At 34.3% G+C, this 1153433-nt stretch overlaps 54 protein-coding genes, 11 long non-coding RNA genes and 5 other non-coding genes across 167 annotated transcripts; 35 read left to right on the top strand and 35 right to left on the bottom strand.

Annotated features, from left to right (window-relative positions):
- Nucleotides 1-168911: 168911 nt before the first annotated feature.
- LOC117164135 (mediator complex subunit 15) lies at nt 168912-177890 on the bottom strand. The gene is made up of 12 exons (XM_033346983.2): nt 177730-177890; nt 177450-177537; nt 177267-177318; nt 176985-177179; nt 170781-171040; nt 170540-170698; nt 170356-170474; nt 170200-170282; nt 169951-170112; nt 169579-169864; nt 169399-169501; nt 168912-169328 (listed from the first exon to the last, which is right to left on the bottom strand). The coding sequence occupies exons 1-12, from the start codon at nt 177789-177791 to the stop codon at nt 168999-169001; spliced, it is 1899 nt and encodes a 632-aa protein (XP_033202874.1). The 5' UTR covers nt 177792-177890; the 3' UTR covers nt 168912-168998.
- On the top strand, nt 173036-174411 carry LOC143305171 (uncharacterized). The gene is made up of 2 exons (XM_076627974.1): nt 173036-173590; nt 173653-174411. The coding sequence occupies exons 1-2, from the start codon at nt 173571-173573 to the stop codon at nt 174329-174331; spliced, it is 699 nt and encodes a 232-aa protein (XP_076484089.1). The 5' UTR covers nt 173036-173570; the 3' UTR covers nt 174332-174411.
- A 378-nt stretch (nt 177891-178268) lies between the features above and the next one.
- Nucleotides 178269-180175, top strand: LOC117164118 (deubiquitinase OTUD6B). Its single transcript, XM_033346948.2, has 4 exons — nt 178269-178425; nt 178631-179045; nt 179140-179359; nt 179431-180175. The coding sequence occupies exons 1-4, from the start codon at nt 178356-178358 to the stop codon at nt 179614-179616; spliced, it is 891 nt and encodes a 296-aa protein (XP_033202839.1). The 5' UTR covers nt 178269-178355; the 3' UTR covers nt 179617-180175.
- A 78-nt stretch (nt 180176-180253) lies between these two features.
- LysRS (Lysyl-tRNA synthetase) lies at nt 180254-183249 on the bottom strand. Of its 2 annotated transcripts, XM_033346945.2 has the most exons (9): nt 183146-183223; nt 182749-182833; nt 182526-182667; nt 181849-182298; nt 181526-181771; nt 181020-181442; nt 180760-180953; nt 180513-180675; nt 180254-180434 (listed from the first exon to the last, which is right to left on the bottom strand). In XM_033346945.2, the coding sequence occupies exons 1-9, from the start codon at nt 183165-183167 to the stop codon at nt 180327-180329; spliced, it is 1833 nt and encodes a 610-aa protein (XP_033202836.1). In that variant the 5' UTR covers nt 183168-183223; the 3' UTR covers nt 180254-180326. The 2 variants fall into 2 exon arrangements, with proteins under 2 accessions (XP_033202836.1, XP_033202837.1); XM_033346946.2 differs by lacking the exon at nt 182749-182833 and having other exon boundaries at nt 183146-183249.
- Nucleotides 183250-183381: 132 nt separating this feature from the next.
- On the top strand, nt 183382-186837 carry Dnaaf6 (Dynein axonemal assembly factor 6). The gene is made up of 4 exons (XM_033346949.2): nt 183382-183654; nt 184143-184345; nt 185397-185524; nt 185664-186837. The coding sequence occupies exons 1-4, from the start codon at nt 183540-183542 to the stop codon at nt 185791-185793; spliced, it is 576 nt and encodes a 191-aa protein (XP_033202840.1). The 5' UTR covers nt 183382-183539; the 3' UTR covers nt 185794-186837.
- Nucleotides 186838-193770: 6933 nt separating this feature from the next.
- TRNAT-UGU (transfer RNA threonine (anticodon UGU)) lies at nt 193771-193843 on the bottom strand. The gene has a single exon. It is a non-coding gene; the product is annotated as a tRNA-Thr (tRNA).
- Nucleotides 193844-198514: 4671 nt separating this feature from the next.
- TRNAT-UGU (transfer RNA threonine (anticodon UGU)) lies at nt 198515-198587 on the bottom strand. Its single transcript has one exon. It is a non-coding gene; the product is annotated as a tRNA-Thr (tRNA).
- An 8107-nt stretch (nt 198588-206694) lies between these two features.
- On the top strand, nt 206695-304954 carry LOC117164114 (cysteine-rich secretory protein 2). Of its 4 annotated transcripts, XM_076627972.1 has the most exons (9): nt 206695-206766; nt 210164-210311; nt 211038-211080; nt 251432-251485; nt 275175-275272; nt 281912-282048; nt 293590-293735; nt 296156-296362; nt 301372-304954. In XM_076627972.1, exons 5-9 carry the CDS (start codon nt 275191-275193, stop codon nt 301625-301627), a joined length of 828 nt encoding a protein of 275 aa, XP_076484087.1. In that variant the 5' UTR covers nt 206695-206766; nt 210164-210311; nt 211038-211080; nt 251432-251485; nt 275175-275190; the 3' UTR covers nt 301628-304954. The 4 variants fall into 4 exon arrangements, with proteins under 4 accessions (XP_076484087.1, XP_076484086.1, XP_076484088.1 ...); XM_076627971.1 differs by lacking the exon at nt 210164-210311 and having other exon boundaries at nt 206725-206766; XM_076627973.1 differs by lacking the exons at nt 206695-206766; nt 210164-210311 and adding an exon at nt 210819-210947.
- Nucleotides 304955-329331: 24377 nt separating this feature from the next.
- Nucleotides 329332-433045, bottom strand: LOC117164134 (uncharacterized). Its single transcript, XM_033346982.2, has 4 exons — nt 432882-433045; nt 423045-424289; nt 422623-422753; nt 329332-329407 (listed from the first exon to the last, which is right to left on the bottom strand). Exons 2-4 carry the CDS (start codon nt 423242-423244, stop codon nt 329385-329387), a joined length of 354 nt encoding a protein of 117 aa, XP_033202873.2. The 5' UTR covers nt 423245-424289; nt 432882-433045; the 3' UTR covers nt 329332-329384.
- Nucleotides 384288-475264, top strand: Phlpp (PH domain leucine-rich repeat protein phosphatase). Its single transcript, XM_033346980.2, has 18 exons — nt 384288-385115; nt 388705-390832; nt 406967-407120; nt 424120-424254; nt 433812-434044; nt 455214-455371; nt 455695-455841; nt 465050-465197; nt 466596-466721; nt 466824-466977; nt 467065-467125; nt 467336-467590; nt 467657-467866; nt 467959-468121; nt 468209-468492; nt 468774-469613; nt 469816-470056; nt 471915-475264. The coding sequence occupies exons 2-18, from the start codon at nt 388934-388936 to the stop codon at nt 472371-472373; spliced, it is 5667 nt and encodes a 1888-aa protein (XP_033202871.2). The 5' UTR covers nt 384288-385115; nt 388705-388933; the 3' UTR covers nt 472374-475264.
- Nucleotides 466024-466144, bottom strand: LOC117164180 (U5 spliceosomal RNA). Its single transcript, XR_004465593.1, has one exon. It is a non-coding gene; the product is annotated as a U5 spliceosomal RNA (small nuclear RNA).
- A 1652-nt stretch (nt 475265-476916) lies between the features above and the next one.
- LOC117164087 (glycerophosphocholine phosphodiesterase GPCPD1) lies at nt 476917-493062 on the top strand. Of its 9 annotated transcripts, none has more exons than XM_033346888.2 (16): nt 483627-483873; nt 485285-485515; nt 485601-485812; nt 485913-486082; nt 486164-486354; nt 486429-486563; nt 486652-486762; nt 488366-488519; nt 488592-488739; nt 488832-489057; nt 489665-489745; nt 490359-490514; nt 490585-491012; nt 491088-491235; nt 491310-491385; nt 491488-493062. In XM_033346888.2, the coding sequence occupies exons 2-16, from the start codon at nt 485369-485371 to the stop codon at nt 491616-491618; spliced, it is 2514 nt and encodes an 837-aa protein (XP_033202779.1). In that variant the 5' UTR covers nt 483627-483873; nt 485285-485368; the 3' UTR covers nt 491619-493062. The 9 variants fall into 9 exon arrangements, with proteins under 9 accessions (XP_033202781.1, XP_033202779.1, XP_033202783.1 ...); XM_033346892.2 differs by having other exon boundaries at nt 491457-491654; XM_033346890.2 differs by lacking the exon at nt 483627-483873 and adding an exon at nt 476917-477178 and having other exon boundaries at nt 485391-485515; nt 491310-493062.
- Nucleotides 493063-494235: 1173 nt separating this feature from the next.
- Nucleotides 494236-509705, top strand: Megf8 (multiple EGF like domains 8). Of its 3 annotated transcripts, none has more exons than XM_076617189.1 (24): nt 494236-494792; nt 495498-495812; nt 495878-496041; nt 496113-496390; nt 496469-496653; nt 496747-497095; nt 497191-497402; nt 497483-497716; nt 497885-498172; nt 498283-498420; nt 498506-498750; nt 498832-499449; nt 499546-502443; nt 502511-502935; nt 503006-503349; nt 503429-503634; nt 503703-503982; nt 504085-504268; nt 504340-504366; nt 504468-504783; nt 504876-505051; nt 505145-505398; nt 505702-505889; nt 505965-509705. In XM_076617189.1, the coding sequence occupies exons 2-24, from the start codon at nt 495608-495610 to the stop codon at nt 506817-506819; spliced, it is 9069 nt and encodes a 3022-aa protein (XP_076473304.1). In that variant the 5' UTR covers nt 494236-494792; nt 495498-495607; the 3' UTR covers nt 506820-509705. The 3 variants fall into 3 exon arrangements, with proteins under 3 accessions (XP_076473304.1, XP_076473303.1, XP_076473302.1); XM_076617188.1 differs by having other exon boundaries at nt 504067-504268; XM_076617187.1 differs by having other exon boundaries at nt 504040-504268.
- Nucleotides 509706-509835: 130 nt separating this feature from the next.
- Oseg5 (intraflagellar transport protein Oseg5) lies at nt 509836-513637 on the top strand. 4 transcript variants are annotated; one of them, XM_033346857.2, is made up of 16 exons: nt 509836-510030; nt 510088-510266; nt 510370-510480; nt 510558-510736; nt 510818-510907; nt 510985-511122; nt 511192-511316; nt 511390-511638; nt 511723-511886; nt 511959-512156; nt 512234-512384; nt 512458-512629; nt 512695-512817; nt 512892-513031; nt 513105-513243; nt 513340-513637. In XM_033346857.2, exons 1-16 carry the CDS (start codon nt 509936-509938, stop codon nt 513436-513438), a joined length of 2352 nt encoding a protein of 783 aa, XP_033202748.2. In that variant the 5' UTR covers nt 509836-509935; the 3' UTR covers nt 513439-513637. The 4 variants fall into 4 exon arrangements, with proteins under 4 accessions (XP_033202748.2, XP_033202746.2, XP_033202750.2 ...); XM_033346855.2 differs by having other exon boundaries at nt 509836-510266; XM_033346859.2 differs by having other exon boundaries at nt 509836-510266; nt 513318-513637.
- On the bottom strand, nt 513521-520503 carry LOC117164081 (bcl-2-related ovarian killer protein). 3 transcript variants are annotated; one of them, XM_033346874.2, is made up of 5 exons: nt 519832-520503; nt 514708-515019; nt 514037-514427; nt 513904-513962; nt 513521-513821 (listed from the first exon to the last, which is right to left on the bottom strand). In XM_033346874.2, the coding sequence occupies exons 2-5, from the start codon at nt 514972-514974 to the stop codon at nt 513687-513689; spliced, it is 852 nt and encodes a 283-aa protein (XP_033202765.1). In that variant the 5' UTR covers nt 514975-515019; nt 519832-520503; the 3' UTR covers nt 513521-513686. The 3 variants fall into 3 exon arrangements, with proteins under 3 accessions (XP_033202765.1, XP_033202764.2, XP_033202763.1); XM_033346873.2 differs by lacking the exon at nt 519832-520503 and adding an exon at nt 516625-517305; XM_033346872.2 differs by lacking the exon at nt 519832-520503 and adding an exon at nt 515333-516613.
- A 709-nt stretch (nt 520504-521212) lies between these two features.
- Nucleotides 521213-566213, bottom strand: sky (GTPase-activating protein skywalker). 4 transcript variants are annotated; one of them, XM_033346860.2, is made up of 12 exons: nt 565684-566213; nt 534091-534551; nt 531553-531741; nt 531162-531286; nt 530303-530449; nt 529829-529963; nt 529348-529566; nt 528834-528863; nt 527760-527846; nt 526033-526191; nt 525728-525957; nt 521213-524694 (listed from the first exon to the last, which is right to left on the bottom strand). In XM_033346860.2, exons 2-12 carry the CDS (start codon nt 534455-534457, stop codon nt 524553-524555), a joined length of 1830 nt encoding a protein of 609 aa, XP_033202751.1. In that variant the 5' UTR covers nt 534458-534551; nt 565684-566213; the 3' UTR covers nt 521213-524552. The 4 variants fall into 4 exon arrangements, with proteins under 4 accessions (XP_033202751.1, XP_076473305.1, XP_033202755.1 ...); XM_076617190.1 differs by lacking the exon at nt 528834-528863 and having other exon boundaries at nt 565684-566212; XM_033346864.2 differs by lacking the exon at nt 527760-527846 and having other exon boundaries at nt 565684-566211.
- LOC117164086 (uncharacterized) lies at nt 555889-562725 on the top strand. Of its 4 annotated transcripts, none has more exons than XR_013058026.1 (4): nt 555889-556203; nt 556414-556678; nt 559758-560945; nt 561253-562725. It is a non-coding gene; the product is annotated as an uncharacterized LOC117164086 (long non-coding RNA). The 4 variants fall into 4 exon arrangements; XR_004465577.2 differs by having other exon boundaries at nt 555889-556323; XR_013058027.1 differs by having other exon boundaries at nt 555889-556678; nt 561253-561817; nt 561898-562725.
- A 487-nt stretch (nt 566214-566700) lies between the features above and the next one.
- On the bottom strand, nt 566701-569461 carry Rad9 (cell cycle checkpoint control protein Rad9). Of its 2 annotated transcripts, XM_033346867.2 has the most exons (7): nt 569379-569461; nt 568657-568853; nt 568380-568582; nt 568154-568318; nt 567924-568080; nt 567691-567862; nt 566701-567595 (listed from the first exon to the last, which is right to left on the bottom strand). In XM_033346867.2, exons 2-7 carry the CDS (start codon nt 568688-568690, stop codon nt 566929-566931), a joined length of 1398 nt encoding a protein of 465 aa, XP_033202758.2. In that variant the 5' UTR covers nt 568691-568853; nt 569379-569461; the 3' UTR covers nt 566701-566928. The 2 variants fall into 2 exon arrangements, with proteins under 2 accessions (XP_033202758.2, XP_033202759.2); XM_033346868.2 differs by lacking the exons at nt 568657-568853; nt 569379-569461 and having other exon boundaries at nt 566702-567595; nt 568397-568525.
- Vps29 (vacuolar protein sorting 29) lies at nt 568994-570263 on the top strand. Its single transcript, XM_033346879.2, has 4 exons — nt 568994-569153; nt 569348-569539; nt 569621-569856; nt 569958-570263. Exons 1-4 carry the CDS (start codon nt 569151-569153, stop codon nt 570073-570075), a joined length of 549 nt encoding a protein of 182 aa, XP_033202770.1. The 5' UTR covers nt 568994-569150; the 3' UTR covers nt 570076-570263.
- Nucleotides 570264-570439: 176 nt separating this feature from the next.
- On the top strand, nt 570440-573705 carry CBP (sarcoplasmic calcium-binding protein). Its single transcript, XM_033346881.2, has 7 exons — nt 570440-570509; nt 570996-571398; nt 572183-572296; nt 572437-572604; nt 572687-572827; nt 573393-573473; nt 573559-573705. The coding sequence occupies exons 2-7, from the start codon at nt 571270-571272 to the stop codon at nt 573703-573705; spliced, it is 780 nt and encodes a 259-aa protein (XP_033202772.1). The 5' UTR covers nt 570440-570509; nt 570996-571269.
- On the bottom strand, nt 572127-575378 carry Ufd1-like (ubiquitin fusion-degradation 1-like). 5 transcript variants are annotated; one of them, XM_033346877.2, is made up of 5 exons: nt 574994-575141; nt 574769-574923; nt 574132-574674; nt 573960-574074; nt 572127-572246 (listed from the first exon to the last, which is right to left on the bottom strand). In XM_033346877.2, exons 1-4 carry the CDS (start codon nt 575124-575126, stop codon nt 574009-574011), a joined length of 897 nt encoding a protein of 298 aa, XP_033202768.1. In that variant the 5' UTR covers nt 575127-575141; the 3' UTR covers nt 572127-572246; nt 573960-574008. The 5 variants fall into 5 exon arrangements, with proteins under 5 accessions (XP_033202768.1, XP_033202766.1, XP_076473307.1 ...); XM_033346875.2 differs by lacking the exon at nt 572127-572246 and adding an exon at nt 573421-573721; XM_076617192.1 differs by lacking the exon at nt 572127-572246 and adding an exon at nt 573838-573859.
- Nucleotides 575379-575589: 211 nt separating this feature from the next.
- Got2 (glutamate oxaloacetate transaminase 2) lies at nt 575590-579008 on the bottom strand. Its single transcript, XM_033346869.2, has 8 exons — nt 578723-579008; nt 578259-578415; nt 578045-578173; nt 576982-577203; nt 576732-576888; nt 576545-576643; nt 576159-576475; nt 575590-576066 (listed from the first exon to the last, which is right to left on the bottom strand). The coding sequence occupies exons 1-8, from the start codon at nt 578800-578802 to the stop codon at nt 575944-575946; spliced, it is 1284 nt and encodes a 427-aa protein (XP_033202760.1). The 5' UTR covers nt 578803-579008; the 3' UTR covers nt 575590-575943.
- Nucleotides 579009-580367: 1359 nt separating this feature from the next.
- MFS18 (major facilitator superfamily transporter 18) lies at nt 580368-582776 on the top strand. Its single transcript, XM_033346870.2, has 8 exons — nt 580368-580737; nt 580850-581196; nt 581300-581473; nt 581580-581712; nt 581878-581974; nt 582160-582325; nt 582395-582553; nt 582621-582776. Exons 1-8 carry the CDS (start codon nt 580682-580684, stop codon nt 582758-582760), a joined length of 1272 nt encoding a protein of 423 aa, XP_033202761.1. The 5' UTR covers nt 580368-580681; the 3' UTR covers nt 582761-582776.
- LOC117164085 (uncharacterized) lies at nt 582044-583459 on the bottom strand. Of its 3 annotated transcripts, none has more exons than XR_013061904.1 (3): nt 583347-583459; nt 582657-582846; nt 582044-582550 (listed from the first exon to the last, which is right to left on the bottom strand). It is a non-coding gene; the product is annotated as an uncharacterized LOC117164085 (long non-coding RNA). The 3 variants fall into 3 exon arrangements; XR_013061903.1 differs by lacking the exon at nt 583347-583459 and adding an exon at nt 583094-583326 and having other exon boundaries at nt 582638-582846; XR_013061902.1 differs by lacking the exon at nt 583347-583459 and adding an exon at nt 583094-583322.
- Nucleotides 583460-583767: 308 nt separating this feature from the next.
- On the top strand, nt 583768-593425 carry LOC117164074 (uncharacterized). Of its 2 annotated transcripts, XR_013061901.1 has the most exons (9): nt 583768-583908; nt 584970-585462; nt 585592-585688; nt 585766-586475; nt 586614-586793; nt 586894-587153; nt 587235-587971; nt 588096-588395; nt 591851-593425. XR_013061901.1 is itself a non-coding variant. In XM_033346854.2 (8 exons), the coding sequence occupies exons 1-8, from the start codon at nt 583862-583864 to the stop codon at nt 588158-588160; spliced, it is 2589 nt and encodes an 862-aa protein (XP_033202745.1). In that variant the 5' UTR covers nt 583768-583861; the 3' UTR covers nt 588161-593425. The 2 variants fall into 2 exon arrangements, 1 of the variants encoding a protein (XP_033202745.1); XM_033346854.2 differs by having other exon boundaries at nt 588096-593425.
- Nucleotides 593426-595799: 2374 nt separating this feature from the next.
- LOC117164168 (sodium/potassium-transporting ATPase subunit beta-2) lies at nt 595800-608673 on the top strand. Of its 3 annotated transcripts, none has more exons than XM_033347063.2 (5): nt 595800-596388; nt 601143-601403; nt 602017-602198; nt 602342-602615; nt 602688-608673. In XM_033347063.2, exons 1-5 carry the CDS (start codon nt 596262-596264, stop codon nt 602789-602791), a joined length of 948 nt encoding a protein of 315 aa, XP_033202954.1. In that variant the 5' UTR covers nt 595800-596261; the 3' UTR covers nt 602792-608673. The 3 variants fall into 3 exon arrangements, with proteins under 3 accessions (XP_033202954.1, XP_076484146.1, XP_076484145.1); XM_076628031.1 differs by lacking the exon at nt 595800-596388 and adding an exon at nt 600907-601029; XM_076628030.1 differs by lacking the exon at nt 595800-596388 and adding an exon at nt 600912-601046.
- A 4274-nt stretch (nt 608674-612947) lies between these two features.
- Nucleotides 612948-620758, top strand: LOC117164167 (sodium/potassium-transporting ATPase subunit beta-2-like). Its single transcript, XM_033347062.2, has 6 exons — nt 612948-613369; nt 617848-617988; nt 618173-618292; nt 618454-618635; nt 618719-618992; nt 619178-620758. Exons 1-6 carry the CDS (start codon nt 613222-613224, stop codon nt 619279-619281), a joined length of 969 nt encoding a protein of 322 aa, XP_033202953.1. The 5' UTR covers nt 612948-613221; the 3' UTR covers nt 619282-620758.
- A 537-nt stretch (nt 620759-621295) lies between these two features.
- On the bottom strand, nt 621296-629948 carry LOC117164166 (sodium/potassium-transporting ATPase subunit beta-2-like). The gene is made up of 7 exons (XM_033347060.2): nt 629492-629948; nt 625173-625313; nt 624587-624703; nt 624257-624438; nt 623957-624058; nt 623602-623773; nt 621296-622765 (listed from the first exon to the last, which is right to left on the bottom strand). The coding sequence occupies exons 1-7, from the start codon at nt 629634-629636 to the stop codon at nt 622653-622655; spliced, it is 972 nt and encodes a 323-aa protein (XP_033202951.1). The 5' UTR covers nt 629637-629948; the 3' UTR covers nt 621296-622652.
- LOC117164169 (uncharacterized) lies at nt 624652-625007 on the top strand. Its single transcript, XR_004465590.2, has 2 exons — nt 624652-624774; nt 624843-625007. It is a non-coding gene; the product is annotated as an uncharacterized LOC117164169 (long non-coding RNA).
- Nucleotides 626756-629485, bottom strand: LOC143305165 (uncharacterized). Its single transcript, XR_013061891.1, has 3 exons — nt 628020-629485; nt 627145-627877; nt 626756-627045 (listed from the first exon to the last, which is right to left on the bottom strand). It is a non-coding gene; the product is annotated as an uncharacterized LOC143305165 (long non-coding RNA).
- Nucleotides 629949-631217: 1269 nt separating the features above from the next.
- Nucleotides 631218-633281, bottom strand: LOC117164105 (sodium/potassium-transporting ATPase subunit beta-1-like). Its single transcript, XM_033346923.2, has 7 exons — nt 633111-633281; nt 632668-632853; nt 632327-632443; nt 632044-632216; nt 631804-631899; nt 631429-631594; nt 631218-631366 (listed from the first exon to the last, which is right to left on the bottom strand). The coding sequence occupies exons 1-7, from the start codon at nt 633244-633246 to the stop codon at nt 631218-631220; spliced, it is 1023 nt and encodes a 340-aa protein (XP_033202814.1). The 5' UTR covers nt 633247-633281.
- Nucleotides 633282-633605: 324 nt separating this feature from the next.
- LOC117164143 (uncharacterized) lies at nt 633606-635994 on the top strand. 2 transcript variants are annotated; one of them, XM_033347009.2, is made up of 7 exons: nt 633606-633771; nt 634287-634720; nt 634789-635012; nt 635097-635152; nt 635248-635467; nt 635541-635749; nt 635887-635994. In XM_033347009.2, exons 1-7 carry the CDS (start codon nt 633695-633697, stop codon nt 635963-635965), a joined length of 1299 nt encoding a protein of 432 aa, XP_033202900.1. In that variant the 5' UTR covers nt 633606-633694; the 3' UTR covers nt 635966-635994. The 2 variants fall into 2 exon arrangements, with proteins under 2 accessions (XP_033202900.1, XP_033202901.1); XM_033347010.2 differs by having other exon boundaries at nt 633607-633771; nt 634287-634705.
- Nucleotides 635995-636685: 691 nt separating this feature from the next.
- centrocortin (cerebellar degeneration-related protein 2-like) lies at nt 636686-688603 on the bottom strand. 3 transcript variants are annotated; one of them, XM_033346995.2, is made up of 7 exons: nt 687901-688603; nt 642588-642700; nt 642355-642503; nt 641863-642046; nt 641191-641486; nt 640720-640873; nt 636686-638364 (listed from the first exon to the last, which is right to left on the bottom strand). In XM_033346995.2, exons 1-7 carry the CDS (start codon nt 687974-687976, stop codon nt 637123-637125), a joined length of 2214 nt encoding a protein of 737 aa, XP_033202886.1. In that variant the 5' UTR covers nt 687977-688603; the 3' UTR covers nt 636686-637122. The 3 variants fall into 3 exon arrangements, with proteins under 3 accessions (XP_033202886.1, XP_033202885.1, XP_033202884.1); XM_033346994.2 differs by lacking the exon at nt 687901-688603 and adding an exon at nt 675913-676688; XM_033346993.2 differs by lacking the exon at nt 687901-688603 and adding an exon at nt 644982-645417.
- Nucleotides 688604-688769: 166 nt separating this feature from the next.
- On the bottom strand, nt 688770-692144 carry Prp31 (pre-mRNA processing factor 31). The gene is made up of 9 exons (XM_033347008.2): nt 692003-692144; nt 691691-691902; nt 691359-691556; nt 691060-691264; nt 690811-690980; nt 690573-690730; nt 690205-690495; nt 689904-690128; nt 688770-689725 (listed from the first exon to the last, which is right to left on the bottom strand). The coding sequence occupies exons 2-9, from the start codon at nt 691806-691808 to the stop codon at nt 689621-689623; spliced, it is 1470 nt and encodes a 489-aa protein (XP_033202899.1). The 5' UTR covers nt 691809-691902; nt 692003-692144; the 3' UTR covers nt 688770-689620.
- A 273-nt stretch (nt 692145-692417) lies between these two features.
- cta (Guanine nucleotide-binding protein subunit alpha cta) lies at nt 692418-699686 on the top strand. Its single transcript, XM_033347011.2, has 5 exons — nt 692418-693334; nt 694079-694339; nt 694424-694474; nt 694584-694801; nt 694871-699686. Exons 1-5 carry the CDS (start codon nt 693113-693115, stop codon nt 695226-695228), a joined length of 1110 nt encoding a protein of 369 aa, XP_033202902.1. The 5' UTR covers nt 692418-693112; the 3' UTR covers nt 695229-699686.
- Nucleotides 699331-731138, bottom strand: Frl (formin-like protein). Of its 3 annotated transcripts, XM_076617206.1 has the most exons (18): nt 730566-731138; nt 712899-712982; nt 709361-709447; nt 708443-708549; nt 708181-708320; nt 707889-708067; nt 707359-707435; nt 706968-707283; nt 706479-706595; nt 706155-706395; nt 705753-706024; nt 705362-705629; nt 705156-705283; nt 704635-705079; nt 703959-704233; nt 703717-703830; nt 702369-702467; nt 701412-701553 (listed from the first exon to the last, which is right to left on the bottom strand). In XM_076617206.1, exons 1-17 carry the CDS (start codon nt 730782-730784, stop codon nt 702393-702395), a joined length of 3144 nt encoding a protein of 1047 aa, XP_076473321.1. In that variant the 5' UTR covers nt 730785-731138; the 3' UTR covers nt 701412-701553; nt 702369-702392. The 3 variants fall into 3 exon arrangements, with proteins under 3 accessions (XP_033202879.1, XP_033202880.1, XP_076473321.1); XM_033346988.2 differs by lacking the exon at nt 702369-702467 and having other exon boundaries at nt 699331-701553; nt 730566-731137; XM_033346989.2 differs by lacking the exon at nt 702369-702467 and having other exon boundaries at nt 699331-701553; nt 708443-708522; nt 730566-731137.
- LOC143302483 (uncharacterized) lies at nt 714600-716283 on the top strand. The gene is made up of 2 exons (XR_013058041.1): nt 714600-714932; nt 716131-716283. It is a non-coding gene; the product is annotated as an uncharacterized LOC143302483 (long non-coding RNA).
- Nucleotides 731139-731615: 477 nt separating the features above from the next.
- Nucleotides 731616-734106, top strand: LOC117164146 (uncharacterized). Its single transcript, XM_033347012.2, has 2 exons — nt 731616-732126; nt 732224-734106. The coding sequence occupies exons 1-2, from the start codon at nt 731716-731718 to the stop codon at nt 732710-732712; spliced, it is 900 nt and encodes a 299-aa protein (XP_033202903.1). The 5' UTR covers nt 731616-731715; the 3' UTR covers nt 732713-734106.
- A 2879-nt stretch (nt 734107-736985) lies between these two features.
- LOC117164141 (uncharacterized) lies at nt 736986-781089 on the bottom strand. 8 transcript variants are annotated; one of them, XM_033347005.2, is made up of 12 exons: nt 780475-781089; nt 779540-779817; nt 764273-764370; nt 763790-764039; nt 762546-762687; nt 760700-760845; nt 760351-760448; nt 759814-760023; nt 748618-748737; nt 746413-746681; nt 744417-744536; nt 736986-742667 (listed from the first exon to the last, which is right to left on the bottom strand). In XM_033347005.2, exons 4-12 carry the CDS (start codon nt 763986-763988, stop codon nt 742454-742456), a joined length of 1518 nt encoding a protein of 505 aa, XP_033202896.1. In that variant the 5' UTR covers nt 763989-764039; nt 764273-764370; nt 779540-779817; nt 780475-781089; the 3' UTR covers nt 736986-742453. The 8 variants fall into 8 exon arrangements, with proteins under 8 accessions (XP_033202896.1, XP_033202897.1, XP_076473322.1 ...); XM_033347006.2 differs by having other exon boundaries at nt 760700-760839; XM_076617207.1 differs by having other exon boundaries at nt 780725-781089.
- A 1395-nt stretch (nt 781090-782484) lies between these two features.
- TRNAR-UCU (transfer RNA arginine (anticodon UCU)) lies at nt 782485-782557 on the top strand. Its single transcript has one exon. It is a non-coding gene; the product is annotated as a tRNA-Arg (tRNA).
- Nucleotides 782558-783820: 1263 nt separating this feature from the next.
- Nucleotides 783821-807926, top strand: sprt (PDZ domain-containing protein sprite). Of its 4 annotated transcripts, none has more exons than XM_076617395.1 (11): nt 783821-784164; nt 794657-794797; nt 795854-795959; nt 798175-798255; nt 802988-803151; nt 803577-803762; nt 804158-804313; nt 804527-804679; nt 805875-806136; nt 806417-806824; nt 807004-807926. In XM_076617395.1, the coding sequence occupies exons 2-11, from the start codon at nt 794718-794720 to the stop codon at nt 807394-807396; spliced, it is 1989 nt and encodes a 662-aa protein (XP_076473510.1). In that variant the 5' UTR covers nt 783821-784164; nt 794657-794717; the 3' UTR covers nt 807397-807926. The 4 variants fall into 4 exon arrangements, with proteins under 4 accessions (XP_076473510.1, XP_076473509.1, XP_033202925.2 ...); XM_076617394.1 differs by having other exon boundaries at nt 783822-784164; nt 807001-807926; XM_033347034.2 differs by having other exon boundaries at nt 783823-784164; nt 795866-795959; nt 807001-807926.
- Nucleotides 792056-793854, bottom strand: LOC143302494 (uncharacterized). Of its 3 annotated transcripts, none has more exons than XR_013058066.1 (3): nt 793764-793854; nt 792250-793478; nt 792056-792173 (listed from the first exon to the last, which is right to left on the bottom strand). It is a non-coding gene; the product is annotated as an uncharacterized LOC143302494 (long non-coding RNA). The 3 variants fall into 3 exon arrangements; XR_013058064.1 differs by having other exon boundaries at nt 792095-792173; nt 793227-793478; XR_013058065.1 differs by lacking the exon at nt 793764-793854 and adding an exon at nt 793581-793739 and having other exon boundaries at nt 792095-792173; nt 793227-793478.
- TRNAV-UAC (transfer RNA valine (anticodon UAC)) lies at nt 794315-794387 on the top strand. The gene has a single exon. It is a non-coding gene; the product is annotated as a tRNA-Val (tRNA).
- A 132-nt stretch (nt 807927-808058) lies between the features above and the next one.
- RfC4 (replication factor C subunit RfC4) lies at nt 808059-809859 on the bottom strand. Its single transcript, XM_033347044.2, has 6 exons — nt 809592-809859; nt 809169-809436; nt 808825-809073; nt 808521-808730; nt 808326-808439; nt 808059-808230 (listed from the first exon to the last, which is right to left on the bottom strand). The coding sequence occupies exons 1-6, from the start codon at nt 809702-809704 to the stop codon at nt 808129-808131; spliced, it is 1056 nt and encodes a 351-aa protein (XP_033202935.1). The 5' UTR covers nt 809705-809859; the 3' UTR covers nt 808059-808128.
- A 254-nt stretch (nt 809860-810113) lies between these two features.
- Nca (neurocalcin homolog) lies at nt 810114-890028 on the top strand. Of its 3 annotated transcripts, XM_076617399.1 has the most exons (6): nt 810114-810245; nt 881668-881879; nt 882145-882263; nt 882578-882766; nt 883115-883335; nt 885125-890028. In XM_076617399.1, the coding sequence occupies exons 2-5, from the start codon at nt 881810-881812 to the stop codon at nt 883313-883315; spliced, it is 579 nt and encodes a 192-aa protein (XP_076473514.1). In that variant the 5' UTR covers nt 810114-810245; nt 881668-881809; the 3' UTR covers nt 883316-883335; nt 885125-890028. The 3 variants fall into 3 exon arrangements, with proteins under 3 accessions (XP_076473514.1, XP_033202936.1, XP_033202937.1); XM_033347045.2 differs by having other exon boundaries at nt 883115-890028; XM_033347046.2 differs by lacking the exon at nt 810114-810245 and adding an exon at nt 872373-872489 and having other exon boundaries at nt 883115-890028.
- Nucleotides 810255-880928, top strand: LOC117164163 (neuronal calcium sensor 2). 6 transcript variants are annotated; one of them, XR_013058063.1, is made up of 8 exons: nt 848718-848806; nt 850007-850144; nt 850306-850400; nt 866616-866734; nt 868493-868636; nt 870802-870930; nt 871304-872489; nt 872564-880928. XR_013058063.1 is itself a non-coding variant. In XM_033347047.2 (7 exons), exons 4-7 carry the CDS (start codon nt 866624-866626, stop codon nt 871478-871480), a joined length of 561 nt encoding a protein of 186 aa, XP_033202938.1. In that variant the 5' UTR covers nt 848718-848806; nt 850007-850144; nt 850306-850400; nt 866616-866623; the 3' UTR covers nt 871481-880928. The 6 variants fall into 6 exon arrangements, 5 of the variants coding, with proteins under 5 accessions (XP_033202945.1, XP_033202938.1, XP_033202939.1 ...); XM_033347047.2 differs by having other exon boundaries at nt 871304-880928; XM_033347048.2 differs by having other exon boundaries at nt 848756-848848; nt 871304-880928.
- LOC143302495 (uncharacterized) lies at nt 870151-870896 on the bottom strand. The gene is made up of 3 exons (XR_013058067.1): nt 870768-870896; nt 870427-870535; nt 870151-870350 (listed from the first exon to the last, which is right to left on the bottom strand). It is a non-coding gene; the product is annotated as an uncharacterized LOC143302495 (long non-coding RNA).
- Nucleotides 889780-892753, bottom strand: APP-BP1 (Nedd8-activating enzyme E1 regulatory subunit APP-BP1). Its single transcript, XM_033347039.2, has 8 exons — nt 892537-892753; nt 892117-892281; nt 891849-892031; nt 891272-891767; nt 891071-891204; nt 890790-890992; nt 890529-890665; nt 889780-890452 (listed from the first exon to the last, which is right to left on the bottom strand). The coding sequence occupies exons 1-8, from the start codon at nt 892602-892604 to the stop codon at nt 890222-890224; spliced, it is 1617 nt and encodes a 538-aa protein (XP_033202930.2). The 5' UTR covers nt 892605-892753; the 3' UTR covers nt 889780-890221.
- A 228-nt stretch (nt 892754-892981) lies between these two features.
- LOC117164165 (nucleoside diphosphate kinase 6) lies at nt 892982-893944 on the top strand. Of its 2 annotated transcripts, none has more exons than XM_033347056.2 (3): nt 892982-893133; nt 893383-893686; nt 893755-893944. In XM_033347056.2, the coding sequence occupies exons 1-3, from the start codon at nt 893131-893133 to the stop codon at nt 893928-893930; spliced, it is 483 nt and encodes a 160-aa protein (XP_033202947.1). In that variant the 5' UTR covers nt 892982-893130; the 3' UTR covers nt 893931-893944. The 2 variants fall into 2 exon arrangements, with proteins under 2 accessions (XP_033202947.1, XP_033202946.1); XM_033347055.2 differs by having other exon boundaries at nt 892982-893232.
- Nucleotides 893934-897320, bottom strand: LOC117164160 (uncharacterized). 2 transcript variants are annotated; one of them, XM_076617398.1, is made up of 7 exons: nt 897177-897320; nt 896731-897095; nt 896333-896392; nt 895665-896208; nt 895219-895542; nt 894896-895032; nt 893934-894825 (listed from the first exon to the last, which is right to left on the bottom strand). In XM_076617398.1, exons 3-7 carry the CDS (start codon nt 896364-896366, stop codon nt 894665-894667), a joined length of 1200 nt encoding a protein of 399 aa, XP_076473513.1. In that variant the 5' UTR covers nt 896367-896392; nt 896731-897095; nt 897177-897320; the 3' UTR covers nt 893934-894664. The 2 variants fall into 2 exon arrangements, with proteins under 2 accessions (XP_076473513.1, XP_076473512.1); XM_076617397.1 differs by having other exon boundaries at nt 896731-897307.
- Nucleotides 897321-898329: 1009 nt separating this feature from the next.
- Top2 (DNA topoisomerase 2) lies at nt 898330-906436 on the top strand. The gene is made up of 23 exons (XM_076617454.1): nt 898330-898593; nt 899605-899931; nt 900044-900287; nt 900368-900754; nt 900832-901071; nt 901147-901252; nt 901318-901470; nt 901549-901718; nt 901801-902011; nt 902088-902676; nt 902941-903172; nt 903248-903447; nt 903534-903669; nt 903739-904038; nt 904225-904458; nt 904532-904720; nt 904820-904946; nt 905025-905177; nt 905262-905340; nt 905419-905486; nt 905607-905723; nt 905888-906006; nt 906154-906436. Exons 2-23 carry the CDS (start codon nt 899630-899632, stop codon nt 906304-906306), a joined length of 4509 nt encoding a protein of 1502 aa, XP_076473569.1. The 5' UTR covers nt 898330-898593; nt 899605-899629; the 3' UTR covers nt 906307-906436.
- A 2216-nt stretch (nt 906437-908652) lies between these two features.
- Nucleotides 908653-939021, bottom strand: Tlk (Tousled-like kinase). Of its 12 annotated transcripts, none has more exons than XM_033347076.2 (16): nt 938399-939021; nt 936600-936835; nt 931641-931726; nt 916013-916103; nt 915639-915901; nt 915254-915487; nt 914013-914105; nt 913332-913793; nt 913053-913256; nt 912873-912964; nt 912470-912617; nt 912281-912392; nt 912054-912192; nt 911842-911953; nt 911644-911751; nt 908653-911539 (listed from the first exon to the last, which is right to left on the bottom strand). In XM_033347076.2, exons 2-16 carry the CDS (start codon nt 936628-936630, stop codon nt 911324-911326), a joined length of 2391 nt encoding a protein of 796 aa, XP_033202967.1. In that variant the 5' UTR covers nt 936631-936835; nt 938399-939021; the 3' UTR covers nt 908653-911323. The 12 variants fall into 12 exon arrangements, with proteins under 12 accessions (XP_033202967.1, XP_033202966.1, XP_033202965.1 ...); XM_033347075.2 differs by having other exon boundaries at nt 936600-936788; XM_033347074.2 differs by having other exon boundaries at nt 936600-936644.
- Nucleotides 919276-936318, top strand: LOC117164179 (uncharacterized). 4 transcript variants are annotated; one of them, XR_013058101.1, is made up of 5 exons: nt 919276-919672; nt 920070-920942; nt 928899-933308; nt 933399-933943; nt 934043-936318. It is a non-coding gene; the product is annotated as an uncharacterized LOC117164179 (long non-coding RNA). The 4 variants fall into 4 exon arrangements; XR_013058103.1 differs by lacking the exon at nt 919276-919672 and having other exon boundaries at nt 920056-920942; nt 928899-929019; XR_013058102.1 differs by lacking the exons at nt 919276-919672; nt 928899-933308 and having other exon boundaries at nt 920065-920942.
- A 2654-nt stretch (nt 939022-941675) lies between the features above and the next one.
- LOC117164138 (late secretory pathway protein AVL9 homolog) lies at nt 941676-951465 on the bottom strand. Of its 3 annotated transcripts, none has more exons than XM_033346986.2 (9): nt 950639-951465; nt 950205-950402; nt 948884-949112; nt 948564-948753; nt 947946-948477; nt 947734-947868; nt 947266-947654; nt 947102-947190; nt 941676-944579 (listed from the first exon to the last, which is right to left on the bottom strand). In XM_033346986.2, exons 1-9 carry the CDS (start codon nt 950705-950707, stop codon nt 944371-944373), a joined length of 2040 nt encoding a protein of 679 aa, XP_033202877.1. In that variant the 5' UTR covers nt 950708-951465; the 3' UTR covers nt 941676-944370. The 3 variants fall into 3 exon arrangements, with proteins under 3 accessions (XP_033202877.1, XP_076473674.1, XP_033202878.1); XM_076617559.1 differs by having other exon boundaries at nt 949079-949112; XM_033346987.2 differs by lacking the exons at nt 950205-950402; nt 950639-951465 and adding an exon at nt 949422-949551.
- Nucleotides 951466-951610: 145 nt separating this feature from the next.
- LOC117164149 (SUZ RNA-binding domain-containing) lies at nt 951611-955175 on the bottom strand. Of its 3 annotated transcripts, XM_033347021.2 has the most exons (5): nt 954837-955175; nt 954389-954452; nt 954000-954070; nt 952352-952541; nt 951611-952288 (listed from the first exon to the last, which is right to left on the bottom strand). In XM_033347021.2, the coding sequence occupies exons 2-5, from the start codon at nt 954398-954400 to the stop codon at nt 952097-952099; spliced, it is 465 nt and encodes a 154-aa protein (XP_033202912.1). In that variant the 5' UTR covers nt 954401-954452; nt 954837-955175; the 3' UTR covers nt 951611-952096. The 3 variants fall into 3 exon arrangements, with proteins under 3 accessions (XP_033202912.1, XP_033202910.1, XP_076473676.1); XM_033347019.2 differs by lacking the exon at nt 954389-954452 and having other exon boundaries at nt 954837-955169; XM_076617561.1 differs by lacking the exons at nt 954000-954070; nt 954389-954452; nt 954837-955175 and adding exons at nt 952729-952908; nt 953120-953678.
- Nucleotides 955176-955847: 672 nt separating this feature from the next.
- Nucleotides 955848-956723, bottom strand: mRpL30 (mitochondrial ribosomal protein L30). The gene is made up of 3 exons (XM_033346928.2): nt 956545-956723; nt 956303-956429; nt 955848-956222 (listed from the first exon to the last, which is right to left on the bottom strand). The coding sequence occupies exons 1-3, from the start codon at nt 956652-956654 to the stop codon at nt 955932-955934; spliced, it is 528 nt and encodes a 175-aa protein (XP_033202819.1). The 5' UTR covers nt 956655-956723; the 3' UTR covers nt 955848-955931.
- Nucleotides 956724-962676: 5953 nt separating this feature from the next.
- On the top strand, nt 962677-996366 carry LOC117164106 (uncharacterized). 2 transcript variants are annotated; one of them, XM_033346926.2, is made up of 6 exons: nt 962677-962950; nt 988938-989131; nt 990510-990622; nt 992019-992260; nt 993979-994136; nt 994262-996366. In XM_033346926.2, the coding sequence occupies exons 1-6, from the start codon at nt 962908-962910 to the stop codon at nt 994445-994447; spliced, it is 936 nt and encodes a 311-aa protein (XP_033202817.1). In that variant the 5' UTR covers nt 962677-962907; the 3' UTR covers nt 994448-996366. The 2 variants fall into 2 exon arrangements, with proteins under 2 accessions (XP_033202817.1, XP_033202816.1); XM_033346925.2 differs by lacking the exon at nt 962677-962950 and adding an exon at nt 974046-974471.
- A 2010-nt stretch (nt 996367-998376) lies between these two features.
- Nucleotides 998377-1037176, top strand: LOC117164171 (beta-1,4-N-acetylgalactosaminyltransferase bre-4). 4 transcript variants are annotated; one of them, XM_033347065.2, is made up of 7 exons: nt 998377-998930; nt 1024395-1024888; nt 1029915-1030177; nt 1030726-1030962; nt 1033343-1033526; nt 1033620-1033838; nt 1033917-1037176. In XM_033347065.2, exons 2-7 carry the CDS (start codon nt 1024734-1024736, stop codon nt 1034053-1034055), a joined length of 1197 nt encoding a protein of 398 aa, XP_033202956.1. In that variant the 5' UTR covers nt 998377-998930; nt 1024395-1024733; the 3' UTR covers nt 1034056-1037176. The 4 variants fall into 4 exon arrangements, with proteins under 4 accessions (XP_033202956.1, XP_033202955.1, XP_033202958.1 ...); XM_033347064.2 differs by lacking the exon at nt 998377-998930 and adding an exon at nt 1006735-1007418; XM_033347067.2 differs by lacking the exon at nt 998377-998930 and adding an exon at nt 1010646-1010663.
- On the bottom strand, nt 1019061-1020121 carry LOC143305174 (uncharacterized). Its single transcript, XR_013061915.1, has 3 exons — nt 1019470-1020121; nt 1019276-1019392; nt 1019061-1019209 (listed from the first exon to the last, which is right to left on the bottom strand). It is a non-coding gene; the product is annotated as an uncharacterized LOC143305174 (long non-coding RNA).
- LOC117164174 (sperm flagellar protein 2) lies at nt 1035313-1044793 on the bottom strand. The gene is made up of 7 exons (XM_033347069.2): nt 1043401-1044793; nt 1042796-1043115; nt 1042399-1042687; nt 1040666-1042312; nt 1039468-1040473; nt 1037988-1038230; nt 1035313-1037570 (listed from the first exon to the last, which is right to left on the bottom strand). The coding sequence occupies exons 1-7, from the start codon at nt 1044414-1044416 to the stop codon at nt 1037310-1037312; spliced, it is 4782 nt and encodes a 1593-aa protein (XP_033202960.2). The 5' UTR covers nt 1044417-1044793; the 3' UTR covers nt 1035313-1037309.
- A 49-nt stretch (nt 1044794-1044842) lies between these two features.
- Nucleotides 1044843-1045664, bottom strand: LOC117164173 (sperm flagellar protein 2). Its single transcript, XM_076628021.1, has one exon. The coding sequence runs from the start codon at nt 1045458-1045460 to the stop codon at nt 1044843-1044845; it is 618 nt and encodes a 205-aa protein (XP_076484136.1). The 5' UTR covers nt 1045461-1045664.
- A 148-nt stretch (nt 1045665-1045812) lies between these two features.
- Nucleotides 1045813-1105367, bottom strand: bsk (mitogen-activated protein kinase dJNK). Of its 8 annotated transcripts, XM_076628012.1 has the most exons (14): nt 1105227-1105367; nt 1098017-1098062; nt 1088094-1088203; nt 1076287-1076933; nt 1069530-1069567; nt 1058362-1058423; nt 1056362-1056806; nt 1055909-1056038; nt 1055556-1055753; nt 1055323-1055457; nt 1054975-1055104; nt 1054736-1054894; nt 1054521-1054645; nt 1045813-1054258 (listed from the first exon to the last, which is right to left on the bottom strand). In XM_076628012.1, the coding sequence occupies exons 3-14, from the start codon at nt 1088113-1088115 to the stop codon at nt 1054106-1054108; spliced, it is 2244 nt and encodes a 747-aa protein (XP_076484127.1). In that variant the 5' UTR covers nt 1088116-1088203; nt 1098017-1098062; nt 1105227-1105367; the 3' UTR covers nt 1045813-1054105. The 8 variants fall into 8 exon arrangements, with proteins under 8 accessions (XP_076484127.1, XP_076484125.1, XP_033202865.1 ...); XM_076628010.1 differs by lacking the exons at nt 1088094-1088203; nt 1098017-1098062; nt 1105227-1105367 and adding an exon at nt 1091465-1092429; XM_033346974.2 differs by lacking the exons at nt 1069530-1069567; nt 1076287-1076933; nt 1088094-1088203; nt 1098017-1098062; nt 1105227-1105367 and adding an exon at nt 1091465-1092424.
- On the top strand, nt 1082035-1083313 carry LOC117164129 (uncharacterized). The gene is made up of 2 exons (XM_033346978.2): nt 1082035-1082180; nt 1082656-1083313. Exons 1-2 carry the CDS (start codon nt 1082166-1082168, stop codon nt 1082938-1082940), a joined length of 300 nt encoding a protein of 99 aa, XP_033202869.1. The 5' UTR covers nt 1082035-1082165; the 3' UTR covers nt 1082941-1083313.
- Nucleotides 1105368-1106504: 1137 nt separating the features above from the next.
- On the top strand, nt 1106505-1107498 carry Pex2 (peroxisomal biogenesis factor 2). Its single transcript, XM_033346976.2, has one exon. The coding sequence runs from the start codon at nt 1106505-1106507 to the stop codon at nt 1107375-1107377; it is 873 nt and encodes a 290-aa protein (XP_033202867.2). The 3' UTR covers nt 1107378-1107498.
- A 1784-nt stretch (nt 1107499-1109282) lies between these two features.
- On the bottom strand, nt 1109283-1139424 carry BicC (protein bicaudal C). 5 transcript variants are annotated; one of them, XM_076628006.1, is made up of 16 exons: nt 1139337-1139424; nt 1125541-1126055; nt 1123316-1123590; nt 1122770-1122813; nt 1119552-1119621; nt 1116200-1116279; nt 1114332-1114547; nt 1113985-1114224; nt 1113687-1113905; nt 1113121-1113424; nt 1112629-1113006; nt 1112405-1112506; nt 1112078-1112325; nt 1111755-1111989; nt 1111352-1111471; nt 1109283-1111269 (listed from the first exon to the last, which is right to left on the bottom strand). In XM_076628006.1, the coding sequence occupies exons 3-16, from the start codon at nt 1123533-1123535 to the stop codon at nt 1111151-1111153; spliced, it is 2595 nt and encodes an 864-aa protein (XP_076484121.1). In that variant the 5' UTR covers nt 1123536-1123590; nt 1125541-1126055; nt 1139337-1139424; the 3' UTR covers nt 1109283-1111150. The 5 variants fall into 5 exon arrangements, with proteins under 5 accessions (XP_076484121.1, XP_033202855.1, XP_076484122.1 ...); XM_033346964.2 differs by lacking the exons at nt 1122770-1122813; nt 1123316-1123590; nt 1125541-1126055; nt 1139337-1139424 and adding an exon at nt 1119768-1120664; XM_076628007.1 differs by lacking the exons at nt 1119552-1119621; nt 1122770-1122813; nt 1123316-1123590; nt 1125541-1126055; nt 1139337-1139424 and adding an exon at nt 1119322-1119473.
- Nucleotides 1126457-1128688, top strand: Mettl14 (methyltransferase like 14). The gene is made up of 5 exons (XM_033346975.2): nt 1126457-1126779; nt 1126871-1127047; nt 1127118-1127435; nt 1127508-1127890; nt 1127973-1128688. The coding sequence occupies exons 1-5, from the start codon at nt 1126723-1126725 to the stop codon at nt 1128208-1128210; spliced, it is 1173 nt and encodes a 390-aa protein (XP_033202866.1). The 5' UTR covers nt 1126457-1126722; the 3' UTR covers nt 1128211-1128688.
- Pten (phosphatase and tensin-like protein) lies at nt 1138025-1143636 on the bottom strand. Of its 4 annotated transcripts, none has more exons than XM_076628018.1 (8): nt 1142907-1143636; nt 1141072-1141276; nt 1140846-1140975; nt 1140478-1140756; nt 1140264-1140409; nt 1140022-1140185; nt 1139663-1139944; nt 1138025-1139523 (listed from the first exon to the last, which is right to left on the bottom strand). In XM_076628018.1, the coding sequence occupies exons 2-8, from the start codon at nt 1141175-1141177 to the stop codon at nt 1139125-1139127; spliced, it is 1506 nt and encodes a 501-aa protein (XP_076484133.1). In that variant the 5' UTR covers nt 1141178-1141276; nt 1142907-1143636; the 3' UTR covers nt 1138025-1139124. The 4 variants fall into 4 exon arrangements, with proteins under 4 accessions (XP_076484133.1, XP_033202859.1, XP_033202860.1 ...); XM_033346968.2 differs by lacking the exon at nt 1142907-1143636 and adding an exon at nt 1141770-1142899; XM_033346969.2 differs by lacking the exon at nt 1142907-1143636 and adding an exon at nt 1142452-1142899.
- Nucleotides 1143637-1144116: 480 nt separating this feature from the next.
- LOC117164131 (no mitochondrial derivative) lies at nt 1144117-1153020 on the bottom strand. Its single transcript, XM_033346979.2, is given in 9 exon segments — nt 1144117-1144335; nt 1144421-1144599; nt 1144734-1144930; nt 1145012-1145213; nt 1145272-1145514; nt 1145644-1145800; nt 1151857-1152091; nt 1152241-1152426; nt 1152762-1153020. Coding segments are annotated over 9 exon segments (1608 nt in total). The 5' UTR covers nt 1152820-1153020; the 3' UTR covers nt 1144117-1144184.
- LOC117164128 (uncharacterized) lies at nt 1146198-1152091 on the top strand. The gene is made up of 3 exons (XR_013061913.1): nt 1146198-1146211; nt 1149615-1149881; nt 1150379-1152091. It is a non-coding gene; the product is annotated as an uncharacterized LOC117164128 (long non-coding RNA).
- Nucleotides 1146220-1148453, top strand: LOC117164132 (uncharacterized). Its single transcript, XR_013061914.1, has 3 exons — nt 1146220-1146383; nt 1146981-1147186; nt 1147330-1148453. It is a non-coding gene; the product is annotated as an uncharacterized LOC117164132 (long non-coding RNA).
- Nucleotides 1153021-1153433: the final 413 nt, after the last annotated feature.

The following is a 1153433-nucleotide window of genomic DNA, read 5'->3' as shown; positions in this document are numbered from 1 at the left end:
ATTACGTTATAACGTATTGCGTTTTATGGTATAACGTTATAACGTATTACGTTATATGGTATAACGTTTTAACGTATTACGTTATATGGTATAACGTTATCGCGTATTACGTTATATGGAATAACGTTATAACGTATTACGTTATATGGTATTACGTTATAACTTATTACGTCATATGGTATAACGTTATAACGTATTACGTTATATGGTATAACGTTATAACGTATTACGTTATATGGTATAACGTTATAACGTATTACGTTATATGGTATTACGTTATCACGTATTGCGTTATATAGAATAACGTTATAACGTATTACGTTATATGGTATAACGTTTTAACGTATTACGTTATATGGTATAACGGTATCACGTATTACGTTATATGGTATAACGTTATAACGTATTACGTTATATGGTATTACGTTATAACGTATTTCGTCATATGGTATAACGTTATAACGTATTACGTTATATGGTATTACGTTATAACGTATTTCGTCATATGGTATAACGTTATAACGTATTACGTTATATGGTATAACGTTTTAACCGATTACGTTATATGGTATAACGTTATAACGTATTACGTTATATGGTATTACGTTATAACGTATTATGTTATATGGTATAACGTCATAACGTATTACGTTATATGGTATTACGTTATCACGTATTGCGTTATATAGTATAACGTTATAACGTATTACGTTATATGGTATAACGTTATAACGTATTACGTTATATGGTATAACGTTATAACGTATTACGTTATATGGTATAACGTTATCACGTATTACGTTATATGGTATAACGTTATAACGTATTACGTTATATGGTATTACGTTATAACGTATTACGTTATATGGTATAACGTTATAACGTATTACGTTATATGGTATAACGTTATAACGTATTACGTTATATGGTATAACGTTATAACGTATTACGTTATATGGTATAACGTTATATGATATAACGTTATAACGTATTACGTTATATGGTATACCGTTATAACGTATTACGTTATATGGTATATCGTTATAACGTATTCCGTTATATGGTATTACGTTATAACGTATTACGTTATATGGTATAACGTTATAACGAATTACGTTATATGGCATTACGTTATAACGTATTACGTTATATGGTATAACGTTATAACGTATTACGTTATATGGTATAACGTTATAACGTATTACGTTATATGGTATAACGTTATAACGTATTACGTTATATGGTATTACGTTATAACGTATTACGTTATATGGTATAACGTTATAACGTATTACGTTATATGGTATTACGTTATAACGTATTACGTTATATGGTATAACGTTATAACGTATTACGTTATATGGTATAACGTTATAACGTATTACGTTATATGGTATAACGTTATAACGTATTACGTTATATGGTATAACGTTATAACGTATTACGTTATATGGTATAACGTTATAACGTATTACGTTATATGGTATTACGTTATAACGTATTACGTTATATGGTATAACGTCATAACGTATTACGTTATATGGTATTACGTTATCACGTATTGCGTTTTATGGTATAACGTTATAACGTATTACGTTATATGGTATAACGTTTTAACGTATTACGTTATATGGTATAACGTTATCGCGTATTACGTTATATGGTATAACGTTATAACGTATTACGTTATATGGTATTACGTTATAACGTATTACGTTATATGGCATTACGTTATAACGTATTACGTTATATGGTATAACGTTATAACGTATTACGTTATATGGTATAACGTTATAACGTATTACGTTATATGGTATAACGTTATAACGTACTACGTTATATGGTATATCGTTATAACGTATTACGTTATATGGTATAACGTTATACCGTACTACGTTATATGGTATAACGTTATCACGTATTACGTTATATGGTATAACGTTATACCGTATTACGTTATATGGTATTACGTTATAACGTATTACGTTATATGGTATAACGTTATAACGTATTACGTTATATGGTATTACGTTATAACGTATTACGTTAAACGGTATAACGTTATAACGTATTACGTTATATGGTATAACGTTATAACGTATTACGTTATATGGTATAACGTCATAACGTATTACGTTATATGGTATTACGTTATCACGTATTGCGTTTTATGGTATAACGTTATAACGTATTACGTTATATGGTATTACGTTATAACGTATTACGTTATATGGTATAACGTTATAACGTATTACGTTATATGGTATTACGTTATAACGTATTACGTTATATGGTATAACGTCATAACGTATTACGTTATATGGTATTACGTTATCACGTATTGCGTTTTATGGTATAACGTTATAACGTATTACGTTATATGGTATAACGTTTTAACGTATTACGTTATATGGTATAACGTTATCGCGTATTACGTTATATGGTATAACGTTATAACGTATTACGTTATATGGTATTACGTTATAACGTATTACGTTATATGGCATTACGTTATAACGTATTACGTTATATGGTATAACGTTATAACGTATTACGTTATATGGTATAACGTTATAACGTATTACGTTATATGGTATAACGTTATAACGTACTACGTTATATGGTATATCGTTATAACGTATTACGTTATATGGTATAACGTTATACCGTACTACGTTATATGGTATAACGTTATCACGTATTACGTTATATGGTATAACGTTATACCGTATTACGTTATATGGTATTACGTTATAACGTATTACGTTATATGGTATAACGTTATAACGTATTACGTTATATGGTATTACGTTATAACGTATTACGTTAAACGGTATAACGTTATAACGTATTACGTTATATGGTATAACGTTATAACGTATTACGTTATATGGTATTACGTTATAACGTATTGCGTTTTATGGTATAACGTTATAACGTATTACGTTATATGGTATAACGTTTTAACGTATTACGTTATATGGTATAACGTTATAACGTATTACGTTATATGGTATAACGTTTTAACGTATTACGTTATATGGTATAACGTTATAACGTATTACGTTATATGGTATAACGTTATAACGTATTACGTTATATGGTATTACGTTATAACGTATTACGTTATATGGTATAACGTTATAACGTATTACGTTATATGGTATTACGTTATAACGTATTACGTTATATGGTATAACGTTATAACGTATTACGTTATATGGTATAACGTTATAACGTATTACGTTATATGGTATAACGTTATAACGTATTACGTTATATGGTATAACGTTATAACGTATTACGTTATATGGTATAACGTTATAACGTATTACGTTATATGGTATAACGTTATAACGTATTACGTTATATGGTATAACGTTATAACGTATTACGTTATATGGTATTACGTTATAACGTATTACGTTATATGGTATAACGTTATAACGTATTACGTTATATGGTATTACGTTATAACGTATTACGTTATATGGTATAACGTTATAACGTATTACGTTATATGGTATTACGTTATAACGTATTACGTTATATGGTATAACGTTATAACGTATTACGTTATATGGTATTACGTTATAACGTATTACGTTATATGGTATAACGTTATAACGTATTACGTTATATGGTATAACGTTATAACGTATTACGTTATATGGTATTACGTTATAACGTATTACGTTATATGGTATAACGTCATAACGTATTACGTTATATGGTATTACGTTATCACGTATTGCGTTTTATGGTATAACGTCATAACGTATTACGTTATATGGTATTACGTTATCACGTATTGCGTTTTATGGTATAACGTTATAACGTATTACGTTATATGGTATAACGTTTTAACGTATTACGTTATATGGTATAACGTTATCGCGTATTACGTTATATGGTATAACGTTATAACGTATTACGTTATATGGTATTACGTTATAACGTATTACGTTATATGGCATTACGTTATAACGTATTACGTTATATGGTATAACGTTATAACGTATTACGTTATATGGTATAACGTTATAACGTATTACGTTATATGGTATAACGTTATAACGTACTACGTTATATGGTATATCGTTATAACGAATTACGTTATATGGTATAACGTTATACCGTACTACGTTATATGGTATAACGTTATCACGTATTACGTTATATGGTATAACGTTATACCGTATTACGTTATATGGTATTACGTTATAACGTATTACGTTATATGGTATAACGTTATAAAGTATTACGTTATATGGTATTACGTTATAACGTATTACGTTAAATGGTATAACGTTATAACGTATTACGTTATATGGTATAACGTTATAACGTATTACGTTATATGGTATTACGTTATAACGTATTGCGTTTTATGGTATAACGTTATAACGTATTACGTTATATGGTATAACGTTTTAACGTATTACGTTATATGGTATAACGTTATCGCGTATTACGTTATATGGAATAACGTTATAACGTATTACGTTATATGGTATTACGTTATAACTTATTACGTCATATGGTATAACGTTATAACGTATTACGTTATATGGTATAACGTTATAACGTATTATGTTATATGGTATAACGTCATAACGTATTACGTTATATGGTATAACGTTATAACGTATTACGTTATATGGTATAACGTTATCACGTATTACGTTATATGGTATAACGTTATAACGTATTACGTTATATGGTATAACGTTATAACGTATTACGTTATATGGTATAACGTTATATGATATAACGTTATAACGTATTACGTTATATGGTATACCGTTATAACGTATTACGTTATATGGTATATCGTTATAACGTATTACGTTATATGGTATTACGTTATAACGTATTACGTTATATGGAATAACGTTATAACGTATTTGGTTATATGGCATTACGTTATAGCATATTACGTTATGTGGTATTAAGTTATAACGTATAACGTTATATGGTATAACGTTTTAACGTATTACGTAATATGGTATAACGTTATCACGTATTACGTTATATGGTATAACGTTATAACGTATTACGTTATATGGTATAACGTTATAACGTATTACGTTATATGGTATAACGTTATAACGTACTACGTTATATGGTATATCGTTATAACGTATTACGTTATATGGTATAACGTTATACCGTACTACGTTATATGGTATAACGTTATCACGTATTACGTTATATGGTATAACGTTATACCGTATTACGTTAAATGGTATTACGTTATAACGTATTACGTTATATGGTATAACGTTATAAAGTATTACGTTATATGGTATTACGTTATAACGTATTACGTTAAATGGTATAACGTTATAACGTATTACGTTATATGGTATAACGTTATAACGTATTACGTTATATGGTATTACGTTATAACGTATTGCGTTTTATGGTATAACGTTATAACGTATTACGTTATATGGTATAACGTTTTAACGTATTACGTTATATGGTATAACGTTATCGCGTATTACGTTATATGGAATAACGTTATAACGTATTACGTTATATGGTATTACGTTATAACTTATTACGTCATATGGTATAACGTTATAACGTATTACGTTATATGGTATAACGTTATAACGTATTACGTTATATGGTATAACGTTATAACGTATTACGTTATATGGTATTACGTTATCACGTATTGCGTTATATAGAATAACGTTATAACGTATTACGTTATATGGTATAACGTTTTAACGTATTACGTTATATGGTATAACGGTATCACGTATTACGTTATATGGTATAACGTTATAACGTATTACGTTATATGGTATTACGTTATAACGTATTTCGTCATATGGTATAACGTTATAACGTATTACGTTATATGGTATTACGTTATAACGTATTTCGTCATATGGTATAACGTTATAACGTATTACGTTATATGGTATAACGTTTTAACCGATTACGTTATATGGTATAACGTTATAACGTATTACGTTATATGGTATTACGTTATAACGTATTATGTTATATGGTATAACGTCATAACGTATTACGTTATATGGTATTACGTTATCACGTATTGCGTTATATAGTATAACGTTATAACGTATTACGTTATATGGTATAACGTTATAACGTATTACGTTATATGGTATAACGTTATAACGTATTACGTTATATGGTATAACGTTATCACGTATTACGTTATATGGTATAACGTTATAACGTATTACGTTATATGGTATTACGTTATAACGTATTACGTTATATGGTATAACGTTATAACGTATTACGTTATATGGTATAACGTTATAACGTATTACGTTATATGGTATAACGTTATAACGTATTACGTTATATGGTATAACGTTATATGATATAACGTTATAACGTATTACGTTATATGGTATACCGTTATAACGTATTACGTTATATGGTATATCGTTATAACGTATTACGTTATATGGTATTACGTTATAACGTATTACGTTATATGGTATAACGTTATAACGAATTACGTTATATGGCATTACGTTATAACGTATTACGTTATATGGTATAACGTTATAACGTATTACGTTATATGGTATAACGTTATAACGTATTACGTTATATGGTATAACGTTATAACGTATTACGTTATATGGTATTACGTTATAACGTATTACGTTATATGGTATAACGTTATAACGTATTACGTTATATGGTATTACGTTATAACGTATTACGTTATATGGTATAACGTTATAACGTATTACGTTATATGGTATAACGTTATAACGTATTACGTTATATGGTATAACGTTATAACGTATTACGTTATATGGTATAACGTTATAACGTATTACGTTATATGGTATAACGTTATAACGTATTACGTTATATGGTATTACGTTATAACGTATTACGTTATATGGTATAACGTCATAACGTATTACGTTATATGGTATTACGTTATCACGTATTGCGTTTTATGGTATAACGTTATAACGTATTACGTTATATGGTATAACGTTTTAACGTATTACGTTATATGGTATAACGTTATCGCGTATTACGTTATATGGTATAACGTTATAACGTATTACGTTATATGATATAACGTTATAACGTATTACGTTATATGGTATACCGTTATAACGTATTACGTTATATGGTATATCGTTATAACGTATTACGTTATATGGTATTACGTTATAACGTATTACGTTATATGGTATAACGTTATAACGAATTACGTTATATGGCATTACGTTATAACGTATTACGTTATATGGTATAACGTTATAACGTATTACGTTATATGGTATAACGTTATAACGTATTACGTTATATGGTATAACGTTATAACGTATTACGTTATATGGTATTACGTTATAACGTATTACGTTATATGGTATAACGTTATAACGTATTACGTTATATGGTATTACGTTATAACGTATTACGTTATATGGTATAACGTTATAACGTATTACGTTATATGGTATAACGTTATAACGTATTACGTTATATGGTATAACGTTATAACGTATTACGTTATATGGTATAACGTTATAACGTATTACGTTATATGGTATAACGTTATAACGTATTACGTTATATGGTATTACGTTATAACGTATTACGTTATATGGTATAACGTCATAACGTATTACGTTATATGGTATTACGTTATCACGTATTGCGTTTTATGGTATAACGTTATAACGTATTACGTTATATGGTATAACGTTTTAACGTATTACGTTATATGGTATAACGTTATCGCGTATTACGTTATATGGTATAACGTTATAACGTATTACGTTATATGGTATTACGTTATAACGTATTACGTTATATGGCATTACGTTATAACGTATTACGTTATATGGTATAACGTTATAACGTATTACGTTATATGGTATAACGTTATAACGTATTACGTTATATGGTATAACGTTATAACGTACTACGTTATATGGTATATCGTTATAACGTATTACGTTATATGGTATAACGTTATACCGTACTACGTTATATGGTATAACGTTATCACGTATTACGTTATATGGTATAACGTTATACCGTATTACGTTATATGGTATTACGTTATAACGTATTACGTTATATGGTATAACGTTATAACGTATTACGTTATATGGTATTACGTTATAACGTATTACGTTAAACGGTATAACGTTATAACGTATTACGTTATATGGTATAACGTTATAACGTATTACGTTATATGGTATTACGTTATAACGTATTGCGTTTTATGGTATAACGTTATAACGTATTACGTTATATGGTATAACGTTTTAACGTATTACGTTATATGGTATAACGTTATAACGTATTACGTTATATGGTATAACGTTTTAACGTATTACGTTATATGGTATAACGTTATAACGTATTACGTTATATGGTATAACGTTATAACGTATTACGTTATATGGTATTACGTTATAACGTATTACGTTATATGGTATAACGTTATAACGTATTACGTTATATGGTATTACGTTATAACGTATTACGTTATATGGTATAACGTTATAACGTATTACGTTATATGGTATAACGTTATAACGTATTACGTTATATGGTATAACGTTATAACGTATTACGTTATATGGTATAACGTTATAACGTATTACGTTATATGGTATAACGTTATAACGTATTACGTTATATGGTATAACGTTATAACGTATTACGTTATATGGTATAACGTTATAACGTATTACGTTATATGGTATTACGTTATAACGTATTACGTTATATGGTATAACGTTATAACGTATTACGTTATATGGTATTACGTTATAACGTATTACGTTATATGGTATAACGTTATAACGTATTACGTTATATGGTATTACGTTATAACGTATTACGTTATATGGTATAACGTTATAACGTATTACGTTATATGGTATAACGTTATAACGTATTACGTTATATGGTATAACGTTATAACGTATTACGTTATATGGTATAACGTTATAACGTATTACGTTATATGGTATTACGTTATAACGTATTACGTTATATGGTATAACGTCATAACGTATTACGTTATATGGTATTACGTTATCACGTATTGCGTTTTATGGTATAACGTTATAACGTATTACGTTATATGGTATAACGTTTTAACGTATTACGTTATATGGTATAACGTTATCGCGTATTACGTTATATGGTATAACGTTATAACGTATTACGTTATATGGTATTACGTTATAACGTATTACGTTATATGGCATTACGTTATAACGTATTACGTTATATGGTATAACGTTATAACGTATTACGTTATATGGTATAACGTTATAACGTATTACGTTATATGGTATAACGTTATAACGTACTACGTTATATGGTATATCGTTATAACGTATTACGTTATATGGTATAACGTTATAACGTATTACGTTATATGGTATAACGTTATACCGTACTACGTTATATGGTATAACGTTATCACGTATTACGTTATATGGTATAACGTTATACCGTATTACGTTATATGGTATTACGTTATAACGTATTACGTTATATGGTATAACGTTATAAAGTATTACGTTATATGGTATTACGTTATAACGTATTACGTTAAATGGTATAACGTTATAACGTATTACGTTATATGGTATAACGTTATAACGTATTACGTTATATGGTATTACGTTATAACGTATTGCGTTTTATGGTATAACGTTATAACGTATTACGTTATATGGTATAACGTTTTAACGTATTACGTTATATGGTATAACGTTATCGCGTATTACGTTATATGGAATAACGTTATAACGTATTACGTTATATGGTATTACGTTATAACTTATTACGTCATATGGTATAACGTTATAACGTATTACGTTATATGGTATAACGTTATAACGTATTATGTTATATGGTATAACGTCATAACGTATTACGTTATATGGTATAACGTTATAACGTATTACGTTATATGGTATAACGTTATCACGTATTACGTTATATGGTATAACGTTATAACGTATTACGTTATATGGTATAACGTTATAACGTATTACGTTATATGGTATAACGTTATATGATATAACGTTATAACGTATTACGTTATATGGTATACCGTTATAACGTATTACGTTATATGGTATATCGTTATAACGTATTACGTTATATGGTATTACGTTATAACGTATTACGTTATATGGTATAACGTTATAACGTATTTGGTTATATGGCATTACGTTATAGCATATTACGTTATGTGGTATTAAGTTATAACGTATAACGTTATATGGTATAACGTTTTAACGTATTACGTAATATGGTATAACGTTATCACGTATTACGTTATATGGTATAACGTTATAACGTATTACGTTATATGGTATAACGTTATAACGTATTACGTTATATGGTATGACGTTATAACATATTACGTTATATGGTATAACGTTTACAGGTATTACGTTATATGGTATAATGTTATAACGTATTACGTTATATGGTATTACGTTATAACGTATTACGTTATATGGTATAACGTTTTAACGGATTACGTTATATGGTATAACGTTATCACGTATTACGTTATATGGTATAACGTTATAACGTATTACGTTATATGGTATAACGTTATAACGTATTACGTTATATGGTGTAACGTTTTAACGTAATACGTTATATGGTGTAACGTTATCACGTATTACGTTATATGGTATAACGTTTTAACGTATTACGTTATATGGTATAACGTTATAACGTATTACGTTATATGGTATTACGTTATCACGTATTGCGTTAGATAGAATAACGTTATAACGTATTACGTTATATGGTATAACGTTTTAACGTATTACGTTATATGGTATAACGGTATCACGTATTACGTTATATGGTATAACGTTATAACGTATTACGTTATATGGTATTACGTTATAACGTATTTCGTCATATGGTATAACGTTATAACGTATTACGTTATATGGTATTACGTTATAACGTATTTCGTCATATGGTATAACGTTATAACGTATTACGTTATATGGTATAACGTTTTAACCGATTACGTTATATGGTATAACGTTATAACGTATTACGTTATATGGTATTACGTTATAACGTATTATGTTATATGGTATAACGTCATAACGTATTACGTTATATGGTATTACGTTATCACGTATTGCGTTATATAGTATAACGTTATAACGTATTACGTTATATGGTATAACGTTATAACGTATTACGTTATATGGTATAACGTTATAACGTATTACGTTATATGGTATAACGTTATCACGTATTACGTTATATGGTATAACGTTATAACGTATTACGTTATATGGTATTACGTTATAACGTATTACGTTATATGGTATAACGTTATAACGTATTACGTTATATGGTATAACGTTATAACGTATTACGTTATATGGTATAACGTTATAACGTATTACGTTATATGGTATAACGTTATATGATATAACGTTATAACGTATTACGTTATATGGTATACCGTTATAACGTATTACGTTATATGGTATATCGTTATAACGTATTACGTTATATGGTATTACGTTATAACGTATTACGTTATATGGTATAACGTTATAACGAATTACGTTATATGGCATTACGTTATAACGTATTACGTTATATGGTATAACGTTATAACGTATTACGTTATATGGTATAACGTTATAACGTATTACGTTATATGGTATAACGTTATAACGTATTACGTTATATGGTATTACGTTATAACGTATTACGTTATATGGTATAACGTTATAACGTATTACGTTATATGGTATTACGTTATAACGTATTACGTTATATGGTATAACGTTATAACGTATTACGTTATATGGTATAACGTTATAACGTATTACGTTATATGGTATAACGTTATAACGTATTACGTTATATGGTATAACGTTATAACGTATTACGTTATATGGTATAACGTTATAACGTATTACGTTATATGGTATTACGTTATAACGTATTACGTTATATGGTATAACGTCATAACGTATTACGTTATATGGTATTACGTTATCACGTATTGCGTTTTATGGTATAACGTTATAACGTATTACGTTATATGGTATAACGTTTTAACGTATTACGTTATATGGTATAACGTTATCGCGTATTACGTTATATGGTATAACGTTATAACGTATTACGTTATATGGTATTACGTTATAACGTATTACGTTATATGGCATTACGTTATAACGTATTACGTTATATGGTATAACGTTATAACGTATTACGTTATATGGTATAACGTTATAACGTATTACGTTATATGGTATAACGTTATAACGTACTACGTTATATGGTATATCGTTATAACGTATTACGTTATATGGTATAACGTTATACCGTACTACGTTATATGGTATAACGTTATCACGTATTACGTTATATGGTATAACGTTATACCGTATTACGTTATATGGTATTACGTTATAACGTATTACGTTATATGGTATAACGTTATAACGTATTACGTTATATGGTATTACGTTATAACGTATTACGTTAAATGGTATAACGTTATAACGTATTACGTTATATGGTATAACGTTATAACGTATTACGTTATATGGTATTACGTTATAACGTATTGCGTTTTATGGTATAACGTTATAACGTATTACGTTATATGGTATAACGTTTTAACGTATTACGTTATATGGTATAACGTTATCGCGTATTACGTTATATGGTATAACGTTATAACGTATTACGTTATATGGTATTACGTTATAACGTATTACGTCATATGGTATAACGTTATAACGTATTACGTTATATGGTATAACGTTATAACGTATTATGTTATATGGTATAACGTCATAACGTATTACGTCATATGGTATTACGTTATCACGTATTGCGTTATATAGTATAACGTTATAACGTATTGCGTTATATCGTATAACGTTATAACGTATTACGTTATATGGTATAACGTTATAACGTATTACGTTATATGGTATAACGTTATAACGTATTACGTTATATGGTATAACGTTATCACGTATTACGTTATATGGTATAACGTTATAACGTATTACGTTATATGGTATTACGTTATAACGTATTACGTTATATGGTATAACGTTATAACGTATTACGTTATATGGTATAACGTTATAACGTATTACGTTATATGGTATAACGTTATAACGTATTACGTTATATGGTATAACGTTATATGATATAACGTTATAACGTATTACGTTATATGGTATACCGTTATAACGTATTACGTTATATGGTATATCGTTATAACGTATTACGTTATATGGTATTACGTTATAACGTATTACGTTATATGGTATAACGTTATAACGAATTACGTTATATGGCATTACGTTATAACGTATTACGTTATATGGTATAACGTTATAACGTATTACGTTATATGGTATAACGTTATAACGTATTACGTTATATGGTATAACGTTATAACGTATTACGTTATATGGTATTACGTTATAACGTATTACGTTATATGGTATAACGTTATAACGTATTACGTTATATGGTATTACGTTATAACGTATTACGTTATATGGTATAACGTTATAACGTATTACGTTATATGGTATAACGTTATAACGTATTACGTTATATGGTATAACGTTATAACGTATTACGTTATATGGTATAACGTTATAACGTATTACGTTATATGGTATAACGTTATAACGTATTACGTTATATGGTATAACGTTATAACGTATTACGTTATATGGTATAACGTTATAACGTATTACGTTATATGGTATTACGTTATAACGTATTACGTTATATGGTATAACGTTATAACGTATTACGTTATATGGTATTACGTTATAACGTATTACGTTATATGGTATAACGTTATAACGTATTACGTTATATGGTATAACGTTATAACGTATTACGTTATATGGTATAACGTTATAACGTATTACGTTATATGGTATAACGTTATAACGTATTACGTTATATGGTATTACGTTATAACGTATTACGTTATATGGTATAACGTCATAACGTATTACGTTATATGGTATTACGTTATCACGTATTGCGTTTTATGGTATAACGTTATAACGTATTACGTTATATGGTATAACGTTTTAACGTATTACGTTATATGGTATAACGTTATCGCGTATTACGTTATATGGTATAACGTTATAACGTATTACGTTATATGGTATTACGTTATAACGTATTACGTTATATGGCATTACGTTATAACGTATTACGTTATATGGTATAACGTTATAACGTATTACGTTATATGGTATAACGTTATAACGTATTACGTTATATGGTATAACGTTATAACGTACTACGTTATATGGTATATCGTTATAACGTATTACGTTATATGGTATAACGTTATACCGTACTACGTTATATGGTATAACGTTATCACGTATTACGTTATATGGTATAACGTTATACCGTATTACGTTATATGGTATTACGTTATAACGTATTACGTTATATGGTATAACGTTATAAAGTATTACGTTATATGGTATTACGTTATAACGTATTACGTTAAATGGTATAACGTTATAACGTATTACGTTATATGGTATAACGTTATAACGTATTACGTTATATGGTATTACGTTATAACGTATTGCGTTTTATGGTATAACGTTATAACGTATTACGTTATATGGTATAACGTTTTAACGTATTACGTTATATGGTATAACGTTATCGCGTATTACGTTATATGGAATAACGTTATAACGTATTACGTTATATGGTATTACGTTATAACTTATTACGTCATATGGTATAACGTTATAACGTATTACGTTATATGGTATAACGTTATAACGTATTATGTTATATGGTATAACGTCATAACGTATTACGTTATATGGTATAACGTTATAACGTATTACGTTATATGGTATAACGTTATCACGTATTACGTTATATGGTATAACGTTATAACGTATTACGTTATATGGTATAACGTTATAACGTATTACGTTATATGGTATAACGTTATATGATATAACGTTATAACGTATTACGTTATATGGTATACCGTTATAACGTATTACGTTATATGGTATATCGTTATAACGTATTACGTTATATGGTATTACGTTATAACGTATTACGTTATATGGTATAACGTTATAACGAATTACGTTATATGGCATTACGTTATAACGTATTACGTTATATGGTATAACGTTATAACGTATTACGTTATATGGTATAACGTTATAACGTATTACGTTATATGGTATAACGTTATAACGTATTACGTTATATGGTATTACGTTATAACGTATTACGTTATATGGTATAACGTTATAACGTATTACGTTATATGGTATTACGTTATAACGTATTACGTTATATGGTATAACGTTATAACGTATTACGTTATATGGTATAACGTTATAACGTATTACGTTATATGGTATAACGTTATAACGTATTACGTTATATGGTATAACGTTATAACGTATTACGTTATATGGTATAACGTTATAACGTATTACGTTATATGGTATTACGTTATAACGTATTACGTTATATGGTATAACGTCATAACGTATTACGTTATATGGTATTACGTTATCACGTATTGCGTTTTATGGTATAACGTTATAACGTATTACGTTATATGGTATAACGTTTTAACGTATTACGTTATATGGTATAACGTTATCGCGTATTACGTTATATGGTATAACGTTATAACGTATTACGTTATATGGTATTACGTTATAACGTATTACGTTATATGGCATTACGTTATAACGTATTACGTTATATGGTATAACGTTATAACGTATTACGTTATATGGTATAACGTTATAACGTATTACGTTATATGGTATAACGTTATAACGTACTACGTTATATGGTATATCGTTATAACGTATTACGTTATATGGTATAACGTTATACCGTACTACGTTATATGGTATAACGTTATCACGTATTACGTTATATGGTATAACGTTATACCGTATTACGTTATATGGTATTACGTTATAACGTATTACGTTATATGGTATAACGTTATAACGTATTACGTTATATGGTATTACGTTATAACGTATTACGTTATATGGTATAACGTTATAACGTATTACGTTATATGGTATAACGTTATAACGTATTACGTTATATGGTATTACGTTATAACGTATTGCGTTTTATGGTATAACGTTATAACGTATTACGTTATATGGTATAACGTTTTAACGTATTACGTTATATGGTATAACGTTATCGCGTATTACGTTATATGGTATAACGTTATAACGTATTACGTTATATGGTATTACGTTATAACGTATTACGTTATATGGCATTACGTTATAACGTATTACGTTATATGGTATAACGTTATAACGTATTACGTTATATGGTATAACGTTTTAACGTATTACGTTATATGGTATAACGTTATCACGTATTACGTTATATGGTATAACGTTATAACGTATTACGTTATATGGTATTACGTTATAACGTATTACGTTATATGGTATAACGTTATAACGTATTACGTTATATGGCATTACGTTATAACGTATTACGTTATATGGTATAACGTTATAACGTATTACGTTATATGGTATAACGTTATAACGTATTACGTTATACGGTATAACGTTATAACGTACTACGTTATATGGTATATCGTTATAACGTATTACGTTATATGGTATAACGTTATAACGTATTACGTTATATGGTATTACGTTATAACGTATTACGTTATATGGTATAACGTTATAACGTATTACGTTATATGGTATAACGTTATAACGTATTACGTTATATGGTATAACGTTATAACGTATTACGTTATGTGGTATAACGTTATAACGAATTACGTTATATGGTATAACGTTATAACGTATTTGGTTATATGGCATTACGTTATAGCATATTACGTTATGTGGTATTAAGTTATAACGTATAACGTTATATGGTATAACGTTTTAACGTATTACGTAATATGGTATAACGTTATCACGTATTACGTTATATGGTATAACGTTATAACGTATTACGTTATATGGTATGACGTTATAACATATTACGTTATATGGTATAACGTTTACAGGTATTACGTTATATGGTATAATGTTATAACGTATTACGTTATATGGTATTACGTTATAACGTATTACGTTATATGGTATAACGTTTTAACGGATTACGTTATATGGTATAACGTTATCACGTATTACGTTATATGGTATAACGTTATAACGTATTACGTTATATGGTATAACGTTATAACGTATTACGTTATATGGTGTAACGTTTTAACGTATTACGTTATATGGTGTAACGTTATCACGTATTACGTTATATGGTATAACGTTTTAACGTATTACGTTATATGGTATAACGTTATAACGTATTACGTTATATGGTATTACGTTATCACGTATTGCGTTATATAGTATAACGTTATAACGTATTACGTTATATGGTATAACGTTTTAACGTATTACGTTATATGGTATAACGGTATCACGTATTACGTTATATGGTATAACGTTATAACATATTACGTTATATGGTATTACGTTATAACGTATTTCGTCATATGGTATAACGTTATAACGTATTACGTTATATGGTATTACGTTATAACGTATTTCGTCATATGGTATAACGTTATAACGTATTACGTTATATGGTATAACGTTTTAACCGATTACGTTATATGGTATAACGTTATAACGTATTACGTTATATGGTATTACGTTATAACGTATTATGTTATATGGTATAACGTCATAACGTATTACGTTATATGGTATTACGTTATCACGTATTGCGTTATATAGTATAACGTTATAACGTATTACGTTATATGGTATAACGTTATAACGTATTACGTTATATGGTATTACGTTATAACGTATTACGTTATATGGTATAACGTTATAACGTATTACGTTATATGGTATAACGTTATAACGTATTACGTTATATGGTATAACGTTATAACGTATTACGTTATATGGTATAACGTTATATGATATAACGTTATAACGTATTACGTTATATGGTGTACCGTTATAACGTATTACGTTATATGGTATATCTTTATAACGTATTACGTTATATGGTATTACGTTATAACGTATTACGTTATATGGTATAACGTTATAACGAATTACGTTATATGGCATTACGTTATAACGTATTACGTTATATGGTATAACGTTATAACGTATTACGTTATATGGTATAACGTTATAACGTATTACGTTATATGGTATAACGTTATAATGTATTACGTTATATGGTATTACGTTATAACGTATTACGTTATATGGTATAACGTTATAACGTATTACGTTATATGGTATTACGTTATAACGTATTACGTTATATGGTATAACGTTATAACGTATTACGTTATATGGTATAACGTTATAACGTATTACGTTATATGGTATAACGTTATAACGTATTACGTTATATGGTATAACGTTATAACGTATTACGTTATATGGTATTACGTTATAACGTATTACGTTATATGGTATAACGTCATAACGTATTACGTTATATGGTATTACGTTATCACGTATTGCGTTTTATGGTATAACGTTATAACGTATTACGTTATATGGTATAACGTTTTAACGTATTACGTTATATGGTACAACGTTATCGCGTATTACGTTATATGGTATAACGTTATAACGTATTACGTTATATGGTATTACGTTATAACGTATTACGTTATATGGCATTACGTTATAACGTATTACGTTATATGGTATAACGTTATAACGTATTACGTTATATGGTATAACGTTATAACGTATTACGTTATATGGTATAACGTTATAACGTACTACGTTATATGGTATATCGTTATAACGTATTACGTTATATGGTATAACGTTATACCGTACTACGTTATATGGTATAACGTTATCACGTATTACGTTATATGGTATAACGTTATACCGTATTACGTTATATGGTATTACGTTATAACGTATTACGTTATATGGTATAACGTCATAACGTATTACGTTATATGGTATTACGTTATCACGTATTGCGTTATATAGTATAACGTTATAACGTATTACGTTATATGGTATAACGTTATAACGTATTACGTTATATGGTATAACGTTATAACGTATTACGTTATATGGTATATCGTTATCACGTATTACGTTATATGGTATAACGTTATAACGTATTACGTTATATGGTATTACGTTATAACGTATTACGTTATATGGTATAACGTTATAACGTATTACGTTATATGGTATAACGTTATAACGTATTACGTTATATGGTATAACGTTATAACGTATTACGTTATATGGTATAACGTTATATGATATAACGTTATAACGTATTACGTTATATGGTATACCGTTATAACGTATTACGTTATATGGTATATCGTTATAACGTATTACGTTATATGGTATTACGTTATAACGTATTACGTTATATGGTATAACGTTATAACGAATTACGTTATATGGCATTACGTTATAACGTATTACGTTATATGGTATAACGTTATAACGTATTACGTTATATGGTATAACGTTATAACGTATTACGTTATATGGTATAACGTTATAACGTATTACGTTATATGGTATTACGTTATAACGTATTACGTTATATGGTATAACGTTATAACGTATTACGTTATATGGTATTACGTTATAACGTATTACGTTATATGATATAACGTTATAACGTATTACGTTATATGGTATAACGTTATAACGTATTACGTTATATGGTATAACGTTATAACGTATTACGTTATATGGTATAACGTTATAACGTATTACGTTATATGGTATTACGTTATAACGTATTACGTTATATGGTATAACGTCATAACGTATTACGTTATATGGTATTACGTTATCACGTATTGCGTTTTATGGTATAACGTTATAACGTATTACGTTATATGGTATAACGTTTTAACGTATTACGTTATATGGTATAACGTTATCGCGTATTACGTTATATGGTATAACGTTATAACGTATTACGTTATATGGTATTACGTTATAACGTATTACGTTATATGGCATTACGTTATAACGTATTACGTTATATGGTATAACGTTATAACGTATTACGTTATATGGTATAACGTTATAACGTATTACGTTATATGGTATAACGTTATAACGTACTACGTTATATGGTATATCGTTATAACGTATTACGTTATATGGTATAACGTTATACCGTACTACGTTATATGGTATAACGTTATCACGTATTACGTTATATGGTATAACGTTATACCGTATTACGTTATATAGTATTACGTTATAACGTATTACGTTATATGGTATAACGTTATAACGTATTACGTTATATGGTATTACGTTATAACGTATTACGTTATATGGTATAACGTTATAACGTATTACGTTATATGGTATAACGTTATAACGTATTACGTTATATGGTATTACGTTATAACGTATTGCGTTTTATGGTATAACGTTATAACGTATTACGTTATATGGTATAACGTTTTAACGTATTACGTTATATGGTATAACGTTATCGCGTATTACGTTATATGGTATAACGTTATAACGTATTACGTTATATGGTATTACGTTATAACGTATTACGTCATATGGTATAACGTTATAACGTATTACGTTAAATGGTATAACGTTATAACGTATTACGTTATATGGTATAACGTTATAACGTATTACGTTATATGGTATAACGTTATAACGTATTACGTTATATGGTATAACGTTATATGATATAACGTTATAACGTATTACGTTATATGGTATACCGTTATAACGTATTACGTTATATGGTATATCGTTATAACGTATTACGTTATATGGTATTACGTTATAACGTATTACGTTATATGGTATAACGTTATAACGAATTACGTTATATGGCATTACGTTATAACGTATTACGTTATATGGTATAACGTTATAACGTATTACGTTATATGGTATAACGTTATAACGTATTACGTTATATGGTATAACGTTATAACGTATTACGTTATATGGTATTACGTTATAACGTATTACGTTATATGGTATAACGTTATAACGTATTACGTTATATGGTATTACGTTATAACGTATTACGTTATATGGTATAACGTTATAACGTATTACGTTATATGGTATAACGTTATAACGTATTACGTTATATGGTATAACGTTATAACGTATTACGTTATAAGGTATAACGTTATAACGTATTACGTTATATGGTATAACGTTATATCGTATTACGTTATATGGTATAACGTTATAACGTATTACGTTATATGGTATTACGTTATAACGTATTACGTTATATGGTATAACGTCATAACGTATTACGTTATATGGTATTACGTTATCACGTATTGCGTTTTATGGTATAACGTTATAACGTATTACGTTATATGGTATAACGTTTTAACGTATTACGTTATATGGTATAACGTTATCGCGTATTACGTTATATGGTATAACGTTATAACGTATTACGTTATATGGTATTACGTTATAACGTATTACGTTATATGGCATTACGTTATAACGTATTACGTTATATGGTATAACGTTATAACGTATTACGTTATGTGGTATAACGTTATAACGTATTACGTTATATGGTATAACGTTATAACGTACTACGTTATATGGTATAACGTTATAACGTATTACGTTATATGGTATTACGTTATAACATATTACGTTATATGGTATAACGTTATAACGTATTACGTTATATGGTATAACGTTATAACGTATTACGTTATATGGTATAACGTTATAACGTATTACGTTATATGGTATAACGTTATAACGTATTACGTTATATGGTATAACGTTATAACGTATTACGTTATATGGTATTACGTTATAACGTATTACGTTATATGGTATAACGTCATAACGTATTACGTTATATGGTATTACGTTATCACGTATTACGTTATATGGTATTACGTTATCACGTATTGCGTTTTATGGTATAACGTTATAACGTATTACGTTATATGGTATAACGTTTTAACGTATTACGTTATATGGTACAACGTTATCGCGTATTACGTTATATGGTATAACGTTATAACGTATTACGTTATATGGTATTACGTTATAACGTATTACGTTATATGGCATTACGTTATAACGTATTACGTTATATGGTATAACGTTATAACGTATTACGTTATATGGTATAACGTTATAACGTATTACGTTATATGGTATAACGTTATAACGTATTACGTTATATGGTATAACGTTATAACGTACTACGTTATATGGTATAACGTTATAACGTATTACGTTATATGGTATTACGTTATAACGTATTACGTTATATGGTATAACGTTATAACGTATTACGTTATATGGTATAACGTTATAACGTATTACGTTATATGGTATAACGTTATAACGTATTACGTTATATGGTATAACGTTATAACGTATTACGTTATATGGTATAACGTTATAACGTATTACGTTATATGGTATTACGTTATAACGTATTACGTTATATGGTATAACGTCATAACGTATTACGTTATATGGTATTACGTTATCACGTATTGCGTTTTATGGTATAACGTTATAACGTATTACGTTATATGGTATAACGTTTTAACGTATTACGTTATATGGTACAACGTTATCGCGTATTACGTTATATGGTATAACGTTATAACGTATTACGTTATATGGTATTACGTTATAACGTATTACGTTATATGGCATTACGTTATAACGTATTACGTTATATGGTATAACGTTATAACGTATTACGTTATATGGTATAACGTTATAACGTATTACGTTATATGGTATAACGTTATAACGTACTACGTTATATGGTATAACGTTATAACGTATTACGTTATATGGTATGACGTTATAACATATTACGTTATATGGTATAACGTTTACAGGTATTACGTTATATGGTATAATGTTATAACGTATTACGTTATATGGTATTACGTTATAACGTATTACGTTATATGGTATAACGTTTTAACGGATTACGTTATATGGTATAACGTTATCACGTATTACGTTATATGGTATAACGTTATAACGTATTACTTTATATGGTATTACATTATAACGTATTACGTTATATGGTATAACGTTTTAACGTATTACGTTATATGGTATAACGTTATCACATATTACGTTATATGGTATAACGTTATAACGTATTACGTTATATGGTATAACGTTATACCGTATTACGTTATATGGTATTACGTTATCACGTATTGCGTTATATGGTATAACGTTATAACGTATTACGTTATATGGTATAACGTTTTAACGTATTACGTTATATGGTATAACGTTATCACGTATTACGTTATATGGTATAACGTTATAACGTATTACTTTATATGGTATTACGTTATAACGTATTACGTTATATGGTATAACGTTTTAACGTATTACGTTATATGGTATAACGTTATCACATATTACGTTATATGGTATAACGTTATAACGTATTACGTTATATTGTATAACGTTATACCGTATTACGTTATATGGTATAACGAAATGACGTTTTACGTTATATGGTATTACGTTATAACGTATTACGTTATATGGTATTACGTTATAACGTATTACGTTATATGGTATAACGTCATAACGTATTACGTTATATGGTATTACGTTATCACGTATTGCGTTATATGGTATAACGTTATAACGTATTACGTTATGTGGTATAACGTTTTAACGTATTACGTCATATGGTATAACGTTATCACGTATTACGTTATATGGTATAACGTTATAACGTATTACGTTATATGGCATAACGTTATAACGTATTACGTTATATGGTATAACGTTATAACGTATTACGTTATATGGTATAACGTTATAACGTATTACGTTATATGGTATTACGTTATAACGTATTACGTTATATGGTATAACGTCATAACGTATTACGTTATATGGAATTACGTTATCACGTATTGCGTTATATGGTATAACGTTATAACGTATTACGTTATATGGTATAACGTTTTAACGTATTACGTTATATGGTATAACGTTATCACGTATTACGTTATATGGTATAACGTTATACCGTATTACGTTATATGGTATAACGAAATGACGTTTTACGTTATATGTTATTACGTTATAACGTATTACGTTATATGGTATTACGTTATAACGTATTACGTTATATGGTATAACGTCATAACGTATTACGTTATATGGTATTATGTTATCACGTATTGCGTTATATGGTATAACGTTATAACGTATTACGTTATATGGTATAACGTTTTAACGTATTACGTCATATGGTATAACATTATCACGTATTACGTTATATGGTATAACGTTATTACGTATTACGTTATATGGTATAACGTTATAACGTATTACGTTATATGGTATAACGTTATAACGTATTACGTTATATGGTATAACGTTATAACGTATTACGTTATATGGTATTACGTTATAACGTATTACGTTATATGGTATAACGTCATAACGTATTACGTTATATGGTATTACGTTATCACGTATTGCGTTATATGGTATAACGTTATAACGTATTACGTTATATGGTATAACGTTATAACGTATTATGTTATATGGTATTACGTTATAACGTATTACGTTATATGGTATAACGTCATAACGTATTACGTTATATGGTATTACGTTATCACGTATTGCGTTATATGGTATAACGTTATAACGTATTACGTTATATGGTATAACGTTTTAACGTATTACGTCATATGGTATAACATTATCACGTATTACGTTATATGGTATAACGTTATAACGTATTACGTTATATGGTATAACGTTATAACGTATTACGTTATATGGTATAACGTTATAACGTATTACGTTATATGGTATAACGTTTTAACGTATTACGTTATATGGTATAACGTTATCACATATTACGTTATATGGTATAACGTTATAACGTATTACGTTATATGGTATAACGTTATACCGTATTACGTTATATGGTATAACGAAATGACGTTTTACGTTATATGGTATAACGTTATCACGTATTACGTTATATGGTATAACGTTATACCGTATTACGTCATATGGTATAACGTTATAACGTATTACGTTATATGGTATAACGTTATAACGTATTATGTTATATGGTATTACGTTATAACGTATTACGTTATATGGTATAACGTCATAACGTATTACGTTATATGGTATTACGTTATCACGTATTGCGTTATATGGTATAACGTTATAACGTATTACGTTATATGGTATAACGTTTTAACGTATTACGTCATATGGTATAACATTATCACGTATTACGTTATATGGTATAACGTTATAACGTATTACGTTATATGGTATAACGTTATAACGTATTACGTTATATGGTATAACGTTATAACGTATTACGTTATATGGTATAACGTTTTAACGTATTACGTTATATGGTATAACGTTATCACATATTACGTTATATGGTATAACGTTATAACGTATTACGTTATATGGTATAACGTTATACCGTATTACGTTATATGGTATAACGAAATGACGTTTTACGTTATATGGTATTACGTTATAACGTATTACGTTATATGGTATTACGTTATAACGTATTACGTTATATGGTATAACGTCATAACGTATTACGTTATATGGTATTACGTTATCACGTATTGCGTTATATGGTATAACGTTATAACGTATTACGTTATGTGGTATAACGTTTTAACGTATTACGTCATATGGTATAACGTTATCACGTATTACGTTATATGGTATAACGTTATAACGTATTACGTTATATGGTATAACGTTATAACGTATTACGTTATATGGTATAACGTTATAACGTATTACGTTATATGGTATAACGTTATAACGTATTACGTTATATGGTATTACGTTATAACGTATTACGTTATATGGTATAACGTCATAACGTATTACGTTATATGGTATTACGTTATCACGTATTGCGTTATATGGTATAACGTTATAACGTATTACGTTATATGGTATAACGTTTTAACGTATTACGTTATATGGTATAACGTTATCACGTATTACGTTATATGGTATAACGTTATACCGTATTACGTTATATGGTATAACGAAATGACGTTTTACGTTATATGTTATTACGTTATAACGTATTACGTTATATGGTATTACGTTATAACGTATTACGTTATATGGTATAACGTCATAACGTATTACGTTATATGGTATTATGTTATCACGTATTGCGTTATATGGTATAACGTTATAACGTATTACGTTATATGGTATAACGTTTTAACGTATTACGTCATATGGTATAACATTATCACGTATTACGTTATATGGTATAACGTTATAACGTATTACGTTATATGGTATAACGTTATAACGTATTACGTTATATGGTATAACGTTATAACGTATTACGTTATATGGTATAACGTTATAACGTATTACGTTATATGGTATTACGTTATAACGTATTACGTTATATGGTATAACGTCATAACGTATTACGTTATATGGTATTACGTTATCACGTATTGCGTTATATGGTATAACGTTATAACGTATTACGTTATATGGTATAACGTTATAACGTATTATGTTATATGGTATTACGTTATAACGTATTACGTTATATGGTATAACGTTGTAACGTATTACGTTATATGGTATAACGTTATAACGTATTACGTTATATGGTATAACGTTGTAACTTATGACGTTATATGGTATAACGTTATAACGTATTACGTTATATGGTATAACGTTATAACGTATTACGTTATATGGTATAACGTCATAACGTATTACGTTATATGGTATTACGTTATCACGTATTACGTTATATGGTATAACGTTATAACGTATTACGTTATATGGTATAACGTTTTAACGTATTACGTCATATGGTATAACGTTATCACGTATTACGTTATATGGTATAACGTTATAACGTATTACGTTATGTGGTATTACGTTATAACGTATTACGTTATATGGTATAACGAAATGACGTTTTACGTTATATGTTATTACGTTATAACGTATTACGTTATATGGTATTACATTATAACGTATTACGTTATATGGTATAACGTCATAACGTATTACGTTATATGGTATTATGTTATCACGTATTGCGTTATATGGTATAACGTTATAACGTATTACGTTATATGGTATAACGTTTTAACGTATTACGTCATATGGTATAACATTATCACGTATTACGTTATATGGTATAACGTTATAACGTATTACGTTATATGGTATTATGTTATCACGTATTGCGTTATATGGTATAACGTTATAACGTATTACGTTATATGGTATAACGTTTTAACGTATTACGTCATATGGTATAACATTATCACGTATTACGTTATATGGTATAACGTTATAACGTATTACGTTATATGGTATAACGTTATAACGTATTACGTTATATGGTATAACGTTATAACGTATTACGTTATATGGTATAACGTTATAACGTATTACGTTATATGGTATTACGTTATAACGTATTACGTTATATGGTATAACGTCATAACGTATTACGTTATATGGTATAACGTTATAACGTATTACGTTATATGGTATTACGTTATAACGTATTGCGTTATATGGTATTACGTTATCACGTATTACGTTATATGGTATAACGTTATCACGTATTACGTTATATGGTATAACGTTATAACGTATTGCGTTATATGGTATTACGTTATAACGTATTACGTTATGTGGTATAACGTTATAACGTATTACGTTATATGGTATAACGTTATAACGTATTACGTTATATGGTATAACGTTATAACGTATTACTTTATACGGTATTACGTTATAACGTATTACGTTATATGGTATAACGTTTTAACGTATTACGTTATATGGTATAACGTTATCAGGTATTACGTTATATGGTATAACGTTATAACGTATTACGTCATATGGTATAACGTTATCACGTATTACGTTATATGGTATAACGTTATAACGTATTACGTTATATGGTATAACGTTATACCGTATTACGTTATATGGTATAACGAAATGACGTTTTACGTTATATGGTATTACGTTATAACGTATTACGTTATATGGTATTAAGTTATCACGTATTGCGTTATATGGTATAACGTTATAACGTATTACGTTATATGGTATAACGTTATAACGTATTACGTTATATGGTATAACGTTATCACGTATTACGTTATATGGTATAACGTTATAACGTATTACGTTATATGGTATTACCTTATAACGTATTACGTTATATGGTATAACGTTATAACGTATTACGTTATATGGTATAACGTTATAACGTATTACGTTATATGGTATAACGTTATAACGTATTACGTTATATGGTATAACGTCATAACGTATTACGTTATATGGTATTACGTTATCACGTATTACGTTATATGGTATAACGTTTTAACGTATTACGTTATATGGTATAACGTTATAACGTATTACGTTATATGGTATAACGTCATAACGTATTACGTTATATGGTATTACGTTATATGGTATAACGTTATAACGTATTACGTTATATGGTATAACGTTTTAACGTATTACGTCATATGGTATAACGTTATCACGTATTACGTTATATGGTATAACGTTATAACGTATTACGTTATATGGTATAACGTTATAACGTATTACGTTATATGGTATAACGTTATAACGTATTACGTTATATGGTATAACGTTATAACGTATTACGTTATATGGTATAACGTTATAACGTATTACGTTATATGGTATTACGTTATAACGTATTACGTTATATGGTATAACGTCATAACTTATTACGTTATATGGTATTACGTTATCACTTATTGCGTTATATGGTATAACGTTATAACGTATTACGTTATATGGTATAACGTTTTAACGTATTACGTTATATGGTATAACGTTATCACGTATTACGTTATATGGTATAACGTTATAACGTATTACGTTATATGGTATTACGTTATAACGTATTACGTCATATGGTATAACGTTATAACGTATTACGTAATACGGTATAACGTTATAACGTATTACGCTATATGGTATAACGTTATAACGTATTACTTTATATGGTATTACGTTATAACGTATTACGTTATATGGTATAACGTCATAACGTATTACGTTATATGGTATTACGTTATCACGTATTGCGTTATATGGTATAACGTTATAACGTATTACGTTATATGGTATAACGTTTTAACGTATTACGTTATATGGTATAACGTTATCACGTATTACGTTATATGGTATAACGTTATAACGTATTACGTTATATGGTATTACGTTATAACGTATTACGTTATATTGTATAACGATATAACGTATTACGTTATATGGTATAACGTTATAACGTATTACGTTATATGGTATAACGTTATAACGTATTACGTTATATGGTATAACGTCATAACGTATTACGTTATATGGTATTACGTTATCACGTATTACGTTATATGGTATAACGTTATAACGTATTACGTTATATGGTATAACGTTTTAACGTATTACGTCATATGGTATAACGTTATCACGTATTACGTTATATGGTATAACGTTATAACGTATTACGTTATATGGTATAACGTTATAACGTATTACGTTATATGGTATAACGTTATAACGTATTACGTTATATGGTATAACGTTATAACGTATTACGTTATATGGTATAACGTTATAACGTATTACGTTATATGGTATAACGTTTTAACGTATTACGTTATATGGTATAACGTTATAACGTATTACGTTATATGGTATAACGTTATAACGTATTATGTTATATGGTATTACGTTATAACGTATTACGTTATATGGTATAACGTTGTAACGTATTACGTTATATGGTATAACGTTATAACGTATTACGTTATATGGTATAACGTTGTAACTTATGACGTTATATGGTATAACGTTATAACGTATTACGTTATATGGTATAACGTTATAACGTATTACGTTATATGGTATAACGTCATAACGTATTACGTTATATGGTATTACGTTATCACGTATTACGTTATATGGTATAACGTTATAACGTATTACGTTATATGGTATAACGTTTTAACTTATTACGTCATATGGTATAACGTTATCACGTATTACGTTATATGGTATAACGTTATAACGTATTACGTTATGTGGTATTACGTTATAACGTATTACGTTATATGGTATAACGTTATAACGTATTACGTTATATGGTATTACGTTATAACGTATTACGTTATATGGTATAACGTTATAACGTATTACGTTATATGGTATTACGTTATAACGTATTGCGTTATATGGTATTACGTTATCACGTATTACGTTATATGGTATAACGTTATCACGTATTACGTTATATGGTATAACGTTATAACGTATTACGTTATATGGTATTACGTTATAACGTATTACGTTATGTGGTATAACGTTATAACGTATTACGTTATATGGTATAACGTTATAACGTATTACGTTATATGGTATAACGTTATAACGTATTACTTTATACGGTATTACGTTATAACGTATTACGTTATATGGTATAACGTTTTAACGTATTACGTTATATGGTATAACGTTATCAGGTATTACGTTATATGGTATAACGTTATAACGTATTACGTCATATGGTATAACGTTATTACGTATTACGTTATATGGTATAACGTTATAACGTATTACGTTATATGGTATAACGTTATACCGTATTACGTTATATGGTATAACGAAATGGCGTTTTACGTTATATGGTATTACGTTATAACGTATTACGTTATATGGTATTAAGTTATCACGTATTGCGTTATATGGTATAACGTTATAACGTATTACGTTATATGGTATAACGTTATAACGTATTACGTTATATGGTATAACGTTATCACGTATTACGTTATATGGTATAACGTTATAACGTATTACGTTATATGGTATTACCTTATAACGTATTACGTTATATGGTATAACGTTATAACGTATTACGTTATATGGTATAACGTTATAACGTATTACGTTATATGGTATAACGTTATAACGTATTACGTTATATGGTATAACGTCATAACGTATTACGTTATATGGTATTACGTTATCACGTATTACGTTATATGGTATAACGTTTTAACGTATTACGTTATATGGTATAACGTTATAACGTATTACGTTATATGGTATAACGTCATAACGTATTACGTTATATGGTATTACGTTATATGGTATTACGTTATCACGTATTACGTTATATGGTATAACGTTATAACGTATTACGTTATATGGTATAACGTTTTAACGTATTACGTCATATGGTATAACGTTATCACGTATTACGTTATATGGTATAACGTTATAACGTATTACGTTATATGGTATAACGTTATAACGTATTACGTTATATGGTATAACGTTATAACGTATTACGTTATATGGTATTACGTTATAACGTATTACGTTATATGGTATAACGTCATAACGTATTACGTTATATGGTATTACGTTATCACGTATTGCGTTATATGGTATAACGTTATAACGTATTACGTTATATGGTATAACGTTATAACGTATTATGTTATATGGTATTACGTTATAACGTATTACGTTATATGGTATAACGTTGTAACGTATTACGTTATATGGTATAACGTTATAACGTATTACGTTATATTGTATAACGTTGTAACTTATGACGTTATATGGTATAACGTTATAACGTATTACGTTATATGGTATAACGTTATATGATATAACGTTATAACGTATTACGTTATATGGTATACCGTTATAACGTATTACGTTATATGGTATATCGTTATAACGTATTACGTTATATGGTATTACGTTATAACGTATTACGTTATATGGTATAACGTTATAACGAATTACGTTATATGGCATTACGTTATAACGTATTACGTTATATGGTATAACGTTATAACGTATTACGTTATATGGTATAACGTTATAACGTATTACGTTATATGGTATAACGTTATAACGTATTACGTTATATTGTATAACGTTGTAACTTATGACGTTATATGGTATAACGTTATAACGTATTACGTTATATGGTATAACGTTATATGATATAACGTTATAACGTATTACGTTATATGGTATAACGTTATAACGTATTACGTTATATGGTATAACGTTATAACGTATTACGTTATATGGTATTACGTTATAACGTATTACGTTATATGGTATAACGTCATAACGTATTACGTTATATGGTATTACGTTATCACGTATTGCGTTATATGGTATAACGTTATAACGTATTACGTTATATGGTATAACGTTATAACGTATTATGTTATATGGTATTACGTTATAACGTATTACGTTATATGGTATAACGTCATAACGTATTACGTTATATGGTATTACGTTATCACGTATTGCGTTATATGGTATAACGTTATAACGTATTACGTTATATGGTATAACGTTTTAACGTATTACGTCATATGGTATAACATTATCACGTATTACGTTATATGGTATAACGTTATAACGTATTACGTTATATGGTATAACGTTATAACGTATTACGTTATATGGTATAACGTTATAACGTATTACGTTATATGGTATAACGTTTTAACGTATTACGTTATATGGTATAACGTTATCACATATTACGTTATATGGTATAACGTTATAACGTATTACGTTATATGGTATAACGTTATACCGTATTACGTTATATGGTATAACGAAATGACGTTTTACGTTATATGGTATTACGTTATAACGTATTACGTTATATGGTATTACGTTATAACGTATTACGTTATATGGTATAACGTCATAACGTATTACGTTATATGGTATTACGTTATCACGTATTGCGTTATATGGTATAACGTTATAACGTATTACGTTATGTGGTATAACGTTTTAACGTATTACGTCATATGGTATAACGTTATCACGTATTACGTTATATGGTATAACGTTATAACGTATTACGTTATATGGTATAACGTTATAACGTATTACGTTATATGGTATAACGTTATAACGTATTACGTTATATGGTATAACGTTATAACGTATTACGTTATATGGTATTACGTTATAACGTATTACGTTATATGGTATAACGTCATAACGTATTACGTTATATGGTATTACGTTATCACGTATTGCGTTATATGGTATAACGTTATAACGTATTACGTTATATGGTATAACGTTTTAACGTATTACGTTATATGGTATAACGTTATCACGTATTACGTTATATGGTATAACGTTATACCGTATTACGTTATATGGTATAACGAAATGACGTTTTACGTTATATGTTATTACGTTATAACGTATTACGTTATATGGTATTACGTTATAACGTATTACGTTATATGGTATAACGTCATAACGTATTACGTTATATGGTATTATGTTATCACGTATTGCGTTATATGGTATAACGTTATAACGTATTACGTTATATGGTATAACGTTTTAACGTATTACGTCATATGGTATAACATTATCACGTATTACGTTATATGGTATAACGTTATAACGTATTACGTTATATGGTATAACGTTATAACGTATTACGTTATATGGTATAACGTTATAACGTATTACGTTATATGGTATAACGTTATAACGTATTACGTTATATGGTATTACGTTATAACGTATTACGTTATATGGTATAACGTCATAACGTATTACGTTATATGGTATTACGTTATCACGTATTGCGTTATATGGTATAACGTTATAACGTATTACGTTATATGGTATAACGTTATAACGTATTATGTTATATGGTATTACGTTATAACGTATTACGTTATATGGTATAACGTTGTAACGTATTACGTTATATGGTATAACGTTATAACGTATTACGTTATATGGTATAACGTTGTAACTTATGACGTTATATGGTATAACGTTATAACGTATTACGTTATATGGTATAACGTTATAACGTATTACGTTATATGGTATAACGTCATAACGTATTACGTTATATGGTATTACGTTATCACGTATTACGTTATATGGTATAACGTTATAACGTATTACGTTATATGGTATAACGTTTTAACGTATTACGTCATATGGTATAACGTTATCACGTATTACGTTATATGGTATAACGTTATAACGTATTACGTTATGTGGTATTACGTTATAACGTATTACGTTATATGGTATAACGAAATGACGTTTTACGTTATATGTTATTACGTTATAACGTATTACGTTATATGGTATTACGTTATAACGTATTACGTTATATGGTATAACGTCATAACGTATTACGTTATATGGTATTATGTTATCACGTATTGCGTTATATGGTATAACGTTATAACGTATTACGTTATATGGTATAACGTTTTAACGTATTACGTCATATGGTATAACATTATCACGTATTACGTTATATGGTATAACGTTATAACGTATTACGTTATATGGTATTATGTTATCACGTATTGCGTTATATGGTATAACGTTATAACGTATTACGTTATATGGTATAACGTTTTAACGTATTACGTCATATGGTATAACATTATCACGTATTACGTTATATGGTATAACGTTATAACGTATTACGTTATATGGTATAACGTTATAACGTATTACGTTATATGGTATAACGTTATAACGTATTACGTTATATGGTATAACGTTATAACGTATTACGTTATATGGTATTACGTTATAACGTATTACGTTATATGGTATAACGTCATAACGTATTACGTTATATGGTATAACGTTATAACGTATTACGTTATATGGTATTACGTTATAACGTATTGCGTTATATGGTATTACGTTATCACGTATTACGTTATATGGTATAACGTTATCACGTATTACGTTATATGGTATAACGTTATAACGTATTGCGTTATATGGTATTACGTTATAACGTATTACGTTATGTGGTATAACGTTATAACGTATTACGTTATATGGTATAACGTTATAACGTATTACGTTATATGGTATAACGTTATAACGTATTACTTTATACGGTATTACGTTATAACGTATTACGTTATATGGTATAACGTTTTAACGTATTACGTTATATGGTATAACGTTATCAGGTATTACGTTATATGGTATAACGTTATAACGTATTACGTCATATGGTATAACGTTATCACGTATTACGTTATATGGTATAACGTTATAACGTATTACGTTATATGGTATAACGTTATACCGTATTACGTTATATGGTATAACGAAATGACGTTTTACGTTATATGGTATTACGTTATAACGTATTACGTTATATGGTATTAAGTTATCACGTATTGCGTTATATGGTATAACGTTATAACGTATTACGTTATATGGTATAACGTTATAACGTATTACGTTATATGGTATAACGTTATCACGTATTACGTTATATGGTATAACGTTATAACGTATTACGTTATATGGTATTACCTTATAACGTATTACGTTATATGGTATAACGTTATAACGTATTACGTTATATGGTATAACGTTATAACGTATTACGTTATATGGTATAACGTTATAACGTATTACGTTATATGGTATAACGTCATAACGTATTACGTTATATGGTATTACGTTATCACGTATTACGTTATATGGTATAACGTTTTAACGTATTACGTTATATGGTATAACGTTATAACGTATTACGTTATATGGTATAACGTCATAACGTATTACGTTATATGGTATTACGTTATATGGTATTACGTTATCACGTATTACGTTATATGGTATAACGTTATAACGTATTACGTTATATGGTATAACGTTTTAACGTATTACGTCATATGGTATAACGTTATCACGTATTACGTTATATGGTATAACGTTATAACGTATTACGTTATATGGTATAACGTTATAACGTATTACGTTATATGGTATAACGTTATAACGTATTACGTTATATGGTATAACGTTATAACGTATTACGTTATATGGTATAACGTTATAACGTATTTTGTTATATGGTATAACGTCATAACGTATTACGTTATATGGTATTAAGTTATCACGTATTACGTTATATGGTATAACGTTATAACGTATTACGTTATATGGTATAACGTTTTAACGTATTACGTCATATGGTATAACGTTATCACGTATTACGTTATATGGTATAACGTTATAACGTATTACGTTATATGGTATAACGTTATAACGTATTACGTTATATGGTATAACGTTATAACGTATTACGTTATATGGTATAACGTTATAACGTATTACGTTATATGGTATAACGTTATAACGTATTACGTTATATGGTATTACGTTATAACGTATTACGTTATATGGTATAACGTCATAACTTATTACGTTATATGGTATTACGTTATCACTTATTGCGTTATATGGTATAACGTTATAACGTATTACGTTATATGGTATAACGTTTTAACGTATTACGTTATATGGTATAACGTTATCACGTATTACGTTATATGGTATAACGTTATAACGTATTACGTTATATGGTATTACGTTATAACGTATTACGTTATATGGTATAACGTTATAACGTATTACGTAATACGGTATAACGTTATAACGTATTACGCTATATGGTATAACGTTATAACGTATTACTTTATATGGTATTACGTTATAACGTATTACGTTATATGGTATAACGTCATAACGTATTACGTTATATGGTATTACGTTATCACGTATTGCGTTATATGGTATAACGTTATAACGTATTACGTTATATGGTATAACGTTTTAACGTATTACGTTATATGGTATAACGTTATCACGTATTACGTTATATGGTATAACGTTATAACGTATTACGTTATATGGTATTACGTTATAACGTATTACGTTATATTGTATAACGATATAACGTATTACGTTATATGGTATAACGTTATAACGTATTACGTTATATGGTATAACGTTATAACGTATTACGTTATATGGTATAACGTCATAACGTATTACGTTATATGGTATTACGTTATCACGTATTACGTTATATGGTATAACGTTATAACGTATTACGTTATATGGTATAACGTTTTAACGTATTACGTCATATGGTATAACGTTATCACGTATTACGTTATATGGTATAACGTTATAACGTATTACGTTATATGGTATAACGTTATAACGTATTACGTTATATGGTATAACGTTATAACGTATTACGTTATATGGTATAACGTTATAACGTATTACGTTATATGGTATAACGTTATAACGTATTACGTTATATGGTATAACGTTTTAACGTATTACGTTATATGGTATAACGTTATAACGTATTACGTTATATGGTATAACGTTATAACGTATTATGTTATATGGTATTACGTTATAACGTATTACGTTATATGGTATAACGTTGTAACGTATTACGTTATATGGTATAACGTTATAACGTATTACGTTATATGGTATAACGTTGTAACTTATGACGTTATATGGTATAACGTTATAACGTATTACGTTATATGGTATAACGTTATAACGTATTACGTTATATGGTATAACGTCATAACGTATTACGTTATATGGTATTACGTTATCACGTATTACGTTATATGGTATAACGTTATAACGTATTACGTTATATGGTATAACGTTTTAACGTATTACGTCATATGGTATAACGTTATCACGTATTACGTTATATGGTATAACGTTATAACGTATTACGTTATGTGGTATTACGTTATCACGTATTGCGTTATATGGTATAACGTTATAACGTATTACGTTATATGGTATAACGTTTTAACGTATTACGTCATATGGTATAACATTATCACGTATTACGTTATATGGTATAACGTTATAACGTATTACGTTATATGGTATAACGTTATAACGTATTACGTTATATGGTATAACGTTATAACGTATTACGTTATATGGTATAACGTTATAACGTATTACGTTATATGGTATTACGTTATAACGTATTACGTTATATGGTATAACGTCATAACGTATTACGTTATATGGTATTACGTTATCACGTATTGCGTTATATGGTATAACGTTATAACGTATTACGTTATATGGTATAACGTTATAACGTATTATGTTATATGGTATTACGTTATAACGTATTACGTTATATGGTATAACGTTGTAACGTATTACGTTATATGGTATAACGTTATAACGTATTACGTTATATGGTATAACGTTGTAACTTATGACGTTATATGGTATAACGTTATAACGTATTACGTTATATGGTATAACGTTATAACGTATTACGTTATATGGTATAACGTCATAACGTATTACGTTATATGGTATTACGTTATCACGTATTACGTTATATGGTATAACGTTATAACGTATTACGTTATATGGTATAACGTTTTAACGTATTACGTCATATGGTATAACGTTATCACGTATTACGTTATATGGTATAACGTTATAACGTATTACGTTATGTGGTATTACGTTATAACGTATTACGTTATATGGTATAACGAAATGACGTTTTACGTTATATGTTATTACGTTATAACGTATTACGTTATATGGTATTACGTTATAACGTATTACGTTATATGGTATAACGTCATAACGTATTACGTTATATGGTATTATGTTATCACGTATTGCGTTATATGGTATAACGTTATAACGTATTACGTTATATGGTATAACGTTTTAACGTATTACGTCATATGGTATAACATTATCACGTATTACGTTATATGGTATAACGTTATAACGTATTACGTTATATGGTATTATGTTATCACGTATTGCGTTATATGGTATAACGTTATAACGTATTACGTTATATGGTATAACGTTTTAACGTATTACGTCATATGGTATAACATTATCACGTATTACGTTATATGGTATAACGTTATAACGTATTACGTTATATGGTATAACGTTATAACGTATTACGTTATATGGTATAACGTTATAACGTATTACGTTATATGGTATAACGTTATAACGTATTACGTTATATGGTATTACGTTATAACGTATTACGTTATATGGTATAACGTCATAACGTATTACGTTATATGGTATAACGTTATAACGTATTACGTTATATGGTATTACGTTATCACGTATTGCGTTATATGGTATAACGTTATCACGTATTGCGTTATATGGTATAACGTTATAACGTATTACGTTATATGGTATAACGTTATAACGTATTACGTTATATGGTATAACGTTATCACGTATTACGTTATATGGTATAACGTTATAACGTATTACGTTATATGGTATAACGTCATAACGTATTACGTTATATGGTATAACGTTATAACGTATTACGTTATATGGTATTACGTTATAACGTATTGCGTTATATGGTATTACGTTATCACGTATTACGTTATATGGTATAACGTTATCACGTATTACGTTATATGGTATAACGTTATAACGTATTGCGTTATATGGTATTACGTTATAACGTATTACGTTATGTGGTATAACGTTATAACGTATTACGTTATATGGTATAACGTTATAACGTATTACGTTATATGGTATAACGTTATAACGTATTACTTTATACGGTATTACGTTATAACGTATTACGTTATATGGTATAACGTTTTAACGTATTACGTTATATGGTATAACGTTATCAGGTATTACGTTATATGGTATAACGTTATAACGTATTACGTCATATGGTATAACGTTATCACGTATTACGTTATATGGTATAACGTTATAACGTATTACGTTATATGGTATAACGTTATACCGTATTACGTTATATGGTATAACGAAATGACGTTTTACGTTATATGGTATTACGTTATAACGTATTACGTTATATGGTATTAAGTTATCACGTATTGCGTTATATGGTATAACGTTATAACGTATTACGTTATATGGTATAACGTTATAACGTATTACGTTATATGGTATAACGTTATCACGTATTACGTTATATGGTATAACGTTATAACGTATTACGTTATATGGTATTACCTTATAACGTATTACGTTATATGGTATAACGTTATAACGTATTACGTTATATGGTATAACGTTATAACGTATTACGTTATATGGTATAACGTTATAACGTATTACGTTATATGGTATAACGTCATAACGTATTACGTTATATGGTATTACGTTATCACGTATTACGTTATATGGTATAACGTTTTAACGTATTACGTTATATGGTATAACGTTATAACGTATTACGTTATATGGTATAACGTCATAACGTATTACGTTATATGGTATTACGTTATATGGTATTACGTTATCACGTATTACGTTATATGGTATAACGTTATAACGTATTACGTTATATGGTATAACGTTTTAACGTATTACGTCATATGGTATAACGTTATCACGTATTACGTTATATGGTATAACGTTATAACGTATTACGTTATATGGTATAACGTTATAACGTATTACGTTATATGGTATAACGTTATAACGTATTACGTTATATGGTATAACGTTATAACGTATTACGTTATATGGTATAACGTTATAACGTATTTTGTTATATGGTATAACGTCATAACGTATTACGTTATATGGTATTAAGTTATCACGTATTACGTTATATGGTATAACGTTATAACGTATTACGTTATATGGTATAACGTTTTAACGTATTACGTCATATGGTATAACGTTATCACGTATTACGTTATATGGTATAACGTTATAACGTATTACGTTATATGGTATAACGTTATAACGTATTACGTTATATGGTATAACGTTATAACGTATTACGTTATATGGTATAACGTTATAACGTATTACGTTATATGGTATAACGTTATAACGTATTACGTTATATGGTATTACGTTATAACATATTACGTTATATGGTATAACGTCATAACTTATTACGTTATATGGTATTACGTTATCACTTATTGCGTTATATGGTATAACGTTATAACGTATTACGTTATATGGTATAACGTTTTAACGTATTACGTTATATGGTATAACGTTATCACGTATTACGTTATATGGTATAACGTTATAACGTATTACGTTATATGGTATTACGTTATAACGTATTACGTTATATGGTATAACGTTATAACGTATTACGTAATACGGTATAACGTTATAACGTATTACGCTATATGGTATAACGTTATAACGTATTACTTTATATGGTATTACGTTATAACGTATTACGTTATATGGTATAACGTCATAACGTATTACGTTATATGGTATTACGTTATCACGTATTGCGTTATATGGTATAACGTTATAACGTATTACGTTATATGGTATAACGTTTTAACGTATTACGTTATATGGTATAACGTTATCACGTATTACGTTATATGGTATAACGTTATAACGTATTACGTTATATGGTATTACGTTATAACGTATTACGTTATATTGTATAACGATATAACGTATTACGTTATATGGTATAACGTTATAACGTATTACGTTATATGGTATAACGTTATAACGTATTACGTTATATGGTATAACGTCATAACGTATTACGTTATATGGTATTACGTTATCACGTATTACGTTATATGGTATAACGTTATAACGTATTACGTTATATGGTATAACGTTTTAACGTATTACGTCATATGGTATAACGTTATCACGTATTACGTTATATGGTATAACGTTATAACGTATTACGTTATATGGTATAACGTTATAACGTATTACGTTATATGGTATAACGTTATAACGTATTACGTTATATGGTATAACGTTATAACGTATTACGTTATATGGTATAACGTTATAACGTATTACGTTATATGGTATAACGTTTTAACGTATTACGTTATATGGTATAACGTTATAACGTATTACGTTATATGGTATAACGTTATAACGTATTATGTTATATGGTATTACGTTATAACGTATTACGTTATATGGTATAACGTTGTAACGTATTACGTTATATGGTATAACGTTATAACGTATTACGTTATATGGTATAACGTTGTAACTTATGACGTTATATGGTATAACGTTATAACGTATTACGTTATATGGTATAACGTTATAACGTATTACGTTATATGGTATAACGTCATAACGTAATACGTTATATGGTATTACGTTATCACGTATTACGTTATATGGTATAACGTTATAACGTATTACGTTATATGGTATAACGTTTTAACGTATTACGTCATATGGTATAACGTTATCACGTATTACGTTATATGGTATAACGTTATAACGTATTACGTTATGTGGTATTACGTTATAACGTATTACGTTATATGGTATAACGTTATAACGTATTACGTTATATGGTATTACGTTATAACGTATTACGTTATATGGTATAACGTTATAACGTATTACGTTATATGGTATTACGTTATAACGTATTGCGTTATATGGTATTACGTTATCACGTATTACGTTATATGGTATAACGTTATCACGTATTACGTTATATGGTATAACGTTATAACGTATTACGTTATATGGTATTACGTTATAACGTATTACGTTATGTGGTATAACGTTATAACGTATTACGTTATATGGTATAACGTTATAACGTATTACGTTATATGGTATAACGTTATAACGTATTACTTTATACGGTATTACGTTATAACGTATTACGTTATATGGTATAACGTTTTAACGTATTACGTTATATGGTATAACGTTATCAGGTATTACGTTATATGGTATAACGTTATAACGTATTACGTCATATGGTATAACGTTATTACGTATTACGTTATATGGTATAACGTTATAACGTATTACGTTATATGGTATAACGTTATACCGTATTACGTTATATGGTATAACGAAATGGCGTTTTACGTTATATGGTATTACGTTATAACGTATTACGTTATATGGTATTAAGTTATCACGTATTGCGTTATATGGTATAACGTTATAACGTATTACGTTATATGGTATAACGTTATAACGTATTACGTTATATGGTATAACGTTATCACGTATTACGTTATATGGTATAACGTTATAACGTATTACGTTATATGGTATTACCTTATAACGTATTACGTTATATGGTATAACGTTATAACGTATTACGTTATATGGTATAACGTTATAACGTATTACGTTATATGGTATAACGTTATAACGTATTACGTTATATGGTATAACGTCATAACGTATTACGTTATATGGTATTACGTTATCACGTATTACGTTATATGGTATAACGTTTTAACGTATTACGTTATATGGTATAACGTTATAACGTATTACGTTATATGGTATAACGTCATAACGTATTACGTTATATGGTATTACGTTATATGGTATTACGTTATCACGTATTACGTTATATGGTATAACGTTATAACGTATTACGTTATATGGTATAACGTTTTAACGTATTACGTCATATGGTATAACGTTATCACGTATTACGTTATATGGTATAACGTTATAACGTATTACGTTATATGGTATAACGTTATAACGTATTACGTTATATGGTATAACGTTATAACGTATTACGTTATATGGTATTACGTTATAACGTATTACGTTATATGGTATAACGTCATAACGTATTACGTTATATGGTATTACGTTATCACGTATTGCGTTATATGGTATAACGTTATAACGTATTACGTTATATGGTATAACGTTATAACGTATTATGTTATATGGTATTACGTTATAACGTATTACGTTATATGGTATAACGTTGTAACGTATTACGTTATATGGTATAACGTTATAACGTATTACGTTATATTGTATAACGTTGTAACTTATGACGTTATATGGTATAACGTTATAACGTATTACGTTATATGGTATAACGTTATATGATATAACGTTATAACGTATTACGTTATATGGTATACCGTTATAACGTATTACGTTATATGGTATATCGTTATAACGTATTACGTTATATGGTATTACGTTATAACGTATTACGTTATATGGTATAACGTTATAACGAATTACGTTATATGGCATTACGTTATAACGTATTACGTTATATGGTATAACGTTATAACGTATTACGTTATATGGTATAACGTTATAACGTATTACGTTATATGGTATAACGTTATAACGTATTACGTTATATTGTATAACGTTGTAACTTATGACGTTATATGGTATAACGTTATAACGTATTACGTTATATGGTATAACGTTATATGATATAACGTTATAACGTATTACGTTATATGGTATAACGTTATAACGTATTACGTTATATGGTATAACGTTATAACGTATTACGTTATATGGTATTACGTTATAACGTATTACGTTATATGGTATAACGTCATAACGTATTACGTTATATGGTATTACGTTATCACGTATTGCGTTATATGGTATAACGTTATAACGTATTACGTTATATGGTATAACGTTATAACGTATTATGTTATATGGTATTACGTTATAACGTATTACGTTATATGGTATAACGTCATAACGTATTACGTTATATGGTATTACGTTATCACGTATTGCGTTATATGGTATAACGTTATAACGTATTACGTTATATGGTATAACGTTTTAACGTATTACGTCATATGGTATAACATTATCACGTATTACGTTATATGGTATAACGTTATAACGTATTACGTTATATGGTATAACGTTATAACGTATTACGTTATATGGTATAACGTTATAACGTATTACGTTATATGGTATAACGTTTTAACGTATTACGTTATATGGTATAACGTTATCACATATTACGTTATATGGTATAACGTTATAACGTATTACGTTATATGGTATAACGTTATACCGTATTACGTTATATGGTATAACGAAATGACGTTTTACGTTATATGGTATTACGTTATAACGTATTACGTTATATGGTATTACGTTATAACGTATTACGTTATATGGTATAACGTCATAACGTATTACGTTATATGGTATTACGTTATCACGTATTGCGTTATATGGTATAACGTTATAACGTATTACGTTATATGGTATAACGTTTTAACGTATTACGTCATATGGTATAACGTTATCACGTATTACGTTATATGGTATAACGTTATAACGTATTACGTTATATGGTATAACGTTATAACGTATTACGTTATATGGTATAACGTTATAACGTATTACGTTATATGGTATAACGTTATAACGTATTACGTTATATGGTATAACATTATCACGTATTACGTTATATGGTATAACGTTATAACGTATTACGTTATATGGTATAACGTTATAACGTATTACGTTATATGGTATAACGTTATAACGTATTACGTTATATGGTATAACGTTTTAACGTATTACGTTATATGGTATAACGTTATCACATATTACGTTATATGGTATAACGTTATAACGTATTACGTTATATGGTATAACGTTATACCGTATTACGTTATATGGTATAACGAAATGACGTTTTACGTTATATGGTATTACGTTATAACGTATTACGTTATATGGTATTACGTTATAACGTATTACGTTATATGGTATAACGTCATAACGTATTACGTTATATGGTATTACGTTATCACGTATTGCGTTATATGGTATAACGTTATAACGTATTACGTTATGTGGTATAACGTTTTAACGTATTACGTCATATGGTATAACGTTATCACGTATTACGTTATATGGTATAACGTTATAACGTATTACGTTATATGGTATAACGTTATAACGTATTACGTTATATGGTATAACGTTATAACGTATTACGTTATATGGTATAACGTTATAACGTATTACGTTATATGGTATTACGTTATAACGTATTACGTTATATGGTATAACGTCATAACGTATTACGTTATATGGTATTACGTTATCACGTATTGCGTTATATGGTATAACGTTATAACGTATTACGTTATATGGTATAACGTTTTAACGTATTACGTTATATGGTATAACGTTATCACGTATTACGTTATATGGTATAACGTTATACCGTATTACGTTATATGGTATAACGAAATGACGTTTTACGTTATATGTTATTACGTTATAACGTATTACGTTATATGGTATTACGTTATAACGTATTACGTTATATGGTATAACGTCATAACGTATTACGTTATATGGTATTATGTTATCACGTATTGCGTTATATGGTATAACGTTATAACGTATTACGTTATATGGTATAACGTTTTAACGTATTACGTCATATGGTATAACATTATCACGTATTACGTTATATGGTATAACGTTATAACGTATTACGTTATATGGTATAACGTTATAACGTATTACGTTATATGGTATAACGTTATAACGTATTACGTTATATGGTATAACGTTATAACGTATTACGTTATATGGTATTACGTTATAACGTATTACGTTATATGGTATAACGTCATAACGTATTACGTTATATGGTATTACGTTATCACGTATTGCGTTATATGGTATAACGTTATAACGTATTACGTTATATGGTATAACGTTATAACGTATTATGTTATATGGTATTACGTTATAACGTATTACGTTATATGGTATAACGTTGTAACGTATTACGTTATATGGTATAACGTTATAACGTATTACGTTATATGGTATAACGTTGTAACTTATGACGTTATATGGTATAACGTTATAACGTATTACGTTATATGGTATAACGTTATAACGTATTACGTTATATGGTATAACGTCATAACGTATTACGTTATATGGTATTACGTTATCACGTATTACGTTATATGGTATAACGTTATAACGTATTACGTTATATGGTATAACGTTTTAACGTATTACGTCATATGGTATAACGTTATCACGTATTACGTTATATGGTATAACGTTATAACGTATTACGTTATGTGGTATTACGTTATAACGTATTACGTTATATGGTATAACCAAATGACGTTTTACGTTATATGTTATTACGTTATAACGTATTACGTTATATGGTATTACGTTATAACGTATTACGTTATATGGTATAACGTCATAACGTATTACGTTATATGGTATTATGTTATCACGTATTGCGTTATATGGTATAACGTTATAACGTATTACGTTATATGGTATAACGTTTTAACGTATTACGTCATATGGTATAACATTATCACGTATTACGTTATATGGTATAACGTTATAACGTATTACGTTATATGGTATTATGTTATCACGTATTGCGTTATATGGTATAACGTTATAACGTATTACGTTATATGGTATAACGTTTTAACGTATTACGTCATATGGTATAACATTATCACGTATTACGTTATATGGTATAACGTTATAACGTATTACGTTATATGGTATAACGTTATAACGTATTACGTTATATGGTATAACGTTATAACGTATTACGTTATATGGTATAACGTTATAACGTATTACGTTATATGGTATTACGTTATAACGTATTACGTTATATGGTATAACGTCATAACGTATTACGTTATATGGTATAACGTTATAACGTATTACGTTATATGGTATTACGTTATAACGTATTGCGTTATATGGTATTACGTTATCACGTATTACGTTATATGGTATAACGTTATCACGTATTACGTTATATGGTATAACGTTATAACGTATTGCGTTATATGGTATTACGTTATAACGTATTACGTTATGTGGTATAACGTTATAACGTATTACGTTATATGGTATAACGTTATAACGTATTACGTTATATGGTATAACGTTATAACGTATTACTTTATACGGTATTACGTTATAACGTATTACGTTATATGGTATAACGTTTTAACGTATTACGTTATATGGTATAACGTTATCAGGTATTACGTTATATGGTATAACGTTATAACGTATTACGTCATATGGTATAACGTTATCACGTATTACGTTATATGGTATAACGTTATAACGTATTACGTTATATGGTATAACGTTATACCGTATTACGTTATATGGTATAACGAAATGACGTTTTACGTTATATGGTATTACGTTATAACGTATTACGTTATATGGTATTAAGTTATCACGTATTACGTTATATGGTATAACGTTGTAACGTATTACGTTATATGGTATAACGTTATAACGTATTACGTTATATGGTATAACGTTGTAACTTATGACGTTATATGGTATAACGTTATAACGTATTACGTTATATGGTATAACGTTATAACGTATTACGTTATATGGTATAACGTCATAACGTATTACGTTATATGGTATTACGTTATCACGTATTACGTTATATGGTATAACGTTATAACGTATTACGTTATATGGTATAACGTTTTAACGTATTACGTCATATGGTATAACGTTATCACGTATTACGTTATATGGTATAACGTTATAACGTATTACGTTATGTGGTATTACGTTATAACGTATTACGTTATATGGTATAACGAAATGACGTTTTACGTTATATGTTATTACGTTATAACGTATTACGTTATATGGTATTACGTTATAACGTATTACGTTATATGGTATAACGTCATAACGTATTACGTTATATGGTATTATGTTATCACGTATTGCGTTATATGGTATAACGTTATAACGTATTACGTTATATGGTATAACGTTTTAACGTATTACGTCATATGGTATAACATTATCACGTATTACGTTATATGGTATAACGTTATAACGTATTACGTTATATGGTATTATGTTATCACGTATTGCGTTATATGGTATAACGTTATAACGTATTACGTTATATGGTATAACGTTTTAACGTATTACGTCATATGGTATAACATTATCACGTATTACGTTATATGGTATAACGTTATAACGTATTACGTTATATGGTATAACGTTATAACGTATTACGTTATATGGTATAACGTTATAACGTATTACGTTATATGGTATAACGTTATAACGTATTACGTTATATGGTATTACGTTATAACGTATTACGTTATATGGTATAACGTCATAACGTATTACGTTATATGGTATAACGTTATAACGTATTACGTTATATGGTATTACGTTATAACGTATTGCGTTATATGGTATTACGTTATCACGTATTACGTTATATGGTATAACGTTATCACGTATTACGTTATATGGTATAACGTTATAACGTATTGCGTTATATGGTATAACGTTATAACGTATTGCGTTATATGGTATTACGTTATAACGTATTACGTTATGTGGTATAACGTTATAACGTATTACGTTATATGGTATAACGTTATAACGTATTACGTTATATGGTATAACGTTATAACGTATTACTTTATACGGTATTACGTTATAACGTATTACGTTATATGGTATAACGTTTTAACGTATTACGTTATATGGTATAACGTTATCAGGTATTACGTTATATGGTATAACGTTATAACGTATTACGTCATATGGTATAACGTTATCACGTATTACGTTATATGGTATAACGTTATAACGTATTACGTTATATGGTATAACGTTATACCGTATTACGTTATATGGTATAACGAAATGACGTTTTACGTTATATGGTATTACGTTATAACGTATTACGTTATATGGTATTAAGTTATCACGTATTGCGTTATATGGTATAACGTTATAACGTATTACGTTATATGGTATAACGTTATAACGTATTACGTTATATGGTATAACGTTATCACGTATTACGTTATATGGTATAACGTTATAACGTATTACGTTATATGGTATTACCTTATAACGTATTACGTTATATGGTATAACGTTATAACGTATTACGTTATATGGTATAACGTTATAACGTATTACGTTATATGGTATAACGTTATAACGTATTACGTTATATGGTATAACGTCATAACGTATTACGTTATATGGTATTACGTTATCACGTATTACGTTATATGGTATAACGTTTTAACGTATTACGTTATATGGTATAACGTTATAACGTATTACGTTATATGGTATAACGTCATAACGTATTACGTTATATGGTATTACGTTATATGGTATTACGTTATCACGTATTACGTTATATGGTATAACGTTATAACGTATTACGTTATATGGTATAACGTTTTAACGTATTACGTCATATGGTATAACGTTATCACGTATTACGTTATATGGTATAACGTTATAACGTATTACGTTATATGGTATAACGTTATAACGTATTACGTTATATGGTATAACGTTATAACGTATTACGTTATATGGTATAACGTTATAACGTATTACGTTATATGGTATAACGTTATAACGTATTTTGTTATATGGTATAACGTCATAACGTATTACGTTATATGGTATTAAGTTATCACGTATTACGTTATATGGTATAACGTTATAACGTATTACGTTATATGGTATAACGTTTTAACGTATTACGTCATATGGTATAACGTTATCACGTATTACGTTATATGGTATAACGTTATAACGTATTACGTTATATGGTATAACGTTATAACGTATTACGTTATATGGTATAACGTTATAACGTATTACGTTATATGGTATAACGTTATAACGTATTACGTTATATGGTATAACGTTATAACGTATTACGTTATATGGTATTACGTTATAACGTATTACGTTATATGGTATAACGTCATAACTTATTACGTTATATGGTATTACGTTATCACTTATTGCGTTATATGGTATAACGTTATAACGTATTACGTTATATGGTATAACGTTTTAACGTATTACGTTATATGGTATAACGTTATCACGTATTACGTTATATGGTATAACGTTATAACGTATTACGTTATATGGTATTACGTTATAACGTATTACGTTATATGGTATAACGTTATAACGTATTACGTAATACGGTATAACGTTATAACGTATTACGCTATATGGTATAACGTTATAACGTATTACTTTATATGGTATTACGTTATAACGTATTACGTTATATGGTATAACGTCATAACGTATTACGTTATATGGTATTACGTTATCACGTATTGCGTTATATGGTATAACGTTATAACGTATTACGTTATATGGTATAACGTTTTAACGTATTACGTTATATGGTATAACGTTATCACGTATTACGTTATATGGTATAACGTTATAACGTATTACGTTATATGGTATTACGTTATAACGTATTACGTTATATTGTATAACGATATAACGTATTACGTTATATGGTATAACGTTATAACGTATTACGTTATATGGTATAACGTTATAACGTATTACGTTATATGGTATAACGTCATAACGTATTACGTTATATGGTATTACGTTATCACGTATTACGTTATATGGTATAACGTTATAACGTATTACGTTATATGGTATAACGTTTTAACGTATTACGTCATATGGTATAACGTTATCACGTATTACGTTATATGGTATAACGTTATAACGTATTACGTTATATGGTATAACGTTATAACGTATTACGTTATATGGTATAACGTTATAACGTATTACGTTATATGGTATAACGTTATAACGTATTACGTTATATGGTATAACGTTATAACGTATTACGTTATATGGTATAACGTTTTAACGTATTACGTTATATGGTATAACGTTATAACGTATTACGTTATATGGTATAACGTTATAACGTATTATGTTATATGGTATTACGTTATAACGTATTACGTTATATGGTATAACGTTGTAACGTATTACGTTATATGGTATAACGTTATAACGTATTACGTTATATGGTATAACGTTGTAACTTATGACGTTATATGGTATAACGTTATAACGTATTACGTTATATGGTATAACGTTATAACGTATTACGTTATATGGTATAACGTCATAACGTATTACGTTATATGGTATTACGTTATCACGTATTACGTTATATGGTATAACGTTATAACGTATTACGTTATATGGTATAACGTTTTAACGTATTACGTCATATGGTATAACGTTATCACGTATTACGTTATATGGTATAACGTTATAACGTATTACGTTATGTGGTATTACGTTATCACGTATTGCGTTATATGGTATAACGTTATAACGTATTACGTTATATGGTATAACGTTTTAACGTATTACGTCATATGGTATAACATTATCACGTATTACGTTATATGGTATAACGTTATAACGTATTACGTTATATGGTATAACGTTATAACGTATTACGTTATATGGTATAACGTTATAACGTATTACGTTATATGGTATAACGTTATAACGTATTACGTTATATGGTATTACGTTATAACGTATTACGTTATATGGTATAACGTCATAACGTATTACGTTATATGGTATTACGTTATCACGTATTGCGTTATATGGTATAACGTTATAACGTATTACGTTATATGGTATAACGTTATAACGTATTATGTTATATGGTATTACGTTATAACGTATTACGTTATATGGTATAACGTTGTAACGTATTACGTTATATGGTATAACGTTATAACGTATTACGTTATATGGTATAACGTTGTAACTTATGACGTTATATGGTATAACGTTATAACGTATTACGTTATATGGTATAACGTTATAACGTATTACGTTATATGGTATAACGTCATAACGTATTACGTTATATGGTATTACGTTATCACGTATTACGTTATATGGTATAACGTTATAACGTATTACGTTATATGGTATAACGTTTTAACGTATTACGTCATATGGTATAACGTTATCACGTATTACGTTATATGGTATAACGTTATCACGTATTACGTTATATGGTATAACGTTATCACGTATTACGTTATATGGTATAACGTTATAACGTATTACGTTATATGGTATAACGTTATAACGTATTACGTTATATGGTATAACGTTATAACGTATTACGTTATATGGTATAACGTTATAACGTATTACGTTATATGGTATAACGTTATAACGTATTACGTTATATGGTATTACGTTATAACGTATTACGTTATATGGTATAACGTCATAACTTATTACGTTATATGGTATTACGTTATCACTTATTGCGTTATATGGTATAACGTTATAACGTATTACGTTATATGGTATAACGTTTTAACGTATTACGTTATATGGTATAACGTTATCACGTATTACGTTATATGGTATAACGTTATAACGTATTACGTTATATGGTATTACGTTATAACGTATTACGTTATATGGTATAACGTTATAACGTATTACGTAATACGGTATAACGTTATAACGTATTACGCTATATGGTATAACGTTATAACGTATTACTTTATATGGTATTACGTTATAACGTATTACGTTATATGGTATAACGTCATAACGTATTACGTTATATGGTATTACGTTATCACGTATTGCGTTATATGGTATAACGTTATAACGTATTACGTTATATGGTATAACGTTTTAACGTATTACGTTATATGGTATAACGTTATCACGTATTACGTTATATGGTATAACGTTATAACGTATTACGTTATATGGTATTACGTTATAACGTATTACGTTATATTGTATAACGATATAACGTATTACGTTATATGGTATAACGTTATAACGTATTACGTTATATGGTATAACGTTATAACGTATTACGTTATATGGTATAACGTCATAACGTATTACGTTATATGGTATTACGTTATCACGTATTACGTTATATGGTATAACGTTATAACGTATTACGTTATATGGTATAACGTTTTAACGTATTACGTCATATGGTATAACGTTATCACGTATTACGTTATATGGTATAACGTTATAACGTATTACGTTATATGGTATAACGTTATAACGTATTACGTTATATGGTATAACGTTATAACGTATTACGTTATATGGTATAACGTTATAACGTATTACGTTATATGGTATAACGTTATAACGTATTACGTTATATGGTATAACGTTTTAACGTATTACGTTATATGGTATAACGTTATAACGTATTACGTTATATGGTATAACGTTATAACGTATTATGTTATATGGTATTACGTTATAACGTATTACGTTATATGGTATAACGTTGTAACGTATTACGTTATATGGTATAACGTTATAACGTATTACGTTATATGGTATAACGTTGTAACTTATGACGTTATATGGTATAACGTTATAACGTATTACGTTATATGGTATAACGTTATAACGTATTACGTTATATGGTATAACGTCATAACGTATTACGTTATATGGTATTACGTTATCACGTATTACGTTATATGGTATAACGTTATAACGTATTACGTTATATGGTATAACGTTTTAACGTATTACGTCATATGGTATAACGTTATCACGTATTACGTTATATGGTATAACGTTATAACGTATTACGTTATGTGGTATTACGTTATCACGTATTGCGTTATATGGTATAACGTTATAACGTATTACGTTATATGGTATAACGTTTTAACGTATTACGTCATATGGTATAACATTATCACGTATTACGTTATATGGTATAACGTTATAACGTATTACGTTATATGGTATAACGTTATAACGTATTACGTTATATGGTATAACGTTATAACGTATTACGTTATATGGTATAACGTTATAACGTATTACGTTATATGGTATTACGTTATAACGTATTACGTTATATGGTATAACGTCATAACGTATTACGTTATATGGTATTACGTTATCACGTATTGCGTTATATGGTATAACGTTATAACGTATTACGTTATATGGTATAACGTTATAACGTATTATGTTATATGGTATTACGTTATAACGTATTACGTTATATGGTATAACGTTGTAACGTATTACGTTATATGGTATAACGTTATAACGTATTACGTTATATGGTATAACGTTGTAACTTATGACGTTATATGGTATAACGTTATAACGTATTACGTTATATGGTATAACGTTATAACATATTACGTTATATGGTATAACGTCATAACGTATTACGTTATATGGTATTACGTTATCACGTATTACGTTATATGGTATAACGTTATAACGTATTACGTTATATGGTATAACGTTTTAACGTATTACGTCATATGGTATAACGTTATCACGTATTACGTTATATGGTATAACGTTATAACGTATTACGTTATGTGGTATTACGTTATAACGTATTACGTTATATGGTATAACGAAATGACGTTTTACGTTATATGTTATTACGTTATAACGTATTACGTTATATGGTATTACGTTATAACGTATTACGTTATATGGTATAACGTCATAACGTATTACGTTATATGGTATTATGTTATCACGTATTGCGTTATATGGTATAACGTTATAACGTATTACGTTATATGGTATAACGTTTTAACGTATTACGTCATATGGTATAACATTATCACGTATTACGTTATATGGTATAACGTTATAACGTATTACGTTATATGGTATTATGTTATCACGTATTGCGTTATATGGTATAACGTTATAACGTATTACGTTATATGGTATAACGTTTTAACGTATTACGTCATATGGTATAACATTATCACGTATTACGTTATATGGTATAACGTTATAACGTATTACGTTATATGGTATAACGTTATAACGTATTACGTTATATGGTATAACGTTATAACGTATTACGTTATATGGTATAACGTTATAACGTATTACGTTATATGGTATTACGTTATAACGTATTACGTTATATGGTATAACGTCATAACGTATTACGTTATATGGTATAACGTTATAACGTATTACGTTATATGGTATTACGTTATCACGTATTGCGTTATATGGTATAACGTTATCACGTATTGCGTTATATGGTATAACGTTATAACGTATTACGTTATATGGTATAACGTTATAACGTATTACGTTATATGGTATAACGTCATAACTTATTACGTTATATGGTATTACGTTATCACTTATTGCGTTATATGGTATAACGTTATAACGTATTACGTTATATGGTATAACGTTTTAACGTATTACGTTATATGGTATAACGTTATCACGTATTACGTTATATGGTATAACGTTATAACGTATTACGTTATATGGTATTACGTTATAACGTATTACGTTATATGGTATAACGTTATAACGTATTACGTAATACGGTATAACGTTATAACGTATTACGCTATATGGTATAACGTTATAACGTATTACTTTATATGGTATTACGTTATAACGTATTACGTTATATGGTATAACGTCATAACGTATTACGTTATATGGTATTACGTTATCACGTATTGCGTTATATGGTATAACGTTATAACGTATTACGTTATATGGTATAACGTTTTAACGTATTACGTTATATGGTATAACGTTATCACGTATTACGTTATATGGTATAACGTTATAACGTATTACGTTATATGGTATTACGTTATAACGTATTACGTTATATTGTATAACGATATAACGTATTACGTTATATGGTATAACGTTATAACGTATTACGTTATATGGTATAACGTTATAACGTATTACGTTATATGGTATAACGTCATAACGTATTACGTTATATGGTATTACGTTATCACGTATTACGTTATATGGTATAACGTTATAACGTATTACGTTATATGGTATAACGTTTTAACGTATTACGTCATATGGTATAACGTTATCACGTATTACGTTATATGGTATAACGTTATAACGTATTACGTTATATGGTATAACGTTATAACGTATTACGTTATATGGTATAACGTTATAACGTATTACGTTATATGGTATAACGTTATAACGTATTACGTTATATGGTATAACGTTATAACGTATTACGTTATATGGTATAACGTTTTAACGTATTACGTTATATGGTATAACGTTATAACGTATTACGTTATATGGTATAACGTTATAACGTATTATGTTATATGGTATTACGTTATAACGTATTACGTTATATGGTATAACGTTGTAACGTATTACGTTATATGGTATAACGTTATAACGTATTACGTTATATGGTATAACGTTGTAACTTATGACGTTATATGGTATAACGTTATAACGTATTACGTTATATGGTATAACGTTATAACGTATTACGTTATATGGTATAACGTCATAACGTATTACGTTATATGGTATTACGTTATCACGTATTACGTTATATGGTATAACGTTATAACGTATTACGTTATATGGTATAACGTTTTAACGTATTACGTCATATGGTATAACGTTATCACGTATTACGTTATATGGTATAACGTTATAACGTATTACGTTATGTGGTATTACGTTATAACGTATTACGTTATATGGTATAACGTTATAACGTATTACGTTATATGGTATTACGTTATAACGTATTACGTTATATGGTATAACGTTATAACGTATTACGTTATATGGTATTACGTTATAACGTATTGCGTTATATGGTATTACGTTATCACGTATTACGTTATATGGTATAACGTTATCACGTATTACGTTATATGGTATAACGTTATAACGTATTACGTTATATGGTATTACGTTATAACGTATTACGTTATGTGGTATAACGTTATAACGTATTACGTTATATGGTATAACGTTATAACGTATTACGTTATATGGTATAACGTTATAACGTATTACTTTATACGGTATTACGTTATAACGTATTACGTTATATGGTATAACGTTTTAACGTATTACGTTATATGGTATAACGTTATCAGGTATTACGTTATATGGTATAACGTTATAACGTATTACGTCATATGGTATAACGTTATTACGTATTACGTTATATGGTATAACGTTATAACGTATTACGTTATATGGTATAACGTTATACCGTATTACGTTATATGGTATAACGAAATGGCGTTTTACGTTATATGGTATTACGTTATAACGTATTACGTTATATGGTATTAAGTTATCACGTATTGCGTTATATGGTATAACGTTATAACGTATTACGTTATATGGTATAACGTTATAACGTATTACGTTATATGGTATAACGTTATCACGTATTACGTTATATGGTATAACGTTATAACGTATTACGTTATATGGTATTACCTTATAACGTATTACGTTATATGGTATAACGTTATAACGTATTACGTTATATGGTATAACGTTATAACGTATTACGTTATATGGTATAACGTTATAACGTATTACGTTATATGGTATAACGTCATAACGTATTACGTTATATGGTATTACGTTATCACGTATTACGTTATATGGTATAACGTTTTAACGTATTACGTTATATGGTATAACGTTATAACGTATTACGTTATATGGTATAACGTCATAACGTATTACGTTATATGGTATTACGTTATATGGTATTACGTTATCACGTATTACGTTATATGGTATAACGTTATAACGTATTACGTTATATGGTATAACGTTTTAACGTATTACGTCATATGGTATAACGTTATCACGTATTACGTTATATGGTATAACGTTATAACGTATTACGTTATATGGTATAACGTTATAACGTATTACGTTATATGGTATAACGTTATAACGTATTACGTTATATGGTATTACGTTATAACGTATTACGTTATATGGTATAACGTCATAACGTATTACGTTATATGGTATTACGTTATCACGTATTGCGTTATATGGTATAACGTTATAACGTATTACGTTATATGGTATAACGTTATAACGTATTATGTTATATGGTATTACGTTATAACGTATTACGTTATATGGTATAACGTTGTAACGTATTACGTTATATGGTATAACGTTATAACGTATTACGTTATATTGTATAACGTTGTAACTTATGACGTTATATGGTATAACGTTATAACGTATTACGTTATATGGTATAACGTTATATGATATAACGTTATAACGTATTACGTTATATGGTATACCGTTATAACGTATTACGTTATATGGTATATCGTTATAACGTATTACGTTATATGGTATTACGTTATAACGTATTACGTTATATGGTATAACGTTATAACGAATTACGTTATATGGCATTACGTTATAACGTATTACGTTATATGGTATAACGTTATAACGTATTACGTTATATGGTATAACGTTATAACGTATTACGTTATATGGTATAACGTTATAACGTATTACGTTATATGGTATTACGTTATAACGTATTACGTTATATGGTATAACGTTATAACGTATTACGTTATATGGTATTACGTTATAACGTATTACGTTATATGGTATAACGTTATAACGTATTACGTTATATGGTATAACGTTATAACGTATTACGTTATATGGTATAACGTTATAACGTATTACGTTATAAGGTATAACGTTATAACGTATTACGTTATATGGTATAACGTTATATCGTATTACGTTATATGGTATAACGTTATAACGTATTACGTTATATGGTATTACGTTATAACGTATTACGTTATATGGTATAACGTCATAACGTATTACGTTATATGGTATTACGTTATCACGTATTGCGTTTTATGGTATAACGTTATAACGTATTACGTTATATGGTATAACGTTTTAACGTATTACGTTATATGGTATAACGTTATCGCGTATTACGTTATATGGTATAACGTTATAACGTATTACGTTATATGGTATTACGTTATAACGTATTACGTTATATGGCATTACGTTATAACGTATTACGTTATATGGTATAACGTTATAACGTATTACGTTATGTGGTATAACGTTATAACGTATTACGTTATATGGTATAACGTTATAACGTACTACGTTATATGGTATATCGTTATAACGTATTACGTTATATGGTATAACGTTATACCGTACTACGTTATATGGTATAACGTTATCACGTATTACGTTATATGGTATAACGTTATACCGTATTACGTTATATGGTATTACGTTATAACGTATTACGTTATATGGTATAACGTTATAACGTATTACGTTATATGGTATTACGTTATAACGTATTACGTTATATGGTATTACGTTATAACGTATTACGTTATATGGTATAACGTTATAACGTATTACGTTATATGGTATAACGTTATAACGTATTACGTTATATGGTATTACGTTATAACGTATTGCGTTTTATGGTATAACGTTATAACGTATTACGTTATATGGTATAACGTTTTAACGTATTACGTTATATGGTATAACATTATCGCGTATTACGTTATATGGTATAACGTTATAACGTATTACGTTATATGGTATTACGTTATAACGTATTACGTCATATGGTATAACGTTATAACGTATTACGTTATATGGTATAACGTTATAACGTATTACGTTATATGGTATAACGTTATAACGTATTACGTTATATGGTATAACGTCATAACGTATTACGTTATATGGTATTACGTTATAACGTATTACGATATATGGTATAACGTTATAACGTATTACGTTATATGGTATTACGTTATAACGTATTACGTTATATGGTATAACGTCATAACGTATTACGTTATATGGTATTACGTTATCACTTATTGCGTTATATGGTATAACGTTATAACGTATTACGTTATATGGTATAACGTTTTAACGTATTACGTTATATGGTATAACATTATCACGTATTACGTTATATGGTATAACGTTATAACGTATTACGTTATATGGTATAACGTTATAACGTATTACGTTATATGGTATAACGTTATAACGTATTACGTTATATGGTATAACGTTATAACGTATTACGTTATGTGGTATAACGTTATAACGAATTACGTTATATGGTATAACGTTATAACGTATTTGGTTATATGGCATTACGTTATAGCATATTACGTTATGTGGTATTAAGTTATAACGTATAACGTTATATGGTATAACGTTTTAACGTATTACGTAATATGGTATAACGTTATCACGTATTACGTTATATGGTATAACGTTATAACGTATTACGTTATATGGTATGACGTTATAACATATTACGTTATATGGTATAACGTTTAGAGGTATTACGTTATATGGTATAATGTTATAACGTATTACGTTATATGGTATTACGTTATAACGTATTACGTTATATGGTATAACGTTATAACGTATTACGTTATATGGTATAACGTTATAACGTATTACGTTATATGGTATTACGTTATAACGTATTACGTTATATGGTATAACGTTATCACGTATTACGTCATATGGTATAACGTTATAACGTATTACGTTATATGGTATAACGTTATCACGTATTACGTTATATGGTATAACGTTATAACGTATTACGTTATATGGTATTACGTTATCGCGTATTGCGTTATATGGTATAACGTTATAACGTATTACGTTATATGGTATAACGTTTTAACGTATTACGTTATATGGTATAACGTTATCACGTATTACGTTATATGGTATAACGTTATAACGTATTACTTTATATGGTATTACGTTATAACGTATTACGTTATATGGTATAACGTTTTAACGTATTACGTTATATGGTATAACGTTATCACATATTACGTTATATGGTATAACGTTATAACGTATTACGTTATATGGTATAACGTTATACCGTATTACGTTATATGGTATAACGAAATGACGTTTTACGTTATATGGTATTACGTTATAACGTATTACGTTATATGGTATTACGTTATAACGTATTACGTTATATGGTATAACGTCATAACGTATTACGTTATATGGTATTACGTTATCACGTATTGCGTTATATGGTATAACGTTATAACGTATTACTTTATATGGTATTACGTTATAACGTATTACGTTATATGGTATAACGTTTTAACGTATTACGTTATATGGTATAACGTTATCACATATTACGTTATATGGTATAACGTTATAACGTATTACGTTATATGGTATAACGTTATACCGTATTACGTTATATGGTATTACGTTATCACGTATTGCGTTATATGGTATAACGTTATAACGTATTACGTTATATGGTATAACGTTTTAACGTATTACGTTATATGGTATAACGTTATCACGTATTACGTTATATGGTATAACGTTATAACGTATTACTTTATATGGTATTACGTTATAACGTATTACGTTATATGGTATAACGTTTTAACGTATTACGTTATATGGTATAACGTTATCACATATTACGTTATATGGTATAACGTTATAACGTATTACGTTATATGGTATAACGTTATACCGTATTACGTTATATGGTATAACGAAATGACGTTTTACGTTATATGGTATTACGTTATAACGTATTACGTTATATGGTATTACGTTATAACGTATTACGTTATATGGTATAACGTCATAACGTATTACGTTATATGGTATTACGTTATCACGTATTGCGTTATATGGTATAACGCTATAACGTATTACGTTATGTGGTATAACGTTTTAACGTATTACGTCATATGGTATAACGTTATCACGTATTACGTTATATGGTATAACGAAATGACGTTTTACGTTATATGGTATTACGTTATAACGTATTACGTTATATGGTATTACGTTATAACGTATTACGTTATATGGTATAACGTCATAACGTATTACGTTATATGGTATTACGTTATCACGTATTGCGTTATATGGTATAACGTTATAACGTATTACGTTATGTGGTATAACGTTTTAACGTATTACGTCATATGGTATAACGTTATCACGTATTACGTTATATGGTATAACGTTATAACGTATTACGTTATATGGTATAACGTTATAACGTATTACGTTATATGGTATAACGTTATAACGTATTACGTTATATGGTATAACGTTATAACGTATTACGTTATATGGTATTACGTTATAACGTATTACGTTATATGGTATAACGTCATAACGTATTACGTTATATGGTATTACGTTATCACGTATTGCGTTATATGGTATAACGTTATAACGTATTACGTTATATGGTATAACGTTTTAACGTATTACGTTATATGGTATAACGTTATAACGTATTACGTTATATGGTATAACGTCATAACGTATTACGTTATATGGTATTACGTTATCACGTATTACGTTATATGGTATAACGTTATAACGTATTACGTTATATGGTATAACGTTTTAACGTATTACGTCATATGGTATAACGTTATCACGTATTACGTTATATGGTATAACGTTATAACGTATTACGTTATATGGTATAACGTTATAACGTATTACGTTATATGGTATAACGTTATAACGTATTACGTTATATGGTATAACGTTATAACGTATTACGTTATATGGTATAACGTTATAACGTATTACGTTATATGGTATAACGTTTTAACGTATTACGTTATATGGTATAACGTTATAACGTATTACGTTATATGGTATAACGTTATAACGTATTATGTTATATGGTATTACGTTATAACGTATTACGTTATATGGTATAACGTTGTAACGTATTACGTTATATGGTATAACGTTATAACGTATTACGTTATATGGTATAACGTTGTAACTTATGACGTTATATGGTATAACGTTATAACGTATTACGTTATATGGTATAACGTTATAACGTATTACGTTATATGGTATAACGTCATAACGTATTACGTTATATGGTATTACGTTATCACGTATTACGTTATATGGTATAACGTTATAACGTATTACGTTATATGGTATAACGTTTTAACGTATTACGTCATATGGTATAACGTTATCACGTATTACGTTATATGGTATAACGTTATAACGTATTACGTTATGTGGTATTACGTTATAACGTATTACGTTATATGGTATAACGTTATAACGTATTACGTTATATGGTATTACGTTATAACGTATTACGTTATATGGTATAACGTTATAACGTATTACGTTATATGGTATTACGTTATAACGTATTGCGTTATATGGTATTACGTTATCACGTATTACGTTATATGGTATAACGTTATCACGTATTACGTTATATGGTATAACGTTATAACGTATTACGTTATATGGTATTACGTTATAACGTATTACGTTATGTGGTATAACGTTATAACGTATTACGTTATATGGTATAACGTTATAACGTATTACGTTATATGGTATAACGTTATAACGTATTACTTTATACGGTATTACGTTATAACGTATTACGTTATATGGTATAACGTTTTAACGTATTACGTTATATGGTATAACGTTATCAGGTATTACGTTATATGGTATAACGTTATAACGTATTACGTCATATGGTATAACGTTATTACGTATTACGTTATATGGTATAACGTTATAACGTATTACGTTATATGGTATAACGTTATACCGTATTACGTTATATGGTATAACGAAATGGCGTTTTACGTTATATGGTATTACGTTATAACGTATTACGTTATATGGTATTAAGTTATCACGTATTGCGTTATATGGTATAACGTTATAACGTATTACGTTATATGGTATAACGTTATAACGTATTACGTTATATGGTATAACGTTATCACGTATTACGTTATATGGTATAACGTTATAACGTATTACGTTATATGGTATTACCTTATAACGTATTACGTTATATGGTATAACGTTATAACGTATTACGTTATATGGTATAACGTTATAACGTATTACGTTATATGGTATAACGTTATAACGTATTACGTTATATGGTATAACGTCATAACGTATTACGTTATATGGTATTACGTTATCACGTATTACGTTATATGGTATAACGTTTTAACGTATTACGTTATATGGTATAACGTTATAACGTATTACGTTATATGGTATAACGTCATAACGTATTACGTTATATGGTATTACGTTATATGGTATTACGTTATCACGTATTACGTTATATGGTATAACGTTATAACGTATTACGTTATATGGTATAACGTTTTAACGTATTACGTCATATGGTATAACGTTATCACGTATTACGTTATATGGTATAACGTTATAACGTATTACGTTATATGGTATAACGTTATAACGTATTACGTTATATGGTATAACGTTATAACGTATTACGTTATATGGTATTACGTTATAACGTATTACGTTATATGGTATAACGTCATAACGTATTACGTTATATGGTATTACGTTATCACGTATTGCGTTATATGGTATAACGTTATAACGTATTACGTTATATGGTATAACGTTATAACGTATTATGTTATATGGTATTACGTTATAACGTATTACGTTATATGGTATAACGTTGTAACGTATTACGTTATATGGTATAACGTTATAACGTATTACGTTATATTGTATAACGTTGTAACTTATGACGTTATATGGTATAACGTTATAACGTATTACGTTATATGGTATAACGTTATATGATATAACGTTATAACGTATTACGTTATATGGTATACCGTTATAACGTATTACGTTATATGGTATATCGTTATAACGTATTACGTTATATGGTATTACGTTATAACGTATTACGTTATATGGTATAACGTTATAACGAATTACGTTATATGGCATTACGTTATAACGTATTACGTTATATGGTATAACGTTATAACGTATTACGTTATATGGTATAACGTTATAACGTATTACGTTATATGGTATAACGTTATAACGTATTACGTTATATGGTATTACGTTATAACGTATTACGTTATATGGTATAACGTTATAACGTATTACGTTATATGGTATTACGTTATAACGTATTACGTTATATGGTATAACGTTATAACGTATTACGTTATATGGTATAACGTTATAACGTATTACGTTATATGGTATAACGTTATAACGTATTACGTTATAAGGTATAACGTTATAACGTATTACGTTATATGGTATAACGTTATATCGTATTACGTTATATGGTATAACGTTATAACGTATTACGTTATATGGTATTACGTTATAACGTATTACGTTATATGGTATAACGTCATAACGTATTACGTTATATGGTATTACGTTATCACGTATTGCGTTTTATGGTATAACGTTATAACGTATTACGTTATATGGTATAACGTTTTAACGTATTACGTTATATGGTATAACGTTATCGCGTATTACGTTATATGGTATAACGTTATAACGTATTACGTTATATGGTATTACGTTATAACGTATTACGTTATATGGCATTACGTTATAACGTATTACGTTATATGGTATAACGTTATAACGTATTACGTTATGTGGTATAACGTTATAACGTATTACGTTATATGGTATAACGTTATAACGTACTACGTTATATGGTACATCGTTATAACGTATTACGTTATATGGTATAACGTTATACCGTACTACGTTATATGGTATAACGTTATCACGTATTACGTTATATGGTATAACGTTATACCGTATTACGTTATATGGTATTACGTTATAACGTATTACGTTATATGGTATAACGTTATAACGTATTACGTTATATGGTATTACGTTATAACGTATTACGTTATATGGTATTACGTTATAACGTATTACGTTATATGGTATAACGTTATAACGTATTACGTTATATGGTATAACGTTATAACGTATTACGTTATATGGTATTACGTTATAACGTATTGCGTTTTATGGTATAACGTTATAACGTATTACGTTATATGGTATAACGTTTTAACGTATTACGTTATATGGTATAACATTATCGCGTATTACGTTATATGGTATAACGTTATAACGTATTACGTTATATGGTATTACGTTATAACGTATTACGTCATATGGTATAACGTTATAACGTATTACGTTATATGGTATAACGTTATAACGTATTACGTTATATGGTATAACGTTATAACGTATTACGTTATATGGTATAACGTCATAACGTATTACGTTATATGGTATTACGTTATAACGTATTACGATATATGGTATAACGTTATAACGTATTACGTTATATGGTATTACGTTATAACGTATTACGTTATATGGTATAACGTCATAACGTATTACGTTATATGGTATTACGTTATCACTTATTGCGTTATATGGTATAACGTTATAACGTATTACGTTATATGGTATAACGTTTTAACGTATTACGTTATATGGTATAACATTATCACGTATTACGTTATATGGTATAACGTTATAACGTATTACGTTATATGGTATAACGTTATAACGTATTACGTTATATGGTATAACGTTATAACGTATTACGTTATATGGTATAACGTTATAACGTATTACGTTATGTGGTATAACGTTATAACGAATTACGTTATATGGTATAACGTTATAACGTATTTGGTTATATGGCATTACGTTATAGCATATTACGTTATGTGGTATTAAGTTATAACGTATAACGTTATATGGTATAACGTTTTAACGTATTACGTAATATGGTATAACGTTATCACGTATTACGTTATATGGTATAACGTTATAACGTATTACGTTATATGGTATGACGTTATAACATATTACGTTATATGGTATAACGTTTACAGGTATTACGTTATATGGTATAATGTTATAACGTATTACGTTATATGGTATTACGTTATAACGTATTACGTTATATGGTATAACGTTATAACGTATTACGTTATATGGTATAACGTTATAACGTATTACGTTATATGGTATTACGTTATAACGTATTACGTTATATGGTATAACGTTATCACGTATTACGTCATATGGTATAACGTTATAACGTATTACGTTATATGGTATAACGTTATCACGTATTACGTTATATGGTATAACGTTATAACGTATTACGTTATATGGTATTACGTTATCGCGTATTGCGTTATATGGTATAACGTTATAACGTATTACGTTATATGGTATAACGTTTTAACGTATTACGTTATATGGTATAACGTTATCACGTATTACGTTATATGGTATAACGTTATAACGTATTACTTTATATGGTATTACGTTATAACGTATTACGTTATATGGTATAACGTTTTAACGTATTACGTTATATGGTATAACGTTATCACATATTACGTTATATGGTATAACGTTATAACGTATTACGTTATATGGTATAACGTTATACCGTATTACGTTATATGGTATAACGAAATGACGTTTTACGTTATATGGTATTACGTTATAACGTATTACGTTATATGGTATTACGTTATAACGTATTACGTTATATGGTATAACGTCATAACGTATTACGTTATATGGTATTACGTTATCACGTATTGCGTTATATGGTATAACGTTATAACGTATTACTTTATATGGTATTACGTTATAACGTATTACGTTATATGGTATAACGTTTTAACGTATTACGTTATATGGTATAACGTTATCACATATTACGTTATATGGTATAACGTTATAACGTATTACGTTATATGGTATAACGTTATACCGTATTACGTTATATGGTATTACGTTATCACGTATTGCGTTATATGGTATAACGTTATAACGTATTACGTTATATGGTATAACGTTTTAACGTATTACGTTATATGGTATAACGTTATCACGTATTACGTTATATGGTATAACGTTATAACGTATTACTTTATATGGTATTACGTTATAACGTATTACGTTATATGGTATAACGTTTTAACGTATTACGTTATATGGTATAACGTTATCACATATTACGTTATATGGTATAACGTTATAACGTATTACGTTATATGGTATAACGTTATACCGTATTACGTTGTATGGTATAACGAAATGACGTTTTACGTTATATGGTATTACGTTATAACGTATTACGTTATATGGTATTACGTTATAACGTATTACGTTATATGGTATAACGTCATAACGTATTACGTTATATGGTATTACGTTATCACGTATTGCGTTATATGGTATAACGTTATAACGTATTACGTTATGTGGTATAACGTTTTAACGTATTACGTCATATGGTATAACGTTATCACGTATTACGTTATATGGTATAACGTTATAACGTATTACGTTATATGGTATAACGTTATAACGTATTACGTTAAATGGTATAACGTTATAACGTATTACGTTATATGGTATAACGTTATAACGTATTACGTTATATGGTATTACGTTATAACGTATTACGTTATATGGTATAACGTCATAACGTATTACGTTATATGGTATTACGTTATCACGTATTGCGTTATATGGTATAACGTTATAACGTATTACGTTATATGGTATAACGTTTTAACGTATTACGTTATATGGTATAACGTTATCACGTATTACGTTATATGGTATAACGTTATACCGTATTACGTTATATGGTATAACGAAATGACGTTTTACGTTATATGTTATTACGTTATAACGTATTACGTTATATGGTATTACGTTATAACGTATTACGTTATATGGTATAATGTCATAACGTATTACGTTATATGGTATTATGTTATCACGTATTGCGTTATATGGTATAACGTTATAACGTATTACGTTATATGGTATAACGTTTTAACGTATTACGTCATATGGTATAACATTATCACGTATTACGTTATATGGTATAACGTTATAACGTATTACGTTATATGGTATAACGTTATAACGTATTACGTTATATGGTATAACGTTATAACGTATTACGTTATATGGTATAACGTTATAACGTATTACGTTATATGGTATTACGTTATAACGTATTACGTTATATGGTATAACGTCATAACGTATTACGTTATATGGTATTACGTTATCACGTATTGCGTTATATGGTATAACGTTATAACGTATTACGTTATATGGTATAACGTTATAACGTATTATGTTATATGGTATTACGTTATAACGTATTACGTTATATGGTATAACGTCATAACGTATTACGTTATATGGTATTACGTTATCACGTATTGCGTTATATGGTATAACGTTATAACGTATTACGTTATATGGTATAACGTTTTAACGTATTACGTCATATGGTATAACATTATCACGTATTACGTTATATGGTATAACGTTATAACGTATTACGTTATATGGTATAACGTTATAACGTATTACGTTATATGGTATAACGTTATAACGTATTACGTTATATGGTATAACGTTTTAACGTATTACGTTATATGGTATAACGTTATCACATATTACGTTATATGGTATAACGTTATAACGTATTACGTTATATGGTATAACGTTATACCGTATTACGTTATATGGTATAACGAAATGACGTTTTACGTTATATGGTATTACGTTATAACGTATTACGTTATATGGTATTACGTTATAACGTATTACGTTATATGGTATAACGTCATAACGTATTACGTTATATGGTATTACGTTATCACGTATTGCGTTATATGGTATAACGTTATAACGTATTACGTTATGTGGTATAACGTTTTAACGTATTACGTCATATGGTATAACGTTATCACGTATTACGTTATATGGTATAACGTTATAACGTATTACGTTATATGGTATAACGTTATAACGTATTACGTTATATGGTATAACGTTATAACGTATTACGTTATATGGTATAACGTTATAACGTATTACGTTATATGGTATTACGTTATAACGTATTACGTTATATGGTATAACGTCATAACGTATTACGTTATATGGTATTACGTTATCACGTATTGCGTTATATGGTATAACGTTATAACGTATTACGTTATATGGTATAACGTTTTAACGTATTACGTTATATGGTATAACGTTATCACGTATTACGTTATATGGTATAACGTTATACCGTATTACGTTATATGGTATAACGAAATGACGTTTTACGTTATATGTTATTACGTTATAACGTATTACGTTATATGGTATTACGTTATAACGTATTACGTTATATGGTATAACGTCATAACGTATTACGTTATATGGTATTATGTTATCACGTATTGCGTTATATGGTATAACGTTATAACGTATTACGTTATATGGTATAACGTTTTAACGTATTACGTCATATGGTATAACATTATCACGTATTACGTTATATGGTATAACGTTATAACGTATTACGTTATATGGTATAACGTTATAACGTATTACGTTATATGGTATAACGTTATAACGTATTACGTTATATGGTATAACGTTATAACGTATTACGTTATATGGTATTACGTTATAACGTATTACGTTATATGGTATAACGTCATAACGTATTACGTTATATGGTATTACGTTATCACGTATTGCGTTATATGGTATAACGTTATAACGTATTACGTTATATGGTATAACGTTATAACGTATTATGTTATATGGTATTACGTTATAACGTATTACGTTATATGGTATAACGTTGTAACGTATTACGTTATATGGTATAACGTTATAACGTATTACGTTATATGGTATAACGTTGTAACTTATGACGTTATATGGTATAACGTTATAACGTATTACGTTATATGGTATAACGTTATAACGTATTACGTTATATGGTATAACGTCATAACGTATTACGTTATATGGTATTACGTTATCACGTATTACGTTATATGGTATAACGTTATAACGTATTACGTTATATGGTATAACGTTTTAACGTATTACGTCATATGGTATAACGTTATCACGTATTACGTTATATGGTATAACGTTATAACGTATTACGTTATGTGGTATTACGTTATAACGTATTACGTTATATGGTATAACGAAATGACGTTTTACGTTATATGTTATTACGTTATAACGTATTACGTTATATGGTATTACGTTATAACGTATTACGTTATATGGTATAACGTCATAACGTATTACGTTATATGGTATTATGTTATCACGTATTGCGTTATATGGTATAACGTTATAACGTATTACGTTATATGGTATAACGTTTTAACGTATTACGTCATATGGTATAACATTATCACGTATTACGTTATATGGTATAACGTTATAACGTATTACGTTATATGGTATTATGTTATCACGTATTGCGTTATATGGTATAACGTTATAACGTATTACGTTATATGGTATAACGTTATAACGTATTATGTTATATGGTATTACGTTATAACGTATTACGTTATATGGTATAACGTCATAACGTATTACGTTATATGGTATTACGTTATCACGTATTGCGTTATATGGTATAACGTTATAACGTATTACGTTATATGGTATAACGTTTTAACGTATTACGTCATATGGTATAACATTATCACGTATTACGTTATATGGTATAACGTTATAACGTATTACGTTATATGGTATAACGTTATAACGTATTACGTTATATGGTATAACGTTATAACGTATTACGTTATATGGTATAACGTTTTAACGTATTACGTTATATGGTATAACGTTATCACATATTACGTTATATGGTATAACGTTATAACGTATTACGTTATATGGTATAACGTTATACCGTATTACGTTATATGGTATAACGAAATGACGTTTTACGTTATATGGTATTACGTTATAACGTATTACGTTATATGGTATTACGTTATAACGTATTACGTTATATGGTATAACGTCATAACGTATTACGTTATATGGTATTACGTTATCACGTATTGCGTTATATGGTATAACGTTATAACGTATTACGTTATGTGGTATAACGTTTTAACGTATTACGTCATATGGTATAACGTTATCACGTATTACGTTATATGGTATAACGTTATAACGTATTACGTTATATGGTATAACGTTATAACGTATTACGTTATATGGTATAACGTTATAACGTATTACGTTATATGGTATAACGTTATAACGTATTACGTTATATGGTATTACGTTATAACGTATTACGTTATATGGTATAACGTCATAACGTATTACGTTATATGGTATTACGTTATCACGTATTGCGTTATATGGTATAACGTTATAACGTATTACGTTATATGGTATAACGTTTTAACGTATTACGTTATATGGTATAACGTTATCACGTATTACGTTATATGGTATAACGTTATACCGTATTACGTTATATGGTATAACGAAATGACGTTTTACGTTATATGTTATTACGTTATAACGTATTACGTTATATGGTATTACGTTATAACGTATTACGTTATATGGTATAACGTCATAACGTATTACGTTATATGGTATTATGTTATCACGTATTGCGTTATATGGTATAACGTTATAACGTATTACGTTATATGGTATAACGTTTTAACGTATTACGTCATATGGTATAACATTATCACGTATTACGTTATATGGTATAACGTTATAACGTATTACGTTATATGGTATAACGTTATAACGTATTACGTTATATGGCATAACGTTATAACGTATTACGTTATATGGTATAACGTTATAACGTATTACGTTATATGGTATTACGTTATAACGTATTACGTTATATGGTATAACGTCATAACGTATTACGTTATATGGTATTACGTTATCACGTATTGCGTTATATGGTATAACGTTATAACGTATTACGTTATATGGTATAACGTTATAACGTATTATGTTATATGGTATTACGTTATAACGTATTACGTTATATGGTATAACGTTGTAACGTATTACGTTATATGGTATAACGTTATAACGTATTACGTTATATGGTATAACGTTGTAACTTATGACGTTATATGGTATAACGTTATAACGTATTACGTTATATGGTATAACGTTATAACGTATTACGTTATATTGTATAACGTCATAACGTATTACGTTATATGGTATTACGTTATCACGTATTACGTTATATGGTATAACGTTATAACGTATTACGTTATATGGTATAACGTTTTAACGTATTACGTCATATGGTATAACGTTATCACGTATTACGTTATATGGTATAACGTTATAACGTATTACGTTATGTGGTATTACGTTATAACGTATTACGTTATATGGTATAACGAAATGACGTTTTACGTTATATGTTATTACGTTATAACGTATTACGTTATATGGTATTACGTTATAACGTATTACGTTATATGGTATAACGTCATAACGTATTACGTTATATGGTATTATGTTATCACGTATTGCGTTATATGGTATAACGTTATAACGTATTACGTTATATGGTATAACGTTTTAACGTATTACGTCATATGGTATAACATTATCACGTATTACGTTATATGGTATAACGTTATAACGTATTACGTTATATGGTATTATGTTATCACGTATTGCGTTATATGGTATAACGTTATAACGTATTACGTTATATGGTATAACGTTTTAACGTATTACGTCATATGGTATAACATTATCACGTATTACGTTATATGGTATAACGTTATAACGTATTACGTTATATGGTATAACGTTATAACGTATTACGTTATATGGTATAACGTTATAACGTATTACGTTATATGGTATAACGTTATAACGTATTACGTTATATGGTATTACGTTATAACGTATTACGTTATATGGTATAACGTCATAACGTATTACGTTATATGGTATAACGTTATAACGTATTACGTTATATGGTATTACGTTATAACGTATTGCGTTATATGGTATTACGTTATCACGTATTACGTTATATGGTATAACGTTATCACGTATTACGTTATATGGTATAACGTTATAACGTATTACGTTATATGGTATTACGTTATAACGTATTACGTTATGTGGTATAACGTTATAACGTATTACGTTATATGGTATAACGTTATAACGTATTACGTTACATGGTATAACGTTATAACGTATTACTTTATACGGTATTACGTTATAACGTATTACGTTATATGGTATAACGTTTTAACGTATTACGTTATATGGTATAACGTTATCAGGTATTACGTTATATGGTATAACGTTATAACGTATTACGTCATATGGTATAACGTTATCACGTATTACGTTATATGGTATAACGTTATAACGTATTACGTTATATGGTATAACGTTATACCGTATTACGTTATATGGTATAACGAAATGACGTTTTACGTTATATGGTATTACGTTATAACGTATTACGTTATATGGTATTAAGTTATCACGTATTGCGTTATATGGTATAACGTTATAACGTATTACGTTATATGGTATAACGTTATAACGTATTACGTTATATGGTATAACGTTATCACGTATTACGTTATATGGTATAACGTTATAACGTATTACGTTATATGGTATTACCTTATAACGTATTACGTTATATGGTATAACGTTATAACGTATTACGTTATATGGTATAACGTTATAACGTATTACGTTATATGGTATAACGTTATAACGTATTACGTTATATGGTATAACGTCATAACGTATTACGTTATATGGTATTACGTTATCACGTATTACGTTATATGGTATAACGTTTTAACGTATTACGTTATATGGTATAACGTTATAACGTATTACGTTATATGGTATAACGTCATAACGTATTACGTTATATGGTATTACGTTATATGGTATTACGTTATCACGTATTACGTTATATGGTATAACGTTATAACGTATTACGTTATATGGTATAACGTTTTAACGTATTACGTCATATGGTATAACGTTATCACGTATTACGTTATATGGTATAACGTTATAACGTATTACGTTATATGGTATAACGTTATAACGTATTACGTTATATGGTATAACGTTATAACGTATTACGTTATATGGTATAACGTTATAACGTATTACGTTATATGGTATAACGTTATAACGTATTTTGTTATATGGTATAACGTCATAACGTATTACGTTATATGGTATTAAGTTATCACGTATTACGTTATATGGTATAACGTTATAACGTATTACGTTATATGGTATAACGTTTTAACGTATTACGTCATATGGTATAACGTTATCACGTATTACGTTATATGGTATAACGTTATAACGTATTACGTTATATGGTATAACGTTATAACGTATTACGTTATATGGTATAACGTTATAACGTATTACGTTATATGGTATAACGTTATAACGTATTACGTTATATGGTATAACGTTATAACGTATTACGTTATATGGTATTACGTTATAACGTATTACGTTATATGGTATAACGTCATAACTTATTACGTTATATGGTATTACGTTATCACTTATTGCGTTATATGGTATAACGTTATAACGTATTACGTTATATGGTATAACGTTTTAACGTATTACGTTATATGGTATAACGTTATCACGTATTACGTTATATGGTATAACGTTATAACGTATTACGTTATATGGTATTACGTTATAACGTATTACGTTATATGGTATAACGTTATAACGTATTACGTAATACGGTATAACGTTATAACGTATTACGCTATATGGTATAACGTTATAACGTATTACTTTATATGGTATTACGTTATAACGTATTACGTTATATGGTATAACGTCATAACGTATTACGTTATATGGTATTACGTTATCACGTATTGCGTTATATGGTATAACGTTATAACGTATTACGTTATATGGTATAACGTTTTAACGTATTACGTTATATGGTATAACGTTATCACGTATTACGTTATATGGTATAACGTTATAACGTATTACGTTATATGGTATTACGTTATAACGTATTACGTTATATTGTATAACGATATAACGTATTACGTTATATGGTATAACGTTATAACGTATTACGTTATATGGTATAACGTTATAACGTATTACGTTATATGGTATAACGTCATAACGTATTACGTTATATGGTATTACGTTATCACGTATTACGTTATATGGTATAACGTTATAACGTATTACGTTATATGGTATAACGTTTTAACGTATTACGTCATATGGTATAACGTTATCACGTATTACGTTATATGGTATAACGTTATAACGTATTACGTTATATGGTATAACGTTATAACGTATTACGTTATATGGTATAACGTTATAACGTATTACGTTATATGGTATAACGTTATAACGTATTACGTTATATGGTATAACGTTATAACGTATTACGTTATATGGTATAACGTTTTAACGTATTACGTTATATGGTATAACGTTATAACGTATTACGTTATATGGTATAACGTTATAACGTATTATGTTATATGGTATTACGTTATAACGTATTACGTTATATGGTATAACGTTGTAACGTATTACGTTATATGGTATAACGTTATAACGTATTACGTTATATGGTATAACGTTGTAACTTATGACGTTATATGGTATAACGTCATAACGTATTACGTTATATGGTATTACGTTATCACGTATTACGTTATATGGTATAACGTTATAACGTATTACGTTATATGGTATAACGTTTTAACGTATTACGTCATATGGTATAACGTTATCACGTATTACGTTATATGGTATAACGTTATAACGTATTACGTTATGTGGTATTACGTTATAACGTATTACGTTATATGGTATAACGTTATAACGTATTACGTTATATGGTATTACGTTATAACGTATTACGCTATATGGTATAACGTTATAACGTATTACGTTATATGGTATTACGTTATAACGTATTGCGTTATATGGTATTACGTTATCACGTATTACGTTATATGGTATAACGTTATCACGTATTACGTTATATGGTATAACGTTATAACGTATTACGTTATATGGTATTACGTTATAACGTATTACGTTATGTGGTATAACGTTATAACGTATTACGTTATATGGTATAACGTTATAACGTATTACGTTATATGGTATAACGTTATAACGTATTACTTTATACGGTATTACGTTATAACGTATTACGTTATATGGTATAACGTTTTAACGTATTACGTTATATGGTATAACGTTATCAGGTATTACGTTATATGGTATAACGTTATAACGTATTACGTCATATGGTATAACGTTATTACGTATTACGTTATATGGTATAACGTTATAACGTATTACGTTATATGGTATAACGTTATACCGTATTACGTTATATGGTATAACGAAATGGCGTTTTACGTTATATGGTATTACGTTATAACGTATTACGTTATATGGTATTAAGTTATCACGTATTGCGTTATATGGTATAACGTTATAACGTATTACGTTATATGGTATAACGTTATAACGTATTATGTTATATGGTATAACGTTATCACGTATTACGTTATATGGTATAACGTTATAACGTATTACGTTATATGGTATAACGTTATAACGTATTACGTTATATGGTATAACGTTATAACGTATTACGTTATATGGTATAACGTTTTAACGTATTACGTTATATGGTATAACGTTATAACGTATTACGTTATATGGTATAACGTTTTAACGTATTACGTTATATGGTATTACGTTATAACGTATTACGTTATATGGTATAACGTTGTAACGTATTACGTTATATGGTATAACGTTCTAACGTATTACGTTATATGGTATAACGTCATAACGTATTACGTTATATGGTATTACGTTATCACGTATTACGTTATATGGTATAACGTTATAACGTATTACGTTATATGGTATAACGTTTTAACGTATTACGTCATATGGTATAACGTTATCACGTATTACGTTATATGGTATAACGTTATAACGTATTACGTTATATGGTATAACGTTATAACGTATTACGTTATATGGTATAACGTTATAACGTATTACGTTATATGGTATAACGTTATAACGTATTACGTTATATGGTATAACGTTATAACGTATTACGTTATATGGTATAACGTTATAACGTATTACGTTATATGGTATTACGTTATAACGTATTACGTTATATGGTATAACGTCATAACGTATTACGTTATATGGTATTACGTTATCACGTATTGCGTTATATGGTATAACGTTATAACGTATTACGTTATATGGTATATCGTTTTAACGTATTACGTTATATGGTATAACGTTATCACGTATTACGTTATATGGTATTACGTTATCACGTATTACGTTATATGGTATAACGTTATCACGTATTACGTTATATGGTATTACGTTATCACGTATTACGTTATATGGTATAACGTTATAACGTATTACGTTATATGGTATAACGTTTTAACGTATTACGTCATATGGTATAACGTTATCACGTATTACGTTATATGGTATAAAGTTATAAGGTATTACTTTATATGGTATTACGTTATAACGTATTACGTTATATGGTATAACGTCATAACGTATTACGTTATATGGTATTACGTTATCACGTATTGCGTTATATGGTATAACGTTATAACGTATTACGTTATATGGTATATCGTTTTAACGTATTACGTTATATGGTATAACGTTATCACGTATTACGTTATATGGTATTACGTTATCACGTATTACGTTATATGGTATAACGTTATCACGTATTACGTTATATGGTATAACGTTTTAACGTATTACGTTATATGGTATAACGTTATCACGTATTACGTTATATGGTATAACGTTATAACGTATTACTTTATATGGTATTACGTTATAACGTATTACGTTATATGGTATAACGTTTTAACGTATTACGTTATATGGTATAACGTTATCACGTATTGCGTTATATGGTATAACGTTATAACGTATTACGTCATATGGTATAACGTTATCACGTATTACGTTATATGGTATAACGTTATAACGTATTACGTTATATGGTATAACGTTATACCGTATTACGATATATGGTATAACGAAATGACGTATTACGTTATATGGTATTACGTTATAACGTATTACGTTATATGGTATTACGTTATAACGTATTACGTTATATGGTATAACGTCATAACGTATTACGTTATATGGTATTACGTTATCACGTATTGCGTTATATGGTATAACGTTATAACGTATTACGTTATATGATATAACATTTTAACGTATTACGTTATATGGTATAACGTTATCACGTATTACGTTATATGGTATAACGTTATAACGTATTACGTTATATGGTATTACCTTATAACGTATTACGTTATATGGTATAACGTTATAACGTATTACGTTATATGGTATAACGTTATAACGTATTACGTTATATGGTATAACGTTATAACGTATTACGTTATATGGTATAACGTCATAACGTATTACGTTATATGGTATTACGTTATCACGTATTACGTTATATGGTATAACGTTATAACGTATTACGTTATATGGTATAACGTTTTAACGTATTACGTCATATGGTATAACGTTATCACGTATTACGTTATATGGTATAACGTTATAACGTATTACGTTATATGGTATAACGTTTTAACGTATTACGTTATATGGTATAACGTTATCACGTATTACGTTATATGGTATAACGTTATAAGGTATTACTTTATATGGTATTACGTTATAACGTATTACGTTATATGGTATAACGTTTTAACGTATTACGTTATATGGTATAACGTTATCACGTATTACGTTATATGGTATAACGTTATAACGTATTACGTTTTATGGTATAACGTCATAACGTATTACGTTATATGGTATTACGTTATCACGTATTGCGTTATATGGTATAACGTTATAACGTATTACGTTATATAGTATAACATTTTAACGTATTACGTTATATGGTATAACGTTATCACGTATTACGTTATATGGTATAACGTTATAACGTATTACGTTATATGGTAATACGTTACAACGTATTACTTTATATGGTATAACGTTATAACGTATTACGTTATATGGTATAACGTCATAACGTATTACGTTATATGGTATTACGTTATCACGTATTACGTTATATGGTATAACGTTTTAACGTATTACGTTATATGGTATAACGTTATAACGTATTACGTTATATGGTATAACGTCATAACGTATTACGTTATATGGTATTACGTTATCACGTATTACGTTATATGGTATAACGTTATAACGTATTACGTTATATGGTATAACGTTTTAACGTATTACGTCATATGGTATAACGTTATCACGTATTACGTTATATGGTATAACGTTATAACGTATTACGTCATATGGTATAACGTTATAACGTATTACGTTATATGGTATAACGTTATAACGTATTACGTTATATGGTATAACGTTATAACGTATTACGTTATATGGTATAACGTTATAACGTACTACGTTATATGGTATATCGTTATAACGTATTACGTTATATGGTATAACGTTATAACGTATTACGTTATATGGTATTACGTTATCACGTATTACGTTATATGGTATAACGTTATAACGTATTACGTTATATGGTATAACGTTTTAACGTATTACGTCATATGGTATAACGTTATCACGTATTACGTTATATGGTATAACGTTATAACGTATTACGTCATATGGTATAACGTTATAACGTATTACGTTATATGGTATAACGTTATAACGTATTACGTTATATGGTATAACGTTATAACGTACTACGTTATATGGTATATCGTTATAACGTACTACGTTATATGGTATAACGTTATAACGTATTACGTTATATGGTATTACGTTATAACGTATTACGTTATATGGTATAACGTTATAACGTATTACGTTATATGGTATAACGTTATAACGTATTACGTTATATGGTATAACGTTATAACGTATTACGTTATGTGGTATAACGTTATAACGAATTACGTTATATGGTATAACGTTATAACGTATTTGGTTATATGGCATTACGTTATAGCATATTACGTTATGTGGTATTAAGTTATAACGTATAACGTTATATGGTATAACGTTTTAACGTATTACGTAATATGGTATAACGTTATCACGTATTACGTTATATGGTATAACGTTATAACGTATTACGTTATATGGTATGACGTTATAACATATTACGTTATATGGTATAACGTTTACAGGTATTACGTTATATGGTATAATGTTATAACGTATTACGTTATATGGTATTACGTTATAACGTATTACGTTATATGGTATAACGTTATAACGTATTACGTTATATGGTATAACTTTATAACGTATTACGTTATATGGTATTACGTTATAACGTATTACGTTATATGGTATAACGTTATCACGTATTACGTCATATGGTATAACGTTATAACGTATTACGTTATATGGTATAACGTTATCACGTATTACGTTATATGGTATAACGTTATAACGTATTACGTTATATGGTATTACGTTATCACGTATTGCGTTATATGGTATAACGTTATAACGTATTACGTTATATGGTATAACGTTTTAAAGTATTACGTTATATGGTATAACGTTATCACGTATTACGTTATATGGCATAACGTTATAACGTATTACTTTATATGGTATTACGTTATAACGTATTACGTTATATGGTATAACGTTTTAACGTATTACGTTATATGGTATAACGTTATCACATATTACGTTATATGGTATAACGTTATAACGTATTACGTTATATGGTATAACGTTATACCGTATTACGTTATATGGTATAACGAAATGACGTTTTACGTTATATGGTATTACGTTATAACGTATTACGTTATATGGTATTACGTTATAACGTATTACGTTATATGGTATAACGTCATAACGTATTACGTTATATGGTATTACGTTATCACGTATTGCGTTATATGGTATAACGTTATAACGTATTACTTTATATGGTATTACGTTATAACGTATTACGTTATATGGTATAACGTTTTAACGTATTACGTTATATGGTATAACGTTATCACATATTACGTTATATGGTATAACGTTATAACGTATTACGTTATATGGTATAACGTTATACCGTATTACGTTATATGGTATTACGTTATCACGTATTGCGTTATATGGTATAACGTTATAACGTATTACGTTATATGGTATAACGTTTTAACGTATTACGTTATATGGTATAACGTTATCACGTATTACGTTATATGGTATAACGTTATAACGTATTACTTTATATGGTATTACGTTATAACGTATTACGTTATATGGTATAACGTTTTAACGTATTACGTTATATGGTATAACGTTATCACATATTACGTTATATGGTATAACGTTATAACGTATTACGTTATATGGTATAACGTTATACCGTATTACGTTATATGGTATAACGAAATGACGTTTTACGTTATATGGTATTACGTTATAACGTATTACGTTATATGGTATTACGTTATAACGTATTACGTTATATGGTATAACGTCATAACGTATTACGTTATATGGTATTACGTTATCACGTATTGCGTTATATGGTATAACGTTATAACGTATTACGTTATGTGGTATAACGTTTTAACGTATTACGTCATATGGTATAACGTTATCAGGTATTACGTTATATGGTATAACGTTATAACGTATTACGTTATATGGTATAACGTTATAACGTATTACGTTATATGGTATAACGTTATAACGTATTACGTGATATGGTATAACGTTATAACGTATTACGTTATATGGTATTACGTTATAACGTATTACGTTATATGGTATAACGTCATAACGTATTACGTTATATGGTATTACGTTATCACGTATTGCGTTATATGGTATAACGTTATAACGTATTACGTTATATGGTATAACGTTTTAACGTATTACGTTATATGGTATAACGTTATCACGTATTACGTTATATGGTATAACGTTATACCGTATTACGTTATATGGTATAACGAAATGACGTTTTACGTTATATGTTATTACGTTATAACGTATTACGTTATATGGTATTACGTTATAACGTATTACGTTATATGGTATAACGTCATAACGTATTACTATATATGGTATTATGTTATCACGTATTGCGTTATATGGTATAACGTTATAACGTATTACGTTATATGGTATAACGTTTTAACGTATTACGTCATATGGTATAACATTATCACGTATTACGTTATATGGTATAACGTTATAACGTATTACGTTATATGGTATAACGTTATAACGTATTACGTTATATGGTATAACGTTATAACGTATTACGTTATATGGTATAACGTTATAACGTATTACGTTATATGGTATTACGTTATAACGTATTACGTTATATGGTATAACGTCATAACGTATTACGTTATATGGTATTACGTTATCACGTATTGCGTTATATGGTATAACGTTATAACGTATTACGTTATATGGTATAACGTTTTAACGTATTACGTCATATGGTATAACATTATCACGTATTACGTTATATGGTATAACGTTATAACGTATTACGTTATATGGTATAACGTTATAACGTATTACGTTATATGGTATAACGTTATAACGTATTACGTTATATGGTATAACGTTTTAACGTATTACGTTATATGGTATAACGTTATCACATATTACGTTATATGGTATAACGTTATAACGTATTACGTTATATGGTATAACGTTATACCGTATTACGTTATATGGTATAACGAAATGACGTTTTACGTTATATGGTATTACGTTATAACGTATTACGTTATATGGTATTACGTTATAACGTATTACGTTATATGGTATAACGTCATAACGTATTACGTTATATGGTATTACGTTATCACGTATTGCGTTATATGGTATAACGTTATAACGTATTACGTTATGTGGTATAACGTTTTAACGTATTACGTCATATGGTATAACGTTATCACGTATTACGTTATATGGTATAACGTTATAACGTATTACGTTATATGGTATAACGTTATAACGTATTACGTTATATGGTATAACGTTATAACGTATTACGTTATATGGTATAACGTTATAACGTATTACGTTATATGGTATTACGTTATAACGTATTACGTTATATGGTATAACGTCATAACGTATTACGTTATATGGTATTACGTTATCACGTATTGCGTTATATGGTATAACGTTATAACGTATTACGTTATATGGTATAACGTTTTAACGTATTACGTTATATGGTATAACGTTATCACGTATTACGTTATATGGTATAACGTTATACCGTATTACGTTATATGGTATAACGAAATGACGTTTTACGTTATATGTTATTACGTTATAACGTATTACGTTATATGGTATTACGTTATAACGTATTACGTTATATGGTATAACGTCATAACGTATTACGTTATATGGTATTATGTTATCACGTATTGCGTTATATGGTATAACGTTATAACGTATTACGTTATATGGTATAACGTTTTAACGTATTACGTCATATGGTATAACATTATCACGTATTACGTTATATGGTATAACGTTATAACGTATTACGTTATATGGTATAACGTTATAACGTATTACGTTATATGGTATAACGTTATAACGTATTACGTTATATGGTATAACGTTATAACGTATTACGTTATATGGTATTACGTTATAACGTATTACGTTATATGGTATAACGTCATAACGTATTACGTTATATGGTATTACGTTATCACGTATTGCGTTATATGGTATAACGTTATAACGTATTACGTTATATGGTATAACGTTATAACGTATTATGTTATATGGTATTACGTTATAACGTATTACGTTATATGGTATAACGTTGTAACGTATTACGTTATATGGTATAACGTTATAACGTATTACGTTATATGGTATAACGTTGTAACTTATGACGTTATATGGTATAACGTTATAACGTATTACGTTATATGGTATAACGTTATAACGTATTACGTTATATGGTATAACGTCATAACGTATTACGTTATATGGTATTACGTTATCACGTATTACGTTATATGGTATAACGTTATAACGTATTACGTTATATGGTATAACGTTTTAACGTATTACGTCATATGGTATAACGTTATCACGTATTACGTTATATGGTATAACGTTATAACGTATTACGTTATGTGGTATTACGTTATAACGTATTACGTTATATGGTATAACGTTATAACGTATTACGTTATATGGTATTACGTTATAACGTATTACGTTATATGGTATAACGTTATAACGTATTACGTTATATGGTATTACGTTATAACGTATTGCGTTATATTGTATTACGTTATCACGTATTACGCTATATGGTATAACGTTATCACGTATTACGTTATATGGTATAACGTTATAACGTATTACGTTATATGGTATTACGATATAACGTATTACGTTATGTGGTATAACGTTATAACGTATTACGTTATATGGTATAACGTTATAACGTATTACGTTATATGGTATAACGTTATAACGTATTACTTTATACGGTATTACGTTATAACGTATTACGTTATATGGTATAACGTTTTAACGTATTACGTTATATGGTATAACGTTATCAGGTATTACGTTATATGGTATAACGTTATAACGTATTACGTCATATGGTATAACGTTATCACGTATTACGTTATATGGTATAACGTTATAACGTATTACGTTATATGGTATAACGTTATACCGTATTACGTTATATGGTATAACGAAATGACGTTTTACGTTATATGGTATTACGTTATAACGTATTACGTTATATGGTATTAAGTTATCACGTATTGCGCTATATGGTATAACGTTATAACGTATTACGTTATATGGTATAACGTTATAACGTATTACGTTATATGGTATAACGTTATCACGTATTACGTTATATGGTATAACGTTATAACGTATTACGTTATATGGTATTACCTTATAACGTATTACGTTATATGGTATAACGTTATAACGTATTACGTTATATGGTATAACGTTATAACGTATTACGTTATATGGTATAACGTTATAACGTATTACGTTATATGGTATAACGTCATAACGTATTACGTTATATGGTATTACGTTATCACGTATTACGTTATATGGTATAACGTTTTAACGTATTACGTTATATGGTATAACGTTATAACGTATTACGTTATATGGTATAACGTCATAACGTATTACGTTATATGGTATTACGTTATATGGTATTACGTTATCACGTATTACGTTATATGGTATAACGTTATAACGTATTACGTTATATGGTATAACGTTTTAACGTATTACGTCATATGGTATAACGTTATCACGTATTACGTTATATGGTATAACGTTATAACGTATTACGTTATATGGTATAACGTTATAACGTATTACGTTATATGGTATAACGTTATAACGTATTACGTTATATGGTATAACGTTATAACGTATTACGTTATATGGTATAACGTTATAACGTATTTTGTTATATGGTATAACGTCATAACGTATTACGTTATATGGTATTACGTTATCACGTATTACGTTATATGGTATAACGTTATAACGTATTACGTTATATGGTATAACGTTTTAACGTATTACGTCATATGGTATAACGTTATCACGTATTACGTTATATGGTATAACGTTATAACGTATTACGTTATATGGTATAACGTTATAACGTATTACGTTATATGGTATTACGTTATAACGTATTACGTTATATGGTATAATGTCATAACTTATTACGTTATATGGTATTACGTTATCACTTATTGCGTTATATGGTATAACGTTATAACGTATTACGTTATATGGTATAACGTTTTAACGTATTACGTTATATGGTATAACGTTATCACGTATTACGTTATATGGTATAACGTTATAACGTATTACGTTATATGGTATTACGTTATAACGTATTACGTTATATGGTATAACGTTATAACGTATTACGTAATACGGTATAACGTTATAACGTATTACGTTATATGGTATAACGTTATAACGTATTACGTTATATGGTATAACGTTATAACGTATTACGTTATATGGTATAACGTTATAACGTATTACGTTATATGCTATAACGTTATAACGTATTACGTTATATGGTATAACGTTATAACGTATTACGTTATATGGTATAACGTTTTAACGTATTACGTTATATGGTATAACGTTATAACGTATTACGTTATATGGTATAACGTTATAACGTATTACGTTATATGGTATAAGGTTATAACGTATTACGTTATATGGTATAAGGTTATAACGTATTACGTTATATGGTATTACGTTATAACGTATTACGGTATATGGTATAACGTCATAACGTATTACGTTATATGGTATAACGTCATAACGTATTACGTTATATGGTATTACGTTATCACGTATTACGTTATATGGTATAACGTTATAACGTATTACGTTATATGGTATAACGTTTTAACGTATTACGTCATATGGTATAACGTTATCACGTATTACGTTATATGGTATAACGTTATAACGTATTACGTTATATGGTATAACGTTATCACGTATTACGTTATATGGTATAACGTTATAACGTATTACGTTATATGGTATTACGTTATAACGTATTACGTTATATTGTATAACGATATAACGTATTACGTTATATGGTATAACGTTATAACGTATTACGTTATATGGTATAACGTTATAACGTATTACGTTATATGGTATAACGTCATAACGTATTACGTTATATGGTATTACGTTATCACGTATTACGTTATATGGTATAACGTTATAACGTATTACGTTATATGGTATAACGTTTTAACGTATTACGTCATATGGTATAACGTTATCACGTATTACGTTATATGGTATAACGTTATAACGTATTACGTTATATGGTATAACGTTATAACGTATTACGTTATATGGTATAACGTTATAACGTATTACGTTATATGCTATAACGTTATAACGTATTACGTTATATGGTATAACGTTATAACGTATTACGTTATATGGTATAACGTTTTAACGTATTACGTTATATGGTATAACGTTATAACGTATTACGTTATATGGTATAACGTTATAACGTATTACGTTATATGGTATAAGGTTATAACGTATTACGTTATATGGTATAAGGTTATAACGTATTACGTTATATGGTATTACGTTATAACGTATTACGTTATATGGTATAACGTCATAACGTATTACGTTATATGGTATTACGTTATCACGTATTGCGTTATATGGTATAGCGTTATAACGTATTACGTTATATGGTATAACGTTTTAACGTATTACGTTATATGGTATAACGTTATAACGTATTACGTTATATGGTATAACGTTTTAACGTATTACGTTATATGGTATTACGTTATAACGTATTACGTTATATGGTATAACGTTGTAACGTATTACGTTATATGGTATAACGTTCTAACGTATTACGTTATATGGTATAACGTCATAACGTATTACGTTATATGGTATTACGTTATCACGTATTACGTTATATGGTATAACGTTATAACGTATTACGTTATATGGTATAACGTTTTAACGTATTACGTCATATGGTATAACGTTATCACGTATTACGTTATATGGTATAACGTTATAACGTATTACGTTATATGGTATAACGTTATAACGTATTACGTTATATGGTATAACGTTATAACGTATTACGTTATATGGTATAACGTTATAACGTATTACGTTATATGGTATAACGTTATAACGTATTACGTTATATGGTATTACGTTATAACGTATTACGTTATATGGTATAACGTCATAACGTATTACGTTATATGGTATTACGTTATCACGTATTGCGTTATATGGTATAACGTTATAACGTATTACGTTATATGGTATATCGTTTTAACGTATTACGTTATATGGTATAACGTTATCACGTATTACGTTATATGGTATTACGTTATCACGTATTACGTTATATGGTATAACGTTATCACGTATTACGTTATATGGTATTACGTTATCACGTATTACGTTATATGGTATAACGTTATAACGTATTACGTTATATGGTATAACGTTTTAACGTATTACGTCATATGGTATAACGTTATCACGTATTACGTTATATGGTATAAAGTTATAAGGTATTACTTTATATGGTATTACGTTATAACGTATTACGTTATATGGTATAACGTCATAACGTATTACGTTATATGGTATTACGTTATCACGTATTGCGTTATATGGTATAACGTTATAACGTATTACGTTATATGGTATATCGTTTTAACGTATTACGTTATATGGTATAACGTTATCACGTATTACGTTATATGGTATTACGTTATCACGTATTACGTTATATGGTATAACGTTATCACGTATTACGTTATATGGTATAACGTTTTAACGTATTACGTTATATGGTATAACGTTATCACGTATTACGTTATATGGTATAACGTTATAACGTATTACTTTATATGGTATTACGTTATAACGTATTACGTTATATGGTATAACGTTTTAACGTATTACGTTATATGGTATAACGTTATCACGTATTGCGTTATATGGTATAACGTTATAACGTATTACGTCATATGGTATAACGTTATCACGTATTACGTTATATGGTATAACGTTATAACGTATTACGTTATATGGTATAACGTTATACCGTATTACGATATATGGTATAACGAAATGACGTATTACGTTATATGGTATTACGTTATAACGTATTACGTTATATGGTATTACGTTATAACGTATTACGTTATATGGTATAACGTCATAACGTATTACGTTATATGGTATTACGTTATCACGTATTGCGTTATATGGTATAACGTTATAACGTATTACGTTATATGATATAACATTTTAACGTATTACGTTATATGGTATAACGTTATCACGTATTACGTTATATGGTATAACGTTATAACGTATTACGTTATATGGTATTACCTTATAACGTATTACGTTATATGGTATAACGTTATAACGTATTACGTTATATGGTATAACGTTATAACGTATTACGTTATATGGTATAACGTTATAACGTATTACGTTATATGGTATAACGTCATAACGTATTACGTTATATGGTATTACGTTATCACGTATTACGTTATATGGTATAACGTTATAACGTATTACGTTATATGGTATAACGTTTTAACGTATTACGTCATATGGTATAACGTTATCACGTATTACGTTATATGGTATTACGTTATCACGTATTACGTTATATGGTATAACGTTATAACGTATTACGTTATATGGTATAACGTCATAACGTACTACGTTATATGGTATTACGTTATCACGTATTACGTTATATGGTATAACGTTATAACGTATTACGTTATATGGTATAACGTTTTAACGTATTACGTCATATGGTATAACGTTATCACGTATTACGTTATATGGTATAACGTTATAACGTATTACGTTATATGGTATAACGTTTTAACGTATTACGTTATATGGTATAACGTTATCACGTATTACGTTATATGGTATAACGTTATAACGTATTACTTTATATGGTATTACGTTATAACGTATTACGTTATATGGTATAACGTTTTGACGTATTACGTTATATGGTATAACGTTATCACGTATTACGTTATATGGTATAACGTTATAACGTATTACGTTATATGGTATAACGTCATAAAGTATTACGTTATATGGTATTACGTTATCACGTATTACGTTATGTGGTATTAAGTTATAACGTATAACGTTATATGGTATAACGTTTTAACGTATTACGTAATATGGTATAACGTTATCACGTATTACGTTATATGGTATAACGTTATAACGTATTACGTTATATGGTATGACGTTATAACATATTACGTTATATGGTATAACGTTTAAAGGTATTACGTTATATGGTATAACGTTATAACGTATTACGTTATATGGTATAACGTTATAACGTACTACGTTATATGGTATATCGTTATAACGTATTACGTTATATGGTGTAACGTTATACCGTATTACGTTATATGGTATAAAGTTATCACGTATTACGTTATATGGTATAACGATATAACGTATTACGTTATATGGTATTACGTTATAACGTATTACGTTATATGGTATAACGTTATCACGTATTACGTTATATGGTATAACGTTATAACGTATTACGTCATATGGTATAACGTTATCACGTATTACGTTATATGGTATAACGTTATAACGTATTACGTTATATGGTATAACGTTATACCGTATTACGTTATATGGTATAACGAAATGACGTTTTACGTTATATGGTATTACGTTATAACGTATTACGCTATATGGTATTACGTTATAACGTATTACGTTATATGGTATAACGTCATAACGTATTACGTTATATGGTATTACGTTATCACGTATTGCGTTATATGGTATAACGTTATAACGTATTACGTTATATGGTATAACGTTTTAACGTATTACGTCATATGGTATAACGTTATCACGTATTACGTTATATGGTATAACGTTATAACGTATTACGTTATATGGTATAACGTTATAACGTATTACGTTATATGGTATAACGTTATAACGTATTACGTTATATGGTATAACGTTATAACGTATTACGTTATATGGTATTACGTTATAACGTATTACGTTATATGGTATAACGACATAACGTATTACGTTATATGGCATTACGTTATCACGTATTGCGTTATATGGTATAACGTTATAACGTATTACGTTATATGGTATAACGTTTTAACGTATTACGTTATATGGTATAACGTTATCACGTATTACGTTATATGGTATAACGTTATACCGTATTACGTTATATGGTATAACGAAATGACGTTTTACGTTATATGGTATTACGTTATAACGTATTACGTTATATGGTATTACGTTATAACGTATTACGTTATATGGTATAACGTCATAACGTGTTACGTTATATGGTATTACGTTATCACGTATTGCGTTATATGGTATAACGTTATAACGTATTACGTTATATGGTATAACGTTTTAACGTATTACGTCATATGGTATAACATTATCACGTATTACGTTATATGGTATAACGTTATAACGTATTACGTTATATGGTATAACGTTATAACGTATTACGTTATATGGTATAACGTAATAACGTATTACGTTATATGGTATAACGTTATAACGTATTACGTTATATGGTATTACGTTATAACGTATTACGTTATATGGTATAACGACATAACGTATTACGTTATATGGTATTACGTTATCACGTATTGCGTTATATGGTATAACGTTATAACGTATTACGTTATATGGTATAACGTTTTAACGTATTACGTTATATGGTATAACGTTATAACGTATTACGTTATATGGTATAACGTCATAACGTATTACGTTATATGGTATTACGTTATCACGTATTACGTTATATGGTATAACGTTATAACGTATTACGTTATATGGTATAACGTTTTAACGTATTACGTCATATGGTATAACGTTATCACGTATTACGTTATATGGTATAACGTTATAACGTATTACGTTATATGGTATAACGTTATAACGTATTACGTTATATGGTATAACGTTATAACGTATTACGTTATATGGTATAACGTTATAACGTATTACGTTATATGGTATAACGTTATAAGGTATTACGTTATATGGTATTACGTTATAACGTATTACGTTATATGGTATAACGTCATAACGTATTACGTTATATGGTATTACGTTGTCACTTATTGCGTTATATGGTATAACGTTATAACGTATTACGTTATATGGTATAACGTTATAACGTATTACGTTATATGGTATAACGTTATAACGTATTACGTTATATGGTATTACGTTATAACGTATTACGTTATATGGTATAACGTCATAACGTATTACGTTATATGGTATTACGTTATCACGTATTGCGTTATATGGTATAACGTTATAACGTATTGCGTTATATGGTATAACGTTTTAACGTATTACGTTATATGGTATAACGTTATCACGTATTACGTTATATGGTATAACGTCATAACGTATTACGTTATATGGTATTACGTTATCACGTATTGCGTTATATGGTATAACGTTATAACGTATTACGTTATATGGTATAACGTTTTATCGTATTACGTCATATGGTATAACGTTATCACGTATTACGTTATATGGTATAACTTTATAACGTATTACGTTATATGGTATAACGTTATAACGTATTACGTTATATGGTATAACGTTATAACGTATTACGTTATATGGTATAACGTCATAACGTATTACGTTATATGGTATTACGTTATAACGTATTACGTTATATGGTATAACGTCATAACGTATTACGTTATCACGTATTGCGTTATATGGTATAACGTTATAACGTATTACGTTATATGGTATAACGTTTTAACGTATTACTTTATATGGTATTACGTTATAACGTTTTACGTTATATGGTATTACGTTATAACGTATTACGTTATATGGTATAACGTCATAACGTATTACGTTATATGGTATTACGTTATCACGTATTGCGTTATATGGTATAACGTTGTAACGTATTACGTTATATGGTATAACGTTTTAACGTATTACGTCATATGGTATAACATTATCACGTATTACGTCATATGGTATAACGTTATAACGTATTACGTTATATGGTATAACGTTATAACGTATTACGTTATATGGTATAACGTTATAACGTATTACGTTATATGGTATAACGTTATAACGTATTACGTTATATGGTATTACGTTATAACGTATTACGTTATATGGTATAACGTCATAACGTATTACGTTATATGGTATTACGTTATCACGTATTACGTTATATGGTATAACGTTATAACGTATTACGTAATATGGTATAACGTTTTAACGTATTACGTCATATGGTATAACGTTATCACGTATTACGTTATATGGTATAACGTTATAACGTATTACGTTATATGGTATAACGTTATAACGTATTACGTTATATGGTATAACGTTATAACGTATTACGTTATATGGTATAACGTTATAACGTATTACGTTATATGGTATAACGTCATTACGTATTACGTTATATGGTATTACGTTATCACGTATTACGTTATATAGTATAACGTTATAACGTATTACGTTATATGGTATAACGTTTTAACGTATTACGTCATATGGTATAACGTTATCACGTATTACGTTATATGGTATAACGTTATAACGTATTACGTTATATGGTATAACGTTATAACGTATTACGTTATATGGTATAACGTTATAACGTATTACGTTATATGGTATAACGTTATAAGGTATTACGTTATATGGTATAACGTTATAAGGTATTACGTTATATGTTATTACGTTATAACGTATTACGTTATATGGTATAACGTCATAACGTATTACGTTATATGGTATTACGTTGTCACTTATTGCGTTATATGGTATAACGTTATAACGTATTACGTTATATGGTATAACGTTATAACGTATTACGTTATATGGTATAACGTTATAACGTATTACGTTATATGGTATAACGTTATAACGTATTACGTTATATGGTATTACGTTATAACGTATTACGTTATATGGTATAACGTCATAACGTATTACGTTATATGGTATTACGTTATCACGTATTGCGTTATATGGTATAACGTTATAACGTATTACGTTATATGGTATAACGTTTTAACGTATTACGTTATATGGTATAACGTTATCACGTATTACGTTATATGGTATAACGTCATAACGTATTACGTTATATGGTATTACGTTATCACGTATTTCGTTATATGGTATAACGTTATAACGTATTACGTTATATGGTATAACGTTTTAACGTATTACGTCATATGGTATAACGTTATCACGTATTACGTTATATGGTATAACTTTATAACGTATTACGTTATATGGTATAACGTTATAACGTATTACGTTATATGGTATAACGTTATAACATATTACGTTATATGGTATAACGTTATAACGTATTACGTTATATGGTATTACGTTATAACGTATTACGTTATATGGTATAACGTCATAACGTATTACGTTATATGGTATTACGTTATCACGTATTGCGTTATATGGTATAACGTTATAACGTATTACGTTATATGGTATAACGTTTTAACGTATTACGTTATATGGTATAACGTTATCACGTATTACGTTATATGGTATAACGTTATAACGTATTACGTTATATGGTATAACATTATAACGTATTACGTTATAACGTATTACGTTATATCGTATAACGTTATAACGTATTACGTTATATTGTATAACGTATTACGTTATATGGTATAACGTATTACGTTATATGGTATTACGTTATAACGTATTACGTTATATTGTATAACGATATAACGTATTACGTTATATGGTATAACGTTATAACGTATTACGTTATATGGTATAACGTTATAACGTATTACGTTATATGGTATAACGTCATAACGTATTACGTTATATGGTATTACGTTATCACGTATTACGTTATATGGTATAACGTTATAACGTATTACGTTATATGGTATAACGTTTTAACGTATTACGTCATATGGTATAACGTTATCACGTATTACGTTATATGGTATAACGTTATAACGTATTACGTTATACGGTATAACGTTATAACGTATTACGTTATATGGTATAACGTTATAACGTATTACGTTATATGGTATAACGTTATAACGTATTACGTTATATGGTATAACGTTTTAACGTATTACGTTATATGGTATAACGTTATAACGTATTACGTTATATGGTATAACGTTATAACGTATTACGTTATGTGGTATAACGTTATAACGTATTACGTTATATGGTATAACGTTATAACGTATTTGGTTATATGGCATTACGTTATAGCATATTACGTTATGTGGTATTAAGTTATAACGTATAACGTTATATGGTATAACGTTTTAACGTATTACGTTATATGGTATAACGTCATAACGTATTACGTTATATGGTATTACGTTATCACGTATTACGTTATATGGTATAACGTTATAACGTATTACGTTATATGGTATAACGTTTTAACGTATTACGTCATATGGTATAACGTTATCACGTATTACGTTATATGGTATAACGTTATAACGTATTACGTTATATGGTATAACGTTATAACGTATTACGTTATATGGTATAACGTTATAACGTATTACGTTATATGGTATAACGTTATAACGTATTACGTTATATGGTATAACGTTATAACGTATTACGTTATATGGTATTACGTTATAACGTATTACGTTATATGGTATAACGTCATAACGTATTACGTTATATGGTATTACGTTATCACGTATTGCGTTATATGGTATAACGTTATAACGTATTACGTTATATGGTATATCGTTTTAACGTATTACGTTATATGGTATAACGTTATCACGTATTACGTTATATGGTATTACGTTATCACGTATTACGTTATATGGTATAACGTTATCACGTATTACGTTATATGGTATTACGTTATCACGTATTACGTTATATGGTATAACGTTATAACGTATTACGTTGATGGTATAACGTTTTAACGTATTACGTCATATGGTATAACGTTATCACGTATTACGTTATATGGTATAAAGTTATAAGGTATTACTTTATATGGTATTACGTTATAACGTATTACGTTATATGGTATAACGTCATAACGTATTACGTTATATGGTATTACGTTATCACGTATTGCGTTATATGGTATAACGTTATAACGTATTACGTTATATGGTATATCGTTTTAACGTATTACGTTATATGGTATAACGTTATCACGTATTACGTTATATGGTATTACGTTATCACGTATTACGTTATATGGTATAACGTTATCACGTATTACGTTATATGGTATAACGTTTTAACGTATTACGTTATATGGTATAACGTTATCACGTATTACGTTATATGGTATAACGTTATAACGTATTACTTTATATGGTATTACGTTATAACGTATTACGTTATATGGTATAACGTTTTAACGTATTACGTTATATGGTATAACGTTATCACGTATTGCGTTATATGGTATAACGTTATAACGTATTACGTCATATGGTATAACGTTATCACGTATTACGTTATATGGTATAACGTTATAACGTATTACGTTATATGGTATAACGTTATACCGTATTACGATATATGGTATAACGAAATGACGTATTACGTTATATGGTATTACGTTATAACGTATTACGTTATATGGTATTACGTTATAACGTATTACGTTATATGGTATAACGTCATAACGTATTACGTTATATGGTATTACGTTATCACGTATTGCGTTATATGGTATAACGTTATAACGTATTACGTTATATGATATAACATTTTAACGTATTACGTTATATGGTATAACGTTATCACGTATTACGTTATATGGTATAACGTTATAACGTATTACGTTATATGGTATTACCTTATAACGTATTACGTTATATGGTATAACGTTATAACGTATTACGTTATATGGTATAACGTTATAACGTATTACGTTATATGGTATAACGTTATAACGTATTACGTTATATGGTATAACGTCATAACGTATTACGTTATATGGTATTACGTTATCACGTATTACGTTATATGGTATAACGTTATAACGTATTACGTTATATGGTATAACGTTTTAACGTATTACGTCATATGGTATAACGTTATCACGTATTACGTTATATGGTATGACGTTATAACGTATTACGTTATATGGTATAACGTTTTAACGTATTACGTTATATGGTATAACGTTATCACGTATTACGTTATATGGTATAACGTTATAAGGTATTACTTTATATGGTATTACGTTATAACGTATTACGTTATATGGTATAACGTTTTAACGTATTACGTTATATGGTATAACGTTATCACGTATTACGTTATATGGTATAACGTTATAACGTATTACGTTTTATGGTATAACGTCATAACGTATTACGTTATATGGTATTACGTTATCACGTATTGCGTTATATGGTATAACGTTATAACGTATTACGTTATATAGTATAACATTTTAACGTATTACGTTATATGGTATAACGTTATCACGTATTACGTTATATGGTATAACGTTATAACGTATTACGTTATATGGTAATACGTTACAACGTATTACGTTATATGGTATAACGTTATAACGTATTACGTTATATGGTATAACGTCATAACGTATTACGTTATATGGTATTACGTTATCACGTATTACGTTATATGGTATAACGTTTTAACGTATTACGTTATATGGTATAACGTTATAACGTATTACGTTATATGGTATAACGTCATAACGTATTACGTTATATGGTATTACGTTATCACGTATTACGTTATATGGTATAACGTTATAACGTATTACGTTATATGGTATAACGTTTTAACGTATTACGTCATATGGTATAACGTTATCACGTATTACGTTATATGGTATAACGTTATAACGTATTACGTCATATGGTATAACGTTATAACGTATTACGTTATATGGTATAACGTTATAACGTATTACGTTATATGGTATAACGTTATAACGTATTACGTTATATGGTATAACGTTATAACGTACTACGTTATATGGTATATCGTTATAACGTATTACGTTATATGGTATAACGTTATAACGTATTACGTTATATGGTATTACGTTATCACGTATTACGTTATATGGTATAACGTTATAACGTATTACGTTATATGGTATAACGTTTTAACGTATTACGTCATATGGTATAACGTTATCACGTATTACGTTATATGGTATAACGTTATAACGTATTACGTCATATGGTATAACGTTATAACGTATTACGTTATATGGTATAACGTTATAACGTATTACGTTATATGGTATAACGTTATAACGTATTACGTTATATGGTATAACGTTATAACGTACTACGTTATATGGTATATCGTTATAACGTATTACGTTATATGGTATAACGTTATAACGTATTACGTTATATGGTATTACGTTATAACGTATTACGTTATATGGTATAACGTTATAACGTATTACGTTATATGGTATAACGTTATAACGTATTACGTTATATGGTATTACGTTATAACGTATTACGTTATATGGTATAACGTTATAACGTATTACGTTATATGGTATAACGTTATAACGTATTACGTTATATGGTATAACGTTATAACGTATTACGTTATGTGGTATAACGTTATAACGAATTACGTTATATGGTATAACGTTATAACGTATTTGGTTATATGGCATTACGTTATAGCATATTTCGTTATGTGGTATTAAGTTATAACGTATAACGTTATATGGTATAACGTTTTAACGTATTACGTAATATGGTATAACGTTATCACGTATTACGTTATATGGTATAACGTTATAACGTATTACGTTATATGGTATGACGTTATAACATATTACGTTATATGGCATAACGTTTACAGGTATTACGTTATATGGTATAATGTTATAACGTATTACGTTATATGGTATTACGTTATAACGTATTACGTTATATGGTATAACGTTATAACGTATTACGTTATATGGTATAACGTTATAACGTATTACGTTATATGGTATTACGTTATAACGTATTACGTTATATGGTATAACGTTATCACGTATTACGTCATATGGTATAACGTTATAACGTATTACGTTATATGGTATAACGTTATCACGTATTACGTTATATGGTATAACGTTATAACGTATTACGTTATATGGTATTACGTTATCACGTATTGCGTTATATGGTATAACGTTATAACGTATTACGTTATATGGTATAACGTTTTAACGTATTACGTTATATGGTATAACGTTATCACGTATTACGTTATATGGCATAACGTTATAACGTATTACTTTATATGGTATTACGTTATAACGTATTACGTTATATGGTATAACGTTTTAACGTATTACGTTATATGGTATAACGTTATCACATATTACGTTATATGGTATAACGTTATAACGTATTACGTTATATGGTATAACGTTATACCGTATTACGTTATATGGTATAACGAAATGACGTTTTACGTTATATGGTATTACGTTATAACGTATTACGTTATATGGTATTACGTTATAACGTATTACGTTATATGGTATAACGTCATAACGTATTACGTTATATGGTATTACGTTATCACGTATTGCGTTATATGGTATAACGTTATAACGTATTACTTTATATGGTATTACGTTATAACGTATTACGTTATATGGTATAACGTTTTAACGTATTACGTTATATGGTATAACGTTATCACATATTACGTTATATGGTATAACGTTATAACGTATTACGTTATATGGTATAACGTTATACCGTATTACGTTATATGGTATTACGTTATCACGTATTGCGTTATATGGTATAACGTTATAACGTATTACGTTATATGGTATAACGTTTTAACGTATTACGTTATATGGTATAACGTTATCACGTATTACGTTATATGGTATAACGTTATAACGTATTACTTTATATGGTATTACGTTATAACGTATTACGTTATATGGTATAACGTTTTAACGTATTACGTTATATGGTATAACGTTATCACATATTACGTTATATGGTATAACGTTATAACGTATTACGTTATATGGTATAACGTTATACCGTATTACGTTATATGGTATAACGAAATGACGTTTTACGTTATATGGTATTACGTTATAACGTATTACGTTATATGGTATTACGTTATAACGTATTACGTTATATGGTATAACGTCATAACGTATTACGTTATATGGTATTACGTTATCACGTATTGCGTTATATGGTATAACGTTATAACGTATTACGTTATGTGGTATAACGTTTTAACGTATTACGTCATATGGTATAACGTTATCACGTATTACGTTATATGGTATAACGTTATAACGTATTACGTTATATGGTATAACGTTATAACGTATTACGTTATATGGTATAACGTTATAACGTATTACGTTATATGGTATAACGTTATAACGTATTACGTTATATGGTATTACGTTATAACGTATTACGTTATATGGTATAACGTCATAACGTATTACGTTATATGGTATTACGTTATCACGTATTGCGTTATATGGTATAACGTTATAACGTATTACGTTATATGGTATAACGTTTTAACGTATTACGTTATATGGTATAACGTTATCACGTATTACGTTATATGGTATAACGTTATACCGTATTACGTTATATGGTATAACGAAATGACGTTTTACGTTATATGTTATTACGTTATAACGTATTACGTTATATGGTATTACGTTATAACGTATTACGTTATATGGTATAACGTCATAACGTATTACGTTATATGGTATTATGTTATCACGTATTGCGTTATATGGTATAACGTTATAACGTATTACGTTATATGGTATAACGTTTTAACGTATTACGTCATATGGTATAACATTATCACGTATTACGTTATATGGTATAACGTTATAACGTATTACGTTATATGGTATAACGTTATAACGTATTACGTTATATGGTATAACGTTATAACGTATTACGTTATATGGTATAACGTTATAACGTATTACGTTATATGGTATTACGTTATAACGTATTACGTTATATGGTATAACGTCATAACGTATTACGTTATATGGTATTACGTTATCACGTATTGCGTTATATGGTATAACGTTATAACGTATTACGTTATATGGTATAACGTTATAACGTATTATGTTATATGGTATTACGTTATAACGTATTACGTTATATGGTATAACGTCATAACGTATTACGTTATATGGTATTACGTTATCACGTATTGCGTTATATGGTATAACGTTATAACGTATTACGTTATATGGTATAACGTTTTAACGTATTACGTCATATGGTATAACATTATCACGTATTACGTTATATGGTATAACGTTATAACGTATTACGTTATATGGTATAACGTTATAACGTATTACGTTATATGGTATAACGTTATAACGTATTACGTTATATGGTATAACGTTTTAACGTATTACGTTATATGGTATAACGTTATCACATATTACGTTATATGGTATAACGTTATAACGTATTACGTTATATGGTATAACGTTATACCGTATTACGTTATATGGTATAACGAAATGACGTTTTACGTTATATGGTATTACGTTATAACGTATTACGTTATATGGTATTACGTTATAACGTATTACGTTATATGGTATAACGTCATAACGTATTACGTTATATGGTATTACGTTATCACGTATTGCGTTATATGGTATAACGTTATAACGTATTACGTTATGTGGTATAACGTTTTAACGTATTACGTCATATGGTATAACGTTATCACGTATTACGTTATATGGTATAACGTTATAACGTATTACGTTATATGGTATAACGTTATAACGTATTACGTTATATGGTATAACGTTATAACGTATTACGTTATATGGTATAACGTTATAACGTATTACGTTATATGGTATTACGTTATAACGTATTACGTTATATGGTATAACGTCATAACGTATTACGTTATATGGTATTACGTTATCACGTATTGCGTTATATGGTATAACGTTATAACGTATTACGTTATATGGTATAACGTTTTAACGTATTACGTTATATGGTATAACGTTATCACGTATTACGTTATATGGTATAACGTTATAACGTATTACGTTATATGGTATTACCTTATAACGTATTACGTTATATGGTATAACGTTATAACGTATTACGTTATATGGTATAACGTTATAACGTATTACGTTATATGGTATAACGTTATAACGTATTACGTTATATGGTATAACGTCATAACGTATTACGTTATATGGTATTACGTTATCACGTATTACGTTATATGGTATAACGTTTTAACGTATTACGTTATATGGTATAACGTTATAACGTATTACGTTATATGGTATAACGTCATAACGTATTACGTTATATGGTATTACGTTATATGGTATTACGTTATCACGTATTACGTTATATGGTATAACGTTATAACGTATTACGTTATATGGTATAACGTTTTAACGTATTACGTCATATGGTATAACGTTATCACGTATTACGTTATATGGTATAACGTTATAACGTATTACGTTATATGGTATAACGTTATAACGTATTACGTTATATGGTATAACGTTATAACGTATTACGTTATATGGTATAACGTTATAACGTATTACGTTATATGGTATAACGTTATAACGTATTTTGTTATATGGTATAACGTCATAACGTATTACGTTATATGGTATTACGTTATCACGTATTACGTTATATGGTATAACGTTATAACGTATTACGTTATATGGTATAACGTTTTAACGTATTACGTCATATGGTATAACGTTATCACGTATTACGTTATATGGTATAACGTTATAACGTATTACGTTATATGGTATAACGTTATAACGTATTACGTTATATGGTATAACGTTATAACGTATTACGTTATATGGTATAACGTTATAACGAATTACGTTATATGGTATAACGTTATAACGTATTACGTTATATGGTATTACGTTATAACGTATTACGTTATATGGTATAACGTCATAACTTATTACGTTATATGGTATTACGTTATCACTTATTGCGTTATATGGTATAACGTTATAACGTAATACGTTATATGGTATAACGTTTTAACGTATTACGTTATATGGTATAACGTTATCACGTATTACGTTATATGGTATAACGTTATAACGTATTACGTTATATGGTATTACGTTATAACGTATTACGTTATATGGTATAACGTTATAACGTATTACGTAATACGGTATAACGTTATAACGTATTACGTTATATGGTATAACGTTATAACGTATTACTTTATATGGTATTACGTTATAACGTATTACGTTATATGGTATAACGTCATAACGTATTACGTTATATGGTATTACGTTATCACGTATTGCGTTATATGGTATAACGTTATAACGTATTACGTTATATGGTATAACGTTTTAACGTATTACGTTATATGGTATAACGTTATCACGTATTACGTTATATGGTATAACGTTATAACGTATTACGTTATATGGTATTACGTTATAACGTATTACGTTATATTGTATAACGATATAACGTATTACGTTATATGGTATAACGTTATAACGTATTACGTTATATGGTATAACGTTATAACGTATTACGTTATATGGTATAACGTCATAACGTATTACGTTATATGGTATTACGTTATCACGTATTACGTTATATGGTATAACGTTATAACGTATTACGTTATATGGTATAACGTTTTAACGTATTACGTCATATGGTATAACGTTATCACGTATTACGTTATATGGTATAACGTTATAACGTATTACGTTATATGGTATAACGTTATAACGTATTACGTTATATGGTATAACGTTATAACGTATTACGTTATATGCTATAACGTTATAACGTATTACGTTATATGGTATAACGTTATAACGTATTACGTTATATGGTATAACGTTTTAACGTATTACGTTATATGGTATAACGTTATAACGTATTACGTTATATGGTATAACGTTATAACGCATTACGTTATATGGTATAAGGTTATAACGTATTACGTTATATGGTATAAGGTTATAACGTATTACGTTATATGGTATTACGTTATAACGTATTACGTTATATGGTATAACGTCATAACGTATTACGTTATATGGTATTACGTTATCACGTATTGCGTTATATGGTATAGCGTTATAACGTATTACGTTATATGGTATAACGTTTTAACGTATTACGTTATATGGTATAACGTTATAACGTATTACGTTATATGGTATAACGTTTTAACGTATTACGTTATATGGTATTACGTTATAACGTATTACGTTATATGGTATAACGTTGTAACGTATTACGTTATATGGTATAACGTTCTAACGTATTACGTTATATGGTATAACGTCATAACGTATTACGTTATATGGTATTACGTTATCACGTATTACGTTATATGGTATAACGTTATAACGTATTACGTTATATGGTATAACGTTTTAACGTATTACGTCATATGGTATAACGTTATCACGTATTACGTTATATGGTATAACGTTATAACGTATTACGTTATATGGTATAACGTTATAACGTATTACGTTATATGGTATAACGTTATAACGTATTACGTTATATGGTATAACGTTATAACGTATTACGTTATATGGTATAACGTTATAACGTATTACGTTATATGGTATTACGTTATAACGTATTACGTTATATGGTATAACGTCATAACGTATTACGTTATATGGTATTACGTTATCACGTATTGCGTTATATGGTATAACGTTATAACGTATTACGTTATATGGTATATCGTTTTAACGTATTACGTTATATGGTATAACGTTATCACGTATTACGTTATATGGTATTACGTTATCACGTATTACGTTATATGGTATAACGTTATCACGTATTACGTTATATGGTATTACGTTATCACGTATTACGTTATATGGTATAACGTTATAACGTATTACGTTATATGGTATAACGTTTTAACGTATTACGTCATATGGTATAACGTTATCACGTATTACGTTATATGGTATAACGTTATAACGTATTACTTTATATGGTATTACGTTATAACGTATTACGTTATATGGTATAACGTTTTAACGTATTACGTTATATGGTATAACGTTATCACGTATTGCGTTATATGGTATAACGTTATAACGTATTACGTCATATGGTATAACGTTATCACGTATTACGTTATATGGTATAACGTTATAACGTATTACGTTATATGGTATAACGTTATACCGTATTACGATATATGGTATAACGAAATGACGTATTACGTTATATGGTATTACGTTATAACGTATTACGTTATATGGTATTACGTTATAACGTATTACGTTATATGGTATAACGTCATAACGTATTACGTTATATGGTATTACGTTATCACGTATTGCGTTATATGGTATAACGTTATAACGTATTACGTTATATGATATAACATTTTAACGTATTACGTTATATGGTATAACGTTATCACGTATTACGTTATATGGTATAACGTTATAACGTATTACGTTATATGGTATTACCTTATAACGTATTACGTTATATGGTATAACGTTATAACGTATTACGTTATATGGTATAACGTTATAACGTATTACGTTATATGGTATAACGTTATAACGTATTACGTTATATGGTATAACGTCATAACGTATTACGTTATATGGTATTACGTTATCACGTATTACGTTATATGGTATAACGTTATAACGTATTACGTTATATGGTATAACGTTTTAACGTATTACGTCATATGGTATAACGTTATCACGTATTACGTTATATGGTATTACGTTATCACGTATTACGTTATATGGTATAACGTTATAACGTATTACGTTATATGGTATAACGTCATAACGTACTACGTTATATGGTATTACGTTATCACGTATTACGTTATATGGTATAACGTTATAACGTATTACGTTATATGGTATAACGTTTTAACGTATTACGTCATATGGTATAACGTTATCACGTATTACGTTATATGGTATAACGTTATAACGTATTACGTTATATGGTATAACGTTTTAACGTATTACGTTATATGGTATAACGTTATCACGTATTACGTTATATGGTATAACGTTATAACGTATTACTTTATATGGTATTACGTTATAACGTATTACGTTATATGGTATAACGTTTTGACGTATTACGTTATATGGTATAACGTTATCACGTATTACGTTATATGGTATAACGTTATAACGTATTACGTTATATGGTATAACGTCATAAAGTATTACGTTATATGGTATTACGTTATCACGTATTACGTTATGTGGTATTAAGTTATAACGTATAACGTTATATGGTATAACGTTTTAACGTATTACGTAATATGGTATAACGTCATAACGTATTACGTTATATGGTATTACGTTATCACGTATTGCGTTATATGGTATAACGTTATAACGTATTACGTTATGTGGTATAACGTTTTAACGTATTACGTCATATGGTATAACGTTATCACGTATTACGTTATATGGTATAACGTTATAACGTATTACGTTATATGGTATAACGTTATAACGTATTACGTTATATGGTATAACGTTATAACGTATTACGTTATATGGTATAACGTCATAACGTATTACGTTATATGGTATTACGTTATCACGTATTACGTTATATGGTATAACGTTTTAACGTATTACGTTATATGGTATAACGTTATAACGTATTACGTTATATGGTATAACGTCATAACGTATTACGTTATATGGTATTACGTTATATGGTATTACGTTATCACGTATTACGTTATATGGTATAACGTTATAACGTATTACGTTATATGGTATAACGTTTTAACGTATTACGTCATATGGTATAACGTTATCACGTATTACGTTATATGGTATAACGTTATAACGTATTACGTTATATGGTATAACGTTATAACGTATTACGTTATATGGTATAACGTTATAACGTATTACGTTATATGGTATAACGTTATAACGTATTACGTTATATGGTATAACGTTATAACGTATTTTGTTATATCGTATAACGTCATAACGTATTACGTTATATGGTATTACGTTATCACGTATTACGTTATATGGTATAACGTTATAACGTATTACGTTATATGGTATAACGTTTTAACGTATTACGTCATATGGTATAACGTTATCACGTATTACGTTATATGGTATAACGTTATAACGTATTACGTTATATGGTATAACGTTATAACGTATTACGTTATATGGTATAACGTTATAACGTATTACGTTATATGGTATAACGTTATAACGTATTACGTTATATGGTATAACGTTATAACGTATTACGTTATATGGTATTACGTTATAACATATTACGTTATATGGTATAACGTCATAACTTATTACGTTATATGGTATTACGTTATCACTTATTGCGTTATATGGTATAACGTTATAACGTATTACGTTATATGGTATAACGTTTTAACGTATTACGTTATATGGTATAACGTTATCACGTATTACGTTATATGGTATAACGTTATAACGTATTACGTTATATGGTATTACGTTATAACGTATTACGTTATATGGTATAACGTTATAACGTATTACGTAATACGGTATAACGTTATAACGTATTACGTTATATGGTATAACGTTATAACGTATTACGTTATATGGTATTACGTTATAACGTATTACGTTATATGGTATAACGTCATAACTTATTACGTTATATGGTATTACGTTATCACTTATTGCGTTATATGGTATAACGTTATAACGTATTACGTTATATGGTATAACGTTTTAACGTATTACGTTATATGGTATAACGTTATCACGTATTACGTTATATGGTATAACGTTATAACGTATTACGTTATATGGTATTACGTTATAACGTATTACGTTATATGGTATAACGTTATAACGTATTACGTAATACGGTATAACGTTATAACGTATTACGTTATATGGTATAACGTTATAACGTATTACTTTATATGGTATTACGTTATAACGTATTACGTTATATGGTATAACGTCATAACGTATTACGTTATATGGTATTACGTTATCACGTATTGCGTTATATGGTATAACGTTATAACGTATTACGTTATATGGTATAACGTTTTAACGTATTACGTTATATGGTATAACGTTATAACGTATTACGTTATATGGTATAACGTCATAACGTATTACGTTATATGGTATTACGTTATCACGTATTACGTTATATGGTATAACGTTATAACGTATTACGTTATATGGTATAACGTTTTAACGTATTACGTCATATGGTATAACGTTATCACGTATTACGTTATATGGTATAACGTTATAACGTATTACGTCATATGGTATAACGTTATAACGTATTACGTTATATGGTATAACGTTATAACGTATTACGTTATATGGTATAACGTTATAACGTATTACGTTATATGGTATAACGTTATAACGTACTACGTTATATGGTATATCGTTATAACGTATTACGTTATATGGTATAACGTTATAACGTATTACGTTATATGGTATTACGTTATCACGTATTACGTTATATGGTATAACGTTATAACGTATTACGTTATATGGTATAACGTTTTAACGTATTACGTCATATGGTATAACGTTATCACGTATTACGTTATATGGTATAACGTTATAACGTATTACGTCATATGGTATAACGTTATAACGTATTACGTTATATGGTATAACGTTATAACGTATTACGTTATATGGTATAACGTTATAACGTATTACGTTATATGGTATAACGTTATAACGTACTACGTTATATGGTATATCGTTATAACGTATTACGTTATATGGTATAACGTTATAACGTATTACGTTATATGGTATTACGTTATAACGTATTACGTTATATGGTATAACGTTATAACGTATTACGTTATATGGTATAACGTTATAACGTATTACGTTATATGGTATAACGTTATAACGTATTACGTTATGTGGTATAACGTTATAACGAATTACGTTATATGGTATAACGTTATAACGTATTTGGTTATATGGCATTACGTTATAGCATATTACGTTATGTGGTATTAAGTTATAACGTATAACGTTATATGGTATAACGTTTTAACGTATTACGTAATATGGTATAACGTTATCACGTATTACGTTATATGGTATAACGTTATAACGTATTACGTTATATGGTATGACGTTATAACATATTACGTTATATGGCATAACGTTTACAGGTATTACGTTATATGGTATAATGTTATAACGTATTACGTTATATGGTATTACGTTATAACGTATTACGTTATATGGTATAACGTTATAACGTATTACGTTATATGGTATAACGTTATAACGTATTACGTTATATGGTATTACGTTATAACGTATTACGTTATATGGTATAACGTTATCACGTATTACGTCATATGGTATAACGTTATAACGTATTACGTTATATGGTATAACGTTATCACGTATTACGTTATATGGTATAACGTTATAACGTATTACGTTATATGGTATTACGTTATCACGTATTGCGTTATATGGTATAACGTTATAACGTATTACGTTATATGGTATAACGTTTTAACGTATTACGTTATATGGTATAACGTTATCACGTATTACGTTATATGGCATAACGTTATAACGTATTACTTTATATGGTATTACGTTATAACGTATTACGTTATATGGTATAACGTTTTAACGTATTACGTTATATGGTATAACGTTATCACATATTACGTTATATGGTATAACGTTATAACGTATTACGTTATATGGTATAACGTTATACCGTATTACGTTATATGGTATAACGAAATGACGTTTTACGTTATATGGTATTACGTTATAACGTATTACGTTATATGGTATTACGTTATAACGTATTACGTTATATGGTATAACGTCATAACGTATTACGTTATATGGTATTACGTTATCACGTATTGCGTTATATGGTATAACGTTATAACGTATTACTTTATATGGTATTACGTTATAACGTATTACGTTATATGGTATAACGTTTTAACGTATTACGTTATATGGTATAACGTTATCACATATTACGTTATATGGTATAACGTTATAACGTATTACGTTATATGGTATAACGTTATACCGTATTACGTTATATGGTATTACGTTATCACGTATTGCGTTATATGGTATAACGTTATAACGTATTACGTTATATGGTATAACGTTTTAACGTATTACGTTATATGGTATAACGTTATCACGTATTACGTTATATGGTATAACGTTATAACGTATTACTTTATATGGTATTACGTTATAACGTATTACGTTATATGGTATAACGTTTTAACGTATTACGTTATATGGTATAACGTTATCACATATTACGTTATATGGTATAACGTTATAACGTATTACGTTATATGGTATAACGTTATACCGTATTACGTTATATGGTATAACGAAATGACGTTTTACGTTATATGGTATTACGTTATAACGTATTACGTTATATGGTATTACGTTATAACGTATTACGTTATATGGTATAACGTCATAACGTATTACGTTATATGGTATTACGTTATCACGTATTGCGTTATATGGTATAACGTTATAACGTATTACGTTATGTGGTATAACGTTTTAACGTATTACGTCATATGGTATAACGTTATCACGTATTACGTTATATGGTATAACGTTATAACGTATTACGTTATATGGTATAACGTTATAACGTATTACGTTATATGGTATAACGTTATAACGTATTACGTTATATGGTATAACGTTATAACGTATTACGTTATATGGTATTACGTTATAACGTATTACGTTATATGGTATAACGTCATAACGTATTACGTTATATGGTATTACGTTATCACGTATTGCGTTATATGGTATAACGTTATAACGTATTACGTTATATGGTATAACGTTTTAACGTATTACGTTATATGGTATAACGTTATCACGTATTACGTTATATGGTATAACGTTATACCGTATTACGTTATATGGTATAACGAAATGACGTTTTACGTTATATGTTATTACGTTATAACGTATTACGTTATATGGTATTACGTTATAACGTATTACGTTATATGGTATAACGTCATAACGTATTACGTTATATGGTATTATGTTATCACGTATTGCGTTATATGGTATAACGTTATAACGTATTACGTTATATGGTATAACGTTTTAACGTATTACGTCATATGGTATAACATTATCACGTATTACGTTATATGGTATAACGTTATAACGTATTACGTTATATGGTATAACGTTATAACGTATTACGTTATATGGTATAACGTTATAACGTATTACGTTATATGGTATAACGTTATAACGTATTACGTTATATGGTATTACGTTATAACGTATTACGTTATATGGTATAACGTCATAACGTATTACGTTATATGGTATTACGTTATCACGTATTGCGTTATATGGTATAACGTTATAACGTATTACGTTATATGGTATAACGTTATAACGTATTATGTTATATGGTATTACGTTATAACGTATTACGTTATATGGTATAACGTCATAACGTATTACGTTATATGGTATTACGTTATCACGTATTGCGTTATATGGTATAACGTTATAACGTATTACGTTATATGGTATAACGTTTTAACGTATTACGTCATATGGTATAACATTATCACGTATTACGTTATATGGTATAACGTTATAACGTATTACGTTATATGGTATAACGTTATAACGTATTACGTTATATGGTATAACGTTATAACGTATTACGTTATATGGTATAACGTTTTAACGTATTACGTTATATGGTATAACGTTATCACATATTACGTTATATGGTATAACGTTATAACGTATTACGTTATATGGTATAACGTTATACCGTATTACGTTATATGGTATAACGAAATGACGTTTTACGTTATATGGTATTACGTTATAACGTATTACGTTATATGGTATTACGTTATAACGTATTACGTTATATGGTATAACGTCATAACGTATTACGTTATATGGTATTACGTTATCACGTATTGCGTTATATGGTATAACGTTATAACGTATTACGTTATGTGGTATAACGTTTTAACGTATTACGTCATATGGTATAACGTTATCACGTATTACGTTATATGGTATAACGTTATAACGTATTACGTTATATGGTATAACGTTATAACGTATTACGTTATATGGTATAACGTTATAACGTATTACGTTATATGGTATAACGTTATAACGTATTACGTTATATGGTATTACGTTATAACGTATTACGTTATATGGTATAACGTCATAACGTATTACGTTATATGGTATTACGTTATCACGTATTGCGTTATATGGTATAACGTTATAACGTATTACGTTATATGGTATAACGTTTTAACGTATTACGTTATATGGTATAACGTTATCACGTATTACGTTATATGGTATAACGTTATAACGTATTACGTTATATGGTATTACCTTATAACGTATTACGTTATATGGTATAACGTTATAACGTATTACGTTATATGGTATAACGTTATAACGTATTACGTTATATGGTATAACGTTATAACGTATTACGTTATATGGTATAACGTCATAACGTATTACGTTATATGGTATTACGTTATCACGTATTACGTTATATGGTATAACGTTTTAACGTATTACGTTATATGGTATAACGTTATAACGTATTACGTTATATGGTATAACGTCATAACGTATTACGTTATATGGTATTACGTTATATGGTATTACGTTATCACGTATTACGTTATATGGTATAACGTTATAACGTATTACGTTATATGGTATAACGTTTTAACGTATTACGTCATATGGTATAACGTTATCACGTATTACGTTATATGGTATAACGTTATAACGTATTACGTTATATGGTATAACGTTATAACGTATTACGTTATATGGTATAACGTTATAACGTATTACGTTATATGGTATAACGTTATAACGTATTACGTTATATGGTATAACGTTATAACGTATTTTGTTATATGGTATAACGTCATAACGTATTACGTTATATGGTATTACGTTATCACGTATTACGTTATATGGTATAACGTTATAACGTATTACGTTATATGGTATAACGTTTTAACGTATTACGTCATATGGTATAACGTTATCACGTATTACGTTATATGGTATAACGTTATAACGTATTACGTTATATGGTATAACGTTATAACGTATTACGTTATATGGTATAACGTTATAACGTATTACGTTATATGGTATAACGTTATAACGTATTACGTTATATGGTATAACGTTATAACGTATTACGTTATATGGTATTACGTTATAACGTATTACGTTATATGGTATAACGTCATAACTTATTACGTTATATGGTATTACGTTATCACTTATTGCGTTATATGGTATAACGTTATAACGTAATACGTTATATGGTATAACGTTTTAACGTATTACGTTATATGGTATAACGTTATCACGTATTACGTTATATGGTATAACGTTATAACGTATTACGTTATATGGTATTACGTTATAACGTATTACGTTATATGGTATAACGTTATAACGTATTACGTAATACGGTATAACGTTATAACGTATTACGTTATATGGTATAACGTTATAACGTATTACTTTATATGGTATTACGTTATAACGTATTACGTTATATGGTATAACGTCATAACGTATTACGTTATATGGTATTACGTTATCACGTATTGCGTTATATGGTATAACGTTATAACGTATTACGTTATATGGTATAACGTTTTAACGTATTACGTTATATGGTATAACGTTATCACGTATTACGTTATATGGTATAACGTTATAACGTATTACGTTATATGGTATTACGTTATAACGTATTACGTTATATTGTATAACGATATAACGTATTACGTTATATGGTATAACGTTATAACGTATTACGTTATATGGTATAACGTTATAACGTATTACGTTATATGGTATAACGTCATAACGTATTACGTTATATGGTATTACGTTATCACGTATTACGTTATATGGTATAACGTTATAACGTATTACGTTATATGGTATAACGTTTTAACGTATTACGTCATATGGTATAACGTTATCACGTATTACGTTATATGGTATAACGTTATAACGTATTACGTTATATGGTATAACGTTATAACGTATTACGTTATATGGTATAACGTTATAACGTATTACGTTATATGCTATAACGTTATAACGTATTACGTTATATGGTATAACGTTATAACGTATTACGTTATATGGTATAACGTTTTAACGTATTACGTTATATGGTATAACGTTATAACGTATTACGTTATATGGTATAACGTTATAACGCATTACGTTATATGGTATAAGGTTATAACGTATTACGTTATATGGTATAAGGTTATAACGTATTACGTTATATGGTATTACGTTATAACGTATTACGTTATATGGTATAACGTCATAACGTATTACGTTATATGGTATTACGTTATCACGTATTGCGTTATATGGTATAGCGTTATAACGTATTACGTTATATGGTATAACGTTTTAACGTATTACGTTATATGGTATAACGTTATAACGTATTACGTTATATGGTATAACGTTTTAACGTATTACGTTATATGGTATTACGTTATAACGTATTACGTTATATGGTATAACGTTGTAACGTATTACGTTATATGGTATAACGTTCTAACGTATTACGTTATATGGTATAACGTCATAACGTATTACGTTATATGGTATTACGTTATCACGTATTACGTTATATGGTATAACGTTATAACGTATTACGTTATATGGTATAACGTTTTAACGTATTACGTCATATGGTATAACGTTATCACGTATTACGTTATATGGTATAACGTTATAACGTATTACGTTATATGGTATAACGTTATAACGTATTACGTTATATGGTATAACGTTATAACGTATTACGTTATATGGTATAACGTTATAACGTATTACGTTATATGGTATAACGTTATAACGTATTACGTTATATGGTATTACGTTATAACGTATTACGTTATATGGTATAACGTCATAACGTATTACGTTATATGGTATTACGTTATCACGTATTGCGTTATATGGTATAACGTTATAACGTATTACGTTATATGGTATATCGTTTTAACGTATTACGTTATATGGTATAACGTTATCACGTATTACGTTATATGGTATTACGTTATCACGTATTACGTTATATGGTATAACGTTATCACGTATTACGTTATATGGTATTACGTTATCACGTATTACGTTATATGGTATAACGTTATAACGTATTACGTTATATGGTATAACGTTTTAACGTATTACGTCATATGGTATAACGTTATCACGTATTACGTTATATGGTATAACGTTATAACGTATTACTTTATATGGTATTACGTTATAACGTATTACGTTATATGGTATAACGTTTTAACGTATTACGTTATATGGTATAACGTTATCACGTATTGCGTTATATGGTATAACGTTATAACGTATTACGTCATATGGTATAACGTTATCACGTATTACGTTATATGGTATAACGTTATAACGTATTACGTTATATGGTATAACGTTATACCGTATTACGATATATGGTATAACGAAATGACGTATTACGTTATATGGTATTACGTTATAACGTATTACGTTATATGGTATTACGTTATAACGTATTACGTTATATGGTATAACGTCATAACGTATTACGTTATATGGTATTACGTTATCACGTATTGCGTTATATGGTATAACGTTATAACGTATTACGTTATATGATATAACATTTTAACGTATTACGTTATATGGTATAACGTTATCACGTATTACGTTATATGGTATAACGTTATAACGTATTACGTTATATGGTATTACCTTATAACGTATTACGTTATATGGTATAACGTTATAACGTATTACGTTATATGGTATAACGTTATAACGTATTACGTTATATGGTATAACGTTATAACGTATTACGTTATATGGTATAACGTCATAACGTATTACGTTATATGGTATTACGTTATCACGTATTACGTTATATGGTATAACGTTATAACGTATTACGTTATATGGTATAACGTTGTAACGTATTACGTCATATGGTATAACGTTATCACGTATTACGTTATATGGTATTACGTTATCACGTATTACGTTATATGGTATAACGTTATAACGTATTACGTTATATGGTATAACGTCATAACGTACTACGTTATATGGTATTACGTTATCACGTATTACGTTATATGGTATAACGTTATAACGTATTACGTTATATGGTATAACGTTTTAACGTATTACGTCATATGGTATAACGTTATCACGTATTACGTTATATGGTATAACGTTATAACGTATTACGTTATATGGTATAACGTTTTAACGTATTACGTTATATGGTATAACGTTATCACGTATTACGTTATATGGTATAACGTTATAACGTATTACTTTATATGGTATTACGTTATAACGTATTACGTTATATGGTATAACGTTTTGACGTATTACGTTATATGGTATAACGTTATCACGTATTACGTTATATGGTATAACGTTATAACGTATTACGTTATATGGTATAACGTCATAAAGTATTACGTTATATGGTATTACGTTATCACGTATTACGTTATGTGGTATTAAGTTATAACGTATAACGTTATATGGTATAACGTTTTAACGTATTACGTAATATGGTATAACGTCATAACGTATTACGTTATATGGTATTACGTTATCACGTATTGCGTTATATGGTATAACGTTATAACGTATTACGTTATGTGGTATAACGTTTTAACGTATTACGTCATATGGTATAACGTTATCACGTATTACGTTATATGGTATAACGTTATAACGTATTACGTTATATGGTATAACGTTATAACGTATTACGTTATATGGTATAACGTTATAACGTATTACGTTATATGGTATAACGTCATAACGTATTACGTTATATGGTATTACGTTATCACGTATTACGTTATATGGTATAACGTTTTAACGTATTACGTTATATGGTATAACGTTATAACGTATTACGTTATATGGTATAACGTCATAACGTATTACGTTATATGGTATTACGTTATATGGTATTACGTTATCACGTATTACGTTATATGGTATAACGTTATAACGTATTACGTTATATGGTATAACGTTTTAACGTATTACGTCATATGGTATAACGTTATCACGTATTACGTTATATGGTATAACGTTATAACGTATTACGTTATATGGTATAACGTTATAACGTATTACGTTATATGGTATAACGTTATAACGTATTACGTTATATGGTATAACGTTATAACGTATTACGTTATATGGTATAACGTTATAACGTATTTTGTTATATCGTATAACGTCATAACGTATTACGTTATATGGTATTACGTTATCACGTATTACGTTATATGGTATAACGTTATAACGTATTACGTTATATGGTATAACGTTTTAACGTATTACGTCATATGGTATAACGTTATCACGTATTACGTTATATGGTATAACGTTATAACGTATTACGTTATATGGTATAACGTTATAACGTATTACGTTATATGGTATAACGTTATAACGTATTACGTTATATGGTATAACGTTATAACGTATTACGTTATATGGTATAACGTTATAACGTATTACGTTATATGGTATTACGTTATAACATATTACGTTATATGGTATAACGTCATAACTTATTACGTTATATGGTATTACGTTATCACTTATTGCGTTATATGGTATAACGTTATAACGTATTACGTTATATGGTATAACGTTTTAACGTATTACGTTATATGGTATAACGTTATCACGTATTACGTTATATGGTATAACGTTATAACGTATTACGTTATATGGTATTACGTTATAACGTATTACGTTATATGGTATAACGTTATAACGTATTACGTAATACGGTATAACGTTATAACGTATTACGTTATATGGTATAACGTTATAACGTATTACGTTATATGGTATTACGTTATAACGTATTACGTTATATGGTATAACGTCATAACTTATTACGTTATATGGTATTACGTTATCACTTATTGCGTTATATGGTATAACGTTATAACGTATTACGTTATATGGTATAACGTTTTAACGTATTACGTTATATGGTATAACGTTATCACGTATTACGTTATATGGTATAACGTTATAACGTATTACGTTATATGGTATTACGTTATAACGTATTACGTTATATGGTATAACGTTATAACGTATTACGTAATACGGTATAACGTTATAACGTATTACGTTATATGGTATAACGTTATAACGTATTACTTTATATGGTATTACGTTATAACGTATTACGTTATATGGTATAACGTCATAACGTATTACGTTATATGGTATTACGTTATCACGTATTGCGTTATATGGTATAACGTTATAACGTATTACGTTATATGGTATAACGTTTTAACGTATTACGTTATATGGTATAACGTTATCACGTATTACGTTATATGGTATAACGTTATAACGTATTACGTTATATGGTATTACGTTATAACGTATTACGTTAAATTGTATAACGATATAACGTATTACGTTATATGGTATAACGTTATAACGTATTACGTTATATGGTATAACGTTATAACGTATTACGTTATATGGTATAACGTCATAACGTATTACGTTATATGGTATTACGTTATCACGTATTACGTTATATGGTATAACGTTATAACGTATTACGTTATATGGTATAACGTTTTAACGTATTACGTCATATGGTATAACGTTATCACGTATTACGTTATATGGTATAACGTTATAACGTATTACGTTATATGGTATGACGTTATAACGTATTACGTTATATGGTATAACGTTATAACGTATTACGTTATATGCTATAACGTTATAACGTATTACGTTATATGGTATAACGTTATAACGTATTACGTTATATGGTATAACGTTTTAACGTATTACGTTATATGGTATAACGTTATAACGTATTACGTTATATGGTATAACGTTATAACGCATTACGTTATATGGTATAAGGTTATAACGTATTACGTTATATGGTATAAGGTTATAACGTATTACGTTATATGGTATTACGTTATAACGTATTACGTTATAACGTATTACGTTATATGGTATAACGTCATAACGTATTACGTTATATGGTATTACGATATCACGTATTGCGTTATATGGTATAGCGTTATAACGTATTACGTTATATGGTATAACGTTTTAACGTATTACGTTATATGGTATAACGTTATAACGTATTACGTTATATGGTATAACGTTTTAACGTATTACGTTATATGGTATTACGTTATAACGTATTACGTTATATGGTATAACGTTGTAACGTATTACGTTATATGGTATAACGTTCTAACGTATTACGTTATATGGTATAACGTCATAACGTATTACGTTATATGGTATTACGTTATCACGTATTACGTTATATGGTATAACGTTATAACGTATTACGTTATATGGTATAACGTTTTAACGTATTACGTCATATGGTATAACGTTATCACGTATTACGTTATATGGTATAACGTTATAACGTATTACGTTATATGGTATAACGTTATAACGTATTACGTTATATGGTATAACGTTATAACGTATTACGTTATATGGTATAACGTTATAACGTATTACGTTATATGGTATAACGTTATAACGTATTACGTTATATGGTATTACGTTATAACGTATTACGTTATATGGTATAACGTCATAACGTATTACGTTATATGGTATTACGTTATCACGTATTGCGTTATATGGTATAACGTTATAACGTATTACGTTATATGGTATATCGTTTTAACGTATTACGTTATATGGTATAACGTTATCACGTATTACGTTATATGGTATTACGTTATCACGTATTACGTTATATGGTATAACGTTATCACGTATTACGTTATATGGTATTACGTTATCACGTATTACGTTATATGGTATAACGTTATAACGTATTACGTTATATGGTATAACGTTTTAACGTATTACGTCATATGGTATAACGTTATCACGTATTACGTTATATGGTATAAAGTTATAAGGTATTACTTTATATGGTATTACGTTATAACGTATTACGTTATATGGTATAACGTCATAACGTATTACGTTATATGGTATTACGTTATCACGTATTGCGTTATATGGTATAACGTTATAACGTATTACGTTATATGGTATATCGTTTTAACGTATTACGTTATATGGTATAACGTTATCACGTATTACGTTATATGGTATTACGTTATCACGTATTACGTTATATGGTATAACGTTATCACGTATTACGTTATATGGTATAACGTTTTAACGTATTACGTTATATGGTATAACGTTATCACGTATTACGTTATATGGTATAACGTTATAACGTATTACTTTATATGGTATTACGTTATAACGTATTACGTTATATGGTATAACGTTTTAACGTATTACGTTATATGGTATAACGTTATCACGTATTGCGTTATATGGTATAACGTTATAACGTATTACGTCATATGGTATAACGTTATCACGTATTACGTTATATGGTATAACGTTATAACGTATTACGTTATATGGTATAACGTTATACCGTATTACGATATATGGTATAACGAAATGACGTATTACGTTATATGGTATTACGTTATAACGTATTACGTTATATGGTATTACGTTATAACGTATTACGTTATATGGTATAACGTCATAACGTATTACGTTATATGGTATTACGTTATCACGTATTGCGTTATATGGTATAACGTTATAACGTATTACGTTATATGATATAACATTTTAACGTATTACGTTATATGGTATAACGTTATCACGTATTACGTTATATGGTATAACGTTATAACGTATTACGTTATATGGTATTACCTTATAACGTATTACGTTATATGGTATAACGTTATAACGTATTACGTTATATGGTATAACGTTATAACGTATTACGTTATATGGTATAACGTTATAACGTATTACGTTATATGGTATAACGTCATAACGTATTACGTTATATGGTATTACGTTATCACGTATTACGTTATATGGTATAACGTTATAACGTATTACGTTATATGGTATAACGTTTTAACGTATTACGTCATATGGTATAACGTTATCACGTATTACGTTATATGGTATTACGTTATCACGTATTACGTTATATGGTATAACGTTATAACGTATTACGTTATATGGTATAACGTCATAACGTACTACGTTATATGGTATTACGTTATCACGTATTACGTTATATGGTATAACGTTATAACGTATTACGTTATATGGTATAACGTTTTAACGTATTACGTCATATGGTATAACGTTATCACGTATTACGTTATATGGTATTACGTTATCACGTATTGCGTTATATGGTATAACGTTATAACGTATTACGTTATATGGTATAACGTTTTAACGTATTACGTTATATGGTATAACGTTATCACGTATTACGTTATATGGCATAACGTTATAACGTATTACTTTATATGGTATTACGTTATAACGTATTACGTTATATGGTATAACGTTTTAACGTATTACGTTATATGGTATAACGTTATCACATATTACGTTATATGGTATAACGTTATAACGTATTACGTTATATGGTATAACGTTATACCGTATTACGTTATATGGTATAACGAAATGACGTTTTACGTTATATGGTATTACGTTATAACGTATTACGTTATATGGTATTACGTTATAACGTATTACGTTATATGGTATAACGTCATAACGTATTACGTTATATGGTATTACGTTATCACGTATTGCGTTATATGGTATAACGTTATAACGTATTACTTTATATGGTATTACGTTATAACGTATTACGTTATATGGTATAACGTTTTAACGTATTACGTTATATGGTATAACGTTATCACATATTACGTTATATGGTATAACGTTATAACGTATTACGTTATATGGTATAACGTTATACCGTATTACGTTATATGGTATTACGTTATCACGTATTGCGTTATATGGTATAACGTTATAACGTATTACGTTATATGGTATAACGTTTTAACGTATTACGTTATATGGTATAACGTTATCACGTATTACGTTATATGGTATAACGTTATAACGTATTACTTTATATGGTATTACGTTATAACGTATTACGTTATATGGTATAACGTTTTAACGTATTACGTTATATGGTATAACGTTATCACATATTACGTTATATGGTATAACGTTATAACGTATTACGTTATATGGTATAACGTTATACCGTATTACGTTATATGGTATAACGAAATGACGTTTTACGTTATATGGTATTACGTTATAACGTATTACGTTATATGGTATTACGTTATAACGTATTACGTTATATGGTATAACGTCATAACGTATTACGTTATATGGTATTACGTTATCACGTATTGCGTTATATGGTATGACGTTATAACGTATTACGTTATGTGGTATAACGTTTTAACGTATTACGTCATATGGTATAACGTTATCACGTATTACGTTATATGGTATAACGTTATAACGTATTACGTTATATGGTATAACGTTATAACGTATTACGTTATATGGTATAACGTTATAACGTATTACGTTATATGGTATAACGTTATAACGTATTACGTTATATGGTATTACGTTATAACGTATTACGTTATATGGTATAACGTCATAACGTATTACGTTATATGGTATTACGTTATCACGTATTGCGTTATATGGTATAACGTTATAACGTATTACGTTATATGGTATAACGTTTTAACGTATTACGTTATATGGTATAACGTTATCACGTATTACGTTATATGGTATAACGTTATACCGTATTACGTTATATGGTATAACGAAATGACGTTTTACGTTATATGTTATTACGTTATAACGTATTACGTTATATGGTATTACGTTATAACGTATTACGTTATATGGTATAACGTCATAACGTATTACGTTATATGGTATTATGTTATCACGTATTGCGTTATATGGTATAACGTTATAACGTATTACGTTATATGGTATAACGTTTTAACGTATTACGTCATATGGTATAACATTATCACGTATTACGTTATATGGTATAACGTTATAACGTATTACGTTATATGGTATAACGTTATAACGTATTACGTTATATGGTATAACGTTATAACGTATTACGTTATATGGTATAACGTTATAACGTATTACGTTATATGGTATTACGTTATAACGTATTACGTTATATGGTATAACGTCATAACGTATTACGTTATATGGTATTACGTTATCACGTATTGCGTTATATGGTATAACGTTATAACGTATTACGTTATATGGTATAACGTTATAACGTATTATGTTATATGGTATTACGTTATAACGTATTACGTTATATGGTATAACGTCATAACGTATTACGTTATATGGTATTACGTTATCACGTATTGCGTTATATGGTATAACGTTATAACGTATTACGTTATATGGTATAACGTTTTAACGTATTACGTCATATGGTATAACATTATCACGTATTACGTTATATGGTATAACGTTATAACGTATTACGTTATATGGTATAACGTTATAACGTATTACGTTATATGGTATAACGTTATAACGTATTACGTTATATGGTATAACGTTTTAACGTATTACGTTATATGGTATAACGTTATCACATATTACGTTATATGGTATAACGTTATAACGTATTACGTTATATGGTATAACGTTATACCGTATTACGTTATATGGTATAACGAAATGACGTTTTACGTTATATGGTATTACGTTATAACGTATTACGTTATATGGTATTACGTTATAACGTATTACGTTATATGGTATAACGTCATAACGTATTACGTTATATGGTATTACGTTATCACGTATTGCGTTATATGGTATAACGTTATAACGTATTACGTTATGTGGTATAACGTTTTAACGTATTACGTCATATGGTATAACGTTATCACGTATTACGTTATATGGTATAACGTTATAACGTATTACGTTATATGGTATAACGTTATAACGTATTACGTTATATGGAATAACGTTATAACGTATTACGTTATATGGTATAACGTTATAACGTATTACGTTATATGGTATTACGTTATAACGTATTACGTTATATGGTATAACGTCATAACGTATTACGTTATATGGTATTACGTTATCACGTATTGCGTTATATGGTATAACGTTATAACGTATTACGTTATATGGTATAACGTTTTAACGTATTACGTTATATGGTATAACGTTATCACGTATTACGTTATATGGTATAACGTTATAACGTATTACGTTATATGGTATTACCTTATAACGTATTACGTTATATGGTATAACGTTATAACGTATTACGTTATATGGTATAACGTTATAACGTATTACGTTATATGGTATAACGTTATATCGTATTACGTTATATGGTATAACGTCATAACGTATTACGTTATATGGTATTACGTTATCACGTATTACGTTATATGGTATAACGTTTTAACGTATTACGTTATATGGTATAACGTTATAACGTATTACGTTATATGGTATAACGTCATAACGTATTACGTTATATGGTATTACGTTATATGGTATTACGTTATCACGTATTACGTTATATGGTATAACGTTATAACGTATTACGTTATATGGTATAACGTTTTAACGTATTACGTCATATGGTATAACGTTATCACGTATTACGTTATATGGTATAACGTTATAACGTATTACGTTATATGGTATAACGTTATAACGTATTACGTTATATGGTATAACGTTATAACGTATTACGTTATATGGTATAACGTTATAACGTATTACGTTATATGGTATAACGTTATAACGTATTTTGTTATATGGTATAACGTCATAACGTATTACGTTATATGGTATTACGTTATCACGTATTACGTTATATGGTATAACGTTATAACGTATTACGTTATATGGTATAACGTTTTAACGTATTACGTCATATGGTATAACGTTATCACGTATTACGTTATATGGTATAACGTTATAACGTATTACGTTATATGGTATAACGTTATAACGTATTACGTTATATGGTATAACGTTATAACGTATTACGTTATATGGTATAACGTTATAACGTATTACGTTATATGGTATAACGTTATAACGTATTACGTTATATGGTATTACGTTATAACGTATTACGTTATATGGTATAACGTCATAACTTATTACGTTATATGGTATTACGTTATCACTTATTGCGTTATATGGTATAACGTTATAACGTAATACGTTATATGGTATAACGTTTTAACGTATTACGTTATATGGTATAACGTTATCACGTATTACGTTATATGGTATAACGTTATAACGTATTACGTTATATGGTATTACGTTATAACGTATTACGTTATATGGTATAACGTTATAACGTATTACGTAATACGGTATAACGTTATAACGTATTACGTTATATGGTATAACGTTATAACGTATTACTTTATATGGTATTACGTTATAACGTATTACGTTATATGGTATAACGTCATAACGTATTACGTTATATGGTATTACGTTATCACGTATTGCGTTATATGGTATAACGTTATAACGTATTACGTTATATGGTATAACGTTTTAACGTATTACGTTATATGGTATAACGTTATCACGTATTACGTTATATGGTATAACGTTATAACGTATTACGTTATATGGTATTACGTTATAACGTATTACGTTATATTGTATAACGATATAACGTATTACGTTATATGGTATAACGTTATAACGTATTACGTTATATGGTATAACGTTATAACGTATTACGTTATATGGTATAACGTTATAACGTATTACGTTATATGGTATAACGTTTTAACGTATTACGTCATATGGTATAACGTTATCACGTATTACGTTATATGGTATAACGTTATAACGTATTACGTTATATGGTATAACGTTATAACGTATTACGTTATATGGTATAACGTTATAACGTATTACGTTATATGCTATAACGTTATAACGTATTACGTTATATGGTATAACGTTATAACGTATTACGTTATATGGTATAACGTTTTAACGTATTACGTTATATGGTATAACGTTATAACGTATTACGTTATATGGTATAACGTTATAACGCATTACGTTATATGGTATAAGGTTATAACGTATTACGTTATATGGTATAAGGTTATAACGTATTACGTTATATGGTATTACGTTATAACGTATTACGTTATATGGTATAACGTCATAACGTATTACGTTATATGGTATTACGTTATCACGTATTGCGTTATATGGTATAGCGTTATAACGTATTACGTTATATGGTATAACGTTTTAACGTATTACGTTATATGGTATAACGTTATAACGTATTACGTTATATGGTATAACGTTTTAACGTATTACGTTATATGGTATTACGTTATAACGTATTACGTTATATGGTATAACGTTGTAACGTATTACGTTATATGGTATAACGTTCTAACGTATTACGTTATATGGTATAACGTCATAACGTATTACGTTATATGGTATTACGTTATCACGTATTACGTTATATGGTATAGCGTTATAACGTATTACGTTATATGGTATAACGTTTTAACGTATTACGTCATATGGTATAACGTTATCACGTATTACGTTATATGGTATAACGTTATAACGTATTACGTTATATGGTATAACGTTATAACGTATTACGTTATATGGTATAACGTTATAACGTATTACGTTATATGGTATAACGTTATAACGTATTACGTTATATGGTATAACGTTATAACGTATTACGTTATATGGTATTACGTTATAACGTATTACGTTATATGGTATAACGTCATAACGTATTACGTTATATGGTATTACGTTATCACGTATTGCGTTATATGGTATAACGTTATAACGTATTACGTTATATGGTATATCGTTTTAACGTATTACGTTATATGGTATAACGTTATCACGTATTACGTTATATGGTATTACGTTATCACGTATTACGTTATATGGTATAACGTTATCACGTATTACGTTATATGGTATTACGTTATCACGTATTACGTTATATGGTATAACGTTATAACGTATTACGTTATATGGTATAACGTTTTAACGTATTACGTCATATGGTATAACGTTATCACGTATTACGTTATATGGTATAAAGTTATAAGGTATTACTTTATATGGTATTACGTTATAACGTATTACGTTATATGGTATAACGTCATAACGTATTACGTTATATGGTATTACGTTATCACGTATTGCGTTATATGGTATAACGTTATAACGTATTACGTTATATGGTATATCGTTTTAACGTATTACGTTATATGGTATAACGTTATCACGTATTACGTTATATGGTATTACGTTATCACGTATTACGTTATATGGTATAACGTTATCACGTATTACGTTATATGGTATAACGTTTTAACGTATTACGTTATATGGTATAACGTTATCACGTATTACGTTATATGGTATAACGTTATAACGTATTACTTTATATGGTATTACGTTATAACGTATTACGTTATATGGTATAACGTTTTAACGTATTACGTTATATGGTATAACGTTATCACGTATTGCGTTATATGGTATAACGTTATAACGTATTACGTCATATGGTATAACGTTATCACGTATTACGTTATATGGTATAACGTTATAACGTATAACGTTATATGGTATAACGTTATACCGTATTACGATATATGGTATAACGAAATGACGTATTACGTTATATGGTATTACGTTATAACGTATTACGTTATATGGTATTACGTTATAACGTATTACGTTATATGGTATAACGTCATAACGTATTACGTTATATGGTATTACGTTATCACGTATTGCGTTATATGGTATAACGTTATAACGTATTACGTTATATGATATAACATTTTAACGTATTACGTTATATGGTATAACGTTATCACGTATTACGTTATATGGTATAACGTTATAACGTATTACGTTATATGGTATTACCTTATAACGTATTACGTTATATGGTATAACGTTATAACGTATTACGTTATATGGTATAACGTTATAACGTATTACGTTATATGGTATAACGTTATAACGTATTACGTTATATGGTATAACGTCATAACGTATTACGTTATATGGTATTACGTTATCACGTATTACGTTATATGGTATAACGTTATAACGTATTACGTTATATGGTATAACGTTTTAACGTATTACGTCATATGGTATAACGTTATCACGTATTACGTTATATGGTATTACGTTATCACGTATTACGTTATATGGTATAACGTTATAACGTATTACGTTATATGGTATAACGTCATAACGTACTACGTTATATGGTATTACGTTATCACGTATTACGTTATATGGTATAACGTTATAACGTATTACGTTATATGGTATAACGTTTTAACGTATTACGTCATATGGTATAACGTTATCACGTATTACGTTATATGGTATAACGTTATAACGTATTACGTTATATGGTATAACGTTTTAACGTATTACGTTATATGGTATAACGTTATCACGTATTACGTTATATGGTATAACGTTATAACGTATTACTTTATATGGTATTACGTTATAACGTATTACGTTATATGGTATAACGTTTTGACGTATTACGTTATATGGTATAACGTTATCACGTATTACGTTATATGGTATAACGTTATAACGTATTACGTTATATGGTATAACGTCATAAAGTATTACGTTATATGGTATTACGTTATCACGTATTACGTTATGTGGTATTAAGTTATAACGTATAACGTTATATGGTATAACGTTTTAACGTATTACGTAATATGGTATAACGTCATAACGTATTACGTTATATGGTATTACGTTATCACGTATTGCGTTATATGGTATAACGTTATAACGTATTACGTTATGTGGTATAACGTTTTAACGTATTACGTCATATGGTATAACGTTATCACGTATTACGTTATATGGTATAACGTTATAACGTATTACGTTATATGGTATAACGTTATAACGTATTACGTTATATGGTATAACGTTATAACGTATTACGTTATATGGTATAACGTTATAACGTATTACGTTATATGGTATTACGTTATAACGTATTACGTTATATGGTATAACGTCATAACGTATTACGTTATATGGTATTACGTTATCACGTATTGCGTTATATGGTATTACGTTATCACGTATTGCGTTATATGGTATAACGTTATAACGTATTACGTTATATGGTATAACGTTTTAACGTATTACGTTATATGGTATAACGTTATCACGTATTACGTTATATGGTATTACCTTATAACGTATTACGTTATATGGTATAACGTTATAACGTATTACGTTATATGGTATAACGTTATAACGTATTACGTTATATGGTATAACGTTATAACGTATTACGTTATATGGTATAACGTCATAACGTATTACGTTATATGGTATTACGTTATCACGTATTACGTTATATGGTATAACGTTTTAACGTATTACGTTATATGGTATAACGTTATAACGTATTACGTTATATGGTATAACGTCATAACGTATTACGTTATATGGTATTACGTTATATGGTATTACGTTATCACGTATTACGTTATATGGTATAACGTTATAACGTATTACGTTATATGGTATAACGTTTTAACGTATTACGTCATATGGTATAACGTTATCACGTATTACGTTATATGGTATAACGTTATAACGTATTACGTTATATGGTATAACGTTATAACGTATTACGTTATATGGTATAACGTTATAACGTATTACGTTATATGGTATAACGTTATAACGTATTACGTTATATGGTATAACGTTATAACGTATTTTGTTATATCGTATAACGTCATAACGTATTACGTTATATGGTATTACGTTATCACGTATTACGTTATATGGTATAACGTTATCACGTATTACGTTATATGGTATAACGTTATAACGTATTACGTTATATGGTATAACGTTATAACGTATTACGTTATATGGTATAACGTTATAACGTATTACGTTATATGGTATAACGTTATAACGTATTACGTTATATGGTATAACGTTATAACGTATTACGTTATATGGTATTACGTTATAACGTATTACGTTATATGGTATAACGTCATAACTTATTACGTTATATGGTATTACGTTATCACTTATTGCGTTATATGGTATAACGTTATAACGTATTACGTTATATGGTATAACGTTTTAACGTATTACGTTATATGGTATAACGTTATCACGTATTACGTTATATGGTATAACGTTATAACGTATTACGTTATATGGTATTACGTTGTAACGTATTACGTTATATGGTATAACGTTATAACGTATTACGTAATACGGTATAACGTTATAACGTATTACGTTATATGGTATAACGTTATAACGTATTACTTTATATGGTATTACGTTATAACGTATTACGTTATATGGTATAACGTCATAACGTATTACGTTATATGGTATTACGTTATCACGTATTGCGTTATATGGTATAACGTTATAACGTATTACGTTATATGGTATAACGTTTTAACGTATTACGTTATATGGTATAACGTTATCACGTATTACGTTATATGGTATAACGTTATAACGTATTACGTTATATGGTATTACGTTATAACGTATTACGTTATATTGTATAACGATATAACGTATTACGTTATATGGTATAACGTTATAACGTATTACGTTATATGGTATAACGTTATAACGTATTACGTTATATGGTATAACGTCATAACGTATTACGTTATATGGTATTACGTTATCACGTATTACGTTATATGGTATAACGTTATAACGTATTACGTTATATGGTATAACGTTTTAACGTATTACGTCATATGGTATAACGTTATCACGTATTACGTTATATGGTATAACGTTATAACGTATTACGTTATATGGTATGACGTTATAACGTATTACGTTATATGGTATAACGTTATAACGTATTACGTTATATGCTATAACGTTATAACGTATTACGTTATATGGTATAACGTTATAACGTATTACGTTATATGGTATAACGTTTTAACGTATTACGTTATATGGTATAACGTTATAACGTATTACGTTATATGGTATAACGTTATAACGCATTACGTTATATGGTATAAGGTTATAACGTATTACGTTATATGGTATAAGGTTATAACGTATTACGTTATATGGTATTACGTTATAACGTATTACGTTATATGGTATAACGTCATAACGTATTACGTTATATGGTATTACGATATCACGTATTGCGTTATATGGTATAGCGTTATAACGTATTACGTTATATGGTATAACGTTTTAACGTATTACGTTATATGGTATAACGTTATAACGTATTACGTTATATGGTATAACGTTTTAACGTATTACGTTATATGGTATTACGTTATAACGTATTACGTTATATGGTATAACGTTGTAACGTATTACGTTATATGGTATAACGTTCTAACGTATTACGTTATATGGAATAACGTCATAACGTATTACGTTATATGGTATTACGTTATCACGTATTACGTTATATGGTATAACGTTATAACGTATTACGTTATATGGTATAACGTTTTAACGTATTACGTCATATGGTATAACGTTATCACGTATTACGTTATATGGTATAACGTTATAACGTATTACGTTATATGGTATAACGTTATAACGTATTACGTTATATGGTATAACGTTATAACGTATTACGTTATATGGTATAACGTTATAACGTATTACGTTATATGGTATAACGTTATAACGTATTACGTTATATGGTATTACGTTATAACGTATTACGTTATATGGTATAACGTCATAACGTATTACGTTATATGGTATTACGTTATCACGTATTGCGTTATATGGTATAACGTTATAACGTATTACGTTATATGGTATATCGTTTTAACGTATTACGTTATATGGTATAACGTTATCACGTATTACGTTATATGGTATTACGTTATCACGTATTACGTTATATGGTATAACGTTATCACGTATTACGTTATATGGTATTACGTTATCACGTATTACGTTATATGGTATAACGTTATAACGTATTACGTTATATGGTATAACGTTTTAACGTATTACGTCATATGGTATAACGTTATCACGTATTACGTTATATGGTATAAAGTTATAAGGTATTACTTTATATGGTATTACGTTATAACGTATTACGTTATATGGTATAACGTCATAACGTATTACGTTATATGGTATTACGTTATCACGTATTGCGTTATATGGTATAACGTTATAACGTATTACGTTATATGGTATATCGTTTTAACGTATTACGTTATATGGTATAACGTTATCACGTATTACGTTATATGGTATTACGTTATCACGTATTACGTTATATGGTATAACGTTATCACGTATTACGTTATATGGTATAACGTTTTAACGTATTACGTTATATGGTATAACGTTATCACGTATTACGTTATATGGTATAACGTTATAACGTATTACTTTATATGGTATTACGTTATAACGTATTACGTTATATGGTATAACGTTTTAACGTATTACGTTATATGGTATAACGTTATCACGTATTGCGTTATATGGTATAACGTTATAACGTATTACGTCATATGGTATAACGTTATCACGTATTACGTTATATGGTATAACGTTATAACGTATTACGTTATATGGTATAACGTTATACCGTATTACGATATATGGTATAACGAAATGACGTATTACGTTATATGGTATTACGTTATAACGTATTACGTTATATGGTATTACGTTATAACGTATTACGTTATATGGTATAACGTCATAACGTATTACGTTATATGGTATTACGTTATCACGTATTGCGTTATATGGTATAACGTTATAACGTATTACGTTATATGATATAACATTTTAACGTATTACGTTATATGGTATAACGTTATCACGTATTACGTTATATGGTATAACGTTATAACGTATTACGTTATATGGTATTACCTTATAACGTATTACGTTATATGGTATAACGTTATAACGTATTACGTTATATGGTATAACGTTATAACGTATTACGTTATATGGTATAACGTTATAACGTATTACGTTATATGGTATAACGTCATAACGTATTACGTTATATGGTATTACGTTATCACGTATTACGTTATATGGTATAACGTTATAACGTATTACGTTATATGGTATAACGTTTTAACGTATTACGTCATATGGTATAACGTTATCACGTATTACGTTATATGGTATTACGTTATCACGTATTACGTTATATGGTATAACGTTATAACGTATTACGTTATATGGTATAACGTCATAACGTACTACGTTATATGGTATTACGTTATCACGTATTACGTTATATGGTATAACGTTATAACGTATTACGTTATATGGTATAACGTTTTAACGTATTACGTCATATGGTATAACGTTATCACGTATTACGTTATATGGTATAACGTTATAACGTATTACGTTATATGGTATAACGTTTTAACGTATTACGTTATATGGTATAACGTTATCACGTATTACGTTATATGGTATAACGTTATAACGTATTACTTTATATGGTATTACGTTATAACGTATTACGTTATATGGTATAACGTTTTGACGTATTACGTTATATGGTATAACGTTATCACGTATTACGTTATATGGTATAACGTTATAACGTATTACGTTATATGGTATAACGTCATAAAGTATTACGTTATATGGTATTACGTTATGACGTATTACGTTATGTGGTATTAAGTTATAACGTATAACGTTATATGGTATAACGTTTTAACGTATTACGTAATATGGTATAACGTTATCACGTATTACGTTATATGGTATAACGTTATAACGTATTACGTTATATGGTATGACGTTATAACATATTACGTTATATGGTATAACGTATAAAGGTATTACGTTATATGGTATAACGTTATAACGTATTACGTTATATGGTATAACGTTATAACGTACTACGTTATATGGTATATCGTTATAACGTATTACGTTATATGGTGTAACGTTATACCGTATTACGTTATATGGTATAAAGTTATCACGTATTACGTTATATGGTATAACGATATAACGTATTACGTTATATGGTATTACGTTATAACGTATTACGTTATATGGTATAACGTTATCACGTATTACGTTATATGGTATAACGTTATAACGTATTACGTCATATGGTATAACGTTATCACGTATTACGTCATATGGTATAACGTTATAACGTATTACGTTATATGGTATAACGTTATACCGTATTACGTTATATGGTATAACGAAATGACGTTTTACGTTATATGGTATTACGTTATAACGTATTACGTTATATGGTATTACGTTATAACGTATTACGTTATATGGTATAACGTCATAACGTATTACGTTATATGGTATTACGTTATCACGTATTGCGTTATATGGTATAACGTTATAACGTATTACGTTATATGGTATAACGTTTTAACGTATTACGTCATATGGTATAACGTTATCACGTATTACGTTATATGGTATAACGTTATAACGTATTACGTTATATGGTATAACGTTATAACGTATTACGTTATATGGTATAACGTTATAACGTATTACGTTATATGGTATAACGTTATAACGTATTACGTTATATGGTATTACGTTATAACGTATTACGTTATATGGTATAACGACATAACGTATTACGTTATATGGCATTACGTTATCACGTATTGCGTTATATGGTATAACGTTATAACGTATTACGTTATATGGTATAACGTTTTAACGTATTACGTTATATGGTATAACGTTATACCGTATTACGTTATATGGTATAACGAAATGACGTTTTACGTTATATGGTATTACGTTATAACGTATTACGTTATATGGTATTACGTTATAACGTATTACGTTATATGGTATAACGTCATAACGTATTACGTTATATGGTATTACGTTATCACGTATTGCGTTATATGGTATAACGTTATAACGTATTACGTTATATGGTATAACGTTTTAACGTATTACGTCATATGGTATAACATTATCACGTATTACGTTATATGGTATAACATTATCACGTATTACGTTATATGGTATAACGTTATAACGTATTACGTAATATGGTATAACGTTATAACGTATTACGTTATATGGTATAACGTAATAACGTATTACGTTATATGGTATAACGTTATAACGTATTACGTTATATGGTATTACGTTATAACGTATTACGTTATATGGTATAACGACATAACGTATTACGTTATATGGTATTGCGTTATCACGTATTGCGTTATATGGTATAACGTTATAACGTATTACGTTATATGGTATAACGTTTTAACGTATTACGTTATATGGTATAACGTTATAACGTATTACGTTATATGGTATAACGTCATAACGTATTACGTTATATGGTATTACGTTATCACGTATTACGTTATATGGTATAACGTTATAACGTATTACGTTATATGGTATAACGTTTTAACGTATTACGTCATATGGTATAACGTTATCACGTATTACGTTATATGGTATAACGTTATAACGTATTACGTTATATGGTATAACGTTATAACGTATTACGTTATATGGTATAACGTTATAACGTATTACGTTATATGGTATAACGTTATAACGTATTACGTTATATGGTATAACGTTATAAGGTATTACGTTATATGGTATTACGTTATAACGTATTACGTTATATGGTATAACGTCATAACGTATTACGTTATATGGTATTACGTTGTCACTTATTGCGTTATATGGTATAACGTTATAACGTATTACGTTATATGGTATAACGTTATAACGTATTACGTTATATGGTATAACGTTATAACGTATTACGTTATATGGTATTACGTTATAACGTATTACGTTATATGGTATAACGTCATAACGTATTACGTTATATGGTATTACGTTATCACGTATTGCGTTATATGGTATAACGTTATAACGTATTGCGTTATATGGTATAACGTTTTAACGTATTACGTTATATGGTATAACGTTATCACGTATTACGTTATATGGTATAACGTCATAACGTATTACGTTATATGGTATTACGTTATCACGTATTGCGTTATATGGTATAACGTTATAACGTATTACGTTATATGGTATAACGTTTTATCGTATTACGTCATATGGTATAACGTTATCACGTATTACGTTATATGGTATAACTTTATAACGTATTACGTTATATGGTATAACGTTATAACGTATTACGTTATATGGTATAACGTTATAACGTATTACGTTATATGGTATAACGTCATAACGTATTACGTTATATGGTATTACGTTATAACGTATTACGTTATATGGTATAACGTCATAACGTATTACGTTATCACGTATTGCGTTATATGGTATAACGTTATAACGTATTACGTTATATGGTATAACGTTTTAACGTATTACGTTATATGGTATTACGTTATAACGTATTACGTTATATGGTATTACGTTATAACGTATTACGTTATATGGTATAACGTCATAACGTATTACGTTATATGGTATTACGTTATCACGTATTGCGTTATATGGTATAACGTTATAACGTATTACGTTATATGGTATAACGTTTTAACGTATTACGTCATATGGTATAACATTATCACGTATTACGTTATATGGTATAACGTTATAACGTATTACGTTATATGGTATAACGTTATAACGTATTACGTTATATGGTATAACGTTATAACGTATTACGTTATATGGTATAACGTTATAACGTATTACGTTATATGGTATTACGTTATAACGTATTACGTTATATGGTATAACGTCATAACGTATTACGTTATATGGTATTACGTTATCACGTATTACGTTATATGGTATAACGTTATAACGTATTACGTAATATGGTATAACGTTTTAACGTATTACGTCATATGGTATAACGTTATCACGTATTACGTTATATGGTATAACGTTATAACGTATTACGTTATATGGTATAACGTTATAACGTATTACGTTATATGGTATAACGTTATAACGTATTACGTTATATGGTATAACGTTATAACGTATTACGTTATATGGTATAACGTCATTACGTATTACGTTATATGGTATTACGTTATCACGTATTACGTTATATAGTATAACGTTATAACGTATTACGTTATATGGTATAACGTTTTAACGTATTACGTCATATGGTATAACGTTATCACGTATTACGTTATATGGTATAACGTTATAACGTATTACGTTATATGGTATAACGTTATAACGTATTACGTTATATGGTATAACGTTATAACGTATTACGTTATATGGTATAACGTTATAACGTATTACGTTATATGGTATAACGTTATAACGTATTACGTTATATGGTATAACGTTATAACGTATTACGTTATATGGTATTACGTTATAACGTATTACGTTATATGGTATAACGTCATAACGTATTACGTTATATGGTATTACGTTATCACGTATTGCGTTATATGGTATAACGTTATAACGTATTACGTTATATGGTATAACGTTTTAACGTATTACGTTATATGGTATAACGTTATCACGTATTACGTTATATGGTATAACGTCATAACGTATTACGTTATATGGTATTACGTTATCACGTATTGCGTTATATGGTATAACGTTATAACGTATTACGTTATATGGTATAACGTTTTAACGTATTACGTCATATGGTATAACGTTATCACGTATTACGTTATATGGTATAACTTTATAACGTATTACGTTATATGGTATAACGTTATAACGTATTACGTTATATGGTATAACGTTATAACGTATTACGTTATATGGTATAACGTTATAACGTATTACGTTATATGGTATTACGTTATAACGTATTACGTTATATGGTATAACGTCATAACGTATTACGTTATATGGTATTACGTTATCACGTATTGCGTTATATGGTATAACGTTATAACGTATTACGTTATATGGTATAACGTTTTAACGTATTACGTTATATGGTATAACGTTATCACGTATTACGTTATATGGTATAACGTTATAACGTATTACGTTATATGGTATAACATTATAACGTATTACGTTATAACGTATTACGTTATATGGTATAACGTTATAACGTATTACGTTATATTGTATAACGTATTACGTTATATGGTATAACGTATTACGTTATATGGTATTACGTTATAACGTATTACGTTATATGGTATAACGTCATAACGTATTACGTTATATGGTATTACGTTATCACGTATTACGTTATATGGTATAACGTTATAACGTATTACGTTATATGGTATAACGTCATAACGTACTACGTTATATGGTATTACGTTATCACGTATTACGTTATATGGTATAACGATATAACGTATTACGTTATATGGTATAACGTTTTAACGTATTACGTCATATGGTATAACGTTATCACGTATTACGTTATATGGTATAACGCTATAACGTATTACGTTATATGGTATAACGTTTTAACGTATTACGTTATATGGTATAACGTTATCACGTATTACGTTATATGGTATAACGTTATAACGTATTACTTTATATGGTATTACGTTATAACGTATTACGTTATATGGTATAACGTTTTAACGTATTACGTTATATGGTATAACGTTATCACGTATTACGTTATATGGTATAACGTTATAACGTATTACGTTATATGGTATAACGTCATAACATATTACGTTATATGGTATTACGTTATCACGTATTACGTTATATGGTATAACGTTATAACGTATTACGTTATATGGTATAACGTTATAACGTATTACGTTATGTGGTATAACGTTATAACGTATTACGTTATATGGTATAACGTTATAACGTATTTGGTTATATGGCATTACGTTATAGCATATTACGTTATGTGGTATTAAGTTATAACGTATAACGTTATATGGTATAACGTTTTAACGTATTACGTAATATGGTATAACGTTATCACGTATTACGTTATATGGTATAACGTTATAACGTATTACGTTATATGGTATGACGTTATAACATATTACGTTATATGGTATAACGTTTAAAGGTATTACGTTATATGGTATAACGTTATAACGTATTACGTTATATGGTATAACGTTATAACGTACTACGTTATATGGTATATCGTTATAACGTATTACGTTATATGGTGTAACGTTATACCGTATTACGTTATATGGTATAACGTTATCACGTATTACGTTATATGGTATAACGTTATAACGTATTACGTTATATGGTATTACGTTATAACGTATTACGTTATATGGTATAACGTTATCACGTATTACGTTATATGGTATAACGTTATAACGTATTACGTCATATGGTATAACGTTATTACGTATTACGTTATATGGTATAACGTTATAACGTATTACGTTATATGGTATAACGTTATACCGTATTACGTTATATGGTATAACGAAATGACGTTTTACGTTATATGGTATTACGTTATATGGTATTACGTTATAACGTATTACGTTATATGGTATAACGTCATAACGTATTACGTTATATGGTATTACGTTATCACGTATTGCGTTATATGGTATAACGTTATAACGTATTACGTTATATGGTATAACGTTTTAACGTATTACGTCATATGGTATAACGTTATCACGTATTACGTTATATGGTATAACGTTATAACGTATTACGTTATATGGTATAACGTTATAACGTATTACGTTATATAGTATAACGTTATAACGTATTACGTTATATGGTATAACGTTATAACGTATTACGTTATATGGTATTACGTTATAACGTATTACGTTATATGGTATAACGACATAACGTATTACGTTATATGGTATTACGTTATCACGTATTGCGTTATATGGTATAACGTTATAACGTATTACGTTATATGGTATAACGTTTTAACGTATTACGTTATATGGTATAACGTTATCACGTATTACGTTATATGGTATAACGTTATACCGTATTACGTTATATGGTATAACGAAATGACGTTTTACGTTATATGGTATTACGTTATAACGTATTACGTTATATGGTATGACGTTATAACGTATTACGTTATATGGTATAACGTTTAAAGGTATTACGTTATATGGTATAACGTTATAACGTATTACGTTATATGGTATAACGTTATAACGTACTACGTTATATGGTATATCGTTATAACGTATTACGTTATATGGTGTAACGTTATACCGTATTACGTTATATGGTATAACGTTATCACGTATTACGTTATATGGTATAACGTTATAACGTATTACATTATATGGTATTACGTTATAACGTATTACGTTATATAGTATAACGTTATCACGTATTACGTTATATGGTATAACGTTATAACGTATTACGTCATATGGTATAACGTTATCACGTATTACGTAATATGGTATAACGTTATAACGTATTACGTTATATGGTATAACGTTATACCGTATTACGTTATATGGTATAACGAAATGACGTTTTACATTACATGGTATTACGTTATAACGTATTACGTTATATGGTATTACGTTATAACGTATTACGTTATATGGTATAACGTCATAACGTATTACGTTATATGGTATTACGTTATCACGTATTGCGTTATATGGTATAACGTTATAACGTATTACGTTATATGGTATAACGTTTTAACGTATTACGTCATATGGTATAACGTTATCACGTATTACGTTATATGGTATAACGTTATAACGTATTACGTTATATGGTATAACGTTATAACGTATTACGTTATATGGTATAACGTTATAACGTATTACGTTATATGGTATAACGTTATAACGTATTACGTTATATGGTATTACGTTATAACGTATTACGTTATATGGTATAACGACATAACGTATTACGTTATATGGCATTACGTTATCACGTATTGCGTTATATGGTATAACGTTATAACGTATTACGTTATATGGTATAACGTTTTAACGTATTACGTTATATGGTATAACGTTATCACGTATTACGTTATATGGTATAACGTTATACCGTATTACGTTATATGGTATAACGAAATGACGTTTTACGTTATATGGTATTACGTTATAACGTATTACGTTATATGGTATTACGTTATAATGTATTACGTTATATGGTATAACGTCATAACGTATTACGTTATATGGTATTACGTTATCACGTATTGCGTTATATGGTATAACGTTATAACGTATTACGTTATATGGTATAACGTTTTAACGTATTACGTCATATGGTATAACATTATCACGTATTACGTTATATGGTATAACGTTATAACGTATTACGTTATATGGTATAACGTTATAACGTATTACGTTATATGGTATAACGTTATAACGTATTACGTTATATGGTATAACGTTATAACGTATTACGTTATATGGTATTACGTTATAACGTATTACGTTATATGGTATAACGACATAACGTATTACGTTATATGGTATTACGTTATCACGTATTGCGTTATATGGTATAACGTTATAACGTATTACGTTATATGGTATAACGTTTTAACGTATTACGTTATATGGTATAACGTTATAACGTATTACGTTATATGGTATAACGTCATAACGTATTACGTTATATGGTATTACGTTATCACGTATTACGTTATATGGTATAACGTTATAACGTATTACGTTATATGGTATAACGTTTTAACGTATTACGTCATATGGTATAACGTTATCACGTATTACGTTATATGGTATAACGTTATAACGTATTACGTTATATGGTATAACGTTATAACGTATTACGTTATATGGTATAACGTTATAACGTATTACGTTATATGGTATAACGTTATAACGTATTACGTTATATGGTATAACGTTATAAGGTATTACGTTATATGGTATTACGTTATAACGTATTACGTTATATGGTATAACGTCATAACGTATTACGTTATATGGTATTACGTTATAACGTATTACGTTATATGGTATAACGTCATAACGTATTACGTTATATGGTATTACGTTGTCACTTATTGCGTTATATGGTATAACGTTATAACGTATTACGTTATATGGTATTACGTTATCACGTATTGCGTTATATGGTATAACGTTATAACGTATTACGTTATATGGTATAACGTTTTAACGTATTACGTCATATGGTATAACGTTATCACGTATTACGTTATATGGTATAACGTTATAACGTATTACGTTATATGGTATAACGTTATAACGTATTACGTTATATAGTATAACGTTATAACGTATTACGTTATATGGTATAACGTTATAACGTATTACGTTATATGGTATTACGTTATAACGTATTACGTTATATGGTATAACGACATAACGTATTACGTTATATGGTATTACGTTATCACGTATTGCGTTATATGGTATAACGTTATAACGTATTACGTTATATGGTATAACGTTTTAACGTATTACGTTATATGGTATAACGTTATCACGTATTACGTTATATGGTATAACGTTATACCGTATTACGTTATATGGTATAACGAAATGACGTTTTACGTTATATGGTATTACGTTATAACGTATTACGTTATATGGTATGACGTTATAACGTATTACGTTATATGGTATAACGTTTAAAGGTATTACGTTATATGGTATAACGTTATAACGTATTACGTTATATGGTATAACGTTATAACGTACTACGTTATATGGTATATCGTTATAACGTATTACGTTATATGGTGTAACGTTATACCGTATTACGTTATATGGTATAACGTTATCACGTATTACGTTATATGGTATAACGTTATAACGTATTACATTATATGGTATTACGTTATAACGTATTACGTTATATAGTATAACGTTATCACGTATTACGTTATATGGTATAACGTTATAACGTATTACGTCATATGGTATAACGTTATCACGTATTACGTAATATGGTATAACGTTATAACGTATTACGTTATATGGTATAACGTTATACCGTATTACGTTATATGGTATAACGAAATGACGTTTTACATTACATGGTATTACGTTATAACGTATTACGTTATATGGTATTACGTTATAACGTATTACGTTATATGGTATAACGTCATAACGTATTACGTTATATGGTATTACGTTATCACGTATTGCGTTATATGGTATAACGTTATAACGTATTACGTTATATGGTATAACGTTTTAACGTATTACGTCATATGGTATAACGTTATCACGTATTACGTTATATGGTATAACGTTATAACGTATTACGTTATATGGTATAACGTTATAACGTATTACGTTATATGGTATAACGTTATAACGTATTACGTTATATGGTATAACGTTATAACGTATTACGTTATATGGTATTACGTTATAACGTATTACGTTATATGGTATAACGACATAACGTATTACGTTATATGGCATTACGTTATCACGTATTGCGTTATATGGTATAACGTTATAACGTACTACGTTATATGGTATAACGTTTTAACGTATTACGTTATATGGTATAACGTTATCACGTATTACGTTATATGGTATAACGTTATACCGTATTACGTTATATGGTATAACGAAATGACGTTTTACGTTATATGGTATTACGTTATAACGTATTACGTTATATGGTATTACGTTATAATGTATTACGTTATATGGTATAACGTCATAACGTATTACGTTATATGGTATTACGTTATCACGTATTGCGTTATATGGTATAACGTTATAACGTATTACGTTATATGGTATAACGTTTTAACGTATTACGTCATATGGTATAACATTATCACGTATTACGTTATATGGTATAACGTTATAACGTATTACGTTATATGGTATAACGTTATAACGTATTACGTTATATGGTATAACGTTATAACGTATTACGTTATATGGTATAACGTTATAACGTATTACGTTATATGGTATTACGTTATAACGTATTACGTTATATGGTATAACGACATAACGTATTACGTTATATGGTATTACGTTATCACGTATTGCGTTATATGGTATAACGTTATAACGTATTACGTTATATGGTATAACGTTTTAACGTATTACGTTATATGGTATAACGTTATAACGTATTACGTTATATGGTATAACGTCATAACGTATTACGTTATATGGTATTACGTTATCACGTATTACGTTATATGGTATAACGTTATAACGTATTACGTTATATGGTATAACGTTTTAACGTATTACGTCATATGGTATAACGTTATCACGTATTACGTTATATGGTATAACGTTATAACGTATTACGTTATATGGTATAACGTTATAACGTATTACGTTATATGGTATAACGTTATAACGTATTACGTTATATGGTATAACGTTATAACGTATTACGTTATATGGTATAACGTTATAAGGTATTACGTTATATGGTATTACGTTATAACGTATTACGTTATATGGTATAACGTCATAACGTATTACGTTATATGGTATTACGTTGTCACTTATTGCGTTATATGGTATAACGTTATAACGTATTACGTTATATGGTATAACGTTATAACGTATTACGTTATATGGTATAACGTTATAACGTATTACGTTATATGGTATTACGTTATAACGTATTACGTTATATGGTATAACGTCATAACGTATTACGTTATATGGTATTACGTTATCACGTATTGCGTTATATGGTATAACGTTATAACGTATTGCGTTATATGGTATAACGTTTTAACGTATTACGTTATATGGTATAACGTTATCACGTATTACGTTATATGGTATAACGTCATAACGTATTACGTTATATGGTATTACGTTATCACGTATTGCGTTATATGGTATAACGTTATAACGTATTACGTTATATGGTATAACGTTTTAACGTATTACGTCATATGGTATAACGTTATCACGTATTACGTTATATGGTATAACTTTATAACGTATTACGTTATATGGTATAACGTTATAACGTATTACGTTATATGGTATAACGTTATAACGTATTACGTTATATGGTATAACGCTATAACGTATTACGTTATATGCTATTACGTTATAACGTATTACGTTATATGGTATAACGTCATAACGTATTACGTTGTATGGTATTACGTTATCACGTATTGCGTTATATGGTATAACGTTATAACGTATTACGTTATATGGTATAACGTTTTAACGTATTACGTTATATGGTATTACGTTATAACGTATTACGTTATATGGTATTACGTTATAACGTATTACGTTATATGGTATAACGTCATAACGTATTACGTTATATGGTATTACGTTATCACGTATTGCGTTATATGGTATAACGTTATAACGTATTACGTTATATGGTATAACGTTTTAACGTATTACGTCATATGGTATAACATTATCACGTATTACGTTATATGGTATAACGTTATAACGTATTACGTTATATGGTATAACGTTATAACGTATTACGTTATATGGTATAACGTTATAACGTATTACGTTATATGGTATAACGTTATAACGTATTACGTTATATGGTATTACGTTATAACGTATTACGTTATATGGTATAACGTCATAACGTATTACGTTATATGGTATTACGTTATCACGTATTACGTTATATGGTATAACGTTATAACGTATTACGTAATATGGTATAACGTTTTAACGTATTACGTCATATGGTATAACGTTATCACGTATTACGTTATATGGTATAACGTTATAACGTATTACGTTATATGGTATAACGTTATAACGTATTACGTTATATGGTATAACGTTATAACGTATTACGTTATTTGGTATAACGTTATAACGTATTACGTTATATGGTATAACGTTATAACGTATTACGTTATATGGTATAACGTCATAACGTATTACGTTATATGGTATTACGTTATCACGTATTACGTTATATGGTATAACGTTATAACGTATTACGTTATATGGTATAACGTTTTAACGTATTACGTCATATGGTATAACGTTATCACGTATTACGTTATATGGTATAACGTTATAACGTATTACGTTATATGGTATAACGTTATAACGTATTACGTTATATGGTATAACGTCATAACGTATTACGTTATATGGTATTACGTTGTCACTTATTGCGTTATATGGTATAACGTTATAACGTATTACGTTATATGGTATAACGTTATAACGTATTACGTTATATGGTATTACGTTATCACGTATTGCGTTATATGGTATAACGTTATAACGTATTACGTTATATGGTATAACGTTTTAACGTATTACGTTATATGGTATAACGTTATCACGTATTACGTTATATGGTATAACGTCATAACGTATTACGTTATATGGTATTACGTTATCACGTATTCCGTTATATGGTATAACGTTATAACGTATTACATTATATGGTATAACGTCATAACGTATTACGTTATATGGTATTACGTTATCACGTATTGCGTTATATGGTATAACGTTATAACGTATTACGTTATATGGTATAACGTTTTAACGTATTACGTTATATGGTATAACGTTTTAACGTATTACGTCATATGGTATAACGTTATCACGTATTACGTTATATGGTATTACTTTATAACGTATTACGTTATATGGTATTACGTTATCACGTATTCCGTTATATGGTATAACGTTATAACGTATTACGTTATATGGTATAACGTTATAACGTATTACGTTATATGGTATTACGTTATAACGTATTACGTTATATGGTATAACGTCATAACGTATTACGTTATATGGTATTACGTTATCACGTATTCCGTTATATGGTATAACGTTATAACGTATTACGTTATATGGTATAACGTTATAACGTATTACGTTATATGGTATAACGTCATAACGTATTACGTTATATGGTATTACGTTATCACGTATTACGTTATATGGTATAACGTTATAACGTATTACGTTATATGGTATAACGTTATAACGTATTACGTTATGTGGTATAACGTTATAACGTATTACGTTATATGGTATAACGTTATAACGTATTTGGTTATATGGCATTACGTTATAGCATATTACGTTATGTGGTATTAAGTTATAACGTATAACGTTATATGGTATAACGTTTTAACGTATTACGTAATATGGTATAACGTTATCACGTATTACGTTATATGGTATAACGTTATAACGTATTACGTTATATGGTATGACGTTATAACATATTACGTTATATGGTATAACGTTTAAAGGTATTACGTTATATGGTATAACGTTATAACGTATTACGTTATATGGTATAACGTTATAACGTACTACGTTATATGGTATATCGTTATAACGTATTACGTTATATGGTGTAACGTTATACCGTATTACGTTATATGGTATAACGTTATCACGTATTACGTTATATGGTATAACGTTATAACGTATTACGTTATATGGTATTACGTTATAACGTATTACGTTATATGGTATAACGTTATCACGTATTACGTTATATGGTATAACGTTATAACGTATTACGTCATATGGTATAACGTTATTACGTATTACGTTATATGGTATAACGTTATAACGTATTACGTTATATGGTATAACGTTATACCGTATTACGTTATATGGTATAACGAAATGACGTTTTACGTTATATGGTATTACGTTATATGGTATTACGTTATAACGTATTACGTTATATGGTATAACGTCATAACGTATTACGTTATATGGTATTACGTTATCACGTATTGCGTTATATGGTATAACGTTATAACGTATTACGTTATATGGTATAACGTTTTAACGTATTACGTCATATGGTATAACGTTATCACGTATTACGTTATATGGTATAACGTTATAACGTATTACGTTATATGGTATAACGTTATAACGTATTACGTTATATGGTATAACGTTATAACGTATTACGTTATATGGTATAACGTTATAACGTATTACGTTATATGGTATTACGTTATAACGTATTACGTTATATGGTATAACGACATAACGTATTACGTTATATGGTATTACGTTATCACGTATTGCGTTATATGGTATAACGTTATAACGTATTACGTTATATGGTATAACGTTTTAACGTATTACGTTATATGGTATAACGTTATCACGTATTACGTTATATGGTATAACGTTATACCGTATTACGTTATATGGTATAACGAAATGACGTTTTACGTTATATGGTATTACGTTATAACGTATTACGTTATATGGTATGACGTTATAACGTATTACGTTATATGGTATAACGTTTAAAGGTATTACGTTATATTGTATAACGTTATAACGTATTACGTTATATGGTATAACGTTATAACGTACTACGTTATATGGTATATCGTTATAACGTATTACGTTATATGGTGTAACGTTATACCGTATTACGTTATATGGTATAACGTTATCACGTATTACGTTATATGGTATAACGTTATAACGTATTACGTTATATGGTATTACGTTATAACGTATTACGTTATATGGTATAACGTTATCACGTATTACGTTATATGGTATAACGTTATAACGTATTACGTCATATGGTATAACGTTATCACGTATTACGTAATATGGTATAACGTTATAACGTATTACGTTATATGGTATAACGTTATACCGTATTACGTTATATGGTATAACGAAATGACGTTTTACGTTATATGGTATTACGTTATAACGTATTACGTTATATGGTATTACGTTATAACGTATTACATTATATGGTATAACGTCATAACGTATTACGTTATATGGTATTACGTTATCACGTATTGCGTTATATGGTATAACGTTATAACGTATTACGTTATATGGTATAACGTTTTATCGTATTACGTCATATGGTATAACGTTATCACGTATTACGTTATATGGTATAACGTTATAACGTATTACGTTATATGGTATAACGTTATAACGTATTACGTTATATGGTATAACGTTATAACGTATTACGTTATATGGTATAACGTTATAACGTATTACGTTATATGGTATTACGTTATAACGTATTACGTTATATGGTATAACGACATAACGTATTACGTTATATGGCATTACGTTATCACGTATGGCGTTATATGGTATAACGTTATAACGTATTACGTTATATGGTATAACGTTTTAACGTATTACGTTATATGGTATAACGTTATCACGTATTACGTTATATGGTATATCGTTATACCGTATTACGTTATATGGTATAACGAAATGACGTTTTACGTTATATGGTATTACGTTATAACGTATTACGTTATATGGTATTACGTTATAATGTATTACGTTATATGGTATAACGTCATAACGTATTACGTTATATGGTATTACGTTATCACGTATTACGTTATATGGTATAACGTTATAACGTATTACGTTATATGGTATAACGTTTTAACGTATTACGTTATATGGTATAACGTTATAACGTATTACGTTATATGGTATAACGTCATAACGTATTACGTTATATGGTATTACGTTATCACGTATTACGTTATATGGTATAACGTTATAACGTATTACGTTATATGGTATAACGTTTTAACGTATTACGTCATATGGTATAACGTTATCACGTATTACGTTATATGGTATAACGTTATAACGTATTACGTCATATGGTATAACGTTATAACGTATTACGTTATATGGTATAACGTTATAAGGTATTACGTTATATGGTATAACGTTATAACGTATTACGTTATATGGTATAACGTTATAAGGTATTACGTTATATGGTATTACGTTATAACGTATTACGTTATATGGTATAACGTCATAACGTATTACGTTATATGGTATTACGTTGTCACTTATTGCGTTATATGGTATAACGTTATAACGTATTACGTTATATGGTATAACGTTATAACGTATTACGTTATATGGTATAACGTTATAACGTATTACGTTATATGGTATTACGTTATAACGTATTACGTTATATGGTATAACGTCATAACGTATTACGTTATATGGTATTACGTTATCACGTATTGCGTTATATGGTATAACGTTATAACGTATTGCGTTATATGGTATAACGTTTTAACGTATTACGTTATATGGTATAACGTTATCACGTATTACGTTATATGGTATAACGTCATAACGTATTACGTTATATGGTATTACGTTATCACGTATTGCGTTATATGGTATAACGTTATAACGTATTACGTTATATGGTATAACGTTTTAACGTATTACGTCATATGGTATAACGTTATCACGTATTACGTTATATGGTATAACTTTATAACGTATTACGTTATATGGTATAACGTTATAACGTATTACGTTATATGGTATAACGTTATAACGTATTACGTTATATGGTATAACGCTATAACGTATTACGTTATATGCTATTACGTTATAACGTATTACGTTATATGGTATAACGTCATAACGTATTACGTTATATGGTATTACGTTATCACGTATTGCGTTATATGGTATAACGTTATAACGTATTACGTTATATGGTATAACGTTTTAACGTATTACGTTATATGGTATTACGTTATAACGTATTACGTTATATGGTATTACGTTATAACGTATTACGTTATATGGTATAACGTCATAACGTATTACGTTATATGGTATTACGTTATCACGTATTGCGTTATATGGTATAACGTTATAACGTATTACGTTATATGGTATAACGTTTTAACGTATTACGTCATATGGTATAACATTATCACGTATTACGTTATATGGTATAACGTTATAACGTATTACGTTATATGGTATAACGTTATAACGTATTACGTTATATGGTATAACGTTATAACGTATTACGTTATATGGTATAACGTTATAACGTATTACGTTATATGGTATTACGTTATAACGTATTACGTTATATGGTATAACGTCATAACGTATTACGTTATATGGTATTACGTTATCACGTATTACGTTATATGGTATAACGTTATAACGTATTACGTAATATGGTATAACGTTTTAACGTATTACGTCATATGGTATAACGTTATCACGTATTACGTTATATGGTATAACGTTATAACGTATTACGTTATATGGTATAACGTTATAACGTATTACGTTATATGGTATAACGTTATAACGTATTACGTTATTTGGTATAACGTTATAACGTATTACGTTATATGGTATAACGTTATAACGTATTACGTTATATGGTATAACGTCATAACGTATTACGTTATATGGTATTACGTTATCACGTATTACGTTATATGGTATAACGTTATAACGTATTACGTTATATGGTATAACGTTTTAACGTATTACGTTATATGGTATAACGTTATCACGTATTACGTTATATGGTATAACGTTATAACGTATTACGTTATATGGTATAACGTTATAACGTATTACGTTATATGGTATAACGTTATAACGTATTACGTTATATGGTATAACGTCATAACGTATTACGTTATATGGTATTACGTTATCACGTATTGCGTTATATGGTATAACGTTATAACGTATTACGTTATATGGTATAACGTTTTAACGTATTACGTCATATGGTATAACATTATCACGTATTACGTTATATGGTATAACGTTATAACGTATTACGTTATATGGTATAACGTTATAACGTATTACGTTATATGGTATAACGTTATAACGTATTACGTTATATGGTATAACGTTATAACGTATTACGTTATATGGTATAACGTTATAACGTATTACGTTATATGGTATAACGTCATAACGTATTACGTTATATGGTATTACGTTGTCACTTATTGCGTTATATGGTATAACGTTATAACGTATTACGTTATATGGTATAACGTTATAACGTATTACGTTATATGGTATAACGTTATAACGTATTACGTTATATGGTATTACGTTATAACGTATTACGTTATATGGTATAACGTCATAACGTATTACGTTATATGGTATTACGTTATCACGTATTGCGTTATATGGTATAACGTTATAACGTATTGCGTTATATGGTATAACGTTTTAACGTATTACGTTATATGGTATAACGTTATCACGTATTACGTTATATGGTATAACGTCATAACGTATTGCGTTATATGGTATAACGTTATAACGTATTGCGTTATATGGTATAACGTTTTAACGTATTACGTTATATGGTATAACGTTATCACGTATTACGTTATATGGTATAACGTTATAACGTATTACGTTATATGGTATTACGTTATAACGTATTACGTTATATGGTATAACGTCATAACGTATTACGTTATCACGTATTGCGTTATATGGTATAACGTTATAACGTATTACGTTATATGGTATAACGTTTTAACGTATTACGTTATATGGTATTACGTTATAACGTATTACGTTATATGGTATTACGTTATAACGTATTACGTTATATGGTATAACGTCATAACGTATTACGTTATATGGTATTACGTTATCACGTATTGCGTTATATGGTATAACGTTATAACGTATTACGTTATATGGTATAACGTTTTAACGTATTACGTCATATGGTATAACATTATCACGTATTACGTTATATGGTATAACGTTATAACGTATTACGTTATATGGTATAACGTTATAACGTATTACGTTATATGGTATAACGTTATAACGTATTACGTTATATGGTATAACGTTATAACGTATTACGTTATATGGTATTACGTTATAACGTATTACGTTATATGGTATAACGTCATAACGTATTACGTTATATGGTATTACGTTATCACGTATTACGTTATATGGTATAACGTTATAACGTATTACGTAATATGGTATAACGTTTTAACGTATTACGTCATATGGTATAACGTTATCACGTATTACGTTATATGGTATAACGTTATAACGTATTACGTTATATGGTATAACGTATTAACGTATTACGTTATATGGTATAACGTTATAACGTATTACGTTATATGGTATAACGTTATAACGTATTACGTTATATGGTATAACGTTATAACGTATTACGTTATATGGTATAACGTCATTACGTATTACGTTATATGGTATTACGTTATCACGTATTACGTTATATAGTATAACGTTATAACGTATTACGTTATATGGTATAACGTTTTAACGTATTACGTCATATGGTATAACGTTATCACGTATTACGTTATATGGTATAACGTTATAACGTATTACGTTATATGGTATAACGTTATAACGTATTACGTTATATGGTATAACGTTATAACGTATTACGTTATATGGTATAACGTTATAAGGTATTACGTTATATGGTATAACGTTATAAGGTATTACGTTATATGTTATTACGTTATAACGTATTACGTTATATGGTATAACGTCATAACGTATTACGTTATATGGTATTACGTTGTCACTTATTGCGTTATATGGTATAACGTTATAACGTATTACGTTATATGGTATAACGTTATAACGTATTACGTTATATGGTATAACGTTATAACGTATTACGTTATATGGTATAACGTTATAACGTATTACGTTATATGGTATTACGTTATAACGTATTACGTTATATGGTATAACGTCACAACGTATTACGTTATATGGCATTACGTTATCACGTATTGCGTTATATGGTATAACGTTATAACGTATTACGTTATATGGTATAACGTTTTAACGTATTACGTTATATGGTATAACGTTATCACGTATTACGTTATATGGTATAACGTCATAACGTATTACGTTATATGGTATTACGTTATCACGTATTGCGTTATATGGTATAACGTTATAACGTATTACGTTATATGGTATAACGTTTTAACGTATTACGTCATATGGTATAACGTTATCACGTATTACGTTATATGGTATAACTTTATAACGTATTACGTTATATGGTATAACGTTATAACGTATTACGTTATATGGTATAACGTTATAACGTATTACGTTATATGGTATAACGTTATAACGTATTACGTTATATGGTATTACGTTATAACGTATTACGTTATATGGTATAACGTCATAACGTATTACGTTATATGGTATTACGTTATCACGTATTCCGTTATATGGTATAACGTTATAACGTATTACGTTATATTGTATAACGTTTTAACGTATTACGTTATATGGTATAACGTTATCACGTATTACGTTATATGGTATAACGTTATAACGTATTACGTTATATGGTATAACATTATAACGTATTACGTTATAACGTATTACGTTATATGGAATAACGTTATAACGTATTACGTTATATTGTATAACGTATTACGTTATGTGGTATAACGTATTACGTTATATGGTATTACGTTATAACGTATTACGTTATATGGTATAACGTCATAACGTATTACGTTCTATGGTATTACGTTATCACGTATTACGTTATATGGTATAACGTCATAACGTATTACGTTATATGGTATTACGTTATCACGTATTACGTTATATGGTATAACGTTATAACGTATTACGTAATATGGTATAACGTTTTAACGTATTACGTCATATGGTATAACGTTATCACGTATTGCGTTATATGGTATAACGTTATAACGTATTACGTTATATGGCATAACGTTATAACGTATTACGTTATATGGTATAACGTTATAACGTATTACGTTATATGGTATAACGTTATAACGTATTACGTTATATGGTATAACGTTATAACGTATTACGTTATATGGTATAACGTCATTACGTATTACGTTATATGGTATTACGTTATCACGTATTACGTTATATAGTATAACGTTATAACGTATTACGTTATATGGTATAACGTTTTAACGTATTACGTCATATGGTATAACGTTATCACGTATTACGTTATATGGTATAACGTTATAACGTATTACGTTATATGGTATAACGTTATAACGTATTACGTTATATGGTATAACGTTATAACGTATTACGTTATATGGTATAACGTTATAAGGTATTACGTCATATGGTATAACGTTATCACGTATTACGTTATATGGTATAACTTTATAACGTATTACGTTATATGGTATAACGTTATAACGTATTACGTTATATGGTATAACGTTATAACGTATTACGTTATATGGTATAACGTTATAACGTATTACGTTATATGGTATTACGTTATAACGTATTACGTTATATGGTATAACGTCATAACGTATTACGTTATATGGTATTACGTTATAACGTATTACGTTATATGGTATAACGTTATAACGTATTACGTTATATGGTATAACGTCATTACGTATTACGTTATATGGTATAACGTTATAACGTATTACGTTATATGGTATAACGTTATAACGTATTACGTTATATGGTATTACGTTATAACGTATTACGTTATATGGTATAACGTCATAACGTATTACGTTATATGGTATTACGTTATCACGTATTCCGTTATATGGTATAACGTTATAACGTATTACGTTATATTGTATAACGTTTTAACGTATTACGTTATATGGTATAACGTTATCACGTATTACGTTATATGGTATAACGTTATAACGTATTACGTTATATGGTATAACATTATAACGTATTACGTTATAACGTATTACGTTATATGGAATAACGTTATAACGTATTACGTTATATTGTATAACGTATTACGTTATGTGGTATAACGTATTACGTTATATGGTATTACGTTATAACGTATTACGTTATATGGTATAACGTCATAACGTATTACGTTCTATGGTATTACGTTATCACGTATTACGTTATATGGTATAACGTCATAACGTATTACGTTATATGGTATTACGTTATCACGTATTACGTTATATGGTATAACGTTATAACGTATTACGTAATATGGTATAACGTTTTAACGTATTACGTCATATGGTATAACGTTATCACGTATTGCGTTATATGGTATAACGTTATAACGTATTACGTTATATGGCATAACGTTATAACGTATTACGTTATATGGTATAACGTTATAACGTATTACGTTATATGGTATAACGTTATAACGTATTACGTTATATGGTATAACGTTATAACGTATTACGTTATATGGTATAACGTCATTACGTATTACGTTATATGGTATTACGTTATCACGTATTACGTTATATAGTATAACGTTATAACGTATTACGTTATATGGTATAACGTTTTAACGTATTACGTCATATGGTATAACGTTATCACGTATTACGTTATATGGTATAACGTTATAACGTATTACGTTATATGGTATAACGTTATAACGTATTACGTTATATGGTATAACGTTATAACGTATTACGTTATATGGTATAACGTTATAAGGTATTACGTTATATGGTATAACGTTATAAGGTATTACGTTATATGTTATTACGTTATAACGTATTACGTTATATGGTATAACGTCATAACGTATTACGTTATATGGTATTACGTTGTCACTTATTGCGTTATATGGTATAACGTTATAACGTATTACGTTATATGGTATAACGTTATAACGTATTACGTTATATGGTATAACGTTATAACGTATTACGTTATATGGTATAACGTTATAACGTATTACGTTATATGGTATTACGTTATAACGTATTACGTTATATGGTATAACGTCACAACGTATTACGTTATATGGTATTACGTTATCACGTATTGCGTTATATGGTATAACGTTATAACGTATTACGTTATATGGTATAACGTTTTAACGTATTACGTTATATGGTATAACGTTATCACGTATTACGTTATATGGTATAACGTCATAACGTACTACGTTATATGGTATTACGTTATCACGTATTGCGTTATATGGTATAACGTTATAACGTATTACGTTATATGGTATAACGTTTTAACGTATTACGTCATATGGTATAACGTTATCACGTATTACGTTATATGGTATAACTTTATAACGTATTACGTTATATGGTATAACGTTATAACGTATTACGTTATATGGTATAACGTTATAACGTATTACGTTATATGGTATAACGTTATAACGTATTACGTTATATGGTATTACGTTATAACGTATTACGTTATATGGTATAACGTCATAACGTATTACGTTATATGGTATTACGTTATCACGTATTCCGTTATATGGTATAACGTTATAACGTATTACGTTATATGGTATAACGTTTTAACGTATTACGTTATATGGTATAACGTTATCACGTATTACGTTATATGGTATAACGTTATAACGTATTACGTTATATGGTATAACATTATAACGTATTACGTTATAACGTATTACGTTATATGGAATAACGTTATAACGTATTACGTTATATTGTATAACGTATTACGTTATATGGTATAACGTATTACGTTATATGGTATTACGTTATAACGTATTACGTTATATGGTATAACGTCATAACGTATTACGTTATATGGTATTACGTTATCACGTATTACGTTATATGGTATAACGTTATAACGTATTACGTTATATGGTATAACGTCATAACGTACTACGTTATATGGTATTACGTTATCACGTATTACGTTATATGGTATAACGTTATAACGTATTACGTTATATGGTATAACGTTTTAACGTATTACGTCATATGGTATAACGTTATCACGTATTACGTTATATGGTATAACGCTATAACGTATTACGTTATATGGTATAACGTTTTAACGTATTACGTTATATGGTATAACGTTATCACGTATTACGTTATATGGTATAACGTTATAACGTATTACTTTATATGGTATTACGTTATAACGTATTACGTTATATGGTATAACGTTTTAACGTATTACGTTATATGGTATAACGTTATCACGTATTACGTTATATGGTATAACGTTATAACGTATTACGTTATATGGTATAACGTCATAACGTATTACGTTATATGTTATTACGTTATCACGTATTACGTTATATGGTATAACGTTATAACGTATTACGTTATATGGTATAACGTCATAACGTATTACGTTATATGGTATTACGTTATCACGTATTACGTTATATGGTATAACGTTATAACGTATTACGTTATATGGTATAACGTTATAACGTATTACGTTATGTGGTATAACGTTATAACGTATTACGTTATATGGTATAACGTTATAACGTATTTGGTTATATGGCATTACGTTATAGCATATTACGTTATGTGGTATTAAGTTATAACGTATAACGTTATATGGTATAACGTTTTAACGTATTACGTAATATGGTATAACGTTATCACGTATTACGTTATATGGTATAACGTTATAACGTATTACGTTATATGGTATGACGTTATAACATATTACGTTATATGGTATAACGTTTAAAGGTATTACGTTATATGGTATTACGTTATCACGTATTGCGTTATATGGTATAACGTTATAACGTATTACGTTATATGGTATAACGTTTTAACGTATTACGTCATATGGTATAACGTTATCACGTATTACGTTATATGGTATAACTTTATAACGTATTACGTTATATGGTATAACGTTATAACGTATTACGTTATGTGGTATAACGTTATAACGTATTACGTTATATGGTATAACGTTATAACGTATTTGGTTATATGGCATTACGTTATAGCATATTACGTTATATGGTGTAACGTTATAACGTATTACGTTATATGGTATTACGTTTTAACGTATTACGTTATATGGTATAACGGTATAACGTATTACGTTCTATGGTATTACGTCATAACGTATTACGTTATATGGTATTACGTTATAACGTATTACGTTAAATGGTATAACGAAATGACGTTTTACGTTATATGGTATTACGTTAGAACGTATTACGTTATATGGTATTACGTTATAACGTATTACGTTATATGGTATAACGTTATCACGTATTACGTTATATGGCATTACGTTATAACGTATTACGTTATATGGTATAACGAAATGACGTTTTACGTTATATGGTATAACGTTATAACGTATTACGTTATATGGTATTACGTTTTAACGTATTACGTTATATGGTATAACGTTATATCGTATTACGTTATATGGTATAACGAAATGACGTTTTACGTTATATGGTATTACGTTATAACGTATTACGTTATATGGTATAACGTTATACCGTATTACGTTATATGGCATTACGTTATAACGTATTACGTTATATGGTATATCGTTATAACGTATTACGTTATATGGTATAACGTTATACCGTATTACGTTATATGGTATAACGAAATGACGTTTTACGTTATATGGTATTACGTTATAACGTATTACGTTATATGGTATAACGTTATCACGTATTACGTTATATGGCATTACGTTATAACGTATTACGTTATATGGTATAACGTTATAACGTATTACGTTATATGGTATAACGGTATAACGTATTACGTTATATGGTATAACGGTATAACGTATTACGTTATATGGTATTACGTTATAACGTATTACGTTATATGGTATTACGTTATAACGTATTACGTTATATGGTATAACGTTATAACGTATTACGTTATATGGTATAACGTTATAACGTATTACGTTATATGGTATAACGTTATAACGTATTACGTTATATGGTATAACGTTTTAACGTAAAACGTTATATGGTATTACGTTATAACGTATTACGTTATATGGTATAACGTTATAACGTATTACGTTATATGGTATAACGTTATAACGTATTACGTTATATGGTATATCGTTATAACGTATTACGTTATATGGTATAACGTTATACCGTATTACGTTATATGGTATAACGAAATGACGTTTTACGTTATATGGTATTACGTTATAACGTATTACGTTATATGGTATAACGTTATAACGTATTACGTTATATGGTATAACGTTATAACGCATTACGTTATATGGTATATCGGTATAACGTATTACGTTATATGGTATAACGTTATACCGTATTACGTTGTATGGTATAACGAAATGACGTTTTACGTTATATGGTATTACGTTATAACGTATTACGTTATATGGTATAACGTTTTAACGTATTACGTTATATGGTATAACGTTATCACGTATTACGTTATATGGTATAACGTTATAACGTATAACGTTATATGGTATATCGTTATAACGTATTACGTTATATGGTATTACGTTATAACGTATTACGTTATATGGTATTACGTTATAACGTATTACGTTATATGGTATAACGTTATAACGTATTACGTTATATGGTATAACGTTATAACGTATTACGTTATATGGTAAAACGTTATCACGTATTACGTTATATGGTATAACGTTATAACGTAAAACGTTATATGGTATAACGTTTTAACGTATTACGTTATATGGTATAACGTTATAACGTATTACGTTATATGGTATATCGTTATAACGTATTACGTTATATGGTATAACGTAATGCCATATAACGTAATACGTTATAACGTTATACCATGTAACGTAATACAATATAACGCAATGCCATATAACGTAATAGGTTATAACGTTATACCATATAACGTAATACGTTAAAACGTTATACCATATAACGTAATACGTTGTAAGGCAATGCCATATAACGTAATACATCATAACGTTATACCATATAACGTAAGACGTCATTTCGTTATACCATATAACGTACTACGGTATAATGTTATACCATATAACGTAAAACGTCATTTCGCTACACCATATAGCGTAATACGGTATAACGTTATGACATATAACGTAATACGTTATAACGTAATGCGATATAACGTAAAACGTCATTTCGTTATACCATATAACGTAATACGTTATAACGTTATACCATATAACGTAATACGTTATAACGTAATGGCATATAACGTAATACTTTTTAACGTTACACCATATAACGTAATACATTATAACGTAATGCCATATAACGTAATACGTTATAACTTAATGCCATATAGCGTAATACGTTATAACGTAATGCCATATAACGTAATACGCTATAACGTTATAACGTCAGTTGGAATCGTTGTATCATAACGTAGTCTGCTTATTGTCGATAAGAATTTACTAAACTAAAAGTGACTACTAAAAGTTTCTATCCTCTAAATTCTATCTACGATTCTATAATCTAAAAACTAACTTTTGCAAACAAACTGTAACATTCGCTTAACGGAAAGACATACGTATCTTGTTTGTACTCGTCTTTTCACAATGAATTCTTGAACGTCTGTCTCTGTGGTGAGACAAATGCAAAGTCATTTCATCAGTCCTCAGTTCGCTGTTTAGTGCCGAAGCGTGCAGACGTGTCTCTAGTGCCCAGCGTAGTCCGAAAACAACACGTGTCGCCCAACCGTCGAAAGTGAACACAGCTAAGTGTCCCTGACCCTTTAGGGAGAAGATAATCCCACGCACCTAACCCCAACCCGAATACTAGCCTCACAGCCTCACGACTAGTTGTTCATTCCGAATTAACTAGCTCGATGATGGCCCAACAACCGCGACCAGGCTCTCCGGAGCAGACTCGCAGCTACCCCGTGCTACCCCCCGCGTGGCAGAAGTGTAGCAGAACTCTCCGCACTAACGACGCTAATACTACAAAGAAAAGGAAAATAGAAACAGCAACGCAAATAAACACACACAACAGATTCGCCGTATTGGAATCCTCAAACGACGCCATGGAAATCGTAGAACCGTCACCAAACCAACACTCACAGAGAATCCCCCCTCCCCCACCAATATTTGTGGACGACGTCATTGACATACAGACAATGACCAGGTCCCTAGAGAGAGATATCAGCAAGGAGGAATATAACCTTAAGATAAGCAACAATAGAGTAAAAATACTGCCGACGAACCCAGAGGCTTACAGAAAACTCACCAAGACACTCAGGACCCCGAACGCCAACTTCCACACCTACCAACTCAAACAGGAAAGGCCTTTCCGGGTGGTCCTACGAAACATACACCACTCAGCAGACATAGACGAACTCAAATACGAACTCTCAAAACTCGGCCACGAAGTCATCAACGTAAGTAATATAAGGCATAGAGTCTCGAAAGACCCGTTATCCTTATTTTTCATAGATATAAAACAAAAGCCAAACAATAAGGAAATCTACAATATCAGTCGCCTAATGAACGCAATGGTAAAATTCGAACCACTGCTTGTGAAAAAAGAAATAGTGCAATGCAAAAGGTGCCAAAGGTACTGTCATACGCAGAAATACTGCAACCATACTTTCCGATGCGTTAAATGCGCAGGCACTCACTCCACTGACCAGTGCGCCAAATCACCGGAAACTCCAGCGAAATGCATCCACTGCCAAGGGGACCACCCCGCCAACTACAAAGGCTGCCCAGCACATAAAACACTATACACGAACAGGTACCCTAAGCTCAGAGCAAAAGAGGTATCCAACCAAACACCCAGCCCGCCGAAATTCACGACTACCCCAACCCCCTCAACCAACCAAACACCCAGTCCTACCAAATTCATCTCCACCTCAACCTCCTATGCCCAAGCAGTACAAGGCATCCAAAATAACCCGAACAGCCAAAGGAACCTTCCCCAAAACAGTGTCCCCAACCCACCTAACACAGACAACTCCTCAAGGCTTGAAAAGCTAATAGAGAAACAATCAGTGCAAATAAATCACTTGCTATCGCTACTAACACTCATCGTGGAAAAATTAGCACTCCCCGACTCAAAATAAAACCAAGGCGCATAGCACTCTGGAACGCCAACGGTCTAGCGCAACACAAACTTGAACTAGAACTCTTCTTAAAACACCAGCAAATCGACGTAATGCTCGTATCGGAAACCCACTTCACTGACAAGAGCTACCTGAAAATAAATGGTTACAAATTCTACCATACCCAACACTCCAGCGGAAAGGCCCACGGTGGCACCGGAATAATAATCAAAGCAAGTATTAAGCACTACGAACTTCCATCATTCCAGAAAGACTACCTACAAGCAACAAACGTAGCAATAGAAGACTGTCATGGCTCAATCACCACCTCAGCAGTATACTGCCCTCCCAGACACTCCATCGCCAAAAAAGACTTTGATAACTTCCTGGACACCCTGGGCAATAGATTCATAGTTGGAGGAGATTATAACGCCAAGCACATCCAATGGGGCAGCAGACTGGTTACAGCAAGAGGCAAAAACCTCTTAAACAGCATAATAAACAACAACCTCAACTACCTCACCACATACGAACCCACATACTGGCCCACTGACACCAACAAAATACCCGACCTTCTCGACTTTTTCATAACTAAAAATATCCCATCAAGACACGTCCAGATCAACTCCTCGGCTGATCTCTCCTCTGATCATTCTCCCGTGATAGCAACAGTCAGCTCAACAATCATCGAGAATACACCTAACGGCTCCATTCACAACCAACACACCAACTGGCAGCTCTTCAGAGAAGTCTTTACACACTCAACCTCAGCCTTCACCCCACTAAAAACAAAGGAAGATATCGAAGCAGCCACGGAATACTTAAACACGAGCATAATAAACGCAATCCGCCTCTCCACATCGATAAAGCCATCTAACAGCAAACAAGAATATCCCCAATACATACTAAAAAAAAAAATAGCAGAAAAACGTAGACTAAGAAGAGTATGGCAGACCCATAGAACACCGGAGGACAAACGCAAACTTAACAACGCAACTAGGAAGCTATCCAGAACCTTAAAAATCTATAAAAACGACTGTTTCCAAAAATACCTCGTCAGCTTATCCCCCACAGCTGACTCCAACTACTCACTATGGAAGGCCTCCACGAAACTCGCACGCCCCCCACAAATAATCCCACCAATCCGCCGTCCGCAAGGTGGATGGGCGCGAAGCCCTATAGAAAAAGCCGACCTGTTCGCTAATTACTTGTCTAAAGTATTCAAACCCCATTCCCCCAAAGCCGCCGCGGACGTTACCGAATACCTGCACACCCCCTTCCAAATGTCCCCTCCTATCGAACCCTTCTCCTCTGCAGAGACTATAGAAACAATCAGTCGCCTAAACCCTAAGAAAGCAGCAGGACACGACCTAATAAGCAATAAAGCAATCAAGGAACTTCCCATAAAAGGGTTCGCACTCATCACATCGATTTTTAATGCTATCCTTCGCCTGGAACACTATCCTAAGGCCTGGAAAATCTCATTGATTACCCTCATCCCTAAACCCGGTAATCCGATATACGAAACCTGCTCCTATCGCCCAATCAGTCTTTTACCTACACTGTCCAAACTATTCGAGAAGATGCTCACGAACCGACTCCTTCCAATCCTAGAGAACTTGAAAACACTCCCAGATCACCAATTCGGCTTCCGAAAACATCATTCTACAGTAGAGCAAATCCACCGCTTAACTCATACGATCAGCCAAACACTTGAAAAGAAAAAATATTGCTCAGCGGTTTTCCTAGACATCCAACAGGCATTCAACAAAGTATGGCATGAAGGGCTACTATACAAGATTAAAAAGATCCTACCTCACCCCTACTACTCCATCCTAAAATCTTACCTAACCAATAGACAATTCATGGTTAAATGCCTAGACGCCACTTCCGCAACATTCCCAATAGAATCCGGCATACCCCAAGGTAGTGTCCTCGGACCCCTACTGTACTCCATCTACACTGCCGACTTACCTATATCAAACGAGATAACAATAGCGACATTTGCAGACGACACAGCGCTATTAGCTACCCACGCAGACCCGGTAATAGCCTCATCCACTCTCCAGCGAAGTCTCGACTCCATGGAAAAGTGGTTTCATAAATGGGGCTTCAAAATTAACGAAAAGAAATCCTCACATGTAACCTTCACGCTCCGAAAACAAACTTGCCCCCAGGTCACCATCAACAATGCAACAGTTCCTAGTAGGGACTCAGTCCGATACCTGGGCATGGCCCTGGACAAGAGACTAACGTGGAAGAAACACATCTCAGATAAAACGAAGCAGCTAAAGGACAAACTAAAAAAATTCTATTGGCTCACGGGCCGACGCTCCAAACTAAACATACAGAATAAAATTACCCTCTACAAGACCGTAATAAAACCTGTCTGGACCTACGGAATCCAACTATGGGGAACAGCAAGTAACTCCAACATTGAAATACTCCAACGCTTCCAATCGAAAACGCTAAGATCCTTAATATACGCACCTTGGTATGTTACCAACGAAACCATCCATCGCGACCTCAAGATACCCACAGTCGAAGAGGAAATAGCAAAATATAGCGACAGATATAACAAAAGAGTCAACAAACACCGAAACCCCCTAATCACTGGACTACTTGATACGACGGACCAGATTCGCAGGCTGAAGAGGCACTACCCGCTAGACCTAAATGCTAGATTCATTTAGTTATCCAAATTAAGCATATGCACTTACTTATAATACTTATAAATTATATTTATCTATAATAAGCATTAACTTATTATAAATAAACAGCCATTGTTACACCGGGCGACTCTCTGCCTGGCCCAGGTCACACGCCGCGGGCCAGACGGACACCAGATGTCCGCTCTTCCGTACGGCGTACCTTCAATAGCCTTAAGCACCCGTCATAAACCCAAGTCACTTGCCTGCTAAAGTCCTTCAGACCCAACAAATTTCTTTTCTAAATCAGTTTCCAAAGACTATCGTTTACTACGGCTTGACACGGGAAAGTTAGTTTTTCTTACGATGCTTCCTACTAGCAACTTTCTATCGGGGACGGTTAAGACCCTTCCTAGTCCACCAACCTTCGTTTGTCCAATCCGAGGCAATGTATACTGCCCTCACTTCCTGACCTAAAATGGCATGAACAAATCCGATGATCCCGTGCGCTAGACACACCCATCACTAGCTTTCCTCCGACACAGCATCGTCACTCAACTTCACTTCTTCTACATCGTTGGAAAAGTCAACTACGAAGTCTAACGCTAATGCCTATCGGGGCAGTCTAAGCATAACGCGAGAGTCAGTCTCGGTATTGTCGAGCATACATTTTCCTCTCCTAAATATCTTATAGTGCTACGTCCACTAATACATTAAATCCAATTATAAGAGCCCTGCTCTAACGTACATATCTATCTTATCTTCGTGCGATAAGTGATTATCTATCTATCTATGCTCATCAGTGTAATCTAAGTGTTGGAAATATATAATTTATAATTCTGTGAATCACAGTGTTATACAAACTCAATCACCCCTATTATCTCAACGGAAATCAGGGGATTGATCAAGTCGTGGTGTCGATTGTTATAATCGTAACGGGAATTTACGACTCCCGTTGACGTCTCTCCTAGCGATTACGTCTCCCCGCGATTGGTCGAACAAACAGCCATGTCACTGCGCCACGCCAGAAAAATTACTGAAAATTCTCAACGCGAGAATTGATTGTAATTTCAACAAATAAATAAATAAAAATAAATCTTAAGACTTATAACGGGCCCTCGGGCTAGCTGAACATGTACTGCGGAGACGCATCGACATCTGGCAATCATCTTACTCGAAGAATAGGGTCTGCGTGTGGCGAGCTACGGGACAGAGACCGTTGGAATGTTTACTGTCGAATGTTACAACTATTTCCTTTTTAAGGAGAACTATAGAATAACTCCATGCCTTTGTTAGACAAGGCGTTCATCCCGTGACCGCGGCTACGTTCGGCGACTGGCTGTCGCCTCGAGCCCAAGCTCATTATCACAACTCTCGAACAATTACAATGTTGCGGGATTATCCAAAATTCCAAAGGCTCCGGTGTTCTTTCATCTCCGACATATATATACAGGATCATTGGTAACTGGTGGTACAAGCGGAAAGGGGGTAATTCTACGCGAAAAAAGAAGTCGAAAATATAGAATAAAAAAATTTTTTTTTAATTTTTTTAAAAATCTACAATGTGATCCGTTATAACGAGATGTAATAAGTGCACGCGTGCCGAGCGAAAATTCAAAGTCGATTTTCTCGAAAACAAAGCCTCAAACGAAAAATTTTTAATTCTATATTTTCGACTTCTTTTTTCGCGTAGAATCACCGCCTTTCCGCTTGTACCACCAGTTACCAATGACCCTGTATATCTCTTTTTAAAAAATTTGAAATTAATCCCATGTTTGGTTTCCTACTATTGTGACTTTTAATTTATCTATATTATATTATTATCTATATTATCTTATGTATATTATATTACTATGTTATTTGAAAGCTAATAAATATTTTTAAGGGCGATAGAATTGATATTAAATCTTTCGAATAAAAATATAATAGATTCAATAAAAATGTATAAGAAATTACAAATTTACTACTAAAATATACCAATTATTATTTGTATAAAATATTAATCCCATTTTATAATTGACAAATTATGTACAAAATAAATTATATACAATTAGTAACAACATCAGCATTGATTTAAACCAAAGTGTACAAGAATAATGTATAAGTATATGTATGTACTTGGAAGGAAAAAATTAAATGAGGAGACACGAGACATGTCATAATAATAAAGTCATATGTAATCAACAATTACGTCATAGTAATAATTTTGTATTTATAAAATATTTCGTATACGTAAAAACATATTACAAACCCATTAGTACAGTACTGGCAGTAACGGGAATTTGTGAAGGCGCGCTAGCTTGTCTTACACTCATTTCCCAAGTATCTAATAATTGAGACACAGAAAAACGTCGAGGAAGTTTCGTTATGCGCGCATTTAAAGCTTTCTGAACTGCACAAAGAAATGTTGTGGCATATTCATGGGGTGCCATTACGCAACGTGGTGGCGTTAAAGGATAATCGGCGGGAACAGTTACTGATACAGGAGGAACACATGGAAGATGACGATCATCCAGCCAGCATATTAATTGAATACATTTTGATCCAGTTTGTTGTGCAGGATCAAGACTGACCTATATATTATACACATATATGATTACTTACATATAAAAATGTAATGAGATTCTAAAATGAATGGATTACCTTAAACCGTTGATCTAATCGAGCTATTTCTCCTTGTAGTACGTCTGGTATTTCATTAGGAGACTCTTCTATCTTTTGTTTTTTTAATGGTTGTGGTAAATTTCTAGTTATAGAAGTAAAGTTCTGTTAAATTATGCCTTATAACACAATCACTCACAAATTAGTGCATTTATTTCTTACTTTATCTCTGGACCAAATAAAGCTTCTAGACACGGACCAAAAGTACGTTGTAGTGTATGATTTACAACTGGACTTTGGAGATGAGTGCTTACTGCTTCTAAAAGTGGACTGAAGAAATGATGTTCCTTTAAAGTCGTAACTGGAGGCCCAACACTAGCATCATTTCGTTTAAAATCTAATTTTTCAAGAACTACCTCACATTTTAGTAAAGTATCTAAAGGCATTCGTTTGCTAGGATTTGATAAAATTTCTAAAAGTTTCTTCATTTTGCTTAGTTTATCAACATCTGCAATTTAAAAGATTATACAAATGACTACATGCATGCACATAAAGGCACTGGTGGAAATGAATGTTAATACTAAAGTTACATACTTCCTTCATTTCCCATTTTAGCAATCATTCTTCGTAAAGGTTCTACATATTTACTTAATTGTCTAACTTTATCCCTATATGCTTGATCTTCTTGTTGTGGACTTGGGGTAGCTCCTACCCCTCCTGGAGTATTTAAAGAACTGCTAGGAGATGGTGCCATGCCTAATTTAATATAATTTTATTGTCTTTATTTCTATTCATGCTAGATTAAAATTAATGATTTTTATATTAAAAGTAATTTTGACATACCAACAGATCGTTGTGGTCCTGCCATCATAGGATGTTGTGGACTAGGTGAAGGAACTAATGCTGGTGATGCAACCATTTGATTGCTGAAAAAATAATAAAATGCAATTTTAATTTTTAATATAATTTTAAAAAATTTTAGTTTCTATTGTATCTAACCTTGATGGTGCGCCTAAACCAGCAGGACTTGGAGCAGATGGTGATGGACTCTGGCCCAGAAATTGATTTGGTGTAACATTTCGAGGGCCAGGGAAACCAGCATTTATCATTTCTCCTTGCTAAGAACAACAGCATTCATGAAAATCTTGAAATAATGGCTCATATTATTTCATTGTTTGTGTACCTTCCTTTGCATATGACTTAATTGTTGCTGCATTTGACTAGGACCTATTTGCCCTGGAGTAATTTGATTCATTTGCTGTGGCATTGTTGTTTGAATGCCATTTAGAGAACCACTAATTTGATTTCCTATTTGATTGGATAGTTGATTTTGCATTTGGGTCTGAAATATACCACTTATTATTTATGTCCCCCTTTGTTCAAAAAGAAGAAATGCATGTTTTTTTGCAATAATAAATACATACTTGCATGTTTTGTTGCATTTGACCTGTTGTAATTTGTGCCATTTGGTTGGGAACCATTTGAGTCATTTGCTGAGGTATATTTCCTTGACCCATTGAATTCATTTGCGTTAACATTGAGTTGGTTTGCATGGTTTGAATTGGACCCATATGATTCATTGGACCGTTGGTTTGAGTAGGCATCATACCCATTCCTGGTATTTTACTTTGCATACCTTGCATGGCCATAGGTTGTCCAGGGCGCTGATTTAAGCTTTGTAATACTAAAACAATTATTAATATTACAATAATTAATAGTATAAAATATAGTATAGAATAATTGTCAATTAAGGTCAAGCATGACCTTTTTCTTCCTACTACTTGTTAAATCTTAACAATCTTCGTGACTTGAATGTCTGCGAGTAGTGCGAGGAGAGATGTAAAAGTATTTAGAATGAATCGTTGCAAGCAAATTAAGGGTCTTCTGATCAGAGTTAGTAGCAAATGATCTTCTGTGAGGGTGAGGTATATAGGGAAAACTAGTGATGGGTGCTGCCCGTCCCCCATCAACAGTCGCTCGTTGGTAGAAGTAACCTTCGAATCCGCTTATCCCATATTTTACCGTAATGAGCAACCCAAGGAATGTCTCAACTTGAAGGATGTATAGTAGCAATTAAGGACCTTGACAGTAAAGGAAAAGATGCGTAATCTTATGACAGCAATTAATGGTTCCTTAGGATTATTGTGGGTCCGAGTAAATATGTTTAAACAGCTGGTGACCATCTTGGCCGAAGGATGGATTAGAATGTGTTTAGGTCACAAGACGTAACATCCTCCCCCTGTTAAGAGGGTACCGATCAAAAATTCTAAGTGACTGCAGTTAGGTGTGTGTATGTGTGCGCGCGCGCGTGTGTGTGTTAGCGAAACTAACAGGTGCTGAAACTAGTTGGATCTTCTATCGAACTCCTTCTCGAAAGCTGGCTGTCTAGACTCATCTGGATCAGGTTGGCTCGGTAGTGGCACTAGCCGTTTAACGCTTCGAACCAAGACGCTCCATGTAGTTTAAGCAGTGGCTGTTCGGATGATACCGCCGGTGCCGGGATAGACCTTGATGACTCAACCCAAGGACCATTGCATTGAAGGCACGTTGTCTCCCTCGTAATCCGCATCAGAGTCGTAGTCCGGATCGCAGTCGTCCCCTTCGTTGCCAATAAATTCCCAATTGGAGTCCACGGCCGAGAAAGTGTCTTTGAACACCTTGGTCCTAATCTTTGGTGGTTGTACTAGGTTGGCACGTGGAATCTTCTTCGTCTCTTTGGTGCCGAGTCACCAGATGGTCATATGATCCACGGAAGACGAAATCAGAGACGTCTTATCTTCCGTTTCTTCCGATTCATCCCAGTCGACTGGATGCATTTGATTAGAATTTGTAACTGTTGTCGTTTGTAGCCATCCTGAGAGTGATGCTTGCGAGAAATGTAGAAATGTTTTGAGCGAAGAGTTGTTAGCAAGTAATGTTTTGATCGACGAATTGTTAGCAAGTACTGTTTTAAGCGAAGAGTTGTTAGCAAATAAAGTTCAGTGATGGTGATGTCTAGCCCTTTGCGGACGAATGTCGGCAAATAGCCGCCCAGATCTTTTTCCCGTTGCGGACACGTGTCAGCACATAGCCGCCCGAATCTGTTCACAATTGCGGACGCTTATTATGAAGTGGCTATCGTACGTCTATTTTTCTGAGCGATAATCTTATACGTATTTACAGATAAGTATAGTAAACTAAACAGTATTACGTTTTTGATGAAATAAAATTAGAGATCTTTAGCGATGAAGTTTTATCTTCCGTTTAACGTAAACTCGCCACGTAGGATGATGGTAGATTCAGAACGAATTTCAGTTTTTCAATGGCATTACCAGATGAATCAGCAAGCTTTTCATATATTTTATGTATTTTTTATAATATCTTACACACGATTCCTAAAAGATCCAGAAAGGATATGTTCGATAGAAGACCAGACCAATATACAGCTACATATTGTTTATGCGGAAGTCCCAAAAATGGTGGTGAAATTATTTTCTTGGGGCTTGGAAATATTAACCATAAATTCTTACCTATTATATAGCGCAAACCAGGAGAAACAGAATAAAAACGAAATAACGCAGTTGCAATACGTACGTCGCTTAATGAATCAATTAGTAGGAGATTTTCGTGATACTGACACCAAGAATATTCCATAAACTTTTGGACAGCAGAAAGGCTGAACGGCCTTTTATAGATTATTCGGTGAGATGATACAGCAAATTATTAGCAAATTTAAAACCTACATTTAATATATTTTTTTTATTTTTAATTTGTGTTTTACAATTTTTCCAGCTGGACATTTGGTAAATATTTATGTACACATATATTATTTAATCCCTTATTTAATATGTTTCATATAATGTATAAGAAATGTATAACAGTGCAGTATTTAAAATTTTTTAGAAGTAGTTAAGAGAGGAGTACAGAGTATACATAAAGAGATATGTGTGAGAGTACAGGAAGCTTCAGAAAGCTTCATTATAGTCAAGGCAATACCAAAGTCTAAAAACAATCTCAAAGTTAAAGAAATTATTAATAAATTTATTATAAATTAATAATTTAGATCTTAGATTATATCTTCTTTTTGTTAATAAGAAAAAAAAACATAACCTAATTACTGACGTCCCAAAAATTTTTTGAGTTTTGAATTAAATGAAAAATACTGACAAATATGTCAAAATTAACTAACATGTATTATTCACAATATGATAGTTCCATAGAAAGTGAAACTGCTTATGATTCTGACAACTCAGATGTACGTAAATTGTTAAGAACATCACCATCTCATGCTAAATTTTATGAATATATTGATCGTAGAAATGATGAAGAAGTTTTACATGAAAAGTGGAAGTATAAATTACGTGAACAAACAACCCTTGCAAAAGAGATCAAAGAACAATGTGGTATGGCAGTTAACCTAACAGATAATCGAGTATGTTATTTTTATAAACCTGTTGTGCAGCATATACCGGGCATGAAATTTAAAATAACATTTGATTATGTTAAACTATTGCGCAAATGGTATATTAGTTTGGGCCACACTCGTTTGCCCCATGAGATTACACTTAATGACAAAGTAAAAGATGGTACTTATGATCCTATTTCCAGAAGAATTCTCAAAATGATATATGAAATAAAAGATTTGTTGGATACTTTTATACAAAAATTGGAATATATATGTACAATGGTTGACAATATGAAAGAAGTTTACAAAGACATAGAATTTCAAGTAAATGAATCTTTAACCAAAACCAAAATAATACTGAAAGAAAAAAGCTGGCCTAAAGGTATACAAAAGACAAGTACAAAAGATATTATTATTCTAGACATAGTACTAGATAATAACTTTAAAGCTGATAATCTTTCATACGAGTATGAACACAATAAGGATACATCAGCACAACAAAAAAGAATGTGCATATTTAAATTAGAAGAGAAGATAAAAATATTTTTTGATCTTCCTTTAGTAGAAGCATTTAATGTATTTATGGAATAACATTTTTTCTAGTGATGAAGTATTACCATCTTAATTATATATTACATTTCATTTAAAATAAATCCTATAACTACATGAAACATATTTCTTCATATTATGTTTATATTTAAATATACAATTGTTACTTTCTATTTGAATGTAATAAGATCCTAAATATTTTATTAAGTACGATTTTTTGTGTGGTTCTGTATTATATTTTTCAAATTTACTTTTGGTTACATATATCTTTAATAAAACCATTATCTGTTAATACATTAACATCAGATTATTTTTTAAATTAAAATGTACTAACTGTCGGCCCATTTTGGTACTTTGGTATGTTAGGATTTACAATGAAACAGTTAGTTAACACTAATCCTACCAGCGGCGGTCAAATTGACCGATCTCGAACTTCTACACAAATTTAACCATATTTAAATTTTATCATATCGCTTCATAATTTCTGATTTTTCCTAAAACATGCATACAATATATTTTTCGGTATTTACTTTTAGTTTGCTCTTTTATTTTCTGAGAAAAATTTGTATTCTGGCTTGCCTACCGTGAGCGGTCATTTTGACAGACCGACAAAATATTTTAGTTATTCTTAAAATAAATGAAATCAGTACAAAGAACAGGCTATCTCAAAACAAAATCAGTGATAACAAATAATAACAGCTGTTACACCCGTAATCTTGTCATAAAACATTATGCATCCCTCGATCAAGATGACCACCAGCTGTCAAGACATATCAACCCACACCTATAATAATCCTAAGGAACCGCCATAAAATTCAGCATTTTTTACAGTTCATTGTTACAAACATTTTAAAACTCGAGAAGTTTCTTAGGGTTATTGCTCATTGCGATAAAACACGGGAAAAGTTTTCCCAACTCCACTCTCGAGTAACCGTTGGTGGAGAATGGTCAATACTCATCAATATTTTCGTATAAATATCGCCATCACAGACCATATTCTTACTTACAATTGTCCTTTCCACTAGAATACATCTCAGTTTGTTAGTAAATTAGTTGACATCTAAACTTGTTATCTCTAAAACTCAGACAGAAAGCATCTCAGAGCGTTTTGTGTAAAGTTGTTATAAAGCAAAAGTAAAGCATATCAAATTTGACAATAATTTTGTATTCCATACATGGTATTATTCTGTGATAAATATTTACCCTAGAAATGTCAAGACTTCTAAAAAAAAGTTATAAAAAAAAAATAACGGACATAGAAAAAGAGTGTATCTTGTTCAATGTGCGATGAACAAGAAACTTCAGCAATTAAAAATGGCATGGAAACACATGAAAAGCTATTTACAACCGAATCAGAGTTGAATATTATAAATAAGCGTTCACATCCAGGACAAAAAGGAAAGAAATTATCATTGACAGCAAAGGGTGAGACTGATGTAGAGAATCAACGTATCGAAACTAGACCCGTTGGGACACTTTGGAGAGAAATAGGTGTAAGTCCCAAACCTGGCAGGACATCAGTTCATAATATTTTTAGGGATATACTAAACAGCATATAATGAAAAGACAAATAAAGATGGCATTTTATCTTATCATTGATCACCGTATAAGGGATCACATAATAAAATGTATGGAAGAAGAAGCATTTAGAGTATTGGGGACTAAGAGGGAGCTAGATGCAATAAAACTAGATGCATTTATTGCTCTGCTATATGTCCAGAGTGCATATCAGGCAAAAAATTTAGATATCTCATATTTGTGGAATAAAATTTGGAGAACTGCATTTTTTTCAAAAACAATGAGCTGGAATGACTTTGCTGAAATCATGAGGTTTATACGACTTGATAAGAAGAGTGAAAGAAGCCAACGTTTACAAACCAATAAATTTGCAATGGTATCTACAATATAGGGCCAACTTATAGAGAATTCACAAAATTGTTATAAACCTGGTGCATACATTACTTTTGTATGAAGAACCGCGAGAAAAAAGCCATACAATATAACTATTAACAAGTTCAGATTCATTACTACAAAAATGCTTGTCAAGTAAAAAATTGTAAAGGTTACAAAATTACGAAAATTTGTTTAAGATGTGGGTAATATGTATGTGGCAAATGTACATTTGATAATAAAATAATTTGTAAAAAATGCAACGAAGTTGAATAAGATGTACCTCTATATAAGTAAAAGCATAATTCTATTTAAGTCTTTAATGAAATTAAACGAAAGTAAATTTGGACAAAATTTTATGAAAGTTCATCATTTTATATAGATTTAGCAATAAATTAACCATTATCTAAATTAAATCATAAAAACTATTACTTCTTTAATCACTGGTCATTTTGACTGCACACGATAGGACTAGGTATACACAAAATGTCGTTAGTTTTAGTGTTAATAAAGAGCTAAATGAGATATCTTGTTACTCGTCAACTAGAATATTTTAGTATAAAACAATATACCTTATTTCCCAATATCATTATGTTAAAATAGATATGGAAACTAAATATGTATTGTGAATTAAATAAATATGTAATATAAATTAAAAATGTAAAAAATATATATGTATAAATATTGTAAAAGGTAATATTATTTTATCTATATAATTACTTTAGCTTGTATTTTTAAAGAATCTGTTACTTGTTAAAAAATGTATTATCAATTTCTACATTTAATGACCAAAATATATACTTACAATTGGTAGCAGTATTTGTTGGTGGTTGTGGGATTATTCCTTGAGGATTAGATCCTGGTCCATTCATATTCATCATTTGATTGTTTCCAGTTCCTTGACGTGCCAATGTTTGTAATGCCCCAATTGGATCAGGCATACCCTGATTTCCAGAACCACCTGTACCTGGTGCATTACCTCCTGTGCCCTTTTTAGAATCTGGAAGAAGTATAATATATTATAAAGTGTTAATTATTTATCTATAATTTATATAAATTAAAATAAATATATATATGAATATATTACTTAATTCTCTGACATGTAGAATTAATCTGGCCACAAAACCTAGATATTCTTCCTAAAAATAAATGAACTTGTTATTAATTGAAATAATTAACAATTTATCACTTGGAATATTTAATATATTATTTATCTCTTATACAGATAATCTAATGGTAATAAACAAAAACGAAAAGAATAACAACACACCTTAGTTTTTGCTTTTTGGAAAACATGATTTTCCATTTCAATACTGTTTTTTGCAGTAGGCATTCCAGACATTTGCACAGCTTCATCTCTATGATAAAAATATTTAATAAGTATAAAAATACGCATTTCTTCTATTTATTCAAATATATAAATTTATTTGTTACATTTCTTTTTTATACAAATATTATAGAACTTTTTCCTTTTTAATAATTTATATTATTTAAATGATGTTAATAGGAACATTTTACCGTTTATAACCTTTTGACATAAATTGACTTACATTTTTGCTATTACACTTTGTCGGAAACTTTGTGTTCTCCAAGAATTCTCATCAGTTGCCATTTTTAATGTTTAATAATTAAGTCAACAATCGAAGTCGTTACACAACTTTCTTCTATCACAGTATCTGTATGACTAAACAACCATATAGCTAACTGAAAGCCTGCTCTTTGAGGTATAGTTTGGAATATAACGATATAGTAAATAGCCTCCTTAATCATGTTTCTATGAAAACGATGATTACTTTATTGCACTATATAAATAACTATCTTTTATTCGCTGCTTTTAAATTATAAATTTTTAAATTATAAATTTAAAACATTCAAAACATTTATGAAATTATAGGTAAAAATTAGAAATGTTTAGTAAATTTTAAAGTAATTAATTTTTTTATCTAATAACAGATTTTGAAATTTTTCTCAAAAATAGATAGATTCAATCATTCAATATTCAACAATTTTTAGATATTTAGCTTAAGCCAAAAATATGAAATTTAAGGCTTACCTAATATCATGTCAAAAGTGAAAATTGATTCATGAAAATGCTATGATGCATCATTCGTTTATCATGTCGGTACTTTATTCCTTAACCTTAAAAAAAGTTTCTAAGTAACCTCTAAATTAAAAAATGGCAGAATTAGAATTAACAGAAGAAGAATTAACATTAAAACATAAAAAAGAACGGAAAGAATTACAAGGTAATAAAATTATATAATTGTAGTTTATAGGATATTTTTTCTTTATTAATGATAGTAGGTTCTTTAACGTAATATGATTTACAATATTGTGCTTACGTAAACGATTTGTTAATAGAATTTTATTATATTGTAAATATTTAATATTATATTTTTAATAACATTTTTCAAATGTATGACCTTTTAGTTACTATATATTAAATTTTAGCACAAATACAAACGCTAAAAAAGTCAATTTGTAAGGGTGATAAGAAGAAGAAGAAAGAAGTAACTGAGGAAATCAATCGCTTAGAAGAAGCTTTAGATAAAAGACAAGAAGAAGAGTTTACTACATGGAAAGTTACACATCTTAATATCAATAATGTGGAAAATGAAGATACAGATAATAGTAATGACAAAAGCACAAAAGACAACAAACAATATGAACAACCAACACATAGAATTTCAAAAGCACAGAAGAGAAGAGACAAGAAAGCAAATGCAGAAAGGGAACGCAATCAGAGAATTATAGAACAAGAAGCATTAAATGTTTTTGGGAAAAGAAATGTAGAATTGCAAACTATTAAGAAAATACTCTGTGAACGTGGTTTGATGATTTATGAGATTCCAAGTGATGGCCATTGGTGAGTTACTTGTTTCGATTGTTTAAAATAATTTGGGGCATAAAGTACGAATTTTTTTACTTTATTTACACTGCTACCAAATTAATTTTTGCAGTTTATATAATGCTGTTGCACATCAACTAAAAATTATAGGAGAAACTCCATTGAATTTTCATGAACTTAGAACAAAAACTGCTATATATTTGAGAGAAAATATGAATCAATTTTTACCATTTATTTCCAATCCAGATTCTGATGATGTTCTTTCACCAGAACAATATGAAAAATATTGTGATGATGTAGCAGATACAAGTGCCTGGGGTGGAGCTATTGAGGCAAGTTTAAATAAACTATGGAAATACATGTATTGTTCTAAAATTTATAAAATCATTTTTGTTTAAAATAGCTACAAGTTCTTTCGCATGTGTTGAAATGTCCAATAGAAGTCATTCAGGCATCAGGAGCACCATATGTTATTGGTGAAGACTATAGCAATGAAAAAAAAATGATATTGACTTATCACCGGCATATGTATGAACTAGGAGCTCATTATAATTCTGTTACAGAATATGTTATAGAAGAAGAAAGCTGATAGAAATGGATCTTGTATCTGACTAATATTTACGAAAGAGAAATTAAGCATGTTTCATAATACTTTTTACTATGATAAAATATATGAACTATTGAAAGCTGCCACAATATAAGTGTCCAGGAAACATATCAATTTTAAATTAATAGTTCGACGTTTCTCTGGCAATTTTAACTAATATATACCTAAAAGGCTGTAACTTCTGTTAAATAGTAAATTTAGTCGAAGGTAACAAAATAACAAATTAATAGGTTTTCCTTTGTGGATTTTTGTAAAATAATTATTGCACTATTATTATGTGAGAGAAAATTTTATTTATTTATTACTTAAATATTTGACAATATAAAGAAGCTGCCAGCAAATTGCAAGTACACATTTACTGTTCGGTGCTTGCTTCTTCCCAAGTTTTAATGTAAATACCTATTTAAATATGATTTACATTTTTTGTAACAAAAATTTAATTTGTGATGAAAATGAAGCAAATATTAAAGCGATATTATTGCAGTAGAAATATTAAGATTGTGTATGCGTGAATAATATATGCTAATACTTTTGTCATGTGTTCTTATAGTTTTGTACTATTTTGATGGTGAGTAACACATATAAAATGTGAAATAAAAATGACGAAATATTAAAATCATTAGTTTTTGGAAGTATATCTTGTTTATTCTTCAGTTTGCGACAGAAGATCACGGGAAAATTAAATTAAACTTTCAGTTTTGTACATGATTTACATTATCATTTGATGTTTTATCATCTTCAGATATTCCTTGGTTTTTATTTGGATCATCCGGTTTCATTTGTGGGAACAGCAGTACTTCCTAACGATACATCATCATCATATTTTTTTTTTTTATCATATTCTGTTGTTTATATATTTTTATCATTTAAAAACTTACTTTGATATTATTTGCATCTGTAAGTAACATTGTAAAACGATCAATACCCATTCCCCAACCAGCAGTTGGTGGTAAACCATATTCCAATGCAGTACAGAAGTTTTCATCAACAAGTTGAGCTTCCTCATCTCCAGCTGCTTTATCTTTTGCTTGTTGCTCGAATCTATATATTCATAATATTGAATAAATTTTTTAAATCAAACTGTAATTGGTATTTATGAAAGGTTTTTGTTTAATTAACATTTACCTTTCTCTTTGTTCTATAGGATCGTTCAATTCTGTGTATGCATTACAGACTTCTTTTTTCATGATGAATAATTCAAATCGTTCTGTTAATCCTGGTTCAGAACGGTGCCATTTTGCTAATGGAGACATAATTTGTGGGTGATCCAAAATAAATGTAGGATTGATACAAGTTTCTTCTATAAATTCCCCAACAAGCTGTTAAAAATTTGTTGATAAATATATGTAACTATAAAAGTTCCTTAAATTTAAAATTCATATTACCTTATCCAGTAATCTAGCTGTTGTTCTTGGTGGAGGACATTCAATCTCATGTTTGGTACACAGATCAGTAAGTATTTGATTTGTTTCTGGGGTATTTAATTTATCCGGTAGAGGCAACTTAAATTTTAAAATTTCTTCTAAAGTTTTTATCATTGAAACCCGTTTAAATGGTGGAGTAAAGTCAATTTCAATTGCTTCACCCTCTGGCCCATCTGGATGGTATGTTATTTTATAACTGCCATGAATAGCTTTTACCATTCCTGATACCATATCTTCCGTAATAGACATCAAATCATTATAATCTGCATAAGCCATATAAAATTCACAAGTAGTGAATTCCGGATTATGCGTCAAATCTATCCCTTCGTTTCTAAACTGTCTTCCAATTTCATATACTCTATCCAGTCCACCTACTACCAACATCTACCATTATGCACACACAACAATGTATTAATATATAATTTACAAACAATATTTAATTGTGAGTATAACGAAATACCTCTTACTTTATGATATAATTCTGGAGCAATGCGCATGTATAAGTCCATATTTAATTCATTATGATGTGTAACAAAAGGTTTAGCTGTTGCACCACCAGCAATCATATTCATCATTGGTGTTTCAACTTCTAAAAATCCAAGTTCATCAAGAAATTTGCGGATATATGCAACTATTTTTGCTCGTACATGAAACGTTTTTCTTATTTTATCATTTAATATAAGATCTAAATAACGCTGACGAAATCTTGTCTCCTAAGTTATTAAAAATAATACAAGGGTTATTAGTTTAAACAGATATATATCAAGAGAGGAGTTTCATCATTTTGTACCTTATCTTTTAATCCAAAATAGAGATTTGGCATCATATGCAGGCAAGGACTTAAAAGAGTAATACTATGTGGTATAATGGAGAATTCGCCCTTCTTAGTTTTTCCAGGATTTCCAACTACACCAATAATATCACCTCTTCTTATCTTAGAAGTATCAGTGGCAAATTTTTCTCCATCTTTATACTGTCTTGCATTTGCCATTACTTGAATTTTAACACCTTCTCCTCTAAGGTCGTAAAAAATCAGTTTAGCACCTGATTCTCTAATTGCATGTACACGACCAGCTACGCTATATACTTCATTGTCTAATATTTCTCCAGGTTTTAAATTATTACTGAATTTTTCAATGAAATTTTCCAATGAAATTGATACATGAAACTTATGTGGGTATGGATTATCATTCGCATCTTTGAGGTTCTTGATTGCTTGAGTCCTAAGTTTAATGTATTCCTAAAAATCATTACATATCTAATGTAAATACAATCATAACATAGCGTTTATTTAATTAAAAAGATCCTTAACATTATCATGATATATATATCAGAGTATATATATATGAGTATATATATATATATATATATATATATATATATCAGAGTATATATATGTGAGTATATATATATATATATATTAGAGTATATATATGTGAGTATATATATATATATATATATACTCACATTTGGAGCAATATCTTCTTGAACTTCTTTTTTCTCCTGAGTTTTGGTTCGGTCTTCCACTATCGCTTGAGTAACTGTTTTTGCTTCTTTTTCTGCTTTTTCTTTCAGTTTTTGCTCTGCTTTCAAACGCCTTTTTATTTCACTGTAAGCAAATTTGGAACACAACGAACATTGGTTATATTACGCATATAAATAAACATGATTTTGATTAAGACATACGCACTTTATGTAAAAATGGCGTACAGATATCTGATGCAATTTTGTTGATTTTGCTTGATAAAATACCGGCGATACCACATCAACAAAAGCTTTGGTTATGTTGCACAACATAGTTAATTAAAATTATCGTTGCTATAATACTTAACGTATATACATATACATACACAATAAATATATTTGTTCAAAAATATTTACAAAATATTGCTATTTAGTGCTTGAAAAAGACACATCAATGTAATCAGTTATTCATATAACAACGTGGGTAGGTAAAATATGGCACCGATCGCTGTTCTATGTAGGTTATGTCAAAATTACTAATATAGGTAATAAAAAATTCTTCATAGATGCAAGATAGGAAATTTGGAAATCTAATTTTCTATTAGTATTATTATTTTACTCACTTTTTTGATAACACTGGTACATTCATATTGTCAGCCATGTTGGTACACTTCCGTAGAAAAGATTTTCACTTTGTGGTTGGTGATCCTGAAAGGTGCCCATTTGCCGAAGTAATCGTTTTATTTTTCAGTTCACATATGGTTTTAATTTTAAATACATTTTCTTTTTACTTAAAATTATTTATGTTGAAGACTATATTTCATTGTTCTAAGTATATATTTCAAATAAATAAAAATGTGTATAGAAATTATAATTCTTTTCTATCTTATTGTCACTTTTACTAGTACGATATTTGAAATATGTTACCTTGACAACGACGTTTGTTGATTGGCGCGTTCAGTATTAGTCGTTTGTGTCTAATGTCAATCTGAAGGATATTTTCACTCGATTAGAAAAATGGATGGTTGTTTTGGTTATCACGAATTAAAAGCATTGCAGGAATTAATTAATCCTCTTAAAAATGATTCAGATTCTGAGGATGATTTACCACAGGCTGGCGCTCGGAAACTTGGTAAGATTTAACAAGTTTACAGGATATAATTGTTTCTTCTCTACACTCGTTTAATATTTGATATTTACAATACAAAGATTTCTTTTTCCTATAATAATCACTTAAAATGGTTTAAAGTTGAAGCTATTATTCTTATGATGATAATTAGTGTATTTTTGTTTGAAAATTACATTTTACTTAAACAAAATGGTGTGCGTGTGTGCAAAGTAGAATTTATAAAATTATTCAAAATAAATTGCACTGTATTATATTCATATTAAAACATATGAAATTATATATATTATGAATAATATAAACATATGAATAATATGTATTACTGGCAATAATATTGATTATTTTGGATATTGTAAATATTCGTGTATATTGTCTACATTTAGTATATTTTTGTACATTTACATCTCCTATAAGTGAATAAATATTCGCCATTTAATAAGAAAATTTTAGTTTTTGCGACGGTATACGCGATGTATAAAATAGATATTTTTAAGGACCTGGCGATATCGGTACTCGAAATGGAAAGTTTCAAGACCGTTCGGGCCCACATGCACCGCTGAAAGCGGAAGCTGATGATATTTGGCATCCGTCTGAAGCAGTTGCTTCGCAGAGTACGGAAGCCTACGATCCAAGAAAGGTGCCGGATTATGAGATGAAATTTAAGCAGGCGGTGACGGCGGAAGACGTCTTTTTGGGCGTTAGTATCGCATCAACGTGTACAGCAAATAGATCGTTTTCAAACTCGGCTAGTTTGCACACATTTTCAATAGAAGTTTCCTAATTAATTCCTTGTTACAGGTTGCGAATTGTTGGTGTTAAATGCAAATAGTCGCTGTGATAGAATTTTATTTCATTCAAAGTTTATTATGATATATTATATTATACTTTATTATATTTCATTGTTCTATGTCAAGTATTAACTCGTCACACGAATTGCTAATATTTTAGTAATGATTTATTTATTCAAGGGTTCTTTTTCCTATTACATAATTTACATTAAAATGTATATTATATTTTTACTTTACAAGAATTGAGATCGATTTAATTAAAATTAGTTCTCTTCTTTTAGTGTTAATTTTGTTTCTCGTGTAATATTCTGTGCACCATGTTTATTATAGCATGAAACAGCTCGTGTTTTATATGTTATTTTGTACCCGAGACATTTTCAGTAGTTTTTTCCTCTTATCTTTCATATTACACGTAATTCCCTCGAGATTATTAATAACGAGTGCTTCTCATTGAATTAAATGACTCATAATACAACCTTGCTTCCAGTGAATCGTGGTTTTCCTGGTACCAATCATTTTCCTATATTATTTGCAATTAAGTAGTGATCACTTCATGAAATTCCCGTTATTATCTTGTTGTTTATCTTGCAAGAAATATGTCACATTAAAGTATTTATTTCGAACAATTATGTACTAAAACCATAAAAATACGTTCTTTATAACATAGGATCATTTTCATTTTTATTTATATGTGTTACGTCGCAATTAATTATTTAAAATAGTTAAATTTTCATGATTGTATTTCTTTCGTATTTTGAAGAACTTTTTTCATTCTGTATATTAAAAAAGCTTTCAATTCCAAAGAAACCGTAGCAAAATGATTAATCGTGGCTACTTAATTACGTAAAGTGGATTTAAGTGTTAATTACGTAAAAGTTGAACCTAAACTAAACTTAGTATATATATGGTATATACTTCTATTATAATAAAGAACTAAGTCACATTTTCTTGCTAAATCAGATGGGCTTCAAAACGCCAGGGACCGCATCCTGCGAGTGGTTGTCCGTATTGGTGAAGATGCCGCAGGAAGTGCGCGAGAAAATCGAGCTGTCCGTGGAAACCGAAGCGATCGACGTGCGGAGCCCAAGGTGAGACAGGAACCCAACGATTTATCAGGCAATCCCTTACGAACTTTCGTTGCTTTGACTCCAGTTGGGCCGGAATTTCTTTGACAATTTTACGAGTCCGTAAATCTGCCAGAGCGTAAAACTAGTCACAATTTTCCAGATATCGACTGCATCTCGAGACGCCACATCCGGTTGATCCTAACGCTTCATCGGCCAAATGGCATAGTGATATTTCTACCTTAGAGGTCACCCTCAGACTTGTACGCGAGTTGGACGGTGTAAATTTTTAATCAACGTTACGGTAGGCTTTTAATCTCGACTCTTATAAAAACTTGAGGGACTTCTGTATCGATCGCGATTAGTATCTTCGCATCTGTGTACATTACTGTTCCTAAAATTAGTCATGTTAAATCATGTTAAGGGCTGATCCTTGATATTCGAACTTTGTTATTTTTTAAAATCTTTTAACCGATGAATGTCTTCAATTATTGAAAAGTAATATTTGTAAAATTTAATATTAATATTACTTTATATGTAACAATACCTATTTAATTTTATTTTACCTATTTGATTTAACTATACTTATATAACTAAATTCTCTAATATCTTGTGGTAACAGTAACATTTTGTTAATTTCTGTAGTTGATTTCTTCCTTTCTTTTGCGTTATTTCTGTGATTTCAAATTTACGAATGGTAGTACATATTTAGTTTCTCTTTTAATCTTCTCTCTCTCCAGTAATGAAATTGCCATGCCCTTACAGAAACGATTCTTTTACAGAATCCAGATCTCTATTTTTATTTTAATTGTTTGACGGATCGAAAAAGAGATTCGTTAGTAATATAAGAAGTATAACATGTGAGATGCAATATATGGATCGTAATATTGTACATGAGATGTTTGCTTGAATGTACAGGAAAAAGCATTATTTGTTTATAATATTTCTCTTCGTATCCGATTAAAGATCGACGTATTGTATTCTCTTGTATTGTATTCTTGCCGTTAAGGCAAATGATATTCATATTGAGAGTTGCGTTTTAGAATATGAAATAAATACCTGCTGGGTACATATTATACAACTTCAGATACTTTAGATTAACAAATTTACTTGTAAATGTTGATTAATATTAATTTATGATAAAATAACTTTTTATAAAAGCTAGGTTTTGATAAAAATACTTTGATTCAAGGTATAAGTAAAATAAAATGAATTGTGTATCCTACAATAATGTAATAAGTAATGATTACTTTCATAAAACATAGAAAATTCAAGCATACTATTTCATATGTTTTAAAATCAATATTAATAATATCATTTTGACACAAAATTCAGTAGAACCTTATTTATGCAAATAAAGGTATAAATATAGCATTATTTACCTTCTTAACATGAGTTTGTATATTTAAAAATATGGTATAAATAAAGGATAACATAAGAGCTTAGATCACAGAACCATATGTTTGGTTACTTTGGTATTTTCAAACAAGCTATAATAAAAATATTTCAATTTTACTTTGTTGGCTTCATTAAATTTTTCTGGTCGACAGAATCATTTATTTTAATTAAAATTTTTCTTGAAAAATGATTTTCCCTTGAAATAATATAAAAGCATGTTTTTATAGAATTTCATGCAAACAATATTATATTGATACTAAACTAATATACATAAGATAGTATATTAGCAATATTGTAATATCGGATGAAGCATATTATTTTACCACACTAATAATTTAAATTCATTGAACGGCTATCGATACGATATTCACGAGAGAGATAAAATATTCAAAAGAAATGAAACAAACGAAATAACCAATCAAACAATGAGAATTTTTATAACAAATGTTCCACGTCTATTTGCTGAGAGTGTTCATCTAGTTTTAAACGATCGATTATTTGCGAAATTCTCAATGCATCCTGTCACGTGTCTCAGACAAGACTCTCTTAAATAATCATTTCCATAATCTCAGAAACCACTCGTGTCTCTTGATGCGAATACAGAAATTACTCAGGCCTTATTATACATAGATGATCGTTTCGTGCTATGAAATCTAAAGTGACCCGCCTCTTTTCTAAGATGCATCTATTACATGCCAGAAAGAGGATGAAAAATCACGATAATGAATGCAAAACCATTGAAAGAATCGAAAGTGTATTCATGCTTTCGGTATATATTTGATTCTTGAGTCGAGTCGTTCATGTCTGATGAAGAATGGCTAGAATAGGTCCTTAGCTGTGTCGAGTGATTTATTTTCGTAGATTGTCACTTTTCAATCATCTATGTATAAATTAATATCCTTTTTAATTTCACAGACTATTTAATGGTTTATTTTCGCGGTTTAATTAGTACTTTTACTCTTATTTTATTTTGTATTAACTCTGCAGCATTCTTTTAAGTTTTTTTTTTTTTTTTAGTTCTTTAAATAGAGGATGAAAATTGGAATACCTATATTTATTAATATTATGTATTTTTACCATCTTATTTAAACATGTACATTTAAAAGAGTGAAACATTAGAAATTCTAGATTTAGAACGTTCCTCGAGAATCTGCTGCACGATTATACGCAGAATTTCTAAAACCATCTTGCCAAAGAACTTACGAGTGGACGTTGATTATTTTTCTTGCCTGCTTGTTATGCATTTTGTCGTTTCGGGTCGTTTAGTCGCTATAGCTAAGGCTCATTTCACGTAAAGCAAGTTTCTCGCGGAAAAGTCTGCATATTTTTATTTTTCTTATTTTCAGTCGTTAGTCGCACATCATTTTCATTAAAAATTATTTTATTAGAAATTAGTACCTTGATAAGAAATATAAATTAGATAACGAATAAGATAATAATTAGAAGTTATTTTGACCAGAAATTAATATTTTGTGGAGCCACAACATGCCCTATTCCATGGTAACCTTGAAAGAATCGCGGATATCTTTGTAAATTCGATAGCGCAAATGCTTTCATCAATTTCAGGGAAATTAAGATTTCACCGGATCGTGTATCTATCCGTGGATTTATTTCCAACTGTTCGAAGAAGTACGAATGTAAAAGTTTCGCCGCTGTTAAACGCGATCGCAGATCTGTCTGTGAACTTTCGAAAGAACTTCTTTTCACGGCATCCATCTCCCGTTTTTCGTTATTAGTTAAAGCAACCAATTAAAGAAATTGCGTTTCGGTCGGATTGTATGTACACAACGTATCTCAGGATTTCTTAATTAATTACGCATATATATCTACCGCCAATTGAGCGTGTTATTTCGATTATAAGTAAGAGATAAGATAGATCTATTACTTTTAGAAACAATTTTTACAGGTCTATTTATTGTTCCCACGATTTGAGACATATCGTCCCGTTATTCATATTAAGCGTTAACTAAACACAATTCTTCTGCGACATAATCGTAGATAATGTACACAACAATTGTGTAGTGTAACGGATACTTTTAGTTCAGAGAGTGTTCGTATTGTATTTGTGTATTGTATGTGTATTTGTTCGAATACTTTGCACCAGTTCGGTAGATGAATCTGATATTAGATAAAGAACAAGGGATTAAATTCTATGGAGAAAATATAATTATTATTCACGCGACGGTATGTTCATCCCGTAGAGCCAATTTGTCGAGAAGTTCGAACGCTTTAGAAACTTCGAGACGGTGTTCCTTTGGCGTGTTGACCCGTATGACCTGACTGTGACATATTGCGTAATGCAGTGCAGCAACACATTGTGATGCATGAAGAGAGATGCACAACGCCGCGCGGCGGGTGAAACGCTGACGCCCCCGGTAAAGGGAGGACGCGATTCTTCCCCGTGAATCGATTACTGGGACCGCAGTCGATAATACGAATTCCCGCTATTACTGTCACCTACGTGTTCCGTTCTTCTCCTTTATATTAGACTTCTGTATGCATTGAATACGTTTCTGTTTCTGATATGAGAATGATATCCTTTCAAAATGATAATTTTTGGAATTTGTAGTAGCAGTTTACGGGAAGTTGCGTGGAAGTTGTATTCCATCAAAAATGAGCAAGTACTATTCAGCGATAACGTATTACATAGCATGTAACAAAAGTATATGGTTCATCGATGGTTTACGCGATAGCGCGAATTTTCTCTTGAAATCCATAAAATATTACACGCATTCGGAAAATATAAAATTCTTATGGAAGAAGGTGTATTTAGTATTATTAGTTGATAAATTAATTATTGTGCAAAATTATCGTATTAATAATTAATTATTTACTACGATATTTTGTTGACAAATGAAATTTCACTTATTCATCAAATACTTATTCATACAGACACTCTTCGCTTGTATTCCTTGAAGAGCATGTTTGCGCCGTAATTCTCTGATTATATTCTTGTAATTACGAACAAATTTGGCTGGGTTTGAATCGTCCACCTCGCCTGTTACATACCTTGTAGACTTTTCAATTTCGTTCATGCCGAGTGTTCCACACTCGGTCTAGATATAGCGTCGGAAACGGGACGAGGCATATATAGCCGTAGACATTTTCCGAGGTTGCATTTCAGCGGCCATTATGGTTTTCCCATTTCCTGAATGTGATATCCAGGTGAAAGGTAGTCGGGAATGGATACAAGGACACGTGTGGTCCACGACCGGCCGCAAGGGTGAGGGCAGAGGGATACGGACGGATAGCGGTCATAGCTGGCAGAGATACGAAAATAATTGGGCAGAAAGCTAGCGGTTTCTCAGGCGAGACTCTCTCGGATACGTGGGATGATATTCGCTGGTTGTGTCGTATAATTTACACGGTCAGATGAAAATAGCGGAAAGAGATGAAGGGAACGTGAAATCTTCCTTATTTGTTCAGTAGTGTACCGAGAGTTAACGAAAATCAGTCACGATCTGATTGGAATTGAACTCGTTAGAGGCCGGGTTGCTGGGAGGTTTATGCGAATTTGCATAAAGTCCCGCCTTTTCGTGAGAGGATTTCCTTCTTTTATTGCGGTTTTGTTCTTCGTAGGTCTTTTTACGTCCTCGAGTTCTTTGTGAGCGAAAGAAGCTTATTTTACAGATCGAGGGAAACCGGATTCCATGTATTCAGATAGTTTTACGATGGTTTAATTGGAATATGATGGTTTTAAAGATTCGAATTGAGACGTAGTTTTAAAGATAGAAAATTGTTTCATTACGTCTTGAATATGGTTTTCTTTCGAAGAAAAGACTATGCCACGCTATTGAACGTGCTCAAATCGAAGTTTCCCTTTGTACCTTCATTCCCATTTGTAAACGTTGGGATGTCCCGTTGATAGTTTGCTCGATAACGTATTCGATTACACGATATCGCATACTGTCGATCTTTATCGACAATATTTGGTTGACTATCACGCGCGATGTGTACCAATGATGTGTAACGATGAGCGGCATTCAGGTAATTATAAGACCTGTTACGGAGCTGCAAATTGTTCATGGATCTTGATATAACAGGCGAAGTCGCGACAGCGAACTTAACAGGTTGTTGCCAGAGACAGGGTAATTTGTCTTTGGTAAATTAATAACATCGCGGTACCTTCCGTAAGAAGTTTTCAACGCGGCTTGCCATCCGCTTTCATTAAAATTCGATGATTTATCTTTTTGCGCACCACTCGCGTGCAAATTATAATTAACTGCATTGCAAGAATTTGCAACAGAGATATGAAAAATGAGAGAGGAAAGCGGAGTTGCATTGGGCAACATCGAATTCGATCAATTACTCAAGTAAATTTTTGTCGTTGAACATTTGGAAATAAATTAAAATATAAATTGATGTGTGAAATGAAATTTTATTACGAAGTTCTGGAGAATTTAGGAAGGAGAATATTCTTTCAACCAGTTAACTCACATATTCACCGCGATTAAGCGTATCGTAATTGTTGTTTTAACGCCGAACTTGTCGCGAACGTTGAATTAGATCGGTGAAAGATAAATCATCGGTAGGCATGATCAATTTACCAAGAGATTCGGAACATTTCGATAAATTGTCGGACAGTCTCGCATGGGATATTGTGAAATTGCTTTGACACATTTCCTATCGTTTGCCTGAAGGCTGCTATGCAACGGAAATCGATAATTTAACCAATAGATAATACACACGGTCAGATGGAACGTGTCTGCTTGTGTGTCGTTCGTAAGCTCTATTCGTTGCTTTTGGCCAGTAATTCATGGGTGTTAATTCTCTTCCTATTTCATGTTACTTACACTGATATTACGTTCCTCTGTTTCACAAATGTATTCCTTTCTTGTTGTTTCATTTGGAGGTCCTGTATTTGCAATATTTTGATAACTTTCACTTCTTGTACTTTTTAATGTTTGCCGAGGGAAAGCTGAGACGCGAGATGATGAATTTTCTTATAAAATCACGAAGTGATAAATTTCAATGATCTGTTCAAAAATTGACCAATACCGCAGTAATAATTTATGATCTAAAAATGCATTCTTATACCGACAATTAACTTCTTTCCCTTTCCAATTCCCTCAATAATATTTTGGTCATTCATTTCTCGAACAGACGAACGTATTCTTCTTTATATTTGTAGACTCGAAATTGAGAAAATGGGGAGAAGTTAACTTCTACAACGAGGAACTTCTTTATTCCTGCAGATGTGAAAAAACAAAGTTGACTCGAAAATCATCCTCAGATGCATAAATCCGTTTGCCCGGAGGACAGAGAGTAAATTTTAACGAGGCAGGAGGTCTTTTGTTTTCCATTCGGCCGGCTTCAGTTTTCCATAAATTAATATTTACCAGAAACGGGAAGTAAAGCGAGCTACTTTTCAACTCGCTGGTCCCTCGAACCTATTTAGATCAAAGCAGTTGCTAAAGCAAACAGGCCAGCCTCTCTCTCCCTCTCTCTCTCTCTCTCCCTCTGTGCTGTGTCTTCGGCTGGCGGGGACGAAATTCTCATTACTCTTGCTTGATAGTTTAAACAAGCATCGTTTGTTATCGACGAAACGAAACGCGTGGATATCGTGTTTTCTATTATTCTATTTCTAAGCATTCTTCTTCGAAGGACTCTTTTTCTCCAACTAGACTCGGGACGAAGACGTACGAGTAGAGGTTCAAGAGTTCACCGAGTCAATGCACTTCTATAAATCTAAATGAACGACGACAGGAAAGTAGAACGCTTAAATGCAACGAAACTGACGCGTAACGTCGTCGAGTTTCAATTTCGTGTTGTCGCGAATTGTTTCAACAAGGACGTGATATCATCGAATCATGAAAGTACTATTTGTACAATGACACGACGTTGTTGGTTTAATAAAAATTATCTTTTAATAAAAATCGCAAATTATGAATGTGAAAAAGAAATAAGAACGACGTTAATTATGGTCAAACAAAGCAAGTCATTTGTGGTCGTTGAAAAATTATAATAACGAACGAAGTGGCAGTTTTACGATTTCATTTCGATTATGTAATTTTATTTCTGTTCGTCGGTTTTCATCCCATCGTTGTCCTAGAAATGTTTTAGGTAAAAAAATTTATTTTATATAATAAGAAAAGCTGATAAAGAAACAAAAATCACTCCAAATTCAAAAGTATTCAATTACATATTAATATTATTTTACGATTTCAATAAAAACTATATTTATTACGCTTCAAACGATTATTAGATCCCTTTACTCATTCTTGAATTATGAAGAAACGATTCATAAGGTGTAATGGTCTCCAGTTGAACGAAGACACAATTTTTACCACACGTCCAATAAGTTCGTATAAGAACGTAACAGACAGCGGCGGGAAATATTTTGTCCACATGTGGATTGCACACGTTTTATCGTCGTGATCGATAGCGAAGCACCAGTGGTTTAGGATGAAGAGTTCCTACGAGGACAGTGAGAAATTCATTGAACCGTTACAAATATTTGCACGTGCGATTGTTCTTATTCAGAAAAACATTAATATTGTATATAAACTCCTGACTTGAATTTCTATAAATTTCGTTTAATTTCGAGCTAGTAACACGTCGTTGTAACGATTTTCTGTGACAATTCCATAAAGCTAACTGTATATATTAATGCGCGAATTTATATTACTCGTTTTATTTAGTGTTTCGATGGCAATAAACTATATCGTAAAATATATAATCATGTATTTATTCGATTTTATAAATATGGTATAGACAATAGAAATGTTTTTTTGCTTGTTTGGTTGTTATTATTGCAGAAAAATATTTTTTATATATAGAATTATAAATTCATAATCTTTTTTTATGTTGCAAATATGTTTTATTTATTTAATAATGTTTTAAATTGATATTAAAGAAGAAAAAAAATGACATGCCCCCAGAGAGATTTGAACTCTCGACCCCTGGTTTACAAGACCAGTGCTCTAACCCCTGAGCTATGGAGGCTTATACTCCTCCAACTTTTGGCATCATAGAAAAATGTTGCGTTTCATGAAATATTTACGGTTAGAAGTTAAATAACTATGAATATTCTTATTTTACTTCCACGTATGCTTGAAACATAATTCTGTGCAGAACTGGAAAGAAATCTTTTGAAAAGAATGTAAGTCTAGTTTACAAATGATTAATATTGTCGCGTAATAGCCATTGAAATTAATTACGTAATGGGAACGTAACGAATAATTCAGCCTTATTCTTAACACCTTGTCTGATATGCTTATCTATTTTCTATTTATAGTTCCCTATTCGATTAGGCTGCAGTTCTTATTTCATTAATCTTTTATTATCATTATTCTTTTTATTTTATTAATCTTGATATGTATTTGTATATTTTAAGGTCACTTATCCTATTATATAAATCAATTTATTATTTATTATATATTATATAAAGTAAAAAATATTTAAAAATTTTATGAAATAAAAAATGATTAATCTTCGCCTGTAATCTTGATAGATAGACATAGAAGTAGTTTTTAATTACATCTACATTTCATTCAAACTTATTCATAAGATAAGAATATCAGCATGAATTTCTGCCATCATGCGATTCTTATCTACCTACATACATTACGCTAACCTTATGTACATGGTTCCGTATCTGATCAAACTGTTATTTTTATTTGTATGAAGTAGTTATCGAGACAATAGTATTTCAGAGTTAATTTCCTCGTTAATAATATAAAATAAAAGATTGTCGATTAAATCAGGCATAATTAGTATTCATGTGTATTCCTGATTGACAAACACACAATTTCTAACAATTAAAATTGTAAGTGGACTGATGGCGAATGCATCGAGCAAATTGTACATCGATTTTGTTAGCGATTATCTAATTACATGGTTATATGGTAACTGTGGCATTCATTGGTAATAGTGTTATTTAAGCGAATTCCAACGCGCGGCCGTGATTTATTATGCATACGCCATGCGTCATCCATAACATGCCACTCTTTCGAGTGAAAACAGATTCTACAAGTAAAAGGATTTTTCGAAATTTTCATTTATTTTTCTTAACCATTTGAAACCTCGATGGAGATTTATTTCAGTTTACATGAGTGAAAATTCGTAACGAAAGTTAAGAAAGACTTAAATATCTCGCCTATGTCGTACGGTGGGCCAAATCTTAGATAAGCTGGTCAAAACGTAATTTTTCGAAGCAAAGTAATGTAATACATAGTTTGTTTAAAACACTAACAGTAAGTTTTATTGAAAAGGTCAAGATACTTGTATGATATTCTGACGTTTATCCACGCTAACGACTGTACAAGGAATGTAAAAGTATCCTAGGTATCGCAATCGCAAAACCATTGGGGCCTGCTAAGCCACGACGCAGTACGAGAGAGGGTTTAATTTATGGCACCCTCAAGTGGCTTTCTCTTTCTAGAACCGAGGGTGACGAAACCCTCCAAGCCTTTGAAGCTTCAGGTTTTCTTACAAGGGATGATTAAAAAGTTGCTGAATCGTGTTTCTAATTCTATTTTTGTTAATTAAAGTGGTTTGAAGTATCAATAACAATTTGTCTGTTAAACGTGTTAAGCGTTAAATCTGTATGTATCTCTCTACATTTTAAAAAACATTTTTTGTCATTATTGGATGATTAAAAAAAGAAATGTCAACGTTGGTATTACTCTTGTAACCTCACTTGAGCAAAGTTCACATTCAAACTGTTTAAAAAGAGGAAGACCATGACGACGACGAAGAAGAAGAAAGTAAGCGTCATTCCAACGATGTACCGTGAATGTTTAATTTGATAAACGTGGTAACGTGTTCCTCGAAACAAGTCGCAGTTTCTGTCCAAATAGCCGACATATGGTTCGTGCTCTGCACAATGTCTGCAAGTATTCAAAGCGTGTACCTGTGCTCCATTTTTGTGTTTAATCGGTGCATTCCCGTGTATACACGTAGCAACGAACACACAGGTGTAAACATAAACGGCGTTGCTGTTGTTGCACAATAGGGAAAGAGAGGAAGGAAGGAAAGGGAACAGGGTTGCTGGGCTCGGAAGGAAAAATGGGAACGAACGGATCTGTAGAGAGCCATAGCTTGGGGAAACCAAATGTTTGCGGACAAATCGTCGTCGTTTTCGACGGGGAAAAATCAACAAACGTTTCTGGCTTGGCCCTAATGCACCGTCCGATGGAAATCGTTCCGCACGCGAGGACACGCTCTCTACATTCGACCGCTGAATTCCGGATCTATGAATATGTCTAGATACGGCCAAGGGTACGACGTGTATCCGCTTCCATCGTAGGTCGTCGCGTTTCACAGGTTTTTATCGTTTCATAAGGGGAAGGTTTTGTAACACGCAATACGCGAATTTATGCGATTTCCTTTGCGAAGTTTAGAGCATGTAGAAAAATGAAATCTAGGGAGAGGTATATTAACGATTATAATTTTATGATTTTGAGATTGTAAGATTTAAGAAGGTAAGTGTTAACGATTGTGAGATAGTAACGGTGCCGGTTGATTTGTTAAGGCTGTAAAGTCGTTCGTTTGATTGTTTGATGATTTGTTAAGGATATAGACTCTATCCGTATCTTACAACACGAAAATCTGAGCAATCTCTCTCCCTCTCTCACTCTCTCTTTTTCTATCAAACCAGTTTAATTTTCGTCCTTCGCACAGATCCAGCAAAATCTAACTAAAATGAAAAAAATAAACGAAAGTGGAAAATACTTCCAAACATGAGTGAACTCCACTCGTCAAAATCACGATTCATCCAGTAACTACGACTTGATCAGTCACGTAATCCCGAACTCTTTGATGAGTTTTTCGTTCGGTCGGGCATACATGCGGTTTTAATTTGGCTCGCACGAAATTTGGGAATTCAAATTAAGCGGTTTACCGAGAATCGTGACTCCCTTTATTTTCTCTGGACTTCGTCACCGAGAATACTCCGAGTGCTTTTGCTTTTGCTTCTACTGCCGGTCTGACTACAGCTTCGTTAGACTAATATCAGCCGGATGGTGCGAGGGAATCTTTCGTTTCCGACCGCGTGGAAGGGAAGCTAACGCGAATTTCGCTTTAATTTCTAACCACGTATCAGGGGCCACGGTATGCGGGCATCGGGTCGACTGGAAAACTGGGGCTGGCTCTCTCTCTCTCTCTCTCTCTGGATTCTCCAGAAACTGCGTTACGTACTTCCTATTAAATTAACTCTTACCGTTTTCGAATTTATCCCATCTATTACGATAAACGAGTTCCGAAATGTTTTTGAACGTCACACCATCCTCGATATTCATTATTCTCCGCTTCTCCATGTATCAATTTCGTCGATGCGATTCAATTATATTTTGATGATCGGTTTCGCGAGTTTGATACGTTTTTCCTTTTGCTCGTGAGATTATTTCCGTGCAGTTTTTCCTGATACGTATTAATTGATAATTGAATTGAAAGCTGCGATATGGCTCAAAAGGTAATTGCATTTTTCATTTCGAGTTGAGGTTTGCTTCGGGACAATTACGAAAAGAAACTACAGATCTAAACTCGCCCTATTCCCTAAGTTGTTACTCCACAATCTTTGAAAACCTTTTAATTACAATCTATCAAACTCAATGGAGGAAAGAGAGGGATCAGTTAAGGAACCATCGTCCTTTTTCTTGGACTTTCAGCAAGCATTCGAAATTTCTTCTGGGCTTTTATTCGGCGGTAAAACAATGACCCTTTATAGCTCGTAAATTAATGGTGGCTTTTTGCCGACTTTTTCGATGTTCGAACGATATCGAACAGGTATCGGGGTAAGAAATCGATAAATTCGCGCAACAAAGACCGCGGAGGGGTGAATTGTAAGTCAGCCCCGTGCACAAAGTGCTTTAGTATTGTTGGAAGAGAGAGAATGCTCCGTGTCCCGAGCCCGGTTTGCTCGGTAATATAAAGGCATCGTATATTCAACGATACGTGGTAGAAATTATAGGGAATTTCGAAATACATCGTTCCCGTTCACGTTAGAACAGGGTCGTTCGTAGCAGCACGCCCACCGTTATTGCTATCTTGTAAATTTACCAAGGAATGATATATCCGTTTCCCACTTATGTCCAGAGTTTCGAACGATACATCTTTCCCTCTGACTATCCTATTTAAATGTTGCCCACCTCGTATAATGTGACGTAAATTATTCAGATATCTCGATAGACAGCTTTGCTTTCGAAATAATGTGGTGTAAAATAAAATAGCCAAGTTTGTCGACATGCGGTGTATTTTGTAGAAAATGTAGCAAATAATTAGACACGATATTTGAGATGGTTCTAATACTTTAACACCTAAACTAACAATCTGTCACATGCATATACTACCAATCGTAAATATCCGAACATTTTTACATTCTCTTTATTATAATATCGTTTTTTCTCTCTGTCGTTCCTTACATGTCTAGTTTCCTTTTTACGATTTCTATTTTATTTTTTTCTACCCCTTAATTTCCTAATTTGTTCTCTTTCAGCTTGCAAAAGAAAAATACATTTTTAAAAATTAATTATTCAATGAATTTTTGTTACCACGTGATACCTCTTATTCCGCATTTGTGTACAGTTTCAGTATATATGAGTTTCTTAACGCGAACTTTACTTGACCGATACCATCGGCAAAAGTATGAAAGGGCGGAGTAGTCGTGCAAAATTTTGCCTCCAGAGAGATTTGAACTCTCGACCCCTGGTTTACAAGACCAGTGCTCTAACCCCTGAGCTATGGAGGCTGTTGAAGTTTTTTTTTTCTTCTGCACATCTGGCTGTATCCACCTTAAATTGCTTAATATTTTAACAATTTTTTTGTGTCTTGTCATTATTACAACATATGAGCGGTATTTTATTGCTTCGTCGTATTCATCAGGACGATATTTCGTCAAAACACGCATCCAATACAACCACATCTCATTCAATTAATAGCCGATAGGGAATCGCATTGCTAGTCACGCTAGTCAGTATTCGCGTGCGAATCCACGTTTGAATTTCTTTAGCGTCGACGAACGGACACCTGGCGTCGCATAGCTCTTAAAAGTTAATTGTAACGGCGACTAGGAAATGCAGCCGCAGATGTTTCGAATGTGAATTTTCCTTTCTGTCGGGCTGAAGTGTGCCAGGGACACGGAAATTCTGCAGTTTCAGCGGAAATAATAGCAGTTGCCTTGAGTTCCGACAGCGTAGCTTGGCTTGCTTGCGCACACCTTTGCCTAAGTTAAAATCAAATAAAGAAAAAGGGGAACTGATAATGTTCCGCAGATAGCAGTTTGATAATTACACCAAGGAAACGTCAGACCTGGTACGAAAAGGAATTTGCATGCTTAATTCGTTGCTTCGTAGAATGAAAAGGGAAGTCATTGTTATTGCTCCTTTCTAACGTCTGGAATTGCTGTGGTAATAATTATTTGTATCTGAGGATTAGATTCGTTGGATTATCGAGTTAATTCGCAAATGTTTTTTTTAGAAATTTAGAGAATTTTTGTTATTATTTTTATTAAATATTGTTAATTTGAAGTCTCCTGTGTCACATTAAGATATTCTGTGCAAATGACCAGTTGTTATTTACACAGTAAGAAATAAATTGTAATTTTGTTCCTATTAATATTACTTTGGATGCGATACATCTCTTTGACGATGTCAAAATAATATCATTCAGAAATTAATTAAATTACCTGAAAATCCGATGAAACGTGATTATTTTAATAGATGCAAAGTTATTTTTATTTTTATTATGAACGTGTAAACAAGAAATTAAAGACAATTTAATTAAACATATTAAATCGGATTCGACAGCAATATCTTCAAGGATAGTTAATACATAAACTGATTTAGCGCATTGCTTTTGCAGTGAAATAATGGTAGTATCGTGGACAAATGGCCTAAGAAATATCGGGTGAACCATAAACAATGTTGCGAGAAAGCCTAAGTGTCGACAGGTCAAAAGGGTCTAGAAACTTCAATGGACCGAGCGGCTCATCAATGTGTCGTGGGTTCTTCAATAAAATAGTTACGCGGAAAAAAGGTCTACTTGACCATGGCCACGTTAAATAACCATCGTTTCCTATTTAATCCATTGTAAATAGATCTATCGATAAATAAAAATATCCTAGATAATCATATGGTAGTGATGGACGGTTATTAAATTTGATACAGTGAAGTGAATCATTTAAAATAAAGTTCAATATTTTGTCAGGAATTGTTCATAATTAAATTTATTTAAAATACGTATATTATGAATAATCTTTTGTCAATACTCAAATATTTATTAGGAAGGTATATAAGATATTTTTGACAACAGTTTTAGAAATGTCTGCACTGCGCTGACATTTTCTGTTTCCATGAATTATTTGTATTTAATAGACATATTATTAACACTATTTCTCGTATTTCTTTTAAATATTAGAAATAAGGTTCGAAAGAGAATTTGTTGTATATGTGTGGAGTTATAATAAAGATAATACATGCGAATATGCGACCTATTCAGGTGCTACAACTTTCCATGGCGGAAGAAAAAAAGGGTCAAACGTCACGTCAAGCTCTTTTTCCCCTCTATTCGCTTTTATCACTTCCATTTTAAAAGCTCTTTCGGCCTGAATACCGAATGCACGATCGTGAAGTAGTTAGCATTTAATTAAGTCCAGAAAACGCTCTATTATATACCGCCGAATTCATTATACAAAGATTTTAACAGCTCACCATCGATCCATTTGACAAAATATATTGATAACATACGTACACTGTACATACGTATAATGGTACTGTAATTGAAAATTATCCGGCACCAGTATGTTATTTTATAATCAATCGACACCTTAATAAAAACGTTAGAGAATTTTACAGGTACCTTTCAAATATCAAATATTATAGATACAGATATGCCAGAAAATAAGAGAAATGCCATCTCTTAAACTGAAATTTATGAGAAGTAATTAATCTGCCACACATTTACCTCAGTTCTATTTCACGATTGAGTAGTTAAGATAATTCGATACACAGTCGAATGGGAAGTATGCAAAGTAACCACACGCTGCATTGCGACAATTGTTCCCAACAAATTAAATACATACAGTCTCGATACTTAGTTTCGAAGTTGAAATGGTGAAATCGATAATTGTGGTTTTGCATTTGGAAAATTTATATTTGCTGTAACTGTAGATGAATAGAAATGTTGATTGGGATAATAAAATATTTCTACGATATTAAAATAATACCAACACCAGAAAGTTTATATGAACATAATTACATAATTTGGTAGAATTCATGCATTGAAATATTTCACATGCACCATTGTTATATTCAATATTCAACGGTTTCATATCATTAAAATAATTTCAAGTCATTCGCGATTATGAAGATTACCATGATAATGGAGATTGTCTTTAAATTATAATTATCACGATTAAACAACTTTCTCAACTTTTTATACATACATACAAATTCCAAATTGCTAATCATAAATTGATGAGCATTAACATTTTCACAGTTTTTCAGGACAGAAAAAAAAGGAAAAAAATAAAAAAAGCTCCGCTCCCCAGAGGCTTAAACCCAAAAACCGCATCATACAACAAAAAATGTAAAGCGCCGACACATAATACGGCATGGCTACGTCGTACCGCCGCGTATCGATACCTTTGCCTAACATACCATTATAAAAATTCATGTTTATTGTGAATAATGCACTTAAAAACTGTATTTCTGGACTAAATGAACTCCTTTGTAAAAATTAACATTTTCACTATTATCTTTTGACTTTTTATGTGGTATGGTGTTCCAACAAATCTGCAGTTATAGACACAGGATTAAACTGTAATGTGAATTCAAATGGTCATATTTTGTAAAATTAAACATATCATAAGTATGTAGATAGTTAAATACGTAATTACAAAAGAAGAGTAAATGTAGCATCAAGAGTAAGTGCAAGATAATTTGTAAGACAAGACTAATTGTAGTTTAAATTATGTTTGCACTAGAGCATTCACTTTGCTACAAGCTGCTCACTCTATTACGCGGCCTAAATCGATGCACAGAGTGTTAGAATCTGTCATACAACACGGTAGATGACGATAACAGTTTGGATTAATTGCATGGTCAAGCGTGTTTGCTGTTACACGCGTAACAAGCATGTTCCGCAACCTTGTGAAACAGATCATTGGAGTGAGTCTAACAGTGGTATAGAGAATTGAATAATTTCGAATCATCCAGTAAATTATGATGCTCTAAAATCGACGAAATTACATTTATTTTTCAAGGAAAAGAAAAACTGAGTATTTTATTTTATATATACAAGCATTTTTCCTTTTAAATAAATTGCAATTATTAAAATTAAACATGGAGGGTAATTTGCAGAAGCAAACGTTCCAGTCGATAATACATCAAATATTAACTGCAAACTCATTTAGTATATTAACAAATTATGTAGGGAAATATTTAAATCATCATTATAATAATAAACTTATTAAAAATTAAATACGGTATATAACCACGTATTTTTGCAGATAATTTGATGCTATTTTGATAAATCAAATTTATTACTATTTATTATTATATCAAATCTAATTTATTATTTACATAAATCTTTAATCATTCGATTAGGCTATCTTCTATTTTTTTAAACTAAATTAAAAATTAAATGTTTTGACATATATGCGAATATGATTTATATCTTTTGTAGCGTAAATATTCGTATAATAATTATCTCTGTTTTTTCTCCTTTCTCATTTAAATATATGCATCTAACATTCGATGTGTTTTATTATTTTCGTCCTCTCAGTGGATTTTAATAACCACAATTTTTTGCCTCCTATCACGGTTTTTATAATTTTTCTCCTTTTTTAACGATAATGCCATCATTTCTCCTTTATTACAGGCTTTATTCTTTATGTAACCTCTACCATTGTCTTCAAAATAAATGTCTGTATCTCACGTACACGCTATTTCTTGTTCAAGAAAACTATAGCGTCGAGCTTTTCTTAAAACCTCCGAGTCTCTTTAAAGTCCAAACTATTGTTTCTACAAAATATAAATTACGAAACAAAAATGATAATATCTCAAAAACAGTTATTCGCGGTTATATAATACTTTCAAATTAAATGTAAATAGTAAATTTAAATTAAATAATGTTAAGGAACCCAAGGCAAACGAAGTACCCTGTGCACTCAAAAAGTCAAATAATTTGAGTCAACGAATAGTTCTCAAACGTCCTCTTACTTCTTGTATCGTCGCTATAATCTATGATCGGGCTACAAATCGTTTCCTTGCTCGATAGTATTTTCCGGACGGGAGTTTGCCAGCGAATTATGCGCCGCTCTTCTACGGCATTTTTGCCTCATTTCCGTGACGCTATCCTATCTCTCGCGTTCCTGTTTCATGATTAATGGACTTCCCTCTTTCTCTCTCTCTCTCTCTCTTCCTTTCTCCCTTTCCAGCTTTTTCTTCCTCACTCTTGGAGGTAGAACGATTCGAAAAACCGTGGTAAATAGCTCGATTTCGGAGAGGTACGGTCAACAGAGCGAAGATACTGGAACGTGTGAAGTCGATTATTGCAGGCATTCTCGTGGTACGTGGAAATCGATACCTAATTATCGGCCAAGACATACCACACACAAACTACTGTGGGAATCACCTTGCTTTCCGTTCACCGGCTTAGCTATTACGTGTATGTGCTTGTTCGTGTCCTACGTTAAGCTAGTTTGGCTTCGATGTTATCCAAGCCTTATTAAACCAATGAATAAGTTTTTTATTAATATTATATTAAGTTTGTTACGTTAGGTTATATAATAAGAGAGCTTGCCTCTCGGTATGTTTTGATGTTACATACAAGTATTATATCTCAAAATTTTACATTGACCCATTACACGTCGTAACTTAGTAAACATGCTGCCTAATTTAAGAAGCACATATTTGCCTGTCATCAGCACTCTAATAAACTTAATAAACAGAATCATAGTTATATACAAGAAAGTTTTAGGTATTATGTTTAATGAAAAAAATTGTCAATATTTTAAACAGTTTATAAGAAACTGTATTGTTCTATTCATTGGTGGAACCATTGGAATCTCATTTTTTTTTACTCCGCCTGTCTCAGGGAAATATCAAACTGAAAAATATGTTTCTTTTGATAAACGACGTGAATGACCGGTTACCCACGAATCGTGAGCTAGCAAGTCGCCAATCGACCGATTCTTTTTCTTCCCACCTATAAAATGATCTCGCTATTTCTTTTTGCTTTTGCTATATGTTACCTGAAACGAGTGCTCGCATTAAATTTGTCTGAAAGTGCCCGCTGAGAACAAAAATCTTGGCGAAGTGTTATATGATCAGCTAAGAATGAAATTTATTGAGTTCATTACTTATTGTTCATATTTTTCGTGGTCTTGTTACACAAATAATCTAATATTATATGGAATCACGTACGAGTTGTTTTATTTTAACGAAATATTCTAATGTCATATTTTTATTCCATTTAAAAATCTGACTAAAGGAATTAGCCAAGTTTAATGTACTCGCATATTTTCGGTTTCGATTTTCTCGGAAATGATGCGTCATACGAAAAATTTGTATCCTACATATATATTTTCGACTTATTTTTTCACGTAGAATCGCCTCTTGCACGATGCCCGATTGTACTAGAGAACAGAGTACCGGAGAACTCTGTATAGTACAATATATCTCGTTGCTACCAATTTATCGCGTGAAATACCTGGAGAATGGAAGAAATCGATCGTATTCTGCTATCTGACACGATCGTTTCTGCCAATCGTTTCTTTCCTAGAAAACGTTTATCGCTTTCGCCATCGGTTAACAAACATGTGGCTCGCGGCTATGGTGGCGGAAACACGCGAGAACCTGTAAAGCGGACTGCTAAACGGTGACTAGCTGTATTTTATCCGCTTTCGTTAGAAATAATGCGTTCCAGGGCAGAATTACTACTCGCGGAAATAATACACTGGAGAATTCGTTCGTCGGAGATAGAACGAGATGAAGGTAAACTGGCTTTTGAGGAAGCAATGGATGATACAGCCATGCATTATGCGAATGTACGTCCTGAGACTGGCTTGTTTCCTACTTGTGTACATGAGAGTATTCAAAACTGTAAACATCTGGTGAATTATTTACACGAGAGACTGTTTTGTCGGCAGTTGCGTGACAAAGATAATCAATGGTTGGGATTAGTGGATATTTTTCGGTTGATTCGTGTTATAATTAAAGATTGCGTAGTAGAAGTAAAACAAATCGATAAATTTTTCAGTTCTTTAAGTAATGGCGTATTCCTAATCTGTGGATGGGAAATTGTTTATTGAGAGATCGCTGTTATTATTTCTGGTTGAAAATTTTTAGTACTTATTAAATATTAAATTAGAATTTTGTATTCTCACACACTTCAATTTTGTAAAAGATATGCATAATACGTTCAGATACTACAAAGTAATACAGACTAAAGCTAAGGTTAAGGTTTTAAATTAACCAGTGATCCACCTATTAAATAACACTGAAAAAGAACACTAGCCGTTGAATAAGATTTTTCTTCTCGACTACCTCTTAAAATGACTCATTTACAGTGACGCATCTATTGCGTAATTGTCCTCCAACAGCTTCATATCGATTCTCATTTATCCGTATAATCCGTGCACAATAGTGATAGCAGGGGAAACAGTGGTTGTCAGACGCACAAAGAGATCAAGTAAACGCTAATTGCTTTTTCTCTATGAATGCTCTGGATAATACCATGCTTCCATCGTCTGTACTTACGAAGAACACAGATGGGTTTCTTTCATTTCCGTTAAAATGGAATTTTTAATCAAAGATATCTAAAATCAAGCGTTATTATAGAGATCTTATTATATTCGTGTTATTAAAAGAATAGGCAAAATTAATTAAATTCTTTCGTTCTTGTTGCTGGTCAGACGGCGAGGTTTATTCGTCTGCAATGCGGCATTCGAATCATTTCGACGAAACTTGTGTCGTGACTCAGTCGACTTCTCCGCTTCCATGTGAATACGATTTGGAAACTGAGAGTTGTAACGTGTTCATTTAATTGCTAGGTTTCAGTTAGATCGCTTTCGATAAACAATTGATTCCCTTCTTATTTCTCTGAATTCTATTTCGGTTGAGCGTCAGTTAACACGATCCAGTTAATGTAAGCTACCAAGGTGTTCGTTTTTTTAAAAAACGCACTTACAACGAGATATGCAGGAAGGTGGCTGGAAAATAACAGTACTCGCATAGTACGACTTATGGCAGCCGTACGTATATCGTCAGGAACACTGCAGTTCCGGTGATGGTAGAAAAGCGTCGAGTGTAGAATATAAACTTTAACGGATGGTTTCTTCCATTGCACCATGTAGCAGAAGTGATCTAGGATCTCTGTCCCATCCTTGCAGCTTCTTCAACGCGATTCTCGTTCCAGATAGACCGTTTCCATTGTTCCGTGGACGTGTTACCGTTTTCTATGCGGAAACGTTCGAGTAGAGTTCAAGCTACGATATCTGCTGCTTGAAATAACACTGCACGATTCACGTTTGGAGAAAATTCGGAAAATTCATCTATGTAATGTTTATAAAATTTATAACATTCTTTTATACGTCAAATGAAAATTTAATGTGAAGGCCACGAGTGAGAAACATGATAAGCTATATTTCCATCTCTTATAAAACCATACTTTTAAGATTCAATATATTGACAACGAATTTTTTGTTTCTTCATTCTGTACGCTCTACGTATTATGTGTGTAATTAGATAATTTTATCGAGAGCATTATCACTTTCCCATTTTTCTAGTACGATGATACGATAGCACGATAGTGCGATGATACGGTAGCATTATAGTACGACAAAGTGTAATTTCTTGTAGTTCTATTCGTATCGTCCAATCTATCACTTTATGTTCTAGACAATATTGCTGTTTCTTTTTTTTAAGGTAATTAACTGTATATTAATTGCTTGATTATCACGGCATGGTAATGGTATGCTTATCGCATTTGTTATGCTGAACTCGAGCATATTTTATATAATCGGAAGTACTATCAAGTATAATCAAAGGTATAAGACAGTCAGTCGTGTTACGAAGTTGCTATTAAGTGTAATAATGAATAAAATTAAACAATTCTGTAATACTTCAGTAATTAAATAATGATTACCTATTTTTTAAAGGAACATTACGACCTTGTATTTTGTTCTGAAATTATTAACTTCCTGTTTCAGTAACTTTTTTACTTTAGAGGTCAGGTTTTTAACGTAGGCCCAAATTTTAATGCGTTGTACGGAACGTTATTGAAATCTTTAAAAGCAAAAATGTTCAATTTCAGTGGAGTTTTGTTCTTTCAAAATAAATAGATTAAAACTGTGAGAATATTCAGGATGGTTTAATATTAACACAGATACTAAGTACACGTTATTAAATATTTTAATTATTCTCTACAGAGTTAAAATGTATCGATGATATTATAATTAATATATAATTCAACAACCACCAAATTACATCATCTCATTACTTCTTTCACAATAATGTCTGTTTAAATGATAATTTAATGATTCCACGTTACCTGATACGAGGTGATTTTTCCATATAGCGCCTTAAACAGACAGTAAGTGCAGAGCGTTTACGAAAGTTCCATAAATGAGTAATCGTATCTGATTTACCGTTTATGCGTTGCGAAATGAAGTTATACATTTACGACAAAGCGACGAACATTTTGCAACGACTTAATATTTTCCTTTTTTTGTACCGACGCTATTTGCCCTTTACCTGCTACAAGATATATGTATGTCCGTAGATCTAGAAAGCATTTATACATGTCTCGAGTTTCACCTAGAATTCTAACGTAACGCCTATTTCCAATTTACATACCCGCAGCTCTTCGTCGAATGTGCATTCACCTAATTGCGTACGTGATTCGTGGATGGATGTATGTGCACGATCAAAATCTCGGCTCGTTTTGTAAAACAACGTTTCCTTTAACCCAACAGTCGAATTCTGTGATCGCCAATTCCGATCTTGGTATAATTGATTAGGACATTTTTGGGAGTTAGAGAATTTACAACAATAAGGAAGCAGGTCCAATATTTAACCCTGTTGTGGTCTCCGAATTGTTATATTAAAATACATATATTATATTCGCATAATACAGAGAAACGCATAAAGTCGATATCCGAACCGAAATCATTGGCTCGTGTTTCAAACTTTTGCCAGTCGGTTTTGGGGTTTCCAACCAACTTCCACCTTGATTTATGTATCCCAAATGAGTTGATCCGAATATATTTCTATCAAGACTTGCGTTTGCGATAAATATACGTTCACAGTGGATGAATGTGCCAGAGAATTAGAATGGATGTGCAATAATTACAGTGGCGGATATAAGATTTATATCTTTCAGGTTACACGAATCTAGAAACCTGGCCTTATACATTCTCGTTACGACTAAAACTTAAACTTTTATTTATTTTATTTATATTATATTTAAAATATATAGTATTTTAAATAATTTATATCAAATTAAAAATTTCACCAATTTGCTTTTATGTTCTATCCTTCTATTCCTTATACATTTATGTGTATTTTTTTATGTATATTATATTTTATTTCGTAACATCTAGTATCAGTATCGTTCCTCCTTTTGCATTTTACATTCGATTAATACCACTAGCTACCTTCTCCGTAAAAAAAGGGAAATCGGTCCAATTGATTGATTAAATGTCGATTTCAAACGAGAGAAATACGATGGGGTCGCGTTATCGTGAGATAGATTATTGTATCGGCCATTAGTTTGATTACTGATTGAACTGGATGTCCTGTAACGGTCCCCCGAAACCGTTTCCTGTGTTAGCAAAGTCAGGCGCTGGAGCTCCTACGGGATTGGTTACGAACTTTCAGCCAAGTTAAGATTAGTTAAGATAGTGCGGCCATCGGGTCCCACTGCTACTCTCAAGCTTCTCTCTAATGTGTACCGTCTTTTAACTTTTTTCGCTCGCTCCTAGTCTCTATTTTTTCTCCTCGAATCTTCTCTGTTGTCCTGCGCTGTTCTGAAACAGGTTACGACGTTATAATTGGCAAGCCCGTTCCGTGGGACAGATTCATCGTGTTCTCCATCGTGTTCACGAGCTTCGATAGTGGTTACATAATACATATACGCATACATATAGTACAGGGTGTCATAAAATATGTGGGAGATAATTATAGGTCCAAGTCTAAACATCGGAACAATCGAAGAGGTTCATGTACAAAAATTTAATTTTACATTAGAAATATACTGATATCAATGAATCAATCGATAAACTTTTTCCCCCTTCTCAGTCACGCTTTATACATATATCGTGGCGATTGATTCGTGAACCACCCGGTATATTTAACTTGGGAAAATTACGCGAGTGAAACTTGTCCACGTCTAAGTACGTCAAATGAAACTGGCGGGACTTAAAAGCGACCGCAAGATGGTTAGTAGAAACAGTCGATTATAGTCAGCCAAGGGAATTGTGGAAGACAGGTCCCTCGTGACTTTTGCGCTCTGTTATTTTGATTACAGAATGACATCATAGAATTATAATAATCGACATAATGAATTCAAATGAATTTTTTCTATTGATTATATTGTATATTTACTTGTATTTTACCACAATTAATCCTGTCAAAGCAATAGGCAGTTAAAGAATCGTTTTTCGTGTTATTTTGATTTTAATACTCATCCCTTGTATTTCTATATTTTCTTTTTAATAATGGTCTTGAAGTTAATCTTTGTCGCTTATTAGAGGTAAATAAAATTGATGATTCCATTAACAAGTGTTTTAATAGGTACAGCAAAACGATTGCAGTGTTTACTATTAGAAATAAATACAAGGTATTTCAGTTTCATTTCACAAAGCTTTATCAGTATATCCCATCAATAAAATTAAGAAGAAATTTTTATATAAACGTAGGCTTCTAAATTCTTTATTAAAGTTGCAACAAAAATACAAAATGATAGCGAATTGGTGTTTCGTCGACACAGCATAAGAACACATTGTCGATATCCATTTGATACGTTTACACAAACTCTAATGTATACTTGCTAAAGTCTTTGATTTGTTCAACCAGTACAGTATTGGTTAAATGACCATTATCCTCAACGATGGATAGGTCGAGGACGATGAATTCCTTGACCTCCAAGAGCACTAGATATTATGTCAATGGATTTTTGCGCGAAACTGTGAAAGAAACAGTTTATCAAACACAAATAGATGCGCGTTCTAATGCACCCCTAGGTTAATGCAAAGGAAATATTTGCTGTGATTAAGGAAAATTAACGCGAAACTACTAATGCAATAGATTCCATTTTCCATAGATATCAGTCCTGCATTCATAATGACGGACAACATTTAAAGGAATTATAACGTGGACCGACGATTTATTCCTGCATGGTATCGAACAAGAAAGCACTCAGTGATCATTTCGTATTTTTGTTATAATTTTTTAATAAACCCTTTAAGAAGGTATGTAAAATTTTAATCTATAATGATAATGTACATAACAATCTCTCAAATACGGTGGCGTCTGAACACTAATAAGAGTCACTGTATTTTATTAATTTCAAACAAGATGAAGACCATAAAACGAGTAACGCCTTCAAGATGGAAACATTTAACAAAGATTGTTTCAAGCGACTACTAATAATTAAAATTCATAGAAGTTGTCAGCATGCTATAAGTACCGTGATGGTTCAACCGACATCACAATAAAAGTGTTCACCAATTACACATAATTTATCACTGGCACATGCGGAAGCGTCCGTTTTCAATCAGTCACGTCGCGTAGATCGCACCGGGGAACGCTTCTTTTCTTCTGGTCGCGGCGTTGCGTTGTATCGACCATAACGGAGGCATTATTAGCCCAAGGTTCCTTGCTGATTATTGTTCATCAGTAGAAGGAATCACGAACGTTTTCAAAGGCTATAAAAGATAGGACAGAAACCAGCCCGACTGCTAGTATTCTATAAACTTTCGGTCTATGCCAAAGGATCGTTCCGTCATTTTCGATCAAATTGTTGATGTATAGGTGTTCCGCATAGATAAAATAAATTCCGTAATCTATTGAACATCGTGTAAAGTTTACCAAGAGAATCTTTGATCGTTCGTGTATTGCTGGTTTTCTGTGAATTATTTCTGGATTTTATTGGTTCAACTAGTTATATGAAATTTTATATGAAAATTTGTTTTTAGGGAAGAAAACCAGCGAATGTAAACGCAAGGGGTTGCAATTGTGGTAAGTATTTCTTTAGATTGTATTTACTTTCTACTATGATATTAAAATGTTTCGATTAGTATAAATGCTGAAAATTACGAAGAAAAAGGGAAAATCTCTTCATTTCAACTTTCTCCCATACCGGTCAACAAACACTGTATATCGAATGTCTAACTTCTTACCTACATATTTATCATTAGTTTACCGTTTGTTCGTAACGACGTTTCTTTTTTGCAATTATACAATGGAATTAACGATACGGCGCTAGGTGTACCGGTACTGTTCCAATGGAATGGTGGAAAAAGTAGATTTCCGATTTTAATGGGAAGCGGACGAGTGGGGCTCCAAAAACCAGTCTCCGTTCGGAAATGGTTTTAACGAGGTGGTTCGAAAAGCGGCCAGTACACATCAGAGCGCGAAGAATCGCGAGCAAAAACGCTCTGTACACGTGGCTGGTGGACGAAACTGTTCCCCTTGGGGGTGGTGAGCCACCTCCAAATCGCAGGCCGTCGACCGAGAGAGTTTCTGTCGAAATTGTATCGTGTTGAAGTAACGTTATTTCATTCATGTGAGGGGATCGGAGGAAAAATGAGCCATTCGGAAGCTATATCGGTCAACTTTACAAATTGAAGAATAGGGGAATATAATAGCCCTAATAATAATAAATATATCTTCTTACAATAAATAAATTTATGGAAATCAGTTATTCGTTTGTAAGAAACTTTAGAAATTTTTTCAAAGTAAAATCGTTTAATCTGACTTTCGAAAAATGTACGAGTAATAAATTTCGATTTGGGAAAATTACGGTAAAGTTAACCCTTCAATATTTTCACGAAAGCATCTTTTTCATTGTGAAAAAGATTGTTGTTTTTTTAATAACTATTAGATGTAGAAATTAATTAGACGAATCTTCCCAAATCTTACCGTTTATTTCTCGGCTTTAGCCTTGAATTAGTTATAATTTACTGCAAGTATTTCCTGACTTACACCAAGTTTTGGAGGTACTTATCAAGTTCTAGCGAAGTTTTCATTTAACAGACACTCCATTTTTTTGTTTCCAACTTTTCATATCGTAAGCCATTGTATTATTTTAGTCGTTCGAATAAAAGAATACCGTTAAAATGTGGATAGCGCTGAAATGAAAGAAGTACAATTATCCAGTAATCATACTTTTGAAATGATGACTGGCATATCTGGATTAAATTGTATCTTTAAGATTCCTGTGAACTTACTAAAGTCTTAGACGTTTCATTTGAACTTTGATTATATTACGATATATCGTAAAAAATTTTAATAGACTCGAGTTTCTTTATCACTAGAGACTTCAGAAACGAGAGAACAGTTTTTCATAAAAATCTCGGTCCCCGTATCGTGTGAGCAGATCTGTCGACTGGGTTGCCGCGAGATTAAAACGCTTTTGATGTTTGTTTCGTTGGTCGATTTTGATATGGAACGTGCTTGGGAGCGCAAGTTAGATGTTGGTGAATAGAAATAGACAGGAAAAATGGAAATGAGAGATTGCAGTATCTGATTAATCGAATAGAATACGTCGCTAGCAAGTTGATTGGTGAGATGAATAAAAAATCAGAAAAAGAATGAGTAAAATTGGAAATGATATATTTGTCACTTTTTCTCCATTTTTGAGTCGAATAAGACATAGCCAAGATATATTTCACCACGTAAATAATTTAAAAATAAATAAAATAACATTTGAATAATAACAATAATATGTTTATTGGATAATAAAGTAAAACTTGTTACAAGCTTAACAAATGTTATCGCAATAAAAGAGGCAGTGAGATTGAAAACAATAAAATTCTCATTTCATATTCATAATATCCAAGCAAGCAACCAAGTTGAACTAAGCAGCAGAAGAAAATCGAAATGAAAGACAGAAATAACGGAAGAAACCTCGGTCAATATGTTTGCTGCCATTAAAACGCGAATTTCAATTCTCTTCTTTTAAGCCATAAGAAAGGAGCTTAAAGAAAAGTTCGCTTTTTGTTTTAGTCAACTGAAAGAGTCAAGCTCGGCAATTAGGGAAACAAGAAGACCGACTGAAATTTCGTCATTTATTTTATTAATCGTTTATTTCTCGTGACAGGCAAACGGGGGGTGAAGCGCGTTTACCCTGTAATGAACGTCTGGAATTCTACTCTTTTTTTCTCTTTTTTTCTCCTTTTTTTCTCGTGCTAATTAGGTTGCTGTTTCGTTCTGCTTAAGACCGGGCGTCCCAAGATCTGCTTATTGGGCCCCTCAAATCCCGTATAAATAGCGTTCGCAATATCGTGTCGCGGCATGAAAGAAATAACTGGAACACGTTTTCATTAATACTCCCCGTAATAAAGTGGGTTTTTTGCGCATTTCAATTAGCAACATTGGAAAACAAATTGAATCTGGTTTTTACTAAAACGTAGAAGATACGAGAAGTTAGAGCATGTGATGTCTTCATCGTGTGATCTTTAAATAGATCGTGATCCAAATCAGTAGCAAACGATGACAGCATTGAAACGCAGCAATCGAAACAATCTTCCTCTCACGAAACACATAGATGAAAAGATGCGCTCGGTGACACTGATCGTTTGAATATCGAACATGTACACAGCTGCTAGTGGGCATATCGAGTTCATAACGATGACGTATGTGTGTCAAACAGAGTTCGTTTTGCTGGAGCTGTCATTTTCGAAAGTTTTGCTATATATAACGAACGAGGTTTCCATGACGCGCGGAACGAAGGAAATTTTAGTATCTTGATGGATGGTACATGAATAATATCTTGTTGCATAGGATCGAACTTTGAATGTGATCTGGTTCCGCATTAGAATCTCCTTTATGCGCTCTTTGTTCTATATAGAATATGATTGACGTTCCATTGTTCAATTTTTGAAGAATCCGGTTTGCAACCAACCTGCCGGGAAGTCGATGATTTATTTACCTTAGGGTGGGCTTTTAATTGAGAAGGATTTCATTTTTAACATTGCAACGATTAATCGTCGGAAAATTCTGTTGTTCGTGGTTGATCTTGATTTATTAGCAACGCACTGCCGTTAGTGACCCGGAAATCTATGCTGGATTAGGAAAGATGCTTTTCGATTTTTCGTATAAACGAAATAAACGCGGAAAAAAGAAAAATTATTAAGAATTCGATACAATTGTTATCTTATTATCTTTTTGATTTAATGGTTCTGGTTTCTGTGAATTCAAATTTTGATAAATGAATAATCATCCTTTTTAAGAGTTTCTCCGATCGAAAATAAATTTTTAAAAATTTGACGCGATTGCTATTTTTCAAAAAGGATTGAATAGCTTGCCTATTATCTCTATCCTTCATCTAGTAAATGATGCGTTTAAAATGTAAATCATAGATAGCTATTATTCTCTTGCTAGTAGATCCGATGTTTATTAATACGTTACTCAAAATGATTAGAGATACGCTTATAACCGATCGTGCAAAGGTGATGAGGTAGAAGAGATGAAAGTGGAATGTTGATTATCCGGGGAATCAATTGTCTAGAAACTATCAATTAGAAGTTTCCTCTGTACACGGAGTAAATTGTCTCTTTGATTAGACTATTAATCTCTTCTCGCTTGTATTTCAAATATATATATTTATTTCAGACACAAAGTTTTTAAATTTCCTAATCAAAATCCAACGACTGTATTATATTAAATGTATCTTCGCTACAGAAATGTTTGGTTCCGCTATATCGATTCGTTCGAATATCGGCTGTAGGAAACGTAGACCGACGTGCACAGTGATGTAACACGTCGAAATGCGTACAGTTTGATTTTCCGTGTCTTGAAATTCAAACGATAACTTTGCCCGACTCTGAAGCGGAAAATATAATATTCATCTAAACGTGTTAGCCGAACATGTAGCTCAAGTAACTTCAAAACAGCGAATAACCTAACGAATAATAAACTCGCTCGCTCACTCTCTCTCTCTCTCTCTCTCTCTTTCTCTCTCTCACTCTCGGTTGAATAAATATCTCAAATTCCTTAATTGCTTCACCAACTAGCAGCTTCATAACTTGGCTCGGTTTCAAGCAGAGAGCAAATTAACAAGATTTGGTATTTCGGTGTTCGTGTTTTTCAATAGGAAAAACTATTTTGATCATATTCCTCATTTCATTTTCTCGAGAACTAACTTCTCGTTAATCAGGTTAATACCTTCTTTATTTGTGGAAAATTACGTCTCTGGGAAAGTACTATATATAGCCTTCATACACCGTGGTACAATTCTCATAATGCTATAAAAGGGGTCGTTCTATTTCATTCGCATGGACATTCTTGGCAAGTGTGTACAAAAGGTAATTCAGAAGTTTTTCACGTGGTTAGATGGCAAAAGTTTAAAGCAACGCAGTTAAATGTTTGTGCTCTTTTTCAATTTATTCCAATATAATTCACTGTCGCCTCATGGATACATCGTGATACGTTCATTTGCAAGAGACCTTATTTCGCCTTCTTCCTTCTTTTTCTTCTTTTCGTACGGGGCGGTCTGATAAAGTGGCTGCATATTCGTTCCTGTGTTTCCTGCACGAACATTATTTTTCAATGTTTTATGTTATCTTGTACGCGTGTTCCTACATCGTTCGAGTAATTTGATTTTCGAGGAAAACGCCAATATCTTCGATCCCACCAGATGTTGTGTACGAGAATCGTGCATGCATTTGTTTCAAACCAAAGATCGAGCTCCTCCTAGTAACTGCGATTGAATTTCTCAGGGCTGATTGTAGAAACAGAGGTTCACTTGGACGTTTTGTATACTCTCTATATTGAGTTTATGGCCAGTATAGTTATTCGAAGAGGGTATGTTTCTTTTATTCGAGTATCAATCCCTTTGTGCATCGGTTTTTCTACCTACGATATTTATAAAGACGTAGAAAATTGTCAATATTGTGTAAATAAGGCCTGCACTATATATTTTCTTGTTTCCCTTCAAAAGGAAATTTTAACTTTTTCTTTCTCATTGAGATTGTTTGAAATTTGTCTATAATATGTTAATAATTATATGTTATAATTTTCTTATTTTAGCGTACAGAAAGGTATTTTTTGTGATTGTTATTTAGAGTTTCCAATTCTTATATGACATTTTTTAAAGTTGGTGTTTCTTTAAAAACAACACACATCGAAATGAGAATACGTTCAATACACATGACTCGTAAAACTACGAAACCATAACTTCTAGTGTACGCTTTTATATCTTAGTTACGTTTCAAAAAACATGTCCTATCAAAAATCACGCGCACTTGAGACGATCGGTATATCATATCACGAAACTGTAGAGCATCTCCGCCTATTCTCGAGCGTGCCATTTCCCCCCACAAAAAGCTCCAGAGGGAAAGTTGGTTCCTTACGTCGAGCCCGCATATATCCGTTCCCTTTCCATAACGGTGGCTACAGAACCAGTATGCGTCGTCTTGGCGCGCTTGCAAAGGGTTGGCGAACGAGTTACTTGCCCCCGAGGTTCGCGAGAGGCGGCGAGCTTGCGCCAGTTCGGCTCGCGCCGCACAGAGAGACGTGCGCCGCGCCACCGAACGCTCCGCTCCGCTTCGAGGTAATTCGCAGAGGCGCGCAACCGGCCCTCGCCAGTTTCGTTCATCCGCTCGGACCAGAGTCACCTCTCTGCGTCAGCATGACCGATAACTTGTATCGTACGTGCCATCGCACCGCTTGAGGATCGATCTTTTCGCCCAGCATAAGATTTCGATTCAGAAGATCGATCGTTCATTGCGAAAAGATTCGTCGATCTCGTCCAATTTGACGAAGTTTCGTGAATCTTATCTTGGTGGAATTCCATCGATCGAATTGATCTCAGTGGAGTTTCTTCGATCGCGAGTGTCTTCGAGTGAACACTGAGAATTAGTGGGAACATAATTTGTGACGAATAATTAGAACGACAAGTGCTTATCGTTTTAACGAAAGTTTTCCAGTGGATTACAAGGATAATGGTTGTATGTTAGAGATAATCTTGATTTGAGATCGTCGCGTTTTGTCCTTGATTAAGATAAAAGTCAAGGGATAAGGGCGTTATCGATTACTGAATCGAAAAAAGGATTGTACTATAAAGGTTTTTACTAGAATTAATGTGAAAGAGCTATCGTAGAACATCACCGAATTTGGAGGATAGTATTCCGAAGGTTTTTCGTAAAATCCAAGTAACTCTAACTAAAATTGTAAGATCTCAGAGTACAGATTTGAGAGATTCAGGCTTGAAGCGGACGGTGAGGTTTAGCGCGAACGATTGGTCGCGGATACAGTGCGATCGTACAACCTGCTTGTAATTCTTTCGTGTCTTGCTACTATGATAAATGTTTGAGCCATACGTCGTTAGAATAATACCAATTATGTGACCCGAAGAAAGCGCAAATCCCACCTCTGTTTATGATCAACACGTGGACAGATCGTTCATCCTGTTTGTAACGTAAAATAACTGGAGGAACTGTCGTTGTTGGTAAACGATCATCAATTTTAAGAAATTTCGACCGATCGAAATTCTAAGAAACGCACGATTAGTTGTGCGGATATTTTGTGTTGACATTTTTTCTATTCGAGTGAGATGAAGTTACAAGGACGAATGTTTGGTATATCGTAACTGGATCGTGGCTACTGCGGAAATTTTGGCGGAACTGGTCGATACGAAAACTCATCGAGGAGAAGAGATCTGTACCCTCCTGTTCGTCGACGGATTCATGTTGGTCGAGTGCGATCGGCGAAGTGCTAATGGAAAACATTCTCTGGCCGATCGTGATGAGATTGGAAGGGTTAATGGGCCGCTGAACGACGGTAATCGGTTTGGAATCGCGAATTCTTGCTGATTAATCACTGACACCGCACCGTGACCAATTGTGGTTCTTTAGCTTTCGGTTTTAAGCTTCCTCCAAGTCGACTTGGTGAGTAATCATTTTTTGTTAGTATGGTCAAAAAGAGAAATTCAGACGAATCGTGGTGTGACAAGCGAACATTTAAATCGCCTGATCTTCTCAAACGATATTTAAATCACATTATATTCCTTGGATTTCTGAATGAATATCTGTATCAGATTAAAATTTGGTACGGATATAATTAACTCAACGATAAGGAAACCGTATCAGAAAAAGATATAATTATCAGATACACAGCTAGATGAAATCTGATAAAACACTATGTTCATTATTTACAATAATTACTTCAATAGACTTAGGTTTATGTATACAAATGTATGAAAGCGAAATTCGAGCATTACAAATCGCCAATTAATTCTCATGAAAATTCCTCAATATTATTTGAATTAGGTTATAATATTCGTACATTGAAACATATTCGTTATCAATATCAAATTAAATGGGCATTATTTTCTTCGAATAATATATAATCCGAGTAAAATTAACTAAATTTATCTCTTTATAAATTTAGCTATGCGTCTTTGCATATTTTTCTCTTCCTTTTTTCCATATTTAAACTTCAAAAATTTTCTGTTCTTATCTTCTATTTCTATAGTTTCTATTAATTAACTTTTATTAACTGAAGAAATGCAGAAAAAACATTTCATCTCTTGCACACTATCATCAAGTACAGTTCAGAGATACGAACAGGAATATCCGTTCATACGAAGCAGGATTATTTACACGAACACGAACGACTCGTAAGTTGCAATCTATTAAAAAATTGGCTAAAAATATGTGTTGTTGTAAATATTCTCATTTGAATTAATACGTGCCATTTAAAGTTTTTCATCTGTTATTACTCTATCGAGTGCTTTTTCCCTGGATACAGATCCGTTCCCATTGAAGTTTGTACTTTACGGAAAACGTCGCTTCGTGTTTTGTTCACTGTCAGTGATTGATAAAATAACTGGACATACACGTATTTTGACTTGAATGCATATATGCTACCGATATTTATCAAATGCTGTAAATATTTGCCTGGAAAACTAACCGAATAAAATTCTCGTTCGTCTCCTGTACCCCCTCCCGCAATAGAGGGTTTTTATTTAGCATGAGACGCTCTATTGCTTCATGATCAGATTAAACGTATAGAATTTCTTATATCTTGGACGACTGAACAAGTCAATATCAAAAAATATAAAAAATTCGTAGAAAATATAATAAATAATAAAAATACAGTAAATAAATCGTGAATGTTTATAGAAAATATTATTTTTATAAATGTAACTAAAGAAAGTCGAGAAAACTTGATTAATTGTTATCCTCATATAAGCGTCTCGAATTTTTATTTTCATGATCGTAATTGGCTTAATTAATCTGGGGACGTGTTAGGTATAACGAGATACGAGGGAATTTCGTTGTTACAACGAAAGCAGTTTTTATTCCTCGCATGATGAGAAAGAAAAAGATGTCACAGCAATTCTTACAGTTAGTTGAGCTTTCAAGGATGAGAGTGGAGTAGGTCGAAAAAGTTAGGAAATTGAGTTACCTTCATATTCCGTCTTCTTATCATCAAATCTAATGACGCACGTTAAATTTTTAGTGGTGACTGGGTATTTGAGCACCTGAAAAACTTTATTAATCAGGCTACTATAAAATCGAAGTACTGTCATTAAATTTTATAGACAATAACAACGCTCAACAGGCTTTATGGTGGTTGTAAAATAAATGTATATTTAAAAACACGTTAAAAAATATACTTTTCTTAAAGGTATTATTTTAAATTATCTAATAAAAATGACGTACAAAAATCTTTACGTTTATCGTGATAAATAAATTTAATTATTACTATTTTCTATCAATATGTATTGTATCTGTTTCATTTAAAAGTTGTTAAAATACTTATGTTTTGTAATTTTAAATTATAAGTGGATATTTTAATTTTTAACTGTAACATTGCTTTCGACAGTACATATTTCTCCTATATATAATTTTTGAATAAAATACGAAAAATTTCAACTTATCGTGGAACGATATTCCATTTTAAGGAACTATCGCAACTTCTACTACTAATTATTATTCATAAAACGTCGGACTTACCAATCTTAAATCCATTATCACGCAATCAGCAACATTTCATTTTAAAGTAAAATCTGTCTCTTCCAATGAACAGGACTTTTTCGATTTACTTATACCGAATCAATTATACTATAATTTCAACGATAAATTAATAGGAGAAAAATATACGATTAATATTATTTTTATCTCGTAACGTTGTTAATTACTTCTTGTGACCGCATTATTTTAAAATCTATACTGTTTCATTTATTTAATCAAACCTCAGATTCAAATAAGTCGATTCAATCGATGGAAGTTCATTTAACCTAGTATTAACTAAAATTTCATTGAAACAAATGGAAGTCGGATAAATGCAGTTCTACTGTGTTATCAAAAACAAGCAAGTGCCTCAATACTATTGAACGGTAGTGTAATTTGTTCGAAATACGGTTGCATTGAATGTTCCATGGAAATATTCTATACCACCATTCGCCAGTCTCGTAAGCTATCCTCGATTCGGGTCAAATGTAAAAACCTCCTATTGCGATTCAGCAGTTAACTGCGAGTCTATGACCCCCGCATCTGGTGTTCGAATCGAACGACCAGCCTCCCTACAACTTTGCATCTGCATTTTATATTTATGTGCAAGATAAGTCTGCTCTGTGTTCGGTTTATCGCGTGTTGGATTCACCTGTATCGATTGTTACGCGATACTTTGTATTAGTATCCTGTCTTCCCCTCTCTTTATACAAACATCTTTGGTGTTGCTGTTTGAAAAGTGGAACGTTTATTTAGTTTTCCCTTTAATTTATCTTTATCTATCTAGGATTAATTTAAAGTCCAAAAAGTTTTTGTTGATTCTTCGAGCTTACAGACAACACAAATTTCTGTATCGTTTTCCAGTGTTTGGGTAAAATCGGTGCTTGTCAAGCCATATTCGCTCAAATATTCGAAAATGAAAAGTACAGACGAGATTGGGTCACATGATTCGCAAAACGAATTATCGGCGGCTTTTGAGCGGTGATGCGTTATTTCGATCGGTGATATTCGGTCTGCCGGACGACGGTTCGTTTTGTTCGAGTGCCATCGAGCGTTTCATTTACGATATAATGCGGTATTTGCCGGAATATCGTTCGTTTTAAACGCTTCCAGGATTTTGTCCTTTGTTCCGGCTTGAGTGAATTCGGATAATTCGAACTTTTGAAGCAGAATTGGGGAGTTTGATTCTGCTAAAGTCACGCGAAATCTTTTCTTTTTTTCTTCTTTTTTGTCTTTTAGAGAAAGACTATTCGGCGATACAAATGGAGTAAGGTTAGAAACGCGAGATTGTTCATTACGCAGAATAAATCTTTTCTGTTAATTATCTTTTTATACACTCCAACGATCTTTTTTTGGATCGTGAAGACTAAATGATAATTTTTGTAGTTATACTGGCATTGAAGGTGTAATTGAGCGTGGTAATAAACAAATTTCAAATAAATTGAAAATAAATAATCAGGATTTGTGAGATGATAAACAATATTATAAAAAATATCGTTGCTATTATTCTAATCTTTTGCAACAGTTCACACAATTCCCGTGTTTCAACGATTTCTATACACTCTCTGTATTCGCCTGTTTCCTTCGATAAACACGTTAATAAGACGCAACCGAGAATCATAATCTAATTTTCCAGACGAACGGATTGTCTTGTTTCAAAAAGCGACAAAGGCGGCAGCGCGAATGCGAAAGTTTTCCTCGTGATAATTTATTTTGCAAGTTGCTCTCGCTAAAAGTCTAATAGCAACCGGGAAAAGTAGCTTAACGATATTTTTAAACGACGAGCAACCAGGTCGAGGTTCTCTCTTCTGGCGTGTAGGAAATCGTTTTAACAGTTTTCTGCCTGTTTGTTGTAGCACGCACATTTTTCACTGTCCTCGGGAAAACCGATTAGATGAGCGCGAGTGGGAGTTGTGACATTGTATCATGATTAAATAAAAGAAAGAAATTGGAAAGTCTTTAATTTTTAAAATTTGATTTTTCCGATCTAGAATTTCTATTATATTTAAAAATAGCAAAAAATTAATAAAAATACTTAAATATCAAAATACATGAATTTATCATACATTTTTATATTTTTTGCGTGTCATAGGGAATAATTTTACTATATTAAACATTTAGCGTCATTTCTTTTCCCGACGATAAATTTCGCCATTTTTTATTTTATACATGAAACAATTAAAAACCTTCCTATGTATTTTACTCGTATCTATTATTTTTTTTTAAATAAATAAAAGGGATTTGAAATATTCCATTCTGTTTGCAAAAGTTTTGATCTGAGTAAATTGTATTTCGTATAGCATATTTTGGACGGAAAAAAGCTATATTTGTTCCTAACAAAAGCATGTTGGTATTGCGTTAACGGTAACGATTTATTATCGTTAAAATAACACGCAAATGAAATAACAGGGCAAAAGGATTTTAATTGTATAATAATGGATTCGGGTCGGGGGAGGGGATATAAAACATTGAAAAAAATCGAATTTTCGTTTAGATAAATCGTATGCGCGTATTTCGACTGTGTGTTACCCAATGATGTCTCTTTTATGAGAATTTCAAGCTGCCAAAAAAATCCGATTAAACACTGGATTTGCTTTTTGCCAGTGATTTAAATGGATTTATAAAAGAAGAGACAAATAGCAAAATAATTCCATCAACTGCTAAGAAAACAATAATGAAACAAAACAGAATATTCGCTAGCATAATAGAAATCGAATAATCTTCTATTAATTCAGTATAAATATTAGCATTATCTTCATGTTCGTTTCGCACATTAAATTTGTAAAAATTTGTTCATTGCTAAACGGTTGAGTGATTAATAACTTTATATTTGAAACTGGCTTTCTGAAAAATTTACTTTTTTAATTGTGTAACTTTCCCAGCAAATCAACGATATTCGTTGTAACTGATGCACGCGTTTTTCGATTGCGTAAATCGCAAAAATTCGGGGAATTATCGAAATTCATAACAGTGTGCCACTCGCAAATTTCATTCGCGGCGTTCTGGATAGAGAGCTTTCATGCTGTTAATGCCATTATGCAATCATTTCGCGTTACTGCAAGCAAGGGCACGCGAAAAAAAAGAAGATAAATAGAAAAAGAAGAGAAAAAATAAAATGGGACGGGCAGGAATGGATAAAAACAGACGGCCGTTTTATTCAGCCGCGTTAAAGCTTGAAATGAACTCTAATCGCTCAGTGTTGCGCGTGCGAATACCCGAATCAACCCTTGCAAATCGGATCATGTTTGGACAGCTCGTTAAATATTTCACCGGGCGCAAATGTAGCTACAACTTTGCTTTTGTCGTTGCCAATGCGAAATTCTTCGTTAACGCTTCCATCGATACATTATTTAATTTATCTCGTTCAACGGGGAGGAGCAGGATGCAAACAACTGGTTAACGATGAAAATTGATGCTCGTTCGTGGAACAGTTTAACGAAATATATGTGCGTACGGGTCGTATGGGGGACGTTAACGGTGATTTATATCGTTTCAACGTTTCTTGCTTCCTCGATATTTGATTCTAGCAACGCGACTGGTATAAATGTGGTTCGGATACTTGAAAGGCATTGTAGAGGACCGAAGACAAGTTAGGAGGCATTTAATTTTACAGATTTGAGTTCTTGTGTTAGATAGCAGATGATAACGATTATTATTAACATTCTAATTGTAGAATATATTTTATAATCTTTAGACGATAGGGTGTGATTATTATTTCTAACGATAATCACGTATATTTTCTTCACAACTTTCTTGATCTTCTTGCTAAATTGCGAAATTAATTTACGGTTAGTTAGGTACATTAATATAGTATATACTTAATACTTCTTTCACATGCACCACGAAAAAAAGGTTACGCATAAAGTTTAATTTTGGGCATCGTTAAATTTTTCCAGTTAAAAGAATTCCACTTAACGAATATATTTCCATTTATTCGCTGACTCCGTAACTTCTTATTGACTTCGCACTCGGGTTCCTTAATTATCGCGAAAGTTCCTATACTCTGCAATGCTGTATAAGCAATTCCAGAGTTGGATTCAAGTAGTATTCTGCACGCATGTAGATGTATTATTTTATGAGGTATTAATACATCAAATTGCGTAGAATGTTTCTGTTTTGAAAGAAAATGTAGCATATATATTAATAATTTCAAGACTTTTCAAGTTCACTGCCAGCATGTTGATAAAGGTTATAAATCATAGAATGGAACCGATTAAATTTCCAATTGTAACAATGTCAATCGTTAAACAGCAACGTATCCTCATAATACACGCAATTAGCGGAACAACAATAACTAACGAGAGTATGCATTAATCGAAGGCCGATTTTGTCATATCGCTGATCCGAGAGATAACAACAGTACAGATTAAACGCATAAGTAATTCGTGTACTCGAATCAATTTCAGTGAAAATATTTCTTCGAAAATGTAATGAATAATTTACAATTCCGATATTTATACCAGAATAATTATTCTTGCTATTATAACGACTTATTATTAATGACACTTATTTTCTCTTATTTTCTCTTATTTAAATCGTACAATTCGCTAACGTACTCTACACGAAAAATAGAGCCGAGGAACGGTGAGCTCATTACGGTCCACAGTTTCTCGTTAGTTATCACTGAGTCGTCCCCAGTTATTCGCTTGGCTCGCGGGAAAAATGATTTCAGCTCGAAAATTCATTTCACCGCGTTCTTTCGACGAATAATCGCGCTGGGAACGGTACGCGCTGTTTCCACTAGCTCTCTCATTTGCCAGGTGATCAAGCGTAAAGTGATTCGTCGGTATTTTCATCGATTAAATAATTTATCGCTTCGTTTCAACGTTGCATTTGGTGTGAATATCTCCGATATTTGAAATATTTCTCCCATGGAATATAATTTCGTCGACTCTATTAAAAACATGACTACGTGTCATTTTTATCAGGTTGGACTTGGAGTATATCGTACTTTCCATATTTTGTAGCAATATTTCAATATTTCCGCGAATATATATATATATTTGAAACATTGATTTTATTTTTGGAAGGAGAAAACTTGCAGTTTATTGCACTTTGAAAATTAATTTCCAAGAATCGATGAAGTTAATTATTTTAATCTATAAATTCCTGGCTCATAGAAACAACAAAACGTGGCAAAAAGTATCGAAAGAACAATAGTTTTCGACAGAAAGATGTTCAGAGGAATCGACAGACTGAGAAATAAGTAGGTGGACCATGTTTATCTTTCTGTTGTAAATTTAGACCATGTTTCTTTTCTTTCCATGCTGTCTTCGAATCAAGTTTACAAAAGAGGTTACGGTCAGGAAGAATGTTTTTCGAACAGGAACTGGTTCAAGAGAAGAACATTAAGCTGAAGTAAAGGACATTGGAGTAGCCAAGGTATTTTAACAAAAGCTCGATTTAAACATCGAAGTAGTTGTTGGAGTGCTGAAAAACTCGATTCCTTTCCAAGACTGACAATGATTATCGAAAGAGTACAAATTACACAAAACAAGAACGAGTTGCTTCTCTCCAATTTTTATATCTCTTTTGGAACGAAATCTTCCCTTGAAATAAACAATTTTTTAAATTATCTTCTTACGCGTTTACTTTGACCAACAAATTGATTGTTCAATTAGGTAAAGTACGTCATTCAACTTTGATGCTTAGCCTGTTTTCCAGAATAGCAGGCGCGATCCTTTAATTGTTTTCGGTGGTGTATTATCGGCTTAAGGCTTGTCCGCTCGCTTGTCCGGATAATCGGCATTCTCTGTATTTCCGTCTACTCTCAAGCATCCTGTTGTTGGTAAAGCGTCTCCGAAAATTTACGCCAAAAATCCACTTGTAGAGTTCTCTGCTTTGATTTTGTGGTAAAATAAACACTTGCATAATTAAATTCTTGAAATAAATGTTCTTTATCACTAATTACCCGAAGTAAATCGAGAAAAAAAGAACAGAAAATTTCTTGTAATTTTTAAGGAATAAATCATTTGACATTTCACGCGTTCAATATTTTCTATATTAAATGAACAATTAGATTTTCAATATTTTATAGTCGAGAAAAGTTTCTGTATAGTGTTTGAAATTCATTTTATCTCGACCGTTCTTTACCGGCATTAGACTTTGTCATTAAAAGCGTTTTAACTCCCTACAGGAGTATAAATTACGTATTCCTCAGATAATTATTCAAACGATAATGAATTCTAATTTTACTGCAGTTGTATAATTATTCCTCTAGTCAATATCTTTATCCTCGAGAGCGATTCTGTAGCAGAAATATAATGTCCAGCGAAATACGTTCAAAATCTATTAAAACGTATATTTAAATTTTCGTATGCGTGATTTTGAAATAGACTTTTAGGTAGAAAAGATGCCCTTTCACCACTTTCCCGCCAAATTTCATTCTCAAACACAGTGGAACACGCTGGAATGAACATAGCTGGTTCTAGAACTTTGTTTGATTTAACATACATTAATATCTATATGTAATAGGTATTTAAAGGTAATCATCAGTTCTAGGCCAGCAGTCTAAAACAAAGTTACTATCCAATATGATTTGAACAGGAACAATACGAAGTGAGTAATATAAGCGTAAAAACAATATAAGATTAATTTATTTCATTTTTCAGAAAATGTTTATGATATTGTCTTTGGTTAACTTTGAGCTTTAAGTTGACATGTGATAAATAGTATATAACGGTAAACTCAGCTGTTAGATTCTGATTTTCTAAAATTGACCATTTCGCAAGTAGCAACCTAATAGAATCGTTCGTTCTAGTACGTACAGCTCACTGCGTTATTTTCGCATAATTTCTGTCTAAAGTATTCGGACATATAGATATCAGAAAGCAAAAAAAATTCCGACTTAAAACAAATTGTTGTTTAAATATTATAAGAAATATAGGGAAAAAGTGAATTTTCGTGTCTCAAAAATATTCGGACACTTCAAATATTGACGTTAAGAAAGCTAAAATGGTAATTCTTTTATAAAAGTTTAATATTTTTTCCGATATCCTTTTTGCTCTACAACATGTTTTAAGCAGTTTAGCATGTTGAAAATTATTTTTGTTAGTAATGTATAATGCTGTATTTTATTTCTACATTAGACGAATTTGTCATATTTCTTGACTATTTATTGTTGTTTTTTGCTAATTCTACAGTCTAGTTCATTCCACAGAGATGGGCGTACTTCTGTAAAAAATCCGTTATCTTAATTTGATAGCTTAAATTTGTAACCTATTTGAGTATTGTTGCTAATTTTAAATTTATTTTTCTTCGATTTTTGTGTCAATAAACTATCAGACAATAAATCAGCATATTTTTTTTCTTGGTTACTTACGTGCAATATTGTAAAAATCTGTAATATAAATTACTGCAATGTAGCCTATAAATATGAGGAGTGCCGGACATAACATTAAACCTTTATAATAAATTGCCAGTTTAGTTTTTTTGACGTTAACTCATAAAGTTCCCGAATATTTTTGAAACATGAAAATTCAACTATTTTCAATATTTTTTGAATATTTAAACAACGGTTTATTTTAAGTCAGATGATTTTTACATTCAGGCGTCTGTATACTATACTTCAATATATTGCAAAATATTTTTGTTGTTTTATCTGCATTTATTTCAGATATCGAACATAGAAGTTAAAATTATGCTAGTGTTCGAATATTTCCGGAACCGACTATAAATGCAATCGATCTTTCTATGACGCGATTAATTCGTTCCGCATTATATCGAAACCGTGTTAATCAAGACAATTGTGGCATTCATGTTATATGAGAGTTGTCCAAATTTATTAAATCGTGTTACATGGAAATCGTGTTATAAGAATATCGTATTGTCGCAATTTTTGCACCGTGTTACATCGAAACCGTATTACAAGAGGATTGAATGTAAGTCTGAAACAATAACTTATAATCGTCAATGAAATCTCCATTGACCCGTAAAAAGTCAAAAACCGATGCTTTTAACAGTCTGTGTATCCAGCATAAAAGGCAAGCGGAAGATCGGTGAAAAGCAGCCGAAAACAAGTTGAAATAAATCGAATAATCGACGGATCAGTCTGTGACGCGCGGATGCCAGGAAAATCGAGCTGATTCCGTCGGAATAAAAGCGTCGCGAGCCCGTTAAAACGCAAATGTTGCCGGAGTGCGGTTTCGTGTTAGGGGTTGCGAAAGGACTTTCTGCTACGCCCGTTTCCCTCCGCCTCCTGCTGCTCTTCCGTCCGGTGTTCGCACACGTTCTTATTGGCTTCCGTGGAAAACGTCGATGGCAGCAATTTTCCTGAATACACGGCAAAATTAGCCGACTTTGCGAACAGTTTGGATTTCTGGATAATCAACGTCGTTTTTTCTTATGTTGTTGACTTTTATACCGAGGTGCGTTGTTTTGCGCTGTTTATAGCTTTTCTGATAATTTTGATACGCGTGGTATCAAATAGATAGTGGAAAAGCGAGAAGTGGTTAGTAATTGCTAGGCTGCAGATTTCAATGTAAATTTATATTTCACTTCTCTATAAATGTCTAGTAATCACTAATAACAAATACACTTAGACTCAATGAATCAGAAAAAATCTGCCCCAAAGTACGACACAAATTCGTTATTTCCAAACGTATTATTTTCCTATTATAATCAATATTACGTAGCTTGTCAATTGGCAAAGAAAATGTAATTTCTAGTAGGGTCTCGTAAATTCCCTTCAACTATTTACCACGTTTCATGTTTGTACTCGGATCTTCATTGGCTCTCATGAGAATCATGATGGGGTCAAAGGGTTTGCGACCCCCTTTTCAACGTTTCTTCTTCCCTTCGTCTGCGTGATCGGTGCAGCAAGTTTTCGACGAGACACATTTAGGATAGAAGACCGGATCCCTTGTTACGTGATGGCTCGTGTTTCCCGTTACGCTGGTCGCGTGTAGATTGCTGTGCATCTGTCGCGTTCCCAGTGGTACGAAAATACGAAGAGGCGAGCTTCCAATTAAAAGGAAGTAAAGATGGAAATTTCCAGTCCTGTCCCGAATTCTCTCGTTTCTCGCGTACGTGTACACGTGTGTATGTTTATACGCTTCGCACACATTTAAATGTATTTTATCTTGTTAAACAGAAAAGACTACTTAAATGATTATCCAATTTTATAATAATTTGAACGTCTGGTAACAGAAATAAAAATTCTACGTCAAAGACATTGAAAAAGATGAAGACGATATGTATCTACATAAATATTTATTGTTGCCAAAAATAAGGTTCTAACATCATCCGTATGGAATCTCACTTAAGCAGAGAAAATTGACCGGCCGCGAGACGGGAAGCTTATGGCAGCTTATAGCCACGCAATCCTTTCCCATAGGATGTTGATCTCGAGGTTTCAGGACCACTTTTCCGTTCTCCTTTCCTTCTGCCTGTTACGCGGAAACGTGTGAATTGGTTGCGCCCCGCATTTGCATGCGAGCCCATTGAATTTTATGAATATTGTTGCCGAGCGCCGCTTTACAATTCCCGTCATGCACCGTGCGGATAGTTTGGAACGTTGCTCGCTTCCAAGACGCGAATTTGCAAACGATCCTATCCCACCATTCGCCTCCTCTTTTGCGAAAGAACATTTTATTTCTGTGGATCCAGGAAATTCGTGGCTGTTCTAGAGCTATAGTAGAATACTCACCACGTAGTTTCCTTTTGTGTAGTTCTAGACGAAATTGAGTGATAGCTAAAAAAGAAAAAAAGGAAGGGGAAGAAAAGAATGATAGAACAGACGAAATCACTTAGACCTTATTGTTTAGATTCTACTTTTCAGATTGAATTTTTGGATTTTTTTTGTAATATTTCTCAAACCAGTGTCATTTCCCTTTTATTTGAAGCAAACTTGTTGGAGATTCTTATCTAATTTGTCTGAAGCTTTTTAATAAAGTTTATTCGTTTTCAAATTCGTTTCGAAGTACATAAGAAAATACTAAAATAGGAAGAATTTAAGATATATTTTTCATAAAATGATTCGTGTTAGCTGGGTCTGTCTTAAAGGGAACTCTTTCGTTTCTTTCGAAGCCTCGAAGCGATGTTATTAAAATTCATTGTGTTGCGATAAAACTACCGGCTAACATTTAAACACACGATCTCTTTGCACGAAAATAAAATTAATCAGGAGCTTTGTTTCCTCTAACCTTCGTGCTTTTTTTCGTAGATTTCTCGCGACACAAGCGGCTAATTGACGAGCGTTATGTAAATTTAAAGCGCCTTTAACGCTTAGATAATCGAATCGTGTTTACTTTCTCTTTTTTTTCTCTTTTTTGTTTTTGGGTTAATCGGTAGATAAAGTATGCATATTGTATATACGGTGAAGGAGTTTGTATATTTTCGAAAGGATCTTTGTAGCCACCTTCCGGGTAATTGTGGACTCAGTACACGCAAAAAGTTAATTAACTCTTAGAATTATTCGCCGTTCCGTTTTCGTTAAGGGAAATACCGTCAACGAGAAGCTAATAGCTGCTGAGCTCCTATATTTAACGCTTGAAGGTGTTTAGATTAGATTTTGCTAATTTTCAGTGATATCGGCTTTACATACATAACGCGCAACATTATTATCTTAATTATTATTTATAATCATAATTTAACTATAATTATATCGTACCACGATAATTAAAGGAGAAATTTCCTTAATTATTCCACCGTAAAATAAAAAACACGAGGAACATCAATTTAAGAGGTCTATACTCTACAAACGCCATGAAACTTCGCTTCATCTCCAATCCATAATCTTCAATTTACAACGAGCGTCACTGATTAGCAGGAACGTAATAATGCTGCTTGATAACGAGAAAGGAACTTTCATGTTCCTGAAATGAGAAAACGTCGCGAGTCAGAAAATTACGCCGAAAAGTCGCGAAATTTTCAACCTTATCAATAAACCGAATACTAAATGTAGTCTCATGGTATATCGCGTTCCTCACGGTAATTCGATGGAGTTTTCCCAGCGGGAGCTCGTCCTGGACAGTTATTTGACGTGGGAAAAATGACGAGAGTTCCTGCTTCATTTTTTATTTTAATTATGCGATTGATCCATCGTATATTAGAGCATTTGGCTTAAGAAGCTGATCAAAATTCAAATTTTCAAATTTCGTAAAGTGACATTAAAATCAAAAAATCATGAAAAATGTGACTGCTTATCGAGTTCTTCTTCTCCTATAATCTTCAATTTTGATCAAATTGGGTCAAGTACTTCATCGTGCAGCGTTCACCTATTCGCGCCAGCTTCGTAGTCGTGTTGTAAAAATCTAAAATCTTTATTTTTTCTTATTTCATAAAGAAGGAAAGAAATCACGTTTTCTCCTTCGTGGGTGTAATTTGTCGAACCGGTCGTTAAACATTGACCCTATTAATTCTTCAAATATTTTTTTCTCATCTGGATGCGCACAAAACCGTGAACGCGACGCCGTTTATTTCAAAGGCGACGTTATGTTTCTTCCACGGAAGAAAAGCTCGTCGCGTTATAAAGGATGAAAAGTTTCGTAGCCGTCGAGTCCATGTGTATTCGTGCGCTGACACAAAGGACGTCGGGAAGAACAGAAAAAAGAATAAATATATTACCGTGTCTGTAGCGTATACACGCATCTTTCTCAGGTTTGTTTCGTAACACGCGCTTCACGCGGTCGCGTTAAACGACAACGGTGTAATGGCGGAGGTTCGAACGTGAAATGGTAAGGACGAGGATTGTGCCACTGGAGTATTGTTATTCGAAATTGAAATGCGAGCCGTTTCGTTTGCAAAATTGGTATTAAAATCGAATTATTTACTAATTATTTTCAAATTATTTATTAATTGCGATTCAAGTGGAAACAATAATGCATTTTAAATAGCGAAATTATTTTACTGATGCTTCTGGAAAGTGGCACAGATTAACTGAAAAAGATGGTAACAAGTGCTAATATATTCATCGATCCTGAATGCAATATGCAAAACTCAATTATACTGGCTGAAATATATGCCCAATATAGGTACTATCTAGAATGTCTACTATTAGAACCACGAGCCACGAGAACAATTGCGCGTCGTAGTATGCATTCAGACATCCCGTAGCATCCATCAAGTATTCAGGAACGTTGTGTACGTCCGGTATTGTTAGATATTTAATGTATTTTCAGGAATTCTCTGAAATTGCAATCTTTGCTAAAACAATGTAATTAAATATTCTTTACAAAAAGGAAAAGCTATTATGGCACCATCGCTGAAAACAATTTGAAAATTTGAAAATTTGAGAATACTTTACGTGTTATTATACCATGAGATATATCAAATTTACTACAGTGTACAACTATTGAGCGTCAACGCTATACCTATGTGTTTCACTGGAAAGCAAATAGAACACTGTTGCACAGTGAATAAGAGTTAACACGTAAGAGTAAGGGTGTAGCAGTTTTGAAGTTGCCGCTATATTAATGGCGTGCGGATGACATCCGTATAGCCTGAAGAGATGAAGTATTATTCCAATGTCCTCCAACATATTTCTGCTGTTGGCATTAGTTCCCTTTAACGTAGTTTCTCCGTTTCTGTAGAATTTCTTCAAATATTTTTCTGTCATATTTTCTCCGAATACTTTCTCTTCTAATATTTTTCTTGTAATATTTTTATATTCACTATTTCATGTTGATCTTGAAACCGCTGATGAAGTACCATTGCGTAAAATAATGTCCAATCACGAAATATTATCTTTTTCTTCTATTATTGCAAAATTTGGAAAAAAAATCTGTAGAATTTCTATCCGATTTTTTCAATGTTTTCTTGTCTTTTCATTTTACCGTTGAAACGAATGAAAAAATTCAGAGTAACGTTCGATCGGAAAAGAAATGAGAGGAATTTTTATGCTTAGCTTGGAATTTGCATCAGAAAGAGCGATCAAATTCAATTTGAATCGCGCGAGAAACTTGTTGCGGATCGGAATGGTTTTCGAGCACGTGCGTGAGCGTTTAATAATGCTTTGAGTTTTATTGTTGGGTGTTTATGGTTTAACTAAAATCGACCGCGGCGTTTTCCTCCTGTTCGCGTTGCCTCGAATTAGAACACGCGCCGTATTCTGCGACGAAACTATCCGCCTAGAATGTTTCCACCACTTCATGCCTTTTCACGTGGTTCTTATAAAATACGAGTGTATTTCAAAGGGGTTGTAACGATATCGAACTCTGCAGAGCTGCAGTTTACTATTTTCACTGTAATTTTGCGTCGTGATTCCTTATTTACTTTTCCTTGAGAATAAAAATGTTCTGTTATTATAAAAACGATATAGGATGAATTAATGACATTATTATATTGTCATTTTTTAAATATACTTGTTAATGTGTGTTGTTTTAACTGAACATGAGTAATTATTAGTGACGATGATATCGTTAATCATCGATTATTACACTGTAGATATTTGTACTACTTGGTACGCTTGCTACGTACTATTATTAGGATTAGTAGGATTTATTAATAAAGTAGAATCACATTTTAATTAGCATTTTTAGCAACGTTGATTAGTATTTTCCCGACTGAAAAGAATGCCAGTACGTAAGATTACAATATTTTAATAATATATTAATTTAATTTCTTGAGAGACTCGTGTCGAAATCTAGGTCAAGTCCCCTTGTCATTCTTCAACTTCGACGTGAAGCTTGCAATAATTAAAAGTTCAATATTTAATACCAGTTGAAAAAACGAGGAAAATTCTTCTTAAGGATTTGATTAATCCAAGAGTCCGTCGTGACACGAGATATAACTTTTGTAACTTCGTTCTGAAACAAGTAGGTGAAGAGCAGAGAGAAAAGGCGGATATAAGGAAGAATTGATTCTCGGTTTTAAGCTGAAGACGTAGTTTTCAAGCTCCTAAATCTCGTGGAACTTATCATCGGAAATACGATATTCGATACTATTTTAAAAGAGAACAGAAAAAATGTAATAGCTAGAAAAGATTACCCGAATGAGTTTTCATTCGTTATGATATGTTTAATTTATTTAGAATTTTTTATTTAGAATTGAAGTAAAATACGTACCTGAAAATAATATACGTAAGCCTTCTATACTTCAAAGAGATATTCATAACCGTGACACATAATCCTAACAGTTTTATTATGAAGGAAAAGGAAAAAGTTGCAAATTAGAGAAGATTAGCAAGTAAAGTAAAAATTTAAACCTTCATCCTCTTGATGTCATACTTGTCCCGTGAAAAAAATTGATGCTAAATATTAAAACGAAAATTCTGATAAATTAAGGAAATTTGTATCCACCATAATCTCTACAATTTTTATGATGCGAGTGAAAAAGAGGATCGCTAAAATACAGTCTTTTAACTCGTAAATAAGAAAATTATTCCTCTTCCGATATGGTATTATTTACCATATCACGCAAAATAAATTTAGGAAAATTTTTGCCATCTACAGTGCAATCTCTGCAATCTGTATTACGAAACGAAGAATGGATAGAAAAACTGGAAACATCAATGGAAACATTTATCTTTTTTGGAATATGAAAAACACAAAGAACGCTCAAAAAGAGATTTGCAACTAAATTAAAGAAGATATTCTCAACAAAATCCCAGCGAGCTTCATCACAAATATAGAGTAGCAGATTCATTTACGTTCAGTATCATACGTTAAGTATCATGTTTCTTTATGAGGTAGTTCATGACAAGTTTCGCGTTTGTATCTTGTTGAAGCAATTACTTCAAGGAAAACACTACGTCTTTACTTTTGTATATCCGTGGCCTGGAGACCGCTGTTATGAAAAGAATAGAATTTAGTGAAATCAAAAAGTCCTTATTATTGTGCCCTTGAATATGAATTTTGTTTTGGATTACAAGGTCTAGAAACAAAAGGGCTATAAGTAGATTTCTATTGTTGTTTCTTGTAGCATTCAACTAGAGCTATAAGATTAATTTTTTGGTAATGTCCTTTGCTATAAATATATGAACGTGATCCCTATCATTGCTTCTTCTATTGTATCGTAACGCTGTAAGAGTGAGGATCTGGGATCTGGATCAACATACACTATACCTGAACTTATACTTCCACTCACTCTTCTATCAGTCAACCTCAACATTTCTCTATAATGTAATTTATAGTAATTTCAATCTCTTATTTCGAATATAGAGAAAGTAAATTTCCTTCGTTTCATCAACGTTGGAGGAATCGCACGACCGAACATTACGCATAACCGGAAACTTATTCTAGTACGTAGCTTTGAAAACATGAAAAGAAGGAGATGAAACGGCAGACACGGTGAATAGACAAGTATGTAATCCGTGAATCGTTCCTTTCGCGGATTAATGAAGGATCGTGTCGCGGACGGGGTACGGAACAATGAGATCGGTGCGAGATTATAAAGGTCAGGATGAAAAATCGCGAGTATCTTCTGCTCGAGCGAGTTAAACAAGAGGACGGGAACGACATAATCTAAGATAAATCCGTGGCCTCGGGATTATAAAGCTGCGGCGTGGATGCATTCTCACGGGAGACAGGCCTCGGTAGAATTAAATTTCGTGTTCGTTGTCAGTGGCGTGTCTTGCTTTTCTACTCGTCGACCGGTCCATTCTTCCTTCGATGTTTTCTACCCTCTCCACCGTGGTCTTCCACATCTTGTTCTATCCCGCAATTAAGGAAACTCCGTGTTCCCGGTTGCCGTGATATTTCGTATTTAACGCACGAAGGTACAGTGTCGTGGAAAAATGTTAGACCAAAGAGAAATATTTCATGTTTTTGAATGAATGCAAGGATGCTCGATGTTACTTCGTTTCTATTGTTACCCATTTCTTAACTCTTTAATATTTATATCTCAGAATCTAATGTAGTACGCGAAATTCTGTCCATTTCTATTTTTATTAGCGCAATACAAAAGGTTTTGAAATACAGATAAAATGTTATATTGTTACTATATTTTCTCAATATAATTATAATATAATATATAATAACGAGATCACTATGTTGGATAATCTAAGAAAATTTTGTAAGGTATTGTACCTATTGTGTATGTGCTGTCGGTAAGGGGCGCAGTGTTTCGAAGAAATTCTAAATGGCGGAGAGCCATGGTCCATGTTCAGAGTCGGGGAAATTATTATGTAGAAGATGTAAAGAGGATTTGTTGTTGGTGTTTACGCGGAAATGAAAACAAAGTTGTTCAAAGGTTTGGATGGTGGATATTATGGGATGCTGAGTACTGAAATGTTACGAAATAATAAAACCGGGAAGAATGTATTATTCAAATTGATTTTGAAATAGATTTATTAGATACGGTTTGAATCGGATTTCGTATTAGTTGCGTATTAATAAATTCATACTTAATAAGTTATTTCAAGAATCAAGCAATTTTGAGAAAAAATTACTTAATTTTATTATCAATACATTTAATGGTAAAATATCGAACTATTGCTTATTTTTAAACATTTCTTCCACTTCTATCGTGAAACAAAATTTCTCTAAATTTATACCGAAAGAACATGAAAAAATATCGATCTTGTCAAAAATTATTCGTATCGATATTTTACGTTGCTCAGGATTGAATAAAAAATTTCTTTTGAAAGCCGGCAATATTCCAGCGGCGCACGCTAAAGTAAGAGAGAATGAAGGCGAGAAGGCGCAAAAGGTTCGGTTCAAGGGTATATACGCGGTAATCTATTTCTCCAGCAATCTTTTCACATAAGGGGTGGGAAAAAATCTGGATCGATATTTAATTAAGCGTCATAATGTAATCTTCTGATTAATTTTTTCATCTTGTAAAAACGATATATATATATATATATACTGGATAAACTTCACTACGTATTCCTTTGAAGCAACAAAAAGGAAAAAGAGGAAACAAAGAAAGAAGGGAGAAGAAGAGAGAAAAAAAAGTAAAAAGAATACAGGTTCATATTTTCTTTCGTGTCATGGCTCGACCGGGAGATAAATCCCACGAGAACAAGAGAATTTAGGATATTTAGGCTATGCCAGGTTGCCTAAGATTAAATTTCGCGTGCTATTGATTGCGCCACAACCTCTCGTGGCCGAATCGTGGAATTTCTAGAACGAATAAAACTGTGTCTGGATGAGATAACCGTATGTAGATTCGATTGCTGCGAATTCCGGTGACGTTTTGCCCGGTTAGGACATTGTTTCACTGGCTTCCGTATGAATGAATTATATGCGTGACGTGTGAAACGAATTTAAAGCAAAGGGTAGATAGAGAATAAAAAGCGATTCATCTGAAACCACGATGTATGTTCTCGTGCGGTATTTATTTTTCAGTGTTAAAATTTGGTTTGCAGGTAGAAATTATTTTGAACGTTAGCTGTGATTATGCTATGGCGACAAATGATTTCAATGGAATTATGATAGATATTTATCTTTTTAATATTAATTTTAATATCCAGAGCTGACATAAAATTTAATTTGAATGCTAATTAAGTTATGAGAACAAATGATTTTAACGGAGTTACGATATCTGGTTTTGCAAAAAATTGTTATTTTATTAAAATTATTAATGAAATACTTATCTTTTTTTTAATGATTTGAATTACGATGGAAATTAACTTGAGGTCAAAAATGTTTTCTGTGTCGAGGTACATGTTGCATGCTGCCGAAAATTAATTGCAATGAAAGTTAACTATAGTGGCATTTTAATGAAATTTATGTATTATTCTCTTTAATGTTAGGATCATGATGGAATTTTTAATTTAATTTGAAAAATTTATCACTGTTACGTAAAATACTAAATGAGGAAAGTTATACACAATTTTATCTGTATAAATGATATTTGCCTTTACGTAACAAATAACGTAATAAAAAATACGTAATAACTATTATTACTTGAATTTTCAATAGAATGGCTTTTTCGTTGTTTCTAATCGTAGATATTCACGGTATGATGTTTTATAAGAGTTTGTTATTTACATGTTCTTAAAACAATGAATATTCGTGCACGAGGAACTGCAGTATTCTGTATTAAATATTCAAAAAGCGATGGGATAGCTGACACAGTCAGACAGGGGTTGATTCTTCGTATAAAAATAAATTCGAAACGTAAAATAAAGTATTCTGCTTTATGCAGCGCTCTACTTTCGAGGAAATTGCATTTTAAAATTTATAAAATATACATTTATTCCATCATTTTTTAGCATAATTTAATTTCTACTTTGTTTAATTCAAAAATGTTTCGATTACATAAATTCATTGGAATACGAATGAAATGTTAAATATTTATAATAAATATTCTATTTTAAATATTTTACATACGAAATATTTAATATTATTACAAATCGTATATTGTCGTTGCTGTATTTTTAATGATAGTAATTAGAAGAATAAAGTTACATGCAAAAAATAACTTTTTCTGCATTAATAATAATTATAAAAAAGCAAAAAAAGATATTAATTGAGTTTAGGTTTCAGGACAAACTTTACACACAAATTACTGAATTTTCATAAAGGGATTCCTCATCGTTTTACCGAGAGGGATGATTCCGACGGTAGTATACATAGACACCTAGACATGGATTATGTAAAAGTGTACGAAGCGGGAAAGTCTCTTAGCAGTCAGTATCCTTGGAATTAAATTCTGGACGGACGGTTCGTTAAAGAAAAACGTGCTTCGTTTCACCGTCGTTTCTTTGCATCGTTAGCACACTTACACGTAGCTAGATCGGTTTCTTATAAAGCGTTTTTCATCGTTTCCGTCGCAGTCGACATCCCTAGAACTTCGACGTTCTCGCATATTCGGTTGCCTCGTATAATTAGCTTGTGAATATTCAACAATCTTTTCATACCGTGTTTCGTATCGGTGCCCGCTTTATTCACTCCATTTTTAAACATTTTAATAATATCCGAGGGATGCAAATAACATAATTTCTTTTATTATTGTAGATATTGTAATATTAGAGACAGTTATTATTCTATGGGAATAAGTTTATTAGGAAGGTATAAAATGCTAAAAGAATAATTGCAAAAATAACGATCGTTGCTGTTTCAGAGACGCGCAATTAAAATCTCTTTTGATGAAGCTGCTGCAACTTTCTGTAAAGCTTCGTCTTGCTCGATATTAACGCGAAATCAAACTCAAAATTAACTCTCTCGTGCCAAGATTATTTTCCACTGTCAAGAGTCACGCACTATGCTCTGCGCCCTTTCATGAGAGAAAAATTTTAATTGCCAGGTAATCAACCCCTCGAATGCAACGATAATCGAAAAGGAACGTTGGAGCAAACAGCAAAGAGCCATGGCAAGTTTCCAAAGTTCGAAACGTTGCGTCGATGGAAGTTGAATTCTCAAGGAATGTACTTTTAATTAAAGGCAACGCAGCGGCGGCAACTCGTGCCTGTGTAATATCTCTGCAAATAAACAGTCGTGTCTCTACGTTCTAGAGTCTTATCGCGACTGATTGAAACGCGTTCCACTTGATTTGTGCAGTTAGTGGAATCTATGCGATGAGATCGTAAATTATCTCCTTGAGAGATGTTGGCAAGTATGCTTTAGCTTACATAGATTTCTGTAATGATTTCTGTATTTGTTAAACTTCGTGTGATGCGAAAATCTGTACAATAAAACGAACGACTTAGTTGGTCCCTGAATTATCTTACGAGATACAAAAAAAAAAGATAGATTTTTTGAGATATATTAGGGCAAGGGAAAATATTTCAAAATATCTCAAACGATTTACTACTTCGATGAATCTTATTCTGCGATAGTGTACCGTTACTCTTGATTCGTTCGGTTGAATCTATGGAAACATTGTGAAGGACTCTAAATAAAGTAATTCCACTTTTTAATTTCCTAAGATTCTCCGTACTTCCCTTTGATTCTGGTCTTGGTCATTCGATACACTGGCGAAGGCGTTTCTGTACGACTGATTGTACAGGTAGTTAATTTCCTTTGTATCGAGCAGCCTGTAATTAGTATAGATTCGTTATCTTGTCGTTTGGTAATGAAATTTTCGCGGGATCGGTCGAGGTTACTCAGAACATGCAATTGAGTTAATACAGATGTTTCCGTATCTATTGCGCTGATTGGTAATAAAAAAGTCGGTAGTCGAATAAATTAATTAAAAATGACTATCTACATCGTTCCAAATAATTTTTATAACTTTTAGAAATCTTCGCGCCAAATAATTTGGAAGAGCGAAAATTTAAGTAACCAAATGGTTTGTATCGCCTATTAAAAACATTGATACCTTAATAATTGTAAAATATAATATTAAAAAGACATTCAAGTAATTTTTAAATACTAATAAAATTTAAATTCCTTTGTCCTTTTTCTTCCTTCCCAGCCAACGTAAATTCACCATATTTCTATAGCTTAATCAAGCAAAAGGGCAATTAAATCGGGTATGACGAGGCTAAATAGTGATTCAACGAGGCGATCGTATTAGATGATAAGATAAGTGGTCATAGTGTCCGGTTAAGCGGCTCGTTTCTTATTAAACGCCTTAACTTTAATCTCGTTCAATTATCGCACGATTAGACTGCGTTGCTTCGCCTGACCTATATCCTCGACGTTGTGTCAGCTTATCCTAAAATTGTTTCCTCGAACACGCACTGGAAAGTTAATTCGACTAGGGTGGCTGATTTAATTAACGACGCGCACGTTCACAAAGATGACGAGTTGAAAGTTGCTCGATTAACAATTTCTTCCCTCGACGTTATTTTTCAATTAATTTAAAGTTAAGCGTGTATAAATACATATATTATATAATAATATGTAATTATATATCATATAATATATAAGATGTATTTTTAAACATTTAAATTTCCAATAAACGCACAATTTTTCTATTTGAATATTCATATTTATTATCAGTTATGAATTTGAAGATTGGATAGCTTCTTCTATTAAATTAAGCGAACTATCTCTCGACTAGGAAAGGGTTGTTAAATTATCACGCAAAAATGAGTTAATTAATTTTAAAATTATTTCTTCTAGTGTGTGGCGAAAGGGCGGACTAATTTATTACATAATTCATTTTTAGTAGAAATGTAATCATAAAATCAAAATTAAAATTAATTAAAAAGATGAGTAATTTACTCCCGTGTTAATAAAGGTGTTATTTTCGCTGTGAATAGTTCTGACCGTTAATAAATTAAACAGCAGGTATTTTCATAAGTAATTTTTACTAATAAAAGTACGCAGAAAAGAAGGTTTTTCAAAAATTATCACAGAATCTGATGTAGAAGTATATTAAATTTTGATATTTGAAAAAGAAAATACAACGATAAAGAAAAAGTAAACTGCAATAATTTACTTGCAAACAATATTTCAGAGGAAAAGAATCGATGTGTAATTTAAATTAACTTTTCAAAGCTACTGCAACGAAACGATTTTAACAATAAATCCGTGCAACTGTACTTCACGTTGTGGAAGTTAATTTTGAAAGCAAAACGACGCGGCGCGGTGAATGCGAAGGAAAAGTTGCTCTCTTGTTCATGAAAAATACAGCGACCACTCGAAAGTATAGGCTTGGCTGAAGAACTCGGCAAAGAGAGGAGCAAACTTTTTAGGATACTAAATGTCCAGCTGAGTCCTTCAAGGACCCTATCGATCGAACTTTCTCACGTTTCTAGAACAGAGTTTTCGAGGATCTCTCTAGTGGGGAAGTTGAAGTATCTGTAGAGTAGAGCTCTGTAGAAAGTGATGGAAGGACATACGCCATGGATTTGATTATTTTTTACGTTGTTTTTAAACTTTCGTATCCTTTGTCTTCGAACAATCGAAATGCTTTCATTGGCAGTAAATTAGTTTAAAACATCGTCTAAAAGCAAATATTTTTTTACTTTTTACTGATTGCATTAATAAAGCCTTTTATACAACGATAAGGAAATTGTTAATAAACCATATGAAATTTTAGAAGCAAATTCCATGAATTATATAAATCTATAATCTGCAATTTATAAATGCAAGAGAGCCAAGATTATTAACGTAAAGAGTTATTTTTATCGTAGATAAAATATAAAATAAACATAATTGGAGTTATTGTTATTAATTAACTCTCTCGTCTCGTTAGCATCAGCTGAATTTATTATCAGTATCCGTTTCCGATTTGTCATACAATCGGCTCATGTTGCGGAATAACTTCACTCGTAGTTGGAGAAACGGCGTATTGAAGGTTTAACCGATTCGGTTAACTTCACTAACCGGTTAACCGAATCGGTCTATTGATTGTTTCGGTCGGTTAAATAGCCGAACTATAGGCAATAACAACTGACCGACTAAGGTTAACCAATTTCAGCAATTTCGAATGGCCGATGTGAAATTTGCGATCGATTCTCCTTCCGAGTATCAATGATTGTAACTTCAATGTTGTACAATGTAAACGCGCTTGCTGATGCAAATGAAATTTTGATGTTTCAATGTAAATTGCATACATGTTATTTTCGTTTCGCTTTTTTCCCCGATATATTCACGATTAAATGAGAGAAACTTCGATGGAGTTAACAATTAACATTTTTGGTAAATAAGGTAAATAATTAAGGCAAGGTAATAATCTGGTAAATAATTGTAAAATATCTAAAAGATCGTGTTTCAAACAAGTTTCACAGATTTAAAAAAAATATTTGAATCTAAAGTACAATAAGATAAAATTTGTTTTCCAAATTTAAATATATCCACAGATAAGTATCAGAATGGCGAAACATCGGAAACAAGACGTATTAGTTTCAGTTTTAATAACTTTCCATATATTCCTCTAGAATTCCATTTAATAATATAATCGTTATCGCAACAACTGAATATTCCATAATACCAGAATGACAATTTTATCGTTAGTTATAATTTAAATCATACACAGTTACGTTTCTCTCTGAAACCGGTGAAAACTTTACGAATTTTTCGATTTTACAAATAACGATTCAGCGAATGATTTTCCTTTTCTGCATTTTCGATTAAACAAATAACCACTGGAGAACTAACGTTAACGAGATTTGTTAATGGCTGATAACGAATGTAATTGGTCGCGCGAAAAACAGGCATTCGCGGAGCTGTGGGTTGCGCGAATGGAAAACAATCGGCTATAAAAGTTCTCCGCGCGAGAATATCACGTCGAAAACATGCGATTCGATATCGTTGCATTAAATTTTCTGCGCAACAGTTAAATTTCGTCGAGTTTAATTGACTGCAAGCCTCTACGCGTTCGCACGTGTAAATGACGCGATGCATCGTGTGCTATCGAAGAGCAAAACGATTTTCCGCCATTGTTCCCATAAAATTCTTCTCTCTGCTCTTTTCATATTAATTTACTATCGGTTAGGACAATACGCAGAATACTGCACGTTTGACATCTGCGTGCTTTAAAAAAAATGGAAAACAATTTCATTGCCCCACATTTCATTTTGCATTTTGGATTTTTATAAATTTTATACAAGGATCGCTTGACATGTTTCAAAATGTCTAACTTATTCAACTCTCTTTAAGCAGAAGTACTTTGTTACGCTCCTTAGATTATTTGTATTCTTTGTGCCCAGGTTTAATTTCTGACTATTCTAGACTTTACAAAAATTTGCAAAACTTCTGGGATACTTATCATTTAGATAAATCATACAATCGTTCGCAAATTTTCTCGAAAATGAAGTTTCATTCTATATTTTCGATTCATTTTTACACATAGAATCGGCCTTTGCCATCCGTATTGTAACTATTGGGATACCTTCTGTACTTTAATTAGATCTGTTGAAAAGTCACAGTATCCTGATCACAATTTCCCTCGTCCTTACCCGCCTATTCACGGATAAAGGATAAAAAAATGTTCTTTAATTACCAAGCAAACTTACCATGAGAAGCCGGCTCGGAGGGGGTTGTAAAAGAAGCTCGCCAGGGTGTTATTAAAATCCCTATGGTGGCAAGCTACATCGATAGAATTTCATTAACGAGTTTCAAAGACGGACACCGTCGAATGGTTTAATTCCAGTAGAAAGTTTCGAAGAGGGATCAGGAGAGTAAGTAAAGAGGCTCGAAGTTCGACCGTATCGATGTGAATACAGATTAATATCCCGATGCAAATTTCATCACGTCTATGTTGTTATAATGAATTCTTTGATGGAAAGAAACAGAGCGACTGGTTACTGATTTCGCGCGCGTGAAAGCGTGAAACAAACAATAATAATGGAAATAAAGCACGATCCTGATGTTAATAACTTTGGAGATGTTGTGGAGGAGAAAGAACGTGCGAACCTCGTGATATATCCAAGCACAGGGATGGAAAATGCGAGCAGGGCGAAAACAGTGGTACGCTACTTTAATTTTCATTATTATGAACGCATCTGGATGTATACTTGCTTTCGGTTACAACGAAATGCGGGTGTTGGAAACAAGGAAAGATAGGGATGGGGTAAAGAGCATTTTTTTCACCGAGGGTGAAACTTTTGTTTATGTAACTTTGCTTGTGATACAAGCTTCGTTAATGCTCTATAATGGCGGGAAAAAGTAAGTTTAATTCTCGACTATAGATCATTTTGTCTCTGAGAGGGGACTGAACTTTATTTCGTTATCTATTGTATATTTTGCTTAAAATTTAATAAGACAGTTCAGAAACCTCAGCATTTATGCATCTTCAGTTGAAAGGAAAGTTTATCGTATTTCTTCTTTACTCTACTAGATTTCAATCTTTTTATCAGAAAGGATATAGTAGACGTACAATACCTGGCGAACGTATTCGTACACTTTTGGAAACAGTATAACTCTTTTAAGATTGGGTTAAACGAGCTTTCCTGAGATGTTAGACATATTAGTTTATTAGGTGATGTATAAAAAATTCACATTTTACAATTTTTTTATTTGGGCCTGTAACGAAAGTTGAAACAACACATGTTGAAGATTTATATCAGTTATGTGCACGCTAAAAATTTCATTGAAATCGGTTAACGTTGTTACGGGCTATAAACGGTTAAATGCGATGAAAATTGTAGTTTTTCACGACTTTCGGCTTGAAATGTAAAGATTCTTACATCTGTCGATGTTTGTCGCTTGTTTCCGTATGAACCCATTTCGATAACAATTTTAGCATGTACGTGACTGGCATAAATATTCAAAATGTGCTCTTTAGATTCTCATTACAGGCCCAGACAAAAAAGTAGTAGAAAGTGAACTTTTCTCACGTCATCTAATAAACTAACGCTTCTTACGAAAACATAAGTCGTTATTAGGTCCAATTTAAAAACAGTTATCTTGTTTTCAATGGTGTACGAAAATCCTCGTCCGATACGGTGCATTTACTTCTTGAAAATGCTTGAATTATCGTAACGATCACGCGTCACTGAATCAACCTGGATAGAGTAAAACCACGTATTTTTGTTAACAACTTGCTGCAACCAACTACACAGCAAATCAAACAATCCTCTGGTCTATATTTCAAACAACATCAATGGTTACTAGGAAAAAAGACGAAAAATGTAAAAAAGTTTGAAAAAATAAAAAAGGACGAGCGATAACCGAGAACGAGCAATTTCACAAAAATTCCCATTGATCCTACTCCGCAAACCGACGAAAAAAAGGGAGGAGAACAAAAATATTTAAATTCGAGAGTTTTCGTGTATCGTTTTGCTTCTAATCTTTCGCGAGAATTCAAGTTGCGTTTTGGAAACGATTATGCCACGCGTTTCGAAACGCTAAAACAAATCAAACCGTTCGCGGCATGACAACAATTCGGGACGCACGATACAAATATTAATCCGCAAAATTTGCTTCAATCTCGCCTCTGAATTATCGCCGATCGCGAAATAAAACAAATAAAAAACTACAAAAACGAGATGGATAGAAAAACAGAAAAATAGAAGCATAACGAGGCAGAAATAGTCTGGTGTATTTCCGAAATTTCTCGTTTCTAAAAATATCACCTGAACGAGTTGTGCTTATCGAACGAGATTTCCGCATTGAATGCTCGTCTTGTAGTTTCCACACGTTGCCATAGGTTTCAAGGCTAGTGGTCGAAACCGGAAATCTTGGGGGATCAGATAGTTTCTGTCGCAAAAAAGCGGCAAAGGAAAGATGGAACTTGCGTTTGATTGGACAAAGAGTCGATCCACGGACAATCTGATCGATTGGTGTGCCTGTAGTTCTCTGAGAGGGGTTCCGCTTCCAGTGATTGTAAGCTATCCTTACATTTTGATCATCTTGATGGAGTTTGGATTTGGTGAAAAGATGATGTAAAGTAATATGAAAGTAGGAAGTTAAGTAATGAAGTAGATTTTTCTAACTTTCCACTCACAAGGATTTTCGTTACGAGTACTTTGTTTTAATTTGTCTTGTGCATTTTATATAATAATAACTATGAATAACGTTTATCGTGCTCAATTTAAAATAAAAATTAAGATTAAATGCTCCACAACCAAATTTCCAGTCGAAACTAAAGTTCTCGCGGATCTTTTATACTTAATTTTTATTTTGATGTAACGTCTGAAACTTAACCTTGACTTGTTTGTTATATTTTATATAATAAAAAATTGCAAGATTCAAAATGCAAATTAAAATCAACTATCCTAAAATCAAGCAACCAAATTAAATATTCGAAAAGTGAAAATCAAATTAAATATGACGCAAGGATAGCAGCCGAGAGCGTGGTTGACCGGACTAAACGATACCCAGTGTCATGGAATAACCGAGGCGGCGAGTTTTCAATATGGAATGGTAGCGGGCAATTTCTAAAAGGGATTTCCCCGTCTTTCAAACGTTGCCCTCGAACGCGAGACACGGAAATTCATCCGCGCGAGAAACAACGCCTCGTTTTGCTCGAAATTGTTCCGAGTTCGAAGCTACGTCTTCAGCCGCGATTCGCTCGAAATGAAGCGGAGCAGCAATTTTTCACGGGGCCATTATTTTTAATAAACTACGCGGAAGCTACTCCTGGTACAATCTATCGATTGTGCTTTATTTCCATCGGGCGAGACGAGCAGAGTTCCAGCGTAGTTCGTACTTCGTTTAAAATTACCAGATAGATAGGAACGTAGAAAAATACGATTGTATTTTCGCGTTGTTTCAATTTTTCCTTTTTTTTTAAGTATTCTACGTTAGCTTAATGTTTTATTATTCAACTTATTAACCGAAGTAGATTAGGGGAAAATATCGGGACGAAATATCGACAGAAAATAATGGCGCACTCAAATCATGAAGGTTAAAAGCTTAGTCCAGATCATGAATTTATATCGTTTCATCAGATTCAAGAATAGCGATCTTTATGCTATTTGAGCATGTTCGAAGTGTCCTTACTGATAAGGATATAAAGCGGATTGCAAATTGGAGCGACTAAAAGATTGAAGTGGGCTCGAGATACCAGCGATCTTTCGGGTAGAAGAAGCGAGGGTTATATTTGTATAGAAAGTTTACGAGTGAACAATTGTTTCAAGTAGATAATCAATTTTAATCTGGAGAAAAGCTTAGAGTATTGCTTGTTACATTATTTAACGATAATAGTTCCTTTCTAATAATTGGAGAAAAGAGAAGAAAGGGGGAATTGAAACCTATCGTCAGCAGTTCTAGTGTTAAAATAAAAGTCTTAGATTCAAAAACCACTGCATTAAGATCCTTAACTACTTTAATGAAACTTCTCTCCCCATTCAAATTGCCGATAGTGCGCCATCGTCCATTCCATTTGCTGAGACTAAAAATTTGCTTTCCAAAAAATTCCGCCTCGGCACGAACATCTTGCTCGAGAAGAACAAACGTGCTAGATGAAAGATCAGACGTCTGGCGATCGAGCAAAGTGGCAGAAGTGAGGTAATTTGATCGATTGCTGCGATCTCCGACTGGTAGTCTAGATTTCTTCTTTGTTCCTCGGGCCAGGAGGGAATAAGATGCCCTCGTTGCTTTCGATTCGCGAAAGGGAGACCGGGTTGGGTAAGTACAGCGAATCATTAGGCGATTGTGTGAAAGTTCTGTCAAGCGGTATTGTTATCTGCAGACTGTTAGTCGCGATTCATCGTTATCGCTTGATTCGCTTCAACAGACGGCGTGTTCCCGATAAATCTGAAACGGATGTCATATCGATCCCTGTCGGAACCAATCGTGATTTCACGAACTCTGATCGTCTTAACCTTTCGTGATTCTCGCGCCGTTATCGCGGCTTTCGCGTTAGTTACCATTCAGTTTAAACGCTAGGATTGTCCGGGACAATGTTACGATCGGGAATAATAATCTCGAGAGTTCGATAGATTACTATTATTCCTTAGCAGAATAGGTTTCTAATATATGTACATATACAATATATGTATAGTAGATCGCTGAAATTGGTTAAAGCAAAAGCAAGGAAAAGATATTTGATGTTATATGCCCTAAAAAATATGATTTGGCCAAAAGTTGCAAGAACGAAGTAGAGACGAACAATTCATAAAACTTCCGGTTGCCAGAAACAATAAGGGAGAATGAAATAAGAAAGAAAATTGCTTACATAATTTTCCAGAGAAAACACGAATAACTAAAACACAGGTAAACACAAACATAAACAGCATATCTGTTTTAAATGATCGAAATCCTCCATTAGGGCGCATGATAGCGTCAAAATCTTTGAAATCACTAGCAGTTATTAGAATCGATCTCATTCGCAGCTGTCTCGCGTGGAAACAGATAAATACAGACGAGGGTACATTCATCGTTGGTTTGACGTCGAATCGCGACGGGCCACTTATACGTATTTACGGTGCAATTCAGCGACTTAGTTAATTGGCTACGTAGATCGCGGCCTAGATGCGTTTGTGGCGATGACCCGATTCCCTTAGGAGCAATTAGACGCCGCTTGGATGTGACTGAAACCGCACAGAGGCTTCCACTACCGATCGATCGGCCAAGAGATAGGGAACGATCGATTTTGTTCGAACAATGGATCACCGACAGTCCCAGACGATGTAATTTGTCATGCCATAGTGGTTGCACGGAACCTATTCTTGAACTTTGGTAGGCCTCGAATTCTAACAGAAGATGTATAGAAGTTTAGCAATAGAAGTTTCGTTGCTACCTCATTTCTAATGACAAGAGATTTACGAGGTTTCTTTTATACTTGGATGTTGCAATTCCTTATACCTTTGCACTGGACAGAATCTATTTGTAGATCTTGTATTCTAACCGTAGATGCACAGCAAATTAGAAATAGAGGTATTTATTGCTACTAGGTAATTTATAAGATAGAAAAATCTCTAAAATTTCTCTTATCATTAAATTACACTTATCACATTTTATCTGGGTGTCTTCGTGACTGCACAAAATATATATTTCGCCTTTCGTACACCTTATAGCGGTGAAAGTATAGAAATATAGCAATAAAAGTATCGTAGCTGGATAATTTCTAGAGGTGGAAGATTTATGAAATATCTTTTGCATTTCAATGATGTTAATCCTTTGTCCTATCTTTCGACTTGTAATCTATCTGCATTACAACATTCTTACGCTGTTATCGACAATTGCCACTTGAGTGTTCCACTCACCTAAGACCTCGGCGAGTATTCTCGTAACAACGTCTTCGCTTTCCGCGATATTCGTCAGACGATACGCATTCCCAGAAATCCTAGATTCCTGAACTACGAACCAACAAATCCGGACATTGTCGAAAAGGAAGGGAAAATAGCTGGAAACTCGAAGGTGTCTTCGTCGGCAGGCGGCCAACATGCAAATCCTCTGCGTCGAGGTTCCCAGTTTATCCATATTAATGCTCCTAATTAAGCCGTAGATAGGTTCGTTCATACTTCACGCGCTTCTTAGTTCTTGCGGCGTTGATAAACTGGCACAAATAACGGTTCGCAAACGCTGGAATGGATTTGGGTAAAGTGCTCTTTCATGGAGCAGTATACTAAACGATAAATGATTGAAGCGTTCGTTTCGTACTTTAGTATTCGTTTCAGAGCTTGAACTTAAATTTAAAGTAATCTTAAAGGATCACATACGGATATGTGAGTAGTGAACGTTATCTAAACATAATTAGACAAAGCGAAACTAATTATATTTAAAATGATGATCTTTAACTCCAACTACAAATTACAATTTTGCGACGAACGACAAATTCGTAACCGAAGAATAGTACTATTCTCTGTCGAAAAAAATACGTGATCTTCGTTAACACCGGAATATAGCAATTGTTCGATGGTGCCTCGCGTGCTTCCGATTTGTTCGCGCGGCTTCATTACGCCTCGTAATTGCTCCGCTAATTAATTACATCAACTTCGTAGCCCGTACAGAACTTCCGTCTGCCGAGTCGCATACGAGCGCATCCGAACATCAATAGATAATACGTGTGTTTGCGTATTCGCTCGCGAATGGATCGGTGAGTAACACAAAGCGATTAATGCCATTCATCACCATCAATCTTTTGGAATTCCGTATGTGTAATTAATAATTTTCTGCGTTTGATTTCGTTGCATCGCATGAGCTCGACATTTTCTAAAGCCGTTTATTATCAATTTTTAGGTTACCTATTTTTTAAATTCTTTTAAATACGGTGATACAATTTTTGTACCGCTTCTATTTTACAACTTTTACATGGTAAGAAACTATTCTACTCTAGATATTATAAATATAAGAGTCTTTAAAAAGGCAGCACACCTGTTGTTTTTTTAACGCCTGATAAATATAAAAAATACGGGACTCAATCCTTTGTGGCGGCACGGGCCACGGAACTTTTCAACGGCTCCGGATGCAAAGCGCGACGCCGCCAAAGCGCAACACCGACGTGCCCAATGTACCATCGATATCTTCACACTCTTTCCGCCGAATTCTCGGAAGAGCATACACGTGCCAGCACTGGCGGCACATCTAATGAATGCACGCTAGTGGGGGATATCGATGGGCTACGAAGGGAAGAATCTGCGCGATCCGAAACAAAAGGGCAGGCAGTCTGCCTTACGCCATTAAATGTGTAACTCCTCGGTACTATTTGCATAGCAACGCGTCGAATGATCTCTCGGTGTCTATCGTTATTTGTTAGTTGTTACCTGTTGTCTGTTAAGTGTAATTGTTAATTTTTAATTGTTAACTCTGATTGTTGATTAGTTCTAATTAAACTATTGTTCGTTAAAAACACCAAGAGTAGTTCTTTACGCATCTATCACCATACCACCTCACCTTTTAAGAGTATTGACAATACGATCCAAGGACAGATATTATCCAGGGGAACATTTAGAAAAATTGCTGAACTATTACAATTTTTCTGACATCATCGAGACCCATTGGAGTTTAATTATGAATCGCCTATATTTTTTTCAAATTTGAGCCAATTAAAAGAAATATCGACACGAAAGAGTTAAACAACACATGTCTTTAGAGCAGTAGCGCTTAAGACACTCCTCATAAAAGTAATAACGTTCAATATAGCTCTCTGAAAAAATGTTGACGAATTTACGTTATTAATATTTTTATATTAATATCGTTATTAATATTTGATTTAAACGCACAGAAAGTGATATCATCAACGAAGCATGTTGCAGAATCGATCGCATATAATTCACTCGCTTCTCCTTTTCTCTGTTTCAGTTTTTTCCCGTGTTTGGAAGAGCAAAAGGAAACGAATTGCGCCACTGATTCCTGGTAAGTTGCGTTTTTTACGCTAGTAATTTTCGACAACGAACGTCGCGAAATTGGAGTTGTGTCAGTCCCTCTCGTTAATCGAGAATATTTTACGCTACTATGGGATTCGTTTATTTCACTGTTTACTCGTCAATAACCGGGAACCGTTCATTCTACGGCGTACAGTGCAGGAGATTAAAGCGCGTTCCACCCACGTCGCGATAGATTGCCCCTGAAAGCGTTTTAGATGCGTTGCACGACTCGGAATCGTTGGCCTGTTTTTCTTCCGTCGTCTACCATTTGCTTCTTGCGTGGAACGATATTAGATAGCGATAGGCAAAGAAGAGTGATTTTCCTGCGGAAGATAAATTGAATATAATGGATGGATTTTTTACTTGTTTGGTAGATAAAATGGTAAAAAATATTAGGTCGATTTGAAAATTTTCGCAGTTTAAACCTTTATGCGAATAATATGTGTTTAAGCTTGTGTGCGTAAGACACTATAAAGAAATCATCAATTCAAACACTGAATGTCAAGTAAAATAAAATTAAAATATTTAACTTCTTGTGTTGCACGATTCTATTTTTTACACGTATAATTTACATAACACGCATTTCGTCGTAAATGTCAATGAATTACCAAAGTTGAAGTTCTTTGAGGTTTAGTAGGTTATAAAATTGCTTGTAAAAATAAGAGACGGTACGTCGAAAGATAATTTAAAAGAAAATGCACAAACAATACTGATGATAATAAAAAAAGGAAGAAAGTAAAATTAAAAACATGTATAAGAAATTTATTTAAATTCAGTCTTGTTTATTAATAGAATAGAATAAAATTATTCCTCATTCATAATTTTTCTTCTATGTGCAAATACCAATTCGATATTTCTCGCAATCGAAAGTTCCGTTTAAAATATCCAATACATTTTTATTGCAGAACTCTTGTGAACAACGATTCTTTTAAACAATTTCAATTTGTCGCTAAAATATTTTGCTATCTTTCTCGTTTCTCTATATAAAATTAATATACGATATAATAAAATAGAATACATATAATATAACACACTACAAATATAACTTCCAAGATATTTCTTAAAAACTCAAAACTCTTTTTGAAATTTATCTTATTCTGCAAATATCCGTATTTTGCACAAATCCTTGACAGGCTGCAAGCACGTGAACGGTAAGGAAGGAAATATTACCGTTCGTACGGTGCACACGCTTATATTCAATAGTTTATGGAGACGAAATATGCCGCGTAATAAAGTTTCGCTGTCAACGCGCGGGGAAAATCGCGTTCACAACCGAATGATCGATGCTCCTCGTAAATCGATTCTGAATGGTATTCATGACTTTGCAGAGCAACATCGTTTGTCCCTCGTTGCGTACGATAATCGTGGATAGATGGAGTATTGCGATGGAAAAGTACATTTTAAGTTGAAAACTTCAATTTCTTAGAAATGTCGATCGGCCTATGCAGTAATAATTTGATCAATTAAGAACAATACGCTATTCGTGTTATAATTAACACGTTAACGCCGGCGTGCACCATCGGCGGTTCACACGTGTCTGTCCCGTAAGGTGGCGTGCACTACCGATGGGTCACTCGAGTTTGTTCCGTGAGACGGCGTGCAACGCGATGGGTCACACATGTATTTCACAAAATAGGTAGTACAAAATAGGTTTATATTATTTTATTTCGACATTACAACACAGCTGTGATTTTTGGAAGTAGCTAACATACATACTGGCCTTTTGTAAGTCCATTTTAAAAATTTAACGTAACCTAACACTATTTTCGTCGTGCATGTTGCTTACGCGCGCCGTCGTTCTCCGACAAATACGCATGACTATTTTTTTTTTCCTCTACGGAATTGAAAAATTTCTTGATTCGCGCTATGAACGTCTTTTATAGAAAAATGTTCACAGAATTGCGTGTGATGGTCAGAACTCGCGTCAGACCCCTACTTTTTGAGAAAAATCGAAAAAAGTACAAAATTAGGGTCGCAGTTGGTCCCGTCACCTTTATTTAACATTTATAGATACATGTAAATTGATATTGCCAAACTATTGTATATCAATGTATTAGTTGAAGTCCACGGAATTCATTGAACCCAACAGGAATCGTATAGCTTTTGTAATTTTGCTATAAATTGAGGTGAAAGTTGAAAAATTGCGGTCGTGTCGAACAGTCTAATCTGACGCTGCGCCACCCCACGAAGCAGACCGTGTATTCGGGCACCGTCTCACAAAGAAAATTATGAATATCGGCGCCGGCGTCAACCTGTTAAGAAAATTAAAAGGATCGAAATGCGCACGATCCTGATTCAGTGACCAAGTATGTCCATTGTCTAACTGGCCGTAGATATTTCCCATCTATAATACCTAGCTTCATATTTCTCTTCATTTGGGCATAGCAAGATGTTTTTTATGGGGTATCAGTTCGCTGTGATCACGAGTGCGTAAAGACGAAAAAAAAAAACGCCGATCATTGTGAGAAGGCAATGAAAATGCATTTGCATTCGTGTTTAAACTATCTCGCTGTGAACTGCGTTTATATGGAAATTGCGCGAGCGATGAGCTTCACAAAGAGGGATCGTGTTAAATATCACCGGTGAAATGGCATTCAAAGCTGCACCCGAACGTTCAACGTTTACCGACGGTTAAATGAAAATATTCTGCTAAAATATATCTTCTTCCCCTTTTCTTGCTTTTTAATATTGTTCCGCTGGCCATTTCATTAGGATCACCTTTGCGCTCGTATCTAGTTTCGCATGCGCAGATATATGGCTGAATTCTGTTTGAAACGCGCTTCGTATGGTTTCATAGGATTCCTGCGTTAAGAACTTTTACAGAGGAAAATAAAAAAGAGTGGAAAATATGGGAATATCGATATTGATTGAGGAAAGGTTTCGGCGAGACGATGCGAGCGAAATTGAAAATTCTCAATTTCGATGACCGGATTAACGACCGGCTTTCGAGATGGATTTTCCTTTTAACGATAAATGTTGTTAGCATCGTCTTGTAGTTCTTTATCTGTTCTGATTTGAATGCAAATTTAGCGCGTTGAAAAAAGCGCGTTCTGTTCATGACTTTGAAACTGCAGAAAGCTAAAGCTCTATCGTTATTTTTGTTTTTCTTCGTTCGGTTGGATTATTTCGCAACAGCTTACGTGATACATCTTTATTTAAAAGATAAAACATAGGTAAACGCAGAGAGAAATAAAACACGAATGAAATAGTGCATACTAGAGTATTTTAATCTAAAATGATCTCTTTTTTTCTGACTGCTGTTACTTTCTAATGTCTTTTGTTTACTGTCCGACTTTGGCCAAGCCAGATATCCCGAGAGCAATGTAAACGAAAAATAGCGTAAGTAACTCGCAGCTCGTTTATTTATAAAATTACGCGGTGGAAAGTTTAGAATTGGTCGGTGAAGAGAAGACGGCGATATCTCGAGGATGAAGCACGGTCACGTTAGCGCGGCTGAAGATTAAAAAATGCAACTTTTACTTGCGCCACTGATACGTGAGGCGAATTTTGACTCCTGAATTTTCCTCGCGAACGACGCCGACATTGCGACACGGCAAGTTATATGCAAATTCCGCGAACAGGGCGACGAACTTTACAAAAGGAAGGGCAAATTAAATACTGTGACAGGCAAAGGTTTCTCGTAGAAACAGAAAAAGGGAGGGAGAAAAAGGGAAAGAGTAGCGTGATAAAATACTAAACATCTTCGACGGAATCGTATCGTTCAAACGCATCACCAATTCTGTGAAATGGTGCGAAACTGTGCGAGAATTTGTAAATCGAATCAGAATGCATCAGAGATTTCTCAAATTAAAAACTTTATTGTTTCTACTCTCCAATTGGATCTATTACGAATAAACGAAATTCAATCTTATTTTCTCGATATTTTATAATTTCACGCTTACAGTTTTTCCAAGTTGAAGATTTTATCACATACAGGATGTTCCATTTTAATCGATCTACACGAATATCTGCTAAACTATATATTTCATAAACTATATATATCATTCGATGAATTTTTTAACTCTCTATAAGAAACTACCAAGGTGCTTGGGATAAAAAATGATTAGTTTAAAAGATATTTCAACTTTAATCTAGTAAAATTTATCGTACGAAGGGCAAGAAAAGATAACGCGATGTTTTTGTTTGTTTTCCTCGCCCTTAATTAATCTTGAAATATATTTTAGACTAAGCATTTCCAGATACAGGTACCTTAATATAATATCTTTTTGTAGAGAATTAAAAACTATGTTGAACAGTGTATAAAGAGATATATAGCTCCATTTAGGAAAACAAAATCACCTTGAGATTTCGGAAACGCCTCCACCTAAACAAATCTGCTGGGTATCGTAAGATGTGCCCCTTCAAACAGAACAAGTTTTGTCTGAAATACGTCTTCGAATAACGTGTAGTTTAAGAGATATTTGCATCTGTATATTCTATAATTAAAAAACTAGAAAAAATCCTACGAGTGAACGAAATCCAAAATTGAAACTCACTTTCTCGGATCATTTCACCGCCTACAATTTTCCCTAATTGAACGCTTCGTCACTTGTACCACTCGATTGGAGCTTTTCAGCAACTCTTGCAAATAAACGAAATGCAAAATTCAAACTGTAACTGGAGATCTAGAAATTATGGAAGTCTAACGTTGGCACAAAGTTAGGCGCAACAGGGAAAGAGAGTAAGCAATCTGGGTCTCGCTCAACTTATTAGATCGCGCTTCGTCCACGGTAAAACTTTAAGGCGCGCGAGAAGTTCTGTCGACGGGGATGCTTCCGCTTAAATGATGTTCCCAAGGTGCACGCATGCGAAACCACTGTTGCACATAAGTTGCATATACAAGTCTCGAATCCTGAAGATGTTCGCCACACCGTCGTAAATGGGGGTGACGTATTACGCTTGGCTGGCGCTGAAAGCGCGACGAACAGAGAATTATAGCGCGACAGAGATACGAAAATGGTGAAATGCGCGTGGTATCGTCTTAGGAATTACACTCGACAATGCAGAAAATATTAAGTTCGCGCGGGGACAACTGAACGTGTAACTTGCTGAATTACGTCGCGAGAATCGACGCTGCGCGGGGGTGTTGCAGAAATTAATCCTGACTCGCGGTGGAAATGTAATACATCCGCGAGTGCTGTGGTTTGCGAGAATTGCAGTAACGACTAACGAGTTTATACATTTTTACGAATTGAATTTATTTGTGCTTATAAGAAGATTAGGATTTGTATATTTATGAAAAGATTCTTCAAACAGATTATGAACAGATTAGCTACATTGCCCTCGATAGATATTTGATAATAAGTAGATAAAGATGTATTAGGTCATCCTGAAAGCTTTCTGAACATCTTTCTTTGAAGTAATTGAAGTATACACTTCCGTATGGAAAGATAACACGGTATAAATTCGGAAAATTTCATCAAATAGCAAATAAACATACAAAAATATTTTTCATTAACTCGATAACTAGTTTTTAATGTACCACTGTGCGTATAGTTCTGAAGTGAAAATTAATATGAATCCAGTGCGACGAAATGGCAACGCATGCGGCAGGAAAATGAAAATTTACCCACATTTGCCAAAGATATTGTTATGTTAATATTTCGTGTAGTTTCCTTTATTTCTTACAATTGCTTTCATTCTGTTTCGTTATAATTTAAATAGCTTCTCCATTCTTTTTGTTTTGCTTTTTATCATTCTCCGACAATGCAGTTTCACGAGTCATTTACATCGTGTAATTGCCGTCTATTTTCACAAACTGCTCTTGCGAGCTCATCCCAACAATTTTCTATTATATTTAGGTCGGGTGAATTTTCTGCCCATTATAAAACTTCCATCATTTTCTCAAAAAAGTACTTCTTCACCGACCTGTGCACTGTGTGTGCTTGTATCTGTCAGTTGATAAAGTCAATCTATTTCATACTATCCATTTTCCGTTAATAAATACGATTTTCGTTTCTCGTCCCACTTCCACCAATTCATCGCGGATTTCGTTTTCGTCTGTAAATCACGATAATAATACTTCTACCTATCTGGGCCATCTAAATTAACCATTTTTCCATCGTTGAAAATAACACTCCTCCATCCTTTAAATCATTTTAACTGCTTTCCCGCAAAGTTCAGTCCCTGCTTCTTATGGGCATTTGTTAATTGAAAAAAAATGAATAGTATAAGGTAGATTGACTTGGTCAATTGATCTGATGAAAACTTCGTACTCCAATAGGATAATGTCGTCGTTACATTGTACAGGTCGGTGCAGAAATATTTCTCGAGGGAAAGATAGAAGTTTTATAGCCAGAAAGGTCAGCCGAATAATAGAAAATTGTTAGGGTGAGCTCGCGAGAGCAGATTATGTAAACAGACGGTGATTTCAGAATGTAAATAACTCGAGAAACTGTATCGTCGGAGAGTGTGAAAAAATAACACAAAAAAGAATCTAAAAGCTATTTAAGTCGTTATCAAGAAGAATGACGGTAGTTGTAAAAAACGTAGGAACTGTACAAAACATTAACATATTCGTTAAATGCGAGCAACTTTTTGTTTTTCTGCAGCATCTGCTATCATTTGATTCCTCCGAATTCCATATTTCTAATTTTCCAGGAAAAAGTATTTATTTTCACTTCAGGGTTGTATAACACTTAAGAACCATATCCTAAAAACTAATTGTTAAGTTAATGAAATATGCTTTTGTATTTCTGTGTTCTATTCAATAAAATTTTTCAAATTTGTGCCATATGTTATTTTCCCGTCCGGAAATATAAATACTATTTTTGCCAGTGTATCACAAGAATATTAATTACATATGAATGTAACGATCTAAATGTCTAAGAAGAACTCAGAATTCTGTCGAAGATAAATTAGAAGAATATGATGGATGAGATGATACGTTGATACGATAAGACGATCTAAGAAAAATCTCTAAAAAGGGAAGTAAAATACAAATGAAGTAATGCATAAGGGATTCAATACTGAGAACTGCTGCGACATGTGACTCGAAAATAAAGGAGAATAAGGTGCACGGATATTCGTAGTTAAGTAACGTATGGAGTATTGGAAGTGCAGGGCAGTTTAAGTTTCAGTGGTTTCTACGGAGAAGGATGTATGTGAAATTTGTGGAAGAGGTCTGGCATTGTTCTGTAAGTTACGCGACATTCCCTTGGTAAGGAGGTTTAAATTTATTGTTACGGAGAGGATCGTGAAGCCGACAGTGTTTTAAATGAACTGCGTTCTGTTTGGTCTTTGGAGTTCTTTTCTGAATATCTGATAAAGTATGGCTGGAGGAAAACATCGTAAGCCGAGGCTCTTTATATTCTTGATATTCTGTGGACGATATTTGCAGCGTATTTCAGGAGTTTCAAGGTTCTTAGCTTGAATTGAATAAGAGAGAATCCTGGACGTACTGTATAAGAAATACTTCTCATATGCCTCATAAAACAAATAATTATGGACAATTAACGTTTTAATAATAATATTGGTATAATAATGTTGTTAATTTATTGTAAAAAATTTTTAAAATTGTATGTCTCACAGTCATAATATGGAGAATGTTCAGCACAAATTCTTAAGGCTGGACGTCAAAAGTAGCGAATATCAGATGCCGTTTGATTCTCACAATTATGATAATGTCCTGAATAGTTTAAATCTTCCGACACTGAGCAGGAGAACAATTATGTCTGATATAATTTTCATTAGTGAAATAGCTAAAGGTATTGTCGATTGTTTGGATATCATACTGTTACTCTTCCTCAATGTATCAGTGTTAAGAAGCTTAAAAAGTCATTTATTGTTTCATACACAACATCGCACATTGTACGGTTACTATAATTGCATAAATCGCATAGTCAATCACGTAAATTCTTGTCACACGAGCAGAGATATTTTCGGTCAATCTATAGTATATTTAACACTATGAAATGTTGTATCGTAAGCTTTTTTTACATTTTTATACCGTGTCTCTGTCTCATTATTTCTTACATGTCTATTCTCATTCTTTTTCTTTTTCGTACATATGCATCTTCTCTTTTCTATTTTTTTCTTTATTTTTTTTGTATCCTACGTTAATCTGTTATGTCAAACGGTTTATCCCGTAAGTAAATAAATAAATAAAATAAACAAATAAAAATATTTATCTTAAAACTAGTTTGTGTATAAAATGACACAAACTAGTGATGAAATGACACAAAGAATGGCAGGAGGGAACGGGAACGTAGTACTTTTTGACATTTTCTGATGTTCGATATTTATCGATACTATGTACACAAAAATATTTATTTATTTGTTAAACATTTTATTTATTCACCATACGCTGTACAGAAATGCTTTTATTCTTTCCAGTTTTTTAAATTTTGAATTTATCTCTATAAAAATTACGTATACATACTATACATAAGGGAGAGTTGTCCAGTACCGACCAAAATTAGTTCCGGCTTTTTCACCAGATATTGCCACTTTTATAAAAATAATCAAATAAATATAACAATTTACGCGTAATCTATTTCGAAGATATATTGTTTTCGCTGTTCCAACACGTTAAACGTATATGTCGGTATTGCAAGTGTTAAAAGTTATTTTCTAGAGCTGATAATTTGTTTGTCAAGTAAGTAAATGATATTTTTCCATATTTAATCTATTAAGTAGCTGTATAATTACAAGCTCCAGTTTTGTAACTTTCTTTGTAAATTATATACACTGTAATCCAAAACGTTTCTACGTGTTTATCGCTCAGTAACAATCAATTGGCCGTCGACTATTATAGACCAAATTTTTTTTATCTGCAAGCTCAATCCATTGGTAACTAAAGTTAACGAATATTCATTTAATCTTCATTCTACCTTTTCCACAGAAAAATGTCGCGGAAGAAATTCCAATGCAGAAAAAAGAACACAAATGTAGCTGTAAAGTTACTATTTGAGAATAAAATTACCGAGAGATAGACCAAGGCTTTTAATATCCCAAGAACGACGAATATGAAGACTGGGCAAACCTCGAATGCATAGACCAAGAAAATATTAATTATTTTACGTGTGATTTATGTAAAAATAAAATTTGAATAGAAATGTGTACTCTAACGTCTAAATGCCCTTTTTCAACGTTATTAATAATTTAGACCAAAAAATCTACCAATTAAGTAATTGGCCTTTTCTTTTCTAACCAATTACAACGTTTTTACTGTTGGAAATTGTTAATTCTTATTATTGAATTGCACAAAATTAATTTCCTTCCTTCTATAAAATTCCGTAAGTATATTATAAACTCATCCTTTAAATTTTTATTTTTACCCACTCTAGCAAAGATATAACAACAAACTTTATGGCGGTCGGTACTATACGACTCTCCTCTATATCGAAATGAACTCGAGTCTCCATTAAGAAATCGAAAAGAATCCAAAGCGAATTGCGATCTCCGCAACTCTGATTCGGTGTTGGTGGTGGTTCGAGTTGGTGAGAATCGCGACGAACGGGGGTGTAATCGCGTAAAAGGGACCAGTCCGAGAGTACAGGTACGAAGAGTCGAGCGTTGAGAGTCTCCAGGAACGAAAGAGTACCGCGGTGGAAACTTTTAAAGTAGTTCCCAGCCAAGTTGCACAATCGATACTGCCGCCTAGGAACTGGGTAAAGACGTTTTCCCACTCGTTCTACCCCTTCTGGTTTACTCGTTGTCGTTGAAATATAACTCTATCTACAAATGTTTATCGACGTCGTTTTGGCTAATACAGTCGCGGGTTTACTGTCGTTACACGGCGAAACCGATGGTTGAGACCGTTGCGTTGACTTAACGAGTTTTGCCTGTCGCCTTTGTAGTTCCGTCGTGTGCAGTACCGTTAAAGGGAGAAGCAAGGCGTAGAAATCTCCAAGGACCGAGACAGAGGTTCGTTTATTTTGTGATGGGTTGGTGTTTACGCGTGGAAGTCTTTGATGGCGATCATAAGCAGATTTTTTTCGCGGGTAAGGATGATTTAAGGGGATAAGGTAGGGGTATTTGAATCACCTAAGGTGCAACGTTCTAAAAGTCACATCTTTCCTAACGTGAGCTTACAGTAGTAATCTATTCCAATAAATTATATTAGTCGTACAAAAAAATGGGAAAATTCGTATATTGTAAAGCAAAGCCAGATAATATAACGATATCGGTATATCGACCATATATGGTAGTGTACTCGATATCACATCGACAACGAATTACTTAATAATACATCGAGTATCAAAGTATCGTGTCACTCTTACAATCGACGGCACAGCCATTCTTCCCTAAGCAATTAAATTAAGCATATCTATATAATCCTTAAATTAATACGTCTCTGGACTAGGAATGGCGTTAACGATCTTGCTATGCAAATCGTCATGAGCCACAATTGCCACTCGCAATACCACTCGCTTCTACGTTAATACCTCTCTCATGGAGTAATCCTCTCCTCATCTCGGTCAAAAGGAAATCGCGAAACGGCGGTTTACGTGTGGGAACTAGTTTGTGATGCGTCTTCGGCGAAGAGCACCAGGCTCTGATGCAATTGCGCATACAGCCAATCAGACTGCAGGCGCGGACGTACACGTATTCGACAAACTATTCGGCAAACAGGGGGCTCCAGGTTGAATAGCAAATTGCAGGAGAGGAGCGACGAGGCTGTGCTGCAGACAGTGGCATGTCGGTTGTAATAATACCTTCGCAGAGGAACGTGACTGTTTCAATATGAAAAAAAGATTCGCCTGCAGTGTTCTTCCGTATATTGTAGCGTCCTGAACGTTTCCACTGTTTCAACAGTCGATGCAACGAACGAAACGACTGCCAATTGGAGAAACAAATGACGGTATAATTGGCAAAATTTGCAAAATTGCTTGCTTTTCTTTTGGTATTTCGTTATTTCCAGAGTAGGTTCATGTTATATACTGTGCAATTTATTCTGCTTCTTTCTTCGAGTCTTTTGCATAATTCTATTTTTCTGTCATTAAGACGTTTCTTAAGTTTGTGGACGATATGAAACGATTAATATGCGTGATTTCTTATTTCAACGTTCTGCTCGAAGTTTTGTTAAAATATTAAAAACCGTTTTGTCCGATAACAATAATTCACGAATAATTCGTAAAACGAAACTCTCCGAAAACGGCTAACACGTTACGATTAGTCCATCTCGTCTTCCTCACAGAGGCAAAGGAGGAGAGAAAACGAGAACGAGAGGTTCGCTAAAGGGAATACTTTTAGCGGTTCGTGTTAAAATGTGAATGAAACAGCTCGGTGTCGGCTTGCAGGCCACCCTTTACCGCGAGGAATTCGCTCGGAATGAATAAAATCCCTTATAAAATCCTCGCTCGCCGCGTCCCAGCTCATGCATACATACATGGAAACGGAAGAAACACGAGAGCGCGTGTGCGATGCCGACGCCACGAATTGCTCGCACGCCGCGAATCTGAAACGATCCCCAGAGTCTCTAAGGGATAAATGTGTTCGTCTCCTTCGTTTGCACAGAAACGCGTTTGACTGGAACTCTCGGATGCTTGTTTCATCGGTGAATTTTTCGCATCGTCAACGGAGTTATCTACAAATTTCTTGGGAATTCCTCGCTGGCCCAAAACACGCTCTTTTATATCTTGGGCTTTGGCAATTAAAAGACTCATAACAAAAACCACTCTTGTTTATGTTTAGTTGCATTTAATGTTTATGTCTTGTTCTAGCAGGAGAACGTTCTAGCATCTATAATTCCTTTTATAGCGTTAGAAATGTAAAAATGAAATAATTCAAGGTATACAGAGTTGAAAAATTATAACAAACATACAGAATAACAACATATGTCTCTTCCGCCAAGAGTAATATGCGTCGGTCTCGGATCTAATTTTAATAGCGAAACAACTACGCGAAATCGCTGTAGCGAATGCAACATTTTCACAGAAACATAACATCGGTCTAACTGCTATGTTCTATTTGAAAGTTACACGCTGTTTACCCTGTATAGAAGCTGGGTAATTGCGCGTTTCGTGACAGTCGAATCCCATCCACGGTTTCCTGAAAGCCGGACACGACGCGTTATCTCGCGTCGCGAGAAAACGATGAATTTTGACAGCGTTATCATTGCGACCAGCAGTATGGGCCACATAAATCCGTTATACGTTGTTTCCGGGGGTCGTATCATAGATAACGATATATCCTGTTGTTTTTGCTTATTTGGACTCTGATCAAAGGCCTTTAACACGCGAGAATGCATTGTTTCGGATAATTTACTGCGATTTTATTGCAGTTTGATATATTTATTTGAGATATATTTCTCACTTTCTATTGCAAAATTTCGCGGGCAACGTTAGTTATCGCGCAGATTGGGTTTTTGCTCTTTTTACTTTTAATTACAGCTTATCGACTGAAACGTGACAAAAGTGGACAAGAACGAGAACGTACAAATGTATCGAATTATTTTACGTTCCTTCGAATCATATTCCCGGCATCTCTATTTTTTCTACTATTCAGACACCATTATTGTCGCGTCTAACAATCCAGCAGGGCTTATTCCACCGGATTATTCTTCATGCGTGTTTGCATAACAAGGGATCATTTCTAGGAATATTTGCTCGACTGTGCCCACGGTGGATGGTTATTCCATCGAACGTCGATAGATATCCTTTGCTGTTCCTCTACATTCACAGGAATAAAAATGTAGGGCCCAGAAAATCCTACGAGCGCTGTAACAATGTTGTGAATCGAGACCGACCATTAACTTACATAATAATATATTACATCAGACGAATCTGTCATCCTGATACTCGTTTTCACGTTGCATAATGAAATTGGCAGTCCACAGTCATCTCGTATTTTTCTCATAATTTAGGAAAAAATCAGTTTATTGCCGTTTTGTATTTTCTTGTATTTTCTATAAAAGCATTTATACGTCTATATTTATATGACATTTTTTTTTATTTCTACATATTGCAGAGAAAAGCTGAGTATCGTTTGCGTAATTCATTCTTCACAGCATTGGAATCTTCTCCATACCTATATAAAATCGATTCCTTATCCAATCCTCTGTTAAGTGAAATATTCATCGGGAAACTTCGATCATTTCGAAAGATACACCAAAAACAACTTCGATAAAAGCATTCGATCACATTAAATCGAAATACTAAATCTCCACGGATTTTCTTTGACGTGTTTCACTCCGGCAATAAATCATTCGACACAGTTGCTGTTTCGAAAGAACACACCTCGCTGTCAGAAAATATCACCGTTCACGACTGATCGCCATTTTTGCGAACAAAAAAGCACCCGGTCGATTACAGTTCGCGTCAGCGAATTGCTATAAAACTACACTGATCGTAAAACATCGCTTTAGTTTCGAACTTACGCTAATTTTACGTAAGAATTACATAAAGTGTGCTCGTTGGAAAATTTAAGCTCTCTTATAAACATTTATGGCGTGATTCGAAGTGCTACGACCAGTAAAGTAAAGTCGAATTTATGACGCGGTTTCTGTGGATTAAAGAAGGAAAGGGTTGCAGTTTACGAGCCATTTGTCCTTTGAATTTCTCCAATACCGTTTTTCTATTTTAATCGTGAGAAGCTTTATAAATATATGTATATATCGAAATCTCTTTTGCTTTTTCGTTGTATTAAGCTTCCTTTATCTCTCATTCTCCTTTGCACGTATACATTTCTATTAGTACTAAAGTTACATCGAGGCATAAAATTGAATTCAAACTATATCGAACGATCACGCTTGTGTCTGAAGTATCGCGTCATAATTCATTCCACGTAACAGTAGTTGAAAGACCGGACGAGAATGAGCACGCTCGTATCGTAGTTCGGGACAACACATAAATCTCTGAAGAAGAAACTTGACTGCGTTTTCGTCTATCCCAGAAAGTCGAGGAACTGTGAGCAAAAGTCGTGGTACGTTCGTGTTTCTTCTGTACAATAATTCCATGAAATGTCTTGCTGAAGAAGAAGTTGACGAGGCGAAATGATCGTGGAATGATACATCTTTCATAGTAATTATACTTAATCTTTCATACCACGCGAATAAAATGAAGTTATATTTCACTGCTTGTTTATGGGAAATTTCTATTTCGCCTAACATTTATGAAAATTCGTCGGTAATGGCCATATGTTTATGTAAAATACAATGTTTAAAATTTCAGTTACTACTGAAATTTAAAATTATTTGTAATTTTATTTGCTATGTTTTCCAATATGTTCTTGGTCCAGTCACGCTTCTGTTTCATGAAAAGAGTTTCATAATTTTAAGTAATGTCTGACCTTTTATATCGAATTGATAATTTCTTCGTTTGAAAAGTTTTAAATTACAGAGAAGAAAGTTGCGGTGGTGCTAATGAAATTTGCTTTGAGTTACATTTTCATTCATTATAAGCAATAGTGATCTTGAAATTTAAGTTTGCACGATTATTAATAGTACGAACCTGTCCGTAATTTAAATAATTGTGTAGTTCAAACTTTAATGGAATACTGGAATGGAAGGCAAGTTGGAAGTTTCATTTTGAAAAGGATATTGTTCTGGGAGTTAAGATATTTATACAGAATTTATGAGAGCTAATACAAACATCTGCGATATGGCCAGGTCCTAACTCAAAAAGTTTTCACATTCGGTCAAGCAATTCCGCCGCAGGATACCAGACAGAGATTCTAGCAACAGGGGATCCCAGCGAGAAGGGGAGACGGGCAATAAAAAATAATGCTGGGCACGGAAAAGGGATTTCGCCAATGAAAAGCTACGCAAGATCACCGACAAGAGAATTTCAACAATAAAAAGGTGTAAGGAGACGCGGAGAAAAAGTTCCAGAAATAAGAAGAAGAATGCAACGACGTAAAAAAAGGATTTATGGCAGTAAAAAAAAAGGAAAAAGAAATATAATGTAAGGATTAAAAATAGAAACAGCCAGCTGTGTGCGCCTGTACTGTATAAAATGAAACAGAGAAATTTCTAATTCACCTTAAGTGCCGCCAGTTAATTTAAATTTTTGTCCTCTTTTATGTATCTCTTGTATACCTTGCAATTTGTCAGTAGACATTAGCCAAATTGTTCTAAATGTGGCAAAATACCACAACGACGATGTCTCCATTGAGATAACGTCATTCTCATTAAGATCAATTTATGTGGGTTATTTGCAGATGTTTACTTGTTTATTAGGGCTGTAAGGTGTATTCTTTTAAGCCTACGTGGGATATATCGATCGGATGTATTATTGGCTAATGGATTAACGTGCGTTCTTATGCCTTTTTAATTATATAATATTGCCGAGTGCCTTGATTATTTTCTCCTTTACCGTGACGACATTATCCTTATTTCTTATTTCTTCGTTCCTAACAAACCATGAAGCACTAACGATTGAACGTGACATAATTGAGTTGAACTGCAAGTTTGGTCATATGGCTCTTCGCCATCATTCCTCATAGTAGTATATCGTACGCCCCGATTGGCTTTATTATACTTTTATAGAACTGTAATTTATTTTCCGTACTAAGCTTCGATCTTTTGCCAATCATCCATGCCATTTCTCTCCTTTGTAATCGGTTTTTTTGTATATCGCCAAACTATTGCGATAATGTGCTCCTTTCACGTCGATTTAGAGCCTAAATGTAGTCCCAAATATTTCACTGTCTTCGTTCGGAAAACCTTGGTATTATTTGTCTTTTGATTAGTCTTTTGACGTTTCACTTTACGTTAAGGTGAACGTTATGTGTTTATATTTATTGGCGTTTACTTTAAACTTTCTTTTATACAATCAATCTTCAAGAATCTATTAACTGCTCGTAATATCAACCGTAAAGAGGATGTATAAAATTAGTCCGAGTACACCTCTGATCTGCTTAATGCCTGAGAATATCCTTGATTTTTACATAGAAGGTTCGATCAATAAGTTCTTAGAAGATTTAGTAAGATTTTAGAAGATTATAATATAATGGTAGAAAGTGAATTTTACGTGTTAGTACTAATCCATAATGGCAGATTTTGTCAAACACTTTTTCAAGGCGGCTGTACAATACTTCTTATATTTTAGTTCTATAACTGGCTAGTCTATGGACTTGTACTGTAACGGCATGTGAGTTTCGAAATGTTAATCCAAATAGTATATCGGTACTTTTAACAGGCAATAATATATAATTTCCAACGGGCAACAATCTACCGATTTCACGACTTAGCCATATTCTACAACATTTTACCCCTCAAAACTACTATACCAATAAAAAAAACAAGCTCTCTAGAAAACAGGTTTATTTGGGAAAACACATCCGAGGGAAGGTTCCAAAAAAGTCATCTATATACCAATATACAACGCTCATCGCCTTCGTACCGAACCCACGAAAACACGAAAGATTACTCTACCTTCTAGTTTCGGAGTAAATCAAAAGAAATCAAACAGCTGGGCTTCTATAACCATTCGGACTGGCCTGAAGCAGTATTCCGGATGATGTAAAGCGGTCGTTGAGTTCAACCCCCGGTCTCGCTATCATCCCTTCGCCTTCGCCCCTCTACGAATTCATAGCGGTCGCATGGTATTCGTTCAATCGTCTGCAGCGACATGAATTCGCCGCTTGGACGGAAACAGAGAGAGAGAGAGAGAGAGAGGAAACAGACAGTTGGATCAGGCGGATTTTGAAGTTGCGGAAGCGAGAAGAGGGTTTTTAAACGAGGGGGTGGAGAGAAGGGTCAGTATCGGGAAATAGGAGGTTCTCTCCTCGAACGAATTGGAAGCAGCCTCTCCCCGCGAATTAATGGTCGTTTGTTGAAAGGTAACGGGAATGAGGGAGAAATGTTATTTGACCGATATTTTAGCGGTACGCGACGTTGGAAAAAGTTCCGATGCTCCGATTTCCGGGTACACTCGAGGGGAAACCTGCGTCTTGGTCTCTTTCGTTATTCCTCGTTAACTCTGAGTCTTATGGCCGGTTTCGCTCGTACTTCTCTCAGACATCTTTCTTCTCTTTCGCTTCGACGTTCTTGAGAATTGGGGAGCAATTTTTTCCTTTTATACGTTAAGTTGAAAACGTACTCAGAGTTATAAGGATGGACAAAGATTAAGCTCTTTTACGATTAAGCAACTTTCGAAAATATGCAGGTATATTGACGAATACTTGTAATTTTACGATTGGTCGAAAGAAAGAAGAATTGATAGAGCGATTTTAGGTATTTGTAAAATCGACCATTTTATAAAGTTCCTCAATGACAAAGATCATTCCTTAGAATTCGTATCTTTCCTTAGAATCTCTACGGTACACGAATATTGTTATAATGTGCATCGTCGAGCAATCTCAATCCCTTTGTCTGACAAAAGCCAACGGGGGATGAAATCGGGTTTCAACCACGTCGATTCGGTTATAAAAATGCGAGTCATGCGACAAAGGTCTTAATAGATGTTACCGGGTTTCTTTGACGAAGCCGGATTTCCTCAGGGATTTTCCTTCTACTCCTTCAACTCGTCTTCCTCTCCAGACGGAGTATCTCTCCTTTTTTCCTACATCTTCTCAATGTTCTCTGTTAAAAGGGCGATACGAGATGAACGGACTGTTTCGATTACCTCGTTACAGTGAGTTATCAATGAATATGAGATTCCCTTTTACATTTAAAGAAATTGGCGATGAATGGGCATAGTTTCGCCCTAATCTGAAGTAATCAGCCAATCTAGAAATTGTTTGCAGCTGAAACCAATTTATTACGAGAAACATGGATTTAATGGTTTAACGTCGAAGTCTGATTGTTTCTTAGTAATGCCGATCCTGATTGATTAAACAACGGACTGGCTTGGCTGTTAGAAACTTACTGTTCTGACTGTTACTTGTTAAGTGATTGATTGATAACCGCGGTTTAACTACATGCGCATAAGGATTAAACCGGCGGATTCGTTGTTAAAATTAATGTTTCAAATAATGTGCAAAAAGTTTAAAATACGTAATAGACCTTAAAACAGCTGTTAAAGATTGCGATTGCTTCAGGGTGAAATTGCTTTGATATTATTTAAATTTAAGTTTTAGTACAGATGTTCTATAATATGTATAGTTAAAGGGTAAGCTAGTGCCTCTGTTCGTTCAGAATGTCATTACCTTGGTTTGATGGCTCTTTCTAACTCTTCGAATGTGCTGTTAAATTTAAGACCTTGGATAGGTTAAAACTGGGTCGAAAAGTTTCATTGCTATACTCGATTACAGAAACTCGACAATTACAGTAACTTCGTTTCAGTTCAACCTTTTTTTTCGCTTTAGTTCGATATCGAGGTAAAGGGCATTTCTCTCCACTTAATGAAAACGTATCGTGGATCACTGGTAACTTATACACGTTGGGAATATGTAAATTCGTTGAAATTCTGAAGTTCTGTGAAGTTTTATGAGGAATGATTCTAGATAGGAAGGTGATTGAAATTCCTCAAATTAGGATAGATTTATTCTCATGCCCAATCTATTTACCAGTTCCGAATGTTGAAATTATACATTTGTATTCGTAGAATTTCTTTTCGTAATAAATTAGAGCTTTGTTTTGCTCTTCTTTCGCAAGTTAATTGCAGAAAAAACTAGATCTCTATTTAGCTGTATTTGTTAAGTTATATTACCAGTTATAATATTGCATCAGTATAAAAGTTGTTTACGAGATATTTATGTGTTTCTAGCTGGAAGAAACGTATAATTTTACAATTTGCTTAAGTAGTAATAAATTCAAGCACTCATATCGCACACAGAATCCATCTACAGCTTGCCGAACAAAAACGAGCAAAATACCGCTCGCTCAAAATTTCTGTGTAGAGTTCGTGAATGTTTGCATTTAATTTCGCAAATGATGCTGGAATTCTGCTGATAACGACCAGCAACGTACCCTATCGTGTATATGTTGCTACCGACTCGTGTCGTTTGACCATTCCGCTGTAACTGTCAAAATTGAAAGTCTTTCTCGTTACCAGCTAAATTAGGTTGATTTTTCTTAATACGAATAACACGGAGGTAAGCACGCTTGAATACTTGGAAACTATATTTTAATCATTTTTTATTTAATTATGAAATGATTTAATTTTACCTATTTTTAATTAAGTTTGATTTAAATAATGGTTGACACAACTTACATAACGTAGCTACATATGGTATAATCAGAGCATGATTGCTTACTTACAAATGTTTGCTTCGATCGGAGGTTTGAATCTAGAGATTTGAAGCTCATTAATTAGTGAAGATAAGTACTTGTTGATCGACGTTTACAACTTCTACGACCTGGACGTTTCATTATTAACGTATATGATTGGTTTATGCGTTGTTGCATTATTGAAGCATGTCAACACGGTGTTTCGCAAATATTTTAATGATCAATAACTCGTCACACTAAACGGTTTTGTTGCAATCTATACGTGTCACACGTTTCATGTATCGAATGATAAATAAACAAATAAATATTGCGCAAATTTTCATATTGAAACATTTAAATTTGTACGTTTAATAAAGTAAAAGCAATAATTAAGTTTATAATATACTTTATAATTAGGAGTTTACTTAATCGTTAAAATATATCTTAAACATTCAGCTAAATAAAATTATCGATAAAGAGTTTTAAGCAATAAAAAGATTGTTAAGCAATAGCTTGAATAACAATGTATTAGTAACTGATTAAATAAAGATTATTCCAAAAATTATTTTTCGACATATTTTAAATTTTCCAAGAAATGTTAACGAAAATGTACAATTGTTATATATACTTACTTTTCGTTAACCTCTTACATAAAAATTTATTTCTTATCCAATCCAAACTTAAACGTTATAATACGACGATACGTTATAATAGTTTTAGTAGTTAACATTAGTTATGGTCAGACATGGCTCAGCGTATCCTAGCTTTACTACTGAAATTCGATATGACGCAACATCTAGTTTCTCTGATAAAATGAAGCAGATACATCACGTATTCGTGTAGCGTTCAATAAATCTTATTCACTTTGCTCCCTCTATTATTATCATTTACATATTAATTTCATTATCAACTATATTAATTTCCATTATCAATTACATCGTTATGTATGATTAGTTTAATGTAAAACACACGATGATTGTTTATGAATAATATCAAGCCAACGTACTTTAAAATTGTCTTATATTTTATTCGACTGTTTAATTTTCATCAATTAATGTTCTTGAAAATTTTGCTTATTAAATAATTCATTTTCAAAATATTGAATGTAGGCGCTTATAATAATAATACGAATAACAATAACTTGTCTTTTCAAGCACTAACAATTATAGTTAATTCGATACTACAAATGTGTCGATATTAAGAATAAATATAAATAAAACGGAAAAAATTCCGATTAAGAAACAGATAAAACATGGTAAGAAAAGAATATTAGTGTTCTCTGAAATTAATGTCCTTCATCTACGATAAATTTACATCTTCTATTCTATACTTCCGAATTCACAACTCGAAACTCTATAAACCAAAACCCTAAAACTCCGAACCTTGCAATCTTGAACTCCGTAACTCTCTCTCTAATTCAAAACTATACAACCACGGGTCCTCTAATCTTCCAATTTCGCATAGGAAGACAGATAGAGTTCCCAACTCTAAAACTTCTGCTTCTTACTCACCGAAACCTTCGAAAGTAGTCGTTAGAACTCCAACTTGTTTTGAAATAATAATCACTTTTCACACGTTGCGAAAAGTAAATAAGGAAATAGATCGTTGAATTTTTGAAACTTTAACACTCCTTTTAGATTTTAACACGTGCTAATGACGTTGATCGTTGGAACGTTGCACCACGATTTCTGTTATTGTGAAATTTCTCCTCTCGAAAGACCACTCGGTATTCTAATTCGAATCTAACTATATCTTTCTCTCACGCCTATGATATGTCTATAATATAATTTAGAACTTAATCTTAAATTCTGTTTTACTGAATTTAACTTTATTCTGCTCTTACGTCTACGTCATAAACCACCACATTAACATCTCTTTTACTAAGTCACCAGTCTCTCGCGTGCGCGCATCTAAGATAGTGGAGTATCTGCAACAATGTCACCAGGCGCAAAGTCCTCAAGATCGAACGTCAAAGATATTTTTCGTTCTCTAGCGCCCCCGTTCTATGGACCGTGTGCAGACGCTTTTATACCTTCCGTTTTCATTTTCTCCGGCGGAATTCACCCTTTTCAGCCATCCGGAAAGACGATGGTACCCCGTATAGAGCAAATGCAAAGTGGTTTAAGATATAGAGCAGATACGCAGCTCTTACTCCTCGCCCTTTTTCGCCTTTTTCTATCGGCTTTCTGATCACTCGGGCCTGAAATCGAGACACGATACGGACTCATGAACCATTTGCTCAGGTATCGACTCGATTCCCTACATCGATAGTTGCCCCGAATATGTAACGATACCTTAAGCGCTTGGTATTTGGCAGAATTTCAACCTCTTTTTTTTTCGTTCCTTCGGTATGCACGATTTCTACGCCAGTTTGCTGAATAAACGGGCGTATAATGTTCGAGATATCGTTATATAGGTGTATTGGGACAGGTGAATGTAAAGCACGGATAAAGAGTTTGATACCAGCGGCTGGTTTCAGGGACGCGGGAATAATGGAGATATGGGTATGATAACTGAGAGGATTTGGTTTGATGGAAAGAGTGATCTCTCTGACGATCAAGAATTTCTGAAACTCAACACGTTTCATTTGTTCGGATCTCGGATAAATTAGAAATCAGCAATTTTTTAAATAAATACGATATAAATGAGAAACATTTTTTACCAGATTATACATTTCATTTTTTATCGTATCGAATTGTTGGTAGTTACGTGGAAGTATTATTAAATGCTATGAATATATCCGGAATTAATTATCTAGTATGTAAATATTATGATAAATACAACGATGTACTTTTTATAGACATTGTATATGTTTGAAGTACAAAATTACGAACAAAATTTTCCAACAAAAAAAAAGTGTTTTATGGTAATAAAGACTTGTACTAGATTAATAAATTTTAAGAGAGCTTCGGCATTACGTTTTTAATCCATTAACCAAATTCAGTTAACAACTCGTTCAACGCTACTGACCACGAGCGTCCCGTCGACACAGCTCGATGCTCATAACCTGATGACTGATTTTCCGGGTAGGTAGTCGAGCTGTTCGCTCGCGCAAAACAAAAAAAAAGGCCAGCGTTAATCCTCGATTTTGGCCGGTGTTCGCGCTCTGGGCGATTTTGACGAGTGGCAACACAATCTGTCTTCGTTTGTGCGTTTGATACAGTGTGGCAGACATCGACGCTGTCACAGCATTGGACGCGTTCGCCTCCGGAGAAATAATGAAATTTCCCGCTGATGCGGAGAATCGTGATTAATGAGAAGCGCGTTCGCCCGTGAAAAGCTCGGCTACACGGCCGATTCACCGCGATCAATGTAGATTTTAACACGAGTAGCAAGTGAAATTTTATTTCCCGATGTTGATAGAATCTTCTCTTTTTCACTTTTATTGTCACGTTAGCATTTGAAAATTTTCGCCGTTGTTTGGGGCGAGTATTAAAATCGTCTTTTTTTTGCAACAAGCAGAAGATAAAATTTGCAATCATAGAACTCATCTTCCATCTTTTTCTCTGGTATTATGAGAGTCGTGGACGTCGAATTGCTCCGTTGAAGATTTGAAACTCGATAAAAATGTATTTATCGTATCTTTTTCCTGAGATCTTCAATTTTATACAAGATGATATATTATACAGCAGGTTTCTTTTAAAAAGAAGACAATCGTAGAACTTCTTTAAATACAGAAAGTAGATAGATACAGTTTAACTTTTGGGTCACGTAGCTTCGTTCTAGAGAGTCGAAATGAAATGTGCTTTGTTCCAGCTTATTTACGGTTATTTACGTAAAATATACGGGATCATTGAAAGAAGATATCACACAGGGAAACAGGTAAAAGAATCTCGCGTGTAAATCCCTTTTCTCTATCCTGACGTCGCGTCGTCTTTGGATCACTTATTTTCATTTTCTGCTCTTTTCTGGCCGACTGCCTCGCTCTTCATTCTGCACGTCATTCCGTTTTCGCGCACGTACGCTCGGCTATTTGAAGCGCATACGAGCAAGGCCCGTGTCGTTTCGTCGCGAAAAGGGCGGAGATAAGAAGCCCGGTAAGAGGCTTTCTTTAATGAACACTTCGCCGCCTGCGAAAATATAAGCTCACTCGCGGTGATACAACCGACTTGAAACGAAAGCTCCGAGAAAATTCAAAGTACTATTTAGAGATATAAATTGGAAAGAAGTACAATTTAGTTTTATAATTTGTCAAATAAATTTCTTTGAACGATTTGTTCAATTTCGCGAATAAATTTCCTTCGTCAAAAACGGAAGAGATTACGTGTAATTTAATTAGAAGGTCTACTATTTAGTTCATGCATTGTGAATAAATATATAGCGATGTAATTTTTGTAAGTTTTTGAGCAGTTAATTTACATGCTGTTAGCCATTACTATTAAAGCGCGCAAACAGATACAAGGTATCGATGTAGAAATTACACGATGACAAATATCGAAGTGTATCGAATGCTTCACTCGAGCCAGTCTATAAATTTCCATAAAATAATATTGAATTAATATTATTATAATATTAAATATTAAGTTTGAAAAATTTTCATGAAACTACCATTAGTCTGCCAGAAAAGATACAAGCTTCTTTCAAACTTCAAAGCTATTAACGATCTTTGCTCTTGAATAAGGTGTTGCTTGGTATGTTGCAGATCGTAATCGGAAATTATGAGGTGGCTGTGGATTATCGTTCTAATAGCTCTGGCGCTGCCAGCGGCTGTGCCACGGAAGACGCATCGTAGCAAGCCGAGTAAGTAGTCACATTTATTTCAATCTCTTCGATTCTTCTTTCTAGCTTTTCTCTGTCAAGAAACTCTTCTCACGCGCGAATCGTTATCGATCGATCAAACCCAATATCTCCATGAATTTTGCCGCTATATTTTTCTTGAAATTTCTAGAATACAAGGGATATAGGACACATGGAGCATTTAATATAAAGGAAAAAAAGAACAAAGTCAAGTTGTTCAAATTTTTGTCATGGGTTTCTCTTTTCACTGCTTTTCATGGGCCAGATAGAATGAGTTTTTCGAAAGTTGCACCCGCATTCATTATGCACACCTGTTACAGAAACTCTCAACTTCATCATCCCTAATTTTAGGGTCACGAAAAAAGTACTGATATAAAGTTGGTATAAACAAAGCTCCGCGCACAATGGTAAGTCTGCGAGCGAAGTTACTCGGAGAATTTTGCCATCTGTGAGTCAGATTTACACAAGGCAAAGAAGTCTACAGAAGAATGAAAAATGTTACGAATTTTCTGGTGGATTGTGTAGAGTGAGGCACATAGTTTTCTTCGTAGAAATATGAAGTAAAAATCTGTAGAAGGTAAAATGCAGTTTAAAATCAAATGTTCGGTTGTTAGTAATAAATTCTCCACATTGCGTAATACACATATAGTAATTTGTTTCTACTACATGGTGGATTTGTTTATTAGCCCATTGAAGACCAATTAGTGAGATAAGGCAAGTTTTATACATATAGCTATTTATTATTTATACAAATGTACAAGAAATAATATAAATGCTATCAAAATAAATTTCGAATCGCTAGTTTTTGTGTAACGAAACTTTACGTTTATGCAGCTTTCGCCTTTTAAGGTATATATTCCTACTATTAGTTTGAAGATCGGAACTGTTCCAAACATTTTGCGTGGAGATGCGTATTATAGTTTCGGCATTTATAAATAGCTATACTTCTGCACGATTTACATCTTCTTTTTGCTCAAGTACCAACTGTTGTAGCATTCCCTGTACGAGCATAACGTATTTTTATGGATAAAGCATTTTTTGTAGGACAGCCATAATTTGTTCTTTCCTTTTCACTAATTTTTAAGTTAGATTGTTCATTTCCAATTTGAAGATCCTCAGAATGTCCTTAAGGTCGTAGCTAAATATGATGGAAACTCTAGCTACGACATCTTTTTAGTATGTGCGAGTTCATGTACTTTCCATGAATTTATAATAACGCGCTTAACCAAATTTATAAACAGAGACCATCACCACTTTTTACATCATAAAGTGTCCCATATTTTGATTATACTCGAAAGTTACACAAGGCTGTGGTACAGAGGCAGTTTTCTTTTCTTTTCTAGTCTGTGCTAAATATTCTATAGTGCTATTTTTTGTGATCACATTCACAATGGAATAGTCGTTTCACTTCACCACCGGAACTTCAGTTTGCCTTTCGAAAGCAAAGTCGAATGAACTCCTCTCTTTATTTTTCATAGTTGAAGTGGCTTTCAAGTGGCAATTTCCAACGCAGCTCTCGCGAATAGTGCCAATGGTAAAGAATCTTTAAAGTTTTAGTGTATGAAGTAATTTAATTTTAATATAACGAAAAGAAATTGTCAGAAAATATTCGATTGCCCACTCACATTTTCCTCTATATTTCGAACTTTATCTACTAATCCCATAGTTTCGCAGACGCAACGTTATTGATAAACGTAAATACAATTACATATATACTATTTTGCCGAAATATGAACATTACGATACTAGACATTGCACGCAGATCTACGAAAAAAGAAAAAGATTATTTCCATTATTTAAAAAAGATTGATTTATCCTAATGTTATAAATATTTCAATTTCTTCAAATTTCAAGACATTGTGCAATCTAGGTGGAAGAAAAAATAATAATAAAAAAATACTACGGAAATGTTTGAAACTTACTTTTGTTATTGCAACCTGAAATGGCAAAGTTCAATACCGTGAATTTGCTGACAAAAATTGCGAGTGAAATGTTGCGTTAGCGCAACGTTGGAAGTCAATGGTTTAGTAATCTGAAAAGTTGCGAATGAGAGAGGAGTGTGTATCGAAAATTTCGAAACATACAGTGGGTGTGGTGAAATAAAATGCAATTATATCTGCTATGAAACTCTACAAAAAGGAAACAAAGAGAATTCACAATGCATTTGGAAAATTCCACACCAATTGGAATTTGTTCTTTTCCAATTTTATCGAAGCATGTAACGACTACAACGAAACAAATACATTGCTTACTATAAAAACAAAAAGGGAATTCACGCCGATTTTCACAAATTCCACACCCATTGAAATCATTCTCTGTCGAATATATTTCAAACAATGGATTAAAACATGTAACGAGTATAATGAAATAAGTTCGAATTAGACGGTAGGGCGAGGAAAATACGTAAAATACGCGAATACATGAAAATTCATTTCTCTTAAATGATTAGAAGAACAAGGGACAAATTCGCAGAGAATTTTGTAAATTTTACGTATTCGTGAAAAGAGAGGAAGGGAAATTCACAATCACGCGAAGTTCATGCATTCATCGATAGAAACTCGATGATCGAAGAAACGAAAAAACACACAAAGAATTCGTAAATTCTGCACCATTCACCAATTTATTATACGCGTTCAACGTTACCTCGACTCATCAGAATTTTCACATTTGTCCCGTGTAATCCCATTCCACTAGAATCTAGAAGATAAACGGGGTTGAATAAGTCTTTCAAAGTTCCGACCTATAAGTAGGATCAACTGTTTCGTCTTCGCTGGAGAGAAAAGCTAAACCCAAGCCGAAACCATACTCGCGTGAGAGCTTGGCCTCGCCTAACATGGTTCGAATGTTAAATTAGGGTCAGGGGTTATTAGGGGTCTGGAGATTTTATCAGAACACGTGAGTGGATAAACATCTGATCCCCCGGATGTTGGTGGGTCACCGCGATAAATTAGGGTTGCGAGTAATTTACAAGGAGATGAAGCTGTCGTTGATTAGCCCACGAGGCGGTTCTCTGGCCGTGCGACAATGCGGATTGGTCGATCCGAGAACCAGGCTTCATTCGCGGATAATTTGCGATCATTCGCGGGATATCGTGGATTAACGTCGTCGAGGAGGTCGAACAGGGAATGTGCGTTAGCATCTTGTTTGCTGATAATTGAGGCTTGTTTGCAGTAGTGTTACGTAATGGTCATAGGTTTATCGTTGTTATTACGTGGCGTAGTCCAGAAATTTCCGATTGGCTATTAACGAAAAGCACAAAATTTATTTCCGAATCTATAGTAATTTATGTTCATTGCATTATACATACCTTAAATTTCTTTGCTATGTATTGTAATTCTTTACTTTTATTGAGATACTTGTATTAACGTTCGTTTTTGCGCGCTTCGTACATTGATGCCACCTAAAGTGACAACCAGCGTGATAGTAACTTGCTAAATACCAAACACGTGACACAACTTCGTTACTTTTCATTCATTTCCCACAAATTTTACGGTCACTTCTCCACGAAATTATGTCTGGAACCGTATGAAATTTCGGAAGTTACGTTCGCGCTAGGTACCTTCTTTAGCGGCACCATTTTATGAAGCGCGCATGCAAGAACCGGTGTCCCGTTATGACAACTATCTCAATAATGGTAGAAATTACATAGCAAACTAGTTTGAGGTACGTAGAATGATGTTGAAAATACATTTCTGCTTCGCTTTAATCTTTGTGGAGATTGTGGAGATAAGTTCACACACGATATTTCAATATCTAATTTCACATTTTTAAATTTCAAGATCATTCAGCGGAACCTTTATCGTTAGTTAAACTTAGGAGAAGTACGAAGAGATTGAAAAGACGGCCTAATAATAGAAAATCGTTGGACAGGCTGTCTCATAATCTGAAAAATATTTTTGGTTCTACGTCGAAAAGAAGTTGGAACCGGTAAACCGTTCCAGAAATTTTGCCGGTGTGAGAAGAAATCTGAGCGGCTTCGTAGAGAAATCTTGGACGCAGCTGTCGTCGGGAATCTAGCGAAAGAAAATCGCCCAATCTGTATTTACCGAGGGCCGGAGTTTGCGAACTATGACGTGAGTAATATCGCTACTGTCGCTCGAACCAAGTTGAATTTTCGTTACCATTAATCACAGCGAAATTCTTACCCTGCGAAATACGCAAGGGCTGCTACTCGTGACTTGAAGATACAATGACTCGGTAAATGCGAATAGAAACTGTTTCTGAGTTCTCGAACGTTTCCAGAGTCGATGAAGGAAGTGAAACTTTCTCTTTTCATATTGTTATTTCATTCCGCATGTTTTATGGATTATTATATTACTAACATTATATTTCTTTTAACCGAATCAACACATATTTGCTATTTATTTCTACGAATTCTAGTTTGTTGAAATGAAATTTTCATCTAATTTTCCATTAAAATGCCAAAATTTTTACAATACACAAGTCGATTTTATGAACCACTAGGTTCGCTATTTTTTCTATCTTTACGTTCTCTAAAAAGATGGAACTTTTCAATGGGATGTGATGAGCAATTTAACGCGCCGAAAAACTTTTTAATTAAAATAATAATTTTGGGACACGCGGCAGTAAGAAAAATGGGTTTCGTGTTTGCTCTGTTAATGGACTCGTCGATAAAGTTACCCAGGTTCTTAGATAAAAGGATGGTCGGTGTTAGGAAAATGTTCCACTCAAAGGAACCCTTAATTAGACGCTGAATTTATGTGGAATGGAGATTCTGTGAAAATGGTGGAAACTTTGTAGAAAATCGTGTAAGGTATTATCATGAAATGATAAAATGTAAAATAGGCGGGTGATTTAATAAAATTAAGAATTCGAGTTGTGTCTGTGATCGAATAAAATCTGTCTTAAATTACTTATGTGATGGTAATTGTAAGAAACTACCCGAGGTGCTCGAAACTACGAAACTACAGAAACAGAACTGAATAACTTTTACAAATTTATTTTTTCTTTTTATTCTCGCGAATAGACGCAATTAAGGTTTTATAATACTTTAAGATTGAGATTTTAATAACTTAAGATTTTACAGCATACTTTACTTTAAATATTTTAAAGAAAAAAAAGTAAAAAAAGAGGCAAGCTGATGATACGACAGAATTGCAACAAACTATTCTCATAATACAAGAAAAACTCTTGGCACTATGTAAATCTGGCTACTACAGAGCTTCGAATCACACGACCAATTTTCGAAATAATTTTAGAAAGCTAGAAGTGCATGGGAGTTGACGAGCTTTTTTACGAGCACTCCCTTATATCGGTTATTAGCCGGTGTTAGCTGGTTACATGCGTCGCTTTACAAATGCATTTGCAGCTAACGTTACGGAAGTAAAATATGATCGCCCGTTCAGATCCGGTGATATAGGGCGTTTTTATAATAGACGCGTTCCCGCTGGCTTCATTGTTGACCGGTAATTGGACAAAAATTACACGGGCAACCCGTGTATCACGGCTTAACGCACATGGCAAGTGTTCGTTCACATTAAAATAAATGTCACCCATTGTTCGGGGTTCCGATATAACTTCGTTTAATGGCGCGTCTTTCGTTTTCTCGTTCGACGACGAAATAAGCCATTGTGGGAATTTCTTTTATATAAATCTCTTTCTCTGAGAATTAAGTGACCGTTTCCATAAAAGCTTGTATTTTCAGTTTTTAGGTGTATCAGTATTTTAGTGGTATACTGGGAAAGATAAACTTATTTTTTAAACGATTTCAATATCTTTTGTTCTGTCGCTGATAATGTCGAGAACTATAGCAATCTCTCGAGATGTAGGTACTTTACGTCTCATAGCAGCGTAATGGAACTTTTCAATTATCCATCCTTAGCTGTAATAAAAACTTGAAAGCACTCGATCATAAACCGTTTGATGCGTTAAAAGAGTTGAGATATTGCTTGAACTTACGTAGGTTATTTCCCGACGTTTTTTTGATGCACTTTTTATGGAATAAAAAAGAGAGCTCCGATTCGAGGCCAACTCTTATGAATTCTAAATATGAAGATCTAAGTTAGTCGAAAGATATCACGACTTTCTCAATCGATCTAAAATATAATGGAAAAATCACGCCAATATCGTGAGTTCAGCATCGTCTTAATTATTCAAGAAATATCTTCGCAAATCGTGCGTGATTCACAGGTTGAAAATCCAGACACACGCGTTATCACAAATTAAATGTGTTCAAACGCAACAGTTTCGTTTGCACAACCCTTCCGATGCCTCACCACAATCGACAAAAATGTTCAGGAAGAAGCAACGTCCTTTCCGAAGGTTGCCATTCGGCGCCATTTGGAAAATCGCATGTTCCGTCTCAATTTCGAACATGAGTCTCTGTTCTGTCTGTTTCTCTTCGACAAAGCGATCCGCGAAACGCGGAATCGCGGAGCAGCGAACAGGGGTAAAGGATATGAAAATAGAACGTTATTGCCCTGTTTGGAGTTGGCGGCGCTGTCGATATTCCCCTTTAAAGCGGACATTTGTTCCATGGGCGAAAGGGAAGGAAATGGAGCAACGCGCGTAAAGAGAGGGGAGGGTGAAAGACAGAGGGAAAAGGGAAAAAGAGGACTTTTATTGACAAGGAGTATCGGTTATCGAGACGTTGTTGAGAGGAACGTTTGCCTCTGCTTTCAGCACCAAGGCTGTATGGGGACAGAGTGCCTGTCAAGCTACTAAGAACGAACAGCGGCAGGGTCCGACAGAAGATCGTCGACACGCATAACTATTTTCGCACGCAAGTCAATCCTCCAGCGGCTAATATGCTCGCCATGGTGAGTCGCTTGCAACTTTATCGTTACACTTGAAATTTCATTGCCTACCTTGTAGTTCATTTTTTAAATCATTCGTATTACGTTATTATTTTATTGTTAATTTTATCAACTTATTAATCATTTACTAACATGATTTTTATTTATGACGTTGTCTTAAGAGAGAAAGTAAATTTAAAGGAAGGTACAGAGTAAAATTTATACTTTGAATAAAATTAGAATGGAAAGGTAGGGGAGTAAGTTGTCAACGATTGTTAATTTCGCCCTCTGCAATTGACTTCGCAGTACTCCATTTTAATTGAAAATTTCAGATTAGTTTGTACAACGATTTCCTGATTAACAGATTTAATTGAAACCGAGGGGAGGGCCGGTTGAATTAAGGTTTCCAGGCGGACGATTAAAATTATATTTGCATACGAAATGATTACCTTGAAGCGTATATCTTCTCATAATTTTCAACTTAAATGTTCTTCATTATTTCAGACACGGTAATGCTAACAAATTTCTCTCGATCTTCCATTCTTTGCAAATATCGTTATCTCTGTTATTTTTACATTATTACTAATTATGTAATTAACAATATGGTACCAGTACTTTGATTACAAAAATTTAACCATGAATATATCCAAAGGGATTCAAGAATTCCGCTCACGTATGTGATATTTGTACGCGATCTATTTTTTAAATTCAATTAATTTCTAAATGTCATCATCTATCAATTCTCGATTATTGTTTTCAATTTTATTAGCTTTTAGCTATTTCTTTTTTATCATTAATTACTTTTCAAATAAACAATAACGTGAAAGTATGATTGCACGTTCAATCGCCTATTAAAATGCCCCTAAAATTCACCGGACCGTAATTCCAAATCTATCAACACCAACTCCCCATAACTCACGCCGTCAGAAGCAGCAATTCTTCCCCTTTAACCCAGTTTTTGTTTCATGTCGAACCGACTTTTCGTACCATAGATATCGTTCGTTCGAAGCGAAGCATAATTTCGAGCGGTTCGGTGTCGTTATCTTTCTCTTTCTCCCACTCTAGTGCTGACCTATCCCAAGCGCAGCACCTGTGCGCTGGCCAGCGACAGACGCCGAGTCAGCGTCTTTTTTATTGCTACTACCCCCACTGCTGCCCACAACTACTAGGGAACGTACGCATTCCCAGGAAAAAAAGTGGGTCACGGCGTTTCCAAGAATTTCCACCGCCATTCATCGCCGGCGCGCTCGTGCATTTTAACAGAGCGAGCTTTCGATGCGAGGGATCGGGATATCGACGTGAAACAAAGCGCGGTACACGCTGGAGCAAGGTTCTTTCCTCTATATTCGCGGAGATAGGAGATGGTTTCTTTGATGAAATTTCTGAGTTTTTGGTTTGTCTCTTTTACAACTGGATCTTTCTATGAGGAAACAAGAAAAAGAAATGTTGGTTCACGAAGGTCTTTCCTTACGATGGATGAAATGGAAATTGACGATTGTTATTAATAATTGGTATTGTGATCGTCCTAACTGCGTTGGACATTCTGTATTTGTCTAAACAATTATAAACAGGAAATTTAATGCTAAGGGAGCGATTAAGGAAATGTTGCTGTTGCAGTAACGTAACAGAATACATTGTTATGAAAGAAAGTTGCAAACTTTGAGTTAAAATTTTGAGATAAAAATTAAATGCTTCAGAGCTTAAGAATTTTTTAATAAAGAAATTTTAATTAAAAAATTTCACTATATCTTCCCTTCGCTTCTTGATTAAAAAATTGTTCAGATCAATTTGGCGAATAACGAGTTTTAGTTGTACACAGTCTGGTGTCCGAATTTATTTTTTATTCATTCATATCACATTTTTATTTTTTTCCCCATTTTTTATTTATTTTTTATTTTTTGTTATAGGAATTTTATGTAAAATGTTAATTTTCATGTTTGAAACATTTTTTTCAGTTGAGCTGATAAAATCGATACTAAATTTTGTTTGAAATCGACATTAGTATCTTGACTAAATTTAGAATTATTTTATGCAAACAATGGCATCGTTTTCTCATTCACGATTTCCAAAATCCCCTTAGTGAAAACGAAATCAATAAATAAGAAAAAGAAACATGCAAAAAAAAGAGAAACAAAGGAAATCGATATTCTGTTGGTCTTATCGTGAAAATGGAAATTACTTTTGGATCATGTTTATCCCAGTAAAACCAGCATTAAACTTTACGTACGAACTGCAGTTTACATAATCAGGACCGCGAAACTACTTTCCCTATAAACAACGTTATTTCCCTCCGATTGTATACTCCACGTTTGGTTTTGGCAATGCCATTGAAGTTTCATTCGATATTTTTTTTGCTGTTAAACGTTAGAGGAAAAGCGTGTAGTTACGAAATTTCATAAAATAAAAGTCAGTTTATCGCTGAGAGAAGGAAACAGTGATTTTAAATTCTAAATATACGGTGAATTCTAAATTCTTTCTCACAAGAATTACGTGTATTTCTCGACGAAAACATCTAATTAGTCTTATGTTTGAAATAATAAAAATAGGATATATTTATGAGCAATTTATATTCCTATATGTACACTTTAGTTCATAAGTACACTACTTGTACATGTTATTTAATATTTAATTTACAAAGCTTATGCATTTCACGCTTTATTACCTCAGCCAAAGGCACCAAACCAAAACTACCCTTCCAAAAACATCACAACATCCTTACATCCTCGCTGTAAGTAAATCAATTACATTTACCAACGAGTCGTAGCGAATTCGATTATTTTTGTGGCGTGACGAAGCACGAGTAGTAGAGCCGAGTGTAACATTGGTAGCTTTGAACAAGCCGGTGGTGAATCGTTCGCCGTTTGAGCGAGTGGAAACATTTGTAACAGGCGTCGGTTTAACGATCCCAAGCTTCTCTCGCCGCGACGGACGAATTCCCTCTCGCCGAGGCAATGAGCCGCGTTTTCTTTCCTAAAAAACCGAGCAGTTGCTTTTGTCGGGGTGGCTAACGAAGCGTGGAAGAGACACAAAGGGGTTCCGGCCTTCCCGCCTTCATTTGATAAAATTCCACCTGCCACGAGGAAACGTGATTCTAGTACGCGATTCGTTGTTATAATTGAGATTCTTTTTTTTAATAATTGAACGCGAATCTTTGAAATTGGGAATTATATTTGAAAATAAAATAAGGGCATTTTCGAGATATCAGATAATCTATAGGTAATATGCAGAGTTTTACTGAAGATAATACCAGTTCAGTTAATATGGGACTCGATTATTTTTCTATTAGCAGACTGTTCGATGTTCATGTACTTCTATATTATCTCTATTCAAGTAATTGCAAGCATCTCAAATATTAATGTTTCACAAAATTTCATATCCTTTTTTAGAAAATTTGTCGAATATTCAAATTCTATGTTATAGTAAACAGTTTCATGTAGAAATATTTCGTATTATTATTCAAATAATCACGAACATCCATCGAATCGGATATTTTCTGAATATTCGCGAATCAACTTTTTATAGCTTATTTAAAAGTTACTGATCTAACACAAAAGTTTTAAATATACGATTTTTATATCGTATCGCATAGAAACAATTCCATGTGGAAATATCTCATGTATTTTTATTTACAAATAAATTTTCGATTTGGTTCACGTCGACGTGGAATACAGTAGCTCGTCACCAAAATCAATCTCGTTACAGAGCGTTTTGTTCATTCAACATCCGAAACAATTACTTCGCGTTTGCCATTAAACACGTTTCACTATCGTAACAACGGATTGTACGGTTACCGTGGGAGCTTTATAGCTCGCGTCAAATGATGAATTTTAAGTTGATTGCCGGTAAAACCAAAATGGACGATCGTTACGTTGTTTCGCGGATATTTCCCGCTATTACGGCTAATGCATAATAAATAATCTCATAAGTCATGCCCTGATCCTGATTATTCACGGGCAACGCATTAACGATGATGAATCCCTGTGGTTGAAGTACCAGCATTCGTTATTGTCAAATAACATTGGAACGCGCTGCTGATCATCAGCCAGACTTTCAAGCCATTTAATTACTCATGGACAGGAAAATACTCAATTTTAATCAAGACATGGAACGTTCGAAACCACGTGTATGATTCTCCACTAAAATTAACACGCGATAAATATTAACAACTGTTTCGGTAATAAAATAGGACATTTAAATATTTTAAATCAGCTTTGAAAACCGTCATTGTGTTTCACTGTTGTAGTATGGTATCTTTCTCTAACAGTGCAGCGTGGCAAACATCTTTATCCGTTGAAAGTTTTACATCTGTAAACTAGTCTATGACACAAAACATGTTAAAGAACTCCATAACTCCACAAAATCTACATAATTTTTCTGTATTCTACACTTTTGAAGTTTTAGACCTCGACCTTGTGAAAACTTCATAACTTTCTAAATGTAACTCAATTTGTAAGTTTCCATATTCCGTTCACGTTCCACAATCTTCTTCATGGGAAGGAGAATTAATCAAAGAATTTAACATAATTTCTAAAATTTTATACACGATTAAAAAATTCCACGAATATACGTGAAGTACCTGTCATTACCACCACATATAAACCTAAATATATTACACGAAGATATCTTTAATTAAAACGATATGATAATAAATTAGTAGGTAAGTACGTACATATGATCATGTTTCTATTTTAATAAAGGTGAATATTAATTTCGCTAAAAACAGCTGTATGTTTCAGATAATCCTCAAAGAAAAAAAAAAAACAAAAAATCTAAAGCTATTATTTTGACGAATTTAGAAGTTATAGTGTTAAAAAGAGAAAGAGAGAAATAATAGTTACTTTCACAGAATTCTAAGTCCAAACACCAACACTAGCACAAACATCGTATCATTATACGTTTCCAAATATCATAAAGTGAATCAACCGCTTCGAGGAAAGTTGGTAATTTCCGCGATGCAGCGCGATTTTCATTAACAAAAGTTGGAACGCAAGGAGCTTATCCGTTGATTCGGAGGCAATAACAGAGGAAACAATCTGGAAGAGTAGAAAATGCGAGAACGATTCGGTAATAACGTTGAAAGCTGTATAATTCAATTTTTCGGCTTCCGAACGATACTATCACAGACGAGGTATAGATGTGACATTCACTGTTTTTCCGTGTTGCTATGTAAGACTTAAAACTAATTCTAAAACTTAAAATTAAGACCCAAAGATCAAGGTTTAAAACCAAGACTTAAGACTAAAACTTGAAACGAAGAATAAAATCCCTACTCGTCTCTCGTCGTCCACCAATGAGACTTAAAATTAACTTAATCTAGATCTTAGAACTAAAACCTACTTAATTTAATGTACATTAGATAGCAGCTCTACTAGCAGTCTCTCGCATCAAAGACCTCCACTTAGGGCGAAATTAAACTATAAATACTTTGTTAAATCAATCGTTCTGTTTAATAATTTAGTATTTGAAAGAATTAGATAAAGGAGCTTTTAACTTTTTGCTCTATGTTAGGTAATGTATCTTGGTAGAGAGATCGTGCACCATGGACTTAACCTAGATATATCTGTCTTAAAATCAACTAGAACTTGAATACACGTATCTCACAATGTTTCTACGATATTCCTTGCGTCCCACGATGGATGCTAATAATTTACTGAGGCATAAGATCTCCCTTATGATTAATTAAGGTTAAGACGCACGCATCCCGCGTTAGCTGCCTCAGTTGAAAGTTAAAACTAATACATATAAAACTTAAAAGTAAGCATATAGCACGCAACTCTCCATAATCTTTACATGATATACGTGTATATTATATGGAACCGTTATACATATTATATTATATCATAAATGAATAAATAAATGAATAAATACACACACATGTATATATATATAAGGATTACACAAATCTTTATAAACTTAGAAGCAAGCATACACGACGTAACATTCATCTTCTATACAAAGATTATACACATTATTATAAAGGTTATTAAAACTAATTAATTAAAACTAAGACGCACGCGCCCCACGAGGTCCTTGCGGTATTCCACAGGCGTTCCACAAGGGATTGTTAGTTCAACGAAAAGATTCCGAAAGAACTTTTGCATGATCTACACTGGACTATGTTAGCGTAGTAATGATAAAATAATGTAAAGAAAGGGTAGGATGACGTAAAGACTAATCTTTGAAAAACGATGCCAATTACCAGGTCTCACCATGAGCAGGTAATTACGAAACCTGCTCACGAGTTACTCAAAATTGCTTGCAAATCTCGACATTCAAGTTGTTGGGAAGAATGTCGAGTTCTGAGCCTAAGCTGTGAAACACCTATCTCCTACGCAGCGCTTACATGAATATTACATGAATACAAACTTAAAATAATGTATGCGTCACGCAATATCTACTTCCTACACAGCGCTCACGTGAATTTTATAATCTTAAAATAAGGCACACACGACACAACAGCTATCTTCCATGCAATTACGCCGATCGTTATGAACAGTATCAAAGATACATTTGTCTAACTTGAAACGGCGGAAAGAAAACGAAACTATCGATACTTTATTCGTAATTTCGTGTCTTGCAAAGGGGAATTCGAGTCGTTCTATTAAACTCTAACTTTCAAAATATCGGAAAATTGTAAACTCTGACATGAGTTAACTGAACTTCCCTTAAAAAGAGGGAAGGCAAAAAGGATAACGATGAATCAGAGAATAAAAGAAAAATCGTGACGTGTCCGGAACGAACGAGATCGCGATCTCTCGAAAGAAGCAAGGAACCTACGTGACGCATTCCCGTGCGCAATATAACACTAATTTTCGGCGGGAGGTTCAAAGATTGACCGTCACTCGATTCCTGCTTCGCCGTTCGAAATTTACGCGAACCACGGTCGAAGTCATCGACCGATGATGTCGCGGTCGCCCAGCCAAGGATCGAGCGTGCGGGCCTGTAATCTGACACACTTCAAATGAACAAGTGGAGCTCCCGATGAGAGGAACCACTGATTAGGATTACGAGGAACTTGTCCCAACTGAACTAGAAGGGTCCACTCCCAGTGGGAGGGACTCGCCGAACAAGATTACGAAGTACATCAAATTACAGATTCTAACCCTGTCTGAGTACCGAAGTACCAATTGGGCAGAGTCGCATATCCTTGACTGGACTTTGCGAGTACCATCGGCTCGACGATAACCCTCGCGACTCAACGCAATGAGCGAACAGTTATCGAGCAGTCACTAAAACAAAGGTGTCCTTTGGCCGACTTACGAATACAAGAGAATCTCAAGTACACGTTGACCGACGCGCGAACGAGTACGCTGTGCAATAGATAGAAGGAATGCAATAGATGAACGATACGGAGCCAATAAATCTCGAGAACAATTTGTGTTATGTAATCAGCGAGAGGGGCGAAAGAAAATAGATTTTTATTTTTCGTTGCGAGTTCGACAAGCGTCATTGTACATAATGGGGTTGCGATCGGCTTAACGTAAGTATCTTATAATTCGTTAAAGCTAAAACGCGCTCGTTCCACGATGTTCTCGAGATATATCATGGCGTCCTACGGCGGTCCACGGGATCCCAGGACGTCCCACGATGCCCCCGCGGCTAGTACCAGTCCAGTTTAGATCACGAAACTCCGAAAGGAATTTTTGATAACCTAGGTTGGAATGTATTAAAGTAGTTGCTAGGTTGATATCGTTTTTCTGATAGTAATACTCGGAAATATTAATATGTGTATCGTTTTACAAATGGTAATATGCCTGTAATATTAAAGTTAATATTATATTAACTGTCTAATATTTACAATAGTATTTCGAGATATTAATATTTGGAAAACGTTACTAATTACTGGGACCCACCACGGGGAGGCGAATATTCTCGGATCTCATTACATATCATAAATTGATAATTCTATTTATTGATAAAATATCTATCTATAAAATATCTATAAAATATCTATCTATAAAATATCTTATCCTACATTGCACTAGATTTTATTTGTTTCAATTTAATGTATAATTGGAGAGAAGGAAATGGATTCGTGAATAGATTTATGAATAGACGATAAATAGATTACGTAAAAGGTTCTTAAATATGCTTGTATTATACTTGGTTCACGAGTAATTGTCATTCGTGTTATCGAGAGCAAAAGATGTAAAACTATTGGATAGTAAAGAATTAGTTAGTATTGAAATTTATTAATTAGTGCTGTACGTGATTTTAATATGAGTATATCTATAAGTGTGCGAGCGAGAGTAAAGGTTATTATCAAAATATATCTTACAAGTTAGTATCTATTCATAAAATATAGATCATTCATACGCAATATTATATCTTATTATTAATTATAATATAATATCTAATTTGTTAAAGGGAATAGGGTACAATATGTAGGAAATTGTTCAGGACATTTAACTGCATTACATTTGGTTCTCAAATAATTTTATCAATTATGTTTTCAAAAGCAGAGAATGCTATAGATTATGACAATAAGTCGAAAATCATTAAGACAAAAATAAAATCTGTACATCACTCTGTTAGGTTTGTACACGAGCATAGAAATGCGTTTTAAATATCTTTCAATAAAGATATATTTTATGTTCTTAGTTATTGAAGTGTATACATATTGATAGAATTCGTATTAAACCCGTATCTGAGCTCAAATAATCATATTTGAAGATTGGAATTCATCGCCAAAGGAAGCAAACCATGCGGCTTACCAATAGTACATGCATGATTGGATGGCGAGATTTCGTGGTCCTTGATTTCATTACAGTTGCTTCCTCAAATCCATGAAAATGGTTTAATTCTTTGGCCTTGAGCGGACACGAAGAGTTAAATTCCATAGTCAATCAATGGGTACATTTTGCACTGCTAGTGCATTGCACTGATTTTATATGAAGTAGTGAAATGAAAAATTAAGTAAAGTATTTAACATTAAAAACTAGAATTAAATAGAAATAAAATATCATGTGAAAGATTTCAAGGCTTTAATGAATAGTAGATGAAATAAAATAAATCATTAATTTAATTTTTTCAAATTAATAGCATTTTACTATAAATTAATGATATAATTGTTAAAAATTAATGGAATATTTGTTTTTAATTAATAGTAAATTGTCACAAATTAATGGAATAATTGTCTGAAATTAATGACATATATTTATAAATTAGCAATAGAGTTGTTTTAAATTAGTGGCACAAGTGTTTTATATAAATGGTATATTTTCAAGTCTATGTGTACCAGACTGCGCGTAAATTGATGTATACACATTAACGATTTTTGCTGATGTCATAAGAAATGATTTTTCTATCGTAACATAATCACTTAAATCACTTTAATGCTACTAATCACTTTTTTAAATGTAATATTAGATAAATAACTAAATTGTTAGTAAGTAAAACAAAATTTGTTTTCGATATTCACGGTACGGAAATAGAAATGAAAATGACCACTTTACATGTATACCCGGTGACATACTCTTGACAATGTTCCGATTGGTTGGTCGAACGATCTTTCCCGATGTTGTGAAAAATGATTGTTCTATTATAATTGAATCAAATTTAATAACTTTTAAATGTTTATTGTAATTTAACACTTTTAACAATTTATTGCAGTAATTTTTGTATAATTTTTATATTTCTTACGAGCTAAAGCTAAATTTACTCTTCTGTGGTACTAGTTTCTGACATAGAACTGTGCTAATTTATATTAAATGTCAGTTTATGACAAAAATAATTGTAGTATAATAGCCAAACATGAAGTGAAACAGTGGTCAAGAGTGTTCACCCATCCTAAAGGAGAAAGAATTCATATAAGTAATTACAGATTTGTTGGAACTCCTGTACAAGATTTTTCCAAGATATTTCTTGTTGAAAATAATTAGTACAATGTTGTAATCAATTATTATTTTACAATTACAATAAGATTCTTGTCACAACATTTCGACGTTAATTACCGTTTGAATGATAGTTGCAAAAGTATAATTTCATTCATTCATAGATGGATTTCACACTTTTGGTTCGATGAGGATTACGTTAAAAAACATTTACAGAAAGCTTAATATCATTTCATGTCAAAAACGCCAATGAAAAACGGATCCATTTCCTTAACTATAAGAAAGTATGTAAGGGGAAAACGATATCTTTGCCGAGTAACGAAACTAATTTTATAAATTACAATTCACTCTAACTCGTTCTACGAATTCGTTGCAGGAATATGCAGATTTATCTGGAATTTCTGTTTAATACAAATTACACAGACTGCTTTATTTCAAAGTTGGATTTCATTTGTTAAATGCAGGCTTCATTCCATTAACGCATCCTGCTCGCGATGTTCTGTAATTGTTTCAACTACACGGACGTAAGATAATTGAACTAATTGTATTCTGCAAAGGCTCTGTAAAATTTCAACGGAACAAAATTGGATGATTTTTTTATTTGCGTTTACCACACGCTTAATCAGGAAGAAAGTTAAGTTTCACGGAAATTTTCTGAATTTTTAATTTATACACCAGCATGACATTTTATTTGTAATTTCTGCGATCATTTTACATTATCAAATTCTGCTTTTTAATATTGTCGCCATGAAATGTAGTTTCAAGCATTCCTTTGATACTATTTCATCGCTATTTCTTCCTCCTAGATTTTATAATTTCACGAAATTTAAATAAAGTAATAAACTATTGCTTGATATTTAATATAGTAACTGAGGCGTAAGATTTCATCTCGAAGAGTTCACACAGTGCCTAATGCCACTAGTACCTACGTAAACATATCCGCGTTCCTCTAATAAATAGTACATCTTAATAAACTCTCGTTTACGAGCGGTTCGTTACGATGCCGACGCGACGATGCATTCACGACGCCACGGTATCGTTCTAATCTTCACGTGAAAAACGGGGTTGGCAAAATCGCGGGGCTCGTACAGAAAAGTCCTTCCCTCTTCGAGACGTTCGCGTAAAAGTGCTTAACGCCGCGGTTCGATGGCCGGACGCGACTATCGTAAGGTCGTGGCGAGTTATAAATTTTTATGAGGAAACTCGGATCGCTCTCGCGTTAAAGCGATACCGGGGTGAAAATTAACGGGCTCCGAATAAACGAAGTGCCACTTGGTTACAGTCGCTTTCGTTTCATGGAGGGAACCTACGGAGGGGTTCTTCGATAAATTTCTGTGGAGATTGTATCGCGAAGTGGATGTGAAGGGATCGTGCTGGTTATGAGGCCATTTGAGATTGTGCTTTAAAAGGATTTTCATCTTTAAAAATAGCCGGGCAATGACTTTTTTATATTTCTCGTGCTTACTGCTGTTTTCTAGATATAACGTGAATACATCGAAAATTGATTAACGAATTTTAACAATTGAGGAGATGGCTCTTCGCTGGTTTTTTAGTTTACAAATCAAGTGACAATTTTTAAAGATTTTCATTTCCTAAATTTATTTATTGTATTTATTCATTTACTATAAATGTTTCTTATTTTATTATAAGTGTCTCTAACGATGAATCTCTGATAATTATGAACAGGAGTATATGATACGTAATATGACCAGGAAATATTATATTGTTTCAGAAGTGGCATCCAGGTTTGGGTAAAGCTGCACAGAAATGGGCTAATCGATGCCTCGGTTTGGTACATGACAATGCAACCGGCCGATATTTGGATGATTTCGGGTCGAGTGGGCAAAATATCTTCATTACAACGAGAAGGACGCTATGGTGAGTTTAAAAATTTTCAAGTAAGATTACATATTCCTGCATACAATGGGCAATCAAAGTCGTATCAGCTTAATCTAATCCTCGACGTTCTTCGAGCAGAACAATAGACTTGATGAAATTCATGGAAATATTCTAAGCATTGCGTTACTTCATAGTCTTAAAATAATTAAATTTCTGTGGGAAAGTGATACAGTAAAGTCTTGTGCCTACGAATTTATTCCAAACTTCGTTTGAAGACGCCGAAGATCGCGGTGCGTTCAATAGAAAAGCCCGTTATTATTCAGACAAGAAAGTTTCGGATGATTTAGGATTAAAATGTATCAGAAAGTACGTTTAACGTTTAACTAACATCCACCAATCTATTTTTCTAAATCAGAAAGAAGCGAATATAAATAAGTTATGAATATTTCTATTTGAATCTGATTTTCTTATTGCTTCATGAAATTTCCAAATTTTCGCATTTACAAAATTATGCAAAAGGAGCTAAGCTATGTATGTATTTCGCAGCGAGCGTATCTTATTCTAGCATCTACAAACCTTTCATCCCTGTAAGGGCTTAAAATTCTTTATTATTCAAATTTACTTCAAAAGATCTTTCGTGGATTGTACGCATAATGTATTCGTGCTCCAGAGGAAGATATTCTCGCTGCAGGGGATGATTGTCCCCGTGGTGCTCCAATAACCGCAGAATTCTGGCGCATAGGGCATAGAATTTCGAGTAGAGTGCACCACAGAACGCAGACAAAGGCGGATCCTTATTTCCGTATAATTGCCACATCGATACCTTTCAATTAAGTCGCTAACTATCATTGTTACTACCAAAGGATTTACTCGTGTAATATTATTATTTCAAGTTTCGAGCGAAGGGAGTTACAGTGTTTGACTAACACATTAGAGTATTAGAATTTATCGAGGAAGCTTGATTTTTTTCTGGACTAGAGTATTTGATTATCTTGATATAGCCGAAAGTATTTGCTAATTTTTAGAATTACATTTTACTTTGGACTTTTTGGGCTATTGGATTATTCGAAAAGTTCGTAGTGAAATTTAAGAAAAATGACCGAAGGATAAAATAGGGGAAATCAAATTGTTTAAATGATTACTACCAATTTGACTAATGCAATCAATGCAACTTAAAACATTGCTTGCCACCGAGATAATTTATGTAATTTGAAAACAAATGACTTTCCTTCGGAAAGAGTCATTAGCGTCTAGCGCTTCAGAATGCACTCTGCAATTCGTTTAACAAACGTAACAAAGCACTCGAAGTTTCAGTAGAAAAGGGAACCATAGGCCAGACGGAAACGCATGAGCCGATTCAGAGTTAAAATTCGCCAAGGGCTATGTTCATACTACTGCTAAAATTGCGCATATTTTTGCATCCCTTCGCTACTATGATATGTAATTTAATAAAATTAAATTCCTTATTTTTCTCATTTGTCATGCTACATAAAAATCGCAATTTTATTCAACTTATTCGTAATACAATATCAGGCAGTATCATAAATTTGAAACATTTTAAATATCAATCATACGTTACGTCATTATGTATTGTATAAATCGTATATTTGTTATATAATTTATGTAAATTGTATTATATATATTGTTTTACGTAGTAATAATTTATAAAAATGAAATTGTTTGATTTCTTTCGTGCAGCATTAATCACAATGTACAGTGATTCAGTGTATCTTGTAATTTACCGTAATTAATTCACTTGCAACAAGATTTACATATTTTTATACTCATTATTTGTATCTCTGCATTTCTTTAACGAATGTTTCAATCATTGGAATTGCCGATGGCAACGGAAAGTAATCTCCTGTTTCATACAATAAAACCTCTTTTCGTTACAATCTCTTTCTTATAGCTTTGAGCCGCGTATAAATAAAATTCTATTTACTACTTCCTACAAAGTTTCAATGTAAGAAATTCTTTTCTAAAAATAGGTAATACATTATTCAGTAGCCTCATATGAATAAGCCTATAAATACGCGGAAGACCGTAGACTCCCAGTAGAAAAAGCTGTTATTGTTGAGGCACGAAAGTTCCTAGTCTGATTCGAAATTACGATTCACCAGCATTGTTCTACTTCTGCCTAACGATAACTTGCTTTCGTACTCGCTGGTTTCCTTAGAGACCCACCTGTTGACGTTCAGTGAACAATTGTCGCCGATGTCACTTCCATGTCCTCCTTTGGCGTCGGCAATTCCAATGAAACCATTCGACCGAGTCTGTCGTGTTTTTAATTGACTTGATTCTCTTCTTTTGGATTGAAAGGCCTTTCGAACGCTCCTCGCTTCTTTCAGTGTACAAAGCGAAGAAGAAAGAAAGAAAGTAGAATTGTACAATGGTGGCGAAAGTAAAAGGAAGATGTTAATGTAAATTTGCCGATTAATCAATCGTCCTTTCATTTTCAGGAATTTCGCTATCAGAATGTGGTACATGGAATATAAAGATTTCAAATACGGCAACGAAGAAGCCAACGATTATCGCAAAATCGGCCATTACACTCAAATCGTGTGGGCCACCACACATTTAGTAGGCTGTGGCGTGAGTCATTGCACTGGTGGCAAAGGTCCACTCGGCAAGGACTTTTTCATGTATGTGTGCAACTATGCTCCAAGGTGAGTAAACAATTGCTGACAATTTGAAAATAAGATACCTTGAAATTTCACAAATTTTTTGTTCTATACGCTCGAAAGTCGGTCGACTACATTCGAGCAGTATCACAGTGGAATATTTGTATAAAAAAAGTTGGTGAAAATTATTTCATTCGTTTTAATGGAGTGAGATGCACCGACAAATGGCATTAGAAAATAATGTTTTATTACCAATCTCGGAACAATTGTTACAGGATATTCTAATAATTTGTTCCACAAGTTACAAAACTATAGACCTAGAACTTTAAGTATACAGCTTTGTATGTATTCCCCATAATATCAGATTTCTATGATGCGAAATTTGAGTACCGGGATTGGTTAGAATTTTAAGTACACGTCGAACTTGGTTCTATCGCGTTTGGTGTAAAGGTGCCTACAAGAGAGCCACTTGTCAAGGAACAAAAAAGCGCCTATAAAGCGAACAGCAAAAGGAATACAATACGGAGCGGTAACAAAGCTGAAGTACCTTTGCGTGTATTCTCTTCAAGCTTCTCGCAGTTGCCGTGTTCTGTGCGCGCTCTCGTTTCACTGTTTTCGTTTCATTTTTCTCGGTTCTGTGGTTTAGTCGTTTCGAAAACGCGACCGACTGGCTATTATGATTTCCTTCCCAAGCGTCTTATTTAATTTTGCCGACTTCAGAGGGATATTTTCAAAAGCGTGTTAAGGCACGAGGTTGCTTGAATTCGTTTGAAAAGCTAAGTTTTCTTTCTCCGAGTAATAGACCGGCAGAGCAATGTAGGACAGAAATTTGTAATTTTTTATATAATAAGATAGTAGATAAGTAGTAAGATTTTAAGACAAGAGGAAGAAATCAAGTTTGTTCGAGCGGAATATATTCAATCGTGAAACTTAACTTCTAACGTTGATTTGGTGAAATGTTGAGAAACGTTTGAAGCTGAATTAAGGCGAGTTAAAGAGTTCTTAAATACACATATTAATGAATTTTTCACACGCCGTCAATTGGTGAAAAACGAACGTAACAGAGTTGTCTTCGCCACGTGTGGTCGCAAGTATCACAGGGAATTACCGCGTGTAGGTAGTCGCAGCTGCTTCCTGCGCCAGGAATTTATGATGGTGGCTCATTGTAATCGAAAAGTTTGCCTGGTACCGCGGCGGAAGGCCACGGGCATAATCCGGAAAATTGCGGTCGAGAAACGAATTTATGACGGCGCTCGACGCGCGTAATTTAAATTCTCTCGGCTTCGTCTCTTTCCCTTCCTTCTTCCTTTCTTTTCTCGTTGTTGGTGCATCGCGCCAAGGAAATATTACCAGTGTACGCGCGTTAGGACTGCCCGGAAGGATAAATAAAGAAAGGTAATTACAAAGGAATTAAAGGGATAGAAAATAAGATAGCGAAGAGGGAATCAAAGAGGAAAACTGGCGGTGTTTATGAGGTCGATGGATTGTAAAGAAATCGAACTTTCAGAAGGTTGTGAATAGTAGGTACTATAAATTTCACGTCTTAAATGTCGTCATATGTGACGTAATTATAGATACTTATTTGCTATAAGAGATTAAACGTGTGTGTACGAACGTTGGATTTCATATTAACGTAACACGCTATCTGTTCGACGAATCTGACGATTCGTACAATAGTCATTCATCTTATGTCAGAGTCTTTTATCAGTGTTTCATCAGTCATATTCTGCGAGTTACTGTGCGAGCACTCGCGAAACAGTTGCAACGTAGCCCTCTATGTAAAGAGTATCACGGTTTCATTTGCATCGTCATAATCATGACAGGCTTGCAATCTTGCCGGCAAATCGCGCTCACGCGGCGCATAATTCGCCTTAAGCTCTGTGTTTTGAGCGATTACATTCTAAGATATATTTATCATGTTGGGTCAACGGCCTGTAAGCGAGAAAATTTATACGATGATAAGTCAAAATAATTTTATTTTACTATAATGTTAAATTAATTATCACACCTTACCTGGTACGACTAGATATTCCAATAATTATGAATTGTTTTGTTTACCCAATTTAGATATTTCGTTATTTTCAATATTATAAGTCATTTTCCTAAAAGGAGCGTGTCCTATGAAACGAACAAATATTGAAAATGGATTATAACGACGAAATGTAGCACAATTAAAAAACGTGGAAAATGCGAATGTGCAATGAGAGGGTATAACTAAATTGCGTGCATGCTTGTGAAAAAGAAGAGGGAAGATAAAAAGAAGTTGAATCACGAAGTGTACGTTACATTTCGTGTATCTGGTGTTGCTTTTTGTCGACAAGAGGAGCACGTCTTCTCTGAAGAAGACTACTTGACGTCTGACCCACTTCTCCGACGTCTCGTGCATGTAGCCACTTTTTGACCACCCTCTATAAACTTCTTCACGATCGCTTCACCAGAATACCACGTTGTTTAGCACCTTGGACATTGTTTCTATTATTCCTCTCTGTCTATTCGTTATTGTTCACATAGAAGATGATCATGAAAGATCATAAAACTCTACAATAAGATTTTTAAACCCGAAAATCGTAAAATCGTAAATTTTTCAACCACTCGATGAACAGTCAACGAAATTAAATTTTTAACAAGTTTAAAATTAAATACAGCGATATTCAAGGCACCTGCTCCTGCAATTTGGTCGTAGAATTTCCAGAATCCATTCAATCTGTGCTATTCGATTGGTTTTTTTTAATTAATCCGATTCAACCAAGTGTTTACTATTTCAAGAAGAATATTTTCTATAAACCGTTCCCAATTTTTTGCGTGTATGCTTTTCAATTCTAAAAATTCTATCTCTCGGTAAGCTCTATAAATATTCTTGGAACTCGAGCGATTCAATAAAAATTCCTGCATATTATAGACATTAAACTGTTCTATTCTAAACATATTGCATGCTTCCTTAATAATTACTTTATTCCTTATCTGCTTCATCATTTTACAACGAATATTTTGTTGTTGTTGTTATAGAAATATGTGTTGTTGTTATTGTACGGTATAGTGTGCTACATCGTAGTATTCTGGAATAATATCCCGGAGTAATGCTCTGAGACGTCGTGACGCAAGAGCACATTTTCGAAATTAATTCTATTCCCCTTGGATCGTGTTTCAGGAAAGTTTCTCGAGTTCTTTACGCAACAGCCGCATAAAGTGGACGATTATTCTTTTGAAAATTACGGCCGATAACTTGTACAATTTGTCAGCCGCGTTTTAAGAAATTAATTTTCAAACCACATACACAAAAACCAGTATTAACGCGTCAGTTGTATTAATCGAGCCAGAAATTATTCTCTCTACTCTTTGAACGTAATTCTTGCACGCAAAGCAAAATAAACAAGAATAAATTTTACGTCGCGTTTCTTGTTAATATTTTCTTGGCGAGGACACGGTAAATATTTTCAAACCTTAGGCAACTATGATAGCTGATGTAGTCTAATTTGAACTTTGATCGACTCTACTGTGTTCGTCAGTTTCAGGAAAATATGATGCAGTTGTTACCGATATTCACGATTTATTTTCCAATTTTACTAAAGTTACTTCTATAATATTAAAATCTCCTTTACTATATTGAAACAAGAACGATGGCATAATATAAAAACTTGAAGACCGCAGTAATTAAAAATCTCATTAATTACAAGACAGGTACATGAATACAAATGAACTTAAATATAAGTCCACAATCCAATGATATCAAACCGACGCAAACAAAAAGCCTGCTTTAACATTATAATCGCTAAACGTATTAAATTAGAAACAAAATCCTTCAGGAACGACGAAACTATTCGTTGCCTCGATTTCTAGCATTTATCCAATAAACCCGTTCTACGCGATCTTTCCTTACAGAGATTTTTAATTCTTCTAATTCGTGATGATCTAATACGATGTCCGCGGTCTTCCCTCGATTGGGTAGTAGATAAAGAGCTGTGACGGGGGACAGTATTACTTTTTACTTTCCAGCGCGGTTTCGTGATGAATTTCGCGGCGGGACATTTGAATTCGAAACGGCGCGGCGACGATCGCGGTGACCGGGTGCGAAAAATACTCCAAATGTAAATTAATCGTGACTTGGTCGCGAGGATTGGCTCGAGCTCATTCCTCTGGCTGTTTGTCGCTGGAAAACGTAGAGTCTGACGGGTAGAGAAAGTTGCTGGAGACGTTCGCGAACTGCAATCATGAAACGTCGTGAAACGTCACGGCTTAATTGTCTGAAAGTAAAGTTGAAGGAAAGATTGCCGGAGGAAGAGAGTGCCAGGCAGGCGAGTCGAAGCGGGTAAACGCGGAGTTATTAGGCGAGCATTTGCCACGGGGATGGGGTGAAATTGATGGGGAGAAATGAGCGAGCTAGAGAGCCTTTTGTCGTGTTCTTGGAGATGAAGGAAAGTTGCGCTCTGATTGCAGCCGGGCAAAATTATTCTTTCTGGTCGAAATACAGCTATGATGGTTGTATAAAATCGAACGGTTGTTTAGAGAAAAATTATTCAGTGAAAAGTTGTTTCGTGGTTGCGGAAACGGATGTTTCCCTTTTGGGAAAGATCATTGTAATTACTTAGCAGAAAGTTGATACCGATATGCGGAGTGCCTTGTAACTGATTGTGCGACTGCGAAGTGGCTGAGCAGAGGGAAAAGACGACAAATCACATTTTCCATTTACACGGCAGCACTTAAATCCAGTATCACAATATCCTTTTATTCGATTTAGGCTATTAGACTGTTTAGATTATCTCATAATTTAAAATTGTTCTTTGTTCTAAAATATTGAAAGATATTTCTATTTTTAACTATTTTGTATTGAAACATTGCTTTTTAATCATAAAGCGACATTAAAACAAAAGATTGTGTTTCTTTCCTGTATTCTTCATATCGGATAAATACATGTTTCATTAATCCTCCACCAAATTCCACATCATCTCACTCTCAAACGTTTCATAGCAGCCTTAGACAAAGACGATTATAACAAACGATGTACATGTGCATAAAAAAAAACCATGTTAATGGCTCACAATTCTTTCTACTTGCAGCGGCAATTACAAAGGTCAACTTAGCCGTCCTTACGTGGCAGGCAAGCCGTGTAGCATGTGCAAGGACCACTGTTCGTACAACAAGCTGTGCACAAACGCCTGCTACTACAACGATCTTTGGTCGAACTGCGCCGAATTGGTCAGGACGTTTCGTAACTGGGTCTGCGAGACGAACACGAAAGAGGGCCGCGAACGACGAAAGTTCTGCGGTGCCACGTGCAATTGCAAGGACAAGATCTACTATCATCACGGGTAGTGAACGATCGTCAACGCGGCTCTTACACCCTTTTCTTCGCACCGGTTGATCGATCGTCGTTACGCTACTTAGAAGGGAGAAGGTCGACGAATCCTGCACGAGGTACGAAATTATTTTCAAGCTGTTCCACCCAGCGGGATAGCGAGTGAATTAAGGTCTGAGGTTTAGTTTGGTTACGGTGGCGGTTTGCGGGTTTTCGTCGATCGCTGCCTTCGTTTCGTAGCACGACGTTCTACGTAGATTCATTGCGGAACAAAGGGAAATTGAAATTCTGTGATGAAAGCGAAGAAAATTAGCGGAGTTCTTTGTTTGATTGAACGAAGGCTGAGTTTGATCGAGCAAGGGGGTGTCTCAGCCTCCCGTAGATTGCATCGTAGATTTTTATACATTGTACGCTGTTAACTATTCAAAATTGGTAATGAAGAGATATGGGGATAATGCGCAGGTTGCGACGGAGTTTATTAGAGTGGAATGATCGTAATGTTTCAAATATTTTATATTCGGTGTATTTAGTTAATACGTGATACACAAAATAACAGAAACATTAATACCATTTCGTGGATGTGAAATGTACGTTTGTAAAAACATCTGTTTATTAAATACGTATATAATCTTTGTAATAGAATGGTTAATTAAACGCTTAGAAAGTTTCTATTTGAACATTGCCGATCATTACGTGAATTTATAAAACATTTTTTGTGAATATTTGTTAACATCTGATACCGATTTTGAATGTTATTTTTATAATCTTAATTACTGCATATATAATCAGATATTGTTTATACCAATTTAGATATATAGACGTAGACATATCAGATATATCGTTACTTATACTTATGTAAGAAATAATTTTCATATCATTTGTCAGTGTCACTATACAGCGACAGTTCAGTACAAAGGGTTAACAACCCCTTAGCTGCAGAGTAAATATTTTAAAAGGATGTTTCGTTTGAAAATGGGAAGCTGTAGAGCAGGGAGGAAACGGAGGGCAATCAAAAAGCAGACGAGAAAGTAAATTGAACTCGATGAATTCGTTTCCGGTGCCCGAGAAAAACTTTAAACATTCCTCAAGTTTAATATGTCGTGTCGTATCGAACATTCTTGATACAGCCTGAATACCGGTGAAGATACTGCAGGTCATAAACGTGGCTGAAACATGCAGAGAGATCCAATTCATTCGTTAATTAACTGTCCATTGGTAAACTGTAATTATCTGAAATATCTTTCTACTAAGAACAGAGTTAACTCTTTATAACCAGACTTCCCTTTACTTGCAATTTAAAATCAAGATTAAAATACTTTATTTCTAGTAAAAAGTTCCAATAATATGATATTAAATTGCCTATTTATTCAAACGTCAAACGTAAATTGAATAAATTTTCAACAATCTATCCTAAACATATAGTTAATACAACGGCATTGTTTTCTCCGCATAGTTCGTGGTTTTCATTCGGTACGATTAACACAGGCGATCGAAAGACAATTTCCCTTTGCTCCGTAATCATCCTCGACAACGTCGTCCCGGAAATTTACTCTATTTTCTGCGAACGTCCTCGTGGCTCGTCTTTGAACCTTTGTCTGAGGCGCCGGTTGAAAGGAAGCCCTAAAGGCGAACCGCGAGGGGCTGAATGGCTCGAGAAATGGACGAGGGATGAACCGAAGTCCCGCGAAACGGAGAGATCAGGCGAATCCTTTTGATATTTGTAAACGATAAGAGTGTCTATATAGACGTGCATGCAGTGTGTAAATACGTGTAGGTAAGCGAAAACTTCATAGGTGAACCATGGTGGGTGTTTCTCGGTGCTGTATTAGATCGTCGTTTGATTCCGGACGTTCGGAGAGCTGTCGATAAAAGTTATTAATTTTTTGTTAACTGGTAATTAATTTTATATGGGAAAGACCGGTATGGTTGTTCTTCTTTTTCCTTAGTTAAGAATAATTATAGGATATCAAGTGCTGATTTTTATAGTTGAAGAGTGAAATTGAATAATTAAGCTCATGCATTGTTTTTTATTTTCTGAAGTATACGCATGAAAATGAATAATGACTTTTATCGGAAAGCTTGTACGTCGCCTAAACGTGGGACTAAAAATGTATGAACATTACCGAAACCCCTATCTTAAACGTGTTTAGCGATATAAGTTATACGATAGCCAGTGTATGCACAGAATCACGACGCTACAATTAATCTCGTGATTTCATTCAACGTTCAATTCTGACGGAGCGTTTAGTCACTCTTTCGAGGACTTATGAATGCAACCATTTTCAATCTCAAAAAACAATTTCAAACAAAACAGATAGTTATTCTATGATAAGAATTGTAAGCGAATTTGGACCTTTACATATCCATTCAGACAATTATTAGACAATAGGGATTTTAATTCCAGCATCGTATAAATTATTAGGACCATCGTTTAAATCAATCCGTTTTTAAGAAGAAAAAAAGATCCATTTTGTCGAATATATTGCTGCATTCACAAGTGCTCGATGACAAAATGTACATGTTATTTGTAATACTATGAAGAGAGAACTTTTCTCAGCTAGAGAAGTACTAACTTATGCTTGTGATTATGAAAGTAGCCTAATTTTTGTCGAGAAGCGCTTCTGCAAGAAATATTTCCTTTCTAAACTTTTGTATATTAAGTATATTTTCCCTTTGTTGCCTCATCATTCTACACGAAAGGCTAAGAATGCATTCTTTTACTGTATTTCTAATATGTTATTTTCTGTATTAATCTTTATGTTAGCCTTCCGAGCGAACATTAATTTTATTCTTTAGGCCACTTTATATAATTACAGGCAAACTCGTTCGCTCTCGATCGATCGATTTCCAAAAGTGTATATCCAACGTCATCCTAGAATTCGTTTGTTACTACGTTTACGAAGATACTATTATATTTTTCATCTCGTTTCACGGTGTTTTCATTGATAATTATAGCATGTGAGACGTATAAAAGAGAAAGAAATGTTATAGAACAACGTTGAAGATTTGGGAATGAATAGCGTATTCTTCGGACTTTTTTGAAAGTCGCGTCGAAATGCGAAACACGAATCGGGGTGGAAATGGTGCGGAGTGCATAGTTCGTAAGGTATTACGTATAATTAAGGAGAATATATGCGGATGTACACGTGAGACATAAATGCAGTGGATAAAATAGAAGACACACAGTTAATTGGGTTGACGATTAGATGAGAGGTTGATTAATGTTACACGTAACGATGTAATACGAGGCTCTCAGTTACGCACACATCCTCGATCGAAAACGTTGTAAGCTGTCATACTTCGTTCACTTACCGAAATAAAGATCCTGTAAATATTAAAAGGCATTTAATTGTTTATGAGTATTTTAGTGCACTTTCTCGAAACAATATTTTGGTTAAGTTTGTTCTTCGTTCTTGTTTTTCTTATGTGATTTCTTATAGATACGAAGGTGAACAAAAAATCTTATTTTTTCTAATATGATTTATAATTTGAACAAACTGAAAATGTTATGGAGTACCATTGCCAAGAAAATATCTTATTTTTATGAAAGATATTTCGGTCATTACGCTATAGTATCTACATAAAAATCAACGACAAAAAATGGAGTGTTCTGTTATTAAAAAAAAAAAACTTCAATGGTGCAACTTTCAGTAAATTAAACTCCTGGGAATCATTTGCCGAAACTTTTTTAATAAATAGCAAATTTGCGTTTCAACTTTAATTTCATCTTCAGCTCTACCATTTACATTCTTTGTTTGTAATGATACAACAATTATTACGCTTTTATCTCTTCATTTTATACTTCTCATGTATCAACCATTAATATGGCGGAAAATATTAAAACATTCTCGACAACTGAATCAAATAATTCATATATTCTCCGAAGCAAACTTTTTCAAGCTTTTAACACGAGGCGAAAATTAATTATTTTCTTAATAATTGAAACCAATTATCACATCTTATATAGAACAAGGAGATCCCTTGATACTTATGAACACGATTGAACACCGTAACATTTTCTGTATCTTAAATTTAAACGAACTGAACCATCGAATTAACTGATAGCTTAAAAACCAGTTTGCTGAAACGTGTTTAAGCTTATGTTCGAACATCATGATCGTCGATATTATACTATAGAATATATGAAAGGCGTGCATGGCGAGATTGTAACGGCGAACGTGAAGCCGCAACTTTATCAATAAATCAGATTAAGTGTTATGGAGGGTTCGGTCGGGAATTAATACGCGGCATGTTATCTTTGCGACGTGCTTAATCGCTTGCCGCTATTTATTCCTTATACCGGGAAACCAAAAGGATTAGAGCGGAATTTCAAAGGGAATAAATCGTTTGGGTTTCGAACAGCTATCGAAAAAATAAAAGAGAGGGAAAAAAAGCGAAAAACATCCGTTATCGAACGTATCGGACGGAAAAAAGGGAATTTTTGTCTCTCTGTTGGTTTTCCGAAAATGACTTTTTCATGTGAAACGAGGTTCGGTACTCTGTGTTGCACAATGTAAAAGATTATATCGCTGTCTAAAAGCAGTCAAATGAATTTACGAGACGCGCAAGTGTTTTTAACTTTTACGTATCAACGATCGTAGAGAATCGTTAAAAAGCATTTTCAGCGGCGAACAGGTTGGATTTGAGAAAGACGAGGAAGACGGAGTTCCGATGGAGAAATCGAAAAGGTCGATTGCCTTGTCTGAGGGATTCAACTCACGGATGTCCTAAGGCAATGGTCAATTGAAATCGAACAACGATTGGTGAGTTATTTTTCTTTCTTTTAATACAACTTTACGTAGATTTATTTTTATCTTTTCCATTTGTTCGGTGTGCGACTATTCCTTAAATAAATTTTAATTTATCTAATTTAGTTAATACGTATTTATGCAAGCGACGCGCGCGTTGGATACTATTAATCTCTATCTGCTTCATTAGAACATAAGAATGCAGATTTGTTACAATTTACGTTGCTTTTCTCATTTAGTTTATCAAATGCTTGAAATGTAAACCGCTGTGTATAAATGTTGTTACTCTTTTTATCTCTTTTACCGTAAGTTAAAAATGTAGAATGTTGCAAAAACAATTTTCGTTATCCTTTCTATTTGCTTTTTTTCAGATTGAAAACGTTTTTGATGTGTTCATTTTTGCAATTAGCTTGCAGATGAATAGAAAAAGAAGGAACAGTTTTTAATCCGAATGATTACGTAGTTGAGTGTTCGCATAGAAATTCAAGGGATAAAAGTTGTTGATTAACAAAGCTATTTCATTTTATGGGTTAGTGTGTTGAATATCCATTATTTGAAACTCTTTTTTTTCTCAAACGAAGTTGTTCGCAAGTTCATAATTGCGTAGCCGGAGGAACTACATTTTCCAGTCCGGTAAAACTATCTTTTCTTTGAACTATTCTCCTCTGTATCCATACAAGGAAAGCTGACTTAAATAAAAACTTACTTTTTCGAAATATATAAGAAATATGAACTTTCCAGTTTGCTTGAAATAATCATTATTAACGAGAAAGATATCTTTAATATTTTGTTTTATAGAGACAAATATATTTAATACTTTGTTTTATATAATTCGTATCGTTACCGAAATCCGTTCAGAAATTTACAAATTTAGTATTATTACAGGGACATTTGTTTCTTTATTACCAATCTTGAAAATATTTCTACATTGAAAAACAAATTGTCGACCTATACATGTTATTTAGCACACTTTTCCGTATAATCGTGAGTCGTGTAAACTACTGTAACATACAAGTAATATTTGTAAATTATTTCTAATATATTGTTGGATTTTCATTCCTGTGTACAAGATATCTATATACGTAATCACGTATAATGAATTGATTGTAGCGTAGAATTCTGAACTGGGTCAATAAACTTGAATGATAAAACAGATTACCATACGATACGATCAAATATAAGTGAAACACGATATTTGCATTTCAGTTGTTTCTATATACTAAATAATCATTCGGTTTAATTACAAAACAACGAAAATCAATATTTATTACAAATACGTGTAAATTAGTACTTTACAGGGCAATATTCATTCACAGATAATTAAGCGCAATAGCAATATGTTTTTTTAAAATATTACGAATTTCTTCTCTTAAAATAAGTTTCACTAAAATTGACGAATATCTATTCTAAACGAAAATTCAATCAGTAGTCCTATCTCATGGGAGATTCAGACGAAAATTTGCCAACACCTAGCGATGCGTTTTGATTACACTTGTCAAACATTTCGCGATGAAACGTGCGACGTAAACGTTTACGTTCGTCCAGGTGTGTATACTCCTGAAAACATACAATGATGATGATAGTTTGTCACTTCATCCGCGAGAGCTATATACCGGAAGGAAGTATATGTTTCAGAAGGAATTTTACTCGTGGTAAAAATCGACAGAAATTCGAATGATATTATCGGAGATGTTTCATTAATGTAAGATAAAATACGAGATATAAACTATGATATAATGCAGACACTAGCGTGAATCACTTAAGGTGTAAATGAATGAATATTAATTAAAACGTGGAGATAATTATTAGAGACGAAAAATGGACTAATCTCTAGCTCTGGATTCCACTATCGCCTCATCTCCAGTTTGATTCACTATTAAGTAAAGCCGGTGGAACTTCAGAAAACACGAGAACAATATGCAGGGAACAATGTTACAGACGACCAAAGTTACAAACTGCTGAACATTGGATTGTGTAACGGAATACGGAGTGCATCGTGTTACGGTGAGTTACAGAGAATACAAAGTGCAAAGTGTTACGTGGACGTAGAAGATGTGTAGCACGCATTTGCGCAGATTTCGAAAGGATGGGTCGCACACGAAGGCCATAAAGAATTCAGATCATACGAATAGCCTTAAGGTGTCTCTCGTAATAGTAAAATATTACAAGGTCGAATTCTAAAGCATGATAGTATAGAAAATAAAAAATGCCAGAAATAGTGAGAAACTATCAGTATGAAAATTGTCAAGATACAGCGATGAAACGTAGAAATTACACTTAGTAAAGAACGTATTGTACGTACATATTGTAAATTTGAAATCTACATGACCTGGTTTCAAAGAATTTGAAATACCTTGAAATAAGAATCAAATGTACTTTAGACTCAACCTGAAAAAGTAAAAGAGGAGTGTATAATGGGAACATTCGGAAGAAAATCTGAAATAATCTAGGTATAAAGGAATGTTGAAGATCACTGTAAATTATATTCCCTATTTCGATAAGAAGAGCAGAAAAAAGAGGATTAACTTCATCGTATCCCTTGGCTCGCATCATGTATTCATGCTTTTGTATATTTTGTAATTTAAATTATATAAAGAAATTGTCAGGTTATTGGTTTTAAGAGACAAGAAAAGTAAAAAAGGAACAAAATATTTATACCGGTGAAATTCAAAAGGTAATACGTATTCGTTTTTTTTAAACGAGGAAACTATTTAGAAAGAAGGAGGACACGATCGAGTCGAAAATAAAATAGGATCACGGCTTAAAACCGAGGGTTAAACGCATCATCGTGGAAGGATAAGCGGCAGAAATCTCGTCTGGATCCAGGTTAATTTCGTCGAGTTTCAATTCTCTGACGATTTAATACACCGGCGTGTATAGGCGGAGAGCGTGCAACGACAGCTGCACAAAGACCGAGGGGATCGCAGGCTACGAGAGCAGAAAATCCCGCCAATAAATCAGCTGGCCGACCACTTCACTTTGTTTGAACGTTTAGAACGCGCTCTGAAATCTTGTTTGCGAATCAACTGCGAATCCTGGCTGAAGATTGAACGCTGCTTTTCTCGCGAGTTCATCGACAGTATCGGTATCCGACGTGTTCCACTTGCGGATAAATTAAGTTCGAATATCGATCGGATGCTAGTCTTTCAGAGGCTAAACCAGGTGGACCACCGATTAATCGTTACCACATCCTCGATCAGTTTCAGATAGGAGAAGGTTCGATTGCCTCTTGTATCCATTCGTTTGCACGCGTACAGCTAATTTACAGGCTATACTTGCACTTTACTTGTTCTACATCGTGTGACTGCAGAACTGTGCTCATGAATATCTTATATTATAAAAATGACCTCGAGATACTTGGAGAATTTTTACGTGTGACATATAAAAATGTTCTGTACACTCTTTTATATTACACTGTCGTTGTCCATTAGTATCTCAGTATGTAGATTCTCGACACTTAATACATTTAATAATATTTTTAAGACATAGTCTACGTCTACATTATGATTGTGTAACACAAGGACTGTCTTACTAAATGCTAATATAATAAATATTTACTGAAATATATAGTTTAGTAAAATATTTCTACGAAACAGTTGGAGATTTTTAGTAGCCTATTTTATAGTCCTGCCATATCAAATAAAAGAATAATATCCCCTCCATTTTAATCACCAAGTGATATAAAAATTAGATATTTATGTTATAAGAAAAGAGATTTATGTGTCTGTTTTTAATCGTGTGCTTTGATATACAAAATAAATCACTTCCACTGTCCGAAGGGTCCATCTCCCATCAAGAAAAAAATCTCGTCGAAAACAACAGCATTTCTGCTTCTTATCAGACATTATCCGTCTGTTATCATGCTCGTATCAAAAACAAAGAAGTGGACGATCGTCCAATAATCAGGCTAGAAAATTGCAGGGAGATGAGGCGAGACAAAGGTTTTAATTGATAATAGACGATAGATATAATTACACGAACGAAAACGACTCCTTTTTTCCCCATTAATACGCGTTTCTTCGTCAGTGAGCCGGGGTCAAGTCTCGAAATCGAATTCCCCAGGCAGCGATACAACTTCGCCCAAGCAGAATAATTTCTACCTGCGGCATCATTGGCTAAAGAGAGGTAAATTCGTTTAAGTGCTGCTCTAACGATGTCTATTCTTTGAGAAACTGATGAAAGATTTGAATGATCTTGTAAATTTATCGATGATAAATTGGTGAATGGTAGTTAATGGATTGAATTCCGTGGCCCAGGTGTAACACGTAGATAGGTATATATGTAGATACTTTTATTAATCCTCGAATAACCGAATAGTCGTTTATTGGAATATCGATTAACAGAATATTTTGGATGATTCCTGCTAACGAAAATTTGAACAAGAATAGAAATTGAAAGGAATTGTTATATTTTTATTAAAAAAATTACTATCTGATATTGATATAGTAAAGTGAAAAAATCATCGAGAGTGTATATATATATATTATTATTATTATATATATTATATATATTAGTAATGAAATGAAAAAAGAAACTACAACAAATGTCCACATTAATTCCTCAAATTAAATTATTTTCTTATTTTTTTAATTAATTCCTCTGAGAAGAATATTTTACTCCAAAGATCTAAAACATTCCTTAATTTAATCAAATGTATCTATGCTAAAACACGCCTCATGCAGATCATTACCATTTAGAATTAGACTAAAGCAACGTTCTGAAACCCGTCCTCCGCCTTCAAGCAAAACATTGTGTCATGTTCAACATACTACCGTGACTAAACTGAAACAATATAGTATCTCCTTATAACTGCAGGATCTAGGCTTATCCAAACCTCGAGTAGAACATAGCCCGGACACGGTATTTTCCAGTTGATACGACATTCCCTTAACTCAGTCCAGCCAGCTGCATGCTTTCCGATCGATCACTGCACAACTGGTACTGTCGAGTACAGGACAAAGCTGACACAGCTCTTTCAACAGCCTTTGGCTATCCTGCAGGAGTTTCGGTTATCCTGTGTACGTCGACGTAAGGTGAGCCATACATCGTTATATAAAAGCAATGTCAGCGACAATTTTGGAGGTTCTATGGCGGTAATATCAGTATACGTGTAGTCGTTTGTCATAAATGCATGACAAATTTTTCAAGCTGTGAAAATGTAGTAAAATGGTTGGGAAATACAACGTATGGCGTTTAAATCAGTCAAAGCAATCCAAGTTAAAATGGTAGTTTAAAGAAAAAAAGAAGGCTTGAAGCTGAAACGAATAATGACCTATCCATAAATCTTTATTCGTCACTCCATAGAAATAAAACTAAAATTTCTCCAAAATGGTCCATCTTCAGTTCAAAAAATATTCCTTTACGAACGTTATGTTTTCTAATTCTCGCTGATTGCTCTTTTCGGTTTTTTTCATCGGAAGATCGAGGCAATATCCAGCCTAGAATGTCTGCTTGCGTTTCATCGGTTCGTTCACAATTGCACGGCCAGACGCTAATCGCCGTAACGCGACGCGACACGAATTTTTCTCCGATTTCAGCGATGCATCCTGCGAATTACAAACGGCACGAGCGTGCAAACAAACGGGTAGTCGCACAATGGCCGACGACCGTTGGCAAACGTGGCGAAAGGGGAAGTAAAAATCCTCTAAAGACCCTGCATGAAAACTTTCGCGGAACGTTCCCGTTTGAAAACCAGCGAGTTTTCTGCTTTGGTGCTTAAAGTTCCGCGACGTTGGTCGGCTTTCGTTGCTTTCGAAGCACGTGTTTGGAAAGATATCGAGAGAAGGAAATCGTATCGTTGCGAGCAACCACCAGTAATGGAATTCTCTTCTCTTCGACGCGTCCGAGGGAACTTGGAAAACTCTTTCCAGTTATTTGCACAGGTATATGAATTATTCTCCCTTTTCTCGTTTATGATTTCAGTTCATAAGGATTTATACTGCCTTTGAATTTTGTTTGTTTGCATATGTAGTTGGTAGAAGAAGTGTTACTCGCTGAAAGGTCTTTTACTCTTTATTGGATCGTGAATTTGTATGAGAATAAATTATGAGGAAAGGGTAGGGTGCAGAACTAAAACGAAGGTACAAGTGTAAAAGACTTAATTCCAGTGTATAGTCAGGCAGAAAATTGAAAATTCTGGAATTAATGATCCTATGGATATTTGGGAAATATGCAAAGTTATGTAAATATTGAATTGTAGAAGATATAATATGGATACGATAGGGAAATAAAAGTGGAAAGAAATGAAAATAGAGAACGAGCTTTTAAAATATAAGGTTCTCTATTAAACAGAAAATTGATAAAGAGAGGGAAAAATATCCCTGTGCTCTCCCATTTAAAACTATACTTTTATCTCCCTTTGTTAAACAAAGCGAGCAGCATGTTCCATAAAAATTCTAATAATTTATTACCAGCGAAACATATGAAAATGGACATCTGCTCTGCTGAATAGTTCGTCGCTCTATCGATTGTAAGCATCGGATAGACAATTAATCGATATTGTTCGCATCTGACAATACTATATAGTAACATGGCAATACGTTATCACAAATAGTACCTACTTATGAACGATAGATACGCGAATTTACATCTTGTTTACATGTAATGACAGGATTAAGTTCAACATGTGTGTCGGAATCTGGATTAATTCGTTGCTCGTACGTCATGTTAAATCGAAGGGAAAATCAAGATCGCATACATATACGTAAAGCTGAAATATAAATGATAATTAAATCTCGAGCTATTTAAATCATTATATTTTTAGAAATCAATGCGTTTCGATTCGAGGAGCATCGAATTTCATTTTAATTGAAGATTTATGAATTTCGACAACATTATACCTATAATATTGGCTCTTTAACACATCCCATGAATTTCACATTTGTTATTTCGAAAATAATGTGAATTGCGTTCTGCTCCAGCACGTACATTGAGAAAAAAATTTAGCTTTCAAAATGAACATGAATAATGTTAATTTTCGAGAATTGTATCAGGCTCGATATGTAATTACAAATACCGAATAAAGCCTTCACAGACGATACAATTATTATATGTTCCCGCATGAATATGGAATGATTTTCCATTTAACTTTTTGCCAACGCGTTCGCTGCAAATTTGTTCAAGTTTCTCACGAAAATCATTCAGAGACCGATCGACTAATAATTGCACAAATTTCAACCGCTCGAGCTTCATTTCTCTCGTTCGTGGAAACATTGTACAAAATACAATTACTACCAATGCCACCTACATCCAAATAATATCGTTTTTGTCGTCGATCGATCTATCACGCTGACGATAATTTGAAATTTTAATTTACCGCGGGTCGAGTCTGTTTTATTCCCACCTTTTCGTCACTCCCGCAAAGCATCACGGGTTATTGCAAGTACACAAGCATACAGTGTACACTGTATAAATATCGTCCACTTTCTTTTAAAATACCAGAAAATGCAGAAGAATACTGAGTTCAGTAATATCACACATCCTGCCAAATCCCGTGTAATGCGGTTTATTTCGACTCGCGGCTGAACACCAACAATCTCGCAGAGATTAATTCTCCATTGCATTCTCAATTCGTATTTCGATTCTCCGCGAGAAACAGGAAACAACCAAGAACCTTGTATTTCCACAATAGGGAACAAAAATTCCAAAGCGGTTGTACCGCGGAGAATTCAGGTATTTCAAATACAAGGAGAACGCAGCTTCGTCGGATGGTTAACACAGCCCCCGGCTCCTTCTTCCTTATTCGCTTCGATATCACGAATTCCTTTGGGCGCATAAACGCGGTTGTGATAAAAATGCTAAGCTCGTTGTTGTTTGAAGAAAAGAAGGACGCGTGTCTCGTTGTCCTGCCGATGCTTCATTGGGAATCGTGGTGCATACAGCGCAAGATGGAATACGATTTCGTAGCTTGTTATACCGTGAAAGGAGAGACTGCTACAATTACCTTGGCGTAGTTAGGAAGCCTTGCAATTTTCAATATTTTCCTGGAGATTTTACGCGGAGATTGTCTTGCCGGTTGCTGGCGCTAGTACAGGACTTCTGGAAGGATCAGATCCGCTTCTCAGAATTTACAACTATCGTACTTGCTCGGTGCTAGCCCCGGAGCACGTATAATTGCGCCGCGTTACCTTCCGCGATAACGATTCCAAACTACTTTGCTGTTACGCATGCTTCCAGCGACGTGTTCGCGTGGAATAGCAGGGTTTTTTCCTGTAACCGAGCTATTCTGATTTTTCTTTGCTTTTTAATTTATTGGTCTGGCGGTAAAGTGTCTTGTGGGAGAGATTTTTTCTGGCTAATGTACCGTGATGAATATCCTGATTCTTTATTGCATAATTTACTGGTTGGGATTTTTTGTTGTAGATTATTCTAATTTGAATTCTAATTTATCTTTAATTTGTTCCGCATGGATTACTTTGACTTTCTTCCTCGATTTTCGGTTGCATATACAAAAGTGGAATTCATATACTCATATTACCGTATTATATTAGCGTACTCTATACGTACAATAATTTTAATTAACGTTGGCCGTTTTCCGGAGAATCTTCGGAACGGCGTGTAAAAATGGTAATTAATGCAATCCTCTTACCGCTGTTAATAAAATTATATTTGTTAGTAAACGTTGTTTGATCTACAGAATGCGTTGCTACACGTTTTAATAAATTGAAACGATTTCGCGTACGTAAATATCTGTACAACGACGTTTCGCGTTTGTATTCCATCTCGGGGGTGCTAATAACGATTGTCTTTTATCGATGTTTTACGAGCAAAGAAACCAAGGTAGAATTACGTTTATAATTGAAATGAGTTTTTAATCTTCGTGTTTAAAGATACGAGAGATAGAGAATAAAATGGAATGAAATCGTTAAAGGAATATTACAGGAATAATAGAAATAAAAATATTTTACATTAACCATTCACTGCTAGGCAAATTTAGAGCGTTTTGCTCTAGGCGCCAAGATTTTATTCTAAAGGAAACATGGAATTTCACAAAATCTATATACTATTATATGAATATTATTATATAAAATTTTCGTTCATCTTTTTTAATAATTTCTAACGCAAAGTTATTCCGTGACCAATTGCAATCAAACTAAACTTGTAGCGCAAACTACGAGATATCTCGTAATCGGCAATCTTGATACGTACGCTTACTACGAGATATTTTGTAGTTGGCAGTGAGTGAGTTAATTACATCTTCGATAGAGCGCATTAGATAAAATCTAAATTAATATATTACGTATTTTTTATTGTACATCAACTTTGAAAACTGACATTCTACAACAGTTCTCATAGAAGATAAAACCATCCTAGACTTTCGCATCCCTAATTTTATAACTAGAAAAGTAACCACAAACTTTTGAGTGATAGTGTATAATAAACGAAGCATTTTATAATCTTCTTCACATTATAGAATTCCCATATCCCTTCAAAAGACGAATTTCTCTGACGATACTGCGAAGGTAGAGATAAAATATCGATCGCATCTCAAAGCAACGAAAATTTTCCCTTGAAAATTTCTCATCTTAGTGAGCAGATTTGAATGTGCAAAGGTTTACGAGGCAGCTGGTCGTATCGTTTTCAAGAGCTTCGCGGGTTGCTTCGTTTCACCATTTTTGCCACTACGCAATTAATGCTCGGATTGCTGTTTGTGGGTAAGAAGTTAGCGAGTCGTAAACCTGGCAAAGAAACTTCGACATAGCTTCGAAAATATCTGCTACCACCAACAGGTTTGGTTGAGAGAATATTTGCAATGACTTGCATTGTCCGCTTTAGAGAGTATCAAGGCTGCTGGGATTTTTGATTTTGCGAGGACAGAATTTATAGTTTGAGCGCTTGGGCGGACGTCTATTTTACTATGGATTTTTGCTTGCGGGTTTATGGTCTTGAAGTCGGTGTTGTGTAAAATTTCCAACGTAAATTCTGTTCTTTCTTCCTTCTCTCGTTTTTTGGGCACGATAGTTCGATGCTCTGTCCATAGTCGGGTATCTTTTTAATAAGTTTAATAAAAGTTCTGAAACTTTAGTAATATTAAATTATATCGTTGAGCTTCGATTATTAAACAAATATTTGGAAATTAATTGGATTTTATCGTGCTGTAATTTTTACTTTGTATTAGCGTCATTAACTTTAAAAAATTCAAAATACCTATGTTAGAAAATATAAACGAAATCTTCGGGTAAAGAATCTGTCGCTATTACATCAAAGATGTTATCTAAAATACGAGTCCCTTTCCAATATTTGTGGCCTAGTCAATTCCCCAACTTTGTCATTCTATCATCATAAAGGAAACTACTCATTGATCCGTCATTTCAAGAGAAATCCCTTGGCATCGCTATTCCCTCTAATTCAAACTTTTCCTTGGAATTCAAATCCCTTCTTTCTCTCGCTAGTTCGCCCTCCATTTCACGGAGCGATCGCACCACCCTTCATCCGGGAAATGCAGCTCGCTTTTCACCAGCTACGATATTTTCCATGAAACGGGTAAAACGCCTACGGGGAAAACGCGAAAATTCCGCGAATTTCTGTGTCTCCGAGTCCGGAAACAAGCAGTCGCTTCGTGTCACAAAAGTTGGCCAAGGGTGGCGATGTTTCATCTCTACACAAGAATAATTCAGAGGAAACAAGGTAGAAAAAGTTTGCTTTACAGAACATTTGTTTGGTGAAAGTTTTAATAATGCTTTCTCTTGCGTATTGCTTCAAAAAAATAATTGCAAGAATGTTGTGTTTCTACCAGAAATTACGAAAGAAGATGGAGTATAAAGAAAGAGCTGTAGTGGGTACTTCTTATAATTTCCAAATAATGTAGAAAGTATTTTTGATGATTTTTGTGATCTTTACCTGTAAAAAGGAGTACTTCTATTTTCAGGCGAATATAATATTAGATTGTTTGTAATTTTATTTCTCCCCGTTTCTGCTTATCGTTCCTTGTAAGAACAAATCTCTGTGATAAAATTCAACAACTAACAAGAGACAGGATAACGTATAATAATAGCTGCGTGAAACTACGCCACTCGGTTACCATTCTTAATTTCCCTGCATCTAATCCTGCTCGACGCCATTAGTTTCACATTGGCAATGTAACTACTAATACACAAGAGAATGCTAATTACACTCGTACTTCATGCGATTTCATTAGAGCACGACCGAACTAGGCGGAATTACAAATCGTCGGAATTCGATTCGGAAATTAAGTTCGTTGTAAGGTGTATGGGACTCTGTCAGGAATTTCCCTACCATCTGCGATCGGAATTTCTCTGTTTTCGTTCGAAACGATATTTTCGCCCCGAGGCTCGTTGAGATTTCATTTTTCATTTCTCGCCGCGGTCGTCCAACGAGAATATAAATCGGTGGAAGCAATTTTCGTAGTAATTACGCTTTTCCCTCACGCCCTCGAAATAATTCTCTCGCGGTGCTCCCAGTTTCGCAGTTCCATTCGCCTGTGAACGTAACCACCCCTGAGACCGGTTCTTTTTGTTTCTCGTTACATCTATTTTCGTTCGTGCGATTATTTGACACCGATCTTATATTCCTTTTTGCAATTTCTCTTTTCTGTGGTCTGATTGCTAGCTTACAGTTTGGAAAGTCGACTGTAATCCTACATAACTTGACTTTAATGTTCTTGTTCTTTTATTTGAAACTTTCAATATGTCAAATGGGTGTTGCATGTGTGTTTGGTAATGTGGCGTTACATATAATTACACGTAACATAACATAAAAAATGTCGTGTTTGATTACTGCGAGTCTACTTTACTTCGAACGCAATATCTTTTTTCGGTAACAAGCAAGTTATGCCAGATTTCCATCCGACGAACGAGTTCACGCAAAGGAAATCTCGAAATCGAATTCTCGATCGAAATGAAATAACTGTTTGAAATCACTGATCAAATCTTGTACTAAAAAATCTCTCATATCTATTGGAACATCGACGACTATTGAATGCAATAACAAAGATTTATTTGATTTCTTTACTATATCTTTTAAGTAAAAACAATTTCAAAAGTGTCAGTCAATATGACTTTACTGTCAACGAAAAATTAATCTTCATACTTGTGCAATTCTCAAAAAAATTTCATAAAAATTTCTGCAAATTACGCGAAGGAAGTTAATTAAGTTAAATCCTTGCTCATACTTAAAACTATTCGTTCCTTGCTTTTTATTTTTACACGAATCGTTTTTTATGTAAAATTTGCGCAAAAGTTTCGTTCAGTTTTCGAGGTATCTTCCCGTTTCACGCAGCTTTTCAAAATTAGAAAGATTAGTGGTTTCAAAAGAATCAATCAATTTTAAACGAAAACGTAGCAACGAGGACATCCTCGAGGAGGAACTCGACCGTGCTATGTCCCAAGATTTTCTGCAAGCTTTGCTTAGCTCTTGCTCGTTCGCCGTTTTGTTTATTTACCTCTTTCGCACACTTTTCTCCGTTCTTTTCCTCGGGCGAGTAGTGTACCGTTGCAACGAACGAATTCGTGGAAGGTGGAGCACACCGTTGAGAATTATGTTCCTCGTTCATGTCTTCGATTGAAAATCGAATTTAGGTTTATAGGGAGCGATAAGATCAAGTTCAATATGTACTTATAAATCCGAATCGAATTCAATATCTAAGGTTTCTTTCATAGGGTTCGAATACTACTCGTAAGATATAATAGTTTGTCCATTGAACTTGCGAAGCAACCATTTTCTATCAATTGCAACAAAGAAGAAAATTATGAGAGAAGCTTCAATTAAATCGTTAGTCAATTTATGTTACGTTAGAAGGAGAAATTTTTAGCAAGGTCGAAAACATCGATATTCCATGTAGACAATTTTTCAGCGGATAAGTTAGTTAGTTAGTTCATTTGTTTTATGAATTTTTAAATGTCTATATTCTGTGAGTCTCAGCTCTTCATATACATATTTACAGTGCAAAATTTCCATCTGTCGTGTTTCCTGTGAAGACACACAGATGGGAGGTTCAGAAATTAGTTGCGCAACGGATTCGAGTCTTGAAGGAATCTTCACGTTTATACCAAAGTTCACCCAACACGTGGTAAGTTCCAGCACGTCCGAAACTGTGTAACAGAGATTGTAATATTCGGAGAAAACGATGGCCCCGGAGTAGCTAGTTAATGGCCAGTTGTTAGTTACAGTCTTCAGGAAGTAATCAGGCTTGCAGTTGGTTATTAATATTGGGAGCAACCGAGTTTCTGGTTAGTTGGACAGTCTTATCAGCAATTATTCTTGTAACTGTCTTTAATTAGTTGATCGATGTTCGAAATATCAAAGTTTTGCTCCCTTTACCGGGCAATTAACAACTTGTGCTACTCAGCTATCGGATAATTTGAAACTTCTTAAAAATTCACTTCAACTTTTAATTGTTTATTACATACGATATTTCCTATGATATTACGTATGAATTTATAGACGGAGATAACTGTAAAAATTTGCAAGATTAGGTATAAGATTTAAGTGATAGAATCCTTGAGATAATTTATCTATAAATCTAACAACAATAACTCTCTGTTGAGAATTGTGGGCCTTAATCGCCGAAATAAATGTATAGGAACATTTAGATTACACTTAGAATTGCTATCAAAATAGTTTTAGATTTATTTAATATGTGATTTACAAGATCTTCGTCGATATACCTTTGCACGCGTTTCAGCACTCTCTTTGTCTCATCATCTTCCATGCCCCACACTACTAACGAAATAGTTGCATTCATTTGTTTTACGAGACGCTGTGCACGTACATACTTCCGCACACTCATACTCATACGTGTGTGCCACTATTACGCGACTAATCTACTCTAGCACACAAAATTACACATATCTCAATACTCTCCAAAAATATTTTATGGAAATCAGACATGCAAAGGATTGAATGAATTTACCGATACATCGATATGAACGACCAGATATCTATGTTCCATTAAAAGCGTGACATTCAGTTCGAAGTCGAATATAGATACTCCCGTAACCTTTATTCAACGACAGGTATGTTACTTTATTATCGACAATTCTATTCTATCGATAATTTTCAATATCGTCGTCGTCGTTAGAAATTAATTCGCGCTATGTATCAGTGAATCCCACAGTACCTTTGTCCAATAATCGTTAACGGATTAAATCTTTTAACACGATTCTGCGTCGTTTAGAACCGATTCTTCTCTTGATTAGTGTGCTTTTATTCATTAGAATATAGAATATTCATTAGAATAAATATAGAATACTTAATTATCTCGGTTCAAACACAAACAAAAAGGAAGCAACCTAGCCGGTGTTCGATAATTAGCACGTTCAGTATCGTGCAAAAATTAAGCCACTGACAGAATTCTACAATAAATAATTGATTAGTGTGCCTAGTTTTGTTTTTACACGATTCTGATTTAACAGGATTTAAAAAAGAATCCGATTCCCTTTCCACGCTTTTTAATGACACGAATATTATTTTATGCGAGTTAATTGTACAAATGGTGACTTTCTAAAAACATTCATTTGAATTTAATCTTTTGCGTTCGAAACTCTTTTGAGTGACTTTTTTGGATCTCCATTATAATTTTGATTCCTGGAATTTAATTGCTGATTATTTGTTTCAAGTAAAAATGATCTAGTGAGGTCTCTGGTGCGCATAATGTACATATAATCGTCTTTACAAGTTTGTAAAGTGCAAGATGAGTCCAAATGAAAAAAATAAACTAGGTATTGGTTTAATTAAAAACTTTGATATGAATTGTTCGAAAATAACTTATTATTTGTATTAAATCTCCAGTATAAATGAAAAGAAAGCATTAGGTTTCCACGCTCTATGTTTCCATCACACTATATACCTTTTACACGAATTTCTTTTTTCGGGAACCCATCTGCCTTGAAAAACAGAACCAAGCAAATTGTATTTATAACTGTATTTGTTTGATAAAATGTAACATATTTGTTCTAAAATAATCTCTCCGCAGAGATTTAAAGTTTTAATAAATAGAAAAGAGCTCAGTTATTCTTTCTAAACAAAATACTTCCCTTCCTTTTTTGGCGCCAAAATATTAAATATACTTTTCTTTAAGATTGAGGCGATACGTGGGAAATATCTGCTGCACATTTTCTACAGAACTCTGCCACGTTTTATATTTAGACGAATTACGTCGCTCGCGTTTTGTTCGTTCAAGAAACACTTAATTTCTCTCAACTGTGGAAAACGCTCTACATGAATTATACAAAAGTGGAGCTCACACTCGAAAATAAAAAGACTTGTTCGCATGCAACCGGACGATTCATGTAAAAATTAAAGTCGTATATTCACAAAAATTCACATAGTTATAAGCTACACGTATTAAAAGTCTTACAATTATTTTAGGTTTTAGAATTTTTAAATCTTCTCTATTATATCGTGACCATAAACCATCCTTTTAGACTCCTGCAATTATATCATATATAATGTACTTCTATTATTATTATTATTGTTATTATTATTGTTATCATTTTGAGAAACTCGTCTAAGATATTTGCCGGAAGCTTTTCCATTTAATTAAAATTACAATCATTCCGCTAGCACGTATCTTCAAAAAGCAAGCAGGTGAAAATGATATAATTAAATATCCGCTTTCGTTACTAGCATATCATTATCGCGTTTCAAAATACAGACATTACATATGTACGTATTACAGTACGATATTCCGACTTTTATTATATTCGTGAAAAGAAACATGAAAAGATTATTACATTACCATTAACTCATTTTTATCACACCTCTTAAAAAAGATACCTAAGCGAACGTTGTAATAAAAATTAAAAGTCCTCTATATAAGTAGCATAAAAAATCAATAGCTATATATATCTACATAATCGAATTCTTATCGCAGCAAAACCAAATGAAATTAACATTTTATTAAAAACATCTACACGGTACATATTTTTATCGATTCCAAGGACTTCCAACAAGGACTCCAAAAATTGTCATAAAATCCCAATTTCACTCTATCAGGTTTCAGGAACATACCGCGCAATACAACGAATTTTACGCGATGTTCTGGCAACCGCGAACCATCCTCGAACGAGGTAGAAAAGGAAACACTCGATGCTAGCGAGCGTTGTCGCTCGGAATTATTTCATTTCGGGCGAAACAAACGCGAAGTGGGTTCGCGAGGCCGAAATTGTGGCCAACAATGTCGCACTCAGCCTGATTCCGTTCCGAATTCAGAACCAGATAAAATAATGCTCGGCAGAGTGCTGGAACACGGGGTGGAAGAGTCAGGCTGCAGTGAAAAAGGAAAGGGCGCGGCCGGTTTTCCGGTCTCGCCTAATTTTTTCCCTCCGTTCTGCTGTGGCCTCGACGAATTTTTCATCCTGTCAACTCTCGCTTCGATTCGCGCGAAATCCGCCTCGAAAGAATCCTTTGTTCGTAGGATGGACCCGGGAAGAGTGTTCATTAACGTTCTTCGCTCTGGCGCGTTTCAACCCTTTGAACAGTCGAAAATGGGTTGTGGATCGGAAATACTTTTCGAACTTTCGAAGCTATTGCTTTTTCCTTGGATACTGGATGAAAAGAATGTTTTTTCGCTAGAGGAGTGGAATTTGTGATACGTACATTGTGGATATTTATGCGTTTATGGGAAAGAGCTAAGTAAGAGATTTGGGAAAATGTTGTAAAAATTATTTGAAAATGTGTGAGAATGTGAAAATACGCCAGTCTGAATCCACTGATTTTATCACGCTTATTTAACGAAATGTGTACGAATTTATGACTCAATCACTCAGCGATAATAAGCTAATTCTGGAGAAGATATGGCATCGGGAGGGTAAGGGATTTAATTTTCATAAGTGAAATCAATAATTCGTCAAATCCACCTATTTCCTCAACTTTTAATCACATCTTCAAACATTTTCGAACAAAACCGCGATTCAGCAACACCGTGAGAACTAGCAACTGGCTAACCCCAGAATTCTCCTACGAATTTCCCTTGCGCCAAGTTCTCGCGATTTTTTAAAACTTCACCTCGTTTCGAAAGTTCCGCAAAACGAAAGTAAGCTTCCACTAGGATTTCCGAAATGATTTCACTCAGAGAAAAACAATTTAGTTAACGAGACCAACTGAAAAGGAGACCAAGAAAAGGTGAACGCAAGAATTTGTCGTTGGAGAAACTCACGTATGTAACTATAATTAGGTATATTGACTTTTTTCTAACACTACCAATAGAAGGAAAAATAGAAAATTTCCATGCAAATAATATTCTTGCAATCATGATAATAAAATTATGTTAAATATGACAGTATCTGTTTTGAGTAAGGAATACGTACTAAGTTTCAAGGGATTTTCAATCAGAAATTCAGTTTTCAGGTTGAAGGATTGGAAACCGTGAAGACATTTCAGATAACGAATGTTAACAACATTGTAATTTTAACGTATTTGAGACTGAAGACTAATTAGAATTATAATGGCGATTAAAAAGCTTTTACATTTTAAATATCCCTGCTTGATTACACATTTTTTGTAACGTTTCTTTCACGCATATTTTTTTACTTTAACATTAAATTAGTGTTAAGTTTAGTTTCTACGGCCTTTTTCCTATCTGCTCCCTACTTTTTGAATATCCTACGTAGCAACACGCGGTATTAAATTCATCGTTTAATGAATTTTCGCGAAATATCCACTCCGGACAGAGATAGTTTGAGAAAATCGAAGCTTTGAACTGGTGGAGTGGAGCGCGTTGTCGAGACAGTGCTGATTCCACGATTTCGCGTTATTTTTCCGGACCGGGTGACAAGGGGAGAACTCGAATGGAATCGTTGCCAGACTGTTTGCTTCGTTTGCCGCATTCTCCAACCCCTACTCTTTGTTTTATCAGCTGAACCGGTCCTTCTTAGCTGACTGAGCCAGCGGCTGAAACTGACAGCCGTGCGAGAAACACGTCGTTGTTTTCTACGTTAGCCAGTACATAAGTACTACGTATGTACATTATTGTACATTTCACCGTGATAACGGCAGAACTATGCGCGCCTATGTATCATCTCGGGGCGATGCCAGAAAAATGTCTGGACACCGGTTATACCGTTCTAATTTGTCCGAATTATTTCTCGTTTATCATCGTCGCAATTTCTTTTTCTCTTTCATGTAAGCTTTTACACGATAGTGCGGATTGGTTTAATTAACTCTAACAGACATAATGTAATTAAAATTCCAAATTAATATATAATCCAGGACACTCAAAGCTGTTAATTTATTTGCTTTAATAAAGCTAGCGTTGTTGGAGAAGGATTTTTTACTGTGTAGACATATACGAAACAAAGATTGTTTATCGAGATAGTAATAAAAAATATTATAGTAAAGTATTGAAACGTTATTACTGCTGCAAGAAACAAGTTGATGTTCCAAAATCATGTGATTTAAAAATGCATCACATGAACATATGAAAGGGAAGACTTTAACACTTTATTTAAAATTATTAACGCCACTCAGCCATCAGCGGCTTTTTCTGACCTCTGACCTAATTAATAATTAATGGAAAAATTAATTAATAATTACCGCCGATGTGGAATTATATAGAGTAAGTACATCTTTCCCTAAGCTACAGTTGACCGTAGCTCTATCATGTATATTCGTACATATATGTATACAAGTGCAAATATGTGCATACTGTGTATGCGCATCTAGAGCCCGGAACTCGAGTGTAACTCTGCGAAGCTTGTGTTTGCTAGTTTTTCCTTAGTTTGGGAAGATAACAAGTCAATCAGCATTTCCACCCAATTCCAGATATATGCGGGCATTCATTGTACATTTTAAACAAAATTAAAATAGCAACAATTATTTATTTTAGAATAAAATGGAACAGATCACTACTATTATTCCAATCTTGTAAACTTAGATTAAACAATTAAATTCGCCAGAAAACAAGTTAATAACTAAAAGTGAATAAACTAAATAATCGATAACCAACTACCAACATCCTTTCACAACGCTCAACAAATAATCTTTCTTGCATTAAGAAACGAAGGTTCGCTGTATCATCTTCGCAAATATTAATCAGCAGGTCTATTATCAGCCGCAGTTCCCGACGAAGACAAAACCACTAGAAAGCTACCCGGACGATATTATTTTCATCTTGTGTCCATTAATTAAAATATCCTTTAACTCCAGCGAGATATTCTCGTTACTTCTCATTACTTCGTGCTTCGTATCTTGAAAAATTTCGTCGCTGCCGCCGAATTACCACGCTACGGCTGCGTTACACGAATGAAAACGTAATTCCTAGACAAGTCGGAAGCATGGTTGAAATATTCATTCTATGGGCGCAAGGAAAAAAGTAAAAAGGGAAACGAAAATATGAATGAGAGACAATAATCGTTAATTAAAAGCGGTTGAAGAGACGCTGCACACGAATCAAACGTCCACTTAGCCGGATTCACAAACTGAAAAAGGACAAGGATGTGGTAATTACGCAACGCAGGTGCGACGCAGGATTTCATTTTTAACGTGAAACGATGGGAATAGTGAAATTGTGCGCAGATTGCTGTCTGCTGGGAACGGTTGTAATTACAAAAGACGCAAGACAATGACAGTAGTTTAGGTTCAAATTTATATTCCGGACCAATCCTTTCTGTACAGATACTTTATTGCTTACAGATATTCATTAAATGAATATTCAACTATTTGATTAGAAAATATAATCTATATTATTTATTAGCATGAATATTATTTATTATAGATGTAGAAATCCTTTCTTCAGAAAGCTTCTTAATTTATAAACGCTTTTATCATCAAAAGCAACCAAGAAATTCTCTTTTCAAACAGAAGCAAAATCAGGCAAGTAACGAATCCAATACAAACCAAGGTAATTAGTCATGAACGACGAAATTCCCACTTAAAAATATGAAATTCATTCGACCAAACACCAACAGCACGTTGTAAACCATTCTAACCCATCCATTGAAACCGACGATCGCCCATCAGACACCGCACGAATAAACTAACTAACGATCAATCTCGAGCGTTCGTCGGTTCTCCACGTGCATAAAAGCGGAACTTTAAGCTCATAGCACGAAATAATAAATCCGTACGCTCGAAGGGTACTTCATGAATTCGTTAGTACTCGAGCTCAGTCCTTTTAAAGCGTACTCCACCATGAGGGTGGTATACGCCGTTTAAAATGGAAGGAACAAGGCCGTGCGAGACAGTGCAGGCAGAGATGCAGGAGGACAATTTGCGGCTGTAGCTAATTACAAGGCTCGTTACGGAAGCGTAGAATAATTTCGGATTTTCGTTATGCACGTCGTGTTATCTCTACCATTTGCTCTTTCTTTTCCATCTTCTCTTTTTGCCTTTTGGTAATTATTCAAAACCGTATAAAACAGAATACGCTTCACCGATTTCGATGATCTTGAAGTAAATCGTAAAACTCAATCTTCTGAGTACCTTGATGGTGTATTTGAAGATTATCGGAATCCATGAGGTATTTCCTATTCTGAATAGCTAGCGGCTCTTTTTATTCTGCTTGTCCATTGACCGATTCGCGAAACGACACGATTATCACCGAGGGATCGTTCGGTGTCGTTCGAAGCGAGTTTGACAGAACGAAAATTCGCGTAATTGTGTCTCGACCCATTCCCATGAATTTAATCGCCGTGGACGGAAAAAGGGTCGCGAATGTAATTTCGAATAATTATCCTTGGCAGCTACTTGGATTTGAGACGAAGCTTTTCCACGTGGATGAAACTTTACAGAACAGAATAAGATGGCGACGATGTTTTATTGCAAATTATATTTGCGACGTTAAGTTGTTATTTCAATATTTAAAGAAGAATATACTGAAACGGTTATGAAAGTTCCAACCACAGAATTAATTATTGCATAGTCAAAGAGCTGTATCAGGAATAAAACTCCTGTTTAACAACCTGTTCCCCATTTAAGACATTAATTATGATACGTACTTAATGAATACTTAAGACCATAATATAAATACCAGCAATGAAACATAAATTAGAGCCTGTTTTGTCTAGTTTATTACAACAGCTCTGTCGCGAGCAGTACTGGGTTGATTACATTTAATTGTCTCCGTGGTTTTGTTTCCTCTTCGGACCTATTCCAGTGTTCATTGCTTTCTTTTATGGCAGAAACGAAAAAGAGGTTACAGTCGTAGTTTATTGACGTGTATAGAAGTCTCACGACATGTCAAACGCGAAATATACGGTGATGGGCGAGTAAAAAGCATCGCGTAACGAGCTATTTTCAAATAAAAACAGCCGAGAAAATATAGAAATTGAGGAAAAATATTCCACATAAATCACACCCATCACATATTGTACAGTTATACCGTAGACTTTATTTCGCATTAAAAGAAGGCTTATTTTTATGCGATCAAAATACTGCTATGGATATTTTGTAAATAAAACACTTTCACGGACATATTACAATTGTAAGTCACTATACGTCAGCAAATGTCCGCGATATTGCCACGGTATATAGTTCACGATGTGCAGCTATAAAAAGCATCATCCAAGAAACATATGACGAGCATTTTTCGAAAAACAGAAAACCAAAAAGGCCAACGAACAACGAACGTGCGGCACGATGTCAACAATCAGGCAACGACGACGTGGTTTTTCATCCGGGTTCAAGTTCCATTTCCCGCAGCTTGCAACGTTGCAAAACAATCCCATTTCATCAGATAAAAAGAAACAACGATAAAAACGAAACGAACAAAAAAATAGAGAAGAAAGAAAGTAACAAAGGAGAAAGAGGGACGAAACAATGAGAAGCATTGTTTCAGGCTCGATCCGGTCGAAATAATGTTCGTCCATGAAGAAACGGCCACGGAAATAAACAGAAGATTGCCAAAAAATATAGCAGAGGTTTGCGGGCGTGGTTGAAATATCACGGAAAAATTTATTCACCCGGAATAATTAGAGTTTTCGCGGAGCTTTCTCAGCGATGCCAGAGGATTTTATAACGTATACCCGAGCAACGGATGTAGCATCAGCGAAATTAAAAAGGAAACCGCGATTTACAGCCACCACGTATGGACAAAACGGCGCGATTTTGTAGCTCGTAAAAGGCGAAATGTGGTAGCGCGGCTTTCCTGCCGGTCGCTTTATATCATCCTGAAATGAAGTCGGTTTAATCAGGACCACCGCCGGTAATATCGGACTTGATGGTCCCACCTTTGCCAGGAATCGCGACCAGCCCCTGGGATTTTACGGTCCTGATCCTAATTCGTTAGAACGCGAATGGTCAACCACGGGCTGACAAACTGCTTGGGAATCGTAAAACCGAGGATAATTGTCCTGTCTTCCGGTCCAGAAATGATTAAATTGTGAATCGTGTTGCTTTTGCACGTGTACTTAGTATTACGTATCAATTGTTTGCAATTCCAAAGATTTTGGATGCAGCGATAAAATTGTCATTTGATCCTTATTATAAAATAATAGTGTAGTAACTGATGGATTCTTAGAGTAAGGACAAGTGATGATGGTAGAGTTTAAAGTTTAATGTATTTTAATAAGTGATATTCGATAACAAAAGGACCGACTACAATATCGTCGCACGTCGACTCACACTCCGTACCCGCTCAACTCGCACTCTGCTTCTCGACTGACTCTCTGGCCGTTGTAGCATTCTATTGTCTTTTGCTAGGCCCACCGCACACGTGTTCTGCAGACGCTCGTAGCCAGGGTCACGTAGGTCTTTTCGGCGAAGCTATTTATTTGAAGGACCCGGTAATGCATTGATGGAGCCGACAACGCCTCGGCTCTCGCGACATTGTCTGTAGTTAGCTCGACGTTTCTTAGGCCCTTCTCCCCGATACTACAATAGTAAATACCAGTTTCACTCATCACATAGACAAAGAAGCACGAACTGTAGAAAACAATTAAAAATTAGCCTCACCTCTCGATTAATTTGTGGCAATACACCTCCGAATAAACCCAAATTCCAATATCTCGCTTTTCTCCATTTAACATTCCGTTTTTCTCCTTTTTTCGAAGCCTAAAAATGTTCTATCCACCGTCCTCGTTATCGTGACCAAACGTGTACATCATAAAAACTGCGGCGGATCGATGAATGATTACACATTGGCTAGCGGCAAGGCTACAAAGTGTAAAATGTAACCGATACAAGGGTATCAGAGACGGAGAGATTATTATCGGTTCGTCCGTATATTATCCGTGGCCGAAAAGGGTCAGCTACGTACAAAGGGATTCAATTTTACCAGGGAAATAAGGACGAAATGATAACAACGTATATCCGAGGAATAAGGGAAATACATGTCCTGTTGTGTATAGGAAATGCAGTAACGTGATCTCGCAGCGTATTTCACGTAGAAATAGCACACTAAAATAAGAAAAATAGTTCATACAAACATATTTTTGTCTTCAAACTACAACTAATTTTGCATTGTTGTAATTAACCGTTCAATCGCGGGTGATTTTCGTATTTTTCTATCACAAAATCGCGGACAAAATTTTCTATCTCGTATATGGAGGTTTAGCACAGGCGCACTCTTAATAAAATACAAAATCGTTGTAGGTTCGTGAAAGTCTTAGATTCTTAAAATTGCAGTTGTGCTTACAAAGTGTCCACGCTCGAAAGTAATATAAGACATCGTATTTTGACGTGAATCGATATCGACAGGTTGATAATGTAAATGAAATAAATAAATAGAAAGAGCGCGGTGCACTCATAACGTGAATCTAACGCGCGAAATTTTTGAGGATATTCTGAATGCGCGCGCTACGTTTCGAAGGAAAAACGGACGAAGCAACGTCTGCGAGGTAACGTCGGCATTCAGAAGAAGACGCGCAGCATCCGGAAACGCGGCGAAGAACGGACATTTTTCTCCGCACAAAAAGTCGGATACGAGGGCAGGAAGCTGAAAAGAAAAAAGCAGAGGCGCGTAGCGTCGGAAGAAAGCGCGCCGATTTATCGAATACAACCGTGCCCCTGGAAGCTTATCCGAGTTTTATGAAGACATTTTTTTAAGTCGCTGCCGTAAAATTGTGTTTCGCTTGTAAATAAGATGCGAAATGTAAAAGTTTGGATGAAAGATACACGAGTGTCGTCGAGATGAAGCAAAGATAAACTCGTTTAATTTGAACAAATTTTTCAGATTCTATAGGGTATCTCGAGAATGTTTAAAACCATGTTTATATAATCTAGATTTTTGTACCTAGAATAATTATACAGTAAAGCATTTCCAGGATCTGGATCATACGGAGGCATCCTATGGTAATTTGTTACGAGCATCTTAAAGACGTCTTTAAAATGTCCTATATTAAAAGACTAGAATCTCTTAAACAAGAGGTTAACAATTTGCTGAAAATTTTAAAAATTTCGTTTAATTGTTTCCATGTAAATACTATTTTTGAAACGCAAATTTGTTTTACTTTCTCACACACTTATGGCATATAAAAAAATCATCAAATTGTGTTGAAAGGTACCTCGAATACAAACTCTTTCGGCTGGCAAGCAGAATTTTAAATCATCCAGTCGATAAATAACGAAATCAAAAGCTTCGAACTGTGTATAGCGCAGAAATTCTCATTTTCGAAAATAGTATCGAAGTCACGTGCACGCATATCGTAAAGCGAGTTGGTGACGCGAAATTCAACAATCGCCGCGGATGAAAGGGGGAGAGGTGGAAATGCAGCAGCCGCCGGAAATGCAATACGCATCGGAAGGGCGCGAAAAATGTTTCACCGAGTGATGGTCGTAAATTTTTATTAGAGGTAAAAGCGCTCGTACCGACGCACATTTGTCAACCGACGACGTCGACGTTGAACCAACCTCCAGAGCAAAGAGATTCATAGGCTATGAAATAATAAAAATCCTTTTTTGAAAATGGGGCCCTCGGATGATTTGTATACTGTCGAACGTGCTTAGTCTCGGTGCAGATATTTTCTCTCGAGAATGTTTTGGACTTGGAGCTGTGCATACTCTGACTGCTGGGATAAAAATTGTTCAAAAAAATGAGGGAGAGATAAACATCCCAATACAATCGTTAAAATGGTTATACACTTTTGTTCATAAGTATTGGGACATTGAATGATCTGATAAGAAATAAGATATGAAATACAATTTCCATGTGATTTTTTTTTATTTTTCTTCTTTTTGTTTCTTTTTTACTGATATCTATGAAATGACAGAAACAAGTACAACCATAGTGGTAAATCTTTCACGTACTGAAAAACAAAAATCACTTTAGAATAGAACGGTGAAAATAGCGCTGATCGAATGGATGGTGGTCCGATTTGCATACGAAGATTGACGTATTTCCTGAATTTACCTGAATCCCACGAACAGTTTGTAGGGAGAAAACTGCAGTAAAATTGTAGGCTTTGAATTAAAATAAATATATTAAAATCCAGAATAATTTAATTTAAGATTCTTATCTAATAACCAACTACATCACAAAAACTATTCATCTCTCTAATATCTTATTTTCTATCGATATCCTGTGCTTCTCTATCGTACAACAAAATACGCAAATTCACGAAATCGCAAGAAGATTCCTTAGCCCGTTCAAAGGGGAGCGATTCTTCTTTTTAAGACCATCGGGAGAACAGCGAGTCGGCCGATTAGTAGCATGGCAATCGTAAAAGGGGGAAAGTGGGCCGAAGCGGATAAAGAAAACGCTCAATACAAGGCACGAAAGAAGAATAGCTCTATTCGATGCAAAAGAAACACAGACAAGCGAACAGAAAAGGCAGTGCGGTGAAACCTAAGATTCTAGCTACGCGATCGAAGCTTTTGCCCCATGAATTTTCGTAAAAGCCTTGAAATTACCCCAAGACGGAGATGAAAGGCTATTTGAATCGTCTATTCTCCGTACCTCCTAGTTCTATCCACGCGTGTTCGCTACCTTGCTCAACTGTCTGACTACGAAATGTTCACCGAGGAGGAAAGTCTTCCACCCTCGCGTCTGATAGTAAGTGTTACGAGCAGGGACGCGAACTTTTGCTCGGTCTGCTGTTCGAGAATTAGGTTCGAGAACTAGCAACCCCTGTTTCTCGTTTGTTTCGACGATTTCAAACCGAGCTTCTTCTTGTTTAATTCAGATGCCGAAAACGCCTACAATTATCGTTTTAATTGAAGGCGGTGGAGAAAAAAAATTATATACTGTTGGACGAGTACTTAAAACTGGTGACGAAAATATTCGTGATAAACATAACTTTTACTTTTACGTTCTATATCTGAAATAAATACAGATAAAACAAGAAAAATATTTTGCATAGATATATTGAAGTATAATATATGTATAAGTCAGAAGATAAAATACTTTTAAATTAACACAAACCGTTGTTTAAATATTGAAAGAAATGTTAAAAAAAATTAATTTTCATGTCTCAGAAATATTAGGACACTTTATAAATCGACGTTAAAGGAAGTAAAGTGGCAATTTTTTTTATGAAAGTAAAATTTCCGATATCCTTTTTGTTCTATAGCATGTTTTAAGTCGTTTAATATGTTGGACATTTTTTTCTTTTTTTTTTTTTTTACTAATCGATACTGTACTTTATTCCTCAATTAGACGAATTTGTTATATCTCTTTAATATTTATTATTGTTTCTTATTGATTCTAGAGTCCAGTTTATTTCATAGGAATGGATGTGCTTGCCTACAGAACTTGCTATCTTAAACACTATCTTCGACATAAATATTAAACTGTTTAGAACGTGTTATTGAACAAAAAAAAATATCAGAAATATTACTTTTATAAAAAAAGTGCCATTTTAGCCTTTTTAACATCGATTTATAAAGTGTCCGAATATTTTTGAGACATGAAAATTTACTTTCTTAACATTTCTTTTAACATTTAAGCAACGGTTTGTTATAAGTCTAACATTTTTTACTTTTCGACATCTGCATATTTTTTTTCGAGACCGACAGTATGAAATGTCTTTTAAAATAACCTTAAACTACATTCTCTCTGTTTGAATATCGCAATTTACATCACTGTTTCTCCAACAACCTATCCGTTTCCCGGTTTAACAATTAAAATCAGAACTACAGTCTACAGGACCGCGTTTCCCTTTAGACGGAATTAGGCGAAGTCGGATATTCCTGGAAAAAAGCTTCTCAGTGGAATCATTGTATAATCCAAATGTATATAATTTGATATTCGATCAATTTAACGTCAAGCTGAACTTACATAAGACTCTGCATTTCAGCGTTAAACATGTTTTCGGAGTTTAGCGTTAAACTGGTGCGAGATTTCTTCGCGACGATGTGAAACGCTGTGATTGTTCTGAACGATCTCTCATTTGTTATTCCATGATCTTTGTACCAAACTGGCTGGAAAACTTCCATCCTCCTAGTGTTTTCTCGATCCATGAATTCCTCCATGTTTTATTCCAGTGAATTTACATTCTTACAAATTTGATAATTTTTCAAAAATCCAGTTTAAACATTTCTTTTGATTAAGTGCAGAATAGCAGTTTCTTTTCGTGATTGCATGATTCATGTATTTTTTTGTAATTTTTTGTCAGTTAAATACATGAAAGTTTTTTACGAAAAGTGTTTAAATATTTTCGTGAGCCACCGTAAAGCAAAGAAGAAAAAGCTTTTAGATATAGAATCATAAATATTTCAGATATGAGCGATAAATCTGCACAATTTTAAGACCTAAAAAAATGTTATAAAATATTCAACCAACTGAGGAAAATTTATATTTACTCTCGAGATCAAATAGAGAATTTAAATGGATATTTAAAATTTGTAAATTGCTTTCCTATGAAAAATAAAAAATAAAACATCATATTTTCTCCCACGCTCTTCAAATATTTTCTGATTGCGAATTATATCGCAAATCGAGTAACGAACAACAACACGCAGTTTTATGCCACGTGCTCTGTTTTCAATACATGCTGAACCTTTTGTACGGAAAAATTTTCGCGCGCTGACGTTTCCAGTGCATACAAAATAAGTGATAGCGTGTATCATCGATAGTACACGTGATTTGAATGAAATGTTGCACAAAAGTGACGTGGCGTTTGTTAAGCTAGCAAATATGAACGCTATATGCTCGCCAAATGACAGAAAGATGTCCAAAACCGAAATAATATCAAAAAATTTGAGAAGTTATAATTGCATCGTACGCCTGGTTACAATTTTCCAGATACGTACAATAAGTGAAAATGGAAAAATTTATCACGTAAGAAAAAATCTTTTATTAATTTTGTACATTGAGAAGTATTATAATATTAAAGACGTCGAAGATGGAGGATTATACGAGATATTATTACATCGAAATGCACAAGATAGATATGTTTATTAAACGAATCTTAAACCAATTTGTGATGATTAAATTGCGAATATTAAATTACGAAATGTTTCGTATAGTTATTAAGAAATATTAATTTGCTGAAAGTTAAAAGCTAAACAAGCTAAGTGGCTTATAAAGAATATGAATCGTTATCAAAATTGTTTATTTAATAAATTAATGATGAAAAAGGAAATGTAATTCTATTTTGAATCGTAAATTATACATTAACAAAAGATTTAATATCATTGTATTTCGTAAGCCAACATACTTACGCAACAGACTATTATTTCCAGAAGCAAATTTTTATCTCAACAATATCATAAAACCACTCGTACATGTCAGAAGAAATGTATGTAAATCTCTGAAAAAAATTAGAAAAATCCTTTAAGAGGAATTCCATTTCATTTTCGGTGCACGTACGTGCCACAAACGTTTCATACATTTTTGCAACGAGCGTTTAGAATATTTTTATTACGGTAAATCGAGTCCATCCGACATGTTGCAGCTTCCAACCACGATTTTATCCAGTTTTTCGTCCGTTGTAGAAATGTTCTTCGTGGAACTGCTCTATTTCTTCTGCTAGCCGCTCGATATTGGTCGCCTCGACGGAATATGGGAACCTACTTAAGTAAATTTCCGCATATTTTATGCAAAGCGTTATCGACGTGGACCGCAACGAGAGATCTCGTGTTTGAGCTGGTTTTTCCTGACATGCTCGTTACATCCGCTCGTACTTTTCACCATCCCTCAATCGCTCTCCCCTATCACGATCTTCCTATCTTTCGTTCTTCTCTTTTTCATTTTTTGTTTTCTACCTTCCCTTTGACGGATCGCATATAAATTTACACTTGCTCGCACCGCGGAGTCTCGTTTCGCGCCTGTCTTTTTTATTTGCGTACAATTCAATTTTTCATGATAGTCGACAAAGCTACGATCAGTGGGCTAGGCGTAAAAAAGCTTCCAGCTCTATTTTGACACCGGTCGAGCGGAACTTCGACTTCCAACCGTTAATTGAATCACGCGTGTCTGTCGAAATTCTATATCCTTGCACATCTACAAAATCTACTTATTGCTCGACATTTTATTTTATCATATTGGAAATTACAATTTCATGGTCGTGATAAAAGGCAACTTTTCAAACAGAGAAATACTAAAATAACTGGAATAATCGATCGTTTATAAAACTTTATTAAAATAAACTCCGTTTCAGCGGTGAGAAAAAATATAAATAAATATTTGTCGGATTATCACTTGGAGTAAGGTTGAGGGCGTTAGATGCGTCTTCGTGGGAATTAGCCATGGATGCGGTACAACACAGGTGTAGTTTATTGCAATAATGAGGTTGTTACAATCTTGACAGTTAATCGCGGCGATTAGGCACTCGCGAAGCTAGTGACAATGGCCTCAGGTTCGATAACGAATCCACGGTCAACGGAATGACGAATGCGATGTGATACACGTATGACTCCATGTACAAGTAAACTTATCTGCATGAACTCAAAAAAAAAAATCCAAGTGGAGCTGCCCTTATATATTTCTCTCCCCACCTCTCGGGTCAATCTTTGTTTTTAAGGAGAGCCATATAATCATTCCATACCTCGTCAGGTACACGTCCCTCCCGTGACCGTGGCTACGTCCAGTGACCCGCTATGTCACTTCGAGCCCAAACTCATCGTCATAAAATCGGATTAGAACATTAAAACTATTTCTTATTTTTTTTTATTACTTAAGTGTAGTTATAGTAAAAGTCTGGATTAGGGTATTAGGGTTTTTCTCAACATTCCAGACGGGAAGTCTCGATGTCCTTTCATCTCCGACATATTTAATATAGTAATTATACTTTCTTCCAAAATATTTTTTAATTTATCAAAGTAGACGTTACAGTTGTCGATAATTACAATGCATACAGTAAAATGAATCTCAATTTTGTAATGCCAATTTCAATTATTGGAATAATGTCTATACCTGCTATACTAATCCTATACTATGGAACTTCGTGAAACTATTTAAAAAAAGAAGGAACAGTAAAATTTTTTTCCATTGAATAGGTTGGTATAATAGAAAAGCAAACCCGTGTTCTTTTTCTTCCACTATTTGCATAATATCCGAGTTTGGTTACTATCGATTTTCACTTAGGAAACTATATTACAGAAGCTTTTTGTGGCGATGAAATAACGGGAATCGAGTTGTTCAGAGAAAACATTTTTCTAGTGCTTGATTAAACCAAAACGTAATGTGATTTGTGTTCAAATTCAATACAACTTCATTTATAAACACAAAATCGTGCTATCAAATATTTTCTTTCCTCAAAATGTACCGCTGAAAAGCGATCTTATTACACAATATAATATCTCGTTTTACTTTCTTTCCGAAGAAATCTATTCCTCTGGACTTCCACTTATTTAGAAATCGATTGAAAACTCGACTCGAGCCTGGCTCCTTGTGTCCCTGTTAATCGTCCAACTAAAAATCGAACTAACGATATTACCATTCAGCGTCAAAACGTAAAGCCCGGGAAAAATGCCCGTCGCGCAATAACGTCTCGCAGCCACGTTGATCTCGTTAACCCCGTTTTTAACGGGTGTCGCCGTCCGTGCCGGTGCTAAGATTGCAGCCGCGGTTATGGACCGTGCCTGGTGTCTATAGGGATAAATGGTAAGGAAAGGCAAGAGGGAAAGGCAAACGATGGCTAAAGAATAACGAAACAGCGAGGAGAGGGAGAGAGTGTAGCGCGAAACTGTCAGAAGGTTACGGGTGGATTGCTCGTAAAAAGCATGCGATTTTACGAGCACTTGCGCTAAACGACAAAATGCAGTTCTACGGGCGAGCACCCCGCGAGACGTTGTTAAGAAGGTGCTTCGTCTCGAATGAAAGCCGTTCACGTGGTTGCGCGCGAACCCACCGAGCACCGGCGGCAACAACGCAAGAAAACACTCCGGCTTGGAATTACATTGTTCGCCGCCGCTGCACTTTTCCATTGCTGTAATTTATTGTAATGAGTTATGACATACATGGCTAGGTGCATGCGCCGCGTCGCCGTTATACTTGGAGCAACCGGGACAAATATGCGCCGCTACGAGAATGAGAACGAGGACGATGACGAAGAGACGTTATTTATCGCGCCGTAGATCGCCGTAAAATTTGTGCAAAAACGATGCAAGATATGGTTTTACTTCTGCTTTGTTTCTTGTTTTGTGAGAAAGTTTGACTATTTGATAGAAAGTTGGCTACTTCGTGGCCTGGATATACAGACGCGAAGAAATGGGCTGATCTTTGATGAGATCTTCGAGGATTGTCGAGGATGTGTAAAATAGCTTATGGTACATATATAATAGATTTTATTGCGTGTTTGGTTTTTTGCGATCTGGGAGAGAGGCTAACATGAGCGAAGCTTTGAAACAGACAAGCACCACGTTGCGGTATTATCGCAAAATTCAATACGTAAAAATTTCAAAATCTTCAAGAAACGTTCACACTCTTGCTGCTCATAAATAATTCTTTTCAAATAATATAGAACGTCAAGAAAAATTATGAACTGCTTTCGAACAAACTATAAACTGATTAAACGATAGCCATTCCTCAGAAAATTTTCAACGGAATAAGTATCGGAAGTGTGCACAAAATCCGTATAAGTCCGATCACATGTCGTTGCAGTGAATTCTTGAAAAATATACTATGGTTCATCTGTGAATCATTGTTAAAGAATGTTGCTTTGTGGAGAGATATCGATACTTTAATTAATGCCGCAGAGTCTTGTTAACCAACGAGAAATTCGCGTCATGAGGGTTGTGGGAGTAAGGATTTTTCCGAGTTTATGGTAATTCGACCACCAATCGTGTTTTGTGCCAAAGACGTGCTGAGATAACAATTAGCCTAGCCAAAGAGAGATTACGAATGAAAAACTCAATGAGACAATGGCAGTAAAACGAATTCGAAGAAGAAACGAGCAGGATTGTCTTTAGTCTGTCTGGACACTTGGGAATCTTTTGAAACATTATGACATTTCTGATACCAGAAATTATTGCTGATTTGCCAATATATATATACATTCATGGATCAATACTACTTATCAATTGTGTACTACAAAATTGTAAGATAATTATACAATTTAGTGACTTTTCTCAGTTTTGATTGTTTGACATCGGTGTTTCTCTTTTCAGCTTAATTCACTTATTGTTTGATTCGTTTAGAATGCCTAATGGAAATAATGGAAATATAATTTGTTATAAAGCTAATATACCTTTAATTATAGTAATAAATGCTATATTTTAATTATAAACGTTGGTGCGCAATTAATTTTATGATTTCATATAATTAAAATAGAAATATCATTTAGCTTTGTAAAGAGAATATTTAAAAAATGATGGTTACTCTTGTTACAAATGACTTGCACATGCTTGGACGTATTGTCAGATTAAATATTGATATGAACTGCTTGAAATCACAATACGTACTTTGTGTGTCAGATCGAAATATTGGATATTGTGGAAATTGAAATTGTTTCATTAAACGACATTTATGACAAATGAAATGTTATAACAAACGACTACACGTACTATATGGTAACATATTATGTTACAGAAATATCCATATAATATCTTTCAATTGCATACCTGTTCCATATTTTACGTTTGTAAAAAAGAATTATTTTTTTATAATATTGAAAAATCGGAACCGTATATAATACTTATTTTTACTAATATTTTTACTAATTTATAATACGGTATATATATAATATTATATAATTCCACATATAATATCCCACATTTAGAATATAATCTTTTAAAATTATCAAAGATTTGTATTTATATTATTATCTAGAAAAGAATAAGTATCCGTATACATATGTAAGTATTTTGTAAGGAAGAATGAATCGAAAATACAGAATAAAATTTTTTCTGAAGATGTTTCGAATAAAATTTGATTCAGAAACATATGAATTTTTTCGAGATTGGTACTTCAGAATATGAAACACGCATGAAACATGCGAAAATACAATAAGTCAGAAACGTGGAATAAAATTTGTTCATTTAAAGTCTGTTCAAATAAATCAAGTTCTACTATATATTGCGTCAAACATGACATTACAAATTTAGAAAAAATGTCCTTCTTTATTGGAAGTGATATGTTTGAAATTTAAAAGAATTACCTCCGCGTTCATCGTCAGGCAACAATGAACAAAACCATGCGGACGAAACGCATTAATACTAAACACCAATATTAAATTAATACTAAACACAACTAATACTAAACAAAAGCAGCAATGTCTTCATAATTATTTACACACATCACTTCTATTCATTTCAGCCAGAGCTTGAAGCGCGAAACTTGGAAGCTTTCATGCAAGATATTGCAAATGTCGTTTACGTTCCTTAGTTGTACAATTTTTTCATTAAAGTATATTATTTGCTACAAAGTGTCGATTTAACATCTATATAGTAAAATAAGATGTTTAAATAACATCTACTAAGTGTACTGTTATAATGATAAATAGAAGTATTAACCTAAGTGTAGTGCAGTTATAAGTGAATGGAAGACTTGAAGTCGACGTCATCGAAATTTGGACGAAAACGATGGGTCTAACGTTGCAAACGTACTGGGCATTCTGCCGAAAACGAGAGATAAGGGAGATAAAGGCCGTTTAAAGGAAGGATCGCAATAGTGTGGTCTCTTGCGTTCTCGGCAACATTAGGTTTCAGCTTGTGAATTCGCCTGTTTTCTTGTATTCCCAGGTGTCCTGTTCTACGCTTTTCCGCAAAATCAGCAGCTTAACGACAACTATCGTGGCGAGCATGGTACAGCGTGTACTTGAAACATTTTCTCCAAAAAGTTAAGTATCTACGATATTGAAATCTTTCAATGCATATGTATAATGTCAGAGACGAGTGAAACGTTCTCAGTTGTATCATTGAATTTGAAGTACTGTTAGAATATTGTTGCATAAAGAAACTTTAACAGTATATGTAAAAAACTTTATCAGAGCAAATCTAATTCACAGAAAATCCAAAGCGTTCGACAACGTTTATCGCTTTCAGCAACAGAATTACAAAATTAATTTTCGACCATAAGCCTCCGTGCATCATGGTATGCAAACAGGTCCTGTTACGTTATTCGAAGTCTCCTTAATTCGCTAGCGCTGACTCCTGATTTACCTGTTTCATAGCGATGCGATGCGACGATTTCCGTTTCACATACGTGAAGTTGCACTCCAGGGGATTCAGCGTGGACCCTTTCAGACGGTATCCCTTCTTGTCGGAGGTCATCTCACTGTGTCCCACAAGATGGAAAAACTTAGATTATCGCATTTATCTTCCAAGACTCCTCGCTGCCTTTCTCCCGTTTCTCGTTCTCCTCGCTTTCCCAAAGCTCGCCTTTCGTCTTCGACTCGCATTCACTGTCGTATTTTCAACGATTTTACGAGGTTCTTCCGGTTCATTTCTCCTATCCGTCCCCTTATTTCACCAGCGTCAAATATTGTCTTTCGCCGTCCTTTCCTTTCCTTCTTCAAAGGACCTTCTGTTCCCTGACCTCTTCCACTTCTTCGGCAAATTTTTCCTTTCGGTTTCCGAGTGTTCTTTGTATTTGTTATGCTTGAAATACGAGTTCACTTGGCTTATTGGATTACATAAACTTCGATAAGTTTATTAATCGTGGTTTCTAAAAGTGTGTTAGAAATTTATTGCCTTGTTGATAAAATAAGCCAAATATTGGATGAATGAAAAAGTGCTGTCACTTTTATGTAATAAACACGTAACAATTATTTTTAATATCTTATTTCTTTTACTTCTTCCAAAAGACAGTGTTCTGCCTCTTTTTTAATGTTTTAGATGCTAACATTTATTTGAGAATAATACCTAAGTACTTCAGGCAAGCTTTACATAACTCATGTCTTGTAAAACAGAGCGAATAATGTGTTTCACCAAAGATATATCGCAGTGTAAGCATCCTACAAGTCATATAATGTTCCTCATTGTACTTTGAAATATGAAACAAATTTCCTCTCTACTGGTTTAAAAAAACAACCAGCTTACAACACTTCATGTATCATCGCATAAAACATCTCTGTACCGTACTTCCTCTTTTTGCTCCCAACCTTTTTTCTTTTTAAAAGGTTCACGTTTCAGTTCTTCGATGGTCTTCTGTACTCGTGCCAAATTTCCCCTCCGTAGCTTCTTATTCATTGCTCTTATCGATACGTGTAGACTTCTACAGAACATACGTATATCGTGTAACATTGCCTCTCGTTTCACTGTCGCTGAAAATCTTCTATTCGATCCTCTAATTCCTTTTTTTCTTTGTTAAATCCTTTATAGTATTCTCTATTTTTTGTATCTGTACTACGGATGAAAAGTTGAAAAATAAAGCGTTTTTTCGTAACTGGAAACTAAAACACGCAGTGGGAGAACTAAATTTAAAGAAAGACTAAAACAAGGGGTAGTTTAGTTTTAAAAATTACCAATCTCTATGTAGATTAACAAATTAGCGACTTCAACATAGCCGTATAAATTAATCCTGGAGATATCGGCATTTTATTTTGTCTAAATTCGTCTGTATATTAAAGTAGAATATAGAATGCCTGCGAAAGAGACCAGCGTAAATCTGAAATTTTCCACAAGGTTCGTAGTCTCTTTCCACGATGTCAAATTTGCATTGAAATGGAACACATAGATATAGAACATTTTTTATAAAAATAACTGTGACAAAAATATGATTTGAAATAGACGTCGTCTGTCTTTTAACCTATTTCCTCCAAGTTTTATTTCCGAACATGAATAGCTCGTGAAAGCAGTGAAACGCTTATAGAAATTTAAATAAATGTTCAAATACCTTTGAAACTCGCCCTATTTTAATGACGATTATAAATTTATCTATAATTCGACTCTTCTCACATCGCTTTGTGTATCCGTATGTCTCCCTAGTTTCTCGAAAGACCTTCTTTTTCCCCTACTTACCATCTTCGTTCTTCTATACTGTTCCGTTTCTTTTCTACTTATCTCACAGTCACACGGCGAATAAAGGAAAGTTTCGAGGACGCTGGAGATTCTTCTTCGATTCAGCTCTCTTCTTCGTTTGCCGGATTTCTCTGGCCCCTTTCGACTCCCTTCGCCACAGATTTACAACAGCCAAGTACGTACTTGGGTGCCGTAATTCCAAAAAAGTTTTCTTCTTCGGGTTGAGCCGGTTTAGAGGCGTGCCTAGAAAAAGGAGAGCGATCCACCACTTCACAGGGATAATACTACCCTTTAAATTATTCCCTTTCCTTGAAACCTTTTACCACTAGAAATTACAAATCGATTAGGTATTAGAAAGTTTAGGTAACGATGGTCTTCATTTATTTTTATCGACTCAGATTCATGTGAAACTTCTTATTGATTACTTGCTATTCAATGTAATCGATATTTTCTTTTACTCTTCTAATTTCTTCAATTTCTTCTCCGATTAATCTCCGGATGTCTTCTACAATTAACGCACTCGCAGGTAGTAACCAAGACAAACCACCCCGTTTGAAAACGCGGCCACAAAGGATATCGTTTCAAACTTCCTATAAAGTGAACTTGGCGAAATAAGTTAACTCGAAGAGCTCGGCTGAGCGAGCCAGGCTGAATAGCTAGCGTGTCAGCATATTTTTCATTTAAAGGGAGGCAAAAGTTAACCGAGACGGTAATAACCGTCCCAAAGTGTCCGCCAACTTTTACCCTACTTCCGAGACAAAGAATTTTTCAACGTCGTCCCACGACTACATCCTGATCCAGTCAAGAGAATTTATATTTGTTGGTGATTTAATGGCGTACCGTTATTCGTTCGATAGCCTTCGAACTGCCAAGCAATTTTCGTTCGTGAGTTCGATGGTAAAAATGTAGAACACGATTTCTCGCGTTTCATCGTTGTCATTCTCATCGTTTTTGTTTCTTTCTCTTTTTCTTCGATCCTCTTTCCCTACGATTCGCGTAACATTCTGCTAAATCGCACCGTTAAAGGTAGCCGAACACCATCTTTCCTTGGTGTTCACGACCCCGGATCGCGGTTTAAGAATCATAATGGACTTGGATTGTACTTTCAACGTTCCTTTAAAGGAGAATATGGCTATTTTTTTTCTTCTTTCCCAACCAATATATCGTTGAATTTTTCAAGTTATAGGTCGATCGAATTACAATGACTTTAATCTTTGTAATCTTCGCAATATAATGAAATATTATAACGCGATTAAATTGCTACTAATTGGGGGATAATGTAACGTTGATTTTCGAGGACAAGCCAATCTTATTAGAGCAGCGTGAACCATAAACGTTGGTATGTTTTACGTAAATGCATACAAATCGTATTTCGCGTGAAAGTTCTGACTTCCGAAAATGCTGGAACGAAGGAAAGAGGAAGCTCGTTTATTTAGTCGTTTGAGGGGAAATTCCAAGTCTCGTTCTCTCCGGGGTTCTCACTTCGTTCTCATGCGAATCACACTTTTGAGCGTCAGATCGGAGATCGTATCGCGAAAACAGCTAGTTAAGGAGTTTGATTGCGCCGAAACACGCCGCTTTCGTAATCAGATAAGAGTCGTCGTCCTCCATTTTCGACTCCTTTAAACTAATAGACGCCTCCGTCTGTCCCTTTTGGCTCGGGTAATTCACCGATGAGAAAGATAATCCTGCGAAATTGCTGGCCACATTTCCACTAACCAGCCAGATTCGTATCGCGAAAATTTGAACACTTCGATAAGCTCGTTTTACGAAGAATGTTATTTCTTGCTTTCATACTTTATCGATTTTTACTTGAAGTCGTATTTCAGACTTGTGTGTTTTTAACTATTCTCTTTATTATATGTTTCTTTAAACAAATCTCTGTTATTTATCGAGTTTGATATAATATGTATGTATTACCTAAGAACCATACAGTATTAACTAGGAAGTTTTAATAGCGCAATTTAGACATAACTTCTTCACTCCAGAAAGTTTTAATAGCGCAATTTACAATTTTAAATAGTCGGATCTATGTCCGAAAGTTGTTCTTTTTTATAATAATTGTTCGTAGGAGTTCCACAGGAGTTATTTATATTGTAATGGTATTTCTGTTTTTTTTTACTAAACGAAAGTTAATAGTTGATTTAGTTTCTTCCACTTTCAATAGAATTATTACTTTTTGCTTTACTTTCGGACGTCAGCGTTTTAATTTTAATTAAAACCCGAGTTAAGCAAAGTAATTTTGCCAAGTAAAGACTAGACACTTAAAATAAAAAAAAAACATTTTTCCCTTCTTCCGACTTGACCAAAGATTATGCTACTGCTTTTGCTGTTTATGAAAAGTTTAAATGCACATGTTAATGTGCATTAGAAATTGTTACAACAAATCGCTTTCGTCTTATTTCGTTTACAACTCAAAAAAATACACGAATTTTTATCGAAATAAAATTCACTCGAGTTCAACAGCTACGTTCGAAGGGTAACAACCGATTTAGCTCTCAATTTAAGAAAAGAAAATCGATGTAAGCCGTCCGATATAAATATACCGTAGACATTTTGTAGCTGCACATACCGATTCAGATTAGATCGATGGATTTCCGCCATTTTTATGCCTGTTGAATTCCGACAAAGAGATCAATTTTCTAGAATCGAGTTTCCCTCTGAAATATTGACGTAGAATGTAGATTGTAAACGAATAAGCGGCAGTTCTTGATCCGCTTTACGAAAATCCATGGACGCGTGTCATCTGTTTGCGAATGTTTCTCGTGGAGAAATTGAGCTGTATAAGATAACGAAAACAGACCTTCGTTTTACTGTATACATGAAAATGAGTAGCTTTTCTTGAATGACGTTTAAAAGGATTATCGGAAACCGATCATAGATTTCAAAGAAAACGAAGTGGTTTGAATGAGTCGAATGAATAGATCTCAATCAATTTGCTAATTAAATTTGAATAATAATTAAATAATGTTTGTTAAAATAAACGAACAAATAATAATAATAATAATGATAATAATAATAATAATGCATCTGCGAACACCACACATTCTCATTGTCAGACTTGTCGAATAATTTTCGTTCCGTGTTTCCAACGAGACAGGGAAAAGAAGCGACGATTGTAATTCGTCTTCGTCCCGGAGTCATCGCATGACATAATAATCGAGCTCGGAAATTTTGACGTGCCTGTTAGTCGTGTTGCGACCTGCATTCTTGCAACACGCTCGACCATGTTACTCTCGAATTGAATACAAGGAATGCCATCTTGTCGTGACATTTCACAAAGAGAAGACGTTGAAGCTAAATTCGCGACGCGGTTGTGCTTTGTTCCAGCGCTGCATCCGACTCGCGACTTCTCATCCATATTCCTCGACGAGATATCTTAGACAAGTCTGAAGCGTCATCGGGTGGCTGTTGTGACGGAGAACGAGTTCCGCGATTAAGCGTGAGTCCATTTGTTCTCGCAGTTGAAACGTTATTCTATGACGATCGTGATCTTGCGAGGAATTAAAGATTCTATCGAAGTAATTCTTATTCGAATAATACATTGCGTTCAAGTTATATTATAGCTATGTTAAAGTTAGGTGAAAATTATTTGAATATTTGAGGATTTAAAATGTGTTATTATTCTACGCTAATAATACAAAGTAAATCGTGCATCTCTTTTTCTGTTCGATATTACGAAAAATTGAATTTAAAATCGTGTTACGAGGAAAACAGAAAATATTACGTATATCAATATTATTTTTATTATTAACTATGATAGAGTAAATTCGTCGGATTAGGATAGACTCATGTTGAAAATTAACAGAACTTTGTTTCATTACTTTCGTAGCACCGAGTGTTTAGTTTGGTGAAGTTTCTTTGAAATGAAATTTCCTTTGTTTCGTCGTAGAATAAGGCAAGAAAAAGCTTATTATTAGCTGTTAATTTTATAATGTACAGTATGAAATCAGTGCACTATTCCAGCGGATAATAGAGCAGCAATATTGTTCTGTAAATTGCCATGAGATACTCGTCGAAACCGAAGAACTATCATTACGTCAGTATTAGTGCTGTTAGGTTTGCGATATAAATTACATTCATAGCGTGTATTTGCGTAATCCCCATTACATATAACCCATCATTACATCGTGCGTGCTATCGTGCCTAATGGACCGTTTAATTATATATATATGTATATGCACGAACGCTGTTAAAATATTCTAATTAGGTTGTTCAGTACACGAGCGTGTGTTGTGTTCAAAGCACTCAATATTTCAAGTCTAATGAAATTATAATCTGTGCTATTTACTACAAGACGGTCTACTATTAACCTCTTTTATTCGATATTGAGTGAAGTTTCTTTAGTCTTCGTTTGTGAAAATCTGCCACAAATTATACAAAATTTACTTGGTCGGATATCCTTGCACTTTAACGTGGAATAAACTGGAACTTAATAACTGAAACTTAAAGGATTTAACGTAATATTTCAGAAATTAACTTAAAGATGATCTATTAGACAATATTGTAAGTGCTGATAGAGATATTTTTGTGTTTGCTGTCTGTAGAGACGTGTTTCGAGTATTTCTGTGTTTACGCTGTAATGAGAATTAAAAAGGCGGATTTCTTAGCCTCTTAGGAAAGTCGGGAAATGGAGATACAAGGAAATCCCTATTAATGCGAACGACGTCCGTTTCTTTCTGCTAATCCCGTGTTTGGAGTCTTGAGATTGAATCGTCTCGTGACGTGATTATTTTCATCCTTAAGGTAGAAAACAGGGGTAAATCGGTGCGGTATTTCAGCTCTTTTACAACTTCATACATCGGTAATCACAATTTTTAAATAAGGAAACTGCAAGATATATAGCATTATAGTAGATGTATAAATGTATAATGTTAGAAAATAAACTATTATTTTTTAAATCGTGGAATTTAAACAAGTTTTATGGATTATGTATTTCACTGCTCGATCCTTAATGGAATAATTTCATGTTTTATAGGCTACTTTAAAGCTCATCTAAAACGTAATCCCCGAAACAATTGGAAATCCCTTACGAACTTCAGTGAAACAATTTGGATTAGCAAAGCCTGTTATGCACTAAAGCTACCTAAGATATAATTAGTCTTCATAATTGTCCAAAATTCTGTACCCACTTACCTCGCTACAATATCCGTCCCTTTGCATCCAATCTCGACGTGCTCTCCATTTAATTAAATACCATAACTTTTTGTAACATGAATTATTTCATACAAAGTCGAAATGTGCACTATTTTCTCGAAATCAGCAGATACTTCAACGAATGAACACGATTTGATAGTAACAAATTTTTCGAGTATTTCTATGTCATAGAATAAATGAGAATAGTATATTTAAAGAATTAAATGCCGACTAATTAAGCCAGATTCCATTGACAATTTTTAACTTGCAAATTGATCAAAGCTACTTCTCGAACTAGTCGGGAACAACGTCCCGACGTTTTCTATTAGTCCAGCTCGCAAGTTTCCCAGAAATCGCGGAAATTCAATCGACCAAGTTCCGTAGAGCGAGCGTTGCTTGTTCTTCAGAGCATAGACGTGAGGCTACTGCGAATATCGAACTGATGCGGCTTGCGCTGATTTCTTTCTTCCACGTTATCTCGAGACCGCAGGTAACAGGATACAGGATTACGTGGATACGTGGATGTTACAGGATTAGGCGAGCTTGTACCTCGAAGCTTGCGATCGTGTAACTCGTTGCCGGCAACATGGGCCGCGTTATCGCCAAGCCTACTATATTCAACGGGAATCTCATTACATACATCGATGGTTGCTAATAATACTGCCATCTTTATCCGATTCGTTTCACGATACGTTAACACGAAAATGTGGAGTATCGTATGGTTGATGAAATTTCGTTTGTATGCGATAACGTTGTTTGATCACGAAAATCGTTACATTGCAGGCAATATGTGACCTATATAGCAAGCTAATTTTATTAATATCTTCTTTCCTTCAATTTCTACTGTTTTGTTTTACACTCTTTCATCCGATTTTGGGAACAAGCAAACTCTCTTAAATCGTTAGGAAAGTGTGTAGAACAAAATTTATTCAAAGCTGAATTCCTGAAAAAATAGTATTAAATATCTTTCAAGTAGTTGCATAATTTACTAGCTTAGGTAATATACTTCCTCGGAAAAGTACAAGTGTTGCAAGTTCTGTCAGCAATTCGGTCCTAATAACTTTGATCGAGTCTATTTTTAATTTATCGTGTTCGTATTGCTAATAAAAACGATCAAAGCTGTACAATATTTCCCATTTTCCTTCAAATATCTTGTCACGGACTATAACTGGTTTCCAAACTCGAACAATACTATTATTATTATATCCAACTCGATCGAAATTTCAATTCGCTTACATATTGCCCCGGTCCGTAATCCGTGCGCATTAAGATTCGAAATTAAACGCGCAACGTCCCCTTTATTGTCTCCGAACGAGCACGTGTTACGGGCACCCTTCAAGCGGATTACAGGCGAAGGTTACTATATTACACGGCTGCATTAATTGCGATACAAGCAGCTAACATAGTTCGCCTCTGACCCCGGCGTCGCCGAAATTTCGACCCGGTCGGAATTTCATAAGTCGTTCCTCCTGCATAATTTCAAAACTACGCGCGACCTGCTGTCGCTTTAATTAACCCGCCCCGAAAGAATGGAAATAACCGAATGGAGGCGAAGTTTTACGACGATAGTTTGCCTCTGGATCGACGATTAGCTCTCGACGGTTAACCGTTCGTCACGAAAGTCTCCTCAACGAGGGGGATGGAGAAGGACGTTTGTGAAAGATGAAGCGCGAAGCTAATTTTACCCAAATAGTGTAACAAAGTTAAGCATTTTCTGCCTGCATATAAGGTATATAAGGTTCTTACCGTGACTGTTTGCGGATTAATATCATAAAATGTTAGTTTTGGGTGTTTCTAATTGTAAGTTGTGAAAAGAGTACTTGTCGGGTTAGAACAGAGTCAGGACGCGTCCTCAAATTTTTTCGGATGAAGAAAGTTGTCAAGAAAGATCAAAATTGTCACTTCGAAATCTTTGATACTGTTCCTTCTAATTTTAAAAGGTCGCCATCATTTCGTCTAAAGAACGAATCATTCCCGTGACTGACAACATTTCCTTTTAAATTAAGAAATGTATAATTTCGAAATTATATCGTTTGTTTCGACAAGCTATTCTGCGTTTTATAAATGCTAAAAATAATGCTTTAAAATCACATCAATTTCGCAATTAGATTCTAATTACAACTTGCCAGAAATGAACAAACTTCTGAACCGTATGCTATAAAAGAAAGTTACTAAAATGGAGTTAACAGTATGGAGAAGGAAACTCTCTGAAATCATACGATCTTTCCCAGTATCGTTTCCCTTATCGTAAATCATTTCCATTTTATGCTTCCTGTTGTAGCTTCCAGGGGCAATAGAAGCAGTGAAACTACGTGTATATATCCGAGATGTAACGACAAAGTCGAATGGTTTAGGAAAGAGGAGGTAGCAGATCGATCGCAGAAAAAGGTAAATTCCAGCCGGTAAACAGTCCGTTCAAACTTCGAAAGTAACAACTCACTGGGTGCAGTTGATTTTTCATAAAACTGCTACCTATATAAGCATTCAATATAAGCATTCTTTGGTCTTAAATTCCGCGGTAGATGTATACGAAAGGGAAACTTGTGTTTGAGTTGCAACCGATCACGTCAAGGATTTTTCACTCTTTGCGAAACTCTTCGAGCATCGGAAATTCATCGATTTATTTCCGAATTAAAATGCTTTCTAACGTTCGTGTTTGCTTTAAGCTTACTTAACGTTGCTATTTCTGCCACGCGATCGTTTCCTGATTGTAAAAATTGCGAGTTATTGATCGAGCGGAATTTAATTTTCCTTAACAAATGTATTAGGACTTTGAATGTTAGTTTGGATTTTTAACACTCGAACTATCAGAGCGGTTAAAAGAACACAATTTGTAATCTTCCAATTAACAGAAATTTTGTATATCTTCGAACGAGATTAAATTTGGCGTGGAACAAATTAATGCTGTTATTTGTTGCATACGTTACTGGTGTAATTACGTTAACAAAGGTGCAACTGCATAGAATTTATGATTTTTATTAAGAAATATCTCCGCTTTCGATGAAATGATTTAAAAGAAGAGAGAGGAAGATAGGAGGAGAAAAAAGAGTAAATATTTCTGGAAAAGAGGAAATATTTCAGTTGCTTCGCACACGTTCCAATTTGACATCGTCGAAATTAATACCGACAAACATCGTTCTAACTTTTCTCGTAGAGATTATTTTTGCCACCCGACCGACTGTAATAATTAATTGGCGCATTTTGCGTACAAACGAACGTGGATGGTGCACTTCTAATTTTGCTGCTCACATCTTTTCGAATAATCGCAGTACTTGAAATGTATTTTTCTTCCAACAATAAACGTGCCATCGTAGCGGAATGAATTTCGATTCTCCGCTGATGACAATCGAATTGCAACATAAAAATGATAAAACGATGGCTGCACTGAAAAGATACAGTGTGTTATAGGATATAGCTTTTGTATTTATATTGGTTTACCAACTGCTTTTACTGTACAATGATTTATTTTTGAAGTCGTATTTAAATGCACAATTTAATTTATAGTTTCGTGTATGTAAAGTTTTACCAAAAACACATGTATTTGTCATTTAGATAATTTCCAACATAGAAAAATCGGAGTTCGGAAGGATTAATTTATTTCTTTTTTATTTTATTCTTTATATTCGTTTAAAACTCGTACACACATCAATCGTTGTATTATGATTATCAGATATTCAAATATAAATATCAAAGTACAAATACAAATATGCGGAAGGAATAAATCTCGCATTTCTACTACCTTAAAACGCTAAGTAATCCAGAATGAGCAGCAACAAAGGTACGCAGCGACGGCGAATGTCAATTAATTATACACACAGTAATAATTAGCGGATTACCAACGTTTTAATTCGTCGGAACAAGCTGAATATGCGCGCGATAAGGTTAAGCTTTCATCATCCGAAATTTGCAAGCGATTAAAATTACTTTACATTATGAACGAGGTAGATCGTTTCCACGAAGCTCGCGAATAATAATTATAGCGGACAAAATTCATTTTCAACCAACTGAGCCAAGCACGAAACGTGTGATTTTAAAGATGTAAACTCTATTTGAATTGCGCAGATCGCGTCGTAAATTATACATATACATACTTTTCAACGTGTACCAATCGAGGAAACGAAGCGGAACTATTTATTGCTTATAATACGAGATTTAAGATTATTACGACATATATTCCAAGTTAATTTTTATAATCGAATCGATTGGCAGTCAGAATAACAATGAACAAGAAAATAATGTGTTCTACAAAGCGTAAAATTGTGTTTGGAATAAAGAAACTGTAAATGCAGGGTAGGAAGAACTGCATGTAAAACCGTAAATTTTAATAAATGAGTGTAACAAGAAATATTGCAGAATTCTAAATAAATGCAGAAACGTAGAACAAAAGAATGATTGTGCTGCGTAGCGAACACGTGGGTACGAGACTTCAGGCTTTTACCATTTTACATTTTTGCAGAATACTTTATAATATTTTGTGATACTCGCTTTTCATTAAACTTTGCAAACTTTCATTCAAATTTCGGAATAGTGTTGTCGCGTGAGAAGAAAATCTCGATCGCGCTTTTAAGGAAGCAATTCTGAAGCAGTGAATTACCTACTGAACCTGATGAAGTACTTTAGCAAAAAGTCATGGCTGAACGACTTCAGCAGTTACTGCTAATTTTCATTAAGCACATAATAACGTCGATAAAAGGAACCATAAAATTGCGATAATAACGTTGTTCATCAGCTATTCGACGGTTATAATAATGTTCGACAAAAATGACGATGGTAGTAATAGGAATTTCATGTCTACACATATTATAATTAAATAATCATGTCACCTCACGCAATCTCGTATAAATTAGTCGGAACATACAACTGTCTGTTACATTTTAATGCGAACGAAGATACGCAAAGCGAAAGACAAAATTTACCAATCGGAATCGTAAAAAAGTCACGTCGTTTACGGATATCCCAAGTACGAAACAGAAGAAATAGACGGTTGACACCGCTGGTAACCTGCCACCGTACGCTGACTAAAAGGAACTGAAAATCGCGCGCTAATTAGTCGCGATGCAATTAGCGAGGAGATTAACGACGTATGCGACCCGCGATATTTTTCCTTCGCGTTTTTCTCCCTAGTAACAAGTATTTCCCGTGCGAGTCGCAATTGTCGTTTCCCGTGGCTCGAATCAGGTGAAACGCGTCAGTTTTTCTCGCTGGCAGTTTGAAAAGCATTCGGGAAAGTTATATGCGAAACAAGTACGATTCCGTTCGACTTCGACGTATATATGTATTCTTCTCATATTCCCTCCGGAAATTCGAAGCACACTCGCGCGAAATTCGAATGGCTCCCTGTCGATGGGAGAGAGCGTTACAGGCAAGATACAACACAGACTTATGATGTTGTAGGATTTCACGCACTACATCTTCATATGAAGAATGTAGAAACGGATGTATTAAGTCACAATTTTGTCCTGTTCTTAATACGTTGTTTTTGTTGACGCGTGTAATGTATCTCATATTAACAAAATTATGTTATTATCATTATCAGTATGGACATAGTTAAAGATTGGGCCAATAAAAACGATTTGAGAAACTTTTTCTTTGATATTGAAAATCACATTGCTGGAAAAACGTGGCGCGGGAGAAAACCATGCTTGCATCAAACTTGAATCAATTCGCATTGACAGAGAGTATCTACCGCGTATTCATTTCACAAGTGCTTTTCACGTTCGACCAAGCACCAAAATCGATGTAAAACGATCGACCATTGCGGAATATCCACGTTGTTTCATTTTAGTTATCACTGTTACTCGAGCGTGCAATTATCGATGCGATTCGCAGATAAACGAGAAAAGAATTAAACGAACGTTCGATAGATAAAGTTGCCTGAATAGAAAAATTCAAAGGGTTTTTAGTTAGCGAACCGTATTGCGTTGCTTATGAGTTAAACATTCCGTAACGATGCTGCGAATTCATTTCGGTTTTGTTTAACTCATTATGGTGAAGGGAAATAAAGGCGTAACGCAAGAAACTTATTTCTCTGGTCTGTTTACTAACAGTTCTTCAGACAAATATAATTGAAAGGTACTCCACACTTCTTTCGAAAGTTTTAAAGAGGATATGTGGGAAGAAAAAGAAAGAGAAAGTTTTATTTTTTCGCTGGTACTTGTAGGTCAGCAAATATCAGATGTTATCAAAAGGAAATTTTAATTTTATACGAGCTTCCTAAAGATATCACGATGTGTGGCCATTTGTGTACCGAGAAGAAGTAGGACGTGACTACGAAGGGAAAACAATTCTCATTGCGGTCGGAATGGAATAACGTTTCCTACGAGTAGTTCGTTTGTAGAAGTTTCAAAAAGATTTTTTCCGCTCACGTTCTTTCTGCTTGGATTTACTTCGTAACTAACGTTATTAACCCATTAATATTTCAAAATGATATTAAGCTAGACCTTGCAATTCTATAATCTTAAAAAACGTGATTCGAACTTCGAATTAAAACTGATCAAAAGAATGCTGTTCCGTTTCAGAAGCTCAAAAATACTTTTGAGTACATACGATAACGAATACTCGAACTACGATAACTCCGGTGACAAACAATTGCTACCGCCAATGACATAAAAGTAAACAATGTCGAACATACAGAATATCAATCAAACGAAGAAAAAACAAAGTAGTATCATCGACAACAATGCTTTCTGATATAATGCTATTCGATAAAAGCAGCACCTTTATTCTTGATCTGCTAAAAATTTAGCCGGAAAGCAAAGTTGCTCCAGAGATAACCCAATATTGGCCACTGTTCAAAGGTTGCCCCGGTATCCGAACGAAACTTGTCAGAATGAAAGAGAATATGCATGAAAACTACGGAGCATACGCGTACGTCTGAAAAAGGCAGATGACTCGTGTCTGTAATTTCGTTCGCGATCTTCTTTTTCCCTTAGTGTGCGAACATTCGCGTCGAGCCGTCAGGATTTACCCTTGTAAATAACATCATTTTCACCCTCGCCATCTCTCTCTCTCTTTCTCTCTCTTTCTTTTGGAACACGTCGCGTGTTAATCTCGTCGACGCGTTTCAACTCCTGCAACAATATTCCCGCGCCTATTTTTTCCCTCATATTTCTGCCGCTTGTTTTCGTTAACGGGAGCATTCGTCGGGGTGCGAGGATCGTCTACGCGGGTTTCGTTCAAGACACAATTAATTAGCTCGTTACAAAAATTTATCGTCTGCCGAGAAAGGGAGAGACGGTTGCGAAGAAATGGGAAGAGAAACACGGTTCGAGCGACGCAAAATCGTGTTACAAATGCGTACAAAGTGGCTTGCAAAGGTAGAAATGAACAGCCGATAAATTTTGTTAAAAACTAATAAAAATTTATTAACAGAGTGACGGTAAAGATTTTGGATTTTCAAGCTGAACATCGAGACATTGATTTCCACGGTTTCCACGTTCTCCATCTTCTACCCGCTCTTGCTCTCCCTCTCGCTGAGAAACAAAGAGGAAAGCGATATGCAATTACCCTGATTAAACATTCATTAGAAACGGTTAGCGAATCGAGCGTAAATTGTTTTTAAAGCTGGAAATGGTAGGAAAGGGACGCACTTTTTTGCGAAGGAATTTTTTACTACTGAAAGTGTGCCTTGTTTCCTTTTCATTTTCGAGAGCCGCGATGGCGGAGCGGTCCACAGCAGCTGCAGCTTTTCTAACCCCGACAGCCGAGCTTTTACTCGCTTAACAAGATCACCGTGGCACCCTCTGGCCCGGCTTCAAACTTATCTCTTTCTACCTCGACGCTCTTTCCCTCGCCGACGACGACTAGCGCCAACATCCGGCCACGTCTTTTCCATGAATACGAAATAATCTACCTAGGAATCGTTCGTCGCCGAGAATACTCCGCTTTTTTTTCCAAGTTACTTTATACCATTTGCATTCGAGACGTTAAGCGATAAACGCGGTATAGCACGAAGTAAATGCCGAATATTAATGGGAGAAGTCGTGGATTTTCCAACTCAAAGGCGAATTTGAAAATTTGCAATTGAAAAATGCGACGAAAACTTAAACTCACGTCGAAACTAGTTTTTACCAGCAAAGATATATTTTCATATCAAATTAGTACATATTAGATACGTTTTTAAAATAGAACTGGCGGACGTTGTTTCTTGAAAACATTGTATACTTAATCAAAGTAATTGTGACCGTTCGTTCTATATATCAAGCCCGCTTGAAATGTGCGCAACGACGCTCGAACAAATCCCACAAGGCGTTAATGCATTCTCGCGAATACAGCAAGTTGTTTCTCAGGCAAAGTAATCAGTTGATGAAAGTAGACAAAAGAAATCGGTGCTTGATTCGTTTCCATCGAGCAACAATTTGCTAATCAATTTTCGCGTAACAATGCAATGAACGGACAATGTAGTTTAATTTGCACAGTGGTCGATAGGAAGTTTAATTAAAACGAGTGACTGTTAGCTAGTGATAAAAATCTCGTTTATTTCTTTGAGGCCAGCGGTAGAATGTGCGGCGTGTTCTATGGTGATGTAAAAAGAAAGATCAACTTAATTCGTCAATTGCCATTTTAAAAAAGTGATCAAAGAATATCGAAAGAAGCGATATGATTAGTTTGGCTTTTGACAAGCTCGCTTATTCTTTTTGAATAATTTTCGCTTTTATTCCACTCGGCTGTGAACAGAAGAACCGACGGGAAACAGAAAGAAATTCAGAACTTTATTACAAAAAATTACGTAATATCTCGAAATGCGTGGGTTACAAACAAAATACGGAAAGATTTAAACACGAATGGAAGGAAAACACTATCCGGGAAAGTTTTGATAGCTGGGACGAGGAGCCATAATCGTAACGCGGAAATATTACTCCTACTTCAACAAGGTGTCCTGTTTGGCGCGACTGCGACGCAACTCATCACTTTTAACGCCTCGTCGCAGAGCAAATTTGCTGAAATCCCATTCAACAGAAAATTTCAGCTCGCGAAGGTCGTATTTGCCGAAAATTCGCACGCCAATTTCAGAAAGTTGCTGAGACTTCCGGCGTCGTGTCAGTGAAAGCGTTTAATTTGTACGCCGTGGCAAACTCTTACGAGCCTCTCTTCGTTACGCACAACGACGTCGACGATTTTGACAAAAATTTCTCCCGAACGAAAATTATTCATGGCTTTATACATATATTTTTATACGAACTTTTTTTCTCTCCTTGGAAATTATTTCAGTATTTCGTTGGAGAATACAATATCTCTGCTTGTAGTGAAACGTTTACCTCGGATTTGTATCGCGAGTCACGAGATACGAAGAACGTATTGATTCATTGCTTGGTCAAAATGGAATTGTTTGCACGATAAACGAAATAACTGCATTTTATTTGCATACACAAATATTTATTAAACGCCACCAGAAGATAAATTAAGAACAGTTATGATTGTGAGATCTGATATTTTATATCCAAAGATTTAATAGATGATTCAAGTTGAGACAGTTTAAAATAATTTTGAAGAATTGTATAATAGTCTGGCAAATACTAGTCTTACTTGTAATATCTTGTGCTCGCTTTTATTCTATGCCATTAAGAAAATTTCTTAAAAGCGCAACTTTGTCCAAAAAGTGGTTCTTCCTTAGTTCATCCGCTTCATAAACTTACTATTAAGTTCTTAACGCTAATTTCGAGTGCATTTTACGTTAAAGCAGATTGCTATGGTCGTTTAAAAACGGACTTCCTAATTACCTGTTCAACCTGTTTGCATGTAAAACTGGTTAAGCGAAGCGGACTGAATGTCCCCTTTACAAGAGGAGCGAGACCAAGTTAAAGAAGTTTGCCGGCCACAGTTTATCACTCGTGACTTAACACGAACGACCACGGAATTAAGAACTTTCCCTCTCCTTCTCCTCGGTATTTCAACATCGTTTACATCCCAATACATTTGCATTCCGATGGTTCGCATCGCTGCAATTTTATGAGAAACGTTACATTAAAATTGAAAGAAAAATCGGTCGACCAGTCATATTTATTCTTTGAATTCGATATTAATTCGAAGTACAGAGAAATTCCGTACGTGAACATAACCGAAAATGTATGAAAAAAGTTAAATTAAACGAAATAGCGAGCAACAAACATCAGCGTATATTTTAAATTGACATCGCGTACCTCACCTTTATGAATATTAAACACGCGATATTTTTATAATTTTGCCGCGTTGAATCGCTGCATGCTAGCCTGTTTAAAATTCATTCGTAAATTTTGCAAATTTCGTTTCCAAATTTCACCAATTTGATATGTTAAACAATATTCCATTCCTTTATAGCCATTTAGTAAAAGTGATATTTCTATGAATAAAAAAATCCTCTTTGATTTTTTCAACACATTACGCTTTATTTATTTCATCTTCATTAAAGAATTTCCCACTGCTTTATAAGCATTTGATAAAAATATTATTTCCATAAATAAAAGCGTCTCGTTAAATTTTTTAGATAATTGAAATACTATCCCCTATTTATGTAACCAGTACATCCCAATTATTGACGGCATGTAATCTTCCATTTTCAAACTGCAATTTAAAGTACTATTTTTCATTGGATCTTGGAACGTGTTTTAATAACAAGCGCAAACCTTGAACCTTATTTTGCTTGTGGCTAATTCAAATTTATGCGCTCGTATACTTGATGGTGTTCTACAAATCATCGATAATTACGCAATTGCGCTTTCCATACGAGCCCATAAATTTCACCTTCGTTATCGCGAGAGTCGTTTACTTTCTTTTTCCTTTTTTCTTAGCGTAACAGTAAGTAATTTCCAGAGTAATTCACTTTGTTGTACGGTTATCGATCGCGAAAAATGAACGCTTTTATCGTGGACGATCTGCGCGTGCCGCCCTTAAGTCGGCAAACAAACGCCCTGCAAAGAGAAGGACTCGAGGGGAAAAAGAACGAAACGAGGAACACGCGAGCAAAGTTCTTCTGATTGCGATTATCTGACTTCGCGCAAAACAGCCGCAATTCTTGAAGAAAGAAAGCGATTTTCGTGCAACAGGAGCCATTTTCTGGTTACCGATAGCTCGATGAATCTATTCTTGGGAATATTTTCGAAAATCGATATCCCTGGAAAATATAAAGCGAATCGCATAAATTATTTGTGAAAAGATTTACACAAGGAAAATTTCATTTCGCTCTTAAATTTTACGTCTGCTCATCCTAAAATTTCTGCGATATTTGCTGTTTCTAGCTTTAACATCACATGCAGTGGCTATGCGAATGTATTTATAAGAAAGAAATATCTATAGAAATTTTTTATGTATTTTTTGGATATTAAATAAAACATTTAAAGTTTCATTAGTGCTACATTGAAAAAAATTGGAACGATCTTGATAACACATATTATAGAAGTTGAAAGATATTTATTGCGATATTCTTATCAAAAATGTATAGTAGAAAAGTACATCGTGTATAAAGAATGGAAATTACGGATTTTAATATTCCGATCATAGAAACACTTCTTTAAAAGAAATTTTTATTCAGAATAAAGTACCACAGGTGTTTATTCCCTCGTACCAAAAATAAGTTGAAAAATTAATAATCTCGTGGTATAAGGGAAAATATGGAGAATGTTTTTCTCAAAAGATTCAAAATGGAATTTTTCAATTTCTCTTGATGTCACAGTGGAACATTTTTGAACCATGTATTCCTTGTACCAGGGGTTTTTCATGTAAACCAGGCTTGCTCGTTGAATTGAAGTTGATAAATTTTAAAAGTCACAGAACAATGTCGTTAGGGAATGGAAATTGTGCTCGAAGGAAAATGGGGCAAGGAGAAATCGTATCATTCGTGTAAAAATTTATCAGGCAACTTTTTCGCTTAAACTTTATTTACACGCAAGATGATAGAAATCAAACCCGACGTTCACGGACGAAACAAAGTTGCTAACCCGCGAAACAGTCGATGCAAACGTAGATACGTCTCAGTCGTTTTTCATCATTAATTTTTCCATTAATTAATGATCTTCTGTTCAGTTTCATTCTCTCAAAGTAAAAAAATTGAAAGTGGAAACAAAATATATTCGCAGAAAGAAACGAGAAAAACGCCGTAATAACAGTTTATTTGTACCAAACGCACCATTGTGTATTAATTTACTCTGTAAATTACATCACCACTGTGGAACGAGCATACAGTACTTGTAAAGCAAAGCGCGATAGTGGTAAGAAAAGTGTGATTAACGAGCAAGAAACATCGGAGAATGACTGAAGTGGAAATGGTCTGTTTTTGATCAGACCGTGCTCCCGGTGTAGTGGAATAACAGCAAAAATATGCAACCTATTCGTGATTTTATTTAAACTTCTGATTTGCATTACTCGCGTTTCTTTCTCAGATATAAAAGAACTGCTTGGCAAATTTATAAAAATGTTCGCGATATTAACTGGTTAAATCAATTACGCTTGTTTTAATCGGCTTAAATTCTCGATCGATTCGCAGGAATCTCCTTTCGAAGATGAAGTTTGTATCTTAACCGATTGCAGATTCTCTATGACATCTGCAAACAGACAATAAGCGCTTTTCTCCAAGTGTCTTAGAATTAGATTCATTTCTTTTTATTATTATTATAAAAACAATGATATTAAACTCGTCTTGCAATTTAAATGAATCGAGGACGAAATGTGCAGCTAATGTTCTTCCTAATTACTGCTCCTTACAATTAGCCCCATTCTTGGCGCAGTAAAAAAGATCTAAGAGAAAAGTCGCTCTAGAAGAGTTGGGTAGCAAGGTTTGGTGTCATTATCAGAGAACATTGCCAAGAAAATTTATCTAATTAATAACACACATGTTTCTTATTATATCTTTCTATTGCTGAATTTTTGGCCTAAATTTAATCAAACTTAAAGATTAAAACTTTATAGAAATTTGCGTCTCGTCACGTCTTTATGTTTTTTAATCGTTTTTGAAAAATGTTATCTGTCGAACGAAAATTTACCCACGCGTATAACCTATTTTTTCTGATTCAATTAAAAAGATCGAAATGATCAAATATTGACCAACTTTCCCAAAAAATTTGTCTCTATAAACCACCAATAGTTCGGAATTGCTATCTAACCTAGAAAACGGTGAATTTTATATTAAAAAATTCCGTTAAAGCTGCAGATTTCCATACGCGTGGAAATAAACCAAAAATGTAAAATAAAATTTTTTCTATTAAAACCTCGTTTTCAAGGAAATAGAGTTTGAACGTGATTGGACAAGATTTTCTCGGAAACGAAACTTCAAATGAAAAAATCTTGTTCTATATTTCCGACTTGTTTATTCGCGTACAAACGTTACTTTGCCCATTGCGTTATTATCACTGGAACATCCTGTATAAAGGAATAATAAAACAGCCTTTAATCATCTCGGCATAGAACACATTAACAGCGAAGTTAAATTTTGTTACGCTTTATTGTAACACAAATTACTTTCCTATATGTGAAAGCTTTTATGGCTGACCATATAGCGTGATCTACTACTCACAGTCAGCATCTCGAGCGGTATTCCTCAAAAACACCTCTTCTGGTAAAAACGTATCTTTTGACCGATCGACATCGAGATTTCTCGTTCACCGAAACTTTCTTCCTTAGACAAGAGCTATCAATTTACAGAGTTCTTGCTTCGTGTTCGACGACACGCCGCGATGCTGTAAGTTTTTTTCGCGAGACGAAGAAACGCCAGGGTGTGGGAAATCGAGTATCGATAAAAATTTCACGGTTGCCCGGCTCGTGAAAGGGGACGCCTCGAGGAGTTTAATAGTCAGACAAGACTGGCAGTGGCTCGTGTCGAGGCGAAGTTCCATCAAGCCATTATCGCGAACCGTTGCGTGCACCAGAGACGAGCTTTGCTTGCCTTTGCATGAATCAAGGGAAGATCGAGGCAACCCTGTTGGTTCATCACCATCATCAGCAGATGCTTTTGACTGCGCTTTAGCAACGACGCAACGAGAACACGGCAAGCATCTGCTATTAAGTAGAACACCGGGGGTTCATTTCCTTTACAATGTCGGAATAATCGTCTATGGAACAGACTATAATATTGACCGTCTTTTGGCCAGTATTCTGTCTCTTTTCGAGTCTGCTGCGTCGTCTTCCTCTGCCCCTAGGATTCCCAATCTTTTTCTCTCTCTTTCTCCATTTCTCGTTTAGGAGCCCGTATTAGTATATATGTCGAAATGTGCTGCAACCGTGGATTTTCTCCTTTCAAATAGCAATATTCATTAAAATCAAGTGTACGCCAGTTTTAATTATACCATGAGGATTTTTAAGTGGAACTGAGCATCGGGGAGGTAGATTAAGATTGCGGTTAACGATGTATTTAGTGGAGTCCGGAGAATGGAGAGACGTAAGATTTTAATATGAAGAACAGTTTTGTTAGAAAGAGAAGCCAAGAAGGTAGCGCGGCCAAGCTAGTTTTGAGAGATTATTTTTTCAATATAATTAATTCGATCTTCTATAGCAAGCACTTAAAGAATGCAAATTCGAAAGAAAAGAAACTTCAAATATTACTTTTTACATTCAATTATAGTTTTATTCCAAGTTTTACGATTCTTTCATATTTCTATCTTCGTTCGTTCTTATAGAGACAACGCAATAACATTTCCTTTGAAATCTTAATCACTGTGAAATCCTGACGAGCTCCGTCGTTTCTAAAGAGAATTCTTATATCCGTGGTCCAGAGAAAATCGATATCGCAACGTCCATTATTGCATCAGGTTAATTCGAGCGGAATACGTAGTCAACGTAAGACTAAGGAAACGTCATGCATAAGAGACGAGCGGAAATTTCCGAAAATTCAAGCACCTTAGAAGGGGAACGGCACCCGAGAGGGCCGTTGCACCCTTGTACGATGCACCAGTTAGAAGCAGGACAGACGACACATTCACGACGACGAAATATCGTACACTGGATGTAACGGTGATATCCTGACGAGCGTGTCTGAAACGCGTTAATCGCGTGCTAGACGTTCGGCGCTCGTCGCATGTCGAAACCATCGAAGATCGTGTTCCATGCGAGGAATTTGAACAAGGCAAAATGTGTACGCTGTCACAGCCGACATCGATCGCTTAGTTGGAAGTAGAGCGAACTGGAATTTTGCATCGTGCTAACAAAAAGTAAGATGCTAAAAGAATATTTCACTGTTTTAGGAGTTTTAAATGGACTCTAGACTATGAGAAAATCACCATTTTTGTTGAGGAAAATATTTGGCTATAAAAGAAAATGAGATTTTCCGGAAGTACTAAAATTTTCCTTCAGTTCTATCAGGAAGATATAAATTCAAGAAATACGTATAACAAGGAAAACGATCCTTGAATAATTGTCTTGAATGGTACGTTTAAGTCCATGAGAATTTAACGTGCTGTATTATTATCGATATTTTTATTCGTAATGAATAAACCTTAGTATTTTTATCGGAAATAAAGCCGAAAATAATGATATGCGACTAACAAGTTCTTCTTTACGTTACGGCACAACTAATTATCTGAAACTCGAACACCGAAAATAGGTTCACGCGAACGAAAGAGCCAATATAGCACGATACAGTAATCGAGGTGGCTGCAGATATTTTTCGTCGGACGAGAAAAGGACGTGCATCCTGAAATCGATTTGCAATGACATCTCTCCTTGAAGCGTACCACGTCTAGTATCGAGCCATTTGTATTCATTCCTGCTCCCTCGTCTGCTTTTGTATCTACTGAAAGGACACGGAACACACAACCTGATGGACACACGCGATTGCACATCTTCTCCGTGAGATATCTATCAATTCCGTATATTATTGAATGAATACCTACTTCGAATCAGATGAAGATAATTTATTTAATACTTGAAACATTAGGATTTTTACAAAGTCAGATACACGAAATACACGTTCAGGTAATTGGATTCAATTGGTAAATTTATTTAATCGGGTATTTACTGAAATTTCAAATGAATAAAGTTTGAACGAAGAAACTTCTGGCGCAGTTTATAGAAAATTAAAAAATGCAAAGAATATACATTTTAACTTCTATTTTAACTTCTATTTCTTTAGTTATATCCGTACGAATACAAATTTGCATAAAAATCCACAAGTAATCTGCATCGCAGAAAACTTAAGGCCAAGAGGGCTAATGGAAGGTTTCCCCTTTTCCTTAGCAACGCCGTAAAATATCCTTGAAAACCCTCCACCCAAGTAATTTCCAATCAGAACGATCTCACATAAAATCCATCTGCTCAAACTGGCTTCATTAGACCGTAGGTCTCGAACCAACCATATCTGGCACCATTATTAGCGTGCCGGTTATCGTTTCGAGAAATTCCGCTCGTGCTTGTTGCTCGAGCGATCGTCGACCGTCATTTCCCTCTTTGGACAGCGGAGGGAAGGAGAGGGTGAGAATTTCTGGCGGAATAATTCGATTGGATCGACTATTTCGACTTCGCGACTTCGCAAGGGATGGACCGATCGTTCCTTGAAGCTTTTAGGTTAATACCGAAGTTTCTGCTCGTTGGTAGAAGTTGAACTCGATCGCGTATACTATCGATCGGCACTGACTCATGGTTACAGCGATTGAACTCGAGCCGCCGCTTTTCCACTGCGTTTGAGCTCGTTGTTCACGCGCTGGAAGCGGTGCGGTGAAAAATAAGTTAACGCGCCGATCCAAAAGACAAACGCATTGCGACGAGAACGAAAGTGGTCATCGAGTTGACGCACGATGCTTTGAATCTCGTTTGCCGTGGATTTATTGGAATTAATGGTTCTCTTCCTATAGATATAGATAGTTATAGATAAATAAATAGATAGTTTGGAGTTGTAGGAGGTTAGGAAGATTTGTACGTAGTTTTTCGTACGTTAAATTATTATCATTGATTTGGAGATTTTTGGTAATTGGTAAATAATTGGAATTTAATTTCGATCTTTGGTTAGATTGCTTTCTTGCCCTTCATTGATCCGATTAATATTGATTATAGAAATGTCACTCAGCTTATTGACAATCGCAGCTGTCTTATAAATCCCTTTATCTTACTCTTCTTCGCCGTGACTTCTCTCAGAAACTTCACTTTTGCTCGATACAGCTACATCTGTCTCTCGTAATTCGCTTCAATCTGAAGAACAGGAAAAACTTACGGAATGGAACAGATGTGGATGATCACACGTACACATAAGCGCTTTAAAGAGTAGCATGTTTCACGAACTTCCCTTCATCTTATCCATTCTTTAAAGGAAAGATACTATAATGACTTGAAAAATGGGGACATCTTGCGGAACTTCTTTAAATAAACTATGCAAATATCGAAGAATGTAATAATATAGATTGAGCCAATTTTCTATTCGTTTCCGGTATATTCCTTTTCAGAGTGTGAAAGAAACAAAAATATCTAAAAAGTAGAAATCTATATTCGCTATTTTGAATAAAATTACAATATTTCGAAAAATAACAAAACAGCGGAGCATCGAAAAAAATATCATCCAACTCTGACGACGCCTATGTTTACATTCAACTTACAAGTTCAAATTACAAGCCTTGTTAGTAGCTAATATCTACATTCACGCCATAGATTCAAATCCCTTTTCCAGCAGCCAGTGTTCTACGTTACATGAAACGAAAAAAGCATTCCTTGGAGCATTCTTGAAATTTATCCGATTCACGTGCAGCTCGGAACAGGATAAAGCGCATTCTGCCTCACGTTCATAATCAAATTCCGCACGACGTTTCGATACTCGGTGCTACGGCGCCGTGTACGGAAACAGGTAACAGGATTACCACGTACCGACATGCAATAACCTAAAAACGCAATAACAACGAATTTGAGAAAGATAGAACCACATACGCGATGCACGTATTATCGGTTAAAAAATTTATAGTTTCGAAATGCATTACAGCATCGACCTTTATTGGCTAATGATATACAGTAACGTGTAGTAACAATTCATGGACTTGATCGTTGCCTTGATTTTAGTCAGTAAAATCGTAGGTTGTCCATAAGGGTCGTAACTTTCTCATAGTGGATGTGTATTATACTGTATTGGTGAAATATTCAATTTTATAACGTAAAAGATCAACGTAAAAAATAAAGTTAAATCTCGTTACAAATATGCCCTACCTACTTAGACCGTGACCTATATCGCAAGCACGGTCTTTCGTAACACGATATGACGTAGGCAAAGGTAAATAACTATGAAAGTTAGTTTAGAATACAAGTTGAGGTAATGACTCGAAACTTTTGAAGGGTAATATATACATAGAAGATGTCAGCGATACATTATTCGCCGCATTCTGCGCGGAAATCCAATAGAAAAAAAAAACTAAAGTGAGGAAGCAGAAAGTCGTAGTTGATGTAGACGGATGATGAAAAATGATCAGGACGACGAGAACGAACCTTAGAGAAATTGTACACAAAACAGGGTAGTCCAGCCGGTTGCGTTAAGCCTTGACAAGTAGTAATGGGCTCAAGTATGTACGTTGCAAGTAATATTGAAGTTTCAAAGAAGAGCGTTCAAATTTTTTTTACATGCAAATACAATGACTGAACTATTATATTTTACGACTATTACTCCAACAATATGATACGAATTGTGTGTATTAGATTTAATTCGGATTTTCGGATGGGTATGTATCGAACTCGATCCCATCGATATCAGAAAGAAACAACCGGAAGAAGGGTCGTGACATAGGTTGAAAGTCGATTAAGCCTTCGATTGAACAAACAATGAATGGCCTGGCTGAATGGACAATATTGAAAAACGAAGCCACAAAGACTGAAGGCGGAAGGAAAATGGGAATTAGATTGCGTGAAGGGACGAAAGGGATGAATCAGGATGGTAAATAAGCAGAAAGAAAGGAAAACGAGTCGCGCAGGTCGGAGCTGGAAAAAACTGGAGAAAGATTAAAGGGAAGGTCGAAGGTTTTGACCCGAAGGGATAATGGAAAAGGCAAAGGAAATAGATAAAGTGGAACTGTCGCGATGAAATGATGAGTCAGCTTGAAAGAGTTGGGTCTGTCGTAGAAAGGTTGCAAAAATAAATTGGCAAATATACTTATATGTAGTAACACGTAGTATTGTTAAAATATAAGGAGTACATGAATAAAAAATTATTAGATTATCTGAAAATTCATTCAGAGACTATTCTGTGTAATATACACCGATACACCATACTATACACCGTAGACGTTTTTGTCCGAGAGAAGTTTTCTTCTTTGGCGTTCAGAATGTCTCGATTACAGTGGCAAGTAGAATGAGGCGTCCTTTCGAGTTGATCAAACGCGAGAAACTATTCTTCCTCGAAAGACTATTGTTCCGCAAGACAAACTAATGCTTTTGGGGATCATTCCGGAAAATCTTTTTAATTGCGCATGAAGCTTGAATTGCTTGTCATGGATAGAAAGAAGCATCTGTAACTGTCACCGTTGTTATCCGTAAGTTTGTTTGAAGATACGTAATTCCTGTTTATTAACTGCAAATGACGCTGCTTAAAATCTCGTAATGCAGACGTTGTTGTTTCAGAGACATTGTATGCTTTTTAGTGGTTACGTGGTGTCGTAGATTTTACAACGTGTAATCGTGGTTTTAGCGTTGCTGTCGTTGCTTTGGAAATTAGTTGTATGGCTTTGCACAGGTGTTTCGAATTAGCTTTTGATATTTTCTCATCCTTGTTTTCCTTCGTCTTTTTGAACGATCGGTTGTTCAATGATGACACAACGAACGACAATTTCACGTTACGAAGCGTCCACAAAGGAGCGGCGCTTTGCTCGTTGAATCGATACCAGGTCGAAGGCTGCTGGCGGGAATAACTCGAAAGAAAAATCGTTATGTACGATCGGCTGGGTCGACGTAGTTAGGCTAGCCTTTTGGTCGCTTCGCCCGTTCACCGCTAATTACAGTGACGTCGAAATGAAAAGGCACGCGTCCATCGTCGATAAAACGATATCGGCCAATGCGTCGAAACACTGATATTTACTCTCTGGAACGGCACCAGGCTGAAAGTGGACTAGTTGAAATTTGCTGAAACCGTATATCGTGCCACTTTTCGGAAATATCAGTCGGAATATCGGTCAACTGCAAAAGTCAAGCGACTCTATTCCGAGCTATTCATTTGATAGACGCGATTTTATTACGTCGTTTTTTCGATAGAATGCGTTTCAAGGGTCGAGGTCTCGATAACTGCATTCCAGATTTATGTAAATTTATATTTTTGCGCGTTTAAATTTCTCATAAGCATTGAACATTCGCGATTTATCAACAATCATCGCGATTTTCTTTTTCCTTTTAAACGCCAAAGTTTCATTAACTGATATTCTCGCCTTTTTCATTCTATCTTTTTCTTGAGGGAAGTTTGAAAGTAATTATTATTCAGAGTGTTCTGGAACCCTTAATGAGTTTCTTTGCGTTGAGAAGCATAATCAGCTGTCTTGAAGCTTCCGCGAAAGTTCTGGCGTATTCGATTCGATATTATGATCAATCAGTTCGCTGTAGTCTTGTCATTAAACCGAAGATAAAGTGAAGAATAAACTTTAACATTACGCTTCATTTTAAAGATGTTCATCGTGTCTATTGGAAATATTGAAGGTAATTGGAGCTTTTATTGTATATTTGTTGCGCGTATCATAAATAGGATTTCCCATAAAGGGACCGATGAGATCGATATTAATGGGCTCTTTACAGTTAACGAGGTAGCATGTCGGAAACCCTATAACGTTGGTTCAGAAATTAGATCGTCATGATCGAGTCATGATCAAAGGACAATTTTGCCTTACGACGACACATATTAGGTCACCCTAAACGTCTCCGTTATTTTAAATCGTTCACTTTGCGAGAAATTTTATTGATTTACAATTATGGGTACAATTTTATGCGATAATCATGATTCTCTTATCCTATCAAACAGTTCTGTAAAGCGAATTTTCTCAAAACGAACAATTCTTTATACGTGTCACTTATCTATCAAACTAACGATACGCAACATCCATTACCCTAATTTCCATTGAAATACAAGGGCGCATTTCATTGATTCTCAAACATCACCGTACACTAAAACGCAATCATTCCGACTTCCACGAGACCAAACCATAAACCCTCGTCTATTTACGCGTTTTCCACCAACAACAGCGGAAATAGAGGTCGCAAGAGGAGGCCAAACGGCGGTAGAATGCTTCCCCGCGTGTACCTACGGTACGGTAGGGTAAATACATTAGGTATCGACGTGGTCCCGCGTGAAAAGGCCCATTTGCATCAAGAATAGAGGTCCTGGGTAACGGGAAGGCATTCGTCATCGCTGGTATATCCCTGCACCGACCCGATGCGAGTGCAGAATCAGAGAGAGGAACGAGCTCGTCTCCGCATGATAACGAGGGAACCGCGATACGATACAGGAAATGCACTCCTGTACCGCGAGTGGATCCGAATGCGGCTGCCGTCTACGAAACTCGAGGCTCGCTCATATTTCCATACAAATTGCAATACGTGCAGGAGCGTATCTATCTCGGCGCCGGCATGCTCCATCATGATGCACGCTTAATCGCTTACCTCGGTCGTGGAACATCTAGTGGAACACCACCAGCCAATCTACTTGGTCGTTTTTCTTTTTGGCCTTCTAATTTGTCTTTACTCGAGTTGCTCGCATCGCGAATTTTAGTTTCGTTCAGTTTTGTTAGTTTTGGTTTCGATAGTATAACAGGCTTGGCAATAGGGATGAGATCTGTAAAAGATCGTAGAGAACCCTAAAGAAAGCCTTTGTGCCAATTTTACACGTTACAAAGTTAACAATTAAGAAGTAACAACTTCTTCGCCAGCTTCCAAAGAAAAGATACACCTGCGTAAGACATAGTTTCACTGAACAATTATCGTAAACAACCGCGATAATACAAACAATACTGATGTAGAACATCTTGATAAAGACTAATTATCACTCGTTTCATTGACATCAAATGAAACCTTCTCACCTTCTCGTGATTTATTTCCCTTGGCGAACGCCAAGCTGTCATCGACTGGCCGATGGCCAGCAGCCATTTAAATGAATATTTAACGTCCAACCATGTTGCTTGGTAAGATATGCTTTGTAGGCTACGAGAGGTGTTAGCGTACATTTCGCCGCTATAAAGGGAGAGATACTCAAACGCGTGGCTTTATTCCGCACGACGCGGCGTGTAAATACCGGACACTCATTCGCGGAGATGTTCAACGAGAGCGTCATGGAAACGTGGTGTCGGCCTCTATATACTCTCCACTAATCAATATTGGAAATACTCGGCTATTTTGCTCTCATTTACGCTATAAAAGAGAGATCGCGGTAGAACGGACATTCCAATTGGTCATGCTTCCTCGAAAGCATTAAGCGAAATCATGCGACGACTCTTCGTTTTTTCGCCACTTCCTTTTCCCTCTTATCCCATTATTTACTTCATCTCTTCTTTTTTTCTAATTCTTTTCTTGTCGAATATTTTGCAACTGAAACGAAGGAAACGGAGAACGAAACGATCGACCCATTGATTTCAATTCCAGCGTGCATTTGTTAGCGATAATGGTCGTAATCGCGACGCTCAAACAAGCCAGATTTCCGGCTGGAAACCGCTCGAAATTAAAGCGTTCTGCTGAAAAACAACCATTAAACGCGTGCCACGTTCCATTCCAATTAATTTCTAACGATGTCTTGATTGGCAACCGAACTCGTCCCTTCGTTTCTTTCAACACGGAACTCGAATACAAATACGAGATCAGACACATCGTAGCCCTATCGATTCTTACCGACGCGATGGATTTACGATCTAAGCTTTTCGTTAAATCTGCTAGCCCCGTGTTTTGTTTATCAAGCCATTTTCGTGGCCGACGCGATTAAGTTTTATGGAACTATAACACGAAAACGTTGAAGGGCGAGGAAAGAGCTATCGCGTGGGCACCATTGTTGATAATGGGGGCGTTTATCATAATTTGTTTCGTTGTCAGTTTTGTTTTACTGTAATAGCTCGGCGTCCGAATATTTCTCTATTTATCCTCTTTATATCAGAAAGATCCGAATTCCTTTGGTTCGTAAAAAAGTTTCTCGTGGGGTTACGTAACTAACGGTTCGACGTTTCATCCTTTCCGAGGTCGAAAAGAGAAAAGAGGAAAACGAAGAAACGGAGTGCATATCTGAGAGAATGATGCAACGAGAGTAACGTGGAGTAGAAGCTTGACAGGAAATCTGTTGAAGTAATTCCTCAATGTAATTTCCTTTCCCTCTCCTATTTCCCCGTTGGCGCCTCTCATAGCCGCGGTAACTTCATTAGGTTTTTCTCTCCGCCTTATTTTCCTCGAGTTTCATTTTTCTTCGCGGTCGAATTCACGAAGCATCCGCAGTACACCCAAGGTATTCGTGTTGCTCCAATTTTTTCAAGATTTTACAATGAAGATCTAACGGCGATCGTGATTGCATTAATGCTATCTTCTTCTTAACGAAAAGTTTCATATATAGGCGATCTTGTTCCTTTGTTGGGGGAAGTGTTGCGTATTGTAATTCGATTTATACTTATCGAACTGGTGAAAGGAGACGTTGAAATACTTTCTATAGTAATACTAGCACAAGGGTTATAGTCTTTTAGTCTAACAGTCTGGTTAGACCTTTACTCCCTAACATCTTGTATCTCGTAAGTCACGATACGATAGTAACACAATAGCACGATACTACAACCCAACGCCAAACAAAACGTAGCAACCTCTCCTTTTCCCACCATTCGATCTCCTCTCTGCACAAAATCATGCCCCATATTCTCCGAAACTTTTTTCACCGCCCTTCGCCTCCGGCGCAACAACTAGTATCGTGGGAGGAATTTTAATTCAGTTCGACGACAATTCGCGTCAGTGGCGCGTAAAAATAGAGATCGTCTGACTGCCTTATGGCGCTTCTTTTTGGCATATACACGTGGGAAACTAGCTTTCTCCGTATATCGCCATCTTTCTTTCTCTCTCAATTACCCTCTTTTTAATGCGTGAAGTAATGCCAGAAGATCACGCGGGATACATATACATTATTATTCGAAAGCAGAATTTGTTTGTTTCCGATAGAGCGTAATTTATTCACAAAATTATGGGTGAAGGAACGTGCAATGATTCTATTCTTTACGATCATTGTTCCATCACGACCATTGTATCAAAACTAGATTGCCAATAAGAATCCACAAATCGATAACACATGAATATTAATTTTCATCAAACTTGAACAATCTTTCAACGATAGAAAAAAGCGATTCGGTCGGAAATGTACCAAAGAACGCTTCGAATAATCTCCGCTACTTTTTGCTCTGTACAAGTATTCTGGATTGTTATTCCCTATTCCCTCGGCAATCTAACTGAATCGTTATATCTGTACGAGGCCAGCAGGTGCGGTAATACTTATGAACGAGGGTGTACGTATCGCGAGATAGGAAGCAAGCATGGCTGGTTTCTCTGTCAAGGCGATCACCGTGAGCGTAACCGGTGCGTGCAGTTAGAACGACCGACCGGCAATACCTAACTGATTTCCCATATGGCGCGGTCGACCAGGATTCCCGGCCAGGCGAAAAATTCCACGTCGATGCGTGAAATCGTTTTATTTCTCGCGAAAGCGGGAATATCAGAGTGGGCCGCTGCGCGAACCTTTCGACCGTTTATTTATCGCCCGCGCGTATATACATATGCAGTTACACGAATTTATCGTGGCAAAAGCCCTGTAGAGCAAAAGCAGCTTGCCATGTCAGTTGACGTTGAGTTATTGCGAGATACTTGGGGCTCCACCGTTTTCGATTTCGATTCACACGCGCCAAGTAGGATCTCGTCGAACAGTTTCTTAGGTTTCTCGACCGATCGTTTTCGACGTACAAATGTCGTTCCAACGGACTTACGGAGCACGTGTCTCGTACGCTGTATATTTCTACTTTGTCCAGGATATACCATGAGAAGTGGAACAAGTTGACAGAAGACTAAGAGAATATCAGTGGTGGAATAATAGATGTAGTGATGGACGTTCCAATACTTGTCACAGCGTAATATTGTGACATCTGCGAATAGTCGTACGAGGTACGTCTTTTTCTTCTTGAACATTAGCACACTTAATCCTTTTACGTTTTTGCAGTCGTTCATGCAATTATACATTTTCATTCTTGCAAAATTTCAATAAAAATAGAGTAAATTATTTCTGTGATAATCTCAGTTAATTACCATAATTTACACGAAACCAGCATGTGTATCCTAGTAACGAAACGTGCGTGAGATTCTACGCTTGTCATTTCGACGAATGCTATGACGTATGTCGAGTAATCGGCATGGACGTTGTTGCATTTTACGTATTTCTATGAATTTAGTCACATGGTTGACAAGTTGACGTACGTTTTTAATAAAATAATTGCATGTAAATAACTATGTTATATTTTTAGTTACACAAGGTAAATGTCGTTAAAGTTGTTACGGTTTCCCAGTATTGAAAACGTTTCATAAAATCTACACATCCCATTATCGGCTAATCAAGGAATTTAGAGGAAATGCGGAGCAAGTAACAAAATCTTTGATTTGAAAATATTAAAAGTAACGTTAAATTCTGATAGAAAAGATCTGCGTATGTTTCATTTTGTTAGATATTAACGTTACTATACATTGCTACGTATGCTTAGAAATTCATAACAGAATGCTCTAGATAAATACAAATCTCATATACCTTATATAGTATATTTTCTCTCTGAAAACAAATGCACTTATACCAATGTTTTCACCGAATCCCTCAATAACCTACAATCTTTCCTTTGAATCCTCTCGAAGGCAACGCTTACTTATTTCTCGCCCGATATCTTCGAAACTTTCATTCGCAAGAACCAACGATTCAAAATTTCGTATAAGTAGCATTTCTTTCACCGTGGAAGCAATCTCTGCGGACAGAGTAATTTGTCGGCAAGATAGCATTCGACCGTCGCGATAGAAATCAATTCCCCTTCGGTCTCCTACCAAAGCTCCCTTCTATAATTCCTTGTGCATCCGATGGCTAGTCTGATAACGTCGTTCTAATCCGATCCTACTTGGTTTACACGGCGGCGAGTCGAATTTAATCCGCATCTAGCGCGCCATGGAGCACGTTCCAAACCTGCTACGTTCGATACACTCTCTCCCCTTCGAGTTTCAACGAAATCGAACGACGAAATGCGCGATATTGCAGGGATTTTGGCAGCGCGCCTGCTTACGGCCTCGAAAAATTCTCGGAAAGGACCTCCTAGGTTGAATGTCGACGGATCGGATGGATCCGATGGCTTAATTCCAGGTTCTAGATTGAATTACTGTACCACCAAGAGTGCTTCTTGGATGCCTGGATAACGGATTCGTCGTGCCCTTGGCTTCACTAGCTGGCTGTTTAAAAGTAGGAAGACATTGGGACAGGATGTTTAATAAGAGGCTGGGAATTTTCACTGAAATTAGGTAGATTTGAAACACTTCGTAATCAATGTAACCAATTGGAAAATATTTTTGGTTAATTCCGTCTCGGTCTTCAATTTTTATGTCTCGATTGAATTTCTGTTTTAATAAGACAAACAGTTTTTAACGTATAATATGGCAAATCATGCGTATTAACAATAATTTTTTCACATCTTCCTCGAACATAAGAAATTCGTTAAGAGTAAAAAGAACACGATTGAGCGTAAGGCGATTCAAAGAACTCTGCATCTCGTTAAACATCCTTTACCTTCATTTTCTTATTTAATTTCCCTAAGTCACAATTCAACCCAGAAAACAAACATTTCCGTAGCTACTCCCCTAATAAAGCCGCTAACAACGCACTTCTACCCTTTTAGTCTGGCAAGAACCACTCAAGCAGCTTGTTCAAGCATAAATCACCGAAACCCCTAAAAGTATCCAAAACTCTCCATTTTAGGCAGGTTCATCTCGTTCCCTGCTCTAATCGTTGCATGGCGTCAGATTGCCGTCGAACATTTCTCGCCTTTCAATTCCAGACGCTTGACGTCTCTTTCAGGCGGTGCTCGTTCGCTCAGGTATTCTTAACCAATACAGCTTACTATGCACTGCGCGTAACCGGTGACAGACTACGAAAAGCAATAGCCCGGGACGTCGAATGGAATCCTTAAACTGGTTTGCACTGATGTCGAGAGTGAAAAGGAATTGGCTCGGTGTTGTATACTTGAACTCGACGTCGCGTCGCGGGACAGGCGACAGGTGTTATTGCGTGTCTTCGCTGCCGTACGTGACGACTCGCGCCAAGAAACCAGCGATCGATGCCCGATCGTTGGAACAACCTCTCCAACCGATTAGTATAATACTTTTTTCCTACCGTAACTTCTCCATTCTGTAACACGTTGAATTGCTTAAGGCTTATGCAGATTTTCTTCTTGATAGAGGTTTTCTTTTTGGCAGAGTGCTCTTTCTAACATTTCGCCCTACTCTGAATCTTGCGTAATTGATCTTTAATATCGCTAGTAGGATGTTATAAGTGGCATGACGTTATGCATGACATTAATAAATTTGGTAGTAGAGAAATGGAATCTTTGATGACGACCACAGGAGATAAACGTAATGAGTTTATTCTTGAAGGTTGCTCTGATTGAAATAGCATTTGGTAGAAAAGGAATAATATGTATTTTACCACGAGTGAAATCAACGTTCAACTCAAATGGATATTTTCGTTGGCGAACGTGCAGGCACGTGCATCGTATGATGTGAAATTCATCTAACAACAAAGCTCGGACAATATTCAATGTTATCGCAGGCGTAAAGTACCATTTAAAAGAGGGAACACGGACAAGAGATGTATGGAAATTCATGGAATTCGAGATACGCCTGAAAAGGAAAATATTTGACCACGAGAAAAAAGAATGTAAAAATATCCACGAATTCGTGAATTAAAAGTGCGGAATAATCGAGATTGCAACGAGATGAATTTTTTACGAATCTCACAGCGAATTCTCACGATCTGCCGGATGTTTCTTTTCACATTATAATGAAACACTTAACAATACCGATTTTATTAAAAGCCGTCAACGAAAAGAAAAAGATGTAAGAGAGCCCGTTTTTGATAGACTGGAATGAAGAAAAGAAGAAAGGAAGAAAGGGACAAGTGAAACGGAAGAGAGGCGTGGTTCGGGTTATGACAGCCAGAAAAGGAAGATAGCGAAACGGTGATGCGGAAACGGAAAATTTATGGACGAGATTGTTGCTTCTGCCGTCCTCGAGTTCGACCAATTCCTTTATCTTCTTCGTCTCTGTCTTTTTTTTTCATTTCGAATCGTCGTTCCCACGGCCGTTGTAAGGAGACATATCTAAAATTACGAAGTAGGGCATGATCGATATAATAGCATAGATTATTATATACTAAATCATGATAAGTCACGTTTCCTGTCTTTCATACGAAGTATATTCTGATCAAAAAGTAGAATATTCGGCTAAAGAAGAGTGCGAGAATCTTTACAGTATAATCGATATAACCTTTAAAAATCCTATTGTAAAGTTACTAAAGTTCAGATAAAAAAAGAGAAAAATAAAAGAGTTATGGGGCAGCTACGCAACACCAATTACGTAATTACGTTCCAATAGCGCCCGAGCAATGGTCTTCGCAGTCTACCGTTTAAAAACAAAAGAAAAAAATATCCTGAATCGGTCTCAAATATCGATCCTATATAATAGATATATCGTGTTCCGATTCTCTCAGTATCCGGGCTGCGAAAAGCAAAACGAAAACAGCGTTTACAGGCAACTGTATCGTATCCGCTGTTTCGATCGAAAATTCAGAAACCCACTTTTTTTCCACAGTTTTTATCTACTTTCCGAGGTTATATCGCCGGTGCTATATTTATGTATCTTTACTTGCTAGACTGGAGGGTTGAAACTTTCCTGGACTCTTTCTGGCATACAGATGACGCAAAGAAATTGTTTTCGTTAAAGTCTCATACGTTTCATAACACCGTCATGCAGATGGGGTTTGACGGTGTTTTCGTTAGAAATCGCGCTTCACCGTATTTTGTCCCGTGTTTCATGTTCGTCCCGCCATTACCCCGTGTTTTTCTTTGCCCGATGTATAGACAACGGCGATGGAGAGAAAGATCGTGACGAAAAAACATGAATATATGGTGGTACGAATAAGTTTCAGTACGTTGTTTCTGTTTTGAAAATGTTGGTGAAATATCGAGACTGTTGAGATTTTTGAAATTCGAATTGACGACAGGATTTTGTAAAAACATGCAATGATTCGTGGGAGCATCTGGATATCTACCATAAACAACTGTTATGTTTACTACTGTATTTGGACACTTATAGAAAGCGAAATTAATATCAGAAATGATTTGGCAATTATTAAAACCTTCCAGAATTACTATCTGCTTTGAAATCATATATATATACAGCATATATATATATCATATATATATCATACATATATCATATATATATCATATATATCATACATATATCATATATATATCATATATATATCATATATATATCATATATATATCATATATATATATCATATCATATATATATATATAACCTAATATTTCCACAAACTGATCGTGGAACCAGAAGTATTATAATTTCAAGCAACAAACCGAGTACCATAAATCAATATAACTATAGCAGATCGAATTCTTAAGAAGATTCCTTTTCTGCCTTTGCCTTTCGCGTCTCGTTTCGCGGAAGACATATAAACGGGAAATAAGTAAAAAGCGAAAAAGAAGTACTTTTGTAGACACGAAAGGAAACGAGATCGCAGCAAATACATTGGCCGTTACGTAATCACGGATAAACAGCGTTAACTTAATGAAAGTCGATTTCGAGTTTAATTAAAGAGCTCGATTGGCAAAGAAAATACGAAAAAATATGTTTGGTGGACGAAGTTTAATTAAAGCGTAACAGACACGGAAGCCTCGTTGTAAAACAGATAAACGAACGAATAAAACGAATCTAAAGAGGGGAGAAGGTAAATGTTCGACGATAAATCAGCGCCTTCGTCAATCCACGATGATAAAGTGGAGATCAGCAACTTAATGTTTCCAGAAAGTCTGACCTGTCTGTGCCACAAAGGGGTTGAACCTGACGCTCGAACGAAGATCTTCGTGATAAACCCTAAATACTGTCAGATTTATAGATATTTTATAAATAGGATATTTGATCGGCAACGAGGAAAGTTTCGTGCTAATTTTTAAATACGAATATTTGAAGGGACGCAGGATTGTCGAGAAATGAAAGGATTTTTATCTTTCGTTAGTTGATAGCAAGGTGTAACGAACAGACTTTAACTGTTTCAATAAAGACTATAACGTATATAATATTCTGTTGTGACTGCGTTTGGAGCAGGATATGAAAATTGGCATCGATATGTGTATTCGTTTCTTTTTTTAAATAATTTAATGGAATAACTAATATTTGAAACATGAAATTATGCAACGAAAATCTATGGAAATAGATTGCCTCTGGGAAATGATTTATATACTTCACGGGTGTAAATCTGGATTAAAACATTTACACTCTCGTCAACAACTTGTTCTACAACCGTGTACTTGTAAATGTACGCGAATCTTATTATAAGTTTCTTAACGAAGCTTAAACAAAACATCCTACTAGAGGTAGTTGCAATTCTACATATTTCAGCGACTCTATGGTGAAATTATTAATTATGATTTAATATTAACTCTGCGATAAGGTTAGTATACACGTACAATAGAAAATTGGTAAGATAACAAAAAATGTTATACTCTATTCTCGGTTTATTGTCACGTATAAAATCATCCCCTTCTTAGTCGCGTCACCTATCTTGCCACACCCCTATAAATAGTATTGTACCTTGTGTAAGTGGGCAAATATTTGCGAGCGATAGTTCATATCAACGTGGACAGAATTCATTTAGCCGATAACAGAGGCTCGTCTCGGATTCATCTGGAATAGGCAATGAAAGCTGCAAGTCCATCACTGGTGAAGCTTATCGAGCGGATCGGCGCGACATGCACGTGTTCGATATCGATGGAAAACAGTCCCGATTAGTCGATCACAGGGTAAAACGATCAGTGTCTCGAAAAAGGTCGGTCCAATAAATTGTCAGCGTCGGTAATCTTCCCCGGAAGTTTTCCGATATTTCACGGTGGTAACAGGTAAATCGGCAAACCCGTGAAATTGCGAGATCCGGAGGCCATTGTTGAGTGCCACGATCGATTAGGTATCCTCCCGTGAACTCCGTTCCGGATTACGAGGCACAGCCCGAAAGAAGGTCGAGCTCGTTCGACGATAAATACCAGCAACGAGACGATTAGGCGACGTCCAGCTGGATTATGTTGTAACGAAGGAGGCTTGGGCCATGTTATTCGCGCCTATGAAAATTGCAAACGATCATCACTGGAATATTCTGAAAATATTTAGAACAACCGGGCAAACGGTTGACGCTAACTGTTCGGTTCCATGAAAATTGAGAATAATCAATTGCAATACCTGTCAATAATTAATCATTATATTTTCTATGACTGTGTGTCATCTTTTTTCTAGCATCCTAAGCATGACGAGCTTTATTTATTTTAAACTCAGAAAAACGAATAAGGGGAGTGTAAAAGGTGGCGTTTCGTATAAATAATAAAAATAGGTATTTTTCCCATATTCTCTCAATATAGCTCTTACAATACAATTCTTGTCCGCAATTTTTTGGACATAATGTCATAACATTACGACTGCGCAACGGGGTTTACACGAAATTTCCATTCTCAAAATTCCCACAAACAACGAGTAGGGCACATTGAAAGATGCAAATTGCAAACTATGCAAATGGTAACTAATATGAGACACGGTGCTATTTAATTTGAGCTGAAGAGTTAGCTACAGTTGGTACCAATGTCTTTAGACGGGTAATGGCGGAGGGGACGTAATTTGGTTGTTAGGATGTTTGGAAGCGAGTTCTCAACTCTGAATAGGGAAGATCTTCCAGATGATGAAGACTATTGTTTGAAACGCTCGAGTTTATTAAACTCGGCGCATAAAATGGATTAACTTAAACACAAATGATAAATTAAGTAGCGGGGTTTGAAAGAACAAATGTACGAAACATTAGAGGCAATATTTAAGCCTTCCAAGTTTCTATTCGAGTCGTAACTGCGAGAATTGCCGTAAACTATGGTGCTGTAAACTCTGTGATTTATGATTCAGAAAGTTTTGATAAAAGCTAGAATCTAAATTGAGGATATTTTTTTCTTCTTCTAGACATTTGATCTAAAGCTGAGAAGAAAATGTAATTAAACAACACCTGGCAAGTTCTACTTCTTTCTGTACCGCTATTATAAAATATTGTTGCATTTTATTAAAGGACACCTTGGAAAGAGATAGCGTACCTGTTTTAAAAATTCGAATTATGTCTACTAGTATTACTAGTATTTTTCTCTCTCAGTGAAGCTACATAAACTAAGTTTACATTTACATTTGCTTTTTTGCAGTTGCAATGTGAACAACCATCATAATTACCGTAATTAAATTAATCGAAACAACTGACAACGAGACACTAGTTCGTTTCAAGCCCAAAATTGGTGACGGTTTTGTATGAATATATTTACGTGGCTTTAATTTGTCCACGTGGCACGTTGTAACGCGCGTTATATGTATGTATTATCACACTCGTTCAACGTAAAATGGCAAACGTACACGTAGACAAAACTACGTTCTAAATGGCCCATGATACGCTTCATTAAATAAGAAATTCGCAAAGCGTGCGATGCGCGTGTTCTGCACCATAGCGTGTCGTTGTGTACTACAGCGTTATGCCACCATAGCGTTTAACACGGTACACACAATATTAACACGGTACAAACTGCCAATGATTCAATTTTGTTTCAAATTCCTTCTCATTTAGGTCGTTCTAGCTCCCCAACTAGTTTCTTCCATTTTGTTAAACGTTATTTCAGTATCGATTTTACTATTTAACTCTGGTTTAATTTCATGATAGTTTTGATATCCACGAATTTCTACGAAACAGGATTTATATTATTCATCAGGAAGAATAAAATACGATGGAAACGTATATTCTTGATACATCCATAAATTTTCCTTCGCACACATCGACCAAAAGCTAGTCTATCTATACAATCGAATGAGCGAAAAAGGAATAGGAGAAAGTAACAAAGCGCAAGAAACCAAAGAAATGATAAAGACAAAGGAGAAAAAGAAACACGGGCTACCTTTTGTCTCATCCGGGCGAACTTCTATCGGCTGGAAGGACCTCCGACAATAGCCGTATCCCCCTAACCCATTTCCACGATCTCTTCAGGCCGCAATCCACGTCAACGTACCGTATTCGGGGTATTCCGAGCCGCGACCTCGCGCCCTTCCCCTTTTCTTATTGTCTCGGCCGTCACCCCTTTACCAGCCTCTGCCTTGCCTCTTCTGCCGTAATTACAAGCGAAGCCAATTAAAGCGGATGAGCCTAAATGCCCTGGCCCCGACGTTTGACTGCATCCGCCAAGCCCGGGACAATGCCTCTGACAACTATCGTGTCACTTCCGTCCTCGCTCCTCTTTTCGTAGTAATTTGTTCATTTACCCCCCGTCAACCCACGAATTTTCGCCCAATTCCTCGCGCAACTTTATCTTTTCCACTTGCATTTCCGTTTTCGCTTTCGGGTGCAGGGCTTGGAAAGAGATGGGGGATGATTTTCGTTGTTTGGAACGAGATGTATGTACATATTTATCGATCTGGTAAAATTAGTACAATTAAATGTTTATTTCTCATATTTCATTTATAATCCACCCGAATAATATAGCAATTACATGATATCTTGAACCAAAAGATTAAAAGCACTTCGCTAATATACAAGCAACCGAATTTATCACTTAATTCCGACTAATCCCTCCATCACCATTGAACCTTCGTTTGTCTTTGATGAAACGAACCTAAATCCAAAGCAGTACGTTTGGTGTCCTATCTACTGTGGCCATATACTTGTCCTATTCGAAGATTGGAAACTCGAGCAAAATTCAACGGCCGCTTCGAAGACCCTCTCTAACTGGCAGGGTCACGTATCCACTACGTTTTCGCTTTGCATTCATAGTCCGGTGCTAGCCAACAGCGACCCACCTACTTCTGCAGCTATTCGAGCAACAAGTTTCGAAACGGTTCGTATTAGCTGGTCAATGAGTGCCTGTGTGTCGACAGGGTTCCCTTCGTGTGTCACGAGCTTCTATGGACAAGGCGAAGAGCTTTGTGCGAAGCTATTCTCTGCTAAGGGTGAATTGCTCGCTCAAGACCGATTTCTCCCGCCTATGTGTTTGACATCACGGGTAAGCCCTTCTGTAATTTCCTGTTCCGATACTTGTGAAAAGTATACATATTACATGTTATAGAACACTATAAAATTTTTGGTCAAAAACGCAAGGACACGTCAGTGAGCGAAAACTCTTCTATTTTCTATGATCATTCCCAAACGAGACGCGTAATTATACCTTTTAAAGGTTCCAAGAATTTTAGTTAAATATTCTCAAACTCAACTGTCACTGCAAATCTAGAGCCTCGATTACGAGGGTAAAGTTCCCCATGTGAATTCTCGAGACGATATTAAAACGCAGATGACGGAACGACCTTGCACATTGAAACCACGTTTTTCGGTGACGCCACACGGTTTCGTGTGTGGGCACACCTTTGCTCGCTTCCTGGCATAAAGACACGCACGTTGAATCCGGGAACAGGATGCGTGGGAAAAGTCGTGCATGCGTGGCGGTGTAAATTTGCATGGAAGGAAGGGGTATTGTCGATCTTTGAAAGGTGGTCAGAGAGCTGCTGGATAATTCTTGGACGGCGGAATTTGCGGTTTGAACCGTTCCACGATTTTTTTGAGAACTACCATGAAAGTAATACTGAATACGTGTGGTTGGTTTTTTCAAGTAAAAGAAAATTAATTGCGTCTTGACTCTTCGCGGTTTGAAAATTTCTGCGTTTGCACCGCAATTTGAGGTCTGTAAATAATTGTTAGATAATAAAGAACATTTATAGTTTCGATAGACCGAACCGATATAAAACACAGAATAATTCAAAGATTTGAAAATTATATAGAAGTCTTCATATGAATTATATAACAAAATTTTATATTAGACTGTTATCCAAATCGATACAAAAGCTTTGAAAGTAAAATAACGCATCATTTAAAGTCACATCTTAATTAATTCCAAACAAATCTCGACCAAATCTTAATTAAATGTGAAGTAATCTGAGAATTATATCATACTAAAACTAGAAAACGTTTCACGTACATAACTTAAGAAATGACGTACACGTAATCCTATCATTTCGTTGAAATAATTGCGATGAACAAATCTCTATATGGTACAATTAATAGGTATGCAAGAGAAAGTAAAGCAAAATGTAGCCTGACCATCAAGATCGCTTTCGATTTAATTTTCACGCGAAACTTTGCTATAATCGGCTGAAACATCAGACTTCCTAATGCCTGTTTCTGTTCACGCGATATTACTACAGACTATGACGAACAAACACGATAAAGAAGTAATACTCTAATAATCTAACGCGTGGTAATTATGTCTGAAATATTACTGCCTCGTTTACATTCCATTATTCTAGACGGTGGAACGAAAAAATTGCAGAAGAACGAATGTTCCGAATACGAAATCCCCGGATCGATGTCATTTTATTTGGTCGAGTGCCAAGATGTGCTCGAAAGCAGGAGAGCTTACCTCGAAGAACCTCCATTTGAATTGGCAATGGTAGAAACGGGAAATGAGGTGATCTTTAAGTAATCAACTATTAAAGCGTGGATGTTGGTTGAACAAAGTTATTGATTTTTAATAACTAGAAAGCGGCTTTTTATGCATTTATACGAAATTAAGAAATGAAGAAATATGCAGAACGATAATGTGTAATACGCAAAGGTACACAACGCTGTCTCCGTGGCAAATCTCTCTAACTGTAACTGGTACAAAATGCAACATTATGTAAACATAGGAAAAAAATACGAGCATCGAGAAAAACATGTCTCTCCAAAGGCCAAAAACGAACTTTTCAACAGTTCCATCTTCCATCCCATTTCTCTCAAAAGCAATCCACGTTAAATAATCGACATATCAAACTCGATCGTCGATGCTTGAGAAAAGCGAGCATAAAAATCTGCATTCCTCGGTGTCGATGAACCAGAATCGACGCGACATTCGAGGAACATCGTTCAGGTGAAACGGGGCCAAAATTAATTCGAGGCATTGGAACGGAAAGAAAAGTGTATCAAGGGGCGGAAGTGCATCATTCTTCTGCAATGGTTCCCCAGAACGAGGGTCGACAGCTGGAAGAATCGTCTCCCTTCTCCTCTTTCTCGTAAACCACGTGAAATGAGCACGTGGAAAAGAGACGAGACTCTTTCCTTCTCTCAAACTCTTGTCTCTCTCTCTCTCTCTCTCTCTCTCTCCCTCCCTCCCTCTCTCTTTCCTATTTCTCTCTGTCCTTCGTCCGACGCACCTCTTCTTCGTACTTTCAGATTCCCCCTTCCTATTAGTCTTTTTTTTCATCTCTTACTCCCTTAATCCATCGTTCGTCCTCGTCTAGCGCGTTAGCCTCCCCTCTTCCGTGTTTCATTGTCCCTTTCCCTTTCTTTGTTCAACCAGTGGACGTTGTACGAACATCGTACAACGTGGTCAACAGGTAGAAGAGACAGACAGGTGGCCGGGCGATATATTCATGATGTCGACGACGATCCTGAAAGCTGGCCAGTGGCCGCGATCGTTCGCTACGTACGCCCGTGTCGCGACTCGTGTCGTTCCAAGGTGTTTTAGATCGCGAGTTCCGAAGTTTGGTTGGTGACGTTGGATATGGATTGGTTTTGTGACGATAGTGAATCTTTCAATAAAATTATGTATATGTGATGTTTCCATAATTGCGAGTTTTGAATTTTAATTGGTGAGGATAGTAAACCCTTGAACAGGAAATTCGATGCAATTAGACATGTGCTTTTTGAAATCGGTTAAGGATTATGAAAGTATTACGTTAATGAGTGTTTCGAATTTTGATCAATGACTGGTTGATGATAGGTTGATTTTGTGATGATAGCAAGCTTTTATATGTTGCCTTTTATAACCACCTTTATAACGTAGTGGTACTTGGACGTATTTGCGTAGAGATTACTGGAGGTTGCTAGTTTGATTAGTAATTAGGTGACGCGTGCGATAATCGGTATCGTGACGTATGTAATTAAGTTCGATCGATGACGTCGACTCAGGCAATTGCTGGTGCTGTTATGTAATTAGGTCCTGTTGACACTTGATGCGACAGCCTGAACACCAAGAAAAACCTCGACCACCCTACATAGTAATCTGATTGCCTCTAGCGAGATTTTGAAACACTTACGAATCGACGATGATGAAAGATTGAACATCAACGGTGAGATTTTTTCTTGCATCCTTGCTGACTGTGAAAGTGGAACGAAGTGCGTTTCGAGTGTCTTTTGTTATCAGAAGAGCACGAGCAGGTGGAGTTGCTTTGTGTGCCGGCTAGTACAGACGATGTAAGTGTTGATCGATATTTGTGTCAAGTATTTTGCATTCTGAATGAACGTATGAAAGAAATCCTAGTCTCGTATGAAGGATAGCTTCGTTCGTTAGCTCGATCGTGCTCCATGTTATTTAGTATTCCATGTGTGCGTGGATGCGTCATGTTGGTACTTCCACATGCCCGGAATCGTTCGACGTTGACATAAAGAATTCTTAATTTCTTTCCTTGCTTACGACGGTTGGACGAAAACTACGTATGTAAACTTTGTACCAAGACTTCGTAGTACGAGTTTCAAATATTACTTTAGAATACCAAACGATTTAAAATGTTGTATTGTTTAACATGTTGTATGTCGTAAAATTAACTTGTATTCGAAAGTATATTTTGTGCAATCTAAATAGGCAATGCGTTGAATTATTTTGCTCCCTTTCGTGACTTTCATTTGATGACGAGAGTGTTATAATTATGACAAGAATTATAGAGAAAATGAGAGGGTAATTAAAATTTAATTTACTGATCTAGTTTTGTTCGATGATGATGTGATTCCCATTCTCTTTTCAATCGAGATATCGACGAAGCTTTCAATTGATTCGCGAAGAATGAAAATAATAGGAATCAGATGAATATTACGTATTGACTTTCGTGATGAATGCATGAAAATTCAAGGCATTCGTTTATTAACGCACATGATTATTACTTCACATGAACATTTCTCCATGAATGTCTCGTATTAAAGGACTTGAATTGCATATTAAAGCAAATGCAAAATTCGTGCTCTACGTGTCGTAGAGAAGCATACTGAATTATGATTGCATCAGTAAACAAAAATACTCCCTAATGCAAACGTTGTTTCTTCATCGTTTCTTCACAAATTTACAATTTTCAAACAACCAAAAATGCACAATGGATACATATTACATTTTAGCAGAAAATTCCAATTTTTTAACAAATTTCACTTCCATTCGCGTATCCAATTCATTAGCACCTCCGATTTCATTAACACAGTTAAAATTTCTAAGCAAAACTCTACGACGATATGGATTTGCATAAATATCCACTGTTTCATTATCGCAAATCGATTATATTTTGCTTCGTTAGTTTGTTCGAAACAAAATTGATCTCGAAGATCCGCCAATGCACAGCCGATGTAGTCGAGGACAATGAATCGATAATGAATTCTACAACGCATTAGAACGATACGATGGGAAATATTTGTTCGATAATATTTGAAGCTGCGATACTGCGGTGGCTGTTCAAACACGCGCAAACACGGAACTAGAATTATCGCTCTCGAGTCTTCATGTTTGTTAAATCGAGAGTAATCCTGCGTATCAACGAATTTAATGATATTAAGGGATTGAGATAAGAAGATTCTCTGATGGACTTCGTTAAACCGATGAAAAATACGAGAATTCGATAAAATAGAGATTCAATCGTTTATCTCGCTAATGTGCGTTGAAGGTGAGGCAAATGGAATCCTCCAGAAAATAATTTTGTATAATTGTGTATTTTTAGAGATAGAACACTAAATGAAATTGAGGTTTATTTAACGTTGGATCTGTCGATCATATCAGTTTACTTGTACTTATTTGTCCTTACTAGAAGAATATAATTGCATATAATTGTTAAATTTACATTCTAATAGGAATATAATTTATTTGATATTTTGAATATTTTTCTATTCAACTTTTTTCTTCAGTTTGTTCATTAAATAGATTCCATTTTTTCGAAAAGGGAATTTCCATTGACTTTTTAAACTTTACACGAAAGAAACTTATGGGGAGGCAAAGCAATTGTCGACGTTTCATCCGAGGAAGTATTTCCACGAGAAGACGGTATGAAATTAGCGTTTCACATCCAACAATTGAAATTAATGACTGACTATGCCCGAGCAATAAGTTTCCTCGAATACAGACAGTCATTCTCCCGGCATGGGAACAATGGTAATTCGTGTCATTGTCTTCTAAGTATTTATCAAATCGCCGTAGCTCAGTTGAACCGCGGAAAAAAAGACGCAACGAGAGGAATTCTCTTGTTCTTCGTACAGAAGAAACTTCTTAAAACCGCAGACTGTGTTTGTTTCTCGTTTCCCTTAGGTTAGGGGCGTTTTTCTCCGTGTCTCGTTAACGCTGATATACAGTGACTCATGAAATTACTTGAACATGTACCATAAGAAAGTTTTGTGAATACATTACTTGCGTTATGCGAAACTTTTTAGAGCTTCGTTAGTGCTGTAATGAGTAGGCTGCGGATGTTTATCTTACTACATTTGTATATCGAGGCTTATTAATATAATAAATAACTGACTACTTAAATATTTCTACGATTTCTATGAAGTGTATTTTTATAATAAATACGTACATTTTTTAATCTATCTTAAACTTTACCAGTGTGAGCATAATATCCTTACCTTATTATAGCGCTAATGACATTTCAGAATGTTTTACATAGCACACATAATGTACAGTAAATGTAGAACAGCGTACAACGATGGAATACGTTTTTGTCGATGTATCTCGAGAGAAATTGCTTGCGGACGAGCCAGAAGTGAACTCAAAAAAAAGAAGACCTTTCGCGTTTCCAATTAAACAGAGACCAATCGGCGAAACTTTGCTTCGTCGAACAATTCCTTTGTTCCCGTTGATGTCGATTCCTCGGTTCTTCGTTAAGAATTGTCGTCACAAGATTTTTCTTCTTTCATACTTTCCTCGTTGATATCGTATAACCTATATTATACAACAAATCAGTATCGTTTTTATCAGACGTGTTTTATAATGTTGAAAGCTACGCTATGATGCTACGATGCAAAATCGTAGTTTCGATATTTTTGTAATTAATTATAAATTTTCCTCACTGCACGAACAAAAGCGACATCGGTTATACTAGATCGATTTTTCTCATTTTCTTCGTGATATCAGCGACCAAAAGCGTCGACCGTACCTTCGGAAAATTACATTTCACACAATTGCCCGAAATACAGATACATATATGTACATATAACCGGGAAGTTGTGCAAGGCGCACAGAAGGGAGCGGCGAAGGAAACGTGTCGAGCTTGCTCGTTCAAATCACGTATCTTGCTTTCTATTTATCTATCGTCGGGCTCACCGACAGGGATTCGTTTATCGCCGCATCCGCAAATTTATACTAGCTTCAAGGACACTCGCCCTATCTATCTCTACGTCAGTGTTACGAATCGTAGAATACTCCCGATTGAATCGTGCCATATTCGAATGTTTCGTATCAGGAAGCTGAGCGGAAATTTTTCTTTGATATGAAATTTCATGTATTCATGATTCAATGCGTCTCTATATTGGAAGTGACATGTTGTCGTCCAAATTTAGTTCGTTCTTACAGGAATTTTAAATATAAATATGACTCGAAAAATAATGATAGAAATTCATCCTCGCTAACATTCAATAATTAATCATTCCCATCGAAATTCTTAATTTTACACTATGGTAAATACTTAACTATATATCATTTATAATTAATCTATTAAACATATAATTGACAGAACATTTAAAACAAAAGATATTTAAGGCAAAAGCTTTGCTCTTTAATTATTTCAAACACTGCAACCAATTCATTCTATTCTTTCAGATAGAACCCAATATCAAGAGACACTCGCATAAAGGCCATTTGTCAACACCACTCACTCCGACAACGACCATCCTACGACCATGAAGCCCGATTCAGAACCACCGAGACATCCCTTCAGAATCAAACAATCCAACCCATAACTCGGTTAATCAATCACAAGATACGGTCTTAATCTCATTATCCAGTAGAGTCAACCTCCCATACAATAGAGGAATGATCCGCAATCAAAATGGTGATAGCGAGCGGATCCCCAGGCAGTACTGCGTCAAACAAGCTTAGGAGATCCCGCAGATTGTCTTCGACTAGGGGACTGAAGGTTCGACTAAACGTAAACACAGCCAACCAACCGATTCCCCAGCAAGACCTGAATCAGAAGCTCGGTCTGTGCCCGATAGTTAGTCGAAACGTGGTCGATACAAAAGGTAAGGCGTCGATCAATTGGGAATTGAACGAGAGAATCAGCCTGAGCAGTGGATCCAGTCCAGGGCTGGAGGTTCGGCCGGACGCGAAGAAAGGAATAGAATTGAGTGGAAATCGGAAGAAGCCGGAGACCAACGGCAGACAGGTGATGGTCGATAAGCAAGAGCGCCGTGAGAATGGGAAAATCTGCAAGACAAGTCTACAGTTCATGAACGTATCGGGATTTCAGCCGGAGGCGGAGAAGAGACGGAAAGACTCGTGGTCGATCGATGTGGATGTGATCGAGCGTCCAGGGGAGGAGGAGGAAGAAGAGAACGTGATCAAAAGCGATTCGAAGTATGAAATAGGAATCCCCAGCGAGGGGACCGCTGGGTCCAGGAAATCGACGAAGCAGAGGCGACAGCTGTCTACTGGGACCAAGTCGCAGAAGTGCGGGAAAAACGACGAAGACGAGAGCGTAAATGGGAAGTGGGGCAGGAAAAAGGTTGACAAAACTAACGACTCGATTTCCAAGAGGCTGGAGCTGATTCACGAGCTGAACCAGAAGATCCTAGCGAACTACGAGCGGTTTCAGCAGAAGTCTAGGTTCAAGAATCATTTGAAAGAGGCGAAGGATACTCTGTCTAAAAGTACCACGAAAGAGCAGAGTGGCAGAAGTCGGTCATCCTTGAAGGAAGAAAAGGAGCCGCGAAAAGAGGACTACGTATACGCGGAAGCCAGACGAAAGGGAAGAACAAAAACAGAATGCGTAATTCAGAGATCGTGTCAAGATCTGTTGACGCAGCGCAAGCTGGACATCGACAAGTTCACCTTCTCCAAGGATCACTGCGAGAAATTGACTGTCTCGAAGGATCATAGACTCGACGCGTTGGACAAGAAACGATCGACGAAAACGCTGTCGAAATCGAGAATCCTTCGCGATAATGAGAACTTCATCATGGCTCCGAAACCGGGTTTCTGCGAGATCAACGACGATAAGGATAGGCGAACGGCTACGAGGACCGAATACGGTAGTAGATCAAGACGAAACGAGGAAAGGAAGAGTGTTTTTTACCCGATCGAGGACGACGATGGTCAGGAAGACTCGAAAAAGCACGTAGACGGCACGATCAACGATGACACCGATTGTCTAGGGAACTCCAGATTGTATCCAGAAACCTACAGCGATCGCTCTAACGAAACGAGAATCGAGTTGGCAAACGGGGACGATCGAGGTGGGACGAGCACGTCGAAAGAGGCGATAGATCGGGACGAAACGGAGACCGAGCGTGCGGCTGAAATCGATCAGACTGATGATAGGTCTCGAGAGGAGAAACGTAGCCAGGCTATCGATCAGACGGCTCACAAGATTCTGGAAAATCTCGACGAGACTATCGATAAATTTGATCGTGAAAAAATAGAAGGAGGAATGACTCGAGTCGAGGACTCGAAGAACGAAGAGAAGAAAAAGAGGGACAGCTTCGATGACTTTATGCAAAACAGTAGCGGCTCGTTGTCAGAGCTGACCAACCCGAAAGTGGCCGGACTCCAAGAGACCTTTAATTCCTCTTGGGACTCCGGTGTCGGTGTAGATGTCACCGGCGGAAGTGGTTGGGTCAGGATACACACCGGGATCGAGAGCAGCCTCGTCTATCTCACTCTGGATACCACCGCTAGAGACGTCTGCAGGGACATGCTGTTAGGCGACGACTTGTCTCTGTTTATACAGGTAAGCGGCCCCGAACTTCCGCGGCTAATTATTCATTTGATTTACGACGCAAAGGTTGCGCGACCGCTCGGGTTAACGAGAGGGGCAGACATGCTAATGAGGAACTGGTACGACGACGGAGTTGTCGACGTCTTTGCGACGTCGTTGGATGATGTTTACTCGAAATTGAAATGTTTTTTCTTTTTCTTTTCTTCTTTTTTGTTCGGTTTGAAAGTCGAACCAAGTCGGAAGAAGATGAGGATGGTTTAGTTCGTCTGAGGTAAAAAAGAGTTGGTGAGTTGTTAAGAGGAGTTCATTTCTCAGTAATTTGGATACTTTCTAACGAAGTTCGAACGTGTTTGAAGCTGAGTCACGCAGTATTTCACACTAGGAATATTTTCTTATTTCGCTTATGAAAAGTGTCTTACCTCAAAACAAATTTAGTCTTGAATTGCAGACTAAGAAATCGTACTGTAAAAATCTCGCCAACCATACACAACAATGTGCTTCGCTTGCATGTAGCCGAAATTCCAAAAAAATTCCAATCGCACGCGTAAACAATAATAGACATAGAAATGGTATCGCGTTACGCTCTTAAAAAAAATGTAAGAAAAGAATATGACAGGCTGTCAAATGAGAATGTTCAAGCTCTGGTTAGAGGAAACGTGATAAAAAAGCGCGATTTAAGAAGGGGAAGCGAAGGCGTGGGTGGCAAGAAGAAAAATGAAAGGAATTGAAAAAAGGAACGATATCTACAGTTAAGAACCCAGAGAAGGAGACGTGAAAAAGGAGAAAAATACGGGGGAAAAAATGCGAAGGGGTTTCAACGGAATATCACCGCGGGCTTTATCGCGTGCTCGAGCATTAACGACGTCTGCGACAGCGGGCGGACCGGAAATCCTGGCACACCGCAAGGTCTTTCTGAAGGGATCTGAGCGAGGCGATTTCGTTTCGTCGTCCTTAGAAAGGGTAAAGAGTTATCGTTTCCTTTTGATGAAAGAAAGATAAGCGTAGCTTATGTGTGTATGTATGTATGATGTGCAACATTACACGTTCTTAGTCGTAGAGCGGAATCGAGGGGTGAAAGTAATTTTCATATTTGAGAACTATGAACGAGGAGGAACTTTTGAATGCCTGATGTGAATGACTATGGAATATTTAGAGATTTCAGAATTTTAGCTCTGATATTTTGACAGATGAACAAGACACAGAATTAATAACATTTCTTGGAAGCTGTCAATAGCGTTTTGTTGACGCGTTCTGTAAACTGTCCTTTTGGAGGTTTTAGTAGTTTGAATAATTTAATAATTTTAATGACGAAATTTGGCGACTCAAACTTTCGAGTAGTTAAAGCGATTGAGAATTTTGTATCATTTTAATATTGTTTGTATAAAACAAAGCTGTGCTGTATAAAATTTCTTCTACTTTCATTGTTTAAACAAAATTTGATATTAACAGTATTTAGAGTAATTAATCGATGTATATTCTTGCAAAATGTAGATTTGCCATTTGGAGGCATAATGCTTGAAACAGAGATAATATTTGCAAACCAATGTTGATTCGAGTTGCTTTTATTAACCTCCTTTTTATACATTTGCCGAGTAATATGTATATTGGAAACGTGATCGTTCCGAATCTCCGATACTCAGTAATATAGTCTGCCTGCATTTTAGGTCACGTTAAACCAGATATTGAGTAAACTTAAAGAGCCAGTGAGACGTTCAGAAAGGCGTCTCATTGTAAGGACTGTAACGGCAAACTCACTGAAACGTACTTACATTACATCTTAATCCAAAATCGATATCTTTCGGTAGCTATCTCTTTCAATCTTTTTCAATTATGAAAAATATCTCTCTCTTAAAATAAAAGCTCAAAAAATCGAGACAATTTTTACTTTCAATCCTTCTGAAGAGCATCGTGCATTGTTTCGCGTAATAAAACAGGCCACCTCTTTGATACACAGAAACAAAGGTGACGTTGGATCAGAACGTAGCTAGAAAGGGGATGTACCGGGGCTAAGGGAGTTGCTTTCGACTTAACTTGCTATTCTCATCCGGGCAAACCGATTTCGCGTGTACGTTTCACCCGAACTTTCCTTCCAACCCTTTGCCCGATGCTGTATAATGAGTAGGACGCAAGTTGGCTTCTCAAAGATAACGAGGTACGCGCCAATAATCAAAGCAGGTTCAGACTTAAATAGCAGGCGTTCCTCTTAAAAGAAACCCCCCAGCTGGATACTGTCGGCTACTTGAAGTCAAACTCGCTGCTTACGTCTGTACAGACGGCCGCAATAATAATGAATTTTCGTGTTTTTGTTTCATCTGTTCTTCTTCTATTTTCTCTTAAGACTGTTACGTCATATTGAAAAAATTAAGACAATCTCTGATTCTCTAAGTTCTTGTTGTGTATGATATTCATATTTGAAGACTAGGAGGAAGAGGAACAAGGAATATGAAAATATCTTTATTGAGAAAATTAAATATCAATATTCTAGTCAGTTAGTAGGTTAAAAGAGGCTTAAACTCGAACGGTCTTAAAGCTGTCTACATTATAGTATAGGAAGGCTTACATATATCATGTCTAATCGATGACGTATGATCAAACTTTGGTATCTCGACAACGTCTTTAGCTTCCACGAGAAATTCATTAGAGTACGGAACGGTATGCGAACGACTTTCCCGGGCAGCTGTTGCGTTTGAGAGCACCGTTGAAACAGGTGTCCCCGATCTGAGAAACTATGGCAAGGAAGTCAGGCAGTTCGTAACACGTGAGTGACCGGTTCATGCTTCGAACAGGTGTTTAATTACATAAGGGGCGAACAAGTTCACACGGGTTTACGTATCCGTCTTACTCGAATCCCAGCAATTTGCCGCAACTAGAAGGACTTTCGAGAATTCATCTAGTTCGGAAGTGTAAAAAATAACAAAGATAAGAAAATAATGTCAAGTACGTATTTGATTTATAGAAACATCCTTTTCTCTATTATACAATATGTACAATTTACGAAGCACTTGTTCCAGGAAACGAATCGTAATATGGAAGCAAATTCCTTCGTTAAATTTTATATCTTTGCACATACACTTTTTTATATAATTTGTACAAATTAAATCAAAAACAGTCAAATTATTCCCACTTATTCCAACAATTATTCCACTTTGATGAAACAATTAGCGTAAAATTAGTCGGGCGCAACTAATATATGAATTTAATCATTCGAAGCGTGAACGCGTATCCGTCGGACGAATATTTCGCGCCGATTTCTCCAACTATCACAATATTTCCATCGGAAACGCTTTCTCGTTTAAATTGTTGTTCGTCGACGTTATGGACGAGCGTGTAATCAATAGAAACACGCGATTAAGCTCGAATCGCGATTCATTGCAACGGATTTGGCTTCGTTCGCATGAAATCACGTTCTATCTCTCGTCAAATATATACCAGTAAGCCTGATCCGTTCCACTCGCTCAAAAACGCGTTACTTCTTAATTTATTTAATTTTAGCTCGGATTTAACCAGCAAATAAAACAATTTTCTATACTTCCTTGAAGGTAATCGTGCTTAAATGAACTGAAAATGTATTTAGGATATTTTCAACATTGAGTACTTACGCGAAAAATTTTAATTTTGCAGAGACAAACTAATAAACAATGAATATTTTTGAAATACCTCAGTTTTCATCGAAGCTTGATTTTGTTAAGTTTGAAAAATGATTGATACCTTGTTTATGAACGTGGATTCACGTGGCAACTGTCGAACATATTTTAACTGAAATTGATTACGAGATTGTTTGACATTATTTTTTACGGTTGATCGTTGATAAATTAGTTGCGATAGTGAAAATACGCGTGTAAAAGGTATAAACGTATACGTACCGGAGTTTCTAATCTGTGCAGTCGTATATAAACGTTTGTGTGCTTCTGTGCGCTAACGGTCTTAATTAGTATAATTACGAACATATTAACGTTAGCTAAGTTTCCTGATAGATAAAATTGTGTACACGTTAATATATGCTAATTACTGATTGTAGCGATCAGAAACGTAATATTACGCGCCAGTTTCTTTGAAAGCCTTTGCAAACAAGCAAACATTGTGTTATTGCAAATTTATTAGCGTCTTATTTATTGTTAGATAAATTTCAGAATATATTATTAAGAAATATACACGTTCATTTATTAGAAAGAATTTCCCAAAATTTCAAAAAAGATCTTAACCAGATAACTGATGAAATATACGAAATTGTAATTTCTCTAGAAACCATATGAATACCTCTATATTCGAAATTAATGCAAGATTTTGGTATCGGAAACCTGTAATTCATAGAATTTCAGGCCTTGAATGCAAATCTTGTCAAAGCTTGATACGTCAAGCTCATCTGTCAGTACGTAGGAACAATGTGCACAATGAGGAACACTACGCTATGGCAGATACGAGTTACCTCTTTGATTGTGACTTTAATACGAACAGTCATTATACGTTCTGCCCTTGAAAGGCTTCTTAAATGAAGGATCATAATAGAATAGAATAGATTTATGTAAAGTATTCAGTTTTAATTAATGTTAAAGAGTAAATATCATTTCCAAATTATTTCCAAAATTATTTCTCTCCAAATTTCATACTTTTTAAATTCTGAATTTTACGTTCTTTATCGAGGACAGCGAAAACTACAGGGAGAACAAAATTTCTAAAAAAAAAACTGTTCTTTTATGCAATATTGCATGTTACATAACGCAGATTTCGACCGAAAATATTATCTAGAACGAGAAACACTTTGAAACAATATCGTAACAGCCGTTTGTAATTGCACAGAGAGTAAAAATTATATTTCGACGGTCGTTAACATTTAAAATATCGAGTTGAAAGCTCGTTCCGGTACCGAGTTTCGGGCGCATATCGCAATTAAAAAATCGCTAAAAGTGTTCGTACAGCGCGTACGTTCAATGTTGAACCGATTCTGCATTATTTTCTATGACGATATAATTCGTAACACTGCGCTGCCGGTTCCAGCAAATGGAACGAAATTTCGCACGCAAAACACCATAAACTGATACAGGGAATTTGTTTTTCCGGCTTAAAATGACAGCAGACATTGAGCAAATAAAGGAAATAAAGTCGACCTGTAAAAAACCAAAGGTACAAAGCAAAAAACGATTATAGAAAGTATTAATGGTAAAATATTTCTGTAGTATGTTTTAAAAACAACAAGATGCATGAATCACAGGAATTCTGTAAAATAATCATCCAAAATATTAATCTTGAGAATGAATGTGAAATCCAGCCAGAAATCCAGTAACTAATATGAAACTTCAAAACTATGCTCTCTATCTTCTGCCATTCACCTTAATTCCAACGTAATCAGCTGTCCGATGAGAACATTCCTTGCTAATTTAGACGATTGGACGGTAGGGAAGACCTTTCATCCGTCTTCGTGCAAAGAACGAACCTACGCTTCGACGGAAACAAGAAGCGAGAAGGACGCTTTTCAACGCTTAATCCGGATAACAAATGACCTTAAAAATATCCGAGCCGCGTCGTCGGCTCTTCAGCGTCAGGAAAATTCCAGACGAATGCTCGATTTAGATTCTGCCGCGGGATTGAAAGCGGTTCATTTAAGTATCCGCCACGGGATAGACCGATGGTTAAATGGGGAACCATACCGTCCGTTTCATTCCACTATTTTCGCTGATGAAATCCCGATAATTATTAAATCCTCTCGTGGCCGTGTTTTGTGCAGCAGATAAAAAGAACCCGGCGAATCTCCGTTAAGGAACGGCGATGATGCGACTAAAGGCGGATAAATGTGGTATGCTTCAATGTTGCTCGATATTTCTGGTTTTTGTTCCTCGAAATCTTATTATATATAATTTTATTACATTACAAAATTGTTGAAGTAATTACTTCAAGAACAACTCTACACCTTTTCTTTTGTATATCCGTGACATGGAGACCGTTGTTACGAAGAGAATAGAATTTAGTGAAACAAAAAATTCGAAATAAGGTGTTACGACCGTTCGCGGAGAGACGTGATCGCGAGATAGCACGTCAACGAGAGTTGTAAATTCTCGCTACGATCATGTTAATCGACGCCGCGAAATAGTCGTTCCCCTGTTTCGTTTAGGATAACAGAGGTGGTTTAATGAATATAGCACTGTGTTAACACTAATAAATTAACGTTTATTTCAACAACTTATTAATTAGAAAGATATAAATGGAACAACAAAAGAAATGTAACTACGTAATGCGCGATATAAGATATGTATTGACTGTTTGGCTTCTCGAAACGTTCTGCCCGCCCTTCGATTTGTTGGTTTTTTCTGGAAGGCGACCCCCACTACGTTCGGATCACGCCACATTCGTTTACGTTAGATAAAATAACGGCCACGAATCGACGCCTCTGGAGGTCGCTCCGCTTAATGAACCATGCGCTTGCCACTACAATGTTTATTTGCCGGGCAGCCGCGACGATCCGTCCGCGACATTATAGTGCCGCGACCGACAGTTAAGAATATGATCTATGGCAAGCCGCATGGCGTAACATAAGGAAAGGTCCATATTATTGTGCCCCTAAATATACATTTGGTTTTGGGTTACAAGGTCTAGAAACAAAAGAGCTATAAGCAGATATCTATTGCTGTTTCTTGTAGCCTTCAGCTAGAGCTACACACCAAGGTTAACTTTCTGGTAATGTCCTTTGCTATAAATATATGAGCGTGCTCCCTATCATTCTTCCTATTGTATTGTAACACTGTAAGAGTGAGAATCTGGATCAGCATACATTATACCTATACATATTTCAATATATCTTTTTATTACAAATTCATACAGTCAATCTCAACAAAAATAAATTAAATTAAAAAATAGCGGATGAATATTGACCTGCGTAGACCAGATGAATCGGTTCTTTCGATCGTTTAGTTATAGAATTATCGAGCATATTGTTGCGCAGAATGAAACGAATGGGAAGGAATTTTTCGCGTACAACGAATAAAGAATGAGCTTAATATTATCGTTATCTGATATTACGCTGAGATATATGTATTAGAGTTATTATTTATTGTTCGCAAGCTAATTCTTCGTACGAGAAATGAAAAAAGATCGTACTTAAAAAATACCTGACAGGATCCTAAAGTCCAGCGAATCCAAATCCAAACGTGATACAGCACCCACGGCAAAACTCAGCTGAATTCGGGTTAACGAGCAGCTCGATTATCGATAATCCGGAGGGGTCCTCGAATATTTCCATCGACCAAAAAATTAACAGCGAACATCTTCCAATTAACCGTCCCCATATCTCGAAATCCACTTTTCGTTATCGGCAGCTTCATTACCGCGCATTAGATCATGCCATGTTACACTACTCGTTGCTCGCCAGATACTGTTTAATTAATCCAATAAAAATCGGCGTGACTGTCGCGAGTTTTCGCGAATGACGCTTTGAAAGAACTTCTTTGTTTCGTCGCAATTTCAACTTGAAAAAGACAGAAGAAAAAAGACATGTGCAGAAATCCGATTCATCGGAAGTTTTTGCGAGTCGTCTCCTCCCCAGCACTCATCAGTCTCGATATTATTTCAACGTAAAACACGTAATAAATTTTTCGCCGTTTCTTTTCGCGTTCCTCCACTAAGAGGATTAAAGGATCACGATTAGAGCATTTTCAGGCGTTGCAATCCTTTTCAACTCTCCCCTTCCCTCTTTCTTTTTATTTTTTTTTTTCTGTCGCAATACGCCTGCTGGAAACGGTACTACGAAATTTTCGCGAGTTTTGATCCGTACACAAACGAATCGACAATGAAAGTTCACAGCTGTGCTACAAAAGAGCGATTACACGATTTACCCGTGTTCATGCCACCCTTTTGAAGACCAAACAAGTTCCAGGGATGTGTAGTAGCAGAGGGTTTTTGAGGGAATTTGTGTACATTCGAGTTTAGAGATTAATGTTGAGTGGATCGTGATAGCAAAGAACGGGGATTTTAATTCATTTTGCAGATGAATGAGAAAAAAAATGAGAAAATAAAAGATGGAAATAAAAAGTGGAATTTTGTTGACGCGTTGTAGTTAAGGGTAGAATACTTGATAGCGCCTTCAGTTCATTTTTCATGTGCCATTTAATGTTAGATATATGTATTATTAGCTTATATCAGCTCCATTTTTTCGCCCGGAAAATATATTTTCCCAGGGGAAACTTATTTGCAAACAAATCGCAGTCCAAAATCTACGCAAGAAATTTCGTTTCGTGTAACCGTATATCTTTCAAACGTTGTATTCTACAAACAAAAAAAAAAGGAAAAACTAAGTAAATAAATCGAAAATGGGGAGTAAAAAAAAAAGGAAAAAGCAAAAGGAGAAAAAAGTAGCAGTTTCAGCCCATAAAGTTCGGGGAAAAAAGAGCAGAGAAATTGGACGTACGATTTCCCGGGAAAGTGGATTTGAGTGTAAAGTCGAAAACGACGAATTCGCGCTGCGGCTCGACCATGCCATAAATAAATATAAACTGCGGCCGTGTCCAGCTTAGAGCTTTCATAAAAATCGTAAAGTTGCCGGACACCTGGCCAAGCGTAAAGTGCTTTTTGACGAAGCGATCGTGGCTTTATCGCGGACCATTAAACGGAATATTCCTTCGTTCCTTTCTCTCTCCAGCACTCTTTTCCTTTTCTTTCGTCGATGTTAGCCATATAAAAAGGGTTGAATAGACTGGGAAACAGGGTGTAGCTTCGTTCCTGTGCAGCAGCAATCGTTAAATAACGACTCGCCCGTAAAGAGTACTCGTTAAACGCGACAGCTCGTAAATTGTTGCTCGCGAACAAGGTAGCATCCAAGTTTTTATTTAGCTCTCTATAAAGGGAAGATATATCTTCGCCATTTTTAAATGGAAAAATTGTCGTTGGAAGAAGTTCAATGAAAAAATACGTTTTCTTTATTGCTACATGTGGCAAGTTAGAATGCAAAAAAAAGAAAAAATTGAATATATTCAACTTTGATTTATAATAAACGAGCAACGAACTCTGTGCTTTCTGCAGAAAATAAAACGTCACACATTTGGAAGAGCGTTTGCAGTTCTGCGATCATTTATTTAACTATACTGCAAATCTGAAACTATCCCGTTATAATTTATCTACACCCAACGAATTTTAAAAACACTGTTTCGAAGTATTTCGTATTTTCGAAACGAACGAAATTACCGCGATAAATTGTCTACATATACATAAACGATGGATGCTCATAATGAGTTTTGTTAATTACATGCAAGTCTCTGGGGACAACAAGTAGCCCAGTTTCTCTCATGTGGATCGATAACGTCATTTCTATCGAACAAAAATAAAATTCCGATAGGTTGACGAGAATTTTCAAGCTGAATTCGACCCTGAAAATGTTAAACATATGAAAGATGTAAAACATATGAACACATATTTTATAATGTGTCACAATTCTATACATAAACTTATATATATGTCGGAGATGAAAGGAAAACCGGAGCCTTCCCTTTGCAATTTTGGGAAAGTCTTCTAATGCTTTAGCCTAGATTTTATCATAGCTGTATTTAAGCAATTGTTGTCATTTGTAATTGTTTGATATTTGTGATAGCGAAAGTGGGTTCGAGGTGACAACTGGTCGCCGAACGTAGCCACGGTCACGGGATAAACATTTTGCCTGACGAAGGTGTGGATCGGTTGTATTGTTCTCCCTAGAAATCACATAGAATTGTACTTTGGAGATGTCGATATAATGGGACACACGTTGTATTAGGAATCAAACTCCAGACAGAAACTGCCTAGCAACGGCGTTTGAATCTTTCTCGATGCTTCCAAAGAGTATACAACAAACTCTTGGCAGAAACTGCCTAACAACGGCGATTGGAACCTTCTCGATGCCTCCAGTGAGCATATAACAAACAAATGCAGTCGTACGGCGAAAAAGATTTTCATCAGATATTCATTCGTGTGATCGCCTTGGAAAGTGATACATCGAGCAGTTTACCGAGTGTCTCAGCAAATCGTATTCCTTTGTGTTTAAAATTATTCTACGCATAGTAAAGAGTTATCCCGTTGACCGTGGATTCGTTTGAACCCAGGAACATTGTTAATAGCGTTAATTAAATTCATTATTCGTAAAACCTATTAATTGTTAATCTCATTATTCGTTAAGTTTATTATTCGTTACTATTATTATTCGTTAAACTTATTATTCTTTAATCTAATCATTAGTTAGACTTATCGTTTGTTAATCTTATCATTCATTAAACTCATTATTCATAATATTTTGTAAAATCTTGCATATTTGCGTAAATATAATCTCTGTTTCGTAAAACGATGGCTAATTCAAATGAAGAATCGTTACGCGCCTTAAATTCTAATGTTCACCCGACATATAGATACTGAAACGATACTTTTAATGGAAACAATGTCTCATTTTCCTCAGAGAGCTCCATTTGCCCATAAAGGTGGTAAAGAAAATTTTGCAACCCATTTGTTTTCGTTCGCAAGGAAAGCCTCGGAGATATCAGGCGGTAGCTTGATCGCTTCCGGAGGACAATGCGTTTCCGAGCTGACAGAAAAATCGTCTGGTGGAATCGAATCGATTGATAAGCCATCGACTGATAGAATAGCGACTCCTTTCTAGAGAAGATCGCTTACGATATTTCGCTAGCTTTGCAGATGAGATTCTTCGAGAACGGAGGTTCTTGCGCGTCCAATCTTTTGAGAGAATCTTATTTCGAACTTATAGTAGTAGTTAGTAGTAGAACTTAGTAGTAGTTTCATAGGAATGTCGCTAATACGACGGTGGAGCTGCTAACAGATTCAGAAACTTGTGTTTATTTGTTTTTAATCAACATTGCCAATTTCAGACTGTAAAACAATATCGTTACTTTTCCAACAAACCGAGTATGTTAGTGAATTTCTGTGTCACGAATTCTCAGTATCTGCTCATCGATTCTCATTTCTACAAACATTAACAGCGTCCCATTAGAATCGAAACTTCGTAAACTTACGAATAAGAGAAGCCAATTGAAGAACTGCAGCTACAACTTTGCCGCTACAAATTTACTTAACACTTTGACTGCCACGTTGGTCAATATATTTTCTTTTTTTTTATTTATTTATTTATTTACATTTTACAATTTGTCCAGTAGGACATTTGGTAAAATATTATAGCTTAGTGGTATAATAATATAACATGTGGATGGCTAGCCCCAGTGGGATACCATCTTCGAATTTGATTGATTTATTTCTTTAGTGTGGTGAGTGTTTGTTTGTTAGGTTATGTCCTTTGTGAGATCTGTTGGATGTTTCCTTCTTAATCTTCTTTCTATGTTTAATGCGCCGACCGTTTCCGCTGCCAGCCGGTTTGGGACATATAGAATAAGCAAATACTGTTTACTAATATCTTCTACACATTTCAACAATATATTCTGGATGTTTTGCTTACGACGAAATAACGAATACGAATGGTTTGTTGAAATAAACGAAGCCTTGTTATAATATGTCGCTATCAACTATTACCAAAGCGCCACGGTGGTCACCCGTGACCACCAATACCACCGTAACCAATAAGATAAACAGTCCATTAAGGAAGAATGTTGTTTTACATCATCAATTTATTATTATTTTGCCATTATATGCCTTGAATAATAAAAATTGGCTCCCGTGGCGTCCTGAGCGAAACATGTGATTTCAGCGTGGCCGTCAAAGTGTTAATAACACTTTAATCGTACATCGCGCCGAAATTCTCATCAAGAACGATCATTTCCTTCGAACAAAACGAGGCCCTTTTATAGAACGTCCGAAATATGGCCAGCTTTCCTGATTTCCTCTAAATAGAGAGGATCCGCAGGAAGTTACATTGGATGGCGGAACTTACGCCAAAGGAAATAATCTCGAAGATATTGCAGCGGCCGACCCACTGTCTCTCTGTAGACGCCATTTATGTACATTGTAGACTGTACACGCGTCTGTTCGTACTTCTCGGTGACGTTTACACGGCATTGCCTGCGTTATTAACCGTTGTTTCATCATCAGGTTTGACGTTTAGTCGGCAACCCCGTTTTTGCGCTTCCGAGTGACTCGTGAATTTAATTTATTTACATCACGGTACGAATGTTGAACGTTCCGGAAATTGAAATGATTAATCTTTAACAATTTTAATAGGGAGGAAATTTTCGTTGAACGAGTTCTCGCACGGATTGTAAAATCATCGGCATAGTGATCGGATATAATGATACTAAAATTCGAGATCAGTTTAGAAGACATAAATTTATCGCTTTATTTAATTAATTATTCATAAAGTATAATTTTCTTTTTTTTTTTAATCACATCGAAAATGTATCGAATATAAATGTAAAATATATGTTCTAAAATGAATCGAACATGCAAGAAAAATCCAAGCTACATACACCGTTTGATCGCTTTGAAGAACGAAAAAGCAAAAAAAATGTTACCCCTTAATTTTTTACTTCGTTTTGAAAACCTGTGCCGTCCAACGAAATTCGCGCCAATAAATCTAGACCTAGCCATATTTCGCCAAAATGAATCCGGAATCCCGATACTGCGAACGTTTCCGTCGAAACAAAAACTAAACGACGTAATTCTACGTGGCGGGTAATTGCAGAGCGATCCACGAACATACGTACTTTCGTGTTGAACACGTGTTAATGTTCAAAATCGTAATGGAAAAACGTGGCGCAGCAACGGAATATTTTAATTACGCTGAACGAAACGACGTTCGCTGTAACATTCGCGGTCGATTATTTTTTAATAATTCAACAAATAAACTTTCTCGAGATATTTCCGTATTAAAAAATAGAAATTATTACCTGCAACGGGATTATTTCTTCGTTTCTTTCTTTTTATTTTCTTCTTTTCTTTTCTTTCTTTTTTTTGCTTTTATGAGTGGGAAGCAAGAAATGGAGATTACCGATGAGACGTTTAATCACGGATTTATTGTTATTTACGAAGCCTGAAGATTTGCGCAATAAATAATTGTTTTAGTATTTTTGTGGACGATAGCGAACAATGGCGACGACTTGCATTCACTAATCTAGAACTATGTGAGCTGAAAGTAAAGTCAAGTTAACATTCATCTTAGATACAAACTGCCTTCGTTTTATGGGATCCATAATTTTGATATTGTAAGACAGCAGATTAAATCTTAAATTGATTTATCGCAACTCACGTCGCTTGTATTCTGACCACAAGATGAATTAATCTTCAAAATTGCCAGAACCGCTCGATATATCTTAACAAGCTTCAACCAGCTTTCTCTACATTCCCAATTACCCGAGACAATCAATTAAACGTACTTAAAAAAAAATAAAAGTTTCTAGGAAAGACGTATCGATTTACAGAGGAATCAAAAAGGAAGGAAAAAACCTGAGAGAAGGAAAGTCTAGAAAAAAGACGATTAAACTCGTCGCTATGTGATGCAAAATGATCAAACTTCCGAGGAAGTTTGGCTGATTGCGGGTAAAAGACTGTTTGGTCAAAGCTGGACTTTTTCCAAGGAGAACCAGAAACTTCTCGATTGACGCGACGCTGAAAACTCCTTTCGACCACCCGACGAAGCGGTTTCTTATGAGAACCTTGTCTTACAGACGGTTCTGGATCGAAAACTTTACAACTCGCCACCTGGATGCTTGAAGCATCAAATCAAATTCGCGAAAATGGTGATTTCGAGGGGTGAACATACTGAAACTACTTGCGCTGTTTGGTAGAGTTATAAAAATGTTCCTTTATTACGAGTCACTGCTCGCATTAATACATTCACTACCGTTAACGTGAATTCACGTCATTTCGAATTCTGTTTTCAGTTACCGCTAATGCGAATTCGCGTCATTTTAGATTCTGTTTTTGGTTTCCGCTGACATGAATTCGCGTCATTGCGTAAATTTTTTTTCAGTTGCCCCCAAATTACCATATTTAACGGTTTTCAGCATATCGTTCACCTCAAAAAGGAATTTCCACGCAATGGGAATTGAGATAATTTTACGATATAGTTTCGCAATACAGCTAATCCCCTACGCAGTTGGCCAAAGAATGCAAATTGATTATTAATTTATTGGCTTTACTTCGCTACACAATGTACCGTATAGTATCCAGTCTTTCAATACCTCAACGCGCTTTTTGTTGGAATTCCGTATTCTATACACATAGACAGTTATACACATCGTATGAGCGGGAAATCGCATCTGCAGCTTCTTCACTGCGGATTCAGAAGAATCGAGAGCGGAAGATAAAATAAGAGACATATATTTTTCAGTTATCGTGTCTGGATGAAAAAAAAACGGACCTATTTGCAACAGGAATTCAAATCGTGATATAATAAAACAATACTTTTAAATTCACTCGCATTTTGATAACAGAATTTTGTGGCGATCAACTCTAAACTTATAGAAATTGTAGGCAGCGTTTAGCCAAGGCTCTGGCGTCAAAACCGTCAGCCGCGAATGTGCTAACATCAAAAATGTTTCCATCAGTTCAGAACATCCCCTACCAACATTTCACGTTGGTATCCTTTTGGTATTTCGAATTGGAATCCTTAAAATTTCGTGACCGCGTTATCGTTCCCTATTGGTCGATAACGCGCTTCGATCGTGAGTAGCGATCGCTGAGCCATGGATTACTGGCAATTTCGATCCCGTTGCCCGGCCACAGGAAGTAGTAAAACGGAAATCGTAAACAGCAACGCGCGGCACGATGCTGCAGTTCGAATTGGGATTGTTCGAAAGGTTTGGCGTTCGAATTGGATGTTTAATGGGTTTTCGATCGACGTGAGTGGATACTGGGCGTTTGAGAATTTGATAATGTCAGAGCGAATGTGACGGCAGGTTGTTTATGTTATTTTGATGAAGAGTTTCGTTACTAGAATTTTATGACGAGGCGAACGAACCGAGTGAATTCGTTGGTGCACAATTCTCTCGCCATGCTTATTAGGAAAATTAATATTAAGCGATTGATTAAATATAGAACTCGATACTTTAACGTACAAATGTATATTTTCTGTTCACGTCGATAATTGTTAGAGATAGATTTCAAATTTAACTGGCTATTATTTTATATTCTCGTTAAAAAAAAGTTCTCGAGTGGAAAAAGGGCAACTGAAATTTCAGACGAAATAAAATCGTTGAAATTTGAAAGATGTCGAAGTAACGAGTAATAAAATAACACGTGTTCATTACAATAGCATTTCGTTTCAGTTTTCAAACAAAAGCACACACCCTTTGTTATTAGCAACGAGTTAACGAACTAATCACAAACTACTCCGGGAATAAAAGAGTTCAGTCATCCATCTGTTATGGAAGTTTTGATGTACCGCACCGTGGTTATCATTAGTGTTTTCAAACTAACGTACGAATCGAGCGCGTGGTAAAACCCGACCACGTCAGGTTGAAATGTTTTTTAATTACCGAAGATGAAAGGAAAGCGCAGCTTCGATCCGGAAAATTCACGGCCGTGGAATATCGTGAGCTTTCGAATAACATCGCAAGCCTCGTTGTCGAAATTAAGATGGAACGTGGCCAGCTAGCGCGTTCGGCTTAATTAAGTTAGGAAGATTTACGCGGAAACACGCGAAAACTCGTCGTTCGTGACGAAACGCTGCGACGTTGCCAGACTGAGGGCAAATGAAAAATACCAGCCGAAATTTCCTTTCTTCCTCTTTTTTTTAAACAGCTCCTATCTATCGTATTTATCTCTGGATATAGTTTTTCGCCAGCTTCGATATTTGAACTACGAGGAAATAGAATTAATCAATTCTACCGTGTACACTGCACTGTTCAAAAATATCTGGATATTTTATTATTTTTTTAATGGAAGGCAATTTAATTAAAAAAATTGTAAATCAGAAGATTCAGGACGATTTTATTATTTACCAGAGCTATGATAAAATTTCATAATACGATAAAAATGTATTTTTTAAATTTTATTATGGAGCAATAACTATCGTTTAAAGAATTTATCATCTTCGACTTATTTATTTTGCTGCCCATAAGAAACGTTACTTATGATTTCTCCTTTCCACAAGGAATTATCCGCTTTTGTGCTACAAATTTCACTTCATCCTTTACAAACGAGATTACGTTTCTTTTTATGTAAGCTAGATCAGAGATTGTATTTGCCGCACGAGCCGATAATAAGATCCATTAAGAGATTACGCTCGTTTTTCAGTACGGAGGCGAGTCCGGAAGGAGATTGGCTTCTCAGGAGAAACCACTCGAAATACAGGACCAATTTCTTCAAAAGCTCGGCTACCAGGACGTATCCAGGCGGTCAAGACTCGGAGTCGATCCTGAATTACGACACCTCATCGCGTTCCACGTGGGTGAGTGTGATTTATTCTATTCTACGAGCCGGTCCCTTGCTTCGACGTTGTTTGGTGTCCACTTATCGTGGACCACGCGCGTCTCATTTCGATTTTTCTTGTTAGGCTCGATGTTCTTTCGTGTCTACCAACGGTTCGTGGTACTCTCACCAAGACGAGAGTTTCTAGAATAACATTAGGGTCGAAGTGGAGGCACTTTCGTTCGAGTTTGTTAAACCGCTGAGATTCTGGGAATAGTATAGTTAATTTGTTACCCGTATATTAATCATTCAATTTCTAGTTAAAAAACTGAATCAGTTAGTTTTTATATTCAAGTGGTCAGAACATCGGTAAAAGTTATTAAAAAAATCTTTTAAGATAACCATAACGTAAGTTTTAAAAATCTTCCATTATTATCTTTAAAAAAGAAAGAAGCTCGTTAAAAAATCTCGGTCGTTTCAACGTAAATCACGGGTGCAAGCTTTCATCTCTGTCAGTGCAACGTCGAACGATGCAGGTTCGTGTCAGTCCTCATTTGCAGCCAGCACATTCTCGGCCACGACAGGGGAACACGGACTATGTAACGAAATTTCACGTACAGCGACACCCTCGAAAATACCATAGGCCCGTCCTTTTATTAAACGCGACGCCTCTCAGGGAACTTGGCGAACGTAGCTTATCGCGCTCCTAGAATTGCTCGTGTAGTGACGCTTGTTTTCGATCGATTCTTTCACATATTCTCGGCTTCCGAATTTTTACTACATCAAAGAGTTCAAAGAAATTTAGCAAGTTTTTATGTTTACTGTAAGTCCCAGTTAACGTTAGAATGACTGATCTGTAATGAGTACCTATGTAAATATTTTATACATAAATATACGTAATACATTCCTGGATAATAATACAAGCGGTATGTAATATATTTATGCATTATGCACACATTAAGATTGAAAAATTGGACTACCGTAGCAGGATCAATATCAATTTTGCTATGATCTGTCTACAATGAGGATTAAATGAATAAATTACAGTGAGTTTGAACGAACGTTTAAGGTGTAAATGAGAAGCTGAAAGATAATGGAGTTGTTAATTAAAAATTTAATAACATTAAATCCGAAAGCTCTTTAACGAGAGTGATGATATTTAACTGCAACGTCAGCGGCCAGAAACCGAGAGATTCTGGTGGACAATGTAATTAATTTAAATGAGTTTGACGAAGCTTGATGAAATTGCATAAAAATTCGTGACGAGATTAAATAAAATTACCCATTATATCCTTATAATTATTTGTAAAAAGAGATTATATGAAAACTACGAAAGAACACGATAAGTCGTTTTTTCCCGCTAGTTACAAGAAGTGAAAAATTTTAATGTCTCACTTCATTTATGAGCGATGCGAAACACGCGCGAACGAAAGGTTAAATATCGAAATGACATGTTTCTGTAACGAGTCCTAATTAAGGAGCTCGGTATAATAGACGTAGTATCAATCAATCATTTGCTAGACGCGTAATTGCGTACGTTAATCGCGCTAATTATACGGATACTGGAAAATTCTGGTGACTATACCTACAATTCGGACGATATAGAACATTTTCTCAGGCGATTAGCTTATAATTAATTAATTTGATACATCGCGATTGATTCGTATTATTTTATTTACTTTGGCAAAAATGTAACGAATATATCTTCCGGTGGGGTAAATTCGCAACAGTTATAGTTAAATTAAAATCTCTAAGCACAATTATAATTTCATTTTGTCTTCTTTTACTATCGATATATTGATTGTCCAAATCCAATTTCTGTTTGCCATCTTTTATTCTGCTTGCAATGAGCCATATAACCAAAATAGAGGCAACGCAATCGAAAATACTCAGAACAATAGTAAACGCGCCATGGTACGTTAGGAACGAGGACATTCGGAAAAACCTGGGAATACCAACGGTCAAGGAGGAGATTAACAAAAGTGCAAGAAGGCACGGAGAAAGAATAGCAACGCACCCAAACCGGCTGGCAGCAGAAACGGTCGACACATCAAGCATAAAAAGAAGATTAAAAAGGAAACACCCAACAGATCTCACAAAGGACAAAACCTAACAAACACGTATTATCTGAGATAATTAAAGAAATAAATCAATCAAATTCGAAGATGGTATCCCACTGCGGGTAGCCATCCACATGTTATAATACTATATCACTAAGCTATAATATTTTACCAAATTTTGTCCTACTGGACAAATTGTAAAAAGGTAAATAAATAAATAAAAAAAAAAATCTTTTATTCTGCTTGAAAAAGATGGAGAGCTACATGTATTCCTGAACGTAGCGTCGATTCAACTTCTATTTATTATCAATTACAACCTGACCCTATTCTAATTTAACCATAATTTCATCCTAATTTCTGTCCCAGGTCTTACTCTATCTCAGTTCGACGAAACCAATTCTACATTCTAATATTCCGTTTTTGTACTTAACCTAGTAATTGGAGAAGATAAGGTAACTCATCGACCAAATTTCAAATATTTCATCGTGTTATGCTTGTTCGCCACTATATATCACATTCAGAATTTTCGGCTAACGATTTAAGCGTTTGATCGTTAAAGGGATAAAAAACAAAAACACGATGTGAATTATATTCTTCTCCTGTGGTCTCCAATTACTGGTCAATCGTCAATTTTCAATTGCCAGCTCTCAACCGTAGTTCCTTTCATCCGTTCAATCGTCCTGTCATCGGTTTCCATTTCGCAATTTCGCGCTCAAAATTAAAATAATTACATCGTGAACACGTTTTCACCGTTTCGCTTCTCGTTCTCGCAATTAAAACGAAATACACACAGCGAACGAGCGAACGGACGTCGTCGAAACTTTAGGGACAATCGAGAGCCGATCAATCGACACAATCAATTTTATGAACTATCAAGTTGCGATAACTCATTACGTGGCTGCCCGTGAAACCATCGTCGAGCGTTAATCGGTCGATCAACTAACCGTACAGTTTAACGCGACCGAATTCCTCACAGTGAATGGCTGCCGGAAATCGGATGTGCATTGTTCGCGACAACTTTATACCAGCGTCCCGGTGTGACACCGCGTGTTTCTGGCATCAATGTAATACACTGTTATACGTATAGAAGACCGATTCTCACTTCTTTCATTTTGCCTGTTTTTCTACGCAAATTACGAAAGATACTTCATCGAGGTCGCAAATTAACGAACAGTCATGAAGCCATGGCCACAGCTCTATTTTATCGGTCGCAATTTCCGTTTGCTCCTGTTTTTAGAATGCTACTAGTTTACAGATACCATACTTTCTAGCGTCACTTACACCTCCGTCTATAAATATTAGAACACTTATGAAACGTGGGAGGAATGTTTCCGAAAAACTGTTAGTGGACTATGAAAAGGTTTTTCTCAATCAATATGTTAATTTTGGCATCTGTGTTGGACGTTAGATTCTCTCTATTATGTTTATTATTACTTTATATTGTAAACAGCATGAACATCGCGAATCAGGGCATTAAAGAAGCAAAGCAAGCCATAATGTCCTGCGACAGCGAAGATTAAAAGCTCGTGCATAACACAAAGGATGCAGTGAAAAGCTCGCGAGCTTGTTCCGAAGTAAAAGCCTTCTTGCTTTCTGTATATATTTTTTTTCTTTTTCGTAACCTTTTATTCTGTTATCTTAATCAAAGAAAACGGATAATGTCAACAACTTTTAATATACCCATTACTATAGATAGCTTCTTTTAACGGAAGGAAGAAAGCAGGTATAAAGGGAGATTTTTCAAAAGTTAGCAACCGAGCAGAAAAATATTGCTGATATTGCTGAAGTTAATAAAAGGTGGAAAGTTATTATGGATACTGAAGAAAGATGACATAGATTAAAATGTCTGAAAAAACTTAATGTCTCTGCTCCTTTTAAAGCTGCTTTTATAAGAATATTATGGAGGATAAAGTTACACGATTGAGAGAGACAGGCAGTGTAACGGACAAGAAATTGGAGCACGACCATTATTCTTAAGGTTTATGATTTTTAGGTTATCAAATACAAAATTTAAAGATTATGTTAACATGAACGACTATATCTTTTATTCTTCTGAATTTTATACATAACATTTTAACGATCGGAGACGTCTTAAAATGTCTATAAACTGAATGTTATTAACTGAGAACGTGTGATATAATTAAAATTATCGTGCGATATTTCTAGAGCGTTGGATCGATAAAATATTCATTATAAAATGTTCTGTTGTACTTATCCTTCGTATTTTATTTCGTTATGTTTTCTTTACTTTTTACATTTCGTATTTTTACCAACGAGATTTCTGACCCGGGAACATATGTGGGTAAGAGATGGATCCATCAACTTGCCAACTAATAAAGTGATACATGTTAAAATTAAATTATACGACTTAAATTAAACTGTAAGTAGAGGGAACTGAAATAATTATACTATATAAACCGTGCAACAATAGCAATCAACTATACTGTCATATATATGATTAAGAAAAATATAAGAGAAGTCCACGAATAGTACCATACTCTAAACTGATAAATCAAATTGATAGAAAGTGTAAAAAATATTAAATAAACACATTTTTAACCAAAAAGTTATTGATATTTATTCACATCCAAATATTTTAATATTAATGGAAACTCTCCGGTCACAGATGTTTGTTTATAGATAAATGTACCGAGCATTAAAGTGTTAATATATTTCCGTTGTTAATTCTTAATGTTACACTTAATATAAATCGCTGAAATTTTCTCGCAAAGCAACCGCATTAACATCTCCTAATATCAAAGATAGATAAGATTGTAAATATCAAATTTATTATAATATTACTGTCGTAGAAATATATTAGTATTTCTTTCACAGGGTCGTATTTCAAACAGAGGATTCCAAACATCGTATATTATTCCATAATTGAAGAGAATATCTCGTTTTGATGGAACTTGCGAAAAGCCAGGTCCGGTTGCGTACAATCTCCGGTCTGGACTATGACTTTAACAAAGTCTCGGTTACTCTTCACCCACCAGCCATTCTTGTTGACTCCCCTTTCTCACCCTCTGGCACTTCGGAATGGTTAATCGGTATTTGCCCATCAAATAACGTACTAATTGCTTGCCACCTTGGATACACGCTTATTCTGGCATTACCACTGCCTTGCACCGCTGAAATATACGTTGTTAGAGCAGAGAATATCGACAGCGTTTCGAGATTGTAATTAAATGATGGCTCGCGATACATTTGATCTCGCCCGAAGGGAAATTAATATTAATGTGGTGGAAAAGAAGAGAATGAGGTAGGAGAACGAGATAAGTTTGGATATAACGAAGACGATGATCTTTTCAGTTATTTGTAGCAGCGTGCGGGATGCTGAAATCGTTACGATGTCAGTATAATATCGTTTGTCTACGTTAAAGAATTGTTATCTTCTATTTTCATAAACAGAACATAGAACGTTAGAATGTGTTATAGTCACAAGATGGTATGAAACAGAATTTCCAATTTAAAAAATACTTGCCGAAAGTGTTTAAAAAAATTTCATAGGCAAAGAGGCAGCTCACGTTATCGAAAAATAAATGCATAAAATAAGATTCTATCAAAGAGAACCGTCAAATCCGAAAAAATTTGCCTCTCCCAAAAAAAAAAAAAAATAGATTACCAAAAAAGGGTGTTTTATAAAAGCTTCATATTCAAAGAGAGAGTTTACATCATCAAAAAATAAAAATATATAAAACTCGAATTACATGGAAACGAACCATCGACCGGGAGAAAAAGTGTTCTACCGTTTCTATTTCCCAATTTCTTCGGTAACCGTGTTGCACCAACGATGAAATCGTCATGGATTCCTGTAGAATCGCCGCGTCCCCAAGGTAATCCTTGGTTGGAAACCTGTGGAAAGTTTCCAAGAGAAATTCCGAACTGTTGGCCGGCCTGTAATCGGCATTTAGCGTTTCAGCTTAGCCAGCCGGTTAGGTCGTTTCCCCTAGCAAGGCGAACGCCTCGTTTCCGGAAGTTCCGCTGTGGAAACTCTCAGTCGTTAGCGGTTATTATGGTTAAACATGTTCAGCCTCAGCCACGACATGAGTCGTGGTTGCTGGAACACTGGCCAAATGAATTTACTGTGTTTTAAGGGTAGCCGAACGGGTGGCGACCTTGGACATTAATTCATTGTATCGTGGAAAAGTTGTGATGACAGTTGACAGTTTGCTAACTATGGAGTAGATGAAGAATGAAGGAATATTTAGAATAGAGAAAATATGAAGGAAAAAGCTTTTACGGAGAATTTTTGGTAAACTTTTGCAAGAAATATAAAAATTTATTCTGGCTATACTATAACGATTAAATGTATGCATTTCAGGTGTACGTATATTTAATTCAGAGATTAGAGAAAATGAAGGATGAATGACAGGAATATTTAGAATAAAAATGCGATCAGGTTATATCTTCTTTTAAAAGATTGTACGTGGTATTGCAATGACGACGTTCCTTTGTGACATCGATCATTTCTATTTCTTTCATCCCCTGGTGAGACAGAGTAAACATAATAAACGTTGAAACGTTCGCTTGAATTGGAATAATAAAGATAAATTGTAGCTTGCAGCAGAGTAAATATGGCATATCGGCTATATTTAATCCGCCGAGACTCTAAGATTGATACAGGTTTCTTTTCATGCAGAATTTGCTGCGAGGAAAAGGTAATTTGCTTACTTTATTTACTTTTATTGTAATAAAACTAGAGAAACAATTCTAAATAATAAACGATCTGATCCTTGATGTTTGAACTATACAATATTATAATATATTAAAACGTTATGAAATGAAAACAGTGGAGTTTACTATCTTCTTTTTATTTATATAATTTATTTATTATTTATATTATTATATGTATTGAATTTTAAATTATTCTTTAAAAAAATTGTCTCAGCTGAAAGGATAAATTAACAAATTGGACCGAGAACGCATTCAGGCTGAATAGGAATTCAATACAAAGCGTATGATAGTAACGTGGTAGTGATCGTGTGAAGAACACTCAATCATGAATGAACATCGTGAACAACCCAAATATTGTGTTTCAAGATATCGGTAGCCTTAACAACCCAATTTGGCATGATCGAAACGATCTATAGCTCCGAACCATGGCATTCGTTGTAATATTCATGCATACTGTCAACTGTTCTACAGTCCATCAAATTCGTGTCACCGGAAACCGCCAAATAACGAACGAGCGATGCATTGTTATCGACACACTGCGCATTGTTTAGCATCGCATACAACTAAGGACCGACTCTCCATTACGTTGATTAATGTATCATTGGTCGAAATTGGATTCATTATCGACGTAAATTTTGGCTGTTGCTCGTTTGCTCGTTATCTCTCAACCTTCGTTCTAAATCGACGATAGAAACTAGTATTCGATCTATATGCGTTTAAAAGATCCAGATTCACATTTTCTCACGCGGAAAGAAAAAAGAAAATACGCGAAAAAAGATATTATCTACCCAGGCGTAATCAACAAAGTATCCTACAGAGAACCATCGTTTTATGAAACACGAAATCACAAAGGAACAGCCACTTGCGTGGTTTCTCAGGGTCTCTAGCAAGGTCGGTTAATTAATCAGCAAGAGAACGTGTTATTTCGGTTCGACTGAAACGCAGTAAAAGCGTTTCTCGATGCTTTTCGTGCCGTGCTTGCAAACGCTTCAAAGAGTTCACTTCTACTTGGGATCGGTCCACGCGTTCAATTCACTCCTTTTAACTCAAGTTTCCCGGACCGATTAGACTGCGATTCACCTCCTATGCTCGTACAGGATGCTGAGCAAGAACACAGTTTACGCTTTCGATGGAGTCTCGTTGTTTCTGCGTACCGTGAAGATCGATCGAAGACCAGACAGACCAGACCTGATGCAATTATTGTTGATCAGAACGCTTCCAAAGAGATTGTTGGTTAATACGTTCAGTACAGTAAGAACAGTAAACGTCTCTATAATACTTTGAATTCCTCTCAAAGGAAAATATTAAGTCAGGATATTCTTTTTACAAAGTTTTTTAAGATTTCTTAGCTAAATATTATTAGTATGTTCCGTAAATGTAAAAACATCATATTATAAACATTATATTATACTTATTATATATATATAATAAATTATAATATATTGTATATATATTTATTATATATATATAAGATGTAATTATGTAATTATATATTATGTAAATAATATTATATATATAATATTTGACGAATGTTTGACGAACCTTCACTCAAATTTGCCATCGTTATAGCTGATCGATGTAGCTGGTCGGCTTCCTTTAAGACGACTGTATATTCTTCTGTTCTTCGATCTTCATCCTCTTGCGGCACTCCGCTCTTTTATGTCCGTAGTTACCGCAGTGGTAGCACTTAGTCCGGGGTTCTGGTGGCCTGCTTCGTTTGGCATCGGAGCCTGTTGATGTATTACTTGTCGAAGACGCCGGCCTCTCCGCGAAAGCGAGAACTCTCATTTCACTTAGAAATTCGTTCTCGGTCTTCTCAAGTGCTACCCGTTCAATGCGCCGATCTTGTGGGCTCACTTGACAAAGAATGATAGCGTTAATTACTTCATCCATAGTTGCATCTGGCCACTTCGCCTTTAGGAGGGAACGGAGGCGAATGGCGTACTCTGCCATGTTTTCGTCCTTCTGTGGTTGTTGCCTGAATATATTCAGTAACGTCGAGGTTGCTGTATCTTGGCCACCAAAACGCTCAGTAAACATCCTCCTAAACGTTGGCCAGGTAAACTCTTCGTTGCGTATCATCTGCGTAAACCAATGCCCTGCAGAACCCTTTAGAGCATCATTTACTTTCTGAATGAGGGTTATACTCAACGAATCCGATGAACTCGTGTCCTTAGACACACCCCATTATAATTTTCCTCTGTGGCATCATTGAGACGAAAAGTCATTCTTTCTTACGATCTCATTGACGGAGAGAGTAGCGCCTTACGATCTGTGAGTATTACACGTTTGAGTTAGATTGTGTGAGCAAGTATATCTATCATCCCGTTGACCCTGGATTCGTTATCGAACCTAAGACCAACGTCACTAATATCGCAAGCGTCCAACCACCGCGGTTGACTGTCGAATCGGTAGTATCCATACTCGTATTAACAGGCCGTACCTTCGTTATAACACAACGATGACCGATTCCAATAAAGATCTATCAAACGCCCACAGCCCTATTCCTGACGCTTCTCCGACATATATTTTATTTGTTTCGAGAACTATATATTCGATCTGACTTTGCACAAAAAAACATTCCTTCTCGAACGATAACGGAAAAGTGATTGCCACAGATTGTTTCATTTCGTAAATTGAATGTCCGATTGTTTACCGATTCCCTGGAAAGCTCGTGATTCTTTCACACGAATTTTTTTAGAAATTTGTTTTGTTGAAATTATATTGGTGGGTGAGTTTTGTGGTTTTATAGATACAGAATATATGTACAGAAGATATACAGAATAAAAGCGTTTATTTTGGCACTTTACAATATTGTGTGATTCGGAAATAATAATCGATAAATAGACTGCAGATTTTTATGTAAATTCACGTTTTGACGCTAATTGAAACCCATAACCATCGTTACATCAATTGCATCATTTTACAAGAGATCCTCACGTATTTTTTCGCAAAAAGAGAACTATTCTCCAGATCGATTTCTTCGGTGAAATTCCAAAGCTTTCAACCAGTACATCAGAGTCTCAAACTTATTCACCAATCTAGTGCCGAGGTTGCAGAAAATATGAAGCGACAAGGCGAAGCTTTTTAGAGGCTTTCTAGAGTCGTGCAAGAAGAAAAAGGTTGGAAACAACCACAGCCCAGAAACGGGTATCGTGGTTACGCGCCTATCTAACGTCTTAACTTAATTAGCCCAGCAAATTGTATAACGTAAGTTAGCATAATGCACTTGGAGTTTACGGGGGCAATAGCATAGAGCCCGCGAAATTGCTCATTAATAGCGGCAATAACGTCATAATTGGGGTGGCACGCGTGAACCCCGAAGACTATGCTTTCTCTCGGCCTCTCTATTCAATAGGGCGAAGTGCACGCTGTATGGCCAATGACCATTCAGCTTTAAAAAATGATGAACCGAACGGATAAAAGAGAAAACGAATAGATGGAATTGTATAATAAATGATGGATGAATAATAGACGAATAACTGAATATATAAGAAAAGGAATTTTGATACATTGACTACAGATATTTGATGGATGTGTATCTCTTCCCTTTGTTTTCTGAATATTGCTGATTTATCATTGTTTCGTGTATTCTGTGATTTGAATAGAACGACAGTAAACTTTTGAAAATTTTCGATTGATTTATAGTTATCGAAGAATGGTAAGAATCTAATTTCAAATATTCGCAAGGTTTGTTCCTATCGAACAAAAGTATTATCAGATAGTTTAACATAGAAATCGTCTGACAATTGGGATAAATATTTGCAAGTGTATATTCAACAGCATCCTAGATTCAGATTAAATCGTAGAAGATCAAACTGCATACTAAATCACGGTTACGAACCGTAACTCTGAGATATACTTACATCCAAATCTATGAATATCCTCGGTGAATGTTCGGACAGCTACTAAGCCCTTAGTGAAAGCAAATTTTAAAGTCCTTCTGCGTTACATGCACAAACAAGTTAAAAAGGTAAATCATAATGTTGAAGTTTTACTACTATTGTAATGCTTCTGCTGCTGTAAACTGTCTCTTGTTTACTTCTCGCAGTGCAGTCGAACTTCCACTATTTGTTTTAAATGTACCACGTTTGAAACTTTCTGCTATCTAAACCTACATTTTTATGAAAGAAAAGAGCTTTCGCCGAAAAGGGTTAGATATTAATCAGAAGCAGAGATCGTCGCGTTTTTAAACTAAATGTTACAGCGCAGAATCGCGAATTAAAAGATTAACCAAAGAAGGCAGCATAATTTTAAATCGTTTCATTTAGTTGGCTAATCTCTTCCGTTTCTGTGCTAAATCTTAGCTTAACCATACAAACACAAATACAACGAGCATTACTTTTGCAACAAACAACGTAAATATTTAGTCGAGTGCCGGTAGCGGAACAGAGGCGCGTTTTGAAACTAATGCCGAACGAAATTTCGCGACTCGAAAGTTATCCGGCCGGCAACGGCAAGTTCGCCGTGACGACAAATGGTACTCCTGGCCGGAACTAACGCGAACGATACACTTGGTCCATTTCCAAAATTACGACGAACAAGAACTTCTGGCGTCGCGCGAAATTTCACGGGACCATAGAACGAGTTTCGCACAAGAACGGAGCATGTCGATAGTTTATCGACCGGAAGTTCCACCGGAAATCCTGCCTACTATCTCAGCGATTTAAATTGGTCCTTCGACGAAATTACGGCTGAAAGTATATTGTTAGATCATAGTAAAATTCGCCACAGTTTCGAGAAAAGTTACGTCACGAGGAAAAACGAAATGCTATTCATCAAGCGAATATTACGGTTTAATAGTTGCCGACACCCACACAAGGTGGAAATATTCATTGTTGTTGGATAATTTAGGTATTAGAGTACGGTTAAGCATTCTATTTTAATATATCAGTTGTACCGAGTGTTTGGAATTTTAGTTGGCCGTCCGTTTATGGCACGGACAGGCCCATTTCCCCCATTAGGAAATTCCGAATTACCGGTCCTCCCAGGGCAGTAAACGTAATGACTCGAGGCCAGGAAAAATCCAGGCAAGAACCAGCCGGAAGGGCACGGGGCTCGGTTCAGCTTCAACCATCGGACAGTACACACACAGGACGACAAAGTCCCAACTTAGTTTGGTTAGGGAGGCGGAGGGGGGGGGGGTAAGGTTTTAAGATTTTTTTTGCATTTTTTTTATTTTTTTAATTGAATGCATAGCATCTTAAGAATATTGTGTCAAAATTTCAAGTCGATTGGAGCAAAATTGACGAAGTTATGAGTATTTTTATACATGTCGGATGATATTACCTACTCGACCCGAGCGTGCTATTGTTACTTCGCAGACATTTTTTTCTCTATGTAATACCTAATCTTACCCCCAGATCTATTTATAGTACTTAACGACTTAAGTACAAACCTCCTTATACCTGTACTGTATATTTTGTCAGTGTAGAGTAAAAAATTTAGTGTAGGAGTAAATATTCCATTTTCATTAAGTTTTGTGTTAAATTATTACTAAAATGCCTAAAAAAGTTACTAGATCTGATAGACAATCAACTGGTTCGAGATTATATCGACCTAGAAAAATTGTACCTCCGCATAAACGTAAATACGAAGGCACTTCAACAAATAGGGCGTCAGCTAAAAAAATAAAAGTGACTGTTGAAGATCAAATTACGAAGGATCGTGAAAAATATTATAGGATAATTGATTTTTTATTAATCTTTTCAACAATTGTTACGCTAGTGAAGAGGTAAACCGATAAAATTCGCTTATGAACGTTTTATACCAAATTTTTTAGTATTCAAAACTTTAAAGCGTTTTCCCCACAACTCACGTTTTCAAAGTCGGTTCCCCCAATTACTTCAAAACTATTGCACCGATCCTTTTGAAATTTTGAAAACTACTTCTGTACATAATTTGCGAGGTAACGCTGTAGAGTTTTTTCAAATTTGTTAATTATTTTTATTTTAAAATAACAAATTAGCCGAAAATTTTCGCACAAAATCGCGTTTTTCCCTTCAAAGTGTTCCAAAAAAGTGAAAAATTGAAATTTCGAAAAAATCTTCGCAGCGTTACCTGGGGAAAGCTGTTACCTAACGAATGAACTTTAATTTTTTGATTTCTGATGATCCAGTACCACGTTCTGCAATTATACTTTTTTCCGAGATACGTCCGAATAATTGCTGCCATTGCCGTATTTTTTAATATTTCTCCCTGAAAATTTTATATAATATTCTTCGAATATCATACTTTAATGTACTATTGGTTTTAAAAAAGAAATTTTAACTGTATCGTCAGAAAAAATTCACAAAAACATGCCTTTTTTTGTACGAATTAACCTTACCTCCCCCCCTTAAGTGCTACATCTAATACAAATAAAGTGCCGTCTAAATCTAACGCTCGAGTTATTTCATCTCCTCCACCTTGAACGTTAAGTCATTCGAGGTACGCGTTATCGACCGATCGATTTGACCTGACCGGTTGCTCTTTAGTCGATAATACGCAACACCGAGATAATTTTACTTTTACAGCTTTTCGAAACTCTTAATTAAGTTGCTCGAAATAACCGTCAACTCCATCCTCTGTCTTTATGTTTCTGATTCTCTAACTAACTTACATTCACAACGCATTATACAAAGAAGCTTTACAATTTCCAGACGATGTTCGTTTTTGCATTGACTTTTCTAAATGCCTCGCAAACTCATAGAATCCTCGCAAATAAAGAGCTAATGCTGCTAATGCAACCATTACGTAATACAGACAAGATAAAATTCAAAAAGCATAAACTAGTGACCACGTTCAGAATATTGTAAAACTTTCCAACCTTCGAAATTTATAAAAGAACATTTAATCTTGCAAAAAATTATGCAGAAAAGAATTATCAAATAATAATGTTTTTCGATTCGTGTCTATGCCTTACCTGAATTATTTCTGTCAACTTTTTGTTTGATCGAGTTTCATACCTACTTGTGTAACAAAAGATACACTTTATTGTTTCTGTTAGAATTTAATCTTGGAATTAGGATTAATATTCTGTGGAAGACACAATGTTTATGTTGAAATAATATAATGTGATATTTATTAAACAATTATTTCGAGAGTTATAAATGTGCGTTCTGCAATGTAAACAGTTGGCTAGTTATTCACAGACTAACTGCCTTAGTGACCTGTGGCGCTTGTAAAGATTTTGAACCCCCACTCTCTATAATGAGTGTGACCTGAGTAGATGTCTGTGTAACGTCACGTGCCACGGAACCTTCTAGCAGCTTCTCGATACAAAGCGCTACGCTGTCAAGGCGCGACACCGACGTGCCCAATGTTCCATCCATATCCTTACGTTTCTTCCGCCGAGTTCTCGGAAGAGCATGCACGCGCCAGCCGCCGCGGTACATCTAACGAACGTACGCTAGTGGGGATGGCGCTGGGCAACGAATGGAAGAATCTGTACGATCAAACACTCTATCCGCATGCGACTGATATCGTTGTATTCCAACAGTTTCTGATACCTTGATGACTATACATATAATTATAATTCGTCCATCTCGAGGACCGTATCCAAGATTAAGTCGCCAATAAGATAGCTGTAGTTACTGCTTTCGTGGAATTGTCCAGAAATGACGTTTTAGGGGTGTAGATAATTACAGGATGTGCTTGGATCCTGTTACACTGACTACGCTTTTAATGGCTCACCAACCAGCCACGCCAGCACCATCAACGGGTTAATTGAGTTAGTCCAGCACTTCGTCATCTTCCCATCGAATATCATGATTCTGTTTCGCTGTGAACCCTACCTCATCAGTTTTTCCATAGATATCGTAGTGAACCGTGGATAAACCTCGTAATAATACGGAAAAGTGGTATAAAACTGAGATGTGACGTTCGAGCGGGTTTTAAATTTATTTCCACAAATTTTCTACGTTTCGACTTCTCCATGTATATAACTATTTCTGAATTATATTAAATTATCGGACAGATAAGTGGGAGTTACTCTGAAATTCAAATTCCAACAATTCCGAAATCCAAATTAATATAGTTTATTGAAATACTCTTAATTCTAATTCGAGAGTCCATTTTTATTCTTGACAATGTAACGAGCCACATGCAGAATTATACATAATATATGCGCGTAACTGGCGATAACCGTGGTCCGTTAATCGGCGAGCAAGCACGAAGCCGCGTCAGGAGCCGCATGAACGTCAATATTTATTCGATAGATTTTCATTTAGTATGCCAAGAGATAACGTGCATATTGCTGGTTCGTCGGACAAACTCGCGGCTTTGTGGAATGCTTGGTTCCCCTCTCGTCGATGTTGGTTGATTAAGATATTCAACGGTATGAAATTCCGAAGGAGCTGGTCGATTATTACATACATTTGATGTTACACATATTTGATATTGTATCGCGTTGGAACACAATTTATCAAGTTTACTTGACTTTTCTCTTCTCATAAATTTTCGGAAAAACACCGTCAAACACGATACGAAGGCAAACGCGAGGAAATCTCGCAAATTCCAATTTAAAAGTTCGATAAGAAATGTAAATTGTAAAAAATATAAATAAGACGGGAAAATTGCCGCCAAAGCAAACGTAACGATCGGAAATATTGTAGTTGCGCGGCCGATAGAAGCCGTTTATGCACATTTCTACATGAAATATACATGATGGTTTCGAGTGAACGCCGTCTATGATGTCTCTTGGGGATGATTTGCATGCTTTGCGCCATGAAGCGTTATTTAACGATGAATTTCGGTAACATCGAAAGTGAATTCTAACGCGAAACTGCATTAATGCGGATGCATACAGATGTCACTTGTGCTCACCGTCTACGCAGTTAACCGTTTCTAATTTTAATTCAATTCCAAAGCTGTAGCTTCCGTCGTTACCAAGTGGCTGTTTGAAAACATAAACTGGCTTCTTCAACATCTCAATGCTTGACCTACACTTTCCCACACTGAAACAAATTTATTTTTATTTTAATTCTTTGCAGTTTGATGATCTCTGTTATAAAACATTCTAATAAATTGTTATTTAATTTCAGCAGAGATTTATGTTATATATTTAGTTTCTTTATTCGTGTAAATTATGGCAAAAACAATTTCCATATTATATTTTCTAGATAATTTGAGGAATAAGTGAATCGTTGCATCATAAAGGGATTCCCGTACCGTCCTATCAGTTTTTTGGGCGATGCGAATTTCTTTCCATAAAGAGAGGTTTAATAAGACGGTCAGTTATTGCTTACCTTCGATATTTTTCGCTAAAGCGGTAGCGTGGGCATATTAAAGCTGCCGGCAGTTTCAGTGAAATCGGTTCCCTCGTCCTTAATTTTCCTAGTTGCTTATATTTCCTCGAAGTTGTAGGAATTCCGTGTACATAATGCTTCGCTGGCGTACAGAAAGGAATTACAATTTCATGAATTCGAAGTCCATATCCGGGCAGCATCTTGCACGAGGAACTTACAGCGTGAGGGAGAATTCGAGATCTTATTTTTCAACGTTGTCGCAACAGCTTGCGCGAAATAATCACGACTATCGAAAGGAATCGCATACTAATTAACAATTTCACAACCGCACTGAATTCGTACCAAGTCAGGATTTATTCGAGCGACGAAGAATTTTTAATCTCCGATTATATAATTCTGAATTTAATTATCTGACTTTTAAATTCTTCATTGACATTCGTCTGTCGTTCATTTAATATTTACGATGAGAATATGGGTTGGATTGAATAAATTATAGCTTTTAATCTAATTACAGGAGAATTTTAGTTTAAAGCAGTTTTGGCATGTTAAAAGCTGATGACATCTTTCTATGTAATTTTATATTTATCGCGACTTTGTCGATTGATTTCTGGAGTCGAAATCCAAACTATATATGAAATGTGAGAATATGGCATGATTATAAATAGATAGTAATACAGTATTATCTTTCCAGTAAAACTTCCGATCGTGAACATCGTAGGAAATTAACAATTGACCATTCACTTTTGCATATCTGGTACGGTAATCATTGATTTTATTATCGCGTAGAATTATTTTATAGCTTGTCGAAAAATATGTTTAGCGACAGTATGTGACTTACGACTTATAATACGGTTTGGTGGTGAGTTTCAAATAGAAAAAAAAGTATTGCAGTATATATAAAAAAAGCTAAGAAAATAATATAACCAATGATATAAGAAATATTTACAAAAGAGGGTTACCCAATCTAACCCCAACCCACTTGCCCAGCTTTCACAATAATCGCACTAGCACCACTTGTATCTCTCTACGCCGATTAGAAACACCGTAGCTCATCTCTTCACCGTTTTTCTCACAGGACCCGCATCCCCCTTGCCGGAGCTTGTTGGATACAGCCGTTGCGGGTACGCGCTCGTGTTGAAGGGGTTGGTTTTTCCCCAGTGGAAGAGGCGACCCTTGGCTGTCATCGGATCCAGGCTGTTCCTTTATCCAGGTAAGTGTTCCACGCGGGATTTCGCCAATCCTCCCCTATGGGGATAAGAAACGCTTGGTAGAAACGGAACCTCAGGCCTGTCGAACGTACAAGGAAAGGATAAGAACCGGCTTTATCTCATGCTCCGTGCTCGATTTCTTGCGACTGCAATTATTGAAACATATATCATCGTGCCACGACGCTCAGGGATGAGATTCTTTGTTCGTGCTAGTGAAAAACGCTGAACCATTGATTTTTTGTGATACACGAGAGGTAGATCGAAGTCTAGCGAATTATATCAGCAGCAGAACTATGAATTTTTAATATTTCTCTAGATATATTATACGGAATTAATTAGAATTGGAACAATATGATAAAAATTAGTAGACAAAATGTTTGGTGCCATTTGATACAATGCTGCAAGAATATAACGAATTAGTTACGTCTTACCGAGAATATTTCTGGAATTTAATTTAAAAAGCGATTATTATGTTTGTAAAGTTTTGGGAGAATCTTATGGGTAATTTTCTGAGTGAAGTGGTTAAACTTTGGAATGGGATATCAAGATCTTATTACCCAAATTATTCATGTCGTATGAATCATAAAAGAACGGCGGACACTTACTATCGGTCACACATGTATACAGCTTTTTGCCATACTCGTTGGCGAAACTCATAATCCAACTTCGTAATTTTCATTCGACGATCAAAACTTCCGTAAACTCGTTTCAAGGAAGTCTCGACTTATAAATCTCACTCCTCTTTTCCTTCAACTCCGCTTCTCTCGATTGTTTCCCCGTCTTCTAACTACGACTTTTATAATTTCAACATCTAACGAAAGCATCGAGTGTTTCCGCTTTGTATGCACAAAAATATACAGAAAAGAATAGAATATTGATTCAAATGAGTGAAATTTATATTGGATAAATATTTTTAGCCTATTTACCAGGTAGACATTAAATTTATGAAAAATTTAGAGCAATACGATATTAAATTTTTTAAAAGAGGTTTGTAAAATATTCTGCTATTTGTTTTAATTTTATAAAAGACTCACGTAAAATTAATTTTACCTACAGTATTGCGTGCAGTCGAAACCCTGTGTAACAAAGTGGAAATAAATTTGTCTACGTGTTACAGTCGAGAATACAACAAAATCTCTCGATAGAATCATGGCTTCGCAGGTACGAATGTCTCGTGAAAAGAAAACATCCCTCTACTGCAATCTCCAATATCGAACCACGATTTATGTTCAGCTTTGATTTATCCTCCGAAAGTTCCGTTAGACCGGTTACGCCAATCAATTGTCGGATTCATAGCCGCGATGGTCGAACGTTAGGTAAGATACAAGTATCTAACCCCATGACTGATAAGTGAACTTTAAATTGGATTTCTTTTTGCGGGCGGAAGCGCGACCACTTGAGGAGTTAACCTGCCAGATAAAGAATTGTCAGTTTGGATAAAAACATTCGTTTCGTTGGTTGTTCCAGGAGATGGAATGGTATGTCCTTGTTCGCTAATCTGTTTGTATGTCGATATTTTATGGATATCCTAACATGATGACGTTAAAAGAATCGGGCCGCTTTGATGAAAAGATGGGAAAAATTTTCGAAGAGATACGTGTACCATATATATTTTCCTTCTGTCTCTTTTTATTAAGTCCAAAAGACAAAACATCTCATGCTTCGTGCTTAGTTGATTTTATAATCTTTGTAGCAAGATTAAAGTACATCGCATATAATTTTTATAATTTTTCTATTAAAAACCATCTGATTTTATTATCTGAACGACTTTTATCGCTCACTTTCTCTTTCAATTACGATACCTTGGCCGTTTTACGTAAACGTCTGCAAGTTCCTCCAGAAGATAAAAGCGCGTCAGTTTAGGGTGAAATGAAAACATTCAGGCTCAATTTTGTACACCCTCTGATCTGTCTCCGAACCCCTCCCCTCTTTTCCATCCTTCTATCCTGTCCACGAAACACCATGATTTATCTACGTTTTGTCCCTTATCCTTGCCGTGAAACGATTCTGTCACCATTCCTAAGTACGTTCCGCGGATCAAGAATTTCTTTCCAGGAAAGGATTTATCGCGGTGACGTGCAATTACGGTTTCGAGCATCCAGATCCATCGGAACCACCGCCATATCGAATGGTTGATTGTGTAATGATGTCCTAAAGCAACGATATTTCTCGAATAAACCGGTTTTTGTTAATTTTGTTTATTTTTCTCCTTAATGCTTTGAGTATTTAATCCGCACTTAGTACGAACAATACATTAACGTGTTATAGATCTATATTTCATTGGAATCTTGTGGCCGACCTTTATAGGACGAAAAAGATTAATCGCTACGCGTGATGGTGTCGATAAGTCGTAATTGTTTCACTGGAAAAGCTATTAGTTTTCTACGATGTGATTCGATCAGACTTTGATGCGGTCAGCTTGAAACTAATGACTAAATCGTTTATTATCGATTTCCCATTTTATCTATTTAATCGTCGAATAAAATCAATCCTCTATATTTAATTAATAAATCTGGTTTTATTTTGAAGTAATTTAATAAATAATGTTAATACAAAATTATAAAGTTTATAATCTATATAAAAATCTTGTTGTCGTTAAAAAATTCAGCAACGATCATTGTTGCATAATGATGTGAGGATGGTGTCGGAAAAAATCACGCGCGAGGATCACGCGCGGAAAAAAGCTAATCACGTCTGTTGGAATCGATAGACGCGCTCGTCACAAAGGGAACAGGGGCGAGCTGTCGATCGTAAATTGCACCGTGCAAAAAACAATGCAGCCGGCATCGGTCGGGATGAAACTGGCGAAAAACGAAGTGTCTTGTTCGGAATTAATCGATCGGCAACTTTTCCAATGCCCGTTGCTCTATTCCAAAATGTACGACAAACAAAATCGAAAAGAACATACACAGGCAGCGAAAGAGAAAGAGAGAGAAAGGAAAGAAAGCAAAGAAGAGACGAAAAGTGGGAATTGGATAAATGGGAAAATCGAACGACATCGACTTTCGAAGCTGACTTCGCCTGGTTCGACGCGAGGGCGAAGAAACAACTGGAATAACGGAAGCATCGTTCCATGAATTTTAATAGTCGATTGCTCGCATAAAAAAGCAACATAGAACAGGAGATAATAAAAAGGTGAAAGAAGAAAAGAAAGAAAAGACGTACGACAATAAGACAGAAGCTGAAACGATGTCGATGATTGGACAGAATCTTGAAAAGAACGACGAAAGTGGAGAAAGAGAGGTATAGCGCGACTGTTTTCCATGGTATTGTTCGCCATTTATAGCTCGGGAAATATCGAACGGTAAGAAAAACCCGATCGTCGACGAGGAACCGATGATTTGATTCCGAGCACGTTCGGCAAAGCGACGTTCAACTTCGTCGTCATTTGATAAAAACGTCGGAATCAATGGGCATTTACTATGGATTCGCGGTAGTCTCTGCCGATCGATGCACCGATATAGGCTGGCAAATAGCTGTGATACTGGTAAAAAGGTGCAAAATACCTTTGCAAATATCGCTTTGATCTCCCTTGAAAGCGTCAAGTCCGATGGTAACTTTCCTCGTGTTTTTAAGTTTCGCTGCAATAGATCTGTTTGCGGATGTTTTCGATGTATTAAAAATTATTGTGTTTCCTGCGAGTAAAATGGGGAAACACGAGCGATTCAACCTGGTTATGGGGCAAACGTCGATATAGCTTTTTATCTCGTTTCGATTAATAAGAAATTAATATGTATTCGTTATACATGAAATTAGGCTACAAAAGACACTTCGTAAAAGCTATCATGCTAATCTGATTCTCATCTTTAAGCACGTCGCCACTAATCCAAACGCCCTAGTTAACACCATGACCTTTATCCGGTGGCACATCTTCATCAATCAACGACAAAGGCAATATCACGTGGTAAATTAAAACAAAAAGGTAAATTAAAAGTAACCACCGAATGAAAACATCAAAGATCAAACGGATCAACTTCGCCTGCTAATTAAGCCAAACGAACTTAAGCTGACGGAGGTGGATGCCAGGCGCAAATCACCGGCTGAAATTCACGAAAGCCTTCTCATCCGGCGTTGCGGCCACGGAAAGTCGGAAAGTAAATAAGTTGGCCGAAAATGACGCGGCCGGAAGTCGGTGAACAGGGACGAGACAGGATCACCCTGGTTGTTTGCTGTTGATTCAGCACGTTCGCCGGTGGCGAACACCTGTTACCGACAACTAGTCTCGAGTTTAATCAAGCTCAGTGTTCCGAAGGAACGACCGTCAAAGCGCATCCTCCTTGAAATTAACGGCAATACCGCGGAAAAGGTGAATTTAGAGTTGGCCACGGGTCTCTTTGACGCTGCCCTCTCATGTCGGCCAAAACTTGCCGCTTATGTCGGATGTCCGCTACAGATCCAGCGGTCATCTTGGATTCAATCCGATAACGATTTTCGGAAAAGTGTGCCGATATCCGCTAAAGCAAATACAGGATGCCCCAGAATTTAATATTTTAACCACTGCGATCTCTTTGCAGATAATTGAACCAATATTATTAGTAAAATTTTACAAATCACGAGTTACAAGTTAATTTATCTAACAAATACGCTACGATAGTCAGAAATATTTAAAAAAGCAGCTCATGATTTTGAGATTTTTAAATCATAGAATAACACAAATGCATCAGAACAAATGAACCGAATAAGGCAAAGCTGCTGTAAACGTCCAGCATTTCCAACACTGAATAAAATTTACATTTTCCTCGACGATGCTATTATAATGCAAATGAAGACTGCATAGCTAATCTCAAAACAAACTGACTCTAACCAGGAAAACATCGACAGTTAAACTGGCACGATCTTCGTTAAAAAATAAAAACTACCAAATAATCTTTTTGCAGGGTACAAACCTCTGACACGGCAAAGCAACAATAGTAGACTGTACTTGGAGCGAAGAAAAACGGAAAATTTCATTTTCCCCGGACGCTTCAATTATCCTCTCGTTTACACATCCACAACTATCTAACATCTATCTACACCTGTATACACAAGATACACACACGGGCAAGGAAAATAAAACGTGGGTTGGTCGATTTGCGTTGGAAGTTATGAATTTAAATCGTCCAATGAATATTTATACGGTCATTCGGCTGTTCTCTGCATGGCATGTCCCGTTTGTTGCATCCTGCTCATAAGAAAGTCATTGGCGATTTAATGGCCACGCGAAAACTGCGACTCTAACGTATGTATCAGTGGATCGATGGTAGTCGTACCTTGTTCATGACGAAAATCGCTCGTAAACAACGGGACATCGCCTTCACTTTGATGAAACTTTTCACTAGGCCACAAAACAGCTAGTAACTTGTAAGCTAATAACTTGAAGAAAAGCTTGGACAAATTCACTGACGTGTGTAAAAATGGTATTTAGCGGTCCCGAGAGTACCTTTCGCTAAAACGAGGTCGGAATTTAGTTTTGTGTCTATTAAGCCGCTAATGATTCTATACAATTTCGTATTTTGCGGTAAATAAATTTATCTATATAAAGGACGGTGCTAAACCGGTTGGACAGAAAAGAAAGCGGTCCATTGCAACTATCGAATTGTATAATGTAATATTATGTATCCATGTAATAAAATATACGTCTATTAATGCAAAGTGGATATTTCGTATTTTGCTTCAGAATGTTTTCCATTTAAACAGGCCTAATATTCGTTGCTACCCAAAAGTTTGATCTTCTAATGTGTGACGCGCTTAAATTCATTTAACCAGGAAAGCTCGAATCCCGCGCGATTTCCTCTGCTGACAACTAGTTTTAGCGTACATATAAATTGCATTGCTCGAGCTACGAATTTAAATTGGTTTTTGTACTAGATATAATAACTTAGCGGGGAAATATTCCAAATGAGTATGTTTTTCTAATATTTTCCTAATCATCTAGTTTGCTTTTCTTCGACATGGAAATCTATAACTATGTATTTAGTATCTACCCAAAGAGCAAAAGCGATTCTAAATAACTGTGTCAATCGGAATGTTCATATTAGGATCAATCTAGCGTGATGATACAGTTTAGTACAAATGGTGTTGACGGTTTTGTGATTTTCGAAATTGTTGAAATTGTTGATTAAATAACACGTTTTAAAGAGAAAATCAACGGCAGAAGCGTAAAGTAACTAACGTTACCAAGGTGACGACCGCAATGGATAGAGAAACATCCAGCTTTTTGGCAATCCACGCTGTGGAACAGCGGTATTGACTGATTAGAATCGAATCACATGGTAGAAACTAAACGACGTTAATCAGAAAAGCCAGTGCACATTGATGGCAACACGACCGCGAGATTTGTTTCAGATTGCGAGTCATTAAAGGGAAAGGTTAGCCAACTACAGAGCCAACTACTATTGAAACTGACCGTAGCTGTTTAAATCGGTAGAGATTGAACCACTTGCCGTTTCCTAATTACACGCGATGATCATTTTTGGCAATAGTTTCATGGTTGTTAATTTTACCGAGTATATTCTAAATTTGTTCGAATTTGTGGAATTTAATTTAACTAATTACGATGCAGCGATTTTAGGGAAGACGAATAAGAGCATAATAATCGATATACTAGCACAAAAAACATAATAATTGATTAAAAATCAATTCAAATAGAAATCGAAGAATTAGCGGTTGAAAAATTATTGCCATTAAGATCATAATTTTAATTTTCAAATTGATTTCAAAGTTACCACCACTTTTATCGTCAGCTATTAACCCAATTAAAACTAATTAAACCTTATTCCAACATAATTCCATTTAATAACAATTTTCGTCATTTTTTTTTACAAGAAAGTGCACTCTTTTATTCACAATCAGATCATTTTAGCGATCGACATTAGCATTGTAAGAAAAAGTTTTCGGGATTGCTTAATGAGTCAGAGCGTTGGCCAAGCTCCCTGTAGCCTGAAAAGCTTTCCGCAAAGTTTTAATTGCCCGCGACCCCGGTTTGCCCCATTGTTACTTTGCGTCGCGTCGATGACGTTATACAAGGTGGTCATCATTTATTAGGTGTTCAATGATAATACGGTTATATGCTATGAACAAGGAATGGAACTTTTTAAAATTTTTATATCAAGATGGAAAGTGTATTAATCTTTATCTATGCATTAAAAGAGAATTATGTGATAGGAAAAGCTGGTACCAAGATTTATATAACCTTCCAAAAGGTAAAGCTGTATAAGAAATATTAATCAGGTTATATTTTATTCCACTTCTAACTCTTCCTTCTAAAAAGTATTCTACTCGGATTTTCATTGAATTATTCACTAATCGCTGATCTTATTAAAACTATTAATTCTGTTCTGAAAATATAAGAAAATTCAAATTTTAATTAAATCAATTACATGCAATGGAAATTGGAATAATCAACTTGAATTACGATTAACCATCGAGTATATCATAGTATCGAATTGAGAATTCCTCGATATTCTCTGGATCGACGGTGGCTACAAGAAAATTTAAATTACATGAAAAATTTTAAAGAAAGAAACGCGATATTACCAATCATCGTAGATCTTAATTTAAAAGAAGCCTTCGATTATATAGAATGAAATGAAACGTAACTTGAAATGAAATTCAGCGAACAAGCTTTTTCCAAACGACAATATTATCGAATTACACGAGTCTATAGAGATTACTTTCATAAGCAATTGTTCCCCAAAGGATAATGTTATCGGACAAACGCTCGTATATACACATTAGCGTGCAATTGTTTTCACATGGAAGCGAATCACTGGCAATTATTAATTCTCTCCCAAGTGAATACGTGGAACCCGGTAGTCCCATAAGAATTCCACGTAAAATATGATATCACACTCGAGCATGCACGAAAATTATAATGAATATACATAGGTGTTCAGTGCGCTCGTTCAAGATAAAATTGTATCAGGCATCTCTTTATGCGGACCCAGAAAGCAGTGATTCTGAAATAAGGACTATGGTTTGCAAAGAGAAATCGAAATTACCGTAACTACCGAAAATATAAAACTCCTTGAGAAACAAAAATTTTTTTCATATTATTCTAAAATTTTGCATTGTATTACTCTATCATAAAATAACATTGTATCTATTGATTCTCACAAAAAAGGTGAAAAAAGACATGCTTTTATTAAATTACATGAATGTATATTCGAAGCTAATTTTCAACATGCTTGGCGGCCATATATTGATACACTGACTGAACAACATATTCATAAAAATCTGAGATGTTCTTCAGGTGAGGGATTTATTCTAAATAATAATACCCATTTCTCTACACGCATTCCACAAAAACATGCGTTTGCACACACATACGATCCACGCACATCTATTATCACCCGGTAAGAACTCGATGCTACTGCCGCAATCCAGCGAGTGGCGATCGCGATCGAATAGTCAAACCCGATTCACGTAGGCCGCTATTATTCGAAGCGAACTACCCGAGGGATGTATTGCACGAATCCACGCGATCCACTCGCGACAACCAAATAAAATCCGATTTGCATCGATGTTTTCCCGGATGCTTTTGGGAAAAACTCGATCGGTTGGTCGGTAGCCGCGTTGTTAAACCGCGAGCCGCGTTAGGCGTGGTTCACGCAGCGTGAAACGAACGCGGCGGGATTTAAAGCTGGCTCACCTCCGACCTGGCTCGCTCGAAACGTCGATGGACAGCTGCCACTCGTAGTTCCGTGTAATTAGATGACGCGACTCGGCTGCGTTTGTCACTGTCAAAAAGCCGGCAGAACTGTTGATCCTCCGGAATTTATCGCTCGAGAGGTAACTGCTCGCCGCGCCGTTTCGCGAGCTAACGCTCCGATACAATGAGTTTTCCAAAAGGACCGTCCACGTTTTATGGCGCTGTTGGTCATTCAGAACGGATAGTTGTTTTCGCAGCTCGTTTCGTTCAGAGTGCTCTACGATTAACTTGTTCAAGTGTGTGTCGCAATTGGGAGATTCAAGTGTGAAACTATAAAATGTAGGTTTGTAGATCTTATAAAAATGTTGAGTTACAGACAGGTTTAATGAATGAAGGAATCTCATAGATGATTAATACATTATTAAGAGGTTTAACCTCTTAACCTACAGCATAGTTTGAGAGACGTGATACGTCAATGTCATTAACTTATTATTTACTTTAAGATAATAAATCTTTCTTGTTCGATGATCAATTGGTAATAATTATTTATCAAACATCTTGTAAAATAAAATAGGTTATACCTTACACACGCATTTATGTATCAAAAGATATGTGCGATTTGCACAACTTCGAGCGCTCAGTCAAACCGTGAAATGGCTCGACGTGTGACCGACCATATTGTTGTTTATGGCACGCGCTATTCCAACTTAATCGTGAAGCAAGGGATTAAGAGTCAAAGACCAAAGGTAAAAAACCGTTCACAAAATTTCGTACGTCAAATATACATAATGATGATCTGTCTATAACAGCCCTAAGATGATCGATGGTCAACCCCAGTCTTGCCATTCGATTTTACCGAAACAAGTAACGCGACAACAACCGAGTCAAATTGGTCGTAACTAAATTTGATATCAATCATCCTGATTTTAGCCTGTCCAGAGTCTAGGCCAGAGTGGATGGAACTAACTGGCGGGGGTGCGGTGTGTTATGCCCCGTCACGTCTGGGCAAACTAGTACTGCGTATCACTGGATTTCCAAGAGTCACTCAACAGTGTCATCAGAGTCAACAACAAGAGGACAGTCACCATCGCGAGACGAGACACTTATATCTCGGCTTTCACCACCCCTGGGACAGAGACTTGTGGAAAAGTTGGATTAAACAGGTAAGTCAAACAACGTGACAGAACAATTTACAACGAGGAAATTTCGTTTCTATATATCGATCACAGTCTTAAACATTTTCTTTCTTTACACTTTATTCTTTTCTGTTTTACTTCTTTTTGCTATTTCTTCAGTGACTGTGGCTCAAAGGAAAAATTGTATCAACCAAAGCGTAAAAACAGAGTATGAGGATGGATATACAGGGAGTTTCAGATGGTCTCGATAAATTATCCTAAAAATTTTAACCTGAATAAAGTTTCTATGGTTATCGGTCAGTGGTTAAAGGTAGTAGAATACGGTATGAAAATTTGATCGCTTGTTTCTGAAATATCCTGTATTTTTTAATTTTTTTTTTAAGATTTTAGGGTTAGTGGATCGTAGATTTGTTAAAATAATGAACTGCAAGTCGAGGCAACCATTCAACAAATTTCTCACACGCGAATATTTAAACGAAAACTTCCCCACGACTGTACAGTTTTATCACTCGTTTCCCCGCATCAATATTAATTAATTTTAATCGTTAGCGTTCACAAGGGTTTTCGCGAAATTAATTCTAATTATCGGCATTAAGCTCTCCGCGGGTAGAAGACGCTCGGCCAAAACGTGGAAGAGTTTAATCGCTGAACGCGTTTCACCGAATTGCGGACGAAGGGGGATTAAACGAGTTGCCAATTTCAATTAAGAGCACGATTACAAAGAAACCGTCCCTTCGCCCCGAAGAAAAGCCATTCGGCTACGGTCAATTTAATTTCCAATCTAATTTTTAACGCTTGCTTCCACCCAAGAATATTCTATTCTTCCCTTAAAGAACCATCGCTAAAACAGAATGAAATGGAACGAAATGGAATTGAGCTTCGTTCGAATAATTTGGAATAAATATTTATCGTGGTCGCGTTTGCTCCGCGCGAAAGCTCTTTGCTTGTTCGTGGAAAAACTCGAAAGGGATATTTGAAATTTTGTCTCGAAGAGTTTCGAGATTGAAGGTGAAATTGTTTCGTTTTAGAGATTTTTCTATGTGCACTGTACGAATAGTTTGTGTACGGTACGATGGAATGGGGAATAATGTGGTGAAAAAATAAATGGGAAATTTGAGCTGAAATTGGGAGAGAATAGAGTTTGAAAATTGAGGGGACACGTGTTTTTGTTTGTGGCAGTTTTGAGGGGAATCTTGTACGACGAATTTTAATATAAGTTCTCTTGTACAATATGCAAATATTAATAAGGAATAACCAAGGTATAAATACAATTTTTGTTCTAATAATGCATTCAATACAATTTATTGTAAATAAATATAATATTTGACTTTGCAACGCGTGAGGAAGTTGTCAAATAAAATTGACTTTGACACGAAACTCTCACGCCGCAACTTTAGCAACAAACAGTGCACTGAAAGCAATATAAAAGAAGTAGAAAAGTAGAACGAAGAAGAAGAAGAAGAAATGAAGAAAGATAAAAAACGTGTCAAAAGTAAGATGACTTCCGCAAGAGGAATATCAAAGTCGAAATCAATCTTCGAGGGGTGAATGTTTGCCAGACAATCGCGACCGACTTAAACTTTAAGCTTCTGCCGGCGAAAGCAATTCCAGAGAAGCTGGCTAGGCTAACTCGCGGAAGAATGAGCGATCCTTATCCTTGCCGCTTGAATTTTGCATGGCATCCTGGAAACGAACACCCTGCTCCTGGACCAGACGAACCGAGGCTAGGGGCTTTCGTTATAATATTCACAAAGCGAGAAAGAGTGAGAGAGGCAGGTAAAGACAGCTATGTGAAAATGAGGTGTAGCTATGAAGAAATCGTAAGTTTTCGCCGACGTTGCGGACAAAAAGATAAGAGGATTTTCTAAATATTCCTTAGTTTTCTTATGAGCACAGTATAGTTAGAGATTTACGTGCTTACGAGAAACGACCTATTTTCCATTACAAATATTACAAATTAAAAATGTCTGTTGATATTAAAAATTAAGAGGTATAGGTACATGTGATAACAAATTTCTCATTTCGCGTTAAATTCAATGTTCATTTAAATGAGAAACGATACTTCATATATACCAACATAGTACTCATTCATGTCGTTTATCTTGAAACACTACATATTAAGCAACAATATAATATTTTATGTCCATAAAATCACTCCAAAATCAATGTCGATTCTCTGTATTCACTTAGACCTGCACTGCTGATTCCAACGACGATATTTCTGGAAGGTATAAAATCGACGTATCTCACAATAAAGCGGTCATTTCGAAGGTCCACCACTGGTGCAATATTCACGATCGTAGCGCACGTGTTCCCTCAGAATCGAGAATTCACCAGCCGCGCGAGTCTGAACGAGATTCAATAAAGTACCTGGAGAGTCCAGCGGCCGAACCATCGAAGGAGATCAATGCTTTTGCATTTTCCGCAGACAGAGATCGTTATCCGTCGCTGGCTAGACGCGGAGGGAATCGAACAATCGCGTCGATATTTGTTTGAACGCTGGTCACAGAACTGACTTATGGGATTATATCCTTGCTTGTAGCAGGAAGCCATTGACCCGGGCAGCTCTAGCCGACTTCGAGGTCCGTTTCCTTAAAAAGATACCAGTCGTCGATTCTCTCTCTGGTTGCATTCACCACGAGACCCGATACCCTGTCAGGAATAAAGAAAATCCGTGGGTTCAATAAACGGCCCGCTCTAGAATTCAATCGGCATCGCCCGCTCGATATTTCATATTTCTCGATATTAGTGCACGAAACTTCGTCGAGTAGTTTCTGCGTGCACACGCGGACGATTGCGGTTTCCGGAGCCAATAACGGGGGGGGGTCACGACTCGATGATTACGATCGTGTGGCTCGTCGGACCGATGGCATGTCTGTGGAATGATGAAAAAGAAGTTTGGTGTTAGGGTTTAGGATTTCGTGGGTTTTGTTTAAAAATTGATAAATAAAAGTGAGATATGTGGATCAAAGTATAGGAAGACTATAAATTAAATCATTTATTTACTTCTTCCTAGTTTTCTGCTGCCACACATATCGGTTTTGATATTCCACGCACTAGCTGTTAAATACCCGCAACGATATCTTTTTTTTTTGTATCCTTATTCATCAAGCCGTCTGAGGCTTAATTATGTATTTACGGCACTTGCTTGTTCAAATCTTTTGTTATCTCGAAATAAAGGACGACCCTGTAGCACATTACAAAGATTAACATTCGGATGAAATCCGATCAAGCGAATAATCCGTAAGCAATTTTATAGCGGGGGAAACATTGACAAAGAGCGGAGAGGAAGCGACGCAAAGGGAAACGATAGAAGATAATACCGTTACGGGATGTCGATCCAGGCGGGCCACTGAATCAGAAAGGTGCACCGTACATTCGCAAATGAGGCCAAACACGCGCATCCGCCGCGTTTTGATGCAGCTTAATCGAATCGTCCCACCAATAACGAAGAGATGCCGGAGTTGCCCGTGTGCACCATAGTTGGCTAGGTGTTGTGGACACTAATCCACAGGGACCAATTCGATTTACGCGTTCGGGCGTCTCCGAAATTGTACCATAAACGCGAACGATTACCGATCACACACGGGTACCACCAGGTTCGATAGTGGAGCTTCGTGTGGTTCTTTGAACTTTGCTTGTGAAACTGGGTTAATTATAGCTGAAAGGAAGCAGGATGAAATGATGATGAAAATAAATGTCGCGTCGTGTGTTATTGTTTGCGAGTTTCTGAATATTCTCGAGGTTAGGTGCCATACTGATGAACGATTTTTCTCATTCTTTTTGTTATCGAACAGAGAGCGATGTGCACGTGGCGAAAAAAATTTCTAAATTCTTTAACACGACTGGAAAAATTCAATATTATGTAAATGGAATGTGAAATCTGTAATGTAAGGGATCACGCATATATCAATTTGCAGTATATAAAATCTATAAAGACGTTTCCCTCCCGAGAGGAGGTCGACGACGCGACGCGTCAAGTGCCATGGAGAAATCAAAAGAAGGAGCGTCTTTTTATATCTCAGCCGGATAACGACGGAATGATCGAGAAATCGAAAAGAGCTACGAGAAGACAATTGGGAATAAGAAAGACGATGGTTGATGCTATCGAGTGATTCAGAGCACCGAAAACGGGAGGAATTCGAAATGATGCAAACATTGGCCTAAGGGCGTTGTCGGAATATGAAATCACGATGAACAAACTTTAATATCCAAATGTAGATCACGGAATGTCAGTATTGGCCGCAGGAAAAGACAAGAAAGCGGTTGGAACGTCTTTTGTGTTCCGTCAGAAGCGTTGCGAAAACGTTTCGCGTTATTGCTTCTCTACGTATATATGTACCTGCTGGCAAACTGCTAGTTATTCGGGATATGCGCGGATCGATCTCTTATCTTAGAACGATAGAAGTCGAGTTGCCTGCGCATTTCCAATTCTTTCCAATTTATATGTCACAAAATCGTAGAAGCATAAATTTAAAAACCTGTTTTATTGTATTCTTTTGTATTTTTGTACTTATATACATAGAGAAAGAAGCTATAAATATTACGAGAATACAACAGTTACCTATTTTATTAGTTATACGTCACAATTTCGAAAATGCTGTAGCGTAATAATTAGACTACGGACTTTTACGTAAATTCATAGTTCTATGAATACAACATTCTGCGTTTGTGAATAATTTCACAAAATCGAATGTTCAGGGTGAAAATGGTGGATCGTGTCGCAAAATGCAAATATTAGCTGGGAAATTTTGCAAGTATTTCGGACGCAGGTGCCCAGGTGAACTGGTCGGCATTAACTATATTAGCTGGCAGACATAACATGAATTATGGAGGAGGATTTATCCCCTTTCCCTCTAGCAGACAGCAACTTTGATGGCTTCAAGTATCGACGTTACGGTAGCCGTAACAGCTTATAATCGCCTATTACCAATACTGACGCACGGTATTAGACAAATTAACCTTAAACAAACTAGTGAACAATTTGTCCTATGAACTTTGAATGCGTTCTTCGTAGATTATATATCCTCACGTTTGCATATCGACATTACGACATACTCTTCTCATACTTAATAATTCAACGATCCGTCGTTCCTACTCCTTTAATGTTTTATACAAATATTTTGTTTCATAACGTGGCAGTTCATATAAACGTTGTTTTTTCTCGTTGCATATAACAAAATCTACTGCTTCTCCGCGTTAGCGACCGCTCGGAACAGGAGATAAATGAGCAGCAACCGCATTATCATCGAAACACCAGGACATGACGTGGATCAAAAATTAAACGATCCCAGGCATCGTCGTTTCGTTAGGTCGGACACTTTGACGGGAAACGAGGAAAGCAGGAAAATGGCCAGCGCGTGCGTTGAATTATTCAGGGATGAGCCAACGACACACGCAGCTCGAGTAGGAGAACCCGAGCGCGCCATCCTATTTGTATCGTTGATCGGTGAATATTTAGCGACGATATTTATCCGAATCATGATCTCGTATTTCGTTCCAGTGTGTCACGTTCACATGGCTACGTTCGATCGTTCAATCGACTAAATCAAAATCAATATTCCTCGCAACAAATTCTAGTGACGCGTTGCTGCGGTCCCTGTTCGATCTGGCGAATACAAAGTTCTGTTTGCACCGCTTTGATACGTGCAAGAAACTTGCTCGATCATTGCTCACAAACTTGCACACTTCTGAACGGCAAGCGAGATATTTTGAGCTTGTGTATCGTTTTATCGATGGATGAACACCATGTACGATGGCAAGAGTTGATAGCAGCAGATTGAAGATTGGATATACGAAAGTTGATGTGAGCAAATACCAAAAGTCTCGATCACATTGGTCGAGTTACCTACCTAGATTCAAGTGATTTAAATTAATGGATCAAATTAGTTCCAATGAAACTTGAAACTAAATTGTATAAACTGTGCAACTGTAAATACACATAGCGTCAGGGAATTTAGAGAACGCAGACAGTGGGCGATTATTCGCATCTCATGTACCACTGCATCATTAATTAATCGTATTCATTACGTTTCATGCCTGTGGGAATTCGGTGTGCATCGCCGAAATCGAAGTGCCACGCATTCATACATACTGTTTTAGAACATTTGCTATATCAGTACGGTGAAACCGTATTCAAACTCACGGAAAATTAATCTAAATGTTGATTATCCGACGTGCAACGATAATTAACGCAACAAAAGGAAATTAACGTTATCATAAACGTTATGTGGGTAGGGTTCGCTTACAAGCCTTTGTTTCAGAAGGTTATCTGTTTGAAAAAAATGTTCCACCGAGCATCAGAATTATAATAATAAAATATTGGAAACATATGAAATATTAAAATGCGATAACAAACGATACCTGTTCAATCGTCCAACGAACAAAAATCCTGTTCTACTCGCATTTCGCATATCACTCGTTAACACACGACACGTGTTTCGTTCAATTTTATACTGGCACGTCTCGTCGAATTTATTTCGTGGTCAACGATGCTTCCACTGTAACGAGACATTAAAATTTCCCAACCGATATTATTGTGGAGCAGCGGTGACACAACGATGCTAAATATTTAATTTATTTTTCGAACTCGCAAATTTACGTCGGTATTCTTCGGACGATATACGTACGTACCTCGAAACGAAAAATTGCCATTCGCCATTCGGGCATCGTGTTTCGGCCTAATTCCCATACGTTCGACGGCCAGAGAAAAGGAAACGACTCTTCGGGGGTTGGTAGAGGATGAACGGAACTATCAGCCACACGAATGGCTGGAAATTAGGACTAGCAGTTTTTCGGCTATTTATTGCTCGGGCTTTGAAGTTATTCGAAAGCTTTCAGGAAGTTACTGTACCGCTCTCTTTCGGGTTCACGGTATAGAGGTAGATTTTGAGATTTGTCGGCGATTCGGTCAGTTCTATACTCAGTCCTTGTGTGTTCAAATTGTAATGTGCACGAATTTTATTTCTTTCGATGTTTTGCTGAATTTAAATGAAAAATTCTGATGATCAATGTCGGAATGAATAAAGCGATGAAAAAAGGAGCAGAAGGTTTAAAAAGCTGATTTCATAAAAATTGTTTCTCGTAGCTACTAAATGTAGCGGGGCTGTAAATTTCCATTCTTTGTTCCGATAATCCTCCGAATCTGAATACTGATCCTTATGTCATTATACCGACAAGAGACCATTTTAATAATCGTTTAATAAACTGCTTTCAATCGAGATTCTATACCGGATTCGGTACAATTAAACGTAAAGAAAACCGAGGCGGATAACGGTGCTCAGAGCCGCGATACTTACAAGCGTCTCCAATTTCGAAGTTGTTCGAGAAGATATAAAGTTCAAATGGCGATTTCAGTCGTAAATCTTCGATTGGATCGTCGAGGTCTGCGGCGAAATCCACTGTAAATCGCGAAAGTTTCTTCTTAATCGCTGAAAGGCAGTTCGCGAAAGTTACCGCTTACAACATCCCTTCGATTTCCACCACCTCTCCCGACCGACCCCCTCCACCCCCTGTTTCTAACTGTTCGTCCTTAAAAGTCTTAACATCGTTCGAATGTAATACAGACGTCGAATTTTCCAGAACTGAGGAACTTGCTCGCGATCTTGGCGCGATAAAAAGTTTGTTATCGAGCCGATTGTTTCGACGTTTGATAGCTTTGGTTAAAAATGACGTTTTAATGCCCACACGTTTAAATTTCCGTTTCGAAATTTCATTTCGAAAGAAACGGAATATTTGATGGAGTAGATTTTATTCTGTTGAGATATGTATAATTTTCTGCGCTGGACTGGGTTAAATGCGTGGTAGAGATGCTTGTATGTGAGTGTCGGTGTGTGAAAGTGCGTGTGCGCGCGGCGTCTCGAAAACAGATGAGTGTAAACTAGTCAGTCGGTTAACAGTCGGGTATGGAAGAAAGTGCTGAGACGCGTGCAAGTGTGTATCGATGAATATATAAGAAATCGTCCATGAAATAAATATATTACTATTTTAATATGAATCTTCAGTGTAAATTTAGTGTTTCTATAACATTATTTCGGCTTCAAAGATTCGCAATTCTCAACATATTCTCCCAATAGGTTATATGCTTTCTTTCTTTTCATACATGGCATAGACAATACCATTCGCAGTGTACAATAACTTTTTGTATTACACGTATCATACAACGGACCAATTCTTTTGCTTTTCTTTTAAGCAAAAGAAGTTGAAACAAATTTTACAGTTCGCTCGATGCTTAGGAAACGTTTCATTTGTAAACTCAGTTTATTAAGCGGGAAGCAAAAAAATTGCAGAAAACGCTTCGTTTGTGGTTCAGGTGTACCGAGAAGAAAAGTAGACCTCACCCTCTCTGGGTGAATTTCGTCAAAGCTGGACCCTTAAGAGGTTAATCCTTCCACGCTCCCTACGTCCGCCATTTCTTGCTCATTAATTCAAAAGAATCTTTCGAAACTTATCCGCAAAAGACCCGCGAAACGTTCAAAGATCGAAAACAAAAGGAAAAAAAGAAGTCGCTACTCGGCTTTCAGCGAGTCTCTTTGATTTATTTCCAGCTTAGGCATCCATCCCCCTTAGCGTGTTGAGTTTTCTCGCTTCGGCGTCGAGTGACATTCCGGCTTCCGCCATTATTCCGTCGGAGGATCGTCTCTAGAGGGAGCGAGTTACGGACACGAGTTCACATGAATTTCCGCTCGTTAGCAAGCACACAAAGAGGAGACACAAACGCGTGCAGAAGAGATCCGTCACCCTTCCTTCATCCTCGGCTTTTTTTTCCTTTCTTCTGTGTAAAAATCGTCTTCAAGGGTCCTTGAAACGTTGAAGAGTACCGCGTGACACGATCAAAGAATACGTACTGATTAAAGTATACTCTTCCGGAGAAGCGTTCGCGCGAAACTATCGCGCAGAGGGTAAACTCGTCGAAGCTAAATCGCTTTAACGGCTGTCGTGTACGTCCTGTGCGTCCTATTTAACATTATTTTAACTCTTGAAGAATTAAAAAAAAGAAGGAAGTTCTTAGATTGATAAAATTTTACTGTGTATGCACGTTGGACTTGCTGATCGATCGAATAACAAAATTCTTCCAGTGCACGAAGTTTATACTCTTAGTGAAGTACTGGACTAGAAATGTCCAAAATGTCTCACACGCGAGGAAGTTCCAGAATCTTTTTCAATCTCTGACCAGCACCGGCTGTAAATCTTAAATCACGCTCGAACACTATTCAACCATAGAACTCGTGCGACGTGCACAACCGATTGCGCGCTTCCCACCATGTCGTCCCTTCAAATTCAGACAATTTTAAAACTTTATAGAGAAGAGAAATTTCTCGGGACGCAGCTTTCCACGAAAACAGGCGTCAAATGACCAAAGCTCGAGTAACTACGAGTCGGTAACTGACGTTCATCACGGATGCAGCAAAGATTTAGAGAGCAAGAAAACCAGTTTTTGCCCTACGCTGATTTTCAAAAAATTCTCGCAGTGATAAGAATCTTTTCCAGTTGCTACAAAGAAGCAGGCAGAAGGGTAATAACTCAGGTGACATTCTCGACAATTTGTCTTAATAATAAATATAACTATTTGTACATTTGTTCTCAACTAAAAGCACATTTACACTTCCATAGTACTACTCTTTGACGTACAGCGCAGACGAGTACAAGACAAAGCAAGTATTTCGTCTGTGGTAGTGGAGACGCGTGTTTTAGTTGAGGAAAAACTTTGCACTTCCAGGGAACGTCGCTTCTTCCCGTTCGAAAGTTACGAAACGGCTTTTAATCAATTTCTCGAGGAAATCACGTTTGTACCGTGTTTCAAATTTATGGATCAGTGTACGAAAGGAAAGATCGTGGTTAAAAGAATTGTTCGATGAAAATTATTAACAATCCGTGATTGCTGGCGCCATCTACAGCCGGTAAGAAAAGCGGAAAGAAGTAATTTGCGTTTGGCCGTAAAAGCAGCGATCTGTAAAGAGTTGAATTACTGAGAAAATAAATTATTTATCTAGGAGCGCTATTATAGCGTATTTACTAACAATGGAATTTAGTACAGAAAAAGTTAAACATTTTTGTTCAAGTTAATGTAATTATTACATACTACTAGATTACAATTGCATTAGAAAAGTATCGAAATTTCTGTTAGACTGCTTTTCATAAAATGTTTATTACGACCACTATTTAAAAAATTTACATTTAGCAAATTTGGAAAGTTAGATTTTCAAATTTTAATTCTAACGTAACTTCTTGAGAAGACTCCTTCTCGCGTGTCGAAGTCTTCTTTTACTTGCAGTCTGAAAATCAGTATGAAATATTTATAAAGAAGAAGATCGAACGCCAGACACTAATAATAAATAAGCTGAATTCCACTCCATTTGAATGCTTGTTTATTTCTACAACGATGAAAATTTAAGATTTCTCAAAACTTTATACCAAGACACGTATCTCTGTATATTTCTTTTCCAATGTTGAATGTAATTTTCTTCGATTCTCCGTTGACCTCTAACTCTTCGAAACTTTATATCTCGCGTATTTTCTCTCCTCTTTTTCTCGAGGGAAGCTTAAAAAATATTTCCTACTCGCGGTAACATTCCTTTTCTATTATTTCTAAGTAAACTGGGCTTACACTAGTATCGCTAGAAAACATTTTCACTATGACGTGTCCAATAGAAAAGAAACAATTAAAATATTGAATTCATTAATAATATTAAAAATAGTATTATATAGACTCGATGAAATTTTATTTATTTTATCTAAAAACAGAAGGTAACGTTATCTATTACATTCCATTGCACTTATTTAAGCCGATGCAGAAAAATTTCCCTTCAATTCTTCTGCATCGGCTATTTTCGTCGTTCAGAAATCGATCGAGACGAAACAATATCCTGCACTGATCTCTTCTTTTTCTCTCTTCAAATTCTCTTCTGTGTCTCTGCCATGAGACGCGTTACCTTTCCGAATTGACGATCGTTCGTGATCAAAGTGATTGACCCTGCAGAATCGGTGCCGGTGGCCATGAAATTCGTCGACCTGTTTTTACATTCCGAAAGAGTCCGACTAAATTACGAGTTTCATAATTCATCGCGTCGTACATCGATTTGAAAGCTCTCTGGTCGGTGCACATAAGCGAGAAAAAGAGAAGGAAGGAAGGATCGACAGACAGAGACTCGTCTTCGCTTCGGGGCGAATCCAGCCTCGAGTGGCTGGAAGCTTGGAATTGCGGACAGAATGCGTCCGTTCGAGCTAGATGCTTGCTCTTCCGATAAAGATATTAAGTAACGAACTGGATCGACGAACGGGACTGCTCGTTTTTCCAACATTTTCCTTGTCTTTTCCTCGCTCTGACACGACAACACAGATATTTCCTCAGTTGATGGCGCTTCCAGGTTATTAGGAAGCTTAGACAGACGTCGTGACGTTTTTTTAATGCTAATGCCGTTGATGGAACAACGAGGAACGGGTTAACACAGTTACGTTATTCAAGATAATGTAAGAAAACAAATAGAATACGATATTTTTATTGGAAAATAATTATTTCGATAAAAATTTTATCGAAATTTGTACGATTATCGTGATGTTTTGATAGAATCCTTTAAAACTCACAAGGTTCTTAAATATCAGAAAAAAATCCCCTTTGAAAGCAAGCAAAAATTTTCTTTCAAAATAATTATCGTCGGAGATCCAACAAGGGTTCTTACGTCCCGTGCATGCTATAAACTTGTACTGCAGTTCGTTATCCTAAACGTACTCATACCTCGCGTCTCTCCCCAACCTATGTCAAAAGCACTTACTCTATCAGAAACCATCGTCCCGCGTATCGTCGATTGGCTGTGCCAACCTAGAACACCGATAGAACCCTCGAAAACAGGAACTGGAGGACCAAGGAACGAGTTTATCGACTAGAGCACGGAAGAATGCTTATCTCGTTATTCAAATATCGTCATGGAGCTCGCGTGTATCAAATATCTGCTCCGCTTTCGCGTTACCACGCCGCGACATCTACCACCCCCTCTGTTCCACCTCCGATAAAAGACTTCTCGCCGAGGCAGAAGGCCGTTCCTCCCGCCAAGTCGAAGTTCTGTTTCCGCCGTATCCCCAGGACACTTCCTATATTTCCTCACTGTATTTCTGGCTCGCTGTTCCTATTCCCCCACCCCCAATCCCCAGTTGTTCGCCCCGTAAATTGCGACAGAGCAGAAGATACGGCCGGGGGCCTTATCTCACCTGACGCGACTCCCAACTTTTTCTGGAATTTCCCGAGCACCGCCTCTGTTTGGATCAAACGAGATGGCTCGGCGTCCACTCGAGGATCGGTGCTCCAGGTGAACTAGGTCGTTGAACCGTTCTGTTAATCGCGAAGGATATATCGATTAGAGAGTAGTTATATATGGGGAAAAATAATAGTGCTAGTAAGTTTGGTAACGGTATAATTTATTTCAATATCGTTCACGCCAACACAAAATCAAGCATGATACTCCGTCAGTCTACATGCACGCAGTCATCATTCGTCACTAAATCTTCTCGTCACAACGACTCTCTTTCACGCCGACCACACTCCTTGACAACGCTGACAACACCACCCCCAACGAGGACAACACTTTCCGACCACGCTGGTGTGACGTCAATCCACATCTGAGGCCAGATGTGTGTAGGTCCTCATCGCGTAACCCCAGTAACCCCCAGAACCCACCATAAACTTAAACTTTCAGTTTATTAATCTCGTAAGTGTTATCGGTTTATGGATAGTCCTTGGAATAGTCCTTAGATTTATTGCACGTTCTTACAAATTACGTAGAAAGCGGGTAGTTACCTAATGGGAAAAACGAATATTTGTCCAACGGAAAAGCTGATTTTTCCCATGAACAATGTCACCTGCGAGCTACGTTGGTAGGAGGCTTCCTCCACCTATCTTCATTTATTAACGTGGGCTATAACCAATTGGCATCGCGGATCGTTACCCTCACTTTTCCTAACGAAAAGTGTGAACAATGAATCCACGTTGTTAGTTCAAAGAGCACAACCACACCGAGCTTTCCTTCGTAATAATACGAGAACACCTCTGGACTGAAACTAAAACCTCCCATCAGTCAACATCTCTCAGATCAGTCGCGAAAACTGTGCTTATTAAGTTGTGTTATTCAATAAAGTTCGATAGGAAAGAAAGATAGTAGTTGCGTTACGGCTCAACCTTCTTGTCTTTAAATCCTAAGCCTTAATTTTACGTGACACTGGCAACAATGAAAGCTCCCCAACTCACTCACGGCTACCTTTTATGCCCTGGCTCCGGTATACCTGGCACGCACATGTCCTATGATCAAATAGACCTTAATTACTCAGGGTTTTCTTCCGATACTACATATATTTATTTGTAACATGAAATATCTGTATTTTAATTTACTTACGCATTACGTGTATTGGAAAAGTTACACAAATTTTACTTTTTAATAGAAAATGAAATAGATATATTATGAATTAAGTAAATATATTATAAAATATTTGTAGAGTAGAAAATAAAAGCTATGAAGAGCGTGCAATTTGTATCAAATATCATCAACTATGTTGGTACTGAAGTTAACAATGTACAACGGTGTGCAGAAGTTTTCATTTAATAAATGGCGATATTTCAAAGAATTTTAGCTAACATTGTATAGAGATGTTTATTGTTCTACTATACAGTAGACTTTTGTAAAGAGATTTCTAATGTATGCTTCATAGCTCGTAAGCCAAGAGCTCGCACGGAGAATCCGCACTCCGGCGTACAAGTTTCCGACGCGTCACTCATTTTTACGACCGACTTCGCGATGTCGAGATCGCATTTCCCTTTTCTCCTTTCGGTTTTTTCTGCCGCGGTGGCATACTGTATCGCGCCGCTGTTTTATATCCCCGCGTTTGCATTTCACGCTGCGCGAAGCGTGTCGATCCAATCTCCAGTTGTTCGAACAAGTACCACAACAAGCAATACGCAACTATATACGTTGCGCCCGTTCATTACCGTCCACCTCAGTTTTCCCTATGATCGTTCGATACGTCTACGAGGTTTCCTTCATAGATTACCATCGCTTCTATTTTCCCTCCTCGATGGTAAAAGAAATTCGAACGTTTCGATTTTAAGAGATTTTAATTAGAACAAAGATAAAAGATAAGCATTTGAAATAGCCAGTCATTTCAATCGCTTTATTGCATAGTAAATTTAGCATTAAATTTTACCTCGCTCAAAAAGCATCGACGTGTACAGGCTCGTTCGAAAATAAAGAGAACCAGCTGCAAGTCATTAATTACTCTGTCCTTGGCTCAATGATCGTAATGCAACGAATAATCGCTTCACCGATGTTTAATTACAGAATCATACCTCGATGTGGTTGTAACAAAAAAGAAAGAAAGAAAAGAAACGTAACGTACCTACGTAATTGCTAATTAACAAGTGTCAATTAAACGTGAACAAAGGGGCCGGCAAAATATACTCCAATAAATGCGGTGTTATGTACTCTGGAAGAAAAGTGACATAACAAAGGTTGATAAGTTCCGCATAACATAACTGAAATTGATGTGTCTTTACTAACTTTTAATTGCCTGATCGGAGAAGTTTCTGGTTAAGAGACGACCCAATTGACGGGTTACGATGAAACGAGGAATAGAACGATGGTCGTTTGGAAGCTCGATTAAACTCGGCCGTGTTTAAAACGAGTTTATGCCATGAATTTTACAAACAGGCAACCGATCGAACGCGTAAACGTCTGCTTTCATCGATATTTTTAGCTCACGGAGGAACGTTCGATGTTTTTGCACGATAACTTTCCACAGAAAGCGAAGTTTAACATTGCCGGTTCTTTCTCGCCACAAGTCGGAAGTTTGTTTGCAATTTTCTGTCAACGGAGACAGCCAATTTTCCTTCAGTTCGATCGAATATTCGGCATGATCGTTGGTTTCTTGTACATGTGTGTTCATCGTGTACATGTATACTTTTCTTTCATTTTTCTTTCGTTTCTCTTCCCAGTAGTTCGATATCTAGCCGAAATATCGAGAAGTATAAATGCACCTCACGCGAAAATTTATCGCCGCGACATTGAATAATGAAAATAAAAAAGAAATTGTCGGATGAAAATTTCTCGCAACTAGCGCAATCTCTATTTTCTATTAATTACTCCATTAATTGCAAATCCTTGCGCAACACGAAGTAGATATTCCCTTTAGGTATGACGAGCAATTAACGAACGCAGGTTGCAGCGTTTCCAGCTGAAAATTTACGCGAGCCACGACTACCGAATGTTTCGCCTCTGAATCAATTTCAATTAAACGTTTGACGATTCGAGTTGATGTCAGTTTTCAGGTCGCAATTCTAATTAATTTCCATCCGCGTTACGGACCGACTAATGGGGCTATTGACGCAGGAATAACGCGTTCGTAACTACTATTAAAAAATGGAAACAATCGAAATAATCGAAGTGAAATAACTCGTTAAAGATGAAATAATCTGAGTGATAAGATCAACGATTAGACACGTTTGTTTAATTTCTCTGTTTTCATTGTTCCTCGTTACAATGTAGCCACGAAATTAATATAAAGTTTAGTTACCTGCAGAGCTCCCAATTAGTTCCAGTGTCATACATGTAGGCCACTGACCTAGAAAATCTCTATACCTCTGCCACATTTTCACAATAGGGTGCCAGAAATATCAGTTTAGACGTCGCCCGGCTTCCTACGGGTGTGTGCACATCTATAGGATTTCAGAATAAATTTCTAAAAATTGACAATCTTAACGGTACTTATTCAGACACTAAAATTCTTAATAACATCTTTTCAAATTTATGGCAACAGAGTTGAAAATATTTTTAACTCGACTTGTGCGATACGGCTCAAAATGTATCCCAACATTTATTTACTTTTAACCATAAGATAAAAGTTAACGCTTTCAAAGGAAAAGTCGTTCTTAATCAGCATCTCAACTTCGTTAGCCGGGTGCCTCAACAAGTTTGATTAAATTTTATTCAGTGACCCTTTTCGCTCGGCCAAGAGTCCCGAGAATTTTGGTGGCATCGCGAAACATTCAACTAGACTCGTATTTAAAATGTAAAATCTTCGTCTCAAACTTCCATAATTCCTGTTTTGAGTCCCAGAGCACGTTGTTGTCGAGTTTTCCCCTCGCTGAACTGTCCTCCTTGCCGTGCGAAACGATTTATAACCATCGTTCGCCAAAGCAAATAAGTGACTGAACATCTTTCCTAGAGACACGTAAATGTAAATGAAATTTCCGATTGGAAAACTTTTCCATGATTCGTTATTATTGCGAGTGGTTTTATAACGAATTCTACGCGATGCCGATAGTACATCGACACAGTGAAAAACACGATCTTTAAATTCTAACTTAAATCGCGATAACTTCAACGTTTTTATTTTTTTAAGTGTTCCTTTTTACCCTTAAACTCTTTGCTTCGGTTTCAAGCAAAGGCAAAGCAGAAGGAAAAAGAGATAACTAAGTGAGCCGTTAGTCGTGTGCGTTTCAACGGTACGAAATTGATCCTGAAAATTGATCATCAGGAAAGTCTATTGGCCGTGTCGTGAAAATTGCGCACGAAATTGATGCTTGTCGAAAATAAATAAGTTTTTCTTCGTTTTAACCGAGATTGCTATTGATGGTATACTTTAAAAAGATGTTCCATTCTGACTTGGAGATTCGACGTTTTGCCATTTTTCAATTTATCTTAGAGAATGAGAACCTTAATCTTCTTTCATCTCGGATTGTCGCATTTAACGTTGTTAAACTTAGCATTGTTATGGTTAACACTGCTGCGTAAGGTACTGCAGCTCTCAGGTGCAAGCCATGTGCAAAAAAAAAAGATTGACAGCGTTTCGCTGACATTGCAGTTAATTTCAGTATCGAAGGACACACTGGTATTGGTATCAATACTGGTATTAGTATTTTATCTATTATATTTATATTACAGGATATATATTTCAATAGTTATCCCGATTAGGCATTTCTCGCTTTTCTTGGTGAATATCTACCATAAGTCGCTAAAGTTACAGATCCTTTTGTAACACTCTATATCCCGCTCGCCAGCACGCGTGCGTTTTTAAAACTCATTGAAATGGTTCCGTCCTGTCGGCGAAACAACAACAGCAGCAGACGAAGAACACGCTGCAGGACAGTGGCCAGCTGAGCGTGTTCTTCCGGTTTACATGCGGCCAAGACACGCGACAAGCTCGATGGCCTCTTCAGTGACGATTCTGTCCTCAGTCATGAATAATGCTCTGCATCCGGCGACTGTACGAGACGGTCCGTGGTCGCGTTCAAAGACGATGAAACAACGTTCTCTAGGCCCGGAAACGAAATTTTGGGACGACAGAGTTGTGAAATTTCGCGTGAACCGCGATGTCGGCCAACGAGGATGCGTCTAATGGTCGTGTAGAGCTGATTGTGGCGGAAGGGAAGTGGAATGTGGATGAGATGGAGAGTAGTGGAAATTGATCTCGGTGGATAATGAAGTTGAAAGTGTGAGAGTTTGAAGAAGAAGAAAAGAACGATGATGTGGATGCTTAATGTGTCTCGGTCAGTGACAGGGAATCTTGTTAAACTGATTTTCAAGTGATCTTCGTGTGCTTGTGCGGGATGTCCTCTCACGAGGAATAAGATGTGGTTTGGTGATGGCAATGGAAAGGCGCTGTAAGAGTTTTACTGATTTTGCGAGCAAGAGTGGAACTTGCACCACTAAATAATCAAAGAATTAATCACTTTCTAATACAAATTTCAATTAATTCGGTAGCATCTTGTATAAAAAGCAAATCATTTTTTAATACTAGGTAAATACTAAAACCACAAAGTAAAAATGCACAAAGTATATAACTGTCTTCTAAAATGAACGGAATAGTTAATGAACCTTCTGCAACATTCAACAGGCGAATCTCAGCAGACGCGTTAAAGTATCTTCTAATTAGCGTTCGCTAATTAACCGGTGATGCAGTACACACGCAACGATCTATTCAGCTGCCAAAGAATAAGATGGTGGCGGAGGATGACGATGATGTTGCGTCAGAATGAGCATAGGCCCCGTTATTTTGTGGCTTCGCGTTACACTCGCGAAAACTCTCGATCGAATACACTTTATCGTTGCATAATATCGCAAAAGCAAGCTCTCCGCGCATTAATTTGATTAGTTATGGCAACAATAACCATAATGCGAACCCCGACGGAGATAACCAATAATTACGGAACCATAGAAGGGGTTGTTTCCCTTAATCACTTTCTTGCCTCCGAGTCTGCGAACCCTCTAATTTCTCGCAGGTACTTCATTACAGATATCCTTATCTTCGTTCGCCGGGCTATGTACGCGGCTATGACTTAGAGACGATGATGGATGGATGGAGCGCGGTGAAATCTTTGAAATTAATTTAGTATCAGCCGGAACTCGTTTCGAAGACCAATATATGCGACTGAAAGATATAATAGGTGGATGAAGCAGAGTGAAATCTTTGGGATCGGTCTTAAAGTCTGAAGAAATTTCTTTCGTATGCCTAAACAAATATAGCGTCGTTCGATAAATTCGTACTAATTTTCGTGACGATAGATTTGAGAATTGACGATCGATAGTTTCACGAGAAACTCGTAAAAGCAAGAAAGCTATAAAAGTGGAGTTTCGTGGACGTTAACGCGAGTAGAATTTCAGCGATTCCCACGCAAAGACTTTTCAGAGTGAAATTGATACGCGATACGTGTTTTTCGTTTCGATACCTATGGGAATAATTCCGTGTCACTGAGAGCCGCAGCAAAAAGGCCGATCTCTATTAATAAAATTTATTAGACGAGCACGTCCCACGGGACGAATATCGACCCAAATCATCCAACTTTTCTGCCGTGTATTGAAAACCGCTTTATCGCGTGCTATAGCATCGCAAGTTCCCCTGGCAGTTGGCAAGAAAAAGTTGCTTCTGTTATTAGCCTCCATCAGGAGAACGTGGACACGCGAAACTTCCCTTTCCTTCTTCTCCTTCGTCTTTAGCTCGGTTTTTTCTCTCTTGCGTTCACAATGTTATGCGCAACACACGAAACGCGTCCGTTAGCTAGAAACGACGACGTTTTGCCTCGTTTCCTTCTCGTTTTCACGGCTCCATGTGTCAACCAACCGATATGTGTGCCATTTCTCAGCTTGCCTGTTCGCGATGACAAGATGTCGTGCGCGATTCTGCTCGAAAATGACGCAATGAAGGCGTCCAAGATGGTTGCGATGAAAACTGATGACTATTGCAGGGATGTTCGTCGGGGAAGCACAATTTTTGAGAACGAAACGATTTTTTAGTAACATGATACTAAAATCTCTCGTTACACCGATTCTTGTAAATACCACATTCTTGTGACGTGATTTTTAGTTCATAGAATAACGATAAAGAAGACCTCTCTTTCGCTTAATAGAATTATCCGTTTAAATTATATTTGCGTGGTTTTTTACGGTGGCGTAATGTTAATTTTCACATCGTTTCAATTTATCGTGCGTTCGTGAGTACACATTTAATCATCGCGACGGACGATTCATTAACACGCGAGCAAGTGTGCAATAATAGTGTTCCAGCAACGATTTCGCCGTGTCTTATGCATGATTTCGTTGATTCGAATACTAAATGCCGAGCACCACGCTCTATAAAGCTGTTGTTCAAACAAGCTCTTAACGAAACGTTGCGCGTCATTTAATTATCGAAAACTTTATCACGATGCTTTTAACGGTCGTTGTAAATTTACTTCTTTAAACTTTCTTGTAATGACAGAATTACAAGGATGCGTGCCAGCCATTTTGCTACATGGATATTAAATGATTTCATGAAACTTTTATACGTATTACTGCAATGATAACACTAACTATTCTGTAACATAATGATAATTGAATTTATTTCCTAAATTTTTTTTAGTATATAAATTTAACGTTAGCGCGTGTTTATATGAATATTAATAGCCAACTCCGTTTAAAGAGATCAAGGCAAAGAAATCACATGAAACGTAGTTGCGCGCAAATGCAAACCACATTCTCATAAGAAGTATTGGTATGTCGCGAACTGTGAGAACTACGTTTGTCATTGATCGCGTAATTTATGCTTACTGACGGTTTGTTCTGCAATTACGTGAAACTTTTTACTACTATCTATTTCCTTTTAGCGACGAACTTATAGCCAGAGCTTATAAACACAGCGTGGCATAAAATTTTCACTCTCTAAGTTTCACGATTATTGACCATGAGACTAGACGTAGCAAGTTTTATGATACATTTATAACGCCAATTTTATCGTTTGACGTCAACGCAGATTGTCTCGTGTAGACGATACATTATTCCAATATTCCATTGACGTAAGAATATTTAACGCTTAGCGTATTAAAATATTTATATTGAATCTGATAATTTCATATAGAATTTAATTACTCTTTTTTGTATATTTATGATTGTTCGACGTTCGTGTAGTCTGGACGAAAATACATGTTGGAAAATTTGATGGAAGATTGCTCATTAATAAAATGGATAACAACTAATTACTAATCGGTGATCAGTTAGTAAAGTAGGACAATTTCGATGCAAATCGCATTTCGTTAAAAGGAACGTAGAGCGATTTTCCGGGGACGAACGCTTCGCAAGATGAAAGCTAGAAATCTGTGACTGCACGATGTGAAGTATACGCTGGCGCCAGTGATCCGATATAATAGAGACGCGTGTGTATGATCCTTAATTAGCATAGAAATTGATGAATACGTGAAAAATGGTGTATCTCGGGGATTTGGTCGCCATTATGGAGGAACGTGACTTTGACAGGGACGCCATCGACGCGGACTCTCTCGAGTCCGAGGTAATGGAACTTATTTGCTCGTATCTAGATGATAGGAAAGAAACGTACACTGTATGATGTTCAAATTTTGAAACGTACAACTCTGTCCATCAAATATACACATTGTTCTAAATATTTTATCACTTACAAAAGTTGTATACGGTTGTAAGAAAAATATAACACGATGACTCTTCTTGCACGATTAGGCCCGTGTTCTCTCTTTGCGTCTTCTCTTTTCTTTCGGCGTTACATACTAATTGATCTACGCGACGTAAAATTGTAAGAACTGTTACCGTAATACGAATCCATAATATAATCTAACCACTTATCACATTAATTCTCCAAGTTCGTAAAGTATACTTGAATACGTAACTTCACGAAACATTGACAACACGCTATATCACATGCGTTATTGCAGGCTATACAATTGTCAACGGGTCCAAAACAGTTGGATCTCAGTAACGGGGGCCTGTCAAGGATTCCCGACAGTGCTATAGCGTTCCCAGCGATAGAAGAGCTAATACTGAGCCAGAATCAACTTACGAACACGAAGAACAATATGATACTACTACACAGGTATGACATAGACATTCTGTACGGAAACTAATTTTGCTAATGCTGCTGTTGAAATCAATTATTGCTGTTTCCTATCCTGCATTCTGTCAACTATATCGTAAAGTAATATATAACGAATAATAAATATCGAATGAATAATAATGAATACATAATATATAATAGCGTGTTTTATAAATCTGCTATTATTAACAAATTTCCATTCATATCAAGTGTCCGATTCATTAATCATAAAGTTACTCGGAAAGTAATACAATCGATGAAACGAATAGTTTATTGATATCACTAGAGGGGTTAAGTTGAATGAGTTTCTTTTTATAACGAAGGTTCCCGAAACTTCATATCCTCCATCTGGAGTGCAACGAGCTGAGGAGAATACCACGGGAATTACTGGAGCTTACGGGGTTGACCTACCTCAATCTCTCAGACAACAAAATCGAGAAAATTCCGGCCGACATAAGCCAGCTTATCAAGTATGTAGAGTCAATTTTACCAGATTTATCGCTTTAGGAAACATGCTACGAGAGATATGCGATCCCTTGCACAATGTTTCCTTGCTAACCAATTATTTTTTCATATATCGGAATAGTTAATAAAAAATTATTCAGAGTCGATCGAACGATTAGAAAGAAATGGCTGGTTATCAGGATTACGAAGAAATGAAGAATAATTCGACGGCAGAAGTAAAATGATAGTACCGAATTTTTGCGCATAATTTTCTTATATTTCACATAATTCTTAGTTATAAAAGCGTAACGATATTCGTGAATTGTTAGCGAAGTTTGTACGTTATTCATAGAGCAGGGAGCAAAGTAAACTACTTATTACGGAAATTTTGTTATGCTATGAAACATTATCGTTATCATCAATTTTTAATTGAACGTTTCTAGGTAATTTAGTATACCTTTTCGCATTAAACTTTTTATTATCTTATGAAACACTGTTAATTTCAAATTAAACATTTCCTGGCAATTTAACTTCCATCTTACGTATCTGTGGTAGGTCAGTTACTATTAATCGATAAATTAATATTACTATCGTCGTAAATATTTTGATCGCGCCCTTATTAATTTAACGATAGAAGCAATTGGAAGAGTATGCCACTAAAACTTGTAGATAATTATATAAAAAGTGGTACAGAACATCTCCGCGGTTTTAAGGGATTACGGTGTAATATTCTAAAAATCGTTGGAATTGGTAAAATTGATTTCTCATGGAACCGATATATATCAGATCTATCAATAAATGCTGAACAGCGTGAAAGAAACTAAGAAATATGAGGTTTCTCGAATCACGATTTGACGTGGAATAGCATGGCTGGGGCATTGAAGGATATTCAACGGAGAGAACGTTTCTGGAAAGAAATGTTTTCAATCATACAGAAGAATCGTAATTTTAAGATGTCTGTGACGTCTCCTTTTCATATCAGCCATGATTGAAGAGTCACTTATCAAACGTAAAATTTTACCCGAAGAATATCTTACAAAAAAGAAGAGAATTGTAAATTCTAAGTTCAAGAAAAATCTTCCATTTTTTATCAGGGATATGAAAGATCATTTAATCTTATAGCAATCAGCGAAAATCACACCAAGAATTTGACATTAATAGCTTTAATGACCTTTTTCATATCTCAAGACTTAAGTAGAAGATGCTTACGACGATATCCGCAGTGTTTGGATTCGTTTAAAAACTTCATCTTCGTCAGTTTTCATCGAAAAGAAGAAAAAGAAGGAAAAATAAATCAACGCCAGATAGTTGTTCTATCCTCGACAAAACTATATTGAACAATTTTTTATTTTCGAATAAATGAAAGTGTTCGTTGGTACACAGAAATGTTAATTTTCAAAGTCTTAAAATATTTAAACAGTTTTAATTCTAAATATCTTTCTATCGTCGAACAGGAATAGATAACGTGATGTGCATGCGCGATTATTAGCGTGAACATTTAAACGATGGAAGCTGTAAATTCATAGTGATCCATTCTGGAAATTCATAGTGAGATACGATAATTCGTTGGATATATACGCGAGTTGTTCAATTTCCAGAGACGATCGAAGTTTATCGTGCCAAAGATCTGTCGATAAATCAACGCTGCTTCCGCGCCATGATAACAGAAAGTTATTCGTTAATTAATCGAACGAATCGCCGTGTCAGGTATAGGTATATATATATATTTGTTGATTTCCTTGCATCCGGAAAGCCCTTACCTAGTCGACGGTGTGCTAATTAAGATAAATTGCCTAACCCATGGATAATTAAAGCTGGAATCGAATAGAAACCGATATCACGATCTGCGCTTCAAACCTCGTTAGTTCCAGTGAAATATAGAAATCTCTAACAAAGACCACAGGAATTGAACTACATTTCTTATTATTAATTACAATATCTAATTGACCTTAATTTATTAATTCTTAAGAAATCTTTTTTCTTTTTTTATTTTACTACGTAATGACTTTACTACTTTAATTCTTCTTTTTTTCTTCAATTTCGAGAAACTTTACAATTTGTCCAGTAAGAACATTCGATAATTTAATTCCATCGTACTAATTCGGTTTTAGAAAGAAGCATGTGACAGCTTTTTCTAGACATTGAAAAAGCATTTGATAATAAAGTATGGTACGAAGGCCTGTTATACAAAATCAAACAAAAATTTCCAACATTCTAGCATAATCTCGTAAAATCATGCCTCGAGGACTGATCATTCTTCGTCAAAAATCAGAACTCCATCTCAGATGTTTACAATATCGTTGCTGGACTTCCACAGGGCAGTGTATTAGGTCTTGTACTATATATATCATACTGCATTAAAATTTAATACATTTTCACGTTCACGTATTCATGTTTGTTGAAAGTTGAAGAGAAAAACACTTGTCGGGAAAAGAAAATCTAGACTGAGTTCCAAGAAGAAGAACTATAATTTTGCATTATAAGCTAAAGATACGATCCTTCTTGTTATTCTAGTCTAATTATTCGACAGTCCTATTAATTTATATCGTGTATAATTCCTAAGAGACAAAAACACACGTTAAATTGCACGTGTAACATGCACGAACTTCTCTACACGACGTTGTTTAGTTACGAAAGTCGCGTGTAGCAGAAAGTTGCATTTAGAAATTGAAACTTTGCTAGTTAAGTTTGTTACGCAAGGCTATTACAGACACGTAAAATCGCAAATCGCTACGTTTACATGGATAAGGTCACGGTGATTCCTTACAGTCTGAATCAAATTTTTGTTTGTGGAGAAATAATTTGTATAATTCCGTATTCCATATTTACATAGTTCAAGGTGAAACGATTTAGCAAAAATATTACATTAACGTACCTACGATTGAAACTTGCGAAATGTTGTATTGTATTCTGTAAAATGGTACGTAGGTTTACGCTTACTCGCCTTTCGTGTGCTAAATTTTACAAGATTGAAATTCAGGGTAGCGATATAATTATCCGCCTCCAGATTTACACTTTAATCGATTTGTAGTAGCGGTACTTGCATCTGTCTAAAATATATAATTTAACGTTGAATTAATAATCAGAAGAATCACGTACTATTTATTTGTGGAATTAGCAGACTATGAAAGTAAATTGCTCGTGAAAAGGCAATAATACATTTTACTGTTTACTATATATGATATCACTTTTAGCAATTTCTGACGACACATTACGGTTGATAGTATAAATATCGTAAATATATTTAGTATGCACTGGCATAACAGCTCATCGATTGGCAATTACACACGGCTAAATCGAATATCATTCCACGTGCCGTTCTTCACACGCAAAATTCGCGCCAAATCTTGTTCGAGCCAAGCAAAGATAAACGCTGGGGACGCGTAGGTGGGTTAATAAATCGCGCAAAGCGTCTCATCCGACTAGCCGATCGCGACGGGCCTGTGTAATTAAGTCGGAGATTACGTAAAGTTTCTCGAAAAGTGCTTTCCACCGGCCGGAAACAAGGATGCCAAACGTTCGCCAGAAAGAGGAACTACGGTGTGAGCACGAGCCCACTAACACATATCCCCGTGCCTTCTACCAAACACACACGTCGTTCACCTGTGATAGAGAGAAAGAGAAAAAATGAAACACGTATAAGAATGCATTTGCACGAGAGAGAATGGCAAAAGCTAAAGCCAACTTGGCCGGTGGGATGGAGTTGGGCAACACGCCCAGAAGTCGTACATCGGTGTGCAGTGGTGCAGAAACAACGAAGGAAGAAGAGCCGTGCCGCGAATTAATACGAAACTTTCCAATAATCAGCTGGCGGCCACGGAGGGCCGTATTTGCCTCTGGATTAGTTGAAATGTGATATGGAATGTGGGAGAGGGACGAATTTGTGGCATGTGGAAGTAATTGCGATGGTGAATTCAGAGAGTTAATCGCAAAAATATTGAAAATTTTCTTCTTCCTTTTCCTTTTTTTCTTTGTTAATGCGGTTTTAATCTCCTTGAGGAGATTATTCTGCAATATTGAAAATTAATGAAGGAAAAATTAATGTATCTTATTTGAACATTTCAAACTATAAATTGATTAATGTAAATAAAGCTTTGACACGGCTGTCGAATTTTTCATTAGGGCAAATTATATAAATGTAAATTATAGATAATAATTGTACGTTGCGAAACTCGAATTTTATATTCGTACTGTACACGTGCTATTAATTAAAGATTGCGATGGCGATTCCCCTTTCTGACCTTGCATTTATGCCATTTTAACTTCCTCCCTCTTGTAATCCTATGATTTCTAGCTAAATTACTGCAGGATACGAAGAGGAGAGCGAAATATAGAGAAATTATTTATGTAGTTATGTAAACGAGATTGTATGGATGAGTCATATACTACGTAAGGATATAATGCAATTGTTCAAATATATTAAACAAATTATTCCGTTTAAATGATATATAAATTTATTAACGACATCAATCAATCTTTCTAAAAACAATCGAACTTGTTGAAAGCTTAAACGTCTGCTTCAAATTACATTCAACGTTATTTAAAAAATGGTTGCAATGCTATTTTAATAGTAAATTATTTTTTCCTACTCTTTATTAAGGAAGTATGTTACGTTGTAATCAATAACAGTCTATTTGGTGCTATTATTTTCAAAGTATAAAAAATAATAACTATTCACTACATCCAACTCAATGTTCAGGAAATTCTATGCTCAGGTGAATTTTAAAAAGTTTCCAACCGTGTTGGGTATTTCTTGTTAGTAGCACGAGGAACCATTCCATTCACCGTAATTAACAACGCTAATTATTAATCGCTTGTTACTACAACAACTCAATAGAAAATGGCAGCAATCTGATACAAAATTCAAACCGAAATTGGAACGGTATTTGACAGATTAATTTATAGTTCTACTTCAACGAAAGATTAAATTTAATTAAATTTCAAACTAATATCAGAGTTAGCACAATCAAATTTGTTAACAACACGCTCTTAGAGATATTCAAGGATTAAATTGGTTATTACGTTACATACTTTTTACGGAATGTGAATGAACTCTTTCATTATTTATAAGTGAAAGAGCAGGTTCCTTATCCGCATTTTAAACTGTACATGAGGCATTATGTAAAATGAATGCGTGCAGCTATGTTCTTCATTCCATGGTAATCGTAAATTATAAAAAAAATTGTCATTTTGTACTCTATAAAAAAAAATCATAAGGTATTTTTAAAATTATATAAATATTTCATGAAAGAAAATAAAGAGAGATTTTCATTTTGAGTTTAACGGTTTCTAAAACTTAGAAAATATTTTTTCTTGCTACTTGCCATTAGATTAACCCGTTATTCATACGATAACAGTATACAGTTTACATTATACAGTTAAAAAATATTATTTAACTATATAACACCTAGATGAACACAGCAACACAAACATTTCGCCTATTTAAGTAAATATGAAAATACAATCATAAAAAAGAGGACCAGCTGCTTTTTCTCAGCCTTTTTTACTAAAACAAAAGAATCATTTAAAATATTAAATAGAGTCCCGAGTCCCCTGTAAACTGCATGCATAACTGAATCTTCAAAAAGTAGCTTCTCTTAGTTGTTTCATTGTGTAGCAAGATAGCAACGATGCAATTAATTTTCTTTTTGTGAAATGGATATTAGTGCTTTCTATACTGGAAGAAAAATTTTATTATTAGAAATTTCCCTTCTTTATATCCTCAAGATGTTTCTTTTCTTAACTGTTATACCCACCTACATTATCTAGAAAAAGTCGTTTAATCATCGTTTCCTTTCCAACGATCATCTATTTCATAAAAATTGCCACTAATAAATGTTTGTGCTGCCATGATGGTGAAGAAGCGAAAGACTTTAAGAAACATACAATTACGTATTACACGTATCGTCAGAAAAGTAGGCAAAAGAAGAAAACGAAACAAAAGAAAAAGAAGTGACCGAAAGGACCAACAACCTGCTCGCTTCCCCGAAGGGAAGAGCCGTTTAAAATATTCAACGCGGTCTCTGGGAGGCCGTAGCAACGAGAAGATCTTAAAGAAGAATCTACGTAACGGCTTGAAGTTTCTCAACTCGAAGAGAACAAGAGCCCTTCGCGAGAAGCGCAATTTAAAAGCTCCTTATCACTGAATTTCTTTTCCCTGAACGAGCCACACTCGTGGAACAATGCAGCCAGCCAAACAGTGGAACCGTGCAATTACTTCCCGATCAGACGGTGCGATCAGAAAGAGCGCACATCCCTCGTTACTCGAGTCCATGTATAAGCAAAGATAAAGATTTAGTTTCTTTATTTATTTAATTTAATATCTCTCGTCAAAATGTTAGCGATCATAATTTGCATATACACAGTCACTCGTAAGAAAGCGTACATTTTGATTGATCTTTTTATATAAATGTGTTAATCTTTTTATATAAATTAAATAGCAGATTGTTTCGTATTGGTTATAGCTGGCTCTAATTTTAGCGAAATACACGAAATTCGTTATTAATCAGTTTTAAATATTATTACTAGAATTAATCTTATCCACAGCTTAGGACTACGTTATTAAAGCTTAATGTTCTCAATAAAGCTGTACGATCTGTATCTTCCCTTCGAAATTTATTCAAAAACGAAACCATTATATCGTGGATAAAGCAAAGTTCTCGAAGAAGTTCCCAACTTCTGTATAACGTAAACAGACCGACAACGTATACACTTCCTTGCAACCCCGTTAACCATCGACCAATCGTTGGCTGTTGGTACCGTCAGGCTAGAATACAAGGAATCAACATAAACCAGCTTACACCACTAACAAAAGCTAATATCTCCTTTCTGTTACGTCAGAGTGGTCAGCCAAGCCATCCTTGGTCTTCTCCCTCTTTCTTCCTCGACACAGGATCTAACTTGGATACGCTTCGACTAGCCACGGACTTCTTAGTACCCCGAAGAACTCGCGCGAGCGTGCACCAGCTTGTAACTTCGCAAACCTATCGTATCCTAAACTACTGACAGCTTGCCGAGTGACATTTGCAGAGACTGCGTGGAAGAAACTGTTCAACTATTTGGCAGAAGGGCGTTCGAGTGTGAAGCTGCAACGGATGTTCCAAATACTCTACGAGAGAGTGGTACTACGTTGGAGGAAGTGCTGTGCGGTGGTTTTATTAGGAGAATATTGAGTAACTTACATGCTATAACTCCGTTAAAGAATTTCGTTGAAGAATTGTTCGAGATATTTAAGGTTCTGTCAGGCTAACAGTTATTATTTTGAAGAAATTAGTAGATATCACTACATGATATTTTGAAATAAGCAAAAGGGTATTATAATAGTTAATTGCGAATGATTTTGGATGATTCTGGTGATATTGGACACTTTGAAATCTCCAATTTCCAAGATCTCCACAATATACATTTTTAAGAAAAATCTTAAAGGATTTGAAGAATTCTATTAGAAGATTGCTTGGAATATGCTTTGAGATACTCTTTGAGAGCAGTTGCATTATATTGAGGAAATTGTAGAACATCGTAAAACAAGTGAAAAGAGTATCATGAGTTCATGATCTCTAAGTATGATCAATGAAGTATGAATCATAGGAATGTTCAGAAAAGCAGCAGAGGATTAAACTGCTTTAGCATTAATCTAGAGGAAATGGTACGGAATGGGTCAAATCTAAATGTACAGCTTACTGCATACCTACAATTAGTCGAACTATGTCTAACAGTACATGTAATTGAATAAGCTAATAGTGTTTAATGAGCTTTGACAAAAATTGCATGGATTTTATGTCCTGAAATACTGCTAAAGTACACAGCATGTTGAATGCAATTTGCTAGATTTGCATATAATAGTGGCCCTTTAAATGCTTCAAGAGAACATTAAATAAATGAAATATCAGTGACACTGAAGAATTTAATTTCAGAGTTGCAGCAGATTAAATCGTATATTATTGCGCAATTCGTGATACTCAACAAACATATTGATTCGTTGCTTTGAGGAAATTCTTCATGAAAGTAAATGGACCTCATTCTAAAAGATCGAGAAGACAGGATAATACATAATGAAGAATCAGAAAACGTAAAAGAAATTTCTAGAAGAATATAATGTTTCAGCTATCCATTATAGAATGTTTGAAAGGATACTCTAGAATTTTAGGGACGTCCACTCTTCTTAAGCATCAGGCGAAATATATGAAATGACAAAGCAGGTGAGAAGTGGTCGCGTACTCTAGAAATAAGTGCGTGCTCGAGGAGTGGATAAGAGGATATAAAGAGGATTTAATATGGTGACTTGATAGAATAAAGGGATAAAGCAAAATTGCGATTAAAATCCAAATAAAACTATAAATTAAATTTTCCCATATTCTTTTCTGTTCCTCAATCTCAAAAAGTTATCAAGAAAGGAACAACATACATAATAGTTAAAAAAGAAAATAGATATTTCTGAAAGCAATCAACTTTTTCCACTTTCTTTACAGAACATTTTTTCAAACTAATAATTAATTTACTAATACTATTTATTAATACTAATATTATTCTCCGAAAGAACAAAGAGAGCGAAAGTGGAAAATATTCTTTTCTAAATATATTTTCGTACAACTACGTTCACTTACAATATACGGCGCAACTTTCGACGCGTAGCGCCAATTAATTTTGTAAATTAATTAACTAATTACATCCGATTTATAGTTTCGACTGTATCGGTTAACACGGCAACGATTTCGATTTTACTTTAAAAACTGAAAGTCTATCCGATGACACAGATGCTTACTGCCAGGAAGGTTTTCACCATAATTTGAAACTTTCTACTCAAGTGCACATCCTGTGGGCGGCCCGTTCGTTTAGGTTCACCGATTCGTTTGTCCGTACAGCGAGGGTGCAACGTGCATTGACATCGAATCGCTGCAGTGTTAATTTATCTCGATTTAGTCCAATAAAACTGGAAACCGGAAATGCCACTCAATGTGTCAATGAAAAAGAAATATTGATCTCTATTAATCGATTGTTCTGATTATGGTGATAAAAATAAAATTTTGGTTTAACATTTCGTGATTTAGAAACGGTTTCAGCATCAACGTATTTAAACAGTAATAATTCGTGGATTTAAATATTACAAAGTGCAAACATAAGAGGCAATTATTTTTTTAATATAATACGCCAATATTTGAAATATTCCTTCTGTAAATTTTATTCAATTCTGTTGATATGATAATCGAAGTAATCTTTGCAAATAATTTTCCGCAGCCTGAAAGAGTTAATTTTGGATCGTAATGGGATCAGAGAGCTACCGCACGAGCTCGTGGAGCTGAAGAACTTGAGAAACATTTCCTTGGCTGGAAATTGCCTCAGCAGTTTGCCGTCTTTTTTCAACATGCGAGCTCTCGCGCTAACGGTATGTCGAATACATTTTACGAAATTATTAAAGGATTTTGTAATTTAAAATTCGCGCGAAGACACCGTTACTCTGAACAGCCGCGGAACGATGAGGCAACATTTCTTGCAATAGATGTAATTCCAGGCTAATGAATCCTGCAATTATTCCAATTTATTAATTACAGAGGAAAGAAAGATGTGCTAAAAATGTGCTCTAGAAATCTAATCGGTAGGATTCTTGAATTACTGAAGAAGTTTTATATTTCATTAAACAAAAACTATTGAATGATTTGGAAAGTTCATAGAGCAGCTTAAGAATGATTTGCAAAGTTCATAGAGAAACTTAAGAATGATTTTAAAGTCACGTATTCTCATAGAATTATTCATTTCGTGAAATAATTTGTATGGATAATTTTTTTATATTTTATAAAAATCTAAGATATAGACTTTCACTTCGTTCATCGACAATTAACATTGTGACCTAAATGTCCTAAAGACCTCTAATATATTCGCACAAATATCTGTAACAAAAATTGTTGTCGATTGATTTTGATAGGTAGTGTATATATTATCTCTGTGAGTAGTATTATGTACTCTGTGAGAAAAATCTTACTTTTTAAAGAATTCTCAAACTCACGCGATGAGTAATGACAAGTTTTCCTGATGCAAGCAAAATAAGAAAAGTACTATAATTGTCCACAATGCTTCGCGAAAATGTATTCTACGATTAAGTTATCAATTAAACTCTCTTCTTTAATAATACCACTTCTCTCTGGCTTCAGTATTTGCTATCCTATATATATGTAGGAAAGCTAAGAAATGATTATGTTTTAATTACAATTATGACCTAGCTTACGCCAGGTCGTACAAAAATTCTATCTATAGACTTCATCAATCGTTCCCCTCCACGGAAATCTTTAGTAAAAGGCGAAAGATTTATACGTCATTGAAGGGAAACCAGAATGATGAAACATGATTTCAATTACCTTTATGTGCATATCTCAACACATTTTACCTTTGAGAAACTCGATCAATTAGGTAGCCACCTGGCGGCCAACTAAGGTACCAGTGCATATTCAGGATCATTGATCATAAATCATGCACAACGTGTCACCCCATACTAGTGCTATTCTATATTATACGATTACATTAAATTGCAATATACGTACAAAATTTGAAAAACATTTTATGAATTATAAGTATGTAGTTTATATTTTATTTAAACACAATATTTATCGCTTCCTTTAATATTTAATACTCTTTATTATTTTCACATTTAGTACCTGTAACTGGTATTTTTAATATAAATATTTATGTTGTAATAAAATAAATTGTGTACTTAAACAAAAAATTTAATTATTTAAAAATATAAAAATATTTAATCAAATTACATAAAATTTTTATTGAATATTTTTAGGACGTTTTATCGAAGGCAGACCATAGCAAAGATTGCAAGGATGAAAAGCATAATCAGAATAATTTGTATAAAGTCAATCTACGAAATAATCAACTCAAAGGAAACATTATACTTGGAAATTACGGAGTAGGTATCCTCATATTGATAAATATGTAATTACGATATACGTAAAAGTCTTAGCCATAATGATTAATGAGCGTTACCATTTCTATTTCCTTTTTAATCAAGAATTTAACGCATCTAGACGTCAGTGAAAATAGCATTGAAAAATTGGACATCAGTGCTCTTCAAGAATTGAGGAGCGTTCGTTGCGCGCGAAATATTTTAACAGAATTGACGGTCTGCGGAAGAAATATCGTTTCTCTTATTGCTGGAAACAATAGTAAGACCTTTTTTATTCTTTTATCACATACGGATTATGAACGCAGAAAGTAATTTTTATTTGAGGAAATCATTTGTTATCCTGCAGAATTAAAAAAGCTAACTATCGAGCCCGTACCTGTGAATCTTGAACATCTAGACGTTTCCTAGTAAGTAGAAATGAAATAAGAATAATAATAAAATACTATCTTTGAAAATATAAAATTTTACTTTTAATAAAATTGTACAATATATCGTTATACCTATTGGGTTAAAATTATTATAATCAGAATAAATATATTTAAATATACATAGTTATAATTACATAAAGTATTCTGTATAACGATGTTACAAAAATACATTCTAGTATTTTATCTTAGCAACAATTTAGATGCACTTCCGGAATGGATACCAGATCTACCCTTATTGCGCGCTCTTTTTGCGTCTCACAACGCTTTAACAGCTCTCCCAGACAGACTGCTAACGCAGCCGTCAAGATTGGAAGTCCTTCACTTACCTCACAATAGACTACAAGCCCTTCCACCACCAAGGAAACCATTGAACATCGTTCACTTGACTCTGCAAGACAATGCACTAACTGCATTACCAACGAGTTTCTTCATCAACACCGAAAAGTACACGCATAGTCTTATTTGCTCAACGAATATACATACGAATAATATAATAATCTTTTTATATAGGATGAAGGTACTAAATCTGTCCAATAATCGACTGTCAGAACTTCCACACTTGGGAGAAGGAAACAAAAGCCGTCATACTAATCACAACTTGGAGAAACTATATCTGACTGCAAATTGTTTAACAGACACGGCTTTGGACACTCTTGCGAAATTGACTTCTTTAAGGGTTCTTCATATAGCGTACAACACTTTGGACACGCTTCCAGAAAGGTATACATTACAAGCTTTCATTTTTTACAATATTTAATGTTTTATTTCAATTTGATATTAGAATCGAGGATTAAAAATATATCTATTTACAGCTGTATAGTCTCTTGGACTGATTTAGAAGAATTAGTATTATCTGGAAATCGTCTTCAATATTTGCCAGACAATGCGGCCAATTTACGGCATTTACGCGTGTTACGTGTCCACTCCAATCGGCTCCTAACTTGTCCGACATTTAATAAAACAACATCGTTAAAGGTAATTCCGATAATATAAACCTCTTATTGTTAGAATGAAATATTAGAAACGTTTTACATTAATTAAATGGTATTAATTAAATGGCAGGTATTAGATTTAGCTCATAATCAACTGGACAGGGTGAACATGGCTACTTTAGTGCCACCACAGCTTCAATTTCTTGACATATCCTGCAATTCGAGACTCCACGTCGACCCCAGACAATTCCAAGTATATAGATCTCAACGACCAATATCCTTGGTTGATGTATCTGGACAAAATAGACCGAGTCTACCTTCTCATCCTCATCAACAGGAAATGGTTTCAGCAGAAAGAGGATCCGAACAACCTTGGAGATTAGGTTTCTCAGAAACAGCAGGATCTAGAGAAAGGTGATATTTATTTCTTCAAACTTCATTGGGTATTGGAGTGACGATTATTCTCAGTTAATTGAATATTAGCTAATCTAAATTATCTGTTGAATTGGTTGGCCCTCTTTTCCTTTTATATAGAAACGACTATTACGACTATTTTATTTCCCAATAATAATATAATGAACACGTTGCATTACACTCTCATATACTGAAATAATGGAAACAAAAATTCTCCAAGTTTCAGATCTAAAGTTAAATTGATACTCTCAAAAGCATAATCGCGTGATTTGTATGCACAGATTATACGTATCGCAAGTTCGAATGCCATCCTTTTGCAACGTGGAGGGCCTATTCGGTATATTCGACGGCGGTTCGAACCAGGAAGCGCCAAGCGCACTCCAGGAAATGATCCCGCGTCTTTTACTGGAGGAGAGGACCGTACGAGAAACATCGAAAGAATACTTAAAATACACGTTACTGTCTGCCCATAGAGAGTTGAAGGAAAAGGGTCAGAAATATGGAATTGACGCGACTCTGGTGCACATTGTCAGAATTCAATCGCAACAAGCGTATCCAAAAACATCGACGAAATATTCATTGAAGGTAGCAACTTCAGGAGATGCAAAAGCGGTTCTCTGTAGAGCTGCTGGCCCTTTGACTTTGGCACCTCCCAAGAAAGTTCCTGTGAAAAATCAGTTAGGCAACGCGGCAATGTTTCCTCTGGTGGTTCCTGATCCCACGTTTGAAGAGGTAGATATAGAAGATGACGACGAATTTGTGATAATCGGCAATAGAAGATTGTGGGAGGTGCTGAGCGTTCAGGAAGCCGTTCGAGAAGCCAGGGCGGAAGCCAGTCCTGTTTTGGCCGCTAAAAGGCTTCAAGATCTGGCACAGGCTTATGGTGCAGAAGACAATTTGAGTATCGTAGTGGTGCGACTTACAGGACCTAATCAGGGTGATCTAGATCAATTGATGAGAGAGCTGAGACACGCGGTTGGAAAGAACAGAGGTCAAACGGAGGCAGGGTGTCCTTGTCCTTGTTGCGTGCCACTGGCTGCTCATAAGCCACCGGGACCATGCTGCTGTCACGCGAACGAAGGCTATTATTTAAACGGCGTGTTGAAAAGCATAGTGAATAGGTGAGAAGCTCGTACGAAATTACGTAATAGCAATTCTAGAAAATGTTTCGCGGAAGTAGGCGAAGAGGAATTAGAGAAGATTACTGAAAAGATGACCTATACAGATAGTAACTGCAGTGCAGTTGCATTAGGACACTTTTCTAGCAGAAAATATACATATGTAGACGTAAGTGGAAAGATTGAACGATTTTATAATGTGTAGGTCAAACAAAGCTCACAATGGATCTGGTAGATATTTTAAGAACCGCCGATCGACGCAGGAAAACGAAAGTCCGTCGTATAAAGATGACAGAAGTTCACCGAGTGGTCAGTCTGATCAAGCTAGTGATAGTACTTTCAAATCAAGGCATCCTACTGGTAGAGTCTGGTCTGGAAGTGCCGCTTCCAGAGCCACGAACAAAGCTCGGCAAAGCGTTGTGGTGAAAGAAAATGGCACGAGAAAGGTAAGTAAATATTTTTATTTCTTTTCATAGTGTGACTGATTATGTATACAGGGTGGTTGATAACTGATGGTACAAGCGGAAAGGGGGTGATTCTACGCGAAAAAAAAGTCGAAAATATAGAATAAAAATTTTTCGTTTGAGGCTTTGTTTTCGAGAAAATCGGCTTTGAATTTTCGCTCGGTACGCGTGCACTTTATCACGTCTCGTTATAACGGATCTCACTGTAGATCGTTGTCTCGATGAAAAAATGAAAAAAAAAATTTTTTTAAAGGATTTTTATCCTATATTTTTGACTTCTTTTTTCGCGTAGAATCACCTCCTTTTCGCTTGTACCACCAGTTACCAACCACCTTGTATATATGTCGGAGATAAAAGGACGCCGGAGCCTTCCCTTTGGAACTTCGGGAAAATCCGTAAAATTGTAATTACAGTCTATAGCCGTAATTAAACAATTGCCGTCATTCTATCCAATTGTATTTATTTGAGATTTATGACAATGAGCTTGGCAATGATCAATGAGCCATATAACCAAAATAGAGGCAATGCAATCTAAAATACTCAGAACAATAGCAAACGCGCCATGGTACGTTAGAAACGAGGACATTCGGAAAGACCTGGAAATACCAACGGTCAAGGAGGAGATTAACAGAAATGCAAGAAGATACAGAGAAAGAATAGCAACGCACCCGAACCGGCTGGCAGCGGAAACGGTCGGCGCAATAAACATAAAAAGAACACCCAACAGATCTCACAAAGGACATAACCTAACATACAAACACTCACCACACTAAAGAAATAATTCAATCAAATTCGAAGATGGTATCCCACTGGGGGTAGCCATCCACATGTTATATTATTATACCACTAAGCTATAATATTTTACCAAATGTCCTACTGGACAAATTGTAAAATGTAAATAAATAAATAAATAAAAATTAAAAAAAAATGAGCTTGAGATCAACGCGACAACTAGTCGCCGAACGTAACCGCGGTCAACGGGGTAACAGAATGCGCTTTCTTCCAAAGCCCAAGTCGTACTTGACTTGCTTGGCTACGGTGAAAGTATTACTAAACTAACTCTTTGTTAAAACGTGGAATATTCACCGAGCGTAAAGACGCTAAGTAACTCGCTAATATGACCTCGCGAGAGAATGACTTTCCGTCGCGATGATGCTACAGAGGAAAACTATGATGGAGTGTGTCTAAGGACACGAGATCATCGGATTCGTCGAGGATAGCCTTCGTTCAGAAAGTGAGGGAAATTGACGTTGCTGTTAATTAGTCAATTTCCATGTTGGTGGCTAGAAAAGGATGCTAGCCGCCCTTGAGGGAAAGTTGCTAGCGGAAACGTTGTTCGTGAGAAAAATAGATTTCTCCGATCTTCCCATAGTTGGGACAAAGACTGCTTGTCCGTTTGAAGAACCTTTTTAACAAAACCCTAAGATTTCTGGCGGGTCCTCAGACTAACTGAATTTGTGCTGTGCAGGTGCATCGACATCTGGTAATCATTTTGCCTGAAGGAACCGTTGGAATGTTTACTGTCGAGTACCTCTACGGGTATTTCTTTTAATGAGGGCTATATTATTACTCCATACTTTTGTTAGACTGAGCGTTCGTCCCGTTGACCGCGGCTACGTTCGGCGACTACATTGGGCCTTGAGCCCAAGCTCATTGTCACAAATCTCAAATAAATACAATTGGGTAGAATGACGGCAATTGTTTAATTACTATATTAAATATATAGACTATAGACTTTAGTTACAATTTTACGGATTTCCCCAAAGTTCCAAAGGGAAGGCTCTGGTGTCCTCTTATCTCCGACATATATATATAATAAAATATTACATAAAACTTGAAGGTATCCACCTGTTTAACGGCTCAAGAGGACACGGTATCCGAGAGATCCGGTGCGCTAAGCGAGGAGCAGTTCCGTTGCTGGGAATATATGTTGGAACAGAATACTCAACTCTTGTTCGACAAGGAATTAGACACCCTATCAAGGACTCCCCTACGACGAGGTCAATCGAGATCCACGCCTCAATTAGCCGGTAATTTGCCTTTTCTATCAAAGAGATTTGGAAGTGCCAGGTCCTTTAATCCTTCCCTACCGAGGCCGCCCGTCGTTCGATTTGGTAGCGGAAGAAGATTACTAAACGGAGGTCCTAACGCGGCTTACTTTGGCAGCCTGCAGAGGTTGATGCCGTATAATCTCGAATACGATTTCGCCGTCATTCAGGAAAGAAACGGATTAGATTCGCTGGAACAGGACGCATCGAGGATGCAACAATATTGGGGAGTGGCTACGACCGAATTGTGATAGCGAGTTGAGCACAATGTTGTTGCAATTGTGAAATTATATCGTGATGTTGAAAGGTATATACGTACACGTGTTATCGTTATTTATGGCGGATATATGGCATTAGAAGATAGACTTATCTCTTAAGCAGAAATACGAAAAATGAAAAGCGACAATGAAATGCGACGAATTGATAATACCAGACGGTGATTTATGCAAGAGCTATTAAGCTTTAGCTGATCGTAACAATGTGGAAACTACTAGACGAAGAGATTTTTCGTTAAAAATTACAGGCTTATTTTATTTTTTCCGTATCTTGTGTACATGAATTTTGGATACAGAACTTATTGGTTCCGTTGTTGTACATTTTAATCTGAATTTATTTCACAAGATAAATTATAACTCAAACTTTTTTATCATGTTTGTTGATATACCGACTCACTGCGTGAGCGATTCAAGCGATCAGTAGAGTTATTTATATTCAAGAATTGAACGAATTATCGCTAAAAATGCATATCGAAACTTCCATTTATACGGTATACGACATGCGATATGTATGACTGTCAAGCAGAAAAATAAAAGGCATTCATATTTGTACAGTCTTGTTGCCAAATATATGTTTATGAATTATAATGTATTTTTCTAAACATTACATAAATATAAAAAACGGTGGTTGCGTGCACATTTGTTTCAACAAACACGTTTGTAACAAACGTGAATGAATATAAAATATGAAATATCACAAATTGTGAAAAATGCATTAAGATAAGCTATCCTAAAGACAAACTGCAAGCTAAGTATTTACATGGGATACATATGTATGTATATAACTCTATCTAAGCAACAAATAGCGCGATCTCACACTGTTTGTACAAAGTATACGGTTACGTATTAGAACGAGTTTGAAAAATCGCTCTTTTGAATATTCCATTTTTCCATTCTCATCCTAGACGGGCGATTCTGTGATTAAACATTACTTATCTCTATAAATCCATATTATATTAAATGTGAGAAATTGTATAACTTGATTTTTTAAGTGCAACTTCGATTTGTGTAAGTTAATCAGATTCCTATAATGATTATGGTCAAGAATATTTTTATACAAATGAAAAATGTAGCGATTACTGTACCTGAGGCTATCAAATAAACGATCAAACGCCAAGAACAACAAATTTGTTATAATATATCAAAATAATCTAATTAACATGAAAATATAATCACAAAATTTAAACTTATATAATCAAGATCCATTGACCCGGAACAAGTACATTGCTTAGTTGGCTTATATATTTTTTCATCAACTTATAATGATAAATTAACAATCTCGGTACCCCCAGACATCATCCCGTTATCTCTGTTTTCTCGTCAGCTAATGTTTTTTAATGGTGGCGTTGATAAGGCATTATCTTATTTGTCGACCAGCATTAAACTCTCTATTTCTCTATCGCAATAAAGTCTCATTACCACATCAGAGAAGTATTACAAGTATAGAAACTTTCTTACCTTGTTCGTCGTCTGGATAAACTTCAGATATTCAAGGTAAATACAGCTGACTTCTATTAAGATAAGCATGAGACTTTGATTAAGTACAAAAACCCGGATAAAGGTTCTTTGAATGTGTAGACAATGAATTAACTTCTACTGTTTTTTATGAATATGCATATTACTATCGAATACCGTTATAACTTAATGTTCAATCACTTTAATTTGTAAAAATTGCGTGTAATACTGCAAACTACAGATAAATCATTAAAACCGCATTTTATTATTCTTGATAATGCACCTCTCCTAATTAAATTTTCACATCTTTAACAATTAATTATTGTTTTTGAAAAATGATTGAAATATGAAACTATACATTTATAGCTAGAAGTGTTTTTTCGACTGTTCGCGGAGAGACGCGACACGTCAACGGGAGTCGTAAATTCCCGTTACGATTAGACAATCGACGCCACGAACTGATCCATCCCCTATTTTGATTAGGATAATCGGGATAGTTTAATGAGTATAATGCTTGACTAACAGTGCTAAGATAGTATATATTTCCAACAACTTTGTAGGAAAGATAGTTAAGCTGGTGAGTAAGATGTAAGTTAAGTGGGTGAATGATTGAAGGGTGAAAACCTGGTAAAAAAATGTTCTGTTCTAAAAATGATGAACCAGTGAATCCGAAGACGATGCTGTTGCAAAGGAAAACTCTTGCTCGGTGGTAATCGCCCCACCACTGGTCGCTTGCGGGTGGAATCCCGGGAAACATGGAAAAACCTTTTGACTCGAAGATGTTTTATGCCACTTAACGACCTTAAGAGTAAATCAAAAAGCCTCGTTTTATGACAGTTCCTTAGGATTATTGGGATCCGCTTAATTCTATGTGCACAGCTCGAACCGAACGTAACAAGAAGAGTTCTTCGAAGAAGGACGTATAATAAAATTTATGGTAATTTAAATCAATCCACTTTCATTCCAAAATCTCAAGGTCAGATATTCATAATTATTCCTCGTTACTTATATAATTTTCATCATAACATTTTATGTTTTAATAAAATTAGCGATTTCTGTACAATTCCTTATTTGTATTTCTGCCACACCTCCGAACTAAATAAAATTGCTCGATATTTTTGAATCGTTAAGTGATTATATTGATAAGAGCTCAATCTCTAGTGTTCCTTTATCTATGATATAAGTTGGTAACATCTATTTTACGATCGCGAGCGGTATTCGTGATAAGATTATTGAAAATGATCTAACAATAAACTAACAAGTTCTAGGAAGTAAATAATCTTCGTATTGTAATATAGCTAATCTTTAATTTAAATTCGATCAAATCTTGTAATATTTGCTTCTGAAAACATTAGATATATATAAATATTTTAATTAAAAAAAAATTAAATTCCCTTAAAAGCTAACAAATAAATCTGAATTAAAAGCTAAAAGATTTTTTTTCTTTGTCTGAAAATAACATTATTTATTACAGTTGTTTATTATGCACTTTACTACGTTCGCTCCAACACGTCACATATTAATGACGTTCCATTCTTTATGGTAAATGGACGTCACACATACGTGACGGTAATAAGTTAATATTCTACAATCACAGTATTTATATGTATATAGCATTACGTATACAAAATATATCATTTCGAATATTAACTTGACCTCTTTTTTCCATTTAGTTTACTCATTTAAAATTATCATATAGATAACATGGACGTTTTCTAAAACAAAAATTCAAATTTTAACAAACAAAATTACCGTCAACACTATATTGCAAAATTTCTAATGACGAAACCAAACACTCACATTTTATGTAAGGAAGTCATGTGTGAAGCAATTCGCATACAAATGACGTCTCTAAATATGACAAACATATTGTTTACAAGTTTGACGAAGTATTTTTTGGATGAGAAACGCCTACAATAATAATGAATAATGTAGCAATAGCATCCATTTACCAATATAATCATGTTATGGTTCACTGCATCATAGATGCAACTAAAATTCCATTAATCGAATGTGTATGAATTCATTAATTAGAAAGTAAGAGGAATGTAAGAAATGATTATTCTTGATAAGTATGTAAGTATATAAAAATCGAAAATTGGCTGTGAAAGATGTACTTTTAATTATATAAACACTTAAACAATCGAGAATCCTGTGATTAGATAGAGAGAAGTATGACTTTATATAGTGTATTATATATCAATTTATTTTTGTAAATTTTTATATATTGTAAATAAAGTTTATATAAAACAGAATACAAAACAACAATAGTCATTTCTTTCTAATTTCCTCATCTCTGAATTAGTTAATCTACGAATTTTGATTGTACAAATTAAATGATTCCCTATATCAGGGTTATAGATTTATAAAATACTTTTTGATCGTTAATTATCAATGGTGAGTATTTTTCCGACAAACACTTTACATAATGTTACGTACAATTACAATTGCGCTTGCATAAATAAAGTTCAATTATTTCAGAAGAAATAGCTATATAATAATTAACATTTCGTTGCTTATTTATCTCATTTTATTCTTAATAAAATATTTCTTTACAAAAAAATGATAATTCTGCAAATATCCCATCCTAAACATTTTTTTAATATGATATATTCTTCTGAAAATGTTCGTTCCTTCCTTCATTAATGTAATACACTAACACTAATGCATTAAAGTTTGCAAATAAAAAATGTATTATGCATTAATAGTTTTCCCTACTTTATACATTAATGTAGAATAAATTACAATTAATTTGAATAAAAATTGCAATTCTTCATACGATAGATAGTTAGAATATAAAATTATACAAAATATAAAATATAGATATATGAAATATTAAAATAAAATATATGAAAGTATAACAAATATAAAATAAAGTCCAAAATATAGTGCGCGTGTTCTACAAAAATCGTGTGACACGTCCATACATCATATATACATATGTATACACGAGTCTGCATACATAGATGTTGACCATATCAGAGAGTCACGTGCGTAGGTATACAAGAGGAAAAGAAAAGTGGGGGTTTGTAGGGTTTGCATAACCTGATTGAAATCCGACTCCAACAGTCAGTAGTATTTCGACGGCGGCAAAGGTTGTCTGTTCTGTTTAGGCAAATCGTGTCTTTCCGTCTTTCTTTGTCTGTTTGCCTTTGTTACTCGCTTATAATTGTGTTCGTAACATTTGTAGGAATTTTATCATCGCGATGTGCGCACACGTTATATATTCGTCTGTGAAACACTGTGTGACTACTTTTTATAGTTAATTCACTTGCTATGATACCCACCAGAAGAAGAGCTTGATACAGTGCACGTGACAAAACTTAGTGAGTAGCAATGATGCATCATTACACTTTATTACCGTTAACAATATCGTCACGGAAATGTTTTCCAGTCATTTGGTTTTTGATACGTGACAGACCGTGTGATTGCGTCAACCTGTCTTCAAGGTGTGTTCCAAAAAGCTAATCCCACCGATTAATCGTCCACATATTCCGTTCGTACATTAAAGTCAAAATTCAAGTTATTTCCTACCGACTGTAAGCGGCAAATTGTTTATCACGTGTTGTAATTGGCGACATTTAGAGTCGCGAAACTCACTCTTAGTTAGACTCCTTGATCGTGAAATAAAAACCTATCCGTAATGTGTACGAACAAATCCATAGTTTATCGAACGTTAACGATAAATTCTCGAATCGATCGCTCGACTGATGTACATATTTCCCTACTGCCTATCAGTTTTCAACCTAACTGATTTGATCTTTATTAGATTGATTCTGTTCGTCACTACGAAACCATACGTGAAACCGTACAATGAAATCACATGAATCCTTTTACAATAAATTGAAAGTTCGCAGTCGATGAGTCAATGTGACAGCTGCGTGTCGATTTATCGTTGTACAAATTTACAATTATATCATATACATACATTGTGTAAACGAGAATAATCTTAATTTACTGTTAGTAAATTCTTCGTCTATGTCATATTTAAAGGGCATATTCGCCGTTTTTACACAGTTTTTGACGGAATTGCCTCGAGATTTCGTTGAAAAATAACAACTAAAAATAATGTTACCAAAGAAATACGGCTAAATGTTTTACATTGCTCAACCTGACATAATGATTCGAAGAATAGAGATACACTAAACAAGCTAAAATCTTCTGGAACTTCGCAAGATTCCACGAATAAAAATGAAATTGTCGATTTTGTGATCCATCGAATAATGCGTAACAATAATAATTTTATAAACAATTCTACTTCTATATCAAACGAATTAAACAATAATTTGGTTAGTTCAGTTAATTAAATGTCGCGACAAATAAGTGATGTAACTATGGATTTTATAATGACGAATGAGAAATAAATCAATTTTTATGGACTTTGAACCTTACAACACATTCTCTTTTTATTTGTAGTTGAATAAGAACTGTTTTGTTAAACAATTTTCCTTACTACTCGAGGTATGATTGCAAGTAATTGTTACAAATAACTTTTTCAGCTTTTATTTTCCGGTTTTAATTGCTAGGAATTGTTCCATAATACGTATGCAAACTAATTGTTGCTAGATAGACTAAATCATTGTCACATATACATATACTATGGTAGATGTACTTTGTTGATATTGGTTTAATAGAAGAGATATTAAAACAGAAATGAGAAAGAACTTCATTATCGTCTATTGTATATTATTAGGACTTCATAACCACGTTAAATGAATCACATTAAATAAAAATAATTTCATACCAATGTACGTCTTTTATGTACATTAATTTTGTATAATTTTTCATAATTTCCCTGCTGACTTTGGAATGACGTACGTCGTGCTAAGAGAATGTGCAATTTCATGACGTGCAAATATTGCACAAGAGCGACTAGCGTTATATGCTATACAGAAAAACTTTCAAATCGAATTAACAATGTCACGCGCGCTTTATCCTCTAACCTTAAAACATGGCGATCCAAGAAAAATCATGGACAGATGGCGTTTTGGTATCCCTAGGAAATGTATATATCTTTTAATACAAAGATGTTTATAATATAATGATAATAGTAATAACACACAATACAAAAGAAATAATACATATAATTTATTCAATTATAAATAGTTAATGAAATATTTTCAAAAAAAAAGAAACTTCAGTTAAGAAAAAATTAATGTTACAAATAATAATAGTGAGTATAGTTTAAAATATACGCTATAATTTATTAATTAATGAACAACTGTTTGGTTAGATGTAACAATGATTGCTTGTAATTTTGATCTTCCACTGAATAATTGATATTGAATGGTTAAGTCGATCACGATAGTTATAAATCATACAATGAAATAGAAGCCTGAGAAAAAAATATTTTGAGTGTTCGTTTGTGAAACATTATTTGTGAAGTGTTATTTGTAGAAAAAGAAATAGTGTTTTTTTATTTAGGCGCTAATTACACGCAACAATAGCAAAGTAATGAAAAAATGGAGGTATAAACGATTACGAGCACAGTGTATTTGTGTCAATGGTAATAGAACAATGGCATCGGAATAATTGCATGTTTAGTTTTGTTTCTTTAAGCGGCCTTTTTTACATCTTTGTTAAGTGTGCACCAGTATATATATATCTATGATTCGAACAGATCGATATGTAACTTAGCATGACTTTCACAACGCTTGATCATTATTCTGTCTAATATGAACTATATGATGAAAATCGCACATAAAAAGCAAATGAAAATAAATTTTCAGATACATAACTAAAATTTTTTGTTTGCTGAAAACAAGCAGTGAAGAGAATCCTTTTAAAGTATACTTTTTGTAGAATCATAAAACGTAAAATATTTAAACAATAATCGCTAAAAACCTTGACGAAAAATCGAACAAAGCTATACAGGGTAATCTTGAAATAACTGATCAAGCACATGCGATCGTTCTATCAACTAAAAAAATATATAGAACTTCTATCCTTAACTACATATATAATTTTCATTATTTTCTTTTTATTTTTAGATTTAGATTTCTTTATATGATATTCTTTTATCTTGAATTATATTTTGAATTCAGTGATCAACAATCAACAGTGTTCAAGAAACATTGAACTGTGTCCAAATAATAGACGGTATACATATCCAGTTTAAATTCTATTTCAGAATACTTATTTTTAAAAAATTGCCGCTTTGCAGCCAAATACGTAGATTTCCATACAGGACACTTGAATTATTAAATATTCGTAATTTCTCTTAAAGCTTCTTCTGCTGAAATACATAAACGTAATAAAATATATCAAAACCGTAATTTACAGGATTCAAGAAAGTTATTTTTGAAACTGAAAATCATTTTAAAGACAGATATTTTTGTCCAATGGAACGACATTGCAAATATTCTAGATTATTTTTGTCGTTCTCGACCTTGTGAGACCTTGAACATTGTTTCTTATGTCGTTGAACTCATGTCAAGAATTATTTGTATATAAATAATAAAAATATATTAATTAATGATGAAAAATATATTAATTATATTAATTAATTAATGATGATAATTCAAACATCTAATTTTGAGAAAACTAAAATCGTAACAAAACAAAGTAGAGAGAAAAATGATATCTAATAAATATTTTTAGCTATGTATTGATACATTTACCTAAATACGTAATAATATCCGACATCGTAATGTTCCTTTATACCGCAAAAAGTAAAGGCATTCTTAGAAACCAGCGGAATAGTGTAATGTTTCACTTCTGTCAAATAAATATAAATTACTGTGAAAGATATGACTTAAATAATTCTTAAAAAATATTCTTTTACTTCGTGGTTGGACGTCTTTTAAGCAAAAATGTTTTCACAAATAGATTTACATTCTGTGAATCCACTTTTTCTTGGAAGTTAAAGTAAGGTAGCATTATTATCATACGTATAGTCGAGAGTTCATACATGATTTATCAGCTGAACAATAAATAAATCTTGAACTTTCATATACGATAAATTAATAAACACATAAAGAACATATTGCTTAAATTAAGTTGTAATTCTTGTATCATAAAAATGAATGGCGTTCCACGATAGTTCTTTTTTAGATTCTGTAAAAATAATCCTTACAGAAAATACAATATTCATAAAATTAAAAAAATGTATGCATTATATGTCAAATTAATTATGAGTAATGTTATAAGAGAAATGTTATATTTAATAGCGTAGAGTACTTTTAATAGGTATAATGCAAATACCTTTGACAAAGGAATGATATTGATTTCTTCATTTATACCAATACATTACTGCGCCACAAGCAATCGAACCTTAAGTTCTGTTGAAAGAATCTTTAAAAAAGAAGTTGCGCAATTATATTTTCTTAAATATTTTTTGTTAAGACAATTTCTTGCAACTCATCAAGTTACGTTGGCCTTAAAAAATACACACCGCACGTGCAAAAGTGTTGGCAAGTAGAAATTCTAAGTATAAATGCTCGTAAGTTGGGATCCAGATTTTCCTGGTTACGTAAAATATAAATTTTAAAAGATACCTGTGATTTTAATGACTCTATATATAATTTTTGATGTAATATATATAACATTTTAATAATATAAACTGAAAAATATAAATATTTCATAAGAGATGTGTAGATATTAACTAGGTGTGTAATTTTGTATATTAAATATGAAAATGATCGATATTATCCATATAGCATAAATCAAATATTGTATTTATCAGATTAATATTATATTAATCAAAAATTCAAGATTTAATAGCTAAACAGATAGAAACGCTATCTACTGCTTGCTTGTTGCAATAGTGATACCAGAGTAAAGTGTACTTTCTCTTAACAATAATTAATTTCAAAGTATTGTAGTAGATAGTTTTACCAGAATTAAGGGTATTATAAATTTTTAATCTTTCTAGAATATAGATTCTATTTATATCTAAACGAAAAAGTTTTAAAACATTCGTTTTAAGAAATGTATACTTCATCCACGAAATTTATTTATAGCTATAATTGTAGGTATTTTATAATTACAAATCAAAGAAAAGAAAAGAAACAATGTTGCGTATATACTTTCTTCGCTTATCAATTGAAGTTCCAAAATAACAGGTATGAAAAGAATGTAATTTTCTGATATATAAGACATATTAGCTATTAGTTATGAAGAAATTTTGCTATTAAAAAGCAAATAGAACAATAAATTTCAATGAGAAATTAATTTCTTTTTTAATCATAATTTCTTATTCTTATTTCACCAAGTCGCAAGTCAAATCACGAATATTTTTCATAATCGTCAGGAACATATTCTAAGTTATTTAGAACCAACAAATTGCAATTCTTAATGATTTGATAACAAATGACTCTATCTTTATACGATTTTTAAGTTTATATATTACTATATGACACCTATACACCCTTCGTTTCAATAGTCAAACTCGAAGCCGAACCAGGTTTGGCATTGCATGACTATTACATATTCTAATATGGTGCAGTGTTACATTTGTTTCTAGGGTGTAATCCAAGATGCATTCCAAGAAACATATGATTTAGCAAAAATACGTTCTATTAACACGTTTTTAAAAACATTAAAACGTATCGTAATATCTTTAATAGACAGATATGTTCATATTACTGCTCTTATATTTATATTGCAATGTAAATTGTCACATTTTTATTATTTTAAATAAAATAATTAGAAAAACTAAATATTGTATAGACAAAAATGGCAATTAAAAATATTTAATTTAAATATTTTAAAAAATCAGAAGAATATTCTAATATTTGAGACACATATTGGAAACCAAATAGAAACGCTAATGATTGTGCTTGATTCATATACATATAGCTACCAGTTGTAATTAATTGGATGTTCTTATTATATACAGTTGCCAAAAGATAAGTAGATATAGTATTGGCACATCATTTTGCATTGAGTAGTTTCCTCTTTTAATGCGTCGCTACTCTTATTCTAGTTCCCCTATGGTCGTTTTTTTTAACGAGTGTTTTCCTGTTGTCACTACTATCCTTCTTCCAATCGAATGTGTTAAAATTTTTGTCATATGTATATTTACTCATGAGAAGACAAAAGGAAATAACAGAATAAAAAGAGATATATACTTATTATTATCCTTACACATATATCGATACCCCCAGCTAAGGTAACGAAATTATGTAGCGCGTTTTATAGGTATTGTCCTCAATAGTATGTATGTCGTTCAAAATTGATGTATGCAAATTATTGCATTTAGCGATGGAAATGTAACGTTCTGATAGAAAGTCTTTGAAAGTTGAACATTGATTTATTGCATACCGTGTATGGCAATAACGGAAGTTCTTAAGTGAATGTGAAAGAGGCGTTGAAAATTTTGCGAGTAATGGAGACGAACTGTTACGACATCGAAACTAAAATGTTATTTTTTTATACAACGATTCGTATCGAAATAGTTTATTAAAAAATCCCTATTTTCGGAATATTGCACAAAAGTATACATAGAAGAACAATAATATAAAAAATTACTTTTACTCGATAAATATATCGTTTATTGTATTCGCCACAGTATGGCGGACAGGAAGTAACTACTCGAAATTTTGTGGAAGATCAGTTAAGTAAGAATATCTGAATATTTGCATCGTATAAAATATTTTTGACTTACTAAGAAGTACAGTTAGTAATATTACTACTAATGCATATGTATTTTTTAATAAAATTGGTATATAATAGATTTCTCAAAGTACAATAAATTTAATCAGTTTGAATTGGAGGTTCTACTGAGCCATCGTTGTCGTCACTTCCATGTTCACGGCGTTGCCAAATCGACCATTACTTCATTCGTGCAAGAAAAACTACTGCGGTGTAAGGTGTAGTGCTGCACTCGTGTAAGTCGTTTCGTGTCAGTTAAGATAGTTGTGCTGTACTGTGAAGAGACGAATTATGACAAATTCGTTAAAAAATATGGAGCGACTGCCTTGGGCATTCGTCAAATAACACGCATTCTTGTACGAGGTGAATACCAGGCTGCCAATCAAACTTTACGAGTAAAACCCACCGAACTTTTTCGATATAATAGGTAAACTAACAATTTTCAGAAATGATACCGTTTAATATTCAAAATCAATTCAAAACAGAGATTGAGTATCTTCACATTTTTCTCACTAACCAAATTGTTTTCTATTTTTTCCTCGTTTCCGACATGTTTGAAAGCTGTTTTCAAACTTTCTTACATCAGTGTATTTCCATATAAGTAGTTTTCCCATTAAAATTGCGAAAATATCTGTATGATCGTGATTTGACAACAACTTAGAAGGTTTGCTTTGTTCATTATACGAAACTCACATATGACATGACACAGAAATTATTTCACATTTGCCAATATTTATATACTATTGACACATGTGCTCTCCAGATTCAATATTGCATTTATTATTGAATAATCTGCAAACTTCATTACTGAAAAAAGAGTGCTGGATGTTTCGCTTTTGTTTCATGTATTGGTGTGTGCTAGTGCAGTTTTTATACTATATTTTATCGCATTGTACCGTACTGTGCTATATTTTACTAGCGCAAAATGTATTCGTGTATTTAGCATGTTGCAATAATCTACTATTGTTATGTATTAATACAAAGGGAATTATCTTGCAAACAATTTCGTAAAATATCAGAAATCTACAACTGCTTTAAAAATATGCAAAATGTAAAATTATTTTTTATGTTTGTTCCCAAACTATATTTTATAAAACTTATTTTATATAAAGTTACGTTATTTATGAAAAAATTTCTACATTAAAAAGGAATTCTAGATATATGATAGTCAAATTATTCTTAATAATTAATCACAAAATGTTATATTATTTTAAATTTATTTCTTTAAGCTCTTCTTTTCTCTGCTTTCACTTTTAAAGGTTGTTCACCATTGAATAACACAGTGTTCTATCTTATATATTATAATTTGTTTTAATATTATCATGTTTAAACCTTCCCAGTAAACATAACATTAATAACATTTTAATAAAATCTATAAATTCTAAATGAATAAATAAAATGATTTAAACATATTAAAAATATGTATATCTGTGAAACAAATAATATACATATGTACATACAATACACACATGAACTATACATATATTAAAGATCTGAAAACTTTGTTTTAAAAAATGTATAAAAATCCAATATTTTTCATATTTGGAATTTAATTTAACAATTGTATACATAATCATTTGAGTGTTCTCTTAAAATTTTGATAATGCTTAATAGATTCCAAAAATTATTTGCATTGATCAAAAAGTGATAAAACTATATTAAGTAATATCCTATGTATTAAATATAAAGAATAATTCTTAATATATTATTGTCGATAATAATATATATTATAGAAGGAATTTACAGAAATCAATTTTCATAAAAATTGTATCTATCTAATAATTATCCCATTTGATTGCTATTCTAAAATCTTCCTTACAATAAGACCCTTATTACAGAAAATTAGCTGATGTGAATTGAACACACCTTGAAACACAGAGAATTGAAAGAGAAAAACAGTGAGAAAAAGAAAACATAGTAATATGCAGCGGATATGGTTTATAGAGAACAAAGAGGGGGTGCAACACAAGCAGCAAGAGGTACCACGCGAGACTAACTTCATCGAGGTGGCGACTGAACATACATCAGACATGAGGGGATCTAAAAGGGACTGGATTTTTAGAGTCCAGGTAATTAGTACTGATATTAGTATTATTACTCATTAAACCAATAATTTTAGAATAACTTCCTTCACTTCTTTTTAATTTTAATCAGGTACATAAATTAGAAAAGAGTGAAGTCTTATATGTAGTGGGTAATTTGCCTGAACTGGGTGCTTGGAATCACAACCAGGCAATCCAGTTGTCACAAGAACATGGCAGTCGGGATTCTCCAACAATTTTTGATAACAACAGTAGTGGAGAGTTTTATAGTGATGATATACGTGACAATGCTGGAGATAACTCATTTGGTGATGTAGATGATGAGTAAGTAAAGATAAACATTTAGATATTCATGATGATTTATACTATTTTACTTTTCGTGTACTTTACTTAAAATATAATAAATGAAATTTATAAATTTTAGAGGTGGACAAATATTTTCGCAAAAGGTTGCACTTCCCATCGATGCTGATGTAGAGTTCCGATATTTTGTTGCAGTCATCTGTCAATCTAATGGTACTAAAAATTCGGCCAAAACTCTTATCATTCGTAGATGGGAAACTCATATGACACCACGCTTTATCAAAAAGAACAGTATGTAATCAAGTATATTTTATATAGATTAATTAATTAAAAAATTATATTTTTATTATAAATTGCAACATTAAGTAAAAGAATTTGTTACAGCATCTAGCAATTTTACTAGTGACACATTGCCAGATCCGGATAAGTTCGGTTATTACAATGGCTACTGTAAAATTGAACGGGGCTGGTTGACCGATGAAACTGTGATACAATTTAAGCTTTTTAATAATCCAATTAAATTATGGAAAAATAGACTACAAAATAGGAAAGTACACATTAAGGTGTGTTTAAAAATTACATATTTGTACATTAATATTTAAAAATTGAGAATTAGAACACATCTTTTTTAATTTAGATGACACCTGTAAATCTAGTTAGGCACAATTCTTTAGAATTGCCACAATTTGGTGGCGATTGTGTAGATGATAGTCTTTCTATGGATACACAAGATGTTGTTGATCAACCTGCCTTTAGTATTACAGAAATTGCGGTATGTATAATTCTACTACGTTTTTTTTATAAAAATCAATGATTATCATATTTATTTTTATAATAATATATTCTTGTTATAATTTTAGGCAATGAATGATGAAGAAGCTCGTTTCAAGATACAGGAGCAATTTGGTCGAGCTTATAATGAAGACGAATTTGTTATCTTCAATGTCGCGGTTCGATATCCTGAAACTATCGTAAGTAATCATATGAAGTGCCTCATCAAGAAATCATAGTAAATACACAACTGAATGAATAACCATTGGTTGGTATTTATTGCTTGCATTACTTATAATTTGTATGACATTGTATTATGTACATAGGGTAGATCTCCAATACTTATTTCAAACCAGCCTATTCGTCGTGGATAGGTCTACAGATGGAGACATCGAAGGCATTGTCTTCAGTAATATATAAGCTAACTGTAAAAACACACAAACGATCAGAGAACAAAATGTCTTCTTTTGATTTGACATCTTAACTTTAATGATAAAAGTACATCCTTATTAAGTGGCAGATAAATAATGAATAAGAAAGATTAATAAAAATTGTAGATGTGGCAGAGCAATAAATTACGAACTAGTGGTAATTCATATAAAAAATTAGACACACTAAAGATACGCATTGACCATACCATGTGAGTTTTCAGTAGACCACGAGTAGGCCGGCCACGTCTTCTCTCGCGACTTGTTCAAATTACTTGGTAAAAGATAATTAAACTTGTTCAGCAGCTATTGCCCTCCTTGGAAACCAGGAGCGATGTCACGCGCACTGGCCTGGAACGAAGACAACCGTCAGCTTTGTACAAAGCAAGACCTCTGGTGCAAATGATGATGCTAACATGCAATCTGATGTATCGATGCTAAAGCATCGTCTACCACTTTACATCTGTGTCACATGACATCACACAGAGATATGATGGTTTTGATTGTCGTTCGCCCTACCGCACCTATCCTTAGGCTAATCTCTCGTAAATCGCAAAATTTTCTAAAGCGCATTGCATTATCATAGTCTAAAATATCGGACTTTGACAATATTTATCATGTAAATTATGCATTCTATTCATTGTATGAAATCGGTTTACGTGAGTTGTAGCCATCCTAAACAACCCCAAGAATTTAGAGATGTCAACGCTGTCACACCTCATATCCATCTGTGTGCGTCGAAAATGGTGAGGCTCCCATCACTCCTATATCCTTTTAGTGTACTACTAATATTTTCTAGCTCTGACCAACTCTACTGTACCGTACGTGACACCGCTGCGCGGCCAATACCAGGCTAAGCTGTCAGAATCTTCTGAATCTGAATTACAAACCTTGCAGACTTGATATCGAAATTTAATAATGAATGATCGGCAGGTGTTGCGGGATACGCGTCATCAGGCAGATTATGTAGGAAATAAATTATCGCCCTTTGTTTTATCATTCACTAGTAATTTGTTGCTTTTGCCTACAAATTATTTGAATCTGCCAAAGACTTAACAGAATTTTGTGGAAAAGCAAAAGATGTACACATGTCTTTAATGATATAATTTAATTCCTACGATTTTTAGTGGTCAAGGATCTTTAATAATTTGCCATAAAATTTTACCACATTTCATTAGAATCTCTAATTTACTTGTTTCTCAAATTAGAGATACATATTCACAAAAAAAGTTTTTTCATATTTCCTTGATCATTGGAGTTAATTAATGTTGAGGCAAGCTCTATAATGGATGAGCAAAAATTATTGATGCAAGCATTTGGTGTTGTTATAAATAATAGTATTTTTCCATGTATATTAAGTAAGTTGTCTTTTCAGGCATACTTAGTGGACTACTACGTGTACAGCTCAAGATGTTTTCCAGGAGAACCACCAAGTCATATCGGTTTCAGCTACATCTTGCCTAGCACGTTACAGTCCAGTGTTGGGCTTCTAACAGTACCAATTACAAGCACAAAACATAGACCAATTGGTATAGTATTGTCTTTTTTATCTTTTAGTATTGAATATTATTGATGATAATGCTATATATATTTTTTTTTAGGGCAACTTACAGTGGAATATGTTGTGATAAAGTCAATTCCAGATTATCCATGGGATATGAATATTTCATATGCAAAACATTGGGAACAACGGTGGTCTGGCTTGGATGTAGGACACAGAGGATTGGGTACATCCTTTCAAACAAAGAAGTACGTTAATATCTTTAAAGTTATTAAAGAGATAACATCTTTTAGAAATTATTTAGATGAGCTGAAACTTATATATTACAATTTATTTGTAGCTGTGCTAATGTACGTGAAAATACAATAGCTTCTTTAAAGACTGCATCATACCATGGAGCTGATATGGTTGAATTTGACGTCCAACTGTCTAAAGACCATATACCGGTTATTTACCACGATTTTTATGTATCTATTTCATTAAAACGCAAGAAACAAATAGAAGCTATGGATATGTTGGAAATACCTGTTAAGGACCTTACATTGGAGCAGTTACATCTGTTGAAGGTAATTTTTATGAATATGTAACTACTTTGATTCTATATATATTTCAACTTGAATAATTTATGCTATTTTCACTGACATCATATATGTAGTTTCACTTTTACAGTTATTTACAGATTTTAATATTTTCAACGTATATTTAATGTATTTTATTTTTTTATTTTATTATAAACCATATACAATTCAATAACATTAAGTACTTTTTAAAAACCTTATTTACACTTAATTTGTTAACAACTAATACACGAATAATATAAACTAAATAATTAACATTGTGTGTCCAAAAAATAAGTAAGAATATTATAGCATTAACTTCATTAACTATTAAGGAATGTTAATAATAAGTCACTATATATTTTTAATTACATAATCAATTAGAAAGTTAATAAGGTGCATTTAATATAATTTCTCATCTACCATTAATCACATAGAATGCGGCTTGTTAAAACTGCTACGCGTATTAATAACTTGCTTTTTATGTCCTTTTTTGTATTAAAGGAGAAATCAGTTACTTCAGGGATTGTATCGTATGTAGATACACAGACATGCAATCATGAATTTATAGGTGTAACATACCTATTCGTACTTTTCTCTTTTTAATATTCAACAGGATTTTTATTACCCGTGGTGGGACTCGTTGGGTAAGGTGCTGTATTTCGTTGATAAAGCTGAGCAGGGGGTTAACCAACTGGTGAGCTTTCATACCGCTTGCGCCGCCTAACTCGTCGCCAAAATATATAACAAATTAGTTATTTTAAAAAACTCGATGCATGCCTGTTTAAAATTTATTCTAAAACCAACTAAAATTAATTTTTAATACCACATCATTGTACCACAATATCGTACATTTTATGCTTGGATTAAAAGCTTAATCTTGATACTGTAAGATATCAAAGTATGTAAATTCGATGGAAAAATATTTTTTACTTATTATGTAATATCACCAAATGATCTTTTTGCAGAAATGCTTTAAAGATCTTAAAGATCATTTTTTAATAATCTTTCACCAGTTTCATTCCCCTCTGACTGTGCGTATTTGCCTCCGCACGGGGGCGCGAACTTGTTCATCGAAAATATGTATAAAAAATCACATTATCACAGCATGTAGATAATATCATGCCTTCCATGATATTATATATTTGATATATTCACATGACTCCAGAGTGTTTGCTTTTATTTGGCTTCAAAAAAGTCTCTTACGTCAAACATTGTACTACTTTCACCAATTTTTTATGATCTAACAGCGTTACGTTGACGAAATGCTTTATTTTATAAATCCTTTACAAAATAAAATTTTCTTACAGGTTTATCATGTGGCTGAAGGTCGTGAAAAGAATCCAAAATTTTTTGATGAAGATTTAGAAGACCATCAGCCTTTTCCAACGCTTCAGACAGTATTACAAGAATTAGAACAACATGTCGGATGTAATATTGAAATTAAATGGACTATGCAATTGAAGGTAAAAGTAATAAATTTATTTTTTTATCTATTTAGTATTTTTATTATTTTATTTTTATTATTTTACACAGGATGGCACGTTCGAGCTTAACCATCCTTTCGATCTCAATCTATATTTGGATATTATATTGAAAGTTGTACTAGAATATGGAGGAGATAGGAAAATCGTTTTCTCATCATTTAATCCAGATATCTGTGCCATGATCCGTCTTAAACAAAATAAGTATCCGGTAGTATTTTTAACACAAGGCATTACCTCAAAATATCCTACTTATCATGATCCAAGATGTCAAACTGTACCAATGGCTGTTAGACATGCATTAGCAGCTGATATCTTAGGAATTAATGTCCATACTGAAGATATTCTTAGGGATCCGTCACAAGTTAAATTTGTAAAGGATGCTGGTTTAATCATCTTTTGCTGGGGAGATGACAATAATGATAAAGATACAATTCGACATTTAAAGAAACTTGGTTTGCATGCAGTAATTTATGACAAGTGAGTAATCTTCAAGCACGTGAATTATTTACTTATAAACAAAGATATGTTATAATTATTTAATATTATCTGTAGAATTGATGAATACAACGCAAAGGAAGTCAAAGAAAGCATATTTTTGGTTGATGCAAGAGAAAATCAAAAGGCACTAATAGCTTTGGCACAATGTAATCAAAGTTGTGCACCGCAACCACAAATTACTAATTCTTTGAATACAGAGAAGGTTAGTAGTAGTACTAATATTTATATTCTTACAAATATAGGAAAAAACGAACAGCACAATTTAATTTATTTTAGGAATACTACATGGAGATCGACAAATCGCGAAATATGATTACAACCACGTCAACTACATCCTCACTCGCATCTTTTGGTAAGAACAATCTTGGTGATAATATATATCCCATGTCAACCATTAAATTACCAAGTACATGTGACCATCAGGAGAGCAATGAGATCAGTGAAATGACAAAAGATTTCAGCGTTTGCGCAAAATCCTTCGGCCACTCGGTAAAAGCTAAAAGTATCTCAGATTTAGTATGTGGCCAAACGACAGCGTTACCAGAAATTTACGGAGAGGATGAGTCTGCGAAAGACTGTCTTTGATGTTTCTCCTTTAGGAAGCCATTCATGTCATGGTTTGGTACAGAAGACACTACCTAAAAAAAGATTTACCACAAAAGGAAGGACGAAGCCGAAGAAAATTTTTTGTAACTTATAATTTACTATAATACTTACACTAAAGGGGTTAAACAGTTCTGGTTTTCCCAATAGTCCTAGATCCGTAAAAGTGGATCACCTTAACGGCCATTACACAGAATATATTCATATAATGCACAAGAAAGACGACCGATTGTATTTTTCACGTCACTTTATCATTCCTGCAATCGATCGACTTAATTGTCCATTTCATATTATGTCTTACTTTATACAATGGCCTTTTTTTTTAATGTTGATAAAGTCCAATGGCTGTAGGAAAAGATATCAACTTTTGTTATTCTGTCTATGGCAGATGAATACAGGAGTTGCAAGTTTTTAGTACAAATATTCTCAATATTTCATTTAGTTCATAGAAAGAAGTCACCCCTCTTATATATATTCCTTCCTTTGTTAATTAAACATTAATAAAAAAGAAATGCAAATTGACAGGAACACTGACAAATGAATGATGTCACGAATGTATACTTTTTTGTAGTAAGTTATCAAAAACATTTTTTAAAAGAACGATGCGATTTGTTTTTAACAGCTTTGAATATAGACAAAAGCTGCCAATAACTAATTTTCATAAATATACATATTTCAGATTCACTTATTTATGTTTCAAAGTATTTTACAATATGAATTAAGAGAAAAACAAAGCAAAAATTCCTTTATTAAATTAAAAAAAAAATAATTGTATGCAAATATAAAATCAGTATAATTGTAGAAAAGAAAAAAAACGCTCTTTTCCATATTAAATAATAATATGGTTATTGTTACAAATATTTATTTGATTTCCTTTGACAAATAAGTACAATTGTAAAATTTAATAAGATCATTCATTCGCTTTATAGATAACATTTCTTTTGTCCAGACTTTTATGCCTGATCAATCTTAATCTTATCCGATAACCTCATCAGTGACAAAATGAGTAGCACGCGAATATCTTTTCAAAGTTTTTGAACAGAGAAGATAATTTATACCGTTATACCGCATTGGTAGTACGCTATACAACTAAAGAGAGTGATTGTATCAATCGTTATGATTCTAACAATATACAGAATATCTGTTGATGGTTTAGAGAAGTATACCACAAATATGTTATGGGATCACGTATGTAAATGCATGTGTACAGTGCGTCAAGGGGGTTGGTTACTGATCTTTTCTATTGTCATAGAGGCTATGCATTATAATAAACCAGTTAATAAACCTACATAAATCGGGATTCGACAAGTTTATAACTGAAATACATTTGTAGAATTTTGCAAATTCTGACACACGTAGGTATTATTGCATTACAATCTTCAAGTGTATAATACTGATAAACATCATATATATTTCAGATTTCTAATCTTGTGTCTGTTTTTGTCTTTCCCCTATTAAACGATAGTTCGAACATATACAACGAGGAATTATAACGATAATATTTAATCGATTTTATAAGTATACAAAAATATTCACGCACATATGAACATTAAAAAAGCTAATAAGAAATAATATTTTTGCATTTGCATTTGAAGCTCCTAACTCGATTACTCAAAGTACCTGATTTGAAAATAAATGTCGAATATGATACGCAGTTAACACGTTATAGGTCGTTTACTTTTTATTTAGCTGAAAATTATATCGAAGGTCGAGATAATTAACTTGACTTCAAATACATTTTGATGTGATAAATAAAAATTAAAACTTCATACAGTTTATTTATTAATGTAGATAAATTACATAATAACTAAATCTTCAAAGTACTTTGTTTATTCTTTATTTATTCTTTGTTTATTCTTTACAGTTTATTCTTAAACAGTTTTTTACATTTGTAATTAACTTATTCAACTTGTAAGAAACAACGGGATGTACGATTCTAATGCCTCGTGTTTATAAATAATATATTAATTATATAATAACATATTTAAAATTATACATGTGAGCAATACGACCATAATGTGGTAACATTAATATTAACTTCTAAACTAGACTATTTTTGTTATATAAATTATTTAAATGTGAATGCAATTACTATTGTAACAATATTTACTTATTTCCGGAATAAAATTTAAAAGAATAAATTGTGAGTATTTACAATAGATATTCATGAAAAACGCTAGTTTTCGAAAATTAAAGTTTACAACTAATCTTTAAATTTATTACTACACAAATTCCACTAAAACGTCTCCTCTCTCTGTCCTCACAAAAGAATTCCTACATAATGTTTTGCTAAATTTTGCGAAAATTATACATGGAATTATAAAAAATCAATAATGTCATCATGTGCGCATATATGTATGTATGTATGTGTGTATATATGTATATATATGAGTATTATCTTTTTTTACTTTTTCATAGTTTTGAAACATAACTCGACCATAAATACCTCTTTCATAAAGTAAAAAGTATGATAATTTTAGATTAAATATAATTAATATAATATATTTAGATTATAGATCACAAATATTTAAAAAAAGAGTTGGACATTTATTAATAAAAACAATTTACTTGTGTATTCAGTTTTGGATCCAGTTTATTATCTTTCAACGTTTCATATTTGCAAAAAAAGTTACCACGCGTCTATTTTTAATACAATTAAGTATTCAACAAAAAAATCATCCATCTCTACGTTACATCTTGATATTATAAGGAGCGAACGTGTAAAAATTCTATAAAAAAAATGATTTAATTTTATTGCGTAAATATATAAGCGACTTGGTCAACGTCACGTGGGTATGAATTGAACCAAATTGATCCTATGACGGAAAGCGATTTTGTATGGCGTTTTTTCAATCGAAGTGTCCCTGGAAACTTTCGAATATTGAGACCGCATTCGAAACGAAGGGAATTTAATGGCGGTTGAAGAGCCCCCACCCTGACCTCGTATGCAGAGACAGCCAAGGTGTCAACAGGCGAGGCTGAACAGAGTTTACACGATAATTCTTGTCTGTTTGTATTTGCACATTTATTTTACTGCTTATCGGTTTGTCATAACAATATCTGAGTCACGATAATCGGGATACATATTTTGAAAATAACTGGCGTTCAGAGAATGCAACTATTCAAAGTATAGCACGGTGCAGATTTTTCTGACGTGTATGTGTGTGTATGTACATAATGTTTTGATTCAATCGCAGCTGAAGTTCTATCGTATCTATTTAGTTAAAGAATGTTATTCTTGATTTTGTTTCAATTGATAAAAATTATAGTGTTTTGTTGTCTTGTTACTTGTTACAAATTTTAGACTAGAGTATTTATGAATCAATATTTGTTTTAACTTTTTTTTATTTAATAAGCGTGTAAAGTTCTAGTCACGATATGTTTGACGCTTGCATGATTATTGTACAACGTGACTGTGATACGGTATACTTGAACACTGTGATGTGATTTAAGACTGTTTTTATAATACAGAACTAACAATACTGGCTAATAAATGTTTGTATAAACAACTATAATAAAAAAGTTTTATTGCGTACCATTGATAATAATTTAATTTAATTCTTTTCATTCAATTCTTAATTTTATATTTAATTTATTAGTAAACTAAAATACATGTATATATTATTGCTTTTCTATATTTATTATATGATATAGTGATGGTTTCAAGATAAAACATGTATATAGATTTACATGAGCATATAATTGTTTTTGTTCTAATAATTAATCATGCAAAATTATCTATCTGATAATAATAATAATTATTATTTTCTTATTATATAGAAAAAGAACATTATATTTCATAAATAAAAACTATGTTATATGCTATTAATAATTGAAATAACGAAAAGCATGTTCTTTCAGATATGACTCTTTATATGAGCTTTTTACAACCGACTTACTTAAAAAACAGACCAATGAACGTGGATGATGAGTTTTACTTTATCAAGCAGCAGTGAGGCGAATATACTGTAATGGGGTGGGTCTTGTCCACCACGCTATGGATTACAATATGGAGTTGCCTGTTGCGGGGCTTCGAATTAGCTCCACAGACATCTCCAAAACAAATTCCATGTGATAAAACTAGGAAAGTTTTTACTGATTCTTGGGGGATCATTAGTGATGGACCTTTGGGCTCAAATTATACTCAAGATTCGCATTGTGAATGGCTTATAAAAGGTAAAAAATTTAATATGATATTTATAAGAATATTTCTTTATTGTTTTTCTTATAATTGTTTGCAGCAAATAACAGCCGTCAGTTTATCACTTTAAGTTTTCGTACCATGGGAACAGAATGTAGTTATGATTATGTTTTTGTTTATGATGGAGATTCTTTTCGATCTCCACTCCTAGGTAGTTTCAGTGGAAAAACAGAACCACAACAAGTGACATCATCATCTGGTTATGTATGTAAATTTAAAGTCTTTCATATTTTATAATTATTAAAAATATAGTAACTTTATTTTCTTTTTTATAGATGTTAATACTCTTATACAGTGATACAAATTATGTTTTGGATGGCTTCCATGCAGAATTTTCAGTTACAAATTGTTCAAATAATTGTACAAATCATGGGAAATGTATTGATAATACTTGCTTTTGTGAAAATGATTGGGGTGGCAGAGATTGCTCCAGAGCTCTTTGTCCAAATAATTGTAGTTATAATGGAGAGTGTGGTTTAAAACGATGTGACTGTCAAAATGGATACTCAGGACAATCTTGTTCATTACACAGAACTCATCCTGAGGGCAACAAGTTTGTTACTAAATATATTATCATATTAAATATAATACTATTAGTTAGCATTTACTAATTACTAAATATGATAAATAGATGGCACTGGCTTTCTCATTCAGAAGGTGGATTAAGACCACGAGCAGCACATACTGCAATTTATATAAAAGAAACTGATTCTCTTTATGTGTTTGGTGGCTATGATTTGAATTATATACTCAGTAATTTGGAAGTGTATCGATTTAGCGCAAGTCAATGGGAAGACGAGTATGGTAATGAACTAGGTAAACAAAAAGTACTAAATATACTTATTATAATTACAAATATTTGGATATATGCTGTATTATAAAATTATTTACCATGTATGTTTAAAACAGAAGGCATCTCATCTGCAGAATATTTGGATCCTATGCTTCTTGCTACTGAATTAAAACGGACAGATGCAGATGAAAAAGAATTATATGGTCTTCGTAAATCGTCCCTTATGTGGAAAGTACTTTCTAGCATTAAAGACAATAATACTTTTAGTTCACGTAATCTTGGAAATGCAGAAAATGGACATGACTGGTCAAAATTTAGAAGTGCAGACCATAAAAATCGCGAAGAAAAAATTCATGAAGGCAGAAATAGTGAAACAAGTAAAAGTACAGTTAGGATAGAAAGAAATGATGACCTTAGGAGAAAACATTCTAGACGTCCTAGACCTCGATATGCGCAGACTACAAGGTAAAAAATAAGATACACAATATAATTACTGAATATTAATATAATGTTAATTCGCAGTTAATGGTATTTTTTCTATTTACTTACTGTTACATTAGACATCGTAGAAATCTTGAGAACCTAAATCCCTATCAAAAATTTCATATAAAAAGTGGTGTATTAAATTGGGAAGAACAAAGTGCAGAAGATTCTATTAGAGACAACATTTATGCCCAAGAATCTAAGGCAAAAAATGAGTCTACTAAATCACCAATTGATAAATTACCCACACCAAGCCCGCGATATGGTCACGCAGCTTGTAGATATGACGGTCAGTCGTACACCTATTCAAAATATGAAAAGAAGAATTAACACAATTATAGTATGATTTACAAATTATATAATTGGTAGGTGGTTTTGTTATATATGGGGGGAAAGTACAAGATGGTTCTTTATCTAATGAACTGTGGCATTACAATGTTAACACACGCACCTGGACATTACGAGCAAAAGATTCTCCATTTTATCCACCGCAATTAACAAGGCATACTCTTACTTTAGCAAATAATTACATTTATCTTTTTGGTGGTAGTACAGTTGATGGTGAATTTTCGTCGAGTTTGTATAAGATTGAATTGAATTTATGTAAGTTTATTGAACAAAGCATATTTATTATTTATAATTATTACTATATTGTTGTTGTTGTTATTATTATTATTATTATTATTATTATTATTATATTATCATTATTATTATTTTATTATACAAAAAAGGAAAGAAAAATATTTTGTATTAAATTTGTTTCAATTCTAGCTGATCCCACAGCAACCACGGAAAGATGGAAAGAAGTACACCCCCGAGGTGGTAAAGAATTAGATGTACGTGTAGTTGCACATTCCACTGTGTATCATCATGCTACTAATTCTTTATTAGTTTATGGAGGAGTAGTAGCCAGTGTAGCACGATTCAGTAAATTATCAGATAGAATGTTTGTATTTCAACTTGACAGAAAAGTTTGGTCTGAAATTCATTATCCGAGAGCACACTTGAGAGATACTTATGTTCCAAGAGAACGGGCATTTCATACTTGTAATATTATAGGTAATTATATGTCTTTATTGTAATTGTTAGTAAATAAATCACAAAGCACATATTAAATTCTATTAAATACATATTAAATACATATTAAATTCTATTAAACATTTTTTCAGGGAATTATCTAGTTGTATTTGGCGGATATTCTCATAGACACAATAAAGAAGAAATTTGTTATGATAATCAGATGTATCTTTATCACTTAGGCTGTCATGCTTGGGTAAGCCATGATGTACTAGGTTTAAATGACAAAGGTAAATGAAAACTTCAATAGTTAAAATAAAAATCAAGCAAAATCTTAATTGTTTTCATTTTAGAACTTTTATTATAATACTCTAGATTCTCGTTATCCAAAACAACAGGGAGTATTTGCACATGCAGCAGATGTGCGGAATGGAAATACATTGCTATTAGTCGGTGGTTATCATGGAAACGTAAATGCAGATTTGCTTGCATATACATTACCGCCAATGCTTGCACCAGGAGATGAAGATAATATAGAACCTGAGCAAATTTGTTCAAGGCATAAAAGTTTGATGGAATGCACAGCTAATCCAGAATGTGGTTGGTGCTCAGCAGACGAGGTATCTTCCTAATGTAGAAAACGTAACTACTATTTTTTATGTAATGAATATTTAATATCAAAAATGTTTGATTTATTTTAGATATGTTATGGCAGAACTATTGGTAGTAACTGTACAACAAATCTTCAAACGACGCGTTGTCTAGGAGTTTGTCCTGCACTTGGAGATTGTCATTCTTGTTTAATACATGGCCAACCTGGTGGAGGATGGGGTACAACTGCACGTGGAAAAAAATCTGTGTCGAATAAGCTAAATCGCGGAACTTGTACGTGGTGTGTTCAGAACGCACGTTGTCATCATAAAGATGATAATTATGGTGTTTGTGGTCTTCGAGACGATACACCGTCACAAATACCTGGATGGTGGGGTCCGAAAGGCACAGAAATTATAAAAGTTGAAGAATGTCGAGAAATGGATAAAAGGCCTGGATTAACATTTTTAAAATATAAACCCCCAGTAAACTTTAGTCAGCCTGACTCTGTAACAATAGTTAATGCCACTACGGTAGATTTTAATGTTCCATCTATGCAAGGAGCAAAAACAGAATCAGCACTTGGAGGAGAAATGATTGCTAGATTAATTGGCTTTCTCAGACCACCTCAATCTTTTTGGGATAGCACAGTGGAGCATTTGAAAATTTGTGTCAGTTATAATAGTGCAACTTTACATGTATCAAGAAGCGATGATCCTCAGGAATTGGTAAATTGCACATCTATTTTTTATTTAATTTAACAATTTAAATTGCTTTATAGTATGTTAATGTAGAGTATAAATTCTTTCGTTAAATTTGTTTAGGAATTAGTTGCAAATTTAACTGCTGAGACATCGCAATGTATTCCAACAAAATGGCCAGATGGACATCAAATGATGTTGTTGCCAGGAAGATATTTATTAGATTTCGAATCGAAAAGAATGGTTACTACAAGTTATGCATATGCTAGTAAAATGGAAATTACTCACAACAAAAAAACAGAGAATCCAAAAGTATTTACATTTGAATATCTCGAGCCATTTCAAAACGGTTCTTGTCATCAATATAAAAATTGCCTTCACTGTTTAACTGATTCTTCGTGCGGCTGGTGTGATATCATCAATAAATGTCTCTCACGTTCAATTAACGAAACGGAAAGTTGTGTAGCTGATGTAGAGTGGGACGAAGATGGGAATCCTATTCGCGAGTGGCATTATTTAACTATCACTCCTTCAGCTTGTGCTAATTGTTCTAATTATATTTCATGTGAATCTTGTGTTGGTAGTAATTTATGTGAATGGTGGACAGAGGAAGCTCGTTGTGCAAGAATAGGTAGACTGCCTAATGCAGTTATTAGTTTTGATCAATGTCCAATTCCTTGTAGACAACGTTCAAATTGTACACAATGTTTAGATGAGCGCGGAAGATGCGTCTGGTGTGAGGCCACGCAGGAATGTTTTTCTTTTTCGGTATATACATCTGAATATCAATTTGGTTTGTGTCGAGAATGGATGGATCAAGCTGGTTTAATGGGAGTAACATCAAGGTCTGGATCATCTTTAACAGGCAATGATCAATGCAAAAGCTGTAGTCGGCACACAAACTGTTCGAACTGTTTACACTCATTAAGTTGTGGGTGGTGTTACAGTTTAGAAAACCCTATTATAGGAGCATGTGTACAAGGAGATTTTAATCAGCCGCACGTCAATTGTAGTTTAGTCATCAATGAATATCAAAATACTACTTTGGAAACAGATGAATCAGGTTGGGCATACGCTCAATGTCCAGACGTCGACGAATGTGATTTGGGTTTGCATGATTGTCATCCCAATGCAGTATGCACAAATACTCATGGTAGTTTTAGCTGTCAGTGTAAAAGAGGTTTCAATGGAGATGGCAAAGAAAACTGTACTAAGACTTGTTATGAGAAATGTGTAAATGGTTACTGTAGTGAAGCACCTGACTATAAATGTGAATGTAACCTTGGCTGGACAGGGCCAGATTGTAGAACAAATTGTGGTTGCTATAATCATTCCACTTGCTTACAAGGACCAGGCATTTGTGATAAGTGTCAAGATTGGACTAATGGTACATATTGTGAAAAATGTAAAGCAGGCAGTTATGGTAATGCTACGACACCTCTTGGATGCAGAAAGTGTAATTGCAATGAACATGGAGACAAAGATTTAGGCATCTGTGATCGGCAAACTGGTGTATGCTTCTGCCGTGATAATACACAAGGAGATATGTGTCAACGTTGTAAAAAAGGCTATTACGGTGATCCAAGAGATGGCGGAATGTGTTACTATGGTTGTATGTCTCGAGGTATGCTTGGAGGAGAAGGAAACGGCAAACAAGGTCTTGGCAGCAGACACTCACAGTTATCATTATGGGAAAGTCACCTTGGAGATTCTCCAACAAGAGAGTGTCTTTGGATAGTAAGTCCAAAAACAGATCTTTCATCAGACAACATGCTCTCAGGAACTCAAAGTGTCATACAATTTACTATACATGATGATATTAATGTTAGTTGCCAAGAAAATAGTGTTTATGTATATGATGGACTTCCTCAATTTGTTTCATCATCGACTAGTCATCAGAGTCAACTTTTAGGTGTTTACTGTACAGAAAGTACAGATTATCCTGTTACTGTAGAAGCTAAGTCTGGATTTCTTACTGTTCATTATAAACAATTGGACGAAGTAGAAGGTTTCAATGCAAGTTATTTGATAATGACATGTAATGACTGCCCTGGAAATCGAGAATGCCGTAATGGTAATTGTTTATGTAAAGCTGGTTTTGTAGGAATCAGCTGTGATATCGAAATATGCCCTAATAATTGCACTTCATCTAAGAAACAAGGAATTTGCGATAAAGGTTACGGGCGTTGCGTTTGTACACCTGGTTATGGAGGACGTGATTGCTCAGTTAAGATTAAAGAACATCAGTTAATTTTTACTGAGCTATTTAACTCCGAATACTTAGCCGATCATTTAGACCACCTGAGAAAAACTTTACCGCGATTTGGTCATACGTTGGTTGCTGACAGAAGGGGTAGTTTATGGATGTTTGGGGGATACTCTCTTAGTCATGGTCCTTTAAATGATATTAGACTTTTTGATACTAAAAATAATACATGGATGCCTATTACAGTAGAATCTACTTCAGAGGCAACAATGCCTCAAGGTAGATATTTCCATGCAACTGAAATAGTCCATAGTAGGCAACAAATATATGTCTATGGTGGTTTGTCAATGAAACAAGAAGATATTCAAGGATTATCGAATAACACTTTAAGCGACTTTTGGAAATTTAGTTTGCAAAATCAGAGGTGGATGCAAATTATACAGGATGAATTTAAGAGAGAACCACCACTTTTGGCGGGACATACGTTAACTTTGCGTAGAAATGGAGAATCAGAAAGTCTAATATTAATTGGAGGATTTAGTCCTAAGTATGGTTACCTCGATACAGTATGGGAATTTAATTTAGAAACCGAAGCTTGGGATACAATAAATACAATTGGAAATGGACCATTAGGAGTATATGGTCATTCAACTGTATACCATAGCAAGTCAGATAGTTTTTACATTTTTGGTGGATACACTTATGCGATAAATCGAACATTTATTTCTAATAAATTATATGCATTGAATTATAAAACTCGCACGTGGTCTGTACTTCCACCATTTGATGATGATCTTACTGATGGAAGTAGTTTGGTAAGTAAATATTTCATCAATTATTATTTAGTTTTTTCTTTTTAATAAAAATAACATTTTATTACAGCCACAAGCTAGATTTCTTCATTCTGCTGTCACTACTGATGAATATATGGTAATATTTGGTGGTCGTCAAAATCCACATAATACTTCTGATTCATTAATTGCTTATAAATATTCATGTAATTTATGGATTCGTTTAATAACAAAAGACATGGAAGTTATTGGAAGTCCACCACCACCAGCATATGCTCATGCAATGACTCATGCTGATCCAGAATCTAATGCTGTATATGTAGTTGGTGGTTTTGATGGTGGAATTAAAAGTCATGTCACACTTATAAGCATACCAGAAGATCTGTGTAATCTTTGGACAGACAAAATCACTTGCAGAAAATATTTTGGATGTTCCTTTTGTTCTGTTATCACAATTAGTGGAAAAAATGCTTCATTTTGTTTCTCTAATGAAGTATCAATTAATAAAGATGACAGGTAAATTTTTATATTTCGGTGAACATATTTATAAGTGATTTCAACTATATGACAAAAATATCCGTTTTAGATGTGATATTAACGTTACACAAGCTCAACGATCAAATGGAATTTTTTGTAATTCAGAATGGATGGTCAGTAGAAAATGTCAAAATTTTAAAACTTGCACAGAATGTTTAGCAGAATGGCCATATTATCAAAATGACGAGCCAGTATGCAAATGGTGTACAAACTGTCCAAATGGAAAGTGCATACCGTCCGAAAAAGATTGCGATGAATTAAATAAATGCAATATTAGACAAATATCGGTAACAGATGTAAATCAATGTGGAGAGCGACAATGTCCAGCAAGTGACTGTGAGAAATGTAATAGCCTTGAAGGTTGCGTGTGGACAAGACAGGTCTTAAAAACATGTGAGTCTTAAAAAAAATATCAAAAAGTGCAAAGCGCTTAATAGTTTTTATTCTTAATAATTTTTCAAAACATTTATAGCGGAATTAGGACTTGCAGTAACGGGAGAACCCGTATACGATTGGAATTGTGTACCAGATGACATTTTTGAACGATCAAGTATTAAAATGGGAAGTACGCAATGTGAAAAACGATGCGCTGATCATAAAGACTGTAGAAGTTGTCTAAAAGGCACGGGGGCCGAAGGTGGTTGGCGGGAATGTAGATGGTCGACGCAGCTTAATGAAGTAAATATATTAGTTTGAGAAACTGGAACTAATTATCTGAAATCTTACAATCAATTAACAAATCGTAGTGTATTTCTCCGTCATATCAACCTCTATATTGTGCTGGCGGTGTATGTGGACTAGTATTACGTAGTTCCGATATGGATCATTGTCCTGAACCATGTTCAGTTTTTAAACAATGCAGTACATGTTTGAAACACTCGCATTGTGGGTGGTGTTCTCTGGATTCAGCTAATATAACTGGACAAGGAATATGTACAGAAGGCTCTCTTGAAGCACCAGCAGACCATCCAGCTGGTGGAACATGTGGAATGTTATACGATCAACAATTTCCTCAAACTGAACCACGTAAGCAAATATAATATGTAGTATTTAATGTTTAGTAATTCGTTTGAAAAATTACAGCATTCATACCACTCCTATATTATTTAGAGTCTTTGGGAATCCTAGATAATGTTACAATGCTAATCCCGAATGTAATATCAAAACCAGTATTTTCTTGGCACTATGTAAGATGTCCACCAGAAAATGAATGTACGAACGGACACCATACGTGCTCTCCAAAAAGTGAAAAATGTTTCGATTTAGAGGAAGGGTTCGAATGCATGTGTGGCGACGGATATAAAACTGAAACGTAATTTTTGTTTCTTTTTTCATTAATTTTATTGCATAGATAATTTATTAATTATTTTATATTTATTTCAGCCCATCATCATTTAATGAATTTGGGAGGTAAGGTTTAAGTATGAATTTTGAATTATTTGTTTATATATCTTATATTTATAACATTTTTATTATAAATATACATAATTTATTCTTTTTTGTCTTTTTAGAAAAATTTGTGTTCCGATGTGTACGCAAGGTTGCGTTAGAGGAACGTGTATAGAACCAAATGTTTGTCGTTGTGACTTTGGTTATGTAGGTGCCAATTGTTCAATTCAGTGCCAGTGTAATGGTCACAGCAATTGCGCCGGCCCAGATAGATTAGATGTTTGCTTAGAGTGCCATAATAACACTATGGGACCACAATGTGACAAATGTTTGCCTTTGTTTGTTGGAAATCCAGCAGACAATGGACAATGTGTTCCATGTCTTGAGTATTGCAATGGGCATACTCGAATATGTATTAATGAAAGCATGACTGTACCGGTAATTTATTCTTCATACTGAAACTGCAACTATATATAAAAATAAGAATAAATATCGACGTTTTTAGAAACGAAAATATCATTTTTCTATAGGATCCAAATTCAATTGATAAGATGTCTATAGAATTATTAAAAAAGCAATTAGTTGAAGGCCCTGTAGCTAAAGCAAAATGCGTAAATTGTGGAAATAATACGAAAGGTGACAAATGTGGGGAATGTATGACTGGTTATTTCAGAGGAACAGAAGATCTTCGGGACGTATGTCGACCGTTAGTATTATTATATGAACTTTGTTACTCGTATTCTATTACACTAGATGTACTTACAATTCTATGTATTATGTAAAAAATATATTTTTCTAGTTGTGAATGTCATGGACACGGATTCACTTGTGATCCTGTAACTGGAGAAAAGTGTAATTGTGGTAATAATACAGAAAGTGATCCAACTTGTACCAGTGGACCTATGAAAGGTACAAACACTGGTGGCTCACCATGCTGGATGGTGCAATGCAGTAAATGTAAAGAAAATTATGCTGGTACACCAACTATGGGTCATCAGTGTTATAAAACTGTAACAGTTGACAACAAGATGTGTTTTGATTCTAAATTAATAGGTAGGTTATTTAATAGGTTTATGCCATAGTTCCATCATCATATTATTTTATTATTATTTTATTTTAAAAATATTCTAATATAAAAATTCTATCACATTTTCTAAATCTGTCTGCTATGTGCATTTGTTATATTATTATATTATATACTTTAATTAAATATTATTTTTTTTAAATTGCAACATCTTATTATATCAGGAGGATCTTATGGTTCGTATTTCTTCATTGATGAATTATATACTTCCTTTTATTAATCTTCACTAATCACTAATCACTAATCAGTAATCTTCCTTTCACTAATTACAGATGAATGTAAAATGAAACCCAAACCATTGAATCCCGGTCAAACGGTATTTTATATGGTACAACCACGTTTTATGAATGTCGATATTAGAGTCATGGTGGATGTAACTCAAGGGGCTTTAGACCTATTTCTTAGTCCTCGGGATGATTCTTTCGTTGTTACATTAAATTCATCAACTGGATATCAAGATGTATGGGTTTAAAATACTTCTTTTATTTATAAGGCATTAAATATTAGATATCTTCTAATCAGAAATTACCTATAGGTCGAATTGGATAGCAGATTTATATGGCGTAAGGATCCACATAATACATGGTTAGATAAACAAACTCGTAGCCAAATGAAAATTGTCGAATTCCATCCTCATAATACATTTTCATTTGCTATGAACGGCACTACTACCGAACCAACTTGGAATATCGGTCCTCAGTATATTGTGATGGAACGCTATGCAAACGGTTTGGCTACGTTTTTAACAATCGAGAATAGAAACACGTTCTTGGTTGTTAGAAACCTTACGAATCGGTTGGTCTTAACATTACCACAGGACAAACATGAACTTCACGAAACGAAATTTCATATTGCATTAAGGGCAATTGATCCTGTACATCCGGAAATCAGTGGTCGAGCTGCTTACGGGATGATCTTCTTTCGACAGGATCAACTTCACATCGATTTGTTCGTCTTTTTTTCTGTGTTTTTCTCTTGTTTTTTCTTATTTTTAGCTGGTTGCGTAGTCGCGTGGAAAGCGAAACAGGCGGCGGATGTTCGAAGAGCGCGGAGAAGGCATGTTGTCGAGATGTTGCATATGGCTAAAAGACCATTCGCATCGGCTACCATCATTTATGACCGAGATGGTAACGATTGTAATGCAAGTTCGCCTCAACGGAAAAGCAGACGTAATAAATTAGTTAGCTTTCACAGTGACGTTAGACCGGTAGCAGTTGAGCCTACTGACGATGGAGTAGCTGCTGTAGCTACTGTTTTCATTAGATTGCCTGGTGGTCGACAAGCTCCTGTTGAATTAGCTCTTGGCAGCTCATTAATACTGTTAACTAGAGTTTATCCAGTTAACAGTAGAGTGTTCCTAAGACGTAGAAACAGTCACGCGTTGAACTGAGCTTCTTTCTGTAAACATTTATTTTCATCTGTTCGTTATTTTCATTTTTAAGTCTGCTTATGCTCTCGAAACCTATAGCAAAAGAAATATGTAGCGATCATTTTTATTCTTTATCTTTATCGATCGTTTGATCTCATCTTTTTAATCATTAACCTATTTGTGGTATTTGGTACGCGATCATATAAATTAAAAATCTTTCTACGAAAAGCATTTATATTTTTTGAACTTGTGTAAATCGAATCGACGATTTCACTTGTTGAACTTTAATAACGATGTTTGTCTTTCGTCATCATTGACATTGTTCAATGTCCGCCAGTAATATGAAATTTTAGTCTAATGGTTGTATTATAGTTCTAAAGAAGTTATAGGGGTATTTAAACTAAATGATAATATATATACACATACACACCTACATATATATTGTCATACCATTCCATGACGAGACTGTATGTTTGTATATAAAGATCTGTAATTATATATTAATTCGTAATTTATACAATTTTGTAGAAGCATTTTATGTAACGGGACATGATTTTGTGTCTTGAAACATTCGCAGCTACCTTCTGAGGAAAGTGGATGATTTTATCGGTGTTTTATGAAATTTTGCATTACCATCTAATCGAAATATACATATGAAAGGAAATATAAAAAAGGCAGCTATAGGTATTATTCTACCTATTAAAATCTTGTTTGTATTCTAATATCTAGAATAAAATTGCCGAAAAATTTAATAAATATGAGATTCTCAATGATAATGTGCAAATCTGAGTGACTAAGACAACTGATGTTGTTATTATTATGAATGAATTATTAAAATATTAGGTATCGAACAAATTGTAAAGCTTGAAATGATATAATATTTCACCATAAACGCTTTTGAGATTATATGCAGTGCAACAAAAATACGATAGTAATATGTCAACTGGCACTGCTATTTTCTGACAGTTAATAAACAGGGTGATCTTCAAATATGACGCGTATTTTAGTAAAAGAGATATAGCAAGGTAATAAATTAAATGTTAAGTAAACATATCAATTAATTTAGCATAGACTAAATGAAAAAATTTTGAATTTGTAAAAATCATTCATAAACTGATCATATGCTCCGGATATGTCGACCACCTTATTTTTCCATGGATCTTTTTAAATTACTGTTTTTACGTTTAAAATCAGTGAACTTTCATGTGACTAATTTTAATTAATTTTATGATCTTGCTATATCTATTTCACTATAAGTGCACATGTTCATGTGTTTGTATGCTATATTAAAAAGTATGTTAGGGCTGCGATCGAAAATGAATTGTATCCGCATAATTAAAAAAACGATCAGTATTAGAAGAAGTTGATTAGAAAGAAGCTCGATAATGCGTGCATCGAAAAGGTTCCTATGCCAAAAAAAACTGATGAGGAATAATATGAGTGTCATAGCATAATGACATATTATTTATGACAAGAAACAATAGATATGTAAAAGATTTTAATTAGAGAATGTTGTAAATATGAGAGATGCACATTGCAAATGTTAATTATCGATACCATATAATATCATTTGTAAAAATATTAATAGTACGATATCGTCAATAGTGATTTGAATTTGGCGAAACTGAAAGCAAAACGCGTCCTTTATCAAAAATGATAAACCAAGGTTACGTATTAATCAAAATATAAAAGTAAAACATAGGATGTTGATGTAATGATATTAATAATGCATACTCTTAGGATAATTATAATAAGCAAATTAATTGAGAAAGTGAGCGATGTAGTGACATAAGTAGGTGTAAATATCACGAGGCGTTTTATGCTAAACTGTTATGCAGTATCAAACGAGTTTAATATATTCTGTACAGATTGTTTCTCAGGATAGTTGTTACATGATTTGAATAATTCCCACTGTATTTGTAGAAAAAGTTTTCAAAACTAAAAGATTTATATATTATTCAACTCAATTTTTTTAACGCAATTTATTTTTTATCAGCGATATAATTAATATGTGTAGTAATATTTGAGTAAAACTATCGTATTTATTCTTAATAAATAATATAGGATTAGTAATATTTTCTAAAAGTACAGTGTGAAATTTTCAAACTACTTTTGGGAGCATTCTAATTATGTCATCAATACGTTGTAAGAATGCACGGTTGTTCCTTGATTATAGGAACGATGATACACTGAGTAATTGATAAGTGTGCATATGACAATGCAGCACATCCTGTCTATTGAATCTCCGAATTTATTTTTATTTTTTTTTCTCGTTTCATAAGTCTCGTCATCACGTATCACGTCTTTTTTGTTGCTATATTTCTCTGTATTTCTTTCTCTTATCTTACTAGCATATCATTTTCATGTTTCATTTTCATCATGGTGTACAATTTTATTCGTTTATCTTCATGCGACCAACTATCCTAATATTCATCGCGAGATTTGCGCGACAGCCTGTAAGCATATGTATAAGAATAATACAAACTAACATGTATGTACATTTATATAGATTTACGTGAATAGAGATATATTATATATATATATACATACTATATATACACAGTAAATGTATAATTTCTCGGTTGTACAGATCTGAGCGTTATCTCCAAAATGTTCTATTTTATATATGTATAATTATTACATTGCATTCAATGTAAGCGATATCTTCCAATGCCGGCATTGTATCATCGCGTAAACAAAAAAAAAATGTTTGTAACATTATGAGATACCATCGTTTATAAAAGTAATAATGAAAAGGTTGTGAAGTCCGGGTGCCGACATCCCTACAAGGATTCGCCAGCTTCGTGGATTTATTTGTACTGTGGGGAGGAATCTGAGGTTGTGCTAATGAAGATTAATGAGTTGTATTGAGAAAGCTTTAATAAACGTGTGTAAAATTGGGTTTCATCCGATGAGTTCTCATCCCATCAAAAGTATAATACGCAGGTGTACATTCTGTTACTATAGTAACTATACACCAACAAATTCCCGGACTTCAAGGTTGCTCTAAGCATGCGATCGAATTTGTATATGTATAGAATGTTGTTCGATGTTACGTGCATGGTAATTTTATGTGAAGCCGCAAACGTTTTTACACGTACATTCAGACAGGGGTTAAGGTGACAGATACGTATAAAATGAGATTTAAAATATCTGCACAAAATCGTAATGGTCATAAGCGTTTGGTAACTTGTGTAGCATGGAGCTCGACGGAAGAGATTTATTCATGCGGGTATGATTTTGTATTTACGAGAAAAAATATAAATAATCTAAGTGATTACCTTTTCAGAGAGGATCATTTATTAATAGCGTGGCATTTGGAAGGTGGAACCGCACATTCTAGCATTGTTACGGAATTTCCTAATGATTTTTATCCGACCGACATGCAATGGCATCCGCGACCAAATTATGCAGCGCTAATTACTAAAAAACAGTCGTTAGATGTTCTGTTAATTACTACAGCCGACGGTATTTGTTTTTATACTTAAAGATGTAATACTAAAATGTACTATTTTGGTTGTAACTTCATTTTTCAATATTACTAGTTTTGGCTTTGATATCTTTGTTATAGGAAAATATCATTTAGTTAATAAAAATGGACGTATAGAAAAGAGCATAGATGCTCATAAAGGAGCAACGACAGTAGGCAGATGGAGTAGTGATGGCTCTGCACTTTTGACTGGTAATTAAAACATCTTAGATGAGGTAGTTATTGGAGTAATTATTATTTGGTAAATTTCTAATTTATCATAATCCTAGCTGGTGAAGATGGTTTGATAAAAGTATGGTCACGTAGTGGCATGCTTCGCTCTGTTGTTGTTAAAGGCATGTTCCCCATACTATCTGCTGCCTGGAGTTCAGATTGTACGACAGTATTATATTCTCAGGGAGCTCACTTAACTTTTCAGTCGCTTAATTCTAATTCCAAACCTCGCAAGGTTAAATAATATTTAACAAATGTATATGATATTTGTACAATTAAAGAAAGAAATAATATTTGAAAAAAAATCTTATTTCAGTTATTGGCTCATGATGGTCTGGTTTTGGTTTTATGTTGGAGTCACACTCATGGATTGATAATTTCTGGTGGTGAAGATTGTAGATATAAGGTGGAATATGAAAAATTTAAAGAAAAATCTAATTATACAAATGAAAGAATCAATGAGAAATTAAATTTTCATTTAAGGTATGGGATCCTAATGGTACTCAGCTATTTTCTAGTAGCATAGGAGATTATCCTATTACATCAGTAAGCTGGAGCTTTTCTGGGGATTACTTTGCTGTTGGATCATTTAACACAATCAAACTTTGTGATAAAACAGGAGTTAGTTCATATTACATATTTTATTATTTATTTATGTACTCTTTTTTACTGATATGCATATACTTTTAGTGGTCTCATTCATTAGAAAAAATAAATTCTGGAAGTATATACAGTATTGCTTGGTCAAGTGATAGCACACAAGTAGCTATGGCTTGTAGTAATGGAACTGTATCAACAGGACATATAATAGACAGGTACAAAAATCATTAAAATAAAATATTATGTAAATATATACATACTTGCGTATTTCATATGAACGGAAAACAGAAGATTGGAATGGAATAATTACGAAGCCACATTGGTCAAAAGAAAAGTAATTGAAGTCAGAAATGTGGGTAATGAAATACGAGAAACATTAGAGATATCGGATCGCGTGGTGCAGCTGGAATTTGGTTTTGATTATTTAGTTGTAATTACACCAGCACAGTGTCATGTTTATTCGGTAGCAAATTGGAATACTCCTGCTATATTCGATTTAAAAAATACTAGTGTATCAGCGGTACTTCTTGCAGAAAAGTAGATATTAATTATTTTATACATTAAAAAAATATTAAGAGGTTAAAAGAAAACGAAATAATTTATAAACGCATTATTTTAAAGGCATTTTTTATTAGTTGAATGGAATAGCGTATCATTGTACAGTTATCAAGGTCGTTTATTAGGAACTCCAAAATGGAAAGGAATAACACAGGAACGACTTTACCCACCTTGCGTATCGCTATGTTCTGATACTTTAGTTATACGATCGCAAAGTAACGAAAAACGTATGATAAAATAAGTTTTTAAATAAAAAAGAGGAAGTAAAAATATATAAAGATTATTACAAAATTTTTTAGTTCTTCATGTATTAGAAGTGGCTTATAATAAACCTATAACAGAAAACCAGACTTACACACATCTTCAAAGTATTACAAGGGTTGCGTTGAATCATGTTGGCGGAATAACTGATCGACAAGTAGCATTAATCGACATAAACAAAGATCTGTTTCTAGTTTCTATACGAATCCCTGGTTTTGGTAGAGTATGTAAAATAGGTACGCAGTGTTAAAAAAAGATTTATTTATACAATTTGCTAGGGATACCTTTATACTTGTTCGTTTTATTTGTTTAGCTGCTATGGCACAAGATATTGCATGGGCGACTGATGCAAATGTTTTAGCAGCGATGTTGGATGCAACATTATCTGTATGGTTGTGTCCTAATTGTGTGCATTATAGCGATCGTAAGATTATACGAAAAACAAGGATCGATAAAGAAAGCAGGTTTTTAACTCTATTGTATAAAATGCGATTCGTTATTTCTCAATAACAATACATGTTTTATTAATGCTTTTAGTGAGTTTGGTAAACAACCAAGTATAGCTAATGTCTATAATGGAATGGTAATGATACGACGTGGTGATGGAGCATTAGTGGCTTCTTCCTTTTATACATTTTTTATTAGTCTTCATCAACATATACTGAACAAAAGATGGAAAGAAGCACTGTCTCTTTGCCGAATTGCTCAGGTAATTAATATCTATCCTCTTCTTTCGAATAAATCGAAATTTCTTGACACAAAGATTATGAATAGAATGAAGTATTGTGGACTTGCATGGCTGTTATGGCAACTGACAATAAGGAATTAGATGCTGCGGAAGAAGCATATGCAGCAATTTCGCGATACGATAAAGTTAATTATATTCAGTATATAAAGGTAATAATAAAAACATGAGATTAAAATGTCTTCATTTTCTAAATAAGTCGATAATCTTAAATCTTTGAAATTAGAGTCTACCAAATAAAATAAAAAGATTAGCGGAAATGGCGCTTCTGTCGGGAGATCTGTTAACTGCAGAAGGCATACTTTTACAAAACGGATTAACTGAGGAAGCTGTACGAATTAACATTGAAATATATAATTGGAATAGGTACCATTTTTCAAATTTATAAAACAATTTTTCAAAAATATTGCTATTTTTAATGTATTAATTATTGATTTAGAGCATTAGAATTAGCGATTAGACACAGAAAGCAACTGGATGAGGTATTGAACGCAAGAAAAGAATATCTTCGAGTAATCAATAAGAAAGAAACGAACCAAAATTTTCTTGAATATATGGCAAACGTTGCAAAGACGCAAGTAAATTGAATAAATTTATCACATTGCACAATATCGAATATTTTGCACATAGTTTTTATATTTTTACCAAGCAGTGAGACAAAAAATTTTCACCAGGAAGCTACTGAAAAGGTTCCATTTAAGCGAGACGAAATTGAATTACCGGAAGCAGAAATACAAAAAAACGAAACAATGAAGCAAGAAATGGATACTTGAAAGCGTAACAGTATCTTTCTTTATACAAATTACTTATTAAAATATATAAAAATAAAGTACAAAGCACCTGTGTTTCCAAATATTTCAGTTAAACAAAATTTTTAATCATTGATGAGATAAATGTCACGATGATTTGTTTAACTTTTGGAATCTAGTATACAAATATTTTACATAAATGAGAATTTACATTTAAATACTATACAGTATAAGTCACTTTTTTATGTAATTATATTACATAATTATATGTATTATAAAACTACAAATTTTAAAAATATAGAGATCATAAAAATGAGCAAGACGGTGAATAAAAATAAAAATATAAGTTTCCGTGAATACCACGTTGTTTCTTTTGTAACAGGTCTGTATCGTGTTGCTAAAGCGGACTGAAATTAAAAATATATGTTTTTTTCAATTTAAAGAACATTCGGGTATTATATCTTCCTTATATAATGCACTTCATCTTACCCATCCACCGTTAGCTTGTATCCATGCTGCAAGGTCTTCTTCTAATACATCCGTCATACCTCAAATCAAAAATGTTTTTAAGCGTAAGGAGATCAAGATTAAAGGAATAGCATTTCAACTTTAAAATAACTACCTCTCTGTATAGCAGGTAAATACTCAGGTTTACCCTGACGTACGCAATCTACGGCAATACCACCAGCAACCGCGTAAAGGGCTATCACTTTGCTCCAAGTCATTTCTCCATTCCTGATCATTTCCCTGGAGATATCGGCAATGGCCTCGCTGGCAGACTGTTCTGATGAGAAACTACCACAACCGATTTGTCGTGCAACACGATTGAACAAATTTGGATGCATCTTTTCCAGTTCAGCTCCAACTGATACTAATTCTGGATAAACTTCGCCAACGACTGCACCTCCAGGAAGCAACATGGCGCTTCTCATTCTTTTCAGACCCAGCTTTCGGTGAAAAATTCCAGATCGTTTTAAACGATTTCGGATGTATTGAGCACATAACGACGATCCCTACACATATACATTAATTAATTAAATTGTCATTGTGCTACTAATTAATCTGTTAACTGCGGAAGAAGATTTAATTTATCACTTGGATTCCTAATCCATATTAATAATATATTACTAATTATATATTATATATTATTAATTAATTATATATTATATAACTTTATATATATTGTTATATATTATATAACTAATTTTATATTATATATTATACTATATTACTAATTTAACTTACATTAAGAGATTAATGTTATTAATGAGATAGTGATACGTAAGTAAATACCTGTGATACTGTGAGCTCGATCGAAGCTGAAACCGTTCTCCATCGAATCGTATGAGAAATCTTTCTGGAAACAACGTCGCTGACATTACTGAATCTTCTTCGTGCTGAATCGACGACGTGAAAAGGCGAAGCTTCTTGATTGTTAGGAAGCGGAAAAGCGCCTAAATTCGAGTGGAGAGATAAAGCGAGACTGTGCCTACGATACGGTTGCCCTGTGTTCCCACTATTATCCTCCAAGCCACGTAAAGATCCGACGAGCCCAGACATTGAAGAATCCTCCGTGGAGAGTTCCTGCCATTCAGGCTTTTCAGGCTTAAAGAATTTTAATGATCGTTAAAAAAACTTGACATCTTATCTCGTAGGATAGGTTGTTCTCTTTTTTCCTTTTATGGAAGAAAGAATTAAACATTCAGCCTCTTGGTAATTTCTAATTTATACTATTTTCCAATTGTAAACCACATCTATTTGGACCAAATTTCTATATGATTTCATATTTAATAATTACATATTGATTTTCTTAGGGGTATAGAGAAAAGTAAAAATTCTAATAAGATACGTAATAAGACTTCTGAATGGTAATGTGCAACAGCTACTTGCTCTGACGATAATTTAATTTTACAGAAACCTCTTCCTGGTCGTCACAAAGACACGGCAAAGTCCATCGATGAATATCTTCAGTTTCTGTATGATGATCTTGAGACACCGAGATGCATTTTTTGTCTTTACCACTACAAAATGCCATAGTACATTTACGCCAGGTATCGTAACACAATTATTATTCCACCGGCGAGTACAGTTGTTGTTATCTGGCAGCCTTATTTAGCGCAGCTATTTGACATGCTGCGCAGCGCTTTGTGTGCCGCGCCGCTAAGATACACTTTCATTGTGTGCATATTATATACTCATTTTTATTCGATCATTTGCCTCCTTAACTAGCGCGGAATTAGGCACGATGTGTGTCATTTCTAAATTAGCGCGATATCCGCTCGTCTAACTGCAAAATCATGGTCGTCCAATCGTTGGTCAGCCTAATTAAAATAGCGAGCTAATTAAGGTATTCGTTTGGCCTCATGTTTAAGGTCATCTTTCAATTATAACACAATCGAGTATTGTACGCGATGATAACATTATGTGGATATTAATACCAGTTCTGAGAAGTTATTCTTTAGTAGATTTAGTAGTGGATTTTAGTAGATTTTTAGTAGATTTTAGATATTTGAACAAATCAACCGTTCGATTAATAGACTTGATAATTAAAGATTGACAGATTTTTGCAACGGTCTTAGTGACTTTATAATTATAAGTTAACCGATAAAAGAATCATTTTATTTGTATAGTAATAGGTCATAGGTAATATGTGAAAAACTAATTGCGTATTGTCTGTGCTGGTCTCGTCTGGGTGCTCGTTAATTATCAATTATCAACTATGTCCAGCCGGCCGATTATCTTTTGAGAGCCTACGTAACATTATGTTTAGCAATTTCGTTGCACTTGTTTGCGCAACTTGTAATTTAACGTAACTTTGAAACTTTATGAAACTTATGAACTAATATTACTATTTCTTCAAATTCCATATTACTGTAACTCGTATTATATTTAGACACCGCATGAAATTAAGTATTATTTAGTTTCCTTTTTCTTATTTAGGGAAAGTATACATTGAATAAATAGCAACAACAATATTTGTTTTAATATATTAGAAAACAGTCAACTATGTATTAGAAACAAATGTTTCCGAAAATTAATTCAAGTCACTGTGTATATTTTAATAATGTCTATTGGAATATATCACTTCGGTTCATATAGACCCTACAAGAACTGCAGGATTATGCATGTATCGAAGCGGAGAGTTGAAAGAATTTCCTTTTTAATTTATTTGATTTTCGCATCAGCAATGAATGAACTGAATGAATTTACCATTGGCAGGACCTCCTCCTTCTCCTGGACCCGCAATTGAAAGTCTGGTCTCATTGTAATTAACGCTCGACTGCCTCATTACTCACTGTCATCTAACACGTTCCACATACACATTATATGCGTAATATGTTTTTGAATTATCGCTTATCAACGGTGTAGCTGACCGGTTGATTATCGTTGGAGGAGAATGCGCGACGGCTTGTTAAATCGTTTGTTTTATCAATTTTCAAGGCTTATTTCCGTGTCGCGATGGTATCCGCTAATTAAGCCAGTTTTGTATTTTTATATGACGGATCCCTTAGCTTTTTTTGAAAACCATCGAACTCGTAAGTTATTGTTTGGAATGGTCAAGGTGAATGAATAAAGTAAAATAAACAATGGCGAACATGTGTCTAATGACTAGACTGCGGATATTTATTAATTTGTAATTAAGTAAATTGATTGTAAAAACTGTACATTCTAGTCACCCAATTGAGATTAAATCCTTTTAATTAGCCGATCATTCTCGTTAGAGATGGTGAAATAGGGTGTTTAATTAGGCGAAAGCTAAATTGAATTAACTGGTTAATTGAAGCATCGAGTTGCTTAAGATAGCAATTAGTTAGGTCATAGAAACACACTTGAAGGATAGCAGAACAGAAAAAAGATTAATTTAACATCGTTTTTACAGTTTCTTTAATTATTTCATATGACATAGTCATAATTAATTGCTAATTATTTATCGCGAGAATCGTTAATTATGATAAGAACTGAATTTATGTCAAAAGATGGAAAAATTGAAAAAAAAGAATAGATTCTGAAGTAAATTTTTTAGCAAAGTATACGAAAATAGCTAAAATATATTTTGATGCAATTCTAATTACATGAAAGACTAGTGGAAAAGAAGTTTTATCGATATTTCCAGTTTTAAGCGAGAAAGTCATCAGAAATTATCTCTATAAAAAATTGAGCGTATGAGTAACAAAAGTACACAGCCAGATGTTAATTATATAACGTAAAAAACGTTTATCGTGTTTGAAAAGTTTTACGTGGAAACGACACGTATGGATGACATGAACGTGACCGAAATTGTGAAACATTTGCAAGAAATTTTTGCGTCACCTGCGATTAGATTTTAGGCTAATTTTCTTGCTACTCATAAAAGTATATACGTAAATATTTATATTTTCTATCACGTATATTATCATTGCAATTTGAACGTCGATGATAAGATAATATACAGGGTAATGGAACAACAAGTGAATTACTTACAGTAACCTTGTACAAAAAAATATTCAAATTCAAAAATTTAACTTTGGCAAAATTCGACTCGAAAATAAAAAAGTTCATTAACGTTTGCCAATTGGAATAAATTTTCGAGTCAGCTGATGTTTAAGATGATTAAATCATTAACATTATTGATAAAATTATTACGAAGTAATTGTAAATATTCCAAAGATTTGCAAACGATTAACTTCGTTAACATAGTGAAAGAAATTTATATCATGTGATTCACGCGAATTAATTATCTTAAGCATTGCCTAATTGAAAAGTTTACTCTATTCGACGTTAATAAACATTTTACACGGTAAGCTTATTGAAATTCAATTAGAAACAAATTGAGTGTAATTGGTGAATGGACAACTGCGGCAGACAATCAAACCACAGCAAGTCAATAAATTTTTCAGTGCAGTTAAAGGCAACGTAAATGTAAGAACGACGATGAAGAGTATAAATCACGAATCGGGAGAAGGCGAGTTCCTTGTGATTCTTTATGCCGAGAAAGTACGATTCTGAGTGGCGATATATGCTGAACGATTCGAATTCTTTGAACCTTTTTGTCGTGAACATATCTTGTATTTTGAGCACGTAGACCACCGGTGTCATTCGCAAAATACGAATGGCAACCATTGCTAAAAAGAAAGGCTGCAAACGTACTTACTGATAACACTGGATTTCGACAAAAAAAAAAAAAAAAAAATAAAGAGAAGGCAGTACAAATTTTCAAAGAAGACACAATATTTTAAACTTTGGAAAAAGAAAGGATATAAGAGATTTAGGTATGACTGAATTTTTTCAAGAAATAGATACATTTTTAATACATTTTAAAATAGATACAGTTATAAAGATTTATAATAAGTGATTAGAATTTCCCCTAAAAACAGATTGATAATAAATCCTGGTATTTTATTAATTTAAAAAATTATGATTTTTCCTGGCTCTGTAAATTTCTTCTATCTTAGTTACGTGATGCATCGTGCACATGTGTACAAGTCATTCCTATTAGATCAAGTAAATCATTAAAAATAGCGCCGTCCGTATATATTAGCATCATATTATCGCTAAACGAGAGTAATTTCTTGAAAGAGAAAGAAGGCAGCTAATTTCTTCAAACATTAAAATTAACTGAATACTCGAAGCTATTACACATATACACTACGATACAAAAGATAAAATATCACAATTCAAAGATATACATATTATCAGTATTACAGATCAATATATTGAGCAATATTACATGAATATGGTTAGAATTGTTTTTAAATCAACTGTAGCGTTACATAAACATAACTAACATATTGAAACGTATCTTTTCACTTGTTTTAATAGATGTCTTCCATCCTTAAGTTATTAACAATACACCGTATTTAGAAAATAGATTGTTTCCTGCATAAATTTACATAATTTATCATGTCGTCGATTAAGTTTACCGGTAAATTTCATGGGTGACGTAAGAGTAGAGAAAAGAAAAAAAAGAGGAAGTGTGGAATTGAAAGGGCGACGTGTAACTAACAGTACGAAAATATAGGTCGAGACGACATCGAATAAAAGATGCGGGCTACATGTTCTTCAGGTAACGGCTGTACCCCCCTCCTTTTATAAATTTCCCAAAAACTGAAGCCAGTTTTGTAATACAAAAAATAATCTCTTTATTGTCGCTTGCAATAACTAACAAACGATGCTTTTCAATTTTTTTGTAAATATAAAATAAAGTATTTGATATACTTGACATTTGGTGTAACTTTTGAAAAATTAAAAGCATTACACTTTAGTTAAAAACTCACTTTTCGTAATTCTTACGAAATATATTTCGAAGAAACGATTTCTTCATGAGAGAGATATATCGTTACATTGTCGTTATTGGCTAACATACAATTTTATTTATTTATTTTTATTGACAATTAATTATTTGCAAGTGTTTCAACAAGAAGCTATATATATCGTTACCTTGAATGTTAACGAAGTACAGAGATTTATCGCTATTTTTCTTGACGGTTGTTCGTACGATTACAGTTCACGTGTGAAATCGGTTCCAAACACTTTCGTAGTTTGTACATTTAATCACTACTTTATCGAACACACTATATTAAAAGCTTACGCTGTCTATGACAGACAATTCATATTTTTCCCTTTTTTAGAATTCGTGAATCTATCTACGTCAATTAGATTGTTGTACAATTTAAAAAGAAGCTATAGATGATCGAAGGATACGGGGAACGCGCGACGCACCGTCGAAATTGTAGAGAACACAGCGCGAACAATACTGGTGACTTTTCAACTACACATGATGTAGCTTGAAGATGTTGCGTGAACGCCGTACAAGTGTTATCCCTACTTACATCGCTGTACAACGGTTGAGTCACTGTACGAAAAACATTTCTGAGAAAATTTGAGATTAATTTGCAATTAATGGATACACGTTGATCAAATGATCTTGAAATATTTAATAATTTTTTCAAGTTGCTTTTTTTAATTAAGATAGTAATAACACTGTAATGAATGAAAATTTAGAGTCACATTTTCTGATCGTGATAGTGCTTGAAAAATATAAGGATGTACTATTAATATTAACCTTACTAGGCCCGGTCAAATGACCGGTTTCAAAATTTAATTTAAAATTGTATATTCATTGTTATTTCTTTTGTTCATCTAACTTTATGTAAATTCTTACATTACCTGATTAATCAGTTTCTCAATTTTTGTTAGTATAATAATTTACATGAAATTGGATGAACAAAAGATATAACAACGAATGTACACTTTTAAATTAAATTTTAAAATCGGTCATTTGACCGGATATGGTAAGGTTAATGTTAAATTATGAATATGATAAAAATTTTTATATTAAAATAGTTTAATGACTAATTTTAAAAATTAATAATTTTCTATATCTTCTCATCAAAGAATTTTTAATATAAAGATTTAAATATGTTGAAAATTTAGTAAAATATTTCTAAAGAATATTTAAATAGATGCTTTGGAAAGTGTTAACAATGGAAACCATTAAACTTTCATTGCATACGTTAATTTTGAACGATTACTTATAAAAATATTAGTTTGTAATAACCATTTTCAATTTTAAAATAGCGCACTGTTTATATGACATTACTTTTAAAAGAATTATTTCAGCTACTATAAATTTTCCAAAGTGCAATTGATTTTATGTTTTATTTTTGATTGTCAAAGTTCCGAAAATTTTGTTAAATTATCACGTATTATTAAAATTCATAGTCCAAAATTATACTAATTTTTTCTGTACGAACGTAAGCAATTATATTTACTTCTCATTTATGAAAATTTCTAGGATTATGGGATGCTTTTAAATAGATTTGTCTTTATACTTTAGTTTCACATGTTGGCTTTTTTAGGATCACATGCAGTATATTTATATAATAAAGAATGTCACATGTGTGTGTGTAAGATATCCTTCTCAAAATGGAAGGAACAGTAAGTGGGACGATAAATTCGTGTATAACAATATTCTATTCACAACGATGATATGATAAAGTAGCATCAAGAGGCAACAATCTTCTTTTTCGGAAACGGTATAACTTACATTATATATATATATTTATAATATAACAACACTGCGGAAAGCTTGAAAACACTCCATTCAATTACGTTTATTTTTCTTTTCTCATCGTTTATAGGCATATTTATATTTATATATGAATATATGTATATATGTATGTATGTACGTATATATGTAATATATTTATATGTATATATATATATGTATATATATATATATTACTCACTAACGTAAATTAATGTTATGCTGTGCTATGTTAGAAAATTTGAATAATAATACTTTCCATTGTCTGCACATTATTATTACCTTTCTCTCGACCACGAATACACAATAAATAAATATTCACTCATTCAGTTATCACGCGACTATAATTTCATAAAAAAAAAAAGATAATCGTACTAGCAGCATTTGCAACCCTTAACGCTCCTGGTAACAACCTTGGAATAGTTAAGAAAAAGACTCTGTAACGTGGAAACCCAAACTTTGATTTAAACAATTAACATATGGATTGTATATGAATTGTATAAATATAAACTAATAATGCAATAATTTAACTATATGGAACTCTATACACGCAGATTCTCCTTTCTTCAACTATTCTCACGTGTTGTACAAAAATGCACTTTTACTCGCATTGTGTTTGTAAGACACATAAATTCTGTCGATTGCTTTATTTCTTTCTTCCAATCGTGAACCCCCACCTAACCTCAAATTCACGTTTCACATTTCTGAGAAATGTAACTATATATCTTTAAAATTACAATAAATCGTCCTAAATACACTCGAGTATCTTTCAATATGATACCTCTTACGCTTAAACTGAGTAACCCAACTCCGTTCTGATAGCGTAATAAAATTTCTGGTAATGTAAAACACATACATTTTTTACGCTATCCTATCGTAGTGTATCTTTTCGTTGAGATCAGCAGTGTACTCTTTTACTTTCGCTAACTTCGTGTGAACCATGGGAGTACCATCGTAGATTTACAAAACATTGATAAGTGAACGTGATTCGTTATTATTTTGTTTCACTATGAACTATCTCGTTGGTGTTAGACAAATTTCAGAAAACGATTCAGCAGTTAAATTCGATATTATAACACTGGTTATATTTAAAATTGAATTCAATATCGCCGTGTATAATATGTTGATTGTTCTTTGTTGTGTTGCTCGGTCATTCTTGCATTTGCGTCTCGCACGATTGTATAAAGAGTCGATGTAAGAAAACTAATTAACGTGATTGATTATATTAATGTAAAACTGAAAGAGGTGACTCAGCCGATGTACGGAACGTTTCTTCTTAGGCTCCTTTTTTCTAGTGCTTTTGAGTGTTCCTCCTTAACGCGTAGCCATATCAAGAATAACGCACACATTTTCCACATGTTATTTGTTGCGTTATTTTACAGTTGATAGTATGACGGGGGGTGAAAGATACATAATCCTCCTACACAAACATTATAATTATGTATTGTCACTCGGACAAAAGTGGTACCAGCCACTTTTACATCACAACCAAGGAATCTAAAATCGACACCTTCAGTTTTTCCATGCACGCTCAATTTCACTCTTCATCTTTCCCTTTCATTCAAAAAAAAAAAAAAAAGAAAAAAAAAGGAAAAAAAGAAGTAACAACAAGAAACTAAACAAAGAAGCAGGTACTCTAAGAATTAATCATGTATCGTACGACATCGATACAGATTTGATCACAAAAAGAGACAAAGAATAACGATAGTAACGCTAGCACGTTTCATCAGAATGCCCGAAGAGTGTATCGACATATTATATCGAAAAAAAAATCATCGTACTGTTCCTCTGTACATATAAGTTTCAATATCTGGTACTAGTTGTTATCTTACTATCGACATGATTCTATATAAAATATACAAATCCTTAATATACTACATGAAAGCTATGGCTTTTCGTATTTCACTTTAAAAAACAGGTCAATCTTCACGCGATTTTCTTTTCTTCAAACGTAATCATCTCTAAAAAATAAAAGGCATTATCGTTGTTCAAAGTACCATTCGCCCCCTGCCATTAATATATTTCTTCATTTTCTTTCTTACAACGCTGGCTCGATATTCGTCAATGTACATACAATAAATTTAGTTGATTCATTTGACAATAATGAAAATGCGTATATAATACAAACGACTAGGCACTCCATCCTTCATCGTCACGCGTTCATGTCAGTGTGGAATGAATCGACTAAAGTTAATGTATATATGAATGTGTATGAATTGTGTTGCGTGTGTGTCTACTTGCGCAAGGGGCACTATTTATAATATTTACAAGAAATTAATATGAGATTAACATACATATTATATGTATGTAGTGTATATATACACATATACGATTAACGCGTGACAGACACAATATGTAACATATAAACAGTACTCTTTCCTTCGTTTGTCTCGCTCCTACGTTCAACAATTCATTAAAGCTAGTTGTAACAATACTAAAGTAAATAAACATTGCAAGGCATTAACACATACGTATACGAGCATTGTTGTTAAACTGCAAAATTAACAATAGATTCCGTTAAATTAATTTGCAGCATATGTACGTATATATATATATTGACAGCATCTGGTCCAATGAATATTAAGTATTCATGTAAATAATCAATCATTTCTTACATATGTACATGTTAGATATCAAGATTTGTAACATAACTAAAGATGACTTAACGTTGATTATTGTCGATGTTCACCATGTCGCAGACTATGATCTATACGTTAGCAACCATTTCATATCATTCTGTGTCCTGCTAGAGAATTCGCAACACAATAATCGTAGAAATCGTCTTATTGTTTCTGCAAACGTCGAGACAAATAATCGAACAAACAAGCGTAATAAAACGAAGGAGATAAATCTATGTAATCTCAATCGGTACAGAACCTCTTAGAGCGCCTCAACAATGAAACATGCACATATAATAATACTAGTATTCCGCAAACGACTGAAGATGCATCACAAATACCGCGACTAGAAAAGCGCGATAATTTTGCACATATACGATACGAAGATACTTGTATATAATGTATACGACACTATATGTATAGAAGAGAGTCGCTAAATGGCAGTAGGGAATTAAATAAGCTGATACGTTGTAGTGCCAAATTCTGTCTTCTTTTCAAGCACCAGCAAATCCATATACTTCTAGTACCCTAATCTCAAAATCGCCACTGGCACAAAGGGGTGGATTATTGAATGTAGAGCACCGATCTGTTTTACCGAATCTTATATTTTCATCCATCCATATCGCTTGACCGTCTCTGAAAATAATAAATCAATCATTTTTAATACAATTTAACCGTTTGAGTTCCAACCAGCGCGATCGCACTGTTTAGATTTTGTGTCGAAAAGTCCCAATACATTTGAACGCTACGGACGACTGACGGTATTTTGTATTTCATTGTTATCTTCTCAATAATATTTATTGAACAAAACTTGAGATATTTATACACTAATAGTACGCATATATGATAATATAGATGTATTTCATAAAATAACAAATATGACGAGCGCTATTGCGTCCTTTGTTTCTCTTCGCAATCGATTAAGACAAGCGCTATCGCGCTGTTCGGGATTTTTCGATCCTGTTTTTTCAAAGACCCCTGGGACTCAAACGGTTAACACTTTGACTGCCACGCCGAAATCACGTTTCGCTCAGGACGCCACGAGAGTATTTTTATTATTCAAAGCATATAATGGCAAAATAATAATAAATTGATAATGTAAAACAACATTCTTCCCCAATGGACCGTTCATCTTATTGGTGGTCATGGATGATCACCGTGACGCCTTGGTAACATATTATAAAAAGGCTTCATTTATTTCAACAAACTATTCGCATTCGTTATTCCATCGTAAGCAAAGCGTCCAGAATGTTGAAACGTGTAGAAGGTATTAATAAACAGTATTTGTTCATTCTATAATAGTAAGGTATCTGTACACTTCTAATTTCAATTATATATATGATTATAAAGCAGCATTTACGATTATTTTCTAAGCTGTGTTTATAATAATATTCGTAGATCACGCCTCGAAGATATGAATGCAAACACAGTGTACCATTAGATGCAAGATTTGTTCTCATTTTCTTTTTTATTGATGTTCTAATAAAATTGTTTAATTGTTCAATGGGGCACTTTTTGTTTCAAAGTATCTTCTATTTATCGATTATATTCAAAATGCCCTACCTGTCAATTTTCATACAATTTTTACTGTGGTAGCAGTCAAAGTATTAATGAGTATATAAATAGTACACACATTTTTCATAAATATTATATTTAAAAAAAATCTTACCCTCCTCCAATTGTTATCATTTTGGAATCTGCCGCCATAAACAGTTCAGCTGAATGATGGACTTTAGAATCATTGTGCGAAGAATCCATACCCACCCAAGGGTATTTTGCTCGTTCAGGATACAAACTGAATAAGAAAGTTTCACCTGTCCCAAAATAAGCTTGTCTTTGTCCTTTATCATTTTTCAAGTTACGTTCACACCATCTTGTGGAGCAATAGGCACCAAATACCTTATAACAAAAAGTACAAATGAATGTTTATTAAGTAGAGATAAAAAACCAATATTCTATAAAGAATACACTTACTTCATTGTTACATGTTTTTATCATTAAGAGGGTTGGTTCATGTTGCTCTACCCTTACATAAAATGTTGTCAAAGAACAACCATGCTCTTCTGTTGTATACAATAGGATTGGTTGATACATGGTGATCCGCATAGGCAGCCAGGACCATAACGTGAATAACTGTCACAAAATAAATGTACAAAAAGTTAATAGAACTATTTTATATAATTATGGCCAGTATTTATAATTGCGCAAACATTAGTTCTCAATAATCTTCTAGTTGTTCAAGAATACAGCAAACTAAGTCATAGCAGAGGTAAATCATGCCTTTGACTGAAAAAAAATAATCAAGCCAAACAATATAAAAAGGAAGTATATTTATTCTTCTGGTCTTTTACTCGGTTTTTTTTTCTTTTTGAATAATTTTATTAAATCATGTGGATATGAAATTTGGTTTTTAAAACCTATTTGTTTGATGGTAATTTATATTTATATACAAAAATAAAGTTTTATATACATATATGTATATTGAACTCCTAAGTATAATTACTTATATAATTAATCACTTATATTAATTTTAATTTACTTTTAAATATTTTTTGTGCTAAAGGAGATTGTCAATATTTTTATATTCTTATATACCCTTAATATTAAGATAATTATCACATTCAGCTCTTTTGTTGTTTATCAATAACGATTTCGTAATTTAAAAATTTTTTCTCTAAAAATCTGTAACACCAATACAAGAAAAAACTATCAAGAAATACAATTTAAAAAATATTAGGAAATTAGGCTTGTGCTTACACAAGATGCAAAACTATCATGCAAAAAGCAAGAACATCATTCAAATATAAAAGTGAATTGCTACAATATTATAAATTATGATAATAAGTAGATTAAGGTTGTGATGTGGTAACTTGATGAGGCAATGCACGTGATATGATAAGGGCTTAATAAAATGTAAAAATAAAAATGTGCATGTAACTACATATACATTGAATAGTGTTCAAACGGTTTAAAATTGTAACTACAAGTTTACTTTATTATATTGATGTTGCACACTAATTACATCAAAAAATATTCAAAAGGAGTGTAAGAAGAATGTAACAATAAAAATTAGTAGAGGTTGAGGGAAAGGAATTCCAGGATCACTACAAATGCATGATAATAAGACAGGGACAACATGCCGAATTAATAGCAGAGAATAGTAAAACTGAGCACGTAATTTATTCAGAAGGAATACGAGTCAGTGCATCGTTCTCTTCAATATATAAATCAGGCCATACATCATTCAGTTCAATGTGTATACTCTGTAAGAAAATTAAACCTCAGGCAAGTAAGGAATACAACAGAGAATTGACAATGAAATTGCGACTACAAAAGCCGACTTAATCGATAATTACTAATTGTACTTATACCTTGAACGTGAATGACGATCATATATCATTTACATCGATCTAGCCCTTTTTAAAATTCTGCTAGAAGATCTGCTAAACGACTGCCATTGTTCAATCGACATGAAATGTATCTTACAGATGTAAGCTAATATCACTCTGATAATAGCCAAAGATAGAAATACCATGTTGACTAAATATCCTATTTAATATGTACTTCAAGGCGGTTGTATATACACCAATAACGACAATATTGACATGCCACAGAGAGGCGACCAGCGACTACAGAAAACTCTGCTACTGCCGAACTTTTTATTCTTTGTGGATTAGTGTTGAACGGCCGTAAGTACTTACATCAGGCATGTCTAGAATCTGGGAGCATATGCTTTGTATGGGATAAACCCCCATTGACAGAGCACGCGGTCCAGGACTGTGTGCACCCTACACCCATGACCATTAAATCCATCATCATTCCAGTAACGCAGCATGACACAAGACAACACAGAACCGTCAGTTATATTGGCATACAGCTTTGGTTCAACTTTACGTGTCAGAAAATAGGAATAAATATTATAACACTGGTTAAAACCATCGGAGACACAGAGCATAACAGGAAACATCGGCCACATTTTTCAAGTCTTTCCTCTAATATCACACAAAAAGTGTGGAGTAGGTATACGAATGAAACGCCCAACTCACTGTTAACCAGTGTAACCGATGTAATGATCTCAAAAAAGAAAATTAAATGATGTAATCAATGTGCTACCAAAGCATTGAAATTAATTAGTATATAAAATTAAAATAAGTTTGTTCCGAACATTCGCCGTTTGGTTTGTTTTTTTATACAGCTGTTACGACCAAAATATGATATTGTACTGCGGATATACTGGAGTTTATGAAGCACGCTGCTGCATTCACTGATCGAAACTGATGTAGCGATTTGAAGCGCTTTCAACAGCTAAGTTTTTTTGCACTTTTGCCTTGAGAGATAAATTCGACCATCCTATCGATCAATGACAAGCAAACACATTTCGTGTAGCCCACCAGTAACAGTCACCATCTATATATTGAATTTTTCAACGTAAAACATATAAGTAGTAACAAATAAACATTTTCGATAGAATGTATGAATACAAACGTATATATTTCTTTTATTGTTACATTTGAGATATCATATCTGCGAAACACTGAAAGCCATTGAAACCTAATAAATAGAAGATATGACTTTATTGGAAGAAATTTTTGTTATTTTCTAATGTTCAAAAGGCAGTAACTGCAAGTGGATAGACGGTAACAGCAACAAAGCTGGCACGATAAGTGTAACAATGGGTGAGTATGAATGAATGTAACAGGTATAGTAGTTCAGGAACAGAGGGCAGAGCACATGAAACTAACAACACATTTCCCAAAAAGATAATTATACGATACCCTGTCTTTGTATGTGTCTTCACACTCTTTCTGAAAACAAAGTGAATCATTGAACAGCTTTTGCATAATTTGCATTCTGATACCCTAAGAAACTATTAACTTAACCCATCATCTTTGAAAAACGTCTACTTATATTATTCTACAGTAAGAAACATTAATCACGTAAACTATTGATACTAAACCTTTTAACCTGCAACATTTCTCACAAATAAGGAATCATTCGCAACATTTAACGATAAAAATAATGGGCTCACATATATGTACACTATCTTATGAATATAATCTCATACTTTGAAAATAAGTGGGAGAGTAATATCATTAACATGCCATATACTATCAAGTACTACAAAATTAACAGAGTATACCCCATAAGAATTGATCAGGAGGAGAAACAACCAGGTAGAATAAAATAAAATTTTAGCATGTACGTGAGTCCATACTTTGTTGGAAAAAATTTGTCAAGTAATCGGTGTTTTACACCGTCTTAGAAGGAAGAGGAATACAGATAACATACTTCTCGTATCGTGAGCGTGTGCGACATCATTTGAATGTTGACTTGAGACTGACTCGTCGGCAAATTGTCTGTGGATCGTGATCTAGCCAATGATTTGGATCCCGATATAACGCTTTTACTTTTTAGAGCCATTTCTGTGCGTAAAAATACCCTTGATATGTATGCTGAGCTGAGTCCACGTATCCCAAATGCTGTACGTAAAAATTTAGCTGGCGTTACCTGTAAGTTTATAAATTATTAATATTTAACACTATATTGGTATAGATATAGATATAAATTGCTGTAACATATTTATTCCATATGAGATTGAAATAAATAATAGTCCGTGTTTAAGCGAGCTTAGGAAAAATTTGCTTTACTTATTATTTTATATGTAAGAATATCAAGAGAAAGCTATAATTAGTATGCGTTTTGAATGACTTCGCGTAGTGTAGATGATGCATCGATAATGTGCTAAAGAATTTTTTACACTTTTACTTACCGGTGTTTGTCTGCAGAACTTCGAGAGAGCAGCGTCAATACCGTTCTTTGAAATTTCGTTCATCCATTCAGAGTTTTGCAGCGACGAATGCTTATAGAATAATAAAACTATAGCCATTGCTACACGATAGAAGACCTGAAACAAATAATGAGAAATTAATACTAATAATAATATAATATCACAAAGAATGATGCAGTTTTATAAATGTACAAAATATTACTTTCTGCACAACACACTAAGAAGAGCCAATATGCAAAAATACACATATCTAATCGACTTCTCACTGGCATACAGTCAACATTCGAATTCACCATTCATACTATTCCTGAAAAAGCATTCCATATTATACATATCTTTAACTCTATCCTTCTCTTGAATCGGAGCCAATAATATTTTTTAATGTACCATGAAAAGATGCGATAAAGGAGTATAAGTGTCTCAAGTTGATCTCATTCGAATCTTGTAAATACCGACCTTGATGCCTTCGTGAAGAAAACAGTCCATAACCCTGACTAAATGCTGGAAAGGAAGAAGCTGCAAAATCCACCACATCCAATCCATATAAATTCTTTCTGCTCTCGATCCAGAACAGTGCCTCGCCAAATGTACCGCTGCTGATTTCTTTAATAAAATATTACAGTCCTATATATTCTTAAAAATAAACCGCATATTCAATTTAAATGTATAAATGTAATTTTTACAAATCATCGAGACAAAGGAAGTTATTCGCAAAAGGTTTAGCAGCAACTTTAATTTTTCATACAAAATCATATACTTTAATAAATATACGCGAATAAAGTGATTTATATATAGTATATTCATAGATAAGTGATCGAAGTAAATCTCATTAATTTTATATGTGTTCCAAAATGCAAATAAACATGAAATATAAATATGGTTGTATTTAAAAGATTGATAGTATTATTAAATAAATATAATAATATAATATTAATAAATGTTATATCATACAACGTTTCATAATTAGCTTCGTAATATTTTGTAGTTCTGATTGTAGCTCTTTTACGCTCAGATTACTAATCATTAGAAAATTTATGATTCATTCGCCAAGCATTAAGAAATAATTACATCTATACATATACTTGTTCCGTTCTAGTCTGTTTAATGTAGAAATGATTTGTGTATGATGCATTTACGGACATCTACGACAACACCAATCAGTCAGAAAACCGTTTAAAAACGAAGCTGAAGACACGGCTGCTATTTCCTGGTAAACATTGTATCTATAAGTAAAATAAGAATCATTTCAAGCCAAACAAGCCAGAACGGTCGTTTCATGATTCATCTTAGACAATTTGTGCCTAAAGCTACATACCACGTGCTTTTTAGTGATTTGCTCGACGGTTTTCCAGGTAACCTCGTAGAGGAGTTTCGTTTGCGTAATGAACATCTTGTCTTTAGCGGCGACCAAGCTGGCCATACAATGATAACACTCCTCCTCTGTAACAGATGGATGGAAAACGGTAATCTCGTGAACATTTCCGATTTCATTCTAATAATAAACCTGGGATTCTATCCAACCGCGTGCCTAACATCTTAATTTATGCGAACGAGCAAGAAATTCGACTTACGGCACGCGATGTGAATTTCCATTGTATCGGTGGAACAAATGGGCAGAGAAAGAAGCTTTCTTGAAAGACCCGTCCTTCTTTCATCCTACGTATTCCTAAGGGAGAGGCGGACGATTTATTTATTTATACACTCACCTGGCATAAAGTGAAGTAGAAGAGCCGTGATGGGATAAAGAGAAGGACTGTAGGTGATATCAGGACAAGCGTATCCCAGCACAGACACAATCCTGTCCGCAACGCTCCTGCCTTTTCTCGTCAGGTGGTACGACAGGCAATGAGTGCTGTCCACGAACGGTGGTAGCATGATTGATTTTTCCGGTAGCTCTATAAACAAGTAATTCCATACATCAGCCGTCGCTGCTAAAAACAAATAAGTTTAATCGGAACGACCGGAGCATCACATCTGGTCTAACGAGATTCGATGGAAGCTTATCAGCGGAGTATTATCGCGGATAATTAGACCGCGAATATTTATGCATTTATCACATTGTAAATAATCGCAATAAATCGTAGAAGAAATATTTTTGTAAAATACGTTTTTATGAAACCGGTAAGTTTTCATTCGATAATAAGGTCTCCTTATCTAAAGAAGAATTAAAAGTAATAAATTAATTTGCATTATATATCAATATAGCAATATAATAGCAATATAGAACATTTAAAAAAGTACAATGTTAATGTGTTGTAGCTAAGTAGAGTTACATTAATCTATTTTAAACATTTTGCACGCCGCATTTGGCTGCTTACAATAGTTGAATTCATTGTCTATTGATCATTTTTCTCACCAACTGAGTAAAGGTGCTACGCATCATCTTTTTCTAACAATAAATATACATCCATGTAACGTAGAACACTACAATTCGAATATACGAACTCTCGAACCCACGTATCAGACTTATAAAATCACGCGAATTTAAGATTAGCTTACGATGACTAAAGTAATATATGTATAAAAGAATGTTATTGAACATGCAGTAAAGTAAATACCACCATTAATTTACAATGAAATAAACAATTACGAAAATATATAAGCACTTTTTTAATCATTTGTTAGAATAATTTATCGTTATATTTTGTAAAAGCCTAAACATTATAACGTAGAATAATAGTATCACAGTCAATCACGATCTTATAAATATTGGTGGTGGTTAAGAAACAAGCAGTAGCATAAAAGGTAGGTAGATGAAAATCGTTTTAGGACCGGTCTTTATGATTCAAGGTATTTGCATTCTAAAAAAAATTTGTAATAAATTTTACAAACTATATATATATATATATATTACAGACTTCCTTCGCACAGTTCTTTATAATCTTACGATTTTAGGTCGTACATTCTTATTATAAATTTAAAATATAAAAATACAATATAAATATATATATACATTATAAACAATAAATATAAATTATATATATATATATATGTGTATGTATGTATGTTGTCTTGTTCGACCTAAAATCGTAAGATTATAAAGAACTGTGCGAAGGAAGTCTGTAATATATATATATATAGTTTGTAAAATTTATTTACAAATCTTTATTTCATTATCAAATTTGTTAAATTAGATATCATTATCAAAGTTACTATCGGCAATGGCTTACAGGTAAACTGGTCGTTTCTTATCTAATTTTATTTACTAAAAAGTTGTAGAGACAAGCAATTTTGATATGCTCGTAAGATTATTATAACTACGTTGCTTTTTGTAGAAAAATTCTAAATCGACTTAACCCTCAAATGGTAGGGTTAAATACGTGTTACGTAACAGATAAGACCCGGTTAAAGAAACAGGTAGAACGTACGTTTTATCTAACGGAAACATGCAACCGTATTTGAGTTTATGTTAAGTTAATTTATTATTATTATTACTCCAAAATTGTAAATTGTAAACCTCAAAACAACTAGTTTAGTTATTTAATTATATATTAGTATATGTGTCGTTCCGGAATCCTAGTGCGTTAGTTAAGCAAAAAGGGAACAAGCGATAAATTATATGAAACTTATGTAACGAGATTTGGTGTATAAGAAGAAAGCTTTCTATGTGAAACGTAATAGCTTTTACAGTGACAGATTTTAGGCAAAAAAACATTCCGACTGTACGTGCAAGCTTTACGTATCGAGACGCTAATAATACATGTGTGTAGATAGATTTTCAGCTCGTTATTATTAGAATAGCAAATAACTTTGTACAGCTTCTGACTTTAATAATTCCTAAGAAAACGCGTTAAATTCTTATAAATTTCCAATAGTAACATATCAAGCAATATAGTTTCTTCTGCATCGTAAGTATTCATAATTGCAATACTTCATTTTTATTACAAAAGAAAATAATTTTAGCTTTTTCCGTTGAGTCATTTTTGCTAATGAATAATGAATACCCATTATCTGGTTTATTTGCTTCTCAATTAGGAGGCACTTCTTGTCAATCCTGACAACACATTCAAATTTTCAATGTTACCTGAAGGATTTGGAGTAGTTTTTCTCGACAAAGTTCCATCTTAGTTTCTTTTAAGGTATTCGTCAACAGTTAATAAAGATAAATGCGAAGCATTCTGACTTCCATTTTTTAATTCGCATTCATAAAACTATAAATTTGCATAAAAATCCACAAGTCTATTGGTATCTTTGAGATATGAAAATTACATGAAGCGTGTAATATTTAGTTATTCGAAACAAACCTGTAGTTCCAAATACTTGATTGACCATGTCCCAATAGAATCCGTCGAGCATATTCTTTCCATGTGCATGTTGGTTGCAAAGGGCTGGCCACAATTGCGCTCTGATCCCGTTGTTCAATGGCCACGCGTTTTCCCTTATGATCATCTTAGCCTCCCTCTTTCTGCCGGCCTGGAGAAGCGCATTGACCTCATTGAAGGTCTTCAGCGTTTGCTTCTTGCTGGTGGGCGACTCTGGCTGTATGACGATGTTCGCCGTGTCGACGTGCGGCGGGAATGCGTCGTCGACATCGACATCCGCCTCCTCCTCGAGTACCGGCAGCATATTCGGCAGATTGTCCGTCGAGGAGGGTGTCTGTGTCACTAACATCGCACTACGGCGTGAGATTCTTCTTCATGGTGCTGTTCTCCGTTACTCTTTATACTAATATTTACGTCATATCCTGGGATGTTTCAATTTTCATCTGAAATGAAAGAAAAAATACCATGTCTTATAGAGTACAATGTACAGATATATTACATGGAATGAAATATCTTTTATAATTCAATTTAGGATTGAGGAAAAAATAAGATGTGATTCCACGCTGCTAAGTCGAATTGCCCTTCGAAATTTTTATATTTCGATCTCGCTTTGCTTTCATTCGATCTTTTTAAGTGTTTCCTTAGTTTAAAAGTATGTAATCGTTAAACATCATTGGCTTGAGCACAACCTATATTTATCTTTATTAATTGGCGTAATGCTGAAAAGCAAGTGGGAAATATACATATAAATAAGAATTGTCTATAAATAACATTATTAAATATTAAATAGTCTTTTTAATACAATTACTTTGAACGTTCAAAGAGGCTTAGGATCAGTATGGAAATACACTTGTAGTGATTAATAATTTAAATATATAACGAATACGTAAATATTCATAATAAAAGTGACATGTACTACTATTTAATTTTATTTGTTGATTAAGTTTCCAATGAATATAATTCTATTTACTTCGAGAAGCAGCCAAATACGTTAGACGCAATATATAAAAATATAATGTTTTGCTATCTATTTTTAAATTTGTTCGTTATCGAAGATGGGAAAGTTTTAGTATGTCCAATGTCTATTTGGATAATCAGTTGTGTTGTAGAACTAATTCTTGTGTACGTTTCTTAGTAATTTATTTAATTACATACATACGCCTGAATAAAGTAAAACTTTGATTATTCATATTAATTGAAGTAAAAATTATTGCTAAAATTACTATAAAGTGATATTGTACAGCAAATTATTTACCTATTTTCAAAATTACAAATTATTTATTGCACAATTTCCCAGTTTAATCAATGTCTCAATCATAATTCCGCCATATTCAAATTAATTTGCTATTTCGCATTTCGTTCTTCGTGTTAGTGTTGCACACACTACTATACCGACGAATTCAGAACGATAAGCCAGCGATATACGAGCACGTAAGTTGACGTAAACATAGAATGTTTGTTTCCCTTTGCTAGATGGCACTGTACAGATTATCGAACATTCGATTGAACAGTGTTCGACTATCTCGTGAAGGTAGTAGTATCTTACCTCCTATAATTTTTCACAGTAGATACTTACAATATAAATATTCAATAAACACATCAAAAAACGAAAAATCAATTTTTTTATTTGAGCCTGAGGTAACTCACAAACGGTCAAATAACATTTATCGTGACAACTATACATGCTGTTATAGAATTACGTATGTTACAATTTCCAATTATACTGACGATTTTGTAATCTTGTAAATTGATTCTTTTCCCAATTATATATGTCCATTTTCGAAAGCCATTTCTCGACTAGAGTAAGAGAGTTCAAGACCGTACGACGACATACGTTTCCAAGAATCTTCCGTAAACATTCCCATAATAACCGTGACTGTAGTTAAACGTATCATCGCTTGGGCCGCGATGCGCTTAATCGCTCTAGCTCTCGTTCGAGCAAGAAGAGGAGCGAAGAAAAAATAAGGTGGGGAAGAATTATCTAAGTCAACGCATCTTCCGCGTTTGCCGTGTGTAATATATATTTCGTTGACGTCGATTTGCTGGTTACTTTGCAACTGAAATCAATTGTCTCCTGTAAAGATGCCAGCATAAACAAGACTCGCGACCAAGCGTCCCTTCTCATATTTCTAGATCATGACAACAATCGCTTGCTCCATCAGAGTTTTTTTATTTCTCCATTCATATGACAGAGCGAGGGGAGTTTGTTTTACAGAGAACGAATTAATTTCTCTGTAACTTCCTCCTCGAAAAATTTAAAAGGTAGGAATTTATAATATTATACAAATAAATTGTAATTACAAATTATATAAATTATTGGCCTCTCGCTATAACTAATGGGATGCCCTAAATGTTTAAAGTAGGACATCAGAAAAAATCTCTTGTATGTGGTATTCACTTTCAAATCTTGTCAAACTTTCAAGTTAACGACGGTGATACTATCATGCAGTATGAGAATGATCGATACTTGTAGAACAAGAATCGAATGGTACTAGTTGAAAAGCATGGTGGTAAAGTCCGATTCGCGCGGGACGAAGAGTGTCGATCAGACAATGACCTCGACAACGTGTTTCTAAAGGAGTCAGCCAGCAGGAGACAATGGATATATAATATCGCCTATAATTAGCCTCGTTAAAGCTGTCTCTAATAATAAGCAAAGCAGCCAGATGCAAAACCGTGAGCGGCGATAATCTGTCGGTGTACTTAATGGATATTAATAAAATGCGCGAGTTATCTTGCAGCCACAAACACGTTTAATGCTTATCAACCATGTGCAACTAGGGAACATTACCGCGCACAATCCGCGGAGGACTACTCGCGAGATAAAGCCTTTTACGACGATGCTCGCTGAAGCCTGGAGGCTGTGCATCAAACGGAATTCCCTTATCAAGATATATTTAACCCTTTGCCTACTGCACATGGAATTAACCTCGGTAAACAAATTATTGGCGGTAAATGAACATCCAAACGTTCAAACAAACCGAAATTTTTTTATTTGACCAACGTTTCAAAATTACTCGTTACAGTTCCTGTCAAGCAATCATAATCCAGATTGATAGAATCATTAATTACTGGGCCGCGAATGTTTATGAAAATTTATATTTTTATCAGCATGGATAAAGATTCTTAGAAAAAAAAAGATGAAATCATTACGCCTGAGCTGAGCAGCGTATATCTTCTAAAAAAAAGAATGACCATTTGACGCTGGTCGATTAATAATAACGAGACGCGACGCAGCGAAGTGTGCCGTATGAAACCGTCTGGTTCTATCTATTTTAATATCAGCGTACGACAATTCGGTACGTGAAGAAAATTGGCCTAGTAATGAGAAGCCCAGAGTGGTTTACATAAAATTTTACAATGAATTCGACGATTGGATTCCGTTCGACGGGATGAACACACGCAAGAGCAAAGGCTGGGGACTCGCGGTTGCCGCACCAGATAAATATTATTACAAGTCTGAAGCGCTCGAACCACTTGATAGTATAAATATATCTCATCGAAGACGAGGGCAAACACGCGAACGCGCCAACGTTGCATTGTTGAATACGCTAAGCAAACAAGATCGGGCCTATAGGCCGTGATAACTGACAAATTTGCATAATTCCATTAACTCATGATACACGGTGTTCGCATGGTAATTCAACGTGTGCTTCCGGGTGGAATCTCGCTTTCGATTCCAGCGTGATCGCCGCCAAGTGCAACAATTATTACACGGGACAATTGCCGACGCTATTCCGAGTACTTACTTAGAGAATTAGACTATGCAGCCTGTTGTTGCTCGATCAGGCTCAATGACACATCTCTATTGGGTTTCTCTGCACGGATTCTCGTGTATTTCTGTTGTCAAATGACTAATACGCGAATGACAGTAACAATGAAACGCGTATGATAAAGCAATGAATCGTCACACATTTTTTTTCTCCTCTAAACACTGAATATACAGAAAGAAGGAAGAAGTATATATTAAATTTTAAAAACATATAGCGTTCATTGAAACATATAATTGGTATACAATGAATATTTTTCAATTTGTAAAGCATTTTCGTTTATGAGTATTTGTCTGGAATTAGAAGTAGGTCGATGTAAAAGTTTAAAGAGCGAATAGAGAATTGTAGTTGAAAAATAGTACAAATTTCTGGGATTGTTTAATTTATAATTTATTGTAACAATAAGTAATATCTGATCTGAAAGCTTGGTATAATCGTTTTCGAACACCTAGTATATGTATGTAGGTCAGAGATAAAGAGAAGGCTTGTAGATTAAAAGATAACGCAGGCATTCCCATGAATTCTTTGCTTTTTTAGTGAAATTGTTAGGATGTAGATGGACCAAGTGGAGGATTCTTTCATTTTTGTTTCAATTAAAAAAAAAGAAAACCTCGAAAAGATATTGATCTTGGTAATAAGTTAAGCGTATAAATTATAATTATTCAAATATTTCGCGTTATGGATTTTACTCGATAAATAAAGAAAGGTATGGAACAATCTCTTACATATACGATCTTATATTTGATTTTAAAAATCCAAGGAGCGCACGTATGTTGAAAAAAAGATCGTATCTTTAAGATTGAGTTATCTTACTTATAGATTAGTATTCTTACCTAACTTCAGATTTTAAACATTGACCAATAAAAATAATTTCAATGTCATCTAATTTTATGCATCAATTTTGTGTTTATTCATATGTAATATAATGAATATGTTCCCTATTTACTAAACTCTACATAAACAAAAACATTATTGTGTAATTTGAGTTTATTTTTCTAAGAAATACCGCTATTATTAGTTTCTCAAGCAAATAAATGGTTCTGTATGTATACACAGCATGAGTTTTCTTAAATAACTAAATGATATTATAACAATACATGTTTACTTTTACTATTAGAACTATTTTATCTCAGAAGGTTCCAGATTATGACTTTGCTTAAGAATACCCTTTTAACACTAAAGCTACTGACACTTCGTGTATACCTGTTCCTACCGTGTGCGGTCAAAATGACCGGTGATTAAAGAAGTAATAGTTTTTATGATTTAACTTAGATAATGGTTAATTTATGTATGCTAAATGTATATAAAATGATGAACCTTCATAAAATTTCGTTCAAATTTACTTTTGTTTAATTTCAATTATAGACTTAAATAGAATTACACTTTTATTTATATAGAGATATATCTTATTCAACTTTGTTGCATTTTTTACAAATTGTCTTATTATCAAATGTACATTTGCCGCATAAATATTTCCCGCATCTTAAACAAATTTTCGTAATTTTGTAACCTTTACAATTTTTTACTTGACAAGTTTTTTGTAGTATTCTTTATATAATTCTTTATGTAAAAGTAATGTATGCACTAAGTTTATAACAATTTTGTGACTTCTCTGTAAATTGGCCCCATACTGTAGATACCATTGCAAATTTATTGGTTCGTAAACGTTGGCTTCTTTCACTCTTCTTATCAAATCGTATAAACCTCATAATTTCAGCAAAGTCATTCCTGCTCATTGTTTTTGAAAAAAATGCAGGTCTGCAAATTTTATTCCACAAATATGAGATATCTAAATTTTTTGCCTGATATACACCGCGGGCATATAGCAGATCAATAAATGCATCTAGCTTTGTTGCTCCTTGTTAGTCCCCAATACTCTAAATACTTCTTCCGCACATTTTATTATATAATCCCTTATACGGTGATCAATGATAAGATAAAATGCCGTCTTTACTTGTCCTTTCATTATATGCCGTTTAGCATATCCCTAAAGATATTATGAACTGATATCCTGCCAGGTTTGGGACTTGCATCTATTTCTTTCCAAACTGTTCCATCGGGCCCAGCTTCACTCTCTGCTGTCAACGATAACACTGAACAGTCTTCTTCTATGTCCGTCATTTTTTTTATAATTTTTTGTTTAAAAATCTTGACATTTCTAGGGTAAATATTTATCACAGAATAATACCATGTACGGAGTACAAAAGTTATTGTCAAATTTGATATACTTTATTTTTCCTTTTATAACAACTTTACACAAAACACTCTGAGATGCTTTCTGTCTGCGTTTTGGAGATAACAAATTCAGATGTCGACTAGTCGACTTAGAAACCGAGATGTATTCTAGTCGAAAAGACAATAGCAAGTAGAAATATGATCTGTGATGGCGATATTTATACGAAAATATTGATCAGTATTGACCGTTCTCCACCAACGGTTACTCGAGGGTGGAGTTGGGAAACTTTTCCTGTGTTTTATAGCAATGAGCAATAACAATAAGAAACTTCTCGATTTTTAAAATGTTTGTAACAACAGACTGTAAAAAATGCTAAATTTTGTGGCGGTTCCTTAGGATTATTATGGACCTGAGTTGATATGTCTTAACTGCTTGTGGCTATCTTGTATAACAGCGGGTGTAACAGCTGTTATTATTTGTTATTACTGATTTTATTTGTCATCTGACCTTGAAATAACCTTTTCTTTGTACTGATTGCATTTATTTTAAGAATAACTAACATATTTTGTCGGGCGGTCAAAATGATCGCTCACGGTAGGCAAGGCAGAGTGCAAATTTTTCTCAGAAAATAAAAGAGCAAACAAAAATTAATTACCGTAAATTATACTGTACGCATGTTTTAGGAAAAGTCGGAAATTATGAAGCGATATCATAAAGTTTAAATATGGTTAAAGTCTGGTCGCTTGCTGCCCCTACCGGTCAGTAACACCGTGTAGGGTCCCCGCAACCCACTGTTGATCGCCGCGTATACATCGTACCCGATAACGAGGGTCCTGAACTGGCTCTTGGAATAGTCCTTCACGCACAACTTAATTCCCCAGCTCCATATCACATCGCGTTTCGCGCGTTCTCCGTATTGTACAAAGAGTAGTATGCCAGTCTCGTCGTAATACAAAGCTCCGTCCAGTTGCTCCATGCATTAGAATCGGCAACTGACGCGCACGCTCTTGCGAGTATACCCGATAATCCGAGTATGATTCATCCCTTATGTGCTGAGCAGGGCGCAGCCCCATCCTCGTCAACTTCTCGGGGGGCGCCTTCGTCCTTGTAAGCACGTTAATCAGGGAGTCTACCTCGAGCCAGTTGATCCCGCCCGGCACCATGGGCTGAATAAATTCCTCGAATTCCCGACGGAGGGAATTTCTGCAGTTCAACGCCTCCCTCAGCATCACTGAGATCTGCTCATCCAAGTTCCATTCCTGGGGACGCCGGTTAGCAGGCAACTCCAAGTGGTGGTCAACCGTACCAATCGGGAAGCACAGACAGAGACACTTGTCTCGGTTTTCGTCGAGATGACGAATATCAGATGTCTTATCCTCGAATGAATGTCGACCAAGCCTGCCGTATGACAGAAGACCTCATCCATAGACGCATCCCTTTCCAACCGCGCCATGTTGAAGTATTGCAGCACCCATGCCGAAGGGTAGGTGAGAGGCGCCAATATCAACGCAGTCCGGCCCATATTGTATGGTTCCGTGTTTGACGGCAGACCGATAATGGTGGTCGTCCCCTCCATAATGCTCCAGTAGTCCCCTTCCGTCCCAACGGGCAACCTTCCCTCGTTTCGTACCGCGTACTCGATAGCCTCACAGTTAACAAAGATTGCGTCGTAGTGCCAGTGGCCCAAACTCGACATGTCGATGATGTCACGCTGCGGCACGTTCATCCTTGCCCAGACCCACTCCACCCCGCTGGACTCCCGTAGCATATCCATAAGGGCAACCTTCAAGGTTAAGTCCCGTATATCTCCCATCTCCGAGCGAGGTACATACCGAAAAAGGGCCTCCGTCAGGTAGGGGCAGTCAATGATTTGGCCGTAAAGCAACGGCGCCTTGCCGGATGTGATGAACTCCACACTCCCACTCGCGTATTTGAGTAAGTACCGCCCAACCTCCACCTACTTCAGTTGCCGTGAAATCCGAGCGCACATCTCTAGGGCCGGGCCCCTATTGCCCTCGGGGATCGGTACCACCAGCGGGGTGGATTCATCGAGGTCCACCACCGCACGTATAACGTTTCTGGCGGTTTCGGCTTTATCCACCTTCCTCCGACTCTTATCCGTTCCTATGGCCGCCTCAGGCATCGACTGGGCGGCCTTAATCTCTCAAGCGACTGTGTCGTCGGAATCTGTAGGTCTAAGGGCAATGTCACTGACGACACCGTCAAAGTAACACCGCAAGGAGGTGTCACAGGCTTATCTAATCAGGTCGGCATCGTTGGTGAGTCGGTGTATATGCACTTCTTGTCCCAAAGCGCCGCTCGAAACGCTGCGTACTGGTCTGCCGCCTTAAATTGTGCGGACAAGACGGTATTTATATTTCCATTTAGAGCATGTTGTTCTTTATTGTGGGCCGCAGCAGCCGCTGCCAGCCAGCCCATTTTGTTGGATCGGGAAGAGGGCCCGCTCATTATATCATACAAGGAAGTACCGGGGTACTCCGCATACCGGTTCTGAGTTGTGTCCACATCCTCACATGCTTCGCCAGCCACGGAGAAGAACAGGTAGTAAGGACAAACATGTGCATGCGCGAGCGTGGAAGGGTCTCCGTCTAATATAAGCTCCCTCGCGAAGCTATCCATCTCGGACAGTACAACCTCGGGAACTGTGTCCACCTCAGGAACCTCGTTCGCAACCGCCCCCGCCGGGGTGTCGCTAGTCTCCTTCACTTGGCACGGATCAATAACACGAGACCTCTCCTCCGGAGTGGTGTGAGACCGGAGGATGCGCGTTATCATATCCTTTGTCTTCAATTTCTCGAGCATAGGAACCGACACCCGCTCACTCCTGCCCCCCGTGCTTGTACTCCGGCTGATGATACGCTCCTTCTTCTTAAATCCGAGTACATCGCGCTCTTTGGTGTCCGGCACGACAGTAGCCTCCTCCCACAGTAGTGTAGACTCCCTCCTGTTGAATCGAGATGGAGCCGTCGCATGGGCAGCGTTCATCTCCGGTCTTCTCCGCGCACGAAGCGTCCCACAGTGCCGTCTCCATGTCACTGACGTCTTCATCGAAGAACCGCTCTCGACTCTGGTCCCGGAGTAAGGGCTTGGGAGATCTATACCCTTTTAAATACTAAATTATTTTTATTTCTTAAATAGTAATAACATAAAGTAGCATAATATTCATAGAGAATTAATTATCACATAATCCACCATAGCTGATGCAATAGCTAACAGAGAAAAAAGAATCAGTAATAATTCTTAAAAGATAAGTAATTTGACGTGTGTATCATAAAAGCATACAAGTGTTTACTTTGGTTCTGGACGAACCAATCATATTTCTTCGAGAAAGTTATATCGAGTCATAAATAGACGTATGATAATCGTTCGGATGATGGTCTATCGAGCAAGGTAGATAAGAAAGAACTTAACTCACAATAATCAGTCACTGGAACAGTTAGAAGGAATAATCTTTAAATCTACCGACTGGTTTCTAGATAAGTGTTAATGTCAAATTCATTATAGTATTATTTGTTATACTTATTTACATGCGTAAAAAATGCACGAAGTGTCAAAATTTTATCACTCGTACAAAATTGACTTTTCTCTTTTAATCGTCATTATTTATAACGTGTCGTATTTTCAATGCACGTTTCAGAAAGATTAATTAATTGGTGTTTATAAAACTAAATATACATCTGGAAACATTAAAGTTTCCAATATTTGAAAGACGTAACGTATTTTATGAAAAATGAACATTCCTAATAATCTTTCTGAAATCATTTCCATGAAAAGATTTCATCAGGTCTTAAGAATGTTTGAAATATTCACTAAGTAGACAAAAGGCCGAAATTGGAGTCAATAAATAATACATATGATTGGAATTGAAAGACGTAATTTAAAAATTTCTTGAAAATAACAGTGTAATTCCTTGGAATCTCCATCTGATTTAAAGCCAAACTGCTTAAGTGCAGCGTTCATTTAACGCACTTAGCATTATCATTGTAAAAGAACGTTCCTTAAACGACGTTAAGCGCGAAGCAATGAGGAACTACTACGGAAAGTTAATGATAACCGGTTTTATAGCCAGGTGAAGGTCGAGTCAATCATCAACCTGAGGAACGCCAGTTGCCATCGAGTTTTTCGTCAATTCTCTTCCGTTTCTACCCCATTGTTCCAAAGTTCGTACGCTTTGTAATTACAATGATAATTTTATTCGACGATAGTAAGAAAAAATCTTGTCTCTCGATATTACGTAGAATTGACGCAATATATACGACGCTTTTCTTGCATTGTTCGCTAAAAAAAGATCGTTATTACGATTTTATAACTAAATGACTGATAATGATAAAAGAAGTGGGAGATTAGAGTCATACTTTTCAAAAAACATTTTTTCCTTTCTTTAAATGAATTAAACAAAGTTAAACAATTTCTTTAGAACTAGAATGAAGTTTGAGAAAATCCAGTTTTTGAGAGATCCTTTTGGCGAAAGAAATAACAATCAGACGCATTGTCTTGCGAGATTCAACGAAGAATTTATTTTCGGACGAAAACAAAGTATCGCGAGATTAATAGGTATGACAAATAAACGAAATACGTGGTTGCACAATAATGGTAAACAGTTCACAGAAGAAACTGCCGGTGGTTAAGCGTGTCTGGCGAGAAATTTCGCTATGAGTGAGAGCCAAATATGCGTACGCGTCTCGTTAATATCATCGTAACCTTGATTCCAACGATCCACCAGAGTTATCATCTTATTCCCCTTCGGGATTCGCTGCATAATTCATGCGCTCGCCAAACGCACGATCTCTCCTTGCCGAGACGTTTAACCAGATATTGCGATTAATTCTTTTTTGTGCAAACTGGAACACATGGGAATTGGCATTAATTGGTTTTACGATTTCAGTTATAGATAAGGGAATTGGCCATTTAACTTTACCTATTGGAATTTGTTCTATCTGCTACTGTTTCAGAGTTATAGCACGGCTCGTGATAAATCCACGTAATCTTAACACACGAGAATAGATTCTAGAGACACCGAAATTCACAAGAACTAATGAACTAATCTGATATACAATACGAAAGTTATACGAAAAATAGTAACGAATAATATGCACATCATAGTAATAATATGCACATCATAGAATATTTAAAGCGTCATTCACATAGCATTCAAGGAATATAATTATTACATAAAGTAATAGCGATAATAGAAGTTCTGCAACCAAACAATGCACGATCACTGAAAGAAAACACAGGTTAATTAGCGGAAAGTTAATTCCATTATATCTATTATATTACACGTTATTATTAGGTGAGATAATAAGGTCTCATAATTTTAGCCGATAATATCTAGCAGGCGTCGTTGTGAAGGAATGATCCTCTAATTGTCAGTTTTCTAGAATCTTTGCGGTTGTTGGCTACAACACTTCGTTGAACGGAACGTGTAATTACTTCATTAGCGCTCGATTAACGAATAATTCGTGCTACTCGTGCACTTTTCGTCATAGCTTTCCGAAGATCTATCAAAAATAGATGCTACCCCCCCCCCCTAACCCAAAGCTAATCCAAAATCTTTTTACATACATATTTTAAAATATACGTGTGACATATTCTTTATATGTTGACGTAATAAACAACGAAGCAGAAGAAAATATTGCAAGTGATATGCATAACTGCAAGGCTGGTCTTTAAATGGGTGAAATGGGAGAAAAGATTTTTTCATCTTCAACCACGCATCGCAAATAAAATTGATCGAAGCTGTCGTGATAAAACGCATAAATCATTCTGATTACACCATAAAGTTTAATCTCTATTTAGAGAACAACATTTATCCGTTATCTTGTATTAAAAAACAGAAATGGATGTCTTCAACGTTCGAAGACAAATCACATTGGTTACTTCGTATGAATCACTGTGCTGTATACATATCGCAGTGATGAATTTCCTCTCAGAGAAAGATATCGATTAGCGGACTTGAATCGAACGCGAATCAACAGGAAAGAAACAAAGAAACGAAGAAATATACACCACTATGAGCGATAGCGTACATAATGATTTATCGAGTTACGGTGATAAATGAAAAATCCAGGAACAAAGTAGTGGATAATTGGATCGAGTTTATCGACGCCACGAAAACTGGAGCTCGAAATCTTTCCCTTTAATGCGCTAGGCACGTATTAGAAGACTCGTTCACGATGGCATCAATCCAAATCACATGACACCAGGTGCGCACGTTATTCCCAAGTATTTCTTCCCCTGCCTCACGCGACATCGCGCTATTTTAATGAGATGTATCCGTCTGTTATAAATATTGTAGTTATTTTCACGCTTTCCACATGCCAGTTGCAGTTGATAAAAATTTTCTATTACTCTTTTCAATAGAACTAGAATGTAAGATAGGAAGCATCAAGACCTCGATAAAGAGCGAAAAAGTTTACGTACTTTCTTCTTATTAATATATACATCTTTCGATTACTATTTCACTTTCAATATTATGTTACGACCGTTCGCGGAGAGACGCGGTCGCGAGGAAAACGCGTCAGCGAGAGGCGTAAATACTCGCTACGATTCGGTGAATCGACGCCGCGAAGTAGTCGTTCCCCTGTTTCGGTTAAGATAACAAAGGTGGTTAAATGAATATGACACAGTAGTAAGTTATATTTCACCGTTTATTCCAACAACTTATAACGAAGGTAGTTACGCTGGTGCGTATGTACGAGATGAGTGAGTGACTGATCTGCGGGTGTGTATACCCGCTCGAAGGATGTTGACCGTTCGAAGGATGTAAAATCAGTACTGTCTTGGGAGACGATGCTGTCTCGGAGGAAAGCTAAGGATGGGTGTGTCTAGCGCACGGGACCATCGGATTTGTTGGTGCCGATGTTAGTTAAGAGAGTGAGGGAAATAGGCTTTGTTGTTTATTGGTTAAACGAAGGGTCTTAACCGCCCTCGAGAGAAAGTGGTTAGTGGGAGGAAGGTTGCAGCGTACGTGAGAAAAACTAACTTTCCCTAGTTAAGCCGTGGTAGACAATAGTCTTTGGAAATTCTTCGGAAACAGATGTTTGTTTAGTTTGAAGGACCTGTTCTAGGAAATCTATGAAATTTATGGAAGGTACTTGAAACTATGGAGGATACGCTGCGAGTATCCGAAGACATCTGGTTGCCATATTGCCCGCGGCGTGTGGCCTCGGCTAGGTAGAGTGTTACGCGACGTAACAATTATCATTATTATTTTGTTATTTAATATATTCTAATTATTATTATTTAGTATATTCTTTTGTATCATTATGACATTGATCTAACATTATAATCACCGTATATATGAACATATTTGCTAAAAAGGCTAAATCAATATATTTTCCACCGATACTGTAAGAAAAAAAAAAAAACAAAAAAAAAATTCACATTTTCAACGTGTTCTAAATTTCAGTGTGAAATTTTATGTTCTATATACATACCTAATCAATCTCATTGATTTGTCAAAGCAAAGTGACACTGACCTAAATGTTTCATATACGCGAGTCTCGGTTATATATTCCGGTTTTCGGTGTCGATGATCGATTACACAGGCCATTGGTCGGCTGATCCCGCGATAACCGGTCGGTCAGCTGTTTATCTTGTATTTGGTTTTTGGCGTGTAATCTGCTAGAATCGCACACGGTCTATTGGATTTTTAATCGATAGCCGCGTGCAAATAGAACTTGCGGATATTTTACACGTTCATGAGCATGCTATAATTACACGATTGTTCGTGTTTAATGAAATGCAGGCGAATTGGCAGCATTGTGCAATAATCCACGGACACTGATGTTAACAGGAAGAGAAGCGTTTGATGTTTCGAACGCGTTCTATTCTGACAATCTGAGTAAGGTTTATTAAGTTTGGAACAAGTGAAACTACAGAGAATAGCTATATAGAAGTAAATTAATGTAACTGGATAGCGTCGTTTAGTAGTTTCTAAATCATGCAGATAATAAAGCAAAATAAAAATCTACAAAGTGGTGTACTCACTATGATATTTAGTAAATAAAATAAAGCTTTATTCAGCTTACACTTTTTTAGATACGATCAACAAAATTGCATAAGTATCTACAGCCTAATTATTAACAATTTTGGTTAAGTAGATAGTAGTCAAAGTATAAAATGTGTATTACAGGGAAATAAACAGGTTTTTATTTTAAAGTGACAAGGAAAATTATTTTACTGTACTTTATTTCTTAACACTGACGACCGGTGACGTAATACTAATTAATTATTAATATACAATATACATATTTATTATTATCCATATATATTATAAATATGTCTATATTTTGAAGTAACTGGAACAATCTGTGTGTATACATGTTACAAAAAACATGGTACAAGATAATCTCTATCACTTATTTCTAAAGAGAAAAGTTATTTACAGGAGTAATATTAAAAGTGAAAGTAGTCGAAGAAATAATTGTTTTGATCATGAAAGTTAATAAATTTAGACTCGGATTACTTGGCAGTAATTAGAAAACGTATATATCAGTAATTCCTGACATTTGTAGATGGTATGATAGTAGTGATAAACAATTCTTTCTTAGAAAAGATCTCGATTGAAATTCCTACCATTTCTTACAAAATTAGTTTCTCAAAGCTGCAATGTAATTATGTATTTAGGAGGGAAAGAGGGAGAGTGAGAGAGAGATATGTGTAATAGTTATTTTCTCTTACTTAAACGTCGAAATTGTAAAATATTTTCTACAAAGTATATAATTAATAAACTCGTGTAGTTTACTATGGAAAATTATCTCGACAACATTATCAGTAAATTAAGAATAGGTGCAATGTATTAAATTGAAAAACTACAAATAGGTAGAAATGCTGATTTATTGCAATTCATTCTACATATATACACAAATTATTTCTCTTTACAATTACTTGAATGTATCAATTTTATCATTTTATATATTATACATATCAATATTTACAACATGTGACAGTTCTTTGTTACATGGAATAATTCCACATTAGCTAAGGAAGAATAAAGTTAGGAAACTACTTCTTAAAGTAGAGATACGAACTGTACTTAGCTAGTTCTTTCCAGGAGCAGTATATAATCACAAACTAATTAAATTAAAAGGTAAACCATTGCTTTGGCAAGCACTCGAACTTGTTAACATCTAATTTCAGTATTGCAAGTGATCATCGTCATCGCAAGGTGTGCAAGTAATTATAAAGCAAACATCGTGGAAACGTAATTGCAACGTGAAAGTAAATCCGTTCCCATTAGCGATCTATTAGAAAGCGAACGCACGAATTTTTCTTTGTACCTCGGAACAAAGGAATTTCCCGATCGAGAACTATTTGTTTATCCTACCTAATAAATAACGAAAGCAAATAAAATTAAAATAAAAGCAAAAATAATAGTGGTGTATTAATTTTTTAAAATTTCTTGTAATTTTTTAAAACTAATAGATGGTATATAATGAAATAATTCATTTAACAAGTCATATAACGAAAAAAAAAGATGTCAAAAATAAAATTTCTTCTTAAGCAAACGTGCTGCGATGACATCATGTTAACCGTTTCTTTGCCAACTTTCGCAGATTGCATGTACATTGCATTCACATTATTTGTTTTCATATCTTCTGTTATGTAGCTCCGTATCGATTATATCCAGAAGGAAAAACGATAAAAATTCAAATAATTAAACAAACAGTGGAAGAGAAAAGTTGAAAAAATTATTTATCAAAAGTGAACGTTTTAAAAATAGAAACTTGGTCGAACTTCTTGCGAAGAAAACGTATTATACAGATTGAACATGGTCACGATATTAATTATACTTTCCTTCTAGTAGAATTGCCGGCAAACGAAGCAATCGATTCATAGAGCGTCATTAATATTTATTATTTTCTTCGCGAGTGGTTACTAAATCAAGAAACGACTGCTTCATCGTTAAACTCTGAATATTTGAAATTACTATTAAATGTTCATCTAATCTAAATATAATATTTATATAATATGCCTAATTAAAAAATTTAATTAAAAAGTTTTATCGACAAAAAAATATAACGTTTGATACTAAAAAGGTTCATAAAATCGGTAGAAAATTATAAAATCTAAGGAACTGCATACATATATGTATAACAAAGAGAAATTGCATTTAATATTTATTTATTTTTTCTCGTTTCCTTTTCAATGGATGAGAAGACGTCAGCGATTTCGTTACGAATTTTCCACTAGAATTTTTCGAATAATTTCTTATGCATGTACTTACCAGTAATTCCAGATACCTCGAGTGGCATTCGATTCACTTGAATATTCAGGAGCTTGGCTCTGTTCGAATATCCAGTTTCCACAGGGAAATTCGCGACATTTAGGTCACCGATTTGGCTCAAAGTTTGCGCATAGTTAATACACACCGTGTGCAATAATACACCAAAGTCATGTTTTATCACACTAATACTGTGCTACTTTTTACTCGGAAATTACTCAGAATACGTTTTGAAATTTATGATATACTTGTGATATATAGTAGGAAAATAAATGTGTAATATTATGTAATTGAAACGTAAATTTCAAAGAATAGTAAAAATAAAATAAAATTGAGTAAACGAACTAGAAGCAAAATAGTTTCATAAGAAAAAATAATGCGTTACTATCGGCATGAAATTTTTACATTTATAAAAATAATTGTTTTCTTCCATTTTCCATAATATATCCCATTTATTCCATTCTGTTATATACCGCGAAATATAAGAAACACTATATTTGTACTATACTATATTGTATTTGTTTGTATTATATTATATTCGTTTATTGCATTGAAGCTTATGCCTATTACGACCTTTTTTGTGTATGTTATTTTGACTTTCCTATTTATCCAAGTATGTATATTTATATCTTAATTTACTGACCAGGTTACTACAAATCTTCTATGTAAGTAACATTACAATCATAAAAGCAAAAATTGATAATTTTTTGCCAGTTGAGGCAGAAATAATGTAGACATTAAGGAGTTACGGCATTCGAAGAATGGTTATAAAAAGTCAGATATTTTTACTCGATTTTCACGGCGGTGTAATATCAACCTCGTTTTCTTTGGTTGGTGATTATGGCGCGATAAAAATTTCTTGTTGAATAAATGATATATGTATACGATCTTAAATGAATCAGCTGAATCGACAGATACAAGATCTGAAAAATTTCCAAGCTTGCGCTCGATGAAATTAATTGAAATATTAATTAGAGTAACGAGTCGAAATAAAACAGAGATAAACGAACAAAACAACGACAAAATAAATGCAGAAAATAAGATTAAGATACATGGGAACAAAGAAGTAGCATTGTGAAAAATAAATGGGTCAGTGATTCGGAATAAATAGTTTTGCGGTGTATTTTTCAATTAATTTTCGATCACTCTCGATACGCCAGTTTTCTTGTTTTTATACCAGAGAACCACGTTTGCAACGTTCATTTCTGTCACCGATCAATTCATTATACAATTAAGTTTTATCGCCAAACGCAACGGATTACATCATCAAGCGTAATTACTCATTTTTCTTTTTATATTTTATTTCCTTTTTATATTTTATATTTTTTTCCTCGTCGACCTATCGCTCTATTCGAGTATTATTTACTTCGTCATATTTACGACATTTACAGAAGCTCGTGCCTGACGTCATCCGTGAATTCATTACAGAATCATTTTTCTTTTTTTCTGGTAGATAACGTTTAATAACATTTTTCCGACTTACGTCCGATTACGGTCATCACGTGAATTCTTTATCTGCTCATACTTCGTTTAATTCTCTACCTCTCGTACATTCGGAGTAAACGAAGATTAATGAATCTCGATCGATTTCATTGCGTGTCGATGTCGGTTCTTTCGAGCTGTCTAGGTTCACATACTTGCCATAGTAACTATACCAAGGAGAAAAACGAATGAAAAAAAGGCGGTGGATAATTAAATTTGCACAGAAGAATAAGTTTTAAGCTGCTTTAAAAAACAACATCCGTCCACTAGAGAAGACCCGGCAAACACTTTTGATCGGAGACCTCGATATTCGGAATTATATCAGCCGGGGAAACGCATTGGCGAATCTGATACTATCAAAAGTATGCAGAAGACACTTACTTACTTTTGATAAACCGTATTCCAGTTACAAAATTAAGAGCAAACCGAATTGCAAGGATTTTATTCTTTATAATCATCGTAACATAGCATGCAATAGTGTTTTGTTAAACACATTTCACAAACTGGCCATTGGGAACTTATCTGCCCAGTTATCAAGGCAGCCATGTTTCTAGGAAATCTCTCTTTCGTGATATGCTTTTTAATCTCAGACCGTGTAAATACCGTGCACGTAAATATAGTTGATCGATGAACAGTGCTGTTACTTTCACGGTGAAGCGATGCGGTGGATCGATCGACCAGGAAGCAACTCGTTAAATGTACCATGCTTTTTTTTCTAACTTTTGGTAACAAGCTGTTCATGCATACAAAATTCGATTATTCTGCTACATTAATTTTTCGAGTTGAAGCTTTTGTGTGTTTATGAATGGTTTATTAAGATCGTAAATATTTCCGGAATGCATATCCCTTTTCTTTTCTCTGCTATCTTATTCATAATCCTATTATGTACGTATTATATCTATGACAATTAGTTTAGATACAAAATGAAGACACACTTTAATTAAAAATATAGTTGCATATATTTTTCTGGCGGCTAAAATATTATAAAATAGATTAGAATTTTTAGATTGTGCAACGGTAAGCAAGGTTCATTGGGGAGAAATCTTTCGCTAAAAAATAACTGTACCTTATTATATAGATGTTTGGCGTACTTGTTTATTCATTTTCTGCGTAACATTCTGCTTGACAAAGCATGAATGAAAAAGTTCGTGCAGGGAAATTTTAGCTCGTGATAAAATGAGATCGAACCTTTCTAAATATCATGTGACGCAATTATGCAAGAATAACTTTCACGTTTTTTTAATAGCCTCTATCTTTGTTCCTTGCTTCTCTTCTTATATATCTCAATATTTTTTTCTAGAACTATTATATATAATATATATTATATATAAAACATTTTATAATATACAATTATAATTAAATATAATTTCGAACATTAGTGTTCAAAATACCAATTGTTATATAATAATATAACGAAACTTTTAATTCAATAGGTGACATTGATTCAATTCCCCATTATATGTATGTGCAGGAATATTTTTAACATATTGTGGAAATACAGAAAGTTGTACAGAAATAGTTCTTCATATTTTCATATACAGAAATTGTAGTATTGTGCTGGTTACAAAAAGAATCAGGTCAGCACAGGTACGAATAATTTATGCTAATGCCGCGATAGATCCCACTCATTTCATGTTTTTCATTGGATACTTTATATAGACACGATCGACGGCAAATACTGCGTTGTAAAGTGCATTCTAGTTTAGTAGTGACAAAAATAAACGAGAAGTCTTTGCGCGTAAAAATAGAGATAATTGTGACGATATTAAATGACGAGTTAAGAGCAAAATATTTCCTTCAATGTAATGATTATTCACCTTATCAAAACAATTTCTGCTCTCTCTTATCTTTTCCAAGTTTAGTCATCATTTCATTCTTTTTTAATGCCTTTTTTTTTATATCTCATTGAATGTATTCCTTCTAATTTATGTTTTATATATATATGCAATACCTTTGATCTAATAAATTTGAAATTATTAAATTATATATATATATACTTAAATTATATTAATCTATTAAATAATCTATTAAGTAAATAATATTATATCTATTAAATCTTATTAGAAACATTAAAATATTGTTTAATATTTTTATAAAAATATTTAATGTTTATTAATAGTTAAATAAAATTAAGAATAAATATATTTAAAGAATAGCAAATTAGTTAAAAATATTGAAAAACACAAATTTTAAAACAAAAAAATAGTAAACTGTAATAACTTCCAAGCTCTAATGTCCACGTAATCTTTTACTCAAATAAACGACTTCGTTTGTTTGAAATTAAACGTCTTATCCACTAAAGTCATTCCTTATCCTATGGATATTTTACTTTTTTTGAGTAATACTTAAAGTGATCATAATAGAAAAGTACAAAAAAATTTTACCAAAGACAATATTTCTCAAAAAGGTCTATATCACTATCACATAATCGCCGTTCCGATAATTGTCCTACGCAGAGTTATACTTCCGGGAATAATTATTTTTTCATAATGGTCATATGCTATACTTCCTAACAGCTAAAGCTCCTACTAGTTTCAAGGCCTTCTTTCACGGAACTAATTGCTTTTACGAAATGGTTGACAGTGCACATTAAATTTAGACCATTTTCTAGAACGAATGCCTCAAAAGAAGAGCCACGTTCCGAAGATCTATGTATAGTTACTTAACTCACAATGTGCTATAGAATAATATCTTCTCATTCTTTATATATACATGTATATATTATTTGTATTATTATATATATATGTCGAATTATCATTAGGTTTACGGGCGTGTAACGAATCTTCATTTGGACTAGCCATCGTCGTTGTACAATAGAGATTATATTTACTGGTATAAATATGGTTTTTACAGAATTTGACAAATAACCGTGGTGATTAGACACTCGAGATGTTCTTAAGTTCAATAACGAATCCACGGTCAACGGGATAAGTCTTTGTTAAACGCAAAATATATTTTGAAGCACAAAACAACGTTTGCTGGGACGCTCGGTATATACTGCCCGTAAAGACGATGTACTGCCCGAAAAACTTTCCTCTCCTTACTATTGCGTTCGTTTGTTGTATATTGGTCGGGGATACCAACAAAATTCCAACCGCCGTTGCTAGGCAGTCCCGCGTAGCGACGACATTGTTTCTGCCCGGAGTTTGATTGTTAATACAACGTGTGTCCCATAATATTGACACTTCTGAGGCAAAACCACACATGACTTGATTTGTCCTCGAGCCCGTGTGCCGCTACAACTATATTTTTTTAAGGAGAACTATACAACTACTCCATACCTCTGTTAGGTAAAAACGTACATCCCGTGACCGTGACTACGTTCAGCGACCAGTTGTGTCACCTCGAGTCCAAGCCCACTGTCACAAATCTCGGACAAACATCGGATTGAATCATAAACAGCTACTTCTAAGTTTTATTATTTAAGTACAGCTATAATAAATAATCTAGACTAAAGTATTGGGGATCTTCCCAAAAATTCCAAAAGAAAGGTCCCGATGTCCTTTCATCTCCGACATATATATGTTATATTTAGAACTAATTTATATCTATAGATAACACTCTTCGCCTCGAGTCATATTTACTATATATTCAATCAATTATCAATAAATCTTTTTAAGGCAACTATTCATACTATGTACGTATTAATTGCTTAGCAACGTAACTGTTTAGTAACATAAAATGTATATTTACAATAAATGTCTTGTAATTTTTCTATCTATTTCCAGATCGATTTTAAATTTTACTACCAATATTATGATAGTTGTACTTTATTACAATACTATTGAAATTTGAAAAACTTTTGTATAACACATATTCATAAAAATTGTCTACGATAAATGTTGAAATAGTTCCACGTGTCACACTACAGTCTCTAATTGTAAGTCTAACAGTTTCCTCGAGTTCCATGAACCTCTAAAGGCCACATTTATAATTCGCTTGCATTTTAACGCAAATACTTTAGAACGCGTGTCATTTTTAAAAATGAACCTGTGTGTACGACCGCGTAGTAACATATCCAACATAGGAATTTCCGGTCCATGCATGACCGCGTTCGCAATCGATGTTAGAACGAATCTGAACGAGGTAAACCACCCTATTGCTGGCACTTGACCAACCATTGGCTCATATGTTTATTAACGCACGATAGAAGAATATAACGCGCATCTAAACGATTTCATAACGCAATTGCAGCGAGGAGAACGTCGTGCTTTGCATGCCAATCCGTCCTCGAGATTTAACGCTGACATCTTGTTGAGTTCATCCGTTAGATATGGTCAGTTCATTATGTGGCGTACAGGAAGATCCACGCGATCAATAGCGAGCTTGTCTTCCGGGAAAAGTGATACGTAACGTGAAATATGGCGGAAATTATTATTAGAATATAAATTTGAAAATTTTCGAATGATTAATCAGAGGTTGGTTATATAGCAATTTGGAGAAATGAGATTTATTATTGCAATTTGTTGCGTTGGAAGAATAGTTTTGGTGATACCGAATAATTGAAATTGTTTCTCTTTTGGAACATACTTTTATACGTTAAGTATAATATTTAACAATTTTGGAAATGTCCGTTTAAATGGTTTAAATGGCAATAAATTTGTTTAATAACTTGTTCGAACTTGCAGGAAACATTTACCCAACAAATGTGTTGATAAACGATTCTCAAGAAGCATAATTATCACCTATCCGCAATTTTTAAAACGTAACAACGCTACACATTTTTGTCTTGTTTGATAATTTTCAGACAAAGATATAAATTGTTGTACGTTTTCCCTTCCATCATTTGGATACTCAACCAGAGGTGTCATTATGGATAACGTACATAACGATTGTTCATTTGTCGCTATGCATTAAAAAGCGTTAATAACGCGAAACATTTCTCAAGATAAGGTATCAACAAATAAGTCGTCCATTTCGGTGGCTACATCGATGACAAAATTATCAGACGCAATACACATTGACTTCAGAATTTTAACAGGCCGATTCCATGAAATCTTTAATAATTTTGGAAAATTTTATTCATTATATCGGAATCTTAGAAACCAAAAATTCTCATATTTTTGAACGTAGTGTCACGATATATCGATTACGTCCGATAATTTTGGAGACATACCGGGGGGTTGACTTAAATTTTTTATTTCTAAAGAAAAGGAGACTTGATGAATCACATTGTAGAAATTAGAGCTCAAATAGCTTATTTTATATTTTAACTCAAATTTAAATCTTTTATTTAGGAAAAAGATTAGTTTCATCAGATAGGATCTAGGTTGACTTTTAATTTGTTATTAAACGTATCAGATGGTTTCTAAAATATATGCAAATTGATGATTAAATATTTTTTAATTTGTTTTTTGTCAAAAATACAGATCATCATATTGTTTGAAAGATATAAAGGATCGATGGTTGGGAATACAGTTAACACTCGTTGAATTATGACGAAATCATTGCAGAACAAGCGTAACATAGCGACGAGCTTAAAGGACGGTGCTCGTGAAAGCGTTTACGACTTTTAAAACACGCGAAAGTGTGGAATAACGAAACGCGAGTTTTAACACCAGTTCTAAAATAGTCGCCACGCCAGGTCGTAGACTTTAATACTTTCTAGAATGAAAATATTTTTCTATGGTGCGCGAGCGATTGTAAATTTTCTCTGTACGAATACTACGAATATCCTGCCAGCGGATTGCATCGAACACGATAATAACGTACAATCATTTCACTGAATCGCTTTGGGAATTCGTTTACGTCGATCGTTCGATTTAACGTTTCATTTATCAACGAGAATTCATATCGTTGCAGTGATTTGTTATCGATCGATATCAGATTTCTTGACACTATCACGTTCTTGATCCCTTTTCTTTTGTTCTTTTGTGTCAAATCTTATCATCGCCAGGTCAAACTAATCTGAACGAACGCCCTCATAGCGAAATATATCTAAAAGTTAAATTTGCTCTGACTCGATCGAGATTTTCAACAAAAACTGTACGATAATAAGAAAGAACGAAATATGACGTAAATCGGAGATCAAAGGTCCATTGTCGTTCGTTTTCTGTGATTTTACACGTATCGATTTCGACGATCCATTCGTCTGATTTTGAACGTACGGAACTGACAATGACCGAGCACGAGACGTCCGATTCGTAGCATCAATCGATAGAAACGTATAGCGAAACATCTGTAGCAACTTTTTATCATTCGATAAGTCAGTGTGCTGCGTCTGCCGTAGAAATATTTCGATGACACATGGTTCGTGTGATTTATCGAGATTGACGTTTAAATATTAGATCCGTGCAATACGATTAAAAGCGTTTTGATAGCATCGCCTTTTGTTAGACGGCTTCCATCAGATTGCACGTTATCATGTGTAAATCATATCATAACAGATTTACGATCGATCCGTCCTGGCTTATAGTCTATTATAACAGTCGAATACTTAAGGATGAAATAATAACGGTTATGAAAATATATATAAGTCTTTTATTTAAGCGCGTCTGCAAACACAAAGGCACTCTAACGATAAGTCCTGTCCACATGTGAAATTCCATCACCGTATCTGGTAATTAGTGGTATCAGTCTTCGTTACTTTTTTACTTCTTATTTACACTCATTAAACAAAGCATAACAGTTACTGAATTATTACTTATTTGCAGATATAAACATAGAAATTATACATTTATAGTTTTCAGTCATCTATAGACGACATTACCGAGTTACTAAATAATCCATACCGAAAGTATCATTTTTTAAACTCGTTACATTGTTATGATTTTTTCAATAATACATACAAAGATCAGAGGAGAAAAACACGATAAGTATCATACGCTTCACTCGTAATCTTCGTACATAATGGAATCTAATCTAGGAATCTAGAAATTAAATTCTACTCGAAGCAAAAAGAATTAAACACAAGAATGTAAACGTATTTATATCGCTAAACGTGTAAATATCAAGATACCCACCACGTGCAATAAAACATACCAGCCATCCATCACACGTGAAAGCCATTCGAACCGCATCGTCTGATACTTTTAATATCGTGCAAGTCTGTTTCTACGCGTTCATGCGAACTGATCATAAGCTAAGAAACCGTTTTACCATGATCGACGCTCGGTCTAAATTGAACGAGCCGGTTAACAAAGCGAAACAAAAACGAAATTGAAAGATTACAACTATTACCGTGGCAAAAAGTTTAATTACGTAGGCAGAGTCGTAAAAGATGGCAGCCAGGACGGCCAGGAGTGAATTAAATCGTTCGATACGAACAGCGTGGAACGTTGAACGGTTGATTAGCGAGTTAAAAAAGAATTCAAGCAGACAAGTGTCACGGAGCCCTAGACGAACCAGAGGATTAGAGTTCGGTTTCGTTTCGTCCCGTCTCGTTCAACCTATACACAAAAGTCCCTGAAACGAGAACTGCCTACTTCCGAGTAATAAAGCCCAATGCCGTAATCATCGTGATTTAACGACATCGACCTAAGTGCCGCGGAGCGTCGGTCGTGCGAATCGTTTTCCCGTCGTGTTTCTTTCTGAATACACGCCATACATGTATAGAAAATAAACAAGCATTATACGGGCTAGTCCGCAAGAACGTAACCGTTCACGTTGCAACCTTATCATTTTCCATACTGTGTTGCACAGTATTTTGTCTCTATATGTATAGATGCACATATACGTGCGAATAAGAAGAAACGTTTAGAAACGTAATTCGGGGATTAGTCCTATTGCGTCGGCGGGAAGTAAAAGGCACTGTGTGTACGACTGTATAAAACTTTATACAAGTGATTCATTATGGTTTTCCAAGAGATGCCTTTTTGATATTAGGTTCAATGTAGCGTTGTGAGAAAATGTGTAAATAGGTTGTCGTTCTGTTAACTGGTGGTTCGTTTGTACAGATTATTGCTATTTTTCGAATTAATATCTCACGATATACAGGATGCTTGCTGTAACTGGGTCAAACTTTTGTTTTCAGATGTTACGAGATAGAAAGAAATTGTATTAAGTAGCATTAAATTGTTTCAAATATTCGATACACGAACTGGTGAACGTATCCGCTCCGGAAATGGAGGCGTTTTGAAGATTACTCCTACTTCTTTAAATCGAACTATATATTCTTTGATGCAAACTACTTGCGACGTATACAAATGAAAACGTATTGAAACAGAAGCAAGTAACAGACGTTTTGCACTGATAATCAGAAACTATTATATACAGCAACGTACGGTAACTCGGTTACGTTGATTTGTAATTAACTTATCTTTAACGATGATATGGATTACTCATAATATATGTACACAAGATATAAAAACTATTTAAAAGCTTAACAAGCAGTAAATTCGCGTTGTCAGCACAACCGAGTCGTCACGTACGCTAGCGTATAGAAATTTCAATCAACCACGTGTCCATTTCATAAACTGCTAAAACTTCAAAGAGTAAGAAATATTTTAGACTACTCATCAGAGAATAACTATGCTGACGAACTAGCATGTAATGTACGCTATAATGTACGAAAGTCTAATTATTTACACGCGTTGTTGTTACCATGTTAATCAAATGCCACAATGCGAGCTATTGAAACATGGAAAGATAATGAGAAACGTTTAAAGATACGATAAGTAATAGACTTGCTACCCTGACGCACAGCAACTATTGTATACGCTAGTGTAGAAGAACTCGGTCATTCATACTCAGGGATCGTTATCATGCTAGCGCGTCAGTGTTTCACAATACGATCCGATGAGGCGTGTACGGACAAAGAGGAACGTTTAAAAACACGGCAAAATCCACTGTATCGTGTTCACCGATAGAATTATTCATGCTGGGTTGTTACGTTGAAACGAACGTTTCTTCTAATTGCTATAAATTATTCGACGTAACGAAGCTTCGTGATTTCAACGGTGATCTTTGGTGCTTTAATAATACATCGATAAAATAAATAATTCAGCTGGATCCTCATCGCAGAAGACGAAGAAATAAAATTGAGAAACGTTTCGAGGAAGTTGAAAGGCATAAAATCCCGTTTCCGCTGAAATTACACTTCTTTCGTATATTGTTCCACTTCCTGGCGAATTACCATGCCGTTTATTAACAAACTTGGCCACCGTAGTTTAAGGATTCTTGGTAGAATCTCGAGGGCAAAATAAAAATATATGTTGCGATGGTGAGTTATGAAAATAGATAGAAATACTAGTAACTTCGAAAGCTTTATATTCAGATAGATATTTAACTTTTTAGTTAAGATTCTGAGAATCTTTTTAGATATCACTTTTCAATAAAATATAAACATTCATATTTCATACATTGTCTTACTTTCGGAAATTGAAGAGTACCTCGTTTTTAAAACGTATCATATATTATCATTTCAAAGATATTGTGCTGTTTAATCAATTTTAGATTAATGAGCGTCAATAAACATTTCTTTCGAAAATAATGTTCGTAATTAAAATGGAGTATTTAACGATTTTAAGAACTCGAAGAAGATGATCGTCGATACCGTGATAAATAATTCAACAACCGTGCAGGATTTCCGTCGAAGAAATTTAAAATCATTTCGACGAAGCTAAGGACCGTAAAGTTTTACAGAAATCATAATTCCTTTCCACGTTTACGCGAAAGAGTAATAAACCATTTATTGGTGAAACTTTCGAGTGATTGCGTTTTATTACGAGTTAACGCGGCATTGTGTGTTTAACTACTTCGTCTAAACAATCTTTCGTATTTCAGAAAATAACTAAGTGTATCGTAACGAGAACTTTTGTTGAAAAAACAGATCTTAAGAAATTTTAAAAGTTAAGATGTGTATCCTTCCAATTTTACTGAAGAGCTTCAGGATTTTTAATTATATAGCACTTCCATGTAAATTATCTATTCTTGAAAATTATATTAAATTGATTACTCGTAAATGATATTATTGTGACATACTACAACTCCGAAGCAGCAAAATAAAATGATTTCACCGGAAGAATATGAAAACAATTTCTAAGAATAAAGTATAACAATCCAATCTGAGAAAAACAAAAATCATCATTCTAAGTAAATAGCATAGTGCTTGCCAATAAATGTCTCTTCTGAATATAATATTCGAGACTATAAATTATCACGATCTCCATTAGGAAAACGAGAAGTCATTCCGAAGAAATTCGGAAACAGTAAATCCTGCGATCACTGAGGCATCTTCGAGAAAACCGATTATCTTGGGAATAACTGAGAATATTTCATTTACTCATTCTCACATGACAATTGTTCTTATCTCAAATGAGTAACCAAGATTTCGAAAGATACACTTCCAGTAGAAAAAACGAATTTACTTATCAAATGTCTCACGTTAAAACAATGATTAAAAATAACGAAATTGCGTTTGATGTTTTATTTTTGAGAAAATTGGCTTCCGAAACTTGTATACACATATTTCACTAATTTCCGACTGGACAAATATATTTTTCTTATAACTTTTTAATAAAGCATTTGTATTCCCTTATTCTTGCACATAAAATATGCTGTACAGTTGTCTAGAAAGAAAGCCTGAAATACTCTGTATATGTATTTCTTGGCAAAGATCGAAACTGCACGTAAATAATGAAATATTCATTAAATCAAGAAACTGTTCTTCCACGGCCAGTTATATCACTAATTATTACACACAGCGTTACGTATTTAATTAATTTAACGCGAGGATAACGCGCATCTCATTAACGCTCACGGCATCGAAAGTTATGCACGACGTTGCACTTCTCTCTGATAAGTTGCACGCTCATTCTGAATTTCATAACTCGCGTAAGCTCGGGCACGGCTTAATCGCGGCTCGACATTCGCGGAACCCGCCACGATCCATGGATTACCTATCGCGATCGCTCGATCAGTACGAAACATGTACAGTACACGAGTAGAAACATGTTCCGAACGATTTCGAACTGTTTCAAGGTGATATCACATTTGCCCTATATTCGAATTTCTGGGTTAACAGGTACTCATAGGATCGTTACCAATTCGTTGTATCTTGGCACGATTGTCGTGAATTAAGTGTATCAGCAAATGATGTCGAAATCGTATTTCCTTTTTAACTCATTAACATTAGAACTATCAAACTGGTATTAGGTTTCTTGTTTTCGCAATTACTAAAAACATGCAAGTATTTATGATAATATCGATGTTTACTGTAACATACTAGTAAGAATATAATCTATTAATCTAGTAATAATAGTATCGTAATTGATCACAGTCGTTGGAAGCTGTTTGTATAAAGATAATTTTGCAACAATTTGTTTTACTACTCTTAATCACCTGGTATTATGAAGCGTATATGTGCAAGTTAAATTTCATTTAAATTGGTATTTATCACAATCATTTTTGTTTGCTTATCGTTTAATGTTATTATATCATTGCTGTCGCTATTATGCCTTTATTACATATTTACTTCTTGATTATATATACCGAGAGTTAAACCACACGCGGTTTTTGACAAAACTTTATGATATACTGCCGTGAAGTTTGGCAATAAATTAACTGTCGCTTTTATCTTAGAGCAATGGATCTCATTTAAAATAGAAAAATAAATAAATAATAAAAGTAATTTTTATAATTATATTTAAAAATACTACATAACTACTAGAAACACTACTAAATAATACAAAATAGAAATTGAAATGAGAATATGAGTATGGCTTTACTAATGGATATTACCGAAACATTGTCTATGAATTCGCCTAGAAAATTATTTAATTCTAGAATAATAAAAATTTTAGGAAATTTTTACAATTTAAGTAAAAGTTGATTTGTTGATGTTTACAGTTTGAGATCTGAATATAAATAAGAGGTCAGAACGATTTATTTGAAAATCGCATTTAAGATTCACCGATACATGTTGGAAGGAGTGATTTTATGGCTAATATCCATATGTAGCAATATCATGTTAACATATTGATGAGAAACGCATGTCTGTTAATTCATCATATTTTCTCCATAACTTTCCATACGTAAATTTATATTTTATAAACATATATTAATAAAAGTATACAGATTCAATGATAAAGAAAAAAGTGACTTTGTAGTATTCAAGATCAATGATTACAGAAATAACTATTTAGTTTCGCCATTATGTTTTCCCGCCTCGATCAGAGAACTTTTACGTAAGTTTTTATGTTTTCTTATATCTTCGATAGCTATAGAAATAATTGAATGTATATACATATCTATATCGTACAATATTTATAACCATTCGCATAAATGATGATTGCATTATATTAACACGTGTAAACATTATATACCGAGTAAAACTAATATAATTTTCAGAGTTAATATGTAACTGCAGAATTTGAACGATGCGAATCGCCAATACAAACATATGAATACATACGGTGGAGAGGATTAACGTTTCATCTACGACACATCTGAACGATCAATGACGAGAATTCATAGTCTTTTTCAATTTTTCTGCTACTATGAACGTACATTTTATTTTTATACACTTTTCTCAAATTCTAATTAGATTTACATACTTCTTATTAGTAATGGGTATTGATATTTAGAAATTAACTGAGATTTTTCAGACAAGAAAACATTAAAATATTTATCTTCTGTTGGCAGTAAATAATTAGAGATCACTTTAGAAGTAGGTTTTACCCATCTATGCGTGTATATAGTTCGAGGGTGACTCGCGCGAAGTTTGTCGCAAACAAAATGCTCGCACTGATCACTAATATTCACGTGCGAATACATTTGACTGCTAGTAACGAAATTGCACGTCAAATTTTTCGATATATTTGTTTCGTCTATCTTTAACCATTACCTTTTTATGTTTTTGTTAACAGTATTTATTAACGGTTTTGTTAACAGTATCACGTACTTCATAAAATATTTATACCATACATTACAATCGAACATAAACACATTAAAAAGAACTACATCTAAGTTGAAAAAATATTTACGTCCGTTTAACGATTCAATTAAATTCTTAAGTGGGCAATATTAAAAGAAATCACGAGCAACGCTCGACCGAACGGCTTCTAACTTGCACGTTTAAGAATTTTGCTATCTGAAAATAGACTAATTGACTTATGTAATTCGGTAAACTCGGTCCCTCGGTTTTCAAGTGGGAACGGAACTGTACGATTTCCACGACAAAACTGTGCACGCATTACGCGAAAGGATCTTTGATCTCGCCGGTTACACATCCGTGACAACGTGTTATATACACCCTTATCGCCAGGCGCATTTGTCTCGAGGGACCCTTTCACAAGGGGACGGATGCAGCCAGCCGAACGATTAGCGAGCAGCATCCGGCGCCGATCTAAAAGCCCCCTTTCTATGTATATGTAAGCATCGAAGAGCCGGATTACAACCGCGGAGATTTCAGCGGCAAACATACCGATTCTCGAGTGGCCAGAAATGGGAGGATCCCACTCGACGATGATTGACGTTTATTATACGTTCGTAAATCATCCTGGCAAATGTCCACAAATGCGTGCACCAAAAAACAAAATCTCCTCTAGTTCCAGGATCTCTAAAGAATCATAGATATTTCGAAAAGAAGCTCCGGTCAAAGAAAATTGGCGCAGGGCGGAGCCTAGAGTTTTCGTGCTCGGAAAAGCGCAGGCGATATCGCTTCCTTCGGGTTACCGGCCCTCTGATCAATATTAATACGTGACACCGGCGAGAGGGTGAACTGGTAAGACACACACATACACACCACAGTGTATCAAGCGAAGCATGAATTGAAAAAAAGGAGCGGAAGGAGAGGGAGGACGGAAGAAAAATTATCACGCGTTCAATCACACTTGGAATGGTACATAAGATAGATGAACAACGATAGGGCACACAAGCAGTGAGTAAAGGAAAGAAAAGTAAAGTAGACCAGAGTGGGTACGAGCGAAGAGATAGGCTGTTGATAAGTGTATATTTACCGCCAATCTAGGAACGTCCACAGCCTCGTCGGTGCAGCCCACCTCAATGGTTAAAATGCGATAGTATAGGCCCTTGTTTCTTGCCCTAACACGCAGCATGCAACACTTTTGTGTTCTCGTAGACTGGTCCACGGCACGTCATCGATAGAATCGTTCGCAGAAAATCACGATGACTACTGTCAACGATTCAGAAGGGCGCGGAGATCAGGGTTGAGGCACTCTATTCACTCACGTACACGCACTTTTCTTGTCGATTGTAATGCTTTAGCGATTCTCTGTACGTACACGAAGTCACAGTTGTATAATTGCCACTGTCGTTGGTATTAACGTATATCGGCGTGTAATGATTTACTTGTTTCTTAATATTACGCGTACTCGTTACAGTGAATGAAGATTCGAAATTGTTAGCATACAAGTATCGGTACAAGCGGAATCGCTACAGAACAATTCGACCTCATACGTACGATCATGATACGTCCGCGTATTGCATTCTTTCAAGACCAACTGCGGGATCGCGATTTTTAGTTCTCTAACTGTTTTAGTGGTGCCCTCCTAAAGCAAGCGTAGTCCACGAGTATGCAGTATATAGAAAGTCATCCCAACTTGTGTTTCTAGTAACGTTTCCACGTAGCGGCAAAACAATAACAGATTATACTGCCTTTATGTCAAACGTGTTCTAATTACTAATAAATATTAGACAAACAATTTATTACATTAACTTTAAGCATGACATTAATGTTAATATTTGTACTGCACATGGGTTATATCTAAACCATTAATGAAAAAATATTTTTTAAATATTAATATCAATATCCATCGTGATAGATATCCATTATCAGTAATATTATCGTTTTAGTAAAAAGTATTTAAGGCAGAATACAATAATTTTGTAGCTATTGGTTTATTTCATAAAGATTAAAGCCGCTTAAGAAGGCATGATAAAAAAGTATATTTATATTTTGTTTACAGACAATGTGAAGTTTAAGGAAGGGAGACTTTATCTATTTAACTATGTAATATAAACAATAGTTTCATTTTAATAATTCAAAATTCATATTTTGTAATTAATGTACAATTTATCTATCAAATACACACATTACATATGTAACAACATATAGAAACATCCTCGTTAATTAAAACAAAATTAGTGATTAATAAATTGATATAATAGAAACTTATAGATTTCTGTTATCTTAATCACATGACTGAGACACGAATGGCGTAAAATATTGTGAAAAATTATTTTTAATCATTACTAGCTTCATCTGAATCTTCAGCTAAGATTTCATTGTATCCTGGCAATGTTCTTGGGTCGAATGTCTTTTGAAAGCATTTTTGAAAAATGAAACGAGCCTTTTTATTTGGAGGAGATGGTGAATTTGGTACTTTGTCTTCAAATGCATCAGACTGATCACTATCCAAATTTTGTTCTTTGTCGGTTTCATTGTTACTAGATTTTCTTTTCGTTATTGTAGAAAATATAAAATTCACTAATTTCTTTTCACTTGTAGATGTTTTATTAACGTTTGTAATTATGTCACAGCTGGATGAGGTATTCTTTTTCATTTCATCTTCAATATCTTGTTCTATAGGAAGGTTACTTACTCCATTTAGATTTTGATTATCTCTGGTTGATGCATCAACTTGTCCCTTTGGTTCCTCCACGAAACATGGATGTGGTGTTTTAACATTACCTAATTTGTTATTGGATTTAACTGACTTATCTTGAATTTTACTATCAGATTTATTATTTTTCCTACAAACTCGTTTATTTGTTGCTCTTCTTTTTATGGATTTTTCTTGTGGCTTATTAATTAATGTTGTTTCTGCTTGACTATCTGTATCAGAACTCAATGTTGACAGCACTAAGTTCACTTCAAAAGATTGATTTTTTAATGCGAATATAACTGGTCTAAAAAATATTAATAAATATTATATTCATTTATATAAACTCATTTTACCTATGTCTAATATAAAGGAATTAAAATTTATATTACTAGTTTTTACCTTCCTGCTCCTTCAGAGTATATACTAATGGGTGTAATTGCAATTTCTGCAAAATTTAAGATGGACCTAAATTCTTTCATACAAAAGGTAATTGTTGTTTCACTACCAATATCATATCGATCAAATTCTCCCTTTCCAAGTGCAAGTTGTGTACGTATTGTATTTGATAAACCTGTCAGAAATTTTTCATTTTATATTACAATAAACTACTTTTGTTATCTCTTAGATTTTACCTGAGACATCATCAACATAATTTCTTAATAAAAGCTTTTGTGCTGAAACTTCAAATGTTATTTCAATTAAATGTTGATGAAAATTTTGCATTGCATCGCCTAATACTCGTGGTTGAGATAAAAGTTTGATTGATGCAGAATCCTTATTATATACAGTCTGAAAAATATAATAAAAGAAGGTAATGAAAAATGAAAATGTAAATAATTTGTTATAGATATATGATACATACTTGTAATATTTCACAATCTAGAATGGGCAATAAATGAGTCTTAGTAATACTGTTTTTATACTTTAAAATAAACAAAATTTCAGATGCATCTGGCTCTAATTTAATATGACATGTTTCTACCTGTTTGTCTATTAAATGTGGAGCCTTAAATACAGTCATTGCACTCTGTAAAATAGAAATATTACTATTTGTAATATTACATGGAAATATAATAATATTGTATTACCCTCATTGATATTTTACATTTCAATGCATCATTTTCTTGTAAGTCACCATAAGCATAATATGAAAAATAACTTTGTAGGAATGTAAAATCAGCATATGCTGAATTTGCCATATTAACAGTACGAAATGATAAAGTATTTTCATGTGGTTCTATGTACATTTCATCTCCAATTTTTGATAATGCATGTATAGCCTTCGCTAAAACTATAATGCTTTATTATATATAAATGATATTTTTTAATACATAACAAAATATAACCTACATGAAATCGACATACTTTTTACATTTGCTCCTGCTATAACACACTTCATGTTAAATTTCTTCCATTAAACTATTTCTTATAAATAAAACATTAAATAATTATTCGAAAAAAGTAACCGAAGGAATCCATAATATTATATTTAAATCAAAATAGGGTACATCAAACAACTGAATTTGGTTAACCGGTTGTGACAGAAATGTATGTTCGTATATCTGAAATACAAATTATTGATATACATAAATAATAATCATTTTATAGAAATAATCTACATTATAAGCAAGTATAAACTTTGGGTAAGAATATATAACTTATATTTAGCGCATTGTAAATAATAGTGGCAATTAATGCAATCTCGAATCTCGAAAATCGAAGGCTTATCTGTCAAACATATTTCCAATGGTGCATTTGACATTTCATTAGCTTTTGTTCTTCACAGATATCAAATGCAATAAAATAAATATCAACGCTAAAAAATATATAGGAATTAAAAAAATATTATTAAATTCGTCATGGTGAGTACACGAAATTAAATATTAGTAATAGAAATTAATTAATTGGAATTACAAATTCCTTGAGTCTTATAATCTAACCTCATAGAAAAGTACCATAACTTCGTAAAGTTAATAAAATGAAAATATATACTATTAAAGATCCATTATATAATTTTTTTATTATATTTGGTAAAAATAATATTGAATATTTACAGCTTGTTTTAGTATTGGGAGATTTACACATACCACACAGATGTAGTAGTCTTCCAAGTAAATTTAAGAAATTGTTGGTGCCTGGTAGAATACAACATATTTTATGTACAGGTAATCTCTGTACTAAAGAATCATATGATTACTTGAAAACACTAGCCAGTGATGTACATGTTGTTAGAGGAGATTTTGATGAGGTATATTTTATTTAATATTGTTAAATATTGTTATAATTCCTTAATAATGTATATTTTACTATATATTCTTTTCATTTACAGAATTTAAATTATCCAGAACAAAAAGTGGTCACTGTTGGTCAGTTTAGAATAGGTTTGTCACATGGACATCAAGTAGTACCTTGGGGAGATCCAGAATCACTAGCTTTAATTCAAAGACAATTAGACGTTGATATTTTGATATCAGGTCATACACATAAATTTGAGGCATACGAGCATGAAAACAAATTTTATATTAATCCTGGTTCAGCAACAGGGGCATATAACCCTCTTGATACGTAAGATTTTATGTTAATAGTATAAAGTAAATTTTGAATGCTACATAATATACTTATAAATTTATTTTATTATTTATTTTATTTCATCATTATATTTACAGATCAGTTATCCCATCTTTTGTTCTAATGGATATTCAGAGTTCAACAGTTGTAACTTATGTCTATCAACTTGTTGGTGATGAAGTAAAAGTCGAACGAATCGAGTACAAAAAAAATTAAAATATGTAGGAAAATTAAAATGTAAGATATATATTATAAATCGAAAATGGAATTTCACAATGAAATTCAAGATTAATCTGTGTATAATCCATATAAAATATTACCTGTATTACCATTTAAGCATTTATATAAAAATTTAAATTGTATAATACATTTGATATAAATAAAATGGAAATACAATATATAAATTGCATAATAGTTTTTATTTAGCAAATATAGATCATACTTATATAACAATTTTTACTTTTTCATGGTATGTATTTATTCAAAAAACATTCATTTTTCATGTTACATTCATTTAAGTAAAAGTTGTCATGATCAACTAAATTTAGTACCATGCTTCGTGTCACGTATGCTTATTTATGTTCATTTAAGTGTGTGTATAGACATACATATTACCGTGTCCTACTTCTGTGATTCATTAGAATTTCCTTGTGTGTATTAGTATCCGATCTTTACATTCTCAACTATTCCTTTTTTATATATTAATTTCATTTGTGCCTGAAATGTACTGATCATACGTAAAATTCTCTAGAATTAAAACACGATAAAACACGAAATTAAGCATAGGCGTAATACAAAGAAAAATTTAATTTAACTACATACACAAGTTTTTGTTTTTTAACGTTTACTATGTATTTTTTTTACGTAGATTTGAGTATTTTGGTCGAAAATTGTCTTTAATATCAGAATTATACGTAGCTAGATATATACATGAATTTTTACAATTTCAACAGATTCTAGCTATAAATTGATTCTTTAAAACTTAGGTTTTTACGGGACCGAATTTTTTATTGATATAAATCAGAAAAAGGAATATGATTTACATATAATTGATATGTTAGTTCATATATTCTTAATATTCAGGTTTAGAGCAGATCATTTTCTAGTGTTTGTTTTCTTCTTTTGTGTCTATGTAGTTATGGTGGTATATACGCTTATGTTTTATCTGTGAAAAAAGGAGGACGTGCATGGGCGCTCGTACAAGGCAGTCAGATTATATACATATATCCCAACAGTAAAAGGGGGGAACAGAGCACTATTACGCATGCGTAAACGACAAAGAGGGAATTTGGACCGACCCAACAAAAGGGGCCCACTGATCTCTGCGGCTTTAGTGTTAAATTCCAAACGATTTTAAGTAGAACATATTAGTTTTGTGTCACAGATAGTTTGCTTGAAGTTCACGTTAAAATGACAACAACATTATTACGAACTGGTCTACGATTTGTAATTTCCAACAAGTGTTTTAAAAAAAGAGCTATTTCAATTTTATGCTATGGAATATCAGAAAAACAAAATATTTTACTAAAATGCAACCAGGTAATTTTCTTTTTATATTGCAAAAAAAAATAGTGAGTTTAATTTATAACAAATTTCTAATCAATTACTTTGTTTTAAAACACTTTGTATTAAAAATGATGTTAATATGAAGCAATAAAATATTAATAAATAAAATAAGTCATTTTAAAAAGTTATTTAGACGGAAAATGTTATTTAAAAAAAATAAAAATTATATTTTGAATCGTAGGTAGCAAATTTTTCAAATTTAAAAAAAAAGGATATGTTTATTGAATATATTTAAATAATTTATATAATTATTTTCACCTTTTCCAAATTGTTTTGGAAAATCTTCAAGATTCAAGGGCAATATTACGTATTAGTTTTACAGGTGTAGAATATTACAAATACATAATGTTGTACTATAGTTCGTGCATGTAAACATATGTACTGTGTATGGATAAAGATAATTTATTTATAGAATTTTTAATTAAAAGGAATATTAAAACTGTACTAATGTTATTAATAGTAGAGTTACATATCTTTTTAATTGTTCTAACTTATTAAAGATAAATTAATTTCTTTTCTTTCTTTTCTTAATCCAGACTCTTTTTGGAGTCTATTATTGGGATTTCTCCTTGCATCGAAGTTCATTGAACGTATATATTTATATTATATATTTACGATGTAATGTTTTTATACAAGGATACAATATCGTAATCTATCTAATTAGATATAATGCAGTTGTCATAATCAATAACAACACACAATAATTTTTAGAACAACCTTTTATTTATTAAGGAATATATAAACCAAATGTTTTCAGTATTATAAAATATCTCCGCGAGCGTGTAGTACAAGAAGAGTGCATCAAACGGGTATCTCAACTTCTGTAAGCGAACAAGAAAGTGATAACGATTCTGACACCGAACAAGGAAAAGTAAGATACTGTTTAAAGTCTTATTATTTAAGATATTGTAATGCGGTAACAATTTAATCCCAGTCATTTATTATTTTTTTTTTAATATGTGGTAACTAATCATTTAATAAAAAGTTATTTAGAATATTTTTATTTATCAGGGACAATCGTATTTCTGGAGAAGGAAAATGCGGACACTACATAATCATTTGGATATTAATAAAGACGGAGTTATCAGTCACGACGATTTCATGTTGTTCACAGAAAGATTTTCTGACTTGGGACACTTAACTCCAGAATTAAAAATTGAATTCAAAAAAATAATGAATGTAAGTCAGTCTCTTTTTTATGCATTCTATGGATCAAAATGAAATAGTACATAATACTTTTAAGTTATTTATTTATATATAGAAAGCATGGGAAGAACAATGGGGAGAAATTAGTCCGTATAATTTTATTTGTATCGAAAAATATTTGGAGGAAATGCAACATGTTCTTAATGACTCATCATTGAAGAGAAGATGTCATTATTTTTTGCCATTTTTATTCAAAGTATGTTTTTAAAAATATGCATTTATATAAATTAACCCATTGAGGACGACATACGATTCGCAATTTCTTTTTGTGCGACTGACGATATTTTGTGACATATAGGTTTCCAAAATGAGTTAAGAATGCATCAGTAATCGCACTTACGATTGCTTGATCATCAATTACTTCATCGGAATCACTCTCATTTTCATTTTCTACTAAATTTCTACTAGCGATTTCCTAACTTGTTGAAGCCGTAATTAATTGCAAGACGACTGCTACAGCTAAACTGCGACTCCAGAAAGGAATTCGAAAGATTTGGTCTTTACAAAGATCAAAACATTATTATGAACATTATTACCAGCCATCCTTGAAAAATGTTGTGAAATACGATACGTAGACGTAGGAAAATAAATGACGTGACGTATCAAGCGTCCGTACGACACGCGACGCGACGGTCCGTACGTTGCACGAACTGTGGCTAGTGGAAATAAAACGAGAGACAGTACACTGTACAGACGCCGTCCCAATGGGTTAATATGTGTTAAAAAATATTTTCAATATATCATTAAATATAAAATTGCAGGCAGTGGATAAAGATCGAAATGGTGAAATTTCTGTGCAAGAATTTCAGTTATTTTTCCAATGTTTAGGACTCACACATGATGTAAGTAAAATTGCACATTCAATTTTATGATTATTAAAATAAAAGTTAAATTAATGAATTAATTAAACTGAAATATTTATTATAGGATGCAGTTATTTCCTTCAGTCATATTGATACTAATGATGATGGTAAAATTAGCTTTGAAGAATTCATAACAATGGGTCGTGAGTTCTTCTTAACAGAAGATCCAACAAAACCCAGTAAATATTTCTGGGGTCCTTTGGTAGATTAAAATTCTCACTACAATCCTATAATTTGTGATAATACAATACTATATATTAATTATTTTTATAATGGTAATTTTTTGACTTCACTTGTAAGATATTTGAGTTATAGGATATAAATTTTTATACTATAGGTTAATTCGTTTACGTATATACAAAAAGCTGTTTAAATAAAAAGACTTATTAGTGTAATGGGTAGAACTTGTATGAAACTATTTTTGTTAAAAAGTATAACAGTTTAATTACAAATATAAATACTCACTTTTACAAATACATGTAATTGTATGAAAATAAATAAACCAATTATTTAATTACTTTGATTTCCTAAGAGAAAAACCTTCACCAGTGAATGCTTTAAATTCATCTGGGTCTTTTGCCTATAAACATATAATGGGATAAATATACAGTAACATACAAATGACATTTCAACTTACCTCTTTATTATTAACAGGTTTACTAATGCGCAAGAACGTAAGTGTTCCTATTTTATAATCATAATCTGGTATTCCTCTAACATAAGCCGGTTTACTTGTGGTAACTTCTGGTTTTGCAAAATCTCTACGTTTTTTGCCATCTAGTCTATTACCTTCTCCTTTGAATGGCACAAAACCAGATGGTGCTGGCATTAAATCTGCAGGATCTACTACATTTTCATCCTTTTTAGTCTCTTTTTCTACATATCCCAATGGTGGAGCAAATTCAACGTTCATATCACATTCTATGATAGTGACTGCTGAACCTGGTCTTGTTTCCAAAACACACATTTCATATATTCTTTGATTGTATTTTATAGCAATAATGTCACCTGTTGTAAGACATGCAAAATTTCTTAATCCATTTTCTAAAACAGCTTTAGGATTTGTGATGTCTAAAAAATCTTCTGATTGTGGTTGAAAACGTGAAAATGTTGCAACAGGTAAATTTACACTTTCAACATTTATTAATTCTCCTTCTTGTAACAAAAGATTGTACATCATCTGTAATCACAATATGATAATTGTACACTGATTTGGGCTATATATCAATCTAGTTTTCCTAACTAATAATACAAAAATGAGAATATAAACATACCCAACAAGGTAAATAAACTCTTCCTTCGTCCGCAACAAACTCTAAAACTCCACAATGAGTAATTCTATTAGTTTTTTCATTACTTAATCTGAATAACATAGGAAATCTAATATTTAATCTTGTGAGATGCTCTAAAGCTGAGGGTGGCATGATTACTGAAAAACAACAAATTATAATCTTTTACTTGTTCAGTGAATAATTTACATGTTCTTTAGATATATATACTTTTCCCTCCACGTTCTACATCTCGTCGATATGTACCCGGTAACATTGACACAGAAAAACATCTATAGTGGTTGTTGAAAGGTCTGACAATCTCCGGAAACATGTTAAATCCAAACTGAAAGTGGAAAGTCATTTTAATCGAAACAACATAACCTTATTTTATTAAAAGAAATCATCGAACGGAACATATTCCGTCGCTGTTTGTCGTTTCTCTATCAGGTTTTCTTTACCATATTTATGTATTTGTTGCAGTACTCTTTCGAAGGCTTATAATTAATAGAATTTTTTTAAAAGCCTGGAAATTTAGATTTACTTATCACTATGACATACGCATAAATACATAAACAGACACAACTTATGCATATCTATCAGAGGTGAAGAAATATCGATAGTATATCGATTATTATCGTTAGTCTTTGAAGTGAAAAACTAGTGAAAGCTAGTGATATTTTTTTTATAACTATCGATAGTTTCGATATTATTTTGAATAACTTTAAATTTGAATGTATCAGGGTATCAAGCAATTGGAATTTGCTCAATTTGGAACTGTGTGTGTAAAATAAATCGTTTTTTATTGGAAAAATAACTCATGGAAATTTTATTAGAATATTTAATATACTTCATAACAGCTTTATTTATATAGTTAATTATTATATTTTTTCGTTTATAATAGAATATATAATAGAATATTGATCATATAATTTTTGCAAAAATTATGAACTATTACTATAGATAATTAAAGATATAATATAAAATTTATTCTATATTAATATATCATTACAAATATTACACTGCCTGCAGTTTTTTTTTTATAAAAATAACATGCGAGAATAAATGCATTTGATATAATGTGTACGTATATCTATACTATTTTGTTTATATGTGTAATGTATTTGAAAATTAAGGACAGGATTTGACAGAGTTTCTTACTCATTGGTAGAAATATTTAATTATATTGTAACATCATATATAGCTTTTGCTATATATTCCACATTTTTTGATGTTACTCCTGCCATAGATATTCTACCATCTTTTGTCAAATAAATATGATAATCATTAATAAGCTTCTCTACCTATAAAGTAAGTGGAACCAAAATTAAATTATTATATTTTATATATATATATTACATATAATAATGAAAATAAATAATAGTGGATGTCATACCTCATTAGGATTAAGGCCAGTAAAACAAAACATTCCAATTTGGTCTGTAATATGTTTCCAATCACGGGTACTACCCATTTTCTTAAGATTATCATGCAACTTTTGACGTACAGATATAATACGGTTAGCCATTGTTTTTATATCAACCATCCATTGTTCTCTCAATGGGGCATTTTCTAAGATTTCATAAGCAATTTTGGCACCATTAATTGGTGCATTAGAAAATAGTGGTCTAATTATAAGCTTCAATTGCGAAAAAACACGATTTGCTTCATCCTTGTTAGCACAAACCATTGTAAATGTTCCCACACGTTCACCTACGATGATCAATAATTTTTAAATGTTTTCATTTAGCCGAAATGAGATTTATAAACTTGTATATTAACCATATAAGCCCATATTTTTAGCATATGATTGAGCCAGAGCAAATTGAATTCCTTCTTTTACAAAGTGTCGAACACCAAAAGCATCTCTATCTGTATCACCTAAAATTTGCACAAAAATATCCACTAGTGAACAAATTTTCATGTATTATTAAAAATTAAATTATTAACTTCTTATATGTTGTTTTACCTGTGGCAAACCCTTGATATGCCATGTCCAAAAAAGGGAAATGTTCTTTCTTTTTTACTAATTCTGCTAATTCTTTCCATTGTTCTGGTTTAGGATCGACACCAGTAGGATTATGAGCACATGCATGAAGAAGAATAATGGATTTGTCTGGAATTTTCTATAGAATACAATATTACAAATAGAATTTGTAAATATAACCAATAAATAATCAATAAACACAATATATTATTTATAGTATTTATATACTAACATATAAATTTTCTAAAAGACCTTTATGGTCTAATCCACATGTTTTTGGATCATAATAACAATACTGTTTTACTGGAAGTTTAGCAAATGTAAATACTGGAGCATGGTTTCCCCATGTAGGTACTGGTAAATATATCTCCTTATTGCCAGTAAAAAAACGTGTGAGAAAGAGTCCTCCAAGAGAAAGTGCTCCTGTACCAGAAATTGTTTGAGCTGTAGCAGTCTACAAAATGATATCAGTTAAATTGTGAATTATAAAGAAGTTATATAATAGCAAAACTAATAATTCAGTGTGCTATTGATATAAAAATAATAAAATATTAACCATAACGAAATTGCACGGTTGGTCTTATACCTTATATGTACAGTCAGTCATAAAAGTCTATATACAAGTATCAAATTTTGTGTATCTGACTTGTCAAAGTAATTAAAAACACACCTTGTCACAAATTTATTTACACTTAAGTGTAGAAAGTCATACTAAATGTATTCAGTACATTAAAGTATTTCTAAAAGGAATTAGAAAAGCTAAAACATTTAACTCACAAAAATCTTGGAATGAAATTACATTACAAATTACAAAATTTTCAATTTTATTATTGCCAATGAGATACCATTATTGATGCAGAGGAGGAACCTATATGATATTAATATAATATTAAGCCTACTATTTTTATGATTTCATATATGTATAGGAGATGTTTGTAATATTTGTATCATTTCATATTTTTTTAAATTCTTTTTTCTTAATAGAGGTGAAAGTAAATAAACTGTTACATTTTAACAATATGTGTCTTAATGTGCAAAAAAAATGTATATAGCGCTAACATTTTTACTATAATATTTTATATTCTAGGGGTATATATATAATCTTGTGATTAACTATAGATGTGTATTTCTGTGTATATCCACACTGTGCATGCATGTGTTTTTAATACACGTGTTATGTGTATGTTTAAATTACTTAATATATGTTTATTTATTTGTTTATGCTTCAAATTCAGGAAACAATTTTAACTGATGAACTTTTTTCTTAAAGAATATATTTCACATGTAATACTTACCAAACCTTCATCAACAATATTACTATGTTCACCAAGTGCTAACTTAATACTAAGTTTACAAAATTCTGCATTTCCTGCAATTGCTAAATATTCTTTATCCATATTTCTACTTCTAATTCTTTCTTCTGCCTATAATATATTTGATTCAGTTAGATTAATGTGAAAAAGTAGAAATATATATATTTCCCAAACATAATTGCTTTATAATATATACCATTCGTACACTTGGCAAAATAAATGGTTTAGTTTCATCATCTCGATAAGCACCAACTCCTAAATTAACTTTATTTGGATGTGTATCTGCTTTAAATCTTTCTGTAAGACTGAAAATTGGGTCTGGTGGACCCATTTCTATCTGAGACCACCATGAACTATAACACACAAAATATTTTAATATTAATTAATTTCAATTAAAGTAAATCTTAAGAGAAAAAAAATAAATTATAAATCAGTAAATATTAATAAATTATATAGTAAATTTAAAGTTTTTAAGCATTTTAATTAAGTTAGTCATCTTATCTATCTTATGCTTCTTCTTGAGAAATTCCTGATCATTAATAATAAATTCTATGATTATTAATAATTTTAAATAATTTTTAAACTATATAATTTATAACTATAAATTTATAATATAATAAAAGGTTAAAAAGTTCAATTAATTTTTTAATATAAACTTACCTTATTGATCTAACATTGCTGCTATTTTTAAATGATTTGCATGCAAATGGAAGTCTAAATACTTTTTTACTTTGTGCCATATTAATATTAATATGTCAGAATACACTACATTCACCGTATGGATTACCTTAGATTACAGATATACTTATACTTCTTCAATAGTTTGCTGATTTGATGTACAATATACAGATGCTTATTGTCTATATAGGGTGTTCCATAAATTTGTGCCCATCAAAATGTAGCCCGTAAATAAAAATAGGGAAAAATTTGATATGAATGCTTTATCAAAAATTGTAACAACTGATAATAATAAAAAATGAAGTATGAGAAAAATGATAACAGTCTTATTTTTATCGTAGTACAAAGTATGAATAAATAAATAATGTCTATATTTCATATCGATACAAATTGATTTACTAAATTAAAATTTCATTTGTTAAATAAATTCAATAGTTTAGTGATATTATGTACTATGTATTTTCGCATTTTGAAATATACTCCATTTTTATTAATAAGAGCCTAATATTATTCCATTGTTACGTATTTAGCAGTTATTTAAGAATCTGCCTCAAGTTGGTTGGTGCACGTAAAGCGCTAATCCTGATAGTAATATGCGCAAAAATTTAAGAGAACTACTACGATGTAAAGTTATTACTTATTATAACTTAATTATCTTGAGTTGTTGAATTTCTACTACTTTTTTGTACGATCTCTGTTGTAACTGTTCTTTCCAATCGTGGTCCTCCTTTTATTTTGTCATAGGCCAATAGTAACTTAGATTCTGTCCCATTCATCGATGACGATTCATCTTTCGATTTCACTTAGATAACAAGCTTTTGTAACATAGGTATACTCCGTTGTTGGACCTAGGAATATGTTACAAGGAAGAAATATGTAGAATCTGAATAAAGAAAAAGAGAAGACAACAATAATTTATGTCCCTCTTACAACACAAGATCAAGTAGAGTATTTTCTAAGGACCATGTGTGATTTAGTCTAAACTGCTAATTTGTTACGTTTATCATTTCCTGCCTTTTTGTAATCCTTACTGTGATAACTTACATAATATAGAGATAATATACACACATAATATACATACTTAAATAATGTAGAGATATGTCTCATATTTTATATACGTACATATGTTGGATATTCATATCGTGAATTTTGGTGTAGCTGAAAGAATGAACAAAAGATTACAATAACAAATGACATTGATTAACTGTTATAATTATAAATTATCATTGATTGCTATTTGTAATCGCTCGTTAATTTGTATATTTACATATTTGTTGCTGAAACATAGAACACTTGCTTTTTAACAATATAGATATTAGAATTAGATTTTTATGAATATTTTTTTCCAATTCATCATAAATTCCATTCAAGTATTGGAAAGTTCAAATCTGAGATTACAAATTCGCGCGTTCAATTTATATTTTAAAAAGACAACTTCATATTTATTGACTATGTTTACTCCATGAAGTTTTCAAATAACGCTCTTTTAATGTATTTCTATTTCTATCTTTCAATCTGTTATCTAAGAAATGAAATTGATATTTGTGTTAGCGTTATCTAACTTACCAACTATGTATGTAAATTAAACGATAGTGAACATATACGTTACGTATGTATATAACACGCAACTAAAAAGAATAGAAATCAGTTATATTTGTACTAATGTATTATTTTTGGATAAAACTCATTGTTAAACATTCATAGGAAATTGACTTATTATTAAATTATTAAATATTTTCGCAAAATTAATGATGACTTGAGCATGTAAATCTCCAGTTTCACGATAATCTTATAAAACTTAACAAGTTTAAGATAAGGTTTTATTTTCATTTTCATTACTGATCTGCTATTAAAACTTTTAAAAATAACATGTCTAGCTTATATGTTTTGAGTATATGGGAACAAGAATAATTACATACGAACAAAATTATTTGATGAGAAATGCAAATGCAAATACCTTTAATTCAAGATGAAAAAACAAATTCATCTTGGTCAAGGTAATTAATCTATATTAAGATATGAAAATAATTTAAAAGAATCTTTGAATCTTTTTACAAGATTATTTTTGATGTTTGGCAATATAAGCTAAAATTATGAAGTAAATTTTAGGAAGGAGAGACAAAAATGGTTTCTATCATTATTATGTGGTACTTGTCTCATATATGCTACAAGAACATCTGTTCCTTTATTAATGCCAATTATAAGTAAAGAGAAACAGTGGTCCAAACCAGATTCTGGAGTAATATTGTCTAGTTTTTTTTGGGGTTATACATTAACGCAAGTTGCTAGTGGTTATATTAGCGATAGAATTGGAGGACAAAAAGTATTATTGATCTCTGCTCTTGGATGGTCTATGACAACATTTTTTATGCCAGAAGTCATAGAACTCTTTTCAAAGGATGATAGTTCTGTGTTATTAGTAGCAGTAGTGAGAACGATAAATGGTGCATTCCAAGGTATTCTTATGAAATTACTAACATAAATAGCTAAAGTATGTAAAAGATGTTTGTTCTTTATATATATATATATATATATATATATAAATTGCATATATTACAGGAATGCATTTCCCCAGTATGATTAGTTTAATAAGTCAACGATTGCACGAAACAGAAAGAGCCTCATTTTTTAGTTTATTAACATCAGGATCCGCTCTTGGCACATTGCTCACTGGATCTTTAGGTTCCTATCTGTTGGAAAATTATAACTGGGTAGTAGTTTTCCAAACATTAGGTATATAAATGTATAATTATGTGTTATTTACACTAATATTAACAACCTTATTAATAAATTCACAGTGTGATTTAATTATACAAAAATATCTAATTTGTTATCTTAGGAGGTTTGAGCTTGGCATGGGCCGTGCTATTAAGTTACCATACCCTACCTTTTAAGGAAAAAGCAGCTTCTACTAAATCAGCTACTAACTACTCTTTGCCTTGGTTGAAGCTTTTAAAAAAACCTCCATTCTGGTAATCATTGTGCATGGGATCAATTTGAATTCAGTTATCATAAGTCACACAATTTCTGACACAAATCTTAATATAAAAAGTATATAAAGTTATATGGATTTATAAAAATATTATGATTACAAATTTATAGATGTATAAAGTTCACATATTAACTGTTATTTTCAGGTCATGTGTAATAGGTCATGCTTGTCAAAATAATTGTTTTTTTGTATTACTATCCTGGATGCCAATGTATTTTCATGATACATTTCCAGAAGTAAAGGTAATTAATTATTAGGTTGTCTTAAAAGTTTCTTTTGCTGTTTTATAAGGAAATAATAAACACACAACATTTTTTGTTTTATATTACTTTATTGAATCTTTAAACAAAATGGATCATACATAATTCAATAAAATTTTATAGCATTAGTTATATAACATATTAAAAATTTTCTTTGTTATATTTAGGGCTGGGTTGTAAACATGGTGCCATGGTTGTCTATGTTGCCTTGTACATTTTTTGGTAAAGCACTTTCTGAGAAGATAATAAAAGCAGGGTATTCCATCACAGTAACACGTAAAATAATCGAAACAATATGTTTTTTAACTGAAATTATAAGCTTATTATTTTTAGGTAAGTATAGGTATGTATAATAATGTATGAAAAAATTAAATAGAGAAATTGATTTTAAAACAATTTCAGCAAAAGTGGAAACTTTTCAAAGTGCAATAATTTGTCTTGCGTTTATAATTGGCGGGTCAGGTTTTCATAATAATGCAATTGCAGTAAATCCTTCAGATCTTGCACCAAAACATTCCGGAAGTGTATTTGGATTAATGAACACTGTTGGTGCTATACCTGGTATATATAATCATAAATTTACTATTGCAGTAATAGGAAAGATGATAGTAAAAAAGATAATTTTCAGGATTTCTTGGAGTATACTTTTCTGGATATATATTACATGTAACGCACAGCTGGCCTGTTGTATTTATATTCATTGCTATAATAGATGCATTAGGATGTATAGTATATTTATTATTTGGTTCTGGTCAAGCAATTATATAAAATGACATCCAATTTATTGTTCTTTCAGTTTATTGTGAATATACCCTATCCTTAAAATTCGGTACAATTGTGTAAATTTTAATTATCTACGAATAAAACAATAACATTAATTAAGTTGTGTCAATATTGCGAGAAGTTTCGATAGTAATACAAAAAAACATTCATGCATGGTTTATATGTATATCGGTTAACTGATAATTTGATTTTGTTTAAAATTCCATATTATCTTATACATGTTACGTTTAATTAATCATACTTATAAAAATTTTAAATATAATAAATATCAATAATATAAATTTAAAAGGTTAGCACTGATTCAATATAAAATCATACCTAATGAAGGAATATAATAATAATGATTAAACGCGATATCTATGATATGTCTATGTATGATTTTTCAGAGTATAATACCAAAACATAACCGATTATAATTTCTAGAACGATAATTTTCTACCAATCGTTACACAATATTTTACAGAAATAAATGTTACCGTATTACGTCAAATATTGAAATGTTCTTTTAATTGACGATGAATAAAAACGTAGCCAATGTGATGGTTAGTAAGTATATGCGATTGCCACCTACATGAAAATGCCTCTTTATCAGAGATTGGAGCAGCAAGTGCCTGATGCCTTTTTTAACGCGAGCATGTGAACGGATCTCGAGACTCGACTTTTCGACTTGGAACATCTCGTGAGAATTAATGTACGCAGTAGAGACAATTGCAGAGGTGGAATTTTATTTTTAACGGGACGACCGTGTACTTGTTTACGCGAGGTTTTTGATGAACGTGTGAGTTGTCCGTTGACGCTTGTCGTTTTCACCGATCATTCGGTCGTGCCTGCCTCTGCCTGCTGCCGCGAATGTGGATACTTCATAGTGTGCTGTACTGCTGCTGCCGCCGCTGTGCGTTTGAAGTGCTCCCTACGGCTGATCGCCTTTGGATTTTAACAAGTCCTTCACATTCGTGAACGCTTTGAAACTGGTTCGTTATTGTACCAGACCCCGCCGTGATTGTCACTTGATAGCAACACCCGAGGCGCCAAAGCTGTCCGCATCGGCGCTTTCTTTAGCCCAAGTGGTATCAATGTTGTCTGGCAATGGTGTGTAAGGAGAACGTGGTATCATGGTTTGGGAATCTGTCCAGGTAATAGAAATATTATCAGTTTCTTCCCTAACTAATGCCATATTCTCCTTGTTCGGAAATGGATTGTTATAGTTCTTTTATTCATAGCGCTTCTTTTCGTTTTCAACTATGACCTCTTCATCCTTACCAAATTTCGAACTAACCAAAAAGAACATTCCGCAATTTCATCTTAATTTTATGTCAGAAATTAACATGAATGTATTGGTAAATAAGAAATTATATGGATATTGATTTTCATTAATGTTTAATTTACCCTATTATCGATATATCACTTTTCTGTTTATTATACAGGAGTACCAAGTATGGTAGCAACTGTTTTCCTCTAATTTCGTGTGTATTCAAGATATTATAGTGAATTAATAATTAAATCTTCTTATATATATTTATCTTAAAATGATAAAATACTACATATATTTCATATTGTTATCAACAGTAGCATCATTTACTTTTCCTGTTGAATATGGATGTTAATAAAATCTTATAAAGCATATTATTAAAAATCTATATATTAAATACCATATTATAATAGATTGCGTGTATACTTTAATAAGGATTATAATCACATAGGCTGTAATTAAATTGTTATTCTGATACAATTTTATAATTTAGTTAATTATAGTTATAATAATGTTGAATAATCAATATTAATTTATTATATCATTTTATTAGATTATTTCTAACAAATAATATAATTGTCATTTTTATGAGAGAAAGTTTTAAAAGAATTATATATTTTAGCATTTTACGTATAAATATAAACAGTATAAATTATAAAATACTACAATTTAAAATTAATATATTTTCATTCACAGATAAAAAGTTATTCAGAATTAATTATTTTTGTTGATATTTTTGATAATATTTTGTAACAATATTCAATCATTTTCATTAACTATATACTTTTATGTTGATATTGCATAAATATATTTTTATATTTTTTAAGATATCAGTTACTTACTCAAAACTATTTCATGCTCATGACAAATATTTTATTACAAATAAAGAAAGAAATATTTGTGATTAGTTCATTATTATAAAAAAATATATTTCTATATGTGCAGTTATAAACGCATCGATGTCATGTGCACGTTACTAAACATGTGCCTGCCGTTTGAAGTACGATACCTTGGCACTTGTGTAGAGGATATTGGTAAACGGGACTACAATGATCTCCGTGACACGGAACATCATGCAAACAGTGCCACTGATCTTGCCGAGTTAACAACCTTAGGTGTGGCAGATAAACGCACACGAAGGAAACTTGCGCTCTACATGGCATTATTACATTCTTGTAATTATGCATGTGCTGTAATCTTGTACAAGAATTTGTCAAATTTTGATTACCAAGAAATCTCTAACCTATTAAATGGGACCACCTTTACACCGGATGATCAACCACTTGAAGAACTGCTCTTATTGTATACAATGGCTTTAAATCATCCAGCATTTACATATGAGCAGAAAAGTGTCTTCGGTAACATTTACATAAAGCTTCAAGAAGAAGAAGCTCGTCTGAATCTTTCAAAGTTAAATTCATCTTACAAACAAACACAAGTATGTATAATCTTCGTGTGTTGAATGCATTTATTTATTTATGTAATTTGTAATCTAACTAGTATTCTAAATATTGTTTAAATATTTCATAATAAACTAAATGTTAATTTATATCTGTTTTAACAATAGGGTTGCGCGCCATGTATGAATACAAACGAAAGATTAATAGACACAGAGATGCAAGGCAGTTGTATGATGGCTCCACCACCAATGCAAACTTATCATGGTAGTTTATAATATGATATATGCGTACATATATGTATAATATATATAAATATTAATATTTTTTTACATTATCTGTAGGAGAAATGACAATGAGAAATAATACTATGGTAACTGGTGTTCCCCCTGGTCTTTCCATGCCTCCACCTGGATTATGCCTGCCAACTCCAGAACAAATGCCAATGGGATCAGGTGGTGCAACACAGTACCTTCACCTTGGCTTTCCATCAGTAAATCACATGCCACCATGGACAGGTCAGGTTATGATGGGGAATCAGCTGATGTATCACACTGGCGACATGTTGGCTTATCCACCTTCCCCCTTAGTCAGCCGTCAATCGTCACCATCCCAGTCTCGATCTCCTAGTCGCAGTAATTCCCCAATGGGTCGCAGAAACAATACAATGCCGCGCACCTCTTCACAAGTGACTCAGTCTACTTCGAATACCTTGACATCAACGAGTGCCTCTAACAGTCAAACAAGCATCTGCAGCTCAAATGCCAATTCCCTTCCACCACTTCCCACATTGGGTACGAACAGAAGTCATCCTAGTCAACCTCCATTGCTTCCATCACGCTCTGTTCCCTTGTCTATCAGCAGTTCTACTACTTTTTCACGACATAATAGCGTCGAGAATACTCCTTCTACCTTAATTCCGGCAGCACCTCAATCAAAACAACCTCCACCACCACGACTGCGATCTTCAATTTCTGGTGATTCATTACGAGAAACGTTAGGAAAAGAAATGCCAAATTTCAAAGGCAACTTGCAGAATTTTTCTCTCGACGAGGTGAGATAGTAAAGTTTTAAAATAGTTTATAATAACATAAAATATTTCATAATAAATTTTACTTTATATTTAGTATAAATATATAATAGAATATGTATGTACATTAATAAACATAATAATATGTGATATATTGTGCAGATCCGAAGAATGAGTGATGAGGACTTGAGGGAAATAGGATTAACACAAAATGCAGTAGGGCAATTACGAAGTATAGTTAAGAGTCAAACTACTAACGGCTTAAATCAAATTTCTACTGATAAAAAATTAGATAGTACTAGCAGCACAACACACACAGTTGTAGATTCAGTTGAAAATGAGGTAATAATTAATAATCTATACTTGATATATATTAATATATTGTTAACTTTCATTTAATCAGTGAAGGAAAATAGATGCATAACATAAAATTTTTATTCAGGCTATACCGGGAATGGAGATGTTGAATGATAATGGAAATCAAAGCAGTAAGTCAATGCCGTTACAGGAACAGCATCCAGCGATGCATCATCATCATAATCATGCAGCTACACCTAATTTACGGCGATATCCTATGCCACCGTTAGATCCTGCGCAAATACAAATGTATCCTGCTCCGCCACCGATGTATGCTGCACAAAATGCACCATGCTATGCCTGTCTTACATTACCTGTCGCCGGGGTACAAAATCGATATTCAAGGTAGGAAAGAAAGTGTACAATTATTAACATTTATCAAAGTTGATTTTTGAATTTTGAATTAACGATGTTAAAATATTTTAGGTGCAATGCTCAACACGTATATTGTTTAACACAATTACAAGCCTTGAGGTTAGATCCTGAAAACAGCAGGCATTGTTCACAGAGTAGTAGTTCTGATAGTACTGGTAGTAGATCTCCGCCAGAGACTCCTCCGGCAGCACCGTGGGTGAGCGGCAGTGAGAGCAATCCACCGCCAGTTACTGATCATCTTAGTTCTGCACCGGTACATTCTACAAGTGCAGTATCACATCCAGCATCCCAACAACCTATACAATCGGGCCCGGAAAGGCAACGTACTAGAAGAAATCAGACACATGTAATGCGTCATAAAAATCAAATGGTGAACGGCGGTGGGCCACCGAATCTTTCACAATGCGTTTCCTTTCCCACGCCACCTTCGCAGTCGCAGGTCACGTATCTGCCGCATGGTCATTTTCCGGCTTTGAGACCGAGTAGTGGTATTTATTCTAACTTCTCACATGGACCGTATGCAAGACCAGCTTATCCGACCACGTACCAACCGAATGGTGAAATGATGTACCAATATCCTGGACATCCATCCTCAGGAGGAACACCACCACCTCCACCGAATGCAGCCGCGACACCTGTTCAGGCACCGTATATGCCACCTACTCCGATTGTTACATATGCACCAGCTGCCGTCCCACCAACGAAAATTTCGTGCTATAATTGTGGCAGTAGTAGTCATCTTGCAGTTGACTGTAAAGATCAAACCATGGAAGATCTTACCAAAAAAGGTAACTTAAAATTTATACTTTTATGTAGAATGTTACTGTTTATAATTATACGCAAATAAAAGATGGGTAATGTACATAGGTCTTTTGCGATAAATAATATTCTTTCTCTTATTTTTACTTTCAGCTCAATACCGCTTAGATTACAGTATAATGAAACAACCTGGAGAGTGCCCAAATTCTGACAAGTGATCCCCTGCCGCGGACCATCCAGCAATTTATCATTATCATCATTACCGTAATTACTGTCATCATCACTGTCATTACTACTGTTACTACGATGCCGCCACAGCAATACAACCTAAATACCGTTCAAAAGATGACTGCTATCGCTCCTCATGCAAGTTTTCGGTGATTTTTGTAGACATCCCTTATATTCAGGATGACGATTTTTTAACCGAGGAAGTTTCGCGATTTGCGGTACCAGGTATACTTTTTACAAGTTCTTATTTATGATAGTAATTCTTAATTATGTAAAAAGATGTCGCGTCATGTACAAAGAGAAAACTGGGAGAAGCATAACGCAGAATGCTCTTATCTATGTTTTTAGAATACATTTTGAAAGGTTTGTGTTAGGTACTGACTCGTGTCTTACCAATGATACGTATGGACTACATATAAACACATATACATACATACTCACACACATTCACAGCACGCCTCAACCCAATTTCTCACTATTTCTCTAGTAACTAGCCATAAACGAAATACAAGAAAAAAGAACGCATTGTGCTCTGATTAGATGAAACTACCATGTTTGACTATATTTATCATTGATACTTTTACTTCTACTAGTACATCTACTATCACTATTACTACTATTACTATTAAACTATTACTATTACTTCTATTATCGCTACTGAGCCACATTTTTATGTATACATATTTTCTCAATTCTTACGTGCGCAATGTTTGAACGAGTGCAAAAGTGAATGATGACAACAGAGTAAAAAAAGATAAGATAAAAAGAGTAAAGGATGAATGCACATAAGAAAGAGAGAGAAAAGAAAACAGGAAAGAAGAAAAAAGGAAGAATGAAAGAACAACAAACCATAAGTGTTCGATCGTCTAGCTGCCTTTGCGCTCCTGTGTGTATAAAACTATAAATATACGCCGCTCATCACTCATTTATTAACTTATGAATAGTTAGTTAAATAACAATAATTCTCATCCTATTTATATAAATAGTCATGCAATCATGTGCAACTTAAGCAATTTTATACGAGTTTTATTGATCGCCCATCTTTTTTAAGTGTAAGCAATGCGTTATATACGTTTAAAATCTCGTTAGTAAGTAATAAACAAAAGAAAGAATAACGACTTGAATATGTACTAGTGTTAGGTATGAGTGGAGTGGCAATCTGCGTTGAACTCATCTTGTCAACAAGTTGCTACTGCATTTAAACCAATTCTTAATTAAACAAACACCGTTAGTGAATGTCGATCTAATTCTATTAAAGTGTATAATTTGGTAAATCTTTGTCTAGTTCCCATACTTACGATGACTTATAATTTTTAATCGTAAGACTCTCATACTATGCATCTGATCTATATGAAATAGATCCTAGATATTTAAAATAGTAAGGACTGAAAAGATATAAAAACGAGTGAGAGTGAGTTTGATATGTGTGATTTTAAATACACATGCATTTAAAAACTTCCTTTCAGTAGCTTCTGGATATAAAGAATTCTCAGGTGTCTTTTTTTTTTTTTTTTTGGTTAGTAATGAATTATTTGGCAGCTAGTCAATAGCCACAAACATTTTGGGATTAATATTTTAGAGCTGTTATTTTGCAGTGATAAAAATTTGAAAAGAAGAGACAGTTCAGAGTTGATGATTTTCATGTTACCTTTGAATCTGATTTAACAATTTTATTAAGATGATGATAACTTGCTCTAATGGTATTGTTTTCACATATTATTGTATATAAAGTGAAAGTCGTTTTTTATTTCTAAACAATACTTTATTCAAATTCCAAAGAAAGCCAAAAATTAGTTGGGAAAAGTCGAAAAAATATTATTCATACTATATATATATTATAATCTTCAATCTTCTGTCAATTTTTTATAAGAAATTCGACTGTGTCGTAATTACTAGAGTCTGATTCGGTGTTTAGGTAACATTTATTAAAAGTGCCATTTTTGTTGAAACACCCAGTGTCTTCATACCGGTCTATTAAAAAAAAAAAAAATAAAGGTTGAGGTTTGTCTTGCCGTTAGCATTAGTCAATGATGATTTTTAAAAACTACCTGAGAAAAGTTTCGAAGTGGCTGTGACTGATGAAGAGTGTGTAAAATTCATATTAAAGCTCTATGAATATTTTTTTTTAATTCCATAATACAAAATAATCGAATCCTGGTATTCGCGAGTACTTTGTTTTTGAATTAATATCAGTTGTAATTGGCAGGTATTGCCTAAGCCAGATTTATGAAACACAAACAAACACATTTTTCTATTTTACATTTTAAATACAGATATGTTGCTTGACAAGAGCAAAAGAAAAATAGCGCAAAAATTTCGTGTGTTTGTATGTGATTCGTCTACGAAACAAAGGAGTCTGAGTTTACAACATATATTTAACAAAAATATTGTAAATCTCTCAATTGAATTTTTCTGATAAGGTCATCATTTGAGTCATAAATTTGAAATTTTCGTTCGCGGACAAATTTCGTTTTCGAAATTAAATATATTATTGAACTATTTTTAAATATAGGTCCAAATGAATGTGTTTGCATCTTGCTAAATAATAACAATTCATTGTTGACCAAATGGTATTATAGTCACGATTAGTCGTGCTAGAAGCAGAAGCAATAGTATTATAATTATTAAAATATAACACTTTATTGCTGTTTACTAACTGTTGACATTGATAATCAAGGGAATATGTTTTAGTATATCTCAGATGTATGTGTCATTGGCAATAAGATGAATGCGATATTTTTTCTCTTAACTGTTAAGCAATACTTCTTAGCATAACAACAATACATGTTTTTAAAAGTGAATATTGTATAGTATTAGTGTTGTAAGCAGCAATAAGGGAGTTCTGTAATTTTGTTGCTAATCTGCAATTATATATAAAAGAGAAGGATCGTTTTAGCAATAATGTCATATTTAATGACATAATATATTACGTAGTTATTTAACAAAAAATTCTATTATAAAGAATGTAACCAAGGAATTGTCGTTTTCATTGCATCGACTACATTCATTTTAATGTATTTCATCAGTTTGATATGTTCGGTTGAAGCGATTGAAAATTTTATGGAAAATATGTATCTCCTAATTTTTGTTCTTATTTGAATTTTCTTAAGAATATTGTTGTTGATAATAATTAATCATCGTCGTGGAACGGTAAGGAATTAGTTTCATTAGCTATATCATTGTAGGAGGCTGTCTGCTTTGAATCAAGACTCCTTTGTTTAACAAGTACCGTTAAGTACGCATTTAAATTAATGAAACATGTACATAAGTGGCAGAAAGAAACCACTAAAAAAATTGTGCTTGATGCAATAAGTGCGTTATGTTGTTCAAGTTTGAAAAAAAGTTCAAATGCTCTTGATCAAATCAGTATTATACGGAAAAGAATCAAAAAGTCAAAGAATCATATCACTTGAACAGAAGCCGTAGAGCAAGAGCGTGAGAGATTAGTAGTAGTAATTACAATAAAACGATAATATTAGTATTAATTATAATAATTATATTAATGATAAATTATATGTATATATATTATATATTATATATGTGTATATATTATATATAATATGTATATATGTATATATATATATATATATTACTACATATATATATATATACATAATAGAGATGTAAACTTTCTGGAAAGATTTGATCATTTTTCAAATGAGAACTCCTTTTGTTTTTAGGAAATGCAGACAAATATTTAAAAAAAAGGGAAAAACGAAGGAAAAAAAGTTAAAAAAACAAAAACGGCAAAAACATTGACTCGGATATTGTTGTACATCTTTAATACGTAATTTTGGTTGTTTTCTATAATAATTATTATCTCATACTTTAATTCTTAGTTTCAGCAATAACTGTTTGTGTTACTAATCTCTATTAGCACTTCTAGCTACTGTTCCTAGGTGTGTTTCTTTTCGCTTCAATTAGAACTCACGATTATCTTTTCTCTTTCCTATACGAGTTTATTGATGAAATTAGACTAATGGTAACAATAAATTATAAAGTACAAGTAATTAGCCATCTTGTATTATGAAAAGCAGTTCAAACGTCTTAAAGCTTGCGTTTCTGGTATATTAAAAAAAAAATGCAACACGTATATTTCATATCGTAATGAAATTTTAAAAAAACTTTCTCGACACTTTACATCTCTAATGTTAATTGAATAAAATAGGTTGTACTCAAGTGGAATTATAAAAAGTGAAAAAAGAATGTAAAAAAAGACTAGAGCCATGTGTATCTTTTTTTGTCAAATATTTTTGGACATACAGGGGTGTAATTGGGCAGCGGTTAAGATTGTACAGAGAAAGTTAACAGAGGAGGTAGAAATGAAAAAAAATCTAACGAAATACACATACAGGTACATCTATTGTACAAACAGAAATACCCACATATACGTGTATATGCAGACATATATCAAGATACCGTCGGCATAGTGACTTAAAAAGCGCTTACAATTACGATGTATGTACATTTGCTGCGTTTTGTGACCGATGCTCGTTATACAATAATGTTTGCATGAGGTGATCGATGATTCGAAAAGTTTGCCCGACTACCGAGACTTACGAAGACAATACGTGCTTTGGACGAGAACGAAAATAAAATATAAAAAGTAAAAAAAAAAGTGGATAGAAAAATAGCGTGAAACACAAAACGCGATACATTATGGATGAGAGTTGCCATTTCAAAGAAATAGGAACGAGAAAAAGACGGAAATTGTGAAAAAATGAATCAAGCGGGGTAAAGCGTGCTGCTTAACGGTTAATGTATAAGTGTAATTATTATTATTTAAAGAAGAATACAAAGAAATAGAAAAATACAAAAAAATTTAGGAGGCATTCTGTGCAAAAGTGAAACTCATTCGGTTTTTGTAGTCGGTCGCTGATGTGAAAGGATCAAATTTTTCGACAAGTAATACTGTTATTGTGGTACCATAAAAAGTGTAATGGGTCAAAACACACAAAAAAACAACAAATTTGAAAATGAAAAAAAATCTGTACGAGGGTGTGTGCCGCTCTACGTCATGTACATAAGAATCGGTGCGAAAGAGGAAGAATGTATGATACGTAAGTATGTATGATATATAGCGTGATAGGGGAAAGAAGATTTACATACAAATATGTGATGTGTATATACACATTATATATATACATACATATATGGAAATATTGAGATATATTTGTAAATTCTGTTATTTGAATGCATTATAAATATTTTAACCTCCTGTAATGAAATATTTAATAAAAAACGTTACCAACCAATCCGTCTACACTTTTAGCCGTTGTGTTTAGGATACGAGCGTCTTATGAAATTGTACTTTCATTTATATGCGATAGTACAAAGAAAAGCTGTGTAAATAGACACGCTTCTGTAGAGCAGTTACGATTACTTTGCGATATTACCGACAATTATTATCAAATTTGTAACTCTTTGAACAGTAACATTGTTTAATACACATGATTTCTTTACTAACATGCGATTATAAGACACGATAGGACGTAATGCCATTTGTAAATAAATCGAGAAACTGGTTAAAGTATACTCTTAGTCTATTCTGAAAAATGTGATGAGAATCTAGCATTTAATTATAGATGCACCGCTTAATTCGTTTGTATAAAGTATAATATAGTTTAAATTCAGATTCGATTGAATAGTACAAGATACGCCAAGATTATTATTTTAAAAGATACGTTGAAGTAAACTTTATAAAAATGTTGCTTTTTTATATACATACATTTCTTGAGACTTCTATATAATGTTCACACAGCAGGAGCGAATCCACAAAAAAAAAAAAAAAAAAAGAAATAAAAAGAAAGAATCTAATTGTAAAAGGTCTAAATCTTTCTTAGAAAGTTAAACGAAGTGATCCGATGCATTGCATTTGCCGGATGGGTAATATATAACGATAATTACATATTGTGTGCTGTAGACAAAAATTATAGTAATTTGTAATACAAATGAATTGAAGTAAATAAAAATAAATTAAATGTATTTTTTAATGTCGTTAAAAGTAAAACTAATAAAATATTCCGCATAATAATTATTAAATAACTAACGATTCAAGTTGTTTTGATAACCTACATTTGTTTCATTGCAAAACATTATTTTTACAGCTTGCCGTGTTTGTGCAATCGAAGAGGGAATATAATAAGCAATTTTGTTCTTTTAACAACATATTTTGTTCTTTTCTATTTAAATATTATGACCACCTATTTAAATTACGATTAATAAAAGGTAGAAAATTCGTATGAATATACGTACATACGTATGTTGGATTTCTTTGCTGAAATTTGTTAAATTCGACATTTCCAGTACAATCGATCCACAGGACTTCCGTTATGTAAGAATGTGCATGTATGGTAAACTAAGCGGTATAGATACCGCATTATAGTTCTACATAAAATAGATTTTTATTTATTTTGCGTTACGTAGACATTTTTACTATTATGTTTTCATATCCTTGATTTTTCCATATTAGGACAAACTTTTGTAAAACTATGTAAATGGATTAAATGAGGCACTACAAACGATAATAACAGAAAAAATTAGATCAATTTTATCTAGGGACGTATATCTTATATTGAATGTAATTCGTGCAATATGTTTGTGTTAAGGTTTTATTATAAGCATATCGTAACGAATGATTTCATATATATATATATATATATATATATATATTATATATATCGTAATAAATGATTTGTTTCAGTTATAATAATACTTAATATGCTTGTATCCATTACGCGTTATCGACATCTACACGGATGTGGTGTGGCGCATCCGGAGAAGTTCGTTAAATTATTACACAAGATCCTGCATATGTTGTGATATGAATTAATTGAATAAACGATACTGGAAAAATGTTTTGTTCGAATAATGAATACATAATTCCATTATACGTATGTATGTTCCCCGCAGATACATAATCCGCGTGTTGTAGAACGATGTCAGATATCCTTGACTTTAACTACTATTTCGGCATGTGATCGAATCGAAGTTGCAAGGGCGTGATGAAGAAACGATAATCACGTTTGAGAAGTCTGACAATGTAATCGGAGATATTAAATACAGAAGAATGCCTATATCGCATCAGGGACGCGTATAAAACGGTAGTTGAACGATTATGCTATGAACGAGATAAGGACGACAGGAAGCTGTACAAAATACTTTAATGTCTGGTCATTCTCTCGTGGCATTCTATCGCAATCAGACGCATACCGAAACATCCCATCTATTTTTCCCTCGTCATATTTATTCCTATACTTCTAACTCTGTTTTTAATTCTGTTTTATCCTACATATCTGCACGTATCCCTTTTTGCAGAATACTCTCGTCTGACTAACCGAACTATTCCATGTCCATCTATCTGTCGGAACGTGTTCGAAGGGTCGAAGTAGAAAAAGAAGATCGAAGTAGATGGACCTCGAGAGAGGAGAGAGAATCATTTTCTCCGGTATCTATTGTAGGGATCGCATAAGCTCCGTGGCGCGAGGAGTCGCCGTGTCACGCAGCGGGGTCGATTGAATCGACGAACGAGAGAACGGGCAATAAAAAGGCGAGTCGGAGCGAGAAGGATCAAACGAGCCCGTGACCATTGCCAGTACTGCCACCTGGTCGTGATATAGTTAAGAGAGGAGGCTAGGGGGTGCGTATTGACGCGACTGCGCGATTTCGTCGACGCGGTGGTAAAGGGTAGCGCTTCCGCGGCAGTGAGAAAGCGCGCTCCGCTGGAGAAACAGAGAGGGAAAGAGAGGAAGGGAGTCGACGAAACGAGAACGAGAGAAGGAGGGGACGGCCTGAAAAGCTCGGGCCAGCCTGGGTTCGATCGCTCAATATTCATCCCTTGGCCGGACGAGAGCGCCCGAGAACAGTAGCTCCAGACGAGGGCACGAATCGACCCTTCCTTCCTTTGCGTCCTCGCCCGCGGAACTGTTCGATCGCGGCACTGTTCCACCAGAAGACGAAGAACAAGATTAGCAGAAGGAGCAGCAGAGCCGGCCGAGAAAAGGATTCACGCACGTCCTCCTTGTTCGTTCGTGGTGATTCGCGGGAGAGATCTGCGGCAGTTCTCTCCATTTTTTCGTTTAACCGATCAGAATGGAGGGTAAAAAAGTCGAACAGTATTATACTCCGCCACCGAAGCTTGGTAAATGGGAGGGTTTTAGGGTCTTTTTATGGAACTCCGAGACTGGACAGTTCCTGGGGCGCACAGGCGCTAGTTGGGGTAAGTTTTCGTATCAAACATATTTCATTTCTTTCTCATTCTTTCTATTTTTTCGAAAAATTTATTACGTGCTTGCACTCTCAAATTGAAATCGAATTGAGCGTCAGGCCGCGAATTTCATCTTGTCTTTTTAAACAATTTTGGAAAATTACGTAATTTTTATTGACAAATACGTTTCGATCGCGTTTTCGAGTCTCTCCCCCGAGATAAAATTAAGATTTCCTTCGACCGAAGGATAGTAATGGTAATGCTAGATTTCATGCGTAGATTTATTTGTCGAGTTCATCGGATAATTCGTCTGTAGTATTGTCAAAGATCATTCCGGAAAATTCCCTAAAACGTATCGTCAAAGGTCAGAACTTGAATATCCCGATTGACATTTAATCGTAACCCTATAGTTCCTGACGTAAAGCGACGCAATGTACACGCGCACTGCAGATCAGTAACGATGTTATATATCTAGAAAGAACTTTCGTGCTGCATTCAAACGAATAAAACCGTTCTGATCGTAGTTTAATCGATTTCTCTTTGATAACGTTGATATCATTAAACTAGAACATTCATTCCTTTCCTCTACTTTTCCTCAGTGAAATATTTCAAAGCTATACTTAATCTACTATGAAAACTTATTTCTATCATGAATAAAATAACTTGAAATACGATTGTTCACTTCTTTCATGAAAGAAACGTTCTTTGCTATTCTGTCAAAATAATCATACACGGTTCTTTGATGCGACAGAAATCAGGTATTTAAATGAAAATGTCGAATTGTAAACTTCTTGTTTTATCTAAAACGTATCCTGTTCTGACAAAGCTGGCTTTTTCACCGTTTCCACATTATCCTTCTAGTGTATTAAAAGATTCTCAATTGGATCTTTAAAAGTAACGTATGGAGGGGCGGCAACCTCACGATTTTCATCGTCCTACTTTTATCTTTTGTAATATGTATGATGTAATACGTATAAGAGGAAAGGCATAGGGTTAAAGAGTGTTCCTAATTTTTGAGCCTAACGTTAGAAAAATTTATTTCTTTGTTAATTCTAAGTGAAAAATATGTTGTATCCCGATTTGGGATTTGGGATGGGAGGACAAAAATACTAAAACTACCTCTAGAGTGCATAATACGGTACTTAGATATTATAGATTTATATTCTTTCATTTGTTCTTTATATTTTCTTTAATTTATTACTCAATTATATAAATATACTGTTAATCTAAAATATTATATTTGATGCAATTACAACGATTATGACAATTCCGTGGGATACTACCGGACGACGCAACAAACGAATTCTCCATGTATCGTGTCTGTCATGTTATGTAATACAATTGCGAGATTTGGTCGATGATGATCCAATATTTCGGTATTCTAGATAATATATTCAATGACTGATCTTTTAATCAGCAAAAAAAGAAGACGAAAAAATTAAAACAATTGTTTTTGCAAAATTACAAAACAATCGACAGAAGGTTGCAAACATTAGATATAAGCGAAATTTAATAGATAGGAGAAGAAAATGTTTCTATTTGGAAACTAGGTTTATTGTACACTGTAGAATTGTAATTACTACTAATTGTAAAGCACTCATAATAAATTTGGTCATGGCCATAGATACAGTCAGACAATGTCATATAATGTAATCATTCCATTTTATACAACGTATAATATATTTATGTTCTTGTCCAAGCTGACAAACTAACATTTAAATAAGTAAACTTCTTCTATTGTATACAAGAATTATTATTCTACATAAAAGTTATTTTAGTTTCACTCCGATACATCTTATCGTTAGCATATTTCTTCAAAATTTCTATTACAAAATCGATCTGTAATAAAATTGTTGCACAGATCATTGGATCATAGTTTTTATATTTATTTTTTACATTTTTTACATTTATCTATGTATAATAAATTCTTAATAATTTCTTTAATCGACTAATAATTTTCAATTCGATACACAAAGTTATAATCTTTTTAAAGTGTGTGCACCTTTTTTAAGAAACAAGCCAAGTTAGTAATAAATTATAGGATTTGCTCGTTGAAGTATGTTGTGGGAGTTAGGTTTAAAAATCGAATTGTTTATTTAAATCTTTCCGTGATTAAAGAAGCTTCGTTACAGTGAGCAAATATTATTGTGATTCGTACTCGATATTATCATTTGGTTATATATATCGCATAAATTTCGGAAATCTTTTTTGTAAACTTCTTGACATTCACTGATTTTGCCATTTTCTTGCATTAACGAGGCAATTCGGTCGGTCGTTGTGTTATTGTGTTAGCATACTTAAAGCAGCTTATCTATTCGCCTTTGCGAGCTATATTCTTTCTATGCTCCACTGTCTTTTGTCCCCTCTTCTTCTCCTGAAGTTGATCGACTTCCACCAAAATCAATACAATCCAGCGTTCTTACCATTCTGTAGGAATAGCTTGCTCTGATTTTATACGGTTCGCTTGTGTCTCATTTTAACTTTTAATGAACTTTGTTATTCGATCTACTAGCTAAGGAAATAGAATACAAACTGTATAGAAGATCATAAATAATATTTTTCAAATATTTAATTATATTTGAATATTTGAGTATCCTACGAATGATTGAATACTTTATTTCGTATTAACAAATACTCTTGATTAACATTTACATTATTTATGGTGTTTCAAATTATGTACTCAACAATGTGAAAAACATGACACGAATATTATACCATTATGCAATAATACGAATGCAATTTTCAATTGTATCTTGAACACGTTAATAACAAATGATATTTCAGTAGAATCTAGAATTCATCATTGCAACATGAGGTGCTTCTTCGAGCTTGTGAATTTAAATGATTGCATTGATTTCATTTAGGGGTGTGTTAATCTAATAAATATAGATAAAAGTATCGGAAAATTCCGGCTTCTAAATAAGTGGGATTGTACGAGTAAATCGCATGATAATAATTTTGTATAAAATTCTAAACGTTTTATAATTTGCCTCAAGAAATACAGAACAGGATAGTACATATATCCGATGAATAAGATTCAAAATGCATTCTTGAAAGTAGGTTTCTGGATAAAAAGTAGATCAAACGATATTATCTTTTCGTCCAAATACGACACACTATTGCGGTTGCTGTAGTAACGTAACATTTTCACGGTTTTTTTGAGATATCGATCACTTCGTATGCGGAACGCGGCGGCGCTACAAACTTAGAAGCCATCACGGTTCTTTCATGAAGTAGGTCATTGATATTGTTGCACCTACGTTCGAATTTCTATACAGAAAATGTCAGTCTTTACAGTATTTACTATCGATACACCTACACCGGAAACAAGGAAATAGAGTTGCCACAGGGAACAAGATTTCTTTGTAAAATTTGTATCGAAAGAAACCGATTTGCGTCGAAGATATTATGTCAATCCCATTCCTTATTTAAATCTTCCAGATTTGTTTAGCGCGTTTGCAAATTGTCTTTAAACGAATGAATTGCGTTCTGGAGGGATGAAAAACAAACTATTGGAGTATTGAAGAAAATCTTAGTTCCTAATTTAAAATTTCTTTATCGTTTGTTAATAATTTTTTATAAAACTACTGGAGATATGTACGTAACGTTAACATGATCAGCGGAGGACGTCTTCCTTAAATGAGGACGAAATAAAAGCAACCAGTTTAACGTAATAATACGTAATTCTACGATACGAATATTGGTAGAACGTAGAGAACTATGACTAGGGGGATCAATAACCTACTTTGGTTTTCTTATACTATGTAAGGGAATTCTAGTTGTTAGTATTAAAATTCTTCTGTGAGCTGTCATCCTATTTTTGTGCATAAAATTCTACCGTGTAAATGCAAAATGCACGGATTGTTAGAAACGTTTGGTTTCCACCGTATAAAAAGAAATAAAGATGTAATCAAGAAAATATATTATATGGCATTAAAAAGAGAAATATGAATATAAATAAAATGATATCAATATATTGTATTATAGAAACAGGATGCTTCACTGGGTTTTATACTAAAATTTGGTGCAGTGCCAAGTGGAACTACAACTTCGTTTAACCTTGTGGACAAATTAAATTTAACTAAATTAAATTTAATTGCCGATTATTACAAAAATAGGGACATTGACTAAAGGAAAACATTAAATATATGGGATCGATGTAAGATTTAATTATAGTATTAATATCCCTTTAATGACAAAATACTCGATAAATTTATTTACTAAATGTAATTTAACAGAAGGTTACTATATAGTTCTTCGAATAATCTTTTACAACGTTTGCAATCCGATGCAAGTATAGATATGTGTTATGATTCTTTGAAAATAAATTGCTTGAAATGGATATTCATCAATGATTCTTATTGTAAACTCGCAGCATTGCTTACTCAATACCAATTCAGGCCAATTAGATCTCGGATCATAATTGTCTCAGTGTTGTAGAGTTCAGTTGCTGTGCGTATCCACAAAAGGAATTATTACAATAAAACATTTGCCTTGCTTTAATTGGCTAAAGTGTCCGAGATCTACGTTCTTATACTTCGTCGTACTTCAAGTTGTTTTTCAATCGACTACGGAGATCTTTTGCGCACATACTGCTTTTATCTTAAAGGAAAGATCAATTCACTATACTGATTTCCGTATATGATTTAAATGGTCGGATAATAGTTAAAGTAAAATTATTATGGAGTAATTTAGAAGATAATCGATATTTAGAGAATATGTACATAATTTCAAAGAACTAACAATCTCTTATTTTTCGATTGCAGCCAAAATCTTGTTATTCTACGTCATTTTTTATGCGGTACTGGCTAGTTTCTTCGGAGCGATGTTAACTGTTTTCTACCAGACGTTAGACCCGAATGCACCGAAATGGCAATTGGACAATTCCTTGATCGGAAGCAACCCCGGACTTGGTTTTAGGCCTATGCCTCCTTCAAGCAATGTTGAAAGTACCTTAATTTGGTACAAAGCAAGTGACGAAGGCAATTTCTTACATTGGACCAGAGAATTGGATAAGTTCCTCGAAGGTAATCTATTTCTCAATTCTGGTTCTTAATTTTTTTTTTTTTTTTTACATAACAAGATACCAAACAAAAATTTTGTACCCATAAATTTGAAATAATTATTCTGCTAAGATTAACTCTATCAGTTAAAATTTATGCAGTTGAATATAACATATTTCTTAGAGTACTTCATTATTTGAAAGCAGAAGTAATAACATTACATTATCTTGCATCGTTAATAAAATATTTACTAGATATAGATGTTCAGTAATGCTATTTCCATAGATCTATTACGACGCTAATTTTAACCGATAAGCGAGAAAACAGTCTTTGTCCTAACGAGCCAATTACGTCAAGAACCCGTTAAATCCGGTCAAGGTGGGAACAATCTTTGGATCAGAGTTTCGGTTTTTTTATATTCTACAATATATAATCATGTATGTATTTGGGAGTAAAATATAGAACGCGTAATTAGGTACGGTATACAAAATTAGAAATAACTTTCAGAAAAATTTTACCAAAATAAGAAACAAAATTCAAATCGATATCTTGATGTGTTCCTTCACCTCCTTGGGTGTCCTAGGATTAATGAGTCTCCGTGATAATTAAATAAAAAATTAATTTTGAATCTGTTTAGAATACCAAAAACCTGCTACCTCTACAAATGGTGCCCAGAAGAGGATGATGTGCGACTATGGCAAACCACCAGCAGCCGGCAAAGTCTGTGACGTAGACATGACCACGTGGGGACAGTGTACGAAGAAACACAAATATGGATACAACAAATCTGCTCCTTGCATTTTCCTCAAGTTGAACAAGGTACGTGATATTAAAAACGTTACTACGATATTATTATACATATAGAGTGATTGTTCTTATTAAATTATGTAGTATTAAAAATCCGAGAGATTTGGCAAGCGTTATTTTTATTAGGAGAAATATTAATAATTCTAATGCTTTAGATTTTCGGCTGGAAACCCGAATATTATAATGACACGAAAAATCTGCCGAACACAATGCCAACCGATCTTCAAGAACACATCAAGCAAGAGGAACACGCTAACAGATTGGATACCGTGTGGGTGTCATGTTCCGGTGAAAATCCCGCAGATGTTGAGAACATGGGTGCCATTCAATATATTCCACGTCGTGGTTTTCCTGGATACTATTTCCCGTTCACAAATACCCCTGGATACCTTAGTCCCCTGGTAGCTGTCTTCTTCGAAAAGCCTAAATGTGAGTTACCATTAAATCGCAATAACATGCCTATAATCTTTAAAGGATTTTGAATATTCCGTTAATTTTCAGACGGTGTGTTGATCAATATCGAATGTAAAGCTTGGGCGCACAATATCATTCACGACAGATTCGAGAGGCGTGGTTCGGTACATTTCGAACTGATGGTGGATTAAGCATCGTACTCGCCACCTTTTGCAAGATCACTACCAACTGCGTCCAAGAAAATATAGGAGGAAGGAGAATAAAAGAAATTTCTTTTTTAATCAATCTCGCTGGCGCATCGTGACCACTCCTTCTTCCCTCCGGTTTTCTCTGCCGACGATACCGCTCTAGCCGCGTATTTTCTCGTCGTTGTAACGTAGATCTTTCAGAGATTCACCGATCATTTCTCATCATCTTCATCTTCGTCGTGATTCTCTTCATTGCAACACCATGCGATAATAGCTACTGTCGTTTTTTCACACAAATCGCGCTACTCACTCTCATTATGAAGGACCGTTCTTCAAAAACACCGTTACACGTGTTCGTTTCACTCAACGTACAGAGATTTTTCATAAAACGCCGCGTGTTTCCGTCGTCGTCGCTTCCACAAAGGTAAAAGCATTTTATTATAGGATCACAAAACGGACCAGTGAAATTGGCTATGTACAAACTATATATCTATATATATATATATGTATGTATATATACGTACGCATATGCGCGTATGTATCAGGATGCACAAAAAAAAAAAAACAGTTTAGCGGAAAAATTCTGCACAAAAACCGCGGCGGTATCACTTCTTTTTATCGGGGGCGAAGAGGAGTGGTCGTACCATCGTGATCTAAATATCGTTCGGGATATCAGTTGGAGCGCGTAAGAGGTTTCCCTTACTTTTTTGCCCCTTTTGCGAATTTTTCGCTTTTCGTCGTCTGCTAATTTCTTGGTCTCGTTGCGGGCTTTAACGCACGTGTAATGTTTTTTTTTTCTCTTTTTTTTCTCTCTCGAAGTTATATTGATATTCGCCTAGTCAACGAGATTCGCTAACGTGTAGGGTACACCGAGGATAATTGATACCCTTAGTTCGTGCCACGTAGACGTATTAAACAGAAAAACAAGAAAATGTTAGTGTCTTTATGCCCGTCGGTACGGTGCACCCGGCACGGTGGAACTTTTGATTTCGAATTCCACGAAGAAGCTCTCGGACGCGGCTCTCGGCGAATCTCGATCGAAAGTTCCGTCGTTTCGGGATGAAAGGTGAGGGATGTCTGAAATAATCGAAATTCATATACACGCGCGCACGCGCACACGCATACACAAAAGCTAATAGAGACAAGTCGAAGGGAAGAGAGTCTGTTTCATGCGAATTTGTCAACGAACTCGTCGAAACGAAACAGCAGGAAACCAATTAATTGACTTGGTGAGAACGATTGCATTGTTACCGAAGGTTTCGTGCGGTGGAACTTTTGATTGGAAATCCTCCAATTTTTACTAGCTTTGTAATAGATTTCTATTTTATTATTTCGAACGAGGGAATAATATTGCGAACTGTTAGCAAGAGCGCGTGAAGCAATTATAAATAAAACTTCTAATTTAATTAATGAAAAACAGGTCATCCTTGGATTTTAATTTGAAGTTCCGCCAGTACGCAGGTAGATTACGCTGTGTTGTATAAAGTGGATATAATTAATGGTGGTAACGTAAAGTAGTAATTAGTATTAATATTTTAGTTATTAATTAGTATTAATGGAAAGTATTAATAAAATAGAAATAAAATCAATCAAACGATCAAGAGAAAAAATAATAATGATAGTTATTACCTTTCATTATCGAAAGGCTAATACAAAACTATTGAATGAAAGCAATCGATATGTTTCGTTGTGTGTTCTTTTTTCTTTCGTATACTTAGAGGAAAAACTGAATTTTAGTCGAATTGCTCAAATCTTCCGAAAAGTGAAAGAACTTTGGAAAGCGAAAATAACAAATTCGGCAGTTACCGCCATTAACGTTAATAAATGTACATAGATACAAGATTCGAAGCAAATAAGAGTGGAAGATACCAAAATTTTGTTGGATTTCGATTTGTCGAGAAACAGCGCGCTGTTTGCACGGGAAAGTTTAATCAGCCTAGTGATAATCGTACAACACCGTATGGAATATGTATTTATGATTATATTGTACCGCATGATAATATCTAGTGCTAGTCCACGCAATCGTATAGTCGATAGGTTGTATCCTATAGTCTGGAGATCAGAGGAATTGTGTTCTATTTCGATAGTACTTCATTTTTTTTGCTACTTAATATTCTATCTATTTATATTCTCCTATGTGATGATTTTACCATTTTGCGAGGAGTTTATTTTTCTTTCTCTCTTTTTTCATCTCGCTAAGATGATTTTTTGTATTTCAACCGATACTTGATCGTATCGATATTTCCTTTGCTTTGTAAATTGCAATTTTACATCTGATATTCCTATTTTTCTATTTTTCTTTATAGCAACCAACGATAATGGTATGTACTTAATGTAAACGAAATCGAATGTCTGTCATCTGATCTCCATTCTTCATGGCTTAAATTTAGAAGCAAAGCTGGTTGTTCCGAGAGCTTGTTCGTTTTTCGGAGGACAGCGTTTGCGCGGTGGTCGTCGCCCTGGTGCATCTGAGATTCTTGACGGTTTATAATACTTATTCGAATTACGACGGGACGTGCTTACGTCGTGAATTTAATCTTAATCAAACGACGAGGAACATTATCCCTCGTTTTAATTGTTTGCAAACGCTTATACATTCACTACCAAAGTTATACTGCCATTATATGATCTGTTATCTATTATATACAAATTTTTAGATTCCGTTGCATTTTACATTGTTTTACCTGCGTGTTGTATACTGCGTAAAACGATTAAGCTATAGTTAACCGATTCTCATACCGATGATCTTTCTTTGGGATTGGCGAAATGGCAATCCTATTTTAACTGGAAATTATCGATTTATATGAAAATAATCGACCGTGATAGCATAAGCGATCGGTACTATAGAATTAAAAGAAAATTTCCTTCATTAAATTCTCGATGAAAGCGTAGAAAAGGATCGATCGCTCTTGATTATATGGACGAAAAGATAGTACAAAGGCTATAGATGAAGCGATCCGAACGGGCGGCGACTTCGAATGTGAGCGCTGCCAAAAACAAGATCAATAATTTTATTGCTATTTATTAATCGACGTAACGTACGATTATTAATTACCATTATTATTATTATTATTATTATAATTATTATCGTCATTAATATTAATTATTATTATTCTCATCATTATCATTATCATTATTATTATTACTACTATTACCATTATTACTATTATCGTTAATTTTTGAGTCCTCGTCCGGAGCCATATTGAGATATGAGAAAAAACTTAATATAGATTAATCGTCGACGACACTATTAACTTTTAAGAAAAAAAAAAAAAGGAAGGAAGGATGAGGCAGGCGGAAAAGAAAATGGAATGAAAATGAGAACGTACTAATGGAAAAAAGACGAAGGTACCGATGATAATGAAAACGATGATGAATTATGCGTTGATGGTATAAAGTACTAATAAGAATTATTACACTTGTATCCAGTGCACTGATCGAGAACGATTATATATGTATATTCATCATTGTGAATGAGCTGTTTCTAATAATGAACATCTGTTGTTAAAGTATATAGATTACGTTTCACGCAAGCGTGAACAAGAAAAAAGAGAGTTGAAAGAGAGCCGGGAAAAGCTTGATACCGAAGAAAACTACTAGCCATGAATCAGGTTCGGTGGGATTATTAGTAATCATGCTTAAAGTTTCTTAGCTTGCCGTAACCGAACGCCCGTTTCTCGAAACCAAATGGTGGAATTTCAACGAGAACAATCCTGCACTATCCTGCAAGCTATGTTTATTCTCCGGATTCTATTTGGAACATGTTTCCTGTGTGATAATCGTTAACACAATTAGCGCTTTAAGTATGTGACGAATTATGTACGTGAGACGTATGCGTATGAGAGTAGATGAAAATTTTGATGAAAAGAAAAAAGTGGCAGAATTTTAAGCTTTAAGATACATTTAAAGATATATTGAGTATATATATTATAAAATTATATATACATTTAAAGTAACGATAATTATATGATATACATATACATTATAAATACACATAAGGTTAATATTATTAAAGATGATTTTAACGTAATTCCTGAATAGCCGGTCACATTAGTAAAAATTCGACAGAACTCGCGATATTGTATGAAATGTGAACGCTAAGGAAAACAGAGGAAAAAACGATAACAAAATAATATTCTAATTATGACGATTAATCTGAATAAGTCAAATTAATTCTAAGTGTGATTCGTATATTATAACGCATATATGCATGCATACCGGTTATAATACTATTCGTTAAATTATCTGATATGTGTATGTATCTACAAGACATTTGAAGGTTCATCTATGTTATATACATGCGTTGGGAACCGCTCAGTTAGGCACGAGATTAATTGAAATCGATGCATATAAAAGGGTGTATTACGTGAGAAAAATGGAGAGGAATACCGATATAGAATTACATTAGGATTTCGTCGAGAAGTCGATAAAAAAACGAACGAATATGTGTGATATATGAGATATATGATCACAAAACATGACATCAAATTTCTGTGTCGGGACACCGTGTCGTTGGTTCTTAATGTTAGATTTATCTTCACGTTCCCCACTTCCCTCTGATTCTGACTCAACGATTACCAATTGCTTTGTAAAATCGACTCGAATTTTCCTATTATTAGCGCTAACGCTTAATTAAAATAGTTAAATATCGAGGTTCAAGCATTTGCAATGTCGAACGACTGCGGAGCCAAGAAATCTCTACTTCTGCTTTGATCTTGCTGAAATAAATTTCAGCCGTTAAAACAAGATATCGCGACTTGATGTCTTGGGAAAGGAAATTAGTGCGAACACGTTAATATTTTTTAGTAGTTAATATAATACGATTACCCATGACTGCATCTACTTTTCACATCTTTGCGACTTTTTATGTATAGGGAAGAGGTTCGTCAACAGAAGTTAGCCGAACGTGATATTACGACATCAAAAAAGAAAATAGTTACCAAAAATACAAATAAAGTAAAAGAATAGTGAAGCGAATACTCCTTGCTTTAAGGAGTAGATGATTCTGAAGATGTAAAACACCATAGACGCTTATGCTGTGGTGCAGGAATTTCTTCTGTATCGATCAATAAGATTTTACCGTAGACTACGAAGACTCGAACTTAGTATAGTGCGAAATCATTATAAATTTTGTCGTTCTGGAATATTGCTTTGGGTCTTCGTACACCTACATTTGTTGTTGTCGATTAAGAAAAATTATGTATTTAGATCCATTATGACGACATTGATTATTAGATGTTTAAGAATATTACCGTTGATACTAATATGATCTGCGCCAATATATAGTTATCAAGAGACCTGTCAGTATCATAGAACGAGATGAAACGAGTATGTTGAACGATCGTTTTAACTCGGATGGTTTATAATCCACAAAGCTATGAACCCTTGAAATATTGGTATTTACTATAGACTGCAATTTGTTTTTGCTATCGATCTGAAAATAACCGATGATCGCAAGCAAAAGGAATATAGTAACAAACTTAAGATTACTTTGATTCTTTCGTTGACTTTGTGTTGTAAATGAAAAAGAAGAAAATTTAATTCAAACTTCAGAAAGCTTTAAAGCGATCAGAACGATCGCAAACAACAGTGGTTGCTAATGGCAATTATCGAGAAAGAGATTAACACCCAGACTACTATGAAAAAATTCCAAAGTTTCAAACAATATGTATTCTAAGAAATTTGTCTTTCGAGAACTTTTCATGTGTACGAACTTTCTATCCCATATCGTTGCGATATCACCTTTGATTTCGAAACTAGCGCTTCAATCGCGGCGACAAGATCTTTAAGCATGAATATTTAATAATAATTTAAGACGAGATGGCATGGCTGTTGATATCATTATGCTTGAAATGTGTTATGAAAAATAAACAGAATGTATAAAAGCCCTTTCATATTTTGATTTTATTATTACTCTTTAAACATAATTACGATAAAATGGATCAAAGAAAATAATAATCATATTGTTAATAATAAAAATATTGCAGTAACTAATTAACCTAGTTATTGTACAAATAATACGAATTTTCTTAAAGATTACCGGTTTTGGTTTTTTCAATTATTTTATTTAATATTTTTACATAAAATTATTACATACATAATTTACTTATTGTACATATATAGGTTTAGAATATAGTATCTAAAAATGACGGCATTTAAATTAATATATACAGCAATATCTTGTTTCAAATCTAAATAGCAGTTATTAATTTAGAAACTTGAAAATATCAATATTGTTTATTTCATTATGTAAGTCTTGACATATTAAAGAAACTAAGTATTACACCTATGTGTACTTTTTGATACTGCTAAAAAACAAGTTAAAACCGATTTTCCTAGAATACCTTATCTAAATTATATTTAATTATACTTACGGAATTAAGTGATGATTCCGTGTGATTTAATCGATTTATTGCCACATATAATTATTTCTTGTTCCTAATATGAAGAAAATTGTTAATAACCACGCGATAAGAGACAAACAGAGTAAGAAAAATAAATATTTCGTAACATAAACCGTGAAACGTTTATCTCCCTATTCAATTTGTGTGTGGCGCGCGGTTTTAAACTGTAAACGAATGAAAAGTCATTTCTCTCCAACCAATCAGGAATCTGCTAGACAAAGTTTTGGCGCGAATGTCACTAAATATCTCAGTGAATACCACTGCTTGGAAAGCGTGGTGTCAAGATGTATCGTCCTTTGAAGTAAACAATTTCGACTATGTAATGTTTCTACCACTATTCCATTGTCATCAGTCGACTATTATCAGGTTCGTTTAACTAGTTAACTAATAGGTTCTTATTTAGTATGTTGTTACGTTAGCGAAATTTTATAATATTTCAAATTTTCTCTGGTTGTCTGTTACCAACGGCTTGTGTTATGAGTTTTTCAAACAAAATTTGAGTTTGATTATTGCTTCATTTTGACTCAATTAATTCAGTTTTATACATTAATTCTAAATGCTTGATTATAATTTGCTTGTTTGCAAATGATTGATTGAGTTCGCAGATGACTTCGAAAAAAGTGTCATGTATTGGCGTTGTGACAACTCAGAGATATTTAATGCAAAAGGTTTGTTAACGTTTAATTTATTTTAACAGAGATAGAGGTACGTATACCTTTATATTGTTTTCTTATTCTTTCACGTGTAACAGACATTTAATTAATATGTGATATGATTAAATTATGAACATTTGTATAGTTTATTAAGAATATAAATTCATTCAAGTTTTATTATATTTATTATATTATATATTTATATATTTTTTAACATATATATATTTATTATATTTACCATATACAAATAATTGAAATAGATTTTATATTTTGCTACATTTCAGTCATGAAACAATTTTTGTTATTTTTGTGAAAGAGTTGGACTACACATTCAGACACGTTTCAAAGCTATGTGAAGTTCGTATGTGTTGTTAATATGTTCGCCTGGGGCATATTTATCTAATTTTATCTTGCAAGTATTCTTGAATTTCTACAAGACGTTGCTGTCTACCATGTTTATTCTGTACTTAGTCAATGATAGGATATAAAAAAGAATTGCGTGTTAAGTTTATTCTACAGTCTGTCAATGATTTAAATTTATTCAAAAATCGATATTTATAAATTGAAATTTAATTTCAATTCCAACCGCCAGTAGCGCTGCAATCGTATTCTATACGAAGTCGGTAATGTCGCAAATAACATTGAAATAACAAGTTTATGCAATAATAGGTTCTAAATATAAAGTAAAAAAGTGATTGTTCTTAAATCAATTTCAAGTTGTCAAATTCAAGTCATATCTCTGTTAAAAGTAACAAAGTAAAATAACGCGAAAGGACAATAATAATAATAATTATTATTATTGCTTTTATATCTGCAAACTTGCGTATACATAGTTACATATTACGTTATACATACGCATGGATTTTGTAAAACACTTTGAATTATTAATTACCAGTAATCTAGTCAATAAATCGGCAAGTTTGGTTTGTAGGTGCCATGTCAGATGGGTCTGTTTTTAAAATGAATTCATTGATAGAAGGATTAGATATTTAAGGCGATTCTTTCGTTTATTTTGTCCGATTCTCTCAGTCGGACGACACACGGCAATGACATTAATGACACAGTGGGCAGGATGTGATTAATTCAGATTACTCGTCATGTGTGACTCACATTATGTGCATGCGCGCGGCTCAAGTGACGAAAAGAGAGAGAAGGTAACTACCAATAGTACAAGTGCTGTGAATCGCATACACGAGCTGCCACCAGGCACTAAGGTCGCACACACGAGGTTTGACCTTAGCCCCCAATTTGTTTTACGACGATCAAGTTGAGGAAATCGTTTTCGCAGCCTTCTTTATTGCGATAGCTACTCAATGACTATGTCACACAGGTGTATTAGCATTAAGTATTATGGCCGTTTCTGATCATGTTTTAATAAAGGCTGCAAATATATTTAATTCAAAAGACGCATTAAAGTAAATAAAAAACATATTTCTTTAACTAGTTGCTTGTAACAAAAAGTTTTTACATTTAGCAAGAGTATAATATAATATTGAATTAAATATTTAAATAAAAGTATAATATTCAAAAAAATAGAAAAATTAAAAATGTAACAACAAAAATTAATCAGTTACTATCAAGTAATGTGAATTGATAAATATTCCGAAATATTTTTTTACTAACCTATTTAGTAATTAGTAACATAATGGAATAAAATTAATTTAACACTAATCTTGCCAGACCCAACTTTATGTACATTCTTATATTACCTGATTAATCAATTTATCAATATTTGTTAATATAGAAATTTACATAAAGTTAGATGTACAAAAGAAATAACAATAAATGTGCAATTTTAAATTAAATTTTGAAACTGATGATTTGACCGGGCCCGGTGAGGTTAGTGTTAATATTGGGTTCCCCATTTTTAATATTGGATTTTATTTGTTCAATGTTTTTCCATTTCTGTTACAAATATTTCATTTGTTCATGTTTGTTATGTTTGCTTATAATAGCAACAATAATAATTAGTCGTTTAAGCTCTTGTTTATAGAAGTAAAAAGCTTAAACTTAAGTTCTGAAATCGAATTTACTTAAATACATGTTGCAATAGCCTTAAGTAGAACAGTAACTGAATAATCTGAGAGAAACCACCTGCTCTTAAAAACTAGTTGCGTTAAGTCTGAACACTGAACAATAGATCGCGCCACTGAACTTTGATTACTTTCGCTTATAATGAGAAATCGATATAAACATTATTTTCCTTTTTACTTATTAGAAGTTTCTAAAAATTTGATCAAAGAATATGTTTAATCCGTACCTTTATTCACATAGATATATTTTTTAATACGTATCTATGCAAATAAGGCACGTTGTATGTTGTAATCTAATGGCATTAAATTCACTAGTACGTGTTTTTAATTTTCAACTTGTAAGATTCACAAAATATTTGCATTTATTTTTAAGTAATATTAATACTAATATTAACTTAAATACTAATTGATAATTTTTGGGGACTTATTATATAAAACTGAAAAGTTATTATGCAGATATATCAATTATTTACTAAAATTGATTTCCGTTATCCTTCTTAAATTCACATATCCTTTCTCTTACTAATACTTTAAATGTACAAGATTAGAAGTAATATTAGAATATCACGCACGACTTAAAATGCAAGGGAAATACCATACATCCATAATTCAAACATTAGATTACTACCAAGCATTGAAATCTTCATATGCGTCGGTTTGAACAGCCGAAAACCTGTTCAATTCACTTTAACCTGAATACACCGAGACAAAGAGATTGTGTTATAGGCGTGGCACACGAGGGAACATCGTACCATTATACCATAACCATGGTATCCTATGCGTTAAAATTATAAATTACTTGGAAATTATTAAAAGTTGATTCTTCTGAAATGTATATAAAGCTTGATTCGGCTAATGATAATTAATATTTGTGAAAAAATTCCCATAAGATGATCTAATACGCATCAACACCATGATCCAGCACACTTGTGGCAATGGATAACAACTACCAGGACGATTTTATGTACGTGCATGATTGACACGTCATGGCAATGGACGGTTTGATGACGATGGTGGGGGTTTAAGGAGGGGCAGAGAGAAAGAGAAAGTGGCAAGAAAATAATAGTAGGGAACGAGACAGAGAAGAAGCCTCCACGGATGAAGCGTGTTTAGTCAACCTGGTGGCGCTGGACAACCAACTGTCGGCGGCGGAGAAACTGTTAGCCGACTTCGAGGAACTCACGGTTTCGGTGCAGCGAATCTAGAGTGCTGTTGGTCGTGTTGTTCCACATACAACTGTGGATTGTTTGTCGTGCGTTCGTTATACCAGAATCGCGAAGAAAATCTCAATACGTGGTTAGTGTGTAACTTTCTAGTAGAGAAAAAATTCATTTGAAAACGCGATGGTCAGCAAGGATTCGAAAATGGTCACCCCGGAGATGGCAAATCCCTATCTGAAACCGCCGAGCATATCAACCAGCCAGTCATTAAAAAACTTTATTTACAACCGTGAGACCGGTGCCTTTTTCGGCAGAACAGCCAGTAGCTGGGGTAAGTTGTGATGATCGATCTAATCGCCGATCGAAATTGTATCGAGTATTCTATTGATTTCGGATTGAAATCGGAGCAATGATCCTTTTCAATCGATTTTTCAAAGATAAATCATTTCATCTTAATGTTGGCTTTATTTCTTATATTTAATAATGTATGCGTACATGGCAATATAGTCCTTGATAAAATGTCAACATTTCAATATTTTTTCTGTTTCGGTAACTTTACAATTCATAAGAATAGATGAATATAATTACCTTTTCTTTAATTATAATCACTACATATAGATAATTTAGAAATATTATTTTATTATTTTCTATATGTGTTAATAAATGCACATGTAAGTGAACGCATCTCTAGAGAAATGTGCAGAATAATTCAGAAAGTAAGATAGAAAATATTTTCAACAAGCACTATACATGTTCGTCATTTTATGTAAAAAACTTGTTTACTTCATATATCATTCCATTATTTGAGTAAACATCGTAAGATGTTAACTATAATGCTAAAAGTATACGTTATTTTCTAAACAGTCTCATATGTTTATTGGTCTTATTTCATGGAAAAAGGAATGAAAAAAAAGAAATAGGAAGAAAGGAACTAACCTTTTTTGGTCAATTTTCAGGCAAGTGAATAGAGACAACAGGTAGAAGCTATACTGTGATCACTTCGATCAACAGATATATTTTTCTTTCTCATATATAGAAATTATAAAACGTATAAAATAACTATAAACTTTATTTTCGGATATTTTCCTCCCGAAAACAAATTTCGGACTGGCGGAAGTCCGAAAATAAATTTCATAGATATTTTATAAATTTTGTGCAAATACATCAACTGAATAGCAGAATCAACCAGTTTTACTTACTAGGATTTATTAATTGATCGAAGGATCATTTTTGTCCGTAGACTTCGGTTTACTGAAGCTAATTTGATTTTTCAATTACTGTTTCAATTAGTGTCGATTTCTTATCTTTTAAAACGACAAGAATGTGAAATAAAAGTTCGAAGGTAAAAGAAACACTGGCAGAAGAAACTATAGTATAAATTTTGGTAATCACGTGTTTAACATATTAAATTCATTTACATAAATATTTCAAAATATTACAAGTGCGCGTAGGAATATGTAGGCAATTTTAATTATAAATTCAGAATGCATTGTTCCACACTAAAGAATAGATGGTATTTTAATTACGTTTTATTTCTAATAATAACACTAATCATCTAACATTTTAGAAATGACTTTTGTTTTTGCGCCATTTAACTTTAAAAAATTATTTTACAAATAATTGTATTGGACAAAACATAAAAAAGCTACAAATTTTATTTTTTATAAATGATAGAATGTGATGTTTTATGTGATGTTACCATATATTTCAATTAGGTTGGCATGGTAACAGTTGGAAACACACCCTTCAAAGGGGCAGAACGCCACACTATATCAATGTTGGACGCCATATCGAAATAATGAGATTATCTGTTAACATTCGTTTGATGTTTCCAATATAGAAATCGCATTTGAATTTCCTCTCACCTTATTTACTAATAGAAAATTATATCATGTACCTAACAAGCTATTTCAACCTGCAGATTTAGTTAAATTTACACCCTATATAAAAATATACACGCCATTGTCTATCGTTAGACGAATTTCATAAAATCATTGAAAAATGTACTTTTAGTTGTACGAATATTTTATAACAAAACGATATATCTATATGTATAAATTGCGTTGAGTGTTGAGAAGCAGAGTTGCGAGAAGCAAAATATTATTAATAAGAGAGATATATAATTTCAATCAACCAAGCAGTAGCGTGTCTGGCTCTTGAAAACTGATCTGTAGAGCATCGAGTTACGAATGTTACGATAACTTGTCTGCAGTTGTTTCGATAGTACACAGAAGACCCACAAAAAGCATAGAAAGCTAGAAAGAGAAACGTGAGTTTGCGTCTTCTTTCGTCTAATTAGCTCAGAAGCCTGTCGTTGTATTGCAGTTTCTTGCAAATTGTATTCACTGTTAAAATATATCCTACGATTTATCCGAGCCTTGAGACTAGCCTCGCCGTCATATTACATACCCTTGTACTGTTTCCTCAGTTCTCTTCAACCGCTTAGAATGTTTACTTTGTTGTGTATCTACGTATCGATGTATCATAATATGCCGGAGTCCTCTTGTACAATTGAACTAACGTTATTAGTGAAATTTTGCAGGTCATTAGTACAAATTTTACATTGCAAATTGTGCGATTATCTTATTTAATGTAACGTTGTAAAATTGTAAAAGAAAAGTTTATATCTTGCCATTTGTCAATTCGCTAATATCATTACAATTAGTAAACTATTATGCAAGAGAGTCGGGTGAAAAGAGATGGGTATTTTAATTGAAGTTTCTCATTTGTTTGCAAATAACAAAGAGTATAAATGTACTCTTCCCCATACTAATTATAAAAAATAAATAAAAGATATTAAAACATAAAGTTATGTGTTTTAAAAAAGGTCCATTAAAATAAAAATGAACTCCTGGAATTAAATTTATAGAATTGTCCCAATTAAATTTAACAAATTAACGAAGAATGTAGACTTATGAATATCTTAAGCTGGACGGAAAGCAAATATAACGATTAAGCACGCGCATGTAACCTTGATTGGTTTGGCCAAAATAAAGGTAACGACAAGAAAAAAAAAAGGAAGGGAGAGAAAAAGACGGAAGCGCGAAGCGCGGCTAATTCGCGGTGCACACAACGGTTTGTTCGGCTGAATAGCAATTGTTACAACTTCCTTTAGCGCAAACGCGTACAACGAGGTCAATTGGCGTTAAATGGAGGCATTACGGCATTATGTAACTTAGGGCCATTCCGAAGGGTACACCCACGCGACCATATCATACCATAGCTTTCGTTCAGCATCGCTCTCCCGAAAATTTCGAAAATTAATTTCAAATTCGACGCTGCAACAGTTCCGCTCTTTGTTCAAGAGATTTTCTTGTAGGTTCCTGAAATAACAGTTCTAAATTTATTACCTCTATCTCCAAAATCTAAATATGATATAATGATTTGTTTAAGTTTTATATTTATGAAACCTAACGTCATTTTAGTTAAGGAGATAATATACCACAGGGTAAGTACAGAAATGGAACCTAAGTAGGGTTTAGCTTCACCTATGAAATATTGTAATGAATACTTAGAAGGCGAAGGGGAGGGAAAGGGACAAAGAGGGGATGATATGGCATGAAAATGTCAGACAAAAATAACGAACAATGTTTTGTGTTTTGAAATGAATATGTTTGAACGTTGAACTTTCGTTTATCATTTATCAATCAGTGAGGAATGAAAGATAAAATTAATATGAATATTTTATTCAAATATGCCTTGAGAACAGTTAAGCCTCTTCTTTTTTTTACCTTAAGAAGTATAAAATGTAACTTTCTGAGGCATCGATTTACAGTCTTTGTATAATACTTTGAATTTTGATTTATATGCTGTACTTTGGTATCTTGTGTATACTTAGAACCAATTGTAAGCAAGATAGATCACACGTACATGTTTTTCATGTCAAGTCGTTAGATATGTTTCGGGAATCTGCGCGAGGAGCAAGACGTCAAGAGTCAATTGCTATGATTTTTACAATATGCTGACGTCTGGTAGATCTAATGGAATTAATCGGCGCGTAGTGGTACGCCGTGTAATATAGGTTAATTACATTAATCGTTGCCTCAATTCAAAGGAAGATCCAAGCGTGTGGTCAAGTGGAACAATTCAATTATGTACCGATTCAATGTCTCGCAAGGTCGCTTCTCGGATTCCACTCTTCACTAAAATGACCTCTTGAGTAGCGCTTTGGTACCAAGAACTTCTTAACCCTTCTGCGTTCGTACAACTGCTATCTAGTTATTATTACTCGATATAAATTTGAAGTTATGTTTTAAAAGTTTATCGCTCCTGTTACTTATTGGAATGAAGATCGAAGTTTGAAAATGGTAGGTAAATGAGAAGCATATAGATGGGAAAAGTATAAGTAGAATTAAATAGACCACATGTAGACATAAAAAAGATACAAGTTATATTCTCAGTACGTAAAACTGAAGAAACATTGTTGCATTCGCGTAATATTTGCAGACAATGCGCATGTTTATGAAGGATTCGATACACGCGAATCACATTTAACAAATCCAATTTGTACTTTACTGTGAATGATACATAGTAATGTGAAACTATGCAAAAGTTGAACGGAAATGTGTATAAATTGAAAACGGAAATATGGAAAATGAGACTCGGATGTAGTACGATTGAGCGCTGTGCCGTGTCGTTAATTGCTCCGCTTCAATCCTGGAAATTACTTGGATATTTTTCAATCCTTTTCTAAGCTCGGCGAGTATGAAATAAATAAAATCTGACATCAATGGACAATGATGAAATTTGATATCTTTTTCTTGTAATTAGTGGTTTGAACTTGATGAGTAATTAAATTTTGTTCTTCAGGTAAAATAGGATTATTCTATTTGACATTCTACGGGGTACTGGCTGCATTGGTTGCAATTTGCTTCTGGGGTTTCTTTCAAACGTTAGATCCAAGGATACCGAGGTGGCAATTAGAACGTTCAATAATCGGAACAAATCCTGGTAAACACACATTTAGCAAAATAATTGCATGTGAATATTTTTACACATAGAAAGTACAGGACAAAACATGATAATTCACATATTTTGAAGTTTTGAAATAGAAAACTCAACAAAAACGTACTTATCAGGTTTTTCTCCTGTGATGTTCACGTGAACGTTCGTTACTGTACATCCTTATTTATAGGATTAGGATTTAGGCCACAGCCACCGCTCGAAAATGTTGAAAGTACCTTAATTTGGTACAGAGGAACCGATAGCGAGAACTTTAAATTCTGGGTTGATTCTCTAGAATCGTTTCTGAAAGGTAATATTGAAATATAATATTCTTATTTAATATGATTCATATTTAATTTATGATTATATAGAATAATATTGTGACACGAAACATCTTGTATAATTTTATTTTATAATTAAATGTTACAAGGTAAGAGAACAAAGAAATTATGATCAGTAATAATTTTTCAGATTACATAACGCCAGGTTCAGTTCCCGGTCTTGGTGCGAATATTAATAAATGTGATTACAATCAACCGCCACCTCCTGGTAAAGTCTGTGATGTTGATGTTAAAAACTGGTATCCTTGTACGAAAGAAAACAAGTATAATTATCATAAATCTGCACCATGTATATTCTTAAAGCTTAATAAGGTAACATTTTTGGAGCACGTTAACTTATAGTATCCTTAAAAAGTCTGCTCTTCTATGGTTAAGGTATAAATATATATTTCTAGATATACGCTTGGAGACCGGAATTCTACAATGATACCAATTCGTTACCACAGAACATGCCTGTCGATCTCAGAGAGCATATCGCCGGATTAAAGAATACTCGTCATCTTGACACGATTTGGGTATCTTGCGAAGGAGAGAATCCTGCAGATCAAGAAAATATAGGACCAATTGAGTATATCCCACGAAGAGGATTTCCCGGTTACTTTTATCCTTTCGAAAATTCAGAGGGTTACCTCAGTCCACTGGTAGCTATACACTTCGTCCGACCTCGCAGTAAGTGTTAAAAAAATAGACAAAAATTTTGGACGGTCTTGACTCTTTAGTCCTTTAATGCTTTGACTTTTCAAATGATTAGAGAATTAAGTCGATTAATCTGGACAAAGTCATGCGAAGTAAATAATTTTCTTTCTACAAAGTTTTTTGAATATTTTTGTATGGAAAAAAATATTTTGTTGCAGCTGGGATTTTAATAAACGTAGAGTGCAAGGCGTGGGCGAAAAACATAAAACACAGCCGTCACGATAAAATAGGTGTGGTCCATTTCGAAATGATGATAGATTAATGTCCCCTAAGTACATCTCTCTGGTCTCTCCTTTGTTAGCGTACAGAAATGCAATGCGAATCTCATGTTTTTTTATTCTTCCACATAGCTGAACATTTTTCAAACGACTCTAGAAGCCGTCAGATATCGATGACCGCTGCCAAAGTGTGGAAGAAACTTTTGTCAAGTACAAAGTTGAAAGGACTTTTGATGTTTGCACTATCGAAAGTCTAATTTCTATTCAATTTCTACGTACTGAGAAAAAGATGCAAAATTCCAAATCACTTTACGACTTTATACTTCTCGTTTGGTTCAGCAGGATAAAGAATTTACGAGAAACCATACGATTAAAATAACGTTTACTTCGTTGAGGATATTAAAAATAATGTATTTATGAAAAAGAAACAAAGTATATTTATTATATATGAAAATAAGCTTCTTTTATTGATAAATAATGATTATGTGTTCTAAAGTTATGTTTTAATAATGAATATAGACAATCGTTCTTTACTTAGTGCTAAACCTGAGTATAATATATCATTTCTATGTTACATTTTCAGTTGTATAATTAAGTTGTGATTAATCAATACGAATGTTGGCTTATTCCAAATTTTAATTTAATTTCAACCTACTTGCATTAGTTTTGGTTTAAATGATATTTTTTGTCAATTGAATCTCATGGAAGATTTGTGTTATATCTAGAATATTAATGGTAAATATTTGATGTTTTAAAACAGATGAATATATATGCCTTAAATTGTTAACATATTGAATGGAAACTAACTGCTTAAGAAACTATATTTAGGCTGCTATATAGATATTATTTTGGAGATTTTTTGTCGCGAAAATTCACGTCTACTAATGTCTCTTGAGAATAGATCTCTTAAATAAACTAACAAAGATAATATATATATATATATATATATACACAACACGTAATATATATTTTATCTTTGTAAATATATACATATATATTTTTTTCGCTTCTGAAATATGTAAATGTATTATATGTATACATATATTTTTATAGATAAGACTTTTTCCTTTTAAACTATAGATTTTTGTCATCTGTCTCAATGATATTAAACACTTACTAAAAATACTTTTTGAAAAGAGAAGACTTTAATATCTGTTTATTGATATGACAAACATGAAATTTTACTCAATCTTATTTCAATCTTAGTTAATGTCAATATTTTTATGTTTGTAATTCATGCAATGCGACTATTTAAATTTACTGCTGCATTTATTGTTCAATATTAAAATGAGTTAATAAACTATTGCCATAGACATTCTAATCGTGACAGATTACTGGCATGTGTTATTATTTGTCTACAGCATTACATTAAAAATAATGGGTCGATAATGTTTTTTTCTGTGTATGAAATTTTTATATAACTTCCGTAAAACATTTTAAACATTTTAATTATTATGAACTAAATAGGCATATGCATGTAAATATATGGATGGTGTAAATAAATACTTATAGTCAAACGGGCATACGCATATTTTTAAGAATATCATTTAAATGAATGTTTGTAAATATATTTATATTAATTTACATATATCTATAAGAAATCGGTACATAAAAGTATAAATTTCATTTATTATTTTCTTTTATTTTCCCAGTTGGATTGGGAATAAGTTGTTTTTGAAAATATTTTGGATTAAAAATCAGGACCGTATACTCGAATGAATGATTTACATAATTAAATCTACATTTATGAACGAATTCATCAAAATAAGACTATATAGTTATATATTACGTATATCATAATTAGACCCGATAATTAAAGTGAGTTCCGTATTTTGAAAATATTACAACTATATGCAAAAAATAAAGTACCATTTTATAGAAGAGGAAATACTATTTTTTTATTTCTGAAGTGCCTTGTTTGAATATGATGAGTTTATATTCTTTCACCATTATTTTATCAAATATGGTATTAGCTATATATAATAAATTACAAAATTTAAAATTGTAAGTGTAATAAAACTTTTATTATAAGTTTCAGCATATAGTTATTATCCAGAATTTGTTCAGTTTCAAAAGTTATTTTTATTTATATGTATAGTTAGATACATCATTATTATTATTAGCTTAAAACTACTTCCTAAACAAGTCTGTATAGTAAACGCTATAAACGACATAAGTACATATATTCAATAAGTACCTATATATATCTAAGTATGATTTGAATAATTAATTTGAATGTTACAGAGTTTCGAGATCTTGATATTTTCCATCGGTCTCTCTTCTTAAATATTGAGTAGATCGCAAAGGATAATTTTAACTTCTTATATTTCTAGCAGAAAAGATAATGGTATATTTTAGATACTGTTGTAGATCTTATATTGTTATTTAATTGTAATAAAAATATTACTGGGAAAACTATAGAGAAATTCATAAACGTTTGAGTATAAAGAGAACTCGCAAAAATATTATTGTTCATATACGGAATTATTTATAGTATCTCAAAAGAACATTCTACATAGATTAAAAAATTGATTTCAAATTACTGTTTATTTCGTACCAATTTATTTTTTAATTTGATTGACATTAACTGAAGATTCAAATATAGCAAAAGCAATTCTTTTTGACTTATTATGGAAAAGATACTTAAAAATTATTTATTTGCAATATATATTATGTCTATGTACATGAGCCAATATAAATAAACAACATTGAAAATATAACGAGGTAATGACATGTTGCTTTGCATTTTTCTTACGCCTTGCTATTTACCATGGTAAACCATGAAAAAAGTAAAAGATATAATCGCTGTATATACAATGCATTCTTCTTTGTTCGTTTATGTTTACTCGCATAATTAATGTTATAAGCATCATTAAATGTATAGAACAATTTCATTAATCTCACAAATCTGGTGTATTTTAAATACATTTCTCCTTTTCTTTTTATATTTCGTGGCAGAATTGTTTTTTCAAAACCATTTAATTTAATTTATAATAAGTACCAGTAGCTACATAATATATTCTCTCTTAAGATATAAACAGTTCATATAAAAAAGAAACTTTTAGTTTAATGAAATAGTGTCGATAACGATTTATCTAAATTTCGTCTTTATAATCATAATAAGTGTCGATGATTAATAAATATTTTATTTTGCAGCATATTCGTCAATATTCAATAGTGAAAATAACCATGGAATCAAAATGGATGCATAGCCAATCCAAAATATATATAATAGCATTTTCTGATTGCTGCTTACTCGCCTGTTATATTCATACAAATCCTAATTTTTCAATGTATGTTTCTAATTTACCAAAATTTTATCGATTGGTTTTTCCAAATTTACAGCGTACGTAAGCATCTTGCATTCCAGCTGCTGCATGATTTTATTTTGCTTTTTGTACAAATATAAGTATGATCATTCGTCGATCATAAGTTCAAAATGTACCATGCCATGTTGCTGATCTTTGGTTGCATCATGTTTTATATTCTTTGCCCAAGCTCGACATTTCACGTTGATTATTTGATTTCCTGAAAAAGTAAATGACAATTTTTTAATAAGTCTTTCGAAAAAGGGTACTATACGAAGATCACAGTAGATAAATATACTAAGTCTATTTATATAAATATATTTTAAGTTCTTCCCCTGTAATCTTTATAATATGTTATGTATATCTTCATATATCAAACTATTAGATTCGAGCTTCCCAAATTTGAAGTGTTTCGAAATTCTGAAACATCTCTATTCTTATTTTCATGCTATGTTATCTGAGGCTTAAAATATTACATCTTGTAAGAATCTTGCAGTGCATTGTTCGGAAATGTAATTCTAATGCACCGTATTGCTTGTGTACAAAGATGTATTGACTAATGAAGTCAATTGCGAGACGAGACAACATGTGTACGTAATTTTAAAACTGTTTGGCCGATGACACCTTTCATGTCACGATGCACTGGATTTTACTGGTTTTAGCTGGAGTGTATCATTTGCTTACCGTACACACAAGCAGGTTGGTCAACAGGTAAGTAACTAGTTAATGAAATATGAGAACGATTTGTAATCTTATTTTATCAGCTGAAAGCCGACCACTTTTCACATGTTTCGAAAATTAACGAAATGTTAAGATTTCAAAATTTAGAAACTTTGTATTGAATATCCACCTCGACATGTATTTACAAGATAAAGAGGTTTGGGACTTCATAATCGTATTTAGATAGTAAAGGGTTTCAAGGTTTGGAATTTCATTTCGAAGATTTCATCCAACAATGAGGTCTGTTTAAACGATAAAGAGTTGCAGATTTGAAACTTCATATCGAAAATGCCTTCTAAAATGTATTTAAACAATAAAGAGTTGCAATCTACTTACTTGCTGGCCGAAGAAAATGCACAGCAGCAACAGGACTTAAATAACCAGGAATATTTTGGTATGGATAGTAATATCCTGGAAATCCGTGACTTTCGGGATAATAGTTCAGTTCACCAATTATTTCATTATCATGAGGATATGCACCTTCGCAAGATACCCACACGGTATTTAGCTGCAAGAACAAAAGAAGTAGGTATAAAGTGCTGTACTAATTGGCAAATTTTATCTTTATACATTTCTCTGCCTATATTTATTTTATATAATTTGTTCTATATTCAAATATATTCATTTTTGCAGTACTTTTGAAATGTGTTTTAAATATCAACTGATACAATTAACTGACCGACTAACTAACCCATGAACTGTTGATTGATTTAATATGTTGCACAAGACTTGGTGGCATATCGCTCGGTAAATCTTTGGTGTTGTTATAATATTCTGGCACCCAACCGTATATCTGAAAAGTAACATGTTCATAAATTAGTTGATAAATACAGGCAAACATTACAATAAGTATGGTAAAATAATACTAAATAAAAATTCTACGTTAATTATGATTTAAATTCGATAAAGTCGTTCAAATTATTTTTATTTTTTGCATGACCAATAAAGTGTATTATTGATGGAATCAGTAAGTAATAGAACCATAATATACCCTATTTAATTTAATAAAGACACAAGGAGCTGAGTTGTTGAAACCATATTGCTGACTAGGTGAGCAGGGTCCCCAGTTGTTCACATCAACTGCACAAACATGCCCAGGCTTAACTGGTGTGTTATAATTACAAATCTGTTGATTTCTACCGCCATTTGGTAATGTCGACGAATTAATATATTCTACGGAAAATGGACAATATTAATCGTGATAATATCGTGATAATTTCTTTAACATGTAAGTATTTAATTTAATATACGATATATTATATAGCTAACAAAATTATTGGTTAACGTAGTCATTCTACTATCGATATATGTTATAATTTACCTTCTAAAAATTTATCTAATAAGCCCGTCCACTTCTGCACCGAGTTGGGATCTGATGAACTATACCAAATTAAGGATCTTTCATCAGTATTTTCGGAAATCGGCCGAAATCCTAGACCTATGAACAATTAAAGATATCCTACTGTTAGTCATTATATAATAATGGTATTCGCGGTACTTTCTCAAATGGTGAGTAAAACAAATACAAGATATTCTACCTAAGCACGAGTAAATTAAACATCTCCGTTATTTTTAAGGATATGAAACAGATTTATTTGCAAAAGTGATATCGTATGGAGAAGACTATGCTAGTAATCACTTTCTTGTAAGTGGGAAATTTATAGAAATTTCAAGGTCAGCATTAGCTTTTTGAATTATACGTGAATAACATAAAGTTAAATATATCATTTTGTTTTATACGATCGATGCATTTGTTGTGCATGTACTTACTATCTTTGATTATCGAAATTAGTGTTCGATTTTCATGCAAGTGACCAGCATGATATAAGGAACAACGAGTTGATTTTCACTTTTATGAAGTATATTTATATTTTTTCAAATATATAGTAGAGAATATATAAATTTACCTGGATTGGTTCCTATTATACTTTCCTCCAGAATCCACCTTGGTTTTTCATAACTTAGTGTAGCTAACAGTCCTTTCATGCAAATAGCAAAGAGCAAGGCCAACACGCTGAAGAAGCAAGCATAGAATGCTCCAGTGATGGCTGGAATAAAATAGAAAATGGATCTGTTAACTAAACGATTGTTTTATATTATTGTACTCAATAAATTAAGGAAGAAGTTTCAGCTATTTCTATTCCACTTTATTACTAAATACTTTGTACGTGAAAATAATTTACCATTATGTCCTAGGTTACTTGGTGCAATAGACGCAACTTGTATAAATGAAATGTGCAAATTATTTCAAATAATTTTAGCTTTTCATTTTGCGTAATACAGCCTTAATCCATGCACGATAGTTATAAAAGCACGTGGCCTCGAAAATTTTCACCATTTCAACGATTGAAAGGAAAATATTTAAAGCGTGGGCACTGTGCCAAAGTCTGATCTAAATATAGTTCCTTTTTTAAGAGTGGTATACGCCACTGTAATGGTTACTTCTGCTTCCTGTTCTTGATCGCGAATAATTTTTAAACGTATATTCATTTCCGATATATATATATATATATAAACATATATATATATAATTAAACTTGATAGTACTCGAATATTAATTAAACGGCAGAAATTAAATTGATTACATTTTATCGCTATAAATAAAAATAACTATATTTAATTAATATAGTATTGTTTCAATAACATTCTGTTGTTAAAATGAAATATCAGAAATTAAAGTGAAGTAGAATAATACTGAAAATAGTGTGGTGAGTGCAGATATAATAATTATAGGCTCAGAAATCCATATTTATCACAGTGGTTCAACCTGTTCTACAAGAAACGGAATAATCATTGTATGTGTACACTGCACATATATAATGAAACATTTACAGATTCAAAACACGTTTCTTGTTTAGGTTGAATGACACGAAATGGGTAAAATCTGATTGCAACGTTTTACTAATCGTTAAAAATATTGCCATATCCAGGCAATTTGTATTTTACGCAAATTTTATATTTTATTGATAGACGTAACATGTAGGTAAGAAAATACATCGATGTTAAAATTGATGTTAGCCTTACGTACAATGGCACACGAGAAAAATAGCCTTTCAAATGTACTGTTTTGCAATTCTTATTTTCTGCTTTGAATGGGAGGATGAAGAATATTTTTTCGTCAACATGTTCGCTAGTGGGTCTGCGCGTACAGTAACTAAGTAAATTCGCAGTAATTGCAGTAGTTAAAACTTCCTATCTTTTTTTCCGTTTCCAGGGCTCAATTTATTATTTGTCGACTGAGTCGCAAAATTTAACGACACTGGGAACACGTGTGGCTATTTACGCATACGTGATAACAACATGAAATACGAGTGTTTAAAATTCAAATTGCTTCGGCCTTTATTTTTCTTGTTCATTTATACATCTGATACACTGATAGAACAGGAAGATTGTGGTTCAAATATCATTGCTTCAAGATATTTGAAATAGTAGGAATTAGGATCGAATATTCTTTATTTGACATGAAAATAATAAAAAATAGATCAAATAATTATTTCGAATACAGTAAGAAATATATTTGAAGATGATATTCTTTGCAAATAAATTCCAAAATCTTATTTGGGAAATAAATTATTTTACAATATGATTTTTTGTAACAGATATCATAAGTATGTCTCATTTATGCTCTTACCGCATTAGAAGAGATTAGAAGCATTAATATCAATAAATCGTGACAGAAGTTACTTCCGCTCTAATAAATCTTATTCTTTCTTCCTCTCGCTCGCCTGTTCTTTCACTTTCTCCTTTCTTCTCTCTTTCTCTTTTCCACACAGAGAAAATCTGATAAAAGTAAAAGGTATAAACATGTTTTCAAGATAAATCCACTTACCCGTCACCGAAAGTTACAAAACCAAGAAACAAGTTTTATAGTATACCTACTTATATATTTTCTATTTAATTTATTGGGGAATTTATTATCTCCCAAATTGAGGAATATTCTGCGTAGTTTTTAATAAACTTTATACACCAAGCTTATTAGCTTCTTAAATGTTATTGTTGTAGCTTATTGAATAAATTTTGTACATCAAGCTTTTATTTATTATTTTTATACAAAAATAAATATCCATGAGTTCTACCTAAGCTGATAAAAATAATATAAATTTACACAAACCGATCTTGATAAAATTATACCTAATTCTATCGCGCGAAACAAGTAGAATGGTATGTATCAATATCGAAGGTTAATACCTATAGATATACGTAGATGATAATTCGCGTAGGTTTCGAATGATTTATAGCAGAGATTATATAAACCTTCAATTTAAACTTAATATATAACATCGATATACACACGCATACACGTCACAGAACACCTATTATTTTTAGCATATTTAACACTAATATTGACATTTTACTTGAGTTTTAAAAGACGAAAATAACTATTGCATTAATGTTGAATTAAATGGAATTATACGACTAAATTATGCTACAAATCGGTTGTAACTTTTCAAACAGGTACTGAGACTTCAATATGCAGTTATTCCTAATGCTGTTTTGATTACGTGTTCGGTTAAATATATATTCAGGAGCAGCATGCACATGTTTCTTTGCTCGATAAACTATTCAGGACTTGAAGTTGATGCTGGGAAAGGTTGCTTTTTTGCTATCAGATCTATAAAAAAATACATTTTTTTGTTGATTGATTGTTTTGATTTATTTCATTCGATAGTAGATCGATAAAAACATGCGTATGAGAAAATTTGATATACGATCCGAAATTATTCAACGCAATAAAAATTCAAATTTTTGCTTACCATTACGCTCTAAAATAAACTTTATATGAAACTTAGTATTCGTGAACCTGAATTTATTACGTACATACATACAGGTAATGTTTGAAATGTAATTTAGAAATGCTTGGTTGCTGCTAGTCATCTATATTATGTTAATACGTTTTAAAGTTCGTGTATTATTTACGTAATCTCGCTGTGGAAACTTTCCACTTTCTTTTTTAATATCGAAGGAATTTATCGATGTACTATCGTATGTCACCAGATATATAAATTATCTACCGTTAGGTATTCTGTAATTAAAGGGGAATATTACTCAGATGGCACTACAAGATAAGTTGTAGCTAGTGGCTATGTACCGTGTAATTATTTTAACCTATTGGCATTTAAAAGTACAGGAATGTAAGCGAAAAAATGATTGTGATTTATCTTCTATATAAATAATTTAAGAAAACGAATAATTATTGAATTAAGAATGCAGTATAAAATATTGTGTATTTTTCGTAATAGTTATAAAAATTCAACGTGTCTGTGTGTTACTTCGTTCTATTTTTCTTTTCTTGGTTTTCGCTGACTGAAATGCAACAAAGTTTGAAGTTATATAAACGTATCGGAGCGGTTTAGAAACAAATAAAGTAAAGTGAAGAAAATGAAGAAAGACATTTAAACTGTTCTAAATGTGTGTCAAAATCGATCATTATCGAAACTAGCAGTGCGTTTTTCAGCATTGTGATAAAGTAATGAATTGAAGTTCAACGAAGCTTTAAAAATTTGTGTAAGAATCTGTATAAGTGTACAAGCCGGATTAATATAATTTCTACTTTCTTATCGTAACTAATATAGAGCAGTCGAGAGTTTTAATACCGTTGATAACAATTAAGTCTGTTAGTATTATATATAGTACGTCTTTCAGCTATCTACGAACTTTTTATTTAGTTCGAGCTAACGCGAATCCTATCGTTTCTTTCATTCCGACTTAACCTCGCCGATACTTATTTCCGGTCTTATTATTGCAAACAACACACACACACACACACACACACACACACACATACACGATGCATGAATCTGATACATTTTACAATGTATCAAAAACAAAATACGAATGTGCGTATTTATATAAAATGCATTAAATTTCTCTTTTGAATAAGCGCGAAAGACAGTCGGATTACGAGAAACACCGAGAATACTACGAACTCATCCCGTTGGTATGTAACAAAGTCAAGGAAGCCCTAATTCTCGGTACTTGATTTAAACATTCAGCTTGACTTCACGCTTATCTCGCTGACATAGGGGTTAAGAATTTCAGAAATGATTTACCACTAAAAGGTTACTAACATATAATAATATAACAATATCAATTGGAATTAGAACGACAGAGCACAACAGGATCGAAACGCGTCTATGCAGCTCGAAGCACATGCTATTCATGCGCTCATATAAACATACCATTCATCCAATGGTCTCTAATTATTAAATTATAAGAGAATAATTACCCCATTTCTTCCCCGTGTGGCCGCAGTAAGTGCCTTCGACTGGATCGTGAATGCAATCTCGGAGAGCTTCCCAGCGCGTCTTTTGGTCGGGTGCTCGCTTGTAATCGATCTCATAAGTACCATTTTGCAATTGCTTGCCCGGCATGTTCGTCTCAGCGACTATCTCGTGCAACACTAGCGCAACTCTATCACTCGATTTTAACGCGAATCTCTTGATAAAAATACCTTTCGATCGTGCCTCAACGTTATATTTATTACGTATGAAAAACGGACCCAGTATGAAAAACTGTAAGCTCGGTTCGTCTCGTTCAGCGAAGTTGTATTCCGCTTGAGCTGAAACAGCTCACTACTCTCGCTATCTCGGAGACAGCTAAGCGATACCGCGTGTATCCAAGCTCGGTAGCGGTGGCGCAACCACGATCGGTCGCGGCCCTACGTCTACCGATCGAGTAGTGGGAAACGCTAAGATATATCAGAGAACCCACACTCGTCGCTTTATGGTTGACTCACACCTAGCTGCCATCGAGAGCTCCTTCCCCCGGGTATTGTTTCATATCAATCGATCAGTCTCATGACTGGACCACTACTTGACTGGATAATATACGTATGCAATATTTTCTTATTGGGTAAATAAAACTACATACTCGTTAGACCGGATGTTACGCGGAAATCAAAGATCGATCTCCTCTGCTATTCCTCTCTTCGACTATCCCATTATTATAATAATTTTATTTGAATTATTTAACCTTTCTGTATTCTTCTTACTTCTTCGTCGCGTTTGTATCTCTTCGAGGTTCTGCCCCACAACTGAATTGGCATTAAAACGGCTATAATGGAATATATTGAACTTTGAAAGTGCCTGTATAACGCTCGTAACAGGACGATCGCAGTATGTCCTCGTTTACGGAAAATACCGCTTAGACATCGTTGATATTTTAATATACAGCGAATACACAAGTAAATCAACTAGTATTTTCTGTACGTCATTTATATCGATGCAATCTATGCGTACTAGATTTATGGAAATTATCAATAATTCGTACTATTCTGTGTAATCGATTAATAAGCTATTTTATTGCAGATAATGGCTTTTAAAATTTACATTTAAATCGTAAATTCTATTATCACTTACTAGTTGTTAAATTAATACAGCAAATATATTTTTTTCGTAACTATGTTCGAAGTAAAAAGTGTATTTACGCTTCAAATTTACTCTACAAATTGCTATCTCATATTTTTAATCGTCTCCGTCAATTTCTTTCACAATTTCTTAGATAGTGATTTATTAATTCGTATTGTACCTCGTTTTCATTCAAATGATACGCGGCAATTATATCACGAGGTATTAGATTTTATCTTTTCGATTTTAGATTATGCAATCGCGTACAGATCAGAAGCAGCGAAGGTCAAACTATTTCACGTGTTTCTTATCGTAAGATACATAAAACATACCGTGGATCACGCTTTACTGTAAATTGGATTTCACACGTTTTAGTTGGAATGAATCTCCCTGCATGGCCGCGCATAAGGTCGGATATTATTGCAATTAAATGACAAAAATTGAATTGCCGACGAGCAAAATTTTTTCTTCGCATTTATCTTTTATATCCTTATACATATTTAAAATATTTCGTACGATTTTATATCATAAAAATAGCAAAAAATTCTTATCGCTCTCCATAATTGTATAGCGAATTTAATTCCCTAATAAAAAATTAACTTGTCATTAAACAAACGAATTATTAGAAATAGTAAATTGCCAATAAGTTTTCTCTCTTGTTTTACCTGTCATTATTTGAAAATCTAATGAATAACGGTGATATTGTTCGATATTATAAGCCCATAAATAACATTCCACTGTCACTAGTCTATTTCCTGCAGTAATTGCAAAAATAATAATAACAAATAAGTTTGCGAAATAGAAGCTTCATACTTACGTGTTAAATTTCTAAATTTTAATGCAACAATAGGGGAGAGATAACCTGGTTGTCCGGTAAATGGAAAATATTGGACTGGAAATGCAGGATTTGGAATGTATTCTATTTCTCCGATGTGTTCTTTATCAACGTTATTTGCTCCATCGCATGATAACCAAATGTAAGGCTTACAAAAAATACATTTAAATATTTCGCTTATATTTAATAAGAGAGAATATGTACAATTAATATGTATAATTAATAAGAGAGAATGTATTCGTAAACATAATAAATAAGCAGAAATAAAAGAAATAAAATTATAGTAATACTAGCGTAAGTAAGAAAATAAATTATAGTAATAATAATAATTATAGTAGTTCATTTACTAAATGAAACCTTTGTAGATTCCCGTACTGCTTTCTTCAATTTATCTGGCATATGATCTGGCAGATTCGAAGAATTATTATAATATTCAGGTATCCAATCGAACCTCTACAACATATATATACATATATATTAATTTGAATATTAATTATGATATATATCATATATTTGAATATGTGCATTTTTCACACTTAAAATTTTTTTACAAATGCAGATATAAACATTCGCAGTTTATACTTATGAGAAAATTACTTTATTAAATTTAATAAGAACACAAGGTTGGAACGGTTTTGTATATCCGTATGGAGGCTTGCTACATATTCCAAGAGATTTTATATCAAAAAAGCAAGGTTTTTTATTATGATTTGTCTTCGCATGTTTATTCTGACAATATAAGTCATAGTCCGACATATTCTTATGATATTCTAAAATAAAAAATGTTAAGAATTATAAGAACTTATAAACAAGGATAAGTAAAAGGTGAGAAATGTTACAAATAAATATTATATATATATATATGTATTTCGCAAGATACCTTGTAAAAAATCAGACAAGGCTCGAATATATCTGTCCGGTCTGGTGCTGCTAAGCAAATTGCTCACGGCAATAATGGGTGATACAGCTGATATGCTGTTTGGTTTAAAAACTATTCCTTTAGAAAGATTTTACTTAATATGAGCGTCCATATTGGGTGCATTATTAATTAATTTAACATTATTCTTGTAAATAATCTTGTGACGAATCAAGTTACAAGAATAAAATACATCCATTGTTGAAATATTATACAGGATAAAAATTTATTGAAAAATAAATTATTTGATTTCTATGTTTGCAAATAATTTTTGCAAAAATATTTTCTTTTAATATTATCGATACCTGGACTACCAAAAGCAGAACGGGAAAGACGTACGCTCCTTGCGGAAATAGATTGTGTAATTTGACCAGAGTATTGAAAAAATGGTCTATCTAGTTTAGAAACATAATCTATACTGATCTTCATTTGTATTGCGAATATTGATCCCAAAACGGCAAAGAAGAACAAATAAAATATTCCTAGTTGACCTACATTTCAAATATATGTTTTACGTTAACACGTTTAATCGCACAAGGCCATAATTCTCCATGAATCATAACATAACAAAGCGTACAAAAACCGGATGTAACTAAATTAATACAATGCATCAGTCGCCACATTCATTTCTATGATCATCTCATGAAATTTTATTTTTTCCGAACTATGCTGAGTTATGTGAACAGAAATACTAAATTGTAGCATAAAATAAAACTAGAATGCTTGCTCGAATTATTCATGACGTTACCCCATTCTTTCGCTGTTCTGTCAAGAAATGTCTTTCGATTATTATCCCAAATAAACCGCAGAAAGTTTCGAAGAGGTCCTAAATCGGGTTGCGGTATTCGACTTTTATAATACTCTTCATCATGTAAAATTACCATATCGGGGACTGATTTATATCTTCAATTTGAAGTTATGAGAGGAAAGTTGACGAAAAAGTTATTCTAGTTTTTGAAGTTAGTTGTTTTTAACAATCTTTTGTGCATTTATTTTGAACTGACTTCAAGGAAAGATACATTTTCGCGCGGATAGACAGATCTAAATATTTCAACGAACAAATATATATGTGTTAAAAATAATTCCATAATTTGGAAAAAATATTTTTATCGTTGATTAAACTTTCCTTACATTGTACATATTTTAAACATTTTCTTTTCGATAAGATATAGGAGGGTTCCTAGAAGTCGTTGGAAATAACGTTAAACCAGTTAAACATAGTAATTATATGAGAACTTCCCTTGAAGTGTAAGATGGCCTCCATAGTTGCATATCGCATGTATCTTCGATTCCATGATTCGCGTCAGTTTCGGGTAGTTGGATTGTTACGGTATGGCTGATGTGGGTCTAAGTTTAGATGACATAATTAAAAAATCAAAATCATCAGGAATGAGAAGCAGAGGTGGAAGGTGAGACAATTTTAAAAAATCAGTAATAAATTTGACTCTATTGTGACTGCTATATTATCGATTTCTTCATAACCTTAAAAAAATGAGAGTGCAATTATCAAAAAGAAAATTTCGTTTTTAGAATATTATCTGGCAACAATTTTCAAGATTTTTCATTTCACACATAATATTGTTTTTTTAATCAATTTTTCTGTTATTTTATTGGTTCGGTAGATTTATTTCATAATTTGTGATTAATGAAAAAATACATTTTAAGTTGGAAGCTTTTCTATAGTGTTCTCAGGAATGATTAAAAATTTGTATTATTTTTTTACAGATTTTGTATATAATCGTTATTTATATATATTTTCTCATTATTTAACCTTTTGTTTATTGATATCTAACCTTAGTCTGTATAATTATTAGTATTTCAGTATAACATTGTATTACGCGAACATTTATTCTTAGAGATGCATTACAGAAATTAAATATAATGAGCATGAAAATTAACTGTCACTTTTCCATGTTCTATACAGTATCCGAAGAGGTATTAATAGGGGTGCACGTGCTAATGGTTCACTAAGAGGACGAGGTTCACAAGTTATTACTGATGCACGATTTAAAATTATACAAAAGAATCGGGAGAAACTTACAGATGCAAGAGATAAACTTGCAGAAATTGCCAAACAAAGTGATGCCAGATTAAAATTGGATAAAATCCGTGCATCACAGTTTAAGAAAATAAAATCACAGATACCTGGGATATCTCAAAAAACAGGTCGTAATGGAAGACTGTCTTTATCAACTAATAAAGTGCCTCCAATTATGCCACACACCGTAGCGTCAAATATTCCAAATAATTATATGCCACCATCCACTAGGGCAGTGGGTTATAGGTCACATTCAATTGCAGAAACTCATTACATGGGAGACATGAACATGGATTTTATTGATGGTACAAAGAAAATTGGTATACATATTTAATTTGGTTTGTAGTGATCAACGTGCAGGATTATTTAATGTCTTTCTGTATTTTAGATTATATGATGGAGTCAGCACCTTTAAGAAGAACAGTAAGTAACGAATATGCTCCTACACCACCCCCACCTCCTCCAGCTTTCAGTATTAAACCTACATCTTCATACACATGGGTAAAACCAACAAGCAGTAATGTAATAAGAATTGTACCTTCTCGTAAACCTGATGATGATCGAGAACGTGAAAGAGCAAGAGATTATAAAGTTATTGCACGTTTTCCAATGGTAATTGCTGTTACATATACTGGTATTTGTCATGTTAGTTCTTTAATTTTGGACTTTTAAATTATTCGTAATTAATGATTTCAGGCAAAACCTGCTTCTCCCTCATATAAGGAAGATTGGAGTTTTGGTACAAAGTCAAGGTATATTTTTTTATTGATTTTGTTCAAATTTATTGTAACAAACAAAATAATAAAATTTGTTACATATAATATTTGACTTATTGTTACTTTTACAGGACTATATTAGCGGAAGATGCAACGGATTCAAAGTATTACGATTCAAGAAGTCATAGAGATATTGGAGTAAAATCAAGACTAGATTCAGTTCCGAGTAAATCGCGAAATATAGGTGTTTTACCTCGATCCAAAACAAGCTCCACTTCGTCATCACAATCAACTGGTTATCGGATTGTAGTATCAAATTTACAAGCAAATGTCACTCAAGAAGATATCAAGGTATAATCAAGTCAGGAGCATTAAGCGTATTTAATTCTAGCTGAACTAAAGAAGAAATATTCGTATATTACAGGAATTATTTGAGGATGTAGGAGAATTATTAGTATCCAGATTAGTACGACCAGGTACAGCAGAAGTAATTTATAAAACATTAAAGGATGCTACTAAAGCTGTTGAAACTTATCATAATAGACAATTAGATGGACACCCTATGAAGTGTCTCCTTGTAAATCCACGACCAAAAAATAATCCAACTGGACCAGCCGTTAGGTCGCTTACAGAGTAAGTATAATATTTTGTTATTATGACGAAATACTATTATGGTAAAAGAAGATTAAGTGAGAGACTTTGTAATATTTTGTTATGACTACGAAGTTTGAGTAACGAATAAATATTTCCATTTTTATGTACCTTTATAGATCCAGGAGAAGTGTTAGTTCAAGTTATGTACAACCAAGTTTAGGAGCAGTACACCGTGCATTGTTCGATGATTCTTAATCAAATATATTTCAATTTTAATCATAAAATGCCATATATAATGGCAAAAGTTTTTATTCCAAATATTTTTAAAAGAGAAGAAAATAGAAAAGGAATCAAGAGATTAAAAGATGTGTACTGAGAGCATCTGGAGAAAGGAGTTCTGACTGGAAATTGTATTTATAAACTTTCATGTATCTTATTTTTAATCTATATTACAATTGAACGAAATTAGCTCAATAGCAAATGAATTAAATGTTGTTATAAAGGACAGACACAAGAATGCTTATTGTACATTTAATATAGTCAAATAAAACAACAAGCATTTAGGAATTTTTAATACTTCGTTGTCAATGAGATCTCGAAAATTGAAGAAAAATGTTCGCATTAGATTGGAATTAAAGTGCAAAAAGTATATACTCGTCCTTCTGAGTATTTTATAACGTAACGTAATCGTAAATAAAAGAATAGCAAAGCTATTTAAAGGATGCTGTAGAGAAAGGAATTAGATCTTATTACGATAGAATATGCTGACTATGACGAAGGTTTTATTTACTTGGCATAATAAGATGATCACAATATTGTTGTAATTTATAGCTATGAAATATAGAAGCTAATACTCTGTACATGCTATTAATGAAATGGACTATTGTGAGTTCTCTTGGAAATAGATATTAAGTTATGGGAGGAAGTTGGAGCAAGTATTTGGGATACTTGGTTGACAATTATAATTCGGCATAGTAAATGGCACATAAATAATTTTATTCCTGGTTACAACTACAATTTCTAAAGAAAAACGAACTCGCGAGGCACGACTCGATTTATTTTACTCATAAATCTCTTGCAGATATTATTGAATATATTAAAGTTATGTACCTTGGTTACCCACACACATTCACATGAAAAAACATATACAATTAAGATACAAAATACAATAAAAAATTAATGTCAAGTAGTTAGTATCTAGTACAGACGTTACTCACAATCGCTTCTCTTAGATATTCACAAGGTAGCACTGATTATCAATACTGAATAATTATTTCGGAAATAATTTAAATCATGTTCTAAGTATTTGTTTGACGTTAAATACTTAAAAAATTTGGAACTTAATCTCATTTGACTATATCTTACGTATAAAAGTTTCTTCTTCGTTTAAAGGTATCGCGTATATGAATATTTTAACTTCTACGATTATTACTCATTTTAGACCTATTTGGCAATCGAAGAACTTCTGCGTAAGACATTTCTAAACGTTTTAATCGAGCGACTTCTTCAGAAGCAGTGCTTGGTTTATAGTCTCTGTACTCGAAACTACTGTTTTGATGATCATTGTTGTTCTGTATGTACACGTTATTTGAATGCTTTCCGGAATTGGGTGATTCTTTCGTTTTATTCGCATAACTGTATCCATTACAGACGAGACTACCATTTTGATTGGCGATTGTGAAAGGTCTGAACTTTTTCTTTCCACCGCTGTTCGACTTTGGTGGAAAGGACTTGGAGTTTGTCGTCGGAACCACATCAGGCGTCGTTGGTCGCTCGTTATACGACAATTTTCTATTAGCATTTTTCTTTGAGATTTTCTTTTTATAATTAAGCGCTATACAAACTGTGCGATCCGTGTCTCGAATAATATCGTTTCTAGTTGTTGCTTGCGCAATCGTAGTTGTTTCGGTATTTTGTTCTTTAACCCCGTTCGATGAGACAGGCAATTGTACTCTGTAAGGCGGCTCAGATACGGCGGAGGAGAACATGGATGACGTGACGCTCTGATTGTCGTCCGTAGTCTCGCTTGGAACGTCCTCTTGGAGTAAAATCGGGGATTGCTGTTGAGAAGCTGTCGTACTCGTAGAATCATCCAGCAATGGTAATTTTTCTCCTTCGTCTTTGGCTTCCGCCGCTCGTTTAAGGACGCTGAATATTTCGCTGAATAATTGCCTGTATTCCGGTGTTTTCCTAAATCTACTCTCGAACGGGCTGTTATCGTCATAAATGCTGAACTTGCAATCTTCTCCGTCCGCGATAGAACAAAGGAAGGAGCCGGGCCTTCCTTCCGTTTGCGTCGCTTTATTGCTCGTCTCGTCCGAGAATCCAGAAGACGACGTCTCGGCTTCGGAGAAGTCTGTAGGTGTAGCCGAGAGTATCTTCTTACCGCATACTTCAGTTTTGGCACGTGTAGCGTTTCCACTGGCAGGTTTCGTCGGCTCTTGTTGAATCTCTGTTTCCAACGTCGGAGTATGAAAGCTGTTAAATTCACCCGACATCTCTAGTTCCTCTTGCAACGACATAGGCGTTGGTACGCTGTCCTTTCGTCGTAGAGCCGAGCGTCTTTGAACTTCTAACAAAGCTTGGTATTTTTCTACTAGCACTCTGTAGGGATTCTTCAAGTCGCTTTGTCCTTCGTGTTGTTCGTTCGTATCCTGGAAGCAAAATATAGTCGTTTTATACATAGGGATTTCGTGGCAGTGTCATAGATCTTCAGGATTAATGCAAAGTAAAATTATGAAAAATATCAGACGTAACAAAATATGTAGTGGGTAACGATATTTAACAAAATTTTCTTCCTTCAACTAAAACTTGATTTTGATATATAATAAATTAAAATAATGGAGTTTTATTAGCTTGTAGGAAAAATTGATGATGTAACGATTCATCAGCACGAAGAAAATATAGTGGAAGTTCGTTTATATAAACGGAATTGTAGTAGTGCCTAATTAAGAACTTTAACTGAGCTTCTTATTATTTAAACTAGCGTTGAGCGTTAATGACATAAGATGTGAATAGGGGCATCCTTTCCGACATTATTATGTTTTTAAGAGAAAATGCTTCGCGAAATCTCCTCATATGAATATAAAGTCTTATTAATCGAACGAAAAATCATGGGTGGTTAGGAGAAATCTTATTATAAGGACGACCTATGTCCAACTTGTATGAACCAACTTGCCCCCCGATAGTTTCATATAAACGTGGTTGTATTGCATTAAAAAAAAAACATCTACATCATTTAAAAATGCAAGGATTCTTGGATGAAAGGTACAGGAAACGCCAGATTTATAGGATGTTAAATAAAAACAACGATATTTGTTGTAAAAATGTTTTATTCAATATCATATAAATCTGGCACTTACATTGTACAATGTAATTTTAACAAATAACAAGTCGACTAGATATGCTAACAAATTGGTTCATGCTCAAAGTTGAACTAACAACTTCAGAAAGTAAATGCGGCGAAGCAAACTTAACTGTAAAAAAAAAAAAATAAATAAATAAATAATAAGCAACATCAGCAAATCCGACCTATTCGAATTTCACACGATAAAAAATTGCACATGGAAATAACTTATTCGCTAATTCGTTAATTTAACACAGTCTTTTTATTCTTTGGAAATTAAACTCTTTCTCCTCTTTTCTTTTTAAAGATATGTGTAATATCTACCTATTCCAGGGATACTAACTAGTTTCCTCATCTACTAATATTTTACACGTGTGAAAACATTTTTTCATTGATACGTGGCATTTTCCTATCATCGAAATATACGAGTAATCATGCTAGAGCCATGCTTTAATACTATCCTTGCTAACTTACGATATTAAATTCGTTATAGTTAGATTCGTAGTAATGTAAGTGCTCAGTTATAATTGTCATCGTCATGCTATTTACCAACACCATTTTCAATCAGCCTTATCGAAGAAGTCTGATAATTTTGTTATCTAACTTCAAACTTAACAATTGTTCTATATCTATCGATTTCGTCTCGAAATTTTTTAAATAATGGTACAAAATTAGGAACAGCCTAATCACAAGCCATATACATCTACAACCTAGAAGCTACAGAAAACTACAAAAAACTAGAAAATAAAAGTAACAGTTACTCAATTACAGTAGTCACCGGTATAAGGATAAATATTATACTCTGACTTTAATCTTAGTTGAATGAAAGACTTAATAATGAACAATTTCGTGAAAGTTTTGAATTAAATATCGGAATTTAATCAAAGCTAATGGCATTTTCGATTAGTACGATATGTTTGTAATTAAAGAATTGACGAAGATTTAAGCTAAATTTAGCTTTGATACGTAACTTTTGTCAGGTAGATGGCAAATAATTGTCTTTCGATAACATGTCATCTAACATGTAAAATACTCATTGTATCGAGTCTGTTTAACTTTCAATTAATTATCGTTGTCTCTACGCGCCTTCTATAGTTTAAAGCAGCTTATTACTACTTTTTGATGGCAACACTTTTCTTAAAATGAAAATTGGTATTCGGAACGGTTTCAATAACAATGGCATAATACACTCGTTTTTTATGTACCATATCGTATGGAAGAAAACAAAAATTAACGACGGTGTTTTCCATATACACGCGAAAGTTGTCCACAACAGCATACGAAATTCTTTATTCTCTTTATTTGCCTTGGATTTCTTAATCTTTGTTGGAAGTGTTTCCTAAAGCAAATAAAATTAAATTACTTTTGAATCTACTCGCGTAACTAAGAAGCTTTTACTAGATATATAGTGAAAAACAGAAGTATTGGCATGGACCAAAATTTCCTATAAAATACGGTATAAATTATAAGACATACTATCCATCTAAAATCATATCGTCGGGATATTATTTTGCGGGACGTACAAAGTGTACGAAATAAATATTGCTTGGAAAGGAGTAAAACAACGTAATTCAAGCATAGTCAGAGAGCAAAAAACAGAAAACATTTCATGCACACACATTGTCTGACACAGCAAACATTGCACAAATGAACATGAAGGTACCTGAGTAACAGATACGGTGTCACGTTGAGTGTCATTTATGAGTGATTCAGCCATGCTAATGTCATCGTATTCTTCCTGGTTCAACATTATAGAGAGTTCGTCGTGTGTTTTAGATTCCATTCCGCGTAAACATCGTCCACATAGTTGGCCTCGTCTGTAAAAAGATGACAATTTTTCATTACGGAAATCGTACCAATGATTTTTCCCTGAATCCGTAAAAAGATCAATAGGTAGAGTAATCGGCTAAACTAAGAATAATTTATGATCGCGTATGTCATAGCTGTGTACGTTAAACGGTTAAGAAAATAAGAAACGCGTTAAAATATTCAAATGCTTTTGAATATAAGATGTCTTACATAGGGGAAACAATAATATGAAAGATTTATTAATACCGGAAATATTTTACAAAGAATCTTTTACGTTCCATCACTTGGAAACTTTTCAATCGAAAATGTTTTCTATGACACCCACCTAACTTCTTCCAGCGTGTTTATTTCTTCTTGAAGATTTTTTACGTCTTGTGCTTTACCCCGCAAAACGTTCAACTGTTCTTCTAATGTAGTATTTTCCTGCAATACAGTAGTTAATTGTTGTTCGAGCTCAGCGACTTTCTTTTGCTCCCTTGTTCTTTGACTTCGCGCTTCCTGCACCTGCCTCAGCAATTCGGTAACTTCTTCCTCGTTTGTTGAAGCTGTTGTATGAAATTGCCGAACGTTCGAGTCAATGATAGCTTCTTGGAAAGGTCTTTGGCCACGTGAGGCAGCGCTCTGAAAAATATTTCCACGTTTCAATTTGATAAATACCTACTGCGCTCATTCATGTCGAATAATATCTATAATAATAGTTCTATAGTATATTAATAATATGTACTATCCTTGGTAATTTATCGCAAGCTATAAGTAACTGTACCTAGAGTATTGAAATTTATCTATCGCATAGTTTTCAAAGAGGCTTATAATTCTTCTGTAAATAACAACAAAAATTTTGCCAATACAATTTTTTGCTAACTGAATGTTGAAACGTTTAGTCAAACAGATGAAATTGAAATTTTACCGTTCACAGCGTAGTCTCAAATACAAAATAACCGATAATTATAGAACTTATCCGAGATCCTGCAAAATGAATTCTATGAATATTAATAACCTGTTGTATGCTGCCACCCTGCATGGCCGGTGCTTTCCATACAAAGGTCTGTGTTTGTGCGGTGTTCGTCGATTGACTCGCAGTCTGTTGCCGAAGTATACTTTCATGTTGCTCGTTTATCTCGTCGATTTTCTTCTGGAATTCCTCGCACCGAGCTTCCAAGTTCTCGATTGTTAAACACTGGCTGTTAACAAATTACGAGAAGCGTTTATTAATTACATAACATTCAACCATACCATTCAGCTTCTGATATTGATAATTTAAATCTATCAATAGTCGTACACATATCGTTTTAATTAAATGATTATAATTAACTGTTTTATTAAAAGCATGCCATTCTAATAATATTTGATAATTCGATAGTTCTAACGTTAGTCGATTAATTAGTTGAATATTTTTAACTTTTTAAAACTTTAAACTTATTAAATATTTAAAACTTTTCTCTAAAAGTAAGTAAGTGAAAGGAAATTGAGTAACAGTAAATTTTCATACCTTTTGATTAGCTTTTTGTCACTTGTGTTCTCAATCACGAGACGGTGATTTGCACGTTCCAAATCCTGGATGCTGACTTCGAGTTGCTCATAAATTTTCAATCGTGAGTCGTTTACCTCCCTCAATGCAGCTGTTTGTTTTTTCATATACTAGAGAAGCATATTTCAATGTAAATAAATGGCTCTCGCGATTAGCATAAATTCTCGACAACGTTGTAACTATTGAAAAGTTACCTCTATTTCTTGCGCTTGTTCCTCAACGGTGGACTGGTGTGTTTTGATAATGTTTTCTAATTCCTTGTTCCGTTCTAAAAGTGTTTTGCCGAGTTCTGCAGCCAATTGCAAGTCTGAAATAAATTCCCAATTAGAGATTTCTCGGAAATTTCACGTAAAACTTTTATATTATGTATAGATAACAGATTTTTATACATTTGTAGGATATTTAAAGATTAAAAAAATTCGCTTTTCCAATTATATTTTACGGATAATCATATTTGAACGGTACGAGAAATTTAATAAAAAAAAAAAAAAAAATGCAGACTTTTCATATTTGCGATTATACGAATTTATACGTACATTAACGCGCGTTCAAATAAAACGAATCGTTATACAGCGAATATCTGGAAAATTTCTCCCATATCCATTAAACATGATTTTACACACATTCCATGTAATATTCCCAACGATCATTAAAAAGACAAACGTTTCTTCTCTTAATCTACCAGTATACTCCACTATATCGATTCATTTGGAAATTTATAAAAGAATAAATGGAATAAGGAATTAATTTCCTTGTCCTTGAAAGGTTTCCCGCCAATAGCGATCGGTGATCACACATCACAATTATTACGTGTATAATATCTTACGGTATAATATAGTACGATAAAGAACGACAAGTGTTGCTGATATAAATAACAGTTACGCCTGAGACATTGAATTTCTTGATTTCGCCTGTGGCAAAGCTCCTGTGCCTGATGATAATAATAATAAAAGTATCATGCGCGTGCAAACGTCGCGTCGGTTCGTCGTTAATTTACGTGTATGTAATTAATTACAATAGGGTCGATCGTAATAGCGATCCAATCTATAATTAAGCTCCGACCGAGCTCCTCTCGCTTGTTAACGATGACAAAACGATCGCGTGACAAAAGATCGAGCCTGGAGTTTCGAATGATTCGAAACGATTGTAAATCGAAAGGATAACGCCGTGGATGTTCCGTACAGTTGAACTTGACGGCGAGTGTTCTGCTTCGTTGCATTTCCTCGATCTAAAACTGACGACCTCCAGCGAGCCTAAAGGCAAGGAACAAACGGCGTTCTAGCTAGGGCTAAGGACCTTCGTGGTGAGGAAACGAGCCAACTACCGTTTTTTCCTTCCCATCCTCAGCTGTCATTAATGTCCCTCGATTCACTTGAACAACGTACAACGACAAATGCCATTCTCTTCCCCTTTTTCCCAATTCGCACACGCTTTACACGCGTAATGGGAAATCTCACGACGATAATTGTAGCTGTAATGTGACGCTGCTTATTTTTTTATTGCACCTTGTAATTTTGCGTTATTGTTGCGCTTCCATCTTTGCGCAGATTATAAATTATTCATGTTCGTAAACTATGTAATTCGTGTTTGAAAGAAAGATGCAAATGTGTTGCGAGGTTTTATGACACGAATATTTCATTCGAATTGGTCTTGTTTAAAAATTGTTTAAGTCCATACGAAGACGATAGAAAAAATAATCTACGTGTTTGCTCAAGGACGTGTAAATCATTTATTTCATCCATCCAGTGGACATAAATTACGATACGAACTTCCGTAGAATGGCAGTAAAACTGGTAATTTCATTGCATTTTATTTATTCAAACGAAATTTTAATTAATGCCCGAGTAATTGAACTTTGTTCGCTGAATTCTCTTATCTAAATTGTGAACTCCTATTATGCGTATAAAAAATAATAGGCGGGAAAATTCGCGAACTCTTATTGTACGAACTCCAGTTATGTGAACTGCTTGTCCTGGCGGACAGGTTCAGACAAATGGAATTCTTCTGTATTCCGCAGAAGCTTATACCGCACTTTGGCATGCGCTAGATAAATAAAATAAGCGATTGATACCTGTTATCAAGTTTTTAAGACAACACCGAGATACGTTACTCTGCTATTATTTGATTTTTGAAAATATTTTACGGAATTTGGATAATACCACTGGATTATGTACCCGATAAAAATTCACATCTCTAAGTTTTCTTTTTCAAGGATGAATTAAAATATAGTTTGCGAACATAGATAATTTATAGTACAAGGTAAATGGCAATCACTTTGAAAGAAGAGATATATCGTATACACATCGTTAGCACTGTCATTGACGTGATATCTTGCTCATAAATGACGAAACGATTTAATCGACTGCATAGCGGATATTTTAGAATTCAAGTTTAACGAGCATGCTGTCACGTTTGACTCGAAAGTTCTGACATTAGATAGAAAAACGTAGTTTTCCGTTATTCCCGCACTTCCGCAAATTCGTCTCCCTAAACTCATTCAGAGTCAATTCGCCGCGCAAACGCTCCAACACGAGGCCACTGTTCCAAGAACTTTGACATCACGAAAATGATTTTCCATTTTGGTATACCTTGCGGATTTTCAAGATACGACAGCTCGACGGAGTAATCCCAACAATCGAAGGAATTTAGCGGCGTCTGCGGATCGCAGACTACGTTATGTCTGCTCATCTTTCTAAGCTCCAGAATCCTGAAAGATGACCCGAACTTCCACTTTTTCTCCTAACACTAGTAACTCGCTAAACGTTCCTCAACGTCACTTTCAACGTATCTTACGAACTGTTCTTCAACACGCACTAAACGAACAAGATTTTCACTTGGTCCATCCAGATGATACGATTCGCGAACGAACGTTCCACGCGGAGGAGTCGGGTTATCGACCACAACCGGTTCCAACGAAGGTAGCCGGTCTTCTGTGAATTGCTAGGTAGCCGAGGAACGTGTGCAGCCTAAACGTCGAGTGCCCATCCACTGCTAACTTGCCTCCCTCTCTTCACCTTTATTCCCCTATCCCCTCTCTACTCAGTCCTCTCGCCAACTCTTTCCTTCCCTTCTCCCTCTCTCTTGTTCTTTTTCACCTGGTGCAATTCCCTTCTGGCGATGGCGAGCATCTTTCCTCGGGTACTGCCTCCCTCGGGTACTCTCACTCCGCGTGGCCACCTCTTTTTCCTTTCCCTTCTTCCCATTCCGTGAACGCGTATCTGTTTCTCTACCGGGTATACACCTCTTGATACACGTGCAAACTGTCCCACTTATGCTACCTTTATTTCAAACGATCAACGTCCATCACGGCATTGTTATTTGGGCACATAGATATTTCGTTTATAACTGGCGTGTTTGTCAGCCAGGTCTCCATCTCGACTCTGATCGTCAGCGGTAACACGCTACGTAAGTACGCAATTGAAATTTTCGGCAATTCGGGCAATTTCGAGAACGCGCGAATAAATAAAATTGAATGTCGAAATTATGTAAACATATCTTTTACGTTACGAGGTAGCGCGGTAATTAGTGGCAAATTCTCCGCACTGGAAATTCCAGTTGTGTCGAGATTTTTGTTTTTCGGTGAACTTTGAATCTTTTCCGAGGTATTCTTACGTGACCAATTCGTATAAATATTTGATTAAGAAAACAAGCGAAGTATCAAATGTCGGATAATCAACGGCATTCTCGTTTTAATCAGAGTGTACAGCACGATTCGAAGATCGCAAACGAATCGGTAGAAGAGCAGCTCCTTAGCCGTACGAAGCTCGCGGATAAATAAATATACTTTTTGTAGGCGGAAAAGCGTAAAATTAACCATCGAACACGTGGCGCGTTACACAATGAATCGCGGCAAGACCGTCGAGTCGCATCTCGTTTGATCGCAAGACGCGAAACCTCTTTCCCGGCAGTCGTGGAAACCACTTGCTCGTGGTATTTCGATTTAAATAACCCCTGGTGACCTCGAGCCCGCCGCTGAATCGATTCTCCTGCCGAATACTTTCTCCTGGGAATGCCTCGCGAAACATTATTAATCTCTTCATCGGCCGAAATAAAAGAAAGGAGGCTATTGTTGGCGTGGACCCGAGAGCCTCGCAGAAGGCGTAGCAACCGCACAGGTGCACCTATACGTGTACAGAGCGGCGACCTTTCCAGAGCACAGAGGAATACTGCGTGGCGCGTGAAACCGCTTTGAAAATATTACCGATATTAAGTAGAGTATGTACGTCAGCTGACTGGATCATTATCGCTCTACCACACCCTGTACGCGAGCATGCCGCGTGTAGAGTCGAGTTTTATAAAGCAACAACAAAGCACGTGGCATGTCTTGCTGTAAAACGTAATTTCACACTTGGGTTTAGCGGGCGGCCGGCACGAGTGTGGGAAATAGTCGGCGGATACAGGTCAAATCGTATATCAACGATCTCCAACGATTTCCATACCTCTTCTATCCTTGTTATTTTATCGCGCGCTTTTCAAATTTAAGCGCGCCGCGTTCTTCGTTACGCTCCGCTTTATTCCCTTTTGTTTCGATAATACGAAAAAACGTTGCACACTGTTAGAATATTTAAGTCTTCTATTCCTATAAGCACCCACAGTTACCACCTTTGATTTATCCTGTAACAAAAGCGTATTTGCAGCTTGCCTGCAGGTGCTTATCGAAGGGTTAAACGAAAGTACGTATTCCAGTCGTATTTCACGAAACTAATGGCGCGTTGCCGCGAAACTATTCCGTTTTCACTTATTGTTCAAATAAAGCGACGCGTAAAAAATTTGCCATTGGCTTAAACGAATCATCCGCTCCTGCGACCCGTTGAAATACGTGGGTTTCTTTCCCATCATTGTGCCGAACAGGGCATAAAGCACACACGCGACATTCTAGGACTATTTCTCTCGAAGATGCTCGCACCGTAAATTCCACAGGTCTCCGTTGTTCTGGATATCGTTGTTTATTTTCGCGTACGTTCGCAGGTGCGTGCAGTTTGAGCAAAACTCGAGAGAAACAGTCTCTTTCGCTCTGCGATTCTTTTTACGGCAACACGACCTTCGCGGACGAAATTTTTCGCGAAGAATGTCTGATAAAAACAGATATCGTGAAATTCATTCGACGTATAAATCTGTAAAACAGATACGATTCCTTGTAAGATATAACTGTCGAATTAAAAATTTAAGTATTTAATTTTCAACGTGAGTAGTCATTTTTGTAAGACAGTAATTTTTAACCCTTTTCTCTAATAATCGAAGCAAAATCAAATAGACACACGATCGCATTTAATTTCTCATATAACCATCATAGTATTCACGTAATTATCGTAATTATGCGACGTTATACGTTTAAAACACGATATATACGGACTCGTATAATTTTTGTGAAATTTAAATAATAATTATTATACGGTACCTTCATTCATCATTATCTGCAAACTTGTCCCTTACAAAAAGTTGGTTCAACAGGTTTAACGACTTATTAAATGTAGTATCTGCTTCCACTTTCTACATTCTATATACATATATTACCATCATTATCTTCCTGTATTCGGTTCTTCTAGCACGAGCATCTAAGATACCTTCACCTTTGCTTAGAAGGCAAGAAAAAGCAATAACAGAAAATTCTTTTATTCGAAGGGGCAAATATCCTGGTGAACGAAGATTTCTATTTGCATTTTATTCTAATTTCTCTTCTGGCATCATTAACAAAAAATAAGACGTTTCGAATTTCAATTACTCGTCTCTGTACGAGCTGTGAAATTACTAGATACGTCCAAGAATGAGCAGTCCGAACTGGTCTTCCGTGGTTAACGGAATAAATTATTTCGATTACTTTGATATCAACTTCGGCGTGAAATCAAAGAAGGAAAAAGGAAAAGAAGGTAATCTAACGCTTCATTCATAAACGAGGCGCGAGAGCGTTGTACCTATTCTCCGAGAAATCTCTTCTTCTCACGAGCCAGAAATTATAAAAACAATGCGTAATAATGCACGATCTTATCTAATGTAACCCGTCAAAAACCTAAATAATTCGTGACAAGCGGTATATGTAAGCAACTTACATGCACGTATACGATATGTGCGAAGAAAGCTCGGTCGAAAGCAAATAACGAAAGTCAGCAGAAAGCAGAAGAGCCTGTTTCGTCGTTTCGATGGACACGCGACAATCCTTCGAGTCGTAAGCATAATGGCGAAAATGATACTTATCTTAATTGCAGTCAATTAATATCCGGAAGCCGAGCGAACGCCGATAGAGATACGTGTAATAAGTTGCAGGCTTTATTAGCGCGCTGTATCTAACGAGATAATCCGCGGGATATCTCATTTGGTTTCTGACACGCTGTTTCGTTGAAAATCAACCAATCACTGCTTTGATTGGTATAATATAAAGTTGTTTGTTGACGTTGGAATTGATACCGTATCGATATTCGTCGATAAATTCTCGCAAAATTGAACTGTTACTGTCGATAACATTTTAAAAGCCACAGGCCACGAGTTCTTCGACTGTTTTCATTATACAGGTTTAATCGTTACGAGTTAATAGTTAACGCAATATTGTTGATTAATAAAAGAGTCGAGTTTTACAAATTACTGGACGTTTTGAGAATCATTTCCGACTGAAAAATCGTTACTCGGTCCGAATATTCGAATATCGAGCTGTTTGAAACTTTATGGAATATCTATTCCATCGCTATCTGCACTCGATTGGAAATCATTAATCCGAAAGGGGACAAGTCAAGAGAAACATGAACACGCTGTAACTCGCTTTCAAACTATGTGCAAATTTATGCGCATTAATTCGAATCGATAAAACGCGGCTTTACAACACTACGCTTCTGGTACTTTCATAAAACCGCGCATTAGCGTTTCGCGCCTAAGCTTGCTGCAATAACATTAACATCCTCGAACCTTATTGACATAGTAAAAGACTGGTCGAGGTGTTGTTGCAGTGCTGAAAATGATTTGAAAAGAAAAGCATACCGATAATAAATTCTTTTATATATATGCTGTTCGTGCTTAGGAAACTCTTTTAGTGAGAGAAAAACACGATTCGCTGCAAATCGACGCAAAGAACGCAGCAGGATTGAACTGCGGAATTAATGAATCGAACCGCTATGACAGATGTTCTATATGATTTAGTTTGTCGTGGCGGCTGATGGAATTGGAAAGGAATGTCGCGTTACACGTTTGAAGATTACGCAAGAGCGTGAGAAATGACTAAATAATACCAACTGTCGTAACTTAATGATATATATAAAAACAATAAAAGATTAAGAAAAACCTGTAACGATACAAATGATTGTTATATTTTCATTTGTTTAATCATATTCGTGAAAGCACATAAATATATCTGCGATCTAGCAACGAGACAAAGCATTCAAGAATATAATTATTATCAATTCAGCATTTCAACAATCGAATTCGATAAGAGATCTTGACTCACCACAAACGTGAGCAACTATTTATTAAAGTCTATCAGCGTATCGTTTTAATTACGAATTATGAAAAAAATCCTATTAGAGGTATTTAACTGTATCTAATTATATAGGTATAATAGGAATTCGTATCTTCGAGCGATCGATCTACTGACAATGTAACCATGTAGGGATGTAGCAAATGCAAAAACATTCTATTTTCTAATGGTTTACGACGATGTAATTACACCTTCGAAAGCGTGTTTCTTATGTGTACGTGCAGGTACGTACACACGTGGACACACAAATGTGGATGATAATTTAGGAAGAAGCTTGTTCATGCACCTAGCGAACGGCGTTACGTGAAAATTACTGTCCTGACGATAAATACTGAATGGCTAGTTTCACATCCTTAGGGCTTCGATGTCTCAAGAAACTTCCGTACTAGAAACGGATATTTTATTTGTCAAGTTTCATGCGAATTTAATTAAAGACAATGGATAATTTCGAAGAAAATTACATTCTACGCGGTGGAATAATGCTGGACCCATCTATCGAAAATGAATCTGTGGAAATTACGTTGGACGTTAGACATCAGAGAAAAAAATTTGAGTGAAAAAAATTAATTGAACACTTGGAACGATAAACAATGTAAGTACCGTCAGAAAGCGAAGATTTCTAATAGATATGTGTTTATAATATTTATTACCAAATGCTGTGGATTTTCAGTGATCAGCACATTTACAAAATTTAGTTAAATCTACTTCTTTACACGCTGTACTTTTTTTTTTTACTTTCACAAGTAACATTCAATGTTAATATCCAAAGACGAACATCGAGTCTATATTAGGCACTCTGCGTTTTTCATCGACATTTAAGGAGATCAGCGAGGAATATTGTATTCCAAAACGCTAGAACAATACGATACGGGAAAATACTTGCATTGTTTTAGAAAGGAAAATATAAATAATTATGCCAAACAGTTTTTGCTTTAGTGGTTACGCTAATTGAATGAGTTGAGTTCTTTAAGTGAGGAGAACGGATGCACATGTCTATTGCGGTAAAAGTGTTTTCAGCACGAATTCACATGTTTCTTCAAACACTTTTAATTTTTCTGGATACACACAGTTTCGTTATTCTTTCTGTTCGTCTACTTGTTAATTTTGACAAGTTGCGTTTTCCGTAGAAATAGTTTATTACCGAAAGTTGGCATTACCACAAGAAAAATGCCGCAAGTACCGTTTTGTTCATACAGAGGTTCAAGAATGAAGAATTTCGATAGTTGACATACAATTTACGTATGTTGTATGAACTGGCGAGTAGAATACGAAACGAATTTATCGTGTTATTCGGCATTCGTGCACGTAGCTTACATACGTGCGAATCTTTTTAATATACATGTCATGTGGGTCATGTTTATTTCAATAGGATAGATTTTTTCTTGGTGAAAAATTTATGTTACATAGTATTTTTGTAATACAGAGAATAGATCAACGAACAGCTCCAGTGTTCTATATTAATACAAAATTATAACAATGTTCTGGAATGTCAGTTTTTAATGTTTTTATACCGAGTTTAGTTTTCTTAGCGACTCTGTACGAACTTTTTAGCAAAATTTACAGTCTTCGCTTCGAATAACTAAATATGCTGAACATACGAGTTCCCTGTAATGTAAAGAAACATTGCATAAATAATGACTTAGGAAATCAAAGGTAAGCGATAAAACAGAAGTGCAAGGTCTGGGAAGTGACTTTTTGAATAATAATCTGAATAACTGTCGAGCTCGTACGCGAACGAAAAGTCAGACAAAAATGTCAAAGCGAAAAAGAAGGTTGTTTTTACATCAAGGTTGTTTTGTCATTAATACATCACAGTAGATTATCTCTTACAACGTTTATTATATTTTCTAGCAAAATAAATATTCCACGATTAACTTAAAAACAAATTCTTATAAACGCAAATTATTATCAGAATTCTATTTTGTGCTATTAAATTGCTAAAATATGACGTTGTGCGTCCGGTCTTTGTACCGATGACGAATATCCATGAACATCTTTACAGGCCACTAAAACCAAACAGCCCGAAACTTACTCACGCGTTATGAACCTTTAAAATACAGATATCCTCAGTGAGTTGTTATTTACATAGAAAGCAAATACAAGAATGGAAGGTACAAGATTTAGAATGCAGAGAGTTCCTTTCAGCAGCTCAAAGTTTTAGTGCGAGCCAATCCTAATCCTAATTTTATCAACACGTGCTAAACCGTAGTCGAGGATAAGAGAATATCGGCAATAGTTAGCCTACATTTAAGAAAGATCAACGAGAGGTAACAATAAAGAATTAGTCATGCTATGGCCGATGCTTCCTTCAGTTGCATTGGGTATGTCTAACAGATGCTAGGCTAGAAGAGAGGATCCCAACTTACCGTTATCTACAGCAATATAATCTTCTGTGAGTACGGAATGCAAATACTTTCTAGAATTTTTGATTCGGTGCTTGTACTATTATCTGTTCTTTCTTACCTAGCTTTCTTACCTAGCTTTCTTATCTAGCTTTCTTCGATTTTATTATATCATATATCAATCTATGTAGAAAATTTTACAGTGTTTCAAATTCTGAATGAAAAAAAAACTTCCTATTTTTTTATTCAGTACCATTATTTATTATCATAAATAATTTCCTAACTTTTATAATTATATATGTATTAAGAACTCTGTACACCTGTCGCGGATTCTTCGTTACAAATCAAATTGACAAACTAAATGGAATGACGCTCAGATAGATGTAAACTGAAAGTTTCACAGTGAGACTAATACAGTTTATGACGAAATTTACTTAAAATGCTTGTATCGAATATTAATTTTTAAAAATTAATTTTTATTTGATTTTTATTTGATTGCTGCATAATTTCTGTCTACTGAGTTACCATTAAGAGAAAAGTGGTGAAAGACATTAGACTATCGTTAACGTCTTAGGAGCTGCCTGTTTTCCCCTGTGTCGTTCGACTCCAGACGAATCAAGTCTCACGATCCAAGTATTAATTACAAAATGAAAAGTACTTCGGCGTTATGGTCCACCTTTTGTCTCGATACATCACGATTCAGCTCGAGGCTACTCTCTGGAAAGTATACATTGTTCGTGGTTCTTCGTGGTCGTTCCTTATTGTTTCGTTCAAGTACGTTCGCACCTAAATCCTCTGGCGATGTGATCGTTCATTCGTGAAGAACAAATTATTTCGGTTGGAAGATTAATCGTCTATTTGAAAGGAAAGTAATCGTAATGACTGAAATGGAAACTGAAAGCGAATCTTCTTCGACGTTGTACCCTCAGCTACCACTCATTTTTGAGAATTTTGAAATAATATTTGAATAATATCAAGGATGAAATAAAATCTTTTAAATTTCATTCGTTAAACATTTTTTGTCTAATATATTTTCTTGTGTAGGTTCTAACGCTTTAAAACTATAGTTTGGCCCAATTACATGGGACATTCTGTGTAACGCGAGTTATACGCTTGATGTAGGTCGTGCCTGTTCGATTCGAGATAGAAAATTGCAAATGCAACGAAGCGTCAAAGCACAAATGTAAGTTTTTCTTAACTTTCATTCGTTTTAATTACTATAGTATAAAACTCTAATTATCTTTCTTATAGACGTTTTCGAAGCTAGATAACGCAAATTAAACAGAAATTAAGGTATGATTGAATTTAACTGAAGAAGCAATACATTTTGAACTTACGCAATACTCATAAGGAAGTACAATACGGAAGAAAGAGTTTGACCGATTGTAACTAACACAGTGAATAATGCAACATTTGTTTCCTTACTATAAAAAGTAATCGATTTTATTACAACATATGATAGTATCAAAATAACGTGAACGTGGAATTTGAGCAGCTGTGTAGTTTTAAGATAATCCGAAAAGTAGTCGTAATAAAAGTCAAAGCTTTCACTCTTTTAATATATTTTTAACATAACACCTAGTTTTATATTTTTAACATAAAGCTTAATTTTTAAAGCTAAAGGACTATTATTTAATACAAGTTAATCAACTTTGACAATTTAAATTGGCTAAGTAATACCATAGAAATAAAAATAATTTTTCAAATATAAGTGCTTATATAACGTATGTAACAATAGAAAATATCTAGCGTTCCCGTAGAAATTTAGGAAGATAATAAAATTCATTTCCTGATTTCGTTACGTAAAGAACGATAATACTTAACGAACGTCAATATATCACTTCTCTGTCGTTGATATATTATTCAATATGAATAACTTTGTATTGCATTGTACTATACCTTACCCTTCCGTCTATCTACTTGCTCTCTATTTCTTATGGATTTTTAATTACCACTTGACGCAACGAATAATGCATTATACCGTGTAGGCGATCGATATAATGGTAATTTCCTTAAAAGTTTGGTATCCATATAAATTAATCCGTGATTCATAATCTCGAACGTACTTAGGATAATTGCGGATTTATATTCGGAATGAAATTGAAATGGTCAGTTTGAATAATCCTTCTTCAAAAGGAAACAGTTTCAATCTCGTCGCAAATCGACGTAAACAAGCAAGTGGCTATCTGCTATAACAATTGTACCGAGTGAAAGTATAAACGACGATGTACGGAAAGGGTTGACGTGATAATTAGATACGCGTTTAAACGTGCCGTTTTGTCTGTTACACTTGTAAACGGTAGTTGAAAACATACCGATAACGTATACGTTATGTTTGATGCACGATCAATTTGCTCAACACCTACACATTTTAGGGTAAACATTATTATCAGAGTCGATAATAACTGGGCCTTTCTATGTTCGTTCGGCCTGGTTTTAATCTGCGTTATTGCCTTTTGTCTTCTCTCGCGCAGACAGGTCAAGACATTCACATTTGCTTTGCCTACTTTACTAGAGACTACGCTTCCTAATAAATTCTTACGATGAAAACCATCGCTCGTAGCGATGAAAAGAATGCAAGTTAATTTACTTACTTAGTATAGGGGAATAGCAGAGTCAAGTGCGATCAATTGTATGTATTTATCTGACAGTAAAGATTTCAATAACACTTTCATGACAGAAACGATAACTCAGACGTGTGACGTGATTTTTCTTCCAGTAAATATCTGGTCAGTGAAATGCGAACATTATTCTCTATATTCTTGCTTTTGATTCTTGCACGTTGTGAGAAACATTTTACTGTTCTTGAAAAGAGAAATATATGGTGTAAATATATACAGTAACTTTGAAAATGTAATAAAGTGATAAAGCACGGAGAAATTCACTTTGAAATTGTACCGATAATGCTACTGATGTCTAAGAACTTATCTGTGCTACATCCAACCTTATCGATCAAAGGAAAAAATTAAGATCAACGAAACTAGCATATTTGAAAATAAACAGAGACCGCCGTTATCAAAAATAATTAAACTATTTTCTACGTGAGAAGCGTCAACCTCCTTTGTTTTATCGAACTATCACTCAACTATTGTTGCGTAAGTTCTTTGAATATGACAGAAAAATCAAGTGTAACCATTTACATTTCAAAAGTTCTTCCGCTTTCGCCGCTATCTATCGCCGATTGCGATAGGATCGTCTTAAATACGACATGTAATAGGACTTAAGAATTTGATTCTTTTTCCCTTTATTTTTATTTACCTATTTTTTCATTTTGTTAAATATACAAGTAGTCGGTTAGCAACGCTACCCACACAGAAAGCTGCATGACTCACGGCTCTTGTTCAGAAGTCAAGAGAGTGCCGCGTTCACTTCCGTCACAGCAATTTATTGCATCACTAGCGTTATTTGATAGAAGATTGTTCCGAAGTATCTGGACGATACACCCACTCGACTTTTGGAAACGGCGGAATACTTAATCTTTGGCAGTGTTCGCCCAGACTTTGTTACAGTGTCACATTATAATCATTGATCTACTCTCTTTGGTTAAAATATCCCATTCAGATTTTTTCATATTTTCCGAAACAGGTTGAAATATTTGGAACTCCCTGTGTTTTTGACCCTTTAAGTAACGTTATGTCGTGCACGGCCTGTTACGAAATAACGACTGAATGTCTTCAATCGGACAAAGACTTTGCGAAAACTGAAAACTTCTGTTTTCTCCGATTTTAGAAAAAAATTTTGTATAAGATAAATGTTGTTATTAGACAAATGTGCTAATTTTAAAACGAATCCCGCAGTATAGAGACAATATCATTGAAGAAAACGGAAGTTACAAGAGAGCCGGAGAACTCTCGGTGATCATTGCAAACAGAGGAAACTCAATCGGCGAGAGTTTATTTATCGGTTGCTTTTTAACCGCAACACTTTCCAGCCCTTCTCCGCTACTTGGATTTCAGACAAGAAGAATGAATAGTCGACCACGAAAATTCTTCGGCTGCGATCGACGTATAACGTTGAATTTCTACGTAGACACAACATGTTCGGAATAGAGAAACCAAAATGAACAAAGGTATTCACGAAACAATCCATAAACAAAGGTATTGGGAATATAAGAGATGAAGAAATAAATCCATTAGAGAGCAACAGTAATTTACTTCCTGTCGAGTGTCGAGAGAGAAATTTATGTTAATCGATCTCAAGCGATTGCCATTGATCCTTTCAACGATGACCTGAGTCGGGTGTAATTTTCGAAAGTCATAGCAGTCGCAACGACTATCACTTACCCGGTCTTTTCATTGTCGATTTGTTTCGTTAATAATACCGGTTTCGGATAGCTTATTTTCATAGGAAACTACGCGATTAAAAGCACGTCAAAGAAAACGATTCACCTTATTGGAACATTCACCATTTCTAGACGCGAATGATTGCTGGTAGAAAAGATGTGGGTCAAATATCTTTTTCGTAAACTACCATCTCTGAAAATTTCATCGCGATCAACCATTGACACTCGAGACTGATGAGTAAAAAATATAAAAAATTAAAAATTTGTAACATTTGTAAAAACAAGGAAATGAGCGAGAACGAATTTCGAATTGTGTTGAATGACACTGAATAACCTCGGAGAATACACGTGTCGTGGGTGAATGGACGCGTCTTTCAATTAGAGCGGATTACACGCCTAGTTGCCTTGAAGTATCAAAGGCATTTTTGCAGAGAAAAATAACTGTATGCTGATCTCTCAATTACAGAAATCGGATTAGATAGTATATAGTACAGTACCTGTTACGATTAATATTCGACGTTATTAAAAGCAGAAGAGAAGCACGACCTTAACTTTCCCGCATTCTAGTCAAGAAAGGTCCCGACAAGCTGAAGCAGATCATTCCAACTTTCCTCGTATTCTAATTAGGGAAAAGTTGCCTTGTACTAAAGAGAACGCGATAAACGCGAGAAACGGCTAGTCGGAACAGTCGTACTTTTTGCTTCGTCTTTTTGCCAGTTGATCGCTCGCTTTTTATCCTGTCGTCTCTTTGGGAATCAACGCTCTTCCGGAAGTTCTCCTCTCTACGAGTATTACGATATACGTACAATAAAAAGAGAACTAATATAACTGGTATAATTAACAGAGACTCTGCCATCCTGTGAGAACTATGGGTTTCATTCTAAACGAGAATTATGAATAAATCAGTTACCACGGTTGGAATGGTTACAAGCGTAGGAATTGTTACATCCTTCACACGCATATTTACACTATATGACATGGCGTATACTCTGTTCCAGTTTTTAAAGCAACTAGGCTGGGGAAGGATACGGTAGAAGTTTTGAATGGCTCTACGCGTTAAGGTGAGAATTGTTATTATCGGACTGCGAATATTTACGCACTTATTGAAAATTCGGAAATCTAACAAAATGCACATGGTATGTACATATGCGAACTGTGATGTGTATTTTCAAGAATAGTGTCGCTTGTATCTGTCGATATAGATTGAGAAACTAATTAATGTGCGACACACGCGCAAACATTTCACATAACTGATAGTTGTAACTTTTTACTTCACTTAAGGTGAAAGGTCTTTTACATGTTATGTAAAATCGTTGCGAAACGTATAATCCGATATCGACGCTACATTTTGACATAATCCACTTTTTCTTCATTAATTTTTAAACGTTGATGACATTCAGTCAAAAGCTGTAGAGATTTATGTCAATACTATACGAAATGTCAATGAATGACCAAACTGTAATTATTCAATTCGTGAAAATTATTCAAATATTATGTTTATTAGCATATATTTTAATCGTAATTATTAAAAATATTTTAAAGAATGTTCTAACAGGTTTTTCTAATTATCCAAAGGAAACAGTTCATGGCGCTATATTGTTGCATGAATTTCCAGTTCAATTTCCAAACGTAACACGCAGATTCCAACGCGTTATTACGATGCATCGTGTTAAAGAAAAATTTCACATTATATCGCACGCGATGAAACGATTAGCTCCGAACATCAGGAAAGGAGAAAGGCTTTCGTTTGGCCGATTTCGACATATATTCGTTCGCGAAAGATTTATTGCGAGTGCTTGTTATTCCGCCGACCGTGGGAATCTATCAAACTTCTCAAAGATAACACTCGATGTGATTGTTTTTTGAAAAGATTTTTACCGATCCTTAATGATAATCGTCGTTCATTTACAAGTAAATTACGTAATACGTTCCACCGTGTTATGTCGAATAAGTACGTTAACAAATTTACTATTAAATGAAAAATGTAAATAAGTATACAGAATGCACGTAACATTAATTTGTTCCATATAAAAGATAACTTCAGAAACTTCAATAATTAACTCCACGCATTTGTTATAGTAAATCAATCAAACTCGAAGATGGTATCCCACTGGGGGTAGCCATCCACATGTTATACCATTATTATACCACTAAGCTATAATATTTTACCAAATGTCCTACTGGACAAATTGTAAAATGTAAATAAATAAATAAATAAAACATTTGTTATACGTTATACGACGAATAAAGATATTTGTAGGAGAGTCCTTCAATTCTGGCATTCAAGAAAGAATCGGTTCTACTCGAAGAATGTTGTGGCGCTCGTTTACTCGATAGTATCCGAAAGTTTTCGAAGATGCTAATCGAGTATGTCCATTGTTTATTCTGCATTAACGACCTATTGTGTAAATCTTATCGCTTCGAGAGCAAGTAAATTTACGCTTATTACGGTGGACAGTGTCGGAAGGAAACTCGAAGGATATTTCCTGGCAGTTGATCGTAGGTGCGATGGCGCGTAAAACCGAGTCAGTATGCCAAACGCATTTTCTACATGCCGGCGTACGGTTCAACTTCTAACACAGTTACTTTCACAAAACCATGAACATTTTAATTAATAAATACAACTGGAGGAAACAACAACATCGTCCACCTTACATTACGTAAAACGATATTTATACATATGCGTTTATAGCGGTTGTTAAAAGTTTCCAGCCAAAGTTTGGTTTTATATTAAGCTGAACCTTGGTAGCGCTATACATGCAAGTAAATTTCCAATGTAATATTACAATTCCGTAATACGAATAATATTATTTTACAGCCAGTAGTCGGATATTTGTTAACAGGTTGAATGTCCGAAAGGACGATGAATTCAAAAGCGAACACGCGCGTACGAATCCGAGGCAGTGTGTCAAGCGCATTTTTGCAGACTGTTCACTCGTGAACGACAATCAATTCGTCGATCCTACATATCGGAAACGAGACTAGGAAACTGGTAAAGGCAACGAGACGATTGCGTATGAAAAAAATCCAGATACGAGAGGAACGATCGTTCCGAATAGATTGATTTCGTTTCACTTGAAACCACGAACTAAACGGAGTCGCGAATAATTGACCATCGATTCTGGGGAAAATCAGGGTCTGCAACGAACGTGAAGCAAATCGAAATTATGCATCGGCAAGGTCGATCATCTGACCCATGGACCGTTACTTTCCAAATCGAAACTTGCAGTTCCAATTGATAGACATGCATCGCGTTACGGATCGAAACTGAATGCACGAGAAACATATTCTAAATAGTTTCACCGAGTTATGGAAATGGTATGGACTTATTTATTTAGTAAATTTGTTGACAAGGTATCGATTGATCGAACAGTAACGTATAATTACTTCAATCGGAAAAAAGTTTGAAGAAAGCTTTAAGTTCATGCCCAATTAAATGAACTCTCATCTATCCGCTCAAACATACAGTGCTCCTACAAATTGTTATTACCGACTCGATATTCTAAAGAGTTCTAATCCTCGAAAGTATTTAGTAGTATCTATGGCAAACGCTTTTAAGGCAATAGGGTACTCGACAAATTTTTTTTCTTCGCCGGTTAACTAGTTTCCACTTGCGTGTCGCGATAATTACCAACAATGAATGTGCTAAACGAGCGTTAAACAGTGCATTTAGGTCATGTGTAACGATGATAGTTGAGAAACGCTTCACGTAACTTCGTTTTCGTTTGCAGTGTCACGTAGAATCGATTCCTAAATACCTACTTGTAACATTTCGACTTGGATGTCTGTATGTTACAATCGTCTTGTATGGTAGTAATACTTATAATATATTATATTGTCCCCGTGGACATTATGTTTCCAACGAAAACACGACTAATTTTTATTAACCTGTGCGTTGTCGTGACCAGAGATACTATAGAAATGCTAGTTGAACACACGCATCGCACGGATTACCTATATTTTCTTTACCGAATCGAGTCCCACGTTTCTAATCTCATTAAACTCTCATCCAATTACGTAGGCATCATAGTTTCGTATAAATTTGTCTCTCTCTTTAAATTCAAGAGTAATTGCTTTTTGTGTACATTTTCCATTTTCAATGAAGCAGTAATGGTTGAATATTTTGCTAACAGCGTCCATTGATTTTCTTTCTCTTCTTTATTCGATGATGAAACGAGAATATCAAATCAGTCGTCGATATACGTCGAGAGTATGGAATAAATTCGAAACAGTGAAACGAAAGATGTCAAGCGCTATGTTTAATTTGAACTTGCATTATTGTAAGATTATACAAAGATACTGAAGGTATGAGACGTTCTAAATCAATCAAAACGCAATTGCAAACATGTGGATTTCAGAGGGCGATTCGGAACGAAATGTAAAAAGCTAGAATTTCCTTGACCATATCAATTGTCTCGTAATACAGTTTTATTCTCACGATAATGATCATCGTTAAAGCATCTACGGGAAACTGAAATCGAGGACGCTCGATTCGTTCGACCGAGTTGTGCTCCCGCTTCGTGGTACCCATTGTGAAGACACGAAATATCTATCTACATAGAACTCTATGTCTTCGTCCGTCTTACATAATAATATATACAAATAAATATATTTTATTTGTTAATATCCAATCATTTGAATCGTTAACAATCAAATAGGAAACTCTGGGTTAAACAGGCGATACGAATAATAAAGGCAATAAAGTTGTACGAACTATTCGAAACTCACGAGGTTCTCGAATTGCGTTCCCAAGAGAAATGGTAATAGACGCGTGAAGGTGTTCTAAAGAAGGGCGCAGCAGGCGTGAGAGACTCGAAGCATACACTGGCTTGTCAAAGTACGAATGAGAGTTACACATTGCCGCGGATGTTACACTAGTACTACTTTCCTGTTAAAAGATACGTGCTTACATACTTAACCGATACACACGCAGGAAGTAGAGATGTGTGCGAAACGAATATACACCGGAAGGTAAATGTAAGCTATGCAGTTATGTCTATCTATAATCACCTACTCTAGGTACTTTACCGTATTTCCACTGAAGGACAAAGTCTGTATGTATTTAGATTCGTCAGAGAGAAATGACACAACTATCTGTATCAAGACAAAAATGTTTCACTTGCTTTTAAAATACAACAAAGTCGAAACTGTCGGAAGATCTGCCAGACTGTTAGCAATTTATGTATTCGTCGTTGTTCTACAAACATATTTACAAAGGTTCAATGCCCGTGTGTTTTATTATTTAATGCTGAATATTCAAACACTGGCTAGTTTAAAACTCTTGCAGGCAAGAAAGTTAAATTTGGCGTACGATTCCATGGTACGATATAAAGAAGCTTACGGGAGGAATTTGCATTCCTATAGTAGCACGTAGAATGAAAGAATGGGATAAGCACGCTAAAAGATACTTTCGAGCGACAGGTAGTGAATGGGGTGTGTATTTTCAGACGCGTGCTTTGCGTTTATATCTTGTAAAAAGAAGGAAGTAAGGATGTGCATCGACGGGTAATTTACAACTTGTGCCACTCTTCCGGGAATTTTACGACAAATATTTAACGATTCACATCGCCACGTACGCAGGCGTGCGCAAGGATATACGCAAATATATGGACAACGAGTAGTATAGTTTAACTAGTACGGTCCAAGCGATCACTTGCAACAGCGTGTTCTCATTAAAGACTGAAACACAATATCAGGAAATAGAATAATTTTTCGATGTTATATTAGGTCTTGTCTCGATATTATATTATTAGCGTATCAAAATTCGATAGAAAAATTGTTTAATAAATTAGACGACACGCCTGGTTTATGTCAACCATCTCCAAACACCGTATTTCAAAAAAGTTACGTTTCTATTGTTTTCTATATATTATTTTCGTTTATTATATTTCAATATAGCCAATAAAAAAGATCGATGTTTTTAAACTCATAAAACTATGGGCCTCGGCTTAAGCGCCATTACGTACGAACATTGACTATATAAGGGCATTGCTTTTCGCGTGGTTTACAAACTATGTGTCTAACTATGATGTCATAATACTAGTACTGGTAAATAGTTGATGTGACAGGTTCACGCGAGTGACTGATAAAAATCGAAACGCCATGCGCTCGCGTTGTACGCTATATCCCAGTCGCTCCACCCTAAACGCATACCAGACTCATTATACGTCGGCACGCGTATGAAGTGGGTTTCAAACACGGAAGTCTTTGTCCTGCGTAGCTAGGTACGACAAAAAATGTTCTATGTAAGTTACGTAATATATATTTTCATGCGTAAAGAAACTAAGAAGAAGCGAACGTTAATCGTGATCGTGATTAGGTATGTCAAGCATTAACCCTTTAACAGTGTAGCGAGAGACAGGCAAGCAATCATAACGTGTAGAATACGTCAGGATGTTACGGTAGCATTTAAATTTGTACAACTCTAATTACATTTGAGTAACCGAGACGGTGGACGTTCACCATGGACGCCTTCCTTGAACAATTTTTCTTCTTCTGGTAATATCATCTACCGTGCACTGGATACATACTACGCTTGCATTGCATCCGGCCGAGTATTCCTCGACATCCTAAGGTCGTTTCATATTAACGCTCTTGCAGCCGTGCATTTTTCAAGTGTGGGAAACTAACGGAAACTTTATCGTCGAATACGCGTAACCGAAGAAAAGACAATATAAATTCGACGAATAAAATCGCAGAAGCTCTGCGCACGACAGTCTTTAACCCAGAGCTAGTCACTTGTCGCTTCACTAATATCGTTACAGCTCTTACATAATTTAGCTGCTATCGTTAGTGGAATTTTACAAGTCAGAAGCTACGAGTTATCAACGTTAATAAATTCTCCTGCGTAAGAACAAGTTTGATAATGAGGCGAACGACGGTGACCGAGAAAATTTTGTAGATTTTAAATCAGCCGATTGGCCTATTTCGCATAAAATTGTAAAATTACGAACTGGTAGAAAAGTCCTGGAAGTAAAATTCAGCGATTTGTAAAAAATGAAGCTAGCCACTTCTAAGTGGCTCGTATGAAAATTGGTAATAATTGTGTTAACCTCGAGCAAAGTTACTCTGTACTAATATTTGAACGAGAAACTCGTGTCTGGTATTATAATAAGCGTCCTCTCGGTAAAAGCGCGATTTTGCTAAACACTGTACTTGGTCCCTATTCTGATCGGTACCGTATTACATACAGTTCGAATGCGTACATAGCTTCGGAAATACAGATGCTTATACGTATACATAGAAAAGAGTATGTAGGTACATATAGGTAGACGGGACGGTCGTTCCGTTCCAGGTCACAAAGTCTCGGCTCTATCTCTACTTGGATAGGCATCTATGAAGGCACTACTTCGCGGCCGCACTCTGTTATCGTAAATGCACCATGCGCGTTGCACTTTGTACCGTTACCGAGCATATGATCGCTCGTTGTTGAGCTTTGCAAGACAGCTTCAGGGACGAGTGATGCCCGATCGAATTCGTCCCGGTTAGCATAGGTTTAACGGTACGCGGGACACTACGATTTTACGAATCATCGGGAAATTTTGCCAAGAAAAAATTTATCTTTTTCTATCGATTTGACCTCTTATAAACGAAATTACGATGTAAGATGTTAAATTATTAGGATGTTAAAATGATGTGAGCCGTTAATCGGGTCATTTCTAAATCGGCAACTTCTATAGTTATGAACCAGAAAATTAATAAAAACGAATAAATTTCAGTTAGACAGACTTTTAGTACTTTCGAGAACTTGTAACTGTTATTTTTATTTGAAACTTTGAATTTAACGTTTGAGTAACTTCCTCTTTCATTTTATTTTGGCAAAGACAAAGTTATGTAACATCGATAATTAATTGATAGAGGGAGCGGTTATTCATTTCTGAACGTTTCTTTTATATGATAAAGCCTTTAAGAACATGTATATATTTATTCGCTATATTTCTTATAACTTAACGTGAAGTGCGAACCTGTATAATTTACTGAAAATAGTAATTAATTATAGCTGTATGTAATATTTTCATTACGATAACTACGAATTAGTTAGAATTCTCAATTTCGCTACATTATTTACTTTGAAAGTTCTTTACTTTCGAATCGATAGAATCGAATGTAAATACACACACTTTTCAATGAATTCTCAACGAATTTTCAATGAATTCAATGAATTTCTACAAGTTTCTTCTATGAGATCCTGTAAGTTATAACCTGTACGAACGAAAACATTTTCTTCTTCTAATCCTACTTCCTCGGCATGAAAATAAATATTTACTATGTAGCAATCAAATATGTACACACATTTCTAAAATTCATGTAGCGACGCAAGGCCGTAAAGAAAGTTCCAGGGTTGAAGCGCACCACATGGCCAGCGAAACGACGTCCGTGGCCAGGACGTCATAAAAGAATAAACCTCGAGACTTCGGGAAGAGCACAAGGGCCATCGGCAAGAAAAAGAAAGCTGTTTCCCTACACCCGAAGAAAACATTTTCTGAGGACCTCGGCACCCTATAAAAAAGGGAAACGAAGAAAGCTCGTGACAGAGAGTGCGAGACAACAGTCCGAATTAGACTTGGGCAACACACGCTAGTAACATTAATAAACGTCGAGTATTCTTTTGGCATCCTTCACGACGTACACCTCATTCATTTGGGCAGTAAATATCAAAAGATAATTTGAAATAAATTCGTATAATGAATTCGAAAAGAACGATGCAGTACCTTATATGTGAAATAAAATACATAATATGTATGTAGGTATATACCTAAACTTAAATACACTGGTCCTTCAATTTACATGGTATTTTTTATCCACGATGTTAATTTACGCGGTTAGTCAGCGTCAATGCTGATATGAGATAAGGATAAAAGTACATTACTTTGTGCTAGTCATCATATGTGTACATACTTTTTTTATTTTGTACCGACAGACTTTATTTACGCGAATCTCATTCGCGTAAAACGAATCCACGTGGAACGGATACTCCACGCAAATTGAGCGACGGGTGTAGTTTATTTCTTCGGGACACGTTTGGACAGTGATCCGACAAAAACAATGGCCTTGTATATCCGCCGGAAACCTACGTCGCCAACGGTGAAATAGAGAGTAGCGAATAACAAGAGACATCATTGCGGAATGTTATTTCCTCTGCATGTAGATAAAAATACTAACATAGCCCGCGGGAAAGTGAAACGTTACCAACACTTTTTCGTACTGTTTATATCAGTGTTTCCCAACCTTTCATTGCGATTCTCTTCTACCAATAGCTAAATAACCTGCAGCATAGCCATCACGTTTCCATATAAAGAAATTTTTAATAACGCGAAAAAAGAAATATTGGGCAACCAGCTTCAAAATTCGCTAAAATAGCTGAACATTTGATAACCCTACTGCCTTTAAACATCTTTGACCCACAGATTAGAGTCAGATTAGATTTCTTCAGAACTTGAAATCATATAGAATCTTAAAACGTGATGTTTGTGATTAAATCTTCAAAATATTTTAATTAGACGTACAAGGATAAGAGATAAGAGATAAGATAGAAAACCGGAGGATGCGATGTATATCGCTTGTTTCGCGAATTCGATCGATCGATCGATGCGATGCCTCCCACGAATGCGTTGAAATTGTGATGGAAAATGAAATGCAATTGCGGTAGATAAACCCGTATGATAAATTCTACGTGCAGTATCGCGATGCGCCTTTTCTTGTTGCCAAACGTTAATCACGGGAAAGTAAAGACGTGTCTTCTGCAACCCGTATTTGTTCACATTCGAAACGTTGTTTGTTCTTTCAAACTGGAACGGTCGTGTTTTTCCGAATGCCTTCACCGATAAAGAACCTCGCCTGTCAGCAAAATTGAAACGGAGAAATCTTTTTGAAACTTCGAACTCCAGATACGGTCGATTTTGATTATAATTTATAATACAGGTTAAAAATAGAATTGACTTCTCAATATTTTACGAATTAATCATTTAACAGATTATGTTTGATCTGTTCTTTTCTTTTAATTTTACTAATATTATAGTCGACGAAATTAACTCTTGTCTAATGTAACTTTCTTTTTATTCGCTACGAAAGAGGACACGGTGACAAAAAGTAAATAATAATTTCGCAAAATAACCTTTTCAAAAATATTTTCATGATCATTGTAATACAGTCTTGTGAGAAACGAACTTGTAACTTGCAACAGTTGTATGGACCACCTGTACGTTATTCCTTGCTTTTCTATTCTCTTGACTTTCAAGCTTCGGAACAGTTATCTTACATTATCACGTTCTAATCTATGCCAGTCTAATGCCCGAATGCATCAAGTCTGCTATGAAAGAATCTAAATAAAACAATTGCGAATCCAAATTACATAGATATAGATATATTAGATACATACATAGATATAGTTTAATACCGTTCTAATAAATGCTAATATTAATTTTTAACACGAATCATACATAAGAAACATAGGATACGGAAAATGGTTTTGATCTCGTCCAATGTTTTAATTACTTACACGCGTAAGCATGTAAAATGATAGCAGGCTTTTGTCGTGTTAATCTATCGTGTGAATATTCGAGTCAGCGGAGTAAAAGTTTTATATAATTCGAAAATTTGTATGCCCTTTTGATGTGGAAATGAACGCGTTAACGTTTATCCTAAATTTGTTAGAAAAAAAAAAAAACGGAAGATAAAAGGTCGATTTCTCGCTGTAAATCAGAACATAACTTTATCGTAAGACTTGCACAACGTAATTTCGTATCATGAACAAATAGCTATAAATCATCAAATTCGATTCTATGATACCTCTTGTTGAATTTATGACAAATAGGTTTATGATGGGTACTATGGAGTTTAAAAGCAAAATGATATGCGATTCGGGACTTACTTGGCTGTATTACTGGTTATCGTCTCGGTTGATAATTTACAACGACTTATTGTTATTTACGAGCCTTTTACTTTATTGCAGACCGATAGGTAAAAGCGTGCAACGAATGGAACTTTCTTTCGAACAAGTTTAGGGTACTTGAAGATCACAGGCGTACAACACGACCAGTCCCATTTTTCATTTTCCTATGAAGACCACACAGAAAGAACATCAGTCTATTTTTGTTGTTTTTCTTTACTTTTATGTCATTTGACTAACAAAAAGAAGTATCTATAACAAAATAGTTATATTATCTAGGAAATTAAATGTAACACTTTAAATTCATTAAATATATACAATTAGGTGCAACAAATTAGATGCTTTTCGTGTAATTTCGAAAGAGATACGGCAAAGGAATTGGAATGTTGATAAACATAACTATTTGAACTAAAGAAAACAAGGTAGCGTTGTTTGGCCGTTGCAGAAATTATAATCGCATCGAATATCCATTAAAATCACTCGTTTCGATTTCCTTGAAATTAAATAAATTACAGACGTGAAATGATTAAGTACAAATTAGTCTGCAGAAAGAACGCGCAATCTGGTAATTTTAATTGACGTCCGATCGATGGTTAATCTATGTAGAGTATGCGCGTGGGTTGATGAATCGATGTTCTTAGTAAAAGCTAAACGATGCTAAAAAAAACCCTTGATTCCTACCTGAAAGCTTGTCCATTTGTTGAAGGTGATACACAGCATCCATTAAACATGCTGGAAGTGATCATTTTTCAGAATGGAACTCTCTCTGATTTTATTAACTTAAAAACCCACCGGAATTCCGGTTTAACTAGTTCCAGTTTTTAGTTGTTAATCGATCGTAAAACGTTCACTTTTTTTTGGAACGTTCACGGATACTTTTACTACGATTTTTAAATAAAATTTTGTACTATTTCAAATATCCTCTAGTCACAGATACTTAGCTGTTTCATCGTCGTGATAAAATAATGCATCCTGATCTGCATTCGATGAAAATCGATATAATCGAAATAACAACCCGAATTGCTTATACGACCTCTTTATGAATTTTATCTGTAGAGCGTTACACTTTTCTTAAAGCTGAAACACTTCTTTCTTCCTTTCACCAAAGATAACATCGCAAACATTAATTATCGTATCAATGTAAACATAAGTTTTTAATTATAATTACAAATGTATTGCGCACTTCCATTAAATATCACCGCCAAAATGCACTTAATTTACATGCAAATATGTATATGAAATTAATAATATATTGTTAACGAATATCACAAAGTTTGGTCGAAACATGGTAACATTGCAGTTCGAGCACAAAGTGCAATGCACTGTTAAAGACACGATCAAAATCCGACAAACTACAATACTTTTGCAAAAGGAAAAAGTAGAAGAAACGAACCAAGCATGGTCTGTTATCGCCTAATAATAAAAATGTGATGCAAGTAAATGTGAACAATGATAAGTGTGTGCGTATTCAATTCGAAAATTTTAACACTAATTAGAAAAGTCTAGTAAGATTCTCACATTTTCATCGAAGCACTAGCGTGGCTACTGTTAAATTACTTACTGTTATATAACAGGCAAAGCCAAGAGAATGAAGCGCACAATGCCATTGTACCCTTGCATTACATCTTCTCATGTTTCCGAAGTCAACTTCCATAATTTGTTACGTGTATATGGCCAATAGTTTTTCATATTACACGATAAACACGTTACTGTTAAATATATGCAAGATAGAGACCGATATGATTCAAAGAAATCAAAGACTTCGTAGCAATGAATATTACATTACTGGTAGATAATTACAGGTACTTATGTGTTATGTTAATATCGCAAAAAATATAAAATGTTTGGTATAATAGTAGGTATTAAAATATCAAAAACGGAATAATGTGTCAAACAATTTATATTCAAAATTTTATCATTCAGTTAATTAGTAACTTACCAAAGTACAATATTACACAACAGAGTTAACAGCAGAAAGATAAACAAGCATCGATGTCACGATCTTCTATTTTTATCTCTAATTTTACAGCGTTTTCTATGATGAGACCATGAGATCTAGACAGACATGCACGTTTTACGATGTCATTCCTATAAAAAAAGCAGATACACGAATCAAATTATCCGGAGTTAACTTTCTAGAAAATAAATCTTCTTGATTTGCTTAAATTCACGGGAAATAAAATTACAGTCATTTGAGAAGATCTATGCCCAGGACATTCTACGTTTTCAAACTTATGCGCGCGTGCAATTCACGATGCTTTATATTCTTCTCTTTCAACGCCTACTCATCTTCGTGCAAAAACTGGATGGAATACTAGCCTATGTAGCTCGCAATAGTATCGCATAACAAAAGATCCTGATGCAACACGACTCGTGTAGAAAATGCTTTACACTTTTGAAGCTAACCCTACGCTACGAAATACTAGTATTCGAAATATTACTATTCAACGATTTTGTGATGCGTCCAACTAAACCTGAAATAGTACGGAAAATAAAGTATACATCTATAAGGTGTCCGTGTTGGACAAAGCGTACAAGTTAATATAAGAGAGATTGTGTTACTCGTGCGTTGCGGTCGGAAGCAGGTATGTATAATATTTTGATTGTATGTCGTGTTCCCGCGAGAAAGTTTGATTTCCTTTCTCCCTATCGAAGAACCGCTGAGACAAGAGAGATTTTTTCAACGATCAAATATATGTTACATTCCCTAAACGTTATGTATTTCCATATACAGTTAAGGACATAAGTATTGGCACGCTTTATAAAACAGAATAACTTTTTTAAAATTCGACCAAACTAAACTCTTACAACTTCTTTATCTGAGCGTGCGATGTAAATGTGGAAAATACGTTTTGTAGATTTATGTTGGTTATATATATGGTGAAAATTTTATGGAAATTAGTTAATGGAGAAACAAACAACAGGCATCGAGAGATAAACAAAAATGTAGATTTTTTACAGTCATAGAACAAAAATCGCAGAAAACTATGGTTTTTTACTTTTACCCGAAGCTCGTAGCAACGTTAACCGATTTCGATGGAAATTTCAGCATGTGTATAGCTAACATAAATGTACACAACATATTGTTTAAATTTGCATTACAGGCTCAGATAAAAAAAGTTGTAAAAAGTGACCTTTGATATTTTCTACAACTTTCCTACCAACTGCTATTTTTTTCAACATTTCTTCTACACGTAATCTAGTTAATTAATCCTTTTAATTTCTCAAAGAATTCAAGTCGTTTCACGGTTGTCGCTTATATGTGCGTTCAGGACAAAAATCATAACTTTTAAATTAATCAATCTTCGACCTAAATCCTCTAATACCTTTTTATAGAGAATACAGATATACATCGATTAGCATAAAGAAAAATATATGGTTTCATGAAGAAAAGTTGTAACGATCTTTATTTTTTATTGAATAAAAAGCTTTTGGAAATTTTCACTAACGCAATTTATTGTTGTGTAATCATTGAGTAATTTTTGTTTCAAAACTTTTTTTATCAATTTAGTGGAAATACCTGAAAAATTGTGCCGATCATTTTATGTATGTAGGTTTGAGGATAAAAAGTCAAGATTATTATTTGTTCAGCATTTTTTCATTTGTTCAAATTTAGGATGGAAACTCATGAAAATTAGATAACGTATAAACATTTGAAAATAAGTGGTCTAATGTCTACGGTAACACGAGTATCTTACTGTTTCGCGGGAGCACAATTTGAATGCTTAAGGCCTGATCGCTGAACGCGTTAATAACAACTTGAACTTTTAATCTTTTCACTTCGGCCAAATTTGAGTAAATAAATTTGATGTCAATGGAAAATTCAATATGTCCGGAAACAGCATGCAAAAAATTACGGAGGTACTTTTTGGTGCTTTTTTAAAAGATCTCTTTGAAGTTAATAAATATTTTATATAAACAATTAGAAGAATTTGTCATTATTGCATTAAAATTACTTACCAGTCTTAAAGGTACTATAGTATTAAAGACAATCTATGAAAATGAAACTAAGAAAACAAATATTCTGCTAATTGCACGTTTTTAAAAAGGTGTATTGATTTTTGCAGTTAGCTTTACAATTTTAGCGACAAATTGGTATAGTCAGTAAAAGTAATAGATAATATTAGAAATTACAGTTTATTACTAACACTATTTTACGCTAGGAAAATTTTCAGACTCGACATTTCGAGTTTTTAACTTTTCTCCATTGAACGGACATATTGTGCGTTTCTTCCAATTTTAAAAAGATCATTCTGTTTTAAAGAGTGTGGCAATACTTATGTTACCAACTGTATGTATACTATCGTATGTGACTTTGACTGGGAATTAATAGGATAAATATAAAAAGCTGAGTCAACGTTACAAGTATGTATAAAGTTCAACAGATAATGTCATTCGAAATTAAAATACATCGATTAACAACCGGACAACATAATTTGTCTTCGGGAATAAAACGCAATAAGCTATAATTTCAGAAGTTGCAGATTTATAGAATTGTTTTTATAGAATGCCGAGAAACGCTGCACCACGGTTATTAAGCTCATTGTTAATTTTACTCAGGTAATTTCTTCGTTAGAATAGCTTCAACAATCGCTGTTTACGTTTTAACGTTTCGTCACTTATCATTATACGCTAACAGCATTAATTGGAATGTTAGTTATATATATGTTATAATGTTAGTTATACCGTGGATATACCATTGTTTGCAGGAAGGAATAAAGAGATTGTCTAGTGGTAGTCTGACAGGAAGGGTTTCACTTCCTCGAGAACCAATTTCCTGTAACTGTAACATTCGATGCAGTAATGAATCCTTGTTGAATACTTGAACAAAAATCTTTATTCATATGTACGTATGCTCGTATGGTTTTATCAATACATTTTGTTAGAAGATACTTTACATATTTTTTATTATTTCTAGGATAAATGTAATAATATAATTGAAGCTCGAACTCTCTAGTGTTATTGAAGACTCAAGAGCCAGAAACCGACTATCACTGATCTGACCTTGTAAGATAACCTTCCAAAAATAATAGCACCAGAGGCTACTTTTAATTCAAACTGAAGTACGAACGATAAGTAGAAATTGATATCGGAGCACAAACTGCTAGATAGGTGGACAATTCAATGCAGAAATTGAAATAACACAATATATAGTTCTGTACGAGTTTAAAAAAATCTTGGAAGATTTTTCCCCGTTATCTAATAAGGCTGATCCATTATTATTTTTGTGTCATTTTCTTATCAATAAATTATGTGTATTATTTTCTGATCAACAGAACCAAAGAATTCGGAGGGCAAAGAATCTAGATTACATGAAGCTACCAGAAAGTTCATTCTAACGGCATTTGCAATTATAGGCTACAGATATGCTAATCCATGTTTTTATGAATACAAAGAAGAAAGCGAAACGGTTTGCAACATACTTTATCAAATCGGACGACATCATTTGGAAATTCAAAACATCTTAGTACGAGAGCGAACTTAGCATCGAATCGATAAAATTAAACTTATAAATGCGTATAACAATCATTTCATAGATATCAATAGGAATCAATTTTATCTAACGATAACACAATACACATTATATTAGTCTGTTTGAATATAATTTCCTAATTATTTCCATTGCTTGTGGACAACAATTCGAAGTTGGTTCAGCAGCAAGCGCTAAAGATAGAATGCGTGCATTATTTCTGCCTTACATACTTTCATTTTTGCAATATAGGAGTTGTTTGAAGGTATGTTAAGAGCCCGAAGCAATGATCATAAATATGCACAGCCACTTCCTTCGAATGCCAGGTGACGTTAGGTATGCCAGATCTTAAAAAGGAAAGAGCAAAACGCGACCGGTAATGGTAGAATTTATTTGCATAAACTACTTAACGCATTTATTTACTTCATTTGATCACTGTATTTGACATACTATATCATGCTATATTAAAAAGGTAGAAAATGCAGAAGAAAATGCTGAATTTAAGCGATAGTCAATCAACTAAATATCTAGAAATCGGCAGTCCGTTCTTTTAACGAATCTGTTTTTTATTAAGCTTTTATCTCGATAATAATTTTCAGCTTTTACTATTTTTGTTAACACTATGTGAAAATATTTCCTAAAAATATAATTAGTATCGTAGATTAAACTTAAAAATTTTGCGCAGCACTCTATGATAAATATCTCAAAATGTTCTGCGACGTAATATCGGATAATTCCTTCGTGAATATTAAAATACGAAAATGCACAGAGATGCATTATTGATTAAGTGCTGGGTCAAGTAGCGTTCTCATCGCTGAAAGACGATCCTTCTAGAACTGAGAAAATCGACTAGCGAAAAGTGGAAGGTCGAAAGAGAATTGTATCGGAAGATGCAAATTGTCATTTTTTAAAACACACCATTGTTGCTTAATATTGGTGTCAAGAGCAAATTTTTAAATGTTCGAGTTTACTTTGAAAGGTTATCGTATCCGGTAGAAATAATTGCGGCATTAATTACAACAAGCTACGATAACATCAAAAAGCTTTCTCGTTCTAATTACAAGCTTCATTAGGAATAATACGCACTTGCTCTGTATAATTTCTATGGTAATTTAATCGTTACAACGTGTAACACAGACGTTAGAATTATTCTAATTTCAGATCGTGTTGTCGGAGTTTCGTATGAAAATATTACGTGCAAAATACAACGTGGTGTTTTTAACTGCTTCGAGAAGATATAAAAAGCTAGCAAACGTGGTCACGAGATACAATATTCTTTGATTGCAGCACACATATATCAAAATACAATTCGCAGGCCGTCGACTTTATCGGTAGACAATTCTGTGATAAACGAAAAGAAATATACGGAGAAATGGAAAATAACACTGTTTTTTCTAAACTCAAGTAGTCGTGAATATTCTGTTTAAAATTTTTCCATTACTTAAACATTTCTCGGTTTTGTTTCATAAAATAAATTTCGTTAATATTCTTGGTGAGAATAATAATATAAATTCACTTTATAGAAACTATTGGAAACTTGATAGGAATTGTTGTACTTAATAATTTGTTAAAGGTTACACTTCGAGTAAGAAAATAGACAAATTTGTTACATCCCGTAACCCTCGGTCGTCAGCTATACAAATATAATTAGTCACGCCGCAATAATCCTAAAGGACCATCATAAAGTTAAGCATTTTTACTTTACTGTCAACACCCTTAATTGCTACAAAAGTTCTTTCAAGTCAAGAAGTTCTTTATGGTTATTGATTAATCCGGTAAAAAATGGGAAAAGCACGTTCTTTATGGTTATTGGTTAATCCGGTAAAAAATGGGAAAAGCACGTTTTCCCCATGTTCAACGGTCATTTTCACCAGCAAGCGACCATTGATGGGGCAACCAGTACCCATCACTAGTTCCGTATAAATATCCCCTTCACAGAACATAACTTCACTTGCTATCATCCCTTCAAACAGAATACATCTCAACTTGTTAATTACTCCTCACCTTATATTCTTCGAGGAAAAGTTGTTAAATCAGTGTTGTAATTATTCAACCACCCCCATTATCTTAATCGAAATAGGGGATCGACTGATTCATGGCGTCGATCATCGTATCGTAACGAGAATTTACGACTCTCGTTGGCGCGCTCTACCGCGACCGCGTCTCTTCGCAAACGGTCGAACAAAATTAAAATTACATAGAATGAAAAAGAACATTCATGAAGCTTCTCTATCGGTACCGTGTAGTGCGCAGGCTTCTGACCTGCCCTAATCAAAATACCTATTCTACTAGCTCATAGATACCAAAAAAAAAAACAAAAAATCTAAACGACTCCCATTCATAAGAATATTACAAGACCAAATCTTTGATATCTATCGTGCATTTTTACAATAGTAGCGTACCTATTTCTTATTAAAAGTGCAGTATTATCATTCACAAACGAACCCATTGCGCAAGTCCGTGTTGTGCCTGTCGCACACTGAGCAAAGGTTGGAGAGTCAATAATAAATAAGCGACAATCTTTTTATCAACCACGAGTTGATAAAAAGGTACGCGTGTATTTGTTGAAAATGTATACTATTGAATTTTACAATTACTCTTCACATTTTTTGAATTGGAAAATATACGAATTCTTGCTGAGATATGCAAGATATTTGGAGATATTAAATTTAAAAGGAGCGCAATGTGCAACACTTAAGGCTCCGATGCAGCTGCGGTAACTATTAGATTCACGAGCCGTGTCGATGAGTCATCGTTTCGGAGTGTGGAAGTCGTCTGTCAGGTACGAGCAAAGAACAATACCGATCGACTGTCTTGGAGAATCAAGTAACTTTCCGTGTGTTACCGTTAAGCAAAAACGCAAACAAAAAGACACGAAGATATTGCATAGATATGTCAGGTATATATAGATATAGGTATAGATAGGAGCGCGCTTGGTGCGGAATCGATCGCGTCTCGACGTCAGCCACGCAAACTTGTCCTTCCGAATCCGAGGACCTCGGTTGCAGCTGCACCGACCTTGAGCGTGAACCTGAAATTAATGTAGCGAAACAAAGGTTGCACAAGGTTGACATTTACCCTGAAGCATATTGTGATCGGCCTCCTCGTCCGTGAGGCAGCGGACGTTGCCGATGGAAGAAGACAGCAGACTCATGATTCCTCGTTACAGACGTTGTCCTCGAGTTTCACGGAGCGATTCGCAGTAACGAGCCGAAGTCGATCGGCGCCGGAATCACGGAAAAGCCGCCTGGTCCGTGCGCGTACGTGATTGGTCGAGCGTTGGCCGAAGCTCGTGTCCGAACCAATCGTTACAAAGTATCGGCTGGCCCGGTACACCGAGCGAGCCTCTACGAACGCACCTGTCGGCCGAGCATCCGGCCAACTCGAGAACGCTTCACCGCCGATCACTTTCACTGAATGTGGAAAAAGGACGGTTGCGATATCGTTTGAGAACCACCTGCCAAGCTTACTACCAGTGGTGGCTTTCCGATCCTCGATACGTTTTCGTCGACCCGAGGAGGAGTCCCGTTTCCTAGCGGTAACTCTATGGACCAGGCGGCCGTACGATTTACACTCCGATCGCCGTCGCAGCGTTTCTCGATCGCATCCCGTTGTCGTCGATCGTCTTCGCGATCTCTAAAATCATCCGAGCGAACTACGCGCACTACGACGAATCGAAGGTATACGACACGTCTGCTGTCACAAGCACCGTCGTTATTGGCTGCCTCGTACTAGCGGACAAGACGGAACACGAGTATATTCTACTGCCCGGCACCGCCGCTACGTCGCGAAAGACGACGACGCATGACGCGTGCAGAGACACCGAGCACCACACACAACCGCGATCAATAAGCGTTGCCACGGCGTCTGCGCCGACAATGCGATGCCACGCCGGACGAGAGGAGAGAGACAGGGATTACGCGAATGTATCAGTGTGTCGGTGTGCTCGCACTATCGACGCGACGAGTATCGACGATTTAGAGTACTCCCCGCTTGGAACCAACGGGCTCTCCTACTCTCCAGACTGACTCTACGTTAATTGGTTCTTTGACTTTTAACGTTATGCGTTTCTACATCAACCGAGAAATTTCAGGATAATATATATTTCGTATCATTTTTGTCCGCTTTAACGTTTCGGATAATTAAACATTTGCGACTGACACTTCCAATCAAAAATCATTTATTCAAATAAATTATTATATAGTTAATTAACGCCAAATTCAAATTAATCGAGCTTAAGTTGTCGGTAAATTGATTACAAAGAGTCTCCTAGTACATTTTTATATGTAAATCATTTAAGTTCTCCCTTCTAGTTAATAGAAGAAAGTTATTGACTATACAGGGTCCGACCAAATAACATGTAAAAGCGGAGACAGCGTGATTGCTTGTGCGAGAATAAAGAAAAAATGTATACAATTTTTCTGTTTAAGGCTTCATTTTCAAGAAGATAAATTTGAAGATTTATTATATGCATGTACTAGGCCGATTTCTAACTAAATATGTCTAGATTTTATCGAAAACAAAGCATTTTCACGCGTAGAATAACTTTTTGCCGATTTAGTCTTGTCTGGTGCGAAATTAGTCATGTTCGAGTATACTTATGATAAATTTTCAAATTCGATTCTCTCGTAAACTAAGTTGAGAATGAAAAAATTGTATTCTATATTTATTAAGAAATAATGTATCTCATTTTACATATTATTCGGCTGGATCCTGTATATGTATAGCTCAGCAAAGTGTTTAAAATCAAAATTTTAAAAAAAGATAATTTTGAAGAAAGAAAAATAAAAGATAGTTAGATACTATTACCGATATATTTTGTACTTTTATATCGTTTCATGCTTATCACAAATGGGAGGCGTCTATTTTTCGATGCGAAGAAATAACGTATTCGATTTAAACTCTCTAACTTATTTAACATTATTTGAATTGACGTTGCTTTCGCGCCCAAAGTAGCTAGTGTTCGAACAACTTTCGTTAAGGTGAGTTTGATCGAATTGCCTCTCACCGCAACGTAGAAATATGTAGGACGAATTTAATCGCTTGATTTCCACTAGATTCTGAAAAATTTGTTAACTCTATACGGTAGAATGTTCAGTATCCGAAAAAGTAGGGATAAGTTATTAAAAAAACGTAATAAGTAAAATTTGAAGAAAAATTGTCATTTTAACATTAAACAATTCTAAAATTATTTCTAGTGACCAAAATATTAATAAATATTGCCTGGCTCGTTAATTGTCAGCGATAATAGAAGTTTTTCAAATATTATCTACCAGGCATGAATTTATAATTCTTAATTCCTCACAGCTGGTTCATTAAAATCTTTGTCGTCATAAGTATCGTGAAAAAGGTCTTTGTTCTTTACAAAAGGTAAACGATTACAGAAGTATAAGTACACTAGTTATTTAGTGCCTATAAAGAGTAAATAGTGTGAACTATGTTGTAACTGCGTTATAGGGAGCTGATTGTAAGTAGAATAAGTCTGCAGAGATCGATGGGCCAATGAACCGATATTCTACAGTTCCTTAGCGCGCGATGCGTAAGGGTAAGTAAGTACGTCTAGTAACGAAACATATGCGAATATCGTGGAATACAACGTAACCATATAAAGTGATCAAAGTACCATCAACAGCCTTAAATATCTCGTATTAAATAACCAATACGTTAGACCAAAGATAATATTTCATTGCGCAAACACTTAAATGTCTGCCGCAGGTGTACAATATTACGTTTATTAGTTACAAATACTTCCATATTATGCATATGCGTATATCGGTGTATACTTACAGCTGAAAGTATTCCTCCATTGGTCGTTCTTGTTCGAAATGCTAATAACATAACGAGAAATCGAAAGCGATTCGATATCCTTTATGTAACTAGATTGCAAATATTTATGCATTTATGTGAAATTTAAAGATTCAGTGGAGGGTGTCACGAAAATCGTCCGATCGTACGTTTGTACACTACTGACCAACAGTATGGTATTATTTTGTCTCACCTTTTGTCTCACGTCTATAAAAACTTTAGTTTAATATTACGCAGACTTTACACGATGATTTAGATTAAAAATTGAGACAAAGCGTTGCATATTAACCATAATATGATGTAAAACGGCACTAAGGGGAACGGTAATACTATGGATATTAGATGGATATGCAAAATTCTTTAATTTAAAATTCGAAAGTAAATGGTGAAAGAACGGATAAATACACAGTAACCGTTCCTAAGCAACAATATCGTTGTTCTTTGGAATTGGATTTGTTTTCATCCATCAGATGAATGTTCCATGCCAATGCAGTGATCAATAGGAATGCAGAAAATCAACGTGAAAGTAGGTGACACATGCGATCATACGAATTATCATACGTAATTTCCTTGCTCGTATACGTGATTATATCCTTCGCGTATAATGTATAATCATACTAACTTTGAAATGGAGCGAAAGTACGCGATGTCGAATACTTTGGTCGTGTCGTCCGTAACTTCACACTCACGAAGCTTTGTGAACATTTATCACAGGAAATTCTTACGAATGTAACGCAGTTATAGTACGGTTGAAATGTAGAAATAAAAATAATAATGTTTTCTATATTATTACACATATAAGACATTTATACAAAATTTCTATTAATATCTAAAATTCAAACATTTTTGTAAGCCACCGTACATTACAATTTACGAATAAAATTAGCATGTTTTCGATCATTTATGAAACATAACATTTTACGTGATCGCTCAATAAAGCTTCCGTACACGTAATTCAACACTGTACGAAGAAATTTCTGAAGACTTTCCTAAAAGACTTCATCTGAATTAATAGCCTTGACAAAACTTGTTTTCTTATTCCATAAACGTAATGATTTGCCGAATGAAAGATATCGACCGATTTTATTCAGATTAACTATGTAATAACAGCATATATGGTGTATATAAGGTATTCCAAAAGAATCGAAGGTACGCCATACAAACAAACTTTATGTTTCGTTTATACGCCGCCAATTATGAAACACGATCAAAAATAAATAAACCACGACTGTATATGCTATAACTGACGAACCGGGTAATTAAAGTCATACATTAATGTAGATCGAGCAGCATTTATGTACCTTTTTTAGTTCCCTCCAAGTTTTACCAAATACACTTAAACTATATTTTATTACCGAATCAAAATGCACGTTTTCCAACAGTGAATTTCTAGAAACTAGGTTATTAGTAGTAAGCATCGCGTCATTAGTAAAAGAAAATCAATTTCTTTGAGCTACTTTCCTATATACCTGTATTTCCGATGTTATAGGCAATTATATGTATGCAAATTATATATTATATTTATATTTATATTTGGTATAGGAAACTGTTTAACGACAGTTGAATGTACCTTATAAACTTAGATTTCATATTAGTTAAAATTGGTTTCGTGAATAAATCCTGATAAGCTTTAATGACACGACATCATCACGATATTCGCTACTACGACTAGTTTCGTCAATTTTTTTCGTTCTTTCATTACATTCGAAAAATTAAATTCAATGGAAAAATCTAATATACGTCTTCCTATTACTTAAGGGATTAGAAACTTCGAGGTTTTCTCTCATTGAATAGGGACGAGCGAATGTAACACATCTTTCTTCTTTCTCTTCGTCTCAAACTTGTTTAATATATCGTTAGATATTAGCTTTAAATATACCATTATAGATATAAATACATAGGTGTATACACATATATTAAAACGTAGTATTCGATGAAAATTTGCTAAAATACTTTTATAATTTTAAGACATGAGAAAGTTAAAAAAGTGATTGAGTAGATGCTCAACCATGAAAGGTCAGCTTGAAATGAGTTTGTGCGACCTTAAAGGTAAAAGTTTAATAAGTATCAGATGATAGATTGAATCAGTTACAGCGTGAAATCGAGGCAATTGCTGCTCATAGAAACGGAAGAAGCAATCTATTTTGCAACTCTCCCCAGCTGTATCGATCATTTTTCTGCCACGGTGCATAAAGAAATACTTTTAAATGTTATCAGATAAGAAACGAATTACGTATAGTAATTTAAATTGTATCGAAACCGCATTAACGCTTCTTTAAGTACCTAAGAGTTTTTAACGAAAATATGCATAACCTTTTTTATTTGTTTCTTTTTGAATAATAATTTATTTTAATTAATACAATTGACAAATAACAAATGAACACTTTCATAAAATATTTACATAATTACGTAAAAATAATTTTCGTAAAAATAAGAAATTGGGAACTTTTCACTCATTTAAAGTTGGTATTAAAACCGTGGAATTTTTAACAAATTCTTGGAATGGATATCCATCATGACGAGCTAACGAATGTTAGAACGTGAAGAGAACTTCCAGCAACACTGTGCAATGTAAGTGAAAAGTGCAAGTTGTATTACCGTCATTAACCCTGCGGTGAGAAGCTGAAGATAGATAGATATATTTTCAGAATGTGTAATTAAAATTGATTTGTAACTTTACATGCTTATACACGTTATATTCATTCACATAATCTTAAATATCAAATTAAACGATGTAACTTGCAGTTTCAATAATGTAACATAATAAAAATGAAATATTAGCCTGTAGATGTTAATACATTTATGGAAAATTTAAACGCGCAAAGATATGTAGAATGCACATAAAATGCAATAACATATCTACAAGATAATCAAAGTAAAACATTCCCTGTAAAGGATAAAACATAAAACGCAAATAATCGCGGTTCGTAAAAAACGGAGAAGAAATACGAAATAACACGTTCACGTTCGGGACATAGTTCTTGAGAAAATCGCGTTTGAAACCATGTTTCTTTTCCAAAAATTATGAAACTCGAACTTGGTGATTCCAATTGTGTCGCTAATAATCCATTACAGTAGTTGATGCAACTGTAAACAGTCAATTAAAAGAGAAAAAAACGTGGTATATCTTTCGATCACTCGTTACGACCTACTAGTAGCTACTTGTCGACTTTGCGTGCCACTAGTTCACCAAATAGAAAAAGAAAATACTCGAAGCTCACGACCACTAATTTCTTTTCCAATTAACGACAGCCTCAAGGGTATCACGAACGACCACGTCGTATACATTGGTCACTGGTTTAGTACTTGAATCGGTCGTATGGACCGTATCGATCCAAGAATCAAGACTCAAAGGAGAGAGCGACTCTCGGTACTAAGTGCGTAATTGAATAAATATATCTCACGCTACGTCGATCAAACTGCGAGTCGGTGGCAATAAAATGCATCGATGTAAGTCACACGTGTACGCCTAGAGGCGATCGGACTAAATGCTCCAAATCTATTGAATGTAAAAAGAATTACGAAAATACTAGATATTTTCTCCAATCTCGGTAAATACGTGACACACATAATTGAAAAAAGAATAACTCGATACAAAAACAAGCCATAAGTCCTTAACACAATCAAAGTTACTTTATCGAACGACAGATCGTATAAATTATATTATATTTCTCTGAGGAAAGCTTAGATTTCCACCTCCACTTGCCACAGATAGTTGTTTAGACGTTCTACTTTTCCACAAAACACATATGCCCGCACCATAAATCTACTGTAACCATAATGCAAGTTCTTTATCATAGTGCAGGCTTATAAATGGCAACTTCTACAATTTCTAATTGGCAGTAATTCCTAAAAGACTGGATCGCGATCGAGTTTCGTCGATGCATCCATCATTGATGTCGCGGCAATAGTAACGTGAGAGTGTTACGTTGCAGTTTGATCAAAATGTGCATTCGATTGGTACTTTCCAACGAACCTGTGTATCGCCTTTTACAACTTGTATCGGTGATCGGAAGAACATTGTTTCATTGAAACCGATCCTTTGAATGCTTTCGAAAGTATTGTTCTACTTAGAAAGGTTGTTCGAGGTACGAATGAGATCTTGTGTGACAAAAGCAAGGTAATCAATTCGCGGAGAAAGGACAATTCTATTCCGGAGTATGTCATAAACTATTCATGAGAACATGTATGTGTACATGTCGCTCTTATAAAAGAGGGTGTTCAATAATGGAAACTTCAAAACGATGAAAATATCGATTAATGTATTTTTTATTAGGTTGGTGAGAAAGTAACATTTTCTGATCGTACTGAGAAAATCAGTTCCAAACGAATGCTATATCGTCGTTTACGATAAAGTCATCTTATGAGAATAATGTTCCGTGTTTACGAAATATTCTACATTTCCGTAAATGGCAGATGGTTCGAGTGTCAAATAGGCAGATCTAGGAAGAGTGTGGATAGAGACTGCTTGTCAGGTTGATAAGGTATTCCCCTTGGGATCATGGCGCGAAAGTTTATGCAGTAACGGTATTTACTAGAGTGCGATCGAGATAACCCGAGGTATTACGAGTTACTGGATGATTAAATGTGCGTACTATAGCTAACTGAAAAAAGGAATGTCTCGCGTTGTCTGTATCTCGAAATTTATATAACTGGCGGGGCAATCGCGATTTTTACCTCTTACAGAGTTCTGATCGATAATAATTGATAATTCGACCTAACTCTAACCTAACCCCAATCTAGTGAAACAGGGTATTGTGGCGGCACTCGACAACATCTACTACCGGACGACGGTAGCGCAGTGGTTAGCGTCTTTGGTTACAAACGTTCGGGACCCAAGTTCAAATCCCGGCGCCCGTAGTCTCAGATTTTTCTTCTACGACACAAAAAGGAGAAGAAAAGCAGCAGTATCCCAGCAGCGACATCTCTACACCAGAGCGCAGCGTCGGTGATCCCGACGTGATCTGAAGCGAAAGAGATGTGACCGTGATAATGCTACTAAGACTTCAACCGCCGCGAATTAAAACGTTTGTGCGATTGCAAGTACTAACGAGGCTGCGAATAGCAGGTGCGCAGCCAACCAAAAATGGTCAGCATGCCCTCACTGCAGCCCCCGGACACCACATGGTTCACCTTATTGGAGATGCAATTCGAGGCCGCGGCGGATATCATGGACGACAAAGTAAAATTTGTGACCCCCGCCAAAAAAAACCGCGGCGGTTTGAGTCTCAGTAGCACTACTATCACGGCCTTCTCTTTTGTCTCAGATCACGTCGGGGTCACCAATTTGAGGTTGATAGTTGACTAGAGCTCCCCGAACTCTGTTCGATCGACATCGTATCGCATCGTCTAGAAATCGAACTTGTAACCGCGAACCGCTAGTGCAATCGTGAACTCCACGCAAAGTGTATATTGGGAGTGTTGTTAATAAATATACTGTTAATTATACTCTAGTACTTCTTCAGTACCTATCACGACCTATCCATCTCAGTACAAATGACATTGACGATAATATTACGCTTTTCGACTTTCCCATGTCCATTAATCTAGTCATGAACCCGGGAAACAGTTGAAATTCTGTATAACGAGCCGTGGATGCGAGATCTTACCGCCTATGGTTTATCAAAAAAGATACGAATAAAAGAGAAATTGAAAAAAGATCGAAAGTGTAATCCAATACTCTAGGAATCGGAACAGTTTCAAACATTTTTGAAATTATTACTGAATACATAGTTCTTTTCCCTTCTTTTACATGACACAAAAATTGTCTGTACTAGAAATTGTTATTACGTTAAAATCGTATATACAGTTAGACACAATTACATGTAATAAATTGCTACATTTTATTCGAAATGCTTTTTATATGGAGAAGTCGCGAATTATTTGATTATTACGAGAAAGGATCACGACTCAAAAAAGGTTAGGAAACACTGATCCAAATTCTGACAAATCTTTATAAAACATTTACAACTAATACATGAATCGGTGTCGTCGACTGATGGTTTAATTCATTTCCTCTCTCTATCTCTTCCACCGAGTGTACAACTTTAACAGTTCACTATCGAGATATTCAGATTACTATAGAATAGACTGATGAATTCCTCCGCGTCAAATACTTGTCAAAGAGATCGATCGCGAGATATCGATTGTGGTGGTGGCGATCGCCGTTGCGGTATCGTCTATGCGAGTCGATAATTATGGAACACTAACCGCATAATTGGTTTCGTTCAATTCTACAGTCAAGCGTCTACGACTACGAGAAATTCTGTGATCGTGATAACAATTAGTCAAGATTTTTCGAATCGAAGAAAAAGAAAAAAAGACGAGATTTCATCGAGGATGGAAAGTAACTGATTTTTGTTTAAGAATAACACAGGTGAAACACGATTTAAAAAGAGAAATTTATTCCGTGAAAGAGAGAAGCAAAGAAAAGGTCAATCTCGCGTTATCTAACGATGGATTGCTTGCTATGTCGATGGATGCATACTAGCTATCTCTGTAAATTCATATCCATTGATTTTAACTCACTTCTAAAAATTAGAAATGATTGAGGATAAATATATTTTTCTCCGTTGACCATAATAAGATAATTATAAAACGACTCTTCGTCATTTTATTATACTGTCAAAGCGTTAACCTCTAAAGAATTCAACTAGATTTTCTATACACTCTATATAAGACGCAAGAGAAACCTGCTGACACGAAAAGACGATCGATGCAGTCACGTTAAACAAGAAAAGCTGTCTCGAGTGGGAAACAAAACTTCTTAAGATAAAGGCCCGTTAGAAGAGATCAAGAATGCATGCGTATTCAACGGTTGCAAATGTAGCGGCATGTAGACCAATTTTCATTCATCGACCGATTACATGTCGTCGGAGAACGCGCGACAGTCGATAAGGGCTACGTGCGTACGCTTGTACGGCGTTCATATATGAAATTTTCCACGTTACGTGACCGAACAACGAGGCACGTTCGTTCATTTTTCTCGCATAGTTTTTATCATACAGAAGCGTTTCACGGATTGCTGCCTGATGAATGCAGCCTTCGAATCAGAATCCAGGAGGATACGTCGATCTCGGAATAAGATTGAACGAAATTAGTGAAACTATTATATATATATACCCTGACTTTTCACAGAAATTGGATTCTCACTGTTCTGGAATCTACAACCTCTGCACGATCTCTACTCGGCCGCTTATCTTTCAACAATCTTTAAACTGATTAAAAGTTAGATTTTACTTAAATATGGAAATTAATAGAACACTTTCCTGCGCAGAGAGATAGTAAATGACCATTTGAACTACTACCTTGTATTTTAAAGAAAATTCGAACAAAATATAAACAAGTAAAATTGTTTTACTCTGATTTAGAAGAAAAGGGAAGTAATATAAAATTGTTATCCCTTCACATAGGCGTCGTTAGCAAAACGAGTTAAACAAGTATCGTTTAGTTGTAAGTAAACTTTCACCCGCATGAAAATTGTCTTGACAGGACGATTTTGTTAATCGAAAACTTGTAGGGAGGAAAAGAGACTGCTCTTTTCCGCGAGAGGTGGTATCTCATCGCTTTCTCGTATAATGTTACATCGAATTGCGAATTGTTGATGCGAGAAAGTATTCGCATAACAAACACATCTTACCAGGTTACGTAATTACGCGTTAGACAACAACTTAAAACACAAAATATCTACATGCTCTGCATATTGAACATAATTCGAGTTTCATTGCTTCATCGAAACTAAATACCGTTACATCATGCTACAATTTGAAAGGTTAATATCATTTCCAATAAACAACGAAGAATTTCGCACCTCTTCAAAAAATAAATATTCTCTATATTTACCTGCTTCGCTGAATTCCTTTTGATGCTCATATCCATGCACTATAGAACGCAACATAAAAAGATATAAACCTTACTTCCTACTAATTAAAAATCTAAAGATCTTTCTCCGTGGTAGCTATGTATCCGCTAATTAGATGAAGTATTTAAATCAGATTATCCGTCTGCAAAAATATCTACCGATAATTGAAGAATTTCACGCGAGCGATCCTTAAGATACCATTCCATTATTGCTGTATACTTTCGCACATACTAATTGAATAAAAAATTTATCGACATTAACGACTCAAATATAAATCTGAATTTCTAATTAATCTACATATTCCTACAAAATTATTTTTATTCGAAATTACGTACGTTTCAGTTTCATAAATACACAAGCTCAAAAAAATGAATAATACAATATAAAACAAAAATCTCTCAAGTAAATCTCACTTTACTTACATCGCATACTACTTCGCGTACTATTTTTTAAATGAAAAGTTATCACAATTTCATTGATAATGATCGAGAAATGTAATACAAGATTGTGTAACTACGTTACCACCACTTAACCAGTTAATTGGAGATTATAATTGATATAAAAAGATCTAACCGCGAATACTGATAGATATGTATTTTATGACTTAATCTATATTAATACCCCCACAGGATTACGTAAATTATACAGAGAAATTGTATAAGTATTCCAATACGAGAATTAGTGTTATCTTAACAGGGGAATGTTTTCTTTATAAATATGAATGTATTTATACATGTTACATATTTCATTTAATTTAGTAAGTAATCAAACGATTAATAATATGAATTAAAATATCCAATAAATATATTGAAATGACATTACGATTTTGTATTGTTATGTACGTTTCTTATGTCTTATTTCTCGTCGTCCGATGGTGACACGGTAACACAATACATATACAAATATATAAATATAATACTGTACAAGGTGTGTCACGTGATCTGTTACAAGAGAATGTTACCTAAGTGAAATGAAGTGTTGAAAAATAATTGATTTGAACGTGAAAGTTTCAACAAACAATTTTTCATTACATCATTTCTTTTAGAGGACCTTTACCTGTTGCAATTTATATGACTTATTTTGTATACCGAATGTACCGAAATAATAACATAAAAGTGTTTTGCGTTCCATCCATTTTTTACACTATAACACCCAAACTTCTTTTTGTAACAGTTTCAACGAAATTTGTCGTTAACCGATATGCTTTTATATTAAAATAATTTTAATATTTCGGAATTAGTCGTAAACAAGATATAACAAAAAGTAAATATGAAAAATTTTATAAAAATTTATCAAAAAAATGTTTAGATTTATTTTATATTAATTTTTTTAATATTCTGTATCCATAATTCTTGGAAATTAGCAATCACGATGGGTATAAAAAGAAAGTAAAGACTCACCAGAGCGTGTCCAACAGTCAGTACAATCCTGACATAACGTATACCAATCATTCTGTAAGTCTTTAAAACTCGCCATGGTCGTCAGGACTTATTCTTTCGCCACCGGTTTCTCTGACAGGACCACAGCGAAAAAACCAGAATTTCCACCTTGTCACAACAATTTTCTTATAATTTCTATATCACAATAAATGCACAATCACATTTCCCGCGTAATATCAAGTGGAACACACAACCAACGTGAAACTTCGCATAATATACGCATCCTTCAAAGGAGATGAGGAGCGAAGTAAGAACACACACGAGTACTCAAAGCATTCAACGATTAGCTTACGACACCCAGTTCTGGTTTGCCGTTCGTTCCACCCGGTGTTCTTCTTATCTTCCTCTACCTTTTACCGCCACGACCACGCTTCTCGCTCTTCCACGCACCTCATATATGTATATCCATCCTTCTTTCTCTAAGCGTTTATGCTAGCATACCTTTTCACTCTAGTCTTTCGCACTGTTTATTTTTACGATCAGTTCACCACCAGGTCATCTGTCATCTATCATATTTGTAAGTTGTCTGCGTATATCACATACACGTAAACTTAGGACGACATATATTTCTTCTCAGTTACGCTCTTGTTGGGCAACATATCCCGCTCTTTTTACCAAGGATATTAGATTCCTGATTAACGTGTACAATAGCAACAATTTTAAATATTAATTTGAAATAAAATGTTTCTAATTTAATACTTCCTAATAAATTTATTATTAATACTAGAAGTACAGAAACACAAAGAAACAAAAATTTATTACGTGTTCTTTTAAACTTTCCTCATCATATTGAAAGAATGCTGTGCGGAAAAATTAATATTTATGCAACGTTGTAGTTACTATTACTTTGTCATTATTTAAATGATATAAGATACAGTTATATATAAATACAGCATACCTTGTGTTTACAAAACATAATTATGTATATATATAACAAATGTAGTTAACACGTTAAATGCCATGGGGGTCACTGGTAATCGGCGCACCAAGATTAGTAGAGATCCATAATTTGAACAAATGTCAATAGTTATAAATTTTGTATTATTACTATCGTTACTACAATGGTGTGATGAAATTAATGCAATATAAAACATATAAAAATAATTTTATTTATATATAAAATATAGATGTATTATGTGCGCCCCTCACCAGTGGCTGTCGAACATGGTAAAAACTCGTTTTTTTCGTGTTTTATCTTAATGAACAATAACTCTAAGGAACGTTTTGACTTGAAAGATGTTTGATGGCAATTAAGGACCTTGACAGAAAAGTAAAAAATGCTAAATCTTGTGACGGTTTTTTGGAATTATTGCGGATCCAAATAAGTATGACCGAGAGATGGATTATGGTTTATGGTAGGTCCTGGGACATAACGCAGAACAATTATTTAACAAAGCGAAGTAACATTATGAGATAATATATAATCGCAAAAAATAAATGAATTTGTGAAATTGCACTACAGCGCCGTGGGGATCACCAGTGACATCAGTGAGATAAATTCATTAATGACGATTATACACTGTAACATGTCTCTTGTAGGTAATATTTCACCTTATATTTCCGCATAATAAAAAATTCATCGTGTTGCAACGGCAAAACCTTGTAAAACTGGTGTGGCATTCAACATGTTAAAATTTATTGAACTAATGATATATTACACTGTATATTATGTACAGTCCCCTTATGTCTTTTTCACTTTTAAAAATCCAGCTATATTCGAAAAATATTTAGCATTGGCTTCGTTTACTTTCTTTTCCGCGGCTTGTGGATTTACAATTTCCAAACCCTGTAACCACAAATATATATTCAATTTAATAATGAAAATTATGTTAACTACGAAATTTAATATATACATATATATGTATAAAATCTAATACATTATACAATATATATATTAAATTTCCCTAATTATATACATATATACAATAAATTATATATTAACATATATACAATAAATTGTTTACCTGCAATGGAGTAAATGCAACACTAGATGCTGTACCGGAAACTTGTTTTTTAACTGTTGTACTACCACCCCATTGTTGCTGTTTTTGTAAATTTTTCTGGAGCGTTTTTGATATCCGTACTTTTGTTTTTTCATCGATTTGTGGTAGTCGAATACGACCGGTCCCTGCTTTGCCAATTGTTCCACGCGAATAACCAAGATCTTCTTGATAAGCATCATTCTCGATCTATGAAACCATTAAAATTCCATTAATATGAATATTAATTATAAAAAAAGACTGAAAAAGGAAGAAAGAAGCTTACATCTGCAAAATTCATTCTATTTGCGTGTTTCCTAAATTCAGTGATAGCATAACGTTCCTTCATTTTTCTGACGCGTTTACCACCACGTTTCTTTCGTCCTGGATCAATGGGTTTTGGTAAAGGTTTCACAAATTTAACAGGAGGTGGTTCTTGAAGCTTATCGAGCTTTTTCTCAATTTCTTCACGAAACATTTGACCAATATGACCATCTGTACTTTCATGACACGCATCAACTCGGGCAGCTAACATACTCTTTGCTGCCACAAGCCTTGCTGCTTTTCTTCGTAAATCCTGAAAAGATAAATTAGCAACAATAAAAAATATTTGAAAGATACATTTAACACATATGTTATTGCATATTAACTTACTGGTGGTGTTTCTTGTACAATATCAGAATAATATATAAATCCAGTGTGAGGTAATGTTGTAACTTGAGAAAATCCAGATAATGTGGTTTTTTGAGATCCCAAAACTAAAACATTGCATGCTGGCATTTTGGAAAGTTTTGTCAGTCCGCCAGCAACACCTAACGACAGAATATATGTTAATGCAGGTTTAAATATTTCTCTGGATTGAAAGAAGTAAGTATATATCTTTTTACAATACCCATAATTTTTGCTGCTGTAGATGCACCCACTATTACAGAAAGATTTGGCGCGATAAATGCCATCCTACTTTCAACATATTCAAATATTTTTAACTTGCAGTTATTCAATTCTACTGCCATATCGCATGCCTCGCAAATAGCTTCCTTTTCTTCCTCTGTTAATAATTGTCTATAAATAAAATAATTTTACACATAAAAGATTTTATCTGATTATTCATACCTTAAAAATTTATCACAAAATAAATTACCCTTGAGTTGTTGAAGCAGTAACTGAAACCACCATAATTGTTGCTTGAGTAAGAAATTGTTGCAATGTTTCATTGTTTTTTGCTCTATCTAAATCATTTCCTAATTCTCTAACTGTCATCACATATTCTAATGGACCAACAACTAAAGATTCCAATTCTGGAAATCTTTTGGAATATTTATCTCTGGCAAACCGATGTATGGTAGCTGAAAAATATAAATTACAATATAATTGTATGAACAATATATAATAAGTATGAGAGCATTGTACAATTATTAAAAATTATAACATTCGTTATACCTATTTCATCATCAATATCTACAGCCATGTTATTAGCTTCGACGATAAGTTGATATTCTGGATCAGACTCAACAGGCCCAATAATATCTGCTGACTTTCTAGGAATTTTACTGTATTTTTCTATTTGTAACATTACTTTTTGTAACTGTTCTGAATCACGAAGTTTTGCCAGTTCTCTTACAGAAGCTACTTTTATTTCTGCAAGTGAATTAAAGATTAATATATTAATGTTCAGTATTTAGAAAGTACAGTACCTCGTGGAACTATATTTTTATTAGTAAATACTAATTAGTAAATAAAATAGTATTATATGAAAATAAAGACTAGCTGACCTTCTTCGATGGTTTTCGAAACAGAAGCCGGAATAAAATCCGGCTCCGGTTCTTCCGCGATGTCATCGTTATCGTCATTCTCTTCAAGATCTGCTAATAACTCATCGGCTAACGACATGTTTCTTTATAAATTGTTTATTTAAAATTCACAATATGTACTTCCTCGATTCTGTTTGACAACTACAATTATCTGCTATGAACTACCACGCCATCTATAACAGCAACAATGAGTCATATGTGTACAAAGGAATCTGCGGCGTTCTCAAAAGTGAGTTACTGGGATTGGTCAGTACTGATATCTATCATATTCACCAATCTAGCGCCTTGTCATCGTCTCCTATGCTTGATTGGAAAACCGGCATATAGTAAAAGAAGGTAAAGTACAGTAACGCAAGGTAGAGATTTGTCAATCGACGATAGGAAGCTATGGAAAAATGAGTTGTTCTCTCCCCTCCACATAACCAAAACTGTGTAATCGTTGACGCACGATGTTCAAGGGGAATCTCGGTCGCAGTGCGTTGCAGTATCGACAAGGATAAATAAAAAAAGGAAGGCCTCCCGACGAATGACAGCGCGCAAAACCGATCACGCGGTTGAACCGAGAGGTGTGCTTTCGGTCGGTTTCAGAGACCGTGTGCGCGCCCTGTACGTGTATGCGTTGCGGCAGTATCTCACAACAAATATGTCGTGGTGGGGAGTAGATTTTCCCGTTCGCTGTTTCGCATATTTCTTCCCCCGCATTATTATTATGTAGTTCGGCATAGGTGATCCGTTGCACGTTTGTCTCGATACTTGAGTCGAGAGAAGTACAGGTGCCGTGAATCCTGTCGGTACTATCATTAACCAAGAACGAAAGTTTTCTATATAAAAGGCGGTGAGGGTCGGCCTCGCACTCGCTGGATAAAGCGCGATGAGAACGATGCGTGAGTTAGCTCTGTTACTCGGTAATTAGAACGATTATTTAATCATGTCCAATCCGCGAGGAACCAGAGACGACGATCGTGGGCAGCCAGCGGCGTGAGTCTGGCGATTAACGGTAGGTGTGGGGCCTGGTGCGAAGCTAGAATCGAAACGACGATTCTCTGGTGTGTTGACGTTGATTCGGTGGTTGCATTCCCCGGCTACGCCTAGGTGAAAAATGCGGTTCTGAATCGCTTGGTGTGCCGATCCCGTGCAATTACGAACAGGTTGTTCACGGGTGGCTCGTTCGATACGCGCATTACGTTACGATACGCGGTTCACGAGAACACTCGTTCACGGGTCTGCGTGTTTCTGTCTCTCTTTCTCTCTCTGTCTCTCTCTCTCTCTCTCTATCTGTGTATGTGCGGTGTTTGGACGATCAAGGATATATTCCTTCGGAAGGACAGTCTGACACGGAAGAAACGCCGGAAGGAAGGAAGAGGAGGGTAGCAGGGTAGCAAGATGGCGGGATCCTTAACGTGGTCATGTACTTGTTGCCTGCGGTTCAAGTTCAGCCCCGAGGAGATCGAGCAGCGTTACAAAAGTCAAGAAATCGATCGAATGCTGGAGAAGGATCGTCAAACTCTTCGGCGACAGGTTAAGCTGCTGCTCCTCGGGGCAGGCGAGAGCGGAAAGTCGACATTCCTCAAACAGATGCGAATTATTCACGGAATTAAATTCGAGGTGAGACATCCTTCGTTTCTCACCAAGACAATTGCGTTCCTAGCTCAATTTCCTCCTAATATGTCGTACAATATATTCTCGTTATTTTTTAAAATGTTTCAACTTTGGATTACGTGTAATTCGTTCATAGAAATGTGTAATTTTATTTGAGCTTCTGTCAATGTTATTGTAGTTGTCGTTTAAATATCTCGCTACAGAAAGGTGGTTAACCAAAATATAATTGCTAAAAAATGTGAGAAAATAAATTTGAAATAAAAACAAATAACGTTTATATTTCTCCATTTAAAATCTACGAAATATGATTTTTAGTCACTTGTATTGTCACTAACAAAGAATTCTAGTTTGTTTGTAGTCCTGTTTATTCATTTATGTTTGAAAATAATTATAAATATATAAATCTACATATCAATTGCTGTTCAGATCAATTTTTAGGACTAAATTATTACTCCTTATTTATAAAATTGAATGTATTTTGAAATGAACGTAATTTGAAAGAAATGTTCAACAAGTATACATTAAATATAGACTGCTAAGTTTAAACATTTTCTATCAGTTTGTTTGTTTTACCATTTATAGCAGTTGTAATCATTAGACATACATGTTACAAATATATGAAATGGATAGTATCTAAACTGTTTATGAAAGATAGATTTTCAAATGTAAGCTTCTTTAGATGGCTTTTCATGTTTCTAAAAAAATACATTTATATAAATTTCTAATATTTATAATAATCATTTGTTTCAGCCTGAATTAATTAAAGAATATCAACATGTAATTTACCAAAATATAATTAAAGGAATGAAGGTCTTAGTAGATGCTCGTGACAAGTTAAATATTCCATGGGAAAACTCTAAAAATTATGATATTGGTTATCAGTTATTGAAATTTGAAAATACTATGGTGTTGGATGCTAGATTGTTCCTTCATTACGTACCAGCTTTGCAAAGTTTATGGAAAGATGCATCGATCAGAAAAGCCTTTGATAGAAGAAGAGAATTTCAATTAGTAAGATATTTCTTTCTTTTTTTTTTTCAATAATTATGTTTCATGTTACACTAGATGCTTTAAAATTATATTTTTTCTTCACAGAGTGATTCAGTTCAATATTTCTTGGATAATCTTGACAGGATTGCAAGAGTGGTAATATTATTTAATTTTATTATCTAATTTCTTATGAATTATAAACTGTATTTTGTTACTTTTATATATGTATATAATTTAGCCTATTATAAGTATTATTTACTTACAGGATTATGTACCTACACATCAAGATATTTTACATTGCAGAAAAGCAACTAAAGGAATTTCAGAATTTGTCATACAAATTAATAATATTCCATTTCTGTTTGTTGATGTTGGAGGACAACGATCACAAAGACAAAAATGGTACCAGTGTTTTGATTGTGTTACCTCGATACTTTTTCTTGTTTCATCATCCGAATTTGATCAAGTGTTGTTAGAAGATAGGTATGTTCGTTTAAAGTTTATGTACTAAGAGGATTGAATCATCATGTAAAATATCTGTTAATATTACAGAAGAACCAATCGGTTGGAAGAATCGAAAAATATATTTGATACAATAGTCAACAATATGATATTTGGTGGAGTGTCTATCATTCTATTTTTAAATAAAACCGATTTGTTAGACAAAAAAGTAAGATCTCCTGATACGAATGTTCGTTGGTACTTTCCACAATTCACAGGAGATTCACATTCCATGAAGGATGTGCAGAATTTTATACTTGAAATGTTTATATCTGTTAAAAGGGATCCAAGGAAACCTCTTTTTCACCATTTTACTACTGCTGTGGATACAGAAAACATAAAAGTTGTATTTAATGCTGTCAAGGACACGATTTTGCATAGAAATCTCGAGTCGTTAATGCTCCAATAATGATAAATGTGAATAAAAAGTGAAATGACTTTTGATCCAAACATATGCATTCAACATTTAGTGTTTGATACATAGTGAAGTGAAATTATAGTCAAAGAAGTATTAAGATGTCGATTAGGAAAGAATATTCTGGTAAGACAATATATATTATGTATATTGTATTAATGTAAATCTCGTGATTATTTCCGTTTATAACGGAAAAGTAAACGTTTTCATAATAGTTTTATACAACAAAGGAAGTAAAAACTGCCTAATGAAAACATGAATTGAAAATTTTTAATGCTCTATATACTATATATATATATATACATTGATAATATATTTCCATCTTTTTGATGAATATTGATTACTAAAGGGTTGTAAGAAGACTATTATATACAATATATTGTACATAGCATCTTGTATTCTATACATTGTCGATAACAACGGTTTTACATGTTTGTATAAAAAAGGATCAGTTTGCTAATAGTTTAGTTAAGATCTTTCTATTTTGTACAGATATTTAATCCAGTGCTTCTCTTTTATATTAAAGCATATATATTGGAAATACTGGTCACGTAACCAGAACTCACAAACGTAAAAGTAACTTATTTTATACTTAAGATTAATTACTCTATCTTTAAAAATATATCTTTGTTAACACTGAATATTAAGTAACAAGAAAACCAAATACTAGATTCATGCCATATAAACCAAATGAAACTAACCAGTTTGTGTTCAAATTGCCATGTGCAAAATTTGTTAATATTTTAATGTATTTTTCTTTCCTGATTTGATTTAAAGATTATATACAGAATTCTACTATTTCGAGGTAGCAACATAATATTTTGTACTTTTATATTTTTGAGTTTGTATTTTCAGGAATTAAAGTTTTGTTCCATTGAGAAATTGTGAAAATTGAACCGTAATTTAAGTAATTAATGTAATTCTAATAGTTCATTACTTTTTGGTTTAAAAATTTAAACAAAAGAATCGCGATAATGAATGTTTTAGTTCGTACGGAATAATTAAGTAACATTTTGTTTGCTAACTTTTGATTTTGATAGCTGATCCTTAATTTGACATTATTCCTTTAAGAAAAAATATATCGATCAGTATTATTATTTTTCTTGTAGAAATCTTGAAATAAAATTGGTTTTTCATTTTGATAGCAATTTTCCAGAATTATGCTTATTAATTTATAAACATATGGCTTATCATTATGTAATTTTCTTTTTAATACAAGTTTTTGTTCCCACGTACTTTGTAAATTATATGGCATTGTATTATTAAAATAATTGCAAAAGAATAATTACATCAAAAGATTTGATGAATGAAGGTGAACTGAAATTTTCTTATTATACATGTCATAAGAATTGAATGATTACAAATTTTCTAACACTAGGGAACAACTTTCTGAATTGAGGAAACGATAGTAAGCAGTACTAGAACCAAGGATTTTATGTAATAATTATTATGATGAAACCAAAGAGTTTAAAAACTAATGTCTATATAATTTATTTCCACTAGTTTAACATAACATCTAACTTTATAACTATTTTTAAAACTACATTTATGCACATGTATACAGTTATTTCATATTTTTCTGTCTTGGTCACTTATTACATAAAATCTTTGTTTTGATTATCTTTTGTATTAAAGAGAACTGGAAAACTTAGAATATTTAAAAAATTGCATTTTGAATCACTTGTGTTTGGAGCTAGTGGAACTGAAAAATTAATATTGTTATGTTTGTATATAAAAATTTTAGATATAGTGTGGCAATACAAAATGTTAGAAAATTCAATTTTTGTATGATTTATATCATGCAAATTTATTGTGAAATTCTGATGATTGGTATATTTTCGTAGCTGACTTTACATTCCTATAAAGTTAATCAGGTTTTAATTGATATTCTTAGAATACTTTTAAATTATATTACATCTTTATAATATAGAAACATAATTATACTGCTTCCATTGAAGCATTGTTTTGATTTGAATTTGGTAAATTCAAAATACGGTTTTATACAGCTTATATGTCTCTCTGTATACAAAACTTATTCACTGATACTCATTGGGAATAATATTAGTAACTTTTTATAGAAATATTTTGTAGAAAATACTCTTGGTACTTCATCGATTAAAAATTTACCTGTGAATTTATATAAGTACAATGCATAAAATCATTACAGAAAATTGTCATGATACTTAAACTTTTCATAATACGCACAATTCATTTTGCAGTGATATATATGTAACATTTACTTGTTTAATTATATAACAAAGATACTTACGAAATTATGAAAGAGAGCATTAGTTAATCGAATTTTATATCAATTTCTTTGCATTTACATGTATTTTACGTTAGTTATTATACAAGTTTTCCTTTAAACTATTACAAGTAGTAATGAAAAATATTAAAAATAACTAACTTTGTGATAAAGTATCGCGGAAAGCGAAAAAAACAGTGATCTTTTATATTTCTAGAAATGCGGAGATTATGTTAATCTGTTCAATTTGATCAAATTTATGCATTACAGTCTACACAAAAAAGTGGAAGTCAGATGTCTTATGATTACTATATTGTTAACGATACAACAATATTTTACATACACGCGCACACATTTTAATTGACTTTATTATAATTTGTAATTATATTTACATTAGGTACTTTTAAATGCATACCTACATTCTCAAATCATGAAAATGCATTCGTACACAATAGATAATAATTACAACGAACAAAAACTGCGAAGTAGCTTTATATATAGTTTACTATATTTGTACGTTTCTAACGAAATTTATTATAATGACAATTATTATTTCTACATATTTAATTGTCATCATATTTAAATTGTTTTTAATGTTATGCACAAATAGTAATCTACTGAAAATCATAAAAAATATTTGTCATTACAAAAGGAATTTTTTTTAATATAAAAGTAATCAATTAAAACAAATGACATTTGTAACTCGTTAATTGTGATTTATCAAGGAACCATATGGATATACTCGCAATAGGCTACAACAATAATGAAATATTTTTCTGTAAGTTTGTATAATACTAACTAAAATAGATATATAGAACAGTTTTTTCTCTTGACAAATTAATAACCATGTACTGCAAGCTATTTACAGATAATCTTTAAGTAATTTGTATGCGAAGCGCAATATTTTAAAAAAATTAAAAGTTTACTTTCACCTTACAATATACAGCAATAAAGCTGTTTTATTTGTTACAGATAGTCACTTGTATATTCAAATTTTATTTGTATTTTTCTGTACATGATCTAAAGAATGTAGATATATTGTGCCTTTTGTATATTGTATATTTGTATATAGACATATTTTACATACAATATTGTAATAATGTAGTCTATTCACATAAACAATAAATAAAACTTCAGAGAATGTTTATTTTATTTAATGAACTTTTCACAACTCATTATATTCTTTTCGTTTTTGTTTAAATTATTTCAACGTTTTAAGAAAAATATACTGCTTGTTACAAATAAAAATATGCTGTGCAGTATTAAACAAAATGGCACACAAATACGAAAAAAATATATCTATGTTTGCATATATATGTATATACATATATATGTATTTATACAATACATTGGTATATTTATTCGTAATAAATTTTATACAAAGTAAAGCACATGCCTATTTCGCATAACTTACTTAATAAAATGCACAATATTTACATTTATGCTAAAAATTTATAAGATAAATTTTTGTTGTTGCAAGTATTTCAAATTTTCTTTGTATTTCAGCGCAGCAAATAATATTATGTAATTGATATTTATAACACAGAGATGTTACACTTATTTAAACATCACATTGGCAATTGATCTACAATTAGTAATTACATTTTTTTATAACTATTAGCATATGTCGTATATTACACTAATATTTACATCTTTTTTCAATCGATAATATATAATATTAAAAACGTACAAAAGTGAAAATATAATTATATATTCTTCAAAAAACATGAGATATGTAATCATCAAGAGGCGCATAGAAAGTTTATGTATAATTTTACCAAAATTTTGTAGCAAATACATCTTAAAATTGGATTGAAGGGTGAATTATATATTTAGTCTTTTATATATCTATTTTGTTTTTGTATCGCATGGCAATAAACAATGTGAAAAATCGCTACTATATTCGATTCAATTATAACGCATAATTTTATTACAATCCACGTATAATCTTCGATTTAATTGTTGTTGTTATAAATTTGATTCTTGCTATGTTGCTGCAAGTGACGTATTTTACATTGATATTTCTGTTTTATTTTATATTTTATTTACTTATGCGTTATAATAGAAGCGATTGTACTGATCCATACTATGTATCTATTCATAATATTGAGCGCATTTTGAAATTCTGGCGGAATGTAACAAGTTGTGTTACTTTTAGATATTGTGCGTAATAAAATAAAAAGTTCTTTCAAAAATTTCACATTAAATATAGACTATCATTGTGCGTGTTTGTTATTTGTGTATCGAAGAATTGACCTTCAAACTTTAAGAAAAATATGCTGCAGTGCTTGCATTTTTGGAATTCGTTATACTTGTAAATGTATTACTTTCGTAATTATCTCAAAATAGTTATTTCTGTCGTTTGGAAATTTCATTAAGGTTTGTAGGATCTTTATATCCATGGAATGTTACGATTTAATTGGGAACTGTACCTTGCCAAAAGTCTTACAAATATGCAAAAGTATACTTAAATTTCTCGTATGTATTCATCGTCGTTATTACTACCGTCGAATCTGCATCGTCTTTTATTCTCTCATTTTCTTAGAAACTTTTTCAAATAAACGATTAACAGATACAAATTAAATTGGAATTATAAATATTTCAAACGCATATAACAATCAACAATAATTCAATGGAAACAATTTTTATGTTCAATTACTTAAAGGTAGTACTCATAAAAAAAACAATGCAAAAATAATAGTATAATTTTCCTAAATGTGCTTTGCTCAATTTTCTACATACAATGATATTTTGCAAACGTATTTCATGGTTACGTTCGCTAAATTTGTACAATAGAAAGAATACGTATTGAACAAACAGAAGAACATTATTATGTTGTTACTGTGTGTTGAATATGTCATGATTCACATTTTAAATTCAATTTTCCTTTGGATCTCGATGAATTTATAGCACCGTATAAGTGACTTATATACGAATAGTTCAATATCAAATTCCAATATTTGCTTTAAATTATTATATCTACAACTCTACCGTGTTACAGTAATGTCCTGTCAATATCTAAAAAAACAACCATCATTTCTCGAGCTAGATAAATACATTAAATAAGTTGTAAATGGGAGATGATCATGAAGGTATTGCCATTCGAAGCTGCTAAACAATGAGTAATCACCTCGATTGATAAAACACGAAGTTTCTATAACATTTCCTTTTTCTCAGTGTAAAAGGCTACAAAGCACTGATGAGATTTTCCTGATTACTTCGAGTGTTATTAACTTGATTATTTTATTTAACTCAAAATAACCCGACTGCATCAATGTTTAGACTCATTTTAATCTGAAAGATTCCTTCAAATCCTTTAAAATCCTTTTTATGGAGAAACAGCAAAAAAGATTCTGGAAATTTCATTTTTAGAATGTGATGATTCATAATTTATCGTAAGACTTGTTTTCCCTCTTTCTCGCGTCTCTTCTCGGTATATGTTTGATCATTAGAGATGAATCCAGATTCATTAATTCCAGTCTTCTCAGGTCCAAACGTCTTAACAGGACATTACTGTACATTTATTATTTATAAATTTTGGCTCGATAATGTAGCGCGCAACTCTTTCATGCTTAGTAGTTTACAAGCAGTTTATCACATGAAATTTTTAAATTATTTCGTTTTTTGAATGCGAAATATGTTGAAAAAATTCAGACGCTCTGGTAAATGTACATTCGCCGAGCGTTCAAATTACATTATGTTGTAATTTTTGGTAGGAGGTTATAAATATTAAATTAACACTTTCCTGAAAGAGCTTTACGTGAAAACGTTGATGTACTAACGCAAGAAATGTGGTGAAAATTATTTCTTCAAAAACAAATTGCTTTCCCTAAAATAAGAAACACACTGAATGGAACAGATTTAAAGTTCTAGTTCTTCGGCAGTGCGAGAGAGCCTATGATTATCGATACGTCTGCGTTGGCTACGCCTAACTGCATCCGCTCGTCGGTATGGTTCTGATCTAAGTCCAAGAAGAATGTCTTCCAGAGCACCGTTATACACTTCATCCTGCTGCAACAATTTCTTCTCCTGAACTAGTCTTGTCTTATTTTTCAGTTCATTTATCACAGCGTCCTGTATCAAATTACCAATCTTTTATTACTGATAGATCAGTGATATACATATGTATATTAAAAGGTTAGCTTCTTTAATCTTGCTGCGATCATCGAATCTTTTTATATCGTTACTTGGACAAAACTACTAAACGTTGTAAACAATATCTAATATAAAATCGAAACATATTAATAAAGAGCTTTCCCTATTTTCCTCAAACTTCTCGAACAGAGAAATTTTCTAAAGGTAGTTTTTATACATATATCGCTGAAATGGAAGATCTTTTAATTAATATATTAGAATTCTAATCACGAATAGACAGCTGAGTTTCTCCTACATGATATAAATTATAAATAAATTTAATTTAATGTTTAATTCTATAGAATTAAGCTATATTGTTAATGTATACGCGTTTATCTATGAGACTCTTGGCAGTAGCATAGGAAAGTGATAATACAGGACTTCTCTCAGGCAACATCAATGCAAGCTAGAACACATGCCAATACATTCTTTAATTTTTTGTTAATGATATGAATCGAGTGAATATAGGTCCGTACCACTAGATTTGGAAAACAGTTCTTCAAAAACAATTAGAATTTTACATATATTTGTAGAAAGGGAAATTCTTACTTATTAATGAAATTAGTGACAAATTTTCGATTAAAAACAAATAAAAAAAGAACTGTTTTCGAACATGGTTTTTGGATATTTCAATACGTATATCTCGCATGGTAATAGAAGCTAAACCTACATGTGTGTTGTCTAAGCGTAGTGTATGTGCGAATGCGACCATTAAAAATATGTCATTAGAAGGAAGTGAGTAAGGACAGACTTACATGTTGTGAATTGTTTCTATATTGTTACGTTCTGAGCTCCAGTTCATTAAGATGCCGATGTAACAGACTCTTGTTTGTGTTACAGCAAAATTTCGGTGACTTTAAATCCAAATAAATATGTAACAAATAAGAAAAATAGACGTTCGTGAGATACTTTGATAGACATCGCTGTCTGTTCTTGAAACGGAAAAAATTGCTAAAAGAGCACTCTCGAAATAATCAAAATTATTATGATCATTTGATAATCCCTGAAAAATATCATGCTATCTCACAACATGCAGCGAAAAGAAATGCCTTGTAAATTCTATTTCGCACGAGCATTGACATTTGCAAAAATTATTTCCAAAAAATAATCTGTTTCCTTAATTGACATTTAGTAAAGCTAAATAATATCCCCATACAAAAAGTATTTTTCATGTGTGATAATAAAAATTTTGTGGAAAATGTTATAACAATGAGATGAATTGACACTAAACAATATTGTATTTTGTAATGCTGGATGATTCTAGTATCACGTTTTGTATAAAAAAAAACAAAATTTAGAAATGTTTCAAGTGTTATGATATGTAAGCTTTTCTATGAAATGATCCACCATGCTTAATTGTTAAGAAGAATATGAATAATAAATAAGTAATGTTAGAAAGCGCAAGCTTTTAAGAAATTATACAAAATTACCATTTTACATCGCACACATATAAAAATATAAAGCTCCAAACAGAAATCAATTTTTTATATATATATGAAACTGAAAATCTGTTTGATATTTTCTGAGTTAATGCATAAAATTACACGTTTTAACTGATGAAGTAGCATCATACCATTCCATAAGGAAATTAAAAAATGCTAATGTTCTAATCGCAGTGTCATGCATGTTCAATGTTCGTTTATAATGGTATAAGCAGGAATTATATCTATATTGCATGTATAAGAAGCACAGTAAAAAATTTTAGGCAAATAATAGGAATACAATTAATAACATGTAGTAAAATAATAAAAATAAAATTAAATCTTGCAGCATTGATGTTGAGAGAGAGAGAAACATATTTAAAAATGTAAGTGTGCAGTTAGTAAAGCATGTTATAATTGGTCAGAAAGAATAAGTAATTTAACATTCAATATTTATATATCTATTGCACTTACAGATTTAAGTATAATGAAATAAAATCTTAAGAAACATTACTAAGAAAATATAGAGCATTCATATTTGCGGGACTCTACACGTTTTACAAAATGTATTCGTTAATAAGAAAATAAATATAAGCTATTAAATGCATAGCGTGCAATAATAACGAAGCTAAATAATTATAACTTCTTATTTCCGTCAAAATAAATAATTAGGAGAACGTACCTGTTGCTTCTTTTGATTTAATTTATTACGTTTTATTACGTCTTCTGAGGCGTTTAAAGCTTCTGCAGCAGCAGCTTCTAATCTACGACGCTGTTCATTTTCTTGATCCGCAGCCTGTAAAAGTACTTTGCTTTGTAGTATTCTGACGTTTTGCTTTTTATGACCGTTTTAGTTGAAAATAATCCTTTCTGGTTATAAGCTTATTATATATGTATATGTATGGTGTAAAAGTTAAACGGTACCTTAAATGCCCTTGCGAATCTGACAAGAAGAGAGAAGAACGTATTAGCATCAGCTTGCCTGGGACTTTCTCCAAAAAATTCAACGCATTCTCGGAATGCTTCTCCAGCAGCGCGTGCATCGGATTTTAAACGACGCAATTTTTCTTCGGAATTATTTAAGAAATCTCGTAGTACGGTGTTGTGTTTTTCTTTACCGCGTAGTTCAAATTCTTTCCTTACGAGATCCATACCCTTTTCTAATTCGTGAACGTCGGTAGTTATATTTTCTAGCGAGACTAAAAAGAGTGAAGAAAACAAAATGATATAAAAAAATAATAAAAACATTATATGTATAATGAGATAAATTTACGACATTCGAGACACGGCATTTGGTATATACTCTTGGCGCAAGAAATATAGTGAGGTCGTAAAATTAATCATGTTTGAATATAAGTACACGTGTTTCGAACGTCGAAACAGTAATTTGAGAAGATCTAAGGGGAGATAACGCGCTCCAGCTTGCCAGAAGCGTAAGATGTCAACTCAAATCTAGTTCTTCCTTCGCAGCTGCAGTAATTTTGGTCAATACACTAATTACAATAGAGTAGAAAGCTATAGCGAGTCAAGACAGTTTTGTTTGAATAAAAGATAACAATTATAGTTATTTAATAATTAAAATATTAACATATATACGCACCAGTCGCAGCTTTATCGATGTACATAAGTTCCGATTCAAAATTAATCAGTTCTGGAAATTTGACTCGTATTGTTGCTACAATATAATGTAAAAGGCACATTCTCTTGTCCGTTGACTTCGTATCGAGTAATGTGTCTAAGCTCTGAAGTTTAAATCCATATGCTGGGCCTCGTTTACTGCTGTTTAAGTAATTTCCGAAGGCAAGGATAATTTCTAATACTGCTCTTAGCTTCTTTGAACTCTTAACCGAACTCGAAGCAGATATCACAGCATGTATTTGTGGAGTAATAAGATGTAAATTATCAAAAAAGTTTCCTATATAATTCATAATGGATAGTTTCGTTGATATCCTTTCTACTTTACCGAGCTGCATCAAAAATTTGTCTTCCTCCGTTAACAAATTAACATTTTTCTTTTCTATGATGTATTCTCTATATGCTTTTATCTGTAACATTATAAAGTTTCTGTGTGTTAGCAGCTACTATCAACATTTCTATATGGAAAGAGAGAATAAGCCATACTTCCTGATCCGTAGGCACCATACGTTGTAGCAATTCTACATTTTCCAGCGACAGTATTTTTAAATCGAGAGCATTTACTGCCATAATTACTTTTTCTACCGGCATTTCCATTTTTCTTCGCGATATGGCTATAAAAGGGAACAGAAAGGTGAGCGATCAGTCTTTTGACTTTTCAAAAAGGAAATTGAGATTTTTATTATACATACCGATATTTCGTAATCTGGTATGTTCTAAGAGCGAGACATTTTCTGGCTTCTTGAATCTTTTACTAGGAAAGCTTTGAAGACCGTCTATTTCGTTAGTACCATTAGCAACGTGACTTCCCATTCCGATTTTAAATCGTTCTTCGAAATCGGAAAAGTCTATATAATTGTGCAATCGATCATCGTCCAGCTCATTGAAAATAGTACCCCGTACTTGATTAGGCTTCAGAGCGATCCAGTTAAGTGTGGGAAGTTTGTATTTTGTTTGAACCTGGAATCAAAGAATTTTGTAAATATTTATGTGCATATTCGTGGGAAATTTAAAAATACTAAATTGCGCAGAACGAGAATCATGCAATAGTTGCATATATAGATTTTAATAAGAAAAACATACCTTTCGCTTAATAGTCATTGCTCCATCCGGTGCTTGCATCATGCCAGCAGGTGGTGGAGGTATAGGTGCAGGTGGAGGTAATTTTTGATCTCCAGGAGAAAGAGGTGCCATTGGAGGCGGTGGTGGACATGGAGGTGGTGGTGGTGGAGGTGGTGCTGGGGCAGATGGAGGAGGTTCTTCCAGTGTCGGAGACGGGGTCGAATTAAGCGTAGAGGATGTGACGTTATCCGATGTACTGACGGGACTCGTTGCGCTTCCATTCCGAAGATTGGCTGTACAAATTTAAAGTGATACGTTAAATGCTAGTACTTACTTTTTGATCGATTTGTTATTCCTGCATTATTTATTGATAGATTTTAAAACAAATTACGATAGTAGAATACACAAAGAGTTTTAACGAACCTGAAGAACCCTTCGTGAGAGTGCCAGTAAGCGTTTCCAATTCGATAATTTTGTTTTCTAAAACACTTTGCCTTCGAGCAGAATCCTGCTTTTGTCTTTTCAAGGCTGTGAGTTCTTCTTCGGCCAATCGACGAGCTTCCACAGCATCAGCGTATTCCACTTTTAATGCACCTAATTCAGTCTCTAACTCCGCTAATTTTGCAAGCGATTCTCTTTCTAACTCTGTCATCCTATCGTGCGCCTATTTTCAACATATCAAATGTTTAGTAAATAATCGTTTAAGTAAGGCTATTTAGGCTAGTTCAATTTAAAGAAACTACTTACATGACCAAGTTCATCTTCTAATTCAGCTACTTTTTCTAACGCAGCAGTCTTAGTTTCACTGTCTTCCATTAAGGCAGCTACATCAAATACGTTATCTAGATACGCAGAGATTTGAACCTGGGAAAATGTTATATCAGATGAAGATAGTATCATGTTTAGGAGTGAGGTCGTTAAATATTTTAACTACATGTAATAATTTCAAGTACGTTTTATACACGAAATATTATATAAATATGCACAGAGATCAAAACAATTATTTATTATTATACTGTGAACGATTTTATTGTATCAATCAAGTAAATAAAAATAAAGGTATCTTATAACTTATATTCGGGAAATTATTTTCGTTGTCTCTTTTTATACAGTAAATGCTTGTAGCTTTCTATTAAATAAAGCAACAATTTCGATCATAAAACTTCGATCGTTTGGAATTATTCCGACAGAACTATAATAAATATTAATATACTCGAAATTAACAAATTGACAAACCTGCAAATCCTCGCTTTCGGTATGTCTGAGTTTCTCGAGATACTCGTCTAAACCAAGCTTGGTAAATTCGTATTGCAGGTGAACCCTGAAATTCATGTCCTCTACCGAGTGAACAACGATATTTACGAATTGCATACAAGCAACCATAAATTCTATGTGAAAACTATCATATTGAGTGAAGTATGCCATAAGCGTAGTAAATCGTCGTCGTTCCGAGCAAACTTCTTTGAAATTATCGAATGCGGACAAAATAATCTCGTGGCCACCCTTTACCAGACATATAGCAGCAAGAAGTTCTAATACTAGAGCTTTCGTTCTGAAAGTAGGATACATTTTTTTATTTTACGAAAGTTGAGAAACTTACATGAATTTGTGAGAAAAATATCAATACCTTAAACTCTTATGCATTAAACTGAGCGCGATACAGTTGATTGCTTCACGATGTTGGATGACCATATTGAAGCCATACTGTACAAAGTATTATCAGATTTTATATCAGAAAAATAATGCTTAGTAAATTCTGCATTATTATCAAAGACACTATGTTCGAACGCATTGTATTATGTTAAATCAAACTTTGATTAATAGTAATACTCTTATATAAATGGTATCATACAGAATACTGTCAGAAAATAAAGAGGAAAGTCAATATCGTACTGAATTAAATGTTTACAACAGGTAGAACAAAATTATTGTCACGATTTTGTGATTTTGTCGCTAGTTTCCAACCGCGACGAATCATCTTCTGTAATTTACATATGAAAACAAGCGAAGGAAGCGAAATCAGTCTGCAAAACGAAGATACGGATAAACGACGAAGAAAGGTAAGAATGAAATAAAAGGAATTGACATGCGACAAGCCTCTTTGCCTGATCAAATGGCAATGTTCTTGAACCAGTTCCGATATATCCAGTTTTGTACCTTATTATTCATGATGGCACGCATGCACAGTATGCAAACGTGGATGTCATCTTTCGCTTCGCCCATATTGAGACGCGCCACGTGCCGTGATCTCCTTTTAACGCCAGGACTATCCTTGAGCTCGTGAAGAGGCGGCCTCAGGCAACCGTTATTTAAGGGCGAGGTATCCCCGGAACCCACTGGAAAATAATTATGTCGTTCACGGTCTGCGTTCATCGATTCAATCTTTTCCAGTACGTCGCCATAATAGAAATAAATGTTGACCCATGTGGCGCGGCGTGCGAACTCTTACCGGTTTGTAATTTTTCCTCGGAACTCGCGTGGGATTCCAAGAGACGTTGTTCGTGTCTCATCATGAGTAACCTGAAGCTGAGGTAGTCTATGAGGGCGTCCAAGCCTTGGTTTTCTTCGTCTAGGAACTCCCTTACCCACCTAGACCGATCCAGAAATCGAATTATATCACCAAGTTAGATTTCTCCGAGGCAAATTCAAACTATGTTTCTATAGTGAAAGTTACTTAAAGAACTTAATGTATGTTATAAATAAAAGCTTACTCTATGTGATTTGTGCGTAACGAGATTTCCAAATCCCGTAACACTTGAGTCGACGTTGACTCTCCAACCATTTTCCTCTTCTGGAAGAACGTGAGAAAACGATACGACTGTATAATCATTAGTATCCGTCGTTCAAGTTTTCTTACGCGGGAAAAACGAACATAAAACAAACGGTTTTTTTTTGTAATTTAAGAACCAAAAATTGTACGAATATCGTTCCATGGATATATTACGGTGGTTATTTCTCGAAATTGTAATTCATTCAAAAAGCAAAATCTAGAAACATTTAATTACTCCCGGACGGTGAAAGTAATTTCGCTGGCGTTAAAAACATTCTTTGAAAATGAAAATTTTCCATTTATCTAATTACCGGACATCTATTTCCTCGAATCTGTTGCTCTAAAGAAGTAACTAATAAAAATTGATTCCGAGTAATACAATGTTTATCATCGTTTAATCTGGTTGAGTCAGACCGTAATGCACAGTTGAAATATATACTACGGTACTACAGCCTTAAAAATGTGAATAGAAGTAACATTAAAATGTTGGATTAACAACAAATTTGCGCGCCTTAAAATTATTAATTATTTGTAAACCACCGTAATACATGTTTAAACGTTGATCGAAAAAATTAGAGAATCATAAAACCGAAGAAACCAAGTACTTATCACAAACTGTAATAAGTTATCTTTTTTTTTTATTACTCTACTACTACTAAGATCGTTCGCTATATCATATTAAATATATGAGATTTTTCTCACTTGTAATACTTAATTTAATTGCTCTTATTGTAAATTGCGATCCCCTAATTACTTAGATCTCGGAATGCTAATTTACTTCAATTCGCGTGGCAACATAAAGAGGACGAAAATATGAAGAAATAAAAGGTATAAGGATAAGAAATTAAATGCAACATACTCGATGGCTTCGCGAAGCTTTCGGATCCAGATAAGTGCGTAACTTTGCTAAATAATGCGATGGTGGATCCTTTGCTTGCACTCTTTCCTGAAAATACCAATATCAGAAGCATCGTCTCGATTATTTCAATTCGCTTCGTTTGATTATAGCAACGATTTAAAGCAGCGTTCTATTATATAAATATTCTAAATTTAATTTTGTAAAATGTAATATTTGTAGAGCGATTGGGTACGTCGAGATAAAAATTGCCATAGAATTTTAAAAAAGAGATAGCGTAAGAAAGATTGAAGAAGATTTGAAAACAAGCGTATCCAAGTTTCAGCGGAAATTTAGCGAATGCCTCGGTAATCGGCGCAATGTGTGCAATTCCACACTCAACCACAATGGGCGAGGTTCCACTAACGCGTAGAACAATATCCCACGCTTTTTCTAAATGCATGTGTGCATAGTACCTGAGTGAATGCGAGTCAAACTAATTTGCTTAATTCCAACCATAGGAGTTTGTTCTTTGAACCTACTTTCATGTCGCGTTTACACTTTCATACCGCTTTCAAAAGGATCTTCGTTACTTTCTTCCAATTATTTCATACAACAACGCGATACAGTTTCTTCCTTGAAGATCGATCTAGTTTTTCTAATTTTTATAGATATTTAACCGAATAGAAAAAACCTGTGAAAGAAGCTCGAAGTCCAGAGAATTCTGCATTTCCAAAAACTTTGCAAGGAGTTCATTCGGCGAGCAGACGTGATTTTTCGAATATTCCGACGAGAGAGAAGTTTACAAGCTGTGTAGAGCGTCGTATGCACGTGTGTACGGCTACGCCGATGAGTGAGGGATGCTGTACGCTTTTTTTCAGCCCGCTTTCTTGTATCGTATAATAGCACGGCTTGCATTACATCCGTGTCGTGTTACCCACATGCCCTACAGGCCCGTTAAAGAATTGAGACGGGCCATCGATGACCCCGAACAGGCAACCCTGTCGCCTCAAGAATATCTTGTTTCATCAACACATTCTATGCAACAACATCTTATGATTTTATGTAACACTTTACGAACCTCGTCGAACTAACGCACTTGCAGCGGTCAAGTTCTCTATTTAACCCTTCAACAGCGTAATAAAACAACAAAGAATTCAGACTGAACTTATTTCTTTTTATCGACAAAATTTAATTCTGTAATTAATACAAGTCTTTCGTTAAGAAATGACTCGATCGGTAGATTAAAGTTGCGTACGTCAAAAATCGCTAGAATTTGCCATTATTCACGATCTATAAAAGGAAAATAGGAAAGTTACAAGGTGGGTCAGAGACGTTTCAAGCGATTACAGGTAGAAGTTGTGGAATGTGGTGTAGGGAGTGACTAGAATCGTGTCTGGGAAAGTGCTGTAGCAAGTGAAAGGGGATGAAGAGAAGGGGGCGAGTGAATGAGAACGATAAAGGGGATTCGTTCGTGCGATGCTAATCAGCAACCTGCGAGTTGTTTCATCGGACATGCAATATGTTTTCGTGGTTCTATGCTAAATGAAAAATATTTTCTTTCCGATGCTTTGGAACTCGAAATACAAAATTATAGCCGTAGAGATGTCGTATTTTACAACAAGTAACGTATTAACCAGATTATCCTCTGGAAATTTATAATATTCAAAATAATCTGAATTCTAAAGATATCTAACTTTTCTGCATCTTTTCCGATCCAGACGAATCGTGAAATCCATTTTCTGCTTTCTACTGCTGTGCTCTACCGGAGCTCGCGATGAGAAAAGGGAATAATTTCCACTCGAGACGAGTTCCACCCTAACTGCTTGACTCTTCTCGGTTTAACGAGGCAAGTAGTCCACCTAAACCGCAAAAACCTTCCCTGAACTCTTTACAGAAACCCTTTGTAACTTTTTTTTCCTGCTATTTCGGAACACAAAACGAACTAATGTATGCCTTAAACCGCTCCATTCTTCCACAGAAACGTTTTAAATGGCTCCCCGGATCGTCAGCGTTAAACGACTTCATTGTGAAAGCGAAGAATATATTTAAACCATGTAAACACCATTAAATTTCACGACTATATATCTACCAATTAAAATTGCAAATATTATAAGTTCCTCTTCTTTTCCTATTTTTTTTTTTTTTTTTTTTTTTGGTAGTAATGTTTAAAGTATTGATCACAAAGCGTTGAAGTTGACGAATACATTAATACTATGTAAAGCTAATCGCCTATAAATTCGAATAATTAATACAGAAAAATACTAATCAAAGTTGCATTTCATTCGGACGCGATTCATTCAAATACAGAAGTAGCGTTATCGTTGGTGACCAAGAACGGAATCATATTTCACTACGACTACGTTGGAGGTAACATTTCTCTCATGACATGACAGAAAAATTGCGATATCTATAGTTCAGTTCTATTCGTTATGCTTATTACGTGCTATCCATTCAATCTCTCATTCATTTCGAAATAAAATTAATAAATATGCCTATCTAAATGACACAGTTGCTGAGGCAATAATATCTCCCTATCGACGATAAACTTCAACAATTTAATATAAAAGCCGACATTTAAAAGAACATAAGCCAATACGAGAAATATTAAATTATTCATTTTGTTAACCACATTGTAAGGCCAAGTAATTAGGAATTATGTCAAATAATAACTGAATCGTAGTATCGACGTTTCTTATATTTTGGAAAATCAGGCAACGAGTTTAACGTAAGCGAGTTTGCGAAGCGCTTAACGCGTCTTTCATAATCCACGCTCTTCGTGGATCAGAAGAGGTGTCTCGTTCGACGACACTTTTGCTCGCCCTCGATTAAGCTCGAGATTAAACCCACTTAAGCATAGCCCCACAGACGTGTATGCATCAAACGAACGACTATATACGTCTGCCCGGCGATACTGCATTCGCTCGTTAAACGTCTGCGATCTATATATAGAATAAAACGTGTCTTACTTTTTACGTGCATTTTCTACGATCTGACGTTGATACGGTTTGCATTTGATAACAACGCAGACCTTTTTTCTGGAATCTTTGAAGGCTATCGCGGGCGAATGTTCACTTTTCGTATCAAGAAATTAACAAACTTAAAGAATGTGCGTTTAAACGTCTCATTATTATTCGATACTGCAGTTGAAAAAAATAATCTGTACGAACCGAACAAATGTAGTTATTTGAACGAAAGAAATAAGTTGAAGAAAGATCGTGAGACTGTGTATAAAGTAAGGGTCGTGGACCCGCATTCATTGGACAGTATGGAATTAAACGAGCACGAAGCGGGCAAAGATGTCAGACCACGCCGATTAACAATAAGTTCGTCAAGTTAAAGGTTGATTACGTCATTCTTATAATGGCAACGTTGTATCAATTTCGCGAGGAATGTTTATAGATGATAGCAAATATGAAAAGAACAAAGCTGTTTAAGAGCCTACGAGTAAATGTCTTTCGTTTAGAGAAAAATTGCACTCTGAAGCGATATTTAAAATAGCGTAAATCCTATGAAGCCGGTTCTGGAAACAGGCTATCATTCATACAGGCTGTATACTCACTTGATCGCATATGATGTCCCACTTTTTCTCGTTGTCGTATTGCTTCAAAAGCTTCGCTTTGTCCGGTGGCAGATCCATTGAAGCCTGAAACACAGAAAAAATCCAAGTTTCACTTTAATGTCTATGACAAAGAGAAAGAGTCGTGGCTTTCCATTTTTCTTTCTTTCTTCTTCGACACGCAATTGCATGGTATAAAATCGAGTCACGATACGAATATAATTCATTCGAAATAATTGTATTTATTCACGGTTACATTATATTACAATAGAGAAGGAGAATAATAAAGGTTATAAATAATCGTTAATAAATTACAAGGTACGTAATGTTTATAATATAAACAGCACGTTGCGCATTATAAATGTAGTCAGGCTTATGTAAGTTACCTTGTAGGAGTTTTCAGATAAGAATTTTCAGTTATTCCTAGCTTGCAATTATTAAGATACTCGCAACGTACAATTGGTTTTTACGTCGTACTATTTACGACTAAACTAAAGTTTAGTTCATCTATCGCTTTAGCAGCAACGAAATATCTCGTTGGCAACAGTTTTTACTAGCGAATAAAAATTACTGTGTTTCTTGCTAGTTAGCAAATATATTAAAATCGAACAAGTTCTGTTTGAAATTATTAAAAAAAGACACAAGCATCTGTTTCACGATTAATTATTTGAGTAATTCAGCCTAATAAGATAGGATAAATAATTAAATCCTTTCTATTAAGAGCCGTACATTAATTATTCAAATATTCAAAGCCAGAGATTTCCCAAAGTTCCCCTCGTGTTTGAATTGCTCTTGTTAAGGTAATGAAGTCGTTAGTTGGAAAAGAAATAAGGAACAAGCACCCAAAGGCCAAAGATTGAGGGTATTGAGTGGCCTCCACCCTCATCCTCTCCAAATCCTACTTATACCATATTTTTCGATGATTATACAAACAATATTAATATTTCGTAGCGACAATGCAAGTTAAAGAAAATTCCTAGGACTGAACAAATACTCATCATCGAGTAAAAGAAGATTATCGCAACTTTGAAGTAACCTTTAAAAAATGTCGTATATGAGCTATAATTTGTTGAAAACAAAATTATCGATATGTGACAAGGCAATTTAAAAAATTTCCTGCAACTGAACAAATGTTCATTACCAAGTAAAAGAAGATTATTGCGACTTTGAAGTAACCTTTAAAAAAAGTCGTATATGAGCTATAATTTGTTGCAAACAAAATTATCGATATGTGGCACAAAGTACTCGACCATGACGCATATGCAATAACACGCGATAACCGCCTCAATGACTCTTTTAAACAAAAAAAAAAAAAAAGAATAAAGGATAATTAAACATGTACAAATTGTAACAACGAATATTCTGTGATTTTCAAACGACTTTAACAAGCGAAAAAGGGGTATCGGATTAATTTTTGACTAAGCATTTTCAGACTCTATCGTTAAACGAAGAAGCACTATTTCTAATATCTAACTCATTTCTGCACGTAGCATAACTTCCTGCTAATTATTCGCTCGTATCGAGGATTAGTCAAGATCTCTACCTTTCGTACAACAAATTTTCAAACTAAATTTTATCAGCAACAAAGCATCGTGCATATACGTATGTGTAAACTAGTACATATATCTATATCGCTCGTACTTTTAGTCGACATAAATTTCCTTTTTTTACGTAATATACGACATTCCATGTAATAACTGAAAGTGAAAACTTGCAATTTCTATCGTTTCTCTTGACGTCTAACCAAGGGATAGATAGAGGAAAGATTGTAAATATTGCCGCGGCAGCTATACGTGTACAAAAAAGGATCGCGAAGTAAACGCGACGGTAGTACATGTACACAGTCGTCAAGTGTACGTCGTGGTGGCTAGGGACGAGCATAGTCGACGAATAATTATCAAAGAGCGGATGCGGAAGCCACGAGTGCATGACATCACTACTCGCGATACATATACATTGCATATACGGTGCTGCTACTAAACGTTAGATCGAGCGATAGCACGATGTACGCGTTCCAGGCCAGAAATTACATAAATAGTAAGTTACACGGCCAGTTTCGAATGCAATCTTCCCAAGTAAACTTGATAAAATATATTACGCAAACTGTGCTCTGTTATATCGAGAACGCGTTATACACTGTTGGCTTGATCGACTGACCAATAGCTAGATAGCTATAGATAAGGCAAAGGATTTTTATAATTACTGAAATATATTTCGATCAGAATAGTTCAAAAAAATTGGAGCATTAAATCATTGAAACGGACACATAAGTTAGAAATAACGGTATCGATCCCGAATGATCGTTTTTCTATACGGTTCTTTGCTTCTCAGAGAAAGCAAACGCACGTTCTCCTTCGGTAAGCAGAGTGAATCGCAATTTCCAACAACGTATCATGTAAAGAGTTCTATGAAAATCTGGTTTTTGTTTTGCAACAGTCGTTTATTCGAAACGAATAAGTAAAAGCTGTAATTTTTCGCAGGCTAAACTATATTTGTACAGTCACGCTTCTTAATTATTTGGAGCAACTCTGGTTTCGATTCTGTTTTATGAATATTGCTTAATTTATTTGTGTTGAGAACGTTATTTCAGTTCGCGTTAAAAACCTTGTTCCATCTTTTTTTTGGGGGGGGGGGTGATACTCCAACGCTTGAGAAAATAATTATATTAGTCTCCTCTTCTTGGATATACCATTAGTTACAGGAAGGATCTATATATAAAATGTATATGATATGAAGCGAAACAAATTAATGTCAGAAGCTGCCATCTACTTTGTTCGAGTTAAAAGCTCTTAATACAGATGTTCCCCTTGATATTTACCGAAGTGCGCTGTAAGAAGCAAACAACTTAACCAAGGAAACGTTGAAAAGTCAAGTAATCGATAATCTGAAGTGACACATCAAAAAGAAGTCCCTCCTTGGCAATAATCAATACCATCTACCCTAAGGCATCCTTAATTCTTTCGTTTTCATTCTTTAAAAAACATTCAAAACGATTAAGTTTTCATGATACATAATTACAAAATAATAGCTTGAAACTAACATTGCTTAAGAACTGATACAATTTCAAGATAGTTCTGCTATCAAGACGAACCAACCATACTCGCCGAGAAAAAGCGTACGATCGTTGAAAGACTAATTCTTTTTAATAAAAACCAGAAGGCGAAATACATGTCCAGACGGAGTTCCTGGTATTATACGCAAAGCTGCGTTGGAATAATGAAACGTGTGTTTTCAGGTCAAGGGTCACCGGAAGTGGAGATTAGAAAGGGCAGAGTTTGCTAGACAAATAGTACCTCAATCTTGCTTAAAATGCATTGTGTATCGTTGGACGGTTCGCTTTTAAAATGTCTTGTAAAACGCGCGTAATACATAAATAAAAGCTTTTTTTTATAAATGTTGAAGTACTTCCATAAACCGCTATAGAAAAAGAGAAATGTAATGGTGTGGTGCAAAAACTGTTGGAAACGGAGCTACGTTCCTTACATTAGTACCTCATAAAAGCTTCATAGATATGTGATACCACCGTCAGTAGGGTCGACGACATAAAGAAAAAAAGGATTCTCACAAGGCGATCAATCGCGGAAAGTCCCCTTCAGCAGACTCATGCAGTTAGCCGGTTCCATGTTTCTCTGGCCAGTTGCTCCCCATCCAACAATCGATGCTAGGGGCGAGGGTTGAGCCTCCCTTTTGTGGTGTACCAATACTCTCGCGCACTTTGTACTCGAGTACGTGCATGCTCGCGCGTATGATTGCGTGGATGCACCATCACACGTAGGGATCTATATAGCACGTGAACACGATCGAGAATCAGTTGGAGCACTTGAAGCAATGATAGAATCCCTCTAGAGTTGTATGGCGCACGCCCACAGCGTTCGTTTCTCTTCTCTTCCACCCCACGTTTCTTTTCCTTCTATTGGTCGTCGTTATGGGTGGGTGGCACGCCATAAATATTTTTAGAGTGCTGACATCAATTATATTTTATTAAGTATCGACGCTGCTTTCTTTCCTTCTATCCAACTATATAAATATGAAATACAAAACATTTTGAAATGTTGTAAACATGATGTATCTATCACTTATAGTTTTACTCGTGCTTCTTACTTATGAACAAGTGTAACCGGTTATTAAAGCCGGTTTAATTCTCTGTTATCGCATTATTCCATTTGTCGATACGTGTTGCGACATTTTCATCACGAATGCTTAAAGTTAAATGTTTATAAACATTAATGTCAAAGAATTTGTATAATAAAACACTTATTACGGAAAGTAACTCAAGCAGTATCTTGATGCAATAGAACTCCAAATATGGAAATGCCTCGGAAACAGGGCCGCGTAGCTGCTGTTCAATCACTTTTTCCGCATGCAGCGCGTCTTGTTACGCAAAAACAATTTTTTTAAAAGACACGATAAAATCTATCGAATACCAGTCGAAATACGATCGGTTCGAAGGAAATGGAATTCCTGTAAAACTATGTAATAATTCATTCTCAAGAAGATATTTCTCTTCCAGAAATGATAAATGTTTGCACGTTTATATTATTGATACATATTATTTAGTTGATTCTGCTTCCTTCTAAATCGATTTATTAGCTTACGTGCTTAATCGATTTACCATCTCTGCTTGTATAACGTTTGCACCGCGTTTCAGTCGTTTGAATATACTAAATCGCAATGTAAAGGTAGTTAATGTGCAGAAGAAACATTTTTAGTGACAGACGTTTATCTTTAGTTCAATATACATATGTTTGATAGCAAATATCTAGAGTAACATGTATGATATGATTCATCAATATCAAACAGTACAACAATAGATATTAATTATTTTGAAGAACATTATACAAATGTGATTTACGTAATGAATTAAAATCACTGCAACTATCTCGGCCAAACTTTGCGCACGATGCACATGCACTTAACTATACACGCGATTATAATGTACATACTTTCGCGGCCGCGTCAAGTTTCCTTGTTACCAACAAGATGACGTAAAAAGCCCCACATGCTCGTATATCTATTCTTCTCCTTTTTCATACGAGTGTCTTGCACAAACTTGTTTTTCTTTCTCGTAGAAATTATAACTTGGAACGTTATCGACACGCTTCGTTTATAATATACAAATTTTAATTCATATCGTTAAGAATTAAGAATTACAAAATAGTTCTTATTCTTTTTATATACCGTGCAAGAATAAACTTATCAGAATGCAAAATATTTATATACAGGATGGTTGGTAACTGGAGGTACAAGCGGAAAGGGGGTGATTCTACGCGAAAAAAGAAGTCGAAAATATAGAATAAAAAATTTTTTTTAATTTTTCCATCGAGACAACGATCTATAGTGAGATCCGTTATAACGTACCGCACGCGTACCGAGCGAAAATTCAAAGTCGATTTTCTCGAAAACAAAGCCTCAAATGAAAAATTTTTATTCTATATTTTCGACTTCTTTTTTCGCGTAAAATCACCCCCTTTCCGCTTGTACCACCAGTTACCAACCATCCTGTATATTATGTATATTATCGAATATTTTCGACTCTTTCACTCGATTCTCTCTCACCCCAAATTGTAAGTACAGAAATGTACATGTACGGCGAATAGAGTTCCGCGATTGCGGTGATAAAAGGACATAGACACATCAAATAACAAATCCTTATATTTTATTCTTCAAAATTAATTCAATTAGCACTGAATCAAAAACATACTGCAGCGTAAAAGAAAAGTCGTGGTTGCCCATACTTTTTTTTAGATTCAGTCATATAATATTTTTATTTAGCGTTGGTGCATGTATATGTACGCAAGATAAATACTATCGTCCGATATTTTAAATGCAGCTTTGAAGTCATGATTCATATGTGGCATAACGAAATCGCACGAACGGTATTCGTTACTATACGAAACGTGACACGCATTAGCAACCAACAGAAGAAAACTAAGAATGAAATAATTCCACGACAAATTATTCTTGGAAGTTGGGCCACTATTAAGGAAATGCCGCTTCCGTAAGAGTCCGGATACACCGAGAATAGAATGTTCATTTCGTGCTTTCTTGATCGTTGGTCCTCCCGGATACCACAGTTGGTGATACGAGTATCCTCGATTAAAAGAATATACATGTTACGACATAAAAATTTAGAGTAAATAAATAATTTTTGAACAATTTTATCGAGTAATTTCATTCGAATCAAATATAGCATTGAAAGCATTAAAATAATAATAAAAGTTGTATACTACATCGTGTTACTACGCTGATATTACGTTATTTTTTACGCCAATGAAATAACAGTCTAACAGTACAGGGACCAAAAATAATTTTTATTACTGACTTCGTCGGGGTTACAAGCTTCTGCTCGTTACACAGACACTGACCTTCGAATCAGCTAACAAGAGAAACTAACTCACAGAACCTCCGTTTTCGGACGAGTAATTTTCAACCAGCAACTGAAAACAAACCATCCCAGTAGTTTAAACGCGATAAAACTAAAGCTGAAAGTTTGTATAATTCATTTAAAAATCGAAATAACGTTCCAAACGGATAATACTGACTTTTTTTGTTCCTATTAATTCATCAAATCAGTGAAATGAGAAAATCACTATTATTTCTTTTATATACAGTCGTTTGATTGGTCATGCGTAATTCAGTGAAAATTCTACTATGTGAAATTGGAGATAACATATTTGACATTTGCGATTAACATATATTTTTAAAAGTCACTGATAACTCTTGCTGAATCACAAAAGGAAGCATTACATTTCCGTTTGAACTATTGATAACTGATCATCATCCGCTCAAAATATATTTAAGTATTAGTTCCTCTTACTTGAAACTTCAAACCCAATTGTGCCGAGCTCTCAAATAAAAATTATTTACAACAGTAAAGACGTAACCTTATTCTTTGAACGTACATTATTTGCAATTTTGCACGGCATGATACCTGACGTGAGCTGATATCTGATTCTCCGGATCAGATAAAATTCTCACGATCCAGAAAGATTGGAGAAAGTCAGTGGCAAGCGTGTTAAAGCACATTCAATGGCAATACTACGATCGGCGCTAATAAATGTTAGAATAAATGGAGCAACGTTTGCGCGTATACATTGGCCAATGTGAAATTCGAGTGGCAACGCTAGGCAACTATAAAGCCTAATTAGCAAATTTTGGGTTGGGATGCTAACCCATGGGAGGGTATTATAACAATCGCGCCTAACAACCTTTCCAGGAAATGAATGCCTAACCTAAATTACCTAAATTACGCGTGTTTGTATGTTTTAATTTACGAACGTAATCTGAATTGACATACGCTTCAAATAAAGTGAATTTTACTTACAATAAAAATTTATTGTTTTGAAGTATGTCTATCGATAATTCATTTTAATAATTTGGATGAAAGTATACACGTGATAATATGACTTACAAATAACAATGCCTAATAAATCACATTGAAATAGATTTGAATAGAACGATTGACTGTATCGTTAACTGGTCTCGAAAATATCAAAGTCCCGTAGAGTTGAATGAGAGAGCGTCGTCTAAAATTAAATGATAGCGTCACACGCACTCGTGCCGACAGTACATAGTGACATCATCTTGCAAATTCACGCACGATTACGTGTCTTTTTTCCTCTTATTCGTTATTAACCCTTTATCTACTACTTACTGTACCCACTGTGTCCGTCTTTGCTGTCTCTCACTTTCTGAATCATTTTTATTTTTATTTTCTCTCTCATTTAATCTCGTTAGTTGTCGATGTTTACGTTGTTACTTTGTACTCCTTTACTTTCTTCACCCAAACACGAACAAAACAGTTTCAACAATTCAGTCGGTTTACTCATCGTCCAGCATGGATATGACTCGTAAAGTCCTTTTGATATGTTCCATATTTCTGCAGGGCGCGACGGAATTATATTTCGCGACGCGAGTAGAATTTAGAATTATCGAACGATGTATGTATATGTCGTAGGACGATATTTAGTGCTTTCAATGAAAAATTGAAAGATATAATTCATCGACTTTTTATACGAGCAAGAGCACAATTTTTCAGCTATGTTTGCTTCTTTTTGTAAACTTTCAAACTTGAAATATTTGTTAACGTTAGAAAAATATTGAGCCGAAAGTAATCAAAAGAATCCAGTAGAATGAACAATTTTCTTTACTAACATAAACCATATCCTTAAATTAATTATTGTATGTGTAATTGATATGTATCTATCTGATGGATGTTTTCATTCAGTTACCGGTTTTAATCCATCCATCCTTGCTATGGACGAATACACATGCATGTCTTTTTCTTATTCGTTATTACAGTAATTAATATTAATTCTCTGTTAAAGAAATGAATTTCTTTCTCATCTCTCGAAACATAACGAAACGAATACAAATACGAACTTCATAATACACTAAAATTTCACGCGCTCCAGATACAAGTGTTGCGTTAAAAATGGTAGCCGACTTTCACGCAACTAATGATCCGGTCAGATGCGATAATTAGAGACTTAACACGCGTTAACCGACCGCTGCAGAAGCATTCAGCTGAGTCATTGCAGCGGAGTATAAAATACCAAGAGATCTATGAATTTGCACTTATTCCATCAGTATCATCATCAATAGTATATTTCCATGAAGTATACCTTGTTAAAATGAAGTAATCAGTTTGAATAGCAAAAAAATGAATAAATCCATCGATCTAAATTCAAATGAATAACGATTGTATCCTCTCAATGTCTAATACTATACGGTACTGTGCAGAAGACTTGAGTCATCCACAATAGTGATTTTATGGTCACAACAAGTCAAATAAAGATAACACTTTAGATATTCTCTTTTAGGGTGAGAAATATGTAAATTAAATGGTATAAAATATATATAGTGTAATCTACGAATCGCAGATTTAAAGGGAATAAACTCAGCAATTTGAGAAGCTGCACGCGTATAAAATGGATAGTCGTAGAACGGATTTCGAATGTACCCTCTTGGGATCGCTGAACTTCAAGGAGAATCGAAAGTTAGGGGAGGTTATGGCCCCTGACGACGACGACGTGGATAGGAGGGAACGTGGAAACGCATATGCGCAGCCGAACATGACCAGACGAGGGTGAAGCGAGGGTAAAAGAAGGGTGCATAGACCGTACGGAGCCAGCCTCGTTACCAGGGATGCACCCCCAGGTACAAAACATTGCCTTCGTGTTGGTCCATGAGCCGTGAAAATGATTAAACCCTCGTGTAGCCCAAGTATAAAATACCCGATTTTTATTTATGCTTCCGGAGACGTGATTTCTACTCTTAATTATCGTGCACGATTTTTACTCTATGATACTACCTTTTGTCCATATGATTACGCCAAATAAAAAATTCACTTTTACCTACAGTTGCTTAAATTTTATTTTGTGAAATTGTTTCTTTCTCATTTTTTATTTGAACTACAAAACTACGATAATTGTAATTGCGTGTGTTTTATAAATTTTTATAGAGTGCAGAAATATGGTTTATAAGATGAACGATGTTAATTTAGGTTTCATTTCAACGTACACCTGGCACAGGTATAAGGACCATCTGATAAAAGGCTCAAACTTTTCAATTGAACGAGTTGTTCCTTTTTCTAACTGTTATATCAAAATAAAAGTCAGAAAATAGAAAAGAACACGGATACGTGATTGTGGGCCAACGAATCGATTATTTTTTCCGATACTCACTGAGACGGAATAAAGATGGTCGCGTGCTTTCTTCGTACAAAACAACCTCAGAATATAAAACGCTCCATGAACGATGAAAACGTGGGATAACTGTGGTAGTAGGATTGTGTCGCAGTGTACACCGGTTAGTGACACACCTAGGATTCTCTGCTGTGGCAGTCGTCCAACTAACAAGCCGACACCCTCACCCACGTTACTGTTGAATAAACCCATGTACGATAATATACATACGTATACGTATAGCCGATAGAGAAGCTGGGAGGAAGATATAAAACGACGATAAAGGGAGGAGACGAGGAGAGAATGTGAAAAGGGACTGGGATGAGCGAGAAAGACGGCAACTACATCTTCTATGTTCAAAAGATGGACCCACTGACTGTCGAACGAGCGAGTAAACTATAAAGGAAAAAATGCCAGTGAAACAGAGGTGCTGACAAGGGTTAAATGAAAGGAGAAAAGAGGAACCTCGCTTTAATTTTATAAAAGTGAAACAAAGAAGAAATGTAGAAAAAGGACGAAGAAGATAGCTGATAATAAATAAAAAGAAAATGGAAAGATATTATCGAAGAGATGAAAAAGAAGAGAAAATATCATAAAAGGTAAAAACAGGATCGAAAGTAAACGCAAACGAAGAAGATAGCGACACGAGGGGAGCTTTCACAGTTACATATGTACAAGTCTCCATGTACATGCACGTATATGCGTATACAAGTACGATTATGCGAAAAAGGGAGTGAGTGCAGTCTAGTTTCTCAGATACATTTTCCAATACACTGAGTTTAGAAAAATTTTGCTTAAACGTAAGTTCCTTACATTTTATTGTACTTTAATATGAAAGCGCAAGATTTAAATTTACATATTAGTAGCAAAGAAATTTCGAAATCATTTAACAGTGACATAAGACAGGAGAACACCTACACGATATGTCTAAGCTTTATGAGAAATTCAAAGAGCAATTGTTCTTCGTCAAGATTGCAAATGCAGAGAAGCTTTCTAACAACGATCGTCTTCCTGCGATTACGGTGCACATCTGCCCTCCTGCTGTATTCTTTATGATATATCGTACGAGCGCGTAATAACACCTACATATGTGCATCAGTCTGATAAGCAATTTATGTTTTGAAAATAAATATACGTAGGACCATCGAATCATTCCAGATCATTAGAAATCCAACATTTTATACGCAATGTATATTAACTGATAAAATAATCGTTGTTTGAATAATCGTCGAGGAAAAAATATCTTGGATGGTATTCATCTACTAAACGAATACCACCTTACTTTCCATGCTTTGCACGCTTTTGCGTATAAATATAAATTTCTCATAAATGCCTGAACATGAACATTCGCATTCTATTTATTAGAGTACATGACGTACAGGAAAGTTTTCGGTAATATGAAAAAAGAGACACTAAACAGAGAACCAACGTGATTCTTTTTCTCATTTGATAGACCAATAACCGCTAGTTCACGGTCAAAGTTTAGGCGCCACCGGCAGCGACGTGTCTCATACGTACTTACATACATACATAAAGAGGTAGAGGAACCTTTATTTATGCTGCAGAAATAGCTCTATTCGCACGTGCACACCATTTGGCCATGGGCCATTTCGTGATGTGTGCTCTGCTACTACTCTCCTTTGTCTACTTTCGCAGAGATGTCAGATGAATGGTGTTAACGGTCTGGTCTCACCTGAGATTCCATACGCACAATACTGCATGTTAGTGTTAGTGTGTTTTAAACTAGATCGACAAGATCGTTAACTCCAAATTATTATTACTCGTAGAACGCTCGATTCTGTAAACTTCGACATTACTCCGAATTATTTCGAATAGATGTTTCTTTGAGATAATTATTCGAAAAGTAATACGAGTAATCGGTTTCATTTTCAATTTTTCTGCAATTGTCTTTGTATAGATACGTTCGATCACGTATATTCACAATCACACTGGAAAAATTAGTTGTACTCTTCAGGAAACTTTCACGTCACGCTTTATAACTCTCTTATGTGAATAACCAGAGTGTAAAGTTTTCTAAAAATAGGGTTATTGTAGCATCGCAAGAAGAACATTTTTTTCTCTCTTTTTTTTCTGATTAACGAGATACAAATTTTATCGTAATAAATATTAGCATCGAGCTACGAATGGGTAATTATACGATAAACGTGCCAGTCAGACGAGTTCTTCCTCGCTTTCATGAAACACGTGATCTCCACACAGTCTCGAGTGGCAGATTGTGTTTCGTATTATGCATACGAAAGTGAAAAGAGTAAACGGACGAGTATTACGACGTTCCAATAATTTTCTTCCTTTCTTGATGTTACTACCTACAATGTGCGGTTCGTTATAACACGCTGCTATTTTACACGCACTTCTTAATGAAACAGGCGATATTAGCATATTGCACGGTTCTACAGTGTACAACTTACACAGTCGAACAAATACAGGTACGATAAAAATTATTCTCAAAATCTAATTCTTCCTTCTGGTTAGGTCTCTTCTTCTACTAAATATCAGACAAATGGAGAAGCTTTTTGGCAAAAAACCTTGTATTTACATATTACATAAGATTTTACGAAAAATCCGGTCCGTGTCAATATGTTTTATTCGTTGGCTGTAAAATAACGTAAAATAACGTTATTCTATATTTTCGTTTCATTCATCAATGAATCGTCTCCTGTCCAATCGTGCCGCCCATCTCGTCACACCTGCATTAGACGATGCAGGAATCGCAAAATCACAAAATTACCGTGTATCGTTTGAACATCCTGTTTGCGTTGTCGGAATGACAATTCGAAGGACATTTGGTCCGCTATGAAAGACGCAGTGGCGGGAGCTACGGAACAGGCGCGAACGTCTCAATCCCGCGACACAGAGACTTGTATATGAATACTACGGTATACGATACGTGTGTATTGTGTATATGGTACATCACGTACGTCGCGTCGGGTATATGCGTACACATACACACACGAGTGCATGTTCGCAAGCAGTCGGCTTAATTCAGCCGTACAAATTGCACAAAGCTGTCTGCCGACGATTCGTGTTAAAAATACGCCGCTGCTGACGCGTTTTCCAGTCTGTCGATAGTGAAAGCATTTCTGCGTCGCTTTCGCGTCTTCCGACGGTTACGTAACCGTAAAAACAATTTTTCCTCTGGATCCGATCTACACTCGATCGATCTCAATCGCGCGTTAATCTTGTCGCTGTCAGGAAACGTTTGGTTCTTATATTTTTATGAATACATAGCTGACAGCGGATGTTTGCGTATTCATGTTTAACGATCCACGATTAATAAATTCTGTACGTTTGTATAAGAATATAAAATTGACCGTCTACGATCTAAAGCAAGTTTAATAAAATTCTACATCTACATTGAAAATACTCAAGAAAATATTTGATATCGTATGTGTTATATAAAACATTTAGAAATGTAGAATATACGTACATATGTTTAGTAAAAAATTAGTATGCCGCATGCATAGCCATCTTAAGCATATAATAAGCGTTGAATATGGTGCCACTGAATATCGAGGTTTATCAATACAGTTAATGGATGATCGACTATTTAAATACTTTTGTGATCTCTGCGAAATATGTACTTATACCTCCTAAATGTCTTGCGATGTAATAACATAAAGGCAGCAACCTGTTCTTAGCGAGTTCTTTAACTTACAAGAGTTAAATTACTGTAGTTAAATATCGGATGTGATTTTTCTGAATGGTCTTAATTTATCGTCGAAGATGGACCCGCATGAGAAGCACTGTTCCAAGACCCCTCTATATATAGAAACGCCGGTTTTATCTTTTCCTGTGGATATTTTCAGACAGAAGGCGGCCCTTTGGACAGTATTGTTTAGCTTCGGAGAGTCGCGTTATCGACGTTGACTTTTTTCACATTTCCGATCCGATTCTTTAGCAAGCGTATAACTGCACTCGAGCGTAGCTAGACGCGTATTCAGCGATTCCATTGATCCTGAGCTACGATCGATGATAGCAACCGATAACGCTTACCGAAAGAAATTGACAAGATTTATCGATCGTTTAACATCAAGTTGCGCGTGTGTTTTTCGTAAAACACCATGAAAGCATCGAAAACCTCGTCACATCCATGTAGTGTCCCATAGCTTAATTCGGCATACGATTGCGAACGTTTAATTACTGTTATTTGATTTGTTTTAAGTCTAAATTGTATAAGTTTTAGCTTTTACGAGTAGAAACAAAATACGTTAAAATTTAGTTGATCTAGATATACTCTACAATCAAGCATGACTGTATAGGTACAATAGGGACTTAAGTTGTCTGAACTGATTACGTTGTCTGAACAATTAATTGTTGTGGTATACTTGGTCGTATAGGATGGCGATAAAAAGGGGCAGAAAGAGAATTTTCACAAGGACCTGTAATGTCTCGGAAGGAAGAAAATACTGGGTGCGAACAATTGACCATTTTGCTTGGCAGAGTTCCAGACGTACTGTCACATTGAGACACAGAAAGCAAAGGAGAGAGATACGTCGCTGTTGCAAGCAGAGCAAAAAAGGAAGAGGATGATGAAGAAAGAGTGGGCGTCGGTCAGCCAGGTTTTGCCTTGGTTGTAAGAATGTCGAGGATTCCCGTGTTCAGCAGGAACCTTACAGGATCGTGCTTCTGCTATCAAGCAACCAGGTACTACGTATCTCCTCTATACGCTAGCAAGTCTACGCTCGATCAGGCTAATCCTTCAGAGATGATGCAGGATCGAGTGCAAGTTGGAAAATTAATTGAACGATTTTACAAATGGTCGACAGCTCGTCCGTGTTTCTGCTCCTCGTGAACAATTTTTGGTTTAACACGCCGATTGATTCAATCTCTTACTTCATAAGCAAAGAAGCATATATCATAGCTTCGAACAAGAGAATGATGAAAAAGCCGAAAAAAGACTGGTGCGGCAATTTGTACGTTGTAATACTTAATTTGCCTTTCACTTTGCTGGCTCGTAGCTGCACGTTCGATAGATTGGCATTGCCCAAACAACTCCGAACTATTCAAGAATGTACGCTAATAAAAATACGTACTCCTAATTACTATTGAATCTGTCGAAAAGTTGTTCTACAATTTCGTTTAATACGATATGATATTAATACCGTAAAGAGAGTAATTTTTGGTAAATATTGTTGGTACCTCGGGAAGTTTAAACACAGTTTAAATATAGAAGTTCGAGGACTGCAGCGCAATTAATAAGAAAAAAAGATAAGAGTTAGAAAGATACTGCAGACCTGAATATTCTAAAGCAGATAGAATCTGTAATCGCGGTGCGAGCAGCAAGTAGAACAGAGGTTACAGGGAGTATATACTTATATTGAATTTCCGCTCCTAGAATGGGAGACACGGATAGACCAAGGAAAACTTTCGCGTGGCCCTGGAACGATTCTCGTGAGTCAAACCGCAGTTTCTACACGATGCACGACTAACTACCGATGACTCATGGACAAGCATCTATAATGGAACGAAATCCCACGATTATTTTAAGCAACATTATCAAACTATCAAAAGATCGTTAGCATCGCAACATCGTGTAGATATGAAATTTCTCATTATATTTTCTAGCGAACGGCAGCGGAGTATCATTTTATTCATCTACCACCAGATTGTTTCTAATGAAATCGTGATACATAATTTCAAAGCGGTATCAACGTATTTTTTGCTGAACAAGTGATTTATTATTTCATTGGATCGTTGCGAAATACGAAATAAATTTCGCGAAATGGAATTATTGTATTTTAGATCACAAATTCGACATTTAAAATTTATTAAATATAGAGATAATCTAAGAATCACCGACGATGTTATTGTATCAGCAATGGGAAATGTCATCCTTCTTAAATGTATCAATGAAATATCCAATTCGTGAATTGAGCATTCGTACAATAGAGCATAGTATAAAACATATTATGTATAAGTGATCGAACGAATACAACGAAAGGCATTTATAATATCAAAATCGTCGAGATATATTATCGATATTAAGAAGTAAAATCTCCGAGGTTAAATGCCAAGATGACGAGACTACTAGACATATAGAAAGATAGCGAATCGGATGACCGCGAACCGTAAAGGGGTCTCTTTGTTTATGGTATGTTCGTAGTCGTTGCGATGGTCGTTCCGATGCACAATCGAATCTTATTTGGTGAGAGCCGCTTCTACGTAGGCGTGCATCTTTTTACTCTTTCTCATTTGTACATCTCTCTTTCGCGCCGTATGAACTTTTGCCTTCGAGCTCTCGACATTTCATACCAACGAAAAAATCAGTGGCTCTCGCGTAAGCAATAAATTTTAACAGCAGAGAATAGTAATATGCCTTTGAAGAGATTACACAACAACCCGACTACCCTAACAATAAATTGCTGGAAAAACGTATTTAACGATAGAGAAAATATTTCTCTTTCCATTTCTACAATAAGCCAACTCGCTCTCTCGCTGTAATTCTCATTCTATCATTTTAAAGTCGAATTTAACTGCAATGCAGATACACATAGCTGGGAGAACCACTGTCATAAGTTCACTCGAGTTCAAGTATTAGTAGCTATATATTACGGGCCACACGTGTTGATACCGATCAGCATGTTACTTATATTACACCTCGAGGATAGTAAAGATAAAAATGATTCTGCTGTTCTTACGTCAACGTAGTACGCATAGAAAGTATGCGCAAAGCACGTCAGACTCAACCCAGATCTGTCCAACTTCTTTTATCCCTTTTCATCTACTTACTGTATTTATTAGTTACAGTAGTTCATTGAAAACTTTTATGTATATGGATATAAAACATTTCTACGCGACTGCCATGGCAAGTGTTAGAAGTGGTCTGACTGGATACCGAGCTTTATTAATGTAGTAATTGACTGCTTAAATTCTTCTATGATATATGCGAGATACGCTCTTGCATTAAATATCTTGTAATTTCTATCTACATATTTAAATTTCTTTTCAACTACGCCAATATAATCACGACAGTCGAGTATCATATTAAAGAAATTAGAAAATGTTTCGTATAACACACATAATATATTCGTAGAAGTGTTCGAATACTCTTGTTAGTTAATGCTTATATACGTTTACGTATGGAGGGACTTGAGATGTCTATTATCGTAAACTAGACAATTCGAGAGTCAGTGAGCCACATCACACGTTTTATAGTCGATCAAAGTAATTCAATTAATATCCTATTACATCCGAGCGTTCACGCACGTCGACGCAAATGGAACTTGTATAGTGTTTCGAAAGACAGCTCGGCGAGCGTCGTTTGTATGCACACCGACGTATATTTCTCTGAATTATCGAATACATTTGTGCATCTTAACGAATACGGACAATACTATCTTTAGAAATAAAAGAAACGTAAACATAACAACTGTTCAAGAATAACTGCATCTGTCTTCTGTGAAAGACGTTTCTTATAAATAACATGATTAATTTCAAGAATTATATTTAGAGCAGCGTATATTCTATGAAAATGATTGAAAACGAAACGAAATAACAATCAAATTGTAATTTTTTTAGGAGATCGTGTGTCGTTAAGAACATTATATCAATACGTCTATACTATGCAATGATAATATCGTTTCTCTATCGAATTCAGAAGCCAAACTCTGATCAACTCTGTACATTGAAAAATACCGGAACGTGATGACGTTAGAAATATTTCTCATCTGCTTACGAGAAACCCTTGGAATTTTAGTTACTTTTTTCAAGAAGTTGGACACTAATTCTGTATACAGACGACAAAATTCCAAGATTTACGAAAGGTGGAGTTGGACCGGAATAGATTCTGAGAAACTAAAAAATACCAGCATTGGTATTGACAGTTCTGCGATTTTATCGCAGAATGATTCATTCGAAGCTATCGAATCTAATCCACGAGACACGCGTTCGATACGAAACCTAGGGGCTCTAAAAGGATCTGAAAAAAAAGGAGAAGCATACATATAGCTAGTGTTTGACTCACCAGCACTTTGGTAAAGCGCCTTTCGAGTTCCATAGCGTCGGGCATCGGTTGCCTTGGCGCGCCACGGACGCTGCCACTCCGTGCGTGTGGTCCACCCAAACTTCCCATGCCGAGGCTAGGTTGACAGGATTGAAGAGGCGTGCCGCCCTTGATACCACCGATAAACACCTCACGCACACCGCCATCGCTTTCGCCGGTACGGCTCTGCACGATCCCCATTGTTTTCACAGTCGTGGCCTAATATATCCTCCGGTGTTTTCGCACGCGAAAATCGTGACACACGGCAACGGTGGTGGCCAGTACTGTCACACCACGAGAAACGTCAACAATGATGATCGCGGCAGTGCATCCTCGCTCGAATGTAAATCACTTTTCTCTGTATTACGAGAGACGTCGATACGTGAACGACTCGAACCGGTCCGCGCCGGGTCGTGCAACAGGTATCAAGCCGTCCATTGTGGATAGAAACTCTCACGAACGTGCGCGAACTAAAGCATGACCTAACACTCCTCTGCCTACACTAGACGAAGCATTCGCTGCATCTGCGGCAGTCTTCCTACTCTCTGACACCACCATCTGACAACGCCATTGGCCATTACACATGCGTCGTGTCTCGCAGTCGTGCCACCTGTGTCGGCGCGAGAATTTCTGGTAGAATTGTATTATGCGGTTGGTAACCGTGATGTTGTTGATTATTTCGTCGCAGATGGAAGCACATACTACCTGATTGTAAAGAAAACTGAGAAGTTAGGAATATATTTTCGCAGAAATTATTTGTTATTAATAATAGAAATAATTGAAATCGTGTAAATTAATTTAGAAAGTTGGATAAAATTAAGCATGAACGAAAAGTGAAAAAATCTTTTTAAGTACGATAATGCAATGGAGTAGCGATATAAATTTTTTAACGATATATTTCAATTAATTATGATTAAATGATATGAGAGAAAATATTAATAGCGAAATTCAAATAAAATTTGAAAATTATATTGCATATGTTAAATTTAGACTATCGATAGATCGATGTTTAACATCCGCCATTTTGCCGATAGATCGATTGGTCATTTAGCGTCTCTTAGAGTAAATAATATGGTGGTGTTTTAGTATATTGTTTTATAGGGAACATTATTTGTAAATATTTGTAGATTCTATGGAACAGCAGTATAGTATAAATAAGAATTTCAAAATGAGAAAGTCTCCTCTAAGTACGCCAAGTGGCAGTAAAGAAAAACAGAGTTATAATTGGAAATCAAATGGCTATAAAAATAGGACAGGTTATAGTTATCATAAAAGTGATAGTTATCAGTGTACTTCGTCAAATAGTGGTCAAAGATATTCTGGAAATGATTTTATTCCATTAAATAATAGTACACCAATACCAGAATATAAAAAGCTCAATAATAATTGGCATGGTTCTGGAGGTCATAATCATCGTAATTCAGGTAGTGGTGGATTTAACCATTACCGGAACAATTATCATTCAACCCCAAAGTTAAATTTCAATAATTCATACTCTCCTTATAAGCTCTCTGGTAAACAACTCTTCTATGGTCAAAAAAAGGTAATTAGGAATAATAAATACAAGTAAATAGAATTTCAATAATCGCTTCTATGCTTACTAAGCTGTAGTGATTAACAAGTATCGTTTTTATATTTAGAGTTTCCAAAATGATAAGCATAGACAGAGCGACATATCACGTTATATAGATATGAAATCTTTTTTGGAAGATCCTTGGGCAGAATTAACAAAGAAGTTAACGAAAGATAAAGAAACAAATGGGGATGAATCACCTAAAGTTGAATTGTCATCATCGTCGCAATTAGCTTATGTAGATACTGAATCGTATTCTGAATCTAAATCTATATCAAGCATTGACAATTCTTGCTTTAGCCCAGAATCCAAGAGTAAATCTTCTATAGATGCAAAATTGGGATTGGATGATACAGATATTAGTAATGTATCAAGAACAGGGAGTTCAATAGATTTAAAACTTGACAGTGTTAGATTTAGTCAAGAATCAAAAAATGACAGCGTTTGCAATAATAATGATGATAGTGTTAATGAAGGCATTCTCAATGAAAATAATGTTAATAATATTAATGATATTTGTTCATCGAAGATAAATATTAGTCAAGATCTCAAATAACAGTGACAAAGAATAAAATGCGCTTAAGAGGAATAATAATTCTTTGGTTTGGAGCATGATACATTTCATATTGTACATATGGATGTATAATATAACAATTCAATTATATATAGATATTATCTAAATCTATGAAACGTCAGTTTCAGATTTTTTGAATAATATTCTGGTATATAGTTAAAAAAAAAGAAGAAATTAACGTTTTAGTAATGTGAACTCTTTTTCCGGTTTGAAAATAGGTCTATCGCAGAAGCATATCTATATGCAAAATACAATGTATTGAAATTATCTTTTAAATTATATTTTCACAAAAAGGCTGTGAAAAAAAGAATGAATGTAGTTTATGTGAAAAAAAAATTATACATGTGCAATTCTTTAGTGTATACTAAAAAGGAAGTACATATGGGACATGAGGGAACATTAAACACCAATTTCTCAGTAATAGATTAAGTCAGGAAGAACATTCGAAGACATAGCGAACAAGCTAGAGTATGAATTAGACTTATAAATTGATTTTAAATTTACCAAATCTAAGCAATTAGTAATTATGTAAAAGAATGCTTGCATCGCTGAACATTTTTGGATGACGACTATCAATCGATTTGAATTTGTTGAGCTACATATATGTCTATTAGCACTTCTTCTCACAACAAAACCGAAATATAAAAAGGATTAAGAATGTTGTAACATGCATGTAGTAACTGCAGTGCATTATACAGAAATGTAGAAATAAATAACCATAAATCATGTGCAGACATATATGACAGTGATCTTAAATCTTTAGTTATGTCAATATATGACATATATGACATTGATCTTAAATCTTTAGTTATGTCAATATATGACATATATGACATTGATCTTAAATCTTTAGTTATGTCAATAACAATGAGTTTATACATATTGTATTATTTTTAATTTAAAACATAATCAGTCGTTTATTTTTGTTAAAATTCTTTAAGTAGCAAATTAACATACACTTTAATTGCATTTTGGATTAAAGAGAACCTACTAACATGAGATATAAAAATATGTATAAAATTAAAACAATGAAGTGATAGGGTATTAAATTTGTACAATTGTTATCATACAAAAAGAAAAATACACAAAAAATTGCTTATTTCTGTACTTTATACATTTTTATAGCATGTTTTAACGAGCAATGAAGCATAGAAGGTGACAAAGGTGTCCTATATGTTTGATTAACATGCTAACATAATGTACAAATGATGATCTGGTACAAAAATTTACATAATTTAAGAAATTCCTGTTTATTTCTCCAAATTGTGATTTTACATGATTGTGCAAAGGAGGTAATTGATGTCAAACAGATTAATTGTATGAATAATCTGTATAATTGAAAATTGTACATAAATATACTTAAATTATATAAATAATAGTAATTATCTACTTCTTTCTGTTACTATTTTTATTTGTCAGTGTAGATAATACAAAAATGAATCGGTTTTTTCTCATGACTATAACCGTTTGTTTTTAATGAATTTATGACATTTAACGATAACCACGGAGATAAAAGAAACTTTGATAATTAATCCAATCGAACGACCTTAGATCTCTAATCTTGTAGTATTGAAGGTAATGTTGTAATACAATGGCAAGTAAGATCGTGTAGGTGTATGAATAATTGATCGTGTATCGAAGTAATCAATATGAACTATATATTTCTTAGCATTTAAGTTTTTGCTCCGCTTTTTAGAGCTTATTTTTTACTTTCTCATGTAACAAAATACTTTATCATTGATAAAAATAAATTGCAATATGTTATATCAAATTAGTACCGTATGTAGCTTCTTGAAATGAAAGTAGAGAAATTATGACGAGACCTCAAAATGTTTGCATTTATAATTAACGTAGATAGACACCGTTGTTGTTTAAATGATATTACAATTGCATTGTACATGAATGCAGTATAGTGTATGAACAAAGCCTTCACGAAGAAAAGACCTTTTACATTTGTACTTATTTTTTTATTTTTACTTCGAAAAGAGTTATAGTTTGATGCAGTTCTTAGAATCATAGTGTATATCTGTACAACTTTATGTGACTTGATGTTATTTACGTGGTTTATAGTGCATGTTGCGTGGATATGAACTTATGTAGAACACAGACATATCAGTGACCTTGAATGTTTATCACAATTTAACATTGTTTATTTTCACGGCAATTTACATTATTTTATCAAATGATAAAATTTTGCAAGATTGATTTTCCTACTGAATACCGATTAGTTTCTAAATATTAGCATTAATTTATTATAATACTTATTCTGTTCAAGCATATCCTGCAAAGATGTAAGGGAATGAAATAATATCAGTTATGTTAAGTATTTATAAATTTTATATTTTCTTCATATTTTGCTTTTAATTGCCACAAATCAGTACAGTACGCATAACAGAATTTATCTGACAGAAAGGGTATGCTCGCTCATTTATCTACAAGAAGAGGAATTGATTACAAAGATTTAAAGATAGGGCCCGTTCTTCCATTCCTTTAATCTACATTATTCCATTGCAACTTTGTAGTATATTTTATTTAACATTCCTCTCTTTCTTTTTTTGTGCACAACAATAATGTAAATTACAATGATCTCTTCGAATTATCGAATATTTCGATAATTAATTGTTCAGCAGTAGATTAAAATTAAACAATTGTTGTAACGAGATACAAGCTTTTCTTTTCAATTATTTCAATTATTATTCGATATATGATATGTTTACGAATGAAATTTCTTTGAACGATAGAAGAAAAATTGAAAATTGAAATATTGATCATTTTCAAAGGACTTACAAATGGTATTTAATCAGCATATTGTTTCCTAATTTGTACACTAAATTGTACAACTGCTCTTTCTTAAATTTATATACTATAAAAAATGATCGATATAAAAAAAATTTACCATATTAATAGTACTCTAATATAAATTATAATATTTCTCATTAGTATTCGTTGGTATTCACGTAGATTATATAAAAGTCACAATTTCTGGTTTCGTATTCAAATAAGGATCTAATATATATGTCGGAGAAGGGTCAGGAATAAGGTTGTGGGCGTTTGATGAATCTTCATTGGAATCGGCCATCGTCGTGTTATAACGAAGGTACGGTCTGTTAATACGAGTATGGATGCTACCGACTCGACAATCAACCGCGGCGGTTGGACACTCGCGATACTAGCGATGTTGGTCTTAGGTTCAATAACGAATCCGCGGTCAACGGGATGATAGATGTACGTGCTCACAAAAATCTAAGTCGGACTCTTTGCGAAAACGTGGAATATCCACCGAGCGTACAAACTCTAAGTAACTCGCTAATACGACCTCACGAGAGAATGACTCTCCGTCGCGATGATGCTGCAGAGGAAAACTATGGTGGGGTGTGTCTGAGGACACGAGATCATCGGATTCGTCGAGGATAGCCTTCGTTCAGAAGGTGAGGGAATTTGGCGTTGCTGCTAATTGGTTAATCTCCATATCGGTGGTTAGAAAAAGATGCTAGCCGTCCTCGAGGGAAAGTTGCTAGTGGGAGACGCCGTTCGTTGAAAAATAGGTTTCTCCTATCTTCCCGTAGCTGGGACAAAGACTGTTTGTTCGAAGGACTTTAGTCAATTAAATCCTAAGATTTATGACGGGTCCTCAGACTAGCTGAACATGTACTCCGGAGACGCATCGACATCTGGCAATCATCTTGCTCGAAGAATAGGGTCTGCGTATGGCGAGCCACGGGTCAGAAACCGTTGGAATGTTTACTGTCGCGTGCCGCCAGAAATATTTCTTTTAAGAAGAGCTATAGAATTACTCCATACCTTTGTTAGGCAAAGCGTTCATCCCGTGACCGCGGCTACGTTCGGCGACTGGCTGTCGCCTCGAGCCCAAGCTCATTATCACAACTCGCGAACAATTACAATCGGATTGAATAACTACAATTGTTTAATTACAGCTATAGTAGACTCTAGATTACAATATTGCGGGATTATCAAAAATTCCAAAGGCTCCGGTGTTCTTTTCATCTCCGACATATATAATATAAAGTTCTTCAATATAATTTAATAGACGATGTAACCGTAAAAGTATCCGACTATGAAATCAATATTTAATATTTCAACAGTTATTCAAGGATTTTTGTTAGTAAAATTATACCTATATATGTTTAATAAATATAATATAATTGAAATTAAGATATATGAAAGGGTCATACGTTTTGGTTTTTCATTCATTGTACCGCATCAGTTTATTTTTTAATCTACTAAGAAACGGAAATCTTATATATTAATAACTTTATTAAAAACTTATGTTTACGTGATTATAAATAACATATTAAGGAGTTCCAATTTTTGCGAATTCTTCGCAGCTCAGCTATCTTGTAGTAAATAGTACATGATATATTTTCATGCAATTAAACTATATAATAAAATTCAATTTTCCCAACGTTCTCTTATTGGCGATAATATTGGTCATCGTCGTAGACATGAACTTTTGCAAATACTCCTATTTTCATGACAATTTCCTCTCTTTCCCACGTGAGTTTGCAAATAATAAATAGGAAACTTGCGCAACACGTACAAGCCTCGTCGATCAAATGATCGTTTAATATAGCATTGATCTGCTTTAGATCAACATGATCAGAATTCTAATCTAAGTACATATATGTATATATATACAGAGATACTACAGTCGCTTTAAAACACGCGTCTGCCACCATTTTTTTCTTTTTTTTTTTTCAAAAATTGCTTAATTCGGGATTTCTTAAAACTGACCCTTTGTAAGAGAATATGAACTCTTCTTTACTTACTTGGTCTCTTTGTTTAAAGCTATGATTATTAAATATTGGAGGTAATTGATTCTTTCTCTGTCTGACACAGGTCTCATGCTGTTATGTGATTTCATAGTTAGTCCAATAGTTATACCATGGATTCTTACGTAAAGAGATTTACAATATTTAATATTGATCTTTACTTAGTAATTTCACGGTGTATATTTTCGTTGTATTTTTGGACATTTTTCAGTATAACATGTAAAATATATAACTAGCATAAACGGAAAATAATTCTGAAATATAAAAACTATAAAACATTGATTTTAAACGTTATAAGTAACATGTTTCTTATAACTAGTAAATTTTCAAAATTGACAATTCATTTCATTTGGTGAATGCCGATTTCAAATGAATTATGTTCACAACATTCTTGAAACGTACAATACTTTGTACCTTTTTATCAAAATAATGTAATCGTATGCAATCTAATAAACATGAAATCTTTCATGGGAACTTTATATCGTTTAATTCTTATGGTAGTCGGCATATTTATGAAATGTACCGTATTACTGGTTCGTTGTTTCTGCGCAATCAACAAGATAATTAATTAAACAGTCTTTTCAGACTAATCAACAGTGTATTTCAGCATGAGCCCTGCTTTACTTATAATACAATTCGCATTTAAGAATTCTTTCGCAAAGATCGCACGTTCTTGTGCATTTAAGAATAAAAATAATATTATCCTTTATATCAGATTATTGATTATATCTTTCACTACGAGGTACGTACGATCATAGAAGATATTCATAGATACATACATTATACATATATGTATATAAGTCTTCGTTGACTATTAGTCATTGGTTCTAAACTTTTGTTATACATATTATCGCTTAGTTTCTTATTCGATAATTTTCGAGCTTCGTATTTGCTCGCAACTTCTTCCTCTTTCGATACTAGAAGAAAAAATCGTACTGAAAAACAATTTGCTCTTTCCTCTCACCCGTATTGTTATCGAATAAAGAATTAAGCGTAATTTCCTGACTTCATTCATATATAACGAAATTAAAAAAATCGCTCGTATTTCGATTCTGATTGTGTCGTAACACGCTTTAAGTTATTATGAATATTTACATAGGTGTTCTCGAAGGAAGGTACACGAGCATAGCAGTGCTCGTGTCGGATCATTGAGCGAAAAAAGTTAGAAGATACAAGAACCGTGGTGATCGTAAGAAGAGTTAAGGTTACATTATCGATTTGCTTTCATAGGTGCCATAATATGTCATCTATAGATACGTACATTGTATATTAGTCATCTACTTAAAGCTAGGTGTCCATTTGAGAGTAAAACTATAGCGAGCTGCTCTCGAGAGTATCTCTCGCAAATGGATACCGCGTTGAGAATGTTTCAACCCTCTGAGAGTGGTCGCGTGATCGCTCGCTCTCAAGTGGAAACAAAATATGTATAAGTTCGATTAATACGTGCGACAGCATTCGTAGTTGGGCACTTGCAGCGAAGAAACTAAGGATACTATAGGTAATGCGCGACTACGCCGAGTGTCGTATGTTTCTATAGTCGAAATTACAATTACGCAGTGAAAATTACAGCGATAAACGCGACGCGGAAACATAAAACAGCGCAAGTAGAAAAATATTCGCGATTCAAGTTCAAACAAATTTTGTTATTTAGCATGGAAATATTTTCCATTGGTTTTGAAATTATAAATTAGATTGAATATTTTCGAAGATATTAGCAATTACGAAATTATTCTTACATAAAGCTGTTTTACGGCAAAGGCGATGCAGAGATATGATTTTTGTTATATTTACAGACTCCGTTATTTTTATCTCGCATGTTCGTGTATCGTAGAAATCGAATTTTACAATGTGCAACTCTTTGCTTGTTTTTAAAAATAATTTGTTATTCGGTTGGTCGTTTATGTTCATTATTACTAATAATAATACCATGTATAAACTGTACAATTTATGATATTTTACTGAATATATTGGTAAAAGTAGAAATGAAGCGGCATTATGTGTTACTCTGAGTAGATTAGAATTGAAAATGTTAATCGACAAATCGTAAATAATAATTTAGAAAGGATACATCATTAGGTTGGTTGGAAGAAAGGTGGCTGATCGATATTGACGTATTTAGGTATAATCTTAAAAAAAAAATTTATTACGATTCATGCACCGTTTTATTTCATTGCCAATAAAGAAAATTAATATATGTAAATCAAATGAAACGCAATATAAAGAAAATTGACGAATAACCAAGAGATATTCAAAAATAATGCTAATCACTTTGTTGTTGTATCTTTATAACTATTTATTGGTCCCCGAATTTGACAATATTGTTTTCTATCGGTATAATTAAAACGAATAAGTTATCGTATACTAAAGTAAGCTTCTTACGTAAACAAGATCACAAGATTCGTACATTTTAAACGAAGATTTAAAAGATACTAATCAATATGCAAACATAATGTTCTCCTTACGCGTACAAGTCACAAGTATTTTAATGTTACAAAAATTGAATGTCAGGCTGAAGAAATCATGGCCCCCTTTTTATCATACTGATTGGTCCGAAAATACCTTGTGTAATAAACAATAAAATACTTCAATTAAATTTCCTACGAACCTAATGGATAAGTTCTTGATTTTCGATGTTCAAGATAATACGGGCAAGTACTTGAATCTGTCGCACATATTTCACAATCTGTCGTTGCTGAGTAAGAATGGATTTCGATAATCGGTAATAATCGTGCAAACTTCAAACTTTCCCTTCGTTTTTATTCTATTGCTCCGATTATTCGTTCATATCCGATAAAACTCAGATTTCGATTTTACAAAACAGAAGACCAAGCGAACAAGTTAGAATAAGAAAGGTACCTGAAGTTCATGAGAATTATTTCGAAAAGTTATACTTATTACACATTACGTTCGTTTTAACGTAAATCGGTACGCGTGTAAAATACACGCATTATTCATAATTAATTTTAACTTGGAAAATTATTCATTTAGAGGAAAAGAAAGTTTAGGAATTTGCACATTTATTTAACATTCGGGCTGCAGAAATGTATCTTCGCTAGGTCGTTGCTTAAGTTTTACTAAACGGAAAGACGAACGGTTCACGTAACGTTATACTTGAGGTCATTATATGCTCTCTAATAGGATGTGTAATATTGACTCTGCTCGATCTTTTTTTTTTTTTTGAACACTGATAAAAATAAGATTCTCTTAAACTACGGGAATTCGAATATAGAGTGTTATGTTTGTCGTGAGACGCACGTGATTAATTGCAAGAGTATAATTCTAAATATCTCGTTTACACTTTTATCACAATGATATACATATTTTACTCCGAGAATTTCAATTCGAACGTGTATATCAATTGTTTTTAGATATGTAAAACTTCATTATATCGATATACGAAATTGGAAACTTACAACTTTCGGATTCCCATCTTTTTCGCTACCTTTCTTCCTAATTATTAACTAATATGTAAAGAAATCGAAGAAATCCTCCGTTCATATCAAATGTAACGTAATAAAATACTTATATAATTAATATCTTGAATTTTCTTTTATATCCTTTGGTGTATTGTCCCTACCATTTTTCTTTCTTAAACGCTTCAGATGTCAGTCATATTTTACTTAATATTTTCATCATATCATTCACATGTATTCTTAGCATACACGTTTAATCCAAACGATAATACGGTAAAATAACGATAAAAATTCGTAAAATCTCGTTAACGAGATAACAAAACGCATCATCTTCTAAAATATCGAGTTTATACGACTCTTATACGGCGCCTGAATGTTTTGATATCTGTGATCGATAGATTACGTAATATTAATTTTGCGTAAAAGACGTCTGCAAATAACACTGTTTTGGTACGTTGCACCGTGCTGTGAATCGTTTTACATCGATTGCCAGTTAACAAGGCCGCACGGATGTATGTGAAAAGGAAAGTAGGCAGATACAATGCCGTACGGCAGGCCACATTAATATGTCACATGAAACATTTACTACATCATAGAACGGGATATCTTGGAATAAATATCGATTTATCGCATACGAATCAACATTTAAAATGATTAGGGGCAAAGAATGTGTATTTAGAAAGAGAGAGAGAGAGAGTTTCTGATTTTAAGCGAAACCTTGCAGACTAATCATCTACGCAATTGATATTGTACGATGAATTTTTCATCTCGCCACGTTGTTCGTAATTACTTTCAACACGTATCCGAGTCGATTCAAAACGGAATCTCAATCTGAATTTCCTTAAAATTTCAAGCTTTTTAATTTCCGATATCGCGAATTTCAATCCATGTAAATTAGATTAAAAATTGCTCTGCAGAATGCAATTCAAAGGTAATACGTGCATGATGAAATTTTATCTCCGATATGTGCGCAAAGCCGCATAATCCGTATCACGGATAGCGATCGATAACGCTTCGCGGTAGAACATCTCGTTTCGAGTTTGCATGTAAAACTGCGAGATTTGAATATTATCGGCGGCAATCGATAGAATATCCTAGCGGAACATTTTATTTCGAGTTTACTGTCGTGTAATCAACAACTTTGTTTCGAGCTTTCGTGTAGAAAACCTTTTCTCTCTGGATTTTTCATCGTAGCTTCCGCTTGGAGCATTTTAATTTTGCACATTTTAATTTGCCGTACATTTTATCTCTCGTTTCACGTTTTTAAAATCGTAGTTACAAAGATTCCGATTTGAACTTATTACGAATAAAAGAGAATTTCGTTTCCAGCCATTAACATCGTACAATTGAGAACATTAAGAACATTACGAACAATTATTTCTGTGCGATTGAAAATTTGTCTTTCAGTTTACCTTTCTAAAATCGATGCGCGACTCGATTTTTCAAATCACACAAAGTAATGCGATCAGCATGTAGGATCATACGAGGAGCTCTTTCAAGAAGTCCTCGGCAAGCAAGTCCTACAAATAATCGTCCACTCGGTCGTTTTCGTCTGGTGGACTAGGCTCGCTGACGCTAAGTATAGGCAGACCAAAGTGTTGCACCTCGATGCTCGATTCGGGCGTATGTCTTGAGTAGTCGCAGCTCTTTGAGTGCCGTTCGATCCCGGCACGTCGATGGTAATGATGATAACGGGGTAAGCGAGCGTCGGCATCGCCAGATCGCCGAAAACACCTGCGGATTTTACCGAATACGTGGACTTAATCGATCGAACGATTTATTTACACGTCGCCTTTCGCTCGACGCAAATAACACAAATTAACAGCAGAATTCGGGAAAATAATGTTTCGTCACTCTTGCAATCTTATTTTGCATTAAGATCGAGTAAATCGTTTTCAAATAATTTTCTATCTTATCGATTCGATCCTTAAAGTTTCACAATGTAAATGTCCGATCTTAATCAACAGAGTAATTTAAAAAAACAAAAGATCATATGGTGTTATTGAATTTCCTATAGGTGGACGTACAAAGAACATACGCAAGTCGAATTTACTGCCTTTTTCTTTTTTTTTTTTAACAGAACGATATGCTCCCTAACGCTTTCTAACTATTTATGCCAAAAAATTATTAGTTTAGGAAATCCTTTAGCGTGAATATCACGAAGTTGTACTCAATTTCTTCTGGAAGACGTCCACTTATCAACTAGACGAAACGAATGTCGTTTCCAAATTATTGGATTGGCGTATTCAATTTCCATCGAGATCACCGGATCTGAAACCATCAGATTTGTTTTTTGTGAGAATATTTGAAAAACAGAATCTATTAAAAAGAATATTTGACAAAAACTACTATGAATGACTTGAAGCAAAGGATTCCGCGAGAATCCAATGACCCTTTAATTTTACCGCTTACGTTAATGTATCTACATAATCTACGGACACATGAAAAATGTAGCTTTAAGTATCGATTTTAACGTTGCATTACTGATTATTACTGCGCAATATCGAAATTAACTCTTTCGCAATGTTGTTCGAGAAAGACGATCGAGTCGCCGAATATTAATGTTTATTCGCTATAGAATTTTGAAAGTACATGTATATTAAAAAAGAAAAGAGAAAAAAACACATGAAATCAATAAACAAATAATTGACTTTTAAATCGTTCATTCTAAATTGTTTGTTATTTTATTACATTGTCGAAGGGTTAAACCATCAAGTTTTTTTGGCATAAATAGCTTCATAGTATTATAGCTTGGGTATCTCATATACATTTTTGCATATTGCGTGCATTGTCTTAGTATCTCGCGCCTCTAAATTTTTCATAAATTCGTAAAAGTCCATCAATTCTTTTACAATATTCATACAGCGTCACCTTATCTTTTCAAGTAAATAGGATCTCGTAATGATAGATCTTTATTAGCGAAGTTCTTATCTCTTTACCGAAATTACATTTTTCATCGATGCCGCTTGACGGACGATAAATAGTCTGCGGTATGTTATATCTTAGTGTGACCCTGAATGTTAACTTGGCGTGTGACCAAGTTTCGAGGGTGGTCTTTAAGGGTGAAAGATATTTGTAGGATGAGGCGACGTCAATTGCCACGACACGTATATTTAACGTTGTGGTGTGAGTTGGTACCAGACTGGAGATAAAAATATCGTGGGTCTCTTATGAGTTCACACGTGAATGCATTTAATATAACAGGCGGTAGATTTCGTTGTACTTGAACGTCAAATTTAACAAACGATCCGAACATCGATATTTTATCTTTCATTATATTACAAAATTCATATCATTTCTTATATTAGCCATTATTATTGGCTTCTAAGATATGTCAGTTACGTTATACGTACGTATAGATTGCATTATAATTTCACAAACTCCAAGAATCAGTTCGACGTCGGTGATTCGATCGAAAGGGGTGGTGTTATTCGGGTGAAATATTTTACGTATTTAGCGCCAAGTATAAAAGAGATTGCTTACCGCTCATCCATGGAAGCAGGTTGTCGTATAGGACACCGGACGTATTCGTGACTTCCGCCAGCTCGCCATCCGCCGAAACGTCGACCAACGAACGACGATGAAGACGTTATTGGAGAATCCCTGAAACATTTATTGCAATTTTGTTTAATAATTCATTCGCAAGTTTGTCACTTTTTTTTTCATTCTTACTTCCTAACGTTTCATTTTCATTCTTATTTCCGGCAACGAGGAATATCCTTGACAAACTTCGTTTGTCCTTGACTCAATTTCTACCCTGATTTCGCAAGAGCTACGTGGTAATTACTTTTATATAAAATTCTTAATCTCTTTCAGCATTCTTTACGTCCTCGTAACGGTACTATGTTTTAATTAAAAAAACGAACGAAATAAAAGAATATTTCATGACGATTGTACTCGTTCTGAGACAGCCTGGTACAGCATCTCCTGTTTCTGTTTTAGCGTGTTTTATGTATTGTATAAAGCTGGAAAGTTGAAAGTGTGGAAGGAACGCAGGTCTGATTGGTCATAGTGCAATAAGCCGTCCTTCTCGCACAATCATTTTTATTGAATTTTTTATATCTCTGTTGCACCTTTTTCATGTCCTCTCATAATCTACTACAGCAGACGATGCAAGCGGAACAGCGTCGACCCTCATGTAACACGCAAACAATACGTATGCACGCTGTATTCCAACGGTACCATATTAATCTATTACCGTGAAATGAATTGCATAAGAAAGATCTCGGGTGGTTTACGTAATAATCATGGATATATACGCGGCGTAATGTTATCATTCTTCGGGTTTAATATACTTATATAAGAGATTTTTCAATTAAGCTTCTATAAAAAAAAACATGTTGTAACATTTCGAGTGACCCGGACAACAGATTTATAAAGGGGTTTTTTTTTTTAAGAGAGAAGGTTCTTGTTTCTTGTAAAGCGAATTTACATTTGCGTGCTGGATATTTGTTGCAAAAAATTGATAAGCAAAGTCAATTGCTTAAATGCGAATGTTAATGTTCGTTGCAACAATTTACCGCTCTCTGAAAAGTGGACAACCTAAAGACACGTATCTTTGAATTATTCACAAGTGTTCTTAAGTGTTGCACACTTTTTATTCACACAACGGTACATTTCGTGCTCCGTGTTATTTCAAAGTCCAAAAGAATTTGCACCTGTGCGGAATTTAAGATATGCTCGCGACGCAAAGTAACTGACAACTGTAATAAAATTGTCTTTTCGGAGTTGTCGATTTAGCGAGAAGAGATATGAGACGTTCGTTTCAGCTTCGTGTAAAATTATCATGTATGATCGTGAAAAATGCGCACACAAAACCGACTGATTCACGCACAGTGTCTGGAATAAGGTACAAACTAAGATAAGACGAAGATAGGTGGTGAAACATTACAAACAAACGAAAAGTAAAAGTCTGCTTTTGAATAAATCTTCCTCATTGATTATTCAATATTTTCAACTGCTTCTGGACCAATGAAAAGAAGAGAAACGAGAAAAAGATCCGTTTCATACCGTGAATTTTAGTAAATTTGCGTAAGAAAGGAAATGTACTATCATTAACATGAATTTCCAACTTGAAGTTTGCTACTTAAAAGTTTGTTAAGGTGAAATAATAAACAAACTTTGATGCACACATAATTCATCCACAAACTTCCTTACTTGCGTACAACTCTCGTTTACGATAGAAATGTAACAATCTGTTTTCGCTAGAGTAGTAATGCCGTATGCAGACTGTCTCATATTGATCTAACCAGTTATCTTGAATAATATAGCACACAGAAACTACAGAAAAATGTTTCAGATAAATATTATCAAAAAGTATATGATGCTCTTTTAAAAAATTCAAAAAACTAACGAACTCGGGAAAAGTCGATAAGAAGTTATTATTAATTGTCACGATTAAGAACTTTCGTAAGACGATGCAAAAATGTAACAATTCCACGTAGGATTACATTTATGTATCTACTACGAATGAAATTACCTTGAAGACTGTAATTGATGATTCGGGTCGAGCAACGAAACGTCTGGATTATCCTTTGGACAACTCTCGAGGCTACTCTGCCTCTTTGATTCGGAATCCTCGCACTTCTCCTCTAGTGTTGATCTCAGGAAGGATTCTTTATCACCGTCGATGCCTTCCTCTTTCGAATTTCGTTGATCTTGTCGATTCGTCGACGCAAGTGGTAAATTATCTGCACTGCGAACCTTCCGGCACAATTTCGACGTTGAACCGTGCCGTCTTAAAAATTCCTGCAAAAAGCGGAACCGCATTGCAGAGAGGATTGGGAATACCGCTCGTTTCTAAACTTTCTTTCTCGCTTGCGTCACTCGTCGGAGATCTACATGCATTTTCCTGTCCCTGAAGACAAATGCTATACTTTGTGCTTCATCCTTGCGAAGGTCACTTACAGCAACTTTACATTAACTTTTTATTAACATACGTGGACAACACATATTGTGTGTGTATTGTTGTTTTATATATTCGTTAATGTTAGCGTTATTGAATTAATCGTCTTTTATTATATTAAAACACTCACCGTAGTTAATGTGAATACAACGTGCAAAAATTAAATTAATTTTAAATATTCTACTTTTACGCTTACGTTCTTCGTTTCGCATTAAAATTGTCCCATTTTAATCATCGTGTCGGATAGTAATTTTACTCTGGGTTATAGATCTATCGGATTTCGCTGTATGCTGGAAGGAACTGATGCTACGTCGAACAACGTCCTAAAACTAATTCCTTCTAGCATTTACTACAGTTATACGAGTAATTCAACAGTCCTTATCAACTGAAGTATTTCAACAGTCGAATATTCATTGTATTAACAAGCCTCGATATTCAGTGAAGTTATCCTTAACGTTAATTCGGTATATTAATTTTCCACCAACTGTATGTTTCCAGTAAATGTCTCATAACTTCTATATGGACTTTTAGATTAAATCAGTTAAAATGTCACTAATATAATTACTATTCTCACGTTACAGAGTTAACAATGTTTTAAAAGGTTTTATATATCATAAATACTTTTGTAAGGGTTACTGTATATATATTCAACACGATGGCACGATATATCCTAAATGCAGGAAACATTTTTCAACGAAGATCGTCTCACGCTAGCACCGTTTTATCTAAAATTATGCATCTATCGATTGATGTTGCAACTTATAAGAAAATACATACTCAGCGATACATAAAAATGGTAATCTTTTCCCGTTGTTAATTTGGTAAGATGAAATCGATTTGTTACGATGCAAGAAGTGACGTCAGAAGTATGTACTTACGATTAATCGGCATAGATCTAACAAGTATAATATGAAAACCTTGTCGTTAAGAAATACAATGTATCGTGAATAGCGGCCGTGGTCCATGCTATCAGAAAATGAATTTAACGACTTCCTTACAAGTAAACCACGAACTTATTGATCAACCACTGAACTACACTTTGCCTCCAACTACCTTGAACTTTAACGTTTGACGTGTCTATTTTGTACAGTCTCTTTCGCGTTCGTTACATATTTCAATATCAGGATGCGCCGGGGATGGCACATTCAAAATTTTATAACGTACAAATAAACTATAATGTTTCCCTACATTTAGAATAAAATGAAAGGTCGGAAGTAATATTTTTATAGCTTTTAAGTTAGTGAAAAAGTTGCTAAGAAGGAAGCGTCGTATAGGATCGCTATCTAAGAATCATGCTTGGCGATCGATACCTGTTACTTTATATTGAATTATCTATATTTATTATAAGTTTCACAATTGTACTTTACGATGTGATTAAGATAACTATGTTTCTAAAATTTTAACTTACTACTTATTTACTTTATATATAATTATCTGTTCGGTATATTTAATATCGTTTTAATTTATTTTACTCCGTTATCGTCGTTTGAAAAAAATACCAGAAAATAATTTATATTTATAATATCGATTCTAATATTCAGAGAATAAAAATGGTTAACGATAACTGCAATTGCGCGACATTTCCTGGAATTTTCGCTAATTTTCTAGATAATTCGTTGCTCCTTCGTTTGTCGTGACTGCGAATTGACAGGTAGGTTGATACGAAGTTAGGGTTCGATCGAAAGTTTCAAGGACGTGGATCAGCTGGACGGTTAATTCACCCGGTGTCACGACGAAATTGGTCGAGTTGCTGCTTTCTCGTCTTATTCGATTACATACCTGGGATAGGAAGCCAGCTACGTCGATGGCGCTGTTCACTCGCGGCCTCGAGGTTCTTGGCCAGCCCAAACCACCTCCGCTATCCAAGGAGTCCACGTGATGGCTCGACCAGTGCAGATGCTGGAAAATGTGGCAACGCAATTAGGACACACCGATACCGCTAATATCAATGCAAATTGCATTTTAATGTGATTTTTCTCAAGCGTGATTTCCGACAAGGCAGACAGGAACAGACAATTTGTATACCCACTAAGAATAGAATTTATTTTTTGAAACCGTTTCGTTAAAATAAGAAACGGCGAATCTTTAATAAAGTATATTTTCTTGTAATAGTGAGTAATACTTCTTTGTAATAGTGAGTTTAGTTAGAACGAAGTTCATGATTTTGTATTTTTATAGTTTTATCCGACTCTTGTGAAGCATAAATAGCAAAGTATAGTAACAATTATAAAATAAAGTGTTAAAGTATTATGCTTTAATAGAAAACTAAATCGATCGTACATATGTATACCTTAATGCCTTGCACATTTGCAATTCATGGTGTCGTTTTTGTGAATTATTGTTAAATGTTTAGCAATAATTGTTCAATGAACATAATTAAATTGTGCACCTTATTAATACGTCTGATTGCATCTTATCTATTGTAGGTATATAGTTAAATAAAAGTTAATTTATACAATTAATTAATTGTTTATTAGACAATGCTATTTTTAGTGGGTATCTTTTGAACGAGGATGTTTAGACAATTCCAACATTTTTGCGATGCACTGACTTTTAAACTAATTTCTATTAGTGCAATATCTGCCTTCTTTCTAGTTCACGAGTATTCCTGTTTTTTAAGGTTTTCGTTTTCGTACAAGACTCATAATCTATTACCTATATTGACTTTACAGTCCAAAAAATTTTCTGCTTTTATATCGTACAAATAATTACAGTTGTAATTATAATTGTAAATAATTTGCAGTTATGTAAAATAGTGCTTACACATTAACAAATGATCATTTCCCATTATTTATATCGATCATTATACACGTATATCCTCGGATGAAAGTGTAGTAATAGTTCTTCAATGCGTTTTAGTAATAAAACTAAAAAGTAATAGTTCTTCAATAATGTAATGTAATATTAATACAATATTTAAAAAATGACCATGACAAATACTACAAAGATTGAGTTTACGTCTTTGAACTCAATTAAGTGAATATGATTTATTAACCATATTATATTTAGAAGCGGGTTAATTAGAATATTAATTAAGGGATTTTATTAGCTAACGGTTCACTCGCGGGACGTAAGAATATATCTATGGAACTTTCCTTGTAATATAAATATAATTTATGGGCAATATCATTAACATTTTGTATATGAATACAAAATAAGAAATTTACCAACGTTATGGATTTAGTTTGGTTTCGATGTCGTTGCTAAATATTTTAAATACCGTTAATATACAAAGCCAACATTTCATATCGTTATAAGCTTAATAAAATCATTTTTAACCTATAATATAAGAAATATTTAACGAATAACATTAGAATAATATTAAATGAAACTTTTCAAAAATTACTTTACTTATCATATATTAGTTGTAAAATCGTTATAAGTAAAAATTTCATCCGAGCAACTGTATATCAATATTGTGCTTAGCTTAACGATGTATGTATCTTTCCTAACAACGTCGTAAGCGTTTCAAGTGGGCAAGCAGCTTTCCTAGTGATACAATAATCGCAATGTAAAAGCATTAGTGTTTGCTGTGCGCTATTTTTACGTCAATTCGTGTCGCTTTTTTACTCGCATCTGCGTTGTTATTGTTGTGCAGAAACATCTTTGCTAAATGTGCGAAACTTGTGCTTGCACGCAAACTGATTGCAGTAATACGTGTGACGAGTCGAAGCATACTGATTATCGTATTGGTATTGCAAGCAGATCAAACAATATTCATGAACTGAAAGGAAAAAATCGATGCAAATAAAAGGAGAAATAATTGGCATATTAAAGTAAAAATATTTGTCGACTTAAATATTACACGAAAAATAGGCAGATTGTTTTCATAATCAATTTTACAATCAATCAATCAATTACAATACCAAATTGCTAATTTACATTTCTAATAGTTCTTATATATTTCGTTTTAATTTGCTTTTCAGATTAAATGTATATATGTATTTGTTTCTTGTTTAAAGTAATGTGTTTGCAGTATATTCGAATTTATGTTGCTTGAATTCAGGTAATTGGGCTAATCTGTACGAGATTTACATATTTCATACCATTATTCTTGTTCTATTTCATATTACCGTTTTTTTAATGGGAAGCCAACGATTCATGGGTGCATCGAGTTGTACATACGAGTAAAGTAAGTGAGTCAGAAACGAACGAATTTACCTGTTTTTTCTAGCTTCGTGTGATCAGTCTTTTGCAGCGGTTTACGTCATTGGAATTTAATTAGGCTTTACGGATTACGTGAGGACATTCGATCGAATTTAGTACGTCTATATCCTGATGCTAACGTACTGGTTTCCTGTCTCTAGCAGATTCGTGATCTTGTTGAGATTTGGGTCAGGAAGCTATTACTCCAGCAACTTTAAGACAAGATATATCTAGCAGAGGCATCGTTCGTCCGAAGCAATATTCTTCCTATAAACGTTAGATTACCAACACATACGATTTCATGATGTTTTCTAAAGTTGAGCTTCATCTTACTTAATACGTGTGCAGTATGTCGTATGCGAAGAGTACAACGGATAACGTTTTTATTATACTCTGTATATACATACACATATGTTGTTCAATCGTAATGTGAGCGTTGCCTTCCTGCTGTACGATAAGCAGAAATTCAATTTCATAACTATTGTGTCGTTTTATTGATTCTATCGTTTTTATATACTATCGATTTTTAATAAAATTCCTACTTGTTACTACTGTATCGTTTCTTAATTGTCTGTTTCTTTTGTTTAACATTTAAATTTAAAGAACATTAACAGAACGGTGTTGACGATACGATACAAAATGACACGCACATATCAAATAGACCGTAAAATATAATATTGGTAGTTACTCGGACATAATCAGATCATTTTCCTTATATTCGATCGATTTCATTCGATCTATCATAGAATACGGTTGCTATATTTCCCTACTCGCAAAGATACGATAGAAAACCTAGAAAAGATACGATACAATGGAATAAGATTTGTTTTAATAAACGGAGAAGTAGGAAACTCAGAAACCGCGATACGTAAATAATAGAAAGTGAAAAGCGTTATTAAAGGTGCTACAATATTTGTTACATTCGAGTGCAATTAATTGAGGCACACGACCACTTGAAGTGACTCAAGCGTTGGTGCGAAATTTCAAAAATGTCTCATGTCATTCGTGTATTAAATACCGACTGTTTCCACTTTCCAGAACAATTTGATGTTTATATCGTATTTCAAGCCATTTTTACAGTTAATCTCAATTTTGTTTCATTAAAGCCAAACACACGATAAATATTGGAATTACCACGCATCGATCGATCGACTTTGGTTTATTTGCAATTTTCCTAACAATATTTCGCGGATTAGATCGTTTAGGAATTAAATCGTTGATCGAAACACGTGAACACAACTAAACAAAGTACCTTTGAATTAGTGAAATACTAATCTGTTAACCAGGTCATCTCTTAATAAGACACTTAAACAATATAATATAATATCGTAAAAATAATTATGGCAATTTAAGTGACAAGTTAACTCGTTTTCGCTAGTTAATACGTTAATGAATGGAAAATGTACGTTATGTACTTTACTCTTTGATCAGATTAGTTTTGATTAAGCTGTAATAAAAACTTCTGCCTTTCTCCTTAAATCACTATCTAATTGAATAAAAGATCACTAAATTGTGTAATTAAACTGAAGCAATTTTATTCTTCAGAGAATCGATAATCGTGGAATTTTAATCTCGTACTTTAGAAAGTCAGTTTAGATCCTCTTTCTCAAATAAATACGTTTTAATCCCCAATCGTGATACCACACTTACGCGTATTAAATTTGAAAGTTTAAGTACTGTGGATGGTTGGTTATTAAAAGTTCTATGAATCGCCTTTGGAAGATGGAAATGGCTCTACGTAAGCAGATCGTCTGTACATACATATACATGAAACGTTGACGAGCGCAAATCAAGGTTGAGAGTAGCGAACATGTACCGAGTTGAAAGCAACAACCTTTTACGATTGGATCTCTATGTGCCGAATATGTAAATACATACATATGTATGATGTATCTATGGACGCTTTTTCGAACGACGTTTTTGATGTTACACTCGAATTCTACATCGGAGAATGCTAAATACGTCGGCTGAAAGTTCTCTTCCTCTTCTCGATAAAAATTTTTCACCGTAAAGTAGGTACTAAATGACTCGCAGAAACAGGCGTTCTTTTAAAATTGCTGTGAAGCGAGAAAAAGTCGGTACTTTTTCAGTCGTGTGTACCAATTGAATGATTATTCTCATAACGATTTATTTTCTAAGGTAGACCTCGATTTTGATCATTAATTTTTATCGTTATCTGTAGTTATTCACATTTTATTAATATAGATGTATATCGGCTTGCCAACTTCGAAGCGTGCAAATCTTTTATGTCGAATAACATGTATTTTAAAGAAATATAAAGTATAATAGAAAGAAAGTAGCGTCTCGAATAGCGTTCAACACTTAGAATATACATGCACTGCAAAAGCATTTGGTTGAAAGCATTCCTACATATATCATAACGCTATATATGTATGTATATATGTATGTACATATGTGAAGGAACATTTTATTATAGAAACTAACCAAAGATATAAACCTAAATACTAAAGTTATATTAGAATTCGATTTTGTAGATACGTATAAAATGTTATTTCCCTAATTTTTAACTTACCTGTATTTTTATCGATTTTATTGAAATTATTTTTATACTTTCATTGAAATTATTCTTGTTTCATCTTTGTGCAAATTACGAGGATACTTCTTAATAAAATAGGTAATAATTCATGCATGCATACATACATGTATGTATACACGTATCTTCTAGTGCTCTATTCTTATTTGTAAATTATAATGTAAATAATTATTATAAAAAATACTTTGGAAACGCAGTATTTCAGAATCGTAGGTCATTGAATATGAGTCAGTATGGTCAGAAGAAATGTGATGGAAAAAACATATTGTTGTTTTGCTAAAAATGTGAGATATCTCAGATATCGAAAATTTCAAAATATCTATGAATCTTAAGACGCGTACAAAAATTAGGGTCAAAAGTAAACTATTTTTTAATATAGAAATGTCATTATTTCCCTCCTTCGAACGGCCATATAAGATTGCGGTGAAAGTTGGCAAGCCTATATTTTCTGGGTAAATTTTCATATTTCCAAAACATTTTCAACTCGTACTTTAATTACCCAATTCTTGGTTTGCGCTCTTAGAAATCTATTTATTATGAGTACTATTGTGACTATGTATGTATCTCTACATACTACTTCGTTGCGTCAAAGATAGGGACATCCACGAATACGACTGTATCCACATGATCTATGGGAATGACTAAAACGTCATTGTTAGACTAAAGAAGCAACTTTTAATCGACCGAAGACTATACGAACTAGTATCCTAATGGTAATGGAACTCGTCTATAGGATCGTCGATAGACCATTCGCCAATTAAACTCAGTATGACTATAATCGTCCCGATGAATATCGAAAAGTGGACTCAGTCGGAAGTACAGACAAGAGAGAGCCGCAGGGGATATATAAAGGAATAGATGCACGAAGCACGTATAAAAGCAGAACAAAGGCACATCGTGAAAATATTGGATAGAAAACGAGATAAAGAAGAGAATAAAAGTGAGCTAACGATCAGTGGAAGAAACAGCTGTTTAATATGGATAGTAGTGAAGAACAAGGAAAAGAAGAAAAATACAAGAAGTAGAAGAGCAAGAGGAGGGTGTTACGTAGTTGGAGGTGGGAGGCATACGTAGTAGTAGTAGTAGTAATAGAAGTAGGAGAAGAAGAAAAAGAAGAAGACGAGAAGTAGTCGTGGTTGACTAGTAGTAGTAGTAGCAGTCGTAGTAGTAGTAGCAGTAGCAGTAGTAGTAGAAGTAGTAGTAGCGTAGTAGTAGTAGCAGTAGTAGTAGTAGTAGTAGTAGTAGCAGTAGTAGTAGCAGTAGTAGTAGAAGTAGAGATTGTTAGCAAGTACCGATGGTCACGCGATGTCTGCCCTGTGGAGTAGAGCGAATTGGCAGCCGCAGTCGCGCGGCTCTCGAGCCCTCCTCGGATACTGAAAGCACTGCTCCAAGACGCAACAGCCCCCGCCCCCACACTGCATCACCATATCCGACAATGTGGTCATTACCTTCAAGATTTTATACGAGCGATACGTATACATTCCCGGCGGAGCGTCATTTTTCGATTATTCATTAGTGCGAGGAACGACGATTTTCGCAATGGGTCAGCAGGGTTGGGAGAGGCACAAAGACATCAATTCCATTAGAGTCTCGTTCGGAGAATCAATCGATAAATCTATTGCTAGATTGTCACAACTAAAGCTACTAATTACCTTTCCTGTCTATACTTCTATTACAAATAGCGTTATAATAAAAATCCGAAAATTCTGAACTTTCTAGACATTTTCAAGTTTTGTATTTGATCGTTTTTTTTTTTTTCGTTAAAAATCGTCGATTGTAAATTCGTAAATAACGAAATTGTTCTCGGTACCAAATATTCTACTTCCAGATTTCGGATTGTTATTTCGAAAAAGTGCGGCTTTATATCTAATATATATTAATAAAGAGTAATCAGAGTAAAAATACATAGTGTCTACGAGTGAAATAAATGTTAAATACTCGAATTCGTGATTCAAGAAGACTATATATTGTATTACTCGATTAATACGATCGAATAGATTTCTACCTTTTGCGTAATATTATTTGCATTTTGTTTCGGAGAAACGAATTAGTAGTTCGAATAAACCGACTTAGAACTGATCGAGGGTATAATTCTATTATAAATGTCGATATGTACATATCGAGAGAAAATGTACAAATGAACTAAAATTCACGTTGACGATTTAGTAAAATAACTAAAAACAGTAGATGTAATCGTATTCTATCACTAAAACTTTTTTTATCCTTGAACTTTCTAAACTTAGTAAGAAACTAGTATTTCAGCTTAGATAACTTAGAACGTTCTGCAACTGTAGTTGCACCGTCAGTAAGCGTAACCGCAATACATGTTCCCTTAGGGATTACAAATTCGCCTTACAAGTGAAGTTCTCGAAGTTCAATTCGAAAATTCAAAAATATTTGGAACTTTGCACAAACGTAGTTCGTGTGATGCTAATAACAGAATAATCTTTCTTCCTGCTGGAAAACAGTCTTAGATATGAAAACACCCCCGAAGAAATTTCGACTTTTTCTTTGTGGCCTATATTGTGGATATGAGAAACTAAAAAAAAATGTTTTCAAAATTATTCTCTCACCAGCCATAATTTTTGGAAGTTTTATTTCTTGTTTTCATGCGCGTGGTCTCCAAGGAGTTTTTTATAAATATACGAATGATTTGAAACAACAAAATTTTTGAACACACAGGATCGAAGAGTGTAACATGCAACGCTGATCGCGAGCTCTTGCCGAGCTGCGGTAGCTGATGCAAATTATTTGTATTAATTAAATTACACTAGTTATATTAAATTATATACATAACTTCTTATATCTACAAGCATAGTGATATAGCAATGTTTATTTTTTATTCCCTTTTTTATAAAATTTTTATTTACATATTAAAATTCGTCTGATGAAAATCATACAAACAGTAAATATTTGTATAGAGTTCTCCGAAGAACATTACAATTTGTACTTCATTTGTACTTTTTCTGTATCTTGTATTTTCTTAAATATTTACGGTAATATGAACAGTCAATTAAATTTCTCTGGGGCTGTTTTCACCCCTAAGAGCGTTTTCCAGCATGAAAAAGAAATTGTTCCGTTATTAACGTCCGTAAACTACAATTGCGCAAAGTTCCAAATGTTTTTGAATTTTCGAGTTACCGAACTTTTCTTGTTAGTGTTCTTCAATGAATGAATGGTCACGACACAATTTCATTTCGGTTGATTTGTATGAAATAAATTTAACGGAATAGAAATTTTGCAGTGAAATTTGTTTTTAGAACACGATCGATGTTTCTTCGTTGTAACGTTTGCACAAATTTTTGCTGCAACTAAAGTTAACCTTGCGTGTTAATGGGACAAGGGGGTCGTTTTGTAGTCATTAAGAGTAGATTATATTTTCTTCAAACAGAGAATTTCCGTGTTGAAATCCATAATATTGTGCGCAGGATATTCATCAGTCTGAATTTCAATTAATTTGCGACCTACATTCAGAGAAGTTAGCTTTCCAATGATTATTGAACACGATAGCTGAAAGCTATTGCCAAAATCTATGCCGACAATAGTAACAGCAGTAGACTAATCAATAATCGATAGTCTTTCATTGTATTCAAAGACTATAGTGTGGTTTATATCTATCTGTGTGTATCAGGTAGATTTTTATTTGGAATTTTTACTGGCTGAATGATATAAATAAATGAAATCATATCCTGCTGTAATATTGCGATGTTATAAAAATGTAATAAAAAAGAGAGCCATAATACGGTTGTTAATTTATACTTTAGAATCTAATATTTTTCACGCAACAGTTCCCAAAAATCAGTCAATACATTCAAATGTATTTCATTGGTATATTATTAACATTATATATTATATAATTTTATCGTGGTTTTTGTTGCTACTAAAACTATCCAAGTTCTATTAGACTCTTATAAAACTGTTCTTCATTTTTACTTTGTCGTTACAGAACCAAGATGTACGTCACTTGTATCTTATGTGAGTTTCACGTGAATAATCTACAGTTTTTCGGTGATGTTTTAAGCATCGTTTCACTGCTTGATTTTTAATACTTCAAGCTACATGAGCGTCAATTAGTCTATAAATAACCATACGTATATACCGTCAATTTGCGGAGATCGTATTCCGAAACTGAAGTTAGACGTAGACAAGTGGGCACCGCTTAAACGAAAATATAGCTCTCGGTTCAATATTCGATCCGATACGTCTTTTTGACATACAGCTTTCGCTGGAAGCGGATGTCCCGTCTGTTACTGCGATTACGTGCACTGCCCAATTAAATCTCTGTACCATCTAATTAAATCGATACTTCTGATACGTCTAAACATTTCTTGATTCGTATGTTAAATTACGCATATGAATCACTTCGAAATAACGTTCGCCCGATATGAATACCGATATCTGAGTAGCCGTGCGATTTATATATATCGTTCGATGATATTGTTTCGGGAATTTATCGATACACACATAAACGTACATGTCTCTCAATTGTATTCAAAGGATGCCAGATTGAATTTTTTAAATGTATTGCATCCTGCTGTGCAATTAGAGTTTGAATGTCTTCATGTGTGTATACAAGTATAAACGTGCTATAAAAAGATCTTATTTAAATATATCGAGTTGTTCGAAAATTCATAGTTTGACAATCGCTTGACGTTTATTCTATTATATTATGTAAAAAGGAAAAATATGTATCGATTACATAAGAATGATAATGCTACTAAAGTGATATAAATGATAATTCAATTGTAACTGTTCGAAGGAAATTATACCGACAATTAATCGATCGAGTAGATTAATGTACGTCAAACATATAATTTAAAACGTAGTTTAATTATACAGGGTCTTTTTCAGCACAACAATGCCAATGTATTCTTTGCTAAACCTAAACCTAATCCTGGAACGCTGTGTATATTTTTAGTTTATTTCAAATTTCCATATTTAATATTATTATCAATTAATATTATAATTATCCGGTTCGTATAATTCCCGGAAAGCTGATATTTCGAATGTTTTGCTAATCAAGAAAATCATATGTTTCAATAATAATTCAATAATAATTTTCGTTTCGAAATTAACAAATAATAAATTAACAAATAAGAAGGATATTTTGTCGCACTGTATTAGTAAATTAAATTAACACTAACCTTACCAGGCCCGGTCAAATTTCAAATGGTTTCAAAATTTAATTTAAAATTGTACATTCATTGTTACTTCTTTTACTCATCTAATTTTACCTAAATTTTTATATTATTCGATTAATCAATTTCTCAATCTCTTTGTTTGCTTCTTTTTTTACTATGAAAAATTCATCGTCTGGCTTGTTTACCGCGACAAATTTACATGTTTTTCTAAAGTTTTTTGCCTGGAACCTTAGCTCTGAACTCAAATAAGATCTAACCAGCTGGAGTTGCATACATCTAAATGCGGTGTGTGTTTGGCTAAGCACTTGAATAATCTGACGGAATCCATGTCAGGTAACGCATAAACACAACGGAGTCTTGTCGGAGACTCTCAAGAAATACTTCTCAAGAATATACTCCCTCCATAATGAGTTCTCTGTTGCTAAACGAAATCTAAATGCAGTATCATTTTGAGAGTCACAGAGTGCAGGCCGAAGCCTATGAGAAATCAAATACGACAAGGAGTGAACAAATCTCATAATATTCAGTACATTGGTTCTGTATTTTGTTTTATCTCTGACTACGTCTACGCGTTCAGCGAGAAATTCATTGAAAAACATACAAAATATAAGAGAGGGCTGTTGAGACGGACGAAATTCTAAGTCTAAAAATGAGCAAATTGAAAGTGAGGATGATTTGTTCGACTATCATCTCTTGTTCATATAACATATAAAAATGAAAACATATGATTCATTATTTTATTATTATTTAAAAATTATGCTGTGAATTGTTTCCTATAATAAATTGACAATTTCTTTCGAAGAAACAACGTCTATTTCGTAACCGATCAAACGACCGGTTACGGTAAGAATTGGTATATGAGAAGTGCCGGTACGGTTAGTGTTAATCGATTATTTTTGTACAGAAATGAATTTGGTAGATATTCATTAAAACTATATGTAGGTATAATTCCTTTTCAAGAGAAACTATCACAGAATTTTATATAAACAACTATAAAAAAAATCGGCCGCTGCTATTCTCCTGGAAAAGTAAGCCTAGCTATTTGGAATAGATTAAATCGCATATTTGCGATTTTTTTGCATCTATCTAGTGGAAGATCGAAGTAGCGAAATAGGATGTATAATTATGCGTTACCTGAGAGCAGGTGTGTTGAGTCGGATGTTGCGTGTATGCAGCGTTCGCCGCTGCGCATACCCCAGTCCCGGGAACCTTCAATTGTTCCTTGTAATCGGGTTGATACGGCAGTAACATGCGAATCTTTCCCCAACGATTGAAGAACAGCGCTATCGCGCCTGCCCAAAAAATCAACACTAACACCACGATCCCCACTTCTACGCCACGGACCTGTAATTTAGACGTTCCTTCGATGTTCATTTTACGCGTCTAATTTTTCAACGACTCGGTCAACAGGATTTCTATTTGCATTTAGATTTAGGTACCTTCTATTCGAAGTGAGAATAACGAATGAAAGAAGAACTGGAACAACAGACGAATAATTACGTGAACGAAAATAGGAGAAAACACAAAAAATATTTCTTTCTGAAAATATAAAGCAGATATATAGGAGACTTCAAAATTTCACGAGTTTAGAGATATTTTCAGATTTTTAAGAGATAAAAAGGTATGTAATTAGTTGAGATTGTTCGAGCAACTATGTATTCCTGAACTTACTTGTATGTAAGGTTGTGGTTGTTGAGAAGAGGGTGGAGGAGGTGGAAGGGGGCCGCCTGTTATCGCTTGTTCCGGGGGAAAGGATGTTCGTGGTGGCTCTAAAACATTCCAGTAAATAATACGCACCTTTAAACGTGTACTTGTAAGGTGCTATCAATAAGTGCCATTAATAATGGGTAATTTATTTGAAATTTTATTTTAATTTCTATTTCATTGAGAGTTACTTAGGATCATGATTCTGATAATATAAATCAAGGCTCTTAAAATCGCTGAGATATGCCCTATTCTGCATAATTACGATATCTTCTGTATAGTTTTCGAAAAGAAAGATTAAATAAGAACAACTTACCAAGTGTACGGAAGACGATTGGTCGACTTCGAAATCTCTTGCCGGCTCTCACAGCAGTGACGACAAGTTGATACTGCGTATCAGCTCTGAGACCGCTCAATGTAACAGCTTCACTATTTCCTGCGACCTCCGTCACCACCCTGTAACTAACCATAATCCTGTAACACCACCTTGCCATTGCAATCTGATTTCTATATTTTCTTTCTTTTTTTTGTTCTAATATGACCTCTATATATTATATTGACTTTTTTTTTTACATTTGGTACAAAGAAATAGAAATAATGCTTGCTTCTCAATTAACTACGACGTAAAGAACTACGAGCAGATTCTGATTAATAACGAGTACTTTTCATTTATTTATTATTTATTGTACATAATCCTCGCCTATTGGCTTAGAATGGACTTCCGGTTTTACATCGTTCTCTTATTGCCTATATAAAGGGTAATTAATTGGGTAATACGTTTAGGGGAGTTATCCTAAGATTATTATTGTATTAATGTATTATATTAGCGTATGATTTACGATATGGTTGTGTACATCAAAATATTTAAACGGGAGGTTTCGTATTTTCTCAAGGCCTCGAAAATTTTTAATATGATGATTTGATGCGACAAATGAGTAGGTACCGTAATTAAAAATTATCGTTTCTATATAAAAAGTAATTTCTATGACCGTTCGTAAACTGCGCCGTAACTACTTGATTAAAATTTACCATCAATAGCACTCAAAATAACAGTGTTGTTTTCTATATATTCACTGTGATAAATCATTTTGTGAGACATGTTTATCGTGCAGAATTTCGCAGAAACAAGTCCGTGACTACATTTTTCCTGACAATTTTCTACCACCTACACAATTGCTTTATACACTGCTTTGAAACTCTTCTGCTATTATAGAACTATCAATTTGTGACATTTCAGTGTAGTATTTTCAGCGCGCATTCTCCAGATGCAGTACTATCGGAAAATGCATAAAGCGGAAAATCGATTTTTTATGTATGGTCAAAAGCAAAGGGCCTGTTGAAAGGAAAAGGAGTACTACATATATTTCTAAGTTTACCAAGTGTTTCGCATTGGAAACGTCTTCAAAGTCTATTCGCGTGTTCTTTGCAACAGCATGACATGTAATCTCTAAACAACGGATGATTTTTCATATTCTTTCACAACACACACGCACGCCTCAATTGCACACAGTTTTCTATAATATAAAAATTAACCAAGTAAAAAGTGCCCATGTTACTAAAAGTCAAGTGCCTGTTTAAAAGATTAAGTGGTACAGAAATTAATGGAGTAAAATGCTACTGGTAATGTTGGATAATTGAAAATAACTTGGCTTTTTATGTTAACCTATGCAGGGCTCCTTTCAAACAAGTATTTCTTTTACGACTATATAATGAAGTTATATACTATCTTGGAGTAACGTAGGAAGGTAAGTAATGCCTTAAGGAATACCTTAAGAAAGCTATGTACCTGTCACTGTATTTCCTGTGCCGCAGTAGAAGTAAAAGCATCAATTAACATTAAGTCCTCCTTAAAAAATTGACATCAAAAGACTGATACCAATTGATAAACGAATCAAAGTATTCGCTCGTGATATTTGCGAAATACACGAAAATTTCAAAATGTCATGCCATGCATGATCGCGAAGTATATTATACAAACTTATTATGAAAAATATATAAAAAAGCTGTCGTACGATATTAGTCTTAGAACTAGCATCAGTTTTAAAACCATGCCTTGGATTCCTGTTTCCTTATTTAGAAGTTGCAACGGTACTTATGCTACTTCCCGATAGTACATGCAAAAGAACGAAAATATGTGGAATACCCAAATCTCCAGAACGCACCTCGCATCGGTTGGCTTGTACATGACGTCGTATTTTTCAACTTGTTCGACCTGGCTGGTGCTCCAAGAAACGCGGACAGACGTCGGATTCAGGAACATCACCGTTATATTTTCCGGAACACCGGGAATACCTGTCACCGATCCTGGAGAAGCAAACACTTTATGAATACATTATAGATTCAATATGGAATAAATAACAACTAAACAACAAGTAGTACTATGGGTCTTTTTATCGATAGAAATTAGGATGCATGTGTGACGGTTGTTCGATATACCAAATTGTTAACCATATGTCTCCTTACTGTTGAATCGGTCACAGTGGTCTCGTAAACTGGTTAGCTCAGTCTTCTGACCTTGCTTTTCTCAATATCTTTTATAGAATATGTTGAAAGAAATTTATAAAGTTTACATAGATGTCCCAATTCATTAGAAAACATGCTGCAATGACGAATGACGAAAGCATGACGAACAAGGAATCGCGATACTTATCATCGTTTTTGTAGAAAGCGGACATTAATTTAGACTTAGCATCTAAAGGAACATTGAAAGTGATGGACGAGAGAATTTTTTTCTTCGTTACTATGCTCTCCATCATGGCAAAGAATAGAAAATAGCCTTGAAAATTTGCAAAGTGTACAATATTATAGTCTCACTATCGTTCTCTTTGAACTAGAGTACTAAAAAGAAGAAAATTTAAAATTGATTAAATTAGTGAAATTGAATTTGACGAAAATAGACAAACAACGAAGATAATAAAGTTACGTTGATTACCTCGTATATAATACTATAATATGTTTCTCGAACTGAGAAAGATTCTCAATACGGGATCCTCGATAAATAGGGTCCGTCGCTTCTCAATCAAATAACGGTTCCTCGAAATGGAAAGGCTTGTGATATTTTATATAACTGTATTATCGAGCCATGTTTTCATGAGATTTCGAGCATCAAAGGAAAAAATTGTATTACATTGAGAAAAGACAAAGCAATATAGCGAAAAACATTTATACTTTCGTAGTTGCGTTTAGACTGAATTTTATCGGAATGACTTCAGCAATTTTATCTGGCAGACGAAATGAATTTTACTCGCTGATAGTAGTTTCGAGTTGGCAAGAAGAAAAAGAAAGAAAGAAAGAAAAAAAGAAAGGCGAGAGTAGCTATATGTACGAAATTTTAACTGGCAAATATGATTATTTATTCGAAAAATATTACAATCGAAGCAAACGTGTTAAATAAAGTAGGGCATACCTACAAAACCAGCTCCTTGTAGGAATAGTATAGTGGCCCAAAGGACCATGCCGCCAAAATGGCGGGCCAGATATGGACCGCGTATTCTTTCACGCACGCGTTTTCCACTTCCGCTCTCTCTCAGATATGTACGAGTTTGTGCCTTATATATAACTGCTGGGTAATCTGCACGTGCACCTCTCTGAAAATTGGTGCTCATCTAGCCTCCTCTGCCGTGCTGCATTCTTCTTCTTTCATTCCACCATAACCACTATAAAAAACAATTAATAACGAAAAATAAACATTCGAATATTACGTTACTTATAAAAGGCGATTTTGTCGTAATATTATTAATTTTACTTTACATTGCTACGATACTTTTCCTACATTAATCATTTATAACATTTTATTAATTAAAAGTATTCGATATTCCGTACTTTTCTCATAAAAGTTCAAATAAAAAACTTCCTATTAAATTATAGAAATTGCCCGAAATAACAATACCGTTATTGCAGGATGAACTCGAAGGATCTCCAGTCGAAACATTGTACTTGCATCTCTTTATCCAGATAGGGTACGGACAAATTCATCCCAGTGGTAATCTGAAACATAGTTTATGGAATCTACATCAATTGACTGTAATATCGTTCTTTTATAGCGAAAGAAGAATTATCTCAACACACGTCAGACGTAGTGAAATATTTTTCAAATCAAATTAGATATCGTTTCAATTATCAAAAAGCGATACACCGTATTACAAATAGATTTGCGTGATCCATTGTAGAAAGAGAAGCTACCGAACTTAAATTTTTACGATATCAAATAAGAGAAACAGCTATTACACATTTCCGAATATAAAACGGATATTAGGGTAAACGTGATAAGGATCGATTTGCTTTGGGACTGCGTATTAGTGACAATTTGTGCGTGAACACGATACAAATCGTTAATAAAGAGGGGCGTACGTAGGTGCTGACCTTTCCGCGTTGCGTGGCACGCGCACAAACACTGTAAGTATGTACTCATGTACCGGTCTGTACCAGCGAAAATACTGAACGATGCCCCGTCGCGTTGGTACTAGCTAGCCAGCCGCAAGCCTTCGAGCAACAAATGAAGCTTGCGGTTTATATTGGCACGCCTTTATACGCAGTCTCGAGAAACTATGCTTCTAAGCTCTCGCGTACGATGGTATCGTGCTGCTTGCCCGCAACTTAGCATGCTTATCGTTGTCGTTACCAAGTTTCCAAAACATTTTATGACCACTCATATTCCGGCTATTACCGCTTTATTATTACTTTATTGTTCCGCTATTGCTTGTTCCGCTGCGCCATTGTAAGTCGTATATCGTCAGTTTAGCCACATTACGTGTTCCGTAGCATATGTTTTTTAACTTCCCCCCGTTTATCCCTTTGTTCTTAAAATAATTTTTAGAATCCTCTTGAAAACAATTTCCCATTCGGTAGATCAATACAGACATCGATTGGCATAAATACATATGCACAGTTTATTTATTATAACAAATTATATTTCACTCGGGCTAGTTAATAACAAATACTTCAATACACAGGGATCAAACAGATTTTGAATAGACGTAATAGAAACATTTGTATTTCTATCAAAATATTGTATCAATTACATTGCTCTGTTGTGACAACGAGCTCTCGAATCGATGGCAATGGAACAAATAGTTTTTAGCGGATTTCAGAGAGAATTGTACTATTAATTGACAAGTAAACTGTGTTTTGCGATACGGAAATACTTGAGGGGATTACGATTAAATGAATGAAACATTGTTCCGATCAAAAACAAAGTTTGGATTATAAAAATAGCTGCTGAAATCGAGGTGGTCCACGTCAATGAACCTTGCAAGCTGAGTCATCTGTGAAATTAGCTCCGTATGGAAACGTAAAAATATCATTGTTATTGCGTCCGAAAGAATCCCTATCAGGAAGAAAAAGAGTTGTTAACTAAAAATTGGCTAATTTTAATAGGCGAATATTTTTGTGACAACATCTCAAAGTTAGAATCTCAAGAATGAAAACTAATTAAAACATTTACTGCAGATGGAATATTTCATTTCTTATGCAGTACTTTTAATTTGTGATGAAATCGTAGCTGAATGAAACATGTCACGCAAATAAAATTCTTAATTTCAAGTACTCGATTATCGGTGGTTTCTTCACATGCATAGGCACATAGTTACAACGAAAATAGTAACGGATATTCCGCATTGCGGTAAATCCTGTTCATCTATCTTCAGGATTATATTATACAGATATTTCATAAAAACTGAATGATCTAATTATCGAAAGATTTAGCTATGAATTTTTTTTCCTCAATTTGTCTAAATCATTTTCAAAGTGATTCGAACTTTTTGTTATATATACGTACAATATATTTGTACATATATTCGACACAATTTGGAACGTTTTGAAACCACGAGTAGCAGTATAATTTAAATCGAATCCTATTTCTTCCTTCGAAGTAACAAGGTGGCCATCTCTACTCGTTGAAGTTTCTGTTATATCGCATAATTTATATGAAAACGGACTTCATGCGTTCAGTTCATATTCATCTTCACTTTTGCTACTTGAGCTAAGTGACGCAGTGGTAGAATGGTTTAGCCTCGTTTGAAGTGCTTCTCTTGCTGTTGATCTTAGACTATTTTCAGAAATATCCCTATTATCGTCAATTGCATTTTATTATTGAGCTGCCTGAATACTTAAATAATATGCATACATTCAAAAACAACGCTAAACAACACTTGATATACACGAACCTAATATCGTTAATATTCAATCATTTGTGATGACTAATTCATAGCCTCCTCATTTTCTTTTAATTGGCACTTTTTTTACACTTCATATATCAGATGAGGAATTTATGGGTCCTGTGATCTCTTAGTGATCACGTTTTCTACATTTATCTCCGGTCTCTGCTTCGTTGAGAAAACTTTTCAGACACTCATCGACCTCTTTCTTTTATCTTGTCGAATTCAACCTATCCGGAGTTCTTTTTTTTCATAAATTTTCATATAAATTTATTTAAGCTCGTAAGTATGTAGACAGCGTTTGATCTCTGAACGTTTAAAATATGAATAAAATTTTTACGCGCGTTATAAAACGTAGTTAATAAGTGTATGACAACCACGAATACTTGTGTATAATATAACATTTTTTTTCTCTGTCATATCATCCAGAATGAAAATGCAGGAATAGAGTAGTTCGCAAGTAAGAATACAATGTTGGGGCTGAATGCTGTTTTTTCCGATTGTCTTGGAAGCTCTCCAATTTCACTTTCTACGACAAGTTGTCCAACGCATTTGCACGAAACGTAAAAGGAACATCTCGCTGACATTTCCGTTTCTATTTTTCGCCTATGTTCCTTCTTGTTTTTCAGCTTAAAGCCCAGTGAAAGCCGACGAAACGTTTAGCTAGCTGTAAATGTCTGACTTTCGCTTTCTTCAAAGAATGTGATCATGAGCAAACAGTTGTAGTCACGAAAACTCAAGGCGTACAAGGTGCTTTGTGGTATACTTTCATGGTATCTATACTAGGCCAGGCTACAACTGCAGTATCGCTCAAAATAAGTCGGAATAATGCAACGAATTCTTCATAATTTAAGGGCGCACCTTGTATTAGTGTTTATATTGCCCAATGTTTCTTAGATAGGCGCTACAATTTATCGTTTGTTAAAAAAAACATTGACATTGTTGAGGATATCGGACGGTGTATGCATCGACCTATTTTTTATAAACTCTAATATTTCATTGAAATAATGAATACACGTGTATTACGTGTTAAAGCTACAGATCCTTCAACGATTTGTTTATTATCGTAAATTGCTGATAATCATATGAATTATTAAAAAATACGTTACCGAGTGAATTTATAGGGATTTCTTACTAAGCACTGAATAAAAAGTAAAAAAGCTTCTAAGACAACTGTATTTGATGTTTTTAAAGAAAGTTTACGCGATTGCAATGCAAATATTCCAATTGCTAATAAAGTTTTTTACACAGAAAATTTGTAGCAAGATGTACTAAATGAAGTATCTACTTTTCAAAAAGAACGCTTTACTTGAAAAAAAAAAAAAAAGAAATGTATTCTATCACTATTAACTATAAAATCAGCCCGTTCCTGTTGTATCGCTAATTTCGACTCACCCTGTACGAGTGTTGGAATTCTGTCACCAAGGTAATGGCACGTGCTACCACTTGTCCATGATTTATCTACAGAACCTCGTTTCGTCATTGTGGCTGAAGATTAATTTTCAAGCAGCCTCACTATTCTCATTGAATTCTATAACACTATACTCATTGAACGGATAGGTATCCTTGTTTCAACACCTCATTGCTTGTCCCGTGTACGAACTACATGTATGTATATATATACAAGTGCACTACAAGCGATGCGTGCAAAATTACGACAGTATTTTATTCAAATATATTTTGAAAATATTTTTCTTGTTTCCAAAAAAACAGAATATGTACATCTATCTAATTCCTTAATTTTGCTCGATACGAAATGGATTACATTACTTGAATTAATGATAGTATTCGTTGAATTATGTATCTTGAGAGGGACAGATTATATCAAAGTTACGAGAAATGATTAGATAATGGTTGATTATAATTATGACACCTTTCCAATCGTACTGCAGTTGATAGTATTAATTGAAGTAAACGCGGTGATGTAATAACCAATCTTTCGTGAAATTAATTGCGCGATACTATACGCGCGATACTGCGTGCAAACATTGTACAATGTTATTGTATTATTTTATCCTTAATAAATCTGCTACACACCGCTCGTTAAGATCGACTTTATGCATGCAACGAGCTAATTGTAAATGATAAACCAACATCATTGTTAAATATAGAACAGGGATTTTCACTTTCAAACAAAGCAGAAATTCGGGCGCTCACAGTTTACAGCAACGAAAAAGACGATACAGTAAAGAGATAAATATAGTAGAACAGAATTGTTATTAGATGCATGCTAACGCCTAGGCGCACCAACACTTACTGGCCGCAGCACCTTCAAATTCCCTTCTGCCTTCTACGCGTACCTTTTTTCACCCGACAGCAAAGAAAGTGCTATTTCTGCTGTGGGGAAAACCACTTCCCCGGGAGATATGCAAGGGAATGGTAATGGTAGCTCGAAGAAGTCGTACGACGTTACAAGAATTGTGTGCTCACATCGTCGAATTTCCGACTGTCGGAAATAGAAGAAATAACTAGGTGAACCGAAAACTGACATGTACAACATTTATCCGAAGTTCACATAGTTCTACGAATTAATGAAGCGCCAATTGATTTCGTTATAATATTCTTTTTATTATGTCTATGATCCTAAAATGTAATTTATCTAATAGCTGTTTGAGTATACATATTAAAAATAAATATTTTGTGTTGATATGTTTAATCAATTAATAATTAGAGAGGTAATAATACTTTCAAACATGCTTTAAAATAACTCCATTGTTTATTTTATATGGATTGTATATGTATATCAGTGTCAAACAGTTCAGAGTATTAATATTCATTCATATTCATATCATAGAATAACTTATCTGTATTTCGAGGATAAGAAGTACTTTTTGTTGAAATAAATAAAAGATCAGGCTAAAAATGGTTAACCAAGTAGTTCTAGACTGTTTACACTAAATTCTACATTTTTAATATTAAATTTAAGATTATTCAGGATAAAACAGATGCTTTAAGGAATCAAATAAAATTTTTATGATAAAGAGTAATTTACTATGGCGCTCAATATCTTCGAAACTTGGTAAAATTGGAACATCTAGATGGAAGAATAAACAGCGATGAAAAAGGATTTAACGAATCCTTGGAATTTCATTTTATAATCACAGTGTTAAGAAATAGAATTGAATAACGTTAATTAACTGTCGTGTTAACGTAACGTTGGTCCTTAATAGGCTAAAGATTAAAAAAGCCATTATCGCTTTCTAGAAAATTTTCGCAAAATTAATTCAAAGAAGATTAATACAACATAGTATCGATTACTTATTTCCACTAGTCTCTACTATCATTATTTCCCTAAGGATTCAAAAAGTTGTTCCTCTGATGTTTACAGGATTCCAGGAAGAATACAGGAATTATCGAGCTCTAGAGCAATTCGATTGTGCGAAGAACATAAATATCTTCTTGGAGATTATCTTATCCATTGAGACCACGAAGAGATTTTGACAAAATACATAAAACGACGTAAAATCAAGATATTTTGAATCAACTGACGTGAGCATAGGATAATGAAAACGATAGCTGAAAATAGATGGCTTAGTAATTATCAAGATCAAGCTTTTCAATTCACTTTGACGTTGCATACGCGAGCAATGTAATTATGCTGATGTATGTAATAATATTAGCATAATTGACTCTAACTTGGCTAGTCGCATAAACAACTGTACCTAAATTTAAATGCACGTTCGCTGTTGGAGATTGAATTAATTATGGCGGAGATTAATAAAAGATGAAAATGAAATGTAAATTCAGACGTATATTAGCAAGAAAAAATATTATATTAAAGAATACAGAAAATAAGACATCTGCCTTTTCACCTGTAAATTACATTTTTAATTAAAAATTTTAATAAATCCTTATTAATTACAGGATGAAACAATCGCGTTTTACATGAATGTTCCAACACTTAAAATGTATATTCCATTAAAAAAGCAATATATCGTTGAAACGTGCTTTTTCTTATCTTTATGAAGTTATGCTGTTATAAATACTTAAAACTTTTTGTTCCTTATCTAAAAACTAATTGGTACTATAACCTGAAAAATTTCTATGACCATTACGAAGCCTTGTAATCAATTCGAGAATATGCATTTGGCACTCGTTCAGAAGCCGTTAATTTTGCCCCCTCTAGTTTTAGCCATAAACACAAATTTTATTGGCTTGAAAAATGTCTTTATCAACTGAAAATAAAACGACAAATAAAAGAGTAACAAGGGTCATACACAAAAGCCACATAAAAACTACCTTGTTTGTGCTGTAGATGTGGGTACACAGATTATAGCGCCATTTAAAGCACCCAGTACATTTAATCCATTTTTCATCCCTTTATGTCGCTCGACAACTGCTTGTTATACCTACAAAGCACAGGTCGCATTCTATTCGTCTCAGAGGCGAAATTCAGATCAGCGGAGGAAAAGTAAATTAGCCACAAAGTCATTTTTCAATAAAATTGCTTTAGTAGCAATATTCTTTATTAATATGTCTTAATTAAGAATAAATATTCTTTTCGCTCATTATTCCCTTTATTTTGCCCTTTAATCGTGACACGATATCTCATGGAACCAAGAACTTTTCTTGCTGAGCTAATGATCGAATTACAATATTCATAGGTAGTTAATGATGGTGGAAGCTTTGAACAATACATTTCCACGTTTCTTTTGTATTACGGAAGAGAAATCTCTTTTTACGTTCGAGTTATTAAATTTCTATTGATTATCCTGTACATACAAATAACCTTTGTATTTTTACGAAGAAAAAGGCACAGAAATTAATATCATATAAATAAATATCGTGAGAATTTTCTTCCACAGCATTTATAGAAAACAATCCCATACAAAGTTTACTCTTCTTCTACACATTTATTAACCCCTTAACCTACAACTACGGGCATAGCCCGTAGTAGATGATCGGACCAAACGTAAATATTACGGCCATTCTCGAACGCAAATCGTAGGTTAAGGGGTTAACTATAACTACGAGAAGTGAGAAAGAGAAGTTGTAGTAATTTGAGAAATAAAAGGACGATCATTTTGTTGCGGGTTCGGCTTAGTCCGGATTTCGGGGAAGAGGGAGATAAATGATGATTGAGATATGACGACAGAGATGGTAATAACGTCAGGAAGGAATTTAAATTTTTGTGAAAGAAGGAGATGCCTATGGTTGTGACCAGAATCTGCGTCAAGGAAAGCACCTGTCTCTAGGGAGAAAGAGTTGAAATGGCTAGAAGAAGGAAGGGAGAGATAGAACGGGAAGCTAGTCTGAGATCGAGCTTCGGTTGAATCTGTGGAAGTCGTAAAATATAAGAGTGTCGTCTTTAATCCGTGTAAAAGTCGTTTGCGGCTTGTATTTTCGTTCTTTCCTCTTGAACATATCGATAAGACTGACTTTTTCCTGGAAAAGGATCCCGTATCGGTCGAAGTTTAAGATCATTTGATAAATTCTACGAAAATTGGATATTACGGTAAATTTTGTACTGGTGCTAATATATTCTTTTGTATAGGTAACAATAATTTATCAATTGATAATATTATAAATATTTCTTTTAGAAGTTTAAAATTTTTCGTCAAATAGCGTAATTGAATAATTTAATAAATTAATAAAAGAAAATTCTGGGCACGATAAAATGTCAATTGAAAAAGACAGAGATAGGAAAATATGAGTTCTCATTAAAAGATTTTCTTTCCAATATTATTTTTATAACAATATTAAAACGATTAATTATTGGATACTCGACGTAAAAGAGGTGAATGAATTACGAATATACTTCCATAATACGAATTATCGCTTGTTCGAATGGTCAATGATATTGATTAGGGTAAGAAAATGAGCGCAAGCACCGTAGTCACTAATGTGCCGCACTGGTACGTAGGTACTTGTATATATACTATTGAAAGTACACGGCTTCGCGTACCCCTAAGCGATTACGTTGGATAACGTGTGCCACACGACAACTAGGCCGATGCTACGTCAGATTGGCATTAAAATGTTCCGAGTAAACTAGAAACGGGACTGCAACGATTTCTATTCTATCAAACTATCAAACCATCAAACCGTTCTATATATAATTGCCCCTTTTAAATATATTACCCTTTGATATTTCGTGATATATTATATTACAAATTACGGTGAAATATATTAGAAGGATCGAGCAATCGACGATTCGATTATTATTACAGGTATATATCAAGCGGTTTCTAAGGTAAATATTAAAATCTGTGGCAAATCACGAGACAAAGCAATTTTATAATTAAACAAAGTACTAATTCTGTGATTAATCCAATTCAGTTTCATTTAATATGTACAGGACTTTCATTTAAATTGGATTGCTAACTATAAGAAAGATTAAAGAGGGTTTAAGGGGAAAGAAATTATATTACAACGACATGAAGATTCAAATTAGATACGTAGCAAATTTTCTTTTTCGAAGTGATTAACTTCGATCTCTGATTTTATCGAATATTTATTGATTTTAGTATCTAGATCTATGCACTTGAATCCGTCACGGACTCGATCAATTGTCTAAATTTGTACACCTGCGCGCCTAACAAGTTTAGATATAAAATTTAATAGTTCACTATCCGAATATATAGATTTAGATTCCTCAGACATTAAGCTATCAACATGAGCTTTATAAAGTATTTATCTTTATTATTAGTTTCTATGATAGTGGATTAAACATGGAAATCACTTCAAATGGTACTTTTGCGAGAGTAAAATTGATTGGATTTCGCAACGCTATCGGATTTCTGTAAGATTTAACTTACTTTCTGAAGCTTATAAAAATCCAATCTCGATTTCAGATTGATTTTCTGACGCGATATTTTTGTCTGGAATGCTTTGATACAGAAGAAAAGAAAGAAAACTATGTGTATCTCGCACAGTTTTATGTTGCGGCGCACAAAAATGTTTAACCGTGCTATTCTCCTCGAGTCTATATGCCTCGAAAAATTCAAGCGGAATGCTCTTTCATTGAATTATAGGTCAAAAGCAAGATTGGTAAATATCTTCAATAATAATATTTCAAACGAGGTTATTGAAAGTAGTTAATGGCAATAACGGTAAGAGGCATAATACTTGAAATGAAACTGGAAGTTATTTTCTATAATTATTCACTTGGTACAAATGAGAAAAGTAAGAAAAGTGGATAAACAGAGATCTGCTTGATCTAATTGCAAGCGACAAGTGAAAGCCAAGTTGAAAGAAGATAGTCACTTTGTTATTTCGAAGCGATAAGGGTAGATTACAATATTGGTTTTCCAACAATAGAAAAACCAATACAAATACATAAAATACATCCTTATGTACTTGAACACACGACAACCTTCATTTACTATAGAGTGTAATCAATGATGCACGAAAAGTATCGAATACAAGCCTAATAAGAACTACTGTGTGCGATATATTTGAGTTAGCGAAGAAAACTAAAACTGAATATTCTGTTCTTATACTCCTTATTATTCAGATAAATATAACCCCTACCGTATAATACGCTGCATACGAGACTTTGCATCCTATTCAAAGAGGCATTCAAAGAGGTGTTTGAGACCTATACGTATGTGAGTAGGCTTTGAAATGTTGGAAAGACAAAGGCTGCTTCATTTAAAAATGGCACACAGAAATGTTCCTACATCATTTTCACATGAAAGTTCTTTTCACTCTAGATTCACTGTTTATGATTGTCAGCGATAAACTAAAGAAATATTAAAAGCATGGTAAATTTTCATTCATTAACTAATATAGCTTTATTCTATACTTAATCGATAAAGTCGCATGTAACAAAGATATCGAGTGACCCCCGAAATTCTATGACAAGAAAAAGAATTGCATGACAGAGCCCTCTTACACAATGAATATTATTAGCGAAATACAGATTACAAGTTACTAGTGCTAATTAATTGTTTCATGTAATAGTAACAAGTTTAATAATAAAAGAAGTCTTATATTAGATTTTGAATGACAACCCAGCTGATAATATCTTACACAGCAAAATTATAAAAAATTGTAAAATTATAAGAATATTTTGTATTTTTCTACAGAAATCTGTCAAAGTATTTGCATATAACCTACAACTTGTCACTTGGTAATTCACCAATATTATTAATTATAAATTATTGTGTAAGAAGATGATCTGTGTGCGATTAAATATCGTGTTATTATATACCTTTTTATACAAGTCTTATAAACAATTCCTTCTGATCTCGTTCATTATCCTCGATTTTTAAGAAAGCCATTTCCTTTCACAAGTCAGACAGAATCACTTGTTCATTCTTATATCGAGTTTGTAATAAATATATCCATGTTTAAAATTCAGATATTTATTTCTTTGAACGTAATATGAGAAACGATTACTCTGCTGGAAACACTTCACACAACACGTGGCCTTTCCTAGAATTCACAGCTTTGTGTTTAAAGGGTTTGAATATACTCGACCTGCCGCCAGGCAAAACATCCCCACCAGCATGAAATTTAAGGACATAACGGTGGCCTGGAATACCATTCGATTGTCGAAAATTGAAGAGACATGTCAACTCGTTTCAGGTACATAACCTATATATTAACTGCATAACGTGTCCACTACTTTTTTCTCTATATAATATTAGATATTAGGTTCGTTTGATTACTAATTTATTTGTCAATTTATAAATATTATTACAGTAATGTTAAATAGCCTTTCTTTAAGCTTTTTTGTACTTTTCTCTTCGATCGTGTATTCAGCTATTAGACATGTTGATAATCTGTAAGTAAGTACACAACATTAGTTGCTTTTGATACAAATTTTGAATTCGATTATTGTTTCATCTGAATATAATTGGTAGTAAATTATAACTTATTTTATACATTTCATGTATGTATATTATCTTATACAGTTGTTTTAAACTCCTGGTTTCCTTTTGTACAGATTATTGGTTAATGGCGAGAAAAGAATAGGAGTTTAAATATGAACAATTTGACAATGAACAATCAATTTGATGGCTTTTTATGGAGATTGGGTAATGTTTAATTCAACTTAACGGAAGCAGTCTAACGTTTTACCACTGGATCTACTAAATTTTTCACTTATAAAATAAATAACATGCTGCAGAAGTTACTAAATTTTCATTTTCTAAATTTCTATATTAGAATCCAAATTTTTATTATTATCATTATTATTCCTATTTTCATTACTGTTATTAGAATTATATATCTAATAGATATTAATCTTCCATTATTTCAAACTTTCCAAATAATGAACATTAGTTTATGTTTTGTTACAGATTTTACGTAATTTCCATTTCGCCAATGGAATTCGACTTGGAATTCGATGATTTTTCCGTGATAACCACCCTTGTGTTAGAAAATGTGAATTCTTACACTCGTGATAACGTGAGATTTTCTAAGCTATTACAACATCGATGGTAACATCCTCCGCATCTAGCTGTGAGTCACATGCATTTTTGTTTCTTTGGTCACTGAATCATGTCGTACGATGAAAGATCCCAATCGACACGAGTGATTGGTTGTATTACATAGAACTTTTTACGAATATAATGACCACCATGTATTTATCATGCAATATTTATCAGTGAGTAGTAACATTTCCTTTTTCTGTCTTTCATTTATTAGTGTTTTATTGGAGATAGGTCTTCTTGCATAACATGCTCTTTTATATATATTAATATCATGACAATAATTTATTTTATTTCATCTTTTATTTCATTATAATATTATTATATAATATAATATTCATTATTTATTACATTATAATATTATATATGATTAAATTATTTGATATTCATACATGTTATATACGGAAAAATAACTAAAAATGTAAAAGAATTGAAATTTAATTATTTCTATATAAAAATATTCCGTATTAAATTTCACGTGCAAGAAGAAACTTCGTGATAGTCAGATTTCGGAATCTAAGCTACGCGTTTTGAACACTGCTTTCATATATTCGAAAATATGTTTTGACAAAGGAATCACTGGACGCTATTTTCATTAATATGTAATTTGTAATCAATTATTATATTGCATTGTGTTTTCCCATTGAAATTCTTTTTTTAATGCACTACTGAATTCTCAATAATAGAATAATTTTTCTAATTCAAAGTAAAATGAGGAAATGCAAACTGAAATATTAATAGCTCGTTAGATAAAAGATGGGTACATTAATTATTTTTAGTTCAGGATTTTCAGATTTAACACTTTGTACGTCTATTAGCAGTTTCCCGATCACGTGCCTAGGTGCTACATGGGTAAAGGAAAAGCAATGGGCACGATGACCGTAGTTCATAAGTTTATAATAATATCTCAGTGACGGTAGCTATGCGTTACTGTATCGTATACGATGTATTTTCCACATTGTGTATATGTGGATAGATTGTGAAATTGCGTCACTTCGTTTCGTCCCTTGATCTATCTAAATATCATTATTTTTTTACAATACATATACAGTCTTCCAATTATAAAATTATTTCTAATTAAAATTGAGATTATACATATTTTTATTGCGCATTGGTTTTACGCAATGGTGGCTAGTCATCGCCAGTTGACTTTGGAAACATAAATAGAAAATGGTACGTAAATTAGAGTGTGAAAGCAATAAAACTCGGGGATATTGGAGGCGCCCCAACACATCCTCTCTCGTGTAGGCTTCAGTACCCGGCTGATATGTGTGATAATCGTGTATTGTGCGTGTGTTGGTGTGTTTGTCTTTTGCCATTTCTTAAATATAGGGTTAGATAGATAGGTAGCATATTCTGTGATGTGCGTGTTAGTTATAAGTAGGTATCACCAGGGCAGATTGATACAGTCTCTGATCGGGTAAGCGCATTTTCGTATAATCAATCAATCAACCTCTGAAATTATTATTTGAAAAATAGATGGTGAAATTGGCACAAATGGGGAATGATAATCGTCTAGTTTCGTCTATCGATTTTTCAAATTTGACGATTTTATCGCGCTATCGCGATCGTAATCGCGAAATAGGACTCGAAACGCTCGTATATTGCTCGAGGTTCTGTATATACATGTACGCGTGTATGATCAACGATCGTTATAATCGTTGTTCGTATATTTGGGCATTTAGGTTTCGTGATTTATCATTAAAAGTAATTTTTTGTTTGCGATCTCGAGCCTAGATTTAAGTTTCAGCATCGTGTCCGAAGCAAAAAGAATCCTTATAAGCTCGAGAGACTCTATGGCAATTTGCCATAGAAGAGGGCAACTACTAATGGCTTTCCATCCAGAGGATGAAGAGTCATTATTGTTATTACTTCGTCACTATGCTCGCTTTTAGAATTTTAGCTGTAGTAGTAGTATTTATAGTGGTAGTAGTGGTCTATTTCTTGGCCAACGTAGATGTTGGTTCACCTTCATATTGGGCAAATTGCGCCTTTTTTGTACTGCCAGTAATTAATTACTGTTATGACTGAATGTCAATTTCAGTTTCAATTGGAGTTACGATGGAGTGATCGTGATCGCTTCAATGTCGCTAATTATAATATAATTATAAAATATTATAATTATAATTATAAAATATTGCGATCGTCTTTAATATGTTTTATTATGAATTGTTAGAATTTCTAATGTTTTATTTTATCTAAGGCTGAATTAGAAAAATTGTGACTTATAATCAATTCTGTAGTGTTGCATTTTTATGGCTATTGCAAATATTTTTCCGTCTAATAATGCAGGAAATATTTCTTTCTTTATTTCTACAATAACTACTGTTGAGCAGTAGTTTCCGTATCTGACTTGATTCAAAAAGTTTCAGTTTCTAGCTTAATAATACTTTCAAAGTTGCTGCATTTTATTTTTCTTAAAGAATAACACACAAACAAAAATGCAATTTCTCCGATCATTTATTTTAATGAATATAAACTTAGTAAAACAACTTTGAAACTACGAAGATATCAAGTCTTCATAACACTGAAATCATCAAACTTTTACAATCACAAGAGAAGTACGTACTGATTAAACTAGTCCTTAAATTTGATTAAAAATTTTCAATTTTAACAAAAGTTATACTATTGATATTTATCTTGGAACGATATTTGTTATATAGATAAAATCCTTAATGAAGTGCAATGTTGTTTAATTCCTTCGCACGTCTCATAATTTTGTCACGGAATATTGTCTCCTGTGTAGTTGACAAAAATCGATTGGCTATTTTAGTCTAGTGGGGATCGCAAATGAAGATACACTGTTTTATGTCCAAATTACGTAAACAACGTGCGACGCATGTGTCGTTCACGCGGAATGATTCATGATTGCTATCTGCAAGCTTAAATATCTTTTCCGAAATCGTAATAATGTCATAACTTTTCTCATTCCAATAATAACAGTTGTAAATCTTTTATTCCAGCAATAAAGTCTGATGTCGAAAATATTTGAGAGAAATATCACGGATGACTTTGCAATCGTGTATCAGCTATAATTATAGGTACTATGCTTTTATACATTTGTTTCTATTGCAATCAATTTTAATGAAAAAAGTGCAAAATTCATACAGGTTTAGGTATTAACTATTCTCCATGAAATAACGGTCGATAATTCTTTATTACAAACATCATCCACTGCAGCAAAAAGTTTGAAAAACACGTAATATTCCTGCTCTTTTATGTCTGTTTAATCGCACATAACTTTTTTTTGTCAATAATCGTAGAACTTAATTTAATCTCAAATTGCAATTTTCAACTTTACGCGATCTCCTTCGCATAAAAAAATAAAAATCTGCTTAATACTTTTATATTCTCCTTTTCACAATCAGTTCAACGGAAGTAACTTTATTGTCCATATCCATAGATATATATATGCATGTATATATTTCTATCTCTATTCTAAAATATATGGATCGATGCATTAATAAAATGAAAAAATCAAGTATCGTTTGTGTAATTTATGAAAACTTGATTGCATGTCAAGCTATCTCGACTTTCATCCAAAACATTCAAGACAAAGGAGATGTAAGCTAACAATAAGCATGGATGGAAGAAGTTCTTCCTTTATTTAAGAAAACTTACAGGTGACGAATCGTAATCGATGAAGACAAATTCCTCTTCTCGTGGAATCTTTCTTCTGGAGATTCGAAACAACGATAGGAGTCCGGAGGAACGAAAACTGATGTGCTAGCAAGAATAGTATGGATTTTCTATTGAATCGTCCTTCCAAGTATATAATTTTTCTATCATTAGAAACTGTTTCGTATAACTTATTTCATAACGGTGCGATGGTATGTATCAGTTTCCAACAGAGACAGTGATAAATCTGAGCCGTCGAAGTTTTCAAGTTCTAACAAGCACTAGAATTAAACGAAATTTTGATAAATACTTTCATGAAGATAAATAGAGACAACGATAGTACAATATAGCGGAAAAAAGAAATCTACAGTGATACAACTAAAGAAACCGAAAACAAAAAACGAAATACAAAATAGGAGGTCTCATTTTATATTCAGACGTGTATGTATCTACCTTTTCAGCGTTCGAAAAAAGTAAAAGCGCTTTGCCATGAATGCATATAAAATTCTTTATTGCTTGAATGCACATTTAAATATAAACATATAAATATGCATTTAAATAAAACCAATCATTTGCGTAAAGCATTTTCACGGAAATCAAAGAAATCTTTTCATCTGGATATGTCAAAATATTGCTGCGGAAACGATAATGAGACGTTTCAACGATTATCGAAATTTTCTGTGATGAAAATCTCAGCTGATCTTCGCGAATTCACGCATTCATAATTTGACGCGCTTCCAAAGCACAAGCAATCTGCAATCAACGTTTATTGTTAAACGAAGCAATGCGCGGCGATAGAAATGCATAAAATTTGACGTTCGAGTCGAACGAAAACAAAGAAGTTGGAGAAACAATGAGTGAAAAGCAAAATAGAGAAAAATCAAACTGTATCCTCTCCTTCGATACAGTGCATCATCAAGTATTTCAACGGTACGTACGTGACAATGTTACGGATCGTACGCAATGGTGAAATGTAATCGCGCAATGTCACTGCGAGAAGAAGCTAAAGGTCAGTTTTCACGGTGAAGGGAAATTAATCGGTCACTTATAGATAACTAGAGTCATGTAAAAATGATAAGCACCAAAAATAGCGTGAATTCTGGAGCACACTTCTTTAATAACATTTTTATATCAAATGCGATAAAGTATCTCACGAGATCGAGGATTTGTGTCGGAATTATAACTTACGTCGCAAACGTCTCGTCTCCGAATACGGAACTTATATACGGAACAAACTGTCGATTTACGAGTGACACAGTACGGTTAACCGCGAATCAGAGAAAACACACGAAATCGCATAGAAACGGACGAACATCAAATTCACGGAACAAGTTGCATAGCTACCATGGATGGCGAAAAGAACTCGACTACCGGTTTTGGATTCGGCGAACAGAATTCTTGACAGTTCGAGGCTAGAGACGGTATGACAGACTCAATGACACTTTCCGAAAGATAGAAAAGTATACACGAAGAACCTCGGACGGAATGTAATGGTACGCGCGCGTAACGCCTGCTACGGAGGATGCGGTACCACTGAACGCTAAGGGGTTGCCGCTTCATAGGCGTCCCCGACTCGCTAGGGGCTGCTAACCGTGAGGCCAGCCAGGGTTGTCGGTAGTTGTAGTGGTGTGGTACTAACGTCGGTGGTGGTGGAAACGAGTATCGAAGAATCACACTGCACGGAGCCACCTGCCGATGCGTAACATGTACCAAAGTTTCGCTTGTCGAATCGTTATCTGTTTACACACAAAATATCGTCGTAGAAAATTGCTTGGAAAATACCGATTATCTCATTGTAAACGAGATGATCCACACTCATATATTGAATGTCGGATGTTGTTGTTTTGTTTTTGGCACAGGATTAGTGTCTATATTATAAGATTTATCAACATATGTGATATTGTATCGATGTTCTTGTACTTTTAACGATTAACCTTTTGATGGTGTAGTTAAATGACGAAGAATTCAGAATGAACGATTTAGAAAATAAGTGTTTATTTGTCGTCAACGTCATTTGGTGTCAAATACAAAGTATTTTTAATTCTCAATCTGACAATTTTCAGTCCTCATTCTCTTGCGTCGTTATTTTCAAAATTCATTTCTTCGTTCTCGCGGCTCATAACTCACAAGCGTACGTGCGATGATCAGATTGCACAAGTGCGAACAGTTTCTAGTTTTTCCCAATTTTCCATTTCTACTATTTTCTCCGGGTCTGTCTTTATCTATCTCAACTTTTGTCTTTCCTTTTCTAATACTATTTCACGTCCGGAATTGTTCCATTGCGACTCAGTAATTGCATCGGCACTGGAATCTTCGATTCTCCTGAATCTACGTCAGACTATTCCTTGATTTTTCTACTACGTCACTCTGTTACATGTACTTAGTTCATTACTACTGATCGTTATACAATTACGATATGTTCAGAAGTTAGACGTTATTAAAGATGATGAACACGTTAAATGTTTCACTTTGTCTATTGTGTTTACGCGATAACAAATAATATATTAAAATATCAATCGATTGGATTAACCTTATCCAGATTAGATTAACATTCGCTGATTAGATTAAACTCTTATGACATAAAATACATTTGTATATAAGATGTTAAATTAAAGTGTTTCATTTTATCAAAATGAGCAACGTTCAACGGTGAATTTCAAAGACTAAAAATGGATAATTATAAAAATAATTGTTGATAATTGTACATTCCCTTTGCCAACCATATGTGTTTAGTAAATAATTATTTATAAGCTCCCAAATAGTTTTCCGCTTTTCCTGAACACTTATTTAGGTTATGTCACTTTTGAAATATATGCGCGATATATCTAGCCATACGCATATTTATATTTTAGTCAAACGTACCTTTATATTTCTAAACTTTCATAAATATATTTTAAAAAATGGTTTTTATGATTGACATTTTGCATAAATTGTTAACCAACATCAAGGTCCCTTTGGCGCAGAGGATAGCGCGTTGGACTTCTAATCCAAAGGTCGCGGGTTCGATCCCCGCAAGGGATGATGTGTTTTGCATTCAGTAATAGAAAATTATCTTTCTGAATTGCTAGACACACTATATGTTTTTGAAAATGTCATCGTAAACAGTTTTAACTCACCCGTCGTAACTACATTCGTTTGTACAGCAGGTAGTAAATTTTATTTTATGTCTCAATCGATAAAATTACTTTTTAAAGAAACTTTTAGCATAAAATTGGAACGAGAATTCACGCGTATTAATAACGATTCTCTTATATTCTCCACAAACTTCAGAAGTTTTCCAACAATTTATGCTTTTCTCCTCCAAAAAGGGTAGATTATATTCATTGAAAGAAAAAGAATATTTTATTATACGAAAATTGAACCGAGGATTAGCATAAGCGGCAATCTTGCGCTCGGTTTCCGAAACATACCTGCCATGTAGAAGAATTGGTATTTTATCTCCGGAACTTAATTTAAAACAAAATTCAGAGCACAATTTCCTACCTTTTCACATCCTTTATACGACGTCAGTGAGTGGAATCGAAAGGGAAAATGTGTGGGTGAAAGAACTGGAGTAGAGGTTTCCAGGTCAGGTTAAGAAGCACTCGTTATTGGACCGAAATATATAAACGTGTAAGGAAAGAATCAGATTTTATTGTGCTCAATAGCTACAAGAATCATTGTTAAATAAAGACCTAAGTATCTATTCGATATAGATGATATCTCACTTAAATCGAAGATCTTAATTATTTCTGCCGATGTTGAAGATGATAACAAGTAAGTTGTAAAGATTTAAATAATTTCGTTTATTTAATTCTTGCGATATCGTGTAATTGTTGATATTTTTTATGCGACGATTAACGATGAAACACTCTAAGAGATCATAAATATGACTAATAATTTAACGCTACTTAAATTGTCCATAAATGGATTCAAATCTTCGCTCTAATAATAGATAGTTAATGAAATATGAGAAGCTGTATGCACGCAGGGAAAGTAAATCACAAAAGTGAACATTTTAATCGTTTTTAATCTCATTTCTCTGACAAATGGCACGAAGAGAGAGTAGGTGGATTTCATCGGTTCGCAACGGTTCTAACGCGACCATTCAATTTTCTCTCGGGAGGATGAAAAACGTGCGCGTAACGTTGTTAGTGCGAAGTAGAAAATTTCATTTGGAACGGCGAGAAGTAACGCAATCACAAGCGTACGCGCCTCCAGGTTCGAAGGTAGGGTCGTAGGAACTTACCTGGTGGGTTCCGCGTGAGCCTATCAGAGGGATGGGTTTAAAGAGGCCGCGCAGCATAGCTTCGGCTAGCGTGTGCCTTGACGCGGAAAGCCGGTTAGTCGGTCTCAATCCTGTGTGTCGCTCGCATATACCGAAACGTTCCACTCCGCTTCGAAAGTCTATCCGTGCCTTTTCCGAACTTTCGCCAAATTTTCCTTCGACTCGATCGGTGAAACTTTGTACCAAGGAAACTTCTCTTCCACTAGAGAAGAAACCAGCGCCGTTGATTTTGTTTGTCGTTAGTTGATCAATTTGTCTAACTAGTCGCGAACAAATCGTTTCTTCCTGTGAATTTTTCTGCGATCCAAAGTGCACGTGGATAGGATTTATAGCGATTATCTTGGAATTTGCGCATCAGAGGGTATGTTGATTTTCTTTTTATGCTAGTCCTAGAATAGCGCAAGCGCCTGTACAACAACGTATTAAGTGATTCGATTTGGTTTTGTAAACAGTCAGCACGTGTGAACAACGCAGCTTGCGTATAAATAATTCCTTCTGAACTAGATCGGCATTTTTCTTTCAAGTTTCTTTTCTCTGCTATTACAATCGATTCTTGTCGCGCAGCTTATTGTCCGTATGTAAGTTAAACATTGTTTTCCATATACGTATGGGAGATATATTGCGTGTGTATGAAATTAATTGAATGTATTTATGACAAATATCGATTGTCAAATATCATTTGAATGATAGATAATTTTCATTCTAGTATAATATTAGATACAAGTGTAGAAAATAAATACGACGCAAGTGTAACGTAACTCTGGATTATGTTATCTTTCACGCTTTCAAGAACGTCCTATATGTCTTATATATGATACATGTACGTACATTCCATTAAATATGCGTAATTTAAAATTAATAATAAGTCGGTATCCATTTTCGAAAGTTTATTTCAAAGTATTATTACATTGTGCGAAATTCGATCTCAGCCTTCTATTTGACATCGTTCAACAATAGGTGTTTCCAACAATTACACGGACAAGTTACATCTCATGGAGTTTGAAAGAGCAGCTGTTTTCTGGGAACAAGCAAGCCGTAATTGTGAAACATATATATCAAAGTCAGTAACCAGATATTGTGTGAGTTAGATCTCACACCTTTTCACAATAGCTTTACGATAAGTAGATTATGTATACGCAATTATTTTTCCAAACTCAAAACCTTTTTGTTCATACTATCAGATCTACGTATGTGCAATTGATCTCTAAATGACTATCTTACAAAGCTAATGATTCTAGTAACAATAACTGTAATGATACAATTATATCAAAACATCAACAACAATGATATCAAGACATCTTACAGGAAAGTGTTTTCGGACTATTTGTTGATACACCATGTTAGCCGTATCGCGTCAAATCTAACAGAACCTTATACCAAATGCCTATTTACTTTAATTATTAGCTATTGAATTAATGGAAATATTCAGCAAGATAAAGCAATCTTATTATATACGACGTTCTTGCAAAGGAGATTTTTTACATACTTGTATCTTTCGTACTTTTGCTTTGCTTTGCAAAATAAGCATATCAGAGTATGGAAAGTTTCAACAATAGAAAATTAAGGAAGATGAAATTAATTGCACACGTGAGCTGCAACAATCAAACATCCTACGCGTACTTTTTCCCACCCTGTACGTAATATGCACTAACAATAGCAAGCTTGTTTCCTTTACATCTTCAGAGTTTTTACACTTACGATCCATTAGTATCGAAACGATAATGTTACATAGAATTGAATTCATTTGTATCGAACGCTAAACATCGATTTTGTAGCCAGAATCATTCGTTGTCTTTTTTCTTGCTACAATATAATAAATATTGTGTAATATATTCTATTGAAAGTTAATAGAAAATATGGACAATTCACACGTGTATTAATCGTTGTGATTGGGCATGAAATAGCTGAATCGCGTGAGTAAATTTGGAGTGACCTAAATTGGCGTGCGAAGATTCCCAAAGAGTAATCAAGTCCCGCAAGAAAAAGCGAATTGAATGTACCGTTAATCCGCCATTAATTTTATTCCAAGTACTGTGTTACATCGTATGCAAATGCAATGTTTCGTGTGACTATTGAGATTTGCGCATCGTGAATCATTTTTTGTTGCAGAGTTCACTAGCTGTTACACACTGTGCAACGTAATATGTACGTTGTACAATGATAAATCGATCGACGTGTTAATTAATCACTGTACAACTCAATCAACGGGGAAAGCAATTCGAAGAATTGTGATTAATCGATATGAGTAGCCTCGTAAAAGTTTTATTTTCTAAAGTACGATGATCAAAGTTAATCGAGTGTAATTGTAAAGAAATCTGAATCACATTTGTTTGTTAAAATAACAGTGGCAATACTTTGTTGGGTAATTTCCAAACAATTCATATCCTTGTAAAGTAACGTTGAACAGCGAAAGCTCGACGAGCCAGTCATGGAGAAGGGATCAAAGAAAGAAGAGACGCAACAAGATACGACGAAAGTAAGAGATTATATCGCGAAGCTACGACGAAGTAGTCGCAATCGAGAATCGTATGACGAGATCGCAGAACTCGAAGCTGAGCTGCGAAGGGCGTACATTACGAAGGAGCTGCAAGCGCAAATCCTAGAAAGGGAGACCGAGCGTTACATCGAGAATGTACGGAAACAACAAGCCGCAGAATTGATGCGATTGGAACAGCAGGCGGTCCTCGAGGATGATCTTCGCCAAAGATCCGAGAGCCTCGAGAAGTCGGAAGATTACAGGAAAGAACTGACTATTCAGATGAAACGGAAAGAAGAAGAGAAGAGTTTGATGATGGAGGAAGCTCGCCACGAGAGAGAAGTCTTAACAGAAATGGATAGAATAAGAGAACAGCACGAAGAACTTAAAACGCTTGAGAGAAAAAACCAACTGGCTGAGACCTTAAGGCGAGAACGTTTAATTTTTCAGGAAATTAGGCAGATTCGCGAGGAAGAGGAGAGGGCAGCTGAGGCGGACAAACTTTACAAGGACGAAAAATATTTAAAGGAAATCGATGAAAGAGTTAAAAGAGTGAGAAACCTTTACGAAGAACAATTAAAAAGAAGGGAACGAACAACGAGTAAGATTGCCAACATACTGATAAATGCAGAAACTAGAAAAAAAGAGAGAGATATTTTGATAGACGAATTGATAGCTGAGGATGTAAAGTATGAGTCGTTGCTGAAAGAGGAAATGGAAAATATTCAAAGAAAGAGGATGAGAGAGGAATTGGCGGTTAATTTGAAAGAACAAATTGTTTTCACAGAACAGTGTAAGTTACGATTTGTTGAGCAAGATAGAATGTTCGCAGAAGAAATTATGAGAAAAATTGTAGAGGATGAGAAAACTGCCAGACTGACTGCTGCGGCTAGACGTAGAATGCAGCTACAGTATCGAGAGGATTTGGCTCGATTGATCGAAACCCGACGTAAGATTCGAGAAGAAGAGATTTTCAATACGCAGGAAACTGCTAAAGAAGAAAAGAGGCGCGAAGAAGCCAATCTAGAACGTATTAAAGAAGATAGAAAACGATTGTTGGAAAAGCACGCGTCGAATGTTGGTGACTTTATTAATAAAAGCGCTCTTTCTGAAGAGGAGCAAAAGATTATCGAACAATTCGCATAATTTCACGAGTTTTTAACTCATAACCTTTAGCTAACTAATCCTTAATTGTCAATTAATTAATAATGATTTACACAAATCGACAATCGTCCATAAGTTAAATGATATTATTGTCAGGAGAACTTAGTTCTACAGTTTGAAAGTTCTCGAATATTTAATAGAAGATAGAACAAATCTACATCCCGGCACCTGTCGACAGGTGTTGCTAATTATTAAAATGTTTCACTTCCTTTGTGAGAGTTCGCCTGAGAAATCCAGAAAAAGTCAGATGCTTAGTTGCGTCGAATTTAGCACTATATTTGATTCGTGTAAATTATGAAATTAACATTAGAAAATTAAATCTTGCCAAATCTATAAAAATGACGAGCGTGAATTTATTATGCAACAGGATAACAAAGAATGGAGTGTTCTGTTCTTTAAAAGAAAAGACGAAGAGAGCACATAAGTACCTACATATTGTCACAGAAAAAGATCGCGTTATGCGGACTTGAGAAGCGTCGTTTATGAATCTATTAAGTTAAGCTGTTGTAAGATCACTACATATGTTGCTACATAAGCAGGACTTGCTAGCTGAAATTCATAGTTGTACGAAATACCGTCAAATAGAGATCTTAAATTCAAGCATCAAGTACCGACGTAGATTAATATTATGACATCCAGGGCCGCACGTAGAATTTTATGTGGTCTGACTGACCCAGATTTCAAATCCTTACTTTCTTAGATTTCTGTCACTTCGCATATCCAGATGCCTTGAAATATCTAGGTAAATTTTGACACCTGACCAACTTTACGATTTTTCTATATCGCGAAGACTACTGTAGGTATTGTGCTTAAAAATGACTAGCATACATACATAGAAATAAACGAGGTCATTGTGACATATAATGTTCAGTATATTTTATAATTTTATCTTTTACATCTTATTTAACTAGTTAATTGGGTGTGACGTGTATACTCGTCGTATGAAATAAAAAATTGCCACTTACTATAAAAACTCAAAATTTTAGTAAAAAGTAATATAAACGACATTTAATGGCATGTTTCCTTTATACTTCCAGTAAACATATTATGTATTTTATAAAAAAAGTTTGATTATTTGATTATGCGTATATCGGCTATTCTCAAAACTCTTTTGTGTTTTGTATCAGCTACACCATCAAAAGCAAATCCACTTCGAAGATGTGCCGTCTGCTCAAAAAATGGAATCCGTAAGGAGTCACGTTACTCGTACTCCACTTGCGAAGTTTCACTTTGTGCGGTACCTTGCTTTATAAAATACCATACTGAAATCAACCGAATTTCTTAGATCTTTTTTCTTTAATTTTTCTTGTTAATGAATTTTGTTATTTTCTGGCAATTTTTAAGTTTTTAATAGCAATACCTTTTTCAACGATGAATTGGCAACTTTTTATTGAATGAAAATGTAATCCTTCCTCGTTCTGCTTTATTTTTGTCGTAAAATTTATAATAGGAGCATGTGCCCTGCGTTCGACCTGTATACTCGTCATTGCTTGATTTTAATTACGCACCCTGTAAGGGATTTTTAAAACTAAATTCCGCTGTTAACAGATTGCAATTTCGGGACTATGAAATATTACGAATGATTTTTCTGATTCATTTAATTTTATTACTATTAATATTATTATTATCCCTGATAATTATGAAGGGGGGAGGAGGTGTACGTCTGTTTGAAGCAAACGCACAGAGTTAGTTAGAAGATTTCTGATTTGATTAACGAGATTAACGTCGTTTCGTGTTCGATGCGTAACTAGCGGAATGCAACCGTTTAAGTAACGACAGAAGCCGATCATCAAACGTAGACTGTTACGTTCTCCGTCTTCCGATTAATGCGCCCGATAAATCTTAAACACGACTGCGACTAAATTAAACTAGCTAGAGAACAAGCCGGTTTAAAGGTGATAGCAACGTCAATCGATTGCACAGTTTAGCAACCCAATCGATACCAAACGTGAGCGTGTATTTCCTTGAAATTGGGATCTGACGTTGGAAAACTCGATCAAAGGCTTATCGAAACGAATAGACTTTGAAATTTTGCCAAGCTTAGAAATGTCGAAGGACATTTCTTTTCATGAAATAATATAAATTGAAGAGAGTGTTAAAGAAAAGTAATTCGTAAATGAGCAGATTTTGTAAAACTTGGAAGGAGAGGAAATAGTTTTCAATTATCCTCCGTACAAAAGGGAAATGAAACACTTTCAATGCTAAATGAAAGAATGATTATTTGATGCTTACTCGTAATGGTACACCGTTATTTCAATTTACTTGCACGTTACGTGTATCTTCGTTTTCTTCTTGCTTGGAGTGGAAGAATCAAGTTTCTTGATCGTTAAAAGCAATGGTAGATATCTCGTTAACGCCTTTTTTTCGCAACGTTAAATTATATAAGCTTACAGACTGCAAATATTCCTTTGTTTATTTAAAACGTTAAAAATATAAGTAGAAACACAAAAAGGTTTCGAACTAAAAATAGATATGTTTAACCAAATAGTGAGATAAGAGATGCGAGGGAAAGAAACAACTTTCATGAAACATATTTCTGGCTTTAGTGCGGTTAGTCTCTACGCACTGGAACGTATAACATCATAATCATTCAGAAGACAAAATTACGCGCAAAACGGTATAATGTAAATTAATTGTTTAAGAAATTTGTTAAAAATATCAAGATATCTATTTCAGATTATTCCAACGAATCTGCACATGGGCATAGAAACCTAACCAGTTCGTAAATATCGCCTTAAACTAGTTTCAAGTCGTGATATTTATATATGCAGAATGTAGAAACATTTAATCCTCTACTTTTCCGTTGAATGAACTTTGTTATGATTTTTAAAAAAAATTGTAGTATAATTAATGTTTTCATAAAAAAATGATTATCTTACCACGTCCTATGCTTTCAATGCTTCAACATGTTTCTATTTACATACTCGCCATTGTACATGTGCAAAATATTTTTTCCCTTTTTTTGAAATTATTGTATAATGTTTTTTTAAACAGTAAATAAAGTAGAAATACGTGCATGAAACATAGAATGACACGTGCAAGAAATACGTAATGGAGTACTGTTTCCACCTTCTTTGTAACATGTAATTTGTTATGGAAAATAATCCTTTTTTTTTTCTTTTATCAATTGACGATCGCGTGACAACCACAAACTCAACACGTTTCTAACAATTGACTGTTTTATGGCCTTGTATCGAGTATACTCCTCGTTGTAACGCTGCTCTTTCTTGTGCCGAGTAACTTCGTTTAGTTCTCCGGAAATAAATTGCCTTGGAAGCAGAATGCAAGAAGCGAGAAGTCAGAAGTGCTTCGTTTTTTCGCACTATGTAACTGTTTCTCTGGCTAAAACGATAGAAAAATCGGGAACGTTTTTCGAATCGTAGGACTCCAATTATCGCTTGTATTCAAGTTGTATATGGAAGAATGAAACGTTTAATCGTAAAATAAATATTGAAAATTTGCAATATTTATTATTAATATTTATCAATATTTATCATCAATATTTTTACACTTGACATTGCGATATACAACATTGTACTGTAACAAGTTATTACGTTGGAACAGAAAATGATTTATGCTATTTTCCGTTTGTACAATAACTTCTTTGACAGTGACATTTAGAAAAGTGTGTATGTATATGTATACATATGTATGACGATTAGAAAGAAAGCATTTGAAGGGTGTCTATGCAACACGTTGTACGACGTGCCGTGTAGCGGAGAACTTAATCCGATAAGCGAAACAAGCAAAAAGACGTTGCGCTTGCTTCTTAAACTTATAATCTTCAATAGTATAAATTTTACGTATTTTGAGATAGGAACGGTTGGAGATATACGCTTCCATATCGAGGCAATTGACTCTGCGTAGACATATATTATTTTCTGCTATACATAAATTTCCGATTTTTAATCTTCCAGTATACAAATTATACCTTAGGCGTCATTACGTTATCTTTTATATATAAAGTGCATAAATATGTAAAATACGTTAGATAATCATCGAAACTAGCGAAAGTAATATTATAAAATTAACGCGGCTACTATTTTTAGTTATTATTTAAAATAATAGAAGAATCACAACGAGATAGACGATTCATAACGATGGAATTTAAAGTATACAAACAAGTGCAAATATTTAAATCTTAGAGAAAACACTTTCATTATGGATTCCTTTTTTACCAATTTTTAAATAAAACTACTAAATAAATTGTTTGTCTTCTCTAATTTGTAAATCCAGTTACATAGCAAACAAGTACAAGTCGATTATTTAATTTGCCAACTTGAATTTATTAAATAAATTATAAAAGAGTTTGAAGAAAGAAACAGGTTCTAAATTACAAACAATTAACAATTTCAGTTTAAACATTGAACTTTCAACCAGGAAACAAGCCAGAACGAAGAAATTAATCGTCAGGCATGCTCATGGCATGATTTATGAAACGATCACGATTTTTGAGGTCAAGGATTTCTTTTTATTGCTTACATATATCAACACTCCATCTCGGCAAAGGCAGTTAGTATGGCTTAGGTAGTTTTTAGAAATTCGTGGCTCGTCCTCGGTGACTTAAGGATATGTCGTAAATGAGGACTTTCCAAAGAGTAAGTTTGGTTGTAACGGTTCGATGACCGAAGAGTCAGACCTGGAGGAAGTTCCACACCGTTGCCAAACTTCGCCTACCGCTCACTATAGGGACCGTCTTCCTCCCTCTCTGAAAAGGGCTCTAAAAGTACCTGAAAAGGGGACAAACAAAACTCTTTTGATATAATCGGTAATTGCAATTTTTTAAATGTAGAGTAATCAACGTACACTGTTGGCCATAAGTATTTGAACACCTCGACCCTCTTGCACGATTGATTAATACTAATAACGTTGCAAATTAGAAGATATAGGTGACTACTATTAATAAATTTTCTCACGCAGACATAACGGGATAAAACTCGTTGGTATAAATTCATGAGACTTTTTAATTAACCGAATAAATAGTGTTTGTGTCGATATTTAATATTCTTTCGAAGATTTCAACTTTCATGAGAGATAAAATATTTTCATCGACATATGTAAAAGGAAAATGCTTTTATAGGAAGAAATTAGTTTTCGTGCCATATAGCGATTCAGGAAGAATTACACTCTGTTCACTCGTGCCTCGTTGTATATCGTGTATCTTGTTATCTATTCAATCGCATGGTGACAAATAATATGGTGACAGGGCTCATCCATCGTAACGTTACAATCTTATTGTGTCCCATTGTGTCGAAGCTACAGAATACCAAGAACTGCTACTATAAGCTACATAGTTATTCGGTCGCTTATTCCGTCCGCTTTTACAGAAGATGGCTTTGTAATACCATAAGCTACTGTTATACATATCGCCGGTTTGATAGCGGAGTGACATGCGAGAATGACACGTAAGATGAGGTTTGCATGATAACGCTCGCCCACGCGTTTCGCAAGTGATATTAAAAAAGTTGCTTGCATTAAAACACGCAGTTTTATGCTGTTCGGTATATTTACCCAAACTCTCTGCTAATGGCTATTATTACTAGACTATGAAGGTTTATGTAAATACATATTTTTGAAGAATGAAATCTACATAGCTTATTATGTGATTAGAAGGTTATCAAAATGTGCTCTTTATATTCCATTTTCTACATAATGATAAAGACATACGTGCCATATGTTGTAAACGAACAGATACATACGAATACATAAAGTGAAAGCATTCGAAATGGTAACAGGCGTTTATACTCCATTTGTGATGGAATCAATAGAATCCCAGTGCACACCTGACAACCAGCTGTTCTCGTCACGGTATCGTCATAGCCTTTCCTCGCATATAACTCACGTTCCCCATCATTCTCCGGGACACTGCATCGTGTACCAAGCCATGCATATCCTCGTAAATATTCTACTTCCTAACTTCCATAGAGGTCAAAATAGAACTGACGGTTAAACGGTTGTACGCTCTTGAAACTGCAATGTATAACATCTGTAGCACATCATAATAGTATAAAATTTGATCGATGACCTCGTACATTCTGAAAATCAAAAAATCTTTGTGAGTGATATTAATTAATCGGGATATAGATATAAATTGTTATATTCTTATTGTGTAAAACTGGCAAAACTTTTTCAGCTACCTAATAATACACGGTATCTATAAACACAATCGTAACGCGAAGTATGATTAATTATTTTTGTTTTACACTGTTTCCTAAACATGAATCGCATTGCACTCACGAAACACTATTTGCATTCATGTACTACATCGTATATCTAATTATGCGACGTCTACCATCTTAGCGATTTATACAGACACTCACACTCTCCTGGCTTCGTCTAGACCTCTCTGGATATATGTGCATTGTTGGTAGTTGTCGCAGTGGGCGAAGGAATGAACTTTCTCGTGCATAACATATGCAGATCAACCGACCATTATGGAAGGTTACTTAATGCATTTACGAATATTACTCATAACGTTTCTTGGTCGATTGTGACGCGTGGGTTTACTCACTGAAACCGCCCTGGCGCCTCTCTGTAAACGCAAACCGACGATCGATTCCAATTACTTTTAATTGTGAGCGAACTATAGCTCTAGTATTACAGTCTATCATCTGTCATCTATCACCGTTTTTTTTCGAATAATGGCTAAAGCAATTCAAACACGCTTTACTACGCTTTACACGCTTAATTATCGATGCTTTGAATCGCGATATATGAGATTATGATAAACTAAACACTTTTATGCATTTATAATATGTAAAAGCAGATGAAATAAATTTCAGTCTAAGCTCTATTTCTCTAATTAATACTCATAAAAATATAAAAATACTAATATTTGTGACTTTTAATATAAAATCGGACCCTACATCGAGGTTCCGTGGTGTAGTGGTTATCACGTCTGCTTTACACGCAGAAGATCGCCGGTTCGATTCCGGTCGGAACCATTCTCTTTTCCTTTTTCATGCGTACGTATTTTGTGTATATGTATATCATGTTCCAAACATACTTTTTGATAATTTTACAAACAGATAATTTTAATTGAAAAAAGAATAAGCGAGTAATGCATACTTTAAAAGTTGCATTAACAGAGATTGTGAAATAAGGAAGAGAAACAAAAATAAAAAATATAAAAATGCTATAAAAATAAAAAATATAAAATAATACAAAAATAGAAAATATAAAAATAACATCAGATTTTATTTTATTATTTCAGATGTCAATGCAGCGAACAAATTAACGTAGGTTGAAATGTTGCTGTTATTGCTGTTGTCGCTATGAACGAGAGCCGGTGCTACATCGATTCGCCCGTGCTCGCTGAACATCAGCTATTCAACCGGAATGGGAAGGCACTCAGGTGTGATTATCATAAACGCAGCCTATACTACCGTATTATATTACGGGTTCGCGTTTAATTGCTCGCGACAAGAAGGGCGTCGACTATATACCGTACATTGATTTATCGTTCATAATTGAAGAGTAGAAATCTGGAACACTTTTCTCATCCCAGTCAAGGGGCAGCCGATTAATTTTTAGTTCATTATTCGTCAATTTTCTTCGCAACTTAGCGTGCTTTCAAATGTATTCTTAAATGTGATCTCTACCAGTTTTATCACTGTTAATTGCTGCTTCGAATAAATAATACATTTCGTATATGTAACAACGACAATGAACTTTCATGGGCTGGTTGCTCCATCAGATTATTCAACAAATATGCAATGCTCTGTTAACATGTTTGAAAAAATTCGAGATTACTTCACGTAACATTTTAATCGCTTTTCCGTATAATTACGCAAACACGAGGTTTGATCTAGCTAGATAAAGATGTTAGATTTCGGTTTAAAAGTTTATACGTTAATAATCGTTAACAATTTTTGAAAAAGCAGGGTCCTATACAACTGAACTAGTTTCTAAGTTTTGTTTAAAATAAGTTCAAAATGGTTATAATTTTTGTAAAATTTCTATAAGTTGTAGGAGCTTTGTTTATTTTATGATTAAAATTGAGAGAATGAAAGGTCTTTCAATCTGTTTCAAACAAAGAATTTTCGAGCAATTAAAGTATCAAAGACAATTAGAATTATATGTATATAAAGAGAAATAAAAATAAAATGTGCCAACATTTTCTAAATTTTAGAATTAATCTTTAACACCGAGATGAAACGTTCAAATGCGTAGAATATAACAAAGATTTATTTAAAACGAGAGCTTTGGAATTATTACGCAATTATTACTTCGCGAATATGTCGAAAGGAAGTAGTTAAACACGATGAAACGTCTGAAGGCTAAGCAAACAAATCGTTTATATCGTAATTGGATAAATTATCTCCTAACATGCAATTACGACACGTCCAACTGAACAGGGAGAAAAGCAGCAATCGTTTTAATCGTTATATATACACAGCGCATTAAACAGCTTTGATTTCAGGGGATCGAAAAAAAGTGTGTTACTTTATACAACCGACTGTGGTGACGGAAAAGAAGATCTGGGACTCAAGCTCCAGCAACGATCAGTTTCTCTGGTAAGTTTAGTAACGTCTGTAAACTAATTACTATTATGTCTTCTTTACAAACAGGTAAGAAACAAGATGGGAATATGAAATTAATCTGACAAGGTTTTATTCTAACTATCTCGCAATTTTAGATCGACAATAATAGAAACACGAAAGAGACATTCGATTAACTCGTCGGATAGGAATATCCAGAAATAAATTGTTCCTCATGGGTAGTTGCCAGCTAATCCTAGATTAGGAATTGGCGTATCTAGTATCTCTCGTATGTCGCCTTCCGGGTCTACGAGGCTGGTAGAAGCTTCCATCCCTGGCAATGATTATATGTTTCTCGACTCATGATACTCCTTCTTCCCGAGCACACCCACGATCTTCGATGATTAACGAACGCGAAGACGACCCGTGGCGAACTAAGGCTGCTTTTAATTGCTTCAATTAACTACGTTGAAGCAGCACGATCCGCCAGTAGGAAGTATCGTAGTGCACTATCCCGACGTCACAAAGCACTGGCCTTCGCCAGTTATAACTTGACATTCTTTGTTCGTCGATACCTCGGGGGATATGTAAGATACTGTGACCATCGATAACGCTTTCTGTTCTATCTGCTGCATTTATGATTCGAAGAGTCGTCAAATACATAACCCATTTGCATTATATCGAATGACAAATCAATTGTGCTTTGAGGGAGACGGCCGCAATTATGATAAGATACAGCTATATTGCCAGAGAATCAACTATGGCTCATTTCATATCAACGGTTTAGATAAATCATCGAGAATAAACCAGGTTTTAGAAGTTTCATGGAAGCGAAAGATGAATTAATGCAACGATTGAATTAATTTCACAGAAGCTTGGCTTTTATTAGTCGCGTGTATGGAAAGATTACATCGATGTGCGCGATGTCGGTAATCGGTAATTGTTGTCTATTACTGACGATTATCCGAAATATCTGAAACATTATTCGCTTATATAATTTCCAATATAAACAAATACACATATATAAGATTGATAATATGTATCAAGACGGAGCTAATTTCCATAAGTAGACCTATTAGGAGCATCCCAAACAATGTAAATTCAACCTAACTCCAACTCATTTCTAATAATAGAATGAAAAATGTCCCATTAATGTGATGGATCTCGTTTGTACGTTGGTCATCGTATTGAGATGGATCGCCGAGTCAAACGGATTTCGTAATAAAGCTTCACAATCGGTCTGGGCTTGAACGCTTTAAGAGGGTCGATGTACCCGCGCATTATACGATCATCATGCGTACATATACATATGTGAAGTGTCTCCCTCACACGCCTGATACGCGTATAGTCGTGAGAATCCTTGAGCAAGTCAAGAAATCGTAATTCTCACGAGCCCTACAATCGGGCCTTTCGCGTAATTTCTCGGCTTGGGTTGCAGTCACACGCCATTTGCCTGAAGCAACTAGAACAGCAGACACGCATCTTTCTAAAGTTGTATTTAGAACCGCTTCGTTCCTCTTCTCGACATTGAATACGCATTAACCACGCTTTCATAACTTTCTATTGTACAACGTTTATTCAAGCCGACATAACTTACGTAGTGCACATGTATATTGACGTTATAAATACAATAAGTGAAGTTTTCAAAATGATTAACAGAAAATCGCCACTTTTTACTTTGCAGTTCCCATAGGCAGTAATTAACATGATTTGTAACAATTTATACGAGGGGAGCATAATCAATTAAAAATATTGTATAAATATGTTATAGAGTTTTAGCAATAATAATTTGTGAACTTCCGAAGGATATTGTATTTTATTTTTTTTCATAATCGTACAAGGGGAAGCTTTTTGGGAAGACATTATCGAAAAAATAATTATTTTATTACGATCGTAATTATCGTACGCACGCGATTATTCTCAGTGTTGAGATCTCATCACCTGTAAAAAATCTTCCAAGCATCACGAGTATTATCTTACTGCGAAGACTCACGAAGGACGTTGATCGTAACAGGAAAACCACGACCCTAGCGTGTGACGTGAAATATGTGGTCAAGAAATGATTCCACAAAACTGACATTTGGTTTTTTACAACTCTGAATATTTGCAAACGAAGTGCAATCTATGCGTGTGATAAAGTTTACGACCCACATACATATTTAAAAGTCCCATTTTATCTAAACTGTAAATACATAAACTGAAGAAATCTGAATTCATATTGCTGATATAAATCTAACTTTTTTCATTTCAGACTGCTCTACATACAGGAAGTGGAACGCAGCAGCAATATCTGGAACCAAGAATGGCGCAATTAGAAACCTTGGAAGCAAAGGTAATAAAATAAAAAAGATTTATATCGTTTAGTATATAAAGTGAAAATAAACTTTTTAAACTAAAATTACATACATAATACATATTTTATAATTTTGTTAATAATAATACACAGCGAATGCACGAAACAAAAACCTCCAAAGTACGAGGAACAAAATCTTAGGAAGAAATTGCATCTACAATGACCCCATTGCACAATAATTTACCAACTAATAATACATTAGTGAATTTACAAATTACAAGTTATAGATTATAGATTTTTTTTCATAATTTTAAAATTTTACTTACTTCTTTATGTAAAGGAATTTATTAATGCTGTAACTTGTAACTCGTAAAATTTCACTAATAATACTACTTCAATTACGCAGCAGAGTCCATGTTACTTAAAAAATTTTGTTTCGCTATTCTAGAATATGAAATTCTTGCTACGCCCAGGATCATTCTTTTTTACATTTTTTTTTCTTTTTGAAAGACTCGCGCAAAAAGGTAGGTATATGGAAGTCGTTTTTAACCGTAACATCCCGTCGGAAGAAACCGAAGGCGATGTTTCGCGGTTATTGGCGGGTCCGCAATAGCCCCCAGCTTTTTAAGGCTGTCCAACCAGTGATTTATATGCAGATGCATGGACCAAACTGTGTTTCGTTCAGGGCCCTTCACTCGAGTTTCGGACTGAGGGACCGTGTGCGCGCGGGTGCCATTAAAACTGCCCCGAGTCAGCACACAGATACCCAATAGCGCAGCATCCTCAAAAATTCTTTTTTTTAATTCCACTTATGTCGATAAAATCGTAGGGTTTTGTTCCATTATTAAATTCTTCTATCTTTAATCTTTCGTGCGTATAATAATTTAACAGAAAATTAAGAAAGAGACAGAGCAGTGAAAAGATAATTTTCTTAAAACTTCTAAAATACATTTTAGTAAAACGTACACGTTACTTTTGATTAAATTTACATTGTTTGTTTTCCTACGGTATAGGAATATAGAAATAAATATGTTACATACTACAACTGCCTCCTTAATTTTGATTCACTAAGATATATCTGTTAGAAGGAAAAATCATGTATCCATCCGTCATCATACACGAAACAACTGTGATCTTTTATCTCACCCTTCGGCGTTAGCAAGCATATTTTCTTAACTTTCTTAAGACGCGATTAATGTACGTTGTCAGATTCGTTGACTTCTTCGAGCATGCTACAAAAATCCATTCCGATGTTTACGCCCGAACAGACCAGCGCGAAGTCATGTTTTGCCATCTCAGAGGAAAAAAGCAAAAGCAAAAGAAAGAATGGACGAAAGAGTAAAAGAAAGAGAAAACAGAAGGAGCGTGCTGTGCACAGGGGGCTCGATATGAATAATGAAGAAGAACGTCGACTTGAAAAGGTTGCATCGACGTCGATAGGATATCTTCTTACCACGAGCCAAAAACGTTTTTCAGATACGTAATAATCTTTGTCGATGGAAAGAAGATTTTCGCATTGCTTCGTAACAATTTTTGGAACTTTCTATACAAAGCTCAAAGTTTGCGACGAATATTCTTTCGTAAAAGAAATCAGCGACTCGAGGACAGTGAAGTAAATTTTGTTTTTATGTAATTTATAAATCCATAAATAACAATGAAAGTTCTTAAAGTTGGTAATAGTAACAATAAAATTCTAAAAAGTAATACATATACCAAGTCTTTATACTTTACTGCTAAATTTGTAGCTCGCTACAGATTAAAGATTATTATAAAAATACAAAATGACGAGCAACATTTATTTTCATGAGAATGACAGAAAATAAACTAAAATACCATTTCATTGTTTCAATTTACCGCTAAATATAGTTTATTTGTAAATGTACTAATCTACTGGTCAAAGGTAGGCTTTAGTACGTCCTTGGGTTGAAAGACTCAGACAGATCTAGTCAGCCAGATTGCAGATCCTGGAGTCAGTGCCCTTTACTGTCTGAACAGCAATGCGCCAAGCAAGATTTCGTCTTCTTAAAACGTTGAAAACATTGCCTTTCACAAATTTCGCGCTCGAATAACTGTTTTCAGAGATAATAATTTAACTTCATTGGAAACAATGGAAGTAGCAGCAAGCGCAAGAAAACTTTACAATATTTTGATCAATGTAGAAATAGACACATATAATATTTATCGTTATAACAGATACGTGATGATCTCTGCAAATAAATTTTATTCCATCTATTAAATTTTATCTCTATGTTGTCATTTGCTATAATTAAAAGAATATTCAGTATTATATATGATATATATAATGGAAAAATCCTGCACTGTGAAAAACTGGAATTATACGAAGTGATTCGTATGATTTCAGAATTATGTCAGGAATTTTATTGTTTGCGATATATTTCAGGGAATTTGTTGATACTATCAGAACACATGGAAAAGATAAAGTAAACGCGAACACGCGCGCTATTCTCTGGGCGCAACTATTGTATCGTACAGTTGCAGAAGAGGGTGGCAGGATTATCTCGGAAATGCGGATCTTCCCCATGCAAATTCCGCAATAAATTTCCGCTTCCTCCGTGCACACCGCTATCATCCTCCTGCAATGTAACGTGTACAGCGCGCTTCCACACGGGAAAAAAATTCACGGAATGTTCGTACTGAGATCACCGTCCATCCGTTCCCACTTTTACTTCTCAACGGGGGAGAAGAAAGTGTTAGATTTGATACAACTCCTCGCTGCGTGTCTCTATTACCTCATTATTTCAAAAATGTTATGTGACACTATTTTGTTACGTTATGAGTCACCGCGTAGTATACTTTCCCTCTCAGTTAAAACGTCTCATCTATCGTTTTGAACTTTGGAAAAAGTTTCGTGCCATTATTGTTTTTCTTTATCCAATTGAAAATATTTAGTTCTTATTTCCTAACTTTATCCGTATAACTTTGTTTAAAAAGATGAAAAACACACGGAATTTTAGATATTTCAACATATCGTGTAAAATCAAGAAATGGTAGATAAGGACATATTCGCGATATATAAGATCATATATAAGATTCAGTAATTCATAGAGTCAGATATAAAAGGAAAGAAATAGTACATACGTACAAGTTCGTTAATTTATTTCATCGCTATCGACTGTTTGACACTATGGCATCATTGGAATATCATGTTTATGGAAAGCAAGTACTTCACGGCTTGCACCCAAAGCCTTGAACTCGGATTGCCTTTTGTTTTCTACCACATACAATACAACGTGCGTAGTTGCTTTGTTCGATTCTGTCAACCTTCACCAAAGACTAAAAAAAAACGAACCAATTGCAAAACGATAATAATAATATTTTCGTATCCTTACGCAGATTCAGGCACTATTTGAATAAAATATTTGAAATAATTGATTATTTATTAAAATAATATTGTAACACTGCGCACGTTAAAACTTTAAAACAAAAGGAATTCCTAAAGTATAATTCTCTAAGATAGGAATACTGGACATAAAGGTAGAAGTTTCGTAACAGTAGTTTTATGTATAATCAGCCGTCTACAGTTCCCTTTCCAAGAAAATAATTTCCGGTCTTGAAATAATACCATTCTTAGAAACAGTGTAACACTACGAATCAGAGTAATAGCATTCTAGTTATCAAAACTGTTTGTACTTAATAATCTTATTTCCTCTAACTTTTTTAAAAGTTTGTAACTATAAATCGCATTTATGATTTTTTTAAAATCGAACAAATGTACAGATACGAACACTAGACGGTACGTTTACTATTATACTTTTCACTACGTTAGAATTGTTTTACGTTTTCCTTCTTAAGGCATTGACGTATAATCTTCCGACTTAAAACGAAATAGGATCGCATGGAAAGTTTTATCCTATAACCGTGAATCTTTATGCCGTAAATCTTAGTTGGAGATAATCTCATGAGCGGACGGCGAGTAGCCGGCGCGAAAAAGGCCCAAGCGAACGAAGAACGTGCGAAGCGAAAGGTGACGGTTAGAAACCGTTTATCTTACCTGTGGATGAAAATAAATGCGCCAAGACTTAACAGAGTCTAAATTAACTTATTCAGTAACTTCATTACGCAAACGGAATTCTATAACAATCTTGCGGTGCTGTATATCTAAAAGTAAAAACGACACGAGCTAAATATGACATATTAAGTATCACAATTAATTTACAAAATTTCAATGCTTTGATAAGAGGTGAAAATACAAGCAGAGCGCAAGGAATGTTTGGCAATGGCTACGGAGGATATCCGGTTAGTTGAATATTTTCTGCAAGCAAATCTAGTTGGTGGTCTCGTGTGGGACACACTGGGCGTGCAAGGTCTCGTATCGCATCCTTCTTTCTGGTTGCTGCGCAGTCAAGGCCGGCATTGACCTTCTCCGTGTTGTATGCCAGCAGGAGAGACCAAGTGCTGCTTTCTCAAGGACCATCGGCGTGCAGTACCGACGTGGAACTCCATTAAGATCGAGACATCCCGTTCCGACTATCGTCGCAAATCATAGATTTACTAGAGCGATAAATTTATATTTACACCGTCGCTGTTTTACACCCCGAGTTTCAACCACGTTCAAATCACATCCTTAGGCTAAAGAAATATTGATTCTACCATATTGTGAGTTTAGCTTCCGACTATTAGAATGAATTATTATTTGGAAGATCGAAAGATTAGACAAGACTCGGTTTCTTTTTGGAAATTTGTAACTGTTTATACGTGCGTGTAAAATACGATATCACGATTGTAATTAAGAATATCTGTTTGTCCTCAGATGGCCAGTATCGAAGTATCTTTGTCAACTACGCCAAGAAGAAAGAAAGGTGGAAGCATTTCCGGTGGAGTAATATCGCCAGCTGGTCATCGAAATAGAGATCATTATAAGGAGCTAGACGCTCTTCGAATTGCATTACGCGACAAGGAAAATATCATTCAAACGTAAGAAACGTTTCATGAATATATAATAGTATAGTACCGAACAAATGTTTTCCAATAATCGCTTCTTGCTGTAGCGTTCTGATTTTTTATATCATTTGTAAGAAAACGTAAAGTTTCGATCGCTTAGAGCGATCGGCTGGCTTTCGTCACCCTCCGTCCGAAGAAGAGAAAGCAAAGACACTTGAGGGTGCAATAAATTAAGCCCGCCGCGTACTGAATCGTGCGCTGGCAGGCTGCAAGGAATTTGCGACTGCTACGCTTACGATATTCTTTCATCTTTTGTGCAATTGTCAGCTTTTTAAATAAATCTTAACGATTCAGTGACTGTGTTCTCTTCGGCATAAATAAATCTATGGAAAATATCAAATAACATTTCAAATATTTCGGTTTCGTTTCTATGGTTAAGTTTTAATTTGGTTTCACAGACTGAAAGGGCAACTGTGCAACACACTGAGCAACAGATTAGCTTTACGTAATGGTGCTCCACCTCTAACCGAGGCTGACAGAAAAGCAGCCGAAGAACGACTTCAAAGGTTGCGACGCGATGCGGATAATAAGCGGCTAGCGATAAAAAATTTGAAATTAGCGCTCGAACGACTAGATATTACAGAGTAAGTAGAAAACTTGAATGATTCTTGTGTTGTCAATCATCGATTACGCTAAATAAATATATTTATAAGTGTGTCAATTATTGAAAGATTAGATTGAAACAAAGTTTATATTGGAATAATAGAGTAAATAAAAATGGGAAATAAATTGTGAGGTGACCGTATTGTATATAGAACCCTATATGGTCTAGTGGCTAGGGCACTATGGCTTTCATTTAGAAGGCTTGGGTTCAGTTGCCCGTATAAAAAAATTTTTTTTTCTTTATTTATATATTCTTCTCGTTTATTTTATATGCAATTTGTATATCTTGCGAATAATTATACTATATTAATTTATTAAATTTTAATTGTAATTATCTAGTAAAAAAATGTAACTTAATTAATCATTTTTATTCCAGTAATATCGATGTTCGAATTCAACAAGCTGAATTAGAATACAGACTTGGACGCGAAGAACTCGAGCTTTTAACTCTTCGCGAAGAAAGCAGAGCTTTACAGGCTGCTTTGGAATTGGCAGAGACCCAGGAGAAACAGAAAAATGATACAATATTTAGGTATCTGTCTTAAAGCAATAAATACTTTAAAAATGACAACTCGATAAAGATAAAGATATTATATCGAATTTGTACGATATATGTTATAGCTAGGTAAAATATATTTAATCGTATCTTAAATATTATCATTGAGTTTATTACATTAACGAAATTTTAGGCCATAATGATTATGAAATACGATAGAATAAAGTATCTTTGATATTTGATTTATAGTTGTATCTCTGGTTCTACGCAAGTTACGATCCATGCAGTGGAAGTTAGCGCAGATCCAAAAAGTCCCCGTTTTGGTGCTGGACCAAGAGAAGACACACCTGGCTTGTATGTCGATTGGGCAGTTGAAGATTCTGGATTATGCAAGGGAGACAGGTTTCGTACAGTACAATATTCCACATTTTATTCGATAACTATACTATACACTTAAACATAAATGATTACTAAACTGCGGATATCTATGTTTATGAACACAACTAAACAGGTAGACTCTAGCTAGAGATTTGTTTCATTTATTAAATATTATGTAACTAGTACCGTATTTTGAATATTTTATATATTTTCGTATATTATACGCAGTCATGGTGAAATTTATAAAAACAATTTAATAAGTAATCCAATAAAAAGTCACAAAGTGACTCATTATCTGTATAACGGTATATTATTGTAAACAGGATTCTTTTCCCTTTATCTTTAGTCCGGATACTGACGACTGGCGGTGAACACGGTCATAAAGTATGTTTTCTACGCCTAGCAATTAGCACGTAAAAGGAAAAACGATTATTTCTTCTCGCTGAATGAAAAGATCGTACAGAATAGATCATTTGATTTCATTTATAGTCTTCATGACAGAACACCTGTCGTTCGTAATAAATTGTAACATTTCTCCAAGAGAAAGCAAGCAAAACTGGGGTAATAAAATTACGATTTGTGATCAAAGAACAATGAGGAAGAAGATAGACAACGAAGAAAGTAAATAAAAAATAAGGAATAGGAAGAAAGGTGAAGATTATTAAAAAAGGAAGCACATCAATACATATAACTATAACACATAACACCAACTGCTCACACTATGTAACCCAGCTATCATTGTCGAACAATAGTGCAATCTTGGCATTTGGTTCCCAACAGGTCACTGTAGCGTGAAGCAGCACCGGAAGTTCGCCGAGTGCCCTCGCTAATTGCACCTGCGGCTTCACATGACCCTATCCTTTATCCTCCCTCCCATTTTCATGTAGATTTTTTAGCAGCGTTTGTTACAACTCACACCGCTGTATTTTACATTCAGCCTTTTATACTTATTTAAATGTATAGTAGAAAATAGTATAAATGATCAACATTGTTTTAAGTTTAATACCTTTCATGAATGATTCGCTTTGCTTTACTTTGTTCTTGATTAGAATTATATAATTATATAGGAATTATAGAAATTCTCAAAGAGAATAAATTAGTCTTTTCGCCAAGTCTCAGTAGAATAAGTCAGCCCTTGCTTCGAAAACTGAAAAATTTCACCTAATTAAGCGTAATCACGCTCATGAAACTCGTACTTATCGGTCAACATTGTCTACAGAATCTTGGAAGTGAATGGAAAACTTGTGGTGGGAGCAGGCAGAAGCGATTTAGCAAGGCTGTTGGCCGTTGCACCCGATGCAGCGCAAATCGTGGTCCTTCGAAAAGGCGAATCCCTGGCAGCACTCCGCACTCTTCGATCTGATAACCTTAGGCTGACTCACAGGATCGGATATCTCGAGGAACAAGTCAGGGATCTTCTCGCACCAAGTAGAGCCGAGGTTCCTGCAGACCCTCCACCGACCCGTCAAGAACAAGTTCAGGTATACGAGAGGACGACAAATACATTATTCTTCTTAGTTGAAAGCATTGTACAAAAAGATATAATACATTATTCTATACGTTAGTCCATAGGTCTTTATCATTTCTTCACAACCCTATTATACAGGATGCGGCATTTAAATGAAAACAACTGTACAGTAGTTCACAAACTATTTGAATATTCTTTTAGAACAGTAAAAAATGTTTGTAAATTCAAAAGCACCCAATTTATTTCGACATTTTGCAACAACTAGAATTTAATCTTTATTACTTTTTTTTTAGGTTTTTCAAAAAGGACCACAGGTAACTGCGTTAGTTGCAAATCTTCCTGGCCTTAATGTACGGAATTCGATGGAATTACGGCAGAGTTTACCAACAGTAAGAAGCAGGCACAGTGACCATTCAAAACGTTCGCTAGACGTAAAAATCTCGAACGAATTCGACTCGTCATCGGCTAGCATTTTCAATGGTCATCACAAATCACGAAGTAAACAAAAACATCAAGGATTTCCATTAACCAGGTCAACTGCAAGCTTGGATTGCAAACAAACGCAGATACAATCGCAACTACAACGTAGAAGACCACCGCGCGTTGAATCAGCTTTGGAACATTTATCTAAGAATCGTAAAAATTCATCTCAAGTACAACCGTTAGACTTCGATTCCGAACCAACCTATTATCGATTACAGGTATTTTGTTAAATTTTAAATTATGATTGAAATAACTAAACGGATGGATAACATTTTCTTTCGCAAACATATTACAATGATTATTTGAAAGAAACGAATGTCTGGTAGACCAGTGATTAGTTATTCGTGAAATTAGAATTATGATTTCCGTAGCTTAGGATTCTTTGTCATTTCAGGAGACTCAGTCGCGAGCGTCAGAAAACTCGGATATATCGGTAGTCTATAGCTCCCAAGAATCGAAATCTCGCCCAGCACCACCGAAAAAGCCACTTCGATTGTCTCTACATCGAGCAGCTAGTCTTCAATCCGTAGAAAGTGCACCACCATCTGCACACCATGAAGTAGCTAAAAAACCGATGAAAAGAAGTCATAAAGGTGATCCACCGGAGAAAGGCATTCGAACGGAAACAAATGGAGAAACAAATAACCAAATGCAAGAATCGCATTCCAATCCACCTCAACCTCCGCCGAGGACACCTTCCAGAGCAGAGTCTTGTCAAAGTGCGTTACGATGGCCTTCCCCTAAGCCACGACCTCATTTAGCACCTGTCACTATGGAAAAATGGTGCTAAACAAAAAAAAAATGTAAGGGAAGAAAGAACCATTATGATATGAATGATATTTCAAATATCGACGTACACTGCATATTATACATATTTTTATGTATTATCTGTTCAGTGTAACATGAATATTCGAGTAGTATTAACAACGAATCTTTTAAGATCTCTGTTATTATAGAAAAAAATTGGGGAACTTACGAAGATTTTTATACGATGCATTTGTAAATACAAAATGATATTTTTATGCTTTTTACCTGTACTTTAAGAAGACTGAATTGTTCTGGATTTATTCGTACGCTATTTTTATACCTATTTTTAAATTTTATGTTTAATTATATTGGCTGATAATGTTTCGTTGTATACATTCATTTCATGTACTATGGAATATAAACGTTCAAAGTAATCGATTACGTAAAAAAATTTCGCTTTATAAGTTAAACAAATATTTCGTACAAAGTACGTGAAACGTACATTTATACTCCCTAATTTATAAGCATTAGTTCTAAAAATATGAATCTTTTTTTATTTTTATGTGATTAAGATAGCTTTATATATATATGTATGTATATCATTACGTGAACATCAAATCCAATTTTTTTTCATCAATTGCTAGTCGAAGTATATGTAGTATTAATTAAAATATTAAAATAATCATTTTTTTGAAAAAATAAAAATTTTATGTAATAGAAATATATAAATAGTTTTATTCTCTCAAATTACATATTCTTATCGTAGAATTCATTCTTATTTCTGCATAGTTCTTTGACAAAGTCTAGCAAGAAGACTGTTCATTTGTAGTAAACTATTAATTCCATCCACTATTCCTAGATGAGTTATTCCAATCTCCTAAAATGATAGTTCCAAATTTGTATTTTCATATCTATATTGATATAAAATATTCATTACATATTCATACACAATATAAATATATTTTAACTTACTTTTATAAAATCTAATTTTAATGGTTCTTCGATGGATAGATTTGTACAAACTCTGAATATATTACTGATCAAATCTTCTGCAGAATATCCCATTTTCCATAAATGTTCCATTATCTATAAACATTTATCAAAAAGGGCATTTTATATTCTTATGGTATGTTAAATGGAAGTTTTTAAAATAGCATAATATCTTACCCCATATGCTTTGGAAATTTTACCCTGTGCACATAATTCCAACATTTCTTTAAGAAGTAATGGATGTGGTTCGTCACAGACTTTAAAAACATTGTCACTGTTTACATGTCCAAAACCATTATAAGTTGATTGTAAATTATTTAGAGCCTGTCTCATATCACCCTGTGCAGTAAATACTATTGCTTCTAAACCATCATCTGTATGTGAAACCTAATTAATTCATTATATATATAGTGTTATTGCAATACATTTTCATTCAAATATTTAAATAAAAATACAACAATTTGTTAAAGATTGATCGTACATCTTCTTTCTGACAAACTTCAATAATCTTTGCTAAAATTTGCGCATCTGATAATTTTCCATATCTTAACATGGCACAGCGTGACTGTATTGGCTCGATAATTTTTTCACTTGTATTACAAGCTAGTGCAAACCTAGTTGTATTGCTATATATTTCCATTGTCCTACGTAATGCTTGTTGCGCACCATCAGTCATGCTATCAGCTTCATCCAGAATTATTATTTTGTGTTTTCCTTTTGCCAAATTTACCTGAATAAACATGGAATAAATGTTTGACGAAGAAAATTTAAAAGGGATATATGAAGGGGTTTGATATATTATCAAACATAGAAAAAAATACTTACCCTCTTTTGGGCAAACATTTTAATTTTATTTCTGACAACATCTATTCCTCTCTCATTTGACGCATTTAATTCTAATACTGCTTCCTTAAACGCTGGTCCTAATAAAATACGTGCCAAACATAATATAGTTGTAGTTTTACCAACTCCCGGTGGACCAGCAATGATAATATTAGGACAGTTCCCATGTTCAGCAAATACCGATAATCTGGATACTGTGTCTTCATTACCAACAATGTCAGAAAATATTTGTGGTCGATACTTTTCAATCCTAAACAATTAATGACCTTCATTTATTAAATTACTTTGTTTGCATTTTAACTTCCTTTTCTATTACTCTATAAATATATAAATCAATTATGGAATAAAAACATAACCTCAAAATTTGTTAATTTCGAAATTATATATTTATTTATACTGACATACCATGGCAAATTGGCCGATTTCTTATCTTTCTCTTTATTTTTTATATTATAACCACTCGTCGATGGTACAGCTTCAATATTCATAGGTTCACCGACAATATTCTCAACTCCCATCTTTAAACTTTAAGTTAAAATCGCGGGAAAAATCGACCAGTTCGTTTAAACATGGATAAAATAGGAATATAAAGTAACAAGTTTTGATCATTTTTGGGACAGTGCAAACAGGAGAGTTGCATTATCGATTAGTAATGATTTTTGATAATAGAGGAACAATACCTACGTACTAAGTTCTTAAAAATTTATATTCAAAATATTTCATTTACGGAAAGTATTTATTATCTAAAAATACTATAAGAGAAAGATAGAAGAAAATACATATAGTAGAAGGAAAGAAAGATATATAATGTAATCTTGCGATAATATTGACGGCGTAACAAAATACCACGCTACGCCTTAAGAGGTCGCGAGTATCGATCGAATTTTGCGCATCTAGTAAATTTTACGCGATCGTCTCTCTTTCACTATCGTTTTGTCGATGGCTTATGGAATGAGATTTCAATATGGCAGCCGTCGTGATATCTGCACGAGTCAGTATCGCGGAAATGTTTTGAACTCGTTGAGTAATCGCGACAACCGGTTGACGTACAACGCATAGGTTAGTAGGACGAAATGACATTTTGTTCTTGTATCAGCTTTCTTCATCGAATAGATCAGTTTGTGTCAGGAAACCGGGTTTTCGTGAGAATCGTTTTTCTCGTAAAGTTGGGCCGCTAAAGTATATAGTTTGGCCGCAGTATCGTTCCAATGCAGGCATAGGTTACCTCGGCTTTTTCATTCCTTGAATCAAATTCAAACGCATATCACCTTAAATGGGAATCCGACGCTCGTTTCGTTTAACCTGACGATGTATGTGCATGTAACATCATGTATGTTTTGCGATTGTATGCTTGATGTGTGTACGTTTTTCTCAGCGAGGCTACATGTATGCGTGTACGTGCCAGGTGTGTGGATGCTGTTGTCGATGCGTGTATATTCATGAAATGTTTAGAATTGTCGCTTATCTTTTCTTTTCGAACGGGACATTGGTTGAGTGTCGCGCGTGTTTAAACGTCAAGAAAGAAGACTCGTCGTGTGTGTTTTTGACACATCTCGCCATGCTGAATGGACAGCATGGTGTTGCGGCCCGCTACGTACCGAACAATTCACTTGGGAACGGCATTTGGTAAGTTAATATAACTTCTTCTGTGTCATTTTTCCCCTATCATCGTTCAGTCATCGAAATTTTTATGACAAGTGCTTTCTATTGTATCGTTCTTCGATATCATTTAACATCCCACTGTATTTTGAATATCAGCGCCATGAAACTTCTTCATTATTTTATTTAGAAACTAGTGTCATTCTTAATTACTTACGTTGAAAATTAAGGAATTCTATGAATTGCTTGTTAATGCAAATACGTAGTATACTACTTTTATTTCGGCATACTCAGATAATCGCTTCCGGTTCTTCTTGATATTCGAAATATTTAATCGTGGGAAGGACATGATTCATTAAATTTTGCTAAGTTTGCGTCCTGCTAAATGCGATTCCATTTTTATTTGTTCAACATTTTTAAATTTTATACACACACGATATTTTACATAATTGATAATAATAGAAATTAAATTGTTATTAGTTTATTCAAAATCGACCACTTTATTTATCGCATGTTATTAAATTGTGACATATTCATAGCTAAAATCTGTGTATATATATTTATAGATATTGGACATCTATTGCTTATTGCGTAATCCGTTCCTAATTTATTTTACATTTAAGTAATATCATATGCATAAATCAAACAATGTAACATCCGTTGTGCTGTGATATAGATTTCATCATCTTACTTATTAGCATAAAATCTACTGAACGAATTTTATATGTGTGTATATATATATATATATATAAAGCAATAAATTACAATTTTCTTGCACAAAATGTTTGAAAAAGGTTTGTAGTACTTACGTTCTTCATTTTAATATACTCATTTATACAGTAATTTTACAATTAGTTTTAATTAACTAGACAACCACGTTCAGGAACATTGATGAATATTGATTTGAAAAAAGCAGACATATATGTATATACGTAGATAATAAAGCGCAGCTTCAGCATGTAAAGTATGCAAGCATACACAGTTACTTGAACGTATAACGCGTGTTATAAGTTTACATTAACACGTGTTATTGAATTCGATTATTTCCCACGATTGAAAGAGCATATTTATTATCTTTTGGGGATTCATTTTTGCACTAAATCCGTAACTATATTAAATAAATCTTAATTCAATACAATAGTTAGACTGCGGATGCTTATGCATTTTTTAATAATTTAATATTTAATTCAATTCGCGATATGAACTATTATTCAAACATTGTTTTTTTTTTACTGTTATATCTTTAAATCTAAAAATCTATTTTTAAATTCGCTGTCTAAATATTAGGACAAAACGATGTTACAATATTAGTATTAGAACAGATTCTACTGGTTATTTAAATTCTAAATTTGAACAACTATCAATCATTGGAAACGCGTAAATTCTCTTAATCCGACAGCTATTGTTTTCTTGTCTAACTTTCTGTAGTGCATCAGTATAATTATGGTTGATTTTATACATGTTTATTGCTAGAATTCGGTCTAGATTATATATATACCTTTGAAGCACCTATTTTCTGCTTTTCGGCCCTGACATATTCGGTTGACGCATTCTGTAGATTACATCGAATAATTAGAGAATACGTACTGGTATCAGTCGTGGTCGGCTGTTTTTGGCCCGATCATTTATACTCTTTCTGAATTTACTAGACGCTAGAGAAATATTACAGTGTAAGAAATATTACGCATTAAATCTTCGCTACTGGCTTTTCGTTTCGGTTGGCCAATCGAATCCGCAAATATCAAATTATCCGATTTGTCTAGAGTATATCCGGTTTAAGTATCTACTGCGCAATTCAAAAGATTACGTTAATATTGGAATCTCTGGAAATATCGATAAAAAACAATTTAAACGTTTCAGTAAGTTTCTCGTATAAAATAAGGCAACTTCGGTGCATAACCTTTTTTTGTATATGTGTATATGTTTATTTACTTTCTGGCTTCGCAGCCCGGAGACAAGGACTTGGCTTACACATTTCCAACTCGCACTCATTCCCATACAACCGCCACGGTACTCGCCATATCCAAAAACCCACACTTCCATCTCAAACACACATATCACCTTTCATATCTGATACTAAGAACATAACATTTTTTGTACTTTCAATAATCGCAGTCTAATCCTGCTGTGTCGTTTTGGTCATTCTCGATGCCTAAGAATTTGTCTGCTAAAATGAGATCACGATTAATGTAAAAATTAGGGCATCGCGATAGAGTTAAACCGATCGTACAGTATAAAACGCTATGGAAGAATTAGTTAATCATTCGTGAGAACACTTTTCAAATTGCACCGTTTGTTATCGTTATAATTGTCAAAAAGCGATACAGCGTATCTCTATTATGTTTTCGGATGCTTAGATTAGCGGATTGTTGATATCAGTTCGTAGAATTGAACTCGAGCCTTGCTGAATGCGCTTCAGAGAACATTTCTTAACTTCTGTTTGCGTTTAGACAGGATTACTGAAATCTTCAAACAGCGCCGATGGCGCAGTAATAAAGTAGCTTTGAAAAAATATAAAACGTGCATTAATATTTGTAACGATAATTCAGATGGATATAGCGAAAAAAATTGATATGCTTCGACACATGTCGAGTATAGTAGCTAATTAGTATTGCATACATGAAATGCAAAGTATTTGGGAAAATTATCTTCAGATCGTTGTTCACTCTGAAAATGAATTGCTTCTTGAATATCCTTAATTCAAGAGCCTACACGTATTCCTAAGCGTAATCTCTTCAGTGTATTCCTGTAAAGCTTTTAAGCGAGTTATTATAAAAATATGTATTAATAATAATAGGTTTATGGGCCATTACGTTTAGAAAATATCAAGCCACTGTCTTTCATGCGTTCTTTCTTTTATATAAAAAACTTATCGTAATTATCAAAGTTGATAAAGCAAGATGGATTGTGTGTCTTTTAACAACGTTATTCATTGCTTCTTGCGCATAGTTTTTCCGCAGTCTGTTTATTATGCAAACGTAGAGATTTGCTGATGAATTAGTAGCAGAACTAATTTCAGAAACTGAACGCATTAAACAATAAAAACTTGCACATGACTCACACAGAACACTCGAGATGGAATATTGACGTGTAGGCGTATCATTGCATATTTTTTTTCATTTGTATCCAAATTTACCCACGTGTGAGATCATCATAGATATCATCAATTGAGAAACGAACAGAGCTTGAAATAGACATCTTTATTAAGTATATTTATTAATCCAACGACAGCTACGGTTCCGTTAACGCAACATTTCATTTACAATCTTTTTCTTGTTTAATTTACAGGATCGTTGGATTCTATTTTCTAACATTACGGTTATGACAGGAAGTTTCAAGGACTTGCTTGATATTATTTTGTTATCGCGTTTTTATTGGACGTTAAAATTGCGTCAAAAGATGCATTAGAATAGTTACGGAAACGGAGAATTTCTTTGCTCTATAAATAACAATTTATTGCGATTGCACTGTCTTTAGAATGTCTAGGCCCGTATCTAAAAGAGGAACTACGTACTGTACGGTGTTCTAAGAAGGGAGAATACTTAATAAATTTGGACCTCATTGTGTGCTAATTTTGCGAATCGGTATAGATGCATTTACTCCTGCAACTGACGTGAAACATATCAGAGTTTGAACATTTTATGGCTTTAACTGCTTTCTCTTTCTTAATTATTTGACTTAAATATATTTCAAATAGTTACAAATTAAAAAGTTGGAACAAGTTATTACAGAGATTAATGAAATTAAAAGTTTCCACACTGGTAACGAGAATTTATGTACCTTGCTGCATGTTGTTTTTATCTTGATATTTTTGATGAAAAGTTTCTTCCAACGAAGAAAGATATTTTCGCCGGTTAAATATCTTTTCGTGTCAAAAATTTCGCCATATATCTATGTTAAGAATCGTGGATCTTAATTACCGAAATAAATGTATAGGAACACTTGGATTACGCTTAGAATTGATATCAAAATAGTTTCAGATTTATTTAATATGTGATTTACAAGATATTCGCCGATATACATTTGCACGCGTCTCAGCACTTTCTTTGTCTCACCATCTTCTATACCACACTACTAACGAAACAGTTGCATTCATCTGTTTTTCGAGACGCTGTGCACGCACATAATCCACACACTCATACTCATATATGTGCGTCACTACTACGCGGCTAATCTAACGTAGTACACAAAATTACACATATCTCGATAATCTATTTTATTTGACAAACATTAATAGAGATTATAAAAATTCCAAGATAAGTATTTTTTTGCGGGAAGACCAACTAAATTGTTACTTTTCGCTGATCACTAACGAAATTCTTGAAAAATAAAGATATTCGCGAATAGGTTGCGGATGTCTATGGGTTTGTGAAACGTTTAAATGAAATATACGTGATAGACAAAAATTGTATAAAATACAAAGTATTGCGTAAAATATCAAAAGCGCAGTATCTATTCGTTATGATGTTTAACACGTGGAATAAATCTCCGCGTTGTGGTTCCATTTCTCTAGTTTAGCATTTACAAAAATACTAATTTGCGTAAACATCCGCAGTCTATTTATAAAACGACGCACGATTAAAAATACGAATCTGCGACAAGCGCAGTCTCGCATCAAAACGATTGTAATTATCGCGAGAAACTTTCAGGAATCGCTTCTTTGCATCTCGCGCATTTTAAAAGAGCAAGCAATGAAGAGATGGTAACGAGCCAAGTGATGATATATTGTGCGATTGCAGTTACACAATCCTCTTCACCAAATCTATAGATCAACTGTCTTGGCACTATTTCGCACGGTGCCCTACCTACCTAGACCTTATTTTCATTGTGGTTCCCATTGAAAGTTTATACTTTTTAATCTTTTACGTAATATTCTTTATGGCTATTGTCCACAGCGATTCGCGAAAGTAATTTTAACACGATTATTAAAGTTGGAACGTATTTTACATGCGTATAACGTGGCTCGCAAAAGTATTTGAATGCTTCTGCGAATCTTATTAGAATATTTCATATTCTATTTTTATAAACTACTTTCATTTTTCCAGTTTTACATGGCAGATGAGGAAACAGCATTACGTATATGTATTGTAATAACGTAAATCCTTGGGGTAAATCAGACGATCGATTCTGGAAAATTTTATTTTGGGAATAATTTTGGGATAATACAAATTTTACCTGGAAAATCGAGAATCGTTCTTCTCTCGTAATCTATTCTATTCAGCAAATGACTGCCGGTAGAACAAGACAAAAATAAAAATGTCGCTTGTCGGGTAGTTTGAATTCTATAGAATTTACATATATAAATATAAATATATATATATATATATATATATATATATTTGCACTTTAAACTTAAGTTTGTAATTAAGTTGTATTAAGTTTGTACACGTATTAGATAATTTCAAAACTTTTATCGTTTACACTGCTCTTCTTCTTTATCCGTAACGATACCAAAAAAAAGAAAAAAAATGAGGTAGTTACGATATCTCACGACAATATTAAAGATGACGACGAAGTGAATGAATCTCCGCATCTCGACTGATAAAGATAAAGCGCACAAAGAACACAGACCACACCCTCGACCACACTGGAAAAGAAGAGAACCTATTCGTTCTCATTAATTGAAGAATCGCTGAGTGAATAGGTATAACTAACTCTCTAATTAAGAACGGATAATTTTAAGTAAGTGTGTGTGTGTGTGTGCATGGGTGCGCGCGTGTGTCAAAAGAAATTGCGCTGTGGTTGCACCTAAATGCCACGCACCCGACCTAGTACAATGCATATCTTTTCGCGCGAGTTCATCCCGAATGTAAGATAGAATTGGGAAATGTTGCAGAAGACTGCTAATGCGTTTCCAATTAATCATTCGGCTTCTAACCGTTTGTATAATTTCTTTGCAAATAACGCGCAGTGGCTCGTAGAGATATTCGAATATCTGAACCAGGAAATTTCTAGCTAAGTTTATAGAAAGCAAAACTATCGCAATTCGTTTCTCATCTGTAATTTTATAATTGAAATACATATGGTGTATCTACCATCGGTCGAAATACAACAATTTAGAGCAAAGAGGAGTACTTTTCTTTCATAGAAGAAGGAAACAAGGGAAACAAGCTGTGTAAATAATAATAATCTTTGCGGTGTTGATATTTGCCAAGATGGATTTGAGGAAGTCCGCGATAAAACTGTTTTGTAGTTCTCATTATGTAGCTCTACTTAGTGCGCTAATATTCGCCACGTGAATTTTGAATCAACGTAACAGAATCAAGATTTTTGGTCGTAGAGTATCGTTACGATGCTATCGCAATAACGTGATTAAATGTTCGATTGCTGTTGGTTACGGCGAGCTGTGTCGTCCTTTACCCAACATTTGCTGCACGTGTTCCGTTAAAACAGGTAGCTTGCAATAAATTATTTTTATAATTATTTATATCTACCACCTTGACCTTTTTCTTGAATGGGAAGGCGATATGGTGGAGGAAGACTGCTTTATCTCTTGCATTACAAGGTTGTTTATTGGGTAAACATGCAATGTATATGCGGTCTCGTGCGTATATCATCGTAAAAATTTCAAACACGTCTGCTCCATAAAAACTTTAAACGATTAATATAACACGTCGAATTAGAAATGTGTCTTCGTGGAACGTACAACAAATAGGTATTTCTTTTCACGGTTGGTTATTTCTGTTATTAATTTGTGGCAGGCTTTCGAAAATTGCCAGTTTTTCTGTATGTAATAAATAATAAATAAATAAATAAGACTGACAGGTGAAATTCGGCAACTTGAAAACTCAACAAATTTTGCGACCTTTCATAAATGTAATTTATGTGATGCTGATAACGGTCTAATTTTTTTCCTACTCAAAAACGATCTTAAGAGTGAAAACTCCGCCCCCATACCATAAAGAAATCTTAATTTTTGATATTATCGTGAATATCTAAGAAACTTTATAAGATACAGAAGAAAGTTAAATAAAAAATTGTATTCTTTCTTATAGCCTATATCGTGGGTGTGAAAAATTTTCAAAAGAAATTTCTTCCCCATAATCCACTTCCACCTATGATCTTTCGAAGGTTCAATTCTTGGTGTATTTTTTTCGCCCCCCTTTATTTACACGATACAATAAATCCACGATATGTACGTGATATCTCACTTATTTTTAGACACGACTCATTCTCTCTACTTATTGTTAGTTGGATATTAGCGAGAAAATGCTACCGTAACCGTAACATTTATTTATATCCGGCATATTTCAGGATAAGAAATACAGAACAAATTACGTCTATAATTTAATGTAGTTAATATAATTTAATCAATATAAGTAATTTACATGAGCTGTAATAGCTACACAAGAGCTCAGGAGCAGCGTTGTACGTTGTTTCAATTCATTTATTTATTCGTAAGGAGCTGCTCGAACAGTATCCATACGTGTGACAACACGAAATAAAACAGAGGGTAGTTTTTGAGAAAACATTCATTTTTGAAAATTGTTCACATCCGCAATACAGATCATAAAGAACACTTCAACTTTTAACGTAACTTTTTTCCTATATCTTACACATATAATTTCTCAAATATTCAGGATAATATGAAAAGACGAGATTTCTTTGGCGTTTGTTTTACCCCGTTTTTCAGCAGAAAGAAAACTGTTCCGTTATTAGCATCGCATGAACTAAATTTCTGCACCGTCAAATTTGTTTGAATTTTCGAATCGCCGAACTTCCCTTTTAAATAATTCGTGGTTTTATCGGTACTCGGGGAGAAAATATTATGTTTCTAATTGCATGACGTAAAAGTAATGTGTCTATAGCAAAGAAACATGAATATAGACAGTGTAAATATTCCGGGGCGTGTCTAAACTCGTGCACGAAGCCTTTTCATAAGGAATCCACGAGAGAATAATTATCTCTTTCAAGAAAAATGAGTTTGTATGTTTCTCAGAAATTCAGCGATTAAGTTACAAAAATGTATGATTAAAACACGTCGGTCTCTGTAGATATAATTTCTCGTTAGGTATACAACTTTCAGTATATCAATTAATCTTTTCACAATCTAATTGCACAGAATAATTATGACTTATACTTACTCTCTTAAATCCAATTAATTCGATACATACTGCAACAAATATGTAACTCTGCTAAAACGACCGCATCAACATTTAGGTAAATCGATATAGTAATAAAGTATAGTAACAAACAAGGCTTATAGACATTGAACAGTTAAATTCTGCATATTAACTTCCATTCATTCTTATTTTTAACTGCTGCTTTCGTAATAAAATAACATTTCGAAGTATAAAGGGGAAATATTTAAGGCAGCTTTTTTGTCTCTATTATCATCGCGATAAAATATATTTTCACAGTACCGAACGCGAATAATTAAATGGAATGAATTCCAAGCTTCATCTGTGTCATATAACAGCAAATATTTCAAGAGATTTATTTCAATCATTTAACGTGATACCCTTCAGCACTCCAAATGAAGCATGACAACGTAATCGATATTTCACTACCACGATCTTTCTGTCTTTTTTTATTTTATTTCGAAAATACGTACCTAGCGTGTCGGGAACAACGAGAGTAACAACACTGCACAGTGCGAAATGTCAGCAATATAGCATGAAAAAATTCAATTTTGATAATGAACCGAATAATGATTGGTGAAAATATTTTTGAACATTTACCACACACGATCTTTACGTGTCATATGAAACGTATTAGAATATGCAAGTTACATTCTTTTGTTAACCATGGGAATAACCATCGTTACTCCCAGCATTCCTTAAATTTCCCATCTACCAAGCAGTTTGCTAATTGATCATAGGTCGGGATTTTGCCCTGATACGCGGTCATTTCAAAATTCATATTCATAATGAAATCACATAATCGGACGACTCTTCCCTTTTAAAATTTTATGCAAATACAATTTGAACCTGATAACTTTCTATAAATGAATCACTATAATTATAAATATATAATCTGCGTTCTAGCTGTCTTGCTTTTACTTTCAGCGACATTATTCCAATATCTATATTTTTTTCGTTTTATTAACAAACATTAAATATGTATCAACGTCTGGTCGAATATAGATCGTGCCGTATGTTACTGGAAAACCCATGAAACTATTGGGTTGCCAACTAAGTGATTGCGGATTTTGTCATTGGGTGGTATTGACAAATTTTGGGTATTTTGTCATTGGGTGGTATTGACAAATTTTGGGTATTTTGTCAATACCACCCAATGACAAAATCCGCAATCACTTAGTTGGCAACCCAACATAAAAAGTTCGTATCTCCTTAGCGCAATGTATAATTTTGCCTGGCTGGATCGCTGAAACGTCACTAAGAACTATCGGTTAGACGCGAATTACGAAAGAGCAGCAAATCGGACTGCTTGGTCGCAGGTGGAAAATGTAGAAACGACAAATGATTATGCTTCACCTTGTACTTCTTCCGCGTATCTATATTCAGCCCATCCGGTCACTGTGTTCGCCACTATTGATCCATTACAGCTACGTGCAATGCTGGAACCAACTTTTACACGCGACAAGAAGGTAAAAACAAGCAAAAGTTACTCTCTTTTTTTTTCCTTTTATCGTGTTTGCACATTTTCCTTTCTCGGCTTTTCCTGTCACATCGTACCGCAAGAAACTGAGAAACATTGTCGACCGCAGATAATATCTGCGAAGCCAGCGACCACCGATATCGTTTACGATCGAGACATCGCTTCATCTTTTATAAATTGAAACGCTGAAAAAGTTGTATCGATAGAGAACTGATGTTTGCCGATGTTGACAGCCGTAAAAAAAAATGTCAGAAGAAAGTATCGCGTCTCTGGGTAGATAGTCGTTTCGGTTTTGATACTCTGAAGAACAATTTGTTGGAAGTAGAGAACTACGTATGCTAAATTAAATTCGTTTAACTGTTGTTCCCAGTAGAGAAAATTGAGAATGATTGTTACGCTTATCAGTTGATAAAGTTTCGTCTCTTTAATTGAAGAATTTGCAGCAATAACGGGGTAGCAGGAAAATGTTTATCTCGCTTTACATAAAATGGAATATCCTAAAATGGAAGGTACCTGTTAAATTCAGCCCAAGGCATAATCGTTAAGACCGTTTGAATATTTTTCAGTGTCGTAATGTTAAAACAACAAGGAATTTTTGTTCTTATTTTTACACTTATCGATGAAATTTTTATTTTGCTAGAACAAGCGTGCCACGTGAAAATTCCGAACGTTGTGGAAACAAAGTTGAACCACAATCAAACCAGTGTTTAACATCCAAAGGACAAAAGTTTAAAAATATCCAGTTGCAGCGAATTTCCGACCAGCTTAGGGAATATTTTCAAACTGATACACCCCTGTTCTTCTTCCTCGTTATATTGCACTGTAATTAATTTACAGGTCGATTCGATTCGGAAGAACACGAAAAGTAGTACTACGAAAATAGCAGCACGAAACCGTAAAAGCGATTTTTCTAATTCAAACAATAGAATGTAAAAGTAAAATGTAGAGAAACGATAAAACCATAGACGATTGAAAGTTTGTATTAATACTATTATTTATTTCACCTATCTCGAAGCAAATTTTTCAAAATCCGGCCGAAGATTAAACATAAATTGCTTTTACGACTTGAACTGCATAACAGTAAACGCTTGTTAAAAAAAAAAGAGTATGGTGTTGAAGGAAGATAGCAACACGAAGCGCGTTAGTACGATATTGATACTAATTTCATGAGTCCTTTGCCCTCGGCAACCGTTGTTGCCTGTTTTTCATTAACTCGCTAATTAAAAGCTGAATTCACGAGGAGAAATTTACGGTTACTTTATTTGCGTATGTATATTTTATATTTTTATATATGTATTTTACAGGAAAATTTATGGAATTTTTAACTTTCATAGCATAATTTTTCATTAAAAGTGTAAAATTTCAAAGCTTATGTAAGAATAACAAATTTTTAGGTGGTTTTATAATTACGAGACACAGCGAATCCTCGCTAATGTAGCGTGCGCAAGGTGCGAAGCTTTTTACGAGCTGATGTATTTAGCGCTAGCTTGGTCACAGTCGCACGATTACTTCATGATTTCCGGCATACGCGATGACGCACAGAAACTGATTTGGAGTTTGGAGAGTGTACGCCACCGGCCTACCTGTTGAGACGACGTACAAGTAATTTTAAACAGCGTTTTCATTACGCTTTGTACGTCCGTCAAACAAACGGGACTCCGAGTTTCGATCCGATTACGCGTTTAGTTCAAATTGCGAAAACTATGTTTTAAAAGCTTGTCGAATTGCCTGTCGCTTCTGCGCGAAGATTACTCTTCCTTTCGTGCGTTTTTCTTTTTATCCTTATCTCATCGTTGTTGCCTCGACTCCCAATCTCGACTATAAACTCGTTAAACGCAATAAACTGAGCAACGCTGAAGGTTCACCTAATGTCAATTTTTTTTTGCATAAATATTCGCGGTCTATCAATATTTAGTAAATTAATTAGTATCTGTAGGATGTTCGATATGCCTAACTTTATTTTGTCTTAAACCTCATGTGGATTAGTCGAGTTACCTGAATTCGAACAACTCTAGACCACTTTGTCAGTATCAACTTGTTAATTTATTAAACTTGAAATACATTTTCAAGTTATCCTTATTCTTAGTAGTTTTATAGCTTGGATTCGAGTAACTTGACCGATCTAACGAGTACTTTGTTACGAGCAGTACTTTTAGCAAAAATTCCCTTTGAACTTAAATGAAACGAAATAAATATTAATTCAATGAAACTTCTTTTCTTTTAATATCTATAGTTGCATATGGTTCCTTTATATTTATTAAATGCAAGGATTATTTGATTTATAGATACTATTATTTATCATTTTTATCTGTCGTGTACAAACAGAATGAGAGGAACCACAACGAAAATAAAGTAACGATTACCCTCGGTTCTATGGCTCGATCCAGTTCTCTTTGTTTTGCTTCCTAATTTCCTTAACCAATAACAAATTATACCTTCCTATTTGTACTTTCACGATGCATCTCTTTTCAGTACAGAAAGAAATATCTTTTTCTAGTCCCGATTATATTTTATTTATAGCTGTGTCGGTTAGAAGTATGTGATTTTCTTTGTTTACATTTTTTTATACGTTTACTTTAATTACTTAATGAATTTGTTTTTCATTAACTTCTCCTGTCTTTGTAAATGTATTCGATGAATATCCGTTCAAACGTATGTACATCGAGTGGAAGGTAATTCCACCGATTTTCATTCTTGGCGCATCTGCGAAATCTTAAAAAGGTCTTATTTCGAAAGAACAAGGTACTTAATCGATACTTGGTCCATTTTCTTGCAACGCCATCATGGTTCAGATTCTATAGAGTAGTGGATAACGTAGATGTCTGCAATACTGTCGCAAACTTACGTTATCGATTGTACTTAGTCTCGATTGTGTCTCTAGATGGTGCCACATATTTGAATTCAGGATTCAGGGTTGCCTCGTAAAATCTCAATGTCTCGTTACCTCACTACGTATTTCTTTGTTACTAATTTCTCTTTTCCTCAAAATACACATCTCGTTCTTGTCATAACTCGATGAAAATTAAATTTCTATAGTATGCAATGTATGTTAAATATTGCTTTCGTATTTTATGCGGCGATTTTGTAATATTTGAAGAAAGAAAGAAACACGGACAAAGTGTCGTTAAGATTACAGTAGAAGAACAAAGAAACGAAATATTAAGGCAAGCTTCAGTTTAATATATATGTGTGTATATATATTCATGCGCACGACTTGGTGAAAACGACGAAAAGGTAGAAAAAGAAAACGGAAGTTGGCAAATACGAACGTTGCAGATATAATGTTATTGATTCTGGAAGTATTAGCTGTCCCGTTCCCAAAAAATAAAAACGAGAGAAAGGTGACCCGAAACATGCGAAACTCTGGAAGCTTATAATTTCATTCATTTTGAAAACATTTTATCTCGCGCACATATACCTACATTTAAGTTTATATATTTGCTACGTTTGTTTTTAAATCCTTCGCAGGCAGGCATATTTTTTTATACTCTGTGGGCAAACTGGATCGCTTAACCTCGTCTCTGACTTTTTTATTTTTATAGGCTTTCAAAAAATGTACGAAAGTTCCGAAATATTTTAATATTTATCTTCCTACTACATTATACAGGCGTTCGTTAACTTAAAATGTTCGAAACTTTTTTCGATACAGATAAAAATTCAGGAAAGAAATTTAAGAGTGAACTTTTTTTTTCATTTAATTGACCTAGTTTTACCGTTAACGTAGTTAACGATATTTTTTTACGTTCGTCGTTTATGATATGTGAAGGGTTTAATCGAAAAGAAACGTTTGTTGAAATTTCGTTTCAGACAGTTTTCACAACGCGATAAATTTCATTTTATTTCTACTCTCTCTTCCTTCCTCGAAAGGATTTCCATCATTTTATGTTTTCAGAGCATGCATGAAAGTTTCAGAATTTTCTTTTGCTTACTTAAAAGGTGACATTTTTTCCCCAACGAAATAATTATTCACGTAGCGCAAGAGACGCGCGTTTCCCATACAAATGAGCCATCGCTCCGTTATTGGCATAGAGTACATAGAAAATATGATTAGTATGATGGGATAATGTCTAAAGGAAGTTATTAAACATAATTACTTGCAGCTTCCAAATAGAATACACAACCGGCCACGCATAAGGCGTGGTATTTCAAGACGTGATATTTCGCTTGCGCTATTTAATTTATATCGTTGCGTTCCTGAACAAATTTACAGTTTCAGTCGCTTCCCACGGAACGGGATATTTCGCCGGGTCGTGGAACATTTTTGTAATTGACGATACAGCGAATTTAACATAACTAACAAGAATGTATTACATATTTAACGAAGTCCAGGAGCGAAGAAATAAATAACACAAATAAATGTCTCGAACCGTTTAAGATAGACGAGGTTTAAATATCTAGTATGTTTTACTGGCCAAATCGCTAAGGTCTATCATATATTAACAAGTATAGACAGTTTTATGCCTTTCAGTGTAAGCTCTAATGTATGCTTGAAGGATATACATTGATGTTAACTCTACACGTTTTTATACTCTGTGTCTGCAATTTTTTTTTTTTTCTATTATGATTTATTTTCGCTCGCACGAGCATAAATCGCTATTGTACGACGGAGAAAAGGGACGAAACAAGAAATATAAATACCATTTTTTTTTTTTATCTCTGTAGTAACAAATCAGCGAAACAAAATTTTACTGCATTTCAGAATTCTACAGAACGTACTTTTGTGTTTCGAATAAACCTGAATGTTTGTTTCCTATTAACCTCTTAAAGATAAAACTAAGCAAAGACAAATTTTGTTCAATTCTGATTCACGTCGTAGACACATTCGAAGTAATCAATATACATTTTTATCTTTTTCTTTCGGATAACGTCTAGAGACGATAATTAAAACGTGAAATACGTTATTACGCGTATTATGTTTTAATTAAAAATTTATCTCTTAACGCGAAAATGCTTACTCTTATCTCATCGTTTCTTTACTTCGCATTTAAAGTGCAATTTAATACTTGCTCTAGGTAGATGATGTAATTGTTTATTTACATTCTGTAGTTATTCGTGTATCATAACTATTACTATCGAGTTCCATCTAGGATCGAAGAATTTGAAGAGATATTTGCTTGGCTTCGAATAGAATCTATAAATCACTCTGTTCGTGATAAAATCCACAGCCACAGAAGTTCCAAGCAACTGCGGAATTGAAAACAAGCAGAAGTCATTTTAAAGTATAAGTATTTTTAATGTCTACTAAACAAACAAATACTAAAGTCTCAATTTTTAGAACACTCGATAGGATGTTTTCTTCTGCAGATATAATCCGTAGAAAATCTTACCGATTCTTTAATTGTAACTATTTTGGAATTCCTTCGATCGAAAAATAGCATGATCTAACGCTCCATTATTTAACGTGAAAACGTGTAATAGTTACAACATTCGATTAATATTATATTATTGTAATGTTAAATTAAATTAATATTATAATATTATCGGTATGGTTTAAATATATTTATGCATTTTCCATTCTGTTGGACAGTTGCGTAATCTCGTGGGAATACGAATTTTTTACAAGCGAATAGCGTGGATTTTTTTTATTCCTGCACCTGTTAAATTGATCTAACTTTGACTATGCAATTTTTCGTTTGAAAATTCTATATTTCGGCTTTTTTCCAGTTGGAAATCATGTTTTTACAAATTTCATTGCACCTCTTCCATCATCCAATCCCAGGCCGAGTCATAACGATTTCTCTGTACATTTATCAGTTTAGTATCTGCGCTTGCTTTCGCAAATTATGAAAATAATACGAAATAAATTTGATTAACGATTGAATCTCTCTTCATCCGTAAAAATAACTTTTCGCAATTTTGCAGAATATTATTTTTGAATAAAATTCGGATAAAGATAAGAACATTTTATGGAAACTGTAAATAAGTCTTTTTATACTTGATAGGATTAATAAATATGATCTAACTATTTACGTGCAATCGGGAAAGAATTCGAAACTTCTCTTAAAATAGCAGAGATTCTATAAGAAGTTACAGCTTCAAGTCGGTCCGTACTTTTTCATTTACATGTATAGCTTCTGGATTTCTTAGTAAATCGTAAATTGTATCATGGCTCTGATATAAACTGTGTGAAATTCTTTAAACAGAATGCTTTTCACTCTTTGACTGTATTTCATCCTCGATTAATATTTCTTTCTTCTCCATTTTTATTCGACATTAAAATTTTATAAAACGAACGAAACCAAATTCGCTGTCGATGGTATTACGAATTAAAATATTGAAGTGGTTATTAAATTAATTACTGGAATGCATAAAAATCTATATAATATCAGTTTGCTTATGTCATAGAATAAATAAAAGGTAGCAGAGGTATCTACCTGTGGGAATCGGAGATTTAATCAAACTTTTTTCGATGACCCGCACCAAAAACGAATGAGATATAAAAGACAAACGAACGACATTCGAGACTTTCGAATCCATCGGCAACGAATCACAAGGACAGTTTCTAGTAGTGATTAAATTATTCGCTAATGGAAATTAAAATTTTTATCTTTCTTTTTTAGAAGGTATTATCAACGAATTTCTAAGATTCTCTCAATAAAATGAATTTCCCAAACGCAACTTCGTTTAAACTGTTCTTATTGTTTATTTATATGCAAATACTGTATTTTTCAATTATTGTTTCAATAACATTGGCGATTAAAGCTGACTCTTCGATTTATAGTTATAGAAAAAATATTAGCGATCGAATCGTGGCATCTCCACAAACACCTAATCGCGAATATCAGAATTGAGATTTTTAATGATAAATGTTTAATCGAGCACGCGAGATTACCCCTTTAATTTGTCATCGATGGATTACGCCAGGCTTCAACATCACTCCCTGCTGTTCGTGCTGATTCATCAAAACAAAGTATAGGGCTGACTCCACAGAACCTTAACTGCGGAAAAATCTGATTACTTGTCCGAGAACTACATTTGTTACTCGAACGTATTCCGAGTTTATTAAAAAATAACGGTTTTACTCGTCACTAATTTTACTATAAGCGATCATTATACACGTTACAATCAATTTACATTGCGACTTAACTCATCTTCGCCGTTTAATCTACCCGCAAACAAAGCTAACGCGCTGGATGCTGCCTAAGAGGAATGAGTCGATTGGTACACAGCCAGCTGCTGCGCTATCTGACACATCGATGTCTTTTCGCAATAGATTAGACTTCGCGTTAAAGGGCTAACCTTGGACCATCCAAAGATAGATAAAGTGATTTCTTCCACGAGTAATTATAAAAAGTACAGACTTCTCCAGATGATATTAACAGCTTGTATCTTTACCTGCTAACCTCTTCAAAGAAAAAGTTCCATACAATGGAGAATTTATTCGCTGTGTAAGAAACCTTTTCTTTTAGAACATCGATAGATAGACACCAGTTCCGATAGGAACTGAACAGTTTAAAATAAAAAATTCTTCGTGATTCGTAAAGCAGCATTTACTGCTTGAAATATAATGTCGGATTTTTATGATGAATCTCAATTCTTTATAAATGGCAGCAGTTTGGCAAAATTGAAAATTTTGAAGAAATTGAAAATTGAACAGAACAAAATTGTCTACCACAGAAACAGTCAACCTTAAACATTTCTAAAAATCAAATAATCGAAATATAAAAAGAAAATTGTTATATCGTTGTGTCGTAGAACCTCTGATATTTTAGTTACGCTTTGACGAGTATACTGTAAAGAAGTTATAAGGTAAAGTTGGCAGAAGCGTGGCACCTTCGACATATCAGATTGTCGATTAGAAATTAATACATCGATGAAGGAATCGTGCATCGAAGGCTTGATCCTTGATTGCTGGTTCTCGTCGCGCTGCCCGCATTGCGTCGGATTGCCCTCACGCCGGCGCCTTGCACCCTTTGCTTTTCTGCTGCCGATTCGGCCTTCTCTTCATCCCCTCCTTTCATCCTTTTCGTCGACAACGCCCCTTCCATTGCGTCCTCTACGCAGCCAAGATGCTCGTTAAGCGTTTCATCCTTGCAGATACTTTCATATTTGGCAATATCGAGTATTTCAAATATTTCAGCCACCGATCCATTTCTTTACCGCTCGTACGAATACTATTTATTCATACCGTCTAGTATCCACGGAAATATTATTACTGTTACGTCTCATCTATTTGTCAGATGATCAGCAAAATAGAATTATACAAAATTTTATATAGCTATTGAATTTTATTCAATTTGTTTTACCTATATATAGTAAACTTATCGATACCTATGTCAGTCTTACGAAAAGTTTACTTTTTATTTATCGTTCGAATGAAAAATTGAAATTATTAATTTTCGTCGCGATTAATTTGATACACAACTCCTTAAAAAATTTCGGAAATCCGAAGAAATATAAGAATATAATATTCTTACCGTAATTGTAGGTTTGACGACGTAAATGATCTTACAAGGAAGATTAATTTTGCATACGTTATATCTTCCATCTTTCTCACCGAAGCTAAAACAGGCTAAACGTTAATTTCGTTTTATACTCGACGAAAAGTTTACTACGCGAAACTATAGTTAACGTTACTCAGTGTAATTAAACTTCAATTATACCACATTGCCGCGTTTTTCCGTCCTATTTGGGCGTGGGTTGTAAGTACTTACTTTCATCGCTTTGGTTTGTATTAGGCGTCGTTAATGAAACAGTTGATAAATTACTCCTCGAACTGAAATTTCAAAGAACTTGCATTAAATTTCATTTATCGAATGTCCAGATTTCCGTGAAAATAATAGAACGTTATTTTGCAATATATCTCTCTTTCTATCTATATGTCGTTCGTTAATGTTTGAATAAAAATCGACTATAATTAACTAGGCTTTTTAAGTGTTTACTTCCGTCTTACTTCATGGTCGAAAACTGGAGATTCTTCGATAGGCGGTTGAACGGAAAATTTGCTAAGTAAGGCCAATTTAAAAGACTCTTTGAGATACGACAACCATTTTTAACGAGCTAAAATAGTTTGTTCTAAAATTTGACTAATCTAAAAGCGTTCGTAATTATATTTATGAGAAACTGATCATTAGTCTGAGAATCTCTATTTAACGTCAGACATATAATAAATAATAAAAACCAACATTAATTGTAAAAAGAAGACTGCAGGTTTTCTTCATTTCCATTAAATTGTGATTTTTCTTTTCACGTTCAGTCTCATTCTCCGTGTCCCTCGCTTAGATTATTTCCGAGAATTGGAGACGATGACGAAGCCGATATTAACGGGACATCATTGTAATTCTGTTCAGACAAACACCGCTACATGCAGACATTACAATGACCATGCATGCGTTATAGCTTATCGGTCATTTTCATTAAGAATGCTTTGTTTGACTGACACGGTACGTATCTGAAGCTGTCAAAACACAAACAGTTTGACCAAGTTAGCTTTAGCAGTCAGCTGCGTGAACGAACCAAAAGAGACAATCAATGGCGAGGGAAATACGACGCCTTGCGTTCTATAATACAGGGTGTTTTACCCTCAATCGAATAACTGAACGTCTCTCTGGAATATTTTTAAATTACTTCAATCGATACTGAGAAACAGTTTTAAAACAGTCTGAGTGGTGTCAAAGGAGAGATATTGTGGAAAAATAATTTCTTTTAACACATTCGCCGCTGCTACACTTGTAGCTGCACATTCTCCTTTGTCACAGAAGCAAAGACGATCTTAAAACAAATGAAAGAAGACCTTGGAAGGACAATTTTCTTCGTAAAATTCTTCCTTCCAAAGCATTTAGGCGTTAAACGTTTCCCAGTATCATTAAAAATAAGGAGAGATACTTAATTGTTCCCTTAAGGATGACAAATCCTATTTATATGATATAACATTATATAGAACATCTAGAAATCCTTCGCGTTATAGCGGGGTATCGAACGCGATCGTACGATAACTTTGTTCGAACGAAATTGTCACGATAGCGTTAGAAACCCACAGAATGGCGCTATAAACCAGCCTTAATTCGAACGCTCCTTTGAGGTACCATAAACTAGCATCATCACTTTTCAGATCGATATAATATTTTATTAACGAAACTCTACCAGGTGAACACAACGCTGGTTAAACACTTTGTAGTCCAAGCGTAAGTGATCGTAATGGTGCTACAGTGCATCCTCGAGCGCATAGGGAATAAATGAGTGGATGAGTTACTGTCATCGTTTCCTCCTTTGCTTCGTGCTATAGTCATACTCCACGCCTGAAAAAGCCAGACGCGATTCAATTAATAACATCGGTGAAATTTTACGAGTCACAAGTTACGTGTTACAGAAAAGATCCTGATACACATATACGAAAAGAGTTTGAGTATAAGAATGTACGCGTTTGAAACAATCAGAGTTACGATCGAAAGAGACGACAAAAATTTCGAGCGATATGATTTGGTTTGGTAAAAAATAAAAATGCAGACCGTCTAAGGTTTCGTTCATTTACTTTTGATTCTCAAAGGAAAAATCGAATAAGAGGCTGCTCTGTCGGGCACAATAAATCTCAAACCACACAGGCATTTCCGCCGACGACGATTTATTTCATGGCAATTTACTTTATCCCGTGTGTTCGTCCAACCATGTGCCGTCACGGTCACAGCCACAAAATTAGAGCCCTTCGCTTGATGCTTCACTCGATTACAGAACCAGTGACTTTTTCTCTTTTAAATATTTCCCAGCGTAGTCACGTGCATTCGGTACACGCCTCTCCTCATCATATACGTATAAAAATAATTCTATCCGACTCTTTCTTCTCTCCCGATAGCTTTTACGCTGTGGAATTTAAAATTTACGAGAAAACTAATTAAGCCATACAAATACGAAATGGCTTTAGCGTACATATAGGATTACATATACACGTGTTCGTAATTAATATACGTTGGCCTGTAAAAATATCCGAGCAAACAGTTTTCGTACTCCTTTCCGTAAAAATGAAAACTAAAAGAATTTTAATTTATCCCAGCTAAGCTTGAGTAAATTTTATTTCGAATAAAGATAACAAATGGCAATTTGAAGCAACGAGTCATTTCGACTATATACTTTGATTTATGAATAGTGCTATTGAAACAGTGTAATCAGAAATATACCTTTAATACTGCAAGCAAGATTCACAACATCCGACATTCATCCTTTCATAATAAAGGTACAAATAAATGATAAGCCTGGACGTAATAGGGAATTGGGGAAAATGGGGAAGAGGAATATGGCCTAAAATAGTGAATTTGAGATATTATGTATTCTCTTGGTTATCCAGTAACGAAGGAGTATTTATAATTTATAAATGTAAATTAAAGAATTAAATAGATGAAATTCTTTTCGTAATGGCCGGACGAGTCGACACTGATATAGATTCTTATATAAATTCTTTCCCTTATACCAGTTTTAAAAATAATTTGCGAGAATATTACTGCCTAGAGCCTTAGCCAACGAAGACAGTATTAGAAAATGGTTTTAGGAACTTAATACTTATATAATATATTGTGGTGTTGAAAACTTTATTAAGAATTCGATTATTTCATTTATAATAAGTACAAATAATTAATATTTAATAAAGTTTATACTTTTCATTTGATTCAAACTTAAGCTGAACTATTTCATGTAACTGTACAATTGGAGAAAATTGCGTAATTAATCCTTTTCTGGATTTGCAAGGAGATAGAAGAGAAAATGAGCAGTCGTCACAGTAGAGTTCTCCATTGTGCGCCCGGCACTTTTATGAACTAGAATGAGATCGTAGCAAAGAACTTTATTGAATTTAAATGAATTCATTTATATGCTAATTGACGAGGGAGTGTAAGCTAAGACTGAAGTTGCTGGAATTTCGGGTGTCTAAAAGAATCTTTAAAAAATTATTACACGCAACCTGAAATTTAGTAGCTTAATTCTTAATTCTCTAGTTGTATAATAATTTTATGAGTTCCATACGTCCACTATAACTTTTCGAAGATTTGTTTTTAAGATTTGCAGGCCAGAACGTTAAGTGATTTTATGGGATGATTCAGCGCTGACAGCGTTCGAGCCTCTCACAATCAGCGGTTCGATGAAACACATAATTTTAGCTGCCTAATGTTTTGGCACACATTGCTAACATGGTTTCTGACACGATCGAGAATTTCGAACTATTTTCGAATAAAAGCAGATTGTTCATAGTTTTATATCTTGGAGAATTTGAAACTAGTCTGTCAAGGTTTCGGTCATTTTTGTTCCCTAGTTTTCGTGTTCTGCCACTCTCAGAACGTGTTGTATCCTCAAGGTTTCAGATAAAACCATTCGACTGTTATTTGAAATATTTTTCAGTATCATCGACAATTTCAAAACTATTCGTGATGTTGGATGGATTTAAATGAAATACCCTGTATCTTCGGCATAATTTTAGTATAATTTTAAACAATCTGTGAAAGTATTGGTCTTTGCATAGTTTTACTAAAAAAGTTAATCGAACACGCCATGGGCAAATATTTCTATACAGATCTCTGTATAATTTTACAAATTGAAAAATAAACTTCGATTCAACTGAATTTCAGTTGAAATTACTCGTTGGCACTAATTAACTAGTTATCGAAGCACGTTAAGATAATTTGTCACTGTACGGCATGTCGCGTACGTTTCCTTCCGGTATTGGAATCGATTTCGGAGTTTAATTAACGAAGCTAGTTTGAATTCGGCTACAATTGATCTTGCCATGTATCACGGCCGTAACGACAGTCTTTTAACGAATAAAATTATAGCAAAGAATTTTTTAAAACCGCAACCAACTTCTGCGATTCGTCGTTTGAATGTACAACTAGATGCAGTGTGTATTTTAAGTATGAAATGGAGAAACATGTGATTGCAAAATATGTGGAAAAGAGTCAGCATGTCAGCTACCTTACCGTTGTAAAAAGCTAGCGGAAAGAGGAACATATCCGCACGAGTGGTTCCATCAGTGAGCAGCGCTTTGCTGTGTAATACGCGAGATTTTTCATGAAAGAGCACGTACTACGTCTAATCTGAGGAGCGTTAGATGGAGTGATAGTTGATGACCAACGAACGAGTATTTTGCTTATGGTAAATTAAAAGCATACCGCAGTGTATACACGTGTGCTATCTATGCGGAGTTTAAATTAATATAATCTAGTCTAACCATCTACATAGCTAGATACTTTGGCCTAATTTCAATTTGTCACTCCTCAAGTTTTTTGTGGAATATCCATGTCACTTTCTAAAGTAATTCTACGAAATTGAAAATATTTATATCGTTAATTTGCAAGAAAAAAGTGACACAGTTGGAAATCTATTCCCTAATCTAATCTGTTCCATTTTTATTTCGTTTCACAAGTTATAATTAAATTGCGGATATTTATGAAAACTCATATTTTTATAAATATGATTTGAAAAATGGATGCTTCGATACATCGGATATTTTACATACTTTGCTTGTTTCAGGTGTGCGGCTCAATACTGGCAAAATACGCGCAGAAAACCCAATAAGGTAGGAGATCATGCAATTTAATATTTCAAACTTTTCGTCATAATAATTGCACTTCATAATTTAATATTTAGGTACGATATATATGCGAGCGTGAAGTTGCAAAATATTTTACGCCGTCGTGTAAAATTTATTTATTTCATGCATACAAAATTTTCTACACACGCATAATAATCGTTCATAATCGTTAATCGACATATATTCAAAGACTAAAAATAACATACACATGCAAGGTGACTTTATTAATTGTGATAGTGTAAAACCACCGGAGAATTTTCAACTTTTGTACAGTTAAACTCTTAAAAGCTACTATTGTAATTTCATTTTATATAAATATTAATTATAAGTATGTAAAATATTAAAGTATGTTCCTTCTTTTAATGAAAATATAATACTATTCGTATAACTGTGAATTAATTTTATATAAATTTTTCTAAATATTCTTTGTTTTAATATAAAGCTTCGTTTAGTATAGAAAGCTGTTATAACGGAAGTTAGCATCTTGTGCTCGCTATGCATTTGACCAATAAGAGGTCAAGCAGCTCAATTTTTCGATTAATCGCTCTCACTGATCTGATTTATAAGTCCTTAGTTACCTTGGTAGCAAATACGTCATAACTTCACTACGTGTAGACTGTAGACACGTCATTGAGACGTAAAAGGATATTGATTTCTTAGTTCTCTTGTAACTGTGGCACATCAAAATCCAAATGTTATAATGAATTAATTCTCGCCTCTATTCACCGTAACCGCATCGTCACATTTGTACACATCATATCCAGAACTAACGTCATTCCACATGATGTTTACACGCATACGTGGATATGAATGCTGGGTACCTAATGAGGACATGTGCGATTGAGTTTATGTCTCTAAAACAAAATATACAGACGTAGAATAAACAGTTAAGTGAAAAGTATTGATTTCAACGTAATGATAATAATAATTTAACGACTCAATTCAGTTAAGATTGAAATTTTCTTGCTTTATGAAATTATATATTTTGCTCTTTAGTACGTAGTAGTAAATACAAAGTTACTTTTTCACATTTTCCATATTCTGTGTGAAACATGGAAAGCAAGATAATATAATATAATATAATATAAGATAGTATAATATTCATAATACAGAGGAATGGGTGTGTATGTATAATGTATATATGTTAAAACATGTATATGAAATTAATGATAAACCACCGAAAGATGAAACGGCGCATATGCAGATTGCATAAAAGAATTATTCGATACACATTTGTAACAAATATATGTTGATAGGATGTGAGTAATATTTCGAATAGAAATGGTCGTTCCAGAATGATTAATCTTCACAATGTTTGCACGACGTATTTCGAAGAAATAGAGCATACACGAAGTAACAAACGACAAGTTTCAAGAAAATTGGTCGATTTGAAAACAAAGTTTTCGACAACATCAAATGATACTAATTTGTCTTGTCGTGCGTTCGTTACCCGATTTTGTGACAAGTTTTATAAGACAGATATTCTGTTGACTACATCCTCCGTAAATGTTTCCATTCTACTTATTTTTACTCCTCCGCGTTCCGCGCCATTCAAACGTATACGTAATAGCGAAACGTGAAAGAGAGACGAATTCTCGTGCACAAGATCACCATAGCTATTCTAACACATCTACGTGTGTAATCCTATAATCGAGTAAAATGTATAAGCCCAATTATTTTCAATTCACTTGTCTGTATCTGTTTGAAAGCAATTTGAAATTCAAGTTGACCACTTGATCGATTACTATTGTGTCCTTTTCAATTATACTCAAAACGTTAAAGATATAAGAAAAGCGAAGGAAAAAATTGGAATGACACGTTGATACTAACGTTAAGTGGAAAAGTTTTAATCGTACTCTTGTATAATTAGTCTGAATATATTTTCTTCTTTATGACACGTTGCATAACTTTCTTTTCATGATTTAGTGTAGCTCGAAACTAGGACAAAGAAGTTCTTTCACACGTCTAGAAATATAACAAATATTTTGGATGCTTGTTATAATTAGATCGCGGGTTTTTATGCATTTATGATAAATTTGAAGATGCATATATTTTTTTTATTAAATTGTATTCATAAAAATGTGAAATTACATATACGTATCAAATGTGAAGATACAATATCGGCATTGTAATTATGTTTTGCGCGTTTTTAGTTGGTCGTCTTTCATTAATTAGAACAACCACTAATGTTCTTCTGATTGTCTGGAATTATTTATAGCACCTTTGTTAGGAACGATATATCGTTCCCTTTTGTTCCTGCTCGTTGTATAGTCTTTATTCGCGGAGAAGGAATAATGACGATAGAAAATTCGATTTGTTTCTCGAGCAACGAGGAAAAAGGTTGAGTAGAAGGAGAAAAGAGCCGCCGGTGTAAAGGTTAGGAATATGTCCGATGAGCGGCTCTTCGTGAAATAGTAAGCTAGGCACGAAGTTTGCCATCTCGTTTCGCCTCGTTTTTTGCCATTGTGCGCGCGTCACTTTCCTCGACTTGCCGGCGAAACGCTCATTGTTGTCTGAGCTTTTTCTCGTAACCTTTGTGGAGGGCGGCCGGTGTACATAAGCATGTAGCACACTCCCTATAAGTATAATACGTGCAATCTTTCTGCTACGTAGCCCTCTCTGTATTCTGCCTTCCTTTTATGTCCTGTCACCTCTGCCTACACCCCTCTATCCTTCTTTTAGGCCCAACGTTCATCCTGTAAACCATCGAGTACGAGCCAGAGGTAGAGAGAGGTCTCCAGGTGGGCGGAGATCGATAGAACCGCGACCCAGCTTTACCCTAGCAGGCCGGGGAACCTGGTACTACTAGTTTCCGCGATTCCTATGTACGCGATCTTCGTGTGTACACTTATATTACCCTTCATGAGTATTTCGACACTTCCAAATTATTGCAAATATACATATATACAATAATACATATTTTGATCTAATTTTGGTCCCTGACCTCATCTTAGCTAGTTATACGTATTCTTGGTAGATGTTGACAGATAGTGGTATGTCGTATCGACGAAAACAACAATTCATATCTATTAGTATAAATAAAGAGACAATTAGTTGAATGTGAATAAAACTTAAAGGATTCATAATAGAAGCGATTCTTGTTAAAAATTCCATGACTTTAGATCTCTATTCGACGTTGCTTCGTCCGAATGTTTCTAGTCACATCCTAAAAGTTTATACATATTTTATGAAGCCTTAACTATTCATTGCGGGTAGACGTAAGACTAGAGCGATACAAATATATTTCTTATTTCAGCTTTTTAGCAGATCATTTTATTCCAGTTATAAGAAGAAGTAAAGAATTAACAGTAGAGAAAATATGGGGGAGAAAATACCAATTTTTTGATCAAATTGTACCAGGTGTTCAAATATTTATGATAGTCTACACATATACAACCGTAACAACGGTGTGTTACAAAATATAATTAGTGTTTCATACGCGATTTGCTTTCTTAACCACCCTTCTGTTATGCTCTGCAAAATACAGCTTTGTTTTTGTTCTTAACCAATTGTGTTATGTTTTACCGACGATTTTTTTCTACGTTTATTTACATCTTTACAACTCCGAACTTCCTATCGTTCAATGATTTCTTTAGATCGAAAGAAACTTTGTTTCTTATCGAACTGATAGAAGTAAAAATTGTAATCAGAACTCAAACCATTCGAAATTAAGTACCATGCAAAATTATCTGTGTTTCATTCTCGAAAACTGATAAAACTTGATGTTTGAGAAAAATATTTTACTGTGTTTTAGCAATTTTGAACTATTAAACCGGTTTAATTTAATATAATAATTAAGGGTTCGTTTTTCTGTTTTTGGAAAAGGTATATTTGTTTCTGCAATAACTTCCGTACCCAATTGCAGCGATTTTCTCGAATACTCACGTTTGTATCAAAATTATTATCACCCCTTCATAAAAATTTAATAATACTTTGGTACAATTAAATAATTCGGTTAGAAATAATTTTAATGAAAGAAATATAGCTATAGGTCGCCACGATTTCACGCACTACTTCGTCCCTATTTACACGATTCGAGAATATTCTTAATAAAAAACGTCCTCTTGAGCACGATCCTACTCACCTCGCATGTTACTATAAAAGATAAAAACGAAAATATTTTATATTGTGATATTAAAACTAGAGCGCGCTATAATTATCTAAAACTTTTAAGAGAAACTAAACTATAGTAGCTTTGTGAAATTATATTTGTTGCTATTTAGTATATAATACAAAATGTCTTTCTTCTCGATTTGCATAAGTCATTTAAGCATGCAAGAAGTTTACATTATGTAGAATAAAAGAAGAAGAAATATATTTCATGTTGTGTGACGTTTGTCCGTTTTAGAACAGTACCTACCACGAATGGGAAGTTGGCGAAACAGGAAATGTTATTGTACATACAACCACCATCCTTCGTTTGTATTCTACGAGACTTTGCTGTTAAAATATTTACATTGCGCGCAATTGGTGCTGTTGTGTTTGGATATGCTAAAAGACTTAAGACCAGGTTTTAAAATAAAAATACGGTCGCTATTTCAAATGATCGATATATACATCTATTTACAATACTGTGACGATCATGAAAATATAAATACGACTGACTAATTATACGGCGATAGATCGATTACTTTAATATTATAATTGTTTTATCAAAAATCTTTTTGTTTAGCTATTTCGTTAATATTTACTAATATTGACTCAATTCGGATTAACGATCGAAACGTGTTTAAGAATTAAAAGATTCGATGATATTTACACCACTTGCTTTTAAGATTTTAACTCGACATTCTCTTGTATTTCACATGCCTCGTTTATATCGTACAATTTTAACATTTGTCACAACGTCGATTTCACGAAATTTCATTAAGCTACCAGGCTGCTACTACCGATTTGCCTAACGTGTGAATCATGTAATTAATATTTCTGCTTGATATGCAAAGTTTCTGCAGTTGTAGCAGCTGTCTTGGTAATTTAATCAACAATTACGTACGCTCTGTGTCACTCCCTAGTAACATTTAAAGTAACGTAACGGTAAGCGCAGTTATACAGAATGTTTTAGAATTAGTGATATGGACCGAAACGAAGTTGCATCACGATCATTCTATGTGAGAAAATCGATCAAAAATGTGGAGTGACATTTTTCGTGTAGAGATTTTTTCAAATAAATTTAATTTGTAACAGTTTTACTTCGCCAAATTCAACAAGAGAAACACTGATATATGCAAATGTTAAAAAATTGAAATTGTATAAGAACGAAAAAATTCTGAGATTTAATGGAGCATACAGTGTGTAAAACTTTATTAGAATGCACTATGGTTTACAATTATGTTCTGCGTATTGTACGTCTGTAAGCGTTCTTCAGGGTATTTCCATTTTTCAAACGTTCCAATGCAAAAAGAATCTTCTCTTTGAGCGGTTCTCTACTCGTATTCAGCTCGCAGTACACAAGAAATTTGACTCCATAAGCAAAAATCCATCAATGCACGTCCAGGGATCATATTGGCTATTTTACCATAACGATCGATACAGCAGGGATATTGGTAACGTTTCTGAACACAAATGCAATAAAAAACTAGTCTATAGTGTACTCTAGTATCGATGAATTTTCAACATCGGTTTATTCAAGAACAAAAGAAGCATAAGTATCTTTGTACGAAAAGATGTTGCTTTATTAGTATTTTCAACTTGCCTTTTCATGTAGATTCATCCACTTTTAAATTATTATATAATATCAATTCGGAAACATCCTGTATATTATTCACTGGAGTAACTATACAAAAATAAAAAGAAGATAATAATCGTTATTAATCCTTAATAGTTACGATATCTGCAAATGTTGTCTGATAAACTGTGTCGAAAATGTCAAAATAAGAGCACTCTTGGGTTATTCTTCATTAGCGACACGCACGCACTTGCGTGACCACTAGAATGTAATTAACTTCACCTTTTTATTACACGCTCACACATATTTTTCGGTTTAAGGGCCGTAGCTTGCAGCCTATTTCTTCTTTAACACCTTTTATAGTTCCTTAAACTTTTCACGCGTTACTTGAACATGGAAACATTACTTTGAATATTACCTTACGAAAATTTCGTTGAAATAATGGTAACATAACGAAGGATTAGAATTTCTTTTTAACAAATTAAAACATCTGTCACATTCTCCTGGGGATTAATATTACCAAAGACACTTGTGTATTTTTAGTAACTGCGAAAACAGAAGATTTGATAGTCATATTGACTGGTTTGGTAGCTGTAGCTTCGGTATCGAAAACTTGTATATATTTCGCTATACTTAAAGAATAATTTTGGACAGGTTTTGATGGTATCAGCCAGATGTCGTAAAACGTGCGATATATATATAATATTATGCATATATTCACATTAGGATACGCCAAAGTGATATTAATGTTTTATGTAGAGACGTAACTGCTGGCTACAAAAATCGATAATTCTGGGTTTCGAGCTGTGTCGCGTGAGGTGCACTCGTTACACTATAACTATCATCAATCTCTCTTTTTTTCTTTCCATTTCAATCTGTTTTCTCCCCTTTCTTCCTCTGTCTCTCAGCTTCTTGCACAACCTAAAGGTAAAGTGTATGATGTTGGATATTTTTTTTAGTCTATTACATTGTCGTCTGATAAATTCTTCTTCGTTAGTAACGTTAGTATTTATACCAAATTAACCTAGGAAGTAATGTCCATTTTATGAACATTAAAACATATTAATTTGCTACAATCTTCCGCTACTTCGTTTAATCAGCTAATGCACGTTGCTTTCTATTACTTTCTCCCTACTAGTTCTCTATTCTGGGAGCTTTTTAATGTTAGTTTCATTAAAAAGGAATATGAGTTTTGATTTGAAAAGGCCTTCGATGTATTCTGCTTTCACAAATGTGTCTATCTTTTATCCATTTAAATAATTTTACAACATCTTGGGAAACTGATAATTGGGATGTATCTGATAAATACAAAGAACGAGAAAGAGTTTTTCTAACCGAAGTTTTTAAACTGTATGAAGTTAACTTCCCATTTATTAATTTTCGTATCTTTTCTTTTTTCCTGTTCCAAGTTGTTTTACGTTTGTTCTACATTCTTCCAAAGCGTTATTTCAATATCATATTTAGTTTAGGAAATAATTCGAAAAAACTGTACCCAGTAAGACAGTGGACGCTTCTCTTCATTTTGACAGCAATAATATAGAGGGTTCTTTTTTTTTGGAATATGTGTACACCCTTGTATTCGTGTTCCGGTCTTCAAATTTTTTATTCTGGTTGTTCTACAGATGAACTGCTACTAAAAAAAGAGAACCCTTTACTGTATACTATTGCTCAAAATAATGAGAAATGTCCAGTGTCTTATGTGTACAGTTTTTCCAAATTCGTACCTAAACTAAATAGGATATTGAAATAATATTTCACAACAATATTTAAAACAACTAGAATAATCCAGAACAACTATTACATGTTCGATTTTCAAGAAATAGGGAGCTGGTGAAATTTTCACTTGTTTGGAATTACTTCTGGGAATGTTTTTATTATCTTTATCATTTTAGGCATTTTCCGAGATAAATCATTATCTCTTTTTAAACGATGTATAACAAACATGTGTGTGTATATTTCGAAATGAACTTAATGGAGTTGTTGATATGTTCGCAAGGAGTACAACCGCCTCGAAATAGAAATATCCCTGAATTTATCATCCTAAATCCTACCATTCAGGTACTGAGTAACAGCAGCATGGTCATCCGCTTCGAAGTCAAAGTAAACATCTGTGTCACTTGATGAGCGCTTTTTAAAGACGGAATTAAAGGTTGCGACGGAAGAGGTGGATGAAAAGCAGCATAAGCCAATAAGGGATCAAGCAATATTCATTAACGAATTTACATTGTTGGTGAAAGTACACTGCTCAGAGTAATTAGAAGCTCGTTCTCCGATGTTACTTTGATTTTTATATCCATTTCTTGTATCTATTCATATTTTTCAACATTATGTTTCTTTCCCCCGATTAGCAATAACTTTCATTTTTAATACTTCGGTAATTTCATTGAAACACCGTAATAGACTTCCTTTTAACTAGAATTCCTCAGAGAACACTGGATATAAAAAGTAAAAACTCGATATAATTAATTGAAGTTTCATTTCGTACAAGCGAGATTGGATTACGTTTTATTCTTAGATTTAATAATTGGAAAAAAGTACACCGTAAGTACATCTAGGAAGAGGTTAAGTAATTCCATTTTAACGAGCAGATACTCCCACCGCAAAGTGATAAATTGATTGATATGCTCGATAATGATTTTTTGACACCATTCAATGCTCTTCTGTCGCGTGAAAAAGATCTCATGTCCAGATTTCCTTCTATGCGATGAATTATGTAGTGATTCATGTCTAACTTCGTATCAGAGAAACTCTCATTGAGTTACATTTCAATGGAAAATAATGATGTTATGTAAGAGAGAAAATGATAACGTGCAAATATAAAGTGAGATTAATAATATACAGCGTGGCTCTCATTTCTTTCCACAAAACCATGCAAGCCATATTCTATGAGTAAAATAGTAGCATAATGCAATTTATCTAAAGTTTCCTAGTAAATTTTGTCACTTGTACTTCGCAGACATTGAAGGATTAAATGATTGATGATCTACTATATTCGCTAAAATATTCTATAAAATTGTATGGTTCTGCAACGTAACATGGAACTTATAAGCCCGCAAATCCTGTATATTTAGGTCAGCAAGCTCGTCCAATTTTCAAAATTTGAAATGAAAAATTTATTTCAGTGTAATTTGCGATTTTTTGTATAATCACTTACTTAGTATCATAGTTTTATTATTTGGAAATAACCAGTTCGTTCTTATTTTTAACAATCAGAAATTATTACAAATCGTTAACTATAGGACAAAGCTTTTATTTTCTATAATCATGATATATCTTTGCCAAAGAATATAACGATTTTAGCAAATATGAAAAATGAAAAATTAGTGTACACTAAACACGAATACCGAACGTCTTTAATAATTTTAAATTCTTAATGAACTTCTAAACCTTTAAAGTTACGAATTTACGATGAGTCTTAAAGGTTTTTGAAGTCTTAAAAGACTTAACGTTTTAAAGTCTTTTTAAAGAAAAGCTTATTCCGAAATCACTCGTTATTTTTTCCTTGTTCCTTTTATTCAAATATTTCTATTAATTGAACCTTCTAACTTTCGAAAGACATTAATTTGCTTGAATAATCTTCACAATTGTAATGTTTAATTTTTATAATCGTGTTTCATGTAAACACAATTAATATTAAAGTGTCAGTGTTCTACTAAATGATTATAAAATCTTTAATGGATCGCAGTTAATTGCGTTAATCTCAACTCGGAGATTGAAATGGTTTCACCGGGTCAATAGAGATAATCGTAAATACGATCGATGTACGGGCCGCCACATTGATGAAGCGATAAGTGAAAATTCGTGCACTCGTTAAAACGTAGAAATTATACGATTAATATGACGTTATAGCGATTCCTCGCTCTAACAAATAATATTCGATATTCAATTAGATGAAAGCGTAATTTGAACATCATGTAAAAGAAAATAATTTATGAGTTTTACGAATGACGTGAGCGTATTTGCCAACCAAGAAAAGCACGTTTCAACGAGATGCATAAATTTATTAACGAGCTCGCGTGCTTCGACTAGTTGATGGAAAATTTCCATTGTGGAAATTGCGCACTGCGTCTTTCGTAGGAAAAAATTAAATCTTGCTGATTGGCCAACTCAACTGGAGAGAGTTACTTCCGAAAATGCACTAACGAGTTCTTTTTCACGATGAGCAGCCCACTCGTGCAATTATGGGCCGCGATTGGAGTCCTTGATCCTTTCTAGTCGATATGTCGCAAACAGTCTCTGGTCCAACCTAGAATAGGCAAACTACGATTCGCCTCGTAATGAGTAGCGCTGCTTGCTAACCAGTGACTGAATTTCAATGAAGTGACTAGAACGAAATTCTGTAGATATTATAGTTAAAGTATTTTACCTGAGCGGAATTATGAATCTTTTATTGAATACCTATTATTTCGATAAAGCTAAATTCGATAGAATGAAATTTTGTACATATGCATCTATTTACACATACAAAATAAAGTTTTCTATATTTAATCTGTTTTCTATCTGTGATTAATCGATTAAGCAATTCCGACTTGAAATAGCGTTCAATACAACATCGAATTCGGGGAAAAAGACTTATTGTGGAAATTCATAAAATAAGAACGAATTGACAACAATGATCTTCTTTAATTGATATCCGACGCGTAGCAGCTAGTTAACGGTAAAAGTTTGATGATATTGGTGACCGTGTGACACGCGAAGGGATTTTAGTTGCCCTTTGAAATGCCGGGGGTCGTTGCAGGCATTATCCAACTTGCCGATCTTAATTTCTTCTTACGACGAGCGCGTCAAGGCTTTCACCTTCCTTGCAAGTGGATATACATAGGTATATTGTACGATTTCGTACGACACGCGACCTAAACTCGCGTTTCACCACGATAAACACGAAAATAACCGGATTGTACGCTACTCGATATGCATTTTTCGTGACGTCACGAGATTCATCTGTGCCTAAAACTTGCTACGTTCAACACTTAACGTCTGCAATTAACATACACGTTTATACAACACAAGCTGCTACAGAAGCTTAAAATAATGAAGACGATCGATAATGTCAGGTTGTTATTGATTACGCACAATTTTAAAAGCCTGTTTCTCAATGGTGAATATATTGAGTTGAAAATCCTTGGTAGTGAAATTTAGGAATTTTCTATTCATTTTTTAAATATAAAAACTGCAATTACACGTTCTTTTTTTACTGTAGAATGTTTTATCGTTTGTGCAGAACCATAGTGTTGTAGCTATAGAACTTGCATAATTTAATGTCGTATCTGTGTTTCTTGTATTTCACACACTGTCTACATGTATGTCTACGACCCCACTGCGATGGAATTTATCGGTAATTCATCAATGCAAAGAATTTCACTTGAACTGTAGCACTTCTCGAAATTCTTGTTGAATTTATCGACAAACATTTGAACCTCATGTACGTATACGTTGTTACATTAACTCAGTTCAGTTCAAATATCTCCAGTATTTCAAGGAATAAACGAAAATATTGCAAAAATTCGTTTTATCGACCTGTGTCCGATATTAAGATTGACGATAATGGAATAGCAATTCCATAAATAAGAAAGATATGTTGATATTAAGGTCACTATAAATAAATATTTAAAAAGGAGTTTAATTGTTGTATCGATTTTCCTGTAAATAGAATTTAGCTAATAATTATGTAAATGGGAAATGTACGAATTCATTCCGAAAGTACGAGATTATTCGTATCGAATTGAAAAAATATTAAGTGAAAAATCGAGCGAAATCCGGAAAGTATTTTTCTTCGTACGAACGTTCTGGATTACGAAAGATCCAGATACGCGAGATGAAGGACTCGACTCGGTGTTTGATTGCGTCCAACGTACCTGACTCTTCCGGATGACCGACAGGTGCAGATCCATATTTATCTAAAAATTACAAGTAAGGCGATTTTTATTTAAATAAACTAATACTATAATTATATGCTATTACATAGATATTTAAAAAATGCAATGCTACATTGAATAATTCCCTTCAGCGACTATGTCACGTTTCTTCCCGGTTTTGAAAGTTCTCCTTATAAGCACTGTTAGAAATCAGTTTTATCGAATTAATCGTTACGATCATTGACTGAGACAAGCAACCGGTAGTCATCGGTAATTGTGGCCACTAGTCAGAACCACTGATGGTCACGAGTAACCAAGTCTGCGGACAACCTTAAGACAATGCATCATTGAACTACTTGCGATCCTTAGGCAGACCGCAGACGTAACCAATCATCGTAACCATTAATGGTCGCGATCGATTTTGTTTTGAGCACTGGTCACAACGACCAATATGATCGTAAATTGCAAAATCAGTTAACATAAACCGTAGGGGAACGTTAGTTATCGACAACAGACACTTACAAAGGTTTCTCATTGAAGATTGTTAGGAGAACAATCTCGCTGCTGGTGACAGCCGTGCATTCTTTGTCACATCAAGTTAAATGGTTTTTTAACTCCTGATAGTTTTGAAACAAATATAGAAATCGTTCTAAAACTTTTTATAGGATTGTACGTATTGTAGGCACTTAATTCGGAAAGTTCTATCTCACACGGAACTGTGAAGTTCTCATCTTAATTTCCTGTACAATGGAGCATTGCTCACCTCAATTACAACCAACTTGTTCGAAATTCAGCATCTTGTTCTTCTCTTTCACGTTTTACTGTACATTTCTGCAGCACAGTTATCCAGAAAATTTCTTCAGAAATTTCTCCAATCAGTTAATAATCATCGGCTTCTCGTAGTTCTTAGCGTCAAAGTTAGTTAATTTTAAATTAGGAACTTGCCAATTCATTTGAACATATTTAACTGTAACTTATTATTATTACTCTTAATAACAATAAGGTTTCTCGCAGAAATGGATCTATGCAGGCAATTATTTAACATTATACTCGCTTATCTTCCAGTTCGATCATTAATTTGACACAGAGGATGCTGAGAAAGCTGTGGTGCACTGTAATTGTTGTGATGTTCCGGTATGAGAGATTAATGGACTTGAGCGCAGAGTTGTAGAGAAAAATAGAATTTCTATATTATTATCAAGAGATACTTGATCGAAACTAAATTAAATATAATGTCACGGCAAAGGAAATAGTCAATTTAATCAAAGATTACAATAAATTGATAAAAGAAGACAGTAATTTAATAAAGAATAATTCCGTTAAGAATACATTGAATTTTGTAACTGCTAATGCCTCGCTTCTAAAAGAAATAATGTATTTTAAATCATGTGGAAAATTTTATTCTACTCCATTTTTCGCCGAAAGCAGAATGTACGCTGAGCAGCACAGCGGTCAAATGGCTTTGGCTTTCACGATAATAGCTGCAGGGGCTATTTCATCGCGATTTTTGACAGTAAAGGTATTGAAAGATACGTTAAGCACCAATAAATACAATAAGAAGAAGGTCAACTACAATAGACAGCTAAGCATCTAGCTAAAAAATGTAGAATACTTGGCATACTTTATATATGCGATTTTGCGTTAAAGTTTCCGTATTACTGGAACATTTATCTAACCTGGCCGATATTTTCTTATGGATTTAAATCATTTTGGAAAATCTCAACAAATTTGCACTCTCAATTTTGCGAAAAAAAAAAAAAGAAAAAGAAAGAAAGGAAAGGAAAGCGTCATATAACAAAACTTTATTCCATATCTTCACGTGAACTCATGATCTTATCGATTTCATCGTGTTTACTACGACATCTCATATATGAGAATCTTATAAAAACTCAAAGATGTTCAATGATAGCAGAGCTATAAAAGTTTTATGTTCGCAAAGAAGATTTATTGGTTTAGAAGTATGTAGAGAAATGACAGTACGAATTTATCAGTAACGCAACGAGCACGGTCTTTGTTCGTTTTTCAACGCTTCAATTTGCAGAACGAACGGATGCGTATACTTCTTGTGGTTGCTCTCAAAGCCAAAATCACGCATACATGTTATAGACAAAACGCACAATTTTCTTCCCTTCTTTCAGAGAATATAAAGAGTGAGAAACAATAGCGACTCTGTCCCAGTCGATTTCAGTATCCATGACCTGATTACTCGTACCTCGTATTGACGTTACCTACAGTTTTCACTAACGAGTCGTTAATCGATATTAGTACCATTTTATCGTTTTAAATTCACAGCATTCGAACAAGCGGTCTACCAGCTCAAAGCTGACTCGCTTTAATCGGTACTCATTCAATAAAGATTTATTGCTACGTTAAATCCTCATGCACAAAGGTACATTCATTCCAAGAATTTGCGAATTCTTCGATCTTTAACAAAGAGTGAAAGGAGAATGTGTAATATTTCGAAATTTACTCGGAAGCGTATTTACATAAAAACACCCGCGTTTTAATTATATCACTGATTATGGGATTTTATATTTAATTCTGAGTGCATAAATGCTTTGTCAATTGCTTGTTTTACGCGACTGTATTATTTGTAAAACAAATTTAATAATTTAGTCATTTTCAAGTAATAAAAATTAATAACAGCAAGCAGATATAAAGATGTAACAAGAAGGAGTTATGAATAATTATACACGTGGATGACTAGTATAAATATTATCTGTGTACACGAAGAAAGAGCAATTTTCCAGGGTCGCTAGCTTTATCTATTTGTGTAAATGGAAAAACGCACTCCTAAATGTCAATACACTGTATGCGTTAAAAATTGAACGTCTATGTATCGTATACACTAAAAGATGAACTCGTTGTATCCATGAAAAGCATAGAAGTGAAAAATATAAAACGCGAAACCACGAATACTACACATTTGTCGTTCTTTGGCTACGTGCAGTTGGTGAACGGTTCCACGAACAGTACTTTGTTTTTTTCTGTGACTGTTCTCCCGCCAAGAAATCAGTGTATGAGAATTTAAAATAAAACTGTGCACGTAATGATGTAAACGGCGATGAGCACGTAACAGGAAGGAGAAAGATATAGAAAGGAGGAGAAGAAGGAAAAGAAGGTAACGAAGGAAGAAAACGGTAACGTAGCGAGCAGCGCCGTCGGTGGTGGATGCGGTAGAGGTTAGAATAGCGGTGGGTCGTGACGGTGGTGGAGGCCGCCGTTATGCTGTGGGTGGGATGCGCGAAGTTGGGACTGGGGGTTGGTGGGGAACGGACAAGGAAAAGGTGGGGGCCGGGTGGCAGCGGAGGCGGCTCGTTTAGCACGCAGGATCAGCTTCAGGGAGAACCTCGCTTCGTCTCTTTTACCTCGCGCTAGCTAGTAGCTCCGCCGCATTCGTACGTGCTACCAAAGACACGCGTTCGATAGAGTTGCGTATAGATCCATAGAGATTTCCTTTCAAATCGTTTCTGTGCGTCTATTTGTTCTTTCCCCTTCGTACTTTCTTCTCTTTACTCTTTCTCCTCTCTCCTCTATTTTACCTCTCGCTTTATCCATCCATCTCTTTCGTTTACCTTTCTTCTTTTATGCTTTTCCATTCACTCGTCTACAATTACTTCTCCCTTTTCTTCTCCCTGTAATTCTGACTTTTTTTTTTATTATTATCAATCACTTTTCCTTCCTTGTCTCTCTCTCTTTCTCTCCCTCTCTCTCTTTGTCTGTCTGTCTCTTTCTCTGGCTGTAACGACACGTAAAATCAGGAATTATGGTTCGATCGCTGTAAGTGCGATCAATTTCTGTACGTATGAGCGTACAATGTCGATGAGTCGGAAGAAAGGACAACGAATACAGACAGGAAGCGAGAGTGTTCGTTGTGTGTCCTCGACGATGATCGTCACCTAGAGAAGCGAGTACGCACGCTCGTTCACGGAGAGACAAAAATGAGGCGCGTCAGGACGTTCGTCGGAACAATCGACGCCGATGTTGTTGTCGTTAACGTACCTTCACAGACGAGTACAAAGAGAATAGAGTGAGAAAAGGGGAGAGATAAAGAGAGAAGGGGTGGGGGTGGGGGAGAGGTGGCGTCTAAGCCGCGGAGTACTACGGTTTAGGTTTGGGGTAGGGCGCGATAGTGGTATGGTTCCCGTTGACGTTCGAGTGCCAGGCTAATTGCCTTTGAGACTTGTGTAATTGTTCTTGAAATGGCGAAAAAGTGAACGAACAGGGCTAGTCCCTGGTGAAAAGAAGGGAAGAAAAGACGAAGGAACAGAGATAAAGGAAACCTCGAGTGTACTCCTAGCACTTCTGCGAACAATTTCAGCTTCGAAGAATTCAGAATGTAGAACAATTCGGACTGTCGTAGTATCTAACGAAAATAGGGATGATTCTCGGTAAATTTGAATCTTATCTTTTCTTATTTTCTTCCTTTCTTTTGTACGGGACTCCTGATCGTCGGAACGTTAGATCGGAAAGAGGAGATTGCCTGACCGCGGCTTATCGACGATGCATAACCCTCCCGTGCTCTGTTTCTCCTTATTCCGTCTGCCCTCGATGTCGTCGCACATTGCCATAAATACTATTCAAATTATCGAAATAATATAATTGCCTTTTTTTAATTGGTCGTTCACAGGATGCGTGAGTGTTTCACGTTAGCCGAGTCGTCGGTAAATTATGCGTGTACATAGAGGATAGCGGAGGGGATAGGCGAGAAGAGTGGAGAGCAAGTGTCGTAGAAACTAGAATTCGGTCGTGTGTTGTGAAAAAAAAGGTGGGTGTCTTTGAAAACTGCAGGAAAAAGCTACTCTCATCGGTTCGTCAGATTCGTTATTGCATTACTCACTGGCCACAGTTTCAATTCGCGTGCACGAGTTCGCGTATTTACGTACGTACTTTACCTACTTTACCATTTTATCGTGTTATCTCCACAAGGGTCCGAAGTATCACGAAGGAGAGAAGCCTGGAATTGCCACGAAACAGCAACAAGGTCTCGTGCATCGTAAAACTGCCTACGTAGATCGTAGCCGGTAAGATGATTCAAATTATTTCCAACGGCTTGCAAAGCAACAGACTACAAGACGAACCTACCGCTTTAACGTATGAAATATCATCGGGTGAAACGAAAATAATTGTGTGTTCATTCTATTGTTACTTTGGTTGCTTCGCCTAACCACTATTGTTTACCCAGGAAAGATCTGTATTTTTCATTATTTTTACAAAAGTATAAATTTGACGTTAATTAATTGTATATAAGGAAAATTGAATTGTGTGTAAGGAAAACAGTATTGATATTATACACATATCCATTTTATATTATCACGTATCTATGTTTTTATATTTATTGCCTCATTAAACATTTCTGTAATGAAATATGTTAGATAGAAATTGTCACCTATTCTCGTATCTAGCAATAAAAACTGATATTATCGTACAAGAGATGCATTCGTATTATGAATATTTTATCGTCACGCATATGTATCGTAGCTTGTTTGAGTATTTCTCTACGAAGCATGCCTTTTTAAACAACCTTTTTTTTTACTATGCAGATTGTTCCATGATTATGCATAATAATACCCTTTTACTTATAAGAGGGTGGCGACGAGCCTAAAGTGTATATTTGCTCGCAAAGCCGTTGCAGTTCTAGATAGATCGATATATTACTTTGAAGAAAGTCGAGGCGTTGCTAGTTTGATTATTATAGTATAACCGAATTCTTAGAACTGTTGTCAGATACCACGAGAGAGATACTTTGTATACTATATGTAATAATATGTATAATATATATATAATGGTATATATAATACCATTAAACAAAATATATCAAAAACGAATTATACTTAAGTGCAAACTTAATGTAAAAGCGATTTAAAAATATTCCTTCTGTTCAGTTCAATCTCCGGTACAACTTACAATGCTTATCCTTGACATTCCAATCAGTTTCTATGCTATGAACTTTCGATACAGATGACTATCTGTCACAAATCGATCTTGAATAATTCATCCCGGCTTCGCAGTCAGGAACTGGGTACCTCTGAAATTACCGTCGTTCAGAGTTGCTTACAAAAACAGAGGGAAGCATAAGTGACTTTGATGGTGTTTCTGATTGTTTCGTACAGATTTACGATGAAAGTTTAATTCGGTCATAAACTTGAAAAATAAAACGATTACGTTAGAATAACAAAGTATTATTAGAATCAGCTAAATTTTAACATTTTAAAATTCATCTTGAACTTTAGGCAGAATAACCAAGCTTGTTTATGTAATGAGACATATATATATATAATAACGAAAAAATATGGTCAGGTTTACGATGAAAAGATACTAAAATTAGGATAATGACTCGAGTGACTCTGTGGTAGGATTGTTTGTGTCAGCGAGAAGGTAGCATACATATAAGAATTGTTATGAATCGTTTAATTGTCTTGTGAGGAAATCACGAAACGACGGGCCTTTTCTGCTCGAACTATTTAAACTTGGGTAATGTGGTAGAAGCAATAAGACGATAACGATAAGATGATATCATCTTCAGCGGCATTATATTGAACATTTCGTCAATTCGATGGCAAAGTAATCCAGACTCGTGAACACCGTTTAATATGGTTTAATATCTGATCGAAATCGAATTGCTCGCCGAGCAAGAACTCTCCGCAAGAGCAAATCTCTCCCGATTTCTCCTGCCTCGAGAAAAGTAATCGGACACGTACGATATAGAATCAACCTAGATTATGGAAACGATTGCCCAAAGTAATTGCGTCAAAAATGTTTGTTTAATATGTCCGTCCACCTAACAACTAACTTCGTCAGGTGAAATTTCTGATATAGATGAAAATGTCATATTTTTAATATTTTTCAAATCAAACGAGTGCCTCGTTCAATCCAAAAATAAAATTGTTACGAAAAAGAACACCTCGTGATATTTCTTGTATAGTATAAAGATTATCATTGAGACTGGCACAGAAAGAAATCTAGCAATTATGTAATACCGACCGGATTGGAATGGCATGACCAGTTTTACGCCTTCTTTGTTTGTATCAAGCACAACGTATTCCGAAGACGGTATACTTGAATATGTATAAATGCCATCGACATCGTTTCTGTCGCTCGTGTTCTAGATCACCTTTAACGTCCCGGTGCCATAGCGTCTATTAACGTTGAATAACGTCAACTTGTGCTCGTTGGTGAAACAAGCGAATGACTTCAATTAAAACATTACTTTTATAGAATAACTACAGATAAAATTAAGCGGCCTAAAAGAATCAATTAATGATCGATTCGCTAAGAGTTTGCGTTATTGTGTTAAGAATTTATTAATAAATGTCAATTATTTCACAAACAGAATACTTTTGGTAATTGTAAAAGACAGAAAATCTGCAATGCTTCATTTTGGTCAGTTTGGTATCTCAAAGTTAATGAAATATACATATTAAATGTAGTCTAATCATCTTTTATCTAGAAATTTGTGTCTTTAGGTATACATACAATCTTTCGTTTAAATATATAATGATCTATATACGTGTACATTCTAATACAAAATTGGTGAAAGGAACGTTGCTACGCGATTCAAAGTAATCTTAAGACATAAACCTGTTTTAACAAAGCGGATTCTTTGGTATTTAGATTGTGATTGATAGCAAGTACAGAATGTGTATTTTTGTTCAGGAAAGACGTTTACTCTGGCGAAAAATCTTTTTATATTACCATGAAGTACCACGCGTTCTAAAGTTAGTCGATGTTCTCAAAGTCAAATCATAAGTCGCCTTCACAAAAATAGGTCGAATATAAGGGAGGATAACACCTATATGCGATCAAAAGCTGAACATTGTGCGCGATGTTGAACTAACGGCCACCCATTCATCGACATTTCTCGTCCTTTCTTGACATTTTCAGACCTTCTAAGAATGTTATGGAAATCTCGGTTGCCTTTCTTGAAAAGCAGCTCTACTTATTCATTACAACCAGTATTCAACGAATCGTGTGTTATACGAAATTATTCAGTTCATTAATGGTTCGAAATTTTGGGAGAGACAGTTATTTTCAAATCAAAAAAAAAAACTCACGATCACGAGTTCAGTTCTTATATTTTATGATCCTATGTTTACATTTTTTCTTCTTATCTTTGCTCATAGAATAAAGAAGCCTAGTTTGACGGAAGAAAACTGGAACAGTTTATATATTGTAATATTGTTTTTGTTTTCATTTTTACTTTTATTTCCCATGTGAAAAACATTTTCTCATATTTAAACTTTAAAATTCCTTCCTTTTACCGAGAAAATGAAACATTGAAATTCTTTCTTATCTGTCTTTTTCACTCGATTTCCTTCTCAATTCCAGTCCTTTCATACTTTCTGAAAAGCTGCGCATTCGTGGATTCATTCACATACTTTTTTTCGATTCGGTAAAGAGTGATTCCTGCAGAAATATTCTTATTCTTGCAGAAATAACAAGTATCGAGCAATTAAATTTTCTTTTTTAAAGGGTTTAATATCTGTTACTGTCTTCATATTTATTATCCATCAACAGAAACAAGATCACAAATAAATGGCGAAATTAGTCATTCTATTTGACCTGCATATGTTCGAGCATACATGCACGGCTATACCGCTGAAAGGGTTAAACGTGACGTGAAAAATATGCGACCGCGGAACATGCTGGCAAAACCGCGTCACTGTCTGCAAACAGCACTGCTATACTACTTGTAACAAGGACCTATCTACGAACTCGATGCATGTACCGAAGAGGTTTCTCCATTCTGACTCCAAATTGGCCATTATGCCAATTATGCGGTTAAAAAGTATCACGCGCGCGGAAAAAATGCGGGCATATGGAAAGCGTATAAACATCCCTTCTTTTTTTGTCGTTAACAAACGATTTACATATTACAAATGATAGAGGCTGTATGGCGATAAAGGTTCCGCTGATAGAGAAATCTACTACACGATTTCAATTCTGTTAACTCTCTGATACTAGAAATCTGTTTGTTTTCTAAAAGAAAATTATCAGCGAGTATTTTTACTTTCCTAATCTCTTTTTTAAATCGACGTTTAATGTCACAAGTCACGTGTACACGACAACGAAGATTGTATTAAACAGAGCTCTCTGCGTAATTTTCATTTTGTTAATTCCTAAAAATGTACGTTTGCATAAACAACCGTGCTGTAGTAATTACTCGAAATAAATAGAAACGAGACTCAACTACTTTGAGTTAGGAGACACGAAATTGTTACGTACTGCGAAATAGACTGAGCGCGAGATAATTTATGTATTACACATAGATTTGTATTTCTTTGACAATTTTACGGGCTTCTATGATTACTTACCGAGGCGTTTGCGTGTTAAATCTCTGCTCGCACTTACAGTCACTTGACGTTTTTCCGCACCAAGGCTTCCCAGGTGTTTAGAAAAAAGCATATGCAGCTCGTAATGAGATTCGTAATTGCACTCTCCTAGAAAGCTAGTGCGTGTATCCAATTTTCGTTAATAATTGCGCGAACGTCATAAAGTACATAACAAACAAAATCGCCGGAAATTCAGACAGAAATATCGTTCCATTGACAAAGCACTTTTGTTAAACCTCTGAAATTTTAACCAGATTTAATGCGATATAATTTAGAAATTTTTATTGATTTTTTAACCTTGATTTATGCTCTATTAGTTTAATTGTATTTAATCCGGCAATTGTTCGTATCTCACTTTTTGAAAGTAGGTGGACAGAATTGAAACAACTAAAAGCTGTGTCTTTCTGGAAACATCAGATTCATAAATCTGGAGCTTGCGTACGTGCAGTGAATGAAATACTGTCCGAAAGAGAAAGCGATTGAAACTATCAAATAAATGTTTCTACAAGCAAAGTTTTGAGTTATTTTTAACCAGCTGGTTAAATGTCTAGTTCCTATACCGTATATACTACCTGTATTCAGTCGTAAATGAAAAATCTAAATAAACATTACGAGGAACTATTTTAACAATTCATAGAAAATTATTTGAAACATTGAGAGCAACGGGGTTAGTTTGCTCTTAACAGCTCATTTTATTACGTAGCTAATCAAAAATATTAATGTTTCTGAAATATAAAGCGTTACGATATAAACATAAAATATGTGACAAATTTTTTATTATTTTTTTTATTTATTTCATACTAGAACAATTTAACTGTCTTGTGTGCTTCATAATTATACTGTAACATTTCACATTTCAAAAACTTTAGTTAGCCTAGTGCTACATTCTGGTTGGAAACTTATTGGGACAATATGTATACTGAAAACTTGGTGAAAATTGACAGCTCGAAGTAATATTGGCAGATATGACTTCGTGGGATTTTTATACTTTTTACGAGACACTCGAGGGTAAAACGGGGGTTATATAACGAAAAAGGGACGGGAGGAAGGGAAAGTCCCAAGAGAAACATTTGAGGAGGAACCATCCGATTCTGAGGAAATTCATGAACGTTGAATTGACGACCCTAGTGAATGAAGACTATAAACAATACTATGAATATTACAAACGGTGATACATATCTACCAAATATGTTCTTGTAAATATTATATGATTGCAAAGGATAACCAAATTGATAATCAAACTGTCACCGTTTACTACTTTCTCAAAAATCATATCAATCAAGTAATGATTCAACAGATTCGATATCTTTTAACACTTGTAAAACAAATTTATAATTATCACAATTAATATTCTTAATTGAGCCAATGAAATTTACATCACTATAGCTTAGAGTTTTTCATGCGCTACACTGGAAAGATTCAAAACAATTTATATATTCGTATAAATATTTAAATTTATATTGCACATAGAAAAGTATCACAAGAAGCTAGCCGTGTATTTTTTAGCACTAGATAGAATTCCACACGGAATCTGAGTTTCAGCCTGTATTATATAGAGTAAAGAGCATAGCCAGTGACGAAAATGGTTGCGTTCGCATTTGTACGAGTACACAAGAAAGAAAATACGGTATCGCGGACGTGTTGACATACTCATCAAAACCGTGAAAGGGTCGGAAGCTTGCGGATAAGCAATCTACAGGGAGTGTGTATCCACAAAAGGATCCGGGACACGTCTACATGGTGATTTTGTAAGATTTGAAACAACCTTTTCGAAGCTCGAAGATTTTCCAGAACGAGCTTCGGGATCTTTTATCGGAAAAAATTGTGATCAGTAAATTCTTATAGTTCGCGAGAACTAGTCTTGTTATCAACTTTAAATCCCACTTGGACCAACGAAAACGAGTAGAACGAGGCGTCGAAAGTTGCTATTACGTCTCACGAACGGCAGATTACATTTCTAATTTTAGAAAACATCTCGTCACATAATAGTTTTCGTCCAGAAAAATATCTTCAGTGTCCAATTTTCAATATTTTTAGAATCCAAACATGGGTAATGTCTATAAAAAAACAGTTTTAGCCAGACTATGAAATCTATTTTCGTTAATTTTCAAAACATAAAAGTACTATTTTATACTTATTTCGAGTTGGAAAATAAGAGTGTAGTAGCACGGAAAGAAATCACAGCAACTTTCTGGATCATCTGACAGAGCAGTACAAAGCCAAGTGCTCTTACATAAACAAGTGATAATTAAAGCGGTATATCACGATACTTTCATTAAAATACGTATTATATCCTAACAAAGGGAAACTTTAGTATTCTATACCGAGAATCTTAATGCACATAGACGCTATATTGCAATGAGAGGAGGTGGTGCTCTCCCTCTCGCAATTGTTCGTGGCTCACTTCATTTCCTTATTCGCTCATCACTCTTTCTCTTTCCTTTTTTCTTTTTTCTCACTTTCACAGTTTCTCACCGCGAAAATTTAATAGAACAATGACTAACGAATCTCGCTATTTATGCCTCGATCTATTATTATATAACGCGTAATATAGCCCCCTTTTCTTTCTACACACTATTGGTAACGTTCGTACATTTGTGCAATCGTTGAACGTATCTAGAAAAGTCTTCTTCTGAAATACCATTTACAATCGTTAGTTTATACTGCTGTATGCACCAATACGGCGAGTGGCTTTTGTTACACGATAATGCCTTTCTTACACCTCAATGGTTGTCTCTTCATTTTTGGTTTGCGAATCGATTACTGCCATCGACCATCGGTTTCCTCTTTCGAACTTATGTATAAATGTAGTCATGGAAAGAACTCGTTTTGAGGACGCGAAATTAAATAATAGCATAGTGTATATAGTATATACTCTAAACAGTGAACAGTAAATTTTTCTCTATATGGCAACAGTCTGAGGACTTTTTGAGTGCACTGTATAATCCTATATAAAATAACGAGAGATGCATTAACTTGTATAATAAGGTCGTTCGTTTTTCACAAAGAAGGCTTTTAAATTTAAATTGGTAATAGAATCGCATTCATTTTTTGACATGGTTCGGAGGGGTAGGTACTCCACGAAGTTCACAGAAATATTAAAAAAGAATGCCATTGACAATTATTAAGAGATAGCAAATTAACTAATTGTTAACTAAGTAGATCTGGTATAAAAATAACGATCCTTATCGCTCTTAAAGGAATTGAAACAAACTTATCATACAACCTAATGTGAACTTGTCTGCATCGCGACGTTTTTTATTTGATACGTAGTTTATCGGAACGTTTTTCAGATGAATATTTTACAGTTTGCCACATGTCAAATCAAATTCGAATACACGTTCGATAAACACGTCCGCCCTATTTTTCAGTGGCTGTATCGATCTCGTCACCACTATCGATGAAACACAGAGTTCCGATAGCAAACTAACGAGTTTATTTTTAACGTAGTTGAAGAAGAACCTGCAGAGCGGCCGTGTGCATGCACTGTACCGGTAAATTATAGCGACTCCCGATGACTCTTAATTGGTTGAAACAAGTCGGTTTTGCGGTCGATCGATCGAAGGATACGATAAAACGATTCGGCTTGGAGTTTCCTAAGTAAAAACAATCGAGTTGTATCTTGTTTTATTTCTTCTTTTCCAGGTCGTTTAGTATCGTAAAAATAGCAAATTTTTTATTCCGAAGAATGAAAAATAACAAAAGCCAAGTATGTAGACACGATGCAGCGTGGCTCCTGCTCCGCTGCTTTCCTTTTAAAACTTTTCTGAAGCGTTGCACTCTTATTGTAGAAACTTCTCAACTTGACATCAACAAAATCCGTTGTTCATTCGTTTCTTTTACAAGGATGAATTAAAGAATTAAATTGCAGAGTTACACTGCCGAGAAATTGGTGCTTCCGACTCGGAGGAAATTGGAATATCTCGAAAGCTTCGCTTAAAAAACTTCTGCTATGAACAGATATACTTTTTGCACGTTAAAAGGGAAGCAATCGAGTTTGGTGGTAAAGTAATTTCACGTGTCGGTATAAAAGCATTCGAATCTATCCATCTGTGACTGTTGTCCTATATACAGAATTAAAAGTAGAACAATCCTATCAAATTGAAAACAAATTTGGCAACCAGATAAAATAAGATAAATAAAGTAAAAAGATGTCCTATTTTGAGTATAGTTTCCAATGCTGGTTACCTCGTACTATTATTTATTAAATTCGAAACTACGAAAAAACAAAATTTTATTTATACAAAATTTTATAGTAGAAACAGATGAATATAGAAATCCAAGGAAGGCATTAAACTGTTTTTGTAGGTATTGATCCATAAATTTGTACCGTTAAATCGAGTGCAGTTCGATTGACCATAACGCGAAGCGAAGATTTCTATTAAACTGCGGGAAGTTTTTTATTTTCATACGGCAGCTTATCGATTACCGTTCAGCTTTGTTATCTACATGTGAATAGACCCAGGAAATGGGAATGGCGATACATGCTTCCCTGTAAAATAACGTGCAACTTGTCGAGTATGCCAATTTCTACATTGTTTCTCTCTTTACTGGCACAAAGAAAGCTGTTTAATTACTTCAAAATCATGGGCAAATAATTTGTAAAATTTCCTGTATAACGAGAATACAGACAGATGGCAAAACGCAGATATAAGTTACTAAATGTTCTATTCTCTAAGCTAGAGAAGTCTTTTAGACTAGAACTCATCGATCACAACAAATTTTTATCAAAATGCCCGCTAAGATATAACATTTAACTTGAAACGTAACTTTTTGGGCGTGAAACTTGGTTAAGGATCGTAGAAACAATGTTCTTCAAAAACATCACCAAAAGAAGAAAACGTAACGAATGCTTCAATTCGATATCTTTATATTTTTAGAAATTCCAATAAAATACTCTAGAAGTTCGTTTTAAATAGCTTAACGTATCGGAAAATAGAAGCATAACTTCCTGTGAAGTATTTAGCTGTGAATATCCAGCTGTGGTATGCCACTCAAAAGTCATAGTGGGTTTACGCTGGGTTAAAGGTCGAGAGTTAAGAAAGTTATCTGTTCATCCATTGAGTTAGGAAACCAGAGGCCAAAGTAGAGTATGTCTCCAATCCAACGAGTATGTCTTCAATGCTATCCGATGTGACTTCCCACGATAGACCATGTTAGTGCAACGGTGGACATATCCATGATATGTCTGTTTATAATATCTAGTGCTTCACTGGAACTACTGCTTGTATTGTAAGCGGTAGAAATTCATGTGACAAGACCCAATGTCGACGATACGTGTACTGACTATCGATGACTATTCTAGGTCTGATATTAATACATAATTTTATGATTTTTGTGGACGCCCGTAATACTAATTTGCCAGAAGTTTACATATATAAAGGATTTGTCTAAAGGATCGTTATTTATACGCGTAGTTTATCATTTTGATTGTGTATTAGGGATCTTCTAAAAATATTAAAATGTTTCGTATCAAATAATGTTATCGTAAAGTTGTTATCGTTATCCATCATCTACTTGAACGATACTGCTCTTTTATTTAACGTCATCGCTCAATATCTCAGTCTTTTCGTATTTTTATACTTTTTCTTTTTCCTTCGATATCAAATATCATCCACGTGTTAACGGATTTGATGGTATCTGGATTTAAGGCTACAGATATCTACATGTATATTGATTGCAGTTGCTGCGCGTCTGCGTGCGCCGGCCAATGCAGATCGCTGTCGCATCATTTCCTTTCCAGCTCAATCTATCTTTCGGGGGTTGGGCAATTGCTTTAAGAGTGAAAACCGGGGCTGTCGATCCTTTAGTATTTATGACTTTCCGCATTACCACCGTTCACTGCTTTGCTACAGGTCATTTTTATCCCAAACAGCTTGGTTCCGAGAATCTACAAATTGAAAAATCAATTACCGGCAACCATAAATCAACCGTGACCTTAGCTCACAAAATTTGGCGACTCTATTTACATGTCCCTATTTATCAGTTAAAAATAATTTTAATATAAATCGCGACTGTAGTTGGTGGAACATCGTATGTAAAAGACATTTTTGTTTAAACAATTTTCTGAAATTTCTGCATTTTCTTCAAGGCATGATTGCATCCCCTAAAATCGCATTATGACCCTGAAAAAAGTAGATTTGTGTTGCGGTTGACCTACTCTACTTGCACACAAAGTTTCGTACTTTTTTCAATTTCCGGGTTTCCTAACTGTCCTGTCTGATGCTAAATAATGCTGAGGCAATTACCGTGTATTTGCAACGAGGTAATAAGCAATGTGTTATCACTAGACTGTGGATGTTTTTCCATTCAAATCTGCATATATTTTTGTCAAAATGATTAAGAAGATTTAACAATAATAAATAAAGGTTTCACCTAGTGAATATTATAACATGTGTTTTCCTCTGGTAACCTGATAAATTACCTGGTAAATTAACTGTAGCGCTTGAATTTATTGTACTTTTTCTGGTAATCCTATTTTCTCTTTGAAACAGTTCCAGTTAGCAGTGGAGATTTACAAAGCGACAACAAAGACTTTGCTGCTAATTGTCTGAATTTTACATGAATCTGATACCCTACAATTCAATAATTTAACTGTAGAGAATTAAATACCGCAAAATGGACGATACCGCTGAATTTAACGTTTCTAAATGTCTGTTATAATCGTATTAATTGCAGAGGTTATTTCAACATAAATGATTTCTACCCTGAGAAAATTAGGTTTGTGTCTCTCTATTGTTCCTTCCTGGACCTTCAGAAAACTGGTGCTAATACCACTCGTGTAGCTAGATTTATGAAAGTTATTCTGTAAGAATAAAATAATGGATGTGTATATTATACAAACTCCTAGTCCCCAATCGATGAGATTGAAGTCAAACTTCAGGAGCGTGTATTACTTACCTCAACAAGTAAAAAAGTCTTAATGAATGTGGGTCGAAATATCATTAGTTTTGCAGTTACAACAGTTTTTATCAGTAAAGTATTACTTGCGTCTGACTACAGCATATGTTCAGTTCGGTCCATTTTAACACACACTTTAGTGTGTTTCTTTGTGAAAGCACACACACGTTGGAAGATTCCTAACTGTTTTCTCATCTGCAGCCAGCAGTTTCCGATTCTTTGTCTCAATTCGCTTACCAAAGTAAGTGGTTCACTGGACATTATATTTTTAAAATGTCCCCACAGATAAAAGTTTAGGAATTTGTACTATCGTTTATGAACCACAAAGAAAGTAACCCAGCTATTAAATTAGTTTAAAAAAAGATTCATTGAAAATAAGCGTCACTTGTTCGAAAAATAGCGTCAAAGTTCGCCATCCGAAAATATCTATAAATGACATCCTTTTTGTACGTTTTGAGGATTTTATATAAACCTACTTTATTGAATCTTATGCTCAAAATTCGCAAGTTTTCCGTGATTTATGGGACGGCAGTGTAAATCTGCTGAACATAGCAGCTATGTCATGGGCCTGACACGCCCAACCTACTTTTCACGAAGCTTAGTGTTCAAATGTTGTTTCTTACTTCTACAAAAGTGAGGAATGGTGCATAAACCATTTGTTGCCTACATTGGAGAGATAAGGGTTGCGACAAATCAAATAACGTACTTTCCAGGAAGCACAGATATGCTGCTTCTGTTAATCGATTTAGTAAAACGAGTGGCCCAAACAGTTAATCGCCAAACTTATGCTATTATAGGGTCATAGTCGAAAATGTTTTATAACATCGAAACGAACGATTAAATTACGGAATTTCTTGTAACGTTGCTTATCAGTAGTTCCTGTACGACTAGTCTCAGAGATTCATTAATATGGTCATATTCAATAGTTCCCTCGCAATAAGGATATTACTGCCCACTACTAGTCATTACAAGCTAGTATATATTAAGCTCCCAGAGGTACAACTACCAAAACCCATACACTACTCGGAATCGACAGTATATTATTGGTCAGCTAACATCCAAGACAAGGGATATATCAAAATATTTTACAAAAAATATATTATACATCTATTTGCGCTGTAAGATATTTTTTACTATAAAAAATTTATTCATTCTTATTAATGAACAGCGTATATCGTATTCACGAATCAAATCGTATGATACGCGATCTTATAATGAATATTGCCCACTAAATTAATCTTGGGTAATTGGTTTGATCGGATGAGCGATGAACTGGTTTGATATGGAAGGTCCGATTTATCGACCATAAACTCCTCCATTCTGATGAGAATCCGAATGTGACTTACTAAATTATTCGAATTGATTTCTTGTGCGTGACTGGTTTCTTTTTGCGTTTTATTTCAGTGTTTGAATGTGAGATTCCTTGGCATATTTTGTTAGTTTTCTTTCTCTTTTTTTTTGCCTCTTATTCTGCTGATTCTCTTGCCTCTATTGCTCTTGATATCTCCTTAACATGCTTCAGATTCCCTCTCAATTTTCGTTTCTTGTCACATCCGTATGTCGCGTGTGCTGATAAACGAGAATCTTTATCTTTGTTCCTTTCATATCTTACTAGATATTGGTTTGCCTTCGAGGATTCAATGCCCCAATGAATTCTCTTTCTTGACTTTTATTTTCTTTGTACGATTTCTATATTATTGGTGTCTGAAGCATCTAACTCATTCAATAGGTACATCTTCGTCATTCGTTACTTTGCCATTAATTTTTATGCTTACGGAATTTCCTTTATGTCTATGATTATGCTGTTATGCATTCCTTTATCGATTATCTACAAATACGTGATCTGAGAATATCTGCGATATGTCTATCGAACATAGAAGATATGAAAAATTCTGTGTCAGAAGTTTCATACAAAAAGCTCCTCAATTGTGAAAAATTGTTAAAATTTGAAAATATTATTAACATTAAATGTGAATCGAAGTAAACTATGTAAGATTATCATTTAAATAGAACATCACGTGCTATGTAAACGATGAGACGAAATTATATCCGAATACCTGACCCAACGTAAGGTACACAAAATTGTCATTTGAATAGAATATTACATAAAACGTGTTCAGTAACAATGTACAGTTGTCGTAATAATTTAACAGTAATGGAACCATGAAAGTTCGTCTTATTAAGATCTACCTACTGGCTTGATTAACTTATTGTGTTCCTCTACTTTCCATCTACTGTTCTAATTTTACAATTTGTCGTCAGGAAATTCTCTAACATTTAGACAACCAAGATATGTACACGTATTCCCATAGAACGAAGAGACAGTGGATCGTGGAATACTTGATTTCCTTTGACACGTTTAAGCTTGTTTCTTTGGTTTACAGAGTTAAGATTGCAACGTCCATTTGACGCTTTAATCCACTTCACGATTCTCTTGGGTAGAAAATAGAGAACGAAAGACAAGAACAGCTGGAAGACAGTGAGACTCAAAGAGGACAAATAAAATTTGCCGGGAAATGTACTTAACCAATTAGTACTAACGATACTAAATTTTCAAAGAATCCAAGAGCCAAAAGCTGAGATTCTATCCCGAGAATGAAAATTGATAATATACGTGGCGAAACTAAAACCTGAAACTTGGAATTGTTAACTCCTTGCTCCATAATATCCACTCATACTCGCGACATAAAACTTTTACGACTTGAAAAGTACTCGTAGAAAATATCCTTGTCAACAAAATTTTCTTCGAAATTTTAATACGTCCGTTGTTTCTCAGATTATCACTTGTTTCTAAGTAATTTACGATCGCGTTTACTCAGCCATTCCCATTCATAAATTTTATACGCATCATTCTATAAATTTACTGTCATTATAAAGGTACATGAAACGGCATGGATAAATTCAAAAATTTTAAAAATTTGTTAAGCTTTAAAAACGTCCTTGATTTCGTTACACTTACTTAGTCTAAGACGACTGTCTTTGTGACTGAAACCAACGAAAGATTATGTCACTCGAGAATAGCGACTCGTCACGTTGATGGTAGCCAGACCGATAGGAAACAATGGGATTTCCTAACGGCTCTCTTCTCCACCGATTCGTCGATTTTCTTCTGTTCAACTATGGCGCAAACTGTGTCACTTTCCCTGCGTCCTTGTGTGCTGCTATAATACATACCAATGATACTCCCGGTATTATAAGCGCAGTAATACGGCCGTAGACGTGAATGTAATTGCCAATACGCGACGCTCTCAATGGTGACACGTTCATTGTTTACCGCTGTGATCCTTTTCTACGAATGATCGACGAACGATACGAAACATCAAGCCAGACTTGAACAATGCTTCTTTGTTGCTTTTTCAAACAAAAGCTTTTAAGCATTTGTGTTTGCAAAGATTGATTGCTTTCTTATACTTTCTTCTCTGATAAATGCATACATTTTTATTGTCTTTTATGTAGATAAATATCTATAAGATGAATTATGAATTAAAAAATAGGTGGTCCATCATATCTAAGAAATTTGGATTAATAGCGTCGAATTAACTCGTCTTTATCGCCCTACAGGTTGAATAGACTCAGGATCATTAAAAAATATCTTGTACCATCTAAAAATTCATGTCCACGACAACTATTCGATCTAGGATTTCTGTTATGGCGTAACGAAATTTTACACCAAATTTGGTTATATGTTGTTTGTTCGATTTTTATAAATTATATCAGACGTAGCTATGTGTAAGACAGGTAATTAATCTCTTAGGCAAGAGCTTAATCCAGTAAGTAGCCGAGGAAACGGGTGCAATTCAATTGACATAGATCGGTGTCGTCTTTACAGCGAGGTCTCCTGATGTGTGCGTTGTGTTAATTATGTCCTACATTTACTTCGCGTTACACGAGGTCTCATCGTTGGTCCGTCGTTGCACGAAGGACCTCTGATACGCGACGTGTTAGCGTGCCATTAAATCCTGCTAGAGTAGCGTAATCGTTATACGGTAGACATACGTATTTATGATAGATCTTCTCCTATATCTAATGAATAATAAGTATTTGTAACGAGTCTTTCTGATCTTTTTTTTTTCTCATTCCCTAACTCTTTCGCAAGGACGAAACTGGTTGTTTATCGACCATTTTACCAACTAATATTTTTAACTGCTGCGTTGTGTGACGTATTCTAGTAGATCATGAGTTGTGCATGGCTAATATTTGCACGGCCATTGCTAACTAGAAGATCAGTAATTCGCAAACGTGAACATAATTTACGCGTTCAAGTCTCTTATTTATGAACAAACTGCGGATATTTATGCATTTATGTTGATTTTGAATATGCGAAAATAAATAACGATCTGCACAGATGAAAAAATATCTGAAATAAAAATACGTATATTGCGATATTTTTTTTTGGTAAAAAATAAAGTATATTTTAAAATAGCGCACACTTATCTAATAGACACAAAATGAAGGTAATTCTCTGATGCCGCAGTTTATGACGCAAGCAGAAAATACACAGTTAACTGTCTGTCGGATTCTAATACCATTTTAAGATAGTCTAATTCCTAGGCAAGTCACGAGCTGCCCCGACTTCCTCTCTTCGGACGTGGAAAACGAAACTCTTTCAGCCGACGAATCAACTTGCCTTGAAGACTGCCTCTTTCTTAAAACTTTTTATTCGGATCGTGTATTGGCTACTCATTACGACATTATTTTACGTTTCTGTTCCTCTGCGGTTTTGCGCGTGCTTATGCTTTCAATGACGTTCTTTCTATATAAATACACTCATGGCAACTTCCTCTTTTTCTCTCTCGTTTACTTATTCATTTATATTGCTCCCTATTTACTCCCTAGGACACGTTTTCTATCTCTCTTCGTTTTTATGTTCCTTCTTTCTCCCTCGAGTATTTTCCAAAAGCTTTTACGACACAAGTTCGACAACGATAAAAATTCTATTATTAGTAATAATACAGAAGAAAATTACTGATTGGTAATAATAGTAGCACGCGTTATTCTTTGTTGTAGATTTCAAAATGGGTTGTTTCGGCAGCAAAGATAAGTTGAGCAAAGAGGATATGGATTTCCTTAAATCACACACAAGATACGATGAAGCAACTATAAAAGAATGGTACAAAGGATTCAAAGTAAGTGTACATTTATTTCATATTAATGTTATAGATTTATTCTTTCTACGTTTATCATTATGTATTAACGATAACAATATCATGTCCCTGTCTAATCTATACTTTAGGTTGTTACGTTTATCAACATTCTATCAAGTATAATCTGTTATGCGCTCAAACATTTTACGAGCTATGAAAGTATCTATTGTTAGAAGTAAAAAACGAAGAAGAAAATATTAATAGAAACGTAAATCAATGAATCTTTGATCATTTATGCTATTGCGGCCATTATCGATCGCTAAATGAGAGCTATAGAAAGAATATGAAATATCTTTAAAGTTCGCTCTCTTAAACGGTTTATTGGGTATAAACTCGATTCTTGAAAGATTCTCTTCTTGTCCATCGAGCCAGCCCCTTGAGTATTTGCTCGAGTTTATTCAATCAGATAAAAATAAATAATCCGCATTAGTTTGGACTGAATAAGTTTTCATTGGCTTCTTCGAAAAGTGCATAGTCCTAGCCTTAATTGGACTTTAAACAAATTCTATCAATCCCGATCAAAATGTCCAATTCCTCGAAAAAGTTAATTGCTCGAAGTTTCTCGGATAGTTTAAACACTTCAAGCAAAACCCATACACGTGGTACGAACAAATTAAACTAAGCAAATTGTCCGTTACCGTTGGACATGTTTCAACCCATTCCATATACGTATACCTACCTATCTCACGCAAACTTTCTTGTTCCTCAATTGCAGTACTTGAGTTTTCCAATCGAAAATTAAATAAACGAGTTTTAGTAGTTTACATGTTCGATCCTCCTACTATTCTATCAGTAACGAGCAATTTCGTTCGAAAAGTGTAAAAGACTTTGGCCTCAGAGCTTTGTTGCATTCCCTCTCATTCTCTTCTCTTTCTCTCTTTTTCCCTCGTCCTGTAAATGCGTACGCGTACGCGTAACCACCAGGGAAAATCGGTTTTTCACACTCTATTTCCGTTTTTAGCAAAACCATCAACGTCGATATAACTGTAAAACATCGTCTAACTCAAACCATTTCACTGTTAGTGTATAATCTCTTTACAAAGAGTGAGAAACACCATTTAGTGCAAACGAATTCTGTATTTTTAAGCGACGAATTTGACTGTACCATTAGATTTGACAGAAATCTATTTGCTTGAATAACAATTACTAATTACGTTGGTTTTTCTTAGCGGATATTTTACCTATTTGTATGCAGATCTACAAAAAAATTGATTTTGATTTATAAATTACCAAGTCGCAGAATATCTCTCGTACTAAGGAACCAGAAATACTTAACAGAAGATAGATCCAAAGATTATTCTACAATTATACATGTATAGCTCATACGTGTATTCGTCATATATATATATAGTAGAATCATTAAAAAGGACGATTAAAATGTTTTTTACACTAAGAGGATTTTAAAATAACTACATTGCTATGACATTTGCTTGCGTAACAAATAACACGTAAAGTGTTACTTAATTGCTCATCTCGACGTTAATTTCTAACTATATTATGCGCAAACAATTTATGTATACATTACGGAACGAATTGCGTATATAAATAAATTTCTGTACTTTTTTAAGAAAATTGCTTAAAATTAGTTATTTGACTTTCTAAGTAAAATGAGAAAAAATTATATCCTTGCAATCAATATGATAGTTTTGGTTTTGAAATAAAATTGCATAAGCATAACAATATTTTTCTAAATAAAGGTACACGCAGACACACAAACACTTGTTTTTCTTTACGTTATAGCAAGATTGCCCAAATGGTAGATTAACGCCAGCAAAATTTGTCGACATGTACAAAATGTTCTTCCCATCTGGCAATGCGGAAGAATTCTGCGACCATGTTTTCCGTACATTCGATATGGACAAAAATGGCTACATCGATTTTAAGGTAAGATGAGATCTCCTCAAATTTATTTTTACTATTATGTTCCTTCGCGAATGGAGAAGTACGTCTTTCGTCGAGGATAATACATGCAAGTATATATGCTAAGAATAGGACTTGAACGCTTCTGATACCGCAGTTATTCTGCATGATTAAACTTTCTCACTTTTTAAATCGTTTTGGACTATGAACGTTCCGTTTCTAAAGAAATATTCTAGTTTCGATACTTCGCTGACTACCGTTTTTCTGAAAAGAATTACGCGATTTATCTTCATGCGTGGAGTGCAGAAGAGTTTGCGTTTATAAGCGAAGCAAGTAAGTCATTCTTATATAAAGTAGAAGATACAAAGCTGACGAATAGATTTGAGTAATGTTTATTGTACAATACAAAATTATCGCACACAAAATATTATTACAAGATTCGGTTTCATCTCCATTCATATTACAGAATATTCTAATTGTTCTTTCTGCTTAATCAACATCTGATACATCGATATTCTCAATTTTTTGTCACGATACACGTCGAATTTGATATTCCACACTGCGGCTCCCTTTATCTCTAAGATCGTTTAGGTGAAACTGAAATCTCTGGATCGCCATCGCATCAGACACAGTCGTGGACAAAACCATGGACAAGTGACATTAACAGTCCTTACTACGTAGTAGGAGGCAACGACAATTCTCTACATCCACGAAATGCCATGCCAACCACACATCCCTTATTCACATAGGTATGGCTTGCCTACCAATCTCTGAATACGCAAACACACTGAAAAATATTCAATACTCAACGAGTTCAGTAATTATTTTATAGAAAAGACATGTAAGAGGTGTACGACCAGTATTGAAGTTTTTCGCGAAGACGATATACAACTGATATTTTAGAGATTAAATAAATTCTCTCATTTTTCTTGGAGATAATAATTCTCGGTTTCGCTTCGAACGGTGAAAGACTGAAAAAGAAGTATACGAGTTTTATTAAATTCAAAAGGGTATAGAGCTAAAAGTTGCGATCCTTAATATACGAAAAAGAAAAAAAGGTACATTTCAGTAAAATTCTGGTAGAATAAATGGTTACGAAATAACATCAACGACCTATCAACATTGCCGTCTGTAGCAAATACATCTGCAAATACAAAGGTCTTTAGAAAAGGCTACGCCAGTGATACATAGTATAGAGAAGTAGCCGATGGCAGAAATTTGCCAGAGGGGCCAGCACGTCGATGGGGTCAATACGAGAAGTGGAGACACTTCGGAGGTCAGGAAGAGCAAAGAGCCGACTCGCCCTCGACTTCGTTCTTTAAAACCCTCGCCGTTTGTCTACCTCAGGCGTCAGATGACCTAGTTCAACTTTACTATATCTTCAACGGCGATGCTCGAAATTCACTGCGAACCTGACGTAGAAGCGTCAAGGTATCCAAAGATTAGCGCATCCACTTTCTTAATACTGTATTCTTCCTTAAAAAGCTGTTTTTTCTTTAACCTCGTGACAGTCGTTCCATCTCTACTAGCTTCCGAGATATACCAGAAAATGTTTTTTCAACTTCTGACAATGAAAGTAGACAGTTCTCAAAGTGAGATTATACGTCTCTTGAGCGTTAATTGTAAAAAATCTACTTTGATTGGTAGATAAACAGTGTCTTGAACAAGATCAAAGGATGGAGGAACGCTGCAGGGTCGAGCGATGTTCCTTGCGCGAGTGAAACAAACATTTAACAAACTAAAAATATTGAATGGAGCGTTCTTTCGAGCCTCAAGAGAATTTATCGCACTTTACTATGTAATAATTTAGTTACCTTAGAAGCCAAGGATGGTGTCCAGAGCCTCGTTGAAATTGGACTGATATCTTGAGTCTACATTTATTTCTTGGAACTAAGAAACTATTGCCAATAACTTTTCTGTCATCTACGAAGAGTTTCGAATTATTAACAGGACAACAGCGAGGAAAAAGAAATACGCGCACATCAATTGTATTACGAATTTCAAATGTACAGTTGTGCATATTTTATTATCAATATAAATCGTGTAACATGAAGTGTTATGAAGTCTACATTATTGCTCGCCGACAAGAAAATTAAATTGTGTTATTACACAGAAATAAAATGTCAACATCAGTGACTACACGGATATTACCTACCTTTTATTACAGAAATCGTAATGTTTTATTGCAGGAATTTCTATTGGCCATCGATGTAACGTCTAGCGGGACGCCAGAAGAAAAACTAAAGTGGGCTTTCCGGATGTATGACGTTGATGGAAATGGCGTCATTGATATTCAAGAAATGACTAAGATCGTTCAGGTATTATGTGTTTCACATTAATATATATTTCTCTTCTAGCAGATAATAGCGAAATCTTTTATATCTTTTTCCTTTTGTTTTACACTGGTCGTACGTTTACAGCTTAGAGATAAGATAGCGCAAAAAGACTACGTCACTTCACGTTAAATCGTTTAGTTTTTACGTCGATATCAATGAATTTTTCAAGATGAAGTATGACACTAAATACAATTAAAAAGAGAGGTTCGCCGTCAGTTTGCCAATTTCAAATTCACTAAAAAAATAAAAAGCTTCGAATTTTCCAATTGTTGCCTATTTTTATGATAACGGGCTCTGCTTACGAACTTTCGAAAACGAAACAAAAATTGAACAGATTATATTTTTCTATTTCTAGGCAATATACGACATGCTCGGTGCATGCTCGAGCAACAGACCAGCAGACAGTGCAGAAGAGAGAGCGAAAAACATATTTGCAAGAATGGATGAAAATAATGACGGTCAACTTACCGAGGAGGAATTTTTGAAAGGTTGCCTTCAAGACGAAGAGCTTTCAAAAATGCTGGCCCCTTAATTCCCGTGTTTTGTTTCGGGATCGATTATTAATAGTACACTGTTGTCAAAAAACATTCGTAAAATACCAACCGACCGAGCAACAGCGATGAAAGCAATTTCAGATACATCTGTCTTTCATACGAAACGTATTTGTTGTAGAATTATACATACATATACAGACGCACGTATTCGTACGCGCCCGTACACATGCATACACGCACAAATACACGGACACGCGCGTGCGCGCGGATACATTGCAGCATTACAATGGTTAATACGAAAACCTGATAGAACACCTTTAATTCCCAGAATTGCAATTGGCAAAGAACAATAACTAAAGAATCGTTGTCTTTCTACGTTCTAATTTCGAGTCGAGTTACCGGAATCGAATAATTTCTCGAAAGAATTCGTCGACAGATTACTTTTTAAGGAATCGGATTTAAGTGCTGTGAACGCGAAAGGAGTCCACCCTTGATCTGAATTTACAACCGGTGATACGAAGGAACTCATACGTTGACTACTTGGAAAGTATCCAGCATTAGACATCCAAAAAATACCCAACTTCTCAACAAAAAAAAAAAAAAACAAAAACAAAAAAAACACTTAGACTGTGAAGAGGACAACATCGGCAAGCAACGCTTTGCAATCATGACCATTTTAACATTTTATATAGTTGCAATTTCGTTGTCGGATGTAAACGCAAAAGAAATATTTCAATGAGATTGCATCGAGGAGTTTAAACTGATGCTTCCGCGGCAAGTACCTTAAGATTGACGTTTAAGGTGAACGTTAATTACTAGACGTAATTTGACAGGATTTTTCAATGTTTCGTGATCAAACGGTTCAGACAGTTGCTCTCCCTTTATAATTTGAACAACGACGACAAAGTGCTAGGACATTTCGTGAGTGATGGTAACACAACGAATTGCAAGAGAGTACTGTCGAATAGGTAGAACAAATTTTCAATCGAGGAATGCAATTTTATATTGCACGATATACTTCAAATGGTACATTTCACACCCAAAAAGGTATGTCATATTAACTAGTCAATAGTTAACTGATTAACATTTTCATTGAAATTTTTCTCGATCTATCTGTATAGAGTGTCTGGCAATGAAGAAAATATTTTCCAGGGTGATCGTACGTTATAAAATACTATGAAACTTAGAAATAAACAAATTATATTTATATTTGCCGAATTACTAGGTTTCAAACATTATTTCGTTGGATATTCAAACTTCTATAATCAAACAATATTGTTTGCATTGTAATTTTGTTTCTGTTTTTAATTGCATTTTATTTGACAATATAAAATCATTCCTTCAAATTCTTCCTTTCAATCCTTTTTGTCAAACATTCTATACTTTTCAAAGATTTCACTGATATGTCTTATACCAGTCTAAATACCGTAGGTCCTGAATTTATTTTTTATTCATTCTACTAAGAATACATGCTACGCTATTTAAAATTTTCATGAGTGTCACTGTATAATTTCTCATATACGTATTATAGTGAGTGTATAAAATATACGCGCGTCGTCTAAAACTAGAAGATAAATACGAAACATTTAAGTTGGCAATGTATATGCGTGCAATATAACATGTCTACAAAGAATACTTAGTATTATTGTGTAATATGCATCAAGCACTACGTTCCTTAAAATTAGGGTAGTAATGGAATATATTCGACAGATAAAATCTATAGTTTAACGGAGATTAAGGAACTTCATGTTGAATAAAAAATATGTCAACGATGTTGTCCCTTTAAATTTACTTGCAATAATTTAAGATGAGAGCATATAGATAATAATACATTCATCAGCTGGTAATAAGGAGATATATTGTGAAAATTATAAAGTTTGTAACTCGTTAACTTCTTTGTGGTAAGGAAATATGGAAGCAAGGTAACCAGCTCTGAAATTTATACTACAACTGCTTACCAGCACGCATGCAATTTTTTGCTTTTTTCATTTCTAGGATCACGCGTAATAAGATGAAAATGCACGAGACGATTTTTCTCGAATCGGCAGCCAATCCGACATTCAGTTATTTATTGGCACGAAAATATAAATGATTTATAAATTTTATTTTCAATTTAATTTTTTAATGAATTTATACACGTTGGCCGGATCCGCAACTGAATCCCATAAAATTGCCTTGTGCATTTTTAGCTTAATTCCGCTTATCCTTTTATGCATCCATGTGATTTTTCAGTTTCGTAATAAACTTCGATTTTACGCTTAATGTAGCTCAATGGAAATCAAAAGTATACCCATAAGCAGATTAATAATTTTATACAAAATCTTCCGCTCGACAAAATTAACTGTACAATTTTTTACAAAATTTATTTCTTTTATTTCTAAACGAAATAAGAAAGCAGAAAGCAATTCGAACGAAAGGTATGGCGTTAATGAACTTTTATCCATGGTATTTCATTATTATTTTGATTCCTTATTTTTGTTCTTCTTTTTTTTTACATCAGAGTTATCTGTGATTTTTAAAGCCTATAGATCATTCATTACTATTTAGATAGATGAAATAAAAAAATAATTTTTCTTCTTGAAAGAAAGGTTGCCGACACAATACTTGAGATTTTACGAATTTATATAAATCACGGGTAAAATATCGTTTCATTAGGATTTGCTCGGAAGGTTTGTAAGCAAGAAGTAAGTAGGTATCTATGTACTAATATGCAGTTCGTGCAGTTGATGTAAACAAAAATCGCTCGCGTTATCCGTATAGTTACATACATATTATGTATTGTATAGTAGACTAAGTACATATCATTGCCTCTTAAACGAAAATCGACCTGACGAAGTTTTCTTCGTGTTTTTACAACTTCGTGCTTCGATCATGCATACTACGATTTCAGTCAATTTTAAACGTGAACAAATTTTGTTCGTTAATACGATATTGGAGAAAAGATGCGACCTCACCCGCGCGCGCGCACACACTCCCAAAATCTTTAAATACATAATTATACGGAGTGAATATATTATTCATTCGCGGTATGATAAAAAAAAAGAATGATCTTTATTCATTCGTTGCAATTTATATAATCAGTGACATTCGTTCATTTAAATACATCGGCACAATATTGATTTTTTTAAAAATGTCCTCAAATGGTGGCATTGTCCATAAATAAACGTGATTTTGTATTGCATTATTTCATTTTGTTTCATACAAATTATAGTCGACTAATTACGTAACTAATTGTTTAAAATGATAAGACAGAAAAAGATGAATAGAAATAGGCAACTTTCGTATTATTATTAATTTATAGACATATTACAAGTATATGCATACATGTATGTTGAGATACTTTTCACGTTCTGTGTCCCTATTCGTGATCTTTTGCTTTGTCCCCAATAAATTGAAGGATAATGCGTAACAAAGCATCGCAATTCTCCTTAAATCGAAAGTGCAGCATTGACAATCGAAATAACAAGTTTCTTTATTGAAAGAGTCAATGGATATAGACGAAAAATTTTATAAAGCTTAAGAACAAACCCAAAGTGCATTATATATTACAAACACGTTGTTACATCTCAGTTTCCACCTTTGATTTTTGCAGCGTTCAATAATGAAAAATTAATTGCTCTCATAAAAGAATACATTAATAAAACCATCTAACTCTACGAGTAATCTGTTTTCTTCGTAAAGAAGTTATCTGTATTTTTTCATTTTTTCATGTTTTCTTGTACATACTGACATACGAAATACATTTTATAAGCCCACGTATAAAACATTTTATTAAACATCTTTGAATCTTGTCAATACGTACGAAATACGTACGTTAATACGTACGAAAGGGGCGTAACTCACCGGATAGTAAAAATATCACATTCAGTACGTACTCACATTTTATCTCCAATAAGTATTTTACTGAATTAATCTTAAGTTACAAAAGTTCAGTATATTTGTATGTCGTAACAATCCCAATAATTTCGTAATATGTGTCAAAGTTATTAAAACGACAATTACTGTTACATCAACGTAATATACGAAGTAACAACTCAATGAACAATGCTTAATCACTTTGATGGAATATTCTACCGTTAATATATACCCCATAGAGGGATATTTTATGAAATCTACTATGAAAAATATCCGAAAGTATAATCAATTGAAACTACGAATCTTTCAAGCTAAACATGAGAAATTCAAATGCAAGCGAAAAATTGAATTACCTACGCTATTTCACAAATCTATACTATTTTATATTTTTCTACGCCATCCATTCTATCCTCCCTATACATTCAATCACACTTCCAACCTGTTAAAAGGCACGCTTCTATCTTTTTTTTTTTTTTTTACTAATAATTATCACTAGAATGCGGATTTCTATGCATTTGTGGGAAATTTAAAGGTGCAAGAAATGCACAGAATGCGCATGACAGGCAAAAATATATAAAATATTCAAGATACAATATTCTTCCATACAATTATGATATTTCGTAGGGGAAACAAAGCTTAGCTCCCATTTTTTAGTTGTATTCTTAAAAACATGGATTTTCATAAATATCAACAGTCTAATCACTCTTTCTACAACTTTTTGATAAATTACGCATTACAGCTATAAAACAAAACATTATAATACAAATATACTCTATGTATTGCGCGATAAAGAGATTCGTGACAGTCCTCGAATGACATGGTAGACATTTTTTATTTTCAGGCCTTCTTCGAAAGTTAGGATCACATGAATCCTTTCAGAAGAAATGTGGTTTAGACCAGTTTTGCTTTCAATGTATAAAATATCATTGTTGCTTTTAGGGGTGCGATAAAAGTGTCTTACGTGAAATGATTGCATTCAAAAAGGGACATATTACGATATATAGAACGTATTCCTCTTCTTTTTTAAGTCTTTTAAATATATTTTAGGATAGGCAGCTTCTTTTATCATATAATCTATTTTTTTACAATATTATTGACGATATTATGACAAAATTTAGCAATGTATTTATGCTTATATCTTTACATTTTGTATAAATACTTTCATGTAATTTATGTATTCCACGAGACTAATCTCCCATATATCTATTAATAAAGATACATTGATACCAATATATGGATATGGGTATGAATATGGATATAGGGATAAATATATGATGATTATTGTAACATGTAAACCCTGACGAAAGTCGAACTCGTTTGTTCGTTGTGCTGCTCGTGTAATAATCCGTAAGCTGTTGAAACATTGAAGCGAGAATTTCAATTCGAATTATACTTTCAAATAAATGATTAATTTATTTAAAGAATCACCAATAAAATCCTGTTGTCATAATAATACGCGAAATATATTTCGTGACTTCCAATTGCTTTGTATGTAAAAAAATTTTCAAAACACTACTCACAAATTTTATATTCTTATTCCAAAAATTCTTCTAATTGAATAAATATTTTAATGCTTTTCATTGCATCGAGTTACACGTAATACTTGTTAAAACTTTCCAAGCGGTGTAAATGAAATTTTTTAAATTTCATAAAACAAAATAAACTTCGCTTTCACGTTATTATCATAAATTACTGAATAATTGAAATTAATTCAAAATTCACATTACAATGATATACATTATACAATTTATTATGATAACATTAATTTCAGAATTTCATTGTATATTTCATTTCGAACGCAATGGTACACGTATCATCAGTGACGGTATATGGTTTGAAATTAAATGTAAAAATGGTATGAAGATACAAAAGAAAATATCGTTATTACATTCATGCTTATTTTTTTTATTTATAAAAATTGTTCTTTTTTTTGAAATTATATTATCACAAACGGATTTATGCAAATTACATTACTCAAAGTAGATCTGTATATTGCTCGAAAATTCGTTTAATTCTCATAGAATTGCAATTGCTAAAAACATAATTATATATGTATATATTTGTGACAGACAAAATATACTGCCGATTATTATTTCTGATTTTACATACTTCGACGTCGTTTCGACAATTTATTTAGTATATAGGCTCTTTAGGACCAGTAGTCTTCGATATATTTGAAGAATATATAGCCTTTGTAGAAATCTAAGATTAATAGATTGTAATAATGAACATAATTTGAACAGATACTTCAAATTTAAAATATCTTCTCTGCTATTCTTTCTCTACTTCTTCTCATTTGATGCTAATGCTGACGTTGTATAATGCTGCTTCTGCATCTACTTTCCGTTTTTATGCTGACTATTAAATATGAACTTGATACTAAAGAAACAATATGTATAAACTCTTCTATCATATTATGTAAATGAATTCCTTGTTGTTCCCTCAAAATCTTAAAATTCATACTTCGAATCTTTAAAGCTGTCATTAATTTACCATCAAACCAGTGAATAGATTTCGAAATATAATCGTAATAAAATTATTAGTTTGATGTTGTATAAATAAAATTGTTTAGAATCAATGTTTTCGAAATTCACCAGACTATGTAATTAACAACCAAAGGCTTTTAACAATTTAATCTGAATGTAAGTTAATTAAATTAAGAAAAATTCTTTTCTTAGGAAAAAGCAAAATCTGTAAAGAGATTTATTCGATAACTTATTAAATTTTTGTATACTTTGCTGGTGTCCAATCATATTAAATAGAACATTAAATAAAAAATGTAATAAATTATATGTAATAGCGTCGTAAAGTATGTGATAGTTATGTGTTACTTTTTATTTTCCAAGAGCAAAAAAAAAGACTAAAAAATAAATAAATATATTTCGGTGGAAAGATTTATGAAATGTATAATAACAAGTAAGAGGTAGTTCAATGTGCAATTGAACGATAATTATATTCGTATCGTTTAGTATAAGATTATTAAATAAGATTGTAAATTTATTTGAAATCACGATCGACGATTTGACAAAATCTTATGACTGTATACTTTATGGCCTTGCTATCTTATAAATTGAAAGGTTTGAGATATACGTACTTCTTCCAAAAACCAGCATGTTTACACAGTTTTATTATAGATTATTTTGTAGTCTTTAGATTTTCGGATCTCTGTGTCTCTTCAGAAACGTGTAACTAAAAATTGTATATGCATTCGTTATACTCATTAAATAATGTAAAATGTATGAAAGGAAACGAGATATATATATATATATATATATATATATATATATATATATATTTGCTAACGTAGTAACATTGATTTTGCTGATATTAAAATTCTTATGTAACCTAGCTAATGCGCGCCACAATACTGTATGAATTTTGTATATACAGTATATTTCAAGAAGGGTGCGAAATAACGTCCTTTAAGAAAAGTTTTACCGACTTTTATCTGTAGTTATTTAATATACATATGTATGCGTTCTTTTAACGAGAATCTTGCATAGGGCACAAACATGTTCGATTTTCAAGAACACTGTATACAAGGTCTAAGAAATTCATTAAGTTGGTTTTTTGCCTAATGATTAAAAATCTTAAAAAGACATGTTAAAAAGAAGGAAAATAATGATTCAAAATAATTTAAAGAACTATAAAAATGATATATATATGTTCTTTAGAAATAACCTATTATTTGAATAAACCGAATTTTGCTATTATGTATTTTATTCCAATCATTAAATTACAAATGTAGTATTATGAATTAATGTATGTTACAATTAATGCGTTACATTTACCAAAAAACTTATGAGACAAAAAGGCGGCTGCTACACTTGTTATGTATGTGCGTGTGTGTGTGTATACATATACATATACATACTATATATAACATTTCTTAATGTACATTTGAATCTTTCCATAAGGAAAAAAAATGTATTTTTTTTCAAATCCATTTGATCTAATCGTAGAACTGACTATAACAATGTAGCTAAACGCAATTAATTCTTTTTTTTCGCAATTAATTAATTAATTGCGAAAATTAATTCGCGATTTTGAAGAAAACTGGGACGGGTCACATATTGTGGAAAATGAAATCTACCATATTTTTGTAACAACCTATAAAATAGTTTCAAGGATATTTTTATTTTATCGCACATTCATTTCATGCAATAAACTGTTTTATCGTTAACAAATATCATCCAACATAAAATACATGGAAGAAATTTCTGTAAACAGATAATTTTGCAACAAGTACCTGAATTTCAGTATTCGATTGTAGTATTATTTCAGACCAATCAACCCATTTTTCTTTGAAATCTCAATACAAATTCGAAAAAGATACCTTGCATCTTGTTACATACATAAAAGTTTGTTCTAAATCATATTTGTCATCGCTTCTGCGTACTTTTATAATCTGTTAGAGTCGCCGTATAATCTTTGGATCACAAAATAAGAAAATTCGTAGTTCAAGTTACGTATTACGTACGTAATATGCAGCTAATAAAATTAATCAAACTATGACCGATAGTTTCTATTCATAACTTACTAAAATAAAGTATTAAAACTATTATTCAGTTTCAGAGCGGCAAGAAATATTCGTGATCCAATGATTAATCGTACTTATAAGATCGGTAGTTCACTTCTAAAACACGCATCTTGAAATTGACATACATTATGCTGCAAATTAAAGCGTACAATTGCATTTATTTTGTGATATTTTAGTAGTATGAATTATTTCTGAGATATGAGTATATCGATTAATTAATTGGTATTAATAAACATGCGTATTTCATGATACAGGTATATGTAATGCGTCAGTATGAACATTATACTATGGGTCGACATAAAAATAGATACAGGAGAATGTGTTTTACAAGAATTACTTGACGCCATCCATACATTTGCTTAAAATTATGTAGATTATCGGTGGTAAGAATCTACAGCACATTGTCAAGCGCAACGGATAATATTATGAGTCTAAATATCATTAACATACATTATTAATCATGTCTAATGACCATTTTTGATTCTCGTTTACTTTTAAGTGTTGAGAACCAAATGAGAATAATAGAACTTGCTAGAGACAAAATGATATTAATTTAAAGTTGACATACTACAATACTCTCGAGATGATTGCGTTACGACTCAGTCACATAATTTTTATCCTTCGCAGAGAAAATTTTAGATAACATACAAATTGTAACCATAGAACTACAAACTATTCATGGATAATTTATTATTTTATTATTAATCGAATCTCCCTTTAAATCGAAACTAAATGAATGTCTTTTTTAGATTTTAGTTCTTTTTCTTTAAATAATCTAAAATACAATATAAAATATTGTGCATACATAGAAATGCTTTCAGACTTGAACAGACACCGACATAATTCCAGAAACATGTTTTTTAAATTTTACACCTTTAATTCACGTTCGTAATACACGTGATTGGTCTAATAAGATCTAATATATATGTACTTATTACGTCAGCACGATACCTATTAGTATTTCGTTTAAACAATCAAACATAATTTGTTCGTAAATGGTATGCACCGCGAAAAAAAAAACGAAAAATATCGACATTACTCATCATTACTAATAATATTATAATAATAAATCACAGTATGCTATAAATGTATTATCATTCTTATTGTTGTTGTTGTTGTTATTGTTGTTGTTGTAATCATTGTTGTTGATGTTATTATTATTATCATCATTATTATTGTTGTTGTTGTTATTATTATTGTTATTGTTACTATCATCATCATTGTTATTATTATCGTGGTTGTTGTTATTGTTATCATTATCATCATTATTATTGTTATACTATCATCGACGTTCTTTTATCAAAATTGCTGTTTCTTCTATATTTCTTTTTACCATTACTAGAGCCACATTAACATTTTATTTGTTTTGTAACAATGGTGTGAATGTGTATGACTTTATAGGTGCAAATATAATGTTAACAGTTCGGTTTTTGTGGTGTATGGTGGATCTACACTACCGTTCAGAAGTATAAAAGAAAAAAATTACTGCGGTTAATTAAAAATCATTTAGTCAGAAATCAGCAGGTGTGCGGGTACTTTTGAACGATAGTGCATAAAGAAGTGCACGTTGCATAGCTGTTTCATCTCGCCGCCTCGTCAAGTCGATAAAGGATTGAAACAATATCAGCGAGTCCATAATCTACTCCGTAGTCCTATCTCCTCCTCCTTTCTCCTCTTCCATCTCTCTTTGAATATGATTCATGAATGTACACATGTTTTCTATGGCCAATGAAGAAAACCGCAAAAGCCCGGTTTCCACTGAGATCATGTAATTCGACAATTTTTTAAACAAATAGGTACAAACACTTATGTACTCTTTCTTGTTTACAGGCGTGCCTGGTGGAAACTACCAGCCACGAAGTGCCTGTTTTAAACGGCACCAGTAGAATAGTAGACTAGTTAGTGCTTAATTATCCACTAATTGAATTCTGAGACCCCTTGACGGAATTTTAAAAGGGGACTTCGAATAACCATGGGAAAACAAAACAGCAAACTGAAGCCAGAAGTATTAGAAGACCTCAAGCAAAATACGGAATTCTCAGGTAGATTTTCATCAATTTTGTTCATATATGTATTTCATTTAACATTCAATTCAATAATAAATAATTCGAAATTCAGTTAACTAATATTTTTTTCACTTTAATTCTATCTAACAGCTAAGAACAAACTCAATAAATCTAAAACTTCTAACAAAGAACTAGGGGGAGAAGGGATTTAACTTTTTAATTTTTATTTGCACATCTCATCGTCAGGCAGATTCATTCAACGTAATACCAACTCAATGAGAAAATGTATGTCTTTTTAAAGATGCTGAAATCCAAGAATGGTACAAAGGCTTCTTGAAGGATTGTCCGAGTGGGCACCTCAGCGTAGAAGAGTTTAAAAAAATATATGGAAATTTCTTCCCTTACGGTGATGCCTCTAAGGTAAATTAAATTATTGATTTATAAAATTTATTGAAGGTATACACGTATTAATTAAATAAAATTAATTCATCTGATAAATGATAAAACTTTTATAATTTTTACATTTTTTCAAAGCATTAATTACTATCAAGCAGTCGTCCTAACTAATTTTCAAAATGTCTGGTTCCAATTTTCTTCTTCTTTTATTACTAAAATTACTAAAAGCACGACTTTCATTAACATTGAAATATGCTCATTTATATACATTTTATCGTAATTATAACTATTTATTTGAGATTGTTCTATCACATTATTCACAAATATGTTACGCGTAGTTTGCAGAACACGTATTCAGAACATTCGACGCGAATGGGGATGGAACAATCGACTTTCGAGAATTTCTATGCGCTCTCAGCGTAACATCTCGTGGTAAACTGGAACAGAAATTAAAGTGGGCCTTCAGCATGTACGATCTTGATGGTAATGGTTATATTTCGCGGCAAGAAATGCTGGAAATTGTGACGGTAAGGATGAAACGATTACGAGGAATGAAAGCTCAATTTTGATAATTTTGCGATACTGGGCTGTGAAGATCTCAAATATTCGATTAATGTATCCATTATAATCGGAAAACGATTTACCAAACAGTAAAAAACAAGATCACAAATATCTTAATTCATTTTAATGCAACCTAATGCCTAGTTAATAGTGGCTTGAAAAATAACAAAAGAATATAATAATAATAGTTTCTTTTTCTCAGCCTCCAGGCCATGAAAAGGGACTCGGTTTACAATTAACTCTTAAATTCAAACAAATACTCGTATTTCATTTATTTCTAAATACTCATATAAAAATACTGCTCTACTTATCAGGCAATCTATAAAATGGTGGGGTCCGTAATGAAAATGCCGGAAGATGAATCTACGCCAGAAAAAAGAACCGACAAGATATTCCGACAGATGGATAAAAACAAGGATGGCAAATTATCGCTCGACGAGTTCATAGAAGGGGCAAAAAGTGATCCGTCTATCGTGCGACTGTTGCAGTGCGATCCTAGTGCACAAGCTCAGTGAGGCCCTGGGCTATTACGCAAGTATTACTGTGTCATCTATATAACAAGGTCGGGACCCGGTCCGATAATGTCCACTAGAAATAAAGCAAATAGAAAAGTTACGTTCATAAAGAAATATCCTGGATCTGAAGGATTCACTTGGAAATCTATCAAAGCATTACTGTTATAATTTAATTCTCTTTATTTAGAAAGATATTTACTTACAAAAATTAGTTAATAATAAACCATAAGAATTCTATTCCTTTCAGAAATTATTACAATTAATTTTATTTTCTTATGAATCGTAATAAATGGTATAGAAAACATTTGATAGGTTTTCACGTGAAATATCTTTACGTAATTATTTACTAAAAAATATAGGTGGTAGAAATAAGAGACATTTGTAAATTGGACCGGAACCCGAATAAGTCCAGGGCCTCTGGGCCCATGGCGCTTGCGCATACCGCAAGCTAGTCTACAAGACTAGTCCAGTCGCTCCGTCTCGTAAACGGATCGGTTTTAACACAACAAGTTTCATATATTTCGATAGTACTATGCTGCGTAGGGACGAATGACTTGTGAAGCTATCGAGAGATCCCGAGAATTTTGATTCGTAATAATTCTAAACAAACGTAGAAATATAGAATACAAAACATGAAATACTACGTATTTCTACGTACGTAGAAATTTTACGACGGACATACTACATATATTACCTGGATCTTGTGGTTGATTTTTCTGATAATTCTAACTATATGTTCCTTTCCGTTCTTGTTATTCGATCACGCTAGTTAGAAGATTATTTAATCTTATATTACTTTTTCTATTTTTTCGATGCTCGCAATCTTACGAAACACTCGTAAAAACCGATTTTTACAAAAGCTCGATGTTGTTGAACAATATTTTTTACGATATAATTGCTTTTAACTACTGTTGACCTTCTTTTAACGAGGCGATTATATATTAGCTATATATTATCATATATTATTACGTATATTAACGTTATCATGTGTTCGCGACCTTCAGTTAAAATTAAACATTATAAATAATGCCCCTCGTCGACACGTTCTCGAGTAATCGTTTTTAGCACAAGTCCCCGTCATACGCAGCTTAAGGGTAAATTAATCTTTAAATGCGTTACATGATTTTTGTAAGCTATTTGCAAAAGCATATTTTATATTAAAAGATAGTAAACGTTTATAATTTTAGCAAAACGCCTTTGATTTTTCAGTACACGCTGTTGTAAAACTGTTAATTACCGAAAAGACTTATTTACGTGGTATCGTACTATATTAGCAACGAATTTAAGCAATTAATGGTCATCGAAATAACAAAGGTCATTGGAAAAGGGTATAAAGCGAAAAGTCTCTTGTTCAACGAAATATCATGCTTTCAGAATGCATGTGTAATATGAAGTTTTGTTCTTCTTTATAGATACGTAACATTTGCTCAAATAGCCATTATGTTTCATTTTATTAACAAATAGCAAAAATGTATAATGAAAGACTGTGGAAATATTGGTATGTTAACGTTAATTGAAATATAATACAATTAAATATTTTTGTAGCTTTAAACACATATTTTTTTCTATTCTAATATTCTACATTAATTTAAATAATCACTTAAAATTTCCGTAAAATTAGATAAACGTTTCTTCCAAGAGCTACACCCCCGTGACCTTTGTTACAATTGCTTTATTAATACACGTTAATTTTGATAGAATAAATTCAGCTAGAAGAATAGAGTAAAATTAATCATCTTCTCGTAAAAGAAGGAAAAAGTGTAAAGTATCATTGCCTATTCAAGTAACTGAATTCATGACGATTTTCAGTTGCTTTTGAGCTACTGAAAACCTACCAAGATTTCGAGCCGAATGGAAGATTTGGACAAAAAGAAATGATGGAAAAAGAAGCAAATGACGAAGAAATGGCAAAGAAAATAAAATGAAAAATGGGAAGCCGAAAGAATCACGCTCACGCGCATAAACTGTTTTAGAGATTTATTTTTACGAGTGCGTATGTCGCGTGTACGTGTGCGAACATGCTATGTGTGCGACTAAGTATTTTAATGTGCATTTGCGCGTATGCATACGAATAGAGAAGAAGCAGCGAATAGTACAGAGTAGCAAAGAATATGAAAGGAGTAATGAGATACAAAACTTTATATAAGGACGACAACAAACTTAGACTTAAAAACAGATGCAAAAAAGAAATAGCGAATAATATAAAATCTCCCATTAGCTATTGTTCAATTAGAATCAATTTATTTTATCACACATTACATATATGTATACGCGACATTGTAACTCTGTTCATTTTTTATCAGTGATACGACATAACAATTTACTGGTTCCTTAATTATAACATGATCGATTTATAACAGAATTTCCATTAATTACGCAAAATAAGATATATATTTGTAAATTTCAATTTACATTTCGACAAATCTTGAAAGATTCGTCGTTGTTCTTTATACGTTATTATTTTTTTCGATATATTAAAATATGATAACCGTTGTTTTATTAATTTTTCTGCCCTGCTTGGTATCACTGGAGAAAATGACCAATACACATATGTTATGATTTTGCACTTGGTCGTTACACTGGCAGTATTGTTTTACAGGAGAGCAACATATTATAAAGATACAAATATGTACATATATACATCCCACATATATATATATATATATATATATATATATATATATATGTATGTATATATATATATGTATATATATATATGTATATATATATATGTATATATTTGTATCAACACATATGTATACCTATTATACTTTCTAAGATGTACATTCTTTCATCTTGTGCTCATTAATAATTAAGGATAAAGACTACATAGTTATATCTTTTATCCACATAGTCACTGTATAAATTAAATAACCTCATTAAAATTAATATATAAGATTCTAAAATAAATCTTGAATTTTTCTCGCTATTCAATAGGACATAAATAGCAACACGAAAGGAGAAAATTAGTAATTATAAAAAAGAATGATGACTTTGCCTTCTGAAATATACAAAAAGAAAGAGAAGGGAAAATGAAGAAAATTCTATTTAGGTAAAGTAGGATCGATATTTTACATTCAGTACTAGTTGACACAAAATGTAATTATTGTATCTTAAAACAGGAGAAGCAATAAGCAAGAAAAAAAAAGTAAATCGCGACTAAATTAGCACGATTTTAAAATCGGTGATGTCGTGTAATTTTTATAATTTCACAGTCGCCCAGTATTTAACAATTTTCTAACAGTTTTTTTATGAAACAAGCACTTAAGATGGATATTAAGTCGTGTCAATTCGTTAAAACACGAGTAGTATTAGTCAGTTAATATAATTCATGAATTGAAAAATAGAAGGAAGAAACATTTTACGATGAATTAAAAGCTATTGAATTGTATGTAATTAAAAAGTTCTCCAAACGTACCGTTGTATATATTAATTCTTTCTTCTCATTACGTATTCTTCCTTTAATTTATTCCAAAAAATTTTGTTTTCTATCTTATACTTTATAACGATTTTAATTTATTGTTAAAATCATTTTCAAATTATATTATTTTATATGTGACTAGATAATATTAAATTTATATAAAAAAATGATTTTTTGTTAATTTATTTTTAACTTAAAAGATAGTTTCATTAATTTTCAATATAGTATTAGCAAAAATTTGAATACAACATTTTGTTTATCCAATATCTATTAAATTGCTTAAATAATTTTTAGAAAATTTTAGAAATGAGCCTTTAAATAATCAATTAAATGACAACAACAGATATATGCACAAAATAATTTCAACAATGTAAGATGTATGTATTTAAATACGCAAATATCAGGAATGTGACAAGTGTATATAAATATATTTAATTGTATTGTAAACATGAAAGTTTTAAATTGTGACAGATACAACAAAAGCAATTTATTTGATATTACTATTCTTTCCATGATTATTATATATGTATGTATATAAATATATTTTGTTTCTGTCAATAGCACTTATCAAATGTTCTCAAGTATTATACACTCAAACTAAAAAAAATGGAATGATTTGTAATTAAAACACAAAAGTTGATTTATTTGTTGCAAAATTTTCATTCTTATATATTTAATATGTAATCATAGTAGTAAAGAAAAAGTTATAATAACTTCATTTACATTTAAATTTTATAAATTTTCGAAAGATAAAATATTCTTGAAACCTTTAATGGTACAACTATTTTATTAAATTTATTTCTTATGATGAAATTCTATATTTTGTTGCTAATGACATTTTACATAATTAATTTATTAAACTGACAAGTATCAGAATGTACTTTTAAAAAAGAAGAAAGAATGGAACATTAAAAGTATACCTTCTATAAGAAAATGTATGCTTAAGATGAAGGAGGAAAAAATAAAGGAAAAAATAATACTATGAAATGAATATGAAATATAAGTTCAAAATGCTGCAATTAAGAATGTAAATTTCAACATTCAAGAATTCTCATAAAGTAGTTATATGTACTTCATTTTTTTAAACATTAGATACAATACATATATTAAATAATATAAATTTTGTTCAAATTTATTTAAAAAAAGATATCAGTGATGACAGAAAAATTATAGCCATTAAGGGTTCCTTTGATATTCTAAAAAAAACTATATCTTACGAAAGAACATTTATAAACTTCGTTAAATTTATTGCTAAAAATTTACTATACTGCTATACCATGCTGATTTATTATAACCCAAGTCAATTGAGAAATCACATGTTACATACTATTGTTCAAATATATGTTATATATTGTTATCGAAAATAACATTTTTATGAATTTCTATGCTGGAATAAGGATTGCAACTAGTAAAATAATATTGAAATAGCATTTACTGCTCGTGTTTATCGTGATATTTCTTCCTAAACTATATAATTTCTTCCTAAAGATAAGATGTATAAAATTCGAATCCAATTACTGAGTGATGATTTTAACTCCTTCCAATAACACTTCATGATTTAATGGTTAAGAAAAAATAAAATTTATGCCAGAGCTATATAGCAACCTTAACACTTTTTCTCTCTATCTCTTAGCATGAAAAGAAATACCTAACACTTTTCTTTCTGTGGGTTTAATAAATGTCAACATTTGTTGCATATTAAAATTTATCTATACTATATTATGATTTTTGCCTAATATTTTAATATTCCTAATAAATTAGAGATTGTTCTTTAGAATGTCAACAGTATAACAGATTACTAATATTTCTTGTACCAAGAACCTATCACAGAAACTTTAATAATACTTCTAACATAGTTGGTCTTATTAATAACTCATGCCTTGAAAATTTTCTGCACTTATAAAAATCTTCTGATACCTATCTTAATAATGATCACAATGGAGTCGTATAGTTTCACAATTAAATAATGTTATACATGCGATATATACATTATCCAAAGCAGTATTGTTTTAATTCATAAAAATCTCATTCTTTTCTTTGTTACTATATCGTCATTATTCTTTATATAACAAATTATTTATGCCCATATTTGAGTAAAATAATTCTGTACTCACAAAAGTGATATTTTTATAGCAAAAGATAAGAATACCTACTGTGTGTGTTTAATAAAGAACATAATAAAGAACAATAAGTGTGTTAATATGTAAGGAAATATGAAAATTTAAAAATAGTCATATAAATAATTTTTTAAGTTATTTATTGTTACACAAGTATTTGTTCCATTCATAAATGGTAGAATAATAATTAAAATTAATAAACAAACTATACGGCTCAAATTTTAACAAACAAAGGAGGTAATAAATGAAATCCTTCACCAAAGATTATAATCCTCTACCGGTGTTTCTCTCATACATTAAAAATAGATGTTCTCCTATTGATATTAATATTGTATCTTTCTTCTTTTACCAATTACTTGTTCATGGTAACTCTGTAATCTTTTGTAATTCTTGATGTCTTCAAAAGTTGAGTATTTTTTAAATCTTTCATCTGTTTCTCTTATGTAGAATTTCACTTGATTGTCTATGGCTCAATATTTTTTATCGCTAGGGATTATTAACAGATTCAGTTTAAGTCTATATATTTATTGGTGCTAAGTGTGTATGTGAAGTACAAAATGTATATTATTAATATTATGTTCATCATTATTACTAAAATCGTTTTGTCAAACTTTTGCTTAACCACTTCCGTGTCAATATCTTTTTAAAGAAATCTATGTAAACCATTGATTATTAAATACAAGCAAAAATTTATCTAAAAGATGTCATGTTAAAAGTAATTTTATTACTTTTATTATTTTATAATTAATAATTCCTGATCAGATACTGAAATGGCTCATGCAAAAGTAAAATATTACATTTTTATATTGTGGTATCCCCAATTATAACAAATAATTAATTAGTTAATTCAGTATATAGTTAATTTACAATCTGTGTAACAATATAATATAAGATACTAATATTGTACAAAGCAAAAGAATTAAAAATCAAAGCACAATTCATCATTTTATTGTTATATTGAGACTAGAACACCGGTACAATATTTGCGTACAATATTGGTTATAAGACATGAAATATTAATTTGCTTTATGCCCTAGACATATTTACTATAAATTAAAATAATAGTTTGTCATAAGTAATGGTTATTAATAGTGATTTATTATTATATATAAGGATAAAATAATTTGTGTATCAATTAATTATTACATTAAAGTGTTGATATTATACTCGTTCAACCTGAGTTTTAATATATCTTAAAACATTTCTAAGTCACATTTCATGACGTTTTTCCATTTTTATAAAATGTATTTTTAAAATGTCATTATATTATATTCAGTCATAAAATGAACAAAATTTATTACGTAAATTATAAAATTGTATATTCTTATTTTATACAGGAGCATACCATTAATTTACTATTTAATAATATTAAAAGAAAAATATTCCAGAACTTGAAGTCACTGCATCATATATAAAGGTATTATGAACTGGTTTATATTGATTTGTAACAAATTTTATAACTTCTTGAGCTGCAAGGCCACCTAAAAATGCTGATACCGAATGCAACTCTGCTCCACCAAATCGACAAAATTCATGAACATAATCATCTTTTACCAATGGTCCACATCCCCATTCATTCAGTAACTTTGTTATGCATGCCTAAACAAAAAGGACAGTTATATAATAATATTCATACTTTTTTCCTATTAAAATAATTATTTTATATGAAATATACCTTAAGCTTAACTATATCAGGTTCTACTTGATCATCAAATTCTCCAGGATATGAATTATATTCTGTTTGAAATTTTTCAACCCCCCTAAGAACAACGTAATAAATCATCATACTCTCAGGATTTTCTAAACATTGCACTGAAAAGAGTAGAAAATTATTAATTACTAATTTATGTCACTCACAGGATGTTTAATATTTTTAAAACTATACAATTATTTTTAATCATTCTGCTTCTAAATTTTATAAGTTATTATATAGTACCTATATTGCTTGCATCAAAAATTTTAGAATCATATTCATTTGCGATACACGTTCCCCTTTGGACATGTATGTTCAAAGCATGTCTGCAAAACAACTTTACATCTCTTTCAGAAATGGAATCTGAAGATTTTCCTAATTGTCGTAACAGTTGCAATGTACGTCGCCATACTGCTTCTGCATCAACTATCGCTTGTTTGTGATATCTACAATAAACAAATTTATCTAAATATACTAGAAAAACGATATCTTTATAATAAATGTCTTATAATAAAGAATCTCACATTTGCTGAAATGTTATATATTTTTCTGTATCTGCTGTCATATCTGGCAAAGTACCTTTTAATGGTAATAATCCACCTCCCTCATTTTCAACAAAATCTTTTATTGCTTTAGCTATAATCCAAAATGAACTACTCTAAAAGTATATTAAATTAGTTTAAAGTAATATTATTCACTTGCATGATAATACTGTTTTGTTATACCTTAGCTGTTAAATTGATGCATTTATCATCATTAAGAATATTCATTACATTCTCTGGAATCTCAGTACATCCTACACATGTATTAACAGCTTTAATAGCTTCTTCAAAATTTTCTTCGCTATTTGCAGTATCATTCTCATCTCTCCTCATTCCTTCTTTTATCATTTCTTTTAATTGACTTTTTTCTTTGTAAGTTTTTGGTAATTCCCCATTATTTAGAATCCAATTTTCTAAAAATTTATACAATATAACTAAGTATGGTATATGAGAGTGATCTTTAAAACTCAATTCATCTAAATTTATGGTGTCAAGATGCTTCTTTAATGTCTCAAATGGTTTATCTAAACGCAAATCTGGAGTTTCATTGTCTGGATGTGTTTCTATGACTGTATGTTCCTTTATTTGAATCCTCATATATGCAATAAATCCTATACTTCTACACACTATTAAAGGTATGTTTAATTCCCAAAGCCTTTGTGACAGAAGAATTAAAGATCTGAAAATTTTTTCTTTTAAAATATATAATTTAAAATAGGTCAAGTTCCTACAATAATTTATTATTTATAATGATTCTTACTTTTCAACTAATGAAGTAGCTACAACAACAGTAAAATTGTTAAAAAAGTCAGGACTATTGCATAAAATTTCTTCAAGTTCCTCATCTATATAATCACCTCTAACATCAGAATTTAACTCTAACAACATTTGTGTTGCTACCTGTGCTCTTGATTTCCCTATACAGTCTGCTTCTAGAAAGAAACTATTTAAAAATACGCATTAAATAAATTTAAAATATTTTGATACAACTCTTTTATGTATAATTATTAACATCTCTGCATATATACTTTGCCCCAATATCTTCATTAGTAACCTTTTTTCCATCTACGATTGTAAATGCCCCAATGCCTGGTAAAACTAAGGATTTTAAAATTTCTGTACCAAGGCCTGTAGCGTTTATGACACAAACATGTGCACTTTCTAACGCAGTTTGACCATGATCACCCCATAACCTATTGGTAATTATTAATATTATTAATATATATAATAATATTAATATTATTAATATATTAATTAATATTAATATTATTAATATATTAATATTATAACTAAATTAATTAACTTATTATAAAAATTTAATTATTCGTCAGGCTGATTAAAGAGAATTATTTTATCATAAATATACAATTACTTCCAATTACCTTTCTGATCCTGAAATAGGATAGGTTTTATATATCTATATATATATATATGTATAAAATCTATACCTTAATTGTCTATCATATTTTCTGTTTTTTTCAGATTGTTCTGGTGATTTCGGAGCTGGTGATGCCATAAGGATAGACTAATAAAAATGGAATAATAATACAACACTTTAGATCAGATGAATTACACTTCTGATCAAACTATTAAACTGACATACACAAAACAACCATAAGCGCAAGTTTACTTATAAACTTTCACAAATCGTCATGAATAGAGCAGTTTCATAGATAGAACATCATAAGAAAAAAGAAGTAACCCCTTACAAACTGAAAAATTCAGTTTAAAATTTTATTGTACGATTTATTGAAATAAATAGTAATTAGCCTACACACGTATATTATTACAGTTGTAATACTGAGTTATTGCAGATAAAATAATCATATATATCACGTTGATTAAATTGATGTATATGTATGTGTTTGGTATATATAATTTATACTCCTGACAAATATAAACAATATTGTATGTAATTTATATTTTGTCGTAAACCTCATTTATTATGTTGCGGGTTGATCGTACATTGTACACCATGCTTTTGAACAAAAAGTTTAAAGTTATTTTTATTGCACTATGAAAATTTTCATTTTTTTATAGAAATGGTAGGTAATTAAAATATTGAAATGCAATCAAAAACATATCTTCAATTAACTTTGGCAATAATTAAACCACATGTTGTTAAATCTCCTTTTGTGCTTCAGGTAAGAGGATATAACCTAAATTTAATGCAAATTTGAGACATATATACAAATGTAAAACTTTTAAACGGCAGCAAAATAGGGTTGGTGGAACAGTTGATTTCCATTTCTGAATAAGATTATAGTAATATTTAAATATTATTGTAATTTCAGAAAATTCGAGATTCAATAATTGACAACAACTTAAAAATTGTCAGATCACGCAGGACAATAATTACTCAAAAAGAAGCAGTGTTATTTTATGAAGAACACAAAGAAAAGTTCTTTTACAATCGTCTTCTGACATTTATGTGTAGTGGCCCATCAGATATTTATATTTTAACAGATCACAATGCTATTGCTAAATGGAGACAATTAATGGGTCCTACAAAAGTTTATCAGGCACAATATACTGCCCGTGATACAATTCGAGGAATGTATGGTCTATCAGATACAAGAAATGCAACGCATGGTTCTGGTATACTCTTCACTTTATAAATCCCCATCTATGTTATTTGTGTATAATATAAAAAAGTGTTCTTTTAGATTCAGTTGCATCTGCAGAGAGAGAAATAAGAATATTCTTTAGTGATTTTAATTTTAAGAAATGGTACGAACATGATGAAAAATATTATAATTTAGGTCAAATTCATTTTGATCCAGTAGCTTTTGTACATACTATTAACACGAGTTTCCCTAATAAAGAACAAGTTACAAAGTAAATATTGTAAATAAAGTATTACTAAATATTTAATAATATAGAATTTTACAAAAGTTGTGTATATTATATACAGTTATTAAATATAAATATACATACATATATATGTATATCTATATAGATGATGTATAATAATTCAGCACCTGACAAAGAAATATCTTCAATATTTAGGAACAATAAAATAAGTTGATATAAATGTATATATTGTAATCTTGTTTTGGTTTGCTCTTTACTTGAGATTTAATAGAAGTACCCTTTGCTTTTATACGAACTTATCAAGGATTAATCTTGATTTTCTCATATTACCTTTTTATATTTAATTATGTATTATCATTAATAAATAATATTTGAAGTTATGAGACATTAAACTTAGTTTCTAAATATACACATAAAATCGATATACTTTCTTTTTAGGGATATTGATCAAAAGGTTTCTTCTTGTTCTTTGGTTAAATATGTAGTTGAATAATCAAGTATACAAGTATTTCAATTGAAAAAAGAAAACTATTATACGTATATGAACTTATTTCATCACTTTCGAGTGCTGCTAAAAAGCATTTCTTAACTACCTTTTTAATTCTTTATGAAACTTCATCAGTTTTCGAGATAAGCTTTTAGGATATTAATGTTTGATTTGATGAACTTTGCAAATTGGTAAAGCTCCATTGAAAAATAAGGAAAAATAATTCCTGTTTCTTATACATTAAATTATATAACTGTATATAAAACAATAACAATTTAAGCATTCATTTTTACATAAACTTTTGGTCTTGAGAAAACTTTTATCCCTTCTTCTAATTTGTTCAGTTGTTTCTCTATTTCAATTTTTCGTCGTTGCGCCCTAAGGGTATCCACTTTTATAGGCATCATATTTAATTCAGTTACATAATCTTGGTAATCTAGAATAGTAATATTGATTTAAATAAACCACGATTTCACTTTAAAAAATTTAATTTTTAAATTACATACTCTTTTTTAACATTTGCAATGTCTCCTTACGCTCATTATCAGGTAATGGAACATGTCCATTTGGACAATTAGGATCCAATTCTTCTACTTTAGCTCTCTGTACCCTTTCTTGAATTTCCTTTCTGTTCTTAATATACCTAATCAAATAGTTTTTCAACAAAAAAGTTTTAGTCAGAAGGTTTAAAATCTAAGAAATAAAATTAAAAATGGTATGTACAAATTATAGATCACTGATGTAATAATTGCTATTTGTAGTAAAAAATATAAGAAAAAATCGAATCAATGAATAATAATAAATATACGTATAATACATATTTACATACCTTGGAACTACACCCATGCGATAATTTGTAGGAAGATTGTTATTATTACTATTATTACTGGTGTTGTTATTCATTTGGGTTGCTATCTTATTAGTTACAGTGGTATGTTCTTTGTTTAATTTAATAAAATTTACTTCTTCTTTAGATAATACAGATTTGGAACTTTTTGTATCATTTTTAGCTTGTGTATTTTTTTCAACGACTCGAATATCTCCTTGATCTAAAGGTGAATTTGTTATACTTCTTGAAGATACATTAACTTCTTCATTTGTATTATCTTTATTTATTGATTCATAACGATTTAAATATTTTTTTGAAGGGTATCTACACAGAGAAATTATTATTAGCAAACTTTAGACTACTATAATAACAATAATAATGATAATGACCTGTACACAAAAATAGCAAATAAAATAACTCTGAATAAAATATACAAATATACATACTTAACTATTCCTTCAGAAAATAGATCATCAATTTCCTGTGTGTCCAGTGTTTGAATACCTTGATTTTTAACTTTAATTTGAACCTTTATATCATTGTCAGTATCTCCAACTGATTTATATGAAAAATTAGGATTTGATGAAATATTCTCATGTAATTTCTGCGTACATTTATGTAATCCTTTATTTTCCTTTTTTCTTTCTTTAATTAATAAATTATTACTTGTTGAATGTATTGTCTTTTTCATAAAAATATTATCTTTGTCTAATGTTGACGCACTTATTTTCTTACACAATTCTTGATGCTGATCTAATTTACTATTTACACTTGTATTCACATTATCATCCTTTTTTGTTCGAAGATTTGTATTAACTTTTGATAAAACATTATTATTTTGATTATTACTATAATTATTATTATTAATTTTTCTACGGTTGGATATTTGTGATTTTTGTACATCTTTTGTTCCTTTATTAATATGTAAGTGATCTATACGACGAAGATTTTTGACATTTTCATGTATGAAATTTTTTCCTTTTACTGATTCTAAAAAAGAAAATATTAATTACTAAATAATTTACAATAAAAATATAGATAACAATCATTATAAATACTAGTAAATATAAAGTTACTATTTTAATATTAATAAATAATTTTGTAAAAGACATACTTGAATCAGGAAAAATGCCTTTTAGCGTTGTCATGTCCAATTGTTATTTAATACTACTGCCTAAAAGTGATATTTTTTTTCTTCGTTAATCCATAAAATAAACAATTACGATTGTAATATTTCTAACTGAATAATTTTTAATGCATAATTTCCTTTACTATTAGCGTTACTAAATAAACAATGTTGTTTATAACTCGAAATATACAATATATAAAAATGATTAGAAAAACAGTATAGCCAACACAATTATTAAATTTATTCTGCTGGGAATTTGTATAAGGTATTAAAAATCATTTTTGTATCCATTTTATGAAAATATACAAAATAATTCTTAGAAGAAAACCTAATTGTGATCATTTTAAATGAACAAAAAAGAAATTGTATAAAAAGATGTTTACCTAATTAATGAGATTATTATTCAGTAATATATTTTTATTAAAACGGATAAGAACATTCAGAAAGCACATTTGCTTTTTTTTTGGTGAGATTACACAATGCTTCTACATGAATTGATTTCTTAAATAATTTTGTCATAATTATAACATATGTATTTATAATATGATACACATTGCAATCATTGTTTATAGTCTATTCAACGTGTTGAGTTGATTGAAGTAAATAAAACCACGTGATCGGGATCCAGATGAAACAGGATTGCTTCACAATCTTGAGATATTATAAAATGAAATACTCCGAAATAGCTTTTGAAGAATGTCTTCCTTCGATGAAAACTACAACTTTGCATACTGAAGGAAAAAATAAACTATAAAATAGGAAATATAAAATTACATTCTCGAATGTTAAATTTCTAAATAAAGAAACCGGACATATTCGTCAAACTAACTTCAGAAAATATATCTCTTAACCTTTAACTAAGTATATTAAATTAGGAAGCAGAGACAAATCTTTTCTACACTAACGAATATAAATCTATTCTTGAAAATCATAATTTGTTAGTACTATAGACTAGACCACGATCGTTGCATATGACTGCACCGGCCAATAACTAGAGTTCCATATACCTTGTGACCAATATCTTTTCCCTTAATAATTTAATTCGTTAAATTGACTACAGTAGATCTGCTGCATCTTTAAATTAATTTTGGTAGAATAAAATCTTGTATATATATTATATCCAAGTTAAAAGGATTATTGTATATAATAAAAAAAATATTAGTGGAAGGTATATTATTCAGATCACTTTTTATTATAATTTTTTAGATAATAAAATTTTATTATTTTGTATTGTTTTAGTTACTGCGTTAGTAAAAATATTTATATATTAAAATAAAATTAAAAATGAAGCTACCTTTAAAATAGTACAATTTATTATTTTTTATACTCATCTTTACTCGAAAATACGATTAGAAACAATAATACCAGATTATATCAGTAATTATGATGAAATTTATATATGGAAAATATATATGCATCTCAAACTATATACTTTCTGTGACTTATTGTATATTATACATTTTTATATAAATAATTGATTACGAAATGATTTATCAAATATGTTATTAATTTTTAAAAATTGTTATTTGAAAGTGAATTATGTAAAAAACGTATTATAGGATATAAATGACACATGATCATGTATTTAGAATTAGACTTGCGAAAATACCAGTGTAGCTTCTTTATTTAAATTGATGTTAACATTTTAACAATTATTAAATAATATGAATGAAATATAAATAATAACACGTGTTTAAAGCGAACGCTTTGATTTAAAAAAGGACTTTAAAAAGTACACGGTATCCTTTCACTTATTCTCTATATCTTAACATTTCAAATTTCCATTTCCCTGATATACTCTTACATCGATTTTTACATTATTATGTCATCTTTAAATAAATAAGTTATAAGATCTCTTTTTTAAATAGATATAATACAAGTTGTAATTGTTTAATCAAATAAAATAACATTGTTTGGTACGTTAAGTTTTGATGGTCTTTTGGAACAGCGTCTATACTAAGTGACTTTAGCCGTTTGGAGATGGATAGTTTACCGTGTAGACATCAATTTACGGTATAGGCTTGAGACAAAGCGTAGGGTAAAAATAATATTTTTTCTGCAAGATCAATTATTCAATTGCCAATTGGACAATAAAATAACAAAATAGTGCGTTTGACAATTAATTAATTTCAGTCATTTATCGACAGTGGTGTTAATTCATAGCTGTAATCTTGACAGACGTTTTATACTTGTGAAAATTTCTGTTGCCGACGCAATTTTGTATTTTTATTACAATTTTATTGCAGGTAAATCATGAAAACGATTTCTGACTTAAGGTTATTCTTAAAATTTCTTTTATTTTTAAATATTTTATGAAACACTTGTATTATTTTCGAAAAAAGGGATTGTATGTCAAACCATCGTCTTTTGTTGCGTTAGCCAATTACACAGAAAATGTTTTCCCGCCATATTAGTAAAACTTGTTTCGGGTATGAAATTTTTAATAAATATCAGTTTTAACCTTTAATAGAAATGAAAACTTTTATGTCACGTTTCGAATATACTTATACTATCTTCCCGTTACGATTATTTAACTTTATTTTTATGTTATATTTATACTTATTGCTCCAAATTTAATTCACTTGTACTCTAAATTTTGAACAAACGATCTATACAAATTTATATTAAAATTAGTTGAAATAAAATTTTATTTATTTTAAAAGGATAATTTTACTATTATTTTACAATTATATCAATAATATCCTGTCTATTTAATATGTCAATAATACTAATAATGGAGCGTTTATAACATAACGTGTAGTATGGTTATATAGAAATTTTCTGTTTAATAAACAATTACGAATAAGGAATGCTATACTTGAAATATTTTTTCATACATACATGGAGAATGTTATTAATAATTAAAATTAAAGCTCTATAATAAATAATTAATATATAGATTTGTAAAAGAAAGAATGATAATATTGTAAATATTAATCTGAATAATTAGTTATCGATTTCAATTGTAATTTAAGTATTTAGTGGATACATAATAGTAATATTAATATTAAGAGAAAAGCATATTCTTAGAAGCTATGTATTACGAGCAAGTATTTCTTCTCGTTATAAAACAATGCTTTCTAATATACCTAAACATTATAGTTCATATACCTTGAAAGAAAGAATTGTTTGATCACCTTCACGTATTAAGAATTATAATAATGGATATGAATAAATAATATTTAGATATAATATGTAATTTGACATCAATTGAAATTGTCATAGTTTATTATATATATTGCATTGAAATTTTATAGTTACATAAAAAGACTTTCTGCAAACATGAGTAATACAGTAGAAAATGGAAGTGGTGATAATGTATCAAAGAAAAAAACTATTGAAGGTATATATCAAAAAAAGTCTCAGTTGGAACATATTTTACTACGTCCCGATACTTATATTGGTTCTGTTGAACCAATGACGGAAATGATGTGGATTTATGATAAAGAAAAAGAATCAATGGTACAAAAAGAAATAAAATATGTTCCGGGATTGTACAAAATATTTGATGAAATATTAGTAAATGCGGCAGATAATAAACAGAGGGATCCTAAAATGGATACAATTAAAATTGAAATTGATCCGTAAGAACTATTTAATATCTATTACGAAATGGATAATGTATAATAATAATTATATGAATTATAAAATGAATCATAAATGATAAAATTAATGAATAATAAATTTTATTTGTAGAAAAAATAATGTTATATCTGTATGGAATAATGGTAAAGGCATTCCAGTGGTAATTCATAAAGAGGAAAATATGTATGTTCCTACAATGATATTTGGCCATTTGTTAACATCGTCTAATTATGATGATGAAGAAGAGAAAGTAACAGGTGGTAGAAATGGCTATGGTGCCAAATTGTGTAATATTTTTAGCCACCGCTTTACTGTGGAAACCGCATCTAAGGAATACAAAAAATGTTTAAAACAAGTAATTATCTTATAAAAACATTTGAAATATTTGTTTTATAGTAATATGTGTCTGTAATTATTTAAAATAAATATTTATAGACGTGGAATAATAATATGGGAATTGCAAGTGAGCCTAGGATTAAAGACTTTTCTGGCGAAGATTTTACAAAAGTCATATTTTCACCAGATCTATCAAAATTTAAAATGCAGTCTTTGGATGATGACATAGTTGCTCTAATGTCTAGAAGAGCTTATGATGTAGCAGCTTCAACTAGAGGTGTTAAAGTCTATCTTAATGGTACTAAGATTCCTGTCAAGAATTTCAAGGACTATGTTGATTTCTATATCAAAGGTAGGGAAGATGAAGGTGGTAATCCTTTAAAAGTTGTATATGAAAGTTGTGGAGCTCGCTGGGAAGTAGCCGTTGCTTTATCTGACAAAGGTTACCAGCATATGTCTTTTGTAAACAGTATTGCAACAACAAAGGTAATAGATATAATGAAATAGAATAGATGAAATTAATGTTTATGTATAAAAAATTGAACAAACTCTTTTGCAAACAGGGTGGCCGACATGTAGATCATGTCACAGAATTAATAGTGAAACAATTAACAGAAACATTAAAAAAGAAAAATAAGGCTGGAGTAACAATTAAACCATTCCAAATAAAAAATCATTTGTGGATTTTTGTTAATTGTCTTATTAATAATCCCACATTTGATTCACAAACTAAAGAGAATATGACATTGCAACCTAAAAGTTTTGGATCAAAGTGCACACTTAGTGAAAAATTTATTACAGCTGTAATTATTAAAATGCAATTTTATTATTAATATAATACTTGTCTATATATGTATTAAATTTTAATTTATACTTAGGTAACGAAAATCGGAATTGTAGAAGCAGTTTTGACATGGGCGAAATTTAAAGCTGATAGTCAGTTACAAAAATTGGGCCCCAAGTCAAAACAAAGAAAATTGCAAGGTAAATTTCGTGTATATTCATATGATACAAATAATTTTAGTTATTTATATAATCTTGTATTTCAGGTATACCAAAATTGGAAGATGCTAATGATGCTGGAACTAACAAATCATTAGAATGTACACTTATATTAACTGAGGGAGATTCAGCCAAAACCATGGCTGTATCTGGACTTGCGGCGATAGGTAGAGATAAATATGGTATATTTCCTTTAAGAGGTAAATAGTGCAAACGTCATGTAAGTGAAAATTACTTAAATTATATATAATACTATTTATAAATGTTTTCAACTTTAGGTAAAATTTTGAACGTAAGAGAAGCAACACATAAGCAGATTTTGGAAAATGCAGAAATTAATAATTTAATAAAAATTCTTGGGCTCCAGTATAAAAAGAAATATGAAACTCGAGAAGATTTAAAAACATTACGTTATGGAAAAATGATGATAATGACCGATCAGGATCAGGTTAATTTTCTATTAAATTTTACATTTCCATGTGCATATTTTAATTGTGTAATAACATAATTTTGTCAAATGTATTTATTAGGATGGTTCACATATCAAAGGCTTATTAATTAATTTTATTCATCATAATTGGCCGTCATTATTGAAATTAAATTTCGTAGAGGAATTTATTACACCTATTGTTAAAGCTTCAAAAGGAAATCAAATATTAAGTTTCTTTTCAATGCCAGAATTCCAGAAATGGAAGTCAGAAACGGAAAATTTTCATACCTACAAAATTAAGTACTACAAAGGTTTGTATTTCTATTATTTTAAAAATTTTGTTGTTTTTTTTTGTTGGGAATACATAAAAAGATCTGTTACTTATAGGTTTGGGTACTTCCACTGCTAAGGAAGCAAAAGAATATTTTGAAAATATGACTAGACATAGAATTCGATTTAGATATGATGGAGATCAAGATGATCAGAACATCATCATGGCTTTCAGTAAGAAATGTGTTGATCAACGTAAAGATTGGTTAATGAACCATATGGATGAAACAAAGAGAAGAAAGGAAATTGGTCTCGGAGAACGCTTTCTGTACGAAAAGGATACACGGACTGTGTCCTTTTCTGATTTCATTAATGTAGAATTGGTTTTATACAGTAACTATGACAATGTTCGGTCTATACCAAATATGATCGATGGTTTTAAACCTGGACAAAGGAAAGTATTATATACATGTTTAAAACGTAATGACAAACGTGAAGTAAAAGTTGCACAATTAGCTGGTTCTGTAGCTGAACATTCAGCATATCATCATGGTGAAGTTTCTCTTATGTCAACTATCATTAACCTCGCACAAAATTTCGTAGGAAGTAATAATATAAATTTACTACAACCAATTGGTCAATTTGGTACGAGACTCGCCGGAGGAAAGGATGCGGCGAGTCCTCGTTACATTTTCACAATGCTCAGGTATACATGAAATTGCATATACAGAATGTCTGTTTTATCTGAACAAAGTAGAGTATCTCATGAAGAACTAAAGTATCAAAGAAATGTTTTTGTAAATGATATTTGGCATAATTAAGGACATAATATAAATTGTTTTTTCTCTAAAATAATCTTCCTTAAAGCATTTTTTTAATACTTTCAGTTATTTATTACCTCATCAAAATAAAACAGATATTTTGTACAAGAAACAATCTATATATATGTAATCTCCTCTGTTATTCACAGTCCATTAGCAAGATATATATTTCACAAACATGATGATCCTTTATTAAAACATGAATATGATGATAATCAAAAAATTGAGCCTGTCTTTTATGTACCAACTATACCAATGGTATTAGTGAATGGTGCCGATGGTATTGGTACTGGATGGATGACAAAGATACCAAATTATAATCCTAGAGAAATAATTGAAAATTTATATAGAATGATGGATGGTGCTGATCCAAAACCAATGGTAACATTTTTTTTAAATACTTCTTTAATATTCATTGTACATGTATTTTACCATATTTTGTCGCATTTTCTACAGGTACCATATTATAAAAACTTTAAAGGGGTCATAGAAAGTTGTGGAGATTATAGATATGTTATTAATGGAGAAATCTCAGTGATAGCACCAGATAAAGTTGAAATTACTGAACTTCCAGTTGGGACTTGGACTCAAACATATAAAGAAACAGTATTGGAACCAATGTTACATGGAACTGAGAAAATCCCAGCTATTATTACGTAAATATAATTGTTATTTTAGTATCAGTGCTAAAGATAAATGATAAAAAGATATTTATTACTTGTTTTCCCTTACATTATTCTAGTGATTACAAGGAATATAATACAGATACAGCAGTACACTTTATAATAATGATAAATCGTGATAAGTTAGTAGAACTAGAAAGAGATGGTCTTCATAAAGCATTTAAATTGCAAACAACAACAACCGTTACATCTATGGTAAAAGGCAAATAATATATTTAAGGTATTTAAAACTCAAACTCATTTATAATAAATTCATTTTTGCAGTGTGCTTTTGATGAGAATCTATGTCTACAAAAATATGATAGTGTTCTTCAGATTTTAAAAGGTTTCTATAAAGTAAGGTTAGAAACGTATCATAAAAGAAAAGAATATTTGGAAGGTATATTACAAGCAGAGGCATCTAAACTTTCAAATCAAGCACGATTCATTCTAGAAAAATGTGATGGTACTATAGTAATAGAAAATAAAAAAAGGAAAGATATGATTGCTGAATTAATTAGGCGAGAATATGAATCTGATCCAGTCTTGGCTTGGAAGTTATCACAAAACAGGGAAGAAGTTTTAGTAAGTATTGCGTCTTTATTTTAAAACAACATATTTGAAATGTATTAAAATTTAATTGTTATGCTACATTAGGAAGCTCAAGTAAGTAATAAAAAGAAACTTATGTAAACAAAAACATTTATTACAACTATAATTTTTATTTTACTCTAAATATTTAATATGCAAATTTCTGTAACATATTGATAGGAAGAAGTAGCAGAAAATGTTGATGAAGAATCAGCTACAGCATCTACAGCTATTGGAAAAGAGAACTTCGATTATTTACTAGGAATGACATTGTGGTGTTTAACGAAGGAAAAGAAAGATGAACTATTACGCCAAAAAGACGATAAATTAGCAGAATTGAAAAGGTTACAAGCTCGTACACCTATTTCTTTATGGAAAGAGGATCTGGATAACTTGTTGAATGAATTGAATAGAGTAAGCGTAACTTCTTTTTATTTTTAATAAGATAATATTTAATTTTTCTCATATATACTATATTTTACTATAGTTAGAAGAAAAAGAACGAAAAGAAGAGCAGAAGTCTAAACAATGTATTAAAAAACCACCCTCAAAGTATTACACTTCTGATGATATTCGTCGAATAGTACCCATAATTGATACTGAATTAAAAAGAAAGATTGAAAAAGCAGAAATTGTATCTAAGGATAAAAAGGAGGGCATAAAGAAACATCAAAGGGTAAATGGAGTACACGTTATTAAGTCTTTTCTTTTTTTAATAAAATCGCTTCTATATTTTTTGTGGAAATATAATATAACGTTTTATGTAACATAATAGGTAAAAAAAGAACCAATAGAAGATAAAGATGAATTTGACATGTTGATTGAATCAAATGCCAAACCTATAGACGATAGATTGGGCAATTCTCCAGAAAAGATAGAAAAAAAAGCTGGTGGCAAAAAAAGTATATATGCTCATAGTTATAATAAAATAAAAAATTCTATGAAATTTATCAATAATAACCATTTACTATATTGATTAGGATTGAAACAAACAACATTACAATTTAAGTCCAAAGTGAAAAAAGAAAAAGACGACAAGAAGAAAGATAAAGATTCTGATAGTAATGATGATATTGATTTCGGCAGTATTTCTCCTCCTCCAGCACCTCGTACATCTCGTAGAGCAGCAGCAGGTATTAATTTCCATTTGATATTTGTCAAATTTATGTGTATTTTTAATATGCTAATATTTACGAAGTTTGTTTTCGACATTACAGCTAAAAAGAATTACAACTATAGTAGTGCAGAATCTTCTTCTAGTGATGAAATACTCAGTGTTTCTTCAGACATGGAGCAGTGAGTACTTTATTTATAATTATATAACGTTATATATACATACATAAGCAATATATACTCATTAAATTTATTTTTTAGTAAAACAAAACCTACTACAGCTGTCATTAATAGCGATTCTGATGATATTCTCAAAATACATAAGAAACGTAAGTAAATGTTACTGTCATGGACTATTAGTTTAACATATTAATTATATTGTTATATTGATACGCTAATTTCATATAAAAATTATAATAATTATAATTATATCTCTGTTCAAATAATAGCTAGTTCGGAAGAACTTTTTGATTCATTAGTTGGTAGTACTCCAGAAAAACAATCAACAAAAGCTCCTGCAGCATCTAGCGAAGAATCACCTTCAATATTCTCACCTCCGATGAAAGGTAAAGTATTCAATACTTTGTTAATTGCAAAATATTACATTTGGTATTCTTAGTTTGTGTTTACATATTTACAAAATATTTTATACAATGTCATTAATTTATATCTTCACTAATATTATAGCTATCAATGTCACTAATATTATGCCTCATTATTTATGTTTTAGCTCCGGCTAAAAAGAAAACTGAAAATGGTGGAAAGGCAATGAAAAGGCAGTTAAAGAAAAAAGTTGTTTCTTCCGATTCAGACTCGGAGGAAGTTATGTTTTCAAATAAACAAACTCCCGTAAGTAACAATGCAATTGATAATAACAAAATAAAAACTATTAATAAAAATTTATGACATATCACGAAAAAATAACGCAAAAAGACATTTATCAGTATTTTAAATTCATTTGCTATTTAATTGCACAAAAATTATTTAATTATACAGGTAAAGAAAAGAAAGAAGAAGTCTGAGTCGGAGGAAGAAAGTATTCTTAGTGCAGTAGATAGTTCTCCGGTACCACCTCGAAAAACTGCCGGTCGTGCTCGTAAACCTGTTTCATACGCAGTTTCGGATGATGATGAGGATGATTCCAACTGATCGATTTTGTACAATATTTTAAAGGCATAAGCAAATAAACACGATCTTAATCACGATCTGTGTGATCACATTTGATATAAATTTTAACAGATTTTGCCTTCATTAAGATCAAGGCAATACAATAATTTTATATGATATTGTACATACATATACTAGAATATATAAATTAGAATATTTTAAGAAAATTACATTTTACAGTGATAATTAAATAATATATGCATAGTGTGCAATGCGATAATACATTTGAGTCATGACTGACTGTATAACATTTGAGTATCTAAATATTTAAATAATATTCAATTTTAAAATATCTATACTATCTCTGTATGTTAATTTTCTGGAGAAAGATATTTAAATACTCATTGTTTTGTAAAAAAAATTAATAAAATATTTTTGCACATGTTAGAATATCAGCTCATTGGAAATGGAATAATGTGTGATTTGTTGCAAAACTCAGTATCAATTAAGAGAAACTTTTGTTATTGTAATAATAATGTATATATATAGAATGAAAAATTTAGTTCATCTTCATAAAACACTTAGTCACGTATTAACTATTACACATATTAACTACTGATCACATACCTTCTATTAATAGTATTGGTATTGAATGAAAAATATAATTGATGTTCTGTGTATGCTTAATAACTACAAATGTAGAGATTCACAAACATATGACAGTAATGAAATTTTTGTATTTATAATACGGATAGACTATTAATTTAAACATTAAGACTCGTTATATTAATTAACTTAAATTTGTTTTTATTTATTTTTTCTTTTTGTATGTTGGATTAATTTTGGAACAGAACACATTTTTTACAGACATCTAGCTGTGACATATCATTAATAAATAATGTACTTACCATAATATATGAAGGTAATTGTATTAATTAGCACATTCGTACGATTAATTATCTATATTCTGTGAACAAATTTTAATAAAGATAAATGATCTAATTAATCAAATAATACATAAAGAAAGAGAATATTAAATCTCCTTTTCAATATATGTTACTAAACATGTTAAAATTTTAATTTACAATATTTAAATATTGTTAAAAATAATCTTTGAATATTAAAGTTATTTTAATTCTTTTTTTCTTAATACGGATATTATTCGTTTGTTCTACTATACCACTACATTTGTTCTCAATAAAAGAGGGCATAGAATAGTGAAACTACATGATATAAAAGTTATTCGCTTTTTTTTTTAGGAATAATGTAATGTGCAGCTAATAATTTTAGCTGCTCTACCTTTAAATTTTATAGGTGCCAAAGCATTTTAATATGTTGAATTATTATTATCTAATATTTTATTGTACGGGATGAAATAAAATTGATTTAAAAATTCCAAATGAAAACTTACATTAAAAAACAGACAGTTTTTATTTAAAATATTTTCCATTGGAACTATTTTTTCAAAAATTCTAAGCGCACGTTTCAAACACATGAAACAGAAATGAATACATCATTGAACACAAAAATTTCAAAATAAATGAGTAGGTCAAAACAAGTTCATGCAATCTCCTAAGTTTTCACTAGTTGATTTTCTTTATAATGATGTAGGTATAAAAATAAAATTAATGTTTAAAGAATCAAAAGGATCGATAGGCAGCGAAAAAATACGAGGAACATATAAATGGCATAATTCTTGAAATATTGTTTTGTTTTAAAAATCAAATTGTTCTTGAACTAAATAAATTTGTATGCTATTGTCAATATGCTAATAGTCAATGAAATTACAGATTATGAAAGTGATTTGTTTTTTTCATGTATATATAAATATCATCACAAGATATCAAATCAACCAAATGAATAACTTTTGAGTTTTTTGAACTGTATGATTGAAAAATACGGGTTTGAAAAAAGTGTATTATAAGTAATTGTTCAGAATGGAATTATGTAATAATTGTATTGTACTTTATAAACATTTATAGTTTTCTTAATTTTGCCAATTTTGTAACAAATCTTTCAATACATTATACTACAGGCTTAAAACTATTAATGAAAAAAAGGAATTTGATTTCATGATTCTTTAAAATTCGATAAATCCCATAAAAGCCCTTGAGACTAGAATGATTAAAATCTTTCAGCAGATCATTCAGTATGTGTATGTATATACTTCTTGAAATTTATAGAATTTACTCGATAAAATAACATAATTTTATACTATAATTAAAGTTAAGTATAAGTAAAAAGTTATGTTTTGTTCTTTATATACAAATATTCTAATCAAATTCAATGGAAATAATATTTTATATTATATTCCTATCCAAAAATTTACCTAATGAAAGAAAATAATTTTATATCCACACATATGTATTGTAGGAGAAATATACACTGTTATATGTGATTCATATTTAATTAATAAGTTTACTAACTTTAAATTATACACAAATACGTAAATTTATTGCTATAACGTTTCATACAGCATCCTCGACGCAATTCCTGTTGTTTATGAGGAAGATCGTGACTATGCTGACACGCAAGGGCGATAAAAAAAAACTTTGTTTATTAAAGAATTATTTAAATTCCTCTTTTTTTAAAATGCATAATAATACTCCAAACTCTAGCATGCATATAGTTATAAAAGCACATAGAGCAGGAAATATTATTATGTAATGCTTTTCTTTTCAAGTTGACCCGTAGTTTTTAAAGAATATATCTGATCAGGCAATATTTGAATATTTGTGCAATGAATTTTCTATGAAAAAAATCTTATTCCTTGGATAAAAATTTGTTTTCGATATATGCATTTAATAGTTTTATTAACGATGCATTTTTAAGGAGTCTTCACTATATACAAATGCAAAATTGCTTCTATCGCAAAACATATAAACACTGCTTGGTGCAGATTTGTTTCATTTTTTATCATTACAAATAATCCCAAATGAGATTTCATAGAATAAATGCTCGTTAAATGATTTTTTTTCGTTCTTTCATCAGTTTGACGTCTTATTAAATGATTTAATCTTTTCCTGGTAGCAATTTGTTGTGGTAGCAGAACGATATCCCTGTTTTTTAAAAGAAGTGTTTTTCGTAAATTTTACTGGCCAAAGTATATGCTATTTTTTGCCCAAGAATAGTATGCACCAATTGTCATTTTAAACTATAATAAATATATTAAAATATAATAAAACTAATCGCGATTATTTTAACCATTATGTTCAAGCAAAATTTCTGAATTAGGGAATTTTTGCTCGATTACAGTTAATTTTTTAATTATATGAAAACGATGATTACATAAGTATACCGAAAAATTGAAAATTTTCAAATTTGACAATTATGCATACCCGTCCTCGGAGAAAAAGTAAATGAATTTATTCATTTTCTGACTAGTTTGTCTTCGAACTTAGTTTACAAAAAGCACTTCCTCGTAGAGGAATTTTAAAAGTATACGCTTTCCTGTTTAATAAATTTGAAAACCGCAAGAGAAATAGGAGAGGGAAGCAGGAACGGTTGGCTTTTAGAATAGAAGCGATGGATCTAGTAGTAGACTCTGTTCAGACTTGTAATGTATTCTCCTCTGACCATTCTTTGCCAATCACGTTGGTATTGATTTATCAACCAATACCGTGCCCACATTGTACCAACAACTTACAACATTTTAACAACTTTCTAGTACTCCCAAAAGCTGCAGGTTGTCGACAGACGCGACTATAATACAAAGCAAGGGCACTTGATAAAATAACTTAATCTTCTATTTCATAATTATCTATATATAACGTACATATATAAAACAAATTATGAATAAAGAAATAGCAACCAGGTCGGTACAGTATCATGAATCTTACTTTAAAAATTTTTAATGCCTGATTATAAGAATTGTTATATATCACGAAAATGTAAGATCATAATTATCGCGCCGAAGTCCACTCTAGAAAAAAATGAATCACTCTATTAGAAAATCATGGATTAAAAATGTACATGTGCATGGAGCATATAAACCGTGGACTGCGATTCTGTATGTTCTTTTTTTATTTGGGAGCATCGCGATTCTTTTACTTTCTTTGCATTCGAACCTTAGACCAATCAATCCGGTGTAGATAAGCCCACTCATTTCAGAATAGGAACAACCAACCAAATCTCCTCGTGTGTGTATGTTAATCGTTATTAGTCATGATATAAGTAATAATGTTAATATTTGAATAAAGTAACATGATGTGCAGTCAAATATTCATGGAATACTTGGCTGCACGGAGGTCATGCGAGGATCCACCACAGTTGTCTTTCCACTGTCAATGCTGTCCTGTTCTTTACACCATATATATATATTATATCGGATTTATTAGTATATATATATATATAGTATAAATATATACACGCACACTAGTTTTAACAATCTTTCGTCACACTCATTCATCCATACGTAACTTCAGAAGAGAGGAACGTCTCCATAAAAGCAAAGTCCCTCTACACTGCTTTGACGCGCTTTGCCTCGGATACTTTATCTTCCGTTGCTCTCTTTATTTTCACCGAGTAATTTTCACTTGTAATGATTTCCGTCGCTATACTCCTTTGTTTCCTTTTCTTCTTAATTTGAACTTCACTTTAATTCACAATGACTTATCACATGTTTATCTGTTTCTCTCATTTCTTTTTAAACACTATTATCAAGTCAGCCCACTGTTTGATACAAGGAACGATAATACAATTGAATATTTACGAACACAACATTTTTGTCATGCTGAATAATGTAGCTTGTATTGTAGAAAGACGCAAGCTTCTGGACTTGCGACGACCAGTCTCGCATCTCTCTTGCAATGTCCTATGTAGTTGGCCTGTAAGTATAGTTGTAAAGGTGTGGTGGAAGTGGTAGTGATGGCGGTAGTGGTAGTGGAGTGGTAGTGGTAGTGGTAATCGTGGCATTGGTGATGGTGATATTATCCGGTTTTTAGTATTTACAATTCGTTATAGCAACCGCTATGTTCCTAAGATGAGATGGTGTGCAATTCAATGTTCAAGATTTGGCATGTATTAGTATATCGAAGATTTTGTCTTTAGTTTTTTTCCACTACGAACTGCTTGACGCGTTCATACCACTAAACATGCCAATATTAAATGTGGTTTGTTGCTGCTGCTGAATCTGTTGTTGTTGTTGCTGTTGTTGCTGATTATTCGCTTGACGGCCATGTTTTGGCACTGGAGGTTGTAGATATTCATGTCTAGCTAATGTCAACACATCTATGCGCTCTTCTTTCCTATATGCTAGGCAACTTCTTATGAAACTCTATGAAAGTAAAAACATTTACGAATAAATTTAGGATTTTATTTTCATATTGACAATTACTTAAATTTTTCTAATTCATATGAATTGATACTAAAATGGGGTACCTTTGCTTCGTTGCTAACAGTTGGTTTATTTGCAAATTGAACTTCAGTGGCTTTCAAAATTGTATTCTCTTCTAAAATTGTTGCTTGAGATTGATTATGTCCAAAGGGCTAAAAACAGTTTTTAAAATGTAGATCTTCAATGTCAATCTAATAGCAAATCAATGTTATATAGTTACTATAGTATAATAGTCATTATACCTTTTTGCCATATAGACATTGATAAAATATAACTCCTACACTCCAAACATCAACTTTCGATGATATTTTTGGAGGATTTTTACCAATAACAAAACACTCTGGTGGAAGGTACCTACATAAAATATGCATTTTACTAATCAAGTTTAACATAGAAAAATATAAAAATGTTCCTAATATCATAAAGTATGTCTCTAAAATGAGGAAGTACATACCAATAGGTACCAGCTCCTTGAGATGTTAAATCCATTCCATGGTCTGGATTATAATTTTCCTCATCCATTACTTTACTTAATCCGAAATCTGTTATCTTTATTTCTCCACAAACATTACCTTCAGTTAATAATATATTACCTGCAAAATTACAACAATAATAGTATATAATTTAAAATTTTACTTTATATAATAAAAATAACATAAGTTATATACAATAGAAATTTACCAGGCTTTAAATCATAATGTATGACTGGGGGTTTTATTTCATTGAGGTACTTTAATGCAGATACAACTTGCATAACAATAGATCTTGCTTCTCTTTCAGGTATAGTCTTATGCTGAACATATTTAGTAAAATATTTAATTACAGTAATACATAATAAATGTTATGTGAAAAATACGTTAATACACACACCTGCTTAAGATAAAAATCTAAATCATGGCCATCACAATATTCCAAGACAGTACAAAAAGAATTGGCGTCAATTTCAAACACATCATACAATTTCACAACACGAGGATGATCAAGAGCTTTATGTATATTGTATTCTCGTAACGCATGCCTGCATAAAGAATAAAAAAATATATACATATATACATATATAACAGCCAAGTTATATATATACATATATATATATATATGTAAAACAATGTAAAAATATATCCTTATATAAAAATAATTAATGTCACTTATGTATAATTAAAACTGGTATTATTTCAAATATGTATTTTGTTGCGAAACTGTAATTACTTTTATTTTATTAATTAATTAAACTGCTTAATTCCAAAATAAAAAATTTCATTATAAAAGTACTTACTTAATATAATTAGCTTTCTTATCTTCTTTCCAGTCTTTATTTAGTTGATGCACTTTACAAGCGACATATCGTTGCTCTTTTAAGTCAAATGCCTGTAAAAAGCGAAATACTTAAAAAATAATTAATTAATTGTTTACTAAAACAAATGTTACTTTGAAATTAATAATTTCGTTTCTATACCTTATGCACTTCGCTGAAGCCACCTTTTCCTAACAACATTAATAAAAGGTAACGTTCATTCAATACAGGATGAGAATTGAATCTCGATTGGTCCTCGTTGTGAATACGTTTCAGTTCTCTAATGTGCAAGTTTCGTTCTCTTTCGAGTTTTTCCATTTCTAATTGCAGATCAGCGTCTTCTTTTTTCAACGCACTTTGTCTTAACTAAAAAGACAATACATATATGAGATTATGTCAAAACTACGTTTATTGCAAATAACAATCTGAAAACTTTGCTACCTTGAGTATTTCATCAGCTTCATAATACTCTTGCCACGTATAAGATCCAGGTACTGCATCTGGCTTTAAGAATGTAGCTTCTGTGCCATTATGCAAAGAAGGTTGAGGCTGACTACGTTTCCTACCAGTTTCACTGTTCGATGGCCTTTTTTTGAGTAGTAGCTTTTTTTGTTTATCAATTTCTTCTCGTTCAGTTGCGATTTCTTCTTGCCGTCGAGCTAATTCTTGAAACGCATAACCATCCGTCCAATTTTCTTGAAACGTTGCACCCACCCTTTGAGTTACAAATTGACCCAACCTCAGTCTATTTTGCATACACTTTTGCCTAGCCTCCTTTTTTTCTATGTTTGATTTTTCTTTTAGTAGCTTCTTTACAACATCTATACACTTATTTATATGAGATTTGTGCTGTTCAATTAATTTTTGTTGATTAGCCATTTGATGCCTAAGTTCATCAGTTGTCTGAAAAAGAAAATATGTACTGTTAATTATATGAAAATACAAATACTAATAAATCTTATTATAATAATAAATAATAATAAAAACATTAAAAAATATTTTACTTTTTATGCATTTTTCTTTTTGGAAAGAGAAAGAGAACTAGATGCTTTCCCTATTCTATTTCTACTACTAATGTATAATTTTACACTCATAGCACATTTCAGAATTTATTTTACTTACTCTATTTAATTCATCAATTTTGTTGTTACGTAATTCTAAGTCTGAAGAGGCTTGAGTTTCAAATTCTTGTATCCTCTGGCAAGTAAGTTCTGTCTGAAATGTAAATAACACATTTTATAATAAATACAAACAAACTACTGTAACATCTGATACATTTGTCAACATAGTTCATAAATACCAGATACCTTGTTGCACCCAAATGGATGTAACATGCAGTTTCAGTTTTAGTGCAATTTTTGATAATTTCATTTAGAAAAACGATCAAAGTTCCATCTTTGATAGAAATTTGTGATAAAGTTAGTTCTACACGTTATTTAATTTAATAGGCCAGCCCTTTTGCTATTAAAAGTAAAACTACAGAGCAAAACCCAAACATATAGATAGAACAGAACTACCACACAGGCAGCAAGGAAAACACCAAAAATGTATGCATGATTTAAGGTATGCATGTAAAAAATTGTAGGACATTGTATATTTTATACATATTTTTTTCTATAATAATTGATACATTGTACACTATAAAACAATTTTTTTTTAATTTTATCACTTTTGAAATATAAGACTATAGCCAAATACCAAGTCAAAGACGGCAAACATGCACACCTATTTTTAATTTAGAAATTGAAATAAATGGAAATAAACAATTTTAATGACTTAAAAGCAAAACAAAATTTATTAAATAAGGAGTGACATTACAAGGTAGCCTGCACTCCTATGATAACAAATGGATACAGCGCTACAGTCCAGTCAGAAGTTAGCTGCAAATTTACTACAAACATCTGACAAGAAATGCCCATTACGAAACTAATTTTAGAAAATTAAAGTATATAAAAATGTATAAAATGTACTCTCTTATACCAAGTTGCAATAAGAGATAATAAGAAAAATGTAAAACGTGAAATAAAAGGAGTAAATAATATTTGTAAATAAGATATCTTCTAATGAAAAAAAATGATATTACAAAGGAATGCAGTTATTTTTTGAGAGATAAATAAATTAATTTTGAATATTTGTATGCTCTAGATACATAAAATTTCTTACATAGTTATTACTCCTAAATTATGGTTAAGTATTTGCTACATGAACACACAAGATCAAATTTTTAGTTTAAATTATATAACTTTTTTACCATTTATGAAGAAATTTTAAATATTTGAACAAAAAATTATACTATTTATAGCCAAGATTTTTATGGGTCGTTTCTTATAAAATGCTTGCAGGAATTACCGAATTTTGCTTACATTTGGGGTGTTAGTCTTCGCTTGCCTGACCTGGCTTGTCCTACTGAGGTTGGTAGGCCTTACCTGCACCTGCTTGCTGACCATCGAGCCTGCAGGTTGTGTTGAGGCTGGTGGAGGAGGAGGTGGAGGTTGAGGATGAGGTCTTGGCGGCTGCATCAGTGAAGAAAATTCTGCCACTGAAGAATTGGGTGTTGTTACTTGTGGTGAAAGGAGTTGTTGAGGCGATGGTGGATACTGTTGAAAAATAATTACACAAAATATCAGAAAGGATGTAAAGGAAAAAGTTACAGAGTCATAATTATATTATGGAAATGAAAAATTCTGTTAGAAATGATATAAGTAGTGTATGTCTATGTATCTATATATGTATACTTTTTATATTTACCATAGGATATCCCTGTTGAGGTGAAGGACTTTTAGCACCCCCATGCCGAATGGGGCTATTACCCAAATGATGCTTTGAAAAATACTCATTTATTTTTTTATTTTCAAGAGCAGCAACAGATCTAGACCCCTTGCTTCCTATAGGTCCCCCAGTAATTCCCCCACCTCCATCGTCAGCTTTACGTTTCCTTTTCCTCTCCGAAGGAGTTCTTGGTACCTTTTCTGGAGTATTTGGATCTACCTCCTTATCACTATGTGATGAGCCTAGTTATTGCAAAATAATCAAGCTTATAAAATGTTTTTGCTATTTTTAATTTACTTATTAGGTGGAAGTTTGTCTTTATCATTAAATAAAATAAAAATATACTGACTTACCAGTGCTCATGTTCGAGTCTTGACTATGAACTGACTGACCAGAGTTTACAGTTGATTGAGGTGCCATCTGAATTTGTGACCCAGCAGACATCTGAAATGAAAAAAAGAGAAAAAAATATTGATATAAAATAATAGCCGAAATATTCTTATTTGCAGATACTTCAACAAAATAGAGAAACGACCATTATGATGGTAAATTAAAATAATAGTTATTAAAATATTACCATACAGAGTAAAAGCTATTATTTCGTACAATTATTTATATCGCAAAATTTAATATAAACCTCCTAGAAGAAACAACATGGAGAAAAATATCGCAACGCGAATCAAGATTCGTTACTTTCAGTAGAGGTTACACTTCGAAAATCATACCGGCGTACAAAATACTAGATTATAAAAATCGCATGTTATTAAGACACGATTTATTATACAGAAGGAAACTTAGGATAGAGAAAGACTAATAAGAAAAAAGAAAAACAAAGGATGTCCAAAGGAGAAAGAAGTAGGTTCAATGGGAAATGAAAAGAGAAAGAAGAGAATGAAAAAGACAGTGCAGGAGAGAAAGAGAGAGAAGTGACACCTTCCAGGATAGCCTATGGTGGAGCCCCATAGTCGTATTTGCTATTTGAGCTAATAGACAGTATGTCAACCATAGGCACGGTTCCGCGCACAATTTGTATGTAAATGACAATAGTACAGTATGAACAAAATGTCCAATATATGTTTAGAGCTAGAGGAATCACGACAAAATGGAGGACCCTAACAGAGGGGAACGACGGAAGGGCAGGGAGTTACAGAGCTATAGAAGAGGTAAGAGGAAAGGCGATGGAAAATGGAGAGGGGGTGGAAGTAGAGAAACAGAGAGAATGGGAGATACAGAAGAGGGGTAGGAGGTAAGAACTCGATGGCAGAGGAGTGGTTAGATTGGGAACCACGGACGCGCTCCGCAAGGGGGCAGTTTTACTCACTGTTTCACATCCGAACTCTGGTCAAGTCGGATAGTTAACTGGCTTTCCTATCGTACATACTTTTCTGCATACGCACCAAATGTAGCCGCTAGGCAAACTGCCTTCAATGAACAACAACGATAACCGTGGCGACACATACGTCATCCGATTTGTGACGTCGATTCTTCGATAAATTACGCACTCTTATTATTATCATCGGCGGCGTGTCAGCCACGTTTACTCCGCGCGCGGTTAAGAACCCGGATTAATGGTAAGTTCTCATGGACGCGGTCACGCGTTTGCGCGTTTGCCAGGCGGAACGCACACGTTCGAATTCCACGCTCTGTCACTGATGTGCACACGTTATTATAATTAAAAGTATTGCTGCCACAAGGCATTGTAAATATAGATGAATCGTTTATAAGGTTACACTTCTGTCATCTTCATTTTATTCGCCAGTATTAGAAGTATTTCTTTCACACTTCAAAATTTCCGATTTACTCAAATTCATATCGTTCATTAATCATTAAATGTGTACGCATTTGATGTATAATATATTAGTACGATAATCGTAAATATAAGCAAGAGCATGTAAACTTGAGTATCACAAAATTGTAATATATTTATTGAATAAAAGAAACACTCGCATTCTACTTATATACGTATGTTTTCATCTTATTGAAAATGTAATACTTTGCTATCTTCATATGAGATTTTTTAAATTTTATCAAAGTAAAGAAAAAGAGCCAAATAAAGCATATAAACAAAGCAATAATAATAATAATATCCTTGAATACTTAAATTAACTGAAATATATTAAAACTGTATGTACTTAAAATCGTATTGTATTAATAATTAATAAAAATCAAGATACAAATAATAAAAAAATAAAAGCGCAATTTTTATGAAAATATCACGTCTTCGAAATATTAGAAATTAAAACTTATGTTCAAATTTTATTTAAATGTCTAAAATCATATTGAATTTTAGGGAAACAAGTGTAAGCAGATATGTACAATCGTAGTATATGAATAAATATAATTTCCTCCATGAGATTATCGAGTAACAAGATTGTTTGAAAATAACAGCAGACGTGTGAAGCTTTAACGTAATACTCATGGTATACGCTCATCCTTGCTTCATCACAAATACTACGAAGTAGAAGTAAGAAGATGAAGAATCGAAATTCGATTTAAATTACAGTCACACATAGATTACAAATATCGAAACCTATGCCTATTGCAATGCAGAAAACTTATGTGTATCTAAATTAGGATAACGATGAATTACAAAGGTAAGGATTTTATGGCTTACGGGTGATTCGTTTCACTTTCTTGCACTTTACTGAACATGCCAGCAATCCAACAAAAGATAGGAAACTTCCTTATCGATGGATCAATGTCTGTGCCCGGAACTGGGCTAGAGGGCCGGGGAATCGTTTCTCCGGCAGCGATTTGCCTTTAAGTTAGCTTTGCTATGTGCGCTTGCGTTAGTGTGCGTAAGCAAGGAGGTTACATGGGAAGTAGTAACATATACGAACCCAGTGAATCGGGACATGCGGATTTTACAGTACACTCCTCTATGCCTCACGACTTGACCCTTCTATGAGCATAATCACCAAGTCGTATCGAACGATCCAAACGCCACACGTAAGCTATCCTTTGAACACTCACGAAGTTGGTTCACTTCGTATCTTCTTCAACTATGCAGTTCCTCTTGTAAAAGCGGCGTGCAGTTAGCGCGCCGGGTAAACAGCAACAGCACCAGCAGCAGCACCAAGTGCCGTCAATGGCCACGATAAACGGCATTACGCGTACGTTTCACGGGCCACAAGCGAGCCAAAAACCCCAGCGTAGTCTCGCCTAATCGAAACGGAACTGGAACTGTCCGACCACCGTACTGTTCGCATACTACTACCTAGCGGAGGTTTCTCTTTCTCTCTTTCTTGGCTGCTCTCGCACTCCCGCTTTCCTTGCCTCTCTTCTCCTCTCCTATGTACGGCAAATGAGCAACGCGCGAGATTCCGAGATGCGGCAAAAGGTGCAACCTCCACCTCCCCGCGACGGCGCTACTGCCCAACGATCACAACAGACAGGGAAGAGAGAAAGAGAGAAATTGCCGGAGTGCGAGAGGGAAACCAAGTGAGATCGAGAGACCTGCGAGAGGAAGCAGAGGAGAGGAGAGGAGGAGGAGAAGGAGGAGGAGGAGGAGGAGGAGGAGGAGGAGGAGGAGGAGGAGGAGGAGGAGGAGAGGGCAAGCAGAAGTTGGCGAGCTTGGTGGAAAGGGATGGAGGACAAGTTAGAAAGAGAGCTAACTGAGTGACGGAGAGGTTTTGTAGGGGTAGGGTCAGGAGAGGTAAAGGGGAGGAAAAGGGAGTCGGAGGGAGGCATATGAGACATTCCTTCAGTGAACGGGTCGACCGAGTGTGAGTGCAAGCGAGCCGGTAAAATCGATGTGGCGAAGTGTAGCTGTGCCACTACGGCGTGCAAAGGGTGTGCTGTACCCTATACGTGATCAGTAATTTGCCTTGTGACGTTGTGTCGTACAGTCAAATACATTACAGTATTAGGTGTTCAATTTTATGTATCGACCAAATCAGATACGTCTATGTAATAAATATCCACTATGTATCTAAGAAATATGGAGCAAAATGTTTTTTTCGAAGTAATATACGCATATGTTCATTTTTTAATGTCGCTAACATGAATCAAAAGTAGGTATTAAACTGTATATATTACGGTGGCGTAGTACTCTTTTATATATAATACAATATGCCTGTGCATAAATACATATTATTTATTACTTTCTTCTCATTTTCATTCTTCGCTTATTTAATTATTATATTATTGTTCTTATAATAAATATAGGATTTTAAAAATTATGTCAAGAAATTTTTTTACATGTGTTCATTATATTATGATAACGTATTTGAAAACCACTAAGCATTTGAAAAATTTTTCCGATAGCATATAAATCTCTCAATAAAATTTCGGTATCGTAATAATGAAATGTCAAGATTCTTAATGTTGGCAAAAGTACATACCTAATGCGTATATATAAACCTGTCGAAGCACGCTTGAAGTTAGCTGCAACATTGTTTTATTTCGTAGGATCTTGTACTGACTTGCATAGTCGTATTAAGTATCGTGTATTGAGAGTGGCACCTGCCTCGGAATCAGAAGAACAGAGCGCCCTCGCAGTGATTCTACTAGTTACGCTCCTGAAATACGCCGTGCCGACGTGTGTTTCAGCCAGTGCGAGGGCGTATTAGCGAGATGTAGACCTAGTGGTGGGGATTGAAAGAACGAAGCGTACGTATGAGATGACGGCTCGACGAACGAACATAACTGGTCAGACCAGCGGCCTGGCGAGAACGCATAATAGGTTTAGGTTGAATCATGCAGTGTTTCTTGCTATGTAATCGCGTTTTTACAGTGTATAGTGCGGTTCTATGCTATTTATCATAGTGTTTAGTTTTCATTTTATTTTCACGATCGTTTACTAATTGCTCACATCTGGATACATTATCAGTACAATTTGTCGATTAAAAATTGTTGTGATGTCTTATTTGTGTGTTCATATTTAGAAGAATGTTTTTGAGCGATTTTATATTCGCATATCTGTGATTACTATGATACATATTTTTTTGTAATTTAATATGTTAGTTATTTCATTATACACAACTTGATATTGTGCGCACTTGATATCGTGATTTGAGATTATATCACTTTTGTTATTGTTATTACTTTTATTACAATTGCGAACTTTGATAAAATTATGAAATATCGAAGTGCGGAAATCATTACTAAAATAGTGTCAGCGTTTATGCGTGTCTTCTGTTTTCTGACGGCACAGTTGAACAAGACGACGAAATAGAAGTATATACCTCATACTATCGATGTGATACTCAGACAAGGAGCAACGTTGCAATATTTCGGATACTGTGACAACATCGCATCAACGCAGTGTTTCCATTTTTCGATGTATGTACTGAATAGTTCTAGCATATTTACTTAACGGACGTACAGTTCGTTCTCAAAAATTCGCTTTCTCGAAATAGAATTTGTGTTGAAGTATTTTCACCACGTGTTCGATATTAGATTTAAGCATACGTGATTCTTTATAATAATCAGATTTGTAATAAAAACTATTAAACTCAAGAAATTCATAAATTAATGTGGTTTAACAAGAATATTTCGATAATAAAATAATATAGTATATCTTTAAAAGGTGTTTCGATTATTTTATCACATAGCTAATTGCATAATTAATCTAACATTTGGTTAAAAGATTAGTATAAATATAGCACGTACGATTAGCATAATGAATAAGGGAATTTCTAGATATTCGAAAAAACATTTTGATTTCGAAGTAGTCTCGATACCTTTCAAATAAAATAAATGTCTTGATAAAATGTCATAATATTTCTGGATATTATGAACATCCTCTTCGATATTAAATTTTAACAATTTAGGAGGTACACGTGACATGTATAGACATCTTGGCATAAATATAAGCATGAAAAATAGGAAAGAGCTCAAGAGCACATTAACGTAAAAAAATAAAGTGAAGGTAGATACACGTTTAGCTCCTAGACCTTGCAATGCCATTCGATTGTAGAAAACAGTGGCGACAACAGCCAGCAATGTTCGACGTGACGGCAACACAGCAATGACTACCCCCACTCTTTCATGGACGGAACCACTGTTTTCCCCTCCATGTGTTGCCTTAGCCCCCTCCAATGAACTCCCAATAGGTCGCACGCTCATTAGCCCAGTCGCGCACGATTCTCCCTCTCTGCCCCGTGTAGTCGCATGTCTCTGGCCGATCAGCTGGTCGGCCACGCGGCGTTGCCTCGTTGCCTTGGCTTGCGCTTTGCTCACTGTTCACAGCCACGCGGTTTTCTGTGTACACCGTTTCAGGAAAAGCTAGGTATGTTCCGGTGCCCCGAGTAAACGGCGTGTGCGCATTGCACACTAAGAGTTCTCATCATTTTGCTCGGGTTAAAATATCCTTTTAAATATAGCGCAATCGTTACCGAATATTTTTATTAATTTTGCATTTTCAACATGCTTATTTATTTATTTATTTAATTTTTAAAATATTTTCATAACCGCTTTTAAATGCTGTTTGTTACCTTCCTGGTGGTGTACTATTCAATGTATTATTTTAAATAATTTTTAATCTAGATTGGGGTTAAAGTCTTGCTACGTATATTCCAAACTTTAACTAACTTTTACTTATTCCGCTGTTTGCAATATCTTTCACACATTTTAACTCTTTCGAAACCATCGAGACTATTTCCAAGTTGCAAGATCATTTTTTGAAAGACTGATACCACGCATTTTTCTAAAATTATGCAGTCCTATTGCAACATAGAATTCGATTAATAAATGGGATTATGCAATGCATGCAATGAGTAGTAGTATTTTCATTAAATATATCACGAGAATATAGATTACATAATGTATCTACGAAAACGAGGGAATTGATAAATAATAGGTTATAAAAATAAGTAGTGTTCTCTTCCTAAATCTAAATTATTGAAAGCAAAAGTAAAATAATTAAATATTTGAAAGTATTGATTACTTGTAAAAATAATAGCTACATAATCTCATGGAAAGTGTGATAATCGATTTCGCAGATTATTAAATAATAATTAAAAAAATATTTAATTTTTCTGAAACGAATTTTTATGAACGTTTTTTATGAAACGAATTCTTCGTTAACCTGTCAACCGGTAAAGTCGAGTTAATTCGATACTTAAATTTTTAATCTCTTAGATACAATAATTTCTTTACTTATGAATGTTATATTTTTAGTGCGTTGTTTTATTTCTGCTGAAAATAAATTATATCATATTTATATTTGGAAGAATTGACTTATTGAGTTAGATTGATTTATTTTTAAGTTAACTGTTAATTTTATGATTATAGAAATTTCTGATTAGAGGACGATCCGGTTATCAGGATAAGATCTACTTTCAATAGTTTTTTCTAAATTTTCATTTATAGTTATGATATATTTATCTATATTTATAATTTTATCTGTAAGTATTAATATAGACTTGAACATAAATTCCTAAGTTCATGATTTAAATATATACATGTAAACACTATGTTTATTATATGTTAAAAAGTATTGTGCAGTAATAAAATTATTGTTATATATACATATATACAGATATATATTGGAATTATATTATTATTTTATTATATTATTATTTATTATACTATATTTTATATATATATATGGAATTTAAAAAAGTGTCTTCGATAAAAGATCAACGTGTACTTTGATATATCACATTATTTTCTTTTTTTAATATCGATGATAAAAGAATGATGTTTTATCAATTTTTTAAGTATAATTACTGTGATAACTTTATATAAAACTGGCGCAAAATTTTATTAGTGATTTATACAGCATGATTTATTTGTTATATTATGTATGATATTTAAAATAAAACTTAGGGTGGGGCTCAAATATATGAACCTTAACCAAATACTAAACTAGGAAGATCAGTAACGATCGAATGCTCTAGTTCTTCTACGTGGCACTAGATGGTTGTTGGTAGCGACCTCTTTATTACGGCCAAAATTTGTTTCCTTGACGATTAGTAATTTTGAACAAAATGTTATAGATTGGAATAAAGTTATATTTTAAAGATCTTTCTTCTATTTTCTTACTCGATTAATACAGTTAAAGTACACATTACCGAAGAGATAGTGGATAGAAGTGTTTTGATATGCTATTTAATATAGAAAAATTATCCGTTATTATCGGTAAATATATAGGAAATCTCTCAGAAATTACAGAATTTATAAACGTTTATAGGGAATTCATTAGAAACTCACAAGGATGTGGTAACTCTGAAAATTCTGTGAACATTAAATAACTAATGTACCGAATAATTTTTTAGAACTTTATATGCAACGCACTTCTCTTCGAATTTCTTTAACATTTGTTAAAAATTTTCAGAACATAATTGACGCATTTTCAGAAAATAATTGCAATTGAAGAAATTTGATCAAAAAGAAACTAAATGATTGTATTCAAAGATTGTATTTTAAATTACTTAACTATAGAATATGTATAACAGATGTATGCTGCTATTTTCATATCTTCTTTCAACTAAAGTAATTAATGGTATAATCTGAAGAGGACTAATTCCAAAAAGAATAAGACAACAATTTATAATAAAATTATAATAAATAAAGCTTATAAATACTTATGCATGTGAATAATTATTTAAATATGTATTTAAATGCTAGAAAAATGAAACAAATGACTATGTAGACAAGAATAAGACGTATAAAAGAAACAAATAGATAAAATTAGAAGTTAACAATAAGAAGACACACGAATAAGTAATGAGGAAGAAAAAGGAAATATGTACATACGTGCATATGTCTATTTTTCTTGTATGCACAGATATCAACGTATCAACAGTCGGCGAAAGGTGTTCAATGTGACGCTACATGCGGATGGTAATGTAGATTGCGGGTTGAATTTTAGGTGTCGCCCCCTTTTCCGTGCTGTATCATAGATGTGGTATAAAATAAATCTGACATTCTGTGTATTTTTGTGTCACTCGGTTTGGGTCTTCGCGAGTACTCTTATCATTTTCATGTCGTTACCAACATTACCGATTTAACATCAAATAAGATTAGTACACTTATAATGATATAAAGTTAAAATTAACTATAGTGAATCACGTGTTTTCAAAATAAAATTTGGAGCATATCACTGTGTTTCTTCAATATCTTACTAAGCTTCATCAACAGCAGAAGGTCATGAATGTTATATCAAAAATTAATAAATTACATACCTGAATTTTATTAACTACAAATCTCTTATTAAAATTACAAAATCCCAAATATCCGTTTCTAAAATAGATGATCAAAGTGAATACTTTTATACGAATCTTTTCTTTAAATCCTAGTAGGTGATTTTTTGTGAAAAAATAGAGAAAATATAATACTACATTTTTTGGGAATCAAGTTGCGCACATTTCAAATGAATCTGAGTATAAACTACTTACTTATTGTTAAATCCTTTTTTCCAGATTTAGTCACGCATAAAACTCTACTTTAGTAGTGAGAAAACGAGTGATATTCTAGACCTTTAGTCCTTTCATTTTTCTTTAGCAATTATTTGATAAAGCTCTGAATCTATGTTTACATAACATTTTTTCTTATTTATATCCATAAAATACTGGCAACGTTTGGCTAAAGAAACTTAAAACAGCCTGTATATAATTTAAGTAAAAAATTCTTATTACAAATTTTAAATCTTTATGATATTTACTTGATTGAATTGAAGAAAAAGGAACTTAAAATTTTGTAATTTTAATAAGGGGTGTTTATGCTATAAGAGTTACATATATCTTTTGATTGCTAAGGTATGTGTGGTAAGGCTACTTGAGTGCATTAACAATACGCAGTATATAGGTTGAAATACATAAAGTGTGACAAGCCACTTTCTTCGAAACCGTTGCGCATATCGATTTTTAAATTAAATGAACTAGGATAATTATTTTGTATGCAATAAATTTTATAGTCTCCTAGACTTGAATTTTAAAGTTTCGATAAGTATTTATAATATGATAAATTAGAATAATTCGATTATTAACGATGTGAAGTTCAATTAAAAGTTTAAAGTTTTAATATCAGATGCGTACGAGAACCAGTCAATATGAGATAGTAATTCGTGAAGAATACATTACGATACCAGTTTTGCAGAGTAGATCAGTATGTAAACACAATAGTCATCGAGAAGAAAACTGAAATATCACTGATACAAGACAGGACGAAGTTACAAGCTTTTGAAACTCGAAAAGGTTCTAGGATCGTTGAACACAGGTCTATCTATACGTGTTTGGTTCTCAAGGTTGGTAGGTAGGTATGTATAAACCTTCCATGCAATGTGCGTAGTACCTACTTACTATCGAAAGGATCAATACAGGGGACATGCACCAGCAACTTGCTTGTTTTCATGAATCTCCCTCGCTAAGACTGTTGGTTACGAGTCAATCTAACCCATTATACTTTTACTATGAAAAAGGTAGCTTCTTGCTTTAATTTTTGATAAGTCATATGATGACGAACTATTATATGACCTTCATATTTTATATTAACCTAACCTAATTTCCTCTTTTAAACTTTTATTATTCATTTCCGCAATTTTTAATTTTTTAATGAATTTTATCCAATTTCATCGATCTAATACATTATCATGTAGCGCAATTATTTTATGTACATGCGTGTTATTTGAATGGGTTAAAATCTAATTTAAGATTGCCAAATTATTTGCATATTTTATGAGTTTTGTGAGCGTTATAAACATAAAATGCATCTTGCATTTGTAAATATAACCATTTATCGTAACTGAAATTATAAAATTACAGAACTAATAAACTCAGTCAGAACAAAATATAGGCTAACGGATTTATTTTCAAAAAGAAGAGGTACAAGAAAGGATATACCCAGAGATGATTCGCGTATCCTTTAACCTCTCTGATCTCCGGCATCCTATGATCGGTCTAGTTCGGGATAACTCGTGTACATTCGTAAGTCTTGACCGTTCGGGAATATGTCGAATTTTATAAATGAAGTATTCTTATAGTTATAAATTATGGTCGTAATAATATTAGGGTCATACAGAAGTTAATGAAACACACGGAATTCGAGAATTTAATCTTTTTCTTTTTCGAGAAGACTAAAGAAAAACCACTAAATATGTACACCACTTCTTACAACCGTAAAAATTACTCTAAAATTTTCAATTTTTGCACAGTTACGAAATACAAGATATGACATAACAAGATCTAAATAAAAGTATACGAAATCAAGCAGTCACGTATATGATCGAATGTCACCATGTTCTTGGACATCGTGTCTTTTTAGATTGTTGTTGTCGCGACCGTTACTTTATCGAGGGATGATACCACCCTTGTGTGACCACGTCTGCCGGGCACGTGGCAATAAATCAGAACGAATGATTATGATATGAGCGAATGCGGGATTGAAATTGCGTGTCACATGTCCCTGGTTGATGATCGAACAGCTTTATCCGAAGGAACTATTAGATCATCCTGAAAATTTCCACGACATTTTCGTATTTAGTTTTAATGGCACAAAAATACCTATTTCAAGCATATCAACATAACCATATTTTAAAGGTTGGTATCTTTTGAAATAATTGCCTGAACGATTACTAAAAAACAAAAGGTAACAATAGAAAGAAATTTATTCTTTTCTAACAACACTGTAATAAAACGAATAAACGAATTGATCAATTTTCCACTAGAATAAAATCCTCCGTGAGTATTTTGTTGCAAAAATCAAGACAATCGCTGCCTGCCTGAATCCTTATCATCATATCACTTTCATATTTTATATTTTATTTCTATATACAGGGTGATCTATGAATTGGTTGACTTTTTTAAATGACACTACGTAACTTTGACTTCATACCGTTGTAGTGGACGTTAAAACGAGTTCAACGACCTGTTACTATGGCTGTAAAGTGATACTGAATGAATGTCGATTTCATCAAAGGACAGTCATCGTTAAAAATTATTTTATTTCCATCAAATTATACGTTTCAACATGAGCTTCAACACAAAAAATATTAATTATATGCATACTACAAAAAGGAGCACAAACAGGCTACAGAAATAGACAAGCCTTATTTAGTATGATATTAAATGTTTAGAGAACGTTGGTTGAGCACTTACGGACCTATTTCTTGACCACCTTTATCCCCGATTTGTTCCCATTAAATCTTTTTCTATAGAATCAGCTACAGTCAATGGTCTACGCTATTGCAATTTATAACATTGATTATCTAAAGCACCGAATCCGAACAGCATGTCAAAACATTCGTTATGACAGCATTGTAGGAGCAATCGATACAAATTTACTGCATCTTTCGGAATCATGTTTACAAGATTATGAGATACAGTTAGAGCATTTATTATAATAGGACGCACAAACGTACTGCAACACTAAAGAAGGTGCGTTTATTTCTGTACGTTGTTCATGTTCCTTTCGTAAGAGTCCTTCTGTGTGTATGACTAACATTTTTCTTGTTGAAGGCTAACCATTTTGAAATGTGTAATTTGATCGAAATAAAATTACTTTTAACGATAACATCTCCGTCGATGAAACCGATATTTCAAGATTTTGGGTCATTTCAAGGTCATAGTATAGCAGGTTGCTTAACATCAGCTACAACAGTATAAAGTAAAAAATACGTAGTGTCATTTAAGAAAGATAAGGCGACTTTGACCTTTTATCGAAAAAACAATTTTTTGGAAATGTCTTATATTGAAATTTGTAGTCGATTGAAAATTGATTAGCTTTTATTTAAAATATTTCTTTGTCGGACCATTGGAAGTGTCTGAAAAATCGTAGCGACCGATTCGAAGATCGCTCTGTATATAATGCCCATAATGTATACATAAATTGATCACGTGCGAATATCTTTAAGAAGACAGAAAATTTTCTTGGATACAAAGTTCACGTCTAATATGTAGCATTATAAACTAGACATTTATGAGATACGTGTGATACTTTATAAATATCATATAATATCGAATAAATCCTATCAGCACAACTGTAATTCCGAGTGCAAAGGGTTAAGAAAATACTTCATCAAACTATGCTCATCATCAATGATGAGCATCGTGTAAACACTTGTTCAGTAATTTATTGTCACTTTATCCCCTGACCTGATCTTAACGTCTAGTTTGGTAAACATGAAATCAGTTATGATCTGTAACCACAATATGAATCACAAAATGTTAATATGAATTAAAAGAGATATTCGCAAAGATAACTTATAATATATAATGTACTTGATAATCTATTTGTGAATGAAATTGCAGCAGAAGATTAGAAACGGCAAAATCTATGTGTAAATTTCTTTAACAGGTAATAAACAAGAAAAATATTAGTCTTGATAATACGTTGATAACTGCAGCGAGGAAGGTTCGAAACTATCGATAGCTGCGTTTCAAGTAACATCCGCCGGAGGCGAGCAGTGTCGTTAATGGTAGGTAGGAAGTAGAATTGCGAGAGAAGGGGAGAAGCAGAAGGAACGGACGTGCATATTCGGCTTCTGTAGGGAGCATAATACAACCCGATACGATTTAATACGATCCGTCATGATTCGGCATAGTTGTCACAGCATACCGAATGATATGAGGCGTTGTATAGGAATAAATTGACCGCTTATTTGTTCATTAATATTATTTACAAAAATTAGTTAAGGGGGACAATCGTTTGAAACTAGAATAAAAAAAAGAAAGAAAGATTCGTATACTTAGTAGTTGCGAAGATAAGAATTCTTATTTGAAGATAGTTTCGGTAAAATTCGACAAAAGGCGGCAAGTTTGAAGATCTGTATCTTTTCTAACAATTCCGATATTAGCAAAATGATGACAAACTCCCTATTTTCATATGAATTACAATATACATGTGAATAAAATTCAATTGAATAAAATTTGGATTTAGTTTCGATAAGATTCCGTACATCGAGTAGAAAAACAATCAATTTGACGTGGAATGGCTCATACACCTTTACAATTATTTATAAAACTTTAACATTAAGTATCTGGTAAATTCTCAATGTTTTTATAAATGTTGAATTTACACGTAAGAGTTTCCCTATTATTGCCATAATCGCGCCTTTTTAGCTTCCGGCTAGCTTCGAAGACTTACAAGCTTTTCTTTCTATGGAATAGTATATCTCTTCTTTATCTTCTCTTAGTGTTTTCTTATTTTAATACAAATTAAAACGACCTTTGACGGTATTATTACGGTTAGACATTCGTACACAGTTTAGGTCTCCTCACGCGTCACTGTTATAAGATAAAAGGAGGTCAGAAATAGGTTAATAGTTCAAAAGTACAAGCCAAATATGTTGGCCGGTCAAGGTCATTTCTCTATCGTCGATTCACCATATCAACGAATCTGATATAACAAAACCTACAAGCGTGGTAGTTTGACGGGCAGATTACAGAAGTGACTTCAATTTTTCTTCTTACGACAATATACTTTATTCTATCTTATGCGTTACGAGGCTCTTCATTTGTTAGTCTGTTTTTACTTATAGCGTATGCTTCGTCTTTATATTTACGATGAAAATAGAACTTAAAAAAAGCTGGGAGAAAAATGTCTTTGGCCAGTCTTTACATCAATACAATGCAGTACAAGTGAAAGGCAGAATTTATAAACAACCCTGATATATACACCTGACTATGTATTACAATTAGAGTTCGAAGATACATAATGTAAAAAGGCCTGGCAATAGTATATAAGTGTAAAGCTCTGTAAGTGAATTTCACAAATTACAAGCTATCTGATTGCTCTATTCGATGTGAGATAGCAAAATTGTACAATAGAAATTGATAGTATAATCTACAACTTGTCATTTGTCATTTGCTATTATGTGAGAGGGTTCTGAGTATCTACATGATTAATGTCCATTCAAGCTAAATAATGCATTTATTATGTTATATTGTGATCTGATTATGTGTTATAACGTAATGCTACTGACTAAAATTTTGTGCAAATAAATGGATTCATAAAGATAAAGGCGGTTTTACCGTATTTACAACCTAATTCAACGACCTTAAACCATCAAACAATTGACCTTAAACCATGAAACAACCACTATTATTTTTTCTAAGATAGAATTCATCGACTGCCTAACGGAAGGAATGAATATATAGAAAACGAAGAAAACTGTTTCGAAATTTGAGACCTACTTTATTTTTTCTCTAAATAAGTCTAAAGCTTAGTGTAAAAAGGGCAGCGAATTAATTTGTACACTAATATACTAATCTCCACATAATACACGATATCGATACTGCTCCAAGAGGCAGATTAGGGTTACATCGGATAGTGCGACTCGGGACATCCGTGAAAGTCATCCCATCGTCGCATAGCCTAGGAATACAAGGCGGATCAGAAGGGAAACTGGCCCTTGCAAACTCTCGAAGTTTCGCAAATGTTCGACTGCACGATATAATCCAAGTTTGGTAATAGGGTGGTACACCTGAGACGGAGAATCTCATATCAAACAGCGAATTGTGTACGTTTGCAAAAATATACATAGGAGTAAATCTTCACTTTACATTTCACTGCAATTGATGCATGTTCCATTAAAAACAATTCGTTAAATATGTATTTTTTACTATTCATTTTTATTGCACTGTTAATTGTAATATAGATAGATCGTAATATAGTTAAACTTTCGATTAGAAAAATATATTTTACGAAAGAAATTCGATGGACGATCGTGTGTTTTACAGATTTACATAGGACAATCTGCAGTTTGCCAATACTTTTATTCGTCACTGTATTCGTTCGCAAAAACAGTCGCTGTGACCTAAAAGCGGATTCGTCTGCTCAGAATATGTAATAAGTTTGCTATGACCTAATGGTGAATATATTCTCTCAGTAATTATCACTTCAATTTTAAAGACACACAAATTTTTCCATCTCACATAATGTCGAAAGATATTATCGTTATATTGAAACGATCTGCAATCCACTTTAATCGACTTATAATATTTGCTAAATATGCAAAAAGAATGAACAGAAAGGGAAACAATGCAGAAGAAAGCAAGGAAAAAGAGAAAGAAAAAGTACAGGCGAAAAATAGCTTACCCGTGCTCCGAGAAAGCGGGCCTCCAATAACTCCTGCTTCCTTGGGTCCAGGGTGGCCTGAAAGTGCTCCATCTTGACGCCAGCGCCTGAAAAAACACATCGTGGTTATTAAATCAAACTGTATCAACTTGATGAGAATTCTTAAGGAGAATTGTTTAAAGAAAATGTACGGATTAAAAGCAAATTTCGTGGTTCGAAACTAAATTAAAGTTTCGGTAAAAATAACATTCGCAATAAAGAAAGTAACACGTTTTAAGCATATAACAATTGGCAGGACAGACAATGGAAAGGAAATAGCATATACAAAACGTACAGTAATTCATAAAATTATTTGAACACTTAGAGTTAGTAGGAAACTTTTACGAATATGTTATGATATTACATACATAACATATTGTATTAAGTAAAAACCATTACCATTATAGCGGTGATAATGAGTCATACTTCATTACAGCGCTAATTAAATTTCAAAATGCTTTACATAGCACGCATAATATGCTATTCATGAAAGATTTCCATAAGTATCCAAATACTTTTGCGAATCAGTGATAATGAGCGCCAATTTTTGTTAAACTCTGATATAAAAGACAATTTAAACAAATATTTCATGTCTACTTCCTCCTTCTTTTCCCTTTCTCAAAAAAAGAGAGAGAAAGAGAAAGAAGAAAAAGAAAGGCAGAAGAATGCTATATGTGGAAACATTTTGTATCGTTGAACAATCTTCGGTTTTGCTTCGTTTTTATCCTCATTCAAAAAGCAAATATTTTCTATGTTGATTATGTCGTATTTGTTTAATAAACTAGAAGGACACTTGTCTCTAGTTCGTTGAGTTTGCCTATTTTCCTAATGTGTATCCCGATTTATGAAATAATAGAGAGAAAAGAATTTGATACACATCTTCATTCATTAACGCAAAGTCTTTAATATAAGGAAATTGTATCTTATTGTTAGTTATCTGAAATATTTGAAATAAATGATGAAATATTTTTTTTTAAATTTATAATTAGAAATTTTAAAAGTTGAAAAATATTACAATTTCTTAACGTAAAATTGTTCTTTTTCTTTAATAAATTTAAATGGATATAATAGTTATTCGGTTATCTTTTCTTACGATATCCAAAAAAGAATAGAAACAAATCTTTAGGGAATATTGAATAATATTTTGAATATTCATATCTTATCTTGGGTTGCTCGGTTAAAAATATTTGGAAAGTGTAACAGCGTTGTTCTAGAGTTAATATCGAAGCAGTAAAGTATTTAACTACTTTTTTCACTTTCGACACAATATGGCACCAGATCCATTTTCATGACTCTATTGCCTACCTTACTCGCCACTTCACCACCCGTCAGCCACGGACCTACTCTACCCTTACTCTTAGCCCTAACCTTAGTCCTTCTCAAGAAACACAATTCCTATAGTTTTTACCACTTAATTTACTACCAAACTCCGCCATTTTCACACATCTCCTTTCCAATTAAAATAAACAAATATTAAGGGCACAAAGGATTCAATAGATATCACACACATATCCAATTACTCATCGTTTAGTTACAACTTGTGTATTCGCAGTTATTATTTTAAGGTTAAGCTTTTGAGGAGTCGAAAATTATAGGTAGATTTTTAATTACGTGATTAGTTAGCAACTTAAACCTTCCTGTTCTTCAAAGGTTTGTTATATTTGTATTAAATATAATAATTTCATACTTGTACATACTTCTCTCCCAATAATATTAAAGTAAACTAAATATATTTTTCAGATGGCGCTGCTACTTAATACAGAAATAAGAACTTTATTAACCTTTCTCAGATCAGACTGCAACCGTGAAGGAATTAGTCTGATATGCTACTAGTAATATCGGTAGCATAACACAGCTTTGTAACTAGGGAAATCTCATTAATAACGAATTAAAGACTCAATGCGATATTTACTGATTTGATTTTTATTAGATGAATGTCTCCAAGTTGGTAATAAGCTAATAACGGTGGAAATCAGTTGGGGGCGATGGGTGATGCAGATGATAAAGGAAATATGCGAGAAAACAACAAATAATTAGGAACAATACGAATGTATGCTGAACAAAAATCTTTGTTGCAGATGACACACAGTATTGTGCCATTAATCCGTTGCTGTTGATTTTATTCTTAAAACATTCGGAAAGAGATTGGCTGAGAAACAACGAAGATGGGACTGGAAATTCATTTGACTGTGAAATTTGTGATCGACGTTTTAGCAATTGTCGATGAAGATATCAAGAAAATCTTCAAATCGTTAAAAAGTTATTCCAAGGAAAATTAGCTCGGCGTAAGTATAGATTGTTATATGTTAACAGTATAGGAGAAACGGACCTATTGTTAGAAGTAGCAGAGTGTTCTAAATACGTAAGTATTTGGTTCTTTTCAGATGACTCTTTTTCATTACCTGGAAAAGAAGAATATATCTCTTGGACGTGTTCATCAGCCCGATGTTACTTTATAGAATCGAGATGTGGCGACAGTAAAAAAAGGACGAAATGGCGATAGGATTGTATAGAAATATTCCAGATTACACGTGGAGATTGGAATCAAGCATAGCGAGAATAAGTATACAGATCAAACAGAGAACCGATAAGTATGGCATACTGATCATAGTTAAAATGAAAGAAAACGATGATTTAGGATTTGCCTAAAAGAAGATTTGGGGGTACAAAATGGCAAATCTTTAGAATGGGAAACAGAGTCTATTAAAGCTTTAGAAGTAGGAATAAAGCTACCGTCATCTGATCAGGAATATAACATCCTGGAGAATAATGAAAACTAAAAAATGTAATGGCAAATATATCCGAACATATAAAAAGATATTTAGATTGTGATTAGACTACGGATATTTATGCGAAACATTCTTATAGACATAAATAAAAAATTGGAATAGAAGAGTAGTGTCTTACTCTTCATATATAGTAATCTTATATTTTTGCATATCTACACTTGTCATAAATGCATGCATATCTGCATTTTAGTGATAACGAAACGGTTAAGCGTCATAAGTTTTTGAGGAAATGAAATATCGTGTGAAGTATTCGATAGTATTCGATAACTTTATCTTACTACTTTTATTCACTGAATAACTTAAGAAATCAATTCATGGAAAAAATTTTCCAATTTACAATAAATAGTGCAATTAACATTTCGAGAAAAAGATTCTATTACACGGTTATAGAGCTCGTCAAACAGCACGAAATTTTCCGTTAAGATTTTTTCTAACTTCATTTAGAGGAGGGATAATATAATTTGGCTGAAATGTTAGAATTCAAAAGCATTATGTGTTATGCATTATTCCCAAAATATATCATTCGACGAAATCATACATTTCAGTTTCGTCATTGTTATTAAAATAGTATAAATTATGTCACGCATTATGAGTGAATATGTGTATGTGTACATATGTATATCTAACAAAATTCCAAACGGCATTATACTTTATTTTTTGCCCGAAATACAGCGTATAAGGCGCATTTTTCCTGGGATGAATAAAAGATTGCATGAATTGTATTATAATATCTTGTAACTCGGATGGTAAGGTCGGAATATTCGCCTAGATATTCGATATATAAAGTAATTATGTCAAAATATTTATCTATAACTCTTCATAAAGTACAGAATGTTACATATAAAAATATGTCTCCTTTTACAATTTTTCACATATAATAGGAATTGTAGGTATATTTGTTAACTGTTACCAAATACATATATAAACATACATATAAAACTGAAATACTATTCAATATTTTCATTGAATGTAATTATACTTTTGAAAATGTTAAATAACTTCATACAAATATAGTATGTCTATACAAAAATTAGTGTACATCGTTTCAAACGATAATAAACAATTAAAAGGGCAATAGACAGCAATAAATTTCTTTTACTTTATTAAAAATTCATTTTTTTCAGTCATTTAGAAAAAGATCCATTGCCCACTTTTATTAAATTTAATTATACGATCTTATGCTCAAAATGAATACTTTTATTTGTGTATTCAATTTAAATATTTAATTTGACTTTAGGTTTTTAACAAATCTTAACTGAGACCTTTAACATCATATCTCAGTTAATAACAGAAAAAAAATTTTGAAGCATTCTCATATTATATAATCAAACCAACAGTTACAATTAACAATTGTTGCATTAACATAATAAAGCAAAAATTTCTTGTATAATATTTTTGATAATTTGGTTTCATCATGCTTGACATAAATATAACACTCGTTGGAACAAGATAAAGGGCATTGGAATAAGCTTAGACTAATTTTTACAAGCAAAAGATTGTATAATTATATTTATGTCGTGTATAAAGCTTACTGTTAATGTCATTTATGAAAATAAACATGCCATATTAATTTCATCTACATATACATATAGATCATGATGGTATCAGCCATGACATGACATTAATAATATTAATTTTTAATTTGTCAATATCTAATATAACATTTTTATATTGCGAGCAAATATAATATACTACATAAAAGAATAAGACTTGCCATGCTTTATAGGTTATTAAAACATATTGATAGCAAATTGTTAACCTACTAGTTATATTGTAGTATGATAAAATAACAGTGGGGCTCATAGTATATTACATTCTATACACAATACTTTATTTTATTTACCAAATTAAAGAAAGTGTAAATTGCAAAAGATTATTTATTATTTCCTGCTTTCCAAAAGCAGTATTCTGCAGAATCCTGATTACCACTGACATTTTAATGATAAAATGTAAAATTATAATAAATAAAATGTGTAATTTTATAATTTACTTGTAATCATATTTCTTTGTCATTTTCTTGTTACTGGAATATAATATAATAATAGGTGTTTCAATTTCAGTATGCTAGTAACTTCATGCAATATAGTAGGGTGCTCGTCTAACTTGGATTAAAAAATGTGTACTCACATAATATAAAATTTATAAAACTTACCACCACCAGAATTCCAACAGTTATCAGTCATCCCTGTTTATCCATCTGTAAAGTTGGCACTACATTATTACACTGACATCCAATTTGTTCTATTATATCACATCACAAATATATTTGTCAGGTATATGCACTTTCGATGCACTTTTATCTGTCTTGCAATCTTTAAATAAACTCCTAGTTTCGTTGAGTCTTCTTACACCAATGAGAGCAAATATTACATTAATAATTTCACAACACTATCAGCACACAATATCAAATACATTAAAATAATTGTAGATTTCCATATTCAATAAAATTTCTGTGACTTATCTCTTTGAATATAATATATTTGCAAAAACTATTTTATATAACGCTTAAGTAAATGTACCAATAATTAAATGTAATGTATTGACATATAATTACTGAATTCAACAATTTTCATTTATTTCATTTTTAATAAAAACTATATTTAGGAAAAGAATATTAAAACTTTTAATATTATTTAATATTAATTGTATACCATATCCCTTTTGTATTTCAATCAGATACTCTAATGCATTATCTTATATATATAATATTATTAAATTTTATTAAATAAATTCAACTGAAAGATAAATTATTTTCAGGGTATAGTCAGAGCGTTGGTATCAGATGTACAATAAAATATTGTTAGTTAAAAATTAGAATCACTACAAAAAGAATTTAATAACAGTAATTATTTAAAATATTAGATTTTTAGATAAATTAATTTCCCAATTTTATGATAATATTTTAAGTGTAAATTTCATACAAAAATTTAGTATAAACATATGTACCTGTATAGAACAATACTATATCATTCCAAAAATCTAAAATCACAATTTAAATATAATCTTTTAGGTAAAACGACTCATATTTTTCTTTTTCTACAGTGATAAATTTCTTGAATAATAATCTATATTGCTATATAGTAGTAACAGTTAGAAAAATGACTGCCATATTAACCCCAAGTATATGTTAGGCAAACAAGAACACATCTGAATGAGGGATGATTGGTCAAACGGCGTAATAAAATACAAAATAATTCATCAAAATTTCATCGTAATTATATTTTGAAATGATCGAAATTCACGTAGATAAGAGTCTTCATTAAATATTAAGGAGAGGTTATGAAACCTTGTAAATAAAAACCTTGTAAATTCAGAGCAAAAGCAGTATGATATTACAGAATGACTAGAAATTTGTACAAGTTAAGAGAGAATCGAATCAGTCGAAACAAGATATTGAACCTGTTGTGCGGCGAAATCCTGTATCATAGCCATAACAGTTAGCTTAAAACTTGAAATGAAGTATAAAGAAGTACGAAGTATTTTTGTCGCGCGATCAAATCAGTGAGCCACCCCTCGCATTTTTTCAACAACGTATTGAGAATGTTCGTTTGACAATTTTAGTATGTTACCATATATGGTCGACAGAAATTCATTATCATAACAAATTCGTGCGATAGTATTTAATGAGCTAAAAGATTTCAAAGGAGTAGGTTACTTGGAAACTAGACTTGACATCATGACGATTCTTACGAAAGCACAGAAATGATCGTGATACATGTTTATGAACGATTTGTTCATAAATGTACCACAGGATATCTCTATATTGTCCGTATTACACTGTTTCCTCTCCACCCCTCCCTACCCTTATTCTTTCCATCGCTACTTCCTTAGATAATTCTATCTTTTTCGTACTGACCAACAAGGTTACATGCTCATCGATGTGAAACAGTGTATGAGTCGTGTTCGTGAATTTTAGTGGTCAGTTAACAAATGCTCTGTCTTTTAACGTACCTTGTAAAACATAATAAAACACCGTTTCTTCCTCCTACTTAGTTTTTGTTTCTTTCCTTTTTGCTCTAACTAACTACCTCTTTCTTTCTCTTTCACGGCATAGCGCATTTTGCTTATCGAAAGAAAGGGGAAAACTCATCTGGAAAATGGCTGCCACCAGCCAGTTACCGATTTATCCCTTTCTTGCATAGCTAGTTTTAATGTGGATAGTAACAAGTAAGAAAACATAAACGTTGCGAATACTCTTTGCAACTAACACGGCAGATCGTTGTTATGATCAGAACACCGATTACGCGACAGCACAAACGTATATTCTAGACGCCGGCACATACACGTAATAATCGCACTACTTGCTACTCCGAGAGAGTATACGTACTAGTTTTTTCCTCCAGAAATCTTACGGGAAGTTTATCTTTTGTCACTTATACATACGAAAACAACGCGCCACTTGTTAACACGATGATTTATCACAAAAAAGTCACTGGAGCGAACAATAATCATCAGCGTCTTAAAATCACTCCAATTTTCTTTTGCACGTATTTCAACGACAGTGACGTCGCTTCACCATGGCACTCGCACGAGTTTGTCTGTCTCACTCGCATCAATAGTCTCTTTCGCCACCTTACGACTTCGGGTATTATCGGTGAACTACGATGTTTATTCGGCACATCGGCTGACCAGTCACTGTTCACACTCAGATCGTCTCTGCTCTCTTCGTTACCTATTACTTAGCTACTTTCGGATAGTAGGCACTGCTGTCGCTAACTAGTCTTCTAATTAATGAAAATATACGTAAACAAATTATTTCTAACGATCATAATCTACCTTCCTTTTAATTTATTATTTTGTTCAAGAAAGTTATTCGTTTATCTCTGAATAAGAAAAATTGTCCAATCTCTTTTATGGAATTCACATCATACCCATTAATCTATTGTACTTAAGCACATGCAATACAATATATATGTATATGAATGCCTATGCATGCGCTGCCGTATTACATTCATAAAAGAACGATATGTGTTAATCTTTTACAATGAAATTGTATCAATTATGTATATATACATATATACAGATTCATTCTCATTTCAAATTACCATATACCTCCTAGTATCATGATTTATAGTATTATTGTACTGTGGCGTATTAGTCTTTTTGATATCGAAGATTTATTCTTTGATACAAGAAATCCTACTTTTTAATACAGATACACACGAAAATATACATTAGAAATATACATAAGATCATAACCATAACATTAAGATTCGTAAAAACTTCTATGAATATAAATAATTGTATTTCTTTATGAACTCAATTCACATTTTTATTTAAAATTCTACAGAATTATCTGTAAAACATGATTCATACATAAGAATATAAATATAAATAAACTACATCTACTATATAGGTGAAACGATAACAAGATAGCCTTTATCAATATGAATTATTTAATTATACTTAATCTTATTTTTTCGTAAGGGTATAACAAATTGTATAATTAAGTCTTTGAACCTGCAGTCCGCTTAAAATGTTATTTAGATCGATATTTCTTTTTATAGATGTTGATGTTCCCTTTCTATTAATTATTGTTTTAAAAATAATTTCATACGTAACTATATACTCTGAATGCATGTGTAGTTCTACTATGTGTAGTTCTTAATAGCGTTTGATAACTTCGCATATTCCTTTAAAGGTTTATAAAATAAAATAAATTTGATTACACGCATTTGTTAATCTTGAGGAAATGCAAGTTTAATAATAGACTGATTGAATCCAATATATTTCAAATTATTTTTAGAAGATTATCATCTATTAATTACGAGTAATTCTGTATGCTGATCAACTCCAGTCTGATTTGAACTTCAACTTTATCTTTTTATAGCCGAAAATATCTCAAAAAAATTTGAAAGTAAAGTTTGTTATTTTTAAGTGATGTTTTTTTATTATGTATTTTTAAATAGAGTTCGAATAAATACAATAGTCCTGTTTTGTTAGTATTCATTTAGAATTTAGTTAGAACTTTACCTTACCTCGATTGTCTATTGTTACGCATGATTATTATAAAGAGAAATCATAATGTAATTTATTAGTAGTGAAGGATGGAATTTTTTAATCTGTGAACAGAATAAAGACGCAATAAAAGGTATGTATGAAAATTCTGGCTATATAAGAAAATTCTGAATAAAATCAATAAAGTTGTTCGTAAACTAGCATGACATTAAATTCGTTTCATTACTTTATATTATTTTGAGAAAAGTAGCGAGCTAAATGTGTTTACATGAAATTTTTAAATTATTTTCATGTTTAATTTATTTCCGAAGTTATTTCCACACATACCGTATATATAGAGTATTTAAAAGAGTAAATGAACTCATTTTTGAAAATGTTTTATTAACGAATTATTTAAAAAATTGAACATTTATTGTGTCAATTAAGAAAAATTGTACAATTTTATAACTTTCGAGCTTTGACTTGTAAACTAATAATTATCATTAATTATTATTCAATTATTACACACATGATTTTTCAAGTCATTACGTTTAAGCTACAACAGATGTTCAAAAGTTTCTTCTTCTGCGACAATGCAATGTAAACTTTCACTTATCAAACTATTTATTGTATATATTTCTGGCGTACTTTGGCCTGTTATAAATGGATTTGGAATATATTACTACAACTTTTTCTTAACCTCTTATCATCAACTATTTTATATCGTTTTATAGATAAACATTATGGAGTATTAAATCTAATAACAGTACCCTATCAAGTGAATTAATGTTCAAAAAATTCATCATTAAGTAAGATCATATATATACATTTTTTTCAACTAAGAATTTTCTATGAATTGAATTGCTAGCATTGACTACGTTTGAACGTTTCATCATTGATCTGTTGTAAAATACTAACTCTTGCCTGGATTAATCGAAAGATGATATTTAATGGCTTATTATCGGGCTATTTTTCAAACGAATTATTACTCATTTACTCATATATATTTTATCTTTTATAAATGATTTATATTTCTAAATATAAAAAGATGAAATTTCACCTAAAAAGCTGTAAATCAGGAAATTATTTACAATTTTCGGGTGACAAAGGAATTTAACATGGTGAAAATGTTAACAAGAAGTACTTAAAGTTGAAGATGCTATCTTTCTAGTTAAATAAAAAAATATTTTTTCCGTTTGCTCTTAGAATAGAAGAAATTCGATGATATATTTGCGTGGTATTTTATATCCATAATTTTTTGGATCGAATTAATCGAATAAAACGCCAGGGCAACGTTCGATATCAGACATCTGGTTTATATAATAATTTCTCGTACAATACACAATTTACCAGCCATTTGAGGTAAATATTACAAATTAACAAACTTTATACTTTCTCACTCATTCGTTCTAACATTTATACAGTACATCATTTTTAATTAATATCAAATAATATGTATGTATTCTCTTCTTAGCTTTAATATTAATAAAGATTTCAATGAATTAAAATTTGTATAAAGAACAAAAAATAAAATAATAAATATATGGCACATATAATACATTAAGAAATTAAGATGTAACTAAATATTAGACTAAATAAAATGCAAATACTATCACATCTGGGGAACCCTGTTTTATGAATAAATAACTAAATAAAAATTAACGAAGTTTTTACTTTATACATTATAGATATCTATGTATATACACAAAAAAAACGTCATCGTTTATAATTGTTGTAAAATACAATAGATTTTGTCATATTATGCGTGTAACACATAATATATACATACACTCATACATGCGGTGACTAGTACAATACAGTTTTATAATGTGAAAGCCAAATACATACATACAAAAAAGATTTCTTATACTAATAAATCTCGCATAACTCACTTTTTTCCTATTACAAATTTTAAACCTTGTGCCAGGAAATTTGGCACGTATACATAAATAAAAGTAATTATTTTTGTTTATCATATTTCTGTGTTAATGCGAAATTCTGATAATTATAAACAAAATCTCACTATTTCCAATTTACTTATCGTTATAACCAATTTGCGTACATACATCCATCATCAATAACCTTTTGTAACTTCTGTAACAAAATTGCAATGAATATTAATAATTATATGAAGTTTACTAACAGGCAATGCAGTTTTACTTAAATATTTTATACCTCGCTATTACTATTTAAACTCAATTGGCGAATATTTCTAATTGTAAAAAATTATTTTAAACGCTTGAATTAATTTGTTAAAATATTGCGGTATAATTAGTTAATGAAACAGATTTCTAATGAATTTCCTATCTTACTTAAATACATACATTGTTGACTGCTTATCTATTAATCTAACATAATGTAAATATTCTATATATTTGTTATAAGCGTGGAATTTAGGTTCTTTATATTCCGTATATAATTTATACAGATACAGTAGTATATTATAAATAATACATTACTGTTTTTGGTTTCGAGATTATAAAAATCATTAAATTGTTTAAACATTTTTGCATAGAAAAAGATTACAACTATTACACATATCTTGGTTTTTCTAGTTTAATTAGATGTATAAGATTAACGCGCGTTTTATATTTTGTAAAGAATTTCTAACGTTTTATACTTAAAATTAAATAAAACTTTTTATATTTTAAAACAAAGATGGTAATCTGCGTAAAAAGTATAAAATATATGTACAGAGCACCTTATTTTAATTTCTCCATGAAAGCTAATCACTATTAAATAAAATGTGGACTGCCTTCCGAAAAAAAAGAAGAAAAATATAATGTGTATTGAAATATTATAAAATAATGTTATAATTATAATATTATTATAATATATATATATAATAATATATATAATAATATTATTATAATAGTATCGGTTTCAATTGGATATTTAAATACTTTCTTCCATTTTGTCTCTCTCTCTCTCTCTTTCTCATATATTACTACACACGCACACACACACACACACACACACACACACACACACACACACACACACACACACACACACACACACACACACACGAAATAAAGGTCCAGGTACTTGTCAATAAAATATATCTTACCGCATGAATAAAAATAAATATTGTTGCAAAATAATTTATATTTATTTAATAAGATTACTATTACTCGAGTAGAAAGATCACAACAATCGCGGGAAGAAAATAATTAACGAGCTAATAAAACGAAATATTAACATAAAAATATACATTATACCTTTCTTCAGCACATTTATCACATTGATACATTCTATTATTCAAAATTTTATTACAAGTACTTATACTATCTGGTTTGTGATTTATACTTTTTCTTACATGATCTATTTCTGAGAAGTAGCTAACTTCTCTGTTTTACATACATGCTATCTGCATAGTATGAATAAATTACTTTTATTCTACCATATTTATTTAGAGATAGTAGATGTACTATCACTCTTGTAGGAGTCGAGAAAAAATGAGAGTCCTGACAGCAAAAATCGAACCCGCCTCGTTCGTACTTTGTCGGCTAGCCAACTGCAACCTATACAACTCCGCTAAGGCACCCTCGATGATTCCTCATGTTACTCCTGTCTATTAGATATGGAGGCTCCGATCTCAGACTTTTTCATCTAGCAAAGGGTCATCCCGAAGTGAACTACAAAATTCTTACGTGTACGAGTTTTATATTTTCGAAGTTAATTCACGCGTATTAACTTTTTCTTCAGCTGCGAATGAGTGTTTAACGAGTGACGTTAATGAAAATGTAATAATTTTCTATATATTATTAAGAAACAATGGCCTTTCTCAGATTTTATTACCGAATTTGTCTATTTTCACTATTTCTCTATGTCTACTAAATGTGGATGACTTCTGTTAGAGAAAATACAAACTCTTCCTATTAATTTTTAATAGTCACTTCGAGATGACTCCTTATGCGTTTCGAAAGAAATGTTAGCTTCATAATCATTTTAACAAATAACTGGAATTTGTATATCGTTTCGTATTAATCCGCAACCATCCCGAAATTTGTATTATTAGTAGATACATTAATTTCTTCGTTTTCAACAGCAGTTTTATTAGTTATATTTGAAAGTGTTTGATGTATGGTTGAGGTTTGATTGTCAGCAGCCTTTCCTTCCTCTACTGGTTGAACTGTCGTTAATGTACTCCACCAGTTAGAGAAAGCTCCTTTAGCTTGTGACAGTGCACCACCTAACAAATAAGACAACTATCTTTTAATTTATCCGAAGAATTGAGATTTCTCAAAAAAATGATCCTCAGAGGAATTTCTATCCTGTTGTATCATCTCGTGTGAACAGGTTCTGAACAGGTTTTTCCTATAACCATTGGTGCAAAAGATATATAATGAATATGATTTAATGATTCAAGTGGTACAATCTCTACAGACAAATGTTGAGAGTTTCAGGAATTTCAAAAATGTATCGTTTGTTCTCAGTATTCATATGTCGCATATTTTCCATTCCATTTTGGAAGATGCGGATGATGTCACCGTCTCATGCAGTAACTTTTGTCATGTCCTTTAATAGCAGTGGTAACTTGCAAAGCGGTCATTAAAAAAAGATGACAGCCTTGAAAATAATCTTTGCCACATTTCATGCAATAACATTGAGTTATAATTGTGATTTTACAATTTCGTATGGATTTAAATTTTATTTTTTTTTTACTTTACAATATTAATGTGAGCCTGCAGTCTGCGATATCAAATACTGGTTTCGGTATCTCTCGTGCCTCTATTGTAGTAAAAGACTCAATTTCTAAGACTTCTTTCTTTTTTCCAACTTAAAAAAAAAAAACTTGCTTGAAAAATAAACATGAAGTTTGTTGTGAATGATGGATTTAATATTCTTTGGAATTGTAGACGCATTACACATAAAACTCGATGATAAAAGATTTCGCAGAATATTAATCTTTGCAAATAAATAATACACACTTATTTAAAAAAAGAATTCATTGTCTTTTAACAATGTTTTCATGACATCCATTCGATGTTTTGTTACGGAGTCTTGGAAATGGAATTTCGATGATTCAGCGAAAATTATAACTTTTGTTAATGAAATGTTTTAATCAAATATTTCAATACGTTTTAATAGAAACAGCATTTCTCTCCATTTTAGTATATAAATATTAATAATTCTTAGAAATTATTAAGATCAGACTGATCGTAATTGCGATTAATGTGCAAATCATAATATTTTTGTACCGGTCGGTGATTATCGAAAACGGAGCTGGTTTGAAGTATTTCTTGAGAAATTTCTTTACGATTAATGTAATCTAGATCTTTACATTGCTAGCATTGATAATATGAATATTATTTCTTAAGTTATTTTCACAAATAAAAAATTGGAAAGGGAAGAAGGTTATTGTATAAATAAATTTACAATCATTTATAACCTTTTTCTTTCCGAAAGCAGGCTATATCACCTTTCTCATGCAAATTTATTAACGGCTTAACAAGTTTTTAACAAATTTTGTATACGTCTTCAATAGCAACCAATTAGTCCTGAAAATTGTTTAACATTCTTAAAAGTACTAAAAATAAGCAATTCCTATATTGCTTCAAATTCATTTAAGAATGCAGGAAGGTTTGAGGTAAAGATACGAGAAGAAGAAGAATGAGAGTTACGAATGGAGAAAAACGGACACGGCAAAAAGAAATAAACGAATAAAAAAAAAAAAAAATAAAAAAGTGAATGCAGAAATAAATAGACAAAAGCATGGAAGGAAAAGAAATATATATAAGACAGAAATAATATGTATAGTATAAATCATACTATACATTATGCAAAAGTTGAAATAAAATTTATTACTACGGATATATCTTTTCTTTAAATATGTAATTGAAACGCAAACAAAAAAGAAGTCCTTTTCTTCGAAATTAATGCACAAGGTTCCTTGCAATTCGATTGATACTCTTCTGCCAGTTCTGATTGCAACAATCGAATCGAATTCTGTCGTACTACTCGTGCGTTTTCATTAGTTAGAATTTGAAATTTACTTTAGATTGAAATAACGAGATAATTCTAATTATTAAACTGCAAACAAATATTAAACATAACATTGACTATTTTATTGTATAGTATTATAATAATGTAAATGCAGGAATATATAATAATCAATATAGCTACTACAATTATCTTAAGAAATATTGTAATCCTACCACTGCCATCAATTCAGTTATACATGTATTATTATTCAGTTATACATGTATTATACTAGGGCCTTGCATTATGATCAGCCCCTAGTAAATACGCTAACGTTCGTTAATTCTAGCTATAGAAAGATCGAAATGGTAAAAATCAAATGTTTAAAAATCTTAAAGGTTTGATAACCACGAAGTCGACATATATTTTTATGTCGATTAATAAGTTATTAGTTCAACAATAAATGTTGCAATTTATCCATCAGCATTGCTAGTAACGCATATTTTTAATTTTACGAATTTAGATTCTTATATAATGGTAAATATGACCTTATAGAAATTTATGAGTTGATTATTAATAAAACATAAATAATTTAGTTTTTCATATAATAATAAAATTTATTGAATCCTCATTTGAAAAATTTTGTAAAAATTTGTAAATCTTTTTACATAGTTCTATTTAAAAAAATAAAAAAGGATCGCAATTCCTTCCCCAAATATATTCTTATATTATATGGAGATATTTCTTATTGTTATCTTAAATGGAAAGATCTGTATGCATAAATGGACTTACCTACTGCTTTCCCAGTTGTTGCAACCGCTCTTCCAGTTGATGCCATTGCTTGATTTAATTTTCTACCACTTTCTGTATTTTGCATTGTACTAGAATGAATGTATTACTTTAGTTCTATATATTTATTATCCCATTTTTTATTACCGTGATTATTAGATACTTACTGTGATAATCGTAATTTCATATCTTGCACTGATAATTGTCCTGCAAATGGATGACCTGGTTCTATATTATTAATTTCTGGTTTATTAGAATTACTCCATATCTTATAGTTATTCGTCGAGCGCCAAGCAGCTATAAATGCAGAATTGTAATGATCAGACTGACGAGTATCTTGCTGCATAGATGTTCTCAACATGCTCAATAAGTAAACTCGAAATTGAGTTCTAATCCATTCGTCTCCACCTTCCCATCCTACACCATCCAAAAATATATCTTTGCGTGGCTCTGCTACATGTCTGACTATGTAATCCGCAAATCTCAGATCCTCAGTTGTAAGATGTAATTGCCTTCTTAATTCTGGATCGCTTGTTTCTATCCTCGTATTTTCAACCTTAACACGTTTTAATAAAGCAGATTGTCACTAGTACTATATTTTTTTTTCGAAACAAAATACTCCATTTAAAATTTACCTCTACTAATACATCAATAAGTTGTTTTTTTTGTTTAAATAAAACATTTGTTGCACCCACTATATATCCTCTGACATTAATATCTGCCAAAAGATCTAAATATGGTAAAGACAGGTATGGCAAACATAGATAACCCTTAAATATATTAATAGATTATTAACAATTTATCATATTTTACATATAATATGGATTATTGATCTATATCCTCATACCTTTGTAAATATGTTTAAGGGTAAACCGCACAGTTCCGGATTTATATGAGCAATTTGAGTAATATTATTTGTCAAACGTGCGTCCGAAAGTGCATCGTTACTTGTATCACGTGGCAGTGTATTATCAGTGTCTGTTGTACTTAATGTAATTGTATGTATACTCTGTACCCTGTGTATATTGTCATTTGGCTTTGAAGAATATATAGAATTATTTTCTTCTGCATAAGATTTGGTACATTCTTGTGCTGATTCAACTTCAATAACTTTCATATTTAAATTTTCATTTTCATTATTATTTTTTTGTACTGTTATATTTTTAAATTCATCCATACATTTTCCTTCCATAGTTTCAATATCTTTATTATCGTTTATGCATAATGAATTCCTATCTGAATTACCGTTAATATGCACTGCCATTCTATCAGATATGCTTTCTTTGACACAATTTGTAGAAGATAGATTGTTATCAATGCTATTTATTGATATTTCTTCCTCATCAAATGTAGGAATAGGAGACATGGGTCTGGATGGTCTAAAAAAAACAATGAAATATAACTCATGAAAATAATATAATTAAAGGAAAGTAGTTCTTTTCTTTTTTCATGTCAAATATACTACCTGACACATGCAGCTTGTTGTAAGCCATGTTCTATCATGCCAGGATACAATGAGAGTAGTGTTAATATTGTAGCACATAATGGTTGAACTGGTGATTGATAAAAAACTATTTTTTTTTCTAGTAGAAGTAGTTTAAACAATAAAAGAACTTTATGGCGGAACTGCAATATAAAATCTCTTGCAGATAATCCTATAAATATAAATTTTTTTAATGTAAAATATTTCTTCAAGCTATCTTCATTTGAATTGAAAATGTTTGAATGAAATAATTTTGATTCTGATGATACTTGTTGACAATTGAAAATGAAAAAAGTAGTTACCAACAAAGATTTGTGGTGGTATTTGACTCTCACAACTCATACAAGAATTAAGGTGATGATAAGTATCTTCCAATAATGATACTTTACTAAAGTCACCTTCTTCAAAATATGCATGTGTTATCAGTGCCATTTTTACTTGAATATGACCGTATAATGGTAAAGTGCTTAATACACACACAGATTTTTGAACTGTACCTCTTGTTATATCAGATGTACGATTTTTTAATTTCTGAAAATACATAAATGTTTAAATAGTATCATTTTTCATAATATAAAAATACACAGTATAGCAAATATACACAACATAATTGACAAGAATGTAGTTCTTTTATAAAAGAAGAGGTAAGGAAAAACTCTTTTGATCAGTTGTATAGTTTTCGAGAAAAAAAGCTTAAAATTTTATATTGTAGTACAGATATTTTACTGCATACTTTTTTATAGAATCAAACTTTAGACATTCATTTACAATGCAGTTGATATATAAACAATATTGACATATATAACCATCAATTAGCCATAGAATTGTTTGGCCTCCTACCTGAATTTGCACATTAGATGATGTTTAATGGTTTATTGTGATGCTAACTTCCAAATGAACCACATGCAAGAAATTGACATGTTGTAGGGAAGAGTTTAAGTAAATGTAATGATGCTTTTCTCAAACTTTTAAAAACAAAATTTCATCTGGAGAACTGTAAAATAAGAAATTACTTAAATTTTTTGATATTAAAAGTATTTGCCAATACTAAAGAAAACATATATCTATATATATATATATATATAATGGTAGTTAAATATATCAAAATCAAATGTTAACAAATTTTGTAGATAATATCTTCTGAATTATTGAGTTTTCGAAATATTTTTGTAACTTTGAAATACTATGTAAATATATAAAATCAAGATTGATTAAGTACATTTTATCAATATATTTGTCTTTTACCAATCAGGACAAGACTGATTTATAAAAGAAAAATATATATTGGTAAAAGACAATATATTGATAAAATATACTGATAAATTTTCCTATGAGCATCATAAAATTTGCAGATTTATTTAATTACATAAGGTTTATTTTCAAAACTATTTTTCTCGAAAATTACACAACATGTAACAAAATATATTGAAGTTTGACATTTGAACGTTATTAAGCTTGTAAAAAAAAAGATATTATTACAGTTGTTATTATTCTCTATTGGAACTCATTTTTGCTTCAATTTAAGATTTTTACTGTACTTGTGATTGCCACCAGAGCAATCTGCCAAAAAAATAAAACAAGTTTAAGACATATAGAAAATAAAAGATTTAATGTTTTAGTTACCTCAACAGGAATTTGTCTAAAACATGAAATACCATATATTGTACGTTTTGGATTATTCAAACTAGGTAAATGAAAGTAAACTGTATCTTCGTCATAATTATGAGATCCATCTGGTAAAGCAAGGGTTGGTAAATATTTCCAACCTAATGGACATTCATTCGGAGCTCCAGACACCAAAGGAGGAAATGAATACTCTACCTAATAATAACATATAATACCATCTATAGAAATTATAAATGTAAAAATGTTTATAGTTAATTAATTTTGAAACATTATTTAGTAAAAATACGATTATAATATATTACATATAAAAAGATGACAAGATTTAAACATTACAATACACCATACAGGATTTTATCATGAAAAATACATAATACAGTGTCTCAAAAGACAAGATTACTAAGCCTTTTTAACTAAAATAGCAAGTGACTTACTTGACATCCTTTTTTATGATGAAATCCAACGACAATTACATGAAGTATTGGTCCAACTGATTCTGCCATATTTTCAGAATGCGTATTACATAAAATTTATGTGTAATGCAGAATGTTTTTTCGTATTAATTTATTTATTTATTTAAAATGAGAAAAATATACTTTTCTGTTATCAGTCGAACTACCCACACTTAGCACGCGTTCTCAACCACCATATTAATTTCATGACTACCAACTACACTATTTATTCACAATCTAGTTTAAGTACAAACATGGTACAACCATAGTGAAAATAAATCTGGCAACAATGCTTTAATATAAACATAACCTCTCCGTAAGGCCTCCCGCGACTTTATGAAATATCCATGAAAATGTTACATACTTCAGACGTAAATATCTTGAAATAATACGTTGGGAAAGATGTGGTTATGGAGGTCGTTGAATTTATTTTTTCACACTCTACAAAGATATTGAACAATAAATATAAGATTCTATTAAAAGACATGCTAATGACCTTGGAGTCTTGTAAAAACAAAAGTGACCATGAGTAAAAACTATTTTCAGTCTCGTATGTAGTATGTGAACCTTGAAATACTATACCTTTGTCCTAATAAGTTTGTGATACAACAATAAATAAGGCAGATTTAGCTGGGCTACCCTGTATGACAATATGACAGTAATGAATATTACTATGTGTTGTTGATATTTATTAATTTTTTACATGGTAAAAGTAATAAAAAGTGTAAATATCTGAAAAATTTCTGGTAAAATTAACTGTTTCATAAAAATATATATTTAAAAATTAGAAAATTATATATTTATAAAATTACATGTTTTCCGTTTATAATAATAACACTCCATTTATAAAATGGAAAAAAATAAAATTATATATGTATATATCATATATATTATATATAATATATATAATATATATATATGTATATAATTAGAAAACAAATAACTACTCAAGTGTAACGAAGAGGGATATAAAGAGAAATCTTTTATTATATAATTAGTTTCAATATTTTGAAAAACATGTACAATTGTAAAAAGCAAAATAATTTAATTTATACCATATTGCAATTAGACATTTCGTTTTAATGTTTTTAGAATGAGAGTTGTAGATTTCAATTAATTCAATATTTTCGTTAAACATAGTAGATATTAACAAAACTGGTTATATTATACCAGCAAAAAATATTATCAGTTCTATAATGACTTAACTTCGCCAATTTATAGCCTTGGTCTTTTTATGTATATAATCTGTCTATAACAGTGTCCTGTAGCACAGTTCTTATTATGCTCCATTCAAAATTGAAAGAGCATTCTGCTCATACTTGGTCAGAAAGATTAGTTTGTTTTCTGCCATCAGCCTCATAGCTGCCTCTCTTCCCTATGTTAAGGTGAAGGAAGAGGAGGAAAAGGATGGGTGGAAAGAACTGAACCCCGGAAGACGCGCTACCTGCGTACATTAAATCCCCGTGTTCCATCTGGTCCAATAGGCATACGAAGAACATTACTTGGTAGCCCACTGCTACTTGGAGTTATTGGTTTTGGTTGAATTTTATTTATTTCTTGCATTAATTTTTCCTCTGGACTTTTCTCTTCGCCTAAAATTCTTTTCCTTGCTTCTGCGTATTCTTGTTCCCTCTAAAAAATTTTTAATTATACTATTTTTGTAACACTTTTCATGTTAAAATAGTGAAAATATACCTGTTTTAAAGATTTAATAGGTTGTTTTGGTTTATCCCCATTTACTAATGGTCCATCACCACTACCTTGTGAATCTCTTGTAGGTCTTTTCAATATTTTTACTGTTGGCTTTGGAGGTACATATTGAGATCGCATACCATCTTCCCCTAACATTATCATCCTGGTACTCGTATTGTGACTGGTTTTGAAACTAAGGCATTACAAAATGATATATTAAGCTATAACTATTTTTATACTATTAACATTTTTTCATTTGTAATACTTCACATCAAGCAATTAAGTAATAATTGTAAATTAAAATTGTGCATTGCAAATATCTTTTTATGACATTAGTGCTTTCATGCTAGTAGTTTTTTATCCATAGAATTATATATTACTTTATATATTGGGTTGAGTGGAAAGTTTCCACTTTTTCTGTTATAGACAGCATTGTATTATTTTTATACAAATTGAATTGTTCAATCAATGATATAATCTCTGATATTTTCTATTATGCTTCCCTAATATTCCACAGACTTTTTGATTCCTTCTCTATAAGAATCTCATTCCTTTCCCACCTAGATTTTACAACAATCTGAATGAATGGCAACCAAATGACACTATGTTTAATGAATATGGAGCATTGGAGTATAATTTCCTAGCTTAATTCTTTTTAATCTTTTTCTGAGTTCTAAATTCATCACATGTAAACAAATATATTAATAAAACATGATTTATTTCATATTAACTCTTGCTTCTCCAGTGCTTTTTCTCCAGGTATTCACTTACTTGTGCCAATTATTAATAACTTATTTCAAAGTCTTTAATTTGTTTACAAAACTTTGTAATAGATTATTTCCTGTGTGTATTTCCTGATCAAGTGTTTTGTTTTCCATTGGTTTGTAGTACTATCTTTTTCAAGCATTATCATGAAATATTTGCCTTTTGCTATATGTAACCATTGAGAAAATAATTTCCATTACTGTAGAATTTTCAATGTATATTTTGTTACACAGTTTACTTTGTTTTCTTTTCTTTCACATAGCGAATACAGAAAGTATATACAGAGTTCATAATCATTCCAAAATAACGGAGCATTTCAACAATACATATTTGGAACATATTAAAATTTCATTATAAGGTTATTTACAATCTTAATATAAGATTATTTACAATCTTTGTCATTTATAAATCATCTTTATTTATTAATTTTAGTTTCTTCGATAATGGTTCATCATATATATCAACATCTCCTGATTGATATTTTTGAAATCATATTTGATAGGTTCAAATCTTAACAATAGATTCTCCATATATTTCACAAATGTTCTTTATTGTATATATAATTGTAGTGCCCTTCTGAAACTCATAAAGTAATAAGTATCGAATATGAATTTGAAACATTTTTTAATGATTTTTATAACAAAAGAATAACTGAATAAATCAAGATATAACTTCAAGCATAGAACATGTATTAGATAAGGTTATGAAAAATAAAAGGATAATGACTAATGAATTACATAATAATGTTATAACAATATTCTACAGCAAATTCAATAACTTTTCATTCAACCCAATATTTAACACATGATAATTCTAAATTCCAGTTTTATATTCTTTTTAAACTTATATATATTTTCATATATATATTTGATGTTTCTAAACCTACCTAGAAGATTCTATTTCTTCCAATGCTTCTACTGCATTCAACTGAAGGGCATCTAATTTTTTATCAAGCACCTAAAATTTATTGAATATTACTTAATTAATTTGACTATTATTAAGATATAGAAGTATTTAATAAAATAATGTTACTTGATACAACAGTATTGAACAAAAGTATTAACACAATATTCAATTCAGTGTACAAATATTTAAACTATTAATATTGTCTCATTTTCTAAGTATTCTGTTTGAATTTAGATTTTTGTAATACTTTTATGAATATATCATATGTTATTTACTTTCTTCGTGTAATTTTGTTTTCATATTTAAATAAGAAAGATATTGTGGATGAAGATCTATATAAATTCTTTAATACATTTTTTTAATACTTACAAACTTATGCATTGAACCATGTATTGTATCAGTGCTTTTGTTCTATGTATATTTCAGTAATAACCTATTTAGAAGATAGAAGTCTAAAATATTTAATGTTCTACATTTTACATATCTATAAAATTAATAGATATATCAGTATTTGAAAGTAACATACTTTAATTCAATCAGAAATATATATTTTCAAGTAAAATACATTTTTATTTTCACTATTATCATTAACCACATGGATACTTATTTATTTAACAGTAAGTAGTGTTATATAAATATAATTCGCAAAGATAATCTATTTTCATGGTAGCAATATGCAAATTCGTATTATTGACAATAATGAACTTAAAATTAACATTTTAGGTACGTCTGCCATAGTATAGGTTAAGATAATTATTTCATTATCAAATGAAGTTTAAATAACACGATCTCAAATATTACGTAAAAAACAATTCACCTCTGATTCTTCAATTTCTTCCCAACTTTCAAGAATGTCATCCATCGCTGACATTTTTCGAATTATACACTTATTTTTAACTCTTATAAATCACCTTGAAGAAGTTAACAACGTTCGCATGAATCGAGGAACGTATAAATGTACATAAGATTGGCATATGTATGTATCTTATGGTAAGAGAAAAATTAAAATATTTGTCTTATGTCATATTTGCCAAATAAAGGGATCAAATATTTCCTAGACTAAATTTCTTTTTGGCGCAACGTTCAGGGTACTTATACCAAATTGTTTATAAAATAGTTTATACGTGTAATGTATAAATATTAATTAATAAATATGAATTTACTTTAATTGATATTGGTAATAGACTTAAACATGATATTGAGAAGGCAGAATGAGACAAAATTAAAGACAAAATTAAATAATCAAGATCTATAGAATATGTCTAAATAAATATGTTTATTCATATTAAAAATTTTTTGTAAAATTTATATAAATAAATAAAATCTATTTGATAATAATATTGATTATTAAACTTTTATTTATTGATATATTATTAAATTTAAAATATTTTATTGTTTTTAAGAAGCAATCATTTTTATTGCAAATATTGATATAGCAGATTCGTACAAATTTTATAAGTACTTTGGTTCTGAAAATATTTAATCTCTAAAAAGATTTATTTAATTTATTAAATTAAGATTAAAAATATTTTTTATATGAAACATATCAATATTACATTTGATCATTACCTGATTTCCTAAATGATCAAATGATAAAGGTTTTTGGCAAGGAGTAATAATTTTCTTATTTTCTTTACTTTATAATATGCAAATAAGGTTCAAAATTTTGCAAGGATATAGATTTCAATGAGATTTTTTATAATAATACATAATGACTAATGTATGTGGTTGTAAAATATTAGTAATAAAATATTATTTATAAGACATAAAAACTTTAATCATTTTTAAGAAATTTGAACACTATTTAAAAATTAATATATAGTAAGCGTTGTTATGATTGCCTATATAAATAAAGTGTATTATTTATTCAATGGCTGTTTCTCTATTTCCTATACATATGATATTTATTATATTATATAAGAATTCCTTTTATCCATTTTTGCCTTAGCTGTTCCCGGATAGTATAATGATTCATCTTTTTTACAGAATTCTTAAATTCCATTGTGGCTTGGTAACGTACAGGGTCAAGTTTTCCAGTATTGTAAACTGTTCCATTTTCATGTACATAATATTCCGTTAAATCATCGACTGTATTTGGTAAGTTTTTGGGTAATTTTACTGGAACAATTTTTACTAGATGTTTTACTCTCCAAAGCATAGCACAAATTTCTGGCGTATTTTTTACGAATACTGGATCTCTTTTCTGCAAAAGATGATATGGAGCACAAAGTTGAAGAAAGCCATAAATTAATGTTAAAATTAAATTTAAGTTTAATTTATTACTCTCTCTTCAAATCCTAAATCTGTAAGTATATCTTTTTCCCAATAAGGATTGCCCTTCCAAGGTTTTACTCTGTGAACCATCAAAACTTTTGATGGTGTAATTGGAGGATCTACATGATCTTTTTTACTGAAACAAAAAGTAATTTTTCATCAACAATTTATAAACACAAGTAAAACATGATATATTCATAGATAAAAAATATATTCATATATATAAAACATAATAGAATCTTTTTTCTTACACTGGATAATATTTAACTTTCTCATATGTGACAGCATCTTTATGCCATGCTTTTGAATACTGTCGATGACCACGTACAAATGTTAATAAAACGTTTAAACGACTTGCCATTTTCTACAAATCTAAACTGCGATTATTATTAGGTTATGTTAGGTAAAATTATAACATGTGAAGTACAGAACAAACCTGACATCTTACGGACTTCGTATCACCACAGACGTGGTACAGAATAGATGTGACATAAGATGCTTTTTCGTGTGCAACTGATTTATTTATCATTTTTGTGTTACATGTGACATCAATATATTTAGCAGCGATTTGAATTAATGGAAATCACAAACGAAGCATAGAATTTGATACTTCTGTTTTAAAAACTTGCAACACGATTTATGGATGACTCAAAGAGATAAAGTATGCTCAATGAGAAAAACAAAAGACCAACGAAAAGAGCAAAAAGTCCATACAAAATTTGCTTCTGTGGACAGATATATCGATTAAATATATCGATCTTCACAATATACTAAAATTAAGGCTTCAGACTAACAACGCAACTTAAAACTCAGAGTTAAAAGGAAGGCTTGAAATTGAGATTTAAATGTAAGGCTTAACTAAAACTTACAATTAAAGCTTGAATCTTAAAGATAAACAAAAAATAAGTTCCTCGCCGTTCCTTGTCATTCAACAACGAGGTTTAAAATAAACTTAATTTATGTATGATGTGTATCTTAATTTAGAAGATAAACATTTTCAATTATCGAGCAATAAGTATCGAGCAATATCTTGTGCACACTAATTAACTTTAACATAGTTTTGAAAGATCGAAAATCTAAAAGCCATGCTTCAATTGCTATATATATCTTATGGTAAATTTATTTAGGTAGTTTCACAAACATGACCGTGCGGTATTTGAAAATTGTTCACAAACTAGAGATGCCGGAGAGCATGCAGCTCGTAGGAATGCATTGTATTTCAACGTAATTTTCGAACACGGAGGGTTTGTCGAGCTGTAGAGCGACAGCCAGGTCAGGAACGGAAGGAATATTTGAATGCACCATGTAAACGAGCTTAGCAGTTATACATGAAACGCTACACTCAAACATCCTTTCATTCCAAAGCACTGTTGTATTTTTAATGATAAACATCCTGAAAATTCAATGTAGGGATTCGACTATAACCGCTCACGAAGCTATAAGGACTACAGAAAATTTTGATGTAGATGGTATCTACTCTTTGAAATTTCATTCACGCTGTAATAAGGCACGTCTACCGTGATTACATCGGTAAAATATGAAATTAATCTGAAAATACGAGTATATGTAGAGGTTACACTTTTAAAGAGTTTCTGTAAGTGTTCAAATGCTTTCACCAGTCACTGTATGTTTTCTGGTATTTTAATATTTTTATTACAGTTGGATTCGTAAAATCCACACGTAAATGGAGAGAAATTTCTGGGATTCTCTAGTGTAAATAGAAGATCGAAGTACGGTTTGTCATACGTTTTGACAGTGCAAAGTCCGAAAATTTAACATGCGCACATTCGATTCCTTACGTATCATATTTTCCACACGACGATCTTCAATGGATACGTACTCTTGCGGAAATGATAGCCGCGTTATGGTTGGCAATAGCGAGAGAAAAACGAAGGAAAGGAAACGAAATAATCCATCTTGAGGTGGAAGAAAAATCTTCGTGTCTTTGCGCTTGAAAATTTAAAATAATCTGTTGTATCCTTTATATACGGATCAAAATATTTTTCCTCGTTTCTCATGGTAGTTGTGTACAAATGCTTTATTTTATAGGGCTTTTTGGCATATTCTTCAACGAGATAACAGATCGGTCTGAGTTCAGCAAATCGAGTTTGCAAATTTCTAAAATGACAAAAAGGACATTTTTACAAGTGAAACATCTGAAGATCGAAATGCATACGTTCATAAGAATTTGTACCTGTAGATATTTGATTGTTCCGACACCTCCGTGTTATTCACAGCGATAGTTCGTCAGGATACGTATTCGTTGTAACCGTAGCCTAAAACGAGAAAGAGTAACGTAATCATTGGCTTTTGTGTCCGATAAATTGTATTAATTACTATCACGAGAATCTGAATCTGCCAGTCAGCTGTTTATCGCTATACCGATACGATATATGCCAGTCGATAGCGATACACCGTGCGCAGGTGAAGTACCCGAAACATTCGCGAACATCGGCGAAATTATTCAACGAAACGTAATACGTTACACGTTTCCGAACGTAGTTGCGGTTAAAATGTCGATTAGATTGTGATTTATGGGAACGGTGGTTCTAGCAGGTTTGTGGATGCGACACTGTTCAATTACGCAATGTCGGTCTGGAAATTTCGCCTGGCGGATCTCCAATGTGTCGCACAGATATCGAGAAACGCTCCACCGACTGTATTTCGCGTATTGTTGGACTAAGTAATTTCAACGGTTCGCTTAATTCGTATCGCGGAATCATTCTCAAATAGTTAGCGCTGTTGGAAGTTTGAAGCAAGGGGATATAGCTGATAGACAGAGACTCTTTCTGTCGGATAGTATCTACCCCTGATGTTTTTCGATTTGATTGTTCATTCTCGAGGAAAAAAAGGAGTTCTTTTAAAAAAGTTGAGATTATTTCGGAAGATATCCGTGTACACTTTTCGTTTTTAAGATTTCGATCAAACACGCTTTTATCGTATTTTTCGAACAATTTGATGTTTCGTCATAGTAAGGAAGTAAAATAATTACTACTTTTCCCGTTGCATGTAATGGCTACCTAAGATGGAATTTGAATTCTCATTACATAAGGGGCGAGTGTAATACAATCGAAACTAATGGACCGTGAGCACAGCACCATCGGTAATCTCGTTTTGATGTCTATTGTGGCCTACATCGCATAGCTACACATTTACGCGTGCACTATGTATCAGGGTGTATCAGTGGACCATTGCATCCGCCTTCGTAACTTAGAAAATTAATTGACTACAAACCAAATGTTACCGAGCAATTATGTTACATATTCGTATTCTTTGAGAACACACTCATTAATTACAAAACGATGAAGATTATATTTAATCCACCAAGGATATGTTTCTTGTTTTTGACTGACGAGCAACGTATGAGGGACATATGAATTGAAAGGGAGATGAATGTGTATATTCTCGAACCATACACACGCGTGTGTCAAGTTGATGAAAGTTGCAGAAAGTTTTGGAAAAGATCACGAAACAAGTTTCGAACGAATGTATGTACTTGAAAGATCTAGATCCAGGTCGATGGGAAGCATTAGCGTGGTAAGGCGCGATATCGAACTTGCCACGTTAGGATATTAAAGTTCTTGTCGCAAGGCGAAGGGTTACGAAAGTTTCGCGATTCAATTTCGCGCGGACCCCATCGACTCGAGGACCGATGTGTCGGAAGATCTCGCCGATTTGCGAGATTTGTGTGAAAACTCTCGCCAACCTTTGAAAAACTTTCTTTAATATATGTATCCACGATAGAACCTAAAAGTTATGTACGATGGAAGATGTATCAGTGGCGATTATATTTTTATGTCAGAAACGAACCTATTCTTTACCTAGAAAGCTATTCCAAATTTTGACGAGTTTCTTGTTACAAAAACTAAACAGGTCGTTTAGAAATTTTATACTAAGTAGCAAATGAGATAGTAACGACAAAATATTGAGCAGCTTCTTGGAATTCTTTTCCGCGATTATAGCGTGAATGGACTAAAAAGTATTATGGATGAAATGGTCTGTAAACGGTTCTCGAACGGTTAAGGTGCCAATGAAAACATGTTATTCCTATAAATCTTTATTCAAAAATATCCAAAATACATTTATCCAAAATATAAAGTTTTGAATTATCCTAGCAGCGATAATCGCGAAGTAGAAACAGGTAATCACGAGGATCACAGTGATAAGAATACGTTATTACCAAACACTAAGTTGTTGCATATGATATAGTCCATTTTATAAACGTGTAAAATCGTCCAAAATTTAGTAACTAAAAGTACTATTAAATAATAGATATTTATTAGATTAATTTGAAGCTTTAAGTTGGCCAAACACAATACGATTGGTGTTTTGTCAACATTTGAAAAAATTGTTCCCTTATAAAACATTCGAAAATTTAACAACGGTCGTATTTGCTGCGAGCCCGTTAATTTGTTTAAAGCATTTAGTCAGAATATAACGTATCATTTATTAACGCGTGCGGTTGGTGTATTGAAATGCCTTCCAGTAATATTCAAATTTCTTTCGCAAGAGTTTTAACAAAGCTCGGGAAAATTTTAGATAGCTTCGCCTTCTACGGAATAATAGGTGGCTTAACCGAAGTGGCTTAAACTTTGCCCCTACTCTCGAATGTCGGTTCCTTCTGCTACCAGTTGAGAGGAGACCACGAATTTTAATCGAGAATCGTGTCGAAAACTTGGCTCACCTTCAACTTTTAAACCCCTACTCGCAAAACTCAACTTCTATTTTCTGAAATACACTACTTTTTCATGATAGATTGACCAACTTGCTAAGTTGTACGATCGCTTACGAATTACCTGGAAGTTTACGCGAATTAAAGCCAATGAATATGCGATCGTATATGAATAAAACGTTGGCTTGCTGTAAGGAACCTCAGCGAGTCAAGTCGTAATTGAAATGCAGACGATGTTTTGAATTGTCTTAGCATTTTTGAAGAGCGTTTTCCAACCAGCGGTAATCACGAAGTAGAAACAGGTAATCATGAGGATCACAGTGATAAGAATACGTTATTGCTAAACACTAGGTTTTATAAACGTGTAAAATCATTCAAAAGTTAGTAACTAACAGTACTGTTAAATAATAGATATTTATCAGATGTTAATTTGAAGCTGGAAGTTAGGCAAACACAATATGATTGATGTTTTGTCAACTTCTTATTATAAAAAGGCAAAGTATGTATCAGAGCAATGAGCGAAATAGACGAACGTCGAGAATATACAAAAAGATTATGAACAATAACCAATGTTATACTTAAAATGTATCGAATCTGACGAATCATAGATTGATTAATATTATTTTCAAGAAAGCTGCAAGGTTGTAATTTTATATCGATCATTTTGTTTCCTACAACCTGATAGATCGGTTCGGTGACTCTGGTTTGCGAACATTTATTCCGCAACAGATTTTCTTCTCGTAAAGGAAGGAAACTAAATTGAATTCATAACTATTGGTTTTATACTCTTTTTTTTTATTTTTCGCACGACTACCTTCATATTTGACGATAGACAAGTATCGCTCTCGTAAGTAAGCAGATCGAACTGGTTTGAAAAGAGATCGTTCAGACAATCCCAGACCATTTTGAGTCACTTGCAACGTCTATACGGGTCTTTGACGCTTTACCTTCATTTCTTGCATTTCTCTTCATCGCAACTTCGAAAACAGCTGTAGCGATTTTCTCCTGGCAGCTGTCGAAAGTTACAACGAAAATCGCACTGGATTATAAAATTCTGCTTACAGAATTGCAATTCAAGGTACACAGTTAGATGATGGAACGAAAATTTCTTTTCTTCATTTCTAACGACATGTATTGTATCGATAATGATATTATACTCAGTTTTGTTGTTTTTTTCCTTCTAATGGACGATGTACGAAAATGCATTCGTACTTAAAGGGTTGCTAAGAACCTCGAGCCTCCCACGTGCGTTCATTTCCTCGAGACAGAACTTTGTACGCGACGTCCAACTGTGGTTTCGAGAAATTTCGTGACGATCCAGTATATAAATGTATTTTATGAAACGAAAATTACAAGCGATTCTGAAAATACTAGTTCAGAGCCAAATTGAAAAAGCGATACGCCGTAACAATGGTATCAAATACAGAGTTTGGTTCGAATTTCGGCTGGGCTAGTTTAAAAGTAAGCGATGAGCTGTCGTTAGCTGTCAGTTCGGAATAGGAGGTGTAAAATTCGAGAGATGAAGCGTGGAAAGATCGAACCGATGCCGAAGCCGGTCGTAACACGGTTTGTCACTGTGATCGGGTGAGGAGTGTCGAGTATCGAACGTTGAACGGCAAGCACGCGGGACTGTGAGGCTCGTGCTCGGTTCCCCTTGTAAAAGTCGATAGTGGGGATAAGTGGAAACGCGTACGAGTCCGACGAGAAGAGTGAAGCGGCAAAGTCGAGTAAGAGGCAGACAGAATTCACAGACGGCTGGTCGTATCCCGATGTAAACCAGGAGACGGCATTTCGAGCTCGTTCGTTCACGCACGAGGGCGGTTTTTCTTCGAGGCCTTCGATCGAGCTTCGTGATCGGCGATCGTAACGAGCTACCCGACCATCGCGCACGGCTAACGGCAATCGATCGAAACGACCACGAGACCACGGAATCACGACAAGCATGCCGTTCTTCAAGAAGCTTAGGAGATTCTCCAGGCACAAAAGTGAGTTGTTTATTTCTCCAATTTGTCCGGCCTATTCAACACAAATTAGATAGAATCCTTGAAAAATCGTCCTTTCGTCGTGAAAACTTTGTAACTTCGTCAACCGCTGTTGTCAAACTTTGCGATCATTAATATTTTGTTGGCGCGGGCGAAGATCGCCGCGTCGATTGGGAGGTCGAAGCAATCAAAGTTATTCAAGTTGAAAAACTCGCGGACTGTCTGCGAAGTGGAGAAAGATTTTGCAGCTTTGTCCTCAAGTTCGAACTCGTTCCACGAGTAATTACATTTTCGTAAGATAGCGCGTCGTTTCAGGCCGAGTTTCGCGTAATGGAATTCCAACGCCGAGGGAAGTCTCCGAGAGAAGAGGTTGCAGTCGAGCTCCCGTTTGATTCGTCTCTCCTGCTTAACGTAGTTTCAAACTAGTCGCGACGTCCTGTTTCCTCGAGAACGAATCGGCTCGATCACCTATCGTCCTAAGTATTTTGCGAAAGGATACCAGGATGATACGATTTTCTTCGTTCCTCCGCGAAAGTCTTATCGAAAGCGTCTCGACCATCGAACATCGAGTACATACGCGTTTTTCCTGTTGTCCTAGTTTTTCTAATTGTGAGCAATGACTCGCGAAAAATGGAATAACGTCACTTACCTTTTTCATCTTTTTATCGCGTTTGAATATTTTATCTAATGTACACGCAATTGGAATCGCCGCGAAAGCGCGCAACGCTCGTGAAAAATTATTCATCGAACGAGACATTCGCGAACAGATGAATAGCGTATGTAGCGTTAAATTACACTGTTTCGCATGCAAAATGTCGCACTTGGATTAAGTAAACGTGTCGAAACGCTTACCTCTTGGTACTGCGTTTTTCCTTTCCACGCGATCTATGTTTCTTAATTATATCTTTGTCCGGTCCCGCGTCTGATTTCCTTTCACTTATAATCATTAAGTATCATTTTCTACGTCGATTATTTGGCGCCAAGAGCTTCCCGGTGCGTGTGCAATTTTCTCAGCATGCAATTCTCGATTCGCGTGACGCAACATTTTCACTTTCCTCTCGAGCACGATCAACGAAGAAGGAGACGTATCAACCAAATGCGTCTCGCCATTAACGTTCGTAATCGAACGTTTCATCCCCTTTCCGTTTGTTTTCTCTTCCACGAGCTTTACACGTTACGAGTGACTTTCTCCTTTTTAGCTGACGATGCATGGTCCGCTAGACAAAAATTTACAACTGTACCGTCCTCGCAATTTATTTAAATTCTCCCCTGTTGAAAATTTCGTCTCTTTCCCAACGCTTGCGCGCGGCTTCGTTAACAGCCGTTATTTGACTATTCTTCACTCCACTTGGCTTCGTGCTTTGCGAATCACATTAGTTCCGAACACAAAATCGAACTATAGCGTTTTACGAACATTACGATTGAATCGTTGGGACACTTGGATTACACTACGAATTAGAGTCGCGTGACGTTTAAGTGACAAATGAATGGAAATTAAGGAAATTAACAGACCGTCGAAACCGATGGTTTTCACGATTGTTACTGCCGATTTCTTCGGCGTACGACGAAAAAGCGAACAAACAAACGAAGTTCCAAGTATCGTTAACCCTTTATCCTTCAATCCGGAGGCGTGGCTCCTTGAGATAAAGCGACCGGTAAACCTACGCTTCGGATACTCTTAAATTTATACTATATATCTTACCCGAGAGGCTTTTTCCTCTACCAAATTATGCAGCTTTCTTTCCATATCCTTCAGGGACAAGCATTTTCGACGCTGAAATTTATTCGAGTATTTTTCTTCGGCTTAAACGCTAGACCTTTAGTCGTTAGGTAAACGCGGAGGATTACGATTCGTGAGTTTTTTACGAGAGGATTTCGTTGAATAAGAACCATATTAATACTCCGGTTGTATATTAATCTTCAATTTACGTCTATCCGATGTAAACGTTGTTCCATCAGAGTGCGTTTTCTTATATCGTTAGAAGCAAAGAGCGATCTGCGCACATTAGTACCATTTCTATATTTATGCTTGGTCACTCTTCTCATCCGATAATAACTTATTTCGAGAATTTATAGCGTCACGATCATGTACTTTGTATCGGTGTCAGAGTGTTATGCAATTCTTTCGATGACTCGTATGCGTCAATCGGTCGCGATCAGATTGATCTTTGTTCAGTTTCGAGCATCGACCGGATCGGATGCGCAGTAACAAGTGTCGTGCCACCGGCGCGACGGTTTTCCGATCGCGGTGTCAAGTTCAGAATATAAAGAGTCACGTTTCAAAACCAGTTTCCCTGCCAGCTTAAACGTCGTCGTTAAAAAGGTCGAAAGCTGTTGCGCGCCCCTGGTATCGCCTAATTTTCACTCGTAAACGCGATAAAAGATTAGTCGATGTTGTGATCTCCAGATCCATTGGATTACAGAATATTGCAACAAAGTAACGAGTAGACCGCGAATCTTTATGTATTGATTGAAAAATTGAACGCGCGGAAATACGTTAAATATACAAAGTATAATACTCGTTATAATATTTAACGTTACATATATCGATGTGCAGAACGCAAACTCTTTTGCAATTATAGATAATCTCGAAGAGATTGGACACGACGTTTTTTACCTATACTAATATCCATGTAAATAAACAAACAGACGACTAAGGGTAAATCAACGATGTTCGTTTCGACGCGTCATGACGAAAAAATTCGTACTGAATTGTTGGCGGTAACGAAAGATCGGACATGTCGTCGTGCAACGAGAGGAGACTGCGTTCCGGCGAGTTTCACCGCTACGATCGACGACACAGAACATCGCATACCGTTTCTCGCGTTGGGAAAACGAATTTAATTTACCGCTGACACGTTCGCGATGTCGAGTTGAAGATGTATGAACGCCATGAGCTTCGTCTTTTGAAGAGAAAGAAATTGAACGTGCATAGCGATGCCAAGCTCATACCTCTTGCTAAAGGGAGAAAATAGAAAAAAGAGAGAGAAAAGATTCCATGTACGTACTATGAATCGAATACAAGAATCAAAAGGCAAATCGGGTACGGCCTTAATTTTCCTTTTCGAGCATGTTTTAATACTTTCTACTTACCATTTTTATCGTCTTTTTATTCTCTCCGTGATTAAAAATTAATTCACGAGAAAAAGTTTACGATTACTTTATTTACGTTTGTCGTCTGTACATCGATGTATGTATTAGTATACGTCTATATTTTCTAATGTTTGCAATATCTTCTGATAAAGAAAGGTTATATACCTATACATATACATACACATATATTTCAGTTTAATCTTCTTATCGAAACTCGTTTCGAGGTTCACGAACAAAGATCGAAGATAAGGGTTTCCCCATCGAATTTCATTCGATCTTTCTTAGAGTCAAAACCTCGTGAACGTTCGGGCGTCTAATTTTACAGGATGTGTTTGCAATTTCTAGGTCGGCGGAGTTCTGCAACGAAGCGACACCATTATGTCCTTCGTCCTGGCATCCATCGTGTTTAATTTCGAGATGTTTCGGTTCTCTCTGTTCTTTCCACGTTTCCAACACTCAAATATACGTTCTACATTCCCGCTTGACTTCGTTCAGCGACCACAGTGAAATTCCAAATGCAGAAATACATTTATAACGATATTTTAATGCGTAACTTACGCGTATAGCGTCTCTCAGTGCCGCCTCGTGCGCTTTTCAACCTCGACTCTGCATTCTCATCAATGTTAAATCTACAATTTACGAAACTGTAATTTCTCACATTGCAAACTACAGGTAGCTAGCGCGGTTCAAGTTTTTCTACAATTTTTAAATTCCACTGGTAATTTCTACTTTTATCGTAAAAATTCATATCGCCGGAAGAAATAGAACCGCATAAAAATAATAAAATAATTCTCATATGTCACAGCTTTGTTTCCGGTCCGTCGTTTTCCAGCGGATAAATAGAGCTTTACGCTGACAAGCGATGTGCGATATTTCTTCCGCACTGCAAAAGAAGATTCCTGACGAGGTTACAAATCACATCTTCGCTATGGTTCTCGATCTCGCCAGCCGCCACAGAATTATCCTCGCGCGCATCCTACGAATCTCTGGATTATTTCTCCCCGGCGAATGTGCGTTTCCATTGAAAATTGCTCGGTACTTTCATCGTGAAATGAGGGGAAAACTGGCCTGCGATGGTGATCGATGACTTCTTCTCCGTGAGACGTCGGAAAGGAAAGAAAAGTCGCAAGAGCTCGACCTACCTTCGACCAGGAAACGAACGATTGTTCCCACCACGATTTCGTGTTAGAAATTTTAAGGGCGCTAACCGTCAACGACCTTCTTCCGAGCTTATATGCTTATTTCTTTCTTCAGATACACACTACATACTACACACATTATATCTTGCGATATGTCTACATTCTTCACGGCAAGTCTGCACTTTTTGCCAGCTTGAAAAAACTATGGCAAATATTAAGGCAAGATTAAAATCGATTTATCAAAGGCAAAATCTACTTACGCGCGATGCCATCGTACCTACGTGATGTAAATTGAAATTCACTTGGAAAATAAATGCGAGGGATGGTGCGCGTTCGCGGATATCGAATCTGGAGAGCCGGTGGCAACCGAGAGGAATGTCAATTATGTAAATTTCTCCGAGGAGCAAAGCGGAATCGTAAAAAGCGAAAGAACGCGCTGTATGCTACTAGCCAAGCTGCGCTGTACGTGTATGACGATCTTCTTATATCTATTGTAATCCAAAATGTCAGTCGCCATGTTCGTAAGTTTGCGGACACCAAGCATGGATAAGAGAACAGTTGGCTCGACTACGTTCTGTACTCGTGAGACGGGGAAACAACGCTATTGACCGCGTCGCCCTGATGTTCTCTATCCCTCGAGAAATTACTCGATCTTCATGCGCGGCTTTTGCCTTTCTCTCACCTCTACCTCCATTTTCCTGGGTAAAGCATTCGTTGCTTTCCACGAGATTTACGACTTTTTCGTGGCTTTTCAAGATCCGCGTCCTAGGAAAGATTCAACTCGCGAAGCAAAGGGAAATGCGGCTGTCCTCGTCCGAGTGCGTTTCCACTTTTTCTCCGTTGCTCGGCCGCCTGTTCACGCTTTAACGAAGAAGAATGACGAACATGGTCTGCGTCGAGCAAGGGCAAGCGAATTTTTTAACCGGTACCTACAGACGATGAATTATCGCGTACATTTGATCGCCGATTATTTTGAAACGCTTTCAACGGACTCCTCTATCCTCTATGAGCTTCGGAAATTTTCATTTCTATTTTCCATCTTGCAGACTAAATGGGGATTTTATACTTGGCTACTGGTATTTTTGAGAAGAAAAAAAAAAAATAAAATGATACCGAGCGATTTTCGACAATGTTCGATATGTAAAGGTAGAACGTCGATGAAATTTCGCGATCTTGAAGCAATCAAGTTTGAGTCGACTAGCACTAGCTAAAAAAAACAGATTAAACGATTTTCGATAATGCTCGAAGAGGGAAGGTAGAGAATCGTTGAAACGATCTCGAAAAAACCAAGTCCGCCGTTAGTTGGAAATATCGAACATCGCTCTGACGAAAGAAGCTTCTCTCCAACGTACTTTAGTTCGGAGCACCAGAATGTCCGCAGGAGGTATCGAGGTATATCGTGAAACAAAATCGGCGTCTTTACGATTCACGATCGCACATTCCATGTACTTACATACTCGCGAGGTAATTAGCGGCGAGGAAGGCGAGACGACAGGAGTCGATGCACCGTCTGTCGTCGCGATCGATCGAAAAAAAATGTCTCGCGATCGTAACATAAGGACGGCGCGTGTGACCTCGAATGTTAATTTCTCAACTTCCGAGACGTATTTCCGAGAAGGAAATGCCTGGCAGAAACTCGATTCTTGCATCAGCCGAGTCCGTATTCGCATTTAGCCCAATTACTCCCTCTGCACGTACCCACCTTGCTCGCCATTCTTCCCTCTCTCTGTTCATCATGTCCCTCTCACCCTTTTTCTCTCTTTTTACCTCCCCGCCGGTTCTCTTTCTCTTCTCTCGATGCACTGTAATCAGCCTTCTAGACAAGACACGACGACTCACGTTATACTTACACACTTTCAGCCCTGAATTCTTTCGCGTGCCTTTCCAATACGAGAGACTGCATCAAAGTTGCATCAGCCGATTCCTCGGTCCAGCTACGCGATATATCCACCTGCAGCCACCTAACGGTTGGCTACTTTTTCTTATTTCCCTGATCGATCTTTTCCATCTCCTTCCTCGTCCCGTTCGTTTCGATCGGTTATGAAATCATCGAAACTCCCCATCCAGGACTCGCTGATTTCGTAACGCGTCTCCCGACTACCGCACAAAAAGGCGAAACGACATTGTTCGGACAATTACGAGACACGATACTTGCTACGGTCTCGATTTTCAACGGAATATTACGCCTGGGTGTATCGAACTACGTTCGAGGACCAACCGGGTGCAAGGACGGCCGATTCTACTGCAACCACAGCCAGTCACCGGCTTTATTCGATCGGTTGACTTATCATCGCTTCGGTGCCTTCTGTGTTCGATCTTCGACAAAGAAGTTATTATCGCGCTATGTTTCGATAAAGAAGCGGGTACGATAGGTGAACAAGTTGCAGCTTCAAAGAAGAAGGACGACAAAGAGACGTTTTTTGTAGCTGCAGGACCTTTGGTCGGCTCTTCTCGGAGAGGAGAGGTTCGTGCCGCTAGCCGAAACAACTAAAAGGGACCAAAACGAACGGACAACCGAACCGGATCGTCGGCGGAGAAGAACGCGATGAAGATGAAGAGGAACGGAGAATGGCAGAATGGCGGAGAAGCTCGGACCGTTGGTGAAAAAGAAGAAAAATGATTGGATCGACAGGGAAGAACCAACACCGTCATAAAAGAATGAACTACAGGGGAACCCGAGTATACGAGAGGGAGAGAGAAAATGAGAACACCAGTGGAAAATAAGAAAAAAAAATAGCAGGGGTCTCGGTCACGCGAGACGTCATTTTTCTTCAATTCCATCACGTTTAGATGCTTTTGTAGAAACAATTTTGACACTGGCGTTCCATGTATACGTATAAACCCTCGTTCATAGGTATTAGGACGCCTGCTCTGCACGTATTAGATGTTATAATTCGTTTCTCAAGTCTGGGTATTAGGCGATCGTTGAAATCTCGCAAGGAATGAGTCTAAAACATTTATAAATTACATATATTGTTTGGCAATATTATGATTATGATTCGAAATATTGAGATCGAACAGGAGCTTGTTCCTCCCTTTTATTCGACGCTCTTTTTCAGTCAGCTCGTACAAGTTTCGAATATCGGCAAACTTTACTGTTGGCTAAAGGCATCTTATAGTCGATCGACAGGCTTTGCCACGATCGGATTTTCATTTCAAAGAACGTGCCAATGTATGCCTCTCTAGAAATTTCCGATCAACATGATAACGAGATTGCGCGTATATCGTATCACCTGTAGAATAGGAAACGGCGGCTGCGCCGCTCGCAGGAGTACTCGTAATTTCATTTGCCGGAGGAAAGCATTTCTCTCTCTATTTCTCTGCAGCCCTTTTCCGATTAGCGACAAAAACGAAATCAGGCTAACGGAGGCAACGTGATTTCCGCCGCGAATCCAATCGATGATATTTTTCGAGGACAGTAAAAGTTTTTACCGAATTTTAGTATCTCGAACGTAATATCGAGTTATGAGTTTAATATCTTTTTTATCGAAGAAAAATCGAAGAAAATTCTTGAAATAAAACAACTTCCACGTATCGTCCAAAGTCTAAAAATAATTTCCGGAGATAGATTTTCGAAGGGAGAAAATTTCATTCGTAAAATTTATAGTTTCCAGAGTGAGCGAAATTTCCAAATATCGAGAGCTGTTTATTACGGCCGAAGAGGTATCGAGGAGCTTCGATAAAGGAGTAACTTTACTACATAAATATTCAATGTCAGAATACCAACGTATCAACGCTCTTTGCCAGACTCTAAACTAGTTTTAGCTGGGATTATGTTCTATCTCGGAAGACATCGTGGTCTGTGATTCGTGTGTCCTAGGTTTAAAGGGTCGACGTTCCATCCGTCTCACCGTCAGACAAATTTCAATATTCCCGCATCCTGTCTCCGTGGAAAATCCCTCTGTTACACGGCGTTACGTGACAATACGTTGTATCTTTGTTAAATCAAAAATACACAGCTGCTATAGTTGAAATAATTCACGCGTGCATCGATCGAGATATGTGTGACTATACGATAGAGAAATTCCATACAATTCATATTTCAGACTGCTCCGATGGCTGTCGCGTCACCTGTAGATCGGACTTTACGTATGCGACAACCTCTTCCGGCGGAAAATTAAATCAGCGACCGCTCCGCATTATCCACCCTAGCGAAAAACCCGTGGACGTTCGCGTTTAAAAATTACTTTTCGCAAAGTTACGCGTTTATACTTTGACATCGTTCTCGCAATCTTGCTAACAGAATGTTGCTAAGTTTCGAGCAAAGAAACGATCGAGACTTGTTTGTACCGTTACCAGACATCAGTCGGCAAGTCACGGTGACATCGAAACATCGATCTTACAAAGAACCTGAAGAACGTAATTTCCTATCCTCTGCATCGTATTCTCGTACCTGTGTAAGAATTGGACGTTTTAAGCTTGTTTTATAGTTACGAGATGCAAAGTATATGTGCGAAATTTATATAATAAAACGAGAGTTTCGTTTAAATTGAAATTAGATCAGTTGAAATGGTACGGATGAAATGGGATAGACAGACGAACTGTTTTATCTTTTCGATAGAATTAAACTCATCGTGTTATTACCGTTTACCAGGGCAATTCTACGCTGGAAGTTCGAAACTGGATATCAAACGTTCCGTGCATGCTACGTAACAATGTTTAACCACTCTTGATGGAATTTCACAGGACGTATTAGTAATAAGTAGGTATGTGCATGCATATGTATTTATATGCTGAGCGTTAGATAGAAGACGCGAATAGGAACGCGTTACATAATTCAAATTGTTCCGGAAGGAAAAGAAGCTAAACGAAGGGTACTCGTGCGAAGTAAAGCAAAATGGTTTTACGTTTTCATATTTTTGCTGTAGTATATTCACCTATCGATCGCGTTTCGTTCACGCCTCGCGATACTCTGCCAGCGTGTCTAGAATATTATCCGAAAAATGAAAAGGCGATATCGCGATTCGTTTGATTCTTTGATATTTCCATTGTTTTGCGGAGAAACCCGGCCAATGTTTTTGCGAAATATCATCAAACGCGAAGAACGAAAGTCTTCGAGAAGCGGAGAGAATAAATTACATTTGACATTTCTTGTATTTGTGCAGCAGCGAACGTGTTGTTCGTTTGTTAGCTTGTTTTTATTCGCGTCACAGATGTTTCCTCCGAGGAGCGAACGGGAATCTCAGTTCTATGATACTCTGCGAACTTTCTTCGTACGGATATAGATATGTTCGGTCTTTGGTCGATCGAATTACGATCGGATCCAGAAATTTTATTTTTCCAACCAGAGTATGACGTATACGCGCATACTACGTCGGATAAATACTTCAAATTATTACTAAAAAAATATTTGACTATTATTAAATACAGAAGCATCAAACTAAAAGAGTGGAATTTTAGAATGGCCTTAATTTGATAGCAAGGAACTGTACTTGCTGTTTGAGTATCCGACATTGTCGATCATGCAGAAATAAATGGAGGCAAACGTGCAGAGGCAGATCTCGATAAATTTTCGAGGACGGAGCAAAAAGTTGTAGCGGCTTCTGCTCGAAGAACATTATGCCGACAGTTTCTCTTGCCAATCATTTCGCGACGCGAACCGCCGCCGCGCTGCGCTGAGCCGCGTGACGCAAAGCGGTGGCCTCGGCGGCTTCTCCCCTTTCTTTCGAGCTTTTTCCTTCTCGAAGAACGAATCGCTACCTCATCGATATTCGATGCTTTTGACACAGCTCTCTTACCGTTCCCTCGCTATTGTTTTCTCTCGATGGCGCGGTAAATTTCTTCGCCAATACTCTGGACAGTTTCAACCGCATTTTCTCTTTCGAAAGTATCTCGTTCGATCTTCAGTCCCCTGAAAATTCTGATTGAAATGTCGTTTGAAACTTTTACATTATACGCAATTCCGCCAGACGGTGTTTCTAATTGTTCAAACTTTTATTTCATTAAAATGAGTTCCGCTATGAAAGTTTCGCAATTGTACATTGGGATACAAACAGTCTCGATTAGTGTATAGTAAATTGTATTCTCTCATGCGATTTCAAGTACTAACCGTTCTCTTGGATTTGGATCGAACTCCAATATTCACGAAGATACAATAGCAGCTTGCAATAGTCGCTTTGCTTATTCTTCTCGTCCATTCTCGGTGTCTAAATACGTCTAAACATTTACCTTCTGTCTGCCTATTTTTTCTATCGCGCACTAGTTTCTTTCACGACGTTTTAAAACAACGTCATTCGATATTTTTTAACGTCTTCTTAATCTCACGTTCAATTTTCTAAAATTTTGATAAAGAAGCAGAAGAATGTGGGACAGCGGCAGGCGAGTTAAATCGCGTTAGAACTTCCGAGGATCGTCGTCATGGGAGATAGAAGGGCCAAGTTCGATTTTACTAAGTTCACGAAGACCACCTTCCATGAAATTAGAGCTTCGACCGCAGTGCGCTTACCTCTTATCCATGCGTGGTTCGCATAAATTGGCATGTACAAATAAAATCTCATAATTCCGAAGAGAGCGGAGCAAAAATCTGGTTTGATTAATCTCTGGGTTTGATTGCAAAGCTACGCATTAAGCCAGGATCAGATGGGATCCTTTTGCGCCGTTTTGCGAAGGGAAAAAGGACAGGTAGAAAAAATAGGACAAGAATAGAGCTAGGACGAATATTATAGGGAAAATATTGAAAAGAGGGATAGCATGGCGTGAACCGCGAATGCGTGAAAATAATCTTTATCCTTTCGGCGGGGATCCGGTTCGGAAGCGGAACCGGAATCCAGCAACGGGGAAGGGGATGAAAACGGGGATGGGGATGCGCATGTACACGACAGGGAAGCGGAATAAACTCTGTGTGGACGCGCTCACATCGCGGCGCACAGTCTTCTCGATAGCACGTTTCCACGTAGCTCTCCTTCGGAATCTTCGGCTTCGTTTATTCGTTCGGAAAGTTCGCAGGCCGCTCTTCTCCGACGAGTTTTTAACTTTTTTCTGGTCTTTCGTCTCGAAATGGCAGCTGGTTAGACGGTCTGCTACGATTCTATAATCTTTCCGATTCATCGAGCATAACGTGGACGGTTTCTCGTGGTATAGTCACGCGTCACATGTCATTGAAATCGAGGATCGCGGCAGCGCGTTTCGCGAGTGAAGAAGCTTGACATTGCGGAACATCCATCGTGCATCGACCGTCCCACCGAAGATTACGATCGACGAAAACATTTCAGTTTTGTTGGATTTCGTGCTGCATTGGGCAGCAAGAATGTCATTCTTCAGAGGGTTGTGGAAGAGCAGCTCTAAACACAAGAGTAAGCTCCTCTCTGATCATCTTTCAAACACTTCAGTTGCTCGCTATTTTCATTCTCGCTTTTATAAACGCAGGCAACTTTCGTTCTGTTCCGTTTCTGTTTCCAGCGATAGTATTCCTAATCAACGTTAAATTTAACGCGGATACGGGAGCCAGAGTTCATGGTTTTCGATAAGCTATGCGTTATCGTGTTTAGAATTATGTACATGCGTGCTAATTTTTTTCTGTTTATTAAATATCGTAATCATATTCTCTTTCGTTAAGACGCTCTCAAATGACCGTATGCCAATGGAACTTATAGATTATGAAAGTTTTCATTTTCATTTAAAAATTATTAAGGATTACGTATCTATCTTTAACAAAATGCGCAGTTCCTCGACCGCGTAACGCTCGATTATACACAATCTTGCATCGTTAAGTTCGTTATCAAAGAAACAGAAGTATCGTTTTAAGGGAATTTTTTCGAATGACCAGTTAGCAGTTCGAAAGGTCACAGTACGTGTGCGTATAATCGAAATTCTAGTCGGATGCGATAATCGATGAAATTGCATTTTCTTGGTTGGCGGACAGAGGAAGCTTATTTACTGGAAGTTATTAGTTGCTCGGAAGATTAACGGTAACACCGTGCAGCTGCAAAATGTCGGGAAGCGATAACAGAGAGGAGGCAGCGGCGGCAACGCGGCAGTTAACGCGATTATTCGCAATAAGCGGCGTAATAGAGAGCCGCGTTTAAGATTATGGTAATGCATACCGGTTCGTGTTATAGGCGCAATGTGACCCCCTTCAGAACACTGATTATTGATCATAAAATTTGCATAATCTCGTGGCACAGGCCGCATCTCGATGCGACGATCAAAGAATGCCAGTCCATGCTCGATTTTCACTCGAATCCCGGTATCTCTTTCTATCTCACCCTATCGTTGTCGCGCACAGCACGACATCCTACCATCTTAGACTCCAAAAACACCATCTCTCGTTCTGATTAACTGAAGAATGCGAGATGCTTGCAAAATTGTTCTCTCGAAAGTTAGCTCGAACGGTCGGACGTTTTCGCTTCTAGGGGTTTAACTTTCAATTTTCAAACGCGCGAAATCGAATCCTTCGGCAGTAGAACATCCCTTTCGTTGCATTGGTGCACGCGAACCTCATAATTTGTTTTATCGATCGCTTCGCGAATTCGTACTTCGTATTCGGTATACAGTTTGAAAAGGAAAAAAAAAATTCCACGTTCGATGTTGCGATATAGAGGAACGAAATTAACCATCATAAAATGTAATCGTAAAATAACAACACGGAATATCGATTTCACGGAAATCTGATTTCGTAATGATGCTTGTTTGAGAATGTTTCGTTCTTTTATGCGATTTCGCGAGAGATTTTATCAAAGTGCTTAAGATGAAACTTTTATCAACGATTCGCATTATACTGGCAAGTGGTGGAGGCTAAGGAAAGTAAATTTTGTTTAACGAAACAACAGCAGAACAGAAGTTACACGCAACTCGAGTCTCGTTGGATCTTCGGTTTCTCTTCGAGTCGTGTCTGAATCCGCATCAAGATTTTGCGAAACGTACCAAAGCCTGGAACACGGTTTTGTTAATGCGATATAAAACTTTTATATCCGCGTTTAAATCGTGAATCGTAAACAACGGTGCTCGTAATTTTACGTCGTTATACAAATAGAACATCGTGACAAATTAAAATGGGCAGCGTGTACCACGCTGGCAATGCCAATTCATTGTCAACGTAAGTACATCCGTGGAATGAATTCTTTGCGCCGTCCGCGTTATATAATTATGACAAAACGATTAATGGCGAACCTTAAATTAATTTCAATTTGAAGGCGCATTTTAATTAAAGCGCGGAGAGAAACAAGTTTGCATTTGTAGAGATGCACGGAGGACTATGCACATCGAGAATACGCTGATTAAGTTCGAGAGAGCGAACCAGTGGTAATGAACTTGTCGCGCAGCAAATTGCGCGCGTAACGATTAACAAGAGACGAGAATCGCCTCGCCTCGCTCGCTTTGCCTCGCCCCGCCTCGTTTCGATGGCGAATCGACGTGATCGGATTAAATTTTACGACGATCAATGACAGAAGAAAATTACCGCTGATGGAGCTGTATCGAATTTGCGACCAGCTCATTATATTTGTTCGTTACATGCGTTGATTATCTACAAGACGTTCCTTCTATCGTCTACCAACGATGTAAACCGTTGGATATTTTTTCGCGCAGACGATACGCCTTTTTACTGCTTATTTCGCGATTTCACAAATTTTTCGCAAAAAAGCTTGGCAAATTTGTCGATTTTACGCGAAACGTGGAATTAATAGAAATTAATGAGACTCGGATAAAAATTCGTGGGAAGAATTCGCGGTCTGTTTACGAGTTTCGGGAATCGAATGGAATCGGGGAAATTTGCACCGAAGCGGCAGGTGCTTTTTGACGTCGAACCGATATTGAGCGCAACGAGTACCAGTACTCGCGCCAGTCTATTCGTTCCCATTTCCCTGCAAAAGAGGAAGAGAGAACGGGCAGACCCATTTGTCTGACAAATTTATCGCATGATCCTATAAAGGTCCACGTTTTAATTCGAAATGTTTCGCTGATGATAGATGCAAAATTATGCATGTATACGTGGTGGTTGACGTATCGCCGTAATGGATAGAATGCGTCGTAAAATACTGCGCAAAAATCTCTACAATTCTAATGTGATTTTATGCGATTACAGTGCAGAATGCTTTTAAAATTTGAAACATTGCGGGTACCTATACGGCTACAATGGGATTCGAGTTGTCGATATAGGTTGGTAACTTGGTATTCCGGGAAATACGTTAGGCGACAAACTTTTCCCAGTAGAAACTAAACTTTCGCTGCATCGTCTGAAAGTTTTGTTTCACCGTTCGCTTTTAATGCACGCGCACTTTTTAAAAGCTTCGATGCGACGCCGTTGCAATTTCCTTGCTATCAATGTAGAAGTTTTAATTCTCTCGGCGAATGAAACCTGTTACTGTCCTAGAGAGCAAAGTAAGAATCGGTGGAGACGAAAGGCTCGATCGAAGTTACATTAAACACGAACGTTGCGCGATAATTGATACACGGGATCCGTATTTGCAATTAACGCTAAAGTAGGTTTTCCTGACTATCATAAATATTCATAGCGGTTGGTAGCGATTGAACGATTCGCGGATGTTAATGCAAATGACCTTGCCACTGCGACCGCTGCGAGTTTAAATTTGCCGTCCGACAATGATTTACAAGCTTTAGCAAATCTCTATGCATTTCGTTAACTCATCGAGCGATTGAATCTTAAATATTTGACTCTCGATCGCATTAAGAATTTATACAGTGTCATCGAATCGATATGGACAGCCGCGAAGGGTAGAATGAGTATTCGACGTTTCGTACGAGCGGTTTAAGTGCCATTAGGTTCCATTGAATTTCGTTTGTCTCGCAAATTAATCCCCATTGACATTGTCTTCTGCTTGGCATTAATATAGTTGCGAGAATGCCCATAGGGGACGAATCAATGATAATAATTATCGTACCATCTTCTACGGAGATTCGTCGATGATTATCGGTCACAGATCTCTCGCATAATTTGTTTTTCATGTCGCTCTTGTAATTGTTACAGCGAACGAGCGAAGAATTTATATTTAAGATGAATTTTACTCAGACTCGTGTTTCGTATTTTAATCATTTCCGGCTGTAATCGAGCGACATCCAAGAGAAGCTTATCATTTTCTGTAATGTGGCAAATGTCAGCAACGTTTCCAGGGTTGAGTTACCTCTGACACAAATACACGACCGTGTCGTGATGAAACTGCTATTGTGCTAGTGTTTGCACCCGACGCTACCTGTTCGCGCGACTGCCGTTTCTAATGGAACAACAGCATTTGCTGCTTCGCATTGAGATAAGGATCGATCGGTCGGCACTATCCTTCAAGATAAGATCAATCATTGGACCAACTAAATGCATGCATAAACTCTCGAATAATTTAAACGAGCTCTAGTTTTATAAAAAAAGACACGAAGATCATCGTGAAGGAGTAGAACTTATTGAAATTTTGAGAAAATAGAGGGTCACGTTATGCAAGAGATTTTATTCCAGTTGTCCGTTTGGAGAGCCAGGATACAGGGCAAACGGCTCGAAGGCCGATTTAAATACAAATTAAATGGCAATCCCCCACACCGGTGCTATCGGTATCTCTTGGGTTTTTGTCGAGATTTCTAGCATGGAAATTCGATTTGCCACGATTAACTACACTCGTGGGATTCGTCAATACACGTCGACTATGTATACTTCTTCTCCATTTTCCGTTAGCAAAAATGAAAAAATAGGGCAGAAAAAAAAGAAGCATGAAGCGAGGAAAAACTTAGTTCGCAAAGATTATTTGATTTTATTTTGTAAAACTGAGAAAAGCAATCTGATAAGTTAGTAAGGTAAACATAACGTGGAAAATAGAGGAAAAAGGCTTATCGAAAATAAACTTCCGCATCGCTGATAGATCAAAGGCAGCTTGTTAAAACGCGTACGTCAAATAGACGTACTTCTTTCGTTATTCGATTCAATTCCGTACTTTCCATTTGGTTGTGTAAAAGCATTCTTTGCAGCGGCGCACGTAGGTATCGACGACGACGACGAGCTCGCGATAATAAGCATAGAGAGATGAAAAAATTCGATTCAAGATAGGAGAGTTGTTGAAAGAGGTGGCCGCGTTTATCAGCCAATACACATCAACCTTATTCGAAAGATCATGGGTTTTGGATTCCAGCCAAACGGATTTTCCGTTGACTTCCTGTCAGTCCTACACACTTCCAATGCAAATTTTATCATTTATTCGCTCCTTGCAATTTACGTCTGCCTGCCATCAAGAAAAACGTCCACGATCTCCCTTAAAATTTTCCTCTATTTTTCACGTAAAATTGATTTTATAATTAATCAATCATTTAGATTCGATTCAGGTGATAGAAAGTCGTTTGTTTGTTTGGCTAAACAAACTCGCTTGTTTTCCATCTACGTCGATTTTAAGATGATTTCTGTTTCGCGTTTTCATGATTCTATTACGAACCGCGCGCTCTTGAATCGTATGTGCTATTTCTCACACAAAATGATTACTTTTCTTCACACTTTTTCGCAACCGAGAGTTTTCTTTGATTAGCGTGCATTACCAGTCCCAGAAATGGGAAACTTTTCAGAGGGAAATGAATTTCACACGAAAGCTGTGCCACAGCCTCAAAGTCGATGAATGGGAGGTAAGCGGAAAAAGAGGGCGAAAGAAAGCCAGCAGCCACTGGCGACGAAAATTCTAAAGCTAGTCATCGCTCTCAGGAGTTTCGACGATTCGTGATTTACGATCGAAATTGCGATCAGGACACGTTTAACTTCTGTCAGTAAGATTAAGCGTATTTCGTACGAGCGTTTAGTTCTGTTAAACGAAATTAGTTTCACGGTTAAGCGTTTCCCTTTACGTACATTCTCATCGCATCGTCGAGCTTGATTTCACGAACATTCGGTAAAAGGGCGTGGAAAGTAAAAGAAAACAGCATAAATAAGCACTGTTGTAGATATAGTTACACAGAATTAACATAGAGTAAAAGTTAGTCAAAAGAAAAATAAAAATAATACGATAAATCTATCGGCTGAAGTATATTCTATAGATACAATGTTTCTTCATGATTTAAAACATTCAATGCGTAATAACCACTCAAATAGTACGATTGTACATACAGAAACTGTTGACAAGGTACTTGCGTATTCCACAGAGCTCCCTTCGGTAGCGACATTAATGATTTACGGTTCGGTTCTCTGGTGGTTATCTAAAATCGATTCTTGCGTAAATAATCTATCAACGATAAAGCATCATCGTTGTTTTAAGGATGCTGTATATGTAAATGGTATTGCTTGCAATGGGAAATATCGTCAACCGCAGTTAATCATAATTGTACGTAATTCAAGTTGAGCGATAATACCGAAGATTGATTAACGACTGCTTGAGCATTGTAATTGCGAGCAAATAGCTGAACGCGTACGTCGATAAAGCGCAATATCAAACCTTGGACAGATCGTTAATCATAAAAAGGAAAGGAAATTAACGAGCATGGTAGATAAGATGAAGATCGCTTGAACTTGTAGTTATTCGTCGGGGCGCGTTAAACGTTTACATTTGCCGTATGGCCCGGAAACACATTCCACGCTTACCAGTTCCTGTAGATTTTTCTAGATTTACGGTTTCGGTTTCGAAAGAATAAAGTAGGGAGAATGCATGGAACCTCGGGATGGTAGTTAGGCGCGAACCAGCAAGAATAACGACTCGTATAAACGTTTTCACGAGTAACTGAGACGACTTAGGTAATGGTTTTCGTATAGCGTTGGGATTCCGTATTTTCTTGTTTAATCGATCGTTAGAAAAAAACAGTTTTCGGTACCTGCGATTTTGTTTCGTGCAAAAAGCTGCACGTAAGCGTATCTAAAATTTATTTATTTAATTTAAATTTATCTAATTTATTAAAAATTTATTTAATTTATTAACTATCTATATGTATGCAGTCGCTTCATCTTGAGTGTTATCTTTATTAAGATTTCAAAAGTATGCCTACGGTTACCTGAACTCGCATATTTTTACATGCGTGAAACGGTAACTGATGACTATTAATTACACATTATCATTTATCTTACATACACCAATAACGAATAAGTTCAGATTCGTGATGAAACTAGGGATTGGTGCCATTCTGGGGATAATCCATTCGTTGTAATAGGATTCGTCACGGGCTGTTCAGCTCTAACATAACCATTCCCTGCTTCCCTTAGGATTAGTTTCGACGAAGTTACGTAGCCACCCCCCGTTCCCACGCCAACCTTTCTGGCGTCTGAACACGGTTAATAAGACGACAGCGCAAGCGACGAAGGCCGAGGATCGAAGATTCATAGGTTACCGGGGAAACCTGGAAAATTTCAGGGGCGACTTGTCGGTGGAAGCTTTCCCCGAGCTCCGAATCCAGACCTTTGGCGAACGGAAATTAACCGTGTACGATAAAGCAAAGTATTGGAAATGATCTCCACTCCGACAGACCAATTAGCCGCCTATGGTGATTCAGCGTTTAATTTGATTTCTAAAATATGTGGAAATTTATACGTGGAAGCTAGAAGCAGATCCTTTCTTTCCACGAGCTCGATAGAATTACGCGACGGGAGAACGTAAGAGACAAAGCTCTCAAACGGGGACGTATAATATTTTTAAAATCAAATCCTCTTACCATTCTATACGTTTATTATGAACTGGTTTATAATAGAACTCTCTTTCAAATACATATATTGCAGAATCTTCTTTCGCGATACGGACATTCACTCCAACTTAATCTCAATCATTGAAACATTCGCGTTATAATATATGATCCTCTTATGATATTAATAAAGTGGAAGAACGTATCGCAGTGTACAGTATAATCTTTCTCGTAACTGATGTAACTTGTATGATGTTTCTTAACGTAAAAATTACGTAAAGTGCAACTGCGGATTAAAGCTTCGTACATGGCTGCTCTACTGAATTTCAATTTTTAACGTTATTTTTGCTTTTGACTGTGAGCCTCGATGCTTTCCAATATGTTGTTATTTACGTTTGAAAAAATGTATTATCAAATTATGTAAAATGGCATTTAATTTCATTCACCGCGTCACCGTATCTGGTAATTGCTCACTGCACTGATTGGTTTATCGTAAACGGCTACAACGTTAATTTTGTTCCGTCGTGCATGTCGGTGGAAATTTCAATAACAAGTACCCACTTATCTTCCATGAACGAATTACTATTCCAATGGCACCGACTCTCCAGTCTGAACTGTTGAAAATAAGCCTGCGGATATAGGAGCAAACTGCTTTCCATCAACCAGACGTTTCCTTTCCGCTATTTTTATGTCAATATCAAACTCAATCGAGCTCGTTTGCATTCAAACGTTAAAAAGTTCCAGTCGAGGGAGTCCTTGTTTTAATATTAGAGAGCGGAAGGAGGAACAGTTTCGAGGAAGGGAAAACATGTCGACAAGATATCTCCAAGGAGAAAGAAGAATAAAGTCAACCGCGTTCGGTTGTCATTTCGAACACACGATGTTTTGCATGCAAATCGCGGTAAATGCGACCCGAAGCTGGAAGAGAGGAAGTCATTACTGGCGCTAAAATTACTTACGATGATTTTATATTTCTTCGTTGCAAGTAACCTCGCATAAGGTGTCTTACTTCTTGGCAATTTAGACTTCGTTTAGACTGGATCGATGTAGCAGACGAGAAGAATCGCTGAATTTTAGCACCGCTTGCCTTGATTGATACATACGACTCATTGAGAAATATAAAATGTAAATACATACAACTTTTTAAAGTTTCAAAAGTTCCGTTATGAATGTATATGACGCGTTCCAGAAAATTTCAGTGAAATTTCATCGAGTTTCATCGCGTCAGCGCAGCTTTCTGAGGTACATTTTATGTTACGTGTAATTACATTTTTCAGTATAACAGGCTGCGCGGTAGAAGAAACATCTAAAAAGGTAGCGAATGAAAATTTGAATTATTGACACCGCGACGATAAAAAGACGACTAATATTCAGGCAACTGGAAAGTAGATTCTACGTCGGCAGACAATAATGACGTTAATTGGAAATTTGCTCGTTCGAACGAAAAGTTCAGTTGAAAAATAGAAATAAAAGGTCCTAAGGGAGGAACACGTCCAAGTGACGGTGGAAAGGAATCTTTTCTCCCAGGTGTCCCACCAGAAAAAGAAGTCGTTTCGAGCTGCTGAGTGACGTTGTTGCTATCCTTTTCGTCCACTACAGTCTCCGATGGCCCTTTCGTTCGAATGTCTTTCGTCTCCCCGAACAAAGAAGAATAATTGACACTTTTTCCGAAGAAAAGTGTCCGAAGCTTTTCGGAGAAGCCTGGAAAAAGCAAAATTTCACGGACGTGATCGGGACCTACTTTTCTTCTCTTAACGCCGATTCGCTTCTGAAATATATCTCGAGCAAGGTTTTGGTCGGCGAAAATTGAAACGACAACCGTTCGTGCATTCTAATAGAACACGTTAATGAAGTTCATTAGCTGGTCATAGAAATATGGGCAAGCTCATTTGCAATTTCATCCTCCACTTTCTGTCTGCGAAAGCTTTTCCAATTATCTTGCAACGTACGTTCAATTACCTGACTACAGAGGGAGTGACATAATTGTAACTGTTCTTCGAGATCCTAATGATCTGACCGAGTCGATTGGAACCAGGAAGTTAAAGAAAGGAAAAGGAATACGCGTAAAGAGATAATAACCTCGAGCAAATAGAGTGGTTCTTGTTTTCTCGAGCAGCGGAGGAGAACAACGCAAAGTTGGCTGAGAGAATTCTTCTTATCGTATTTTCAGTTTAATATTAAAAATGCTAAAACTTTTGCCCCGAGAAAGTTTATCGGCTTGTTTCTATCTGACTAGTATATATCTGGTAATAATTATTTGTATTGTAGCGAAATTGTTTGCGAGGTCCGGACGCAATTAGTCGGCTCGGTAACGCAACTTTAAAAAGTTGTCGGTGCAAGCATACCGGAATTGGTGGCGTGTCCCTACCTTTCGCTGCCTTTTGTTCCCTTCGCATAATCAAGGAAAATGTACCTCCGACGTATCTCCTACCTTGGAAAACCAGCCCAACCAGCCATTATTCTTCTTCGCGTAACCGCGGAAACCCAACAAATTATTGTTCCAAGACGAAAACGCCGCATGACTTATCGCGAACCGTGAACTCTCGCGATAGAAGCCAAGTTATCTTTCGATATTGTTGATTTCTTACTGGTTGGCTTGGTTTCGCAAAGGTTCGCAGGAGTAGAAGAACATAAAGAAACAACAAGGAGAAAATTGTTGGAATGGTAACTGTAATTTATGTAAAGGGATATATATATAACTAGCCCTCTCTAGTCATAGAAGTCCATAGAGTTAACGATATGGTAGCGCGTCTTCCTATTTGCTGGAAATAAAGATCTCGAGTTTACCGAAGCTAGCTTTCCCAAGCTTTGAGGATTTTCACTCCTATCCCCTTTGCTGCTTCCAAAAAGGGCGGTCACCGAAACTCCTTGCTACGGAAGCTTCCGTTTATGCCTTGATTATACTTTAATGGTCGAAACGTTAACACCGCATAATGCACAGGATAAACTCAGTGCATGGTTTGAAGATTATTTTCGCGATATTTTTGAGGAGAAGACGCTGTTGAAATTTCAACGCGATACATCCTGCTTAATCATGAACTCAATTTGCTATTACATTGCTGTATAGGTACAAATTCGAAAAAGATAAAAATTTGTTAGTACGAAATCTGTTGTTACTAAATCCTTTCCGAATGTTTCATCGTTAAGGGATTAAAATATCTTACTTCTCTTTTCCGTAAGCTTATTAGAAGCAAGTTACACATATCAACGTTATATTTATTGTAACATTGACAGCCTATTTCATTTTACCTGCTGTGTATCGCATAATAATTTATTCAACGTCGCCACTTCGTTAACATACAGCATCAGTGTATAATTCATAAGAGAATTATCTTTAATGAATATTTAACGGCCCGCTGGTGTTATCGGTTGTATGTTTTTATTAATACCGGCGTATTTTTAAATTAGACAACCGTGCCCTCGGCTTATAGTCGTGCTTGTTTCTTGTTAATCGATGCGACACCGTGCGGAGTTGATTTAGTAGCAGAGGTGTTGATATCGATGTGCATGAGACGGTGAAGATACGCATTATTATTAGGCGTGAAATTTATTTTTTAATGCAGGAAAGTAGATTGGGTTAGGTTTAACAACATGGAACCCTTTGTATCTAGTACATTAATTCTATATCAAAATATTTACAAATAAAAATATCGAATAAAATGATGAAGTCGTTGAAGATACGTATGTATGTACGTGTATCTAAGATATATGTATGTACATATACATATATATCTGTCAGAAAAGGTACTACCTGAAGCTGGTTTTTGAAGAAAATGAAATGAAAGAGCTCTCTACACAGGTATACGCACATACACAGATGCTTTCATTTTGAACTTTTGTTGAATACGAATCTTATGGTATATTGCGGCTGAAAAATACGAGAAACGAAGGGTTACTCGCCTCAATGTCGGCGCTTCTTTCTTTGGGTATTTCCTGCTACTGTTAACAGAATCTATGGAGCAAAATATACGCCAGAATGAGAATAACGAATCTAGAAATATACATACGTACTTCGATAAAAAAAATTGGACGTGTTTCTAAAATTATTTGTGTACACGGGACTGTTATTCGGTTAATTCTATCGAATCAGTCCACGTGATTAGCTTCGTTTGCATAATTCAGGGAATTTATGTATCTACCCAGGCATCAATTGAGAACGATCAATGTTGCATCGATGATGCACGAATAAACAATGGTTGCAGGTATTAACGAATCGTAATAGGCGCTATCGCATTACCGTGGATACGAGTGTTACGGTGGCGTTTATTTATCGATTGTGGGTTGACGGAAAACAAGCAATGGTTTGCGGTTTTCTATAGCACGCGTTGTTCGAGATTAATACCGATCAGCGCATTGCTTCTTCTTTACTATGCACATCTTTCTAACTATGTTTTCTCAGAAAGCTGTAAATTCAAATTGGCTTATAGTTAACTTTGTGAACAAGATAGCTTCAGTTGATAATACAGTCGAAGGATTCATAACAAAAAGGATCCTTTGTTGAATATTTTATGAAGTTTGAAGAAACTGCAGTATCTTATAGCGCTATGATATACTATCAACTAGAACTTCTTTATGTATTTCCGACTTGTTGTAAGCTGGATTCAGGGTTTAAGGTATAGAAAATTATTCAAGTAATTCTTTTCTTATGGACCGTATTAAGCATTTCTTGGAAAATGGAGTAAGAAGCAACAAGGCTATGGCGATAAGCTGAAGTCCCTATCGAATGAATCAGGCCAGAAGTAAAAGAGAAGTAAATCCGATATCCAAGGGTCACGTGGATATCGTGGTAAAAGGCCTGGAAGAAGATTTAATTTGCGGCTCACCACTCAGTGGCCGGGCTAACGGAAAAGCTCGATTCGCTATTTTTCACCTTCCCTTATCGTTTTTTTTTGTTCCAACAATTCGCAACGTTTCACAGAAATTGGAAATTGGCAAATTTAATAATAACCGTGCCAACGAACCACACGAGTTCATACAGGACAGATAGATATAGAAAATATTTTGTTTTAAAACAAAACTCAATTATTCCTTTTTCTTTATTTTTTCAAATGAACATATTTTCCACAGCTTTTTCCGAAACTCTTAATGGTTTGTAATCTGTAAAAGTGTTCCGCTGGTAGCAAGAGGGTAGCAATTCTAAGACAATGAATTTCTTATGCCTAAAGAAAATTGGATCCTTGTGAGTTAAAGCATGCCGGTTGTGCAAGTAACTTACTTTTGTACACTAGACGGTACACAGCACCAGCAATGCATAGTAGTTGCTGAAAAACCTTACGTAATTACTTTCAATTCTTTCGAGACGCTGCCAGGTCCAAAGACCGTCGTCTTGTATTTGTGAAGTGCTTTTACTTGAAAATTTTCAACAGTGCTCGTCACCGTCGCATCGATATCAGCCACGAGTTTCTCACAAGAAACCCAACGCGTTAATGCACGTTTCGCCGCATAACTATTCGACCAGTTATCGATTGTATTATAAAATATGTTTAATGTTTATTTTATTCGCACTTCGTTTTTTCGCTCTAGATATATACTCTCAGTACCATTTAAAGATGTCCAGACGAGTCAAAATAATATTTGGATGGTTTGTAACGTTATGTGAATAAAAACAAAGAACTCGACGAGTATGGAAAATATGCGAGCATAAAAAATTAAGATGGATCCTTTGTTAATTATCTCGCGAGATAGTCGTTTAGAATGCTAACCTTTTCGTCGAAGAGAACACCAGGAAACTGTTTCAATGGACGCCCCGTTGCTTTGTGCGAATTCGTAAGAACAAAGAGTATCGTTGGACATCGAAACAATCGTCGGATCATCTAATTGAATCGTAGACGTGGGAAAGCTGTGTGAGAAACTTAATTGGAGTGACGTTTGGACTGAAACAAAATTGGAGGACGTGATTATTGAACGAACGAAGTTAAAATCCAAGTAACGCAAGACAAGTAGAAATTTTTCGAGTCACGATCAAGGGATGTTTTAACAACTTTCTGTTTATTCTATCTATTCTCTCTCCGAGGAACTAAAGGAAACAAAAATTTATCTGACGTACCATATGGTATTCTTTTTAGAAACTTGTGACATTTATAGAGAAGATTCGTTTCGGTCAAAGAATTGAGGAGAAACATCGTTAGAAACATCTGAAAGTATCGAAACCGATTTTCCTTCGGCGCAGAAATGTCTGAAGTAGAAAAAACTTCTCGTTCTACTCTTGAGAAACTTTTACAGCTTCTCCAAGGAATACTTTTGTCGTTTGCTCTATTGCACGATGCCACCATGATATATTTTCTTGCCTTCTACGTGAGAATTGCTCGTAGAGTTTTAAAAGTTTATGAAGTACAATAATACCGAGAACTGTTCTCTCGAAATACAAAAATGGTTGTTCGTGGAAGATTGTTGAAGAATGATAAGAATACACTGCGTCCCATATAAAACTGCGCTAAAATTTCAATTTTTATACAAGTTCGTGATACAAGATACAACACGATAAAATCCGATTACGCGTATACAATACTAAACAGCTAAATTTATTAAAAATGGAGCAGATCCCTCAAGAAATTAATACTCTGTATATGACATTTCCAGGTCAGAATAAATATACAACGTATTGTAAAACCATGTCCGAAACTGTTCGAACGTAAATCAAATATTTCTAATTATCCTATCTGTTCTCAAAGCTCCTTCATAATTGGTACGTAACACTTGATACAATTCGCTTGTGGAATGGAATCGGTCTATCCTTGGGTGATCGATAGAAGGTGTCTGAACTGATAGGAGATGCATCAAACGAGAATACCGATTGCATGATGCTATGGGCATCCATTATTGGCACACGTGCCATTCCCGACACGACGCGGTCAGAGAACGAGACTGGTTTACGTAGTTGTATGTAGCAAGACTAATGTTACACCGGTCATCCCCCATTCCATTTACCGACGTATTTATCTCCAGCGAGCTGTTATATGCTCGTATATACCTGTTTCGATTAGAAGATATTTTCCTTATCTGTTATTTTATTCTATTATTCGATACATTAGTGTCTGTACGCATCTTCTTAATGTATTAACCAGGTCATTCACTAACCAGAAACTCCTATTAATAAATTAAAAAATAACATCTTACAATGTTCCGAAGAAGAAATGTGTTTCGATTTAATGCACAAAGCAAATTAATGACTGTCAGCGGGGAGGCAAACGAACGAATGTTGTAAGATGAGTTTGTATAATGTGTTCGACGTTAATTTGCAGAACTATGCGAGGAATGGGCTCTAGCGAATAGTCGCGAATGCGTAGAGGGCAGCGGTTCTGCTGGTACAACGCACGATGAATCTGAGGATGCATCGGAAGCCAGGTTCACCCTCAAATATTTAGGTAGTACCCTAGTCGAAACACCCTCGAGCGAAGAAGCTACGGCTGAAGCCATCAAAACCGTCATTACTATGGTAGGTACACTTTGATCCATGACTTTTATAATTGCACGTTAACAGGCTAAAGCGTTTTTATGTATTAGTTTGCATCGCGAGAAACATTTCCCCGAGCAAAATTGCTTTTTGCAGCTATTTCGAGCGCGATCAAAACGTTCTTGAAACGGGCGAAGAAGACGACATGTAAAATTACGCATAAATATCCCCGGTGTACAACCTCGGTAGCACCTAGCTCATTAATTTCTCGACGAAATAAATTACGACGTTAGATAAGATCGATAAACGTTCTCGACTTGGCAGCTAAAACTTGCCGTTAAACCTTATAGAGATCAACAACAAATTTACTTTCTAAACTTTTTTAATTTTAACTAGCGATAGTTTAAACTTCACCCTTGATGCGCTGCTTTTTCTGTATCATTTTAACAAAGTGATTGATTACAAGGGGCATTTTACTTGTATACGGCACCGATCTATCCATTGTTCTACGATGCAATTAAACGAAGTCAATACATTTAACAAGTTAATTAATTTGGTTTAACGCGAAAGTTAATAGCTTCGTTAATGACAAATTTTGTCCGTTTCCCTTGAATAATTCTGTCCGTTTTCAACGATGTTCCGCGTAAATGAGATTTTTCCGTTTTATTAAACGTCAAATTATTTATAACCCTATCCTCTATTTTATCGCTCTTCTGGGAGACATAGTTACCGTACAATATGTACAGACCAGCTGTCTTCAAATTTTTTAGAGGATTCAAGCCAGTTTAAATAATCTTTTGGGCAAGTTAATTCGATGATTTTACTCCGACGTTTATTCTGGCCGAGTTTCACGATTACATTACTGCAAAATGTCACGGCAAGTTTACCGTTGCTCGAGAAGATATTTCGTTTCTCGAAACGGAATTAGCCCTCTTTCTTCTCGTTTACTTTGAACCGTGTTTCTACAGCGAACTGATAAAGCCGTTCATTAAACAAATATATTTCTCCTGTGACGACAATTATAGTGTCCCAAGGCCCTTGGGCCGAAATGTTCATTCACCGATGAAACAAAATTCGCCTCCCTTCGTTTGTACCAACAATTTAGCTTCACGATGTATATCTACATATATTAGGTGGTCCGAAAGGTTTCTTTCGTTTTATAAGGAAATAATGGATGCACAACATTTTCCGTTTTATATTATTTTATCGAATTACGTATGACCCATTTTGTTCTATCAAAATAAAGATCACATCGTTCGACAGGTTTAGGTTTCATGTTTGTACAAAGATGCATGGTTGCAAAAGACGTGTATGTGAAAGAAAGACACTTTTTGGGCAACCTAATATATATATTAATTACTTTTTTAGAGTTAACATAAAGAGATTTTATGGTGAATGAAAGGTTCTTTTAATATTGTAGGCAAAAGCAAGCGGTAAGAAGCTGCAACGGGTCTCTTTAGCTGTGAGTTTAAAGGGTATTAGAATGACGGACCTTGCCACGGAAGAAGATCAGCTTCAAGTGTCTATATACAGGTACATATGAAACAAGACAGAACTCCATGAACGTATCCGAAGCATTTCCTGCTTTGCGAAACGCGTATACACACGTCAGTCACGATTGGAGAGCTGTAATCGGACGAAACCGGATTTGTTGGTTCTGGCTTGTTGTACATTTCCCTTTGCGTCAGCCAACGTAATATCCGATATTCAGGCTAAAATATATTCGAAATATCGCGCAATGGCGACAAGCAAACGTTACGTGATTCGATTCTGGAATATTATTCTCTTTGTCAATTTGAAACTATGATTTCCCCAATGGATCTTCCGATATCTGAATTCGTATCGAAATGAGAAACCGTATCGTTGTTTTTCCTCTATTTTTTAACCTTTTTGCTTGTTTTTGTGATTGTGTTTACATCGTCAAAATATTCTCTTCGGAAACAATCATATGGGAAAACAATTACAACCAACAATGCTATTTGTGTTTTCAGTTTTGAATATTTTAATAAACGAACGACTTTTTTTCGATACTTCTGTTTGAACAACACCATTAGAAATAGATTAAAGATAAGAAAGAAATTGAATATGATATTAATATCATTTCAATTACAGTGTTTTTTTACATGATTGTAATGCGTTTAAAAAGCATTCTGGTTGTAATATGAAATTATACGGTTCATAAAAAGCGAAGAAACGTGGTAACGACTTAGGCTATATATTTTCTTAATCACACGACATCCTTAAGTTTCACTGTAATACACCGAGGCTGTTAATGCCACTTTGATTAACTCTGGGTTCATATAAACGACTAGAATTTATACACGATTAACAGATAAAATTTAAAATTATGGAATATCGCTTCAATTCACACAAGATACTCTTAATATTTACTCGTGTTGATATTATGGTATAGTTTTATTTTACAAAAAGACACCTTTTATTTTAATGACTTTTAGTGACTTTTAAGAGAGTTTGTTATCTTTGAATGATCGCCAGGCTTTTGTTCTTTAATCTCGCGCAGTTTAAACAATAATTCGAAATGTCCTTCACGTGTGCTTTCAGAGCAACTTTTCTTTATAATTCCATTGTAATTCCTTTGGTACGTATTCCTTTGTTGCGTAGCGAAAATAATTGCATATTCCTGGTTCTCATACATTTTTACAGTTCGCGAATATTCGTGTTTCTCGTTTCATCAAGATATTCACGTTATAAAGGCCTCGATTGTAATTATAGCAATTATGATAACTGTATCATAATACTATTACTTAGTACTGTATAGTACTACTTAGTACTAGCAGTTGAAACAGTGTTATGCTCTGGCATTTGTGTAAATTTTAACGAAGAAAATGGTTGTAGTAAAACATGCCGAGGAATCATAGTTTCCTTTAAAGTGTTTGTTGTGTATATACGCATAAGCAATTCTTTTCAGAATTTCATATTGTTCGGCGGACGCCGCTCACGATCATGTGTTCGCATTTATCGCAACAAATTTGAACGAAACTATGGAGTGCCACGCGTTTCTCTGCCCCAAAAGAAAAATGGCGCAAACGGTAACGTTAACTGTGGCTCAGGCGTTTAACACGGCTTACGAAGCTTGGCAGCTGTCCCAAGCCGATCCTAGAATCCATCACGCTCAAGATAAAAGCCCCTCGTTAACTGATGATAGGAATGGTAGGTAAATTATTTATTCTTTATCGTAATGTTTTAACAATACCACGCTGCGTTGGATACATTAAAGCACAACATTCTGTGCATTTCTGCAATTTTTAATTTCCTGCAAATGTCGAAAATCCGTAGTCTGCACATTACAAACGATTTATATCGTATAGCTTTTTCTTTTACACAAAGCTTTCGCAACAAGATAACCGATAACAATCCTATAACTAAGAAATAATCAAATAATAAACCGAATGATGAAATTTGCTACACGAGGAAAGAAAGTCAGCTTCGATCTAGAAGCTTCTGATCTGTTGTAAAAGTCCGTGCATCGCGTCGGTGCGATGCAGTAATATCTATGTGGTTGTGCACTTAACTCTCCGAGAGTGCGGATATTGCGGAGAGCTTCGGAGAAGGTTACGAGTGCACCCTAGGAAATTGTCCGGTAATATTGAACCTTGTGCGCACCGAACTACAACGCCGTGGGAAGCTAGAACAATTACAACTCGCGTGTTTCCTTCATTCGCCCAAACATTGTCGAGCACGTTCTCCCCAAAGAGAATTAGCTATGATTATTCCTTCGATAACTATTTACGTATTAAGTTATGGAATTTTGGGATGGAAGTTATGGTATTAAGGACAGAATTTTATTTTAATTTGGAAACAAAGGTACCTGTACTCAAATAGATACCTATTGAAGAACGAACACTATTCAAATATCACGCATTCAAAGAGTTTCTAACTCGATGCCCATGATTTTTGCAGAATTTTACGCCCGAAATGATTGACTCCTTGTAGAATCACCAAACAGTATATTTCAATTACTTGTTCAAAAATTGACTAAAGGTATATTAAAATTCAATAGACGATCAATCGACGTATTTAGGTATTGGTTAGCACGAAATTTTTTAAATGTTACTGCTAGAAAACCAAGAGCGATGCTCATGAATTTAGAACATTTCTTATGTTACCTAATACATATTTTAGAAACCAGGTGGCCTTTCTCAGAATGTTTTGTTACAAATTCTATTAAAAGCTCGTTTCGTAACTTGTTTCTCTTTTGAAGATATTTAATTGCAATATCTAATAATTTTTTTAATCAATTCTATCATATCATAATAACAAAATAATGATACAGAATGTAGTCATTAGTTATCAACACATAATCCTTATTTGTATTTTCTTGTAATTAAATTATATCTTGTCAAAAATGAAGAAATGTCCAGGTATTTTCGAGTGGTAATGCAAGCGTAAGGATTAAAATGTAAATCAAAGCAAATAGTGTTCGGATTGAGCATTTTTTGTGAATGCGCAGGTATTGGTCTAGTGCTATGTCCTGTAATTAACGAAGCGTTTCTGGTTCAGGACTATGAAATGTCTCGGAGTTACCAATTAGCGATAAGCGAGAAATCAGTGTTTGTATGCGAAGATTCTACTTGCACATCACAAAGACTCGTGGATACTGGTGTACATGTGGGTCGATAATGAAAGTGTATCTAGGAGACCGTACCGTAGAGTTGCTGAAACAGGTTCTATTTCGCAATCTATGTAAACTGGATTTGATAAACCATTATTTATTGATTATTCCACGTGCGAAGCGTTCTGACAAGGAACGTTATTCAATTGACTGTTGACGTTATTCGATTACAAGACTCGTAAAAACATTTTGAAAAATGCTATTGGATTTAGGTATTAACTGTATTAAATATTCTTCGATTATTTTTCGTTTTTAGAAAACAACGAAAAGAAGAAAAACGAAGAAGAGGCAAAATCCGTAAACAAAGTTAACGAACAGAATAAAGACAATGCTCAGCGGCGTAATGCGAACGATACGCCGAAAAATCTTCTAATTGATTTGTCGAATGAGACTAAAGCAACCGGAAATTCATGGGTAGGCAGTTCATTTTAATGTGTTTCACGTACTGTCATTATTATGATTACATTTTTTTGTTATATAAAAATATTTCAATAAAAATACTTCGACGTACGAAGATATTGATGTTTCGATATTTTTAGGTTTGCTTCGAAGACGAAGATGGTAAGAAGATACAGAAAAAGAGTAACGCTATTAGCATTCCCATGACGACTTTGAGACATAGCACGACGTCTGCGTCGCACCACGTTATGCCGAAGCCAACGACAGGCTTCAAAATTCAAAATGCTTGGGGTGAATCGAGATCTGTAGACTTGATGTGTTCGTAGCAGGCGTAGCCTTCGGCCGATAGCTTCCGAGACGTGCCATTAATCACCGATCTCTGGAAGCATCTATCGAATAACGGCCAACCGAGGAAAATCAAGCAATAGACTAATTATTATCGTCGAACTCACGATATACCATTAAACATCAATGAATCGACTCGTTGGAAGAAATATTCTGCAGCAAATTTCGAGAAAAACAAGGTGCTGGTCGATCGATTCCAACGTAACGCTCGGCTGATTTCTAAACAAAATTTCCTGTTCTGTTGTGACAAGACTACCGAATACGCTTACCGATATTTTACAAATATCACGGAGTCGACGATTGAACGGTGATTTTTGTTGTGGTGATTTTTCCATACATTTTACGTCCTCGGAGAACTATCGATATCGAGCGGTGCTCGGGAAAACAAATAAATCGACAGAAAGTGGGTTTTGTTTCATCACCAAGAAATGGGAGCAATTTTTGGAACCTTTTTGTATGATGCCTGTATCCGTGCCAATTCTTTCACACATATCGTATACAATTTTATATTACTGTATCGTGCGCGTGCGTTTACAGCAAGTTTTACTATTTTAACACTATATGTATACCAAAACCATTTATTTCCGAACGATTTTGCGTAAAATCAAAGGATACTTAAGAGACGACATCAAATTGTCCGATCATCCACGACGAAACAAAACGAATTCCTGTAATTCTCATTAGATATAATGGAATTTTATTCGTTGTTAAATAGCTGGGCTATTTCTTAGTCGGGCGTTCTTAAATTTGTTTCTACGCGAAAAATATATTTAAAGCGTATGTTTACGATTAGGTAATAACAGAGAATATACTAATTATACTTTTGATATTATCTATTTGATTTTTTGATCTTATGTTGTAATTTCTAAGAAAGAAATATGTCTTGATATTAATTTTTGTCCGTTTTCCTTTTTTTTGTTAAAAGGAAAATTAGTAGAAATTAGTTTTATTTTTTTTTAAATACATATTGATAGATATTGTCAGCAAGACGATTTTAGTCAAGTTTATGAAATAAGAGTAATTTGACATTAAAAACATGCATTGGTACGTATACTGTGAAAGCATGTATCTATTTAACACGTTCATCATCAAAATTCGTAGATAATTTATGCGCAATTTGCATTGAGTGTAAAGTATGTCGCTTGAAGGCTTACTCGCGATCTCTGAACTACACGTCTATCTACGATAACATATTTGTGATTAATCGCGAATATAATTAAGCGGTCAAGGAGTTGCTTTCAAGAGTTTCAAATCAGACTTTGAGTTGTTGCAAGTTACAATCGTTATCGTATCGTTATTATTATATTAAAAGCTTTTTAAAAGAACTCTATTCCTTTTATCGCAAGAATATAATATACACCGCATTGACTTCTTTTTACGATATTTGAGCAATTTTATATTTATGTTACATGAAAAATCATATTCATCCCCGAAGAACGATAGCATTTATGACGTACGATGTTACATTATAGGTATACGAAGGTTTGTTGTCTGATAGTTGAACGTAGTCGGCTATTTTCGTAGGAAATTCGATAGATGTATAGCGCAAAATGATATTATACAATCATCGCTGTTCGTAACATTCACACTTATTTGTGAATCGATGTTAAAATTGCCGGCCGATTTGTAGCTAAACTTTAACGTTCAAACCTTGTCGAGCTTCGTGTTCGAAAACAAGTTAGGAAGCGATACGTATTTGTTGTTGGATTGTTTCGTTGATTTGTTAAACAAACTATAGGAGTAATTGATATTTTGTTGGTGAAAATTGCCAATAATTTTGTATGGTCATAATACGATCGGCGGGGTGCGTTTTTGCAGTTGTGCCACGGTTGTGCAACGTCGCTTAATATCACTAAGTGTTTGAATATAATTACACGTTAAATACACTCATACATATCCAGTCGTACGTTATCATTGAATAATTCTGGCCTATCCTATTTCCTCGCTCTTGATCTTAATGACTGAATATCTACTTTAAACATTGCGTGTGTTCTTGTAGATTTTGCAGAAACGCATTAGCTATTTACAGTATAGCTTTTATTGATTTTATGTTTCATAAGAATGTTTCTCTGCCTCCGTAAACACATTAAAGATGGCGATAGATATCAGCTGCAAAAATACAATATTCTAACGTAGATATGAGAATAGTATCTTTTTTAATCAAATGGAAGTCAGTGTACTGTTACGTTTAATCTAAAATAATTCGAATAAAGTTCTGTCATTAAGTAGCTGTACTACGTACCGAAAGATTACACGATAAGGTAGTTTGCTATCTTACTGTCACACTAGATGGAGACGCTTACACAAAGTGAATTCCTTTTCCAAAATTGATTATATTAAATTATATTAAACGAACTGATTACAAATACTATTATCAAGGGCTCTAGCATAACTGAACTAATATCATTAGCAAAATTTTGCAAATTACCGGTGCTAATCAATTCTTTTGTAGAACTGTAACAAGTTTGGCAATAAAGCAAATAAAGTCGCGTTGGTTAATTTTACAAATTGCAAGCCAGCTGATTGTGCTATTCGGGGTAAATAATTTTAGAGCAAAAATTGGAGTAGGTTAAGTTGAGTAATTACGTATAGATATAATCTGGTGACACATGAATATGTATATTGGTGGGCTATTCAGAAGGTAGCAAACACTGACTACCTATACGAAGCACAGGAGAGGACGTTAATGCAGAAATGTTTCGAGGTTACTCTATAGAGAGGAAGTAAACGAGCGCGTTTCAGACGAAGAAGAAGAGAGGAAGCGTAGAAAGCAAAGCCGGGAGGACGAAAGAGGAACGTGCGCGTTGTGCGAATAGAAAGGGCTGCCTCGTCGACCAAAAGACGAAATAGACTACTCTTCAATGTAACTACCTAGGCGCTGTTCGGTTCTATAGGTGTGTCCCAAATACGAAACTGCTTTCGGCCAAGTTTTTCCAAATCTAAACTTAATTCTTTTTCAACATATTTAATTACGGAAACAACGAAATACCCATTTATACAATAAAATCTCAATTATTAGAATACCGATTAACGGAATTAAACAATCAAACTTTAACAAAGGTCTATATCTGTATACTTGAAGAATTTTTTGAAAAATATTATTCTTGAAAGATTTGAAAAGGGACCTTGAGCGTTGAAACTTTAATAAGAGTCTATATATATAATTGAGAAATATATTTAATTAAATAAAATAAAATGCAATGATCATTTGAAATACTTTTATAGGATTTTCTAAATGAAGCACGCAAAGCAGAAGCTCTGTTCGTAAGTATCGATCGAGGCTCAAATAAAATAGTCTGACTGTGCAAATTTAATCACGGTACAGATAATATGATGGTTAAGAAAATAAAAATACTATGTTCAAAGAGTTCAGTATCAATAGAAGCGTGGAACGATTCAAGGACTGACCGGCTACTGAATTCGAAAGACTTCCTTTAATAGATTTCCTCTCGTAATACTTAAACTGCTTCCGAACGGTTGAAAAGTTATAATACTCGATGGTATTTCGATAAAAGTTGGATAAGCTATGAAAGAAACGAAGATCGAAATCATCAATTTAAACATTAAAAACGATTTATTCTTTCATTCCTCCTATTTGTTTCATCTTTTCAAATTTCTAACCAAACAAAATTGTCGACAATTTACAAATACGATACATCGATTTCTATCAAGATAATGCGCAATGCAATTTCCAAGTATAATCTGTCGTTTAAAGCAAAAATAATGTTTGCATAATTACGTTCCCGCTTTTTAGTCTAAAACGACAAAACGATCGGTCTATTAAAATGTAGTACGGAAAATGGTGGACAGATGTCGCGTCAGGTGCGTGTAAGAGTAACAGTCAATATGGCGTCTTTGAACAGTAATAAACCGCGTTCTCGTTTTTGACATGAAAAGTTACTAGCATCACCGCATGTAGGCGCTGTCGAACGTGTATCTGTCTCCGTGAGAGCTTTTCCTCAAGGATGTTCGCGGTAAAGAGCTTCGAAACCGGAGACTTGCGTCTTCCTCTATTGTCCAAGTTTCCCGCAGGATGGTCCAGCTGCAACGGCAGTGACTGGTCAACAAACAGTGACATTCTTCTCTTCTACGTGTCATCTCGCCGTTTATCCCGCAAGGACAGTGTCTGTTTTACCGTGCGATCGTGCTTCTGAGAAGGAGTGGAGAGAGCGTGCTCCTGCAAACTGTCCGTGTATAGTGCGAGTTCCTCGTCCTCTTTGACGATGTTTTTTGCCAGGAGATATCGATACAATCACATGGTTGACTGTCGTTGTTTACTTGATTATAATTCACCGAAATACTAATAACCAATCAGTTGACAAAATGCGTGCGATAACGTTGGAATTCACTGCTGAATCTGATACTCGTGGGCCTAGAATCTGACGTGGATTAAGGAAGCTGTACTCGGTCGTGCAAGTAGAAAAATCCCAGGAATCCCGTAGCCACTGCAAGCATCGAACGATCGTAAGTACTTTGCAGTCGTAAAAACAAAAGACTCGCGAAACTGTCAAGCGGCTTCGATCGCGTCCTTCGCTATTTTTTTCCACTCATTCGCTCACGTGACAGCTGACGGCGAAAGGGCTGTCACGATGCCACCGAAATGACAACGTTTCTTCGACACTTTGTAGATTTCTCGAAACTGTTCACTATTTACGTTATATATTATCACACTGTAAAATGCAACTTCTTTGCTCGACTTTGATATATGATTTAAATCTCCATCATCGATATGTAAATGGGTGTTTCCAGAGGTTACATCTGCACGCGAAATCGTTCCGCTCGCCGATATCGAACAAATGTTTACGAATCGTGGTACAGAAATGCGAAAAGCAAGGTATAATTGGCGTTTATTTGTTGCATATGTATGGCTCGTTCTTTCTATGTATAATATGTGATTTCAGTGAGTCGGAAATTCGTTATTATGGGGCTGTAATTATATCTTTTACAGCTTTTTGCCCCATAATGGAATTAACATTTTTCGAGAGATTTGCATAATCTTCAGGATACGAATCGGAATAAATTTCTGCTACGTGAAACAGGTTAAGAAAATGGCCGTGAAAACATTTCAAAGATTTGGAAATGTCGTAAGATAACGATATCTGCAACACATACTCCTGAGACATTAAATAAGGCAAGCCAATGAGCGGAATCGTTTGTTAGACAAATAACGCATCCTTTATTCTTTATCGGCGCAGTCTCTTCAATGCGATCATTGTTGCCACGTCGTTATTGTATTCTTTCATCCATAGAGTACCGGAATCGTTTAACTGGAATTATTTCAGTGCGAGATGTTTTCGTTTATTGCAATCGAGGTTTAATTAAACTGCCGCGTAAGATACATTTTGCCTGTATTGATAAATTTGAAAGAAGAATCGCCATTCGACTATTAGATTTAACGAATGACGACGCGACAATCAAACGAATTTATAGCTATCCCAAAAATATTTGGGCATGATAGTAACAAAATTTAAATATCGGCACATACTTAACACAGGCAACGGATCAAAAATATGGTAAGTCACATTCTCCATTTTTTATACAAGGACCATTTTAAAATTCAATACATTGCCGTAGTACATAATCGACAGTATATGTCAATATGCAAAGACTGAAATTCAGGGGAATCCGTGCAAATCCACTCTCAACAACACATTAGGTTAAAACAATGGGGACCGTGCGTGCGATGACCTAAATGCGCGATAGTCCGCTTTTAATCTGCCGAGATGGAATGTACGCATCTATAAATGTCAGCTTGTCACGACTGACAGTAGGTCACCAATTTTTTAGTTGGTCTTTTCCCCTTACTCTTTACATTTGATCTACGTGATCGATTAGTTAGATTAGACATCCTCCACCATCCCACTACGAGAAAAGCGCAAATCAATCACGCGTATCTATGTGTTTCTCTACGTTTCTTACGTGGTTTCTCGCGTAACTTTTTTTTATTGTACTGGGTCAAGCAAAGAATACAGCGTCTTGTGCACTGACCTGACTAAAACGCGACAACAGGAACGACCTTGCACAACCAGTTGTTTGACGTTTCGAAGCATAAAAGAAAACCACATAAAGGACACTTATCTTTGCTAAGCAATGTGCTAATTGCGTAACGTGGTGTGAAATTCAAACACAGATAACTAGTGGATTTTTTGCGCGTTCTAGCCGTTAAAAATTTCGCGTCCCAGTCGTGATGGACAAATTACTTATCGTAATTATTGGCTCTAGTGATATAGATACAGATATAGTGCTTTGAAGTAGCAATATGAAACAAGAAAGATAAAAATTCAATCTGTCGAACAACAGATTGCGAAATTAACTCATTCCTAACTATCTTTTATCTTCGAAATTAACCATCCTAATTCCTCGATTGCGAAGGACTTCTGTTTCTAATCTAGCCGGATTGCAACTTGCATTTCTCGATGCTCTCGCTTTCAATTTCATGCTATTTTATTAAAAAAAGGTTTGCCGGTAGTGTATAAATTTTCTACGTATAACCAAATGACATTTTTATATTGTGAAATGTACTATAAATTGCAAAATCGCATTTAAGGATTAAATACCGAATTATCGGCTTTCATAAACTGAAAATGCAATATATAACTATCTTAATACATCTCGGAATGGCATGAAATCCTAATCAAGGTCGCAGCCAATCGGTTCGATATAATTTATAATTATCACAATTATCTACTGCCTACATAGTGATGTAATTAGAAGAGTTCTAAGAATTCTAATATCAGATAAACCTAAAAAACAGACACAAAAATAAAATATACGTGCTATGGAAAATTGAGTACGTTTAATTTATTCAATTAAATACTAATTATTTTTAATTAGTCATAGACTAAATGATTACAGATGCTTACGACGAAGTCACGATAATTACGGCAAGAAATTCCATCGTGCTCATCTCGTCTCTCTTACCTTCCACCCTTCCGCGATAGTGCATTCTCATCACTTTACGAAACAGGTTCTCTCTTGGTGGTACTGTAGACATTTTCGCTGTAAGCTTGTTTCCTTTGTTTTCTTCAGCGTTTATCGTCCACAGATTATGATAAGAAACGAAATTGCTTTGTTCCGCATCTTTTTAAAGGTGTCGCTGTAGCTTTCGCGTATTGCTTGTAATCTACGTTCGAAATACGCTACTGTTCACGAAGATCCGGACACTTTTGTAACGACAGTACATGGACGTTAATAAAATACACAATGAATAAGAAACTCACGAGTGAAAAGAATATCTGTCATCTCTTTATGGAATTGCACATATGTGTTTTTATGTTTTCAGCCGAAACATGTGTTAGCAGTAAACGAAGTACGTATCAAATGTTTTGTGATCTATATTAATTAGAGGCGAAAGATCGAGCAGGGCGAGGAAGAACATGCGAACATAATAGCAAACAAGAAAGAGACCAGGGCACCGATGAGTTATGAAGCTCGTAGCTCGTTTATTATCGCAACGGCGGGGTTAATCACGCTCCGTCTAACGATTTCCTTGTTAAACCGTGCACTGCTGACGATGCGGGGCGGGGGATTTGTGCTATTTCGCGGTACCTTTGGTAAGATGGCAAGTTAACTTTACTATCCTGAATCAACCGAAGAAGCAAGAAAATTGAAAAGAACAGGCAGAAACACCGTACTCTGGTATACCGTAAAGCTATTTCACCGACTAGTTATCTGACTAGTTAAGCGAATCCATAAATACCACATAACATTGAAAGAACATTTTAAAGAAATTTTGTAAACAGACTGGGGAAATATGGAACCGAATTTCATTGTTAGCATTTTTATTATTCTCGATATTATGTCTATTTCAAGGACTATTGTGACCAGTCTCGAAGCTTGATGAACTGTAGCTTCTTCATACTTTTACCAGTTACGTAAGTTCTGGTAAAATCTGGTGGATCGAAAGAAAAAACTCGTCCGTATAAGATACAAGTGTTTCGTTGAAAGGATAAAATCCTCTCGCTGGCTTGCATTTCTACTACCATTTAATTAGGTGCATTGATATTTTTGGGTAGTTACAATTTAGCAAATGTTTCTAGTTTCTCATCGTAGAGGAGAAGCTAACGGTAAATTCCGCCACATACAACTCCATGGCTTTCGGAAAATATGTTCCTCGTTCTAGGAACTCGCGCCTCTCCGTATATTACCTTAAACGAGTTTGCCGCAGATCGATGTGAACTACGTGTCTTGCATTGAAAGTTAAAACTCTCAAAAATATTTTTTCAAAGCACAGATGTATACTGTCCTGCTTAAATAAAAAACTAAAGTATTTTATCACTTCTTCTTCGTTCGATTTAAAGAACAAAGCAATTGGCATTGTTCCTTGTTATTTTTCGTATCGCAATATGTAAATTGCATTTCTGTAACGACCAAGGATAAGACTGATGTTTGATATTGGTTGCGAGCAACATTTGCGACTCATAAATCTCGGAGCAAAAGGAGAAGCAATTTCAAGAGTGCTGTCATAACGACTTGTCATAAATAAACGTATCGATTGCTGTTTGGACAATTCTATTCGTATCGCGAATGCTGTGATAGAATTTTCATTCGGTACAGATTTACATCTTCCTCATGAAAACGTTATATAAGGAGTAAAGGATGCTTTACTTCGCTTTCTAGTTCCCTTCGAAAAAGTTGGAACTTTGAAGGACTGAATGCGAAAATATAATAAAATATAAAAATATGTAGTTCAAAATACTTAAATGACCATCTCTTACGTTAAAGCAAAATTATTCTATTAGCGGAATAGCGTGTGTTATGATTAGATCGGATAATCAAGCTCCTATTGTACATATCACTAGAATTCATATAACAGGAGTTGATAATCAGATAATAGCATTCAATCTGCATGTATTTGGTTAATTGGGTATTAACTAAAATTTCGTTCCAATAAATAGAGTTCAAATGGAGTATGTAGTGGCTATTATATTGTATCAAGTAATATGATACAAATTACGTTACGATATGAACATAAGAGGTCGTCGATTTCTTTAAACTTACTTTTAGCATGTTGATACTTGTGATAAATGTCATCAAACAGACTATAATCATTGATTCTAGGTTTCTAATGCGAGTGTACATGCAGTGGTTATACACAGTTATTTTCTGTATTCAATGCAAAGCACAAAGGTAGTGTTGGTATAAATGTGTAATAGGAATATAGTGTGTGCAACACTATACAACACAGCGTTTCGGTTCAATTCTCGATATTACCTCTTTGAAATATGGTCCTTTCAAACGTAATTACACTTTTTGCATACACGCAACAAACCGTTACAAGTTAAATTGCCACTGTGAATGAACATTATTGCGATGCAACAAGGTGTAGCAAATATAGGATTCTTAGTTAAATATGAAATACAATATCACGACTATGCGATTACTTGGCAAATTCTAACGTTAAATAACGATTAACGGTTAGTCAGAGTTCTTGATCAAATGGTTCAAAGTAATTTCACTTTGTAAAAATATTATTGTCTAGTAAGTAACACACTTCCGATTTCGATCGGTTTCTGATAAACGAGGAAGGCGTGAAATTATTTCCACTCGTGCTGGATCATCTCCTTTCAGTGTCGAGTACAGACAACTGATTATGATGTAGCTACTGATTATATTAACTCTTCAATAAGATAAAAGAGATTATATAATGAACATAACGAATCGGTAAGATAAAAGATTATCGAATAATGAACAAGCAGTATAAGTAAATAGGAAATTTGAATGATCAGTGAATTTTTCATTTGGCAGGATATTATTTATAGTTCGAAGGACTGCGATCTGCAGCAGGAATAAAGAGATTATTTCAATAGCGTTTTTATCTGATTATCCGAAAAAGAGTAGGGTGTAAATTGGCCAGGTTCCAAGATACCTCGTCAGCATTCACGGAGTTTAAGGGAGCGCGAAAGAGTATAGAAGCCAAGTCGAATGGGAATATATATTTTCCTTATCAGTTTTTGCACGGAGAGCTCGAACGGTAGCTGCCTTCCGTACTCTTTCCACGAACACAGCAGCCATAGGTCGTCGGCCAAATTTAAAGGCTCTGTTACACGGATCAACGAGATGTTTTATGGGAGAAAGAACTAATTGTAGTCGATTAGCCTCGGGTCCAGTCGCCCCGAAATGAATCTGTCGCATCGATAACGAGAAACAGCAATTTCGAAGGATCTACTCAAACCGGCTGCCTAAATTATTCAAGTCACGTAGGGAATACTACGGAGACTCGATATATTTTGGCTGGTAACAGCGGGATATCGTGTTAGGGCAGTGCAGTTTGCTCGTTAAACATCCCGTAGGTTGCATGGTGCTTCACGGTAACGGAATATTCTATGAAACCGTTTAAGCTCGTTCCGAAATTATCGAGGGAACAAAGACAAGGTACGTTAACCAATTATGTCCGCCGTATATATTTAACGGCCATTAAAGAAGTTACGCGGCGAAAATTCCGTAATGTTAAACGGAAGTAACTGGTGCCAATAACTTGATTCAAAGCGGCGGATGCCAGGTTCCATTGTCTTTCAGAAAGATGAGCGAGAGACGTCCTCTCATGCATCTCACGCCCGCGGCAAGAAGCTCTTCCATCTTTCCTTTTCATACTTAACACCCTAGTCATGCATAATACAACGTATGCGCACATGTCTGAGGAAGACAAGCGCACCGGACGCGAACTAGCGCGTTACACGTTGACACTACCGTGAGAAGATCGCAGTGCCAAGGTTAGCGTGAAATCTGCGTCTCGCCTGAAAGCAAATATAAAGGTTTGGCCGTTTTAATTAGATTAGAAATGTAATTGTGTAGAGAAAGTGAGATTCGCCTGTGCTTAAAAAATTACTCGGAGCTATAATTTTCACTGCGTTTCAACGATTCCAATTTACGGAACAGACTTATCTTACGATTTAGAAGTTTTTTAACAAAATCGTGGAGAAAGCTACGCCACGTTAATTGTGCAATATAGTGTTACACGATCCGATGCGCAGTAAGTTCGTTCGTTTACGAACGAGTCTTTGTTATCTTTGAAACGCTACGAAAGATTAACGATGAGAATTTTTATACTATCGACTAAAAATAGAGCTATAGATATAAATATATTTGATATTGCGTATATGAATGAAAATTATGGGTACTCGTGAAACGGATAACCCGTATGCTTGACATGGTTTGGCTATGCGCCAACAAGTTTGCAGGTAGCGATATAACTGGTGATTACTATATCTTTAAACTATACTACCGCTCAAAGTTACGTGAACAGTTGCCTACCTTTGACAGAATTTGATTTAGCTACAAAATTATTATACAAGTTGTGTTTGCTATGAATTCTTCAATTGATTTCGTTATTTAGATTTGATTTGGAAGCAATAAATTCCTCCGTTTTTGTAAGATTAATATAGTATTGGAATAAATTAATGCTATAAACTGTCGTTCATAAAGAATGTGACTTAGTCCACTTTTCGTCTCAATGGCTTGTTTCACTTGACCGGATGTCCTATGGGTAATCTCGATTAAACTCCATTTTTAGGACAAGTTTGCACTTTTATGTGACTCGCTTTTCTCATTTAAATATTGTACAGGAAATGCAATGAAATTCACCAGACCGAAGATATCACGTGTCTCGGTATCATGCGTCCGCACGAACTTTAATTTTGTTTCTGCGATCAAAAACGTCGGTGTCCTGCGCCCACTCGTTCAACGATATTCATTATTCATCCTATCCCTCAGTCCTTTTTTGCAAAGCCGCAGGCTTTTGTGATACAAAGCACGATACGAACTTTTTCGAAATAAGTAGCTATATACATAGTACGCCGAGTTTTTCATCGCTCGTTTACATCGATTCTTATGTTATCATTACAATGGACGCGTCTTTGCGTGAACGATGAAATGAATTTTTACTAACGCGTAGTAGATATACAGTACCAGGTTTATTATGGTTGTATAATCATGTCTATGCTATTGGCGCGAATCTCGCTCACTGTAACCATAATCTAAAGGTTATCACAAACGGAGCGATATTTGTTCGCGCGAAGTTACGATGATCGAGATTCACTAATGCCGCGTGAAATTAACTGTAACCTTGGTCGATATTTTGCGGCGCATTTTATCAATGCATGCAAATGGTTTAATTAAAAAGCGCATTGACTCGTGTCGACTCGCAAGTGTCGACGACGACCAATGTAGCGAGCAGAGCTCGCGCCTCCGGCCAATCACGCCTGCTGTCATTGACTCGGTCGTGCTTTAGGTCGACGTCGACGTCGGCGTCGCGTCGTTTCGCGGCCGGTCACCTCGCCAGTCTTTGCCGAGACGCCGCGCGGGTCGTATCCGTGTTTCTTTCGATCCTTCTCTGGGTTTCTCATTCACGAGACGCGACGCAACACGAAGAGCTGGTTTTGCGATTCGGCGTTGTCGATGTACGACGCGGATAGCAACACGATCGCTAAAGAAGAAAAAGAAACCGAGCAAAGAGGCAGGAAGAATTGGCAAAAGGACAAAAAGTAGCAACCGAGTGAACGAGAGTCGTGACTGCAACGCGGAACGTTGCGGTGAATGTCGAGTGAATGGTGACGAGATCTTGTAGGCTGACAAGGGGAGGGCCAAACGTGTACTTACGCGAAAACCAGTTGCGTTGAGAAGGTCAGTTACTGGCTCGATGCGGAGAAACGCTCGATAGAACCGATAGTTTTCACTGTGGCCGTCCAGAATATGCAAACAGGTAGTGCGTTTTGCTTTGGGAAAAAATACGTTTTTCGTGATCGCACGCATCGTTTTTCGACCCGTACGAGTCACGTTTGAAGCGTCAAAGGCCAAGGTTGTCAGTTTCGCGTAGGTTTTAGTCGACGAACAGAGACGGAAAGAGAGAGCGAGAAAGGAAGGAAGCGAGTATCTAGCACGTGGGCGAGCACGGAAGAGTAACCGGCCTCTGCGCGTCGTCGTTGACACAAAGAGTAGAGAGAAAGTGGGAAAGGTAAGTGTTATGTAACACTGAATACGAGAATGCCGATTCAAGGGGAACTGGCATTAACTCTTTTCCTTTTCTCGAGCATCTGTGTGAAACGATTAAACCCAATCGGCGATTCACTGCTTCTGCTCCGATCGTGGTCTTACTCCTGGTTTGATATCATGCCAGTGTATTTATACTCAGTAATTTATATCCCAACATTTAACGTATCTGTTTTATTTGGGCACTTAAATTAACCTGTTATTCCAGTTAGCAGTTGAAAATTCTGTTGCATCGGTAGTTGTAATGGTATTCATGATTATATATAACATGGTGTTCAACTAGATTAAATGTTCTACTATTCCGATATTGCATTTCGTTAGAAAGTAAAATGTTTTTACGTCTTCTTCTTTCTTCAAAGCAAAATATGCATTACGCAATCATTATACAATACGATTACGCTCGACTAGTTGGGAAATTTGTATTTCCAGAATTTAATATATAAATTAGTTTTAAGATTAGAAGATCGATGAGATTATCACTGAAATATAGTCATTCGATGTCGGGTGCGACCGCTACAACGTTTATGGATCGTGAAAAAGTTTGATAAAACCTTTTATTATTTGCAGAATATGAAATTAATTAGTAAATAACGAATTGCCGATGAAGGAGCAAAGAGTGAGAGAGCTGATTATTAGAACGACTTGAGTGATTATATGACTGCCATTGACCTGCTGTCGCATTAGCTCAAGTGACAGTAGGTCTAACTGTCATAAATTGCAACGCCCCCAGAAATGTCACGGTATCGTGACATCGGTGAATGTATGTGTTCGATACCGATACTTAAACAATAAATGATAATGTAGCGTTTTTCTGGGTGGAACTTGTGTTGACACAACGATTTGTTTTTCATCGGTAATTTTCAATGAAAAATTACTCTTAATTTGCCAGAGGCGACTGATATTCGTGACAGTGACTTGTCACAGCACGATATCGAAGAAAGTATATACATATGTAGTTATTTACAAAAGTATTGGAATATCTATCATAAAAAGCTTCTATGGATATATTACGTATATTATGTAAAATTTGTTTAAATTTTATTTCCCCTAGTTCTTGATGATATATTTGATTGAAACATGAAACTTATTCTTAGGTATTATACAGGTATTATGTAATTATATATTAGGTATTATGTAATGAGTAATTTGCTTATTGTGTCGATTTATTAGTGGTGAATAAATAAGTTAACTACACGTGGTCGAGTTTTCTTCGTGATCGAATCTCAGTCAGAAAGAGTAGCTAAATTTTGTCCTTTCAGCGATGAATATTACATAAATGCGTTAATTCAGTTGAATAAATAAAATTCGGTTTCATTCATTTATTCATACGTTTGCTGTTCAAGTGTTCCCGAAGATATAAACCATTTTGTAATGAACATAATTATCGGTCTGTCGTTATTATTATCTTGTCATACCTATACACATGTGTACATAAGGTTAGTTAGCGAATGGAAACGCAAAACCACATAATTTGAGCCAATTGGATAAACATTCTAGGAATCTCTGATATTTATTTTTTAAATGAAGCGATAAACGTCTGTTAACGAACATAAAATTCTATTAACTATTTATACTTTGCGAAGTTGCCTCACATATACTTTGCTGTATTATTTCAAAACACCGACATTATAACACACGATCAACCAACGCTGTTATTCTGCGATCTCTCTGTGCATTTACAATTCGATGTATTCCAAACACAAAAATTGTTGGAACTTCTGATCTGTTGTCGTATAAGAACCTAAAATGTGCTTGAATAAATACCATAATTTGAGTTCCTTAGATAAAAAAACATGCAAAAACATTCAGCCGACGACGTATTGAGAGTCATTAAAATTCACCAGGCTGTTTTTATTCTGGGTTAATTAATCTCGATGTTATTCTTGTTTCACCATTTTCACGACATACAGGTTTTGTGCCTAAAACGATCTAGGTGCGTAGTAACGAAACGCGTTTTCATTTGCTTGGTTAGTCCTGTTACATTTATGCTCGTTTAAATGCTTTGAGCTGGTCGTTTTTATTCGAGGATTGAAATTCATCCGAGAGCGAGTTTCCATTTGCGTATTCTCAACTATCTTTTTCTCATCTTTCCTCCCATGTGTCGTGTTTTTTCTTTTTGGTATAAACAGTAAATCACGCTTTAACGATGAAACTCATTTAGTTTAGTTTCATGTATTAGTCATTGTGCGATTTACCATATTGATACGTACATTATTGTCTATAAATTCTCATATTTTTTAAAACCAACTTTATCATTTTTATCAGCCTTTTTCCCTTTATCTTGTTATTTCTGTCGAGTGCAATATTTTAAGAATATTTACTATATCTCAAAAAATCGTCTTTCGTTTTAATGCGTAAAGCGAAACAATTTCGCTCTAAATAAACTTTTTTCCTGTCAAGGATAGATCTGTATCGAGGCGATTCCCGACGGTGAAGTGATACTTTGTTCATTTCATTGTCTAGTAACGTTGTGGTAAGCGTATATGTGCTTGGTTAGTTTAAAGGTCGATCGATTTTCGACTTGGACTTGCTCCAAATTCAAGCTACCGTAAAATCGCTTTTATCGCCATACGTAGGATGCACCCTTTACGTTTTATAAAGTGGATTCTGTTCGCTTGGACGAAAATATTTGGTAAATAGGAAGGATACCTAGTCGCTAGAAAGAATAAAAAAGAACGAAAATTGTTCGAGCTTTTTCAATTTAATTTTGTTAGAATTTTATCTGTATCTGCTATAAATTTGTAATTTCAATAATTCACGTACAGAATTCAAAACATGTGACTTAAAAGAAGAAATAATATTCTTCGTTAGTAATAAAAAAAAAAAGTTTCCACTTTCTGCATCAACTTAAAATTAATGTATGATTACTGGTATATATTTAGACCCATTTTCCATAACTTCAGTTTATCTTACCTCCTCTTTTTACCTACCATAGCTGAAAATTTTCCATTATAATTGCTTCATCATCAGTATAACGTGGAAGCTACTCATATTCAAAGTTCGTCGGTGAACTTTGAATTTTTCATTTTCTTTTCCGCCTGTAAGTTCATAATGGCGGTATTCATTATCTGATCACTTATTATTTATCTATGAGCGAGTAAGAATTGCTAAATAAGTAGAGGAAAAGAACAGAATAAATAAGAACGATTCGAGTTGTTTGTTTCAGTTGAAGGAGAAATATACAGTTGACGGCGTAATTGAATCGAAATTGTAAGTGAAGAAAGATTCAGTTCATCATAATTTATCATGCGCTTTCACAATGATCTAATTCATTTTATTGATTACATTCGACATAATAATAGGAAACAAATTAATTTTTTGTCAGCTTTTAAGTTAACTCTTTGATACCCTGCGCACCGTGTTTGCAGTGATATTATCTTGATTTGTTGCTAAAGTCTGCGTACGGTGCAAATAATATTTGTATGTTCCATAAATTGGACGGAATATTTTATAGGATCGGTGACATGTTCTCGTCCTCATTTTTAAAACGCGTATGATTATCGTGACTGTACTCGTAGGATACGTGCAATTTATGGTAATGTGGTATCCTGATGTAATTCGAATTTTCTTGTGTGACCGTAGTGGCGTAATCGTGTTACGCATCAGGAACACGAAAAAAGAGACCGCCTTATTACGTATAATAAAATTAATATTCATTTTCATTACGTTTCTCTTCCCTTACGGTTATTCCTATATCTCCATATATCGAGAAAAATATTATAGAGAGATAAAAAATATTTACAAAATAGTGATAACTGACTACGTGAAACTAAAAATATAAAAAATACAAAATATATGTGTTTCATTCTAAAATCTGTTCTGAGGTACACATTCAGATATTTTTAAGTAACTGATATACGTTCAGCGTGAAAGGTATTCGTACAGTAATTAGTTTCAACAAAAATATTGTAGAACATCGTTCATTAACAACATTTTAACAAATGAAAAATATGTATATATTCTTACAAGTTTGTAGAATAATTTAAAAAAAAAAAAGTGAGAATATGCGACACCTTCTCCTGTCGTGAAAATAAAGCATTTATTTGTTAAAATTTTGTTACTAGACGAGGTTCTACGATAATTTTGTTAAATTTAAGTATTGCACGAATACTTTTCGCACGGACGGTAGTTACTGAATTTACTGGTAAGTAACGTTTAAAATTATCAGAGTAACAATTAAACTCTATAAATACTGCGAGCGTCCGACTACTTTATTTTTAAACGTTGCTTATCTGCAAATTCGGTAACCGTATCAGTTACTTGAAAATACCTATCTGAATATGTATCTCATATTTCTGAGTGAAACTCGTATATCTTGTATTTTTTATTCTTTTAATTTTGCATAATCGGGTATTCTTTTTAATGTTAATTTTATTTAATTCTTTTTAGATTAATCCTGTTTGACACCAGCGAGAACCCATAGGTAAATGAGCTATAATAAAAAAATGTCACATTTTCTTTTAGAATTTAGCGGTTTAAGCACATGAACGTTTCTTGCAGCTGTTGTATCTCTCGCAATTTTATTTGTCTCAATGTGCTACATAGCCTGCAAAGTTAGAATCGGTCAAGCCGTTTTTAAGTTACAAGAGCACAAACAAACCTACACACATACGTACATGAAGACCAAACACAATACCATTTCTCTGTCGTAGTCGAATAAAAGAAGAATGTTAGTTTAGAAAAAAGTAGTTCCTGGATGGTTAGCTAATAAATAGATATAAATCGCACTAGTTCTCGTTTATACAGCTAACTTGTGCACGTGTTTATCGCTGTAGACAACACACACTAGGTTGTAATTCATAAATAATTTACGTGGCGAGTTAGGCAGTCACGCGATCTCGATCGTGTCATCCGGTTTTTATAGTGCCCCTATCGATGAAGCCAGTACGAGAGGCACAACGTTTTGTCTCGTTGTCTTTCAAAGTCAGCGAGTAGCGCGGTGAAGTTAATTAGAATTTGATTGATGCTCAGCTCATTTGTAGGAAAGTAACTGTATCCTCGGAATGTTAGTAATGTTGAACATTATGATAAATCGCGGGATAAATTGGTTTCTTAGAAGGAACATATTTAACCGTTATCTCTGCCTAGAAGCATAGAAAGTATTATGGGAACACACGAGTAATAGATTGGGTACTTATAGTTCCGTTTGACAAACTGAATGTCGCGACAAGAAACAGTAAACGCATTTACATGTACTGATATTTGGCATCGTGCCCAACGGTTCGACAGAAGTTGGCCATGTCCTTGCTTGTAAAGCTAAAGAAGCAAATTTCCCGAACGGTGCACGTGTAGTTTGTTTTCATTCGCAACGTTCGTGCAGAAACTTAACGCAAGAATAGGCTCCCGGTTGCTAAAAGTACTCCACTCGAGATGTCTTACATACTCGACGTTCGTGTATCGCGAATAAGTACGCGTCTATGTCATGATGATGCTACAAAAGCCCTTGAGCATATTTTGTGGTAACTACGCACGGCTCTGAGAAACAAATTGCACGTCCAACCAACCTTCGTGTCACGTTTGTATACGCAAGTTAATCCAATTCACGAGGGAACTTTATTTCCTCGGCAAAGTTCGCGACCTCCTCGAGCTAATTGCAAGCTGACCCTTTCGAGTCATTCGCCAGCCAACTCCGAAGACATATTATTAAGCACTCTAAATCGGTTCTTCTCTTCTTTCTTTCCTCTTCAGTCTTTCATTCGTTGACGTCTACTCTTTTATATTCCGATAATTTTAATCTTTCTCTTTTCTTGTCTGCGTAAAACGTGCGTATTAAGTACAGGTACTAAATATATACTACTACTGTTCATCAATTAATAATGAATTAATAATTGGAAGTAACACTTAAGTAAATATCTTTTTATGAGATCAGCGTACTATAAATTCAATACTAAAAACAGTTACTGAATGTTCATAAGTGTAACAGTAGGTTAATATTATCGTTATTGTGGTTTCGGTGTTACCGCTTATTTACTTTGATAAGTACATTTGATAAAAGTATATTTCCGCTTAACTCACAGATAACAAGTCGAATATAGCATACCTGTATATGTAAACAGGATGTATACTTAACTACGATTATTGCATAAATAATGATTTTAACGAAAAATGTTTCAAATAAACGTAGATGGTTTTGTGGGGGACATAATTTGAGGCGATTAATTTTTTTGCAGTAGGAGGCGTAGAAGATATAATATGACGATATGTTTTCTTTTATCTTCTTTCACGAAGTTATTGGATATTTACCTTGGTTCGTACTTTGTCGAGTACCATCTTTAATGAGCTCATATTTATATGACGATGTTAAGGATACTTGTGCTGGAGCCAGTCTTGCAGCATTGATTTTCTCATTCTGTTTTCGTTAAATTTTAAAGCTGCTATCAACCATCAACCACTGTTCTTTGATATATCTTCAAGAATCAGTCCGTTTGATTAATTTATTTCAACTGCAAATTTGTCGATAATTTATTATTATTATTATCATTATTATTGTTGTTGTTGTTTTTATTGTTATTATTGTTATTAACAATTTATCGCGTCGCATTTAAGGAAGTAGAAGGTTTTTAAAATTCTGATCGTAATGTAACGTAAAGTATCGAATAACTGGGCGTAGCCGGTAACTAAAGTATTTCGGCATATTCACGCCCATTTGATAAAACTTATACATACTTGATACATACTTATGAGAGAAAATAAATATTCACGTTGTTTCTCGTTTAACTTACTGCTCAGATTCATAATAATATATCTTAAATGTGCACACGTTTGAAAATAAACTATCTCTGTTTCATAATCTTTTGATCGGTGTTTGCTCTTAATTGTGGAAATCGCAGCCGCGAGTAACAGTGCCAACTACCGCTAGTGCCATTCTGAACCATCTGACCTAACTTCGAGTTAACTTTGGCAAAGGGTCTTATTATATCTCTGTGCGAGTTCTATCTTGGGTACTTCATTACGCACTCTGCCATTTCGACGGTAGAGAATAATATTGAAATTGCTAGAATTTCTCAAACAAAGATAATTGAGGTTTCTAAGAGAAGAGCCTTGTGGTAAATATATGTGTATCAAATTCAATTTAATTTAGCTTGTAATTATTATTCGAAATAAAAGTTTCAAATCCGTCCCATATTTATCCTTAGGGTTCTGTTTGTAAAAAGTATTTTAATTCTTAAATTCATCGCTTTTATCACACTTTCTTATCTTATAATATTTTTGGGAAAGTACAGATCTTTCTTAGCACATTATTTTAAAAAGTTAATCTCTTTCTTGTTACGTTCTTAAAAGAGTTCAGGATGAAGGTATTGCAACTGTTTCTATTGCTGATGCAAACTGTTTTAAAGTACAAAGAGATTGTCATAATAAACTACACAAGAAATTAAACACGATTATCTTGTAACACCGTTAAATATACGGAAAATTGATATAGACGGATAATATACGGATAATATGATATATATATGAATTATTAATTAAATTAACAATTAATCATAAATTGATAAGTTACAAATTAATAATTAAATATATAAATATTATATATATATTACATATAAAATTATTTATAAACAATGTAGACAGATGTGTACATTACTCAAAAGGTGCAAATCGTTTTTCAGATATCGTAAATTTTTACTGCCGTTTTGTATCGGAAGTACTTGTAGTTTCCTCATTTGCTTCTATATTTGAACGCTAAGCGCAAAATACGCAGAAGCAGTTTCCCTGCAGGTTACCTAATAGTGGAAGATTTATTAATAGTATCTTTTGGTGAGATCATAAGGTTTACGAACGTATTCTAGATTTCTCCAAACCAGGTTATGCCAATTCAATTTCTATATCGGAAGATAGCGAATGTCTATATCACCAAAGTCACGAAATTTCACTGTAAAATAAAAAGGACAAAAAGAAACGAGTTTAAGGTATACTATTTATACAATTAAACGAGATTAAAGGTATACAATTTAACGAGAGCTAGTGATCTATTGCCCATAGGAATTCAGTTTTTCAGTCGTGCAACTACTCTATATGCAAATACATTGCCAAATGATGAAAAAGCTACGAATTAGCAGTGGCATTTAGCACTGGCATCTAAAGGCAAATTACGAGTCACAGGAAATCGGGATTACACGAAAATGAAACACGGGACATGGTCTTTTCAGCAAAGTTCTCTTTTCAAGCCTGCCGTTTTTGGAGCTCGAACGATCCGAGATTCGCGTGTCGAAGTTCGCAGGAAAAGGCAAGAAAGAGTTGTGGTTGGCAACGGTTGCAAGGGAAAACTGAATCCAGCAGGGAAGAGAACGTCGTGCATTTTAATTCGAGGTTCAAGAACCTCCTCCTACTCCTTTCCACCCTTCATTCCCGCCCTTCGTTCTATGTCCTCTTTGGGGCTTTTGCCCTTCGAGGAAAGTTTACAAAATGAGTAGCAGCAAGCCCCTCAGCATTTACTCGTTTGTACTTTTCTCCGTATAACGGACCTCTCCTTCCGCTTTTACACTTTTATTCTGATCCTCGCCTCAGTTTCCGCTTTTTGCAGCTTTTATCTTAATATTTTTATAATTCTTGCCTCGCATAATTCCTTACTCACCACCCTCTCTTTTACAAGCGACCGTACGTTTTCCTTTCGCGCTAACAACTTTCATTTACGAATTATGGAAGCCTCATCACGTTTCGCTCTCGCGTTTCCCTCCGAGATACGTATTTGCTCTCTTTTATTAATCTCTATGAAAATGAGTTATAGCGCCGTTCCTCTGCGTACTTGTTGCCGAGATTTCTTTTCGTACGATCGTTTTCAACCTTGTCTTGTTTAATCTCCTTGTCCATCGCGTTTATTTCTCTCTGGCTCGATTTCCTAGAATTCTGAAATCGTATCGCGGCATATCTTCTGATTAAAATCCCATAGGCGAAGTAATGTTGGCGAAAAAATCCCATTCAATTTCCAAAGTTTAACATCGCATATATTATATTGACTTACGTGGTAGGATGAAAATTTCTCAAAGAATCGCAGAGAGAAAAACGATTTCATGCAAGTTCTGCCGTAACTCGCTCCTTCTCAAAGCTCTTTTCGGAATGTTCTTGAACTACATTCTTCTCTTCTCATGAATTTAAAGAGATCTCGACCGCATTTCGAACGCGTTTCATACGTCTGTGTATGTAACTGCTTTGTTGGCGAATCGAGCGAACTAATACACGGTAGAAATGTCTCGGACGAAACTTTAATACCACACGTGTGCAAAATATTCAAAGCGATACTCAGATGCGACACTGACCAAATATAACTTGTTAAAGTTTCAAAAATTACGATTCTGAAAACATTAACGAGATAACGTTAGAAAATTACAATGGACGTAGGATTAGAAAGATCGAAGGTTTTCGCGTAGCATCGTGTCGTCGCAGTATCTGTAGTTTTATGCCTTACGATTAAAGCCTCACAGCTGCAGACTCGAACATTATACTATCTGCCACCTTTGTCTTGTGACTGCTGATGCAGAAACACTCGAGAACCCCTCGAGATTCAAGCCAGGTTGCATCCATCCGAACACTTTATCGTGCTATTAGTTGATCATAGTATGGAAACAGTGTTCCGTTATACTTCCGTTCGCACATACAGAGTTTACTGGGCCATTCATTTTTGTCGTCTAAGCAAGTATTTTTTACATAGAAGTCAGCCGTTCGATGATTTACAATCTACAGACGACTGATTCGTAAAACGATGAAAATATAAAGTTGGATAATTTATTTGAAACGAATATGATGAATCAGATGATCAAATAATTACTCCAATTAGAATAGCACATAAGTTTATCTCAAAATAAAGTCGTTTGCAAATAAATTCCAAAATCTCGTTTGAGAAATAAATTATTTCCAAATAATTATCTTTATAATTATTTTAAACAATAATAGGAGATAAAGGATATGATATAATAAAGTAATAATAATAATAACAAAGGTATAATAATAATAAAGGAAATGATCGTTTTCCACGTGAGTATGTTATTATCTCCAACACTTTCCTTATTCAAATTTACAGTATTATATTTGATGACTTGTCCGAGTCTCTCTCGTATTGTACTATTAAAGTATGAATAACAAGAATAACGATTACCGTATAGACTTAAAGAAGGTCTAGGTTGAGCAGAAGCCTCGCTACTTATCAGTCTTATGTTTTACCGTCGTATCTGAATCGATCATTTCGTAAACTTAACAGGATTCATTGAACTCATTTTTCATTTGAACTCATTCATTGATTCATTTCACAGTACTCGACGCTGCGAGTGAAAACATCTAAAATATCATTATTTCCTGTCACTGTATCTTCATGAATGCTTCGTCGATAAGAAACCCAAGAGAAATTATATCGAATTACATAGGAGATCTGGAAACCATTTTAGTGCTCGATTCATTGACGTGTCTGAAGGAATAACTACGTATTACGTCGCAATTTTATATAAGAAGATCGATAAAGTCTAAATTAAGAGTAAATATTTAATGATAGCTGGTTTAAATTGTAACTCAGTTGTTCAAATAGAGGAAGCACATCGAACTTATGGAATATTTAAACGAAACATGTTTTCAAATCCATTCATTAACGTCACTATTAAAATTTATCTCGTCCATTAACAACACATATAGAGTACGAAATAATTTACTTCAGTTTCGGTTTCGCCGTTCCAGATAAAATTGTCTCGAAACAATTTTCTATAGTTCGGCGAGCAAAGAACAGTCAGAAGCTTTTATTCGATTTGAAATTCCCGGTCAGTTTATCGGACGGTTGAGTTTTTGATACATATATTGTAGTTATCGAGGGATTTATGATGGCTCAGGTATTCAGGATCCCAGGAACTTGTAGATCGCGATACTCGAAGAGAAGCACGAGAGAGGAAGAATCTACCGGAGCAAAGACTAGTTGATGCTATGGTCGCCATGACGATGGTTATCGATCCCCCGTTTCGCAACCCCCGTATCTCTCTCTCTCTTTCTTCTCTTTCCTCTCCGCTTTTCTCTTTATTTCTGCTCTATTCTTCGAACTCTTATCTTTCCGCATAATGTTTTCCTTTCTCTCTTCCGATGTAAATCGCGTACTTTAACGCTTCGACACCCGACCTGATACTCTGTAGCTTCTATAAAAAGCTTGAAAAGATGCTGGCCTCGTTTGACTCAATGTTCTCAAATCGCCGCGACGCACGGCGATAGAGGAATGTTGTAATAGAAAATATGTAAAGCTACGTAAAGATCGAAATCTACAAGCGGCCAATATCGATTCGTTTAAAGATTCAAAGATTCACGAGCACACGAAGTGGAAACGATATCCTTTATTGGCCGTATAGATTCAATTTTTTACGAGTATAGTCTGCCCACCACGGCGATTCTGATTGCTCGTACATTTGATATGTTTTGGCGATCGTCCGTTAAGCAAACCCGATACTCTTTCACTTTGCACTTGTATCCATCACGATGGTTCGTTTCGAAAGGTAAAGGCTGAATTTCGTTTAATGTTGAAAATTTCGTACGTTGGTCGAGGTTATAATTAGGAGTAATGGATCATAAGGATATTTCGTTTGACCATAGTTATTACATGATAGTGCATTTATTGATGCGAATGGTAAAAGCTTCCGTAATCAAGGAGAAGTTTAATTAAATAGTGGGTAAATATCCTGTTTACAAGTGCACGTTTCAGTTTCTATCATCAAAGTTATGTACCATGCCAACGATCCACGTCTCTATGTTTGTGTTACTCTCTGCAGCAGTTTAATTGTGTTCACAGTTGGCTGAAATAATCAAAGTGACGCGTATTAGATTATAATTATTAAGTTTTTCGCTATTTACATTCCTACCTTGATTACATTTATTGTTAACGTCAAAGATTTTCTTTGTTCCTCTTTTTACTTTTATTTTTATTGGATGACGTGCCAGCCTCAAACTCCGAAGAAAGTTGGAAGGTAAAATTTCTTCTGGAACATGTTAGTCATAGAAAGTAGGAAGTTTCTCTAGTTAGTGTTAATTACAAAATTATTCGATTCTTTCTTACTTAATCCTTTCATAACAAAATGGTCTTGCGTTGTGCGAATGTTACATTATCCATATTACAGTTTAATAGATACAAAATCCATTTGTTAGGACGTCCGTTTTCTTTTTCGTAAATCTCTAGATCATTTTCTGTTTAATCAGAAAGAGAGATAACCAAATCAACCGGTTCGCCATAGATGATAAGAAAGATTGCGTTTTGAAATTTGCATAAATACTGTATGAAAGTTGCTCGGTTATTTGCAGAGATGAAGAGGGGTCGAGCAAATTTCCATAACAAGATAAACCGTCGCAAGTGGTACTACGCTGAACGCAACACAGCTCGTTAATAACAAATGTGCTTTCTGATAATATGATTATCTGAATTAGGCCATGCATAAGTAACAATTGGCCGATCCTTTGTATCGTTCAGCCGTTCAATTAACTTTACTATCTTGAGACAAACCATCTTTAAAGTTACTAATACTTGTCATATTAATTTAAGTAATAATATCTGTAGTAAATGTTTCACGTAATAATACATGCCATGGCTAAAGTGTTACAACTAGTGACCATGAAACATTTCAAGGTACTTCCTGTTATCGATAATCTGGCGCCGAAGCGATTAGTAAACATGGAAGGACAATTTTTCAGAGATAAACGGTACAAAGCGGATATTGTGGTGCAAAAAAAGAAAAAAGAAAAAGAAAAACAAAAGTGGAACAAAGCGCTGAAAGGTATACAACGAGTACTTATAATGGAGAAAATTATGAGCGTGGCCGAAAAGCGGTGTGCAATGTCTCGTATTAAAGAATTAAAATGTGGAGAGACAAAGTTAACAGCGTTGGGAAACAGTTGGAATATCCGGATGATAGAAAATACAGTGATCTCGAAGAAACAATCGTAATTTATACATCCGGAGCTTGCGACGTGCGCGTCCGTTTCCGACGTAGTTTACCATCAACCAGAAACTCGTTTAAATAGTTAAATATTTAAAAGGTTAAAGAGTCTAGCTTCCGTATTCTTATATAGGACTAGAAACGCGTGAGTTCTCACTTTTCGGAAAAAAACTTTCTTCGATGAATTATTTATTTATTGTTGCATCAGCTTATAAGCCAGTAATAATCGCTATTGCATTAAAAATTATGCATGCACATTACTCAGCTTACGTGGAAATCAATTTCGAAAAGACGGAATATCTTGAAAGAATTTAAGATGAAAGCGTAATCTGAATATTTTCGGACGGATGAACTCATCTGTCTTTACATCTTCGATGTAGGGTATAAAATGATGGAAAATAAAGGTTTGAACGTAATGTGAACGGCACACCTTACAATCTCTTTGATAGCGTTTCTCTTTTGTCTCCAGGTCTGCGTTTCGATGAAAGCATACGACATGCATATTGCACGACACTCGTTTCAAACGCATGCCTATGAATCGCTTTTCATCTTAGTATGTGCATATACGCTACTTTAATCGAGATGTATTCGAAAGAAGTCTCGGAATAAGATGGAAACCCTTGAAACGTTGTGTGGCTCGGGTGTTTATCGAGTTACCGAGTTTGGAATGTGGCCGGTTTCTAGTTATCGTTTGATTCACGGCACAACTCTTTCAACAGACTCGGTCAATCGAAATTTAGGTCACGAACGAATGAATGTCTGTCGTCGAAAATTCTATTCATTTGGGGATGGTCCCTTGTAAGAAATATCGAAACACAAGAATAGAAATTGAAAGAAATTGCTACATTCTTGTAAAAAAATTCTATTCTTGTTCAATACTACTATTTGAGAATCACGTATAGAAAATGTATGTTGGAGGGACTTTTATTGATTTTCCTCTTGATGAGATTCCGGTAAACATGCTGACGTAATGTTTTATTAGACAAAAATCGAGATAAACTGTGATATGAAACGTTTGTATTTGCTACGCGCGTATAGAAGAAAATAACTATGATTCAAAGTGGAAGCAAACAAGAGACGACAGCGATATAAACGCACAAAGGTTGTTTCGTTCAAGGCTATGTATCGAACATGGATGATTCCGCTGCAGCTAGTATTTCGTTTATATACCGTGAATTTAAATATCGAGGTACATATATCGAAATACACACAAGACATAACGATTGTTATAAAGGATGAACGCGATAACATACTATCGAGTCTGCTTAGGAAGAGTTGACGATAATATCCTCTTTGACTATTCCGCCCACGCAACGCAATCGGTGCACCGAGAAGAAAATCGATACGCGATCACGCGGTGGAAGTTATTCGACGCGCCAGAGAAAATTCCGAATGGATCTTCCAGAAGAATTCCACACCAGCGCGAACGCTGTAGCTTGTCGACGGAAAATAATACTGTAGTTTTTCAACGTAATATCTTTCGCGTACCAACGTTTTACTTTTGCTCGATTTTTTCAAGTGCTTTCACCTACATCGAATCACGAAGGTGTTTGAACATTCGCCATAGAAAACTTGTATAAATACATAATGCGTGCTATTCAATTTTTCATTAGCTCTATCATCGGATAGAAGGATTAATCCAAAGCTATAATTTCTTTATCGAAGATCGTGTATTTCACTTGTCCAACTCTCTAGGACTTCTCATTTATAAAAATACCGTAGTAACTGTTCTAAATTTATCAGAAAAACTCATGTATCGAGCTATCTTAAAAGAATCGCACTCTTTAGAACATTAAGTGGATGAAACGTAATATGTATATTTCCATAACATCTGTGTTAATGCTATCGATTCGATCTAATTTGTTTGACACGCGACCGAAGAGAGATGCGAACGTTTGGAGAGGCTCGATGCCGCGATGTTATGATATCGTAATAACCATTGTAATTGTAGATTTTGCAATAAATTACACGGCCAACAATCCATTCACACTGCCATTCTTTTTACATCTTTGTTGTTTCTCGTATATAGTAACAGTACATGGATACATCGAATGTTATCGATCATATATCTCAACCGTTCTTATAAGTAGACTAAAATATCAATACCGAATGTTGCAAATTTTTTTATACGTTGCCACTCGAAAGCATTCGGTTACTTTTGCATATTATATTTGTGTATTTGTGGCAGTATAATGGGAGTGACACAAATTCTGAATTGCAACTTAATTTTTCTCAAAGGTTCTCTTTCCTGTGTACAATCTAACATTGCCGTGATGGGGCAAAGTTTCAGTTACCGACAAGTCACGCGGAACTTATTTTCTAAATTACGATATTTTTCCAATTTATTGCAAATCTCAGTGTAAACTATTACTGATGTTATCTAATCTTTCAGCTATTTCTCGAATTGTTGAATAAGATTCTCGATTAAAGCTTTAATGCATCGAATGTTACTGATTATCTGTACCTTCGTCAAAAAATCAAAGATACCATTTTGAAATTCTGAAAACCACTTATCGTGACATGTCATAGCTGACACACGTTCTCTGTACGCTTCACGATTATTTTTAACCGTGTTTGTAGTCGTATTATCTCTGTTAAATTTATTACGCAAAAATTCGACTAGAAAACAGGTTTAATAGGTCTGTATTGGAATAATCAAACGCGCGTGTGCGACGCGATCGATGCTGGCCTTCTAATATCTTTCTTTGTCCCTGACTTTGAATGTTGTTTCAGGTGTTTCGGGTGTTTCAGGTGTTTGCGCGTGTACTGTTTGCGAAATTTACGTAATTACGAGGTAACAGCCTTTTGCGATTACTGTTTCGTTTTATAGCAAGTGATAAAGCGTGGCTCGCATGAGCGCAACAACGCGTTACATGATTACTTACTTTCTCTGATCATGCAATACGCGCTAGAAAACTAGACTGGATACGATATCTTGGACAGTGACATCGTACGTGATGGTTTTCTAAAAATATACGTTATCGGTGGTGATAATGATTTCTGAGATTTTTAAATTTAATTATATTCAAAAGCAATCTTTTGACGAAGTCGTGATTCGTTGACTGCCACACACCGGATGCGTTATCTAATCTCTATCCGGACCATTTATTATTACGTAGATGCGTACGGAATGTTTACTCCGTGTTTTCTATGCGATATTCTAAAGATCTATCATGCTTCCTTTCAAGTTCAGATTTACAGCTTCCTCTCTCTTCCTTGCAGAACGTGGGTACAAATTAAACAATGCTTCGCACCACACTTTTTTCTTCCCATTGAATTTTTCCGTTTTCATAGAAACGCGTAGAACGCTAACGTTGCTTCGTTGATTAACATCTTCTCAACGAAGATAGTTGCTATGTTCCATCTAGTTTACACGTTCCCTAGCACAAACGATTGCAGCAAAATGTTCCCTACGTTTAGCATTGTAGTCTACATTTCATAAAAAGATAACAAGCGTTTTCCCGATTACTGATTCATCGATAATCTGAGCGAATTAAACTCACATACTGTTCCTATAAATCGACCGAAGTCTTCGGATATTTATGACACTCATATATCCGACATTGGTAGCGGACGTATTAACGTTAATCCAGCAAGGCCTAAGCGGTGAAATGAATACGTAAAATAATATACACGGATCGACGTTATTGCAATTATAGAAATTACGTTACGACGTTACGTTACGACATTATAGAAATCTAACAATTGGAAAATTTTGAAGACCTTAAGATCTGACAATTTGAAACTTTGTGAGATGGAATGTTCGTCAACGCAATATCGGTCCTTAGTAGATTAATAAAGGATTGTTCGAGAAATTGCCTTTAAACGGCTTTTATGCTCTGCAATCGATATTTGAATCGTGCGATTCGTGTCAATGTCGGTAGTAGGAATTAGTTTCGTTCGCTCTATTTACGGACACTTGAAACGATATTGGTAATCGATTGTCATATCTGCGATTTGCGGTCATTCAGTGGAGTGACAAATACCAATGTAAAAACAGAGTGAAAAAACACGAATTGTGCAAGGCGAACTGGTTTTTTCTATTTGTCAGGATACCGAAGGTGTCGTTACGCTGAGAGCACTGTTGCCGGAGGGTAATGCGCTTGGTGAGCGGAAGTGAGAAGCTCCGGGCGGCCTTTTCTTTCTTCGGCCCTTGGTCCTGTTCCGCCGGCTGTTTCCACTCGTTCTCCAACAAGTCAACCACTGCTTGGAAGCAGAGGGGACGAATACAGTTCGGGGCGTCCTTCTGGATCTCGGAGGAGGAGGCGTCGAAGGCGTGGAAGAGCGAGCAGGGCAGAGGAACAGCAACAACAGCCAGCAGGGAGCGCCTCGTCCAGTACGGCGCTCTTCTAACGGCGGCAGGAGGGAGTTATGGTGTCTCGTACATGCGATGACTGTGGCTGCAGCCGTGGCACTGTGGCATCGTGCCCACCTTTACAAGGCGATCGCCTGCGTCGTCCTCGCTCTTATTGCCATTCAGTATTTACTTAGTGGCGTGATCGATCGTCGCTCCATAGAGACGATTTTCACCATTAACGCTACCAGGTACGTACGTCAGACGTTTCCCATGATAATTAGACCGCGAAAGCTTACACAAATTTTTACAGAGATGCATCGCAATGGATTAATCGATAATTCTGTATATTCGTTGCATATACACTGTACACAGACTCACGAATCCACTCGACTATCGTCTTTCGGTGCTAAAACTTTGTCGTTTCTATTTCCTAAAAATTGAATCGTATGATTTGCTTTAATCCTTCGGTTTAATTGTAGGATACATTTTTTCATTGCATCAGTTTTTAATCTTTTCAAGGAGCGAGAAGAAGGGAGAGAAGCAGAACGAAAGACTAAAGCGCTGTTTAGGCAACTTTTTAAGACGAACAGTTAGCGAAATTTATGACGAGAGGTCTGCAAATCAGTAGTGTTCCGAAAGAATCCAAATTAATAAAATAAAAAATTGCAAAACGCTAGAGACGTTTTGAAATTAACATAGAATCTCATACATGGAGTATGTCGATGGAATTACGAGAAAAGTTTGAACATTTTATTTCCGGGCGAAAATCATATCAAATTACCATGATTATGTAATGGGAACCGACAAGTTCGGTTTGCTCGCATCCAAGTAAATTCCCGAGAAAATTCGTCATTTCGTCCAATCTGCACGAATATTCTAGAAGCGTACGTGATCTCGTTACTTCGTTAGTGGTCATTTAGATTGTCCGTTTGCGGAAGCTACTGACTAACGATCCTTTAACATTCGTATTCTCCGGAGTTGCAGTTTCACGGATTTACTCGGCACCGCACAATTCAAGACGAGTTTCAGACGATTAAACCAGTACGATGAAAAAAGAGAGAAGAAAAATGTTTCGGCGACGAACGAACCCGTCTAAAGAAACAGAACTCTGGGGGTGATGCAGCTCTTTTTTTGGTTATAAAATACAGAATATCCTGAGGGCAGTGACGCGTCGCTTTGAACTTTACCGCGTAAAATAGTTTGCCGTTTGCTCGAAGCGTGTACCCAGCGCGGCGTGCAGATATCAGCGAGAAAAATGAGAATGAAATGAAAGGAAGCAAATGCAATTTCAGTTCGCTGATTGTTCGCGTACATACGTTTCTTTTACCGGTCAAATGTTAAAATACAACGATACAGAATTATATCCTTGAAGTTGGATTTACTCCTTGCAACGATCACTTGTCGTCAAAGTGAAAACATATACAGGGTGGTTGGTAACTGGGTGGTACAAGCGGAAAGGGGGTGATTCTACGCGTAAAAAGAAGTCGAAAATATAGAATAAAAATTTTTCGTTTGAGGCTTTGTTTTCGAGAAAATCGACTTTGAATTTTCGCTCGGTACGCGTGCACGTTATCACATCTCGTTATAACGGATCTCAGTGTAGATTTAAAAAAAAATTAAAAAAAAATTTTTCTTCTATATTTTCGACTTCTTTTTTCGCGTAGAATCACCCCCTTTCCGCTTGTATCACCAGTTACCAACCGCCCTGTATATGTGTATACCGGTACTCTAATGGGTTGTTTCTCTTCGACCAACAACATTTACTTCCTTTTATACATAACATATCGTACTCTGAATATTTTCGTTATTCACTGTATCGCGATGTAATACGTGTAATTAAAAATATTTGAGCGTTAACTTGTCAGATTAACTGCTACTTTCACAAATTTAATAGGTAGCAAGGGGCGTTCTGAAGAATGGCATTCTCGATGCGTTAACAATTTGTAACGCGTTACGAAACGATCGTTCATTTCGCGTAGAGAACACACGATTTTCCATGGATTAACGCGACACGTATCGTGTCACAGTGCACAGGTCGCAGATACGATCCCTCGTATCGCATAGCGCCTCGTACATGCAAACAAGCAATCATTTGAATAGCTAGCTAGCCATTCCACGGACGCACGATTCTGCATCTAATCGCGCTGACATTCGCTGTTACTGTTAGTTGCGATCAAGTTCTAGCTTGTCGCTCTATGTCTCGCATATTATACCCATATTTCTCCATGGTACATATTGTTAATTCGATACCCTATTGTCAAGAAGTGTCGTCATTGCCTCGGACGTCATGACCATACCGTTATTCATATATGCACACCTGCGCCTCCTCTTTTGGTTGGAATCTCATTAGTAGAAGTAGTGCTTCCGAGAAACCTAATTTTTTTTAACCTGGCCATATTTAGCTCCGGTATGGGAACCGGAGTTTCCGATTTTTCTTAAAAACAAGCAATGTTTGCGCTGATTAATTCTTTTGGAATGCTAATACAAAAGTCAAACAGTTACCTACAAACTTTTATTAGACGTTTCCTTTTAGTTAGGTATCGACCAATACGAACTTCCGTTGCTTCAGGACGTTCAGCACGTCGAACGTTTCCTTATAGAGTCGTTCAGGGAAAATATTTGAAGCTTATTTGGAAATTATTTGGAAATAAATTAATCGTAATATTTGCTATGTTCTATCTATCTATCTATTTGATATGTTCTATCAGCGCGATACTCACAGATTGCTTCTGAACGTCGGGGGGATTAAAGATTAACCCCTTAACCTACAATTACGGGCATAGCCCGTAGTACGATGATCGGGTCAAACGTAAATATTACGGGCATACCCCGCAGTAGATGATCGGACCAAAATTCTCGAACGTAAATCGTAGGTTAAGGGGTTAAAGGTGCAATATTACGGAATTAAAACGAATCTCTTCTATCTCCAATCAATATTGTCTTTTTGCTTGAACTTTATATCTCATATTCTAGTAAGATCTTTTTGCAAATATGAATATGATTTTAGAATATTCAAAATATACAAATAATGGAGATACGGGTACGGGAGGCTCTGTTATAAAATGGATATTTCATATTCCCAGTCTCTTCTCTATCTTACAATTGCATCGCTTTAGAACTTGCTCGTGACTTACGACGCGATTCTTCGTAAGCCCCCATACTGGCGGATACAACCCCATTTAAATGCAAAATTTCTTCCCAGAGATTCTTGCAACTCTATTAACGCATTTAGCTGTGAAACTGGCAGAGAAACAGTCACCGGCTTTGCTATGTTTGGAGTTATATTTGGAACAAAATGTAACTCTGTTGACCTCGGTTATCGCGACACAACGAAAAATCGGCCAAGCGTTTCACAACGACCACGGGTGCACATGCAATGGAATAACACGCATGCATATGCATGAGAATGCACGTTATTTGGACTTTCCCGCCGATCCCGTGGCAAACAGCACAACACTGTTTAACCCACTAAGGATCAACATTGCATTAATGCAACGTGTCATTTGTCATTTTTTCAGATAATTTACGTTATCGAATTTTATGTTCGAATATTTGGTCAAAGCAAGGAGCATGGATTTACGTCATATTTCGTTCAATTGCTATTTCTTTTTCCATCTCCCACGATTCAATAAAGTTCACGCGACGGTCACGATTTTTCAGGTATTTCTATTAAGGGTGACAAGGAAATATTTCGAACAAGTTAATCAACACTCAAAACAGTGATAACAAATTGCGATAATCCGTAAATCTGTGAATTATTTACGACTGTGTAAAGTGTTCCGTAATACGAGATAATTTTACGCGAAAAAATAAATACAGTAACTGGAGTTACTACAAATATTGTAGTTAAGCTCCGGGCAATGTTAGTCTGTACAGTATCCAATAAATTTTTCGCGATTAGGCAACCATCTTTTTTCTGATTTACTGCGCAACACGACGCGACCCACCGCTACATCGTTCTACCGGAACGTATCGATTTTTCAACCGATTCACGAACTGCAGTTAATTTTCAAATGCGTTATCGAAATCAGCGACGATCGTTGTTTGCAAATGCGATACGCGCGCACGCTGCATGCATCGCACTCTATATACAGGGTGCGGCCGAAAGTTATGTACAAGTGGGCACGAAGCGATTCCTTATGAAAAAAACAAGAAAAAAATATAAAATACAATTTTTTCCTTCGAAGCAATTCCAATGGAACTTAACGCAGCCATGTAATTTTCAAATAGAGCCGAAACTGAAAGTCATTTCGGCCGTCGCGTTGCGTCGATTTCTCAAAATTACTACCGAGGTTCGATCGAATTATTTGTATTTGTAATCGAAAGCTCCCATTGCGTTGAAATAATGTATTCGAAAGAAATTGCTTCAATTATTCGAGTCGTGAAATAACGTAGACGTCGCGTCGATTCGGACACTTTTCCGTAGTAATCGTAGGATTCATCATTTAGCAATTGAATTTACCAGGTCAGTGTTTCCAAGCACTAGGATGGAAACCTCGTCGAGATTAGCCGGAGGCTGAGTGGCAGTCGAATTCCGTTAATTTCGAGTCGAAATGCCCCGCTTGCGTCTTATTAGGTTCGCTGGGAAGAGGAGAAACGGTAATCGGTCGCACACAAAGCAATTCGGGTCGATTCGAAAATCTCAGTTGGGAGCGCGACGACGTTATATCAGTTCGGACCGGGTTTCTTCAAGCGGCGATATTACCTTGGTGATTAGACGGAGTCTATCGGTTTCCTAATCGTCGTAGAACGTATTAACAAGGTGAGTGAAATCGGCTTGCAGTTAGCAGTCGTACTCTAGCTCACACGGTCTAGGCACAATTGCATTGCACAGTTGTTAATTGGTTCGTTGCGTGCGGAAGATATTCAAACCTGATATCAATCGACGTTCGATCGTGGAATTTTTATGCATTTAGAGATCGAGTGGAATTACCGGTTAGTCGGCTGGCAGCGAGTGGTGTATACGTGCACATTATGTATAGGAATGTTAGGTTGCAAGTTTCTACTCGTTAAACGTAAAATAATATAAGAAAGAACGTAATAAGCTACAGAGTTACAAAACTCGATACTACTCTTTTAGCTAGTAATGCATCGGATAACAGACGATCACTTTTCCGATATCCAATTTCATATATATTCAATATATATTCATATACATATTCGTATTCAAACAAAGACCAAGAAAACTATCAGTTTCATTAAAGGAATTTGGAAATAGAATCCGATGTGGCAAAATCGCGATATAATTTTGGCTTAAAATTTATTTTATTTCAGGTACGCGGATCGTACGTACAGGCATCATCCACGAGGGTTGATCATATACGGGCCTGTAACGGTGTCGAGTATATTTGGTAACAACAATGCCACCTTGGCGACCTTGTATTGGGGCGGCAGAGATAATTCCAGCTTCTCCAAACTGGAAACTGACTTCTCCACTCGAGATACGTACATCGTAGGAAGTTCGCAGGAATCTTTGACCACAAACTCGACAAACAGTACCGTGGTACCGCGATGTCCGCTTATTCCACCGAATCTTGGTAAATTTTTCTCCGTTTTAGTGAGGCGTTTCTCAACGATCTTTAGCGAAATTTGCCGCGAAAGACAACGTCAACGATACGGAGCGTTGTAAAAATAGAAACGAGAATATCCCATAGAAAGGAAATAAAACGATGACGAATATCGTGGAGAAAAAGCTCGTTTCGCAAAGGCACTCGGATACAGCCTCTGCGTGCTCATTGATTCATTCTACTCGCCGATATGCTCGTGGAATTTTCTTGCCTAGAAGGAACACAGTGACGCCGCAAGAAATATTCCCTTACTTATCTTATCTTTAGATTTCCAGTGCTATCCAAGGTGAATGTAAAATTTCTAGCATCCACTGTGTCATTCCTTCATTATTTATCGTTTAGATAGTTTTCCGCTGGCAGTTCCATCAGGCTTAAATAGAAACTATACAGTTCCTATGTTATATCTACGGATGTGCTAGCGATATATAAATTTTTACATCTAACTAAAAGTTATATATCAACGTTCAAAAGTATCTGCCTTAAAAGATCAGCGTTAACACTGTATTGGACATTAACAGTGGGCCCATTGACCGTTATCAAGTCTCCTCCGGAGTTGGCAGAGATGGAAAAGACGTTCACCGAGGTGAAGCCAGGAGGCAAAGGTTGTCCAGTGAATTGTACAGCCAGACATCGGGTAGCCATTATCATTCCGTTTCGCGATCGACTGATACACCTTCAAGCGTTGCTTTACAATCTTCACCCGATGCTGCTTCGCCAACAGATCGACTATCAAATATTCGTGATCGAACAGAAAGGTAAGCGAGCTTTCACAGGAACGTGATTCACCTGCGGTATCCTCGAATCTTGTTCCTTTTTATTTTGTTAATCTATTCGTTACGCGGCACAGTACCGTGCAGGACATGTAGCGTGACGACCAACAAACCGCGAGGTTTTTTTATTTCACGGATGTCGTGATTATTAACAGTAGCAACGACCGATCTCTCGGTACAAATTCACTTGGGGAAATACGCGGAGCGGTTGCCCGATGTCAAGGTCTTCGAAACACGATGATAATGTTTTATGTAAGAAGACTGAAGCGTAATCTAATTGGTAACGCGCGAACTATGATAACTGTTGTACGTACCGCATTGCGGTATCGGTAGCATGAGCTCGAGAGAAAGAGGGAGAGAGAGAGAGAGAAAGAGAGACGTGCCGATCAGTTCGTTGTACTGTTTCGCACAGTCAAGTTTTGACCAGATTTTGTCGCTCACATATCTATTCTAGTCAGCACAGTGACGCCGAAGAATACTCTCAGGGGAGAGTAAGTTATAGTACGAGAGTGGTTCGCATTTTGGAAGCATTCGATAGTAACATTATTTTGTATTCACTCGAGAGAAAGTTGGAACGCGAGCGATCTCCGGTAATTGAGCGTCGCTTTCGCGTGCTTGCTCTCAAGCGCAATGTTGACTTCTGACAGATAACATATGCGACTCGCGATAGCATTCCTCTCAGATAGATACTCACCTCTACACAGCTTTAATCCTTTACACTCGAAATACCAGTTGTACTAGTACGATTTTTCCGTTTCGGAAAGGAATCCGCGCGACATCGTTGAAATCCCACGTCGCGAAACCCGTCAGTTTCGCCGCGACTCGAGCATGACTCGAGCGTTGCGAACAAGATCGAGTAGTGGCAGTTACTTTCAGGCGCGATTAGTCATAGCTGTCCTCGATTTGCCACGGTACCGTTAATATAAAATTAATCTTTTCTTCGTCTATTCCCTCTTTGTGGTCGTTGAATTGCGTCAAGCTTGTTGTACATAGCAATGTTGTACATAGTCATCGTTGCCGTGCAATCGCGACGACATGTTTTCTCGTTACAAAGTCAGCGAAAATCATCGTACAAAGTCAGAATGTAAGAATTAGTCAATTAGGATTATCAGGAAAACGATTGATCTATCGGAATTTTAGAAAATTAATGTAAGATACGAAACAATAGCGAAGCCCGGGCTTGTTAACGCAACGATCGTCACTATATTCATAGAACATCGAACTGTATTAATAGTCTTCCTTGGTGGTGCGGAGAACGCGGGTGTCCATTTGAATCGAATCAAACCTATTGATCGGCGAGCTTCCATTAAACGTAGACCAATCTTCTCGAGGACGCGAACTTTGTTACGCGGACTTATCTAGACGTTCACGTCGACAAACTTGAAAATCGAGTTCTCCCGCTCTCGAGAATCTTCGTCACGATAATAAACCCGCGTACAAACTTAATTTACGTTGATCAGCGTAGAGCAGCGCTTACGGATGAACGAATTTCAACGAAAGCACCATCGCTGGCCTTCGATGTGCAAAAAATGACAATGAATAACTGAGTCGAAACTAGGTAACGAATCGCCAAAAATGGAATAAAAGTCGATCGATCGGTCCGAAGGATCAACGATCACGAAATGATAACAGTGAGCCGAATAGACGAAGAAAAGATTGGTGAAAGAGAAAAGTGTCGTATCTATTATAGATGCTGTCGACGGTAAGCGTCTCGCCTTTCAGAATCTGTAGCTCTTCTTTACCCACGACCCTACAATTTTTCCTTTTGACGCGATCTCACGCGTTATGTTGTTCCTCGGTTGACCTAGATGCAACGACCGCGTCTCCGATGCATCGCACGTGTCCGCTAGCGACAGGGAAACTGTCGATACCTGACAAACATACTTCCATTCAACCTATTTGCATATACGCGAACAAATCGCTCGTTTACCGAATTTGGTTCGTGGAGATAGATGACGCATCGTGTGAATGGCCATTCAAAAAATGGGATGATTTCTGGCGTGTAAACGAGAATCGTTTCGCGGTAAAGAGATGATTACGTTTTGGCAGAAACTCTTTACGCCTGCGTACGTCTGCAAGATGTTAAAAGAATAGTGGAACGAGCGCAGAGTTGACCGAAGATAGAGCTCACGGCCTACTTTTTCGCCAGCTTCTCCAGTCCTCTCGAGGCCTCCTATAAAGAGATAAGATGCGAAACTTTTGATCGAGCTGTACTCGTTTCTGAATCGCGTCCTCTGGCCGAGGACTAAGGTACACAAGAGCGTGAATCGTATCTCGTTGGAAAGAAATGACGCGCGAAATCGTTGAAAATCTTTCGCTTCGCTTTTGCGAGACGATCGATCGAGTAATTTTCCCCGTTTTCCAGGTAGCGACGCCTTCAATCGCGCGATGCTCATGAACGTAGGATACGTGGAAGCTTTGAAGGAACGACCTTTCGACTGTTTCATTTTTCACGATGTCGACCTACTTCCCGAAGACGATAGAAATCTGTACACGTGCCCGGAACAACCAAGGCACATGTCCGTTGCAGTGGACAAGTTCAAATACAGGTATCGCGCTAACATCGAACCAGATACGTTGCTTCAACTATATATTTCAACTTCGATTTCTTTCGTCACGCGTGTCGTCGTTGTTCTATGCAGGCTACCATATGCCGATTTATTCGGCGGCGTGTCGGCGATGTCATGCGAGCAATTTCACCTGGTAAACGGATTCAGCAACGTGTTCTGGGGTTGGGGCGGCGAGGACGACGACATGGCGAATCGAATCAAAGCGCACGGTCTTCATATCTCCCGATATCCAGCGAACGTGGCACGGTATAAGATGCTTACGCACAAGAAGGAGAAGGCTAATCCGAAAAGGTGAGCTGTCGACCGATTCGATCCGGTATTCGCGTACAAATACCAACGCTTAATCTTGAATTTCTTCGCCTTACACAGATACGAGTATCTAAAGACGGGCAAGAAAAGATTCTCCACGGACGGACTGAGCAATCTTCAATACGAGCTGGTCGACAAACAGAAGCCAAAGTTGTACACGTGGCTTCTGATAAAGCTGACGCCTCCGCAACCTAGCTGATGGCTGTCTTGGATCGGATAACGACCCGATCTGCTCGAGATCGCTTAAGAAGAATATCCTTTCGATCCAAACGCGAAATGTCGAGTTACGCTCCGACAACGTGTCGCGTTCTCAACGTAGCAAGGTAAATCTCTTAAAAACGAAAGACGGAAAAAGAAGAAAAGAGGCGAAGACACTTTTTTATTGGGTTCGAGGAACATGGATTATTGAAAGAAGTCAGTGTTTCAGTCGCTTTAGGATACCGACGAGTTGGACGAGTTGTTTCTCCCGTGATTTTGTCATCAGCGGCGAATGGGAGAAACGTTGTTACGTGATATATTTTTATTCCTCGTATTTTTTTATCGCAACGATAGATTAAAGACCACGTAGAATGTAGCGTACGAGCTAACGTGCCAAAGGAGAGTGAGAATATATGTATGCGTGTGTGTATGCAAGTGTGTACGCGCTACCAAGAGTAAACGAGAAGGAAAGCGTAAAGCGAGAAAACCGCGTAAAGAGAAACAGGAGTGGCAGCTGTGCCATCCTTTCCGGATCCCGCTACTATAGTTATATAGTACACATATGTGTATATGTACACTTTACGCGTATGTATCGGTCTATATGCGTACGCGAGTACATACGTACGAACCATAGAAAGCTCGAGGCTTCTCCGACGGCAGGCCGAGTTTCCGGTTGTCCGCTGTGTATCCAGGACAGCTTTGTAAACGACCTTTCAGCCGGTGTCGTAGGTGGCTTCCTTCGAGTTACATACCTACCGCGAACACCTTCCCGCTAGTTTCCCCATTGAATAGGACAAACAGATCCTTTCCTTTGTTTTCGACATCCCGACGCAATTTCGTTTTAATCGTGCCTTGCGACTTCCTGTGTTACGGACCTATTGCATATTGCAACTGTTGCGAACTCGAATTTTGTCACAAGTTTTGCTCCTTACTAGAAGTTCAAGAATTTCGGTACGATGGAAATAAAGTCTGTGCTATCGTCTTTACGATTCGTACGGCTCGATTAAGGTACTAACGAACGATTGATCTTCAGTCATCGTTCGGTGTCACAGCTTACGCGATTTCCAAAGAAATAATAAAATGAAAAAGATTGTCGGAAAACTTGAATATATATGTTTTTGGTCGTTTGAAGATAAAAAGAAGTCACGTAAACAACGGTCTCTAGCACGAACCACAGACAAAGCATATTTTTATAAGATTCATGCGGAGCTGCGAGATTTAATTATTACGTTACGCTGGTTAATTGTGTCGCGAAAGGTTTATTTCCGCGTTAGGGGCTTGTGTAATCGTGTAGACGAACGTGCAACGGAAACGGTACTTAAGCGTATAACGTGAACTAATGTCGGAACCCCGCGTATTCGAGAGCACTCGTCGTTTATACACGTTTCCTCGAAATATGTTAAAAACCGTACACGCGTTTACATATACACGATACACGCATAAACACACATTTGCTACGATACCGCCAAGGCAATTCGCGCGCGCTGCTTGGAAACACGCGATCGTGTATAACAGATGAAGGAAGCGGTAGAAAAATTTGATGAAAAAATTCCAGTAAATTTTCGTTCGCCTGGAACGAAACTGGGCTGTCGCGGTTGTGTTTTTCAAACGGGGCGTGCGAGAATAAATGCGCAGGCGAAGAAATCAGAAACAAAGAAAAAAAAAGAAGGAGAATGAAAAAAGTTTTCGGTCGAATCGAGACACACACAAATACATATCACGTGTAACGTAAAGTACGCGGTTGGATGGCGTCACACGACGTTCGATCGTTTGGGTTTCGATGCTTAAATCGTTAAGGGTGAGAGTACGGGCTGTGAATAATGCACCTTCCTTGCGGCGACAAAAATCTCGCGGAACAGAATACGAGAACGAGCACGGTAGAATTACGCCAATAGGCAGACGTTTTCTGCGCGTCGCGCCGCTCGTGTTTGTAGAGTGAAACATTGGATACCGGGAGAACAGGTTTCGGAATCGAACACAGGCACGCAGTCCTCTGTACGCTCGGTATGCGCCTCGTTAATCGTTGTTCCTACCGATCGAATTTCAAACGGTGTTACTCGAGATGAGATCGATGTTGCTCGTTTTTCATGGCTATCGAGTGTCCAGCGTCCTTCCTTCTACCGTGCTCTTGACTCTTACTATTTCGAAGAAGCTCGTTAACATTAAACGCGAAGTTAACGTTTAAAGGAGAACGATACACGCGAGACGATTCCGCTTTATTATAAGGATACTGTGTACAAGGCATTATCGAATAATCGATAATAGGTAACAATAAGAGAATAAGCAAGCGGAAGGTTGAAAGACGTCGGGAAACGTCAATGAGTTTAACCGATTCGTTGAAAACGAACGTCCTTTTTTTATTATGATTATTATCATTATTGTTACTATTACTACTATTCTCGCTATTACTATTACTATTTACTACTACTGTCACAACAACAACAACTACTACTACTACTACTATGTACTGCTGTTGTTGCTGCTACCACTATTACCACTATTACTACTATTACTACTACTACTGCGGCTGCTACCTACTATGTACTATTTTCTTTCTTGTTTCGATCGTTGTTCCTTCCGAACGGTTCTCCGTTGTAACATTATGTTCACGCGCGTCTCGGATGACGATCGAGACAAGACATTACAAGGAAAGGAATATTTTCGTAGATACATTTCATCGACAAATACGAAAGAAATACAAATTTTGTTGGTTAAACGTTTAATCCGTACTCGGTTATACTCGTCTCGCGCAACTTTGTAAAAGGCACGACGATTGAAACGAAGGGAGTAGCGTAAGCAGATTTTAGCTATTTATACGAGGGTAATGAAGAATGCGGTGTGTAATATACGTACGATTATTCGTAATCCGTCGCTTATATCGAGAATAATTATTAAGGTATCATGGTATTAAGGTGCATATTCGCGAATGAACACGGATACGAGGACGTGGTTAAATCGAAATAGAAACGACGAAATAAATAAGGCGTAGGAAAATGTAACTCGTATCTTCGTGTACGTAATACACGATGTGTTTGCAGTTTATTTGGAAGATTAGAATTTTTCACAAGTTACGCTCGTGATGTATCGAAATAATAAATCCTGTTAAAGCTTCTCCTCGTAAATCTCTCGGGTCTTTCTTCAACAATTGTCTTTAACGTTTTATCTCGTTTTGCCATTATTTTGTTTTGCAATTATTATGCATTTCAAACGTTCCAGAAAGTGGACTTTTTTTTGCAGAGATCTAACCACAAGACTTCACGTATCTTGCCTTTCCCGCAAGATTTCCTGAACCATGTTCTCCATGTTCTTGACCGTAAATTTGGCGGCTGTGCTTAAAAATTGTATCATAAAATCGTGATTTAAAAGTCGATGCGCCAACACGATGTCCTTCTCGTCGTTCAGATCCACGTCTCTCAATTCTTCGTATATTGAAGCTAACTTTTCAGGGAAACTCTTGCACTTGCCGATAAGTTCCGAGTGTAATACATTCCATGACAATGCCGCGGCCAGTACAGTCTGAAACGATCGAGCAAAAGAATGAAACTGACCGGACGAACGTGAGTATTTCGATACATCGAAAGTACGGTGACGAGTTATAAACAGAGAAAGCCGTTTTTGTATTTACAGTGCTTCAAAGTACAAGAAAAGTATTTTCAAATTCTATATCCTATACTTTGTAAAAATGTAATATAATATATCGTAGTACAATCGAAAAGCTTCCTTAAGAAAAGATCTACAGGCTCATGATAGATATGCAGTCCGAGGCACCTATTATTGTCTCAATTTCAGATGCAATTGACTCTGTTTATTATGTTTCACGATCTCCTTCCAGAAAGCTGTTCGATTAGTTGAATTTATCAACAACTATTTCCCTACTTATATACTCGTCGCTGTACAAAATAAAAACTGCAATTGCTTTCAAAAGTTCCTTACAAGGCAAATATCAAGAGTAAGCCAATAAATGACCACTTCGTGGTCCACTACGAAACATTTCTGCATGCTCTCAGCTGACGTGTGTTCACCGACAGCGAACGATTCGAGCGTTTCCACACTCTCAGGTAGAATCGGTTCACCAAAAAGTTTCAACGCGCTCGTTTCCTCCAGTTCCTGGTCCGAATCTCGATCGATTCTTCTTTGGACCTGATACATCAGGTACTCCAGGATCGTCTTCGCAACCTGAAACGTATCGTACTCGTAGATACTCCAAAACTGTTTGAATAATATGTATTCTAACATAGAAAATTAGGTAACTCGGAAGTTGGAAAAATTCTGCATCTTTGGCTACGAGTAAAGTATATCATGCGGAATGCAACCCTATCTTTTTCTCGCCATAATTCGGTTTTATAAAACCGAAGATCATCATCGTTTGGAAAAAATTCCAAATTTCCTTTTTCGTGAGATATCTAAAAACCGATAAAACTGTCTAAGAAATGTTTAAATAAAAGTTCACCCGCATAACCATTCCTTGAAAGGAATTTTTTCAATGTACGTGTTAAAATACCTCTGGTGATCCTTTTATTAATAAAAACTGTTACTGTACACGAGCGCGGTCAAATTTAATAGTAATTATTTTCATATAAATGAATTTAAAATCAGAATAAATTACTCGGTATCGTGCTCTAAAGTCGGTTCGCTAAAGAAAACTGCTAAAATGGACATCATATCTGATAATAATTGGTTTATTCGATTGAAAAAAATGTAAGGCGTAGGTCACTGACAAATACGAAAAGGAGGTATCCAGAGGTATCTTAACATGTATATTAAAAAAGATTTCTTTAGGAACGATGATTCCTAAAGAGGGTGGGGGTAACTCGAAGACTATGGATTTTCTTTTAATTTTTCTTACGCGATTCGGTAGACACAATGAAACGATACGACTTCTGTTTTAAGCTCGTTTTTAGATATCTTCCACTGATCTTGAGACATTTCAGGAGAAAAAATTTTGAATTTCTTTCGAGAGATGATTTCATTCTTAAAATCGAATTACGGCAGGAAAAAAGTAAGGTTTTATTACATAAAGAATGGCATACTTTATTTGTACCCAAAGTTTCAGAATTTCTCAAATTTCCAGGTTGTCTAACCTTCCCTGCAAGTATTAGGTCGTCCTAAAAGTTTCTTTCCTTTTATAAGGAAACAATGGATACACAACATTTTCCGTTTTATATTGTTTTGTCGAATTACGTATGATCCATTTTGTTCTGTCAAAAGAAAGATCACAACGTTCGACAGATTAGGTTTCATGTTTGCATAGAGATGCGTCGTTGTAAAAGACGTGTTTGTAAAAGAAAGACACTTTTCGGACGATCATGTAGACGCGCAGGAGTAACAATGGTTCAAGAAACCACAAAATTGGAAAAATTAGTTTCGTAACTACGATCGAGCTAATTGGAAGGTAATTATTTGTGACACCTACCTCGAGAGGTCCGTCAGAAGACGGTTGTCGAGCCTCTCGAGCCAGTCGCTTCCGCTCTAGAAGTTCCTCGACGTATCTTTCGCCCTCGTGCATATCGGTGCAGACACGGTTGCCTAGAGCCAAGGCCAGCGCTTTTGCAAATCCGTCTCGCGGAGTTTCGTCCTTGCAGAAAGCCAACAGCAGCGCGGTATAGTTAACCGAGTATCGATCCGTCATGTACATCCGACACAGCAGTTTTTTGGCCGACATTCGCCTAAGCGTTTCTTCGGGACTCAAGCAATGCAGCAACGACACGTCGACTTGCGAGGCAGGTCGGCTCGATCGCATGGAGAAAGTCGCGTCAGTGTCCAATTGGTACAGTTCCTCCTCGTCCAGGTCCTCTGAACCTTTTCGAAACTCGTCGAAAGGAAGCTGCTGTACATTGGCAGAACAGTCCGAGCATTCGAGAAACCACAGCGACGTTCGACCGTACTGAGCTACAGTCACCACTTCTCTCAACTCGGGATCCTGAATCCTGAAGCGATCCCTGGCTATTAACGTTTCTTGACAGTTCGGAATGGGAAGGTCCATCGCGCAAACGAGAAATTCTCGCCAATCGACGTATTCGACGGAACCGGAAAATCTAGCAAGCAATTTCGAGATTTCGCCCAGTCGAAGTTGGTACCAAGAGCATGGCAGCAACATTGGCTCTCCCTCTTCCTGGCCGTGGCTCGCTAAATCTTGAAAGATATAAACTAGGCTGCGTTCGCATATCATTCCACTTGGCGCGACTCGTTTAAATATCTCCATCAAGCGCGCGAGGCTGGCTATTCGGAATCGGGAGGACGACGCGATCTCTTCCACGCGCTTCGGCTTCTCCGGTTCTACTTCCATCATGTACACGTTCGATCGGACGACGAACCGGTCACCCTCTAGTAGCAGCTCTGTCTCCAGCACTCTACTCTCCTCGATCGCGAAACAGAACACATTCGCCATGTCGTTCACGCTCTTCATCTCCCGCCAATATCTGTACGATCGTAAACGATGAAAACGGTAACGGGCACAAGAACGGTGATTGACAGGCGCCGATCGATAGATTCTTATGTCAACGTTCGGATACTCTTTCGTTTCTTTCAGTTAAACAACGGCGAAAATTTCGACAAAATGATCGACATAAGAATTAAAGGAGAAAGTAACTATAAAACCACCGATGATTAACCTGTCTACGATGGCATCGTAAATGCCGTGGAAGGTCCTTTGCAACGTCCTCAACAAGAAAGCGACATCCAGTCGAGCCACGTTCACTATCGAGTCCAGTTTCTCACGAACTCTTTCTATCTCGTAGGTAATGGCGTAGCGCCATTCCAAAATTAGATCTTGACCCCTCGACGCCATTTTCCCAATGATCGAATCGGACGAATCGGTCGAAAAGTCTTTGTTCTTGGAAATTGCCATCTGTTCTCTTCTAATCGCTTCGTTGCTAGCCGCGAACAACGTTTCCACGATACTTTTCACATATCGAACGTTTTCTACGATTCTCGTAAACAAACTGTTGTTCTCCATGTTGTCGATAGTTTTCTGTCTGTCGACAAACGCGTCGTTGATCTCCATTCGAAGAGATTCGCGATCGAGGGCAGGTGGAGCAGCGGCGTATGTTATCGTCGACCGTCTGTCTTTGGTTTTCAGTCTTCCTCTTGCCTTTCGATCAGGCGATTTTTCGACAAAATTCGAAGGTTCGAACGGTGGCTGCTCTTGGAAATCCCGCTGTTCGTTGCCATCGTCCACGTCGTTTTCCCTGTCGTTCGTCTCGATTTCGATTTTATTCAGAACAACCTTCGAAACGCCGATTTCTCGCAGCGGCTTTTTCATCATTCCGAAATAGTAATCTTGCAACAAACGTATCGTGTCGACGCATCGATCGATCTCCGCTTGAACGATGCCGATGTACGTGTTAAACAGAACTACCGCCTCGTAAACAGCCCACTGGTCGTTGACGAATCGCCTCCGTTCCTCCTCAGCTTCGCGTCTTCTCCGATCGCAAATTTCCCAAAGTTCCGTTTGGAAATCTGCCACGCGACGATGCAGCTCGCACTTGACGTCCGCGTCGTTCCGCGCGTCCTCGTCGATCGCGTTGAACGCCTGATGAAATCGGTGCAGCAGATCCTGTTTGTTATCAGGTCGTTTAACAAACTCCAACGCGTTTCTCGTTATGAAATCTGCATATGGAACGATACTCGACGCGTGGATGCTCTTGAGGAGGAGCAATTCCTTTATTTCCTCCACGTAGATCTCTTCCAAGCTCTCCCACAGGCTTGCCAAATTTTCTAGCAACGCGAAAGGCAAAGGAAAGTCGACCCATTGCCAATTGGGTTCACCAGGTCTGGCTGGTCGCGGTTCGAACTCCATCTGGAAATCGTCGGATACGAGATCTTGCTTCGCCTCCTCTTCCATGGCGTCGTCGTCCACGTCGGACTCGAGTTGCGCGTACTCTTCCTCGGTTACCAGCTGTCGAACGACGGCCTCCTTCAAGGTCGCGCCACGTTTCGTCTCACGCTCGAACATATTCAACGCATCGCCGAATAATTCCTCGGAAGGTTTCCTCTGCAACGGGTCGCCTATCATAAGTCTGGCCAATTTCTTCAACGTGGCCAAATCGAAGGTGGAATAGTAGAGAATGCGAGCGATCTTGCGGGACGCGTAGAATTTGTCGATCGATGGCGAGTCCTCGTTCAACGTTTCGTAAGTTCGAACTCCTATTTCGAAGTATTTTGGTTGTTGCTTCACTCGAACGAAGAGCGTGGCGAATGTACGACTCGCGGGTTCGGCTTGTAGCTCCGCGCCCGGATCGTGTACCAGCTTTGCCTGTCTGTAAAATCGATGGAAAAATGACGGAGTTTACAAACGCGCAGTGTCCTTAGCGAGATTTTCGATTTACGATTTGTTTCTAATTGCCTGTTTGACGAGTATGGGTCGGACTTGTCTTCGAAGACGATTCTCGGAGTCACGGTCTCGATGTCCTCTATGGTAACGTCGTCGAAATCGAGCAACTTTGGGTCGGGAGGTGGAGCCGAGCCCGTCATCGCCGTCTCCAGTCGCGACATTTGCTCGTAAGTGTTGGGATAATCGAGCAGAACCCAACCTTTCGCGTTCACCAAGCTCTTCAAGTACTCGATCAAGATCTTGGTCGCGAGATCGTCCGTGATCGGTTCGCCCAACGTTAGAAATTCATAGGCCCACTTACCTGCGCGCATTCGAGAATTCAAGAATCGCGAATCTCTCGGTGCAAAGGAAAAGGGAGTTTGAAAGATTAGATCGCAAAGATTGGATCGAGCGCCTCACTCGAACCTACCAATGTACGCGGCATCGGTCAATACGGGATCTAAATCGTCGTACGGTATGTTCCTCGGAGTCTGCGTTTGCTTATCGCGAGTGTTCGATTCTTCCTCCGTCTCTGATTTGGCCGAAACGAATAACTTTCTCTCGCCAGTCACGCCTTTCCTCGTTGTCGTTTCCGGCGAGGAAGTTGCCCATTTCGAATCTTTACCGAGTCTATCCATCCTGGCGCACGAGATTCGCCCTTTTTCGCTCTCCAGCTTCCTAATGACGTCCGTCGTCGCAGCGATTATATTCGAATCGATGTACTCCACATCGGACATCTCCTGCTTGTACCTGTCAACGACCACGTGTTTTCAGGTCGTCGGTTCCAGTTACGCGGTAGAGCACAATTTCGGATGAGTACTTGGACTGCGTGTGACTAGCGTAAACACGAGTGAGAGTGCGCGAATGCCCGATGATAGCGAAAGTTCTAAAACTCTAAGAATCTCGTATCGATCGAGAAGCATACGGTACAACGAAGTAAGATCTCTCGACGTGTATATTCGTTGTAACGTATTATAGCGACTGATTCGGCGAAGCAGTACTTCGTACCCATCCATAAAGAAATGTCTAACATACCGTTCCAGGCAATAATTAATCGCGTCTTCCATTCTCACAGTCCGAATAGCAGATCGATCGAGCAGCGCTCGAATCGACTCGCAAACCGCGGGGTTTCCTATCCCGAGAACGATCGTCACGTTCTTGAATTTCTGCAGCAAGGTTTGAGATCGGTCCACGGGATGAACATGAAGGAAGTTGAGAAGTCGATGCACGATGTATCCAAGCACCGCGCGTCCCAGCTTGACAAGATCTTGCAATTCTTCGGCCAGCTCCGGCAACGACTCGTTCCAAGGTGGGTTCGTTTCCAAATAATTGTCGAACAGAGCATCTCGCAGCAAATCCACCTTGTCAACCTCCATCCACATATCCGATTTCAGCAACATTTCGAGCTCCTGCTCCGAGGGTTGTTTGCGTTTTCCATTGTAAGGTACTTCTTCGTCGAAGATGGGCTGCGACTTGAGAAACAGCATCTTCCATTCGCTGAGAAGAACGAGCGGTACGCAACCGTCGTTCACTCGTCGGTGGTCACCCACGTTCAACGCGATGCTCGCCAAGTCGTCGACGATGTCTCGGCAAAATCGCCAGTGCTTCTCCCGTATCTTTCGTATCTTTTCCATCAAAAGCCGTTGGCGCAATTCGCATATTCTTCGGCATTCGATTTCGATGTCTTTCTGTCGCTTGCTCACCAGATCCTGAGCTCTTTCGTAGCTCGCGCGATGCTCCACCTCCTTTGCTTCTACGGTTATGTCCTCGACGACCTTCTGATTTTCGGCCATTATATTCTTCTGCTCGCGGACCTCGCACAATTTCGTCACGATCTGTTTCTCGTATCTCGACTGGTCCAACACTCGCTTCGCGATTTCTTCGTCGAACGTTCTTTCCTGTTTCTCCGCCACTCTCTCCCACAATTCCGAGAGCAGCGCTTTCTGCATCTTCGATTTCAGAGCGGTAGCAGTTGCTGCGCGCTTGCTACGATTCTTTAACCACTCGACGTACACTCTGGCCATTTCTGGATCATCCGCGATCGCTCTCATCTCCGCAGCCTCTTTTTCTCCTTCTTCTCTTTCTCCTCTTTTCCTTTGTCTTTCCCGTTCGACTTCTTCTTCCACTTCCGTTTCTTTGTCGTTTGGCCCGTCTTCTTTGCCCGGCTTCTTCCGAACCCGGTGCTGATAAGCAAACCGGTCCAATTCCTCGCTATGCTCCTGTCTAATGTCTAGCAATGTTTTCGTACTCTAAACGCACAGGGGCGAAAGGTAACTTGTATGACAAGGCGGTGTACGACGCACCCGGATGATAGACGATGCAGAGTAGGTACTCTTCGTGGAAAGGATATAGCGAGGTCATAAATCGAAAATATTCCTCGGTTTCGTCGAAATTCAATAAAATTCGGATCTTCCTAGTACTCGTGTATATCGATACCTGACTGTTATGGCCTCGCTAGAGTATTCCACCAAGAATACTTACATAGATACCTCGGCTGGCCACTGCTCTACGCTGGGTTGCGCCACGGTGTACGACGTGGGAACAGCCATCAACTTCTCTCGTTCTTTTTGAAACTTTGCTAGTATGATTGGGAAGTTGGTACGATGCCAGTCAACGACGTCCTTTCCCTTCGCCAACTTCTTCGACAAAGGGTGTTCCATCGGTTGATACGGTGGAGGGTCCTCGCAGACTTTCGTCACTTCGAACTTCTTCGACGTGGGTACGAATTTTTCCCTCTCTTTTTGCAGTGTGATAAAGTGCAACCTGTCCTTGGTTTCCAGGCACAGGTACAGCCTGTAGAACAAGCGCATCGACGTGGTACCTTTGCCGCAGGAAATTTCTTCGATGCTTTCATCGTCGCTATCGATTCCCACGAATCGCAACCAAAACTTCAAGTGCTTCAGATTTACTCTGCAGAGAGCAGGATCTTGGGTAACGACGATCGTGTCCAACTGATCGCGGTTTATTATGTCGTAGCTGTGCAGAATCTGTGCGAGAAGCGAGCCGTCCCTGGTGTAGTAACCAAACACCTCGGGTGTCAGATCGATCAAGATTCCTAGCCTCGCTTGTATCCAGTTTCGTAGAATGTCACCCATCGTCGAATATCTTGCGATTGATTCAAGCGTATGTCGTTGTCTATATGTCGGAGGTCTTACGACCAACTCGTTGTTCCTCCTGTCCTACCAAGTCGAAATATCGGTTCGCTCGTCTTCGTCATTTTCCGAATATTTGTCGCGAATATTTGGCCGCGTCTGAAGCTTGCCACCGATCGTTCGATCGATTCGTATGTCGTTCGTTTTGTACGTGGCAACGTGGACGACGCATTCCTTACCTTCGTCGTGGAATATACAGACGCCGTAGCATACCATGAAATTATATTTGAATTTCTAGGACATTCGTAAAAATCGAATGGAAGACGGTGAAGCGAGAAGAGTTAAAAACCGTGCATATAAAAAGTGTGTACTCTTTATTATTCCCTTTATACTCCACTGCACATACACGACGTGTTACAGGCCTATAGGTACAGACGGGTAAAGAAAATCTTGGTTTCTCAGCTTTTTTTTTATTCACTTTAAACCAACAGCGTTTGAGCATTGGTTCGGTTCTGCCAAGAAATAACCACAGGATGATCGTTTACGCCTAGAAACGTGGCTTCGAACTTCATCGGGGGAAGTTCCGTTTTCTCGACGGTAATAAACGTTAAATAAACGATAAATAAACGGAGAATGAACGCTGGGGCTCGATCGCGTTGCCTCTTTGTCGTTCGCCTATTCGCTTGCGGGACTAAAAATCGGGGGTCCATCGTCGGTGCGTGAAAAAAGAAATATCAGCGAAAAAGTGTCGGCTTTCTCGGCCGATCGTTGCGATCGATATTCATTCAAGACGGCTGTGCGAAGCCGACGCGATGCATCGCCAGGACGCGTACGAGCGCCGATTCTCTTCTCTTTTACTTTCTGTCTGCCTACGTCTTCCCGTGCTTTTTCTTTCGCTTTCTCTTTCGTTTAGCTTCGATCTCTGATCGGCTCGAGAATCCTCGCCCGTACGCTCTCCCTCGGATGTCGGCGAATCGTCCGGACAACATTTAGGAACCCCTTGTTGCTCGCGTTAGTCTACACCTACAAATAAGGTCCACAACGCTGCTGCTCGACGGATACATCCTTCTTCCCTGCCCCGCGACACTCGTCCGACGAGCACGCCAACGATACACGCTTTTTCGTTCTTTCTCTCAACTTTTCCGTACACAGCACTCGCAGTTACGGTTACCCTGCCACTCTCTCGTAACACACTCATCCGCGTAAGTACTAATCGTCGTCGTCGTCGTCGCAGCGATCATCGTAAGAAACCGTAATCACGGTAATGGTAATAATTATAGCAATAATAGAAAATCATCGCTCGCCATCGCGATCCTCCTTCTACGAAATGTATTTATAATATGTATATATATACTATATATATATACTATATATACCATATATATACATATATATATTTATATACATGTATATGTATATGTATATGTATATGTATACGGTGCCGTCGATCATGCAGTTACATCGTACCGCAGCGGTAATATAATTACATTACGACCATACTCGCTTCGATTGCTCGCCACGCAAAAAAGACAATACGCAACATCGATCTGACGTTCGCCGTTTCCCATCGTGGCTACGATAAATCGTAACTCGTTATTGTTGGTGCCGTTCAGCTGTATGTACAGAAGAGGTATACAATATGCTCGGTGATAATATTAATGTTTTCATATTTATAATAATTTACGCGCGACTACAATGGATACGGTACTCTCACACACTCTCTTTCTCTCCCTCTCTCTCTCTCTCTCTCTTTCTCTCCCTGTTTACCATTTACCGTTTCGTTGACTCCCTTCTTCTCTATCTCGCGTTTTTCGCTGTTCTTTCCTTGTGCGGCCTAGCCTTGCTGCGATTATTCGCTTCCGCGAATTACAAAACCAATTTTTTCTTTTTCCGCGCTCGTCGCGTCGATGTCGCTACCCTACATGCGTGCCATTCGAACGCGTTTCTATCCTGTGTTTTGCCTATTCTCTCTCTCTCTCTCTCTCTCCCTCTCTCTGTTTCCTTTTATTGCTGGGAAAGTCGATCTTCGTGAGAAAGATCCATTGGGAAAAGTCGCGAACGAAACGCAGCATGGAATGCATCGAGAAGAACGAACGGCTCGAGGAAGTAACAAGCGGCCGTTGTCTAACGCTCCTCTTTCCTTTCTTCTCTTTCTTCTTCTTCTTCTTCTTCTTCTTCTTCTTCTTCGATGAGAAACAAAAGAAACGCCGTTGGAGCGAAGCTCTTTTCCACCAAGTCGGTAGGTGCAGACCACGTGTCCTCGTTTCGAGGCGTGCCGGGCATCTCTAACGCTACCATATCTAATAGGAAGGAACGGGCTCGATAACTTCACCTAAAATTCTATCTCCTAACTGTAATCTACGTGTCTACTATGCTTCGTGTGTTTCTCGCGTGTATCTGCGTATCTAGCTTCTTTCGTCTTCGTTTGTTTCTTCCTCCTTTCCGCTACTACCCTTTGCGTTTCTCAGATCCAGCCTTCCTCTTGCTCTCGCTCTTGCATTTATTCTTGCCCTCCGCGTTTTACAACACGCCTGTCCATTTGTTTGTGTATGTTTGACGTACGTGTGATACTCTCGATTTTACCACTCTACATATATATATATATATATAAACGCGTAACCACGCGATAATTTTCGCTCGTGTTCTCTTTCGCGTTCACTCAAGCTCTCGCTTCCTTTTCCACCCTCTCGGTGCTCCTCCATTTCATCCCATCTGTTTCACTCGCACTACGCACTAATTTTAAACTAACACGTCGCTATACGCAAACTACTTCACCGCTAATATTTAGCAACATGGACATTGTTATTTTGCTTCATTTATTTCCTCTTTCCCTTCCCCTAAACTGGCCGACGATTAAATCGTTTCAAAATATTCGTCGCTTCTCTATTATGCCTGCTCTACCGCGCTAAGAAAAGGATTATCGTTAATTCGCTCATTACCCGACCGCTAGTTATCGTCGACTATTATTTTCTTATCGTTACAATCCCGGGTCCTTGTTCTCTTCCTACCTCTCGTACACGCGCACACACTCGCTTTCGCTCTCTCTCTCTCTCTCTCTCACTTTTTCTCCGTTTCTTGGCAATCGCTGGCGGTTGCCTATCTACGATCTAGGTAGTGGGTTCACGACTCGAAACTCGGAAGATTCGTTGCCAGGTGTCGCAGATGCGGTGACTAAAGGATCGAGCACGATCGCGATTGCCGAAGGAGTCGAGTTTCCCTCGAAACGCGCAATACGGACACGTCCGCGGAACCGGGTTCCACGGACGGAAGTCGAAAGCTAACGGCGAACCGATCGTTTGCTTCGAAGAGTCTCAAAGGCACGTCACTTTGTAGGTACCCGGTTATTCTATGCATCGTTTTCCTTTTGCGACAGGCAATGGACACGATTATCGTTATTGTTATTAATAATATTATTATTGTTATCGTTATCAATTTTGTTCTTCTTTATTATTACTCTTATTATTAGCATTACTATTCTTTGTTACTTTTACCATTAGTAGTACTATTAGTAGTATCGTTAACATTAACATTATCCATAGTATTAGCGTTAAAGTTAATACTAGAGTAAACGTCGATTACCGTAAATCGTTATTAATATTATTGTAATTATTATTATTATTACTATTATTATTATTATTATTATTATTATTATTGTTATCGTTATTATCGTGATTCGTTATTACGAATTTCTTTTGTCGGCTGTTGCTTTATTAGTTCAACTTTAATTACGTTCTCGTCGTCTCCGGTCACCGATATTGCGCGTTCTAAGGTCGCTCCAAGTTTCTATCGGTTGGTTGTGCAAATATCGTATACGAGGTTGTCGTGCTATATGTTTAAATCTGTTTTGAAAGTAATCGTGTCGACAAGGTCGTTTTACACGTGTTCTCCGGAAAGGATTGCAAAGCCCTTTCCATCCGTATCTACTATGACCGTGTAACAATTATTGTATTATCGCGTATTCTCTTTCCTCTAGCGCTCGTTTCATTATCGTTATTACGTCTATCGCTATTGCTATCGTTATTATCGTAATGCCTAGAGCGCGTTATCGTTATCGATACTATCCGCTAAATTCGTTCCGGCTACGGACGAAATAAGAAAAAACGCACTCGGTACAAACAATAGTGTTGTATCTATCGATTCGGAGGTGCGAACTGCGTCTACGATTCTACGAAAAACCTCGAAGCGCCGGAAATCGCGCGATCTCGATATCTGTCGATGCGACCGCGCTTCCTCGAGACCTGGCAATCTTGTTCTCCTTTTCTCTCGCGGACGTCGTCGCGGTCTCGTTCCTCTATCCTACATTCCTCCCGGCTTACAGCCAGCAATTATTTCCGTCAGTCCTCCGACATATAGAGCGTATACCCAAAAATCTTTAGAAATTCCGGTCGCGGTTGTACGAGTCGCGAGTCTATCGGAAAGGGAAATACGCACGCGGTATTAACGTTCGTTCGTGAGAGGATTTTCGAGGTCCGCCGTTCTCTCGGTTCTCCCTCTGACTTCCGCTTTTCCGAGCTTCCGTGTCGCGTCCCTCTGTTTCGCGTGATATCGTTTGAATGGGAAGAAGGAAAGCTCGCCAGAAGCGAATTCGATGTGTCCCGAAAGCGTCGAGATATTGTGCTTTTGGCTCGTGGAGCTGGACGAAATTACAAGGAATCACGGTTCACCGACTCCTTTCTGCGCGTTCGCACTGTGCGAAGAAAGAGACTTTGACATCGTACACGCGTGGAAAAATAGCATCTCGCCACATTTTCTCGTTCTCTGGCGTCTGCGCGCGTTCGTCAACCGTCCCGGTAACGTCGCAGACGACAGAGACCGAGCGTCGAGAACTCGCTCGGGGAGTACGGCTGTTTATAGTTATTTTCTCCTCGAGCGAGAGAAAGATCGTGCGCATACCCATCGTGAACGAAGGGAGCGCCACGATTTCGCCGCTGTTTGCCGCTGATTTGCCACTAGATACGCAAGGAAGTAAAAAGGAAGCGAAAACTAAAACGAACGATTCCGTATGAATTTGTAAAGATTTTTGGCGTACTTATATCTCACTTATATGATACACGCAAATTTCTTCTACCTACGTGGCCACTCGACGCTTCATATCCGAATTACCGTGTGCGATACAATCACGCGATTAGCAGTATCACCGTTACTTTATTATAATTAGTGTTACAAAAGCTTGATTATTTGGATCGGACTGTAGCAATATATTCACATGACTATCGTCGTGGAAAATAAAAATTCAACGTTTACATTACAATTACTCACTGTCCTTTCGATCGTCTCGATAACTCGACCCGCAATAAACGGTAATAAATACATTCATTTTTATGATAATAATAATAATAATAATAATAATCATAATAATAATAATAATAATAATAGGATAATGATAAAAATAATAATAAACAAATAATAGGAATAGTAGTAGTAGTAGTAGTAGTAGTAGTAGTAGTAGTAGCAGTAGTAGTAGTAGTAGTAGTAGTAGTAGTAGTAGTAGTAGTAGTAGTGGTAGTAGTAGTAGTAGCAGTAGTAGTAGTAGTAGTAGTAGCAGCAGCAGCAGCAGTAGTAGTAGTAGTAGTAGTAGTTGTAGTAGTAGTAGTAGTAGTAGTAGTAGTAGTAGTGGTAGTGGTAGCAGTAGTAGTAGTAGTAGTAGTAGTAGTAGTAGTGATAGTAGTAGCAGCAGTAGTAGTAGTAGCAGTAGTAATAGAGCGGTAGTAATAGTAATAATAGTAATAGTAGTTATACTAGTAGTAGTAGCGGTAGTATCAATAGTACTAACTGTAATATTAATAATCACCAGTTTAGTAGTAGTCGTTATCTCTGTTTCTGTCATCGTCATGGTCACTGTCATCATCATAGTCGTCGTCGTCGTCGTCGTCGTCAAAAATAAAAATATTTCAGTCGCGTATCTCGGTTCGACTACTGTACAGATATTGCCACGAAACGTGTCGCTTTGGAATAACGCGCATTCCCTTTACTCGAGCTTAACCCTAAAGTTAGTACGTTCCTCGTGAAACAAACAACGCTCGTAAGTCCTCTCCCTAAAGCATAACCGGAAATGTTAAATAACGTCGCTGGGCGGAGCGTTCTTTTTGGTCGAGAAACAAAATCCGCGGTTGCGTCCTGGCGACTACGACAACGGCGACAACGAAGTCGACGTCGTCGCCGTTCCTCCAGCAACCAGCAAGAAACGAAGGAACGCCGAAACGAACGATACGAACACGTCGTTCGTGCTTATTCCCCTTGTACGCGCACGAACGATCATCGTCGAAACTTTAACTTTGCCAATTATTGCCGTTTGTTCATCGACAGTGAAATTTTCCAGAAGTTACGGAATAGTGTTCTTCGTGTATACAATACAATGCAATACAATACAATAATACAGTACAATACAATACAATACAATACAATACAATACAATACAATACAATACAATACAATATAATGTAATATAATATAATATAATATAATATAATATAATATAATATAATATAATATAATATAATATAATATAATATATAGAGAGATTTATATATTATATGTCGTATATATATATATATATGCATATATATGTGTATATATATATATATATATATATTCTAATTGTCATCGCGACGGCATTCGTCGTCGTGCAATGGCACGACGATCGTACGATTGCACAAGGAAAACGAGTTTTTACCTAAGGAACTATCTAGCTAAATACAATCGACAAGTATAACCGCGGATAACATCGTCGGATAACTCGAGGATCAATCGCCGCGACATTGCACTTTCAGTTTTCGAAGAAACGGATTCGACTGTGGCCTTGTCGTGCTCGACGATGCTTATTTTAGGTATCGCTGGATCCCTTCGCTTTCTCTTTGTGTTCTTTCTCGGCTTTCCATCTTACAAAGTTAGCGTTATAAAATATCGGTGGCGTACGAGCGCACGAAAACGATGAGACAAAAGCACGCATTTCGAATCGCATATAAAAATACACACAATGTTCTCGCTCGACGATTAAACGCGTAATCACGGTAAATCGAAATTCGGATTTTGAAAAGGGAATGCTCGAGCTCTTGTATTCAGCGACACCCTGTAGTTTGGACGCTTTGGAATTACGTAGAAAATTGCATTCGTTTCGATCGACTATGTGACTTACTTACTTGTCCCCCCCCCCCTCTATCACTCTCTCATCGTACGTCACTTTCTTCGAATCATTCAAGTACGCTTTTATCGCGTTCCATCCGCGTGTTACCCACGCATCGTTATTGCCGCGAACCAACGTCGCGACGAGTCTTCCTCGACCATCTAGCAGACACGCGAGTACAAAGATACTGCTCCGGAGAAAATCAGTTGTCATCGCGTTTCGTTGCACGTTCGCTGCAACAAACGCGACGGGTCGACGAATCGATTGCGCGCGATCAGGGAGAAAAAAGAGCGGCTCGTTCGATACGATGGCAGTAATGAAAAGATGCGCGGCACGATCGCGAACTAAGATAAATCTTTTCGGCAGTTTATCGTTTTCATCGGCATATTTTCGTTTAAACCAATTGTCTGATTTCTGATCGTAGAAGAGCGAAAGAAGAAAGTAAGCGCGGTAGGTGAAATGGACAACGAGGAAGAAACAAGCGGGAAAAGACGAAGGAGCATAGAACTCTCGTTCGGTTTGGTTCGCGACGCGACCGGACCGCGTGAGACGCGACCGGATACAACAAACCAGTTGCATTAGGTCGATTTGGAAAACGGAACATTCCAGAGTTGTGGACCGATCGGCGACGCGTGTGTTGCAAGCTTTCCAACTAATTGTAAGCTCGATCGCGGAGAACGTTCGTTGCGAACGAATGCGCGTTTCCCGCACAAAGGAGATACGCTCGGAAAGCGGAACAAGAAGACCGAGCGAGAACAACGACGAACGTCGCGCGGTACATATGTATCCTGTTTGTCGAGTGAACGCGTTCGTTGGCGGACCTCCGAATCGCGTCGATGCTTTGGTTGTTGCAGGGATTCCTATCGCATATACGCTTTCGCAAACGCGCGCTCGTTATGCCTCGTACGTCCGCGCGAACGACATATTTCTCTCTTTCTCTCTCTCTCTCTCTCTCTCTCTCTGTTGCCGACTATCTTCTTTCCTTTTCGCTCTTTCCTCGCAAATAAGCGCTTTACCATTTTACCTTTCGCTTCATCTCACATTTTCTCTCCTTGCTTCTCGCACACACTCCTGCTCGATCGTGCTCGCTCTCGCTCTTGTCCTCTCACACACACACGTACGCACACACACTCTCTCTCTCTCTCTCGCACTTTCCTTTTCTATCCTGGTTTCATTCGTTTCGTGATCTTCTTCGTCTCGAACGAAAACGGCTCTTCGTTTAACGTACGTCTTTCCCATGGACGTGAAACTGTTCCTAATCGTCGCTTCCTTTCTTTACATTTCCACGAATATATATAAATATATATATATATATATATTTGTATATGTATGTATATGTATATATATTCATACATACATGCATACATATACACACGCATCTGTCGTAATATGTCGTGGGCCTGTGTACGTGTATGTGCGTGGGCGGGTAGGTGTTCGCGCACGCGTGTGTATATATATGTACGTATAATAGATCGGACAGTCTAGGTGCGCCCCTGACGCGAAAGGTGGTAAGGTTCTTGCGTGTCTACCGAGAATCACCACTCTCGGACGTTTGAGCCACCGTCGCCGGATTGTGGCTCGTCTCGTACTCCATCACCTCCTGGTAAATCAGCTCCTTCCACTGGTCCACCGTGTGTTCCCTCTCGTCCACGCTATGGTCGTAGGGGCCTGGTGCAGGCTGTAACAAACGTCCAACTAACATTCGATCATCGTCTTTCTCGTTCTCTCGAAAGAAAGAACCACTCGACAGACGCGACTCGAATCGGTCGCCGATCGATACTCTCCTTCTTTCTCCCACCACCGTCACCATTCACCCCGCCCCCTTTACAAACGTGAAAACGTGGTCGAGGGATAATACGGAAGTAGAAGAAGGTACGTATGTAGGCGAGGCGAGTGCGGTAGCGAGACTGCGAGATTAACGAAGGATCGACGACACTTACGGCATTGACTTCGCCCTCGTCGTACCACACGTTTATGTAATTGTGCAGCAAAGCATCGTCGACGGAGATGCGTCGCTCGGGGTCGATCACGAGCATGCGCGACAATAGATCCCTGGCTTGGCTGGCTGAAACACGGAACGAGAAGAAAAAACGGGCATGGAAGAAACGTAGCGAAGGATGAACCGCTTCGAGCGGAAGCTTTTCCGATCGCTCACCTTTCAATCGGTTGTGCTCCGACGAGTCCGATGGAAACAGAACGTCCGGGAATAACCTGTCGAACGGATATCCCGGATACCGCGGCCTGTTCTCAACGTAATTCCTGACCGTTGGCTGCAGCCGCTGCATGAATTCCTGCGCCGGCGTTCCCAGTTGCTCTGCAAAAACGTCCAGCGGGCGCGTGTTAAAGCGCGCACGTTCCTCGATGGAAGACGGGCAAGCGATCACGGCGACCTACCGATTATCTTGTTCCACTGGTCGATGTGATCCGTGCCGGGAAACAGCACACCGCCCCGAATCATTTCGCCCATTATGCATCCGACCGACCAAATGTCCACGTTCTCCTTGTATCCCATCCCGAGGATCACCTGCGAGACGACAGATCGTCCGGATCACGGTGTACACGGTGTGTCGAGAAAGAAACGAGCGGAAACTGGCGCGATTCTAGTAGCGAAAATCGAGACTCGCGACACGAATCGATGAAATCGACGTTATAAGAAATGATCTGTATCCTGATCTATTCGCCAACGCTATACCGATATGCGTGCTACGAGTTCGCGTTTCGCGTTCTTTTTCTTATCCTTACCTCCGGCGCCCTGTAGTATCGCGTCACCACGTACGGCGTCATCATGAAGGTTGTCCCAGCGGTCCTAGCCAGGCCAAAGTCGAGAATTTTCAGCGTACAGTCTGCCTTTACCACGATATTGCTCGGCTTCAAATCCTACGCGTAACCAACGAATAGGAGGCGCAAAAAAAAGGCTTGACAACTCGTAAATCTGGTCGTGACCGAAAATAATCGAATCTCCACTCGCGACTTACCCTGTGAATGATACCGGCCGAGTGTAAGTGCTTGATGCCGCACAGCATCTGATAAAGCAGGTAGGACATACGCTCGTGATCCAGATCCATCTGAATCACCTGGCACAGGTTCGCGTCCATAAGCTCCATCACCAAGTACACGTCTTGAAACTCGTCCAACGACCGTTGCGGCGTGAACGCGTTCAACAAACCGATTATCTGTCGAATAGAGAATAACCAGAAATTCGAATCAAGGTAGCGTACGCTCCCGTTTCTAAGTATCGGCTGAAATATCTGGGTCCTCTCGCACTTGAGCGTCTTCCAATACTTATCAACGTGGCTGTACATCCGATACGACGAAAATATATACTTACGTTCTTATGATTGACCAGCTTCATAAGCTTGAATTCCCTGTACGCTCTCTTCGCGTGCGTCACGTTCTGAAAAGGTCTGGAGAGTTTCTTGATCGCGACATTTTGCGCGGTCACCGTGTCGTACGCCGCGCTGCAACAAACGCGCGCAAATAATAATTAGAGATTCATCGATCGATGGCGAGTCGTCGACGACCCTGCACACCTTCCACTCGTACGGCAATTCTAATCGCGTTTCAATTATGTAAACGAAACCATGGAAGGGCTGAGTGCTAGCCACTCGGTCATCGTACTGCTTTCTTCGCGTGCGTCGTCGGTTTCTCTTAAAATCAGTCAAAATTGTGGGAAAGCGGCAGGAAATCCTGCGCTTACTTTACTTACGACTTCAAGTTTAATTAAAATTATTGAAGCTTCGACACATGGTCGATGATTTGCACGACAATCGCCATCACTTACCAAACGATCCCCTGTGCCCCGGAACCGATTGGCTTCAGGTTTTGATACCGCTTGAGAATGGTGAATCTGGTGTCCCCGACTTCAACCGTGTAAAACATGGCGGATAGCCGGGTTGTCATATCAGGCCCCAGGTAAGGCATGCGCCTCGGTGCTCGTCTCTCCTGCTGCACCTGTACCTGCACCTCCCCTCCGCTCGAGCACTCCTGGTGCACTCGATGAGGACTTACGCTCTTAGCCACTTTGGATGGGGATACGAGCGCACCTGGCAGAAAGGAAACGTAGTCTCTCGTCCCTGTTTCCTCGGTCCGTCGAGAGGCACGAGCACCGGCACCGATACCGGCACCGGCACTGGCACGCTCTCGCCGCTTCTTCTCCGGCCTTCGCTTCCGGACGACACCGCTGCCGCTCCGTCGCTTTGCTCGCTTCTTATACGCGCTGGATTCGTCTACGACATAGAACATAGGTAGACGTTGCTCTATTAGTTTGGGAAAATGTTCTGTCGGTTTCATGTAATCAAAATATAACGGGCGTTTTTTCAATATTTATGTAACTAACTGTACCCCTCGCAATGAATCGTTGATCCTTAGAATTTACGAATTTATCGACAGACCGGGTGCTTCTCATTTGTAAACGTTTGGTCAATCGTGGTTGGTCTTCGAACGAAATATCGCCAGGACGAAAACGAATATCTTTCAACGCTAATAGCCTGATAGGTGGACAGCCAACAACGACCATGACAAAGACAGGCCCCGAACGACGCGCGTTTCGATTCTCGTCGAATCGGTCGGCGTCGGATCGCGAACGTATCTACCTCGAAAGTTTCAACGTCTCGGTCGAAAATAGAAATTGGAGCAAAGTCGGGCAGACGTTCTCGGTCGCGAAAGAAAAAGAAGACGAGCGTCCGCTGGTCGAAGAGTTTTCGACGGTTTGCCGGCCAAAATTAGAGGAAGACGAGGCGAAGGGGAGGAAGTCGTGCAAATATTCGACGACAGTGTACCACGTTTGTCGTGGAATACGGCAATTTCTTCTGCTACCGCGGGATTCCCCCAATTATTTATAGAGATCGTCGCAGACGCAGACGCGAATGCCGACTCTGACACCGACACCGGTTTCGTAGAACCGCAACTCCGCTATCTTTTCACTTCCCTTCGAGTTTTCGCCTCGTGTCGCTTCCTCCTCTTACCCACCCCTCGGCTCCTCGTTCGAATTCTCTTCACTGACGGCCATGTTCGCTGCTCGAATCTTTCGCTCGACACCTGCTACCAATTACGCAATTACGCGAAAGTTCGTGCGTATATCGTTCGAAACTCGCGCCAAGATAGTTACGCGACTCGGGCCACTCGTCTGTCTGGACTTACAGCGAGGAGAATTGGATTGTCCGAATCCACGTCGGTAGATCGAGATGAAATTTCATGGGTATTTGAGGAAAAATGGTGGATTCGAGATATGAAATTTCGATCTCGGCAACGTGGAGAATACGTGTCTCTGCTCGAGATGTTTCGAAAAGTTCAGCAGCATAGTCGGAGTATCGAAGTCCTGATGTCTCGAAGAGTTAACGACCACTGCTTCTCTCTTTTTTTTCTCTTTTCCTTGTTCTTATCGCCGAAGGCACGACATTCCTTTGCTCGCTACCACCTTGGATCGTCTCCAACGCGTACGTGCACGCGTTCGCTCGACCACAGCTCGGCGAAATTCGTTAGACCGTTTTAACGTCGGCATAATTCATCGGATAAGAAGGATTTAAGGATTTAAACCGAAGAGGCTTGGTCGAGATCCTGCGCGGATAATTATGATTTTAGGTCCCTTCGAGATAATGTTTCGAAACGGTTTCTCGTGGATTTCGATCAGAATCGGAGAATCAAGGGGTTCGCATCAGAAACGGTCGTCGTCAAATTTTTCGTTTGTTTAAAAAACAGTGCAGGCTAGTCAGAAACGAGACTGGCAACACGGCGAAACATTATGAAAAACGACCATGTTCTGACTCGTCGTCGAAAACTTACCATAAACGAACGGCCATTGTGAACGCTCGATGACGAACGACTGAATCTGAAGCGGGCGAGATCTGCAATCAAAATAGAAAAGGCAACGTAAATGTATGTTTAAACGCGAGTCGAAGCGATTTCCACAACGACGAGGAATTTTGTCGAGGAAAAGTTCAAGTCGCCGTGACGTAACGTAACGTTCATACGTTTGGATTTTTCAACGCAACTTTACACAAACAAGATCGCGTGTTTCGTGGACACAGATCTAGTAAATCTAGACGAATCGCCGACATTATGTCGTTTTGCGATGCTGGAAAAACGGTAGAACGAAAACCAATAATTCTCTCGACAACGAGGAATCGCGTCGAGCGTCGTCCAATATCGATTCGAGGGCTGGATTTTGCCAATGTATTGCCAGTGCTTTCTCGTCGATATCGTTGGGACGGACATTCTTGCGGACACCGATGCATACTAGAACGTGCAACATAGGCAGGTCGATAGCGCGAAATGCAATCGGAAGGAATAGATCGGCTAGGTGCGTTAATGCCGAGTCCACATTGACCAAAGTTATGTATTCGTCGATAGAAATAGCATCGTATCTAATCCATATTGGAGCTCGCGAACAGAATTCCAGCAATTCTGTCGTAAACGAGAAACGTTTGAAAGTAAATTCGAAATTCCTCACTTTCTTGTACCGTTTCACCTTGCTTTCCACCCACTTACCAGCCATCTTTCGTCGTCACGACCATAAGGGAAAAACAATTCTTGTCTCAGTGTCGTGCCAACTGCGAGAACGAGGAAACGAAACATCGGTGTAGCTGAACGTCGGACAAATTACCGTGGGAAACTTCATTTTCGTCGTTGCCAAGAGATTGCCAGTGAGATACACGTAACAAGGAATGGCAATCGAGTATACCGTATTACCGTATTAACGTACTTAACGACGTCCTAATCGTGTCGACCGTTGTTCCGTTTCTAGCGTCGCCAATAGCCGGAAGCGACGTCTTTTTCGCCGCAGAAAGTAATTTACTCTGGAGTAACGTCGTTACGGAATGACACCTTGATCTCCGGCAGAGAAAGAAAAAATCGACGATCGTCAATTTTCTTTAGGCCACACTAGAGTAATTGTGCTCCAACGTTTCTTTCGAAACGTCAAGCAAGATTGGCAAAAAATATAAGTAGCATCTCGAGCAGAATCGCCAATTATCGAATTACAAGACACGCAGCAGTTTCCTTTCTTTAAATAAGATAAGCCACGTACGCACCATCTATATCGCGCATATCTCGAACTTTCTGTGATCTCGAGCCAAAATCTACCATCTGCGCGATATTTGTTACTGACGATAAACGAATTTCCATCGAAGAAAAAGGAGTTACGTCGCGCGGAAGCTAACTCGCGGAACGCCCGGTAACAGAATCGTCTAGTAGAAGACTCTAGGTATTTACTACGACAGATGGTAGCAGGCAAGAGGAAAGAAACAGGACAACGAAGCGGAGAAGAGTGGCGCGCATCCGTCGATACTCGGACCGGATCGTTTCGAGTTTCGTCGAGCAAAGACGACGTCAACCGCGCATAGTGTACACAGTGCACAGCAGCAACCGCGAACGTCGATTCGGATATTAAATTTTCTCGCCACCGGCGAAGCAAGACGTATTTCCCAGAGGACGGTGCTGGTGTTTTCGGTGGGTCGCGCTCGCGCTCTCGCCCACCGTTTTCCCTCTCGCGTCGCCCTCGTATTCCCATTTCCCTTTATCCGCGGCCAAAGTAATTGCACCGACTCAGAAAATCATCGTCGTTTAATTCTTTCGAGAATGCCGGATTCGTTACCGTTTGAATTCATTTGCGTAATTGCGCCGTATCCCGACATCGGCAGATATCTCGAGAACGAGGCTACCACCTCGTCGGCCGACTTTTTATATCGATCCCCTGGAAATCGGTGAGCCCCGGATTAAATTTCGCGGCGTCGATTCAACCGCCTGTAATTGCTTCGAAGCGTGTCTTCTCCCTTCGTACGGTTTAACGCCTCGAAATTCCGAGCGAATCCAATTCCCTCGTTCAACGTTCGCGCGCCAGCATCCTCCCCGATGGCCGACTTTACAACCATCGTCCCATCGATTGTTCGGCGTCGCGTCGCGCTCTATCGACGAGTCAGCGCGGAGGAAGAAACCCTTCAAAGCTGGCATTGCCGGGAAGATGAGAGAAAGATCGACGCGCACGATATCGCGAGCCAGCCTCTGTGCCGCACGCCGACTGCTTATCAGAGAGAGCAAATGGCGAACCTTTCTGAAACGAAAGGTCGGGACATCCAAGAGCTGTCGAAAAATAATTAAACATCGAACCAGGAAAATGTCTGGTGCACACGTTCGACGTGTGATATAATTTCCAGGGGAGATCGTCGTGCAGAAAAAAACGGGATTTACGAAATACAAAATCAACCTTGCATAATTGTAATTAAATAAATAATTGTAATAACGAGTTTTCAGTGAAAATTGGCAATTCCATTAAAAGATGTTTTCAAAATATATATTTTCTTGCTAAAAAAAGTTGTTCACCCAGATACTTACTCCGCGTCAAAATAATAAATTACCTCGATTTGACGTAATTCGCATGCAAAAATGATTTTCTCCGCATCGCTCGAACGATTTCCACCACTTCTAACATTTGTCGGGTAAAAAGTTCCTCGCGATAAATTTCAACTCCGCCCATCGCAATACCGCACTCGGTCGCGAAGCGAAGCAAACTGGTGCTAGAGATTTTGCCACGAACGAAGAAAGAAAAAGTCAAGAACGATGAAAATTTTAAAGAAGGATTTTCCTGCCAAGCGAATCGTAAGCGAACCAAAAGCATAAGCATAGGGGATCCAAGGACTCGGCCGTAAATACCGGTTTTAGTTGTCAGAGGTGATGTACGAGCTAAGAGATAGGGAACGAAACGTCGCCAAAGGACGCAAGGGGTCTCACGCCCTCGATAACTCCGACCAACGACCATCGATATTATCTACCGAGGGGCAGAAATACGAATGACAAATCCGGAATATACGAAAGCCCGGCGATAAAAAAAAAGTATCGCTTGTCCGTGGCATGTTTGTACCGCGATTCTCTCCAGCTGTGACACAACCGCGGATCGACTGGACTCGAGCGAATGAGAGCGAAGCAGGGGGTTGAATCTCGATCGGGCATAGACCCGGGTCGTGCCGCGGCGCAGTGCTTCGTTATCGAAGGTTAATTTGATCGTGCAGCTCGTCACGGTAATTAATTTCGATTGGTATTCCGAATCGGCCGCGAAACGTCTCACCTCCTCGCGTGCCACCGATAATTACCAACGACGAACGAGGCTGATTGCCTAGAACTGCCAACGCGACAGAAGGGAAACGCGCCAAGGAATTCGAAAGTTCGTTGACCGAAATTTCGAGAGCCCGCGAGTAAACGGCCGACGGCAGATCGAAATGCTGGGTGAACCTCGAATAGATGGACGGACGGGCCGAACGAAAGTAAAAACGAACACAGGAGAGTGCATGTTTCCGCGGAAACTATAGTGGCCAGTTAGTCCAGAAACGAAAACTCCAAACGAAAGGCCATACAGATGCTCTTGTCGCGCTTGCGTATTTACAGTCCGACGTTTTCGACTTTGTAGCAACTATTTCAGTTTCCGTGACTTCTCAGCGAATCTCGGACGTTGTCCGAGTTAACGAACACGAACCCTAATCAGTTTCACGATATACAACCGATAAACTTTTTATTACGGTATCTAACACACTTTATAGTCTAAAGTTTCAAACGAAATAATAATTCAAGGGGTTGTTTAACTTTAGATTTAACCTAATTATTTAGACTTATCAAGTATCCCAATACTTACGAATATCACACTCGTTTGTCACACAGTCGATACTTCCGACTGGAACAGATTTTCGATTCGCCACCCCAACAGACACTCGCTCCACTCGTCTATATTTTTTTCTCGTTCGAGGACTCGCAATGCAGTTTGTGCTTGGAAGAGCGTGCGTTGCGTCACGAGGGCACCGATTATCGGACCTCGTGACCGCGACCCGATCAATCCTAACCATCCCTCCTTGGCCATCGGAATTAGGACAATTCAAAACTTTCGATACTTTGCATCTTTCCAGTAAAATTGACAGGGGTTAGCGAATATCGATAACAAAGGAGTTTTGTCGATTACCAAGGTGTTATACACGTACGGATAGGTGAAAGACAGTAATTTGCGTTTCCTTCATTCGTCTTCGTTACAGCGCCTACGCTTTCCAGCTCGAATCTTGTCGTCGACACCGTTAAGACGACAGTGTTCCTTTGCCTGCCATTCGGCGCATTCCGTCGATACGATAGTAAAACATCGCATGGTCTCGACGAGAATAACGCTTTGCTGGGGAAATTTAAAAGTCTAATCTCGTGCTGTGCCCGTGCGAGAAACGCACGATTAATGGTAAAAGCAACTTTTTCGATGCGTCTCAGTTTCGATGGCGAAATCGCCGAAAGATACGAAAGAAAGAAAACTAAGATTCCTTGTGAGAAGTTCCAAATTGAGAGGTTGCGAAGACGAAGAACGTATCGCGGCGGAAAACGAGGAAAGCCTCGGGTGTCGCGTGTCGTCGCGTCTTCGCCTCGTCTGCTTTTCTCCGCTCCTTTTGCCCAGCCAGTTCCGTTGTTCTCGGTTCGCGGCCATTTCTTTCGCTCGTCCCGTCGCGTCGCGTCGTTCCCCGACGAGTTATGCAACGAGGAGATGCCACCGTCGAGGAATGCCGTTAATTGGCCGAAAATAAATGCCGCCGTTGAACGTCTTTCTCTGCTGCGTGCTCGCATTCGAGCAATGTCGCTTTGCCTCCTCTCGTCTCGTTTCGACCCGTCCGCACTTTTCTCGCTCCGCGTCACTCGATCGGTGACTACCGACGGTTTTTTGACACCGAGACGACTTCGTTGTCGCAAACCGAGACCGCCGGAGACGCGAATCTCCGTCGCTGTATTTTAAAGATAGCTCGGGAAAGCGATAGACGCGAGACGTCTCCTATACGAAACGACAACGACCGCGGCCCCAACCGTTACCGATAGATTCGAATCTATTTAAAGGACATGCGTTCCTCTTCGCAAAAAGAACATCTCGTCTAGACCTTGAAACGGCAGTCGGCTAAAGGTAGGATTTTCTATAAACGTCAGACGAAAGCTACGCGTCTAGACGTTCGTATCTAAGACGTTCGTAAGAATCTTTTTGCTGACAATCGTCTCGATCACGGCCTGACGAATTACGAAGCCTCTAAACGAAAAGACACCGATGGTATTATAGACTGACCTATTTCAAGCCGTCGACATTCTGTCTTCTTATTTTCGACCTCGCATCTCCCTACTCGGTCCTTCTTTCGATCGAAGGAGCTCGGGTACGCGACGAGCATTACGTCGATCACGTGGAACGGTTCTCCGGAGGATTTCGCGAATCCGACGACCCGTCAATTTGCCAGGCGTCACGTTTCTCTTTCTGTCGATAGGTCGCCGCCGTCCAACGACAAAGTGCTTTTCTCCCAACAGTCCCTTTCGTTTCCTCGAAAATGGAGTCGACCTCTTTGGGAAAAAATTTACTAGGGCGTTGCGACTCTGCCTATTTCAACGTCAAATAGATTTCTCTTTCTAGCCAAAAAATAAGAAGCTAAGGTATGAAAATGGAAGAAGAAGGAGCGGGCAAATAAGAAGGAAAAGACGGACGTTTTCTTTACCCCGATGCGATGCAACATATGGAAAAGCCGAGAAAAACACGATGGAGGCCGTTGCGGATTTACGAGCGTGAACGTCAACGTGTGGCGTTCGCATAGTTAACGATGGAACGATAAATCAATGCGTTTACCAGCCGGCGAGGGATGGACGCGCCTTGTAGATGAACCGAACGATATTTATGCAACGAACCGGTTGCGTATTCGTGGTTGGTTGAGTCGCATGCACGACCGCGTTCGCAACGGAGCGACGCGACGACGCGACGGTACGGTTACGATAGCCGAGTTCTCGTACCTCGTCGCACCGCTAGGCTTCCAACGGACAGCCGCATTGTTTCGCACCCCTTCGCGCGTATCTATCAATCTCGTTTCGGTTTCATCGGCGTTGTACTACGCCGCTCGAATGACTGGCAAATTGATCCCTGTCGTTAAACGACCCTATGAAATTGCTGTCTATGGAAAATTCAACGAAATTCGGTAATTCTCGGCTAATAAACGCATTCTCGCCCTTCGCGATGGACGCAGAACTATCCTCATAGACTTTTCGATCTGCTACCACGGAGCGCTATCCGTAACCCGCGATCGACGATAACTCAGTTACCAAAATGATACCAAACACGATCATGTTTTCTTACATACTTACGATTAAACAAGAACGATCAGACTCTTCGTTTTATTCGCGCTCGATGTTTCTCTCGTCCTCGACGCATTTAAAAACCGAGCGAGTCCAAGAGAGACGATAGGCGATAATTCTTAGAATGGCGAGTAAGTAAGTACCTTTCTCGATAAGAGTAACGTAGCGAACCCGAACACCAAAGTCGCATTTACTAACCGAAGATTACTATATTTTCGTTTTAATTCGTCCAACGCGTGTGCATCGTAGAAAGAGGCCTCGATTACTCGCGCAGCTGGCACGGAGAGCTCTTGGTTATTCGCATCAAAGCTTCCGTTCTTGCCGGCTGTTCGTCTCGTTTGCTCTCTACCCGTCCCTTCCGGAATCTAGGATGATCTCTCCACCATAGTTTCCGCCTCTTCCCTCCTACTCCTGCCGAGTCGGTCTTTTCAGCCGAACAAACCATTCCCTTTTCTCCCTTATACCGGCACTCTAGCGTATACGATGAAAATGACTCGAGGCACCGGCTCGAGTCTGTGCCAGCGAACGAGGAGCGGAACCGTCGCGACGCGATGGCAACGGCAACCCGTGGAAACTTTTCTACCGACGAAACGCGACGCGCCGTTCGATTATAGGCTGCGTTCTCTAATTGCGCAAAAGTAATCCAGTCGCTCTCAATTGCACCAAATACACACAATTCGGAGATGTCTTCCTGTCGACAAAACTTTTAGTTAAGCCTATGGAACTCTGTGGAAGTTTGTGTTCTACGGTGCTTGAAACGCGACCTACTATGCGAATTCGTACACGGTGCATCGCGACGAAGAGAACCGTACAATGGCTAACGTATAAACAGGAAAGTTATGCCAAATTCAATTTGCACGAACTCACCAAAGTATTTGAACGTTTTCCATAGGAACGGTAATGAGATATCGCTGTACCGAAACACCATTGTCGTATTGATGAAATTTGATTCGTTGGAAGCTTTAGCGAAGCGACCGATGAAAATTATTCGACCGATAAAACTTTCAAACGATCGGCTACCGATCATCGTGACTGTAATGTCGGAACACGCGTTGCGAGCGATGTTCGGCGTTACGAAAGGAACACCTGAGCTTGATCGACGATAGCCAGAACGCTACGAGTTGAAACGGTTGGCCGGCACGCGATGCTTCTCGAACATCGATCCTGGCTCAGCTGACTTTCAGTCCACTCGCGTGCCTTTCCTTACGGTTCGATACGGCTGCTTTTAAACGCTGAACACAATCCACGTAGAAGGAAGCGAAACGCGTAGGCGAATTGTCGCGGAAGGGTAGAATCGCAGAGAACGGTGCACTGGAAATACTTGGGAATTTAGACGAGCAGTGACATCGTTAAAAGTCTCGAGTGCATCCCCTTTGATTTAAAATGCAAATTTTTGTCGAAGAAACGAAGGGAGCGGAAAGCTACGAGATTGTCGACCGAGCGACTGCTATCGCGACTATAAACTTTCCTCTCGTTTCCTTTCGGTACTTGCAAGACTAGCGTCGCGATAACCCATCCAAGAAGCGCGCTAACAACCTCTCTATTCTACATCTCGTCGTCGACTTTCCTTTCCTCCCTCCGACTCGCCTTTCTGTTAAATGCATTCGGTAACGAAAAGCCGATATTCGGCGGACAGACTCGCACTATCGGCAGAACTCGACAGCTCGTTTTAGAGATTTTGCCGATGGGCAGGTTGCGCGACGACGTCGACGAAACCACCTGCTTACGAGCCAGCCTCTGCTCGCAAAACCATCGTTCTTCGTTTTCCCTATCGAATTTCGATACCTATTCGCTGCTGCCAGTGGCGCCTTTGTTTCGTCTCTTCTTAAACGACGGTCCAACCACGGTGGTAACGTCGTCGCTCATCCGCGCGGTGTCGTTTTACAACGATTCAACGAGAAACTTTCTCGATCCTGCGCCATACTAATTGACTAAACTTTTTCTTTGTTTTCGCTAATAAGAGATAGAGAGAATAAACGATCGAGCAGACGTCGCATCCCGATTAGCTCGTTCGCCAATTTGATCGGAGGGTTCATAAAGTCGGTATAAGCCAGCAGCATGATCGTGACAATCACATCTCGTTGCAGTTACATCGCTGAAGAAATTTCAACGTGTTTTGTATCTATAACAGACATAATATATCCATATTGAATTTTTATAAACGTTCAAAAACTTGTACTTTCGTGAGCCACTGTACGTAACTCCTACGCTTAATGGTTTAAGCATGAGAATCCAACGACAAGATTCGCGCAAACAAATATTATTATTATTATTATCATTATTGTTACACGGGCCGAGCCCAATAATAAGTACGAAAGAATATAATAATATGCGCAATGAGAAAAGTAAGAAAAAAAAGTGAATATAGAAAAGACAACGAAATAAAATAAGAAAAAGGGGATGAGGAACGGGAAAAAGAATATTATTGGAAAGCTTTACGTGATGAAAGGATATTGTAGAGCTACATTTTATATGTGTTTGAAGCGTCCGAGGAGGCCGATATTTTCAGCGTATCGATTTGCTAATTTAATAATTCCATTTAATGGATCTCGGGTGCTGTAGCATATTTTGGTAGTTGACGGCCACAAATCAAAGAAGTTGATCAGGTCTTAATGCACGTGGTAGTGCATACAGGTTTATGTGCACCAAAAGGGGTGGAGTTGATTTTGCCGTTAATAATAAATAATAACGGAAGATCTGCTACAATTTCGCGAATTTCGAGAGTAGATAGGCGGATAATATTATCTAAAATGGTAAAGTAGTTACGATCATGAAATGACATTCTAACGTCTTACTTCTAAACGGCAAATCTAAGAAATTTCTGATGAATTTTCTCAAACAGAAATACGTATTTGTCGTATGCGATATAATTGCGATGCAACTAACGAACCATAGAGAAATTTTAGAGTTGGCACATTTAGAAATTCCGAAGACGCGCGCGTAGCGAACCCAAGGGTTTTCAGCGATTCTTTGACAATATTAGAGCAATGTTTTGAGAAATTCAAGATACGTATGAAAATATTCTGACATTGTCGACCGCGCTGATCTCTGTCGAGATGCAATTCGATAGATTATAGCTAAGACAACTGGATTCGTTTTACACGAATATCTATATAGTAATAATATGACATTTAGAAAGACTCAAGTCCAATTTATTTAATACACACCAATTACAGAGGTTACTGAAAAGTCATACTGTAATTATATAGCGTCGTGGTGGTTAGAGATCCGCTTAAATATTTTTAGATTTTTATCCCAACGAACAAAAGCCGAATAAAATTCCCCAGAGACATTTTCCACTAAACGAGGATGCTGCCTCGTCCTTGATGCTCCAACGCTATTCCGCGAACTTGTTCGGAATATCGATGGAACGCCTGCGCCGACCACGGACTGAACTATCTTAACGAACCGTGTCACTCGTATGCTTCTCGCTGAGTTAATACAGCCCAATGATATGGATCGCAACCGAGAATTTCAAATATTCCAAAACACGTTCTAGAAAATTCGTAGGAAGGCGAATGCAATTCCCTTCCCTAGATATCTTCCCTAGAGATCTCATCCTGAGGAAGTTCGGGGCGAGAATCGGCGACCTTCCATCACGACATCTCCTCGTCTAAATCGCCTGGAAACAAGTGTAAACGGCCAGGTTTCGCCCACGCTGGCCGGGCTATTGGCACGAATGGCCACTCTGATTCAAATCTCTCGAACGTCTCTCATCGACGAATTACGATCGTATAACTAGTCGCCCTATAAAGCTACCATTGCGACACGGTTTTAAAGTCAGTCTAATTATATAAAGGGTAGAAAACTTATTGTAATGGGGAAGCTGCAGGTAGTAACCAGATATTCTACTTCAAACACTTAACGATTTGTTAATAGAGGAATTAAAAAATGATAGATTTCTTTAGAGAGAAAGATGAAGGTCAAATCTGATACAGAAATTTCGATCGCACATGGAGAGGAATCATCGGTGATAAGTTCGACTCAGCCCACGAGTCAGGCGTCACGAAGACGCCGACGCCGCCGATAGTGGAACTAGGAAAACATTCGCAGTTGCAAATTACTCGTGATACGCCAGCATTAAGCGTTTACGCGTGTGTTTCGCGTAACGAGGAAATTTACGAGATCGCAAGTTCGATTTACGAACCAGCGAAACATCTGCGGTTGGAAGTCGCTGGTGCACCGAACTCGTCTCGAGCCTCGAGCAGAGGGAAGAAGCAGGAAACGAGCGGCGCGCGTGCCACGCGTACTCTGGCGCATCGTTGCACACAGGAAGCGGAACAAGAGGAGAAAAACGAGACCGAGACCGTGTCTTCTTTGGTCGAAGATTTCGCGATGGTGGCACTTCAAAGCGACGACGGCCGCGTAGAAACGGAGCTGGTCCGTTTCTTAGAACGCTTTACGAACCGTCGCGCCGCGAGAACTTCGGTCGCTTCATTTGCTGGATTTAGAATGAATTATCGGGGTATTAACGTTGCGCGGACAAGTAATGCTCCTCCACCGTACGATCTACGACGTACCATCCCATTCTCGGATCTTGCCGGTTTCCCTTCTTTGCACAGTGGCCTGGAAAATCGGATTTCGTAGCCAAAACCCTATTTTTTCCTCTTCAACGTTTCAAAGAAATTGTTCTTTTACGGATTAACAATTTTATTTCTCCTTTCGAATAGTTCTGTGGTCAACAAACTGATGATAATCAAATCGACAGATTTTACGCTTAAAACGCCCTGCGCAATGAAATACGTTCTCGTATATACAAGTATAAGCTTTTACGATCTTTATTCCTCCGTTTCTGTTTGCAAAAAAATGTTTTACGAGAAATTCTACGAAATCTCACTCACCGAATCGCTACTCCGTGTTCTTGTCGTGTTCGCGATACCTAAAACAAAGAAATGCGTATTCGACGACAGTGGACATGATGTACGCGCGTGAAAATAAATCATCACGTAAATTCGGTTGTTAATTTCCCAGTTGATCGAAAGAACGCTAGACAGCTTCGAAATGCGAAGGACCGATCGAAGAAACTTCCTAAAAATACGAGACGACCATCGACAGTTCCCGAAATTAACCATACATTGCAATAGACGATTTTCAATCGATAGAACACGATCGCGTTTCTTCGAGTAATTTCGTAATTAGATCACAACTTCTACGTCTCGACGGGAAGCTTGGTAACTCGTAAGCGTTTTGACAGGGCTTCGGGTCTTTTTCTTCGCAGCACAGCTTGTCAAAGCCAAAGCGATTAGCACGAAAAAGTGGAATGCGTTTGAAAGACCAAGTCGATTCGAGTTTCCAATCTAAACAGAGATCTAAATATAATCGAAACATCGGAAATGTTTCTCTTGCCTCTAACCGCTTTGCAAATAGAGTACAATTCTGAATTTTCTGCGCGACGGAACGTAGCGTAACCACGACATTTGCTTTGCTCTCGGGAATGTTTTTGTGACGACGCGTCACATTCGTTGTCTGCGGAAAATGATTACCAACGACCGCTGCCTCCATCTCTTGCCCCACTGCTATCGATCCTGCTTATTTATAGCGATACAGGAAAACGGGAATCCGGTCGTCGTACTTGAAGAAGTTTGCACACGACGAGTCTGGTTCGCGTGAAAATTGAGCTTGCCCCTTTCGATCTTTTGTCAAGTACGCGTTAGAAACTGCGTTGCACCTATTAACCCCTTCAACCCTAGTGAAACGCGATACGCCCGAGTGAATGTTTCCGATTCCCTGTTGTTGACCTTTTAAGGCTTACCTTCTAAGGTTGGAAGATCAACGAAGCAAGAAACGCGTCTATTAACGAGAAGTACTTTTAGAAAGCGACGATTCGCTCGAAACCGAAACCAGCGAGAAAGTTTCGACTTTGCCAACCCCGTGGCTTCGGTTGCGGTCATCCCCGAGACTCCCCGAGGCTCTCCGAGGTCGTGTCCGATCGAATCGAGTAGCAAGTATCTACCACTCGGTCGATTGGCTCTTTGAATTAAAGCTAATTGTTGAAAACCACCTAAATGTAGAAACGTCATCGATAATCCAGTATCAGATTTAATGCTGTGTTTCGAGTGATGTCACTACGACGAGATCGTGTGGCGAAAAGGCCAAGCCGCGACCGAGAAAGAACAGTGAGCTGTCGGACGTTGCCATTGAAGCAACGTTTGCAACGAACGTCGCGAAGCGACCCGATGCGCCACTGCAAAAGCTGCACGCGCAATTCCTCCGAATAATTCCTCTTCTGGATTTCCATAACAACGGCTATTGAAATTAACATTAACTGTGCATCCACTGAAAAATCTAAACGACGTTCCTCGTACTATGACCTCACCGTGCCGGAAATTCGATTCTTACGAAAATCTGGACATGTTGAAAGCGTCGTAAAGCAAAGAATCAGCGGGATATTCTTGCGAGTGGTACTGGTGACTGACGTAGATGAAACGTGATTGTTATTGTGGGAAAATGCGGTGGATGCGAAATATGAAACCTCAGCTTCGACAAAGATACAAATCCTTAACGTGTGTACACTGGTTCATGAAAATATTTGAACATTTCCCATAGAAAATTTTCATGTTCCTATTGTACGTGTTATATAAAACAGAAAATACAAATCGCGTGCCAAGAATTACACACCGAGGAGATGGCAAGTATCGCCGCTTTCTTCCTCAACCTTCGTGTTTTGACTACGCTATTCCACGCCGCCAAAACAACCCACGATTTATCACCGATGTTGCATCGGAGAAACGAGGACAATGGGAAATTTCATCCACCGATGTTTATCGATACGGACGACATTCTCGTTTTCGATCTGCCTACTAAACGGAGGAACTTGCTTCTCTCGACGAACACAGCACCTTTTGAAAGTAAATCGAACAAGAATGCAATAAAATCCTAACGAACCGCGAAATTAGCAACGTAAACGTAAACTCGATACGACGTGTAACTAGTGTAGGTGATAATAAATGGAAATACCGAACGTACACGTTACAAATTTACGTGTTATTTTATTAAAATTACTAAAAATTTACTGGTCACGTTACCATTTTGCACAAAAGCATCAGAACAAAGACAATCGTGCAATTAATTTTTTCATAGCCTGCGACAAAAATTGTTTTTCTATTAATTACGAACCCTCGTCGTGTAAAAGTGGAGTTACTAGCTTAGTAACGAGGGCCAGCATTCATCATCTTCATCGCTACTCTGTTACGTTTGTGTCTGTTGCAGGCACCCTCGACGAGAGCGTTGAAAAACGTGTAGTTTCAAATGCAACCAGCGAATGGGAGTACGACGAGCACTCACAGCCATATTAACCTACCGAGACCGGGGTAAAATGTTCTCCGTACCTTCGAAACGAATCGTATCATCCGCCCTTCTTCGCAATCCTTGCTAGAAAGCTAACGTTCGAGAACAATCCAATCGTCGCGGAGCCTGACGACGAATGCGCGGCGGTTCGACCAGACAAAATCGCTACAAACCTGTCCTCGCTTCCAAGAGGAGCAGAAGGGCAGAAATGGTAAAAAGCAGAGGCAACTAAGCAAAATAACGCGTGATTTAGCAACTTGTATGCCAAGAGGCTGGGTAGCTCTCTATCTAGGGGACGACTTTCCATAAATCATAGCGACTCGTGAAACTGCTACAAACCGCAAGCATACAAATGAGAATGCAAATTTTGGAGCGTTACAGCTCTTTCCCTCGGATCCGGTGTTAACTCGCGCGTTTCATAATTCTCTAGGGAGATGGCATACTCCTTAACTCGCCTTTCCCTCCTTCCCCTTCATCGACGATCTTCTCTGTACGTCGCCTTCATTGTCTCTACGTGCTCCTGTTCGATATCGTAAACTTAACTTACGCCGCCAGCGAAGTTGCTTCGATAAACGGAAGAGTGTTCCTGTGCGCCTTCTCCTAGCTCGAATCCTTTAGCCGCCTTTCCCACGGTGGTTTCTCCTGCTAGTTCCCTTTACCATTGACGTTACACTTATCTCCATAGTTGGAGAAGGTTTATGTAGAACAACGCGACGAGGGAACGGCAAAGCCAATTTACCAACACGAACTCCGACACCGTTAGCGACTGTATTAGCGATCGTGTTATCGTCTCTATCGAATCAATCGTCCTACTTATCTCTCTCTCTCTCTCTCTCTTTTCTTATCGAATGGCTCTAAAGCAATTTGCAACTTACCATAGGTAAGGTTTCCTCTGCTTTGCCCGATGTTGTCGTCAAATCGTCGATGTTCTAGATCGACCACGAGCTTTGCTTTCGACATCCTCAATTGCGAACAACGAACGAACGTTTGTATAACTGCGATCCGAGAATTCGTTAAATTCGTCGTTCGGATCTGCTATTGTATTGAAAAAAGTTGAAGAAAAAAGAAACAGTGGCACGAAGCAACCTCGTAACCTCCGACACTACCTATCTATCTGTTTACACAAGAGCCTCAAGGACAGGATTTACGAAAGTTTGTAGTATCTAGGTGAATTTGACCGATCGTAAAGTCAACTTCTACATCTTTACGCGAGACATAAAAGGAGATTAAACGTCGAACGATCCGTGTCGTTTTACAACGTCTCGTCGAAAACGTCACAACACAAACAGTTGTTTCTACCGTTATGTATGTACTTGTATATGTACGTACTATATCAAATAGGTACCTACCTATACCTATATAAAATACCTATATAAAATATGAAATATCTATATAAAATACCCATATGAAGTAGGTATATAAAATAGGTAAATACCAAATAGATCGTAAAATTTGCAGGCTAGGAAAAGTACGAATGTTTCAATGGTCGAAGCGATTTTAGGGATTTCGAAGGAGATAAGGAAGCGGCTGGATAATTTTCCCAGAAAATGCAATTTATCGATTGGTTTTTCGAAGTATGAAACTTTATCGCACACAAATTGTAGAATAAACATTAGCGTTGCTACCTGTGTACTTCGTGCGAAATGGTGGCAGACGCATTACGGTAACCGGGACTCGCATAAATTTTCCCGGTAAGAAAGCAAAAGCAGCCTTTTCAGCAATAAAGCGTACGCCCTACAAATGAGAAGCAGAGATAAGGGCAGCCGCGGCTAATGCGAGACGTGCTCGATTATTCACAGACGCTTACCGATTCAACCTCGAGTCGACGTTGACGCCGTTCTTGTGCTTGACGAAAAGCCGTCGTTGTCTTTAAGCTCACGCTCAAAGCACCTAATTTATAAGACAACGTCGTCTGGCCCGAGCATCTTGACTTCTTCGGTACGACTGCTATAAATCTTAGATAAACGGCCCTCGAAAACACGCCAACGAATAAAAAGCACGACTTTCGCACCGTCGAAACTATTTCACCTTCGACTCTCGGAAAATCCGCATAATTTGTCAACCTTCCAATGGAATCTCGAAATCCCCTGCTTCAGGGGATATTGGATGCGTTCGTAAAACGATTTATTGGCTCAAAAGCGACTGTCGTAAAGCAAAGACACAGGCGATAACACGTACGCGGGCAACTTGCGGCCTGCACGATAGACAATGTCGCGGCGACGAATTTTATCTCTAATACGAACGATCCGATCCGATTCTGTTCGACTGCTCGGCTAAAAACATTTACCAGGGTTCATGAATTGTATTTTGCCCATCAAGCCGTAACAGCATACGTCCTATCGCCGTTGTTTTTACCGAGCGAGTGGCCAAGCTACTTAATCAAAGGACCCTCTGAGTTTCGGGTCCGGAAATTTCGCAAAAATTCTGGAGGAAGATCGTGCAAATACTGTTCCTTTTTCCATTTTTATACATACGATAAAAGCCATCCTCGTCGTTTGCGAAAAAGTATTACGGATAGTCATTTGCAGCGAAGGTCCATTTCGGCCAAGCACAATCTCGCTCCTACGAAATATACGCTATCGTTTGCCCCTAGGAGAAACGAAAACCCGCAAGAGAACCGATATATGTAAAACCGTTTCTAAGAGATCAAGGGTTCCTAAACGATAACGCAATGACGTCCTCCGGTTTACAACGCATTGCGACGTTCTCGGAAATTTTATACGAAGAAATCTGATTTCCTTTAACTTGTAAATCGTACGATATGCGTGTTAATATCCGCAGATGATCTGGATGATTACGAATAATCGTTGCGAAAGAAATATACAAAATGATTGTGTAGATTCGACAGTTAAAAAGTTACAGATTCTACGATTACGAAAGTTTCTAATTAAGGATCGACTCGTTAATACTACTAATTAATTAACCGTATAGACCAAAGTATGCATAAAAAAGTGATTAGTGCCATGATTAAGCGTGCAAAAGATGGTTGAGCGATCGAGAAATGGAAGAACCCAGCTGCCTTGCGTTTTTATGCATAACAACGGAATATTTGGAGTATAGTTAGCTCCGTCTCGACGGAATGCTTCTACGAGCAAACGGCTTTTGTCCAACCGGTGGAACTCGAAGCGAGAGATAGAGAAACACAGGGGGGAAAGGACTCTTTCCACATGACGGAACGTACCCAAGAGGAAACGCGTAAACCTAAGCCATTCCAAATAACGAAAAGAGCTGCCAGGAGTGCGTGCCAGTTCGTTCCTGACTAATTTCAACTCACCTCACGAGTTAGTATCCCTGGTGATTATGTCGCATCCAAAACTATTATTCGTCCCAAACTATCCGACCCTTTTGCTTTTCGAAGGTTTACACGTGTTATCAGGCGTACAATATACGGAACTATGGTGGCCAAATTACAGATTATGAACCACATGCGGCTCGTATATTCTTATATGACGATATAATTTGTCTGTAGGATTTAAAATATTTAGATAATAATTCTATAACGTTTATATTTGTAATAATTATATTTGGAAGAATGGAAATTGATTTGTTATTACGTTTTAAGTCTAAGATTATAAATATTTTTGGACAATAGATGGCCCGATTATCGTAGAGACAGTTGCAATGATAGAAAAACGGCTTTAACGAAAATCTTGGAACAACACTTTGAACATTCGAAATCATAAAAGTTTCGAAACCTTTAAACTGGAAATTCTTTCAATCGAAATTCGATAAGCTAAGCCTCGAATATCTCTGAGAGATAATCGTAAACTGTATTACCATTTCCCGGTTGACGAAAGCAACTCGGTGTTACGAAAAGCCTACAAACGTGATCGTGCATTCGATATCCTACTTTAACGACGTATCGCCACGCGACAACACGCGAACTCATAATTTCCCATTCTCATTCGAACAATAAAACCTGCGGCAATGTTCGTCTCTTCGTTGCGTCGTGTCCCACTGATCGAAAACGACGTAAGTGATACATCAGGCATAGCGATTAGTTTCTAATCGTAATGTTGTATACACGTATCGCACCCTTGCTATAGACAATTTCAAAATCGCATCGTTTACTCCATAGTACATATTTCCTAGGTTTCCGAGGTAACTCACTATTAATGAATCGTTCAAAACGAGGGGCATTGTGACGAGAATCGTGGAAGAACAGAAACAACATCGAGCTTCTTCCAAAGTTCTAAACGTGATTTCGAGTTTGTGAACACTCTACGTAGATTTGTCGCGTGTAAGCTAAACAACTTGAGAGAAGAAGGGTTGAGAAGAGAAGTTGGGCTATAGAGACATCCGTTTGCTTACCCTTTGACAACCCCCACGACGTTGACGATGACAAAACGATGAGGACGATGACGATGAGAACGATGACGATGAGGACGATGACGATGACGATGACGATGACGATGGCGATGACGATGACGAAGAGGATAACGACGATGAAGATGAGAACGGTGATCGCAGCGACAACGACGACGGCGACGACGACGACGGCAACGACGACGACGACGACGACGACGACGACGACGACGACGACGACGACGATGACGACGACGACGACGACGACGACGACGACGACGGCGACGACGACGGCGACGACGACGACGACGACGACGACGACGACGACGACGACGGCGACGACGACGACGACGACGACGACGACGACGACGACGACGGCGACGACGACGGCGACGACGACGACGACGACGACGGCGACGACGACGACGACGGCGACGACGACGACGACGACGACGACGACGACGACGACGACGGCGACGACGACGACGACGACGACGACGACGGCGACGACGACGACGACGACGACGACGACGACGACGACGACGACGACGACGACGACGACAACAACGGCGACGACGACGACGACGACGGCGAAGCCGACGTCAACAACAGCAACAACAACGACCACTCGTCTAGGGCACTCTCAAAATTCTCTGAAACAAATGGAAATATTTGATTAAATTCTTCAAACGTGAAACATTTGTACTCATGGATACTGTTCGCGTTCTTTGAGTTATCGTTGGTCGAAAATCCTGAATTCGAGAGAGTCCACGGTTAATAAAGCTACACGAAATATTAAAGTCCAAGCTAAGTTGGGAGACAACTCCAACTTATCGCGATGAGTACCTCGACAAGTAAACAACCACACTGCACTACATAATACTACTTCAACGATCTAAAGAAACAAAATTATCGTGCCTATGAAATACTACTTTCCGTTAGTTCTGATCTTCCATTACTATAAAGCATAGTGTCAATTAGATGTTGATAAATATTTAATATTGGAATCTTCTTTGATGAGTACATGTTTCCAAAGTTCGGTCCCAACTTTTTGGAATACTCAGTATAGGGAAGCTATTTCCTGTCGTATCAATTTACAGAAAACCTCTCAATCGTTTCCAAGCGACCGTTTTAATTTTAATTTTTATACAGTCATGGGTAGTGGAAGGTGAAAACGAAAAAGTGGAAATTACTTGTGAATGAAAGACTCTTGTCTGGCTTCTGTATGCAGTAACATGCACTTGTCTATCCAGGCCGTATCTAATTCAAGTCACTCTACGTAACCGATGTTTGAGGGAGGAAGTTCTGATATTTCAGAAACGTTTCAGAAGTTGTTCGAGCACTTTGTAATTCCTATCGTTACTTCGTAACGCTACCGAGAAACAACAAATTCAACGTACATGTACATCATGTCGTCAAATAAATTCGTGCCCTAATAATTATATATCTATAATCTCCGGTGTTCCTAATGTGTTTTATGAATAATTGTATTTTAGAAATCATACCGAACCTTAAAGATTCTAAATAAAATAAAAATGAACCACGCGAACTTATTAGATGATCTAATGGGTCCAATTGTGGGTTCTTCGATGCTAGTCGATCGAGGGAGGAGCAAAACTTTCGTGAAGCTATAAAATGTGGTGAAACGCATAGCGGCTAAAAAATTGACCGACGAAGCAGGGAAACGAGAACGAGCCAACAACGGCGCCAGGGTTATTTATACCGAGACGACCTTTGACGATGTCGACGGTGATGCTCAATGAAAATCTTTCGCACCGTCAACCAGACGCGGAAGAAGAGCACGCGAGACATTCTCGGTTCGTGTGGCGCCACGATGCCACCCTAAATGTCATTCCCTTGGACCACTTCGTTTGCCAGACAACCATCGATACTCGCCCAACATCTCCTGCAAATTCCTTTGTCGCTTCTTTCCTCGATGGGTCGCCTGCTTGGCTGCCACTGGTGCGGGCGCCCCAACCACATAAAAATACCGCGAATCTGCTACCAAAATTTCCTCTCTTCAACATACTACCCACTTCCCGAACCACTGACAAATATTGCGTAACGACAATGATGCACACGAATACGCAATTGCCGCCAAATCTATTTTTATCGGGGTACCTCGTAGGCGTGTCATATTATACCTCTGGAATCGTATTCGAAACAATGACCTCGTATCTTTGATTTGTCCTACCGTGAGGTGCATAGCAATGTGACAAACACGAAGCGTTTATGTTTTAATTAACACGCTATCCGCTCAAAGTAACGTAATGAACGCGCAACTTTTAGAAGCACAAGAAAGAAAAATAGTACAAAAAAGTGAAGCAAAATAAAAATGAGATACAACACGGTTCTTTTAAATCCTATCGCTAAAGATAAATGTCGCGTCGCTAAGCGTTAACGAGGAAAGGATGGCGACGGGGTGCGCCCAAAGAGGGAGCGAAAGATCGCGTGCCTCGTCAGCGAAAGTTCGATACTTAATTGAAACAGCCGAGTAAGCGAAGCTTTTGCTTAGGTGTACAGTTACTGTTCCGGCTATAGCCTTTCGTTCTTCTCAACAATCGTCCAGCCAACCATCCATTTCGGATTCGAACTATTCGCTCGTTATCACATCTAATATTATCGTCTTCGATGCATTTCAAGTGTATATCACATTTCGTCTTATTTCTTCGCAATCGATCAACATCTGCCATTCGGGAACAAACTACGAATTTATCACGGGGACATGATTTTTGTAAAATCGTCGTACGTGATTGTTCGCTGTCACTCGGTGAAAAACATGTTATTATCACAGTAACTCTACGCACTTGTCTTTGACACTGCTAAGTTATCTACAATGGTGACATTCATCTTTTTTCGTTTTGACATCACGATACCGGAGATATCATGAGTCCAGTCGGATATCTCGAAACGCAACGAACTTTGATCGGATACGGATATAAGCTCTTGCCGAGCAAATACAAACAGAAATCGAATATCGCGTAGCTTTGCATCGCTGCAATTCCATTCCGACCAAGATCACCGTAACGTTGACTCTTTGTATTTACGCGCTCGAAAATTTTTCACAGAAACTAATCTATCGAGTCTCCATCTTCCGATACCGCCCACCTACAATGTCGATCTCTTTCTCGATCAAGGATATACATATTTACATTTCATCGAAGCTTCCGATTCTTTCATATCCTTTTGAGTATCGATCCAAACACCGGAAATGTTAAATATATTATCGGTAAATAAAAAGCTACGTATATATCCTAATAGGATCGAAATGGTTAAATAGAAAACAAACGAATAAAAGAACAGAACGCGTAAAATCGCGCAGGCAGTTGCGATTTGTCTTTCGATGACCACGTGCAGGCTATTACAGAAACATATCCACCTTGATACCCTATGCTCTACCACTATTTATAATGGGACGATGCGACCAAAGACGAGATATTAATTATCGGGATAGCGATTTATCGTTAACGCCGCGACGAACTACGGCCGGACCAGATAATGTCCCTCATTTGTCACCCCGGGCTCCGACCTGATGATGATCGCTATCCTCGAATAACGAGCGTTTTGCGCTTTTCAAGCATTCTCCGGTCTCTCCTCTTTATTCCTGTCTTTGTAAACCATCATGGAAATACGAAGAGTCGAGCTGTCCCTATTCGACTTCCCAACGTAATCGCCCCAGCTGCAATTCAATTTCGTTTCTTATTTATAATTAGCCCCAGACCCTTTAGGTGAAAAAATAAAATATATATTTGTTATTCCTATTTTCCCCTTTATTACATAAAAGAGAGAAACGAGAACAATGAAAGATACGAACTGGCAGAAAGATCGAAAAATAGGGATGTACGGTAGAGGTAGTCGATAAGCGAGCGGATTCGAAGAAGGAAGAAATGCAGGAAGTAGATGGAGATGGAAAGAGGGAGGGAAGGAGGGAGGGAAAAGTGGCAAAAGAGGAGTGAAAGAGAAAGCTCCCAGCATTGTACCAATTCACGACGTTAATGCGGAGAGTGTTCTAAAGAAGGGCGAAACAATGGTGGCACTCCACCGGCTCTGATTCTCCTTTTCTACGACGCTTCGAGCAACGCTCGACGTTTCACGTTTGACGTCCGTGCATGCACCATTGCCACCACACGTGCACAGTTACGCGAGCTTAACGCTTTTATAGAATGTAGAACCTTAGTTGGCCATCGTTACGCGACCAAATCCCCGATTAAAGTACTTCCTATATTTGCACGTAACCAGATCAAAGTATAGTAAGCTGATGTTCTACAAGATATAATTTAACACGAAGACTACAGGAGATGTTTTTATTCGATAAAAATAGAAAATAGTGTACACTGCATAAATTGTTCATATATCACCAGTAATATATATTTGTGCAACTATATGTTATAGTAATACAGCATTAGAGTCAAACAGAGGAAAAACTACGATAACTTTCAGAATGGGCTAATAACTAGGAAATGTCTGATAAGTAGCTTGCCGGATTTTCAAAATTGTTATATCGCAAATGTAAAAAACTTCAGACGGTTTTCTTTTAACTAACGAGCAGAGAAAATTGAATTTCTCTCGAAGCATTAACGTAATCGAGCTAAGCCTGCGAAATATCTTTCCGCATTTTCTTGGAGCTGGCGCACGCAATGTGCTAGACGCGCTACTTAAACGTCATCGTTTCCGTCCTCTCGACGTTCATATTGCTCACTTCGCAGTGCGGTGCATCGCTTCATCGTCGCCGTCATCGTCGTGGTCGTTTCTCCGAGAATAACGAGTCAACGAGGCCTGACGAGAACGACCTTCTTGCCTTTGAGAGACTTTTAGCTTACGATTTTACAGCTTCGTGAAATCGTGCCTCGATTTCCTCGTTAAACGTTGCGAAATTTCGCTCGTTTCACGTAACGTTACTGCGTCGCCAACGAAACGACGATAAAACGTAATCGATGAACGTAACAGCGTGCATGAAGATTCGTCGAGAACATCGATTATCAGTGTAACGAAGGCATTTTTACCCAATTGAACCTCCCAATAAATAAGGATTTAACTCGACGTTATCTCCTACGGATGCTACGTTTGTCTAATTCGCTTCTTAAGTAATCGATATAAAGGCGATGAAACATTTTAAAGGTCATTTCTTTTATATCAAGGAAAGAAAAAAAATTCTTTAATTTTCTAGTTCTTGAATTTTTAAGCCTCATTAACGAGTCAGTATCACGACAGTAACGAGCCCTTCGATTTGTTCTCATTCGTCAATAGTGCTCGAGCGACTGTCAAGAGGGACTATTTAGGCTTCGTGGCCGCAAACGAGGACCAATTGGATACAAGGACGGAATAGCTAAACCATCGTCGTGAAAATTATTACGAGCGACGAGGTTGCGCGTAACGTGCCCAAATGGAATTTCAATAGGGGAACTACTCCCACTCTTTGCTAGGAATCTTTATTTCGACCTCCACAAGGTCGATCGTTCCATAGATTGAAGAGACATTGGCCCTTTGAAACTTTCTCCACGACCAAACTTCCATCTTGTATAGATCAGCGCATAGCGATATCAATGTTATTCGATGAAACACTCGTAGTCAAAAAATTACGAAGATGTTCGATCGGCCGAACGTCGAACGTTTCGGTTTGGACAATGGCCAAGGACGTGTTGCTTAATCTCGCGTCAGCAACGAAATCCGGCGAGGTTGCTCGTTCTCAATGCAGCCCCGTGACCGACAACGCCAAGAGGTTAATAATTATGCGCGATTACGCGAGGTAAACATCGGGAATCGATGCACGTAACGTCGACGCGACGTCCCGATCGAATAGGTATAAAAGGGGGCTACCATGATGTTTCGAGCATCAATCGATTTTCAACCAAGCTTGTCCAAGCATCTCCTCAACAATCTACAAAATGAAGTGCATCGCAGTGAGTAAACTTCTAACCCATTTACCGTCGGCGATCCGATTCACAATAACTGTTCTAACTAACGATATTTTAGCCTAAACTTTGTATCGTTTATCGAAACTTTGCCATAAAAATTAGCTTAGAAGTTAAAATTCGAGTTTACAAAAGCATATAATCGGTTTTAGTCCTCGTATAGTTAATTTTTTCTAGAAATGAAACAACGCATACAAAAATAGAGAATCGTTAAATAAAAATATTATGCCAAGAGATTGACGATTTAAGTGAATTTGTATTCCCTGGTTAACAGATTAAGGCTACGATTATGATTACAGTGAATGCGTATTCTGACAAATGAAACGTTCCAAGACCAAAATGCATACCTATCGACAGAAAGACAGTTCGTGAAAACACGCATCTAATCATAATCCAGCGTTAATACACATCCGAAAACAGAGGCAAACGAATGACGATATTAATGACTTTCTCACAATTCTAGGCTATCGTTTTGCTCGCTCTGGTCGGCGTAGCTTTAGCGAAACCCTTGGAAACGGAATCCATCGAACCGGTGAAGGCCGAATCAGTGGCAGCGGAAGCTGAAACCGCGGTTCGGGATAAGAGAGGACTCCTGTTGGGCGCAGCTTACACCGCACCCGTCGCTTACAGTGCAGCCTATACCGCCCCGGTCGCCTACACGGCTGCTGCCTACAACTATCCTTACGCCGCGTACACCGGCTACCCTTACTACGCCGCTGCCTACTCTGCGCCCTACTACGTTGTCTAACCATCTAACCGAACCACCTACCTACATTTCGGACCTAATCACGACGACTGCACCGATCTCGACAGCTCTGCCGAGAGCTCTCCAGACTTGATCGAGATGCATGAACGATCACGTCGAAGGGTGCCTCGCATCGCACAACACCCTAACCAAGACTCATCAACTTAGACAATATCGGCTCAAACTGAAACACAAGTGCTGAAGCAAATATAATAGAGCATAACATTCTCTGTTACTGTGAACACGCGTTGATATGACTACAAGATGCTGGCATCCTTCTACGCTTTACTAACAAGCTAAATATGCATAATTGTACGTGTACATGCATTGCGCTGTATATAAAATATGTAATAAAGTAGCAAAGCATAAAAAAGTTCTCCACGTATTTTAGCCGAGACTCAACTCCAATTCCGAATAAATTCAGAATCAACTGCGCAACAATTAGTAGGCTGTATGTAGACACTGATGTTGACGCAATTTTTTATTTTTATGAACGTAACTACTAAATTTCTGGATAACTCGCTTGACCTGGATAAATAATTAATTTGTTAGAAGGTAAACGTAAGAGACAAACAAAGTATGGAAAAATATAGCGTACCAAATATTCTCAGGCTTCTGGCCATTCCAGATAACCTAGTGACTCAACGTGTAAACGCGCCTATATATTTTACTCGCCAATTCTGCACGAGCGGTGTCGCTTTCAGTCGAATAAAGGTGAGAAGTAACTGAGAATAAAATTGGTTTCTTTTATCAGCGCTGTTTCAACCATACGTACATAGGTACTAGAAAATATGAACACGTTGCTGACATTTATTTGCTCGGCATCAAATAAATAATTCACAAGAGTGCGCGGCGATGGAAACGGTAGATTCTTTTCTTGGCTATCCACAATAACATCCATCGAAAATATATATGTCGGAGTCAGGTTGGCATTTTGAGGCGTTCAATGAACCTTTACTTACTTTACCGTAGCGGAATAGCGGCGATAAGATGGTCGAGATGATGGTGACAACGAATTCAGGTTCGATAACGAATCCACGGTCCACGGGATGACGAGTACAAACGTAATGCACGACTCGGGTAACTTTCTCGATAACTCGCTCAGTAATTCCTCCAACGACTAACTAACTAACTCGTGATCCAAGTAAAACTGCCCTTATATATTCCTGTCCCCACTTCTCGGGTCAATCTTTGTTTTTAAGGAGAGTCATATAATCATTCTATACCTCTGTCAGGTACACGTCTCTCCTGTGACCGTGGCTACGTCTAGTGACCTGCTATGTCACCCTGAACCCGAACCCATCGTCATAAAGCCAGATTAGAATCTTAGAACTATTTCTTATTTTTATTACTTAAGTGTAGCTATAGTAAAAGTCTGGACTAGGGTATTGGGGTTTTCCCAACATTCCGGATGCGAAATCCCGATGTTCTTTTATCTCCGACATATATATACACATATATGTATAAGCACAGGAACACGTTACAAAAATTTCTTCTCCTCTAAACATCCTTTTCTTACCTTGATCGATTTGATATAAAACAAATAGTTACGCACAATTAACGACGCTAAACCAGAAGGAAAGATTTTCTATCGCACAAAGACATTGCGATTTCTCTTTGCTACGTTTGTGAGTTTTCTCGACGACGAACGATGCGTTTAATTTCCTTCGAATACCGATTAGGAGTGAAACGAAAATCAAACGGTATAACGAAGGGTCGGAAGGGGTCCTGTTAGTGCAAGTTGGCAAACAAAAGCCGGTAGTTAACGCAATTGTCCCCAGGGATCCTTCGACCGAAGCCGATTAAGCTCTGACCGATCTTTGATGCCAAGTAACTAATGGAATCCAATCCAGCGTCCACTCGCAGTTACTCCCTTCTTGCTTTCGTTCTTCCCTCTGTTTCGGCACGGTGCCAATTTCTCCCTTTACCACGACAATCCGTTCCTTTCATTTCACTTGCTAAATCCTCCTAATTTGAGTGAGTTTATAATTCTAAACTACCGCCTTTCAACGTTCAAAACTAACATTTTACGCAAGCGCCGAGTGTCGGGTCTGAAAGGTGTAGGTACCAGCAGCTCTTTCGTTAACTGCGCGATTAGATATAACGCATATCGCGCGTGCAACTATTATCCAATCAGAGTACAAGCGTTGCGCATTTCCGTGCTACACGTGTCCCTGCCGATAGACAATGAATATTCACTGAGCGAAATATCAAACGCGTGGCAAATTCATCGACAGGGACACGCGACTCTACTATCGGCACCAGTCATCATTTTTTATACTTCTCCCGAACTCAACATGAAAATCTTGATGAAATTAACAAATCACCTTTGAACCAACGTCCGAGCAAACAGCTAACTGCCGTAAATCTTGTTTCAGAACAAAATCTACGCTAGTGTTCAAAAGTATCCGAGCAGTCACTTGTTTTGAACAAGAGGATACTTATGAACTGTAGCGCATATGTATATCGCGAAGCTTTTCAGCAATTACGTTTCATGTTGCCTGTCCGACTGAAACGAGGCAAGAGGCACGATTATTCGCGCAGAAAGAGATTCGAGGGTTCGATGAAAAGAGATTGCTACCGGAGACTTTGTGGGAGCGCGCAACATAGGAGACGCATCCATTAATTAGAAAACAAGCTATGCATCGAGCAAATACACCAGCCAACCCCATTTGATTCAGCCTAAGTGCGGGCTAATTATCGCATTTGTGTATAGGAAGCAAACACACAGTCTCTTGCTACAGTGATCTCTCCTGATTACATAGAACCAACGCGAAACATCGAGTCATAGTTCTATCAACGATTCATGCACGCGGACCTATGGAACAACACGACAAACTTATTCGCTGATTTTCCAAGTAGCCGATAGTAACTTTCATCGTGAATATCGGTAGCGTTATTAATCCATTGGTCCTTTATGCGAATCTAGTGATCTTCAAAGTGGTTAGATTCTTTTGTCGTTTGGCACTCGACGTTCTACGCAACACATACATTTGGAAAATCTCGCTTTATCGAAATCGGGAGAAGCGTAGAATGATACGTAGCAAAAGCTTCAAAGAAAAGGGATAATAGGATGAAGGAGATAACAAATGACGATTAAATAAATAAAAATTTAGATAAATAAAAGACGATTTACATTATATACATAGACTTTACCTATTTTACCTAAAAACTAAACGAAATTTATCAGTTTATTATTTAGTTAAATGCAAAAGCATTATTCCATCCGTTGAGAGTGCCTCCTATTACAAAATTAATTAACAATATTCTGTAACAATAAGATGGAAAAACTGCTCTGCGTCAAAGTACAAGATTGAATTTTAAAATGTTGAAACATAGATGATTTAAATAACTATGGATGTGCGAGTACCCGAAATTATGAGCCTGGATCGGGTCGGCAATGCTTTTTGGACTCAGATCGGTATCTTGAAAGTTTGTCGATACATAAACATATTCAGGAACCCGATTTGCGACTCAGGACATCAGTTATCTTGTACTCGAACTAAATTTGAGGCCGACTTGTACCTAAAGTAAAGCTTTTCTTGTACATGCTTTAACTAAGTTTCGATGCAAGAAAACAGAAAAATTATATTTTGAATCAAGCATCGGATCCCGGAATAACGGGTACTCGAATACGATTTATTTAAAATAGCCATACCTTAGGAAGCTATCTTGCGGTATATCAGGAACATGTGCATTAGGTGGTTAATTTCTGATGCATTAGAACGAGAACCCGAGGCCGGACCCGAAAATTTGTCTTTCTCGACCCGTATTATATCGGATACATTAAGCGAACATTCATTACGCGTAAAAAGCTTCCGCCGTATTTGTATTTCCCTCGGATTTCATTTACCTTTAAGCTACATAATTTACTATTATTTATATATTTATATATCTTTATTTATTTTATATATTTTTATATATTATATATATTATATTATAAATATTTTGTTCGCCTGCTACGTGTCTCTCGCACACTTTTCTGTGAAACGCCAGATCGATGAGTTTCAATTTGAACACAGCTTCTATACGTTGAGTATAGCAACGCAGCTCGTTTCGTCAACTATTCTTTTCATTTTTACCTTTGATTGTATGTCAGTTTGCACATAAAAAAAAATATACAGTCCGATAGTTGAGAATGTACGAGCGCAAAACAGAAACGTACCGATCTCGATTATAAACGATCTATACGAGCAACAATATATGTTACTTCGCGTTATACAGTGCGGGCTGAATTCGGCGGGTCAGGACGGTCACTAGCAGTGCAAATAATTAGTTGGACCGCAATAATCCTAAGGAACTACAGATTGTTTTATTACAAATGAAACAAAGCATTTCGATTTTACCGTTAGTGCCTCAATCGTTATAAAATATCTTCAGGTCGAGACGTTCCTTATGGTTATTGCTCCATCAGATAAAAAGGGGAAACGTGGGTTTTCCCATTGGGATTGTCACCCGCAAGCGACCAGTGACCGAACTTCACTGGATTCTCATCAGCAAATCAGTCATCATCTCTAGACTGGTTCAACGACTACAGATCAGTCAACATCTCGGCACTGGTCTATATGTACTTTAGATCAGTCATCTGGTTAACTTATATTTATACGCACCGAGCGTAACCATTTTGGCTACAAGTTGTTTGAATAAAGCGTAAATTGTAACCTGTTACCTCAGGGTTATAATCAATTCAACCACCTTTATTATCCTAAACGAAATAGGGGATCGATCACTTGGTGGCGTCGATTACATAATCGTAATGGGAATTTACGGCTCCCGTTGGCGCGCTTCCTCGCAATCGCGTCTCTCCGCGAACTGTCGAATATACTATATAGCTAAACTATAGTTTACTATAACTAAAATCTTCCATTTTTCACTCTTGAAAGCGCATCGTAGATTCAGAAAATAATTAAAAAACACATCTTTGCAACAGCACGTTACGGTTCTTTTCTAAATTTATTCCTTCCGTTCTCGTGCTTCCGATTTATTACATTTCAGAAATTATTTTCTCAAAAATAACATTCAGCGTACCTCAACATATACAACTAAATACATATGTACATTATCTACTACGCAAGAAGTATTTAGTAAGCGTGTAAGAAACACGAAAATGTTTCACGCCGAAGAGACCACGATCAAGCGTACACATAATTCGTTACCTTCGAAACGTAGAGATAGCATCGAAGGTGATACGTATCGATCGAAGGTAATTGTGCGACAGTTGCGAGTTCAAGATCTCGGTAGAAAGAAATCCACTACGATTACGTACCTGGAACAGAAAGAGCACGTTCGATTAGAGAAACTGGTTAATCTACAAGAACTGTTCATGACGACGATAGAACACGTATTTGCTTGCGTACACAGATTGTTTCGTATCGATACCTCAAGTTTTAACTCTATAAAGTCAAAAGGCCAAAAGACATATCATAAAATGTTTTCAAATGACGCATGACACGATACCGCGTGTCGCTGCACGAATAGCTAGCTCGATTAGCTGAGTCGGATTTTAAAAGAAAAAAATCACAGGCATAAAGCGGATAAAGAAAAATTGCGAAGATAAAATATTGTCGAAAGCACAGGATAGAATGAAGAGAACGAGCGATCGAAGAGGGTGTGCGAGAGCAACTTGAGAAAATTTGAGCGTCGAACGAGAGGAAGAAGGGGGTCCTAGAACGATTCCGCCATAAATCAAACGACCCTCTTCAATTTCGCGGAGTTAGTGCACCATTCTTCCCTCGAGTTCAAGTATTTCCCGCTTTTTTCACAGGGCGGCCTTGATCGCAGGGGGTTCCTAAGTTGGTACGCTGTAAACTCGACGGTGGATCGATATAGGTGACTAACCCGAGCCACCAGGCAGCCGAATTCTACGTACCCCGCGCCTTTTCGATTCGCGCGGGCGCGCTAGATTTCATTTACCGCCGATTACGCAGAGATATCCGTGCCAAGCATTATCTCGACAAATGACGAGGCAAATCAGAAAGCGTAGACATAGGAGAACAACGATCGACAGGACGCAACACCAACTTTCTTATACAATAATTTATTTAACGTACTTACGAGAAATTTTATTCGATTAACGATGGAATCGCGTAGATTTCCTGATACGTGTACGTAGTTCGGAAGGTCACAAATATAACAAATATCGTTTTTTTTTTTTTTTTTTTGGAAATATTTTTAAGAGCTTTGTAGTAGCTGCATATATACATTCTCGATCCATATCAAAATATCTGTGCGATTCTATCATCGATGAAATATCGATTTCGTCGCATAAATCGGGTACTCTTATTCCCATCGATTTACATATCGATTACATATTTACGTGTGTCGAGGCAGTAATCCGTTTATAATACACGCGACGTCCGTTCACTTGCCTTTCGTCTTTTCATTGACCGATTTAGCACGAATTAATCCTTCCGATAGCATAACGTGGTTAACGGCGAAAAAATATATCGAAAAAAAATTGATCTTTAGTAAAAGGTATGCTATTCATCTTCTTGGTATACGAGCAACTTTCGTTCTCATTCGTTATCAATGCACGATGACCAGTGGCACGCAATCTCACCATATCGATTCTACGTTCTGCGAATTCGAGCTCAGCTTTATTTTCACAGGTCGTTGGAACGATCAATTTCAAGGCGACAAACATTTAACGCACCATCCAAATAATCCAATTTTCTGCTAAATCGAAATCATTTCGCGAAATGAAAGGCAGGATAACCTGAAAAGTATAACACGTATGTATCTTATTATAATCGTGATGCTCGGATCTATTGTACGATAACGATAACGATGATGATGATGATAACGATAACGAGAGCGATAGCGTGATATATTTCAAAGAAAAGCTTTCTTGTACGTGGTAGATCAATGTTAGCGTTACAAGGGATTCGCAAATTGACGAAAACACGAAAGCGGTATAAGAGGTAAATTTGCGAATGTACAAATAACGCGGGAAATAGATTCCAGAAAAATGTCGCATTTCTCGAACAGTTCTGACTAGTATGGCCCCAGCAACGTGGACAACAATTTCTAAGCAACATGTTTGCAGAGATAAACGAACATAACGGAAACGACCTGTGTTAGAAGCTTTTGTATACGATACGTCTGCACGTAATTTACAAAAGGCATGAGTTGCGTGACGGCGCGCATCGAAGCTCGTTCTAGTATTACGGGCTATTAAGTTCGAGTTATCGCCAACTTATCGCTCAAACTATGCGGCCGCCTTGCCAAATTCTCTTTCGACGTCTTTGTTTTTCTCCCTTTGTTTCTTCGTGCTTCTTTTGGTATGTTACGAACTTGTGCGAACTCTTACCAGCTTAAGGCTCGATTCACACTGTCGGTTCTCAAATTATAATTATCTCATGGTTTCCAATATAAGTTTACGCTATGAGAAACGCTCCAATCTCAGACCAATCTCGTCCCGGCAACGATCCTTGAAAAGAACATTTTATTGTTGAACATGACGCGTTGTTACGACATTGCTATAACTTGGTGTAATTGCTAACAAAAATTTGGATCTCTTACGCTATTTGTTGAATGACCTTTTTTTCATGCAACGCGTTTTAGCCACATATTCGACGAATGTTTATCTGATAAAATATTCTTTCCACGGTACAACTACGAATAACAAACCAACGACAAACAGTAAACAAAAGGAACAATTAATTACAAAGACTGGACACGACCGTCTCGGACGAGTTTACTACAGTCGCTAGAAAATCAATATCCAAGTTTGTATATGTGCTAGTATTATTTGAGGGAGGCGACCGCATTACCACCCCCACCCCCTCACTTACAACGGTTTCTTTCAACACATGGCGTTTCCGAACGATTTGTGTTAAAACAAACGTCTTACTCGTGTTCGACAGAATCAACTTCTCGCAAGTCTCACTATTTAAATAGCTGAACTGTGTAATTACTAAGAATTCGCCAAGCATAAGAAAACTATGAAATAATCGTTGCCGATATCTACGATTCTTTGTTACAATTTTCCAAGCCAGTCTTTCTCAAAGTATTAAAAGTCTTCTGCGCTTATTAAAACGTGGTTACCCAAGTAACAAGAGCCAATGAACGTTCAGTCGTAACATGTTTAGTAATAAAAAAAATAAATGTTTACAAACGAATCTTACGACCTAAAAGCCGGCTGATTATCACAGCCAAAACGTAATATATATCGTAAAATAGTAAAACCGTAAAAACAGTTTTTGAATCTACTAAGGCTACTGTGCAGTTAGTAAATTATTGTAAAGGAGGTTCGTGGTCTCTTTCCTGAACGCAACATGTAGGTGTATCGATAAAAGGGACCAGTAGAGACGTAACCCCTTGAAGCAATATGCGAGCACATAAAGTTTGAAAAATTCACGTCTATATATCTATTTACGATCAAAGAGGAAACCGGGAACGGAGCAGGATTATCTGGATAATATGGGCTCGGTTCTTCGTAGTCAATTTCACGGCCGATTCAACTTTTGATCGATCTGCCAGACATAACTAAAATACCCCGAATTTCTCGTAGCAGAACACATCCTACCTTGTAAATATCGATCCTCGTTCCTTCCGTAGGAGTGCCACTTGCATCGAGTCAAAGGTAGCTGGTGCAAGGGGAGAAAACGTTGGAGAGTATGATGGTAACGTTGCCCAGTAACGATCTCGACATCGATAGCAGCAGAAGAGTCACGTGAATCGAACATTCAGTCACGAAGACGCAAGGTAGGAAGATGTAAGGCTGGGCGGTTGAAACTCACGAGTTTGTTCTCTGTTATTCGTTGTTCGTTGTCGAAAGCGACACGTGGTGAGTCGGAGCACACGTCTCCAAGGCTCGAACAGATATTACCCGTATCGCGGAGAAATTTTATTTATCGAAAACGAAACCGGCAAGCACGCGCAATAATTCAATCATTCACTGAATCACTCGTATCACGTATGATGTGCACAGTCTCCTTGATTATGTTCGGTAGCCTAATCGAAGTTCAAAAAAGCAGACCACCCAACTCGAAGCAGTGATAACTTTTAAAATCTCTACACTTTGAGGACAGCAACACCAGGCGTCAAGTTTACACTAAAATCAACATGGATGTTGGCGAATAGACTTCACTTGCGGCATTCGGAGCCGTTGCAACGAAAAGCACGACTTTCACACGAAACGGCAAATCCGTGTTATTCTAATTTTCGAAACATCGAAAGGTTGAATGGACTTAGATTTCTCAAACAGAAAGGGAAACAGAAAAACATGAAAATAAAGGACAGGTACGACGGCAGAGAAGAGGGGAGCAAGAAATATGGGGGAAACAAAGAACGAAGAATAAGAGGAAGAAAGGGGTGCAATAGTGAGAGCGAGGAAGGAAGAAAGAGCAAAAAGGAAAATGGAGGAGAGGCAAAGCGAAGCGAGAGAAAGGAAGAGTACAAGCGGGTGGATGAAAACGATGCGATCCGTAAAAAGTCCAAGAGAAACAAACGAAAAGACGCAGCGCGTGTCAAGTGCCACGCACGACTGATCAGCCCGTGGGAAGTTCGGGGCTGGGGCTGGCGCCTGCGCGATCTCATCTTCTCCCACTCGTCGCTCCCTTATTTCTTTCCTTCTCTTTCATACGCTCGAATATACTTGTCGCGGTCGACGCAACCCCACCATCACGGCCATCCAACCCTCCAACCGGTGGACTATCTCGGGACGATTCGCGATATTCTCTTGTCGCGACCCGCCGGTCACAGTGCTCCCTTGAACCGGCGCGACGCGACGCATTAGCACCGCGTTTACTATTTTCTTTCCTTTCCTCTTCCACCTTTCCGATCGCGCGTCGCGTCGTCTTCCAAATATTTTTTCCGTCCTGGTTCAATCGAATCCACACATTTTATTTTCCTACGCCTCTATTTTTCTTGGTCACCTTTCCTGTAGTTACATTTCAAGCCAGTAATTCGTTAGGACGAAACCAACGACAAGGTACTGGAATGTACAATGGCTGGCGAAGGTATCCGAATATGTGCATACTTGTAAAAACCTTTTACGAGTATAGCATATGTATTATAGGAAACATTTTGGAATTTCATTAGTAACGAAATTCGACTATCATGATTATATAGTAAAAAGGTAGGTAAAGTAATAGAACGCGACGTGGATCTAACAAGTTTCGATCGTTATCATGCTCGAGACGATAGCATGAGACTTAATTCGAAACTGCATTCCTGTAGACTTACGCGTTGATAAAAATGCCCGAGTAAGTCATGCGCGTATTGCGGAAATATTTTCTGAAAACCGACGCTGTGCTATCTATAAAAATTACGCGGAGATTAATCGTTCAAGTAGAACGAGATTCTTGTGTACGTACCTAGAAAGGAAGTACGCATAAGGAAGTACGTTATCGTTGTAGGAATACGTCCAGTATATTCGACGGTCGATAAAAAGTACAAAGATAGAAGGGAAAAGACCGTATCGACGCGCGACGAAAAATCGATTCGCGAACGTAGATTGTAAACGTATCTTGGGCCGCACGTTTCACTTTCACACTTTACTTCTCTCTGTCGAAATCCGCTTAGCGGCCCAACAAATACATATATGTATGCGTATCGTGCCGCATCCAGAGCTCAGAGCACGCGATAAAAGGTGGTGGTGTATAAAAGAGCAAACACATTTACGGAAATGCGGTCGAGACACGTGCCAGATGTCACACTCGTTCTGAATTAATCTCGTTCCCTTTAATCTCGGCGAAAGAGTAATACTCAACAGCTGTACATTAATTAAAGTTAATACAACGCAGGCACCGGAACGTTTGAAAATCGCATAGACTGCATCAGTGACCATTCATCCGTTTCATCTTTCTCCTGTCGCAAATTCCACAATTCGATCTCGAAGTGATAGAAGATAGAAGGTCGCTTTTGTTACGAACTTCTTAATTTGTACGACCGAAACGGAGGGAAGAAGAAAAGTGGTAGATTCTCGATTTACGGCAATGGAAAATATCGGCGAACAAAAGGTATCGTAATGAAAGGGATGAATCAAAAAAAGAGAGGACGAGAATGTGTCTCTAAATGTTCGCGTCGATGCGTGGTCGGTCAGCCACCTTTCTGTTCCTAAAATAACCCTTTTGAAATAAGTTTCACCCTCTTGCGTGAAAGGGGCCAAAGTACGTCACTCGCTGTCGGATATGACGCTGAGACGGTAACCAACTATTCGCCACGATCACTCTGAACTATAAAAGTACCTAAGCGTTACGACGCATATTTCGAACAGTAGAAACGCTGGAATCGGAGAAAAAAATTCTCCGATTACAAATTCATTTTTGTTGTACGTTTCCGGTTCACTTTCCACGGGAATCGGCTAAAATAGGTTAAAAACGTGCTCTTGCAGGAAAGACGTCGAACGACCGCTATTCGTTCACAAGAGTACCGAATCAAATGAGATTTCTTTTCTCGGAGAGGAAACTCACTTCCCTGTTGTTACCGGTTCGCTCTTACTTAACCGAGGCTCCGTCTATTTTTGGTTCTCTCAATGAAACGATCTTTCGTTTACGATAAGAGATCGATTCGTCACGACAAAGAAAATCGTAATTCTATTTCGATCCGTATTCATAAATATTAGGATGCTTGCGAAAAGAGCCCAACCTAAGACCTCGATAATCTTTAAAAAACTATTAAAGTTATTAACAACTACTATCTAATTTCAAATCTCTGACTACAAAGAACTCGTATGTCTAGAAAACAAAATTCTCGATCATGATAACGCATAGCAAAATTATTTTGGCCAACACTTTTGGCGGAACGATCACACGCCTGTCGAATTAGGAGTTTCAGCTCCCGTCAGGCTGGAAATTATCCTCGACAGCAGTGACAATGATGTTTGCCGTAACGTACCTTCAACCAGTTCCTAGCAGGTACGCGGAAATATTTATCATGCAACTGACGCTCGCGAATTTTGCGACACTCTACCTGTACAAAAAATTAATAAAGAAGGAATAGATAAATTATAATTTCAATTTACGCAGGATGTATCTGTATCCCTATTGCGTATTATTTATATCTGTAGAATACACCGACAAAGTTTAACTGGGAAAACCTGAAATGATCTATATACATTCGCAAACACCAGCTGCCGAGAGCGACTGTATTCCCAAATATCGTCGTTTCCACGCAGACCTTACTTATTACTGTGACTGTATACCACGGTTAACGATTCCTAACGTTCTTATACGCTTATTCTCCGAGACACAGACGTAGGGAATACCGATGCATCATTTTCATCTATAGAGTTGATGATTATCCTATCCGTCGATTATCCTATGACTTTGAAAACGTCTCCAGATGACGGATGACGAGCTGTTCGCGTTCGTTTGATCGGAGTAACGTCAGAAATATGAAAGAAACCATAAACCCTCGTTTTCCTGTGAAACGTGGATTCTGTTCTCGCGTTAGCTGCATGTCTATCTTGTAACTATACTAGAGTCATATCGCGTTACTCGCGATTCTTTTTGTTATGTTATCGTGTGCTTTGTTAACTGATAAACACACCTTCAGCGTCGTCCCAATCGCAATCCTTAGCATGATATTCTTTCCGCGTAATACTCGGTACTCGTTCGTAGTTAATTGTAATCGGTCAAAGATGTATACACGATGGGATCACACTGACGCAAATATATTTGTTAACATCGAATGTATACATCTTCGTTTAAGCGTGAATTTAATTCGAGAGGAAAGAATGGTGGAAGAAAAGAAGTCGCTAACAAGAAACAAGGGAAAGAAGAAAGACGAGGGAATTGCCAGCTCGAGAAAGCAAGGCGAGGGTAGGAGTCAAAATCGATAAAGCAAGATGGCGGCATATAGTACTGCAGAGTACCGCAGCCTAGCTACCACGAGATTATCCTCTGTTACTACTCCTACCAACCTACCCACTTACCCACCTACCTACCTACCCATCAACCTACCTACCTACCTGCCTACCTACCTACCTACCTTTCTACCTATCTACTTAGGCTATCTGGTCACAGGTAGGTATGTGCTAGCAGTTTCAACGCAATCAGGAAACCATACTTAGGTACCACACTTAAGCGTAGGAATTGGTTCAAATCCGTACGAGGGATTTAAGGTTCTAAGGTGTCTGACTTTTTAATTTATGAAACAGATTGTGCAATCAAAATTGCATAAATCGTTGTTATAGTTGTAGCGCCACCATTAGATAGATCGCGCGACATTCACTAACTATGCTACTGTTGCTACGTATCCGACACCAGTGATCGAGTCGTAGTAGCGATCAGACCTTACACCTTCGCGTTACGTTGCACGAGTAGTGGTAGGTAACCAAACGTTAAACGAATGTAGAAGTTTTAGAATAGTTTTTACATTCTTGGAAAAGAATAAATATATAAACAAGAATCTCTAGTTGTTGATACATGCCTCTCAATTTTATGATGATAACGATTCACCATTAACTTCCCACTTGTTACTTTCAGATCAAAGATCTGTGTCAAAATATCTATAGCTTCCAACTTAAAAGAAAGGAATCAAAATCCGACAGAAGGAAGAAGGCCGCGCAGTCGTGCTTAGTTCTCAATGAGATTCACCGGCATCTTTTGCACAAGCTCGCTAATCGACTCGCTAGTTATTTTTTTCTTCTTCCTATTCAATTCCTTCTATTTTCTACCCTTTTCGTAGTTCATCCACAATCATTCTGCGCGTTAAATTTCTCCATTGGTTATTTTTCTTCGGCATTTCCTTGTTTTTTTCGGTAGAATTTGAAGCAACGACCGCTTCAAAGGATTTTGCATTGTCTCGCGTTACTTTTCATTCCAGGGCATATTTACCTCGTTATTAGCAGCAGTATGTTAACGAAACCAAGTATATTCGGAAAAGAGGCTTCATGTACCATAAAAGTATATTGTACTACTTGCTTTCGTTATCGAACTAAATGGGGAGAAGTTATCAACGCTGATATTTTCCATTTCTCTAACTTCCACTTCCGTCCTTATCTTTCGACGAGCATAATAACTATGATAATGCATCGCATTCCAAACATTTTTGGCGGAAAACGAAGCGGGAAAATCCGCGAAAGGAGAAGAATATGACTGATTTAATGCATCGTTCGATCGAGCTAAAGCAAAGCTCGAAAGTCGGTGACTCTTCCCGATGAAAATAACCGTAACTTCTTGCTAGACGAATGCGTTCGGTCACGCGATAGAATCCGAGTATTAAAGCTGAACTATCCTGTTAGTTTCACACGATATTTACACACTTCTTATTCGAGGGTTGTGAGAACAGAAATGCAGCAAAGAAGACAATCGTTTTCCATCATGTTGGGGAGCAAACAGCGGCAAATTGTGTCGAAGTGTCGCGATATTAAAAGAAGAATAATCGGCGCATCGCATGTCGGTACGAGTTGACGCACTCCTCTTCGTAAGTATTATGAACATGAACACCTATTGACTTCGTACAAAATGCGATATTCAATCTGCGGTATCAAGAAGACGATTGGTCAATCAGAATGTTGTATTCGTTCAAAGTAACGATTATATGTATATATCGCGAGCCCAAATATTTCAATTTTGAACTACATCGGCTTATACTATGCGGTGAGGACAATGTCCGGGGCGCGAAAAGCGTGAGAGGATGCGACATGTGAAGGTCGCACAACCCGAAAATCCATATCCATTACGTTTACTGAGAATCACGCTTGCGCGATTTCGCTCCGGTATCGAAGAAAACACGACTAACGACCCTCCTCGGTACGATACACTTTCCAACGATTAGTAAAATCATTAATTTACGTTAACGGAACGCACGAAGAAGGTTTCTTTGCCGTTCTTACGTTATTACAAGCTCGTCGTATTCATTCCTATCCTTTCGCTACGTTTTTCTCAGTTTCGTGCGAGGAAAATTCATTTTAGATGCGCTTTCCGTAGCTAACTCTCGGTGACTAACTCTTTCCGTGCCGCACCACCTCCATTGCGTCCGCAAATCAGAAAAGAATGTCCCTGTTCTGAATAGGCCAGACTTTGACTTTCACGATATATCGACATGATAGAGGGCGGAGAACAAGCTACGTCCAACTTAACACGTCAACGATTTTCCAAGATACAAAAAGGGGATTAGGAGCACTCACCTATTCAGGAAGCTACGACAAGTTCCATATCCCTCGCAAGTGATCTCTGTAATAAAAAAAAGTCAAGACGAAACAATATAATTAACGAGATACTCGAGAAGCAGAAGCGGTGAAATCGTATAATTGTGGCAGGGGTAAGGCGCGAAAAAAAACGGAAGGGGATACGATGAATCGGTTTCTCCGGTGCACTGCACAGCACGGCCAACAAAAAAAAAAAGGGTACTTGAAGGCTTCGTCACCCTCGGTAGAAGTATATCGAGCGAAGATTCCCGTTTGTTTTCTGACTGGTAGGATTTACTCAGCGTACATCCCTCCGATGCATCCCCGCGAACAACGAGGGATGTTGTTTTCGCGAGCGCAGTTTTCTTCGGTCTCCGTTAGGGAAGATTCCAACGAACTACTCCATAGGGAGAAAAGTGGTTCGGGAGGGTCATTCACGCACCTATTTCGCTCTCTCCTTCGTGCTCTGTCCACCGGTATCATCCCGATGCATCCTCTCTAATTGAAAGCGATATACTACGTTCGCGCATCGAGTCTCCACGGATTAAATTCTTCCGGGACTTCAAGATCCAACAAATCAACTGATTCTTCTTTGCTTCTTGCATCTTTTCTCGAATATACAGGATGGTTGGTAATTGGAGGTACAGGCGGAAAGGGGGTGATTCTACGCGAAAAAAGAAGTCGAAAATATAGAATAAAAATTTTTTTAATTGTTTTTTTTTTAATTTTTCCATCGAGACAACGATCCGTTATAACGAGACGTGATAAAGTGCACGCGTACCGAGCGAAAATTCAAAGTCGATTTTCTCGAAAACAAAGCCTCAAACGAAAAATTTTTATGCTATATTTTCGACTTCTTTTTCGCGTAGAATCACCCCCTTTCCGCTTGTATGATACCACCAGTTACCAACCACCCTGTATATGTAATAAAGTAAATCCTTGGGGTAAATAAGACGATCGATCCTGGAAAATCGAGTTTAATCGAGTACAATAACGATTAATAACAAATCTACTACAAATTTTAGCTGGAAAATCGAGAATCGATTTTCAAAGTCCTAAATTACCGTTCTTCTCTCGTGATTTAACCTATTGTGTGAAATGGCTACCGGTAAAACAAAGCAACAGTAAAATATATCGGTTGGCGGGTAGTTTGAATTCTATAGAATTTACGTATATATACGATATATTGTAACTTCGATGGTCGAGCTGTACGTCCTTCAACTTATTACGGATTAACGTTACGTTAACGCAACACTTCGTTTGTAACTTTCTTTCAGTCAACTTATACAATATTATTGAGCTTTATGGACAAAACTGGGAAAAATCACTAAACTGCATAATTGCCACTTTTAATTCTACAAGCAGTAGCTTTTCTTCTATAAATCTCTTCGGAACAAAGGAGATCGAGAGTACGCGTGTTTCGAGAAATTCAGTTGCATCGGTTTTAACTGAAACATCGCCAACTGCGACGTTTCGATAAAATTAATATAAGCGGCCATAATTACAGGAAATAGCGGCGCCGCTGGTTTCCTCCAGTCGTCAACGAGTTAATTGCTTTACGTTTTAAAATCGTCTGCGCTAAAATTCAAGTGGTCCGATATCGTGTTTAATGCGGGTATCAGCGAAATTTGGACGAAAAGCGTCACGTAGATATCGGTCAATCGTGCTCCGGCCTAAAGAGGCACGCCTTGATTGTGCAACGTCGAGACAAGGAATGGACTGCTCCAGTCCGCTATAATTATTTAGATTGCCGAGTACATCAAGGGCTCTTCCGCTGGTGCCCCGTGCGCGTACGGATCTACCAACTTATCGGTTGCTAGCGCACATTTGTATTTCCAGACACGACAATTACCAACGACCAATTGTACTATACTACAGATATATAAGAATAAAAGGCATTTCGTTCGTTTACATAACGTTAAAATTGTAGATTAACCACGAGGATCACCAACGTTATGAATTTATTACCGTCAAAGTTTACTGGTTGGTAGGACGTAACTGCGACGCAATTGGAATTTGCGAGCTTGTTGCGAAACTAGGAGCAAGAGGAACGATCGTTTTAAAAAACGAGCAACAACTTTCGCAAAGTTAACTACTCGAAAGTTTAGATCCGTGCTGCGGTTCGATTGGTTTTGCCTTGACGAATCAAATACGACCATATCGGCTCGAAATACGTCGAAGAAGCCCCCTTTCCGCATAAAGAGTCCGATTAAATTTTAATGAGAACTTCGGCACCGATCGCCGATTCGAAGCGAATAAATAAAAGTAGCGGGTTTTTCTGGGAAAAACCGCGGAGAATCCTCGGCGACGTATCGTTAAAGTTTTCAACGCGATACCGACACGCGGCAGGAATTTCTAATAGGTCGAAATTCGTATTAGCAATTCCGATCACAAGCTTGCGCCTAGCACCGCGCACTTGCTTCGTAAATCGACAAATTTCGTTGGACGGGTTTGCCGTATGAATAACGACCAAACCGCGATGAAAGATATTTTTTTAAGGCTAATAGACACAGATATTCCAATTATACGATTCTTAATCCTTTCAAGCTTTTCGCGAAAGTAGAAATTGTTTAATAATATGGAAACTTTCCTCACAACTGAAAAAAGAGACTTCTCAAGTAAAATAAACGAGTTTCGTTACAGCGAGCATTACGAAATATTTAAGTCGAATTGCACGAGAGATAGACACGAAAATGGTGAATGGGTTTAGGTTCAAACGTGCGTCGGCGAAACATGGCCAACCTGTACAGTTCGCAATCACTTAACGAGCACTTTGCTTAATCAGAGATTTAAGATGCACGATACTTAGGCTTCCCTCTGGCAGAGCAGAATACGCGAAGCAGCAAGGCCGTCAGAAAGCATTTAATTTCCGGTGGATGATCAGAATAGGAAAAAAGCGAGGGCAAACGCGAATTTATTCGAGGTACGAAACATTCTTTGGTTAATTAGATTCAACGTATAAGGGAAAGCTCGTCATCGACGAGTTAGATAAAAAATTTCACGGAAAGGTACATCCGCTTTTATCTTCGAAACATGATTTCAATTGATCTATCTGAATCGCTTGAGACACTGCGCGAGACATACAGATATTAGAGGAAAAAGCTACATGTTATGTTGCTGAATAAGTTCTGCCCACCAGAGCAAATCTCCTACAAATTACATCTTCAGACATCCCCTCAATACGTAGGTATTGAGTTACTACGCTTGTTTCATGGAAATATTAGAAAAGGACCGCTAACTATCGTTTACCCCCAAAATTATTTGAATAATGTTATATTCGAATGATCGGAATGCGATAAATCTTACGAATACGAGGATAGCTGGGTTGAAAGCGTTATTCTAATCTTTGTCAGACATTTAAAAGGGTTGGCATTTAGCGATTGAAGCCTAACTCGTAACAAAACTAACTTCTTACTTCTCCTATTTCGAGACACAATCGAATTGGGACTAATGGCATTAGCGAGATTGGCGAGTTCTTTGAAACTCGCGTAACTGAGCTACCCCTTCACAGATGGCACCCAGCTTGCTATAACTTTCGTGCTACGACATCGGTAAAGAAGATGCCCCAGGACAAACAATTCTAAAGTTCCTCTGTGAAAACCGACATCGCTCCAACGGCAAACAATTTTTCAAATCGATCGCCGGAAAATATCATGATAATATCCTGCGTAGCATTATGTTTTCGTTATGTAATAAGCAGAAAATGATAATTTCAACGAAAACACTTCGTTTTTCGCTGACAGTGAGACGGGAAGAAGAGAGAAGAAATATGAGGAAGAAACGAGATACGGAATAACAGAAAAGGAAAGAGAAGAAACAAACGGAATTTCGACTTCGATCAACTTCTTTCGATTGTAAGTAAAGTAAGTAAATATCGAAGAGAAGAAAGTACGGTTAAAAGAACTGTGAGACCAGCGGTACAACGGAAAGAAACGAAGAGGAAAGAAGAGAAGGAAAGCGAAGAGAAGAGAAGAAAGGAGCGGAGATGCGGACGCGTGCGGATTCGTTCGGTGGACTAGAGGGTGAATACCGTTGGCAAGAGCGAAGGTAGGTGCGGAGGTGAAAGTAGCAGCGCTAGAGCGACAGCAGAGCGGCGAATCGGAGGGTGAAGGTGGTTCGACCGAGAGAACGACGGAGCGGTAGACCGGCAGAACGGCAACCAGAGCGGGAGAACGAGAAAGCGAGAGGGTTCAGAACGGTGGATGACGATGGTCGGGGGTGAGGAAGGAAGGGAAATGGCAACGACGATCAATACTTCGCCACGCCTCGCGCCACCACCTACTCTGTCGGAGCGAAGCTCGACTTTTCCGACCATTTCGTCTCTCGGTCAAGAATGGAAACCATCCTGGATATGTCTTGCTGCTCGTGACGCTATGGTTTTTTCAAAGTTCTCCGCAATTCGAATACATTGATCGCGCGTTTTCTACGAACAAGAGCTTAGTCCCTTCGGTCGATCGCGCGCTCTTTCGCCACTGTCCCACCATGCAAGCTACGAACTACCGAAACACCCGACAGTCTATCGCTTACAGTTTACACGTTCTCTGGTCAACCATCTACCCTACAACCGATACTTCATCGTCATATTTTTTGGAAAATCACCAACTAGTTGCAACGAAGCTACTTTTCTCGTTTGTTCCAAGAGAATATGAAATTGGGACAAACGATCACATATGTGACGAAACGGTTAGGAAGTGGCTAGGTACACATGACCTCGTTCCACGGGGTCACGATACGGGGGTGTGCGAAAACACGAGATGGCAGCACGCTACGGTGAAATAAGAACTTTTTACTATCCTCGATAGCTTTTATTTTCATTATGCTCCGCGCTTAATTTATATAATCTTGCGAACTTTAACCATGAGATCGATGCATTCGAGTAGATTAAACAAAACTTACGCATGCTTGCTTCGGCGTTCGAGAATCGGCGAACGAACAAGGATTGTCTTACGATCGAGCATAATACGTGTCAAGATTCGTCTGCGAACGATTGCTATAACGAGTAGGCAACACGATATGTCTGCCGATAATTCATCTTCTTCGGTACCTCGTCTAGGGCTTTAAGAGAAAATCGTAAATTTTACGAAAACAGCAATGTACCAACGCAAGTAACATGCTAACGCGAAATAGTATTATTTCGAACAATAAACTGATAACATGGTTTCAAAAAAGAGACAAAGCGAGAAGCAAGTATGACTTACCCCTGACAAGGATTTTACGGCACCGAAATTCGATTTGGAATACGAAGCAGTTCACAACTCGCGACTAATTCGATTTTCTAAACTGGACAGCGAACGAAATAGAAAGATATCGAGAGAGTTGGAAAATTCTCGTACCGGAGAAAATGTATAAAAAACTATTAAAGCTAGTACCTACGAGTCGATGAATTGTTATTGTTTAAATCCAATCACAGCAACGTGCAAAGCAACGGTAAGCGGATTTAGATATATCGATAAATAACTACGGCAAGCGAAAAGCAACAATGGTGAAAATTGTACAAGAATATTCCACGCCAACGATCTGCGGTTCGCAAAATTAAGGTCATAGCCAAGACCGTGGCAACGGAAGAACGAAAATATCGTTAAATTCGACTCGACGATATCAAATACGAATATCGACGTCAATAAAGAAACCGGTGACGTAGAAAGTATCTGATTTATAACATCAAAATTGAGTCCAAAGAATGCATCGATTACGCTGAGCGCGTGTCGCGTATGAAAATCACCCGCGTGACCGATCAACACTGTAACCCACAGCGACAATTCGCTATCGTACTCTGAAAACTAACTATTTTTCTCCATTATCCAACCGATGGTAGAAAGTTTAGCAAAACCTCGAAGGGCACGATAGGCAATTTATTCTATCGAAAAAGAAAATACGTAAAATGTACGTGTAAACAGAGGTTTGGGTAGCTGCCATGCAATCCATTATCGCCCTCTCCCCCCACAATCGAGTCGCAAGTATTCTTTGCAATAAACGAGCGAATCGAAGCAAGAAAACCCGAATACGCACGCCGCTCCAAAATTTTTACACGCCACGCCCACTTTCTACCGAAACCATTCACGCGATGCACGATATTTCGATAAATTGACTAATGCTCGCGTTTGTAAACACGATGTAAGAACACATCGATGAGAAAGGTATATCACGTTTCTTTGGGGTAAAAGGGCGAAGATACGATCGGTCCGGATTTATTGTCAGAAAACGCGTGGCGCGCTGCATCGTGCGTAAACAAGCTACGTTTACGCGTGCTTTATCATCGAAGGGTCGTGATTGTGGTACACCAGCGGCGATAGTTTTGTTACGATATATGGAAATCTCGGATGTAAGAATAAACGTAAGAATAAACGTAGGAATAAACGTAAAAAAAGCGAAAGAACCTGCTCAGTACCGTGTGACTCCGGAATCGAAACGTGTAAAACGCGGGTACTATTCGTCGATAAAAATGTTCGTAAGTATAATGCTCAGATTAAATTCGAAAAGACACCAGAAGATCACGATACGACGTCGAGAAGACACGTTTCGCGTGCCCAGATGCAAAATATAATATACTTTCGAATACAAACAGGGGATCGAGTAAAAAGCTCGATTCCGTTCGTTTGACGAACGATCCGGGGCGGAACGAACATCGTCACTTCGCGTCGCGTTGCATTACGTTCGATGTTGCGATCGGTGGTTGCAAGCAAGTGGCCAACACGAAAATAACGCGTGCAACTGCGCTACTAATGCGCTTTAAGGCAATGTGCTCGCAACGGGAACACCATAAGAGGTTACGGTTTGCCGAATTAATTTGGCTTCTTCCCTCTAAACGACGACGAGGAGAGGAACGAACATGGAAGACAGAAATCAAGGAAAACGCGAGAGATGAATCGCGATGTGCAGGAAGGAAAACCGAACGCGCTCGCGCGCTTGTGCTTTGCGTGTGTGTGGGTGCATGTGTGTATGTTAGTGCGTGCGTGCGTGCGTGCGAGCGAAAGAGCGAGCGGGCGAACGAGAGAGAGAGGGGGGAGAGAGAATAAAAGGGAGAAGGAGGGAAAAAGAGGAGGGAGAAAGGGAGCGGAAGGGAGTAGGAGCCCGAAGAGATCGGAGGGTCGGATCGGAGGTTAACCTGTCAGTTGACGAATCGATGGTTCGAGCGAAGGTGATGAGTTGCAGAGTGACGACGAGTGAAAGCGAAAAAACCGGACATTATATAATAATTGGAAATACTCACCTCTGCTGGTGAATGCGTGGCAGCCAAGCACACTAGTGCCAATCGGCGACCGCCGCTAATCGCTGCGAGTTCACCGAGTTCACCGTCTGCCGCACTAGAAAACCTTAGAATTTATCACGAAAACATGATCGGGTAACTTTCATAGGACGGGCGAGGAAGGAGCTCACTCTCGAAGCACCAACACTCGATGACGTCATTCCACTAGCGGCAACATGGAGCCCAAAACGCGATAGGACGCGGGCTCGAGAGACTCGAGTTAGGTCGCGCTCGCTTCGAGCTGTCCCTCGAGCTAACCTCAAACCGCTCGGCCGTTGCTCGCGAATACGCGAACCCTACGATCACCACCGGCTGACAACGACCGACTCTCCCGTGCACCGACACCGACACCGACACCGACACCGACACCGACACCGCACCGACACCTCTCCTTTCTTTTCTCTTCTCTCTTCTCTTTCCCTCCTCTTTTCCTTTTCCTCTCTTTCTCGCTTTCTCTCGAGGCTTCGCGCTGCGAAGCACACCACCGTCCGCGACTAGAATTCACTTCGGTCCGCTCCTTTTTCCACGTGATTTCCGAGAGGCCGCTAACAGAGGGCAGTCGCGTGCGCGCCCCCCACAACCGCGGTTCCTTCACTGCGGGAAACCAGAGATTCGAAATCGAAGCTGCGCGTCGCGCTACCTCCTTCGCTTTTCCAACAGAGGACGTTGTCAGGCGACCGAATGGACCCGATGGGTCGGTCGTGCCGCGTCGTCGTGAGTCGTCACCAATCGTGTCGGGTCGTTTTTCCTCGCGTCCCGTCGTGTTGCGCCGCTTCGACAACGCCACCGTCGCCTACTTTTCCTAACCTCGCTTTCTATCGTATGCGGCTACTCATTTCTTCTTCGCGCACACGGCACCAGTTTGTCCTACGATTCGCAATTCTCGTATCTTTTGATATCGTTCGAACACGATTCTTCAGCTCGCATTTGTGTTCGCATTAGCGTTCCCGTTCACTCGTGCTTGTATCGTATCTTTTTCGAGAAACCTCCGAATCTCTGTGATCGCCGACCAAACGAAACGTTCGACACGACTGGCCCGTGCAGATCGACTCGTTCGCCCACTTTGCTCTGTGAACGCGCGCGCGCACGCGGCTACGCGATCGCGCCACGACCAAAATAATCGCTTCCTCGATCGACCGTCGACCACGACCTTGCGCCATTCCGCCGCGCGACGCGCCGCGTTCGGACTCGTTGTCTCATTCCCTCCGTCTCGCCGAAACCTACGATCAATCACCTCTGGAGATGCCGACATCACCTTACGTCTCTCGAATCAATCAGATTGATGCGGTGCAGTTAGACGAGGAAATCTACAAAGTGCTTAGGAATCAAGCCAGGGAAATCGGCAAGTATCAACAGATAGAGAAGATCGATAGATGGCAACCCGAGATCGACGCGCTCCTCAAATTCTTCATATGGAATTTCTCGCTGCGCCACGGAAAATCGACATTTGGTCAGCAACTGCTCAATTTGCATTACGAAAACATTACAAGCGCAAAGTCCATTCTCTATATGCTTTCAACGATCGGTCCGGCGTATGTACGAGATAAACTCGTGGATAGTGGCGCGAATCGTCGTTTCACCATTTTACTCGATCGTGTCGCGAACGTCTTGAAGTTCTTCGAGTTTATAAACTTGTTGATCTTTATGCATCGTGGGACGCAGCCTCGTATCGTCGAATATATACTCGGAATCGCGAGTTCTTCCACAACTGTTCACAAACCGAGAAACATCGGCTACTCGTACATGACCAGAGAACTGTTATGGCACGGTTTGATGGAATTGTTTACTACCAGCTTGCCCATGGTCAATTTCCATTACTTAAAGCACACGATGAAGAAGCTATTCACGCGGTCAAAGGCCGTCGACTTGCAAGGCATATTACCGACCATGAACTTGTCCACCAAGTGCGCCTATTGCACCGATACACCGATCCTACCGGTACACGCGGGTTGTCAGCATATTTTTTGCTACTACTGTTTGAACGCTCACTTCACCGTGATGGTCGAGTTTCAGTGTCCCGAGTGTAGCACGCGACTCTACGCTACTAGTATGAAAACGTACGAAGCCAGTTCCTCGACCTCCAGCAAACGAGAAATGTCGAGCACGGCATTTTAACGTTCTCCGTCTTATACCAATAAACAAACATTTTGTACATACAGATATATATATATATATATATATACATGTACATATACATATACATATATTTCTATTTATACATACGATTGTACATGCATTGTGTTTTATTTTTTTCTTTTTTATTAAAAATACCAATACAAAATTCTCTCTATCTGCTTTCATACAACGTTACGATTTATTCGGTGTTTCCTTCGAAACGAAACGATGATGGATCTGGTATATGATATACTTCTTGCTTATCGGAATAACTGGATTACCGTATAAAAATATCATGCCGCCTTAAAATGTTTTCCGTTTCGTATATTCGCGGCAATATGCGTTACATAGATTGGTCGTTGGTTTATTCATTAAGTAGTTTTACTTGCACGATGGGCGGGCACGTCCATTCATTACCTGCTAACATTCGGATGGACACGTTTGAATTCTTTTCGTCCACTCGATTTCTTCGATATCTCGATTCGGTTGCGCTCTAATCTTGATTGGAATGTTTGCTTATTCTCTACAGTAATAGGTAAGTTGCGCGAGCGTGCGATCGCACCAGCCGTTCCAACGATTCGATTGATATTCGTTGACAAAAATTGTTCGAAGACTTAAAAAGACGTACCGTGGCTGTACCTTGTACGATCACCTGACGTATATAGTATAGTATAGTATCACCTGACGTAGGTGTAATTAACAACCATATCCCGCTGTAGTACTGAATCCGTTAATCGTAGTAAAAATGTTGTTAGGCACGTCACTCTTTTCACTTGGCGAAAGAAACTTGGCGAGATCGCATCAGCAAAGTAGACAAGATTAAAACACCTAACGTTTCGAAACAAGGCGGAACATGGTATATTTCATTTTATTCGTTAGTCTCCGAAAATATGATTCACCCGGATCGTATTTCATCGATTCTGAGAAACGTTTTACGGCGCACGATTAAATTGCCATCATGATAGGTTTTCACGTTTTTACAAACGAAGCGTCTTTCGGAATACGCATCGTACTATATCGATACTATTATTACACTGCGCGTGGAAACATGCTCCAGAAAGGCATGTTCGGTCAGTCGAATGATCTCGCTGGATTGTTACTGTATGTTCGTCTCTCAATTTCTCTTCTCCTTCGCGAATCTTGTATCCGTATTTCGTGTCGTTATTCTCTCTTTCTTTGCGTACAAATAAAAAAGAAATAAAATTCGTCAGCAAGAAAGGGGTTTCAGTTTTTGCGTATCAGACGGATCGAGGAGGAGAGAAAGAGAAAGAGAAATATGCGTCAAGAAATTTGCCATATGCAACGTGTCAGGAAGAAGACAGGAAATAAGACGAACGATACGACCTGTACCGTGATGTTCGAAGGCTAGGTATCGAATGCTTCGTTGTCGCTTCCTTACCTATCATCGTTTCTTTTTTACCTTTCTTCTTCTTTTCTTCCTTTTAATTCTAATCGTTTTAGCAACTAATTGATCTGCTAAATCCCGCAAAATCAGCTGATGCACGTACCTACATGCACATACGTACGGTACGTATGTGTGTTCATGTGTATATACATATATACATATACCTATATTTCTATATTTTTCTAGATAGGAACATCGAAGAACAGCGTAACGCATCTCTCTAAAAAAAAAAGTCGTCGAGCATCGATCGATCGTGTAAGTATCTCGAGCAGCGTAAAAATACAAATAATAGAAAGGACACGAGTGGATTCGCGGTAAAAGGAATCTTGCGGTCATCGATCAAGCTTTTCCTCGGGAACAACAATGATCGTTACGACAAAATCGTTCTGCGACGTCCCATCTCTGCCGCGAAAACAAGAACGATAATTCTCCGCTACGAAATCATGGGATAGGTACACGATTTTTGTTATCCGACCGGTGTAATGATCGGACGAAGAAAATCAAATTCGAATCGAATTTTATCAAAGAAAACGGTTAATGTTCGACACAAACACGAGTAACAGGGACGATCGGGTACAGTCTTGTTACATCACACACATACGCGCGCGCATACACTCGTACGCATAAAGTACACATAGCATGTATTCCTTTTCTAACATTTCGATCATTTTCAAGCATGCGATTTTGCCGCACCAAACAACAATAATTTATGCTTAAAAGGATTTCACAAAAGACTTAGTCAAGAACTATTAACGATAAAATCGTTCGACTCGTTAGACATTCTCGATAAGTTTCATCGAGACGATATTCTGAATATTTTCTTGACACGCGATAAACAATAATTTATATCGCTAGTCGCACCGACAAATGGATCGATCACTTAAATCGCGATAAATTGATATTTGAAGGTGTTTACATCTTTAAATATTGTCGATCGTAGCGAGCAGAGCATGAGCTCGTTGCCGAACGCTTTCATTTCATCCATATACGAGTATACTCAGAAAAAAAGAAAAAAAAAAGATTTAAAATATTAATAATTTACGTAGAACACGAGTATCTTACTTTCGTAAAACGACTACTGTGTAAACGGACCACAACGTGCAGCTTGTTTTAACAAAAATATTCTCGTTCCCCGTATGTTTATCAAGTACACGGATGTTGAGACAGAAAAGAAAATGAAGAAAAGAAGAGGAATCACGATGCACTCATACGACGACCGATTATTGAAAATAATTTAGCTGCAGAATCGTTGGGCAGGCATTGCACGTTAGCGGTATAGCTGAGTATAGACTCAAATTATAGTTTCAAGGGTAGTTCGGGAAAGTCGTTTCTCCTGTAAAACGATCGATCGTAATACGGTGAAAAAGACACAACTCGAAATACCTTCGAACGTTCAATCGCCCCCTCCGATCCGCTTCGTGGAAAAATCATTCGCATTTGTACGTTCGACGTCTTTCGCGAGTGAATAATAAATACTTTATTACATTGTAAAACTCGAAAACGCGGCTGCTGCGAGAAAATCCGAAACTCGCGAAAACCGAGAGAAACATGACCGTGTGCCCTTCTTTTCGCTTTATCTTTACGTGAGTTCGCATTTCCGTCTCGGTTGCCAGCTTAGGTTCTACGTTTCTGCCGAGTTTCGAGCTTAGTCGAGATTAAATATTTTAACTTCCCTAAAGCGACAGGTCGCCGAACGTACGGGATATCCTACGCCCATCGCGCATATCGAGCTTCAAAGCCTCGTTTTTCCGCACTTTGCTATACTAATTGAACCGTTATCGTTAATTTATAGATACTGTATACGCCTATCGTTCAGTCCTATTACGAACTCTTCACCGTTACACAAAAACATATATGATACAACGTGTCGAACGACACTACGACTCCCGGAGCATCGTGTTTCGCGCTCCGTACAAAATAATATGAAAACCATATCGATTCGTCGAATATCGCGCGACCACGATAGAAAGACCATTAGCAACATAAAAAAAAAGCTAACGAAACGAAAGTAGTAACGAGTTTCTTAACCTAAGGCACCTTTCGACCGCGTGAATCGAGGACTGCAGGGAAAAAAATAAAAAAAAAAAGCAAACGGTCCTTGACCACAAAAAGAATCATCCGCCTATTCTTTCGGTGCCTAGAATCGCAAATTAACATACTAATTATAACTTGATCCTACTGTCGAGTCGGCGAAAGGGCTCGCGTGATTTGATTTCGATCTCGATTTCGATTCTCGTTCGAGCATCTTGAAACGCAATCGAGTCTGCGTGCGAACGCGAGGCTAATTTTAAGTACGACGCGGTCCTGTCTAAATTCTTTGTATTCGTTCTCACGAATTTTGCGAGACTCGTGACATGTTTCGTCCCTACTACCATTTGGTATCCAGATTGCATTTCTCCATCGACGACGAGGTCGACGACGTGGTCGTTTTGCGTTCCGCACCAGGAGCAGCGCTACCACAGAATGGACTAGTACGTTTGTTCATTTCTGAAAACGTACAGATGTTCGGGTGAGTATTAAAATTGATTGACGTACGAAATCGCTACCAATGAGACAGCCGTTTACGTACCAGCGATTAATAACATTATTTTACGCCTTGCACCCCAAGCGGTTATCCCGATTTCGCATAGATCTTTTTCCGTCAGAGATGGAAATGTAGCCATGTCCACTTCGTGAGATGTGAACAGGCCTAGCAAACAGAAAATAAGCAACGTATAGAACGATGTGAGCGAGCAGGTGAGCAAGCAACACGAAGATGGGATTTACCATAAGCATTGAACGTTAGCGTTAAAACGAGACGTTGTATTATTATTATAAGCGATTTTTAGCCGCCACATTCACGTCAGATCTACGCATTTAACGCTTATAGGAAATCTCACGTTTCCGTGCTTATATCTAGCGTCGAGGCCGATTAACGAGCAAAAGCCAAAAGTTACAGACCCAAAAATTCAGCGAATAATAATTTTACTTACGAATATACTTTTCCAATCCAACGCTAACCAACATGCTGGTTAAGTCGTCGTACCGGTGGGTTGTAATTTTGTTCAAATGCGTGGTGGGCGTATGCTCCATATAGTTGGAACTTATGCCGATCTGTCCAACACGGTCTTTACCGGATCCGATTCCAAAGTCAATCTCTCTGCTGAATACCGGCGTCGTTGGTTCCTTCCATAAATCAGATGGATGGGAGGTGGTAGATTCCTGCGGCTAAAAGGAACTTGCCAATATTGTTCTCGACTCGCCGATTTGTATCGACACCTAATGATGACACTTTGGTTAAAAGAGATACGCTTACCTTCTTTATGTCGCTCGTATTTATGGGAGGAATGGATTGACTGAGTCCGTAGCCGGACCAAGCGGAAGTAGGAACGCGATAATCGTTGGTACTTGGTTTCCCTTGAATCACTTTCGCCGCTAGTATCTTTTTCTGCTCGTAATCGAAGGGAACGAGATTCTGTTGCACAGCCATTTCCAGCGATTTCTTCTCACAACCCGGCGCACGACGATCGGGTACCGTAATATCGGACAACATGCTGGATATATCTGTGGAACGAAAAAGTTCAGTCCAGAATGATAATCTCCTGTCAATTTCAAGGGGGGGGGGCGTTTGCCGAGCACTCACCTATATTATGACTACTCTCGATAGGATTGACCGGAGATATGTTACGCGGACTGATAGCTGGACTAGATAGAGAACTGGAAACGCTGCTCAACGACGAATAAGCTGCGGTTAAACACAAATAAGAGAAAATATTTTTAATGGAAAGAACATAGCGGGTCGTAAAAGCAATCGCATTTAGAAATATATATCGAATGTGAGAAAATAAGAAAAATGATAAAACTCACCGCTACCTTCCTTGCTTTCCAACGAATTACCGTTCAATCCGTGAGTATTGTGGAAGCCTACAGGCCCGTTCGAATGAAGTTGTCCGATACCGGTAAAAGCGTGATTTTGCAGTCCATGTGAATGAGGAGGCATCGCGTTGTTATGCATTACGTGCTGCGTCGTCAATAGGTGATTAAGGTGTGGATATGGATAAGAGTGATGAAGCGGCAGTGGCGAAAAGATGGACGGTAATGGTGGTAAATGACCCCAATGAGGCGACAGGGCCATCGGATTTGGCGAATGAGGAACAGGCGATACGCAGTATGGAGAATTCTGTGTGTTCACCGTTAATATGCTCGACAAATTGTCCGATAGACTGCTGACTAAACTATTGGGACCTACGAATCATATTTCCACGATCGATTAATCATTAACATTTCATCGACTTGACAACGAATCGTTAGAAAGCGTATCGCTGAACGAGTCAGTGAAATCAATCGAATCATACTCACCGGAGCCATTGCCAGTAGAGTTTCCTTGGAAAATATTAGCAGCGTTTGGAATGTGATAGGTAGCCGGTATCTCGGCGTGCACTCTGGGCTCGTCCAGGCCTAAAAGCTGCTTCCTCGCTTCGTAAATGTTGCTGGCGTTTCTTTCGATTCCTTTGATGATCACGGAAAGCGTACTCTGCTTCGGCTTGTGCCTCACGTTTATGAACACGTCCAACGACTGCATTAGTTGGGAAACGTTCTCGCTATCTACCGAAGACATCGAGTCCTCAGGAAGGTCGAACATTAGGACCAAAGGCAGGGAACCCTGAAGAAAAATTTCCTCTGCTTTTACAAGATATCATTTTACGTCATCGTAAACTGGATTCACAAACAGAAATGACGTTATCGGACCGATGTTGTTAACGGTATGATATATGTGTATTTTGCATGTACGGAAGAGGAAGAGAGGCAGAGAGTGCGTTGAGAAGAAGAGACGAGTCAGTATAAGGAAAAAAATATAACAGAACAGATAAACGGTTCACCGATTGGCGATAAGAAAATCGAATCACGCGGACAACATGACCTACCACTAGCTGTTGTCGAGCCAAGTAAACGTTGTGGATGCCACCTGTGATCGTAACGTTGCTCTTCTTTAAGCTAGGAATGTTCGGATCTCCGGCATCTGGGAACATTATTTGAGTGCCTGTGCGTTGCATGATCATCTTCAAATTACTGCTCTGCTTTCCCAATACGATACTGTGATGTTGCGGCGAAATCTCCATCGACATTTGTACTTGTATTTGACTCTACTCGGATGAGGAATGAGATTCGAATAAATCGGATCTTGCAAAGGCGATAACAGAACGAGAGGACGATCGTACTTACAGCTAAGTTTTGGCACATGTAGTGAATTAGAAGCACGGTCGCTTCTTTCACTTGAGATACCTCCCATTCGCAACCTTTGACAACTACCAAAGTAGCATGCAATTTTGGTCTGGTACGAAACATCACTTGAACGTTGTATTTTTCCTGAATTTTAACTACGTACGGCGAAGTGGAATCGGGCACTGTTTGCGACGCACTCATGATTGGTAACTCGAACGAGAAGATCAGAGGCGTAAGATTCTGCAAAGACAAACGGATCGATAGGTATAACGAAGGTACATTAAGCCGGAGGAAAAGGTATATATCGAGATCTGTCAGACACGATCGAGATGAATCTCTCGACTTACCCTGACACGAGCACGGGCACGTTCGACTCCCTCCATTTCTCCCGCAATCGACACCTGGTTGCTCTTCTCCTGATGATTACTTCGATTACTGTCTGGAAAATGGATGTGGCATCCAGTTTCCTCCATCACCCGTTTAATCGTTAGTCCACCCTTTCCAATGATGTGCGAATGGTCCGTGTAACTAACGTCCAACTTCATAGTTACTCTGTTACTTTGCTGCAATCGAAACGAAAGATCGTCGTCGATATTTTCGAGGTTCCCGTTACTGGCGTAGCAGGCGTTTAACGCCAACGTTGCGTGCGAAGATCGCGAGATCGATCGACGCAGCGTGTATCGGAGCGAAGCGCGAGCACGGTTCAACGACGAAGTCGGCCGAAACTGCGGATAGCGCGACGAGAAAGATAAATTTCGATAAACAGCGGCATCGAGCAACGTAGAGACTAATGGAAAATTACGCATCGCCCACGACGTTAGGAAGCCGTTAAACTCTTCACGCAACGCGATGTGTTGAATTTTGTACTCGACGCAATATGCACGCGATCCCGATCGTCCGACCGTCTATCAAGCATTATGTAAAAGGCTACGCGATTCGAATTCGTTCAGGTTACGACTAGCGTAAAGGTGAACGCTCCCTACGCATTCTGGAAAATTGTTACTTGCCTCTTATTTGCCTCGATCGTGCTAAATTCGCGTGATTTCGCTGCGTATCTCACGTTCCAACGAGGAACAGCCACGAAGAGGTTGTTACTTATGAAATCGTGCGACATTCACGGCGTTCGATCGTCAGAGCAACAGGTTTGTAAGTACGTCTACTCTTCGTTTCGTTGGAAGCGATTCGAAACGATCGGAATCGAGCAAAGTCGATGCGGTGCGGTACGATACGGCACATTACTATATCATGTGGTGAGATGTGGCGCAGAGAGTGGATGAGGCAGTGTGTATCGAAGCGGGAGGCAGAAAATGAGTGGGAGACGGTGAGCGAGAAGGAAAGAGCAGTTTGCACGGCCGGTGGAGGACTGTGTTACGTTGGAGTTGGAGATAACGGTACGTGGCAAGGAAATACAAGGCGGCCGATTCGGCCGGTCGGTTAACGCGAGCGAGACTGGTTCGCATGACGTCTCGCTTTCTCGACGAGGAATTCGCGGGGCTCCGTCTGCCTGTATAAATAGAATACCTTCTTCCTATGCGTTGCGGTTACATCCCTTTCTTTCTAATGATTCCGTAGTACCTTGCGACCAACGAGAAAAACAGTCAGACTGCCAAAGATGTTGATACAAGTCGGCGAAAGTTTCACGATGCGAAATGGAAAAATGAAACTGGCTGCCTCGACTATACGACAGTTTCGTGCAGACGGAATGGTGCAGCGACCTCGCGTTAATTCGACTTTTTTGAGAAAGGACATTGAAAGGAAAACGAAGGAGATCGTTGCTCGCGCGCAACGTCGAACGTTTCCGTCGTCCAGTATGATCGAATACACCGAGCCGTTGCATCGAGTTACGTTACATCGCGCCGTGTCGTTATAGAGGTCTTGCTACGCACAACGCGCGAGCTTTTTATCATTCGATGGATTATCTGTGATAAGAGTGAAGAAATGTTTGTACGGCACGCGGATTCGATCGGTTCTATGCCGCTGAAAGTCGAATTTCGATCGACGAGGTCACCGCTAATCTCGCAGCTCGCGAGTGACGTAATGTATCGGTAAACAGCAGCAAATCGCCCGTGACACCAGTCGCGAGATCGCACGCTTTTATCTCTCTTTTCCGTTGTTCGCTCGATGATACCCTCGCCGACCGACTCGTGCGCGAATGGTTCACCAAACCAACGAAACGAAACGACTACGACGAAAACAGTGGAAAAATGCTGCTTACCCTCGTGTCCAGAATTTCCATTATTTTCTCCTTTGCGGCTCGTACGTCATCGGGTCGACCCGCGACCTTTATATGCGGATCTGTAAAAGAAACGAATTACTATGTAACAATGCGACAATATGTCCCCCCTTGGAGTTGCGGGTTACGAAGGATCGCGATCGGTGAGCAGCTCTTGCGCATCGACCGAGCCACCAGAACCGGCTGAGCTCTACAGCAGCACCGAACTGGCACCGAGTCACCGATTACCAAGAGGCTTTTAATATTCTCTGAGCGCCGCTTCTTCGAATATGCTTTTCTTCCTGGGTACGGAACACATCGAATTCGAAGACTATGACACAGACACGACGTTCAGAAATACGTACTTTGAACGCAACAATCGTTCACCGATGATCGAATCGAACCGACAGTTTAGTTCGATCGAATTCCTCTCTCTTTCTCTCTGAATGCAGACAGAGACGAATGCACGAGTAAAGAGAGCGAAGCGCAAAGAGCAAACGCGACCGAGGCGTAAGGAGTATTTCGTAATTGGTCTCGTGGAAGGGATCGTTTCCCAAGAGGCGTAATTCGTTCGTTTCCTTGTTGCACTTCGTCCGGTTGCAGAGGCTGGATTCCGTGCAAACGGAGCTTTCCAAAAAAATCGATACTCGCCGGTGAATTCGCATAAAAATAGCGAGGATACAGAGAGGATGGCGAGGACCAAGCCGGTTGCTAAGAGGAGAAAACTCGGGCCGAATCGAAACGGTGACCCAGAAATAGATCGCGAACGACCGCGCGGGCGACCTTCGCGAATCTCCGCCGCGCGTGGTCTCCTAGCTGCACAGCAAAGGCAAAGATAACGCTGGACGCTAGATCGCGGTCGTCGATTCGCTCGTTTCGCGAGAAGAAACCGAACAAGCGATCGATTATCGAGATACAAGCAACGGTGACCATTTTCGCTGATATAGTCCTTCGCGGGTTACGTAACCTAACACCGATAAATCGCACGCTAGTTTTTGTCTGTGCGTAAACCTCTACTTCTACTCTACCTGCTTCGCTCAAGGAGAACGCTCTTTCGAAAGAAAAAGGAAAAGGATCGGGATTTAAAGTCGTTCGGCACGTTAGGTGAACGACCAAACATTTCGTGGTAATCGAGTTATCTCGACGACCAACGTATCGCTTTTATGCAATCGACGATAAATCTCATCGCGCGTATCGCGAGTCCACTTTCGCAACCTTTCTATTTTGTCAACTCTTTCTCCGACTTTAACTATTTCCGGTTAACAGGCTGACCGAAATTAAATTAGACTTCATTCGCTACATCACAGCGAGACTCAAACGCGAACTCGCCAATTCTCGCGGCTCGGATACACAACCACTTGTTATTCACGATATTATCGATCAACGATACGTGCGATTGTCGCTGAAAATGGATCGAAGCTCGAGAAAAAATAAAAGACTTTTATTTCGTATAAAAATATTCGTCGACGTTCCACGTTGCCGTCATTGATATCTCGATTGGTTAGTCATATTAATCGAGTTACTCGAGAATTCAAGTGATATGATGATTTTTCTAATAGGTGGATCGTGCATGTTTATGCAAAGTTTTTTATATTTTAAATATGACGAATTCAATTAAAGAATCGCAAACTAAATATTGTTACGAACGTTCAACCTTGGATATTATATATATATATATATATACTTTTATGTATTATTTACGTTTTTACATCTTTAAATGAATAAAGATGCATGCATAAATGCATAAACATTCACATTCTACTTATAACAACAAGGATAGAAAGTTAAAAGGACAAGTTGATTAATCTGGACGAGACTTTACGATAAACTTCTCTCGTGAACAACCGCGACATGTATACGTAAGTATGCTTATCAATGGAAAAATTCACGGCGAAGAAATCCTTACATTATTTCACATTTGGCTGTAGGAAATACGAATGTGAATACGAATGCGGATGCGGATGCGGATACGGATACAAGCATGAATACGAATACGGATACGGATACAATTGACCTCGCACTCGACCTTTTAAAGACTCGAAAGTAGAATATGTAGCTCCATCATTGAGTGTCACTACCTCCGCGTTGTAAACCAATGTACGTACACGTGTACGATACTCGACTGAATTAGAAAAACTGATTTCCCAGTTCTCTGGGAAAGAACGACGTCGTTACACAGCAACGTTCGAAGCTCTGAAAAAGTGACGATCGTTGGTTTACGTTCTGGCAATGAAAGAAACGTGGCCCAGGGGCGGCAAAGTTCGTCGTAGTGGAGGTAGAAAATCGGTAGGAGGTAAAACTATTTATACCGGATTACGTGATTTATCATGCACAATAGGTTCCTTCGGTGGCAGAGCAGTTTCGGAGGAGAAGGGACGGTAAACAGCTGTTCAAGTCACGAGGGAGGGATGAATCACCGAAAAGTTTCCATGGCGAGAGGTACGCGAGGGAAGGCTACTGGCAAACGAGCAAACGATCGAACGTTTCCGTTCATCGGGCGAATTTCGTCTAGCGATTTCGACGCGTCCGACACGCACCGGGAAACGCGTTTTACTTCGCCGACATGCACTGCTGCGCCAGAGCAAGCACACGAGTCGTTTCGTAATCACTTTCGATTAATGGGTGCGCTCTAATTATCGAGGCTACGTTCAGGAACGAGTCGCGTAATCGCGACGAATCGAAGCCGTCATCGGTAGAGCCGGCAACGAGCTCCACGAATTCTTAGTTTCTAGCTCCTAGGTTGTAAATAGAAGCACGACTGTCCGCTAGGCGGAACAAGATCGTCGGTGCTCGCAAGTCGTAGACTACGAGCTGCCGTTTGATCAGAACGCGAAAACACGGCGAACATGTGGCGCTGTGGAAGAACGTGCAACGCGAGAATTCGCATACACGAGCTGCAAATAGACGTAAGAAAATACACGATAACAGCCAGCGTCAGCTGTCGAGCCAAGGCAACGCAACTACTCGCGTAATCGCATGTCGTGTATATGTAACAAGGTTCGGTCGGTAAATGATAAACAGTAGACACGATCGAACCGAAGAGAAGGAGAGGCCGAAGCAAATCAGGAAACGATCGGTGGATCCGCCGACCCTTCAAGGTCGACAGTGTCGTCGAACCTACTTACTTAGGTTGTGTCACGTCGCACCGCATAGCGTCGTTAGCTCACGTATCGTTTCCGGATGTTTAGCTCTCGCACCGCACTCCGATATTTTCTATCGACTCGTTTCTAGCTAAATATTTGCCATTTGCGACGCGTGTCGATAACTTCGATCTAAGTTTTCGATCGTCTAAATGCAATTCCGATCGGCGGACGTGCTTCGAAGTACGTGCGAAGTCGCGCAGGCGCGCACTTACCTTTCTTCGACTTTGCTCCGATCTTTAGACGAGACGGCCACGTAACGAAGGTGTTTGTTTCCTCCATAATCTGTAATACATCAAAAAATTGCATTTAATCGCAATCAACTGTTTCGAGCGTTCGTGCTCGCCGTCACGCACGCACACATACGAACTATCAGAGGATCGCGAAGTCGTCGAAGAAAATTGTAAATACGGTCCGGTATCGAAAATTACCACGGTCATCGTTGTCGGGTGGTGATGGTATCTCGATCGGTATCGATCCTGATTACTTCGTAGTTCGATTTGGTTAGTCGATGAATCGTCGTCGGTGAATCAGCAGCAGAGAAAAAGAAAGAGACGGAACGAACTCGGAGGAAAGAAGAGCTACGGTTCCGGCACTTGTATCACAGTCACTGTTCGTATGGTTGTTGGAAATGTTACACCAGGAGCATGATCGTTGTGCGATCTCTTCGGCGACGAGAAAACCCGTTCGGATCGAGAGCGGAGTAGAAAGAATCTCGAATGAGCGGAGACAGCTCCGGGTGACGTACTTTCACTGCCACGACTGTCGAGAGCCGCGAAACGTCCCGCCGCGCCACGCCGCGCCGCGCCGCGTTATCCGTTCACTTCATCGCGGCTACCCGATACGCGCGATTGATGAGCCGACACATCAACAACCATCGACCATCGATGATTTTTATTTCGATCTTTTCCTCCTAAAATTTCACCAAAATCCTTCCACGAGTTTCTTTTTTCGTCGGAATCGTCGCCGATCTTGAAATTCGATGCAGATTCGATCGGGGGCTCGGCTCGTTCTCTGGATCGGCTGCCGGTTAATCGAGCCAACGTTCACGTACACTTTTCACATGCGATTCGTACACCCGATCCGATCGCGTTATCGGTAACGCGGTAGCTAAGTTTGTGCACAAATCGAACTTGGAATTTTAGTTGAGGCAGTTCGCGAACGAAACCGCAACCGGGAAAATGACGAAAACGATGCCGACGACACTCGCTGCGCTTTTCAACGTGACCGGCTGTCTGGTTGGAAGAACGATGTTCGGAACGGCCACGTCGTCTCTCGCTTTTACCGCGTCCGGATCACTGGCACGACTGACTGACTAACAGCATATAATGTAACGGGACGGCTCGGTGAACCGCCTCCCACTCGTCGTCGTCGCGACTCTAGCTGTCTCCGTTCCTCCGGAGTTCCGTACTCCCTCCACTATTGCCTCGGCGGAGAAACGACAGAACAGAAACGAAGTAACGCGACCCGATCGCGACTATACTCCAACCATGCACCAGAACATCTCAGCCGTTTCCGCCTGTTTCCATTGCCTTCTCCTTTCTTCTCTCTCTCCCGCGACGATTTAAAGAGCCGAATACAAGAACAGGTAGTTTTCTGCACGATTCATCCGTACGATTCACCTACGAAACTTTGACTCCGTTTTCGGGCGGCTACTACCTGGAGACCTGTTCTCGACTTCTTTGATGTTCGGTTCATTGATTGCGTTACACGCGAAATCCTATTAATAGATCACAGACGCGCATCTGTGCCGACAACAATCGATAAAATCTAACGATGTGCAAAAGCGAATGCAAACGTGAACACGCAATCAGATTCGAATGAACCAGTGTAAGCTAGAGTGAGTGAAACGAAACTAAGCGAGACTAGACATGAGAAATACATACGTGGAAGTAACACGGCCGGAAAGTTTCACGGTCGGTCGTTCGATGGAACGCGTGAATCTCCTCCGAGCAGGGTTACCTGGAAGCGCATCAGATACATTTTGCGAGCAGGCACCATCGTAAAAGTTTGAATGGCAACCCGATCGACAGAGGTAAAACCGTTTTAGATTCATAGGGAGATTTGAAAACGAAAAGAGACGAGAACAGATAATTCAGCAAACCCGACAGCACCAACACGAAAAAATGTTTTGACGTAGAGCTTCGGAGGAGCGAGATTGAGTGTGTAGCGGCGAGTCGAGTAATGCCGGTCTATAAATAATCGGGCGGTGTATTTCCAGGGCCCCTTTTACGCAACGTGTCAACGATAAGGATAAGCGCGAACGTTGCCTTCGAACACAACGGCAAACGTTTTGCGTTCCCTGCGCTCGTCTATGCGTCCTACACAACACGCGTTTATCGTTGTTCCAACTATTCGCAGGTGCACTACGCTCTACGCGACAAGCGTATCATCTATTATCTCACGACCATCGCTTTTACCGAGGAGAGAGGAACATGTCATATGTCTTTCGTTCTCGGATACGCCTTCCAGATGCAAGCTTGACTCCACGTAGAACGCAAACGTTAATGGTCCGCAAAAGATCGAATTCGAAAGATCGGCGAGTAGAAAAGAGAAAACTTTCGACTCGAAGCCAAAACACCGAACGGTGACTCGATAGGACAACAATTATCTGCCGCTCCAGCAACAGCATCAAAGAAAATTCTACAGAAATAGCTCCGTTCGGTTTCGTATAATCGCGAGGTCGCAACACTCTGTGCTACGAGCGCTGTTCGCGAAATCCGTGACGTTTTGCGCCATCGTTCTTTCCACGGCTCTTACCCGTCTTGCGTACCCTACATTCGTTTTTCTCGAGAAGAGACTCGAATAAATACGCGTTCCGATAAAAATCCTCAAAAATCGAGTAAGATCGCGAACGAAAACAATGCGATGATTCAAACGTTGGACGATAGGTTTAATCTGAAGTTAACACAGAGTTAATGTCAAAAATGGGAGCAGCGACGGAGCGACTAGTTGTCGATGCTATCGAATATTTCGAGCAACGAGTCACAGCGTGACGCACGGAAGGCGTAGTCCGAGTCCGCAACAATGACGATGACAACAAATTTAAGGCTGACCTTCCGTCCACGCAAATTGTATTATGTATTTTAAATTAAAATCGACAATGAAATATAGGTGTCGTTAGTCTTACACGATTACATTGCCAGAAATACGATACGTGTTACGCGTTGCATGTATATATTTTTACACATTCTTCGTACGACATAGGTCATAGGTTGCCGATGTCGCATGAACGAAAAATCTTTTATCCGGTGACCGGTGATCGGTAGAGTGTTCTGTTCAACTCGTTGACGAACAATACTCAAAGAAGACAAAAAGTACACTGCGTAAGTTCCAGAGAAAATTGGGGAAGATAATATAGCGCGCGGAAAACGAGTTTGATTACCGGATCGACCGATCGAGATATCGACATGAAGGACGTAACGCAACTTACGTTATGAAAAAACGTGTCCGCTAGCTTGGGTGCGTCATTATCACCTGTAAACAAAGAAAAATGTACGGTCAGGGTACAACGAACTCTCGTCCGTTTGTTCTTTTTCTTTTTCGATACATTCCATCTTCGAGGATGGATCGTACGTAAAAAGACAATGAAATGTTTGAAGATATTAATTAAGGGCGAAATCAGCGAGCACAGCTCGGACGTCAATTCCGACTTTGACACCGATTTGATTTGGTTCGTCAGCCAAACGGATAAACTTATCGCTGATATTTACGTGATTCGCTCGATTTCGGCACAGGCGTAAATATCTACATATGTATGTAGAGCGTCTCAATCAAAATAAACGTTACGATCCTGGTATTTCTAATCGTGACCAATTACCATTTGACAGTCTCTCTAATTCCGTTTACAAACAGATAATCTATTTAAATCGCGCGATATGTAGCTTTCGAGAATCGTAAACTCGCATATCGAATAAGAAGGAAAAAGAGAGAGAGAAAAAGAAAAAAGGTCAGAAATCGAATGACTCTGACCACTCACCTAGAAGCATCTGTTCCAACTTTCGGCGATCAACGCGAAATCTTTCTTGCAGCAGGTCGTCTGGATTGCCAATGCCAAGTACAGCCGCAATGTCGAACAATTCTTGGCGACTTTCGAAGCCCGATTTACCAGAGACGCTGGTCGTCATTGTGCCCTCCGACGTCTCGGACATCGTCTCCGTCGCTTTTCTCTCGTTTTGTATCACCTCGTCGGGTCTCATCTTGTCCAGATTCTTCGATAACCACTCTTCACCGTTCCAACTCGATCAATCCTTCCTGTAGAAACAAATACAAAACGGAACGATTTACATATTCACTCAACTGCGGACGACACAACGCACGAGTCAAGGATAAAGGCATCGGAAACGAGGGCAGCGAAAACGCGAAATTTCGGGAAATCTGAGAATAATGGCGATGCGGTATCGGCCCATTTCTACGAGGAAACGCGATGATATCGATCGTGAATTCGACGAGCGTGTCGCGTCAATGACGCGCACGAAATTGAGCAGCGCAATGATCTCGATCGCGCTATACGCCATGCCAGTCCCCTTATTTTCTCTTTCTATATTTTCCCGCCATTTCACTTTCTCCTTGATCGTTTGTTTCTATATCTCTAACCCCGTTCGAATCGGCGCGTCGTCTTCCTTTTCTTTCTTCCGTGTTCCGTGTTTCGCTCCGTATGCGTGGGTTGTACGCTACCACCACAGTCCAGGACCAACGACTATAGGACGCTTATTGCCCACACCGTTCGCGTAAATAGCTTAAGGGATTCCGGTGAGCGTAGCGCCACCGGCCGATTTCTTGGAATTCGAGCTGAATTTCGTGGAAGAGGCTCGACAAACCAACCAATCGGAACCGGTAATTGCCCGGCTGACGATTCACTCGACGCGTGGTTTTTCTTATCCCTCTCCCCCCTCCGCCGACGCGGTTCGCGAGACTACCTCTGTCATCTACCTTTCTCTCGTTGGTGTTCTCTTCTCGCTCCAACACACCTGTGCCAACGAATGTCTGCAAAAAATTGTTTTCGCCAACGCGCGACATGTCGCGTGTACCTACGTGACTCATGCCTCGTCGATTACCCTGACGAAAACAATGCATTCGATCGCCGGACGATACCCTAAACTTAATCCACCCGATACCGAAACTATACCTGCTGATACCGTCGAATTTCCGATCGGGACGCCCTTGATCAAATTTGCCGCCATCCATCCATTCACCCCCTATCGCGTCCCAAATTCTTTCTCGTCCTTCCTCCATTTGACATTTTGCTTCAACCTCGATAGATATTTGCTTCCTTTGAGTCTCGCCTCCTGTCCTTCGCGTAACCTCAACGTAATTCTACTAATTTTACACGGTCACGAGATGAGCGGAATGTAAGTCCATGTAATAATTAAAATCGTTATACTTGATCAAACTCGAAAGAATCGCGATACAATGGCGGGGCCGATCACAGATCGTAATTCGAACATTTACCGAACCTAGCCATTTAAATAAATAAAGACTCGTTTACTGGCTATCCAAATGGATCGACTGTTCCAACATACGAACCTTGATTAACCGGCGCACTTTTTGCGTCGTATCACGATGAAAATTCAAGCGAACCTTGGTCAGTCGAGACAATATGGAACGTTTGACGATAGTGAACACGAAGACGACGGAAAGACGATAGCAACGACGAGGTGAACAACGAGGAAGCGACGCGACGACGGCACAGTCTTTCGCTACGTGCTTCCTACGACCGTTACCTTGACACCGTCGTGATGGACTGTGTCAACGAGGGTTTCGTCTCTCACCGGTTAATACCGATCGCTACCGACCAGTGCCGATTCATCGCCTATTCAAATTTACTCTGGAACTAGAACGTCGCCGAAATTTTTCAGCATTTCTATCTACCCGATTAATTGAGCCTGCTCAATGAGCAACGCAGTTAGGTTATGTATAGATTCTGTTCTTTTTTCCTGTTTTACGCAAATTACTTTCATCCTCGCATATAGCAACGTTTTGTCAGTTGTATATCTCAAAATTGCGTGATCGATCTTCTTCCTTTGCCTTAACCTCTTACTTGGCCAATATGAGTTAACGCTAGTAGTACTAAATCAATCAAAATAAGTGTTTAGAATGAGAAATTAATTTGCTTTTATTCATTTTTAATCCGTAAACATAGAAGTTTCTGAACAAAGGATCCGCTCGCACCGCCCCATTACGTCAAATTAAACAAACGCTTACCATAAACATAAATTGTCTACGATTTCATATGGTCTTCGTCTCGATTATTCATCAAGGGTGAGTTATGGCTAGTTGCGCGGTCCACTAGCTGTCCTCCGCGTCCTCCAAGGAAAATCGAATCTCAACTAGCCTTGGTCTACCAATCCTGGTCATGCTTTGAAACGTCTATTTTCGTCACCTGTTGAAAATCTTACATTTTACAAGAAAACGACCGTACTGCGATTCTGTTCGTGACCGATTGTCACCGCTTTGCGTTGGCGCTCCTCCTGAGGACTCCGATCGCGTGTCGATTTCAAAGCAGACTAAGGGAGACTGTGTCGATCATAAAACGTTCTACAATCGTTCCTTCGTACTCGTGCCCATTCCCGTCACCGCGTCCACCGCCACTCTTATCTTGGTTATTTTATTTCACTGAGCTGCGCTTTCGTGACACACTCTTCTTTCACTATTCTCGCTCAACTTTCGCTTTCGATCACTCCACCTTCTAATCCTCCTTCCCTTTCCAGGTGGTTCTTCTAATAATCGAGAAACATATAAAATGCACCTATTACTTAGAGCGAGATCTTTTTGGTTTTTTAAGACTACATGGCTCGTCGAAACGATTTATACTATTAATATGTTTAGAGATTATGCTAAAATCGATAGCGATCGCTTTCGCATAGAGAAGAGTATAACGCAAGAACGAGCCCAGAGAAAGCCTTTTCGATTCGCTTGGCGTTATATATTTGCAACCATATTTTTTTTGAAAAAGTGAAAACGTCATTTTCTTCGTGCGTGATAGCAACTTCGAACGCTGCTCGGACGCAAAGCAGACTTGTCGTTTGTTGCACGGTTTTCCACGAGAGGTCGTTCATCGTTTACGCGCTGTCTTAGCGCGATACATGAAGAATAATGAAAATTCGTTTGGCTACAAGATGGCGTGCGTATACGTTTTGTTTTCAGATCTTTTGGAGTGTTGGGTTAGGAAGCAGAGGATTATCATTGACTGTACATACGTTAAATTTCGCCAACTTTCTCTTAAATTCGATCACTGAATTATAAGATAAAAGGAAAGTAACAAATTACATTTGTAGTTGTTCTGCTTGTTCTCCCTTTCGAACCGAGGAAATGAACAGAATAAGTATAAACGGAAATGTACGATAGATATTATTTTGCGGCCAGTTCCAAAGGATTTAGCAGAAAATGCTTCAGACGCTACGCGAACGTTCGCAAAAACGCAAGAAGTTGCTCGCTCAGACGGTGAGGACTACTCAAACGTGATTTCATGACGTTGAGGTTATGATCGCAAGTAAGAATTTGTGAATGGTATGAATTCGTTTCTTCTATGTAGTTAGGTGTTTCGAGCGTAGACGAGTTGCGGCAAATTCTTGGAACGGATGTCGACGATACGCAGAAGAAAAAATTGAAATCGGTATCAGAGAAATCGGAGAACGGAGTGAAAGATTTAAAAAGTGAGACAGGTCCGACCGACGAAATCGTTTACAAAGACTCGTCAACATTTTTAAAGGTAGGCGAGTTTGTATTCATAACCAAGCAACTATCTGTTTCCACTTTCGACTACAGATTTATTTTTTAAGGGAACACAATCGTCGAATCCGCATAATGACTACTGTCAACATTTCATTGATACGGGTCAGCGACCTCAAAATTTCATTAGGGACGTGGGTCTGGCGGACAGATTCGAGGAATACCCGAAACTACGGGAGCTGATCAAGTTGAAAGATGATTTAATCGCTGAAACCGCAACACCTCCCATGTACCTAAAAACTGACCTGCTTACGTACAATTTGAAGGAACTGAATTGCAAGTTTGATGTAATTTTGATCGAACCCCCTTTGGAAGAGTACCAACGCACCTGCGGCGCTACAAACGTGCAACTTTGGAATTGGGATCAGGTGAGTAGAGATTATACAACGTACCTCTTCTCTACTCGTAACGCCTTTATTAAAAACAATCTATATTCGTAGATAATGGAATTGGATATCGGCGAAGTGGCGGCCAATCGGAGCTTCGTGTTTCTGTGGTGCGGCAGTAGCGATGGACTAGATATGGGACGTTTCTGTCTTCGAAAATGGGGCTTTAGACGATGCGAAGACATATGCTGGATTCGCACCAACATTAATAACCCGGGGCACAGTAAAAACCTAGATAGCAAGGCCGTACTTCAGAGAACCAAAGAACACTGCCTAATGGGTATCAAGGGGACCGTCAGACGATCCACGGATGGAGATTTCATTCATGCAAACGTCGATATTGATTTGATCATTTCGGAGGAGCCCGAATATGGTTCTATAGAAAAGCCTGTCGAGATTTTTCATATAATCGAACACTTCTGTCTCGGCAGACGACGGTAAGCGAGGAAAGCATGTACATACGTATCAGGGCGTTCAACTCACTCAGCTAATCAACAATATTTTTCGCACTTTACATAGACTGCATTTGTTCGGTCGAGACAGTACTATTCGACCAGGCTGGCTTACTGTAGGCCCTGAGCTAACCAACACGAATTTTAACGCAGACCTCTATACTAGTTACTTTGCCAACGGTCAAATCACCACTGGTTGTACAGAACGTATCGAAGCTCTCAGACCAAAGTCTCCACCGCCAAAGGGAAAAGTCGCCGGTCGAGGTAGAGGCGGTTTCACTCGAGGACGTGGTAGAGGAAGGTAAAACGGTCCGCCATCGATGATCGTTTCAGATCCTTTCTTTACACATTGTAATGATCAAATACACCACACGTTGCCAGAACGTTGGCAACCAGATCACCACATCTCTTCCGTTAAAAGATTCGGTATCACGTGAAGAAAACTTGTACCTTTGTATTGTACGATAATTTGTTTTACATATTGTGTTATAGCGTAGTTCAAATACATCGCGCTACCGAATATTCCAATTCTCTTCAATTACATGTAAATATAATCACGCAACGAATTAGTTAACGCGCGAATGATATCGAAATTATCGGGTATTTCTCTCACACCCTGACTTATGATTTAGAATCGAATATCACGATGTTTCTAACAATGTACACCGTATTACGTGTAAATACCTTTATTCATTCGTGTCCTATTTGGAATATTTTGTAACGCAAACCAATATACAACATGTTTGAAATAAAGTTCAGTGTCGAATCGATGGTCACCGAGAATATCAATGCTTTATGTCTACTTACGCGTGTGGGTCGCTTAACAATATATCAATCATTCACCGGCACAATTAGCCGAGAGCTTCTAAATTTTCGTCTAATTGCTTAAGAACGATTATACAAATCTTAGCATCTTAAGTATACGCATTCTTAAAAAGCAAACGCGATTATTTCGAAACGTTTGAGATCCGGTCATATTACTTTGTACTTTGTGTCTTGAGAATATTGAAATTTCTATAAATACAACTTACTATATAGTTAACTACATTTACAACTTTTATACGATCCACGGAAACTTACGAACATACTTCTTGGCCCCAGTAAAGCTTCCGGTAGTATAGAATACGTATTCGATAAATGGTTCGCATTTTCTCGCATCTGAAACTTTCCATGAACTTTAAACGTAACGAAGAGGAACCAATCATGCTTAACGACAATCGATTTACGACGCTTTTAAATTACAGATTTCATGGAATAACATCCTTTGATTTTCATCGCTGACGCATCGCCAAAAGTTTACAAAACGTTCGTTTCATAATAATTCGTATAACTTCTAAATCTACGTACGATTACTATGCTCGGCGAGTACAATAAATTAAAGAATGGAATTATCTCGACGATAAAAAATATAGAACACTGGATGTGTTTACCGATTCGGTTCATTGAACGTCTGAGAGAAAGAAAAGCTTGCGAAACCAAAATTATCGTTTGAATAAAATCACGAAAAGAAGAAGGTGACAAATTCATTGCCTTAAAACAATGATCGTCAATATGCGTAAAAATATCGAACGACGAACCTTGCGGTCAACGCGAGTATAAAATATATTTCTTTCTAGCTAATTACATATTGTCGTCGATATAAAATATACGAGAAACGAGTATCTACAAATTAAAATCGATCAACGGTACGATCGGTCGTCGAAAGTATAAATTAGAAGGTGTTAATCGTCCGAGTTAAGAAACGCGTCTTTTTTTTCACGCAGTCTTCCATACAGCGATTCGCTGGAAATGATCACATTTTTTTCTTTTCCCAAAAATGCCGTGTAAGCGAAGAGAACTATCTTACACATGGTAAAAGTGATTAGACAGAAAGAGAGAGAGAGAGAGAGAGAGAGAGAGAACGAGAAAAAGAAAGAAACGCAATTTTTTTGAAATTCTACCAGCTATTAAGAAGAATACGAATATATATGTATAGCGATGAACTGGCAGGCACAGGCAGAACTCGTTGGTATCGACTGATCAATTCGTTCGTGAGCAAACGATGAGTCGCAGCGAAGTGGACCGTTTTTTGAGAGTAGAGTTTAGTTCTGATCGGTCTCCATCGGATCGGTCTACAGTTTCAAAGTCACAAATAGGTCGACTCCCCTGTAAGCAGAGTCAATGTGAATTACGTGGAAAGTTGACTTGTTAGCATATATGTACATAGTTAACGAAACGCAAAACGCAAAATCGCGTCGAGCAAATGCGTACCTGTATAAAAGAATTTAAATTTCTGCGAATGCGAGTGGCAAGGATCTCGGTTTTCTCCGTTTCCTACTTTATGCAGGGTGTTTCCTAGCGTATTTCATAAGAACAAACAAAAATCATCGTTAAAACAGTAAACTCGCACTACGTTTAGAAAAGTTCGAGAAGGAAGAAGAAAGAAAAGTAAAAGAGATACGGAAAAATGAAACGAACAAAATAGAGAGGAACAACGTGTTGTTGTTTAATTGCGTCCTCCGATGCTCGATAACCTTTCATTTTTTTTTTTTTTTTAAATGATCGAAAATGTTGGAGGGGACGATATGTGGAGAGTTGTATTCGTATATAATATCACAGAAAAAAATAATGCATCTTATTTATATTTTGAACATTCCGCATGAATCATATAAAAGTTAGTTTTAAGAGATATCACTTATAAAACGATATTCATGAGCTTCGTATGAGAAAAAATATGTCCGAGAAGCGTGTACGTTACAAGAAGTAACAATATGGTACATACGTATGCCATAATTATTGGTACGTAAAAACGTATTTAGTAAGTTTACCTTCTTCGTTACTTTTAGAGGGTAAAAAACTGAGGTATCGCAACGATTGCTAGCGAGTCGACGTTAGTTCAGTGAACTACAGATGCGATTAAAATAGTTCGAGCGAGGTAAATTTACTAATTCGTTCGAGGTAATCCAAAACTCGCTACCTGATAACACGAATAAGTATTTCATTCGCTCTTGTGCTGTTTTCGATCATTGCACGCACACACGCACGCATTCTCTCTCTCTCTCTCTCTCTCTCTTTCTCTCCCTCCTCCTTTTCTCTCCTCCCTCCCTTCCTCTCTTCCATTTTATCAACCATCAAATTTAATTTCGATGACAAAAAGAAAACCAAACATAGAAATAAAGATAGATTCTGAGACGCGGGATCAGAATTTATTCGAAAAACGAGAATGAGCTTTTTTCCTCGATGCATTCTCTTCGACATACGTGAATCGCGTATCAACGTATTTATCGTGCCATAACTAATTTTATGCAAATTTCATAAGTTTACGGTACTTATATCAACGAACGGAAAGATGCACCAGCGAACGATAACGAACGACCGCATTTTTTTGACTTAACCGTGCGCGCGTATTCCTATTCGTATTCGTAACCTTGTCTAAGGCTCGTGGCTAAAATCTATGCGAACGATCAACTCGGCAAGTTAGCAAAAGAGAGGAAGCGTTGATGTAAACACGCGAAATTTCAACATACTAATACGTTTCGTTAAAAGGAATAAGTTTTTGCAATATCATCTCTTGTTGCACATACGGACTCGGTCGATTTTGAATTTTCTTCCGTAGCGCGCGTGCGACTTGTCCGGTCTGCGTATCGGTCTGAGCGTATACATAATCGAAAAGTTCGTTCATGGCTGCATGTACAAACGAACAAAATGAAGATACAATAACAGCGAAATTAGAAGAAATGCCAGTTAGAACGATGCATGACGCGACTCTATTTGCCATCATCGTTTTTAATTGCATCGAGTTACGAACTATCGTATCGCAACGTACAAGCTATGAGTTAGGAAAGGACGGCGTCAGAAACGATTCTTGTTGCGTTCTCTAAATTCATTTGTATCCTTTGCATATTCGATCAAATGGACGTTTCTCATCCAAAAGCTTAAAGAATTCGCGTATTGTGCGAGTGCTAAGGAAACAACCATACCTTTCATTCGAACAAAATTTCGCGAAAAATTTCGATCTACATCGAACGTTACTACGGTCGCAGGCGTGCACCGACTTTTTAAACGCATCGCGAACATCGTAACGTTACAAGGTGATCTTTTTTTTTAGCCGTAACACAGAGCAGAACCGCATAGCTTCCGAGTCCGACATCTATGGCTTTTCTATCTTTCTTTTCTCTCAATTTTGCTTTTTCTCGAGACCATGTAAACGAACAGCGATCAGAAACATTCGTAGAACATCCGATGAGTCGGTGTAGAATCTATTCGACGATATCGTCGTAACGATTTATCGATTAACGTCGTATCGCCTTCTACTTTCGAAAAGAATAAAAACTGCGAACCCTACATCGAATAGATTCGTTTATACAATTCTACTTTTCACGGCGCAATTCGCAAATTTTTCACAAATACCCTTAGCTTAGGTAAAAGCAAAAATGTTTATGCGCGCCGTGATCACGAGTCGAAGTGAAACATCGCACGGCCAGATTTTTCATCACTATGTAATACTTAGACGACTCACGCACGATACATTCTACATCGCTCGTCTATTTTCCTTTTGTTACGCTCTTTTCCTCATTTTTATTCTTTTTTGCGCATATACATAAGTATCTGTGATCGCAAAATTCGTCAGATTAGATCATTCGATATACATATTCCTTTCGGTAGATTTGTCATAGTGAAACAAGTTTTGATAAATTATACCGATTGCAATAGAAAAACATAAAGTTACGTGTTTAGCTAATGCGGTGATACAACGTGTATCGATTGGATCGTCTTTACAGAGGAAAACAAAGTTAATACACAAGTACGATAAACGTCGTCGTTATCGAACGAAGAGCAGGCGACATCCTCGGCGTTGTGGTTACCGATGTTAGAGTTCTCGTGAATATTGGTGATGCTGATGTTCTTCTTGTCCTTACCATTCTTGTTGCTGTATTTATTGACTTACAATTTATTAACGTTACGAAAATAATCTTGCTTTTTTTTTTACAGCATTATTCTTCCATCTGGATTCATAATCTATATAAACACACTTTCTTTCTCAGCCTATAAGACCGACGCAGCTATTTCTTCAAACACCAGCCATTGTCTCGTATTCGCGAGAATGCGCAGTTTCACCGACAAAACGAGATAAGCGTTACACAAGCCGCATTATGTATCTTTAATATGCCGAGCATGGAACTTCTCTTTATCATTTACATTGATTCTCTCTTTTTATAACGTTTAGCCTTTCCACTCTTCTTTTTCATTTTCTTCTTCCTTTTACTCCTACCTTTCAGAGTTTGTTCAGAGAACTTCCAGCTCGTTGATAATAAATATAAAATACATGGTTTAAAAAAACATTCGTTTATATTTATGCTTGGCGTTTGTAAATAAATTCCAATGGAACTCTACGATCAAACATATTCAACGAAAAGAAAGAATATGTGCGTAGCACGAGCCAAACTGATGCGCATTCGTCAAAGAAGTTAAGAAAGAAAGAAAGCGACATATTTTTGAGACACGAATCTTCGAGATACGAAAGAAAATTTCGGTACTGATATAAACGTTTTCTTTGGCTTGTTGGAACTAATATGCGTCGTCTAACAACACTTTACATGTCGTTAAAAAGACACGATCGTTTGTTCGAGCGTAACATTCCAATCGAGCGTACATCTTCGATAATAAAGATGATAGTCGAATTTCTAACGTCCGCATGTGAATATGCGAGAGACAGCAATGTCGAAGAGTGTAGAGGGATGACTGGCGATGAACTCACAAAACATCTATCATTCCTCCGTCTGATAGAAGGCGGTATCGTCCAACACGCTGGTCCATGTCCACTAAGGGTGAACAGACATATAGAGAGGCAGTTGGTCAATATTGTGTATTTCAATTCTTAGATCGAATCTATATCTAAATACGGTGCGGTGCGGTGGAGGACAAAGTGAGCTCACTACCAAATATCTATATATTTCTCTTCTTCTTCTCTTATCCACATTCCTTTTCAAGTAAATTTCTCTCTCACTCCCACTCTCTCTTTCTTCCTTTCTTCCTTTTTATTCTTTTTGTTCGCACGCACATTCTTCCAAAGATTCACGTTTCTCATCGTCTTTTATCGACAATAAACGCGCGCGATAGAGTAAACGTGTTAGTGATTAACGATCGAACAGATCACCCAACACACGTACCCACACCGTATTAAATTTATAAAAAAGATTTAACGCGTGATAACGAGACAACAGCACGTAGCATCATATTCGGACATGCGAAAGAAAAGGGGAAATTACAAAGCTGTATCCATTAAATCACATTAAAATACTATATAGCATTCTCCAAAGATCAAAACGCTCTTAAAGATCATGTAAACGGAAGAAAAAATAACATGCAAGATAACAAGATAACTTCTACGGAGCAAACCAAATGGAGAAATTTTCATGATCGACATTTGATACAATTTTGAATGCTGTACAGGCATAACGTGATCTATAAAGCTCAAATTTTGTATTTGGCAGAAGCACATTCTGATACATTCGCATGACACGCTGCCAATGCAAAAATGCTACATTTCTGTCTTGTGCAACAAATATTTGACGCTATGCAAAGGAAAATGACGTATAATTATTATATAAAATACTATTCGTCGTTACAGCGGCATACATTAAAAGGCAAAGGAATTTGTATATCCATATTCAAATACGGTCTCATGAAGATCAAGTATGTTACACTCTTCTGCCAAATTATTAGTTTAGAATGTGCTTCGGATACGTACAATGTTTGAGTCCAATCAATGAGCCAAGCGCTTCATAATCCTCCCGTAAATAAGGAACTACAAGGAGAAAGCGTTACAAACGATGTACATATTTTATTTTTTATAAATAGAAAGGAAAAGTAGTACATAGATAAATATAAAAGGGTGGGGAATCATAAGCAAGTATGTAATGAACAAAATTTTTTGTAGTAAGAGTTTTGAAGTAAAGTTTGCATATTACAGAGAATCGGAAGACGTAAGTATATAGAAAGTTCTAAAAGTGTACTATTTAAAACTGCAATGCATGTGTAACATCATCCATAAAATATTTGTTACAGGAATACATTTGAGATATAAATATACGTTTATACGCTTAAAAATCGCTAATATTTTGTTTGAAATATTAACAATAATAATAATAATAGTAGTAGTAGTAGTAATAGTAGCAGTAGCAGTAATAGTAGCAGTAGTCATAGTAATAGCAGTAGTAGTAGTAGTAGTAGTAGTAGTAGTAGTAGTAGTAGTAGTAGTAGTAGTAGTAGTAGTAATAACAGTAGTCGTAGCAGTAGTAGCAGTAGTAGTAATAACAGTAGTCGTAGCAGTAGTAGTAGCAGCAGTAGTAGTAGTGGCGGTAGTAGTAATAACAGTAGTAGTAGTAACAGTAGTAGTAGTAGTGGTGGTGGTGGCCATAGTGGTAGTAGTAGTAGTAATGATGGTGATAGTAGTAGTAGCAGTAGTAGTAATAGTAGCAGTAGTAGTAATAGTAGTAGTAATAGTAATAAAATAATGATAATGATAATGATGTTTCTGATGGTGGTATTAACATAACGATAAAACAGCAGTAGCAGTTGCAGTATTAAAGATAATAATAATAATGATGTTGTTGATGATGATGATGATGATGATGATGATGATGATGATAATGATGATGATAATGATGATGATGATGATGGCAATGAATCAAAGTAATAGAAGTAGAAGTGAAAGTAATAATAGTGGTAGCAGTAGCAGTAGCAGTAGCAGTAGTAGTAGTAGTAGCAGTAGTAGTAGTAGTAGTAGTAGTAGTAGTAGTAGTAGTAGTAGTAGTAGTAGTAGTAGTAGTAATAGTAGTAGTAATAGAATAATAATAACAACAACAACAACGATAATAATAATAACAATATTAACTAATGATAAAAATAGTAATAATTAATAATAAGAGTACATACAAAGATATAGCAACGATATAATTAATAATCAGAAGTATAATAGTATCACAAAATAATCATTACAGAATATGTAATAGAGATGTATCAATTTCACAAATTTAAAATATTACAGACATCCGATAACTATGGTTATTATTAACTACCAACATGCAGCGATACAAAAACCAGTGTAAAATTACAATGTATCAAGGTTTTGATATAATATTCCTAAACATACATCAAAAAACAAGATAAAATTTTGAATATTTGCATTCTAAATATTAAAAACTGCCAGGCTTCATCTATCTTCTGCATACTCATGCATGACACGATAAATATAATGTTAATCATGAAAATTATTAAACATGTACAAGTACTACAATCTATAAGAACAATTCGGAGAGGAACTACATATTGACAAACGATGAAATTTTCAAAGAATGACAATCATCCGAATATCTAATCCCTGTGTGGTTAGAGAATTGTTCAATTATAATAATATGAACTACGTATTTACAAAACTAATATATATAAAAGTCTAAAATCACCGTATATTAACAGCTTCAAAGATATCTTTCTATTTATACGTATCAACTATTCATAATCAGAATTCCATGTTGTTTGAAACTTTGTGCACCTCTATTATGCTTTTCTTGATAACCTAATTATATTATTAACAACAATCACATGTAAGTTTCATCCAAATATTCGTAAGTTTTCTGTTTTACTTTAACAGGACCTTATGAATTTTTACATAGTCATATCGTACGTAGAGATTTTAATTCATCACACGTTCAAATGCGTAAGTAATCAAAAGAAAAATGGATCATTTTCTAAATAATAATAAATTTCATAACTTCTGATCATGTTCAATTTTTTTTACAACTTAAAAAAGAGAAACGGGAGAAAAAGAAAACAGGAAGAAAAAGAAAAGAAGAAATGTGAGGAAAACTCTTCTCACGCTTGATAATGAGCAAACAGATGAAAAATAGGAGATTAATGATAACAATTAAGTGAAACACGCGAATGTGTGTGATTGAATATAGAGAAAGATCGTTGCGATTTTGACGTGAGTAAATTTAGAGGTAATAGGTAAGTAGGAAATGAAAACGGAGCGAATAGAGTCTCATAAGGAAACTTTGTGTACGTATCAAGTAACAACTTTCAATACTAATTTATTTATCGACAATTTATTGCTACCTAACAGTATACGTATCCGCTTCGTAATCATATCCATATACGCTTGAATTATGACTGCGTAGCTGTACGAAAATCTGTATCTGTAAAACCTATATTTATATATATTTATATATATTTTTATATATATATATATATACATATATATATATATATATAAATATATATTTATATATATTTATGTATATGTATATCTAATAGAAAAATAATTAATTAGTAAAATCAGTATTAGATCGTTTTCAAATTCATTTTGCAATGTATGCAATTCTTTGCATGCCATTTCGCAAGTCTTATTCTCGTAAATTTATTACGACATATATATATTTAATTTGTATGTAACTATTATTATTCGTACCACAAATTTGTAACTCAATACACAATTTCCGAATCGATATTCGATACGGACGACATTTCAATGGTTGCACTATAATTCAACAAACGTAAAATATCAGTTTTAAGACCGCTTCTTTAAAACTGAATTTTACGAGGTTTCGCTAAATATTTCTGTGTACAATTGTCGCGAATTTTTCGTGTAACTTTGTACCCATAAAAAAAAATAATTTAAAAAACAGCAAACGAATAGAAAGAAAAAATAATAAAACACTTCTCTCAAACTACATGTAATTATGTAAAAGAAAGAAGTTAATATCCTTAAGGTAACGTTATTCGATTAGGTAATTTTTGAATATTTGCACACGATATAATCCTAGTACCGCAGTAACAAAGATTCACACACGATAATTTACTCGATAGAACACGATAACTTAATTGAAATTAGATGTATCTTGTCATCGATATGAAAATCGTGTTTGCAAGATATCAAGAATTACAACTTTAAAAAATTGCACAGCCTGTTAATCTATAACATATTTCTATTACAAAATTGAAAGAATTAAATTTTCTGTACATTTGTTATCTTACAAATTTTGGCTACATCCTTCTACTCAAATCTATGCGAATTAGTTTTGCTATTTCCAAAATGTTAACGATCATCACATTGTATAAGGCAATCAGGATACATTTAAGTTATTTATCTGTTTCATAATGCCACGTCGAATACAAGTACAAACGGTAAAATGTTACGATTACAAATTGTCGCGCTTCTTACTCCCGTACTTATTGCATTAGTCAATTATTTTCTATAAGTTGGCTTTGTCATACAATTACAAAACAAATACTAGTTTCGTACATAGTACGTGATTACATAATTGCATAAACGCAAAAGACGGCACTTTCTCTTCAACACTAAGAATTCTCTTATTTGTTTGTTTGTGTGTATGTGCGTGGGCACGCGTGCGCGCGTGTGCGTATGTACATATGTATATTCACACACATACATCAAATTTTACTACTTCGGACAGTTAAAATAAACAGTCATCGAAACAAAATACTTCAGGAAATCTAATGAAAAATAGATGGAACGTACATGGTAGTCATAATAGAGATTAATTTTTTTTTCAATAATTTTTAATAATAAATATCCAATAATTTCTATTCAGAAAAAAGATCGTAATCTTGAATCTTGAATACTGAAACATCTTAATATTTTGCAAACAATATCTGCTATGCAAAAATATACAATATCTTAATTTGCAGTTCTTTTATTTCAGGACATTCGATGGAATCTACTTAGTATCGACTATCTCAGATATATTATCAATATCAAAAGCTTTTGTTAAACAGATGTAGAATCAATAACTTTGATTAATTATAACTTTAGAACTACAATAAAACATTAAACATTCATTCGATAAATGTTATCTTACCGAAGGAATAGTATCGAAATATTCTGATATTCTACTGACTTCATAAAAATTCTCTACCAAAGTATTTTTTTAGTCTTCTTATCTTTCGAAACTGATCAACCTAAATCTTTCTATAGACACATATTATTGTTCATTATCAGAGGACATTAGATAAAATCGATGCATTTAAGAACTTATCGAATGCTAATTTTTCATGCTAGCATAACAAAAAGAAACTAATAGCACGATCTGGTTTCACATAAAGTTATTGTAAAGCTCGAATGCCAGTTCAGAGAACTCAGCGTTTAAGTACAAGATACGATAAATATATGTATATATACATATGTACGTGTATGTACATATACAAATATATATTTCTTTTTATGTGTCTAACGTGGCCGAACGTATGAGAGCTGAAGAACGTTTCGCATTGCCAGTGCTTTGCCGATGACTACTTCTACTTTTATCCCCATGCGAGAGTAAACCTTTTGCAGTTTCTCTGAGACTAGCTCTTTGGTGGATACTAACGTGTGTACGGCTACTGCTGTGTGTAAGAGGATGGTGATTCACCACCAGAGATGCAGAAGACTCACCAGATTCCCCATCTTCATCTCCCGTCGTATCACCAGTTGTGTCGCATTCACTGCTATCCGCTTCGCTTGATTCGCTCGGGGTATCTTGTCCTCCCATTCCTATTTGTATACCCTCTCCTGTTCTATTTGTTGTCGCTGATACAGTTTGCGATATATTACCACCCATCCGATGCATAAATAAGCTAACCTACAACAACGTTAAATCAGTTAGAATAAAATGATTGTTCGTAGAATAAAATTCGGATGAATATAATAAATACATATAAAACGCGTCAAATGTGTGTGATTAATTTACTCATCAAACGTGATCAATTATATGTACTTACTTTAAAATCAGCGCTATACACTTTGTGATGTTTATCCTTGTGTGCGTCATCCAGACCCCATTTATCTATACTTAAAACAAGAGTAGGTGGCATAGGTCCGAGACTAGCTAAGGATCCGGCTCTGGGTTTCATGTGCGACATAACCACTGGTAATTCCATAGTTGCACCATCGCAACTCAATGCCCTAGTTGAACGCTCAACTGGTAACTCTCCATTATCGTATTCCGGCGATAAGTAGTCTCGTACGAAGAATGTATTGAACCAAAAATGAAACAATTTTTCCTAGGTACGGAGCGAACGAATTGATTAAGTATGTTATGAGAAATTATGAATCTCATTAATTTTATCTGAATAGGTACCTTTCGCTTCATTTTTGGTCTATTAAAGAAATCCACTCGTATATCTCCTGTCAATGCTATGCTGTGTTTTAAAGGGATGCTGACTGTGTGCATTCCTTTTCGTACTTCTACTATATCAGAGCTAAATATTTTTTTCTTAGATTCAGATATTACGCAATGCAAATCTAAAATACAAAAACTGTATGTAATCATATTTTACATCTAATTTTTTCAATGCATCCTCAATAGCTCATTATTCTTACATCCTTGACCTCCATGAAAAATAGGTGCTGGATCCAATTGTATTTTTCGTAACAACAATGTAACCGGTTGATAATCTAGTCCTTCTTGTACAAGAGTAGCATAATAATCCACATACCTCCTCTGTGAAGGTATTGTTACCCCCTTCCTGAATAATAAACAATACTAATAAAACAATTGTTCATACATAAGAAGAACAAAAGATAATATAATCACCTATCGTGTGTTCTTTTATTTCCATAGTAATTAAGGGCTTCTGTGGCAGTGGGAAATTGTTTAGTATGAAGAAGGTAACAACACACCATTACACCCGTCCGACCTTTACCAGCCTTACAGTGTACGACAGCTACATTTTCCTGATGGCGAGAAAGCCATTCGTGCACGTCTTCGCAAAATGGTCTGATTTGATCCAACATTGGTGGATTATGATCATCAAACGCATATGTAGCTACCCTTTGTTTAAATTTCTTAAAATCATAAGATCTCTCTGAACATCTGAAAGATATAATTGTTTTAAAATTTATTTCTTGATCCTTTGATAAAAGAAACAAAAATAAGCATAAAAGAGTGTTTGAAATGCTTACAGATTGTAAATCTTATAATGATCTTTATGCCTAGATTCCAACAGTTTAACAACATCATCTATGTGATTCCTATACACTCCTTCTAACTTTTCAGCTGGAAATCCCATTGCTATTAAGTTATCTCTTATATCTGTTGTTAACACACCATGGTTAAGGAATGTAGAAACAAAAATATCAATACATATTACAATACAAATTACGCTGATAATTGTGAAAAAAGGGATACATGTGAGATCAAGGTCAAACCCATCTTCTGTGAAACGCCTACGACGTTTGCTCACCATTCCCTTGATACGGTTGGTCATCTTCATATTACTGATAGTGTTGGACATACTTGGCTGACTGAATTTTAAATCTCCTCCTTCAGTTCCAATAATTTCAGTCTCCACTTCTTCTTGATAACAAAATGACAAGATTGCCCATGACCATTGCTAGAGAAAAATGACAAAATGTTGGTGCTAAACCGTTAATTATAATTATGACAGATGTAACATATGTATATACATCTATACATTTGGTTCGTATCTTTAGAACAAGATTAAGAAATGCATTATACAAACACTGACAAGTAATACAAAAATCAAGATGACAGAATACAAAAAAAGGATAAAAGATAAACCTATATTTGAACGTAAATGGTAAATATAGAACCGTTAATAACATACTCGCATAAATACTGTGAACTTAATCTTCATACAATCGTTGACAAAATCAGAAGTACAGTCAATAAAAAGCATTTTCAGAGTTTTACAAAGTAACAATTATAGTCTCATGTTTTTTATGATAAATTAAAATCGTACATGAATGCGGTAAGAAAAACTGACACTTGGAACATGGCGAAAAAGAAAGAAAAGAAATGATAAACGATAAACATTCGCGATTTATGGTCATTTAGTTACAAGTTCGTTATCAAAAGAACATTACTCGCAAGAAAACGCCGTGTAGAAGCGTCGATGAAAAGTTAGGTTAAGCACCGTTTATAATACATCACAGAGGCCACTTAACACCGCGGTACATTTTCACGCCAGTTTCACCGATACATTGTCCATCTTCTCTTTAATTTAATGTTCACATATCGTTTATAGGAGACTTGCATCAGATTTTAAAGAAATCGTTCGAGATACCATATTACTTTTGAAAAGTAAAAAAACAATCTTTTCTCGCATGTAACGTAAAATTCACTCCAGTCCTTTCGGAGCATGTTCAACTACGATCTAGCGGCACTCCCAGTTACGGTGAATTTCTAAAGAATAAAGTTAGCATCGATAAAAATCTCTCGAGTGCTCCGTGGAATCCGTTGATCTAATTGCTTTATAATCGACAAGTTTTGTCTAATCACACCAATAAATGTATAAACTGGTTCAGAAGTTTCCGTTCACAGAAGAATCACGTTTTGATGGCGTAATCGTGTCATCGTGTCAAAGTAGTAATATGAACTCAAACCACATTCTATCACGAAAATAAAGTGGTTTTTGGACAAAGAATTTATACAGATGTAATAAACGCACATATTCATGAATACGACCGTGAGGAACAACACAATGTCTATGTTGCATCCTCAATTTGCCAACATGGATAGACACGCACACGCGATACGGACACTCACCACTAACGCATAAGATCATGCATCGCGGTTGTTGCGGAATGGTTGTCCACTCTGCGAACGAACCGTCGTGATGTTACGCAGGATTTTACAGACGATCGTACCGGGATCCGATTGGAATCGTCGTTTTTTCTTTCCTCTTTATCTCCATCTTTTCGTTAAATCGTTAACGAAGGTCAGGCGGAAAAATGAAGAAAAAGTCCAACTTAATTAACGAACAGAAGTTTTCTTTGTAACATCCATTTTAAACACAGTTTACATCTTATGTGAAATGTAAAATCTCCCTCAGCCACCTTTGTCACTAGAAGCGCCATTCACAACGACGCGTTCATATCGCGTTTACTTGCGCTTCTCCCTGCAATGCTTAATAACAGCATTTATGTACCTTTTCTTTTAAGAAAATATTCTCCTTTCTCGTCTATTCTCGGCGTTTCACCGGTATTACTGCCGTATCTTACCGAAAGAAGAAGAAAGGAACAGGGTAAAGGCTCACAGAGGCTTTGTCATCCTAGAAGTTTCATCCCGGAAACTTTTGCTGCTCTTCTCTGAAATACTCCGTCGGTATCCTTTTTTTTTGCGCATGCGTTTTTTCTATTCCTTCTTTTTTTTATATTTATGCTTTCTTTTTATCAAATATTTCTATTAAACTACAAAGATTATTTCTCTAAACATTTTATGAATGCCGATTCCTCACACTTAAAATCATATTTTATTAATATTATTAATTTTTTCTTCTTTATACTACAAATGCTGATTAAAAGTTATTGTAATCTTTAACCAAATGCCATATACGTATACATAGAAACAAACTATTTAATATATGAAACTATAATTCTTTCTTTTCGGTATTTCATAAATTTTCATTGTCTTTTACACAAAATTATTTTCGAACAGTGTTAATTTTTCTATACACGTACTGTTAAGTTTGGTTATAGTCTCCATCTCAAGTTTAAATTATTTGTGCATTAGATATAATAATTTCTTTATCGCTGCTAATTTTGTTTTTATCAATTGCGAAGACGCGGTTAATAATAATATTCGAAATATCTGCTTATTTATGAACAAGAATTATGAATTCTTATCTGTACACTGATAAATACAAAAGCTTATACATTTAAGTAACAATCAATTAACAAATTAATTTACATAACAATAATGAAGATATATCCATATTAATATTTCTTATATTAATCGAAATCACGTATATACACTTAAATGCACTGTTATGCACGGACATATTTAGAAACTACCAGTATGATTAATTTTAATTCACTAACTAATAAAAAAGAAATTAAAATAGAATTAAATTAAAATGGCAAAATATAAATGTTGAAAAATTCAGTGACTTTTAATCAAATTGCGTGTGAAGAAAGTATAGGCTTTTTTACATCATCTTTGTATCATAAACCTTATTAAACCAATGTGTTGTACGCAGTATAATAATTTAAATTAGACTCAAATTTTTTCGTCTTGAAATATGTAGGTTAATAATTTTATCAAACGTAACTTTATATTATATACATGGTTATGCATATATACATTCTTCTTTCACGCGCTCTATTCCTTTTAGTGTAAGTAATTATTTACCAATTATGAAATTTTGCAGTAAGGCAAACATTTTTTTTACACATATTTGGATATTTGAAAAGGAGAAATATTACTATAAAATTGTTTCCCTAACTTTTTTTTTTTAATAAAAGAATTTTAAAGTAGATTGATATATTATAATATCTTGTTTAGTCTATATCAGATTTAAGAGCACTAAGAGTACCCGTATGTATTTTAGATGTTTTTATTTTTTTGTACGATGTGAGAAGATCTTCCATTGTTATAGGTCGTACTGCATCATGATATTCCTCATCGTCAGTACTGGTAGTACTTGCCTCTCTGCAATACAAAAAAAGTTAATTATGCGTTTTAATATTAACTTTTACATATATTCTTAAAGTAATGATTAAACATAAATATTAACTGTGTATGAGTTCGCAAATAATCTCGAACACGATAAATCGACGCATTTCTGCAAAGTTCTTGCAGATCTGATCCAGAAAAGCCTTCCGTTATTTTCGCCAGTTTTGCTATATCCACATTTTCAGCTACTGGTTCATGATCTAAGATCAGTTTCAGGAGTTGCATTCGTTGTTGCTCATTCTGAAATATATATCATTATATATATAAGAACTGTATGTTACATATGCAGTAAATATGCAGTATTTCATACATGAATATGTGATATATATGCAAGAACACACGATTTTTTATCAATTTGTATAAATTTTATTTACTGGCAAACCAATGTGGAAAGTAGCTGGCATACGTCTAAGAATAGCTCTGTCTAAATCTTGTGGTCTGTTAGTAGCACCCATTATTATAACAGTGCAAGAAGAATCTGTAATTAATCCATCCCAAAGAGACATAAATTGTGCCTTCATCATTGCTGTTGCTTCATGATCTTGTGAATTACGTGCTCTTAAAAATGAATCTATGAAAAAATCCACAGAATATTTTACAACATTGATGATAGCACAAAATACATTATGATACATTCTTCTTTCTCACTAACCTATCTCATCAATAAAGATTATACATGGTTGAAGTTTCACAGCTAATGAAAATACAGCTGCAGTTAATTTTTGACTTTCACCATACCATTTATCAGTTAGAATGCTTACATCTAAATTAATAAAACATGTTTTAGTCTCTTTAGCAGTTGCTTTGGCAATCATTGTTTTACCACAACCTGGTGGCCCATGCAACAACACACCCTAAAATTAAAATACAGATTATAATATATAAATCATTTAACAATATAGAATCATATACCTTTGGTGCTTGTGTTAATTGAGAGTCTTCAAATAATTCCTTTCTTTGTATAGGCAGTATTACAGTTTCCTTGAGTTCTTGTATAACATGTTCAAGGCCTGCAATATTTTCCCATGAAACTCGAATATCTTTAGGATCTACTATATGATTAGCTATCATCATTTCATAATCTGTCAACTGATCCATATCTACTGTCCACAGTAGGTTATCAGTTTTGGCCAATTTTCGTAACTGTTCTTGTGCCTATAGAACATTTAAATCACACTTTTTCATAGAAAATATATAAAAAATTAAGATTACCTTTTTAATATATAGAGAACAAAGGTTATGTAAGACTTAATTTTTGAAAATATTAAATGATTAATGTATAACCTTTTTTCTGGCTTTTTTCTTTGCATTGTTCGTAGGATCAAGTTGATTCATAATCCATTTCATACTGAAAAATCCAAAAGCCGCAATAAACGATATTCTTGCCACAAGTACAAATACTTCCGATCGCGTATATCCAACTCCATCCGCAATATTCATTGTATATGATAGTCTATTTCAATTTTAACAGCAAATACTTTTGTCCGTGTAATAACTTCTAACCTTTCTTCACCAATATCACATGCCACTTTAACACTGATCAAACTTCGAACTTGAACATTTGCAAAGAAAAGAGTGGTTGTATACAACAAAGCGAGAGAGAAGCGCAAGACATGCGCAAATTATGAAAAAATCCAACAATTTTAATATAAAATTCCCCACAATTCACAATAATCAGAATTACCAATATACAGCGTCACTACTTGGGAGTCAATAGCTGCAGTCACAGCAATCAGGTTTTGTTTATATCTACTCTTTCGTCTCATTGGACAAACTATAGCAGAGTGGAAATGAAAGTACTCACGCTTATGATTCCCTAGCTAGTGCTGCACCATATGGACGATACTGAACGGTAATTCACGTTAGCATATGCAAGAACCTATAAGTTAGAGATCTATCTTGTTTAATTCTACGCTACAAGAACCTTTTAATTGTACGGTTAGATGAAAAAATTTATATCTACTTTTCTATTCGAGATGGACAAGTATAAGAATCACAAAAATCGCGCAATAATTAGATTAATTGTAAGTAGCCTAAGAAAGAGAAATTAATTGTTTACTATATTGTAGCGGCTAACTACGCTAACAAAGAAGAAATTGTGTAAACGGCTAGCACGGTTTATGACTGAAAATCTATTTTTGAGAAAGCCATGATTTCCAAGAAAGAACATTCCATAAGGCATGATTCTTTAAAGTTTTTCAGTACAGCCTCAATAGCAAATTGGTGGTGTCACAAACCCGTTTCGTCACCAACATCTCCTAGTAACAATACTCCCACCAAACGTGCTGCTGAAAATACGCGAAGTTTCCACGGAGAAAAAATAGTCAGATGGAGTAGAGACTCCATTGCGTATAGATGTAACCATTTTCAGTAAAAGTTAAATGTTAGAAGCTGACCTATATTGAACACGTCTCTGATCTACCTTACAATATTTTTGTTAGAGAAAACAAGAGAATATTCCCTTTCAACCGATAATGGATCAGTAGAATAATTCAATAATTTTAATATGTTTTCTATACACCATTCAGACATTAACATTAACATTAACATTAACCCTTGGCACTCGGCATGTCAATTATATTGGCATGAATATTTTTTAAGACACTTTGCCGGTTTTACAGCATAGAGCTGAGCGGAAGCGCTGTTCTTTTGTTTAAGAGCAGGCAAAAACTGTTATGTCGTTGAAGAAAGGGCCTTCACAAGATTGCGGGAAAGCTCTTTGAGGGACTGCTGCTTTATAATGTACACGTCCCTCCAGAATCATCAGATCCGCCGCATGTAACCCATGTTAATAGAAATAACAAATAGATCTGGACCTTTCCGATGGGTGAGTCATGCATCGTAATGATATAAATTATTTACTATTTATGATTGAAATTTGCTATCTGTTATTTATTTGTATATGTATTAAATTTATTTGTTTGTAAATTGGAATGTTTGATGATTAAATAGATACAAACTATTTTTCAGATGGTTAAATAATAGTAAAAAACAAGAAAATGTTTTAGATATGTTGAAAAACATAAATAAAATCATTAAATTTTAGTTTTCCGTCAAATATTAACAACCAAATATGTGTACTTTTCATCATTATGATACTAAGTGCTTAATGTTAATTATGTATTTATTGTTTATTCTTTTTTTGTTATTCGTCATAAATTTTGGTTGCTAATCGTAACAAGTTTACAAACTGACAAGCAGAAACAATAGCGTAGCGATCAACCGATTGTGGTATGGACTACGATGCGGTTAGGGCTTGATGGGCCTTTGTGACATCGCCGAAAAATTGCTCACGAGGCATCTCCATGCTAGTCCGTGCTAAATCGGCCTTCAAAGCACTTGAACATGGCTTCAGTGGAAACGGTCCCATATATTTGTATGAAACCAATTTTTCAAATAATTTTCCAGTTTAGCTGGTCTATAGGAACGGTTCCATATAAATACATTGGAGCAAATTGTTTCATTTTTGATTGTTAATGGATCTTTAGCTTAAGGCTTACATTTGTTTAATAGGTGATAAAAATAGACACGAACATGATATACCATAGCATATTAGCCCATTGTTCTTTCTATTTTTCTCGTGTCATTACATATTGTTATTTATAATGTTAAGCATTTAAACAAAAGGCGGTCTTTGGATACAATCTCAGGTAAGCAATCTATTAAGCATATCTGCGTTAAATTATCAATCTCAAGATGTATTATAATCCTTCATAGATTAAATCTATAGATTAAGAGAATTATAGACAGATTCAGAGAATTAATAAGCTTTACTCAGTAATGAAAGTAAGATGGATAAAAATCATAGAAAAAAAATGTGTGATGACTTCAAATCTTATGTACAGTTAGTTTATACTTTTGTTTTTATCATTTTTATAAACAAATACGAAAGTAAAACAGATATATCGCGCCAGAAATATTACTCGCAAACTATCAACTACTAAAATTACTACTAAAATGAAATTTAGGTTTTCTTATAATAAAAATATTATCGCAAGGAAAATAAATTTAATTTCAAATCTAAAAATTGTTAAATCTATTGTGTATAAAGAATTTTATTAAAATTATTGTACAATTGTACTGATCCGTTGTTGTTTGAAAGGAAGGATTTGCTTTTATTTTCTAAAAAAAAAATATTATAAATGATTAATTTCTCATTCTTAGACAACTAAATTTAATTATTACGCGATTTTGTTATTCTCATACTTATCTATCTTAGATAGAAAAGTAGATATGAACTTTTCCGTAAAACCGTGTAATTAAATAGGTTCTTCTAGCGTGGAACTAAATAGCCTCTTGTTTACTCTAGTGTGGAACCAATCAGAGCAGATCCCTAACATCGAAATTAAATAGTTAGATTCTTGTATATGCTGGCGTGCAATCAAACAGGAAAGATTTCTTCTCTGACTATAGTTCCTAACACATTGGTTTCTAGCTAAGGTTGCCTACCTGTAATATAATATCTAGTTGTTTTTTTTTACATAACTAGTAAATTTTGCTTAAACCAGCGAAATACTATTATTCGTTTTATGTCTTTCCTGGAGGTTAATTATCGACTCTTTTTTAATTTCATTCTCTGTTATATGAAAAAATTTTACAAAATCTGCTTAATTCGAAATAAGATAGCAATATTGAATTTCGGGAATTCCTTTCAATACCTATTGACGTTCTACTTTTTTAATTATATTTTAAAATATATGAATTTGCATGAAAATTCGCAGTATAGTTACCAACTTTCATATCTAAAATATAACATCTGAGTTTGCACTGCAATCAATGTGAGATATATATAAGTGCTTCTGACAGTGCTGAAAATTAACAATTTTAATTCACTGTTTTGTCAAACCACCAGAAATATAAAAATTGAAATATAAATTTAATTGAGAAAATGTTAGTATAAAAATTAGATTTAATATTATTTATTTCGAATTATTAATACTTGTTATTTTGTAGAGTTTCTTGACATCAAAAGATAAAGTTGCAATAATGTTTATGGGTCTTGCTGTTACAAAAAATTGTGTGAATACAGAACATGTAGAAGAATTTATAGATTTTCATATTAAATATTCATTTTATTTCATTCTAAGTATATTCTGATTGTACTTGTGGAAATAATAGAAATGGAAATATTTTAACTCATATTATAATATTAATTATGACATATTTCTTATTTTAGTTTTTCCAATTCTGCAAAAAAATCATTTTGATGTTTGATTTTAATAAAGAAGCAGATATTATTTTACAATTTCAAACAGGTACAATTGCAAATAGCCTTTTTGCAGACAACATTATATTAAGGGACCGACACGCCGAGGAGGATCTGGATCTCCTTAGACTTGCACAACGCACAACGATACCCCAAGGGATAGCATTGAGACGGATGGTCCCTCCCAATGCCCGAACTAACCAAGGAACGACTCCCTCAGACAGGAGAAGACGCAGCAGTGCTCCAGCAGTAATTCGAAAGAGGTTCTGGGGCATCCCAGCCGAGTGTCAAATGGTCCACCTTGGGGTTTTAATCGGTAAAGTCCGACACTACCTATACTACGCTTCTCAGAAGAGCAGGCGGCGGGAGTGTCCATGAGGATTTCCCCACGTATAAAAAAAACAACATTATATTAATTATAATATAAACATCTATTTTAATTTCATTATACAAATTAATATACATAATTTAGTTTTATAATCTTATTATTTTAAATCAAAGTCAATTATTTCAACAATTCTTAAAATTAATGAAATCTTTGTTAGACATGTGCATGAGATTTCATCTATTAGACTGTCTATTTTTATAATACATTACTATGGATCATTGTTGAATTTATCGTATTATTAATAAAGATTAATAATCAACATATAACATTTGATAAGGCCACATCAAATTTGAAATTTTATGTACCAGCACCAGCAAAACCATTTTCATGTTATAGTTACTTGGTAAAAAAGTATCAACTGCTTCAAATGTAAAAATAAGAAGAAATTATGAAGCAAGGAATCATTCATATGTATTATATTGCAGGTAATCAAAAGTTTCAGACAAAAACTAACTGGGTCGTTAGAACTAATGGGAATTTGGTGCAAGTCGGTTTATTCTAGAACAGCAAGTAATAAAAATTGTTTTTGTACCGTGAACGACCAAGGTTGCTCGTTAATATTTTCGGAAGTAAGTACATTTTTATTTTTTGTTATTTTCCTAATATCTGATAAAATTTTTGAGATTCGCCTTAATCGCTGTAATAAAAATAAAATCCTATAGCAGAGTGTGAGTATTAATATAGCGTAAGGCAGCCAGCAACCAATATTGACGCATGCGCTACCACAAATGTACAATTGTATCCAAAATTCACTGTAGTAGTAGCGACTGTTTTTTGCAAATATCTCGGAAATTAAGGCTGACCGCCAGTAATATGTATAAAAAGAGATCGTTCTTAATCATGTCCTCCATCACATATTAAAAAATCATCGAAATCGATGAGGTTTTCTTTTATACATTTTCCGTAACTTTTTGTAATACATACATTGATTTTTCCTGCATTATTGTTTCAAAATTCCTCAAAATTCAGATTTTAAAATAATTATACTTCTCGAAGCCGTTGCGAATGTGCATGCAATTTTCTAAAAGATTATAACAAAAAATTCAAAACTATGTAATAACTTTCTTTTATATTTATATATTGCAAAAATATTTATTTTTAAACAAATTACTACCTTTTTTTAAACTTTCCTTCGAATTTTTATTTTTGTTAACAACTCTTTAAATAAATAATAAAATAAGTATTTAAGTAATAAAAAATAAAAATAAGTATTTTAGAATCTTTTGAGATTTTTTGGAAGTCAGAAGAATAGTAAGAAGGTTAATTATAGATGACTCAGATTGCCCATGGAAGATGCAAAAAATATGCTTGCTCACGGAGGGTTAAGTACTAACATCTAATAAAGTTTTATAAGATATCTTAAATTATAATACTTTAATAATTTTACTTAGCTATGAAATATTTTATACAGCAGAACCTCAATTATCCAAACATGTTTCCCATGTAAACAGTTCACTCTTCTACATAAATTTTTGTTAGCTGTCAATATTATCACTGGCGAAAAGGTCTAAGAGCAATTTATGTAAAGAGAAAGATTGAAAGAAAAATACAGATTCAGAAGAAATTATATTACTAACAAAGTTGATTTATGCCAACAATGTTGTTTATTGCATGTAATTATACAGCAGCTTTGAATATTACTGTAGATTATTTACACTTAATTAAATACAAAATTGTAGGCTGAATTTAATACAAAAATGTACGATAAAAATTGACTTGCTTACCTTATAAAATTATGAAATACATATTAATCATATAAATTTATGTAATAATTGGAAATGGACGGATTCTGATATAATTCTGGACGGATTCCTTTCATTTATTAAAATAAGGCTACTTTTTATATGATACTGTTACGTTTGTAACCAACCATTCGAATCTCCCTTATTCTTGGTGATGTTATCTTAGTATTCTATATTGTCATCTTAAAGAGAATATAATAATCGATATAGCAAGACTCAATAAAATGATTATTGAAAATGACGATAAAGTTGATGCCGTATTGCAAGAATTTTCAGAACAGGAACATTCTTCCCAATATACACCATTTTCATACACTCCCCAGTTACAAACACCCGTGACTCCGGTACTGGCAACGGAAGAACATCGACGGATCACTTGTCGCCATCTACCGTCCCCTTCGAAAATTGATCAAAATAATAAACAATGAGAACTAGATTAGCAATGGAATTATCAAATGGATGTAGTAGTAAGCGCACCACGTGTTTTAACTTGTTGAGAAGAGCTAAATATGTAGTAATACAAAATTTAAAAGAAGTAAACTTACAGATAAAACCACGAGGGCTCTGACGTGTTATTTTAACACAGAAAGTGCCAGGCATGTATGACTCTTCGCTGTTACATTCTACAGCGATATTTTTGTCTTTATCAAATTTTTCATACGCTCCACACAAATCTTCGCCTTTAGGGTCGGTGTCACTACTACATTGATAACAACGAATCGCTTGAGTGCCTAAAATTTATTTAAACGAACTAAAAAATCGATCGAAACATAGTAATAACTAGACTGCGAAATTTTCTGCAGTAATAAAAATTTTGAAAGTGACAAATTGCAAAGAATGTGCATACTATGAAGAAATATATAAAATGTTCAAAGTATAATGTTTTTTTTATAATACTTGGTATAACAACCTTGTACTGAGGCTATACCTTTTTAACTATATTTTCAAAAATATAAATTTACACAAAACTCCGCAGTTTATTCATAACCTTAAAATGAACGAACCGATTCTTTATGTAAAATAAAATATGCCAAAGTAATTTTTATTCGAAAACATGTACACTTACCTACCACTGAGAATAAAAGTAACAAATTAACACTCGCGATCACATTTTTTACAATCATTTTGAGATATTTTTGGAAGAATAGTTACTTATTCATGGGCGTTGGTTAGTATAAGCATTGACTAAATACAGACAGATAGATCTAACATTTTGTGGGACTTCGTGTCATATGTTCTGAAATACCGATCGTGTAAAAAAGTATAGGTTTTGTTTTGGAACCGACGAGGTAATTTATTGCAGCATGTTGTCATTCAGTTATGCTAATGATGCCATCTACGGTTTAGAGCGGTAAGTATATATTATATTCAATCCAACTACCGAAGTCGATAAAATCAAATTCCGCTTTTGTTATACGTCCATATATACACTTCTTCAACGGCCTTCGTGTTTTAGTTCGTGCTACTATAAAAGAGGGCGATAAGTGGTAAGCGATAGAGAGACAGAAAATTAACCTAACCTATAGATTTATATAGAGTAAATCATACCGATAAACGGTGAGTGATAATTCATCGCTCAGCTGTGTGGCTTATTCCGTATAAATCTATAGGTTTGATTTATTTTCTGTCGCTCAACCGTCACTTGTTTTGCCGCTCTGCCGCTCAACGCTTGCCGCTTATTGTTTTTCCGTATAATCATAGTCTTAGACACGTAGGAACTACCGGGTACTAAGTACCT

This window comes from Bombus vancouverensis, chromosome 3 (assembly GCF_051014615.1).
Source record: "Bombus vancouverensis nearcticus chromosome 3, iyBomVanc1_principal, whole genome shotgun sequence".
NCBI classification, from domain to species: domain Eukaryota; kingdom Metazoa; phylum Arthropoda; class Insecta; order Hymenoptera; family Apidae; genus Bombus; species Bombus vancouverensis.
This window is presented reverse-complemented; position numbering and strand designations above follow the sequence as displayed.

Excerpts from the sequence above, each read along its gene's own strand:
- LOC143305171 (XM_076627974.1), top strand. The coding sequence starts at position 173,571 with ATGATTCTGACAACTCAGAT. Across the intron at positions 173,591-173,652 it reads ATGATTCTGACAACTCAGAT|AAATGATGAAGAAGTTTTAC; the intron begins GTACGTAAATTG and ends TATTGATCGTAG.
- LOC117164135 (XM_033346983.2), bottom strand. The coding sequence starts at position 177,791 with ATGGCAACTGATGAGAATTCTTGGAGAACACAAAGTTTCCGACAAAGT. Across the intron at positions 171,041-176,984 it reads AACAAATACTGCTACCAATT|TATTACAAAGCTTAAATCAG; the intron begins GTAAGTATATAT and ends TAATTGTTTTAG. Across the intron at positions 170,283-170,355 it reads GGTTTAGGCGCACCATCAAG|CAATCAAATGGTTGCATCAC; the intron begins GTTAGATACAAT and ends TTATTTTTTCAG.
- LOC117164118 (XM_033346948.2), top strand. The coding sequence starts at position 178,356 with ATGGCAGAATTAGAATTAACAGAAGAAGAATTAACATTAAAACATAAA. Across the intron at positions 178,426-178,630 it reads AGAACGGAAAGAATTACAAG|CACAAATACAAACGCTAAAA; the intron begins GTAATAAAATTA and ends ATTAAATTTTAG. Across the intron at positions 179,360-179,430 it reads CCTGGGGTGGAGCTATTGAG|CTACAAGTTCTTTCGCATGT; the intron begins GCAAGTTTAAAT and ends TGTTTAAAATAG.
- LysRS (XM_033346945.2), bottom strand. The coding sequence starts at position 183,167 with ATGTACCAGTGTTATCAAAAAA. Across the intron at positions 182,299-182,525 it reads AAGAAGATATTGCTCCAAAT|GAATACATTAAACTTAGGAC; the intron begins GTGAGTATATAT and ends AATGATTTTTAG. Across the intron at positions 180,954-181,019 it reads CAGCTAGATTACTGGATAAG|CTTGTTGGGGAATTTATAGA; the intron begins GTAATATGAATT and ends AATTTTTAACAG.
- Dnaaf6 (XM_033346949.2), top strand. The coding sequence starts at position 183,540 with ATGGATGGTTGTTTTGGTTATCACGAATTAAAAGCATTGCAGGAATTA. Across the intron at positions 183,655-184,142 it reads GGCTGGCGCTCGGAAACTTG|GACCTGGCGATATCGGTACT; the intron begins GTAAGATTTAAC and ends GATATTTTTAAG. Across the intron at positions 185,525-185,663 it reads ATCGACGTGCGGAGCCCAAG|ATATCGACTGCATCTCGAGA; the intron begins GTGAGACAGGAA and ends ACAATTTTCCAG.
- LOC117164114 (XM_076627972.1), top strand. The coding sequence starts at position 275,191 with ATGAGGTGGCTGTGGATTATCGTTCTAATAGCTCTGGCGCTGCCAGCG. Across the intron at positions 275,273-281,911 it reads GACGCATCGTAGCAAGCCGA|CACCAAGGCTGTATGGGGAC; the intron begins GTAAGTAGTCAC and ends CTCTGCTTTCAG. Across the intron at positions 293,736-296,155 it reads ACAACGAGAAGGACGCTATG|GAATTTCGCTATCAGAATGT; the intron begins GTGAGTTTAAAA and ends TTTCATTTTCAG.
- Phlpp (XM_033346980.2), top strand. The coding sequence starts at position 388,934 with ATGGTGATAGCGAGCGGATCCCCAGGCAGTACTGCGTCAAACAAGCTT. Across the intron at positions 390,833-406,966 it reads ACTTGTCTCTGTTTATACAG|TACGGAGGCGAGTCCGGAAG; the intron begins GTAAGCGGCCCC and ends CTCGTTTTTCAG. Across the intron at positions 466,978-467,064 it reads TCTTATTGCTGGAAACAATA|AATTAAAAAAGCTAACTATC; the intron begins GTAAGACCTTTT and ends GTTATCCTGCAG.
- LOC117164134 (XM_033346982.2), bottom strand. The coding sequence starts at position 423,244 with ATGCTGCCCGGATATGGACTTCGAATTCATGAAATTGTAATTCCTTTC. Across the intron at positions 422,754-423,044 it reads TTTAGCGAAAAATATCGAAG|TGTGGGAAAGTGTAGGTCAA; the intron begins GTAAGCAATAAC and ends AATTTGTTTCAG. Across the intron at positions 329,408-422,622 it reads AACGGTTAACTGCGTAGACG|CCTTGCCGCTAGCCAATGTG; the intron begins GTGAGCACAAGT and ends TACACTTTGTAG.
- LOC117164087 (XM_033346882.2), top strand. The coding sequence starts at position 485,369 with ATGCAGCGGATATGGTTTATAGAGAACAAAGAGGGGGTGCAACACAAG. Across the intron at positions 485,516-485,600 it reads ACTGGATTTTTAGAGTCCAG|GTACATAAATTAGAAAAGAG; the intron begins GTAATTAGTACT and ends AATTTTAATCAG. Across the intron at positions 488,740-488,831 it reads ACATCCTTTCAAACAAAGAA|CTGTGCTAATGTACGTGAAA; the intron begins GTACGTTAATAT and ends ATTTATTTGTAG.
- Megf8 (XM_076617187.1), top strand. The coding sequence starts at position 495,608 with ATGGGGTGGGTCTTGTCCACCACGCTATGGATTACAATATGGAGTTGC. Across the intron at positions 498,751-498,831 it reads GTTGGTGCTCAGCAGACGAG|ATATGTTATGGCAGAACTAT; the intron begins GTATCTTCCTAA and ends GATTTATTTTAG. Across the intron at positions 502,936-503,005 it reads TCAATTAATAAAGATGACAG|ATGTGATATTAACGTTACAC; the intron begins GTAAATTTTTAT and ends TATCCGTTTTAG.
- Oseg5 (XM_033346855.2), top strand. The coding sequence starts at position 509,936 with ATGAGATTTAAAATATCTGCACAAAATCGTAATGGTCATAAGCGTTTG. Across the intron at positions 510,267-510,369 it reads GTTAATTACTACAGCCGACG|GAAAATATCATTTAGTTAAT; the intron begins GTATTTGTTTTT and ends TCTTTGTTATAG. Across the intron at positions 512,818-512,891 it reads ATTATATTCAGTATATAAAG|AGTCTACCAAATAAAATAAA; the intron begins GTAATAATAAAA and ends CTTTGAAATTAG.
- LOC117164081 (XM_033346872.2), bottom strand. The coding sequence starts at position 515,449 with ATGGCATTTTGTAGTGGTAAAGACAAAAAATGCATCTCGGTGTCTCAA. Across the intron at positions 513,963-514,036 it reads TTTACCTGCTATACAGAGAG|GTATGACGGATGTATTAGAA; the intron begins GTAGTTATTTTA and ends TTTTGATTTGAG. Across the intron at positions 513,822-513,903 it reads TACAAGCTAACGGTGGATGG|TCCGCTTTAGCAACACGATA; the intron begins GTAAGATGAAGT and ends TTTTAATTTCAG.
- sky (XM_033346860.2), bottom strand. The coding sequence starts at position 534,457 with ATGTTAGTGACACAGACACCCTCCTCGACGGACAATCTGCCGAATATG. Across the intron at positions 530,450-531,161 it reads AAATCACTAAAAAGCACGTG|AAATCAGCAGCGGTACATTT; the intron begins GTATGTAGCTTT and ends ATTTTATTAAAG. Across the intron at positions 526,192-527,759 it reads AGATTCTAGACATGCCTGAT|TTATTCACGTTATGGTCCTG; the intron begins GTAAGTACTTAC and ends ATTTTGTGACAG.
- Rad9 (XM_033346867.2), bottom strand. The coding sequence starts at position 568,690 with ATGAAGTGTGTTATAGCAGGAGCAAATGTAAAAA. Across the intron at positions 568,583-568,656 it reads AGCAGGAGCAAATGTAAAAA|TTTTAGCGAAGGCTATACAT; the intron begins GTATGTCGATTT and ends AAAGCATTATAG. Across the intron at positions 568,319-568,379 it reads AATGTAAAATATCAATGAGG|AGTGCAATGACTGTATTTAA; the intron begins GTAATACAATAT and ends TCTATTTTACAG.
- Vps29 (XM_033346879.2), top strand. Across the intron at positions 569,540-569,620 it reads TTAGAGGAGATTTTGATGAG|AATTTAAATTATCCAGAACA; the intron begins GTATATTTTATT and ends TTTCATTTACAG. Across the intron at positions 569,857-569,957 it reads GCATATAACCCTCTTGATAC|ATCAGTTATCCCATCTTTTG; the intron begins GTAAGATTTTAT and ends TTATATTTACAG.
- CBP (XM_033346881.2), top strand. The coding sequence starts at position 571,270 with ATGACAACAACATTATTACGAACTGGTCTACGATTTGTAATTTCCAAC. Across the intron at positions 572,297-572,436 it reads CTGACACCGAACAAGGAAAA|GGACAATCGTATTTCTGGAG; the intron begins GTAAGATACTGT and ends TTTATTTATCAG. Across the intron at positions 572,605-572,686 it reads AATTCAAAAAAATAATGAAT|AAAGCATGGGAAGAACAATG; the intron begins GTAAGTCAGTCT and ends ATTTATATATAG.
- Ufd1-like (XM_033346877.2), bottom strand. The coding sequence starts at position 575,126 with ATGACTTTCCACTTTCAGTTTGGATTTAACATGTTTCCGGAGATTGTC. Across the intron at positions 574,675-574,768 it reads GAGTTTATTTACCTTGTTGG|ATGATGTACAATCTTTTGTT; the intron begins GTATGTTTATAT and ends TTGTGATTACAG. Across the intron at positions 574,075-574,131 it reads AACCTGTTAATAATAAAGAG|GCAAAAGACCCAGATGAATT; the intron begins GTAAGTTGAAAT and ends ATATGTTTATAG.
- Got2 (XM_033346869.2), bottom strand. The coding sequence starts at position 578,802 with ATGGCACAAAGTAAAAAAGTATTTAGACTTCCATTTGCATGCAAATCA. Across the intron at positions 578,416-578,722 it reads AGCAATGTTAGATCAATAAG|TTCATGGTGGTCTCAGATAG; the intron begins GTAAGTTTATAT and ends TGTGTGTTATAG. Across the intron at positions 577,204-578,044 it reads ATATTGTTGATGAAGGTTTG|ACTGCTACAGCTCAAACAAT; the intron begins GTAAGTATTACA and ends ATCATTTTGTAG.
- MFS18 (XM_033346870.2), top strand. The coding sequence starts at position 580,682 with ATGCAAATGCAAATACCTTTAATTCAAGATGAAAAAACAAATTCATCT. Across the intron at positions 582,326-582,394 it reads TATAAGCTTATTATTTTTAG|CAAAAGTGGAAACTTTTCAA; the intron begins GTAAGTATAGGT and ends AAACAATTTCAG. Across the intron at positions 582,554-582,620 it reads CACTGTTGGTGCTATACCTG|GATTTCTTGGAGTATACTTT; the intron begins GTATATATAATC and ends GATAATTTTCAG.
- LOC117164074 (XM_033346854.2), top strand. The coding sequence starts at position 583,862 with ATGGTGTGTAAGGAGAACGTGGTATCATGGTTTGGGAATCTGTCCAG. Across the intron at positions 583,909-584,969 it reads TGGTTTGGGAATCTGTCCAG|TTATAAACGCATCGATGTCA; the intron begins GTAATAGAAATA and ends CTATATGTGCAG. Across the intron at positions 586,794-586,893 it reads TAGATTCAGTTGAAAATGAG|GCTATACCGGGAATGGAGAT; the intron begins GTAATAATTAAT and ends ATTTTTATTCAG.
- LOC117164168 (XM_033347063.2), top strand. The coding sequence starts at position 596,262 with ATGGAGGGTAAAAAAGTCGAACAGTATTATACTCCGCCACCGAAGCTT. Across the intron at positions 596,389-601,142 it reads GCGCACAGGCGCTAGTTGGG|CCAAAATCTTGTTATTCTAC; the intron begins GTAAGTTTTCGT and ends TTTCGATTGCAG. Across the intron at positions 602,199-602,341 it reads TTTTCCTCAAGTTGAACAAG|ATTTTCGGCTGGAAACCCGA; the intron begins GTACGTGATATT and ends CTAATGCTTTAG.
- LOC117164167 (XM_033347062.2), top strand. The coding sequence starts at position 613,222 with ATGGTCAGCAAGGATTCGAAAATGGTCACCCCGGAGATGGCAAATCCC. Across the intron at positions 613,370-617,847 it reads CAGAACAGCCAGTAGCTGGG|GTAAAATAGGATTATTCTAT; the intron begins GTAAGTTGTGAT and ends TTTGTTCTTCAG. Across the intron at positions 617,989-618,172 it reads AATAATCGGAACAAATCCTG|GATTAGGATTTAGGCCACAG; the intron begins GTAAACACACAT and ends CCTTATTTATAG.
- LOC117164166 (XM_033347060.2), bottom strand. The coding sequence starts at position 629,636 with ATGCCGGGCAAGCAATTGCAAAATGGTACTTATGAGATCGATTACAAG. Across the intron at positions 625,314-629,491 it reads CCACACGGGGAAGAAATGGG|CCATCACTGGAGCATTCTAT; the intron begins GTAATTATTCTC and ends ATTTTATTCCAG. Across the intron at positions 624,439-624,586 it reads ATTAGATAAATTTTTAGAAG|AATATATTAATTCGTCGACA; the intron begins GTAAATTATAAC and ends CATTTTCCGTAG.
- LOC117164105 (XM_033346923.2), bottom strand. The coding sequence starts at position 633,246 with ATGGTAATTTTACATGATGAAGAGTATTATAAAAGTCGAATACCGCAA. Across the intron at positions 632,217-632,326 it reads CTTGTCTGATTTTTTACAAG|AATATCATAAGAATATGTCG; the intron begins GTATCTTGCGAA and ends TTTTTATTTTAG. Across the intron at positions 631,595-631,803 it reads CAGTACGGGAATCTACAAAG|CCTTACATTTGGTTATCATG; the intron begins GTTTCATTTAGT and ends ATTTTTTGTAAG.
- LOC117164143 (XM_033347009.2), top strand. The coding sequence starts at position 633,695 with ATGGCTGATGTGGGTCTAAGTTTAGATGACATAATTAAAAAATCAAAA. Across the intron at positions 635,013-635,096 it reads TTATTGCACGTTTTCCAATG|GCAAAACCTGCTTCTCCCTC; the intron begins GTAATTGCTGTT and ends TAATGATTTCAG. Across the intron at positions 635,153-635,247 it reads AGTTTTGGTACAAAGTCAAG|GACTATATTAGCGGAAGATG; the intron begins GTATATTTTTTT and ends TTACTTTTACAG.
- centrocortin (XM_033346993.2), bottom strand. The coding sequence starts at position 645,081 with ATGAGCAGACATAACGTAGTCTGCGATCCGCAGACGCCGCTAAATTCC. Across the intron at positions 642,504-642,587 it reads AACAAGCGCAAGAAATAGAG|TATATGAAAAAACAAACAGC; the intron begins GTAACTTTTCAA and ends ATGCTTCTCTAG. Across the intron at positions 641,487-641,862 it reads AGGGTGGCAGCATACAACAG|AGCGCTGCCTCACGTGGCCA; the intron begins GTTATTAATATT and ends AATATTTTTCAG.
- Prp31 (XM_033347008.2), bottom strand. The coding sequence starts at position 691,808 with ATGTCGTTAGCCGATGAGTTATTAGCAGATCTTGAAGAGAATGACGAT. Across the intron at positions 691,265-691,358 it reads AGATATTGATGATGAAATAG|CTACCATACATCGGTTTGCC; the intron begins GTATAACGAATG and ends TATATTTTTCAG. Across the intron at positions 690,129-690,204 it reads ATAGAATGAATTTTGCAGAT|ATCGAGAATGATGCTTATCA; the intron begins GTAAGCTTCTTT and ends ATGGTTTCATAG.
- cta (XM_033347011.2), top strand. The coding sequence starts at position 693,113 with ATGGCGGGATCCTTAACGTGGTCATGTACTTGTTGCCTGCGGTTCAAG. Across the intron at positions 694,340-694,423 it reads GAAGAAGAGAATTTCAATTA|AGTGATTCAGTTCAATATTT; the intron begins GTAAGATATTTC and ends TTTTCTTCACAG. Across the intron at positions 694,802-694,870 it reads CAAGTGTTGTTAGAAGATAG|AAGAACCAATCGGTTGGAAG; the intron begins GTATGTTCGTTT and ends TTAATATTACAG.
- Frl (XM_033346988.2), bottom strand. The coding sequence starts at position 730,784 with ATGGGGATCGTGCAGAGCCGTACCGGCGAAAGCGATGGCGGTGTGCGT. Across the intron at positions 708,068-708,180 it reads CGAGGAAAAATTACAAACCG|TGGGTTCCGGGGATACCTCG; the intron begins GTAAGAGTTCGC and ends ATTATTTTCCAG. Across the intron at positions 706,025-706,154 it reads TCTCACGAAGGGTTCTTCAG|CCAATCTTCGGAATGGAAGC; the intron begins GTTCGTTAAAAC and ends AAATTTGTACAG.
- LOC117164146 (XM_033347012.2), top strand. The coding sequence starts at position 731,716 with ATGGAACAGCAGTATAGTATAAATAAGAATTTCAAAATGAGAAAGTCT. Across the intron at positions 732,127-732,223 it reads TCTTCTATGGTCAAAAAAAG|AGTTTCCAAAATGATAAGCA; the intron begins GTAATTAGGAAT and ends TTTTATATTTAG.
- LOC117164141 (XM_033347005.2), bottom strand. The coding sequence starts at position 763,988 with ATGAGCACCAATTTTCAGAGAGGTGCACGTGCAGATTACCCAGCAGTT. Across the intron at positions 760,846-762,545 it reads TACAAGCCAACCGATGCGAG|TTACAGGGTGGTGACGGAGG; the intron begins GTGCGTTCTGGA and ends GATTATGGTTAG. Across the intron at positions 760,449-760,699 it reads AATCGTCTTCCGTACACTTG|AGCCACCACGAACATCCTTT; the intron begins GTAAGTTGTTCT and ends GGAATGTTTTAG.
- sprt (XM_076617394.1), top strand. The coding sequence starts at position 794,718 with ATGAACGAGAGCCGGTGCTACATCGATTCGCCCGTGCTCGCTGAACAT. Across the intron at positions 794,798-795,853 it reads CGGAATGGGAAGGCACTCAG|CTTTGATTTCAGGGGATCGA; the intron begins GTGTGATTATCA and ends CGCATTAAACAG. Across the intron at positions 795,960-798,174 it reads AGCAACGATCAGTTTCTCTG|ACTGCTCTACATACAGGAAG; the intron begins GTAAGTTTAGTA and ends TTTTCATTTCAG.
- RfC4 (XM_033347044.2), bottom strand. The coding sequence starts at position 809,704 with ATGGGAGTTGAGAATATTGTCGGTGAACCTATGAATATTGAAGCTGTA. Across the intron at positions 808,731-808,824 it reads AAGTTTGTCAGAAAGAAGAT|GTTTCACATACAGATGATGG; the intron begins GTACGATCAATC and ends TGAATTAATTAG. Across the intron at positions 808,231-808,325 it reads TAAAATTAGATTTTATAAAA|GAGATTGGAATAACTCATCT; the intron begins GTAAGTTAAAAT and ends CTATCATTTTAG.
- LOC117164163 (XM_033347054.2), top strand. The coding sequence starts at position 866,624 with ATGGGTTGTTTCGGCAGCAAAGATAAGTTGAGCAAAGAGGATATGGAT. Across the intron at positions 866,735-868,492 it reads AATGGTACAAAGGATTCAAA|CAAGATTGCCCAAATGGTAG; the intron begins GTAAGTGTACAT and ends TTTACGTTATAG. Across the intron at positions 868,637-870,801 it reads ATGGCTACATCGATTTTAAG|GAATTTCTATTGGCCATCGA; the intron begins GTAAGATGAGAT and ends GTTTTATTGCAG.
- Nca (XM_076617399.1), top strand. The coding sequence starts at position 881,810 with ATGGGAAAACAAAACAGCAAACTGAAGCCAGAAGTATTAGAAGACCTC. Across the intron at positions 882,264-882,577 it reads CTTACGGTGATGCCTCTAAG|TTTGCAGAACACGTATTCAG; the intron begins GTAAATTAAATT and ends TGTTACGCGTAG. Across the intron at positions 882,767-883,114 it reads AAATGCTGGAAATTGTGACG|GCAATCTATAAAATGGTGGG; the intron begins GTAAGGATGAAA and ends TCTACTTATCAG.
- APP-BP1 (XM_033347039.2), bottom strand. The coding sequence starts at position 892,604 with ATGGCATCACCAGCTCCGAAATCACCAGAACAATCTGAAAAAAACAGA. Across the intron at positions 890,666-890,789 it reads TTTTGATGCAAGCAATATAG|TGCAATGTTTAGAAAATCCT; the intron begins GTACTATATAAT and ends TACTCTTTTCAG. Across the intron at positions 890,453-890,528 it reads CTGATATAGTTAAGCTTAAG|GCATGCATAACAAAGTTACT; the intron begins GTATATTTCATA and ends CTTTTTGTTTAG.
- LOC117164165 (XM_033347055.2), top strand. The coding sequence starts at position 893,155 with ATGCAATCAAAAACATATCTTCAATTAACTTTGGCAATAATTAAACCA. Across the intron at positions 893,233-893,382 it reads AATCTCCTTTTGTGCTTCAG|AAAATTCGAGATTCAATAAT; the intron begins GTAAGAGGATAT and ends TTGTAATTTCAG. Across the intron at positions 893,687-893,754 it reads AAATGCAACGCATGGTTCTG|ATTCAGTTGCATCTGCAGAG; the intron begins GTATACTCTTCA and ends GTGTTCTTTTAG.
- LOC117164160 (XM_076617398.1), bottom strand. The coding sequence starts at position 896,366 with ATGACAACGCTAAAAGGCATTTTTCCTGATTCAA. Across the intron at positions 895,543-895,664 it reads TTTTCTGAAGGAATAGTTAA|ATACCCTTCAAAAAAATATT; the intron begins GTATGTATATTT and ends TTCTCTGTGTAG. Across the intron at positions 895,033-895,218 it reads CGCATGGGTGTAGTTCCAAG|GTATATTAAGAACAGAAAGG; the intron begins GTATGTAAATAT and ends CTATTTGATTAG.
- Top2 (XM_076617454.1), top strand. The coding sequence starts at position 899,630 with ATGAGTAATACAGTAGAAAATGGAAGTGGTGATAATGTATCAAAGAAA. Across the intron at positions 901,471-901,548 it reads TGGTATATTTCCTTTAAGAG|GTAAAATTTTGAACGTAAGA; the intron begins GTAAATAGTGCA and ends TTTCAACTTTAG. Across the intron at positions 904,459-904,531 it reads TGTTGAATGAATTGAATAGA|TTAGAAGAAAAAGAACGAAA; the intron begins GTAAGCGTAACT and ends ATTTTACTATAG.
- Tlk (XM_033347076.2), bottom strand. The coding sequence starts at position 936,630 with ATGACTGATAACTGTTGGAATTCTGGTGGTG. Across the intron at positions 913,794-914,012 it reads AAATTGATGAATTAAATAGA|ACAACTGATGAACTTAGGCA; the intron begins GTAAGTAAAATA and ends TTTCTTTTTCAG. Across the intron at positions 911,540-911,643 it reads CTGTTAGCAACGAAGCAAAG|AGTTTCATAAGAAGTTGCCT; the intron begins GTACCCCATTTT and ends TTACTTTCATAG.
- LOC117164138 (XM_033346986.2), bottom strand. The coding sequence starts at position 950,707 with ATGGCAGAATCAGTTGGACCAATACTTCATGTAATTGTCGTTGGATTT. Across the intron at positions 948,754-948,883 it reads ACCACCACAAATCTTTGTTG|GATTATCTGCAAGAGATTTT; the intron begins GTAACTACTTTT and ends TTATATTTATAG. Across the intron at positions 947,655-947,733 it reads TTATTGATGTATTAGTAGAG|GTTGAAAATACGAGGATAGA; the intron begins GTAAATTTTAAA and ends AAACGTGTTAAG.
- LOC117164149 (XM_033347019.2), bottom strand. The coding sequence starts at position 954,890 with ATGTCAGCGATGGATGACATTCTTGAAAGTTGGGAAGAAATTGAAGAA. Across the intron at positions 954,071-954,836 it reads AAGAAATTGAAGAATCAGAG|GTGCTTGATAAAAAATTAGA; the intron begins GTGAATTGTTTT and ends AATAAATTTTAG. Across the intron at positions 952,289-952,351 it reads CTATTAAATCTTTAAAACAG|AGGGAACAAGAATACGCAGA; the intron begins GTATATTTTCAC and ends AAAATTTTTTAG.
- mRpL30 (XM_033346928.2), bottom strand. The coding sequence starts at position 956,654 with ATGGCAAGTCGTTTAAACGTTTTATTAACATTTGTACGTGGTCATCGA. Across the intron at positions 956,430-956,544 it reads AAAGTTAAATATTATCCAGT|TAAAAAAGATCATGTAGATC; the intron begins GTAAGAAAAAAG and ends TTTTTGTTTCAG. Across the intron at positions 956,223-956,302 it reads ATTTAGGATTTGAAGAGAGA|AAAAGAGATCCAGTATTCGT; the intron begins GTAATAAATTAA and ends CATCTTTTGCAG.
- LOC117164106 (XM_033346925.2), top strand. The coding sequence starts at position 974,426 with ATGTCATTCTTCAGAGGGTTGTGGAAGAGCAGCTCTAAACACAAGA. Across the intron at positions 974,472-988,937 it reads GAGCAGCTCTAAACACAAGA|AACTATGCGAGGAATGGGCT; the intron begins GTAAGCTCCTCT and ends GTTAATTTGCAG. Across the intron at positions 990,623-992,018 it reads CTTCAAGTGTCTATATACAG|AATTTCATATTGTTCGGCGG; the intron begins GTACATATGAAA and ends AATTCTTTTCAG.
- LOC117164171 (XM_033347065.2), top strand. The coding sequence starts at position 1,024,734 with ATGACTGTGGCTGCAGCCGTGGCACTGTGGCATCGTGCCCACCTTTAC. Across the intron at positions 1,030,178-1,030,725 it reads GCTTATTCCACCGAATCTTG|TGGGCCCATTGACCGTTATC; the intron begins GTAAATTTTTCT and ends GGACATTAACAG. Across the intron at positions 1,033,839-1,033,916 it reads GAGAAGGCTAATCCGAAAAG|ATACGAGTATCTAAAGACGG; the intron begins GTGAGCTGTCGA and ends CGCCTTACACAG.
- LOC117164174 (XM_033347069.2), bottom strand. The coding sequence starts at position 1,044,416 with ATGAGAGCGATCGCGGATGATCCAGAAATGGCCAGAGTGTACGTCGAG. Across the intron at positions 1,042,313-1,042,398 it reads GACCCATACTCGTCAAACAG|ACAGGCAAAGCTGGTACACG; the intron begins GCAATTAGAAAC and ends TCGATTTTACAG. Across the intron at positions 1,038,231-1,039,467 it reads CTTCTGACGGACCTCTCGAG|GTTGCGAAGACGATCCTGGA; the intron begins GTAGGTGTCACA and ends GATACGTTTCAG.
- LOC117164173 (XM_076628021.1), bottom strand. The coding sequence starts at position 1,045,460 with ATGGGTGACATTCTACGAAACTGGATACAAGCGAGGCTAGGAATCTTG.
- bsk (XM_076628010.1), bottom strand. The coding sequence starts at position 1,091,624 with ATGTTCGATTCACGTGACTCTTCTGCTGCTATCGATGTCGAGATCGTT. Across the intron at positions 1,056,039-1,056,361 it reads GGGGCACAGGGGATCGTTTG|CGCGGCGTACGACACGGTGA; the intron begins GTAAGTGATGGC and ends CGTTTGTTGCAG. Across the intron at positions 1,055,754-1,055,908 it reads AGCTGGTCAATCATAAGAAC|ATAATCGGTTTGTTGAACGC; the intron begins GTAAGTATATAT and ends TCTATTCGACAG.
- Pex2 (XM_033346976.2), top strand. The coding sequence starts at position 1,106,505 with ATGCCGACATCACCTTACGTCTCTCGAATCAATCAGATTGATGCGGTG.
- BicC (XM_076628006.1), bottom strand. The coding sequence starts at position 1,123,535 with ATGAGACCCGACGAGGTGATACAAAACGAGAGAAAAGCGACGGAGACG. Across the intron at positions 1,116,280-1,119,551 it reads CGGAGCAAAGTCGAAGAAAG|ATCCGCATATAAAGGTCGCG; the intron begins GTAAGTGCGCGC and ends TTTCTTTTACAG. Across the intron at positions 1,114,225-1,114,331 it reads GTGCCCGTGCTCGTGTCAGG|AATCTTACGCCTCTGATCTT; the intron begins GTAAGTCGAGAG and ends TTGTCTTTGCAG.
- Mettl14 (XM_033346975.2), top strand. The coding sequence starts at position 1,126,723 with ATGCTTCAGACGCTACGCGAACGTTCGCAAAAACGCAAGAAGTTGCTC. Across the intron at positions 1,126,780-1,126,870 it reads AGAAGTTGCTCGCTCAGACG|TTAGGTGTTTCGAGCGTAGA; the intron begins GTGAGGACTACT and ends TCTTCTATGTAG. Across the intron at positions 1,127,436-1,127,507 it reads AACTTTGGAATTGGGATCAG|ATAATGGAATTGGATATCGG; the intron begins GTGAGTAGAGAT and ends CTATATTCGTAG.
- Pten (XM_033346966.2), bottom strand. The coding sequence starts at position 1,141,582 with ATGCTTTTTATTGACTGTACTTCTGATTTTGTCAACGATTGTATGAAG. Across the intron at positions 1,140,186-1,140,263 it reads TTTTCATGGAGGTCAAGGAT|ATTTGCATTGCGTAATATCT; the intron begins GTAAGAATAATG and ends TTTGTATTTTAG. Across the intron at positions 1,139,945-1,140,021 it reads GACCAAAAATGAAGCGAAAG|GAAAAATTGTTTCATTTTTG; the intron begins GTACCTATTCAG and ends CTCCGTACCTAG.